Below are 1040829 nucleotides of genomic sequence, written 5' to 3'. Positions count from 1 at the left end.
GTGAAAAAGTTATGGCTAACTGGATGTTTTATTGATTTCTGTAAAAAGAGTCTGTCTCAACAAAACAAATACAGCTATGCTTCTCACTATGCTGATTTAAAAAATACAGATACATTGAGCAAATCAGTTAAATAAGTGTAATGTATTTGAAATGTACTTTATGATCATTATCACTATTTTTTCTTTATATTATTTATGGTGTATGTGACACACCCTCTTTCTAAATTCACATTATTTGATTGGGGGGACCCACCTTTTTTGTAGCACTTTTTGCTTTGTTAGGTCTTTGTTTTGTTAAAGGGGAAAAAAATGAATAAAATCCTGGCACTTAAAAAGCTATCTTCTTTGGTTTGACCTTCATTTTTTGCAGTTGTCCTCTTGCTGAAATTGGCATAGCACAAACAGCAGCTTCTAGGCCAAAGAGTGCACAGCTCTCATTGCAGATGGAAGCAAAGACTGCGCAATCCACCCCTACATTCTTAATGAATACTAGAGGCTTCTGTCAACAAAAACCAGTGGCCTTTCCAGCTGGTGGCTTCCCTTATTCTTCCATAGTAGCCTTTTCAACTGACTCTTTGGGGGCTTTGTACTGCAGGCTACAGATAACTCAGAACCCTGAATATAAAAGACTGCCGGGATACAAAACAACACTGGATGCAAGAAGTCTCTAAGGAGCGAGCGTCATTATACACATTCTCCTTCATATCAAATTCTGGAAGGCATTCCTGAAATGAGGTACCCATTGATATCCAAGGTGTGCACAAAACATTTGGAGCCTCTTTCACAGCAACGTTGGTCCATTTATTTCCACCAGACTGCCCTTCCAAGGGTCAAAACCCACTTCCTCTCTCTTCAACATCTCTGTTATGGAAGATGGACTTGGAAAATTGTTTTCTTACCTCAAAGTGGGTTGTTGCTGTCATCCAGAGGTCAGGATTCACATGGAACCCGGCCTAGCATTCTCCCTGTTTGTTAAGGGAGGGGAACCTGTGGTCCAACAGATGCTACTTGCTTTCTGGGCCCTTCCAACCTGGTAGGCAGAATCGGACACTGTCCCATTCTACCCCAACACTAATTCTGAGCACCTAGGACAGGCCACGCCATGTGTTTCAGTGTAGACTACGTCTCAGGCATCATATGGGTTTTGAAGCGAAAAGTGGAGATGCCATTTCTAAGATGGTGGTTGCCCTTTGTGGTTTTATTTTATTGTGGTTTTATTTTATATCTGCACCCCAGTCAATTAGGGGAACCTTTATTGTTGTTCAAAAGTTTTAAAACCTGGTAAATTTAATCAATTAAACCATCTATCCACCTTGATTGAATAATCTAACCTGTTGTCCGGTTAAACACTGCAGCCCTTCACTTTAGCAACAAGCTCCTTGGATAGTCTTTATAAAGTCATACATTTTAGCTTGCCCCAACCCCCTTCATCTTCAGTATGAGGCCATGGTGAAATAGACAGCACTTCACTTAAGATACTGCCGATCTTGCACAGTGAGATGATCCAAGCAACTTCATGGACTTCTATCCTACCAGATACCACTTTGTACTTTTTCACTGTCACCACTCAGAGTTATATGTAACTCCATGTATACAGTCTTGGCTTTACCAAATTTCCTAGTAAAGCATGGTAAAGAACAAATAATCTCATTTCAGCTTTTTGGTAGGTGGTTCTAAGCAAGACACTCAATACAGAAAGTATCCATAGAGACAGAAAAAGTGGAAATAACCATCAAGGTCACTACAGATAGATGGATATGGATAGATTTGGTGGGGGAGAAGACAACCACCCTCCTCCATAAAAGAGTGTCTTCTGATCTTCTCATGTGCCACATCTTGACCATGCAGGATGTGATGCCACCACAGACTCAGAAACAACCCTCCCATCATAATTAAAGTTGACAGAGGAGCTGGCTTCATTATGAAGAATACAGGAGGCCATGGCAGCATTTCCTTGCCACATTAAGACCTGTATCCTCAGCGCTGACTGGGGAATATATGAAGGAACTGTGTAACCCAAAGGAGTTTCCTGCAGATGTACAGGAGCAAATTTGCACTGACACATCCCAGGATCCATGAGCAAGGAGTTGCTGGTATGGGTCTTCCGTCTCCTGAAGAAACAGCAACCAGTAATGCTCCAAAATGGTTGGGTATCTGTTGATCTTCTATTTTTATGATTCTTAATGCTCAGAAATGAAACTTTTCCTCTTTTTGCAATTTCCCAAAAATGCAGCCCTCTTGGGTCTTGAAGAATACCAGCTGAAATCAGTATCGTTTTGACATGGAATGCATGCTAACAAATCACTCTGCAGTCTTCAGCACTTATTCAGCTTTCATTTTCTTTATTATGCAAACCTGGGTTGGTACTAATAAATCTTACATTGCTTTCTGCCACAAGAGTACAGTTTCATACTCTAAAATGGGTTGACTTTTTTTTCATCAGAAGTCAATACAGCTGCAATTCAACAACATCAAAAAGACTTTTCCAACTAAAGTTAACTTTATTTAAATTGGGGACCACCAAGCATATCCCACTCATTTCTGTTTATCACATCTTCCACTTAGATATTCAATGTTTGCTATGCATTATAAATCAGATGAAGCATTTTGGTAATAAGGTACAAAAACAAAATTGTCTTCTGCACACAAATGCTGCAATTTTATCACAGGAAGCAGATGAACCAAGCAAAGACTCTTGAAGAAATGTAATGTTGGTAAGCAGATACTATCAGAAGCTGCTTATCTTCGTAGCAAACGTTAGCCTTACGTGAATCCCACTTGAATTCATTTAATTAAGAAGCTGTAAAGAACAAAAAAAATGATTAAATTCAAGGGGGGAGGGGAGTGCACATGTAGCTTGGCTTCTTGCTCTTGGAAATGAGATTTATCACCCTTTTTTGGGGTGTGTATGCTTGTGTATTATACATAATGACCCACAAATCCAAAAAAGAGCCCTGATGAGACCACAGTCATATCTGGTCTAGCATTCTCTTTACAGAGTGGTCAGCCAGATTCCTATGGAAGCTCGCAAACAAGATACAATTGCAACAGTACCCTCTCATGTTCCTGTTCCTTAGCACCTCAATTCCCAGATCCCAACACTGGAGGTAATGCATAATAGTTGACTGGTAGCTTATCCTCCATGAATATGTCTAATCCTCCTTTAATGCAGCTATCACTGAGGGAGCAAATTCCATAGGGTTGCATCTTATGGTAGCTTTTGCTAGCAAAAACATTTCTTATATAGGGTGAGGCACCAGATTTTCACCACTCCCCTGTATCCATTGTAGCCTTATGTGCCCTATCCCACCCTTCCAGGAGGTCCTCCAATCCTTCAGAGCTCTTGGGAGGCACAGGGTGGCTGCATGGGGTTGGGAATTAGTGATAATCAGGTGCGCTTCCACTGGCAGAAAGTCACAACTGGATACAACCCATTGTTTAACCATGCTTTGTGTTAAGTGCTTCCTTTTGTCTATTCTGAATCTCCCACCATTCGTATCCATCCATTCACAGATTGATTCCTTTATTGAGGGTAAAATATTGTTAGGTCTTGACAGTGTTGCACCCAGATCCACTCTGAGAGCATCTATAAATGTTATCTACATTTGTGCATATTTCCTTCCACATAGACTTGACTGTAGATCTTAAAACTCTCTCTCCCTCCCTCTCCCCCTTCAAAAAGTAAAGTGCAGCAGTTCCATTTAAGCTCCTTCTCTGTCCTTGAAAATCCCCTGCTGAGACATGCATATGGGGAAAAAGAGGTCCCTGGAGAGCAGTGTAATATTAATGCCAGGAAAGGCCAGACAAGTTTCATAATTTCACCCTGAAGAGATCAGAAAGTGGCTCTGGAAAGCTGGCTATTCATCCCGAGTGAGATACATTTACAAGACCATGCCATGCAATTTGCATATCTGTAAACTTGTAAAAAGAAATGGGAGCCCCAAGGCATGTGGGAGGGATGAATAAAAGATAAAAATTTCCAAGCAATTTCTTTCCCTTTGTACGATCATGTGATTGTGCATAGGGAAAATTAGCTGCAGGCTCTGTTTAACTGAAGTTAACAGGTGGGCATTGTGCAGCACTTTAAACAGACTTCAGTAAAACAGAACCTCCAGCTAATCTATCAAATGCTTTAACTAAATGGAATGCTGATGTGATCGGGCAGTTAAATTTAATGGCTGTGTTTTCCATTAACCAAAAAAGGAGTGATTTAATGAGCACAAGTACTAATGGGCATGGACTGCTACCTCCAAGGTGTGTGTGTGTGTGTGTGTGTGTGTGTGTGTGTGTGTGTGTAAATAAATGGCAGTAATGGATACCTGCAGGAAGAGCAAATGACACATGCATAACAATTGTAGCATTGGGAATTCAAAAATGGAAGTCAGGAAAACTAATCCACCGGCTCCATTCCACAACCAAAGAAGATTTCCCACCTTCGCCTCAAATCCAGAGTAAAATAGAGGGAGAGATGTTAAGAAGCATCAGTAAAGCAGTGGTGCTGCAGTCAGATTTCCAAGTTAACTGCTTATAAATATGCTTGCCAAAATGTCAGGATTGGCTGCAGCTTCCAGGGTGGCAAATCTAGATTGGCTGGCATGCAATGTATGCAAAGGGTCTAGCTCTTAATCCTAGTGTGATCCAATGCGTACACATGGGTTTTGCATCTCAAGAGCGTGTGCCATTTGCTTTGGGTTTGTTGTGTGACGTGATATTTTCCGAGTAATCATTTAATAGTTCATGCTTGAGCTATGGTGTCATTATATAAACATTGCAAATCTGAAGTGAGTTTCTGGGTATGAATTTTTCACATTTCTAATGCAGCACAAGATATTTGCTCCTCTTTTCTATTCATCTGTGGTTGACCTGGCACTTTCCTCCACCTTTGGGCCCAGTACTCAGCTGCATGCAGGGAGATGAAAGTTGGTTTTTATGGCTTTAACAATGAGTCTCCCACACCTTTCCATTGAGAAGAATCTGACCACAACCATCGACTTTGGTCCAGCAATGATTACATATTTCTACTGATTATTTATGGGCAGTCTATTTATTCCTCTGCCTTCCTAAGCAGTCTAACCTCCTTGCGCATGCACCTGGATAAACTGGTATCAAGTTCACACATCACAATCTCTGATCAGTCCAGTAGCAATAATCATGTCATTCTCCTCCCCTCCCCCAAATAGAATTCTGTGTCTATAAACAGCAAAGGTCGGTCAACGTATACCGCAATCTGTTTGTGGTATTCTCAAATATTCTAACAAGAGTGATGCAGTCAAAGGATACATGCAACAAACAAATCTTAAATATTTGATTAGTCAGTTTCAAAGTACTGTGCCCCATTTTTGGCACCCTAGAAACACATAACTGAGAATGCAATTTCAGAAAAGCTGGGTTTTTTCCCCCTTCAGGGAAATTACCAGTAAGTCCAACATCCATTTTAACTTGCACTAACTGATTATATGGACTGAAGATCTGATTACATATGGCAGTGGAAAATCCACATTCTTACTCAGAAAGTGGAGAGGAGGGGTCCAATTTAAAGAGCAAAGGTGTTTATTAAACTCTTTGTTTTCTGTTGCTGACTTCTTCATGTGATTTGATGCCTTCCTCTGCCACCACAATGGTGAAGAACTTCCTTCTTTTTTATAAGGAAACGAATATTTTGAGTATTCTATTACTGTCATGACCCGAGGACAATGCAGTGTGTGGTGGACAATTCTGATGAAGATAAGCTTCTGGCTTCTTCCTTGTAGGAAGAACTGCTAGTAGTTTATTCAGGGTCCTCTTAGCTGAAGTACTGCAGTACTGCTATCTCCCCAACCATAAATGCAAAACAGGCTTTGGCCTCCCAGGCAGTTCCTCCAGGGAGGCGACACCAACCACAGCTTACAGCTGACTCTAGTTCCCTCAAGGGACCATATTCTTGGTCTGAGCAACAAGAGTGACTGATTTTGCTAACTTCAGCCAAGAAACCCTCCCACCCCAGGGTCACCGTTTTATTCCTTCAGCTATTCAAAGTTTTAAAGCCACAGGTGTTTTTTTTTGGGGGGGGGGTCAGTTTACATATGGATTACTGCTTTCAATCCTCAACTGGGAAGGGTTCAATCTATCTTTTTAAAGGAAGGTTTTGTACATATGATTCTGTGTGGGGAATGCAACTTTATATCACGAAGTGGGCATGTGAATGTAAAGCTTGAATAAATGCCCTGAAATAATGTCTGCACTTGCATTTTCCCTCTGCCCTTCTAGTTATAGCACTTAGTGGCCTAAGCCAGGGAATGCTGGTCATGAAAAAGGAGATACTTATGCTGGGCTTCTCCACTGAGGTTTTGGGTATTATAACATAAAGGAGAGTTAACTTTCTGTTATCCAGAGGCTAACAGGCCTATATTTATACCATCTGAGAACTGCAGTCATGCTGTCCACTATTCTTAAATAATATTCCAAATTATAGAATTGCCAGAGCTCCACAGTTGCAGACATTAGCTATTTACAAAACTAGGAGAGCACAATGTCTTGCTTTCTTTTTTTTCTTTTTACTTACTACTTAAGTAAGTAAGATTCAGGGATGTCTTTGTTACTGTTGAATTTGAGAAACAGACTATGTGAACCACATCCTTTTATACTGTAATTGGTACAAGGAGTCCAGAGAGAACCTGATTCTTTATTAAGTATTCTACCCAGAAGACCACTGAAATTCTAGGATCTTACTGTTTAAGTGATTCTGCTTATGTTACTGAACAGGTAGCTACCCCCCCCCCGCCTTAATCTCAATACAAATTAGCAAGCAGATGGTAAAATACATTTCCTGTTGACACTTCTGGAGCTAACTTAGTAGGAGACTGCTTTTAGCCAGCAGGGCTCCCTTAGAACTGTCCAAGGTACTGTATTTGTCTGCTCTCAGATTTGATAGGACACCATCTAATTCTCCTGTAGCCTCAAGCTCTCAGGCAGGTACAAAATCTTGTGTAAGCAACCATATTTAGTATGACTGAAGCTCTTCAAATATAGAGATTCCTGAGAATATTTGAGGGTTGGATTTGCATCTCAGAATTCTCACTGCATCCTTATTTTTAGTAAAGGAAAATGTTGCTCACAGAGCCTACTGCTGGTTGCAGAGTCCCATTTGAAAATATTGTTCCGAATATGCAGATGTCAGGGGAGAGCTGGGGCACATGCTCTCAGGGGATGGTTGGTCCTTCTCCCTTCTTAATGTGTGACAAAAATTGGGGACAATGAACCTGTGGTCCTACAAATGTTGGACTGTCAACTCCCATCAGCTCCAGCCAGTATGACCAATGGTCAGGGAAGATGGGAATTCAAATCCAAACAACTCCCAGAAGGCCATAGGTTGATCTATCCTTGATATAAATGCATGGAAGCAGTGTCTGATAGGTAGAGGAAGTAAATTGTATTTTCACAATTGCCCAATCAGGATTGCCTCAGTTCTGTATTTTGCCCAACTCTGATAGAGCTTTAGATGTGAGGCAGTGTTAACAACTGAGGACATTTGTGGGAACACAAAATATGTCTGGGAAAAGAGGCAGCATAACAGAGGGACAACACCCAAGAAACAGAGACCAAAACAAATGAATAAAGTCTGAGTGAAATGATGAACAAGAAGCTCAGTGCCTTTCAAGACTTGCTCTTGCTCAGAGTGGCCTTAAATTTTGAAAATTACTGTTCAAAACTATGACTATATAATTCGGATTACAGAAGCCCCAATGAGCATTTAAACTTCTCTCTCTTTTTTTTGATAGGGTGAAAACTTTTTATTGAAGAGAACACATGGGGCATATCTATATAATGTATTATAATACATTTTACTTACATGTTATCTTTATTTTGGTATTCGTTTTGCACCACTGAGTTTGAGAAGTTATCGGCTGGGTGAGGACTGCAGGGCCTGCTCCCTTCCAGGGCCTTTTCCAACTGGCCCAGGGGGCGTGGCCCAGGCCCTTTCTCCCGGCTATAAGGGGACTCCTGCTGCAGGGAAGCCTCGAACCATCGGCTGGGTGAGGACTGCAGGGCCTGCTCCCTTCCAGGGCCTTCTCCAACTGGCCCAGGGGGCGTGGCCCAGGCCCTTTCTCCCGGCTATAAGGGGACTCCTGCTGCAGGGAAGCCTCGAACCATCGGCTGGGTGAGGACTGCAGGGCCTGCTCCCTTCCAGGGCCTTCTCCAACTGGCCCAGGGGGCGTGGCCCAGGCCCTTTCTCCCGGCTATAAGGGGACTCCTGCTGCAGGGAAGCCTCGAACCATCGGCTGGGTGAGGACTGCAGGGCCTGCTCCCTTCCAGGGCCTTCTCCACCTGGCCCAGGGGGCGTGGCCCAGGCCCTTTCTCCCGGCTATAAGGGGACTCCTGCTGCAGGGAAGCCTCGAACCATCGGCTGGGTGAGGACTGCAGGGCCTGCTCCCTTCCAGGGCCTTTTCCAACTGGCCCAGGGGGCGTGGCCCAGGCCCTTTCTCCCGGCTATAAGGGGACTCCTGCTGCAGGGAAGCCTCGAACCATCGGCTGGGTGAGGACTGCAGGGCCTGCTCCCTTCCAGGGCCTTCTCCAACTGGCCCAGGGGGCGTGGCCCAGGCTCTTTCTCCCGGCTATAAGGGGACTCCTGCTGCAGGGAAGCCTCGAACCATCGGCTGGGTGAGGACTGCAGGGCCTGCTCCCTTCCAGGGCCTTCTCCAACTGGCCCAGGGGGCGTGGCCCAGGCCCTTATTGGGAACAAACTTTTGGGGAAGCTGGGAAGTGTTCTGCAATTGCTTCCCTGTTCCAATGTGTTTTAAAATGTCCTCAAGCAGTCGGTGGCAATTTAAATTTGTATTTCTTTTTTCCCTTTTTTCTCTTGTTGGGGGTGGGTGGGTGTAATGGATATTTGGTTGGGGATTAATTTTAGTATAATTGTTATGTTTTTGTTTTCTTTTGTTTTATTGGTTCTGTATAGTTTGTGTTTTGTTTTTAAGGGGCGGGATCGGGGCTGCCTGGGAGTGAGGCCCCAGCCAACACGATGGCTGGGACAAGCTCCACAGGGGGGGAAGCACTGGGACATCCGATCTCAGTGATCATGGGCAGGAGGCGGAGTTACGCTAAGACCAGACCATGTCATTACCGAGGAGGCAGGTTTAGTCGTTGTTTGAAGACTATCCCTGCCTCCGGGTCTGGCCTTGACCTGATGGATACTGGAATCAACAGGGGAAACCCACATAACCTGAAGGTGTTGCTGTGTAATGCCAGGTCAATGATGAATAAAACCACTGCCATCCACGACCTGATTGTGGATGGAGGATTTGACCTGGCTTGTGTGACAGAGACCTGGTTGAATGAGGCAGATGGGCCTGTCCTTGCTGCCGCCTGCCCACCAGGTTTCTCTTACGCACAGCAACCCAGGTCATGTGGGCGGGGAGGGGGGGTTGCAGTGATTTTTAGGAAGTCATTAGTTTGCACCAGGCGTCCTACTGGGAAGACCCAGTTTTCTGAGTGCATGTTCTGGAAGTTGGGCAATAGGGGCAGTACAGGATTCCTTTTGGTGTACCGACCTCCCCGCTGCACCAAGGATTCCCTGTCCGAGCTGCTTCAGGTCGTGGCGGATGTTCTCCTGGAGACACCTAGTTTGGTTGTCCTAGGGGATTTTAACATCCACGCCGACACGACCTTACAAGGGGCCACTCGGGACTTCGTGGAAAGCATGGCCTCCATGGGGCTGTCCCTGAATAAGTTGGGCCCAACTCATAGTCATGGACATGCCTTAGACCTGGTATTCACCTCTAGTGACGTGGGTGATCTGACACTAAGTAAAAGTGAAACCAAAGAAGTGCCATGGTCAGATCACTTCCTGGTGCAACTGGACTTCTCCGCGACCCTTCCCCTCTGCAGGGAGGTGGGACCAATTCGGATGGTCCGCCCCCGCCACTTAATGGATCCAAATGGTTTCCAGAGCGTGGTAGGGGATGCTTTATCCCATGTTGATGGCCTTTCAGCTGATTCCCTGGTGGCCCGCTGGAATGCGGAGTTAACCAGGGCTATCGACTGTCTGGCTCCGAAGCGCCCTCTCCGATTGCATGGAGCCCGGACAGCCCCGTGGTTTTCTTCAGAGCTGAGGGCGATGAAACAATCGCTGAGACGGCTAGAGCGTCGGTGGCAGAAAACTCACTCCGAATCTGACCGGACACAGGTTAGAGCTCAACGTCGAGCCTACCAAGTGGCGATAGCGACGGCGAAGAAGACTTTCTTCACCGCCTCTATTGCATCTGCAGAAAATAGTAGCAGGAGACTCTTTCAGGTGGTCCGCAATTTAACGGAACCACCTTTACCACCGGGGCCTTGTAAAGACCCCAAGATCTCCTGCAACGATTTTGCAAAGTTTTTTGCAGATAAAATCACTCATATTCGGAAGGAGCTAGACACCACCGTGGGAGCAGGGCCGGGGCGGGAGAGTGCTAGAGCCCTGTCTGGTCAAGTTGCATGGAATCAATTTCAATCCGTTACCCCCGAGGATGTGGACAGGCTGCTTGGACGCGTGAAACCAACCACCTGTCTCCTTGATCCTTGCCCATCCTGGCTAATAAAAGCAAGCCGGGAAGGGCTGGGCGATGGGCTCTGCGGGGTGGTGAATGCTTCCCTCTGTGAGGGAACATTCCCAGATCCGCTGAAAGAGGCGGTCATTAAACCGCTTCTTAAAAAACCATCTTTAGACCCGGCCAGTATGGCCAACTATCGCCCAGTCTCAAATCTTCCATTCTTGGGCAAGGTGATTGAGCGTGTGGTTGCTGAACAACTCCAGGCACGCCTGGAGGATGCGGACCATTTGGATCCCTTCCAATCAGGGTTCAGGCCTCATCATGGGACTGAAACTGCCTTGGTCGCACTGGTTGATGATCTCCGGCGAGCTAGGGACAAAGGTGAGAGTTGTTTCCTAGTTCTGCTGGATCTCTCAGCGGCCTTTGATACAATCGACCATAACATCCTTCTGGACCGTCTAGAGGGGTTGGGAGCTGGGGGCACTGTTATACAGTGGTTTCGCTCCTTCCTCCTGGGCCGTGTTCAGAAAGTGGTGGTGGGGGATGAGTGTTCAGACCCTTGGGCCCTCACTTGTGGGGTGCCTCAGGGTTCCGTCCTCTCCCCCATGCTTTTTAACATCTATATGAAGCCGCTGGGAGAGATCATCAGGGGGTTTGGACTGGGTGTCCATCAATATGCAGATGATACCCAGCTCTACCTTTCTTTCAAATCAGAACCAGTGAAGGCGGTGAATGTCCTGTGTGAGTGCCTGGAGGCGGTTGGAGGATGGATGGCGGCTAATGGATTGAAGTTGAATCCTGACAAGACAGAAGTACTGTTTTTGGGGGACAGGAGGCGGGCTGGTGTGGAGGACTCCCTGGTCCTGAATAGGGTAACTGTGCCCCTGAAGGACCAGGTGCGTAGCCTGGGAGTCATTTTGGACTCACAGCTGTCCATGGAGGCGCAGGTCAATTCTGTATCCAGGGCAGCTGTCTACCAACTCCACCTGGTACGCAGGCTGAGACCCTACCTGCCCGCGGACTGTCTGGCCAGAGTGGTGCATGCTCTAGTTATCTCCCGCTTGGACTACTGCAATGCGCTCTACGTGGGGCTACCTTTGAAGGTGACTCGGAAACTACAGCTAATCCAGAATGCGGCAGCTAGACTGGTGACTGGGGGCGGCCGCCGAGACCACATAACACCGGTCTTGAAAGACCTACATTGGCTCCCAGTACGTTTCCGAGCACAATTCAAAGTGCTGGTGTTGACCTTTAAAGCCCTAAACGGCTTCGGCCCAGTATACCTGAAGGAGCATCTCCACCCCCATCGTTCTGCCCGGACACTGAGGTCCAGCGCCGAGGGCCTTCTGGCGGTTCCCTCAGTACGAGAAGCGAAGCTACAGGGAACCAGGCAGAGGGCCTTTTCGGTGGTGGCGCCCGCCCTGTGGAATGCCCTCCCATTGGATGTCAAGGTGATGGACAACTACCTGACATTCAGAAGACATCTTAAGGCGGCCCTATTCAGGGAAGCTTTTAATGTATGATATTTTAGTGTTTTTTGGTTTCTGTGGAAGCCGCCCAGAGTGGCTGGGGAAACCCAGCCAGATGGGCGGGGTACAAATAATAAATTATTATTATTATTATTATTATCTTACATAACACTTAAAAAGAAAAAAAGTAAGAAAGCCAGCCTCATTTGCAGACTCAACTTTCTCACACCGCCATTTCTAGCCCGTTTTTCTTTAGATGATCAAAAGCAAGAGAAACCATCATAGACATAGTAAAGGATCCTCCTACAATTTTTATGTATACGGCCATGTATAAAAAGCAGGGGCTGGGGATGATAGGCAACCTCCCCCACAATCTTTCACTCTTGATTTATTTTTATTTGATTTCATGTTCAAAGCATATCACTTCATGGAGATATGCGGCCTAAGACAAGTGGCTTTTTGTTCCCTTTATTGATGCAGGACCAACCATCACCTGCTTCAGGAAAGATTAATATGGCCGTATGGTGTTATGCAACACAAAATGTGTTTAAATATCTGTGGTCTTAGGGTGGACTTTGTTTTGGGGTCTACATCTTTCAGAATGCAGCCTTCAATTTCTCTTTACAATCAATTATTTTAAACACATGCAAATAGGAAGATTCAGTTTTCCTTAGTATGTTTCCATCGGAATGAGAGCTAGGCATCATCTGGTGCATGTCTTTTATGGAGTTCTTGTCACCTCATTTCCACAGTTAGACACTGCGATTTAGGACTGATCCCATCCTGGCTAATAATATAGAAGGTCAACTCTTGTTGGAGCTGAGTAACTAACAGCACACTGTGACACTCTGAGCCCACATTTAGAACCATTTCACCACTCATCTGTAGCTGATGCATGTTAATGCTATTCTTACTAGTTGGCAGGATGAGGCAGATGAGCAAACCACCAGTGGCTGAGCTTTCTCTTGACCGCAGGCAACATGGTCATCATATGGGGCTTCATCTGTCAAGCATGCTTCGCTGTGCATTTTTTAAGCCTTAAAATGTTAACTGCTGTGGGTCTCACACAGCTTGAAGTCCATTTCCCCATTCATGTGCATCAAGTCTAAAAACCCCCAAAGCATGTAGAGAAACATCCTTGTAACCCACTTTATCTTAGTACCAAGGCCAACCTGGCAGCCTCAAGCCACGTGAGATGACAAAGTGCCACCTCTTCATGCCAGTGGTGCCCTAAGTTCCCCAAAGGGGCAATCCTTAGGTGGGGATGAACCTTAACAGGGTGTCTACCATTAGTAGAACAGTGTGGCAGCAGATCTATTTTTTTAATTGAATTTATATACCGCCCTACGCCCAGAGTTCTCAGGGCAGTTCACAGAACAAGTTCCAACCACTTCACACTGGAAGGGATTCCTTGGTGATTGCCCTCACCTGTAAACTTCTCATTCCTTGGGTTATCAGGCCACCTTCTCTCTTCCTTTGAAAGATGAAGGAATACAATTTGGGTACAGAAGAAGTATGTGGGAAATAATAATTTTAAAAATCCTGTCTAGTAGTCTAGTTTTGTAGTCAGGGTTGGAATAGGAGGAATTAGTTGACATATCTGTGTCCCTACAGATGCTGTTGGACTCCAACTCCAATAATTCCTAAGCAATGGACATGCTGGCTGGGACTGATAATAAATAATAATAATTTTTTTTATTTATTTATACCCCGCCCTTCCCGGTTCAGGGCTCAGGGCGGCTAACAACAAATTTAAAACACTTAATTGATGCTACAGAAAGAAAAAAGCATAAAATATGGTATAAAATGTAAATAACAATAAAATCTAAAATCAAAAAACAATTTAGGGGGAAAATCCATCCAATAAACATTAGATGATCACCAGGGCTAGCTGGCTAAATTAGTCCCACTTGGGCCAGCGAGGAGACCAAGGGAGAACCAGCTGTGGGATCCGAGAGCAGGCAATCTTCACAAAAAGAGGAGAGGGAGGGAAGGAAGGGGAACTGAGGGGAACTGGAGTGCAACAATAGCTGGAGGGCCACAGGTTCCCCACCCTAAATGATATGGAAGCCTAGTGATGTGGTTGGTGAACAAAGGTTAGCCTACTGCAAGCCAACAGCTAGTGGAGTAAGAAAATATGGAATAAAGGAATAATAACAGTAAATAATAGATGCAACTTAAGTTATGCTTGAGCAGCTAATGACATCAAAAGGAGATGGTTAAAACCCCCAAGATACTTTTTAACACAGGGTGTTTCAGTTCTGTCTGTTGTGTTTGGTGCACAAGACATTTATTTTTCATTAAAAGTAATGCAAGTTACATGCATGCCCGGAGGAGATTTAACCTAAAGGAAGCAGGCAGAGGGGCAAGACTGTAGCACAGCCACTCATGATTACTGCAGGAGACAAAATTGATTTCATGAAGAGCCTAATGAATCCAGCAATGCTTTGCTCAGGGACTATAATACCCCCAGAGAGTTGGGTAAAAACTCCCCAAGCAGAAGGGTGAGATATTAGATGACTTTGACACAGCACTGAAGCAGGTAACTAGGCCAGAAAAGTTATAAAATATTGACTCAGGAGCTAGTAAATTTAGCTGTAAAGGCTGTTGTGTTGCTAGCCACCAGAGATTCTCCAGACAGCACACCTGAAGACTAACTGTTGAAGTTGCTATTCAAATTACTTGTAAAACAGTGAGTAGGATAATATCTCTCTCTCTTTTAAAAAAAGTATATGAATTAAGTTCAAAATGAGCCTCAAAATATTAGTGGGGATTTCTCTCCCCCTTCCTCTAAATGGATCCAACTGATTAGGAAAGAAGGGAAGGTAAGAAAACAGGTAAAGAACAATTCTGAGACTGCCTCTTTGTTATAAGTTCGGTGCCTGGCACAGTAAGAAGTCTAAAAAATGCAACAAATTTTCAGGGGCACAGGTCAAAAGTCAGTTGTGAACTGAGCAAAGGAATGATCAAAGATGTGAGTTCAGGATATCTCCTGTGAGCCAGAAAGTTGTGCAAACCAGAAGTTTTTAAACCTTGTTCCTCCATTAGAAGGTCAGCAATGGCAGAAAGACTTGCTTTGAAAGGAGGGCCATAGCTCAGTGTTCATGAATCCAATTCAAAGTGCTGTTTTTGACCTTTAAAACCCCATATGGTTCAGGAGCCCTGTACTGAAAACTTTTTCAGCTTGGTGGGTTGGATCCTGAACACACAGCCCACCTCTAGGGGGATGCTTGCCAATCACCTTATATCCCCATGATGTCAGGTGGCCCACTTTTTCTTTGTAGTGTGGTGCGTGTATCAGCTGCGCTGTGAAGTAAGATTCCAGCCAATCGAATTAGAGCTTAGAGTCAGCACCAGTCAGAAGGAGCGTCTCCACCTCCATCATTCTGCCCGGACACTGAGGTCCAGCGCCGAGGGCCTTCTGGCGGTTCCCTCTCTGCGAGAAGCCAAGTTACAGGGAACCAGGCAGAGGGCCTTCTTGGTAGTGGCGCCCGCCCTGTGGAATGCCCTCCCAACAGATGGCAAAGAGAAAAATAACTACCAAACTTTTAGAAGACATTTGAAGGCAGCCCTGTTTAGGGAAGCTTTTAATGTTTAATAGGTTATTGTATTTTAGTGTTTTGTTGGAAGCCGCCCAGAGTGGCTGGCGAAACCCAGCCAGATGGGCGGGGTATAAATAAATTATTATTATTATTATTATTATTATTATTATTATTATTATTATTATTATCAGCTCTGGTTTCCAAAGGATGGATCTCACTGCCAATCAGCACAAACTCCAACCCTGCTTTCAACAGGGATTGACACCACTCGGGAGATCTGACTGGGATCTTCTGAGTGGAACCAGTAGCAATGCTAGCATTTGGCACTAAATATAAAAGGTACTGAATACAAACCCTGCTTGCCAAGGAATGGCTGAGAGTACATTGCAAAGCTCCTGATAGTACCTTTGCAGCCACATCTTTACCTGCCTCACTCCTTACATGGCCCAAATTAAGACCCCTACAGGAGCTTCTCCACTGCTCACCGCTTTCTCATATGAATCTGCTTGGATCCTGAGAGTATGATCTGACACCCTGCTCTTTGTACCACTTCTTACAGAGAACTGAATGCTTCTCCTAAGTAGGCTCACCTGGTGCCAACTTTGTCACTCTTCCAGCATTTTTGTTTTCCCAGGCATTTGGGTAGCACTAATGACTTCTCTTCTCACGAGAAGAGAAGACTCCCTGGAAAAGACCCTGATGTTGGGAAAGATGGAGGGCACAAGGAGAAGGGGACGACAGAGGACGAGATGGTTGGACGGTGTTCTCGAAGCTACCAGCATGAGTTTGACCAAACTGCGGGAGGCAGTGGAAGACAGGAGTGCCTGGCGTGCTCTGGTCCATGGGGTCACGAAGAGTCGGGCACGACTAAATGACTAAACAACAACGACAACAACAACAACAATGACTGTCTGTTTGCCTCTCTTTGGTGGTCATCTTGGCTGGGGAGGCTATGATGGGAATAAACCCATTCGTGCGATTATTATATTCTGAATATGTTTTTAACGTGGTTTCAGCTTCTGGTTTGGCTGTAAAAAGTGTCTGAATGCACGGTTCAACCACTCTCACACTCATACATGCCATAGTCAAGTGGTCCAATGTATCAGAACCATTTCTCAGAGTCCTCTCCAAAGAACATATCAAGATGTTGCAGAAATTATGTTTCCACCCTGCCGAGTTTTTCCAATACTTTTAGTACAGAACTCTGACACACATGAAAAGCTCTTCTGAAAACGCAGATAAGTAATATTTCATGCTGCTTATTGATTGTTGTTGTTGTTTTTTAATAAAAAGAGATACAAGCTGAAAATATTCATTCAAGCAAGAGCTAGTAAGAGACAGGAAGGAGATATAAATATTTTGCATTGTCTTTTATGTAGTTCCCTCATCTTTCTAGATCCAAGACTTGAAATGCATTTGTACCATATTACCAGGGAACAGCAGCTCATGGATTCCATAGTTTTAAGGAAACAGAGGTGGTTAATGTTTGATTAAGAGAGTGATGACAGGAGCTGTGTTTGATGCCCTGTTTTTTCCCATACTTGTTTTTCCACTCATGGTGTGTGGTCCTCTTCTTTCTCCTGGAACTTTTTGTAGCATCCCTTTTCAAATACTATTCAAATACTCAGTGGCGTAGCGTGGGGGGTGCAGGGGGGGCGGCTGCACCGGGCGCAACATCTGGGGGGGGGCGCTGGCACTCACAGCTCTCTGCCCCTACTAAAATCCACGGGTTAGGGGGCGCAAATTACTTGCCTTGCCCCGGGTGCTGACAACCCACGCTACGCCACTGCAAATACTTAAGCAGATTGAAAACAGAAGTGTTTTTCTGCCACCACCTCTGACTGCCTAGTAGTACGAGGGCTTGAAACCTTCTCTGGCCCCCAGCTGTGAGTTAGGCTTTGTTAGGGATGGACAGATCAGTCTATTTCCAATCTTTCACATGTGCTCACAGATAAATGCATTCAGTCTTGTTTCAACACTCAATCTGTGATTATCATCTTTAATCTGCATGAGAAATCACATTTTTCCCCAAACAAGAATCTATTATGCAATGAACACTAGGAAAATATGCTCTCCTCAGAACAACCTTTTCCTTGACGGAAGATCTTTGGATCCCATGGACATGTGTTGTTGCTTTGATCGACTGAGAGTCAAATCACCATGTGATGGAATAAATCTATCATATCTTCTAAAATACTTTAAAAACAATCATGGGATTTGAAATCAGTGGCTTGGAAGAGAAAGTTGTGGCTAACTCTTTTGCCCAGTACCCCTTCTCACTACACCATTTCTCCCCAAGCTGCTATTTGCCCCAAAGGAGAAAAGTAGAACTACAGAGACCCTACAGGGCTAATAGAAGCTTCAAGGTGCAATTTAGATCAGGAAAATTGTGAAGATTAAACACTAGCTTACCCCCAAACTACTGCTCTGATCAAATTCAGAGCCCCCTGTACTTGCTTTAAGATAGTAAATCATCTTAAACCTACACAACAGTTCGCTTTGTCCTGAAAAGGCCCTAAATCAGTATGAATGGGATGAGAATGTTGGCCCTAACACAGAAGCACTGGTCTGCAACTTGAATTCATCAGAATGCCACATGCATACTCAAGTCCTCTGAACTTACAGTATGGCAATTGTCTACAGTTTTCATACTGCATTTATATTTTGCCACCAACATCAGTTGTAGCAGGCACAGAATCTTAATGGAATTTGGTGGTATTTGCAAACTTTTAAACAGCCAACCTGTTATTTTTTCAGCTGTGCTATGCTCCATACCTCAGGTGGCATTAAACTAAGGAGCAACAGGATTTCTTTATGTTGTACTATAATTTTCTCTCTTTTTTGTACTATAATTTTCTGATTTCCTAAGGAATACCTGACAGCTCCATTTTCTTTGATACTGGTAATGTTTGCTGCTGTGGAAAACTTGGGTGAGAGCACATTTCTGCAGGAACTTGCAGGAGAACATTTCTGTAATAGTGCAATGCTGCTTTCTATTATTCAGAAGCTATAGCTAATTTCCTCTATGAATGGAGACAGCATTCTAAGCAAACAGCTGGTTTCCAGATACGGGAAAGGATGTTGCAAAGTTACACTTTTCAGCTAAGTATGGTGCATTATTTTTACCCAGTGTGTACAGTTCGGAATTCATCAACTGATCACTGTTCACATACTTTAAGGACCATAGGGCCAGAACACACCTGGAAAACCTATGGCTTCGTGAGCAGAGCCCATGATACCTGAGGCATCAGTAATTTGCAAACTCCAAAACATAGTCCATACCTCCCAGACTAATATTTAGATTGAACTGTAGCAATACCATCAGATTTTACACTTCTCTGAATACTGCAATGCAGTTCTCAGCTTATCAAAATGCTTTAAAAAATGTGTAGTTTGCAGAAAAAATATATTTAAAATAAATCCTATGTCCTTGCAACATTGTAAGCCAGGGCTTGGTACCTGAATACAACGTTTACCTGGAAATCCCCTTTTCAGTTGCATCTTCAAGCAGGAAGACTTCTTCATGTGGTATGACTAACAAGATGAAACTGCTTTCTTCAGTTTAGCCTCATACAAGCTGGCATCAGCTACTACACAAGCTCCCTCTTTGCAGATTAAGCAATTCCTTGTTTCATACACCAGAGTGCATGTCACATTGCAAGAAAGCACTTTACTCCCACTTTTTTTTTACTGTTTACAGGGACTTGTAATACTGTCCTGCAAAACCAAAATGCAGTGAGTGTGTGTTTTGAAGTTGCTGGAAACCACAGGAGGGGAAAGTGCCCTTGTGTTTGAATCCTGCTTGCTGGTTTCCTACAGGCAGTTGTTCAGCCCCTATGAGAACAGGATTTTGGACTAGACGGGCCATTGGCCTCATCCAGCAAGCTCTTCTTATGTTCTTATGCAGTGATAATCCAAATAAACCCTAGAGATGACAGTACAATTTACCTGTTCATGGATTCATTAATGTCAAAGTAGAAAGCTGGGAGCAGGCTGATGGCTGAATAAAGGTGATCTGCGTGGATAGGGTTTTTGTGTGACTTACCTGTATGGGTAACCATGGTACTTGGAGCGGAATATCGACAACAGGAAACTGAAGAAGAAAACGACGAGACCCAATCCTACCAGGCATATAACTGGGGGGAAATAAAAAAAGCTGATATATTCAATATTAGGTACACTTATATATTGAAATATACAAGGTTAGTTAGGATGTCTCTAGGCATCATCCTTATATCATCTGAGGTAACATTGTAACCCTTTTACAAAAAACAGAATTCCAAGAGATTATCTTTTCTGGTTATCACAAATAACAAGAAAATTGTTGTTTAAAAAGAAAAAAGGAACTAAAGGTGGCAACCTACAAAACGTCTCAGGGTACCCAGAGCTTGCTAGAGAAAGCAATAAACTTGAATTATGTATTTCAGGGAACGTCATTTTAGGTGTGTACGTCAGACCCTTTGGCAGGCGAAAAAATAGTACATCTTAATTATCTATTGCCACAGGTTGGCAAAATCACCGCATCCACATGCCATGTAATTTTTCTTGAAAGGAGCTGGCTGACTCAGCCAATTCAGATGCACTTGAGGGCCAAACTAGAAGAATGTCATTCACTGAATTAGCAGCTGCATGAATGGGATGTTAGAAGTCAACTGCAGGCATTGAGGGCTGATTCAGACTGGAGGGTCATAAGAGGCTTTATCCGGGGAGTGGGGGCTTCTGGACCTAATTCTGGCCCCACCCACATGTCCTACACATGACATCATACATCTACAAGCAGGACATGGGCCCAATGAAATACAACAGAACTTTTTCTTCATAACACGTTCTCTTCCACCTAGATCAGTTTACTTTGTACGGTATTGAAAATGTAGGATACAAGCTCAGTGCTCTAAGCATCACTTTTTGCATACAGAACCTTCACTAGGGTTTTGTATCACCCATTGGTTAGATATATATTTTACATATATACTGATGAGTACTGAAGACTGTAAGACTCTTGCTTAAATGTGTGTGCATGCATAGGGACTTGTTTTTGTTTCTTTTAAGGATAGGGAGGAGTGGAGATTATTCACAAACTGGGAAGGATGAGCTGGTAGCGAGAGCAACATTTTCTTACCTTTGTTTAGGAACTACTACAAGTAGCGACAGCAGCACTGCTGCTCCTGGTGGCCACCTTCTGACAACCACAATTTCTTCTCCAGAATGCCCCCTTGGAACAATGTGGTGTCATGAGATAGCCTTAATTCAGAACACCATTCCAATGGGCATAATTGGGATGGGTGTGAGGCAGCCCCTATTGCCATTTCCCCCCACAATGCATCTTGGAATTTTGCTCAGCCACCCAGAGTGCCTGAGGCAAGGCAATCCAGTCAGATGGGTGAGGAACAAATAATAATAATAACAATAATTCCCAATTTGCCTCTTCCCATTTATTGAAAGCTGAACATTCCCAACAGAAGAATGTTCACTGCAGCCCTAAACAGGAACTCAGAAGAAAGCAATCTGGAAAACATGCTTTTTTATTATTATTACCCAATCTTTCCTATTTAGTAACATCATCACTTTTACACACACAAACAGGGCTAGTATCCAAAGAACTGCACAGATAGTTCAAGGGGTGCAACAAAGTTTTAGACTTCTATTTTTCATGCTATATAGCAAGCTGATGTCGAAAAGACATATCTCAAGCAGCTATTTTGGATACCTGCCTATGTCATTAAATAATATTAGGAAAGAAAAAAGCCTATTCACAAAAGCACACCAATATGTTCACAAATGAATAAACACATTTGCAAGTGCTCATGAAAGATGAATGAGAATCTGTGAGCTTCCACGTGGAATGCAGTAATCAAGCTTGAATCAGAATCTCTGAACAGCAACAATAAATCGGCCAACCACATTAAACATCTTACTTCTCCTTTTCCCAACATCTCCTTTGGAGGTAGCAGCTTCATTCAAAAGAACCATTCCCATGGTGATAGCAGCATCTATATCGTTGTTGTCAAGGAAACAATGGAAATGCGGAAGTCTTACAAAGCTAATCAATGCATCTTTAAACTTGGGTTATCAATTTTATGATTTAAAGAGGGTTAAGTACATTCAGTGTATGGGTTGTAAAAGTTCACAGAGCTGTTCAGAGAGGAAAATGCATTAACTAGTCATTATTTCTATGTATCTTCCACATTTTCAGAGTTATTTTCCCCTTACCTACTTTTAGATTTCTGTAACTGGTTGGACTAGACTAGCAAAAGCATTAAATGAATCCGAGTACACTAATGGTGCTTTGTTAAATTAGGTGAGTATCGTAAAGCCTGCAAACCTATGAGATGTCTGGAAACCCATGTAACAATTCTGGTAGTACAAAATGAATGTCGCCAGGAGACAGATACAGGGTGCATAAAAATAATTACATTAATTCTCTGATTAACTGATGCATACTAAAGCCATTTAGATAGCACACAGTATGCTGCTTCCCAACCAATGTTTGCAAGATGGATAGTATCTGTCTAATGTGCCACAAGAACAGAGTAAAATCACTGCAGCGGCAAGTGTTTTCACTCACTAGCCATTTTTAGACTCTTAATTGCTAGCTTTTACAAATGCAAACAAGCACATAATGATAAAATAATTTTAACTAATTTGCCAGAATCCTAAGCCATTCACATAATTGTTTGAAAACGTATCCGTGAACAGCAACTGTTACTACTGTAATTAACATCTGTTCTAAGCAGTCGACATACAATTGATGTATCATGGGAGCTGTATCCATTTCTAGCTCCCCCCCCAAAAAAAAGGTCTACCATTTTAGAATTTAGCCTCTTTTCTTTTTCTGTTTAATAGCCTTGTTAGTATCTGTAGTAACTAAACGAAAATTATCCACTGGGCACCACGCTCACTGTAAACACCTTATATTAACTAAAGTGCACTTTTTGACTTTAGGAGTTTTGTACTGCAACTTTTTACGAGTCTGTAGCTGTTAAGAACACAACATCCATGAATAATGACACTGGAGAAAGCATGTCTAAATTAGTTTAGTGAACTTAAGACTGCCGAGAGCTTGGGGGGGGGGGAGTGGCATGGAAAGGTGAAGCGAGTTATGCTGTCACTTCTGAATATCTCTTGCCACTTTTCTGTGTGGGAGTTGTAGACCAGCCCAAGATGTTTCATTGCCTGGGGAGCTGAAGGAGTGAAAGGTGGAATGATAGGCAGCCGAAATATATGCAGGTTGCCCAAAGAAGCCCCATAAATTTCAACGGGAGAGAGTTGTGCATGTGCTTAACTCTCTTTGATTAAAACAAGCAGGGTTTTAAAGTGTTCAAAGCCTGTTTGGATCATGAACAAAGTTCAAAATAAATCATCTCTACCATGCTAACCCCAAAATATCGCCCAGCTTGGGGCTTCTGCCATGGGCAAACATGAAACAGAAGAGTTCTTGTAGCACTGAGGATTACCAAAACTTTTTTAAAAAATACCTAAATTCTGCTGTTCATAACAAAGCAAATGCTGTCAATGCTAATTCCTCTGTGTGTATCTTTGGCTCTAATCACAGTGCTGTCCACATTCTGCCCCCGTCTCCCCACCAAACATGAAGTGATTTTGGCAGATCATCTTTACTTATCTTCCCAGTTTGTATCAGGAAATTGACAGGGTTACTTGTTCTCTATATTTATTTTATTTAGTCTCCTTGACAGGTCGACAGGGAATAGTAAAAAAGATAACTGTGTGAAACTCAAAATTCATAAGGTACTCATTTATATATACAGTATATATAAATACAAGCAGGCAACATCCTCTTAAGTGTTTGGAAAGGCACACAGGAACCTCCAGGTTTCATGAATGTAGATTGGTCTGTCTCCCCACACTTAAAGTGCAATCCTACATTTGTCTACTCAGAAATTAATTGGATTCAGATCAATGGGATTTATTGCCAGGTTAAATGTGTTCTCTCTCTCTCTCTCTCTCTCTCTTATTAGAGCTATGAACTGGCTCCAGCAAAATCCTAGCTTCTGAGTCAAATCAGGGTGGTTTGTAGAGTCACAATCAGCCAGAGTGAGTTGAGGCAGGCCTAGATTGCATCAGGTACACCCAGGGGAACCTGCAGTTGTTGAAAGGGGAGTATAGTCAGGCAGCAAGAAGAGGGAGGAAGAAAGAGACACACGCAAGGAAGTATGCATGCTTCTTCCTCTTCTTCCCTCCTGACTGCATGTTTAATCAGGGTTTTAAATCCCAATTATAGACTGTGCAAGGCCCCTGATTTGGTTTGGAGGGGGGTCACATCTGGAGTGGGTTGGCTCCGAATTGCCCCTGTATTGGATTGGGCAGGGGTATGCACAGACTGCAGTCTTAGCTGATTGTATCCATTCAAAATGAATAAATGCACATGATTTTGCTATGAGAAAAAAAATGCAACGGTTCTAATGAAAAACAATAATCATTCTAGATGATAGACATGTGCTGTGGCAGCATGCATCATCGTCAGGCAACGTACTTCCTTCTTTCCCACATGGGAAGCAATGCCATCTGCGATGTTTGTAAGAAGTTGCGCTACTTTAGTTTTAATTTTTTTTTTAAAAAAACCCACAACCTGCCACTTTAATAATTGGGATCATTTTTGTCAGTTCAAAACATTTTGAAATCAATCAACCAACTAACCATTGCAGGCTTTTATTTGTTTTTAAAAGAGGGATGGAGAGCTACCCCCAACACCCACCCGATAATCTGCTGCGGCACTAAATCAATCACAAAAAACAGGACTTTTAGGAAGGAATTTTGGAAATACTTGGAACTTCCTGACTACTGACATTAGACAGGTGCAGTGCTTGGAAAGTTGATTTTGAAAAGGAACTAGTTCTAGTTCATCCTGTTCAAAAAGGAATTTACTAGTCCCAGTTTATGCTTTTACAAACCAAACTATTTCAGTTAAAGTTCATCCAAATGAAGCTTGGATTGAAACTTCATCCTCAGCAATTTCCCCCCAGCATTCAGAATGTTACAAGTGGCTGCGCAGGGACTAAAAATAAATAAGATGCCATACACGAGTAATACAGGCCGGCAGGAAGTCAGCAGGTGAAGCTTTCCCCACAACTGTATTTCCATACTTGAAAAGGCTAACCCTGCTTAATATATGCCAGCCACTCAGCTATTAAAGACACAAGGCACCAATCCCTTTGTTCCTGTACTTCTCACTGCAAGCTGTTCCTGTTGGAAGGGAACAAATTTCTTCAGCAGGGAATGTCTCACATTCCTCCCTTCTGTTTGTTTAGCAACAGTGACTAAGAACCTTTGCATCTGCCAAATTTGGCTTAAAGTGTTACCCAACATTTTGCTTGCTTGCTTTGTAGACGCTTAGTTGACATTTTAAAAAATGAAAGCAAAGAGTTTGGGGAAGTGGTGGGGACATCTGAAAACCTGTAAGAAGCTGCACTGATGCACTGAAGATTTCTAATGCACCCGTTAAACTTTAGAAACTTTGGTCCTCTTGCAGGAAACAGAAGACAAATTTTAGACCATTAATAAAACACTCGCAGAACCAATGTTTTGTTTGAAGCTGTAAGTACCTGGGGAGGAAGTTGCAGAAGGATTTTCCTCCTCTAATATCTGCTTCCAGAAATGGGCAGGGCAATGGGAGGGCCAGTTCTTAAAAGATAGCTGCTTTCTTTCCGAAACCTCAGTTTGGGTTGGAAGGTAGGCTATGATCCAGAGGTACTTACGGTACTTAAATCAGATAGATGGTGAGATTTACTTAGGCCTATTGATTTCAACGGGCCTACCCTGAGCATGATTGACTCACATTGGCTATCAGTCACTGTTGTATTTGAAATCAAAAACTTAAGGAAATGACCTTCAGCAATGCAAGGGGCATTGGTACTTCTGGCCATGTAGTTAAAAAGGCAGGAAAATAAAACTGGCAGAGTTGCTCATTCATTGTATGTAAACGGGCAGACACTTGGCCTCCTTGTCCTTCAGGCAACTCAGCTGGAAAATTGAAAAAGTAAAATCTCACTGAAAAACCAGATGCTACATCTGAACCGAGATATCCCGAGCAAATAAATTACAAACGTATAAATAAATAAAAGGCCATTGGCTCACTAAGAGTTGGCCACTTCAAGTACCCAATTTAATTTGTAGAAGATGAGCTTTAGGCTAAATCTAAAGCTCCACGATGGGTTCGAATCTAACCCAGGTCATTATTTATTGAATCCATTTATTCATAGGGTAATAATTACCAACATTTATCAAACCCTGGTACCATGGAAGAGGTCAGCGGCTGGAAGCGTGGCCAACGAGGCGGAGAACGCTGCCAGCTTCCCTACACTCAGAGACTCCTGATAGTTGCATAATCCCCCCCTTTCAGCAGTGGCTGGCACTGGCTCAAGAGATAGCAGCATCCTTTGGGAGGAGTGTGGCGTGGCGGCACTGCAGCATGTCAAGAGTTAGGCGCCAGTAGCAACTTCCAGGCTAAGCCTCTTCAAGCTCCTGCCATTTTCTGATGTTTAAAAGCAAGCTAAGAGCAGCGGCTGAAGGAACCTGTCAATTAGGTCTCCACAGGGCAGCTGTCAGTTTGCTCAGTCTATTCTCTCACCATGATTGGCACCATCCAGTACCTGCCAAGAAAGGCACAAAAGGCACTCTGACCAGCTGGGAGTAGAGAGCATATTTACAGCCCGAGCTATAAAACAACTGGTTTCATATGCTGCCGGAGTCTCCTTAACGTGATATGCTTTAAGCATAGTGGAGATGGGAGATACACCATCCCCTAGCAACATGCAACCCAAATGTTCCCTTCTGCAGAAGACAAGAAGTGGTTCACATCCCAACTGATGCTCTGCTAGAATTCGAGTGTTGGGGGTAGCATTGTCCTTGAATGCTAGAAATTGCAACAGAGATATTCTGCCTAGTAATTCAACAGAATTGGGACACCATTGTGAAACAGCCACCTAGAGGCTTGTGAAATAGCCACCTAGAGGCCTTATATAATTGAGGCCTCTTCTGCACCCTCTTATACAAAAAAAAAATATTATTCCCAGTGCACTCAGACAAACAGTTGCGGGTCATTAATCAAGAGGTGTATTGTGTCATAAGCCAGACGCATCAGGTCTGAATACCTACTGGAGCACTTTCTGCAACTTTTGACTACCACACTTTTTAATTTCCTGAATGCTGCATCTTAAAATATTGCAGGACTAGTCATTCGAATTTGTTCCCGTGCAATGTTTGCTTAGCTTTAGAGCTCTTCTTTCAAATTCTGAATCTCTGATAGTCTAGTACAATTAGGCTTGACTCATGTGTTCAATCTATCTCAACCCGCGGCTCCTGTCTAGGCACTCAGCTCACAGATCTGCAAATTGTTAGGAGGTTTGCTGCAGAGCACTGAAAAGTCAAAGGCTGGGCACGGCAGTAGCTTACATATGAACTACACACTGCACAGAACTGTCATATGGTTTTAGTTTAAGAGCAGTCAGCACAATGTGTATGCATGTGTGTGTGTGTGTGTGTGTGTGTGTAGGGCACCAGATTTAGAAAAAAAAATTAACATATATTTAACATGTATTTTTCGCTCTATAAGACGCACCAGACCACAAGACGCACCTAGTTTTTAGAGGAGGAAAAAAAAATATATTCTGAATCTCAGAAGCCAGAACAGCAAGAGGGATTGCTGCGCAGTGAAAGCAGCAATCCCTCTTGCTGTTCTGGCTTCTGGGATAGCTGCGCAGCCTGCATTCACTCCATAAGATGCACACACATTTCCCCTTACTTTTTAGAAGGGAAAAAGTGAGCCTTATAGAGCAAAAAATACAGTATATTGTTGACTTCTTCAACAGCTTTGACACTGATCACATTTGAACTACACGTTCCCAGGGACATTGTAGAGATCCATCTACCATTGTATACGACATAACTTACTTTTTAGGTGCTTGAACTACCATAGCCCCTAGATCACTTAGGACAGGGCTGAGAAAACTGTGGCTCTCCAGACATAGTTGGACCAGATGCATCATCAACTTGTAGAACAATCAGATATTCAGTCATTTTCTACACCATTTAAAAAAGTGTAATTATTGAAAACAAGGGCCTTTGTCACCTGTCTTTAGAACTAATCAGGAGACATAATTCCAATTGAAATATTAAGCAGTAAACGTAAGGATGTTGTTGTTTTTCTAAAGGAACCACCCTCAAGATAAGCTCTTATGAAGCTTGACTGTTTCTGATGATCTCTGAAGCTGAGAACTTATATTCTATCTAAAGCCATCAGACCCGTGAAGGTAAAGATTTTAAAATCCATTTCAGCCGGGTCCAGCTACAACAAGCAGAGGATGGAACTACAGCTGACTGGATGATAGACCACTGATTTTCAGATCTTTCCCTTTCGGTGAGATAACACCTGGGCTACTTAGAAAGGTGCCAATCAAACGGGTTGGAGAAAATAGGTTTTGAAAAGCTTGAAAATGAGAACCCAAAATAAAAGTTGAGACACGGATTACAATTACACGTAAAAAAAAAAAATCCCCAAGTATGTGAAGTAGAGGAGAGAAAACATTGATTTGTTCTCTGAAGAAAGAAATATTTTGTAGTCAACACTTCAGAGAAGTGGAAACGGAAGTATATGGTCACCCAAGGAGAAAGCATATCCCCCCAGTACCTTTTCCTTTATTTATTTATTTTCCGTATTCTGCTGCTTATTTGGTTTGGCTATTCTTATGGGGTTGCTTTTTTCCTCCAGCTATAAGCTTTATTCTTCCAATCCTGCCACACCCAAAAATGACTGCCCACTTTCCCTGACTCTTATATACAGAAGGTCACCTCAAAACATTTGAACAGCTATACTACTCTCTTTTCCTTCAAGTCCCTTTCAGAACTAAGCTTTGTGAAGCCTTAGGCTCATTTTCAGTTGGAGAAGGCCTGTGGCTCAGTGATACAGCTCATGCTTTGGGTGAAAAAATTCCCAGGTTTAATCTTTGGGAATCACCAGGTAGAGCTGGGAGAGACTCTGATTAGAGGACTTGGAGATCTTCTGCCAGTCTCAGTGTTTTCCAAACTTGGGTCTCCAGCTGGTTTTGGACTACAATTCCCATCGTCCCTGACCATTGGTCCTGCTAGCTAGGGATGATGGGAGTTGTAGTCCAAAAACAGCTGGAGACCCAAGTTTGAGAAACACTGGTTTAGATAATACTGACTTGCTATAAGGCAGCTTATGTTGCCTTATGTTAGCCAAACATGCCAATATGTTTGCTGGCTGATATTCCATTCATCCCCCTTCATGGATCACTGCTTTGCCATGGCGAAGGGGCTTGAAGAACTCAGAGAAGCTATGAACTACGCCGAGCAGGGCACCCAAGATGAACAGGTCATAGTGGAGAGTTTTGACCAAACGTGATCCACCTGGAGTAGGAACCGGCAAGCCACTCCAGTATCCCTGCCAAGAAAACTCCATGGACAAAGACAACAGGCATATAAAAGTTATGACGCTGGAAGATGAGCCCCTCAGGTCGGAAGGTGTCCAACATGCTACTGGGGAAGAGCGGAGGACAAGTACAAGTAGATCCAGAGCTGATGAAGTGGCTGGGCCAAAGCCGAAAGGACGCTCAGTTGTGGATATGCATGGAAGCGAAAGGAAAGTCCAATGCTGTAAAGAAAAATATTGCATAGGAACCTGGAATGTAAGAACCATGAACCTGGGTAAGTTTTGGATGTGGTCAAAAATGAGATGGCAAGAATAAATATTGACATCCTGGGCATCAGTGAGCTAAAATGGACGGGAATGGGTGAATTCAGTTCGGATGACTATCATATCTACTACTGTGGGCAAGAAACCCTTGAGCCAGACATCCTGGAGAGTGAAGTCAAATGGGCCTTAGAAAGCACTGCAAATAACAAGGCCAGTGGAAGTGATGGTATTCCAGCTGAACTGTTTAAAATTTTAAAAGGTGATGCTGTTAAGGTGCTACACTCAATATGCCAGCAAGTTTGGAAAACTCAGCAGTGGCCAGAGGATTGGAGAAGATCAGTCTACATCCCAATCCCAAAGAAAGGCAGTGCCAAAGAATGCTCCAACTACCGCACAATTTCACTCATTTCACATGCTAGCAAGGTTATGCTTAAAATTCTACAAGGAAGGCTCAAGCAGTATGTGGACCGAGAACTCCCAGAAGTGCAAGCTGGATTTAGAAGAGGCAGAGGAACCAGAGACCAAATTGCAAACATGCGCTGGATTATGGAGAAAGCTAGAGAGTTCCAGAAAGACATCTACTTCTGCTTCATTGACTATGCAAAAGCCTTTGACTGTGTTGACCACAGCAAACTATGGCAAGTTCTTAAAGAAATGGGAGTGCCTGATCACCTCATCTGTCTCCTGAGAAATCTCTATGTGGGACAAGAAGCTACAGTTAGAACTGGATATGGAACAACTGATTGGTTCCAAATTGGGAAAGGAGTACGGCAAGGCTGTATATTGTCTCCCTGCTTATTTAACTTATATGCAGAATTCATCATGCGAAAGGCTGGGCTGGATGAATCCCAAGCCGGAATTAAGATTGCCGGAAGAAATATCAACAACCTCAGATATGCAGATGACACAACCTTGATGGCAGAAAGTGAAGAGGAATTAAAGAACCTTTTAATGAGGGTGAAAGAGGAGAGCGCAAAATATGGTCTGAAGCTCAACATCAAAAAAACGAAGATCATGGCCACTGGGCCCATCACCTCCTGGCAAATAGATGGGGAAGAAATGGAGGCAGTGAGAGATTTTACTTTCTTGGGCTCCATGATCAGTGCAGATGGTGACAGCAGTCATGAAATTAAAAGACGCCTGCTCCTTGGGAGAAAGGCGATGGCAAACCTAGACAACATCTTAAAAAGCAGAGACATCACCTTGCCAACAAAGGTCTGTATAGTAAAAGCCATGGTTTTCCCAGTAGTGATGTATGGAAGTGAGAGCTGGACCATAAAGATGGCTGATCGCCAAAGAATTGATGCTTTTGAATTATGGTGCTGGAGGAGACTCTTGAGTGTCCCATGGACTGCAAGAAGATCAAACCTCTCCATTCTGAAGGAAATCAGCCCTGAGTGCTCACTGGAAGGACAGATCGTGAAGCTGAGGCTCCAATACTTTGGCCACCTCATGAGAAGAGAAGACTCCCTGGAAAAGACCCTGATGTTGGGAAAGATGGAGGGCACAAGGAGAAGGGGACGACAGAGAATGAGATGGTTGGATGGTGTTCTTGAAGCTACTAGCATGAGTTTGATCAAACTGCGGGAGGCAGTGGAGGACAGAAGTGCCTGGCGTACTCTGGTCCATGGGGTCACGAAGAGTCGGACACGACTAAACGACTAAACAACAACAACAACAACAATTCCATTCATCAGTCTTACCTTCTTCCTTTTATCCATTACCTCTCCCACTGGAAGCTTCTCAAGGGCAGGGAACTATTTTTTAAAAAAGTTTATATTAGCTAAGTGCTATCAACGCTACTAATTTTTATACCCAGACTCTCTTGAAGTTCAGCCTATGCAGCAAGACACTTCTGTGTTAAAACTGACCTTAAAATACCTCATTAGTAAACTAAATAGTTTTCGTAGCTTAGTTACCAACATTTTATCTGCATTAACTGTATTTTAGAAAAGAATTATTGGGGAGTGGGGAGGAGGAACCCTGCAGGTTATTGTAAATCCCCACAGTAATGACCTTCAGGTTTATCACTTGCTATACAAGCAAATACATTGCTTAAATGGAAAAGTCTTTTGATAAAGAAAATATTTATTACTTGAGCCGCATTAAGTGGAATGTTATTGCAACCGCAAGTATGAAAACAGCACAGATTACAGTTGCTAATCTTCAGCGTTCTGGTGCGAGAAAACCTAAGCAAGCATTGTGAAAAGCTTAGGGTAAAAAAATGTGTGGAGAATAGATGCAGGTTTTTGGCAGTAGGAAGAAATGTTATCTAACTTCTAGGGTGTGTGTGTGTGGGGGGGGAGAGACACACGAAGCATGTGTTGTGGGGAATGAGAGAAGAGGATTAAAAAACAACAACATTCCCTTCCTTCATTTGCTAAGACATTCAAATAATGAGAAGGCTGAAATATCAAGGACAAGTAGGGGAGGAAATTATGTTCCGAATGTGAACTCCAAATGTATGTTTGTTTTAAAACAGACTTTCTCCATTTATTGTACTTAGGACCAAGTATTTAAGTTTGAATCAAGAACAGGAGAATGACAGTTGCAGGTTTTGCTAGATGGTACTGTTACCAGGCGGAAGGGACGTGGGTGGTGCTGTGGTCTAAACCACTGAGCTTAGGGCTTGCCGATCAGAAGGTTGGCGGTTCGAATCCCTGCGACGGGGTGAGCGCCTGTTGCTCAGTCCCTGCTCCTGCCAACCTAGCAATTCGAAAGCACGTCAAAGTGCAAGTAGATAAATTGGTACCGCTCCGGCGGGAAGGTAAACGGCGTTTCCGTGTGCTGCTCTGGTTTTGCCAGAAGCGGCTTGGTCATGCTGGCCACATGACCCGGAAGCTGTATGCCGGCTCCCTCAGCCAATAAAGCGAGTTGAGCACCGCAACCCCAGAGTCGGCCACGACTGGACCTAATGGTCAGGGGTCCCTTTACCTTTTACTGTTACATTTTGCAACTGGCACACGTTTAATTGTGACCCTGTGGAGATCTCTGGCAACTGACATCTCCATTTGGCTGGCCCCTCCAACTTCCTTAACCAGGTAAGCAGAAGAGCTTATTCATTGCACTTATAGCCCACATTTTCCTCCCAGGAGTACATGGTTCATCCCTCCCCTCAGTTAATCCCTACAACATTCCTGTGAGGTAGGTTAAGAGACTGTGATTGGCCCAAGGTTTCACAACTAAGTGGGGATTTGAATCCTGATCTCCCAGATCCCAGGCCGACATTCTAACCACTACACTGCCCAGCATCCTAGAGTATTTCTGCTATGGGGCAGCTATAAAAATTTAGTAAGTAGATAAAAAGAGGGAAAGAAAATGTCACTTAGAGAAGGATCAGAAATGTTATCCTTGAAGCTTGAATTTGTTTTATTCTGGATTGTTTTATTTGATGTTTTAATGTGTTTGTAAACTGCTTTGAGATGTTTTCTTTAAAATATAAAGCGGTATAGAAATTATGATGATGATGATGATAATAATGAAGAAAAAAGGTGCCTAGACATTTGCAACCTAGGTTTAAGGTGCGATTTGGGAATTAAATTGTGTATCTGAGTTTCTAACACTGGTTACAGGTTATTTGTGGGGGGGGGAGAGCACATATTGAAACACTCCTCTCAAAAAACTAAAAATGTGTTTTGTTGTGCATCTTGGTTGTTTTTGGTGAACTCTTTTCTCGGTGTACTAGTTTTCTATTTATAAAAAACATTCTCTCTTCCAAGTGGGAATATTTCAACATGAGATTTCTCTACCTATAGTCCGAAGAACTTTTCTTCTATGGAATAAGTGAGTCGTTTCAACTAGTAGTTGTCAATGGATTAGTATAGTCAATTTGGTTCTTCAGTTTTTCTGTCTTTAAAAGTATGTGGAGTTCAGAAAGATTTCCATTTTGTCTCAAAAAGCTCTGGAATAGGGATGTGAGTAATATCAAGATATGGATGGGCAATCTAAACAAGAGCTCGAAAGCAGAAGCAAAACAAGTCTCTTTATCCCATTCCTGACATGAAGAATGTATGTTTACCGTTGAAATGTGAAGTAATTATCCTAAGAAGCTTCTGTTTGAGAATCTGTGTTCTATGGTCTAATTATTCTCAGAGTTGAAGAATAATTAATGTAATGCATGATGTGTGTCTATGATTGTTTTCAGATCAATGCCTGAAGTGAAGAGTTATTTTTGAAATGCACTGTTTAGAAATACAATTGAATGCATTCTGATAGGGGAAAAAATGTGCTTTCGTCCTTACTTTCGTGAATATCAACATGCCTCCCCCTCTTTCTTTCCTACAATGTCTTTCAGCCAACCACCAATGCATCTTTATCCAGGTACTTAATGATGAAAAGATGATGACATATGTTGATTGCACAAACTAAGGTCTTTGATGAGCTTCTAAGAATATTGGTACTGGAACAAATATGTAACAGTCGTTTCTATACAGTCATTCTGTTTTATTTCATATAGTTCTGTCTATCTCAAAAACATCTCAGCTCCTGGGATGATTTATTGATGGCTTTCTAAAAAAAAACCCAAGCACCACCCCTCCAAAAGGAAGCTACTCAGGGCAGCCAAAATATTGATATAAGTCTGCCTAAAACCACAAACTATTATTTGTGAAAATTACATACAGCACCTTCAGGCAATGATCATCCAACTGAGAGGGTGACAAATATGTTTACAGTACATAAAGCTTCATTCTCAATTGCACCTGATAACAAGCTACTGTTGCTCTTAGAAAGGAAAACAGGGCTTTGCCAGTTTAAGATAAATGAGAACAGATGCTGAGGAAAAATGGCACTACACTGCGGTTATAATGACAGATTAGAAGCGATCCAAATCTAAAAACAATTCTCAAACTGCGTTCAGCATTAATGTTTCTTCCCCTGAAAAAATCTGTCCTCGGATGCACTGTATGTAAAAGAAACCATGGGGTGGAAACCCATCTATTCCTTTCCAGGGAACAGAATCCACATTTTGGCAAGTTTGCTTTTCAAAATGTTGCTGTGCAATAGGAAGCTGACTTATTGAGCCTTGTTATCCCTTAAGCAAGCTTTAGACAGGCCTAAATGAATACACTTTGACAGAATTACCCTGGATTTACTTTGACGTAAATGAAACAGGCATGATGCTCAATATTGTACAGAAACCTGCTAGATGGAAAAGGCAGGAGAAGCGGGAGGGCAATCCCCGTAAGCTTACGGCACCATGCCTGGATAGCACCGTACAAGTAAGCTTGCACTACCTGAGAAGCGCTGTGCACAAACATGTTGAAGAGAAAACTAAAGCTGAAATGCTTCTGCTCACATTTGTTGGCTCAACAGTACACACCTGCCTGTGGCTGCCACCCCAAAATCCCTCCCAGTGCTAGCCATTTATGGACAGGGAGTTTTGCTTAAACATTTTCTATCCCCTTTTGGAACAAATGAGGGCCCTCAAAGTAGTTTACTGTATTTTTCATGTCATAAGACGCACCTGGCCATAAGATGCACCTAGTTTTTAGAGGGGGAATGCAAGAAAAAAAAATATTTAAAGGGAGTGCTGAGCAGAGCCTGTATGCATCCCAGGCTCTGCTCAGCGCTCCCTTTAATGAGCCGCACACACGCAAGGCGTGGCTCTTTAAAGAGCGCTCGGAGCATGTGTGTGGCTCTTGGGGGCTTTTCCCGCCTGCATTCGCTCCATAAGACGCACACACATTTCCCCTTACTTTTTAGGAGGGAAAAGGTGCGTCTTATGGAGCGAAAAATGCGGTACATTAAAAACAAAACAAAACAGAAAAAAGAAAGCAAAGTGAAACAAAACACAATTGAGTAACAAAAGTTAAAATTAAAAATTTATAATAACCACAAGCTGATTAGAAAGGCTGAAAAAGAACAAAGTAGACCCCAACCACCTTATGTTATAGGCAGGGCCAGTCTGGTACAAGAGGGATGACTCCTCCCACTGGAGACAAGGCAAAAGGCATTTTAAAATTCAACAATACGTTTTTCATAAAACACTGAGAAATTCAACAGCATTATCGGGGAAACTGATATTTTGTTACTTTCTTCTTTACTGCAAACATTTTTGAATAGACAAACAGAAACAACAGCGCAGCTAATAATTATTGCTGGTACATAAAGGATAATGGAAACAAACTCTTCCAAGCGTAACTGTTAAAAATCCATATGTAAGACTTCACACTGCTTGCATAACCTCTTTGCATCACAAATTTCAGTTGACAGTACTGAGCCATGAAATAAAACCTTCAAAAACTCTTGTGGGACGTGCTAGTTTAAATCCTCTATTCAAACTAGAAAGCCGTGAGAAGGATGTGTCAGGCCAGTAAAGAAAGGTTCCTTGGCAACTTGGCTTTGAATGTTACTGTAAGCCTGATGACATTTATTGAAAGTCAGGGTTCACTGAAGCCCTTGGGACTCTCCTCTATAGAAAATTTGTTTAAGGGTCCTTTGATGACCACCCTCTATCCACCCAAAGAGACAGAAGCATTTGAATTAGAAACACTGGTAAAAGTTGGAAGCTAATTGAAAATAATAATAATAATAATAATAATAATAATAATAATAATAATAATAATAAATTATTTGTACCCCACCCATCTGGCTGGGTTTCCCCAGCCACTCTGGGCGGCTTCCACAAATACCAAAAATACACTAATATGTCATACATTAAAAACTTCCCTGCAAGGAAGCCACTTCCTGATCAGAAACTATTCCCTCGCCCTAATATTTCCCACTTACGGTAATGTATGAAGTCGGAACTGCTAGTTGTGAAGTATTACCACCTGTCTGCCCAATCTATGGGGTGCAAACAACAGCGCACAAGGGAGTTTCATAAAACAACAGTTGTCTTTAACACATCCATAGTTCCACAGAACCATGGACTCCAAATACATTTTGGTGAGTCAGAGAATATTCCATGCACAGTCCCCAATACAGCAGGGAATACTGCAAATAGTTCTCAGAGAGAATCCTGTATGAGGACCAGAATCTGCTGGACCCACCGCCCCCCCCCCGGCCAAAAAAAAATCTTCCATACTGTCCTCAAATTGTGTAGCATTTCTGATGTATACTACTAATGGTGAAAATGGGGAGGTTTTGACAGCAAAACATTAGGAACTCTCAGATTTTCCTAGTGGTACTAGGAACGTTGCGGTAGATATATGTTAATATGGGAGCTTGGGCAGAACACACAATCAGTTATAATTACTCTGTAATACAAGTAATATAATTCCTTCTAAAATCTCCTGCAACTGTAATATGATGACCCAGGACCTCCATATACACTGCCCAGGCTTTTGCCCTGAGGAGGTCACGTTGGTGCTGCTAACACAGCTGTTTGACTTCACCCCCAAAGACACACTCCACTGTGTCTCGAGACAGGTGGATGTCAACACCACAGTGACTTCTCTTCACCAAAAAGCATTGCCCCACGTTTGTTGCTACTGGGGAGCATAACCATACAGCCAACTTTATTACCTGACTGATGAACCTATTAAAAGAGAAGGATTCGTTCAAATGGGTCTAGGCCCTTAGAGCCTGGAGTTGGTGTTGCGCTTAGGCGCATCCATCCCATTTTATATAGACTTTCTTTTCTAATCAGGTATATACAAGGAATGACAATTTTAGGCCCATCCAATTGACACATGATCGCTGATGTGCGGGTCCTTTCGGACCTGGAAGAAGGCAGACTGGGGGTGAAATGGGGGTGAGACAGGGGAGGGGCAGAGCACGCTTATGCATGCTCTACTGACATGCGTGGGGGACAGGAACAGAATCCCTGCACAAAATGATCACTGCTTGTAGATTATATATACCCTATCCTTGTGATCCAGCCAGATGGGCAGGGTAGAAATAATAAATTATTATTAATTATTATTATCCACCCATTCATTTGTGTGGAGAAGGTATGAGTACTTAAGAGATGTACAATGGCACGTGTGTGTTGGGTGGGGGAAATATGCTTCCAATGAGACTTGCTTCCACATTTCAACTAGGAATACAGTCTTTTGTTGTGATAAAGGAAGATCTATTTGCTTTCCAGATGTTACTAGACACCAAATTGTTGGGGATGATGAGAGTTGCAATCCAACAATATCTGGAGGGCAACTGGTTCCCTACCCTTGCAATAACAGCAAGTTTAGCAAAAGATTAAAATGATTATCTTGTCACTTGATGATCACTGCTGACATCCTGAGCTGATCCATAGTTTAACACAACATAGTTGGTTTCTGTTACAAGGGGAAAACAATACGCAACACAGCACCAGGTAACCAGTTAGCAGTATACAACAAAAACACCTACCTTTCTCTACGCATAACCCCCCCCCCCAAACTATTGGGCATCATCTTAATCACATAGCAAATAGGCAGGGAACGCAATACCTGTTCAAAACCTCAGTGATATTCACTGTCAGTGCAATTTCATGTAATAGCAGACTCTGCTTAGCTTGCCTTGTTCCATCCATCAACATTTGAAGGATACTCAGGAGCAGTATAATATGAGACTCTGCCACGAATTGTGCTTGGCTGCTTCCATGAATGTAACTCTGAGAAATGGAGGGAAAGGGAGAGTAAGTATTAGATTAGCACATACAAAGCATTTTTAAAAGGATACAATTAGTAAAGATACGTGTCAACAGAATTAAAAGCAAATAAAAACCAGCCTGGCAAAAGAAGGGTACAAAGTACAAAGTAATACAGAGAGATGACAGTGGTGCATAAACACGGCTGCAGAGCTGCACCTTTCTAAATTCTTGCTTAAAGCCAAAGAACCAGCATGGGAGATAACTAAAAGGGGTAGGCTACTGCCATCACACCCTGTTGGTGGCCTTCCCAAAGGCATTTGACTGGCTATTGTTCACAACTGAGTCTTGGACTAGATGTGCCTTTGGCCTCATCCTAGAAGGCAATTCTTAAAGCAGTGTTTGTCTGCCAATTTCCTGAGCTTTAATCAGAATTGTAGCATTGGCACAGATCAAAACCCACATATTGAACAGCAGGTACTGGGAATTATTCAGCAAGCTGAATTTTTAGCCTGGCCCTTGTGTGCTACCCTCCCTGGGAGATTCCATACTTGGTTCCATTTAAAAAAGCCACAAAACCATTAGAAATACACAAAAGTCTCAGAATGATGTTTCAGAAGGTTGCCAGATAAGAGACTCTGTAAGGGTCGAGGAGGAACTAGGCAGAGGAACAAGCCCAACTAGAAAATGGCAGGATGAAGAAGTGAATTCACATATGTTGAAATACTTGTCATTCAGTGAGGCGGGAGGGGGCACTTTATTTCATTAATCCAAAAGGACAAAGGGATCCACTCATGTCAAGGGCAAGTCTATGTACAGTGGTACCTCCATTTATGAACTTAATTCGTTCTGGAAGTCCGTTCTTAACCTGAGGCGTGCTTTCGCTAATGGGGCCTCCCGTTGCTGCCATGCCACTGGTGCGCGACTTCCGTTCACATCCCGGGGCAAAGTTCACTACCCAGAACACCTACTTCCGGATTAGCGGTGCTTGTAACCTGAAGTGTTTGTAAGGAGGACGGTACGTAACCCAGTACATTATCCACTGTACTGAGGGATCAGTGGCCTTCTTATACTAAAACGTCAAATCTCTTCCAACACTTTTTCATTTCCCAGTGATGGTGACCTGCTGGTTTCCTGGACCACTAACTGACCATTTACCAGAAAGTTAATTTTCCACTTTTCATAGATAATGTCCATCCAAAGCATGCAGATTATATTAATTGTGAGGTATACGTTTATTACATATGAAATAAAATCTACTGCTGCTTTGACAGCTGCCTATGCAGATCTTCTAGACCTTTTGTCTTTAAGGCAGAAGGGGGGGGGGATGAGAGAAGAGCCTGTGGGTGACATGATGCTACGCTGCATGAAAAAGAAGTGTTGCGTTTGTTCTGCTGTCACTCTTAGATTTAAGTGACTGTGGTATGGATGAGGGTGCATGTAGCTCAGACCTTCCTAAACTGGCACCAGCTCCCCAGGATTTCAGTCAGGGATATCTCCCAGTCCTGAAATACTGGGAATTGAACCTGGAACTGTGTAATGCAAAACAGATGCTCTAGTAGTGAGTTACAATAGGCTCACAGCATGTGACAGCGAACAGCTGGCAGAAAACTAAAGTAAAGTAGGAGCACTGATAAGAGGATGTGGGGCTGGGAAACCAGCTGGCGAATAATTATTTGTAAGGATAATTTAGGAACCCAGGAGTCACTTCTAGTACAAAATTATATTGTACAGAACCAAAACTTGTAATTTATACCTCAGTTTTGGCATGCTCCTCTAAGCACCACCACCTCCACACTAAACTTCCTGTGTATGCAGTCCCTCTATAAGCGGAATCCCCACCCCGCGATAAATAAAAGCCTATTACAATGCTATCAAATTTTAGGATACCTGAAGGAAAGTCAACCTAAGGGATGAAAATTAATGAAGCCTAAATTAAATCAAGCGCCCTACAGAAAGATAATTAGGGCATCTACATAGCCATTAACATATAGCACCAAAGTACACAGCACCTAAGGTATCTGTCATGAGTTGAAAACTATATATCTCAAAATGCAAATAAACAACTCCCTAAGCTGAAAAGACACACAAATTACTGTTTTATTAATGTGAACATAGATAATGATCCCCTCAAAAGTATATATGGAACTGGATTTGAAGAATGAAGCGGCAATACTTTTGATGATTCTTTATAGAGATGGGCCAGCTTCCAAAATCTCTATTAGTATGAATTGGGGCTGGAAAAATGAGTAACATAGGATTTCCTTTCCTGAGCACTTTGACTTTGAACACCTAGAAAAGGATGTTCAGAGGTTGGAAGATTCAAGTTTGGTTTGGACTTGCGTTTCTCTCTCTCTCTCTCTCCCCCCTCCTTTTCTTTGCAAACCTCTTGAATTAGAATCTGAGCCAAGTTTGAATAAACTCTTATGCTATCCCTAGTACTGCATTTGCTATACATTTGGGGCAGTTTCAAGCAATGATGAGCTGGGAGTAGTTAGTGCAACTGTTCCTGGGCTTGCAGCCAGGGTGAAGTGCATCCAGAAGCAGTGGTGATTTCAAAATGTCTTGCAAGAGTACATATGCTCTAAAATTAATCCTTAGAAGCCCTTCTTGTAGATAATGGTCGCATGTTGAAGATAGCACAATCACATTGTCTCTCGGGAGCAACAGGCACAGATCACACAGCCAAAAATTGTGCAACCATGTGTGAGCAACATTTGCCAACATAGTCAGAGCAGCTTGCATATTATTTTAGAGGCTGGGTCCAGAAGGCTTCTCTGACTGAAGGACCCACATACTGCATCCTACACGGAACTGAATTACGTTCACAATGAAAACTGCATGTGATGTTTTCAAGGCCAATTCGGGGGGGGGGGGTCAAGTCAGTGTAGGGCAGATCCTTGTGCCTGAACTAACTTTCACTGGAAGGGAGTCTGAGGAATGTTCTAAGATAAGCCTTATTTGACAAATTAAAAACTAACAAATCGCTGGGGTCTGGGTGCATCTACCTGAGAGTTATTAAAGAACTCAAATATGAAACTGCCAATCTTCTAGCAAAATATGTAATGGGTCCCTACGGTCAGCTTCTCTACCAGACTGGAAAGTGGCCAATGTATGAATATTTTTTTTTGAAAAAAGAGATCTGGAAGAATCTAGGAAATCACAGGCTGGTTAGCTTAATGTTTGTTCTAGGAAAACTGTTGGAAAGCAGTGCAAAATATAGAATTACCAATCGTAGAAAAGAGCAACTCCTGTCTCACTATCCTTTCAGAGTTCTTTGATGTGTCAACAAGCCTACAGGTAGATGTGTCATTGTGTATGTAAGACTTTCAAAATAATAATAATAATAATAATAATAATAATAATAATAATAATAATAATGACAAAGCACCTCATCCGTGTCCCGAGTAAAGCTTAGCAACTCATGGGAATAAAGTAAATCCTCTTATGGATTAGTAACTGGTTAAGAAACAGGAAACTGAGTGTAAAACAGGGACATTTCTCTCGATGTAAAAAGTGGCGGGACACCCCGCCCGCCGCCCCGGGCCAAGGACTTGTGTTTTTTCAGTTGCTCATTAATGATGTAGAATTATGGGTGAGCACTGACATAGCCTTGTTCGCTGATAATACCAAATTGTTTAAGGCAGATAAAACAAGAAGGAATTGTGAGGAGCTCCAAAAGGATTTATCCCAAATGGGTGAATGGGCAGTAAAATGGAAGCAAATGTAAAATAATACATACTGTGGCAAAATGTCACATAAATTTCAAAATAAAAAAATTCCTTCCAGTAGCACCTTAAAGACCAACTAAGTTAGTTCTTGGTATGAGCTTTCGTGTGCATGCACACTTCTTCAGATACACTGAAACAGAAGTTGCCAGATCCTTCTATATAGTGAGAAGGTGGGGAGGGGTATTACTCAGAAGGGTGGTGGGAATGGGAGATTGGCAGATAGCTGAGATGAGCCTGTTGACGACTCTTAACGACTGCAATAGGTCTTACAGGAAAAGGCAAGGGGTGAGAAGGTGAAAAATGGCTTAGTCATGTATAATGAGATAAGAATCCAATGTCTAACTAACTTAGTTGGTCTTTAAGGTGCTACTGGAAGGAATTTTTTTATTTTGACTATGGCAGACCAACACGGCTACCTATCTATAAATTTCAAAGACATTATAATTTCACACATTTGCTGATGGGGTCTGAACTGGCAGTAACTGACCAGGAACAAGAGCTTAGGGTCATAGTGGATAGCGTTATGAAGATGTTGAACTAGTGCGTGTCAGCTGTGAAAAAGGTGAATGGCATGAAAGGGACTGAAAACAAAACCATCAATACCACTAAAGCTATTCTAGAAATCTATGATAGGGTGATACTTGGAATACTGTGTTTAGTTCTGGCCCTTGTATCTAAAAAAAGAATACGGCAGAGCTGGGAAAAGTTCAAAAAGGACCACAAAAATGATCAAGGGCTTTGAGAAGCTCCCCTATGAGGAAAGGGGGCAACACTCAGGGCTTTGTTGCTTAGGGAAAAAAAGGAGAGGGGAGAACATGATAGAGGTGTATAAGATTTTGCATGGTATAGGGAAAGTGAATTCATTTCTGCCTCTCCTAATTCTAGAAGTCAGGGTCATCCAATTAAGCTGGTAGGGAAACACAGGTGGGGAAAGTGCCGTTGCACTCAAGTTACTGCACAGGAGCTTTCCATATGCATCTAGTTGGCCGATGTGAGGAAAGGATGCTGGACAAGATGGCCTGATGCTCCAGAGCTCTTATGTTCCAAGGCGGTCGGCTGAATTAGCATACTCACTTGCCATCACATCAGTTCAACTTCAGGTACAGCTACAAGAGTGTCTTCACTCAAGGTCTTTTAACAGATCCACTTTCCAAATCCATTTTTGTGATCAAAGTAACTGCAACAGCAAGTCACAATGGCCAAAGGACCCGGCAGACTTCAGCAAAGAATTAACTCGATACTAAAGGTCACTTGCTTCAAAAGATCTTTTCTTACAACACTGCAAGGATTTTGTCTCCTAAATCTTGATACGACAGTGGTGTCATTTAGAGTGAATTGCCAACTTTCTTTCTAGTAACAGTCACTTGTCTTCAGAAGGCTTTACTCTTATCCACTGTAAAGAATTTTAGGTTTTTCATGCAGTCACAAGTGTTAGCTGACTAATTCATTTCCCTTGCCAGAAAAATGCTAATAAGATCCATTTCAGTATATAAAAATCAACTGTATGTTCCTATCAGTAATAGGATACTATCCATATGAGAGATAAATATATAATAATAAAGCTAAAAAGATAGAAATGTAATGATGATCCCCGAAGTTTTTTTTATTAAACTAATGGCACCTGTTTTTTCTATCCAACATATATATTCTGGTATTTTTTTAATGAGTCCTTAGGAGTTTGGCTTTGCAGGGATTACAACATATGTTTCTAACATATTTGTAAAGAAACATGTAGGCCATGGTGCACCTGTAACAGCAAAACTGAATGCCTTCATCTGCCCCAATTGCAATAAAACATGTCTCTCCTGTATTGATCTCTACAGCCACAGCAGTCACTGTAACTCTCCAACGGCTTGACTTTACCCTTGGTAGCACACTCTTCCAATGTCTCTTGAGACAGATGGCTGCCAGCAGATAAGTCAGTAAGCAAACCTGTCAACCGTCCCTTATTTGGCGGAAAACTCCCTTATCCCGCTGCTGTCCCGGATTGATGATATTCCGTAAATTTCCTGGGTTTCAAAGGAAGTAGCTCCTCTCCCTACCTCCCTGCCAGCCAGGGAGGAGGGATGCTCCAACTGTGTTGCTTGGCTGCGTTGCTCACCCAATAAGGAGTCTAAGAACGACTGGGGGTGGAGCTTGTATGCCTGTGCCTATCAAATCGGCCGCGTTGCCTGGAGACTTGCCTTTGCTCAGTGCTTCCCAGTGGAGAGGTGACGGTGGTTTTCCTTGCTGCATCCCCTTTGCCGGGTTGCTGCGCTGTGGGAACCACCGCTTGAGGCTTCGTTTTGCTGCTGGCTGGGCTTTCTGCCTTTGGCTTGGGAGCTGGTTGACTAAAATCCCTTATTTTGGCTGCTGATCCCTTATTTTCAAGGCTGCTGGCCCCTTATTCTCAAATCTGTAAATTGACAGCTATGGTCAGTAAGACCTCTTCCTACACAGATGATAAGCAGAGAGCAGGCAGCAATGCCAGTGGTGTGGATAGAGGAAGGGGCATTGTGGTTAGAGAGCAAGAAGCAGAGGCAGAGAGACACTGCCAGGCCTTCAGCAGTTGCCCAGTTGTGCCGTCAACTTGCCAGCTATGAAGTACCAGCCTTGTTTCTATCTGTATCTGTTTCTTGGTCACTTTAAAGTGGGGTGGAATAAGAACTTCACACTTTGCTGCAAAGTGTTCTTCAAAATTTACTATCCTAATCAATATTGATTTCCCATGTCCTGTAGTAGCAGAGTGGCTAGTATGGACTGGTCTCCTACACAAAATAATGCTTGGCAGATCAGCGCTTCATGCCAGAAGAACCCAGTCTTATGAATGGATTTGCAATTTAACTCTAAGACATTATTTTGGTCCCACTGAAGGCCAGTAAGAGTGGAATGTCCAACCCAAAGTATCAAAATGAATAATATCAAACGCATGTCTATTTCTTGAGAAACAAATTATTTATCTGCTCTCCTAGACTTATTTAGCATTACTGAACCAGAGATGCTATATACTTTGCACACTCTCTCTAGAGTAATCAACGATAGCCATAATGGATTATATTTTTTTTTTTGAAATTTCTCTAAATGCTGCATATGTTTGTGATCTCCAGAGTGATATCTGTCACGGTTCAGTAAGACACTTACATTAAATGTAGATTGCACTCATTCCTTTCTCCCTGTTAAACTGTGTAAATAAAATAGAAAACGGTAATTGGAAACAAGACCTGTGTGAGTTACATTTTAGTCCTCAAGGCAATTCAATTAGCTCCTGCAATAGCCCCCATTAAAATTTAAACATGATTGCAAATTTTAGATGCCACAACGGTCTGCAGTGCTGTTACCTGAATAAAGCAGCATGGGTTTTGTGCCTCAATGAGTTGGTACAGGTGATGGGGAAAAAATAATCTAGAGATGTTTGCGTGGGGGCATTAATTAAACTCCATTTAAATTAATAAGCTGGCATCAGAGGAGAGCATTTCTGTCAAGTTCCCCAAAAAGTTTACTTTGCTTTTTAAAGAGACAGGAACGCACTGTTGTCCCAGCTGTCCAAACGGTCATTTCTGACACAGTGAAATGAAAAGGCTGCTAAGAGCGCAGACATTGGAACAGCTAGATGTAAATTTGATTATACTGCTGCAGCCTTAGGCTCACTATCTAGTTCTTGACAATTAAAAAAGCCTTGCAGCTGGCTAGACCTACTCTGGCAGAATTTCAGCTTGCTTAGGCTTGTGTGGGGGGCATTCCAGCTCAGTGTGACTGCTCCCACATGCCATGAGTGGGCTGAAGGAGAGGAAGGACTGGCAAATACCTTAACCAATGCTAAGCATCGGTCCCCTTCAGTGGAACAAGAGGATCAGCTGTATCTTCAAAGCAGTAAAACTGAAGACGTGGCAATTATGCTGCACTTCTAAGCTTTAAAAGTTACAAGCGTCATCATACAAGTTAATACTTGTGCTTCATACAAGTTGATACTACCTCCATTCTGTTGAAGGCAGGATGCCTCTGAATGCTAGCTGCTGGGAGTCACAAATGGGGAGACTTCTGTTATGGCTGGGTCCTTCTTGCCGGGTTTACCATTGGTAAAAGGTAAAGGTAAAGGACCTCTGGATGGTTAAGTCCAGTCAAAGGCAACTATGGGGTTGCAGCACTCATCTCGCTTTCAGGCCAAGGGAGCAGGCGTTTGTCCACAGCTTTCCAGGTCATGTGGCCAGCAGGACTAAACCACTTCTGGTGCAACGGAACACCGTGACAGAAACCAAAGCACACGGAAATGTCGTTTACCTGCCCACCACAGCGATACCTATTTATCTACTTGCACTGGCGTGCTTTCAAACTGCTAGGTTGGCAGGAGCTGGGACAGAGCAACGGGAGCTCACTCAGTCACGGGGATTCGAACCACTGACCTTCTGATCGACAAGCCCAAGAGGCTCAGTGGTTTAGACCCAGCTTACCACAAGCCCCTGTTGGTCCCCTGTGAAAACAGTTTGCTGGATTAGATGGGCCATTGGCCTGATCCAGCGGTCTCTTCTTATGTTCTCATGATCGTCAGATTACACATTGTGGTGGGGAAGAGGAGGACAAGACATGTTGGTTTCCATAAAGTCCCCATGTGAACTCATGCTCTGGTGTCAGAGGTTTGAGTGGGACTTCCCACCTCTCCTGTAGCCCCTGGGCTACCCATCACAGACAGCCTAGTGCAGGCTTCCTCAAACTCGGCCCCCCAGATGTTTTTGGCCTACAACTCCCATGATCCCTAGCTAGCAGGACCAGTGGTCAGGGATGATAGGAATTGTAGTCTCAAAACATCTGGAGGGCCGAGTTTGAAGAAGCCTGGCCTAGTGGCTTCTCAGTGACACTGCGTCAGATGCATGCAGCATAGTGTGTATATTGAGGGTGGGGAAGGCAGCTTGAACCCAGGATCCAAATGCAGCCTCCAAGCTTTGTATATGACTCGCGGGACTCTCCCCACGCAATACAACCCACCAGTTCTGCTCCATGCCTTCCCAGAGTGTTTTTGCCTAGCTGAAGTGTGTCCCTGAACTCTGATGATGTATACTGCTTGCTCGGATGGAGCCCAGAGCAAAGTGTGTATAGAAAAGTAAAGAAAGAGAGAGAGAGAGAGAGAGAGAGAGAGAGATACTTCTTGCTCTGCAAACATTTACATCAGGCCTCACTGCTGGCATGTGGCAACTGAAATGGTGTCTGCAAGGGAATCTGGCTGTAAGGTTGGGAGATTTCCCTGTCCTCCTTCAATTAAGATGTATAGGTACATCTCTGCTTAGGCAACTTTTGCCTAGAATTAGATTGCTGATAGCAAGGGAACTAGAAGGGTCTTCCCTGCAATAGCTTGAAGGCTTTGGAACAAGCTACTAGAGAAAGCATATCAGTGTGGCTAACTGGTGAGGTTAAGGAAGCGTTGCAAGACCATTTGTGTTTGAGAGCAGTTTTGCCAACTTGCTAATTTCCCCCTGGCTCCTTTAACAGCATTTGGATTTTGTGGCTGCTGAGTCATATTTGATGTTTAATGACTTTATGCCGTTGTTATGCCGTAACAAGTTATGTGGGAAGCTGCTTATTGTTGGAAACCACTTCCAGCCAGAGGAGAAGCTAGATTTAAACACACACACACACACACACACACACACACGGTGCTCACAGAACTTTGGGGTAGTACAAATATTGTTTATAAATAAAAAAATAAAATGTTTTCAAAATAAAGGGAAAATTCTGGATAACGTTTTTACAATGGCTCATAACAGCTATATCTAAGCATGCGGGCTATATACATCCATATACATCTCTGCCCAGTTTTTGCCTCTGATGAACCAATGCCTATTGAAAGTTTATTCCAGCAATTTCTAGGATATTTTTTCAGGATCACAGGGATGCATCTAACTAAGTCATTACACAAGCGGAATGATTTCTGCTCATGCAACAGAGCTTTCCTTCCTTCTCTTTTCCTGTGCACCTCCTTACATCCCAAACTTGCTCCAGAGATTCCCTCCCCCACCCCCCCAAAAAAATCTGGAGCATTTTGGGGGTGGTGTGGGGAACACACAATTGGGAGAGGGGTTCCATTGCATGAGTGGTAGTTGTTTTGATCATGCAATGACTTAGTCGGATGAAACCACCAATCATCCTAAATCTATGAGATTAAAAAAAAAATGCTACCACCTTGTTTGCAAAATTAGAACAGATAAAATATTTAACCCATTAAATCAAAAACAGACAAGGAGCAAATTGTCATTTATATGCCCCGTCCCCCACCTCTGTAACTGCAGTATGCACTAGAGGAACTAGAGGAAGTTATTTTTACAAATCTTTCCACTGGCCTGTAAAAACCCATGCCATAATGAAATTCATTGTTAACATGCTACAAAATTGTCTTCCACCCCTAAAAATCAACAGTGGCTAATTCCTCGCAAAACCTAGTGCCAAACACAGGAGGGAACAACAGTTGCTGTTAGCCTCGTGCAATTATGTGAGGAGGGCATTGGCAGACCTAGCTCATTTATTCCCTCCCACCAGTTGAGGCCTCTTTCCTGCAGGAGTCTTTTTCAATGTTTTCACTGTCATCTACCAGCACAAAGTCAATCACACCCAAAGCTGCAATACTAATGGATGCACTTTGAATACCGATTTTACGACCCTAAGGCGTACCATCTCATTTGCCAGACTAGAGATGAAACCATCACAATAGACTCACAGGCTATCTCAGTGGCCGCTAGAGAGCACAGTGTTTACATCGTTCCTTTGAAGGAAATGCCTGTTTTCACTTTCTGCAGACCTAACAATGCCATTTTGTTACGTTAGTGGGAGATTTGTTTTGTCTTCATAAAGACCTCTAATCGCCAAATGACAAAAGCTACATCTGATACAATTTTGGCACAATTTCTTATTAAAATCATCTTTGATGTTCAACAAATATCCAGTTCAAAGAAGCTGTTTCTTATTGATCCTTTCCCCAGTTTGGGCAGCTAATGATTGTTTGTTCGGATACTTTAATTTTAGCATGAGGTAATAATGTAGTTATATAAAATTTCCAACATCCCTCGAAAAATAAGAAGAAAGGCAGACATTGGCTGAGGTTTAACATTTGAGAACACAGCAACCACCCGCTTCCCTGGCACACTCTATGTAACACATATTCAAGTTATATCTCCCTATATACATTAAAATGTAAGGTTGTCATCGCATAGCCATTGGAGGATTTGTAGTGCCACATCACAATTCCAGGTTTGCATGAATTCTGAGCTCAGCCTCAGAATTTGTAGTGATTTAGTAGTTGCAATGTGTGAAGGAGGAAGATGTAGGAGCTTATTATGGTCTGTGTGCAAAAGAATCAGGAGGTGAAGGTAAAAACAGGTATGCAAAGTGGGGCTGCAGAACAGACAAGCGAAGTGTTCAGAAATGAAGTTGGAAAGGTGAAATACCAGCTTAGTAGTAGCATAGGATGGGGATGGGGAGGATGTGGGGAATTAATGTGTGGGGAATAGCAGGGAGTTGTTGAGCAGAGTAAGCAGGGTCACAGCTTCCATCTTCACATTTTTAACCAAATGTTGGGATTTAAATACATGTGTTTTTGTGTAATGGGCAGGATTGCAAAACAAACTGTTATCTAAAAGAAGATATCTAATTAGTAGATCTACAGCCTATTCTAAACATTCTAACTGCAGCTTCAATGTGCATCAGTCGACACTGGACAGCAAGAAAACCATCTAGCATTGCACAATGACCTGAAAAATAATAAGGGACATAATATTGCGTACAAAGGTGACCTATAGCTCAAGAGGTCATTATAAATGTCAAAACAATAAATTTATAGAAAAATTGTCCCTGCTCATTAATTTTTGAAACAAAACGAAAAAACCCAGGATAATACCCAACAATGTCTCCAAACCCCCCCATGTTGTAACTGAAAGGTACATTTGACTAAGGCTGCAAAGAGTAGTCAATATCCCTTCAGTGTCCTTCTGGTCAACCATTTCTATAAGCCCTTTCTATAAAAAGGGCTGGCATCTCTATTGCCCCTAAATACAGTGGTACCTCGGGTTACATACGCTTCAGGTTACAGACTCAGCTAACCCAAAAATAGTATCTCAGGTTAAGAACTTTGCTTCAGGATGAGAACAGAAATCGTGCTCTGGCGGCGCAGCAGGAGGCCCCATTAGCTAAAGTGGTGCTTCAGGTTAAGAACAGTTTCAGGTTAAGTACGGATCTCCAGAACGAATTAAGTACTTAACCCAAGGTACCACTGTATTAAAGTCCCATCATTTTCCAAAGTTCAAATCATTAATGGGGAAGTTTTAATGTCCTAAGTTATTTTGTTTTTCCTCTCAGAATTACTGAAACTTGCATAACATTTATTTAGCATTCAGAAACTCCTAAGGGATCCGAATTATTTCTGTAGCACTATGGTTTATTTGAATTTAATTACTGAAGTTCTATGTATATTGAGTTGCACCTATCCCCTATTTTCTTTTGTGATGTTTTTGATCCAGAATTTTCCCTTGTGACGTTTCATATATCACATTCTGCTTCACACTGCTCGGCTTCAAACTAAACCACTGGAAAAGCTGCCAGCCAGCCCCCTGGCTAAATGGGATTATTCTTGTTACTCTCTTGGCAAGGCTCGCTTGGCATGAAAACAGATGTTGATATGAGTTTCTCAGAGCTTCTAAATTCAGAGCAGACCACAGAGGTGTGAAAGAAAACACCTAGATTTCTGGAATGCTTCCTCATCCAATTGTAAGATACCCAGTCCTTATTCACAAAGAGTGTTATGGTAACCCTTGATGTATTTGGAATAGCTAAAAATAACAATGATCTGTGAAATTATGCAAACTAATTGGTTAGAAGTTATTCCTGGCATGGGATGATGGGATTTGTAGTCCAGAAAGACTGGGAATCAATTTTTCTCATGGATGATTGGACCTGTAGTCCAACGCTGTCTGGAAGGCCACAAGTTTCCCATCCCTGCTTTAAAAACGTGAATGGTTTGGGACCATTCAGTGGAAGATCACTTGGACCCATACAAACCAGCCCAGACCTTGTGATCAGCAACTGAACCCCTGCTCTCTGATCTGCCATCAAGGTCCATAAGACTGTATAGAAGAAGACAGGGACTTTTCAGTGGTTGCCCCACAATACTAGCATTCATTTCTTAAAAAGGCATGTATTGTTGTGTCTGTGTCTCGCTTCAAGCAGAATTTTTCTGCTTTGTTCTGCATTTTGATGTGTTGTACGTTCTGGTCTTTTGGATTTTTAAAAATTTGGCAAGGTGAGTTTAAGGTGGTGGTGGCTGGGTTCCCCCCCACTCCTGAGAAGCAGGGTATACCCTTATTAATTAATTAAATAGCACACAAATGCAATGCACTGAGTCTTGTGAGGTTGTTCACTGTGGTTTTAAAGGCACATTTTTAAAGCCCCTGTGTTTGGGGGGCAGTTTGTTGGGAGATGTGCTATGAGGTGCTTTTGGAAAGGGGTCATGTGATGCGCTGACCCTTCAGAGCTCACAACACAGCCCTCAAAATTAAGGCTCTACCCTTAGTTACAGGCCAGCATGCTCATATTTATTAGCTTTTGATGTCTTTTCACTGGTAACCTTTCCTTTTTTGCACTCAATTTAAGACTGTTAGTTCCCTTCAAATGTATCCATTCGCCAGCTCCTGCTTATCTTTCATCTCTGAGTACTTTATATTCTCCTTCTTGCTTTTTGCATTCTTCCAAGTTCTTTGTTGTTTGCTAGAGCTGACTTCTCTCCAGCTATTTTGTATCCTGAGCCTTTTCTCTGATTGCTTCTTATTTATAGAACTCTTTACCAGCTGACATTAGTTTAATTGAATCTCTCTCCCCCTCACTTTTTAAAACAATTCCTCAAGTCTCATATTTCACCTACTCCGTATACAATTATTTTTTTAGCATTCTCCTCCCGTTTTCAGTATATTATTTATATGTTATGTCCATGTGTGGCGGCAGTTTCCATCAATAAGATTGTGGAGGGCCTTTGTGTGTGCATTTGTGCAACACCTAGTTAAAAAAATTAATCCCACAAATTGTACTAGCGCTATCAAGAATCAATTTAAAATTGTATTTAAAAGCTATTAATAAAAAGAGAAAACTTCCGCTCCTTTCACACATCTCTCCAGCCCACACGGCTTTGGATTTCCTCCTAGAAGTCTATTTATCTAGACAGTTCCTGTTGACAGCACTTATATATAAATAAAGCTAATTACATTCTCAACTCTTGCTTATTCAGAGCCAGTGGGATAAAGTAGAATATAAATATACATAGCATAAATGGAGACAGCAGGATTAATCCTGCTTTACCAGTTATATTCCTCTTTACTTTATGGTTTTCTCTCTCTGTTCTGTACCTGTTTTAAGCTCACTAAGGCACCTCTTTTGGATTTCCCCTCCAATAAACTATGATTCAGCTGAAGGCACTTATGCCATTCTGCCCAAAGCAATGGGCAGATTGAGCCCTTGAGCAATGTTGGCTACTCTGTGAAAGGGCCTCACAAATTAAAGATACAGCTTTGGGCAGGGGAGGTGACTAGATGGCCCAGGGAGTTTATTTAATGTTCTGTAACATTATAACATGGCTTCCCCAATAATAATGCAGAAGATGAAGTCCTGTCTGTGTGTCTGCTGATCAGATCAATTAATCTGGCAGGCATGTGAGACAGGGCCTTTTTGTGGCGGCCCCACAGCCATGGAAGCCTGCAGTGAATTAAGCTTGGCTCCTTCAACTAAGGCTTTCAGGCTGGCATTGTTTAGGCCTATGGTGCTGAAATCCTGTCTCTTAAAAGTTCACAGAAATCTGCTATGTCACAGTAGCATCTATGGATCTTCTTGAGAGGGCTTTCCCTTGAAGGGCAGCCTACAAATATTTTCCGTAAATAAATAGTGAACATAGTGTATCCTGGAGAAATTGTCATCTTCTGCTTTGAAGGAGTTCTGGTGTCTTCTAGCAACTAATGAAACCCTTCCATTTCAGCTGCAGACAGTAACACTTCATCTCTGCCTCAAAGCTCGGCAGTTTCCTCAGCCATTTCCATTAAAATATCCTCCCCACTCTCAGTCCGAAAACAGGCTTGTGTCACAGATTATTTCCATCCAAACTATTTGAGGCCAATTATGGGTATCTGAAAATAGACAATGAACACGCTCTAAGTGTGAGCGGAGTGCTACTGCTGTGACTATAAATATATATACATATTTATTAGAGTTAATGGAACTACTAGTGTGAATAAGGTTTATGAGGGTAAAAGCTTTATAGGATGAGACATTTTATTGTGCCAATTATTTTAGGCACATAACTACATAAACACTTAACATATTAAAATTTAAATCATAAAGGATGTGACCGATTTTCTAGCAGTACAAGTGAGTTTTACTATTCTGTTCAAATTTATGCTCAACTCATTATACGGCCATTTTGTTGCAATAAGCCCCTATTTTGATGATTTAAAACTCCATAACATCTAAATATTGATACGTAGGGTTTATTATCATGTAGCAAAGCTATGCAGAATAGCTAAATTAATATTTCCCAAGAGACAGCATACACAAGTCCTAGCTATATTCAACCATGTGAAGGGATGGGGTTTATACTGTCATCCTGTTCATGTGTGCGTATGATGCATACAAACCTTTCAGCTTCCAAGGGGTAAATGCCTTCTCAAATTCTCCTCACTTTCCCTTTAAGAGTCTCCTACGTCACACCCGCTCTCCCCCAGCACTGCCAATGAATCTCCCACCATATTCCAGCCATCTTGCAATGATAATAATTTGCAGATTAGAGGCCAGCTAGAATGCTACCAGGGATGCAGGTGGCGCTGTGGTCTAAACCATAGAGCCTAGGGCTTGCTGATCAGAAGGTCGGCGGTTCAAATCCCTGTGACGGGGTGAGCTCTCGTTGCTCGGTCCCTGCTCCTGCCAACCTAGCAGTTCGAAAGCACGTCAAAGTGCAAGTAGATAAATAGGAACCACTCTAGCAGGAAGGTAAACGGCGTTTCTGTGCGCTGCTCTGCTTTACCAGAATTGGCTTAGTCATGCTGGCCACGTGACCCGGAAGCTGTACGCCGGCTCCGTCAGCCAGTAAAGCGAGATGAGAGCCGCAACCCCAGAGTCGTCTGTGACTGGACCTAATGGTCAGGGGTCCCTTTACCTTTTTTTAGAATGCTATCAATCCCTGCAGGCATGATTCATCAACACACCTCTTAAAAATGGGAGCATCATCATCACCTTTATCCACTCTGGAAATCATATGGAACAACTGGAATAATTCCCCTGTCATCCCTTAGACAACCAGGAGATTAATCTACAGTTCATATAAAACCCCTAGGTCCTGATAACACTGCAGTATAATATCATCTCCGTAATACCTTAATTCCCCACGATTCTCAGCTTTCAAGATGTAGCAGAAATTCATAGCAGCTATCGGGGCTTGCAACTATGCTATGGGTGTTGCTGGCTGACCTCCCCTGGCTTTTCCATTGCCTCTAGTTAAGGTGAAGGTTGATACAGGGGGGAAAAGCACCACTTGCTTTAGATTTGCATGGTTTCCCATGCTGAGAAATATCATATCTGTTTGTTCACTCTGAAAATATATAGTTCCCGAACTCAAAATGTAGCAAGGCTGCCAAGGAAAAAGCAACTATTAGAAATTTCAGGGAGTGAAATGCAAAGCTAACCTCTTAAATATTGCAGACGTCAGACCATTCCAATATGCTTCTATTATTATGGTTATTGTTGTCATTGTTTGCTTTTGTTGTTATTATTTGTGCATCACCCTTTATCCATAGATCTCAACATAAAATTACAATATAAAAGACACAGAAGACAATTAAAAATAAGAACAAAAACAAACCAATAATCCTCCCTCTCATAACACAGTCCCCTTACTTTTCTCTTTCTGGAAACAGGTCTTGGCCTTGGTCATTTCATTTATTTAAGCATTTAACAGAAGCCTCTCACATTGTATTCCCTTTAAGGCTTTTAATTTGAAGTTGAAGTTGGGGCTACATTTTTATCACAAAGCACATGGCCATCTGAAGTACGAAAAAGATTTTCATTCTGCTCCTTTCTGCATTAATCATGCTTAGGCCAAGGTTAGCAACAGTACAGGAGTTGGTGTAATAAAGCTGGGGGAAAGTGTGTATCCATCAAGATTCTGCCTTAAAGTGAATTAAAATTACTGAATGCTCTTAGATTTAGCCACACAGAGAATACTTTGAGGCCTTTAAAAAAATATATCTACTAGCTGAACCAAGGACACAAGCACAAACCATCATTTCATTCAATGTGCTCTTTGCATATACCCTTACAGGTTACTGGGAAACGATAAGGTCTGAATAATTTATCAATAAAAGCATCAAAATTGACTGTATGAATGCAGAAAGCTACATTGATCGCATCAACCTCTTCATACTATATAGTAGGGACAAATGGATACTGGCTTGGTACTGTTTTAACTGCCACAGCCTCAACTAGAAGATCCTGAAAACTGTGATATTGTAGCCATGAAGGAAGGAGCTAGCAATCACCCCGATTCTCAACGCAAAGGGAATGATGATAGCAAGGGTGGGAAACCTTCAGCCCGGGAGCCAAATGCAACCCCTCCAGGTCTCTCTATTTGGGCCCTTGGAACTTTCCCAGGCCACACCCCTTCTCCTTAGGCCACACCCTCACTTCCCCTGCTTTGCACCCTCCTTCAGCGTCTCTTTCCCTGGCTTGTTTGTGCCACTGAGCTCTGATAATGCCTCTTGCTTACAGTGGTACCGCGGGTTACATACGCTTCAGGTTACCTACGTTTCAGGTTACAGACTCCGCTAACCCAGAAATAGTACCTCGGGTTAAGAACATTGCTTCAGGATGAGAACAGAAATCGTGCTCAGGCGGCGTGGTGGCAGCAGGAGGCCCCATTAGTTAAAGTGGTGCTTCAGGTTAAGAACAGTTTCAGGTTAAGTACAGACCTCTGGAACGAATTAAGTACTTAACCTGAGGTACCACTGTATCTGGATGGAGGGTAAAAGATGGGTGTGTGAATGTGTGTAGAAACTAGCCTACTGTAAAAAGGTAAAAATTACAGTTTCCTGCTTGGCAGGGGGTTGGACTCGATGGCCCTTGTGGTCTCTTCCAACTCTATGATTCTATGATTCTATGATTCTACAGTTGTTGTTCCACCCACTTTTGCCTCTGGAACCACTTACCACTACCATATGACTTGCCAAGAAGAGAAAGTGGACCTCAGGCTGAAAACACCCTGAGACTATAGCCCAATTATATCCTAACAGTTTCTTTTTGGGCCTGGTTTATGGGTGCACATTAATTTCTTGATTCCTCTATATTTAATGACACTTTTTTCTGCCCAAAGCAGGAGTGGGGCAGAAGAAGGGAGGAGATGAAGTTTGCACTTTGGCCTGCTTCCTCTTTTTCAACACTGTCACCAGGTTTGGCGGTCCTGCCAGCAGCCATCCAAGCCTTTGCAATACCCCAAAGAACAATACAATAAGTTCACCAACCACAGCCAATCACAAACAAACAATCACACCCTAGGCCAACCCCAACCTCTCTTACCACCAAAGGAACACAAACGAATAGTAAAGAGAACCTGCACAAGCGATGCTGACACAAAACCCCACACATACATTAAGTAAAATAGAAACATTGCCACCTGACCCCACCCCTACTCACCATGGCCCCCTCCACCTCTTTCCCCCTTTTCTTCCTAATGTAACACTACAGTGGTACCTTTGGTTATGTACTTATTTCCTTCCGGAGGTCTGTTCTTAACCTGAAACTGAGACACCACTTTAGTTAATGGGGCTTCCCACTGCTGCCGCGCCGCCGCAACACGATTTCTGTTCTCATCCTGAAGCAAAGTTCTTAACCCAAGGTACTATTTCTGGGTTAGCGGAGTCTGTAACCTGAAGCGTCTGTAACCTGAAGCATATGTAACCTGAGGTACCACTGTACTGTAATGTCTCAACAAATGAAACTGATCTGTAGAAAATGTAACTTGAAAAAAAAGACATTGCACATACTTTAGTAAACCAAGAAATCTTTAATAAAAATATGTTAAAAAATAAACTGCTCCTAAAGAGACATAAAACACACACACACAAATGCAAATGAGGTACCAAAACCAGGGTATTTGGGGTCAGCTCTACATAATATAATGTGGGAAGGTATTAAAATTCTATCAGTGATGGGCCATTCACACATTTAATAATTTTGTGTATTTTGTACTCACTCGGTAACTGTTCTTTGAGTGACATGCAGTCAATCAACTGACCAACCCATCATACAAAAACATTTCAGGAATAAAACAGAGATAAAACGATCAGATTTTAAACTCATGCAACTTATCACTTGATGCTGAAATTTATGAGAGATCAACATACATAAGTGGACTAGCTCTTTGAGTGAGGCAAATGTTTATGCAGCATGCATGTTCAAATAAGGCTTAAAATACCCAAACAATGAAAGTTAACTCCCCAAACCTTACAATTCTATTTGAGTTGCACCTCATCTAAAAGCAATGTCCTGACTTTATATCACAAGTCCAATATTATCACTCAACTAATATTTGAACCACATTAAGTCCATTTCAGTTTATGCAATGAGAAATTGGTTACACTAAAAAAACACTGATAATGCTGTTATCTTTTCTATTCCAGCAAATATAACCTCAAAAGGAAGCCTCCTCTATTCACAGTTCAAAATCTTCATGAGTACATGCATTATGATTCTGACATTTCTATGAATGATAAGAGACCGAAAGTCACTGAGAAAGTTTGAAGGTTATTCTTTTAATTGTCTTGTGTAAAACTAGTACTTTTAATACTGTGTGATGTACCCTGTCAGACATGAATGTTCTGGGGGAGAAATTCACTTCATTTTGATGGAATTAAAATGCAACCTCTATTCACTTAAATCTGCTCTCATCTCTTTTGCCAGACCTTACCCAGTGATAACAAAAGCATGAAGAATAACCAAACCTGCATTTTCAAAATGAACAGAGGAAACATTACAACTGAGAAATATATCTTTTTCAAAAGTTGACTTAAATGGTATTTTTATAAAGAGAATATCTAAGGACGAAGCAGCCCAATTTGATTCCATGTTTCATTATGCATCTAAAAAGATTCATGCTCTTTAAAGAAATGCTGTATAGTTTTTGATCAAAGTAGCCTCAAAGTAGCCTCAATTTATACTTCATCTGGGCATCATCAATACTAGCCACAGATTCGATGAAATTCTGGGGTTACCGCCAGTCTCTGACAGTTTTAACCGTAACAGAAGTCTCAGACTTTTAGAAATGTGACAGAAATAGCCAACATTATTTTCATCCAAAGCATTGAGATAATTAGGATGATTCGTCCATTTCAGGCCTGGACCCCACAAAGCAACATATTCCAAGGTTCAATTCACTCATGGGAAATGGCCAATCATTTTTTTCTTCATGTAATTTCTCTCCTGTGTGGATTTGCATAGAGAAAACTCTTTGCAAATGGGCTTGGATATGAAAACTACCTACAACAGTTTCCATGACCACGGCAGCTGCAGAATGTGTTGCTACAACGGCGGAAATGGCCTCCGGCTCTCAGTGTACAATCCAGTTCACACAAAAAATGAAATATGTATTCAAGAGTGTGCAAGTGTGTGCGAGAGAAAACAAGTATGTGAATGCTGGAAAGACAAATCTCACACTCAGACATTGTCTGTTAAAACGCTGGTGCAGAACACTAAGGTTTTAATGCACTCAAGAGAGCATTTCCTTTCCCCCCAATGTATACACCAAGTGCAAAAAACAAGAATCTTGGTGACCATGGAACAATTATGTTGAAGGAATGTAATAACTGATTATCTCCTTTAAAGCCCTTTTTGAGGTTTTTTTCTATTACACTTGCACTAAAGTAGATAGCTAGACAAATGCCATGGGGCACACTATAGGATTAAGCAAAAGAAATCCATGCAGTAATGCTGACTATGACCTTACAAAGTCAACATTTTCTTTTCCTTCTTAATGACTTAAACCATACTTAATTTTTATAACAATTCTGAAAAGACACATATTAACGTTAATATATTGTGAACTGACTTTCAGAATGCAGCAGATTTCAAAACCTGCCTAAACCAGAGCCACCCAGAATGGATGCTGAGAAAATGGGAAACTGCTTGATCACCATTTAGTCTGAAAATCTGTACATTTATAGTAGTAAGATTCTATTCTTTCAGATCACGCAGAATCCCAAGTTAGATTACAAAGTTAAAAAAACAAAGCAATAGTAAAAAACCATTAGACTATCAAAACAGTAGCATTAAAAGCCCCCCAAACCATACCATATATCTATACAACCATGGCACAACAGTATGCCCATTGTTCATGAAAAGGAGGTAGCCATCAGATGGAAAATGGCCTCTCTCAAAAGAACATTCCAAAATTGCATCATCAGAGACTGAGAGGCACACTGGTTCTGATGAACACAATGTTGGCAACCCCTTGTTTATGACATGATTTGACACCAAGAGGATATATCATGCTTGCTTGTGGGAACAATACAGTCATACCTCTTGTTACGTTTGCTTCAGGTTAAATCTTTTCAGGTTGCGTCCCGCAGCAACCCGGAAGTACCGGAAAGGGTTACTTCCGGGTTTCGCCACTCGCACATGCGCAGACGTTCAAAATGACGTCACGCGCATGCGCAGAAGCGGCGAATCATGACCAACGCACGCACAGGGTGCATTCTGCTCATATTGCGAACGGGGCTCCAGAACGGATCCCGTTCACAACCAGAGGTACCACTGTATCTTCTACCAGTTAACTGAACACAAGCCACCACTTCATTGACTTCAAAGTAGCTCAACATCAGAGATATTTCATTCTGAAAACCACATTTTATTACTTTGGAGAACGTTGAAACCCACCAGATATGCCTCAGCAAGAAATTAACGTTCTCTCATTTAGAAGAGACGACATCAGCTGCAGAATTTATAGGGTACATAAACTTTCACATTAACAAAATTAAATTGGAATGTTAATATTTCATTAAAGGAAATAAAGAGCAAATGCCACCTTTTATGCAGTAGCGAAAGAGCAGAAAGAATACAAAAGAAAATTTCTCTAGTGACCTATATCTTTTGTATTGCAAAAATACAATGTTATAGAAATAGGAAATTCTATAGAGACTTGATTCTAGAGTGCCCCCTGACACAATGGCCAACTCAATCCACTGGACTATACTTTGCTTCCAACATAAATCAGTTTCCTCCCCCGCAACTTTAGGTCAGTGCACATATATCTACTTTATGCATTCCTGAAGGACTGGACTAGCCCAGTTAAGATTCCAATTCTTTCCCTGTAAACAGGATATAACAATATAACCATGATTTTTCCATTCTCATGCTCACAGCTAGCATGCTTTGAACCTTCTCAGTCAAGGAATCCATACAACAAGAACTTAGTGATAGTTGGGAGGGGGTGGTGGTAGTGCAGCTTAGGGAGCAGATATATATCAGTGGTAGAGATGAAAACAAGGTCAAGCTTGATAAATTGGCTGTTTCGCTTACAAACTAGCAATTTTTATGGAATGCAAGTGTTGCAACTGCTAGCTTTTTCTGGCAAAATAAAGCCCAAAATGTTCCATATATTGTAGCATTGTTTTAACAAGCTGAAAGTCAAGGTGCAAGCTAATTTAGCAAGGCTCACTTGTAATGCAAGAATTTATAATGGAACAAGTGCATAACAGACTATCTTGGCAAGAGAAGTCTCATTAACTATAATGGTGCAACTAATTTAACCATTTTCACCTTATACTAGCTTCCCAGTTTATCAGATGAATGAGAACAGCATTACTGTATTTTACAGAATCCAATACCAGAAGCGACATTTCTAGTAGGAGCATAAACAAGCACCAAATAAATAATAGATGGATAAACATGCTTCTTTTTCTTTGATACAAGAATTTACAAAGACATGGTCTCTACTTTTCTTTTCCTAGAGCAATTCTCAAGCAACAATATCTTTGAAATACAGGCCACTCCAGAATATAAGGGAAAGCTAACTCTGTGTCAGATCTTCCCTGCCACCACCCCTGATATTCTGCACACACAGCACAAAAGACTTCAAGAACTTTGACTTTAAACTGAGACACAAAATTATATTTCATAAATGTTAAATAATTTCAGCTAGGGAAATAGAAAGGGCAGAAATAAAAGATCTACTGTGCATTTTGAAGTTTTCCAAATGAATGGACCGTTTTATGTACTTTTATTTATTTATTTATTTTGTAAATGGAAAAGTCACCGTAATTTATTTTGTCCCCTTAGAAGAGGCATACTCAGACTTTGTTCCAGCGAGATGTTATTTCATTAAACTTTATGACCTTCAACCACACATCATTATGGCTTTCTTATTGCCCTTGACAGAGAATGGAAGAAGTTTTCCCTCCAACATTCAAAGCATTCTACTAACAGAGCTGGATTGTCAACCATTTGTCATAGTTGATAATGTCCAGAATGTCCTCATTAGTTAACTGGATATTTAATGCAAGTGAAAAATTGTTTCCTTGCACTTTATCTAGCCTATTTTTTTTTATCTGGAGCTACACACTTTCTCTGAATGGGCTGTATCCAACTAAGTTAGAGTAGACCTACTGAAATTAATGAACTTAAGGCACAAATGTCCATTAATTTCAATAGGTTTACTCTGAGTAGGCCTAACATTGGATACATAATTTTATGCAACCGTGCCTTTACTTCTGGGGGTGCTGTGAATCCTACAGAAATATAATAAGCTTAGGCAGTAATTAAAACTGAAGCACGTTGTCGCACATATACCAGCTTTCCCCACATTCAGAGCATTGCAAATATTTGAATTTTGGCACTTATTGTTCTTCCATTGTTAACAAATTGAATTTGAAATGTTATTACCCCTGTAAAGGCTCAACATTGCCGTATTTGGATGACTCTCTGTGGTTTCATAAACAATGATTTACAAAGTCACGGGCAAGCACTGAGGTTCCTCCTTCGCTCTTCCATTCTTGCTTTGTGCACCGACGTTCATGAAAATATTCTGGCTCGCATCAATCAGTAGAATGTTCCAGTGAATCACCAGGCACACAGGGCTTAAGTTCTTTTTTTCTGTACGTACTTGATAATTTCTGGACATTTTAAAATGGAATGTTTCCTAATTCCAGACTTTGTGGCTATTTTCTGGAGTCCCCTGGCAAATTTAACCTAGTTGCCACAGGCAAAAGCACCCCAAAGGAAGAATTGTGACTGCTCCTTACCACCACGGCCTTCATCTTCATTGCCCTCCAGAACACACACACACACACAAAGAACAGAACAGAGGGGATAGTTTCTAAGCCCAAACGCCAAAATGATGGCATACTTACTGTTTTATGCTCTAGCTGAATTACTAAGCATTTGAAACTCAGTGATGCTGAAGTGCAATTTCTGTGCTACAAATGTTGGCTCTTGTAAGGAGAATACAGGAGGGCAATAGCGTGTGCTAGACTTTATGGTGCTTGAAAATAAAATCTGTTATTTAAAATTATTCTGAGAAGTTTATCTTTTTTTCAGTTAGAGCAACCTGAGAAAATCACATTGTTTACAGTATCAAAAAAGCCCCACCTTAACCCCAGCGGAAGGTTAAGAAATCCTTTAAAATGTCAAAAAATAAAATAAAGAAATGGCTTTAGAATTGCTACGAGTTTCACTTCACCCCTACCTAGCTTGAAGGGCCATTCGCCGCTTCTGCTGCAATAGATGAGCACGGCTGCCTCTCTGGGAGATGCAATGAGAGGGATAGCTCTTATACACTGGGCTGCTTCTGGACAGTGATGACAATTAACATATGAACATGAACTGTGCCAGCCACCCTCCAATGTCTCCCAGAAGGAACAGCTCCTAAGCAAAAAACTATCACTATTAGAGGACTGACAACACATCATAAGATGTCGAGAAAAAGGCAGAAAGTAATGAAAATAGGTCTCCTTATATTCCTCCTCTGGGACAGAGAATCCAAACCGAATCTATAAAAACTTACACTTTATTAAACACACACACACAAACCCTAATTTAATTGTTAGCATCAGTTGTCTGTTCTCTGCCATTTCTCACCTTTCTGTCACTCCATATAAAAGGCATCATAAATTAAATACTGAAATGGAGTAATGAAAAATTCTGAGCTGTTCTAAACACAGTGTTTTAGTGACACAGTTATTTATTACTTCCTTAGTCAAAGTTCTGCATAACAAAGCTGCCAGACCAAATGTGTCATTTTATGCCATCCATCAGCAACTATCCTCCCGTCACCAAGTACATCAGTCATCAAATTCAGTCCATCGCTTTTTTTTCTTACTCTAATTAAGATATGAGGTATCAAAGAAAATTAAGAATGGATTTCCTCTTGCAAGACTAAGCAAATTATTCTTCATTAAACAGTAATGAGAATGCATGAAAATGGTGGGAAGTTCAGCTCGCAGGAAGGGAGAGGGACAGATCCCATTTTTGTAAACTACCAACTCAATGACTTGTGGAATTTCCCCCTCCCCAACAAATATAATACTTTTATTCTGCTTTCTTCAAAGAACAATTCAAGAATGCAGCCCATCTCAGACCTTCTATGTTTGGTGGGAAACAAGGTGAAATGGAGGTCTTTATGTCAAAGCCCTGACATTTGTTTTCTTGTGACAGTTTCTCTTACTATCTTTCATATCAGTCTTACTTCTTTTCTTCCACTTCTGTATCCCAGCAGGAAGTTCAAAGAGGATTACACTCTAAAAACCATGTATATACACCCAACACAAAAAACAAACTCCCAAGAGCCATCTGAGATTCAAATCACCCTTTGAAGTCAAAAGCATGATTATCAGTATGCAGTCGGAACACACCTCCTGGGACTTGATTCATTACAAATGATGAAGAATTTACAACAGCTGAACCAAGGGATCATCCACTAAGTTATGCAAATCTATTTACAATGTTTCCCAGTATCTTTTAAACCCTCCATCCTAGCGACACTTCACTTCACTTTAACCAGACCCTACTCCTTCTTTATTGTCTCCTGCTCAGTTTGATTCAGGAGATACTTTTAGAGAGGTTCCAAAATGCAGGACAAGGCAAAGGAAGGGGTCTGCAAACCAATTAATTTTGTATGTCTTCTTTTAAATTACTATGTTTGATGAAACAAAACTAGCTCTCACCACTGAGGGAGACAGTTATAACAAAAATGTATATTCAGCTTTCTGTGTTTTCCAGTTATCACACACTGTTTGATGAAACAGGTGGCTGAACATTTCTAAAAGAAGTAAGAGTAGCACAGACTATGTGAAGCATATACAACACGCTACTTCCATCTTCCATAACCACATATGCTAATGTTTACAACATGCTTAAGGTCTTGATATTGGAATGCAAAGTCTCAAAGGACTTGAGACCAGGCTACCTCCGAGAAAGCCTTACCTTATCTATACTTTCCAGGTCACCAAGCCTTGGGAGAGTCACTCTTAGAAGGGCTGTACACTCCTGATGTTAGTCTCATGTCCACTAAAACCAAGGCTTTTAGTGTGGCAGCACCTGCCATCTGGAATGCACTTCCAAAACACACCAGCCAGGCAGCTACAGCATTGTTAAACAGGCAGCTGCTTAAAACCCATCTATTCACCAAGGCTTTCCCTGAGAGGTGATGCAGCTATGTTTACTATTAGATTCTGATGGATTGTTTAATGTTGCTATGTTTAATATAAGTTGTTTATTTTAAAGTTATTGTGACTCTTATATTGGATCAGATTGTTACTATTAATGTTTGATGTTTTATTATGTTTTTATGTCTTGGAAGCCGCCCAGAGTGGCTTGGGCAACCCAGCCAGATGGGCGGGGTATAAATGAATTTATTATTATTATTATTATTATTATTATTATTATTATTATTATTATTATTATTTTGATGAAGGAAGCTGATCAACTGAATTGTAATATATTTTGTACTTTTAAATGAATGCATTTTTGTTATTTTATACAGTTTGCTGCCGTTTTTTTCCTTTTTAATAGACCTTTTTGCAAATAAATAAATTGCAAACAAATAACCCATGCAAGTAACATTTGCTACACCTAGGCTGCATTTCTAAACATATTTACCAGGTCAAAAGCCTCTCCAGACACTCTGTGCATAAATAAGTATAGGACTGAACTGCTGGAAAAACTTCATGACATGAGCTGATTAGAATGAAGCTGGTAGTCCAATTTTCTTTCCAAAATCTTGACACTGTAGAAGGTGCTCGCCCTTAGATAAAGCCTCCTGTCATCTCTTTGTATAACATGTGTGCACACACATACTAAAAAAGTTTAAAACCTCACTAAAGATTTATAGGGAGAGTGGAAAGCCATAATTAGTATGCAGTCTGTCCATCTGCTGGTATGGCTAGAAGACAATTGGTAGAAGCAATTTTACATGAACTTTGGTTACAGATGAAGCATTTGCTTATGTTCACTGCACATTCCTAAAAAATAGTTTCATTAAGTTCATGTGCTATCAAAAGCATGTGCTAGATACAAGTCTTTTGAAAAAACTGCCCCGAAGGTAAATAATCGTCACTTATTTTCATACCCTATTCCCCTGCAACTTGAATTTATAGACCCCTGTGATGACATCATTCTTTTTATACATTGGTAGAATAAGAGAACTTACCACTTGCCCATTCTGAGGATTTTTATGAGCATAAGGGGGCCCACGAATGTGATTCCACATCTGGCCAGAAGTCATAGCGAAAACGACACACTGCAAAAAGAAAAAGAAAAAGATGCTATTAATAAAACAAACAAAAGAAAGAAAGGGGGGAGCTCTTAAGTTTGTATGCCCAGGAAATATATCCCAATAATCAAGCGGCGTGTATTTTCAAAACAGATTACAGTGGTACCTCTGGTTACGTACTTAATTCGTTCCGGAGGTCCATTCTTAACCTGAAACTGTTCTTAACCTGAAGCACCACTTTAGCTAATGGGGCCTCCTGCTGCCACTGCGCCGCCGGAGCACGATTTCTGTTCTCATCTTGAAGCAAAGTTCTTAACCCGAGGTACTATTTCTGGGTTAGCAGAGTCTGTAACCTGAAGCATATGTACCCTGAAGCGTATGTAACCTGAGGTAACACTGTACTAAAGTTAGGATATTACTTAAGGTAGGTAAAGGCAGGAAGCAAAGAGAAAATATAAAGTGGTATAGGAATAAAATGAATAATAATAATAAAATGGGCCTTCAAAGATTAGTTCCTCAGGGGGAAAAAATGAGGTAATGCTTTAAGTTTATAGAATTGCTTGCTTGTGGGATGAAGAATTCAGCCTGTCTCTAATGAATTCACTTGTAGGGAGAGGGGGAGGAAACCAAACTCCAGTATTTGAGGAGGGGTGTTGTCAGCTAGAGTAGTTGTGTCATCCTTAGATGATCCAATTGGAAAGCCAGATCTGAAAGTAACCAACACTTTCAGGCCAATTTGATAGGTGGGCGTGGCCACCCACTTGTCATTCACCTCCCATCATATAGTGTCAAGTGATTAAGGTTTGGCTGCAAAACCAGGCAGGGGGACAGAAAAGGATGCCAAGTTCAAAAAAATGCAGCATTTGGACTGCAAAGGAACAAGCAATGGCACACTGGTTCCCATTCTTCCTTTGCAGCCACAGCTAAATTAGGCGCTTTGGGCAGTGTTGGAAATTTAAACTTGCAGGTGGCTTCCCAGATTCAGGGGTTGCTGACAGTGAGTCTGCAGCTGTAGGGTTAGAGGGGAACTATACAATGACCAACGCTTTGCAGGGCGACTGCCTCAAACCTACAGCTAGTCCCGAATTTTTCTGTTTCTCTCCATATCACAGCTTTACTACTGCAATCTTGATGGTAGCAGTTTAACTTGAAAATTAATGAGCATACAAGGATGAAAGATGGGAAGGGGAGTCCCTGCTTGACAAACGTCCATACTCTCAGATTTCGGGGGAAAAACCCCAGCTCTCACTGGGGAACTTCCTTTTATCTTCCTTATAATTATCTATGTGGGCGCAAGCGCACCAACTGCTCAAGCGATAGGTACGAAAACGGAGTGGACTTGGCTTCTCAACTATCTTAATGCCCAGTTAATGGTTGTGTTGTTCTCCCTGAGGTTTAGCAAGCCTAAAATACAAAAAAATATGCTAATCCCAGGTCCAGCAGGGAGCCACATGCAGCTTAGAGCCTTTTGAGGCTGCCGGCAGCTTCCGAGCTGCGCTGACTATTGATTGACATGAATCAAGTTAGGAATGGTTTTGACAACCGCACACCTACTGTTTGCCTGCCTAAACTAGTACATAGACTGGAATTGGCCTTCTTCTCTCCACCTGAATCATCTATTAATAAGGAACAAGCTGGCACATGATTAAGGCGGGAGCTAATGGACAACATTAATGGGTTATTTGCATTACGTACAACCTGGAGGGAAAGCAAGCTCACACCTTTGGACGAGTCCTTGAGATCCATGCATGGACGATTGGGGAGCAGGGTATGTGGAAAGTAAGAGAAATCCGGGCATACAGAGGGAGCTGCTCTTTATCTCATTTTCCCCAGGGTTCTCTTTGCCTACCCACTACTGCTCAATTTATTGTTATCTCTTTCATATTACCTCTAAAGTATTCAACTCCACCTCCCCATTCATGTCATTATTTAAGCTGTCTCAGATGACAGTATGGGATCTACAGGCTCACAACTCCATATTATAAAGACATAATAAAAGGATATGGTAAAAGGATAGCATCTTGTACTTCGCTCCACAAATTAATAATCCGCCTCCTTCCTGTTTTGGAATATATAATCACTCTCCATTTTAGCAGAGTTTTAGTTGCTACAGCAAGATAGAATTGAACACTGGATTTTCTTTGTTGTTCCTTTTTTTATTAAACTCTTGAATTTCCTGAACCCCCTAGTACTGAGGCTCAATGAAGTACTGCTGTCCAATTGGTTATTTTCTACTAACATCTCTGTATATGCTTAAAATCATTACATGACTTTTCGTTCCAAGCATACTAACTCTACCCCATGATTCCTCCAAGGAATCAAAAACTATGTGTAACATTACCCAATTTATTCTAACAGGATATAGGTACAATACATAAGATGACAGGAACACCTCTTCCTGCACATTTCTGTACCGGGCAAGGGACAAAAGGGTCAGGTTAACACATTTGTAGACATCTTCAAAGCTTTGCAGCAGAGAGCAATCTTACTCAATCCAGCACCATGTTCTACATCTAAAAAGAGACGCTGCCTTCTCCATTCAAAAAATCCAGGGGGGAAAGGTCCTCCCAGAAACCTCTGTGAGGAAATTCCCAGAAAGTAGGAAAACAGTAAAAGAAGGCGAGAGGGAGCAAGTGATAACCAGATAAATTGTACTTGGGAGTACACCTACTGAAATAATCTCCATTAATCTCAGTTTGGTCTATGCTGAGTATGACTAATGCTGATATCACCAAGAAAGAGTACACTGGCAGTACAAGAAGATCCTCATCACATTAGGAGTCTTGTAGCTCAATGGCAGAGCTCATACAAAGTGTCATAGTCAATCCCCAGAAAGTCCTGGTAGTGCTGGGTTCAGAAGTAATGAGCTAGATTGACCCAATGGCGCTAGATGTACTCTTGTTCCTAAAAGGCCATGAAACCAGTATTGTGTTTCCAAGGGTAATGTTTTCCTAACTCCACTCTCTACCAAACCACATGGCAAACTGGTTTTGAGATTTATTTATTTTTCAGGTGATTCCAAAGCAGTTTGGAAAATGCTCAGCTGGCCTTCTGTGCCAAGGACAAAAAGTAACAAATCCCGCTGGGCTACTGCCATATCCCTGCATGGAGATTCGTAGTTATTTACATCCTGCAAGTCAGACAAGTTTGCAGCCAAATATATAGGTCAAACTATATATTATGGTGGCATGACCCATAATGTGAATCATGTAGATTAATGCCACATTCATATCAGAATGTGAGTCATGTAGATTAATGCCACAGATGAGTAGACAGAGAACCTTTCCCTCACCTTCTGTTCCCTCACACCCCAGAAAATCTGTTTTTATCAGCATTTTTTTTCCTCCTTCTGGGCACCAGAAAACAAACTGGGAGGAAGCAGTTTTTCTCAGGAGCAAGTGGAGAAATTTCAGCATTCCTTCCTGCAGAAAGTACAATTTTATTTCCCCTCTCCACTTTAAAAGAATTCAGCAACAATTTCAGGTGACACAGGTACTGCCCACTGTCTGGTCTAACTCCCACGTCAGATTCATAATTATTTTATTTTAGCTTTATGGACTAGGGATAAAGGGATAAAACAAAGGAAGCATCTCACAAGTATTTTCTGCAGGACACAAGGCATGCTAGCAGTCTATAACCTGTAAAACGGTGTAGGTGGCGTTTGATGGAGAAGGCAGAGAAACGAATGAAGCAGGTGGCATTTAAGAATGTAAGGGGAAAAAGAAATCAGAAATGTTTCTAAAGCGAAAATATCTACCTTAATATTCTTATGGCTAAATGCAGCTGTTCCTTCCAAAGAGAGATATGATTTTGCATGAATAAAAGATCTTTAAAAGCTACCAACAAATCATCACCACAACCTCTTATCTTTGGAGATACCACTATGGAAGAGTTCAAGATTGGAAATCTGCTTCAATAGACAATTTGTCAAACAATTTAACTGCATTTTTTCTCATATATATATATGGGGTAGGGAAGATGAGGAGAAAGATAACTAAGCAGCTCCTTTCCATCTTCCCAGCTCTGCGGGGAATTCAAAAGGAGTACCTGTGGGTAGGAAAGCTACAAACTTAGCAGGACTTAAGGAGCTATTGTGCAGTGTGATTTTAGCTACATCTTATAGAGGAAAGAGTCCTGTGGCATCTTAAGTATTAACAAATAAGTTCTGGCTTTTGCAAGCAAGAGCCAACCTCATGAGCTGTAGAAGGTGGACAAAAAAATGTTGAATTTATTTCTAAGATTTTATAATACGGTGCCTTTCAAACCAATGTTTGTCAAGGCAGCTTACAATATATTTTAATGATGCATGCTTACATATACGCATGTATACACAAGCCCCCAAACTGAACAAACGTGGGGCAAGTTACCGTATTTTTCGCCCTATAGGACGCTCCGGCCCATAGGACGCACCTATTTTTTTTGGGGGGGGGGGAAATCAAGGGAAAAAATTTGATTTACCCCCAGGTTTGCGCAGCCATCCCCAAGCTAGAAGAGGGAGACGGAGCACTTCGTCTCCCTCTTCTGCCTTCAGGGACAGCCTCCCAAGCCTCTGTGGGGCAGCGCACTGTGCTGCCCAGCAGAGGCTTTGCGCAACCATCCCAAGCTAGAAGAGGGAGATGGAGTGCTCCTTCTCCCTCTTCTGCCTTCAGGGACAGCTTGGCCCACTATCCCCCGAGCTTGTGGGGCTGGCGGGGGGAGAAGCAGGCTTGCTTCTTCCCCCCGCCTGTCTCCAGATCAGGTCAGGGAATAGCGGGATGGCGGCGCTTCGCCATCCCCCTATCTCCCGAGCTTGTGGGGCTGGCGGGGGGGGGGGGAGAAGCAGGCTTGCTTCTCCCACCCCCAGCCTCCAGATCAGGTCAGGGAATAGCGGGATGGCGGCGCTTCGCCATCCCCCTATCTCCCGAGCTTGTGGGGCTGGCGGGGGGGAGAAGCAGGCTTGCTTCTCCGCCCCCCAGCCTCCAGATCAGGTCGGGGAATAGCGGGATGGCGGCGCTCCGCCATCCCCCTATCCCCCGAGCTTGTGGGGCTGGGGGGGGGAGAAGCAGGCTTGCTTCTCGCACCCCCAGCCTCCAGATCAGGTCGGGGAATAGCGGGGTGGCGGCGCTGCGCCTCCTCACTGTCCCCAGCTTTTGGGTGCAGGCTGCTGCCCGCAAGCCTTGCGAGCCCGCGGGACATCCCGCCGGGCTTGCAAGACTTGGGATAGCTTCCTGAAGCCTGGAGAGCGAGAGGGGTTCGTGCGCACGGACCCCTCTTGCTCTCCAGGCTTCAGCGAAAGCCTGCATTCGCCCCATAGGACGCACCCAGATTTCCCCTTCATTTTTGGAGGGGAAAAAGTGCGTCCTATAGGGCGAAAAATACGGTATATGGTAAAATGGGAGTAAAAAGCAAATGTATATATGGCGTCCATGTGTTAACGACTATCAAGGACCAAAGCCTACCATTACTATTACCAGTGGGGACAGCTTAGCATACTGGTTCATGACAAAATAAATAAATAATTTATAAACTGTCCAGTAGCGCCTTAGGTAAAGGGACCCCTGACTATTAGGTCCAGTCGTGGCCGACTCTGGGGTTGCAGCGCTCATCTCACTTTATTGGCCGAGGCAGCCGGTGAACAGCTTCCGAAGCTGCTTCTGGCGAACCAGAGCAGTGCACGGAAATGCCATTTACCTTCCCGCCAACTAAATTTGTTTTGGGTATAAGTTTTCGTGTGCATGCACACTTCTTCAGACACTGCATGCACACAAAACAAACTTATTTGGTCTCTAAGGTGCTACTGGACAATTTTTTAATTTATTTTGACTGTGCCAGACCAACACGGCTACCTACCTGAATCTGGTTCATGACAGTTCAGCAACTGAAACATGCACTGTTAGCAGCATTGTTACTTACATGTGAAGGAAGTAACGATAAAAGGAAGAGCTCAATGTGGAGGTGGGAGTATAAGTAATACTCTCGGACTTGGGAGTTCTCCCAGATCCATTATTCTGTCAGGTTCATAAACTTCAATGGCAGGTGGTGGTGGTGGTGACAGCTTTGTTTTAAAATAGAATTGCCTTGTTCTCACGGGTGCAGAGATTTTTTTAAACAACAACAAAGCAACAGCACAAGTAAAAGACTGAAAACAACTATGCAACACAGATTCATTATAACGGATGCTGAACAATAAATGAAGGTATTTCAACAGTGGATTCAAGTACTGAGATTTCAGATGAGGGAGCTGTACTCCCACCCACTAAAGCTAAGCTCTTACCTGACAAAGATGTCATAGAAAAGAAGTTTGGTACAAGAACCTAACATTAGCTGCAGCCATGTGGCTCATATTTTCCCATGCCAATTTTTAAGGAGCGCAGCTCTATCTTACGTTTCAGTCACGAAAACTAATGTTATATATCTGATAAAACAGTGATTATCAGTATCTTTAATTGCATAAGCATACCCACCCTACCACCCCCCAGTTCTGAGCAACTGTTAACTTGTGAGTTGTAACCTTCATGCCTTTGAACTTTGGGGGGGGGGGTGTCAATTTAACCAACTTCTGCCAACACTGGAACCAATTACAATTAGCCAGGGTATCGGCAACCTCTTAATTGCATGCTAGCACTGTTTACTGCCCTTGAGGTTTGGCCCAGCTGTTCCTGTTATGATTTCACAATCAATGCTGTCTCTCGCTAACCTATTTATTAATGCAGTGCTCTCTCATTAACAGTGCGAATGGGACTTGAAATCTTGTTATATAAACAATCAAATTAATTGAGCTTCGAAAAGGTTTTTTTTTAAAAAAATGAAAAGTTGGCTTACCAGTGCTGCCATTGCCCAACCAGTCTTGTTGTAGATGAACTCCAAGTTGTTTCGCCGCAAGTAGAGTAAGCCACCGACTAGCGACACCAGGAGAGCCAATGCAATGGTACCTGAATAGTTTGGGGGCCTGAACACTCTGATCTGTAAAACAATAAAAAGCATGTCGTGTGTTTTCTGCTTTCTGATGTACAGTGGTACTTCGGGTTACATATGCTTCAGGTTACAGACTCCGCTAACCCAGAAATATTGCTTCAGGTTAAGAACTTTGCTTCAGGATGAGAACAGAAATTGTGCTCCGGCGGCACGGCAGCAGCAGGAGGCCCCATTAGCTAAAGTGGTGCTTCAGGTTAAGAACAGTTTCAGGTTAAGTACGGACCTCTGGAACGAATTAAGTACTTAACCTGAGGTACCACTCTATAAGTAGACATTCACCTAGGCATGCAGAATTTACATACTAAACAGAGCCAGCCATTCACAATTAAACTTGTATGCATCTAGTCAAGTAAAATGCCACAAGTGCAGATTAAAACTGCTTTCCCCCCATTTTTCGGTGTGTGGGTGATACCATGCTTGCTGGAGGCAGGGCTTTTTTCAGGAGGAACTCAGTTCCAGCACCTCTCAGGTGGGCACCATTGCCATTATAAGAGAACAAGGGGGGTGTTCATGGTGAGTTCCAGCACCACTTTTTCTAGAAAAATAGCACTGGGCTGGATCAAAAAATAGCACTGGAACTGTATTCCAAATCACCCAGAGGACACCAGATTGGCTACCCCTCCTCTAAGCCTTCAGTGGCAACTACAAAACCACATTCAGATGGCAGCAAGTTTATGCTAGTCACAGCAACAGCACACAGAAGTGGAAGAGCCTGGCAAAGAGGCCTGATGCTCTAAACTCAGGAGATAACTTGAAAGAATTTCCACTGCAAGGTTCTCCTGCACTAGACCTGATGAAATGAAAGGGAACTTTTAGCGATGTTTGCACAAGATAATGTGCTGGTGAGCTGTGCCCCATTTGAGCAGTGAACCTAAAAACATCCCCCCGTTTCTTGAAAAGTCCCCTTTGCATCAACCCTAAGAAGCGGTCAAGATTTTGATTCTTCATTAATTCTAAAGAGACTTCTAGTTTTTCCTTTAGATAAATACTTTTCCTACAATGTTCCTGCCCACTATGCCTGCATGCAGTTAAATAAAGTTGTTCAGTATATTTACCAATTGTACATCTACAGCATTATTTTTTTAAAAAATCAACAACTACTCAGTGTTAGACTTGGGAGTTATTACTAGCAATAAGAAATATTTCAAGTACGTGCTCACATTAATCAATTAATTGGTACAATATCATTCCTCATGTTCTGCTAGGAGACAGCCAGATTAATATTTTAGCTACCAAAGCAAGATTGAAATACATCGTTAATTTTTCCCCCTCTGGAGTTACCAAAGAGTGATAGAGTAGCACAGCTGGCACTTTTATTATTTTAATACATTTTGTAGAGGACTCTTATGGGGGGGGGGATATCATTTGAAGGTAGTGGGGAAGAGGGAACCCCAATTCCTAAGGTCTGTTTGTCACAGAACATGAAGATAAGTGTGGATGAGTCTCTTAACTTTGTCAAGTGACTTACATGAACATCAGTTCTGTCAGCTATCCACTTAGCTAACTGCTCTGCTGCGAATCCAATTCTCTGCAGGTCAAATGTGTCAGCTCTCCTGGGCTTCCCTTTCGGAGGGAAATGCATGAACGTTGGAGCAGAGTTCATATTGAGCTATGAGAGACAACAAAGATGCCACCAAATATTAAAAAAGCATATCTGTCCTTTGTCAGCCTTTTGGGAAACTGTTAAAAGTATGGAAGTATATTGTATATAATGCTTAACAATGTGCCATTAAATCAAGCCACTAGGCTTCTATCAAGTCCCCATCTACTGTATGGGAACAATAAGGTCAGTACTGTACAGGTCAGCTGCACACATGTAATTTATGTATTTAAAGCCATTTACAGATCACCTTCTATTGTAAAAACAAGGCAATTTGCAAAACGGAAATTATACAATACAATATTCAACAGATGTACAAAAGTTCAGTACAGCGAGTACTAAGGATCAGGGTAGTAGGAATCCCCATGTGAACAGTTAAGCTTTTAAACAGTCAGTTGAGTACCTCTCATTGCTTCTCAAGGAGGGTGGGGTTGGAACTCAAAAGATGAAATATAAAAGCTAAGTATTATCATCAGGCTAGATCTTATAAGCTAACCTGTAGACGTTTACAAAAGGAAATGCTTCCTGATCCCTCATTTTCTCTGCAGCCACTGTATCTCTTAAAAATATATTGTGTTCAGGGGTACTCCCAGAACAATGTGGGATGAAACATGGGGAAGGGCACTAAGAGAAGCGGGGAATTGCATCAAATCAGGTTTGGATCTTAAGCTAAGGAAATTCTCATAAGAAAAGTTCCTGTTGCTTCATCTTTCTCCCAGCAGCCCTTGTGCCTCATCCCACATTCTTCAAGAGAGCTTCCAAACTTATTTAGTCATCATAGGTAACTACAGAGGGAAGGATGGAACAGGAAACTTTCCTTCCAATGACTTCCTTAAAGCTATGTCAGGATCCAAGCCATTATTTTCCACTAACAAAAGGCAATATTGTATTTATTTATACTCTCTCTCTCTCTCTCTCAGAACTCAGGGATGTGGACATAGGTTACCCTGAAATCTGAGTGAAGAAACCTGTGAAAGCAACGAGGATGGAACAAGATTGCCTCTAATGACATACACAAGCCCAGCCATTTTCATTACCAGGGCTGTATGCTCACTACACAACTAAATTATGTTACATAAATACATTATTTAAATGTTGCAAATTCAAATTATGTACAATAATCAAGCTGGATGTTAAATAATTGGATTTATTCCAAGTACAACATATTCTCTTCCTCTGCGGAATATTTGTTGACAACCCAATATGTCATGAAACTGCAAAATATGAGACACTAGGTGTCAGGGAACTGCCATCGGAGGAACAGGTGGTGGAAGGGCTCACGGAGGCTGGGAGAGACTCAGCAGCTGAAGCAGGAACCAGCAGGGGGAGAGGTGGGTCTCTGGTGGAAGGGCTCACGGAGGCTGGGAGAGAATCGGCAGCTGAAGCAGGAACCAGCAGGGGGAGAGGTGGATCTCTGAGGGAAAGCGAGCAAGAGGGAGGGCTCAGGGACACGTCCAGCGAGAACAGTGGGGAGGTTTCTGGACCTCCCATAGGGAGACCCACTCCTCGCCGGAAACTGTCACGCCGCGAGTCCAGAAGACGTGTTTCCGTTAAGGAGCTTTTATGCTGGAAGCGATTCCGAAAGCAACCACTGTCAGAATCTGCAAGTGACTAGAGGAGCCATGTCTGAGGGGCTCTGTCACAGACAGAGGTTTGTGAACTTGCACAGACTCTGAGGGACTACGATTTTACGCACAAGCAGCTCATCATCCCATCACACTAGGAAATGTGGTTGGTTGTGGGTTGCTGTTTTTGTTTTTGGTCAAATGTAATATTTCAGAAGACAGCACATAGCTTTGCTGAACTAGACTGCAATTCGCTTTGTGAACTAGCAAAAGTGAGGTCTTTTAAAAGAAGTAATCAATTTGAATGATATGCATTTTATTTGAACTCAATTACTCAGGTCCATGGGGTGCGTGAGAGAGGATGGAAGAGGAGAAAGAGAGCAATCAGCAATAAGGTAAAAAGGTATAAGCAATAGGGAAGGACAAAAGCTACATATTGTGTTAGGGTGGCCATCGAAAACAGTCTCTCTGTGCCACACTCTTCTTCCCCTTTCCCCCATAACATATATATTCAATTACATCTGATGTGATGCCATCACAGTATGCATTTTCCGTCCAACAGCAGCCGATGCTGAATAATGGGAGAACATAGGTAATGGCATCAAATCCCTGACAACTGATATACATTATGGAGAGAAGGGGGAGAAAATGACCTGGCAAGTTGGTTACAGACGGCCATAACCTACATTTTAGTATAAAACTATTAGTGTCAAAGTTTCAGGATAACTGGAAGCAGTAGCAATCTTGTTTTATAAAAATAAACTGATCTCTTAAAAAAACCTTTTAACTTCTTTACTTGTATAGCCTGGAGAGAAGTGGTAGGCTTCTGTGTGTGTATATGTGTGTGCATGTGCTTGTGTGTATATGTATATATAGCACAGTAAAGTAAGAAGGCAGTTTATTTCATTTGCTTTTCAGAACACTAGCTACTTTTGTCTGTTGCACTAAAAAAAATCCCCACCCAACCTCTGTATATTTATTTGACAGTAGCCCCATAAAACCCACTGAGGGTTACTTTTGGGCACAGTTATCTAGGTTGGGAATTCAAATCTGAGGTAGGCATAGCAAAAATTGGTCTTTCTTCCAGATTAGTTAATTGAAAACACTTCTGGCTTTGCCCACTGACCCCAAAAGATTAGCCCTGAGTGGAACAGGGGTGGGAAGGTTTGTTCATCCCTGATCTAAGCCCTAGTTTCACGATCATCTGAAGTGGACTACAAAAAATGAACAATGTGTACATTTTTGTGGGCAGCAGAAGCAAACTGCTGCGGATCTCTCAGAACAGCAACATTCTTCATTTTTAGTGGCAGCTAAAGGAGTATGGTGGAATTTTCTCATCAATAACCTCAATAACAACAGCAGTCTCTCCATCATCTGTGCTTCGGCTTACCCCCTCTAAAAAAAAAGTAAAACATGTCTGAAACATACAATTAAAGCAACCAAGAGTATGAAGATATTAGAAAGATGGACACAGAGCAGCTTAGCATTCGGGAATGCACCTTCTCACCTGCTGAAAAACATCAGCGCCTTCATCATAATCTACTATAGTGAAGAAAAGTTTGTTCGAAAATGCCGAAGAGTAGCGCCATGAGTTAGCCAGCACTTGATATTCCTCATTAGCTTGCCTGTAAGAGTAAAGACAGAGAAAAACACATTCAACTACCTAATAAGTGCACCATTAATAACTGCAGTAACATCGTCCTACTTACAGCATTAGATGAACCTCACATAAAACTGTAATGTGCATTCTTTTCCACAAAATTACACTATCTTTTCTTTTTAAAAACTTGCAGCTAAATCTGAGAAAAGGGAGAAAACTTTACAGCATTTACAACACTCGGAACACTTTCAAGGGCTTTGCATAGGTCACTCTCAGTAATCATCATCACCCCCACATTGCAGATGAGACCCAAGGCTGAAAGACAGTGACCTTGAGCAAATCACCTGCTTTCTGTTGTTGCACCAGTGTGAAATGTGGGGGACAGTAAACTGTTGAGTCGATGGAAGAGGTGAGATTTTAACTGCTCCTAACCACTATAGCAGGGCTCACACAAACCCCTCCATAGCTTGAAAAATGTGTGGAAGGAGCTTCTACAACCTTCAAAACTTCCAAAATCCAAAATAAAGAGCCAGTGGTGGTGTAGTGGTTAGTGTTGGATAGGACCTAAAGCCCTGTTTGGTCACCAAACTCACTGGGTGACCTTACAAGTTACCACAAGAAAACTGGACTGCTCAAGGAACAGAAACTATGCTGAACACCTAGGTAAACTGGATTGCAAAATTGCTTTTTACTATTCCCAAATTGTCCCCATGAGGCCATGGCTGATGTGGTGTCAGCTACCTATCACTAGCCTAGGACTGTCCCATTTTTGTTTCTGTTTTAATCTGTCTATTGCAAGTCTGCTTACATTACCTGGTAGGTGGCCTTGTGGGCAGGCATCAGGCCCTGCAGTGATCTGGCCAGGGCCGGAAATCAGCACCTCCTTGGCAATGTTCAACTGCATTGCCAGCCCTGGGCCCCACCTAGGAGTGGCCCTCACTGCCCAATTGGCGCTGGCAGGGGCAGGGAGCATGGCTGCGGGAAATTTAAACTGTGGCACAGACGGAGACCGTCCTCTCTTTCCCTTCGCCAGATCATCCACTCAGGGATGAGTTGGTTTAGGTATACATGCCTGAACAACTGACACAGGACTTTCATTTTTGCTTTTGATGCCTTCTGCTTTGTTTTTACAAACAGAATGGCTCTGTCTTGGTATTGCATTTCATACCCAACCAAGAAGACCACGCCAATTGAATTTTCTTTTTTATCTTAATCTTGTATGTAAGGTTACCAGATTTTTTTCAATGAATTCATGGACACTTTTCAACTTCAATGGATTTTGTATGGGGGCTGATTTGTAAATCCAGGGACTGTGTGGTAAACTTACTTGTACGCCCTAAGGACAAGCCATTTGAAATGTGGAAGCATTTGCAGTTATCTACGTGGTACCCAGTGAAGTAGTTTCACTAGCACAAGGATTTCTGCATGCAGTGGAACTTTTCCCTCTCCTCTCTCCTCGCTTTCTCTGGATCTGCTCTGGAAAGTTGGGGAAAACTCCAGAACAATTTTGGGGAAAGGATGAGAGGGAAGGGAAGTTCTATTGTGTAGCCAAAAGTCACGGCACCAGCACATCTATTTTGAAGGATACTGCCCTCGGGCTTTGGGAAGTAGCTTATTCACAGGCTCCCAGGTCCTAGGCAAGTTTATTTGGAATTATATCTCCCAGTGTTTGGTGAGACTTACCTACCAGGCAAGAATGCAAAAGGACTACAGCCAAGCACCAACTCTATATACCAGTCTTTGACAACTTGGGTGCCTTCCACACGGGTTGGAGCTGATACAAGTTTTATCGCAAAAACGCATGGAAGGCATCAGGCTAGCAAAAGCTGGTGCATTCACTGACCTGGAAGGAAGCCATACTGAACACTGCGGGATTTACTTCCAAATAATCTTGCACAGGATCAAGCTGAATGTCACTGTATCCGTTTGGGCAAAATATTAAACAGAATATTTGGCCTTCTGGGGAAGAAAAGGGATAAGTGCTTCTTTGAAGTTACTTCAAGTTGGGAATACTAAATATTTCTCTCTCCCCTTTGGTTTGTTCTTCCTTCCCTAATCCTATAAATCCAGAACAGCTGTTTTTATAGCAGTACTTTTAAGGGTATAATCAGTGCTTTTCTTCCAGGGGGAAAAAATGGTGCTGGCACTCACCATGAAGTTGTTACAGTAAGGGCTACATTTATAACCAGTGCTTTTGTTCTAGAAAAAAAGTGCCAGTACTGCATAACCCTTGGGTACCCCCCAGAAAAAAGCACTGGTATAATATCATAGGGTTAAAAGAGTATTCAAATAAAGCAAAGACCCATCCATTGGACAAAAAGACTTACTGGATTTATTTTATAGTTGGGGGTAAATTCTCTGACTCCAAGTTGATGTCATTTGATCTTAACTATTGAAGGAACTTCCTCCATGTCAGTTGACAGATTCAGATCACAGAAAGACTCCAAGAAGCCAATACGTCCATCACAATATCTAAGAAGCCACAACTTTTCATATTCTCCTGCTCAATTTTCAAGCAGTGAGATGGAACCTCTCCAAATCTGGGTGAACCATAGTTCAAAAGACCCAGCGTCAAAAGACCCAGATGAGGCAGTACAGTGGTACCTCGGGTTACATATGCTTCAGGATACATATGCTTCAGGTTACACACTCTGCTAACCCAGAAATATTACCTCAAGTTAAGAACTTTGCTTCAGGATGAGAACAGAAATCGTGCAGCGCAGCGGCAGCAGGAGGCCTCATTAGCTAAAGTGGTGCTTCAGGTTAAGAACAGTTTCAGGTTAAGAACGGACCTCCAGAACGAATTAAGTTCTTAACCCGAGGTACCACTGTATTTGCAATGCATGTGGGGCTATAGCCGTTTGCAAAATTTCTGTAAAACATGGTCATTCTGTAATCCACGGCCAAACCGACACTATCAGAATTATTCAAGACCTCTCCAATCTCAATTTTCTTAGAACACTTGGCAGAAGTGAAATTTGTAGGAAAGCAAAATGAAGACCCTCTAGTCCAAGCGCTGACAATCCATCCATCTCTTATGCCTTTGATCACTGGAACCAGGTTTTTAAAAAAGGTTAAGTCTGTATGTTCACTGGAGAAGCAAACAGAGCCAGAGTTCCCTGGTTGAAACTTGACTCAAGACACTGCAAAACATGGATGCTAAGTGTCATTTCCTCAAATGAACTTGCTGTCGACTTAGTCAGTGGACCCATTTGACTCCCTTTTCATACGCTCTGCAGTCTTTCTTCTTATTTATGAGGTCTGCCGCCTAGCACTGCAAACTCTGAGACCAAGATCTGTCCTTTAATGTGATCCAAGTTGAAGCTTTGGGCAAAATGCCAAAGAGTTAAACTTGCCTCCCAAAACTCCAACAAATTCGCACTATGAGTAGCCTTGTTCTTCGACCAGATGCCCATCAGACTGGCATCTTGTAGTCATTACCATTCTCACCAGATCTAAGCAATAAACTGAATTCTGGAGTCTACCCTCTTAGAGATAATCATAGCCCCACAGTCAAAAGTATCTAAAAAGGTAGTAATACCCATTGTAATGGTCTGATATGTTTTGCCCAAAACATCAGATGACTTGTCGAAACTACAAGTCCCTGTACCATGGGCTATGTGCATCAACAGTGCTGACCTCATAAGCAGCAATTTGCTGGCAATATTTTAAACACACGATCTAGGCTGACTGATACCAACCCATTCTGTGTATCCAACAGAGCTTGTAGATGCTGTGCTGGCTGAAGATGACTTTTTCTTCTTTTCAATTTATTATGAAACCACATGCTGAGGGACATTCCTTGATTGATTTGGCACCTCTGACTCACTTGTCAATTGTAGTGTGACCTCAAGAGAAGATTGTCCAGAAATGGGTACACATGGTGGAGAGTACACATTGGAGAGTGCTCTTTGGCCCCATGGAGGTTCTTCGGAGTTCAATTTGATCACCCCTGTTGTTTAACATCTACAAGAAACCACTGAGAGGGGCTATCTGGAGTACGTTGTCAGCAATATGCTGATGAAACACAGCTGGACTTCCCCTTTACATCTGCAGGTGTAAAGGCAGTGGATGGGCTGGACTGTTGTCTTGCCTTGGTAATGGACTGGATGAGAGCCAGTAAACTGGAGCTCAAACCGGATAAGACAAGAAGCACTGGGAATGGGCAGTTCCCTAGACCAGATAGATGGGAGGTTGCCTACTACTGATGGGGTTACACTCCCACTGAAGGAGTGAGGAAACAGCTTGATGGTACTTCTGGATCCATTGCTGTCACTTGAGCTTAGGTGGCTCAGAGTGTCTTACATCCTCCAAAGCTGTACTCCTATCTAGACAGGGATAGCCTAACTTCTGTTGTCTATGCTCTGTTAAGTTGTCGGTAAGATTGCTGCAATGTGTTATACATGGAGCTGCCTCTGAAGATGGCTTGGAAACTTTAGCTGGAGCAGAATTCAGAAGACAGGTTGCTCACCAGAGTAAGAGGGTTTGAGCATATACAATGGTACCTTGGGTTAAGTACTTAATTCGTTCCGGAGGTTCTTAACCTGAAAGCACCACTTTAGCTAATGAGGCCTCCCGCTGCCGCTGCGCCACCTCTACACGATTTCTATTCTCATCCTGAAGCAAAGTTCTTAACCTGAGGTATTATTTCTGGGTTAGCGGAGTCTGTAACCTGAAGCGTCTATAACCTGAAGCGTATGTAACCCGAGGTACCACTGTAATGCCAATCCTGGCCCAACTGCACTGACTGCCAATTATTTTCCGGGCCCAATTCAAAGTGCTGGTTTGGACCTATAAAGCCCTAAGTGATTCAGGACCACAATACCTCCAGGACCACCACTCCCCATATGAACTGACCCAGACCCTGCAATCATCACGTGAGGCCCTTCTTTGTGTACCTCCTCCACAAGAGGTCTGGAGGGTGGCAACACAAGAACAGCCCTTTTCTGCAATGGCTCCCATTTGTGCAATGCTCTCCCCAGGGAGTCTCACCTGGCACCATCATTATACACCTTTAGGCGATAGGCAAAAAGGTTCCCTTTTAAACAGGCCTTTGGCTAATTAAACAATTGATGGCCTTTTAAAGTGGAAGGTGGATTGTTTTTGTTTGTTACTATGTTATGTGCTTTTATGTTGTAAACTGCCTTATGATCCTCAGATGAATGGCAGTATAGGAAATTTAATCATCACCATCATCATAGGTACAAGACTGAGGACAAATGGCAAGAGGGATATCACACGTCTGTAACAGGCAAAGGCAGGAAATGGACTACGGGAGGGGGGAGGCATGATAAATAGACAAAGAAAAAGCTGTTTTTCCTGTCTTTGGGTGTGAGGGAGTGATATAACACACCATGTTCTGTGTCTGCCACCTCTGAAAACAGCTGTTTTTATAGCATTACTTTTAAGGGTATAAGAGTTGTTGTTGTTTAAAAAGAACACTTCTGTTAGATATGACTTGTATTGGTTGGTAATTTTTGTGGATTGATTTTCAAGACCAAGGTAAATTATTTTCAGTATCAGCAACCAATTATACCTGCCAAAAAAAGAAGAAAAAAAGAAAATTTCCCCTGATCCTAATCTGCCCAATAAGTTCTCACAAATTAAATTTGGTCTCCAACCCTATCTTTCTAATAATCTCCCCAGGTTCATGATTATCTCTGAAAAAAGCAAAAAACAAATACTTTGGCTGTTGCATCACTCGATGACTGAGCCACCATCACAAATCTAATCACCTAACACCATCTGAAGCACAATACTAGCCTAGCTTACAATGTGCCAACTGATTAGGAAAGTGTGTATGGCAGGTGAATTAATTACTAAAAATATTGATGGGTTTATGTGCTGAGTATTTTCCTGCTACAGTTTATTTGGTTTAGAAAGACCCACTATCTGTCTGCTTTAGGGCAACTGTGTATTTGGGCCCAGAACTGGCCTTCAAGTACAATAAATGTAACCATCACTAACAGTCAGGGTTGCCTCCAGACAGTCAGTATTTTTCGGGATGGGTTCAAGCACTTGCTAGAAATTTAGGTCAGTGCAACTAAAGTGGATTAAAAAGCTTAATTGCCTAGCACAAAAAAACTCCACTTCTTGTTTTTCATTGACTTTCTGAGGAAAGTAATAGGGAAATGTATTTAAATGTGTGGGTTGACTTACTGCTTAATGGGAAGATGTATAAACAAAAGACAATAAAATCAGGATGGATGCTCATCATCATATAATTTCTCAACAGACAAACCAGAACAAATGTTCAAGAAAGAGCGAACATAGGCTAAGCTCCTTGGGTAAGCTTTGCAGAAGCAAATCATGATAGATGATGAATCATCAGGTCACCTGGAAGAGCTCTAGATAAAAGTGTAAGAGACACCATAACTAAATAGAATTCTGAATGCCATTTTGGTAGAAAAGTGCATTTTCCCATCAGAACACAGTACTAATCATCCGGTGAAAAGAAAACCAATATTTCTAAACTGCGATCACAAGAAAACACAGCCTCCGACACGGGGCACTCATTTGGACTAGAAGCAAACTGAAATGTTTGCTTTTGCTGTCAACTGGAGAGCCGAGAATTATTCCCTTCTTTCAAAATCCCATTTAGGGGGCAAGGTTTGAAAGCCAGGCAGCTCACTGCTACACTGAATCTGTCATTTCCTAATGAACTGGTGCTGCATCTTCATTCACAGCCTGTAGAGGGCAGTCAAGCAACATCAAATGAATCCTGCCAAGGTTTAAGTAATAACTGTAGGGCATGTCTGTGTTAAACCAACTATAATAGAAACTCTGAAGTTTTAATAGATGAATAAAATGATCACATCACATCACATCACTCCAACTTGATCATTTTCTTTAACTTGTTTAGCTATACTTACACTTGGGTAATATATCCTAGCCAGTCTTTCAGGTTGCTTTATTAATTAACTCTGCCTAATTTAAAGTTACTGCTAATTAATTTATATTTACTATCTTTTGCAAAAGGCTTCAAACTTTTCTGGAATTTCAAGCTCATTATCTTACCATTTCTGCAAGGGATAGTGGGTCAGATACAGTTCACTCAAAGAAAGAGGGAAATAAATTGCCAAAGACAGCTTTTATGCAGTAAAAATAACAACGAACAAGTAAGTCAGCCAGAAAAGCAACAATGTTGGGGGGGGGGGGGGAGAGACAAGATTGGTATGCTAAACTGAAATCTAGCATGTAACTCAGAAATAATATCTAGATACCAGAAGAGGAAAATAGCTATATTCATTTCTCTTAAAAGAATGACACCCCTGCTCTCCATATTAGATTTACATTTCTCCTTCACTGTACAGTGATACCTTGGCTCAGGCTCCTGAACGATCAAAAACCGGAAGTGATTGTTCCAGTTTTCAAACGTTCTTTCAGAAGCTGAATGTCTGATGGGGCTTCCTGCAGCCAATCAGAAGCCACGCTTTGGAAGTCGACCGTTTCGAAGTCGGACGGACTTCCGGAGCGGATTCCGAGGTACAACTGTATACCCAATTTTATATGAAATTCATAGAGGTTTTTGTATGATGTCCTCTTTAGGGGCTGAGGGACATGGAGATAAACAGTAGGAAAATATTTCACATTTTGGGGAAATTGAAATGTAACGGCCTGCAAGCGGGGCCTGCAAGAAGAATGCTGAAGAATTGGCTGCTCCTGTTCAGGGTTCTAGCCAGCCACGTCCCCTTCCTGAATACACCATTCCACTGCCCCCTCTCCTAGCAGCAGTCAGTCAGCATTTTGTGCCCCCTGAGCATGCTCAGCTATGACACTCACCTGGGCAATTTATCATCTCTCAGCCTTAACTTGATTGGGAGAATAAAATGGACTAAGCCTACACACACTGCCCTGAACTCCTTGGAGGAAGAAGGCACAGAATATATTTCTACCCTAAGCTGTTCACAAAGAATAGACAAAAATATTTGCCTTTTGTTTATGGGATTCACAATTTGCTAATAAAGAAGGGACAGTAATTCAGACCTCTAAGTAACCTCTTCTCCTAATTGCATGTAGGTAGAACTGATCCTCAGGTGACCAGGCAATGGTAGCATTCCTCCTGCCAATCCCTTTTTTAGATCACAAACAGTCATATTAGAAAAATGTGTGCAAATGGGCTAGTAAATCTTTTGCAAGGGCCAATAAATCCAGTTCTGTTATTTGCAAAGCTGGAATAACTATACTGGGTCTAAACATTTTTAAAGCTGCAATATTGTGTTATAAAGCAGCACACTCCCCAGAGGGGGTGTTATATCCCTTGGGTGGGCTCGCAAAAGACCCTGAAGGACATTAGTGGCGACAAGCACATCAGACTGCTAGGGACAGCCTATTGGCTGCCCTACAAAAAAAGGGGGGCGGGGAAGAGGTGAATTCAATGCTTGTATTATACGATTATCATCAGTTATAAGTCCTCCTGAGGAAAGATTTGATCAGAAAGCAGAGTATAAACCTTTTCAAAAATAAGTAAGCTACAGCTACAGGTTTAGTCCAGCATTTGTTTCCTGAACTCGAAAGAAAACTGAAAAGGATTTTGAAGAGAAACAACAGTTTTATTATTTTAAGTCAAAATGCCAACTGGGTTTTTCACCAGCTCCTCACTGCCACCTTGAGAGAGAGAACACAGTAGGTTATGAAACCCTCTAGACTCAGCAAGACCTACATCTGTCCTTCATACCACTGATTTCTTATTTGCTTAATTCCCAATTTTCTTTCCATAGATGCATTAATACATATATGTATGTATGTATATACGGAAAGAAAATTGGGGATTAAGCAAACAGAAATATACATATATTTTGTTTTGATTTGATTCGTTGTATTTCTGTGCTGCTTTCCATTCAAATGAATCCCCAATCAGCTTGCAAACAATAAATAACAACGTAATAGAACATCACAGGTTCAACATTAGTTATATTACATAATTAACCAATCAGTGAAACAATTACAATCCGTAAAACGCTATTAAGAAGAAGAAGAAGAAGAGTTTGGATTTGATATCCCGCCTTTCACTCCCCTTCAGGAGTCTCAAAGCGGCTAACATTCTCCTTTCCCTTCCTCCCCCACAACAAACACTCTGTGAGGTGAGTGGGGCTGAGAGACTTCAAAGAAGTGTGACTGGCCCAAGGTCACCCAGCAGCTGCATGTGGAGGAGCGGAGACATGAACCCGGTTACCCAGATTACGTGACTACCGCTCTTAACCACTACACCACACTGGCTCAGTTAACCAACCAGCAGCTAAGAAGAAGAGGAAGCTAAACATATATAATGTAAGCAAGCAGTACTGCAAGAAAGGCCCACAGCTGCACCACCTCAATCAACAGCTGGCACCCCTAGTTGTTGTTGGTCTTGGGGGGTGTGTGTGTGTTTTGCAAAACCCAAGTTTAGATAGCAAAGGCAAACATTTCAGTGGGAAGGAATTAAAAGTACATGTGCATGAGAGTATGAGTGTGAAGAGCAAAATAGTTGGCAAAGGCCAAGTCATCCCTCATTTGGAATGGTGATTAAGAACATACAGTCGGCTGACAGCAGGCCCAGCAGGCATCGAGCGAGACAAGCTGTTTTTCATCTTGCGCTGGGCACCGGCTTTCGAGGAGGCTCTTGCGTAAAATGGAGCCCGTCCAGTTCTCAGCACTGACTCCAGCTCCTCACACTTGCACGGCATGGTAAAGTGCTAATTTCATGAAGGTGAAAATGAAAACGTCATATAATTGGAGAAGAGCTTGTGTGTGTGTGTGTGTGTGTGTGTGTGTAGAACTGGGATCAAAATAAGAAGGGGGAAGTATAGACAAAAGTGGCCTCTCTTGATACAGAAGATACACAGAGATTAAGCTAGGGTCAACTGCCATGTCCCCTACTTCCTTTTCAAGTGTAAAATCTGAACAAGTGACACACGACCTCCTCCCACCATTACCCTGGATCTGAAGAGCAGACATTTCAGTGCTGGCGAGAGGCAGGATGCTCTGGTTCAGAAAATAAAGAGGAAATGCCAGCTTGCCATATGCTTTTTAATAGGTGATGCCACTACCTTCTCCTCCTGTTCTTACTTCTCCTTCATTTCACAATATTCCCAACCAGCCCAAATGTGAAAGGGAAGACCCTATCTGAACAATAAAAGGGAGGAGATGGGAACATTCTTATTTTATTTGTAAGATTCGTTACCCACTCTTCGCCACAAGGTTGCAGGGCGGATCCTGACCATTTCATATGCAGTCAGAAAAACGTTTAATATAGTTACAATGATAAAATCAAGCAAGTAATAATGTTCCAATCATAAGAACAGATTGATAAATAAATACATTCTGTCAGTGGATATGATGAAAACTCCTTTACTTGCTCTGTTAAGGATGTTGAACAGGCTTAAGTTGGCAGATGATGGACCTGACCAAAAAAAAAGGCACCCTCTCCAACTTTTTATAAGATCTGAATATCTGGGACCAACACAACTGTATGTGCGTGCAGTGATGGGATTCTGCACACATAAAACAGTGCCTAACCTCAATTTAGGCAGAGCTGGAAGACGTGCTGACCAAAGCAGGTTATCAGTAATGTAGTAAGAAGGAGAGCAGGAAGGGCTGAATCAAGTCCCCTGTTCTTTCACCCATATTCCCCCCCAGACAGGGGATCAGCATCCGTTGCATGAGCACCAACACAGAAGCAAACATCAATAGGCATTTGGCCCCAGGTCAGAACTCCCCAATCTAGTGCCCTACAGATGTCTTTGAACTACATCTCCCATCACCCATCACCATCAGCTATGTTGATTGGGGTTGATGGAAGTTGCAGTCCCATAAGATCTTGAGAGCACCAGATTGGGGAAGGTTACATAGGCACTTTTAAAATTTGGAATAATTTATCCCAGCAAAAGTGGGAGGGTGGCATCATCAGGCTGAAATCCCAAGCACTCCTACACCTCAGAGTAAGTCCAACAGAACACAGTGAGACTTACTTCAAAGTACACAGGCATGTTGTTGTTTAGTCGTTTAGTCGTGTCCGACTCTTCGCGACCCCATGGACCAGAGCACGCCAGGCACTCCTGTCTTCCACTGCCTCCTGCAATTTGGTCAGACTCATGTTTGTAGCTTCGAGAACACTATCCAACCATCTCGTCCTCTGTCGTCCCCTTCTCCTTGTGCCCTCAATCTTTCCCAACATCAGGGTCTTTTCCAGGGAACACAGGCATAGGATTGCATTTTAAGTGTATTTCCCCCCTTCCTGGCAGTATCGAAACACTGGATCAAAACACTACAAGCAGCACCAGAAAAATCCATGGAGGCTCGCTTCTCAAACTCACTTTCAGTCTAGTAGCTTCCCATCATGCTTCCATAGTCTTCATGACACACATAATTATAGGATTCTTCCCACAATCACACTGACTGTTCCTTGCAAATTCTGCTTCCTGCAAACCCCAAACAAAAGGTCCACAGTGGGAAGATTTAGGCATAAGATTTACAATCAAAGGGAATGTGATCCTGCTTCTGGTGCTGAAGCACATGGCTACAGGATTTGACTGGCGGCGCTCCAATAGAAGAAATGGCAGAAAGACGGAGAACTGGAATTTAACAAGGCAATGTTTTTTTAACGGTAGGAGTGGCACACTAATTTGTATCCTCTTTCCACTCTTGCCATTTATTTTCACAATGTTCGGCCAATATTTTATTTCTTTTAGGTGAAGGATGCAGTGCACCCAACTAAGTATTCTAAGAAGTAATATTACCACAATTCTCCTGGAAGCTTCTAAATTGTTTAAGTTTTTTAAGTTGTATTTTAATCAACTTGTTTTTATTATTGGTTGTTAGCCGCCCTGAGCCCAGTCTTGGCTGGGGAGGGCGGGGTATAAATAAAATTTATTATTATTATTATTATTAAATTTGCTTCCAGTGCTATCAAGAGAGTGAAACATCAACCTTTATAACTGGTCATAGAATCAAAGAATTGTATAGTTAGAAGGGATCCTGAGGATCATCGAGTCCAATCCCCTGCAATGCAGGGATATGCAGCTGTTCCATACAGGGATCAAACCTGCAACCTTGGTGTTATCAGTTATTAGCTCTAACTAACCATTTAAGCTCTTACTTGATACACTGAGCCTTATATAGGTGCTGCAATGCTCCTGGTGAGCAACAGGCAAGCCCAGGCTTCTTTGCAGGACTGTGGCAGGAACAGTTCCATGCATCAAATGGGAATGCAATCCAACCTGTTCCCAAATATGTGAATGAATGGGAAAACCACTGCATGCATGAACGGTGCTTTGCATACTTTGGAATACAGTGGTACCTCGGGTTACATACGCTTCGGGTTACATACGCTTCAGGTTACAGACTCCGCTAACCCGGAAATATTACCTCAGTTTAAGAAGTTTGTTTCAGGATGAGAACAGAAATTGTGCTCTGGCGGCGCGGTGGCAGCAGGAGGTCCCATTAGCTAAAGTGGTGCTTCAGGTTAAGAACAGTTTCAGGTTAAGAATGGACTTCCGGAACGAATTAAGTACTTAACCCGAGGTACCACTGTAAATGTCAAGTTTGCACACAACATGTTAATTCCTTTTCACACTTCCTCTTACAATAGCTTTGCATGATCAATAGCCTCAAGTGATACATCTAGTCATGGATTATACCTAGGGGAACTAGAATGAGCTCACTACTGGCAACTGTGTTTTTATTTTCTTTTATGCTAATAAGAAAATTGAAAAGGTTCTTGCATTAACATGCAGAAAGAAGGAAGGCTGTTTCAGGGTAATGAGAAGAATATGAGAACCTCCAGACTTTGTGCTGAGCCTAAAAAAGTTTTTTTTAATGCATTTATTTTATTGCAATTACATCACACCTTTTCCTCCAAGAAGCTCAATGTGGCGCACCTGGTTCTCCCCCTCATTTCATCCCTACAACAACTGAGAAGCAGTCACTGGCTGAGAGTCATGGCTGAGCGTAGATTTGAATACTTGGTCTAATAAGACACCCTAATAACATCAACATCATCCTGATTCTGAAAGAAGCCGTATCACTTGCTGTCATTGGAACCATTTGAAAATTAAATATTCTCCCCCTCTTGTCCATCTCAGATGAAGGGTAGGCAAATCCTCAGATTTTGCAATGAGCCTGTGCTGCTGCTTCCCACTCCATCAGTTCAGACTTAAGGGAGGAGAGCTAGGGCTTGTCTCTGTGGCTGAGTTGGGCTTCAGGGCATTTGGAAAGCCTGCCAAGATCAGTGTGCTGTCATAAGGAAGACTTAACAATCTTCTTACAGTGATGCATAGGAGGAATTTGGCAAAATATCAGCTCCAAGAGGTCTAAGGAAGCAGCTGAATTGCCACACAAAAAGGGTCAGAGAATGAAGAACTTGTTCAGATCCTATAAAGTGCAGAAGATGCAACATATAAAAGAGTGACCAAAAACTAGACTCACTTTATTTGACATGTTTTTGAGAGGTACCTCGTTTTTTGATGATCATACTTCCACACAGTTGTACAGGAAGTAACTAAATTCACTGAGCAAATCTGATAATTTCACTTAGTTTCCTTACATTACAGAAAAAGTAATTTCCATGGAGCTAATCATTAGCTTCGAGATGATCAACTGAGATTTAATGATAAGGGACAGACCTAACACATGCTCTGACTTCCTCCATTAATGCAGACTTCTAAAACATGGTAGGCAGAATCATGACCCAATGACCAACTTCCTGACTTCCTGACAAGTGATGAGAAAAGCAATACTCAAATGGTATCCTGTAGCATTTTGTAGTCAGCCATGAATGGATGTATACTAACAAATCTCTGCCAAAAACAAATGCACTAAAATAGTGCTCCGTAACTGGAGTATGTTCAACAAATTAGCTGGGCCAACTTAATTTGCATAATTTATTCTCCTTGTGCTAATCCCAAGAAGGGACATGGATCAATGAGAAACATTGAAGCCTTGGTCCTCCAGCCATTCAGCTGTCACTCCAGCTGTATTCATGCATTCAAAAGAATGTGTGGGAGGGGCATAAACTCTGTAGGAGGAGTGGAGGCGCAAGAATCAGGCCCAATCGCAGTCTTCTGACCTCCATCCATGTTGGAGAAACTTCCTATCAGATCTGGACAGTTTGAAGGAGACTTCTAACCTTGAGCTGTCAGGGTAGCTGATCACAATCTAAGCACGCTTAACTGAATGTGCTTACAACCCCCTTCAGACATTCCAGTTTCAAAATGAGAAGAGACATGGAGCACGCCTGATGTGTGCAGGAACATTGAGGGTGGGGGAAGCATGCACACCTGTTCCCCTCACACACATTTTTTTTTTCTTTTTTGGAACACATGGCAAAGATTTTGACTTCTGAAGATTCCCACATGCACCACCCACACGCAAGATTTGTCTTCCCAGCCATACTGCCTCAAAACTCTCAGAAGGAAAAAAATGAAAATGAGAATCTCAACACACTGTACACTCATACCACCCAATGGTATGACCACATACCTCAATTTCCTAAAAAGAGCTGCACATCACATCCTTTCCACTAAAACAATAGCACACTGCTACATATTTCAGCCCCAAATATATCATGTGTCTTGCTGGCAAAGGTATTCTGGGCAACCTTGGAAGGAAAACTTTTAAAAATATTTCCATATGTTGAAGGGAATTATGAACTTTTCACAACTTAATGCATCCTCAGTATCTGAAATACCTTAAAGCTCAAGGATGAACTACATAGAAAAACAACAACAACCGCCCACTGAAATTTCCTATGCATTGATCAAATATGACTGTTTCAGAGCAGTTCCATGCAGAAAGTTAATATTGCATGCTTATTAAAAAATATATATGTTTTGCTAAAAAAGTAGAGATTCCAAGGGGGAAAATTCATATGAGAAATATATTAATATGTGGTGTACAATTACTTTGAAAACAACTTCGTGTCTAAGAGAGCTATACAAAAGAGTAGCTTCAGTCAGTGATGCATTCAGTAGTATCTAACTAAGCATTTCCGCTAGTGCAGGTACTATGGGGCATGCAGTGAACTCCCATACAACCCCTAAATTTTCTAGGAGGGTTGGAGGGAAACCCAGAACTCAGGGGATACAGAACAGGGAGAGGAAGTTCTGTTGCACTGTCTAAAGTGCTTGTACTAGCAGAACTGTTTAGTTGAATACCGCCCATTAGGTTGCTCATAGCAAAAACTCCAAAATGCACTGAACACAGCACTCTGTATTCATCTTCTCTATTCTACGTACAGCTCCTGCCTTTTAATTACTTGGTGATTGGAGTAACTTCCGTTTTATGTTATTATTTTCAGGTGCAGCGACATCAGCTTCATTTAATTCATATTGTACCCTACAGCAAAGCTAAATCTCAATTTCACATTTGTTTTAAACGTTTTGAACTAGAAGCAATGAGTTAATTGTTTCTTATTTTAGATGTCCAGCTGCATTATGCAGAAATGACTAGGCCTGCGGTCCTAATATTTACTTGGAAATGAATTTCACTGAAATTAATGGGACGTGTTCAGGGTCTTTGCCATGCCAGACAGCAGGATGAACCTTAAGCCCTTTTCTCCCCCACTGCAGTAAATGGTATCCTCTTATTAAATGGCAATATTTGTACAGCATTAAATCCTAGTAACAAAAGATTTATGCACAGACCAACACAAGGGAATGTGTTACTGGCTATTTTGCATAATAATCAGAACCGCAACCATTTAAAGCTGTTCCGATTGTTCCTGAACTTCAGCCCACCGAGAATAATACAGTTTCTCAGCAACAATAAGCCACATTCCAACTGCAAAGCCAATTCCATCATGCCAACCTGTCATTCTAAAAAAGAGCTGCAGTGGCCTGTTGAGAATTCACATGCTGAAAAAAAGGAGCTGATTGTGAAACCAAACAGTAACAAGGAGTCCTGGAAAGGAAATGTGTAACTTCATGGAAGAGCCACAGATGATTGACAGTTTGACAAATGTTGTAACAACTGTGATTCCTTAGTGGATGACTTAAGAGCTGTTTCCGATGTTGCATGCATACTTGTATATTGGGCATACCTGTGGAATCCCCAAAAACATATGTGTTCTTCAAAAAAAAGTTGAACTTTTGTATGTGCCATGGGGATCTGGGTTCCGTATTGATGTGTAGACAAAATATATGCAGTTAAAAGCAACAACAATGTGTTATAGGGAAAACAGCAAATATACAAGGAATACAGGTATGCTCTCACTCAGCTATTTGCAACGTGAAAAGCAGTGCTTTATGTGCCCACGTATTTAGATTGCTTAATTGACAGGTTATTACATGGGGCTGTATCTCCCCTACAAAACAACAAGATCCAGTCTACACTACTGCAGGTTAAAATTTGCAGCTTTTAAGGAGCATCTCGTTAAATAGACTTGAGCAACGTTTTCCACAGCAATCACCGAGTGCAAACAATAGAAGGAAGGCTGAAGAATGTTACGAAAAGCCCTGAAATTGTATTAAGTTGTGGCAAAGATCTCTGAAGAAACCAGCCAGTCAACTTGTGAAATAATGAATCCCTTTTTTAAGTGTTTAAGTGTGTGTGTGTGTGTGTGTGTGTGTGTGTGTGTGTACACAAACATATGTAACCCAAAGAACCTGAAATTAAAGCGCACCCAACTGTTGCAATTTGTAAATGGAGCATAAAATGTCCTCTGAACATAGAAACTAATGAATTAACATTCAACTTGTATCTCACAATAAACACAAACATGTGAGTTGACTACATAACAGATAAAGAACTGATAAATGTGAAAACATTGACTGAAGGCAGATGATCAAAAGAGAAGACCAAAAAGTTCTGCTTCCAAGGGTATAAACGTACCTGCAAACAGAACATTGCCTCTGCGGCTGGAGAGCTGTAAACATTACAATCACCGAATAGTTGCGAGGCGGGGCCTTCACAAATCTTCTGAATTTGTCTCCATTCATGCGGATGACCGAGCGCCTTGAACTCCATTCCATAAGTTGTTCCACCTTCTCAGCTAAAAGGTTCTGAAATCAAAAACAAGCAGAACGGTTGCTGCTGCATTTTAAAACACAGCACGTCCCAGGAGGTAGCCCCAGTTCAGATAGTCTCCGTTTAATGGACTATCAAGTTAATAGAAACTTTCTCGTCTTATAGATCTTACTGGCAAGCTGCTGGAATATCGTTGTGGGAATGCCAGGGTTGGAAAAGGATACTGTAGTAACATAGGCCTACAAAGCTTTTCTGAGCAAGTAATCTTTTCAGGCACACAGAGGCTCCCATTCACAAAAATGTGTATTAAAAGGCTACCAAATGTGCATAAAAAAATAAAATCTTAAGGGTTGCTTTATGTGCTACATAAATGGTACATATACACTGTTAGAAACTCAGATATATAAGCTAGGCACCAAATGGTTCCTTAAACCAGGGTTACAGTCACCAAAATGGAATGTCTAGTTGCCATTTTCGGGTTAGATGGCTCAAAAGTCATATTTTCAATACAACCTTTCGGTTCCTAAAATTTGTTCTGATCGTGCAGATAAAATACCGCAGATAGAATTTTACAGGATGTGTTGTTAGTGTGTGAAAACAGGCAAGACCCAAGGTTGCCCAGGCATGGACCTCCAGGTGTTGGAAATAACAGGTGCCATCCTAGCACCCGGGCATCAACCACATGCAAAATGTGCCTGGCGAATTCTGAATGCTGTGCTTACAGCGCCAATTTTGTAACATGCAAATACAGGAAAAATCAGGAACATGAAGCCCCACTACGCAACCAGGGTCAGACTCTGCCCTCTTTCAGTCAAGTATCACATCACTTTCCCGACAAACATTTAATGGTTACTGGCACAACTTGAATAAATAAATCTCGTTAAATAAACAAGGACGAAACTAGATATAAGGCAGCTGGGGCTCTGGCAGTAGGGCCAAGGCATCTTATTCCCTGCAAGCAGCAGGAATCACTGGCCTAATTTTAACAGCTCTGCAGTGCCACTACTGCAGATGGGTGGACAGCAATGTGGCAGATTACATCCCAGGAGGAATCAGGTGACTGAAAGAACCAATAAGGTCCCACGGGGACTGTAAAGCCGGCAATGCTGGCCTAGCTCCACAATATGCATAACTTGTCCCTTGGGAGCAGACTGAGCTTCTTCGCCATCTGCCCAACTACTACCCACTACTTTGCGTGCTCAGCCTCTGGAACCCTTCACAGGCTTCCAGGCCAGCAATGCGGACAAGAGACAAGCTTCGGAACTGGAACTGTGGACCAAGACCACAAATCATGATTGGCAACTGTCAAATTAAAAAAGGGAAATGTCACAACAGATATGCAATAATGACCTTGTGATCGTAACGTAGCAATTAACAAAAGAAAATTCCACAAATTTCAGGACTAAGGAAGTTATCCCTTCAGCTGTCCAATAATAATTGAAACTGCTGAGTAGAAGCATTATGTTAGATCCTTACCATTCCTTATCAAAACTAGACTCTGAAATGATAGGCTATTGCTTGCCACCAGACTCTAAGAAGTGCTCCCCCTCTCTATGGCTTCAGATAGCCCCGAACCCAAGTCTCGCAGCACTGGTATAGGCTTCTTGTGGGTGAATGGGGAGTGGGCAGAAAAAGGGTCAAATGTATTTTTTCCTTACCAAACTGCTGCAGGACTTTCCCTCCTGCACTGGAGGGCTACTGACCCTAAACTTGATGGGCTGAGAGAATGCAGTTCTGGAGAAGAAAAGGCATCCCCCAACTCAAATTCGCTGCTTCCAGGATACTTACTACAAGTTTTTAGGGGCTTAAGCAGGTTAATTCCCTTCCCATTTTCCTGTGGGTGTGTTTTCAACTCACATATTAACACTGTGCCTCACGGTTCCCAGCCATAGATTTGATTGTAACACATACACAGTTTACATGACTTCTGATTTCACTAAACTCTTTCTCTTTATATGCTTAACTGCCATAAACAATCTGAAAGCTCACAGGTCCCTTCCATTCAGTTCTGTTTTTTTTTTAAAAAAAATAATTAAATGTTAGAGTTATTTTCTTTTAATTCACAAATATATGCCCTTCTGCATACCTACAATGTCCCCCGAATACAGTGGTACCTCAGGTTACATATGCTTCAGGTTACATACACTTCAGGTTACAGACTCCACTAACCCAGAAACAGTACCTCAGGTTAAGAACTTTGCTTCAGGATGAGAACAGAAATTGTGCAGCGGCAGCAGGAGGCCCCATTAGCTAAAGTGGTGCTTCAGGTTAAGAACAGTTTCAGGTTAAGAACAGACCTCCGGAACGAATTAAGTACTTAATCCGAGGTACCACTGTATGTAGAATCCACTACCCTAATTTTGAAGGAACAAGTTTCACTTCCAAACTGATCCGCACTCAGCCATCTGAGTACACTCTTATAGGGAATTATTCTAATTTCAGTAACAGCCACGTAATAGCACCACCATTTTTTTCTTAAAACTTAGATTCACAATTAAGTTTTAGTAAGAGGCTGAGAGGAAGAGATTTTCTGACAGCAGAAGATGAGTTTGATAGTAACACACAAGGCACATTACCCAATCTTTCTCCCATCCAGAGCGAGGAACAATTGACCTCTGCCATTCACAGGTGACAAATTGAGGGTAGATATTTCAGGAGCGGGTGGCTTGCAATTGCATCAGGGAGTCCTTGTGGTTTTTTCCTTGCACTTTTCCTTCTCCCCCTCCACCCTATTTTAAAGCACCTATTACAGACACTACCTCCATTCTTCCTTCCTAGACTGACCATGGGAAGGAAGGACAGCTGGCGGTGAGGAGAGCTCTGTTGTTGCTACCAAAGCCACCAGCAGTTTCCAAAGGGTCTGGTTTTTTAAAAAACTTAAAAGCCCCTTCTCCTAATCATTTCATCACTCTCCTTTTGTTTCACTTCAGTAATTCAACTGAAATGCCCCCCTCCCAGACCACAATCAAGCCTCCAAAATGAAATGAGATCGGTATTGCCCTCTATTAAGCAGACAAAGCTCCTATCTGCCAGTGGATTATACTTGTGAACCAGGGAAAAGAACACTGTCGGATTACATAGTGACTGCACACACTATGCCTCTCTCTGCTGTAAGGTTGGGAGACAATACACAGATGAGAATAAAACGGCCCGTTTCTGGAAGCTTTTTGCTTTTGAATACAAAGTACTCCAGGCTAGAGAGAGAGCACTCTCAGCAAATAGGCCTATTCTATGAGGAAGAGGGAAGCGCCCAGGACAAAGTCAGTTAGGCCAGCCATGTCAGTTAGGCAACTGTGTTAGTTTGGCCGCAGGGCTGGGAGCCTAGTGCAGACGACTCACCATTGCCCACTTTTTTTGCCTAACCAATTCCAAGCTCCAAATCCAAGAAACTCAACAAGACCAACAAGGATGCAGGTAGAATACCAGCAGGGGGTGGGAGCTCTGTATTGTGCACAATATCCCACGAATGACTCTCTGCCCCCTGGACAGAGGTTGTGGCTGCGTGCTCAGTACAATAAGCTCCTGACCCTCAAGGAATAACTCTGTCCCCTCAAGGCAGCTGAGAAAGTTAGAGGGATTGGTGAATGAAGCTTTGATAAATTGGACAGTGGTAACTTATTCCCAGGGTGTCAGTTCCTCTGCTTGGGGAAGGAGAGGAAAACTTGGGTCTTCAGGAAAACTTGGGTCTTCAGTTGTTTTTGGACTACAACTCCCATCATCCCTAGCTAGCAGGACCAGTGGTTAGGGATGATGGGAATTGTAGTCCAAAAACAACTGGAGACTCAAGGGAAACCCTGCTGTAGAAGGAACCCATTTCTTGGGAGGCAAACAACTATTCCCTCACATCAAGGATACTTCTCCAAGGAGTGGGGATCTCCTAGTAGTGGGTGACTTGTTCATTAGAGATATAGTTAGGTTTGTGGTGGGTATGCTGAATTGCCTGCATTGTACAAAGGCTGCAAATGTCAGGTTGCACCCACATGGTTTGCTGGACAGTGGTCCAACACAGTCACACTGGACTTCAAAAGAGAAAATGTCTAAAAAATGATGGATCTGGTGAAAAGGAAAATTGAAAGGCAAAGCAAAGAGGGTCAAATCTCCCAAGAACAGTTGGGGGTTATTCAAAATCACAATAATAGAAGCTCAACTAGAATCTATACTTCAGATCAGAAAAAGTACGAGCGGTGCCAATATGATGTCAATGTGGTTAATGAGCAGTCAAGAAACTATTAGAGGTTACACGGCTTCCTTCAAAAAATGGAAGTCTTGTCCAAATGAGCAGAGCAAAACGGAACACAAATTCTGGCAAAAGAAATGCAAGCTGGCAATAAGGATGCTAAAAAAAATAATTTGAGGAGCACATTGCTAAACAAACAAACAAACAAACAAAACCACCCACAAAGACCAACAAAAGATTATGTAAGTACATGAGTAGCAGGAGACCAGCTAGGGAGGCAGTAGAACCTTGGGATGACAAGAGAGTCAAATTTGTGCCAAAGGAGGAAAAGGAGATTGATGAGAAGCTGCATCAATTCTTTGCATCTATCTTTATAGAAGATACAAGTCAAATCCCTGTGCCCGTACTAACTTTTCCAGGAAGGGAGTCAGCGGCTAACAGTAGCGACGAGTTGATGTTCTAAGCCAGGGGTAGGCAACCTAAGGCCTGTGGGCCGGATGCGGCCCAATCGCCTTCTCAAGCCGGCCCATGGACAGTCTGGGAATCAGTGTGTTTTTACATGAGTAGAATGTGTCCTTTTATTTAAAATGCATCTCTGGGTTATTTGTGGGGCATAGGAATTCGTTCATTTTCCCCCCAAAATATAGTCTGGCCACATGGTCTGCGAGATGGTGGACCAGCCCACGGCTGAAAAAGGTTGCTGATCAAAACCTAACAAAAATGTTAACTAGTCACTATGATCGACTTAGGAAGGACTGGAAAGGGATCCAGGGAGAAACTATGAAATTACACTGGCTAGTTTAATGCCTTTTCTGAGAAACCTGGTGGAAAGTATTTGTTAAAGATAGAATTACAAAGCATATAATAGAATAGGCAGGGTATGTGTTTGCTTTTATACATTTTAAGCTGTTCTAAATGTACTTGAATTTTTTTAGATGGCTTTTCATAGTTTCTGCATATTTTAAGTATGTTTTGAATTGATTTTAAATTATACTGTTATAACGTTTTGAGGGCTGCTTGGGGAGGAAAGTCAGGAAACAAATTTAATAAAGAAATAATGCAGATGGCATCTCCTGTGTCATTTTTCAAACAAAGGCTGATCCAGAGATGCAGCCTTCAAACCATACCCTTGGTTTGACTTGGAGACTCGGGATTTAAGTCAAAGAAGAAAAACACCCCCCCAAACCATTGTTTAAAGTACTTTATGGGTCTGGGGCACCAATTTCCTTGCCTCAGTAAATGTGGTCCTATGTTAATACCCTGAAAAACCTGAGGTTTAGACTGAAGAGGATTAACAGAGCCAGGAGTACTCCTGGTGACTTAATAGTCCCTTGTCAATGAGGCTGGGTACATCCTTTGTTCGGGACACAACAGGCAAATAGGTACATAACCCAAGATGACTAGGAGATAGTTGGAAAAGATGACTCACCCTTGCTCCCCACTGTAGCCAGGGAGAACAAACAAACTAGCTGAGTAGTAACCAATAGTAGCATTTTTCAGGAGAAAAACAGAAAATGAAGCAGAGAGCTAGGCTCTGAAAAAGTATCAGTGCGGGGTGGAGTGCTTTTCTCTGGAGATCTGAAACAGGGCCGTTGCTTTAGCTGTCTGCTGGAGTGTAACACTATGTCTCCACATACTCTCAACCAGTGCTATTTTTCTAGGATAATAGGTGCTGGAACTCCCCATGAACGCCTCCTTTGTTCTCTTATAATGGCAATGGCACCCACCTAGGAGGTGCCAGAACTGTGTTCCCATGAGTTTCTGTTCAAAAAAAAGAGCCCTGCTCTCAACTTTTACATTTATAGATCAACTCAAATATTACACAAAAGGCCGTAAGATGCAAGTAAAATCTTCCAAAGGAATCCAAACCAAGACTAAGCGCTATTACCCTGGTGTTATCAAGATGCTTTGCTTTACTGCCATTTCAAGTGTACCCAAGTGCCTTGACCACCAGTGAAGCCTAGTGTAGCAGGAGAACACAAGCTTGCTCCATCTTCCATGTGATTTTTGATATTTGAAGATGGCTATAATATCCACTGGTGGAGGAACGGGAGTGTGGAGGGAGTGGACCACCCCCGGCACCACTATTCTGGTAGGGAGCCATCGCAGCGCCCCCCCGACACGTGTCACGCACCCCCGTATGCGCCAGGTGTCATGCCCCACAGACGGTGTGCCACGCTCCCAGAACGCATGCCATGCCCCAGGGGGGCACCAGCCACGCCCCTGCCTGCTCTCCACCTCCAGTAGTGGAGCATGCAGCTTCACCACTGATCATATCTCCTCTCAGTCTCCTCTTTACCAGACTAAACGTATCCAGTTCTCACAACTGTTCTAAGGCTTGATTTCCAGACCCTTGATCATCTTGGTCACCTCCTCTGCACATGTTCCAGCTTGTTAATATCCTTCTTAAATTGTGGTGCCTGGAACTGGACAAAGTGCTTGAGGTGGGGTCTGATCAAGGCAGAATAGAGCTGTAGTATTACTTCTCTTGATGAGGGCACTGTACTTCTGCTGATGCAGCCTAGAATAGAATTAGCTTTTTTCTCCTGCTGCACTCTACTGCTGAAGCTCCTATGAAGCCAAGCCAAGTGTCCCTCATTTCATATTTGTGCTGCTGGTTCTTCCTGCCTGCCACCTGGCCCTACTGAAATTCATTTTGTTAGTATGGACCCAGTTCTCCAATCAGTTAAAGTCACCATGAATCCTGATTCTATCTTCTCCAGCATTAGTCACCTCTCCCAGTCCAGTGTCATCCGCAAATCTGATAAACAACCCCTCAATGTATTTATCCAAGTTGTTCATCAAAAATAGTTACACGAGGATGTGAGAATGGTTCTAAAAAAAATATGCAGGCAAAATACACACTGGTTTTTTGTTTAACTTAAGGATAGACCTGGAAATCTAGCAGCAGGATCCACAGCAGCTAAATGAATATGCAAAAACCACATGCTTTCCTATGGTAAATGCAATCTGTAACAATGGCAGCCGGGAACAACTGATTCTCATTGTGTCACACTGAAGATGATATTAACAGATAGCACCTCACTGGCTTTGCGATTTAACACCTGTAACAATTTAAAAAGTACTTTTTCTTTTGACCATGCCTGTGATGTTTCGGCCTTATTGTAGATCTGCAGCAACCCCCCTTCCAAAAAATAAAAAAATCAATTACCAACACAAGGTGAAAAGGTACATTAAGAATTGTCATCAAAATATTAATTTGTCTAAAGCATCTGAACATATGGTTTAGAAGATCAATAAAACTATGGAATCCAAGCATTTAAGTATACCATAAAATATGTCGTCAAAGTAGGCTCGTCAGCCAGATGGCTACCTACCAGGAATTTATTTTAAAAATGCTATCTGAAGAGTGACTACATCAGTATTTGCATACAGAACATTCTAGATTAATGGCTGGCTACCAATTGCTGCAAAAATAGTAACAGGTTTTGGGCTCCATGCCTTTGCAGGAATACCTATCTACAAGTTACATCCCAGCAATATTAAGACAATATTAACAGCTTGCGACATTGTGCCAGTTAGTGCAACCCATCTTAGAATTTCTTTTCTGGCTCTGCAAAGTTAATTAGTATCAGCTGGTCATTTCAAATGCTTATGTTGGAAGCAGGCAAGAGCTGAAGTTGATATGACAGAACCATGGTGCATACACTTTGCTTTTGTCATGATATGACCCCAATTTAACTGGCTCTATATGTTGTTCAACATGTGAAGTTGTCTTTGGCTCAACTGCCATTGTTTCAACTAGTCCAGTAGTGCCCATTCTGAAGGATGGAAGTTCTCCAAGAGCTTTCCCAGGCTTGCTACCTGCGACCCTTTTTAACTAGATCTGCTGAGCACTGAACATGAGATCTTCTACATTCCCTTGCTCAAATCACAGACTCTTTTAACACCAAATGCTCCAATTAAAGCTTCTTGATTTTTGAAATATTATTGTTCCTCAGGCAAGGCATTTTAAGTGTTTTGTACTCAAAAAGCACTCTTTGCACTCTTATTAATGAATAACATTAATAACATGCAAGTGTTCTTGTTTAGGGTAACAGCTAGTTATTCATTTTTCTCCTCCTACTTCCCTTTACATTTTACTTTTCCAATTGCTACCGTTCATTCTGTGGCAACTGAGTATGCACAGTATTCATTGTGCTATTGTTTTGGGCTGGAGTGGTATATTCAGTTTTCAAATTATTATTATTTTTAAAAAAGATTTTTAGTTTTAGTTTTTAGTTTTGTCTCTCATTTTAGCTACAATCCCAGCTGCAACTGACTTTATTAAAAGGAAATGATTTCAGTTGTAAAACCATTGACAGAACTACCCTACAGACCGTCCACCACAAGAAATGAAGAGCAGCATGTTTTAAGGACTTTACATCAGTGGTTTTTATCAACTGCTCTAAAAAAAAAGACTCAAATTGCTTCAGTAAGTAACTAACCACAATCTACTCCAGCAAGGTCAAAATGTTCTCCTTGTTTTATTGGCCACCAACCTTCGCAACCTGCTCCATGAACAAGTCGAACTCATTAATCCAAGATTTTTGCTGCATGACCCATTAACAATTTTACTATGGAAGTGTGTTAGCCAATACCGAGAAAGAAAGTAAATTGAGAGTACATGCTGTTCAGTCCAGGATAACATTAATGCAGCAAGGGCAAGGTGTTGTACTCAGTGCCCAAAGAAGAGAAAGGGCAAGATGATGCAACAACTTAGCTGCAGAAACAGTGAGCCAGTGTACAAAGAAGAACCAACAGATTGCTGGCTTTGGTAACAATCTGGGAGGGAAGCTCTCTTTGAATATGTCACATAGAGGAGGGAGAAAGGTTGTTTTCTGCTGCTCCAGAGAAGCGGACACGGAGCAATGGATCCAAACTACAAGAAAGAAGATTCCACCTAAACATTAGGAAGAACTTCCTGACAGTAAGAGCTGTTTGACAGTGGAATTTGCTGCCCAGGAGTGTGGTGGAGTCTCCTCCTTTGGAGGTCTTTAAGCAGAGGCTTGACAACCATATGTCAGGAGTGCTCTGATGGTGTTTCCTGCTTGGCAGGGGGTTGGACTCGATGGCCCTTGTGGTCTCTTCCAACTCTATGATTCTATGATTCTATGAATACTGGATACCAGAGACCACAACCACAGAAATCGGTCATCACTTTCATGCACTTCATGTGAGCTTTCCAGAGACATTTAGTCCAACACTCTGAAGGAAAGAGAATGCTGGACTGGGTGGACGTTTGCTCTGATCCGGCATTACTCTTCTTATGTTCTTATAAAAAGAGAATCAAACACCACTAAGAAGCAACCTATTTTTAAGGAAACTAGGTATATGGGTCACCAATTCAAACAGAAGTGCTCTTTTATGTGAGATTCTTGAACTGTTGCAAAGAGATCTGAGGCAAGCAGGGGTCCCCCTGCCTCAGTTCTTCAGGCACACACACACATAGACCTCCATTATCTGCTACCCCATACACTTCTCTGAAGCATAAGTATAGGGAATTTTTTGTCCTTAGGGGTGGAATGGCGTAGCAGCCAAGAAGAGGATTTCCACCCTTTGGCTTCGTGCTCAAATGTCTGAAGAGTCTTCTCAAGGCTTTTGATGTCAATAATCAAGGGTACAAATGTAGGGGCACATAGCTGTCTGTCCTTCTCTAAAAGAAACTTTAAATTCATCTCTTACATATGTCATTTTATAGGGAATAAAGTGCCATTACTTTCTGATTAGGTAGTTTCAAACCTGCAGGTGTACTTTTTTATTTTAAAGAAACCTGAATTTAGCCATTAATTATATTTATCTATCTATTCATTAGCAGAAATAAAATTTCCCAAGCAATTTCCCTTCATCACTTGTTGTAATGAAAAAAAAGAGGCTACAGTCTTCACGCTACACTTCTTGGAAAAGCTGAAAAATAACCACTTCACACCTAAAGGACATACACAAGTGAAAGATGAACTAAATAGTTACATTCACTATTTTCAAGTGATCCAAGTTCAGATGCCATGTCTTCTGAATGTATTTTTTTTGGTGGTGGTGGGGGGGAACGAACTAAGCAAGTAGTTGTGTAACAAGAAAATTTCTATTTGGTCACTGACACCGAAAAGAAAGTCTTGGAAGCCCATGTACCAGTTCATAAAACAAAGGAAGACAAAGTAATTTGAAAGATAAGATAGAAATCATACGACTCTGAAAGGTAAATATTTGCAAAACTGAAAAAAGATACTGGAAACTTTACTGAATTGTCTAGAATTAAAGTCTCCTGTGATGTTACACAAAAGGATCCAGGTGCAAACCTGTTCTAAGTACAGAAGCAGAGTCTCTGGTTTGTAAATCACTTATGAGACGTGCATACAAAATTATAGCATAAGAAATGGACACAGTTAACCGAATCAGAGCATAAAGATATTACGATTTCCCATAACTACTGCTAATGTAAAATGCATTAGAGCACTTAACTGCCGGAGTTCCAAACCATTGGCTCAGTGTGACATTAACACAGTTTGACAAGAGATATTGTCTTCAGCATGAATCAATTCTCTTTCATTATATGCATACATGTAAACAGATTGCTATAAGGCTTACCAATATCTTGTATGTAAGCCATTGCACATGCCATACTAAAACTGACCCTGAAACATGGTACCAACATACTACCTAGAAGTGGACGAGGAGGATACCAGAGAGGCCATAACTGCCAAGTAATGTACCAAGCAATGTAGTTCCTTCTTCTCTTCCAGTCAGTTAATGCAGCTGCCATAGAGAGCCAGACCACTGGACCATCCTATCCCAGTTATTGTATGCTTTGTTAGTTCTTCTTCATGGTCTCATTCATTTATTAAGTACACTTACAGTCTGCTCATCCTTCATACCTCTGAGAGCATACAAATTACATGAGCTTTCTCAAACAGTCTACCATCCTGAGACCCACAGTTGTTTATGTGCCCCCAGATCATACTTGGGGTACTCAGAGATAGCACACTCATTTTTAGAGTCCCTGAGTTGGAACATGGGAGTCTCTTCTTTCCATACCAGATCTCTGCAAACCAAGAAGCAAGGGGGAAAGACTAGGGGAAAACTCAATGACCTGCAAGGGGTGAGGGGAATCTGATGCACCAGAATACGATGCTTAGGTTACAAATATATGGGTGTTGGTTATTAGCCTCTAAGTTGAAATCCCAAGTGCTAGCCTGATGCTTTTCCAACATGCAACTGTAATTCACAGTCTGAATGTCAGCTTTTAAAACCTGATTTATTATTATTAAACTCATTTTTTCTTAGTTTGTGCATATCTGTCTTTATGGCATCAACCTGATGTCTCTTAACTGTTGCTTCAGTGTATTATTAAAAATGTGCAATTTTACATACTCCATTTCCCATCTAGGCTCTATAAATAATTCTGGATCTCCATACTCCTCTCCTCCTTTTACTAATTACCTCTAATAAGTATCATTTGCGACTATCACTTCAGCAATGCCATACAGACAACACAGAAAACTGACAGTAAATTTAAAAAGTAATCTTCTGATTCTACCTGAACTGGAATTCCAGAATGCTTTCCATTGTACTGGAAACTAGGGGAAAGAACGGCAACCAGAAAATCAGTATGAACCAAACACACCAAAATGGTTGTTGGTAATGGCCATCACAAAGCTTACAGATGCAACATGTAAGGGGCAGCCCACTAGTGCCAAGTAATATGATAAATGGAATGGCAGGAAGAAAAAAATATTGCTAGTCTTTGAATTAGGAAAATTACTGGTCTTTACTGGTCGTGTAAACATTCCAAAGCAAACCAAGCATTTGATGCATAGATTATAGTATTTCGATGGTTCAATGGTTTCATTTAATTTTATTGCACTGGTGGTTTGTTTCAAATTGTACCATGGTGCCTCGGTTTTTTAACATAATCTGTTCCAGAAGACCGTTCGAGTTCTGAAACGTTCGAAAACCGAAAACTCAACAGCCAATAGCTAGGCCTCAGGATCTTACACTCAGCGGAAGCCGCGTGGCATGTTTGACTTCCAAGGCATGTTTGAAAACCGAAGCATTTACTTCTGGGTTTAAGGTGTTCGTAAACCCTAATGTTTCTCAACGGAGACGTTTGAAAACCCGAGGTACCACTGTATTTGTAATTTTAATTGTTTTCATATACTGTCCTGAAAGCCATTCTAAATAAAGGACAATTTCTAAATTTCAAAAATATTTTCTATAAGATGTAGAAAATTATTATATAAGATGTAGCAATGGCCACCAACCTGGATGGTTGCAAAAGGAATTTAGACAAAGTCATGGAGGATGATGCTATCAGTGGCTATGAGGCATGAAGGCTTGTGGTACTATGTGCCAGAGACAGTGTGCCTTTGAATACCAGTTTCTGGGAATCACGAGGCGTGAGAACTGGTGAGCTCATGACCTTCTTCGCTTCCCAGAGGTGTCTGGCTAGCCTCTGTTAGAACTACAAGGGCCTTTGGTCTGATCCAGCACAGCTTTTATTATTTTCTTAAAATAAGAAAATTCTCCTCCTAGAAGTACAGTGGAACCTCTACTCATGACCACAATCCATTCTGGAGGCCCGTCCTTATGGCGAAACAGGTCGCTGATAGAAGTGGTGTTGTGTGCAGGTGCATTCAGTGGCAGCCTGTTTCTGCACAGGTGCATTTGGCGGCAGCCCGCTTCTACACATGTGCAAATGGCTGCAGACGCCTCTGCGCATGCGCAAATCACGGCAAACCCGGTGTTTACTTCGGGGTTTGCCATGGTCATAACTTGGAATGGGCCTAATTAGAGCGGGACGTAAGTAGAGGTTCTACTGTACAGTGGTACCTCCGGTTATGAATGGGATCCATTCTGAAGGCTTGGCCGTATCCCGAAATCTTTGTAACCGGAGGCGCCCTTCTGCGCATGCGCGCGTGGTGAAACACAGAAGTATACACTTCCAGGTGTGCCGCCTTCGCAACCCAAAAGTTACATTACCCGAAGGTAACGTAACCCACGGGTCCACTGTATAAAGATAGTGGACAAAAAAGTTAGGGGAGCTCTTTTGGCTAACAAAATATCAAGGGAGTGAACAGCTTAACAGCTTGACCAGTTCCACTGCCTAGCCATGAGACCCTTTTAAAAAAAAATCAAAATCAAAAATCATTTTGTCCATGAGATATGTTCCATGCTCCTAAGTAAAAACAAGACAGATAAATAGTACTTTCCCAGTGAGGTTCAGTAATGTTTCCAACAACTTGCTCACCTTTCTGCTGGCCTTGTCCTCTATACAGGATTTCACACAGCAGGTTTGTCATTGTTTCCTTATGAAGGTGATGAGAGGGGTCCCAGATCTTCTCACACAGAGTGAGTTGTGGGTGATGGATATTCCCTGCAGTTATACAGGACTCGTTCAATGATGGGTCTCCAATTCTAAGAAAGGAAGGCTGGGCCGGCTGTTTTGGCAATGAGAAGCCAATGTGCCAACAATACTGAGGAACGATGTACACACCAAGCAAGACCTTCCTAATTGCAGCAAATAAAGTTAATGCCCTTGAGCTTCTAAAAATTAGATCACCATTACATGTAGGCCCCAGAAGTTGCTAGTATTCTGAAAAATTCTGACGTTTGCTCAATCCCAATTAAATGCACCACCAGGTACACTCATGCACAATGGACTAAGTAGGTATCCTGGACTAGCCCCAAGGATAAATCATGTGGCAGTTTAAGTGAACACCTGAGAGAGCCTTTTTGGGGGTGCTATGCACAGTGGGGGAAATGCTAAGGCTAGGACAGGAAGATAACAGAATGACGATAGCTCAGGCTATGGAGCATGAGACTCTTAATCTCTGGGTCATTTTTTCGAGCCCCGCGTTGGGCAAAAAATTCCTGCATTGCAGGGAATTGGACTAGATGACCTGCGTGGTCCCCTCAAACTTTACAATTCTATGATTCTATGCTTCTAATCCTGCCAGGCTGTTTTCCCTTTGACTAGTTTTGCAGTGACCTCTACTTCCAAACTCAAGGTAAAAGGTTAGGCAGCTCAAGACAGTGGTTAGTGGGATCCAAAAGCTTTAAATGAAGCCCTGAGTCTATTAAACTAACAGAGATGAGAAAGCATTAGAGAACATCCTAACTTTTCTCTGCATTTGGAAGAATTGCTGACAAGTGTTTTGGTTTTTGCATATATATTTTCCATAATACCACAGAGACTGTGTTGCAACAATTACAAAGAATGATTCAGCTCTCATTCCAACCATATTTTTTTTTTAAGCCAAGCTTTAGGGCAAGAATGATGCATTTTAAAAATCGCATCTGCCCTCTACATTTTTATTAGTATAATTTCTTTGTAAATTAAGTAGTAAGTTTTACTTTTCAACAGCTTGTTACCACTGAAAAGGAAGATGCTCTGATATGGTTATGTTTATTGTATAATACATTAGACTTTAAAGAAACAACTGCCAATGTTAGCATTCAGACACTGGATCTACCATTGCCACTAATCAGCAGGACAGATTTTGCATTATTTTTATGTTGTGGAAAGGGGAAAGGGAAAGGACTACAATCTGTGTGGAAATAAAAATAGATTCCCTAGAAAACTGTTTTACGTGGAGCATATGGACTGCAGATGCACCTATAGCTAACCCCATCTTTTAACCACTCAATCTGGCTTTCATAAAAGTTGAGGGTCTCCATTTTAAACGAATACGGTTTTTGCTTGTGGACGCTGATAACCACTTATTCATTCAAAAAACCCCTATTTTTAGAAAGAATTACATTCAAAATAAACACAATTCTATGTATTGAATTATCTGTCTTGCGCAAGGCAAACACCCACAATAGAATTTTACACTGACGTGGCATTTTTCCCCTGCATGGCTTTTTGATAACAAAATGCAATACATTTTAAATGCAGGGCCCCAACCAAGGAGGAGTTGAACAATTTGCTCTCCAGACATTTTTTTTTTATGAGTGTTCAACTTTTAAGAGACAGATTGGATTTTAAAACAGGCTCCGCAGTTTGAACCACCATACAAGTCTGTCTCCCCTATCCTACATAGGCTTCTCTGCACATTGGACAATTTGAGAACAAACTAAACTGGCTGTTAATGCAATGGTACGATTCACTATACAGAAATAAACATAAAATACACTTAAGAACATTAAAAAGGAGGAAGAGTGGAACATTACAGCAAGAACAACACGTTATGAAAAGGGATAGTTGCCACGTACTTGGCAAATTGACTCTGATGTATCTGGGCAAAGAGAAAAGGAAAGAGAAAACAGATACATTGAGCCGGGAGACGGGGAGATGGAATATACCTGTTACATGAATATTTTACAAGTCAGTGCACAAATCTAATTCATTTAAACCGGGGTTTGGTTAAATTACTTTGTTCAGCCTTCCTGCGCTTTTTTAAAAGCTAGGATCTCTGTGGCCTTCCAATGCATTTTTAATTCACCACGCCCAAGAGGCGTATTCAGGCTCTCTTGATGGAGAAATATTAAGGGAGAAATAATATGTTTTAAGGAGATCCTGAGTATTCACTCTTCCTTTAAAAAGTGTTAGTGCCTTTTATGTACAGTGGTACCTCAGGTTAAGTACTTAATTTGTTCTGGAGGTCCGTTCTTAACCTGAAACTGTTCTTAACCTGAAGCACCACTTTATCTAATGGGGCCTCCCGCTGCCAGCGCCCCCGCGCGATTTCTGTTCTCATCCTGAAGCAAAGTTCTTAACCCGAGGTACTATTTCTGGGTTAGCGGAGACTGTAACCAGAAGCGTCTGTAACCCGAGGTACCACTGTACATTGAGCAACATCATGGGTGGAGTTTTTCCAGCTACTCCACCCTTGGCTCTTGGAAGCCTTACAAGTGGCTGCAGGAGTGAGTCAATGAGCAACATCATGGGAGTCTGTTTCTGGGACTAAGGGGAAATTGTGAAGCTCCCTTGTTATTTTTGCTATTGGATGCTGCATGTTGTTTAAGTAATCTTATTTTACTTATCATCTTTAAATGTGGGGGTTTTTTGTATGCTATGTTTGCTATAATATTGCTATGTTTGCTATGTTTGCTATAATATTGCTATGTTATTACAAAATTGTTACTATGTCATTGTTGCTGTATTATGCAACAATACAGCAATACAGCAACATTGTTGCTGTATTATGTTTTTGCTGTGTTTGTTTGAAACGTCTTCCTGTTTTCTTTGCTGAAAGCTGCTTTGAGCAGTGTTATTTTTTGTGGGAATGTGGTATATGAATAAAATGAATGAATGAAATTTAATTGGAGAGATGGGCACTTCTAAACAGGCTAAAGCAAGAATATATTAAGAATCACCTCCACCAATACGAGTCTGCCCAGACCTTTAAAAACTGTACTCAAACCTTGCTCTGTATTTTCCTACAACAGCAGATGGGCACTAGCACAACAGATGGGCATGAGGAACAGGGCTTTCTCTGTGATAGGGTCAAGGCAACAGAAGGCCCTGCTAAAGAAGCCCACTAGGCTCATCCCTGCTCAGTTTTCAAGGAGCCATGAAGACACAGCTTCCCCCTCCCAATGGGGGATTTCCTGGAACTGCTTTTTAAAATTGTTTCTCCATGATGGCTGTATTCCCCCCGCCTTTTACTCCAGTCTCAGTGATTATGGGTTTCATTTGGCTTCTTAAAAAACAACAACATTGCTGCATTGTTGCAATGTTCTTTAGTTCTCTTTTTCATTGTTAGTGGCCTTAGGTAGTTAAACTATAAAATTTGCTACCAAAGAATGTGGAGATGGTCCCCAACTTATATGGTTCTAAAAGGGCATCAGCCAAATACGTGGAATATAAGGCTATCACTGGCTACAACTTGGGAAACGATGGCAGGAAAGGAATAGTACTGTCATGTCTTGGCTTGTGCATTTCCCATAGGCATCTGGTTGGACCCTATGCTGGAGTAGATGGGCATGGTCTGATAAATAAGGGCTTTTCTTATGTACTTTGTGTAGAAAGGGTAAATACTTTCCAATTACAGTGGTACCTCGTGTTACATACCCTTCAGGTTACAGACTCTGCCAACCCAGAAACAGTACCTCAGGTTAAGAACTTTGCTTCAGGATGAGAAAAGAAACTGTGCTCTGGCGGCGTGGCGGCAGCGGGAAGCCCCATTGGCTAAAGTGGTGCTTCAGGTTAAGAACAGTTTCAGGTTAAGAACGGACCCCCAGAACGAATTAAGTACTTAACCCGAGGTACCACTGTATAAGTAAATCCTACCTATAGCCCAAATTGGTACAGTTCAAGAAAATCATTTGCCTTGAACACATGAAGTGTGTCGGTTGCCAAGCTACAAATTTATCCTGACCACCACAAAAATAAACCCAGGCATGCCAAAGCCCTCATATGAGCTCCATATATTTGAACATGTTGATATTTCTACTTTAAATAGGCACTTCGGCATTGTCAAACTGCTTCCACCCATGCTAAACAGTTCCTTCAACCACACAACTAGATAAATAGAAGATACATGGGGATTTACTGGGTCACAGGAGATCTGCAAGAGGTTCATGAGCCACCATTTTAAACCTGCCTATACTGGTGGGCAGGAGGAGGAAAAAAGATATAGACCCTGCATGCCTAACTCTGCCCAACCTCTACCTAATACCTGAGAGGTCTAAATACACATTTTCAAAAGCAGGTTTGAAAAATAGGATCCAACCCCCTAGGGTGCTTTTTCTACTTGTCTACCTGTCCTTGTTCCTGTCATATATATTTATAGCTAGATGTGCAAATATATACTATATCCTCATGTTACATTTCCTCATTAGAAAGCAGGATCATCAAGCCATCAAGGCGACCACTCCAGGTTTTAAAAGCTATCATAGGCCTCAGGCATAATGTTGATGTAGCAGAAGGAATCAGGCAAGGTAACACAGGAATCGGAGAAGCTACACATGTGCATTTAGCTGCTCATCCCAGGAGAACAAGCAAATGTTATATGGGACAATAAAATAAATAAGTGTATTTTACCATCAGACTCAGGGAACAAGGAACAAAGTTACTACAAAGGTATTTTAATAAATGAAGTCTATTGGACTGACTATTTGTTAAAATGGTGGGTTGGTCTACATTCCTATTACACCTTAGAACTCACATTTCAGTTGTAAACCATCCTTTCGTCAGCACACTGCAATTTCAGAATTTACATATAAGTTACAAAATACAACAACACACTACAGAATGAGGTTTAGCACCACATAGTTTAAGAAAAACCATGTTTCTCAAGATAATATTGCATAGAAAAAGGGCCCTTTAATTTTGGGGGGAAGCGGGGAGGAACGTGTTCATGTAGCAACAGTACAGAACTTTAATTGCTTTAAAAAACAAATTGCTGTTTCAGCTAACAAACTTATAATTTACTCTCCAATAGCAAAGTAAGCATGAGTTCTGCATGAAAGCACACTGCATTAACTGTTCATTTTAAGCAAACAATTTCCCCTCCTCTGTGTAGGTTTGATTTGACAGAAAGGCAAAACCTAAATATAAGCCGAGAACCTGCCATCTTAAAAAGCACAAGCTCATAGGTTTTTCATTTTCCAATGCAGTCTCCAGAATCCTAAGGGATCCATTCAATAGCAAGCAGCTTTCATGCAGTGCATCTAAAAGTTCAAAAGTGCTTCGTACACCTACTCTGAAAAATCCTATCCACAGTGATGTATGGTAGGTTGGAATCATTATCTTTGTGTTGGTAACAAGAGAGATTTGTAATAGAGGTCTCTTCACAATGGCCCAGATTGCACATAACCTTTAAACCAACAGTTTAGCTCTACACTAATGAGGTTGAATGAACCTGAGCAAAGCATCAGACGTGGTGCTTCCCTTTCTTCTTCTCCATAGGTGGGAGGAAGACTTTGGCAAAGCTTAGTTTCACATTTAAGAAATCTCAGCTTAGCATTATGTTGAAACAAGGGAATCTATTTCTTTCTTTTCTTTTTGAAACTGACTAGATCTTATTTTAAACCAGAATCCCTAATTCAAATGTGACACTAAGCATAGAATCATTAAAAGAAATTGAACCTATGGCCCAGTCTTCGTCTTGGCCATGCAGGAGGAAAGCCCAATACTTTGCTCTGGTTCTTTCACGTTCATCCACACAATGTTAAAGCACTGGAAATGCCCTTCGGACGGCAGAGTCTTTGCTCAAAACTTTTTCCGTTTTCATTCTCCCCACCCCATAGCTCTAATTAGATTTTTCCCCAAGCACACTCATTCAGATTATATACAATCATATTTTGGGCTGTTTACTAATTAAATTTGTAGCTATTCAATCATGTGCCTTTTACTGGATTGAATTTTTTTTTATAAAAAAAACACCACTGAGTATCGCTATAACCTCAACGGTAGTGCCTTTGAGATTAAGTGAAATATAAATGCAATGCAATGAACAAAAGCTACCACTCATTAGAAGTAAATGCCATGTTTAATATTCACTTCTTTTGATCCCTGCTACAGCAACATGCTAAAACAAAAGTAACCTCAAATACAGTCTCGCCAATTCTGCCCTCACTAATAAAATTGTCCCCCCGATTAATCATCTAAATCTTTAGATGATTAATCTACCAATTAAAGATCCAGTCCTAATTGCATCCTAAATTTCTTTACAAACAGTCTAGGCTATCTTCGTCACATTACTTCTTCTTTCTTCCAATTAGTGTTTAGAAGTTGCTGGGCAGCATCCAAATTATTAGTCCAGGTCATAAAGCTTTAAGTAATATTTAGAAGAAGCTCTTGGGGAATATTAAAGATCTACAAGCATTATGAACAGGCAGTTTGACTATTCTTTGTTATGCCACCATCAAAATCCCTTTCATTAACAGAAACACACACAGAGCAACCAATATAGAAACTATATTGACAGAAACCAAGACTCAGTGCCAATGCCGGAAGATACCCTGACATTACCCCATTTTGGACATTAAACAAAGATGGACATCACCATCATGTTCTGGGAATATATTAATGGATATTTGGAAACACAGTGCATTTTTACAGCCAGTCATAAGGAATCAATGCTTTTCAATGATCATTCTGTGTCACTCTTTTTAGTATGTTTTTGGCAACAATTTTAGACTAGATGGATCATTCTTCCAATGAAGCAGGGCAATTTTAATGTTCCTATCCAAGTGCACTGTAAGTTTGGTTTTTTTTCTAAAAGAAGTTTGTTCTCATTAGTTACAATGGTATCCACAAAGTATCTAAAAGGAAACTTTGTTTAGTGAAACATGCACCACATATTCTGAGCTCTTCTGTCAAATTTTACTCACAGACCTACTGAAATTAATGAATATGACTAATTCAATGGGTCTGAGGAAAACTTGGTTGAATACTACCCCATTTTTCCAACACCACTGGATGCTTTACAGGGAAATTTCAAACGTTAGTTCAGGAGTTCTGTAAGGGCAGTTGCCAAGAGCAAAATATCATTGCATGTTTGCCCTTTGGAATTATGGTCCAGTTTTACAATTTAGAGTTGCTTGGAACCAGATTAGTCCATGAAAAAAAAGAACAGCAACCCAGCAAAGCAACCCATCTAAAGGAAAGGGATGGAAGGTGATGTTCACCACTTCCCCCTATAGCAAGGATGAGGAACCTGTGGCCCTCCACGATCCCTGGCCATTGGCTGAGGCTGATAGGAGTCAGAGTCTAATGACATATGGAGTGGCATAGGCTTCTCTGTCCTACAGCCCCCTCCCATTCAACTATCCAAAGCAGATTTTCAAGGGTGCATAGGGAATCAGGCTAAATTGCCTCACCCCCTTCTGTGAGCTTTCCACAAGTGCAACTCCACTCATGAGTTCTCTGGATCCACAATGCACATTTGCCCCATCACCCCTTCTCATATTTAATTTCAGTTTTCCATTGCTGTCCCATACAAATCTTTGTACATTTGCCTTACATACAAGGTTTGGGTCCCACCCATCACCCTCTTAAAAACTGTCTTTACCTTTACCCATACAATTAATGCAGGGAGCTAGGTAGATCTCTGGGAGATTGGGAAAGGTATCTCCAGCTCATCTTCCTCCCATAAACAATTAGCCAGAATGCCGTAGTGAAAGAGTGGAAATGTCAAAATAAATAAAATCAGCTTACCTTATTTTTAAAAATAAATATATCAGAAGAAATCAACCATGAGGAAATTATCACCTTTTAAAGAAGGAATCAACTTTGGAACATAATACAATGAAGCATTCATCAGGCTGCACCAGCAACTCAGTCTATTTATAGAGACTGAATACATGAGCTGATAGAAACATCCCATTACCATCTGTTTCCAGAATAGCCGAGCCCTTTTATTGCTACATGCTAATAAGCCCAATAAAGCCACTTCTAGTTCAAAAAAATGGTTATTTCAAGAAATGGGTTCAAATCCATGTAGCTTTCCAATTCCATATTTAATTGCAACCTTACTCTGCTAATGAAAACATCTGCAATGGTCACATCTGTCAGCTATGTCAATGCATAAAGGTATTTGTCACTGCAGTCGTGCAGCAATTGGTATATGTAGGATAGATGCTGTCAGCAGGTTAGGGCCAGATATAGATCAGGAGAAGAGGTTTCTTACATAAACCCAGCTCTTTCTTCCCACTCTACCATCTTGCCATTGCTGAGAGTTTCCTGAGGATTCATCAGCATTCTGATGGCTTCAGAAATAGTCGTGCTAGTGCACATGTGCTCTCCCCATCCCCCCATATTTAGGAAATCTGATGGACTCATTAGAGAAAGGACACATTACTCCAGGAACTCTACTGCTATTTTGCAAATGGCACCCTGCCACCATGTTGCTCATCCTTCCCTTCTGCTGGTCGCTGGTAAATTCACCATCTCCACAGTGGGTTGTATTCAATAGTGTCTTTGCCTCTGTAGAAAGCGCTTTTTCTTGAGCAAAGTGGAGCCCCCATTTTTTAATTTATTTTTTGCTGTTTCCTCTCTACCCATTTCAGCCTTCCTTTAAACTTACTTTAGAGGGTTAGGGCACCTTCCAGAACAGAATGAGAAACAGTCTGGGAGCAAACTGTCTGAAAGACTTCCTGAATTTATATGTACCTGCCCAAACTTCAAGATCAGCACTGGAAGCCCTGCCGTCTGATCCACACAGTGAGTACTATTAGGTTAGTGAGTCCAGGGGACTTGGCCTTCTCCGTGACAGCTCCACAATCAGTGGAACAACCTCCTTAGGGAGGCACATCTGCCATCACTTTTGTGGCCTTTAAAAAGGTAAAGGGACCCCTGACCATTAGGTCCAGTCATGACCAACTCTGGGGTTGCAGCACTCATCTTGCTTTATTGGCCGAGGGAGCTGGCGTACAGCTTCCGGGTCATGTGGCCAGCATGACTAAGCCGCTTCTGGCAAACCACAATCCCTAAAACTTTTTTATTATTATTCCCATCTGCTTTTTGGTGATTCGATGGCACCAAGTTTTATCATGGTATTATCTACTGCTATTGTTTCAATACTACTTAATGTTGATGCGGGTTTAATTTAGCTTGTGATTAGAGATGGGAGAGAAATTTGATTTACTTCTTATTTAAAGGTGAGTTTAGCTAACTTGGGCTTCCTGAAGCAATATGAAACCTGAAACATAACCATTCTTCCAAAATTCACTCAGAATTTTTCAACGCAATTCTCCAGCCAAGGAATGTATATAGAAATGCATATACTAACATTGAGTGTTCCTAAAATGCATATATTAGTGAAAATAACATATAATGATGCATTAGGGAGAAATGTTTTGCAAAAAATGTGTATATTAGGCAACATTGGGGTGGGGGGGGGCGGGCGGAGTGTATAGTGGAAAAATCCAAACTAGAATGCTGATGACTTTTCATGAGGACTTTAAAAAATAATAATCACAAGCTGATATGGAAAAGTGAAGAACTAAACTTTGGACCGGAAAACTGAGAAGAACCAAAACTGACAGATTCACCCAACCCTATATGTGATATTATATTGCTGGTTCACATACTGCTTTGTAAGCTGCCTTCAGAGGCTTACGAGGGGCGTTCATTAAAGATTTCCCCTGACATACTTCCCGTGGACTGAGACAAACAAAACTGGGTACAGTTATTAGTCCTTCTTTACATAGCTACCAGCAAGAGTCAAACACTTCTCCCATTGCTTTATGCAGCTGTGGAGACCTCGTCTGTAGAAGTCAGCAGGTTGTGTCAGAAGTCACGACTTGACCTCAGAAATCAGCATTTCATGTGGAAAAAGCTTGCCCTTCAAAAATAACTGAATGGTTGGAAAGAGGTGGAAGTCCAATGGTGCGAGGTCAGGAGAATAAGGGGGGTGAGGAAGGATTTCATAGCCACAGGACCATGCTTCCATCTGAGCAACATGTGAGTTGTGAATCAGGGCATTATCCTGCAGGAGGTGAACACCTTTGGTCAGCATATAACGCATCTTGATTTTGATGGCCTTCCACAATTTCTGCAGCAGTGAAGCGTAGTATGTCCCGGTTATTGTGGTACCCTTTGCCAGGAATTCCACCATCACTACTCCGCGCTGGTCCCAAAAGACTGTAAGCATGACCTTGCCTGCTGACAGTTGGACACATAGCTACTTTGGAGGTGGTGAGGCAGAGTACTTCCATTGTTTGGACTGGAATTTAGTCTCTGGGTCATAATGATGGACCCATTTTTCATCCTGAGTAATTAGTCTGGCGAAGACGTTATCATGGATTTGGTGACACATGATCAAAAGAGCCTGTGAGCATGCCACTCTTTCCTGCTTCTGGAAAGGTGTCAGCAGCCGGGGAACCCACCGCGCGGACACCTTTCCCATGTGCAAATGGTCACTTGCTGGATGGTGTCTTCATCAATGGAGGACTGTGGTGACCCAGGAATGGGAGCCATTCCACCAAAGTCCAACCACACTTGAACTGACAATGCCAGCGCTTGACTACGTCATATGATGGGCCATCCTTCCCATAAGTCCCTTTCATCTCATCGAACATCTCCCGTGGTGTGCGCCCTTTCATGTACAATAACCTGATGACCGATCTGCATTCAACTGGTTCCATTATCAGACATTACTCCACGTTGGCACCCATAACAGAGAAACTGTTAGGAGTTCAGAGCTACAAATTACTAAGTTACCTATGGAGAGATGTATCATTATACATGTGCAATTTCATCTTCCTACGATAAGTGAAAGTGGGTCTGGGGAAATATTTAATGAACGCCCCTTGTAACACTCTTAAATGAGGTTAAAAAAACGCCTAACTAACTAACTAACTAACTAACTAAGAAGGGCAAGGAAACCTAACTAACTTAATAACTAACTAAGAAGGGAATGGAAGGCCACCATAGGTAGAGATAAGAATAAATGAAAAGCAGGTATTCTGTGCAGAAGTGCTTTTGTTTAAACAACTGGCTCAGCCCAATATATCCTGTTGTATGAATGATTCAATGAGTCTGGAGCCTGAGCTGTGATTTTCATACACCTTTATAAGCAGCAGGCAAAACAGTGTTTTGGCTACCCATTGTTAATATTTGTTCTCATGGGCCTCTAGCATAGGTGGGAGAGGAAGAGAGGAAGGTACACTGCAATTACATTAAACAGCATGTGGTCACATTTTTCTCTCAGACACTTAATTTAAGTCTCCTCTCCTCCCCTAAAATAATCCTAGCCAACTCTTGGAAATGAAAATTGGATGGCTCGTTGAAATGAATTTTGAATAATACACTACAATAGAGGGAGGAAGCCTCGGGGTGCCAAACCTAGCATATTATAACGTTCCACAAGATGAACGTACTAACAAAAACTGTTAAAGCTTAAACAATTTATTCAGAATACTCTCTGCCACTCAAAGCTGAACAATGCTACACAGTTGTGGAGGGTCGATCTGTGAATACTTTAGGCCACAAATGAAAGCATCCATGAGACATGAACATATAAAGAGTTAGGCAATATTAAGGTTCTGATTGGCCAATGACTCCAATGGCTTGGCAATCACAAAGGGGGGGGGTCATTGCCCAATGTCAATCCCAGATATTTGATGCAAGCATGGGGGAAAGTCTCAGAAAAATGTTCACATAACTTTTGCCAGAAGAACCACTTCTAGGATTTTGCGGTGGCAGGGAAGTAGAGAGCCAAAGGAACTCCTATCTTTCCAAATAGCTGGAAAAAATGAGCAGTGAAGCAAGTCAAACCAACTGGATGTTCATAAGTAAGGATGGACTATTAAAATATTGGGAATTCCAGTCATTTGGCCGTATAGTTAGAGAAACTGATAAGCTGCCCAGCCCCAGGTTTTTATATCAAGCAATGATGTAGCAAGTGCCGCTGCAAACTTTAAGAGAGATTGGAAAGGCTGTAGCTCAGGGGTACAGGCATTGCTATCTGTGGGAGTCCAGAACTACAAAAAGACTTACAAGGAGAAAAAGAAAACGGCAGAAGGAGAAACGGAATATCTGAGTTGCACGCAAAAGGCATTTTGTTTTGCAGGGAACAGGAAAGAGATGCTTATATAGGACAATGAAGAAGAGGGCAATGACCAAGCCCCAATGGGAAAGGGCAGAGCAAGGTAAAGAGCCAATAAAACTACTGGGACCCAAGGAAGCCTGTGACTTCCCAAAGATATTTAATTGTCCAATGAACTGCTCAAACAGGAAGTCCTCAGTTCAAGTCTGTCTGCAGCTGAAAACTTGAATCCAACTAGCATTCAGAGAAAGAGAGAAAAACCAGCTCCTACCCCACTCCATTTTGTGTGCCTGCTATGGAAGGCACAAGGGCTATGTCAGCTTTTGAAATAATATTCTGGGGCTTGAAGCTAGCGAATCGTGGATAAATCCAAACATCAAAATTTCATTTATCCTTGCCGTGGAACTGCCATGGCCCCTAAGCCAAGCTGAAAATTGATATTTCCTTGGGTAACTACATACTTGTAGGATAGATAGATTTTCTTTTGTATTCTGCTATAACCCTGTATAACAAAATCCACAGTATCTGGTTGCTGTGTTAGCAAAGGTCAGAAATGTCTCATTTAGAAATGGCTGCCAATGCAAATACAATCTTATTTTGATTCATAGGTCTGAGGACCAAACTCTAGCACTATGGGGTGAGATCTAGCTAAAATTAAGCCCTAGGCATTAATAACATTTGGGATTATGCTAAAATCCTCTTTCTTCACAAAAATTGTAATGAATCTGGGAGAAAGCTGACAAGAGCATCTGCTTCAGGCTGCGCATCTTTTATGCAGCAATGGTGGGGAACCTGTGGCCCTGCAGAAGTTGGTGGACTACAACTCCCATAATCCCCAACCACTGACCATGCAGGCTGGGGCCAATGTGTGTTGAAGTCCAGCAACATCTGGATGGCTGCTGGTTCCCCACCACTGCTGTCCTTCTAATACATCTCTTAGGGATTATGGTTTAGATCCATTGTTCCCAGCATGGGGTACACGCCCCACAGAGGGGCAATTTGATTTTTAGGGGGGGCAATTTGAGAATGAGTTAGACCAAATTAATGGCCTTTTAGGGTTCCTCCACATGAATAGGAGTTCACTTTTTGAATAATAAGAATTATATGTCACAGTGGGGGGGGGGGTGTCAGGATTTTAGAGATGCTTAGGTGGGGCATGTCCAAAAAATGGTTGGGAACCACTGGCTTAGATATTTTAGATAAAACTTGGCAAAGAACATAGAAAAAAATGACAGCAGTTTAAAAATGCTAAATAGTGATTTTTTAAAAAATTCTGTGTGCATGCACACACATACATCATTTATGGATGGATGCAATGCACAGGTTCATGCTGAAGCCAAAAGCCTCAAACTATGAGAAGAAGGGTACTAAAAGCAGTACATGGTTACAAGGGGCATCTCAGCAGCAGGTCAGAACAGTGTAAATGATGAAATGTCATTATTCCTTTAAATAAATCAATACATGGTATAATATGTCATGTGTTGTTGCTCATCTGAGGTTGCATTCACCTAATTTTAAGACCTGCTAAGGAACAGATAGTTGTTGTTATTATGTCCTGAGGTCGGTATCTCAGGGTATAAATGTATAAATATTATCTGTATATTTTAATGGTGTATCTATGCATATTCTGCACAACATGCATAGAATACTTCTATTTCCTTTTTGGTTGAAATGACCAGGATGGTCACAACAACAAATAAACTTGATACTTGTCCTGTTATGTGAAACCACTGAAATCAAAGAGGATGTGCTTTCTTTTCCCCATGACTGTACTTGGGAGTCTCAAGACTATACCCTAATAACTTTCTGTCTACTCCAGTCCAGTTTGAAATATTAGCCGAACTTCCTGTCACTTTGGCTTTCTTCTTCTACCTTTTTTTTTTTTTAAGAACTCAGGAGGTTCAGCTGGAAAGTGCAAGCCCGCAAGTATAGGGCAATTAAGGGCTTTGTATTTTACTGATGCGACTCATTTTGACTGTGGCTCCTCCATTAGAGAGTCACCTCAGTCAGCATGGCAGAATTACCCATTTATTACCTCTTTTGCTGCCTGTAAAAAGAGTTGACACATAGCAGAACACTAAGGTAGTAAGACTTTATCCACTTCAAATGCCACCTTGAGGGCCATTTTAAGTGTGGCAGGCTCAAAAGGTAAAAAGCACAGCCTTCTTGCATCATCATATCCCCCCCCCCCCATATAACATTTTGGTTCAAGTTTTATCTCAACTGTATAGATGGCTCAGTGGTATTGTTTCATTATCCACACCAATCAAAGGCAGGGAAGGGATTCCCTACCTGTGATACATGGGACATTACATGAGGAGTCATTTGATTAATCGTAGTTAAAGATCTAGTACAGTGGTACCTCAGGTTAAGTACTTAATTCGTTCTGGAGGTCCGTACTTAACCTGAAACTGTTCTTAACCTTAAGCACCACTTTAGCTAATGGGGCCTCCTGCTGCTGCTGCGCCGCCGGAGCACAATTTCTGTTCTCATCCTGAAGCAAAGTTCTTAACCTGAAGCACTATTTCTGGGTTAGCGGAGTCTGTAACCTGAAGTGTATGTAACCCGAGGTACCACTGTATAGGTATTAAGCGGGCTTCAAAAATAAAGATGGTGTATTGGAGGAGGGAAGGGGAAAATAAATGTTCTGAAGGGAGCTGTTTAAGAACAATGTATAAGCTTTTGGTAATGTATGAGCTATAGATTATTTTTTTGGCTGTGATAGATGATGATGATAGATAGATAGATAGATGATAGATAGATATCTCCCCAACAGGTATACCAGAGTTTTAATAATAAGATGGAAGCCAAATCACAGCTCCCAAACTTACTTTAAAAAGAGAGTGAATTTCAACACTGATTACATGTTGGGGCAGTTCCTGGGCAGATAATTTGCAGTAGCATCTCTTAAACTGGAAAGAGCAGAGGCAGACTCAGTTCTCACATGCTAGTTTGGAGAGAGTGCCCTTTGCTCCTGGATAGTTCCTTGCTCAAAGAATCATATGCAACTGTGAACCATTTTCATTCCTTGTACAAGCATCCAAGGCACCTTCCCGGTCAACGTCTTAACTAAAAATATACCTTGTTAATTTGCTGAACCAACTGAAATCCATGAATAATTCACTTTCTCCCAGGACCACAATTCCTTCCTTTCCCTGGCACCTTGTGCTTCAGCCACTTGTCTGACATTAAAAGCATTTTTTTCAGCCTCTTAGCCACTACACTGCCATAGTTCTAAGTTGCTTTAAACTATTTTCAGTGTTGTGTTTCGGACCTTAGGGTGAAGGGTGATTAATAATTAGTAAATAAAATAATAACCACAGTAGTGCTTTTTATCTTAATGCCCTCATACTCACACAAAAAGCTCTCCCTTTCCTAACACTCTGCTGTGGATCCACTATTTTTTTCAAAGTGTTTTTTTTTTAAATAGGATTAAAGTGCAATACCCACACATTTTCTCCTGATTTTATTACCAAGACTGATACATCCAACCAATTTTATAATAGGTTTTACGAGCAACACACACACACACCATTTTGTTATGACAGAATTGTCCAATTCACTTTACTCATCACAATCCAAAACCAGAGCAAACAGTCTCTATTTTCCACGTGGCTGCCCAGGCAGTGCTGCATAAGTACTTGCAGAACAGTTTGATAGGAAAGATCAATTAAGCTGCTGATCTGTCTTATAGAAGCTATGCTGCCAAACTAGAGACATCTGGGATGGGGACAAAGTTTCAGGCAATCTAATTACAGGAGTACTTTGGGGCTGCTATAAGCACCATATTTTATTTATTGTAGATGAAAACAACAACAACAACAAGCTGCATCACCAACCACTGAAAAACACTTGCCATTCCCACCCTGGTCTCTTCTGGGCTAAAATGTGACAAGATATCATATTAAACAATTGTGTTCTACCAAGTCCCCACGCAAACACCCCTGTCACACAATCACACCCTGTTTGATTGGCTTAGGAACAATATACTTCAATCCCGTTGACTGGATTACCAGAGAATAGCCAAATCACTGAAACACTTCACAGGAAGTTGTATGCATGTTTAGAAATCCATGTATAATAATTCCTTCCCATAGGTATACAAGTTTGATGGATCTGGCTGACAACAAAGCACACGATGGATGGTTGCTATCTTGCCACAAGTTTTCACAAAAGATCTGTGTGGGCTTTCATGTAGGAAACCCAAATTCAAATTTTCACTCCACCTAGGGAGTTCAAATGTGCAAACACGATTTCTCAGCCTTACTTACTTCATGGGGTTATCTTGTTTCAAAGATAACTGCTCCTTGAGCTGCTTGGAGAAAGGGAAATATACACAAAAGGACTGTTCATTTGAAGCCCTCCATGCACGTATCCAACGCAAAGAGGAGGCAGAATATTGTGCTCCATCACTCCACCCAACATTCATGTATTCAGTGTGGCATTTAGAACAGGAGCCTGTGCAGATTTACATACCTATTATCACTATTTCATTCCCTGACAATTGCAAAAACCACAATTTATGAAGCACTTTGAACATTCAAAGTACTTTCCATATATTGCCCTAGGGTCCCTACAACAGCCCTGTAAGGAAGGTCAGACTGATGGTAGAGTGAGCAACTGCTGCTTGCCTGAAGCTACCTAATGAATCTGTGCATGAGAATTTACCTGGGGATAGCTTGGCTGACAGGTCACACATCTACTATACTAAACCTGCTAGAACCTGTTCTCCTTCATTAAAACGTTCATATTCCATCAACCATCTGCCGTGTCACCTCACTAAGCTCTTCCCTGTTCTTAAATCTATTTCCCCAGTGATCCATCAGCAAAATTGCCACCTCACTTTCTTCTCAGAGCTATCAGGAATACTTGTCAATGGTAGAAGAGGTGTTGCAGATGCTGCTGTTTGCCTCAAGAGGCATGAACAGAAGTGGAAGTGATGCATCAGCAGAGGCAGAAAAGCAAAAAAAGGCAGAAAGGCTTCATTATGCCTGGACTTTAAAAAACAAGACAATGCAGTGTTTGGCCTCAAAACAGACTGATAAATGATAGACATGTTCAAAAAGAGGTGATCATGGAAGTCCAGTAGGTGCCCAAAATGTTCTATGTAGGGTTGTCCAAAACGTTTGCCCATCCAAGGATGGCATAATTCAACTAAAAATGAACGTTTTCTAAGGGGCAAAGCCTCCCGCCTTCCAAGGAAGAAGCTACGTTCAAAAGGCCAGCTATATTTCAACAGTCAGCCATTATGAAGAATGGGTGGAGGACAGGGAATCACTGCAGCTTATGCATTGTTTTAAGGGGAGAAATCTAAACACTGAAGAATTCAGGACTGACTTTAATCAATTGTGGTTCCTTTTCCAGAATTAAAACTAACAGATGTACAGTAACTCCATAGCCTTGCACATCCTATTTTACAGTTTCCAGCTCCATTAGAACCTTAGCTTCATGACTGATTATCTTCAAGATTTATTTTTATATGTATATAAGGAAAAGAAGTACACACCAACACAGAGTTAAGCACGCTTACAGCCTGTAGATTTTCATCCATATTAAATATGCTCTGCATTGGATTGCAGCCAAACAACATTTTCAGAGGCAGCTATAAAAAAGTTACATTTAGATCTAGCATAAGAACAAAGGAGATGAAACTGATGTTGGAACAATGATAAGGTAATATATAATGACTTTATTCAAGTCTGAGGTATGGGAAACGTTCAATGTTTAAAAATTAATTGCTTCATAAAAGTCATTAGTAAAATGGTGGTGGTCAATGCAATATGAGGCAAGTTTGGCAGTTCCAAACTTGTAATTAATGTTATTCTGGTGGTTACACTTAGGAAAAGTCTGGTGATATGTATGTTTTATTGATTTTTAACCCAGAAAGGGTAAAATAAAAACCACAAAAATACTTAGTAACTCTAACCAAAGATCAAGTTATGAATTCACCTGATTGCATGTGCGGCTCTAATCAAAGTGAAAATTCTTACTGCACATCAGATTGCAAGTGTTTTTAAACTTGCTTACTAAATATAAGTTAAATATGTTACATCGGATCACACTGTAGATGCTAAATAAGCCCCAGAAAATTTTCCACCTCAATACTTCCTATAAACCCCCTTATCAATTACTTGAATCGACATTATCATTTCAGAAGTTTTACTCTAGTATCAGGCACAGTAATTGTGTCAGAGCTCAAAGCTCAGAGCATGTGGTAATGCTGGAGAGGACATTTTTCTTGGGAACAATCATATGAGCAATCCAAACCAGTCAGGGATCACATGGAGAATACTGGAATGAGAGATAGCAAGAACTGGATACATGATGAAGTCAAAAAGCCAATTAAGATCAATGTTTGCTGACGCTGCCCTCTCAACAGGTGAATACAGTGGTACCTCGGAAGTCGAACAGAATCCGTTCTGGAAGTCCGTTCAAATTCCAAAATGTTCAGAAACCAAGGTGCGGCTTCTGATTGGCTACAGGAAACTTCTGCAGTCAATTGGAAGCCGCGTCGGACGTTCGGGTACCAAAGAATGTTCACAAATTGGAACACTCACTTCTGAGTTTGTGGAATTCGGGAGCCAAAATGTTCAACTTGCAAGGCGTTCAGGATCCAAGGTACAACTATACTTTCATCTCCTCTCAGGGCAACTTCCTATAAAATTCCTGTAACAAATTCCTGTAACATGGACAATACCATTCCCACAGATAAATGTTTCCATCAAAATGTATCTACCTTTCAGTTGAGCCCTAAATATCTTCAGAAGAAATAAAACAACACACATATAAAAGGAAGGGCAAATTTTAAAAGTTTTTTAAGGCAGGAAGCAAGAAGGTAAATTAAAGAAATCCACAATATATCGGCAAATTTAGTCGTCTGAAGAAGTGCAAGCGGCAGCTTAAATATATAGCAGAAAAATGATAACTCCCGCTCATCATCACTCTTACATGTACAGTTCAACAAAAGTTTTGTTTTTTTAAAGTTCCATTATATGAACACACTTTCTGTTCACCCATTTCTATAGTAGGGTCAATAGTATGTTTGAAATATTATATGGCTTACTTCAGTGCTATCATTCTCTGCTCCTTCCCAATCCACCCCCTAGTTTAAAATATTTACTTTGCAGGATTTTTTCAAAAGCTTTTGTACACCAGGAAACAGACTCTCCTAACCTTAGTTCATAAATATATTCTGAAGTATTTCAAAATGGTATGTGTAAGAAGTCAGATAGCCTGTACAAAGAGCAATATGGTGTGAAGTAGAGAGACAAATTTCCTCCAGAGAACATTTGTCTCTGTGTTGCTTTTGTTTATTATGGTTTGTATTTTTGTGTTTTTATATTGCAAACCACCCTGTGATCCTCGGATGAAGGGTGGTATAGAATTTTTTAACAACAACAACAACAACAGAAATAGTTCCACATCTAAAATTAGGGATTCCTCTACCAGAAGAGAACAGACATCACTTATTTTGTTTTCCAGGGCTACTTTCACCAAGAATCTCTGCAAGCATCTTCTGAACTTTGTCCAAAAATGCAAAAGAGGACACCTTAACCTTTCTGCTCTTACTTTACATTCATTTGCTCTCCATTAGTACCACCCTGGCCAAGAGTCAAATCTAGCACAATTAAGACAAAATTGATCTAAAGGCTGATCCTGATATTTTTCTGCGCATGCTGCATTTTCAGCCTGATTCTCTTTTCTAAAGGGAAGGAAGATCTGGAGGTAGCATCACAGGCCTTTTGCATTTTTCAAAGGAGTGTTTTGTCTCCAGAGTTTATACTTTCCACATGCAGACGGCCTAAAGCATGGCTAGGAAAGCAGATGAGGCAATTCGTTGCACTGAATCAACTGCATTGCAGAAAATAAAGGTCTAGAGCAGCCTTCATCCACCTGGTGCCCTCCAATGTTTTGGACTACATCATCTCCTCTCATCCCCAGCCCCTGGCTATGTTAGCTGGGCCTGATGGGATATACAGTCCAAATACAGGAGCAGAGTTGAGAGAGAAAAGGCCTTAGAGGAGAAATTTGTGCTTCTATTTGGCAATGTTCAAGGTCGCATTTCTTGATACCGAGAGCACATTTTTTTCTGGATTAAAATGGGAGGCATTCTCTCCTCGGTGCTCAAAAAACACATCTTACTTTCTCAGTCAGTTTCAAGAATAAACGCCAGACATCCTTTTGCACAATACCCACCCTGTTTACCCAGTGCTTTCTAGGCAATGAAGAGTCTTCAGAGATTCTCTTCAGCGGTCAATTGAAAAGGTTGCCATCAGGAAACCTCAGCGCTTCCTTACTTCCTCTCCCTAATGTAACTAGGCCACCCTTCTTCAACAGCCCTAGAGTAATGGTTGCATAAAATATAACTGCTTAATTTTTCAAAACATGCTTTGGCTCTAATATGCCCCAACATGTCGTTTGAGCATCACTGATTTAAAGCACACTTTGTGCAATAGATCAAATGATTTACAGGAGCACAATTTGTGCTTTTGAAGAAAATGTGTGAGATCCATGCCTGAAGGCATCCAGACTCCACAAATGTAGCCTCATGCAGAATGCATTAAAACTTCATTTCTCGAACATACCCTTTCTTGCAATGTACACGTTGTCTCTTTGGCTATAACCACTGTACCCACCACGGAGTTGTCCTAGCTATTTCAACCGAACTACAATATGAATTAACAGGTTACCTTTCCAACCAGTCAGATATCACCACTACTTATTAAAAGAGCTGAATTAAAATGGAAATACAAGTTTCCAACATCCATGTCATCAATGCATCTGTTCCACAAGGAACACTCATGAGAAAGTTTGTGAAACTGGTGATCACAAACTTTTCCATGCCAATGCTATAAAGGTAGCCTCCTCAGTTATCATTTTCATCTTTCAAGCAATGCATTTTAATTCAAAGAAGAGAAAGTGAAAGTGTAGCGCACCATTCTTCGTGAGAAAAAGAATCAAAACACATAGGGTTCATAAAAGACAAGTGTGGTAACGTTCTTTGTGAAAACATGCAAACTGTGTTATTGCAATTTGCAAACAAATTCTGTTCTCAATACTAAGACAGGTGAGATCAACACATTAAAAATAGAATCTGGCATATCAGACTGCCAAGGCCAGATGCAATTCGCCCCATGATCTCTAAGGAACTGAATAAAGAATTGGCTCAGCCACCAGAAAAACCAGGAAGGGTTCCAAAGCTTTTGAAGGCCAATTAAGTATCCATAGCTAATGAGTGAAGGGGGAGAGGATGATAGATTTTCAAGTACACGTCTAGGTCCAGTAAAATAGAAAGTTCTGATACAGTCTCTCTTTCCCCACCCACCCCATCCATGTAAGGAGTGAAGAAGTTCACATTAAACTTAAAGCGCTGGGGTGAGCTTTAGGAACAACAAAAATGACTTGATGACTAGCCACCTGGATTGCTGAAGAAAGCACAAAGCAAGCATCTCCTCCTTCAACGAGGAGCACTCTGTATACAACCTCACATTTGCCTTCCCTTACACCCTCTGTCCCCAACTTTGTTCCTTCAAACTCAATCAGCTCAACTTATCTACATTTTGGTGGTACAGCAGCAAGATTTGGCTGCTATCTCATTTTCCTTAGTCCATCAAACAATACACTAAAATAATACTGAGACTATTTTTACCCCCTCCAGCACATTCATAGCACACATCCTCCTTTTCCTGCAGGACTAAAGATCTACTTAAGACGGTTCATGTCCCCCCCCCCATATATATATATATATATATATATATATATATATATATATATATGTCAGGGGATGGTTAGCTGCTTGTGCTTAAAATTGTGCCCCTTCAGAGTTTGTGCGACCCCACAAACCTCTGTGTGTGACAGAGCTCCTCAGACATGTCTGCTCTAGTCACTAGTAGAGTCTGACAGTGGCTGTCTGCGGAAGCGCTTCCAGCAAAGAAGTTCCTTAACGGAAACGCGTCTCCTGGACTCACGACGTGGCAGCTTCCGGCGCAGCATGGGTCTCCCTGCAGTTGCTTCTGACACCTCCCCGCTATTTTCGCTCGAAGTGTCTCTCACCCCTTTCTCTCCCCTGCTGCTTCCTGCCTGGGCTGCTGCGTCTCTCTCAGCATTACTGAGATCCTCCTCCAGAGACCCCGCGCTCCCCCTGCTGGTCCCTGCTTTGGCTGTTGACTCTCTCCCAGTCTCTGGGAGCCTTACCACTTCCCTTTCCTCCGATGTCAGTTCCCTGACATCCACCTCCCCTCCAGGGCCCCCCTCTCCCCCGCCCCTACTTTCTCCTCTGGGCGGTGAGGAGCTGAAACCCCTAAAAGAATCCTCTTCATCTTCAGACGTCTCGAACAATTCCCTCCATCGGTCTTCGTTCCGACTCGCTGAATCCTCCTCCACCTCGGAATCAGCGAACCCCTCCAACTCTTCTTCGTCGTCGGTGGTGGCGAAGTATTCCCTCCGGAACCTCGCCACTGGCTGGGGTTTTCTAGGGAATCTCTGATGAAAAGTTTCAATCAAAACCTCGTCATCTACCTCCTCTGCCCTGACCCAGGTGTTTTCCGACTCCGGCTCCCCTTCCCACATTACCAAATACTCTACTTGCTCTCCCCTCCACCTGGAATCGAGAATCTCCGCTACATGGTAGCTGTGTTCTTTTTCCTCCATAGCTGGTCCCCTATTGACCCTCCCCTCTCTGTCCCCTATATACGGTGACAGCAATGATCTGTGGAACACTGGGTGCAACTTCATGTGGTTCGGTAACCGGAGTCTGAAAGCCACTGGGTTGACCTGTTGCGTGACTTCAAATGGGCCCAGTCTTTTGGGTCTTAACTTCTTACAACCTCCTTTAAATGGTAACCCTTGGGTGGACAGCCACACCTGGTCCCCCACCCTAATGCTTTCCCCTTCCCTTCTGGTTTTGTCTGCCTGCCTCTTATATTCCTCCTTCGCCCTGTTTAAATTAAGTTGGAGCTGGCGATGGATCGCTTCCATTTCTTCAACGAACTGTTCTGCGGCAGGAACTCTCCAGTTCTCCCCCTCCCCCCCTGGGAAGGCTCGGGGATGACACCCGTGATTGGCCAAAAAAGGGCTCATCCCCGTGGACACGTTCTCTGCATTGTTATAGGCAAATTCTGCCAACGCCAGCTTCTCCACCCAATCATTCTCTCTGTCATTCACATAACACCTCAAATATTGCTGGAGGACACCATTAGCTCTTTCCGCCTGCCCATTGGTTTCTGGATGACGGGCAGTGGAAAAATTCACCTCTACATGCAATAAGCTCATGAGCTTCCTCCAGAACCTGGAAGTAAATTGTTTCCCTCGGTCCGAAACCACCCTCAAGGGGGCACCATGCAACCTAAACACATTTTCCACAAACAATTTAGCGGTTTCTTCTGCTGTGACCGCATGTGAGCAGGCTATAAAGTGGGCCATCTTGGTTAACAGGTCTACTACAACCATAATGGCTGTCTTCCCTTTGGACCTGGGCAGATCAGTCATGAAATCTATTGCCACTGCCTCCCATGGTCTTTCCGGCGTGGGTAGTGGTTCTAATAAACCTGCCGGTGCCCGCCTCTCCCCCTTGGCTCGTTGACATCGGTCACACCCTCTCACATATTCACGCACATCTTCCCTGACCTTGGGCCACCAGAATTCCCTGGTAACCAGCCACATGGTTTTGTGTTGCCCAAAATGCCCTGCTGTGGGGCTATCGTGCAGTTGCTTGAGTACCTTTTCCCTCAATTCCCCTTCAGGTATGTATAACGCTCCCTTGTAGTACAACGCCCCGTTTCTCTCCTCAAAACCCCCGGGTTTGTCTCCCTCCCTCCTGAGACCCCTGAGTTTGTCCTGGGCGTATTCATCCTGCACCGTTCCCTCTACCAGTTCCCTTTGCCCCACCAAAGCCGCCCCACACACCCAGCGGTCCTCGGGAATAACATGGGTCTCTTCGGGTGCACCCTCTCCCTCCAAATATTCAGGTTTGCGTGAGAGAGCGTCCGCCCTAACGTTCTCCGGGCCTGGTACGTAACAAATCTCAAAGTTAAATTTGGAGAACTCCTGGGCCCATCTCAACTGCCTTTGGTTGAGCACTCGCGCAGTTCTCCAATACTCTAGATTCTTATGGTCCGTGCACACTTGCACCTTCTGTTGTGCACCAATTAGTAGATGCCTCCATCTCCGGAAGGCCTCATAAATCGCAAGAAGTTCCCGGTCGTGCACCGTGTAGTTTCTCTCAGATTTGTTCAGCTTTCGCGAAAAGAAGGCACACGGTCGCCACTTTGACCCCTCCTTCCCCGGCTGCAGAAGAAGCACCGCCCCTATGGCTCTGTCCGAAGCGTCTGTTTCGACCCTCAGCTTTTTTTGTAAATCCACATGTAGAAGTTGTTCGTCAGAGGCGAAGGCCCTTTTCAGTTCCTCAAACGCTCGCTCCGCCTCCCCCGTCCAAACAAACTTCTTTTTGCTGCTGAGACAGTCCGTGATGGGCGCCGTCAGGTGGGCGAAGTTTCGGATGAACTTACGATAAAAGTTTCCAAACCCTAGGAACCTCTGCACATCCTTCTTGGTCTTGGGTGTTTTCCATTCCAGCACCGCTTGAACCTTGCCGGGGTCCATGGCCAACCCCTTGTCTGACAAGCGGTACCCCAGGAATTCCACCTCCTTGGTATGAAACTGACACTTTTCCAGTTTCACCCACAGTCTGTTGGCTTGCAGCCTGCTCAACACTTCTCTGACGTCTCTCACATGTTGCTCCTCATTCTCCGAATACACCAACACGTCATCTAAGAAGGCCACGCAATTCTTGTAGAGCAAAGGCCCCAGTACATGGTTCATAAAGGCTTGAAAACACGCGGAGCCTGTTTGTAATCCAAAAGGCATAACGAGGTATTCAAATGCCCCCAAAGGGGTGAACATGGTGGTCTTCCATTCATCCCCTTTCCTTATACGTATCAGGTTGTACGCCCCCCTTAGGTCCAGCTTTGTAAAAATCTTTCCTTTTCGCACCCTGGTCAAAATATCATCAATCCTGGGCATAGGAAAAGCCGCCGGCTCTGTCACTGCATTTAGGGCCCGAAAGTCACATACCAGCCTCGGCTTGTCCGTGTTTTTTTTATCCACAAAAAACACTGGGCTACCCCCCGCTGCCTTGGACTCTCTGATGAAGCCTCTCTTCAGGTTCTTGTCAATGAACGCTCGCAACTCCTGCATCTCCCTGTCTGACATGGCATACAACTTGCCTACAGGAAGCTGTGCTCCAGGGAGTAAATTGATCTGGCAATCAAAGGGCCTATGCGGGGGTAGTTGGTCCGCTTCCTTCTCGCTGAACACGTCGCTGAGATCAGCATACTGTGGTGGCACCTTCCCCTTCTCCATCACTTCCGTCCCTGCTAGGGTGGCTTGGGCCCCTGCTGACCCCTTTTCCGCCCTGCAGTGTTCTAAGCAGTGTGCGGAACCGAAGGAAACCACTCTTTGATGCCAGCCCACCAGCGGATCATGTAGGGCTAGCCAGCTCATTCCCAAAATAATGGGAGCGCCTCCCAAGGTGGCCACATTAAACGCTATCAGTTCTGTGTGCCTTGCCACCCTCATTATCATTGGGACGGTCTGCAAGCTGACGCCTCCTCCCAACAGTTCCCTGCCATCAATCGTGGTCACCTGCAGGGGGTTGCTTAAAGGGATAGTCTGTATCTGGTGTTCAGCAGCAAACTCCTTGCTCATGAAATTGCAGGAGCTGCCTGAGTCCAACAGCGCCTTTATTTTTAGGGGGTGTCCATTTTGCAGCTCTAGCGACACTTCAATCACTAGAGCAGGTCGAGGAGCTTCTGGCACTGGCACTTGGGGAAGGGGCACTTTCACTGCTCTTTGGCCTGGCTGCAGTGCCCTGCTGGCAACCAGGCGTTGGCTTTTACCTGCTCCGTTTCTCCCTGCTCTTCCCCCTCAACAGCTCCCACCATCCCTTGCCATTCCTTCCTCTGGGGGCAGACTCTGGCAAAGTGGCCTGGCTGTTGGCAGAGATAGCATTTCCGGGCTCCCTTTCCCTCCTTCTTCGCCCCCTCACTGGGCTTTGAAACTGCGCGCGCGCGGGCTGTTCCGATTTCCATCGGCTCTGCCGGCGGGAAAGCTGGCTCAGGAATGTCTGGAATGCGTAACTCCTTCCAACGTTCCCCTCTCCCTTCCCGCCTCTCCAAGGCTCTTGCCTCCTGGCGCGCTCCAATGGTCAGCGCAGATTTGGTCAGCTGATCCATAGACCCCGCCCTGGGGCTCCTGGCCAGCTCGTCTTTCACAGCTGAAGAAAGACCTTCTTCAAATAGCATCTGAATGGGTGCCGCCGATAAATCCCACCCCAATCTGTGAATCAGCATGGTAAATTCAGTCCAGTACTCACGGACAGATCTGCTTCCCTGCTTGCAAGCCATTAGCTGTCTGCGTACCACCCCTTCCTCAATATCGCTGGAAAACATGATATCCATTGCACGAAAGAATTTCATAGTGTCCTTTAGGATATCGTTGTGCGTTGCCATCAGGGGTCGAACCCAGTCCCGCGCCCCCTTCTCAAGATGCCCAATTACGAACGCAACTCGCGATTCCTCATCAGGGAACTCATCAAACTGCACATTCAGAGCATATTGCATCTCAGTCCTAAAGGCATGGTAATCCTTGGGGTCCCCCCCAAACTTCTGCACCAATCCTGGTACCTTTCTGGGGAACTGAGTGGTTCTCCCCTTTTTGTCAGCATCCTGAGCCCTTCTCTCCTCGAGCCTCGCCGTCTGCAGCGCAAGTTGGACCTCCAGAGCTTGATACCTTTCTTCCAAGCTTGGACCAGCTCCAACCCCTGCGTCTCCGGTTCCGACTGGGTTGCTCATGATGCTTTCTCCTGCACAGGCAGCGTACAGAGACTGTCAGACTGCTGTCAGGGGATGGTTAGCTGCTTGTGCTTAAAATTGTGCCCCTTCAGAGTTTGTGCGACCCCACAAACCTCTGTGTGTGACAGAGCTCCTCAGACATGTCTGCTCTAGTCACTAGTAGAGTCTGACAGTGGCTGTCTGCGGAAGCGCTTCCAGCAAAGAAGTTCCTTAACGGAAACGCGTCTCCTGGACTCACGACGTGGCAGCTTCCGGCGCAGCATGGGTCTCCCTGCAGTTGCTTCTGACACCTCCCCGCTATTTTCGCTCGAAGTGTCTCTCACCCCTTTCTCTCCCCTGCTGCTTCCTGCCTGGGCTGCTGCGTCTCTCTCAGCATTACTGAGATCCTCCTCCAGAGACCCCGCGCTCCCCCTGCTGGTCCCTGCTTTGGCTGTTGACTCTCTCCCAGTCTCTGGGAGCCTTACCACTTCCCTTTCCTCCGATGTCAGTTCCCTGACAATATATATTTCTCTTACATCGTTTCTGTGCCTACACTGATTTTCTTTTAAAACATGAAGAACATGACTTACAATAGAACAATGTGACTAGATTCAATGCAATGTATGCCACTCAAAATTTATTATTCTTGCTAATTCTGCTTCCCTCTTTTCCTCTGCTTCTTCTATTCTCTATCTTTTCTGTCACGCTTTTGTTCATGCTCCCTTTCTTTCCCATGCAATCCTCATCCCAGCATATCTATCTCTTTCTGTTAGTTTCTTCATTTCCCAAAAAGTTCTTCCCCATGTCAACATCTTCTTATTTAGCCTCCCCACAAGTTTTACACAGCCTTTTAAAAATGCAATCTTGCCCTCCCATTTCTCTCACTCAATTCTAGTCCTTTACCCTTTGCTTTTCAACTTTTTGGGACTTAGAAGCAGGTCTTAATCGGAGTTGGGGTTTCCTAGATAGCTATGGATATTACCTCCACATGGTGTAGTGATGGCCCTCCACTTGGACAGCTTTAAAAGAATGGAAAAATTCATGGGGGATAAGCCTATCAATCATTACTAGCTACAATGCAGGAAGTATGCCTCTGAAGAGTTGTTGCTGGGAATCACACATGGGGAGAGTACTGTTACAGTCAAGTCCTGCTTACGGGTTTCCCATAGGAAGATGCCCTTTTGCCTGACCCAGCCAAGCTCTTCTTTATGTTCCTAAGAGAACAGCTCCAGAACCTCTTTCTATGGAAAGGCCTTGGAGCAGAAGAAAGAATAAGTGAAGGTATAGGCAGACCGCAATTACTCAGCAGAGGGGAAAAGGCAACCACAAGCCACATGAAGCAGGAGGAAGGGCTCTGCTTTCCAAGTAATCGTCTTGAACCATGGCTCTCTGAATTAAGTGCTGACTAAAAGGCAGCCTGATAAGAGCTAGGGATATCGGTTCCATCCCTCAGTCCAGTATATCTGAAGGAGCGTCTCCACCCCCATTGTTCTACCCGGACACTGAGGTCCAGCGCCGAGGGCCTTCTGGTGGTTCCCTCACTGTGAAAAGTCAAGTTATAGGGAACCAGACAGAGGGCCTTCTCAGTAGTGGCACCTTCCCTGTGGAACACCATCCCACCAGATGTCAAAGAGAACAACAACTACCAGACTTTTAGAAGACATCTGAAGGCAGCCTTGTTTAGGGAAGCTTTTAATGTTTGATGTATTACGGTATTTTAATATTTTGTTGGAAGCTGCCCAGAGTGGCTGGGGAAGCCCAGCCATATGGGCGGGGTATAAATAATACATCATCATCACCATCATCATTATTATTAGGAGAAGCAGAAGCCATAATAAAACCAAACAAGGGAAGGATCCCTTTTTCCACTGATGCACTCAGGTCTCCATTTCTACTTTTCCTCCAATCTAATTCTAACAGCACAAAGCTGCAGATATGCCTACACAGGAATAAGTCCCACCAAGCTGAATGGGGCTATTCCCAGGTTAAGCAGGTAAAGGCTTACAGACCACACTTTGGTAAAAGCAAATGGCACCCCACTAGGTTTATAGCAAAGATTCAAATTAAAATAATTCAACACTTTACTATTTGGGCCATTTTTACTCAGAAATATCACCAATTTCAGGAGACTCACTTTCTACTGGTTAACTCTTAACTACTGAAGTCATGAAACACAGCACTTGGCTCATAAGAAAAACCCTGGATTAATCAGAAAGATACACACATCCTGTAATACATAAAGCAATGGGAAAATAATTTTAAAACTTCCTAAAGATCCTGATCCTAAATATGTCAGTTTCCTTTATTTGCAGCAGTAGCCTGATGGGGAACAGACAGCTGCTGAAGGAATGGTGAGGGCTTGCAGGCTGTTGCAAATTTGTTTACAAGTTCATTTAGTATAAAAGCTAGCCACACATATTTTTTATTATTAGTACAAGCTGCAGATAAGCATCAGGGTTGCATATTGTCACATTTTTATTGTATAAGTGCTAAGATCAGCAGCTACAGTGTTTCTCATTATCTCAAACAAATTACAATAGTTTGTTTGGGTGTAAATCATGTGCCCAGCATATTGTGATCACAAAGGATAGGGTAGAAGACGTTTACTGACTACGAGGCTCACAAAGTAGAACACTTATGAATTCTACTTCAAAATCTCTTGATTTATAAACTTCATCTCACAATATTTATATAGTATGAATAATTTCAGAGTGTTGTTGTATACTAGCTATTCAACAGCTAACTAGCTAGCTGGTTAGAAGTTGTCCAGTCACAAAAGGCATTACTCACTGAATACATGCTACAAAGCCAGAAAGTTAAAAGTTTCCAGAATAATTAATCCAGGTTCATAGATATAAAGTATTTTCCCACCCCTTCTATGCATGTTAAATGGTAAAGCAAGGAGTTTAATCCCAATCAGTAGCCAATGGTGGCTAAGAGACTTGAAGTATAAGTGTGGAAGGATGCAGACCTATCTATTATGCAGTTGTCTGAAGACCTTATTGCCATGGCTACATTCAAAAACATAGGCATCAATCTTGTGGGGGTACCTATTTGAAAATCTGAAAGCGTTATACTTACTTATATGTTTAATTTAATACCCATGTACTGATGGTCATGGTATTCATAGTTGATGCTGATTTGATTTACTGTTATTATCTATATTATTACTATTATTTGTATATTATATTTTATCTTTATTTTTTCTTCTCTTTAATTCACTTTTCCCTTTTTTCTTGGTAAACATGCCAATAAAATAATAATAACATAATCAAGTAAGATAGAGGGACAGTTAATTCAAGCCAAGCGCAGCAGTGTTATTTTATCTCTGCAACAAAGGAGGTTCCCCCGTTTTTCAGGGGATATACCGGATGTCTGGCATTAAATGGAGAAGGGAATGGAGAAGGGAAAAAATAGCATGTATTGATGGCAAAAAGACTAGGGAAGGGTCCATATTATAGAAATATCCAACAGCAGCATTGGATGTACTACTAAATTATGAAAACTTGAAGAGGCAGAATTATTGCTGATATTAATTTAACCACAACAGCTATTTAAATATATAACATTCTGCACTATGCAGCAGTTAGGAGAGGGTATATATATGGGACAAATGTAAGGACAATGACCAGCTAATAGGAAATTGTACAAGTGATTAAGGTGGACTTAAATATCACAGGTGGTATCAAAACATAGTGTGGCGAAGAACAAGGGAGAAAGGAAGGAAAACAACAACAAAGCAGTAATTAATTCCTAAAACGATGCTCCTGGCATGTGAAAATCACACAGTGAATTCCTTTCCGCTTATTTCCAAATAGGTGCTTGTGTTTATGTCAGAAGAGACTTTCATCACATGTTCAGAGACACTTTCTTTTTCTCCACCGTAACACCACGTGTTCCATCGATAAAACAAGCTGTGGGATGTGAGATGTAGAACTGATTTTGCTTACATGATCTAACAACATTTTTGAGGGGTGGGGGTTTTTTTGTAAATAATTCAAAAACGTATTAAACAAAAGAAAATAGGTTCTGAATTTAAACACTAGTTATGTCTCTTATCTTATACAGCTTTTGCATTGGTGGTTCAGTGGTAGAATTCTCAGCTGCCACACAGCTTTTGATCAGCAGTCCTGAGCAAGGCAAACACTCAACCTTCTCCACATTCCTATTATTATTATTATCAGTGCTTTTGGGGGGGGGGCGGGGACGCAGGGGAAGGCATACCCCTAAACATTTTGTGAATCTTTTTACTTTTCTCCATTTGCTGTGTTTATTTCCCCCCCCCCCCCGATTTGAACTAAAAATGGTGATTTTCTTGAGTCAAAATGAGAGGACCCCTAAACACGTTTTATTTTTTTAGAAATAAGCACTGATTATTATATACCGCCCTTCATCCAAAGATGACAGGCGGCTTACAACACACACACACACACAAACCCCACATAGCATAATAACGAACATTCCTAGGCAGAAACCTTAAGAATCCCTCTCTCCCCCATGTCCAACCTATGTTTGTCCCTCAGAGGGATGGATGACTGGGGGGCGGGGGGGGGAGGGAGGCAGCGAGGAGGAGGGTGGGGGGAAAATGATTGCTATAAACGAAAATCAATAATGAAATCTTAAATGTGGGCATTCATATTGTATAAATAAAATTGTAAATAGAAAACAACAAACAAATAGAAAAGGATATTAAATATATATATATATACACCAACACAAAGGAGCTGCAGGGGGGAAGGTGGAGAATATATTAAACTCATAAACAAAGGGAGCTGGCGGGGTTTGTGTGTTGAACCCTAGCTATCTCCCCCCCCCACACACACACACACAGGGAGGCAGAAGGGTCTCGCGGGTGGGGCGCGTGGAAACGGGAGAGAAGCGAGCGGCTCTACCTCCTTCTTCTTCTGACCTCCCCCGAACTGGACACACAGGAGGAAGAGGAGGAGGAGGGGGGGAAGGAGGCTGCTCCCCACAGGCAGGTGCGGCGCGAGGCGCCGTGACGGGGCCATGGCTTCCAAAGGGCGCCGGCGCGTCAGTCTCCGCCACGAGCACCTGGGAAACGCCGTTATCCACGCCGTTCTCCTCCGCGCTGATTGGGCACCGAGGAGCACCAATCCAAAAGCGAGCCTGCTCCTGGGCAAAGCCTTCTGGGAAATGTAGTCCGATCCGATCCGTTCCGTGGCGGTGGTTCTCAAAGGGTGCGGAGCGCCGCGCAGGTGCGGCAGGAGAGGATGGCAGGTGTGGCGGGACCCGCTCAAAGAAGCGTTTAAACATTTCACTATACTGTACTGTACTATACTATACTATACTATACTATACTATACTATACATGCGTATGTATATATGTGTGCATGTGTGCGTTTCTCTCTGTGTGTATATATATACGTCTATATGTGTGTGTTTCTATTATACACACACACATATATATATATATACATTTATTCCTCATGTTACATTTGCTTCATGTTACGTTTTTTCAGGTTGCGTCCCACGCCAACCCGGAAGTACCGGAAAGGGTTATTTCCGGGTTTCGCTGCTCACGCATGCGCAGACACGCAAAACGATGTCACGTACATGCGCAGAAGTGGCAAGTCGCAACCCGCGTGTGCGCAGACGCGGCACTGTGGGTTGCGTTCTTCTCATGTTGCGAACGAGCCTCTGGAACGGATCTTGTTCACAACCAGAGGTACCATTCTGTATACACACACACACATACACACATAAATATTCGCAGAATGTGGAATACGCATCTTTTCAAAATCAAGCACTGCTAGGAGTTGTTGCTTTTTGTTTCCCAGTGTATTTCTTATTGATAAAAAAATTTAGTGCGGCATGAGCATATTACTATTATTATTAAATATGTTTTCGTTATTAGTTTTATTATTTATACCCGGCCCACCTTGCTGGGTTTCCCCAGCCACTCTGGGCGGTTTCCAGCACATATAAAAACTTAATAAAACGTCAGACATTAAAAAACTTCCTGATACAGGGATGCCTTCAGATGTCTTCTAAAAGTTGTGTACAGTGGTGCCCCGCAAGACGAAATTAATTCGTTCCGCAATTTTTGTCGTCTAGCACGAAATCCCATAGGAATGCATTGAAAATCAATTAATGCGTTCCTATGGTCAAAAAAAGTCCAAACAAAGCCAAATTTGGTACAACAACAGTTTATTAACTGCTCTTTAAAGTCACACATACTGTAAAGAGCAGTTCAAAAATTTAAGGGAAAACAAATTAACTTTATAAACAAAACATGTCTTTGTTTTTAGTCAAAGAAAAAAAGTCGCGAGACGTTTTCGTCTTGCGAAGCAAGCCCATAGGGGAAATTCGTCTTGCGAGGCAAATCGCGAACGGAAAAAACTTTCGTCTAGCGAGTTTTTTGTATTGCGAGGCATTCGTCTTGCGGGGCACCACTGTAGTTCTTTACTACCTTGACATCTAATGGGAAAATGTGGTTCAGAGGGAAGAAGTTTGAGAACCACTGTTCTGAGTCCCCCCCCCCGCCCGCTTCCTCTTTCGTAGGGTTTCCTTATTATTTTATGTATATTACAGTGGTGCCCCGCAAGACGAAATTAATTCGTTCCGCAATTTTTGCCGTCTAGCGAATTTTTCGTCTTGCGAAACACGAAATCCCATAGGAATGCATTGAAAATCAATTAATGCGTTCCTATGGTCAAAAAAAGTCCAAACAAAGCCAAATTTGGTACAACAACAGTTTATTAATTGCTCTTTAAAGTCACACATACTGTAAAGAGCAGTTCAAAAATTTAAGGGAAAATAAATTAATTTTATAAACAAAACATGTCTTTGTTTTTAGTCAAAGAAAAAAAGTCGCGAGACGTTTTCATCTTGCGAAGCAAGCCCATAGGGGAAATTCGTCTTGCGAGGCAAATCGCGAACGGAAAAAACTTTCGTCTAGCGAGTTTTTTGTATTGCGAGGCATTCGTCTTGCGGGGCACCACTGTATTCCTGAACATAAAGCAATCACCACTGTGAAACCTGGTTCTTTGCTTGCTTTAACGTAAGTCCCACTTTATTCAATGGGACTTAACATCTGCAAGCAAGAGTGCAACCTGGATAGCAGCCTTAATTAAGAAGTTTGTTGTTTTGACCTAAGCCCCCTTTCCCTACATAGGAAAGCAAACGTACACAGTGATATGAAGCTGAGAAAATATCCGTAGCTTGCCTTTAATGCGGGGTAGAGAGAAGTGTGTGTGTGTGTTTTAGCATTCTGTGCAACTTAAAACACACTATTTGATACGTGTCCACTCAGAAGTAAGTCGAGTTGAGTTCAGAGGTCCTTAAAGGTAAAGGCAAAGGGACCCTTGACCATTTGGTCCAGTCATGGACGACTCTGGGGTTGCGGGCTCATCTCACTTTATTGGCCGAGGGAGCCGGCGTACACCTTCCGGGTCATGTGGCCAGCACGACTAAGCCGCTTCTGGCGAACCAGAGCAGCACACGGAAACACCGTTTACCTTCCTGCCAGAGCGGTACCTATTTATCTACTTGCACTTTGACATGCTTTTGAACTGCTAGGTTGGCAGGAGCAGGGACTGAGCAACAGGAGCTCACCCTGTTGCAGGGATTCAAACCACCGACCTTCTGATCAGCAAGCCCTAGGCTCTGTGGTTTAACCCACAGCACCACCCGCGTCCTTACTCTGAAGTATATGGATATTAGGCTGCTACGTATATAGTATATGACTACCTTTATCTAGCCCCCATACATTACATTTAGTATCCTAGAATCATATAAATGTGGGGTGGGAAGGGACCATGAGGAATATCTAATTCAACCCCCTACAATGCAGGAATCTGTCCCCAGTGTATATCTCAAACCCATGACCTTGAGATTAAGAGTCTCATACTCTACCGATATAAGAATAATGACAATGTCACCAATAGTATCAGAGGTGATTGCGGATTTCTGTGCCTTTAATAGCTGGCCAGCAGACAGAAATATAGCAAATTTAGAAACACACACACACCCGCTTCCAGAAATAAAGCTTTGTAGGCTAATTTTCTGCCTATGAAATAGTTTCTGAGTGCACAAAAAATCTTGCCATAAGAAGGTTCACGGCCAATTCTCATAACCAAATTAAAGAAGGATCCTGGAATTTATTGCTGGTTTGTTTGTTTAAATTAAATAAGGTTAAAGCTTGTCATGATTAAGATAAATGAGCAATGGATGTGCTATTAAAATATTCTCTTTACTCGAAACAGAAACAAGCGATAATAAATGTGATGGTTGGGATATCCTATGCAGCACAATCTAGTGCATGTCTATTCAGAGGTAAGTGCTATTGAATTCAATGGGACATTCTCTTAGATAAATGTGTACAGTGGAATCTCAGGTTACGTACCACCCTCCTTATGAACGCTTCAGGTAACGAGTGCTGCTAACCCGGATGTAGATGCCCCTGGTAGCGAACTTTGCCCTGGGATGCGAGCGGAAGTCGCACACCAGCGGCACAGCACCAGCAGGAGGCCCCATTAGCGAAAGCGTGCCTCAGGTTAAGAACAGTTTCGGGTTAAGAATGGACCTCTGGAACGAATTAAGTTCGTAACCAGAGGTATCACTGTATAGGATTTCAGGCTTTGACTCTTACCCAACAAAAATTTCACAAGCTTCAGTATGTAATTATTTAGGAAATGCAACATTTTTGTTTTGTTTTGTTATTGTCAGGGCTATGTTCTTGCTAGGGCAGTCTGATATATAAAGAGAGAACTGGCATATTACACCAGGGACCCTTCTTCTTCTGTCTGCCTTCTCCTCACAATAACCAGCCAAATGTCTCTAGAAAGGAGGGCAGGAAGACAACATACTTTCTTCCACCTGCTCCCAGAAGCTGCTATTCTGTGTATCCCCCACCCTCACCCCACCCCAAATACTAAAATAATATTATTATTATTGTTGTTGTTATGTTACACCCAGCCACCCTGGGCAGCTTCCAGCAAAATATAAAAACATTATAAAACATCAACCATTATTCCATGTTCTGTGGAATACTGTCTCCATGCTTGAACGTTCTACTAACCTACCATGGCTAATAGTTACAGGTAGACCTAACCTGCACTAATTTATCTAAACCCCTTTTAAAGCCATGATTACATCTTGTGGCAATAAATTCCGTAATGGCTGGTTGCCTTTTGTCACAGAATTGTTCTATGATTTTGCCTCTCCTGAATCTACTGCTTATCAGTTTAAATTAATTACCCGGAATTACTAATATTGTCTACTTTTCTGCATCATACAATATATAGTTTTTCAAATGCCTACCGTGAGCCCCAGTCATTTTCCCCCTTCCCTCAGACCATGCCCCCTTTGCCCCTGACCACATCCATTTTGCCTCAGAAGCTTGGAAAGGTGCAAATCTGACTCATGGGCTGTAAATGGTTCTCTCTGTGCCCTAATCTAAAAAGCTCCAAACTCTTGACTCTTTGTTCTGAGGGAAACTGCCCCCTCCCCAATTCTTTGATTAATTTGGTTGACCTTTTCTGCATCTTTCGCACCGCTGTAGAACTTTTTCTGAGATAGGGCCCTGTTTCGACATAAGACCTCCAGTTGTAATAAATTGTTGTGAGATTAGCTGTCTGGTTACTCTGAATGGGTCTACTATTATGGTTTTACTTGGGGTTGTGACAGCAGTACTTAAAAAATGAGTGTCAGGTCCCTGCAAAATAAACATATAATAATAATAATAGCCTGCCTTCCTACAATACCTGAAATTGAAACAACAAAGCTACAGATAAAATAAACTGTAAAATAATAAAATTGCAAACATATAAAAATATGTAATGTTTAACTAGAAGCACACTGGAATAAAGCATCTGGGTTGGACCAAGCATGTTGCCCTGAGTCGGGTGTTCCATAATCTGGATATTGTAACTGAAAAGCCCCTCTCTTTTGACTCCACTTGCCACTCCTCATGCAAAATTGGGTTCTCAAATCATTTCTCATGAGTGGAGACAGTGTCCAACATGCCCTGGTGCCATACCTTGACTGTCAAGGTCAAAACCAACAGCAAGTTGTTACTAGTGAACCGGGTAAAGGATTGAAGTAATGTATTCAGATCTTTGGGCTTCAGCCAACCCCCCGGCACCCACATTCCAAAACAAGTGAATTGTCTGAATTGTCTTCATAGGCAGCTCAGCATAGAATGAATTATAGTAACCCAACATAGAGGTGACTAGGGCATGAATGACTGAGGTCGAGTCAAAATAACTTTAATGATCCTTTAATGGTTTTTATGTTCTCTTCAGTAGGAAATCTAGCTGCAGGGTGATGGGACTGATACCATTGCTCAGTGCAAGGAAACAGGAGTTTTACGGTTTGATTAAAGAAGCGGAGAGTTTAACAGGGATGGGTAAAGTCTGCTAGAAGATGTACTCTCTCTAGATCCAATTCAGACTTACTGAAGGAGTTCTCGTTTGATTCAGCTATGCTGTACTTACGTATTTGTAATTAAAGTTGAGGTTACAGTATGACTGGTAATCTAGACATACACAAGGACTTTTAAAAAACAAAATTCTCATTGTCAAACTGTTAAGCCACGAAAAACAACCGGAAGGAACTAAAGTAATACTTCCCCCACTTTTATATGCCTTTAGTGCAAGTGGAATATGGGGTTATTTTATTTTAGCATTTTGTTTGTTAATATCAACTGAGCTTTTATGGCAATGCAAATTGCTCACAGGCAAAGCTTTCCTTCATTTATCCACTCACATTCACAACATTTCAGGCCCTGTGGGTAGTATCCCCAGCTTCATGTAAATTGGCCAAGCTGTGCATCAGTGCTTTAACTATATGTAGCCATGATGTTTAAAACTAGACAATCGACTGAACCAATCTGACAGCTGTGCTAGAAAATTCTTCTCAAAAGGAACAATTCGCTTGCACTATAATCAGCCAAAGTAGTGCAATGTTGCAGGGGTGCAAGCGATGACCGAAAACTGAGTGGAAACTTAAAAATATAAACGGTGTAGAATATTTTATTTGTATGTTTTTTCCCTGATTTGCCATAGCATGGCTCATCTAGCCCAGCGCTAATAGCTATTCAGATGTCAGAATTAGGGGGAAATGCAGATAGCATTCATTTATAATCCACAACCCATAGAGTTCAGGGAATTGCAAGATTTCTCCTTAATTCTAGCCACTCTCAAGATAAGTCATTTGTCTTCTAGGTTGCCTCAGAGCGTCAGAGGACAGCCGGAACTCCTGGAAGTGGCCAGGTAGGATGGTTTCATGGTCTTGCCTATGCATGGCAATCTGTAAATATTTTGCAAACAGATGTGTCACTCTAAGACAAATCTATGAGTAGCATTGCATATTCTGAATGCTAGTTTCTGTAAGTGGTTTCTCCAGTTACGTTTCCGAGCATAACTCAAAGTGTTGATGTTGACCTTTAAAGCCCTAAACAGCCTCGGCCCAGTATACATGAAGGCCCATTATACTTGAAGGAGCATTTACATCCCCATCGTTCAGCCCGGACACTGAGGTCCAGTTCTGAGGGCCTTCTAGTGGTTCCCTTACTGCGAGAAGTAAGGTTGCAGGGAACCAGGCAGAGGGCCTTCTCAATAGTGGTGCCCGCCCTGTGGAACGCCCTCCCAGCAGATGTCAAGGAAATAAACAACTACCTGACTTTTAGAAAACATCTGAAGGCAGCCCTGTTCAGGACAGTTTTTAATATTAGATGTTTTATCGTGTTTTTAATACTCTATTGGGAGCTGCCTAAAGTAGCTGGGGAAACCCAGCCAGAAGCCTATCAGAATCCATATCTTGCTTTATAGTCAAAAGAAAGAAAAGTCAGGAGCTCCAATTATGGATCCCTCACACCCTGACCCTCCCATCTCATACAAGGCAATCCTCGTGTCCTCAGCCGTTTGTGTAATACTGTATAGAGACGATTGCTGTGAACTGCTTTTATAAGTCGCTGTAAAATTACATCCTACAAATAAACTCCTAATTCATATCACTGCTGTAGTAACTTCAGGGCGTTTTGTAGCTGCTTCAGCCTCTAAAATTTCCTGCTAAACCTGGAGCCTGGATTAGAAAGCCACTTGGAAATCCCATATATACTGTGCAAGCAGCTCTCCTAAGGAAGGGTACAATGCAAATGAGTAACAAAAATATTACCGTATTGGCCTGAACATAAGCTGTACCCGAATATAAGCCGCACCTTTAAAATTGGAGGGGGGAAAGAAAAAAACCCCAAATATAAGCCACTGCTCCTGGCTGCATCCTGGGCTGGGGCTGCATTGCCGATGGCCTTTCCTCTCTCCCTTCCCAGCCTTGGGGGAGAGGACGGGGGACTATGCGCAGGGCGGGCTCCGCTTTGCCACACTCCTAGTGCTGTTTGCCCCACACTCCTGGCTGCATACCATAAGGTCGGGAATATAAGCCACACTTTAACTTTTCACGGTCAGAATTTGGGGAAAAGGTGTGTCTTATATTTGGGCCAATACGGTATTTTAAATGGTTGGAAAATATTGGCTTTTGTTTCTTTCTTTTTTTTTAAAAAAGGCTTTAACATGACTAATTATTTCAGAACAAGTCTGGTGATGGTTATATCTCATGATGAATGTGTGTGTCTGTGTGCACATTCCCTAACTCCAGGATTTGATTATCCTGTGAACCGCCCTAAGACTTGCGGGCATAGGGTGGTATACAAATTTAATAATACAGTGGTACCTTGGGTTACATACGCTTCGGGTTACATACGCTTCAGGTTACAGACGCCACTAACCCAGAAATAGTACCTCGGGTTAAGAACTTTGCTTCAGGATGAGAACAGAAATCGCGCAGCGGCAGGGCGGCAGCAGCGGGAGGCCCCATTAGCTAAAGTGGTGCTTCAGGTTAAGAACAGTTTCGGGTTAAGAAGGGACCTTCGTAACGAATTAAGTACGTAACCAGAGGTACCACTGTAAATAGATAAGTAGACACAGTATTCCCCCTGGGGGACAGCAGCAAGAGAGGGCTATTGCTAGCATGTGCTGCTTGCAAACTTTCTATAGGCCACTGTGGGCAAGAGAATGCTAGACATGATAGATCTGATTCAGGCAGGCTCTTCCCACATTCTTGAGACAACCAGCGCCAGAGGCATGCAGGCAGTGAACTAGGGGGACTAGGCTAGTCGCCTAAATGCTTCTGGTAAATTAGAGTATTAAAGCCTAGCACCTTCTCAAAGCCTGGGAAGCTTCTACCCAGCTTAGGGAGGGAGGCACGATGCTCTGACAGGGCCAAGAGCCCTTCTGCCATCTTCCCAAAGCCTGCCCAGATTTGGAAAGTTGGCAGTAGACATCCAGCATCTTGTCAGAGACCTGGTACCTCCTTCCCAAAGCCCAGAAAGCTTCTGCCCGGCTTAGGGAGGCAGGTGCAACGCTCACACGTATGACATCAGCACGTCATGATTTTCCCTGCACCACCACCGCCAGCAATCGCACTCACAAGCTGGCACCTCTGGCCCTAAGGTTTCCTCCACAAAAAATGTCACCGCACACCACTGAGTCCAGCACAGAATAAGTTCTGGAAGCCTCCTCATTGCTTAGGTACCACTGGAGTTCCTAACAACCAAGCCAAAGAACCACATCTGGAAGTGGGCAAGAAAGCAAAGTAAAGTTGCAGGTGACATAATTTTTCATTCTGCATGATCGATGATGTCGTGTGTGCTGGAATGACAAAGAAGTGAAATGGAGAGCAAGTTGGAAGAAAAATTACATCTGGGTTCCTACCTAAGCACCAATTTTTGTGATGGGAATATTAATCATGACACATCATATCCAAATGAACAGTGCTTAACAAAGTACCTGAGAGCAAAATCAAGATTCCACCCCACCCTTATTTTCCACCAATCCTGAAGGCTCATCTTCTTTGACAGCAAACTGTCCTCAAAGCACTGAGCCAAGAAGAATATGTTTGGCAGCTATCAGAAACAAACAGCTTATATTGGATTCCTAGTCAATAGAACAGAAGGTGAACCTTTTTTCCAGGTAGAAATCTCTCAGGTTTATGGCTTCTCAATGCTTTGGGATGGTGCGAAGGTAATACTGATAATCTCCCAGCTATGGTGAGGCACCTGAGGGTTTCCGTTGACCTATTTGCTTCTATTCAGGAACAGTGGCAACACCCAGTATCCTCGGTCAACTGAGGCGTATCTGAGCCTCGCAGGGACCTCCCAAGCATATGTGAGGACTGAGGATTAGGCCTACTCGCCCACCCATAATCACAGCTTGATTTTTAAAAAAAAAAAAAAGAAATCATTTTAAATTTCCAGGAGGGGAAAGAATCATAGATACCACTTTGAGCTCCATGGAGGAAAGGTAGGATAGAAATATAATGATAGATAGAAAGATAGAAAGAGATAGATGATGATAGATGATAGATAGAAAGATGATAAATGATAGGAAGGTAGGTAGATATAGATAGATAGATAGATAGATATAGATAGATAGATAGATAGATAGATAGATAGATAGACAGATAACAACTCAGTAGAATTAAAAATTGGAATAAATGAGTGGAGCCTCAAATGCACTCCTTGCCTGGGGCACTGCTTGGTCTGTGGCCATCCTTGGTCTCTGTTGCACTAGAATAGGCAGTTTAGAGACTGCAGCCATCAAATTAACTTGTACATAAATGGCCTCCATGTAATTTAAGTTTTATTGGCAGGCTCCCAGAACTAATCAAATGAAAATATACACTTATGTGCGTAAGGAAGAGATTCTGCTCTGGATTAGGGAAAGCAAATCAACTGCCATAGTAGTACAAATAGCAAAACTAACAGAAGATTAACTTTTCAGAAGTGCTTGCCAGCTTATCATTATGAACAGAAAAAGCTGAAAAGAGCTGGAATAATACCTAGAATAATGGCTCGGGGTGGGGGAGGGATCCTCAGGATAAAAGGGCTGACTTTTTGCCCCAGTACCAAAAATAACTAGGAAAGAACCCAAAAAGCAATTAATATAGATGGCATTCTCACAAAGCTATTATTAACAGGAGAATCTTTATGGGTCCTGTTGCACTAAAAAAAATTGTTCTGCCTGAACTTTAGAAGAGTTCAAAAAAATCTGATACGTTTACCTTGACGATCATTTCAAAGGGGGCTAGCTGACGCTGCATATCTCTGTTAATTAATTTAACAATTGCAAATAATTGATACAGCTTTCGGGGCCTGCACATGCATGCCTGACAAAAATGTAGAATTTTCAAGTACCCATAGTGGCAGATGGAAAGAGAATGGAGGAGGCATAGTGCATAATTTCTAGACATACATACCTCTAGTAGAATCAGTGAGTTTCTGGAGCTGAACTCCCGGGTTCTGGGAAGAAACATGGGCGTTATGAGCTCTGCTTCAAACTAAACCCTCTAGAAATCTCATTGCTGAATTCATCCATTGTGTTTTCAGTCTGGAAGATCATTGTGGCAGGTCTGACTGGGGACAACGTGCCATGTGGTTCCATGCCTGCCTCCTTCCATTCAGTAAACATGTCAGATATAAAACTCATGGTTGCAACAAGCTGGTCATTTTATTTACTGTGTTGCATTTTCAGGCCAGCTCACCTAGAGCCCCTAGAGCTTTGATTTTTCCTGACCTCCTCTACCACTGAACAAATTGGGTCCTAATTCCTTGCAACTCTGTGGTGACTAGTGAAACCAGCTAGAAAGAGGAGCAATGCCCAGAAAAGGCTATTGGGCAATGCTTTTAATGAGAGAAAGACATTCCTAAAGAAGAAGTCCTTCCCCACCGCTGCAGTGGCAAAGAGAGGGTTGTCTGTGGTCTCTCTCTCTCTCTCTGTGTGTGTGTGTGTGTGCAAAGGAAGGTAAGCAGGTCTCAGTTGGGGATGGTGGAATAATTGTTATCCTTATTACTACAAACTATTAATTCACTGGAATTCAATGTTGGCACTTGTGAAATTATTCCAGGGCAATTAATTCATTATTGTGTGTGTGGAAGTAATAATCATTACGGATCATTATAACAGAGCAATTATTAGTGCATTTGAAGTCATTGTTGGTGCTTGTAAGAAGCATTCTAGGGCAATGAAATAATCTTTTTAAAAATGTTTTAAAAGAATTAATCATATGCATTGGTAAGAATTTCGGTTTGGCTTCAGCCCTCCCAGCTTTGGCACGTGACAACCCACCCTGCAAAGTGGGAGGGTTTGCAACAGAAAATGGGGTGCTTGGACCAGAAAAGTTTCACTACCCCTTGCCATACAGGGTGAAGTTTCCAGTGTACGTTCTCTAGTGCTTGGCCCGTGACTAATTGCCTGTGGCCTATGCATCCCTACTCCATGCATTCAAAAATATTGCTGTGCAGAGTGTTTCTAAGAACTTCTATCATTTGTACTCACCACTCCAAGCCTTGCTCAGACTTTGAAACTGAGTACTGTGTGGTCCAGTTTAGATGCCACACTTCTGGATCTCCAAACCATAGTTCAGGAACATGATGCTTCCTCATTCTCCCTTCCAATTCAGCCAAACTCTGGTAAATACTGACTTCAGACCATGTTTTCAAACCATGGTTTTGAAGTCCATTGGCTAACCATGGTTTGAAGCTTAGCAATGGCCATAGTTGCCAGATTTGAATGTCACTGTAAACTACTGTCAGGGGTTCAGAAGCAGAGAAGCAGAGAAGGGTGGAAACAGAGAGCGAGGGGGAGGAAGCCGAAGGGAGAATGAGTGATGATGACGACCCGAGATCTCCAAGCCTAAGCAGTGAGTCAGAGGACTCCCAAAAGGGAGCCCCAGTGAGCAGAGCAAGGGGGGGATCCGGGGGGACACCCCAGGAGGAAGGGAACAGAGGAGATTCAGAGAGCAGCAGCTGGAAGTCGGGACCCACGCTCAAGACTGAGAGCAGCAGGGAGGAAGGCAGCCAGGCATCGGGTTCCGGAGGCCGTCAGCAGGAGGGAGGGCACGAGTCAGGGGTGGTCACGCCCTCCTCAGAGAGCGAGGCAACGGTCAAGAGGAAAGTAGAGAGTTGGGCGCGCGCGCCAAGTTCAAATGCAGCGGAAGCTGGAGCAGTAAGCAGCCCGGAGAGTGAGCCAGGTCCCAAAGCCCGCCGAAAGGAAGCGGAAGGATCAGGGGGGTCAGCGTCAGAGGAGAGTAGAAGGGAGGAGTCCCAGGGGGGCAGAAGGACCCAGAGACGTAGGGAGAGGCGAAAGAGGTGGAGCAAGGCTAGGGCATTAAGCTGGTGTGCAAGAGGCGGGGACTCAGATGGGTCTTCGCCGACCTAGGGCAGAAGGTGTAGAGCTGCACGCTGCAGTTCGGAAATGAAACCTGTAACTCAATAAAGACTCTTTTAAAGTGGACGCTGTGTGGCGTGGTCCTATGTGAGCTGGGACCTGGTAGCAGCTCTGACAGTAAGACCCATCTCTTCAAAGCTTCAGAAACCTGAAACCTCGCAGCGGGAGCAGAAGCCGCTAGGGGAGGAAGAGGGGTGTCTGTAAGCAAGCTCACAAAGGTTAGCAAGATGACGGAAGAACAGAGGATCTCCGCGCTGCAAGAAGCAGTGACCCAGTTGTCCTCAGAGGTATTGGCTTCCAAGAAACGGGAGGAGGAGACTACAGCCGCCTACAGAGACCTACACGCCAGGTTTGAAATGCTTGTTAAGCAAGGGCAACCGGGACCCAGACCGGAGGGCGTGGGATTGGCACGGAGAGCAGGAGGGCTTGTGGCTCATTTCGATGGGACTTTGCAACAGTACCCTAATTTTAGAGCAGACGTAATGTGCGCACTGCAACTGCTGGCAAAAGACTTTAGAGATGAGGAAGAGAAGGTGGGGTTCATATTGTCCCATTTGCATGGGGATGCCAAAGCCTGGCTGCGCAATTTGTGGAGGGATAAAGATCCGGCGCTTCAGAATGCAGATGCCTTTATCAAAGCGATGGATGCGTGTTTTTTGTCTACTATCGATGTGGATCTTGCCAGACGGGAGATTCATGGACTAAAACAAGGGAGGGCGAGCGTCCGGCAGTATCACGCCCGATTTTTTGCGCTGGTCAGTGCTTTAGAATGGGATCGGGATTCGCCCCCTGTCAGAGACCTCTTCTGGGAGGGTCTAAGTTCTGCGGTTAAGGATGAAATTGCAAGGGGGGAGAGGCCCCGAAGCACGCAGGAGGTGGTCCAAAGGGCGCTGACTGTGGGGGTGAGGCTGGAAGAACGTCCATGGTGCAGAGATGAAGGACGTGGAGGGCGCGAAGCAGCGAGAAGTTTCTCTTTCGTTCCGAGGGAAGCAGCGCGTGCGCAATCCACACCTCCGCCAGGAGGGGGAGGGGAACCGATGGAGGTTGGAGGTGCAAGGGCTCAGTCAGCAGCCAGAGCCCTAGCACCGGCAGCAGTGAAAGCGAAGCCTCCTAGAGGGAACAGGAAGTGTTACATCTGCGAGGATCCAGGCCATTTGGCGAAGGAGTGTCCCCGGAGGCTCCACAAGCACACTGCAGCCTCAGCAATGGTGACTGCAGCAACGCAGCAAGGAGAACCACAGCAGGGAAACGACGATGTCTGGCTGGAGACGGAGGCACTGGGGCCCAGCCAGACGCATCTGTGAAGCAGTCCCCAGCGATATTGCAACCCACGGATCCCCTCCCACCCAAACCAGTAGTGCAGCTCACAGCATCTCTCCAGCTACCCGACGGCGTCCCTATCGAAGTGCCGCTTTCTGTGGATTCTGGAAGCAACGCAGACTTTATAGCGCAGAGCTTTGTGGAGCAGCACGCTATACAGCTATTGCCTGCCACTCTGCCCCTGCAAGTCGTCACAGTGGATGGCAGAGAGTTGCTAGGGGGGCAGGTGGTGAAGCAGACGCCACCGATGGTGATGCGCCTTGGCAACCACAGGGAAGTCATCAGTTTTAATGTCACCCAACTGTCGGACACGCCCATTGTGTTGGGCATGAGTTGGCTGGACAGGCACAGTCCGACACTGGCTTGGTACCAGAGACAACTGATCTTCGGCTCCTCTTATTGCGCAGAACACTGCATCCTGCCCCGACGGGAGGGAGAGGAGGAGGAATCACAACTGCAGTTGGGAACGTTGCAAGCGGTCCCCCACAAATACGCGAGCTTTTTGGAGGTCTTCTGCGAGAAGGAGGCGGACAAGCTACCCCCTCACCGGCCATATGACTGCAAGATTGACCTCCTACCGGGGGCGACGCTGCCGAAGGGGCGGCTATACTCCATGTCTGAAGATGAAATGCAGGAACTCAAACAGTTCATCGAGCATAATCTGGAGCGTGGCTTCATCAGAGAGTCCAAGGCAGTGGGGGGCAGTCCCGTTTTCTTCGTGAAAAAGAAAGACACGCCCCAAAAAAGACTCGTTGTGGACTACCGCCTTTTGAACCAGATGACCAAACCGTCTGATTACCCCATGCCCAGGATTGACGACCTCCTCGCGACGGTGCGCAAGGGACGCGTGTTCACCAAGTTGGACCTGCGAGGGGCGTACAATCTCATCCGCATGCGGGAGGGCGATGAGTGGAAGACGGCCATGTTCACACCGCTGGGCACCTACGAATACAGAGTTATGCCCTTTGGATTACAAAATGGCTCTCACTGTTTTCAAGCTTTTATGCATCACGTGTTGGAGGGACTCCTCTACAAGACATGCGTCTGCTTCCTGGATGACATCCTGATTTTCTCTGACTCGCAGCAAGCTCACGACCGAGACGTGAGGGAGGTGCTCAGCAGGTTGCAACAACATAGACTGTACGCCAAGCTGGAGAAGTGCCGGTTCGACACGACGGAGGTGGATTTCCTGGGATACAAGTTGTCGGACAAGGGGATAGCCATGGACAGCACCAAGGTTCGTGCGGTTTTGGATTGGAAGAGCCCGCGCAACCGGAAGGAGGTCCAGCGGTTTGTCGGCTTCGCCAACTTCTATCGCAAGTTTATCAAGGGGTTCGCGATGCAGACGGCAGCAATTACGGACACGCTCAGCTCCAAAAAAAAGAAATTCATCTGGACGGAGCAGGCGGAACAGTCCTTTCAAGCGCTCAAGCATCTCTTCGCATCGGAGAAGCAACTGCTGCATATCGACCCCAGTAAACCGTTGAGGGTAGAGACAGACGCGTCAGACAGAGCCGTGGGAGCTGTCCTGCTGCAGCGAGACCCGCAGGGGGTGTGGCGGCCGGGAGCGTTCTACTCCAGAAAGCTCAGCAAGTCGGAGCAGAACTACACCATCTGGGACAGGGAGTTGCTGGCCATTCATGCAGCTTTCAAGGCGTGGAGGCACTTCCTAATCGGCGCCAAGCACACGGTGCAGGTCTGCACGGACCACAAGAATCTGGAGCACTGGCGCACGGCTCAGTTCCTGAACCAGAGGCAGATACGTTGGGCGGAGTTCTTTGCTGACTTCAATTTCCGAATAGAGTACGTCCCAGGCGACACCAACATCATGGCGGATGCACTGTCCCGAAAACCGCAATACCTAGAAGAGGTGACGCCAGCGGCGGCCATGCACATCTTCGCACCGACGGCGTGGGCGTGTGCCTCAGCTACAGTAGACCTGGATGCGGTGCGACGTGCATTGCGGGACGACTCATTCGCGCAAGACAAGATGGCGGAACTGCTCAGAGGCACGGCTACCACGGACGAGTTCCAGGTGCGGGACGGCTTGCTCCTACGCAAAGGGGCTGTCTATGTACCAGGAGACGACCTTCGCGCCAAGGTACTGCAACAGTTGCACGACGCACCCACGGCCGGTCACTTTGGCACAGAGAAAACGATGGAATTAGTCGCGAGAGACTTCTGGTGGCCCAGGCTGAGAGGAGAGGTCGCGGACTACGTCGCGAGGTGCGACACCTGCCAGAGGGCCAAGCCGGTACACAGACCACCGGCGGGACTGTTAGAACCGCTGCAAACACCGTTTGAACCGTGGGAGAGGGTGGCCCTGGACTTTGTGACGGATTTACCCAGCTCGAGAGGCAAGACAGCTGTGCTAGTGGTGGTGGACTTGTTCACCAAGATGGCACATTTCATTCCGTGTGCGAAGGTGGCCACGGCGGAACAAACCGCCAAACTGTTCATAGATCACGTGTTCAAAGTGCATGGCCTGCCACGGTCTATCCTGTCCGACCGCGGACGCCAGTTCATCTCGTCCTTCTGGCAGAAGCTGATGGGTTTTCTAAATGTCAAGGTCAATCTGGCATCAGCAAGACACCCGCAGACCAACGGGCAAGCAGAGAGGGTCAATGCCATCATGCAGCAGTACCTGAGATGCTATGCCAATCAACAGCCTGCGACGTGGGTGGATTACCTGCCGCTAGCCGAGTTCGCTTACAACAACACGAAGCACGTGTCCACAGGAGTGACGCCGTTCTTTGCCAACAATGGGAGGAATCCCAGAACCTTCCCGGGACTGGAGAGAGTGGGGGAAGGAGAACCACAGACGACGGACGCGTTCGCGTCAGAGCTGCAGGCGGTCCACGATCAACTCAGACGGCAGCTGGAGCTAGCTAAGCACGCCTACAAGGTGCAAGCTGACAAGCACAGGCGGGTTGGCGAAGTGATCCAAGTGGGAGACTGGGTCTGGTTGGCAGCCCACGCAGTGCCGACCAGGTCACTTGCCAAGAAGAAGTTGGGGCACAAGCAGATCGGTCCGTACCAAGTCGAAGCGCAGATCAACCCGGTAGCCTTCCGACTGGCGCTGCCGGAGGGTTCCAGAATGCATCCGGTGTTCCACAGGTCGGTGCTCACTCCCTACAAGGCACCTCACAGGTTCCAGGAGCCAGGGACGGCGCCAAGTCCGCTCCGGGAACGGACGGAGACGCGGGAGGTGAAGCACCAGGACCACATCAACGAGGTCACGGAGATTTTGGACTCCAGATGGGGGGAAGAGGGAGTCGAATACCTCTTAGCCAGAGAGGGCACCCGGGCCAGCGCCAATACCTGGGTACCAGACTACGCTTTGGAGGAACCCCTGCTCAAGGACGAGTTTCATGCCCTCTTCCCACACAAACCCATGCCAGCGAGCTTCTTCGACGACTGGTTGTTCACACCCACACTTTCTTCCAGCACGTTCCATGGATTCGACTCAGAAGGGGAACCCGCACGGAGCACCCGTTCCCCAGAAGGTTCACCGGCAGGTTCGGCATCAGGCAACTCGTATTGGTGGGACGATCGACCAGAGGAGCAATGGCGCAGGAAGTGGCTGGAGATGCCAGGTCGAGCGACCGACGCAGAGACTGACATGGACGTGTTCGGGGAGGACCTCGGGTTCGAGCACGGCGGTACAGAGATGGAAGAGCAACAAGTCAACGTCGACGACCGCGAGGGGGAAGACTCGGAGGTCTTCAGTTGGCGGCCACCCACGGGGAGCGACCTGTATCCAGCATTCCCTCCCATGATGATGGAGCACCCAGCACCCACACCTGACAGCGGGGAGGGGGGAAGGGGGGGCTTCGAGGGGGGGATGGATGTCAGGGGTTCAGAAGCAGAGAAGCAGAGAAGGGTGGAAACAGAGAGCGAGGGGGAGGAAGCCGAAGGGAGAATGAGTGATGATGACGACCCGAGATCTCCAAGCCTAAGCAGTGAGTCAGAGGACTCCCAAAAGGGAGCCCCAGTGAGCAGAGCAAGGGGGGGATCCGGGGGGACACCCCAGGAGGAAGGGAACAGAGGAGATTCAGAGAGCAGCAGCTGGAAGTCGGGACCCACGCTCAAGACTGAGAGCAGCAGGGAGGAAGGCAGCCAGGCATCGGGTTCCGGAGGCCGTCAGCAGGAGGGAGGGCACGAGTCAGGGGTGGTCACGCCCTCCTCAGAGAGCGAGGCAACGGTCAAGAGGAAAGTAGAGAGTTGGGCGCGCGCGCCAAGTTCAAATGCAGCGGAAGCTGGAGCAGTAAGCAGCCCGGAGAGTGAGCCAGGTCCCAAAGCCCGCCGAAAGGAAGCGGAAGGATCAGGGGGGTCAGCGTCAGAGGAGAGTAGAAGGGAGGAGTCCCAGGGGGGCAGAAGGACCCAGAGACGTAGGGAGAGGCGAAAGAGGTGGAGCAAGGCTAGGGCATTAAGCTGGTGTGCAAGAGGCGGGGACTCAGATGGGTCTTCGCCGACCTAGGGCAGAAGGTGTAGAGCTGCACGCTGCAGTTCGGAAATGAAACCTGTAACTCAATAAAGACTCTTTTAAAGTGGACGCTGTGTGGCGTGGTCCTATGTGAGCTGGGACCTGGTAGCAGCTCTGACAACTACGATCGGAGCAATCTGGAAATGGAGGAGAAAATCCTTTTTTGAGAGACGAATGAGGTGGTTAGAGAACAAGAAGGATTAAGGCTGCGGGTTATAATCAACAGTCCTATTCAGAATAGATCCATTGAAATTAATGTAGATGACTAACTTATGTTCCTTTATTACAGTGATTATACTCTTGAGCAGAACTTAGCTGGATACAACACAGAGCATGTGAGCCCATGGTGCAGCTTCAATAGTTTGGCAAAACAGCTCAGATGAGCCAGTGTATGTGGCATTTCAGTGATATTGATACTTGAGAAATGGGCTATGGGACATGTTTCCTACCCTAGACTGGAGAGAGTTTAGCAGTGTGGACCTACATGGGACCCAGGCATTACTTAAGCTGTTTCCTGCTCAGGCTAGCAATCCCTTTTCTTTTCTTTTCTTTTCTTTTCTTTTCTTTTCTTTTCTTTTCTTCCCTTCTTCCTTCTGCCTCATTATTCTTGAATTATGTCCGCATTTGAAATTGTTTGGAAGGCTAGATTAATTGCCTTCCCTTCATTCATTTATGCTGACATAACATCAGTGGCACTGTCTGCGCATTTCTCCACTTCTGAATAGAGCACTGCCAGCGCATTCAAGCATGAAGGCAACTTCATCATTGCTCCCGAATCAGCCGGAAGGTTTTGTTTGTAAGAGTTGGGTTAACATACAGAGAGGGCATGAAGATGTTCTCCTTCCTTTACATATCATTAGGGGTACTGGAAGCTGCCTTGTACCAAATCAGACCATTGGTTCATCGGGCTCAGTATTGTCTACATTGGAAAAGCAGCGGCTCTCTGGCATTTCAGACAGTGGTTTACGCTGACTGGTAATATTTGTCTAGAGTTTCAGAAAGGAAACTTTCCCAGCCCTGTACCTGATGATGTAAGGGATTGAACCCAGGAGCTTTTACATGCACACCATGTGCTCTGCTACTGAGCTACAGACCTTCCCCAAGTTGTCCTGGTGATCACATGTGGAGCGATAAGACTATTTATAAGCTTATGGAAATAGTCCTGTCTGACCAGAGCAAACAGCACTGCCCTGGCGATACGCTGGAAAAACAAACAAGCACTTTAGGGCATTTTCAATGTGACTTCATTCCATAGGCATCCCTGATAATAAAAAAGAAAAATGCTCTCGTTTCAACCTTACAGCTACCTGATGCAAGATTTGAGGTGACAGCCATAAAACCTAGAAATGTCCTCATCAGACTAAGACAGGTGGCAATGCAGCTGCTTCAAAAGCCCATCCAAACATATGTATCTTTTCTTTCGGCAGTATTAGTATGCTGCGCCTAACTGTTACTAGGCAAAGTGATGTTAACAGCACCACAGATCACTTATTAATGTGGCACATCTGTCCTCTTTGTGTATAGAGACAAACAGCATTTCCATCAAGCAAGAAACTTGTGTACCATAAATCCTGATGAACCAAATGGCACAGGGATTTTTCCTCCTTCCTTTTGCAGGGAGGGCAGGAAAGGGAGGGTTGGTTTTAAATCCAGACAAAATGACAGTCGGTTATCTCCTCTCATTATTTCACTGCCTAACAACAGATATGAGATCATTTTCCAGTGGTGCTCTTGGTGTAGGTTGGAGCCATTCAGAGTGAACTACAATGTGTGAATTCAAGGTTTCTTTTTCCTTCCAATTCTGAAATCACGTTTTGATGGGAAGGTTAACTATGGGCTGGATTATCCAGTTAAAAACTATTATATACAACCCAAGTTGTATGGATTTCCCATATTCTTATGTCAGGAATGTTCCATATCCATATCCACTTATAGATTCTCAACTGACAAACGTCGAAACATTTGGTCCAAGGCAAATGTTGGATCTCAATATTCTGAAATCTGCTCCATTCCGCATTGATTGTGGCCAGTTCTGCTGATGATTTGCACTGTTTTGTCCAATCTACTGGTGTTCAAACCACAACATAATGTAGGTTGTACCAGTGTATCTCAATCCCATCACAACAGGACCCTGGAGAGACTTCCTTCAAGGAAGAGGTGTTGCACCCTCAGAGAAAACCAGCACATCTGGGGACCAGGAAGAACTTACTGTAGTCCTGAGATAGCCCCAAATACCTAGTCTCATTGACATGTTGCCTGATCCCTCTAACAGCTACTTCAACCACATCCTTCCTCAACCCTTGATTCTCCTCCTTTGTCCCATATTTCAAGATCAAATGGGACAGCAAACCCAATGGGAGAATTGGAGCCTGAGTGTTCATTTGATGTCCAAGGGTCTATCACTAGAGTTTTCTTGGGGAGGAAGGATCTACTCAGGAGGAGGGAGGCTTCAGAGAGAATTCACTTGTGAACTAAGACCTAGATTATCATATTGCTATTATAGAAACAACAGGTCCTTTGCTCAGCTTCCACACTAGGTGGTGGTCATGGGCACAGTGGCACTACTGCCATTTTGGGGGCATAAGAGAATGTCAGGTGCTCGGTTCAAGGACTGGCAGGCTAGGCAAGCAGTATAGTTATGCAACCCACCCTAAAAAACAAAACACCTGACAGATCTGGGGCTCCATAGTAGACAGCAGCATGGAATTGGCCCTCACTAGAAGAATTGTGGCCTTTGTGTCTTCATTTGATATGCCCGCAGTTGCCTCTAAGACTGGTCATAGACTAAATGGCACCCAAGTGAGGAACTTTCTTGGTATTCTCTCCATTTCTTCAACTTTTGAATGCCATATTATTTATTCCATTTGTAGTCCATTTAATGGGTTTGATTTATCAGTCTCAATATGAAAAATTTGCACACGTGGGTCTGGTCACAGTCTCCCTCTCTCTCCTCCACCCACACCACTACAATTTATTGAATGGTGTTGTTGTTTTAAACATGTGAGAAAATTTACAAGAAGAAATAATATTAACACAGTGCTGGCTATGCTTTACATGTAAGGTTGTAAGGTTTGTGTTAATCACATTGATTGTTACTTTGACAATAGATAGACCATGACAAGGGATCCCCTCCTCTTCCCCGCAAGGCCATCATCCCCAAGCCTGGCACTCTGGTCAGCTGAACAGCAGTGCCTGAAAACGGACTTTGGTCCAGACACATCTTTACCTGCCCCCAAATCAACAATATCTCCCAAATACTGGCATCAAAGAGAAAGAATGGAGACCTAAAAACTTGGAGCAAAACTCTTATGAAATGGTGAAAACATCTTATCCAGGACAAGATAGCTCAGTTGGTTAGAGCATGGTGCTTATAATGCCAATGTTGCAGGTTCAATCCCCATAAGGCACAGCAGCATATTCCTGCATTGCAGGGGGTTGGACTAGATGGGTTGGACTAAGGGTTCCTTATAACTCTATGATTCTATGTCTGACTTAGGCTACAATCCTATCCACACATTGATTTCAATGGAGCTTACACTGTCAGATTTAATTGAAGTTGTTCAAAGGTACCGATGAAAAATAATTCTTTAAAGGTTACCACACAGAGATAAGGAGCTAAATCTCCATACAACACAACTTGATAGGGGGGAAATCCACAATAATCTAGTTCCTTTCTTTTTATTCTCCTCTTTTGAGAAAGGTTATTCCAAACATCAAGCACCACTGAGCTTTGTAGGCTCATCCTGCTGACTTATCCCTGTTAGAACAACCTCATTAGACGAAAGCTTATTTTGGAATTGTTTGTAATCAACTAGGGAAGGAGAATAAAAGCAGCCATATTATCTGAAATTTCAAGGTGTATGTTTCCCTATTAATGATAATTACATTTATAAAATGGAAATTGTTTCCCTCTCCTGGTCTTGCTATATACAAATGTGAATGCGCCAGTTGCAATGCAAGGGCACACACAAACAGAAGCAAATAAACTAAAACAATTGGTTGTAAACATAATTTGTTGCATTCATCCAAGGGTGGAGAACCTGTGGCTCTCTCGGCGTTGCTGGTCTGCATTTTTCACCCTCCCTGACTATTGACCATGCTGGCTGGGGTTGATGAGAGTTGGCATGCAACAACATTTGGGAAGACCATAAGTCTGCCATCACTGCCTTAACCAATACTGGGAATACTGGAGTATTGAGTAAAACATTAGGGTTAGTTGACACACAACCTTGGTGATTTTTGCAACTGTATATGATGCAATTTCGAAGATCTCAGACCCTGAGTCACAGCACATTGTTGGCATGTTGCCTAGCACGCCAATTACTGGGGATAAATTGCAACAAAACACAGAGTCAATGCAGGTGATGAAGAAAAGTCTGTATTTACTACAAAATCTCAAGAGTGGTAAGAGTTGTGCATGCAACCACTTTGCAGACACCACCAGAAGTGTCAAGTTGCCCCTAAGATTCAGGGGGCCTGGCTTGCATCACCCGCACGGAGGAGCCGGCCACTGAACCTGCAATGCACGCTAGGCCCCTCAACATTGAGGGAGCCCAGCTCCCTTCCAACAAATATTGAGGGGGCTGTCATGTCTTCAGCTGCTTAATTGAATACACTTACATGACCAACGTTAAATGTTCAAATGGACTCGTGTCAGATGTAGGATAAGGCTGTTACCAGTTACCCTAAGTAGCGGAGGGTATACACCAAATATACACAGAGTGACCAACATCCAGTTCAAGCAAGTTTGATGCTGGGTGACACAGAACAAGGCACGTTAGCAATTTCAGGACCATGGATAGCTCCACATGAGCATCTCACTCCAAGAAAAGTTGAGGCCAAACTGATCCCTTTTAAGCCTCTGTCTCTAAACTACAGTACCTCTCCCAGGCTCTTCCCTCTTGTGACCCTTAAAGGACCAACCCTCTGACCTAAAGATGAGCACTTCTCCTCCTTTCCATTTTGGGCAGCGACGGAGGTTGGGATGTCATTCAGCTGGACTTTCCAAAATGAGACAGCTCCTTCTGCTTTGCAGCTATAGGCAACTTTCTCTGTGTCATTAGAAGAAACTTCCCTAGTGGCTAATTGTTCTACATACATTTCACCAACAACTTGGCAACTTGAGTCTAACAAAGAAGTAATAAGGCTCTGTATAATTAAATAAATGTTCACAGAGTTGCTTTCATTTATGGTTACTATGGAAGGAACACATAATTGGCTCATGGGGAACAAAAAGAGCATATTTCTTGCAAAGATCGCTGAAAAGGAATTGTCTCCGTTTCTTGTCTAAGCCATATCCCTGTACCTTTTTTCATTAGAGTGAACTCCAATTTGCATTAGCCTTTCCTATGAAAACCCCTTTTGTTTTCTAGAAAGAGCCTTTGTTATAAAGGCAAGAAGAACATAAAGACAACTTAATTCCAGAATCCTGTGATGTATGTTGATACAATTTCTACTGCACGAACAAAGGGGATGATTTTTTTTTTAATTACAATCTCCCTAATAGGACACCTCCAATTATATGGTGAAGAACCCAACTGAGTAGTAGAGGAGCTACTTTGTGTGCAGAAGTTCTCGGGTTGAATTTCTGGTTACTCCAGGTAAGGCTAGTAAAAATGTCCTTCTGAAATGCTGGAGAGCTGCTACCAGTGTAGACAAAACTGAGATAGATCAGGCCCAAGGGCCATGTTAATTTCTGGGTAACCTGTCAGTGGTGGACTGGGGCAGGTGAAAGAAAAAGTGGGCAGAGTAACAGATGTAAATGTACAGTAACTACTTTGCACAGTAGGCTAGGTGTGTACTCAGCCCCCCCCCCCCATGAAGGCAAGCAACAGGCATTATCAGAGTTCAAGGAACTATTCCAGCCAGGCAAAAGACTTGGGGTGTCAATCATGGCCATTGAGCAGGGTAGCCTGGCAAGCTGAGGGCCTGATGGAGAAACCTAGCAGCCATATTTGGTCCTAGATTCTTCATCCTTGGTCTAGATATGATGTGATTCAGTATAAGGCAACTTGTTATGTTCTTAATTAGCTGCAATGGCTTCAAGGTATATGGTTGTTGTTGTTGTTATTTGTCAGGCTTGAGGGATCCTCTCCCTCCCCCCAATGGCACCAAGAGGCAGGGAGGAAACAAGAAAGTTATTACATATGATTTATTCAGTTATCACAGTAAAATACAAAGAATGCCGGTCATTCCTCCATAATGGAGTTGCTCGCACTGAATTCCTCCTTCCATCTCTAGCAACAACACCTGCTTCTATAGCTGGGGTCAGCAAACCTTTTCAGCAGGGGGCCGGTCCACTGTCCCTCAGACCTTGTGAGGGGCCGGACTATATTTTGGGGAAAAAAATATGAACAAATTGCTATGCTCCACAAATAACCTAGAGATGCATTTTAAATAAAAGAACACATTCTACTCATGTAAAAACACGCTGATTCACGGGCCATCCGTGGGCCGGATTTAGAAGGCGATTGGACCGGATCCAGCCCCCGGGCCTTAGTTTGCCTACCCATGTTCTATAGCATCTGTCTGTGGACAATTGTCTCTGCTTTTTGTTCTAGCAACCTTAACAAATGCCACGTTTTGAGAGAAGAAGGGTCAGGTATTCTGCGCAATGACTTGTTAGCTAGCTGCTCTATCTCCCCTCCTCCTAACATAGCATAACTCAGCTGTCTGCCTGTCTCTGAGCTGCTATCTTCCTCAAAGCCCTGCTGTAATTTGAGATTGCCTTCCTCTTCACTGTAAGCTACAGGAGAAGGGTGGGGAGACCTTCACCATTCCTCCTCTTCTTCAGTACAATCCCTGACATTATTATTATTATGCTGCCCATCTGACTGGGTTACCCCAGCCACTCTAGTCAGCTTCCAGCATATATAAAAACATAATAAAACATTACAACTTAAAAACTTCCCAATATAGGGCTGCCTTCAGGTATCTTCTAAAGGTTGTAGAGTTACGTATCTCCTTGACATATGATAAGAGGATGTTCCATGGGGCGGGTGCCACTATCGAGAAGGCCCTCTGCTGGTTCCCTGTGCTCTCACTTATCACAGTGAGGGAACCACCAGAAGGCCCTTGGAGCTGGACCTCAGTGTCTGAACGAGGGGGGTGGAGACGCTACTTCAGGTTTACAGGTCAAAGCTCACCACAGCCTTCAATTCAGATGCCATCATTAGGTGCACAGTGATAAAACAACAACCTCTAAGTAGTTATTTATCTGAAAGATGGTTCTTCAGCTCTGACAAAGTTGATGCTAAGCACATACGGCATTGGTTCTCTTTCAGGTATCGGATTGCTAGGCATTCATTCTGCATTTATTCTCAGTAGGATTTATTACTTGACGCTGTAGTCTTTAAATTATCCCGTTGAACACTTGCATAAATAAAGACAGCACTGCAAATGTATCATTTCTTTTGGTGAAATCTACTGCATAAATTATCCCGAATGGCTATGTCATATATAAACTTAAAATGAATAATTTAATTGCAGATGTGTCGTGATGAGGATTGATATACCTTCCTACCTACAAAGAGGCTAAATTAAAAGCTGTGGTACCGTAACATTCAGTTGCATATGTTAGTGGTGGCTTGCCAGGTTATATCTATCCCTATCAAAACCTAAAGCAGGGATGGGGAACCAGTGAGCCACCCAGATGGTGAACTCCAACTTCCATCAGTCCCATCCAGAATGGCCAAAGGCCAAGGATGATGGACACTGTAGTCCAGCAACATCTAGAGGGCTGCAGGTCTCCAACCCCTGATCTAGAGGAGTAATGTATTCATCTCAAAGCAGATGTATATTTAGCAGAACATCTAGTACTTTCAACAGCCTCTGAATGATTTGCAGTAGATCAGCAATTGGATCCCAGTTGCTTAGCACTAGCAATAAAACCCTCTTTTTTCCTTCTAAATCATGCTTCTAGATTTAGAATCCTAGATATGTAGTAGCTCAGGTGTCGGTTTGCACTTGTATTGTGTGTTGGGTCATTCAGGCTGATGGGAGTGCAGTAGGCAATTTGCTCCTCCCCTTGAATTATTTTTGCATCTGGTTCCACTCACTATTTTGTACCCCTCTTCAGTCAGTAGCCCTTAGGGTTTTAGTAAAACAACAAAGTAGGCCACACAAACCTGATGTCTGCCCATAACTTTATAAGGTAGGGCATGGTATCTAGCTTCATCTTTTTAAAAAATCCAACAAAGGAAAACAATGACTAGAGCAATAGCAATAACAATAAAATGTAAATGTTCAAGTAGTCTCATATATTTTGAATACAACCTGGCACATGGTACAATATCTAACATTTTGAGAGATAGGCTTGTCTGACAGCATTCTTGTCCATGTCTTTTTGATGGGCAGATGGAAGCATAGTTTGTTTACTGTATTAAAATTAAAACAGCTGCTTTATTGTTTTCTTAATAGCATGTAACTCTGGGATCAATAAAATTGAGGAAGGGGAGGCTAAGCATCAAATCAACCAGCAACATGATTTAGCCCTGAATAAAGTGGTTATTTTTTTCCCCTTTCTGTTTTAAGGAGAGGAAGGTAATATTCATTAATATTCTAGGTCTTACCTAGCCAGTCTTGTGGCATTCATATTAGGCTGCTTAGATCTTGACACGTCTACTGTCATTTCTTGGTTAATCTCAACTTCTTTTTGTAGCCTAGGGTTAAACTTCCATATTCGTGCAAAATAGATTATGAAGGTGATGGAGCTGTAAATTGTTTCCTTAGACTTTGCAGTTTCTGACCTGAAAAACATAAAATAAAATTGAATGTATCCTAATACAAGCATGGTATGTAACAACTCTGCATTGTATAGATGATGCACAGAGAAGCAAAAGAAGATGAGTTTACACAAGATGAAAGCAAAGCTGGCAAATGAAATAAGGGGAAAGGACTTTGAAATAATTTTTAAAAGACAGACAATGTATGACAAAGAAATGTAATGGTGGAATAGTGGGGATGGAAGCAAAGAAGGAATTACCAATAACAGATAAAACAAGAAGAAGAAGAAGAAGAAGAAGAAGAAGAAGAAGAAGAAGTCTTTTGTTATGTTTAGAAAGGACTAGCCTGGCACTTTTATTCCTCACCATTCCATACTTGTCTTGGAAGGCAGAAAAAGGTGGTCGATTTCTTTCCCATTCCTGGACAATTTTTAGTAGAGCTTAGATTTTCCTTTAATGAACTTATTTATTAAAAGGATTTATTAATCCTTTCAAGTCATTTTTGATATTCAGGGCAGCATGAAATTTCATTCATTTGTGGCTACAAATAATGGCTGATATGAGACCAGAAAGCTGAATAGTATGAACTAGTCATACAAAGCAATTTTTTAATCATAAATGTTTGCAGGTGTTGTAACTCAGTTTTATATTTTTGCATGGAGTATCCAAACTGATATATTGTTTGTCTCTATTATATATCATGTGTACATTCAGAGATCACTGAAGAAGACCCTTGGTTGAAATGCATTTGGTTAATTGTATTGTTTTATTTGACCCCCCCCATGAATATTTATTGGTTACATCACAACTGAGTTGTTGAGTTGGCATCTGTCTATCTTGGGGAGACAATGGAGGACTGCACCTTTGGGGGAGAGGGCAAGCTGTTGGATGGTTTCAGCACCTGCTATGGCTGTAGGGACTGATGCAGGAGAGACACGTTTTGTTGCAGCTAGGGCAGATGAAGGCATCCAATTGTGCTGCTGCAGATACACCATGGTGTTTCTCCTCTGGTCACTGCTATGGATATATGACTTGACTGCCTGTCTCCAGGCACTGTGGTCGTCTGTAAGGGATTCCAACATGGCAGGGTTGAAGTTGCCAGACTTCATGGCATGTTTGCAGAGATCAATGTAAAGTAGAGTTGGTCCGCGAGTTGGCCTGGTGCACCATGTCACATTTAATTTATTTGTATTTATGATATAAAGTTGCTGTATTTAACTGGTTTATACTATTTTGTGGCTTTTTGATGTTCAGATCTCAATTTGCGTGCTGGTTTTCTACCTGTTGAATTGGGGCCACAATTTCCTCTTTGTTGGGTTTGATGTGAAACCAGCACCAAAACATCTCTTCTTTTCCTCAGTGAAGCAAAATACACAAGGAGGTGTCAGTAGGATTTTCCCTGATTTTTCCCTGTGTGGGAGCAATGTGGTAGAGTTGGAGTGGGGAAACTCATTTTGTCGGGGAGACATTAGGAGATGTGAGGCAGTCACACATCTTTTCATAGCGTGTAGTTCTGCTTGCTGGTATAAGTGCAAGTAATAATCTATGTGCAACGTTACTCCTGCAACCAGCTTTCAAAAGGCACTTTAAAGTGTTTCTGAAAGTTCAGTGGGGGAAGCTGCAGTCCAGGGATTGTTGCCTAATCATTTAAAAGGGTTTCTGGCTTTCAAAATCTTGCAATCACTTCAGCCTCTGGGTGTTCAGAGCAAAAGTAGAATAATAAGATCCTCATTCTCCCAAATCTATACGTAATCACAAATCACACAGGGTGTTCCGAGAACTATGGAGTATGGCTGGAGACTGTAATGGGCTGGATGAGGGCCAACAAAATGAAACTTAATCCAGAGAAGCGGACATGGAGCAATGGATCCAAACTACAAGAAAGAAGATTCCACCTAAACATTAGGAAGAACTTCCTGACAGTAAGAGCTGTTCGACAGTGGAATTTACTGCCAAGGAGTGTGGTGGAGTCTCCTTCTTTGAAGGTCTTTAAGCAGAGGCTTGACAACCATATGTCAGGAGTGCTCTGATGGTGTTTCCTGCTTGGCAGGGGGTTGGACTTGATGGCCCTTGTGGTCTATTCCAACTCTATGATTCTATGATTCTATGATTCAGACAAGATGAATGTAACCTCCATATTAGATTACCATAATGTGCTCAACTTGGGGCTGCCATTAAAAGCAGGGGCCCAAGGTGGCATACATGGTTCTTCCTCCTCTCATGTTATCCTCACAACAACCCTGGGATGTAGTTTCGGCTGAAAGGCCACCCAATGAGCTTCATGGCTGAGTACAGATTGGAATCCTTATTTCCCTGGTTCTAGTGAAAATAATATAACACTACATTATATTGTGGCTTGCCAAGAAAGGTTAAAGCTATGGTTTTCCCAGGAGCGATGTATGGAAGTGAGAGCTGGACCATAAAGAAGGTTGATCGCCGAAGAATTGATGCTTTTGAATTATGGTGCTGGAGGAGACTCTTGAGAGTCCCATGGACTGCAAGAAGATCAAACCTCTCCATTCTTAAGGAAATCAGCCCTGAGTGCTCACTGGAAGGACAGATCGTGAAGCCGTGGCTCCAATACTTTGGTCACCTCATGAGGAGATAAGACTCCCTGGAAAAGACCCTGATGTTGGGAAGGATTGAGGGCACAAGGAGAAGTGGACGACAGAGGATGAGATGGTTTGACAGTGTTCTTGAAGCCACCAGCATGAGTTTGACCAAACTGCAGGAGGCAGTGGAAGACAGGAGTGCCTGGTGTACTCTGGTCCATGGGGTCATAAAGAGTCGGACACGACTAAATGACTAAACAACAACAACAACACATTATATTGTGGGGAAATAACAGAATTGTAGAATCGTAAAATGTGTACCGGTATATTAGGCAAGATTGCATGCAAGAAAATATATATAATATGTTAGTCAATTACTGAGTGAGGCTTGTACCCCCACAGCTTGTGAAAGGGACAGAAGTCATGAAGATGTAGAAATCAGTTCCTCGGTCATCTCAAGTGGTAGTCAAGCAAACTCTCTGGCCCTGCTTTCTTGATCTGGAACGTGACCTCCAGTTAATCTTCAATCAAGTCCTCTGCCTCTGGCCTATTTAATCCTTGTCTGTCTGTTGTGGGACCTTATTACTGTTGGAAAACTAGCCCCCTCAGGAGAGGCTGGCAACTCTCCCAGGCTCCCGGGGCTTGTTTAGCGGCGATCTGCCCTGGCTGGCATCCCTGCAAGTCCAGGGAGATCGTGATAGGCGACATCTCCCAGCATGGAAGATGCACACCCCCTTCTCCCCTTGCATACCAGCAGGAGAAAAGAAGATAGTCAGAAAGTCTACATCTCTACGGTTTATTTCTGACTTTACACCTGTACAAAAACATGACGGTACAGTTCAGTCTCCTCCAAGCAAGTGCCTCAAACTTCCTTCACATGCACAACAGGAAGGTCTCATATTACACACAGAACAAAGCTCTGTAAATCCTGTGAACTGCCTGGAATTTCCTTTCCCAGGACTAGCCACATCATGTGATGTCAACATCGAGCTACTTGTTTGCAGCTGCGTAGTAGTCATATCCCAACAATTACCAACACTCTTTTAAAAAATAAAATAAAATAAAATATATGATTATTTTATTTTGACAAAGTAATAATCATACATAAACAAATATAACAATGTGCACCCCACCACCGAGACCATTCCATTTTAACTATCCAACCTCCCAAAATTTCAACACGTCTTGTGATGGTTTGGTCCCTTTCCATTTTAACAGTACAAATTCTACAAACACCATCCAGATCTCCTCAAAATCATTTCTCCTGCATATTCTCCATCTTACCTTAATGGCGCATGTTAATTTATCATTAATAGCTATATCCCACACCTCTTTATACCGTTCTTCCATTTTATATTCTGCTTGCCCCTTCCACTTCCTAGCTAGAATGACTCGTGCAGCCATCAGTAAATTTGTGAGCAAGTCCTTCATAGCCTGCGTTCCTTCCACCCCATCGTAAATTGATAATAATGCTACTTCTGGAATTTTGGTCAGCTTTAACTCAGTGACTTCTGTTATCTCCTTAAACATCCTTTGCCAGAGAATTTGTACATATTTACACCCCCATCATATGTGAACATACCGTATTTTTCGCTCTATAACACGCACCCGACCATAACACGCACATAGTTTTTAGAGGAGGAAAATCCGTAGGCATGCCACCCATAGGCATTCCCTCCATAACACGCACAGACATTTCCCCTTACTTTCTAGGAGGAAAAAAGTGAGTGTCGTGGTGCAAAAAATACGGTAATTCTTGGTTTCCTGGCATCCTCTCCAACATAACAAAGAATATTCCTTGTTTATTTGATTTGACTGGTGTTAAATGCCATCTCCAAATTAATTTATAATAATTTTCTTTTATTCTTATAGACAACATAGACAACAACACTCTTTTTGAGCATCTCAGTGACTCAGGCCTTGTGGATGCTTGTTCAATTGCACCAGAGTTTGCCCAAGGCCCAAGACTACCTGTTTGTTTAGCTCTTCCTCAGACACCTGCTGTAGGCTCCTTCACCATGCAAGGTGTAGAGGAAGCTTACCTGGACTAGGGTCTCTTATACAGGACTACAGAAATTCTGAAATTTCCTCCTGTAGGAGGTTCATACCATCCTTTTATTGTGGCTCTTCTGGTGACAGGTCAAGGTCATGCTGCTTATTTCTGGGGTCATTTGGAGCCCACCCCCCAAGACAGAATTTTCTTTCATTTAGTTGCTGGGCTGTCCCTTTCTTCCCTAAGCTGTTATTAGCTCAGCTACTTTTTGATCTTCTTTTTAGTTTGATGTTTTTAATTTTTTTAAATGTCTTGTTAGCTGCCTTGAAGGACCTTGGGCACAAAAGACGGGTGAAAAGTATTTTTAAAATAGATATATCTCGCCCTAGATTTAACAAAAATAAAGAAATCCTTGCTAATGAGCAGTGGCAAATCCTCATATTATAAGAAAATTAAATAAAGTGACACATTAAATTAGTTGTGTTTAATTAACGCAGCATAAAATGTTGCCCCTTTAATCACTAGCAACAGCATCATGTTGACTGTACCTGTAAACGATGGCTCTCAATTCAGTCTAAATATATCATTTTTTTAAAAATCGCTTTTTTAAAAAATGCAATCACATTCCATGGTCTCATCCCCTAGATGAAGATACTGACAAATGCAGTAAAGCCACTTCATTTAGAGAGAGGATTAATAACTTCAAAGTTGGAAGCAGAATGGAAGTGAAAGGTGAAACTCAATACAGTTGAAGGCTAATGGAAATGTTTCAATACTTTTAAGTACTAAGTTACTTAATACTTCATGTCTGGGTTTGTTTGGTTTTATTTTATATTTAAAAAATGTATCTTAAACCCTAATTTATGCAGTCCCAGAATGGTAGTCCCTTTAGTCTGGTAGCTGCAACAAACGGAAAGCTATGAGGTATCTTAGACTAATAGATTTCTTGCAGGTTTAAGCTTTTTAGGGTCAGAAGCCACTTTGCTAGATGTGAAAGCAGGCATAATAGTGATCAGGAAAAGCACCAGTGTTTACAGAATAAGAAGCTACTGCTCTGATCCTAGCTGCTTTGGGATATTTTCCTCATGCATAGACTGAACACACGGATGTGAGGGGAAAATCAAAAGTAGAGTTGTGCACAAAAAGTCTCCCAAAATTCTCCATCCTAATTGTGGGCAGAAAAAATGCATTAAGGGCAGGGCTGGAATTAGATGAAGAGAGGCCCTAGGCTACTCTACTTGTGAGGTCCCTCCCAATCCCCCACCCTCACAACTAGAAGAAAATGAAAGTGTGTTATAAACAAAATTGAGTGAAGCCAAGGATGATGACGGGTATTTAAAATTCTGCAATTCACAATTTCACCTCTAAAGGGCATAAGATATTAGTGTTAAATACCATGGTGATTTTTAAAAAATCTGCAATTCACAATTTCTCCTTTAAAGAACATAAGATATTGTTGTTAAATACCATGGTGATTTAAAAAAAAAATAAAATTAACACTGAAAAACTTTTGCAATAACTGAACTTTGTAAACCCTGGGCAGGCCGGGTCTTCCTGTTATATACTTGCTGGGATTGACAAGGCATCTGACCCTCACGTGAATCTCATAGCTCTCCTGACGAGTCCTTTGGCCTGCAGCCATGGTGTGGAAATAAAGGATGAGATTGCCCTCCACATACCAGGCACTCTACTATTCAAATTAGGCCCCAGTGTTTTTGTCACACTCCCCTTCTCAATTAAGTAATCAACTTTAATCTAGAATTTAAATTCTCTTTTTTTAAAAAAATAAATTATATTTTATTAATTTTCCATACATTCATACCACATTACAATTTCTATTAAATTTTCCGTTTTTTACTTCCTTCGGCTTCTCTGCCAATCATCCAAATTCTAACTTCTTCAATTACACATTTCCAAATTTTGCTATTGCCTTTATACCTACCCCCCACTTCTATTTTGCCTTTTTACAATATTTCTTATGCTGTTACAGAGCTTCTCTAAATGCCACTAGCGTTATTTCATTCCCTTATACATTCCCAGTATTCAGCTAATTTTCCCCAGTCCTCGATGAACTTTTGATCTCATAGATATCTGATCTTCCCAGTCAGTTTATCAAGTTCTGCATAGTCTATCAGCTTCATTCTACACTCCTCCAACGTTGGTATTTGTTCTTGTTTCCATTTCTGGGCCAGTAATATTCTTGCCACTGTTACTGCATATTGGAAAAGTTTATGGTCCTTTCTATTTATTTCATTACTGACAATTCCTAAAAGAAAAGCCTCTGGTTTCTTAACAAATGTATATTTCAACATTTTTTCAGCTCATTATATATCAACTCCCAGAAGCTTTTCACTTTCTTACATTCCCACCACATATGATAAAATGTACCATCTTTTTCTTTACATTTCCAACACCTCTTACATGTTTTGTACATTTTTGCAAGTTTTACTGGTGTAATATACCATCTATATATCATTTTCATAACATTTTCCTTTAATGCAGTACATGCAGTAAATTTAATACTTTCATTCCATAGTTTTATCCAGTCGTTAAATTGTATATTATGACCAATATCTCTGGCCCATTTTATCATAACTGATTTAACTTCTTCATCCTTTGTAAGAAGAATTTAAATTCTCAAAACTTTCTTACTTGTTAATTTGAGCAAGTAAACTACTGCTCTCACTTCATTACAAACAGTGTTTCTACCTGCAACACACTTGAGCAAACCTGCTCCTTTTCCTTTCACATATATTTTGTTACCATTTGCAACTGTAGCTGCCTCTGATTAGTTATCATTTAACTCTTGGGGGAAATAATTAGCATCACACGTCATGTGCATGGAAGTTGCCAAGCCAAGTAACCAGCTAGAAGGATTACTGTTAATAGCACCAGTTTTCCTAGAACTTGATATTGCTGGATAGTTTTGATGAACTGTAAAAGCATTTTTAGTTTGCTTTCTGTTGCCACCCTGGAAATTTTCTTTATTAGTCCAGCTTTGTTTTGTACGATTCCTTGCAAATGAAGGAAAACAACTTTTTTGCTTGCATATGTTGATAATATAATTTTGGTTACTGAGGACAAACAAGATTGTACAAAAACAATCATAAAACCCACTGACAAATACCCCTTCCTCTTGGTTCATGTGGGAACCAATGACACTGCAAGCAATAGCCTCCAGAAGATCAAAAGAGACTACGAGGCTCTCGGCAGGAAATTGAAGCAACTAAATGCACAAATTGTCATCTCATCTGTCCTCCCAGTTGAACGACGTGGCCCAGGGAGAGAGGGAAAAATAGTGGAAGTGAATAGCTGGCTTCGCAGATGGTGTAAACAGGAACGGTTTGGATTCTTAGATCACGGACTGCAGTTTCTTGAAGATGGACTTCTGGCAAGCGATGGGCTGCACCTCACAACGGTTGGGAGAAATGTTTTTGCCAAAAATCTCAGAAACCTCATCAGGAGGGCTTTAAACTGATTAATGTGGGGGAGGGAGACAGTGCTCCTGAAGGTAGGAGCCTATCAACTGATGAAGATGATCATCCAAATGTCATAGACCAAATGGAGCAAACAGCACGCAGACCTAGTGGTGGGAGGAAAAAATCCTTAAATAAGAGACACGGGGGAATGTTTAATGGACTTCAATGTCTGTACACTAATGCGCAAAGCATGGGAAATAAACAAGATGAGCTTGAGCTCTTGGTACAGCAAACTAAATATGACATAATAGGCATCACTGAAACCTGGTGGGATAAGTCCCACGATTGGAATGTAATAATGGGGGGATACAATCTATTTCGGAGAAACAGACCAGACAAGAAAGGAGGAGGAGTGGCATTATATGTCAGGGATGTGTATACCTGTGAAGAGATCCAAGATTCAGAACCTCAAAGCCAAAGTGAGAGCATTTGGGTCAAAATTAAGGGAGAGAAGAATAACAGGGACCTCATTGTGGGAGTTTACTATAGATCCCCAAGCCAAACGGAGGACATAGATGATGCCTTCCTGGAACAGATGGCCAAGCATGCAAAAGGAAGGGAGATAGTAGTAATGGGGGACTTCAATTACCCGGATATTTGTTGGATGTCAAACTCAGCCAAGAGCATAAGGTCAAACAGATTCCTCACTGGCCTTGCAGACAACTTCATTGTCCAGAAAGTGGGAGAAGCAACAAGAGGAACAGCCATTTTAGATCTGGTCCTAACCAATGTTGATGATCTGGTTAGTGGGGTAGAAGTGGAAGGATCATTAGGCGCGAGTGATCATGCTCTTCTGAAGTTTACTATACAGCGGAAAGGAGCAGCCAAGCATACTAGGACTCAATTTCTTGACTTTAAGAAAGCCGACTTCATAAAACTTAGGGAAGTGCTGGGTGGGATCCCATGGACAGTAATACTAAAAGGAAAGGGAGTTCATGATGGCTGGGAGTTTGTTAAGAGGGAGATACTAAAAGCACAACGTCAGGCAATACCAATGAGACGGAAACATGGAAGGTGCCTAAAGAAGAAGAAGAAGAAGAGTTTGGATTTGATATCCCGCCTTTCACTCCCCTTCAGGAGTCTCAAAGCGGCTAACATTCTCCTTTCCCTTCCTCCCCCACAACAAACACTCTGTGAGGTGAGTGGGGCTGAGAGACTTCACAGAAGTGTGACTGGCCCAAGGTCACCCAGCAGCTGCATGTGGAGGAGCGGAGACATGAACCCGGTTTCCCAGATTACGTGACTACCGCTCTTAACCACTACACCACACTGGCTCTCAAGAAGAAGCCAGGGTGGCTATCTAAAGAACTTTTAACTGAGTTAAGATTAAAAAAGGATGTGTACAAAAAATGGAAAAGGGGGGAAACCACCAAAGCGGAATTCAAACAAATAGCCAGCACGTGTAGACACAAAGTCAGAAAAGCTAAAGCACAGAATGAACTCAGGCTTGCTAGAGAGGTTAAAAGCAACAAAAAAGGCTTTTATGGGTATGTTCGTAGCAAAAGGAAGAACAAAGAAACAGTGGGGTCACTCAGAGGAGAAGATGGTGAAATGCAAACAGGGGACACAGAAAGGGCTGAACTCCTCAATGCCTTCTTTGCCTCAGTCTTCTCCAATAAGGAAAACAATGCCCGACCTAAAGAATTTGGAGCAAATGATTCAGCAAAGGAAACACAGCCCAGAATAACTAAGGAGATAGTACAAGAATACTTGGCCAGTTTAGATGTATTCAAGTCTCCAGGGCCAGATGAACTGCATCCAAGAGTATTAAAAGAACTGGCAGATGTGATCTCAGAACCACTGGCAGTCATCTTTGAGAATTCCTGGAGAACAGGCGAAGTCCCGGCAGACTGGAGGAGGGCAAATGTTGCCCCTATTTTCAAAAAGGGGGAAAGAGAGGACCCAAATAATTACCGCCCAGTCAGTCTGACATCAATACCAGGGAAGATTCTGGAGCAGATCATTAAGCAAACAGTCTGTGCGCACCTAGAAAGGAATGCTGTGATCACCAATAGTCAGCATGGATTTCTGAAAAATAAGTCATGTCAGACTAACCTGATCTCGTTTTTTGACAGAATTACAAGCCTGGTAGATGAAGGGAACGCAGTGGATGTAGCCTACCTTGATTTCAGCAAGGCATTTGACAAGGTGCCCCATGATATTCTTGTAAAGAAACTGATAAAATGCGGTCTTGACTATGCTACCACTCAGTGGATTTGTAACTGGCTGACTGACCGAACCCAAAGGGTGCTCATCAATGGTTCCTCTTCATCCTGGAGAAGAGTGACTAGTGGGGTGCCACAGGGTTCTGTCTTGGGCCCGGTCTTATTCAACATCTTTATCAACGACTTGGATGATGGACTCAAGGGCATCCTGATCAAATTTGCAGATGACACCAAACTGGGAGGGGTGGCTAACACCCCAGAGGACAGGATCACACTTCAAAACGACCTTGACAGATTAGAGAACTGGGCCAAAACAAACAAGATGAATTTTAACAGGGAGAAATGTAAAGTATTGCACTTGGGCAAAAAAAATGAGAGGCACAAATACAAGATGGGGGACACCTGGCTTGAGAGCAGTACATGTGAAAAGGATCTAGGAGTCTTGGTTGACCACAAACTTGACATGAGCCAACAGTGTGACGCGGCAGCTAAAAAAGCCAATGCAATTCTGGGCTGCATCAATAAGAGTATAGCATCTAGATCAAGAGAAGTAATAGTGCCACTGTATTCTGCTCTGGTCAGACCACACCTGGAGTACTGTGTCCAGTTCTGGGCACCACAATTCAAGAAGGACACTGACAAACTGGAACGTGTCCAGAGGAGGGCAACCAAAATGGTCAAAGGCCTGGAAACGATGCCTTATGAGGAACGGCTAAGGGAGCTGGGCATGTTTAGCCTGGAGAAGAGGAGGTTAAGGGGTGATATGATAGCCATGTTCAAATATATAAAAGGATGTCACATAGAGGAGGGAGAAAGGTTGTTTTCTGCTGCTCCAGAGAAGCGGACACGGAGCAATGGATCCAAACTACAAGAAAGCAGATTCCACCTAAACATTAGGAAGAACTTCCTGACAGTAAGAGCTGTTCGACAGTGGAATTTGCTGCCAAGGCGTGTGGTGGAGTCTCCTACTTTGGAGGTCTTTAAGCAGAGGCTTGACAACCATATGTCAGGAGTGCTCTGATGGACTCGATGGCCCTTGTGGTCTCTTCCAACTCTATGATTCTATGATTCTATGATTCTATGATTCTAAGATTGGGTACAGGCCTGGCCAGGATATAGGCGTCTTGACTGTGACAAAGGTGACCTGTGTGCTTACTTCCTTGATTAACAGCTGTTAGGAACTTCAAGGTCCCTTTTCTCCCTTCTTATGGTCTTTGTACTGGACCTGGAAACTCCAATATACAGCATTCCATGTCAAGAAGGAGGGCAAGTGGGTACCCTATCAAATGACAGGGCAGGAGCTACACGGAGCAGGGCCTTTTGACTGGTGGTGCCCATTGTATACCTTGCTCTTCCCAGACCTGCTATATTTTGGTCTGTATTTTGGAACTTTATAATTTAGGAAGACTAACACTGATGTATGAGCGGATTTTATTTGCTGCTATTCTGGGCTTCTGGTGCACCAGGGTTTACACCAATGTAATAGAGTTCACCAGGATGCCAGGAGGGATACAATTTATGAGCTTTCTCCATTATCTGCACAGCAGGGGGTGTTCAGTCAACAGTGCAAAGGCTGAGCTGAAGCATTCCCTGTTGGTTACCTGCTTTCAGCAATAGGGGTCACTGTTTGGTAGTCCCCGATTGGTTAGCTGTCAGATTCTAGAGCTCCCTATTGATGGCTCTTAAGTAATTCACAAAATACAGAGTCCATTCATAAAACACAGTGTTCATTCATAAAGCAGTAACATAAATCTCCATTGCTACATACCGGGTGTATATTTCAGTGGTTGAACGTACAGGTTTATGACCATGCTGTAATGTTGTGCTTATGCGACTGTGAATAAAAGGTGGCTGGGCTCATTGTCTCAGGGTTTGGGGAGGGGGGGGAGATGACAAAACTGATTTCCAATAAGTGCCCTCCCTTTATTTCCATAACAAGTCCTTGAGTCTGTACTCTGAATAGTGACAACAGGGACCTAGAACATGCAGGGCTTGTCAGTCCAACCCCCTGCACAGTCTCATCAGGGCTGATCTTAAGGCAATTGGAGCAACTGGGCCAAATTGGGCCCTGCGTGCAGCTCCTAAGGGGGCCCCTGCACCAGGGCAATCTATATGGATTTTATTTGTACCTGTAAGATTTTGCAGACTTTGGCTGTGAACTGAGGCCCTACAAAAAAAAAAAAATTCAAGATGCGCCCCACTGCTTCAAATTGGGCCCCACTGGCTAGCCCTGAGTCTCACAGTTGCTGGGCATGAGTTGCCCTGCCCTTGCATGAAGTCTTGGGTTTGCAATTTTGGAAGAGGGGAGTCTGCCTGCTGGGGAGCGGGTGGGCTGGCAAGGCCCCCAGATTTAGAGGCCCTAGGCTTCAGCCTACTTAACCTATACATAAATCTGGCCCTGATTAGGGGAGAGAACCATTTCAGTAAATTTATCTAGGGAAAGAGAAATTCTCCACCAATTAATTCCAGGGGGATTGAGTTCACCATTAACGGTTGTAAACCAGCAGTGTGTCTTTGTCTCCACCACCCACAAAAAAGCTGGTGAACATCCTGTGACAAAATGGCACTCTCTAACTCAGAAATTATCTCAGAAGAATTTTCTTTGAGAAATTTCAATCCATCTCTAGCATATGCTAGGTGTCTCTCACCTCTGTGTGTCCACCCAAAGGTCTGAAAGGAGCTTCATGTGTATCCACCTCTATGTATCCCATAATAATAACTGACAGCAGTTATCTCCAGATGCTAGTTATCTCCTGCCAAAGAGTTGTTTATAGCAATCAAGAACGCTCATCGGTGTATCATGGCGTTTCTTCTTTCCACAGCCCTCCCAGCAGTCATTTTTCCTTTGGTCACTGCTGTGAATGCATAACCACCTGTCTCCAGGCACTGCATTCATCTGTGAGGTTGATTGGGACTACCTGGCTTAAGGTGGGCAATAGCTGTCCACTGAGACACAATGATCTCTCCCACCGACAAAGGCAACCTGTAGTGCTCATACCTTATGTCAATCAGGCTGAGTTTAATAACTCCTAACTGCAGCCTCCCACATTGTCTTTGCTGCATTAGCAGCATGGAAGCAAACTCTCTGGAGTACAAGCCTGGGCAGTGTGTAGAGAGGGCCTGGACTGCCCAGCAGTGGTGTAGCATGGGTTGCCAGGGCTGCAGGGAGGGTGTGGATTGGAGGGAGGGAAATGGACAAAGTATGCATACACATTCAGTTGCCTAATGGCATCCGCATCACCCTGGAGATTACAGTTGCAGAGATAAGAAGAATCATTCCATTGTCTGGAGAGGTCACTTTCTGGTTCACATGGGCAAGCCATTTTCAATGGAGCTAAGTGATGGAAGTATGCAGCAGTATTGAGGCAACACAGGGTGTTTAGATTTTGTGCCCCTAACAATTTTGCACTCAGGTCAACTGCCTCTGTTCCTCCCTGCCTCTCACGCTACACCATGGCTGCCCAGACGTTATGACCCCACTCTGGGCCTTGTTGATGTGGTCCTAAGGAAAGTAGAGCAATACATTTGGCACCAGCTTGGCTTCAGGAATTGCTGGAAAGAAACATACAAGATACTATCCAACCACCTTAGGGATTCTACATGGTATTTGCGTAAGGTTTACTTCTTAGCCCTTCTTCTCCTGAAGATGTCCTGCAAGGAAGCGAGTAATGGTTATCGTCTAATTTTTAGCAGAGGGAATCTTTCATCTAGAGCCCTCAGAAGGTTTGATCTGAAGTCTCTTGCCATACAAGGTCTTCAGCAAGGCTTAAGGTGTTACTTTAATTGGATGTGTGGGGAAAGGGTTGATAATAACTCTTGTATTTATATTCTTAGGTAAGCTGGTTCTTTGTTCATACTAATGCATTTTGCAGATTTTCCTTTGATGAATTAGAGCACTTACTTTCATTTTCCAGAATTGGATGTAGAAGTAATATCTAGATATTATATTATTTTGGAGCAGGACAGGAGCCTTATGATAAGGAGTCCAATGCGAGACACGGTAGTTCTCAAGAACATTATCAAGAGTATGGCAAGGAGCCATATTGTTAGTTTGTAGCACTCATCTTAGATGGCATGTAACTGCGTATAGGGAATACTGCAGACCTTGGAACTACAATAAACCCCATAGGCTTGCACTTTTTATGAACTTGAGATCCATCACTATGTCCTTTACTATCAGCTCAAGATGCCATTTCTCCTCAAGCACTACAGGAACACAGCTTTGCCACACTGCAGAAATGTCTCGGCCTTGGCAAATGTGTCTCTATTTATATTGTTCTCCCTCCAATGCTCAATATACAATTTTTTTAATTCAATCATTCCATTAAGTTCAGCTACATTCCATTCTTATAGGTGAGTCCTTTGAAGGATGTTATGGGTGAATGTGTACACACAGAAACTTCACAAAATTTTATTTTGCCAAGAAGAAGCAGATTTTATTGGTCCATGTCTACGCAACCCAGGAACACTTAAAAAAAAATAGACTGTCTAGCAAACCTACAGGTATATTTTACAAGAAAAAGATAGTAGAACCATAGAATCTTATAGTTGGAAGGGACCCCAAGGGTCATCTAGTCCAACCCCCTGCGATGCAGGAATCACAGCTAAAGCATCCATGACAGATGACTATTCAAAGTCTGCTTAAAAACCTCCAAGGAAGAAGAGTCCACTGCCTCTCGTGGGAGTCTGTTCCACTGCCGAATAAGCTCTTACTTTTTAACCCAACCTTCTCCAAAGACCTCAAGGTGGGCTACATAACCACACAAACTCTCTATTTTATAACAATCCTTCGAGGTGCATTAAGGTTAGATCAGGCATAGGCAAACTCTGGCCCTCCAGATGTTTGCGACCACAATTCCCATCACCCCTGACCACTGGTCCTGTTAGCTAGGGAAACATCTGGAGAGCCGGAGTTTGCCTATGGGTTTGCCTGGGTTAGAGGTAGCAAGTGACCCAACGTCATCCACTGAGAGCTTCATTGCTGAATTGGGATTTGAATTGTGGACAGTAGTCCTACTCAGATTAGATCCATTGAAGTTAATGGTCACAACTACCACATTCATTTCAGTGGGTCTTCTGTGAATACGACTTAGCTGAATACAGTTCTGAGTCTCCCTGGCTTTCACCCTTGGCCTCTGGGAGCCAGATGTCCATTGGATGCATATCTGGTGCATTATAACGCATCATGAAGATGAGTGTGTTATAATAAGTACAGCACAAGCCAAAATCTAGAATTAAATTAACCTGAGATGGATAATGTATTAGATTTGCTTAACATGCAGCTGAACAAACAGGGATCTCACTGTGGCCTTTTAAAAAAGGAATTTGTTAGTATGACTCTGATAAGAACACAGTGTGGTATTTAGTGTTCCAAATATATTTTGATTGTGTGACTTTTTGTTAAATTTATGAGAGGCATTTATCACACAGAGAGCACTCAGCAATGTACAATCCAGAGATACTCAACCATCTCTCTTTAGCTTGAGTAAAGTTGCCTAGATAGAACACTTCTAGAATCACCTCTGGCCTTTTCCTTCCCCTTTTCTTCCTTCTTGCCTTGTTACACAAAAATAGGGGTATATAGAAAAGATCTTCCACAGCATGAGAGATCAAAAAACAAACAGTGCTGTAAAATCATTCAACAATTCTTGGCAAGAATCCCTAAAGGTAGGCGTAAAATACTAGCAGAGTACTATGAGGCAGAGGTCATCGTAAGGGAGTCACAGCCAATTTCAAACCCTGTCTGTTTCCAAAAAAAAAAAAAAAACCAACGTTGATACACACTCAAACGTATTGTTATGTTACAGATCTGGAGGTTCAGTATTGTGGAATATCTGGGAAGAAAATGGTGAAAGTTGTGAGGTTGAGATGCTCTGAACAAAAGGTTGGCACTACCTGAAGATCCAACAGAGTTCCAAAGAACATAAAACATCTGTCAGAGATGAACAGCGGGAACAATATCTGAGCAGAGCCACGAGGGGGGAGGCAAATTCCTTTTTCAGGTGCTTTTTTTAGTTCTGTGAAAAACAAGGACCAAAAGCCGTATGAATCAAAGCTTCATAAGCAAACCCCAAAGAGATGGCATGCCTCAATATTAGCTAGGAAGTTAGGAATGAGAATTTTGTATTTCCCTACCTTATTTCAAAAGTATAGCTATTATTATTATTATTCAGTTATTATTAAATGCATGTCCATGGTGCTTCATGAAGAACAAAAGGGAAGTTTCTGAGAAGCATATGTCAACCTCTCAGAGGTTTTTAGTGATTTAGCGGTACATAAATCAAATAAAATCTAAAGTTCAATACGGGGGACTGTGGGGCGAGAGGAGTTCAGTTATACATGCCTTGGCTTAGTCACAGTAGGATATGTTAATTTATCCACCTTTTTCCTCTTCACCCAATGCAGTGATAAATATTTTGGAGAAACATTCTCTACAGCCTCATTTTATTCTCACAGCAAAGTCTCAGGAGGTCAGGGTTGACAGACTCTAGCAATGGTACCCAAGCACTTACTCTGTGTGTTGCCATGGAAACATCCCAGAGGAAGGAGTAACCTGTAGTCTGTGATGCTCTGGCACCAGCGCTGGAGATGGTGGGACTGTGACGGGGCATTGCAGCTATAAGCTCAGCAGGGACCAAGTGGCATAAGTGACCAGTAGGACTTCATTTGGTCCTGTCACAGAAACTTGTCACTCAGGCATAGAGCATGCTCTCCATCTGCCAATGATTACCTGCTTATGGGCTCATCTCAAGACCACCAAGCCTGGCCAGAAAGTTCTTCCAAGCCATAGGTTTTAAATAAATAGGAAGTCTAATGTGACAAGCATGTGCATCATTTTTGGAGGGAACATTGCATGTAGCTATTTTGGCAAAGTGACCCACTTTCCATCCTCTTGTAGTGAGTAATCAATGCTAACTGTGATCCTAAGGCTGGGGGGGGGGAGTTATCTGCCACACATAGAGAGTTGGACCTGGGAATACAGCACAATCTAAACCATGTTTACTCAGAAGTAAGCCTCATAGAATTCAATGGGGCTTACTCCCAGGTAAGCGGGGCTAGGAGTGCATCCTTAGGCTTCATTCAGACCATGCTTTATTCCATGTGCACATTTCCTTACCTGATATTTTCCACATTTTACATATCTTTCACATGACATAAAAGCCACTTGTGGAAAAACAAGCAAAATCTACGGAAAGTTTTGGTGCTCATTTTTGTAATTTGCTTCCAGGTTTATTTATTTTTTGGCAAGCATGTTAACCCCCCAAAAATGTGTTCATCATTGCACCGTAATGATGAAATATTGGACAGTATTTTGGCATACAATTCTTTCCTGCCTTTGGAAACTGATCAGAAAGCCACGTTTCCATAACACAACAGGTAACACAGTAGAAAGGGAATGTTTTATTCAAGTGCTAGCATTATAATTAGGAAAACTAATGCACAAATCCCTACATCTCAAAGCACCCTTAGTCATGTTTAGAAGAGAACAGTTGAAATCAACATGACTTAAGTTAGTCTGAAAGCACGTGACCATCACCTTCATGAAGCTAAGCAGATCTGGAACTGGTCAGTTGCCTGGATCGTTGGCTGCCTGAGAAATACATGAATGGCACCTTCAGTTCTGTGATGGAAGAGAGGCAGAATGTAAACATAAGAAAATAAATGAAAGGGGTTCCGTGAGCTAAAATCACACCTTTGGGTTAATCATGACCTCTCAGTGGACCATAGTGTAGCACATGACAGCTTTTAATCACTGTAACCGAATGACACTTGTAGCATTGATTATGCCCACCCTATGTGGCATAGGGTCCATTTGAGAAATGCAAATTTGTTAGTACACAATTGTTTTTAAAGGAGTCAATGTGTGCTCTCTGTCTGTGTGTACGTACAATATATATGTGTATGTATGTATGTACATATATATGTATGTTTGTATGTATGTATGTGTGTACATGTGTATAAACTGTACATGCATATCTCTGTGTAAATGTAGGTCACTAACTCTGAAGTATCTCTTGCTGTAGCAGTTTATAACCTCCCACTGCTTTGGTCTGGCATATGTCTTCAGTAATAGGTAGTCTTTGACTGTGGCAAGCTTTTGTGTCCTTTCAGTGTGCTCCTCCTTTGAAGTCAAAGAGTTCATTTTGTTTGAAGCATTTGACTCTGGGCACTGTGCAACTCAATTTCACAGTTTAGTTATTACACGTTCCTGCCAATCATATTAAGATTGCATATTACAGAGTTACGGTTTCAAAAGGTTAGGCACATGCTCTTTAATACTTTGTGCAATTCTGCTGTCACACTTTCTCCTTTGATTACCCCGCCCTACATCTAAGCTAAAGGAACAGCTTGCCTCCTTGTCTTGAGAAGGCTTCCTTCGTATAAGCAGGAAAAAGAAACCGCAAGGAGAGCCTGGTGGTTGAAACACTCAACATTAACTACTGTAGATGTGATTATGCACAAATCCATCAGTGCAGTATTATATGTCAGATGAGTGAAAGAAACCAACATCATTTGTATAAACTACAAATTATCAGGGCTGCCTTCTTGGAAGTCTTGGAAGGATTCTAGAAAGTTTAAAGAGAACATTGTAGCATGTAATTGTAAGTTAAGAGCACTGAGAGGTCTGCCCAGGAAAAGTCTCCAAGTTCAGATAGAGAGGTCTGGATGGGCACACGTGTGATCAAAAGGGAATAGCAACCAATCATGGGTTCCTAGGCCTATCTGTTTGGTACTTAAATTTGCAGAGAGGTTTGTCACACTCAGGGATTCATCCCTGGGGTGAAACAAATTTGGAAAAGGGCTGCTTCATTACACAGTTGAATATGCTAGCATGGGAGCCACAGGCAAGGATCTGTTATAGCAGCCCATAGCAATATTATGGAGGGACTGAGGGAATATTATTACCAGGAGAATTCTGTTCCAGGTTTCCTGGTCTTTGCAGCTGTCAATTTCCTCTTCTTTTAGTTCAGAGACACAAGCACGATGTTTGGGAACCATGGATAATCAGTGTGGGGTGGGGGTGAGGGTGGGGGAGAGATATGCCCACCATCTCTGCTCCACAGCGGGTGGCGCTGTGGTCTGAACCACTGAGCCTCTTGGGCTTGCCGATCGGAAGGTCAGCGGTTTGAATCTTTGTGATGGTGGTGAGCTCCTGTTGCTTTGTCCCAGCTTCTGCCAACCTAGCAGTTCAAAAAGCACACCAGTGCAAGTAGATAAACAGGTACCACTGCAGCAGGAAGGTAAACAGCATTTCCATGCGCTCTGGCTTCCGTCTCAGTGTTCCATTGTGCCAGAAGCGGTTTAGTCATGCTGGCCACATGACCTGGAAAGCTGTCTATGGACAAAAAAACCAGCTCCCTCAGCCTGAGTGCCACACCCCGTAGTCACGTTTGACTGGACTTAAGCGCCCAGGGGTCCTTTACCTTTTTTTTTTACCTTACTCCCAGTTTACCTGCATTAATTGAAAAGACTTAAAATAATCACAGTGTGTACAGATTATATGTGTACAAACTCTGTTGGGATCTTTGGATTGACACACAGAGGCCAGGAGTGTAGAAAATGGACATCATCCTGTTTCTCCATCACTGATTTTATGTGATTCCTGAATGTCTTAGTAGGGCTTCAGTCAAGTGCAGATTCATTTCATCTTTACTAATGAGGAAGACACATTAAGTGGCTTTCTATCGACTTGGTAAATGGGTAGAGCTCATCCCTGATGCAAAGTTTTGTATCAGCTTTCTGTTCTTGAAATGCAAAGTACATTCATAGAAACAATGCAATATATAATTATCCAGTCATTTAGCTGAGAATTTCTATTATTACACTTTGGTGCCCAAATACAATGGACTCTTCATTTCTGGCATGGGGATTGCATAAAGCCAATGACGTTAAGTTCAAAACACATCCATACATCCCTTTTGGATTCTAAAGTACTCAGCATGCTTCTGACAAGGTAATCCTTAAAAAGATGTTCTTGTCTTTTCTGTTACTGAGTTAGGAACAGCATGACTTACCTCAAGGTATACTTTGATGAGAGTAGCCTGCACCATGCAGTGTCACTCCCCATGGACTTTGCAAGGTGTCCTAATATGATAGTACTAAGAGTGTTTTGAAGTTTGGTCGTTAACACTTTAGTGGTTTCATTCTCATAAGGCCTCTTGGCTCAAAACAGAATGTTTTGGTCAAAGTCACAAACTCCTCTTTCGGCTGCAGCCCTACAAGAAGAGCTTGTCATGGACTGCAACCCTGTACATGCTTGTTTGGGAGAAATTTCCACTAAAGTCAAAGGTGCTTCCTTCCAAATGGACATCTATAGGATTGCTTTGTTGGTGACCTTAACTTTGTTGCATTGTGGCTCTCCTTGCCTGCACTAATCACCTCTGATCCCATTACAGTATAATGATGGAGTGAGATAGTTTCAGCTTGAACACTCAGACAGCCATTGTGCTTTGGATATCGTATCTCAGTTACTTACCTCTCTTTTCACATGTTTCAAAATATGGAATACTAGAATATGAGAGAATCACTCACTCCCTGTTTAATGAGTTTTGCCGCTCATCTTGTCCAACAGTGTCAAGGAAGTGAAAAAGTTTGCATGATTCAAACAAAAAGTCCTAATGGCGTATTTAACTGGACCCCAAAATCTGCCATATGAAATGGTTTGACTCAGCCCCACATAATGTTCAAATCATGCCTAAAGAGAAAATGATTATATATGATAGAGCAGGGGAAATGTGATCCCTCTCCCCTCGCCATCAAATGTACATTTACATTTCTCAAAGCTGTTTTCTTGCAACCTTCACTTGGCTAAAATTCTTTGGTTCTGCCTCTAAAATATTTATCATTGTAGAATCCCCTTCAGCCAGCACACTCAGCTCCAGATTGTTCGGGGCAATTGTGTGCCAAATCCCAGAGGGAATAGATGCCTGAACGAAGGACACAATGCAATAAATAACCTTCTTCTATGAGGACAAGGTATTTATGTAGAAGGTGGTGGAAGAGTGAAAGCACCCATATTTGCAAAGTTAATTTGTTCTATCAAAACAACAGAGGGTTTCGTCTTTGTGTTCTAATAATTCAGGTACCTTTTTCAAGACCCCAAAGAAAATCACACCTGAAAAACAAAATTGTGGTTACTGCCTTCAAATGGAAGTCCTATGAAGTCATTCACCTGAATGCATGCAGGCTAAACGTGTTTAGGGAGAAGGTTGGAAGGGAGAATCTCAGGCCAAATTCACACCATACATTTAAAGTGCTATGGTGCCACTTCAAATTATCATGGCTCACCACCCAAATAATTATGGGAGCTGCAATTTATTAAGGTTCCTGAGAGTTATTAGGAGGCCTCTAGTTCCCTCCCAGAGCTACAGTTCTCTGAGTTCCCCATGAAGAGGGATTGGTGGTTAATGACAGGAGAAATGAGGGGGCAAGTGGGGGTTAAGATTCTTGTTTTGTGGGGTGCTTGCTTCCCTCCTGCACTGCCTCCGGGGGCATGCAAGGGGAAGAGGGAAGGGAAGTTTCATTGCATGTGCAGGTCGTTCCATTTGCACAGTGACTTAGCTAGATACAGCCCCTGATTATCTTCCTGAAAAGGACTTCACAATCTCATTGTAGACTTCACAGTCTCATATACAGCCATACCACCAGCAGTTCTCGGCAAAGCAGAATAAAATAAAACCTTAAAATAGCAAGACTAGGGTATGATTTAGTCAGCAGTATTTATAAAATTGTTCCAGGCATCTTAGATATGTATTTTAATACCTAGCGTGCCTCCTGATAAGCGAGCAATCAGATTGTTATTGGGACGACTTAATGAAAGTCCAGAAGCTGGTGATGATCTCGTGACCTCCACCGACGTGGGTTAGGAAATGTTTATGAAAGGCTTAATCGGCAGACCAATCCATTTCTAGGCATTATTAACCCAGGAATGTTTTTTTTTTTTAAGAGGTGGGGGGGTTGGTTGGTTGGTTTGGTTCCCCCCACCCCCGCAATATGGTCTGGAGGGTAGACATCCGGAAGCCCTTTGCAGGAGGGCAGCAGAGAGAGGCACTCATTTTAAATAATAATATAAAAATGTGAAATAGAGCATGATGGCTCAGAATCCCTGATGTGCATATACAGCAATATTATTATGGGTGATGAGCAAACAGTGGGAGGCTTACTGAAAAGTAACAGAGGCACAAATGAATGAAAAGAAATGTCAGCAACAGCAGTAGCTCTGGTTTCAGCTGAGTGAGTGGAAGATAATACCGCAGTGGCTTGCTCAGCTTGCTTTCTGCTGCTTTAATGACAACTGATCCTTTCAATTCTCTGTCCATATGGGAATTTTAGCTCGAGTATAACACCCAAGTCTTTGCCGGACTGTTCACCAATGTAAGCAGAACATTTATTTCTTTTTAATTCCCATACCAATTTATTGGGAATAGGATCCGGGGACAAAATAAAACTCGCTCGCTTGACACTAATGGGCTTTCTGGCTTCTGGTTCCTGGAAGCTCTGCAATGACAGATGACAATATGGCTGTGGTGTTTTAGTGCTCGTTCGTAACAAGGAAAAAAGGGCCTTGGAAGAAGAAAGGGACACAGAGAGAAAGCCCAGCCATCAGCTTTGTTCGCAATCCAGTTCAGACAAAAATAGTAATACTTGGACTGTTCCCGTTGAAGAATCTGCTTCCTTTGGCAACCTGAGAAGTACAACCAGCATCTTCCATCCCAATTGTACTACCAAGCACTTAGGTGTACAGGCTGCTGATAAGCACCTGGGGCAGACAGGATGGCAGCTGGAAGCAGAGACAGGTAGCTTGTTGGACTCTCTCAGAGACAAATTGCCCATCTTGCGGAAGAGCAGCAGCTCTCAGAGCTTTTATAACAGGCATTTTCATGGGATTGGCTCTCTATAGGGCCAGGAGTATTATGGGTTGTGTCAATAGTCTCATGGCTTTCCAGCCAGCAGTGAACAATCCCTAATCCAAGCCCTGCAGCACCTGAGTTGGAAACCAATTTCTATCAAAGTAATTCCTGGTAATTTCAGTTCAGCTTTGCTTGGAAGTCACAGCAAAGCAAATCCAAGAGTGAAAAGCCCATTGGTTGGATTCAGAGCAGTGACATTTCGAATGCTACATCCAAGAGCTGACAGTACTCCATACTGTTGAATACAGTCACAAAAAAGCAATGACTTCATCTATTTATGACAATATATTCCAGTAGTAGTGTAGATGGGTACCGGGTTATATTTTCCAGAGCTAGAGAAACGAGGGCAGTCTTAATCCCAAATGTAAGCAAACACCTGATGCAAAGAAATAAAGCCTTCTGGAGGTTTATATTCATTCTATCTGTGAGTCCAGCTTTAGGGGTCACAATGAATTTTGAAAGGTACACAGTATGGAATACATAAAGACCCTTAGGCTTCATTTACTAACCCCATGCCTGCCTGTCCATACAGATCCTACAGTTCCCTTGCAGACCTCACCCAACGCTATGGGCCACAATCCGCCAAGACAGGAGACTCGGTGGGAGTATCAAAATCTGCTCCCATTGCAAATAACATAAAATAAAAGAATGTGTGAAGATTTTTTCAATTGACTGGGCATCTGGATCCTGAAGTCTTTGGTGCAGTTCTACAGGAGATTTTATGTTCACTGTATTGTTCTTTTCATCTGTTGGTTTTCCAAATGGTTTTACTTTCACTGCTGGAGGTAGTAAGCCCCTGAATGTGAGTTGCTGGGACTAGCAGATGGGGCAGAGCTGTTTGTGCTCAGCTCTTGCTTGCAGACTTCCCTTGGGCATCTATCTGGTTGGCCACTGTGTGAAAAGGGTGCTGGACTATATGGACCCTTGGCTTGCTCCAGCCGGGCTGTTCGTATGCTCTTACATTTTGCTAGCATTTCCCACCCACCCATATTTCTGCAATCTCATCCTGAGATCACCATCGTACTGAGCTTCTATAAGCAAAAGCAATAATAATTTACCAGGGCAACTTCTTTCCTGAGTTACTGTTTCCCTACATGACTTTCACAGGCGTATCTGGCAATGCAGTTAGGCATCTGCTGACATTTTTTGTTTGCAGGTACATCAAAGAGAAAATAACCTGTTCTGTTCTGTCCAATTGTCTAATTCAGGCATAGCTCTGCTGCTGGCTCCCTAATGCAGAAAAAGTGGAAAAACCTGGGCATGGCGATGAATGCAGAAAGGGAACAAATATTGAATGGAAAAGGTGCTATTTTACATTTGCATTTCTTTCTCAGAAGCGATTCGGGAAACTCTTCAAATAGCCTCCTTCTGGTTCTGATGGGCTAACAAGTAGACTGTTAGAAAACAAATTGCTTACGCTTTCGGCAGCCTGGAATGAGAGTGTCAGAATGATGGCTGTGTCAAAACTGCTTTCCACGTTGGGGTTGACTTTGCCAGTCCAGAAGCCCTCGTAAACAGATGTGGATATGTACATCCTATAAATGAATAGCAGACTCGTTCTCTTTGTGTGTGTTTCCGTGTAGTCAAAATGGCACCATCCATTGTACAAGAAGGAGGCACCAGCAGACTTAAGGGGAACCCCAAGCTAGCTACCTATTTGTATCTGGAACCACAAGTGAGAAAGAAAACAGCAAAACAGCTCAATGAGACTGAGCATGTTTAGTGGGCATGGAACACTGACTTCTGTCGGAGCATAAAAATAGAAAATTGGGGCACTGGAGGGAAAATTGAATGGGGTGTCCTAGAAATGATCGGGACACAATTCACTTGCCCCTGCTTTGAAAATGTCAGTCCAAAGGCTCATCTATGACATTTGCCTCCTGAGGCACAGGACATGATATTGGGTGGAGTTCAATATTGTGCTAAGCAGGTTGCTCCATCAGTAGGTAAAACATAAAGGTAAAGGACCCGTGGACTGTTAAGTCCAGTCAAAGACAACTATGGGGTTGCGACTCTCATCTCTCAGGCCGAGGGAGCCGGCGTTTGTCCGCAGACAGTTTTCTGGGACATGTGGCCAGCAGGACCAAACCACTTCTGGTGCAACGGAACACTGTGACAGAAGCCAGAGCGCACGGAAACACCGTTTACCTTCCCGTCACAGCGGTACCTATTTATCTACTCGCACTGGCGTGCTTTCAAACTGCTTGGTTGGCAGGAGCTGGGACAGAGCAATGGGAGCTCACCCTGTCATGGGGATTCGAACTGCCGACCTTCTGATCGGCAAGCCCAAGAGGCTCTGTGGTTTAGACCACAGCGCCACCTGTGTCCCTGCCATCAGTACGAGCATTGCTCAACTCTCTGCATCCCGTTCCAGGTGTTCTCCTGATCAACCACCACAGGACAATTTTAGTGCAGGGAGGAGCAAGGGAAAGCCCCATTAGACTTGAGACTTCAGTTAGTGGGACTACTTAGTTCATTGGTAGGCAAACTAAGGCCCGGGAGCTGGATCTGGCCCAATTGCCTTCTAAATCTGGCCCGCGGGCAGTCTGGGAATCAGCGTGTTTTTACATGAGTAGAATGTGTCCTTTTTTAAAAAATGCATCTCTGTGTTATTTGTGGGGCATAGGAATTGGTTCAATTTTTTCTTCAAAATATAGTCCGGCCCCCCACAAGGCCTGAGGGACAGTGGACCGGCCCCCTGCTGAAAAATTTTGCTGAGTCCGGGCAGGTGTCTGCCCCACTCCCCACTGCAATGTGTAGAAGTCTACCAACTAGCAACTGACTATTGCTTCAACACTCATGATGAGACAGCATTTTACACTGCATCTGAGGGCAGCAGGCTAGCATACAGGCAGCCTTGTGGCACATACAGCTCAGTTTTCCAACACCTCCCCACCCTGCCCCAGCACCTGCTACCTCAGGCAGTTGCCTCACTCTACCATGCTGTTCTGAGACCCACCCACTGAACCATCACATGTCATTATGTCATGTCTCCAGGTAAGACACACTGAATCTGATTGGCTGATACAGGACACTGGGCAGGGCTTACAAAAGACACCATGAATAGCCCTTGATCCAAAGACTACATGCTCATTCTTGCGACTAAGTGCACTGAAAAGGCAGCAAGACTAAGAATATGACTCTGGGAGACAAATTTGTTTATATAAAAGGAACAACTGAAGGCCCATGCTGTTTCGCAAATACAGTATAGCACTTTCAATATGCAGCAATGATTTGTTTTACAGTGCTTGGATAGTGTGTCTGGATAGGGGCATCAATGCACTATTAGGCAAATGCAGGGATATATTTATTAATTTAAGTAAATTGCTAGCCCTCCTCTCCATCTGAAGATGCTTGAGGCATCTTTTACTCAACACATACACATTTCTAACAAAATTTTGGATCTGATTGCAGAAATCACATATCCAGTTTTTCCTGATTGCAATTCTGTACATTCTATGCCAGGAAGGTATAAATATCTATGGAAATAAATCAACAGGTCCTCTCCCAATTCATAGTATTTATCGGCAAAGCAGTCAAGGAACTAGCAGCAGCAGCTATGAAGTTATTATATTTTTAACCCACTAACATTAATTAGGGCTGCCATATACATCCGGATTTTCCCAGACATTACCAGGATTTCAAAGGTGGAATCAACGTGGGGGGGGGGGGTTTCCAAAATGTGGTGCTTTGTCCTGGATGTTAGGCAAGTCAATTGAAAAATCATGGTTGTTTGACATTTTTGTTGGGGGAAAAAATAAATCAAAATTTTTGAGGTCTTCCCAGCAACTTTCAAGGTGTGCTGGTTTTTACTTTTTGAAATATGGCAACCCTAAACATCATTACTGATTTCAAGGTAATGTACAATGCCACCAAAACAATCCGATTAAAAATTGTAGCTAAACACAAACAAAAAACGAACAAGTCAAACGCCGTGATTAAAACACATCTTTAAAAACGCAGTGTGGACTTTATATTGCCATGCAAAAACAAAAAGAAAACTGGCAAGTGAATACTGAATATCCTACAAATTCCAAGATGAACAAGTAAGGTTTTATTTGGCACCAGCACCAAAGTGTAGAGCTAGTCAGTGCCAAATGTACTTTGTGGCAGAAAGGCACCACACAAATGGAGGGTCACCAGTAAGGAGACCTTTTCCCCATGTCACTGCATAATGCACATCTCTCAGCAGCAGGACTCTGAGAAGAGCCTCCTCTTCTTGCCTTAAGATCAAGAAAGGCATAAGATTTCTGTGTGGCAAGCACTGAAACATGTAGCAAGGTGGTATGAAGGAGCCTCTCCACCTCCATCGTTCTGCCCGGACACTGAGGTCCAGCTCCAAGGGCCTTCTGGTGGTTCCCTCGCTACAAGAAGCCAAGTTACAGGGAGCAGGCAGAGGGCCTTCTCGGTAGTGGCACCCGCAGGTCAAGTCTGTGTCCAGGGCAGCTCCAGCTGGTATGCAGGCTGAGACCCTACCTGCCCATGGACTGTCTCACCAGAGTGGTGCATGCTCTGGTTATCTCCTGCTTGGACTACTGCAATGCACTCTATGTAGGGCTACCTTTGAAGGTGACCTGGAAACTACAACTAATCCAGAATGCAGCAGCTAGACTGGTGACTGGGGGCAGCTGCCGAGAACATATAACACTGGTTCTGAAAGACCTACATTGGCTCCCAGTATGTTTCCAGGCACAATTCAAAGTGTTGGTGCTGACCTTTAAAGCCCTAAACAGCCTCGGTCCAGTATACCTGAAGGAGTGTCTCTACCCCCATCGTTCTGCCCAGACGCTGAGGTCCAGCGCCAAGGGCCTTCTGGTGGTTCCCTCGCTACAAGGAGCCAAGTTACAGGGAACCAGGCAGAGGGCCTTCTCGGTAGTGGCACCCGCCCTGTGGAACACCTTCCCACCAGATGTTAAAGAGAAAAATAACTACCAAACTCTTAGAAGACATCTGAAGGCAGCCCTGTTTAGGGAAGCTTTTAATGTTTAATAGGTTATTGTATTTTAGTGTTCTGTTGGAAGCCGCCCAGAGTGGCTGGGGAAACCCAGCCAGATGGGCGGGGTATAAATAATACATTAATTATTATTATTATTATTATTATTATTATTATTATTATTATTATTATTAGACAGGTGTGAGAGATGTGGTACAAAGCCAGGACTGCTCCATATGTCATGATTACAGCTATGTAGCAATGCTAAAGGAAGCACAATCAGATGGTTGTTGCAAGCCGTTCAATAATGTCTAGTGATGCAAAGGCCCTGGACCTTGGAAGCTTCTCTCAAAGTGCAAACAGCAGTTTCATAAAGGTGATTTGTGTCGGGATGGTGGCTGGGCAAGAAAAAACAAACTATCAAATGAAATGACCCCTTTGTTTTCATGGAGCTGTGGGCATGTATAAAGATAGAAACAAACAAACAAAAAACCCTCTTGTTAAACCTGAACCTCATCTGCTCCTATCCCCCCCCCCCAAGTCCAGCGAGTGACCAGAAACTCCATGTAATAAGTGAAAAGCAATAGGGAAGTTTTGCAAGAGCTTCTGGTACCTAATTCAACAAGCCTCCTACAATTAAATTCCTGCGTGTCATCGCAGAAGCTAAATGGGCAGCTGCTATTTTTGGGTGGCAGAAGTATGTTTAACATAGCATTTAGTTTGGCCCTAAGGGGGAAGTAAGTTATATGTGATTCCAGCAGGCAAGACTTACACTCCAAGCACTCAGATCCTAGCATCTTAATGAAATAGAATTCCAGATGGCAACTATGCAATAACACATCTTCAAAATGGATTAATTGGTGTTGCTCCACTGAGTTTCTATATTTCTTGAAGAGCTGACCTTCTGTGTCAGTTTTTCTCTGTAATGAGCCTTGTCTAAATTAATGTTATCTAAGAGCCACCACGCTGATGAAGGGAGCTTGCCAAACCCTACATGCTTTTCTTTGTGTTATGTACTCAAAATACATCTCAGTTCCACAAGATTTATCTGAATAGTCTGAGAACAGCTCAGCACATCTGTATCAGAAATTCAGATAATCATGAACCCCATTTCTACAAGTCTCCAGCTGCAATATTAACTACATGGAGCTCAAAGAATTGATTCAGATAACTGCATGGGGGGCGGGGAGAATGAATCACATTTTTATGGAATATAAAAGTAGGAAATATTAGTATAATCTAAAACAATCCATGCAAACACAGTAAGCTGGCTTCCTTAGAGGGAACAAGCACACATGGTTGCCAAGATAGAAGGAACCATCAAAATGTGTCCTGACATGCGATTCATCATTAAAAAGTCTCCTATTGCACATCTATTTTTGTACTCTCTTTATGACAAGGTTCCAGCAGAATGGTTGGGATTATGATCAGACTAAGTCCCTCCCCCAAGGGGTTTTCGTTGAAAGAAAAAGAAAAAGTAATGGAAGCCAGCAAAATATGGGATACCCTGTAGTACTACAAAGGCAAACCCAGTATTAAGAATTCACAAATTGATGCTTTTGTAAATTGCTGATCAACCAACAGCATACAAATCAATATGGCTAACCTGATCCAAAACACCCACCCACCCCACTCACACACGAAAAGAAAGACCATCACAGCCAATCACAAACAAACAACCACACCCTAGGCCAACCCCAACCTCTCTCACCACCAAAGGAACTCAAGTGAACAGCGCAAGCAACGCTGACACCAAACCCTACATACATTAAGCATAATAGAAACATCGCCACCCACCCCCACCCATCTTCCCCCCTCCACCCCCCTTTTTCTCTCTCCCCCTAATGTCTCAACAAATGAAACGGATTTGTAAAAATGTTACATGGAAGAAAAACGAGAGACATTACACATACTTCTGTAAAACAAGAAAATATTTAATAAAATAAAATAAATTGCTGTTGTTTTAGAAATTGTTGCAGAGTTGGAAGAGGTCTAGAAAGGCCGTTCCACTTCTGAGTGGGGCGGTGTTGCGAGCAGACCACGTGCCCTCTGCACCCAGCGGGGGCTGGGCTAAGCCCCCTCATCATCAGGGAGTCCCCGGCCGTGCCCCGGTCCCCGGCCAGCCAATCCGGTTAGCCGGGGGGCGTGGCTTCCCCCTTTAAAGCAGCCGCACGGCTGGGTGATCTCCCTTGTTGTTCAGTGCCTAAGCCAATACCGCTCACATTCTGTAACCAATAAAGTTGTGGCCTAAATTTTGCCCATTAACCTAATATATGGTGTCCGCGTGTTATTATTCAACATAAGGGGGAGGCCTCGGGGTCTTCCCCCCCCATTTTTTATTACTTTTCCAAATTTATGACAAATATAGCACACACAAAATAGAAAGCACATTAAAAAAACAACAACATATAAAACATCTTACTATTAAAAATCCATTTTGATTTCCATTGTTAAGTGACTTCCTCGAATCCTCCCTAAGTGAGTTTCATTAAATCTCATTGTAGCAATTTTCCAATATCCACTTTCTAATAAAATTAACTTATTCAAATTACTATCTTCCTTCCTTTTCATGGTTTCTCAATCCATAATATTATACAATTCAACATATTTTAATCCTAGGCCAGTTTGGTAATTGCAAGTATTTCAACTTATGTTATAGCCTCTCGGCCTTTTGGCTAAGATCAAGTGTAGTGGCCTCAGGGTCTTGACATGCAAATGGGAATCAAAATGATCAAGGGGGTGGAGCAATTCACCTATGAGGAAAGGTCAGTGGCATAGCGTCTGTTGCTGGCACCCAAGGATATGCATGCATGCCAGGTAGGGGGGTCTCTAGCCCAGCCCTCACTGCCAGAGCGACTCCACCCTCACTAGAGCAAAGCAGGGCCACACTGAGCCACTAACCCATACAGGAGGAGCCTGGCCGGCCTATGTGGCCCTTGGCAGGTAGAGAACAGCATTAACACACCCATCACTCAGCCCAGACACTGAGATCCAGCGCCGAGGGCCTTCTGGTGGTTCCCTCATTGCGAGAAGTGAGGTTACAAGAAACCAGACAGAGGGCCTTCTCAGTAGTGGCGCCCGCCCTGTGGAACGCCCTCCCTTCAGATGTGAAGGAAATAAGCAGCTATCTTATCTTTAAGAGACATCTGAAGGCAGCCCTGTTTAGGGAAGTTTTTAATATTTAATGCTGTATTGTTTTTAACACTTGATTGGAAGCCGCCCAGACAACAGCAATAAATTGTTGTTGTTGTTGTCAAGCCAGGCTGGAGTTGAGGGCCTGGTTTGCGCTCCTCCAAAATTGTGTGCCCAAGGCCACAGCCCTCCTGACACCACCAGCCCCATGCTATATCCCTAGGCAAAGTTGCAGTATTTGGGACTTTTTCATTTAGAGTAATGGTGAGTGAGACGTGACATGGCATGGAGAAAGTAGACAGAGAAAAGTTCTTTTCCTTCTCCCAGAACGTCTTGTGGACCTCTGTTGAAGCTTGAGAATGTACTTTGTCATGCAGTGCATATGTCAACTATGGAACTCGTTGCCATAGAGAGGAGTCTCAAAGCGGCTAACATTCTCCTTTCCCTTCCTCCCCCACGACAAACACTCTGTGAGGTGAGTGGGGCTGAGAGACTTCAGAGAAGTGTGACTAGACCAAGGTCACCCAGCAGCTGCAGGTGGAGGAGCGGAGACACGAACCCGGTTCCCCAGATTACGAGACTACAACTCTTAACCACTACACCACACTGGCTCTCATTGCATAGGAGGCAATGCATAGGAGGCAATGATGGCTGAAAGAAGGTTCTTTTTATCATATGTGGTGGTCTTGTAGTAAGGTTAAGGCATACTGGGAAATGATATACAATGAAATGAAAAGGATGTTAAAAATAACGTTTGTAAAGATAAACAACCCATCAGCTGTTCTCTTGGGAATTATAGGGATAGAACTACCTAAACTGTACAGTGGTACCTCGCAAGACGAATGCCTCACAAGACGAAAAACACACAAGACGAAAGAGTTTTCCGTTTCTTGAGTCGTTCCGCAAGACGAATTTCCCTATGGGCTTGCTTCGCAAGACAAAACGTCTTGCGAGTTCTTGCGAGTTTGTTTCCTTTTTCTTAAAGCCGCTAAGCCGCTAAGCCGTTAATAGCCACTAAGCCGTTAATAGCCGCTAAGCCGCTAAGCCGCTAATAGCCGTGCTAATTTCGTCTTGCGAGGCACGACTGTATAGAAATTTATTCATGTATGCGATGCCATAAGCAAGAATGTGCCCAAAAGTGGAAAGAAGAAGAGGTCCCAGCAAAGGAAGAATGGATAAAAAAACTTATGGAATATGCAGAAATGGCGAAACTTACTGGACGAATAAGAAATCAAAATATCAAAATTTTATAAAAGGATGGAAATAGTTTATTGACTGTTTGCAGACAGATTGTACACAGACAGAAACACTGGCAGGATTATTGGAATAACCTGCAGCTACATAAGAGTATATATTTAAAGAACATAAATAAATGAGTAAGTTAAGTGAATTAGGATATGCAGAAGATATTAAAAATAAATTTAAGGAACCTCAGAAAGAGGGGGAAGGAAGTCAAGTTTTAAAATGTCAAAATGACTGTAAAATCAATGAAATGTATATATCTGAAAAGTGTGTATGTATGTATGTAAGTATATATATGGGCAATGATGGCCACCAAATTCAATGGCTTTAAAAGAAGGTTGAGAAATTCACAGAAGACAAGGCTATCAATGGCTGTCAGACACAATGGCTGTGTTCAACCTTGCATTCATAATTCTTGGAGAAAATAATATTTATTGATATTGTGGGGTAGTAACATGTCTTTTATATATAAAAAAGATTTGCTTTGTTAATAAAAAAGGATGTCTTCCTTGGGGTATTATGGTATTTTCTCTTGAAGCTAAAAAGTTACTAAAAGTTCCAAATAGCAGCATATTTCAGCATTATCATCATTTATATAAAAAATAATTTTTTATTTATGTATATATTTACTGCATATATACAGCCATCCATAAATAAATATTCCTTGGGTGGCATACAAACAATATATATAATCCACAAAAAATAATAATACAAAACAATTTATGTCACCTTTCCATAGATGCTCAGTGAAGTTTATATCAAACTGACAAAAGCATTAGAATACAAAAAATAAATAAATCAAAAATTACAAACCATTAGCCTACAATATCTCCATAGTTAAAACAAAAAATCATAATAAGGAAACACATAAATATTAAAATATTACATAAGGACAATCCATCAAAACATACAGTTCATAATTACTGGAGCATAACAACTACGTTTAAAACCAGGACAGCAGACATATTCGGAATTTATGGTCTGGCATTATCTTTCACAAATGGAAATGAATTGTACCCACCAAAATCACTGAACAATAAGCAGAAAAGCAATGCAGTATACAGGTAGCTCTGACACGTTTCCTGTTATGCGGTTTGTCTGGGCTTAGCCCTGAACTTGCACCTCCCTGCAGTCACCCTTATTGAACTGAAAGTTCTTTGGTGCTAATTTGCACGTGATCAGAGGCAAACAGCTGTTTATTATTACTTCACCTGCTCCGTGGTTCAAGGTGGAACGGAACGTCTGGCTCTTTGGGTGTTGCTGAACTACAACTCCCATCAACCCCAGCAAGCATGGCCAATGGCCAGGGATGATGGGAGTTTTAGGTCAGCAACATATGGAGGGCCAGAGGTTTTCCATACCTCATCCACATGCTCATACCTCAACCACATCCACCACATCCACACAGCCTTGTTTGTATTGTTAGTTTTTAATTGGATTTACTGTATAGGACTTGCATACAGTCATGCCTTGGTTTAAAGTTGCTTCAGGTTGAGCGTTTTCGGGTTGCGCGCCACTCGCGCATGTACAGATGGTCAAAATGATGTCACAAGCATGCGCAGAAGCTGTGAATCGCGACCCCCACACACGCAGATGCACAGACGCGGGTTGCGTTCGCATCAGGATGCGAACGGGGCTCCGGGATGGATCCCATTCGCATCCAGAGGTACCACTGTATTGCTGTGTGTGTGTGTGTGAGAGAGAGAGAGAGAGACAGACAGACAGACAGACAGACAGACAGACAGACAGACAGTATGTGTCTCAGGGCATATGTGTGTGTGATTCCCAAACTTAAGTAGCCAGCTGTTTTTGAACTACAATTCTCATCATCCCTGACCATTGGTCTTGCTAGCTAGGGATGATGGGAGCTGTAGTCCAAAAACAACTGGAAACACACACACACAAAATTCAGGGGCTGCAGCCCCTGCATGCTCTCTGCAGCAACCCCACCTACCCCCTTGCTCTTCACCCACACCTGAACACACCCCTCCCTATTTTCCCACAGCTCACCCTTCCCTCTCACGGCTTGCCTGAAGCCCCACCCCTTTTAACCCAAGCCCCACCCCCATTTTAAAGGAGAGGAAGACACTCTGCTGTGCAAAGGGCCTCCCGCCTCCATTAAACATTGTTGCGGATGCATTTAACTTGGAGGGAAAGTACTCCTCAGCACCTATCTCCATTAAACTGTTTGCCTGGGGCAGCCTGCCATTCCTCCTGCTACAGTTGGTGTGGCCAACAGTTGGCCGCTATGTGAACTGCAGAGCGTGACAACACACTGCATTTTTATGTATACAGGAAGATAAAACCTAATAAAAGTATTAAACAATGCCCAATATCAATACAGTAATAAATCTTGTAATAATTTTTAAAAACTCACACTAAAGCCTGGATCAGATAACAACAATGCTACTAAATACCATCAATTGCCAGGGAGAATAGAAACATTTTTGCTTGTACCCCAAATGCTAATAAAGTTGGTGCCAATTATGCCTCCTGAAGGAGACATTCCCAAAACTGTGAAGAGGACTGTTATAAAAGAAGCCCATTCTATGGTTGCCATCCCTCCATGCTTCCCTTTTTTGGAGGTGGGAGACGGAGAAGAGTCTCAGATGAGAAATTCAGTGTCCATGCAAGTTCATATGGGAAGAGATGGCCCTTTATATACTGGGTTTCTGAGCTTCAATAGGGCTTAAAGATCAAAACTAGCCACTAGAACTGAACCTAGAAACTGACAGCTAGTGCAGTTGGGCCAGAATTGGCCTCAGATGTTCCCATCTTCTTGTTTTTGTCAACATCCTCTCCATCTAAGCTGTCCACCTTGTCCAAATGTAACATGCCATGAGTATTGCCAAAAAGATTCCCATACAGTATTTGTGGCTCTAACAACGACAACGAGCTTTCTAAGATTTCTTGCAGCTTTCGTGAAATCAACGTTCCCTTCACTGGAACCACTACAGGTCCTTTTGCTGGGTGTAAAATTGAGCTGCCACAATGGAAGCTTGAGAATGTTTGCTCAGCATATAACCACAAAACCCAGTGTGCATGCATGGGAAGAGCAATATAGTGCTGATGCAGCAGAAAGTCCACAGAGCCTGTGAATGAGCACACTCCAGATTAAAGCATGCATACACAAAATACTGCAATTCAAATCAGCCACGGACAGCGTAATGCACTACTGATTTTATCCCAAATTCACAACATGGTAGATGCTTGACTTTTGAGCAGCACGCTGCTTTGTGAATTTAAATCAGATATATCTGCAGAGCATGTAATGGGATGTTATAATTGTTGCTCTTTTAGGGATCGAGAAGACCAAATCACAGCAGGGGCTGGAATTTCTACATAAACATATAAATAGAGTAGGAATTTTGGGGCTGAAAATACAATTCCACACCTTTATGCAGAATAGGGATGGACAAACTTGACAGTTTTGGTTTCTCATCTTTTCTTATTTTTCCAACCTTAAGTCCAGTTTGCCTTCTTTCTTTCTTTCATCATCGTCATCATCATCATTACAACAATTTTTTACCATCCTTCACCCTAAGGTCCCAGATTGCAATAATTAAAATACAGTATTAATATTAAAACACAATATTGCATAATATCAAAAGCAGTTTAAAACAACTGTGTACTTCATTTTTTTCACAGAAAGTCTGCTGCACGATATATTCACCTTTTCACACTTATGTCTCCTAATATTTTAATGCATTTTTTGCTAAGTATGTACATATCACTAAGCCATCTCCCTTAGCATAATACATCTTTGTATGTTCACTAATGCCCACATTTTGCACTTTTTCGGTCTGCATTTCTACTTTGGTTGGAGAACTGCATTGCAAAATTTGGAGAAGTGCAAATTTCACATTAGTTTGAGAAATGCCATTAAGCGGGCTCACACTAAAATGTGAACTGAACAAATTCCTCCCCATCCCTAAATGGCAGAATAAGTCCAGGAGGACTCTTCACGGTGGTCTCTTTTGCACCAGGCGATATTAAAAAACTAACCAAAAACAGTTTCCCAGCTATCTTAGGAACATGGGAATCAATTATTATGGAGACTGCCAGTGTGGCCTGATGCCTCTAGAGGGCATCATAGGCTGAGCACTAAGCACATGTAAACAATGCAAGCCCTTCTTTACCAACAGCGGACAGTCAAAGCTCTCTGAATTGCCCTGGGCTGCCTCTTATTCCACAGACTGCTAGCAGCCATTGCTTGCCAACTCCAGATTTCTGAACTCCCCAAGATTGATGATTTTGCCTACATGGAGGACCCAGGATACACTGGGAAAACTCTCTCAGGCCACAACAGAAATGACTTGTCTGAAAGCGCACACATATATTTTAAAAATGGCTCGAGCTCCTTGAGTCTCTGGTGGTCCCGAGGGGAGCACAAGTCCTCTGAATCCCTCCTCTGCGTACCGAAACAGCAAGCTTCCATCAAACTTGTAAAAACCCTGTCACTTTGTTTGGGGTTGAGTTGGTTCTGGCACTTAACAAATCCCTTTGTCTTTCCTTTCTCCCTGCAGTTTCATTAACAGCGACCGCCGCTGTTTTCACATACATAAATGTATGGCTTGCTCCAACAGTCCGGAGCTAAGCTGATGGAACACAAAGAGATAATAATGCCTCGGTTGTGGGCAATCGCTGGGGCTGCCATAAATGGGGTGCATGCCAAAGGTGTAGAAGTGTTCATGTTGCCAGCAATCAAAATGAAAGGTCCCTTCATGATAGTCACAGCAATGTACCTCTAAGATTACGCAACCAAGCTTCTAGTACAATCATCTTGTAATGATACGATCATAATAATATTTAAGGATGCATTGCAATGATCAATGCAGATCTCCATGCTTGGCCTTTCAGCTAGATTCTGGGCACCTGCATGGGCAAATGATTTGGAGTGCTCCAATATCTTCCTTCGGAGTGACTTAAGCTGCGTTTTCCTTGGTGTGCCTTTATCTGCATCCAAACTTGTATGCTAGTCTCTGGAAATTGAAGCACCTTGTGTATTCAATGTTCCTAAATGCTTAGCTTTGGAGCACATGGAATAACTCCTTCCTGGTGGTCTGCCTGCACCCCTTCTCCAGAGTGACCACGGGGTCAATCCTCAGGTGCTGACTCACCTGCTTTCACCATGATTTGCTCCAATCAGCGCAAAGGGTGAGAAAACATCTTCTGAGTGGCTAAAAAAACTCCCCTTTCATTCTGATTGGCCAGCTCTAGGACCCTGCTGCTGAAACAGTAATTGGTCTTCAAACCTCCACGACTCTGGACCACTGTACCTTGAAGATCAGGTGGCTATGAGTTTCATATTTATAAAGGGACCAAGCCTTCCAAAAGTGGTTTTACAAAGTTAGACATTTGGATGCTTCATTTGCATCAGGTTATATAAGTGTCTCCTATCAAGACGGGCATTGCTCATTACCTGCCTACTCATGTTCTCCCTTAAAGAAGGAAATTGACATTTTCTCAACGTTTCTCAACGTTCTACAAGTTTGCAGAGGACTATGTATAATCTGCAGGGATTTAATGATAACTCTCTGTCTACATCAGGAAAAGCTGAACTCTGGCACCTGATTAAGGCCTCTGGCCTTGAGCGCCTGTCTTTGACTAGTTGGACCCAGAGGAATGGTAAGAGGAACCAGCTGGAGAATCAGCGAGGGAAGGAGGCTCAGAGCCCGGGGAGTGGTGGTGGGACAATTGTGAGTGGTCACAGGGAGAAGGGGGAGAAGACAGGGAGGAGGAGGCTTCAGAAGTTGAAGAGGTAACAGGGCTTAGTGAGCTGGGAGAGTCTGTGGCAGAAAGAAGTCCAGAATCGGAGGCAGAAGCTGAAGCAGGGAAGGAAGGAAGCCAAGAGACAGAAATGAATCACGCTGCTGAAGAATCACAGTTGTCTTCCCCTCCTGCTGCAAAAAACTCCCCTTCCCCCTTGTCTGCCAGAACTAGAAGAGGTGTGAAAAGGGTGGAGGAGAGATTGGCAACATGCAGATGCAGTCTCTAATTGCTTGTGGGGAGGACAACCCTGGAGAAGAGGCAGCTGTGAGGAGGCAGGGACCTTCAGTCTCCGCAACTCCTTCATGGATCCAAGACCTACCAGAGATGAGTTGCTGTGCTCATTAGGCCTGAAACTCCTGTGTCAATCATGTTTTTGCTAATAAAGAGATAACTCCAACTTGCATGGTGTGATTTACTGCTGACTCTTTCCTGACAGAACCCCTAGCATATGGCTTCCCAGAAGGAAATGCAGCACTTAGCTAAAAATGACTCCCATGTTAGTTTGTAACACCATGTTTAGTCTGATAATGCTGGTCATAGGGTGTATCTGTGCAGAACAATGTGCCCCCACGCTGTAGCAATTGAAATCCTGCTGTTTTCTAAAATCTAAACAGATTCTTCATCCATGTTCTCAAATTTGGCTTGAGGAGTGGGACCATGACTTTTAAGAAGAAGAAAATAAAAAAACAAAGGCTCTCAAGATTTCATTTATTTATTGCATTTATATCCCACCTTTTCTCCAGTGAACTCAAGGTGGCACACCTGGTTCTCCCCCTCCTCATTTAATACCCACAACAACCCTGTGAAATAGGTTAGGCTGGGAGGCAGTGAATGGCCCAACTGAGGTTCATGGTTGTGTGAAGATTTGAATCCTGGTCTCCCATGTCCTCGTCCAGTGCTCTAACCACTGCACCACACTAGCTGGAAACAGGTTGGATGCCATATTCTGCACAATAGGTTTTGTGCCACCTAAGTCCCAAATACGCAGAATACCTATAACTGGATGTATCTGCATTTGGCACAGGTTATCTGGCAGACACAACAGAGATGGCAGATCATGATCCCGTCCACTGCGAGAAGATGACTGAAGGTGCTGCTCTGTGAAAAATGTGTAAATTACACCCTTGTGATGTTTGGATAATATTGCCCAATTTCATGTACAAATACAAAATTCTGTAACTACTATGTATCATAAGAAAAGTATGTTCACAGTGATTGCTCTTTAAGTGGTAAACTAGAGGATTTACTATGTGATTATGATGTCATTTTCCTATAGTCCAAGCACTGTTGCATTGAAATATCCCGTGAACTGCCCTGAGATCTTGTGATGAAGGACAGTAAAATAATAAAATAAAATAAAATGCTCATTATACAGCAGCAATAAATGTTGATAGATAAAATTGGGGAAAATAATATATGGAGATAAATTAGAATCTGTAGTGGAAAGGAAATTAATAAAATTAAACATGGAAGGTGGGGAGGGGAGTGAACATTTAATGTGTGTTTTACATTTAGACTATTGTTAGTGTTTTAAGTGTAAAAATGAAAATGAGAAAGAAAATTTAATAATAATAATAATAATAATAATAATAATAATCATTATGTTCATTATATATGTATGTAGGTGTGGGTGGGTGGCTTTTCCAGCACATGAACACAAAACACACAATCAATAAAACTACAGTAATATATAGCAGGCAGGCGGCATATAAAAGAAGCATAACACCATTTTCATCAGGATAAGCCATTGATAACAGCATCCTTATTTCTGGCCAGGCACATTTCAGCAAGAGCAAAACCACCATAAGGACACTTCCAGGCAAGATGTTCAATTTCAAAAAATAACACCAGAGCAGAGTCAGGCCAGGTCAGAGTCATGGAAGAAACACAAATCAAAGAAATGAAAAGTTAGACTCCAGAGTTTCTGCGTTTTATTCGGCCAAGATCTGGAAGAAATGGAACAAATGAAAAAAAGGAAAGAAGGTAATGATATTGGCTTTTGACACCTGCTGGAGTTCTGATTTGCTTGGTCACTCATCAGGAGGACGGACAGCTGGAGCAATCTGGAACTTCAGCTAATTCCCTGGGATAGCTCCATGGCGTCAGGGGGAGCTGAAGGCAAGGCAGCTAGCCTTCAAAGAGGTGGATGAAACATTTGGACAAGTGGCCGAGATAGCATAAGCACCGTAGAACATTTGACCCCAGGCTGAGTAAGGCCAATATTCCTTTCATTGCTGCACCTTAACAGGACAGGTCTGGGGGCAAGGTGCACGTTTGGGAGCACTGTATTGGCTGCATCACTGCAGAGCCCTGACCTCGCTAAACCCCAGTGCCATGCAGGTAAGCTGCAGTGACCTCAGGAAGGTGGCTCCCCCACTGTGGCCCTATAATAATAATAATAATAAATTTTATTTATATCCCGCCCTCCCCAGCCGAAGCTGGGCTCAGGGCGGCTAACAACAATCAAATAATCAGTCAAATGATCACAAAATCTAAAAATATTTCATTATAAAAATTAATTAAATCAAATATGGCAACCAATTAAGCAAAATTCTGTGCAGGTTGCCAGAGGAGGGAGTCAGGCTGCGCCCTGACCAAAGGCCTGGCGGAACAACTCTGTCTTGCAGGCCCTGCGGAAAGATGTCAGGTCCCGCAGGGCCCTAGTCTCTTGTGACAGAGCATTCCACCAGGTTGGAGCCGCAGCCGAGAAGGCCCTGGCTCTAGTTGAGGCCAGCCTAACCTCTCTGAGGCCTGGGACCTTGAGGATGTTATTGTTTGCAGACCGTAGGTTTCTCTGTGGGGCATACCAGGAGAGGCGGTCCCGTAGGTACGAGGGTCCTAGGCCGTATAGGGTTTTAAAGGTTAAAACCAGCACCTTAAACCTGATCCTGTACTCCACCGGGAGCCAGTGCAGCTCGTATAATACCGGATGAATGTGCTCTCGCAGCGAAGACCCCATAAGGAGTCTCGCCGCGGCATTCTGCACCCGCTGGAGTTTCTGGGTCAGTCTCAAGGGCAGCCCCACGTAGAGCGAGTTACAATAATCCAGTCTGGAGGTGACCGTCGCATGGATCACAGTGGCTAGGTCAGGACGAGAGAGATAAGGGGCCAACTGCTTAGCTTGGCGGAGATGAAAAAATGCCGCCTTTGTTATAGCTGTAATCTGCGCCTCCATAGAGAGGGAGGTATCGAAGATTACACCCAAACTCTTAACGGATGGTGCTGGCACTAATTGCACCCCCGCAAGAGATGGGAGTTGCTCCCTCGATCCCATATCGTCCCGCCCCAGCCAGAGGACCTCTGTCTTCGAAGGATTTAACTTCAACCGGCTCCCACGTAACCATTCAGCCACAGCTTCCAGACATCTAGTCAGTGTGTCTGGGGCCGAGTCAGGATGGCCATCCATCAACAGATAGAGTTGGGTGTCATCAGCATACTGATGGCAACCCAGCCCAAAACTCCGGACAAGCTGGGCGAGGGGGCGCATAAAGATGTTAAAAAGCATCGGGGAGAGAATTGCACCCTGAGGCACTCCACACACCAAGGAGTGGCGTGATGACAATTCCCCCCCAAGCGCCACCCTCTGTCCCCGACCAGAGAGAAACGAGCGCAGCCATTGAAGGACTGTGCCCTGGATCCCCACGTCGGCAAGGCGGTGGTCCAGGAGTTCGTGATCGACCATGTCAAAGGCTGCTGACAGATCTAGAAGAATCAGCAGCCCCGACCCGCCTCGATCCAGCTGCCTGCGGAGAGCATCTGTTAGGGCGACCAGAGCCGTCTCGGTCCCATGACCAGCGCGGAAGCCGGACTGGAATGGATCCAGAGCAGATGTTTCATCCAGAAACCTACCAAGCTGTTCAGCAACCGCTCTCTCAATCACCTTACCCAGGAATGGGAGATTCGAGACCGGGCGGTAATTGGATAGATCTGAGGGATCTAATGATGTTTTCTTTAAGAGCGGACGCACCACCGCCTCCTTCAGTTCCCCTGGGAATATCCCGGTGCCAAGGGACAAATTGATGATATCCCCCAGGGGGCCCCGCACCTCGTCTGGACACGCTCTAATCAGCCATGACGGGCACGGGTCAAGAGGACAGGTGGTGGGCTTTCCAGCTTGGAGGAATCTGTCCACATCGGCTGGAGATATCCGGTCAAAGTGGTCCAATACTGGACCCGAGGACAGTCGAGGGGCCTCCAGTTCCTTTATTGTATCCAAATTGGCAGGGAGGTCATGGCGGAGCAACAGGACCTTCTCCGCAAAAAAGCTCGCAAAAGCCTCACAGCTGTGTGTCAGATTGTTATTTAAATTTGGCTGTCCTTCAAGGGACGTTAAAGACCGAATTATACTAAATAATTGTGCCGGGCGAGAGCTAGCGGATGCAATGGAGGCCGAGAAGTAAGACTTCTTAGCGGCCTTCACTGCCATCTCATAGGTTTTCACAAAAACCCTATAAGATGTTCTTGAGGCTCCGTCACGGGCACCCCGCCATACTCGCTCTAGCCGTCTGAGGTCCCGCTTCATTTTCCGAAGCTCCTCGGTAAACCAGGGAGCCCGGTTTCTGCGGGGTCGCAGAGGGCGCTTAGGTGCGATCTCATCAATGGCTTCCAGGAGCTGGCTATTCCAGCCCTCGACAAGCTCAGTCAATGAGTCGCCAGGGGGAGTAAGGTCCCGCAAGGCTTGACAGAATCTATCCGGGTCCATCAGCCTCTGCGGGCGAGCCCAAATCGGCTCGCCACCTAAGCAGGGTGGGGGTGGAAAGTCAATCCGTGCTTTCAGAGCGTAGTGGGCCACGGCTGGTGAGGAGCACAAAAGCATCAAGCTGTTCCTGCTGCTCATCTCCATCTAAAGTTTCCCCTTTTCTCCCATGGCAATGAATTCAATCCCCACCACAGCCACAAAGAAACTCTCTAATGCAGCCCCTTCACATTTTGTTAAAGCATTTCCCAAGCCCATATTTGTCTTAGAAACTAAAAGCCTTCATGCTTGTGTTAAGGTTTAGTTTTAATCTCTATCCCAGGGAAAGCAAGATCAGTTGAAATAGGAGCGCATGAAAGAATCTAGCTATGAGGAATGCATTTTGGGAACGGGGTTAAACGACTGATGGGAAAAGAGCATGTTTCTAACCATTAGGAACCATATGAACAGTAGTCGGACTGAGTGAGGGTGGTGGGATTCATGATTGCATAGGATCATGATCAAGGGAAGTACCAGTCCCACTCTGTTCTGCCTTGGTCAGAGCACACCTGGAGTACTGTGTCCAGTTCTGGACACCACAATTTAAGAAAGACATTGACAAGGTGTGCAGAGGAGGGCAACCAAGATGATTAAAGGAACTAAGCCTTATTTACAGTCGTACCTTGGATCCCGAATGCCTTGCAAGTCAAACGTTTTGGCTACCAAACACTGCAAACCCGGAAGTGAGTGTTCCAGTTGGCGAACGTTCTTTGGAACCCAAACATCCAACACAACTTCCATGGCTTCCACGGCTTCCGATTGGCTGCAGAAGCTTCCTGCAGCCATTCGGAAGGCGCACCTTGGTTTCTGAACGTTTTGGAAGTCGAACGGACTTCCGGAACGGATTCCATTCGACTTCCGAGGTACCATTGTACAGGAACCAGAGCAGCAGGCCCCCCTCACCAAAGCCAAAGGGCCCCTGTGCCCACAAACATGGCAGGCTCTGAGTCATAAGGAGCAGTGGGAAAGGCACTTTAAGAGGCTGAGAAATGCAAGGGCCCACTGTTCATTTCATTTCCTTAGCTGGCCAGGTGGGGCTCGCTAGCTTTGGGAGGAGAGGTCTGAAGTAGGCTTAGCTGAAGTAGGCTGAAGGAAACAGGTGAGGGTCACCTGCCTCGTCAAGCCCAGATGCTGCAATCAGCAGTCAGAAGGGAAGCTAAGCTGAGGAGCTGTGTCTGTTCAACTGCCCGTGTTGATGGGCCTTGGCCATTATGGGACTGTGCTTCAGATTTGACTCTGGGCTGCATTCTGACTGCTGGACCTCAGGCTTGGCATTTGGATTGTGTTTCCTGACTGTTGGACTTTGCTTGTGTGGCTTGACCCCTCAGACAGTGGACTTTGCATACTGGCTTGCTGCCAGGAAGGCCAGGGCTTCAGGACACTAGGAAATATTCAGAAGGCTTTCCTAAGTGAGGATGGTGTGAACTAGTTGTGTGGCGTAGGAAACTTCTGTTTTAAAAGTGAGAAACAGAGAGAGAGGGGAAAGTGAGTTGCTAGGATCTGTAAATGCAAAAACATTTTGTGCTGCTGCCTACCACTGCCCAGAGATCTGGAGTGGGGCCCCTGGCTTTGACTATCTGTTGGAACTGTACCACCACATAAGAACATAAGAATAGCCTGCAGGATTAGTCCATTGGCCCATTTGTCCAGCATCCTGTTCCCAGATGCCTGTGGGAAACCAGGGAGCAGAACAAGGGCACTCTGCCCTCCTGTGGTTTCCATCAACCGCCTATGTTCAACCTGTATATTTGCAAATAAAATTGGATAAATAAAACAATGGCACAAGTCACCTTCTCCTAAAATGAGAGGAAACTTGCTTTCAGTGCAGCACGGCTGGAACTTTTCAACCCACATGGAAAAATGAGGTGAGTGTAACCATGTTTTCCATTACAATATGTTAGTTTTTGAATAACAGGATTCACAGGTCTTTGGGTGAGTCAAACAAACGATTTACTGGTTCATCCCCGACAGGGATGAACCTCCACATCTGTGTGAATCCAAGGTGGAGTGGTCCTCAGTTTAAATAATGTTTCTGACTTGACAACCGCACAGTGATAATTACAACACTAGACCTTTCTTGAGATAAGTAGCAGGCTGCACATTGGCGGTGGACCTTGACTGTAGTAAACTGTGTACGAGAAGCCTTTAATTTCCTTGGGAAAAAATAGTAATTTATTTCATGGTGTTTTCTCTTTTGCTGAACAAGTACCTGCATTTCCTCAATGGTAAAATAAACCAGCTGGGGTTTTAATGTCAGGAATAACTCAGCACTTCAAAATACTGTGCATGCAAAGGGAGCCTTGCAGTTTAACCACGGAGGTCAAATAACCGTGTCTCTTGTAAATGATATTGCAGGAGGATAATGGGTCCTTTAGTCCTGAGGAAGAAAATATAATGTTAGTATTTTGAACGGAAAATGTTTTTATGTTAAGAAACTCAAGCCAGCTTTGTTGATTAATCCATTTAACAAAATACATATACCGCTGGGTTGTAAAGAAAAACTGTTAAGCAGTTTACAGAAATGACAAATTACTCATAGAGTGAGGGATGGAGTGGGATTTTTCCCTGCTCACCACATCACACCCTTTGACTCCAGAGAGCACTTTTCTGGTGCCACCCAGTGCATATTTGGGTTGTATCCATTGTTGCACTAAATTAGTCAGTTAATTGGTTGCACTAAGTCAGTTAGTGGCATATTTGTTCCTCTGGTGAAACATTTTGTGGCAGTGAAACACTGTTGTGCGAGAGAATCCTCCCTCAAGTAACTGTGATTGGAGATTATTGGGAAATAATTCTCTCTGAGTATAAGATAGACGTGTCAGTCACAAAAAAACTCTCCCTTCCCAACATGACATTTTGGGGAGAAATGTTTTAGTTTTTGCAGTCATGTTATCTGTAGTAGGTTCTTTTTTTAAAAAGTCTGAATCTCTGAAGTACCTTAAATCACTTTGGATGCCTGTGGTTTGGTTCAGACCCCTTTGGAGGGATCATGATTCCATTTGGACAATGCACAAATCTTTCCAAAGCAGACCGCTTTGGGTCAGGATTTATCAGACTCTAACGCACAACCCTACACACAAGTGATTTTGTATAAATTCCTTGCCTGAGGAGAAGATTGCCTTCGAGCTCTGTCTCATGTGGAGTTGAGCCCCAGCAGGGTAGAATTACATTAGATAAAACTTTGAATGATATGCCCTTCTCCACACACAAAAATTGTCCAAGACACTTCACAATATACAAAGTAAGATAAAAACTGCAGGGTGGGGGGGGGACTATATTCATAGCAACTTGACAAGATATGAAGTAAGGTAATAAGTGCATAAAAACAAATTTAAATGAATATTTTGATTTTAAAAAAATCAATAACATAACAATTTCCAAATAATACCAACACTTCAGTAAAATCTAAACATTAATTCATAGAACAACTTTATAAAAAGTTCAGTTTATTTTTAAAAAAATCCCAACATGCAAAAGCATCACCAAGACTCCGAGTAAGGGGACTTTTCAAAACTCAACAAGCTGGTTTAATTTTTTCAACCTGCCTCATCCCCAGCTGTGGTGGACCTTGGGGTCTCAGACTTCAGTGACATCCTGTGTGATGTCAGAATCCAGCTTCCTCCTGCCTCTCACCTTCCATTGGATGTCATAGTGGCGGTGCCTGCTGAGGCACCCCAGAAACTCTGCACCCAGTGAGCCTGCACCATTCATGATCCCCTATAACCACCTCTGTCCCCAAATTGCTTTCCCTCTGACTACAATTACTTCAGCAGCCATCTTAACAATTGGAACAGCTTCTTATTCGCACACCTAGGAGGCAGATAGTCTCTCATTTAAATAAAGTGGTATCTCAGGTTACAAAGCTTTGGGTTACAATCACTTCAGGTTACTGACTCCACTAACCTAGTAGCAGTACCTCAGGTTAAGAACTTTACTTCAGGATGAGAACAGAAATCTCGTGGCAGTGGCGCAGCAGCAGCGGGAGGCCCCATTAGCTGAAGTGGTACCTCAGGTTAAGAACTCTTTTAGGTTAAGAACGGATCTCCAGAACAAAATAAGTTCTTAACCAGAGGTACCACAGTATTGGCAGCATTCAGATGTCAGGGCAAACCACAGTTGTTTGCCGTGTGTGAACTGCTTGCACCCACTTTGGTCCTCTTCACTAGTGCTAGGGAGAAATAAATCTGGCTGCTACTTCTTCTTTGGCGATCACTCATAGCCGAGTAAGATTGCCTTCCATAAACACGGTTTTAACAGTGAGTCCGTAAGTGACTGTGGAGGCCATTTCTGGATCCACACGTCCTTCCAGAGTAGGGACATAGTTTTTCTGGGAAGGAGTTGATCGTGGTGAGGGTTTGCCAAGTGTGTCTTCCTCTTAGCACGTTTCTCCCTTTTGTCCTGAGTTCGAGCATCTTCAAAACCCATGACACCTTTGATAAAGCTTGTTCTCCAACTGGAGGCTCGCAGGGCAGTGTTTCCCAGTTGTCAGTGTTTATACTACATTTTAAAAGATTTGCCTTGAGAGAGTCTTTGAACCTCTTTTGTCGACCACCAGCATTACGCTTTCCATTGTTAAGTTCGGAATACAGTAGTTGCCTTGGAAGACAATAATCAGGCATTCAAACAACATGACCAGTCCAACAAAGTTGATGTTGAAGAATCTTTGCTTTGACACAGGTGGTCTTTGCTTCTTCCAAAAATCTGGCTTATCATCATGTCTAAACCATGTGTTGTGGGTTGTTTCTCCCAAACCATGATGAGTAGGCCAAGAACAAGGACTGTGGTTTGTTTCTCTTGCTGCTAGTGGGGAGTAGCAGAGCAGGCATACTGAGTTTGTGCATGGTAAACTATAATCTTATTATGATGTCTGAACATGTCCATTAACTCTCAGCTCACCAGCAGTACAGTTTGTATTTTTCTTACCAAAGATGTTTACCTGCAACTTACTGGGACAATCTTCCCGCAACGGAAATTGCCTCCTACACAAAGGGGCATTTACTTGTCTTGGCAGGAGGATGGGATCCATTTTTCAGCTTTCAATTAGGGTGTGTGGCGTTTGCGCTAAAGAGGTGAAATGCATAAATCATGCTCCAATCGCACAAAAATAACTTGCAGCCCGAACCCAGAGTTATCTGTGCGATCCCCCAGGATGGACGATTTTTGTAGGCATGGCTTTGAGTTCATTACACAACAGAAAAGATGAGCTTTTGCTGTTTGGAAGAAATACATCTTCCTTACCCTGGTTTCAACAGAACACGCAGGCAAATGATTCCCATTTGACAAAGAAATAGAAAGAGCAATAACCTGGAAGTCAAGAAGGGAATAAAAATAATGATAGGAGGGAAATTGCATTTCAGTAATCTTGTTGCATGTTTATAAATTCAGTGGAAGCACATGGCAGGTAGGCAGTTTAGCTTTACTGTGAATTCAATAAGCTCCTTTTCTTAAGACCTGAGGATTTGAAAGGAAAGAGCATATGCAGTAATAATAGTAATAAAGATGCCTCAATCAACATTTTCATTGACTACAATCGCTGCTCATCTTGGTGGGACCTCTTAATGTTCAAGCTTCTCCCACAGTGGGAACATGTCCATTGCATCATCCATCGTGCTTCCCTTTCCAGCCCTCCTTATCAGCCATGTTACCTAAATGGGATTCTTTGCTCAGTGGCAGAAAAGCTCTGTGCACCAATAAGGTCAGTAAAGATTCAGTACTGCGCAAAGCGGTCCCCGTGTGATTATAGTGCAGTGGTCTTCAGCTTGTTCAAGCCAGGAGCCAACCTACAACTTCTGCCTGATTCACAGACCCACTTTTTGTTTTTTATTTAAATTAAAAAATCATAAATAAATAGCCTGTTTATTTGGCTCAGAGAACAAGCAAGTAGCAACAGGAAGACTTATTTATGATTGGGAGGTAGATGCTACCCTTTGCCTCCTCAGCTCTCTTCTTCTGTGCCTGGAGAAAAGCGTCTTGTTGGAGGAGCCAGGAAGTTCAGCCATCTAGCATCCTTCCTGAAGAACCTTGCCACAGTTGAAGCTGGTTTCTGGGGTGCAGGGTGTGGGATAAATTGATTTGGAGGCTGCCATTGGTGGGACAGCTTCTGAGGTCATCCCTTTGGGTTGCAGAAAGGTCACACCAGTGACACTTCAGGGTGTGACAAGGGAGAGGGCTTGTCCCATGAGGGATTGGTTGTAGGTGGGCTTGCTTCTAGGGGGGAGACTGGAGCAGCTAGAAGGGAGAGGAATGAAAGTGAACCTGAATTTCAGGTGAGAGGTGGAATGCTGCGGAGATGTTTCTGTGCCTCTTAATGGGTCTGGGGAACCCACTGGGAAAACTCCCTTGCAAAGCTGTGTTAGTTGATACTAGTTCTCAGTTTTTTCTTGACAGTTTGCAATATTTTCCGTACATGCTTACTTTAAAAGATGTTTTTTGCTACTTGTAATTTTTTTGTAATTGAAAAGAACAACAATATCTTATTAAGGGAACATATTATTATTATTATTATTATTATTATTATTATTATTATTAGTAGTAGTAGTAGTATGCAGGGGCTGGGGAAAACATTTACTGCCCAGAAAAAAATCTACTTCCTCTGAATAAGGTGTATTCTGGCTCTCAGTGTTTGGGTATTGGCAGCACACATCATCTTACATCACAGACACAGATATTACTTGAGGTCTACCTTCTACTGCACTGTGCATCGGAAATCTTATTGGGGGCATAAAATGTACCCTGAAAACCATTAGGGTGGTTTCCCTCTTCAAGACTGGATGGAGGTTAAATGATGGCACAGCCCATGTGGGGGCCTTAACTCTCCAGCTGTAGGCCAATAGCCATGTAAGTCCAGAGGCATGAAGCATTATCATTATCATGCCGCTCAATGGTATCATTATTATCTTTACTAATTTCATTTATGAATTGCTTCCTATGAAACATCTTGAAGCCAACAGCTCAGTATTGCAATACCTCTTTCCATATGAACCTATCCAGACCTTGAGATCATCTTTAGAATACCTTCATGGGAAAGGGGACTTTTCTGCAGTGGCTCCACATTTGTGGAATGCTCTTGCCAGTGAGGATTGGCTGGTGCTTTCATTATACACCTTTAGGAGCCAGGCGAAAGTGTCCCTCTTTAAACAGGCCTTTGGCTGATTAATATCCAATACCCTTTTTAAATGTGTTGTTGTTGTTGTTTATGGGGGAGGCGCTATTGGATTGCTTTCGTTTTTATTTTGATATGTATTTTGTGTTGTTATATTGCGATTTTATCCTGTGAACTGCCCTGAGACCTGCAGATATAGGGTGGCGTATAAATTCAATTAATTAATAACTTCACAGTACAATAACAGCATATGTAAAACATTTGCACATGTAAAAATGGTTAAAACAATTTTGACATTCAGAGTGGTGCAATAACTCTGGGGGAAAGAAGTAATTGCCAGTTTCTGTAGAAACTGACTGTACCAGCAACTAGGTCAGCTCTTTTGGTGTTGGGGAGGGGTGTACCCTAGAGAAATGTGTCCAGTCAAGTAATCCACTATCTATCACTGTTCCCCCAATCAAAATGATTTATTTGCAGTCTATAATGTTATGCCATTGAAGGTATCCCAGCCCACTTCGCACTCTCTTGCTCTCGTTCCCCCTCTCTCTATTCTGCATTTTCTCAAGGTAGCATTCTCTTGAGCGAAATGCTAATGTAGCCTTTTGTTCAATCCCTCAACTGATCCATATGTGCCGGGATGGGAGATGTGAGGATATATTTTTGAAACCATAACATTTCATACATAATAACTGACAGAGGTGCCCCTGTACTAGGGATGTAAATGTCACCTGAAATAGGTAAAGCTGCCTGTAGGTAATCCCAACTGGGTAGGTTACTACACGAATTCATATTCTGCCTGCTAACTTGCTTGGGGAGGAACCGAAGGTGGTAGACACCGGCAGCCTAAATACATTTTGGATTAATTAACGCTTGCCTCACACTGGGTTGCTTGTATATTTAAATGGCTTTAATAGAGTTTAGATGGAAGGGAAATATTAGCTTTCCTTAATGGGTGGAATGCAGCCTTCTCATTGTCAACATAAATTAGGTAGTGCATTTCAGGGTTTCAGAACACTTTGCAAATATTATCTAGCATTCATGTACGGTAGACCAATGTTATTATCTGAGGGGACGAAGGAACTAGCACTGAGATATTGGGTACATTCAGACATGGGGAATGCTGTGTTAAGTTTTCTTGCTTGCAATGCAAGCACTTTTGTCCCCCTTTTTAATGTTCCTTTCCCACTGCAGTACCTATTTTGTTATGGAACGGTGGCTTTGAATGACATACCAGCAGGTTGTGCTCAATTTCATTCACAACAGTGGGTGTGGTGCGACACAACAACAAATATCAATGGAAAATGTTGAAACTGCCCCACCCTTCTGCTCCCCCATGATTCATTCCCCCATGAAAACAGCAGGAAAGTATTCTATGGTGGTATACCACCACAAATTTCATCACTTTACTCCTGTAGTTTTCTGGGTTAAAGATTTCTCCCCCCCCCCCGGAACCAAATAACAGATGAGATCTCAACTTGCACTCTGTTCTAAAAGTGGCTTTTTGTGTGTGTCATGTGACAGCTCAAATATAATGCAGAAATAAACAGGGAAATGTTGGGGAAAGGGAATAAACTGTCACATGAATGCAGCCTTTGCTTTAAACAAGGGCTTGACTACATGCTATGTCCATTACGTGATTAGCGATTAGATATCAGTGAAAATCACCCCCTGCATGGCAATTAGCATTTGGGAAAACCCACCAGTGGAATGAACCTGAGAACAATCACAATGCACCAATGAAACAAAACTTCACATTTCTAGATTCAGGTAGGTAGCCGTGTTGGTCTGCCATGGTCGAAATAAATAAATAAAAATCTTGAAAAAGATTATTCCAAAAAAATTGTCCAGTAGCACCTTAGAGACCAACTGAGTTTGTTCTGGGTATAAGCTTTCATGTGCACATTGTTTATGGACCATGTGGTTGCAATCCTATGTATTCTTACAGTGATAAAGTGGTGCTTATTTCTGAATGAATATAGAGTCGTAACTTGGAAGTTGAACGGAATCCATTCCGGAACTCCGTTTGACTTCCAAAATGTTCGAAAACCAAATCACAGCTTCTGCAAGAAGCTCCTGCAGCCAGTCAGAAGCTGCAGAAGCCCCGTTGGACATTCAGCTTCCAAAAGAACGTTCACAAACCAGAACGATCATTTCCAGGTTTGCAGTGTTCGGGAACCAAAATGTCCGAGTTCCAGGGCATTCGGGATCCAAGGTACGACTGTAGAAAGATTCGTGGACAACTACTGAACTCATGGCTCTTGGTGCAATTTGAACCAAGATCTGCCCAGCTCATGCTCTTAGCAGTCAGATAGACATGACAATCAGATGTCAGTTTTTAACAGCAGTCATGTCAAAGTGGAAGTGTGGAATACGATCAGGGCTGCAGCAGTGTGTGTGTGCTTGTATGTTTCTGCATGGGGGTGAGGTTTAAGTCCTTCTCCACATGCCATGTTCTCACTGAAAATCTCTTCCCCCAGGTGCAGTTTGCCCTTGTTAGGTGTTTGGCCTACCAGGATAAACCAATGGCGGCTCAAATAAGAGTTTGGATTTGATATCCCGCTTTATCACTACCCTAGGGAGTCTCAAAGCGGCTAACATTCTCCTTTCCCTTCCTCCCCCACAACAAACACTCTGTGAGGTGAGTGGGGCTGAGAGACTTCCAAGAAGTGTGACTGGCCCAAGGTCACCCAGCAGCTGCATGTGGAGGAGCGGAGACACGAACCCGGTTCCCCAGATTACGAGTCTGTTGCTCTTAACCACTACACCGTACTGGCTCTAGTGCATATTGCAGTCTCCGGAGGGTCGCAATTTAGGCATTTTCCAAGGCCCTAAGCCCAGGATAGGGACACTACCATAACCATTTCAACTTTGCATAGAGTATTCAAGATCAGGGGAAACCTAAAGAGAACCCTCAGTTTGCATATCCTGCCTTGTCCAGGTTAGAGGACCCCACTGAGTCCAGAACTGTTGGTATGCTGAGAAGAGTTCTCACTCCCTCAGTTCTACCATCCTGATTAGATTCAGACTTCCCTGCCATCAGTCTTCAAAAAGCATGGATCTCCTGTTACATTTAGTTTGTTCCTTTGTCACCTCACTGCACCAGCTCTGCAGTTTCCGTAGCACTCACACGGCTTGCTCCAATCTCTGAACTAAACAAGAAGCAGGTAATTAAGACCATCATGTTCTCCAATATGAAAGGCTTGCTCTTTAATCATTCCCATTTATGTTGTGATGGTTACAGCAGTTACATCTCTTCTCATCGCGTTCATGTACCCATCCCAAGTGGGTTGTCAAGGAGTTGCTTTAGGGAAAGTAAGTGAGAGGATTGACAGCCCGATCCCATGCATATCAACTTTAAAGTAAGTCCCACTGAGGTTGAAGCTCATCTCAAATAAATGTGCGCAGCAGTCTAAAGGAACAGACAGGCAATTACAGGTGGCGGTGGAACTTCAGGGCAGTGAACTACTGCAGTTCGTTGGCTATAAGGGAAGTGAGAACGAACAGGAATGAACTGGAGGTGATATTGAAGGAATGGGTTTCTGTGCAGTCCGTCTGAAACGGGACCCAAAATCCTCATTTTTCCTTCTCCAAGGGAGCATTTCTAAAATGCATTAACTTGAGCACTTGAGTCAGTGTATAAACAGAAACCCAGCTGTATAAACAAGTGCTCAAAGCCCTCTCCTTTATCAGTCTGTGATGGCAATGGATGGCCTTGCCAGTTCCGAGTGGAGAAGGGATGGCACATCTGGATCTTATCTTACACACTGACGCACAGACCTTGTCAAGTCTGACAAGAGACCCGGGAACGGCGCCAGGAGTGCTCTTAGAGTTGGTGACCTTCCTGCCCCAAGATAAGAGTGTAGGAACAGGAACAGCCTTTTATGGTCAAGAGTACCAGAACAGGAATATCTGTTTATGGTCATGGATGTCAACTTACGTGTATAAGCTGACGTGGTTGGATTCCTGGGGAAGGGGGGAGAGGGTGCCTGGAGGATATATATACTGCATGAAATTTCTCATTTCTTTGGACTTGCTGTGAACTGACCACGCAAGTGCCTCCTGCTATCCGGAGAGCAGAATAAACTCTTTCTCTGAATCAACCTTAGTGTCATTTGACTTCCTTCCTCCCGCCCGGGAGCAACGCAGACCCCACCAATCAGTAAAGTCTAATAAGGCTACAATATCAGTGAAAGGCTAACAATGTGAGCATACATCAGTCAATAAAAATGGACAGACAGCGTGGCTTGCCATTGTCTTGAGGCAGCATGCCTCTGAACAGTGCCAGACTAAGAGATTTCGTGCCTCACCTTGCCTCATAGGTGGGCCGGCCCTGCTTCTGAATACCAGAGGGCTGGGAATTGCAAGTAGAGAGAGTGTTGTTGCACTCAGGTCATGCTTATAGACTTCCCATTTGGTTGTCTGCTGTGAGTCCAGAATGGATTAGATGAGCCTTTGGCATGGTCTTCTTCCACAGACAAATAATGGAGAAGATGTAGAATTGGGGAACTGAGCCAGTGACTTCCTAGAAGGAGATGTCTAACCCTATAAATCCTCTCTTCATGCTTTGGCTAGGGTATAAATAGTAATGTGCCGCAGAATAGCTATTATCTTCACTTTCAGACTGGCTAGGACGGCAGTGGTCTTGCTTGAGGACTCAGAACTGTCTGTGTTGTTCCAGCTCTCCTGTGAAGCTGGCAATCTGAGGACCAGGCCATTGCCCTCCACCCAGCCTCCAGCTGGCATGATGCAATGGCCCTTGCCAACATCAGTTTTGGGTTTGGGGCCAGGTACTGGCAGCATATGTGTTGCAACCTCATGCCAATGGAGGAACTCTTGCACCTGATCCTGGCTCCCAGGCTAGAGAATTGGTTTATAGGATGAAGATGTAAGAATGAAATGCTCTCATGTGAGATCAGAAACATAAGAAGAGCCATTAAAATGAAGAAGGTACCTCAGGATGCTTCCCTTCCCATCCCCTTTTCTATTCTACAGATAAATGTGATACAGTTTGTACTAATCCCACTTCAAGTTATTAAGATAAGAACTGGGGGGGGGGGGAGGTTGATAGGCATTTTGAGAATAAATCTCTATCTGGAAGGGGAATCTGACACAATTTGAATACATGGACATAGGCAGTTGTCAGGGAACTGACATCAGAGGAAAGGGAGGTGGTAGGGCTCCCAAAGACTGGGAGAGAGTCAGCAGCTAAAGCAGGGACAAGGAGGGGGAGCGAGGGGTCTCTGGAGGAGGATCTCAGTAATGCTGAGAGAGACGCAGCAGCCCAGGCAGGAAACAGCAGGGGAGAGAAAGGGGTGAGAGACACTTCCAGCGAAAATAGCGGGGAGGTGTCAGAAGCAACTGCAGGGAGACCCATGCTTCGCCGGAAGCTGCCACGTCGTGAGTCCAGGAGACGCGTTTCCGTTAAGGAACTTCTTTGCTGGAAGCGCTTCCGCAGGCAGCCACTGTCAGACTCTACTAGTGACTAGAGCAGACATGTCTGAGGAGCTCTGTCACACACAGAGGTTTGTGGGGCCGCACAAACTCTGAAGGGGCACTATTTTAAGCACAAGCAGCTAATCATCCCCTGACAGCAGTCTGACAGTCTCTGTACGCTGCCTGTGCAGGAGAAAGCATCATGAGCAACCCAGCCGGAACCGGAGAGGCAGGGGTTGGAGCTGGTCCAAGCTTGGAAGAAAGGTATCAAGCTCTGGAGGTCCAACTTGCGCTGCAGACGGCGAGGCTCGAGGAGAGAAGGGCTCAGGATGCTGACAAAAAGGGGAGAACCACTCAGTTCCCCAGAAAGGTACCAGGATTGGTGCAGAAGTTTGGGGGGGACCCCAAGGATTACCATGCCTTTAGGACTGAGATGCAATATGCCCTGAATGTGCAGTTTGATGAGTTCCCTGATGAGGAATCGCGAGTTGCTTTCGTAATTGGGCATCTTGAGAAGGGGGCGCGGGACTGGGTTCGACCCCTGATGGCAACGCACAACGATATCCTAAAGGACACTATGAAATTCTTTCGTGCAATGGATATCATGTTTTCCAGCGATATTGAGGAAGGGGTGGTGCGCAGACAGCTAATGGCTTGCAAGCAGGGAAGCAGATCTGTCCGTGAGTACTGGACTGAATTTACCATGCTGATTCACAGATTGGGGTGGGATTTATCGGCAGCACCCATTCAGATGCTATTTGAAGAAGGTCTTTCTTCAGCTGTGAAAGACGAGCTGGCCAGGAGCCCCAGGGCGGTGTCTATGGATCAGCTGACCAAATCTGCGCTGACCATTGGAGCGCGCCAGGAGGCAAGAGCCTTGGAGAGGCGGGAAGGGAGAGGGGAACGTTGGAAGGAGTTACGCATTCCAGACATTCCTGAGCCAGCTTTCCCGCCGGCAGAGCCGATGGAAATCGGAACAGCCCGCGCGCGCGCAGTTTCAAAGCCCAGTGAGGGGGCGAAGAAGGAGGGAAAGGGAGCCCGGAAATGCTATCTCTGCCAACAGCCAGGCCACTTTGCCAGAGTCTGCCCCCAGAGGAAGGAATGGCAAGGGATGGTGGGAGCAGTTGAGGGGGAAGAGCAGGGAGAAACGGAGCAGGTAAAAGCCAACGCCTGGTTGCCAACGTCAGGGCACTGCAGCCAGGCCAAAGAGCAGTGAAAGTGCCCGTGCCAGAAGCTCCTCGACCTGCTCTAGTGATTGAAGTGTCGCTAGAGCTGCAAAATGGACACCCCCTAAAAATAAAGGCGCTGTTGGACTCAGGCAGCTCCTGCAATTTTATGAGCAAGGAGTTTGCTGCTGAACATCAGATACAGACTATCCCTTTAAGCAACCCCCTGCAGGTGACCACGATCGATGGCAGGGAACTGTTGGGAGGAGGAGTTAGCTTGCAGACCGTCCCAATGATAATGAGGGTGGCAAGGCACACAGAACTGATAGCGTTTAATGTGGCCACCTTGGGAGGCGCTCCCATTATTTTGGGAATGAGCTGGCTAGCCTTACATGATCCGCTGGTGGGCTGGCATCAAAGAGTGGTTTCCTTCGGTTCAGCACATTGCTTAGAACACTGCAGGGGGGAAAAGGGGTCAGCAGGGGCCCAAGCCACCCTAGCAGGGACTGAAGTAATGGAGAAGGGGAAGGTGCCACCACAGTATGCTGATCTCAGCGACGTGTTCAGCGAGAAGGAAGCTGACCAACTACCCCCGCATAGGCCCTTTGATTGCCAGATCAATTTACTCCCTGGAGCACAGCTTCCTGTAGGCAAGTTGTATGCCATGTCAGACAGGGAAATGCAGGAGTTGCGAGCGTTCATTGACAAGAACCTGAAGAGAGGCTTCATCAGAGAGTCCAAGGCAGCGGGGGGTAGCCCAGTGTTTTTTGTGGATAAAAAAAACACGGACAAGCCGAGGCTGGTATGTGACTTTCGGCGCCTAAATGCAGTGACAGAGCCGGCGGCTTTTCCTATGCCCAGGATTGATGATATTTTGACCAGGGTGCGAAAAGGAAAGATTTTTACAAAGCTGGACCTAAGGGGGGCGTACAACCTGATACGTATAAGGAAAGGGGATGAATGGAAGACCACCATGTTCACCCCTTTGGGGGCATTTGAATATCTCGTTATGCCTTTTGGATTACAAACAGGCTCCGCGTGTTTTCAAGCCTTCATGAACCACGTACTGGGGCCTTTGCTCTACAAGAATTGCGTGGCCTTCTTAGATGACGTGTTGGTGTATTCGGAGAATGAGGAACAACATGTGAGAGACGTCAGAGAAGTGTTGAGCAGGCTGCAAGCCAACAGACTGTGGGTGAAACTGGAGAAGTGTCAGTTTCATACCAAGGAGGTGGAATTCCTGGGGTACCGCTTGTCAGACAAGGGGTTGGCCATGGACCCCGGCAAGGTTCAAGCGGTGCTGGAATGGAAAACACCCAAGACCAAGAAGGATGTGCAGAGGTTCCTAGGGTTTGGAAACTTTTATCGTAAGTTCATCCGAAACTTTGCCCACCTGACGGTGCCCATCACGGACTGTCTCAGCAGTAAAAAGAAGTTTGTTTGGACGGGGGAGGCGGAGCGAGCGTTTGAGGAACTGAAAAGGGCCTTCGCCTCTGATGAACAACTTCTACATGTGGATTTACAAAAAAAGCTGAGGGTCGAAACAGACGCTTCTGACAGAGCCATAGGGGCGGTGCTTCTTCTGCAGCCGGGGAAGGAGGGGTCAGAGTGGCGACCGTGTGCCTTCTTTTCGCGAAAGCTGAACAAATCTGAGAGGAACTACACGGTGTACGACCGGGAACTTCTTGCGATTCATGAGGCCTTCCGGAGATGGAGGCACCTGCTAATTGGTGCACAACAGAAGGTGCAAGTGTGCACGGACCATAAGAATCTAGAGTATTGGAGAACTGCGCGAGTGCTCAACCAACGGCAGTTGAGATGGGCCCAGGAGTTCTCCAAATTTAACTTTGAGATTTGTTACGTACCAGGCCCGGAGAACGTTAGGGCGGACGCTCTCTCACGCAAACCTGAATATTTGGAGGGAGAGGGTGCACCCGAAGAGACCCATGTCATTCCCGAGGACCGCTGGGTGTGTGGGGCGGCATTGGTGGGGCAAAGGGAACTGGTAGAGGGAACGGTGCAGGATGAATACGCCCAGGACAAACTCAGGGGTCTCAGGAGGGAGGGAGACAAACCCGGGGGTTTTGAGGAGAGAGATGGGGCGTTGTACTACAAAGGAGCGTTATACATACCTGAAGGGGAATTGAGGGAAAAGGTACTCAAGCAACTGCACGATAGCCCCACAGCAGGGCATTTTGGGCAACACAAAACCATGTGGCTGGTTACCAGGGAATTCTGGTGGCCCAAGGTCAGGGAAGATGTGCGGGAATATGTGAGAGGGTGTGACCGATGCCAACGAGCCAAGGGGGAGAGGCGGGCACCGGCAGGTTTATTAGAACCACTACCCACGCCGGAAAGGCCATGGGAGGCAGTGGCAATAGATTTCATGACTGATCTGCCCAGGTCCAAAGGGAAAACAGCCATCATGGTTGTGGTAGACCTGTTAACCAAGATGGCCCACTTTATAGCCTGCTCACATGCGGTCACAGCGGAAGAAACCGCTAAATTGTTTGTGGAAAATGTGTTTAGGCTGCATGGCGCCCCCTTGAGGGTGGTTTCTGACCGAGGGAAACAATTTACTTCCAGGTTCTGGAGGAAGCTCATGAGCTTATTGCATGTAGAGGTGAATTTCTCTACTGCCCGTCATCCAGAAACCAACGGGCAGGCGGAAAGAGCTAATGGTGTCCTCCAGCAATATTTGAGGTGTTATGTGAATGACAGAGAGAATGATTGGGTGGAGAAGCTGGCGTTGGCAGAATTTGCCTACAACAATGCAGAGAACGTGTCCACGGGGATGAGCCCTTTTTTGGCTAATCACGGGTGTCATCCCCGAGCCTTCCCAGGGGGGGAAGGGGAGAACTGGAGCGTTCCAGCCGCAGAACAGTTCGTTGAAGAAATGGAAGCGATCCATCGCCAGCTCCAACTTAATTTAAACAGGGCGAAGGAGGAATATAAGAGGCAGGCAGACAAAACCAGAAGGGAAGGGGAAAGCATTAGGGTGGGGGACCAGGTGTGGCTGTCCACCCAAGGGTTACCATTTAAAGGAGGTTGTAAGAAGTTAAGACCCAAAAGACTGGGCCCATTTGAAGTCACGCAACAGGTCAACCCAGTGGCTTTCAGACTCCGGTTACCGAACCACATGAAGTTGCACCCAGTGTTCCACAGGTCGTTGCTGTCACCGTATATAGGGGACAGAGAGGGGAGGGTCAATAGGGGACCAGCTATGGAGGAAAAAGAACACAGCTACCATGTAGCGGAGATTCTCGATTCCAGGTGGAAGGGAGAGCAAGTAGAGTATTTGGTAATGTGGGAAGGGGAGCCGGAGTCGGAAAACACCTGGGTCAGGGCAGAGGATGTAGATGACGAGGTTTTGATTGAAACTTTTCATCAGAGATTCCCTCGTAAACCCCAGCCAGTGGCGAGGTTCCGGAGGGAATACTTCGCCACCACCGACGAAGAAGAAGAGTTGGAGGGGTTCTCTGATTCCGAGGTGGAGGAGGATTCAGCGAGTCGGAACGAAGACCGATGGAGGGAAATGTTCGAGACGTCTGAAGATGAAGAGGATTCTTTTCGGGGTTTCAGCTCCTCACCGCCCAGAGGAGAGAGTAGGGGCGGGGGAGAAGGGGGCCCTGGAGGGGAGGTGGATGTCAGGGAACTGACATCAGAGGAAAGGGAGGTGGTAGGGCTCCCAAAGACTGGGAGAGAGTCAGCAGCTAAAGCAGGGACAAGGAGGGGGAGCGAGGGGTCTCTGGAGGAGGATCTCAGTAATGCTGAGAGAGACGCAGCAGCCCAGGCAGGAAACAGCAGGGGAGAGAAAGGGGTGAGAGACACTTCCAGCGAAAATAGCGGGGAGGTGTCAGAAGCAACTGCAGGGAGACCCATGCTTCGCCGGAAGCTGCCACGTCGTGAGTCCAGGAGACGCATTTCCGTTAAGGAACTTCTTTGCTGGAAGCGCTTCCGCAGGCAGCCACTGTCAGACTCTACTAGTGACTAGAGCAGACATGTCTGAGGAGCTCTGTCACACACAGAGGTTTGTGGGGCCGTACAAACTCTGAAGGGGCACTATTTTAAGCACAAGCAGCTAATCATCCCCTGACAGCAGTGTTTTAAAAATATGACACTTGGCCTTCCTCGGGATGTTCTAAACTTCTAAAATAAAATGCAGTAAACTTCATGAGGCAATGGTAAGCTGTATTCTTTGCTCATTTTTATTGGCTGCTATATGCTTGCATTGAGATAGCAAACTTGTATGTTTAAGGGAGAAACAGGACTAGAGGTGCTTCGAAACAAGAAGAGTTTCGCTGTACAGTTCAGTTGTGAAATTAGACTATAAATGTACTGTTCTGTATTATAATAGTTCACAGCTAAAAGCAATTTGAAATTCTCACATAACAAAGTCCTTTTCTTCATTTGAAGTTTAATGTACGCATTAGAGTTCTCAGTTGCTCCCCAAAAAACCTGGTGAGGTCTTTGTCCCCCATGGATAGAGAACCTGAAACTCCAGTACAGATGGAAGGATCTGCCAATTTTAGGTCTCTTAGTTTCTCATTTTTACAATCTTAAATGCAGTTTTCCATAGTTCTGCAGAAATTTATGTGTTGTTGTTTTTTAAGCCTCGTGAAAATTATTCAGCATTTTCGTCCAATTTTGCCTAATAAACACATTTTTGCAAGCAGTTTCTCCTATTTTAGTGTACTGGTGGAAACTGCCTGGTGCTGCGTGGCAATTTTTAGAAACCAAATATATTTTTTAATGGAAGGGATAGTTTGAGAGTTTTGATCTGTCACGCCAACAAATGGGTGAAGTCTCACCAAAGCCACATTTTGGTCTGTCATCTTAAGTCTGGTGTGGAGAAAGTGGATAAGAAGGGAGCATTCCCCCTTTCATATAATACTAGAACTCAGCAACTTTCCCCAATCTAGTGTCCTCCAGACATTGTTGAACTTGAACCCCCATCAGCTCCAGTCAGCATGGCCATTGGTCAAGGATGATGGAAGTTCAACAATATCTGAAGGACACCAAATTGGGGGAAGCTGCTTTAGGACAAGACATGGGAATCTGTGACCACCCAGATGTTGTTGGACCACCATCCCTGATCATTGGCAATGCTGGCCAGCACTGATGAAGGTTGTTGTCCAAAACATCTGCAGAGCTCCCAATTGGGAAAGCTTACTGCACTAAAGTCTAGATGCCTAGAAAGATTGGTTAGAAAGGTTGGGCCTTCTGGTGGCTCCCTCACTGAGAGATGTGAAGCTACAGGGAACCAGGCAAAGGACCTTCTCAGTAGTGGCACCCACCCTGTGGAATGCCTTCCCATCAGATGTCAAACAGATAACAACTATTTGACTTCTAGAAGACATCTGAAGGCAGTCCTATTCAAGGAAACTTTTAATTGTTGATGTTTCACTGTGTTTTTAATATTTTGTTGAGAGATGCACAGATGGGCAGCATATAATAAATAAAATTAAAATAAAATTAAAATAAAATAAAATAATAAATTTATTTATTTATTTATTTATTTTATTATTCCTCGCTCACAGAAAACAAATGTTTCTGCCTTTCATTCTAGGGCCTTCATGGCTCATAGCATTCTCTCTACTTCCCAGTTTTTTAGCATCAAGAATAACTGGAAAATGCCAGAGTGATATTCTTTTATTATAAAAGCTACAGAAAACGCTCCTGGCAATAGTTGCACGATAGGGCGTTGTCAAATGAAACAGATCCAACTTTCATGGTGTCACTACTTTGGGGAGAAATATGCTAAATTTTAGAAGTGAAATACCCTTTGACTGAAATGATTTTTCATACCATGCCTGAAGCTCTTTGCTTTCCAGAAGCTGTGACTGGTGCATCCGTTTTAAGGTAACAGCATATGGCACACAAATAGCCTCCCTCCAATGTCTTGTCATGCTGGATTGTACTACAGTAGGCAGAAATAATCCTCTTTTCAGGAGAGTTCAGTTCTATAACTACAGAAGTTAAATTATTTAGTCGAGGCCATGCCAAATGTCAAAACCTTTTGAAGCTGAAAAGTAAAACGATTGCTTCTAATTAAATTACTGTTTATGAATTATTCCCTAAAGTCTCACCACTTTGAATACATACATTGGAGCGCTTAGCCTGTCTTGTATGTAGCAAATTGAGTGCAACAGCATCGGGAGGTGAGTACCAGCTATTGCCCACCAACAGTTTTCAAGCCATGTATGGTGATCTTCCATAGAACCCCTCTCTGAAAACAAGACATGAGGTTAATTGGTTCCACTGTATATGGGTTGGGCTCCCTCTACCTCAACCAATCAATGCCTGGAATGAACACCACTTAGAAAACTTGAGTTCCAAAATACATATGGTGTGTGTGAATAAGTTTACAAGTGCAAAGCTTACAAAAGTAGCGAACAATGGTCCTGCCACAGTGATAGAGATTGCTTGCTTTTTCTAATTGCCATCAATTTCCGAAATCTGATACACGTCAATGGACGAATGAAATAGACCAAATTGCCATACGCTCAGTCATACGACCTGTACAAGAGTCACATTTTTGGGTGTCATGATCTCATGTGTTTTGAGAGCAGGGAGCCCCAAAAAGGGATGTGCCAGTTTAAACAGGACAGTTGAGGGATATGGAATGTTTCACAGACATCCTCTAGTCTTAGTAATGTCACTCGTAAAAGAGCAATAGCAAACCAAAGGCAAACACGTTCTCCTTATGTATCTCCACTCACGCACAAGAGGGAGATGTTAACAGGATTGGCAGAAACCTGAGGTACAAAAAAATTAAAATGGTTTAGAACAAACCTAAAGGGGGATGATGGATGTTGGTGGCGCTGTGGGTTAAACCACAGAGCTTAGGGCTTGCTGATCAGAAGGTCGGCGGTTCGAATCCCCGTGACGGGGTGAGCTCCCGTTGTTCGGTCCCTGCTCCTGCCAACCTAGAATTTCGAAAGCACGTCAAAGTGCAAGTAGATAAATAGGTAGCGCTCTGGTAGGAAGGTAAACGGCATTTCCGTGCGCTGCTCTGGTTCGCCAGAAGCGGCTTAGTCATGCTGGCCACATGACCCGGAAGCTGTATGCCAGCTCCCTTGGCCAGTAAAGTGAGATGAGCGCCACAACCCCAGAGTCGGCCACGACTGGACCTAACGGTCAGGGGTCTCTTTACCTTTACTAAAGGGGAATGAAGCCAAATAAATTCATTGGGGATTGGTCAGACTCAGTGACCACAGAATGCTGGCTAAATGTTGAGGCAGGGGGGAGCAGGGAGAATGGAATGGCGTATCTTTAAGAAAATGTGGCTGCCTGGAATCCTGAACAGGTGTACTCCCTACTGCAAGACTTTGCTGCTGGTCCCACCTGTGGCTGCATATTGTTCCATTGCGCAACCATAAAAATCTGTAGCTGACCTATGGGCTTTGGATGTTAACCTGGATTTACACAGCTCTAAATGAGCACTGAATGTAGCCTTCCATAAGGAGCAAGTGACCCTTGTTAAAGAGAGCGCTGTGCCAATCACCTAGCTGGGCTAGTCAGACTCTGGGAAACTTCTCCACAAGGCTGCTCTTTCAGCAGTTTCGCTCCCGCCATTCCTGGCTTGGTGTTATTCATCCACAGCCAGCAGAGACTGATTAAAGCGGACAAGCAAACCAGGCATGGAAATGGCTCTGGCTACAGGGCCAGGACCACTCCATGACAATATTCAGTATCTAATTTGTCTTTCCTTTCTTACGTAATCCGTTTTTCGAATGGATTGGTTTCCCAAACGGTGGATCTAGAACAAACTCCAAGTGCTTGCGGTTCAATTGACATGTGGAAATGTTGCCATGTGGTGTGTTATGAGTCTGGTGTGCCACTGAACCTCGGTCATCACCTCACCTAGGCATTTAGTGTTGTTGTCATTGTCATTTCATTTATACTCCACCATTCTTCCAAAGACCCCAAGGTGGCATGAATGGTTCTCCATCTTGCTGTTTTATCTCACAACAACCCTATGAAGTAGATTAGGCTGAGAGACAGTGATTAACCCAAAGTCATTCAGTGTGTTCTGTGGCTGAATGAGGATTTGAGTCCTGCTCTCCCACCCACGTCCTCGTCTAGCATTCTAACCACTGCACCACACTGCTTCTCCGTGAATCTGTGCTCATGCTATGGAAAGTGTATTGCAGGCCTAGACTGAACAATTAATCAGCATTTGGACTGGTGCATTGGTGAGTTTCTCTTACACAACATGCAGCGCAGCAAAATTGGGGGAGGAAAAAAAGCAAAGTTTCTTTCGGACGATCTACATTACCTATAAATAAGTAATTATGTTAAACTGCTTAAAGACATGGCTCCTCTTTTCCCAACAATATGGTAAGATCGGTGATTCAGGCTGATCCCAAATTAGGCCCAACCAATCAGGGTTCACTCTAAGCTCCCCCCCCCCAGTTGCACAAGCAGCCAGCACAATGCCTGCCCCTGAACATTTTGTAACCAAAACAACCTGAAAGAAGGAGGACAAAATCAGAATTAACAGAGAAAGAGAAAAAGGAAGGAGGAGGGGGAGGGGGAGAAAGAAGGGAAAATTGGAAATTTGGGCAAAAAAAAAAAAAAAGACAGAGAAGGAGCAAGAAAAATAGAGATGTCTTGAAAAGAATGGGGGAGTAAGGAGAATGCTCCCAATTATTTGGGGGAAGATATTATCTCCTTTCCTTAAGCTATAATTTGGTACTGAGACTCCTTTTCCACACAGAGCATAACTACAAAGCTGAATTCACAGCCTTTACTACGGCAGAATAAATTTTAACATGCTCAGCGTATTGTGAGAGAACGCACCATGGCACCACTGTGCAATATTCTCTTTACTTTGTACTGGTAGGTAATGATTGTATAGCTACATATACTGTTTAAGTAGAGTTCAATATGAGTCAATAAATGCCTTTGGCCAGTCCAGTAATTAGTCCCATAATATGCCCTTAATATCAATATTTAAAAGGAACCAGTATTCACCTTCATTTTCTCATCTCTCTTTAAAGAAACCACCTAACTCCTTATTAAATCCCATTTGCCCAGCTGCACAAAAACTTATTTCACTTGGCATATTTTCTGTGCACAAAATGTATCCAGCTGCACATGAGAATAAATCCTACAGCCAATCATGATTAAGTCATGGTAGACTTTGATTCCTAGTTTTGCTTTCACTTCTCTTTGTTGGGCCAACACTGTAAACAACACAGATGACTGTTTTCCCTAAAGGAGAACATGGCGTTCTTGGCCTTATTGGTCTCTCAAACTATAATTGTCAGCTAATAGGGGAGCAGCGCTCCTCTTCTTCTTTGATCGCTCTCTCTCTGAATGCAGACATGCAAATGAGGGTATGTAGGACTAGCAACCTGCAAGACACCTGCACACACAATACTCTCCTTTAAGATGTAATCTGAAATTATTAAAATAGTATTATGTATTCTTGGCACTGTTCCATTTATGATAGGGTTCCCATGTTTTAAAAAGTGAAAATCCAGACTCAAAATTTGTTGAGCTTCCAACATAGGTTGTCATATGTCCAGTTTTTCCTGGACATTTAAGTGATTTCCTCCAGGACACTTTCTGACAGCCAAATCACAGCAATGTCTGGACATATGACAACCCTAATTTATGAACTAAGCTAAAATACTATGTGTAGCTTAGTTCCCATTATTTTGGACTCACAGCTGTCCATGGAGGCGCAGGTCAAGTCTGTGTCCAGGGCAGCTCCAGCTGGTATGCAGGCTGAGACCCTACCTAAACATGGACTGTCTCACCAGAGTGGTGCATGCTCTAGTTATCTCCTGCTTGGACTACTGCAATGCACTCTATGTAGGGTTACCTTTGAAGGTGACCTGGAAACTACAACTAATCCAGAATGCGGCAGCTAGACTGGTGACTGGGAGTGGCTACTGAGACCATATAACACTGGTTCTGAAAGACCTACATTGGCTCCCAGTATGTTTCCAGGCACAATTCAAAGTGTTGGTGCTGACCTTTAAAGCCCTAAACAGCCTCGGTCCAGTATACTTGAAGGAGTGTCTCCACCCCCATCGTTCTGCCCAGACGCTGAGGTCCAGCGCCGAGGGCCTTCTGGTGATTCCCTCACTGCAAGAAGTGAAGCTACAGGGAACCAGGCAGAGGGCCTTCTCGGTAGTGGCACCCGCCCTGTGGAATGTCCTCCCATCAGATGTCAAAGAAATAAACAACTATCTGACTTTTAGAAGACATCTGAAAGCAGCCCTGTTTAGGGAAGATTTTAATATCTGATTAATTATTGTATTTTAATATTTTTTGGCAGCTGCCCAGAGTGGGCAGGGTATTATTATTATTATTATTATTATTATTATTATTATTATTATTATTATTATTATTTATATGATTCCCATAAAGCCCTGTCTATTTCTGAAATCCTCCACCGTCACTAATAACAATGTGAATCATGCAGGTGGGTTCTGAATACTATGATACCTATTTAATCCACACCCTCCCCTTTTTATTTGTCATGAAGACATTTTTGGAGTTTTGCCTTACTCTGACAATCAACAAGTGTTAGTTTTTTAAATAGGAAATAAATCTCCTTTCCCGTTCCATTCAGCAGAATTTGCAGGCCTGTATGTTGGTTAAAAACAACCACGCACGTTAGCACTTCTTATATCCTTGCCGTATCATCTTGCTATCCGGTTGGGGTTTGTTTGTTTTCTCCCCTTCTTCCAAAAGGCCTTAGAGCTACCTTGGAAACTCATTTGCATGTAGTTAACTGAGCCTGACACCTGGTGCCACAGTCCTCTGGGGCTGCCACATCTGTGCACACCTCTTCACATTCCACGAGCCAGAATTCACCAAAGACCCTTCAGCCTGGTGTAATAAGAGAGCTACAAAAAATTTAATAGGCAATAGGAAGGAATGTGCATACAATCCAACTCATATGAAAATTGTACACTGTGCACTTCAGTACATGCAACATTTTGATTTCGTTAACAATCATCAATTGTTTCATTTGATCAATCAGATTTCAAATGATCAATCATCATTTTTATAGCATGAAAAGGTCAGAAAAAAGGCAAACAAAATGACCAAGGCACTGCAGCACTTCTTCCATGAGAAAAGGTTCCAATGTTGTAGGGTGATGGTGGGGGTGTTTATAGCCTAGAAAAATGACTAGTAAGGGTGAGACATGATAGTAATGTTAAAATTATGCTTGAGGGACAGGAGAAAGTGGATACAGAAAGTCTTTCACCCTCTCTTTGCTGGTTATTCCTGTTTAAGTGTAGAACCTGACATGTGTCCCTATTGAAATTCATTTTGTTCATTTGGGACCAGTTGTCCAGTCTGTTAAGGTCAAATTGAATCCTGATTCTGTATTCTACAGCATTAGCTACCCCTCCCAGTTTGGTATCATCTGCAAATTGGATGAACTGTTGGGAAAAAGCACCAAGGCAAAAGCCAGCTCCAGATGGCTGGAATGCAAAACAGGATGTTGTGTTTTGCAGATGTACTGCTGGGGAAAAGGTGGAGCCTATTCTCTGTACTGAGCACTGGATGTTAGCTCAGAGTGTCATGTGACCTGTGCTGGAAGTACAGGGGAGGAGTTGAGTCTCTTCTGATGGAGTCTGAAGGGAGCAGTTGCATTTCTATGTACTGCTGAGTGACAGGAATAAAACATGTAAAAGGACTCCTGTCTGTCTCATTTCCCCTCCCTGGGGGAATGCAGGGAGGGAGACAAGAAGAGGAAAGTAGAGGGTGTGTTCTTTCTCACGACTAATGAGAAGAATCGCCGGGTTTGTTTACCTAGCCTGCCAGCAGTTGCAGACGGAAGGTAAACACAGTATCTCGCTCAATTGCCTCGGGGGAGGCCAGGTACCTCTGCCTGTGAGCCAAGATACTAACATGAACATCCTCTTAGTTCTTTAATCCAAGTAATTTATAGACATTGAAGAACACCGGCCCAGGAAAGAACCCTGTTGAACCTCATTTGCCACTTTCTTCCAGGATGAGGAGGAACCATTAGTGAGCACTTCACTGTGTTCGGTCAACCAACCAGTTGCTAACCCATCTAACAGTAAACTCATCCCGTCCACATTTTACTAGCTTCTTCACAATAATATCAGGGGATATTTTGCCCAAAACCTTACTGAAGTCAAGATACACTATGTCCACAGCATCCCCCTGATCCACCAAGCTTGTTACTCTATCAAAGAAAGAAATGGGGTTCATTTGGCATGGCTTGTTTTTGAGAAACCCATGCTGAAATCTGATTCTGCAGCTGAATCTCCTTTGTGGGAGTGGGGCAGTAATCTGCCTTATGATACCAGAAAGACGGACACTGAAGTTGGCTCCTATTTTTTAAAAAGAGAGCGGATGACTAAAATCCCCAAAATCCCATAAGAGAATTCTAGGCCAACAGAAATGTTACAAACATAGGACATAGTCTTATACTGAATCAGACTGCTTCAAAACTGAGTGGGGAAGCTTCTGGGATGGCTTTTTATTGAATATTCATGCAGATGTGCCCACAGGAAATGTATGTGGAAGTTATACAATGCCATCTATTTATCAAAACATATCATCTTGATACGTTTGCATGGATGTTATATGATACTTATCAGGGGTTTTTTTCCAAGTAGAAAAGTGAAAGATAACAACCATATTTTGTGCAAATAAACAGCATCTCTGGAAATTCCCTCATGGTTGCTCTCCATGATTTTGGAGTTGCTTGGAGAATTTGAGTTACATATTTCAACAGGGAGTGTGCATGTCTTCCATAATCTCTTGCTTCACTTCTTCATATAGGGGTTAGAGGCTATGTTTTCTGAGGTCTACAGTGTTTCCGTAATTATATTTCTGTAAAAGGAATCTGTAACTGCTATTAGTACCCCCTTACAACTTTCTTCTCTATTATTATAGGTAATGGAAGTTTACCCAGGCTATATGGAAAATAAAGATACCCTCTCTCATGCTCACCCATAAATGAATCCTTAACAAATCACAAAACAGCTCCTAGAATTCTTTGGGTGAAGCCATGGCTGTTTATAGTGGCATTATAGTGCTTTAAATGTAGGGTGTGAATGTGGCTGAAATGTGGTGGTTGACAGGCAGAGGGGGTGAGGCAGCATTGCTCACCAGGCTTTCCAATCTAGAGGTTGCTGCTAGTAACTGAGAGGGGCATAGCAATGTTGTTGTGATGCAAGCAAAATGGTGGAGCACATCTGATGGTCCTGCCACAGTGCCCGAACCACAGTGACCTCCCTGCTGCCACCTCGCTCTTCCCCCTATTAGTTGCTGGCAGAAACCTTTACATTGGGAAGACGGGTAAGTGGCCATTATGCATTTCATTGTGCATTCAAAGTGGAGAAAATATGTATATACAAACCAGCCTATGTTATTCTGCCCACATTTTATATAGGGCAGTCATGAGTTTGGCATAAAATACCTGCTTAAAGAAAAAATGACAACTTCTTCTCTTCCTGTAACATTTTCACAATTAGGTGTCTTTGCTTGTTCTTAACGAGGAATTCTTCCATTTTATACTATAGATTGTCATAGGGAGAATGGAAAGGGCTTTTGAGGTTTCCACCTCCAGTAGCAGCTAATATCTTAAGCTGAAATCCTCAAACCTGGTGATGGAGTTGCCAGAGATTACTGGTGCACTCAAAATATATAGAGATGGAAAGGCGCTGTCATCTCTCCCATCTGTTACAACAGGTGGCCCTATTAACAGAGAAGACTTGCAAAAGGCTGACAATTTATTTGATGTTCATACAGGTGACTACAGTCAACAGGTGACAACACTAAACATTCCAAGTGTGAACTGTATTTAAATAACACAAAATTGTCACTATAGGCCACTAGTTGAGGCCCATTATTGTGTTGTTTCATCCCACCATCTGGGAGCTAACTTTACCCAATATTTTTACTCAGCAAATGGACCCACCGACCTTGGGCTAAAAGTGTCAGCATGCAGAGGGCCGGGAGGCCAGCTGGCTAGCCCCAGCTAGGCCGTCTCCTTCCAGCCGTCCTGCTGCAAATACCATTACTTCTGCTCCGATGCAAATCAGTGGCCCGGGCTTCAAAACCAGGGCACACTATCAGCATATCGAACTGCACACACAGAATAGGCGCGAGGCTTGTGGAAGGATACTACAACTACAGATTTATTAAGCATAAATCAGGACAAAGAAGCATGTCGTCTCTCTCTCTCATGTCGTCTCAGAGAGAACAGCTAAAAAGGAAATGCTATACACAACGGAAGTTCCCAGTATACTGTGCTGGAATGTAAACAGACATGTGACACGTAACAATCCCATGTCTGTTCCTTAAGGTGGAATAGAAATGTCAACAATAAGTTCATTGAATCATCTAGTCCAAACCACTGCAAATGCAGAAAGCCCCACCCTCATGATCTGATATGAACAAGAGCAATAAATGGCTTCCCATATCCTGGGGCGTCTCTCTCTCTCTCTCCCCACACCAAGGAAAAACAACTCATGCAGATCCTGTTGGGATACTGCCAGGGAGACAAAGTCCATCATGGCCCCAAGCCGTCTGCCGGATGATCCATCGATCTCCCGTAGGCACGCAGTATCAGCAATTAGCGACATGAGTTTCTAGAAAATATCTTGCCACATTCTAGAGCTCATGCACACTCTATCAGCAGATAATGCACAGCAAAAGTTGCACTCAGGAGAGCATTATTTACAAGTTTTATTCAGCGTTGATCAGAACAAAGAAAGACATGACTGCCTGCGTCAGTGTCTCCAGACACGGAGAGAAAACGAAAGCAATAGAAACATAAACATCCTGTGAACAGGAAATACGCAGACTCTGTGACTCACAGCCTGCTCCCTTTTAAGGTGGGAACGGAAATATCCTAACAGATCCCACCCTAGGAGCAGCTCAGGGCAGCCTCAGCCCAGACACGCCAAGCTAAGGCAACCTACTTTGGAGTTCAGGAAGCTCCATCACAGACCGGCACAGGGTTCCTGAGGAAGATGCTCTGGACACCAAGCTGTGTGGCCGGGCTCCCAAGTGCTTGCACCTGCCTGACTGCCTCCTTGCGGCTCTGCACAGTCAGACAGGGTTGTAGAGTCCAGAGGAAGGAGGGTTACAGGGTGGGAGGCTGGCCAAGACTCTGCCTCTGCTGGAGAGCCCTGCACTTCCCTATACCTCTTGACATGTCCTTATGAGGGGGTTGCTTTGGATTTTGTCCAAATACAAATCCCAGTCTTTTTTCTGGTAAATGGGGTTGACTGTACTCCCTCACCTGGGTTCTGTGAGAGAACGGAACCAGTTTTGTTGATCTCCAGCTATCAACAAGTATTTCACCTCTTTATTCCAGGGTGTGAATGTGACAGGCTTACTAGTTACACTTTAACTTCGTAATGGGGATTTATTTTAATTTCAAGTAAAATAGGAACAGGGAAAAACATGGGAAGTGGGGAAGAACAGTGATCTGAAGCAAAAACTGTGAGCTCCTATGTTGTTGTTGGTAATTAGGCTTGAAGGAACGTATCAGCGGTTTCTTCAGAATGATGAGATGAATCGTATGTACTCATACACTTCCCACATTTAAGTGAATGTATGCAGGATAACAACAACAACAACAACAACAACAACAACAACAACAACAACAACAACAACAACAACAGGATTTGTTGGCTGCTCAGTGCAGTGCCTATATTAGCAAATGCTCACCCCCTAGCCATCCTGATGATGGCAAATACATCTAAAGGCCAACTGTGACCAACACTCATCTTGATAACAGGGTTTCATCATAACATCTTGGTAATTTCCACTTTTTGCACAGTTTGTGTAAAGCATCATGGAGGAATGGCATGATCTTAGCAGGAAATGAAGGCATTGCTGCACAGAACAGCCTGTCTCAGGCAAGCTTGATATCCTTTGAAGCTTTTTTCCCATTAAGATACAAATTTCCCATTTTTCAAGTTATATAGACACTGGTAATAATAGATCTTTTTCGAGATCAGCAAAAGCATCAGAGGAATCTCCGCTTTCAGATAGCACAGTAAATGCCCTGTAACTGTTCCGTTGCAAGCATATAACATTTCCACAATTTATATCAGAGTTAGTACTCTTCTGCGTGTACCACAGAGGCACAGTAAACAAGGAAGGAAAAATGCTTAGGGTTTATCAGGTATTTGAGTCAAGATCCTGGAAGTCATGTTTGTGCTTTCAGCCAAAACTTTGTGCCTCAGTTTGGTAACCTGTTCTGAATATGCATTTTGATTTACCAAAGAGTGGTACCCAGTCTGAAAAAACACATTCATCAATTTTGTTGGGAAAACTTATCCATCTCTCTCTATATACTTCTTTCTGCATGTAAACCACCCGCATCCATTAAAGTCAATACATTTTTGTCATCGAGAAATGGAACAAATGAATACAGTATCTGAATGATGTGGATCTGTAGATTAGAATGAATGGTTAGAGTTGTCAAGTCAGGTAGAGAATGTTACTGTAAGATAACATTAAGGGGTGGGCAGTAGCTCAGGAACAGAGTATTTGCTTTGCATGCAAACTCAGGCTTCTCCAGAGGGCTGGTGATGTGCCCTACCTGAAACCCTGGAGAGGAGTTGTCCATCAGTGCAGAAAATACTAAACTAGAGGCACCAATTGTCTGATTCAGTCAAAGACAGCTTTCTATATTCCTATGATCAATCACCCGCAATTCAGTAAATATCTAAATTTAATTAATCAATAAAAATGAATAATGATGATTTCAAAATCTTAGTATAGGAGCCTTTTTTCAAGGATGTGTAAGATAATTAGATATAGAAAACCTACCATAGTTGAGTAGAAAGGTCTTCCTCAATAATTTTCTTTTTGCTTCTTTTTTTAAAAAGTAAGTTTTGTACATACATGTATTATGTAACTATGCTTATGTTCCATCCATATATGCAATCAGTGAGAACAATAATTCAATTAATTCATATATCTTAAATCAGAAGGCACTGATATTATACTGTGAATTAAACTCTATATGGAAAAACTTGACGGCAACTATATGTCACTCAACATCATTTCCTTTATTCAGATTAATTGTAGATTGGTACACATTAAAGTATCAAACAGTGACACCATATACAATAAAGCACACTAAAAGATAATGCAAACATAATTAAAGTGCCACCATAATAGTTATGAAATCTATTTTAAATTAGCCTGAATTACATAACCGCTAACCTCTAATCCATAAAAATAAATAACATATGTGAATTATAATCTTCTGTTCTAAAAAGATTTAGAATATTGCAGTCAAGACTGGTGCAGAATCCACTGCCATATTGAATCACATTACAGATGAATGACTCAGGACCCTAGTACCTTGAGTATCTTGATGTGCTAGGTTTTGCTATAGGATCAATGGGCCTGCATTAAAGATGATGAAAAGTTCCCCAGGATATTGGTCCTTCAAATGTCACCATTACCATTCATTTTCAGTTTGACACATGTCTATAAACGGCAACAGAATTTTGCTGAAAGTGAAACGCTAGGCAGACACGGGAAAACCCATTCAGCCAGAATACCCATGGAAATTCTCAGAGTGGAAATTTCAATAAAATTTGGCGTGGGGGTTTGTACATCCAGTTCCAAATACATTGTTTAAGCAAATATTGCAGGAGATACTAGAAGAGAAAGAGAGTTTTAAGATCTTCTTGCAAGAAATGAAATTATTCAGTATAGATTTATTGCTTGGAAGCAAACAAAACACAGAACAAGGAAAGGTCACAACAATAGCTTTCTACTTTCTCAGACTCAAGACCCACTTTTAGCCTTAATCTAAGAGAAGGAATCCACTTATATATATATATTTTCTTACCCATATCCACATGTTCTCTTCTTTTTCTTGCTTCCTTTACCATTTATATATGGTTGGGAAATGCTCTCACCATGTTCAAATGTGCTTCTCATTCAGTTTCTTAGATTCCTGAACTCTTATTGTTATATATGTACAAGATTCCAGAAGGATTCAGTACAAAAAAAATCAAGCATAAAAAACCCTGCATCTAACACCCAAATTTGTGTTGTATAACGTTCACGAATCCTCATTTGGTGTTGCAGAAACCAGTCTACTATCTCCATTTTATCCCCATCCTGAGATTCATGCGAAATTGTCACTTCACATTACCTGTTCCGCTCTATATTTAGAGGACTGTATCATTGGTTGGTTTTGGTGATAGGTCGGGAATTCCGGGCTTAGACCACCAGGGCTGCTTCCAGTCTAGGGGATTGGAAAGATAGGGTGGCTTTTTCTACCTGGGCTCAATCAGAAGGTTGAACTGCCATTCTCAACCTAGCATCCCCTTGCGGAGTTTGCAGCCAAATCACAAATGCATGTTTTGCTAGACAAGCACAGAGAATTCCTTTGCCTCCTCTGGGTGGGAACTCTAACAAAGGTGGCAATCCTTTATATTTCCTTCTGCCTGTGAGGACACTCTGTCTTTCCACCATGCCTCCAAGCTGACCAGACATGCATGGCTAAAGCTCCTTATTTCTACCATGTTAGCTAAGACTACCAACTTTTATTTTACTGTAACTTAGAAGTATTTTTCTTCACACTATTATTCAGTATTTGCTGCCTGCACTGAAATGTAAGTAAACCATTTTTTCCTTTATCTTACTAAAACGTGTGGTTCATTCTCTACAATGGGAATGAAGAGGTGGAAGGTCAACAGACCACAAATGAAATGTATAAAAAGGTGCAATTGCTTAATTATTAGTCTTTCACAAGTTGCAAAACTTATAAGTGTTTTTACTCTGCTAAAAAGGCTCCACAGCTTTTGTATTTCTCCCTCACACGTGAGATAGGAGGTTTAGATCTAAATGTACAGATTTAATCCTCAATCCATCTCCCACACCCCCAAGGCCACAATAATATATAAGCTATTTGTTTGTAACCTTTGCCATGTTCTTCCTTTGAAGAACTCAGAGCACTTATATATTGTTCCATCAGTCTCCATCTGCTTAGCTTTGGCAGTGGAATGGTATCTTGTGCCTCCTGGTTTCTAAGCATTAGCAACTCCTTTTACGCTGAAGTTGCTCAAAAGCTCTCTCCTGAGGGCTTCCTGCTGAGAGATGCAGCCCTGCTTATGGGAGAAAAGGGAAGGAAGCCCTGTATGCTTTAGTGAAGAAAACTGGAGGCAGAGTCCAGCAGCAGCAGCAGCAGCAGCGACAACAACAACAAAGATCTTTCTCAAAGTAAAAAGGTAGAAGTAAGACAGGCATGATTTTAAAAAGCACGGTGTTCTGTGAGCGAATTCCAAGTAGAAAAACAAGGCAGCAGTCACCCGCCTACACATCCAGTGAGCACACGGGGTGGCAGGAGGAGATTACGGCTCTCTACGAGATTTGAGATTAAGGAAAAGACTATGCCAGAAGACTCTTGGAGCTATTTACACTGTGAGATGTTAAAAAATGAGCCAGTGATTCATTACGCTGATGCATGGTTTCAACTTTTTATTTTATTTTATTTTTACACCGGGGTGGAGAACTTGTGGCCCTCCAGGGGACAATGGACTCCAGCTCCAATTGGCCCTAGCTGGCATGTACACCCATTGTGCAAGGTGATAGGAGGAGGAGCCTGTCAACATCTAGAGGGCCACAGGTTCCCCATTCCTGCTTTACAGTACAGTGGTAAAGGTAAAGGTAAAGGGACCCCTGACCATTAGATTCAGTCGTGACCAGCTCTGGGGTTGCAGCGCTCATCTCGCTTTATTGGCTGAGGGAGCCGGCGTACAGCTTCTGGGTCATGTGGCCAGCATGACTAAGCCGGTTCTGGCGAACAAGAGCAGTGCACAGAAACGCCGTTTACCTTCCTGCCAGAGTGGTACCTATTTATCTACTTGCACTTTGACGTGCTTTCGAACTGCTAGGTTGGTAGGAGCAGGGACTGAGCAACGGGAGCTCACCCAGTCGCGGGGATTTGAACCGCTGACCTTCTAATCAGCAAGTCCTAGGCTCTGTGGTTTAACCCACAGCGCCACCCACGTCCCCTCAGTACAGTGGTACCTCGGGTTAAGAACTTAATTCGTTCTGGAGGTCCCTTCTTATCCTGAAACCGTTCTTAACCTGAGGTACCACTTTAGCTAATGGGGCCTCCTGCTGCCGCCGCGTCTGGAGCGCGATTTCTGTTCTCATCCTGAAGCAAAGTTCTTAACCTGAGGTATTATTTATGGTTTAGCAGAGTCTGTAACCTGAAGTGTCTGTAACCTGAAGCGTCTGTAACCCAAGGTACCACCGTACTAATAGGTCCCACTTGAAGTTGGAATGTCTCTTCTCTGCCTCTTTCCAAGCGGATCCATGTTTGGGTATGAGCCATTCTAGAGTACATTAACTATATACACTATATCACCTATATCAACTTTATTTTATTAAATTTCAGCATCTTAAACATATGCAGTCAAGACACAATTTCATCTTTTCTCTTATTTCTGTCGACTCCCCACCCTTTCCCCATTGAATTGTTGTCTCTCCCCTTCTGCTGCACCCTATCTTCCATCTATCAAATAATAACCACAATATTATAATCTAATTACTCCTGTTGTTCATAGCTCAAATCCTGCTTGCGATATCATCACACTATAATATTTCTTTAAATAGTTCAAGAAAGGCATCCATTCTTCCATTGATTTCTGTGAAATCAATGAAAGCTAAAGGGGTTTGTAAACGTATGAAACTGCCTTGTGTGAGGCAGATGTGAGGCCTAGCTAGCCCTGAATGGTCCACCCTGATGGCTATTCTCTCAGTCAATGGTTTCTGCAGAGGTATTTTCTAGCCATGCCTCCTGAAATAACTACCTTGGATTCTACGGATCAAACCTGAGCTCATCCATGGAGCTATGGGCCATTTTGGGGGGTTAAATTAATTTATCTGGATTGTGCCCTTACACACACACACACACACACACACACACACACACACAATGTGATCTTGTCATAATGCAATTTTCCCTAAGCACACAAATATATAGCTCAATGGTAGAGCATCTGCTTTGCATTCAGAAGGTCATAAGTTCAATTCCTGGTATCTCCGGGTAGGGTTGATTGAGGACTTCATCTGGAATCCTGGAGAGCCTCTGCCAGTCGTTTGAGACGAAACTCAGCTAGATGGAAGAACACTGAGACTCAGTATAAATCTGAACATTTTAAAATGGAAATTGGAATAGCTTATTACCATTCATCATTGACAGGAAACTTGTTCAAGGTTTGAAGGATTCTGTAGCTTCCTTCATGGGCTCTCTCTCTCTCTCTTTTTAAGCGATGGCACTCAGCATGATACTGAGGGAAAGGCCATCAACCAAATGTCAGAAAAGTAAACACAATTTTGATATATATATTTTTATAGTATCCTATAAAATTATGTAACTTTAAGCAGGTTAATAATGCATCTCATGCTGTAGGGCATATTACTTTATTGGATATGTGGCAATCCTGGGCTTTTTCCCTTTTGTTTCCCGAGGACAAATTACATAAATTAAATTAAAACAGAGCACATAGATTTAAAGCCAATTAAAGTATTATGAATCAGATGCCAAGTTCTCCAAGGCTGGGAATTAAATTTGAGTATTCATTAGATGAAACCAACACTCCAACTTGGTTTGTCATCCCCCGCCTTTTTAGATTCTCTAACTTGTTTCACCCACCCACAGCTCCCCCCCCTTCCTCCAACAGTACAAATTCAATTTTTTAATCAGCAGCGCATCCATGTACTTAAGCATCAGAATCATTCCTAAATGTGAGGCTGGTCACAAAGAAAGCAGCATGGTGGAAGATTGGACACAGAGATACCCAATAGGGCATTGACACAGAGTTAGGAAAGTCACCTTTTTGATCTCACTCCATTAAAAAAAACCAGTGCTGTGTCAAAATGTGCCCTTCAATTTTTCAAAAGTTTTCTTCACTTGCAAAAGTGAATTCTCCTCCTCTCCTCCTCTCCTCCTCCTCCTCCTCCTCCTCCTCCTCTTCTTCTTCTTCTTCTTCTTCTTCTTCTTCTTCTTCTTCGCCTTTTAGAATTTCTTGGCATTTCCAATGGGTGCAGGATTAAGCTTACTTTAGTGTCGTGAAGTGGTTGTGGGTGGTGTGTATCATAGAATTCTGGAGTTGGAAGGGACCGCATGGGCCATCTAGTGCAACCCCTGAAATGCAGGAATCTCAGTGAAAGCATCCCTAGCAGTTGGCTACCCAAGCTCTGCTTAAAAACCTTCAAGGAAAAAGAGTCCACAACCTCCCGAGGGAGTCCGTCCCACTGTTGAACAGCTCTTACTGTCAGAATGTTCTTCTTGAGGTTTAGTCGGAATCTCCTTTCTTGTAACTTGAAGCCATTGGTTTGAGTCTTACCCTTCAGAGCCGGAGAAAAGAAGCTTGTTCCCTCTTGCATGTGACAGCCCTTGAGATATTTGAAGATGGCTGTTATATCTCCTCTCAGTCTCCTCTTTTCCAGGCTAAACATGCCCAGCTCCTTCAACTGTTCCTCATAAGGCTTGGTTTCCAGTCCCTTTTCATCTCGGTTGCCCTTCTCTACATGCGTTCCAGCTTGTGAACATCCTTCTTGTTTCTCTCCTTCAAACATTTCTCCAGTGCTCTGCCCCAACTGCCCACACTTCCTGGTCTCAGAAACCCCTACAACAGGCATAGGCAAACTCGGCCCTCCAGATGTTTTGGAACTAAAACTCCCGTCATCTCTAGCTAACAGGACCAGTGGTCAGGGATGATGGGAGTTGTAGTCCCAAAACATTTGGAGGGCCGAGTTTGCCCATGCCTGCCCTACAACATCTTTCCTTAAGTTTGAAGTGTGGAAAGCCAAGTGGTGGTGACTTTCAAGCACCCAAAATCAGTGCACTCACTGATTTTGTTTTTAAGGGAAGTCTTTCTTTTACCTAACGAAACAACAACAACAAAAGTTTTTGCACTGTGATAGGCAGCTTCCCTGCCTTCTGCACTGATAGGAAAGCTCAGCTGAATTTGTCATGAGGTTTTAAGGAAATTTGGGGCCCCAGGAAGACTGCAGTGTGCAGAACACTGGAAAGATGGTTTGTATCAAAAAGTAGCAGCTCAAAAGAAAGCTGATCCACTCTCCTCAAAACCCTGTCCCCATCCCAAGAATGCCACTGGATTTTATTTTCTTCTTTGGTAACATTTATTTTCTTCTTTGGGGTGGGAGAAGTCAGAGAAATTTTCAGCTTATCACTCACTAATAATAATAAAAAAAATGCCCACAGCAATCTGAATCTGATTTGATCCCAAATATGTGTACACATGTGCAAATATGCAAACACGGTATCTGGACAGTACAGTAAATGGTCCAAGTAGCCTGTGAGTTGGCTAAAGTCAATTTGATATTGACAATTGCTGGTAGGTGATGGACTTGTGTATGGCTGAAAAAGAGGAAATGCGTCATCGGAAAAGAACCCTGATCAGCATGAAACATACCTGTACTATTTTATAACTTTAGCTACAAATTTAGAAATAATTACTATAATTTAAATAGAAATACAATACCTCTCACTGTAGCAAGGGAAAACTGTAATCAGATTAGCTGTTTGCCTGCTGCTCTACCAGTGCTAAGCAGGAAGAACGTGGAAAGAGCCGTTAATGGGCAACCCCATGGCCTCTGCTCTCCCTTGTGATGGTTCTCTGTCTTCAAATCACACTCAGACCAGACAGCCCTTCAAAGAGAGGACTGTTCTCCAATGGACTCTATGAAAAGGCCACCTTGGGTGCTGGTAACATGTAAGCTTACACAGTAAAGGTAAAGGGATCCCTGACCAATAGGTCCAGTCGCGGATGACTCTGGGGTTGCGGCGCTCATCTCGCTTTATTGGCCTAGGGAGCTGGCGTACAGCTTCCGGGTCATGTAGCCAGCGTGACTAAGCTGCTTCTGGTGAACCGGAGCAGCGCATGGAAACGCTGTTTACCTTCCCGCTAGAGCAGTACCTATTTATCTACTTGCACTTTGATGTGCTTTCAAACTGCTAGGTGGGCAGGAGCAGGGACCGAACAATGGGAACTCACCCCGTCACGGGGATTCGAACCGCGACCTTCTGATCGGCAAGCCCTAGGCTCTGTGGTTTAACCCACAGCGCCACCCGCGTCCCTATACACCCTTACCTGGCAGTAATTCCAATATTACTCAAAGGGGCTTACACCTGAGTAGGATTGCACTGCATCTCAGTAATCCTTTGAACAGAGCTATAAAGTAGGCCAGTCTGGAGTTGGGTGTGCCTGAGCTTGAGAAACAGTGGCTTGCTCAAGGCAGTCTACTGAGTTCAATGGCTGAGGTGCAGTTTGACACTGAGAAGGTCTGGACCTATCGCAGTCTCTTAGCCACTCTTGTTTCACTGGGTCTCAAGGCATTACACTCTTCAGTGAAATATAATCAAGCGCCACCCGCGTCCCAAAGCTTACACAGTAAGGAAATGCTATTTGTAACTCCATGTGGGGGGGGGACACAGTTCAGACTGGCCTCAAAGACGTCACTGCTCCTATTTCTCTTAAAAGTAGATTAGGGGTGGGGAAACTCAGACCTGGGAGCCAAATACGGCCCTCCAAGCCTTTCTGTCTGGTCCGTGGGACTTTCCACAGAGCACGCCTCCTTCCCAGGCCATGCTCCTCACTGGGTCTGCTCCATGCTCTCATCCTGTGTTCTTATGCCTGGTTTGAAAGTGTCCTTGAACTGCAGTAATGCCTCTTGCTTGTCTGGATGGACAGGGGCTAGTGTAGGAAGCTCAGGCTTTTATGAGCTGGAGTCTGTGGACTGGAGTCACATCTGTTGCCCCACACACCACTGGTATGTAGCTCCCGGAAAGATGCCCATGAGGGAATGCAGGCTTTCAGCTGAAAAAGGATTCCTCCTCTCTGAGGCAGATGGGGACCATGATGGAAGGGCTGAGAATTAAAATGATTGTTTATAGCACCCCAAACTGGGATCAATGGAATAGAGCATGATTCCTTTCCCAAGAAGTAGAAGCATCCATCCTCTATGACTGCATCAGATATGTATATTCATGATTTTGTCTAAATTTTGTTTCAGTTTTTCTTCTTTGCTCACTTTTTCATGGGTTCATTTTGAATGACTGTTAGAAAAAATATATATACTAGGGATTTGTCATCAAAAAGTCATTCTTTCAGGGCCATTGAGGAATGGCACCTGTTTAGAATGGCTGTCTATTATAGTTCTCCAGACATGTAAGAAGCAAACAGTGTAATCTTGTGTACGTCTACTCAGAAGTAAGCTCTGTTGAGTTTGGGCATCAAATGTAGCCTAAATCAGGCTGTTGCTTGTTAAAAGCAAACTAGGCATTCAACAGAAACACTGCAACATGCTTTAAACGCTGTTATATTGATTTCAGAACAAAAATGAATAGGTCATTTTCTTTCAAACCTCAAATTCCTCTGGATTTTGGGGCCATGCAAATGTCATGCTATATTTAAGGTGCAACCCTATGTGCACTTCCTTGGGAGAATATTTCATTAAACTTAACTGAAGACAGCTATAGAATTGTGCTATAAACACATAGTTGTCATCATAAGTAGTACCTATTCATTTACTATGACGACCTACTCATTCCCGCAGTCATGGCATTGGCCATTGACCCAGCCCAACACATATTTTTGGCTGCTGGGTGGGAAGGAGAGAGACACAATGTTGTGATGTCATAGTATGGATAATTTGTCCTAGACCAGGAGTAGCCAACCAGGTGTCCTCTAGATGTTGTTGACCAGTCAGAGATGATGGGAGTTGTAGTCTAGCAATATCTGGAGGACACTATGTTCACTATCCCTATCCTAGTCATTTATGGAAGAGCAGAGAGAACTAAATGGGCAATCACTGATTTTAGCTTCAAATTAAAAGCAAAACATAGTTCCAGACTCGTATTCTCTGCAACTGCCCATGTATGTGTTAGGTTTTTTTGTTAAAACCCATATGATGAAGAGAGAGAAAATGAGGACTCCTGTCTCTACCTGAACACAAAGGAAAGGAGAACACTTTTGTTTATAAGCCACTGGAAAGACAGATGTGGTAAGTCATCCTTTCCCTTTTGCCGGAGCGCTACAAGTGAAATGGAGAGAAACATTGCTAAGATATATTTCGAAAGTGATACTTATTTTAAAATGAGTTACAGTTCACTCACTGGAAAACTCAACAGTTAACATATTTCCCCTGTTTGGCGATATTATTATCAAACTGGCAACATGCCCTGGCAGAAACTATTTCCAAAAGTTCTTGAGCTGAAGAATGCATAATATGAAAAATGCCCTTTTTTGCAAATACTGACAAAATGCTAAGTATCGGAATGCATTAAGCATGAAGTTAGCTTTCTCTCCCTTATTGCAGTATAGGAGAAATTCACCCTGGGAACACTTCTGTAGAATTTTTAACAGGTTCAATCATTATAAAAGATGATCTCGTAGCTGGAAAAACATACGTCTCTATTGCTGCAGAACAGATGCCATTGAGGTTAATTTTGTTTGCTTGACATGGGGCATAAGTGTAGTAGAATGTAAACTACGCATGTATTATCTGAAAGCTCAACTCTATTGAATACTGAAAAAGCATTGTTTGGGAATGTCAATTATAATCATAACTATTTTCATTAGGTATGGGAAGTAGTTAGAATATTGTTTGTGCTACTACTTATAATTTCATTAAGCATATTTTGATTTAGCTATGTTGATTCATATCTCCGTCTAAAAAGTTGGAGATATCTCCAGCACCCCTTATGAAATTTCCTCTCTCTCTCTCTCTCTCTCTCTATATATATATATATATATATGAAAAAATTGTGGCCCACATAGTGGTATTTTGGGGTAAATCTCAGTCTTCCCCTTCTCTGGTCCCTAGAGAAGGAGAAGCTAGGTGTCAAAAGAGAAGTCAGCAGAAGACAACCCAAGGAGCAAGCAATCACCTGGTAGCCTTGAGTTATCTCCTACATAGACATCAGAGATGTAGCCCAGCAGTGATGGGCAGCCTGTGACCAGTCAGATATTTCTGGATTCCAAGTCCCATCAGCCCCAGCTGGCAAAGTCAATGATTGGGGGTAATAGGCGTTGTAGGCCAACAATATCTTAGTCGGCTGCAAATTTCAATTAAAAATAGAAGAATCAGGAATGCTGCGTCATTGAAAGAGCAGCTGGAGGGCACAACTGCAGTGTAATGACTTCAAATGGCACATAGTAAATTAACTTGCCCATTTAATCAAGAAGCACAAGCATTCTAGAGTGTGCAGGCCAATTGATAATATAAAAGTATAAAGCAGCATCAGTTACATCAACCTGACGAAAGAGATTCAAATCTGAGTGGTTAGATCTACAGCTGCAAGATACATAGTGTTATAAACTGCAGAAAATGGAACATAGAATAATAGAGCTAGAAGGGTCATCTAGTCCAACCCCCTGCAATGCCAGGTCTTTCAGATAAAGCAACCATGACAGATGGTCCTCTGCTTAAAAACCTCAATGGGAGCAGAGTCCACAACCTCCCAAGGGAATCCGTTCCACTGTCAAACAGCTCTTACCATCAGAAAGTTCTTCCTGATGTTTAGTCGGAATCTCATTTTTTGTAACTTGAAGCCATTGACTCCGGTCCTACCCTCTACAGCAGGAGAAAGGCAGCTTGCTGCATCCTCCATGTGACAGCCCATTCAATATTTGAAGATGACATCTCTCACTCTCCTCTTTTCCAGGTTAAACATGCTCAACTCCCTCAACCAGTGCTTTTTTTCCTTAAAAAAATGTTTAGGGGGGTACTCTCATTTTTGACTCAAGGAAACCACCATTTTATAGTTCAGATCGAGAAAAATAAATACAGTAAATGGACAAAAGTACAAAGATTCACAAAATGTTTAGGGGTATGTGTCCCCCCAGAAAAAGCACTGCCCTCAACCATTGCTCATAAGGCTTGGCTTCCAGACCCATGATCATCTAAGTTGTCCTCCTCTACACACATTCCAGCTTGTCAATTATCCTTAAATTGTGGTACCCAGAAGTGGACACAGTACTCCAGGTGTGGTCTGACCAAGGCAGAATAGAGGGGTACTATTGCTTCCTTTGATGTGGACACTACTGTTGATGCAGGCTAGAATAGCATTTTGTAGGGCAGTTTGTGGAGGTGTGAATAAAGCTGGCACATCCACAATTACACAAATGGTCACTAATGATATGATTTAAAGAAGCATCTACTTTGCAGCCACAAAACATTGCATGGTTCAATTCCAAAGAGAGATTGCAAATTATTATATTTTTGTATTTTTTTAATGATATAAAGATGCATTATTTGTTGATTTGTGAAATTTATATGCAGCCTTTCCACCCAATGGTGCTTAAGGTAGTTGACAGCAATAACAAAAATATGATCAAATACCAGAAAACAATAAATGAAGAACAAAGAGGGGGGTGGACAGAAAAAGGAGGCAGGTGAAACATAACGTTTCACTACCGTTGCTGCTTGCTAGTCACTACACAGCGTCTATCAAAGCTTTAAACCACAGATAGAGAATGGCAGCAAGGCTGAATGCCATGCAGTCAACAAGCTTTAGTGTGAAAATGAGATCTTGTGAGCTTTCTCATTTCTGTAATCTGCTAATACAAGTGGCACAGTGGACAGGGGAGCTGCAGATTAACCCACTCCTGCTAACTCAAATGCAACATCTTGGGAGCTATTTCCAGTCCAAACATAAGAGCTACTGCCAATTTACTCAATATTTCCCAGCAGTGGAATAAAACTGATCTAAAGGCACAAAGTGCACTTGGAACAATGACCCTGTATACAATGTACCTTGGAAATACAGGATGCATCAGGAGCGCTGGGCATAGGCTCAAACTCTGCTTTGATTTCCATGCTCTGGCATATGAGATGTCCTGCTGCCAGGTAATTAGGGACACACAGACTTGTTGACATCCCAGGGTATATCGAACCCTCCTTGCCAATGTATTGTTCCTTTACTAGCAATGCACATGAACACCGCACTGATGCAGTTAAGATTAATGACCTCCTGATTAAAACCAGAGAGCGAATTTGCAATCCAATGGTCTATATCGACGAAGCATGCGGAGAACATTTTGTACATGAGTTCAACAGTTCATGGAGCTTTGCCATTTCTGGAATAGAAACTGCCAGTTATTCACCTCATGAGCACTTGCACAGTGTTTCAGAATAGCTTAATCATATAAAGCACTGCTTCTGGAGTCTTTAAAATAAATGCCTTTTAAAATGTGGCTTGGAGACTGCATGCTGGCAACCAACCTTGACAGCACTTGAATACCAAATGCAATGCAATATGCTCTCAGCTCAACAACTGCGAGCAGGAAGCTACAGATAAAGGTTAGTGGGCATCTTGTCCCTTTCTCACATACAGAAATGAGCATCCATCCCACCATTGTTTTGGAAAGGAAAATCATCACCAGCAACCCAGAAAAATGCAGATTTTTCACTATTGGTGGTATTCAGGTTTGCCAAGTCAGACCCCAGATCTATCTCAGAACTGTACAATCAGATTGGTGGTGGTACCCCAGAGTTTTAGACAGAAGTCTTTCTGGGTCTACCTGGAAGTGCTGGACAGCGGTGGAGGAAGCCACTTGGGTGCCTGGGGTGGCATGTCCAGGGGCAGGGAGAGCCACCCATAGGGGCGGGGTGAGCCACCCATAGGGGCGGGGCCTCTGGAGTCTGCCTGCCTCCTCCCACTCAGCTGCCCCACAGCTGTGGGGGAGGCAGCGGGCAGTCTGTTTGGGCAGCGAGGAGCCTGCATGCACCCAAGCTGCTGCGTCTCTCCCAGGGGAGAAGCGTGGCTTGTGCACGCTGCAGGCCCTGTGGTGAGTGCCGCCCGGCATTTTTTCACCCCCCTCAGTGGTGATACCCGGGGCGGTCTGCACCCACTGCACCTCCCTTCCTCCGCCCCTGGTGCTGGAGAGTGGACATGGGACCTTTGGCATGTGTATGCTCTGTTAGAATCCTGATCTGTGATTGTACTCATGGGATTTTTGTCTATCACATGACGGTGTATGTTTTGACTCCACAGAGTAACGGAGACAGGATGTTTGTGTTACTGTGTTCCGTGAAGTGGGACTATTGTCCTTTGTTCTTTTTCTCTTTGCTGTCTGATGCTAAAGAGAGAGGGAGCCATGTTGAAGTGCTCTCTGTGTGTTTATATATAAATAAAGTAGATTAGCCAAAATGCTGAGTTGCTGAGGTCTGTCATGCAAGGTGTGCAAACTCTGCGGATCTCAAAGTGTGCCGGCGTCGGTTGGCTTCGGTGGCTTTGATGTTTGGGCTGAAGAAAGCTTTTGAAGCTCCTGAACGATCGACCAGGAGGGAGAGAATATGCCAGTCGGGCACGTGTCTCTGCCAGGGTCCTACTCGTGTGTAGGCTGAACTCCTGACATGCTCTACCATGGCGGTGTGGCCCACTCCAAAAACTGTGGCTGGAGGTGCCTCTGTCTCCTTTGGAATGCTGAGGTAAAACTGCCAAAATGCTCAGGCTTTACTGAAAGCTTCAACTGCAAAAAATGGAAAGAGAGCTGAAGGGGTCAGTAGTTTAATTCCAACTCCTCCCTTAATGTCATCATCCCCAGCCACTTAGAAGCAAGCACAAAACGCCCTCATATTCCCAAGAATTTCACAGTTCTATTCACGAAGTTATTAAATGGACTTATTAATGGTGGAGATTAATTAGCAGGAAACCTATTCTATTATGTCTTCCACTATAACTCAACGTGAGGCCGCTAAAAGACCGCCTGTAGCTCTGTCACATTTCACTGATGACGGTCCACAGATTTAAAGGATAATTTATTAGCCCAAGAATAAATAACTTGTAAACACAGTGGAGATACTGCAGTAATCAACTGCTTCGCGGCGACTGGCTTCAAGTTTTGCGCCACGTTCAAGAATAGAATTGATTCATTTATGGCAGAGTATATGAGATGCTGTAAGGCTTCTTATCAAGACTTAGTATTTGCTACAAATTAATATGCACTATTAATAATAATAATAAAAAATAATAAATTTTATTTATATCCCGCCCTCCCCAGCCGAAGCTGGGCTCAGGGCGGCTAACAACAATCAAAATAATCCAACATTCTAAAACATTCATTATAAAATTAATTAAATCAAATTAAAATCAAATTAATGGCAACCATCAAGCAAAATTTTGTGCAGATTGCCAGAGGAGGGGGTCAGGCTGCGCCCTGACAAAAGGCCTGGTGGAACAGCTCTGTCTTGCAGGCCCTGCGGAAGGATGTCAGGTCCTGCAGGGCTCTAGTCTCTTGTGAAAGAGCGTTCCACCAGATTGGAGCCGCGGCCGAGAAAGCCCTGGCTCTAGTTGAGGCCAACCTAACCTCTCTGTGGGCAGGGGTTTCTGTCATCATTTGAAAATGCTCAAAGCCAAGGTTTTGTAAGTAAAAGGATAGTCAGCATTGTAGTTTGGAGACAGTGTAGCACGGAGATTTGAGTGATATTGCAACATGCTTTGTGCTCTCCCCCTTAGTGGCTGGAGGCTTGTGGCACCAAAGCCACAAACAACAATTTAGTGAGAGGACGGTCAGACCGAAGGAGATTCCCCTTCCCTTTTGTTTTCTCAAGAACAGTGCCCTCGTTGCAGACTAATAATTTATCTAAAAGACACTTAAATTGATTAATGCCTCTTTAATAATTGACAGCCATACTCATTTTCTATCTTCTGGACTTCCAAAGCACTTAATAGATAATCTTAGCTTCAAGACAGGAAACAGTTCAGCCTCAAAGAATATTATCATACACTTCCCAAATGGTGTCAGGGCTGGTGGCCTGGAGGAAGGGAAGTGACACAGACAGATGAGCTAGGCAGGTGGCAAGCTGGCAAATGGACAGGCTGAGACAAGCTGAGAGGCAGTGTGATGGCAGCTTGGTGTTTACACCACAGATAAATTGCACAGGCGGGGCTTTATAGGGCCAGCTGCATCCCCATTGGTTCAGGGCATCACTGAGGCTCTGCCTCATGAATTCTTTCCTTCTATATATCTGATGTCAATTTTATTTGGGTTCATCACATAGAATGCATATTTCTGCATGCTTTTCAATGCATTTCCCCATAAAACCCACAGCTTTGAATGATATATATATATATATTTGCTTTCGTAGATTTTCACGGGTACAGGAATGTAGGTTTTGGTGTCTTCGGGTGTCTTCCCGTGTAAGAGTCGGGGTGTCTGTGCGACGTTTCGACGAGGTCTCACTCGTCATCTTCAGGCTGGTGCTTTCGGCTTCTTGTTACTGGAACAGTAACAAGAAGCCGAAACTTCGAAGGCTTCTTGTTACTGGCTCTGTTCCAGTAACAAGAAGCCGAAAGCACCAGCCTGAAGATGACGAGTGAGACCTCGTCGAAACGTCGCACAGACACCCCGACTCTTACACGGGAAGACACCCGAAGACACCAAAACCTATATATATATATATATATATATATATATATATATATATATATGTGTGTGTGTGTGTGTGTGTGTATCAGAGCCTGATAAACTAGGTCAGGTTGGTTTAAAATGCATACTAAATCATTTTCTCCTACCAATAGTGAATGACTTGTCAAGGACCCCTCCACTTCTTAAATGTAATTCACAAATTATATCTGCAATCCTACACACACTGAGCTGGAAGTAATTCCCAATAACGTCCATGGGATATCTTGCCCAGTAGATATACTCAGAGTTGTGCCCTCTGCTTGTCATACATGTGGGTAACTCAAGTAAAACATGAATAACAAGTGGAACATTTCCTTTCTACTTTTGTTTAAAGAAGGGACATTTTCAAGTTTTGTAAAAAACAACAACACAAAAAACTTATTTGTACAGAAATGAGGAACTTATTTGTTCCTCAAATTTACACCTCTGCCAGGGGAGCCGACCTGGACCTCAGGTTGTGGGTGCCCAAAGCGTGTGACATCATGACGTCACATTGCGATGTGATGCCATGGTGTCATGCACGGACCCCGACCTCAGTTCTAAGACCTCGGCAAGCATCTCCAAGGTCTTGCGAAGCCTCAGAGATGCTTTCTGAGGTCTCACGAGACTTTGGAACCTGACTTCCAGTGCCAGGGAAATCAGGTTCTGAAGTCAGGATATCAGGTTCTGAAGTCTCGCAAGGCCTCAGACAGCATCTCTGTGGCCTTGCAAGACCTCAAAAGTTGCACCAGGGGCAAATTTTGTGGGTGCTCAGGCACCCGGAGCCCCCTATAGTCTTTGATGTCCAATCCACACTCTCAAGGTGACTTACGAAAAAACATCATATCCTCACAAAGATTACACAGGAAAAGAAGGAAAACAATCTATAAAACTCAATAAAAACTCACAAGATCTTAAAACAATTAAAAACCTTTATAAAGTTTAGCAGGGTTGTAGTTTACAACCTACATTGAGCATTGTAACTGGTGAGAGAGTTATGACTGCCACCATAAGTTTTTGCAGCATGCCAGAAGTTATGAGCAACAGCTGGGGAAGACAGATACTGAACATCCTAAATCACTCCCATGTAGGAGATGGGGCACTTCCCAACTTACTTGCTGCTGTTCACATGCTTTATCTGCTTCTCTGGGTCAGTTTTTTCTTGATAACCGCCATGGGGCATTTCTTTCTTCTTCGTCTTTTTTACCCCAACACAACATCTTTGCCAGGATGAGAAGGCACCCCATCTGTAAGATTCAGTTGGTTCTCTTGGGATTTCCCACCCCCTTTGCCCCCTTTTTGTGTACAAAAAGAAAACTATAACTGGTAGTGGCTGAAATTTGGGGGTCTTGTTTACTATTATACAAATGCCAATAAATAAGGAAAACTACACTGTAGATCTGCCTCTGTGCAAATTCTGCAAGAAAACTGCACCCCAGTAATCAATGGGGGGCAACTGCTCTACTTTGCTCCCTCTTACTGTAGATGCCTTGGTTTTTTTAAAGGAATTTTCATGGGAGGGGGACAACATAAAATGACACTTTAAAAATTACATGAAATGACATTTTTATTCTCAATCAATGAAACACGCATTTATTTAAATACAGAAATGTCATGAAATGTGTCAGAAAATCTTCAGGACCTCCTGATTCCTTTTATCACTGCCCAACCACTGAGGTCTTCATGATAGCCATTGTTCGTGGTCCCCCATGGCTTGGACACTTGGCTCACGCACAGCAGCAGCTGTGCTTTCAGTATTGTGGCCTCAAGCTTGTGGCATTCCCTTCCAGCTAAGATCAGACAGGCCCCCTTCTGGACTTCCAGAGGAGTCTCCAACTTTTTCATCCTCATTATTGGCCACCTATTGAGAAGAATCAGTTAATCTTCCTAACAAAGGAAAGGTATTTGGCAAGTTTGCCAAGTCTGTTAAGGTAGTTTCCAGTTCTGCTAACCTTCTCCTCTACAACTTGTTTGGCCACTGTAGCAGCAGTCCTCTAGTCCAGACCCCAGTCTTATAACTAGAAAATTCCTGAGTTGGAAAAGACCTAAAAGGCCACCGAAGACACCCTTCCCCCAAGCTTGCAAAGTTAAATTAAAAACAAAAACTGGGGCCTGACCAGTAGTACTTTCTATTTTTATCATGTTTATAACCCTATACACTCTTACCTGGCAGTAATTCCAATATTACTTAAGGGGGCTTACAGCTGAGTAGGATTGCACTGCATCTCAGTAATCCCTCCAACAGAGCCATAAAGTAGGCCAGTCTGGAGTTGGGTGGGCCTGAGCTTGAGAAACAGTGGCTTGCTCAAGGCAGTCTACTGAGTTCAATGGCTGAGGTGTGGTTTGCCACTGAGAAGGCCTGGACCTATCGCAGTCTCTTAGCCACTCTTGTTTCACTGGGTCTCAAGGCATTACACTCTTCAGTGAAATATAATCAAAGCAAAGCCATTTTCATTAGGCTGTTCTCATGAAAGGCCAGAGGCTGGGCTATTCCAAATTAGCTCTTTACTTATTGTCGTCAGGAGACAAGTCGTGCCATGTTTTTCTGGCATTAAGGAAGTGTAGCTGAAGTCCCCGTTAGTGTTCCATGCAGTGGTGACTTGGCTGCTTTATCTTGAGATGGAGTGTTAATATTTTTAAAACCCTGGAAAAAAAGAGAGAGGCTGTTTCCAGCTTCTCTCTCTTGCTCACAAGCTAGTGAGGAACTGTATCAGCATGATAAGCTTCATATTTATTTTTGTGTATTTTGACACATACCACTTATCACCATAATCTCTAAGTACGGTGCAGTAAGATTAAACAGATATATAAAAAAAACCACAGTTAAAACAAATCAGAAAACTTAAAATGCCTGCTTAAACTAAAAGGTCTGACCAAGCACCAGATGATCAACAGGGAGGGGGTTCTGTAGGCATCTTAGGCTGCCTCCCTGGAGATCTGATGTGGGAGCCATGGGTGTTGATAATTTGTTGGAGCACTGAAGCTACATCTTCATCTATCCTCAATTTGTCTTCTTCTTCTTTGGCGATCTCTCATAGCCGAGTAAGATTGTCTTCCATGAACACGGTCTTAACAGTGAGTCCATAAGTGACTGTGGAGGCCAATTCTGGATCCACACATCCTTCCGCTGTGGGGACATAGGTTTCTGGGCAGGAGTTGATCATGGTGAGGGTTTGCCAAGCGTGCCTTCCTCTTAGCACGTTTCTCCCTTTTGTCCTGAGTTTGAGTGCCTTCAAAGCCCATGGCACCTTTGGTAAAGGCTGTTCTCCAACTGGAACGCTCGCAGTCCAGTGTTTCCTAGTTGTTGGTGTTTATGCTACATTTTTTTTTAGATTTGCCTTGAGAGAGTCTTTGAACCTCTTTTGTTGACCACCAGTATTACGTTTTCCATTGTTAAGTTCGGAATAGAGTAGTTGCTTTGGAAGACGATCATCAGGCATCCGCACAACATCCGCTCAACCTGTATATTTACAAATAAACCTATATATTACAAATCCCCAAGAACCTAACCTGGGCAAGCACTGCATCTCTGGAAATTCTCACAACTCAGGGACAGGTGACAGTGTATATTAATTCACTTGTATGGAGCATGTTGAAATGTGTGCATATTTTAGGTAGGTGGGACATGAATAAGATTGACATCTAGGGCTGACACTGTCCATCCTTAATCCATCTTTCATGCTTCTTGCATCACACCTACTTACAGAATCCAAGCATTTTCTTCAGCAAGAGTAGTTTGCAAAATCAATGATGAATGGATGGTCTTTTAATGCCCTAAGAATCGGGTCAATCCTCTTCCTTCCCAGCATTGTTACTTTTCCAATCATTTCACATTCTCCATCACATTATCAGGTCTCATCCAATCGTGGTCATTTCTTGGAGTCCCCTTGCTGTTGTTTTTAACATCTGTTAATGTCTGCTAGAAACATGAATCTCTATGACAGGTTATTGTGCTTCTATATATAAAGCACATGAAGTTGTTGTAGAAGGGTTTACTTTTATGTGCTGCAAGAGAAGGTAAAATGGTGTGGACTTAACATTAGAAGAATCTGCCCCACAGAGATGAAAGGAATAATTTTAGGAGAAATTTAGTTCTCAATGATACACCAAGAAGTAAAAGAGAGGGGGGAGGATTGTGATGCAAATGAGACTGGATACAAATAGATGAGCAATGATTATGCCATCTACAGTGCAGGAACAGAAATATAAGCTCTGAATCACCACTGTTCTGTCAATGCCTCAAAGGTTTAAAAATGGTATGTGCAAAATATGAAGTAATGCTGACTAATGAAGAGTATATTTACAGTAATCACGAGCAGCTCCAAGAGGGCTGCGTTAAAATAGGGGTAAGTTTAACAAAAGGGACCGGGTGGCGCTGTGGGTTAAACCACAGAGCCTAGGGCTTGCCGATCAGAAGGTCAGCGGTTCCAATCCCCGCGACAGGGTGAGCTCCCGTTGTTCGGTCCCTGCTCCTGCCAACCTAGCAGTTCGAAAGCACGTCAAAGTGCAAGTAGATAAATAGGTACCGCTCTGGTGGGAAGGTAAACGGTGTTTCCGGGCGCTGATTTGGTTCGCCAGAAGCAGCTTTGTCATGCTGGCCACATGACCCGGAAGCTGTACTCCGGCTCCCTCGGCTAATAAAGCGAGATGAGCGCTGCAACCCCAGAGTCGGTCACGACTGGACCTAATGGCCAGGGGCCCCTTTACCTTTACCTTAAGTTTAACAAACGCCTGTAGTTATTTCTATTTTGTCTCTCTTTGGTCAGGAGATCAAATGCAGGCGAAATGAGATTGTGTTAAGGAGAGGAGAAGAAAATAAATCTGAGTGATTCTAGCAGGCCAAATATGTAGGGTCACAAGCATATCTTCTAACAATTCATCAACTAGGAACCCAGACATGACCCCCAAATTCTGTAGAAACTCCTTTGTCCACATGGAAGCTCTGTCAGCACTTTAAATCCCGCTCCACAAATGTGAATTTGTGATATAGATCTCAGTTGTGCCCATTCATGCAGCAAACTTCCACTTGCGTAATGGAACTGCCCCTTCCAACAATTTGCTGCCCTTGCTTTATTCAACCTAATGGTAGAGCTGGCCATATGAGGCAGGCTGAGATAAGTGTAGGGGTAGTTGAGAGACAATTCTCTGCCGCACCTTGCTTTTCAATCTTTCCCCAGTCATATTCTTCGCCTTGTACAAAAGACTGTAACAAGTGGCGCATATGACAGGAAGCCCAGCTTTGATTTTGTTTGGAATATTCTTTATTTTGCTTGGCTAAGCTTGCCTCCTCTACTGACGTTTATCCATTATCATCACTGCATGTATAAGAGGATTTTTATTCAATGGATGTAGCCAAAGTCTCCTGTCTTTACATCAAAACTTGACAAAGCAAGTTCCTTTTGCACTCAGCTGAATTGTCATTCCATCACCCTAGTGGTTGATGGGCAGCAGGAATAAAAACAAATGCTCAGTTGAACGATATGTCCTATCTGAGGCGAAACTGTCCTTGTCTTCGTAGTTATGTGATTCCCAAATCCTAATGCAAAACAGATAAACATATCCTGTTCATCATGGGGTCAAGCAGTGTACTAATGTTGGGATAGTGGACCTCCAAACCTTTTCTGTACCATCTGTGCTTTGCAGCTCTTTGGTATACAGTACACCTGGGCTTTCGTATTAGTGGCAAGCAAAAGCAGCGCAGATTGCCTGCTCTTGGTCTAACCTTACATTTGAGGTGTCAATCCTTGCTTGTATGTTTGTTAAAATATAAGTGGAAGATTCTTTTTTTAAAGAAATATATTTTATTGAATTTCCACAAAGTACACATGAAGTTCCAATACATCATGAATTTTTCTATCGACTTCCCATTACATTTTCTGTGATGTTCTTCTTTTCAACCCCTATGCTGCACCCTATATTCCCTCTTTTATATCATATCCCTAATACAGTAATCTCTAATTCTCTCTGTTGCTCAAAATTCAAATCCTCCTTGTGACTTCATTGCATTATAATATTTCTTTAAGTAATCCCAAAAGGGCTTCCATTCTTCAATAAAACAATCATCACTAAGTTCTCTTATTTTTAGCTGTTAACTTTGCTGGTTCAGCATAGCCCATCACTTTACTTAGCCATTCTTCTTTAGCGGGAACTTCTTCATCTTTCCATTTCTGAGCAAAAAGAATCCTAGCTGTTGTAGTTACATACCTAAACCCCTTAATCATCTCTTTTTGGAATTTCTGTCCCTATAATCCCTAGCAGAAAAGTTTCATGATTTTTATTTTTTTGTACATTTTAGGGTATTTTGGAAGATTCGTTTCAATCAGATAGTCCGGAGGTAGGGAATCTTTTACAGCCAGAAGGCTGTATTCCTTTCTTCTGAGGTCCACAGGCCAGTGGTAGGACCAGAAGTGGGCGGAGAAACAAATGCAAATTTCACCTTTGCACAGTAGGCTAGTTTCTACACACAGACACGCCCCCTCCTTCCCTCTCTATCCTACATCCAGGCAAACAGGCATTCAAGGACAGACTCCTGCCATGCAAAAATGCTTGAAGCAGGTCTAGTTAGGGACATAGCCTGGAGAGAGACCCATGGGCCAGCTAGAGAGTTCTGGAGGTTTGCATTTTGCCCCTGAGGTTCCCAGCCCCTGAAAAGCCCATATGTTTTCTCTGCTCTCTAAATCTAAACAGGTTGTTTCAATCTTATATAAGTCTGTCCTTGTTGTGGCTCATATGCCTACCTGAACTGGAACTAGCATAGCTTGGAGGAGCTGTGAGCCTCTCTCCATCCTCCGGATAATTTAGTGTGAACTGAGTCCGACTTGTGAATGCACAGGGGACTCGTTCCCATAATTGTTTATTGTACAAGGATATCACAGAGGAGGAGGCATCATGCAGCTGGTGCAATCAGATATTAACCCAAGAAACCCCTTCTGCTTTACTGTCTGACTCTAGCACGGCATTGCTAGAGTGTCACGAAGAGATCGACCGTTGGGAACAGAGAGATACAGAGCCCAGGGGAAAAAAGAATGTCATGATGAACTTTGGAAAAAAACGACAACATATTGTTGATGCGGCATCCCCTAAGGAACACTACATCTCTATTGGTAGAGGTCAAGCTCATCAGCTCTCCCACAGAATGCTGGCCACTGGTGACTTGTGATCAAAAAACCCCAAAAGACAGCACATTCTAGCTCTGATATAAAATAATGAGTACAAACTTTTATTGCTACATTTGTCTTATTTAGTTCAACTGTTATGTGGTCAGGTCAGCCTGACACCTCATGTATCTGTAACCATTCTTGTTCTGTTCCTACTTCTCTTCTATCCATTTATTGTATATTTAGCTCTCTTTGCCCCCACTTTGCTCTGTATTTTATGCTCTCCTCCTAGCTTTGGTCTGCATCTTTAGCAAGGATTTGGGATTCATCTAAATTTGATTTTGTCTCAATCAACTCTGTTTCTAGCTAAAACAATTGCAGCTTGCAGTATCTCTTTAGCAATGAATTTCTTTTATTAAGCCTCTTCTACAGATTCAGACTGGGATTCTGTGGGTTAAACCACAGAGCCTAGGACTTGCTGATCAGAAGGTCAGCGGTTTGAATCCCCGCGACGGGGTGAGCTCCCATTGCTTGGTCCCAGCTCCTGCCAACCTAGCAGTTTGAAAGCACGTCTGGCGGGAAGGTAAATGGCATTTCCGTGTGCTGCTCTGGTTCGCCAGAAGCAGCTTTGTCATGCTGGCCACATGACCCGGAAGCTGTACTCGGCTCCCTCGGCCAATAAAGCAAGATGAGCGCCGCAACCCCAGAGTCAGTCACGACTGGACCTAATGGTCAGGGGTCCCTTTACACATTCAGATTTTTTGCTACAGTTCTACTTTTTAAAAAACCTGTCCCAACCCAGTTCATCTTCTGCCCCGTCATCCCTCAATTGATCTTGCACCTCCCCAAAACAAAAATAATGCCCCAGACATCAATATTGGTCGGATTTACAAAATGGCATCCTATATAGATTTGGTCCAAATCAGCAAGACAACTTCTAGCAAATGTCACAGCTAAGGGTGTTGGACTATTCTGGTTCTATCCTCATTGGGGAGATAGCCTACCCCCCTTTGACCCCACAGACCTATGTGTGGATTGGAATGTAGATATGAGGATTAGTTTGCACAATCTAGGAACCAATATACACATAAGCTCTGCAACCTTCTTCTTTTTTTTTGCGGTTTTTGCCATCACCATGGTCCTGATGCCAGTGTCTGATATTCACCATAGTTCCAGTGGGAACTCTTGCTCCCATTGTGAATAACAAGTGTGCATCCACCCAAAGTTAGATCAATAATATGGTGGGGGCAAAGATCATCGTATTCCCACACTATTATTATAATCCAGATCTTCAAAAAATAAATAACCAGTGTAGGGTTGAGTTCACGTCTAGTTTGGCCCTTGGTGTCTGATAAATTAATGGGGTAAGCTCTTGAGCAGTAATACTGAGCATGTATAAGGATGCTGCTCTGAATTTTTGCCTGGCATCTTCTTGTACCTATGTAATTGGTATGTCTTCTACATGGACTCTTCCTCTTCCCTCCCCATGCTTCCTCTAACACGGTATTTACTGTGGGAAAAATCTGCAGTTTCCCTGGAAACAAAATTACATGCCATTCAAGACACAAAAGTTAAAATAGATTCTTGTTCTGCCTGGAACCTGATGCAAGAAGTTCACAATCAGAAAAAAAAATAAAACTAAATAAAAATATTGCAATGGAAGCAAAATACCTATGATATAAACCTTCAAAAGATATCTCAAAACAAAGATGACTATTCCTGACTGTTAAGCAACATTTGGTAAAGTTTTAATATGTAAACAACAGCTTCTGCTTGAAAGATCTGCCCAGTCTGTGAGCTACCAAGCTGAATTGTTGCCACGAGCCGTGTAATTGACTTCTCTATATTTTTGTAATCCTTAGGGTTACCTTATTTCAAAAAGTAAAATTCCTGATGCTCACAAAATTGTTGAGGTTTCTGGGGATACATCCCCCCCAAAAAAAAGTGATTTTAAGCTTTCGGAGCTTTTTCCTCTGCTTTTTTGGTTGCGTTGCCATACATACAGGTTTTCCCTGACATTTTGCTGTTTCGACAAAATTTTTCCCCTGACACCGTTTTTACATCCCAAAACCAGGACATGTCAGGAATTTTCCTGATGTGTGGCAAGTCTAGTAATCCCAGACAAACAGCAAAAAAAGAGAGGAGGGTTGCCAATTTCCAGGAGGGCCACCATATATGGTTGCTTAGTAGAATCCAGCAAAATTTTAAGTATTGATGGGCTACCTTTTCCTGTGCTCAAACTGACACGTGGTACAAATATAAAAGAGAATGTGCAACTTAACCTGCATGAAACAGCTATAAGGGCTGGGGAGGTTGATCTGTCTCTGACTTTATCTCCACCTATGGCAATTGATAAGTAGATGGTCAAGAGAGTGACTGTACTCTTTTCTTTTCTTTTTTCTTTTTTTTGGTGGGGGGAGGGACATGGTAGATAGAATCGAGGTTCTGCAAGAGAGTCAGTGTGCCCATGTCCCAGTTTAGTGATTCTACTGTAGTTATAGGGCTGCTGGTTTCTTATTTTTCCAGTTATTAATAATAACATTTTACTGATTTTGTTAACAAAAAGAAATAAAACAAAGAATCAAAAAACACAAATCATAAAATGTCACATTTTGGAAGGATAAAAGTAAAAAAGCACAGCTACAAAGGAATAATGGAGTATTGACTCATCCAAAGATTCCTTTTACAAATAACAAATATATGTAAAGATGAAAGTATTATCCACCTGTGAGTTCCATCATTATTGAGAATAAAGGTTCTATAAAGTCTTAGATGAGCCAGACATTTTCATGCACTGGTGATGCTGTGCAACTGTGTGCCACAATATTTGTATAAGAAATAGAATCATGCCATATAGCCCCCACTCCACCCCCACAAAAAAAGGCCATTTAAGCTCTGCCCTTTAGATACTTTTAGTTTATGAGTTATCTTTCCAAGGTGGGCAATTTGCCAAATCCAGCAATCCAAATTATTAAGATTGAAGGTCTTCCAGGATTTGGCAGTGGAGCCCTGGGCTGCTGTTAAGAGTTGAGAAGTAGAATCTGAGAATCATAGAACTGTAGAGTTGGAAAGGACCAGGAAGCATCATCTAGTCCAACCCCCTGCAATGCAGGAATTTCAGGTAAAGCATCCATGACAGATGGCCATCCAACCTCTGCCTAAAAACTTCCCAGGAAAGAAAGTCCACCTTCTGTGGGAGTCTGTTCCATTGTCAAACAGGATCTCCTTTCTTGTAACTTGAAGCAATTGGTTCAGGTCCTAGTCTCCAGAGCAGGAGAAAACAAGCTTGATCCATCCAAGTGACAGCCCTTGAGATATTTGAAGATGGCTATCAAATCTCCCCTCAGTCTCCTTGATGATCTCGGTCACCTCCTCTGCACATGTTCCAGCTTGTCAATTATCCTTCAGTTGTGGTGCCCAGAGCAGGTCACACTACACCAGGTGTGATTGGACCAAGGCAGAATAGATTCAGCCCAGCCTGTGCGTCTGACTCAGCCATCAGGTCACAAATACAGCACACAACCTTCCCTCCCCATCTGCAACTGTCCAAAAATTGGAGGTGTCCCTGCACTATAACTAAGCTGAAAAAAGCTTCATACTGGAGTCAATAGGAGCCTCCCCCCCAAGTCTGATTGTGGGGTGGGGTGTCACAGTACACAAAAAGGGGAATATTTCAGTGAAATAGGTGTGCCTCCTTGGGTCGGCCTTATGTTGGGATTGGTGGAGCTTCTCCTACTAAGATTTATATCCAAGGGCAGAATTACTAAGGAGAAGCTCTCTTTTAATATTTAATATTTGGCCAAGCACTGCAGAACTTCTATACAGTGGTACCTCTGGTTAAGAACTTAATTCGTTCCGGAGGTCTGTTCTTAACCTGAAACTGTTCTTAACCTGAGGTACCACTTTAGCTAATGGGTCTTCCCGCTGCCGCCATGCCGCCGCTGTGCAATTTCTGTTCTCATCCTGAAGCAAAGTTCTTAACCCGAGGTACTATTTCTGGGTTAGCAGAGTCTGTAACCCGAAGCGTCTGTAACCTGAAGCATCTGTAACCCGAGGTACCACAGTACTTGTTGCTGTTGCAGTTAAACTGATGCAGTTTAACGTTATTGTTCCCAATGTTTTGAAAAGGCCTGGATTCAGCAGTCAGACGGCAGAAAACAAATTAACAGCAATAGCTTTGGGTTTGAAAGATCAGCCCTATGGGTGTCTGCTTCTTAATTCCCCCCACCCCTTGAAAATGCCACTGGGGTTCAAGTTGACTTCCTTGGACTCTGATCTAGAAATGTATAACAACATCAATCAACCAAACTCCCAGGAAGGACCTTTAGGGTACAGGCTTTGTGAGGAGTGACACAGCAGGAAAACAGCAGGCCCAGCTTATTCAGAATGTTGCAACACAGCTGTTCTTTGTTATTTTTAAGAATGCCACAAATATCTGTGGTTTCCCAGTGTCAGTGTAAAAACGGTACCTGCATATTCACTATTGCAGGTAAGCAGTGGTGCAGAGGTTAATTTTGAACCCAGATGCTCCCTCGCAGCCACCACTGCTGCAGCCGCAGTTGCTCAGGCCAAGCGCCGGCTCATCGTCCTCTCCAAGTTTGGCAGCTGCACTGGTGGGGGAAATAGGGACATTCTGGGATCAAATCAGAAGCCAGGGTGGCTTTCATAATTAGGGGACTGCCCCTGGAAAATAGGGACACTTGCGGGGTATGCCATAGCCATGTCGCTTAGGACAGTCCAGAAATGCAAGCAGCTGTATCAATCAATTATATAATATTTTGCATAGCAAAAACCCCAATATATCAGGCTCAGATGACAGTCCCAGAATACTGAGCTGGCAAAAGGTGCTGTCACAGTGGTTAGCATATTGGAATGTGCATGGAATGAAGTTCCGCACACGGTTGTTTATTTATTTTATTTTATGCACTTGGTTAGTTGGGTTCTCGTGCTGAGGGCAAGCCAAAGTGACTTAAAACCAACCAGAGAGACCAAAAAACCACACAAAACCAAGAGGAAAATGACATGCTGCCTACTTCTAAAAGGACACAGAGGACAAAGGTCTGGTTAGTGAGGAAAGGTTTTGCCTGGCACCTAAAGAGATATAACAATGGCGCTAGGAGAACCTCCCTGGGGAGAGCGTTCCACAAATGAGGAGCTACTGCAGAAAAGGCTCGATCTTGTGTTGCCACCCTCCAGACCTCTCGTATAGGGAACACACAAAGAAGGGCCTCGGATAATGATGACATGATCAGTGCATACGGGAGAGGTGGTCCTTGAAGTATTGTGGTCCTGGGCAATTTAAGGCTTTAGAGGTCAAAACTTTGAATTGGGCCCAGAAACTAATTGGCAGAAAAGTGTAGTCAGGCCAAGAATATTGTCATTGCTACCTGGGAGCGAGCTCCACTGAATTTGGTTGTCCTAATTCTTCTGACAGCATAGTTTTGTAAATCATATTGAGTTTTCACAAATCTTTAGTCAGCTGAAATACAACCTTCATCCTTGAATCAGAAATGCAGACCACCTTGCAAAGAAACTGCTTGCGTGAAGTAGGAACCTTATGCAAGGAAAGACACGTTCCGCCTCCTCTTCATTCTTTCCCTCATTCTCTGACTTCTTTTATGTGAAACTTGAAAGTCTCACAATCATTTCATTCACTTGCTGTTACTGGTGCATTAAGTTGATTTCTGCTTCCATGCCACCCACTCATCTGGGGCTGCCTCCTACAGTCACCGCAACACCAGAGATTATAGCTTTCTGATGGTGGTAGGCAGAAATATTTATCCTGTACATTTTCTATCAGCACAGTAGGCCGTAGAACTGAGGCTGTCTAATTAATCGTAAAGGTTTGGTGCTTCCAAAATCAAACATCATATCAACAGCAAGGTTTCACAAAGTGGATCCAGTCAGCATCTAACACAGGCACAGGCAAACTCGGCCCTCAAGATGTTTTGGGACTACAACTCCCATCATCCCTGCCCACTGGTCCTGCTAGATAGGGATGATGGGAGTTGTAGTCCCAAAACATCTTGAGGGCCGAGTTTGCCTATATCTGATCTAACAAATCCTGTAAACATCTAAAAGTATATTTCAGATCACATAGAGTTGGGTCAATATTGGTACATGTCCACCAATCCCTAGGAATGTCATTTCCATCCATCCATCCAATCTAACTAAATGGATGGGTTACTGTTATGCAACTCTCATTCATTTTGGTGGGATTTGAGAAAAGAATGGAGTGGCTTCCAGGAGATCATGCTTCACCATTGTGTCTAGACAGATGGTCCATTGAATTAAATTGCATGCTGAGGTCCGGGGCCCCACAGCCCCCTTAGATAATAAACGCACCATCACAAATATTTAGGTTAATGGGATAAAAAAGGCCACAACTTTACTGGTTACAGATGTGAGCGGTTTGGCTTAGGCATTGGGTGAAACCAGACTATATCCTGACTCCTGCCCGTCTGCAGGGCGTCTCCTAAGGGTAAGCCACCAGTAGGGGGAGCCCTATGATATACATCAAATCAGGGCACCGCCAGGGTCCCCTATGGAGTCCTGGCATGGCCCTAGCCCATGCCCAGGCTTCGAACAGAATCCACAGCCCTGGAGCCCGTTAACAGGACATCCTTAACGAGGAGGGGCAGGCAGAGGCTACAACCTCCCCTCCCATAAACAAGGCTTACCCAATGCCTAACCTCACAAAGTTGCAACGATTGCTACAAGGTAGGCAAAAACCAAATGGCTGGTCCCAATTTGCCAAGTGGGAAAATTCCTACCTGGCCCCATCAATATGGCGGCTGACATATGTCCATAGCAAGGTTATGTCAAACCAGAGCTTAAAAAAGAGGGCGAGTGGACTGGGAGATCCAGTGAGGAAGCAAAAAGGAGGCGCACCCTCCATCGGCCATGCCACAGTTTAATCGGCCATTGGCCACACCCCAGCTCTCTTGATTGGTCAGCTGGGGGTATGATGCAGCTGGGAATCCCAGTGGAGTGGGCAGCTTCCACCTGCCCTCTCGCAGGGTCACTGTGAGACCCAGATAGGTAAAGGTAAAGGGACCCCTGACCATTAGGTCCAGTCGCAGATGACTCTGGGGTTGCGACACTCATCTCGCTTTATTAGCCGAGGGAGCCAGGGTACAGCTTCCGGGTCATGTGGCCAGCATGACCAAGCTGCTTCTGGCGAACCAGAGCAGAACACGGAAACGCCGTTTACCTTCCGGCCGGAGCGGTACCTATTTATCTACTTGCAGTTTGATGTGCTTTCAAATTGCTAGGCCCAGATACCCTGCCACAATGCTGCCCACCAGGAGAAGGTGAGCGGTCTTGTATGCAATAAAGGTCATACTAGATGTTACAAATGAAAGGCCAAGTACTGAAGCCCAAGCTTCTGTTGTGATGCCAATGTGGGAGACGGAAAAGCTTTTGCGTAGGAGAAAAGTACATAATCCTTCCCCTGCCCTATGGTTCTCTGCTGCAAAAGCCCCAGAATATTAGGAATCAACACATTTGCTGATATACTCTTTAGTTCGGCCCTAAGAGAGCCTCTTTTGCTTTGGCTTTGGGCCAAAGGAAATAAATGCATCTGAATCTTTGCTCAGAAATAAAGGTTCAGAGTGAGGGTCATATTTTGCAAAACCTGGAAGAAATGTGAATTCTACACAGTTGTATAGATTTTGCAATAAAAATGTTAAATGTATGCTTATTTAGAAACACAATCAACTTATCAGGAATCAGGACCCAGTACGCTATACTAGAATTATTGATTTTTCTAACAAAAAAAAAAGTTTATACATTGTTGCAAAGCAACAAAAAGCCATAAAGGAAGCAGAGTATGCCAGGTGTAATATCATAAAAATAAAAAGTTTGCTTAGCAGAGATGCTTGGAATTAAATTAGTAAAATAGCTTTTAAAGTACGGTAGATACTACGTACTTTGTCAAAATGATTTTTTGAAGTTTGACCTAGTTTTTTTGGAATCCATATCAAACCATTGAAAGAACCAGCAGCAAGAGTTTCGTTAGAAGCAGATTTGTTCCCAGAATCTCACCACCCCCACCACCCGCCAGTCCTAGGAATCAGATCTGGCCTAAGTGTGGAACTAAGAAAAGAATGCTTCTGAGCATGTGCAAAATTTCTTTCTGTCTCACTTCTGAGACCATCTTGGCTGTGATGCATGCATGTGTCACAGCAGCAGTCAGCATCTAAGAGGAGAAACTGCTGTATCTGGAATTGGGTTTTGCTGCAATGTAAGACACTCTGGATGCATTTGCAAATTGCACCCTCTCTCACACTTGCCATGATGCTTCCATTTTAAAATGCTCTACAGTCTGTGAAACTGCACTGTGAAATGGTGCAATGCTGCACTTAACTGAAGTGCATCAGAGCCATGCAAATCTTCCCAAGTGTCCATAAGGAGATGTACCTGGAGCAGCTATTTAAACTCCACATTCGGAGCCCTATTCCACTGTCAACAAACAACACTGAAAGCCACCAGCAGTGCGTGCAATTTTGCCTCTAGCGTCCAGGCCAGATAGAAAACCTGTAATTGCTCTTGAACATGCCACCCCTGTTGAAATGGCAGAGGACCTAAACTGAAGAACAAAGATGTTTATGGACTGGTTTTCTTTCATGTTTGGGTGTACATCGTGGGAAGGAGGAGGTGGTGGTCTCACTGCTGCCACCAAGTAAATGTCTTTCATTGAAACAGCACTTCATCCTCTGTCCTTTTATTTATTTATTTATTTATATGATCATAAGAAATACTGATACACTGTGGTATCACAAAAAGAGAGACATCAAAGCGGTTTACAGCACTAGTGCATAACACAGAGAAGTTAAAAACAGAATCAAGGAAGCCATGTGGAAAGGTATACTTTTATTTGCCTGAATTGGCCTGACAGAATAGAAGAGGTTTCAGCAGGCATTTAAAAGTTGACACAAAAGGTGTCTGCTGAATCTCTATTGGCAGAATATTCCACAGCAGTGGGCCAATCACATGAAAGGCTCAGCTTCTTCTTGGAGAACGACCAATGGGGCCCCTGCATATCTCAGTGATGGACTTGTGTCCAAGTCTTGTGCCAGCTAGAACCATAACGAAACATGAATCTGTTATAAGTTTTAAATATAAGACAGTCACTGAACATAATGAAATGCTGGTCACACGTAGTACAAAAGGCACAGTTTTACATATGCAAAGGAGCTTCTATACACCTAGAGATGCCATGGAAATGTCATCCAAGGCAAAATTCAAAGTGAAATTCCAGGTTTCCACAGGCAAAACACCTGAGGAGTTTTAAGGGCAGCCGAAAGGAGTTTTGATGAGGCTGGTGAAATTTCTCAAGGAGGGATCTGCATAACCACAGACTGCCACCAGAATCTGCCTAAAGCAAAATTAAAATGATTTCAGAGGTTCCTCATTGGTCAAAACCATCTAAAATATCCAAGGTATTTAGTATAAAGTTACAGAGGGATGCTAGCTGCCATAGTTTCCCGTAACAGTTGATTTATACATCAACTTCTTTGCGGGAATCCATGCCTGTTTAAGTGGTATCATAGTGCTTTGAATTTAGGGTGTGAATATTGCCTGCATAAAGAGATTGCACATGAGCATATTCAAAAGCAGAGATAGAGAACTGTTGCCCTCAAAATGTTGTTGGAGAACATCATCCATAAATTCTCAACTGTCCTGATTTAAGGGGGATATCCTGGAATTACAGACGCCATCTCAGCTTCCGGTGGGATCCCAGAATGTCCTGTTGTGGCTCCTGTGAGAGTATAGCCCCCAAAGACGCTCGCTTTTTGTGGCTGTGCTCTCACGTGAGTCACATGACTCATGCAGTGCTGTGGCCCTGAAAGACATGTTTTGGGGGCCACGCTCTCGTGCGAATGACATGACTCATACAGGACCACAGACATGCGTTGCAGTTGCCTTCTGTGGCATGTTGGAGGGTATGCATAATTCCTATTGTCCATGCTGGCTGGGCTGAAAAGCTACAAGTACCCTCATCCCAATTCTCCGAATTCCCCTAATGAAGACAGACCCTGTAATGCACATGTGAGCAGCCAACACTGTTTTTAAACAGTGAAAGCTGTCACTTAACACTCTTATAAAGCAATGACAACCATCTACACTTGATTAATCCATTAGACTTCAGAAGTACGGTACTTTAGTTTGACATATAACTACCCTTTTGCTGAAGGGGCTGGAATTGTGTTTGCCCTGAAGATGCCCAGATAGATGAAAATGTGCCATCAATACCTTTATGGAGAAATAAAAATAACAGCAGCCTAATTATGAAAGAAAATGAAATGGAATCTTGTTTCCTTCTGCAGGTGATTGTTTCCACCTAAGCAATTGTGAACATTCAGGCTCCAAATTAATTCCCATCTGGAGGTAACCTTATTTGCAATATGTTTCTTTTTTTAAAAAAGCAATCTGGAATCACTCAGCATTCTCAAGTATTATTTTACAGCAGTGCTAAACCATAACCTTCTTAAAAGAGAAGCACAAGAGGAAGTTTTTTTAATATATATAAAAAAGGGAAATATAGTTTTGCAATATGCATATGTAATGCGAGTTGTTTAATGGCCAATATGGGTCAATTAGAATGCCTAGCATTAAAAAGTAATGTGGATATAGTACACATATAAGGATCCTGGGTAAAACAATGAAAGTCAATAGGATTCTGGCATCCCTGCATATAAAACCTACAGGGAATTCAGAGCAGTTTATGGTGAAGGTGATGTTGTTCTATAGCATGAAATTGCATAAAACAAAAAACTAGGCAGCAAATTACACCACAGAATCAGTAAAGGAGGTCAGCAAAAGTGTGTGGCATTGGGTATTTTATTATTTCATTGAACAACAAAAAACAGACAATACAGTGGTGCCTCGCAAGACGAAATTAATTCGTTCCGCGAGTTTTGTCGTCTTGCGATTTTTTTCGTCTTGCGAAACACGGTGTCGGGAAAGTTTTGGAAAAGCTTCAAAAATCACCAAAGTCTTTAAAAACCTCAAAAAAGGCTACCACACCGCGTTCTATGAGTTGCTCCTCGAAGTCAAGTCGCAACTGTATTAACGGTGTTAAGAAAAGGAAACAAACTTGCAAGACGTTTCCGTCTTGCGAAGCAAGCCCATAGGGAAAATCGTCTTGCAAAGCAGCTCAAAAAACAAAAAACCCTTTGGTCTAGCGAGTTTTTTGTCTTGCGAGGCATTCGTCTTGCGAGGTACCACTGTACACACAAACGAGATAATCAGTAGCAACAAGATAATACAAGGAGCTTTGGATAGTAAAGAAAAAAATAGCAGGAGTGAATAAAATAGATACAATTATAAAAGGGGTAAAAATAAAAAGCACAACATACATTGCACAATGAAAGAGATAGGAAAAAAGTATTGCCTGTTCATAGACACTGCAAAATAAAGCCATATTTCAAAGGAATTTGCCACCTGTGATGTCATATTCAGTGGTACCTCAAGTTAAGTACTTAATTCATTCCAGAGGTCTGTACTTAACCTGAAACTGTTCTTAACCTGAAGCACCACTTTAGCTAATGGGGGCGTCCTGCTGCTGCCGCGCCGCCGGAGTACAATTTCTGTTTTCATCCTGAAGCAAAGTTCTTAACCTGAAGCACTATTTCTGGGTTAGCGGAGTCTGTAACCTGAAGCGTATGTAACCTGAAGCGTATGTAACCCGAGGTACCACTGTATTTAATAAATAACCCCCAAATAGAAGTGAAATCAGAAGGATTAGCATCATCCCTAGCCATTTAAATATTACATGGCAATTTCTCTGAAATAGCAATAAACCTAACTTTCTTGAACCAGTTATCTAGGGTATAGTATGAAATGTCTTTCCAACCCTGAGTGATTACTAATTGAGGGCTGCCAGAAGATATACAATCAACTGTTTACATTTAAGATATGCATTAACTTTATAAAGAACAGACAAAACACATTTTTACATTTAAGAGTAATGATTTCAGATGGTTCATCTAAGCCAGGCATGGCCAAACTCGGCCTTCCAGCTGTTTTGGGACTATAACTCCCATCATCTAGCTAACAGGACCTGTGGTCAGGGATGATGGGAACTGTAGTCCCCAAACAGCTGGAGGGCCAAGTTTGGCCATGCCTGATCTAAGCCAAGCCAAAACAGCAGGGGGAATAAATCTCTTAGGGTCACCAGAAACATGAAGGAAGCTTCAGTGGTGGCTCCTGGTGGAGATGGAGACAATGGTGTCCTCCTAGTGGCAGCAGTGCTGTGTTCATCAGGACAGATATGGAGTGCAATGGCAACAGTGAGGTTGGGGGAACTCCTCTTTGCCCCATCCTCGTCCCATCCTGAGAAGCGCAGTACTTCCAGGAAGATGTGACTTCCTCTCTCTGCCTCATGAGGCACTTCTGGGAAACTTCTCCCAACTTCAGATGTGATCCTGGCTGTCATCAAAATCCACTAAATCTTTCTTAATCACTTTGATACATATGCCTACCACTCAGACTCCTGTAGTTTTGGTGGGTTCAGGTATGCCAATATTTTGCACTTTGGGTTTGTGTCAAACATGCATGTTCACAGCTCGAAAGTGGCAACATCAGGCCATCTAACAATGCAGTCAGGACTTTCATAGCACCCACCCACCGTAACCTCCAACACAATACTTTTTCAGCTCAAACACATCAGCCCTGAGATGTGAGTCATCAAGTGACAAGAAATCCCATGATTTGTGCGGACCACTCCACTCTCTCCCTAAGTGATAAATAAATTTGCTATACAGTGGCTATGTCTTCGGCTCCAGTCAGTCTGGAAGTACTTCCAGGTGACCCCCGTTTCATCCCTCACAATGTCAGCAGCTCCTAAGGAAAGACACACTTCACTTCCCCATCCCAAGTATTGTCCTGAGATTCCCTTGTTATTACAAAGCAATACCATAAGGAGATTTGCCAGCCAAAGTTAATTTCTTTCCACCCATCTTTGTAGTCTCAAGTAGCTTCCTTAGAAAATTGGGTTATGCATGAGACCATTTCCAATTGCTCAATCGGAGATGCTTATTTAAAAGGAGTCTGCATTGCTAAGGTGGCTTATTGCCAAATACTACAGTTCCAGTAGACCAGCTGAGCTGCCTCCTGAGTGGCTCAGCTGGTCGTATTTGTACTTCTGTACATAGCGTGGCTGTTGACTAGAGCTTTAAACCATTAACAGTACACATTTTAAATCTTACTTCAAACCTCTTCCCTGGGTAGCAGTGTGTATCCAATCTCTCTTTTTTTTAATTGTACAACATGTCCTCAGAACTCCTCAGCAAATATTTTCCCTGTCAAGTACTTTGGGAGGATATAACCTGAATCACGGCGTCAAGACGGTATTTGTATTTAATTAGCAAAATATCAGATAAAGAGGCAAAGTTTCTTGTTAAACGCACGCAGTTGCTTTCAGGTTCTTTGGAATTCTGTGGAAACGTTGTTCAGTGTGATCCCCATTGTTATCCCGTTAATGCTCTGGCGCCTTTGAAAATTAGCGTGCCAGAGATCTCTCCCCATACCTCCAAATCAAATTACCAAATGTAAGTTGGCACTTATATTGCTGAGGGATTTGTATGAAGAACAAGGTGCGGCACTTTCTGAAAGACCAAGTCCTTACCTACAGACCATAGGAGGTGTTAAGATCCGTTGGGGGTGATCTTTGCTGCTCTGATTTTCTCCCGCTTGGATTACTGCAATGCGCTCTATGCGGGGCTACCTTTGAAGGTGACCTGGAAACTACAGCTAATCCAGAATGTGGTAGCCATATTATACCGGTCCTTAAAGACCTACATTGGCTCCCAGTACATTTCTGAGCACAATTCAAAGTGTTGGTGCTGACCTTTAAAGCCCTAAAAGGCCCAATATACCTGAAGGAGTGTCTCCACCCCCATCATTCTGCCCAGACACTGAGGTCCAGCTCTGAGGGCCTTCTGGCGGTTCCCTCACTGTGAGAAGTAAGATTGCAGGGAACCAGGCAGAGGGCCTTCTCGGTAGTGGCACCCGCCCAGTGGAACGCCCTCCCATCTATCTGACTTTTAGAAGAAATCTGAAGGCAGCCCTGTTTAGGTTTTTAATGTTAGAAGTATTGTTCTGTTTTTGGTGTTCTGTTAGAAGCCACCCAGAGGAATAATAATAATAATAATAATAATAATAATAATAATAATAATAATAATAATGGAGACTTGAAGAGAGCATTCTCTGTGGCAGCCCATAGCTGTGGAACCCCCTCCCCAGAGAAGTGCACCTGGTACTTTTATTGTACAGCTTTTGTCATTTAGTGAAGGAAACCTCTTCACTCCTCAGCCCGTCTTTTGACACCTGACTTATTATTATCAATAATATTGCTATTATTATTTCCATTTATAGGTAACCTGCTATATGAATATCTCAAACTGGTTTATATAAGCATAATTTTTAAAAAAACCATGTCAAAAGATGTACATAAAAGCAAATACATATAAATATAAATATAATATAAATATAATAAAGGTAAAGGTCCAGTCATTAGGTCCAGTCATGACCGACTCTGGGGTTGCGGCGCTCATCTCGCTTTATTGGCCAAGGGAGCCGGCGTACAGCTTCCGGGTCATGTGGCCAGCATGACTAAGCCACCTCTGGCAAACTAGAGCAGTGCACAGAAACGCCGTTTACCTTCCCGCTGGAGTGGTACCTATTTATCTACTTGCACTTTGACGTGCTTTCGAACTGCTAGGTGGGCAGGAGCTGGAACTGAACAATGGGAGCTCACCCCGTCGCGAGCTAATCCCGCAACATAAATATACATAAACACAATATCAGTGCAAGACATGCGCAAAGCTTTCTGCAAGAGGGCTGCCCTGATTTCCTCCCCCTGAACCCCCAGCCCCCCCCCTGAAATTGGTTCTGGCGGGCCTAGAGAATCTCCAGAACAGTGGGGTGGTTTTTTTGGAAATCTTTCCCTCTGGTAAACTGCAGTGTATTGACAGGATGTTCATCACAATGCAATGTTGAATTCCACTCATTGCATGTAAAGTCAAAGAGCATTATGAGGCAGTGTCATGTAAAATTTCAATCAACACAGCACACATTATTCATAATACTACTCACTCAGTATCACTCGCTATCTATTCCACACAACCACTAAAGCAGTGTTTCCCAACCGGTGTTCCGCGGCACACTAGTGTGCCGCGAGACGTTGCCTGGTGTGCCGTGGGAGGGAGGCGGGCGAGTCGGGCGGCGAGAGGCGGGGCGGCGGCGGCGGCGGCGGCGGCGAGGAGAGGCCGCCCAGCGTGGGGCTCTCGCCGCCTGCCTGCCTGGCTGCCTGCGTGGCGCTGATGTCACGGGGCTGTAACGTGCCCCACATAGGCACACGCGGGGCGGCGAGCGAGCTCCCTCCCACATCCCATCGCCGCTCGCTTCGGCTGGCCTACTGGGCTGATGCAGGCGGAAGGCCTGCGCATGCACGAGGTTTTCACGCCTTCGGGATTGCCTTCACGCCTTCCTCCTCCCGGGTCCTTGAGAGCGCGGGAAGCTGCAGCGCGAGACCGGCGTTGAGCCTGGTAGGTATTGCGCTTGCCAAGGCAGTCATTTGGGAAATGAAAACTTGCAAAGCAAGCAACCAGTTCAATCTGAAGTACGTGTATGCTTAATATCCTGTATCTGAAACCTGTTCTGCCCCCTCCCCCACACTTGGTGCCATTTTCATCTACACATGCAGCAGAGTAAGTTGACCCAGAATAGTACCAATTCAGATGGCAGATGGGAGAATGACAGTGCTGAATGCTTTCCCATGTAGAACAGTCCCTGCAAATAAAAACCTAGCATATTTGGAAGAGGGATGCTAGCCTAACCATTACCTTCTATGCTGTTACTATTTTTTTTTATTTTTTTTTACATAAGTAAAAAGTCACCTTTCCCCATCTGGCATGGTGGTGTGCCTCGAGATTTTTTTCATGAAACAAGTGTGCCTTTGCCCAAAAAAGGTTGGGAAACACTGCACTAAAGCCTTTCCCTACCTCATACATTCTATTTGTCAGTCAACTACTCACTACATTTCATCAAAGACAGAGATGGTGAATTTGTGGCCCTCCAAATATTGCTGGAATATAACCCCATCATGGGCTGGGGCTGATGGAAATCCAACAAAATCAAGAAGGCCACAGGTCCCCTATCCATTGCCTGAGGCCCAATATTAGGGCAGGTGCCTAAAAGCATTTAAGCAATATTGAGGGAAACCAAAAGCATTTTGATAAGGCCAATGGGATTTCTCAAGATTGCACTGGGACCCTCTGTTCTAGCTGTGGGATTCAGTTTGGAAAGTAACTAAAGGCATGGGTTATGTTTGAATTTCTTTAAAATATTTCTTATCTGCCCTTCGTGGAAAAGATTCCAAACTTGTGTACGAAGGTGTGAATAAAACTATTCACACAATATAGAAATGCAATAAGAACAGCAAATGAACTTAATATACAGTAGGGGGAGAGAACCTATGACCCTCCAGCCATTGTTGAACTCCAACTCCCATCAGCACCAGCCAACATGGCGAATGGTAACGGATGATGGACACTGTAGTCCAACAACATTTGAAGAACCACAGGTTCCTCAACCCTGATACACAGGAATAATAGAGGCAGTTTAAAAAGCCATAAAACAAAAGGGCAAAATTCCAGATGAGGATTTATTCACCTGGAGCAGAAACTATTTTAATCTCAGTGCCAGATTTGCTACTTTAGGAAGGGTATTCCAGAGTTGGGGCACCACCACAGAAAAGTCCCTTTCCTTGGTATATCTCTGCAAAAGAGAGTACTTGGAGCAGGGCCACTACATAAGATCTTAAAACATGGGCAGGCTGGTGTGAGAGGGACTCTGGCTCTACCAATCAAAATTCTGGAAGCTGAGTTCTGCACTACTGAAACTTCTGGGCAGCCCCGCACATAGCACCCTACAGGAAGCCAACCAGTGAGTTATCCAAATTATCCAAGCCTAATCCTACCCAGCAATGGCCACTGCTGGCAAACTGGCTGAAGCTAGCAAGACCAAGGGCTTAAATGACAACGCTTTGATCAATGATTACCCACAGACTGATCAACTGCATTTTCAGGAAAAGTGCAACCCCATCCGGAACAAAGTTGATAATCACAGTTCCAGACCCACGATAACAACCAACCACAGAGTTTCTGCGTTGTTGGGGTTCAGCTTCAATTTATGGGGGGCCCTCATTCGAACCACTATGGGGTGCAGGCATCAATTCAGCACCTGCACAGATTATACGTACAGAAGAAGAAGAAGAAGAAGAAGAAGAAGAAGAAGAGGAGGAGGAGGAGTTTGGATTTGATATCCCGCCTTATCACTACCCTAAGGAGTCTCAAAGCAGCTAACATTCTCCTTTCCCTTCCTCCCCCACAACAAACACTCTGTGAGGTGAGTGGGGCTGAGAGACTTCAAAGAAGTGTGACTAACCCAAGGTCACCCAGCAGATGCATGTGGAGGAGCGGGGAATCGAACCCGGTTCACCAGATTACGAGTCCACCGCTCTTAACCACTACACCACAGAGTGCCCCTCATTAAGGATTCTGAATGGATGGAATTGCTTCAGAATATATACAAAGGATCACTCCCTTTTCAAATATCTCTCCACAACAGTGAACACAGTTTCTGGCTTGTTTGTTTTTGGTTTTTTAATTGCTGTGTATATCCTACAGCTGGTGGATACACACCCCTTCCTGCTACAAGAATTTTAGTACACAGATATTTCTTCTGATGGCACTTTAAAGATGTTTCCTTTTACAATTAAGCTACATTTATTTGACACCTGGGTGGAGGTGGTGCAGTAGTTCAGACAAGATGCATGAAGATGGTCACCAGGTACTCTTGCATCTTATCTTTGAGAAGGCATTTCTCGAATATTTCAGCCTACGGTACTGCTCATACTATTTCATTTAGCTCAATCTGCTATAATTTTCTCAGAAGCATGATTTGGGGAAAGCAACCGTGCTCGTATTTACATAAACACCCCACTCCAGTTTTCCCGCTGGGCTTCTAAATGAAGCCTCAAAGCCAATCAAAGTGCCAACGTTTCACCACAGCCAGACATGTTCTTCAGGAAGAACCTGAACTCCTGTACAGCTGCAGGTCCTCAGGGCCTAAATGAAACATTGGTGACAAACACTGACAGGTCAGTTAAGAGAAAGCATGAAAGCCATATCCTGCTTTGGCGCAGTACAGGTTGTTCATTGTTGAAGTGCTGTGCATAACTAGAATGGAGGAATATGTTGGTGAAGACAGTACCTCATAGTGGGGAGCACTGTGATACCACAGGTTGACAGCAACAGGCAGTGGCGTAGCGTGGGGGGTGCAGGGGGGCCGGCCGCACCGGGTGCAGCATCTGGGGGTTAGGGTTAGGGGGCGCAAATCCACGGGTTAGGGGGCACAAATTACTTGCCTTGCCCCGGGTGCTGACAACCCACGCTACGCCACTGGCAACAGGGACAAAATGTGAATTGGGGGCAGTCTGAATATGAACTCCTTATTTGAAATGGCTCTTTCCAATGTGAGGAGAATCCAGAACCTTTTAGATTAGGTTTAGAGGGTCAAGGGTTATCCTGCTGTTTTCGAGCCACTCTTGCTCCTTGCAAATTACCACTGATGCTCCTCCTAATTCTTATTTGTCTGGCATGCCACCATCACCGATCCATCCAGCAGACCCACTTGGGCAACTCTGCTCCAAATTTTGGCAATAGAACACTTGCATGAAGATTTATTTTGAAACAAAGTTCAAAGTACAGTGGTACCTCAGGTTACATACGCTTCAGGTTACAGACTCCTGTAACCCAGAAATAGTGCTTCAGGTTAAGAACTTTGCTTCAGGATGAGAACAGAAATCGTGCTCCGGCGGCGCGGCAGCAGCAGGAGGCCCCATTAGCTAAAGTGGTGCTTCAGGTTAAGAACAGTTTCAGGTTAAGAACCGACCTCCGGAACGAATTAAGTACTTAACCTGAGGTACCACTGTACAGGCAATGAAGAAGGAAGAATAAGAATACAGTGAGATAACTAACTGAGAGGAAATTAAACTCACTTATAGGGATGGGAGAACAATTTGATTCAATCCCCATTTAAAGTAAACCTCCCAAATTCACACTTTCCAGAACAATATGCAAAGTGAAATAAAGGCAACCTTTGAAATGAGAACTTCTCTGAATTTTGCAATGCGGGTCTTCCACCGACTAAAGTGTGCAAAAATGCATAGCCTTGGGTAAAGTCTGCATAAAAATGCTTATATTGGTGAAAATATAATACAAAATGCATTATATTAGGAGAAGTCTCACACACTTTTAAATAGTATAAAATTGCACACACTTCTGAATATAAAATTCACTCATCCAGTCCACTAGATTCAGGAGGAAACAAGCAGCGAACATGGGAAGCATGAAGTCAGATAAGGTGTTCTTAGACCACAATGCCCAGCATCCGTGATCTTGGGCTATGATGTCTGTGGCTGATGGAAGCTGTAGTTCATCAACATCTGGAAGGCTACACATTCCATATCTCTGATTTACAGGAAGAAGATCTCATTGACTTTTCATATTCCTATTAGGGGATGAGGTTAGTACCACAGCAATTGTAATTCTAGCAACATCCTTGCTTGTCCTAAATTTCAGCTAATTTGGTTTCATTATTATGTAGGAATGTGCCATTACTGCCTTCTGTCTCCTGAAAATAAAGAAATAATAGACAGATGTCTACTGCAAATAATTATTCATCTCTTTTTTAAAAAAAATAAATGCTTGCATGTTACCAGTGAGAGAGCCATCTAAAAAGGAAGCAGATTTTCAAGAAATTTAATAGGATGAGGATTGCATCATAGGTCAAAGTGTTGTACAGAAGTACTGTATCCAAAACATTTGTAACCCCCCCCCCAAAAAAAAAACCCCAGAAGCTTTTCTTTTGAGAATTATGGGATCAGAATTACCTAAACAATATAGGAATTTTTTTATGTATGCAACTACTGCAGCAAGACTGACATTCACCCCAAAATGGAAAGAAGCCCTGACGAAAGAAGAATGGCTGCAGAAATTAATGGACTATGCAGAAATGGTGAAACTTACCAGAAGAATAAGAAATCAAGACAACAATCTTTTTATTAAGGAATGGAAATCGTTTATGGAATATTTACAAACAAATGATGGCATTAGCAGGATTATTGTAAAAACTTGCAGTTTCTAAAGCATATATGAAATAGATGAGGAAAAGAATAGAGTTAAATGGGATATGCAGAAGAAGAAAGAAAGAGGATAAATTGATGGAACCACTGGAAGAGGGGGAGGTACCGTAAGTCAAGGTTTGATATGTGAGAATTGTTTAATTTTTTGTTCTTGAAATGTTATTTATTATAAATGAAAATTATAAACCCAGTTTGGTATCATCTGCAGAAAATTTGTGTGGATACACACACGAAGATCCAAAGCAGTCTGATAAAATTAAACCAATAAAAACACTTTCATAATATGACTTCAAACTTATATGTTTCTTTACATTAAATGAATATTATACAAACAATACCACATCCTTTTGGATTTTTGCACATGAAATCAAACTTACACATCAATCCTCTATGCATGCTTAATTAGAAGTAAGTAACACTAAGTTCTTCCTGTTGCTTAGTCGGAATCTCCTTTCTTGTAACTTGAAGCCATTGGTTTGGGTCTTAGCTTCTGGAGCAGGACAGAACAAGCTTGCTCCATCTTCCATGTGACAACCCTTTAGATATTTGAAGATGGCTATCACATCTCTCGGCCGGACGCAGGTGGCACTGTGGTCTAAACCACAGAGCCTAGGGCTTGCAAATCAGAATGTCGATAGTTCGAATCCCTGCGACAGGGTGAGCTCTTGTTGCTTGGTCCCAGCTCCTGCCAACCTAGCAGTTTGAAAGCACATCAAAGTGCAAGTAGATAAATAGGTACCGCTCCGGCAGGAAGGTAAACAGTGTTTCCATGCGCTGCTCTGATTCACCAGAAGTGGCTTAGTCATGCTGGCCACATGACCCAGAAGCTGTACGCCGCAACCCCAGAGGCGTCCGCGACTGGACTTAACAGTCAGGGGTCCCTTTACCTTTATCACATCTCTCACCCTCCTATTTTCCAAGTTAAACATACGCAACTCTCTCAACTTTGCCTTACAAAGCTTTGTTTCCAAACCCATGATCATCTTGGTTGCTCTTTTCTGCACTCATTCTGGCTTGTCAATACCCTTCTTTTTGGCTCTGTTCTCCAATCCGTTAAGGCTATCCTGATTCTGTCTTTGGCATTAGCTACCCTTCCCAGTTTGGTATCATCTGCAGATTTGATGACCATCCCACCAATTCCTTCTTCCAAGTAATTTACACAGACCTTGAACAACAATGAGCCCAAAACAGAATCATATGGCACCACACTTCCCGCTTTTTTTCAGGATGACAAGGAACCATTAGTGAACACTCTTTTGGTTCAGTCGGTCTACCAGCTACAAATCTCTCTAACTGTTACCTCATCCAGACCACATTTTGCCAGCTTCTTGATAAGAATATCATGGGGGGGGGGTTGTCAAAAGATTTACTGAAATCCAGATATACTATGTCCACAGAATTCTCCACCAAGCTTGTAATTCTTTCAAAAAGAAAAAAATGAGAATATACCCCGTTCTCAAATTCTCTTATTATGTTGAATCTGTAATGCAGATTGTCAGGGAACTGACATCGGAGGAAAGGGAAGTGGTAGGGCTCCCAGAGACCGGGAGAGAGTCAACAGCCAAAGCAGGGACCAGCAGGGGGAGCGCGGGGTCTCTGGAGGAGGATCTCAGTAATGCTGAGAGAGACGCAGCAGCCCAGGCAGGAAGCAGAAGGGGAGAGAAAGGGGTGAGAGACACTTCGAGCGAAAATAGCGGGGAGGTGTCAGAAGCAACTGCAGGGAGACCTATGCTTCGCCGGAAGCTGTCACGTCGTGAGTCCAGGAGACGCGTTTCCGTTAAGGAACTTCTTTGCTGGAAGCGCTTCCGCAGACAGCCACTGTCGGACTCTACAAGTGACTAGAGCAGACATGTCTGAGGAGCTCTGTCACACACAGAGGTTTGTGGGGTCGCACAAACTCTGAAGGGGCACTATTTTAAGCACAAGCAGCTAATCATCCCCAGAAAGCAGTCCGACAGTCTCTGTACGCTGCCTGTGCAGGAGAAGGCATCATGAGCGACCCAGCAGGAGCCGGAGCCGCAGGGGGTGGAGCTGATCCAAGCTTGGAAGACAGATACCGAGCATTGGAGGTCCAACTTGCGCTGCAGACGGCGAGGCTCGAGGAGAGGAGGGCTCAAGATGCAGACAAGAAGGGGAGAACCACTCAGTTCCCCAGAAAGGTACCAGGATTAGTGCAGAAGTTTGGGGGGGACCCCAAGGATTACCATGCCTTTAGGACTGAAATGCAATATGCCCTGAATGTGCAGTTTGATGAGTTCCCTGATGAGGAATCCCGAGTTGCTTTCGTAATTGGGCATCTTGAGAAGGGGGCGCGAGATTGGGTTCGACCCCTGATGGCAACGCACAACGATATCCTGAAGGACACTATGAAATTCTTTCGTGCAATGGATATCATGTTCTCCAGCGATATTGAGGAGGGGGTAGTGCGCAGACAGCTAATGGCTTGCAAGCAGGGAAGCAGATCTGTCCGTGAGTACTGGACTGAATTTACCATGCTGATTCACAGATTGGGGTGGGATTTATCGGCAGCACCCATTCAGATGCTATTTGAAGAAGGTCTTTCTTCAGCTGTGAAAGACGAGCTGGCCAGGAGCCCCAGGGCGGTGTCTATGGATCAGCTGACCAAATCTGCGCTGACCATTGGAGCGCGCCAGGAGGCAAGAGCCTTGGAGAGGCGGGAAGGGAGAGGGGAACGTTGGAAGGAGTTACGCATTCCAGACATTCCTGAGCCAGCTTTCCCGCCGGCAGAGCCGATGGAAATCGGAACAGCCCGCGCGCGCGCAGTTTCAAAGCCCAGTGAGGGGGCGAAGAAGGAGGGAAAGGGACCCCGGAAATGCTATCTCTGCCAACAGCCAGGCCACTTTGCCAGAGTCTGCCCCCAGAGGAAGGAATGGCAAGGGATGGTGGGAACTGTTGAGGGGGAAGAGCAGGGAGAAACGGAGCAGGTAAAAGCCAACGCCTGGTTGCCAGCAGGGCACTGCAGCCAGGCCAAAGAGCAGTGAAAGTGCCCCTTCCCCAAGTGCCAGTGCCAGAAGCTCCTCGACCTGCTCTAGTGATTGAAGTGTCGCTAGAGTTGCAAAATGGACACCCCCTAAAAATAAAGGCGCTGTTGGACTCAGGCAGCTCCTGCAATTTCATGAGCAAGGAGTTTGCTGCTGAACACCAGATACAGACTATCCCCTTAAGCAACCCCCTGCAGGTGACCACGATCGATGGCAGAGAACTGTTGGGAGGAGGCGTCAGCTTGCAGACCATCCCAATGATAATGAGGGTGGCAAGGCACACAGAACTGATAGCGTTTAATGTGGCCACCTTGGGAGGCGCTCCCATTATTTTGGGAATGAGCTGGCTAGCCCTACATGATCCGCTGGTGGGCTGGCATCAAAGAGTGGTTTCCTTCGGTTCCGCACATTGCTTAGAACACTGCAGGGGGGAAAAGGGGTCAGCAGGGGCCCAAGCCACCCTAGCAGGGACGGAAGTGATGGAGAAGGGGAAGGTGCCATCACAGTATGCTGATCTCAGCGACGTGTTCAGCGAGAAGGAAGCTGACCAACTACCCCCGCATAGGCCCTTTGATTGCCAGATCAATTTACTCCCTGGAGCACAGCTTCCTGTAGGCAGGTTGTATGCCATGTCAGACAGGGAGATGCAGGAGTTGCGAGCGTTCATTGACAAGAACCTGAAGAGAGGCTTCATCAGAGAGTCCAAGGCAGCGGGGGGTAGCCCAGTGTTTTTTGTGGATAAAAAGAACACGGACAAGCCGAGACTGGTATGTGACTTTCGGGCCCTAAATGCAGTGACAGAGCCGGTGGCTTTTCCTATGCCCAGGATTGATGATATTTTGACCAGGGTGCGAAAAGGAAAGATTTTTACAAAGCTGGACCTAAGGGGGGCGTACAACCTGATACGTATAAGGAAAGGGGATGAATGGAAGACCACCATGTTCACCCCTTTGGGGGCATTTGAATATCTCGTTATGCCTTTTGGATTACAAGCAGGCTCCGCGTGTTTTCAAGCCTTTATGAACCATGTACTGGGGCCTTTGCTCTACAAGAATTGCGTGGCCTTCTTAGATGACGTGTTGGTGTATTCGGAGAATGAGGAGCAACATGTGAGAGACGTCAGAGAAGTGTTGAGCAGGCTGCAAGCCAACAGACTGTGGGTGAAACTGGAGAAGTGTCAGTTTCATACCAAGGAGGTGGAATTCCTGGGGTACCGCTTGTCAGACAAGGGGTTGGCCATGGACCCCGGCAAGGTTCAAGCGGTGCTGGAATGGAAAACCCCCAAGACTAAGAAGGATGTGCAGAGGTTCCTAGGGTTTGGAAACTTTTATCGTAAGTTCATCCGAAACTTCGCTCACCTGACGGCGCCCATCACGGACTGTCTCAGCAGCAAAAAGAAGTTTGTTTGGACGGGGGAGGCGGAGCGAGCGTTTGAGGAACTGAAAAAGGCCTTCGCCTCTGACGAACAACTTCTACATGTGGATTTACAAAAAAAGCTGAGGGTCGAAACAGACGCTTCTGACAGAGCCATAGGGGCGGTGCTTCTTCTGCAGCCGGGGAAGGAGGGGTCCGAGTGGCGACCGTGTGCCTTCTTTTCGCGAAAGCTGAACAAATCTGAGAGAAACTACACGGTGTACGACCGGGAACTTCTTGCGATTTATGAGGCCTTCCGGAGATGGAGGCACCTACTAATTGGTGCACAACAGAAGGTGCAAGTGCGCACGGACCATAAGAATCTAGAGTATTGGAGAACTGCGCGAGTGCTCAACCAACGGCAGTTGAGATGGGCCCAGGAGTTCTCCAAATTTAACTTTGAGATTTGTTACGTACCAGGCCAGGAGAACGTTAGGGCGGACGCTCTCTCACGCAAACCTGAATATTTGGAGGGAGAGGGTGCACCCGAAGAGACCCATGTCATTCCCGAGGATCGCTGGGTGTGTGGGGCGGCATTGGTGGGGCTAAGGGAACTGATAGAGGGAACGGTGCAGGATGAATATGCCCAGGACAAACTCAGGGGTCTCAGGAGGGAGGGAGACAAACCCGGGGGTTTTGAGGAGAGAAACGGGGCGTTGTACTACAAGGGAGCGTTATACGTACCTGAAGGAGAATTGAGGGAAAAGGTACTCAAGCAACTGCACGATAGCCCCACAGCAGGGCATTTTGGGCAACACAAAACCATGTGGCTGGTTACCAGGGAATTCTGGTGGCCCAAGGTCAGGGAAGATGTGCGGGAGTATGTGAGAGGGTGTGACCGATGTCAACGAGCCAAGGGGGAGAGGCGGGCACCGGCAGGTTTATTAGAACCACTACCCACGCCGGAAAGACCATGGGAGGCAGTGGCAATAGATTTTATGACTGATCTGCCCAGGTCCAAAGGGAAGACAGCCATTATGGTTGTGGTAGACCTGTTAACCAAGATGGCCCACTTTATAGCCTGCTCACATGCGGTCACAGCAGAAGAAACCGCTAAATTGTTTGTGGAAAATGTGTTTAGATTGCATGGTGCCCCCTTGAGGGTGGTTTCGGACCGAGGGAAACAATTTACTTCCAGGTTCTGGAGGAAGCTCATGAGCTTATTGCATGTAGAGGTGAATTTTTCCACTGCCCGCCATCCAGAAACCAACGGGCAGGCGGAAAGAGCTAATGGTGTCCTCCAGCAATATTTGAGGTGTTATGTGAATGACAGAGAGAATGATTGGGTGGAGAAGCTGGCGTTGGCAGAATTTGCCTATAACAATGCGGAGAACGTGTCCACGGGAATGAGCCCTTTTTTGGCCAATCACGGGTGTCATCCCCGAGCCTTCCCGGGGGGGAGGGGGAGAACTGGAGCGTTCCAGCCGCAGAACAGTTCGTTGAAGAAATGGAAGCGATCCATCGCCAGCTCCAACTTAATTTAAACAGGGCGAAGGAGGAATATAAGAGGCAGGCAGACAAAACCAGAAGGGAAGGAGAAAGCATTAGGGTGGGGGACCAGGTGTGGTTGTCCACCCAAGGGTTACCATTTAAAGGAGGTTGTAAGAAGTTAAGACCCAAAAGGCTGGGCCCATTTGAAGTCACGCAACAGGTCAACCCAGTGGCTTTCAGACTCCGGTTACCTAACCACATGAAGTTGCACCCAGTGTTCCACAGATCATTGCTGTCACCGTATATAGGGGACAGAGAGGGGAGGGTCAATAGGGGACCAGCTATGGAGGAAAAAGAACACAGCTACCATGTAGCGGAGATTCTCGATTCCAGGTGGAGGGGAGAGCAAGTAGAGTATTTGGTAATGTGGGAAGGGGAGCCGGAGTCGGAAAACACCTGGGTCAGGGCAGAGGATGTAGATGACGAGGTTTTGATTGAAACTTTTCATCAGAGATTCCCTCGGAAACCCCAGCCAGTGGCGAGGTTCCGGAGGGAATACTTCGCCACCACCGACGAAGAAGAAGAGTTGGAGGGGTTCGCTGATTCCGAGGTGGAGGAGGATTCAGCGAGTCGGAACGAAGACCGATGGAGGGAAATGTTCGAGACGTCGGAAGATGAAGAGGATTCTTTTAGGGGTTTCAGCTCCTCACCGCCCAGAGGAGAGAGTAGGGGCGGGGGAGAGGGGGGCCCTGGAGGGGAGGTGGATGTCAGGGAACTGACATCGGAGGAAAGGGAAGTGGTAGGGCTCCCAGAGACCGGGAGAGAGTCAACAGCCAAAGCAGGGACCAGCAGGGGGAGCGCGGGGTCTCTGGAGGAGGATCTCAGTAATGCTGAGAGAGACGCAGCAGCCCAGGCAGGAAGCAGAAGGGGAGAGAAAGGGGTGAGAGACACTTCGAGCGAAAATAGCGGGGAGGTGTCAGAAGCAACTGCAGGGAGACCTATGCTTCGCCGGAAGCTGTCACGTCGTGAGTCCAGGAGACGCGTTTCCGTTAAGGAACTTCTTTGCTGGAAGCGCTTCCGCAGACAGCCACTGTCGGACTCTACAAGTGACTAGAGCAGACATGTCTGAGGAGCTCTGTCACACACAGAGGTTTGTGGGGTCGCACAAACTCTGAAGGGGCACTATTTTAAGCACAAGCAGCTAATCATCCCCTGAAACAGATGAAATGCAATCTTTTCATTTTAAAAACGCAAAAGTTTGAAAGAGAATAACTGCACTCTCATTGCAAGGCTCGTTTTTGCTACAGTTTCTTGCTTTTAATTAAAAGGGGGAAATGTCATGTGCTTTTTGATTATTTAAACATTTAATGCACATAGTGCAACAGAGAAATTAGCCTAATCTTAATTTTGTTACTTTAAGGATACATTTCCTTTGATGGTATCTCCTTTGAATGCTCGTACGTGAGACATGAGCTTGTGTAATAGGTAGATGCAGACACATCATGTTTAATTTTAAGACTATAACTGAAGTCTTTGACAGAATAAAAGCTTTCCCCTTAGAGATCAAAGTATTGAGCGTGATTCTGCACATGTCAAGGCTGCAGTCCCACCAGGAAATCTTCTGGGCTGTCATCTTGATTGGAGCATGGAAGTTATCTGAGTAGGCAGCCATAAACTCTACCTCCAAGATTTAGAAGATTATACTGGTGCCTATGTTTACCTCTAGAAAACAAAACATCAAATGGAAGTGGAAACCCATGTGTGAACTGTGGAATAGTGGTCTAAACCACTGAACCTCTTGGTTTTGCCGATCAGAAGGTCAGCGGTTCAAATCCCCACAATGGGGTGAGCTCCCGTTGCTGTGTCCCAGCTCCTGCTAATCTAGCAGTTCAAAAGCACACTGGTGCGAGTAGATAAATAGGTACCACTGAGTTGGGAAGGCAAACAGTGTTTCTGTGTGCTTTGCCACCTGTCACGGTGTTCTGTTGTGCCAGAAGCAGTTTAGCCATGCTGGCCACATGACCCAGAAAGCTGTCTGTGGACAAAGGCCAGCTCCCTCGGCCTGAAGCAAGATGAACGTCACAACCCCATAGTTGCCTTTAACTGGACTTAACCGTCCAAGGCTCTGTTTACCCTTACGTCATGCCAAGTAGTCTGAGCAGGGCAGATCTCTACACATATCTGTGAATATAACAGTTTGATCCTAACTAGGGATTGTAGCTCAGTGATAAGAGTATCTCCCTCACATGCAAGAGGTCCTGAATTCAATACCCCAGACACACAGGTCGGGTTAGGAGAGACCCTTGCCCTGGAGAGCCACTGCCATTCCAGTACTGCACCAGATGGACTAATGATGTGGCTCAGTATACAACAGTTTCCTATGTTCATAAGTGGTGCAATGCCATCTCCTTGCAATCCTGCTGTAACATCACTACAACACCGTAAGAACTGGCAAGTAACTGTAAGAATATCTAATACTTTTGAAAAGCACAGTTGTTGGTTATAAAATATATTGATTAGTACCTAAAATAACGATGGCCTTGATTTCATGTGGTTTACCAGTCTACTGGAGGTGGGAAACACACCATGATTCCTGCCTTAGTACCTCGGGCTAAGTACTTAATTCGTTCCGGAGGTCCTTTCTTAACTTGAAATTGTTCTTAACCTGAAGCACCACTTTAGCTAATGGGGCCTCCTGCTGCTGCTGCACCGCCGGAGCGCGATTTCTGTTCTCATCCTGAAGCAAAGTTCTTAACTTGAGGTACTATTTCTGGGTTAGCGCAGTCTGTAACCTGAAGCGTATGGAACCTGAAGCATATGGAACCCGAGGTACCACTGTATATCAACCAGGCATCACAGGCTGGATCTACACTGACCTGAAAAACACTATTTAAAGACGCAATAAAAATATAGTTTTCAAGGCAATTTTCCATTAGTGATGGATTGTTGCTCTACAGTGCCCTCTGGTGCCACATTTTTATAATGCATTTTTAACGTTATGATTGACCAATGTTGCTGAGTCCACAGTTTGTTTTGCATGAAATAAGCATGCTAGGGAAGCCAAGAACCAAGTTTGGATATGTATAATGGCTTGTTTGCAGCAAAACAAACCATGATCCATGTTTTAAATGTAATGCTAAGTCAGGGACTGGGTTTTGTTTCTCCCATGAGAAGGAAGGAACAAAGCAGGTGAGACTGGCACATTCATGGTGAGCTATTAACTGTAGTTTACCATGATGTACAAATTGGGCTAATGTTAATCTGTTTCACATGCCTGACCCAGTGAAGAATAATAAATTAATGATATTCAGACGAACTGTGAATCATTCGTTAGATACTAGAATCAGCCTGAAGGGTACCAATTAGTTTCTAAAAGATTCTCTCCTACATTGTAACCCATTATTCTTTGTTTCTGAATGGCGATGTCTTGGAAGTGAAATATTGCAATTTCAGAAGTCTTAACTTGACCGTAGGCATTTAGTTGACTAATTTATTGATTAAACATGCAGATGAATGGGGGGGGGATAGTTCTGAAGCAAAAGGCAAACTTTATTTGCTTTCAAATGATGCACGCCTATATTATAGCGAGCATCATTTTAGAAAAGACTTTCCCTCTCCTGTGCAGTTTGTGTCTCCCGCAACATTTGGGAAACAGCTTTATCAGTTACCAACTGGTTTGCAGTTGATAATCCAACCAATTAACTGGAAAATGTTGCAGTCCTAAAATAAACACTACTCTTTTCTTTTCTTTTCTTTCATTTACCAAAAAAATAAATAAATGCAGTGGCTATTTTTCAGTTGGTAGCCAAATGGTCTTTGTACCCAATAAAGGTTTGTTTTTTTATTTATTTAAATAGTGTCATCTATATGCATAGTGCTTTACAGAGGAACAGAAGACAGTTCTCTGTTCCGAGGGGCTTGCAGTTTAACATTGGCACTGAAGAAGACAGCAGTAGATGTAGGGTAAATGAGGAAAGAATACATTGTTATTCCAGCTACACATACTGATGATTAGTTACATTAGGAAATCTGTGGCCCTTCAGAGGCTGTTGGACCTCAGTGCCCATCACCCATGACCACTGACAATGCTGGGGCTGATGGGAATTGGAGTCCAAAAATATCTGGTGGGCCACCGCTTCCTTCTAGTAGAGCAAGGGAACTAGTTTACCACTGTGCATGATTGAAATCAGGGTCCATAACAACAACAACAATAACAATTTATTATTTATATCTCGCCCATCTGGCTGGGCTTCCCCAGCCACTCTGGGTGGCTTCCAACAGAATATTAAAAACATGATAAAACATGAAACATTAAAAGCTTCCCTAAACAGGGCTGCCTTCAGATGTCTTCTAAAAGTCTGGTAGTTGTTGTTCTCTTTGACATCTGGTGGGAGGGCGTTCCACAGGGTGGGTGCCACTACCGAGAAGGCCCTCTGCCTGGTTCCCTGTAACATTGCTTCTTGCAGTGAGGGAACCACCAGAAGGCCCTCAGTGCTGGACCTCAGTGTCTGGGTAGAACGATGGAGGTGGAGACGCTCCTTCAGGTATACTGGACCGAGGCCATTTAGGGCTTTAAATTTCAGTCAGACCAACACTTTGAATTGTGCTCGGAAATGTACTGGGAGCCAATGTAGTCTTTCAAGACCAGTGTTATGTGGTCTCGGCAGTCGCATAGCTTATTCTGGGCCATAGCTTAATAAGTAGTTAGGCAGCTACTGACATGAAGGCACAGATGCTTAGCAATAAGAAAAGGAGTACATTTGTTTCTACTCAAGTGCTGTTGTCTTAATCTGTTGCAATGCAGGTTAGAATTAGGTCAGTGAAGCTGTACAAGGGATATGCACTGAATCTGTCATGTAGCTTCATCAAAAACTACAGCTGGGTTGGTAAGTGCAACTTTTGAAGTGCTTGAGGTGAAGCTTTTGTTGACTATAAATAAAAAAAGAGATATTTGGAAAGGAAGACCTGAACAAAATGTAACTCTCACCCAAGTTTTAAAGTCTAGGACTAGTAGATTAGACTAACCCAGGCAATGCAATCAAGGCATGTGGAAGACAGGGTTTCCATTTTATTTATAAATCAGTACCTCTTCATAATGTTAATACACAACCAGCATTTAAACCCTAGAAAGGGAGCAGTGATAATTCTCTTGGAGAAACTATTGGAGAACATGGCAAACATCCATTGTGGGTATATATATAGTATATATTTGCTCCCTTTAGCCTTAACAATTCCAAATAGTCTTAGAGAAGAGAAAACTGAACATACCTGGTACCTTAATAATAATGTTCCATTTCAAAAGCTTGGACTGAGCTGGTATTACAGGGGTGCAGAATGAAGCACATGGGCTGTCAAATTTCTAGGAAGGTTCACCACTCCCAATACACTCAACCCACTTCTCACTCTTTAGAGAAGTTTCATCAGTGCATACCCAAGTTTCATTCCCTTTGAAAGGAAATCACTGGGTATGCGTTGGCCTTTGGTCATAGTTGTATTTATGTATAAATGTACAGGTTGACCATAGGTGGAAGCACTCCCACAGACGCCCAAAGTCAATTGCCTTTATGTTGTAACTCTTCCCACTGCATTGTGACCCACAAAACATATCCACCCTGCTTTAATTGCAACTCGATGTTGACTAGAGAGAAGGCCACAATTCAAGAGGAAGATGGTTGAACACAATGGCACACGTCTGGCTCTCCTCAATAAGCCAGATACTGATTCTGGGCCTCTCCCAGCTCAGATTCAATTTTTGAATGAAAAAGAGGGAGTATTCTCCACCCCACATCCTGGCTGACCCAGGCCCACTGCTTTCCCCATCATGGCTGAGGGCTGATTCACATGACCATTTCTAAGGCAGATACTCACCGCCTCTCATTTTCTGCATGCTGGTGTGGTCTTGTGAATGCATGTTCATATGGGCAACTGGATTTTCTTACTAGCTACATAGTCTGAGGCTTTAAATGAACGTGAATGCAAGCAATGTATAAAGGACAGTCCACTTGGGGGTACAAGAGCAACAATTATTTTGTAGAAGACTATGCATCCTTCTATTTTGCATTACATCTGAAGATTGGCACTTAATGTTTTATCGCTCCGAAATGGAGAAGCTTTTTAAAGCCCTCATAGGTGCACTGAAAGAGATTTCAGCTTAAAATGGCCATTATTTCAAATACCGACTACTAGTAACCTTAATAATCTTAGGGCTTGACTAAGCAGTTCAGGAATTAGTGCAGAATTGAACAAAAAGCTGATGCACACAGATTCACCTCCTTAATTAGTCAAGCTCTTTACATTTTTTCTAAAGAAAACCTGAAAGTTTCATGTTGCTGGGGGATCTGTTTAATCTCCCCACCCTACCCCACAAATCCTGACTTTAAAGCATATTAAAACAGTGAATATTCAAACTGAAATTCACACACACACCAAGTTTTAAAATGGAGAACTGTGAGACATGGGCATAAAATAGGATTCTCCTGAAAGCTGCAGAAGCTGTCACTAAACCCTAGCTGTAGGATTCACAAAGCAGATTATGCCTATGGTCATGGAAGCAATTTACCCAAAGATCCGTCTCTGCAGTATTTGCTGGGATGAGGACTGATAAAAGATGTCAGATCTTGGTGGGCTGGTTTAAGTCTGTAAATCAGGCCAGGCCCTCACCAGCACCAGCGCTTGTCTTCTCCAGACATCCTCTCCCATGTTGGGAACTGCCCAGAGGAAGCTAAGTGTGAATTAGGTTAGGAACACAGCAAATGCCCAACTCTTCTTGTGATTATGGTGTCACATTTGGCAGCTTCCATAATATGAAAATGGCTGTCTGCTGCATCCATTCATGAAAGTTCTTTCTTCCAAGGTCTATTAAGTGTGACTAGGGAGACCTGTAACAAAAAGTGTGGTGTTGAGACAGACGGCCAGCCAGGTCTTTCTTCAATAGCAAAACTTTGGGGGTGTAAGGCTTTGGGGAATCAGCTTCCTCCCCCCGTGGCAGTAGATAAGAGATCAAACGAATGGAATGCCTTAGCAGTTTAATAATCACAGCGAGAGAACAAAGAACACATCTCTTAGAAATGGCGATGCTCTCAGGTAAGGGACACTCCCCCCTCCATCCCTATTAATCTATGTCACTCCTATGTCTTGTAATCTGATTTCGTACCCTCTGTGCTTTTTGTTCTGACACTTTCTGAGCTCTCCAAGACTTTGGCGAAGAGGGGTGAATGTTGTCCAGACACTGTGAATCTGTTAACTCTCTCTCTTCCAGTGTTTCTTCACCTAGCTGTTCCCCATCCAGTATTTCCCAGCTTCTGCCTTCTGAACTATGCCCCTCTGCAAACCACTGTTCCAAATCTATGCTGTCCTCCTGCTCCTGGGAAGATTCAGGATCAGGATCAGGCTCCCACCATTCTTCCTCAGTGCAGCCCTCCTCAGTATGGTCCCTGATGGGGGGGCTTTGGGGGTCCTCTTTTTTCAATTGAAATTGCAAGTATAGGACCCTAGCACAGTAGGATTTAACCCTTTGATCTTGCTGTGGTCCTGCTATTTCCATTGCCAAGAAGAGCCTAGCTGGTTCAATTGCGCTCTCTCTCTCTCTCTCTCTCTAAGGAAAATTGCTAGCAAGGTGGGGAAGACTGAGATTGGGACCTCAGCAGAGGGAAAGGGCTAAAAATCCTCTCCCTCTCTTCACATGGCTCCACCCCGGCTCATTTCTGCCTTACTGCTTATCAGGCAGGAATTTCTTCTTCTCCCTCAGCCACTTTTTAAGGTTAATTTGATCTCCTTGAAAGCAAAGCTCAGACCCACACTATTCCTTCCTTAGTTGTGCATTATATCCGGGAATATATAAATGAATATAAAGAACACTTAAGAGCTTCCAGGGTGAACTGGAATCTGTAGCACCACCTTGCCTTCTTTACCTGTGATTGGGTGGTCTGATCACATGAATTTCAACTCTGTATGAGTTGTTCTTAATAATAATAATCCTGTTCTGGAGCATTCTTGCCCATCCTGAGCTCTTTAGATGGTTTGGACCAAATGTGCATTTCACATTTTTCAAGAGCTGCCAAATCACATCTAAAGGTCTGTCTTCTCCACGTCAGTGTGTGTGGCAGCCATTTAACAATCCGCAGGAGCTGAGGGAATGAATAAAGCAGAAACAAATGCTTACTCTTTTCAACATATTATCCTTATTTTACAGACTTCAAAGAGGATTTTATTGTGGGAAGCAAATCACCTTGCATTAGCTTAATGTAAATTATTTCATTAATCTCCGAATACGTTTAAGCAGGACAAATGCTGGGTGCACTGTTTCAGAGCCTCATTTCCTACTGTTTTGAAAAGAAAGCTCAGTGAGGGATGGGCTAGTCCTTATATAATGAGATCAGTAAATTATCTGTCAAAACAAATGCTTTTAAACCTATTTAAAGTAATTACAAAACTTGCTGCCCTAAAAGTGTGCATGTGAGTGTTTTTGTTTCGTTCTTTTTTTTATATAGAAAAAAATCAACTCTCCTCACTTCAAGAAATTTGGGGTTGTTCACATTTTAACGGGAACCTACTGAATTCATTCTTTCCAAAACAATGAACAAATAAAAATGCCACCATCCATAAAAAGTCCCACTTCTCTGAATTCTGCAATGCAGTTCTCTAATCATGCATGTATTCTGGAAAGGCGTGCATAAAAATGGATGTATCCATGAAAATAAATACAAAAATTGCCTTACACTAGGAAAATTGCTTGCATTTTTTTTTTAAAAAAATCATTTTTATTAATTTTTCCACCTTAACAATCCAATCAAATCACATTAAATATTCCAAATTATACATATACATATCAAATAATCTGAATATTCTGCCAAATTATAAATTTTAATAGGACTTCCTATGTTTCAAGTTCAGAGGGGTCTGATCATCTCATACTTCTACTGCTTTTCATAGTCACTTCCGATGGTTCCTCTAATTCTTTCTGTTGATAACCTTCTGCAAAAATATTTTTTTAAGGCACACAATAATGTATTCACTGGAAGCAAGTGCACTAAAATGCTGAGCAATTATGATGTTGACTAGCTTTAAAGGGGAAAATTAGAAACTCAGAGAAACTGAAATTGGCATATTCATCCAGCCTACCAGAAGTACATATGGAAACCTGTGTCCACTATCATCCCTCCCCCTGCCTAATGTGGTCCCCGGTAAAACAAGTGGTTGATCAGCCCTATCAAGCATCTGCTTTGCTCTGCAACAGATGGCCTAGCATGGTGTAGTAGTGTAAGACATCAGTCCTAAGCACATTTAGTAGGGACTCAGTGGGATGTCGCATGAGTGGAACTAGGGAAGCTGATGGCTCCAATCTGACCTTAGCCATGAGCTCACTAGGTGGCCTTAGGCAAATCACTTACCTTCCTTGAACCCAACCTCCAAGCTTCCATTAGACTGGGGAGCCAACATGATGGACTTCAACTCCCATCTGCCCAGCCAACAGTGCTGGTGGCCCCGGGTTACAGCTGTTGCTGTCCAACAACATCTGGAGGTGACCACGTTGGCGATCCTTACACCAGACCAAAACCTGAACCCTATCTGCCACATGGAGGCTAGTACAGAAGCAAAGACTTTAACTGTGGCTTCCTAGAAAAAAGAGGTACATGATAATTATTATTATTCTGACACCTGCAACTTCTGTTCCAGTTCAGAAAGCCCCTGCACAGTGTGTTGCATCTGCAGCCGTTTCTGTTTTCTAGCATGCATATTTTATTTCAGTCATTTCTTGGCTTCGGAATAAATGCAAACAATAATGAGTTGTTACCGCATTCAGCAGATACACGAGTAGCTTCAAGAAAAGGATGTGTTTGATTTAGATTGTTTTGTTTTGTTTTACTTCCACTTATTTTACAAAGGAAAAAGAATATGGGCATTCAGTTAATTCTGCTTTTTTCAGCCCCCTGGAGAGGTTGCTGTGTGATAAATTATTCAGATGAGCTATAAATTATTTGGGAAATATCTGTGTTAGGAACTGGACCATAGTTGTGGCAAATTAGGAGAATCCTCCTCCCAACACACTCTCAAAATTACCATTTCACTAAACAGTTGCACTTATATTTACATGTAAATAGGCATTTTTTAATTTTTAAACACTGGTATCTAATTTTCAGAGGAAACTCCAGATGTCTAACAAAGCCAAACATCATCATCATCACCACCATCATGTTGTTGTTGTTGTTGTTGTTGTTGTTGTTGTTGTTGTTGTTGTTGTTGTTGTCATTGCTTATGTTACCATCGTATTATTAATTTATATGCAGCTTAATGCTAAAATAAGTTTCCAAGTAGTTTACAAATATAAAAGCCCAATTGCACAAGCATGAAAATGTAGATATCCATAATAATAAATATATAGTTGCAGAACCCTCTGCAGCACCCACAAGGCTTTGCACCCAGTGTAACATAACCAGTCATGCTCCCCTAAATCCATCTTTGCAGGGAGTAAGCCTTCTCGGTGAACAGTTAACTCACCAGGTTGAGAGGACCCAAAGGTTAATAATAATAATAATAATAATAATAATAATAATAATAATAATTTATTATTTATACCCCACCCATCTGGCTGAGTTTCCCCAGCCACTCTGGGCAGCTCCCAATCGAGTATTAAAAACAATACAGCATTAAATATTAAAAACTTCCCTAAACAGGGCTGCCTTGAGATGTCTTTTAAAGATATGATAGCTGCTTATTTCCTTCACATCTGAAGGGAGGGCGTTCCACAGAGCGGGCGCCACTACTGAAAAGGCCCTCTGCCTGGTTCCCTGTAACTTCACTTCTCGCAGGGAGGGAACTGCCAGAAGACCCTCGGCTCTGGATCTCAGTGTCCAAGCTGAACGATGGGGGTGGAGACACTCCTTCAGGTATACAGGACCGAGGCCATTTAGATTTCATCGAATCATAGAATTGTAGTTCCTGGCTCCAACAACTGGGGTGGGAGCTAAACAAAACAAAACATTGAGGAGGCCCACAGTGCCTTGGCCTTTTGGAGCTGAGGCTTATGATCAACATCCTTAACAAACCATACTTGCCATGTCTCTTGAAAGTAGTATGATACTATGTTAAATGCTGTGAATGTGGCCAGAAAGGGGAGGGGAGAGGGGGATATCAGGAGGCAGGTCAGAAGCTGGAGAAATCTGGAGCTTTTCCTTCAAACCTCCTCAGTATTGCCTTTTGGTTGCTTTTTAAAACAACAAAAACAAAACAGAAATAAGGAGCTCTCAAAGAAACCTCTTAGCAAAATGTATGAAAACAATCCGTCATGGCCCAGTTTCAGGTATTCCTAGACTGATTGCCCTACAGATGAAGAAAAGTGCCTGTAGCTCAGAGCTGACAGCTGGAGCCAAGGGCCTGCCAGTTCCCATGCTTCCTCCATCAGCACGTAACCTCTACTAGGGGAGAGTGACAATGACAATTTCTAGCTCGATCCACTTACTGAACAAGCTTTCTAGAAGAATGCCCCATAAAAAAGCAATGCAAATCTGATATTCCCAAGGATCACTTTAAGTGGGTCTGATACCCACACAACACACCTAAGTTTAAACTGCAATTGGCTGATGTTTGAGGAATTTGGTCTTTGTAAATTCAAGTATAAACTGATCCAATTTATTTGCAGTGGGAGGTTGATAATATCTGGAGGGCTGGCAATATCTGGGGGGCTATAGGTACCCCATACCTGCCCTGGGAGGATCGAAAAGGATTAGTTCCAATCTTTGTGATACTCAGAGTAAACCAATGGAACCTAAGCAGGTTATAATTAATATAGGTCCTACCTGTCTCAACCTGTAGAATCTAAATCTAACCCAAATGACACAGTTATATATAGTGAGCTCAGTAACACACTTCCTTAAGTAGCAAGTGGCTCTTACATTGCCTCATCTGCATTATATTTTTTAAGCAGTATTGTAACACTTTAAATGGTCATGGCTTCCCCCAAAGAATCATGGGAAGTGCAGTTTGTTGAGAGTGCTGAGGATTCTTAGGAGAACAATTCCCCTCACAAAGCTACAGTTCTCAGAGTGATTTAACAATCAATACCTCTTCTCAGGGAACTCTGGGAATTGTACCTCCATGAGGGAAATTCTTTGGGGAAAGCTATGATTGTTTATAGTGGTGTAAAGCTAGTAGTAGTAGTAGTAGTAGTAGTAGTAGTAGTAGCAGCAGCAGCAAGAGTTTATTTACACCCAACATAATATTAAAAACATGATAAAACATCAAACATTAAAAACTTCCCTAAACAGGGCTGCCTTCAGATGTCTTCTAAAAGTCAGATAGTTGTTTATTTCCTTGACATCTGTGGGGAGGGCGTTCCACAGGGTGGGTGCCACTACCAAGAAGGCCCTGTGCCTGGTTCCCTGTAACCTCACTTCTCACAGTGAGGGAACCGCCAGAAGGCCCTTGGAGCTGGACCTCAGTGTGTAGTGCAAATGAGGTCTAAATAAAGAAACTGTAGGTGGGCAAATCCTTTCAGAACTGTAGACTGACTGGGGTACACCCAGGCACTGATAATGAGTGTGATCATAGTGGTACAGAAAGTACAAAATAGTGTTCCTATTTTCATTTATGTTGATAAGGGTATCTTTGTCAAGCACTAATTTTGATCCTAAGAGTGAAGTTTGTCTCCAATATTAATTGAGTAAAACGTGGCCACCTGTTTTTGGTATTTTGATATTTGTAATCAAGGGGGGGGGAGGCAAGGAAGGGGAAATTAAATGACCTAAACAATCTATTCATGATGCTTGCAGCTACACCCTTTAATATAAGCAGTAATCCAGCCATTTCAAACCTGACACACAAATATTGAGAGGTGGAACAGAGAGTTAAAACAACCTGTCCTGTAAATGTCAGAACAGAAGCACTCTATGTAATATTAGGTCTTATATCATAAATTTAAATCTCGTTTGTACAACGGAAGAAACCATTCTTATTAGAAGCTACTGGGCACCACACAGACCTCGTAAGAAAGAGCATGAGAAATGACTCCTTACCATTGGCTTTGTAGATGTATTTAAAGCCCTAAACAGCCTCGGTCCAGTATACCTGAAGGAGCGTCTCCACCTCCATCGTTCTGCCCGGACACTGAGGTCCAGCGCCGAGGGCCTTCTGGCGGTTCCTTGCGAGAAGCCAAGTTACGGGGAACCAGGCAGAGGGCCTTCTCGGTAGTGGCACCCGCCCTGTGGAACGCCCTCCCACCAGATGTCAAAGAGAACAACAACTACTAGACTTTTAGAAGACATCTGAAGGCAGCCCTGTTTAGGGAAGCTTTTAATGTTTAATAGGTTATTGTATTTTAGTGTTTTGTTGGAAGCCGCCCAGAGTGGCTGGGGAAACCCAGCCAGATGGGCGGGGTATAAATAATAAATTATTATTATTATTATTATTATTATTATTATTATTATGCTGGTGATGTGTGTATGTACTGAAGTTATCCGAAGTTTGGAAACATTGCCTAAGTGTGTGAGTGAAAAAGGAGTGCATGGGCTCAGGAAGAGTTCAAGTCCATTGACAGCTGTGAAAAATCCTGTTACTTCAAGTAACCTAACATTTCAAATCAGTGCTCAGAGCTCATTTTGTAAAGAATCACAGGATGCAGCATATCTGAAAATATGAAGTTATGGACTGGTATTTCATTAATGCATCGGCAAAGTCTCTGCCCGAATCAACATGCATTTGGCATGCTTTTTAAGAAATTTTTTTAGGATTCAAAGATTAAGAGGAAGCTACTCAGTCGAGTCCCTAGCGGGCATCTGCTCACTTCACACAGCCACCATCATCTTAAAGCATAATTTGCTTTCATTGTCAGTCACGACTTAAGAGAGCTGCTACTTTTCAAATCTAATCCTGAAAAACCCTTGCTGAAATGCCATTAACGTGGCAAACATGTATGTTCCTCATGTCTTCAGATAAGGCAAGGAGGCCTTCTGAAATGCAAATGATCTATTTAGAGTCTTATCTTTCATGCTGAGTGTCAAAGAAAGTTGTCGAGGCTGCCAGACTCCAAACCCTGACTCCTCAAACTAGGCTGCTAAACATAAAATATCAGGGCAACAAAGAGCTTTAAAGAGCATGGATGGTTTAGAGAAGCTGGGGGGTCAACGCAGAATTTCACAATGCTAGAGGTCTCCAGGCAGGATTCGAGTGGTTTGTAAGAACTCATTCCTCAATTGCTGTCATAATAGCAGCTGTAGATTAGCCGATCTCAGGGTTTATTTGGGATTGGAGGAAGTATGGCAGAGACATAGGAAGATTCTGTAGAATTTTCAGAGCACACTGCTCCATTGATCTCCAGGGTTTCTTATGGGACACCCCCAGTTGTACCTGGAAATGCCAGGGATTGAATCTCAGAAGTTTCGCATTCAAAGCAGATCCTCTTCCACTAAGCTACACCCCTTCCTCAAATATATATACAGTGGTACCTCTGGTTACATACTTAATTCGTTCTGGAGGTCCGTTCTTAACCTGAAACTGTTCTTAACCTGAAGCACCACTTTAGCTTATGGGGCCTCCCACTGCTGCCACGCCGCTGCCACGTGATTTCTGTTCTCATCCTGAAGCAAAGTTCTTAACCCGAGGTACTATTTCTGGGTTAGCAGAGTCTGTAACCTGAAGCGTATGTAACCCGAGGTACCACTGTATTTACATAGTTGATTTTGTTCTGTAATCGGAGGTCTGCTTCTTACACCTACATGTTTGTAACTTCTTTAGACTTTAGACTGTCCAGCTACCCAAATCCTCAGTGGACCAGATGTTCCACTTGCAAGATAAGTTAGGCTGGTAACATCCTTCTGAAACAGGCAACATTGTGTCCTCCAGATATTGTGGGCTGCAGCTCCCACCATTCCAAGCTGACATGGTCAATGGTCCCAGACTCTAGAAGTCACTCCTTGGAGAGGCAAGACTGGCTCCCTCCTTGTTGTCCTTCTGCTGGCAGGTGAAGACCTCCTTGTTCCAATAGGCTTTGGGGAAACTGACTGCTTATAATGAAAAGGCTGGAGCTGTGCTGTTTTCATTGCAATTATTTGTATGTTTTAAACAAATTGTATATATATAGTGTCAATTCTATTACTGTTTAATTGCTTTTTAATTATTGTTTTTTTCTGTTTTTACCAATTCTGGTTTTATGTGGAAGCTGCCTTGTGTCCTGTCAGGGGGAAAGGTGGGGTATAAATAAATACAACAACAACAACAACAACTTCTGCTTCACAACACCGGGACAGCACCACATTTGGTACCTCTGCCATAGCCCATCCTATTTCTCACAAATTAAGTGACACCTGCACTGGCTTAATGAATACAGCAGACAGACACAACAGCATTGCTTACTTAGCTCCCCTAGCACCCTGCTGGTGATATGCAATCTATTAATAATTTTAGTAGGTGTCTGCATACTCAGTACAGTTATGAAACTTTGCAATTGTCATTCTGTGGAATTCAACTGCGCATAATACAAATGAGATTCTAGGGTTACATCTGTGCTCTGACGGCGCAACTGTGAGAAGGCAACACTGACGAAAAGGAATAAACGAAATCTTTAAGGACATTCTAGGACCTTGAAAAGCAAGCTGGTGTGTGACATATGCTTCATGGTCCTCCTTCGTTTGTCCCAGTCAGACTCTGCAACATTGATAGGTGAGCTCCCCTTGGCTCAGTTTAGAACTGGGCTCAGCAGACTGAGCTCTTTTCCAACAAACAATCAGGAAATGTTTTTCTCCCAATGCCAATTCAGAATTTGGACTCCATAGACCTACCAATGATGCCATCAGGAAGATCTGAATGATGAGTGGGGTGCATGTGCTAAACCCTTTCCTTGCTGGCCACCCCATCAACTTTTCCCTCTGTGACGGAATAGGTGCAGGTGCAACCAGGTTTGTTGCTGTTGTTGGGGAATTCAATTCATTTTGTATTTAAATGAGAGCCTCCCTAATACACACTTCCCACAACACACAAATCGAAACTCAGCCATCCTTCGAAACCCGCGCTTCTCTGAATTTTTCAGTACAGTTCTCCAGCCAGGTGATGTGTACAAAAATGCATATACTGGGGTAAAGTGTACTTATAAATGCATGTGTCAGTGCAAATAAGATCAAAATGCATTATATTAGGGGAAATTGCCTTGCAAAAATGTGTATATAAAACAAAATTGCATAGGAAAGTGCACATTTTAGGATAAATGAATCAATGATCTTTTTGGGAGCACTTTAGACAAAACCACAAACTGGTGCAGAAATGTGGAGACCCAAACTTAAGATTTTTAAAACAAGAAACAAAAAATGACACATTCACCTATCCCTAGATGCAAGTTTCTTTTTTCCTCTGGGGAAAAATAGCTGCCTGGAGGAAGGTGATTTTGCTTGGGAAAACAGCTGGCAGGGAAAGCATGTGTGTACATATAAGCACACAATCCAGTTGAATTCAATGTTTTCAAGGCTCCTTTACATGAAAAAGGTTGTTGAGAGAAAGTGACATGCACTTGCATGTAATATTTGATTTGGCCAGTAACCACTGCCAATGAGAAGAAGGTTCAAATAATCATGAGACATGAATAAACGTTGTTCCCCCAAAATGAATATATTGGAGTGTCGTTACATGTACATTTTGAAACAAAATGAAAGAATTCTGTTCCAATGAGCAGAGAAACTAAGGTTATGGACAGAAGGCTGTTACAGATTAGGATGCTCCTTAGTAGCTGGGAATGAGTGTCCATACCGCCTCTGGGTTTGTCCTGCTTTATAAAGCCTGTGTGGTTCCCCTTAAAATTAATGCCCACATCTATCAAGAATGTATGTAGGTCACCTTCAGTCTAGTAGTTTTCAAACTCTGTGCTTTCAGAGAACCCATTCTTCACTGATGTGTCTGCCAAGAAAACCAGGAACATCTGCCATGGTACTCCTGCAAAGGATTCAAGGGATGGGGGAACATTCTCAGATGCATACTTTTAGTTCATTCAAGGTGGTGGCCATGCTAGAAAGAACTCCTCCTATAGCCCATGTAAAAAAGAAAGCATGTACTCTATTACAGCCAACATTTTCTTGTGGCTTCCTATTACAGTGGCAGAAGAGTACCGGCCTAGCAATCAGTCTTCAAGAGATGAAGGTCCACCATTGCTGATGTTCTCAGTGAAAACCCCCTGATAAGCTCTATAAACAACAGCAGCGAATCACTCCAGCATTCCCTGGAACGCAGTTTAAAAAACATTGCTTCATCTTAAATTCTCCTGAAACCCTAAACACGGTAACTTGGAGGTAAGTCCTGCTGAAATAAATTTACTTTTGACAAACAGGTTAGATTGGGTTGTTCATATTAAATACCACATGCATGGGTCATGAAGATACACAAATAAGTGATTTTTTTTTTAAAAAAAGAAGGGTCCTTTCTCTAAAAGTCAGCTCATTTGCTTTCTCCGTATTCTCTCCTTTTTTAATGTTCTCTTAATTACTGGCATTCATTAGTTATTCCCTCATCCCATACTTAAATGAAAAAACAACAAAAAATAACCAAAGTAGTGGAATAAAAACAACACTTTTGCAATAAATCTTCTCCTTTTTTGTAACTCTGTGAGCTGCAGACACTCAGCACTCTTGCTGAATCGAGCACTTTGCTTATTTGTTTCTGGAGCTGGACCCCCCAAGAAATCTTACCAGCACCTTGAGAACAGAGAAATCATTTCCAGTTCTGAAGTTAGTCTTCTCCTCCACCACAGAATATTTGACTCACTACTGTATGCCCATAACTCAAAACCTTGTGTTTTACCCCTCCCTATGATAGCTCCTGGAATAATTACTGCAGGTCTCTCTCTGTGTGTGTATACAGACTTAATTAGAATGGGTCATTTGTATGCCTTATTTGTAGACTGATGCCGGAAGCTGAGGCATCTTCTGCTGTAGTTAGTTGCAGTTGACGTGATTGCCTGTGAATATGCTAAACAGGCAACACCAGCACCTTGTCATTAACATCTGGAAGAACCCACCCAATAAGGGAGCTGTATGTGCTCATTCTGCTGAGCAATGTACATTTCTGCTCTTTCGGTCTCTTCCTAAATCCCATTCTGATGTTATGCTGTCAGTGCGATGCCTTGTGTTGAGATGAGGGTTGCCTGATCACCGTGCGGATATTTCAAAGCACTCGTGCAGTATTAGATTATGTGCCGGTTGCTTTTCCTGCCTGCTCATCCATCTTCACCCATTTCTCTTTGCCAGTCCCTTTTCCTATACCTGCTTTAGCTAGCAAGCTCTCAAGCCGCCATTTTGGCTCCCATCGGTGTAATAGTGCCTGCCCCTTTTTAATTGGTTTCTATTAAAGATTTCCCTGTGTTACATAATAGACAAATAAGCATTGGGGAAGTACAATTGGGTGGAAGAGAGAAGGAAGCAGAAAAATGGGGGTGTTCTTTCATTCTGTTTCCTAGTGTAGGGATTTGTGTCACTGTTACATGGATAGGTCATGTGTGTGTGTATTACTGACATTGTGAGAGTTTAGGGGGTCCAGAGCTTGGTTGGTTGCATTTAGTTGGTTGCAATGTGACTTGTTTGCATGTGTTGGGGGGTAGGTTGTTGGGTTTGGTTAGCCATATTGATTCGTATGCTCTTGGGGGCGGGGATAGGTCTTTGTACTGTTGTGCTGTGTATGTGATAAAGGGGAGCTATACTGAGGCGAAGGCATCCTTCCTTGCTTGTCCCCATGCCAACTTAAGTTCCAGTAGGGTGGTTTCCCATCCATTTTGGTCCCAGTGGTCTATGTTCACTCCTGATAAGTCCTTCCAGTGTCTAGTTGTGATGTTTCTAGCTGCTGAGAGTAAGTGATTTATGAGTTCCTTGTCATGTGTGTGTGTGCTTTGTTATCCTGGAAGATACCGTATTTTTTGCTCTATAAGACTCACTTTTCCCCTCCTAAAAAGTAAGGGGAAATGTGTGTGTGTCTTATGGAGTGAATGCAGGCTGCGCAGCTATCCCAGAAGCCAGAACACCAAGAGGGATCACTGCTTTCACTGTGCAGCGATCCCTCTTGTTGTTCTGGCTTCTGAGATTCAGAATATTTTTTTTCCTTGTTTTCCTCCTCCAAAAACTAGGTGCGTCTTATGGTCTGGTGCGTCTTATAGAGTGAAAAATACGGTATTTGATAAGGCTAATTCTGGAGTTGCTTCTATTACCTGTTTGGTTATTTTGGAGATTTCCAGCAGCACTGATATGCCGAAGGATGAGATTTCCCCCCATGCCTGAGAATCCTCTAAGCCTCCCCCCCCCCAACTCAGACACACCTGCTCACTCCATACCTCATTTGTCTTGAAGAAGTCAATGGTGGTTACATTCTGCTCCACTGAAAACTGCATACAGTCGTACCTTGGAAGTCGAACACCTTGCGAGTCGAATGTTTTGGCTCCCGAACGCCGCAAACCTGGACGTGATTGTTCCAGTTTGCAAACACCCTTTGGAATGTTGATCGCGGCCTCTACGGCTTCCTATTGGCTGCAGGAGCTTTCTGCAGCCAATCGGGAGCCTCGCCTTGGTTTTCGAATGTTTTGGAAGTCGAACAGACTTCCAAAACAGATTCTGTTCGACTTCCGAGGTGCAACTGTATTTCTGAAGGAAGAAGCTGGAAGGCTGGTGCTTTTCCCCACTTCTTTTTACAAGAGGTAGAGGAATTACTCTGGAGCCAGCTTCTACTCAGATCCCTTGGAAAATGCTCATGCATTTTCTCTCTTTCTGTCTCTGGGAATTTGGGGTGGGGGAGAGAAGTGACCAGAGAAGGTGGAGCCCATGGCACTCGCGCAAAACCCCAAACATACCAAGGGGCTTAAAGACATGGGGGCGGCGGGCTGCTCTAGCTTTACCCCACACAAATGGGTGGTGTAGGGCTGCAAAGAAATGAGAGTGGGGGAAGTGTGGCAGCTGAACCTCTCCTGCTCCCTTCGCACGTGTACAGGTGTAGGCAGGATCCCCGGGTTGCAGTCTGGCAACTGAAGCCAAGACATGTGCTCCAGAGGAAATTAAGCGAGCCTAGCTGTACATTTCCCATGAGCTCCCCGAACAATCTGTGGCATTCATACTGAGTCCACGTCCTGGTAATTCCGCCACCCCCCCTCCCCGAACAATCTAGTTCACTCTGGCGCTATGTGTTTGAATGGAAATTAGCAAAAGCTGAAAGTGTCTGCGTGAACATTTGCCTGCCTCGAGGTATTTAAAGAAATCCTCAGTGTGGGCAAGAATCGAAGAGGCACGCAGAAGCTGTATTGCAGCTCTCTTTTTATAAAAGTTACAGCAGACTGTCTCACAGAGATTAAGCAAAATGGCTCCGTTCCAGGCTCCGTTTCTTAGAACAAAAGTATCTCCCTCCAGCACTAAGACTTGATTATGCCCTCAGATATCTGTAGCACCGAACAGAGAAATAATTTATGCATGTGAAGGGCTAGCAGCAGCTTCCATGACGAACTGTTGTTCCTCTGAGATCCTTCTTCTGCTAAAAGGCAAAGCATTTGCCAGATCCTCGCAGTGATTTTTTGCTTCTCAAAGGTTTCTCCAAACTGAGGAAGAAGCCTGACCGAAAGTTAAGTCCTTAAAATAATAAGAATGTGCAAATGCAAACTGCTTATTTCTGAGAACGCACTCTGTGTGAGCTCTGTACTTAGAAGCTTTTTGCCAGCTAGTCTGCCACTGTGGCACTAGATTTAGCTTTGGTTTAATGCCACGTTCTGCAACCAGATACCCTGGACTAAAAGGTCCTGGAAGCTTTGGACTAAAATGTCCATCATCCTTGACTAGGGTTGATGCTGGGGGTGATAGGAGTTGTTGCTCAGAACACTCAAAAGGCATCAATTAATCCAGAATGCGGCAGCTAGATTGGGGACTGGGAGCAGCCGCCAAGACCATATAACACCGGTCCTGAAAGACCTACATTAGCTCCCAGTACATTTCCGAGCACAATTCAAAGTGTTGGTGTTGACCTTTAAAGCCCTAAACAGTCTTGGCCCAATATACCCAAATGAGTTTTTCCACCCCATCGTCCAACCTAGACATTGAAGTCCAGCTCCAAGGGCCTTCTGGTCGTTCCCTCCCTGCAAGAAGGGAAGTTACAGGGAACCAGGCAGAGGGCCTTCTCGGTGGTGGCGCCTGCCCTGTGGAACACCCTCCCATCAGATGTCAAGGAAATAAACAACTATCTGACTTTTAGAAGACACCTGAGGGCCACCCTGTTTAGGGAAGTTTTTAATGTTTGATGTTTTACCGTATTTTTAATGCTCTGTTGAAAGCCGCCCAGAGTGGGTGTGGAAATCCAGCCAGATGAGCGTGGTATATATATAAAAAATATTATTATATTTATTATTATTATTAAATTTTAATATTATTAAATATTATTAATATTACTATTATAATCAGGCTGATCTATTCAGGCTCTTCTTATCCAATTCTTACATCAGTTGGGGTTTTTTTTGGTTAATTAAAAGTTTATTGGCATAAACACATACAGAATAAATAAAAAAGATGGGTATGGCAAATAAAAATAAATGTAAAAGTAGAAAAATAAGACACAGATACAGAGAAGGGGGTAAAACACCAGGAAACTACTTAATATGCAATGCCACATCCAGTTGTCAAATATGAGAAGAAAAGGGTGGGTCAATTCAGTTCTTGATAAAACCTCTCCTTTAATACGAAGGAAACAAGGGTGCGTGGAAATTCTTGCCATTGAAATTGCTCATCATTTCCAAAGTCTGCAGTGCAAAGCCTCATGATGAGTTTTCAAGGTCTGCTTGACAGCCTATATTGTGGGGACCATACACAATTCACTTGGAAGGCAGTTCATAGCCAGAGGGCCTCCACCAAGAAGCAGCAGTCACTTGTGCCTGCTAACCTAATTGATCTTATCAGCAGGCTCACAGGCAGAGTCTCTGAAGCTGATCTTAATGCAGGTTGTCCCCCATTCGTCCACATTCACTGGCAACAGAGTTTCAGATTGCGGTCTTTATCAGCCCTGCCAAGAGATACCAGGGATGGAACATGATGTATATATTCTACTACTGATCTATAGCTTCTCCTATCAAATAGAAACATATCCCTTCCCCCACCCCAAAATGCATGATCAGGATTGAATCCTGGACTTCTTACGCCCTAAACAAATACCATGCAGATAGACTGAAAAGAGAATGGAACTCAAGCAAGGAGACTCCCTACTTGGGAATCAATGGAGCAACCAACCATTTTGGGCAGGAAAGCTCCAAGCTTCCATTGCATTGGGGAATTCTGCCCTTTTTCCAGCTCTGCCAAATAAATGCGCTTAATTAACTTTAAAGGAACTTTATTCTCAAGCCAGGGCCAGGTGTATTGCGTGCTCCAAGAGATCAACATTCAGTGGTAAGCAGTGTTAGAAACAGGTATGAAAGTGAGGAGCTAGTTGGCAAAGGTTTATGGGTGCAACAACGGAATGTCTAGGTGCACTTTTTTATAACAAGAATACAAAGCTGAAAATGAATGAGCTGCAGCTAAAATATTATGTTCATTTTTCACATGGGCTAGTCCTTCCCCTGCCCATCCCCGTAATATTCTTAAGAGGGTCTATTCTCCAGTCTTCAGAGAGCAGCTGGAAGTGGGGAGGCAGAAAAAGGTCCTCCTTTCCTTCTACTCTGCCGTTTTAATCTGAAATCTTAGGCGCAGTACTGAGCCCAGAGCTCAGAAACTGCTCCTGCTAATGAAATTCCTGGTTGCAAAATGCGCCTGGAACAATGGGAGTTTCGAACACTGGTGGCAAGGTAATTCTCCCAAGTCAATTCTAAGCTAAGGAAATTCGGAAATAAAAGTTGGATTTTGTGGCTTGTAGGAACGTTGAACATTTGTAAACTACACAGAACAACTCTGGCCATTCCTGATGCTGCCTGGGGCTGATAAGAGATGCAGAAGAGCAACATTTGCAGGTCCATGCGTGCTTCATTCTTGTTCTAGGGGTTGAGGGAAAAGTCTTGGGGACAGGATGCTGATAGACAGCACTTGTATTAATGTGGCAAAAACTGCCTAAGGATTCTATGAAAATAACTTATGCTTAGATGTAAATATGTTTAGGTTATATAAGCTTAGATGCAGAATGAATGCTTGGGTGAAGAGTCGTAGACAACAGGACAGTGGAACAGGATCTGTAGCGCAGATGAATTTATAACAAACACTGGGAAAGTGTATTTTTCTTTAAAAAAGATATATGGAAGACTCTTAGGAAGTTGTTTGATCTGCATGGAGAGGGGAAGAAACTCTGCACATCAGTGGGAACTTTAGCCGACTTAGATTAGAAGGGGACATTTTTATAAATCACGAGGCACTCCGAATTATATCTCTGCATTACCACAAACATTTGAACTGATCAGGAGTGTGTGTGTGTGTGTGTGTGTGTAGGTTGATGCTGACAGCTACGACAGAAACGACATAAAAACGCCTTTCAAAAATATCCCTAATATTTGTTGGGGCAGCACGCCTTGGGGAGTGCAATAAGGCAGGAAATCAATCAAGGGTGGGGTGAATGTGATATGTAGGGAAACTCCGAAGATTGCAGCCGGAGCTTCACTCAGCCATAGCACCCCGCCGGCCCACCAATCTCCAACCAGAGGCGTCTGCCCTTCCGTGCGTGCCCGCGACTGCTCGCTCCGAAGCAGCAGCGGTGCCAAGACGAAGCGTGCGCTAGGACCCGGGGCCCGCAGCCTGGAAAGGAAATGTTGCTTTTTGACAGAGGAGAGAAATCCCCTCAGTGCTGGCTGTGAGAAGAGAGAAGTGAAGTCAGTCACCTGGCGGTGAAGGACAGTAAAACAGGAGAGAGGGGGGCGAGAGAGAGAGAGAGAGAGAGAAATCTCCCCCCCTCCCCTACTCTTCTCTTCCTCTCCCTGCGAGAGATCCTTCTCTCTCTTTCCCACCCCCCTTCCCCAATCAACCCGGTTTTAACTCTGTTTAGCCTAACCTTCAGGAGAGAGAGAGGGGGAGGGAGGGAGAGCGTCTCTATATCTCCCCCGCAGACTTTCTCTTCTCCTTCTCCCCTTCCTCCCTCCCTCCCTCCCTCCTCCAGCTCCCTTCCCGCCAGAGCCTCCGCACAACAATTGGGGTGTCTATATGCAGGACTAAGCGGTGAAAGCTCGAGAAGGGACGGCGGCGGATGCCCGACGCTCGCTCGCTCTCCCGGGCGCCCGCGGGGAGCTGGCCGGGGTAAGCATGCCGGGCAGCCCCGCGCTGCGCCGCTGCTCTTGCCGGGCGCTCGCTGCCTTCTCCGGCTGGGCGAAGGAGGCGCAGCACCAGGAGACGCTCGCTCGCCGTTTTGCTGCATTGGTGCCGTCCGGGGGAAAGGCAGGCGCCGCTGTTCGCCTCGGCTGCCAGCGAGGCGCCGCTGCCGGCTGCTGAGGCGGCGGCCGGGGAGGAAAGCTTTGGCGGAGAGGATTCTCCTCGGCGTCCCACCCCGACGGGAAACCCATCTTCTTCTCCCCGCCCCCCTCGATTCCTTCGCCTCGGCACAGGACAAGATCCGGGGGCTCCCAAGATCACCTGTCGCTTCCTCCCCCCACCCCGATCGCTAAGGGAGGTGTGTGTGGTTTCTCCCTCCTCCCCACCCCACCCCAAAAGGAAAGATTGAGAGGAAGGGCCGGGACATCTGATTCCCCTTTCCACATTTATTTGTTGCTTTTGGGAAGCCTGGGAGGCGGCGCGCTTGGCGGAGGATGCCATTGACTCGAGCCGCCCGGATTGCCAGGGCAAGGCTGACTTCGCGTTGGAAACGGAGCGCCGAGAACCGATGACTGGCTGGCTCGCTCTCCCTCCGAAGAGAGAGGAAGAAATTGGCACAACTTCTCTGGTGTTTTCCTCTTCCTCCGCCACCTCTTTTTCTTCTTCTTCTTCTCCTCCTCCTCCCTCCACCTCGCCTCTTTCCCCACCTCCGTGGCGTTCACTTTCGATCTATGGAAAGAGCACCCGATCTGGACATTGAAGAGCTCAAGGTACGTGTGATCGTCTCTCCCCCCCTCCCGCCGTGTTGAGAGAGATGGGAGAGCGTGTGTGAGCGATTGTGAAAAGGGGGAGAAAGAGGAAATGCCTCTCTTGGTGGTGGTGTCTTTTGCTCAGGCTCTGCCCGAAGGAGTTGGAGGCGCTTTCTGTTGCCAGTGCGCGGAGATGCCGGGTGTGGGGGTATGGGAAGAGAAGGGTGGGCATGGAGGAGCGCAGCCCCGTCCGCCGGCCCCTACAGGAGGAGAAGAAGAAGGAAAGAAGAAGAAGGGGGGGGAGAGGAGGAGGCTCTGGTAGTGGGGAGAGGGGGAGGGGGAAGGAGGAGGAGGACGACGACGGGCGCTGGAGATTAGATGGCAAAAGCCCGGCTGCGCTTCTCCTCTTCCCTCCCCCTCTCCCTCCCTCTGCTGCGCCTTCCTAATCATGATCCTAATGATAAAGCGCTGCTTCCTCCCGTCAGTTGCATCAGCACTTCGGACAGCGGCGCGCCGGGTCTGTTAATCATCGGCCGCCGGAGGAAGAGCTGAAAGGTGGCTTCCCCTTTCACGCCGCCGCTGTTCCTTCCTCAGCAAAACTTCCCTCTCAAAGCTCCCTCCCTCCCGATTTCTAGCCTGTTGTGAGAATGATCGGGCGATCTTCCCCCTTGTCTTGCACTGCTCTTGATCTATGGGGTTCCCTTCCCTCTGCGGATCCCCTCACTCTAGTCTAAAGTCTTTTCCTTCCGCTTCACACACACACTCCAGAAGCCCAAGGCTCAACATTTCAGGACTACAAGCCACGCAAGGCAACTATCCGGGATTTTCCAAGGATGCGGACGCAGCCACGTACTTTACTCGGGGGAGGGGAACTGAGAAAACTTTGCATTGGAATCGCGGAGCGGAGGGTTTTTAAACAAGGAAACTTCCCCATCCGATTTTGCCTTCTTTTAGGCTCCCTCCTTCTTAAGGAGCATGCTTGGTTGCTGGGAGCATGCGCCATGAAGCTTCCCACCCCGTCTTGCTGGTTTAGAACCTGTTCCCTGCAAAAGGGGAGGGGGCTTCCTAGGAAGCAAAGCTGGCGGTGAAAGGGAGAAGGCAGAGTAAGGAGGCAATGGCGAGAGAAGGGGGAATGGGGCGCATGGGGAGAGGTGTAGTACTGAAGGGAAAATGAAAAATTGGGGGGGGGACTAAGGTGAAATAATGCAAATATAAGGGTAGCAGAGGATCAAAAGAGGATGAGAAGGTCGTTAGAAAAAGGAAAAAAATTATGTATTTTTTAATTTAAAAAACCACTGCACTGTGAATCAGATAATTTGTGTGAAAGAGAAATAGTTGTCTCACAGCCCTTTCCTTATAAAACCTTTCAGAAAGAATTATCATGTCCTTACATGTGGCAGGCATGCTATTTATTCATTCGGAGGAGTTGCTTCCTTTCCTCAAATATTGAAATGCGTGGTGTGGGAACTTTGAAACTGGGGTGCTGGTGGTGGACATTTCGTGCCCCAAAACTGTGATTTATTGCTTCCTGTTGTTAAGGATGCATTCCCCCACATAAACTTTTACAGCTTGATGCTTCTATGCGCAGTCGCCTCAGAAGGAACCCCCACCCCAGAGTTCCCTGGGAGTTACCTCCAAGAAAGCATGCATGAAAAAATGGCAACCCCCCCCTTCAAGTTGCTCAATTTCAAGAGCTTAAAGAATATGGCATTTTATTGCCAGCTCTGTTGAGATGATCATTTGTTGTGATTGTTATTATATGAACACAATGCAAGAGCCAAGGCCAGACTGTTTTGAGCTCGGTTTCCAGCCTGGTGCAATGCCATCCCTCAATGAACTGAGATCCCCACGCAATTTGCCGCCTTTCCCTCTTCCCAGGGAGCTGTGGTACATAACGTAGGCTTGTGAACAAAGTTTTCTTTGAGGACGGCATAAGGGCACTTCCCTGCAGGGAAATGGCTCCCCGCTTTCAAAGTTCTGTGGAAATCCTAAACTGGGCTACGTCTCACACGTCTCTCCATCACTTGGGGACTGGCAGATACTTCTCCGCTGCATGTGGTCTTTCTGCAGACCCCGGTTTGAGGGAGAGGGAGATGTGTTCCCATTAATCTTCCCTCGAGCAGCTCTGCAATTAAGGCCACTCTTGCAGGGGCTGGGAGACAGTGGGTGACCTTGAGGAGAGCAGCCAGGATGAAAGGGGACTCCCAATGCCCCCTTTCTCCATTCTTTGCCTTGGGTACCTTAGAGAAAGCAGCAGGGCTTCTCAAGGGGAACTTTATCCTCGCACAGAAGACAGAGGAGAGATAGAAACCCACATGTCGCTGGCTTAGAGTGGAGCACATCTGCATGTTCAGGACATGTCGCCGTGGTGCTGATCTGTGAGATCTGATATGCTCATGCAGGTGCAGCTGATTCATGTGGTGCACATGCACTGGGTTTCAGACCTGGCTGGACTCCTGCCTGTCTAAATGCTGGGCATGTATGACTATAGGCCCTATGCTATCTACCTACCTATCTAGGTAGGTAGCACTTTTCCGTCAGGTGGTCCTCGGGGCTGCTCCAAGAGCACTATTTCCCATGCATGCTTCCTCTCATTTGCCACAATATCTCCTGTGCCTTCAACTGACTGCTTTTAGGAGCCTGTTAAAACTCAGCCTTTTTGGATAGACAGCTAATACTTTTTGATAATTGGTCTGCTGCATTCTATTAATCACCAGTAGGGGGTGGTGTGTATGCAAGATACCATTTTATTGAACAAGGCTAAAAAGAAGCAGGTGATGAGTTTGGGGTGTGCGTGTGGGTGTTTGTACACACAGTATATTCTGTATTATCAGCTATTTTTTAAGCATTTGCTCCAGGGTGGATTAAACGTGTAATAAATATAAGGGACAGCCAACTCTTTCCTTCTCTTAACTACGAAGCTTTGTTGGCACCCCTGCTAGTGATGCAATGCCAACTTAAAGTTGCTGGTATTATTAGAATCAGACCCCTCTTCCTTCTGCACATGAGGTTGAACGCATTGCATTTTTGGGGTGTAGAGGGCTTGCGAGCATGATGCATTTGGGCTTCAGTGGCGAGAATCAGGAAAGCACAGCAAAAAAGAAGAAGCTCAGAGGCTGCTTTAAGTTGCAAAGAAGCAAATGAACTGTAGTCACTGATCTCTCCCCTACACTGATCACATTTGCAGGACAAATCGAGGTGTGTCTACTCAGAAGTAAGTCCTACTAAGTTGGATGGGACTTACTTCCAGGTATGCAGGCATAAGATTGAAGTCTAAGGTTCTAAGCTCCTTTTAGGGCAGGGGCTGCTTCTGTTAATTTGTAGAGCATGGTGTGTGTGTGTGTGACTAAAACTAATGCTAATGGTTAAATAATATTAACAACAGCAGCAGAAGTAGGTGGTCATGTCAAGGTCTCAAAGATGAACACTTGATTTACTGATTAGCTCAGGTGAGGACAGACCCGATTGGTTTTGCGTAGTCTACATTTTTCACCCTAGAACCCGCCTGTGCTCTGCTTCTGTGTTTTTACAATTGCAGAACTGCTTTGGCTGGGTCAAACCAAAGCCGACTTATCTCAGCAATCTTTGCAAGCACCCCAGAAACTAGAAATTTGCTGTGGCTCCACCAGTGGACCACGCCATTTCCTGATGTACCTTCAACACTAAACTCACTTACCTGGGAGTAAGCCCTGCTGAATTCAGTGAGACTTAATTCTGAGCCAACATGGTTAGGATTGTGGCCTTAATGTTCATAATACCTATATTTTGTTGACCACATATATATATGGTATCCAGAAGTTTTGCTGGCTCTAAACCTGGAGATTCTGTTAGCTCTCATTTTTGCCACCAGGGCATAACTTTGGGGCAGATGCCAGAAAGACCTCCAAATGCAACAGGGCTGGCTTACCACATTTTGAAGCAAGCAGGGCAATAAACAATATGATTACAAGGATCTGAAATTACGTAACTGCACCACTGTTAGCCACCATGTCTAATAGACATATTCTCCTTGATTTTGCCTAATCTCCTTAGAAAGCCTTCACCTCATCCAGTGGCCCATCTCACAAATGAATTCTATCCTATGTGAAAGACCTTCTGTTGTCTGTCCTGATTCTCCTGGCAACCCGCATCTCTGGATGATTCCTAGACCAAGTTCTCATTTTACAGAAGAGGAAGATGGGGGAGGAAGCCCATTTGACCCACTTTTTCCAGAACATGCATAATCTTGTAAACTGGTATCACGACCCTCTTTGTTGTTGGGTTTTCTGAACCAAAAAGTCTCCAAACCTCCACACTTACTCTTGAGGAAAATGGCCCCAACCTCTAATTTTCTGTTTTTTTGCCCTTTCCAGTGCCATAGAGTGCTCTGTGATACCTTTCTTGAGATGAGCTGGTAAGATCTGTTCAGACTATTCTAAATGCAGGTGCCACAGTTTTATATGAAGGCATTTTGAAACAGGTTCTCTTGGTTTCCACTTCTTAATCTCTTGCAAGGATTTTGCTTCCTGACTCTCCAGTTGCCATACACTGAGTTGACATTTTTATTAAGTTACCAGCCATGCCTCCGATATCTCTTTCCTGATTAGACCTAGTTGGCTCTGATCCCATCATTGTATTTGTGAAGTTAAGATTATTGGGCAAGCAGGGGAGGAACGCACATAATTTTGCAGTCATACTACTGAACTTAATTTGCCATATTAGTACTATTCCTATCCTCCACCGTTCCCCTCAGTTTGGAGAGATCCCTCCTTGGATAATGTGTTGCTCTTTGCAAAGTTGGCCATTTCCTTCTGACTTCAGCTCATTTATGGAAACCTTTTATGGAGCTTATGTCTTCTCACAAAGGCCTGCCTGAAACCTGATTAAAACAGTGCCTCCTCCAAACATCTATCTGAAATGCAGCAGACTCAGCCTAGCAGTGTAACACTATCTTTAAAAAAGGGTTTCTAAAATCTTATTTGTGTGGGGGACCTACTATTTTATTATGAGAAATTGCTTCTGGCTTTAGAAAGAACACTTGGATCAAAACAGCAACGAACTCGCTAGCAGCACAAATACTTCTCCATCTGAAATCTATCTCTCTTGTTTACGAAAGCACAGTACGGCCAGGCTTTGGAAAGATCAGCTAGTGATTCCTGATGTGGTTTGGTTGCCTTGCCAAATGAAATCGAGGCAGGGCGAAAAAAAATGCTGCTTAAAATTTCACTTTAAAGAAGCAACAAGATGTTGCAAATTTTATACGTCTTACTCCCACAAATACAGAAAGCAGGGAAACGAAACAGAGAAAGAAGGATGCGCCAGCATTCTTAGGGGGAATACCACAGTTTACAAAAGTGTATATATCTATAATTGATACCAAAAATAAACACAAGGAAATGGCAGACAAAAGCAGAACCATGCAGTAAGGACTGAATATATGCAAAATATTGAGTCAGCTGGAAAGGAGGAACTGAAAACGGGTCTGAATGGATAGAATGCCCTCTTTGAAAAGAATAGCTGGCTAAAATCCTGAACAGGAGTCCTCTTGTTAGGGGAGAGGATGCTCTGCAACCACAGTAGAAAAAAAGCAAAGAACTATTTGCCTCTTGGGGAGATCTTTCAGGTAGCACTTTCATTCTTCATTCCCCACAATCAATGACCTCGTGCTAGGATCTGAGTGCATTGTGCTCCATACCTGAAGCCTTTAATGCAAAGTAATACCTGCCTTACTAAAGTCTTGATCATCCATGAAGAGGCCAGATTGATCTGGGACTTGTGTCGTACGCTAGCCCCCAAGAATAGAGAAGTTGGTTATCCCTGGTTATCTATGGCCTGGAGCAAAATCTCACTCCTCTTGCAACCGTTCGTTGATCCCAGGTTATTGGAGACACTGTAACAGGACCTGCCATCTAATTTTCTGGGTAGTTTGGCAATAAGCTTTTCATTTGCTAAGAGCATTATGGATTTTTATTTGTAAGCATAAAGCTTATGTTAAGCCCCTTTTCTGAGTCCATTTAAAAGTTAGAGTTTCATTAAGCACTTAGCTACAGAGGAACCGTAATAAAGCTCACTGCTGAGTGTCTCTTTGAATGTGTGTTGTGATATTTTCAAAGGTGCTGGGCACATTTGAAAGGTCACTTGATACAAAACTGAAAACTAGCAAGGGGAGGTGCTTCACCTTGCTAGTCTCTGCACGAATTTGCGATGAAACAGATCAGAACAAAAATGAGAGAGACGGAAAGCAAGTTTTCATCCAGAGATCTGGGGACTGATGTGCTTTTGCTTTGATCTCCCAGCTTCCGTCTCCAATGCATATATGAACTTTCATACTTTTAATTCACAAATCCGTGGTGTTTTGTTTCAAAGGAGCACCGTCATAAAAATTAACTAGGGCTGTATTGCGCTTACCTGGAAGAAAGCCCCAGTGAACACAGTGGGACTTCCTCCTGAGTAAGTATGCGTAACACTGGGATGCATGTTGAATGTGTCTCCTCCAAATCCTTTGCAGTGCAGCCCTTTGCATTAGCAAAACCACTTTGCAATTTTTAAATGTGTGTCCCTATATACACAGGCATTTCCTCTGTGAACAGCTAAGCACGTGCATGTTTTGCATACATGCCCAGGAGCACATCCTTAAAATCTTGGCTAATTAAACTAAAATATTACCTACTACTTTCTGGTTCATAATCACTAGCATAAGTTAAAATTCACATATCCCCCCTAAGCATGCTCTCAAAAAGCGTCAAAGTGTGTGTAAGAGTGCAGACTCATGTGAATTTTATGAGGCTTCCTTTTTTTTTTTTACTTTTCTAATATTTTATTAAGGATTTTCTTGTTTTACAGAGGTAAGTGCTTACTTTTGAGTAGACAGGATTAGGGTTGCAGTGTAACTCCCCTGCTGAAATCAGCACAATTTAAATGGACTTAACTTTTGACTGGATCGTACCTCGTGATTGTGAAGTGCAACAGAGTAGCCATACCAAGTCGGGGAGACCCAAAATGGTTCCCTGCAGATGTTGCTGGGATCCAGCTCCCTTCAGTTCAGTCAGCATAGCCACGGATGATGGGAGTTGTAGTTCAATGCCACCTGGAGAACACTCCATTGGCTAACCTTGCTCAAATGGAGAACAACTCCAAGTGATCTTGCATATGTGCATATGTGCCCATGGAAATATACTTACATAAATGTTCACTGTATAGTTTGAAATATTTAGCTGACAATTGGATGAGCTGCTTTTCGAAGGCTTGTACGCCTATGTGCTTTGGCTCACTGCAAAGGCATGAACTGACTTTGAACCACTCCTTAAATAATGACACAAAGGCAGCAAGTTTGGGATCTGAAGGCAATGGAAGAGAAGCTTTCACATGTGAGGCATGTGCACTGAATTGCCTTGTCCCACACTGATCCTGCTTCTATTGCTATAAATCTCTCGTTTGCATTTTCCACTCTTTATGGCGCGACTCTTGCAGCATCTTTTATTTCCATTCCTCTCCCATTTGCAATCATTGAAATATGTCTATCGGTCTCAGATGGCAGGTGATTGTGCTTTATAGGGTGTGTAAAACATCATCTTGACATTTTTTTCTGGATGAATAGACTATGCAAACCTATAAAAAAAATCTTTCAGGTGGTATTATTAACTTGAGGTAATTAACAACACCAGTGAAAAGCAGCATTTCCACCTGAAAGTGACAATTCTAAGAAGGAACAGCAAGTTCTAACAGATCCATCCTATGCACATTTACTTAAAGGCCAATCCCTTTGAGTTCAAGGAAATGGAATGTAGGATTACAAATATGCTAGTTTTAGTTTTTGGTGGTAGGTTTGGTCTTGCAAGCATGTTAATGGTTGACTGCTGGTGAAGGTATTGGTGAAAGCACTCCTACGAAGTGATGTGATCTCAATGTATGGGCAGCCACACGTGGAGGCAAGGGATTGTTCCAGTACCCCATCCTCTAGCCATGATGAGCTTTAAAGGTCCCCGTGAATTGGGCCTGGAAACAGATCAAGAGGCAGTGCAGCTGATGAAGTGCTAGCATGACATCTTCATTGCTCCCGCTCCCAGTTAGCTGTCCACCAGCTGCATGGTTAACCAACAGCAGTTTCCGAAGGCTCTTCAGAGGCAGCCCCATATATATGGGTTATAGCAGTTTAGCACAGAGGCTAACAGAGCATGGCATATTGGAATTAATATGGAGATAGCTGTCTGCCTTTTGAAAATATAGACATGCTCCAGGATGCTGGGGATTGCCATATAGCAACATCTGGAGGGGCAAAGGTCCCTCACTCCTGCCACAGGGGCTCCTTTAGCACCCAGAACTAATTGTCTCTTCCATTGGACCTATCTCTGACCACCCTCCTGTCTGCTAGGGCTTACTTTCATGTGGATGTACACTCCCTGCTGATCAGTTTTTGTCCTTCTTATCTCACTCTTACAGTTGTCCCTTGGTTGTCGAATGGCCTGTGATTCTAACGTTTTGGCTCCCAAACCCAGAAGGGAGTATTCCGGTTTGCGAACATTCTTTGGAAGCTGAACGTTCGCACGTTCGACGGGGCTTCCGCGGTTTCTGGTTGGCTGCAGGAAGCTCCTACAGCCAATCAGAGGCCGTGCCTTGGTTTTCAAACGTTTTTGGAAGTTGGACGGACTTCCAGAACGAATTCCGTTTGAGAACCAATGTACAACTGTATATACTAAAATGTATCTAGGTCATGTAGCAGCCTGTTCAGGGCACTGTGAAGACAAACTGGTAAATCAAGCCTGTCACTTTAAGCAGGTAGTTTGCGTCAGGGCAACACGGAGCAAGAAGAAGTAAGGCAGTTCACTTGAAAAACCAGAAGAGGCTGCTGTAAGGTGATCCAGGGGTGTGGAAGAGGAAGAGAAGGAGGAGGGGGTCTTTATTCCTGGTGTTGCATTGATGTATCAATAGGTGCTGGGGGGTTGTAACATACTTGAGAACCGCTTGGTCCGGTTTCCATTTCCAGATGAAACATGGCTACATTATTCAGACCAGTCGATTACAAAACTAGCCGCAGATGGAGAGCTTTAAACAATGCTGTCCTCCAGCACATGGTAGATTGATGATGTTTCAGAATTACAGCATATGGCATAAGGAATGTGAAATGAGGGAGCCCTCAAGAGGTTGATTCAGCAGTTCTGTGGTCCTAAACCAAGCCACCTTGGAAGCCAGTTTCACAGTTTCCCCAAGTTAAGTCAGGCTTTGTGCAGCGTGGGAGGATTTTTGATGGGCAAAGCTAAGTAGGTGGCTTTATTTCTGTTACACGTTAGTCATTCCATAATGCAAAATACTACTCTGTAGCAACTGACATATTTTTAGTGCAATGCATGCTATATATTCATCGCTGAGGCTGGAGACAGGAGAGCAGTCTCTGGCTAGAGTTATCTGACGTGCCTGATAAACAAATGGCTCTTCTTTCTTTTGTCCTCCCTTCCCTCATTTGCCACCCCAAATCCCATCATTTTCACAAAGCCTGTCATCATCAACATTAGATAAAAGACAATTAACCTTTGCAATTCACCTTCAGAATATCCAGTCTTCAAGCTGTACCTAATTAAAGGTCAAGCAGGAACGAAGTAACACTTGGCAAATTTCTCTTCTTGTTTAGGACAGGATGAGGCGGTGCCATCATTCTGAAAAGGGCCAGTTCACGTTCATCACACACCTTTTAGTCAAAAGATCAGTGGGGAGAGTGATTACCTTTCCCTTGGAAATATCATGAGCTCAAGCAAAGCATACCTAAGGAAGGCCTATTTTCCAGGTGACAATTTTATAAACATGGACACACAGTCATGCAAGAGCAGGTGCCTCTTTCAGACTGATACATGAATATGCAGGTTCATTTCTGGCAACAGGTGCTGGATCAAAACCAGAAAATGCTTTCAGCCAGGGACCAATCTGTTTCTAGTCCATGTCACTTCTACACGTGTCCATTCATAGATCTGATTGCTACAGTTTCCAGATTAATCTGCATTTTTGATCTGCCTGATAATGTCTGTTATATTTTGGAATGCTTTCCGTCACTAAATATACATTTTGTAGCATATTTTATCTTCAGGTATTAATGTGATAGGGAGTAAGGCAGCCAAATAATATTTTCAGGTATTTTTATCTCAGAAGAATTCTAGGCCTCCCTCAGAGTACTCTGGCAGCTCTCCTAAGAGTGGAAGTAGGATTACCTTCTGTGTCTGCCAGGGCCCACTTAAGATTCCTGCGCTTTTTCACCAACCTCACAGATGCCCCGAACACCTTATTGGCTAAACAAGCCTTTGTATCATTACAAAATAATACTACTTGGTGTAAAAACCTACTAGATATCCTATCCAGATACAATCTACCTGAGTTTAATACTCTCAAATTGTGGAGCCCTGATAAAGTTCGGGAATGGATCTTTGAAAAAGACACCTTTTTGGACTCCACAAAGATAAAAAACTCGGGGTTTTCTTACTGGCTTCCCCGAGTAAAAGCAGTCAAAATCTGTGCCAACTACTTGGAGGAGATCACTGATCCCACCCTTCAGAGAGCTTTCACTATGGCACGGTTTCAAACATTGCCAACTGCATATCTGACCAGTAGATTCACAAAAACCCCAGTAGAACATTGTTTATGTCCTTGCCTTATGAAAACTAAAGAGGATCTTACACATTACCTCCTCTATTGCCCCATCTACTCGGGCTTTAGAGACGCATTGCTGCAAATTATACCCAACTCTATAACCAATCCTGAAGATAGAGTAAAATTCTTGTTAGTTGATGCAAACCCACGTATTACCCATGTGGTAGCGGTTTTTGTGATGAAGGCCATGAAAGCCAGAGAAAGATTTATGGATGACAATGTAAAGACCCCTTCATCGTCTGTTTAACTCGTTGCTTGTTTTCCCTCACTTTCTATTTTGTGGGATGAAGGTATTTGTTGGCATAGTATCTAATGAATTTTAATATTTTTAACTATTGTTGTGTTGATGTTTGTGTACAGGCATGGTCCTCAAATAAACGGATTTGTTGTTGTATTTTCAGGTATTAATGTGATAGGGAGTAAGACAGCCACATAATATTTTCCTACAGGGAAACAGATGTAGGCATGGGGAATGCGTCATTTAAGTGAGCTCTGAGTGGGTAACAAGGCTGGACCATCTTAGGTAAGTGTAGAACAGGGTTGCCCCCCAAATAAAAACAGGTGAAGTGAATTGCAGTGGGTGACCTCAGTAAATAAATCTTCTCTTCCTTCTTTCATTATTAAGAGTTTGCAGTTACTCTGCCTGAACACTTCAGTCTTGTATTAATATAGAGGTTTGCTAAGCTCACTACGTTTCAAGCTGAAAAGATATCAACACTTGGTTAAAACGAAAATCCTTCTAACTTGTACTTATTCGTGGCTTTTTATATACACTATATCTGTCCTCTCAAGAACTTATCACATTGTGCAAAAAGTATTGATCGTTACATTGATTTCCCCAACCAGTACTAAACACACACACCAAACGCAAAGCCTACTCCAGATTATCCTAAAGGTTGAATTAGAAGGATTGTGCCAAGCAGCCACAATGCCCTTGACACTGAAAACCTTTAATGAGATCCCAGGGGTGCCAGGAACAACAGGATTTACCTTAATTCCATGACAATTCTAGGTAGAATCATTAGGGGTGTCATGGGACTCAAAAAGTCCCATGCTTCCCTTTTGGTGGGGAACATAGTTTTTTTTCCATTCTCTGCTTCCTAGAGGACAGCAAGTTGGTTTTCTCTGTCTCCAATCCTCCAGAAGTTAGATGGGGCTATTTTAGCCATTCTCCACTTTGGGCTTGTCTTGTCCCTCTTGAAGTGTTTGGACAGCAAACATCATGCATTCTGTTCCATCTGTAGATCTGCACTGTAATGTGTGAATAGATACGTTGTCAGTGGCTCCAGTGATCAGCAGGGGTGCTCTGATATCACAGGAGGTGGAACATGCAAAATGTTTTCTGAATGCTGTTGGATGAATGGCTTTGAGCTAGACCCTTTAAATCAGGGTTGGAGGATCTGTGAACCTTCAAATGTTGCTGTACTACAACTCTCATCATCTCTGATCATTGGCCATACTGGCTGGGCCTGGTGGGATTTGGAGTCCAGCAACATCTGTAAACTGACATGTTCTCTATAGCAAGCTAAACCATGGTGGACCATGCTACAGTAGAGGTGCTACATCAGGCTTCCTCAACCTCAGCCATCCAGATGTTTTGGGCCTACAACTCCCATGTTCCCCAGCTAGCAGGACCAGTGGTCAGGGATGATGGGGACTGTAGTCTCAAAACATCTGGAGGGCCGAGGTTGAGGAAGCCTGTGCTACATAGTATGTCAACTGAGTAGGACAGATGTGCCCATGTACAGCATATAGTCTGGTCTGTACATCCCTGCCTGCCTCTCCAGGGCAGGGCACTGATAACTTTTTCCTGAATCATAAACCTACAGCCAAACATGGCAGGCTGTGTATCCATTGTAATGCACATTAGAGTGGTACACTCATATACTTTGAATTGGACCCAGGGCACACCTGCTAAAAAGGAAGGCCGCCACTGCTGTCAACCTTGAATCCCACCTTAGGGATAATTTAATGGCAACTCCATTTACTATAAAATATTCTGCATGAGGTCCCATCATCTGATATTCCATATGCATCTTCGAAGCTCCGTCATATATTTTAGTATGCCCATGATTTTTTATTTTTTATTTTTTTGCATGCAGTAGAGTTTTGATGTTGATTGCATTTCAGAAATATTTGTGCAAAAGTTCTCCGGTGTACAAAATTATTATGAGACATTTTTAGTATGAATCAATCAAGACGGTAAATGCGAAATTGATTTTAAGCACGCAGAGCTTGATATGAGGGATTTAGTATTCACAGCACCGTTTCAAAGTGATGCTATATAGTTTACTTCACAGAGATCAACGCGCACATTACTCCCTTCCATTTGTAGGTAAAACAGCCCAGATTTATAGTGTTTGTTGCATTCCAGAAAGATAGCAGGCCCATATGCAGATGATCCTTGCTTTGCCACACAAATACATTTCCCTTCCATGAGCCTCACATCCCACCACACAAATTAACTCTAATTGGATATGGCATCACTTTCACTCATCTTAAAGACTGTAAAGCATGGATTTTATGAATTGCCAGCATACATTCAGCAATAAAAACTAAAGATGCCGAAAATCAATAGGAGTTTCTCTGTTGATCATTGGCAATGACAAAAGGCAAAAGTCAATTTAATATTTCAGGCAATAAGCTGCCTCACCTATAATGGTCTGAAAGCAAAAGAGGACTTATACTGAAGGTGTCTTCACAAGAACCCATACACTTCCATGCTATGAGCCTTTTGTGGAATCTCTACTTACTGCACAAGCCTTACCATGTCTACTAAGAATTGAATCCTGTTCAATGGGGCTTAGTCCCAAGTAAGTGAGGTGAGGGTTGCCCACCTTAGTCGAGAATATTCTACATGCGATATAATCATCTGATATAGAAACGTTATCATTATGTGGGAGCGTTTATGGTTTCAGGAGGTTCCGTGCTAGCATATAGAGCAGCCTTTCTCAACCTGTGGGTCCCCAGATGTTGTTGAACTACAACTCCCATCACCCCTAGCTAGCAAAGCCAGAGCTCAGGGATGATGGGAGTTGTAGTCCAACAACATCTGGGGACTCACAGGTTGAGAACCGCTGATATAGACAGTGGAGATAAACCCTTGTCCATTTCTGTAGATGGCTTCAGCAGCAAACTTGCATGACCTTTGATGTCCATTTTACACACAGCTGTCCTGCATGGTCCATAGTGTCCCTTTGCAAACTGCTTCTCAGCTGTCCAGCTTCTTTCAGGAAGGAGAGTCAGGTGGCAAGTTCCTAGCTCCTAGGGCTGCCATCCTGGGCATTACCAGGATTCAGCGGTGGAACTGACGTCGGGGGGTGGGGGTGGTTCTGAAAGGCAGCACTTTCTCCTGGATCAAGTCAATTGAAAATTTGTGGTGCTTCAACAACTCAACAACTTTGGGGTTTGTCTGAAAAAAGCTCAACCACTTTCGGGTGTCCTGCTTTTTAATTTTTGAAATATGGCAACCCTGCTAGCTCCTCCTGACAGTCAGGGTAGGTCTAGGTCTTTTCACAGGGTTTTCCTGCTCTGTGCCTGTCTCTGCTTCCTTCCCAGTGCCCTTCCCAACTGCCACATTGCTCTGCACCAGGGTTTCCCAAACTTGGGTCTCCAACTTTGGACTACAATTCCCATCATCCCACTAGCAGGGATGATGGGAGTTGTAGTCCAAAAACAGTTGGAGACCCAAGTTTGGGAAACCTTACTCTTGGCCATCCAACCTGATGTGTTGCTATCTGTGGTTGTCTGTGTTCAACTCATCTAATGCCTAAGTATTTCCAGATATGCCAGACTTTGCTGAGGACTTGGCCAAAATCTGGTGCACAGCCCTACTAAAGGCAATGGTGGCTGGCTCCATTGGGGACTGGTGTGGTGCAAAGTAGGAGGCCAGCAGTAGGTGGAGCTTCATTCTCCTCCCTTCTAAATTCTAGAACAGGCATAGGCAAACTCGGCTCTCCAGATACATGTTTTGGGACTACAATTCCCATCATCCCTGACCACTGGTCCTGTTAGCTAGGGATCATGGGAGTTGTAGTCCCAAATCATCTGGAGGGCTGAGTTTGCCTATGCCTGTTCTAGAAAGGTGAAGAAGGAAGAAGTTGAAAGCCAATCTCACCCCGTGGACCAGCTGTAAATAAGGAAGTAGGGACTGGATGATGTTGGTGGGGCAGTAGTCCATTCACCCTGATGGACCAGCCTCCACCAACTAAAGACATACCTTGGCTGACTTGGTAATCCTTCCACTATCATCGAATTCTACAGGCTCTATTGGTAATCTATGAGATTTCACAATGGCTTCACCCACACCCTCCTAATTCTGCCCTCGCTCCATCCCTGAATCACCACCTTCCTCAGACGCTGGTGTCTCTGAGCATGAGGCAAATGCTTAAGCAATGTCATGTGTGGAATGTCCCTTTGCGTCCTCCCTCTCCGAGTTGTGAAAATTGCTCAGGCAACAACTGTACAAGCCTCTTAATGTTCTCTTCCTTCCTTTCCTCCTCAGCAAACGCATGATCTATTTGCCCAGCTCGGGCCTGCCTAGTTAAGCTCCCTATTTCATTCCGTATTAATTTAGATGAGGCGGATAATATTTGCTGTTCATGTAAATATGTCATCTACTCAGTCTACCGAGACCACTTGCACTATTGCTTAATAAAATTATGGGGATATGAGTGGTGTTGCCGCGTCCCATGATAAAATTTCCATCATAGTGCTGACAGTCATAAAACAAAAGCTTCTCTCTGCCAAAGTGCCTCCTGTCCTATTGAACTTGGGACTTTTTCTAGGCCTTGATCAATGAACAGTATCTACCAGGCAGTAAAACTGCAGCATAATGATAAACAGAGCAAGAAGACAGAGTTTGGGCGGATTGAAGCTGAGCACCTGGCATGTCAGGGATTATAGATTATATTGGCCAAAATTTATTTTACGCGGGTGCATGGTGCACTCAAGTTGAGCTCCTTTGTGATACACAACCCAGCAAGCTCCATTTTCAGAGGAGAGAAGTAAATTGTAAGGATTTGAGGACTGACTGGGTGGGGCAGGGAGGAAGGCACAGACAGAACAGAAATAAACAATTCTAAGCTACACAGACACATAGGAGCCATTTGTCAAGCTTCTTAAACAAGATGGGCCTAAGTGAAATAATGCTGTAATACCAAACCCTCCAAGTGTCCTCATTTTCCAGGGACAATCCCGGATTTACAGAAGCCATCCCAGTTTCTGATTTGATCCTGGAATGTCCGGCTTTCCCTTAGGATGTCCCTATTTTCATCAGAGAAATGTTGGAGGGTATGGAGTTATGTGACCTCTGAGTCAAGGAGATAAGTAACTATACAACCCTTAGATTACATGTGAAGGCAGACCTGCACGGGGAAGATTTTGATGTTTAATGTTTTATATATGTTGGAAGCCACCCAGAGTGGCTGAAGCAACCAAGTCAGATGGGTGGGGTGCAAATAATAAAATTATTACTATTACTATTACTATTATTATTATTATTATTAGTATTATTATTATTGAGTAGGGCATCCCTATCCTCATCAGAGAAATGTTGGAGGGCATGTAATAATAATTCACAGGAAAAGGAAAACATTGTTTGACTTGGTGTTAATATAGTGCATTAAGTACAGAATGGAAGTTTTTGAGTATCTTGTCACAGCAGTCGGAAACTCCAGGGCCGCAAATCATCAGTATCGCATAGTACCTTTGAGCATGGACAGCAATGGTGGCAGGCGCCCTTTGGAGGTAGGGTAGAAGACAGAGATGCCATTGAAAGGCAGAGTTTTGACCCTGTCCTCTCCCCTGCTGAGTTTTACAAGGGCAATGCTTAGATGCTGACAGAATGTGCTACCCACTGGGCTACATATAAGTAAGACGGCAGGCAGCTGGAGGCTGGCTGAGGGCAGACTGCTGTTGGTGAGGCAGTGCCCCACACACCCTAGTGGCCCAGACTCCACTGATGGGTGGGGAACCTATGACCCTCCAGATGTTCTTCAGCTCCCACTAATTTCTAAGCATTAGCCATGTTGGCTGGGTTACCTCAGCGTCAGGTGTCAGAAGATCCAACCCCCAAGGTAGGTTGCCAGGAATGGATAAGACAAGGAAAGTTCTTATCAACTGCTTTTTGTTCAATGTTCACACAGAGAGGCTTAGAAATGCAGCCTCTTGGGAAAATGGTGTCGCTCCGAGTAAATCTCCAACCCCTTTCTCTCCCACTTCCTCATTTGTCAACAACAACACTCCCCCTTTATGGTTTCAGCTTAGGGCCATCTGTCTCTGAGCCCTTTGCTCTCCTACTTTTAAGGCTTGCTGGGTTCTGGGAGATGGTGATTCTGGAATGCTTTCTAGTGATAACGTGTCAGCCAGCTGCTCCAGCTCTGCCTCCTTCTTCTCTCCCATTATTTCCCAACTTTCCCCCTCATCTTCCTCTGAGCTGTGGCCTCCCTCAAACCCCTCTTGTAATTTGGAACTGTGTTCTTCTTCTCTGGAAGGGTCAGGCTGAAGAGGCGGTCTCCATCATTCCCCCTCTGCCCAGTCCCTGACATTCAGCAAAGATCATGCCAATCTGACTGGTTTCTAGGCAACACCTCCCTTTTTGCTGTAAAACAGCATTAACCCTTGGGTCGCTTGTTGAATGGTCTCTGCTGTCACACTTCCTATAAAAGAACAGGAGCTTCCTTATAGCCACCTAATACGATCATAGCAAAGGTATGAATTGAATAAGGGCTTTCCTGATTCAGAGCTCAGTTGCGTTAAGTCACCAGGCTACAGTTGTTCTCAGTCAGGAATTGCCACCGCTTCCAGATTAATTGTTTTAATATGTAATTTCCTCCCCCCCCCCCCGCTCCCACCACCCAAATGAAAATATAAAAATTGATTAGCTTTTGAGGTTTGATCTGACTGGTGATAAAATTGATCCATGATGGTTTTTAAATCAGGCAGTCAAAGCACTGAGAAGCTGGGAGGTTTATATGCTCTATTTGGTTCAAACATCCGTTTATAGAGCTACCTGCAGCATCAGTCAAAAGCTGTGGCTCAAGGCAGGAAGCACATCCCACAATCCTAATTATAGGCAACCTGTACAGCTCTGAACAGCTGGGCGGCTCCTCACCTGCCTGTTCATAATATAACATGACAGTTGTGGACTCCACATGTCTCCATTCCTAATGGCCAGATCACCAACACATGTACATCATGCTGTTGATTTTTGTACACTTGTTCACTCTACCTGTGATGACTGGCAGCTGAATGTGTCCTCAGACGCCTGTAAAAAGTGCTGGACAGATTATGAAAATTATTCCTATGTTATTAGATCTCTGGCTGTCTCCTCACACATATAAAGATGCTAGCACTTGATGCTGCAGGGACCATGTGAGTCAGTTCCAATTCTAAACTTTCATTGTGGCATTTGAACACCGATGGTTCATGCACACATGAAAGCATCATTCAAGGCTGAAGTCACCAAATGATGAATATACGTGTGCAGACCAGTCCACTGGTGAATAGTCAAAAGCCTAATCCAGAGATTTGTTATGGGTGGGCACTGTGTCCATTGCATATACACTTAGGGATGCAGGTGGTGCTGTAGTCTAAACTACTGAGCCTCTTGGGCTTGCCAATCAGAAGGTCACTGGTTTGAATCCCGGTGATGGTGTGAGCTCCTGTTGCTCTATCCCAGTTTCTTCCAACCTAGCAATTCGAAAGCATGCCAGTGCAAGCAGATAAATAGGTACCACTATGGCGGGAAGGTAAACGGCATTTATGTGTACTCTGGTTTCCGTCATGGTGTTCCATTGCACCAGAATCAGTTTAGTCATGCTGGCCACATGACCCGGAAAGCTGTCTGTGGACAAACGCCGGCTCCCTCGGCCTGAAAGTGAGATGCGAGCCACAGCCACATAGTTACCTTTGACTAGACTTAACCATCTGGGAGTCCTTTACGTTCACCTTTTCCTGCATATACACTTGGAGGTAAATATCATCTCTAGCAGTAGCACTAAGTGCCCTACACATGTCTTTGAATGTGAGGATCCCCTGCTTCTATGGAAATGAGTGGGACAGCATACATACCCAAGAGCTCCATGTACACATCTTGGCACATGTGGCATCTGAACTGAGCTGCAAAGCTAAATTGAAGCACAACTTGGAAATAAGACCTGTCCTCCTCTGTCCACCTGCTGAGCTGCATAAATACTCTAGAGGCTTCTGATGGAAGCCTCTGTCTTGGAACACATTGTTCCAAGGCAGAGGCTGCAAAATATCACAGATGCAGAAAGATCCAGCAGTTTCAGAGGGTTGTTTTGTCAAGCAGTCTTGAGGGGAGAAGTTAAAGTTCTGCTGGTGAAAGCAGAGCAGGTTTCACACAGTATCACCCTTGCCTAAATTTGTCCTGTCTTCAAATTTGACAAGTGAGCCTGGCCCTTCTCCATATGTTGCCACCGGAAGTCACATTTATTTGTTTTTCCTTAGAGTTAGCCAGGATGCATCCACTGATGGGGAAAGGAACAGAAAAAAGACCCCAGCCTTAAACCGTAAAAAAAAGCAAGAAAACTGAGTTCAGCTATTTAAACAATCAATTTTATTCTGCACACAGCAATTACTTCTGCTGTCAGAAGGGATAAAGTTTACTACCACAGGAAACTGTAAAAAGTCAAATGTGTTCTTGTAAAATCCAGTGTGAGCTGCTAAGTCAATGGCAGCATACCTTTGGAAGGCTGCTTTCAGATGTTACATTTATCAAGAGACCATGTGGACATAAACCAAGCTGTGGTATTCTCCTGATGTCATTTCTGAAACAAAAACAGTGGAAGTTATTCTCTTTGGTGGCTCCCACCAAAGCATCCTGCACAGAAGACCATTAATGGGGTGGTGGTAGTGGTGGTGGTCAGTATCATTGTAAACCAAGTGGCCTGGGCTGAGTTACAATGAAGCATTAGAATGCAGTAGGGCCAAAACTGACAGATAATTTCTTATGGGCCACCAGAAATGACTCCCATTTTGGAGCTGGAGGTCTGACTACTGGCTTTGTCCCATGGATTCTGGTACCTGAAGCCTTGCTGCTCATCTTACATTGCTTTATACTGAATTGTAGTTTTTATATTATCTTATTGTGCTTGAGTAGTTTAATTCATAGAAAAGTGACCCCCAAGTCTGAATGAATGAACGAATGAATGAACACATACATCCATGTAAACAGGACTTTTTTCCCAGCCGGAACTCACCAGAACTCAGTTCCAGCACCTTTCAGGTGGACGCCATTGCCATTATAAGAGAACAAGGGAGGAGTTCATGGTGAGTTCTTGAGCGGTCATCAATGGTACCCCAGGTTGAGAGAGGCTGGTATAAGGTGCTGTTTTCCTTTCTTTGTGTAGGTGTGGGATATTATCATACAGTCTGTATGGAAACATTTGTTTTGTTCTTGCAGGGATATGGTTTCCCCAATTCCATTTAAAGGGCTTTTTATGTTCTTGAAGATTGTGACATCACATTTGTGCATGGAGAAAGAGAGAGAGAGAGATGAGAGAGAGAGCGCTTGCCCCTTTTTTAAGCAAAAAAGAGAGAAAATATACATCTTCTTAAAAAAGAAAGCAGAGATAAAAAAATGGCAATGCATCCCTTATGTGCAATCTGTATCAGAAGAAGTTTAAAGCACAGTTTGCTTTTATTGATGCCTTCATCTGAAAAACAAACAGAAGAAACCCTAAAGTTGTAAATTCCAGAGACTGGGGATAAGAACGAGATGCTGATACGATGTACCACAGATAAATCAGGTGGCACTAACAGAATTTCAATAGCTAAGGTTAATAATATCGCCATCAGTAGTTTTCGAAAAAGCTTTGACTGCCTTAGAAGGAACTTAATTTTAAATCTCAAGAGAAGTCAATCAGTATACATCTAAAATATGCGTCAGGATGTGAATTGCATACATTAGAGTCATGTTTCTCTACCTACCTAAAGTGATCTCATTTCCTATGTAGTTACTTTGCCAACGGAGAGTTCCAGCAACTTGAGTGAGAGAAAATAAAGGTCAAGGAACAGTTCAGAAGAGAGTACTTCTCTTATCTCCTCATAGCTGCCAACTGTCTTCCTTTCCTGGTCAGCTCGGAGGCTGATCAACAGGAAGCAGAAGATGCATCCAGCAGGTTCTTATTGATCTGATATCAGTTCTGGAACTTAGATTAGTTCCATGAGCTTTACCAAAGGCATCCTTCACTTCCTGCGGATCAGCTCTGTACCAGGAACAGTGTCAGCCCAATACATTTTGATGGTGCCCAAAGGACAACTCCATGCTACAGCTTTAAATCAGGGTAGGGATTCTGTAGCCTTCAGCTGGTGTTAAACTGCAACTCCCATCATTGGGCTCGTTGGGGTTTGTGGGAGTTGGAGTCCAACAATTTCAGGAGCTGGTTCCTCTGGTTCCTCACTTCTCTGTTTAAGTCTTATTACCCCATTCAGATACCAACCCCCACTTTCACCTATCCCACCTCTGTGCTCTGTAAAGGAAGGAGGCCACCACACTTTATTACATAGCAGGGCCAGCTCTGATCAAGAAGAGACAATTCTAACTTGTGGCGGAAGGAGCATGGTGCAAATCACGCTGATATTGCTCAGAGTTTGAGTCTGCACCCAAGTCATGTTTCCTTTTGGTAGCACTGGTGCTAATGCACATATACTTCCCCGAAGTGAGATAATTTTCATGAGAGATCCCCACAGTTGAAGCTATACAATTAGAGCACATTGGATTTGCACACTGGCAGCCGAATGGTCTGTGCTCCTCCTCCCAGATCTTAGTTGAAATCCAATGGATCACTAGGCAATAAGCGCAGCATGTGTCACAATCATGGGAATCACTTGCAAGAGTCATCCATGTCTGGAAAACGTTGCTGAATCAGAGCTTTAGTAACATGACGTCTCCCAACCCCCAATCCAGAAAAACTACCCTGAAGCTGTTTATAAATATGAAATGGTGACTGAACATAGAAATGCAATGGCACTGAGGTCAGCAGCCATTGGTCTAAAACTCATAGTCTTCTGCCACATCATGTGCCCATCAGAAAAACAATATGTTCCAGTGACTTATTTCAGGAACAGTTATTGTTGGAGTATTTCCACCAACTCCAGCAAGGATGAGCAATGCTCAGGGAAGATGGAAGCCACAGTCCTTCAACATCTGTAGGACACCATGTGTCGGCTATATTTGGATTATTTATTGTATCACTTTTGATCTTGTCAAGGGAGCAGAGGATGGCATGTGGTTATTATTAGCTATTCTTATCTACCTTTTTCATGTGTGAATTCCTTCCCATGAGGCATCCCAAAGCAAATTTACAATTTAATAAAACATAAATAAAACACTTAAATATATAAAAACAGAAACCAGTAGTACATATGAGAACATTATTTTTTAAAAGAGCTACATACAGGCACCCACAGAAACAATGTAAAACAACAGCATATACATCAAATCAATTCAAATCCAGTACAAATACCAGATGTTTCCTTATGACAGTTCTATGAGGTATCTAGGCGAGATACAATGACTTGCCCAAGTCCAGTTAATGAGAAGGCTGAAGGAAGATTTGAACTCAACTCAGGCCTTCCTCGCTTCAGTAACACACTGGTGAATCGAGTCAAAGCTTCATGAAGCTGTGGCAAGTTTTTGCAAAGGTCACATTGGAGAAATCAAGGCGGTGTTTGTCTACTTCGGAAACAAAATCTGGGGCTTTGGAGTTCTTGTCTTTCGCTGAGATACAAAATGGGAGGGGACGCCGAAGATTTTAACTTATCCTGCAATTAAAACAATTATGCATTCTTTTCATTATTCACTGCAATGTTGATTATTTGGGTAAACGTCCTCACATCAGGAGGATTCTGGGGGATGGCATAATTGAACCAGAGCAATAAACAAAAAAAAAAGTTAATCCATCATGTCAGGTGTGCTGCTTAAAAAGACTAACCTGAACTTGAAGCCGGGAAGAGTCTTCTTGCTTCCTGATTAAAATGTGATTATAAATTACAGTGTGAATGCTGTAATTTCAACAAGGGTTTTTACTCTCAGAACCTGACCTTGAGCTAAAAAGAAAAACAACCATTTGTTGTTGTTGGTTGGCCTGTTTTGATGCTTTCATTCAGAATATCCATGGGAGAAAAGGATCGAGACATGTGGACAGAAAAAATCTGTGGCATGGAGTTGCCTCTCTACATAACAGCGGTTTTCAGATTTTCTACCTTCACCTTGTCTGTAAAAGGCTCCCTGTGCATCCTGTCACATAGAACCTCTGATTGTAGGTTTGGTTGAAAGTGCGGGCACTCTTTATGTAAGGCTCAAAGGTTCAGTCCAGCACTCCATCCACCACATTAAGAGTGGGGACCTCAGGTGACTGGAGACTGACTGTGTACCAGGCCTGACATATTCAGCCATGGAAACGCTGCTTTCTTGATAAATGGATTGATCTGCCAGCTAATTTTCATGCACTCTTTGTGCTTCCTTTGGCTGTGGACGTGTAATTCACCAGGTGGTTTAAAGTGTGATCAGCTGCTGTAAATTGAATTCTTTTTCCAGGAATAGGTCAGTTTCTTTCCTCTCTCCGGTTGCAGATATTATACACCAAGCTTCATGAGTAGGGATGGAGGAAGAATTTGGCTCACTTTTCTGACTGAGCTGATCTGAAAAGCCTAAATTTTCTTGAGGGATAAATGAGAGTGGAGACTTACCTTTCTCCAACAGCAGTGACTTTTCTCAGTGTTGCCATTTCCTAAATGCCACCATTTTATTTTCCCAGAATGCTCCTAATGTATTATTCTGTAGCATCCCTTGGGGGGAAAATGGAGGTTGATATCACTTATTCCTCCCCAAAATGCTACAGAAGATGCAATGTCAGGTTTGGGTACCACTGCACTGCGTTCCTCAAGAGCAGCTTTTTATTTCCTTCCTGGAATTAATGTGTGGCACCCAGTAGTACTGAGTGCAGAAAGAAAATGATTGGGGTTAAACATGCTCCTTACCCCTAGTGACCCAACTATTAATTATATCAATTATATCAAGCCTGCGCCTCTCTGCATAGCCCCATCCTGGGTTCTGTCTTTTGGTCATGCTGAGCGTGACAAGTTGTTGGGAGTGCTACAGAATGTTGGGAACTGGCAGACAGATACTTGGAATTACTATTTAAAAGTGACCACTGTGGCACTACCCTTCTGATGTTTATACAAATGCATATACTTCTAGTTCACTGGCTGCATTTTAGACTTTAATTGCCCTGGCCCAGAGACTGAAAAGCTTTTAGTTGATTGCACACATTAGATTAGACTCTTGGACCTGACAATTGACTTGGGCGGTTATTACTATTTCCAGCACTGCAGTATAATTTGTGAGTTTCCTCCATCTGGGGCATCACACACAAAAAAACCTGTGTTGCAGATTTTCATTCTTCATATCTGTGGCAGTTGCACTTGTAGGGCTTCTGTGTGAAACAGAATACAAAAGGGTGTGCTGCAACTAGGACATTGCTTGCATTCTCAAAAGCTGCTACATTAGAACCCATGAAGACCCCCTCTGGGTCAGGTTCTAGTCTAGCATCCTGTTCCAGCAGTGGCCAACCAATTGCCTATCAGAAGTCCACAAGCAGGACTCAATGGTGGCTGGTGCTCCTTGGGACAGAAGGCCAGCAGTAAGTGGATCCACAGCCAATGATAGGCAGAGCCAACTAATTCTAGTTTTGTCCCCATCCTCCTTCCTGGTGAGTTCTACGCCAGGGCCCAATTCAGAGTGCTGGTTTTGACCTGTAAAGCCTTAAAAGGGCTCAGGAGCACAATGCTTCAAGGACTGCCTCTCTCCATGTGAACCTACCCAGACCCTTCAATCATCTTCTGAGGCCCTTCTTCATGTGTCTCCTCCACGAGAGGTCCAGAGGCTGCCAACAGGAGAACAGGTCTTTTCTCCAGTGGTTCCCATTTATGGAATGCTCTCTCCAGGGATGTTTGGCTGGTGCCTTCATTATATACCTTCAGGTGCCAAGCGAAAATGTTCCTCTTTAACCAGGCCTTTGGCTGATTGATCTCTAGCGGTAACTGTTACCTTACGAGAGATGGCGCCCCCGGGTTTCTCCGTCCTCCACCAGTCACGGACTGTGGGCCGGGGGGGAGGGGTGGCAGTATTTATCCGGGAAGATTGTTCTTTCAGGGCTCTACCATCGCCATCAATCCCCGGCATTGAATGTGTTGGCCTAGTGTGGGGCTCCGAGGAGAGCTTGGCTGTCTGGCTGGTGTACCGGCCACCTAGCGCACCAGCAGCCACCCTGTCAGGCCTGCTGGAGGCGGTGGCCGGCTGGGCCTTGGAGTTCCCTAACCTATTGGTATTGGGAGACTTCAACTTCCATGCTGATGCCACTCCCTCCTCACAGGCTCTGGACCTGGTGTCTTCCATGGCGACACAAGGGCTCTCCCAGTTTGTTTCGGGCCCCACACATCAAGCAGGCCACACGCTGGATTTGATCTTTGGCGCCGGTATAGATGTGATCTTCAATGAAGGTGCCATGGTCTGATCACTACGCTCTGAAAGCCAGGATTGACTTTCCACCCCCACCCTGCTTAGGTGGCGAGCCGATTTGGGCTCGCCCGCAGAGGCTGATGGACCCGGATAGATTCCGTCAAGCCTTGCGGGACCTTATTCCCCCTGGCGACTCATTGACTGAGCTTGTTGAGGGCTGGAATACCCAGCTCCTGGCAGCCATCAATGAGATCGCACCTAAGCGCCCTCTGCGACCCCGCAGAAACCGGGCTCCCTGGTTTACCGAGGAGCTTCGGAAAATGAAGCGGGACCTCAGACGGCTAGAGCAAGTATGGCGGGGTGCCCGTGACGGAGCCTCAAGAACATCTTATAGGGTTTTTATGAAAACCTATGAGATGGCAGTGAAGGCCGCTAAGAAGTCTTACTTCTCGGCCTCCATTGCATCCGCTAGCTCTCGCCCGGCGCAATTATTTAGTATAATTCGGTCTTTAACGTCCCTTGAAGGACAGCCAAATTTAAATAACAATCTGACACACAGCTGTGAGGCATTTGCGAGCTTTTTTGCGGAGAAGGTCCTGTTGCTCCGCCATGACCTCCCTGCCAATTTGGATACAATAAAGGAACTGGAGGCCCCTCGACTGTCCTCGGGTCCAGTATTGGACCACTTTGACCGGATATCTCCAGCCGATGTGGACAGATTCCTCCAAGCTGGAAAGCCCACCACCTGTCCTCTCGACCCGTGCCCGTCCTGGCTGATTAGAGCGTGTCCAGACGAGGTGCGGGGCCTCCTGGGGGATATCATCAATTTGTCCCTTGGCACCGGGATATTCCCAGGGGAACTGAAGGAGGCGGTGGTGCGTCCGCTCTTAAAGAAAACATCATTAGATCCTTCAGATCTTTCCAATTACCGCCCGGTCTCGAATCTTCCATTCCTGGGTAAGGTGATTGAGAGAGTGGTTGCTGAACAGCTTGGTAGGTTTCTGGATGAAACATCTGCTCTGGATCCATTCCAGTCCGGCTTCCGCGCTGGTCATGGGACCGAGACGGCTCTGGTCGCCCTAACAGATGATCTCCGCAGGCAGCTGGATCGAGGCGGGTCGGGGCTGCTGATTCTTCTAGATCTGTCAGCAGCCTTTGACATGGTCGATCACGAACTTCTGGACCACCGCCTTGCCGACGTGGGGATCCAGGGCACAGTCCTTCAATGGCTGCGCTCGTTTCTCTCTGGTCGGGGAGAGAGGGTGGCGCTTGGGGGGGAATTGTCATCACGCCACTCCTTGGTGTGTGGAGTGCCTCAAGGTGCAATTCTCTCCCCGATGCTTTTTAACATCTTTATGCGCCCCCTCGCCCAGCTTGTCCGGAGTTTTGGGCCGGGTTGCCATCAGTATGCTGATGACACCCAACTCTATCTGTTGATGGATGGCCATCCTGACTCGGCCCCAGACACACTGACCAGATGTCTGGAAGCTGTGGCTGGATGGTTACGTGGGAGCCGGTTGAAGTTAAATCCTTCGAAGACAGAGGTCCTCTGGCTGGGGCGGGACGATATGGGATCGAGGGGGCAACTCCCATCTCTTGCGGGGGTGCAATTAGTGCCAGCACCGGCCGTTAAGAGTTTGGGTGTAATCTTCGATACCTCCCTCTCTATGGAGGCGCAGATTACAGCTATAACAAAGGCGGCATTTTTTCATCTCCGCCAAGCTAAGCAGTTGGCCCCTTATCTCTCTCGTCCTGACCTAGCCACTGTGATCCATGCGACGGTCACCTCCAGACTGGATTATTGTAACTCGCTCTACGTGGGGCTGCCCTTGAGACTGACCCAGAAACTCCAGCGGGTGCAGAATGCCGCGGCGAGACTCCTTATGGGGTCTTCGCTGCGAGAGCACATTCATCCGGTATTATACCAGCTGCACTGGCTCCCGGTGGAGTACAGGATCAGGTTTAAGGTGCTGGTTTTAACCTTTAAAGCCCTATACGGCCTAGGACCCTCGTACCTACGGGACCGCCTCTCCTGGTATGCCCCACAGAGAAACCTACGGTCTGCAAATAATAACATCCTCAAGGTCCCAGGCCTCAGAGAGGTTAGGCTGGCCTCAACTAGAGCCAGGGCCTTCTCGGCTGCGGCTCCAAACTGGTGGAATGCTCTGTCACAAGAGACTAGGGCCCTGCGGGACCTGACATCTTTCCGCAGGGCCTGCAAGACAGAGTTGTTCCGCCAGGCCTTTGGTCAGGGCGCAGCCTGACTCCCTCCTCTGGCAACCTGCACAGAATTTTGCTTAATTGGTTGCCATCAATTTGATTTAATTAATTTTTATAATGAAATATTTTTAGATTGTGTGATTATTTGACTGATTATTTGATTGTTGTTAGCCGCCCTGAGCCCGGCTTCGGCTGGGGAGGGCGGGATATAAATAAAATTTATTATTATTATTATTATTAGTGACCTTGTGGGAGTGTGGATTATTGGGTTGTCTTTGTTTTTATTTTGTGTTTTCTACATTGTGATTTTATGTTGTGAACTGCCCTGAGATCTATGGCTATAGAGTGGTATACAAATAATAATAATAATAATAATAATAATAATAATAATAATAATAATACAGTCCTCCAGCCTCTAATGGACCAGCCTCCCTTGACAGGACTTGAATGCAACAGTGCTCTCCCCATTGGTTATTTCCAGCATCTAGAATTGTGAGTTACCCAGGAGAGTTCCAGCATTGCTCTTGTGGGTTAGCCATTGATAGCCTCTTTCCCTGTAAGTCAGGTTTGTGGCCATGACTACATTTTGCAGGAGATGACGAAGGCTTCCTACTAGAAAAGCTACTAAACTGTAGAGGAGTTGGTTGACAATAGGGATCTGGTTCACAGTGTAGCTGTTTAGGTGTCATTGGGTATACAGTGAGGGGGGAAAGTATTTGATCCCCTGCTAAATTTGCCCGTTTGCCCTCAGACGAAGAAATGACCAGTCCATAATTTTAATGGTAGGTTTATTGTAGCTGTGAGAGACAGAATAACAACAGGAAAACCCCCAGAAACCCAGAAGACAAAAGTCAGAGATTGATGTGCATTATAATGAGGGAAATAAGTATTTGATCCCTTTGCAAAAGATGACTTAGTACTTGGTGGCAAAACCCTTGTTGGCAGTTACAGAGGTCAGACGTTTCTTGTAAGTGGCCACCAGGTTTGCACACATCTCAGTAGGTATTTTGTCCCACTCCTCTTTACTTTTCTGGGTTTCCCTGTTGTTATTCTGTCTCTCACAGCTACAGTAAACTTACCATTAAAATTATGGACTGGTCAGAGGTCAAACGGGCAAATTTAGCAGGTGCTCAAATACTTTCCCCCCTCACTGTATTTCTGAAGCACGGTTTGTGTGTTGGGGGGGGGAGGTCAAAGGGAAGACAAAACATTGGCTTTGCAATACATGCACAGATTTGAGAAATTGTACAGCTCCTCACTCAGGTCACCAGCCAGGTCACCTGCCCACGGCTTTGCTTTATGGGAAGCTGATGTTTCCCTCGCATCACACCAGCTTGGGTGATGAAGTTGTTCCGGGGTCTATTGGCCCTGAACAGCAGGCAGGAAATTTTCTACCTGCCTGTGCAGATTATGCCTGCCTGCACTTGTTATACAAGATCGACACAAACTGCTCCTTGCTATATTTTAAGAGATATATTTTACCAATTCATGCTTTGTCAAGTCTTCATTCTGGGTGTAGGGGAGTCTCTGGTTATATACTAACCAAAGGTTAGACAGCCTTGGGATACAGCATAATATAGGACAAATAAAACCGAAGAATGAAACTGGAATGGATAAGATGCTGACATTTGGACATCTCCTGGAAAGAAATCCTGGAGTACATTTGGTAAGTCAGCACTCAGAGGCAAATAAATATTGCAGCCTGCTCACAGATATAGATAGAGAATAGCTCAAGGTCAAAAAGCACTGTCGGTGGTTTTAACTGCATTTGTAAATTGTGGGAGAAAACATGAATCTTGTATGCCGCATAATGGATTTTAATTCTTGCACTCAGTCTTTGCATTATAACTTCTTCCTTGATTGCTCATCATTCATCAGATATATTCTAAATGTGTGGATGCTCTGGACTAATCTCTTTATTAATCCAGACGCTGATAGTTTAGCCATAGCCTTTGGCAATGGCTTGGAAGCTTTGTTTGGTGCAGAATGAGGAAGCCAGAGTTTTATCTGGAAAAAATCCACTGGTTCCCTGTTGACTTCTGGGCCCAATTCAAAGTGCTGGTGCTTTTAAGCTCTAAATGAGTTAAGAGCCAATTATCTGAGATAATGGCTTCACCCATACCAATCTGTCCTCATGTTAAGATGCACATCAGCTGGTCATCTTTTGTCTCTTTCAGAGATGAGGTATGTTTTAATGAAAGGGGAATATTTTTGGCAAAATATTGCAAAATCTCTCTCTCCCCCCCCCCCCAGCTTCATTATTTTTAGGCACCCAATAAAGACTTTTTCAGCATTCAAGCAGGTATTTAAGACATCTGGGTGGACATTGTGTTTCTAATGGGCAAGTTTTATGCTTATGTTGTACTTCGTAATGAGGAGATTTCACCCCTCCCATATCCAAGAATCTGGTGATGTTCTCTGCTGATTCTGCAGAGAGGAGGGTGCGGTTTCTACTCTCTACTTACTCCACTCCAGCCTCACATCAAAGAGAGAGAGAGAGAGAGAGACTGAGTGTTAGAGAGAGATCGTGTGTCTAGATAAGGTTGCTGCTAAGAGCAGCTGCAGACACTCAGAGCAGTTCAGCATTTTTGCTTAGACCTCATTTAGCTCTGTACATAGTTGTGTATTATAGTTGTAGATAGAATAAAAGAAAATATTCTACAGAGCTGCTCTCCGAGTCGTTTATGCTCCGCTATACTCTGCTGTACGCTGCTGCGCGACGACTGTTTTCTTGTTGGAGTGAATCCGGTGCTCACAACTCTAAGCTGTGAGTCCACAACACTTTGACCTGTTCCTGTGCAGAAGGTGGTCTCTGGAAGTGCTACCCAGCTCGCCTAACCCAGTCGGGGCTGAAGTGTATGAGTCCAGTTAGTGGTACTGGCTCAAGGGCGATGCTGACACGTAAATGGCTTCAAAATCTCTAGATATATAGAGTATCAAGTACACAATGCATTTTAGAATCGAAAAGAGGCATTGCAGAATCTACTTTTTCAGCCCCACTTGTACTAAAGTCACATAAAGCCACGGGTAAGATTGTGAGGCCCAGGTGTCTAGGGACTGGCTCCTGGGCTGGATATAGCTCAGTTGGTAGAGCATGGACTCAGCTAGATTAGTAAAGAAAAAGCATTTTATATGCGTTGTATATGCAATATAACACTGTGATACCAGATGGCACTGGAGAGTCCCATCTCTCCCTACCGGATATCCCTGTATGAGTTTACAACGTGTTTAACCGAATCGCTTCTTTGATGTGTCTAGTTCCAGCCCAAGAGACTCTTAATCTCAGGATTGTGGGTTTGAACCCCATGTTGGGCCAAAGATTCCTGCATTGCAGGGGGTTGTACTAGATGACCCCCACCGTCCCTTCCAACTCTTCAATTCTATGATTCTATCACATCATAAAATGCCATGTTCTGTGCCCATTACAGTGCTGTCACCACAAGAAAAAAAATAGCATCTTTGATGCATGTTTTAATGGCAAAATAATCATTTCAGTAGTTCTAGAATTGGCAGTTCTACCCAAGAGATGTGTGTGTGTGTGTGTGTGTGTGTGTGTGTGTGTGTGTTGAAGAGTGATTTCTTTTAAAAGCATATAATTGAGATGTAGAACCATGAGTTCAAACAGCATTTCCCCCCCTTACATAAACCAGCCTCGAATCTTTCCTCTTTAGACCTTTCAAGCCGCTGCGGCATCTGTGACTTGAATTAGCAGAACAGCTGTTGACCTTTTCAACACACAGTGCACAGAAGGACCCATCACAATTCCTAGTAGGTCACACAGAGCCTGTTTCTTAGAGAGCAGCGGCTGCATTCAAACTGCAGCTTGCTGGTTATGCCATTTGTGATGTTATATTTGGTATAAAGACCTGCATCCAGCATCGCTCCCTATTTCAGACCTCTTGCCTCTTGTTGTTATCATCAGGAGTTAGGATACAACTCTACTCCTGGTTATTTATTTTTATTTTTCTTATATTTATATGTTGACTTTCTTCCATCATGGAGCCCAAAATGGCTCCCAGACCATTATCCCATCCAGGAACTGACCAGATCCAGACCTGGTTAGCTTCAGCAAGGTGGTGGCTTCAAGTGTTTTCAGATCATACATTGGGACCATCAGTCTGATGCATGACATAGATCTGCATAGAAAACTGGGCTTCCTTCATAGTGATGTGCCTGCTCCTGGTGTACTGTGAATGTCTTCCCTCAGGAGGCCCATCCAAACCTGGGTTTCCCAGTTTTTCGGAAAGTGCTATAAACGGCATTTCATGACTTTATTTAATTGGAGGTCTGGTGCTAAATTTGAGATAGCTGCCTTTGCGATTTTCCTTTTTTGTCAACAATGTGATGGTATTTTTGTATTCTGGCAATTGTGAAATGCCACGATTTTGTAGGAGAAAGAAATATCATTACAATTATTAATGCACTGCCGCCATTCATGCAGCGTGAAACAGTGTTTCCACTTACGCTAAGCATGTCTTCTTCACTGAGCTGCACACCAAAAATGTTGCTGAAAATGGAAACTCTGGGGATAAATGTAGCCTAATATATACCATGTTGGACCTGGAAGACTGGAGGTTAAATCACCACTTGGCTATGAACTAACTAGTTGGTTTTGGTTAGGTCAGTAGCTTTCAGCCCCATGTCTCTAAATAGAAAGACAGTGAAGTTATTTCACATACGTATTTTTCGCTCTATAACACGCACCCGACCATAACACGCACGTAGTTTTTAGAGGAGGAAAATCTGTAGGCATGCCACCTGTAGGCATTCCCTCCATAACATGCACAGACATTTCTCCTTACTTTCTAGGAGGAAAAAAGTGAGTGTTATGGTGCAAAAAATACGGTATCTCTTTTGAAGAGGAGTGTGATGGGGATGAAAAATAAGGAAGCTAAGGCTGAATTCTAATTTTGATACTGGGTTATTTCTAAACATGGTACAAAAAATAGAACATTAGTGCTGGACATGTGGATATCAATAGCTGGAGTGCCTTCTCCAACTCCAACTGTTGAGATTCCATCTAGTGAGACGGAACATAGGGTTGTAGCAAAGGCTGAAAACCCATGTTGGGTAGAAATCTATAGGACTGGGCTGATTTTTATTTCTTTTACATCTTTCCTGATTTTGTTTCTCCCCCAATTCTCCCAGCCCCCTTCCAAATCTTAGGTGAAGTACCACTCCTCCAAACTTCTCTGCCCGTCAATAAAGCGGTGCAACTCCCGTTGCAGTTTTGATTTTTGTTTTTATATCATTGCGACGTTGTTGAAAGCAAGCAATGGCTATGTCCCCTACTCCTTCCACTTCTCATAACTTGGCCCATTGCTTCCTGTCATCCACTAGACTGAATGAATGATACATCTTCATTCATTATTGACGGAGCCAAAATGGATCAGAAGATACCGTATTTTTCCGTGTATAACACGCCCCCGTATATAAGATGCCCCCTATTTTGGAGGACTCAAATTTAAGAAAATGGGGGGAGATGGCCCGAAGCTGGTGAGCCTTTTTTTGGGGTGGGGGTGGGGTGAAATGCAGAAAATCACTAACCCGACTAACAAACACTGACACCACATCCAACATGTGGAGGGGAGTTTTATTGGGGAGCTTTGGCCATACCATGCTCTCATGCCCCCTAGAAGATACAGTAGTACCTCAGGTTAAGAACTTAATTCGTTCTGGAGGTCCGTTCTTAACCTGAAACTGGTACCACTTTAGCTAATGGGGACTCCCGCTGCCACAACGCCGCCGGAGCACGACTTCTGTTCTCATCCTGAAGCAAAGTTCTTAACCCAAGGTACTATTTCTGGGTTAGTGGAGTCTGTAACCTGAAGCATCTGTAACACGAGGTACCACTGTACTGCTTTGTTGATTAGGCAAGGACAGGGACCGCCAGCATTTATTCATGACCCAGTAAATCCAGAGAATTCATACTGCTACATTTTCACTGGAAGGGTGTGTGCTGTGTCATGTCCTAGGGCTCTGAAGTTTGAACACATTGAGTCCTAGCCAGCTTACTAGGCTGGGTCTTCTGCTCAGCTGTGAGGTTTCCAGTTCAAGCCCCAGAGCCCCCAACCCCTTTGTTAAACATCTACAGTACGTCAAGTGCTCCTAACCTTTCGCCTGTGGCGGTTAACGTCTTTCTCTTGGAGTTATTTTCTGTAACGGTTGCAACAGAAGGGAGGGCCTGTCTCTTGTCACTTGTGAGTCATAGCACATATATTTAAAACTTTGCCTGGCTTGGAAACAACTTGTTAAAATTCTAGTACATCCCCGCTAACTCCAAGGACTCCTTCCTATACACGGCACGTAGCAGAGGTTCACATCAAAAGAGACAAATTTGATTTGAAGCCGGGCTCCAATTGTGTTGGCAATGCTTGGATGTATGATTATTCTAAAAGGATAATAATGTGGCTGAACTGTTGGTGGCGAAACCGAGGAAGTTGGGTCATATATTGGAAAGGTACAAAAGGAAATGGAATTCGGGGGATGAGGCTGGTTAATTACAAGGGAGATAAAAGAAAATTAATTAAAAGAAGCAACCCATGAGCTGTTTGAAAACATTGCTATCTATAGGGGCAATTGGCACTAATTGGTTATTTTATTTTCAAACAACAACAACACCTAAGACTTAGCTGATTTATTTAAAGGATGCCATCCTGCAGTTCATTACAATATTTCATTGAACTTGCAGGCCTTCAATACTTGAAATATAATGGACTTTATTCTTAAGGCATTGTAGTGGAAAAGTAATCAGGGCTCCCCCTTAAATGTCTGAAGAATATCTACAACATGTGGTTTATCAGTGTGACTTTGAAATTGCAGACAAATGAACATTGTGCAATCAACTGCATTAGAGCCTCGGGGAGTAATCCACTAAATGTTGCCCCCCCCCCATGCAAGGACCATTAAAATGAATGGGCATGGCGTGAGGTGGTTGTTGACAGATACACTGCATGTGGTCTTATTTTTTCTCTTTGAGAAAGGAACGGAAGCTGTGAAGGAAGCGCTCTTTCAAACTACACAGAATAAAATGATGGGTGCTGGGGAAAAGATTAAAAATGTTCCCCATAGTTCCCTGGTTTCAATTGACTAGAATATTCCCTCAAAGATTCCAGGCTCATTATAAGAGTTGGAATTTGGTAAGATAGTTGCTTGGGGCGATGGGCAGGATCTTGCAAGAGTGTTGCACAAGAGAGCAGCACCCACTGAGATCTTGTGTGAAAAAACAGGGTGTCCTGGGGTTTTTCCAGGGCACTTGGGAGATATGGGTTTCCTAGAAGCGTGTTCATTTCATGCAGCACCAACAACAAACTTTCTGCAGTCTCTCTCTCTCTCTCTCTCTCTCTCTCTCTCTCTCTCTCTGAGAGAGATGCACCTCAAACAAGTCCTCAAACACTCCAAGGCACCCCAGTTCATCTTGTTATATAAAACCTCTGTGCACCCCTACTTCAGACTATACTCTGTGAAGATATACAGAGCAATGAGGTCTCCTTATCTCTGGTTTTCCCCTCTCCCCAAGCTGCTGAAATTGAACACTGGGAAAGGGCTTGATCCCCTAATAGGAGTTTTGCAAGAAAAGAGACTGTGGGATGGAACCTACTGAGTCTATAATAATTAGAGTTCCTATTTACTCATTAATATACTGGAGAGAATTAGGCAGTTTGAACACAATAGGCTTCCACAAAAGATATAGACTATGTAATTGGAATTTGCTGCTTAAATGTGGGATAAGGAGCGGGGGGAATCGGCACTGCAGGAGGAGAGATAAAATGCAGCTTCTCTAGGTTTTGAAAGAGCAAAAATGAGCGCTGCCTCATATTCTCCCCAGTATCAAATGAATGTTTTTGTTTGCTCCACATATCAGCATTGGTGGGGGAATGAAATCACATGATGCACTTTCTAAACAAATAGCATTACATGTGTGCATCTTAATGCCTTTTATAAAATTATAATTGTTAGACAAATCCTTTCGTCACAGGAGAGGTCACACGAGGTGAATTCTATTATTTGAAAAAGAAAGTGACACAAGATATTGGTGTTATGCATTAAGCACAAATGCCCTGGAATCAGACAGGGTGAATACTGAGGGAATATTGATAGTTTTCCACATTGAAGAATTCTTCATAACATGGAAAGGGCCCAGATCTACATACATTGCAAGTGCTGATTTTAAGGATCTGAGAAGCCCCAAACAATCAACATAGAGTGGTGATATTTTATCACTCTAATGAAAGGGGGTTTTTTTTGGCCCATGTATTTAAAATAATGCAGTAGTAGACCTAAATCAATCTTGTAGCACCATCAACTCCAATTCCAGTTCCATCAGGAAAATGTATAGGGCACCAAATTTTCTGCCTCAGTTCCCCATATAGCATTTGCTCATGGGATGGTTGAGAAAAGGGATGCTAAAAGTCATTGTGTATTCAATGTGGCATTGTATTGTATTTGTTTGTTGCTAGGATTCTTTGCTGTATTTTTGCTATAATGCAACAATGTCAAGGAGATCTGTGAATGGAGCAATCCCCTCCACTTCCTACAAGTGAGCTCCTTCATTGGTGCAGGCAGCAAAGGTGCTGTCAGATAAAATATAAAGCAGGTTCCTATATATGGGAAACCTGTGACCTTTTGCTTGAGAGAAAGCTTTTGCTAATGCCGCATTGCCTTTGCCATACAGAGGTAACAAACCAATTCAGCAAGTCAGTGGCTAGGAGACTCACTCTCTTCCTTGCCCTTTCCCCCTATTGCCATGTCTGCAATTCTGGTTGAGTAACGCTTTGGTAGATCAGCATGCCCATCCTATAAGGGCCATCTCAGTAGCTTTAACTCATATAAGTAATGGAAGCATTTGTCCTGAAAGGACACATTCCAGATCCAGTGAAACGATGGTTGGAATAGCTTTCAAATGTGGAGAGCAGTTTGAAAGGAAATGGCCTGATCAGCTTGCGAAAGTTATTGTAAATTGAGCCGCGTGAAGTGATATTGTCCTGCAGCTAGTTTCACATGGCAGCAGAAGAGGCTGATCTCTGAATGGTCCTTTGAGCCAATATTTGCTTATGCTTGTTGCTTCAGTCCAGGAATGGAGCACTTCTGAGCATTTCCTCTTTGAAGATACACATAGGGATGTGATGTCTCCACTGAAACAAAGATGGGTCACCTTGAGATTTTGGGGGCTCCCTCCTATACCCACCCCGCCCCATCAAATTGTTGGTTTGGAGCAAATCAGTGAAGCTACAATATCACAGGTGGCATCCTCACAAAGAGGCTTACAGGCTCTGTTCCAGGAATGGGGGAACCATGGCCTCACAAATGGTGTTGGACTCCTCTTGGACCACAGGACATGCAGGTGTTGACATTTTCCATTCCAGCTTAAGGAACAGGCATGAGATTGTTGCGTGTCACATGTCTGTTTGCATTCCAGTACAGCTTGCTGGGAACTTCCATTTGTGTATAGCTTTTGCTTTTGCTGTTCTCTCCGAGACGACATGAGAGAGAGACAACATGTTTCTTTGTTCTGATTTATGTTTAATAAATCTGTAGCTGTAGCATGACTTATGCCCCACACCTGCTTCTGTGTGCATACCACACTCTGCTAATTGTGTGCCCTGCCTTTTGAAGTTTGGGTCACTGATTTACGTTGGAGCACAGGCCGATGGAAGGAGACGTCTAAGCTGGGCTTGCCAGCTGGCCTCCTGGCCCCTCTGCATGTCGACAACAGGCTGGGGCTGATGGGAGTTGGAGTCCAAGAACTTCTGGAGCACCATAGACTTTCCACTCCTGCTCTAATCCCTAAACAATATGCACAATGTTATTGACAGATTTATCTACTGTCCAGAGAGTATTCTTAGGGGAGAGGTCTTCTGTGCATGAAAGATGAAATCACAGTCCTTCGTTCAAAACCTTTCTATAGATGGGATTACAAAGCAATTAACAGTATTTCTATGTATAGCTGTCAACTTTTCTCTTTTCTTGCGAGGAATCCTATTTGGAATACGGGAATTTCCCTTTAAAAAAGGGAAACGTTGACAGCTATGTTTCCATGTAATACGTTCTGCTTGATTATATTTTCAAATAGGCCATTTGGCTGGGAGTTCTGTCTTTCTCCATTGTGATTTCCCACTTTGGGGTTTACAACATGTTTCCCTGAAACTCTTATTTGGTGCATCTAGATCCAGCCACTGATTCATGGGATGAACAGCTCACAATCTGGACTCACAGGGTGTGTTCGGTGGTAAAGCATTGGATCTGCATGGAGAGGGTCCCAGCTATCAATCCCTGGCAACTTCAGGGTGGGCTAAAAGAGACCCCCATCCAAACTCCTGGATAGCCACTGCCAGTCAGTGCAGACAATACTGAGGTAGATGGACCAATGGTCTGACTCAGTATAGGGCAGTTTCCTATGTTCCTTGCAGGCGAAGCAAGCAAAAAGTATTGCTCTCTTGAGCAGACAAAGCCAGAAGGCCAGGTTCCTGGCGCTTCTACCACACTTAGCCAGTCTAGAGACTGCACAGGACCTAACAAGCACAGGGGCCATTGCTGTACACTCCTGCATCCTCTAGCACTCCAAAGCAATGCTGACACCTGAATGCATCATTTCTCTTGGGTAGGTCTCTGCCTGCGATCATAGGTTTCACTTTACATGCTGATGCCCAAGGCAATGTTCCAGATATAGCTAAATCTGGAAACGGAAAGCATTGTATAGTGGCCCAGGAGAAGGGATGCACTTGGTTCTGTTCAAAAGAAAATCAGCTGTCAAATGCCTGCTAAGCTGTAGTTGCAGTCTCTGATCTAAAAGTATTAAATTCATAAGCGCAGCGCTGGAGAGAGTTGGGAAATAGGGCGAGAATGGAATTCTAATTGCACAATCAATAAAGAGGACCATGTAAGACTGACATGCCAAATTTGAATGGCACCATCCTAAGGAACAAACTTCTATTCTTTTGGACAACAGGTAGAGGAGAAGGCTTCTGATTAAAAACAGTGTGCTGAAAAATAATAGGTCATCTCCATTAATCACCTGGCCAGCTGAAACTCCTGAATCTGAAAGGAGCTCTTAATCATATTACAAAATATGCAGAGCAAAGTTAAAATCCTGGACTGCAGCAGGGCTCGAAGATGTTGCGCAGAACAAAGAATCTGCAACAAGCTTCTTAGTCCTGAAAGTGGAACAGCTTTCCGACTAAAGCTGATGAGCTTCAAAACTGCTCTTGTTTCTTCTGAGCTGCCTATCCAGCTGCAACATTTTTCTTGATTTTTTTTTTCAGGGGGCGAGTGCTGCTCTCTGCTTAATCCAGCAGTCTTTGGCACTAAGGTGGCTGTGTTCTAAGCACATACAGTCTGGAATTTTTTGGGAGATTGATATCATAGCATCTTGGTTTAAAATATACAGATCTACTTGACTGAGAAATGTGTGAAGCACGCCTGCCAAACAACATAGTACTTGAAGTTATAGAAATATTCTGCTGCAGTGTTAGCTCTTTGGGATATTCCCACATGCCAGTCATCACACGATGCCTCAGTAATCAAGTGCCCACATTGCATGTCTGGTCTGGACTATGAAGGGAAGTCAGCAAGCCCCCCTGCTGGAAGTAATGCTTCTGTTCTTAATGGTGGAGTATATGTAGAAATTCTACTTGTGAAACGAATCTCATGTGCTGCCTGCAGTTCAGATCCACCCATCCACATGTGTTTGTGGACAGTGGTGTAGCATGGGTTGCCAGCACCCAGGGCCACTTGGAGGGAGGGAAACAGATGGAGCATGCATGCCCATTCACTCAGAAGATTGCAGACATAAGAAAAGAAGAGTCATTCTGTTGTCTGGAGAGGTCACTTCCTGGTTCTCATGGAGAAGCTGTTTTCAATGGAGCCCAGAGAGGGAAGCATGCAGCTGTATTGAGGCAGCATCGGGTGGTGACATCTTGTTCTTCCTAAGAATTTTGCACCTGGGGCAACCACCCCATGCTATGCCTCTGTTTGTGGAGGATGCTGACAGTGCATGTTTCAATTGTCTCCTACTTGATCTGAGCGACTGGGAGAATTCAGAATCTGCTCATTCTTCTTCCCAAAGTTAAAATGAGGAGTAAATGTTATCAAAAGGCCTTTTAGACTGAGATCAGATTTGTTGTCTACACCACAGTGAAGTGGTAGACTGGATTTCTTTCTCAATAAGCTGGTGGAGGACCTAAAGTACTACAACTCCCATCATCCTTGACCACTGGCCACACTCTCTGGGGCAGTCCAGCAACATCTAGAGGGCCGCAGGCCCTAAAAGAAACACTACCCACCAGCTGATTGGAGAAGCCTGCCTTCCTAACCTCTCACAGATCAGACTACTGGCAACTATTAAGTGATGACCATTAACTTGATATCATCAAAACATCTAAGGTCACATAAAGCTGATTGCAAATTAGCCCTGCTAAAAGCAAAATAGATAATCATTCCTAGGTGCAAAAATGACCAAAAAACACAATTTTTCAATTGACTTGCCTAAGATCCAAAGTACCACCTTTAGGAAATTCCCCTCCGATGTCAACTCTGCCTTTGAAATCCCAGTAATATCTGGGAAAATCTGGATGTATGGCAGCCCTGATTTAGCACCCTTTTTATTCAATACCCCATAATAAGGCACCCAGCAAATTTCTCACTTCCACTCACACCAAGCCCTTTCATAATGCTGAAAACAGCAACCTTCTCCACCCATTCGCTTGCTGATACAGATCACTGGAGACACTGACATTTCTTTAGGGAAAGCACACTAATAATCTATCAGGTAAGACTCTGGCTATGTAACTATGGTTGCAATCCTACGCACATTTCTCTGGGAATAAGCTCTATTTTTTTTTAATAACAAAAAGGAGGAGCATGCTTCTGAATGAATATACATAGGATTGCCCTGCATTCATGTTGTTTAATTTAGGGAGTTTTGGAGAAAATGCTTATTCTTAAGTATAACATGGCTGAAAAACCTTAGGATGGTTTAATGGTGACTGAGTCTCTCCCACATTTATTTATTAAAGCATATACCTCCCACCTTTTTGTTCAGTGCCTTTACCGAGGTAGATTTATAACATTTAAAATCCACAATGATGCTATAAATCACAGTGATGATGCTTCAACCCTCCTTCTCTACTGTGACAGGAGGAGGAGGAACCAGCGCCAAAGGGTTGATGTTGAACTTTAAAACCCTAAACGGCCTCGGCCCATTATGCCTGATGGAGCATCTCCACCCCCATAGTTCAACCCAGACACTGAGGTCCAGCTCTAAGGTCCTTCTGGCAGTTCCCTCACTGTGAGAAGTGAGGCTACAGGGAACCAGACAGAGGGCCTTCTCGGTGGTGGCACCCGCCCTGTGGAATGCCCTCCCATCAGATGTCAAGAGAATAAACAATTATCTGACTTTTAGAAGACATCTGAAGGCAGCCCTGTTTAGGGAAGTTTTTAAAGTTTGATGTTTTATCATGTTTTTAATATTCTGTTGGGAGCTGCCCAGAGTGGCTGGGGAAACCCAGCCAGATGGGCTGGGTATAATAATAAATTATTATTATTATTATTATTATTATTATTATTAACCACGTCATGGTCGGCTCCGCCCTTCACCTCCATGCTTTTTGAACCTTGGGAAGGGGTCTTGGCCCCAAAGTCAAAAATATAGGGGGCTCAGCCCCCTGGAGCAGGGGCCTCTGCTATAAGATTGTTAGTCCATGGAGAAGATCAAACTGAATCTGCTCTATTAAGGCGAGTAAGGCACTGCCACACCAACCTGAATCTGCCTTGAAACAGCCCCCCACCCTGCCACCACTTATGTTCTTTGTTACCACCACTGCAGGGTGGTCACTGGCTGTCAGCTTCTTCCTCCTTAGTCCCTGTAGGGAGAAGGATGGGGACATGGTAGAATCAGCTGACTCTGTCAATAATACTGGCACCACCTACTGTTGGTCTTCCTGACCAATCCTCTACAGTCCCAATAGGTAACAGGCCCCACTGGTAGGATCTCTGTCACTCTCTCAGCATGCACAGTATGCACACATCATGACAATAATAAAGGGAGGGTCTTTCACTCATGCATCTGACAAAATAGATTCCAGTCTACAAAAGCCCATGCTGTAATAACTGAGGTTGTTGAAATCCTATGACTTTGACTGGCCTGGGATTCAGCTACAATGAACACCATAGCACTTCCAAAAGAAAATATCTAGGTTTGGGCTTCTCACTAAGATGTTGGTAGTGGTAGCCTATTTCAAAGCACAGCATACACCTTTGATTGGTTTTATTCATATAAATTAGAGGGTTTTTCTTGCTTGTTGAAAGGACTGCTATAAGCGCATCCCTGAAAAATATAGCATTTGTTGATAAATGTATTTAGTAATAAGTGAGGGTGCCAAACGAGAAAGGATGCTGCTGGCATGGAGGAACTATTGAACTTGTGGTTAACTTATTTGTTTAATAAAGCAGGAAGCAACTGGGTTGTATAACATGACAATTTAGCGGCAATAAAGAAAACCACATGAACAAAGTGGGTCTTAAAAAAGAAGAAGACTGTGATGAGACTTTCTAAAGAGGGTTGAAGTTCTTGGGTGCAGCAAATTGCATTACGCCTTTTCCTGACTTTTTTCTTCTTCAGAAAATCAAATCCTAGCAATTACTGCATTGACCATTATTCCTGTCTGTCAGCATGATCAGAAAAGGAATGTATCTTTATATTGGCTAGAAATATCCAGAAATCTTTCTTTTTAAAAAAACCAGCAGTTGGCAAATGTACTTTTGGAAAACCTTGGGGGGGGGTAGTAAAAGAGCTTGCCCTAAGATTGCAGCCCTTTGCACATTTACCTGCCATGGTGTGCCAAGGGACTTACTTCTGTGTAAGCACAGTTAAGCTGCTGCCCATGTGAAAAATGGAGCTCAGCAGAAACACAGCGAGAGAGTGCATTCCACAAGGCCGAGCTGAAAAATTAATTGAAATTGGCTTAGATGTCAGTGCTCCTGTGCGATCTCAAACCTGGCAGAAGGAGCGCAAAACAAACAGTAACGATAAAGAGCAGGTTATTGAGTTGCGGTAAGACGGGCCAAAGGAGAAGCATTGCTGGGTGCCACAGCAATCAATTTGATGTCTGGTCTTATTCAACGTCTTCATTAATGATCAGCAAATGAGCCGTTAACGACATTCAGATGATGCTACCTTGCAAAGTGTGGCAACGGCGCACTTGACCCACCAAACAATGCTTCAATTCTAGAGAAATGAGTAACACAGTAGCCAGATGCAACTTTGGCGAAGAGGGTGAGGAGTTCCTTTGCACAATGCAGATCAGTTGTGTTGGTATCTTATCTGCTATGCCTTTAAATCTGAGCAATGAGAGGCAGTGGTGTAGCATGGGTTGCCTGTATCCGGGGCCACGTGGAGAGGTGGGGTATGGAAGAGAAACAGACAGAGTATACATGTGAATTCAACTGCCTAAGGTGTCTGCATCACCCAGGAGATCACAGCCAGAGATAAGAAGAGAAGAGCTGTTCTGTTGTCTGGAGAGGTCAGTTCCTGTTTTCCACAGAACCCAGTAATGGAAGCACACAGCTGTATTGAGGCGGCACCGGGCGTTGAAATTTTGAGCCCCGAACAAATTTTGTGCCTGGGGCAAATGCCCCTGTGCCCCCCCCACAATGCACCATTGATGAGACGTAAGAGTAAGGGCTGATCTCTGCATTTAAATATAACTACTTGGACAGCGGGTGGTGCTGTGGGTTAAACCACAGAGCCTAGGGTTTGCCGATCAGAAGGTTGGCGGTTTGAATCCCCGCGATGGGGTGAGCTCCCGTTGCTCGGTCCCTGCTCCTGCCCACCTAGCAGTTCAAAAGCACAAAGTGCAAGTAGATAAATAGGTACCACTGCAGCGGGAAGGTAAACGGCGTTTCTGTGCGCTGCTCTGGTTCGCCAGAAGTGGCTGAGTCATGCTGGCCACATGACCCAGAAGCTGTATGCCAGCTCCCTCTGCCAATGAAGCAAGATGAGCGTCGCAGCCCCAGAGTCGTCTGTGATTGGACCTAATGGTCAGGGGTCCCTTTACCTTTACTTTATGTGGACAGCACCATGTGAGCCAGTGTAGGTAACTTCTGCATTTGGGCTCAAATCCACACTCAAGACATACAAGCCGTAGGATGACAATCTTTAAGATGCCACAGACCTAGTACTGAGACTCAGACATCACACATTCTGTGCTATTGGGATGTCTTGTCAGAGAAAGGAGCTTTTGACGTGTTCCTGCTGCACTTGAGTGCCAACATTAAGCTCAGTAAGAGGGGTTCAACAGGGGTCAGGTGACAGAAGAGGCCAATAGGCTTCCTTCTTGTCCCATAAAGCTGCTGATGCTGTTTTTACTGCTCTATCTGAGCTCTTTGATTGGTCCGCTCCCAGGGTCCCTTCTACACAGGACACCAGCCCTGCCACCATTTGCATTTCTTCCTGCCTAATCCACCACACAGGGTTCTGTGAGTGACCTATGTGCCACCTTGGAGGAAGAAACACAGCTTAGAAATGTGTTGTGTTTTTTTCAAAGCAGCAAAACTCATTTGAGTAGAAAAATGCTTCACAAAGCCTGCCATGGAAGAAAGCAATGTAAACAAGATTAAAGACCAAAACAAGATAAACACTAGAGGTACAAAATATATCTATTAGAGTAGTCTTGTTTTTCTTCATTATGTCTGAATGCTCTTAACCAGTGTCACACTCCAATGGGAATTCTAACTGGCTTAGATTTATTTGAGCAATGGAGGGCTGGTGACTTTTATATGAAGAATGCTTCAGTTATTGTTTTCTACCTGTCATTTTATCTAGATTGAAGAAAAGATCTCAAGCAAACCGAATGCATTGTATCATTCTATTCTTGCTGGCATGCTTTGGTAAAGTGGGCAAGTGTTAAATCCATTATCATCCTTTCAGTCAGCCACTCTGCTCGGAATAGATTTAATACAACACCAATCGCACTAATGCTCAGTATACTGTACATTTGCCACTGTCTACCATTCTGTTTCCAATTACTGCTTGGTCCTCTCTGTGTGTGTGTGTGTTTGTGTGTGTGTCAGAGAGAGAGAGAGAGAGAGAGAGAGAGAGAGAGAGAGAGAGAGAGATTATAAACAGCACTATATAGTATATATAGCACCAGGGTACAACACTTACAAAAGCAATAATATACATGCTTACTTTCAAGTAAGCTACAATCCTATACTAGGGAGTGAGTCCCACTGAACTAAATGAGGCTTACTTCTGAGTAGACAAGAATAGGACTGTACCCTACCATTCCATCATGTGTGTGTGCAGGGTCGGATTTAGATTTGATGATGCCCTAAGCTACTGAAGGTAATGAGGCTCTTTATATGTCCAGCTGTCCTTTGTCAACAACAAATTGTCACTGTTTTGTGTGTGTTGAATATATGCTATATGGTACAGTGGTACCTCGGGTCAAGAACTTAATTTGTTCTGGAGGTCCGCTCTTAACCTGAAACTGCTCTTAACCTGAGGTACCACTTTAGCTAATGGGGCCTCCCGCTGCTGCCGCCGTGCGATTTCTGTTCTCATCCTGAAGCAAAGTTCTTAACCTGAGGTACTACTTCTGGGTTAGTGGAATCTGTAACCTGAAGCGTCTATAACCCAAGGTACCACTGTAATTTATGGACCTAATCGGTATCTAAAGCCATTTACACATATGGAATGTAGGCACCCTATATATAGAAATGAGCAAACCAGTGATATTTTAGGAAGCAGGATAACAGGCAGAGCCCATTACTTACATCACAGGAGCCTACACTGTTGCTGTATGTATGTTTTATTTTATTTGTTTTTTATCTTGTATTTTGGAAATGTACAACCAGTTTCCCCCCTGTAATTTTTTTGGGGGCCCCCAAGAGAGTGGGGCTCTAAGCTATAGCTTGTTTAGCTTATACGTAAATCTGGCACTGTGTGTGTGTGTGTGTTGTGTGCAATATGTGTGACAGCAGCTAACTTAACAGAGCCTGTCCTCCACCTATTGCAGCCATCTATGATGGTGTCTGCTGCAGCATATGCATGCATAATTTTATCTAAAATGAGAGTCCCCCCCTCCCCGCAGCACAGTTACTTAAATGCAGATTTATGCAGATGTAATTGATTAATCAAAGCCATATGATTAATCCCACATGTGCCTCAGAACACCCTGGCGCAGATTGGAGGTGCCAGGTCAGGACCACAGAAAGGATGAGAAATCCCACTGCCATATGTCAGTTGTAGGTCTAAGATCCTGGCCAGACTTTTCATTCTATATTCAAAGCAATAGGTACCTGCCTTGATCTGAAGTCTCAGGTTGTGGTCCTGCATACCTGGGATGGGTAACCTGAGGCTTAATCTAAGGTGGCTCTAATTTTAGGTAACCTACAGAGGAGAGAGAGAGATGAACAATACTGCAAACCCCACCCACTTTGGGTACTAGCTCCTCCCACTCCCAGCTCTGCCTCTGGCTGCCATCTGCCCCACTGACTTTTCCCATGGGTCAACAATAGGGTTGCCATATTCCAAAAAGTGAAAATCTGGACACAAAAGTTGTTGAGCATTTTTTTTTTGGCAAAGTTGTTGAGCTTTATAATTTTGCAAAGAAAAAAAAAGTTTTTGAGATATTTTTAAGGAAAATCGCCAAAATATAGACTTCTGACATGGGTTGCCATATGTCTGGATTTTTTCCCAGATATTTAAGCAATTTCCAACCAAGACACTGTTTCCTAATTCCGGCTATGTCTGGGAAATTCTGGTTGTATGGAAACCCTAGTCAACAACCTTCTGTAGGGACTCAGTGGGGCTTAATTCTCAGTAGATCTTAGTAGGCTTGCCCAGTTAACCCGCTAGTGTATCTGAAAACCAGTCCTCTTTTAAAAGTCCATAAGTGAGGCTCATTTCCCAGTTCTGTGGAAAACTCTGTCAGAAGTAATTCAACAGGTTCCTTTTAAATGACTGCTGAAAATGCTTCCATTCTGGCAGGCCTGTGCTGGCAGTTAAGAATCCATCCCTCCACACTGGCTAACTGATATGTGCTTTTTAATTTTGTATGGTTCTTATTGTAGGGTTTTATGTATTATTGCTTTAATCCGCTTTGATATCTTTTTTTAACGACATAGTGGTAGATAATTATTTGCACAAACAAACAAGTCTTTAGGCCTATGCACACTTTCCCGAAAATAAGCCCCATGGGCCATGGGGGAATTTACTCCCAGGTCCGATCCCATTTGCAATCGATCAAAACATTTCCCCTAATGCAATTTCTGGCCCCTGTTCAGCTCTTTCTGTGGGAAATAGAGCTGTTATCCCCCAGGTGTCCACTCTCCTTTTAAAAAAATAAAAATAAAAAACCCAACCAATGAAATGGTCTTGATGCGCATTACCGAGTAGATAGGGATGCACACCCAGATGTGCTTTTGTGACTGCGCAAGAGAAAGGCTTCTTTCATGCTTGGACCTCCTGAGGGGATTTGTCTTCAGAAATTCACCTGCTTCAGTTCCCTTTTCCCTTTGTAGGTTGGCTGCATTTACTGTTTATAAGCCAAAGCAGCTGAAAGTGTGCTTCCCTAATTTAGGAAGATAAAAAGAGGCTGCACCCTTAAGCATAAGAACCATACTCAAAAGTCAGCTTCGAGATCGATGTGTTACGCAGCATCAGCGAAACTGGAGATTAAGGAAAGCAGCTGTAACGCCTAACTAAGTGACCAGTGCATTAATTGCCCATCGGCTTTAGTCTGTCTAGTCTGCCATTGTAAACAATGGATTCTGCAAGCCTTCTCCGTTTCCCCTCTGGATAGAAGGCAATTTAACTCCTGACATCTGCAGCCCTCCCCCCAAAAAAAACTACAAACAAGAAATCCCTGTATGTGGATACTTTCGCCCTGCCTATGCTGCAGTAGCGTCAAATACCCAGAGGAGGGCGCTTGTGGCACTCCAGTCAGCCTGTTCCAAGTGAAGCACTTAATACCATATACTCATTTCTAAGGGGGGACGGGGCACATTTTCAAGCACCTTATCTGAGTCAAAGCACTATTAAACAATAATGGGCAATGCTTGGTTATCAGTACCAAGATTAGCTTGCAGGTTTTTGCAATTAATTGGCATATTTATCACACAAGCTGCTTTCTAAACACAGAAAGCAACATCTTTCTGGAGCTACAGCTGTTGGCTGCGGTTGTCTGTGGCTCGGACCACGGAGGCTGTAGGGACCTTCTGTGTACTCATCATCCCACAAGCAAAGGAAATATCCACTGCAAAACTAGATGGAATGTGAAACGAGTAGAAAGCGGATCATTTAGAGAAATGGTTTCCTGATTCTGTGTTTACATTTTAAAAGCTAGGTAGGTGATCTGTGAAATGTCTATGAGAGACATTCGGTTGGGGGGTATAATTCTCATATTGCACACAGAACTGGCACTATATAAGAACATTTACCTGAAATGATATTGGGGTGTGTGTGTGTGGAGGGGAATCAGAAAGATTCCATGGTTTGAGGTGTTTATTACAATTGATGGCTTAGGAAGGGAGGGGTAAATTGCAAAAAAAAAACCCCAAAACCCAAGGATGGCAATTTGGAAGATACTGGAGATGCAAAAACAAGAGAACGTATGCCACAACCAAAAGAGGGGGTTTCGTGCATCCATGAAGAGGGGGAATACACCAGGCATGATCATCTCTGGGTACGTCCACACCAAGCGTGCTGGCTCGCTCCTGCAATAGAGGGGGCTGGCGCCATGTGACGTGTGGATACTGTGCATGCTGACATCATCCATGCGGGACGCGCAATGTTCTGGTGTCATGAGTGTGCGCCACGCGACGTGCTTGCACTGTGCGCACATGCTGCATGGCGTGCTGACATCATGTACGCATGCTACACAACGTGTGCACAGTCGCCACAGAATATTGAGGGGGGCTGGCCCCCCTCCTTGAACATTTTTGGCTGCCCTCAGCACCCACTGCCAAAGGGTCCCCTGTTCCACACCAGGTATTTTAATTCAAAGTGTTGGACCTTTAAAGCCCTAAACAGCCTCGGTCCTGTATACCTGAAGGAGCTTCTCCACCCTCATCATTCAGCCCAGACACTGAGGTCTGGTGCAGAGGGCCTTTTGGTGGTTCCCTCATTGCGAGAAGTGAGGTTTCAGGGAACCAGGCAGAGAGCCTTCTTGGTAGTGGCACCCACCCTGTGGAATGCCCTCCCAGCAGATGTCAAGGAAATAAGCAGCTATCTTATTTTTAAAAGACATCTGAAGGCAGCCCTGTTTAGGGAAGTTTTTAATATTTAATGCTGTATTGTTTTTAACACTCGATTGGGAGCCGCCCAGAGTGGCTGGGGAAACTCAGCCAAATGGGCGGGGTATGTATAAACAAACAAACAAACAAATAAATAAATAAATATAATTATCATTGCCCACAGCTGTCCCATTTTAAGTGGGACATACTGGATTGCAGAAGCAAATCCCCACTTCTGTTTGGATCCTGGGATGTCCCATTTTCTTTCATCTAGCACTCTGGCGTGAGTCCAGAGCACTGGACCAAACAAATTCTCTCTGGGCTTTCTATCCCAGCACTCTGGCATGACCCTGCTGACAATCACCAGAGCACCAGGCGAAGTGCCCCTTCTGACACCCTGATTATGGGGATGGAAATGTTGGCGGGTATGGAATATGGAACCCTCACTCTCTGTCCCATAGAAAGGGACTGAAAATTGGCATGGTGAGAGACATGGCAGGGGGGTCACCTGCTGTAGCATGGACGGTGATGTAGTTTAAAGTTGGACAATGAGTGGGAAGTATTAAAAGCTCTCAGTCTGGAAGTGACCTCTCTCTCTCCAAATAGGTGGTGGGGCAGCTCAGGGTTGCTCATCTGCCAACTTAGCATTGCTCATGGTTCATGAGGGCATGAGGCCTGGGGAGCTCAGTGTGGTGTGGGCATGGTGGCAGGATTGCCAGATTGGCTCCGTTGCTGCAGCAACACCTCACCTAGCCCCCTGCCTCTCACACCTTCACTCTCTCTCTTAGGAACCGGCAACGACACACAGCGCTTGGTAAAGGGACCCCTGACCATTAGGTCCATTTGTGACCAACTCTGGGGTTGCTGTGCTCATCTCGCTTTATTGGCCGAGGGAGCCGGCGTACAGCTTCTGGGTCATGTGGCCAGCATAACGTAGCTGCTTCTGGCAAGCCAGAGAAGCACACGGAAATGCCGTTTACCTTCCTGCCAGAGCGGTCCCTATTTATCTACTTGCACTTTGACGTGCTTTCGAACTGCTAGGTTGGCAGGAACTGGGACCAAGCAACAGGAGCTTACCCCGTCACGGGGATTCGAACCGTTGACCTTCTGATCAGCAAGTCCTAGACTCTGTGGTTTAACCCACAGTGCCACCTGCGCTTGGAGAGGCAGGTAAAAAGCGTACCCTGCCAACAGCTACTGCTCCCAGATGCAAATGCAATGCAGCGTTGATGAGCGAACTCTCCACTCTTCAAACGTCACAATGTTCACCACACTGACAATCTCTGCAGCAAAATCAATTTCCAGGAACACCATGACTTGTTTCTGTTTACATTAATTAATTATCACATTTGGGTTTTATTTTGTTTTGTTTTCTTACTGGAAAGGCCTGTGAACATTTTGTGGGGGGGGATGGTTTGCTTGTTTCTTCAGCTGTGCTACATTAATCTCACTACATCGCATAAGTGGCAGAATGTCACACACAGTGGCTTAGATAACAGAGGGTCTGCCCAATGGGAATCTGTTGTATTTAAGATGCCCCTTTGCTAATCCATAATGTATGGTGCCTCTGCGCCACCAGTAACAGATCACATGCATGTAACGGAAATGTGAAATTTTATAATCGATTTCTTTAAAATATTCATATATATATATATATATATATATATATATATATATATATATATATATATATCATTTTAATATACTAAGAACAGATAAGAAACTAGAGCTTGCAATCGCACAGTCCGGTCTTCTCTCACTTTCCTATTCATTTATACGGATTTCCACTGATGCTCCGACGAGTTTCTATTAAACAGAACTAGATGAGCTACAAGGTGATATCAAACTTGCCTTGCCTAATTCACGAAAAAGTGCAAAATGGCGTTGTCCTCAAAAAGATTGCAGAAATAATCCCCAGCCTTTGTTCCACCACCACCACCACTTTCTGCTTCCAAGACTGATGGGTCTGTCATTCTGAGTTGATGTGGGGAAGGAAAATGAGACGTTTTAACGAACCACTTTTCTCTTTATATTCCTCTGAGGTGATAGGTCTCTTTGAATGCTACAACCCATAATGCTTGGGGGGGGTCACAAGTCACTCTGAAGGAATGGAAAATAACATGTAACTCTAGCACTTTCATACTCCGTGTACTCTCCTGTAATAAAGTGTCGGGTGGTAACTCACCCTTCTCACTCTTGAATGCAGCAATGGGCAGTTTTGTCATTTGGTTTCTCTCTGCTTCCTATTTATGGCTTGCTTCTGCACATACCTGCATCAGATCACGTCTCTCTCCCACCCCCTTTCTAGAAAAGTCCACATGAAAATTCTTCAGCATTGTGGTGTAAATTTCTCCTGTTAAACACACTTTTCTATGCAATTTTGCCCAATATATACCCATTTTTGCAAGCAATGTCCCCATATGTGCTTTTTGTTGGGGTGTGTGTGTGACGTTAACATATGAGAGTGCTGGAGGTGAAACAGTTAAACAGGTTACCCAATCAGAACCCAGGGGGTGGAGTCAGAGGGACTATAAAACCAGCTCTGGGAGGGGTGAAGGGAGGAGTTCTTTGGGTGATTGGTTGGAGTGGGAGTGAATTGGGATAGATTCTGTGGTGAGGTTGAGTTAGTGTAGTGAAATAAGCTGAGTCAGGAACAGTTAGGGGCTAGGAAGACAAGCAAATATCTGAGAGGTGGTTTAGTGAGTGAGAGCAGGTAGCGGAAGTTATAGGTCTGGATAGGCAACCCATGAATGTAATTGACCGATATTGTTTATGAAACCACACGCTTGTTAAACTGCAATAAAGAAACAGAAGTTTATGTTCCAATTTAACCCTGACTGGACTCAGTATTGTCCCAGGTAGGGCCTGGGTAGTGGCAGCAAGAAATAAGGTGGCAGCACAGGGATCAATAGACGGTGAAACGTCCAGGGACCCTGTGTGATCGCCACAGGGGGTTATGTGACTTTCATGAATATATGCATGTTTATGCGCACTTTTCCATAATATATGCATTTTTGTGCATGCCACTCGGCTGGAGAAGTGCATTGCAACATTTGGAGAGGTGTGACTATTAAAGGATGGCTCTGCAACTGCAAGGCACCATGTGACCCATCCCTGGTTTAAAGGTTCATAGACTTGCATGGGGCGTGACCAAGACTTAATGTACATCTGCTTTTGGACAGTGCCACTGTGCTGTGTCTGTAGCAAAGGACATTATTTCCTGGGATAAGATACTATTATGCTAACCAAGGGAAGCTGAGTTTGATCACCTTGTAAAGGGGTGGGGAATGTTGTAAGAAGAACTGGTAATGAACTTCCTAGGCTGTTGGAGTGGCTGTAACCCTAAGGATAAAGGTAAAGGGACCCCTGGCCATTAGGTTCAGTCATGGCTGACTCTGGGGTTGAGGCGCTCATCTCACTTTACTGGCTGAGGGAGCCGGCGTACAGCTTCCGGGTCACGTGGCCAGCATGACTAAGATGCTTCTGGCAAACCAGAGCAGCGCACGGAAACACCGTTTACCTTCCCGCCAGAGCAGTACCTATTTATCTACTTGCACTTTGACGTGCGTTTGAACTGCTAGGTTGGCAGGAGCAGGGCCCAAGCAACGAGAGCTCACCCCATCGCGGAGATTTGAACCGCCAACCTTCTGATCGGGAAGTCCTAGGCTCAGCGCCACCCGCATCCCAACCTTAAGGATAGATACTTTGAAATCAATGGGCATTGCCTCTCTCTTCCTCATCCCTCTCATTCCTCATCCCTTTGTGATCCGCATGCATAAAAGAGGATGGGCCACAGTCAACAAAATTTACATCTGAGAATCAAGCTTTTGGCCTTTGTTTCCCCTGATAGAGAAAACCTCTGAACTGCTTATATCATCAGTAACCACAGAACCGAGCCTTTGAGAAGTATCAGCTCCACATCACAGACGGAATTTGATTCCCATTTAGCCTGGTGGTTGTCTGGAAGGTGTTCTATAACTCAACAATGCAAAAAGGCTTCTCTGTGATCTTTTAACATCAAAGTCCCCCCCCTCCCCACTCATAGAAGGATATTAGTTAATCTCCCGTCATTAAAAATAGCAAAACAAAAAGCGCCAGCAGCTCTCTCTTTTTTCCGCTGAAAGTACAAAACTACCAAAGCATCATTTATTCTTCACAAGATGTTCTCCTAGACACACACTAATGGCAGCTACATGACTGTCTTTGTGGCACAAGCATGTGTCTGGCCCTCGGTGATGTGGATAATGAACAGAGCTGGTGCAGATTAGCGAATTCCATCACTCTTGCTGTTTTTCAGTTGGTTGGAAGTATATCTTTGCCTAGCAAATTGCTTTTCAGCCCGGGAAGCCATGTGGATCATAAAGGGAGAAAACCCAAATTAATTGCCATGACAACATATTTACTGATTTGCTAGATAAGGCTCATTTGCCTTTCGTTAGCAAAGGCTGATGAGCAGAGAAGAAAATGGTAGGAAAAGACTTGCAAAAAAAGAAAGAAAAAAGGATGGTTAATTTCATACATTCACTGACAGTGACACCATCATTAGAAGATGGATTCTTCCTCCTTCCCTCCAAGGTGTAGCTGTCATGTTGAGTGAGCTGGGAGCTCCACATAAATAGCTGACCTTGTAGAGCAGGGATGGGGAACCTGTGGACAACCAGATGTTGCTGAACTGCAGCTGCCACCAGCCCTGTTAATTGGCCATGTTGGCTGGGGCTTATGAGAGCTGGAATCCAACAAACATATCATTCACATAAAAGCACAGGAAGCTGCCCTATATTGAGTCAAATCATTGATTGGTCCAGCTTGGTACTGTTAACTCTTCTTCTTCAATAGAAGGGGGGGGGGAGAGAGAACAGCAGCAAGAATACTTATCGCAAAACATTGGAAGACACAAGATTTGCCCACACTGGAAGAGTGGCAGACGCAATTGATGGACTATATGGAACTGGCTGAAATGACTGGCAGAATCCGAGATTTGGGAGAAGAAACAATGGAAGAGGACTGGAAAAAATTTAAGGACTACTTACAAAAACAATATAAGCTGTATGAATGTTAAGAAATTGCACGATTCAGAAAAATGTGGCTCCAGTAACTTGAATTTGAGATACAGAAAACTAAGTCATAAGTAAGAAGAGGTTGAAATTTAAAGAAATATTATGTTTAATTTAAGGTACAAATAAGTTGACAAAAACTACTTTAAATTTAGAAATATAACATTTGAAAAGTACAAAATAAGGTATGAAACAAGGTAATAATTTGCTGGTATTTTTTTTATTACAAAGAACGCAGGGTTAGGGAGATGTGAGGAAGTCCAGTTAGTTATATAAAAAATGTTTTGAACAGTTGGGGTTTTTTTTATTTCATTTTTTTCTACATTGTTTGTTGGTGTATTTGTATTTGTTTTTTATATTTGTCATTTTCTTGGTGAAGGGATTTTGTGTGTTCACTTTTTATCTTGTGTTTGAAAACTTAATAAAATATTTCTTAAAAAAAAAGAAGGGGGGAGAGAGAGAGAGAGGGAGAGGGAGAGAGAGAAAGGAAGGGAGCGAAGGAGGGAGCGATGGAAGGAAGGGGACTGCCAGCTGACATTAACAATAAGAATATTCCATCAATCCTAATTTAAACATACAGATTAACATATGTAAGGTTAAAGCTTACCAGGAAATGATATATATTGAAATGAAAAGGTTGTTTAGAATAACCTTTGTAAAACCAAAACCAAAACCAGAAGCTTTTCTTTTGGGAATTATAGGGGCAGAACTACCTAAAATGTATAGAAACTTATGCATGTATGCTACTACAGTGGCAAGAATGTTACTTGCCCCAAAATGGAAAGAAGCAGAAGTCCCAGCAAAGGAAGAATGGATACAAAAACTTATGGAATATGCAGAAATAGTGAAACTTACTGGAAGAATAAGAAAACAAGATAAGTTTTTTAAAAAACACACACAAAAGAATGGAAATGGTTTATTGAATATTTACAGATAAAGTATAAACAGATAAAAACATTGGCAGGATTAAGGTAACAACCTGCAATTTTATAAGAGTATAAATTTAAAGAAGATAAATAAATGAGTAAATTAAGTTAATTTGGATATGCAGAAGAAATTTAAGAAAATAAATTTAAGGAACAGCAGAAAGTGGGGGAAGGGAGTCAAGTTTCGAAATGTCAAAATGATTGTAAAATTAGTGAAATGTATAAAATTAGTAAAATGTATAAAATTAGTGAAATGTATAAACTTGAAAAGTATAAATAAATAAATATGAAGTTAAATAACAAACAAACAAACAAACAGATTAACACATGCTATGCAGTCCATAAGTATCTAAAGAAGATTGATGATTATAAACCAGGCATTCAAACATGAAAAGGCCAGTAAAATCTTCAGGTCACTGAGTAATGGATGGTGGTTGTTTGGCCTTCCCGATATTCTCTACACTGACTGATAGTGACTCCACAGGATTTTTGACAGGCTTCCTTCCTAGCCCTACCTGGAAATGTGAGGGATGGAGTGCAGGTACTCTGCCTCTGGGCTATGTCTCCTCTGATTTGCACACAGCCCCTCAAAATAGTATGGGTGGTGGATTGTACAGCCAGGATTCCACATCATCTGTCATTTCTACTGAACAATTTGAAAGTATGTGATTTTATTTGTGTGCAGAGGGGAAGGGGTAAGCTTGCTCATCCACCACGCAAGGATAGCGTTGGTTCCAGTGACTGACTGAACAGAAGATGCCATCTGTTTTGAGAAGCCAGCTGGCATTCACAAAGGTACAATGGGGAGCCCTGTTGGATAAGGCAAAAAGTCCATCTACTTCAGCATCCTGATTTCCACAGTGGTCCATTAGATGCTTTCAGGAGGACCATCAGGATAGCATGAAAGCCCCATGAAATGAGCATGTGGTCCTCTCCTACCGTAACTATCCATTAGCCATACATACTGCCTCTTAACATGGATATTTCATTTAGTTATCATAGCTAATAACCACTGATATACGGTATATCCTTTTCCTCCATGTGTTTTCCTTAATCCCCTTTAAGAGCCATTTAAACTAGTAGACATCAAGTTTTATAACATATCTGATTTGCTAGGAAGCAAACACTCTTCAGTACTACCAGCCGGTCCTCAGCAATGACATCTCAGGCTGAAATCTCGGATGCATAAGCCCAGATAGTTCAATCTTTGAAATATTCAAAAGTGGATATCTGAAAGCACCCCACAGCTTGCAAAGTGCAACTCACTTAGGAATAATTGATTAACTTCTGTAGGCTTCCAACAAAGGATGGCACTTTGAGATTACAGCCATGGTATCGGCTACCAGCTTGCCATAAAATGAGTACAGATACATTGCGTTTGAATATGAAAAACTGGAACATTTTCGTTACTTTCCCCCCACTGAAATTATTTTCTCTGAGCAAGAAAAATGCAGATTAAATTCAGGAGCATCCTCCCGTCTAAATCAATGGAAGGAAAGTTTGCATGTGCATATGTGATGAAACTGTATTGTGCAAAGAACCCTTGCTCTCCTTTTCTTATCACCAGACTCTCCCCTTGTGAGATCCATGGGTATATAATAGGGTTGCCATACACCCAGAATTTCCTGGACAAATCCAGAATACTGCAGTCAGAAGCAGTGTCCCGGCAGAAATTGCTAAGAATGTCTGGGAAAATCCGGACATATGGCAACCCATGTCAGCAGTTTTCCTTTAAAATAGCTCAGAAATTTGCCAAAAAAAAAACCCCTCAACAACTTTTCTGTCTGGATTTTCCCTGTTTGAAATATGACAACCCTAGATATAACCCAATTATGTGCACCCTGTCATCTGAGTTCTTGTCTTTATATATTCTTGAGTTCTTGTCCTCTCCATCATGGTGATGTGAACAGGAAGGTTGTCATTGGGCGCATGTGTGCAAAGTTTTATTTATTTTCTCCTTGCCACTGAATTCAGAGAGAATTCCTTGCACAAGTTCCATGGTCAGTTGATGGGGGCATGGGCAGAGTCTGAGTGGGTGTAGGATTTGTAGTAAGAATGCTACTCCCTTGTGCCACCTGCCTCTCATGTGTATCTGTACCCCAATTTGGCCACACCCAGCAACATTTTCTACTGGGATAGCCAAGAAGATGCACATTGCTCTGGTGCAAGTTCCCTTCTGCCAGTATTTCTTCAGTACAGGATTGTGCTCTACATAAGCAAAGCAGTTGCTTCCTGTGAAAATAAAATTACCCTAATGGTCAATCTTGGTCAATCTGGTGCTCATTCCCTTATGGTCACTTTTAACCGTTTGTCCTTGTTTCTATTTTTTTAAGTACATATGATATAATCACCTTTTAATTACAGTGGTACCTCGGTTTACAAATCCATTCTGGAAGTCCGTTCTTAAACCGAAGCTGTTCTTAAACTGAGGCGCACTTTCCCTAATGAGGCCTCCCACCGCTGGTGCCCTTCCACCATTTGGATTCCGTTCTTAGACCGAGGTAAAGTTCACAAACCGGGACACTACTTCCAGTTTTATGGAGTTTGTAAACCAAATCGTTCGTAAACAGGGCTGTTCTTAAACCGAGGTTTTAAGTCTTACCTGTTTTAAGTCTTATGTGTTCAGTTTATCCGTATGTTTTATCTTATGCTGGTCTGTGACCGAAATCAAGTCTGATACTGATACTGTTTTGAACAACAACTCCTATCAGCCAGCATAGTCAGAGATCAGGGATAATGGGAGCTATAGCTCAACAATTTCTGCAGGGCATCATATGGGAAAAGCAGATTTTGATTATTCATACAACTGAATATTGCTATGGGGATTTTCTGCTAGGTTCATTTCATCACACTGTTTAATAACCTAGGCACAGCGTACCTTGGATGCCATCCACTTTCATTCATGCTGGAAACTAGCAGAGACCTGATCCTTCAAATGGAGGGCTCATGTTTTTGCATGCTGAAGACTCCAGACTCAATCGCTGGCATCTCCAGTTAAAGGATAGCTAGGGCTGGGGATGACGACTGCTGTTTGACTCAACTGAATAATTAGATTGTTTTAGGAGGGATGTTTGCAATGGATTCTAATGCCTCCAAAACAGTGAGATGGAGTGAAAACAAAATACAGAGGGACACCCTTCCTGCTGCTTTGCTGTCTCCTGCCAAATGCCTAGCTAGTGGGAGTTATAAAGCTAAACTATTATTAAAATTTGGTGTGCAGTTCTGGAAGAGTGACTAAATATTGATTTTGGCCAGTGCAATTGCAAATAAATCTGCAAATTTAAAAATATCCAGCCACTGGGACTCAATGTGTCAAGAAAGTTTTCCCTCTTATGGTCCTGTGTCCACCAACAAACCGCTCATCACATATTGTCAGAAAGGTGAAGGCTAACGTGGTCTGGAAGGGATAGCCTGCTTTATTTCACCAAGTGCGTGGTTAGCTCTAGCCAGGTTGCCTGAGGACTCTTACTGAACACATCCCCAAAAGGAAAGTAAGGTGACAATTCTCTTTGCTGCTCTCTCATTGGACTCAATAGTACTGCACCAAAAATGCGATGAGCGGAAATGGACACAGCAAAGTAATCAAAGAGAGAGCAGCTAACTTGTATGAAGAGAGAAGGGACTGGCACATTGAGAAAGAGCATTATTATTATTATTATTTTATTTATGAAATTTGTATACCACCCTTCATCCGAAGATCCCAAGGATGCATAAAGAAGCAAAATAGAAACACAAAATACATAGCAAAAACAGTAACTTGACACCATTGGTTCAAGTCCTACCCTCAAGGACAGGAGAAAACAAGCATGCTCCCTCTTCCATTTGACAGCCCTTAGGATATTATTTCTCCTCTCAGTCTCCTCTTTTCCAGACTAAACATACCCAGCTCCTTCAAGCACTCCTCATAAGGCTGAGTTTCCAGACCCTTGATCATCTTGTTTGCCTTCCTCTGCGCACGTTCCAGCTTGTCAACATCCTTCTTAAATTGTGGCGCCCAGAATTGGACACAGTATTCCAGGTGTGGTCTGACCATGTTGGTGCTGCTAACACAGCAAAACCAACACAGGAGGCAGCAGTTACAAGCTACCGGTCTCTGCAGCCACAGTAGGTGCTGTGATTTTCCAGCAGTTTGACTTCACCCCCAGAAGCACACTCCATTGTCTCATGAGACAGACAGCTTTGAACAACAACAATTACTGGACTCATGAGTCCTGGGGAGCTCACAGCAGCTGGTGCTGGCTAGGAAACCCTGTAACCTTTTAAATTTTGGGATGGAATAAAATGGAATTTTCAGGCAAGGTCACCTCCTATGAGGGCATGAATCTAGAAAGATAGCTGCAGCAATTTTCCTATAAGGGCAGCTGCTTCTTGTTTTTTTAGGGTGAGTAAAAAGGAATCTCTTAATCTCCCCTCATGTCTTGTGGGCGATTGGTCTGAAAATTGCAGACCTGGGAAGAAGCTTGCTAAATTGCAGACAAATAGATCAGGAGCTTTTGTGCTAGATGCCATTAAATGTTAAAAGAATGAAAAGGGATTTGCTTTCTGGGTAAAACCAGTCCCTCAGATTACAAGCATGACCTGTTAGTCACACAATGGATCTCTCGCTTTCTGTCCTTTATCCACTCGGGGTTTTGATTTCCGTCTCCCCCACCCTGGCAGTAAGATGGTGTGTTAATCTTAGAGTCATTACTTTTGCTTTTTAGCGTTTGCTTGTCCGCAGCATTTTTTTAAATGTCTGAGCACTGAGAAGCCATGAAGCATTTTGGGGGTTCCTGTTTCAACTCATGCCACTTTGTACAAATCCAATGCATACCCCTAGCATATTCTGGAATCCTCAGCTGCTACCAGATTCACAGGAAATAAAGAATTAACAAACAAGCAGAGTCATTGTGATGTACTGTAACTCATTAAAAAACACAAAATGACATATTTTTATGTGTATAATACACCCCCATGTATAAGACGACTCCTATTTTTTTTGAACCAAAAATTAAGAAATCAATATTTTAGCAGAGTATGCCCCACCAAGCGTGTTGAGTTTTTTTGAGGGAGATTGCCAAAGATCTTTTTGTGGGAGATTGGCGGTTCCGGCAGCTTCTTTGCAGCAGCCACGGGAAGATAGCATTTTAAAAAATACAAAAAAACCCCATGCAGTGAACATCCGCATTTAAGTCAACCCCCAATTATACATGGAAAAATACTGCATTTTTCTAACAGGATATGCAGGAAATTATCACACTAGGCTGACAGATTGCTTACTGATAGAATCCAGTAATGTACTGTATTGCATAATCAGAATATTTTGTTATTCCTCCCTACATTTCAAAATCAAAAAACTTTTAAAAGCCCAGCAAATCCATTTGGAATCTATCAAGTGACCACTGGGCTACTAAGTCTTTGAAAATGCAAAGCTTCAAATTAGACACAAGCAAGACTGAGAACTCTTCACAAGGTTGTATGTAGCCTTCGTTTCTGCATATAAATGTCCTCTGTGATGTACAAATTTCCTTTCATGGGCATTTTCTTTAATGTAATAATCACAGATATAACAGTGGGAGCTTCTGTAATCGGAGCTCCCACTATTTTCCTTGCCTTGGTAATCTTTTGTCGGGAATGCTAAGTAGGAAGAAAAAGAATAGATTTACTATGTGAGTACATTAAAGTTAGTAGAGAAAAAGCAGAATGTTGGAACAGGGACAAAGGAATAAGCAACAAAGGAAGGTGGGATAGAGATGTAAGGTCTCTGGCAAGGGCACAATGTGATGCACTAGCAGCCTTGTACTTGACATTGCTCGGGAATCCTAAGAAACCAAAAAATCAGTGCAGTTCTGAAATTTCAGACTACTATCTTGATGTCAGGAGTTCGGCCTACACTCAAGTAGGACCCTGGCAGAGACGCATACCCGACTGGCATGTTCCCTCCCTCCTGGTCGATCGTTCAGGAGCTTCATAAGCTTTCTTCAGCCCGAACATCACAGCGACCGATGCCAACCGACACCGGCACACTTAGGGATCTGCAGAGTTTGTGCAGTTGCATAACAGATCTCAGCAACTCAGCATTTTGGCTAATCTACTTTATTTACATATAAACACACATGGAGCACTGCAACATGGCTCCCTGTCTAGCATCAGACAGCAAAGAGAAAAGAACAAAGGACAATAGTCCCACTTCATGGAACACAGTAACACAAACATCCTGTCTCTGTCACTTCCCACTCTGTGGAGTCAAAACACACACTGTCATGTGATAGACAACAATCCCATGACTGCAATCATGGATCAGGAATTCTAACACTTGATTGAAAATGGCATCCAGCTGTATTCAAATCTTATCCTTGTTTTTACGAACCATTGTGCAAAATTGGATTGTATCTCAAGAAGTGTCCAAATGCCTAGTGAACAGCTTTCAAAATTCTGGGGAAAGGCCTGTACTGCCAACTTTGCAGCTAGATCCGACCCCCTCACCCCCGAATTCACCACATATAAAGGACTCTGATGGGAATAATATAGCAAGTGGCAACATTTTCACAGAAATAATGCTATTCATATTGGGCACCAATTTGTCTTTTGGAGAAATAACTCCAAACAGGAAGTTTGTGATTTATTCTACAAATCCCATCCATTCATTTGCAACTTACAAGCTGAGTCGGCTTGCCTTCCTTAGAAACTGGCATTTTGGGGTCAGAATCTGAAAAACCCATACCAGAATGTGCATACTCTCAAAGTTAGTTATGTTAATTTATCATTCCCATGTAGTCCAACGGTACTTGTGAATTTAGTTGATGATGGGGATACATAGAAAGTTTGTATTCTGTATTTTCCAGAAACTGTTTATTGTCTGGAACAGAGAGTAGGTTGTGGAATCTGTGGGAATCTTGTGGCTTACTACATCATTCCTGTCTGGAACAATGTGACTGGCAAATTTGGTTGGTTAAGCAGGCTACAAAACTGGTATTCCAATCATTTCCAAAAATACATCTTATTGTCAGGAATGCCACTTCTGTGGGTTATTTTTATTTATCTGTCTATTTATTTCATAAGATTTATACAACACTTGTAAACAAAACAACAACCTCAAAGCGGTTCACAAAGAGAATAAAACAAAATAAATATCAGCAAAAATAGCAAGAACTATTATTTTAAAAATCCAAAAGATAAAATCAGCAGTAAACTAAAAGCAGATTCAAACATGCATAAACATTCTGTGCAGGGCTGTTTTTTGAGAAAAGGAGGTGCCGAAACTCACCATGAACACCTCCCTTATTCTCTTATAATGACTGGAACACCAACTTTTCAGCCTGCTTAACCAAGCAAATTTGCCAGCCACATTGCGCCAGCCAGAAATGATGAAGTAATCCAGTGGGGCCAGAACTGAGTTCCAGTGAGTTGCAGCTGAAAAAAGCTCTGATTCTATGTGTTATTACTGCAGAAATCCCCTCTAGTTCTGTTTCAGTTGGGCTGAAACATATTCAATATGGTTTATTTACCAGAATAGGTTCTAGAACGTGAATTCTGTATAAGTTTATTTGACTTGCTACATAACTTCTTTCTGGTCTCATGTAACTTGTGAATTTGGTTGGTATGGATAGCTAGAAATGTGCCATTCTGGCAACTTTTCTGAAATACCATTTCTTGTCTGAAACAGATACTGGAACATTAATTTTGTTGGAGCTTCGTAGCTCTTGCTTCACTCCCAGCTGGTTCTTTGTGAGTGGGGAATTAGTTTTTTTTTGGCTTCCTCATAAATTGGCATTTTGGCCTGTTTTCCTGGAACATGGTTTGTTGCTCAAAATGGATAGCAAAATGCAGTTTCCATGGAAGATTTGTGGTTTATTTCCATCTATTCCTGTGTGATGAATGAACTGGGTCACTCTTTCAGGCTCTGAAGTTGGCATTCTGGAACACCCCTTGTCGTCTAGAATGGATTCTGTGAAGTTTTGGTGGCATGTTGCATCACTCCCATGTGACTTGGGATGCTGGGTGCCGTTGTTACCTGGAAACATCTTTTTTCTTCATCTAAAAAGCAGGTGTTATAACTGCACGAATTCTCTATCAGACACTCCACACTAAAAATAAGACAAACGAACACAAAGTGTGCTTCTTTTCTTGCTCACACCCTGTATCAGTGGCGGTTTCTCATTGGAGTCAGTAGCTCTTATCTATTATACAGTGATGATTTATTTACGACTCTGCCTTCGCTCAGCAACTGACAGGCACAAAAGAAGGAAGCGATGAAGTATTCCCTGCTCAAAGATGAAGGTGCAGAAAGGGAGATTCCACCAAAAACAAAGTGCTTCAATATAGTTTGGGCGGTTTCTTCTAAGTATGCAAACTGAGCACGTTGTTCCCCCTCCATCACCCACGCACATTTGAATCTGTTTACCAAGCCTAATGCTTGTGAGCTGTGAATTAAGAAGGGTTTCCCCTCCCCATTCACCAAGAGACAAAAATGGCTTCCTTTGACTTTATGCAAGTCTGTTGGTGAATGAGGAGGTGAATGAGAAAATGCATTTCTGGCCAAGGTTTCAGAGCATAATTTATTTCAGTGTAATTTTCCAACAGGGTGCTTCCCAGTCAAAGAGCAGTGAAATGAGAAAAATGCAGGCTGTTTCTTCTAATGCAGAAATCTTTATGCAGAGGAGAAGAGGCTGGAGCAGTCACAGCAGGACTGCTCAAGTCAGGGCTCAGAGCTTCCTTCCCCCCCAATCTTCTTCTTCTTTTTCTTCTTTTATTATTAAAGCACATTTATTCAAAAGTTACAATACAGCTGTGTCCAATGCCATCATAAGGTAAAAAGTTAAAGGACCCCTGGATGGTTAAGTCCAGTCAAAGGCAACTATAGTGTGTGACACTCATCTCACTTTTCAGGCCGAGGGAGCTGGTGTTTGTCCACAGACAGCTTTCCAAGTCATGTGGCCAGCATGACAAACTGCTTCTGGCACAATGGAGCACTGTGACAGAAGCAAGAGTGCACAGAAACACTGTTTACTTTCCCACTGTAGTGGTAACTATTTATCTACTTGCACTGCCGTCCTTTCGAACTGCTAGGTTGGCAGGAGCTGGGACAGAGCAACAGGAGCTCACCCCATTGTGCGGATTCGAACCTCCAATCTTCAGATCTGCAAGCCCAAGAGGCTCAGTAGTTTAGACTACTGTGCCACCCACATCATAGTATCACAAAATGATCACTCCAATCCTAAATCCCTCACCATTGTCATGTTGGCTCACCTTAAAAAGGAACCCAACTACAGATCTGATTTTCAGTTAATATATCCCTTCTACAGACACCTCTGTGGTGATGATGGCATTAAAATATCCTGCCCTTCTTCAATAAAAGAGAAAAAAGGAGACCAAATCATGTCATATGTATCTTTTTGGGCGATGCCTTTGATTAGTTGCTGATGGTATGTGAGACATTCTGATAGAGCAATGCTCCAGATGTTATTAACCCATGCCTCTATTGGTGTATTAGATGTTTCCTTCCATTGTTGGGCAATAACTAGCCTAGCTGCTGAGAACAGGAAGGAAATTAATTCTTTAGATTTAAGGGTAGAATTTGGGGTCAAATCTAGTGATAGTAAGGCAAGTGCCAAATTAGGAGAGAGAGATTGTTTAGTGATTTTGGAGGTCAGGTAAAAGACTTTCCTCCAAAAGGCATGGACCACAGCACACTCCCACCAAACTTGAAAATAGGAACCTCATTCTCCACAGCCTTTCCAACCTAATGGTGAGCTTGAAGAATTTGTTTTTGCAAGGCATGTGGGGGTCCAATGCCACTGAAAGATAATCTTAAGGGAAATTTCCTGGAGGCGAGCTGAAATTGTTTTCAGAGATGGATTTCACCATATGGATTCCCATGCTTTTTCACTTATCAGACTCCCAAAGTCAGTTTCCCATCTCATTCAAATATCTTCTGTGTTGCCCCCAAAGCTGTCTAATCTTCAAAGCTAGAGGTATAGCAACAGGTAAGAAAAACTTTCTTGAAGGATAGTCTCTCACGTATAGAAATAAAGCCCCAAAGGTTTATTCTTTTAAATGATCGTATGTTCTTTAGACATTGCCTACATCAGACATTAACACTTGTGTAGCTTCACCCAGTTTAGTAGGATATCAGTCTATCTCAGCTTTAAGTAGTTACTGCAGTTCAAACTTTCTAGTAGCTTACTCCACACCCATTCATCTCCTATGAAATCCTAGATCATTGCAGAAAATGTTAAGGCATTCTCTGGAGCACACATCCAGGTTTTTTAATATTAACATGGCATTCTTCTTTCCTGTGGTTTCCAGCAAGTAGGAATCATAGCAGCCTCATTTGCCTTCACCCTGTCGAGCCCAATCAGGCTTATGCATCTCCGAATTGCTCATGTCACGATACAACCGCATGCCCGAAATGAACTCGATGAAAGGTTGAGCAGTGTTGTTATATCCATTAGCTTCCATTATTCATGACACTTTGCAGGATATTGCGGAAGGAAAATAGAGTTAAGAGCGCTTTGTGTGTGTGTATAAAGTATACAGGTACTGATGGATAGGTATGATCAAAACATTTGTGCCAAACTAAACCATTTCCCCTCTCCACAGATCCAAATTCTGGCCCTATCATTGTCAGAGTGAGGTAGCTGCCTTAGGCAGCAGGTGCTTGAGGGAAGGGGCTGACAGTAGGTTGTGTGTGCTGTGCTACCTGACCTGCAGTCCCTCAGGTACAGGTACAGCCCTCAGGTACAGTGGAGGACATTGTCCTCTCACCAGGGTCAAAGCAAAATTCATCTGCCAGTCCAATCATCTTCTGAGAGAAGGGTCACAGCTCAGTGGTAATACAGTATCTGTTTTGCACTCAGGCGGTGCCAGGTTCAACTTCCAGCTGGAAATGTACTTTACCTGAAACCCGACGCAAGCCACTGTGAGTCAGTGTAGACAAGGCTGAGCTGAATAAGTAGAGGGTGTCTTTGCATGTATATGGAATGGAGGCGGCCATCTTGTCATTTGTCTCAGGCAGCTAAAAGCCTTGGTCCAGCCCTGCTCCTTGTTTGAGTAGAGCCTTGATCCTCAGTGACGTTCACTTGGTTCTGTGCACCACCATGGCTAGGAAATTAATATCTCAGAATCAGCTTAGATATACCCAGAGTGGACTTTACATTCCTGCCCAACTGGTAAGTTGTCATTATAAACTTTATCGGCATGGATTTGTCCATAGCATAAACATTCATGGATGCTACCAGAGCTTGGAGTGGAGCCTGTTCTATTTGGGAAAAGGGGGCAAAGCCCTAACAGTCTCAGTCTGTTCTTAGCCAGTCTCCACTTGCCTGCAGAAATCAGCAGGGAGGAAGATGGGGACAAAAAATCTGCCTACTTAGGTGAAAGAGGAGAAGGAGGTGGGCAGGAAGAGGAGTCACTTTGATTACTCTGTTTCTCAGGTGATGAGAAAATCTCTTTTCTACCTTCTGATCCAATATGAATACCTAATTCTGCGGAGAGGAGAACATTTTGGGAACTGCCTGTCAACTGGCACAGGTCCAAATTCAGGCTTTAGAATGTAATAGGCAACTTTATGAATAGCACTGATTGTTCAGGCTGCGTATTTAGGGAGATAGTGGTCAATTTGCACTTTAGCTATTTATTTACATCCTCCACCAAAATACGACGTGTAAAAAAGCGCCAACACATTGTGAAATTACATCAAAGGAAATTAAAGAACTAAGCCTTAAAAGAAGGCATATAATTAAAAGAAATCCACAAACAGAGCTACCGGCTAAGGAAGGAAAAGAAAAATGAGAGAAGTGGGAAAATATTGGCACACACACAAATGGAAATGGTTGGGTGCAGTAATGTGGTCCAGCGATGTAGCATCACTCTTGAGGCATTGCAGAAGTGGGAATGGATAGTGGCTGTGGGGGTTAGGGTTAGTGGGGACAGGGGGATACTTAGAAAGATAGTGGTGGGGGAAATGTGTTTGTTTGTTTGTTTGTTTGTTTGTTTCGAGCATTTGTAATAATAAATAAATAATAATAATAATAAATTTTTATTTATACCCTGCCCTTCCCGGTTCAAAAGCCAGGCTCAGGGTGGCTAACAACAAATTTAAAACACTTAAGCAGCATAAAATACATATAAAAACATGAATAACAATAAAATTCAAAATTCAAAAATAATCCCTGGGGCTAGCTGGCTGAATTGGTCCTACTTGGGCCAGTGAGGAGGCCAGGGGAGAATTAGCTGTGGGGTCTCAGAGCGGGTGATCTTCATAAAAGGGGAGGGGGAGGGAAGAGAAGGGAAATAAAAGATCAGGCTGAATTCAAATTAAAGCCCAGGTGGAATAGCGAAATTGTACCCTGCTCTTCAGCCTAAAAGGCTCCCAGAGTGACCTACATACAATCAAAACAAGACACTCCCTACCCACAATCTAGGAAAGGCCTCTGTGAGCACATCTGGCAACCACTGGAGCAGGTGATGCTCTCATTTGTAGACAATAGCAGCCAGTGTGCTGGTGCAGGCAGGGTCAGGTTGCTCACATGCCTCCCCAGCACTGAGCATCCCTGTCAGGTATGAGGTGCTGGAAGTTCAGCGCAGTGTGTGCGCGATGGCGGGAACATTGGATTGGCTCTGCTGCCGTGGATGCACTGCAATGAGCTTCTTGTGCTTTACCCCTCCACTTCTCCCTCTCAGTAACTGTGATCAGAATTCAGCATTGGGAAGGCAGGTGAGCAACCCATCCCTGACCTGTGCTGCCCCCCCAAAACCACTGTGGTATTTAGCAGTGTCTAAGATAAGGCTGTGCCTCTTTAATTTCAAGAGTGCTTACTTCCAAATCAACCCTTGATGCATTTATGCGGAAATAAGTACCAGTGGAATGTATTTCTAAGCTAAGCATCCTTTGAAAGCATATTTCAAGGTGGCTTTTGAATTTACCGACAAAAGTTTCCATTTCATTTCGGTTGCGAGCTCCTTGATTGCCATTCTGTGTGAAGACACTCAGAGTTATGCCTAGACCCCAAACCGTTTTTTTGCTAATACTTTTGAGGCTGATGGCTGCTTTGAGGAGGAAAACAAAAGCTTGATTGAATTGCCCATCAAAGGGAGCCCTTGGCTTGCTGGATTTTTCTTCAGGAGAGAATAGCAATTTTGGCTAAGTGCAGAAGAGAGAGTATTCTCCATTTGCAAAGTGTCTCCTGGCACATGTGACTTTCCTACTGCTTTCAATTGCCGGTACCATGGGGTCAGTGTCATGCAATACAATTGTTTGGGTAAGAATTGTGGGCCGTAGCCAAGTAAGTATTTTATATGGAGGGGGAAATTGAATATGCAGACTAGAACATCGTGAATATTGTCAGCAGTGGCACTTAGGCTTCCAAGGTTTTCACCAGATTTTGCAACTTTGGTCCATATGTTTGAAGACTCTGAGTCCCCTCCTAGCTCACTGGGGCTGAATGAATGATAGAATGGATACAATTACAATTATTGCATAAATATATGTTAGAATCGAGGGCATTCGGAGTTACGTAAGCAGATACTGGCTACATCCCCAAATAATCTTGTGGCATTTTGGTTGCTGCACTTCTTTGTGAAGGGAATATATGGTACTTATCGGACCATAAATATTTTGTTTGCATCTGTATGTCTTGAGAGACAATGGAGTGTTCCTCTGGGGGTGAACTCAAACCACTGAGTTAAGAGCACCAAAGTTACCTCCCTAGGGCACAAGCCTTGGCAGTGTGCATGGAGGTCCTGGACATCCCAGACAACAAGACCCACCCCTATCTCAGTCTCACTCATGTGGTCCAAAGGAAAGCAGAGTAGTATGTTTGGCACCAGCTTGGCTGCAGGAGTTGCTGGAAGGAGGCGCACAAGGCACCATCCAACCATCTTAGGTACTGCACTCTGGAGCTGTAGAAGAAGAGGAAGTGGAAGAGGAAGAAGAAGAAGAGGAGGAGGAGGAGTTTGGATTTGATATCCTGCTTTATCACTACCCAAAGGAGTCTCAAAGTGGCTAACATTCTCCTTTCCCTTCCTCCCCCACAACAAAAACTCTGTGAGGTGAGTGGGGCTGAGAGACTTCAGAGAAGTGTGACTAGCCCAAGGTCACAAAGCAGCTGCATGTGGAGGAGTGGAGATGAGAACCCGGTTCACCAGATTACGAGTCTACTGCTCTTAACCACTACACCACACTGGCTCTCTAGAGTTATAAGGTTAACTCTTTAGCCTTTCTTTAATGATCTATACCATCTCTATTCAAAGCAGCTTCTGTTCATATTATAAGGTTGCCATATTTCAAGAAGTAAAAATCCAAAAACACAAAGTTGAAAGTTGTTGAGCTTTTTGAGGGGAATTGCCCAAATGAAGTTGTTTTGGGGGAAAGTTTCAAAGACCTGGACATTTTGACAATTTCCCCAAATTCCCCCCATCACTGGAATCCCGGACATATCCAGGAAAATACAGACATATGGCAACCCTACAATATAAGATACACAAATTGCAATTATTCAGCAATTATTCTGACTTTGTGCAGGAAGACCTGAACTGGGAATTTGCTTAACCTGATCATACTGGAACATGGCCTCTAGGATGGATTTTCTTTTCTTTTCTTTTACCTTACTAGGACTTTTAGCCTATATTTATTTATTTATTTTTAAAGACTTCTAATCCCAACAGCTATAGAGAAAAGCCTGGGGGTAAGTGGACAGCTTCTTCTCATTGTAAGGATAGAGCTGCTTCATCTATCACCATCTCTAGTTCCTCCTCCTCCCCTCCCCTCAGTCTCTTTCTTTATTGCACGTCCAGCTCACCTTGTCCAGCTTGACAAAAAAAAGGTACACAAGACAAAGCATGTAGATTAAGCATTGTTATGCATTATTGCCTTTTGCATGCTTCATTCCAGCCTCGGCATTTGAAGATGCCAAATTGAGAGTTCATCATGCAAAGTACAAGATTACATCCCTGCTTGCCCTCGTGCATAGTCAGTTTAACAAGCATTTTTGTCCAAGTGGACAGCCCAAAATACATCAGTGATTATAATACCGATTACATGATGGCGATGGTGCTTGCGCTGGGCTGCATTGTCGATGGTCACAACAGTGAATTGTTAGCACTTGGATTCAGAAGGGACTTCCCCACTATCCACTATCCATGGGACTGAAACTGCCTTGGTCGCACTGGTTGATGATCTCCGGTGGGCTAGGGACAAAGGTGAGAGCTGTTTCCTAGTTCTGCTGGATCTCTCAGCGGCGATTGATACCATCGACCATAACATCCTTCTGGACCGTCTTGAGGGGCTGGGAGCTGGGGGCACTGTCATACAGTGGTTCCGCTCCTTCCTCCTGGGCCGTGTTCAGAAAGTGGTGGTGGGGGGTGAGTGTTCAGACCCCTGGGCTCTCACTTGTGGGGTGCCTCAGGGTTCTGTCCTCTCCCCCATGCTTTTCAACATTTACATGCAGCCGCTGGGAGAGATCATCAGGAGGTTTGGGCTGGGTGTTCATCAGTATACAGATGATACCCAGCTCTACCTCTCTTTTAAATCAGAACCAGTGAAGGCGGTGAAGGTCCTGTGTGAGTGTCTGGAGGCAGTTGGAGGATGGATGGCGGCTAACAGATTGAGGTTGAATCCTGACAAGACAGAAGTACTGTTTTGGGGGGACAGGAGGCGGGCAGGTGTGGAGGATTCCCTGGTCCTGAATGGGGTAACTGTGCCCCTGAAGGACCAGGTACACAGCCTGGGAGTCATTTTGGACTCACAGCTGTCCATGGAGGCACAGGTCAAATCTGTGTCCAGGGCAGCTGTTTACCAGCTCCATCTGGTATGTAGGCTGAGACCCTATCTGCCTGTGGACTGTCTTGCCAGAGTGGTGCATGCTCTGGTTATCTCCCGCTTGGACTACTGCAATGCGCTCTACGTGGGGCTACCTTTGAAGGTGACTCGGAAACTACAACTAATCCAGAATGCGGCAGCTAGACTGGTGACTGGGGGCGGCCGCTGAGACCATATAACACCGGTCTTGAAAGACCTACATTGGCTCCCAGTATGTTTCCGAGCACAATTCAAAGTGTTGGTGCTGACCTTTAAAGCCCTAAACGGCCTCGGTCCAGTATACCTGAAGGTGCGTCTCCACCCCCATCGTTCTGCCCGGACGCTGAGGTCCAGCGCCGAGGGCCTTCTGGCGGTTCCCTCATTGCGAGAAGCAAAGCTACAGGGAACCAGGCAGAGGGCCTTCTCGGTAGTGGCGCCCGCCCTGTGGAACGCCCTTCCAGCAGATGTCAAAGCGATAAACAACTACCTGACATTCAGAAGACATCTTAAGGCAGCCCTGTTCAGGGAAGTTTTTAACGTCTGATATTTTAGTGTATTTTTGGTTTCTATGGAAGCTGCCCAGAGTGGCTGGGGAGGCCCAGCCAGATGGGCGGGGTATAAATAATAAATTATTATTATTATTATTTGAATTCAAGTCAATTTAAATCTCTTTGGGTGCATGTTAAGGGCACAAGTGTCCTGTTTCAGTTTTTGTGTGCTATTGTAATGAAGACTGAAAAGGAAAACATGAAACACGGTCTTTTCTTGCAACAGAAGCTAAATAATGAGCATGGTAAATACCTATCTATGCTTCAATAATTCAAAAGGCATATATATTGAGGTTCGTGCAATATGCAGATATATTTAAACATAATTGGTTTAAACTAAGTTGGTTTAGCCAATTAAAAAAATATTGATCAGTTAAACATGTTAGTGACCCTATTAATATTAAGTTGTAGAAGAGAAGTTTATATATATATATTTCTAATGGACCACAGTAGAACAAGAAATTTTCTTTTCCATGGAAGCCTTTAGCTCTATTATGAGTGGTGTTCATTTGGCTTCTTGATTTTTGAGGTCTTTGCAGGGGAAGGAACTGGCCTAAACCAAGGAAAATGGATTATTAACCATAAGTATATTGGTCTGCTCATAGGGAACTAGGCTTTCCCCCAGGTAAGATGATTCACTGATTGCCTGTAATTTGAATTTGGATTAGATTTATGGAGCTTCATATTTCTTTATACCAAGCAATTACCAATTTCATGGTTAAGTTTGTATATTTCATGGCACTTTGCCCCCAAAGTAAACGTGTCATGCTTAGGAATTGCATCTTAAAAGTGGGGAAATAGGCTGACATTAGGTAATTTCATGGAAATTTTAAACACTGTGAAGGGAACCCCAACTCCATTTGAAATCTATTTTGTTCCGTTGCCAACAAGAGTCCAGGCTACAGCTCTGAACCTCTGGGTTCTTTTGCACCCTTTATTAAAGCAATACTGCAAAATTCTTGGCATGGAGTCTAATGCTAAAAGCATGCGTTTGTCATACATGACAGCCAGCAATTTCTGATTCGTTCCTAAACGACATTTTGCACACTTAGACTTAAAGCTTTATTCTGTCATTTAGCATTTATTCCCATTCTACACACATTATTGCAGAATAGCTCCGAGCATCCCATTCAAGGTAGTTTCAAGGGTTTATGCCTTCTGCGGAGAGCAGTTACAATGCATGTTATTACTGGCAATCTTTTTTTAATTACACTATTAGATCTTTTGGTGGGAGCCTCAAACACTTTTAAGATGAGACATGATTGTGGGTTATTTTAGAGGTATATTCAAGAGAGTAAAAGCTTTCTTCAGTCATGAAAGACAACAAAATTCCTCTTGTTTTCCTTGGAATGACATTTGCTGAACATTAACAGCTGACCCCAACCTTTGTCCCCACTCCAATTATACCACCCTTAACTGCCCCCCAAATTCGTATTTTCCAGCGCACACACAGCTCCACCCTTATTGTCCAATATTGCATTTATTTTTAAATTTATATCCCATGTTTCTTTCATTATGGGACTCAATACAGCACTTTTCATGGGTATCTTGTTTCACCTCAGATCCTACGAAAAACCTCCCTTCCAATGCTTCATATGTTTTCTCAGTTACAATAATGAGGCACTCAAGAAGTTGCCCTATTTGTTGTTGTATTACAGAAATGGATGGAATTTGTAGGTCTAGTTGCTTGTTTAGAAAGAGAAGTGCCTGCCAGATTTCAGATAAACAGATGCAAGGGTTTCTAGGTGGAGCCTTTAACAGTTGTAGATTTTAAAAGGAGAGTACCCCTAGCTGTTTGTTTCTTAGCAGAGCAGGGCGGTCTCTGCAATTATGGCAGTCCATTCTGAGTAGATGAAGTCTCCCACATTTGAGACAGGTAAATGCAGAGCTGTTTTTGTTTTGCAAAGGGAGCCATAAATGTTTGATATTAATAATAATAATAATAATAATAATAATAATAATAATAATAATAATATTGGCTGAGGCCAATTCCAATAAACATTTCATCCTTTGCAGACATGCCCAATGGTAAGTTCCCTGCAATGTTTCAGAAGCATAGGTTCAGGTGTTAGGAAGCTATGATGAAGGAAAAAGAGTTTGAGGTGTGTTTCATTTTCGGCTAATAGTTAGCACCACCACCATCCGGAGAACTGCATATTCCAAATTTCTGTTGTACGTCCTGAGAATAGGGAATGAAAACAACTGGTTCTCAATTGCTAAGCCATTTAAAAGTAGGAATAATAGGAGAAAGTTATAAAGATGAGTTTTGAGAAGCTTCCTGAAGGGAGGGGAGAGCAGAACATAGCTCACATGAAAGAGAATCCCACATATTAGGAGCAGCAAGTAACAAAGGATAAATACAAGGGAAAGCAGCTGAAATATCTGTCCCTTTCACATCACAAACTGGATATGAAACCGAGGGGGCTTTCAAAATATACCATATTTTTCGCTCTATAAGAGGCACCAGACCACAAGACGCACCTAGTTTTTGGAAAACAAGAAAAAAAATATTCTGAATCTCAGAAGCCAGAACAGCAAGAGGGATCGTTGCGCAGTGAAAGCAGCAATCCCTCTTGCTGTTCTGGCTTCTGGGACAGCTGCACAGCCTGGATTTGCTCCATAAGATGCATGCACATTTCCCCTTACTTTTTAGGAGGGAAAAAGTGAGTCTTATAGAGCAAAAAATACAGTATTTTTGACATGGTCCCTGTGGTGGGGCAGAGTCTGCTGTTGGAAAGGGGGAGGGAGAATTTGTTAAAATCCCACTGAATATTGCCCAGCCCCCGTGACACATGCAGAGTAGTTCTTTGGATCCCGGACACAGAAGCCAAACAGTTTGTATGACCTACAGGAGACCACCCACACCCCAGGTACATTCCATATCTAATGCCTATGGGAGCACTGGAGGTAATATAGAGATCACTGTACAGGCTGGGCTTTCCATTTATACTCTGCAATTTCTATGCTCAAATAAAGTTGTAGCCTAGTTAAGCCCAGCATGTAGCAACCTGACTTCCTTCCAGCGATTTGTAGGTAGTCTTATCAAATAAGTCTTAATGCTCCTCTGGGATTGAAGAGAACGGCAGGCAGAGATTTGCTTGCACTGCCCAACGTATAGTTAGTTTTGGCCTTTGCTCATAATTCGGATCATTTGCCACCTTGGTACAAAATCAGGAGCGGGGGGGGGAGAGGGCCTTTTCTTCCTTTTTAAGTAAAAATAGGCAAAATCACTTCCTGCACAATTTGCAGAAAATAACCTTTCATGCCCTTTTCATTGCCTGCAAACCGGGAGTTTCCCAGAGTGACAGCAACCAAGAGTGAAAGAGAATAGGAAATGAAAGGCTTATGGATATCTATACAGGCAGCCTTGTTTTGATCTGCGCCTAACTCTCTTTATATTCCAGCATTGTTAAATTTCCCTTTTGTATAAGTCAGCCATTTGTTTGCATGGCTGTGCAGAATGCTGCTCTGCTGCCTGATCCTGCAGCTTGTAGCAAGGAGCGCGTGTAGCAGCCAGGATGGAGGAAAGACAGGACTGGTACCCACCCACCCACTCCCATTCTATGCTATTGTGCAGATCTAAGAAGTTCCTTAAGAACTGCATAGGAATTTGTTGCCTGCCTGAGTCTTGGCTCTGTGGGCAAGTTTTTCACTTCTGCTGCACCTGATTTTTGGGGGTGGGCGGGCATGCACATAATATGTGTGTGCCATTAATTGGGTTATTTGGTCACTTTGGAAGCAGGAAGGTGTGAGGAAATTGATCGGATAGGGGTGAGATTTGGGGCGGATCTACAGTAACATTAAGGAAGGGTTAAGGAATGGCTTTCATAATGTAGATGGACACATGACATTCTACTTTTAACATTCATAATGCATTATTAAATTGTGACAACTGAGGACCCTGCAGGACAACCAGCAACCAGCAGTAGGAAGATAGCCATTTTGATGGGGGGAGGGGACAGAGCTAACAAATTATTTTACAAGTATGCCATATTATGTTTTAGAACAGGCATGGGCAAACTCGATCCTCCAGATGTCTTGGGACAACAATTCCCATCATCCCTGAACACTGGTCCTGTTAGCTAAGGATCATGGGAGTTGTAGTCCCAAAACATCTGGAGGGCTGAGTTTGCCTATGCCTGTTTTAGAACAATATATCTAATATCATTCTAATGATATTAAACAGGTCAGTGTAGATTCAGCCTAGGTGAGCATACTTAGGCAACTTTCAGAGTGATGGGCACTTGCCAGGACTTGCCACTCAGAGCTGTGGGACTCATAGGTGGATAAAAAGTGTATTTGAGGCTAACCTGTCTCACCTGTGAAGTGAAGGACATGAGACAGGAGTTGATCATGCAGGTGAGCTGTGCATAAGCAAGCTGCCAGCTAGCTCTGCAGAGGCTCTTTTTATTAGCACAATATGCAAAACCAGTCAGATACATTTTGGACTGTGCCCTTTACACATCTTCTGATCACGCGATCTTGGGGTAGTACAAAGTTATTTTGGCACCTGTTTCCACCGCGTCACTTTGCCCCTGAACAATGTTTAAATGAAGGAGACAAAGGTCACAGACAAGGCACAGCAGACCAGTGTGAAAGCCAAAGGTTAGATAGAGGGCATGGCGTTCAGACAGCTGTGGCTTATCTGTGGGCGGAAGTGTGCTTCACACCCAGCGGTCATTCCTTCATACCTGACTGGAGCTGTGACCAGTGGTGGACCTTGGGGTCTCACATTTCAGCGGCACCAAAATTCAGCACCCACCCTGCCTCTCGCCTTCCATTCTACACCAACAGATGTGACAACCCCTGCGGAGCCCCCGAGGATCTGTACCCAGTGCCACTGAACCAGTCGTACTCCCCTAAATCTGCCTCTGCTGTGAGGCCCTAGGAAAGGATGCATCAGGAATACCTATCTACTCACCTTCATGGGTGTGGCTTGCAAGGATAAGAAATTGTAACTCATGCCACTAGAAACAGCACACTGGGTAGGGCCGCTAAGTTGGCTTCCCACTGCTGCTTAGCGGGACAGGTGAGGCGGCAGGGAGATTGGCACTGTGCAAATGCATTGGCGGAGACAATCCTGTTCTCCTGCGACTGACCTGCTCACTGCCCCTGCTGGTAAAGAACAGTGGTCCACCTGCCAAGAAGCTAGCATAGCGACTCTCACCTGGTGATCCACTCCTGCACACCACACTCCCTGGGTAGGGGCTGACTCACCTGATGGCAGGTACTTCTGAGTTATTAGTTTCCTGCACTGCTATTGTCCCTCTGAAGATCCTGATGTGGTTTAAATAAAATGGCCATCTTGGCTCAACTCATTTCCCCCTGTGCCACAGATATCACTTTATGCCCAGTTCGGGTTGCAAATCTTCCCACTGGAAAAACAGTTACAGAATTAGGAGGATAGCATTGGCTTTCAAATGGAGTTGGTGTTACCAAGTCCAGAATTGTTCTGCCTCCAGAGCAGATATAAATGTAAGCAATCAATGAATGAATGAATGAATGAATGAACGAACTGGCACTCCAGGCTATATCCTAGGTTGATTTTCCACAGCTGGATCAGCTCTGCCTCTTCCAGTTTGGAGAAAATCAGAAACAAAACAATGGGTGCCTTCTGTCATCCGTTGTGCTAATGGGATTCAGTAAAAAGCAACAGCAATTAGATGCAAATGCAACCACACCTTTTAAGTTTTCTTCTTAGAAGTTTTCTCTTTGCGTTTGAAATTGCTAGCAGTGGATTATGGCTCCCATTGCAAAGTAAGTAACTCTTCTGCAATGCAGAATATTACTCAGTAACGTTTGTTTGCCATAAACATCAAACCGTTCCGTGCCGCCATAACTCATAGCAGGGGTGGGAGGAACCTGTTTATTTCTTTTTAGAGAATGTGTGTTTATGGGAAAGATAACTGGAAGCTAGAGAGCGATGGCTGTGTTTGGACTGATTTCAGAGTATACAATGCATAAACTTAAAGACTGCTGGTGCCCATTGGTAAGTAAAAAATGATAGTCCTATTACAGTGTAATCTTTTTTTCAAACGTTTCCAAGATAGAGATGGTTTGAAAGGACAAACACTCGACAACTTCAAGCAAGATGTGAAAAGGCATGGAACAAAACCACCCATGAAATCTTACACTCTTTTAAGGATGGCGTGTGTGCTGGGTATTTTTTATTTTATTTTAAGTAAGGATAAAGAGAAACAGTTGCCAGAAAAGCTGATCTAAATATTCTTTTAGGGACAGGAAAGAAAACGCACAATTCTTTCAATATTCTTTCCATACTCAAATGCTGGTGTGTGTGTGTGTGTGTGTGTGTGTGTGTGTGTGAGAGAGAGAGAGAGAGAGAGAGAGAGACAGAGACAGAGAGAGAGAGTGAGTAATAACACTTAAGTTTCAGTAAAAGTTTTTGGGAAAGTGTTTTCAGTAAGGCTGATGGGGGGGGGGATAGATTTACAGAGTACTGTCCAGTGTTGGTCATATTCAGACTTGAGCATCTGAAATCCAAGATTTCAATCCACTAATTTCAATGGGCTATGACTACAGTTCCATATTGCTTCATGACATAGTCAGATTGCAAGAGAATGAATTTCCTCGGGGCCCAGTTTTGGCTAACCTCATTCCAAGTAGCAAGATTTCCTGGTCCTACACACAGATATGTATGCAGTGGCACTGCTATTTCAGATTAGTCTCCTTAAGAAATCCTGTCGTCAGGATTTTGGCACAGTGCAAAAGCATTTCATGAATGGGCACAGAAAGTGATTCACTCAAAAATTTATTGTTAGCAGATAATTTCAGCTCATGAAGCTCATTTTAGGCCACGGGCCTGCGCTGGAAAAAAAGTGTGTGTGCATTTGAAGGAAACATCAGCTGTGAATAAATAGGGGAGTCTGGTTAATTTGCACTTTGAACGCATCTGTTTCTGCGGCCACTTATGGCTTGCTCTTGTGCCATGTTGATTTTGGGAGCTTCCCCCTTGCTGGACTTAATTTTAGGTAGACCAGTAAAACTCGTTTATTGATACAGGAGCCAGAGTTCGTCTGCCATTATTTTATCTCTCTGCTGCAGTTGATACCTCACACTGTTTGATTTTGTATTTCTGTTGTGTGTGCTCTATGTATCTCCCTTGCCTCGAGTATCTTGGGCAGAAAGGTAGCATGCCTCTGAATGGCAGTTACCTGGAATCGCAAGTGGCGAGGGTGATGCTGTGCTCATGTCCTGTTCGTGGGCTTCTCATGGGCATCAGGCTGAACACTGAGATAACCAGATGCTGGGCTAGAGATGGGCCAGTTGGTCTGCTCCTCTTATGTGATAAGTGACTTTTATAAATAAATATTTGGGGACTTTCAGCTTAGCTGATTCGTTGTGGACCAGACAGAATAAAGTGGACCAGACCGTTTCATCTCAGTACACTCTACTTAGGAATGTACAGAAATTTCATTAGGCTTACTGAAACAAATTTGCCGTCAGATGTTTGGCCATCATGCTTCCAGCAATTGCAGATGATGTGAATTTTGCTACTTTTTGTCTTGCTAGGGCTTTGGGTCTTTATTTCCAGCTTCATTCAGGCAGAAATCTGGAGAGCTGCACCTCTTTCCATCACTTCTCATTGTTGTGGGAAAATGTGTAATCTATGAGCTTCTTTTGGTTTATGGCGAGCTGGGAGTAGCAATGAAGGAGAAATTCAGTTTGGCATGCATTTAAAAACGAACCTACTGAATATGCAAAACTCTCAAAACAGTCCATGGACCAAGATTTCCACATTGGAGTTTTGTGACTCGGTTCTCCAGCCAAAGTTGTATACACAAAGTTGTGCCTCTCTGTGCCTTAAAAAAATGAATGGGAGGATCCAGGAACACTAACCTGAAATAATGTGCTTGATAACAAATGGGAAAGCACTGTTCAAGTCTATGTTACATACCTGAGGTTTTCTTTTTTTTTTGCAGGTAAGTACTCTGACCTTGCAATGCAGCTTTTCAACGATGTGGGAATACACATGAAAATAACTGGGACACATTTGCATGGCAGTATTTTATTTATTTCATAAAATTTATGCACCACTTGCTTGTAAAAAAAGAAAAAGAAAACAGTAAAGACAGCAGTTTTCAGAAAATTAAAATCAGCAACAAACTGGAAACAGATTAAAACACACACTAGTATTCTAGATATCTGGATAGGCTGGTCCAATAGTCAAGGAAGGCCATTTATTTAAGCATCTCTTCTTTTGTAATGGAAAGTTCGCCCTCTAAACATCTGGAATGTGAATCCTTTGCACTTTTCTGACATATAGACTCTCCCTGGATATGTCATATGCTCAGCGGTGTTGATTCCTTGACAGAGTAGATTTACAAAGTGCTCAGGTGCTCTGTGCTGTAGGTCAGATTTGTTGTGTGTCTTCAAAGCTGCAATCCCCATCTATTACACGCGGAAAGCAGCTGAATTTCATCATCTCCAACAGCTGTACCACAGCTAGGGTCAGAGCAGCGTGATTTGCTTCGTCTAAACGATCTGTGGATATCTTCCCTTCTCTCCCAAGCCAAAGCAGGTGAGAAGGTCGTACAGAGTGGTCCTGGATATTTGGGCAAATCAGTAATGGTGACATCCCCTCCCCCTACAATCTAGGCATATTTTAAGCTGTTCAGTAGGTTAATATAAGGTTCATTTCCATGTTAGTGTGAACCTCATTTATTGCTCATTTGCTACCTCCGAGTCCCTGGGATGTTTTTCCTCCTCATTAGCTCCACATAACACAATTAAGCTTTGACCAACTTGGGAAAGGAATAAATGAGTTGGCGAATGTTCAGTATGTGCCACATACCCTCCAATATTCTGCAGGAGAACTGAGGGTCCCTCTCCAGTGTTCTTGCGATGCCCCTATTCTCACATTAAGGACCAGGGCTCTCTGCATTATTCATTAAAAGCCTGTCCTAAAATGGCTTCTGAAACAGGGTGTGTTAGTAAATTGACAACAGCAAAGCCTTTTTTTTTTTTTGAGGAAAAGGGAAGGGGAAATAAAAACTTTGTGTGTGTTTTGCTTCCCTTACAAATAGAAGCAAGGCGTAGTTTAAATGGGGAACTTTGGATTGGATCCAGACTAGGAATGTTGGAGAATTTTTACCCCCAAATTTTCATTTCATTTTTAAAAAAAATGCAGAATATGCAAAATTACAGAAATTACAGCTGGGTACATATTCACTCATTGTCAAGACCAGGTTTACTTCCTGCGAATGTAAGGGCTTTTCCATACCTTTTGCTCTGCTCTTTCCAGGCAGAGTTCCACACTTTAATGCTCTGTGTTCCCCACCCCACCCCTGACCTCTCCCCACGAAAACCTGCTTTTTAAAGCTGAATCGGAGCAAATGTCAAGAAAGGGTGTTTGGGCCCAGAGCTCTAAAGAGTGGAGAAAAAGAAAGTGCGGATGAACCTTAACTAGCATTTGTTGGCACTGGATTCCAGAGCTGTAGATAGTAGGTGCCGTATTTTTCACTCCATAAGACGCACCTGGCCATAAGACGCACCTAGGTTTTAGAGGAGGAAAGGGGGAAAGCCCCATTTTTGGGGTATCAGTTCACAGTTGTGCAGCTTCTTTTGCAAAGAGGAAAAACCCCCTTTTTTGAGCATCAGCTCAAAGTTGTTGAGCTTACTTTGTAAAGGGAAAAATCCTGTTTTTATGGGGTTCAACTCACAGTTCTGCAGCTTCTTTAGGAAAGGAAAGGGAGCCATTTCTACAGTTTCCAGACAGATAATCTAATCAGCCATGTTGCTGGGGAAACAAACGCCCTCCGTCTGAAGAACATTCAACAATGGAGGCCTGGGCAAGGGGGCGGGGCCAGAAAGGGAGCCAGCGATTGACCACACATTCGCTCCATAAGATGCACAGACATTTCCCCTTACTGTTTAGGAGGAAAAAAGTGTGTCTTACGGAGCGAAAAATACGGTAATTAATGCCATTGTTGATCATGTTTGCATTGCATTGGCATTCGATGGATTGTGGCTCCAAATGCACTATACGTTTAAAGCAGTATCATGCCACGTTAAAGAGTCTCGGCTTCCCCCCAAAGAATCCTGGGAAGTGTAGTTTGCCAAAGGTGTTGAGAGTTCCTGGAGTTTCCTAGGAAGAGAGACTGATTGTTAAACTACTCTGAGAACTGTGAGGAGAATAGGGACTTTTGTAACAACTCACAGCACCCTTAATAAACTACACTTTATTTGGGGGAAGCCATGGCTTTTTAACAACTCTGTGTTCACAGTTGTTAAAATAGGCAGTTACAGCATATTCATTTATTTTCCATACGGTTAAGCAAGTTGTTAAGATTAAGCTCCTTTGCACGTTTCCTCTTTGCACTGTAAGTTCTCAGTATAATGGGGTATAAAAATAATGGGGGCAATCCAGCTAGTACTATGTCTTTGGTTTCAGTTGGAGAGTTAAGCATGCACTTAAATCTCTCTTCCTCGTTGCAATAAACAGATGTGATATAAAAGTGTTCAATTTTTAATTTTATCTTTTGCCCTTTCTGGAAGGTGAAGGACGTTAAAATAGAGGTTTTTAATTGAAAATGTTGCAGGCTTTATTGAAATTTTAGTACTGGTTTTCCCTAATGATACTTTTTTGACTAGCTGTGTAAGTAATTGTATGATGGGGAAATTCTAGGTTAGTTTTATACAATGGTGTTTTTGTTGTTGTTTCGGAGGGGGTAACTTAGCCATGCATGAAAAGATGTAGATGTTTCTGAAGGGAATCCTAAAGAACTGTGTGGCAATATATTCTCCAGTGAATGATAATGTCAAGAGAAAATGGCCGGGGTTCTGTGGGTTCAGGCAAGGAGCTTCTCTAGGCTTAGAATGAAACAGAGATGTGAAGCAACAGACTCTCAAGACCTGTTTATAGACATATACAGAGAATTGTAGAATTGTAGAACAGCAAAGGACCATAAAGATAATGTAATCCAACCTCCTGGAATGCAGGAATCTTTTTGCCCAATGTGGCTCTCAAACCCACGGCCCTGAATTAAGAGTCTCATGCTCTACCAGTTGAGCCATTCTGTGCACATGTGCTTACACATTTGCTAAAAACCAGAGCCTCTGTCTCTTGCTTGGTCAATAGAACAGAATCATCTTCTGTGGTACTCAAGCTCCATCCTACTCCACTGCCTTGAAGGCCAAAGGAACCAACTCCTAGTGGCTGTGGGGGCTTTGGCCCCCACAATAAAATATTTGATGGCCATTTCAATTCAAATGGTGTGTGTGTGAACTGCATCATGTGATCAATTATGGGGGGCGGGGCTTACCCGGGCCCCACCATATTTTATTCAAGTTGGCACTCCTGTTGAAGGCTCGTATTCTACCTCCAGCTCTGGTTATATCTGTAGAAACTCTGGAGTGTAGACTTGACTCATGGTAGCATATCCTAAGGGCCTGGCCTTCTGTGGTCCATAGCCTCCATGGAAAGTGGTGCTAAGATTCTGTGAGGAACTACTCCTTAACAACATCAGATCTGAAAAAAATTCAGCTCTGTATCACATCCCAGATTCAGCAATGCTCTAAATCCGTGTCCTGAGCAAGGGTGAATGCCCTGTGTTGTTTTTTAAAAAAGATTGTAGCAGCAGAAGCTGCAAAAAGGACTTGCTCTTTCCTCCCCTTAGCTTCTGAGCCATGCCTTCTTGCTCTTCTGGATGTGTCTAAAATGTCTGGTGGAGGGGGACAATTTCCATTCCAGTATATACATCCCCCGGTTACCTAACTGGTGCACGAATGACTGGTTAGAAAGCTTCAGATCTTGCTCCTCTCTCTTTTTTACCGAGGCAAACTAATTGGACAGCAGACGCAATTCGAATGTGCCCTCATAAGTATGCGAGCTGCGGTGTTTGCAGACAAGCACTGGATGGAATGGATTTGAACATCAAAACAACAGAATGCAATATGTGATTGAAAACAGACGCTGACAGCAAAGGGTTGCCAGCATGGGGTTCTTGATAAAGTCCATTTGGTCTCTCTGCAGACAACTCAGAGTCTTCTCTTTTCCCCACCCCTTTTAATCTTTAACTCTCGACGCAGGGGCCCTCCCCAAACCAAGCTTCCACTATCCCTGAAATAAGAGGGATTTCTGGCAGCACTTTTAATGATAAAAAGAAGAAAAGCTTTTGTTTTCATTCTGCCCTCGAACATATCAAAGGGTTCCATTTTATGCACTGGGCTGCAATCTTCTGCTCTTGGTTGTTGATAAAAATTACATAACTTCATTTTTTGTAATGATTGAAGAGTGCACAATCTAGCATCGAAGCTGCACCATTCAGTTTGGGTGCAGGCAATAGGAGAGCAATGCAGCCCACCTACATCATCCCACCAGTCATTCATAAAACCCACAGAACTCATAGAGTTGGAAGGGACCCTGAGCATCATCTAGTCCAACCCCCTTCAGTTGCATCACAGGGGGTTGGATTAGATTATCTTTGTGGTCCTTTCCTGCTCTACAGTTCTATGATTCTCTGTATATGCATATAAACGGGTCTTGAGGGCCTGTTGCTTCACATCTCTGTTTCAGGAATATGCAGCTGTCCCTTACCTGCAACCTTGGGGTTATCAGCACCACACTCTAAGCAACTGAGCTATGCTGCCTATAACCATAGCTGTCAACCTTCCCTTTTTTTGTGGGAAGTTCCATTATTCCAGCACCGTTTCCTGCTGCTATCCCGGATTATTAGATATCCCGTAGACTGTCCCCGGGACAGGTGAGGCGGCTGATCCCTTATTTTCAAATCTGAAAGTTGACAGCTATGCCTATAACCCAAGAGATGCCATTGTGGACAGAAGCAAAATATGTCAGAGATGAGAGCAATTTGCTTGTTGTGCAAATGAGGGTGCGTTATATAGCACACAGAGCTTGCATGCCAAACCAGCGCGGAATCTGCAGATACATATTTCATGTAATTTTAACTGGCCCAAATAGGCTCATTTCCACAGCTTAGGTTTTGCCGACAAATGCTAATAGAGCCATTTCCATGGTAGTAAAAAGTGCAGTCAACTTAAAATGGCCTATGCAACATTATCTTTACCATTTGAATGTGCAATATCGCTTTTGCTTTCTGGCCAGGACAAAATCTCTTTTGTGATTCCCTTCCAACTAAGTTGAAAAGCGGAAGAACAAGCTGTCAATAATTAATCTAGCAATACAGTAATGTGGAAAGAGGAAGCAGATGAGGACGTTGTGAGATTCATTACTGGCTGAGAATCGCATGTCACAAACCCATCCAAACTCTCCATAGTAACTGCTGTGTCGGAATCATTCGCTCTGGGGTGGGGAGGGGGAAGGAGATGCCCTAGATATTTTTTTTTTGAGGCATGCTTTCACAATTAAATAAGAGAGAATGTCTTTTCCAAGAAAACCACTGCATCAGAGACTTGCGGAAAAATCTAAGTTCTCATTCTTATTAATTTAGCTCCAATTCATCACTTTAACCCAAATATGCTATTTGCATTATTGCCAACAATAATCATACCTATGGTGTGGTTATGCCCCAAGCTGAAAGGAGGATGGTGTCTTGCTGCGTTCCTAAGTGTGTGCTCCAGATAATTCACACTCTAATTAGGTAATACAATGACACTATCAGATGTAGGGAAAGCACTATTTTAAATTAAGGCTCTTCAAGAAATGTGTGTCTTGAGGACCCTTTAATTGGGGAAAGATGGAGTGGAAGTACAGAAAAGGACAGAGTACAGGCTAGAGTCTAGACCTATGCACAATTTATGTACTAAATTCATTCCGGAGGCCCGTTCTTAACCTGAAACTGTTCTTAACATGAAGCACCACTTTAGCTAATGGGGCCTCCTGCTGCCGCCACGCCGCCGGAGCCCGATTTCTGTTCTCATCCTGAAGCAAAGTTCTTAACCCGAGGTACTATTTCTGGGTTAGCGGAGTCTGTAACCTGAAGTGTACGTAACCTGAAGCGTATGTAACCTGAGGTACCACTGTACAAGGATGCGGGACCTAGTTCAGAATCAAAGAAGGGCCCGGATCCAGCAAGCTCAGCAGAAGTTTGTCTAGATTTCTTCTGGCATCTTGCATACCTAATGCAAAGATTCAGCCACCACCTAAGATGCTGATTTATATTAGATTCACCTTTAAGTTAAGAGACAGCTCAAAATGGTCAAGTTTATTGTACTGTTTTGGTTAGGTTTATTGCACATTTTAGCTGCTCTGGCATTTTAGAATCTTATTCTAAAATGTTGCTTCCATATACAGATTTTCTCAGTCTAGTAGTAGTCTGGGGCCATTGCCATTGATGGCAAATGCCTGCTAGTTTCTGTCCAGTATAGGCACATTTCCCTAGTAAGTATGACGTGTAGTATTTGAAGCAAAAACACCCCCCCCTCATTCTGTTATTCCAGAAAATTTCTTGGCATCATTGAAAACAGTGCTGGTTCTCTTTCAATGCTACAAGTGTGCTCAGTAAAGAGGTGCAGATTAAGAGCAGTCACAAGTAATGCAAGGTGATAATCATATTTAACTGTTTTATTGATATCATTAAAGGTTTGGACTCATCAATGCATCGTCCAGATATAATGGCTTTTGGAGCTGCAGCCTAGAAATAGATCTTGTGGTAATCTATCTATCCAGCCAGGCCCCTGAAGCATTGCTAGATTGAGAAAATCAATATATGGAAGCAACATTTTAGCTGCTCTGGCTTTTTAGAATATGATCCTTTGCCAAGAAACCGAACCCTCATTTGAAGGTAATTGTAAATGTCATTCTTGAGTAGCTCGGAAATCATTGTTTTAGACAGGATCCATCAATTCTGAAAAATAGCATGTAGCACAATGTTCCATTACACACACCCATCCTGATCTGATTCCAGCTTGCGCTGGTACTGCAGGATGTATGTGTACGGTGGCTTGGCAATGCCGATTTTAATCCCGTACTGAAATCTGTTCATACCGGTTAAGAATCTGGCCCAAGGGCATTGTCAAATATGGCTACAATCACAGTAGCAGGTTACAGCATTTATCAAGAATCATTACAAAGAAAATGATAAGTGACAATGATCAAATAGTCAGATGCCTTATTGATCAGCGGGGCAAATCCTATTTGGGAGGGAGAAATCATCTTACTAGCTCTGATACCCATCTACCAATATCTTGCCTCCTATAGTAGGGTTGACATACGTCCGAGAAAACCTGGACATGTCCTCTTTTGGGGACAACATGCCCATCCTGGCAGATTTTTCACATTTTGAAAGAAATGTCTGGGTTTTTTTGGGCTCGGGCTCAGGCTATCAGTGGCTCGGGCTGTCCTCTTTTTTGCTCTTCAAGATATGGCAACCCTAGACTCTGTGATACATCTGACGCATTGTAAAGACTTCTGACCTCTGCATTTTGGGGATAAGCAATGGACCCATCTACAGCCTAAAGCATTGGGGGGGGGTGGATTGCACAAACCTCTCTGTGCTTATCTCTAATCTGATTGTAGTTTGGTGAGCATTTCCTTGAAGTTCTTGCAACAGTTTGAGGAATTTTGCTAGTGCTGGAAAGGAAGACTAGCCACAAGAACTCCCCCACAGTGTTGAACCTGCTTAAATCTTCCTGAAAAGGTAATAAATAAATAAATAACTTTAGGACACATCATGGGAATCATCGTGGATGCTAAAGGTGCCATGGGGTATTCAACAGTGGCTAACCCTTTGAACTAATATCCATACTGCTTCACAGACGTAATCAGGCTATTTATTTATCCTCAGGGTCCTTTCCAACTCTACGATTCTATGATTCTAACTTCCTTTATTCCCACTCAAGCCCATTGTAGCGTATATGAGAAATCTGTCCAGCTAGGATCAATCAAACTAGGAATGTATGAATCTGTTCATTTTGGCTTTTCTTGAGTCATAGGTTCAAATCTCCACATTTCCAAATCAGTTTGCGATTATTTTTTTAAGTCTTCATGAGAATTCACCAGCATGTTAGTGTGAAATTTCTCACGTTAGTGTGAAATTTCCCTGCATTTTCACATAAAACACACATTTGCATATGCTATTCTCACAAATAAATGAGTTTTCGTGCACATTTACCCCAGCATGCGTGTTTTTGTACACATACTTGTCTGGAGATCTGCACTGCAAAATTCAGAGAAGTGCAGATTTTAAAGGCTGCTTAACTTATTGTTTCAGAAAGTGTAAAATATGTAGGTTTGCCTTTAAATGTTACTGAATTGAATTTATCCTTCATCTCCAGATCAAGCTACATTAGGGGATTCAGGTCTGCTTCCAATAATGGACACAGTGCTTACCCATGCAACCCATTGCCCTTCTAGGGCTCAAATAGAGGGGGAACACTGCTCCCTTGAAAAATATAAAATTATTAACTATGATTTGATGATTTTATAACATATTATGCCAATCATATGTTGTCAAAAGATGACTGTTGAAGTTTGAGTGTTTATCTCATGGTTGATGTTGGTTTTGTGTGTGTGTGTGTACACACACACACACACACACACACACACACACACACACTGATAATAAGGTTCTTGGACCTCTAATCAATTTGCTACCAAAACAGCCCTACTGACTCAAAACTGCCCTTGTAGCATATTCAGTTTGAGGAAATGACTGTCAAAGATCATTACCATTTCAAAAAGTCGTTTCCTAGAGTAAGTGGTTTAATTGTTGCAAGCTTAAACCGAAACATCCAAAAATGCTGCAGGCTCAAATGTAAATAATCAAAGAGGTCGAAAATTACAGAGGTTTTAGATGAAGACAGCTAAGATGATTTAAGGTCTGAGAGAGCAAATCCTATAAGAAAGATGGAAAGTACAGAGCCCGACATATTAAGAAGACAGAAGTTGAACTGTAAACCTAGAGAAGAAGTAATTCTTCCATTTTGCCACTGGGGACAGGACAAAAATCAATAGGCTTAACCTACTGCAAAGAAAATAATAGGAGCAATGATTGTGATTATAGAAGTAACCGGACAGTAGAAAAAGTTGCCAAGTATATTCTGGAGTTCCTATTGACTGAACAGGTTGAATACACATTTCTCAGGGACATTATTCATTTTTTGCTGGCTAACAACAGTGAGACCCATTTTTTTATTATTTTGAGGGAAGTGCTACAAATCTTCATATCTATGATTCCGGGATCTATGTAAGAATATGGATACATGGACCCTAAGGAAGTAAAAATTGTTTTGATGGCTACAGCAGTGCTCAACAGCCCAAAAATTTTGACATGAATAAACATATTAGCAGGTTACATAGCTCCCTTTCTTTCTTAGTGATGTTGTATGCTGAATAGAGAAGGAGGCTTTCACTAAGTCTGGGTGAAATGCCTTTGTACCTTATTACCTCAAAACTCCAAGCTATACCATCAGAAAAGGCATCAGAAGCCAATGATCTCTGAAGCCTGAACTTGGAGCAGGACTTTCAGTGTGGCTGCCCCTGTTTTGTGGAATAGCATTCCTGTCGATGTGCCTACTATCTGCATTTTCTGGAAACCACTGAATGTATTTTTTTTATCCATCAGGCTTTCTTATCTTTCCCAGCTGAATGAATGGATCTTTGTCATATGTGTCTATTGTTTTAAATGTATCTGCTTTTTGTGGGTTTTTAAATAATAATAATAATAATAATAATAATAATAATAATAATATTCATTTGATTTTACAAGTGTAGTGTTTTAACAATGCCAAGAAAATATCCACATTTAGAGAATTCGCAGAATCTCCAGAACTTCCCACCACCTCCTTCTCCATGGGTCTTATTGCCAACATTTTCCACCCCATATTATTTCATAGTCCATATTTTGTATCTGTCCATATTATCCATAGTGATTGTTACATTACAAATTTTATTTAAATCCTGCTAATATTTTCATCTGCTTATAGTGGTCGCCTAGATAAATTATAAATTTCCCCCATTCTTTCTTAAAGTTTTTTTCTTCTTGGTTTCTGAGGTTTCCAGTCAGTTTTGGTATTTTGGCATATTCCATCAGCTTGGTTTGCCATTCCTTTCTGGTCACGGCCTTGTCTTCTTTCCATCTCTTGGCTAGTAGCATCCGTGCAGCTGTTGTCAGATACATAAAAAGCCTTTTCTGTTCCTTTGCAATATACCTACAATTCCTAATGAAAAAACTTCTAGGTTGTTTTTTCTAAATAAAAGTTATTTTAAACATTTTTTTCCCCAATTCATTATATATCATTTCCCAGAATGCTTTTATTACTTTACATGACCATAGTTTTTAACTGTTTTTCCCCTGTGTATCTCCTTGACATAATGGTACAGAGGCAACTAATAAGTTTATCACCATCATCATATCCTCAAAAACAATAGCAATGACTACTGAAGGAGTGTCTCCACCCCCATCGTTCTGCTCAGGCACTGAAGTCCAGCTTTGAGGGCCTTCTGGCGGTTCCCTTACTGCAAGAAGTGAGGTTACATGGAACCAGGCAGAGGGCCTTCTTGGTAGTGGCACCCACCCTGTGGAACGCCCTCCCATCAGATGTCAAGAGAATAAACAATTATCTGACTTTTAGAAGACATCTGAAAGCAGCCCAGCAGCCCTGTTTAGGAAAGTTTTTAATGTTTGAAGTTTTATTCTGTTTTTTAATGTTCTGCTGAAAGCCACTCAGAGCGGCTGGGGTAGAAATAAATAAACAAATAAATAATATGGCAACAATAAAAAACCATTTGGTATAACTCTTCTGGGGCTGTTGGACAAGTCACAGTGGAGACGGGCAATTTCATGAAGTAATGTTCTTCCAAAAGAAAACATTCCCTGCTCATGGAAAGTTGGCATGCCAGGAAAATGTTCTGAATGGTGTTGTACTCCTCTGAAAGGAGTAGGTCTGTAGCTTGGCCTTGTACTCCTTGCTCCAACATTGTCTCAGAAAGCTCAGGAGCACCTATTTCCAACTGTGGATGGTTCACCAGCTATGGCACCTGCTCATACATTACAGCAACCTGTTTCAGATATGCAACCAAAACATGTGCAACAGAAAGGGCAACAAAAATAATGATAAAATTTCTTTTGTGGTAAAAGGACTCCTTTGCCGGACTCTAATCGGTCATGGAGTTCTACCTGCAGCACAAAAGTTTGAAGAGAATTAAGAGTTTGTTGCTTGACCAATGTGTTTGTGTGGAATTGAAGCAGTTTGACCCCAAAAAACACACAACCTAAGTAGATGACCTGGAGTTCTGCATACTGTACGTACTTAAGCTGTGTACTTGCATGAATAGGAGAGAGAGAGAGAAAGAGATTCCAAGCACTCATATTTGGAAAGGCCCCAAGAGGCATAACAATTGGCGAGAGCATCCCTGCAGATATGTAGGGAACCAGCTCCTAACTCCTCTCTGTATTGATCATGTTTTGGGTCTGAAAAGTCAATCCTGCTGTTATAATATCTCAGCACAAAACCCATTGTTAATAGATCAGCATGCGTTTTGGGTATGTTTAGTGTGCTCACTGAACATTTGGCCAGCAAAGCTAGAATCTCTTCCCATCCTTTGGGCGGTCAATAAAGCACCAGCTGACGATTGTATTCCTCCTGAAGTTTATATCGATATTATTGATTGGTGGTCAGTCATCCTCGCGAGACTGTTTACTTCTATTAATGAGTCAGGGTTGGTTGCTCCAGCTCCTGCTCTGGAATAATAATTCCTATATTAGAGAGCGGCCACAATTATCAACCAATCTATATTTCAGATATGGGAAGTAAATTCTGTGCCAACTATCCCCTAGACAAATTGGATACACGAGCTATTAACCAGTGGAGTCTTTGGTGAAGAACAAGCAGGAATTAGAGCGGGCCTCTCAACAGTGGATAATTATTTTTTCCTAAAACATTCAGTTCACCAATATTTCATGCCCCTTTCAGCCAACTGGGGCTATTTGTGGCTTTTGTCAGCGTAAAAGCAGCCTCAGATTGAATTTGTGTGAAGTCCTTGTGGGAGAAACTAAGAAGGCTGAACAAAGATCGTAAATGGTTGCTATTACTGGGAACACAATGAGAAAAGTTTGAATTAGTCCCCAGTGTCATTTATCTGAAGCTATCTCAATCCCAAATGTACTTTGGCAAGGTTGCCTGCTAGTACATGTTGTTTTTAAGTTTTCTCACTCAAAGCTTTCTCCAGCAGGCAAGTCCTCATCCTTAAGTATATCTCAAGCCACAACCCATTAATTTTACCCTATGTAGCTGTACCCTCCAACCTTTTCAGACCCAATGCCCAGTTTTAATTCTAATCTGCATCACTGGACCTACTTTTTTTTAAAAAAAAAAGAAAAGTTTTTGTTCTTTTACTTTTCTCTCTAGAGCAAGGATGGGAAAACTGTGACCCTCCAGTTGTTGAATTCGAACTCCCAGCCAACAAGGACAATGGCCGGGGCTGATGGGAGCTGGAGTCTATTAGCACCTGCATGACTGCTATTTCCCCTTCCATGTTCTAGGATTGCAGCTGAAATGAATAACACTCTTCTGCCTTCAGTGTTTAGATAATATTATGGGATGCAGCTAAACCACTGAGCCTCTTGGGCTTGCCGATCATAAGATATGAGCTCCCATTGCTTTGTCTCAGCTCCTGCCAATCTAGCAGTTCAAAAGTATACCAGCACAAGTAGATAAATAGGTATCACTGCAGCGGGAAGGTAAATGGCATTTCCATGCACTCTGGCCCTTGTCACAGTGTTCTGTGCACCAGAAGCAGTTTTACCATGCTGACCACATGACCCAAAAAAGGCTGACTGCTCCCTTGGCCGGAAAGTGGAAATGAGTGCCACACCCCATAGTCGAATTAAACTGGACTTAACCATCCAGGAGTCCTTTATCTTTAACTTTACCTTAGATAATATTGTAGTTTTGCCTTGAATGGCACTATGTGCAACATAGTATGAAAAAGCTGAACACTGTGAAATCCCTTCTTTCATATACCTATTCACAGTAAGAATGCCTTTTCTACATTTTCTCTTTCATTTCTGTTTCAGTCCTACCTTTTCCTGTTTTGCTTCTCTTTAAAAATGAAACAAAATGGGGGTGGTGCTACTGCTTACTGATGCTCAGATTGCTGTGTGGCCCTCCATCCCACAAGTTAAAAGATGAATACCGTAGACCAAGGATGGGGAACATGAGGTCCTCCAGATTCCCACTGGATGGTTCCCCAACCAGTGATGCAATTAATATCCACAATTTTCTGTTCTTAAAAAAGGCGTATTTGCTATTGTGGGTAAGTGATCTGTAGAGACCACTGGTTTGCAAATATACTTTTAGACCTGTGGAAAAAGCAGCAGTTGGATTGTACAACTATGATATAGCTCTGGCTTCATTTAAACTATGCTCTGCACTGTTGAATGGAAAATGTGATGAGATTTAAACCAATAATGCATGCAATGTGCCTGCAAGGATTTAGTTTCAGGCACACTTTCCTGGAAGTAAGTGCCACTGAGCATTTAGAAGGTTACATCTGTGTAAAACTGAATAGGTGTGCGCTGTTGGATCCATACAATTATCTGTGCTTTTGAATGGGGAACATGACACACAAATGTGGGCATTTGGTTGAATTCAAAACCATGTTCTTCCAGTTGTTCTGTCTGTGCAAGCGTTGCAGCTTGCCAGATGGAATGATTTCTAATCTCTTTCCCCATGCGCACTGTTTAGCATGGGGTGTCTCTTGACACCCCCTCAGAGGCTATTGCAGGGGGCTTGGAGGGAGGAGAGATGCAAAAAAGCCCTGTTGTGAATGTGGAAATCCTTGGAAATCTGCTGGCAGGGCTGGTTAGATGAATCAACCATTATGTGCAATACTGATTCAGATCTGCTCTGCGAAAACATATGCCCCTCACAGAGATACAATTTCCAGAATGGTTTAACATTCTTTCCCTCTTCTCAGGGAACTCTTAAGAACTGTAGGGGAATCAGATGGGTGGCATCTGTCTGTCTCAGGAGATAATGTGCCTTCAGCGGTGAATTCATAGATGGAGAGTTACAACGCCTGCTGTGGCTGTGTGGGAAAAACTGTACAGTGGTACCTCGGGTTAAGTACTTACGGTAATTCGTTCCGGAGGTCCGTTCTTAACCTGAAACTGTTCTTAACCTGAGGTACCACTTTAGCTAATGGGGCCTTCCACTGCTACCGCGCGATTTCTGTTCTCATCCTGAAGCAAAATTCTTAACCTGAGGTTCTATTTCTGGGTTAGTAGAGTCTGTAACCTGAAGCCTCTGTAACCTGAAGCGTCTGTTACCTGAGGTACCACTGTACATGTTTTATTGCAGCTATCTAGGGCAAATGAAGGCATCCAGTTGTGAATATGCATGGGGAATACATGAGGGGAATATGGCTCTCCTAACAACCCTTAACAAACTACAGTTCCCATGATACTTTGAGGGAAGCTCCAACTGTTAAAGTTGAATAAGAGGGCTTTAAATGTGTGGTAGAGGATATCTGAGAAAATTCTGCAAAGAATTTCTGCGGCGGTGGGATAAAACTAAATCTCAGCAATTTTTCTCAGAGAAATATCATCTGAGACATTTGGGCACAACTCCACTTATTACAGGCGTTGTATTAGGCACACCGAGGAAGTAAGGCTCCTTTCCCCTACATTTCCCCCTCACCCAAATGGGCATGTTGATATTGACCCATCTCGGCAGCAAGGGGCAGTGGTGGGAAATAATCAAGTTCATAATTTTCATCTCTGCTGCAGGTCCTCCTTCTGGGTAAGCTATTTTGGGGTCGTCCCCCCCTGCAGTTATGCAAAGAACTAACTTTGATGGTAAAACATATTGAAATAATGCCTGGTTTTATTACAGCTTCTGTTCAAAGAAGCAGCAAATTACACAGCACTCATATAGCACCCATTAAAATTCATGTTATGACTCATCAATCACAGAAAGTCTTAATAGATAAAAATAACAAAAATTGAAACTGAGAAGAATGAAAGAAAATTAGTTCTAGCCACTGAGGCTTTCCTTCTAATATATCCTTTTTTATGTTGCCTGTAGAAAAAAAAAATGTTTATCTCTTTTTTGCCTCCCCTCCCTCTAAAACCCAGTGTGGGTTTTCAAGGACAATTTCTTTCTTAACATTATCTGTGCTAAGGCAAACATTTCCTCTGTTGCTAAGCAACAACTATTTGTTTCTTTAATGAGAGACCACTTTAGCAGTGTTCCTTGCCATTGCTGCTGTTGTTAAAAAGCCTCTGTTAATATATAATTTATTTGAATTTAGAGTAGACCCAGGCTTCTGTGAAGCATTGCAAACCTATCGTTTTAACCTCCAAACATTTGGAACAATGAAATCTATTTCAGAAACGAGCAATGAATTGGGGACTTTTGAAAGCGGTTGTCATGATGAACTTTTCAGATTGCTGCATTTGGAGCCATGAGGAGGAAGCTGAACAGGGAGTCTGCTTTATTGCGAAGAATTTGTGATCAACTGCTTAGTGTTACTTTGTTTGTTTGTTTGTTTTTTATTTAAAAAAACCTATGTTAGACATTGTATTCATGCTGGCTAACAAAGCAGAAAGCAGCATGCTTTGGATCTGTTGGGGGTGTGTGCTTTGCTCCCCAATCAGGATTATAGCAGACTTGCCAAAAAAAGTTTGGTGAGAGGAATGGAAATGAAACCTTGTATAGTTGACCTGAAAAGTGAAATAGCTCAGGTGGGGCTTGATGGCTTGAGAAGCAGGCATGTGATGCCTCAGCTGGAGTAGGTGCAGGTGAGGGTCAGATGCCTCGTAAAGCCTTCTAAAAACTCATAAAGCCCAGGGTATGGAACAGGAAGACCATCCCGGCCAGGCCTTCGCTGGAAAATGTTGATCACTTCATTGGACCGGTCATGTTGTGCAGATGCCTGATTAATGTCTTCCAAAGCAACTACTCTATTCCCAACTTAAAATAGAAAGTGTAATGCTGGTGGTCAACAAAAGAGGTTTAATGCATTTTTTTAACAATGTAGTATAAGCACTTACAACTGAGAAATAATAGCCTGCGAGCGCTCCAATTGGAAAACAGCCTTTACCAATGGTGTCATGGGCTTTGAAGATACTCGAACTCAGGAGGCAAGGGAGAAATGTGCTATGATGAAGGCACGCTTGGCAAAGCCACACCATGATCAACTCCCACCCAGAAACCAATGTCCCCACTGTGGAAGGACGTGTGGATACAGAATTGGCCTCCACAGTCATTTACGGACTCATGGTTAAAACCGTGTTTATGGAAGACAATCTTCCTTGGCTACGAGTGATCGCCAAAGAAGAAGAAGGAATATACATGGTGGACAACATAATATAGTATAATATATACAGGGTTGATGCTACACAAAAGAAGTAGCATACTAATTTTCACTTGCTTGCACTTTCTTTCTCTCTCTCTCTCTCTCTCTCTCTCTCTCTCTCTCCATATACAAACACACACTTATTTCCATATTTAAGTTATCTTCAAATAGGCTATGTAGTATGAAATAGCTTGGGCAATGTGATGCAAAATGTATGTCTCCTGTCAATATAATGCTACAACCATAAATGCTGGGTCTTCTAACGTTGTGCTGTTACATCTGTTAGCTTATCACATCAATTTCACTTATCCAGTGAGTCAATAGACATACCACTGATTCTTAGACTGTGGTTCAAGCACCACCAATTATCTCCACTGTGCTTTCAAGTGGTCCATCAGACCATGACCAAAACAATGGGATGAATGTTGAAGGTTTCTTTCTTCAGAACAAACTGATGAGACTCTTTCAACACTCCAGTACAGCTGAATTGAATGCATTGTATTTGCATGGTGAGATGCCAATGAGATTATTTGTTGACAAGACATAACTGTTTGGAGCTGATTATCACATTACAGCTACTATGGTTCAGTGACACAGAGTATGTATATGTCTGGCAATATCAGTTGCTACCTCCCATTCCTTTCCCCCTTCACATTCATTTTTTGCTTAGACTATTACAATAAAAACAAACAAAACCACTTGAAAGCCATTCTAGGGGCACTCCCACACTGCTGAGCCAATTTTGCAGTGGGAAGAGAAAGGGGGGAAATCCCTTTGTGCAAGCAAAGGTCTTTTCTTGGGGCTTCTGCTGACAGGGATACTTAGATAACTCCCACCTCTTGAATTTAACTTCGAAACTTCCTTTCAAAGAATCACAGATTAAAATATGGTGGCCCAATAATGGTCTCAAGCAAACAAAATTTAAGAATAATTGAATATTCCAATGTGAGATATATATATATATATATATATATCCAGATGGAAGTAATTTAGCAGTGCTGATGCTTAATGCTTAATTACCAATTGAATAGAAGGTTGATCTCTTCCTGTGTCATTCAGCTTCCAGGCATGCAAAATAGTAGACAGCACCAGTTTGTTCATTGATCTGCTTTGTAATTGTCTCAGCATGTTTAATGCTATGAGGCTTGACCCTCTTTAACTTTGTCTGGAATGCGCCCTGTGTTTTCAGGCCACTTTTTGCAACAGGTGGGAGCAGACATTTTTTTAAAAAGAAAGCTCTCGTTTCCACCCACTTGTTTGGAGCTACACTAGCGAATCATGCCTGATATTGAACATCAAGGATATCCATTCCATATCAGTACATCTCCTATTATCTTCCTTAAATATGTTGTCATTAAATACAGTCAAGAAAGGAAGTAAATGTGGTGAGTCAAGATACTTGGGTGTCATAATTGTCACATCCATTTGGTCATGCCTGTGTAACCTTTGTAACCATCTTGATAGTAAAAACTGCATTGGGAAGGAAGTCTTCAGTCTTAAGGATCTCCTGTTATCATTTGTTCTGCACCATATTTGGGGGGAAGTAACTCGCTTTCCTTTGCCTTTCCTTTGAACTCAGGCTAGTGCACATGAAATGCTGGTTTGGCGCCAGTGCTGTATAAAGTGAGAGAACTACGATGGAATTCTTTATTTGTTCTAGCTATAGGCCATTACAAACAAACAAGGAACGAAAAAGCAGACACACAGGGAGACATCAGAAATAGAAGTTAAAAATAGGTAGCAAATGTACAATACAAACTCCAGTCCAGCAGAATAAATGGGAAATGCCAGTGTGTTGTTGCATTCCTTCCAACGCTTCCCATTAAGCTTCTCTGGTGCCCAATCTCCTCTCCAATGCTTTCTGAATAGAGTTTAAAGAGCAATGCAGAGTTCCATGTGGGCAGCTTCTGAAAAGGAAACTGTGGGCGGGGAGGTAGGGAAATCAAGGGCACATCTGAGTAACTGCTTTGTGATGCACTCAGAACCTAATTTCCCCCCCTATAGTCCTTGTTTAGGTTTCTCTCCTGGTTGACTCAAATCATCCCAAATTCACTCCCGAGTACAATGTTGTATTAAAAGCATGACATAGCCAGACTTATGATGAAGCACTTCCCCAGCTGTTCCATTTTATGGCCAGCTAGGTTTTCGGCACCTGTTGAGGCTCATTATTTTTATTTTCTAGTCAACTCATCATGCGCTGAAAATTGATCAGGCCACAAACAGAGCAATCAGCAGTAACACAATCTGAATTTGCCACATGCTCAAGGTCAATTTGGGGTTAGGTAAATTGGCTCTACATCTGCCCTATATATCGTACCACATTGCAAATGAAGCTGTAGATTCTTCTCCAAATGCACTGGGCAGGCAGAATTGAGGGAAGAGGGTTAAGGCCAAATTCTCACTGAGGGGTTTTTAAGTCTTAGTTCTCGCAGGGAGGTTTGGGCCATAACATTTCACATTGCAAGTGTAAACTCATATGACTGAACAGGTTTTGCACATAATAGTTCACTGCACAAAAACTACCAGCAGGTGAGGGAGAAGACTGGACATGGATTCATATTCTTGGTGCTACGTTTTGTATTTTCAGGGGTTTTTTATTCAGCCATGCAAGCACTCACACCTGCAATCTGGGCTGGAGCAGCCCAGACACAGGTTTATCACCCCCAGTGAAAGCCAAACTATTAAGTGAAAACTCTCTCTCTCTCTCTCTCTCTCTCTCTCTCTCTCTCTCTGTGTGTGTGTGTGTGTGTGTTAGTTCCAGGATTCTCTAGACACATTTTAATAAATGCAAAGCAGCTGTAAGTGGCTTCCAGATTGAATATAGGACTCGTAGGGGTGTGTGTGTCAGGGGAACACATGACTGCTTAACCCTTCCCTTGCTGCTTCCACAGAGCTACCCCAACTCCTGCTTGTAGGAAAGGACTAATGGAAGCAAACGGCTTGCAGGAAAATGTTTAAAAGCCTCTCTTCCTTGCTGGCCCTTTGTTTGTATTTAAAGTGAACTGATTGGAAAAGATATATGGAAATATTACAAATAATATTATTAGGTAGTTTGCACGTAATAACTGTACCCAAATCCCTTTGAAACTGGAATCTAGACTTGTTCCATACAACCATGCTCATGATTTTGCAAAGGCACCTGATAAATGTAGGAGCTGACACTTAAAAAAATAATAATACTGTAAGCATTGTATCTGTGGGGGTTTGATCTTGATGGCTCATTCATAAATACAAGCCATCATGTGAACATGTATCTTGTCAGTCAACCCTAAGTTGCAACTAACATTTGTGAACTGTGCCCTGCTATGTTTATACAAAAATAATAGCACTCGTCAAGCTAAGGAGAGATAGATAATTCCCACAGAATTTATTATAGGCAAGCACAACAGGACCTCAGCCTTACCAGCAGGACCCCCAGGCAACACAGTTGTAAATAAGAAAGTGATCTGTATTTTCATTTTTGCATGCCTGATCTAAACGGACACTAATTTATATGTGCATAACATTATTGTGGGTGATTCCCCCCCTTCACTCTTGAATAAGTTTTCATTCTGATGAAGAGATTTTGAAATCTACAGCAGACAGTAATTAACTTTATTGTGTAACCTTCTTCCATAAGTAGCATTTCTTATTGCCTACTACAACATTTATTTGATTGAAAAGCTAACAGCTGTGACCTAATTGCTCTTAGACTCATTGGCTTTCCAGGAACATGTATATTCTCTTTGTAACAAAAGTTGCATCTTATGGAGAAAAACAGGCACATGGGAAAAGCACAAAGCCGCATCCAGCTCACCACAGTGGTCCTCTGCTGTTAACTTATGGGGAAGAACTGTAGTCCAGTGGTAGAGCATATGGTTTGCATGCTGAAGGTCCCAGGTTCAGTTCCCAGCAGCTCTAGGTACAGCTGGAAAAGCTCCAGTCCAGCACCCTGGAGAGCTCCTTCCAGTCAGCACAGACAATACTGAGCTAGACTGGTCAATGGTCCCATTGGATCATGGGCTAGGGCAGTCATGCACAAACTGTGTGCTGGAGCACAGTAGTGGGATATGAAAGAGGCACTCGTGTGCCACAAGCAATTAACAAATTCAATACTGAAAGGATACTGTGAACTTTCAGGGTGTGCTTCTCTCTTTCCCCCCACAATCAGACTCCTATGAGGGCCAATGACTTTGCTGTGATTAAATTATCCAGTCACATGTGAGGGACAGACTCATCAGCAGATCCTTCAGGCAAGGTCAACTGTTACATCTCTGAAACTTAAGCATGGCTTGAATTGGAGGCCTATTAGTAGCGTGACACATATCCCTGATTAACTAATGTTAATTTTATTGTGCTGCATATTTCACTTTCAGTCAAATATGTGAGACACACAAACACTCACATATGGTCTAAACGGCCTCTGCCCAGTATACCTGAAGGAGCGTCTCCACCCACATTGTTCAGCCTGGACAGTGAGGTCCAGCTCCAAGAGCCTTCTGGCAGTTCCCGCACTGTGAGAAGTGAAGTTACAGGGAACCAGGCAGAGGGCCTTCTCGGTAGTGGCACCCGCCCTGTGGAACGCCCTCCCATCAGATGTCAAAGAAATAAACAACTATGACTTTAGAGGATTTCTGAAGGCAGCCCTGTATAAGGAAGTTTTTAATGTTTGATGTTTTAGTGTTTTTCATATTTTGCTGGAAGCCAGCCAGAGTGGCTGGGGCAACCCATTCAGACGGGCAGCGTAGTAGTAGTAGTAGTAGTAGTAGTAGTAGTAGTAATGCTCTGAACTAGAATAATTCTTTGGTCAAATAAAATTATTTTGTTTCTCTCCATTCCTACCATTTTGACTGGTTTTGGCATATCAATCCTTGTATTTAACAGGCTCTTTCCTAGAAAAATATTGATACCTAACAATTCAGCGAATCAAAAAAGATAATATAACACTGCTGCTTGACACTGTCCCTTATTAATAACATCTAATTGACTTTCATTTGAAGCTTTTCAGCTGGATTACATGATCTTTGTGCAAATGTCTGCTCCATAAAAATACGACCTGCATGCTAATCTTTCTCTTCCCATTAGAAGTAATAAACATGTTTGCTGAAATGGGCTGCCGGTTTTTTATAATACCCCTGGAAGCATTTCTCGTCTATTTTTTAAAGCCTGTTAATAGTAGGTTTGTTGAAATGGTAACTGGTAGGCTTTCATTTTCATTTGGAGATTGGGGGTGACGCCCTGGCATAAGTGATAACAGATGTAAAGGATTTGGCAAATATTAGGAGAGTGAACACTCTGACCACTTTCTAAATCTGTGTTTCTTGATACAGAGTGCAACTGAATGCCTTTATTAAACCCATGAAAACATGGGCAAACACACACTTGCTTTTCTTGGAATGCAGTTTGAAAACAAATACAGAATGCCATCCTTCCCTATTTAATTTGAGATGAATTCAGGGAGACACTGGGGCAGTTCATCCTTGACTTGACACAGAGTGAACTTGGGCTTGAAGAGTGTTTGTGCCAAGACCGCATGATTGATGTCATACATCATGGAATGCAAACATAAGAAACTTTTTACCCAGTATCTGAGTTATTTCCAGGATAACTTGAAAAGAAAGTGAGAATAATTATCACAATGAGAAGCATTAGTAGGAATGAGTGAAGAAACACTGAATATCCACTAAATCAGAGAAAGGTCCTTATATAGGTAAACGATTCTATTATGTCCTCTCCTCTTCTGTTTCTTCTTCTGCATGGAACAGTAACAGTCATGCAGAGCAATCCTGTGCAGAGAATTCATAGAATCATAGGGATACAGGGACCCTGAGAGTCATCGTCCAACACCCTGCAATTCAAGAATATACAGTTGTCCCATATGGGGAACAAACCTGCAACCTTGGCATTATCAACACCACGCTCTAATCAACTGGGCTATTTGACCACCATGTTTCCTAGGAAGTAGGTCCCACTAAGTGACTGCAGGTCACTTCCAGGTAAACAGTCTCAGGGTTGCTCTGTAAGTGGATAATAAGAGAAGGAACAAAAGCAACAGCACATAATATGGAAATAAGCAGATAAATGGCATTGACAGGGAAAACATAGAAAGCAAGGTGAAAGAGATTAAGAATGACAAACTAGTTTGTGATAAATGGATTCCTACTTGAAAAGCTCCATCCATAGATGCTTTAATTAAAGAGTCACTAATTCTCCACCAATGCCAGGTGCAGGCATCTAATTGCATCTGTCAGAATAAAAGTAAATGAGATTCTTCTGAGAGTCCTTTTCCAGCAGAAAAAAGAGCAATTCCATCTGCCTCAATTGCATCTGCATATTCTCAGAAGCTCCTGACGTATCATAAACCTCATGATGTAGATGGTGTTGCTCCCAAAATGCATTCTCCCCGTCTCCCACAAAAAAAATATGAATCTGGTGTTTAGCGGAAAGGCACTAAATGGATTTGTGTAAAAATTACCTTAGACTCTCAATGATGCAATGGATTGTCATAACAGAATGTTAAATTCCATCAAGAGTGAATCAATTTCAAAAAGGGAGGGAAATTGCAACAGTAATTCTCTTTATAGAAGCCCAAAATTTTTAGCCCTCTTCAGGCATAAAGAAGGAAAGCAAATACAGAGGGGCTGCTGACCTGTGCACATAGCCCCATTCCCATCATTGGCCTCTCATCTCAGTCGTGTGCCTTTTCTACTCTGGAAGCTCCTCCCACAATTGAGAATTCTAGATGATCTAGAACATCTGAATGTAAAGAAATCACTAACAGCAGCAACAAAACATGGCAGTGGGGAGTCATCCTCCAGTCACTCCATTCCATTGCCCTTCTCGTTTTCACACACATTCAGGGCTGGAGTCAGATGCAGGTCAGCACGAAAGAAGCAGTGTAGTTAACACTTTATTCAAGGTCTTGCCCCTATGGACTGATGGTCCCTGCCTCGCACCCTTTCTAAGGCTCCTCATCTCCCATATGTTTCTTAAGCAGTCTCAAACTGTGTCTGTGCACCTCTGGCCTCTTTTCCGCCCTCCTCATTATTCTGTGCACTCTTGGAGCTCTGGAGGGGAGGGAGCTTGTTGCATCAAGAGAGGGAGTCCCTGGATTCTTCTGCAGTCTCTTGAACCCCCTCCTCTGCTTCAGCCTTGGAGCTTCAACTGCTCCCTGTCACAAGCTCTTCCTGCTCACTAAACCCTGTTGCCCCTCCAGCATCCAGCCCTCCTAACTAATCTCCTCCCTCTGACCTCTCCTCAGTGTCCTACCACCAATCCCCTGGCTCTGAGCCTTCTTTCTCTGAGATTTCCCTTGGGGGTTCCCCATCAGCTGCCTCCCACCACTCCCCTTCATCCAGCCAGTCCCCCACCCCCCCACACGTGAAGTTGCACTCTCTGCCCATTGACCATGCTAGGTCCCCACTGAATCCTTTGTAGACTTCCTTCCTCACTTAGGTGCCGCTCCACAAAACATGCTTGTCCTTCTGCAAGTGTTGGTGTTACCCAAACATACCAGGAGCTCCTTTTTGTGCTTGGGTAGTGTTTTCATGGCTAGCGTTTTCATGCACAATGCCGCGGCGAGGCTCCTTACGGGGTCCTTGCCATGGGATCACATTCATCCAGTGCTTTACCAACTGCACTGGCTCCCGGTAGAGTACAGGGTCAGGTTTAAGGTGCTGGTTTTGACCTTTAAAGACCTATGCGACCTAGGACCCTTGTACCTATGGGACCGCCTCTCCTGGTATGCCCCATGGAGGATCTTAAGGTTCACAAATGACAACATTTTGGAGGTCCCAAGTCACAAGGTGGTTAGATTGGTCTCAACTAGGGCCAGGGCCTTTTCAGTACTGGCCCCGACTTGATGGAACGCTCTGTCACAAGAGACTAGGGCCCTGCGGGACTTGACATCTTTCCGCAGGGCCTGCAAGACACAGCTGTTCCGCCTGACCTCTGGTTTGGACCCTTATGTCTTCCCTCCCCTGTTTTGAGTTACGGACTACTTTTAAAATGAGGCTGCTTTTTAAATTGCATTTTAACCTGTATTTTAAATTGGGTTTTTTGTTTGATTGTTCCCCCCACCTTATTATGTTTCCATTGTAATTTTACTGGTGTTAGCCGCCCTGAGCCCAGCTTTGGCCATAGAGGGCAGGGTATAAATAAAATTTATTATTATTATTATTATTATTATTATTATTATTATTATTATTATTACATAAGCAGCAGCACTCACAGCCTGAGCACTAGAAATAGGAGAAATGGCAACAACTATACCAATCTGAACTTCTTCCGACGCCCAGGGTTATATCTAACTAAGAAGAGAGAGAGAGAGACCTGGTCTGAATAGAGACATTGGATTCTTATCTCATTATACATGATAAAGCGATTTTTAGCCATCTCACCCCTTGCTTTTTCCTGTAAGACCCATTGCAGTCATCAACAGGTTTACCACACCTATCAGCCAATCACCCATTCCCACCTCCCTTCTGAGTGATACCCCTCCCCACCCTCTCATTATATATAAGAGTCTGGTGACTTCTGTTTCAGTGTATCTGAAGAAATGTGCATGCACACGAAAACTCATACAAAGAACAAGCTCAGTTGGTCTCTAAGGTGCTACTAGAATAATTTTTTTTAAAAAAAATTATTTAAGCTATTAAGTTAGTCATCATAGCCAATACTTTCAATGGGTCTACTCTGAGTGAGACTAACATTGGCTACAATGCTCAGATTGTGCTATCTAATAGGGAAAGTATTTTTTATTGTTGTTTATACAACAGAAAAGGATCCACATATGCGGTCGGGAGTTTTGTCGTCGAGCAAACATAAAGTGAATGAAGCCACTTTTTAAAACCATGGCTTGTACGAACATCCATCAAAACCACTCTGGCGAAAACAGCCCAGAAAGCCTTGACACAGCAGCCCATGCCTGCTTGCTCCTTTCTGCTGTGGTGTAAGTATACCTGTGGCATGCTGATTGCAATGATTTGCATTTAAATGGCACAGAGACTCTGGAACTGAGACTGCCCTCCCTGCGGGCTGTCTCTTGCATAGTTAAGCAAAAGTCCACTAGAGCCAAGGATTCCTTCCCATCGCCAGCACTTGAAACAATTAATAACGATAATGATTAAACTCTTCCACTGAAAACTAAATTGTTTCTTAATTAACACGAATGGGCTATTAAAGCATTGATTTAACAGATAAAGTAACTTAAAGCATCGAGATTGCCATGCTTATGAAATACTAATTAATATTAGATGAGTTAATTGATGCTGCAGCCGTGTTGTCAAAATGTCAACTCAAAGTCAGGCGAGTTTTAAGACTGTGGTTTTGTATTTTCATTGCATAACATCACGCCACCATAATCTTTGCCCTAATCCAAAGTTCTCCATGTGTACCAGGAGCTCCAGGCAAGTAGGGGACTTTCTCATTCACTTCACCTTGGTGCCAATGTCTGAAGAATAAAAATATACAGTGGTACCTCAGGTTACATATGCTTCAGGTTACAGACTCCGCTAACCCAGAAACAGTACCTCGGGTTAAGAACTTTGCTTCGGCGTTGCAGCAGCAGCAGGAGGTCCCATTAGCTAAAGTGGCGCTTCAGGTTAAGAACAGTTTCAGGTTAAGAATGGACCTCCAGAACGAATTAAGTACTTAACCCAAGGTACCACTGTATAGATACATATGCAGAGAGAGAGGGAAAGAGAGAGAGAGGGGGGGGAGGGAGAGAGGGAGAGAGGGAGAGAGAGAGACCAAGAGCATTATGGAGATGTGGTTTGCAATGGCTGGTGACAGATGCCAATAAATATCTCAATCTATGTGGTTGTAGATCATCATAACCATCATTTGCAAAGGTCATCGTAACTACACATGGGCTTGTCTCCAGTGCTCTGCATACATAGTTCTGCTGGTAACTGCACAACTTATGTTTCCTCTCCTCCCCCAAATTTGCTCCAGAAGGTCCCCAAACCACCCAGAACTGATTTTAAGGTGGCACCAGGAGGGGGACCTTAGGGGACAAGAGGGAAGCAGGAACCTCCATTGATCACACAGACGTCCATTGCAACAGCTGAATTTTGCCACTGCATATGGCCCACAGCTTTCTTTACGAAGCTAAACGGGAATCTGTGGCCCATTAACAAGCTGGCATTTCTCTTCACAGAGTGGAGGAACAGGCATATACTCATTCCCTATTACCATACCTTAACCCTAACGTGCAAATGAAGTGCTCCACTTGGACGTTAGTATGTACACACTCCCAGTTTGTGCAATATTCTTTTACTGCTTTTGAGAAGGGGAGGAAGAATAATGTGAATTGGGCCTTGGCACATATGGGCTTGATTGTGCCACATTCTGAGCATGGTGGGATTGGAGAGTCTGATCTTTCAGGTGAAGTGGATCTCCAATCTAGTAGGTTCACGAACCTGTGGGACAATGAGAAATCAGGGGAATGTTGCTTTGAATTTTATTGAAGGGTGAATGCTTTCTCAACTGTGAAAGACCCCCCCAATCCATCACAGTTAGAAAAAGGATCACTCTTGTGTACATACTGCACTCCTTGTTGCAAGGTTTAGTACTTGTGGGTCTTGTCATCAGGGCCGTCTTTAAACTGGGGCGCAAGGGGTGCAGGGCACCCTGGTGCCAAATTCTGGGGGCCGGCTGCCGCTGAAGCCACCTAACCATATTGTATGTGGCAGCAGAGTCAGTGGCACCTTTGACATGACTGATCTCATGCCGCCCGCCTGCCTTCTCCCATTCATGGCAGGCATGGCAGGCATTGCGAGGGGTGGCTGCTGGCTTGATTTTGGGGGAGCCTCTGATTTGGCCACTGAGAGGAAGAGGGGGAGGCGCCACCACCTTTATTTCCCGCCGGAATCTTGGAAGGAAAGGCGGCGGTGGCGAGGGCGCCAGAGCAAGAGGTGCCGAGGGGCGGCCGCCTGCCTGGACGTGCGCTGAGGCAGGCCCATAATCAACCACATTGTATAAAAAAATTAATCAGGCAATAAATTCCTTTGTTTTGCTCACCCAAGGAATTCTGTAAAGGAGCAAAGCAGGAATTTAAATTTTAAGAGCTGTGCTTTTTATATTTGAGACAGGAGAAGACAGGACTCCTGTGATGTAACTTTGCCACAGAAAGTTTTCTTAACAGAACATATTTATGCTGAGGTTGATGATCTATATGTATTAGTGAGCATTTGGGACAACTAGCTGTTTATACAGTGCAATGCCCAGTGGTCAAAACTGTTATGTTAACTTGCTTTCACTGGACTTTTGCTCCGTCTGCATAACGTGCATACCTAATATATTCTATGTCTGCCTGCTTGCACATATGTTCTGTTCATGCATTTCTTTTGTAGAGCTGGGAAATGTATTCAATTGCTTTATTCTTTGGGGCATTTCTTTATATTTGCTTTAAAGAAATGCAGTAGGGGGAAAGAACCTTGTTGTGTTTCAAGCTGCTAATGTGTGCATAGCCAAATAGTTCTCCCAAATGATAAAAACCAAATCCTGGACACTAATCCAGGCAGCATCACTGTAAAAAATGAAAAAGAAAAGAAGGAATCCACATTTTCTTGTTTGTTTACATATGGGTGACCTTGCCACTATGTACAAGTAAACCCCTTGATCTCTGGAGGGAAGGAATTGGAAGCTATGGAGAAGACTAATTCACAAGATCACTGAATATGATAGGAATTGGTTTCTTCCCATGTGATAAACTGCAGCTCTTATCAGATGATTTTGTTGCTTGAAGCCATTATCACAGATCAGTTATCATGCAATGCTCTATCTTATCATATCCGCCCATCATCTAACAAGGCAGAGGCAGGCTTGAATGTGATAAGAAAGAACAATCTGCTTTAGTAGTAGATTTCTGATAATGACTTCACAGTTAAAAGTGGGAGGGGGGGGAAAGAGATAGCCATAGCTTGTTTTTGCAGCAAAATCCAACATGGAGCACAGATGTATAATTAAACTAGAAGTATTTGTCTACAATTATCATGTAATAAAAAGTTATAATTCCAGAAATAATCCTCTAGGGGTGTATGGGGGGGTGTAAAATATAACTACCTATATAGCACAGCAAAAGACTAAAGCAGTGGAGCTCATTCAGATAGCTCAACTGATAGAGCATGAGACCCTGAATCACAGGGTTGTGGGTTCGAGCCCCATGTTGTGTGACTACATTCCTGGGCTACATGAAACTTGTGGCCCCTTCAAACTCTGCGATTCTATGATTCTGTGATTCTTTACCCTAGGCAGCTAGGAAAACATGGTTATTCTTGTTAAGGAAAGAAAAAAAGTATAACTGGGGAAAACTAATGCAGGCAGAAAAGCTTTACTGCAGATGTTATTTTCTAATCAAGATCAGCGCTTCCTTGTAGCAGTCACAACAAAATACAATCTATATTTGCTTCAGAAGGATTTGTAGAATTAAGATCAGGTGATAGCATTAGAACACATTTCAAAGCAATCATACTGTACTCTGCTCAAAATATGCACCTTCCAGGTCTTCCTTGGCTAGACAAACTGTGTGCTATGAGAGAACTGTTCTGCAAGAAATAAATTCATTCATTCATTAAAAGCGCCTATGAACTCAAAGTCCCCACCCACAGGGAAGGTTTCTTGCTACATCTGTACATGGGGTTCTGCTAAGGTTACCAGATTTTTTTCAATGAATCTGGGGACACTTTTCAACTTCAATTGATTTTGTTAGGAGACTGATTTGTAAATCTGGGGACTGTCCCTGGGAAACGGGGACGTCTGGTAACCTTAGATTCTGCGCTTTCCTGCTACCAACCAACCTCTGCTGAGGATAGTTGCATGTGATAAGTCTGCTGCAAGGTTAAATTGAGTGAGATAGGATGATTCAATCCGTCTTCATGCAGAATGCAGCTAAATGAAACACCTTCAGTGGAGAAAACCCAATGAATCTCTGTCGTTGCTCTGGGCTTACCTCCTTCAGAGGGTTGGTATTCTTACATGCACATGAAGTCAGCCTGTTTGGCTATAAACATGAAGCTCACCTCCAATTTGCATTGAGCAAAGTGTTCCTCAGAAAAAACTGTTGGGTGGAAAAAACTGCTCCAGTACAGTGGTATCTCAGGTTACATATGCTTCAGGTTACAGACTCCGCTAACCCAGAAATAGTGCTTCAGGTTAAGAACTTTGCTTCAGGATGAGAACAGAAATCGTGCTCCGGCGGCGTGGCAGCAGCAGGAGGCCCCATTAGCTATAGTACCTCAGGTTAAGAACAGTTTCAGGTTAAGTACAGACCTCCGGAACGAATTAAGTACTTAACCTGAGGTACCACTGTATATCTGACTATAGTGAAGTGGGGAGAGAGGAAGCCAGGTACCCATATTTAGCTTTAACTATCATATCCTTGAAAGTTCACTTGGTGCAATTCTAATAAAGGAGCCTTCCATGTTGCTGCTTTGACATTTAGGTGCTAAACCAGAAGAGGAGGAAGTCCTGCTTGCAAAAGGAAGTATATAAGAGTCCGTGCTTTTGTTCGCTACTGACATTGACCTCATTATTCCCCCACTTTAAGAAAGAGAGATCATCAGAGAGCACAATTCTGAACCCCAGATGTGTTTGCTAACTCTCCTCCCACAAGATCTTCAAAACATGAATGGTGGAACAACTTTAAAGGGATCACAGTCATGCCAACCTGGATAAAGGCTGGAAGACAAAGACCTACCAGCTACCTCTCTCTCTTGTCATGATTCTACAGCTGAATCAGAAAATAAATGAAAATAAATAAACAGAATTATTATTACTCACATTGCTATGGCTGTAAATTGCATGTAACCTGATTGCTGTAATTTAGCAAGGGATCTCGGTGTGCAAAAGAAGATTTCTGAATGCCGATCTAATGTGAATGTACACTTGGAAGCGCATAAGAATCAAGGCTCTACTCTGGGTACATTGAGTTAGAAGAGTGGCATTTCAAATCGATGTGGATGGAACTATGTATCGCCTTCTAAAGAAACCAGTTGTTGTGCAAGACCTCTTCTGCATAGTCTGGATTTAGGGACCACTTTAAAGTAAGGTATATGCACTAGGTTTTCCTGGTGAGATTTTGAGAAACATTTACTGCTTCTGAGAATAGGGAATTTAAACACCTCAAATATCTGCTCTCTAACAAACAAAAGCCATTCCCCGCTATTTGTGGGTGTGAATACTGATTATGGGATTAAAGTGTCCAAATATTTAGAAGTGTTAAACCTTTCTAAATATAGTTGTGCTTTCACATTAGATAGGTACAGTGCGTTACCCTCTGTACTGATGCAAGAAAGATTTTACGCCTTCCTCTGGTTGTAGACTTTATGTTATTGTGGGACCACAGAGAGGCCGACTCTGTTACACGTGTCTTAACTATACTGTCCATTTAACGTAGAGATTATGTTGACATTTATGGTAGATTTAAGGAAATCTTTTGATGACCCAAATGGATGTAAATCCTGGCTATCACAAAGAGGTTTTTGTACACACACATGAAAGTGAATGCAATGAGGTCAGAGAAATCTTGACTTGGAACACCAAGGCCATTAAACTCCCTTGGGTGACCTTGGGTCAGTCATTGCCCAATCTAAAAAGTAGAAGAGCTGATTCTGAAGTTTTCATTTGTTTGTAAATATCAAGATGACAGGCTTCTCTGAATAAATTCATGAATATGCCATATCAAGAGCAAATATTCCACTACTGGATTGTGGTTTGTTTGACTTGCAGATGTCAATGTAATATTCTGGGGAAGCCATTCTTCTGTGACATGTTTACCAAACTAGATGATGCTGAACCTCTGCACACATTTTCATACATGATTATTTTTTTAATGTTTCTGAGAAAACCTACCGTGAATGCAATTACTTGTAGTGTTTTTTGAATTTTAGGAAAATTTGACATTTGTTAAGCATGGAAGTTAACATTTACCGGAATACAGAACCTCATTGCCATTCTTATTCAGTGGGTTGGATCCAGAGTATGGAAGCAACCCAAGCCCAAGATCCCCCCAGCTGAGCAAGTTAGGATCCAGCAGATCTCTGGCTCAGCTGGCTGATTCGCAGCTCAGCTAGGGCTATGCTGTCATAACACCTTCATCCTGGCTCAGCCAGGTCATAAATCTGACCTGAGACTGGCAGATTTTATACCGGCATAAACTCTGAAAAACTGGCATTCTGGGGAGGTGGCAGGGAAGAGTTGAGAGCAGGACCAGGGGGAGGACTTATGCTGGATCCTAACTCTGTTCAGCTCAGTCACATGACCTGGCAACTTATGCTGGAGAAAAGGGTGGTCTAAATTGAACTGGTTTGGATCTGGTGTAGTCTACACCAGCTTAATTTAAGTCATTCTAAATTACACTGCCTTTCCATATTTAGGATTGCTCATTTAGCCATACCTAGAGTAAACCCGGACGCGGTTGGTGCTGTGGTCTCAACCACTGAGCCTCTTGGGCTTGCTGATCAGAAGGTCGGTGGTTCGAATCCCCATGACGGGTGAGCTCCTGTTGCTTGGTCCCAGCTCCTGCCAACCTAGCAGTTCGAAAGCATGCCCCAAAGTGCAAGAAGATAAATAGGTACTGCTGTGGTGGGAAGGTAAACAACGTTTCCGTGCGCTGCTCTGGTCTCGGTGTTCCGTTGCGCCAGAAGCGGCTTAGTCAGGCTGGCCACATGACCCGAAAAACTGTCTGCAGACAAACGCCGGCTCCCTTGGCCTGTAAAGCAAGATTTCACCTTCCAGCGAGTGGAAGGTGAAAGCTGTTGTTGCATATAATTGTCCAATGATTGAGCAATGCAATAAGAATATGAGGGGATATTTGGAATTTGAATGCCCCCGCCCCACTCCTGTGGCATCCACATTATACTTCCAGCTGTCCCATTTCTTAATCTTCCACCTTGGTCTCTGCTATGCTGATACGATGGGAAAATATTTATTTTGCTGCACAGTGAGTGCTAATCAAAGTAGTCATTCAACCTTTTCTCTCTTTAATCAAGGGCTACTTTTCCCATCAGTCTAACACTGATGCGATTGATAATGGGGAAGGTAAAATCAGTTAACATGTAGAGAGCCCTATAGGAAATGCGCTGAAATCGGATTACTCCGGCAAATTACTCCCTAGGCATTTGTACAATTGTGGATTTATTAAAGCACTGATATGGGCAGCATTTCAAAGCCCTGCTGCAGCATCTCTGTTGCATTCATGATTGCCATGAGATGAAACAGACGCAGCAATTGTGTTGCACAAACTGCCTATCAGCTCCCTATCAGCTTGTGTGTAAAAGGCGGCTTAGAAGCTCATACCGCATACTAATGTTATGAACATGGACTCCGTGTCATAATTCATGAATCATAATAACTAGGGGGCTCTAAGGCACAGGGAGATCCTGATCATTTATATACTGTATGGTGGGATTTTATTTCCTATGATTTAGTTTCAGATTTACTGGTATCTCTCCCGTTACCATTTATTTGGTTGCTATGATTTTAGGTTGGGTGTAATGACTTATTAACTTTAGGTTTTGTATTCCCTGCCTTAAGTCTGACATATTACTGACTTTTCGGTATTGTTTACTTGTCTCTGTGGTTCCATAATTATTTGAAATCTGAAATAGTAACAACAATAACTAATTATCATTCTTACCCCTTTCATCTGCATCCTGTGTCTGTTTTTTAAGGTGCCTTTCTGGCATTAGTTCAGAGCGATACATAGCTGTATGCATATGTTCAATAAGATTAAAAAAAGCTATTTTGCTTTTGGCTACTTAACATTTGGCCACTTTTCCAACTTGCAATAAAGACAGGAGGTTTGAATGGTTTTACAAAGCACCAAGAATGCACGGTCGCAGCAAAATACTGACAACAAAATTTCACCTGCCCAATAAAAAGCGAATGAATGTGGGGAAATCATAATTGCAAGACAGGCTTTGCTGGGAGGTTTGCCCCTGACCAAAACAGGGGCTGCAACCATGAAGGCCCTGCCCTGTGTCTGAGTCAATCATGCTGTGTTTAAATGGCAAGCGCAGCCAGGCTTCCTCAACAGATTCCATAGAAAAGATAGCTTTATATGGGAATACTCTAGTATAGTCTTTGCCAGCCAAGCCCCTCAGGCGTTTGGATTACAAGTCCAGTCAACACCAGCAAACACAGCCATGCTTGCTGAGGCTGCTGAGAGTTGTAGTCAAAAACATCTGGAAGGTAAAGGCTGCTATAGCACAAAAAGTAGTTTATCAGTTTTTCTACTTATTTAAGTCCCTGGTGCTACATGGTTGAGGCTTCAGTTCTGCACACTTTTAACTGGGAGCAAGTGTCATTGAATTCAGGGTGACTTACTTCTGAGTTGGCACACATCGGACTGGGCTACTTATTTGGTTGCAATTCAGCCTAATGCTTGGCCCGAGCTTGTTTTCCTTCAGTAAAAAGGTAAAGGTACCCCTGCCCGTACAGGCCAGTCTTGACAGACTCTAGGGTTGTGCGCCCATCTCACTTAAGAGGCCGGGGGCCAGCGCTGTCCGGAGACACTTCCGGGTCACGTGGCCAGCATGACAAAGCTGCATCTGGTGAGCCAGCGCAGCACATGGAAATGCCGTTTACCTTCCCGCCAGTAAGCGGTCCCTATTTATCTACTTGCACCCGGGGGTGCTTTCGAACTGCTAGGTTGGCAGGCGCTGGGACCGAGCAACAGGAGCGCACCCCGCCGCGGGGATTCGAACCGCCGACCTTTCGATCGGCAAGCCCTAGGCGCTGAGGCTTTTACCCACAGCACCACCTGCGTCCCTTCCTTCAGTACTTGTAGCCAAAAAACCCCCACATAGAAAGCCCAAAGAATGCCTTGGTGCCCTGCAAAAGGAATCCAGAGAGGGATGCATAATTACATTATCATATTTATGGAGATCAAAGAAAAGCTGTTCCAATAGCACAATCGCTAGAGTCATTGTAACGAGAGAGCCAAAAGAGGAATGTAATGGAATCTTTTAAGAGGAGACATAGGCATTATTATCATTTATTGTAATGAAGTGCATGTCACTGTGGGTTGTCTTGGTTTTTTATTTAAAAAACCCCTTCATTATTATTGTCAGTTTCCTGGGAATAAATAAATGATTGTTCACAATTCACTAGATACAAGGTTTTATGGCGTTTAGCTCTCTGTAAACAATGAATGAAGAAACAGGGAAACTGCTTTTAAAATAAAGACCTCTGTGGCCCATTCACGAGCTTTAGCAATAGGTGTTAATTCAGATGTGTTCAAAGAACTTTTCCTCTTGGCAGAATATTGGAAATTGGTTTTGCATTCCACTTGCTGCCAACATGAATGGCAAAATTGCTCAGGGGAAAATATTGCACATTTCCCTCGACACATACTGCACATGCATGCTTGTAATATATGAAAACAACAGCAAGGATGCTTCAGGAATGTCTGTTTGGAAACCTTCTCCTTCAGTGCATTTGAACCAGGGCATTTGCAGTGCCCTACCCATGTGTCGCTTTTAGAGATTGGTGCCATTCATCAGAAAAACGGCAACAGACTGCCTAATTATAAACTTCCTTTGCTAATGATTAATAAGCAGCAAGGTAGTTTGTTAGAACGTTAAAAAGTTGCCCTATGTCTCCTGAAGATGAAGAAAGACAAATGTCAGTGCTGTACCTAGGACTGAAGGTATGTGCAAACAGAAGGCAAAAACTGTTACACAAACATATGATGGCCCCAATTTGGAGTGGGTAGTGCACCCCCAATGCTTTTTGGATTGCATCATCTCATGCCTAGGAATGGATGTATTTGTCAGTTTCAGTTCCTCGCAGTTTTTCATTTTTCCAGTCTTCCATTCATTATGCCTCATGTTTGCAGTAGTTGGCATTTTTTAAAAAAACAAAAACCTTGATAAATATTCATTCATCATGTGCATTTCTTCTCATGCACATGATGTATACAATTTTGCTTAAGCTAGCGATGGCAAACCTAGACAGCATCTTAAAAAGCAGAGACATCACCTTGCCAACAAAGTTCCATCTAGTTAAAGCCATGGTTTTCCCAGTAGTGATGTATGGAAGTGAGAGCTGGACCATAAAGAAGGCTGATCGCCGAAGAATTGATGCTTTTGAATTATGGTGCTGGAGGAGACTCTTGAGAGTCCCATGGACTGCAAGAAGATCAAACCTATCCATTCTGAAGGAAATCAGCCTTGAGTGCTCACTGGAAGGACAGATCCTGAAGCTGAGGCTCCAATACTTTCGCCACCTCATGAGAAGAGAAGACTCCCTAGAAAAGACCCTGATGTTGAGAAAGATTGAGGGCACAAGGAGAAGGGGACGACAGAGGATGAGATGGTTGGGCAGTGTTCTTGAAGCTACTAACAAACTGCGGGAGGCAGTGGAAGACAGGAGTGCCTGGCGTGCTCTGGTCCATGGGGTCACGAAGAATCGGACACGATTAAATGACTAAACAAACAAACAACAACAACAACACTCACAATCGCACCCACTGGACTTGCCCCTGACACTTTGGAACAAGAGTTTCCTATAAGGAACCTACATTTGGAGTGAGAAGGGGCTAATGTTGGTTGGGAGCGGGGATTGCTGTTTCAGGTTATTTTGAAAAAATCAACACAATATTTTTATTTTTATACTTTTTTAAATGAGTGCTGAGAGGGGAGAACTCTGGGAGGGGAATAGGAGACTCCTGGGAACTCTCAGTTTGCAAACTACAGCTCCCAGGATTCTTTGAGGGAAGCCACACCTGCTGAAATGGGCATCAGTGGAGCACTTTGGGCTTCCAATTTTCAGTGGCATTGTGTGCCACACTAACCCTCACCTCTTGTGCTCCATTGTTGCTGTTTCCCCCATAGTGCTGGCACAAAGTGCAGCCAAACTGGTCGTGCTACCCTAAAACTGTCTCTGGTGGCATCATGGTGCTTTAAACATTATGGGGTGTTTGTGACCTAAGACGCATTTCGACTTTTATTGTAACTGAAATCTGTACTTCTTTTTTGAAAGTCTAGAAAATATTTATAAGACCCTCACCTCGTGAAAAGCATCTGCCTCATAGCAGTTGTGTAGAAATAGGTCACTGTAATTTGAAGAAGAGAGTCCCTGAGGCGCTGTCAAGGGAAAAAATCAAGCTGGGCTGGGCAATACCTCTCCTTGTTTAATTAGCATTATGAGGAGCAAGCCCTTTATGGGGTTTTGCAAAGCTATCAAAGAAGGAAATTGCCTAATTGTAGCATGAAGCATTCTTTATAAAAAAAGAGAGCTAAATATACAGGTAATGGCCCTAGTCTGATTTATATTTCAACAAATATCTGTGGTTATGAAGGTTAATGGCCTGTTAACACTTGTGGATGAAGCTCTTCTTTTAAGCTATGGAGAACCTCAGCAGGCAGAAAAAGGATGAAGGGCAGCGGTGTTCACAGAGGAAATCTTACTCAAGGTGCAGAAGTTCAGAGGTACTTAGAAACAATATGGCTGCTTGGAGTGATTTCAGATGGGACCAAAAAGAGGGAGAGGGAGGGAGGAGGACAGGCAATGAACAGGAGGTGTGAGGAATGTTTGCATGTGATGTCTCATAAGAACATAAGAAAATAAGGTGAGCCTGCTAGACCAGGCCAATGGCCTATCTCTGTGGCCAACCACATGCCTGTGGGAAGCCTGTAAGCTGAACATGAGAATGCGTACATTGTGAGTAGTAGCCATTGGTTGAAGAGAACAAGAAGAAGAGGAGTTTGGATTTGCTATCCTGCCTTTCACTCCCCTTCAGGAGTCTCAAAGCGGCTAACATTCTCCTTTCCCTTCCTCCCCCACAACAAACACTCTGTGAGGTGAGTGGGGCTGAGAGACTTCAAAGAAGTGTGACTGGCCCAAGGTCACCCAGCAGCTGCAGGTGGAGGAGCGGAGACGCGAACCCGGTTCCCCAGATTACGAGACTACCGCTCTTAACCACTATCTACCGCTCTTAACCACTATACCACACTGGCTCTCGTATGGAGAGAGTCCTGTCCTCCATGAATTTGTCTAATCCGCTTTTTAAGCCATCCAAGATCTCCCCAGTGATGAATGCATTTCTGGGAAGATGGAGAAGCACAAAATCAGGAAGGTGATTTGCCCTTCACCTGCCCTTGTTTCTCCTCAAAATCTCAGGTGGCATTTTGAGTGCAGTGGTACCTCTGGTTAAGAACTTAATTCGTTCTGGAGGTCTGTTCTTAACCTGAAACTGTTCTTAACCTGAAGCACCACTTTAGCTAATGGGGCCTCCTGCTGCCGCCGCACGATTTCTGTTCCCATCCTGAAGCAAAGTTCTTAACCCGAGGTAATATTTCTGGGTTAGCGGAGTCTGTAACCTGAAGCGTATGTAACCTGAAGCGTATATAATCCAAGGTACCACTGTATAGTACATGTTGTGCTTGAAGCACTGTGTGGTTCTGGTGAGAGGAATCAAAGCTTGCAGTAATAATTCAGAGGCCTTGTATCTTGAGACTATGATGCCAAGTCCTACATGCCATAGAAGTCCTTGCACTTTGCAGTTACCTAGAACAGAAGTTGACAAGTTCCCTCCATGTACATGACTCCCAATCATTGAATGTATGGAGGTCAAACTGACAGATTGGGTGGGACCAGGGACATTGGGAAGACCTGGCATATGACATCATATTTCCCCCTCTTCATATTATCCCACCTTTCAGAGGGCTAATGTCCTCATAGAGCCAGAACAAGGATGGGGATTCAGCTGGACTTCAAAGCCCATTAGATCCAGCCAGCAAGGCAAAAGTTCAGGGAGGGAAGATGGGAGCTGTGGTCCAACCACATCATGACACCAGAATAATAAAAGCAAGGAGAAATCTCACTTGAACAGAATATTTCAGCTTTCCTTTCATCTCTCATTTTCAAATCATTTCTTCCTTTTCCCAGTGTTGCTTTTTCTCGATTGTGTATGTGTTGCTATGGGGCTGTTTTCACATCAGCCATGGCAGAAGAATGAAGCATTATTGAAATAACGTTGCCAACCATGCAACGGAAAGGCTTTGAGGGAGATTCATGATTGGTTGGGCTAACCAACCAATCAATTAAAGCTGACATTCCCTCGACAGAACGGTGGTGATAGAGGACAATTGAAACCAATTAGTCACTTAGGCAGCCACCTTGCAAGCTCTCTTCCTCATCATTTCATGTGACACCTGTTCTTGATGTTTTCTATTAGGAAAAGAAACAACAGGATCTTTTAGCTGTTGACTATGGAGAGTTACACACCCACAAAAGATGCATAGGCCAACATGTTTTCCAATGCTATTATATCTTATGCAGCCGATTGAGATGATACACAAGAGCAGGCGTAGGCAAACTCAGTGCTCCAGATGTTTTGGGACTACAACTCCCATCATCCCTGACCACTGGTCCTGTTAGCTGGGGGTGATGGGAGTTGTAGTCCCAAAACATCTGGAGGGCCACAATTTATGAATTCAATATAAACACATGAAGTTGCTTTATACTGAGGCAGAGAATTGGTTCACATAGCTCAGTATGTTGACTCACCTGGAGATGCTGGAGATTGAATCTGAGACCATCCATTAATGCTCTACCACTGAGCTAAAGCCCCTTCACTGAACAAGACATGTGCAACACTGGGACGTCAGCGTTTCCTGTTTCTAAATCTAGAACTGTCTGGTGACTATTTACAACCTAGCCTCTGAATTGTGGGTGGTCATCCACTATACCTTTCCCAATAGCCAGAACTGTGCAGCTACTGAGAGATGCCTTCCTGAATTCTCTAGAATAGCTCTGCCAGCCCAGCCCCACACAGACTATGAAATAGCATATGTCCATATCCACCGTGTTCTGTTCCCAGAGCATATGCAAAAGCTGTTGCTGCCCACACTCCTTCAGGCCAGCAGGAAATTATGTTGGCACTAGGAATGGGGTTTTTTTTGGGGGGGGTGTCCTAGGGACTTCGAGTCCCTGTGGTTCTACACTCCTGGTCTTTTGTGAGGAACTCTAGGCTTCTATTTAGCCTAGGCTGTACACCACTGGTGGCAAGTCACACATACTTATTATCATAGGAGCCACCCCCCAATAAAATACTTTAAGGGGCCAGTCTCGCCCCCTCCCAAATTGATGGGCCTTGCCATTCAAATGGTGTGTGTGCTCCGGGTCTTGCAATTGCTTCTGCAAGGCAGTGCTAACTTGGACCCCCCAATATTTTATTCAAGTTCTCACCCCTGCCTATTCTTAAATACAGTGGTACCTCTGGTTGCGAATGGGATCCGTTCCAGAGCCCCGTTCGCAACATGAGCAGAACGCAACCCACGTCTGCGCATGCACGGGGCGCGATTCACCACTTCTGCACATGCGCGTGATGTCATTTTGAGCGTCTGTGCATGCGCGAGTGGTGAAACCCGGAAGTATGCTGAAAGAATGTAACCTGAACTGAATGTAACAAGAGGTATGACTGTCCATCGATATCCCAGCTTTTCTCCAAAGGAGCTCAAGGTAGCATAGCCAGCTCTCCTCCTCTTTATCCCCACAGCTTATTCTGTGAGGTAGGTTAAGCTGAGAGATAGTGGATGGCCCAAGGTTACCCAAGTGAGCTTCATTTGAGCTTTGGTCTCCCAGGTCCTGGTCTAGCAGTCTAACCACTACAAGGATAACAGTGATTGGTATTATTATTATTATTATTATTATTATTATTATTATTATTATTGATTTACATCTCACCTTTCCTCCAAGAAGCCTTACAGCCTTGTGACAAGCTTCGTGGCTAAGCAGAGATTTGAACTTGGGTGTTTCATGCTCATAGCTGGCACCCTAGCAACTCTTCTGCACCTGCTTCAGTGTGACACAGCACCATCCATACTTCCTCAGAAGTTAAGTCCAATTGAGTTCAATAAGTAAGGTGTTCATAGGATTGTAGCCACGCAATCCAATTCTGTGTGTACTTAGTTGGAACCATGTTCTGTGGGACTTTTTCTGAGGTTCATGTGCCTAGGACTGCAAGTCTCTCTCTCAGCAATAGCAGTGTTTTCTCCTCTGGTTATTGATCCTTTTGTCAGTGCATCACAATCAATTTTTCGCATTTGTAGCTGCTGTTTTCCTCTCCCTTTTCCAAGAAAGATCTTTGATAAATGGTATTATTTTGTGATTTGTTTCAATTACCCTCAGCCCGATTCATCTTTCCGTTGTGTGTTTGGCAACTGTTACCCATTCTGCAAGTTCCCTCTTTTATATTCCATCTGATTTCTGAGCAATAGTCAACACTTTGCTCTGTATTTGTTTTTGCTTTTACATGTTATCAGCTTTAGAGTTCTTCTAATGAGGAACAACAGCATTTAAACAGGGTTCTGCTAGCTGTTTGGGTACATATTTATGAGCCATTGCATAACAAGTGCAGGCAATTCACACTTGTCAATTGTTTGGAGTTCTGCTGATTACTGTTTCTGTAATCATCAGGGTGCTTTATTTCTTTTAATATCCTCCTGCAGAAAGACTAATTATTCATTCACTGATGTCCCTCTCCTTTCAAATTCTGTTTTAAAAATATTCAGAATTGAGACATCCAGGCATTCTGGTAATGAATGATGTAGCAAGCCCTATAAATAAATCATAAATTATCCTCCCAGCTGTATAGAAACATGGGCTATCAAATTATTCCAAAATCTATTTTTTAATTTATTTATTTTTAGATGGCCTAAGTTCAGAGAACCATATGGCATCTTTAACACCATAAATCCATTCAGGTTTGAAGAGCCCTGTTTGTATCATTAGAGCTCCTTTTCATCTTTCCCCCTTCCGCTCTCAGAATTGACTCCTGTCTGCCTGACTGCTAAATCTTAGCTAAATTAATTGTGATGCGTTGTTATGATTAAACTGGCTGGTCTGACTATGAATGCAGATTGGGTTGCCAACTCTTGAACCAAAACATTTTGGGTGTCTCAATAGGCCTCGTTCACTCTGGAGACAGAGCCAAGAGCAGACCCAATGGTGGAGCTGGAAAATGCCAAAATTTCTTAGTGGGTTCATAGTGGACCTCAGTGAGTCAGGGGCACCTTCACCCCCCCCTATATTTCAAATTAGTTTCAGCTGAGGTGCTTTCTCTTTAGTCTGTGGGATGGTCTTGGACCATTGGAGGTCATTATTTTAATAACATATATTAGTAATAGCTTGATCCATTTTGAAGATTGGTTGGTTGGATTTGTTTAGATGTTGGCAAAAACCAGTATAGCCCCAATTATGCCAATCAAATAATCTCACTTTCAATGACTAACTGCATGAATGGGACTTTCTCGAATTACCGCTCCCATAATCATGGCTCTCTGTGTTTAAGCCTCATTAGATGCATGCCATAATTTCAGTTAAAATTTACTGCACCGCAATAATATTAAAATTGCGCAAAATGTTTTGTTTTACAACACACATAAAATTGCATTACGTAGGTGATAAAATGGACGGCCGTCTTCTTCGCTGTAATATTCCCAAGCGTGCATTTGTTTAAACTCTTGAATGAACATTCATAGCACCTTGTGCCTTTTTATAACGGAACATTGCTCAAAACGTAAGAACAGGAAATGATCCCGCTGGATCAGGCCGATGGCCCGTCTAGTCCAGCGTCCCATTCTCACAGTGGCCGACGAAATGCCCATAAGAAACATGCAATCAGGACCAGAATGCAACAGCACTTTGCCCTGCAATTCCCAGCAACTGGCACTCAGAGGCGTAACACCTCTGACAGTGGAGGTAGAAGATAGCTATTACAGTGGTACCTCGGGTTAAGTACTTAATTCGTTCCGGAGGTCCGTTCTTAACCTGAAACTGTTCTTAACCTGAAGCACCACTTTAGCTAATGGGGCCTCCTGCTGCCACTGCGCCGCCGGAGCACGATTTCTGTTCTCATCCTGAAGCAAAGTTCTTAACCCAAGGTAATATTTCTGGGTTAGCGGAGTCTGTAACCTGAAGCATATGTAACCCGAGGTACCACTGTACATTCAGAAGCCATTGCTAGCCTTACCCTCCATGAATTTGTCCAGTCCTCTTTTAAAGCCATAGATGTTGGTGGCCATTCCTGCCGCCTATGCAAGCGGGTTCCATTGTTCAACTAACCGTATTTTTTCGTCTATAAAATGCCCCCATGTATAAGACACCCCCTATTTTGGCGGACTCAGATTTAAGAAAATGGGGGGGGGGAGATGTATCCATGTAGAAGATGCCCCCTAATTTTTGACATTATTTTTTAGGGGGGAAACCTAGTCTTATACACGGAAAAATACGGTATATGTTGTGTGAAGAAGTCCTTTCTTTAGTCTGCCCTGAACATTCCAGCATTCAACTTCATGGGATGACCACGAATTCCAGTGTTATGAGAGAAGGAGAAAAACGTTTCACTTATTACGTTCTCTATGCCATGCATAATTTTATAGAAGCAAATGCCTAGTCAATCTCCTTTTTTCTTCCTTCAGCAGGACAGAGAGTTCTTTTCCAGCCTTAAGATACCTCTTACTCATCTTTCCTCTGAATTTCAATAAAAAAATAATTTTTTTGAGGGAACAGGACAGGGGACAGAAGATTCTTAGAGGAAATAACAAATAATTTTCCCGAGTTGGGAATGAGATATAAGGATATCTGGTAATTTCACTCCCTGACAAAGAAGCAAGATTCCATTTTATCAAGTTTAGTTAAAGCTGAATTGATGCGTGATTGTCAAAACACAACACCAAGCCTGCTTTTCAGACTGTCATCCCTGTACAGTAGTTGCCTTCATTGTAAAAGGTAAAGGACCCCTGGACTGTTAAGTCCAGTCAAAGGGTTGAGGTGCTCATCTCGCTTTCAGGCCAAGGGAGCCGGCATTTGTCCACAGACAGCTTTCTGGGTCATGTGGCCAGTATGACTTCTGGCGCAATGGAACACCGTGATGGAAACCAGAGCGCACAGAAACGCTGTTTCCCTTCCATACCTATTTATCTACTTGCACCGGCATGCATTCGAACTGCTAGGTTGGCAGAAGCTGGGACAGAGCAATGGGAGCTCACCCCATTATTGATATTCAAACCACCAACCTTCTGATCAGCAAGCCCAAGAGGCTCAGTGGTTTAGACCACAGCACCATTCGCCTCCTTACCTTCATTGTACCTGATGGTCAGCTGCTTCATCTCATGTCATTACCTTGTGCAAAATCCCTTCACGAGGAATGATATCTCCACATACTCTTGATTCTGAATGTAAGGACTCCTTCCTCATGCAATGCTGCCTTTGAATATGATATACAGGCCCCAACTCAGAAGTCCATTACCATGCCACACACAGTTACTTCTTTTTTATATATATATACAATTCAGGGGCCCATTTCTTAAACGCATAACACATGCATCTCCCTTCAGGTTCTATCCTTTGGTGTTGACTCCTAGGAGCTGAGGCAGTTCCCCCCCCCATGCATTTTTTGAGGGGGTGGGCCTCCTCAATCATCTGAAGAAGCTGACACCTCTGGTTCTAGCACTGAATTTAGGAACTCTGAATTGGAGAGTGTGATCTCCTAGATTTGGGGCTGTAGATGCCTTTGGTAGGCCTGGCTTTGCTATTCTGGAAGCTTCACTGGTTGCAATAGCAAAAGGGAGAGGATCAGCCCGGCATCCTTTAACAGCAAGCTGTAGTTGCCGCGAGTCCATTTGCCAAAGTGACAGGAGCCGAATCGCAGCACTGAATTAAAAATGGAGAATTAAAGATCTTTTAAGTCCTAAGGAGTCTGTCCTCAGCAGTTGCTTAATGTAGCTTAAATAGCATAATGGAAAACTATTCATCTTTTCTGGTAATAAAAGCAAAATGTGTGTGTGTGTGTTTGGCTTGGTAATGTTTATTGCAGGGTTTGTATGTTTCACATTCGCTTAAATATTAATGTCAGCATCTGTTGCATTCTATGCTACGACAGTTATCCTAGGCAAGCAAGGAAGGTTAAACGCTTTTTCTTCCTGTCATCCCCAAGCATGTCTCATTTCTATGCTTGCTTCCCTAAAGAATTGACAGTGGACAAAATGGCTTTAAACTGGAGCAGAGAAGAGGAGGAGGGGAAAATCTGAAGAAAGGACAGAAGCCATAGAAATTGATGAGCGTTACTTGGGCCAAAGGGCGTCTTCAACAGAAACAAGACAGGATTGTTGAGAGCCTATTTTTTAATTGTTTATTTTCTTAGCTGTACAACAGGTAGCACAGGCCTGTAGGGAGATTCAAGGAACCCATGCATATTTTCTCATACAAAGCACTTTATACAAAGCCCAACTGGGGTTACGTCCATGTAAGAGTGCACAATTGTGTATCTATATCTCCTGTGGTTTTTTATTTTATTTTAAAAAAATCCAACCTAAGACAAGCAGGTGTATTACATTTATTATTATATTACATTTATCTATGTCCCATCTTTTCCCCAGGGACTCAAAGTGCCTTACAAATATAATAGACAGCTAAAAACACAGGGGTGTCAGAAATAATTTAAAAACAATTGAATTATTATTATTATTATTTGCCACTCTTTATCAAAAAATCTCAGGGTGGTGTGCAACATTAAAAGCATTTAGTTTTGCATACTACTAGTAGTACTAGTACTACTACTAATTTTATTATTTGTACCCTGCCCATCTACCTGGGTTGCCTCAGCCATGTAGATCATTACAATAAAAACATCAGAGCACCAGCTCTTTCCTTAAGAACACTAAGCTCCAAAAATCTGTTTAAATAAGAAAGTCTTCACCTGCTGGCAGAAGGGAAGGAGCCAGGAGGGCCCCCTCTGACGTCCTGAGCCTTTAAGGGTGGTGGGACTGAGAGAAGGGCTTCCCCTGAAGTTCTCAGAGCCCGGCCAGGCTTGTCTGAGGGAATAATGCCAATTATGGTTCTTTCAAATGCATTTTTTTTTTAATTTTAAATTCAGTTCTTCACATTTCTCCATTAAAAAAAAAATTGCTTATGAAAATTCATCAGCATCTCCACGCAAATTTCTCTTGAGAAACACATTTTTCTACACAGCTGTGACAAATATTCATGTTTTTGCAAATCAGTTTCCTCTCATATATAAAGCATTTGCGTTATGTGATTAACACGGATACATTTGTTTAATGCACATTTTACCCTGGGGTGTGCAATTTTATAAATATTATTTGGCTGGAGAAGTGCGAATCTCAAAGGCTGGCTATGTCTCATGTTCTTTCTGAAAGCGTGAGTTGAGTAAGTTTGCCTTTAAAGCTGAACTGTGTTTCTTTCCTATCCTTATGAGGGAGTAAGCCCAACTGAACTCTGTGTGATTTACACAGCGTAAACATGAGTATGGATTGGGTGGGATGTACTCTTAAGTGCCTGCATAGGCCTGGCAGAACGGGAAAGTTTTCAGTGGTCACTGAAGTTGCCCGCTGAATCTCTATTGGCAATGTGTTGCCCAGGACTGGGCCGATGACAATAAAGGCTCGATTTCTCAATCATTTATAACTGTGGAGAGATTTTTGTTGCTGTTGCAAAAAGGAGAATGGATAGGTATGTGGAGGGGACATTCAACAAATAAAACATTTAGCTTTGGGTAGTGCAGCACAGAAGGGAAGAAAGGAGTAAAGCCCTCAGTCCCCCTTCTTAGGATTTTTTTCCTGGCTTCCCAGTTGAGTTAGCCAGCTAAAAGGAACCCGGCTTTATTTGTTGTGGCAGGATAACTCCGCATGTGGAGAAATTGAGGAATAGTTTGTTTAAATGTTAGGGTTATTGTTTCACAGGATGTGTACCATTTTAAAAGCCAGGGTGCATATCCTGACCTAGTTTTTACAGCTGGGGAGCAGGTGCTGATGGGACGCAGGTGGCACTGTGGGTTAAACCACAGATCCTAGGACTTGCCGATCAGAAGGTCGGTGGTTCGAATCCCTGTGACGGGGTGAGTGCCCGTTGCTCGGTCCCTGCTCCTGCCAACCTAGCAGTTTGAAAGCACATCAAAGTGCAAGTAGATAAATACGTACCACTCCGGCGGGAAGGTAAACGGTGTTTCCGTGCGCTGCTCTGGTTTGCCAGAAGCAGCTCAGTCATGCTGGCCACATGACCCAGAAGCTGTACGCCGGCTCCCTCAGCCAATAAAGCGAGATGAGCGCCGCAACCCCAGAGTCGGCCATGACTGGACCTAATGGTCAGGAGCCCCTTTACCTTTTAGCAGGTGTTGATAAGTCACTGTAATTAGCTGTGTCCCCAATTGTGAATGATATATCATGTGCAGTATGTACCATACTCTGCTGCCCTGGTGGATGGGTGGGTGATGATTATAGACACTATGTAAGATGTATGTTTGAGAAGTTGTTATTAAACCTTGCAAATATATCTTTGCATCTCTTTCCATCTGTGTGGTCCACTCTGCATGCACTCTGCGACATGTTTCAATGCCCAATAGAAATATCCTTCGTAATTGGCTACAAATGGCTTTTGGTAATTCAGCTGGTTTTTCTTTTACCCCTGGACCTTGACCTCTTATTTTGTGCCCTTCTGGCCCTTAGTTCTTTGACTTCTCAATTCTATTTGCCTGTGGCTTTTACCCTTTGATTTCCACCTTTCTACAGTTTCTCAGTATAGGCAGGCAGGCAGACAGACCGACAGACACTCTTCTCCTCAGCTTGGTTACACCCCAGCCCCCTTTGGAATTTCTCTGCTTTACTTCCTTTCAAAACTTTGCAGAGTTATTGTGGTTGTTAATGGTTTTTCTTTGGAGGCAGTCTGCAAGTGGCCAGAGGCATGGTCTGCTGTGGAAGTATAATATGTAAACTCCTCAAATACTGCTTTTGCTTTAGCACTGTATTATGGATCTGATCTCTGTGTGTATGCTGAGAATTTCACCTCCAGCAAACAAATGTGGAAATCAGTAATAAAACATACTGTTCTTTTTGCTAGTTCTAGAACCTCTGTAGGAGGCTTAGCTTTTCCCCCCTTTCTTTCTTTCTAGTATATGCAATCAAATACAGTCCATATGTCCTCTGGGAAATGTGTGATCTCTGGCATTTGTAGTTGTTGATGTTGCTGTTGCTAGAAGCAGACGTGGAGGTCCCAGTTTTGATCAGGGAATTAATGGGGTGGGGGTGGGGAAATTGGGGCTTACACGCCCCCCATGCCTCCTATTGATATCTTTCTCCTGCAGCTACTCTTAGCTAAAGAAGTGAAAACGTAACAGACATACCGGTGCTTTTCATCTCTCCCACTGCTGGTGTGCATGCATACAAGACAGAAAAGCAAGTTTAAATGTGTTTGTGCCAGGTTTTCAAACTAACGTGAACAAACATGCAGGAAGATGGATTTGTATGCTCATGTCAACCTTTGTGTAGATTTTGTGCCACTTGCAAACCATTTGGTCTGATGTGCGTTCTGAGCCATCTATTCAGGACCTTTTCCAGAGAGTTGTACATTTTTGGGATTTGATTTTTTTATATATACATATATACAAGGACGCGGGTGGCGCTGTGGCGTAAACCACAGAGCCTAGGGCTTGCTGATCAGAAGGTCGGCAGTTCGAGTCCCCATGACGTGGTGAGCTCCCGTTGTTCGGTCCCTGCTCCTGCCCACCTAGCAGTTCGAAAGCACATCAAAGTGCAAGTAGATAAATAGGTACCGCTTCAGCGGGAAGGTAAACGGTGTTTCCGTGCGCTGCTCTGGTTTGCCAGAAATGGCTTAGTCATGCTGGCCACATAACCTGGAAGCTGTCTGCGGACAAACACCGGCTCCCTCGGCCTATAGAGCGAGATGAGCGCTGCAACCCCAGAGTCGTCCATGACTGGACCTAACGGTCAGGGGTACCTTTACCTTTACATACATATATAAAAATAACTTCATTCCTCTATCAAAATGTATGTGAAAGGAGAGAGAGAAAAAGCCTCATCATTTTCACTGTTATCCTTCTCTGATTTTCTGCACTGTTCCCCACTCTGTGCTGTATTAATGAATTAACTATGAGGCTGACAATTTTTTTTTTTAAAAAAATCAGTTTCTTTGTGGAAACTTCACAAACTTCCGCTCTTTTTCTTTGCCCCTATAACTGCTGCTGTTCAGAAAAGGGAATACAGAGTTTGTGTATAAATGTGCACACAGAATGTATTTATATTATAAAAGCCATCGGTGAAACTGTTCTCCTTGACATCCTTGTAAGTTTCTCTGGAGATAATAGTTAGGAAAGGGCAGTGAAGGAAAAGGTGTGGGCAAGGAGAATATCTTTAGAAGAAGGATGGCTAACCAATGATCTTCCAGATGTCATCGTACTCCAACTCCCCTTGGTCCCACCTAGAATGGCCAATCGCTAGGGATGATGGGAGTTGCTGGCCAGCAATATCTAGAAGGCAACAGGTGTCACACATTCTCTTGAACTAGGACTTCACCAGAGTACAGCTGCATCGGGGAATTATAGAAGAACCTCTGAGGAAGAGAGGCGCTTCAGTATTGCATCTTGCACTAGCTGGAACAATTGCACTGATTTTTAAAGAGGAAGTTTCACTGTTTGTGAACAGAGTTAATGCTCATTGTTTAAAGTGGGGGAAGATTAATTACAGCGCTATAAACGCACATGTGATTTTCTAAGTCTATCTTAATGGGATTACAACCGACAGATTCCTTGCTTGCTCCTCCAGCTTTAAAGGAGACTCTGCACCTTTATTAATGGTAAACACACGGAAATTCCACGTCTACCTTTTCCCCTCATGGAGATGTGGCTTTGCTTGCCCTCGGAAAACTTAAATCGCATCTTTTGCAAGACTTGAAAGACAGAATTGGAAATCTCTAGCATTGACTATGAATCCTCCCTGTGCAAGACCTAAGGTTGTGTAGTCAACCTGGCAACCCTTGTGATGAAGTCTAGCTTGCCCAAACTGATGAAGTGTGTGTATATATATATATATTCTGGACTATGCTACTATGAGGTATCTAAACTATATACCACTAGGTTTCTAGAAATTAAACATTAAAAGATCTTGGCTAACTTATTTTAGGAAATGAATAATAAACAAACAACCTTCTCCTTGAAGGTAGTATTGGCAAAACCTATTTGGTGTTTCGCAACTTTCTGACCAGTTGCAGGACCTCAGCCAGACCTAGCAGTGTACACGCAGAATCCACAGAAGCAATTGGCGACTTGGATGCAGACAGGATAGATGAAGCAGGAACCAGGAACTTGTAGTTAGGTGTTTATTATATACAGTGGACTATTTACAGGAACAGAACACAGATCTTTTGCTAGCTCTCTCTGATACGACTCACAACTCCTGCACTGACACAGAACTCTGAACCTCTGAACTCTGAACTGACACATTCCAGTTAGTAGGCCATTAATTATCACTCCCTTGAGAAAGCTTGACCAATCAGGGAGCGGTCTCCATGTCTCTGTTATCACCAGGCAGACTTACTCCTTCAGATGACCTTCTGGCTGTCTGCCAAACCTTAATTGACTCTGTGTGAGTAGATGCAGGTACACAGTTTCCCAACAGGTAGTGCATGTGTGAGGAACTTATTTTCATTGAGAAGTATTCAGTCTGGTGATCTACCCATCTACTACCCAAAGTGGTATATCCCAGGAAGCGTTTTATGACGCCACATCATGTTTCCTGTGAAAAAGGCCTCAGAAATGAAGTTCCTCTGCACCTCCAAAGAGTTCTGAACCTAGGTTGGGAATGAGGTCCAGACTGGAGTTCAGCAACACATCTGTTTGTCCCATCATTTGTAGGCACGGGACCAGCTTCCTCTGAAAAAACCCACTGTTTACTGCTGAATCAGAACAAAACATCAATTCATGGAAAACCCGATTGACATTTCATCAGTAAATGGGACCACGGAAGTGTGCAGGAGCCCTCAGTGTCGATATGCTTTTGGGTCTAACAAGGCATAGACGTGATTTGGTTTAATAGGATTACTGTTCTACTCACATAATTACACTGTGGTGAGAAGCCATCGGATAATTGGGGCAAAGTTAATTTTCTGTTTCAAAAATGTAGGTAATGATTGCACATTTTGACTGACTCTTTTCTGTGCGGTGCAGTTACACTGTTTTGTAGACTTTTTATTCTCCACAGTATAAATTAATTATGCGCAGATTGATCTGCAGCTGTCATTAGAACAATCTTGTGTGTAACATGCTTTGCCTGATTACCATAAAAATTTACGCTGATGCTAATCAAACTTGCCCCAATAGGAATTTATAGGTCTAAATTGAGTTTTGCTTATGGATTGTCTACTATAGAGAAATTAAAGCTTGTTGCTGTTTCCAGTTCAATATATTGGTCTATTTTAAAGCTCTCGGTTTTAGATCTGCTTGTGAAATCATTATTCTGTGCTGGGTGACATTGTCAATCTAGTGTTAGTGTTAAATCACAGCCCATTTTTATGCTTCAGAGATTTATTTATTTTTAAAACCTGTTTGTGAAGTTAAAAGTTGTGGCTAATGTACATCCTGCAAATACCATGAGCAAGTTGAACGATTGTAATTTATGCGGCCACAAGGAAGCGTAGCTTACCTAAAGAAGTAGCCTCTTTTTAATTCCTTCAGTGTTCCCTAGTGGAGTTTGCTTATCTGTAGCTCAGCCAGTCCCCAAAAGAGTAGAGCGGACCAAAATTCTATTTGGATTAAAGCTGTAAAAACAGAGATTATGGGGATTGAAACACGGTTTTTTATTTTATTTTTAAGGCTTGGTTCTGCGTTCCACTGACAACTTGGCTTGTGAAAAATGTCTGAGGATACAAGTCCGCTGTTGAATATAAAAGAACAGTTTAGTAATCTTTAAGTAAACAACCCAAAGCTTACTGTAACTCTGTGGAATTAGGTTGAATGAGCTCAGGGTCCTACAGTTCGACGTCTGAAGTGAAACATGTATCATGCATGTTGTACATCTTTTTGTGGTACCTTTTTATTTTGTCTTTTTCTTTGCCTTGCTTTTGTGTCTTTCAAAGCAGCCTTAGACAGAGAAATTTAGCTGGTGAAGCTTTTCCATTTGCCTGGATATCTGAATGGGTAAATCTTTACCCAGTGTCTGTGTCAGGCTATTTTGAGCCCTAAGCAAGGCTAACTTCTTGCACCTTCCCCACCGAAAAAATTGCTAACTTCAATTTTCAAAAACAGATGTCTTATAAAAAATGAAAAGCACAAAACTTGAAACTGCTAAAGAAGTAATACAACAATCTTGGATTATCTTTAGCAAACACAAAAGGAAATGTTTTAGCACACAATTCATTTCAAATAATCCTGTGAATTGCAGTGTTGAAGTTCAGGTCTCCTGAAAGTTTCACTTTCAGGCACATCAAAATCTCACTTTGCATGCTTTTTCCTTTGAAAATGTTGCCACCAGTTCCTTCAGGTCAAGTACTCATGCTTGGGTCTGTTCAATTGGTATACAGGTGACTTCCTATTTACATGGGATTTATGTTCCTGAGATAGTGTGTAAAGCCAAAATTGCGAATAGTCAAAACACAATGGGTGCAATGGCGGGTGGGCTGGCCAAAGTCTTTTTTCCTGGATGCCTACCCCTTTCCACCCCTTTATTTTTTATTTTTTTATTTTTTGCCAAGAGCGTGAAGCTGAATGCATGCAAGTTAAATGTGCATTAAGTTGTGGTTTACTTGTAGCTGCCAAATCAACTATTCTCTCTCTCTTTTAACATGGTTGAGCTTTTATGAGTTTGAACTTTGAGAAACTGTGTTCACTACTTGCTATTGGCAATGGAAGTGTGAGATGGATCCTTAAGAGAAGCAAAAAATATTAGGCACATTATCCAACAGTTTCAGTTGTATGAAGAGAAATACTCCTTTTGGCGGCATAAACTTTGGAAGTCTTTGAGCTTTTGCTATAAGTTCATAGCATAGATGTCAGCGGCAATTTTGTTGTTTCCGTTGTGCATCAATAATTTCCCCAAATTGTTACAGGCCTTAAGTACAGCTTCAGTAGAAGACTGTATATATCATACAGGAAGCCAAATAGGGAATTATATTTTTATAGTTGTTGGAATCTCTCTTCAGCTGATTGCACGTGTAAGACAGCTTAGTAGAAGCCTACTTTGAATTTCTGCTTTGGATTTTGTAGTGCCTCTTCTTGGGCCTTGTACAAAAACTACCATTTCTTTCTCCTTTTTCTAACTTACTCTGTCTCAAAGTTTAGTAGCATTTCTAGCTCCTTTGCAATCTCTGTAGCCTCTATCAAAACTTGTTGAAAACCCTCATCACCCCTATAGCTCACAAGGCAATTCTTGGTCACTTGCAATTGGCTTGTAGCTGAATTTAAATCAGGTTCCTTGCTTTGTAAAAGCTTGTTTATAAGATTGACTTCAAAAAGGATGTTGTACCATGTAACAAGGAATACCACAAACTTGAACTTATAAATTGCATCAGCAAGAGCCTTAGCTTCAATTCGGGAAGTATTTCCAGATAAACCTTTTAGGCTTGTTTCATCAAAGGTTTCTATTAAAGCATCATACATACTGTCAGTGGTTTCAAAGCATCAATCTGGTTCTCCCATCTTGTTTTGCTCAATGGCTTAGCGGTTATGTCTAAGACTGATGCATGGCTAGTTAGAATTTGTCGATGCCAAGTCAATGCATAGAAATAGTGATAGGTCTGTTGAACCAAGTTGTCTACCAAGTTTAAAGCGTGTTTATTGCACGGCACAAAAAAGGCGATGAGTTTATGTCCAGGACTCTCTCTTGTATGCCATTTTCTTTGCCTTTCAACTCCCACTATCATAACCTTGATCACACAGATTCTCAGTGGGTAATCCCATTTGCTCAAGGCGCCCAATAATAATTTCTGCCATAAAGGCATCAATAACAGTGACCAAAGGAGGAATGAACGCTGGGAGGAGCACAGAGAGAAGAAATGCCATGGTGCATCTGTAGCAGCACAACCAGACGCCTTCATCTGCTCCAGCTGCAACAAAACCATGTCTTGTCCGCATCTGTCTCTACAACCACAGCAGGAGCTGTAACTTTTCAGTGATTTGACTTCACCCCTAAAGGTGCACTCTTCCACTGTCTCCCAAGATAGATGGATGCCAAGAAATCTCCTTTAGTGGAACAGATCCCAAGAAAAGTTCTGTTATGATAACTTTGAGCTTATGCATACGTACATAATTTTATTTGTATTTCTATACAAATCATTGTCATTTGTTCAATAACATCTGGTGTGCAGTCCAAAGTGTAATGCTCTGTACAGAATGAAGCTCTTGTGTTCCCCATTCACTATAATGGGGAATCTAAAGTTAATTATAATTTAGGCCAGATGAAATTTTCAGGCACAGGAGAACCTTCAGAGAGAATTAAATGTGCCAAATGACAGACAAATACGTCAACAGAGGGACGTTTTTGTGAGGGAAATAAAAGGGATTTCATTTTCTCTGCAACCCCTTATGAAAGTGGGGCTCAGGGGTTTGTTTCGTGCCCTTTCTTAACTTAAAATAAATGAGTTGGCTAAACAGTTTTTGTTCTTTCTTTTTATTAAAAAACCCAGCAACTTCTTACCAACTTCCTAGGTGCTCAGTTGTGTGCTCAGATACCTTTTAAAATGTGTTTTGAAATCTACAGAGTTCTATACTGTTTTTTTAAAAGCAGAACAATGTATTTTTTTGAATAAGTTTTTTAAAAAAATTTCTCTAGAGAGGTCAGAAGGGCCTTTTAAGGATTTTGTATATTTGAGTGCACCAAATATTTGCTGTTGAACCTTTTCAGTGTTCAGAAATGTTTCCTGAAATTCCATGCCTCAAAGCCCAACTTACCTCTTTTTGGGCCAGAATTCAGAGCCAGTTCACGATCTGAGTGGCAGCTAGTTCAGTGACTTTCTTTTTCATTTGGCTGTCCAAAAACCATATATAGTACCTTCCCCCACCCCCAAGACAGGGAAAATTCTAGTCATCCTGTGTATTCCTTATAAGAACTTCCCTCCACTGTTAAGGCTACTTTAAATGCAAGAGTTCTTACTATATAATCTTCATACAGAGAATGACAAATAGGCATTTGTAGTTTGTTTTATGTCAAGTATTATAATCCAAAATACGATGCTTAAATGGAGACCAAAAGTTCACAGAGAGCCATTTCCCCCCACCAGATTTAATTTTAAGGAATCTATTTAAAATATGGCTTTTTGCACTACAAAATTGCATCCTGCTCTCTCCCCCCTCCCCCACCCCATTTTAAAGGATGGTACTCTGAAGAGAAAGGCATGGGGCTAGAATTGCGAATGCAAAACTGTATCCTATAAGGAAACAGATATTCAATGCTTTCATGTAATCTTTTGTCGAAAAGCACTTTAAGTGCATGCATTATCTTCTCATGTAATAGATTTTCTCAGGGGCTTTCAAGTGCAGCCAACATTCTCACTGGAGAGGTGAGCGGGGAAAAGTTGCACTGCCTGTAGATTACCATTGCAGGATAATTTGTACTGTGTCGGTTCTTTGTTGGCTTGAATTACACTCCACCTGAAAATAATCTTTTGGACCAAATTTAGCATCACGACCACCACCACTACCTGCACCACTATTACTACAACAAAGGAATAAATATCAATGGAGTTCTTTCCCTGTTTTTAGCTGCTGTTAACTGGCAGTGACATTTTTCGTACAGCCTTCTCTGAGATTGTGCTGGGAGAGTTTAGATACGTTTCTGAAGCCCGTTAGGATTTCTGCCTTGATACAGAGTGGAATTTGATTATTTGGGACAGGTATGAAACTATAGCAGGCGTTAAATGAAATAATTATAAGAACATTTCCTTGGTTGGTTTCCATTTCAACTCCTTCTTGCTTTTGGTCTGATCATCCTTTCCCTTAAACTGTGCATTGGGGAAAGCAGCTGAAGGCACAGGACCGCACACATTACTAGGGCTTTTCTGTAGATTCCAGATAAGGCCAGGCCAGGGCTATGGGTGTCTGTATCTAAAAATAGTCCTAGAAGGTGCATTTTCCAGCCTGGGGTGCCCTGAGGTCACTTGCTGGAGGTGAATGTTGATGTGACAATACACAAGGCATGGCCAATTGCAAGTGCCAGTATTGTACCTTGTGGAATACTACAATCATAGAATTGTAGGATTGAAAAGGGAACATGAGGGTCATCTAGACCCTGCAATGCAGAATCTTTTGCCCAATGTGGGGCTTGAACTCATGACTCTGAAATTAAGATTCTCATGCTCTACCAACTAAGTACGCCATTCTTTTCCTAAAGAGGACTCTGAAATTTAAGCACATGTAGTTCATAGCACAGAAGATCACACCTATCCATTCTTAAGCTCTAAGTGCTCACTGGAAAGACAGATCGTGAAGCTGAGGCTCCAATACTTTGGCCACCTCATGAGAAGAGAAGACTCCCTGGAAAAGACCCTGATGTTGGAAAAGATGGAGGGCACAAGGAGAAGGGGACAACAGAGGATGAGAGGTTGGGCAGTGTTCTTGAAGCTACCAGCATGAGTTTGACCAAACTGCGGGAGGCAGTGGAAGACAGGAGGGCCTGGCGTGCTCTGGTCCATGGGGTCACGAAGAGTCGGACACGACTAAACAACTAAACAACAACAAGTTCATAGCACATGTGCATGCCCTGTGGCTCTCTCTCTCAATGTGAGTAGAAGACATCGTGTAAGGTGGGATTCTAGTCATGTGGGGCAATCTACTTGCATTTGAATGATTGCAAGTTAAAAACAAAACAAAAACAACCCTACAGATCTTCCCAGGGAAGATTGGGGACTGAGTGAATTCACATGAGTTGACACAATGTGCATGGGGCCATTTTGAACCAGTGCCAGATTAAACCCTGTGAATGCACCCCTAGATATCTTGGGGTCTCTCTTGTGTGCCCACTAGTGGAATAACTCTGAATTAAGAAAGCTTGATTGCAATTTTCTTTCATGATCAAAACAATATTATTTTGATCTGTTCTCTCGGGGCCCCTAAAAGGTGTAGGGCCCTAGGCCAGTGCCTACTCTGCCTGTTGGTTAATCTTGCACTGTTTTGAACTGTGCAGTTCATCAAGATTTTGCCCAGCCTTTTGTAGTACAGTCATGCCTTGGTTGTCAAACGCCTTGTGACTCGAACGTTTCGGCTCCCGAACACCGCAAACATGGAAGTGAGTGTTCCAGTGTGCGAACGTTCTTTGGAACCCAAACGTCCAACGCTGCTTCAGTGGCTTCTGATTGACTGCAGGAAGCTCCTGCAGCCAATTGGAAGCCGTGCCTTGGTTGTCAAACGTTTTTGGAAGTCGAACGGACTTCTGGAACAGATTTCCGTTTGAGAACCAAGGTACAAATGTACTATCAAATGATACAGATGTAATAGCGCTGCTGCTAAGGTATATGGCAGTACTTAACTCTAGAAGCCCAAGGGACGGGTTTGGAAGGGGACTAGAAGGATGCTTTCTGTCATCTTCTGATTAAGCTGGGCTGTGAACTGTGTAGCATTCTGGGAGACACTTGTATTTTAACAGTTAGTGATGCTTTGAGCAAGATTGGTACCAAAAATGCAGCGCTGATCGCATATCTGCCCAGGTAAATGTGGGGATTTATGGAAGATCTTGGGACTACGTTAAGCCGCTGGAAATCATTAATCAAAGCATTTTGTTCTTTGGCTGGTAAAAGGGCTCTCTTTTCCTTTCATTTCCCCATCCTGGCATTGCATTGTTTTTCCTTTCCTGCTCAAAATGAGAAGAGAGCTGTTGTTTTGCTTTCTAGGTGGTAAACAAATGCTCCAGTCTCAAATCAATCAGCGCCACTTTACGTGGCCAGTTGGGATTTCCCAGCATGTGGCTTTAATGGAAATGGCACCAGTGCCTGAGATGTGAAGTACGGCAGCACAAAATGCGTTGCTGCATGGTGCTGGGATCTGTTCCTTCCTGCAACTTGTGGCAGTTAAGTGGTTTGATGGTGAGTAATAGGGAACATTTGATAGCCCAAATGGCATAATGTATAAGGAAAGGGTACCATTTCAGGGATGCAGGTTCTATCCAAGACAATGCATATTGAGAGTACAGTTCTGGGGAGTGTCTTTCTGCATTCTCTTAATACATGATAAATATTTCTCTCTGTGTTAATATTATTCACAGAGTAGTCTTGGCTCGGTTGATATAATTTCCATTCAGAAAGCCTAACATTATCAACAAAGGAATGCAGCAATCTACAGGAGGGCAGCAGACTGATTTGAAACCAAATGCCTGGAGCCATAGTCCCTGTCCTATAACACATGCTTTCATATTGATGGAGGAATGAAGCGCCACCAAGCAGTGCAAAGTGCAGTTTCAGTCCATTCATTTAAAGGAGGCTTGGATAAAGCAACTGTTGGAACTCGTAGCATGTTGCCTGGGAGAAGCGAATAAGAAAGCTGGCTGAAAACATAGTGACTGCAGTCATTTTGTTGAATCCTTATATGCTTCCAAGTTCAGCTTGATTTCTGTTCCCAGGTGATAGGGGTGCATCGGGATTCCTGTGAATTCTACCGTAAACTAACCTGATCAGAACTTCTCATACATATATGATGGTTGGAATGTACTTATCCTTCAGATTTCACTACCATCTGAAATTTGAAATTCAGTTCTTGGCTCAAAGAAATAAAATATAATTGATATTTATGGGTAATATACATGCTTTAGGATAAAATATGTACAGTGGTACCTCGGGTTACATACGCTTCAGGTTACGGACTCTGCTAACCCAGAAATAGTGCTTCAGGTTAAGAACTTTGCTTCAGGATGAGAACAGAAATTGTGCCCTGGTGGCACGACAGCAGCAGGAGGCCCCATTAGCTAAAGTGGTGCTTCAGGTTAAGAATAGTTTCAGGTTAAGAATGGACCTCTGGAACGAATTAAGTACTTAACCTGAGGTACCACTGTATTCAAATATATGATTAAGTACAACTGTTCATGTGGATTAACCAAAATATGAAAATATGCAGATTAATGCAGAAATGGTAGTAGGATGGAGTATACTAATGAATGACATAAACTCTTAATTTCAGGATCATGGGTTTGAACCCCAGCTTGGGCAAAGATTCCTTCATTGCAAGGGGTTGGACTAGGTGACCCTCAGTGTCCCTTCCAATTCAGACCACAGAGGACGGGAAAGGAATGGATAACATCTTCAAAAAGCATGGTCAATATCACTAAATAAGGACTGGGTTGCAACAACTTTTAACCACCTGTTACTTCATGCTTCGGAAGGTTCAGAAACATGGGTAGTGTGTCTCTGTGTCTATTGTTACACACAGCACTTTTTTTTCAGTCGGAACTCGCTGGAACTCAGTTCTGGCACCTCTTAGGTGGGCGCCATTGCCATTATAAGAGAACAAGGGAAGCATTTGTGGTGAGTTCCGGTACCTCTTTCTGTAGAAAAATAGCTCTGGTTACACCCACCCCAATTTTCACAGCCATCATGTCATGTATGATCTAGCTGAGATTCCTAATGACTCCCGGGATCACTTCTAATTCTACAATTCTATGATTCCAGAGGCTCAGGCGCTCACCCAAGGTTTGTGTTTCCTTTGGAAATGAAACACACCCGTGTTTCTTTATCTCTCTGCATTCCTTTGCACTGCATTGTGTTTATTTCCTTTGGAAATGAGGCACACCGTAGACTGTGGTGTCCTTCGGATGTATGGTTTATTTGTACATACATACAACCTGAACCTACCTACAGTGGAGGGGCTCAAAGCCTTCCATTGCAAGCGGGGTCTTGCTTCCTCCATAAGCTCAGCCTTGGATTCAAAAATAAATATGCCATGGTTCTCTGACCCACTGCAGCTGGGAGTATTTTGCATACTGGCCCTTTCTTCCCCCTAGCTCACATCACAGCAAAATTCTAAAACTTCAAAGGCACTTGTCTTTCTAACTAATTCTGAGCTGAGAGAGGGAGCCCTCCCATTTAGCCACTCCCTTTGTTCCAGTGTTCTTTAGTGGTCATCACCAGGCTGGCTCCTGGCTTGTATTTGTAACATGCTAAATTCAGTGTGTTCCACCCAGGAATTTGAAGAAGAAGAAGAGTTTGGATTTGATATCCTGCTTTATCACTACCCGAAGGAGTCTCAAGGCGGCTAGCATTCTCCTTTCCCTTCCTCCCCCACAACAAACACTCTGTGAGGTGAGTGAGGCTGAGAGACTTCCAAGAAGTGTGACTAGCCCAAGGTCACACAGCAGCTGCATGTGGAGGAGCTGAGACGTAAACCTGGTTCACCAGATTACGAGTCCACCGCTCTTAACCACTACACCACACTGGCTCTCCTGAAGGGGTGTTCAGGCACCTCACAAACCTATGATTGCACTAAAGAACAACCTGACAGAAGGAAAATGGAGAGGATGGAGCTGGGTGGTGGAAAATGGAGAGGATGGAGCTGGGTGGTGGTAAATAATCATCATCATCATCATCATCACCATCATCCATTGGGGTATGGAATTTGGACTTGGAGTGCAGAGTGTTGCCCATATAGCCCAAGGAACTAGCTCAGGAATCAGGAACCGTTTTTCAACATGAGAGCCACATTCATTTTTGGGCAAACTTCCAGGGGCCACATGATGGTGGTTGGTAGGACCAGAGAGAAAAGTGGACAAAGCAATGGATGTGAATTCCACCTTTGCTCAGGTGGATGGTTTCTAGGCATTTTCACACATCCCTCTCTGGCGTCCATTAAGGCAAAGCATCATTGGGGTTCAAAGACACATTCCAGCCAGGACAGAGCATTCAAGGTGGGTGTGAAAGTGGGGCCAGTGAAGGGTGATCTGAGGAGAGGCCTGAGCACATATCTGGAGGGCATGATGGAGGTATCTGGAGGGATGTATTTCTCCTCTGGGCTTGAGAAGTGCAGATCTCCTGAATTGGAGATATCTCTAATGTGTATTTTTGGGACGCGGGTGGTGCTGTGGTCTAAACCACAGAGCCTAGGGCTTGCTGATCAGAAGGTCAGTGGTTCGAAGCCCCGTGATGGGGTGAGCTCCCTTTACTCAGTCCCAGCTCCTGCCCACCTAGCAGTTTGAAAGCATGTTAAGTGCAAGTAGATAAATAGGTACCGCTCTGGTGGGAAGGTAAACAGTGTTTCCGTGTGCTGCTCTGGTTTGCCAGAAGCGACTTAGTCATGCTGGCCACATGACCCAGAAGCTGTCTGTGGACAAACGCCGGCTCCCTTAGCCTATAGAGCGAGATGAGTGCTGCAACCCCAGAGTTGTCCGCGACTGGACCTAACGGTCAGGGGTACCTTTACCTTTTACCATGTGTATTTATTTAAATTATTGGTATACCAGCATGTAACAAAATATAACAATAAAAGCTGCCACAATAAAATGACACTGAAGCTTATTTCAGGATTGGGCAAAGTGTGATGTCATATATATATATATATATATATATATATATATATATATATATGCAGGTTTTGGTGTCTTCGGGTGTCTTCCCGTGTAAGAGTCGGGGTGTCTGTGCGACGTTTCGACGAGGTCTCACTCGTCATCTTCAGGCTGGTGCTTTCGGCTTCTTGTTACTGGAACAGAGCCAGTAACAAGAAGCCGAAAGCACCAGCCTGAAGATGACGAGTGAGACCTCGTCGAAACGTCGCACAGACACCCCGACTCTTACACGGGAAGACACCCGAAGACACCAAAACCTGCATTCCTGTACCCGTGAAAATCTACGAAAGCATATATATATATATATATATATATTCTAACTGGCACCATCCTTTTCTACTTTTCAGCTTGCAAGCAGGAAAAATGAAAGCAGCTGCACGTGTTTTGAATTTTTGCTTCGGTGCCCACTGCTTTGGAACCGGCAGTCATAAAAAATATTCATAAAGTTTGTTCAATTCATCTGTTTGGATGTCTCGCATGTCAAGGCTGCTTCTTTATTGTGATATTGATGCTTGGCCGAGCCTCACAGCTTCTCGGTATTGTGCTGAATTTCAAATGAGCCTCACTTGTTACAACGTTGACAGGGAAACCTTGACCACGTCGCTTGCGGTCTTAAAAGAATAATAAAGAGTAGACACTTATTTTATGGGCCCGCACAGCAGGCATGTGTGGATATAGTATCAATAAGCATCTCTTTATATGATAAGGTTGCTTGATATTAACTCCATCAGCGAGTGCAGATATTATCCTGTGAAAGTCAGTCTTCCTGGAAGGGCAGGAAAGGACATATTTATTCTGTGCTCTTTTTATTATCTCATTGGGATTCCTTTCTTTCTGATGTTGTTTTCAATGGCAATTTGTGTCTTAAAGGCCTTTCTGGATGGCAGGGGGAACCCACATGTATTTCTTTAGCATTTTACTAGCATCAGTAACACAATTATACTCTGTCCTAAGGATGGAGAGATGAATCCGTCAGTTTTGGTTTCTCTTACCTTCTCATTTTCCAGCCATAAATTAAGTTCACCATTTCCCCTAATGTAGGCCTATTGTGCACTCACATCCTGCTAATGTACACTTGTGGAAAAGGGACAAATCTCAAAGGATGGCTGCATTTCAGTTTGTGTCTTCCAAACTTGATTTTTCCTCCATCCCTACTCTGTCTCACTAACAGTGCATTGTGGGTAGATTTCCTGTTCACCAATTTTTGGGTTGGGGATATAGAAGATGTCTGTATGGCACAGAAGTAATATAATACCTTTAAGGAACAAATTTTGTTCCTGTGCTGATAAGTGAGATAAGATAAGCGAGGATCCCAAACACCTTCTATTTAGCTTAAATCAAGGCTAAGGAGTCAGTGACCCTCCAGATATTGCAGGAACCCCATCATGACCAGTGATCAGGGATGATGAGAGTTGCAACAATGGGAGAACCACAGATTTCCCACTCCAACTATACTACAGCATCAGCTGCTCCCAGCTGGACACCTCCCCACCTTGAATTACTATTCTTATTTTTTAAAGAGAGAGAGTCCTGAAAATCCTTTCCCTAAAGGCCAGTGAGTGATCTTTATAGCTGAATAATTTGAACCGGCTGATCCCGTGTTCAGACTTGGTCATCTGTCCACTTCACCTGACCAACTTTCACATCCACTGTGATTGCATTAGTTGCTGTGCAAGAAAGCAGAGCCAGGAGGAGGTTTCAATCAAATGCTTTTGAGTTTGCCGGCACTTAGTGGGTGAGAGCAAGTGGGCATTCAGAGGTGGATAACATAGCACAGAATCAAGGTATCATAGAGTTGGAAGGTGCCCTGAGGATAATCTAGTCCAGCCATTTCCCAACCTTGGGGCTCCAGCTGTTTTTCAGACTACAAATCCCATCATCCCTGACCACTGGGCTTGTTAGCTAGGGATGATGGGAGTTGTAGTACAGAAACAGCAGAAGACCCAATGTTGAGAAACACTATCCACTGCAGTGCAGGAATGTGCAGCTGTCCCATATGGGGATTGAACCTGCAAACTTGGCGTTATCATCACCATGAATCAAGGCACATGTCGGGGGTTGGGTTGAAGAGAGCAAAGTGATTTGAAAAAACCACACACAACAGTTTTCAATTCAGAATAAGCTTTGTATCCATCTCAACTGTTTGTTCCTTTTCTTTTTAGCGCAACGGTGATCATTCAAAAGTGATTGCCTAAGAAAAAAAGAAAAGAAAGCCATGATCCTTTCTGTGGTCTTTGTTTTTGCATGTACTTTGAGCTGCTGACTTGCATAATGAAAACGAGCTTTTGTTGCTTTTCACGTTTTCTTATCCCTGCTGAGACATCGCATTTATAAATAAAAAGTGTGGGGGGGGGAGGGAGGGAGGGAGACGCTGTTCCTTTCCATGTACTAATGGACTCATTTACCAAGTTGCTCTAAGTAAGATGCTGATAGCATCAGAGCTGCGTGGTTGTCTTAAATGATGCCCTTGGAGACAATGGGATTGTACAGTTGAAGCTGAGGGCCCAATTTGGCCTGTCATCCCTTTGTTACTGGGCTTGATGGCCTTTGTTCTCAAATCCCAGGTCGAATTTCCAGAGTTGGCAATTGGCTCCTAATGGAAGGGTAGGATTCACAGAGACGCAATGAACATGGGGGGGGGGCGGTCCATGAAGTCCTCTCAAGTTTTCCTTTGCAATCGACAATGTTTGCTTGCTCTGTAGAGAAATCAAACATAATGGCTTGTGGTTTTTTAAAAAATGCATGCAAAGAAGGCAGAAAAAGAACCTTAAATTGAGTTTACTTAAGGTTTGTTACTTAGACATTTTGTTTAATGGTTCAACAAGCGGGGAGCAATTGAAGGAAAGTGGTGGTACAGGTTCCTTGAATTCTGCTTGAAAAATCAGGCTGTGGATCCAGGCAAGCTTGAGGATTTAAAACCCTATCAGTTTCAATGGGAGGAACAGGATCTCATACTAGACCCCTCCTATTACGTATATCAGTGGGAGTTTAAAGTGATTAACTGTGACTAGATTCCTTCTCTGCATATCACACAGGGTTGGCAACTGCAGACCTTGGGGACAAATGTGGCCTTCTCTAACTGGGTTTCTGGACTCTCTGCTTTGTACCTCGTTAACTGCTTTTTTTCTGGTCGGAACTGGTGCTTGAGGGGTGATAATGTCTCTTGCTTGTCAGGTGGAGAAAGGTGTGGTGTGTGTGTGTCGAAACCACAAATTTTTGTGTGGCTGTAAGAACAAAGCTAAGCATCACATCTGTTGCTTCATCTACTTTTTCCTCTGGCTCTGTCCACCCCAGAAGGTTGCACAGGGATAAATTTTCCACTGAGCTGAAAAGGGTTCCCTTTTCTTCCATGACCTTGACCCAGTAGCCTTATATTGGTACCCTCAGATGGGTTACTCTGTTGGCTGTCTTCTTACAAGCAAGTGGTTGTATGAAGATGAGCCCCTTCAGTGCTTCAGAGGAGAGAACCAATGTCCTTCAAGGGACCGTCTGAAAAAGCAAATAAATCCAAACTTTTTAAAGTGAAAGGGCACTGATGCTGTAGCCCTCCTCCTCCTCCTCCTCCTCCTCCTCCTCCTCCTCCTCCTCCTCCTCCTCCTTCTTCTTCTGGCAAGGGAGGCTTGGTTTTATGCAAAAGTAGTGGAAATGAAGAGTCTAGAGCACCCAACGCCTAAACAATTTAGAAGAAATACTGCTTATTTCAGGGATGTGAGAGGCACTACCCAATGGGCACCTGCGAATCTCGCTCTGTCCCTGCAGCATTTGCAAATAGGATTGCTGTGCTGCCAGGGGTGAACTTTCATTTCCCCAGCATCTCAAAATTAGCACTTTGAGTGCCTGGAAAATGAGATTTCCCCACTGCTAATGTGCTAGCTAGGGGAGTGTGTGTAGTGAACGGGGACTGGCTAAGAGCTGCTACTGGCATACTGCTTAAAAAGATATTCGGTTTTGTAAAATATTAATAAATGGTGTGTGATTTTGTGTGTGTGTGAAACTTCTTAGAAACGTTAGGAGCCTATTGATAAAACTGGTGAAATTTCCTGAGGGGAATTCTAGACATCTCTAGGTTTTCCTCGCATTTTTTTTGCCCAAATTTCAGGTCTTTCTGATGGCAAATAGCCCACCATCTGTAAAATCTTGTCATGCAAAAGAGATTGAATTCTGAAACTAATATGATCCAAAACTGTCCCCTGTGTAGGAGGCTGAGATGCTTGGAAGTTTTATTAAGCCTCTCATCTGTCATCACTCATGAGGTTTTTTTGGGGTGTGTGTGCAAAAGAGCCCGAGAAACATCTGGATCCCACAGGGAAGACACCTGCATGCATTTTCTTACAGTACAATCCTATATCTGTGTGCTCAAAAGTTAATTGTGTTGTGTTCAATAGAGTATTCTTACAGATTAGTATATTTGGATAGGTATGAGCAGTAGGAGCAGAGGAGCTTGGCTGGCCAGTGAATAAGTTGGCAGGAGGCCGGCTGGCAATTCCTCAGCAAGTGCTATCAAAATACCTTGAAATGGGGCATTCTGAGGGTTGGGAAGGGGCAGGGCAGAGCTGGCCTAGAATCCCAAGACATTCCCACAGCTATCACCAGCCAGTATTGGCCCTGACCCATGCTTCAATGCTTCACCAGCCTGAACCTGGCATAAGTCTTGCCATTTTCGTCTTCCACCATGACCACCAATAAGTGGGAGAGAGACCCAACAGCAGTGAGTTTCAATTGAAGCCTCCATGTGTCTTTACCTCAGAAGTGCAGGATTGTAGGCAACAATGAATCTGGTTCAGCGAGAGCAAGATGGCAGCCTAGTGTGGGCACAGCCTGAATATTTTGACTGTTTCCCAGACACTTTGGATAGGTGGGTTTGTACTTCATTATGTTGGCTGGTTACTCCGTGCTTTGCAGGCCCAGAACTCCTGCCTCAGTATCCCTTTCAGGCTTCAGAGGCTTCAGAGTGGTCAGGCAGAAGATAAGGGTCCCATTTCTGGCCATAAGTTAGCTGTTTGTGTGTTTTAGATCTCTGTGTATTGAACCAAAAAGTTTGCTCCTGAAGTTTGGAGTCAGTTACAGCTTGGCAGCAAGATGATACGGTACATTTCCCGTACAGCTCAATTCTCCGATTCTTACCTAGGGACACATTTCAGAAATCCTTCTTAGTCTCTAAGACTGTGTTGTTGATTCCCCCCCCCCTTTTAACCAACCCTCCAACTTCCTGGCATAAATCAATCTGATGGGAATGTTATCGCAAAGAAGCAGATCATAAGGTAACATGGGCTGATGTTTCTGTGGCACTAAAACCTTCCTATCAAGCACAAACCCCTTAATCTTGGTTGCAAGATTTTCTAAAAAGATATTAACACTTGAGGTTGCCCGTCTTGCAATGCTGATGTATTGGAAATTGCCCCAGGTGGGAATTTGCCAATTTCACAGAGAAATGTTTCTCTTTTCATGGTGGAATGAGTTTTTGTGATTCCCTCCCCCAACTAAAAAATAAATAAATGAAAAATGCTTTCCTATGTTTGCACACCAGTTAAAATGAGCTATATGTGCGTGTGTGTTTTTCCCTGGCAGCTGAAATATCTTACAGAGCTTTAATAAAAAGAACAAATGCGAGTGTTGGGAATGAGGGAGAGATCAAATTCTGTCATTTGTTCTTAAAGAAATGACACTTAATATTCTTGACATATATTAGCTTGTCTGCAATTTTGACTTGTATTAATAGGGCCTGCTCCTGGGATGCTGTCTCAGCATTTCCTGCTTGGAGTGACATATGAAGCCGCACTATCTCTGACTACATGAATGCAGTCAGGCAAACTTCTCCATTCCTCCATTGGTGGTATGAATAATCGTAGCTGACATGTCATTCAAAAATGGTTTAAGGAAATGTAAGTTTCTATTGGGTAATAAGCTACAACGAACAACAAAGAGAACAGAAATGATAATCAGAACTGACTCCTGGGTCATGATAAATGTCAGAGATGTCAAAGGAAATACTAGAGAGGTTTCTTTCTTGCTGCCTGTTGCAACCTGCAGCTTGTCAGATCCATCCATACATATGTGAAATGCAAGGACTAGAATTACATAGAATGAGATGAGAGTGTTGGTGTTTATCTACTCACAGCAATGCAACAGATCTCCAGCTGCTTTTGTTCAGATTGCAAACTTTCAAGTGCTCTGCTGTGCCTGGTTAGGGAAAGAGCTATTTGAGTTCCATTTGCGTGTTCAGACCCAGAGACCTCCCCCCTAAATAAATTCACACATGACTCAAATTTTAGTTTTGGTTTTTGGCAGAATTTAGGTCACAACTTTATTGACTGCAGAAGGTGAGTGGTTGCATAGGCTCTGGTCCGACTAGCTCCCTGCACTCTTGCAAACAGCGCTGACCCAGGGCACCAGCATAAGTCAGCCAAGGGTGAACACCTGGGAAGTTGAAAAGCCAGGTACAGACTCTGTTCACCACCCAGATGCCACCCCCCCTGGACTCAGGTATGGGCACAACCCCCTCTCAGGGGTTGACCAAACCAGTTGAGTCCCTGCATTCCTTTAACACCATTCCTTCACATAGGAATGGGGAAACCGTCCAGGGTTGTAAAGACTGTAGAGAGAATAATTGGGTGCACTCTTCCCACCATGGATCAAATCTATGCTTCCAGGTGCCATAAGAAAGCTGCAGAGATAGCGCAGGATAGTGCGCACCCCGGAAATGATCTCTTTCAGCTTCTGCCTTCTGGAAGAAGGTACAGGTTTATAAAGACTAGGACTAGCCGCCTGAGAAGCAGTTTCTACCCAAATGTGATTTTGGTTTTAATCACAGTGTAAGGAGTCTCTATGGGAGTATATTGTATTTAAAAATGGGGTATCAGAGTTTTTAGGGGGCTAACCAGGTTAGGATAGCTGGGATACCAGGCTTGTTAGGTTTTGAATGTTTTATGTAGATTTTATGTAGATTTTCCTATTTCATTCTTCTGTAAGGGACAATGGCAATAAAGATTATCGTATCGTATCGCAGAGGGCCTTCTCGGTAGTGGCGCCCTCCCTGTGGAACGCCCTCCCACCAGATGTCAAAGAGAACAACAACTACCAGACTTTTAGAAGACATCTGAAGGCAGCCCTGTTTAGGGAAGCTTTTAAAGTTTGATGTATTACAGTATTTTAATATTTTTTTGGAAGCCGCCCAGAGTGGCTAGGGAGGCCCAGCCAGATGGGCGGGGTATTATTATTATTATAAATCATCATCATCGTATCGTGTGTGGAAATGAATGTCTCATTCCTCTTTGTAAGCAGCCTTGAGCATGGTTTTAACCATGGAAAGGTGGCATGGATGGTATTGCTAGACTATAGCTCCTATTATCCCTGATCATTGGCTTTTGCTGAGTGGGACTGATGCAATTTAATGATATCTGGAAAGCCACAGGTTCCCCACCCCTGTCTTATAGATTCAATTAGATAAGAACTTCAGAAAGAAAAGTTAACTACCTGTCTCCTCCCAGGGGAAAAGAGAGAGCTATTGCACCCCAATTTTCTGGAGAACTTCCACAATCTCATTCACTTTCTCTTTGAGTCTGCAGCTTCATCACCAAGGTGCATGTATACAGCCAGGGAAAGCTTTATGGCTATTGAAGGCACATTCTTGATTTAAGGAGCCCGGATAGTTCTCTTTTTCTAAATGAGCTAATTCTTAAAAGCTTCTTTCAATACAATAAAAGGTCTTTCGGTGTTTCTGAAACATCAGCACATTCCAGAGACTGATCTGGGACGGTCTCAGTGTAGTCATATAATTGCTCCATCAAATCACTTGACAAAGGTAATCCTATAGACGTTAGACGACTGGTCCTTTAGGCTTGTTCCATTTATGCTGAACTTGGTAGTTTTAAGTGCCTACTCATCCATTCCACTTTTCTCAGTGTTGCAATAAAAAAAAAGCAAGGACTTCCGCCTACAACTGAACACAGCAGACAATTGAATGGGACTATAGGTTGGATTAAGTCAAAACTTTCAGTAATCCAGAGAGGAAAGAAGACTTGGAGGGCTGCAGGAGTGCCCCCAAATACAACATATCCATGCCAAAGTCTTCCATCTCTGCTGTATTATTTGCTAGCTTATATGTGTTTGGCTCCATCATGTAGTAGTTATTCCCCGCCCCAGTGTTGCATTGCTGAAGTGCAATGGATCAACTGCTTGAGTGGAATCATATGGTAAGCACTTACAGGTGATCAATGAATGCATGAAGAATAGTAAGTTCATTCTTGGTAGCCATATGGTTGATCTCAATGTAACTCCTTTTTTTCATTTTTTTGCTTAAAGAATGCAGGTATTATTTAAAAATATCCAGAATATGTATGAGTAGCATATATTTTTGGTTTGGTCATCAGCTGTGGTGGGGATTAAGTAACTGAAAATATATTCTCTGGGTAAATAGTAAAGTGTACTAGTTTTTCTAGTAAACAAAGATTGGGAACCATAATGCTTTGTGGAAATAGTGACAATGATTGGATCTGTAACATAGTGCCTAACAAAGGAAGATCTGGCCTGAAAACTTTTCCCCACATCTTTAGACAGAGTATTCTGTTCTCTTGTTTTTATATTTTCTGGAAGATGGGCACAGAATCTGAAACTTATGTACAGTGGTGCCTCGCAAGACGAAATTAATTCGTTCCGCGAGTTTTTTCGTGTAGCGAATTTTTCGTCTTGCGAAGCACGGTGTCGGAAAAGTTTTGGAAAAGCTTCAAAAATCACCAAAAACCTCAAAAAAGGCTACCACACCGTGTTCTATGAATTGCTCCTTGAAGTCAAGTCACAACTGTATTAACGGTGTTAAGAAAAAGGAAACAAACTTGTGAAAAACGCAAGACGTTTTCGTCTTGCGAAGCAAGCCCATAGGGAAATTCGTCTTGCGAAGCAGTTCAAAAACCGCAAAACCCTTTCGTCTAGGGAGTTTTTCGTCTTGTGAGGCATTCGTCTTGCGGGGCACCACTGTAAAAACCTATCAACCGTGCCTCATTTTTAAATATTTTCCCCCCATCTGTCTTGGATGCTTTTGTTGAGATTCCTTCATTGCAGGGCATTGGACTAGATGACCCTTGAGGTCCATTCGAACTCAATAGTTCTATGATTCTAGGTCTACAATCTCCACATCTGCTTGGGTAATAGTGTCTAGCTGGGTTACATCGCACTGCAGGTTTGTCCACAAACCAAGATTCACAGTTTATTTTCAGTGCTGTTATCTTGACATAATACAGATCACCCTAAATTTCTTGCTAATTATCTGGATCATTTGAGGTCACTGCATTTTACTGTAGAATTCTACATGCCACAAATATGTGCTCAGGGTGGTGAAAATTCATCAGCATCTCCTCCCAGGACATCTTTGCCATTGGGAATAAGGAAATGGACTGGAAAATCTGCCTAGAACTCTTTTAAGAAATAGAATCATAGACTCATGTGATTGAGTAGGTTGCCCACATACTTGTACTAAAGACTTGAGAGCCAAGGTTAAGGAATACGGTTATAAGTAATGCAGTATAACTTGAGGATCACTTTTAAAAGAGGATTCTCGTGGAGACTAAGGCTATTGGTGGCTACTTGACAAGACGCCTATACTCTGTCTCTATGGCCAGAAACAGTAATGCATCTAAATACCAGTTGCTCGAAATCTCAGGGGGGGGGGAAGTGCTATTGTGTTTGGGTTCTGCTTATGAATTTTCCCACAGGCATCTGTGGGAACAAGATGGTGGACTAGAGGGGTCATTGACCAGATCCAGCTGGTTCTCCTTGACTTCTTATGAGGATCTGTAACAAAAACCAAGTTAATCCAGGCAGATAGAAACTGCACAGAGAGAAGGGGAAAGCCTATATCTCCAGTAACCTTGGGCAAAACCAACCTACTTTGGCCCTTGCACTGTTAAGCAAGTGATGGGAGCAAATGATTTCTGGTTTCTCATATAGGGAAGCAGTGGACCAACCTTGTGGACTAGCATTCAGCAGGGACATACACCAGGCTCCAAGAGCACCAGAAGAAGCAACTTCCCAAGCCCATCAGCAATGGAAGGCGCTTACCAATGTTATCCAGACCAATGTACATTCTTGCCCAACACTAAATGGAAATTAGGATTGAATCAGTCACATCATAAACCCAAACTCACCAAAAGTCAATTGAAAAAGGGGCCGGATGGAATAAGTGAAAAAAATGGTGCTCAGTTGCCAGTTGAGCCCTAGGAGGATAACTGACTTTGCTGTTCATAGCAGACAAAGAAGAAGCGCCTTGGGGCAACATCAGCCATTATAGGCTGGTGCCAGCCTTTTTCTGATTGGTCTGCTAGGGCTGAAAACTCCTGTTCTCTTGTCTCCCTCCAGGAAAAAGCCTCTCTAGACTTCCTGCGACTTCCTGCTTGCACAGAGTAGGCCAAATTCATCCCCAGAAGAGAGAGATGGGGCAACGGCATAATGCAATTATAGTTTATTCTATTCCCAAGGCCAAGAATATGCAGTTTACTTCATGATTCAAAGGTTAAACTGTCTTTCCCATCCTCGTTCACTCAGATTGTCCCCACTGTGCTGGGCTGTCATCTTTCGTCATCTTCCACGAAACTCTCCTGAAACCGAGTCACTGTAGTTAAGACTAAACACCGGGGAGCAAAGATAGCGGTTGTTGCGGGAAAAAACACAATATTTTATTTATGATGGAAGAAATGCATTCTCCCTCTGTTGCATTTTAGCTTCAGTGACTGGTGAAGAAGAATGAGGAGGAGGGGGGGCGAACCCGGAGCAAGATACTCAAACCCTCACTTCTGATACACTTTAAAAGCTTGTTTATAATTCATCAGGGAATTTTAAGGCACGAGTGCCCTGGTAAGATCAATAAGCACTCCCGGAGGGAATGTAAAATGGACAGAAGCCTTAATGTGAGAGACCCAGATTGCTTCTGACACCATGCAACCATGTTGACTATGACCTGATGCAAAGATTCTTGGTGGGGGAAAAACCTGGAAAAATCACAGCCCATTTATTTATGAAACTCTCAGGAAAGAAGGGTCAAAATGCTCTTCTATCCCCATATGGTTATGGTGGCAGTAGTAGCAGTTGTACATAGAGAGAAACTCAGACTTTTTCTTTGAGGCTATATTATTGACAGTCAATTATCTTTTCAAAACCGGGAATTAAATTTCCAAAGTTGAATGCATCGACTTAAAAAGCATTCACTTCAAAAGACAACTGAAAGAAGTGATGAGAGGAAAATTGATTTCGTTAAAAGGTGGCCAACGTTTTATTAAACAAACTCCCGCAGTGTTTCCCTTTGAAATCACAATGCATCTGGATGTGGTGCTCTTACAGAAACGCAACTCGGATGTGAGCGATGGCGCACATTTCGTACACATCCTATGTTTATGCATGGATTTTCTTAGTTGCTGTGCAGAGCTTCAAAGCAACTGGCCCATTCTGCTAAATCCCCCTTGTTAACTTCACCTTAGCTGGATCGTAAACATTGACTTTCTCCCTCTTTCTCTCATATATACCTCCAATAAAAGTGGGAAAAGAGAATGAGAGAGGGGAAAATCTATAACCACAGAGCTGTCAATTCTTACACCGCAAGAATAAATCACTGGAACACGTGCAGCTGTAACTTTTTACCATTGAGATTGGCATCCTTGTGGCAATGTTTGTTTGTGCACATTGCTGTATATTGAAACAGAATTTTCTATGTTGGTAGGGGATTCTCACATTGCAAATTTCCCCACCCTATAAGTGCAGCCTTTGATGTGATTTGGGGACAAAGAAACTCACGGTGTGATGGATACAACTGGGACTGTGCTTTTGTTTCATTATATGCCCTCAGGACAAGGGGAATGCATAGTGCAGGTAGCTGCAATGGAAGTAACATCTAGGCTAGCTCTTACATTATAACCATGACATCAAAGACTAGTGGAAAAGTCTTCTACATAGCTTTAGCACCACTAGGGATGTAATAAGGCATAGTTTTCTGTTTCACCCATTCCATCCCATTCATCACATGCCGCACTGCTTCCGTTCCACTGCAGTTTGTGTTCCACCCAGAATTACATTATTTGTCTGACTGGCTGTTGAGATGAATTCAGGAAATTTATGTAATTGATTGTGTAAATTACATTATCATTAAGGTACAGTGGTACATTTGGTTACGAACTTAATTCATTCTGGTGGTCCATTCTTAACCTGTAACCGTTCTTAACCTGAGGTACCAATTTAGCTAATGGGGCCTCCCACTGCCGCCACGGCACGATTTCTGTTCTTATCCTAGGGCAAAGTTCTTCACCCGAGGTACTACTTCCGGGTTAGCGGAGTCTGTAACCCGAAGTGTTTGTAACCCAAGGTGTTTGTAACCCGAGGTACCACTGTATTCCACTCCATTCATTTCAATGCAAAGGAAATGCAATGCGTATTGTGGGCAAGGAGCAATAAATAATGTTTCATTTGTGGAATCAAGGCAACAACAACACATACTGATAGCATTCACTGGATTGATTTCCATTCTGGGATGAATAAGTGAACATAGGCAGTTTATGCTCCCAATTTCATTGCAATTCTCCTCCCTAAGCAACCTGCAGTCATTCTAATGTGTGAGAGATGCTTACCACATGGGTCAGCTGTGTGGTTAAGTAGAAAGTCGCCAAACCAGTGACCTCCATACATGGCTTTGGCATGTAGCAGTGTCCAGACATTCCAAGCTATCGGTGCACTCCATGTGTTGAATGAGATTCATGTTACGGCTGCCATGCAGATACATGTATCTCAAGAATCCCCCATGATGTCCATGACAAGAGAACTGGCTTTATGTAGGAGACTCCCTTAAGGGTGAACCCCCCCCCCCGGCCTCTTGAAATCTAAACTGTTCTGATACAGTGGTACCTCGGGTTACAGACGCTTCAGGTTACAGACTCCGCTAACCCAGAAATAGTACCTCGGGTTAAGAGCTTTGCTTCAGGATGAGAACAGAAATCATGCTCCGGCGGCGTGGTGGCAGCAGGAGGCCTCACTAGCTAAAGTGGTGCTTCAGGTTAAGAACAGTTTCAGGTTAAGAATGGACCTCCAGAACGAATTAAGTTCTTAACCCGAGATACCACTGTATTGCCTTTGCTTTTGTTCAAGTCAGCTTCACTCTTACTGACATTTCCTAAGCAGTGCTATTGGCAATTAAAGCTGTCGAAGAGCTGAGCTTTCTAAATCAACGGAAAATACTTTGCCAACAGATCTCGGGTTTGTATAAGCTAATTAGCTTTGTGCAATACAGCTGAGGTCCTAGGCATGAAGAGAGAAAATGCCTGATTTTTGACAAAGGGTGCCAGTTACATTTATTTTGTTTATTTCATAAAATTTATATGCTTCTTGATTTAAAAAATGAAACAAAAAACCACACACCCTCAATGTCTGTTGCCACGCCCCTCATTTAATCAACTTGTTAATTTTTATAGTCAAAATAAGCATTCCAGAGTGACGCCAAACCTTGCATTCACGATCATTTTCTAGGTGCTTGTCATTATAACAGACCAGTGTGCCCTGTGCTTTACTGGTCATTGGAATCAGGAATAAAAAACAATTTAACTTTCGAGACCCATGCTCTTATCACTTACCCTTCCTGCTTTCAGAAATGTATTTTGAATGTTATGGCAAAACCATTTGACATATTTTTCAGTGCTTAATAAATGGCTCCGCCACACAACAGATGCCACTGTGCGTCACCAGGTAATCTTTCAAAGCTATTGTCTCATGGAGTTTAATGGGGCAGGGTTAAAGCATTGCTCCCCCTTTAAGCCATTATGATATAAAAGTGCTGAACACTCAGCTAGATCACATGCATTGTGTGTGCATGTTAACCTGTACTCACACCACAGCTGCTATCTTTGAATTCATATTTAAGATTTGTGTTTAACTTTAATTATGACAACCCAAACTGGATAGCATTTTTTAAAAAAACAAAACTGTTCAGTTATCTGTTTGCTTTCCACCAGACACATGGGAAATTAGGGTGTGTTTCCGATTACAATTCAAAGTGTTGGTGCTGACCTTTAAAGCCCTAAACGGCCTCAGCCCAGTATACCTGAAGGAGCGTCTCCACCCCCATCTTTCTGCCTGGACACTGAGGTCCAGTGCTGAGGGCCTTCTGGCAGTTACCTCACTGTGAGAGGTTACAGGAACCAGGCAGAGGACCTTCTTAGTAGGGGCACCTGCCTTGTGGAATGCCCTCCCATCAGATATCAAGGAAATAAATAACTATCTGACTTTTAGAAGACATCTGAAGGCAGACCTGTTTAGGAAAGCTTTTAATGTTTGATAGATTATTGCATTTTAATATTCTGTTGGAAGCCACCCAGCGTGGCCTAGGGAAACCCAGCCAGATGGGTGGGGTATAAATAATAAATTGTTATTGTTATTGTTATTGTTATTGTTATTGTTATTGTTATTGTTATTAGTGATCTTGCCTTGTGTGCTTGGAAATTCCAACTGTTCCTCATGTAGTTAGGAACTGTTTTGTCTCCCCTCTTTTCAAAAATGGTGGGTTTGATTTGTCTTTGCAAGGGAATGTAGCAGTGATGGGGAGCCTCGGGCTTTGAGGGCAAATGTGGCCCTCAAGACCTCTCTGCCAGGCCTTTCGGACCTTCACCAGGCTCCCCAGCCTCATCCTCATTCATCCTGCTTTGCACCCTTTTTGCACCCACCTGGCTGTCCTTGAACCCTGCCCATGCTTCTTGCTTGCCTACATGAAGCATAGAGAGGGGTGCAATATGTATGAACTAGTCTAAAGTATATAGGTAAAATTTACATACAGTGCTCCACCCATTCTTGCCACTGGCCTCACGTGGTATGTGGACTCAGCGGCAGAGCATATTCCCGTGCTGCCCAGGACGGGCACGTTCCCGAGGGGGGCGAAGCACACTCCCCAGGGGGGTGGAGTGTGCTCCTGAGGGGGGCGGGGGGCAGAGAGTACCCTCCCAGGTGCAGGATAGCCACTCGGGGTGCAAGGAATGCCCCGTGCGCCCTGCAGCCAGGGGCAGAATGAACTGCCCATGAGGGGCGCAGTGAGCCACTGATGGCAGACATTTGGTGTGCCAAATGTCACCCCCCTCTGTGAAGACACTTGGGGCAGTCCGCCCCCAACACACCCCCTTCCTCCGCCCCTGTGTGGACTCTGGACAATTTCACAGAATGGAATGTGGTCCTTGAGATAAAGAAAAGCTTCCTCATGCCTGGTCTATAGGAAAAAATGGGCATAAATTATTTCCCCGCTTTGTCATCTGTATAGTATTATGCAATGGTGATTCACCCGCCTGTACAAATCATGAACATATTGCTGCCATATCATCCCAAACTGCCTTCTGCAGCCTCACCTTCTCTCTCACTTTGTCCTTCTGTCATGTGTGAAGTGTATTTCCACACCCCACCCCAACAAATACTGAAACACTGTTATGATTTCATGAGGTACTAATGATCTGACATCCAAGGCAAAAGCAAAATCTGTGCTTTTGGGCCTATTAAGGAATGACAGAAAACAGCAAACATTGTTCCTTAAGGAACAAAATATATTTGAACATTTCGTTGGTACTTGTTACAAAAACAGTGCAGGCAAAATCTACAGTTCAATTTGCTGAAGTACTAAAAATTGGAGGTAATATTTAGGTTAGCCACATATTGGCTGCACTGCAATAAACCAAACCATTGAAGGTTTGGATCAGAGTCATTTCTGCTGTAACGTAATGAAGGCTTCATTGATCTCAGTGGCAGTTGCTTGAGTTTTTATAGAATTTTCTTGTGTTCAGATTCAATACAGCAGCGTTTCTCAAACTTCTGAAATTTGTGAGACTCTTTTCTTTCTAGATTAACTTGGAGGCACTCGTATGTTTATTTTGACACTGCAGTCCTATGCATCTCCTCTCAAAAGGAAGCCCCACTATGTTTTATGGCACTTACGTGTGACAAACAAGAAAAGTTGAACCCCAAAGCACTGAATAAAATGTTTTGGTAAGATTCACGCCAATGAATATTTCCTCAAACGAGGTGGTGCCAGTACAGACCTTGTCTGTCTACATAAGGCTTCAGATAGCCCCAGCTCTTGGCTGAGGGCTTATCCTCACATACCTTTTGCCCTTGTCTTTGCAGGCACAAGTCTAGGCCTTAAAGCTATATGTCTGAACACTCTTTTTTTGTCTCCCCTGCGAAAACCCGCTCTTTAAAGCTGAAGCGCACCAAACAGCAATTCAGGTTCTCTACGGATTGCCCCTTTTTCCAATTCAGCTTTTGTAGGGAAAGCTCCAGATCAAAAAAAGAAAGGAAAAGAAAGAGCGCTCAGACATGGAAGTTTCAAATGTGAACTGTGCCTGAAAACTGCGGAGAAAGTCTGGATAAGCCTTGAGACAACAGCTTTCAAAGTTCAGCCAGCAGGGCCCAATGGGAGTTGTCCAGGGTCCTGAATCTGTTTAGAGAAACTTAACTTGACTTTTTGCCTGGATTTGCCTTGATGTGCTTGACCTATTTACTGCTTGCACTTCCCCTGTGAGTCTCAAGCCCAAGCGGAACAGGAGAGCCTCAGCAAATGTTGACTTGAAAGTTCTCATACAAACTTACCAGGCTAAGTAATGGTTCTTGGCTATGTGTGTGAAAAGTTTAAGTACAGAGTTCCCTCCCTCCTGCTGCTGTCATCTGTTCATGGTCCTGGTAACAGCAGGAATTGTGTTCCCCAGTGCTTCGGGACATCATTTTATATTACCCACCCAGCCCAGAAGTCACCTGAGTGAAGGCAATCCTTCCTGCTGTCACTCTGATTTGGCTTCATGATGATTGTTTGATAGACTTTTGTGACAGAATCCTTTAACTACCAAGTCTCCTACAGCAGCTTATGCTTTTTAAAGAGGGGGGAAAATGTTTTACAGTAGAAAGCTTTTAAAGAGCCAGAAAAATGAGGAAACTCCACCTCTGTCATGTTAAGCCCCTCCTGAAATGGTATATATTGCTTCATGCCACCTCATGCTCTTTGTTCTTTAAGCTCTCCTCCCATCCTCAAATTCAGGCAAAACTTAAAATGGAGCTTAAGAAGTCTAAGTCTATATGGGGTAACCTTGCAACATTTGGTGTAGCAGATCCAGTAACCCGAGCACCAAATTTCTAATGCCAAGCTCCCTATCAGATACATGTTTTCACTGACTGAAAGTCAACTGCAAGTTTATACATTCCAGTAAGAGATCATAGATCTGTATGTGCGACAAGTAACGGTGATGGTAGCAATAGACGTTGTCGAAGTTGGTGTCAGATGTATAAAAATTGTTCACCTACTCACCTGTCAGTGTCAGATGTGTTAAGTAAAAAAGAGAAAGTACCTGTCCATCAGGAAGTCCATTTTTCTTTCCTAAGGCTCTCAAAAGTGTCACAAATATCTTCCTCTGGAGAGGTAGTCTAGTAAAACTGCTTGTGGGTTAAAAAGTCTTTAAAAAGCTGGACTTTAGTACCAAGTGATTCACAAAGTTGTGTGGATTCAGAGACCAGTAGCTTACTGCACAATTCTAAACATGCTTACCCTGAAGTAAGTCCCATTGAATTCAGGTAAATGGGGCGAGGATTGCAGCCTTAACTATCAGCTCGCTTTGCTATTTGAATGAAAAACACCACCCATGGCTCGCTTCCAAAGATCACATCTTTTCAGTTTGCCATGACAAAACTGATGTGAATCAGGAGTCTATAAGGACACAGAGTCTCTTTACTGTTTACTGTTTTGCTTTCTCCCTCTGATTAAGGCTGAGAACACGAGACTTGCAAGTATTTGAGAGGGTTATCTCAGGATAACCCAAAGAGATCTTGTGTGTCCAGAGCAGAAGGAAGGTGCCTAGCTAAAGTGCCAATTCAGACACCTATTAAGTGGATTTGAGGTGGTGGCTATGGAATTTGAGGCATGTAGGACACTTTTTAACGAGCAAGAGAACAGGATTTTGAACAGCAGCAAGAGAATCCTGTGGGATCTTGTGGAAGAGGATTGACCTCTAACCGAAGACCACAACACTGACTTGCTTAACAGCTTAAAGGATTATCAGAGAGTGAGAATGCCAGAAGCTTCAAGATTTATTATGACTTTACAGAGAGGCTTATCTAGAGGAATCGATCAGATTAAACTGAGTATGTGTTGAAGAACACTTTCTTCAGGGGCTATACGATGTTAACGCTTTGCCCTTTGCAAGGGGCTCCCAGAGGACACTCTTCCTTAAAAAAGAAAGAAAGACGATTAAAGCTTCTAAATGCTTAATGCAGAGGTTTTCAACCTTTCTGGGTCCACGGCTCCCTTGACCAGCTACAGTACCTTCTTTCTGTGGCACCCCTGTGGGGCTCAGGAACCCAGTTACATCACCCCTAGCTGCCTCTCACCCCTTTTTGAACACTCTCCCTTTTGGAGTGTTCCTTCAGCCTCCTCTCCTCTCCCTTCTCCTTGGGAGTCCTCTGGGAAGCCGCTGCTGCTGGCCCTGGTCTCTGAGCTGTGCCCCCCCCCACTCCAAAGAGAAATGCCTACTCACACTGCCCCACAGGGCAGAGGATGCCTCCAGCCTTAGTGGCCTGATGGAGTCTGGCCCAAGGTGAACGTGAGGCCAGCCCAGCACCTTACCTTGGGAGGCAGCAGTGGAAGCAGCAGGGCAACAAACAGCTGCAAACAGCTGCAGCAGCAAACAGCTGTACAACACATCCAACCAGTGCTACATCAACTGCACTGGCTCCTGGTGACATGCCAGTCAGTGTAGACAATACTGAGCGAGTTGGACCAGGGGTCTGACTCTCAGGAGAAGGAAGCTTCCTATATTCCTATTGCCAAGTGAACGTCCAGCCAAGATAAACACAAATTTCCTGTGGCCCCTGAAAGAACAACATGTGCATGATAACATTAGTTTTTGTGGGGAATTATCAGCAGCACCCAAGGCTAGAATCAGGAACGCATGGCTCAGTCCACAACTGCCTTGTGAGAAGGAGCAGGGACCGAGCAATGGGAGCTCACCCTGTCATGGGGATTTGAACCGCCGACCTTCTGATTGGCAAGTCCTAGGCTCTGTGGTTTAACCCACGTCCCATTGTTTGTTTGTAACTTTATGCTATAACCAGGGCTTTCTTTCAGCTTCACTCAGCTCTCAGGTAGGTGCCATTGCCATTATAAAAGAACAAGGGAGGTGTTCGTGGTGAGATTTGGCACTCTTTTTCTAGAAAAATGACACTGGCCTTAACATTTATTTTATTTATTTCTGTCCCAGTCTTCCAACTGCCTGTGTGCTACTCAGGGCAGGTTACACCCATGTAACAACGAGGCTGTATTCAATGGAGTGCTAAGTAATGCATTCCACCAATGCAAGGATTTCCACTTCAAGGGTAACGTGGGAAACGCTGAATGCTGGTCCACATACAGCTACACATAGAAGTAAGGTTTGGGATGCCTGTGGAGGTCAGCTGAAAGGAGGGAACGGTTGGCATTAGGTGTCTAATACAGTCCTGTGACTGAAAACTGCCACTAGATTCACCCCAAGGAGTGACTAGAGATGGCAACCATTGGTCAACCATCATTTCCACCCACTTCCCATTTTCACCTAGCGACTTGCTGAATTCTATTGCATCTAGATCTCTTTCCTCTGGTCACCAGAGTGTTGGATGGAGGTGGTAAGAAATCTGTTTGCACTAAACTCTGCGTGTTACTTCTGTGATGTATAACGGATGACAGGCACCAGGGGCAGAATTTAAGCTTCAGGGCCAATAATCCCACATTGCTAAAAAACAATAATGGTCCAGTCAAAAACTATAAGGCATAGGAAAGTTTTATTCAAGCCAGTGACTTTGACATGTAAGATCATTCAGCATAGCAATTTTAATCAAAATCTGAGATGTACTGGTAATAGTCATTTTTTTAAAGTGATCTGTTGGGGGAAAACCCCATTGAAGAAGATAACAATGGTTACCCAGACCTTGTCACTGGTTGTGAAGTGGCCCCCATAACAGTTCAATTTTCAAGGTCCCCCAAAATGTAGGTCCACCACACCTGTGGCTTTTTAGTTATATTAGAATATGTGAAGTAACTAGGGCTATGCCAAAAGTTTGCCTATTTATATGGGGGTGTGTGTGAAAATAGATTTGTTGAGGAAGGTGGGGACTTGACAAATAAATCCTTGATATTTATATTCCCTTCGTTCTCCCAGTCTTACTGCCATTGTTTTTTCTTCTCCTCCGCTGCTTCACTGCCATTTTTAAGAGTTTATTTTTGTCTTCTTAGAGTTATCTCTGCCACTCAAGGATGAAACATGACAAATGTGGTGCCCCCCCCCGTGCTATGCAACTGATAGCTATGGCTACACAGAGGGCACACAAAACCAATTGAGAGTGGGGACAATTTTTCTTCCTTCAGTAACTTGGAAATCTCAGCCAGTTGGATAACCAGTTGTCCTCATTCTGTATCAGTGAATATTTTGTCCTTCCTTTTGATGCAATTACTGAAAGGTTACTGAAAGGCAGGTGTTTTTCAGTTCTTCCAAAAATGTTTGCAATGCCCCCTCCCCGTGCAGGTACACACACAAAATGTTTGGTTCAGTCCTAGGAGATACAAACTACAATGGCCACGCTGAAATGTTAACTTTTTAATGAATACACTTAATCTGCTGGTACAAATTCAGTTTTTGGAGTCTGATGATTAAATCTGAATTTATGTCTGCTAAAACTCCACACTTTCAACAGAACTTAGTCAACTGTGTGACAAATTTCCTTCACAGAAATGGCAATTAAAAATGATCTGCAAGGGTGTGCTAGCAGAAAAGGCTAGAGATCAATTAGGATACACACACTGTTCAGCATAGTTGCTACTGGACAATTGGCTAGCAGGTCTGAGTAAATCATTATGCCCAATTAAACAATAAAACCTGACAGTAGGGTGGACTCTAATAAGTGAGGCTTCGGTTTTGGGGCATAGAGAATGTGCCCTTAGAGATTATTTTATTGGGAAATTTTGCTTTATTGCTGAATTGCTACTTTGATTGGAGGTTCTGATTTTTCAAGTTATTCCACACATTGATCTCCTTTCTAAAGCCTTAACCAATAAGATCAGTTTGACTTCCATTATCTTTATTGCACAGTGATTTCTATTGCAATTTGACAGTACTTATGTCAAAGCTACAACTCGAAATAGCACAGGCTCCATAAGGCCAGCTCCTTTGCTTTCTTTGCAGCACAGTCTCTTTTTGGTCCCAGCTGTGCAAGGAGCCTCTGATAGCTAAGTCGGTAGAGTATGAGACTCTTAATCTCAGCACTGTGGGCAAAAGATTCCTTTGTTGCAGGGGGTTGGGCTAGATGACCCTTGTGGTACCTTCCAACTCTACAATTATATTATTCTATAAAAGCTGCATTTAAATCTGTTCAGTGTGTTTCAGTGAATGATCATGTTGCTCCTCTAAATCAATAGTAGTTTAATCTATAATAAAATCAGCAACATTTGGCAACAAGACAAAATTCATTTTGGGTTAATTGTGGAGAACAACCTAATTCCGGGGAATTAGCTACTGAAATAAATACTCACAAAAAATGAAAGTGCAGCCCAAATGGGCTAATGACATTAAGATTTTCCGCCTGTAGGAGAGTGGCTGGGCCACAGGCTTGCAGGTGCTGCGATGGTTGTCTGTGAGCCTATCTTTTTGCTTCTTGCAACTTCATTTGTGTGATGTTGGATGCATGCACTCAAAGAACCATGCCCTTTTTCCTGCCCTGCAAAAAAAATGTTAGTAAAGTAAAGCTTGAGCCAGCCCTCTGTAGTAGCTGCACAGACTTATCTATTGCACAATTTCTTATTGAATTAAACAGAAGGCTATGCTACCATACTCAAAGAGGTAACCTCAGATATTCAAGGGCTAATGGAAGCTCTTACAATACAGAGGAATGTACATGAGGAGTTACGACTTCTTTCATCAGGTCCCTTTTGAATTTCTGCATGACTTTTGTAGCACTTGGCAGAATCTGTCTGAAACCTTTCAACACCAAAAGGGGAAATATATATCAGAGAAGAATTCCTGAGGCTGAGTTCCCTGTAGACTCCTGCAATAACCCCAGCCATGTATTCCTCCCCAACATTTTTGATAACTTCTTAAAGTTGGCTTCCATTTGTTTAGGCTGATTTTTTTTTAATGCTCTGTGGCTAGTAGCTAGTACCTTGAGAGTGAAAGGCCATAAGTTCACTTTCCAATCAGGGTTTATTTTAAGCTATCGTAGAGCTCATCCTGGCATGCCAAGTTCTGTCTTGGTGCAAGAAAAACATGCCCCGATCATTCTCGTTTCTTTGTTCATTTCCAACCACAGCAATTTCTGAGCTTTCAGCGGAGTTGTGTCATTGCCTAGTTTGATCAAGCCTGAAATCTGAGAAATCTCTTGATCCTATAGGGCTACCTGTGTGACACAGATGAAATCTGTCCCTTCCCAAGTATTTCCTTTTATTTATTTTAGTTACAATGTGAGGCATCGGCCACACTTTAGTGCCTTTCCATTTTTCTGCTGTAGTCCTAAATCCATTATTCTTAGACACATACCTGGGGACATCAGTGTGCCATTAATCCACACCTTGAAAATTCAGCAAGGCTGAGGGGGGGGAATCCTGTCTTTTGGGTATCCCAAGACCTCCATATGCACTGCCCAAGCTTGTACCCTAGGGAGATAACTTCAGTGCTGCTAATGACCTCACCCCTTGAAGCACACACCATTGTTTCTCAAGAAAGACAGATGCCAACAACAACATCACTCAAAATGCCCATCTCTCAATACCAAAAGAACAAGGGAGTTCAGAAATCAGCACTGATGGTACCTCTTTCTGCCATTATATGGACAGGGATTCCATCCTTTGGAGAAGTGCAAGGATGCACTGAAGTTTTCACTATGAGATTCCTTCATTTGGCTGACAGCATGGGGGAATCCTATGGAACATAGGAAGTTGCTTTATACTGAGTCAGACCACTGGTCCATCTAGGTGTCGACTCCAGAGGTGGGGAATCATTAGCCCTCTGGATGCTGTTGAGTTCCAACTTCAATCAGCCCCAACCAGCGTGACCAATAATCAAGGATGATGGGAGTTGTATTTCAATCAACATCTGGAGGTCCACAGGTTCACCACCACTAGTCTGCAATTTCCAGCTCTTTGATATTTCAGGCAGAGTTGCCTCCCAGCTTTACAAGAAGATGGTGGATATTGAACCTGGGATCTTCTGCATGCAAACCCTAGAAGTATTACCATTGGCAAGAATCTGCTATGCTGTCTCTGAGCTCTGAAGAACTGGAGATGGTAGGGTCGACTATCCTGCAGCTGATAGGAGAAAACTTGTTCATTATACAGTACTGGCAACTGACTGAGATACATAAGTAAGTTGCTTCTCTCATCTGAATTCAGAAACATCTTTGTTCTAGTCATCAAGCTTTAGGAACAGTGCTTCCTAAATAGATTGAACCTGAATTATGCTACTGTGCCTTCCAACGTGCAGGAATTTCTCATTCTTTTTGTGCCTTTGTTCTTAACGGCATTTAATTTGTCCTCTCCTGGTTTTTAATTTTTTTGAGATTTAAAGTTCTTGAGATTTCAAAATTTTGGAGGTTTACCTAACGTTTCAAAATTGGTACATTATATATTTTATTGCCGTAAGCTGCTTTGAGACCTAAAAAGTGGAATATTTCCCCCCGCAATATAAAAAAATAAATAAACAGAAGTATCATCAGACTTTACAATAGCAGACTTGGATGGTGAGTGCAGACAGGGTTGCAGCCAAAATCAACAAGAACAGGAACAGCCCAGTGATGATGACAGGCCATGCTCAGTGGCCATAAAATGCTGAGTGTTTGGAGAGGGGTCTGGATTACTTTGTGGGGTAGGCAATGGGCAGAATGGAGCTGCATGCTGGCTGAAACACCGAACAGGAGCAGTCTAGATGACAATGTTTCATTTCAGGTTGCAACCGAATATCAATCACTAAATTTACTATTATTATTTGTTTGGTTTTTTAAAAAGCAGCTACAGCAGCAATGCATGGGAAAGTCCTCTCAAAATGAATGGTGTGACAGAAGTGTGTGCATGCTCCCACGTTTATTCATGTTCAAAGCACTTTGTGATGTATGTATGCTGATATATGAAGGTAATGAATTCTTTGGTGACTGGAATATGCCATACCTTGTGTTCCACCTCGTCCACCAATGAACCAGCACCTAAGTATCTGGACCCAGGAGAACGCTCAAGTCACCTGCTCCTCAGATCAGAAGGTGATTGTGGCTTTGGTTTGATATTAAACAGCCACAGCACTGCCTGGTCAGAAAGAGCAAGTGTACTAGCCTTTTGCCACGTTGAGACCTTGGTTCTCATGGAGCATAGCTTACAACCTAATGGTTTTGGTGGTCACCTCCCCGTGTGAGAATCAAAAAAGCAAAACCAAATGTAAGGAATGATTAATGGTCATGAGGATCCTGGAGTCAATTGCTCGAGTTGTTGGCAGGTAAGCATTGGCTTGACTTGCAGTTTTCAAACCACATCGCAAATGAAAGTTCCCCAAGGTAACACATTGCTTTGTTTTGTTAAGTCAGTGTGCTTATCTGCCGCGAATAAAACTAGATTGACTTTAATGTCTCCCTAGTTGTTTGCATCACCTAATAGTTGAGCAGAAAGTTTTACAATAAGTAATGTAGCTTTGTTGGATATTGGGGGAGGCGTCTTGTCTTTTTTTATTATCAGTAGCAGAACTCTGGGTGAATTACACCGTGCATTCACAGAACAGCAAATAATTCTGCATCCTGCTTATTTTGCTTTTCCTCATGCTGTCTTAGCTTATCAATAGTGCCGGAATACAATATCTAATGCACAATGCATTAGAGTGAGGTGTGATGCCATCTCACTCCTTTTTTTGTGAACAATTGAGGCTGTCTTCATTTGAAGCAAAAGTCCAAATGAAATCATCAGACTTCCCTGCCACACATGCCGTATTGAGCATTGCTGACACAAATCCCAATGCAAGCTTATACAGAGCCACCTGCCTGTGATGGGTAGAAGTTGCTTACATCACAGATGACCAAGCAGGAAAGCCAGCAGGGTCAGGGCTGATGGGAACTATAATCTAGCAGCACCTGGAGGGTCACAGCTTTCTCATCCATGCTGCATAGGTTGGTGGAGTCATTAAATTCAAAGAAGATGCCCACTTGCTCTGCTCCCAGTGCAAAAGACTAGAAATAATAGTACCTGTTTTTCCCCCCACTGAGAAAGGCTTGGCTGAAACTCATTCAGTTTGTTTCAATCCCTAATGCCTAGAGCAGGGGTCAGCAAACTTTTTCAGCAGGCGGCCAGTCCACTGTCCCCCAGACCTTGTGGGGGGCCGGACTATATCTTGAAAAAAAATATGATGAATGAATAACCCAGAGATGCAATTTAAATAAAAGCATACATTCTACTCATGTAAAAACACCAGGCAGGCCCCACAAATAACCCAGAGATGCATTTTAAATAAAAGCACACATTCTACTCATGTAAAAACACAGTGATTCCCGGACCATCCATGGGCTGGATTTAGAAGGTGATTGGGCCGGATGCAGCCCCCAGGCCTTAGTTTGCCTACCCATGGCCTAGAGGCATTATTATGCAGGTGTTGCTTTTTTACCTCTGTGATATCGGATACCATATATGAATCAATTTTAGCATTGGATTGTGTTTGTTTGTTGTCCAATAAGTTTATGAATGACCTTGGGACACACACTGCCTTGATTAGTAGAGATTTATATCACTGATGAGGAATAATAAGCCTGACCAGTCTAATTGTTGAGGGCACTCTGCTGAACACTAAGGCTGCAATCTTACACACATTTCCCCAGGATTAAGCTACATTGAACTCAATAGGGCTTACTTCTGATATGCATAGGATTAGGCTATGACTGAATAAATATTCAGCCAGCACTCTTTCTTGGTATAGTACCAAATAAAACAGAGTACTTAACCCCTAGCCCTAATCAAGGTTTTGCTATAGCTGACCTTTCAAATCAGCAACAAAGTGGAGCAAATCAGCCAATATTATTTTTCAGGCTTTGAATTTCAAAAATAATATAGTGGCTGCACTTGATTGGCACATTCAAAGCACTGTTGCAGAGTGCTTGTTTTCATTCCTAAGAACCATGTGCCGAGTTCCATGAGTCCAAGGAAGCTTTGGATTTAATTTGTGTCCCCCTCAAAAAAACATGTGCAAAATTGCCTTTGCAAGTCAAGGGCGTTTCAAAAAGCTCAAGACTCTGTCGTTCAAAAAGAAGGGTCAGAAATGCCATTTGCTTATATTCAGATCCTTTAAACATCTGCAAAGTAGATCTTTGGATCCCTGCTTATAAGAGTGACTGAGACTTGCCATATTTACATCTATCATTTATACTATCTCTGCAAATGTTGTAGCTGTGCATTGCTTTGTTACAGGAATTTCATGGAGGGAGTCTTAATGCAGCCTGTTTTATAAGAATTGTATTGATTTGAGGTTGGATGTCTGGTAAATGCCAGCTTGTGGAAACCTGGAAATAAATGTTTATCAATGTTTAGTGACTTTTGCAAATTCTTTTATAAATAATGTTCCTCTGTATGGTTTCCTTAATCTCTTCCTGTGGTTGTTAGCCAAAATCTCATTCCGCCCCTGTGCAGAGCTAGCATCTACAGTAAGATCAATTAACATTGTGACTAAAATGGCTTCATGCCTTTTGATTCTCTCTGTGTCATAGCTGTGTTAATAACAGCAATCTGTGGACATAGTTTAGGGCACTTTCCCTAACTTGGTGTCCTGTCCTGCAGATATTTTGAACTCCCATTAACCCCAAACAATGGCCAATGGTCAGAGAAAATGAGATTGTAGTCTAAAAGATCTGGAGGGCACCATTTTAGAGAAGCTGCTCTTGAGGTTTGAATGAAATCACCAGTGCTTTGATGTACAAAAGTTTAGATCATGTGACGTCCCTCCAAGTAGTCACTAAATGATTTCTGGAGCAGCAATAAAACCGCTAACACATTTGCAAAGCTAAGCAGGGTCCGGTATGGTTCCAAACTGGGTGGGAGACCGTGTGTTGACATTCCTGCATTGCAGGTGGTTGGACTAGATGGTCTCTTCCAACTCTCCAGTTCTATGTTTCTTTGACATCATTTCCTACCCTCAAATCTTCAGTAAGCATACTATGCAATTTTCCAATACTTTGGTGTTCAGCTCAGGGATGCTATTTAAGATTCCAGTGCCTGTAGGGAAACAGCCAGCTTATATTAAGAACCTTTGCTGTGGTTATTTTTGTACCTCTGAATAACACTCCCTTTCTGTATGTGGTGCATCACAGTTGTAAATAACTTTATTAGGACCACACAAAATGATGAAAAGAGTGCAGGCGTTGCGTTCTCCAGATCAATTCAACAGGCAAGATGTTACTCAAAGCAGAAATTGAGAGGAATTGGAGAAACATCCTCAGGTGTTTTATTTAAAAAGAAAATTAAGCTGGACACTTTGATGTTTGCATTTAGACTCAGTCTGAAGATGGAGATCGCATAGTGTATTTGCAGGTATCAGATTACACCTGATATTCTGACAAGAAGCAGCAATAGCTGATCCCCATTTTTTTGGAGAAAAACAAAGCCTGGCTGTTGCCCAGATCCGTCTTGTGCCTTAAGCAAAACACACAAGTTTCTGGTTATGCAGAAATCATATTTGTGTCACCCACCCCATAGGTATAGGTATTCCTGAAGAATATTTTTGTGTGTTCCAAAGAATCCCTAACTCCTTCATAAGAGGGTACCTATAGAAATCCATTAATCACTATGCTTTTGCCTGAAATCCTGAAATCTTGATGGTATGGTGTTTTTCAACGAACACATTTTATAATACAAAGCCCTGCACCCAAACTGTGGCTGGCCCAGTAGCTTTCAGGGTGAATTCCATCATGCTATTCCCCATAGAGTTCCCCGCATGAAGCCCCATTATCCAGGCTCATTTCAGTGAGGGTAAATTTCCAGCCTTAATGAACTTTTCTTCATTTTCGATTGTTCTGCTGCCAAACACGATGCCTCACGCTGAGAAACAGCAAGGAAATGTGTCCCTTTTAAATTAAAAATGGGAATGTGGAAGAGAGAACAGATTGCGGAAACAGAGCCAGAATAAATGACAAGTACCAAAACAGAGAACACACCTTCCATTCATAAGTGAGCGATCAAGGGGGGATAATATTTGTTGTTTCTCCCTGAACACTCTCAGGGCTGATTCACACACACATGTGCACTGCTTGAGGATCCTCAGACAACTCGCGACAGGGGAGGCGAGCTTGTCGCAGCAGGAAGGCGGGGAGAGAGAGACACCTGTGACTCTTCACCAGCAGGACTCATCTCTGCCTCTTGGTTTCCCTCCTCCCCTGATTCTGATTCTGAGTCTCTGGCACAGACTCTCCCTGCTCACTAACTCTGTTACCCCTTCAGCTTCTGACATCTCTCCCCAGCGCCCAGTTTTCTCCCTCTTCTTCCTCAGACCACTCATCATTATCACACTCCCTGGCCTCTGCTGCCAGTGTGGTGTAGTGGTTAAAAGTGGTAGTCTCGTAATCTGGTGAACTGGGTTTGATTCCTCGCTCCTCCACATGCAGCTGCTGGGTGATCTTGGGCTAGTCAAACTTCTCTGAAGTCTCTCAGCCCTACTCACCTCACAGAGTGTTTGTTGTGGGGGAGGAAGGGAAAGGAGAATGTTAGCCGCTTTGAGACTCCTTCGGGTAGTGATAAAGCAGGATATCAAATCCAAACTCTTCTCTTCTTCTTCTTTTGGAGTTCCCCAGCTGATTCCTCCCCCCATTCCTCTGTGTCCAACCAGTCCATGTATGCAGTGGGCTTCATGTCCAAGTAGGGATTTGAACCCTGGTCTCCCAGGCCCTAGTTCAACAATCTAAGCACCACACCACACTGGTGTAATGATAACATTATTATTATTATTAGGGTACCACTACTGGTGCCACTACCAAGAAGGCCCTCTGCCTGGTTGCCTGTAACCCCACTTCTCACAGTGAGGGAAGGCCCTGGACCTCAGTGTCTGGGCTGAATGATGGGGGTGGAGGCGCTTCTTCCGGTATACTGGGCTGAGGCCTTTTAAGGGCTTTAAAGGACAGCACCAACACTCTGAATTGTTCTCGGAAACGTACTATCTGATTTCTCATCTACACATGCAGGTCATCATTTAATGGTTCCCAATCCCATGTTTGCATTTGACATGGAAATCAGGAGCCAGAAGGGGGGATGTGGATTTGCAGGAAGAGTTCTTAATCCTTTCTCCTCGCTACTGTGTTTCCTTGTTTGTTTTCCCCAGTTGACCAGGAAATTCAGAATCTGATGGGGAAGTGATTTGGGGAAAGAGCTTGCAGAGTAAAAGAAGCAGCCAGAGAAGGATTGAGGGAAAAGTTACTCAGGGGAAGAGATCAACAGCTTCCTCCTTGCTAATTATTCTTGTTTTTGTACATCATTGTCAAACATTGGACTGGGAGGGTTCCATTTTTGCACCTAGTGCCTAGTTCCTGCCTCAGGCTCCATCTGCCCTACACATTTACAGCAGTGACACACCGTCCACTTGTCATGGTAGTTAGGTTAATGAGGCGAGCCTGCCATTTTCATAACACAGGTATTTAATATCTGACACTGTCAACACAGTTTCCGCGGCTATTCCAGTGAATCTTGACAATCTTCAGCTTGTGACATTTGTAGCGGCATCCCAAATACCAGGAGCTTTTGTGCGGAAATGAGAAAAAGGCATGTATATCTTGAAAGGTTTGTAGGTGATTGTATAGCAAAACACTTTTGGCAGGAGTTCTTTCCTTAACAGCTCTTGCATCTACCGATTTGTAAGGTGCCATGTTACCCTCAGACTTCAATAAGCAAGCCTGATAATTGTAGCTTATATTTAAGTGACTGTGATTGACTCCAAACTCTAATGATAAAAGAGGCGGCTAAGTTTGATCATTAAATCCCTGTAAGAGAAGCTTTAAATCACAAGAGATGTGTGAATATGCAGAAACAGTTTATTATCCCCTTTCCCCCTCTAGTCACTCATTTATATTGTAATGTAGCTGGGTTTTATTTCCTCTTTCTATTTCTTTAAGGCATCATACGCACAGAATATTTAGGATGGAGGAAGGGACTCAGTCATTCCACCTTATGCACCCAAGTGACCTGATCTGACACCCCTAAACTTGCAGATCAGTAATGTATTTTTGATGCTCAAAATTGTGCACATAAAAAATGCACATTGCACTGGTGAAATCACCGAAAAGCACTGAGAGTTGCATATTTTATGTACAATGTGCATATTTTACATCTCTGAAGTGTGCACAAAATGTATACAGTGGGATGGAATGACATGCAATGGAACGGGATGCAATGGCATGCAATGGGATACAGTGGGAAGGAACAGTGACTGAAACAAGGTGGAATTATCTGCTCATTGCTTCCCTTGGGATAAGCAAAACGCCTAGAGTATAAGGAAATCATTCCCTTGTCATATAGCATGTACCTTTAAGGTCTACTGGAGCTAACCTTGGGCACCTCAGCTAACAACAAGTCTGGGAAGAGAAGGGTTCAAGTAGGCAAGGGAAGTGAGTGAGCTATGGCTGCACTAGAGGAGCAACCTTCTGCCCCACAAATGTAAAAGCAACACATTGTTGTGGCTTCTTTGCTTTATATGGTCGTTTTGCAGCTTAGAGCAAAAGCTTAACAACAGGTAGTTTCAAAATATGTCATTCCAGACTACCGGCTGCATATTTCAGGCCGAAGCCACAAGACATCTGGGAGATGATGTCTCATGCAGCCCAGATGGTGCATTTGGGCTTCTTTCCAAAATGGTCTCAGAATGCCAGTGTGGCAGTTTCCTCAGGAGGCTGTCGAGCGGCAGTGCTGCTCTGCTGAGCAAAATCTGCCTCTTCTGTCCAGCAAGTGGCCCACAACAATTCCCAGTCAGGATTCCTCTCCTCTCCAATTTAGCTCCTTATCAGTGCATTTTCTCCTTATATTTCTTATTGGCAGAGTCCTAAACAACTTCACAAACAAAGGTTGCTGAAGGTATATTGAATATCAAAGGTATACAATAAAATACTGAAAAAGTAAACAGTACACGGTAGAACAAAAGGTGCCTGTCTTTAAACCTCATAAACCTGCTCTAATGTTCACAGTACCAATGTATCATCTTCATAAACCCGCACCAGCAAGGTTCTACAAATGAAGCATCTGTGACTTTTGACTTTCCACTGTAGGCTACACACAGGGAAAGGGTTGAAGCTGAGTAGTAGAGCATCTCTGGTTCAATTCCTAGCATTTCTGGGTATAGCTGGAAGAAACATCTGACTGGAGAGCTGTTGCTAGCCCATGTAGACAATAGAAGTCTGCAGACCAAATGGTCTGTTTCAGTATAAGCTTCCTGTTTCCTATTCCAGCATCCAGTTTTCCACAATGTTCAGCCCCCCCCTCACCCAAGAAGGATGTAAACACAATAGTCCTCCCTCACCATTTGCCCACTGCCACCTAGTATTCATAGGTACACTGCTGATGAACACAGGCATTACACTTGGGCTCCATGATCACTGCAGATGGTGACAGCAGTCACGAAATTAAAAGACGCCTGCTTCTTGGGAGAAAAGCAATGGCAAACCTAGACAGTATCTTAAAAAGCAGAGACATCACCTTGCCAACAAAAGTCCGCATAGTTAAAGCTATGGTTTTCCCAGTAGTGATGTATGGAAATGAGAGATGGACCGTAAAGAAGGCTGGTCGCCGAAGCATTGATGCTTTTGAATTATGGTGCTGGAGGAGACTCTTGAGAGTCCCATGAGCTACAAGAAGATCAAACCTCTCCATTCTGAAGGAAATCAGCCCTGAGTGCTCACTGGAAGGACAGATCCTGAAGCTGAGGCTCGAATACTTTGGTCACCTCATGAGAAGAGAAGACTCCCCGGAAAAGACCCTGATGTTGGGAAAGATGGAGGGCACAAGGAGAAGGGGACGACAGAGGACAAGATGGTTGGACAGTGTTCTCGAAGCTACCAGCATGAGTTTGACCAAAATGTAAGAGGCAGTGGAAGACAGGAGTGCCTCGCATGCTCTGGTCCATGGGGTCATGAAGAGTCGGACACGACTAAACGACTAAACGACTAAACGACTAAACAACAACACTTAGCTAACATTAATCCCCTTTCAAAGACTGAAATGTTCCAGTATATGTAGCTTTCCTGTCTTCTCCTAATCCTTCCCCTCCAGCAGTTTTCCACGCAGAAAAGCAGCAGGGGTGGTGGTGTGGTGGTGAAATGGCTAGAGGGAAACAGGTTAAGCAGTGTCCCTGCTGCTCTTTGCACACATTCATAGCATCCTTTTGTTAAGAAAAAAAAAAGAAATGAAAGGAAAGTTTGGTTACACACAACCACATGTAGACCTAAGCCAGGGGCCACCACCACGTCTTAAGACAGCAAATTCAATTTGTTATTTATGCTTTTATGGGAATAAGTTCTGAACACGTATTAGGCTCCTCTGACACATTTCTTGCCATTGTTTACAACATTTGATGTAACAGAATGGCGAAGAACTTCTTTCTTGGTTGGCAAAAACAAGGAACTTCTTAGCTTTCTGGTGAAGAATCTAATCCAGCGTAAAACAACTAGAAATGTTTGTGTTCCTCCAAAGATTCATTCAGACCTTCAGGTCATTTCCACATCCCTTTCATTGCTAGAGGAAGCATGGCTTCAGTTATACACACAGGGTTCGCTGAAGAGCAGCCATCACAAACTGTTTGAGTCTGCTTGGAATCAACTTGATCCCCTACCCCTCTTTCCTTTTTCCTTCTATGATGGAACTCCTATTTGGGGACTTCCCTGGCTTTTTTCTGGCCCATGTAGGACCAGTCTGGATAGTTGGCCTTGGTGAAGATTTGACGTTTTCATCCCCAAAATGTTTTTGATTTGAGTTTCTACTGAAATGAGGCTGCATTTTAATGTTGTATTTTAATCTTGTTTTTAAGTTGTATTTTAATCAATTGTTTTTATACTTGGTGTTAGCTGCCCTGAGCCCGGGTTAAGTACTTAATTCATTCTGGAGGTCCATTCTTAACCTGAAACTGTTCTTAACCTGAAGCACCACTTTAGCTAATGGGGCCTCCCACTGCTGCTGTGCCGCCGCAGCACAATTTCTGTTCTCATCCTGAAGCAAAGTTCTTAACCCGAGGTACTATTTCTGGGTTAGCGGAGTCTGTAACCTGAAGTGTCTGTAACGTAACCTGAAGCATATGTAACCCGAGGTACCACTGTACCTCTGCTCCTTTGTAACCAGGCTTCAAAGAAGTCTTCTATTGTACCCAAAAGAACCCTAATTGTAGTGGTGGGGACATTTGTGTCACAGCCAGGAAGCACATGAGCATGCTAACTCTTCTGCTGCCCCACTGCCTTTGACAAGTTGGATAAGACCTGATGCAGGGAGACTGCACTACTACATGTGACTGAGAACCCTGGAAAAAATGAAGGATTTAAAGGGAGCCTAAAAGAGTAGAAAAGGCTCCCAGTGCAGAAGTGATTCCTTCAGCTCACAAAGCCAGTGTGCCCATCCTAACCTTCCTACCCCAAGAGTTTGATTAAATGGAGAAGCAGAATGGTCGGATACGGCTATGTTGATTCTGTCTTCTGAGAATAATCAACAGGATGCCCTGCATTTCCTTCAATGCAGCATTTTGTAATGTTAATTTATCATCCCGCTTGTAGCATGGGAAATGTCAGTGAATACAGATGAATCTTATTTACAGTGAAGAACTGAACCATGAAAACATTTTCACCAATAGCAGACAAGTTGCTACAACATTCAAAGAGTGTGCTGGAAAGTTCCTCTGGGACTGCAGTGATTTCCCTCCTCCATTACCCTAAACCTGTCACAATCCATGCACCAGCTCAACTTTTTGGACACAACAGCTATATAAACACTACCACTGCCTTATACCAGAAACCAGCTCAAATTTAAACACGGCTACACAATTGCATTTATTTTGAGTTTGCCACACCATCCAGTGCCTATAGTCAAACCTTATGCCTGCATTTATTCTGGCCCCTTGAACAGGGACAAATACCCACAGGATTTATAGCAATGGAAAATATTATTTCAATGTGAATTTTGCCCAATTAGTACATTTTTACACACACACACACAAAATCCATGACAGAATGATTTTTTGTATTTTCCCCTCACCAATATATGTATTTGAGTCCTGGCTGATCCATTTTGTACACATTGCTTGGGTGGAGAGTTTTTGCATTGCTGGTGCCACCCAGTCAGATGGGCATGTAAATAATAATAATAATAATAATAATAATAATAATAATAATATGGCAAGGTGCAAATTTTGAAGGATAATTGTGTTTTGGCTCATGTATTGTGGTGCTGTGGGTTAAACCATAGAGCCTAGGACTTGCCAATCAGAAGGTTGGTGGTTCGAATCCCCACGATGGGGTGAGCTCCCGTTGCTCTGTCCCAGCTTCTGCCAACCTAGCAGTTCGAAAGCACGTCAAAGTGCAAGTAGATAAATAGGTACCGCTCTGGCGGGAAGGTAAATGGCGTTTCCGTGCGCTACTCTGGTTCACGAGAAGCGGCTTAGTCATGCTGGCCACATGACCCGGAGGTTGCATGCCAGCTCCCTAGGCCTATAGAGCAAGATGAGCGCCGCAACCCCAGAGCCGGCCACGACTGGACCTAATGGTCAGGGGTCCCTTTACCTTTACCTTATTGTTTCAGAAAGTGCATATTTGGTATGTTCATCTTTAAATGTGAACTTAGTCAGATATCTTTCCTGTCCCTAGCAGGGGATTGGACTAGATGACATCCTTCAAAGTCCCATCAGACTCTAAAGTTGCGGTTTATTCTGTATCCATCCCAGTATATTTCCTTTTGCCGTTCAGATTTTAATAGAGGGCAAGATCTCCCCCTGCAACAATATGTAGATTATAGCAGGGCAGTAACTTATGGCAAGTATAGCACCTTGAAACAGTCAGTCATGCTAAGTAATCAAACGCCTAATAGAGTCACTTTCAGTGAACGCTTATAGAATGAGTCAGTCTGTGATCAATTCTCTTGCAGTAGAAATCTTATGGGACAAGAAACCTTTCAAGTTTGCAAACCATGTGAATGTATTTAGAACGTGGAGGAAATTCTGCAGACTTGCTATAGAACTGGAATGGCATATCAAAAGTCAGGTGGTAGTAAATAGTCTTCTTTCCTCTTCCTCTTTGTCTGTATGGTGATGCAAACAGTTTGACTAAGCAAGTTTTCATCTCTGTATTGGAGCCATGTTAAAATGGTGAGGATCGCTTACACTGTTTTTGGACACAGTACAGAAACCTCTCTCCAATTCTTTGCACAAGTAAAGTGGGAAAATCTGCGTGCAAAAGCCTGTTTGTACTTGATTGGGTCTTCCCTGTGCATGGGGGAGTTGCGATGTCTGGTAATTTCTGCTAGCTCTGTGTGGTGCTTAGTCTAAATTCCTAATACTGAGGTAGGTATATTTGGACTGAAATGTTGCCCTTCCAAAGTGTGCCTCCTTTCCAACTGCTCCAAAGTGTATTTAGTCCCACCACTCGGAGCTATCTGGAGTTATTCAGAGTTGACGTTTTCAACCCTGTTGCCTAAGCTAGACAGCCCGTCTCCAAAATGCTATAAATATGTAAAACAAAACCATACAAGGGTAATGCCAGGGTGGAGAGAGGGAGAGAGTAAGGGAGCCAAAGTTTGTTCATTGAGAGGACTATCTTCCAATAAAGGGCTAGAACCACACTCAAAACTCTCCAGTCAAAGTGCTTGGAAGAGGGGATGTTGATTCTATCAGACTTTTCCCCAATGCCTTTTCCTCACTCTTTGTCTAGTTCTCAGAACATCACAAAGAGTTGGGTGGCTTTTTTAAAAAGAATATTTTTAAGACAAGTATTTCCAAATCTGCTGGTGGAAAATGCCACCTTGTAAAAGCCATACTTCCTTGAAGAGGATTGGATGCATAAGATCCAGACTGCCTCAAGCTCTCACCTCAAAGACTCTTCTCACCACTTCTCACCTCATGGCCAAGTGTCTGTTAAGAGGGTTGAGGAAGAAGAGACTAATGGTGGAGGATTACTTTGCCCACTTTGGCCAGATCTGCCCTTTGCTGGGCTGTAAGCTTGGGGGTGAACTAGAAGAATTTGTTGTTTGCGTCTTGAGCCCCCAACCCAAAATTTCGTAGCACTATGCTCAAACTTGATGCTGCAACATGTCTTGTATAATAGTGGCTCTGTATAGATAAAAAGTGATGATCAATTAATAAGCAGCTATGCTGGTTTTAAATGCTACCTGCAGTATGTTATAGTGTTGTTTTAATTTGTTTTATCATTTTCTTATTGTGAGCTGCCCTAAAGGTGGCTTATAAATTTGAAATGCTAAATAACAAAACAAGAAGTGGGCATAAAGCTATAAAATGGCTGTTGCAACCTTTTTTGCAGATCATGTTGTGCAGCATCCAATGTCCACTTCCTCTCCTCATGCACTCCTGCACTTTCCTCAGATCTGTTCTTGAGGATTAGGGAACCCTAACAACAACAACAACAACAACAACAACAACAACAACAATTTTTATTTATACCTCACCCTCCCCAGCCAAGGCCGGGCTCAGGCAAACAAGCAATAATAAAAACAAGTTGAATGAATACAACTTAAAAGCAAGATTAAAATACAACAGTTAAAATATTGAAACATTAATATATTAAAATGCAGGCTCACCACAGGAGGAGAAAGGAAAAAGAAAAAAGAAAGAGGGGGAGGGAATCAAATTGGCTCCAAGCCGAAGGCCAGGCAGAACAACTCTGTCTTACAGGCCCTGCGGAAAGAAATCAGATCCTGCAGGGCCCTGGTCTCATGAGGCAGAGCGTTCCACCAAGCCGGAGCCAGTGTTGAAAAGGCCCTGGCTCTGGTTGAAGCTAATCTAACTTCCTTAGGGCCCGGGACCACTAGGACAGAAAAAGGGACGGAAAAAGGGAGAGGAGAGGGAGAGAGCCTGGGTCCCTGTGCGATGAAACTCTGAAGTTTCATTGCGCTAATAGAACAACTGTGTCGGTAACAAGACAAGATAGAAGGCAATGGAAAATGTAGCATGTAATATCCATAACTTGAATTTGGCTCTGAAGCTTGATTTCTGGTACACCTACCCTCACATTGATTTTTCTTGAGAATGTAGGAGAGCATTTCTGCCCTTCCCCATCTTCCTTGAATTGGTTAAATAACCCAATCAGCATTACAAAACAAAGCAGAATGGCTTCATTTTAAAAATTAAATGATTATTTCAAAACTTTTTTTTGCAAATTGTGGGCAAAGCTCATTAGTATGCCATTATATTTATAGAGATGTTACTTGCTGCATTAGTATAATGTCAGAAATAATTATACATGCAAACACATATACACTTTGATACAACCTCCCTTGCCTTGCAGTCAGCATCTGGTATCAGTAACGGTATCGGTAATTAATGTGAACAGGTGAATTTAGAGATATGAAAAGTATTTCCATAACTATATCCTACATGTTCTAGCTAAACATAAACTTTTATTTCTGGGTCATGAGCATATTAGTTTCCTAGCACAATAATATGCTTTTCTGATTTATTTATGCTTGTAAGGCACTCATGGGTCCTAAGTAGTACTTATCTGCAGAATGAGTAACGTTCAGGCTCTGTGGTTCTTTTTTCCTTGGCATTTAGCTCCTAACAAGATTCCTCAGGACTTGCTTTTCGAAGCCTGGCTCTGATTTGGAGAAGTGTACTGTCTTTAATATACCTGCGACCTACTCATATCACAGTGAGATTGGGCAGACCCGGTTACTGCAGCCTAGCTAAGCAGCCTATCCTCCTAATGCCTCACTAAGATGTGGAAAAAACATTGTGTAAGTTTTATTGATATAATGCTAGCGTCTTCCGTTTCCTAACATACCTTTCACACTGAGGTACTTGTTGCCTACTGTGTCTTTTTGACTAATATGCTGGCATGTCTCACTCAATTTCATTCACACCAGTGAAAGAGAAACTGCATAGCCATATGATCTGCTGATTATGTGTGAGTTATAGATTACCTGAGAATTAGAGGACCCCGTATTTGCCATCTGTGGGACCTTTCTCAAAGGGAGGTGTGGAGGGGGGCATTTGTGGAGTGGCTCCCCATTTGCTAAATGCTTTCCCCAAGGAGGCACACCTGGCACCATCACTATCGATATTTTCCACCACCCAGGTTTTGGCCCTTAATTTGGAAGGTACTTAGCTATCTGGCCTCATCTTGTGCTTTTTTCCCTGGGGGTGAGCAGCGCACAGAAATGCCATTTACATTCCCGCTGGAGCGGTACCTGTTTATCTACTTGCACTTTTTGGCGTGCTTTCGAACTGCTAGGTTGGCAGGAGCAGGGACAGAGCAACGGGAGCTCACCCCATCGCGGGGATTCGAACCACCAACCTTCTGATTGGCAAGCCCAAGAGGCTCAGTGGTTTAGACCACAGCGCCACCCTGGCCTCATCTTTTGCTTTTTTCCTTTGGGGTTGAGTTGAGTTACATCTGTTCTTTTATACCTATTCTTGAGGAGCCTTTTAGGTTGTTTTTTACTCTTATTTTTATACTTGTTTTTAAATTTTCTTTTGTCAGTCGCTTTGAGTCACTTTTGTAAAAAAGGGAAATGATAATAATAATCCCAATTGCTTTTCAAAATAGACCCTGAAAGTTTGCAAGATCTGTAAATCTTCCCATTTTTCTAGTACAGATTGTGCAATGGGGTAAAAAGAAAGTTAAGTTTCATGGCATTAACATGTTGACTGAACAACCTACTGACTTGTAAGTACGAACGAGTAAATACTTCTATCTTTTCCCTGCCTCCCCTCTGATGTCTCTGGTTATTTGCTTCATTTTTTAGAATCAACCAGTGTTTTCAGTGTAAATATGATTCATTTATGATTCATCTGGTGGCTCATTTGGAATGTTTTATGCATTTTATACTATTATGTTTAGAAGATTGCACTCGTCGTTTTGTGGGGTTGATCCAGGGCATTTTATCGCTGCCTGGCTAGGATTATATACTATTATCACGTTAACATGACACAACCTTTAAGAAGATGTCCCAGGGCAGTATTTAATCTTCTGTTGACTGGGAGTTGCATTTCATTATGCAGTGGCTCACAATAGCACTAATATATCATTTTTTTATTTTTTGCAGAATCTCTCTCTATCTTTATCTCCTTACCTGATCTGGGAACTCTGTTCTCTGTATTCAAATACCACTGATGATTTGAAACCTGGTGATGTGTACAATACGTTATTGTTCTAGCTTCACATCGTCTACAGCACAAATGAATGTCAGTTTTATAAACACTTTAATGCCACAAATTCTCTGAAAAAGTTTTCTTAGGAACAGTAAACTTGTTTGGAATTTCTGGAAGTTTATCTCAGGGCAGTACAGCTCCCATGGGACAATGGCACAGAAACGAAATATCTTAAGTGAATTTGATTGAAACATTGTTTGGATCAAGAGTAAGGGTTGTATCTAATGTAGCATCAAGTTGAAGTCACCTAGTGATATACTTAGTCTTTTGGCAAATATTTTGTGATAGGAGAATGTTGTTGCACAAGAAAATGCACAAGCAGGTTGCTGCGAACTTTGTTGCATGATAGAGTGTGCAATCTGTTGCATTTATAAAAAAATATATAGTAGGTTATAAATAGCAATATATGTATCTGGATAATAATACTATATGAGCATATGTGGAATTGTAGTTGTCAGCATATATAGATATAATATACATTTATTTCATTTTCCCCATTGCATTTCTTTTTTTTCATTTTTCACTTCTGTTTTATTAGGTTCAATTGAAATATTCTCAGTAAAAGATGAATATAAAAAAGCTTTGAGGGAATTAGGGTGGCAAATAACTTACATACATACACAGATGCATTAATTTAGCTGTTAAGAGAGCAGAACCCCATAAAGCTTAAAAACTGTGGAGGAGGGGTCACATTCCTTGACCTTAATTATCCCAAATAGCAGTGGAAGCTGATCTGCTAGGGCACTGCCCCACCAACCTTGGTCTTCCCTTAGTTTGCCCCGACCTGCAAACTTTCTTACAACCAGTTGGCGGGTGACTCTGCCTGTCATCGACTCTGACACCACTCGCTGTTGGTCTCCTTGCCTTCAAATCTACCAGTTCCAACAGCCACCACCTGGGAATATGGAAGGAGTAAGTGGTGGTGGACACTGGAGACATCTTGGAATGGGTAGAGAGATCATGCCCCTCAATGGGTCATATTTAGTTTGTGAGCCACCACTTGCAAAGCCCTGCTGTGGTGGTTTTCCTTACTCCATATCAGTGGTGTCCAAACTTTTTTCAAAGAGGGCCAGATTTGATGAAGTGAAGGGCCTTGAGGGCCAACCAAAGGGCCAACCAAAGTTGTTGAGCTTTTGTTAGAACTGAAACTGCTACAGGGGCCGCATTAAACCAACCGACGGGCCGGATTAGGCTCCCGAAATGAACTTTGGACGTGCCTGCCATGTACCTCACCAGAACCCTGTATTAGTACAATGATAAGGCATCCTTGCATGAACTAGGCATTTACCGTATTTTTTGCACCATAACACTCACTTTTTTCCTCCTAAAAAGTAAGGGGAAATGTCTGTGCATGTTATGGAGGTAATGCCTACGGGTGGCATGCCTACGGATTTTCCTCCTCTAAAAACTACGTGCGTGTTATGGTCGGGTGCGTGTTATAGAGTGAAAAATACGGTAGATCTAATTCATGAAGGACTCCAGAGTACTTTATTTTAGTGAGGTGGCATACACATGCCATAAATAGAGAGAATAATCCCTTGGTGAAATAGCTGATTGTGAAAAAGCTAAGAGGAACAATATTGGACTGCTGAGATTGAAATTATACTTCTTCTTTAAAAAACAAACCAATGTTGTTCTCACAATAAATAAAATACAATGCCTTGAGATTTATGTCATTTCTTAAGGAGAAGAATAGCAAAGGATGATTTCATGTAGCAATAAAAAGGGATAAGTGCCCCCATTTTCAAGCTTGCACATATAGTGCTGTCTTGGAATAGGAAATGTGCCAGCAGGCTTTAGAATCCAGAACAATTTATCAACAGCAGAACACTGGTGATGTATTACACTCAGGAAAGCAGAACGTTTAGATGGCTTTTGCTTTGCAGATGTAATTTAGATAAATTAAACTGAGTCAGAGTTCCTTTGTTTTGGCCTTCAGAAGAAAGAATTTGGTCTGAAACCAGGCATTGAATCGCGCCAGACTATATGGGAAGTCTCTAATTGCAGCTCACAGTGATGGGAGGAAAATGTGGTGGTGGTGTTTTAAAAAACCTTCTGAGCCTTTTAATGTATCTAACGCTTTAAATTCCTTTAAAAACATTGATATTTTAAAAAACTCTGAATTTTGCAGTGCAGTTCTCCAATCAAAAATGCCCACAAGTATCTTTCTGTCTGTGGAAATAAACACATTATGTTAAGGGAAGTAACCTGCAAAATGTTGTAGGTTAGGCAGAATGCATACACATTTTTTCATGCAGACTTATAATTTTTTGTAAATCGCGAACTGACATGGAAATAGTGAGGACTGAACTTAGTGTACAAGTGTGATGTGTCATTGTGCATCAGGGATCAAGCCTGGGGGTCAAATGCCATCCTTTGGGTCCTTCTATCTGGTCCTCAGAACTCTTCCCAGAACTCCCCAGCCCCCAGACCAGACTCCTCAGTGGTCTTGTTTCTGCTTGGATGGAATGTTCTCTTTAAGTTTCATAATGTCTCTTGCTTATCTGGGTGGAGGATTTTTGTGCACAGAAATCGGTCCACCGGGGTGGACTTTGTAATCTATGGTACTATAGTGTTCTGAGTGAGGCCAAAATTTGGCAACCCCAAGTGGATCTTCTCAATTTAGTGCAATTCGGTGCCATGTGTGACAGAGCCACTAGCACTGCCCTAAATCTGACACTGAGTCTACTGTACGAAGGTAAAGTTTGCATTTACCCACTTTTGCCTTCAGCCTTGCCCCTGGAAAGTTGCCCAGAAGGGAATGTGCCCCTCTGGCTGAAGAAAGATTCCAACCCTGTTGTATATAAAAACTGGAAAAATTAGAATGAGCCACTCTACGTGGGGCTGCCCTTGAGACTGACTGAGAAACTCCAGCGGGTGCAGAATGCTGCGGCGAGACTCCTTACGGGGTCCTTGCCATGGGATCATATTCACCCAGTGCTATACCAGCTGCACTGGCTCCCAGTGGAGTACAGGATCAGGTTTAAGGTGCTGGTTTTAACCTTTGAGGCCCTATACGGCCTAGAACCCTTGTACCTACAGGACCACCTCTCCTGGTATGTCCCACAGAGGACCTTACGGTCTTCAAATAAAAACACCTTGGAGATCCCAGGCCACAGGGAGGTTAGGCTGACCTCAACTAGAGCCAGGGCTTTTTCGGCTGTGGCTCCGATCTGGTGGAACGTTCTGTCACAAGAGACTAGGGCCCTGCAGGACTTGACATCTTTCCGCAGGGCCTGCAAGACAGAGCTGTTCCACCAGGCCTTTGGCCAAGGCACAGTCTGACCCCCCTCTCTCCTTCTGTAATCCTCATAGAACTCTAGCCCAATGGTTGCCATTAATTTGATTCTGAATTGATTTTTGAATGTATTTTAATTGACTGTGATTTTATGTAAATTGTGCTATTTTTACTGTCGTTAGCTGCTCTGAGCCCAGCTTTGGCCGGGGAGGGCGGAATAAAAATAAAAATTTATTATTATTATTATTATTATTATTATTATTATTATTAAGTTGACATGTCTGCCCATCTCTGCTCTCAGGCATATAGGATTGCACATGGTGATGCACAGGAGCGGATGGCAGCAGGTGAGGTAGAACAGCAAAGAGGGAGACAAACTGCCTTCCAACATGTGCCAGCATGAGAATCCCTTCTGCTCTTGCACGGCACTGCACGGCCCCCATGGCATTGCCTCTTTAACTAGGATGATCTAGGAATTCTCTGAGCCCAAATCCCACAGTAAATTTAACCTTATCACACCTCCTAGACTAGTGAGAAGGGAGGAACTGAATGTAGTTCTCTTTCAGAATCTGTGCTGCAATGAGTTTGAAAAGTGGCTTAAGGGTTGCCTTTGGAAAAGAAATATTTTGAACAGCCGGTTCAGTAAGCGCGAATGCACATTGAATGATAGGACATGATAACACCGCATTCCTCCCAGTGACAAAGGAGGGAGTTTTCCCCACAGCTACTTCTAGAAAAAGAAAATCACATGGATCTGCCACATAGTACCTCATTATGCCCAAATCATAAATAAAAAATGTACTGAACCCCTCCACACTCTAGTTCCTATGAGTCCTATGAGTAGAGAGTGTTCTGTCAAATCTGAGTCCCACAAGATCTAAAGTGGGTCAGGAAGTTTTTGTATAATCTGAAATGCAAGTTTTAGGCCTAAGATGCTGTGTGGGAGTCCCATATGATCTCCTTCTTCTAAAAGTAGCTATGCTTTCCTTCCCCAGCTTTGGATTAGTTGGGATGAGGGTGGCACTGTGGGTTAAACCACAGAGCCTAGGACTTGCTGATCAGAAGGTCGGTGGTTCAAATCATAATGGGGTGAGCTCCCATTGCTCAGTCCCTGCTCCTGCCAACCTAGCAGTTCGAAAGCACGTCAAAGTGCAAGTAGATAAATAGGTACCGCTCTGGCGGGAAGGTAAACGGCGTTTCCGTGCGCTGCTCTGGTTCTCCAGAAGCGGCTTAGTCATGCTGGCCACATGACCCGAAAGCTGTACGCCGGCTCCCTCGGCCAATAAAGCGAGATGAGTGCCGCAACCCCAGAGTCGGCCACAACTGGACATAATGGTCAGGGGTCCCTTTACCTTTACCTTTACCTTTACCTTTACCTTTACCTTTACGGATTAGTTAATTTAAGTGATTGCCAATAACCTCTACAGAACTTTGAGAAGACCATGTCCATACCTGACTGCAAGCAAACTGCATCCATACGTGCATGGAATTCCTACTCAAGACAGCAGCCCTAGTGCATGGCTCTTCCTCTTGCTCACAAAGCAATGCCACCATGGGGATGAAGATCTTTGCAGCAAAATCCTCAGTTACGCATCACAAGCTTTTGCAAGACTGTGCATTGTCACATAGTCAGTTTCCATGTCTCTGCCAGCAAGTAAGCACCATTGATATGGATTGCAAATAGAAAACGTCATAGTTCTTGTGAATCAGGAGCAGTTATTCCCCTTTCAAATTATCCCTTTCTTAGTCAGTTATTTCTTATTCTTATTCTATATATCCCTTTCTTATTCAGTGTTTAGATATAGACTTGCAGCTACCCAGAAGTAAATGCGGCATCCTGCTTATCTCTTGCAGCAACCATCAAGGGGAAACACAATTTGTTCCCGAGCCTTTCATTTAGCATTCATGTATAAGGACCCAATCATACTGAAGCGATTACCCCCTCCACAAGTAATAACTATTGTGTCAAATGGGACTTTTCAGTTCAAATAGCTAAATATCAGAGGGAAATTTCAAACCAAGGCATGACAATGAAGAAGACAACTTCTGGAAATGTGTAACTTCAGAAAAAGATAATTCCTCATTCTGCACATGAGAAATATAAATATGTATGTGCAGCTGAGGGAAAGTTAAGTAAACACAATCAGACAATATGAGATTTTTTTGATCTCTTGACCTGAACATCTTGTTTTAAATGTTATTTTGTTGTGCTACTTTAAGGGGATTTGTTTCATATTTTAATTGTAGGTGCTTATTTTAATGTTTTTATGTCATTGTTTTATTGTGGATTTTAATTATGTGCATATATATATATATATATATATATATATGCTTTCGTAGATTTTCACGGGTACAGGAATGCAGGTTTTGGTGTCTTCGGGTGTCTTCCCGTGTAAGAGTCGGGGTGTCTGTGCGACGTTTCGACGAGGTCTCACTCGTCATCTTCAGGCTGGTGCTTTCGGCTTCTTGTTACTGGAACAGAGCTATATATATATATATATATATGCGCAACACACACACACACACACACACTGTATATATTGCTTTCACACTTGTAAACTGCTTAGAAACCACTTTGGCAATTTAGTGGCATATAAAATAATACATTCATAATTTAATAATAATGATGATGATTTTTCATAGAGCACTCAGTGGGGAACCTTTTTCAAACTGAGGGCCACACTCTGTTCCTGCCAATCTTCTGAGGGTCACATGAAGTGGTGGGTGGTGCTAAGGACATGTTCCAGCAGGGGCAGCCCATCCCGTTTCACCACCTGAGGCAAAATGTGAAGGTGCCCTTCTTCCTCTCTTCTGGAGCCAGTGTGATATAGTGGTTAAGAGCAGTAGACTTGTAATCTGGGGAACCGGGTTCGCGTCTCCGCTCCTCCACATGCAGCTGCTGGGTGACCTTGGGCTAGTCACACTTCTTTGAAGTCTCTCAGTCCCACTCACCTCACAGAGTGTTTGTTGTGGGGGAGGAAGGGAAAGGAGAATGTTAGCTGCTTTGAGACTCCTTCAGGTAGTGATAAAGCGGGATATCAAATCCAAACTCCTCCTCCTCCTCCTCCTCCTCCTCCTCCTCCTCCTCTTCTTCTTCTTCTTCTCCTCCTTCTCCTCCTCCCATGGTTGTGCAGCTGTGGCTGCAGCTTCCGTGTTCCAGGAATACCTTGGGATAAGTCTATGAGATCTTTCCAGAACCTGGAAGCCACAGCCGCTTCCCTGGCGGCAGTGGTGATAGCAGAGTGAGGAGAAGCAGTGGCGATAAGATCTTGTGAGAGTTCTGTGAGACCTCATGAGATCTAATGATATCTCACTGGAAGCAGCTGTTTCTTCTTCTTGCTTCTCTGGCGGCAGCAGGAGGGGCACCTGTGGGGGATTACACCACCCTTGACAGCTGTCTTAGTCTGCCTCATGGATAGGCTGTTTGTGTATTCCAGCCAGACAAAAACATGTTTGGCATGCAAAGTAGGGCCAGAGAGGGGTGTGGCTGAGAAGAAGGGGTGTGGCTTGGGGAGAATTCCAGGGGCCAGGTAGAGAGAGCTGAAGGGCTGCATTTGGCCCCTGGGCCTGAGATTCTTGATGTGATTCAGACAGATCACACTGACATGCAGTGTCCACAGCAGTATCCTAAGAAGTCTCTCTCAGCAGCCATTCTCCTCACACACAGAACAAGAAGCAGAAAGCAGTTAAAAAGGAGTTGCTTGAATAACAGTCACAACAGAATGGAATGCCTTTCTCATGTGACTCACAGTCCTCCAATCACATGAGAGTTACTACCAAAGGAAAAACCCGGTGCAGAAAATACACAGTAATTTAATATAATTTCCATTTCAGAAAATTAAATCATTATCCTCAACAATTCCCCACCCCTGGCTTAAAGGGAAGGACAAGATGGCAGCCATGTGCAGAACTCAACTGGACCAGCAGTTGAATCTTACTTTAAAACTGGTGAGGGAACAGTGTCCTCCATTGGACCTTAAGATGGCAGATATCTTAAAGGGTCAGTACCAATGCTTGTGTATGAGTGCAGTCAGACACAATACCACTAGAAATTAATAGGACCATGGAGAGTCTGGCGTCAGGGCTAGACCATGAGCAGTGGTCTGCAGAGAGCCAGAACTGGGAATCAGGAAACAAGTTAACAAGCAAGACCAGAAGCATAAGATATTCTAGAGCTCAAGTAGACCTTCATTGAGCAAGGCTCTGCTGGCAAAAGAAGCTCATTATACCACTACCTGCCTAGAAAGTTGCTTGGTAAGCAGAGTCAGTCCAGAAGGCTCTTCACAGGGGAGGTTGCCACCTGCAATTCAGTGATTCACCACATGGGGCAGCCAGACACAAATTCCAGCAGCTCCTGACTGTTGACCTGGTTCTTGGCTTCTGGGCAAGGACAGGTGATAGCCATGGTATAAGCTGAGGGCAGATCTGCCTGAAGATGAAAATTGGCCACACATCTCACAGCACTGATGGTTACAGATGTAGCCTAGAGCAGTTATAGCTGTAGTAATCACTACTCCCTCTCAGAGATGTCATTCATTATTGGGAATGACAAACAGATTAGGGGAGAGAGAGGTCCCGAAAACTCTCATTCATTATTATTATTTTTAAATATAAAAAGAGTCAATAGACATTTCAGTGCACTGCATTAAAAAAAGAAGTTATCTGCTTATTCTCATCATATACAACAATCTGATATTTGCGGACCATAGCTCCAGTGCATTTTCCTACTGCTTCTGTTGTCACAGTTTGACAGGTTGTGATGATAAATGTTCAAAACAATAGATGGTTTTCCATTTCTGCTTTGACAGCAGCATTATTCTTGGTGGTTAGGCTTGCAAAATGAATGTGATTGGCTAAAGCAGGTGAAGGACCTTAAAGGTTGTGATGGGCAGGCAGTGTATATTGCAGAGACCCCTGGTTGGGAACCTCTGGCATGGCCTGCAGGCCTCCCTGCCTGGCCATCAGAACAGTCCTTAGACCACACCGCTCTCAGGCTCTTCTTCATACCCTCTCTCAGTGTTTCCACCTGGCTAAAATGTGTCCCTTAACTCGGATAATACCTCTTGCTTGTCAATATGGAGGACAGAGAGCTGCATGTGTAGAAACTATGGAGGCTATAGAGGGGGTGTTTGTAATGTGAACTAGTTCAAAGGTACATTGCTCCATACACTTTTGCTTATTGCTCCAACAACCTCAGAATCTTGCTCAGAAGGGAATGTGGCCCTTGAGAGCCAGCGTGGTGTAATGGTTAAGAGTGGTGGACTTGTAATCTGGTGAACCGGGTTCGCTTCCCCACTCCTCCACATGCAGCTGCTGGGTGACCTTGGGCTAGTCACACTTCTCTGAAGTCTCTCAGCCCCACTCACCTCACAGAGTGTTTGTTGTGGGGGAGGAAGGGAATGGAGATTGTTAGCTGCTTTGAGACTCCTTAAGGGGAGTGAAAGGAGGGATATCAAGTCCAAACTCCTCCTCCTCCTCCTCCTCCTCCTCCTCCTCCTCCTCCTCCTCCTCTTCTTCTTCTTCTTCTTCTTCTTCTTCTTCTTCTTCTTCTTGAGTTCAGAAAGGTTTCCCACTCCTGCGCTGAGGCGTGCTGTGCATCTAGTTGTGTTCTGTAAAACCAGGCGTATTGTAAACACAGGTACCCTCTACCTTGCCAGTGAGGAAACCACCCAGTGTTTAAAACAGTGGACTGGTTTTGCTCTCAGTACAATGGTGTTCTCATAATCAGTACCTTGCTTTTCCTACTGAAGGGAACAACACAAAGTTGCTGCTGTCGGAGAAATTATGGAGGTACATTTCATTGGGGAACCATAGGATGGGGGCTAACCCTGCTCCCTGCCTCTGGTGACCCCGGTCAATCAAACTTGCTTCCAGTTGCACAGCCCAATTCTCTCTACTGCATAGTTTGTTCCCAGCGATCCTGTTTCATGTTCATGCTAGAGTGTGATCAAATGTTGGGGAGCTATAATTACATAATAAATGAGAAAACTAATAAGGATATCTCTTTTTGGAATGGCTTTAATCAACCATATTGTTGACACATTTCGTGACTGGAGAGGCGCTTTTCTCACTCTTTATTGGCCACATGCTGTTTAAACACTCATTTCAACGACATATCTTATAATAACTGGAGCTATAGTACCTAACGCTCCCGCTTAGTTTAAAATTCCACTTTAGATGAAAAGCTCAAAAGGTCAACAAAATCTTGGCTTCCCAAGAACGTCTCTGAATGAAACACTGTATATCTTACAGATTTCAAATGTATGATCAATTGGTACACCCATTATAGCCTGGAGAGGCTATGAAAATAAAACATCTTCACATTTCTGATCTCTGGGGTAATCAGTTCCAACAGATTAAGTCTGTTTGTTTTAAAGTTCGTGAGTGTGTGCACCTTAACATCCCGAGTCCTGATTGAAAAATGTATCTGGCTGGGTTATTTGTCTTTGGTTTCCATGCTGTCTGCAGTACCATTTTCTCATGGATAGCTGTTTGTTCTTTTGTGATGTGTATTGATTTGCATAGGGCTTCAGCATCAGGCTCCTAAAATAATTCTAGCAGCAGGGTTGAAATAATGGCAAGGAAGATAGATAGCATATGAGCAAGAGATTTGATTAAAAATTAGATGGATGATCATGTTTCTGAAAAGTATTACACTTTAGGGGGGTTGTTTTAATTGGGCTTGTATACTTCGTTATGGCATGCTCTCCATTACATTACATTACAACCCAGATTTCCTTCAAAACAGCTGCTGCCATACAAATGGACTAGTCACTTTAATATAGTATCAGGGTCTTGGAGACAGGTCATACATTACGGTAACAGTCTGAGCACTGTTTCTGTTGCTGCAATTGTAGCCTGCAGGCAGAGTCCTGTGATTTTTAATTATGGTTCTTTAGTCTACCATGAGTCCTGTCTGAGCATTCAAAAGTGCATTCAGTGAGCATGCCACTGGAGGAGGAATCATGCTCCACACCATAACCTGCCTGGATTCATCAAAGCCAATGCATGAGACTGTGCTCTGGTAATCAATGAATGTTCATAGGGTAAGGGCAATGTCTGTGCATGGGATGTATTTTGGAATGTCAGAACTGGGCTATAGGAAGAGACACTTTGTGTGATGGCCTGGGATTCGGACTCAGAGGCTGAACCTGAGGGATCCCAGCCTGCACAAGATTCCCCGCCTCCAGAACCAGCTGAGCCGGGGCTGGGGCCTGAGCCTGAAGGGTCCTCACCTGTGCTGGATCCTCAGGTGCAGGCTCCAGCTGAGTCTGCTCTGGCCCCTGAGGTGATGGAGGACCCATTGCCTGCAGGTGCTCCACTCTCAGCCCCGTCAGGGGAAGGTGAGGTTGCCTCTGGGTCCGGTAACCCTCCAGCCTCTCCTGAGCTGCAGAGGCTCAGGGCAGAGAGATGGAGGGTACTAAGTTCCTACAGGAGGGGTGCTCGCCTCCAGGCCAGGAGAGGCGAGTCACTCTGGACTGGGGCTGCCCTATGCCTCGGGGCAGATAAAAGCCAGCCAGCCCCAGTCCCAGGTTGCAGGAGCAACTATGTAGGATGCCAGTTCCTGCCTGAACCCTGTCTTGCATTCCTGCCTGCGTTCCTGACCTCACCTGACTTCCTGCCCTGCACCCAGCTCCAGCTTTTACAGACTTCCTCCCTTTGGCACCTACAACCTTGGACTGGACTCAAACCTCACCTCCCAGTTACCCACGAGACCAGCACACTTTGATTGTTTGCCCAGGTGATACCAGGCCTCACACAAACTATTCAGATTCTGTGGCTGGGTGGGAGATATGGATAAATAAGCATCTCAGTGTTCCCATGGAGAAAAGAGGCAAGTCTTTGTAAGCATTCCTGACAAAGCACAGAGCCTCAAGATTTTTGCAAGTTGTGATGCGAACACTTGTGAAAAGTTCACTGGCAAACCTGCCTTTTCCTTTGCTCTGAAACTCCGAAATGTGCTATGGATAGGGCCGGGTAAGAGGTTGGCAAATACTGCCACACTGAAAGTACAACTCCTGACAAATGCAGAGTGGACATGGCATGGCACATGCAAGTTCCGCAGATCAAAGTGATCGAGTCAGCATACATGGGGTTAGTAAACTGGTCCCAAGCCATTAAGGGCTTGGTAGCACCTTGAACTCATCTCACTGGTGAACCGGAAGCCAGTGCAGATCTTTGAGCCCAGCTGGAATATGCTAACAGACTTTCACTTCTGTAAGCAATCATGCTGAAGCATTCTACACTAATGACAGTTTCTGGACCCAGGGAAGCCCCAAGTAGAGTGCATTGCAGTAGTCCATTCTTGAAGCTACCGATGTCTGAACCACTGAGATCAAATTGCCCCAGTCCAGGAACGGTTGTAGGGTTTGTGTGCTGAGTTTCCTGCTGCATTAAGCAACAGGACCTAAAAATATTCATCTTTCCAAGGACTGAATCACTGCATGCTTCAATAGTGGGATTTTCTTTTCATTACAGCAACAAGTATTATCAGTGAATTTATAAGATGGTACAACCAGGGGCATCTTGCCCATAGAGGCAAGTGGCGTGGGGCACCAGGGTGCCAAGTTCTGGAAGGTGTCAGGGAAGAGACAGAGGCTGGAGGCTGGGCGCAGCCGCCAAGACCACATAACACCGGTCTTGAAAGACCTACATTGGCTCCCAGTACATTTCCGAGCACAATTCAAAGTGTTGGTGCTGACCTTTAAAGCCCTAAACAGCCTCGGTCCAGTATACATGAAGGAGCGTCTCAACCTCCATCGTTCTGCCCAGACACTGAGGTCTAGCGCCTTCTGGCGGTTCCGTCACTGCGAGAAGCCAAGTTACAGGGAACCAGGCAGAGGGCCTTCTTGGTAGTGGCACCCACCCTGTGGAACGCCCTCCCACCAGATGTCAAAGAGAACAACAACTACCAGACTTTTAGAAGACATCTGAAGGCAGTTCTCTTTAGGGAAGCTTTTAATGTTTAACAGACTACTGTATTTTAATACTTTCTTGGAAGCCGCCCAGAGTGGCTGGGGAAACCCAGCCAGATGGGCAAGATATGAATAATAAATTATTATTATTATTATTATTATTATTATTATTATTATTAATCAGCTCGCTGCCCTCGCCCGCCTCCGCCATGCCACGCTGAAGCAGCGCCACACCAGGAGCCTCCGCCTGCCGTGGCCACCATGGCACAGGCTCCAGGGAAGAGGCTGAGACTGGGCGTGGCACCTCCCAGCATCAGCTTGCGCCCTTGCCCGCCTCGCTGAAGCAGCACCACGCCTGGAGCCTCTGCCTCTTCCCCACCGGAGGAGCTGCCCTCCAGCCTCTGCCTGCCTCCTCCAGCCCCACAAAGCTGCTGGCCGCACCATAAAAAGGTCAGCATCTCTGGGAAACGGGGGGCACCGGAAGGATCTTTGCTCCACAGCGGCAGATATACTTAAGATGGCCCTGGGTACAACCCTTGGGAATCTTGGCATCCTAGCATGTCATGGGAGAGACTGCGACTCACTCCCCATGCTTTGCAAGCTAAGTTCCTTTGGTAAGGAGATGTTCTAACACCGCAGTCTAGGAGTGGTACAATGTAGAGGTGCCATCCTTGGTGACTGCATTAACAATGAAGTCTTTATTGATGCTGTATCATGAGAGTGCTTCAGCAGAAATCCTCCATTTCTATTCAGTATTTGAAGTGTGGTAAATCTCTCTTTTTATTGTGCCGTAAAAGATGACATGATATTTAGTTACTCTAAATGCATATTGTGACCCGAGATGCAATTCACATAACCTACTTACCTTGAAGTACTGGAGTCAATAGAACTGCTCTGGGACAACTCGGGGGGTAAGTGAGCTGTAAATTTCAGCCTAAATACCTGTTCTTGCTTTCCCCCACCTCCTCTTTCTCTCTCTATCCTTGACATTTAACTTTCTAGCTGTACTGAAGTAATGGATTCCATTTTACAGGGTATATTTTTTATGGGTAAAAGAACTGGGCTAAAATTCCCTTAACTAAAAATATGAATGTAGATTGCAACTCAGCCAGAATACATTAAACACTTTCTCATGCAACAGATGAGATAAAATTAATAAACTATATGTTCATGTATGTTTTATGAAATAGGCCTGTAGTCAGAACAAAAACAATTACCGGTAATGTCTTGTAAATCTGTCACAAAGTTTATTAGTTTCTTTATGAGTTTTATTCATTGTTTTTAATGCTGGAGGTGAATTATAGACCACCGTTTTCTTCTTTCCTCAGACTCCCTGTAAATTCTCATTCCACTGGTACGTACCATAGTAGTTCTCAGACAGCCAAGAGCAGATAAAAGAGTTTTGGGAGGCATTCCAAACTCATTTGGTGTTCTACGTAGGCGCGATCTTTGGCTTTTAATCAGCGCCCTGTGATCAGCATTGTCAAACTCATATATGAAGAGTTTAAAAATTCGGAGAGCTACAATGGGGTATCAAGTGGTGATCAGCAATCATCAGCCTCTCATTTATGTCCTGCTTGCGTGCCAAAAACGGGTTCAAAGCAATTTACAAGTATTAAATCCGTTATAGAACACATACATACATAAATAAAACAGTTCCATTAAAACATCTGTAATGTAAATTTACTTACAGAATCCTTAAAAGAGTTAAAAGAGCAATTAAACCAAATAGATCAGGAAGTTCATTTTCAGGGGAATACTTGCCTAACAGCCATGTCTTCAAATATGTCCAAAGCATTTTCAAGGTGTATTTAAATTCTGAAATGTAGCCGTAAAGGTCATCAAGTAATAGAAGTCCTTAAAAAAAACAACAACAACAACCCACACAGCCAGCCAGTAAATATGAATAGCTGTGTAGAAGAAACTGACATAAGGAGATATCAAATGCTGTCCAAAATTGGCAGTATGGATTTGCCTTTCTAAAATGGCTTATTTAGTGAATATTAACAATGTGGCATTGAAAAAGTCTACCAGGGCAGGCTCTGTGATGAAGCAGAGCAAAATAGTTGGCAGGCTCAGGCAGCAGATTTGGAACACCGTTAAAGGGGATTAACTTGTCAGTCCCAACCATGAGGCAGCCATCAATTCATTCGGCAGATTTTGGATACCATTAAAGTGATTCAGATTGCCGTGGTTAGGAAAGCATTTGGATTTTCTACCTCAGTAATACTAATTTACAGGACCAGCACTAGTGTGTGTGTGTGTGTGTGTGTGTGTGTGGTACCTGTATATACAGTGGTACCTCGGGTTAAGTACTTAATTCGTTCCGGAGGTCCGTTCTTAACCTGAAACTGTTCTTAACCTGAAGCACCACTTTAGCTAATGGGGCCTCCTGCTGCTGCCGCACCACTGGAGCACAATTTCTGTTCTCATCCTGAAGCAAAGTTCTTAACCTGAAGCACTATTTCTGGGTTAGCGGAGTCTGTAACCTGAAGCGTATGTAACCTGAGGTACCACTGTACACTTTAAGTTTGACTCTCAAAAGTGTCTAGATCAGCCTTTCTCAACCTGTGGGTCCCCAGATGTTGTTGAACTACAACTCCCATCATCCCTAGCTAGCAAGGCCAGAGCTCAGGGATGATGGGAGTTGTAGTCCAACAACATCTGGGGACCCACAGGTTGAAAACCACTGGTCTAGATGAACATTTAAAGCAGGAGTGCTTTAAACTACAACTCCCTCCATCCCTGGCCATTTGCCATGCTTGCTTCGGCTGGTGGAAATTGTAGTTCAGCCACACCTGGAGGACCAAAGGTTCCTCACCTCTGCTTTAAAGAATTCTACCACTTCTCTCCATTGTGCAGTTCGTGATGCTGCTTTTTACATAAGATGAATGACATCACCGTATCGTTTGTGTTAGTAAAGGCAGGACATCACCATATCGTTTGTGTTAGTAAAGGCAGGAATTTACATTGCCCTCAGCCATGATGCATCTTGCTCAAGAGGAGTAGCCTTAATATCCATTGCATGTTGTTGTTGTTTAGTCGTGTCCGACTCTTCGTGACCCCCTGGACCAGAGCACGCCAGGCACTCCTGTCTTCCACTGTGTCCCGCAGCTTGGTCAAACTCATGTTGGTAGCTTCGAGAACACTGTCCAACCATCTCATCCTCTGTTGTCCCCTTCTACTTGTGCCCTCCATCTTTCCCAACATCAGGGTCTTTACCAGGGAGTCTTCTCTTCTCATGAGGTGGACATGTTTAGCTGGGCATGTTTAGCCTGGAGAAGAGGAGGTTAAGGGGTGATATGATAGCCATGTTCAAATATATAAAAGGATGTCACATAGAGGAGGGAGAAAGGTTGTTTTCTGCTGCTCCAGAGAAGCGGACACAGAGCAATGGATCCAAACTACAAGAAAGAAGATTCCACCTAAACGTTAGGAAGAACTTCCTGACAGTAAGAGCTGTTTGACAGTGGAATTTGCTGCCAAGGAGTGTGGTGGAGTCTCCTTCTTTGGAGGTCTTTAAGCAGAGGCTTGACAATCATATGTCAGGAGTGCTCTGATGGTGTTTCCTGCTTGGCAGGGGGTTGGACTCGATGGCCCTTGTGGTCTCTTCCAACTCTATGATTCTATGATTCTATGATTCTATGATTCTATGATTCTATGATTCTGTGATTCTATGATTCTACATCCATCGCATAGGGGTCTTCAGTTATGGGAGCAGCATGGCCACCATTCTCTGATACTGCTCCTTGTGGCTCCAGGAATGTGGGAATCGACATCCAGCACAGTTGGTCTTAATCAGGCATAGGCAAACTCGGCCCTCCAGATGTTTTGGGACTACAACTCCCATCATCCCTGACCAGTGGGTCCTGTTAGCTAGGGATGATGGGAGTTGTAGTCCCAAAACATCTGGAGGGCCAAGTTTGCCTATGCCTGGTCTGTATTTCAAGAGAGGAAACTTCTCAAGAAATTAGGGGATCAGTTTAAAAAGGCAAGAGGTTCAGATCTATTAGAGGGAATTAAAAAAAAAAAGTGTGCTGGAGAAATGCCAGTGGGACTAATGAGCAGCATTGAGGAAACCATTAAAAGCCTGCCTTTCTAAAAGTTTCCCAAATAAATGCAACGAAAAGGAACGCACACCCTCCGAAATGAAAGTAAGCTGACAATAAGTCGAGCAAGAATAAAAAGGTGTAGGGAAATTGCCCTCTTTTTATTTTTTTGGATGACATCAAATGATTAAAGATGGGAATTATCATTCTCCACAACCAAGTGGCTAGAGAAGGGTGTCTCACAACAGGGCTGGGCTGAACAGCATCCCCACACACTTCCATGGGCTTGTTTGTGCCCCTGGAGAAGAATGTACCGTATTGGCCTGAATATAAGCCTCACCTTTCCCCCAAATTCCGACCATGGAAAATTAAAGTGCGGATTATATTCACGACCTTATTGTATGCAGCCAGGAGTGTGGGGCAAACAGTGCCAGGAGCTCAGCAAAGCGGCGCCCGCCCCATCCTCTCCCCCAAGGCCAGGAAGGGAGGGAGGGAGGGAGGGAGGGAGGGGAAAGGCCACTGGCAACACAGCACAGTCCCCCCCCCCCGCCAAGTATGCAGCCAGGAGTAGCAAGGAATGGAGCGGTTCATATACTGGTAACTTTTTCTCCCCTTCCTCCAATTTTAAAGGTGCAGCATATATTGGGGTAGAGCTTATATTCAAGCTAATATGGCATGTGTTTAGGTTTTCAGGCACTTTCACAAGAGAAGTTACATTTTCTTTATTTTCGGAGTTGGGGACTTGGTATTTGGAAATGAGATGGTGGAGGGCTTTCTCGGTCCCTTGCTCTTCTTTTTGAAACAGCGAAATAAATCTTTGCCTCTGCTTCAAGTGGTGGTAAAGCTGCAACCAGCAGCACGTTGGTGTCTTGTCCCATTTGGTGGCCTGTTGCCAATGGAGCATCATATGAGACAGAACGTCAACCAGCTGCCAATGAAACTTGAAGAAGCAAAGACTTTATGATGTGTGTGTATTTTAATGAAGAGAAGACTCTGCAAGTCTCCATCCTCCAGACATAAAATTCAGCCTTCTCATGAAAACACTGCCATTGTTCAGCTGCTGTTTGCCCCACCTCCTTATCCTCCTAAATTTCAAAAAAGAAAAAGGAGAGAGTTTGTCTCAGCACTAACTTCAGTATGTGTGAACGGACAACAAAAGTGTAAAATCATTTACATTGGAGCCCTAACTTCACATATGCACCAATGTGGGTGGTGAGGTCATGATAACAAAACTGTTATCTCAGTGGATGATTGTTGTGATAAAGGCAAATTCCAAAACAGGGAATTATTAGTAAAGAGACTGAAAATTAAAATTCAGTTTTGTAAATAATGCCTTAGCATAATCTATAATACAGCCTCATTTGGAGCTCAAGTTCCGTTCTGATTTCTCCATCTCAAAGATAGCACAGAGTTAAGGAGAGCACGTGGGACGTGGGTGGTGCTGTGGGTTAAACCACAGAGCCTAAGGCTTGCTAGTCAGAAGGTTGGCGGTTCGAATCCCCGCAACGGGGTGAGCTCCCGTTGCTCAGTCCCTGCTCCTGCCAACCTAGCAGTTCAAAAGCACGAAGTGCAAGTAGATAAATAGGAAGGTAAACAGTGTTTCCGTGTGCTGCTCTAGTTTGCCAGAAGCGGCTTAGTCATGCTGGCCACATGACCTGGAAGCTGTATGCCGGCTCCCTTGGCCAATAAAGCAAGATAAGCGCCACAACCACAGAGTCGTCTGCGACTGGACCTAACAGTCAGGGGTCCCTTTACCTTTGCTAAGGAGAGCACAGAAAAGGGCAACCAAAATATCCAGAGGGTAGGAGCACTTTTCCTAAGAGGGAAGACTAACAGATACAGTGGTGCCTCGCAAGATGAAATTAATCCATTCCGCGAGTCTCTTCGTCTTGCGGTTTTTTTGTCTTGCGAAGCATGGCTATTAGTGGCTTAGCGGCTATTAGCGGCTTAGCGGCTTTAAGAAAAAGGAAACAAACTTGCAAGAACTCGCAAGACGTTTCGTTTTGCGAAGCAAGCCCATAGGGAAATTCGTCTTGCGGAACGACTCAAAAAACGGAAAACTCTTTCGTCTTGCGCGTTTTCCGTCTTGCGAGGCATTCCTCTTGCGAGGTACCACTGTACATGGATTTTTGATAGCAGGGGGACAGCAGCAGCAACAACAACAACATAATTTTATTATTTGTACCGCACACATCTGACTGGGTTGCTCCAGCCACTCTGGGTAGCATCCAACATATATAAAAACATAATAAAACATTTCACATCTGGGACATGGGACATGGTAGAAGTTTATAAAGTTAGATATGGTATAGGAAAAAATGGTTATAAATTATTTCCCCTCTTTACCCTATTGGTAGTAAACACTTTTTCTTCTGCATTCAGTTGCTTCTCTCCCAGGAATAAGAGTCTCTTCCTGCAAGCTGGCTTAAGTAAAGGAACGAGTTTGTGAAAAGGGTACCACAGATGGTTTAGTACAAGAGGTGATCATGCCTTTCTCTGTACTTTGTTGTTTCAGTTTGCATATATTAAGTGTACAGATTTCAGTGGTGGCATTTGCCTCCCAGTTGTTGTTGATACACATAAAATGAATTCTTTGCTTATGTTTGGTGATGATATTAATCTTCCACTCTAGCAATTTTCAGTATGTCATGCTCCACATCTCAATCCGTCTCTTAAAACCAGGTTGCAGGTGGCTTTTTGGAACGATACAAATATTACCAGCTGTTCTGGATTCTTCAGCTCTCATAAGTAATATGGCATATGCCTTGTATCCTCGTAGCTTGTTTTGATGATGAAATGTTGGGAGGTTGAATGGATAATTAATGTTATGGAATGCTTCACCTTAAAAAAACAACAATGTTATTGCCTCTTCAGCAGTGCTTTAGTGGAGCAATAATGCAGAAAGATACAGCTCTAGGGCATTCTTCAGAATAATAATGAAATCTGCTGGACCACCCAGTAATTGACAGACCCTACTTGTTCAGGTAATGGTGTTAATGAAGCTCTGAAGATTGTTTGTCAACATAGAGAAAGTCAAAGAATGAGGAATATTGTCAAGTAACAGAATGGACCCATCTTCCATTTTCTTTGGTGGGGGTCACACGAACAATTTAAATGCCAACACTTATTTGCAAGATGGTTAGCATTTCTAATTTAAAAGCTAAGGGGTGTGTTTTACAAGTCAAGCCTATGCAGTCAGATGTAGGTACCACTAAGTTAAATGGAGGACTTTAATTGTTGAAAACTTCATAGGATTGCTGTCACGCTGATTCTAATAAGCTGAGTATTATGCTATGCATTGGTGTTCCTGTGTGTGAAAGAGAGTGGTGGAAGGAGAATGGATGAGCACAATTGCCTTTAGTCTCTCCTTGGGGACATAGCTATGGCGTCTGTCACAATGCACTTGTGCGCTTCAGATTTTAGTAATGCACCATTACTATTCAGACTTGCCTTAGCATGCAAATTATGCTGGTTGCCTCATTCACATAGCCCTGCACAATTCCAGCCCCTGTTTTGTTTCAGTATTCCATCCTTTACCACAGTCCCTTGTGCCACCATAAACATCTCTACGTGGGGCTACCTTTGAAGGTGACCCGAAACTACAATTAATCCAGAATGCGGCAGCTAGACTGGTGACTGGGAGTGGCCGCCATGACCACATAAGGCTGGTCATGAAAGGCCTACATTGGCTCCCAGTATGTTTCCAAGCACAATTTAAAGTGTTGGTGCTGATCTTTAAAGCCCTAAACGGCCTCTGCCCAGTACACCTGAAGGAGCGTCTCCATCCCCGTCATTCAGCCCGGACACTTAGGTCCAGCTCCGAGGGCCTTCTGGCAGTTTCCTCACTGTTAGAAGTGAGGTTTCAGGGAACCAGGCAGAGGGCCTTCTCGGTAGTGGTGCCCACCGTGTGGAACGTACCCCCCCCATCAGATGTCATGGAAACGAACAACTACCTGACTTTTAGAAAACATCTGAAGGCAGCCCTGTTAGGGAGGTTTTAATGTTTGATGTTTTGTCATGTTTTTAATATTCTGTTGGAAGCTGCCCAGAGTGGCTGGGAAGGCCTGGCCAGATGGGTGGGGTGTAAGTAATAAACTATCATCATCATCATCATCATCATCATCATCATCATCTATACTGGTGTAGGAGATGAGATCTTGGATCTTTGTGGATGCTGCTCTGAAAGCTCTTATACAAGTCACACATAACATTCTCCAAAGCACCAATAAGACCATATTTTGTAGATCTCACTGTTTGTCTGATCTTCTTCCCCCCTGCTACCAAATCCTGCTTAACAAACCAGTCATTTGTCTTGAGCAGGAATTAAATGGTCAGTCTTGTTGCCACTGCAGTAGGAGCTAGCAAGCAAATACTAGAGACTTGTCAGCTAATTCCTGTGGCATTTCTGTCTACCTTGCTACCACGCTGGGCTCCTTCATTAAATATATGATGACTTTTTAACTAGGATTAAAGATATCCCATGACCTTTAAATGCGTTTATTCCTTTGCGCAATTAAAGTGCAGAGCTGAAATATTCCACAATGTTAAAATGTGAAGCACCTGTGCTTTGCTGTGGGCTATGCTGCATCAGGGATGCATGTGCCCTGCATGATGCGCCCATTTCTGTATCCTTGGCATCCCGGTAATGTGCTGTTATGGCCCATTATGTGTCATTACAGTCCTCAAGATCCTCATGTAGGCATAAGTGTTGTACAATGTAACTGAGATGAAATTGGCTTGAGTGGAAAGATGTTATGTTTGTGTTGTTGCTTTTACTAGCCCTAGAAAGGTTGGCCATGAAAGAAAACAGATGCCCTTAGGAACATAGGAAACTGCTTTGCACAAAGTCATACCATTGGTCCATCTAGTTTGGCATTGGCTACAATGATTGGAAGCAGTTCTCCAGGGTTTAGACAGGATCCTCTCCCACCCATACTTTGAGATACCAGGCACTGAAATCTGGATATTCTGCTTGCAGTTTACTACTAAGCCAGTGTTTTCCAAACCTGGGTCTCCAGCTGTTTTTGGACTACAATTCCCATCAGCCCTGACCACTGGCCGTGCTAGCTATGGATGATGGGAGCTGAGGAAACTGTGGGCCTTCATATGCAGTTGAGCTACAGTTATCATACCCCCAGTGAGACCAGTTGTCAAAGATGATGGGTGCCATAGTCCAACAAAATATGGCAGGGTTGAGGGGAACAGATTCCTCCACTGGTGCTCTATAACATCCCATATCTAGCATGGTTTGGGAGCATGTGTGTGTTTGTGTGACAGGAATGAAGGTCACGACCCACACAAAATACGTAGGATATTTGGAGAAGCTTCCGCACCATGGCTTTCTTACTGCTGAAGAGGGATGGTGCTGAGAAAAAGAGAAATCTCCATCCTTGTCTGGGGGTAGCGCGGAGAGCAGCTATGAATGAAGGAGCCTCATGTGGAAGATGCCTTCACAATGTGAGGGATAACTTAGTAAAGCCAAAGAGAAAATCCCCCTGACTGTGCAACAGGGGCAGCCACTTAATCATTTATATTTCTCCCCGGGAGTGAAGAACAAGTGAACTGTCCATCTTTGCACCTTTTAAATCATATGGATGTAGCAGATTGCAAAAGGTTTCCCAGATGCATCAGAGTAAACATTGTTTGGTGCTGTCAGTTTGCTTTGTGCTCTTTCTTTATGGGTTACAGAGTGATTGGATTGCAGCTGAGAAGGATGGACTGCAGAAGGCATGGTTTGTGCTAGCCGATCTCACCTCCCTTCTTTTGTTTTCTTGTGTAAAGAATCTGGCTACAAAGCTTCCTGGGTAGGCAATGCGTGCTTGGTGTGTCCTTACTAGAGGGCCCCTGAGAAAGGGGAATAAGAGGCTGGGTCAGAATTATGGGATAGGTAAGGGAAAACCTCTTTTGAAAATGGAGACTGGCAATTAGCTTATGACTTGTTTATATGTTACAAACACAGGTGCAAGTGTTTGCGTGAGTGTACATTTGTTGATTTGTACGGCTCAACTTATCTGTACACAGATACACAGACTGTACATTCAGTGAATGTTACATGTGAATAACGGTACGAGTGTACAAGCCAATCATTTGTATACATGGGTATATCAGGGTGGGTGGTGCTGTGGTCTAAACCACTGGGCCTCTTGGGCTTGTCGAACAGACGGTCGGTGGTTCGAATCTCCATAATGGGGTGAACTCTCGTTGCTCTGTCCCGGCTCTGGCCAACTTGGCAGTTTGAAAGCATGCCACTGCAAGTAGATAAATAGTTACCGCTGTGGTGGGAAGGTAAACAGCATTTCCATGTGCTCTGGTTTCCGTTACAGTGTTCTGTTGCACCAGAAGCGGTTTAGTCGTGTTGGCCACATGATCCGGAAAGCTGTGGACAAACACCGATTCCCTTGGACTGAAAGAGAGATGAGCGCCGCAACCCCATGGTCGCCTTTGACCCCTTCCAGGGGTCTTTTACCTTTTTACCTTACACAGAATCATAGAATTGTAGAGTCAGAAGGGGCCATAATGGTTATCTAGTCCAACCCCCCGCAATGCCAGAATCTTTTGCCCAATGTGGGGCTCGAACTCAAGACCCATGCTTTACCAACAGAGCTATCCCAACAGATTGAACACTCATTGAACGTAATGTGTGAACGCCCCTTTCAAAATGCAGTTGGGTCTGACTAGGGGATATTCTGGTCTTTCCTGAAGCTATGTGGAGAATTCTGAACCTGCACTTATGTAAGAGGGCAGGGCTTGGAATCAGTCCTGGTCTCTGCTCTTGGACCTAGGAACCTCAGCTCATCATAGGGAAAGCTCTCTCATCTGTGGGGCCATCCCCACAATCTTTTCTTCTCAGGCAGCAAAATATCTTGGGTCAACCCTCCCTGTTGCAAACTGGCTAACAGTTGCTAGAGTCTTCCTCCTTCTCTGGTGTTCTTGCTGCAATATTTCCTCCCTCGCCAGCTTCCTCTGTCCTATAAGTCCTCCTCCTCCTCTCCCTTCTCCTCCTCAGCATTCTTTGCTTCTTCCAACGTGAAAAAGGCCCCTCTTGCTTGCCTCACGCCTCTGTATCCCTGCCTCCCCACTCCTGCAGTTCATCTGGGCTCACTTTCAGAGCTAGCACAGGCAGGGAGCCAAACAGCATCAGTGTCTCCTTGCAGTATCACTGCTCTAACATAACAGTCTTGTTTCTGGAGTCATCCATGTCTGCATGTACATGACAACATTAAAAACGACAGGGCTTTGCCCCAAGGATCTTCCATTCCAGTATCTGATATTTTATTTATTTATTGGATTTATATCCTGGTTTTCATTGAAGGAGCTTAAGATGGCATGCATGGTTCTTCCCCCACCTCTCCCATTTTCTCCTCACAACCACCCAAAAAGTAGTGACTGGCCCAATGTCACCTAGCTAGTTGCAGCCAACACTAGTCCTGCTCGGAGTAAACCCATTGACATGACTCAGTTCATTAGTATAACAAGATATTTGAACCCAAGGCCCCATCTACACCACACATTTAAAGAAATATTATACCACTGTAATTTGTTAAGAGTGTTGAACATTGTTAGGAGACACCTATTCTCCTCACAGAGCTACCATTCCCAGAATTCCCTAGGAAGAGGGATTGGTTGTTAAACCGCTCTGGGAATTGTAGCTCCGCAAGTGGACTAGGGGGCCTCCGAACAACTTTCAGTACCTTTAAGAAACTACAATTCCCATAATTCTTTGATGGGAGCCATGACTGTTTAAAGTGGTATGATACCGCTTTAACTGTAAAGTGCAGAAGGGGCTGGATTCTCTCCAGATTTAGTCCAATGACTACACTATACGGCTCTCAGGTTCTTGACAGAGAACAGAGGAAATGAAGAGGTGAAAGAGGTGATAGTAAAGGTGAAAATGAGCAGATGTAGTTATATTTTCAGTGCCAGGGAAAATGTGGGCTTTGAAGTGGGATTTGAAGGAAGAGAGCATGAGCCTTTCATGCTAAGAGTTTACAATCTCGTGCTGATCAGCTTGCAGCCTGGAGTCCTTAGACTTCCAACCAGGGACATGCCAGGCAAAGAAGATCAGGAGATGGCTCCTACGGTATGAGGCTGACTTTTATTTATCGGGATTAAGGTTTGCCTAATCCAAATGATTTCAGAGTAGGTAGTATCTATGCAATATGTCAGATGGGCAAACCGTAAATCCCTAGTAGGCTCAATGCCAAGCAGAAGTTGTCTGAAAGGTGACTGTGGATTGTGTGCTAGACCTTCTCTGCCCCTCCATAGGCTGCTCTCCCTCTGGGTCTGCTGCTAGTTACAAGAGGGGACAGTCAGGTAGGGGGCAGTCAGGCTGGGCAAGCAACACACACGTTAGGAAAAATGGGATAGAAAGAGATATGGAGGGCCACATGTACACACCTCCATCCTAAGAAAATAGTAAGTAAAGGTAAAGGGTCCCCTGACCATTAGGTCCAGTCATGGCCGACTCTGGGGTTGCGGTGCTCATCTCACTTTACTGGCCGAGGGAGCCGGCGTACAGCTTCCGGGTCATGTGGCCAGCATGACTAAGCCGCTTCTGGCAAACCAGAGCAGCACACGGAAACACCGTTTACCTTCCTGCCAGAGCGGTACCTATTTATCTACTTGCACTTTGATGTGCTTTTGAACTGCTAGGTTGGCAGGAGCAGGGACCGAGCAACGGGAGCTCACCCCGTCATGGGGATTCGAACCGCTGACCTTCTGATCGGCAAGTCCTGGGCTCTGTGGTTTAACCCACAGCGCCACCCGCGTCCCTTAAGAAAATAGTTCTGTGTTGTAATCAGAGGGGAATGCAAAGTAAGAATTCTGATGAATATCAAATAACCCTAAAGTAATACCCTATAGGCATTTTCCCACCAACAGTAGCATGATGGGGAAATGAAGGAAGCCAAGGAACACTCAGTTTAATGGGCCGGGAGCAAATCATTCCTGCACATCTACATTGTTGTTGTTTTCTAGGCAACGGTGTACACATTGACTTTAATATACAGCTTAACTTTCCAGGAAGCCCTAGTGGCATTTGAGTTCTAATGTAATGGCCTTTTTGGCACCGACCGCCAGTTTAATATCTTAAATCAAAGGGGAACATATTTAACAATGCCAGCCAGCTGCCTGAGCTGCAGAGCAGTCCCAACACTGGGTGTGAACTCAGCTGCTGCAGGGACTTGACATACACACCCCTTGGCTTGAAATTGGAAGTGCTGTGGCACTTACCACTTGACTAGATCATTTAAGTATTTCATGTCCTGTGGTAGGTGGGAAATCTTGAAAAATGCAGGATATTACTGAACTACTGGAGAGGATTCCTAGTCTCTAAGTATGTGGGGTCAGGGACAGAGCAAGAATAGCAATAACTCAAGCTTTTTGAAGTGAGAGAAAAAATTAGCACGACAGCATCAAAGAGCATGAAGCATCAAATATCATCGTGCTGCTTGCCAAGGTTAATTTTTTAAAAAATATAATAGACTTCTTAGTCTGAATGCTGAGCATGCAGCCTCAGCATCAGTATCTAATTTTCTACTTTGGTTAGACAAGTTCTATCCTAAGCAGTTTCTGCATTCATCTCCCTGCTTTTCCACCCAAAAGGAAGCCTAAAATCACTGACAATAAGTATGACATGGTCAATGCAAGAAATGAAAGCTTGGTCACTGCTCAGTTATTATATTGTATATGTGCACATTGGGGGGGAATCAAAATTACAATCCATACGAAATGATAACTGATATTTAAACTTGAATAAAGCAGTTCAATACCATTCCAGACCCATAATGGCAAATCAGTAGATCAATATAGCACACTTCTTCTATAGGTAAAATAAATAAATCAGGCATTTCCTTAAAGAAATGTCTTCCGAGAAATTTCAGCTCAACTCCAGGCAAAATATCTCATGCCTAGATATCAAGAGCAAATCCACACTTTATTATTTTTTTTTACATTCTATTGCCAGCCTGCTTTTTATCTTTCACAAACCTGACACATTAACCTGGGGTGCGTATGGGAGATTCCAATTTACAGGTAAATACAACAACAACAACATTCATGAGGAATGGATGCCATGTTCTCCACTCAAATATGTTGCATATGGAATTGTAGTTTTCTCCCCTACAAATCTGGAAATAATTTGCTTGCTTAGGGCAATTGATCTGAAGTCCCATATCTGGGGTATGTCCAATATCCCTTAATGGAGCTTACTTATGAGTAGACAGATATAGAGGTCTAGTGTTATTCACAACAGCAAAAAGACAGGGGTTTTTAAAATGTAGGTGGGGAAAATTGCAGACACTCATTCCATCCCTGTAAATTTGATTTATCATCACTTGAGGCAGCTAGCTATGAATCCAAATTTCTGTAGCAATAGCTGTGTACACCTGAGTAGGAGACTGGACACACAGAGTGGGTGTGAATGAAAGCTGCCTACAGTGTTCTTTGTCTTTATTTCGCCCCCTTTATTTCTTTATGCAATGGATTTAATTAGGTATTCTCTACCAGCCTCCCTATGTTCCGCACAGCACAGTAGCCTTCATAATATCAGTGAACTCACAGTGTGTGGCTGTAATTGACATGTTAATGAAGCTGTGCCTGGGGAGGGTGTTACACTAGTTCCTACCACCTTACAAGAGGAAAGCTAATGAAGAAATGTGTCCTGAAGTTCTTTTGGCAATGACAAGGAGAAAGAAGAAAAGGTAGGATTGGGTTTTATCGTTTAGGTGTCTGCAGGTAGGTGCTGCAGGGTGGAAAAAATAGGCAGTAGTATAGTCCTCATGTGTTGCTCCTAATATTTCTGTATGCATTTTTGCCTAATATACACATTTTGCAGTAATTTCCCCCATGTTTTGGTTAGAGAGCTGAATTCCATCATCTGGAGAGGTGTGAATTTTGAAAGATGGTTGAATTTCAATTCTTGTGTGGATTCACTAGGTGCAAATTGGGTAGTTTTGCATGGCAGTGATAACACATTTGAATTTCTGCTCCATCCCTGCCCTGTACTACCTGACAAGCTGCCACCAAATCTGGTATAAACTTGGAAACAGCCTGGAGGACAATGCAAGGCAGAACAGTTAGTCAAATAAAAAGGGAAGACCCTTTGATGATTTTAACAATGGAAAGGCAACATACAAATAAAAATATGTATGTCTGTATGTTTGTATGTTTTCCCACCTAGGACTGGAAATACCGGTCCCACAAGCTTCAGCACGAAACAGACACCCTTGTGTTCTCTATTTAAATCAAGGAATGGTGACTAAAACCACCTATTTTGTGGTTAAATATCAAATAAATCCATGAGCCTTAATCCTTGTAGAAAACCCACCTCACTTATAATCCCTTTGCTCTTCCTCTTAACATACTTGGGCACAATCCACAAAGAAAAAGTGGTATCTCGGGTTAAGAACTTAATTCATTCTGGAGGTCTTTTCTTAACTTGAAACTGTTCTTAACCTGAGGTGCCACTTTAGCTAATGGCGCCTCCCGCCGCCCCCACGCGATTTCTGTTCTCATCCTGAAGCAAAGTTTTTAACCCGCGGTACTATTTCTGGGTTAGCAGACTCTGTAACCTGAAGCGTTTGTAACCTGAGGTACCGCTGTACAGCAGTTGGATTTCTGTAAGTGTAGCCTGATGGAGTAAAATCGATTACAGTGGTACCTCGGGTTAAGTACTTAATTCTTTCCGGAAGTCCGTACTTAACCTGAAACTGTTCTTAACCTGAAGCACCACTTTAGCTAATCCTGCTAATCCTGCTGCTGAGCACAATTTCTGTTCTCATCCTGAAGCAAAGTTCTTAACCTGAAGCATTATTTCTGGGTTAGCAGAGTCTGTAACCTGAAGCGTATGTAACCTGAAGCATATGTAACCCGAGGTACCACTGTAGTAGCACCAGCAGAAGACAAGGGTGGTGGGGAGTTGCCATCCACTTCACCTCCTGATATCGAATCACTGCTGTCTGCCACGTTGACCTCCCTGCCACTTAACTGCTCTTCCCTCTCCTTCCCATGCTTGGGAGGGAAGTGCCACTGCCCCATCAGGCCATCCGCTATTGAGTAGCACACTTAAGCATCTGTTATATATATGGATTCTGCTGGTTTCAACATGGCATTGTCAAATGCTTTGGAGAAGCTTCATTTCCTACCAGCTTGATTAGTCTCTCATGCTTTCCAGCCAAACAAAATCACATAATTGCGCATTCTAATTTGGTGGTTACTTGAATTCACACTGATTATGTGATTAGATGTAATGACAATAATTACTCCCTGAAAGTGGACAACGGTCATTTGAAGAGAGGAAAAAAATTACAATAATTTTAACAAGATAATACCTCACGCACAAGGACAGGCAAACTTTGTTTTCTCTGTTGTGAATTTATTCCGATATCACGGACAACAGCTTGAAAGGTTCACGCTCCGTTTCCAAGAGATTCCATATGCAAAGAAGGCAAGTGGAACTTAAAACAGTTGAGCAACATCTGCAAGAAGATTAGCCAGATGTCTCAGTGTCCCCTGCAGAAGAATTCAAAGAATTTTCCCTCCAGAAGGAAACAGAGCGAGAGACGTCATTTTATCCCATAAGGACCGAACATTTTACTTAAAATTTATTGGGAAAGATTTCTGTTATTGTGAATGGTGCCTGCAGGTGAAACAGGAAATTCCTAAAATCATTGTTGAAGAAATTCGTCACTTGCAATCCTATACATATCTACTCAGAGCAACCATTGTGTTCAATGGGCTTACTAAGAGGAAAGTGTTTGTAGGAGCACAGCCATATTAATGTAATCCTATGCATGACTAATCCTGCCCACCTAGCAGTTCAAAAGCACGTCAAAGTGCAAGTAGATAAATAGGTACCATTCTGGCGGGAAGGTAAACGGCATTTCTGTGTGCTGCTCCAGAAGCGGCTTGGTCATGCTGGCCACATGACCCGGAAGCTGTACACTGGCTCCCTCGGCCGATAAAGCGAGATGAGCGCCGCAACCCCAGAGTCGGCCACGACTAGCCCTAATGGTCAGGGGTCCCTTTACCTTTACTTTATGCATGACTAAACAGATATAAACTCTAGGGGGTTCAACAGGACTTACACCTGGATAAGAGCCTATAGGATTGCCATCTTACAGAAATCTTTGGCTTCTAGGTATATGGATGGTTGAGCATGGTACTAAAAATACTTGGGTGCTTTCTTTGTTCTTTTCCTGCCATACACCCTGTTGGAAGTTCTAGTTCATTTCCTTAATTTATTTAGAAGTCTAAAAGCAGCATGCATTCATTCTGTTTTGATTTGATCCAGACATTCAGGAAATCTAACACCTGTAGATTTGGGTTTATGTCCCATGTACCATTCTAGAGAAGTGAACCATCCATGTTGGGAAAATGTGGTATGCCTATGAATACCAAAAGCTGGGGGGTCAGAGGCTTTATGCCTGCATGCTCTCTAACATTTCATGGGTGAAAACACGAACACTACTGCAACCATGTATTTTTTTCTGAATTCATACCCAAGTTCCTCCTATTGTTGCTAAGGTGAATGGTCTTCTCCACCCAATCTCCACTGTATTTCCTTTATAAGAATTGTCTGGGAATGAGGGGGGGGGGGATTTTGTTCACATTTTAATGAGTAACTACTCCATTGGCACAACTCAAACCAATATGTGAACTGAAAGTTCACACTGTGAATTTTGCAATACATTTCTAAAACCAAATAATACAGACAATGCGTGGGTGTGGGTGTATGCATAAGAATCTATATAACATACAAAAACGCATTCTGTTTAGAAAATTTGCTTGCAAAAATTGTGTACATTAGTCAAAAATGTGTATATTAGGAGAAATTTGCACTAAAATGCTGGTGAATTTTCATGAGAATTTTTTCCCAAAAAGAATTACAAACTGCTGTAGAAATGGAGAGAACTTAATTTAAGGAAGGGGGAAAACGAGAAATCAAACCTGACAGATTCATTTCTCCTTGAGCTGTTTGCACTCAGAACACATTCAGGGGGAAAATTATCCTGATCAAAAATTATTGGTGTCAGAGGAAGTGTGTTTTTTATGTATGTACACTAGGGAAACCTACATGTTGTCCTTGGGATTGTCAGACCGACCAGGGTAAAATGGATCTTGCCACCTTCAAGTTGTGCATTTTGGGTTCATTTGTGTGCAGTGGCAAGCATAAGTCAATTTCTAGTCCGCCTTTCATCATGATTCCAGGGCAGTAAACAACAAAACAGTACTACAATAAAACCAATTGAACACAACTGAGAAAAGCAGTTTGAAATGTAAGATTAGCAAAAGATATAAACCCTGTTGCCTTCAGTGGAACTGACTCCTAGCTAAGTGCTTTTAGGATTGCAACCTAAAACTTGGTAGGGCTGCTAAGAGGGCTGATTAAAGTCCTTCTTTGCTAAAGGGCATTATAACTTTCACTTTATAATTTGGGACCCAAAGGTTAGATACACTGATAGGCCCAAAGTCACTCGTTCGAGTGGGAAGTGGCTTTCAAATACTTCACATTAATTTATGAATTGCAATTTTGCAGAATGAAGAAAATTTCCATTAATGGAATGGACGGGCTCTTCTGCTGTCTTCGAGTAGTCTCCAAATGTGAAGTTAATCATTGTGACATATTCCTTTTGGCCATTTTATTTTCATTTCTCCCCCAAACCTCTGCTTGATTTACAGTTTGCCGCCACTTATAATGCACACCAGTGCTTCTCTTAACAGTCTAGTGGCCTCATTCAAGAGGAGTTGACAGACTTCCAAGGCCTGTCATGATCTGGTAAGTCTCCTCTGATTCATAAGGGATTAATTGCCCCTTAGTGCTGGTGAGCTGTAATGCTGTCACCAAGGCTGTAGATCTGTCACTTTGATGCATAAGATAATCAAGTCTCATAATAGACTCTCCATGCATGCGAATAACTTGGAAAAAAATCTAAGCAGGAAATGACAAAAACATGTGGTAAACATGTATACTGGCAAATGTCACTGATCACACTTTTCACTTCTTTCTTTTTTGGGGGTGAAAAAGGTACAAATTGATATATTAGTAATCTAAACTATAGTGGTACCTCGGGTTACATACACTTCAGGTTACAGACTCCCCTGTATTACCTCGGGTTAAGAACTTTGCTTCAGGATGAGAACAGAAATTGTGCAGCGGTGGCACAGTGGCAGCGGGAGGCCCCATTAGCTAAAGTGGTGCTTCAGGTTAAGAACAGTTTCAGGTTAAGAACAGACCTCCAGAACGAATTAAGTTCTTAACTCAAGGTACCACTGTATTTAGATCAGGGTTGGGGAACCACAGGCTTTGGGAACAAAAAACAGCCTCTTCATCTGTCCTGAGGGACTCTCCTTAGGTCATTTCTCCTCCTTAGGCCACACCCCTCTCCCTAGCCCACAGCCTCACCTACTACAAGCTCTCATTGACTGCTTTAGCCTGGCTGGAATGTGTCCTTGAACTGTGACAATTCTTCTTGCTTGCTTGAGGATAGGGAAATATAAGGTAAAAAGGTAAAGGACCCATGGACGGTTAAGTCCAGTCAAAGGCAACTATGGGGTTGCAGTGCTCATCTTGCTTTCAGGCTGAGGGAGCCGGCGTTTGTCCGCAGACAACCTTCCGGGTCATGTGGCCAGCATCACTAAACCGCTTCTGGTGCAATGGGACACTGTGACGGAAGCTAGAGTGAACTGAAACACTGTTTACCTCCCTGCCACAGCGGTACCTATTTATCTACTCGCACTGGCGTGCTTTCGAACTGCTAGGTGGGAAGGAGCTGGGACAGAGCAACAGGAGCTCACTCCGGCCCAGGGATTCACACCAGCGACCTTCCGATCGGCAAGCCCAAGAGGCTCAGTGGTTTTGAGCACAGCATCACCACCCGCGTCCCTACAGGGAAAGGTGTGTGTGTGTATGAGTATGGAAATCCCTGAATTTTGCAAAGCTAGGATGAGGCCTCCTGTAAAATGGTAAGAGTTGCATTCATTGCTCTTCCTATGTATGTCTCTGGCCATGATGATGATGATGATATATTGCTTGTCCCCTGCACATCTGACTGGGTTGCCCCAGCCACTCTGGGTTGCTTCTAAGAAAATATAAAAGAATACACGATACATGAACAGCTTCCTGATACAGGGATGCCTTCAAATGTCTTCAGAAAGTCGTATAATTTTTTTATTGAAACAGAACTGTTACCCTGATGGATGATGATGGTGGTGGTGGTGGTGATGGTGATTTACTGCCTCTGCTCACAGAGTACTCCCAACCCACCAACCCCTTCCCCTTCCAGGGATAAGCACTTGAGGAGATCACAGAACAGGTCTGAGATGGGGAATCTGGCCTGGGAAGCGTCCTGAGGACCCAATAGAGAACCCACATTCAGTCTCAGGGCGTGAGGTCCCCCACCCCTCTATAAAAGGATACGATTAATGGAAGTGAATAAAGAATCAAATTTAGCTGGTAATTGAAGAGGGTGTGTTTGAATTAACTATTTGAAAAAGAGTGTTTAAATGTTTCATTTGACAAGTTTAAGCTGTTAAATGTTTTAACAATAGCATCAGCTTTAGAAGCAGGGATATTTTATTTAAAATAAAAGTTCTGGCTGCTCCAAGATCCTTAACCACGTGGTCTTTGTAAGATGAGATAGCTGTGGCAAAATCAGACCCATAATAAATCCTCTCTAGTGTCACAGAAACATCAAAGATACAATGCTGGTTAAAATGCTGTGATACATCATGCCAGGATTGTGGAGTCATTACTTGGCATTGCAGGTAGATATGCCATTACAAGTGTTTAGAATTAATGCCAGCACTCCAGAATAATTCCTTATTCCGTATGTAAAACTGTAAATATGCTGCTGGGATGTGACACTTTAGCTCAAATGTTTATATCTTTATCTTCATTTGCTTTTGAGTGCCACTCAGGTGAAGGAGATGCATAAGATGAGGTTGGGGGGTTGGGACTCTTTGTTGTGGCAACTGCCTCATTGTGTGCACACCTAGGAGTAGCTGAGAGACGTAGGGCTGAGGGACATGCTTTTCCCTAACTTGTAAGTGCACTTTTGACAATAAAGAGTTAATTCCTCACTCTGGACATGCTGTGCCTGATAGCACAATGACACTTGTGGTCATCAAGGAATGCCAAATCAGGGATTGGCTAATCCAGTTCAGTGCTGCTTGTTGTCTTATTTCGCCAGTGTAGGTTGCACAGAAGTCTTCAAAAGGCAAGAAATGGATGCAGTTTTCTGCATGTTGTGAAGGAACGTTATATTATGATTTACTTCAACTGTTATGTAAGCTATGCCCTTTGTTATATACTATGGTCCTCCTATTCTGCATTTTGCCAACCGTCTTCTCCCAAAATGGACCATACACTGTGACCTTATTTTCTGTTATTTCAAGATTTCTTCACAGTTGCTATGGGATTTTATGTAGCGTTTTAGATGCCTTTTTCCATGTGCAGATTTAATTGCATTTTGTTAATGGCTTCTTTCTTCTAAACCTGTGGTACCTTTTTCCTCTTTGTGCTTGAATGCTGCCTACGAACATTGTGTCCTATTAACAATAAGGCGGACTGAGCAGCCTAATTCTTTGCTATTTCAGTTTTGCTGGCACTCAAAATGAAAGTCTGTTCCTTCCCATTTTCTGCAGATGTTTTGAAAGAATACACGAACACTCTGCATTTGCATTCTGCACATTTGTTATACATTTTCATAGAATCATAAAAGGTAAAGGTAAAGGTACCCCTGCCCGTACGGGCCAGTCTTGACAGACTCTGGGGTTGTGCGCCCATCTCACTTAAGAGGCCGGGGGCCAGCGCTGTCCGGAGACACTTCCGGGTCACGTGGCCAGCGTGACATCGCTGCTCTGGCGAGCCTGCACCAGCGCAGCACACGGAAACGCCGTTTACCTTCCCGCTAGTAAGCGGTCCCTATTTATCTACTTGCACCCGAGGGTGCTTTCGAACTGCTAGGTTGGCAGGCGCTGGGACCGAACAACGGGAGCGCACCCCGCTGCAGGGATTCGAACCGCCGACCTTTCGATCGGCAAGCCCTAGGCGCTGAGGCTTTTACCCACAGCGCCACCCGCGTCCCATGTTTTGAAAGAATACACGAACACTCTGCATTTGCATTCTGCACATTTGTTATACATTTTCATAGAATCATACATTTACAGAATTGCAGAGTTGGAAGGTACTCCAAGGGTCTTACCCCCTGGAATACAGGAATAACAGCTAAAGCATCCATGACAGACGGCCATTCAACCTCTGCTTCAAAACCTCCAAGGAAGGAGAGTCCACTTTCTCCTGAGGGAGTCCATTCTTACTGACAGAAAATCCTTTCTGATGTTTAGTTGGAATCTCCATTCTTGTACTTTTTGGTACTTGCTTATTACACAAAATTTGCATTTTTGATACATTCCCCCATCAAATATGTGCTTTGGACTCATTTCTTACATAACAAAGCTTTTTGTGTGGTGGAAGTGCACCACAGAATCCACAGAATCTGACTGGGATTTCATTGCAATTTGCAAATACATTCTTCAGTGCTGATTTGGGTTGGTCCACTATGCCTGACATGTTCTGGTCCATGGGGTCACGAAGAGTCGGACATGACTAAACAACAACAGCTATGAAAATCATGCTGAACAAACTCCTCTTCCAACTCTAGTTGATGGTACTGCTTGGATATAGTGGACATCTATGACCCTTAGCAGTCATTGATCTACTGTGGCCACATTTCAATAATTGCATTTCAACTATATTGGTTCTTATTTCTTCACCCTGAGCATTGCCATAAGAACAACCCTTTGAGTATATAAAGATATAGCTAAACCTTCCATGTTCCTTTTTATCCTCCATCTGAGCACAAGTGGATCAAGGAGGAAAGGGGAGTTAGATATATTTGGACTCATTCCAAGCTATAACCCTTGTGAAAATGGACTGGTTTATGTCATTGATTCCTGAGCATTGCTCAGGGGGATTAGAGATGATTGGAGGGTTGGAGCTTCTGGTCTAATACTGACTGGAAGAAACTGAATGAATGGATATACTTGCAGAGTTCACTCTGCACCTCCCTTGCCTTTAAAGGTAAAGGTACCCCTGACCATTAGGTCCAGTCGCGGCCGACTCTGGGGTTGTGGTGCTCATTTCGCTCTATAGGCCGAGGGAGCCGGTGTTTGTCCGCAGACAGCTTCCGGGTCATGTGGCCAGCATGACTAAGCCGCTTCTGGCGAAACCAGAGCAGTGCATGGAAACGCCGTTTACCTTTCCACCAGAGCAGTACCTATTTATCTATTGCTCAGCTGGGACTTAGCAACGGGAGCTCACCCCGTCACGGGGATTCGAACCACGACCTTCTGATCAGCAAGCCCTAGGCTCTGTGGTTTAGACCACAGTGCCACCCTATCCCTTGCCTTTAGGTAAAGGTAAAGGGACCTCTGACCATTAGGTCCAGTTGTGGCCAACTCTGGGGTTGCGGCGCTCATCTCGCTTTATTGGCCGAGGGAGCCAGCGTAGAGCTTCCAGGTCATGTGGCCAGCATGACTAAGCTGCTTCTGGCAAACCAGAGCAGTGCGCTGAAACGCTATTTACCTTCCCCCCAGAGTGGTACCTATTTATCTACTTGCACTTTGACATGCTTTTGAACTGCTAGGTTGGCAGGAGCAGGGACCGAGCAACGGGAGCTCACCCCGTTGTGGGGATTTGAACCGCCGACCTTCTGATTGGCAAGTCCTAGGCTTGCGTCCCTCCCTTGCCTTTAGAATGCCACTAATACACAGTACATGCAAGAAGACCACCTTTCTACCTAATCAGCTATGAACTGAGGGACCTCCTTCCACACAAACCACTTGTTCTGCTACTGAGTGATGGCTTGTTCCTTATGGCCAGAATGCACAGGAGCAAACCATTCTGTTGTCAACAAAAGAGATGCTGGAGCTGCATTTGGGAGACCTCAGCACCTGATTTGTGAAGGAAAGTTTATCACCATCTGATCTCAAGTACACTGCCGGAAGCAGGAAGGGGGGAAAGCTTTAGCTATGGTTTCATCTTAACTTTGTGCTCCTGATTTAAAGGGAAATAAAAGCTATAACAACAATAATAAATCTGAAACATTTCCATTAGGTGTAAGGCACAAGCAAGAATGGTCTACAAAAGCCCTGATTCTTTCCTTTCTCCCTGCCTAAATTCCCATTGAGAAACAACTCGCATCCTATAACAATAGCAGCTTTCATATTTAGAAAAGGAATGCAATTTTAATTTAGCCTATAATGATACTTTAATAGGCACGCCTGTTATTAGCCGTGTCAGCCTGATTGCTTTCCTGACTGCAGTTTTCAATTAAGCATAATGTGTCCTATTCATGTGCAGAGGAGAAGAGAGGAAAGGGGTGTGGACTATTTTTGTTGGCAAATCATAGACTTGAATAGGCACTTAGAGAAAATACATCTTGTAAATCTCTTCTGGGTTTCAATGAGACTGATTTTTCTAGAGTTAGTGAAATGCATCTAACTTGATTAGAGGTGTTCTCCCTGATATATCCTCCACAACAGTGGTCTTAATTCCACTTCATGTCTTCTAACTTTCATCATGGGACCACCAGGGAGGGCATGAGGGATGAAGGCCATCAGACTTCTAATATTTGCTTCATACATTTTGTGATCCCCACACAAAAAGCAAAAAAGAAAAAGAAAAAAAGTTTTCGAATTAGGAGTGTGCAAAAGATTCAGAAGAATTGGCAAGGGACCACTTCATACAGATATGTTACGATATAGAAGCAATGCAGCTGCAAACTGCTAGCTTGAAAAGTAAACATGATGGGAATGTTGTGACTGTCCGTGGGAAACAGAGGGACAGTCAGCTCACAGGGCAATGCACCGGAATTAGCTCAGAGTGTAATATGAGCTCTTCCTCTTGCTCTTGTACAGAAAGTACAGGAGGTGTTTCTCACTCGACTGCTGGAGCTTGAAGAGAGCAGTCATGTTTTCTGTAATGCTGCAAAGACAGGAATAAAAGCATGTAAATACGTTTCTGTCTATCTCCTTTTCCCTGCCGGGAGTGCAGGAGGGAGGGGGTGTGTTCTTCCCACGCTGAGAAGAATCGCCTATCGAGACCTAGCCTGGATCTTGCTGGGGAATGCAGCCAGGGAGGTCAACAGGCGACCAAGCCGGGTGCCTGGGAGTGTTGCCAGTTACTCCCGATCTAGGCTTGATTTCCGACAAGATTTGTCTGAGCCAAAGTAAGATCTCTCCAATGTGACCCAAATCGAAGAGGCGACCTCTGAAGCACTAGAGATTCAGATGTTTGAAAAACATTGCAGTGCATCTGCAAATAAAAAAAAAATATAAAAATCTCTTATGCTTTGTGCCATATAAGAAAAATGCCAGGGTGGAGAGGGACAACTCGTTTGTGATGGACAGGTCTAGCCTCTAATCAGAAAATAATATTTTGCCAGGCCTCTCCAATCACAGTGCTTTAAGTAATGTATCACCTTTTTCTTTTCAAATTAGTTCTGCTTGTGGTGTTTGCATGGAAAATACTGTTTGTCTTGTCTCTGTGCCGAATGCTCCTCATGGTCCCACGCCCTTCATGTTCATAGCCTGGAGAGTGGTGATTCATAGGACCTTCTCAGTGGTAGTGTCTGGTTTTGGACCTCTCACCTGTTAGAGATCTGTGGGTCTCCCTACACTGCTTTCCATTAGACGATCACTTAGCTTATATGTTTGTCTGGGCTTTCGACCACATAGCTAAAGGAGAGTCCAATTGTCTACTGCTTTGAGTCTTATTGTTTAGTGTTAGGGTTTTTATTGTTGGTTTCCCCCCCAGCTGATTTTATTTGTGTGGTTGTTATTGTTCCTTCAGGAGGAACAGCAGGATATAACAATAAATCATCATCACCACACAGGGGATTTTTGCCCAGTTTATACATGACTGCAGCAAAGCAGTAAGGAGGCAGGCAAAAGTATTCTCATTCCATGCGGATAAGATAATATGTCACCATCTCCACTCTTATCTATTTCACCGGGAATTCTAAGTTAAAAGAGGAAGAAGCAAGGACTAAAAGACTCCAATTTAATCACAGGAGTGCATGCTTTTCTATACAGAAATGGTAAAAGAAAAATATTTTTGTCTAGCTCAAAATGTATCCTATACCAAATTAAATTTCTAAAGCCATAAGTGTGCAGTGGCATTATATTAGTGAAATTAAACCATTTGCAATTTTGTGGAAAGTAATAGGCATTTAACTTTTCAAAATGAACAGCTGATGAGCATTACACCTCTGCAGATGTAGCAGATGGATCCTCTATTAGTTCGACTGCAGATGTCATATTATATCTGCATACCTCCTAGTAGGCTGCTATGTTTAAATTTAGATCCTTGCTTCATAGCCTCGGAAATATTCATATGGAGACAGCCCAGGATACCGAGGCAGTATTGACATCTTTAGGATAGTATTGATGAGTCAGTATGTTTCTGTTAGTCACACTTGCTTGAAGACTCCTATATATATATATGCATGGAAACACCTAGGGTTATTGTTGACAACTGCAACACCCAATGTAGATATAATCCAAGGAACCCCTTCAAGAAACTATTCTTCTATGGGGAGGGGGAAGACTGTTTTCAATAACCATAACTGTTGTTGTTGTTTAGTCGTTTAGTCGTGTCTGACTCTTCGTGACCCCATGGACCAGAGCACGCCAGGCACTCCTGTCTTCTACTGCCTCCCGCAGTTTAGTCAAACTCATGCTGGTAGCTTCGAGAACACTATCCAACCATCTTGTCCTCTGTCGTCCCCTTCTCCTTGTGCCCTCCATCTTTCCCAACATCAGGGTCTTTTCCAGGGAGTCCTCTCTTCTCATGAGGTGGCCAAAGTATTGGAGTCTCAGCTTCAGGATCTGTCCTTCCAGTGAGCACTCAGGGCTGATTTCCTTCAGAATGGATAGGTTTGATCTTCTTGCAGTCCATGGGACTCTCAAGGGTCTTCTCCAGCACCATAATTCAGAAGCATCAATTCTTCGGCAATCAGCCTTCTTTACGTTTCCACAATCCAGACAATTTTTATAATACATGTAACCTTAGCAGGCAGGAACAGCGCCAGACCATTGTTGATCATGACTTCATGCCGATAATGAAAACATAATGCTTCCACCATTTTAACAGAAGTTGATTAAAGCAAATTTTCGCTTGAAAAGCCTATGTCTATATTTCTAAGGCCCGGATGAACCCAGTGCTCCACTTTCTTTTCCATTGTGTTACAGTGCATGTTAGATCCTTCAGCAGCCATTATGAACTTCTGCAGGAGGTGTTAATCTCACTCATACAACACTCAGCAGTCCCTGTGGAGTCATTCCAAGTGCATGAATGTTTATTGAACTGCCCAAAAGTACTTTGAAGCACTCTATATCGTTACTCCTTTAAGGGCCAGCAAGCTGGTGGAGGAGGTACTGCTTTGATTCATTCTTACAGTGGTCAACTGCTGTGTGAAGAGAAGAAGAAAAGGATGGTGAGGAGAATGCGCCGGGCAGTTGCCCAGGTATTTCTGATGGTTATTCTGCCCCTGTTCCTTTTATTTCCCAGGAGGCAAATTCCATCTCTGACAGATCACAAGTCAGAGAAATAGCCTCAGGTTAATGAGGTGATGTGGTTCATCCAGCAAAGCCGTCTTGCAGCTTGGCTTGCTTTTATGTGACTCCTTTCCATCTTGTTGGCCATTATTTTCAAGTTAATATTTTACAGTACCTGATAGAGATGGACAAGCACTTTTGTTTTTTTATTCTCTTATTGAATGCTCCACCACTGCACAATTTTCTGTTAGATACTCTGAGCATTGGGAGTGCATGGACCACTTCATGTGCTTTTTGTGAAATCGCCATGATAAGAACCCAACCATTATCCGAATTTATAGAATTGGTGAAAATAACCGCAGCGATAAGATATCAAACAAATCAGAAATTAAGGTCACAATGGATATGGTTTGAAGAGTATATGAGCAAACACTGGTCTAAAGATAATACCTTGATATGTTTAGATTAAGTCTGTAAAGCTGATCTAGAAAAAAAACTAATAGTTTAACAAGAAAAGTAAGGTTGAGATAGATAAAATGCAATGTAAAAAAGAAATTTAATGAATAAAAGATGACGAGCACTGGTGGAGGGAAGTCACAAGGCTGTAGTACCTATTTTATTGTATTTTTTCTTTTTTTTCCTTTACCTTTTTTGTTTGTCTTTCTGTTTGCAAGTGAATGTGTAATACTGCTTTGTATGTTTGAAGAAAGAAAGAAAGAAAGAAAGAAAGAAAGAACCCAACCATTGGCAAGATGCAGCTGATTGTGTGAATGGGTGCTACTGCAAAGTCTTGTGTGTGTGTGTGTGTGTGTGTAGGGGGTGGTGTAGCGTAACGTTCAATGTGGTGCTTGATTTGCAATGGCACATTATTGAACTACAGCATGCTAAGAGATGAACACATAGGTGTTCGGTCTTGGTCCAGTATATCTGAAGGAGCGTCTCCCTCCTTCAGATCTGCCTCATGCAGGGGGCGTTACGCCCCCTGCCTCCCACTCACCTGGCTGGCGCACCTCGCCCACAGGTAAGCGCCCAACAGGCAGCTTGGAAGGGGGCATGGTTGGCAGTTTAACTTACTGCTGCGCCAGCCATGCGGCCTCATTTTCCGCCTTCCCATCGCGAGTCACCCACCCTCCACTCCCTTAGAGCTCAGGGTTTAGTTTTTCTCTTGGCCTTGCTATGGGTTGGTCGCCTTAGGTTGTCCAGGGGGCCTGGTAGGAATTTTTTCCATCTGGCACTAGGCCTTGTGGTTTTTTCGCCTACCTCATAGCAATCGTCACAACTTTCTTGGTATTGGTGGGTAGGTTAGGCATTGGAATGTGTTTGTGGTGTGTGGAAGGGCTAGGTGTGACCATCGCCTACCCCTTCAATTTTGGATATTCCGTTAAAGGAATCCTGCGGTCGTGGATCCTGTCAGATGCCTGTGTGGCTGGGGGCCATGGCACGACCCTCGGTGACATCAGGGGAGAGCTTATAGTTGGATTAGCATCCACAGGCTCCACCTACTGGTGAATAAAACCCCCTTTTTAGGCTCACCCCTCTCCGAGTGGGTGGAGTCAATCTATCGTGGTCCAATGCCTAAGCCAATACCTTCTCACTTGCTGTAATCAATAATATTGTGGCCTTTTCTTGCCCATTAACCTTATATTCCGTGTCCGTGTGTCTTCATTCCACAAAGCGGGGATCGGGTCCTTGAACCACAAGTTTTCTTTGCAGTACAATTTTTCTTTTCTTAAAATGTATCATAGTGAATGTTTTGTTTCAAAATCCTGTTGTGGTTTACTCCCTGTTAACCATGAGCTCCCTTTTCTCAGATGGTAATAATAGTAGTAGTAGTAGTAGTAGTGGTAGTAGTAGTAGTAGTAGTAATACTTAGAATCATAGAGTTGGAATAGACCACAAGGGCCATCGAGTCGAACCCCCTGCCAAGCAGGAAACTTAAACCCTCCCCACCTGGCCGGGCCTCCCCAGTCACTCTGGGCTGTTCCCAATAGAATATTAAAAACACAATAAAGCATCAAACATTAAAAACTTCCCTGAACAGGGCTGCCTTCAGATGTCTTCTAAAAGTCAGATAGCTGCTTATTTCCTTGACATCTGATGGGAGGGCATTCCACAGGGCAGGCACCACTACCAAGAAGGTCCTCTGTCTGGTTCCCTGTAGCCTCACTTCTCACAGTGAGGGAACTGCCAGAAGGCCCTTGGAGCTGGACCTCAGTGTCTGGGCTGAACGATGTGGGTGGAGATGCTCCTTCAGGTATACTGGGCCGAGGCCGTTTAAGACTTTGAACTGTGCTCAGAAACGTACTGGGCGCCAATGAAGGGACCCAAAGTGGCTGGAGAGGGTGGGTGGTCGTCACATATGTGATCCATCCTATCCCATTTCCACATTGATTAACTTACTTTCTATCCATCAGCAAGGAAATGGCATGTAAATTACAGAATGTATCCCCCCCTAAAATATTTAGTTCTCAATGTTTTTTGATATGACATTTAAGACAAAACCTGCCGCAGAATCCAAAGAAGTATGAAATCCAGCAGATAGCTGACTTCCAAGCCAAACATTAGTCTAGATCAAGTCAGCTAGCATTGGAATTCAGATACATTGAATGCAAAAGACACCTGTACACTCCGCTATGCATAATAATAATAATTATTATTATTATTATTTATTTATACCCCGCCCATCTGGCTGGGTTTCCCCAGCCACTCTGGGCAGCTTCCAACAAAACACTAAAATACAATAAGCTATTAAACATTAAAAGCTTCCCTAAACAGGGCTGCCTTCAGATGTCTTATATAAGTCTGGTAGTTATTTTTCTCTTTGACATCTGGTGGGAGGGCGTTCCACAGGGCGGGTGCCACTACCGAGAAGGCCCTCTGCCTGGTTCCCTGTAACTTGGCTTCTCACAGTGAGGGAACAGCTAGAAGGCCCTCGGCGCTGGACCTCAGTGTCTGGGCAGAACGATGGAGGTGGAGATGCTCCTTCAGGTATACTGGACCGAGGCCGTTTAGGGTTTTAAAGGTCAGCACCAATACTTTGAATTGTGCTCGGAAACGTACTTGGTACAAGTACAGTAAAACTTTCCAGGACAACTGTGCATATATCCTGTGCACATTATTAACTCCAATGTGGCTCATGTGATCACATGATTAATGATGTTACAGGAGAAGGCAATTATTGAGAGGGGAATGTATTGTTGATGTAAGCCCAAAGCCTCTGACCAGCTTTCAAAGAGCTGCCATGATCACAAAAGCAAACAAACAAAGGCTCCTTTTTGTTTCCCTTGCAAATGAAGTGGAGGTCAATACCAGCAATTACGTCGGCTTGAACTCCTGTACCAGCCTCATCCTACCCTTCACAATTGACATTTTTGAAGTCCAGCTTCTCCTGAACTGTCAGCCATTTCAATTATAGCAGGTTGTAAGACCTTACATTTATGACGCCCAGATTACCCAACAAAATGCTTGCAAATGGCTTGAGCAGGCTTTGTAAAGCATTAGCATTCTCACCTTTGACATTCCAAAACATGGGCTCTTTGCATTGATGTTACCACTACGACATTATGTTTACGCTTTTCTCCGCTTCATTGGCAACCAGCAATTCATCATTGGACCAAACCAGGCTTGAATAAGCCACACTCTTGGACCTGAAAGCAATGTCCCTTGTTCCTATGTCTGGACTGATTTGTTGATGGTGTACAAGGACTTTGCATTCTCTTTGCAGCTTGTGCCCAACACAGCTTGCTAGTCATGTATAGTGTTCAATAAACGACTTGGTTTTGCTGCCTATCAGGTATACAAAAAAAAAAAAAAAGGGGGCTTACAGGCTCACTTGTGCATAACTACAGTGGTACCTTGGTTCTCAAACTTAATCCATTCCGGAGGTCTGTTCCAAAACCAAAGCATTCCAAAACCAAGGCGTGCAAAACAGATTAATCCATTCCAGACTTTTAAAAACAACCTCTAAAACAACAAATTAACAGCAAATTTACTATCTAATGAGACCATTGAGCCATAAAATGAAAGCAATAATCAGTGTACTGTCCTATAAAATAAATAAAACAGTATTGTAGATGATAATTTTTTTTTAAAAAAAAATATTCTTACCTGCACTGATGATAGTCATTGTTTGGATGGGTGGCTTTTATCCACTTCCGCAGTCACTCAATCAATCAGTAGCTGAACTGGGATCCACACAGTCACAAAAACAAATTAACTGAAAAAGCTCCCCCCAAAAAACACAAAATAAATAGCAAAAACAAAAGCACCAAATATAAGCTCCAAATATCACCTCAGAACACTGCAATTGGAAATGGAAGGCTTGAATTACAATGGGGGGGGGGACAAATTAGCAGGGCAACAGGGAACACAAGGGGACTCAAAACGGAGCATGTTTGGCTTCCGGAAAAAAGTTTGAAAACTGGAACACCTACTTCCGGTTTTGCAGCGTTCGGGTTCCAAGTTGTTCATGAATTAAGCTGTTTGAAAACTGAGGTACCACTTTACATATATGTGTGGCACTGGAAAATAATTCAATAATTCAATACTAACCTGAAATGACAGGAGAAAGCTGGAAAGTGGCTCATGAGGAGACCCTCCCCAGAGCCTGAAGTCCAGAAGACTCCAAGGGCTCCAAAATGGTGTGCGGGAGCTCTCACTATTGGATAGGAAACTGTATTTATTGCCATAGGCTTCCCACTTACGTGCATTTCACTTAGGCCTTTATTGCTAAGAACTTGGCAGGCCCAAACGCATGGCTGGGGGACTGTTGAGTGGGGTATGCATCAACTCCATGTGGGGGCTGACTAATGGGAGAATTGTGGTGATTCAGGCAGTCCCCCCCCCCTGCATGCGCACTCCAGAATCAAAGGGCAATGTCATTAAATCCATCTGACACAAATCAGGGTTTCCACAAAGCCACGTGTTGACCCGTTGTTTCTTACCTTTCTGTGACTTATAGCTCTGAGTTTTCCTTTAGCTCTGTGTTTCTCCCTGGGCTTTGCAAGAAGTGAAGCTGTCTGAAATGTTGGCTATTGAGCATTGAGGAGCTCTGGGTTTGGTGGTGGTGGTTAAAGTGCAGCATCCGATGCTTTTGTTTAAAAAAACAGTGGAGGATTTGATTTTAAGAAGTTAAACACTTCTATTAAGTTTTATTGAAATCCTATGTTACTCTGCTTTGACAATGACAACCATCTTCCCCTTCAGGAAACAACCCAAAGCTCTTCAAAACTGAAGGCAACTTTGTGGACAGTCTCACACTCTAAGGCTTCTCAGAGGCCCCTTAAGACCCATCAGTGAAAACCAACAAGACTGAAATGGAAAGCTTGATGTGAAGCTGCAGAGTTGGTTTTTTTTAATGTGCAAACAACAATACACATCGCTCAGCCACCACATAAGCTGCTTATCCATGCTCATTAACTGCAGTGGTTCTACTCTGAGTAAAACTGAGTACTAATCTGGTTTCTTGTCATCACCTCAAGCAGTCAGGTTCAAGGAAATTGGTAAGAATATTGCATTTGGACAATAAAACGTTGGCCTAGCTTTATGCGCACGCCATTGTGCTGTGGAACTGTTATTGTTTTAGTCTTCCTTGTTAGCTTTACACTCGCCCTAATACAAATGAACATCTAATGCACTGAGGGGAGTGGAATAATTACACAAGAGAATCGGGCTGCTGCAAAGGTGAAAGCAATAAATCCTGGTATTATACTTTTAATTTGTGCAAGGTATTAAACCTAAAACTGCTCTTTCACTTGGTGAGTTAGAAGCTGTGCTGCGGCAGCACATCCAAAGCTTCTTTTTTGGTCTGAAACATGAATGTGAACTAATGCTCACTGATGGTGCCCTCAGTGCACTTTGAGATGTCAGATTCATTTCCAGACCCGTCCCTTCTGCTATGTGAATGGCCTTTTGATGTGATGTTGTTGGGAAGTGGGAGCTTCAAGGAAATGCATCAAAGAAATGCAAGAGGCCAGGACAGCAGAAAGCAAATATGTATTTTCACACATAAACAAGCATGTGCACACATACATGCAGACACGGACAGAGATATATGCATGTGCAGTGTTAGAAACTGGGATAACAAAAGCTAGGAGGCTCATTGCTCCTGGGACTTTGATTGTAGGTGCAAAAACAGAATGTATAGTCACCACTTTTTTATATTTATATAGGGATTTCTTTTTTAAAAGACACTACAGGTTTTCTGTTTTGAAAACCAGATTTTGGCACAAATTTAATCCAGGCATATTTAATAACATGAAAAAAATAATAGTTTAGCAGGGATTTTTAATACAACCCTGTGAGTGTCATAGATGCCTGGCAAGAGCAATGGGGGTGGGAATTCCATAATGAAAGCTCTGTCATTTCCAACAGTAAACAGTCTATCCACCAATTTCCCTACAGGAATATTTGTGGAAGAGAGACTGCTAGGGGAGATGCAAAAGATTCATTGCAAACAGTGATGAGGTGGGGTGGGGAAAATGATATAACAGGAAGCACAAAGCACTGGTGCTTCCTGGTGCTTTTGCAGGTCTTCTCTGAAGGCAGTCTGATATCCCCAGCCACTTTATAAAGGGACAAAGAAGGAAGTATTAGCACACAGGCATTGCTGTCTATGACTTCTTTAAAGTGTCCAATACAGCAAACAAAACTGGTGTCAGAGGAGACTAACTGGAATTAATAGGCCTGACTAAGTCAAGTCCACTGATTTCAATAGATTTACTGTGAGTAGATAGTAGGGACATGGGTGGTGCTGTGGGTTAAACCACAGAGCCTAGGACTTGCCGATCAGAAGGTCGGCGGTTCAAATCCCCGCGACGGGGTGAGCTCCCGTTGCTCGGTCCCTGCTCCTGCCAACCTAGCAATTCAAAAGCACATCAAAGTTCAAGTAGATAAATAGGTACCACTCCGGCGGGAAGGTAAATGGCATTTCCGTGCACTGCTCTGTTTCACCAGAAGTGGCTTAGTCATGCTGGCCACATGACCTGGAAGCTGTACGCCGGCTCCCTCGGCCAATAAAGCGAGATGAGCGCCACAACCCCAGAGTTGGCCCCGACTGGACCTAATGGTCAGGGGTCCCTTTACCTTTACTTTAAGAGACTTGAGAAAACATTTTGAAGGCACAGCTAGGGGTTCAAGCCAAGTCATTTAAGAAAGGTGGGTGATTTAAATTTTATCTTTTTATTGAAAATGAACAAATCCAGTAAAACCTGTTTTTAAAATCAAGTGTGATGACTTAGCATTCTAAGATCATCAGCTAATAATATTTTATACAAATTGGTATAAATTAGGGAGAAAGGGATGCAAGTACCAATAGACATCACCATCACGCTGAACATTTGGAAATGCCCTAGCTTACAAAGAACACAGTTATTCTGAAACTCATGATCAGTAATAATATTTCCCTCCACTGAAACGCATAAGCTCTCTTTCTCCTAACAACATCCTATATAATATATGAAGCTCTTAGCACAGAAATAAACATAAAAGGGAGCTTCTATTATTAGCTTGTGTAGTAATTTGGTTATATTTTGAAATACTAAGTGCATTATTAAAAAAAATATTATCTTTACTTCTAGTCATTTCAACAACAACAAAAAACACACTCAAAGCAAAGAGCCACTGATTTCTAATAACAATTAGACATCTCTGAATTATTCCAAAAGCAGAAAAACAAAGCCTAAGGAAATATACACAAACTTTGGGCAGGATTTTTTTTTAAATGGTAAACGTACGTACAATTTGTGTGCTATTAATCTGAAATACAGGGACACAAAGTTAATAGCAATTTTTATAAAGAAACTAACTTGTAGTAATTTTCCTCTGCCCCTGATCACACTCACACACTTATTGACATTGTTCACTCTGTAAAGAAATAACTGACATAGTTTGGTCTTGCATTTAAATAATGGCAATGAAAGTTACCATTCTTTCCAGGCATTCATTAGACCTCATACCGCTTTGAAAATAATTAAATGAAGGTATTGTCTGACAGATCCTATTAACCAACGTGGTCAGTGCACATGCTTCATCCAATAAATTGCTCCTAAAGTTCCCACAACACAGACAATATTGGTATGCTCAGCAAATTGAAATCTACAGAGCAGGCTTGCGTTTCTTTGCATGGCACAGTTATTACAGGTAACAGGAATGAGTCTTCTCCCTGCGCAGAAAGCACAAAATGGTTATGTAGATTTGCGCTGCTGTCTGACTAAAGATCAAGAGTGGAGAGAAACTTCTCAGAAGCTTCTGGGAGTTGTAAAAAAGGGCTGCCTGCGAATCACCTGGGCGGCGGAGCCGGGGAGAGGACAGGCAAAGGAAGGAGAGAAAGAGAGAGGGAGAGAGAAAGAGCGCGCGCGTGCGCGCTACGGAGTCTGAGCTGAGCCCGGAGCAGGGGGAATCCTCACGAAACACAAAGCGGCAGCGAGAGAGGCGAGGCTTTGCTTCCCTGTGCGGCCATGCAGAGGCCAGTTCGCTGCTCCGAAAAGGAGAAGGAGAAGATGGGGAGGGAGGGAGCTTCGCCTGACAGAGGGAGGGAGAAGAGGAGGAGGAAAAGGCGGAGGCGGCAGCAGGACCACTCCTGCTGCTGCCTTGTGGGCCGAGAGGGGGACAGGAGGGATCTTTGGAGCCGATTTCAAAATGCGGGCAGATGCTTCCTTTACACCTCCCTCCCAATCCGATTCTCCTGCGCCTTCCTTCACACACGCATGCACACCGACTTCAAGCCGTTCTCCCTGCGCCTGTCTTCACACCCCACCCCAAACACCTGATTCGCCCAGCAGCATGGCAGAAGAAGAAAAAGACGCGTCTTTTACTACTGGGCGAATCAGGTGTTTTGCGGAGTAGAGCATTAGCAAAAGACGCACTTCTTTTGCTGCCGCTGTGCCCTGCAGACCGGCGGACTGCAGCCCGGCAGGCGAGGAGATACCTCGGCGCAACGGGGGCTTCCAGACATCTTCATTCAGTCGCAAAAGGCGGGTTTACCAGTGGCAAAATGCGACTGGAACCATGGGAGTACCCAACGCTGTGCATGAGCACGTTTACCCACATCTAAAGGGCACATAAGGGCTTTTTCATGTGCTCTTCTTCTGTTGATTCTGTGGAGTTTGTGGAGCGCAAGTTGAGCCAGAAAAACCCCCAGGCCTCACCAGATCCGAACTCACTCATCCCAGCAGCCCTTGGATTTAGGTTCCACTTTCTTGCATTAAATAACTTTTTTTTTAAAAGGCTGCTCTTCCATGATATACAAAATTAGTTTCCCAAAGTGGTCACCTCACTGTACATTTACCCTGTGTTAGTTGATAATATTTTAAAATTAGTTCTGTACCTTCTAAATATGTTAAATATTAAGTGGTTAACAAATGATAAATATACTACTTCCTCTTTCCTGGCTAAGTCTGTTTTCTGTGTGTGAATGGAAGTTTCATCTGAATCCAAATAGTTGACAACAGCACTTTAGTGATCTCTGGATGGAATTCTACAGGGTTTTTCATTCCTTATCATTCTTACTTAGGAACCGTGTGTGTGTGTGTGTGTGTGTGTGTTCCTGAAAGTCCTCTTTCTGCTACATCTCTATTTTCATTTTTATTTTTAGATAAGAGAGAAAAAGGTATGATCATTTCAGTTTGTCACATATGTGTGGGGCCTTTCCCCCTCTCAAATACTCTTTTAAGAGATTGTGGTTATTGAGGATAAAGTATACTGGTTTGATTGTCTTCTGAGGCATTTAGATGCTTCCCCCGCCATTCTGTGTATATATCTTTTGTCAAATGGCACGTTATTTTTTGATCGGGTTGAACTTTCATTATTATAGCTTCTGCTTCCATTATGTCAAAGCATATTTGTGGGGGTATATTTGGTCAGCTTCACTGAAATCTAACTTTAAGCTCCCCAGCAGTGGTGGAGATTAGAATGCAAATTGCTTTCAGAAAATGAAATACAGTGGTGCCCCGCAAGACGAATGCCTCACAAGACGGAAAACCCGCAAGACGAAAGGGTTTTCCGTTTGCGAGTTGCTTCGCAAGACGAATTTCCCTATGGGCTTGCTTCGCAAGAAGAAAGCCCATAGGGAAATCTCCGGGGACCTCTTTTAAATGATGGCGGTGGGGAGCAAAGCCTCCCATCCCCTCCGGCCTTCAGAAGAGGTCCAGGAAGGCCGGCGGGGGCCGAAAGGCTTTGCTCCCCACCGCCAGCATTTTAAAAGCAGTCCGGGATAGCAGGGAAGCGCTTCCCGCTATCCCGGACTGCTTTTGAAGGCTGGCGGGGGGGGGAGCAAAGACTTTTGCCCCCCGCCGGCCTTCAGAAGAGGTCCAGGACCTCTTCTGAAGGCCGGTGGGGAGCAAAAGTCTTTGTCCCCCCTGCCTGCCTTCCCAGAGGCTTTTAAATGGCCCCAGACAGCGGAGAAGTCCTCTGCTGTCCCGGGGTTTTTTAAAATGCTGGGGGTGGGAAGAAAAGCCCTTGTCCCTCCCCCAGCCTTCAGAAGAGGTCGGGGGACAGACTGTCCCCGGACCTGGTCTGAAGGCGGTTTCCATAGGAACGCATTGATTGATTTTCAATGCATTCCTATGGGAAACCGTGCTTCGCAAGACGAAAAACTCGCAAGAAGAAAAAACTTGCGGAACGAATTAATTTCGTCTTGCGAGGCACCACTGTAGTTACTTAGAACAATACATACCTCTACTGAGAGATTTGTTTAAAAAATGTGAAGTATGGATGTCTTGTTCCTTCTTTGGATACTGGGGAATGATTCAGCAACCGGGCTGGGTGGCCTTGGCCAAGCAATGATCCGCAGTTCGGGTACAGGGTTTTTGTCTGGATGTTGCTTCAGCCTAACATGATCTTAAGCGTTACCTTCTGCAGTCAGTACCACTGACTGCCTTAATTCCGCCCCCCTTTAATGCTACCCAAAGCCACATATGGAACATTAGTTGCCACCAGTACATACTTAAAAAGCCCTCAAACAATTTCTGTGCTAGATAAGGTTTGATATGATGTACAGTGGTACCTCGGGTTAAGAATTTAATTCATTCTGGAGGTCCGTTCTTAACCTGAAACTGTTCTTAACCACTTTAGCTAATGGGGCCTCCCACTGCCACTGCATGATTCCTGTTCTCATCCTGAGGTAAAGTTCTTAACCCAAGGTACTATTTCTGGGTTAGCGGAGTCTGTAACCTGAAGCATCTGTAACCTGAAGTGTCTGTAACCCGAGGTACCACTGTACAATGTTCAAGCAGTTGCAAATTAGGCACTTTAAAAAAATAAAAAATAAAAATAATATTTATTAAGTTTTAAGACATTCCAAATTATAAAATAATCGAACAGTCCAAATATTAAGCCAAATCATAAATCTTTGTTTGACTTCCCATGCTCTGAGGTCGGAGGATTGCAATCATCTCACATTTGCGCCACTTCCTTAATTAGTCCAGGTGGTTCCCATAAATCAATCCGATATTAATCCTTTATTCGTTTTCACAGCCTCTGAGTTCGTCCAGCAAGCGAGTTATATCAAAACAGTATGTTTCTGTGTGGGTGTTAATTTTTGTCCGTGTCTTTCGCTTTCACTTCTTCATGCCTGTAATTGTCCAATACGACACACCCCTAAATGGAGAAAATCTGGCTTTCTGCCCATTGTTCCAGGCATATGTCCAAACTTCTTTCTTTCATCTCATACCAGAACAGATAAGCCTGTACTTTGGCTAGAAGCCTCAGTTCCCATCTTCTGCTCTTAACAGTCCAAATTAATTGCAAATTCACAAATCTTTTCCACACAGTTAATAATTAGATCAAAATTATATCAATTAGGCACTGTTTTGGTACTGCAAAGGGGTCTCTGTTTGAAGACTGCAAAAGGATCTCTGGAACTTAGCCAAAGTAGATGCACTAAATGTTATCAGTAAGGATTGAAGGGCCCATCACTTTGAGCTCTCTCCATATCTAGTTTTTCTAATTTTAAATTTATTTCTGCACATTTCTGTAGTAATTTAAAAGAAATCCTCATGAAAATTATTCAGCACGTGAATTTCTCCCAATAAACACATGTTTGTATGCAGCTTTAACTAATGTACACATTTTTTTTTGCAAGCTGGTTCTCCATAAATATAGCATTTTTGTATGTTCTTTTCACTAATATATTCTTCTTTTTTGCACGCTCCCCCCAATATATGCATTTTTGTAAACATTGTTTGGTAAGAGAAGTGCATTGCAAAATTCAGACAAGTGCAAATGTTTAAAGGTAGCTGTTCATATATTGTTTGTGGGGATTGAAATTATAAAATCAGAACTCAGTTAATATGCCTGCTGGATATTTCCCCCCCAAAAGTCCTTCAGTGGGTGCCAGAGGTTCAACAGGAAGCGTGACATTCTGATCCCAGCTAGTAGGGAGTTCCATAAAATTGGAACCACAATACTGGACAGCTCCTGGTGGGTATAAGTCATACTTGTGAGTCACAAGAGACAACTAACAGTGGCTCCCAACCCCCAAGTTATCAGTGATTGAGTGGGGATATAGCAAATCGGGTAGTCTTTGAGGTATCCCGGTCTCAGATTATTAAGGGCTTTGTAATTGAATGCAAGAACCTTGAACCTTGCCCAGTAACATATGGGCAACCAGTGCACAAAAATCAAATGCACACTTTTGAGCACTGGTATTATGTGCTGGATATGTTTTCCTTATACAGTCACACCTCTTGTTACGTTCGGTTCAGGTTACGTCTTCAGGTTACATCCCGCGGCGACCCGGAAGTACCAGAAAGGGTTACTTCTGGGTTTCGCTGCTCACGCATGCGCAGACACGCAAAATGACGTCACACGCATGTGCAGAAGTGGCGAATCGCGATCCTCATGTGCGCAGACGCGCAGATGCGGGTTGCGTTCCTTTCAGGTTGCGAGCGGGGCTCCAGAACAGATCCTGTTTGCAACCAGAGGTACCACTGTAAAAAGAAACTCACCATCTTTGGCTAAAACAGAGATGGTGAACCTCCCCACCTTTGGCCAAGAGTCAAAAGCCAAAAATCAAAGACCAAAGCCAACAGTTGATGGAGTCACTCTTTTTCTGTCCACCACCTTTCCCCTCTTCTACTGCCCCCTTCTTTTTCTCCCCTTCCAATCAGGCTTTGGGGGAAGAGACAGATTGCTCTTGCCAGATCTTTGAACACATCCCTGGCTTACAGAGGACTTTTGTAATTAGGCCTTGTGCTACAGGTTGCCTGCCCCAATCTAGAATCTGCACTAGGGTGTGGTTATTGTAAAGTGTTAAGAAAAAGTAGAAAATGCAATTCACAAATAAAATACTTCAGCCTGCTTATTCATCATAACTTATGGGGAGTGGGAAATAACAACATAAAGGGCATGCAAATTATTTCTAATGAATATCAGCTTGTCGTTAAATTATTTTCCCTTTGAAGTGCTGGTATTAGCTGAAAAGTCAAGTTGCTGAGTTTCAAAACCACGTAGGATGCTGTAAATAATGCAAGAGAGAGAGAGAACTCCATGGCTCTGTCTGTCTTTTTCTTCTTCTTTTCTTTAAACTATCTAATGGCAAGCTCAGCTTTGTTTTTAATATATCTGACGTTTAGGAAATAAAGTATCTGGAATGGTGTATCTGTGTATTATTAGAGAAGAGTGCACAAAGTATATTGGATCCATCATAGCAATGTTTCATCTAATGACAGAACTGTGTCAGCTAAAGGAGTGTTATCTGAAAGTGCACTCTGATATTCAAGTGAAGGGGCTTGGCAATCTTTTGAATTAGTCATTTTTATTGTTTCCTAAATAAATGTGTTTGCTTTATTAAACAATATCACAGCTTGTTATCATGATTAGTTGGTTCCCCTTACCTAGATAAAAGTCATTCCTTGGTTAATCAGTTGGCTAGTATGGTAGAAATGGCTCCTTATATTGCTCATCGGCATGTATTTCTTGATCAAGAGCTAGGATATCATAGTGGCTGAGGGCCAGCTTGAGGTCCAGTGCCGGAGCTTGAGTTCCCAGCTCCCATAACCATACATCATAACCATTGCTGAATGGGCTACCGTTACTGAGAACCAGTCATGCTTGTGTTGTATCTTAGTTTAGTCTTTATTGCACAAGGTATGAGTTTAGGTCGACAGTACAATGAAGCTTCAAAGCTCTGTATTGATTTCCTAAGATTGCAGGGTATTGTGTTTTTAATGTGTGAAAATACAGGATTGAGGCCCTCCCTCGTTTTTAAACCGTAATTTATTTTCACTTATTGCTGTGAAAGCTTTATTCTCTTACTTTAATATTATCTAAAGAGGCACTTGTTCCCTCTGGATATACCCTGTAATAAGCTGTTTCTTCGAATGCTTGAAGAGTTGAGAAGCCCTAAAAGCTTTGCTTAAAATGAATTAGAATAACCATGTTATCATGTTTGGTTGCTTTTGTATTTTTCCTCTCAAAAAACACTTTGGTTTGTATGTACAAGCTTCACTCCTCCCTCCTTAAGGGAGGAAAAAGATTGACATTAGCAAGCAGGAATTATCAAAAGTAACATAGCTAAAGCCAGCAAATTCCCCCTTTTCGATTCCTGGGAAATGACCATCACACTTTTGGAGAGGCACGTGATAAGGGAAGACCCTGAGTGAGGGGCAAGCTGTCATCCAGGGAATATAGGTCGTAATTACTGATCTTTTTATTTAGGAGCCCTGAGTAAGTTTCTGAGGAACCCCACAGTTCTCCAGAACACCAGGTGGAACACAGTTGCTTTAGCCATTTTTTTAATTACTGCTTAAAATAGATTTACTTCTGCTATGTTTGGGCTTTAGAGCTCAAGTGTTAAACTTAGTTCCAGAATGCCTAGCTGCTTTCGATGAACAGCCTAATCCTAAAGAGGTATGTGATGCGGCAACAAAAATGGAGGAAGTGTTGCAGCACCTGGGACTTAGCTTAAAGAAAAGGCAGATGAGAGGTGATATTAGATGAGTTAAAACTATGTACGACATGGAGAAAGTGGGCAGATAAAAAAAATTCTCCCTCATAACGCTAGAATCGATGGACATTCAACGAAACTGAATGTTGGAAGATTCAAGACAAATTAAATAAACTACTTCTTCACACAGTTAAACTATGGAACCTCCCACAGGAGGTAGGAGATGACTACCATCTTGGATAGCTTTGAAAGAGATTTGGGAAATAAATGAAGGATAAGGCTCTTAATGCCTACTAGCCATGATAGCTGTACTCTGCCTCCACAGTCAGAGATAGTATTGCATATGAATAACAGGTGCTGGAAACCACAGGAGCAGAGCGTGCTTGAGAGTTCTGCTTGAGAATTTCCCATTGTCAGGTGTGCGTGCAGGAGCCAGGCTCTGTGACCAGTGGGACTTTGCAGAACTGGGGCCTTCCTAAGTTTCATCTGAAGAGGCAAGTGAGGCCGATTGGTAACTCACAGCACCTGGTGGCAAGAGCTGGGAAGGGATATAAGGTCAGCATTTCCCTTCGGCTCTTTGCCACAGCAACGTGCTTCCTGATCCTTGAACCTTGGCTTCTTGACTCTCTGCTTCTTGATCCTCAGACCCCTGACTTCGTGACTTCTTGCTGTCTGACCCTCGGACTCTTGGCTTCCTGACTCCTGGCTTCTGGACCCCCGTTCCTGCTCCCACCCCGCCATCTTGCCCCCAGTCCTGACGTCTCCTGCCGGGACTTTGACTGCCTGTGAACCGAACCATGACACTCTTAGGTATCTGGTTGGCCAATGTGATAATAGGATGCTGGACCACTGGCCTGATCAGGCATGTTTTTATGTAGTTTCCAGGGCTTTTTTATGGAGAGCTCACAGGAACTCAGTTCCAGCACCTCTCAGGTGAGCACCGTTGCCATTCTAAGAGAATGAGGCAGGAGTTCATGGTGAGTTCCAGCACCTCGTTTTCTCGAAAAATAGCAATGGACTGGTATCCAACCTGTAGTATGCCAAAATCTGTCCTCACATTTCACAGAAGGCGGCTTCTTTGGCGATCACTTGTAGCCGAGTAAGATTGTCTTCCATAAACACTGTTTTAAAAGTGACTCCGTAAGTGACTGTGGAGGTCAATTCTGAATCCACATGTCCTTCCACAGTGGGGACATAGGTTGATCATGGTGAGGGTTTGCCAAGCGTGCCTTCCCCTTAGCACGTTTCTCCCTTTCGCCCTGAGTTTGTGTGTCTTCAAAACCCACTACACCTTTGGTAAAGTTTGTTCTCCAATTGGAGCACTCGCAGGCCAGTATTTCCCAGTTGTCGGTGTTTATCCTACTTTTCTTTAGATTTGCCTTGAGAGAGTCTTTAAGCCTGTTTTGTTGACCACCAGCATTATGCTTACCATTTTTAAGTACCTTGTCTGCCCCAAGACATCAGCAGACATCTAAAAACAAGTCCGCCCAGATCTTGTATCCATTTTACAACGTAAAATTTACACCAGAGGGAACTTATTTCTTTTATTTAGTTTTGAACTACTGCTTCTAATGTTAATGCTGAAATCCTTCATTCCTTTTTTTTTTAAATGGAAATTAGCAAACCGAGTGCAATCACGTAAAACTGATGAGGGTTTTGATGGAATGTTTATAATCAAGAGCTGTGAAAAAGCTGTTGAAACTTTATATTTCATAGATTAAAAAAATAATAATCATGAAAATGTTTCTCCTGTAGCAAATGCAAGGGAGAAAATGATGGCGAGTTTAAAGCATACTGCTAGATAATGAGTGTAGTGCAATTCTGAACTGTAGAATTGGAAGGGATCTAAGAGGTCACTTGGTCCAAACTCAGCCCACCTCCCCAAGGCAGGATTTGCAGTGCCTGATGCAATTACTGATAGATGACAAATAATGATGCCTACAGCATGAAAAGAAGAAAGTATCACTTTAGAATTCTAAGGAAGGCATATGGGGGAGCAACAGTTTTAAAGCAGATATAGAATCAAATTATTTAAAAGAGTATTTTTTAAAAATTCTTTTATTGAGAATTGTGATCAGTTATATGTGTTGGAAGCTGCCCAGAGTGACTGGGGTAACCCAGCCAGATGAGTGGGATCTTCTTCTTCTTCTTCTTCTTCTTCTTCTTCTTCTTCTTCTTCTTCAGATCCGTCAATAAACAACTAAAACTCCAGACTGGAGAGAAGGCCTGACACAACTAATTCTCTCCCATTGTGTGTCTAATGTAAAAGGTAAAGGGACCCCTGACCGTTAGGTCCAGTCATGGACAACTCTGGGGTTGTGGTGCTCAGCTTGCTTTATTGGCCGAGGGAGCCGGTGTACAGCTTCCGGGTCATGTGGCCAGCATGACTAAGCCGCTTCTGGCAAACCAGAGCAGCACACGGAAATGCCATTAACCTTCCCGCTGGAGTGCTACCTATTTATCTACTTGCACCTTGATGTGCTTTCAAACTGCTAGGTTGGCAGGAGGAGGGACTGAGCAACGGGAGCTCACCCCATCGCGGGGATTCAAACCACCGACCTTCTGATTGGCAAGCCCTAGGCTCTGTGGTTTAGACCACAATGCCACCCGTATCCCTATGTGTGTCTAATGTAGAGGAAGACAATTATCATTGTCAAAGGACAAGGTGGTGCCCCCAATCACCTATTCCTTCTTCTAGCATTGGCTGGTTAAACAGACACCTGGCTTCAACATTGGCAATAGAATAGCATCCTCCATCAAGGCAGCTTAAAGGGGACAAGGCAGGCTACACAGAACATGCAGCTCTGACTGTGTGAAGAATACCCAAGAGGGCCACCGCAGCCTTCTCCCAGACTCCCGGCATCTCCTGCCTGAGGTGGCTGCCTCCCTCTGCCTAATTATAGAGGTGACCCTGCTCTTAGCTGATCAATGCTAAAAGTTAAGCTGTGGATATTTTCAGCCCGAACCCTAGATGTGGCGGTGCTGGGCTTAGAGATGCACCATTAGGGTCACTTTCACTGAAGTGTAAAATATACCTAAGAAGTTAAATCAAACATGAACACACCCACCCATCCTTGATTGTGAATTTATTTATTTCCCCAGTAATCATGTTCTTTAAAGGCCCTAAGCAAGATGTGTAAGTGAATGAACTAGAAATCATTCAAAGTTCTACCTCCAAAACAAACTTAATTCACGTTCAGTTATGGGAACTACTTCCAGTTGTAGTTCGGAGATTTTGGGACTAATTCAGTGAACCTCATTAAGCTGAGCTCGTTCATTCCAAACACTAGTTGGGCAGATGACCAATGAAGCCCTCCCATTTCTCTAGTTCTCTAAGAACTTTTCACTTACAAAGCCACCACTGGTTCTGGGCATCTGCTGCTGTAGCTGGTGACTTTCCAGCTGGAATCACGTAAAGGGGTAACAGAGGTGCTGGATGACCCAAGAGGAGTTCGCCCAACCAAGAAAATGCATTCAGACACCACATACTGGATTAGGAATCTGAAGCATAAATTGGATGTAGATCCAAATGCCTGTCCTGAGTATGAACCACTTCTGTCTGCACTGCCTTGGTCTCAAACAGAAGGGAATCCATGTCCCTTTTGAAAGGAAGGCAGTGTTGCTGTTGTTGGTGGTGTCCTCTACTCTGGATCAATATGGGGATTAAACACACATGAAGGTGATGGATGGTTGGCAAAGGACCCAGTATGAGAGGCAGGGAAAGGAATGGTCCCCAGGGTGGGGTGCTGGGAAAAGAAAGGGAAGCTCCCAGGTGAGACCTGGGAGGGTCCACCCCTTTCTGTATGAGACAAGGGTTAAGATCTACCTTTGAGACACTGCTTTACATTTCATTTCCTTTCCTTTTCCTTTATTCCTTTTTGTTTTCATTGGCATTAGTTTGTTTTTTATTGTACCAAAAAGGTTTAATAATACAGTGGTACCTGGGTTTACAACCATAATCCGTTCCAGAGGTCCATTTGTAAACCAAAGCCATGCTTTCGCCAATGGGCCCTCCAAAAATTTTTTTTGTTCCCAATCAAAAAAAGAAAAGAAAAGGGTTATAATCCCAAAAAAGGTTGCAAAAGGGACACGCACTTCTGGGTTTGACGGGTTGGTAATCCAAAACTTCTGCAAACCAAGACATATGCAAACCATGGTACCACTGTACTAATACGTTAACAGAAAGAAAAGAAAGCAATGAATTGTAGATCTGACGTGCTCATGCAGTTTCTGATCCAGGATGTGCCATGCATCTTGAACGCTGCTTCAATACACAGATCTCCTTAGTTGTACTGGGCCAATGAATTATTATGGGAGGGGCAGCAGAGAGTGAGATGTGCGTGAAAGAAAAACATGTTTCTCTTTCTGAAAGTTTTATCTTTGGTGTGCACACTTTTCGGTTTGCAATTAAACAGGTCTGTTTAATTCTTACATAGCAATCATTCGGAACCAGTTGGAATGCAAGGTGTCTTGCATGAATGTAATCAACATGTGTGATTTTGTTGATGCAAATAGCAGCCCCAAGGGGAGCCTAAAGCAGCACTGGTGCCGCGAGCTCTGGAGAGGGGAAGCTTAACCTGGTACTTCCTGCTGTTGTTGTTTAGTTGTTTAGTCGTGTCCGACTCTTTGTGACTCCATGGACCAGAGCCCGCCAGGCACTCCTATCTTCCACTGCCTCCCGCAGTTTGGTCAAACTCATGCTGGTAGCTTCGAGAACACTGTCCAACCATCTCGTCCTCTGTCGTCCCCTTCTCCTTGTGCCCTCAATCTTTCCCAACATCAGTGTCTTTTCCAGGGAGTCTTCTCTTCTCATGAGGTGGCCAAAGTATTGGAGCCTCAGCTTCACAATCTGTCCTTCCAGTGAGCACTCAGGGCTGACTTCCTTAAGAATGGACAGGTTTGATCTTCTTGCAGTCCATGGGACTCTCAAGAGTCTCCTCCAGCACCATAATTCAAAAGCATCAATTCTTCGGCGATCAGCCTTCTTTATGGTCCTGCTCTCACTTCCATACATCACTACTGGGGAAACCATAGCTTTAATTATATGGACCTTTGTTGGCCAGGACCTGCTGTGGTCCCTGCCAAAATAGCCCTCCCACCTAAGCTGCTGTTTGCTCTGGAAGGGAAGCCTCAATTGCTCAAGCCCCCCTGTGGTTGCTTTTTTTGAAAACAAATGTGCACATTAATTGCATTCACGTAATTAATGCTGTGCTTAGCTTGGCCCTTGGTGTGTTTAGACCTAGTGAGCTGGCCAAAATATTCTGAGCTATAAATACATATGATCTGAAATGCGGGAGGGGCAGTGGTGGAGGGAGCTTCCCCCCCATGCCCTTTCTAAATGGCACCCCTAATGAAAAGTTAAAAAATATCTATAATCCATTCCGAGAAGCTAAGAGTGATCTCGAAAGCCTGGCAATGGAAAAGAACTTTTGACACCAAGCAAATTACTGAAATGCGAGAGAATGATAGAGGTGAATTGGAAACGAATTATATTCAAACAGATTGTAATTCACCTCTACCCACATGACATTGCTTTCAGTGGCGTGTGTGCTTAGATACTTGAATGCAAATCAGCACACAAGAGGTCATAGTGGAAGGTCAACTCTCAACCACTGAGAACTTGAATAGGTGGCCTTTGTGAATTATAAATACAGGAGAGGGAAAAGAGGATGTGAGCATAGACGGTGTAGTAAGGAAGCAGACTGAATGGTACTCTTCAATGCATTTTTGTAGTGAATGACCATAAAAGCAATGAAAAGAAAAACTCCCCCTCCCCCCAAAAAGACGAGTGTTCCAGGAGATTATTGTGTCTTCTAAAGAATTGATGAATAGCAAGGAATGATCAAAAAGGGTAAGGTAAATCAATGACGTTAAGCAGAGTTACTGCCAAGTTCCACCTGAAGTGCAATTTATTATTATTTCAGTGTGCATGGTACTTTATACAGTACAGGAGGTTAGGTCACTGTCCCAAGGAGCTTACAGTCTAAGGGCCAAATGACATACCATGTTAATGGCATGAATGGCCCTTGCACTTGTGTTTTTCTTTGCTTAACTTTACTTCCTAAAGCTGGCCTCTTCCCTTTTGTGCTTTAGGATGTTGTGCTGTATTTTTGTATCTTGCTAGGTGGTTTGTCATGTATGCTTTAACTGGGATTCCTGCATTGCAGGAGGCTGAACTACCATAGATAACCCTTGAACTCTTCAGTTCTACAATTCTGTGATTCCGTGGTTCGAGTGTTGGACTCAGACCTGTCAGAACATGGTTCAAATCCCCACTTGGCCACTCAACGCCTCTCAGCCCAGCCCACCTCACAAGCAGTCCTCTTTTTTTCTTAAAAAATGTTTAGGGGTACTCTCATTTTGACTCAAGAAAAGCAACATTTTATAGTTCAAATCGGGGGAAATCAATACAGTAAATGGACAAAAGTACAAGGATTCACAAAATGTTTAGGGGTATGCGTATCCCTGCATCCCCTCAGAAAAGAAGCACTGCTCACAAGGTTGTTGTGGAGAGTAGATGCATGAGGGAAAGAGCCATGTAGACCACCTTGACCTCCTTGGAGGAAAAGGTGGGGTATAAATAAATAGTTTAACTATCTGCTGTGTGTGAAGATGGTCCTTTGTCTGTCTTCTGTCTCCCACCACTCAGTTTCATTGGATGACCCCTGGTTCTAGTATTATGGGAGATAAATTTCTCTGGGTCCAACTTTCTCCACACCCTGCCTGGTTTTATATACCTCTATATACTTACTCACCCTTTTGGTCATCTAAAAAACCCTAAGTGTCACCACCTCTCTTCTTAGCAGAATTGCTCCACCCTGTTCATTGTTTTTGCTTGTGTGGAGAGAGTCTCTTCCTTTAAATTCCTAGGAGTTTATCTCAGTGGAGACCTTACTTGGAAAATAAATACAACCCAGGTGGTTAAGAAAGCCCAACAGAGACTCCATCTCCTCAGAGTATTGCGGAAGAACGATGTCAATCAATATTTGATGATCTCCTTCTACCTGTCAACAATAGAAAGTGTCCTTTCATACTGCATCATGGTGTGGTATGCTGGTTTGACATCAACTGATAGGAAGTGCCTACAGAGGGTGGTGAATACAGCACAAGATATTATGGGCTGTCCCGTGAATCCGCTGGATGAAATAGCAGAAGAATGTTGCCTCAGGAGAGTGAGGAAAATTTTCAGGGATGATTCACACCTTGGCCGGCACTTTCTTGATCTCCTGCCCTCAGGCAGAAGATATAAAAGCATGATTAGTCGCACCAACAGGGTAAAGAACAGCTTCTATCCGTGGACTGTTAGGCTGCTGAATGAAAAGATAACAACAGGGGAACTGACTTTTGGGTTTGGTGGGTGTGCGTCAGTAAATGAGGGGAATTAAGACTAAGAGAGCTGAGTGGGGGGTGCTCATGTAATCTCATTGTATACCAGTTGTACAAGTGACAATAAAGTATTTCAATTTCAATTTCAATTGGAAGGAAAAAGTTTTGTGGTAGGGAAGCAGAGCTGAGTTCCATCAGTATGTCTTCTAAATATTTTTTGTATTGGATTTTAATTATTCTGAGCACTGTAGGTTTGTTTGTTTTTTGCAAGTCTCCCCTAAACAGCTAGATAAATTACCTTCAGCTGTTTGAAGATGTATCGCTGCAGAGACGTGACAAAATAAAATGTGCTAAATAATATGTTAAAAGCGCCAAGTTGCTATGCTGGTGAGGCAATCCCTCATTAACAGCTTTGTAATATTAATAATGATGGCACAAGAGGAGAATTTATAAAAAGAAGCTTACCTTTTTTCAGAGCAGCTCGGCGTATCCTGGGAAGCACAGCCTGCTGAGTTTGACTTTGGTAGAAGAAAAATATATCTGAACCATTGTATGAAAAGGGAGCTATAAAGCGAGCCTATAATTAGTGTGTAATAGAGATAAACCAGCAGGAAGTATGTAAGAAAAATGTGTGGTTTATAGAAATTAATTCTGAAAGTGTTGACAACTTTGTTAGAGAGTGGAAGGTGAAAGTAGCATGGAAGAGAAATATTTTATGTGTACTTCCCTGTTTGCAAAATTGGTCATGCAAGAAATGGAAATGAAGCCCACACAGGGTTGCATCCAGTGCTCAGAGGAGACTAACTGGAATTAATAGGCCAGACTAAGTCAAGTCCACTGATTTCAATAGATTTACTGTGAGTAGATAGTAGGGACATGGGTGGCGCTGTGGGTTAAACCACAGAGCCTAGGACTTGCTGATCAGAAGGTTGGCGGTTCGAATCCCCACAAGGGGATGAGCTCCCGTTGCTCGGTCCCTGCTCCTGCCAACCTAGCAGTTTGAAAGCATGTCAAAGTGCAAGTAGATAAATAGGTACCGCTCCGGTGGGAAGGTAAACGGCGTTTCTGTGCGCTTGCTCTGGTTCGCCAGAAGCGGCTTAGTCATACTGGCCACATGACCCGAAAGCTGTACGCCGGCTCCCTCGGCCAATAAAGCGAGATGAGCGCCGCAACCCCAGAGCCGGTCACGACTGGACCTAATGGTCAGGGGTCCCTTTACCTTTTTACTGTGAATATGATTTAGAGCATCTCCAAACTGGAATAGGGGATATTTGGCCCTCCAGATGTTGGACTGCAATTCCCATCAGCCTTGACTATTGGCCATGCTGCATGTAGATGGTGCATGCAGTTCAGCAACATTTGGCGGGTCAAAGGTTCTCCTCCCCTGCATTAATGTAAGGAAAAACACAGAAATGACCACAGAACCCACTGCCACACACACACACACACACACACACACACACACTTATAATAGCAATATTTAGGCTAGAAGAACCGGAAACTGTCTTCAGGGTTAGTAATACTCAAAGCCAGGGGTGCCAACTTAAATAAAATATTGTGGGGGGCAGGTAACCCCATCCCCGCATAAGCGATCACAAGTCATGGTGCACACACCCCATTAGAATGGCAATCCCCATCAATTTTGGGGAGGCAGCCCCCTCAAATATTTTATTGGGGGACCAGAGGGATCTCAGCCCCTAGGAGTTAATGGATGTGACTAACAATATACAGTTATTGAGCTGAATAATTTCAATGGGTCTACTTGATTAGGATACATCCTTTCACTTTTACTGTATCAGAAATGGATTACTGCCTAACATACATTGCCTATCATTCTAGTATTTATTTATTTTTAAAGATTACTATTTTTGCTCAGATTGATTTGTTTTATAACTCCCTAGCTTCACCCAAAGAAACCACATAACTTTCTCAAAGATTATACATCTCATAGTTTAATATTCTTTCAGTTGAGGTATTTTCCTTCTTTTCCAATCCTTAAAAAGAACAAACAGTCTGTATTATATATTTAAAAGAGCTTTTCTTCCTTTACTGCTTGGTCCCCTATCTTTTAAATATTAATATTTTATGGGGTTAAGAGGAACAGCACATTGCAAAATATCATTGATATTTATATAAAAAATATTGCCAAGATCTCTTGGCATTAGAACACATCCACTAAACTGCAGGTTAAATCGGTGCTGAAATCGGTGTGTTTGCCTAATTTTGACTCTCTGTGAAATATATTTTCATTGCGGTGAAATGATGGCTCTTTCATGACTTTAGAAGCTGATTATACAAAACTTGTACCATGTTGGATTTCTGAGCAGTGGGAGTAGATTCTCAAGGTTGATTTCTAATGAAAAATTGCCAAGTGGGATGCTTCTATCCAAGGCAGGTGGAATTACCAGGTAGAAAACATCTTGCGCAAGGACAGCCATTGTCATTTTATTTAATCCTGAGATGTAATTCTACAGTCCTTGCATTTTGAATTCACTCTCAAGTATACTTCTATTGAAATCCTGCCCACATATTGGCAGGCGACAATATAGTCTCTTCTCTTTCGTTCTGTAGTTCTGTTTAGAGGAAGTGTTTGGCCATCTCTTCCAAAAGTAAAGAAGAATGGACTAAAAATCCTATACATGCCAGTAAACCATTATTTGCATCTGCATTTCACAGATAATTTTCTCAGCTCTAATTGCTGCATCTTATATTACAAGACACATGTTAATGGGCTGAGACAGCTTTTGCAAAAGAACGTGGGGATCTGCCTCATACAAAATGATACCATTTGTCCATCTAACATAGAATTGTAGAGTTGCAAGGCAAGAACTGCAGTATGGCACCAACCCACTGAGTTCTCTTTTTGTTTTCAACCGTTGAATTAATATGGCCATGTGTGTGTTTTGACTGGCGTTATTCATGGATTATAATTATGTTATGTATGTTTTGTGATTTGTACATGGAAAACCAAATATATTAATTAATTAGTTCCATTTGCCTCTCATTGTTCCTGGTGTAGCCTTCAGGCAGCATTTCCATGCATTTGGTTATTATTTCTTTATCTTAAACATCTTGGGAACGGCTTCAAGTGGCTGGCTAAACCAGGTGAGGGCAGTCAGTAGATCCTAAACCCTTGGTGACTTCTTTTGCATGTGAAACAGGCTCCGGGGATTGAGCAGATAAAATCAATACAGGGTCCCAAGGTCAAGAAGGCAGTTTCTGTACATGCTGTAGGGGTAAGTGAGGGACAGATGGAGCTAATCAACCTGGGAAAGTAGCCCACCCAGGAGAAGAAAAACTCTAATCCTAAACCTCCACTGCTTGTGGGATATCTTCAGTATCTTCTGAAAAAGCTCAGCAGTAAACCCAACACAAATCTGGAGTAAAGTCCCTAAAATGGTTGGATGGTGCTTTGTACGCCTCCTTCTGGCAACTTCTGCAGCCAAGCTGGTGCCAAACGTATTGCTCTGTTTTCCTTTGGGCCACATCAGCAAGGCCAAGTGTAGGGTCTTGTTGTCTGGGCAGCCCACAACCTCCATACACACTGACCAAGCTTCTGCCCTGGGTAGGTTTCTAAAGGTAAAAGTACAGGGACTCCTGACCATTAGGTCCAGTCGTGGATGACTGGGGTTGCGGCGCTCATCTTGCTTTACTGGCCGAGGGAGCCGGTGTACATGTGGCCAGCATGACTAAGCTGCTTCTGGCAAACCAGAGCAGCACACAGAAATGCCGTTTAGCTTCCCGCTGGAGCGGTACCTATTTATCAACTTGCACTTTGGAAGTGCTTTGGAACTGCTAGGATGGCAGGAGCAGGGACCGAGCAACAGGAGCTCACCCTGTCACACGGATTCAAACCACGACCTTCTGATTGGCAAGGCCTAGGCTCTGTGGTTTAACCCACAGTGCCACCCACATCTGCTAATGCAGGGGTTTGACTTCACCCCCAGAGGCACACCCCATCGTCTCTTAAGGCAGACGGATGCAGCAACTTATAATCTACTTAACGTTATAAAACATTTCTAAGTGTTGTAATGATACGTGCACTTCCTCCTAATGTAGTTGTGAGGTTCATTTTTAATTCTTCTAAGATCAAACTATATTCTAAAGGTATTCTTTTATTTCAAAAAAGGAACTCCCTTTTTATAAATTACTCTTTTGTTGCCGTTATTCATAGAGCTAAGCTGTTAATGAGGGAATGTCTTGCTAGCATAGTAGCTTTTCGTGAACCAACTTTTGACCCATGGTATATTTTCAGTTGCAATTGTGTGACGTTCTGGGTTTTAAGCAGCTAAGTTGTTGAGTCGGGTGGGAGGAAAACAATAGACATCTAAGGAGAGTTCACAAAAAACCTTTCCCAAGGCATCACATTGTTTTCATGAGTAATAGGTCTGCTGCTTCAAAACACAGGAGCCTTCCAGATGGGTGCTTGCTTTGGGAAGAGTGTTTCTCATGTATGCATATTTTTTCAGCACCTACATAATATTATTAACATCAAAATGCCAGCTCATATCCCATCTCCTATTTAATCTGGATTTCTCCTCTCTGAGAAGAAAGAAAGATAAATTCAAAAATTCTCTTGCTGGGTATATTAAGCCAGGCATGTTCATAGTCCAGCATAATGCTGGTGGTCAACAAAAGAGGTTTAAAGGCTCTCTCAAGACAAATCTGAAAAAAATGTAGTATAAACACCGACAACTAGGAAACCCTGGCCTGCGAATGCTTCAATTAGAAAACAGCCTTTACCAAAGGTGTCATGGGCTTTGAAGATGCTCAGACTCAGGACAAAAGGGGGGAACGTGCTAAGAGGAAGGCACGTTTGGCAAACCCTCACCATGATTAACTTCCGCCCGGAAACCTATGTCCCCACTGTGGAAGGACGTGTGGATCTACAATTGGCCTCCACAGTCACCTACAGACACCACTGTTAAGACCGTGTTCATGGAAGACCCATCCCTAATATCTATCTTAGTTTATTATTTATTATATTTCTATAACATAATAAGAAGCCTGGGGTGCTCTGGTCCATGGGGTCACGAAGAGTCGGACACGACTAAACGACTAAACAACATTTCTATACTGCCCTTCATCCAAGGATCACAGGGTAGTTTACAATATCAAAACACAATACATCTCCATACAGGGTACCTCTATTAAGAGCAACACCCCCATCAACAAGATCACAACATATAATGTGCAAACTTTCAAGTTTTACAAGACCCCATCCCCTTACCCCCAGCTGGAATGCACCCTAGCTTCCCCAAAGTGGTGGATTCAATGCTAATGCAGCCTTAAAATAAAATAGATTTTCTGTAAAGCTTTTGTGGCAAAGAAGATAAATACTCAGGGTAATAAGTGGCTTAATGATCTTAGGCTCTTCAGCTTCATCCTATGCAGCATCTCAGAAGGCTAATGTAATTTTAGAGGAAAGAATACTAAGATGTATCATTTATCTTTCTCACCCATTCCTCAGTTATCACCTGCAATGTAGGACATTAACATTTGAATGGAAACTTTTGTCAATCATGAAGCAAGATAAAGCGTGATCCGTTTTCAAACAGTGGAAGGGAAAGGAAGGAAACACTAGTATCCTAGCTCACAATTACATTATAGGTTTTCATACATATTGAAATAGGCAGAGACGGCACACTGAAAACTGGATTTATTACAGCTTCTTCCCAAATATTGATTTTCTGTGTGTGCATTACCTGGGAGGAAGATTTGCATTGTGGTTTGGTTTTTTGTTTTTTGCTATTCCTTCATGAAGAACTTTGAGTGAAACAACGGGATGTATATGAAAGTAGTGCTATATTATAAATAATAACTGGGTTCAATGATGTGTGCAGTGAGGTCTTCTTCTTTCTCTACCTCTTTATCTCATAGGGTCGTATCAAATCTTTCAGAAGCAAGACAGCTAATGTGGTTCCCTTCCTGTCTTCCTTTGCTTGTCCCTGTGCTAATTTAAGTTTGTTGGTTCATTGTTCTAGGAGGGCGGCTTCCCATTCATTTTGGTACCAGTGGTCTATGTTCACTCCTGATAGGTCCTTCGCGTGTCTAGTTATGGTATTTCTAGCTGCTGATGCAACTCTTAATTTCCTTTAAGATCGAACACTGTGGGTGGAATTCCCCTAAGGTGCCCTGCCCACAGAAGCCCTGTTCAAGGACTTCCACTTGTGCTATGGGGCTTTCCCCACTGTCCTCCCCTCATGCCCTCTGAAATAGGCAAGGGGAATAGTTCCATCTGGCAAGCTGCAGACGGGGCATTCTTATAACACCATATTAAATTCCACTAAGTAGCATTCAGATTAGGCACATTGGACTCAATGAACCTAAGTTAGTCAATGGGTCTACTCTGTGTAGGGCTAGCATTGAATACTATCCACAGCACCTGTAAACTACCCTGAAATTAACTGATATAGGGGCTTGTGTGTGTGTGTGTGTGTGTACAACTCTCTCTCTCTCTCTCTCTCTCTCTCTCTCACACACACACACACACACAATCCACACAAAGCCTGACCAGTTTCTATTGATAAAGATTTTTAAAATATGCTGAAAATATCTGCTAACAGTTTTGTGTACGTTAAAATATTTCTTCTGTATCCATCGTTTCTCATTATCAATGTAAGTACCCATTTTCAGATAGCTGACTTGGGAACGCAACTTATTCTTTTCTACAGTAACAGCCTTTGAAATTGCATCCCTCACATTCTACGTGTTACTGTTTCTTCCAAGGAGACAAAAATGCACTTAATTCTTGGTGTTTTGAAAACTCACACCTTAAAGTGTCAACAGCCTGATGTATCTTTTAGCGAAGCGAGAAGCTTCTAATAATATAGTGTTTATCTAGTAGGCTGTTCCTCAGTAACTCTAATCAATACTGGTGTTCTCAATATTTTACCTCTTATCGTGGTGCTGGAAAATTAATGTGAAGTAATCATGGAATTGCTCTGAATTCATTGAAATGGATTATACCAGTTTGGATGTATGGTTCCTTATAAACAGACAGCCAATTAAAGGTTTTACTTGGTGATGGAATGCATGCTTTGTAGAATGCCCTCCCCTTCAGCCTCCAGCAACTCCTGTAAGATGTCTGTCAATGTAGACAACACCTGAGTTGATGGGCCAAAGCTGATGGACCAAAGGCAGCTTCCTGTGTCCATATGCATACCATTCTGAGATTATTTTATTCTTGGCTGAGGATTATGCTGCTGGGGATTGAGTTGACTATATAATTAGAGAAGGGCAGTCTAAAGCCTTTGGGCTGCATGTGGCTGTCTTGCCAAATGCAAGGTGGTTCTTTGGAAATGAGATTCAGAGGCAATACAAACACAAGTGAGTGAGAAGATTAAAGATTTTATTCTAAACAGCAAGCGTTATGTACATTACCAAGCAGGCACTTCGATCTTCCCCTTGGAAGCCCTCAAGAAGTGGCAAAGTGACTCCCCAGGTAGCCTCAGGTTGCACAGCCCTGTGGCCATCAGTTTGTGCACAAGCTTCTCAGAACTTGTCCCAAAATATCTGATTTATAGATAGTTAACCTTTTAGCCTGCGTGACTTGCCTGACTGGCTATGTGCTACTAGCTACATGCAGATTCATTAGCCACCTCTCCCAATGCCTCACTTTCTTCAAACAATGTCTGGCATCAAAACAAGGTACCCAGCAATATCATGTCCTTCCCTTTCAACAGATTAGGGCATTAAAGGCTGTTCTTCAGCCATCAAAGAGCTTAGAGAGGGGGAAGCAAACAGGAGCAGGAATGATAACCATGTTAGAGCACTATCTCCTCCAAATACAGTTATCTTCCCGATAGATTGCCCAGACAATGGCCCTCAGCTTCCAGTCTTGTTTTTAATTTCAGGCAAGTGGTGGGAACCCAGAAGGGAGAGAAGGAGGTTGAGGACAGGAATTGGGGGTCGGAGATAAAAATGAATGCAGTGATGGAAGAAGAAGAGGTGAAATCTCCTGCAAGTAGTTAGTTCACATGTCTGGCAAGAGCAATCTGTCCTTCCATGAAGGGCAGGGAGGAAGAGGGAGGTGAGGTGGGGAGAGAAGCAGGTGTTGGATGAGAGAAGGGGTAGCAAAAAAGGAAGAGGCATCCCACCCACTTTTAGATCCAGCCCCACCCACCCACCATTGTCTTCAGCCCACCCAATATTGGCATGTGGCTCTGGACAGATTCCCCCCCCAGCTCTTATATATGTAGGGGAGTGGTGCAATTCAAGAGACTTCCCTTATGTTGGAAGAAACGTTGAATCTGCTTCTGGCATGGTCACTTCTCATGCAAGCAGAGAGAGTGCCCCAGATTCATGGGCAATGCCACAGCTCATGTCAAAGTTCTAGGACACAGACTTTGAATACTGTTCTGCTTGTGCCTCACTTGCATCTAGGGCAGGAAACAAAAACATCCTTGATGTGCTCCTAATGCTACCTCTATTTTTCATGGGGGGAACTACCTGAGCTAGCTGACCATGTAAAAATCAGAATGTGTAGCCAACGTGCTTCTGCAAGTTATGAATATGGACTCCTAAAAATCTCTCATTCCTTTTTCTTTAACCATGTCCTTCTCAATGCACTCAACTATTGAATGGCCTTTTGGACATTCTTCTTGAACAATGGCCATACCCAAAGAAAAATCCTTTTGTTTGGACAGGCTTTACTTAAATTGTGCCACATATACTGCTTGCACACGGTATACCTCATCACTGCATCTCCAGCTCCTTTAATAAAGGACTTTTTAAGGGAAATCCTACTGACAATTATTTTTTCCCTGTTACAGTGTAGATTGAGGTGACTTCCTGTAGCATCTGTGCTCCTTAAAAAAAACCCCAAACCCCTCAATTGACTCCTAAAAGACATTATCTTTCTTTAAAAAAAGTTCTTTCAACTTGTGAGTTATTTTGCTGAGTTTTGAGGTCAGAGTTCCCACTTATTTCCTCCTTAAGAGATCCAAACCCCAAGGTGAGGCTGGCAGACACTGAAAAAACATATGTCAGGGTCAGCAAGGATAAATTGAGAGATACAGAGACACAGAGAGGGAGGAAGTCTCTTATTGGGTATGAACTGCCTAATCAAAAAAATGTTGTCTCTGGTTCACACATTGGATGAGGTGACAGCCTTGTATGTCTATTGCAGTCTCCTTTGTTGTCATAGTGGGTAGGTCTGGTTTCCAAAGTTTGGAACCGAGAAGCTGAACAGTTGCATAAATATTTGACCACATAGTTCAGGCCTGGGTCACATGAAGAGAGCTATGAGTGTTTTTGTTTTAGTATCGCTTGCTAAATGAAGACAAACTCTTGTCTCTAAGCACCTACTGTACTGTTCTGTAGAGTTCTGCGTGAATATGAAATAGGAGCTAGGAGAGAATGTAGAAAAGATGCATAAATAAGCCTAAGTGACATGTCCCCACTAACTTTCCACTGGGGCAGTGTTCCCCAGCCATGTTTTATGTGTATTTCTCAAGCAAACAAGTTTGATAACAAAATCAGCATTGCTGCTGGATTTCCTCTGGAGCTCAGGGATGTAAATCATGGAACCTGCTGTAAAAGCCCATGAAAAATGGATAGTTCTTCGTGCTTTCACCACCCATTGGAACAGAATGTGGCAGAAAAAGTTCTGCTTTCTTGTAGATTTTATTTGCAGTAGAATTTTATTTGCCTGGGAACAGTAATGACTCTTGAGTGCTGACATTCCAGTGTACTAAAAGCAAAGGCACATGAATCTGTTTTTTTTTTAATTGAACCCAGCACACACGGAGATTTCATTAGTTCTAATTATAGTAAGTTTATTTAGATTCCCATGAAAATAGCTTAATAGGTTAGAAACTATTGTGCATAGTTGATTACTTTTTTCCTTTCCTTTCCTTAGTCAAAATGAGCAACTTGAGAGCTGCACAATGGCACATCAACAAAATACATTTGTCATTTCGACATGCTGCTGCTTAAATGTAGATAGCTGTGGACTCTGAACTCCTGGTCTAGCTGCTAATTAGTTCTTAGCACTTGTAAAGTCAGAGCACATCCTACAATCTCAGAAGTGGCGTTTTTTCCTCCCAGGAAGAAAATTGCACCACTCCTCGTTCAAGGCAAGCTAAATGTAATGAAGCAAAGCTGAAGGAGATGTTCGCTGCTGACAATTATCCAGCTTGAGTTGTTACTGAAATCAGTTTTACGTTCAAGGGACATAAGTGTAGGTTCAAAAATTTAAGGTGGGCTTAATCTATTTTTGCATGTTTCAGCAGCAGGAAAACATATAGGTGAGTGCACTTCCTTCAACTAGTGATGATTTAGAACAGCACTTGTTGATGCCTGCTCCTCTTTCCATGGTTTCCCCATGAGTTCCAATGGAAAAGAGCAGTTGTAATGAATTGTCACATCTGCCCCAAGTAAATTTCTGGAGGAGCAGGACACTAAACAAAAAGTACACTTCTCCGATATGGGTATAAATAAGCTAAGTAGTTTCCCCCCACAGCAGATTATTTCTTAAAATTTAAATATTTTATATTGATTTGTTAAATAAACGATTTCATTTAGTTTTTTCTAATATAACAACACACACTAAAAACACAAACCCTTTCCCATCATGAGAACAAGGTACAGATATCAGCCAAATACATGTCATATATATATATTATAGAGGCATGCCCTATTTCCACAAAATCATTTTGTTTGTTGTCCGTTCAGTACTTTTAATGGTCAGCTTTTCCATGATAGCCAGAGTACAAATCTTTTGTCCCAAGCAGACAACTGCAAATTATCCAAATCCTTCCATTTTGGAGCAATCAAAAGACTGTGATCAATTCTTTGTGGAGAAGGTCCTTCTGTTCATTTTTTTTCAATGGTTAATAAAGCCACTTGCTAACCAATGAACTGACTGTTTTTTGAGCAAACTTATTTCCTGAAGGATTGCAGTTCAAAATGTATTAACCAAAGTACAAGTCGACCACATATGGTACATCATCCCCAAACATCCACAGTCCCTCCATCACAGTGGCAGCCCGTGAGCATTGACCCAGTTACATTTTTGTGAATTCAAATGCCACCTATGTACTATTTAAAATGTGCTTTCCCTAAGTTGGGCAGATGCAGAGTGAAGTGGCTTTTTTTTTGGCTACGTATTGCACCAATCTGTTTGACCATAAAAAAAAGAAAACCCCCAAAGTGGTTTGCAATTTGCTTAATTGAATGGTTCAGTTTCTGTATAAGACCAGTGAATCAAATGTCATTAGAACAGTTGAATGATCAGTATTTACATTTTTGCAAGTCAACTTCAAATAGGAGAATTTTATTAATGGTTATCTGAAAAAAATAACCCAGCGCTTGCCTTTCTCACTGGAAAGATCATGAAGACACTAACTGATTTAAGTTTCTTTGAAGCCCCCCAAGCCAGTGGTCTAAGCAGCATATGGTTGGACACAGCTGGATGGCGCCTGACATAGTTTCTAAATGAGAGGAAGGACCAAGGACAAGGAGAATTGACTGGTGAACAGATGCTATCGCTGCTGTTCACACTGACTAGCAGAATTGAGTTCCTGCCTAGACTGACCCTAAATCATCTAATGAATGAAGTCAAAGAAAGGTCAGGACATACTATTCCAATTACTTCCCCCACTCTCTGTGGTGATTTGTGTAAGTGAGGTAGTAAACATTTGAACAGAATCACCACAGTTGTAGTTTATAGTTCTTCTATATAATGATGAGACTTCATTTTCAGCAAAGCTTCCTCTTGTCTTGCTTTTTGCCTATTTACTATATACCTGCCTTTAAATATTCTTTAACATGGTCTCGTTCAGGTGGGACCTTCAAAGATTGATCAAAATTATCCCCCTACTTTCATGGGTTCATTTACGCCTGCAGGAGAGGGGTTCAGTTTTTTGCTATTATTTTTTGAGTGGAGAAATAATTTTCCATGATTTCTTCAAGGTGGAGGGAAGTTTGCCTGTGGTTATGTTGATGAACTATATAGGATGGCCAAGGATTCCTTCCACACAACACTTCTTAATTTACCGTATTTTTCGCTCTATAAGACGCACCAGACCACAAGACGCACCTAGTTTTTGGAGGAGGAAAACAAGAAAAAAAATATTCTGAATCTCAGAAGCCAGAACAGCAAGAGGGATCGCTGCGCAGAGAAAGCAGCAATCCCTTTTGCTGTTCTGGCTTCTGGGATAGCTGCGCAGCCTGCATTCGCTCCATAAGATGCACACACATTTCCCCTTACTTTTTAGGAGGGGAAAAGTGAGTCTTATAGAGCAAAAAATACGGTATTTATTTTTTAAGAAGCCTTGCAGCTACTTATAGCACCATAACCTGAGGCTGTGTTTCCTGAGAGCTGGCCCAGAATGTCTAAGGGAATAATAAAATATCAAAACATCACAGGGCTCTCAGAGGCATTCTTTGGTAGAAGGATTGTGGGTCAGGGTGGCAACACCCGCCTTACAGGAAAAAAAATGTCCTGGAATCCATCCCTGGTTTCTCTCAGGTAGGAAATGAGAAAAAAAAACAACCAAAACAAATAAAAACCTGCCTGGAACCCTTAAGAGCCTCGGCCAGTCATTGTAGGCAATCCTGAGGTAAATGGACCAGTGTTCCAACTCAATAGGTGACAACTTCCTATGCTTTTTAAAAAAATTATTAAGATTTTATTGTGTTGCAAAAGTACATCTCTGCTTTCAGTTCATAGAGTCCTTTCTACAGATCAGTTATATTCAATGCAAGACACTGACAGTATAAGGTTGGGGGAGAAGACCGAGGGAGAGAGAAAGGGTATAGTAAACTTTTGCTCTTTCACATAGTGTACGTGCAAGGTTTTTGCGTCAGCGTCACATGGGTAGGTTGTCTTTCTATTTACTTATTAGTTTTCTTTGGCGATGAGAGAGATTGGGGGGCCCAGGGCATGGTTGGTTGCCTTCAGCTGACTGGAGTGAGTTTCATTTGCATTTGTGAGGGAGAGGGGCTGTCAGGTCAAGTTAGCCATATCAATTCATATGCTGACGGTGGGTTCTTGTCATTGTCTTCTTAGGCTGAATATGTAATAAAGGGGAGTCATACAGGGGTGAATATGTCCTCTTTTGTTTGTCCCCATGCTAGTTTCAATTTGTTAGAGGTAGGTAGCTGTGTTGGTCTGCCGTAGTCGAAACAAAATAAAAAAAAATTCCTTCCAGTAGCACCTTAGAGACCAACTAAGTTTAGTTGGTCTCTAAGGTGTTACTGGAAGGAATTTTTTTTTACTTTGTTTCAATTTGTTAGTTAGCTTCTCCAGTAGGGTTGTTTCCCATATGCTTTGGTACCAGTGGTCCATGTTCACTCCTGACAGATCCCTCCGGTGTCTAGTTATGATGTTTCTGGCTGCTGAGAGCAGATGGTTTATGAGTTCTTTGTAGTGTGATTCTGCCACAGCTTCCTATGTTAAGCAACTAACAGGACACTGTTTCAGCAAAGAGGCAGCTCCACCCTCAACCCAGCTGGGAAAGCAGAGGTGCTTTGAAAGTCAGCCAACTCTGCAAAGATGCTACAAGGATTTTTCTGGCACAAGAAGCTCTTTTCACTTAAAAATGTGAATAATAATAATAATAATAATAATAATAATTTACACCCTGCCCATCTGGCTGGGTTTCCCCAGCCACTCTGGGGGCTCCCAACAGAATATTAAAAACACGCTAAAACATCAAACATTAAAAACTTCCCTAAACAGGGCTGCCTTCAGATGTCTTCTAAAAGGCAGATAGTTGTTTATTTCCTTGACATCTAATGGGAGGACGTTCCACAGGGCGGGCACCACTACCGAGAAGGCCCTCTGCCTGGTTCCCTGTAACCTCACTTTTCACAGTGAAGGAACCCCCAGAAGGCCCTCGGTGCTGAACCTCAGTGTCCAGACTGAATGATGGGGGTGGAGACACTCCTTTAGGTATACTGGGCTGAGGCCATTTAGGGCATTAAAGGTCAGCACCAACACTTTGAATTGTGCTCGGAAACATACTTTGGCCTTTTGCCAGTGTCTCCATAGGCAGGCCCCATACCAGCTGAAATCCCCATTGAAGGATAATAACACCTTCCCATGGGCATTTCAGAAAACATGTTGGCAAGGAGGCACCAGAAAGCAGCATGATGGGTTTATTTTTAAAGGAAGATCACCCCCTTGGTCACCTTGCAACCTTCTTATTAAGGTAACATCTCCTTTCCAAAAAAAAAAGGGGGGGGATTCTCCCATCCTCATGCCAATTTGAGAGGGAACATATTTTTTTCCTGCTGTCACCCTGGGAATGGTTGAAAAACAGCTTGCTTGAAAATATCAGTCTACCACCATGTAAGCTATAATGAATCAGACATAGTTGGGCACAGGCACTCCTAGCCACTTAAACCCCCAATGACAGTGCTGGATCCAGGAGCACCACAAACTACAGACCTGCTTCTTCCAATGGAGCAGACTTCAGAGCAGGCTGTCTTCTCACCTCCTAGACTTGAGAAGTCAGAACACATAACAGTCTTGTCTTTGCAGGATTCACCTTCAACTTATTTATGCTGTGCATAACCATTTCCAGCGTATTATTTCCATGTATGACTCACATAAAAAAGTGTGTTCCCAACGACTCCTGTGTAAATTTAAGCATTTATGGGATAAGAGGACAGAATGAGCATATTATTATGGATTAACAACAGTTTTAGCAACAGAAAAAAGAGGACATGAAGAAATTAGCAAGGGGAGAAGCAGGGTCCTCCCAATATCTGTACTGGTATTGTTGCTGTCCAGTTACCTCATAAATGAACTCAAATTAGGGGTGAACAGGGAAGGCCAGCCTTGCAGATGCCATCAAATTGTTTATGGTGGTGTAAAATCTGCAGAGCAGTGAAAAGCTTCAAATTGACCCCTCTGACCTGACTGGTAGGGTATCCAAACAGAAATGCAGCATAAATAACTGCAAAGCGATGCAGACCCTAACTTCACACATATATTGATGGAGTCTGAACAAATGGAAAAATCCCAGTTTATATACCAGTAAAGTGAATAAAACATGCTATGAGAGTGAACTCTAAGAAAGAAGATGCACTGCCAAGGCTGGAGTCAGATGCAGGTCAGAACAAAGAGACAGCCAGTTGTCAGTGAAGGTAACTATTCAATGAAATGGCATACAACTCAGCAACACTTCCCAGCAGGTCTTGCCCCTATAGAGCAGTTGCCAGGAAAGAAGGCCTCCACCTTCCACCCTTTTAAAGGCTCCTCCTCTCCTCAATGTTTCCCAAGCAGTGTCAAACTGCACCTGCACACCTCTGGTCTCTGCGTTGCCCTCCTCATTATCCTGTGCGTTCTTGGAGATGGGGGAGCTTGTTGCAGCCTGTTAGGGAGACTCCCGGGATGTTCCAACAATCTCTTGACCCCTAACCCTCCTCTGCTTCAGCCTTGGCATCTGAACTGCTCCCTGTCACAGGTTCCTCCTGTTCACTAAACCCTGTTGCCCCGTCAGTATCCAGCCCCTCCTCTCAATCTTTTCTCTCTGACCTCTCCTTAATGTCCCTCCACCAATCCCCGGGCTCTGAGCCTGCCTTCTCTGAGATCTCCCACCACTCCTTGTCATCTAACCAGTCCCTGACACACAGCCACTGCCCCATACATTGCAATTACAAAATGTAATTTCATTGCCACTATAACGGTGATGACTATAAATACATTGAGTGTAGTACAGTAATTACAGCAGCCAGCCTTCTTTTTTAGATCTAGGAACTCTTCTGCTGTCTCTAGTCCCCATCAGCCAGTCAAGATTATCTTTCTTTAAGTATGAACACCTCTTCTGCTGCCTTAATAATATGCAATTCCCTGATGTGTTCCATCATTGAGCACTTAATTATCTGTTAATTAAATCACACAGTTTAGAGATTTGTTAGATTAAACAGGAATCCCAATTTCAAAGAAGAAGAAGAAAAGGTGCTTGCATAACCTACAAACTGGGTCAAAGAAGATCCAATATTAAACCAATCCCAATGTGAGAATGGAAGGTGCTAGGCGTATGAAGATACACAATAGTATGCTACACTAACCCTGATAACAACGAGTGGCCCAATGGCACATCAAGAAAGCAACAAAATAATATTTGTGAGCATGCCTCTCCTTCTCAGAGCACTGCAAGTGAGGAAGGAACTAATTAGCAGTACAGAATCATGCAGAATTCATCTGATCGAAAGGCACCACAGGAGACAGGAGTTCCATTTTCACTGGAATTTTGATAGTAAGTACAGTTTTATTTTTTCTTCTTTCAGTGCATCAGGACTGAGTGTTGCGTGGCAAGTTCCCTCCCCCAATGAAATGAAGACACAGGACACGTTAGTTAAGGTTAATGGGCGTAAATGGCCACAACTTTATTGATTACAGAATTGAAGGTATTGGCCTTAGGCATTGGCTCCTATCACTACCCGGCATGGGAACCAGGAAGGGTTGAACACAAACCGTGGGTGTCCTGCTGAAGTACGCCAGCTAGGACCCCCACGGGTGTCACCGCTCGTGGGCGTGCCGGTGGCCCTCACCTTACTAGGTCTCGGACAAGGCAAACGCCCCCGGAGTCCTCTACCGGACTACCCTTTTCTCGGGGGAAGGTGATGGCGTGTCCTTCCCCCCATCCATTTGCATAACAATAGACCCCTGCCAATGCCTAACCGCCAAAACCGCGAAAGTTGTGACGATTTGCTACGAGGTAGGCGAAAAAACCAAAAGGCTGAAAAGTCGCCAACTTGGAAAAATTCCTACCAGGCCCCTTGCGGCGACCAACCGAAGTCCATAGCAAGGTCAAGACTGCCTAACCTAAGGGTGGGTGGGCTGGGAAAACTTCTCTGCTGCCGAGGAGTGAAGAGGGAGATCCCGGGGCGTGCCTGGCCTTAAATAGCCCAGGCCACGCCTCCCCGGCCTGCCGATTGGCGGACAGGGGGAAGGCGGAGAGGCACGCCCCCGGGGATTCCCTGGCTCTCGTGGGGCTAAACCCCAGCCCCGCGCTTGTGGGAGGGGCCAGCCCGCAACACCCTCTCCTCCCGAGGCACGGAAATGGCTTTATTAAAACTGCATTCTGGAGTTCCATTATGGTGCACCTGCTTTCCTCAGAAGAACCCAACTTGCCCTTAACTGTCAGCCTTAAGAGATATAGGGGGGAAGAGCTATGCATTTTGTTGACAAGGATAGGCCTAGTGGTGCGGGCTGGGTCACATGCCCCAGCCTGAGGTGGGTTGTCCATTGCGAGCCATGGGACATGTAGCAGTCAAGGCCAAAGAGTAAGTTGGAACTAAATAAGACATCAGGATGTAGGGGCAAAGAGCAAGTAAGAAGTCAGGACTGAAGGGCAAGCAGAGTGGTAGGAACACACCATAACTCAGGAAAGCCTTGTTTCTCAGTCAAGACTCAACTGAAACAGGAAGCTCTCTTAGACTCCATATTGTCCACTATGATCCAGTGACCATCCTCAATAGGCGGAGTCAGTCCATGGCCAGAAGATATTTCACTGAGAATCTTTTCAGTGACATGGGGCAGCTACTAACAAATCCCACCAGGTCTTGACAGCAGGGCTTTCAAGTCCCATGAGGACTGCATACTCCAGTATCTTCTGGAGCACCCAGAAATTTATCCATAGAAGGGTTGGTGCAGAAAGGGTCATTTGAAGAGAGAAAATCTGAAAACCACTGGCGAATTTCTGTAAAACGATTCCATTTATTGCGAGCTTTTAAAGAAAGTAGGCTGTTCATAATTGATCTTTGTGGGCCTGTAGGGTACACTTCAAGGCATTGTAATAAACTTTCCTTCTCTCTTTTTGGTGGACCCTATCTCCCAGTTAATTTAACATCCCAATTTGTTTCCACCTGGAGTCCAATATGAAGTAAAGTTAGCAGTTAATGGCGCATCAGCACCCACAAAGCTGTGTCTGGATGACTTTTGAATAACTGTAGACTGTAGAAAATAGATACTGGCTTGGGGTACAGGAATAGCTATATCCACAGGCAAATGGCCAAATCTGCTTTAACAAGCAATCCAGATTGTTACAGAACAACCCTATGCATGTATACTCTGAATCATAGGAGCCAACTTCTAGGGGCCAACCCCTCTCCAAAGTTGATGGGCATTGCCATTCAAATGGTGTGCATGTGCCGTGTCTTGTGATCAATTATGTGGAGCAGGGCTTACCTTCCCCCACCAACATTTTATTCAGATTGGTACCCCTGCTCACAAGTAAGTCCTGCTGAATTTAGTGTGGCTTGTTTCCAAGTGAATGTGCATGGACTGCACTCTTAGTGTTAAAACTGTTTCTTTAATTTTGTATTTTTAGATAGCCATGCCATGTGAATTTATTTCTATCTCTTTCCTGCTCCCACTCTGATCATTCTTTGTATCAGTTTTGCCTCTTCATGTCACCGGTTTCTGGAACTTGAGCTAACCTGATTGACACCTCTCAGATGAATGTGGTGGTGATTGGAACATAGTGACTCATTTGTTTTCAGACTTGCTGGCTGTCCTGATGCAATTCTTGACTCAAATATATCAAGATACATCGATGGGGTGGGGGTGGGGAGTTATGTTGAGAGAAAAATGCATTCAGAAATGTGTATTTAAATACATAAAGGTGAAGGGACCCCCCCCCCCGACCGTTAGGTCCAGTCACGGATGACTCTGGGGTTGTGGCGCTCATCTCGCTTTACTTGCCGAGGGAGCTGGCGTACAGCTTCCGGGTCATGTGGCCAGCATGACTAAGCCGCTTCTGGAGAACCAGAGCAGTGCACGGAAACGCCGTTTACCTTCCCGCTGGAGTGGTACCTATTTATCTACTTGCACTTTGATGTGCTTTCAAACTGCTAGGTTGGCAGGAGCTGGGACCGAGCAATGGGAGCTCACCCCATTGTGGGGATTCGAACCGCCGACCTTCTGAATGTAATTTTTTGTGCAGATTTTTTTTATTATAAAAATGCAGATTAATGTAGAAATGGAACAGAATAGACTCACTATAGCTCAACCAGAAGCGTAGGAGACTCTTAGTCTCAGGCTTATGGGTTTGAGCCCCACAGATTCCTGCATTGCAAGGGGTTGGACTAGATGACCCTCATGGTCCCTTCCAACTATATGATTCTAAGATATCTGAAACTGACAGATTGTTTCCATATGACCTGTACATGACCATTCATTTTGATTTGCTTTCACAATGTTTGCAGTGAGGCTGGATGACGTCCACCATTTATTGACCATTCATTCCAATTTGTTCATGGGGAGGTTAGACTATTGTCTCAAGCAAGAGTTATCCCACATCTTTCAGTGCATTTTCTCGTAACTTTCTTTACTGAAAAACATTCAATTTAGGTTGAATACGAGTGTCAAATTGGTGTTAATTGTACAACCTGAATCTGATGGCATGTGATTGAACCCCACCCAATAATAGCGGCACCCCCTTAAGAGCGCCGATATATTATCAATAAATGCTCTTGATTTTTTCTTCTTCTTTTTTTAAAAATATTTTTATTAGATTTTTAACAATAAGAACAACAAACATCATATTTCCAAAATACTCTGGTTTCTAAAGTGCCTTTGCTTCTACCAATGGAAGCGACTTTTCAAGCTTCCGAGTTTCTAATGGATTCCCCCCCCCCGCCTTTTTACTGTCCTCCTCATGAGCAATTAAAGTAATTATACCATACCTGCCTTCCTACTCATTTCATCAGCTCTCATTCTGGCATGCCTCCCAAGCCCTATCATTAAATCTTTAAAAACCTCTGCAAGGTTCTATTTCCACAAAATGTAGCTATTCTGATCTGAAGTGCATATAAGTTACAGAACTGAAAGCTTCTAAAACTTCTGAATACATGATCAAAATGTTTAATTCGAGGCTATTCACCGACAAAATGCTAAATCACAATTATACCTTTTCATAGACCCATGACTGTTCATTATCCCCACTCCCCGCCATACCAATCATTAATAGATCAAATTAAAAGTTACCTCTAAAATGCAGGGTGACTTGCTTATTGTGGTAACATTTATTATTGACTTGTAGTTTATTTTTTAATTGTAGGTTTTGTCTTGCAACTTTTTGTTAACTACTCTTGTCACTGAAAACCACAATCCATCTGATTTTAACTTGTAATTGCGGCTGTATTTAACAGAGCAGATTTGGGCAGAAAAACAAAGCAATGTCTTCAACGAAGTCATCCTGTTTGCTCAAGGACTTGTGCAACAGAACTTTCCTTCCCTCTCCTGTGCCCATATGTCCCCCATCTCGACCCCGCCAAATTTGTTCTAGAGTGTTGGGGGGAAATCAAGATCAAATTGGGGGCCACACAGAGGGAGGAGAGAAAGAGAAAGTCCTATTGCACTAGCAGAAATCTTTTTTGTGAATGGAATGATTTTGTTGGCAACAACCAGAAATCCTCATGACACAATTGATAAATAAGAGTTTGTTTTGACTGAGTACATGCAATTTGCCTTTTTGCGAAATTTGCTACTCTTATTATTTGTGAGGAATAATATAAAATATACCTGGAGGAGAAATTCAACTCAGCATGCATTTAAAGCCAAATCTACCAAGTTTTCACTATCTGAAACAATATGCGAATGAAAACACAGCTGTGCTTTGAAATTCATATTTATTTGAATTTGCAATGCAGTTCTCCAACCCAACTCCCCTACCCCCCACCCCTGGAAATGCATATTACAGGGGAAAGTATGCCTTAAACATAAGCTATCAACACAAAAATGTATTGTTTCAGATTGCTTGCAAAAATGTACACACTAGACAAACTTTTATATAAAAATTGTTTAGTTGGGAAAAAATCTCACTAAAATGCTGATGAATTTTTTTAAATTGTAAATGGCTGCAAAATGTGGAGAGCTGAATTTAAGATTCAAATAATCAGAAACTGAGGCAACTGAAATGGACAGATCCATCACTCCCTACCTGGAAATGGATAATGACACACAGTTAGGCATTTGTATAACTGCAGAAGAATGCCCTATTACTGACACATGCTGCACCATTTATCTGCAATGCCCTAAAACAGTATAAGGAATCAGATTCCCAGATCAAACTTGAGTTTGATTTCCTAAAGCTAGGATTGTTTTAACTCACACGTATGCTACACATTTGGACTATAATTCTATACATGCTTATGATGAGTTAAGTCCCACTGACATCACTAAAGCTTACTTTTGAGTAGACATGCATACAATTGCACTCCATATCTGGCTGGGCAGTGATTCAGTTGTCACGACTTCTCTCAAAGAATGATGAGAATTCTTTGGGTCCTCCCTGGTCTGTTTACAGCACTTCAGTATCTGGGGTATCTTGGCTAAGAGCCATACCATACCACAGTCTTGAAATTGATTTATTTTAATAGTAAAGGGAATATATGGATTTGACATAGCACAAACTTCCTCCCGTGATTTCTGACTGATGTTGAGTTTTTCACGCTCCTCTGAAACTTCTTGGGTCATACTCCAAGTTTCAGTCTTTTCAAGTATGGTTGGGAAGAAATGCCTTCAATATCTGAGGTTGTTGTTATATTAAATTTATGTATTGCCCTTCATCCAAAGATCTCAAGGCTGCAGAGTAGTTTACACATTTAATCATAATTTTAGGAACTGTAAAGACATAGTTTAAATAATATTAATGAATTGAATTGAGAGCTGGTTTATAAGTTGCAGATAAATGGACAAATACAAAGAATAATAAACATCCATTTCTGAATTCCCCTTTTCTATCAGTGTGTGATATGGACAGATCCATTGGTGGGATTCTGGACATACCCATCTATGTTTGTATGTGCAGATACTCAATTTTTCCATCCACTTCTATCCACTCATGAAAGCATCACTAGTGTGTACATATGCCCCATATTTGTGTACATATGGGGGACATGTACAGTCCAGCCATTTCTGAAGGATAATGAGTCTGGCAAGTACTGGAGCTGGACCAGTATTGCTTTCCTATCTGCCATTATGAATGCGTTTTCCCTTGATCGTTCACTATCAATAAAATAAAAAAAGATTTAAAATCCATCATTATACTTTTGAAGTCCAGCTTTTTCAGCCCTGTCAAATTAAATAACAAAATAAGCCACTCGATGTCTATTGCAGGCTGACTAGGATTAATTATATATTATGGACCTGGTTGGTGTCATTCATTTTGGGATTTCGAAACCAGTGATGCAGTACAACTGTCTACCAGAGACATGTAGTCAATAGATGTAAGATAGATAGTGCTCATAAAAGCCTATTGATTATGGAATACATTGTTGTTTTCACATGGGCAGATAACTAAATTCTCTGTTTTATACCTGGCACGCTTGTATGTATAATTCCCATTTTCAGAACAAGGGTGCTATTCTATTCTGTATAAGGGTTTGGGGAAGGCTCAGCAGTATAATGTTTTTATGATAAAAGCCACTTGATGTGTCTTGCATAGATGTCTATAAAGGGATTGATGGCTGGTGGAAGCATAAAACAGAATTTACTCCTCAGATTTTGACATCCAACTGTAGTCAAGTAATCTCAGAGTGTTTTGAAATTAATTTGATATGCTTTGAAGGCATATATATATATATATATATATATATATAGGCTATTCATATTAATCTCAGTTGAGGGATGCCTGCTATTTTACTTTGAAAAGATTTTAGTGCACGGTTAAGAGAAGCACCTGGTTTGAAGACCCCATCAAAATATAATGTTAAACTGTATTATACTGACTTTGACTTCTGAGGAGAAGAAGTCTACACAACTTGTAAATCAGCAAGCAAGCAAACATGGTCCACCAGGCATACGCTGTGACTTCCTGTGGGCTCCATAAACCTGTAGTTTTTGCTTCCTGTTGGCTAAAGAAAATGCTTTTGGGTGAGATCTCTGAAGTATGTGAGGCTGAGGAATTCAAAGTTGTAGGAGCAGCCAATGCAATGTCCTCCAGATGTTGTTGAACTATAGCTAGCACCTATTTATCCCTGACCAGTGATCATGCTGGTCTCCAGACAACATCTAGAAAGCACCACATTATCTATCCATGGAATAGAGTATGGGGACTGGACATGACACATCCTAATTAAAGTATGCAATCCCAGAAGCTAGAGACATTTATCTGGTTACTTAATCAGGTGGTTTAAAATACAGTGAACTATAACGTGTTGTCTAGTGAACACAGAGAACTAGAAAGTATTGTCCATAGCTGTAACCTTTAGAAGACATCTGAAGGCAACCCTGTTTAGGGAAGCCTTTAACATTTGATGAATCATTGCATTTTAATATTCTGCTGGAAGCCTCCCAGAATGGGATAAATTATAAATACTACTTCTTCTTCTTCTTCTTCTTCTTCTTCTTCTTCTTCTTCTTCTTCTTCTTCTTATTATTATTATTATTATTATTATTATTATAGCTGTCATTAAAACAAACAAACAAACTCTCTCACCTCATTAAAAAAACCCCAAAACATCTTAGAGTAATCTTTCTTTATGTGAAAGAGCTGTGTTGGGTGAATGTTGTGATATGGCTCCAGGAACTGTGCAGCTTTCCGCACTCCAAAAAAGATATATGAATGGGTTTGCAATGCTCTTTATACACAAATGGAATGTCCAAGATTAGCTCTGCAACTTTCAAACAATGAGCTTGCATGTATACCTTCTGTTTTTCTCCTTTAATGAAGCAATTGTCTGTTTGCTTTACCTTTGCAGCAGGTTTGATCTGTTATAGCTTTGCATGCAATGCATCCCAGCAAAAGAGAATGAAAGGAGCCATCTTCCCTTTCTGAAGATCTCACACTGCCAAACAAATTTCAAGTGGGAAAACCAGTGGTGCTTTTCTTCCTGCCCTTTGCAACCCTGTTCCCTATTTCCCATTGGAAACCCAGGTTAATTCTACAGATGAGAATTCTATTTTAACTATGCTTCTGTTGTATTAAGTGGGTTGAATCTGCAAGAAACTGACAGTGATTACATAGTCTAATGTAACAAATGAGAGCAGGTGCTGTTGTAAATAGTCCCTGATTAACAATTTCATTTAAATGTTATAACAGATTTCTGTAGGGCAAATTACTCCCACTGGCAAAGAGGTGTAGCTACTTTTTTGTAATATAATTTAGTAAACCTATAATTTAATTATGCCAGCAATAACAAAGAACCTCGGTGTGCCAAAAACTTCCAAATGTATTGGCCCCCACCATGGAAAGGAGTGCAACAAAAATGAATGATTTGTTATTCACAATGTTTCTGAAGGATCTCAAAAGGGAATAGTGTCTTTTGATGCTCTGTTCTGTATATATTGAACTGCACCAGAGATGAAAGACTGAAAATGGGATAGTGACTGTAATTCACTATTTTAGTTGATACAGATGATATTTTTCTTATTCTAGTGGTAGATAATTTCTGTCAGACTATTTGGACTGCAATGTTTAGGTGGGGAACCTGTGATCTTCCAGATATTGCTAGACTACAAATCCCGACATCCCTAAATGCACATGCTAGCTAAGGCAAATAGGAGTTGGAACCCAAGAACATCTCAACAGGTTTCTCACTCCTGGCTTTGGACTTGCAACTGAATTTCATCCCTCTAATAACCTTACCTGTTCTTGAAAATCAGAAGGGCGTTTTTTCTACATAAACATGTCTAGGGTGAAAATAGAAGTGTGATTCTAAATACACATACTTGAAAATAGCTACACTGACATCAGTTGTTGTTGTTTAGTCGTTTAGCTGTGTCCGACTCTTCGTGAACCCATGGACCAGAGCACGCCAGGCACTTCTGTCCTCCACTGCCTCCCGCAGTTTGGTCAAATTCATGCTGGTAGCTTTGAGAACACTATCCAACCATCTCGTCCTCTGTCGTCCCCTTCTCCTTGTGCCCTCCATCTTTCCCAAATTCAGGGTCTTTTCCAGGGAGTCTTCTCTTCTCATGAGGTGGCCAAAGTATTGGAGTCTCAGCTTCAGGATCTGTCCTTCCAGTGCAGAGTTTTGACCAAACGTGATCCACCTGGAGGAGGAACCGGCAAGCCACTCCAATATCCCTGCCAAGAAAACTCCAAGGGCAAAGACACTGACATCAATAGAACTTCCTAAATTCACTTATTTGAAAGCAGTGATGGGTGAGCTCCCCGCAGCTTGCAATTAGTTCTGGTTTCCTTTTCCTTTTTAATAATATTTTACTGGTTTAATAAAATGAAAACATGAATCCAAAGAAGGCTAGAAAAATGCATTACATACATTATAAATAACTGAACCTTGTTATCAGTAAAGGCCCTTCTTCAGAGCACTCACCATACAAAAATTGCACAGAAATCACATCCTTCCCAAGCCATCTGTGTTGACTTAAGAAAGGCTGTAGTGAATAATTGTTGTTTATATAAGAAATAAGCATAAACCATTTATCAATATTCTGTTCAGTTGTGTTTGTTCACCAGATGCAAGCACTTGTTCAGACAATTTGTCCCAAAAGGCTGTTAATTTCTGAGATTTCTCAGTGAATTATTGGAAAGCCCACACAAGGGTGAGATTGCTCTCAGTTCTACCCAGTGATTCCCCACTTTCCTAAAATTCACTCTGTCAAGGGTGATGTAAGCAGGAATAGGGATGGTCGGACTAATGGATTTCCACTTCATTTTAGTTCCGTATTCATAAATTCATTCATTCATTTGTTCGTTCGTTCTTTACTTACCATTTCCACATTAACCTGCATTTTTTAAAAAACAAAAACAATAAGACAACCTGTTGCATTTAAAAATGCATTTTTCTATATCTACGTATAGTGCTGGATTTATGTATAAGCTAAGCAAGCTATAGCTTAGGGCCCCACTCTCTTGGGGGCCCCAAAAAATATACTTCATCTTAATTATATTTCACTATTAATATAATTCTTCTTAATTGTATTTCAGTTCAACAATTACTTTGATAAAATACAAATTTTGTTATGTGCAAATGGCTTTAGATACCTATTAGGTCCATAAATTACCATATAGCACATATTCAACACAAACAACAGCGACAATTTGTTGTTGACAAAGGACAGCCGGACATATAAATGGCCCCATTACCTTCAGTAGCTTAGGGCCTCACCAAACCTAAATCCTCCCCTGTCTATGTATATTTTCTTTCAATGTATACATTTCTTTATGTATTCCTTAATTCTAAAACATGCATTTAAATACACATTTAGGTTCGTTTTTTGACACCCCCCCCAAAAAAAACACCACAAATTTTGGAGAAGCATGAAATCCAAAGTATAACTGCATTCCAATCCACACACCAGCTTGGGAAGTATGAGCGAGGTCTATTCCTAGTAGAATTAAGAAAGAACACATTCTTAAACATCCCTTGACAAAGCAGGCTTTTGTGGATTGCTTCAGCAGATCATCCAGTCTTTGAGCATGTTCTTTTTGAGCATGTTCAGAAATTCAATTGTTTCCAGGGAGCCTAGGAAATGGATGTTCCCAGTGCCCCTCTGCTTAATGAATCGAACTGAGGGGCAAAATGGAGAGAACATGAAAACTTCATTTTGCATGCTGGGGATATATGCAATAGACTCTTCTAAATAAAAACAGAATTATCCAGGGACAACCGGGCATCTACAGTTAGACTTATGCAGCTCCAGAAGCCTTCCACAACAGGCTTCTCTGTAGCTGGACCCTCTTTTCCTTCTAATATTTTCCAGACTGGGAAAGTTTGATTTGAAATCCCCTAGTTCCCAATTTTGGTTCCAACCTAAGTTGGAGAATCCAGGATGTAACTCTGAAGTATTTTGGTGTATCGGGCTTCAAAGCAGCCTGGATCTTCTGGGCTGTCAAAGGTGGAACAAAGGTATCTGCTTCCTTTAAGGGTCGTTGTAAAGGCATTACTGTGGTTACGCAGAAGCAGACTAAATACAGATTTTTAAAAGGAAAGCAATGGCTCACCAATGTATTGATGCTCATGATTCTTCCTAAAATGATTGAAATTTGAAGTGAATTCCAGTGGCAACTTGTTTCAAAAATAACAAGTTGCAGAAATAACAAGAGATGCTGAGGGAAGTTTTGTGTAGTAGCTAACAAAAAATACATATGATATATTCTCAAGGAGTGGATAATGGTCTAGAGAGCAAAGAGAAGCTGAATCTTAGTGAAGTTGTGGAGATTCTAATGCTGGGTTTTATATCAAAAGCTGGAACACAGAGGAAAGAGGCAACAATTGTAGCTGAAAGAGATCTAGCAGGGCAGACTCTTTGTTTATAGCAGAGGAGGAATTTATTGATGGCTTCAGAGGGGGCAAAGAGTTGGAAACAAGAGGAAGACTTTGCAGATTCATCAAAGTAACACACTGGAATGGCAGGCAGCTCTGGAGTGAGCCTGCCTTTGATCTTGGGAAGACAAGAGCAGCCATCTCAGAAGTCTGCATGAAGAGGTTTTTGCGGGCTCTTCTCAATTTGAAGATAAGAGCCCTGTGCTGCATAGGAAGCTGGAGAGAGGACTACAAAGCCCACACAGATTTGCCTTCTTCCTTTCTGTTCTGCTACAATGCGCCACATCCCCTAGGTCTCATGTGCTGTTGTAAAAGGCTACTCGCCACCAACACCCAGGCAAGATGAGCTCATGCCCAGGTATCCTAAATCTAGGCATAAGGAAATCCAGATTTATGGTAGCTTAAATGGAAAGGGATGAACAGACCTAAATCCTTTCTGCCTACCAAGGTGGCATTCAGAAAAACTTTATTACGTTTTCCTGGTGTTTCTTTACCTGGTAATTTCTGTGTTTTATGTGATCTTTCACATGGTATAAAAACACTTCTGGAAATCTAGTGGAAGTTTAGCATTCATTTCCATGTTGAGACAAGAATTGGAGCCCAAAATATCTAGAGGTAGCATGGTTGGGGAAACCTAGCTTAGAAGCCTGGCTTAGAAGCTGGAACCTATCTATTTCTTTAAAAACTCAATAAAGTATTTATAATGACAGTACATCAAATATCCATCAGTAATATATCACCATAAATAATTATTCCTCACATTCAAAATGCCATCAGCATCTGCAGCGTAGAGGTTTTTTTTAATAGAGCTTGCAAAGCTTTTTTATCAGCTTGTCCAATCATTTGGGATAAGAGTCAATATTCATTTTCTGAAGGGGGGGGAAGCAGCAGCAAGAATTTTTATGGTACTTCTAAAGTGCTTAAACGAGTCTTGAGCCTTTACCTTGATCTTAATTCATCTTGAATATAGCTGACTAAATAGGGTTGTCAGAGAGTACACTTCCAGGCAGTGGGTCACCTATGGCACTCAGTTCTTTAATTTCTAAATAGTGTAGAGCAGTTCCTCTAGCAACACGAACCCAGAAGTATCAGCCTGTCAAGGAGACAGGCACTGATTTGTTTGGATCAGACAGTGAGGACCTTTATTTGTACCTCCAGCAGTGCTGCTTGGTTTTGTAGCACTTAGTAGCCCTCTCCAGGCATTGTACTTCACCACAAGAATAGCACTGTGTGAGAGAAAGCAGGGATGAGCATGCAGAGGTCTTCTGTTCCTGTCCCCATCATCCTCCATGAGTTGGAGAGTGAACGTCTGAAGCAAAGAGCTCTTTTATACTTATGGAGGCTCCCCATATAATTTGGAATCTTGATCTTCTTGCATGGTTCTATATTGCGCTGTGCAGGGGTAGCCAACATGGACTACATGTTGTTGGACTACATGCTCCCATTGCCAGCAACCATTGGCCATGCTGGCTGGGGCTGATGGAAACTGAAGTCCAACAATAACTGGAGAGCACCATGTTAGTAACCTTTGGTGTAGTGTAAGGTTACCAGATTTTTTCCAGAGAATCTGGGGACACTTTAATTAATTAATTAATTAATTAATTACTACACGTACGGGACCTTGATGCTGCAGCGATGGCAGTGGCAGAGAGGCGGCCGCCACCTTGACCTCAACCGCCACATTTCCCCTTCCTCCGAGGCTTCCATCTTCTTTCTCCATGAACCTGGTCAGTCCTTGAGTTGTTGGTTCTTTGGTGGTGGTGGTGGTGGGGAAGCAGTGCGCGGTAGGTCAGGCATGGAAGGCAGAGAAGGAGGGCTGAGAGCGGCGGTGAGGCTTGGGCAGCGCAATGCCTCCCTTCCTATTGGAGCAGCCCCAATCCCATTCCTACTTGTGTGCAAGCAGGAGGGGGCAGGGATCCCTCAGCGGGGATGAGAGGCTTGCTGTTGCCTAAGAGAGATCCCTGCCCCCCTCCTGCTTGCACGCAAGCTCTGATAGGCAGCGTGAAGCCTCCCTTCACAGCTTAGTTGCTGGGGTCAGGGAAGGTGGAGGCAGCCCGGAAGCTGCATCTTTGAGCCTCTGCACCACCATCATATGGGGACTTCCAAGCAGCTCCTGAAGCCAGCCAGAGCCAACTGCTCCGGGCTGCTGAGACTGCTGATGCTGTGTTTTCTGGGGACATTAGATGAAATTTGGGGACATTCCAGGGGTGAAATTTGTCCGGGGACATATTCGCAAATCCAGGGACTGTCCCCGGGAAACGGGGACATCTGGTAACCCTAGTGTGGTGTGTCTCCACGAGTAAAGAAGCCTCTTTCTGTTTCAGTTCACCCTCTGTGGTGAAAATGGGGAAGGCGCATGCGTGGTCCTGTTCTCTACTACAAAATGCTACTCATGTGCAGGGCTAATGTAAAAGCTTCTAGATGGCACTGAGATATGGGGGCATGATACACCACCTTATTCAAAAGCAATCTGATACAGAGATTTCATACTGATGCTGGTACTTCTATGGTACTGGGCACTCCAGCATTTTGAAAGTGCTTAACAGAGTCTTGAGCCTTTACCTTGATCTTAATTCCTCTTGAACAAAGCTGACTAAATAAGGACAAATCTTTCAGAGAGTACACTTTCAGGCAGTAGTTTCACCTATGGCACTCAGTTTTTACATCTTTAAATAGTGTACATCAGTTCCTCCAGCAACATGAACCCAGAAGTATCAACCTGTCAAGGTTAGAAACACTGATTTGTTTGGATCAGACAGTGAGGACCTTTATTTATACCCCCAGCAGTGCTTCTTAGTTTTGTAGCACTTAGTATCCTGCTTAGGGCATTGTACTTCACAAGAGTAGAACAGGGTGAGGGAAAGCAGGGATGAGCATGCTAGATTCCTAACGTCTTCCATTTGTGCAGTTGAAACTGAATGTAGGTCCAGGCCCAGTCTCAGGGATGATTAGGTTATTAACTACTAGCTGAAAATTAAATGTCAGAAGACAGCCTTTTAAAAAGCATATATGATGGAGCATTAGCACAGTCCAGGGTCATCTTGGTATTCTACTTTGGAGGATAGAATCGGTTCAGAATCTGAATTTAAGCTTAAGGTCCAATATTAAGAAAACTAGAAACGGCAGCTGAAGATTCTGTAAAACCATGTTGTGCCAGACTGTAACATTTGCATGGTTGTGAATCTGATTTAACAATATTAGACAACTTTCCTCTAAGGAGAATATTCATACTGCTGGAGCTTTACACTGCTATTTTAGAGAAAGTTCCTCAATCTTAACCTTAAGTGCATTTGTGAGACTGGGAACTTGAGTCACTATTTATTTTTCTCCTCAGAGGAAATTTATGCCACACTCTTGATTCTATTTTTTTATGAAGAAAACCCAACGATGAGCTCTTCAGAAGCTAATGTTTTAATTAAGTCCTGAATGGAGCTAAATTATTTGCAGAGTGGAAGCTTTACTATGCATTTGATGTTCATATGGATTCCCATCCCCTGAAGCATCATACTACAGGTCAGCAAGGTAATGGATACCAAGCAACCCAAGCCTAGTCTAATGGTCAGGGATGATGCGAGTTATAATTAAACAGATCCCAGAGGGCAGCAGGTTGGGAGAGGCTGGTGTAGATGGAGTGCGCTAGATTACTCTGTGGTTGTAGAAAGCTTGTGTGTGTGTGTGTGTGTGTGTGTGTGTGTGTGTGTGTAAAGAGTCTGGCATAAGGCACATGGAGTCACACGATCAACATGGTTAAAGATGTGGAAAGGGAGCTTAGCCTAAATGGTGGTTGTGAAAACATACTTTGCCTGTTATCAGACGGAGAAGGAGACAGGAAGTGCAGGTGGCTCAGACTTGCCCTTATTGGTTCTTCTTTGTAACTTCTGCCATGGAATGGACATGGTTCATTTCCAACAGTACAAATTGCCTGAGTTTCACAGGCTGCTTCCACTTCTTGAACTTCCATTCAGCATCTTGGACATTGTGAAGAAGCACAGAAAACAGAAAACACAAGCCGCTGGTGCTTGCTGTTCTCCAGCATTCAGTCATGTCCATAGCCACTCTGTTTCCTGTGGATCCAAGCCATCGTGAGGAAAACGTTGCCATTGGCATTGCATAATGGTGTCATCTAATGTCCTTTCTGAATGAGAATCGCATTACATATGTATTTCCAACCTTTATACACACTGGTGAAAAAATGATGCCAAATCTGGATTTTATAGCCAGGACCAATACAAGATAAGGGAAAGTGCAAGGAGAACAATGGAAGAACCTGGCAAGCATGCTATTTCCCCCCAGTGTAGACATTAGTGGCCTCGCTGTATGGCACCCATTCCCTGGTTGGTAGTCCAAAATACAGGCTGAACAATGAGATATCCTGGCATAGACATTCTCCGAACTGCATTAAATGAGGGATTTGGAGGACATTTGGCCTGCATAAATCATAGATTCATTTGCTAGAATCCTCCTTTAATTGGGAGGATGCTTGATTTCTGTAACACATTTAGCACCACCTTGCCTCTATTTAATTACCTTGATAAAATGAGATACTGTGTAGATTTAGACATGCTTCTTGAGAACACTCCAACAACATGTTTAATTCTTCTCTCTCTCTCTCTCTCTCTCTCTCTCTCTCTCTCTCTCCCCCTCTCCCCCCCATCTATGTACGTGGCAATTTATAACAAAGAATTATGACCCATCTGCACCCCATTGGGTTTACTAACCACGGAACCTCTTGGGCCTGCTGATCAGAAGGTCGGCGGTTCGAATCCCCACGATGGGGTGAGCTCCCATTGCTCTGTCCCAGCTCCTGCCAACCTAGTAGTTTGAAAGCATGTTAGTGGAAGTAGATAAATAGGTACCACTGTGGTGGGAAGGTAAATGGTGTTTCCGTGCACTCTGGTTTCCGTCACGGTGTTGTGTTGCACCAGAATGGTTTAGTCATGCTCGCCACATGACCCAGAAAGCTGTCTGTGGACAAACACCGGCTCCCTCAGCCTGGAGCGAGATGAGCGCCACAACCCCATAGTCGCCTTTGACTGGACTTAACTGTCCAGGGGTCCTTTGCCTTTACCTTTACCTTTTACATTCTAAAACAGATCCAGGGAAACAACTGAGAAAGCAGGAGAAATGGATGCATAGTTAGGCAAGGGAAGAAGATTCTATTATTTCACTTACAAATACTTTAATTTACGATAAGAATTAACCAATGTGGTGTGTGATCTAAAGGCTTCTTGGAAAACATGAGTTCCATACATAGTTCCATATAGTATGCTCATAAAACATATCAATACACACACACACACACACACACACACACACACACACAGAGTGATACCTCGGGTTAAGTACTTAATTCGTTCCGGAAGTCCGTTCTTAACCTGAAGCTGTTCTTAACCTGAAGCACCACTTTAGCTAATGGGGCCTCCCACTGCCGCCACACCACGAGAGCACGATTTCTGTTCTCATCCTAAAGCAAGGTTCTTAACCCGAGGTACTAATTCTGGATTAGTGGAGTCTGTACGCTGTAATATATATATATATATATATATGCTTTCGTAGATTTTCACGGGTACAGGAATGCAGGTTTTGGTGTCTTCGGGTGTCTTCCCGTGTAAGAGTCGGGGTGTCTGTGCGACGTTTCGACGAGGTCTCACTCGTCATCTTCAGGCTGGTGCTTTCGGTTCCAGTAACAAGAAGCCGAAAGCACCAGCCTGAAGATGACGAGTGAGACCTCGTCGAAACGTCGCACAGACACCCCGACTCTTACACGGGAAGACACCCGAAGACACCAAAACCTGCATATATATATATGTCGTGGCTAACTCTGGGGTTGTGGCACTCATCTCGCATTATTGGCCGAGGGAGCCGGCGTACAGCTTCCAGGTCATGTGGCCAGCATGACTAAGCCGCTTCTGGCGAACCAGAGCAGCACACGGAAATGACGTTTACCTTCCTGCCAGAGCGGTACCTATTTCTCTACTTGCACTTTGACGTGCTTTCAAACTGCTAGGTTAGCAAGAGCTGGGACCGAGCAATGGGAGCTCACCCCGTCGCGGGGATTTGAACCACCGACCTTCTGATCAGCAAGTCCTAGGCTCTGTGGTTTAACGCATATATATATGTTATTTTTCTATTAACTGTGTCTGAATCTTCCACTTCAATTTCCTTGATATCATCTTTTGCCTCCTTACTATATATTTGTAAGAAAATAAGTCATCATGCTGCAGTTTGCATGGCCTCCAGTAGGCAGCCAAGTGAATTGCAGGGGTGACAGCAACAGGTAAAGTGAGTGAAGGAAGCAGGCCGGCCAGTGGTGTTCGTAAGCAGGCCAGTGCAGTGAGTGAGTACATGGGCAGGTGGGTGGGCCTTCCCATGTCTCCCATGTCATCATCATTGCTGCCACCAGCCACCTGCTGGCTTGAGTGTGTGCATGCACACCAGGGCCAGGAAAGCCCAGGGTCTGAGTGACTGAATAGGCAGCCTGACTGAGCAAGTGAGTGGGTGAGTGAGTGAATGGATAAATGATCCAGCACAGCAGGCAGCCAGGTGGGTGTCCCAGGCAAGCATTCACATGCCCCCCATTGCCACCACTACTACTGGCACTTGTGACTGGCACCCATGGCACTTTCTCAAAATTACACTGGCCTAAAATTGTGACCTATGCACTAGTCGAAAACAGAAACTCTTGACTTCACTGGGTATGTTACTACCATACAATAATGATGAGAATAAGCGGGATTTATTTTCCATGTTATGACAGAAACTAGAGAGGAGATAGTTGATTATATCCTACTGTGTAAGGACAAAGCAGTGGAATGCTATTAAATATGAAAACTATCGAGAATGTGTTGGCCACCCTTAGAAATTTTACACACACACACGCACACTCACACACCGCTTTCCCGACATGTTCAAGGAGCAGAAGTTAATGTAATTGGGGGTGAAATTGTTAAGTTGTGGCTGAACATATCAGACGACACAGCGATTCTTCAAACAGCTCTTGTTTATTCACAGGCCAGAACAGAACTGAACTGAAGGGTTCAGCCAGCCTGCTTATATAGAGCTCCACTAGAACACAACAGTAACCATTTTCTGTAACTAGCCAATCACTGAACGTCACTTTCAAACCCTACAGCTGGCCCAGGGTGAGAACTTCAGTACATAACAGAAATAATTTTTAAAACCAAAAATACCAGCTTTTGGAAAAGAGTAATATGGTAACTGCCATAGAAACCCACTTCCTCTGGCTAGAACTGAATTTTACCTCAATAATCAGAGGAGGGGATGGTTGAGTTCGGTATTGTGCTGTGGTAGATTATGCTGAAAGAGTTGATTTACAGTTAAGTTTCTGTTGGCTGGAATTATGTGATGAAATGTTTTGTTGCTGAATGCAAATAAGTAATTCCATCCCTGTATACTAGTCCTGTTTATTTGTTTGTTTGTTTAAAAAAGCTCAAATTGTGATGGCTCATTCACAAAATTGCCAGTTGGAGGTTCTGTATTCATCGTGGTATGCTGAGATTGTGTTCTCTCCATGCAGATGTTGAATCACTGTTGTCATTATAATTTATTTTTATTTATACTGAGCCTGCTGCTATAGTAGGTGCTGTACAAAAACACATAGTCTTGCCAGCAGGACTATAAAAAGAATGTGATCTATGTTCTAAGACTTATGTGCACAAGTCTGCATATGCCTAAATCCACACATATATTTCCACTCAAAAATGGACTGCGTAGAAGGAACACGCGCACATGTGTACAGATGTATGCTCATATGTCTCAATTCATGTACTACATAGAGGGGGTGACCTACAATTCCAGTGTCTTCTCACAAGAACATAATTTCCAGCAAGGGAGTGTTTGCACTACCTCAATGATCCCTTAACTCCCATGCAGAGCTTTCATGTGTTTCTGTAAAGTAATCCATACTAATGAAGAGGATGTGCAGAGATGTGAGAATATGTCTTAAATTTACATATGACAGATTAGCAATTCATGCCAAAGATTTGTAGCAGCATCGTGTGTGTTATTTTAGCCTAATTAAATTGGCTGGCCTATGCTGTCAAGAGTGCGCCACTGACCTCTCAGAACCAGAGTTCAGAGAGGAAGAATGATCTCCTCCTCCCAGCTCTATTATTCCCAGACTTCAGATGTTGTTAGAGAGGATTACAACAGTGCATTTGTTAACTGCCCATTAAACTATAACAATTATTTTATTTGAAGGGAGAATGATAAACTTGGTAGTGATTACTTGGGGAAATAAAGCCTTCAAGGCACAAACCACTCTCAGATATTTGTGCAGGCTGTGTGTGTGTGTGTGTGTGTGTGTCTGTTTAAATCCAGATTGCATTGTGTTTATATGGCTTTCCATTTGAAAAATATAGGCCTGTTCTTAATCTTCTGTTTTTGTCCTAAATGTGACTTGTAATCACATGTGCAAGTGGTGCATTTAGCCCAGAATTATCCACCAGGAGAGTCTAGCTATTACTTGTATTCATGGTATGCTTCCCTCCTTGAAGAAATATCTAGTCATAGATAGATAAATGGTATTCAACAGTGAAACTTTGAAATTCATAGATCAATACCACAAGGAGGTCCTCAGTCACTCAAGGACCATAAAGACCCTATAGGTTAGCGCCTTTCCCTCAATGTGCTTAGCCAAACTTCAAACTGCAAATCACTTGAAAAGACTCCTGGACAGACTGAGACCTAAAGACACACATGCATGTTCCTCTGTTGATGTCTGCAAATAGTGACTCGGATGTGTTGATCAGCAAACGAACACCATGGATATTTCCTCACTGTTCACACCTATGAGTGTACTCCTATGAATGTGAGTCTCCCTGAGTTCAATGGAGCTTACTCTCAGGTAATGGGGCACAGGGCTCCAACCTGAGGCTCAAGAAACACACTGATTAGGAAGCAAGCAATATACCTTCTTATGCAGATTCCAAGCCCAAGCCCTGAAAAATCTCTTGTTAAAAGGAGCAAATGGCTCTTAATCATGGTAGAAAGTAGGGAAATAGTACGTTCCTTCTGCTCATTGTCTAGCTGGTATATGCTGTTTTTATTATGTTTTTATATATGCTGTAAGTCACCCAGAGTGGCTGGGGAAACCCAGCCAGATGGGAGGGGTATAAACCTAATACAGTGGTACCTCGGGTTACATACGCTTCAGGTTACATACACTTCAGGTCACAGACTCCGCTAGCCCAGAAATAGTGCTTCAGGTTAAGAACTTTGCTTCAGGATGAGAACAGAAATCGTGCTCCGGCGGCGTGGCAGCAGCAGGAGGCCCCATTAGCTAAAGTGATGCTTAAGGTTAAGAACAGTTTCAGGTTAAGAATGGACCTCCGGAACGAATTAAGACTTAACCTGAGGTACCACTGTAATAATAATAATAATAATAATAATAATAATAATAATAATAATAATAATAATTTTAAAAAAATATCATAGTGGTCATAGTACAGCAGGCGTGGGAAGTCTTTTTCAATCTGAGGACCAGATCAAAAACTGGGACCACCTACCCTGAGCCATTTTTGGCACATGCTTGGGGCTTTCTACCTGACAGTTGTCTGACTTCATTATGATTCCAGGTAGCAACATCAAAATGGCTCACTGTCCATGCCGGTCAGCTGATCAGCACTGGCATTGAACCCCAATTGCACACTTTAAACTCCCGACTGTTCCTTGGCAGCCACATCTGTCCTACCCTCCACCTGCTGCCACATATTTTAGGCCCAGGAGCCAAAGGCCATTCACAGCTATAGTATGGTCGTCGTTTAGTCGTGCCTGACTCTCTGTGACCCCATGAACCAGAGCATGCCTTGGAAATTCCTTCTCAAAGCTTCTCCTTTTTCATGTCCATAGAGTTTTCATGGCATAAATACTGGAGTGGGTTGCCAGTTCCTTCTCCAGGTGGATCACATTTAGTCTAAACTCTCAGCTATCTGTCTTGGGTGGCCCTTCTTCTTGGGGTTATTCGAGCCCCTTCGCCATGACAAGGCAGTGATCCATGAAGGGCTAGTACGGTAAACCCAGGCAAGTTCTCTCCATTGAGAAATCTTCAACACACCTCTGTGCCAAATACAAGAAATGATACGAAAGCATAACTGATTGCGAATGGGCTTTTCCTTTTTACTGAGATGGTGATTTCCTTATATAAGGGAAAATAGCATTTGTGTAAAAGGAATGACGCATTAGCCCCAAACAGCAGAGTATTCTGTTAGTGACAGAAAGGCATTAAAGGATGGGACAAGGCAGAAAGCGACAGAAGAAATCATATATCAGAGTGGATGAAAATCAAATAACAGGACCATTAAGATGTTAGAAGTAGAGCTGTGCACAAGGTGGTCCCTCGAATTTCGCCACCCTACATAGGAGCAGAGAAATTGTTTGTGCAGGAGGAAGGGGCATGATTTAAAAGCTTTGTTCCAAACAGTAATAATTTCATTGGGGTAGAAAATAAAAACTTGCTTAGAGGAGAAAGAAAGGAAAGAAGAAATACCATATAAGTGTAATACCATGATCCTACAATTTACAGTCCCATCATAGCTGTCAATGTTTCCCTTTTTTAAAGGGAAATTCCCTTATTCCGAATAGGATTCCTTGCAAGAAAAGGGAAAAGTTGACAGCTATGAATCCCATATAACCCAATAGGGCCATAACAGACCTGATTTTTTTTTCAAATCCTTGATTATTATTTTTAAGACAAATTTGATTCCCCCCTTGAAACATTGATCCCTTAGTGAAGGTTCAGATTTTCCCCTCCCATACCTTGGTTGGGACTAACGTGTGTGAACTCTTGCTCTTTTGTTCCCCATTGTTACCAAAATTATTTTATGCAATAACTTAACATACATAACAAGCAGAATCTTAGAAGGCACCTCCCGCAAAGACAGAGGGTACAATCTTATGCAGATTACCTGGGACTGGAGTAACCTCATTGAACTCAGTGGAATTTGCTTCTGAGTGGATGGGGGAAGTCTCCCCTGATCAAACTTCTACTGAAATCACAAAATGGGTGGGTGGGAGAGAGCTGGTGACTAAGGAGCAAAAAAGGAGACTCGGGAGTTATGGAAACAATGTGACATAAGCCAGAATCCATTTTTACTGGACGATGGGGAGAAGAGGACAGACCCAGACTTAAGTAATCTCCCAGAATGCAGATTGATGTTGGAGGGAAGCTACTAGTGGCGGGGGAAGGAATTAATTATAAACTCACCAGCAGAAGAGAGTTTTGCACCTACAGAAAAGCCAACCTGAGTGAGCTGGAATATCTATGATTGCTCTTTGCTTCCCAACCTTTTTGTTTTTAAGCAAGCCCTGTCAATGGATGGAAGGAGGCACTCACCACTGGTGGGCAGGCAGGCAGTAATGGACTTGGCAGATGAGGTTTCTTCTGGCTAACCCAAAATGAGATGAAGGGCCAGATGGCAGGAGGTTGAGCATGTCACAGTATGGGAAAAAGGAGATACCTGCTAGAGCTGGCTGGCTTGCACAGAATTATGTCTGGGAACATTCCACTAGAAAATGGCAACTGAAAACTTATTTCAACATTGACTGAAAATAGTGGACTTTTCTATCCTGCACTATTACCGGCTCCACGTTGCAGAGGATGACTGTGATGGCAGAAGAATAAATTGTTCACCTCTCCCAAATGACAGGGGTCTGTGGCACATTAGAGGCTGTGCAGTATTTCCCCCCATATGGCCCTTGCAATTTTTAAGACCCGGGCTCTCCTTTGATGTAAAGGAAGTTCGTATCGGAAGAACCCATGAGCGACTTGAGCCTAAAGTTCTCAGCTTTTGGTGAAACATAAACGGTAAACAAATTTTTGCAGGACTGAGGCCTCCCCACTTATGACTGGATCAACAACATTTTGAAAATACCGTCTTTTTTTTAAAAAATGAAGGGAGCCATTTTTGTGCCCTTGTATTCATCAACATAATTGTCCCTTCTTATCATCATGCTCATCAGTACTGATTAGGCAACTTCTAAAGCAGTTCTCCTATAAATCACTCTGTAGCTAAAATAAAATTAACTGTAGGTTAAAGTCACATTTAACTTGAGACTAGTTGAAAATGATGATTAGATCTTATTCATTTCTGCTGGTCTCTCCCCCCCCCCCGCACTGTCCAGCATAACTTGTATGTATGTATATATGTGTATATGTGTCTTTATTACACTTTTGTCTTAGGATAACTATGTCCGATGGGGATAAAACTCTACATTCATATTACCAGAATGCAAAATTACATTGGTTTTACTGTATTCAAAGAAGTTAAGGAAGAATTGATGTGATTTTGTAATCTTGCACAGTAATTTTAATTGTTGAAAAAGAAGCTGCATGAAACTGATTTGAACAAATATAAATCTTCATTAATTTCACATGTCAATGCACCAATTATATTTAGGTATGCAATTAAACCTCTAATTATGTTTACAATGCCACCACATATTAAAATAGATATCTCTAGGCCCAGTCATTTGCTAGCATTCCCTGTTCTTTATGCAGGTGTACACCCCCACCCCACAGGTCGTTTACAAATTTGCTTGTGTATTTGTTACGCTACATACCCCAAAGTGAATCCTGATATTGTTTGCCTATGCTGTGCATTTCCTTTAAATGCTGACCTGCAGACCATAAATGAACTTGATTGCGTGATCACAAAAATGTTATTCACCAGAGATATTTGCAGATCTGCTATCTGCGGTTCCTTTCCCCTTCAAAATATCTGCTGCCATATTGCATCCACTAACCATTTTCTATCAATGATCAGAATTTCTAGACAAATTAGTATTTCTCATTTCCGTTTTGAGACATTTGCCTCCTTTTTTCCTAGCACATTGTGGGAGATGTCTTATCTTCTTATAGTGCATGAGAAATTTGGTGATGCAAGAGGGATGGGGTGTGACTTCCTTGAACTAGGCGCATGAGCACATTCAGCTCTGAAGATGGAACTGAGTTTGGTGGGCTGGTATTTGTTGTGGCAAAACGGAATCCAAATAACAAAGGCATGAGAATGTTGAAGCAATGAAAACAGGTGCTGGACAATTTTATTTTATTTTGTGATATCCCCTTTTGCTTCTGAAGGTTGCCGGGGAAAGGATAAATTTGATGACTTCTCCTCCCTGCACTACCACCCATACCATGAAGCATCTCCAAGCTTTTGGAGTAGAACTTGGGGGTGCAATATGGCTGAGGACATCAGAACCCTATCATTGCCCTCCCTCTAAATAGGAAATAATAATAATAATAATAATAATAATAATAATAATAATAATAATAATAATTTATTATTTATACCCCGCCCATCTGGCTGAGTTTCCCCAGCCACTCTGGCGGCTCCCAGTCAAGTGTTAAAAACAGTACAGTGTTAAATATTAAAAACTAGGGCTTGCCGATCGCAAGGTCGGCGGTTCGAATCCCCGCGGCGGGGTGCGCTCCCGTTGTTCGGTCCCAGCGCCTGCCAACCTAGCAGTTCGAAAGCACCCTCGGGTGCAAGTAGATAAATAGGGACCGCTTACTAGCGGGAAGGTAAACGGCGTTTCCGTGTGCAGCTCTGGCTCGCCAGAGCAGCGATGTCACGCTGGCCACGTGACCCGGAAGTGTCTCCGGACAGCGCTGGCCCCCGGCCTCTTGAGTGAGATGGGCGCACAACCCCAGAGTCTGTCAAGACTGGCCCGTACGGGCAGGGGTACCTTTACCTTTACATCTGGCTGAGTTTCCCCAGCCACTCTGGCGGCTCCCAGTCAAGTGTTAAAAACAGTACAGTGTTAAATATTAAAAACTTCTCTGAAAAGGGCTGCCTTCAGATGTCTTTTAAAGATAGGATAGCTGCTTATTTCCTTCACATCTGAAGGGAGGGTGTTCCACAGGGTGGGCGCCACTACCAAGAAGGCCCTCTGCCGGTTCCCTGTAACCTCACTTCTCGCAATGAGGGAACTGCCAGAAGGTCCTCGGCGCTGGATCTCAGTGTCCGGGCTGAACGATGGGGGTGGAGGCGCTCCTTCAGGTATACAGGACCGAGGCCATTTAGGGCTTTAAAGGTCAGCACCAACACTTTGAATTGTGCTCGGAAACGTGCTAGGAGCTAATGCAGATCTCTCAGAACCGGTGTTATGTGGTCCCGGCGGCCACTCCCAGGCACCAGTCTAGCTGCCACATTCTGGATTAATTGCAGTTTCCGGATCACCTTCAAAGGTAGCCCCACGTAGAGCGCATTGCAGTAGTCCAAGCAGGAGATTACTAGAGCATGCATGCGGTCCATGGGCAGGTAGGGTCTTAGCCTGCGTACCAGGTGGAGCTGGTAGATAGCTGGAAAGAGGAAGTGCATTCCTGCCTCATTGTCTCATGTTCATCTTTTTTTCGGGGGCTGCATGGCAGTGGTGCATGTGGCCAAAGGGGAAAGTGCATGGAGCAATTCATGTGGCTCTTAACTTTATACTGTCGTCTACATTCCAACCTGCACAGCTGTGAGAGGTTTCTACACACACAAACACCCTCCATTCAGGCAAGCAAGATACGTTATCACAGCTCAAGGATACATTGCAGCCTGACAAAAAGCCCTTGAGGAGGGTGCAGAGAGAAGCCTGACCTAGTGAAAGTCTCAAGGGCCATACAGAGACGCACGGCAAACCTCATTGTTATTGCCATCCTTGTGTCACATGTGGCAAGTATTGAACTGAATGGGTGAGAGCATGAGGACTTGGAGGTGACTGAAGATCATCCCATTATCTGAAGGCTCTTTGTGCCACACAGCCAATCAATGTGTTCCTTTCTGTTTCTTACTTTAATGAACTGATTCGAACTAGTCTTCAATTCATTAATTTCCTTCCTGGTGGATTTGTTAAATGGGGTGGTGTCATACCCTGTCCCCAGCAACTACAATGGCTCTGTCACAACTGGTAAGTTGTCGCTACTAATAGTGTGCATGAACACACAGCCTTTCAGAAAATATGCAGCTTTTCACATCAAAAGAACTATTTTCAGCACTATTGCAAACTAGAGTAGGAGGATTCAACATAATGTGAAAGTCTCATGCCTCGCTTGATGACTTACAGTTGAGTGTGTGCACTGACACAGTAAATAAGCAGTTTTTTCTGTTTAAGATGTCATCAAGTGGTAGGAAAGTGTCAGACCGAGAATGACTCATTCACACATGGAGGTCACCATTTCATGCCACAGATACCAAGGGATAAAAATGCATGTGCGAACTAACCCTCTGCATTAAGATACATCTTAGAATAAGTTTGGGTAAGCGGGGGTGTCTTAGCCAAGCAGTGCAATAGTCCAGGGCAGGCATCCCCAAACTTGGCCCTCCTGATGTTTTGGGACTACAATTCCCATAATCCCTGCCCACTGGTCCTGTTAACTAGAGATGATGGGAGTTGTAGTCCCAAAACATCGGGAGGGCCGAGTTTGAGGGTGCCTGGTCCAGGATCTGATACAGGCTTTCAGGACCTTGGATAGCTCACTCTGGCAGCTGGCTACAAATCAAGCTCTCTGCAAAGAGAACAACAAGCAATGTGCTTAGCTGTGTTGCTTCACCAATAGTCCTGAGCCAACTTCAGGCTTAACAGATGGCTTTCAGCTTCTACAACTTTAGAGAAAAATCTGCTTGGATCTAAAGAGATCATGCTCTATAATGACCCAACCGATCGGGTTGGGTTGGAAAGCATTCTACTGCCTAGTATCATGGGCTTCACCTGCTGAGCAGCAGCCTGAAGCAGCAGGAGGCAAAGTGACTTCACCTGCTGCTCATCAGCCTTCTTGCTCCTGATGAGGACCAGCTGGCTTCAGCTTTCTTAAGTAGGGATTCCAGCCTCAGTCAGTTGCTGGAAACAACATTTGTTGTTCCTGGCCAAACCTTGCTGCTTCTTGCTTCTCATGCCCTTGGAGATATTCCTGACCTTAGGACTGGACTGAACCTTGTATACAGATTCTGCCTCCAGGCAAGTACCTCCCTGAGATTTGGCTGGCTTCTTCCTCCATTGAGCTCTGCTGTGGTTGGCAGCACAGAGCTACAACACCTATGGACATGACATGTTTGGAGAAGGAACTCTCCTGAGCTTCAGGTGGCTTGGGGGAAAGGGTTAGAGGCAGGGCATGGTTACCTGTTCAGGTAGAGAAAATGGAGGCATAGCTGTATCCCAGAGCTCCACTTTCATAGGACTTTCTAACAGCAGAGTTGTTTTGGACTGATAAGTCTTCTCCATTGGTAGGTTTGTCAGGTTTAGAAGCACAGCATTCTCTTTTATTTGGTTCCAGGTAGAGTCTGGAGTGTCACATGCAAGTAATTAATACATGCAATTAATTTAATATTTATTTCCTAAAGGTTGAATCCAACATTAGTCCTATTCATAGACCAATTGAAATTGGTGGACACAACTAACTTGGCTCCATTACTTTCAGCGGGTCTGGTCTTTGTATAGCTTAGTTGGATACATCCCTTCATTTTTATACTGCATTTCTCCCAAACAAGTTAAGCTTTGGTTTGTTGTAATGGCTTTTCATCTAAGAGACGTGAGGCAAAGATGATCAGGGAGGAAAGAGGAAAGGAAGCAATTTCACATTCCAAATATCATGTGAATGGCATTCTGCATGATTACCAGGGAGTCCATATATGAAGAGCTGCTTAGGTTCTAACAGTATAGGCATCCACTGGAAGGGAGGAGCTAAAAGTCACTTGATACCAACTTATCCAAAGGAGAAAACCTCACTGTGTCAGTGTGTATGTATATGCATATAGTCGTACCTCGGTCTAAGAACAGTCCTGTTAACGAACGATTTGGGCAACGCACTCTGCAAAACCGGCTAGTGAACTTTGCCCCGGAAAACGAATGAAAGCTGACCAGTGGAAGGGCACCCGTAGAGGGAAGCCTCATTGGGGAAAGCGTGCCTCAGTTTAAGAACGTTTTCAGTGTAAGACTGGACTTCTGGAACGAATTAAGTTTGTAAATGAAGGTACCGCTGTATACAATATGTGTGTGTGTGTGTATATGGTGTTTTATCGGACTGTATCAGATTTAAATTATTATATTTCAAAATTAGAAGAAGCTGATGTATGCCACAAGTAGTAGTACAACTTTATTTTGTCAAAAATAATTATATTTATATTCTTTTAAAAAATCTGTTATGATCTGTCTTGTCTTTCTAAATTTACTCAGTCCGCCAAGCAATTTATTTAGGAATATGTTAATTATAATTGTACCACACACACAAAACAGGCTCATTTTTAGTCTCCCCAAATATAGGCGAGCCACTGTAAAACACTGGCTGCAAACTAACGGAGAAGCTTTTCTATCAAAAAATCCTTGGCGGGGAAAACTATTTTTCTGCCTTAATTAGGTCACCTACGATGGTGGAAATATCTCTTCTGCGGAAGTAACATGATTGACACTATGCAAATAATTGTTTTGTTTTTGTTTTGTGGTAGTTGGATTTCTGAGGTAAGCAAAAAAAGACATGAAATAATCATGTGATGCTATGTGGTGGTGAAAACAGAAATAAAACTAGTAATTTGTGAACTTATTACTTGGGCCACATTTACACCATACATTTAAAGCACTTGACACCACTGGGAGAACAGGGGTCTCCTAACAACTCTCAGCACCTTTAACAAACTACAGATCCCAGAATTATTTAGAGGATACTATGACTACTTAAAGTGGTATCATACTGCTTTAAATGTACGGTGAGAACATGCCCTTCTGTGTCTGCCTCACTGTGCCTCTGTATTTAAGAATTTTTGCATCAGTGGCTAACTTTTGCCAATCTGAAGACAGAATTGATAGTGTTTGAGAAGAATTTTAAAAACCCATACATTTACTCTGTATTTTTAGGAGTGCAAAAATATAAGGTATTGAAAGGACCATCTCAAATTGGTTGGGTGGTAGGGATTAAAATAAAAATAGAACAGAATGGGGTAGAATCAGTTGGCCTTGTTTCATAATTAATTAATTGAATTACGGCATCCAGTGTGTAATAAATTCGAAATCAACGGAGTCAAACAGTATTCTTAATATAGCAGCCATCTTGATAAAAAAAATCAACTCTATTTTTCATTGCATTTCTCCCTGAAAGTGACACAGTAGTTGTCTTGCATCAGAAGATTTAAAAAGGGTTTGCAATAGTAATTAATATGAAATATGCATGACAGATGTACACACTGAGGCGTTTTAACAAGTATGTGTTGAATAATGGTTCTTGTATTATTCAAAGGGCTTGCAAAGTACATATCCATTGTGTTGGTGTGTGCAGAACTTCAATTTTTAAATGAGATTTGCATATTCTAGTTTGATTACCATAAATTGGTGAAGGGATAATTGGTAATTTTCCTAACTTCTCTTTTGATTCAAGTACACATGTTGTGGCTTGTGATACTGATCCTTTTTGTATTTTGCTGTGGTGTCCCCCCATCTTCCAAATAACCCACTAACTAACTACATGTAAAAGATCAAAAGATAAAAGCCATTTCTAAAGCCCTATTGAGGAGAAGGAGGAGCCTGAAGGCAGTAACAGGACCCATTATCAGAACTTCCACACTTAGAGAACGGCTAAGTGACATCTGATTTCTTCCTCGCTTCAAAACCTGGCTTGAATTGGTATTAACCAAGAACTGGAGTTGTAGAAACACAAGTTCAATTCAGCAACACCCATGCTCAGGAGTAACCACATTTTTCTATTTAACTCCAATCTCATTGGGGTGGTTTTGTTGTTTAGCTGCCACTGAATACCAGAACACTGGTATTATGCAGGCTGGACCTGGTTTGAGCTCATTCAGTTTGCATAGTGAAAAAAAAGGAAGAGTGAACCTTTACCATAGCTGCCTTTTCCCTCAGTGCGGTTCGTGAGGGCAAAAAACCGTTCTCATTTATCAAAGCCTGTGGCTGAAGTATATAACTTTTTACCCTGCTATGGCTACTTTTAATATTTTATTATGCCTTACGTGTGTATTTTTTAATCTATTTTATTGTGTGCTGCCCTTGAGCTTTGCAGAGAGGCACCAAAGCGAAATAAACAGATGCCATTAATGATTGTAATATTAGTTTTATAATGAAAATGCAGATTACCATTTAAAGGATATATTTGACTTAATTCATGAGCTACTTCCACGGGGGTAGCCGTGCTAGTCTGAGAAAACATTAGCTGCAGCAAAAGCAGTGAAGCATATTGTGTCACCGCATAGATGAACAAGTTTATTATGGCTTGTGTCTGCTGCATTCAATGCAGGGCCGGATTTAGGTGTGATGAGGCCCTAAGCTACTGAAGGTAATGGGGCCCTTTATATGTCCAGCTGTCCTTTGTCAACAGCAAATTGTCCCTGTTGTTTGTGCTAGATATATGATACAGTGGTGCCTCGCAAGACGAAATTAATTCATTCCACGAGTTTTTTCGTCTAGCGAATTTTTTGTCTTGCGAAGCACGAAACCCCATAGGAATGCATTGAAATTCAATTAATGCATTCCTATGGTCAAAAAAAGTCCAAACAGAGCCAGATTTGGTACAACAAGAGTTTATTAAGTGCTCTTTAAAGTCACACATACTGTAAAGAGCATTTCAAAAACTGAAGGAACAATAAATTAAGTTTCTAAACATGACAGAAAAACATTTAAAAATCAACAAAGTGTACAGTACATTTTCTAAGACTCTGGGGGACAACTCGAAGAAGGTTCCTCTTCCACGCTTTGCTTCTTGCTGAAGAACCCTCTCCCCAACTGTTCCCCCAGCCGCCCACCACACAGAAATTCAAATCCATAATTTTTTTAAAAAAACAGCAGAGTGGTCCAATGGTCACAGAAAATCATAAAAATGCAGAAAGAAACCACACAAGCTTCCAGATTCTTGCAAACCCCTCCTCAACTGTTCCCCCAGCCACCCACCACACAGAAATTCAAATCCAGATTTTTTTTTTTTTTAAAAAAAGCAGAGTAGCCCAATGGTCACAGAAAATCATAAAAATGCAGAAAAAAACACACAAGCTTCCAGATTCTTGCAAACCCCTCCCCAACACCAAGTCCTTGAATTCCTAACACCCCAACCCAAAATCCAACCCCCCCCAAAAGTTTTAAAAGTTTAAAAGAAGTTTTGGAAAAGCTTCAAAAATCACCAAAGTCTTCAAAAACCTCAAAAAAGGCTACCACACCGTGTTCTATGAGTTGCTCCTTGAAGTCAAGTCGCAACTGTATTAACAGTGTTAAGAAAAAGGAAACAAACTTGCAAGACGTTTTCGTTTTTCGTCTTGCGAAGCAAGCCCTTAGGGAAATTCGTCTTGCGAAGCAGCTCAAAAAACGGAAAACCCTTTCGTCTAGCGAGTTTTCCGTCTTGCGAGGCATTCGTCTTACGGGGCACCACTGTATATGGTAATTTATGGACCTAATAGGTATCTAAAGCCATTTCCACATGCAGAATGTAGGCACCCTATATATAGAAATGAGCCAACCAGTGATATTTTAGGGAGCAGGCTAGCAGGTGGGGCCCATTACTTGCATCATAGGAGCCTAGACAACACAAAACACAGTTGCTTATGTAGGTTTTATTTTATTCCCCCCCTTAGATTTTGGAAGTGTACATCCAGTTTTTTCCTTTACATTTTTTTGGGGCCCCCAAGAGAGTGGGGCTCTAAGCTATAGCTTGTTTAGTTTATACGTAAATCTGGCACTGATCTGATGCCACTCCCAGAAACAGCTCTACCATTCGGCAGTGTGAGGCAGCCAATGTGAAGGCAACATTCTAAGGATTGTTGGGCAGGTGTGGAGGCACTTCTGTTGCTAAGGATGCTTAATCACTGTTGCTAAGGAGTCGGAAGGAAGGAATGTGAGGCATTTCCTGTCGCTTTTCCCCGCTAAAGAGATTTGCTCTCTTCCAAGAGGAGCAGCTTGCATAAAGAAGGACAAGAACAAAGCAAAAGATGCATTTTGCTTTTAACAGGTGTGCGACTTGCACAAATACAACAGGGTAAGCTTTTTCTAGTATGGGAATGCCATTATGGGTTGGGGTGGAGGAGAAATTCAATTCAGTACACACGTAAAGCCAAATCAATCAAATGTGCACTTTCTGAAACAATGTGAACCAAAACACAGCTAGCCTTCAAAATTTGCACATATCATAATTTTGTAGGGTACTTCTCCAAGCAAACAAGATTTACAGAAGTACATATATAAGGGGGAAGTGTGCACAAAATGAAGATACAGTGGTACCTCATGTTACAAACACTTCGGGTTACAAACACTTCGGGCTACAGACTCTGCTAACCCAGAAGTAGTACCTCGGGTTAAGAATTTTACCTCAGGATGAGAACAGAAATTGTGTGCTGGTGGCACGGTGGCAGCAGGAGGCCCCATTAGTGAAAGCGCGCCTCAGGTTAAGAACAGTTTCAGGTTAAGAACGGACCTTCAGAACGAATTAAGTTCATAACCAGAGGTACCACTGTATTAGTGAAGATAACTTACAAACGTGCATTATGTTAGGGGGAAACTGCTTGCAAAAATGTGTATTTTAGTCAAAGCTGAATATAATACTGGGGAGAAATTTACACTAAAATGGTATGAATGTTCATGATATTTTTTAAAAAAATGCAAATTGCTGCAGAAATAACTTAATTTAAGATTGGAAAAATGAGAATGGAAATTGGCAGATCCATCAATGCCTAATCGTGTGGAAAGCTTCACCTGTTGGCATTCTGTCTGTCAGACATCTTTCTTGTGTGCAGCCTCTGATTTTATTGTGCTTTAGCACAGCAGCTTGTAAATGGATTTTAATCTTTTGCCAAGGATGAACTTTTTATGAACTAAAATGTTCATTTGGGTTGACTTGAGCTGAACTAGTTTGCCTTATAAGAGGAGGAAGTTGAACTGAAAATCATCCCACTTTTGACAGAATGAATTGGGACTTGTTCACTTTTAAAACTGGACCTTCCGCACAGTGTGCTGGACTGAGCTGTTTATACCATTCCAGCTGCCCTACACTAACCAACTGCCCTCACATGCGCTGCCTCATTCACAGCGTTTAAGTAAAGTTCAGCTGCTTGTCTGCTTGGCTTTTTAACATGGAATGGAGAGTGGCACCATCTTATCCTTTGCCTCAGGCAACAAAACGAATAATGTTTGAAATGACCTTTAGCAAGGAGAATAAAAGGGCTAAAGAGTCATATAGGAATTAGCTTCCTTTTGCTACCAGGCATGTTTGAGGTCTCTGCAAATATCATACATATAGAAGACAGGGGCTTCTGAAAAGGAAACAAGCCTCTTGGGGCCCAGCTAGATATTCACATGTAGCTTCCTTCTTGCCTTTTCTTTCTGAATTCCAAGCACACAGGTGGGCAATCCATATAAAGATGGAGATGGCTGGCTTATCTCTTCCTCAGCATGACTGGGCCCCACTCCCATAGATAGAAGCCTTAAGGAAAAAAATGGCTTGAGCTTCAAATATCTGAAGGAACATTTCTCCCTATATGTGCTTGCCCATGTATGAAGGTCAGTAGTGGAAGCATTTCTGATTGTCGTATCTTCAGGAAAAGTATGTGGGGCAGTGGCATAAGAAAGGGTCCAATAAGTGGTGACACCCTCATCTCTAGAGCCATCTCCCCTCTGAAGAATGTCTGACACCGATGTTGCTTATGTTTGGGCCGAGGCTTTTGGGGTGGATTGGGTCGTGTTATGGGTTTTATTTCCTGCTGTTTTCCTGCCTTTTTGATAAGTTTTAAATAAAATATTTTTGGGAAAGATTTTATTCTGGGACCATTTGCTGAAGGATGGGCTTATAAATTCCATAGATAACCATTAGCACCAAAGCTAAAGGGGAGGGGTTGTTCATCTGGATTCTCCAACATCCCAACCCCTAAGTATTGACCATGGCAGACCCTTGATTCTGTGGACCCAGCCCACCAATAGATTGTCACTTGTGCCAAAACAGCCCTTCCCAACCTGGTTCCCTCCAAATGTTTTAGACTACAACTTGCACCATCCAAAGCAATCATGGCTGGGAAATGCTAGCATAACAGAAAGACATTTTAACACTAAGCTAGAAGAAATCCAGGTTTTTCTGGCAGCCTAATTTAGCAACTACAATGCAATCTTTCTCTCCCCCGCCCACCTCCACCTGCTCCTACCGCAAAACAATCCTATGGATCATTAGGTGTAGCTAAGCCTATTGATTTTGGCAGGTGCAAACATTTCTAACTCAGTCTTTTCACCTCACAATTCATGATACAAGGGAGTGGATATGTGGAAGTCTCCTTCTTGATCCTCTCTCTATCCCAGCCCCACAAAGACTAGCATCTTAATGGAAACATCTCCATACTTTCTCTGTTCTGGCTGCTTCTTCCTGTGAGTCATCGCTATTGGTGCAAGCCAATGGAATTCCTTGGTAAGCATTTATTGCGGAGCTTGGCATTTTCACAGGTCGTGTCATTTAGCACCAGAAAGGTACCGTATGTCCTTACATAACCGCACTTGTATTAAAGTTAATAAGGATAATGCATGAAAGCTGTGAGGGACGGAAACCTTCTTGCTGTAATGAGGTTCTGATTTATTTTACATTTGCAAGACGGATCAGAGCCAAGCATGCCATCTGTTGCCAAAGAAGAGACGTTATTGCTGTTGCCACACTAGCTAGATCGTGAAAGCTAGTTGCATATGGGAGGGTGTTGGCCCTGGTCTGACTATTTACTGTGACTGGAAATGGCACTGACTGCCCTTTCTAGCTCGCTGAAGACTTTTGTTATCCTTCCTCTACAGCCAATAGTGATATGGCTTTAAAAACTGGCATGCTGAAAGCCTCTTTCTTTAAAGCAGCGCTGGGCAACAAAAGCATTGTTCTTTGATGCACTCTTGGATATTTTCGGTAGCAGATAACAGAATGGTGGTTCCAAGAAGGACTCATTGAAATTTGGTGGAAAATTGCCTTGGTAGGCTTTTCCTCCCATCAGCACAGGAAGTATCCCTTACTGTGGAAGTATCCCTTACTGTGTCTGTCTGGTAGTGGTGAGCTCCATTTGTTTCACCAAGAAAACAGGATTTAGTACATAGACTAAAGGACAGGTGAATCTGTCTTTACTTTGTTGAGATTAAAAGCCTTTTGTCAAGGTTGGCAAACGTAAATCCCAGCATCTGTTGGTTTGTGAAAGAAAAGACAGAGCAATCAAGGTTGTGCTCGCATTGACTCAGCTTTCCCAAATCAATTAGGGAAAGAGACTTGGAAGACATATGTTGTAGAACAGACCAAACATACTTTAGTGATATCTGAGATGCTGTTGGCAGGGCTTACTTATCCAGCGGGCAGACGGTGCTCAGCTTCCATCTTCCATACATTGGCAGATCAGTGAGAATGGGGAGATGATAAATTCACTGTTGCTGTAGCTGTATGTGAAGACAGAACTAGTTGTATGGTTGACCAACAAAATAGATATCACTTAAGAATTTTGGAGTGACACTAGAAGTTGATTCAAAACACGATGACTTCGTCTGCTGTCCTAAACCCCCGCGTACTCTGAGTTAAGTTTTGATGTCATGAACTGGCAGGACATCAGTTTTTTGATTAAGTTGTGAGTGCCACTGGTAACGTAGTTTAAACAATGACACTGCACACACATGCATGCAGAAAAGGTAGACATGAACAGTCTTGGGGAAACACAACATCTTTATGGAAAATACACTAAGGGGGGCTGTGGCAATCACACAGGCTCCCCGGACATTTAACGGTCTATTGATCCCTGTGCCACCACTGCGCTTGCTTCCCTGCTACCACCAACCCATTACACTCGGGTACACACTGAGTCCAGACAGTTGTTAAAATTATACCAAATAAACAAGTTTATGGTTTCTCAGGTAATATTCTTGTCAGTTTCTTAACTGTAGTTTCTTTACTGGCCTATACCTTCCTAATACCTTCTGACTGTTTATATCAACTGTTTGACTGACTCCTTTTAACAGATTCTCTCACTCTCACACATCAGACTAGCCCAACCCACAGACTTATCCTCTCCGTCTCTTCACTAACTCCAGACTGACTTCTTAACAACTCTAACTCTAACTCCTCCCCTTGGGCTCCTATTGATTAGTCATTTTACAATTAGTTAACCCTTTCCTTATGAACCCAGTATGATGTCACACACCTAGGAGGGCAAATGCCACAGAGGCGCACCTGTAGAAACATCTCAGAGAGATCTGAGCATTCCCAGTGGCTACAAAATGCTGTCTGACACTTGAGTGGTAGAAAGGAAGGGAAAGGCTAGAACCCTGAACCACAGCACCCTATGCTCTAACATGTTACTGCAGGCCTAACTTTGTTCAGTACTATCACTATTTACCTTTTGACACATGCAAAAACAGAATGGTAGAGCCAAAATTATTGGGGTTTTGATCATTTTGAAAAGTCATTTCTGTGTTGGGATCAGTTGTCTTTCACTCACATATGTGGTAAGTGTGTCAGGAGTTGTGGCGGTCAGTCAATCTGAGAGCCTTTAAAATCATATTGAGGTTTCCTTTTCTTGTGCCGCCCTCTGAGCTGCTAGTTAGAGGAGGGGAACAATAAGCAGTTCAAGCTGGGTCACTGATAAAATCAGGATTCTGAGCTCCAGTGGTAATCAGGTGATACTGATGAACCAATCCCTTGTTGCTTATTAAAGTAGTGGCCATAGGACATATGCATTCATATTGCTGACGATAGTAAAACCTGTTGTGTTTTCTAGTTTACAATTACATTTTCTGAGTGATGGAGATTTGTGACCCAAGTGAAATAAAACATGGGATTTATAGTGTGCAGTATTTCTAGCCCTTTTTCTGGATGTGAATCACTTCCTATAAAACAACATCAGGATAATTAACAGGGAATATGGATAACTCCATAATGGTTGTTGGAGCTCTTTTATGTGTGCGATATAGACTTTTCAAGAGTTAATCAGTGTGTGCTTAAAATGCTTATGGGGCAATCCTGTGCCATTTTGAAGTGCAGTCAATCAATGAGTATTACAATGTCTTGCCATTCTCGTCAGTGATTTCTAAGAAGCACTGTGCAACTCCAGTCAGTACGCGGAATTATGGTTGCACATCTGAGCATACAGACCAAATTTAGCTAAATATCTCAATAAAATGCACAGTTCTGTCAGCTGCTTCTCGTGAGATATTTTCTACTCAGGGGAACAGATTGTGACTTATAAGAACCATAATTAAATGTAACAAAATTGAAAGTGCATTATTTTTCATGGTTCATATCAAGAGTGCCTAATCCTTGGTCCTCCTGATATTGCTAACCTACAACTCCTCTCACCATTGGCCATTGAGCATGTGGCTTAGAGTGATGGGATTTGTAGTACAGTAACAGAGGGTCACAGGTTAGTCATTCCTAGTTTACAGTATAGGGGTACAAACTATATTGGAATGATATCTGAGGTCTTTAATAATCCAGAATATTAAGGTTCAGGCAACACTGGGTCTTTTTGCATGGATGCATGTATTTACAGAACCTAACTTCAACTCAAACTCTTATCTTTCATAATGAACGCAGACTGTATGCATTTGAAAGTCTGGCCTCTGGGCCTTAATGTGAACTGTATTTTCTCAATGTCAGTCATGAAGTCCAGAAAGATCGTTGTCTGGGAATATTGAAGAGGAAATGACAAAATCCTGTGGCAGTGTGGCACTTTTATAGACTTTTTTATTATCTGTTTGTGTGTGTGTGTGTTGATCTATGCATTTTCCATTCAATATTGTATGTTTCTTTTATAGCCAACTCTTTCTTTTCAAGATCTTATGACTATTAAATGACTTAATCCATGCTCTAAAAGCAGTTTGAAGTGGGGAGTGGAGTGGAGGGCTATTGGATCACATAGATATACATTACATCTTGTATCTTTCTGTTGCATTACTGCTGTAGTGGCATTTTTAAAAGGAGGCACACCCTTTGGAACTTATTTTATATACAGTGGTACCTCAGGTTACAAACACCTTGGGTTACAAACACTTTGGGTTACAGCCTCCGCTAACCCGGAAGTACAGTGGTACCTCGGGTTACGAACTTAATTTATTCCAGAGGTCCGTTCTTAACCTGAAACTGTTCTTAACCTGAGGTACCACTTTAGCTAATGGGGCCTCCCGCTGCCACCGTGCAATTTCTGTTCTTATCCTGAAGTAAAGTTCTTAACCCAAGGTACTACTTTGGGGTTAGCGGAGTCTGTAACCTGAAGTGTTTGTAACCCGAGGTTCCACTGTAGTACCTTGTGTTAAGAACTTTACCTCAGGATCAGAACAGAAATTGTGTGGTGGCAGCACAGCGGCAGCGGGAGGCCCTATTAGTTAAAGTGGTACCTCAGGTTAAGAACAGACCTCCAGAACGAATTAAGTTCATAACCAGAGGTATCACTGTATTGGACAATGCCAAAATGACACAGTGAATGTGTGCCTTCCCTTGAGAGAGAAGCATGCACTCCATCTCAAATATTGTGGAAGAAGCTCAAAATGGGAAACAGACAACCCACCACTTAGTGCTTGCTACTTGGTGTGTGATACCAGCTAGGTGTCTGATGTCAAGAACCTCACATTACAAGTGTTCTAATTTTTTATCCCTAATTGTTGTTTGTATCTTTCCAACTTTAACTAAAATTAATGCAGTGAAAGTAGCTCTGTATTGGTGGTCAAATTATTTAGTCTCCTGGGTTTAGCATCTTGCCACAGATTTATGATAGTAGATAATTGTGTTATGGCTGTGTTGACCAAAGTATGAACTAAATGATAAATGATTTCTTCGTAATCTTCGTTGACATGTACTGCACAATTATTATTCAAGTTTGTGACATTAGCATGAACTCATTCCACTCTTTGAGAAACAGATGGAACAAGCAGTCGCCGTAGGTATTGCCATGAGCATCACAAACTTTTACCGTATTTTTATTACAGTGGGCGAGCAGTCGATTATTATAACTACAGGGATACTGCTGTAGACAGAAGTATTCCAACATAAATTGTGCGTCAGAACTGATAAATTGTGCACCATGTATACATAAAATTCTAATGCATGTGCTTATTTAGAGAGGTATTCTGACATGATGGATAGAGGAAAATTCTTCTGATTTACATAGAAATGTGTAACAGCTAAAAGTTGAAAATGAGTTTGAGGGGCTCACCCGAATATAATGCGAATTAAAATGAGTTATTAAAATATGCTAGTGCTACTTCTAGGAACAAACATATAATTTGACAAAAGTTAGCATGCTTGCAGGTCTATCTTGATATCAGTTTACATTTGGAGTTACCTCTTCAACAATTAAGCTGTTATTTGCTGTACAGAAAATAAATGTTGCTTGAAGAATGCTTTCAGAGCAGGAGGGAGTAAGTATTGTAGTACACTTGCTATCTTCTTGCAGTATATGACACATTTAGGTTACAATACAAAGTGTACTTAGGATTGAATGACGCTATTGAAATCAGTGACCAGAATCAGGGTGGTTGGGAATTTTGAAGTGTCCCCTAAGCCTCATACCTCTTTGAAGAGCTGTATTCTTCTTTCTGTCTTTATCCTGATGTGACCCCATCTCAATCCACCTATGGTAGTCAGGTGATTCTTCCATTTGTCCGGGCGTATCTCCTTCAAGAATTGTGACAGTCTGACATTGTTTTGTGTTTTTATATATATATATATATATATATATATATATATATATATATATATATATATAATTTTCATTAGTTTTTCACAATTTTTATAAACACAAACATTACACAATACAAACAAACAAGCACACAAACAAACATGTATAATTTCAAATCCCTTTTTCTTAAACCTTACTTCACCAACTTCCCCATACCTCCCCTTTCTGCATCCCAATTTCCAAATTTATTTCAGCAAATCCTACCCCTTGGTTTTATCAGATTTTCCCTGATTCTTTTCTTTTACTTAATCTTTTACAGCTGTAATCCCCTTTTTCTAAAACCTCAACATTTTAGCATTCATTAATTTTACAATGTTTCTTGAGATAAATTCTAAATTTCTTCCAGTCTTCATCTGCTGTCTCTTTCCCCTGGTCACGGATTCTGCCGGTCATTTCAGCCAGTCCCATGTAGTCTATCACCTTCATCTGCCATTCTTCCAGAGTGGGTAGATCTTGTGTCTTCCAATACTTTGCGATGAGTACTCTTGCTGCTGTTGTAGCATACATTAAAAAAAGTTCTATCTTTCTTTGGCACCAATTGGCCGACAATGCCCAAGAGAAAGGCCTCTGGTTTCTTAGGGAAAGTACATTTAAGTGTCTTTTTCATTTCATTATATATCATTTCCCAGAAAGCCTTAATCTTCGGGCACGTCCACCAAAGGTGATAAAAAGTACCTTCAGTTTCTTTACATTTCCAACACTTATTATCAGGCAAATGGTAAAATTTTGCTAGCTTGACTGGGGTCATGTACCACCTATAGATCATTTTCATAATATTTTCCTTTAAGGCATTACATGCCGTAAATTTTATACCGGTGGTCCACAACTGTTCCCAGTCAGCAAACATGATGTTATGACCAATGTCCTGTGCCCACTTAATCATAGCTGATTTAACTGTTTCATCTTGTGTATTCCATTTCAGCAACAAGTTATACATTCTTGACAAATTCTTAGCTTTGGGTTCTAACAGTTCTGTTTCTAGTTTTGATTTCTCCACCTGGAAGCCAATTTTCCTGTCCCTGACATTGTTCTGTTTTAGGTATATGCAGTATATGTTAGTAGGTATATATTTTAGGTATATCCTATATGCATTGGAAAATGAGTGCTTTGATTAAATGGGCATGATCCAAGTCTGGAAGGCTGCTGTTACATCAGGGTAGGTCTAGCCTACAGAGGACTTGTGGCCAAACTATATGTGACCTAGAATGTCAAGACATATAAAAAATAGACTTTTCTCAGAGGAGTCTGTGTCAGTCCATAATCACTTGCCACCAAGTTTTGCCTAATCACTTAGTTGTCAACAAGTTTCGCCCAAAAGAAACTGGAAATTGAGAATTCTATTGACTTTTTACAGCTGTATTTTCAAAGATCAATAAACATTTTTAAAAAAAAAATAGTGATAATTCTGAGCAATTTGATGAAAAGCTAGCAAAAGTTCTTGGGTTACCAATGTTACCAATCAACTGTTATATGGATATATATAAATTAAAACTCTTATCAGCTGAAACTTTCTTTGGACAACAGTATAATAGCTTTGTTGAGTTAAACTAAAATCACAATGTAGAGAGCTAGCATTTGAATTTCACAGAAAATTTCCTCAGGATGAAGGTTATAGTTGAGAAAATGGAGAAAGATGCTGGTGATGAAAGGACAGTGTGTGACACTGTCAAGGTGATGGTTTGGGAAGCTCTGCGCAGATTAATATAATTAGTGCCCAGAACAAATTATTGTAGTTTGCCCCAAGTAAATAGAGATTTTTGCATTCAGAATAGAGCATGGGTAGGCAAACTAAGGTCACGGGCTGGATGAGGCCCAATTGTCTTCTGGATCTGGCTCGTGGACGGTCTGGGAATCGCCACGTGGATTGCCAGCAAGCACGTTCTTTCCCTCTCCCTCACACGGCGGTGCCTCCCTCCCTCCTCCTGGCTTCTCCCCGCCCTGCCTAGAGGAGGAAGGGGGCTGGGCTTTGTTGGTGCCAGCAGCAGCAGCGCTCAAGTGGCTGCCATTTTAAGCAGCCCCTCTCCAGAGCCCTTTCAAGCACTGCTCATCGTCCCGCCGCCAGCCCTTGCTGTTCACAAGACACAGGTAAGCAGACATGGTGCTCTTGCATCATTCCCCCTCCTCAAAATATAGTCCAGCCCCCCACAAGGTCTGAGGGACAGTGGACCAGCCCCCTGCTGAAAAAGTTTGCTGATCCCTGGAATAGAGCTTCATAAAACTCATGCTAGAACAGAATTTGACAGTTCACACCAATCCTGTGACAAATGACTCTCAGTCTCATGCATGCCCTTCGTAACTTCCTTTAGTGTTTAGTATAAGCCACAGTTTGCCATTCCATCCAAATAGCCAATGTATGTCAGTGTAACAGCAAACTATGGTTTGTACTAGACAGGAAGACAGTGGATTTCTGCATGGGAGAAGAAGTAGCATGTGCATCTGAGGCTTGCGGCAGTAATACAAAGCCATAGTTTGGCATTATATGTGAACCAGCTCTAGATCCATCTTATCTTAGTGTGGCTACTTTGAGAAGCACTCCCAAAGGCACAGTGATTCATTACATCTGTGGGTACTTGTTAATTAGTCTCATTAATTTATAAACTCTAAATTTTCTTTTTAATTATGTACACTGAGAAAAGTGGATAACTCGAGAAGGTAAAGGAAATGAGCAGTGAATGAAGACTTGCTAGCTTTTAATTATGCAAATAAAGACCACTGTGGATTAATTATTTAGAAATCGGTATGCTTAGAATTGAAAATCTATTTCTGTCATTTGTGTACATGCCTTCCTTACTCAGAACAAAGGAAATGACATTTTCCTATATATTTTTCTTTGCTATATATTATCAGACTTTGGAGAATTCCAGATACACTTCTGGGATTTCCTCCTTCTTGGGATTTCACTTCAGTGGCTTTAAATTGGTGAATTTATAACCAAACTCATTTTGTCATTGTGCTCTCACTTCCCCAGCATCCTAGTGCTTCTGTTTCTTAGTTGTGTTGTGCTGAAACTTGTGTTCCAGTTCCTCAAAAACATCTTCCCCTGAAAAAAGGGGCTTCAATTTTCTGCCTTATTCTCTAGATTTAACAAATGCGTACATTGATGGTGCAGAATTCTGACTGTAAAGCACAGCTTACTCTTCGGGGATTGGGGGAAATGGGTGAGATGTTGGAGATGGTTCATGCAATGGGATCTTGCCAGGGAAAGGTAGCTGGCCCCAAGCTGATTTTCCATCTCTCCTGTTGTGTTCCAAAACCCTTATAAAGCATCTTATTTACTTCACTAGGCTATGCAATGGCCCAAAGCACATCAAATTTAATTTGAAACTTCATTCTCCTTACATTATCACTTCTCCAGTTCTTCTTCCATTCCAATGTGGCTATATGTATACAAATAGAAAACTTTGTTGTTGTTGTTTTTAAAAAGAACAGTAGCTAACAGCTTTTCTACTGAAGTTGAAAATGAGGATAGGAAAATGTAGAGTTCTGAATTCTTCATACAGTGTGTGTGTGTGTGTGTGTGTCTGTGTTGATCAACTCTATTCCATCCCCCAAACACTGACATGTTACAGCTCCTAGTACGGTACATGTATTTTTAAATGGTTAAAGGACACACATGCAGGTTATATATTTAACTCTCAGATCTGCTTTCCTAATGCTACTTTCATATCTTTCCCCCAGGAAGAAATATTGTTCTGTTTAAAACATGTTGGGACACTTTGTCACAACTTAGCATAAGCACTTTGGTATCCATCGGTTTTAATTCCTGCATTTTCCTCTTCCAGTCTAATACTTTTCCACCTATTTCAGAATTGTGAGGGGGGAAATTGAGAGTGTGCCTTTCATTCATCGCCATTCAGATTTATTTTTAAGCTGCCTTTTATTTCTGTATTATTCAGTCCTTTAAGAAGCCTAGCAGGAATCCAGCGCTTTATATGAAAGAAACCGCATGAAGTAACAGCATGCATAAGTTTGTGATGGCACGGCAGTTGGCTTGTGACCATCACTCGCTTACTCCCCAGGCTGGTGATCAAGGAAGGATATTCCTCTGTTATCTCTCTTGGGGCCAAAGCTCAGCACTGTTAGCAATGGACAAAAATAAACTCTTCAGTATTGTTTGCTGTCTTGATAAATCTTTCCTACTTTAGAATAATGTTTACATCTGTTCCAATGTCCTTTCTCTCCCATCTGCTCTTCGCATATAATTTATCTTTATAGAGCTTTCCCCTTTTAATTGTTCCACTCTTCCAATCTGCTGTATTTACTTCTACATTTAACTACATTTACAACTCCTTCTGTTGACGTTATAATTCCTGAATCAAGTTTTCCTTCTCAAATATCAAAAGTATTCGATTTGGGCCCCATTCATGCTTAGCTGCTCCCTGGCCATTTGAAGGCATGGTCTCCGCAGGTTGAACTTAAGATCAATTCAAAATGGCCGGTGGCAAGGTTGCCACTCTGATCATGGACAATGGCTATGGAATGTGCAAAGTGAGATTTGTGGACGATGACAATTCCCAGGCAGTCTTCTCCACCATTATGAGATGGCTCAGGCACCAGAAGATCATGGTGGAGTTGAGCCAGAAGGACAATTACATGGGGGACAAGGCACAGAACAAGAGGGGTTTCTTCACCCTAAAGTACCCCATTGAACACGGCATCATCACCAAGTGAGAAGACAGGGAGAAGATCACGCCACCTTCTACGAGTTGTGGGTTACCACCAAGGAATACCCAGTCTTGCTGACCGAAGCCCTCCTGAACCTGAAGGCCAACTGGGAGAAGATGATGCAGATCATGTTTGAGACCTTCAACATGCTGGCCATGTAAGTGGTCATTCAGGCTGTGCTGTTGCTGTACACCTCTGGCTGCACCACCAGTTATGTAGGTGTCCCACATGGTGCTCATCTATAAAAGGTACTCGCTGCCACATGCCATCCTGTGCCTTGACCTGGCCATTTGCATCCTGACTGGCCACATCATGAATATCCTGACCAAGTGGGGCTATTGCTTCACTACCACAACTGAGATGGCAGGACATCAAAAGGCCCTGGACTTCAAGCAGATTACGGCCACGGCCTCCTTGTCGTCCTCTCTGGGGAAAAGCTATGAGCTGCCTTGCAGGCAGGTGATCACCATTGGCAGTAAGTGCTTCTGGTGCCCCAAGGCCCTCTTCCAGCACTCCACCCTGGACATGGAGTCATGTGGCATCGACTTGGTGTGAGTCAGGGACTCTACAATGTTTCTCCACATTCTAGAAGTTTTGCATCTGCAAGCAGGAACACAATGAGTTTGGCCCATTCATCATCCAGCACAAATGTTTCTAACAATCCAACCTTTTCTGTTGGAGTCAGTTTCTCTTGGTGCACTGTTTTTATCTGTTAAATTCTGTCCTCTTGCAAAATCTTTAGTATTGCCCTGGTTTTTTAATTATCTCTCGCTTTGTGCAACCCTTGTCTACTACTACATGGTCAAGGCTTGCTAGCATCTGCGCTCTCAATCATTAATCAGATTTGTCTTCTTTCTGACTCCTAACTGCTTCCATATTCCAAGTTTAGTGTCGGAATAGTCAAGTTCAGTACTTTATTGCTATCAGTTTTCACTGTCAAACAAGAAAAACTAATAAAAGTAGTGCAAATGAATTAAGTAATAATAATAATTCATAGCCCTTCAAAGACTTCATATTTGCAGGAAAATGTCACCCACTGCGATTCCTGGAGCAAAATTGGGTTTATACTATATTCTAACCAATTTCTGCTTAGGCTCACAAGTATGAATGATTCCGCATGCATCTCTTACATGGAGCTCAGAAAAAGAAATTAGGGATGTTTTCATTCCATACTGAACTTCCCTTGAAAACCTTGTAGATATCTGGGAGGACTCAGAAGTCATCTAGTTCTTTCTGCCTCAAATTGATATCAAGCCCTTAACTGGCAAACTCTCCCAAGCATCATTTACGACCCATTCCTCTGTCATAGGAAGTTGCCTTATACCATGCCATGTCAAACCAGTGAGCCATCTTGTTTAGTGTTGTCTACACGGACTGGCAGTTTCTACCTGGCGACACCAGGGATTTTCCTCTTTAGTGGTCCTGGGATGGCAACATCTGTAGAGAGCTCCCTTCTCAAAGTAAGGACAACCATGTTGAATGCTGGTTTAAAAAACAACAGTAGGCTCTCTTTTTGTCAGCAAGTTTTTAAATATCATAAATAGCAGGAGCTAAAACCATTAGAAACCCCTTTGGTTCTGAGTGGGTGATATTTGCATGAAATCAAAGGCATCCATTCAGAGTCTCATTGTGCCTTGGGAAAGAGGGAGTTCTCGTGCTGGCCAGGTTCATTGACATGTGCTAAAGTACATTACACCTCTTCAATATTTCATTCCCTTCTTGTCATGCCAAACTACATAAATTGTGGTTTTGTTTTTCCTTTTGCCTACAAGGTCTTGACGCCAACCCTGAATTATGCATGTCCAGGTTGCTGCCCATCTTGCCGCAAGTCCTGGAGGACGTTGCTTGCTTCTTTGCAGGCCTTTTCCACCTGATATTGTTTAGGGGATTTTGTTGATGGAAAGGAGCCTGTTGCTGTTTATAAATGGTTCTGTTAATGTTTTAAATTGCAAAATGCTTTTAACATGTGTGTTCTAAAATTTAATATTTGAGGGTTTTGTTGGGTTTAAATTGTTTTGTTGTGTTTCAATTAAGGGATGCAGGATGTGTCTGGGAAGATAGGAGCTGGCAAGAGCAGAGGCACTACAGTCAGTTCTAGGAAAGGGGACATATGGTATGCGAATGAAGTAGCCCTGACTGACCTATGGCTTGAGCTGTTGACATAGTCACCCCTGAATCTCCTCCTCTCATCCATCCCTACTGGTGACTTATATAGCCATGGGAAAACATGTGTGTTGCTGTTTATGGAATGCAAAATAAAACAGTCCATGCATACTTCAACTTTACTTTCTTTTTAGGATAACTTCCTGGTTCCTTGGGGGTGTGAAACAGAGCGGGGCTAAATACAAATGACAAATGTCTCCGGGGCGGGGCTATATTTGCAATTCTGAAAAGCAAATTCAAGAGAAGATTTACAAATAAGTTGGCTAGATCTGCCACTCTCTCCCTTTCCAGCAAGGTTTGTTTGCAACAACCTGCTTATTCTTGGAAATAGCTATTACTCAGAGTTATTTTAAGAGATTAGCTGGCACAGTGCAGTTGCTTCTGTTGCCATGGCCTGTTTCTGTGACCATCGAAAGACTGAAAATAACAATGACATGTCAAGGAGTGAGCTATGGACTCAGTAAACTGCATCTGACAAAGTGGGCTCGACTCCAGAAAAGCTGATGCCCCAGTGATACAAAATCCTGGGCCATTCTCCTAATTTGTTTTAAAACAAGCAGAGCACCAGGAGGAAGAGGTTCCCCCTCCAGTCCCACACCAAAGTCCAGCTCCCTAGAATCATCTGGAGTCACTGATTGGCTCCCAAGCAAATGTCTCAACTGCAGTATGACCTGCAATGGAGTTTAGTCCTGAGCCCCCAAATTATGCAACTCATCTTCCCAGTCAACAATTCCTTCTTAGACATTGTCCAAGGGATTAAGATTGAGGAACAGTGGTCTGTTACATAGGGCTCTGTTGTGCTTGAGGTCATAGGAAACACCCTCAAGAAAACAAGAAACATAAGAACAAGATACTCAAGAAATAATTCTTTTAAATCAGTGCAGAAAAATCAGAGTTACGGTACAAAGGGTCCTTTGCCTTTAAGTAGTGATTTTTCTTTAAAAAAAAATGTTTAGGGGGACTCTCATTTTGACTCAAGAAAATCACCATTTGATAGTTCAAATTGGGGAAAATAAATACAGTAAATGGACAAAAGTACAAAGATTCATAAAATGTTTAGGGGTATGCGTACTCCTGCATCCCCTCCCCCAGAGAAAAGCACTGCCTTTGAGACTCCCCAACTGTTACTTCTGACAGAGCTCAGAATCACATGGAAAAGATACCTAATGAATAATTATTACCCAGCCAATGAAGAACATCATTGTAATGATATGTGGCACACAGTCAATGAAGGCTGCAAATGTTTGTAAGTAGTGGGAAATGTTTTCAGTCCTGGCCTTGGTTCATTTTGCATTCATGAATTCCTGATCTATTTACAGTTAAGCTTGAACTGTAAGCCTTTTATGAAAGAAGGGGGAGGGGGAGTGAAGCAAAAGCTTTAGTTTTGAAAGCTCATTAAGCAGCCCCAGGACTCAAAACAACAGCAAGGCCATTAGGAGAGGATTTAAAATTACCTTTACCCAGTAAACTGTTCAAAGATGTCCACCACACAAGCTTTTGCTTTTGTAGCACCTTAAAAACAACAGGCTTTTTGCTCCTCCTTATTTTGAAATTACTTGTATCTGGGGGTGGGGTGGGAATGCTTTATTTTCGTCTAGTTCTGTGTATAGACCTGCATCCTACTGCAAAGGAGCAATTGTTCATTTCTTATGTGGTGAGAGGCAATTTGCAAAGTTGCAGTGTTTGAACAATTCTCGGTTGTTCCCTGTTGATTACTTGAAATCTGTTTAAGATGTGTGAGTGTGGAATCCTATGCCCTAAAATGAGACACATCAGAGGTAGTTCACACCAGGACTCACCCCACCCAACAAAAACCCATTAGATGCATGTATTTGTACTCACATGTAACTCAGATTAATTGGACAGTAATCCACAAAATATATATTATAATCTATGTTACTCTTTAAAATGCCACCAGGTTCTTTGCTGTTTCATTCAGAGGTGTCAACCGTAGGGTGGCAATGACTAAGTGATCCATTCAGGCTTGAGTTGTGTGGAAGGATGGGTCTGAGCTGGTAGAATGAATAGGGTTTTTTATTTAAATTGCTCAGCCGTAGTGCTTGGAAGAAAGGCTGACAACAGGCTGTAAAGCTGAGAAGCTCCAGACTGAGAAAGGAGCATGCAGAGGTATTTTAACAATTCATCCATGTCACAAGAGCACCCAAGGCCCATTCTGTTGTGAGTTGTAGATGAATGCTATTGTGCACATGGTGTTCCTTTTTAAAAGTATTTTTTGAGAGGCTGAAAAATGACACTGACGGAAACAGCCACCTACAGAGTCTCAGGGAAGGGGATTTTAGTTGTACGCATATAGCAAATTGCTAGGATGAGATCCCAGGAACTGCCTTGAAAGAGCCATGTATTTTTGCTTGCCTCTTGTGCATGCTAATTGTGGAACAGGTATGACAGCTGCAGATGTACAATGGATTTGCCATTCTGCAAGATTGATGCATGGTTCACAGACCTGTCTATCCAGTGAATTGATGGAAGCAGGGGGATACGATCCTCTCTTTTAACTACCTCTATTCAGAAACCATTGTAAAAGCTTCTGGTGTCGGGAGGAGTTCTTCAGCAACTTGTTCTATCATTGAAAGTCATTACAAGCGGTAGTATTTTGAAGGAATATTAATGATCCAGTCACTAGCTTACCATTTCTGCACCGGGGGCTGCTAACCTGGTCAACCCAAATTTGCCAGATCTCCCATTTCTTGTAGTACTCAGCAAAGCTAGGGGGCCTTTAATGAAATCAACAAGAGCCATTTTAGGCACAGAGAGAGACAGAGAGAGAGCTTCTGAGGGGAAAATAGCTGACAGGACTGGGAATACCCTTGTATTCAAGAATTGATTTCCTGGACTGCAGCCATTTCCAGTCTGTCAGTATATTCCCTGACATAGATGATACAAAAAAAGGGTGGGATGCAGATGCCATTAATAAGTAAAATTAACTATTGGGGTAATAACACTATGATGTGCACTTCCATTGAAGAGGGTGGGAAGAAGGTCATCCTCTTTTATCTGACAGAGATCAAAGCTTAGTTCTTTATCTGGACTGAACCACTTCAGGCTGTATATAGGGGCTCAGGTGGCTCCAGACCTGCGCACCCCAAAATCTGCATGTTGGGAAGAATGGTTCCAGTTTAATTTTGTTTCCTATTTTTTCTGTGGAGGATATGTTTGTATGAAAGAAAATTCCTAATAATGAAGCTGTGTTTGGGCTGACCTACTGCGCTATAAAGTGGTTCAGCCCAGACACAGGTTTGTTATTAGGCAATAGTCCTGTTTTCCCTTTGGTAACTTGTTAGTCCTCCTTTTTCTATTGGATATTTTAAATGCCCATTGAAACAGGGTTTGAAAAGACATGCATTTTATAGGCGCACGAATGAGAAACCCAGGGTTGCTTGTGGCTGCCTGTCAAGTGTATATTCATTGACAAAACCAGGTTTGCTTCTACGTAATGAGCTGTGAGTGCTGGCTCTGCCATTAGGCAGAGTGAGACTGCTGCTTCAGACAGAATATGCTGAGGTGGGCTGGAGTGCAGGCAGAGGACAGAGCTGTGTGAGTGAGTCTGCTTACTTACACATGTACTCGGCTACTGTCCTGTTATCATGGTTGATGTAAAATTCAGTTGCTGGTCTGGTTGGAAAAGGGATGGGGAAAGTTCCCATTCTTCCCTTTATTTTAGGCAGCAAAATGTCTTGCAACAGTCCTGTCCTCTATATTTCACTTGTAACGAAGGTCTAATTAGCACACAGTGATCTCCGAGAGATGTGAGTCAAGAAATGTAATTCTGTGTTCAGTTTCATAACATTTTTGGTGCAACATACTTGAATTGGAATCCTGAAACTCCTCTCTTCATAAAAAGAAGGCACCCAAGTCATTATTCCAGAGTACATTTTAGCATTGGAGGATGAATAAATATTTGCCTTCCCCTCCACCCTTCTGCCTGTACTTTCTCAGTAGCTGCTTAGAAATACTGTGAAATAATGCAGTGTGTCTGTCTGAGCAAGTTGAGAGTACTTTTCGTTGAGCTTCTATGCTGGCAAACCATCAACACCTTTCCTCAGGGCTGAGATGGTAAGACTAGCTCATCCTCTCTACTTACATCAAAAATCACACACCCCAAAACACACACACACACACGAATTTTGAATCACTGGACGTCTGCTTCTGAGTTGAAGTGCATGGCTCCTCAGTCCCTTTTCATCTCCCTCATAATCTCCTTGTGAGGTGCCTCCCCTTCCCCCTGGGCTTTGCTCCTTTGGAGATTTCCAGATCACAAAGTAATAGGTGAGTTCCTTTTGGATGCTTTCGGCAGCCAGCAGTCTCTCCTTGGATGAATAGCAGAGGAGGTGGATGAAACATGCTGCATACGGCTCATTAATAGGTGGGCTACAAATATTCTGCACCAGCTTAAGCTTTGGGGTAATATTTTATCTGGTTTAATGTTTATTATGTGATTCCAGCTCATGACAGGCGGTTCACCTCAGAATATTTTTTCCATGGCTCAAACAGAGGAAAAGGCTGTTTGGAGAAGTGCATAAACCTCTGTAGCTGTCTCACTGTGCTGCGTGCTCTTAATGAACAATTTTGCTAATAATTCCAGTTAGAGGATCCACGTATACCGGAGGAGGCTGCTCCATTAGAGCAAATGGCATCCTGCCTCACCAATTTCAGTCTGCACTCAGCTAAGCCCACCCGCTTGCTCACAACCAGTCCAGGAGTGGCACTGCCTGTTGGCGGCTTCCCCTTTAGTCTTGGTGGTGCCCTCATAGAGCTCAAACAGGGGACAGGATGGAGGCAAAACTGGAATTAGGTGGGTCCCAGTAGTGATGTATGGAAGTAAGAGCTGGACCATAAAGAAGGCTGATCGTCAAAGAATTGATGCTTTTGAATTATGGTGCTGGAGGAGACTCTTGAGAGTCCCATGGACTGCAAGAAGATCAAACATCTCCATTCTGAAGGAAATCAGCCCTGAGTGCTCACTGGAAGGACAGATCCTGAAGCTGAGGCTCCAATACTTTGGCCACCTCATGAAAAGAGAAGACTCCCTGGGAAAGACCCTGATGTTGGGAAAGATGGAGGGCACAAGGAGAAGGGGACGACAGAGGACGAGATGGTTGGATAGTGTTCTCGAAGCTACCAGCATGAGTTTGACCAAACTGCGGGAGGCAGTGGAAGACAGGAGTGCCTGGCGTGCTCTGGTCCATGGGGTCACAAAGAGTCGGACACGACTAAATGACAACAACCTATCATTGGTTCTGGGTCTGCCCACCATTGTCTTTAGCTCCATCTAGTGTTGGTCTCCTTGCCTTCTGCCCTATGAGTCACAATGGACACCAGCTGCCCCTGACACACGCATATTCCTCTCTCCCCATAAGGGGCATGCTCACTGGGATACTGTTTCCTTGACCCATGAGCTGTGTGTTGCACAAATGAACAAGCTTCTGAGTGAAATGCCAAAAATTACACCTGTCGAAGTAACAGCAAAGTCCCCCCGCCCCGTTTTTTTTAAAAAAAGATTTTGTGCAAGAAAAAATATCCAATAAATTGCTTACACATAGATTGCTACATTCTTAGTTATAAGAATATAAGAATCTGCCCCTGTTTGTTGGTTACCTTCTGCTTTTGTCTTAAAGACTGTAGCCATTTCAATTAGAGAGATTTCCTTGAATTGTTGAATGTAGGCGGCTGCTGCTGCTGCTGCTGCTGCTGCTGCTGCTGCTGCTGCTTCTTCTTCTTCTTCTTCTTCTTCTTCTTAAGACATAACACTGTTAGGAGTAGACATTTCTAATTTGGATCAAATCAGTAGCTGAAGTAGCGCTTTCTGAGCTTGAGTTTCTCTTCCTTACCTCCTGATATTCCATTATGTAACAGACAAAGTTAAAGCTGACATTTAACTGACAGCTTCTATGAAGCACAGACAATGTTCCTTGGACCAATTTCCTATTAAATTGCTGGCTTCCTAAATTCTCTGGGGTTTTTTCTTCTTCTTCACCTAATGCCTACCTTTAAGTACGGTGATGGTTTTATAATGACGGGTTCTATCAGATTTTCATTTCTACATTAGCATCTGGAATTAAAAGCCATTGGTAATCATTCATGTTGAGATATATCTTGGCACAGGCTATTCTGCTCAACTACTATTTTGTAAAAATATGATTTTAATCAAATTTGACTGTATGTGTGCGTGTGTGTGCGCGCTTTTACTCTAGCAACACAGATGATGCTATTCAAGTTAAAGGCTACTATAGCTAATCAGACTGAAAATGGAAATTCTTTCATGCTGTTAGATCTTCGAGGGTACAACATTAATGTAGCATTAACTTACAATCTTGTGTAAGTTGTTTTAAATGTTATGGAGAGAGGGGGTGAACTTCCCAGGCTACTGTTCTGGGGTGGCAATCTTCTGTTGCTACTGCTGATACTGAGTTTCCCCCTAGAGCATCTCTGTTTGAAAATGAGTCACTTAACTGGGTGAAATCAGAGGGAGTGAAATTTAAAATGGCAAATTAATGATCTACAACTTTAGTTTGGTCTACAATTTGAAACATTTAAATATAAAATTAGAGATCTCCAAGAATCCTGACAAAGGCAGGTATTGCTTCAGCCAAGCGAATGTGATCGGTATTCATTCGCAAGGTTAATTGCTGCTAAGTTTCCAAATGACAGGTAATTAATGAAATTTTATTTACATTGCTTTGATGATTAATTTATATTGAAATGAATGGATGTAAGTTATAGAGCATATATTAAATAGAGGACAGGGAGATTAATAATGTAGTATCTGGCAGAAACTGAACTTCAGTGGAATGGAAACAGTGCTGATTGTGATAAGTAAAGGTCAGAACAGAAATTGTTTTTCTTACACACCTAATATAAATCAAAGTAAACATAGTAATGTATACATTGACCTTAGCCCAGCAAATCACTGGAGGACCCACATGCACAGCTGAAATCCACAGTTGTAGCCATTCCTGTTGCTAAAGAGATTGGCAATGTTTCAAGCTAAAAGTAAAGGTAAAGGGACCCCTGACCATTAGGTCCAGTTGTGGCCGACTCTGAGGTTGTGGCGCTCATCTTGCTTTATTGGCCAAGGGAAGCCAGCGTAGAGCTTCGGGTCATGTGGCCAGCATGACCAAGCCGCTTCTGGTGAACCAGAGCAGCACACGGAAACACCGTTTACCTTCCTGCCAGAGTGGTACCTATTTCTCTACTTGCACTTTGACGTGCTTTCGAACTGCTAGGTTGGCAGGATTCAAGCTAAAAAGCAGCTTATCATTAGTTTTCTAACAGTTAAAAGTGATAACTGGGTACTAAAACTTTCTTGGTGGCTGCCTTCATCTTCATCTGTGCTCCCCCCCCCCTTTTTAAAGGATTTGTATTATTCTGAATTAGAATGGATTAGAACCTCGTTGCATTTGCCTCGAGTAATGGGTGAACTCTCCAGCTATTCAAATAATTAGATTAGCTTTTCCCAAACTTTATTAGAAAAAACCTTTCACCAAGAGGCCTCTGAGAATGCGCAGACTGTTGGTGAACCTGAGGGTGCTCCTTGCTAGATCTCTCCCATCAAAAACTAGCCTTGAGCAGAGCATGAGGAGCCAGCAGAGAGGAGAGCTGTAGGGTAATTGTGGAGGTCGAATAGGCCCCATTCTTAAGGTCTGAATCCCAAACCTGCTAGGATGCAGGGCAATTGTAGTTTCCAGTACTCCCAATTCAATGAATTGTTCCAGGAGGAATTGGAACCCTCCACTTCTACTCATCCCAGTGATGCTAAAAAATCTTGAGCATGCTCAGGGATGTTCAGAAGGATGACACCTACAAGGCCCTGTGATTCCACTAGCTTTCCTTCTCCGTGGATAGTTCTTCCGTTTTCCTCAGAAGGTTAACTTTGCTGGGGGCAGGGGGACAAACAAGCAAGATTGACTGATGGTGAGCCAGTTAGGACCCATTTTTTGTGTGCAGCTGCGAGCTCAGCTCATGAAGGCAAACCTTTGGGTTGGCCACTATGACCCCCTCTCCCCTTCCAAAGTTCAGCAATCTTACTGCTCATCCTAACTAAGCCATATATTTTTTTGACACAATCTTTCACGAAACGTTGTTTGAAAAGCATTAGCCATGTCTATCCCCTTGAATGAACTTTGGGGGGGGGGGGACTGTAAAATACGATAAACTAAAGTCCACAATCCAGTCTGCAAGCCTTCTAGGTGCCCAGACATCCCTTTTAGACTAGACGTTTTCTTTTATTTTTTAAAGAGAAACTGGGGGAAGTTTCTGGTCAAAGGCAAAGTGTCTGTAGCTTCATAAGACACTAATGGGAGATGGTGACAGAGAAACTAACAGGAAACACCGCAACCAACAGTCAGCTCAGTCTGTCTATTGCAGTAATCGGTGTGTAGCTGAGCAACTGCCATAGCAAAGCACATGTTTTGAATACAGAACGACTCAGGTTCAGTTACAGGGCTGGGGAAGACTGCTGCTTCAGACCCTGGAGAGCCCCTGTCAGTTAGAGTACACAATATTAGGCTAGGAGTGGATCGATGTCCTGCCTCAATATAAGACCGTATGTCTTGTCAGACAAAGAACAGAAGGGAAATGTGTCATGCTGACACTCTTGTATTAACTTATCCATTGCAAAAATTAGCAGCCTCACACCGCGTCATGGGGACTCTGCAACATTAGTAGTCATAGCTGGTTTTATCTATCCACCACATTCTCCCACAGATACCTTTGGGATCAAAGTGCTGTGCAGAAAATAAATGGTCGAAATACAATAGTACAACAAACCATAATCATAAATATAATGCTATTGCAATACAGTGCTAACAGGTTCGACAAGGGCTCATTTAAATTATATCAGGAATTTAAGAGAGCATAAAGTTTAACAATAGGTCACTTAACCTTAAGTCATTGTCGCCCCCCCAAAAAAAAATATGATGGTATAAGTGTCCCCACAGACAATGAAGGCTCCTAAAGCCTGGCGAGTAGAGCAAGGCATGTGGAAACATCAATTCCCAGATAGTAAACAAAGAATGCCTCTTTCTTCCTAAATTATAATAACCTCAAGTTCCCTTAGCTGAAGCCCTCAACTTCACTGAGTATCCTGTGAAGAAATATAAGAGCAAGATCCATACTCCACATGTTTCTACTCCACTCGTACACACACCTTTCTCTTTGCAAGTTTTTTGTTTCCCTCAGCCGCTCTGTAAGTAAAAGGGAAGCTGGGGGTTTGGGGGGTTGGATGAAGGATAGTGTCAGGGTTACTGAAAAACCTGATGCAGGGCTTATCTGCACAGATTTCCCTCCCCCTAACTCCATCTTGCTCATTAATCTCAATTAAATTCTTCCCTGACTCCAGCCTGGTTCTGCTAAATGTATGAGCAATTCACACATATTATACAAATTATTTATACCAGAGATGGGGGAGCTTGTGGGCTTCAAAATGTTCTTGGACTCCCAACTCTCCTCACTCTTAGCCAATATGGACGTTGGTCAGGGATGATGGGCTTTGCAGTTCAAGAACAACTCAAAGCCAATGGTTCTCCATCCCTGATTCTTATATTGTATACTGCCTTAAGATATGAAAGTTCACATAATATGTAGATATACCTTTATATTTATATATTTATGTGTGTGCTGGAATGTAAACAGACATGTGACATGCAACAATCCACATATCTGCAGCAAAGAGTGGAATGGAATTCCCAACAGATCATACACATATTAGTCATGTGTAAAGAAATAAGCAAATACACCAATGCATAGAATGCCATAATATATGTATATATTAATATACTTATAAAATTATACAGCAGAAATATAGTATGGTACATTATATGCATACAAGGCATACACATAGTATAGGGGAAATTCGCATCTAATTAGTTGGGCTTTTGTAAAGCAAACAAAAAAAGACCAGTGCCTTAATGCAACAGGCGGCTCAATGCAAACAGGTTCTGTCTGTCCAGAACTGCCAAAATTCCATTTAAGGCAGATTCCTCCTCTGTCCCTAGTAAAGGAACCATGTGTTGGAACTTGCAGCTAAATCCTATAACGCAAGGGGTTCACCTGAATATGCGAACAGGCGCTTGATAACTTCCACTGCAATGTTCAAAAGTTTCAGTGTCCCTTACTGCTGCTTCTACCTCCTCAGAAGAACTCTTTTTATTTCCTGTAACTCCAGCCTCCAATTTTCTATTCTTTGAAGCTTTTTATACTTGGCTCTGTGAATAGACTTGAGATAAAAGACAAAACACCCAGCCTTTTCGACTGCTTAGCTAGTGCCAGTTATGAGTGGTGCCGACTGCCTGAAGAGAACTGTCATTCAAGCAAGCTCGGGACATGCCCAATTTAGATGAGAAATCCTGCCAGACGATTTTAACCTGTCCTTGGGGGAGGGGGGGGACCATTAATGTACTGTTTGAAAGGTTGTTGCTTGCTAGCAGGGGCTATAGCCCAACAGACCAGGGAGATCATGATTTCCTGTGTCTGATGACAGCGGTAAATCTTTGTCCCCTGAACATATATTTTGAGAACACTCTGACCATTCTGCTTCCAAGTAGTAAAACCAGTTGTAAGGGTGCTTGGGGATTTCATATGGTTCACATTTTTTGGCGAACTGGTCTGATTTACACTTCCTGGAGTAAGGGAGAAATCTTAACTCCCCACCCCCCATACGTGTGCAGTCTAGCAGACTTTGCAGAGTGATTGGGTCACCCACTACCACCACCTCCACAGTTCTTCTGCACATGGGTGCCAGCGTGGAAGGCAGGCAGATTGTGCCAGCCGGGAGGTGGTACATTGCTTGGACTCAGATCATACCCTATGGCATCACATGATGACAGCGAGGCCCACTTAGAAGCCTGTGGATCCCAGGCTGCGTCCCTGTTTCTGAGCTGGCTGTAGGATCCTACAGGTTCAGGATACCACCACCCATTGAAAACACACACCCCAAAGAGCCTGCTAGCACCAGGCTGGCAGTCCCATTGCTGTACTAGCTTAGATGCTGAAAAGGTGCAAACATTACTAGTATTGCTCAGCAGAAGGTTGGGATTCTTAGAATTATATCATTGGAAGAAACATCAAAGAAGACCTCAAACTCCACGCTGAGGCAAGAGATCAACTCCTAAAGCATCTATGACTGGTATTTGGAAAGAGACAGATCCTCTAAGCATTTCCACCCCTCGATAAACAGGGAGTGTGATGCTTACTGTGGCATGATTTTTTTCTATTGAAGAGCAGCCTTGGGATTGCAATGTGCTCTGTAGCGCCGGCTAGATTTTGAAGGAAGGGTTATTGCTTCGTGGTTGAGAGCATACATTTTGTTTGTAAGATTTTCCTTCAGTCCTTGGAATCCAATTAAAAGGATATCTGGTAAGAGTGCTGGAAAATAATAAAATAAAATAATTACAGTGGTACCTCAGGTTACATACACTTCAGGATACAGACTCTGCTAACCCAGAAATAGTGAATCATAGAATCATAGAATCATAGAATCATAGAGTTGGAAGAGACCACAAGGGCCATCGAGTCCAACCCCCTGCCAAGCAGGAAACACCATCAGAGCACTCCTGACATATGGTTGTCAAGCCTCTGCTTAAAGACCTCCAAAGTAGGAGACTCCACCACACTCCTTGGCAGCAAATTCCACTGTCGAACAGCTCTTACTGTCAGGAAGTTCTTCCTAATGTTTAGGTGGAATCTTCTTTCTTGTAGTTTGGATCCATTGCTCCGTGTCCGCTTCTCCGGAGCAGCAGAAAACAACCTTTCTCCCTCCTCTATGTGACATCCTTTTATATATTTGAACATGGCTATCATATCACCCCTTAACCTCCTCTTCTCCAGGCTAAACATGCCCAGCTCCCTTAGCCGTTCCTCATAAGGCATCGTTTCCAGGCCTTTGACCATTTTGGTTGCCCTCCTCTGGACACGTTCCAGTTTGTCAGTGTCCTTCTTGAACTGTGGTGCCCAGAACTGGACACAGTACTCCAGGTGTGGTCTGACCAGAGCAGAATACAGTGGCACTATTACTTCCCTTGATCTAGATGCTATACTCCTATTGATGCAGCCCAGAATTGCATTGGCTTTTTTAGCTGCCGCGTCACACTGTTGGCTCATGTCAAGTTTGTGGTCAACCAAGACTCCTAGATCCTTTTCACATGTACTGCTCTCAAGCCAGGTGTCACCCATCTTGTATTTGTGCCTCTCATTTTTTTTGCCCAAGTGCAATACTTTACATTTCTCCCTGTTAAAATTCATCTTGTTTATTTTTGCCCAGTTCTCTAATCTGTCAAGGTCGTTTTGAAGTGTGATCCTGTCCTCTGGGGTGTTAGCCACCCCTCCCAGTTTGGTGTCATCTGCAAATTTGATCAGGATGCCCTTGAGTCCATCATCCAAGTCGTTGATAAAGATGTTGAATAAGACCGGGCCCAAGACAGAACCCTGTGGCACCCCACTAGTCACTCTTCTCCAGGATGAAGAGGAACCATTGATGAGCACCCTTTGGGTTCGGTCAGTCAGCCAGTTACAAATCCACTGAGTGGTAGCATAGTCAAGACCGCATTTTACCAGCTTCTTTACAAGAATATCATGGGGCACCTTGTCAAATGCCTTGCTGAAATCAAGGTAGGCTACATCCACTGCGTTCCCTTCATCTACCAGGCTTGTAATTCTGTCAAAAAACGAGATCAGGTTAGTCTGACATGACTTATTTTTCAGAAATCCATGCTGACTATTGGTGATCACAGCATTCCTTTCTAGGTGCTCACAGACTGTTTGCTTAATGATCTGCTCCAGAATCTTCCCTGCTATTGATGTCAGACTGACTGGGCGGTAATTATTTGGGTCCTCTCTTTTCCCCTTTTTGAAAATAGGGACAACATTTGCCCTCCTCCAGTCTGCCGGGACTTCGCCTGTTCTCCAGGAATTCTCAAAGATGACTGCCAGTGGTTCTGAGATCACATCTGCCAGTTCTTTTAATACTCTTGGATGCAGTTCATCTGGCCCTGGAGTGCTTCAGGTTAAGAACTTTACTTCAGGATGAGAACAGAAATCGTGCTCCAGTGGTGCAGTGGCAGCAGGAGGCCCCATTAGCTAAAGTGGTGCTTCAGGTTAAGAACAGTTTCAGGTTAAGTATGGACCTCCGGAATGAATTAAGTACTTAACCTGAAGTACCACTGTATACGCCACACATCTGACTGGATTTCCCCAGCCAGTCTGCCTCTGTCTGAGACCATTTTCATTTACTAATCATACCATAACCCAAGTTCTCTGGGTGATAAACAACTAGAACAACTTAAAACACAAATCCAGTAAACCAATAAAAGAATCCTCAAAATCAAAATAGCCACATCGAGGAGATTTAAGTCTTTTAATGGCAGCAGAGAGCCACAAAGTTATGTTACCTTCATGCTCTTTGCAACTTTGAAAACTTATTTTTGGAAATAGAGAAAATACTTAAGAAATATTATTTTTTTTAAAAGGACTATGGAGTTAAAATACTTGACAGCACTCGCCATAAGCCAAATATACCTGACTTTGATTTTGCTTCCACTGTGTAACAAGCCAACTAGAAATCTTCTTTTGATGCTGCAGGATCAATATTATTTGACAGCTTTGTCACTTGTAACAAACCTCGGAAATACAGTTTCATTGGAAGCAATTGCCACTGCATCTTGTTGGTTCATGGACCCCAAGCTGAGAATCAGAGCAGGGATAGAGATTGTTGTAGCAGTTGCAATGACAGTAGCCGAAGGCAGCACCACAAGACCTTTTTAAAGCAGCAGTCCCATATGCACGAGTTCAGTGGTGCTTCCTTCTGAGCAAATGTGTAGGCAGTTGCACTGTGGGTTCCATTTCATCCAGTCAAAATGGTTTGAATTTATACCTGCAGAAGAGAATTGTATTACTGAAAATAAATAAGCATAAATACACTCTAAATGTCCTGCAATAGAGGCTGCTTGATTAGGACAAATGGGGCACTGCTCCACCAAACTCCGCCTGCCCTTAGCCAGCCTCTGTGTGCTGACCTTCTTACTTACATCCCATCTCTTTTTTTGTAATAATTTTTATTTGATTTTTGAAATACAGATTTATAACAAAACCCAATGCATTAGAGATTTCTCTGAATTCCGTGACTTCCCCCCATTCCCTCTGTGGGTCCTAATGTCAACATTTTCAACTGCATATTATACCGTAATCTATGTTTTATATCTATCTATATTATGCATTGTATTTCTTACATTACAAGTGAGATTAAAAACCTGCCATTGTTTCCATCTGCTTACAGTGGTCTCCTTGATAAATTATAATTTCCCCCCATTATTCTTGAAGTTTTTGTCCTCTTGGTTCCTGAGCTTTTCGGTCAGCTTTGCCATTTCGGCATAGTCCAACAGCTTAGTTTGCCATTCCTCTCTGGCAGGGACTCCTTCTTTGTTCCATCTCTGGGCTAGTAGCATCCGTGCAGCTGTTGTCACATACATAAAAAGTCTTTTTTGCTCCTTTGAAATGTCTGTACCTATGATTCCTAACAGAAAAGCTTCTGGATTTTTAACACAGTCACTCAATGAAATTTTGTTGGCAGTGCAATTTAGTGCCCAAATTAGTGTCCAACTGTAGTGAAACAGAGACAAAAACCTGTTGCTTGATCTCAGGAGCCACAAGCAGAGTAAAAGAACTGTGAGATCTGTGCAAGTGGGAAGTGAACAGGAAGCAAACAGAGTCCCAGTCCCGCGGCCGCTTAAATGCTGCAAACCACACACCCCCAGCCAGAAAGATTGGCTGGCTGTGGGCATGACGTGGGCCAGGGACTCCCTGTGACACGGGGGGCCTAGTCACACCCCCTGCTAAGCGTGGGAATGTGAAGCCTGCTTGCAACCCCTCCCCTCTGGGAAGAGGAGCAGCCTGCCTTGATCTCAGGAGCCATTGTGCTGGTTACAATATATTAAACTTCATAGTGAAACAACTTTCCAAAAATATATAATAGATAATAGACCTATATTTTGCATATAATTTTGGATATAATTAGTCAAACTTCTTTATTAAAACAGCAACAACAACAACAACAAGCAGTTTGGACATGAGAGGCGCCAGGCAAAAACGTTCCTTTTCAACCACACTGTTGCCTGACTTAAAATACATCTTATACCCTTTTTAAAAAAGCTGGCTCTTTTGGGGTTGGTTTTTTTTATTGGGTTGTTAGTTTTGTTTTAATTTTATGTATTTGATATTTTATGTGAACCACCCTGAGACCTTTGGGTATAGGGCAGTATAGAAATTAAATGAATAAGAAGAAGGCATTCAATATAAGTTTGAGCAACTCAACCCCCCCCCCAATGTAATAAATCTATTTAAAATGGATACCTCCTTCACTGTACATGTCTGGTGGTACATTTGCCATATACTTGAATGCAAGCATGTCCTTTTCAAGTACAGTGGTACCTCAGGTTAAGTACTTAATTCGTTCCAGAGGTCCGTTCTTAACCTGACACTGTTCTTAACCTGAAGCACCACTTTAGCTAATGGGGCCTTCTGCTGCTGCAGCACTGCTGGAGCCCGATTTCTGTTCTCATCCTGAAGCAAAGTTTTTAACCTGAAGCACTATTTCTGGGTTAGCGGAGTATGTAACCTGAAGCGTATGTAACCTGAGGTACCACTGTATTCATGTCTCCAAGCAATTAGCATCCCATGGAGCAGGAAGCAGGAATGAGCATGCTTGCTCCTTGTTCATCCCCACTGTTGTCCACAAACTGGAGGGTGGTCATCTGCAGTGTGGACTTTTCCCACTCAGAAAGGTTCCCTGTACATTTTAGAAAACTGATTTCCCCAGATGCTAAACCATAAGGGGAGCCTACGTGAGTAGAACAGGCTCCCAGTGGCGTAGCGTGGGGGGTGCAGGGGGGGCCGGCCGCACCGGGCGCAACATCTGGGGGGGGGGCGCTCGCACTCGCAGTGCTAAAATCAGTGCTAAAATCCACAGGTTAGGGGGCGCAAATTACTTGCCTTGCCCCGGGTGCTGACAACTCACGCTACGCCACTGCAGGCTCCTCATTGCAGCTGAACATCCCCCAACTAGTTGAAGATGTCAGGGATGGCATTGGATAGGGCAGGTTGAGTGTGCTCATTCTCACTTCCTCCTCCATTTGATGGATAAATAAACCCATGAAAAGGGCTGCAACACATCACAATTTCCTCCAGGCAAGGCCTATCTTTTAATTTTACCTATAATGATTTGAACACATTGCAGCTGGTATGTAAATAATCATACTCTCCAAGCCTACTGATGCTAATCACAGTCTGCTTAGAAAGGCACAAAGGTTAAATTCACGGTGATCGTTCACTGGGTTTTGAATAACTGTGGCGCGCCTCTAGTAATTCATGCTACCCATGATCTTCAATAAACAAAAGTTATTAAATCAGTTTCACCGACACACGAGAAAATCCATTAGCCCGAAAATCCATAGAAAGCATGCAAGGCATGCCAATGTGATCCCCAGAAAATGCTTTTAAATATGCAGATATGAACTAGGCTGTGGCAGACCTCACACATTATTTAAGATTACAAGCAGAGGCGTCGATATTTAATGTTTGAATGTGCAGAAAATTGGGCATCTTGGAATAAATATGCTGGGTGAATATTTTAATCAACATATCCTTGTAACCACAACTGGCAATCGGAAGCATGATGAGGGATTGTTCCTAACTCAGTTAAAGTTCGTTAATGGGGAAATCATTTCAGCCAAATGTGTTGATTCATTTCTCTCAACAGGCAATCTGTTGAGGTTTAGGTGCCACTGTCGTTCACCCAAGAAACTAATGTAGTACATTAAATTGAAGTATGTTGTTGTTGTTGTTGGCTTTGCTGCAAATTTACCAATCAAACTCTTCTTCCTATTTAGAGGATAAAATTTTCACAATAAAACAAAATATGTGGTATATTTGCTTCATACTCCAGATTATTATGAACATTTGTTAGGGAAAGTAAGCATCATAGAGATGTTGTTAACCACATACTCATTTGCTTTTGTTATGGTAGCAGTGGCTGCATGAAGAGCTGATGAACAACATAACTAGTCAAAAGACCTAATGAAATTGTAATGCTTCTCATCACACATCGCATACTACGGAACAATCTGTTTGGATGATGATGGAAAAAGGGCTTTACAGGGACATTATTTGTAACCATCCCTGTCAAACACAAATATATTGCCAAGCACATGTTGTACAGTAGTAGCTGCTGTTGTTGTTTTAGAAAAAACTTGAAGAAACTTTTAAAACCCATTAAAAGGAACATGTTGTTAACAACAACAGCAACAGCAACAGCAACAGCAACAACAACAACAACAACAACAACAACAACAACAACAACAACAACAACAACAACAAATTTATACCCTGCCCATCTGGCTGGGTTTCCCCAGCCACTCTGGGTGGCTTCCAACCAAATGTTAAAAACAATACAGCATCAAACATTAAAAACTTCCCTAAACTTCAGTTGTCTTTTAAAAGTAAAAGAGTTGCTTATTGCCTTGACATCTGATGGGAGGGCGTTCCACAGGGCGAGTGCCACTACGGAGAAGGCCCTCTGTCTGGTTTCCTGTAACCTCACTTCTCGCAATGAGGGAACCGCCAGAAGGCCCTCGGTGCTGAACCTCATAATAATCTGAAGTTTCATATTGGAACTTCTGATTAATTAAATATTGGGCCTGGGGAAAGAAGTTTGGGGAAAATGCTATCTTGCAGAATGGGAAAGGAAGGCTGGATATTAACTACAGCAAGAATTACTCTGGAGCGTGTATGTTAAATACTTTGAATTATTGGTATACATGTAATTGATAGAAAGGTGGAAGTACCTCTTATGTTGTGTTATTTTATTTTCTCTATTAGAAGTCCTTTATTTTGGATTGAGGAGGGCACACATAGGGGATAGTTGGAGGAAGATGATCCCTGCAGGAAAGGCTGGGTTGTTGTTGTTTAGTCGTGTCCGACTCTTCGTGATCCCATGGACCAGACCATGCCAGGCACTCCTGTATTCCACTGCCTCCTGCAGTTTGGTCAAACTCATGCTGGTAGCTTCGAGAACACTGTCCAACCATCTCGTCCTCCGCCATCCCCTTCTCCTTGTGCCCTCAATCTTTCCCAACATCAGGGTCTTTTCCTGGGAGTCTTCTCTTCTCATGAGGTGGCCAAAGTATTGGAGCCTCAGCTTCAGGATCTGTCCTTCCAGTGAGCACCCAGGGCTGAGTTCCTTAAGAATGGATAGGTTTGATCTTCTTGCAGTCCATGGGACTCTCAAGAGTCTCCTCCAGCACCATAATTCAAAAGCATCAATTCTTCGGTGATCAGCCTTCTTTATGGTCCAGCTCTCACTGGGCAGGGTAGAAAGGTTCTTTTAGGGTAGGAGACTGGGAGAAGAAGTAGGCTCCCAGATGGGAGATGTGAAGGTCTACCTTTATGGATAAATGATAAGATATAAATGCGATCAAGGGCCCTTATAGTTACTTTCCCCCCTCTTTTCTCTCATTCTCTCTTTTTGTCTCTTTCTCTCTTTTCTTTTGTTTCCTTTTTCATTTCTTGGTTTCTTATCATTTTTGTTACTTAGATTAGTTAGATTTTTATTGTGCTTTATGTTGAAAACTTTCAATAACAATACTTATTTTAAAAAGCTAAAGAAATATATTTTAAATTAGTGATTTGGCCAGCCCTCAATGTAAAATCCATGAGATACAGTGTCTAATCTTTTAGTGAGCCTCAGCTCAGCAGGCTCTAACACCCCCTAAACATCTCTTGCTTGATAAGGCTTCATCCTGAGCTTACCAATATGCCTGATTATTGTTCTGAGGTGAGCACAGGTATCCTCCTCCCTTCTCCCAGATCCGGACCTTTTAGAAATGCCAGGATTACATTTTGAAATCACCACACTGTCTCCAGCCTACTGGTGCTGTTGAATAATGGGTTTCAGGCAGACAAGAAAGTCCAGAAAGCAGATGATGGGGCTGTAATGGAAAGGCAATAAATTATGCTTTCCGTAATACTTGAAAAAGAAATAAAATGACCCTACTGAGCAGGTGCTGGTCACATACAGCCTATGAGCTGAATGTAAACCGCCAAAATTTGTACCATGGTTTGCAGTCTTCCAAGTCATAAATGTAGATGGGATGCAAAGTGAGGTGAGGCTGAAATGGACTAGGTGCAACCCCCAGGCTTTAGATTGTACCCACTGCATTAGAAAAGGAAACCAGTGATGTCCCTTAAAAAGAAAGGATGCATTAGGTTTTTAGTGTCATATCACTCTAGAACATTAAAAAATACACATATAAAATATTTTTAGAAATCTAAAGGGTCTCTTCCTAGCACTGTTTTGAAATTCAGTAGTGAAGGACTGAACAAAAGAGTTACCCAGGCACTTAAGGATTTTATACATTACTGGGAATTTTCAAGGCTTACGGAATGGGGAGGTTCACCAAGATTGTTGTGCAGTTTGGTATCTGGGAAAGAGGTTCCTGTCTCGAAAGTATGCCCCAAAAATGTTAAATGCAGAATCACTAGTGTTGCTGATAAGTCAAGCAGCATGTTTTAAAATATCTCTATATGTATAATGTTAGAAAACAATACTAGAGAGGAAAATGGGAAATTGAAGCTGCATGTCTCATAAAATGGAGGGGTAGGGATGCAGATTTTGAATAATTTCTTTTTGGAGACCTGATGGGGTAACAGAAACATGCCTAAGTGCTTTCTCTGTGGGTTTATAATAGTATCTGAATTGCTTGATAGAATTACAGCCTCAAGATTCTCAGTGGTGCCTTGGTCCATATTTGTTTTCTGTTGCTATTACGTAGTTTAGCTCCCTGCAATTTTTTTAAATAAAGTACCAAATTCTGAATCTGCAAGGCAGGCCAATGAACAAATATGGGTGTATTCCTTTGTTGGTTATTTATTTTAACTTTTGCATCCGCTTTTCCGAAACCAAAAGTTATACAATAAGCACAACTAATATAAAACAGTGTTTTTTGTTGTTTTAAAAATGTCTTTATGAGTTACTGCAATGCACTCTATGTGGGACTTCCCTTGAGGCTGAATTAGTGCAGAATGCTTCAGCACAACTGCTGACAGGAGTGAAATTCGATGAGCATCCTATACCTGCGCTTAAAGATCTGTACTAGCTGCCAAGTTTGTTTTGGACTAAGTTCAAGGTTTTATTATGGGTACATAATGCCCTTAACAGCATGGAATCAGTTTACTTTAGGGATCCCTTTCCATATATTCAAGCATTTGGGTATGCAGAACTTAAAACGTTTACAGGTGCTATATCATGTTGGTTGGAGACAATCTTTTAGCGTGGCCGCACTTATGGTTTTGAAACCCCCATCTTAGCCATTAGGCAGGTACCTTCTCTGTATTGATTAAACACTTGCTGAAAACTTAGAATCATAGAATTTTAGAGCTGGAAGGGACCCTGATAATTATCTAGTCTAACCCCCTGCAAAGCAGGAATGTGCAGCTGTCACAAACAGGGCTCAAACCTGCAACCTTTGTGTTATCAGCACCACACTCTAACCAACTGAGCTACTGCCTCCCCGCCCTGCCCCCAACCAAAGCTACTTAGACACACACACACACACACACACACACACACACACACACACACACACACAGTGGTACCTTGGGTTAAGTACTTAATTCGTTCCGGAGATCCGTTCTTAACCTGAAAGTGTTCTTAACCTGAAGCACCACTTTAGCTAATGGGGCCTCCTGCTGCCACCGCGCCGCTGGAGCACGATTTCTGTTCTCATCCTGAAGCAAAGTTCTTAACCTGAAGCACTATTTCTACAAAGTTCTTAACCTGAAGCACTATGTATGATATTTTAGTGTTTTTTGGTTTCTGTGGAAGCCGCCCAGAGTGGCTGGGGAAACCCAGCCAGATGGGCGGGGTATAAATAATAAATTATTATTATTATTATTATTATTATTATTATTATTATTATTATTATTATTATTTCTGGGTTAGCGGAGTCTGTATCCTGAAGTGTATGTAACCTGAAGCGTATGTAACCTGAGGTACCACTGTATACTATTGGTGATTTCTGCATTTTATTGATAATGTTTAGTATACATGCTTTTTACCACTGTTGCTAATTTTACCTGTGTTTCATTGATAATGTTGTTATATGCACCACTTACAGAAGCACCACTTTTCTGCCTACATAAATAAATGCACCTCTCTCCCCCCCCCCTTCTTAACCTTTTGTGCTGGAAGGCATCCATATCCTCCTCCCAAATCTCTGAAAATATGGAAACTGTTCATCATAGGATTATTCTTCCTGAGCGCATGCCGCGAATGTGATTGCATGACATGCATTATAATTAAATATGTTAAATACAGAGCACCAGAAAATGTTCTCACTAAGCGGTAATGCTAATAGCAGTATCTAACTTACAGTCGTTCCCCCCATTTAACTCCCTTTCCCTTTCAGTGGGAAAATGGCATTGGAAAACAATATTTAAGATAGAGGCATTTATTGTCCTTTTATAGACAATTGTTCCAATAACTGTTTAGTAGTTCTGGGATCATAGGGTGAAAATTGTATACCTCAGCGGCTGTCCTGCTTGTGGCTGTAATGAAGTCTCAGTAGTAATCTAATTTTATTGACTTAGCAAGAAAGTGGAATTCTCATTGACAGTGTACAGGCAAGCAAATTGCAGTGTCAGAAGACACATGCAGACATAAGCCCCATAGACTCCGATGTCAAGGGAAAGTGTTTTTTCCCTCCCCCCCTCCTAGAGAGGAGAGGGTATGAAGCAATTAGGTTCCTCTGAATTTAGTAATTTTTTAAACAAATAATTTGACTTTATTCTATAGATTTCCCCCCCTCTAGACAGACGTTTTGGCCCAAGCTTTCGATGGTCGCTTCCATGGTCATGTGGCATTCAGTCACATCCTGGCAAATTACGGTTGCACAATTAAAGCTGGTTTGGAGCTCTTGCCAACTCACTCCCTGAAAAGATTGGACGTTTTGTGACAAGAAAAGCGATGGGGAAATCTATTGTAAAGTGTGGGAGATGTCAGAATGAATAAGGCAATAAGTCAGAATAAAAGCTCAATAGACAGCCAACCAAATCAGTTTGTCTAACCTTACTGCAAACAAATGGCAATGCTCAATAAAACAGATAATAAATAGACTTTCTAGTCTTTTTCACGTAGACTTTCCAATCATTCCTAATGTTCAGAGAACACTACCCACGTTTCCACAATGACCTGTCTACTGAAGAACCAAATATGCATTGGTGAGGCTTCTGCAATGTATTCTAGGTAAACAAATCCATTCACATAAGGGCAGGACCTTAATGTGTCACTACTAATCCATGTGAACATTGAGTGTGCCTAGGACACATCCAGGACTTCAAGGGAAGATTTGTTTTAAGGAAGCTAGGTCATTATTGAAGAAGCCCTCAAAATCTTTCTTGGATTCCCTGGAACATGGTTTGAAAAGAAGGAAGGATTTGAGTATTGATGCCTACAGAGAAACTCCCATGGTGAACTCTTAAGTGTAAAGCTATGCCTTAGCAGAGCAATGAGGCAATAAATGATGAGGGAAGACTACCTTCATCTTGAACAGAAAGCTTCTGGGCAGCCATTGTCTTTGAGTCATGAGCAGTCTCACTGAGAAGGGCAACATATGCCAATCCAATCTAGCAGTAAATACCTGTGTGGCCTTGGTGTGAAAAGCAAATAACTCTGTCTGAGTGGTGTGAAAGTAGGTAGGCTGGATGAGCATGACCACTGTATGCATAAAGGGTGGAAGGAATGACTGTGGCTCCTGAGTTGAGTGAAATCTCCTGTCTTTAGGTTTTGAACATGGGTTTGCAGAAGAATGGGTGGTGAGAAACCTCCTATGCTTATTAAGAAACATTTCCCTAATGGCTCCACCATTGTTTGGTGCGCCACATTTCTCTGAAAGAACAAAATTCTTAATTTGTACATGCAAGTCAATTAAGGTGGATTACATGGACTGGTGGGTTACATAATTCTCAGTGGTGGAAGGATTTCTGGTTCCAGGCGTAACTTCATGTAGCCTTTAGATATGGAGTGGCATGGTGTACACACACAGAGAGAACTTAGACAATCCTTCAACAGTGCAAATCCCAGCCACTTTGGGCTCTTTCTCTGGCCACTCTTCCCTGCAGTTCCTGATAAACTTTTCCTGTAGCCCTTCACAGCATTTCATATACATCCCATTCTGGTGGCTCTGTGTGAAGGCAACATTGTCAGGAAATGACTGCATGAACAAATATATTTGATTCATGTGACAAAAAGATGGAGCATCCTGCCTATGTCTTGTTGAGGGAAGGGCTGTTAAGTGTTGGTGTTATACTTCCTCCAGGTAGATAAAAGCTAAAACACCGAAGGCTGTGGTTACTATGGAGAGGGCTCCATCTACTGATCTTGGTTTGCTTCATAGTGCTACTGAGGTGAGGGAGGGATAATGGCTTCCTTCTTTCCTCACATTGCCATTGGGAGGGAAAGGGTTTGGAAGTTGATGGGCCTTGGAGGCTCATGTAAGTGTGAGAGGGAATGGTTGGGGGATTCAAGAGGGAACATTCCATGATGAATCAGAACTCCTCAAGATAACGTTATTTTGAGGTCATGATGGGAATAATTTGGTTTTTAGTTGGGTTTGGGATAGACCAAAGCTAGACTTGGGATAGACTTTTGGGGCAAAAGCTTTGGTATGTCCAACAACAAATCCAACCAGGTAATTTAGTGCTCATTACATGCACAATTCATACATACATACATACATACATACATAATTATATTTGTATTCTGCCTTTCCATAGTTCAAACCATGCTCAAGGTGGCTTATGACACGAAAAAGATGCATAATTGCAATGTAAGAAAAGTAGTAATAAAAAATAAACATCAAAAATACACAGCCAAATGGAACAATTTCCACATAAATCACAAGATCTAAAATGAAGATACAAAAAAATATCAATAACACCAACAGCCTGTCCCAACAAGACCCCCTAAACAATAGCCCAGCTCCTAAATATCCAATAGATACCCTGCGAAGGAAAAGTGATATAGGTTATGAACACAGAATTATATTTACTCTTCTTAAAAAGTTGTGGAGCTTAGCTGTAGGAAATAAGGCCTAGCTGTAGGAGATAAGTTGGAATAAATCAGTTTGAGCAGCGTTATCTGTTTCTTAAAAATAAAAAAATAAAAATGACAAGACTAGGTATATTTAAGCCGCTTGCCTTTGAAAAGAGCTTCCATGGTAAATCTATTTGTCTGACTCGTGGAGTCTTTCTTTTACAAATCAATCCATAGCGGGAAGAATAACTGGCCATTATATATAGTTAAATTGTAAAAGTCCAATTTTTATCTATCACGCCTGAAATACGGTGCCATTTTTTAATGTATAATGTATGTATTTATGAGTTTGCAGCCGGAGAAATGATGACTCCGGTGCTGTTATGCGCCATCAGCTACACTGTGTGATACATATTACCCTACATATGGTAGGATGCCAGCCAGCCAAACAGCACGAAGGAAATGTGAAATAATGCTTCATCTGTAAGTTTAATTAACGCCCCATGCTGCACAAACCAGAAGCAGGGTGAGTGACTTGCTGGCATGTTGAAGAGAGAAGAGAGGTGGCCACAGCATGGACTGCATAGCTAGAGGGCATGTTACTGTCAGGGGGAGTAAAGGAAGCCAGCTGGTTCTGGTAAATTACCTGTCTAAGGTTTTGAAAGAGTTCTCCCTAGCTTCTGTGGCTGGTTAGCAGCAGATTGTGGACCCCCCCCCTTCCCTTTCTCTTTTCTTATTCACTCTAAATGCTGATGCACGCACTTTTAGCTTAGAGTGTCTATTTTAAAAGGCTTCTCCCCAAGCTATTGTGACGAGTTTCACAGCTCACATGGCTCAGAGTCTCCACACAAGCACAAAATAATAATCTGATCTATATACGGATGGGGGTTGAGTCACGTGTCCTTAACCTGAAACTGTTCTTAACCTGAAGCACCACTTTAGCTAATGGGGCCTCCTGCTGCTGCTGTGTCGCCGGAGCACGATTTCTGTTCTCATCCTGAAGCAAAATTCTTAACCTGAAGCACTATTTCTGGGTTAGCAGAGTCTTTAACTTGAAACGTATGTAACCTGAAGCGTATGTAACCCGAGGTACCACTGTATATTCTCTTGAGAAAGGGCTTTGAGTGTCAGCCTCATCGCAGCTTGCATTTTCCTAATTGTTTCTTGGCAATCTCTCAAAGGCAGCAGAAGCTGCTCCATTGGGATGAATGGGGCACTGACTGCACCACCACCCTCAACCTTTCCTGAAGCCAGACCCCACCTGCAGGTGTATAACTCGCAGCCAGTCAGGTGGTGGCTCCCCTGGACATTGGCTCCGCCTACTTTTGGTCCCTCTACTTATGCCTTACCAGCTTCTGTGGGCTGCAAGCGTCATTGCTAAAAGAAAATTCCATTCCCACCATGGCTCCTTTCTCTGCCCTAATTGCCTTTTAGCCGATACAGTAATTGAATCCATCTTGCTTGTTGCAGAAAGGATAACATTTCCTGTTTGGGTGGACATGTTTGAAAATTTGGCAAATGTTTGATACATAAACAGCATGTGTTAGCACTTTGGAGAGAGAGAGCATATGCTTATTGGTTTGTTCCTTAAATTTGAGACATTGTTTCTTACATTGAAAGGTCAAAAACATTAATTGTATCGTGTCTTGTTAATGAGGAAAATGGCTCTAAAACAACAGAAGTCTTTCATTTCATTTTTGCTGGTCATTAATATTGAACCATTTTTGTACGAGGAAAAATGCAGGTGTGCATACTGAACAGATCATAAATTTTTGTTAGAATAAAAGGATGTGGAAATGAAGGGATACCGTAAAAGTTAATCCAGAAATCATTAAAGCAATTTTTGCTAAATACCAGAAGATTAGCAATCTAGTGAATACATGTGCCCTGACATTCTCAGTTATTAACTTTCTAAATTACCATATATTGAGACTAGCTTGAAATGAAGACTAGAATTGTTTTAATTGAGAACAGTGAACTATTTTCCCCTGGAGATTTAATCTGCGTCATTTGCTTCCCCCCTCCTGAGTCTGGAGGAGAGTGAAAGGACCAGTAGCTGAGTCCATCATTTCTTTGCTTCTGGTTCCAGTTGCTTCAACTATTAACCTTTATTCAGAGCCAGCTCTGAGCAATGTAAATGTTAGAGAGCCCAGCAAAGGCCTTGCATCCCAGGCTAATTGAGGAATGAAAGGCTCTGGCCCCATTCTGGAAGAAATGCAGCTTGGACATCTGAGATGGGGCCAGGATGCATCCCCACAACCATTTTATTCACAGGATGCCCCTTTATGCAAGAAATGGCATTGCGATCAGTTGCAGGAACTGGAGGTGGTAGTTGGCGAAGATGGAAGCTAAAGTCCAGTGAGTTGCGTCCCTCCCAGCTGTTAATATGTCTGAAAGAAAAAAATAGCAATATCAGACCCTCCAAGTGTCCCTATTTTCCAGGGACAGTCCTGGATTTACAGAAGCCGTCCTGGTTTCTTCTGTCTTGATCCTGTAATGTCCTGCTATTCCTTAGGACATCCCTGTTGTTAAGTTGTGGGTGAACATATCAGACGACACAGCAATTCTTCAGACAGCTCTTGTTTATTCACAGCCCAGAACAGAACTGAACTGAAGGGTTCAGCCAGCCTGCTTATATAGAGCACCACAACAATGCAACAGTAACAACTTTCTATAACTATCCAGTCACTGAACGTCACTTTCGATTCCTTATTTGCATATGTGACCTGAGTGAAAACTATCTACAGTACAGTATCCCCCTGCTGGCCCAGGGTGAGAACTTCAGTACATAACACCTGTTTTCATCCGAGGAATATTGGAGGTTATGGAGTTATGAGTCCCCTGACCCAAGGAGATAAGTAACTATACAGCCTTTAGAAGACACCTGTAGGCAGCCCAGTATAGGAAAGGGGTTTTTTTTAAAAAAGGTTTAATGTTTTATTATGTTTTTATATGTTGGAAGCTGCCCAGAGTGGCTGGGGCAACCGAGTCAAATGGGTGGGGCACATGAAATTTATTACGGTCAGAGACCAGCTTGAGAAACACAAATGGAACTACAATCCCAATAGCAAAACAAACATTTAAAACAATATACAGCAATGGATTTTAAGTTTAAAAGTGCGATAGGCATATAAACACATAAAAACTTTAAAATAGACTACCTTAGAGAGATGACCCAATGTCGCCCATGGATCCTATGGGTGGGGTATTATTATTATTATTATTATTATTATTATATAGGACATCCCTATTTTCATAAGAGAAATGTTGGCGGGTATGCAATATATGTTAATGACAGGAGTCTAGGGGAAAAGGGGATGAGCTGCTTGTTTGGGGGAGCGCTTGCCTCATATCTGGTACCACCCATGTTTTGGTTTCTCTTTCATCTTTCCTGCTTGCTTCTGCTTTAACAAGCCATGACTGACGTTGTTAAGGAAAAGATCCTGTTTAAGCTTATAGCCGTGTCTTCTGTGAGGTGAGGCAAAGAACCAGCTCTGCAACAGACAGAGGAGTGAATGGTCTGACTCAGTGTGAGGCAGTGCCCTATGTTTCTGCGGCTGGGGGAACACTGTGTTGCATTCAGGTCCTGCTGCTGAGCTTATCAGCAGCACATCAGGTTGGCTACAGTGAGCACAGGATGTTAGTTAAAAGGGGATTTGGTCTGATCTGGCAGGGCTCTTATTATGCTCTTGGGAAAAGGGAGTGTTGGTGGTATTGTAATCCTTCACATGGGAGCAATGCAGGAGGGAGAAGAGGAGTGCATAGAGGTGGACTTGATTATCTACACAGACTAGGGTTTTTCGCGGTGTTTAAACACCAGCCAAATGTATAGCAAGTACTTGAGTATTTAATTCATCCGTATTCATACATACTTCTTCCCTTGTTTTTCACTTCTTCATGCAAAATGATGTTTTGGAAACCATTTATTTTGCACTCGAAGGCAACGCAGAAGTTTTCATTAACATTATATATGGTAAAACGAAGTCTGAGCTGAAGTAGGCACTGAGATTCCTATTGAGTTTAATGGATCCAAGATTTCATTTATTCATCTTATTTTGTCTTTTTAATTTAGCTTCCCTCCTTTCAGCTTTGTAATATGGCTCTGATATATACATACGACACACACATACATTTGTATTGTATAATTACAACCAATGATGGGAGGGAGAAAGATACTCCTAGTGGGAACGGGGAAGCGGTACAACACTGTAAAATGCTTGCCAAGTGGGTGGAAATTAATGTAAATCAAATATGATGCCCTTGCAGCAAAATCCTATGCATATCTAATCAGAAGCAAATCCCATTCTGTTCTATTGACTTACTCCTGAGTAACTGTGTCTAGGATTGCAGCCATAATGCACTATTGCAGGCATCCCCAAACTTGGCCCTCCAGCTGTTTTGGGACTACAATTCCCATCATCCCTGACCACTGGTCCTGTTAGCTAGGGATCATGGGACTTGTAGTCCCAAAACAGCTGGAGGGCTGAGTTTGGGGATGCCTGCACTATTGCATTGTTTACCATGGTGATAAAAAATTGTAGGATGGTGTTGATGATGATTATACTCCACCCATATGGCTGGGTTGCCCCAGCCACTCTCGGCAGCTTCCAACATAATATATAAAAACACAACAACAACAACAACAACAACAACAACAACAACAACAGAACATCATATATGAAAAGTGTCCTAATACAGGGCTACCTTCAGATGTCTACAGAAAGTTATATCATTATTTATCTCTTTGACATTTGAAGGGAGGGCATTCCACAGGGTGGGCACAACTACCAAGAAGGCCCTTGCTATACAAAAGCAAACTTGTTCTCCTGGCATGTGGACTCTAAGAGAAGTGTTTGTTGAAGAAACTCTTAAAATACATTGGATAGGTCCATTAATATAGTTTTTGGCCTGACAGCTGCATTCACCCTTGACCAACCCTCTAGGTTGTGGGTGTGGTCAAAGTGAGTAGCTGTGGATGCCACAGATAGGACACATAGCCCTCTTCTCAGCTGATCCGTGCAGATTATCACCATCATTTGATGAAATGATAAATCTGAAGACTGGGGAAGGCATATTTTGCAGACAGTTCCATGTGGAAAGTGTTTCCGGAAGGCAGAACACTTGTAAAGTGCTTCGGGGGGGTGTATGTGAAATATTAATCCAGATATGTCTGTAGTTTTGATCCTCTTTTGTGTGGTTTCTTCTTTAATTCTCATTATGCGTGTTAACTCTCTGAAACTTTATGCCTGTATTATATGGCTAAAGCGGGGGAGGGGGGTAAACATTGATGGTTAAAGGGGGAAAAACCGGGTGTGTTATTTTCCTACTGTATTTGATTTGATTGTGAAAACTTGAAAATTAATTAATCACACCATCCAACAAGAGAGAAAACTCCTTTGGGAGTTCATTAGTTGAAACCTGGGACAATTGTTCTAGACAAAGTCCTATTTAAATGGTATATTTGATTGAATATTCAGATACATACTTAATGATATTTTTATTTTTTTATTTTTATTTTAATAGATGACACGAGAACAGTATATACTGGCAACACAGCAAAACAATCTGCCCAGAACAGAAAACACTCAGCTTTATCCAGTAGGAATTTATGGTTGGCGAAAGAGGTGCCTATACTTCTTTGTCCTCTTGCTATTGGTTACCATGATTGTTAACTTAGCAATGACGATATGGATACTGAAAGTAATGAATTTCACAGTGGTAAGTAACACTAAGATTTGTTTTTTGTTTGTGTGTATATACATGGCGGCCCTTTGGTGTTAGGTTTCAGGGACCTCTGTTTATCAGTTGGATGGCAAATTACTTTTTCTTAGCAGGCGCACCATTTCAGTTTTCAGTGGGGAGGACAAAGCGATACGGGGGGAGGCTGGGAGGTGGAAACCCACAGCATAGTTCAACGATTAGCTCTTCAAGATGGAGTCCAACAAAACTAGTCTTGTTTTAAGAGCATTCAGTTGTGCCTACATTCTTACAACATTATTCTAATCCAGGAGTGGAGAATTTAAAGGCTCCAACTCCCATCTTGCCCCAGTATGCCTGTCCAATGGCTAGGGATGATGGGAATTGTAGTCTAACAACATCCGGAGGCTGAGAGGTTCCTCATCCCTATGCTCAGACCCTTCCATGTCCTCTTCACATCACTTAGGTCTCCAGTCTGGTGAGGTGTTGGTGTTTTTTTACCTTCCATGCCTACAATGATTTGTGGCAGCTTTTCATTCTCCTCTGATTCTCTGTTACAGTGGAATGATTCCACCATCATTTTGCATAGGCAAGTAGTCCCTGGGTGTGCAGAACCATAAAGCTGGCCAGAAACATGACTGTTCCTGAGGAATAATCATGAGGTCCTGAAACAGAGGGTGGGCGATTAATTCTTGGCCCCCTCCCCACTGTTCTAATTCAGTTCCCCTGCTATTCAGAAATTATGTCTACTATGGAATGAATAGCACATTGATACCAAATCATAAAGCACTGCAGATTTATTGTGTAATTTTAAAAAGGAGATGTACTGTCTCCCCCTTGGTTTTTATTTGATAGAGTATTATTTTGCCTTAGAGAGGTGTGTTCTTTTTATATGTTTTTATCATACAAATCTATGGAATATACACTTTGACAATCCCTTGGTTTTATTATTCATACGTATATCAGGGTATATTATGGGCACAATAATTTTTATTTTGAAACGTAGTGTCTTCCTCATCTCTATAGATCTACATTGTCTTGTTTATGTATTAAAATTAGGGGTGTAATGACTGTGCTAAGATGATTCAGTGATCTTGCTCAGTTAAGAATTATTCCTATGTATTGGGGGTGGGGGGAAACCAAGAGTACAGAAACGACCAAATTCAGAGCCTGCTAAAAATACAGCAAAAGCAATCGTGTCCTTTGTCATGATACATTTAAATGTTTCTTGCCTGCATTTTAAACATTTTCTTGATCTGGCCATTTTTGTATTTTGATACACAGTGTTAGTTGTATCAAATGGAATGTATTGCAATGATAGGTATCAAAGCAATGAGGACTCTGTAAACTGACCACAGTGACATACTGTCTCCCTTTCAAAAGTGGAGCTGAAGAATCCTTTACATTTCCGCAACAGTAGAAAGTTACATCTTTATTCAGTGAAGCTAGTGGGCAATAGGCTGGAGACAAATATAATGTTTGACTTCATGCCTGTATAATTTACATTTTTCTTTTGTGGGGAAGGTCTTTAGCTTAGGTTTTAAAATGCTTAGGAGACCGCAGAAGAGAGGCCTGTAAATATCTCTTTACAGCTGGATATTGAGAGGAGTTCTCAAATATGACAGTTAAAAAGAAAATGGCAGCTGCCAGGATATCAGAGCTGTGAGAACATTCCAGTGAGTTCCCCTTCACCCAAAATCCTATGTCCTCACCCTCAGTCTCTGAAGGTTTCTTTACAAACCTCTATAGGCACAAACCCTATAAAGCAGACACTTATATCAAAAACCCAAACAAGTGCAGGTGACTTCAAATATTTCATTAGTATCATCATAAGAACAGTAAAATTGATGGTTCTCATTGAATCTATTGTGTCTCCTGACAATGGCCAATCAGATTCCTCCAGAAAAATGACAAGAAGAGAAGGATGCCAATTCTTTCTTTTGTCCCTTGCAACATACATTCTTGGCAAGTGAAAATGGTGGCTGCCTGTCAATCAAAACTACAAGGACATTCTAGTGATAATAAGTTTCTGGGCGGCTCCCAACAAAATATAACAAAACCACAATAAAACATCAACCATTAAAAACTTCCATGAACAGGGCCACCTTCAGGTGTCTTCAGATCACCCCACAACCACCTCTGATGTAGGAAAGGATCTTGTAAGCTGCAAATCTTAAAAGAGTATGTTTCTCATTTGAATTGCATACTATGGAGGATAATTTGGGTGGGGTGATGGTACTCAGCTTTGCATTCTAACAATTTGAATATGGAAATCACAGTAGACAGGGCTATTTAGGAATGGCACTTCAGAACACAGCTCCAGGTGTAGAAGTCTTGCTGGAAAGTTTTCTTCCTATAGCATATTTTAGAATCATATTTAATATTTATCGTACAAGGTGATGAGTTGACTTCCTTCCCTGCCTGCAGACTAGAGGACTGAGGTCTTTGCTTCACTCGTTTAAGTTGTATGCATGTGGCTACAGTAATTATACAAATGGAGGCTTAACGATTTCCAAAGATAACATTTGAAGTCTAATGCACTTTATACCTAAATCCAGTCTTTCATGACTGTACTGGCTATGGAATTTCAAGAAATCACTTAGCTAATGTGGATTTTAACTGCCCCTTCAGTTCTAAATCCAATTAGATTGTACACAGTTGACAAGTGAAAATTAATCTTTAATCCTCCTTTGTTACTCTGTGAGAATGAACCAGCATCTTTCCTTCCCTATTCAGAAAGGAGCTGTAGAAAGCACTGAAGGAAAATAAATTAAGAATGATATTAAAAAGCAAGAAAAGAAAAGTGTAAATTGTTCAGGGAACCTTATTGATCTGCCACAATTAGATCTCACTTTCATTATTGCTCTTTGCTATCCCTCAAGTGTGGATTCATACTTGTTAACATTTTATGTTTGAACAAGCTGAACGTGTTGTTTTCAGATGATTCTGTTCTCAGGAAGATTGACAGGATGGTTTGGGGTTTTTTTATTATTATACAGGAGCTATCAGATTGTCCTTTCCAGAATTTATACTTTGCGTGAGATGATTAACTTTTGTTCTTCACATGGAGGAACACATAATAGTGTTACACGGCAGTGAGAGATTCCAGGGGTACCAGATGCCTACCTAGGTTCTGTGTTTCCTATTAGAAAATGAGGCATGGTGGAGGCTGTGGTGTCTTTATTTACACATATATACAACTTGAGCCTATGATGAACAGGTACATTTCATACTCCAAGAGCCTTCTTCCATAGCCCCAGCATCCTTGGATTTAAGCAGACCACAACCATTGCTCTCAAACATTGCTCTCTGACCCTTTCTCTCCAGCCTGTAGCTTACTAACTCTGTTGCTTAACTCGTAACTCTCTCTGCGCCCTAGGTTTTCAACCAGTGTGTCATGGTACCTGGGGTGACTTGAATGATGTTCAGGGGTGCTGCAAGCAGCTCTGCCCCCTCCCTCCTTCCTTCCTTCTCAGAAGTTTTTTTAAAGAATTCTGAAGGGCTACCTTTTCTTTAAAAAGTATTAACCAAATGATATATCTGAACTTGTCCAAATAGAGGAGAGGAGATAAGGCTGTGATGATGCAAGGGACTGAGATTTATAAATGCATATAGGTCTAATCTTTACACACACACACACACACACACACACACACACACACACACTGCTTTTTTCTGCTGGGGCGGGCACACAAGAGTATACATACCCCTAAACATTTTGTGAATCTTTGTACTTTTGTCTATTTACTGTATTTATTTTTCCCGACTTGAACTATAAAATGGTGATTTTCTTGAGTCAAAATGAGAGTACCCCTAAACATTTTTTATAGAAAAAAGCATATATATATATATATATATATATATATATAATCATCACTTTTAAATAATGAACTCTTTGAAGTCCAGTTTTACCACCTACCTGTTAGCATTTTCCTAAACACTGAGCTTCCATAAAAGTTCAAAAGAAAATACTTGACTTTTGGTTCAGTTCCCTACCTGTGACCCTCAAGTATAACTGCTTTGAAGCTAAAATAATAATAATTAATTCCTTGTTCCACTTGCCGTGTTAACAAGAGATACTTGGCTTAGCCAAATTCTTTCCTCCTAAGTCCATTAGAGGTTTTTCTTTAGTCTTCTGGAGATAGCAAGTGGAATACAGATGAACAGATACCTGGCAGATACTGATTAGGAAACACTGAGCTTAAGAGGAAGCCACAGGTCGAAAAGGAAAAAAGGCAAAAAAAGCAAAGGTAGCTCTAGTTTAATACGCGGGTGAATGTAATACATATTTTCATCCTTTTAATATTTCTACAATAGACAACAACCCAACCGTGAAATAAAGATTACTGGGTAGGCTGTTGAGGCAGCAAGAATTTAATTTTAACCAAATGAAACTATCCATTAAGCACTAATTTAGAGACTTGTGGGATCACAGTGTCAATATGTTTTTCTTGAATATCCATGGATGATGGTGGTGATCTTTTTGATGAAAGTGACTATCTACCTTTGCCAGAAAACATTTGTGTAAAAAAGGACCACCAACTCTCTCCCCATTCCCAATGTGGCTAGGTTCTTCCATACCTGCAATTGTCGGTGAGGTGGACCAATCCCCTATTATCCCCAAATCAATCTGTGGGTAATTCTAAATATATCGGTGTGTATCCAGCTAAGCCATACTCAAGAGTAGGCCCATTGAAACCATGAACTGAAAATATAGACATGACTTACTTAAATCATTTTATTTCAGTGAGTATGCTTTAAATTTGCCTTTGGCATAGACCTTGCTACCCATTCTGTTTCAGAGCTTATAGTCTTATTGCCAGACTTCTTTTTTTTTCAAAATGGGGATTAGGTACAAATAAAATTGTGGCTTCTCTTAATGGTGCAGCACAGGAGGGGTATAATTTATAAAGGGTAGGTGGACATGGTAGGATTGAGGACACACTAATCTGTTCTGGACCTTCAGTTTTTGATATATGACATTCACTTAATGGTTTCCCTCTTCAGTGTATACGTTAATGGTAGTATGCTGTTGTATTATATTTTAATAGAATTACATGAATTTTCCTTTCAAAATGCTAATGGAATTACATCATTGCATTGTGTCTGCTGTGCCTCAATTGTTATTATTTGCAGCCCATGTCCATCAAATCCTCACAGATGAATCAAGTACAATGTGTTTCTGTAGCTCTCCCAGAGCCTGCAAGACTCAGAAATGCCACCATCTAGATGAAAAGAGAAAGCGTCAGATCTTATTCCATTTGGTGTTATCCTTCACTGCAAAGGAAATGTAAACTTATTGTCATTGGACAAGCGCTAGAAAAAGGAGAATACTTTCCACCACATTTCAGGCTGAAAAGCTCTAAATAACAATGTTAGAAAAGAAAATGCAAACTTGACCCTGTGATTTGGAAGTTTGCCAGCATGCCAACCCTGAACTTTACTTTCCCTTTGCATCAAAGTCTCTTTATTCGACTTTTTGAATAAACAATGACCGCTCCCCACATTAAATGGGGGGCGCCCTTTGTGTGGTTGCGCGCAGCCGCCTGGACCCTATGTGGCACCATTAGCATAGGGTTGGCTTCGCCTTCCCCAGGTGGGATACCTAGAGGTCTCTTCCTACCTCAGCCAGTTGCCCAATCCCACCTGGGGAGGCGTTGCCAAGGTGATCAGGCCAGGTAGGGGGAGGGACCACTCTGCCCACACAATAGGGGGAGGATCATACCTGGAAATTGTCAGTTGGCTCCCAATATGCTTGGCATATGTTGCCAGTTGTATTGTAGCTAGTACTGGTCTCAATACTGCAGCCAGTGTTGATCAAGAGTATTAAAAATTACTGGGCACAAAGCAATCTCTTTTAAAATATGTTCATTGGCATTTAGCACTTTGCATTGCTTCAGAGACACTGTGTGTGTGTGTGTGTGTGTGTGTGTGTGTGTGTGTGTGTGTATTCAAAGCACTTTTCTAACTGGTTATTAGCTTCGATCTTAGTCAGGCATGGCCAAACTTGGCCCTCCAGATGTTTTGGAACTACAATTCCCATCATCCCTGACCACTGGTTCCGTTAGCTAGGGATGATGGGAGTTGTAGCCCCAAAACATCTGGAGGGCCAAGTTTGGTCATGCCTGCTCTAAGTAAACAGAGGCTTGGCAGCTGTTTGGGTTTTCCTGATTGGGATATGTAGACTTTCATAGTGAACATGCATTTTAGGCTCATGATCATCTCTTTAGCTAGAGTGGTACCAATTAATATGCATACTAGATACTTTCCCTCAGGTTTACTTGCCATCCAGCCACGAGTCCAGTGACTGGGCAGCCTCTCTGAAAATGTAAATCTGCTTACTCTTTACTCCTCCCTCTGCTACTATAGTTGTCCATGGCTCTTCCTGCTCCAGCACTTCAGCAAATATGTTAAAAAAAAAACCAGTCAAGTATTTTGGCTGAAGAATCACAGCCACTGGAAGGTACAATCAGTCCACACTTAGATTTTTATTACAGGACAGTAATGAATAATGTTTCAAAACATGGGATACAGCCATGCAATGAACTTTACATAGAACATTTGTTCAGGTGTGGATGCCAGGAAGGAACAAAGATACTAAAAGCAGAGGTTCCTGTATTCTGTGTGTTTTTCTCTGTTTTCTGAAGTTGACATTGTTTCAGATAGGAGTTTGTAGATTCTGTAGAAGCCTCGCTGAGATGGATTTTAAAAATTCAATCTTCACACATACCAAGCGTGTCCTAAGAGTCAAACGTTGACTTTGACTAAACAGCTGGGTGGGCAAGGGCTTCCCTTGTGCAGATGTCTGCACTGGATTTGCAGGCACCAAGAGGCAGTGGTGTTCACTGCATACTGTGTAGGAGACAAGGCTAGGCAAGTTTGACTTTGGCATGAGCACTGTTACTATTATTATAATTCGTGCAGGCTGTTGCTCTTGCATCCCTGAGGGCAGCAGCCTGGCAAAGCTGTGGGGGACTGGGTGATGAAGGCGTTGCATATGTCCCAAATGTGTAGACACCATGGAGAGCGAGAGACAGGCGGACAGAGGGAGAGAGGGAGAGGCTCAACTCACTGCACATTGCCTTGGAAACACAACTCATCTGTGCTTCTGATTTCAGCTCCTCTCTGCAAAGGCACCCTTAGGCTCACGCTGACAAAATCGGACTGTGTTTATTTTGTTATCAAATGCCTTGGTGTTCGTATTGTCTTAGCAGGTGTTTCCACTTGATTAAGAATATTTATTTTTGTAAAGTGGCAGGTATTGCAACTATTACATTGTTATCTTTGCTGCATTGCCTGGCTTTCATTTGCTTTAATTTAATATTCAGCTCAGGAAGGGATGGTTATTCAGCATGGTAAATTACTGAGGAAACAAGTGACATGCTAGTATTTGTTAGGAAGTTTAGCTGCAGGGACCCAGTTCATGCTGCATGTGGTGCCATGGATGTCCTGCGGTTGAAGCAATATTTAACCAGGATATAAGCCTATAACGTGCAAAAGGAAAACACATTAACAAATTGGAACTCACAGTGAACACACACAGAACAACTGAAATTGGGTGGAAGTCATTTGTGTGACTCCCTTTCCTGTTTTATATGTTTAGCACAATTGTATAAGTGTGTACCGGCTACTAATGTTGCTGAAGTTTATAATTACCTGGGTCAGTATATATCACAATGGTATTATACAAATCTGTGGCTTAGCTGCATCTGGAATTCTGTGTACATTTTTGGCTACCTCACCTCAAAAAAGATATTGTAGAATTGGAAAAAGTTCAGAAAAGGGCAACCACGATTAGCAAGGGGGTGGACTCCCCTATGAGGAAAAGTTGCAGCATTTGGGAATTTAAGGTGAGTTTAAAGGGGAACACGATAGAAGTTTATGAAATTATGCATTGTTTATTTTATTTATTTTGCTTCCTTGCTGGGCAAGTGAAGACAAACTACATTTCTCAAGGATCAGTATGATAGTGAGCATTTCCATGACACCATCAATGTGCACGTATCAGCATTCCAAGTGAGGGAAACTGGTGGTGAGCTTTTCAGAATTCTCACTGAGGGCTTGTCAGTATGAACTAGTCCTGAATCCAGCTAAGGAAAGCTCACCATTCAGTAATATACTGAATAACATTCTTATACAGTGATACCTCAGGTTAAGTACTTAATTCGTTCCGGAGGTCTGTACTTAACCTGAAACTGTTCTTAACCTGAAACACCACTTTAGCTAATGGGGCCTCCCGCTGCTGCTGCACCACTGGAGCACGATTTCTGTTCTTATCCTGAAGCAAAGTGCTTAATCTGAAGCACTATTTCTGGGTTAACAGAGTCTGTAACCTGAAGCGTATGTAACCCACTGTACTTCTTTGGGTGTGAAGCGACCTTAGGTCACAGATGGGCAATCTGTAGCCCAGGAGCCACATGTGGTCTTTGACTGAAGTCAGAAAGGAATTACTCTCACTTGCTTTCCAGAGCAGTAGCTGTGGTTTGTTGAACTGGGAGGTGGAAGCTCTGAATACTTATTTGAGAGTAATCAAACACAGCAGTGCTTACTTCCCACTAGAGCTACATGGGGTAGGAAATTCTAATCTGAGGTAGCCATGGTGAAGATTGAAAAAGAATGGTCTTTATTCTGAATTAGTTAATCCAGAACAGTTTTGTCTCTGTTTCTACCCACCACCAGCTTTTGGCCCCTGACAGGTTTACCTCAAAGGAATGTGGTTCTTGACAGAAAAACAGTTGCCCACTCCTGGTCTAGTCATTTTGGCTTTCTGAGTATACACATGGGGTGGAAAGGTGTTTTAAAGACCTTAAGGGAAGGAAAATGTGGGGACATTATGTACATTTGGTTAGCTTTGTGTTTAAAAGAAAGATACATTCTCTGATGTCTGTGATTGCCACAAGGCCTTGTATTATTATAATGTTACTAGGGGCTCCTGCTCACTCCACTCAGCAACCCCCACCCCCCATCCATCAAGCCCTCCCTTACCCTCTACCTGCCCATCCCATACTTCCTTTTACACCTGACCAAACCCACTCCAGCGACATTCACCTGAGCCACCTCCCCCCCCCCCCCACTGCTTGCCTGTCTACCGTTCTGTCGTTGCCGCTGCTGCAGCTATTGGCAGCCACCTGAACTGCAGCAGCATGGCAACAGATGTACAATTATATTATATAGTAAGATAAGCCTGTTTAGCAGGGGATGCTAGGTAACAGGTTCTGGAAGAGAAGAGAGAGACTGCTTTAAGATTTAGTAGGTTGGGCTTTGCCTTGGATCAGGCTGGTCAGGATATCACCAAAATGCATAGAAGAAGACATATGCCCTAATGACAGAATTCTCTGAATAGCTCCTCCCTCTTGCTTTGAAGGGGGAACTTTTATCAGGAACTTTGCAGGGTGAGGTAGTAGTCCCTTTTTTTCTTAAATGGAGAGTGACTATAAAGTTATATCATGCACTTACGCTACACTACAATACAATACACACTAACCAGTGAATAAGTTCCAGCGAAAACAATGAGATTTACTTCCAAGTAGGCAAGAACAGAATTGTTTTATTTGTGGGGGGACTTTCTAAATAAGGGTTCTGCAGGGTTTTTTTTTTGGGGGGGGGAGATGTCTATACATTCATTGTTGCAGAAAGAATCTGCCAGATAAAATTCTGCCTCTTTTCCTCACATCTTCATGTATTTATTAATCCTTTGAGTAGCAAGAACAATTAACCTCTAACTTCAGCTCTTTTTGTCTTGTTTTTCCTCTAGTCATTGTGCTGACACATGTTATTACATCCAGACCTCTGTTGTTTGCTAGAAAGAGGAGCTCTTGAAACACTATCCTTTCCCCAAGGGCATCTGTCACCTTGTCATTCTGAGGTCTGTTCCACTAACTCATGTGCATTTGAAATTTTAGCTTTTGATTCCGTGCCATTTAGCGAAGCTCCATTTTGCATTCCGGTTCATACGGTTATTGGGGGATGGAGAAGATAGGCAGCACGCAGGTTTTATATATGCACAAGTTCTCCGTGAATTAAATAATTGTGAGGTGACAGGGTGCCTGGTTTGGTGTTTCTTTGCAATCAGTTTCAATTAATGTTACTAACTGGTGTTTTCTGTCTTAAGTGGCAAACCTTAAATGGTAAGCTTAGGCAGTCTGATCTCAGACAGATCAAGTAGGAAAGGATGGGTGTGATGTCTAGCCACCTGTTCCACCTGTTTGCATCAGTGATTATCCCCACACCAGAGTCCTGATCTAATACAAGGGGACGGGACATAGATCCTTTATCTGCATCACTGAACACATTATGGGAGGTGAGCATTTTGGCTTTCTGCGGGCTAAACAACATATTAGGTTATTTGCTATACAGTGTTACCTCGGGTTACAAACTTAATTCGTTCTGGAGGTCCGTTCTTAACCCGAAACAGTTCTTAACTAGAGGTATGCTTTCGCTAATGGGGCCTCCCGCTGCTGCCACGCTGCTACCACGCGATTTCCGTTCTCATCCTGGGGCAAAGTTCTCAACTTGAGGTACTACTTCCAGGTTAGTAGAGTTTGTAACCCGAAGTGTTTGTAACCCAAAGCGTTTGTAACCCAAGGTACCACTGTATATTAAAAAGCATGCTTAAACTAGCCGCTCTTATTTTGATGGGAGAGAGACTACAGGGGGCCCTGATCCAGAATGTTCTCCTGAGCCAGGCCCCATCTGCAGTGAATATTTAAAACAGCACCATAACACTTTAAACAGTTGTGGTTTAACTGGGAACTGTAGTTTGTTAAGGATGTTGAGAGTTGTTAGGATACCTCTGTTCCTTTCCCGGAGCTACAATCCTCAGAGTTGTTTAACAGCCAGCTCCTCTTTCCAGGGAACTGTAGCTGTGTGAAGGAAACAGTGTTTTTCTAACAACTCTCAGAGCAAACTTAACAAACTACATGTCCCAAGTTTCTCTGGAGGACGCCATAGCTGTTTACAATGGTATGATAGTGCTTTAAGATAAAGGTAAAGGTAAAGGGACCCCTGACCATTAGGTCCAGTCTTGACCGACTCTGGGGTTGCGGCGCTCATCTCGCTTTATTGGCCAAGGGAGCTGGCCAGCATGACTAAGCCACTTCTGGCGAACCAGAGCCGCACACGGAAACGCCGTTTACCTTCCCGCTGGAGCGGTACCTATTTATCTATTTGCACTTTGACGTGCTTTCGAACTGCTAGGTTGGCAGGAGCTGGGACCGGTAGCAACGGGAGCTCACCCCGTTGTGGGGATTCGAACCGCCAACCTTCTGATCGGGAAGTCCTAGGCTCTGTGGTTTGGACCACAGCGCCACCCACGTCCCTTATGATAGTGCTTTGGGTAGAGTGGAAATAGGGCCCTACTAAGGCCCACATGCTGGTTTCCTGCCCAAATCCCCCTGACTCTTGTAGCACATTTTGGGACAGATAAACAGCAGCTCGGGGCAGTGCTGGATCTACAAATTTTGCTATGGAGGCAAAAGTCTGCTTTTCCCCACTTCTGAATAAACTTTGCTGTGTGACTGTTCAGTACAACCCCACAGACTAAACAAAAATCAGGTGGAGAAGTGGAAGCATCAATTAATTTTAATAGTAGAGGGATTCCATGGGCTTGGGTGAGTTAGCTCCCAGAACCCCTTCATCTGCCTCCTTCACAGTATCAGCATCACTGGCAGCAGGTTTTAATCTTTTGTGATCAGCGGGGGGTTAAACCCACCTCAGGTCAAACTGGCATAAGTAGAAGAGCAAGTCATTTAACCATACACTGGTGCCTAGTGTTGTCACCAGGGCATAAGAGCAGAGCAGCTCAGGCACCCAAAGCACAGCAGGGCTCACATTTTTACGTAAATGAACATCTGTAGCTCTGTGATTTTCAACTTCTTCTATTTCTTTCATGGAAACTGGCAAGGAGTTAGTGTGAGTCTGGAATTCAGCAATTCAAGGGGCGAGAGTCTTCCTTATCTGTGGTGCCTAATGGTTGAAAAACTATGTGCTCCATTGGGAGCAAATCCACTCTGGCATTGCCCTGTAGTCTCAAAAAGAGTATTACTTTGGTGACTAGTTTGGTCCATAGAGAAATATGCTGTAATTAAATTGTCTTTCGAGGTGTTTTGGACTCCCTCTTAAACTTGCGCGAACTAGCATTTATTGATTTCTTTAATTTTAAAAAAGAATTAACTATTGCCTCTGACACAACATTTGCTTTCAAGGAAATAAAACTGCACCAGATAAAGATTTTGTTGGTAGAATGTGAAAGCATTTTTAAGGGAAATAATGAGAGATTTCAGATTCATGGTGTGTATGAGTGATAATTACTTCAGGTGCCTACAGTTCAGTTTAGAAGCGAGTCCGTTAAATAAATCAGCTGTACAAAAGGAACATGCCCTGAAAATGATTTTATTGGAATGGGTTTGTAAAAGGGAAAGCGTTTAAGGACATTTCCTCACTCATTGCTTCGTTTCATAAAATGAAAGTGAGCATGAATTACAGAATGTTTCATGAAAAGCTAATCTCAGCAGATATAGCCCACCACATTATTAGTATGTCTAGGAACGGGATTGCAAAGAGGAGTAAATGGGATGGCAAAAGGCAATTTAAGCAATCAAGGCCTATAAATATTTCACAATAGTGTGCCCTACTTATCTGAACATTTTGGCTGGGGTAGTATTTCAAAAGGTTGATAATAAGCCTATAAAATACAGCTGGTTATTAACAAAAATGAAAAGACTTCCTCAAATATTAATTGCTACATCATGGAGTGCATTCCATTAGTAACGCAGAGTGAACCTTTTTGTAAATTCGGTATTGATGGCTTGATAATTGCATTGGGAAACAGATTTTATTTATCAACCTGTTGTGAATTCCTCTGAAAACAATTAGAATAGTGTTCTCATGTGCTATGATCCTATCTTAAGTAAGGGAGTGTCTGGCTTTGTGGGAACTTTTGTTCTGTGCCTTTGTGGTTAGAGGGGCATCAGTAAAATAAAGCAGCTGTACGAAGAGATATATGCACAGTGAACAAATTAGTATAGAAAAGGACTTATAAAGGAACTGAACATTTTATTGCTTTTCATAGGAAACCTGCTGTCTCTCTTTACCTTACGAGGGCAATGGTGATCTTGGCAGGATGAGAGTAAGACAACAAGACAAGGAAGACAAGCGCTAGCTTGTTTCAGAAGCAAAGAATCAGACAAAAACGGGTTAGATGTCACTTAAGGGAAGCCCATCCACCCCTCCCTAGATACAAATTTGTGAACTTATTTCCCATGGAACAATTTCATGTCATTCTGCCACGGTGTCGTGTTGTGCCAGAAGCGGTTTAGTCATGCTGCCCACATGACCCGGAAATCGGTCTGTGGACAAACGCCGGCTCCCTCAGCCTGAAAGCAAGATGAGCGCCACAACCCCAGTCGCCTTTGACTGGATTTAACCGTCCAGTGGTCCTTTACCTTATAACTTGGCAGGGAAAAGCTAATCTTCAGATGCTAGATATGACCACAGGAAAAATAACCCATGGTGCTGGAACAACTCACCATGGGACCTCCTTTGTTAATGGCAATGGTGCCCACCTGAGAGGTGCCGGAACTGAGTTCCAGTGAGTTTTGGCGGGGAAAAAGCCCTGAAAATAACTGTTTAATTGGCTAGCTATTGTGGGTCATGATGTCTGCTGAACCGTGCCTTCCTCTTTCATTTTGCAGTCCCTGTCATTGTTTTTACCCAAATACTGTAGCTTGATGATGTTCGCATCTGTATTCTTGAGAAGAAAAGAGTTTTAATTCCTGAAAAATATTTAAACTCAGTGCCAAGTTTAAGTAGCTAGAGTGTAAATCATACAATATGCTTATTATTATTAAAAATAATTTTATTATTTTTACCCTGCCCATCTGGCTGGGTTTTTCCAGCCATTCTGGATGGCTCCCACATAATAATAATAATAATAATAATAATAATAATAATAATAAGATAAAACATCAAACATTAAAAGCTTCCCTAAACAGGGCTGCCTTCAGGATGCCTTCTAAAAGTCAGATAGTTGTTTATTTCCTTGACATCTGATGGGAGGGTGTTCCACAGGGTGGGTACCACTACTGAGAAGGCCCTTGGCCTGCAACATTTTGTTGTGGACCCTCCTTATGATCCCTTTATTTTTATTTCAAGAAAAAGAAGTACATCAGTTGCCTCCTGAAACTTGTCAGAGCTAATCAGAATGCAATCTCAAGCTGAGGGTAGGACTAGATTCCAGTTGATGGAACTCTTCAAAATATCAGAATAATCTAGCATGTGTACTATTGCCAAGCTAGCAAACAAATGCACCAAAGGACTTGGTGATAAGTTCTAAAAATCAGAACTGATGGATTAAGGAACACCAAAGCCATGGGAGCTATTGCCTAATAGCTTACCTGCTTTGAAGTTTTGTTTTGTTCAATAGGGTTAAAAAATACACTTCTTTTTGTCTATTCCTTTGTAAGTCTGGGGGACTGTATTTAAAGCTGATGTTTCTACTAACCAATTTCTTGCTGAAAAACAGCTTCAAGTGGGTCTAAGTTGGAAAGGCTGAACAAGACTCTGGAAGACAAATGGGTTGTTGGTCTGGTGTTTGTTTACCATAGAGTTAAAGGAGGACAATTATGTTGCACCAGGCTGTACTGGTTAGAAGGAAGACGGTGGTACCAGAGAGGCACAAAATTGGGAGTTTGGGGCAGCAGAGGGGATAAATACAAACTGCTGGCTTGTCTTCTATTGACTTTTTGACTCGGCTGACAAAAGTGACAGTAATCAAGTGCAAAAACAATAAAATGTTCAAAACGGTTACCATTACCGGCAAAATGGAAACAATTCCCTGTCACAGAAAGTGATGGAAAATATTTTCTGGAAGGGCCTTGTTGCTGAAGAAATCAATCACTGTCCATAGTACAGGTATTGGGCTGATGTGTTGCTTGCACAAAGTGTGCTGGAGTTGACAAGAGCTTTCCATAAGACTTACAATCATCCTGGAATGTACCACTTGTTTGACAATTTCCCCCACAGCAGTCTTAACAGCTATGAAAACAAAAAGGATGTTCTAATGTCTCTTTCCATTAGTGTAGCTAACTTACCCCTTTATACTTTAAGGACACTCTTTGTGGGTCAAGGTGAGAACATGAAGATGATGATTTATTTTTTAAGTGTGTGCTTTTTAATAAGTTTAAAGTAGTCCACAGAACTTAAAATTATTAAAAAAAAACAATTATTAGTTTTTATATAACGACGGTGGAAAGAAACTTAAAAAGAAACTTTATATATACTATAGGGTATTAAATGTTTTTGTTATTAACTTTGCTTTAAAAATCTTTGACCTCTACAAATATTTCTATATAGTGTGATTAATGCGTGTTTAATGGGGAATGTGCATAAACACAAAGAACTGCAAATTGCCTAAAAGTTAGGAGCATGTGATCCTAAGTGAGTGAGGTGGAGGTGTCAAGTAAGTGTTTATGTATCAGCCAAGAGAACCATGATCCAAATCCCCTATAGATTTTATACTCGCAACATCAACTGTATCTTAGTCATTAACCTGAGCACGCCAGTGAAGTCAGCAAAACCAATAAGAAGGTACTAAATTTGAATTCAGGGAACTACCACTTTAAGACTCTCCACTCCTTAGGAAGGGGGCGGAGCCTGAGAAATATCTACCATCATGGAATCAAGGACTGATTTCTCTTGTTAGCACTGAAAGCAAACTATGACCACAGCTCTAGAATTCTTAGCATATCTGTTCCACCCAACTCAGGGCTAGATAGCATCTGTTGCTAAAACGGGAAAATTGGCATATGGCAATAAATTAGTAAAAGAAGAAAAACATACTAATAGCTAGATCTAAAACTGGTTCATTAAAAGAAAAAGAAAAAACCCAACCATATTTGATTCAGATGCAGTCATTTAAGATGTTCTGCTCTTCCTCTAATTGTTTTTAAAATGATGTTCAACCCTATAAACCATGAAAAAATCTTGGCTGAAGTTTGAATTTTAAGGCATTGACTCAAGGACTCTATAATTTGAAGTCTGCCCATTAGACTAAATATGGCTTAGAATTTGATCCAAGACTAATGGAGGATGTATTACTTTCCCCATTACCTTACCCCATTATCGGGAAAAAAAAAATTTAAGCACACACACATACACACACAAAAACACATCTTAAGAGTGGCCAATTTCTCTCCATCATAGACAAATAATCCCATCCCTATTCAGACCTGATTTTAGCTGGGGGTGGGTGGGTTGTAAATATGATAAATCTCTTAGTATGTTCAGACAATAACATAATTATTTCGCAACATTTTGTGGCACTCATACATACTTCATTGCCATTGTAAGGAACTGAGTATCCATTACACTAAGAACAAGAATGTAATATTTGGTCAGATTCTCAACAGGAACTCCTCAAATATAGGTCACGGACTGTAATACATAAACAAGTAGATAAGGGCCCAAGACATCTGTTCTCAAGCTGATGTAGTAGAAGTACCTGGAATGGTCCTCATCTCAAAATGCAGAATATAGAACTATATGCCTGTAAAACTCTAGGAATGAGAAGCACAGCAGCTCAGATGCTTTGGCGTTGACATCTGTGCACGTTAGGCTTCAGAAACTTACATGGATGCATGGATGTTCTGGAGGAAGGGATCGTAGTGAATAGCAAGAGAAAGAGATAATAGAATTGTAGAGTTACGTTAAAATATTTTGCATGCAGTTTTTGCATATAATTAACTGGTCTTTTGTAAAAATTGCATGTGTGCTTCAGTCATAAGCAGGTGCTTGATGCAAGAGGTGGCCCAATGCAGGAGAAGCTCCATCAGCTCAGAACTACCCCATTAAATCAGTGTATAAATCAGTTTTAAACTTATCCACCCCTAATCCTTGCAGCAGACGAATCTTGTCTGATTCCTGTACAGCTTGTCCCCGCCCCCTTCCCTTTCAAATTTCATCATGCACTCCTATGATCTTGGGTCAAGAATGTAATTAACAGAAATCACTCTGCATCACCCTGTTTTGAGCTGAATCTCCTTTCAAGGAATTGACAGGTTACACGTGCAAAATTGTATTGTATTATAACAGACCGTCGGGACACGGGTGGTGCTGTGGGTTAAACCACAGAGCCTAGGACTTGCTGATCAGAAGGTCAGCGGTTCGAATCCCCATGATGGGGTGAGCTCCCGTTGCTCAGTCCCTGCTCCTGCCAACCTAGCAGTTCGAAAGCACGTCAAAGTGCAAGTAGATAAATAGGTACCGCTCTGGCGGGAAGGTAAATGGCGTTTCTGTGCGCTGCTCTGGTTTGCCAGAAGCGGCTTAGTCATGCTGGCCACATGACCCAGAAGCTGTACGCCGGCTCCCTTGGCCAATAAAGCGAGATGAGCACTGCAACCCCAGAGTCGGTCACGACTGGACCTAATGGTCAGGGGTCCCTTTACCTTTACTACAACAGACCGTCAACTGAATTAATCTCTGAGCTGCTTATTTTTTGTTTCTTGTTATCTTAGGCTTCCTATTGATCAGTGAAATTTGGAGAAGTGTGAAATCTGATGGATAGATGAGTTCTGATCCAAGGGGTGAGGATCAGGCCAATTTTTATAGGAATTTTGTATAGACTGAATTCCTCAAGAACCCCTCCATTCCGTTTAACAATACTGCCTTAGTCACACTTCATGGATGGGAAACTGAAGGATATAATGACTATTTTCCTCCTATAATTGAAGTGTAATTTTAAATATTTAAAGGTGCTATGTATGACTTGAATACTCAAAAGCCATTCATTAGCTCATCCTTTATTACCCTGTCCAATTAATGAGTGCCTATAAATTTTATATTAATATAGAACTCCTTTTGGACTCAAACAGTTATGATTGTTCATGATGTGACGGTGACAGAAAATAAATACAATTGCCGGATGCATAAACAGTGCAGGAAATATTTATTACTTGCAATAAAACTGTCTCCAGTCAGCATAATGATACATTGAAAAGCAGTGCTGAGAGAAAAGAATCGTAAGGAATGAGTAGGTTAAACTGAGTTCATTGCAGTCTGTAACAAAGAAAGGTCTGAAATTAATAAACTAGTATTCATACTGGGGCCTGTTGGGGAAATGTCTAGATCTCAGATAACATAGCAAATGGGTTGCTCCACACAACAGCCCAGGCTAAAGGATCAATCCTAAATATGGGTAGCCAGGATTATTTATGTCAGCTTAAGTTACACCAGATCACTGCAAACGTACCATGTTTAGCTTAATGACACGTGGATTAGCCTTTTGCCACCCACCTGAAATCGAGTAAGCAGCCATTATCAAGCTCTCTGTTGTTGCCCATACAGCCTGATTGTCTGCATGCTTAATAGGTAAAGGTAAAGGGACCCCTGACCATTAGGTCCAGTCGTGACCGACTCTAGGGTTGCAGCGCTCATCTCACTTTATTGGCTGAGGGAGCCGGCGTACAGCTTCCGAGTCATGTGGCCAGCATGACTGAGCCACTTCTGGCGAACCAGAGCAGTGCACGGAAACGCCGTTTACCTTGCCGCTGGAGCGGTACCTATTTATCTACTTGCACTTTGACGTGCTTTTGAACTGCTAGGTTGGCAGGAGCAGGGACGAAGCAACGGGAGCTCACCCCGTTACGGGGATTCGAACTGCCGACCTTCTGATCAGCAAGCCCGAGGCTCTGTGGTTTAACCCACAGCGCCACCCACGTCCCCATCTGCATGCTTACGCACAAGTAAATCATAGGATCAACTTAGCATGGTAAAGACTTTTAAGAAGTCGTTGTTGTTTGTGGGTGTTATTCTGAGGAAGAAGAAGAAGAAGAAGAAGAAGAAGAAGAAGAAGAAGAAGAAGGCATAATGACACTTCTAAAACTCAGCATCAACTTTGTCACCTTTCATAGCTTTAAAATACACCACAGACTTAAAACATTTGCAAAAGGACAAAACAGAGGTTAGTGATCTGAAGGATTCAGGAGGGCCTGAGAAAGGTGCAGTCATTTATCATGGAAGGGAAGGGAAGTTAGAATGGCTTATAATTGAGAAAATGACAAATGTTAGACATAGTTTAAAGTAATTAAGCCCTTTTCAAATACAGGCAAATAGTTACCCAGTGGAGCTAAAAGGAAGTAAATTTTGCACAAATGTCAAGAGAACCTGTCTCTTACAGCAGCTAATCAGCACATAAAAGTCCTTGCTGGAGAATGCTGTGTACACCAAATGTGGTCTGAATTCTTTTTGAATAGCACCTAATTGTATTGTCTTTTATCTCAATTGTGGCTTTGTAAGCAAAGCAATAACAGTAGCCTGATATATACTCAGAGAAAGTTTTGACTGTGGGAGAACAGTACTGCTAAATTTAAGCAAATTTAATCAGTGAAAATGAGGGTTTAAGTTTCTTCCACTGAAATTGTTTGGAATCAAACACACTTAATTTCATCTGAATTGTGCCCCATTTTCTTATGGATCATCTAGACCAGTGGTTCCCAACTGGTGGTCTGCGGATTCTAGGGGGTCCATGTAACCCATCCAGGGAGTCAGTGGCACAATTCACATATCAAAAACTACCATAGAGCTATCTAAATTTTGAAAGGTAGGGGGTTCATGGCTTAGCTAATTGGGAACCATTGGTATAGATGGTTGCCTAGTTTTCCTCTAAATATTTCCATGTATGGATGTTTCATTCCCTTCCCCCAAACTGGATGAGATCTCAGAGAAGGATGACCTTGTTGCCAGCACTTGCTCCTGCAGCAGACGTAGTCAACATGGTGCCCAGAGGCAGAGCTAGCTGCTCCAGCACCTGGAGTGGTACACATGCTGTGCACCCAGGGGTGGGGCTAGTCACCCATGGGGTGGGGCTAGCATTCCAGGGGTGCTCCACCCACAGCGAGCAGCAAGCATCCCAGGGGGGTGCGGCAATGTCACCCTCCTCAGGGATGACACCCAGGGTGGACCGCACCCCCTTTCTTCTCCAGTGATGGTGCCCTCCAGATGTGGTTGACCTCCAGAGCCCATTATCCCCCGCCAGCATAGCCAGCAATAAGAGATTGTGGGTGTTGTTATTCAGCAGCAGCAGGAGGGCCCCTTCATATATAGGATTCAAGGAGAGTCAACTATCAGGTGCCTTCTCCCAAGACTGTTACCTGGGTGGGAAGGTGCCCTGCTTTTGCAAGCTGTAGACTCAGTGAAAGCAATGAACCCTGAGTGGTTCAGATCTCCTGGATCAGACCTGATTTGTGGGATGCATATATATAACAATACAGTCTCCACAGAGAAAAGAACATAACATTAAGTTTATGGCATCATTTTACATGGTCTTAAACATTGTCATTCCATACAGGTTCTCCACATAACAGGTTTGTGAGGCTGGTGGGAGACGCTGGCTTTCTTTTTCCCTTATGTATGAAAAGAAGGGAGACCAGGTTTCATCAAAGGTCTTTTGCTTTATAACCCCCAGTTAATCATTCTGAACTAGCTATATCCCAAATATTATTGAACCTGGGATTGCCAGTGAGACCACTAGACATGTGGCGGTAAAAAAAAGAATTAAATTTTTATGCTGGGTTGTAGGATTGGAATCTGGATTTAGTGAAAGCAGAGTTAAAGCTGGGTTTGGCGAGAGAGGTTGTTTAACAATTTCGGAGAAAATATTGAAGACCAAAATACGGAAACAATTTTGCATTCCCACCAAGCATGAAAACACTTCCTCGGACCCTTAAGCACAGTAAATGAACAGAATCCAAGACCCAAGGGTATGGTGCCCATCTGGCAACACAGGTCCTCAAGTCCCTGAGTCCTATTTTGGAGGAGAAACACCAGATCCAATACATGCTCAGGCTCAGGCCTCTGCTGATACTGCAGGGAGAGGTGGGGCTTCAGAAAGGGGCGGAGCCTCAGGAGCAGTTACAGTTGGTTTTGCACAGTTGATGATGCTAAGCCTCACCTTTCACAGCTCATTGACCCCATAGCTGAGGAATAGCCATGTTCCTTCCAGATGTTGTTGGGCTCCAGCGTGGCTGGTGACCAAAGATTATGGGACTTATACTGGAGCAACACTGGCTATCCCTGATTTACTTCAACAACTTCCCTGCTGTCTATAAATCTTTGGTCTCTGACCTACTGAACACCTCCAGTAAAACATGCCTTTGAGCCACAGTGCGAAAGTGGGGTTCTGAGCACATGAAGTGAAAGAGAAGCTTTCTCACATATTTTTCCCATTTCATGTGGAGAGTGTCAGTAGTGAAGGGGCCCCAAACTCCCACATAGATTTCTGTAATGGAACACATTTGTCAAATTTGACAACTGCACTCTGTTACAACCCTCTTTCTTAAAATATAAGAAGTTTGAGGCAAGTATGATTCATCACCATTTTCCTGTCTTCTGGTGAAGAAGACTTAACTCTCAACTAATCCTTTCTTTATGTAATTGTCTGCTGTGGAAGCTTCTGCTCATTTGTAATGAAATGACTGCATGTTGCAGAGACTCTGGGCGTACTCTTAGGTCAAGCAAAGAACTGCTTGGGCACTACTGTATGGTCTACCTGAAATCCAGGGTGATCTCATTTCGAACAGCGCAGGAACACAAACTGGAGACTGTGGTCCTACAGCTCCGACAAATGCAGATGAGAAGGATTGGGGCAAGAGTGAAGAACTCTGTTGGGGTCATTTTATAGTTCTGCCTAGTGTTCTTTGTAAGGCATGCTTTGATCGTCTCCCTGATACAGTGTTCCCACTTCTGAATTACAGCAGGGCCCCTTTCTTGCTGCTGTTAGAAGGATTCTGAAGCTTCCTTGTTTGATGAAATGAAGACAGATGCTCCATTGCTCCAGCCAGGAAAGGCCAGCTGAAATATTGGAAGTTGGAACACCTTTGCTTAAGAGGAAAAGCGTTCAGGGCTTTTCAGTTTGTGGAGGCTGGAGATATACGGAAAGGGTAGAGCATGGTAGAATAATTATAAATGGTGTGGAGAGAGTGGGCAGATTTCTCTTCCTGTTCCCATAAAGAGTAGCATTTAGGATGTCAGCAGGTGAAATTGACTATAACTGTTCATACGAGAGATGAAACGATCCATTTTATACATAACAGAGTTCGCTACCGGAAAACATGATGGTCATCCTAACAGTTCTGCTGGATCAGAACAAAGGCCCATCTAGTCTAGCATTCTGTCTAAAGTAGACAAATCCACAAAGGCTAGGTATGCCTATTAAGCCATGCTAGCTTGTACAGTATTAAGCCATGCTAGCTTAATACAACCTCTGTGTTCAAGAGCAGTTTACCTCTGAGTACAAAGTGCTTGGGACAAACCGGAGATTGGCAGTCACCTTCAGGTCCTGTTTTTGAACTTCTGGAGCAGGCATAGGAAACCATTAGTCCTCCAAATGTCATTCCATCTTCCTTGTTGGCCGTGCTCACCCTCATCTAGAGGCACATAGAATCATAGAGTTGGAAGGGATCCTGAGGATCATCTAGTTCACAGGCCTGTAAGACAGAGTTGTTCCGCCTGGCCTTTGGCTTGGAATCAACTTGATCCCCTCCCCCTCTTTTCTTTTCCCTTTCTCCTTCTGTGATGGAACTCCCATTTGGGGACTTCCCTGGCTTTTTCTGGCCCACGTAGGACCCACGTCTGGATAGTTGGCCTTGGTGAAGACTTGACGCTTTCATCCCCAAAAAAGTTTTTGATTTGAGTTCCTACTGAAATGAGGCTGCATTTTAATGTTGTATTTTAATCTTGTTTGTAAGTTGTATTTCAATCAATTGTTTTTATACCTGGTGTTAGCCGCACTGAGCCTGGTCTTGGCTGGGGAGGGTGGGGTATAAATAATAATAATAATAATAATAATAATAATAATAATAATAATAATAATTAGTCCAGCCCCCTGCAATGCAGCAGGAATATGCAGCTGTCTCTTAAAGTGATTGAACCTGGAACCTTGGTGTTGTCAGCACCATGCTCTAACCAACATGACTAACTACAGTTGGAAATGAAATGGCAGAGATGATGAACCGTGGGCCAGACTCTGTTATTAAAGGAAGGGCAGGATATTCTAGGTAATTAATAAATATTCCTATAAACAGATTAACATGTTTTCCCATAATTTTATTATGTTTAAATTTAAAACAGGTGAATGCTTTTTTTTTTTCAAACTCTAGTATTTTCTGGTAGTATTCCCACCCATTCTAGGAATGACAAAATCACACACATTTATTCTTTGTAGAGTAAATAAACTCTTGATGTGGCACTGTCACTAATTGGTAGACACGGGTGGCTCTGTGGGTTAAACCACTGTGCCACTTGGGCTTGCCAATCGAAAGGTCGGCGGTTCGAATCCCCGTGACAGGGTGAGCTCCCGTTGTTCGGTCCCAGCTCCTGCTAACCTTGCAGTTTGAAAGCATGTCAAAGTGCAAGTAGATAAATAGGTACCACTCCAGTGGGAAGGTAAATGGTGCTTCCATGTGCTGCTCTGGTTTCACCAGAAGCAGCTTAGTCATGCTGGCCACATGACCCAGAAAAACTGTCTGTGGAAGAAGACAAATGGTGGCTCCCTCGGCCTTTAAAGCGAGATGAGCGTCGCAACCCCAGAGTCGTTCACAACTGGACTTAATTGTCAGGGGTCCATTTACCTTTACTAGATAATCCAAAGATTGAGGTGGAGTAAGCTATTCCTACCTTTTTCATAATTGTTTGGGGTTTGGCACTTCAAATACAGTGTGTCCTACTTAATAGGCTCTGTCAGCCAATTTTATTCATTTTATTATTCATGCATAGTGAACAATTGAAAAAAATAAATATTTCTGGTCTAGCCTTGAGGAAACTATTCATCAAAATCCAAAAGCTGGCAGGGTTTTGCTGTACCTATGTACTGCAGCCTTCTAGTCCACCTGGAACTGCCATATTTAAAACCAGGTATTTAGAAAAGGAGAGGCTCACACACTCCACTTTGTCTGCAGAATGTACAGACTTTTTTATACAGACGTTTGAAGTAATACAGAGAAACAGCTTATCATTTTAGCCGTTGCAATGCCACTGTGTTTCTAATTACACTAATGAAGATGTACAGCTATATTCTTAATGGCTGAACATTGTAAGTTTACTGGTAGGATTTTCAATCAAAGCATGTGGTGAACAGAAAATCCCAACATAAAAAAGAAATTATTCAGAACAGGTATGAGAGCAACACATTTCAGATTCTATCCCATCAGGCCATAGTGGTTTTATTTATAGTGCTTTGAAAACCATCACTAAAAGCTGAAACTTAATTTTGCAGATGTCATTGATAGCATGTATTTGCAATCTACACAATAAAATATGAATTCTCAAACATGGAAACCTATACTGAAAAGTGATAGGAACTTGGTCTTTCTTTGGAACCAATTATTTATTTCTTTAAATGTGCATGGCTGCCTATCGGTAACATTCTTTACATAGTTATCTTCAGTATTTTAAATACAACATTGCTTTCTCTGCTTGTCAGGAATGTTGCTGCTTGTTTGACAAAATAATCACACAAGACCAGCCCTCCTATTTTTCCTGTTATAGAACTGATCGGGTTCATCCTTCTCCAATTAAGGCAACGGATAATTGGGCATTTTGTACTTTGTTACAAATTTCTCTTAAGAACAGGAGATCGGGAATCAAGCAGGGCATTCAGAAATGAACAGACACAATGAGGATGTCCCAACAGTTGCCCAATCTTGCACACCAAGCCTGTGAAGCACTCAATCATGATACTCACTGCCTTTATGGGAAAGTGAGCATTGCAAATGTGCACTCCTCTAGCAGGGGTGGGTCTGTTAGGTTTCTGTGTGTTGCCACTGTGCAGTACTTGGAGTCACAAGACTCTGTTTTGCATTCCAGACATTCCAGACTGTTGGAAGTCTCACGGAAGACGAATGTGATGTTACTGGTTTCCTGTTCCTTTGTTTCAGTCACTCTCTGCCTTTCACAGAGAAAGGATATAAATTCTTACTGTCTTCATAGTTAGAAAAATAAAGCATAGCGATGTAGCTCATATTTCTCAGCTCTTTCTGCTGTTTAGGATACTCTGCTGAATGGGGAACGTGCCTGGAGCCTTATCAAAGGCTCATGCCGTTAACCATCGTCGGAGGAGATTCTGAAGGCTCAACCGGAGGAGTAGCTCGGTCGTAGCGGATATTCCGACAGGGTCTGCTCCCATTTGTGCAGATGCTGCCTGTTTCTAGGCAACATACAGCACCCTCTTGTTCAGGGGGCCTGATCAGTTGCTGCCGCCTCCTGACTTTCCTCCCCATTCAGCTGCCCACAGCCCTTCACAGCCTCCACTGAGTGTTTCTCCTTTACCGATGGGTTGAGGGGAGGAGCCATCATCCTTGTTCCCCATTCCAAAGTGTCTGAAGTCAGGGCAGGATGGGGAAAATCCTCCTCCTCTGACCCCGGTTCCCACTAATCAGGCCCAGTGCCGGATTTACGTATAAGCTAAACAAGATATAGCTTAGGGCCCCACTCTCTTGGGCGGCCCCAAAAAAATTAAAGGAGAAAAAAAAACACCTGGATGTACATTTCCAAAATACAGTGGTACCTCGAGTTACACCCGCCTCAGGTTACAAACGCTTCAGGTTACAACTCTGCTAATCTGGAAGAGTTACCTTGAGTTGAGAACTTTGCCCCAGGATGAGAACGGAAATCGTGTACAGCGGCAGCAAGAGGACCCATTAGCGAAAGCACGCCTCTAGTTAAGAACAGTTTCAGGTTAAGAATGGACCTCTGGAATGAATTAAGTTTGTAACTAGAGGTACCACTGTATAAGATAAAAAACAAATAGAATAAAACCTACATACAGCAACAGTATTTTGTGTTGTCCTATGATGCAAGTAATGGGCCCCAACTGCTAGCCTGCTCCCTAAAATATCACTGGTTTGCTCATTTCTATATATAGGGTGCCTACATTCTGCATGTGCAAATGGCTTTAGATATCTCTTTGGTCTATAAATTACCGTATAGCATATATTCAACACAAAAAAGTGATAATTTGTTGTTGACAAAGGACAGCTGGACATATAAAGGGCCCCATTACCTTCAGAAGCTTAGGGCCTCATCAAACCTAAATCCAGCCCTGATCAGGCCCTTGCATCTGTTCCTCCTCCACCTCCATTGGGGCCTGCCAAGACAATCCCATCCCGACAATGCTCTTTTCCTTGATTGTTTTTCCTTGATTTCAGTTCCTTCCTCACCTGAAAAGATCATTCCCATTCACAGAGGGGACACGTTAGATCTAAACTGTTGAATTTTGTTGCTTTTTAGATGAAAGCATCTTGATAAAATAATGTTCTTTAAAAAAGAAGAAGAAGCCACCTCAACACTGCATTAATTTATTGGTTTGCTAAATAGAAGTAAGCAAACAAAGATGTTTTGCTGGAAATTACCTGAAGTTTATAAAAGCTTCACATTTTTTATTATGTGGGATTTATTTACATTTACATTGTAGTTTTTACAAGTTTTCACCTAAAGCAGCAATTTACTGCAGCTTGCTTTTCTCATTGTGGAAAATGAATGGTAAATAATTCATATTCAGATAAAGAAATAAATTGAAGCAAATAAAAATGTAAAGAAGTAGTTGTAAAAATTATTTTAAATACAGTTAGGTCACTGAACTCACAGTACATGGTCTATTTTTTATTTTAATTTTTTAAAAAACACCCATTTTCTGAGATAATTTAAAAAACCAAGAACTGCTTCCCAAACAATAGAACTGAAAGCGTATTTTTTCTCTTTTTTTCTTTTTTGTTCTAAACAGAAGCTTGTAGCTTCTGTTAAGAAGATTAACTCTGAGGGAGAGTGTGACAAAGTGGATTTTATAAAAGCAGGCCAACAAAGTATTTGCATTTGAAGCATAATTATCACATTCTTCAGTATCAACACTGTGTTAAATGTGCTTTAAAAAAAAAAGAAGAGCCAGCAGTGAATCACTGAATTCTCAGTTGTCAATGCCTTATATTTAAAGCTCCTTGGAATTTAAACCAAAGCTGTGTGTATCTATGTATTTTTTTTGCTTGTTTTCTACATGCTGTTCATTCTTTCATTTTCTGTTCATTTTTCCTATTGAGAAGCATCAAGCTGTTATTTATTGCACACTATTTTCATAACTCTATTGGGAAGTCTTTTAAACCTAGGGTCAGAGAGAAATGCCCCAAAGCAGTTGCTAGTATTCAGGGGTTTTTTACTCAAAACATAAAATAAACTTGTCCTTCCTAAGTCTAAATTACTGGAGAAATTGATCGCTATTGCTGGTATGCTGGTATGGTGTCTTGCGCAAACAGGTATGAATGCATTATGGGAGTCTGCAGTGGAAAGGGGAGAGGCCAGGAAAGTCTTCCTCCATGACCACAATAACATATGAAGCTTACACATAGTGAATCAGACCACTGGTCCATCTAGCAGGACATGACTCTCAGGGGTTTCACAAAGCAGCCTCTCCTAACCTGGAGATGCCAGGGATTGAACCTTTGACCTTCTGTAAGCAAAGCAGATGTTTTACCACTGAGCTATGGAACTTCCCCAAAGTTCTACCACCTCTTCTCAGGCTCCAATCCATTACACTGCAATGGGCGTTATTTTCCAGTAGCTTTAACAAAAACAAACCAGAGTTCTTCTGTGTCCTATGGTTCGGCAGCCTCACTTCTTGCAAAACCCATGAAACTTGATACACACAGACATATGTAGAAACTATGGAATAGAAGCAAAGTTACATGAAGCTTTGGGAGTGGCCCTGGTTTGACTTGGGGTGTTGCTGATGTGTATGAGGAGGAAGGAATACAGTGGCACCTTGGTTGTCAAATGGCTTGGATCCCAAACAAATCAATGCCAAAAACCCCGAGGTAAGCGTTCCGGTTTGTGAACTTTTTTAGGGAAACCGAACATCTAACACGGCTTCTACGGCTTCCGACTGAGTGCAAGAAGGTCCTGCAGCTAATCGGAAGCCACGCCTTGGTTTTCGAATGGTTCCGGGAGTCAAACGGACTCCTGAAACGGATTAAGTTCGGCAACCAAGCTATCACTGTACCCAGAATCATCCTAATTCACCTTATTCTTCAGGTCCTACACAGAGCTAAAGCACTCTGAAATAGTATTTTCCTATGTTTGATTCTCTGTCAGTCTTGTTAAGTGAACATCATTTTTGACTCTTCTTTCTTTTTAGTTAATGAATATGTATGGCATTAATATTGAAGTTTGCTTTTCTCTTTTTCTGGATGCTAGATCAGCTATGCTACATATAGCCTGCTACATATTATTTAAGTAAAAATAAAGTTGCCACTATGACTATTTTTTGAATTATGGTGCTGGATGAGACTCTTGAGAGTCCCATGGACTGCAAGAAGATCAAACCTATCCATTCTGAAGGATATCAGCCCTGAGTGCTCACTGGAAGGACAGATCCTGAAGCTGAGGCTCCAATACTTTGACCACCTCATGAGAAGAGAAGACTCCCTGGAAAAGACCCTGATGTTGGGAAAAATGGAGGGCACAAGGAGAAGGGGACGGCAGAGGGCGAGATGGTTGGACAGTATTCTCGAAGGTAGCAGCATGAGTTTGACCAAATTGCGGGAGGCAGTGGAAGACAGGAGTGCCTGGCGTGCTCTGGTCCAGGGGGTCATGAAGAGTAGGACACGACTAAACAACAACAACTATTTTCTAGTACAACTATTGTACAATCATTTCATTCTGCAATATAAAATTTCCAAGGTGCCGTATTCAATGAAGAGAAGGTATGAAGCTCAGTGGTAAACTGCATACTGTGTCTGTAAAAGGTTCTGGGTTCAATTCTTGACATCTCCATCTCTAAAACCCCAGAGAGCCATAGTCAGTATTAACACCACTGAGCTAGATGAACCTGTTAGCATAAGGCAGTTCCTTAATGAATAAAAACAACATAAAAATCACACATTATATAAAATAGTAAAATCTGACAAAACAATATAGTTTTTAAGAAGTTAACTGCATGGCAGCAGAGCCTTTCCTACAGCATTTTATTAGCCTGGCTGCCAAAATATGCAGAAAAATAAGAACGCTGCTTCTTCTACTTTCAACTTCCAATTTGAAAATTTTGGCAGCTATTCTGGCTTCTGTTATGCTTTCTACAAATCCATTTATGGGTTCTGCTTGGGAGAATTAGCTTTCAGTATACATTCACAATGTTCTTTGATTCTGAAGCTCTCTCTTTTTTCTTGTTGGTGCTGCGTCTGTATTCTTGCAAGGATTTTTACTCTGTGCCAAATCATGTTTTGTCTTGCAATATATTAACTATTTTGTGTGTGAACAGCCAGACACTATTCAGCCTTAAAGCTACAGCCTTATAGTATGTGACTGCAGCTGAAAAATTGTATGGGGGGAGGGAAGAAAGCATTTGATGACCTTCCTTAAAAGTAAAGAACTGATATCAATAAATGAATGGGAATGCTGAAATATAAACTGGTAGTCAGACTTTCGGGGGGGGGGGCTTATCTCAGAAAATTGGTAACCGAAAAAGAAAATTCACAGCTTCTACACATTTCTACTTTTTGAAAGAAATAAGATTGCATTTAGTCATCTGTGAATGTTCTGCGGTTTCATTAAGAAGCCCTGAAAGATTCAGCCATCACTCACTCTGAGTTATCTAGATATTTGACATCTCTTGCTGAAAGAGAAAGCATCTCTAGCCATGGGTAGTAAGACTTGAAGGAATATCAACAAGCCATTTGCCACATGCTTCGCTGGTAACTTACCAACTCTGTATTCATTGACAGTCACCTTATTCGACTTTCAGATTTGCTAAACTGGGCTGAATAATCAGCTACCATAGTACAAGATTCTGCATTATGGGATGCTGCAAATAATGGTGCTGTGGGACTGGTGCAGATGATTATGACTGGGGGTGGAATGGGCTAGAAGAGTAGGAAGGCCAAGTCAACTTTCAGTGGTATCTTAAGATTGTTGCAGCACTTGAAGTGCGTTGCCAAGATCTGCCCTCCAGTTCCCCAAATTGCTTGAGAAATTCTCTTTCCCCTACAAAAAGAGAAGCGTCTCTTTTCTGTCTCATTCTCAGGGCACTTTAGAACTTATTATAATTTCAGTAGGTGTGGGAGCTTTGAGTTTACTGTATTATTGTGAAGTGGCCAGGTGTGTTTACATTTTTATTTTCCATTACTGTATTTTTCGCTCTATAAGACTCACTTTTTCCCTCCAAAAAAGTAAGGGGAAATGTGTGTGCTTCTTATGGAGCGAATGCAGGCTGCGCAGCTATCCCAGAAGCCAGAACAGCAAGAGGGATCGCTGCTTTCGCTGTGCAGTGATCCCTCTTGCTGTTCTGGCTTCTGGGATTCAGAATATATATATATATTTTCCCCTCCTCAAAAAACTAGGTGCGCCTTATGGTCTGGTGCGTCTTATAGAGTGAAAAATGTGTAATTTTTTTTCTCCAGCACACTGCAAAATCCTTGGTTGCCCACAGATCCTGATCTGGAAAAAGGTGCATGGGAGATGTTACATTCTGTCTTTCCCTGGGCTTTGACTGATCCATGGGTACCTGCATAAGCTGCAGAATGCAGACTATGGGTGAGACGATTTGTAGAAGGAAAGAAAGGACTCTCTCAAAATACCCTGGCCACATCAAAAGTAAAGTAAGAGCATCAAAGCCTCTGCTTCTGAACCATGAGAATTTCACCAAAATTCTTGCTCTCAATTGATACATTCCAAACCTATTTATTTTTCTCATTAATTGATGGAGGATGTTTGAAAAAATGCAGAAGATATTTCCAACACAACACTTCCTTCATTGCTTCCAGCCAAGCCCAGGAGGAAGTGTTTGGGGAATTTCAGAACAACCCAAAACATATGTACATAAACATATCACCTTGAATTCAGTGTGATTTACTCCCAATTAAATGTTCACAGCGTTGCATTAAGTTTAAAAAGAGCCCTACCTGCCAGGAAGCCATGCCTTACATCCAGAATAAAAGAAAGTTCAGCTTCTGTTTTGCAGAAGCATATTTGCTTCTCATTTTCTGAATTGTAACTGCTTGAACAAATCTTACCTTTTAGTGAATTAAGCCAGTCACAGTAAAATGTTTTCCTTCTTTAAAGTTGGAAATCATCAAATCATTTGTTGTAAAGAAAAAAGAAAAAAGAAAGGTCATAAAAGGGGAAATGAAATATTCAGGACTTTAACTGTATTGCCATTAGCCTTTCTTTGAACTGAAAAATGAAAAGTTCTGTCTCACTCCAGGTTCACTTCATGTACAAGGTTTGTCATTTAAGCTGTGCTTTCAATTTAAAATACAGTCTAGGCATATTTATGGAATAAAAAGGGGGGTATGAATTTTGCAGTGACATGAAATGTGGCATGTCAATATGGGACACAATGTTGGATTGATTCCTGAAAGTGAAATATATTTTAGATAGCTGTGGTCATTGACAACAACATCTTTCCATAAGTACAAAGAATTAATATCAATGGGACAACAGGTTCAATGGTGATGGAACTGAAAACAATTCATGGAGTAAGGTTAAAATAAATAAATAACCGAAGGCTCAAATGTTACAGTCTCATGAATCTTCATGTGAGTTCTGAGAGGAGAGCTGAAATGGTCTCAAGTGAATTAAATGGAGTGGATGCAGTTTCTGGCTGAAAGCTCGCCACATCAATCACTGGTTTCATTCTCCAACTGATGTCGCAAAACATGACTGTCCTGGGGGCAGGGCATGACTGAGGTAGTCTGGAATGAGGATTTCTCTCTGTTTCATTATGGGGATATGTTGGGACCATCAGATTACTCAAGTTCTTGTATGGATTTTATAGGCAGAATAGGGTATGCTTTACAATTTATCTCCCCCATTACTCATGTGTGTGAACAGAATGTTTAAACTTAAAACAATTAGATAGCAGAGTTTAAAACACCATCCCTTGCATCATCCCTTGGAAACTTTGGGACTAGGCTGTGTAGGCTTGTTGCAATTTATCCAGACTATGGTAATTGACTGGATTTCTCCCCGCCCCCTTCCCTCTGAATTAAAAGAATAATGCGACAGACTGTAGATTAAGCATAAAAATAGTGTTTACTTACATAAAGTATTGCACTTGATTCCGGCAATAGCAGTAGCAAAAAGTAGGCTGGCAACGTTTATTTCTAGATTATAAAATACATATTTGAGTTCAAATTGAAGTCTCTGCTTAAGCAGAGATCAAAACAGAAGACCATCTACCTGAGAAGCATGGTGGAAAAGAGACTTGAGTTCTGAGGCAGGGGGGAGTATAAAGGGTTAAATCTTTTTGTCTTTTTCCTGCCAGGCAACTCAAGAGAAGTGACATCACACAGTGCCCTCTCTAGTAATCAGGAACTCTGTGATGCTTAACCCCTTCATATTCTTGTTTAGCAAAACATGCAAAGTTATTTTGACTTCAAATTCACACACTAGTTAGGAGGGTCACTCTGGAACATAGACTAACAGATTCAGTTTGAAAAGGTTTTTTCTTTCTTTCTCAAACTGTGATTTAAATATTTCAAAGGGACTTTGTAGACATCTAAATAATTAGCACATGAAATGATAATGGCTGCTTTAAAATGAGTTGAAACAGTCTCTAAAAATTGTCTTGGTGGTGGCACCTCCTCAGCAGACTCTCCCTTAATCTAACTGATTTCAGCATTCAGAATATATTTTCTGGCAAATCAAACACCCTCTCCTTTATTTAAATCGATCCATTATTCTTCATTTGTACATCTTGTACCATTCTTTAGGGGGAACACTGTGGCTTGTTACCCTAAGTCAAAATTCTAGTGAATTAAATTCTAGTTTATAGGTACTTCAGAGCGCTGAGTGGTTGCAAGTCCCAGAACAATAAGTTACTTTTTAACAAAAAAGACTTGTGAATTTGAATCCCTTTAAATTAGTTCCATAATGCTCAAAACACCGGATAATTGTACATTTGTATAGGAAATTGCGTAGTTTTGTTTCAGCACATTGCCTTGAACAAGAATCTGGATCTTTGTTAATTTCAGTCTCATGACAAAAAAGATGTTGCAGTGATTCTAGCAAGAGAAAGCAAATCAGTGTATTGTATCTGCATCCAATTGCAGTTGCTAATAAATCCGTAGCTACTTTTTCTTGTAACCCTAATTTATTATTTTAGGCACCAGGGCCACATTTTGCTAAACCATTTTTTTTTTCATACTTACAATCTTTCTTTGCCTCCAATATTTTGCATATAAGGCACAGACAACATTTTCATCCTTGCTTGGACTACTGTGTGCAAGTATGTCTAGGTATTCATTATTTTATTTTATTTTTCTCCTGACATCAAGACTAGGGAAGTAAGAACTTTGCGGAAATGAAATGGTTTATGCAGAGGAAAAGAAAAAAGAAGGGAGTCACTGTCAAATTCCTTCCATTTTCTGTGTCACAGCAGTAGCTGGTTCAAATATACCATGCACTTTTCGCCCCTTGTTAGTAATTTGGAAAAACATAAGTATCCTATAAGGTAGATCTGAAGGGAAAAAACCCTGAAACATTTACTGAGCGGATTTGTTACAGAAACAGTAGATGAACTCCTGAAGTATAAGTGTTTATAAAGCAATTTCAAGCCATTCTTTAGCAATTACGTCAAGGCTCTCATACTATGCATTCATTGGATAAAATCTGGAGTTTTATCTTGCACTGCCTCCCAAGAGAGATGGATGTCAACAACAACAATAATCTTTATAGCTCATTATATAAGTCGGAAGGCCTAAGTAGATGAAATGTTGGAGGATAACATTTGGATCTCCTTTTATATGCCTCAGATTCCCTCAGTTTCCATTCAGGCCATTGTGCAAAGTAGAAGTGTCTAATCCTTTTTCTCTGTGGTCTGGCATCAATCCAAATATCCCTCCCCGGTTGCTATGGAGGAAGATTTTTGCACTCTCTGCTTATGTGCTGCTTTTGCTGTCAGGCCCCGCCCTTCTGTGCCATTAACACCAAATAAATGAATCTCCTACTGTTGCATCCCACTGTTGCTTCAAGTGTGACCTTCAACATTCACATTCAGAGTACTTCTGCTGAAACATTCGTTGCTCAGAAACAAAACAGAGCAAAACCAGTCTTGTGCTGCCAGGCTTCTGCAGGCAATTAAGAAAACAGCTTTCCGTATTTGTTAGCTGATGGTTTCTGGTTTTAAATTTTTATGTGTTTTTATTATACGTTGATATTATTTTGAACTGCTTTTATACTTTCCATGACATAAAATGTTTTTAAATAAATAAATAAATAAATAAATAGAAAGAACCAAGGCAGGTAACTCTTTTCTCAGGGCAAAGTTTTAGTGGGCATTTTGACCATTTATTGCACAGTCCTAAATAATGTAAGGATTGTGGGATTTTTTAAACAAATACACCTGCTCAGATGCACTTCAGAAATGGTAACTTGCCCAGTGTTACACTGGGTTGAATCAGCTGAGCTCCTCCTTGTTCCAGACTATCTCAAGCAGAAACTTTTGCCAACCCTTGCTTTTTGGGGGGTCAGAGTAAGAACCTCAATTCCAGCTAAGATTCCTTGCTGGCACAGCAAGACATACTCAGGTAGAACTGGCTAGAACAATGCCTTTGCCTCATCAAACCTCCCTCTAGTGCAAACATCCCCAAACTTGGCCCTCCAGATATTTTTGAGACTACAGTTCCCATCATCCCTGACCACTGGTCTTGTTATCTAGGGATGATGGGAGTTGTAGTCCCAAAACATCTGGAGGGCCAAGTTTGGGGATGCCTGCTCTAGTGCAACAGATTGGGAGCCTGGAGTCCTCTCTTAAGCAGTAGTGTACAGACCAAGCCCATCTGTTATTCTCTAGTACCCATTACACCTTGTCAACAGATAGATGTATTGTAGTTATGGGATTTTTGGCTTTGTTTATAACTGTTGTGGGGTAGAGGGTTAAATTCTATCAATGGTGGGACTGAACTGATTAAGTATGATGTAGATAATTGTTTAGGGACGCGGGTGGTGCTTTGGGTTAAACCACAGAGCCTAGGACTTGCTGATCAGAAGGTCGCGGTTCGAATCCCCGCGATGGGGTGAGCTCCTATTGTTCGGTCCCAGCTCCTGCCAACCTAGCAGTTCGAAAGCACGTCAAAGTGTAAGTAGATAAATAGGTATCGCTCCAGCGGGAAGGTAAACAATGTTTCCGTGCGTTGCTCTGGTTTGCCAGAAGCGGCTTAGTCATGCTGGCCACATGACCTGGAAGCTGTACGCCGGCTCCCTCAGCCAATAAAGCGAGATGAGCGCCGCAACCCCAGAATCGGTCACGATTGGACCTAATGGTCAGGGATCCCTTTACCTTTACCTAGATAATTGTTTACTCAAAGAATATAAAAAGTATAAAGATGTCAGAGATTCGTGGATGTGATGAAAAGCTCATTCTTAAATATATCAGAACCTCTTCTATCATTAAACATATGTCGGTTTTAAATTTATTAATCTTATTATATTAGCATCTACAAACAAATCTCATTTGTGGGCCTGGAAACTAGCATTTTAGTGCGTAAGGCGCTCCACTTGTGTTATATATATATATATATATATATATTTGCTTTCGTAGATTTTCACGGGTACAGGAATGCAGGTTTTGGTGTCTTCGGGTGTCTTCCCGTGTAAGAGTCGGGGTGTCTGTGCGACGTTTCGACGAGGTCTCACTCGTCATCTTCAGGCTGGTGCTTTCGGCTTCTTGTTACTGGAATAGAGCAGAGTCTGGTGTTTGAGTTCCTATAAATACTGTTGAGGGGTGTGGTGTATAGCCTCCAACGTTCTGGGCAGAGAGGAAGTTCCTAGATTAGTGTGCCTTTTCTTCTTTTGTTCCTTAATTACTTGAGGGATATCTTGGGTGATTTCATGAGTGATATTCTGAATACCACTGGGTGGGTCATTAAGTGTAGATTAGTTGCTAAAGCTTTTGTGTCTTGACCTCTTGAGCTTGTGAAGAGTTTTTCTGAGAAGATGGCTGTGCTGCATTTAGTTGTGCTCTGGCTTGGCTTCGTGTATAGGGGCGAGCTGTGGTTTTGTGCCTTGTGCCAGCCAGATCTGTGTAGGGATTGCAGGGGGGTGCAGCATCCGGAGGTGCCACTATAGTTTGGCTACTGGATGGAGTCTGTAATATGTCTGTGGAGAGGGTCTGGGTTTGGGTCTGGTGTGGTTGATTGGTGACGGCGTTCTGTGTGCCTCTGGTTCTGGTGTCGGTTTTTGTGGGGAGGGCTAATTTCCAGATGTCTGGCAGGCGGGACGTGTCGTCACGCTTGTTCATGTTGTGAGGGTGTTTCTCTATCTCGATGGCTTCCATGATTATTCTCTTGTGGTGATGTTCCATGTTAAAGAGCAATTTGGAATCTGCAAAATTAATTTCGTGTCCTGTTTCTTTCATGTGTTGGAAAAGAGAGGAAGTTTTTTCTTCTTTTTTGACGGCATTCTTGTGTTCTGCGATACATGCATTTATTCGTCTGTTTGTTTGTCCAATGTACGTGGCTGGGCAGACTTTGCAGGGTATTTCATAGACCCCTTGGTTTTCCAGCTGGATTTTGTCTTTTGGGTTTCTGAGGATATTGGCTATTTTTTGGTTGGTGCAGAAGGCTGTTTTGATATTGTGTTTATGGAGGATTTTGCTGATTTTGTCTGTAGTGCCCTTGATATAAGGAAGGAGGGCCATGCCATTGTTTTCTTCTGTGTCTTGGTTTTTGGGGGGTGTTTCTTTTTGGATTAGCTTCGTAACCCTGTTTTTCTGGTATCCATTGGCGATTAACACATTTGAGAGATTCTGTAACTCAGTTGTCAAGTGGTCTTTGTCAGCCAGGCGTTTGGTTCTGGAGATGAGAGTCTTGGCTACGGAGTTTATTTGTGCAGGGTGGTGGTGTGATTGTGCATGTAAGTAGCGGTTGGTGTGTGTTTTTTTCCGGTAGATAGTGTGTCCTAGGGAGCCATCAGGTTTTTTGTAGATTAGGACGTCAAGAAAGGGGAGTTGGTTGTTGTCTTCTATTTCCATAGTGAATTGTATTTTGGGGTGTAGGCTGTTGAGATGTGTGAGGAAGCTATCTAGTTTTTCTTTCCCGTGTGGCCAAATTACAAAGGTGTCGTCAACATATCTGAGCCAAAGTTTGGGTTTGTGTTCTGACTTGTCTAAAGCATTGGTTTCAAAGTGTTCCATGTACAAATTTGCGATGACCGGTGAGAGGGGTGATCCCATAGGTGCTCCTTCTATCTGTTTGTATCTTTGTCCATTGTGGATGAAGTACGTGTTGGTTAGGCAGTGGTTGGTCAGGTCCAGGATGTATTTGGGGGGGTTGTATTTGTTTTGAATGGCTGTCAAGGCTTCATTAATGGGCACTTGAGTGAAGAGAGATACAACATCGAAGCTCACAAGTAGGTCATCGGGATGTAGGTATTGCTTCTTTATTGTTTCTATGAACTGGAAGGAGTTAGTAACGTGTGAAGCGATGGATTCTGCATAGGGCTGAAGTTGCTTAGCGAGAAATTTAGCGAGATTTTGTAGAGGTGAGCCTATGGAGCTGACTATTGGTCTGAGTGGTGTTCCTTCTTTGTGTATCTTGGGGAGACCGTAGAGTTTGGGGCATCTGGATGATTTTTCTCTGGGGATGATTCTTAGCTGGATTTCTTCACTGATAGGAGAGGCTTTTATTTTGGATTTGGTGGTTTTTTCCAGATAGGTGGTGGGATCTGTTTTTATAGGTTGGTAGGTAGGGTCTTGGAGTAGATTTGATAGTTTTGCTTGGTAGTCCGATGTGTTCATCACAACAGTGGCGTTGCCTTTGTCTGCTGGGAGAATGATTATGTTGTTGTCTTTCCTCAGGTTGGTGAGTGCTTTCTGTTCTTCTTTGTGTAAATTGCTTCTGGGTGGTTTGCTGGAGCAGAGGATGTTGGTGACTTCAAGTCTGATTTTATTGGCTTCATCTGGGTCGATTTTGGTCAGGCTAGCTTCGACTCCGCATATGATGTTTTCCGTGGGGATGCGTCTCGGGGCGACTGCAAAGTTGAAACCTTTGGAGAGTACTTTGGTTTCAGTTGGGGTGAGGATCCTGTCTGATATGTTATGTACTGTTTGTTTCATGGGTTGTTGTGGAGGGTGGCTGGGCTTCTGGCGTTTCTCTAGTTTGTAGAGTTTGTTGGTGTGTCTGTCTGTCTTATGTGAGGTCTCAGTTTCAGCTCTCCAGACGGCTAGTTGTTTGCATTTGTCCCAGAGTGCAGGGTGGATTTTGTTACATAGTTTGAGGTGAAGAGTGAGCAGATCTTTGTTGGTTTGGTTTAGTAGGTATCTTTTCTTATGTATTTCGTTTCTGATTAGGGATAGTTCAGTTCGTTTCAGGATCCTTTCGGTAGCTGGGGTTTTAGAGTGGAATTTAAGTTGGAAGCATGTGGGAGTTAAGTTGTTGTCTCGGCAGTTGCGTAGGAACAGGAGATCACATAAGATGGTGGCTCTTCGGATTTCTAGTTTCTCGTAGGTTCTTGTCAGCTGGAAGGTTTCCTCCCCGTAGAGGTGAGATATTTGCTTTCGTAGATTTTCCAAATACATCCTGGACCTGACCAACCACTGCCTAACCAACACGTACTTCATCCACAATGGACAAAGATACAAACAGATAGAAGGAGCACCTATGGGATCACCCCTCTCACCGGTCATCGCAAATTTGTACATGGAACACTTTGAAACCAATGCTTTAGACAAGTCAGAACACAAACCCAAACTTTGGCTCAGATATGTTGACGACACCTTTGTAATTTGGCCACACGGGAAAGAAAAACTAGATAGCTTCCTCACACATCTCAACAGCCTACACCCCAAAATACAATTCACTATGGAAATAGAAGACAACAACCAACTCCCCTTTCTTGACGTCCTAATCTACAAAAAACCTGATGGCTCCCTAGGACACACTATCTACCGGAAAAAAACACACACCAACCGCTACTTACATGCACAATCACACCACCACCCTGCACAAATAAACTCCGTAGCCAAGACTCTCATCTCCAGAACCAAACGCCTGGCTGACAAAGACCACTTGACAACTGAGTTACAGAATCTCTCAAATGTGTTAATCGCCAATGGATACCAGAAAAACAGGGTTACGAAGCTAATCCAAAAAGAAACACCCCCCAAAAACCAAGACACAGAAGAAAACAATGGCATGGCCCTCCTTCCTTATATCAAGGGCACTACAGACAAAATCAGCAAAATCCTCCATAAACACAATATCAAAACAGCCTTCTGCACCAACCAAAAAATAGCCAATATCCTCAGAAACCCAAAAGACAAAATCCAGCTGGAAAACCAAGGGGTCTATGAAATACCCTGCAAAGTCTGCCCAGCCACGTACATTGGACAAACAAACAGACGAATAAATGCATGTATCGCAGAACACAAGAATGCCGTCAAAAAAGAAGAAAAAACTTCCTCTCTTTTCCAACACATGAAAGAAACAGGACACGAAATTAATTTTGCAGATTCCAAATTGCTCTTTAACATGGAACATCACCACAAGAGAATAATCATGGAAGCCATCGAGATAGAGAAACACCCTCACAACATGAACAAGCGTGACGACACGTCCCGCCTGCCAGACATCTGGAAATTAGCCCTCCCCACAAAAACCGACACCAGAACCAGAGGCACACAGAACGCCGTCACCAATCAACCACACCAGACCCAAACCCAGACCCTCTCCACAGACATATTACAGACTCCATCCAGTAGCCAAACTATAGTGGCACCTCCGGATGCTGCACCCCCCTGCAATCCCTACACAGATCTGGCTGGCACAAGGCACAAAACCACAGCTCGCCCCTATACACGAAGCCAAGCCAGAGCACAACTAAATGCAGCACAGCCATCTTCTCAGAAAAACTCTTCACAAGCTCAAGAGGTCAAGACACAAAAGCTTTAGCAACTAATCTACACTTAATGACCCACCCAGTGGTATTCAGAATATCACTCATGAAATCACCCAAGATATCCCTCAAGTAATTAAGGAACAAAAGAAGAAAAGGCACACTAATCTAGGAACTTCCTCTCTGCCCAGAACGTTGGAGGCTATACACCACACCCCTCAACAGTATTTATAGGAACTCAAACACCAGACTCTGCTCTATTCCAGTAACAAGAAGCCGAAAGCACCAGCCTGAAGATGACGAGTGAGACCTCGTCGAAACGTCGCACAGACACCCCGACTCTTACACGGGAAGACACCCGAAGACACCAAAACCTGCATATATATATATATATATATATATATCCATTTTAGATTCTACAGCTCTCAATCAGCATAATTTAGGATAAAGATCCTGTTAGAAATGTAAATGAAGCAGTAAAATAATCTCTGTAAGAAGATTCTTTCAATCTGTTGAATATCTCAGTGGTAAAACATATGTAACTTAGGAAAACCAAGGCACAGGGACATACATCAGTTTCCTTTTTGCCGCAGTAGATATATTGGGGTTTGGGGATTTGAATTCTAAATTTGCGAGCTCATTCAGGGTTCTCTTTCTAGTTATTATTGGTAACAGAAAAGCCAACGTGCCTTTTCCTTCAGAAATCCAGATCTCTGCCAAAACACTGCCACCACCTACAATCCCCAAGCGCAGTGCCATTTTTCTAGAAAAAGAGGTGGCAGAACCACTATGAACGCCTCCCTCTTTCTAGTAGAATGGCAATGGCACCCACCTGAGAGGTGCCGGAACTGAGTTCCTGTGAGTTCCCCTGGGAAAAAAGCCCTGCTCAGGTGGGCCATCTTTACACACAGTGGCCTGATCCTACAGAGAATGTCTGAGAGGAAAAGAAATAATATCAAAGGATATTACTATTTATGCAAAATGTAAGAATCTCTTTCCCCCATACACACCCATGTCACCACAAAAAATAGGGTATTTTGCACATAATGTTGTGTCTTGAAATGTTGCGCCTGTTAATTAAGCACTAGTCAAGAGGGATCTGCTTCTATCTTCCATTCCATGTCTGAGGTTTTAAGCCTGGTAGGGCATAGTTATCTTCTAGTGAATCAATCAGTGCAGCAGTGACGATTATGAAACTTTGTTGGGGAAAAACAAGATATCCTTGCTGCAGAAAAGAAATGGTACAAAGAAGAGTCTCCTTCTTTGGAGGTCTTTAAGCAGAGGCTTGACAATCATATGTCAGGAGTGCTCTGATGGTGTTTCCTGCTTGGCAGGGGGTTGGACTCGATGGCCCTTGTGGTCTCTTCCAACTCTATGATTCTATGATTTTATGATTCTAAGATGTTCACAACAGGTACTTTGAGATAGAGGACCTCAACATGTGTATATTATGTGTCATTATTCTGACTGTTTTCACCTTGAGTTACATACTTTACATACTGTAGGCTTCAGAATAGGCTTTTGCCACGGAGGGCATGTTCTCCGCCTGCATTTTGCCTGTGCTGCTTGTTCTTGCACCTTGCAAGATCAGGAAGATCTTTGTGCCCAGCAAAAGCAGAATCTTTTTACATTGTTTGCTCTGATGCCTTACCATAGTAAACAGTCTGGTACAAATCACAAAGGCGCCTAGAAAGATGTTTGCCTCATCTTGACTTCTGTTCTTACTGACTTTTGGAAACAGTTGCCCTAGATTTCAAATAAGCCACATAGCTAAGCCGGGATGTTAAGAAATATTTCTAAGGTCTAAGTCAGGCATAGGCAAACTCAGCCCTCCAGATGTTTTGGGACTACAACTCCCATCATCCCTGACCACTGGTCCTCTTGGCTAGGGATGATGGGAGTTGTAGTCCCAAAACATCTGGAGAGCCGTGGAGGGAGCTGCAGCCCAAGATAGGAAAAATGTAGTCAGGAAACACCTAGCTACTTTAAATGAATTCAAATCTCCAGGGCCTGATGATGAGCTGCATCCAAGGGTACTAAAGGAACTTGCAGATGTAATTTCAGACCCTTGGAGAACAGATGAGGTCCCTACAGACTGGAGGTGGACAAATGTTGTCCCCATCTTCAAAAAGGGAAAAAGGAAGACCCAGGTAACTACCAACCAGTGAGCTTGACATCAAAATCAGGGAAGGTCCTAAAACAGATAATTCAACAGTCTGTCTGTGAGCATTTAGAAAAGGATGTTGTGATTACTAAGACCAGCATGGGTTTCTCAGAAATAAATCATGCCAGAACAATTTGATTTCTTCTTTTGATGGAATTACAAACTTGGTGAATGAGGGAAATGTGGACATAGTATATCTTGATTTCCATAAGGCTTTTGACAAAGTACCCCATCATATTCTTGTGAGGAAGCTGGTAAAATATGGATTGAACGAGGTAACTGTTATGTGGATTTGTAGCTGGTTGAGTGGATGAACCCAAAGAGTATTCATTAATGGTTCCTCATTATCCTGGAAAGAAGTGACAAGTGGGGTGCTGCAGGGTTCTGTCCTGGGCCTGTTTTGTTCAGCGTCTTTATAAATGACTTGGATGAAGGAATTGAGGGGATGCTTATCATATTTCCAATAGGGACAAGTTTAAGGTTATGCACTTAGGCAGGAAGAGCCAGATGCACAAATGGGGGACATCTGGCTTACTAGCAGTACATGTGAAAAGGATCCAGGGGTCTTGGTGGTCCACAAGCTTAAGATGGGTCAACAGTGTGATGCAGCAGCAAAAAAAAAAAAAAAAAAAAAAGCTAACACTATTCTAGGCTGCATCAACAGAAGTATAGTGTTCAGATCAAGGGAAGCAATAGTACCACTCTATTCTGCCTTTGTCAGACTACACCTGGAATACCGTTTCCAGTTCTGGACACCACAGTTTAAGAAGCATGTTGACAAGCTGGAACGTGGGCAGAGGAGGGCAACCAAGATGATCAAGGGTCTGGAAACTAAGCCTTTCGAGGAACACTTGAAGCAGCTGGGTATATTTAGCCTGGAAAAGAGGAGACTGAGAGGAGATATGACAGCCATCTTCAAATATCTTCAGGGCTGTCCACATGGAAGAGGGAGGATGCTTGTTTTCTCCTGCTCTGGAGGATAAGACTCAAACCAATGGCTTCAAGTTACAAGAAAGGAGATTCTCAATAAGAATTCGGAAAATCTTTCTGGCAGTAGCAGCTGTTCGACAGTGGAACAGACTCCCACGAGAGGTTGTGGACTCTCTTTCTTTGGAGGTTTTTAAGCAGAAGTTGGATGGCCATCTGCTATGGATGCTTTAGCTCAGATTCATCCAGGGGTTGGACTAGATGCATTTAAGGAAGCTTAGATGTTACAGTTCCATGTTTCTGAGATCCCCACAGCCTCAAGGCCAAAACAGGAATTGTGAGGAACCTGGAAATTAAATATTGGTCATTTTCCCAGAGTTCCCCAGTAAGTGGCATTAATTGTTAAACCACTCTGGGAATAGGGGTCTCCTAGCAACTCTCAGAACCTTTCACAAATCACACTTCCTAGGAAGCCATGACTGTTTTGAAATGGTATGATACTGCTTTAAAAGTATAGAGCAGATGAGGACTTAAAATTGCAATTAATGCTTTCTACCACAACAAGAATATTCTAGAAAAACTGAGTCATATTTCTAAACGGGGGGGGGGGGGCATTTTGTTAAGGAACTTAACATTTCAGAAATCATTGAGATTTCAGAAAATGCATAACTAATCTACTAGCATATTCCAGTATGGAGCCAGAATAAAGAATTTGCTTTCCAAGCTCAATTCAAACATATCTTTTTCAATTAACTTGCACAGCCAGCTAATATTATTGGCTTGCACAAATTGTAAAATGATGGACTTCCGGGTTGGCACCATCGTCGAATGGCGGACTCCCTCCGAGCTCCGGAGGGAGTCTGCTCGGCAGGGGCTGGGTCCTACCGCGCCGGCGACGCGGGGACCCTTAAAAACCACGGGCACAGAGCCCGTGGACATGGTGACTCAGCTGGCACCGTTAGCGCCCTCCCGACTCGTGAAGGAGCCTTTTTAAAGGCTACGGATCAGGTGCCGGGGAGTGGTGTGGTGCTGTGAGTCCTCCGCTTCCCCTGCCGAGTGCAGCCGCATGCCATTCGATGGAGAGCGCTGGCTTCTTCCATTGGAAATTCAGACATTTAACAACAACCCGTGAGTAATTGGGTAATCGGGTATAAAAGGAGAAAAAAAGAATTTTTTTTCGGATTCGGCACGAGCGGGGGGGATCTAAAAAGGAAGTCAGCCCCCCCCCCCCCCGATTGTAAACATGCTAAAACAAGGACTGGAAAACCAAGATCGATCTAGAAGTTTATTGCTGATAAAAATTATTAATTCCACGATGGGAAACTACAAGAATTGTGCTGGAGGAGAAAAGTGGAGGGTGAGAGGGAAAAGGCAACCCCCCCCCTGGGAACCGGGGCGATTTGTAGAACCTGGCGAAGAGAGACAGAGAATTTGACAGCTGTCAAAGTAGCTGTCAAATCTTGAGAATATAAAGAGGACTTTGATACAAGTATTTTGCTGGTTAATTTTGTTACAATTTGATACAATATGGATATAAACTATCGGGGGGGGGAGAAACAACAACTTGACTTTTGGATTAGAGGATACAAAGTTACTGCAATCCCCCTAGAGGGGTTTCGGGACATTACAAGTGGTCGTATGCGGAAAATTACCCAGGGATGTGCACAGGTTTTATCTTCTGCGAAAGCTGCAAAACTGAAATAATATTGTGTCTACAGAGGTGTTTACATTAAAAGGAGACAATAGAATTTTCTATTGAAGAAAGGAAGGGACTGGACGTAAGTTTTTGTTCCTGAATAACAAACCTCTGTAGAGATACCAGGTTTTGGAATAAGAACGTTTTAGCAGCTGAACAAGACAAGAAACCCGAGAAAATGAGGAATAAAAAGAACAAAGAACCAACTACGACACGGAAAGAACAATGGGAGGAGCAACAAAGACCAAAGAAACTAAAGGCCTCTATTAGACTAGAATTTTGAAGTTAAGCATTATTAAAACAAACAAATTAAAAGAAAACCGGCAAGGTGGAATGGGAAAAATTTGGCTATGGACTTGAGATCTCCAGGCTGATAACATATGGACTGATGGACATGGGGAATTCAAACCGGGGAAGGGAGGGGGAATCTTGGAATCCAAAGGCTATGTAACCAACTTTTTGAATCTTTTTATATCTATTATCTTCTATTTCTTTATATAATTTTTGTAGTTTGATCTAACATGTTTTTTTCTTTAAAAAAAGGGGGAATTCGTGGAAGGAAATTGGGGCAGATCTTGGGGGGAAAATCTTTTTTCTTTTTCTGTTAAAGATGAGGAGTGATTGCAAGATTGTATACTTAAATTGGTTAATGGGTTAAATATATTAGGTTTTAAATTGGGAATGAGAGCTTGTGGAACCAACTTAAGGAAAGGGGAATACAGTCGGGAGGGGAAGGAGGGAGTCCTAGAAAGAAGGTTCTGAAAGTAAGGTTTTAAATTTTGCTTTCTTTTTCTTTCTTTTCTCTATCTTTTCTATTTTTTTCTATTTTGTTATAATTGGAAATTCTAATAAATATGATTATAAAAAAAACAAATTGTAAAATGATGACATGGATTTCATATAAATTGAAAGTGAGACTTTGCCCACTAAAACTAAATGTAAATATAAACAAATACAATACCCACAATGCACTGAGTGACTGTTTCAAGCACCCAAAATATCACTTGAAATATAATACAAACTTTCGCTCTGTATATTTACATAATGCACTCTATGAACACATTTCTTATACGTGGGGCAATCTCTTTTATAAGCCTATGTATAATTTTACATTATGAACAGGTGCAAATGGAAGCCTAAAGCAAATTGCCATTTCTTAGGTTTGTAGATTCATTTTCCATCTAAAAGGCTAGGTCTTCAATGTATTATTTTTTGGTGGGTGGAAAGTCCTGTATCACATTTCAATTAACGCATAAGACAAATTATTTTGTTTCTAATCAAGTGCTTTGTTGCAGTGCAAGCTTGCATTATTCTGCATTCTATGAGAAAACCGGAAAGGAGTTCGCATTAATATTGGATTTCACAGTAATTTTTTTCCCTGAGGCTCTAATTGATTCCAGTGGGTTGAGCTGAGTTAAGAAATTCTTCCGTCAGCATTTATTTTCCCATTTATTTTTCCGTTCTACGTGGCCCTTACACAAAGCACTAGAGAGTCACTTAAATTCCTACAAACTAATGTTCCTTGCTCTTATAAATTGACACTGCAATGCTATTAAGTGTTCCACTGTCCTCTGAAAACCAGAGTAAAATTAAATAAAAATTAGGGGGGGGGAGAAGCCCTTGGAGAGCTGTAGTCAATGATGGTTGCTAATTTAAAATGCTTACCTAAACCACAGAAGCATGAATGTACCGTAGCTGCTAAGTGGTAAAGACAGCATTATTTAAAATGCTGTTCTTCATAATAAATGACCCACTTTCAGATTGATGGCAGCTTTCAATATACATGGGACAGTATGGTTTCCCAAATGTCTTCCTGTTTAGCAGGTGAGACCTTCCAGCCCATTGCCTGAAGTAAATTCCACCATAATTAGAGCAGCATACTTGCTGGCACCAAACTTTATGACATGTCATTGGTGGTTTTGATCATCCCATGTCACTTCTGTTTTCATCTCAATCACCTGCATTTTAACTAGACGGGAAAGGTGGATTTGGCAACTAGACAGAGCAAAGTACTTCATTAGAACAAGACTGACTTGGGCAAAACCGTTGAGTTTCTGGAGATATGGGCATGTGGTTCTGTGTGGTGCTTTTCAATTTGAGAAAGTGGATGGGCTGTCATGAATCTATGCAGTTATTGACTCACAGTGCAATCCTAACCATGCCTTCTCAGAAGTCCTATTGAATTCACTGGGGCTTAGTAAAGGTAAAGGGACCCCTGACCATTAGGTCCAGTCATTGCTGTCTCTGAGGTTGTGGCGCTCATCTCGCTTTATGGGCTGAGGGAGCTGGTGTACAGCTTCTGGGTCATGTGGCCAGCATGACTAAGCGCTTCTGGCGAACCAGAGCAGCGCATGGAAACGCCATTTAGCTTCCCGCCAGAGCGGTACCTATTTATTTACTTGCACTTTGATGTGCTTTCAAACTGCTAGGTTGGCAGGAGCAGGGACTGAACAATGGGAGCTCACCCCATCAGGGGGAATTGAACCACGACCTTCTGATCGGCAAGTCCTAGGCTCTGTGGTTTAACCCATAGCACCACCTGCGTCCCGCTCACTGGGGCTTACTCTCAAGTAAGGCTAGGATTGCCAGTGTAAGGGTTTGCTTCAGTTTCCATACCTTTTTGTTAGTGTTTGGTTTATGGGAGCAACCACAGAATAATTAGAGTCCCTATTAGTTTGCATTCTCCACTTCTTGTAACCAGGAGGAAGGTCCAGGGCTAGCCTTTTACAAGATAAGGAGCAAGCACTAGAGACATATTTTTGCAGTGTATGTTTACATAACTATGTTGAACACCAAGGACAATTTGTTCTGCTTCTTGGTGACTTATTTTCAGTCAGCTGCAAAAATTCAAATTTCCTTCAGTGGCAACATTCAAGCATGCACACGAAAGCTCATACCAATACATAGCTGTCAACTTTTCCCTTTTCTTGCGAGGAATCCTATTCAGAATAAGGGAATTTCCCTTTAAAAAAGGGAACAGTTGACAGCTACGTACCAATAACAAACTTAGTTGGTCTCTAAGGTGCTACTGGAACAAATTTTTTAATTTTTTGTTTCAACATTCAAGCAGTTTCTCTCCAGACACAATTTAAGCAGATGTGATTTATCCAGTAGACAGAAGGCAGTAACAATGGTACACCAGTGAAGGTATCTGGTCCACCTCACCTCTTTTAAGGAAGCATTGCCTCACCATCAGTGCATAACTTGGTTGTCATAACTGGAACCCTGCTACAAGACAGACACTGCCATTATAGCCATTTCTCCTCCCCACCTCAGCAGCTCCTTGTTTATGTTCTGTAATTAACCAACAAGAAAGAATTTGCTTGCTCTTTGCAAATCAGCAAATACATTTCCTCATCCAGCAAACTACATAGATGTTATAGACCAGAGCTGGTGTACCTTTGACCTGGCAGATGTTGTTGAACTTAAGCCAGGATGGCCAGCGGAAAACAATGATGAGAGTCATAATCTAACAACATATGGAGTGTCATAGATTCCTCATCCCTTTAGAGACATTGGTTTTTTAGTGCGACCACCAGTAACTTTTGATGTAGCCACCGATGTTCAAAAGTGGAAGTGAGGAGGACCATAAGGAAGAATGGAGTTGGGCCAAAGTACAAGAGCCAGAAAGATCAGAATAACTTTTTATGGGGACACACTTGCTCCCACCTTGAGTTTTCTCTGGGACCCTGTGCTGTCAGTGGAATGACAGATCATTATTTATTTCTTTATCACCTTCCACATATGTCTCAAGGTGCTGTACAGAATACAATAAAAACAACTAAAACAATGTCGGTTTGAAACAATACAGAGAATAGCAGCAGATTAAACAAAAACAAAAACCCAACACCACTTAGTCACCCATGGTAGAGACCTATTCATCTAGCTGGGAAGGTTTGTCAGAGCAAAAAGTCTTCAATTGTTTCTGGAAAGCACAGATAGCGGGCACCTGTTGTATTTTGGTAGGAGTGCTGTTTCACAGAATAGGCACAGCCACATTCAAATCCTGGCTCCATGTTACTGTGGAGAGGACTTCTGAGATTTTTGGAACTTGAAGGAGATGCTTTTTCGTAGATCACAGTGACCTACTGAGTGTTTAAGAGATAATGCAGACTTCCCAAGCAATCGGGTTCTGAGATGTAGAATCATAGAATCATAGAGTTGGAATAGACCACAAGGGCCGTCGAGTCCAACCCCTTGCCAAGCAGAAAACACCATCAGAGCACTCCTGACATATGGTTGTCAAGCCTCTGCTTAAAGACCTCCAAAGTAGGAGACTCCACCACACTCCTTGGCAGCAAATTCCACTGTTGAACAGCTTTTACTGTCAGGAAGTTCTTCCTAATGTTTAGGTGGAAACTTCTTTCTTGTAGTTTGGATCCATTGCTCCGTGTCCGCTTCTCTGGAGCAGCAGAGAACAACCTTTCTCCCTCCTCTATATGACATCCTTTTATATATTTGAACATGGCTATCATATCACCCCTTAACCTCCTCTTCTCCAGGCTAAACATGCCCAGCTCCCTTAGCCGTTCCTCATAAGGCATCGTTTCCAGACCTTTGACCATTTTTGTTGCCCTCCTCTGGACACGTTCCAGTTTGTCAGTGTCCTTCTTGAACTGTGGTGCCCAGAACTGGACACAGTACTCCAGGTGAGGTCTGACCAGAGCAGAATACAGTGGCACTATTACTTCCCTTGATCTAGATGCTATACTCCTATTGATGCAGCCCAGAATTGCATTGGCTTTTTTAGCTACCGCGTCACACTGTTGGCTCATATCAAGTTTGTGGTCAACCAAGACTCCTAGATCCTTTTCACATGTACTGCTCTCAAGCCAGGTGTCACCCATCTTGTATTTGTGCCTCTCATTTTTTTTGCCCAAGTGCAATACTTTACATTTCTCCCTGTTAAAGTTCATCTTGTTTGTTTTGGCCCAGTTCTCTAATCTGTCAAGCATTAGGGCCTTATATGTGAACAAGCATATAGGGCCTTATATGTGAACTTGGCTTGGTAGCAGATTGGCATCTAGTGCAAATCTCACAAACAGTGTGTTATATGTTGGTGGTAGTTTCTCCCAAGCAACCTCCTGATATTTCCCCAATATGTGTGTGTGGTGTATGTGGCTTTCTCTTCTCCTTTTTTTGGAAGCAGAGATTCACAGTCTATCCCACAGTCACAGGTTTTCTCCCATAAGTCTGTCTTATTTCTACATAAATCTGTGCTTTAAAAACAAACAAACAAAAAACACCATAATAATCCTTTCTCTCAAAACATGCCATTCTAAATGTATTTTGATACATTTCTTGAGCTGAGAGCAGTATTGGAAGGCTAGGAAAGAATACTGTGGAATAACTATAATTTTCAATTTTTGTATTAATCTAAAAGGCATAGATCAGGTCATTTCATATTTAAATTGCAAAGATTGAATTCTTCAAGCATCCTTATTTGGAGATGGCAATACCTGAAAAGTGATATATAAATGCTTGAATAAATAAATAAAATGTATTCAAGTATTTCTGAATCCCTGTGTAGTAGAGATGCAATAGATATGTATATTCTGTTCCAGTTAAGGTGTGTCTAAGAAGAACCAAGTATTATCCATAGTAAAAAAACAACCCGAAAATGTAAAGGACCTCTGGGCGGTTAAGTCCAGTCAAAGGCGACTATGGGGCTGTGACGCTCATCTCGCTTTCAGGACAAGGAAGCCAGCGTTCGTCCACAGCTAGCTTTCTGGCTCATGTTGCCAGCATGACTAAACCACTTCTGGTGCAATGGAACACCGTGACAAAAACCAGAGTGCACGGAAATGCCACTTACCTTCCCGCTGCAGCAGTACCTATTTATCTACCTGCACTGGCATGCTTTTGAACTGCTAGGTTGGCAGGAGCTGGGACAGAGCAACAGGAGCTCACTCCGTCGCAGGGATTTGAACCGCCGACCTTCCAATCAGCAAGACAAAGAGGCTCAGTGGTTTAGACCACAGCGCCACCCGTGTCCCTCTATTTTCTATAGTACTTCAACAACAAAATACTGGTCCAAACAAGGGAGTAAATTAGTATTTTAGACTGTTCACTGAAAAGAACAGAGGAAGGTGATGAAATGAAATTACCAAGTGGTAAAAGCACTTGGTATTGTAGTTCAGAGTGCAATTAACCTCAGACCTTCCAATAAAGATCTTGATATAGGATAATAGTGCATATATATATATATATATATATATATATATATATATATGAAAACCAATTTGCATTAAAAGCCAGCAAGAACTTGAATTTGGCCTTCATGCTTGGAGCAAAATGAAGTTGTTTTCTTTCTCGTTGTAATCCGCTTTGCTGTCTCTCTGTTGCCTGTGTTGTCAGCATTTATAAAGCAAATAGACTAAATACCCTAAGACTAACTTTCCCTAGAGTAATGTTGCTGGGATTAAGCTTTACAATTTCTAGCCTTTGGGAAATCAAAGTCTTGAATTTTTCAGTGCAAGTGATTCATGGATTGCTTCGTCTGCTCAAATCTTTCCCAAGTAAGAATTTCTTACAGACATGAGATCAGTTTTAAAGGATTTAAACTACATAACGGGGGCAAACGAGAACTGTTTCCCCCCTTTTCCATCTTTTTTTTTTTTGTTTAACAAACCCCCTCATCAAACCCCTGCAGTTGGTGATTGCCAATTACCTGCAACTGCAGGAACACTAGTAAAGCATCCCTTTAATTAGGGAGGTATTAAAAATGCCCTTGGGAACTAACCAAGCATAAATGTAGCTGAGAAGTTTTGTTTTTCCTGACAGGCTTCAGGATTAGTAGCCAAATCAGTGAAAGCTCCTAGCAGAAAATACCCCGAATCAACCTCCCTAGAACATGCTGCTGTTTAAATTAGGCAGTCATTTCACCTTCAGAAATAATTCTCCATCATTACAGGGGAGATGTGTGTGTGCGCGCGTGCGTGCAGGCAGACAGAGGGAGTTGTTCCTGCAGTTCTTCATAGTGCTGGAATATCCCTGGAGACAGCATGTAAGTCCCTTCACTGTGCGAAAGCTACTGAGATCTTGGGGCCCGTAGCTTTTTCTAGAAGAGACGACAATATATTGTTGCTTATGTAGGTAGCCAAAAGTGCAGCCTCCATGCACAAGAGGAGGGCAGTACCATCAGGTCTGGGGAAAACATCACAGTTTGCAGAAGAAGAAGAAGAAACTAAGGGGAAAACTACAGGGTGGAGATCCCAAAAACAGCCCAATGAGGATGGAGTACGCTCAATGGTCATAGAATACTGGCTAGCTAAAGGCCCGACAGGAACTTAACAGTAAATGAAATGAAGCAGTTATAATCCGAAGCAGCAGTACTATGCACTTCTACACCTTCTTGCAGATCTGTTTATGTCTACGCACAATGCTCATTTTAAAATGCTGGAGTTGCCCCTCCCCACAACATATAATAAACTTAATATGTTTATAAACATACGTATAATTAATCAGAATTCACTAGTGCCCCAGAGGGTGATGGCAACCTTCTTAGCTGGCTTTTAAAAGGTTTAAACAAACTGGTTAGAGGGTGCTTGTATAATGGTTACCCACTTTTGTGGGCTCTTGAGACTCACAGCAGAAGTGCCTTGTGTTACAAGTTCAAGTTGTAAGTCTGAGACAAGCAGTGAATGTGCAGTACCATGGACAGCTCCACACATGCTAATGCAGCAAGTGGAGATGTTGTCTCTGTTGGAAGCTAGAGCCAACTAACTAGGCCTGGAGGAGCTGGCTGGCTAATCGCTCTTATTTTGTAGCCTTTGATTTCTGAGAGATTAGGGAAGCAGGCACTGTAGGGGATGTGCCCTTTGAACCAGAGGGTGTAGATAGGATGGTGTCTCCAATAAGGTATAGCTTGGTCTCCCCACCCCAGCCAAGAAACTACCCCAACCCTTGACCTCAGCTACACGTTGAAGGTTCTTGGATGGTGAGTCATTCCCTCCCTGTTTTCATGGTACAAGTTGTGTGTTCTCCACAGTCAAAAGCAGGAGGCATTTGGGTTGGTTTTGGAGGCAGGGTATCATATTTTCTTTTAGAATTTTAGGGTTGTCAGCTAACTTACTGTCTCACTAGCCACTGGTAATACACTCCTGAGTTTTCTGATTCTTCATGGAAGTGATGCTATGTAATGTGGCGCTCTGTTTCAGGGGAAGTGGCTGAGACAGGGAAGTGACATGATGTGGGAAGCCTTGGGAGAGTCTTGCCAGCATCAACCAATTATTTTCAAACAGAGCCTAGGATTTGCCGATCAGAAGGTCGGTGGTTCGAATCCCTGCGACGGGGTGAGCTCCCGTTGCTTGGTCCCTGCTCCTGCCAACCTAGTAGTTCAAAAGCACGTCAAAGTGCAAGTAGATAAATAGGTACTGCTCCGGCGGGAAGGTAAATGGCGTTTCCGTGTGCTGCTCTGGTTCACCAGAAGCAGCTTAGTCATGCTGGCCACATGACCTGGAAGCTGTACCCCGGCTCCCTTGGCCAATAAAGCGAGATGAGCACCGCAACCCCAGAGTCGGTCACGACTGGACCTAATGGTCAGGGGTCCCTTTACCTTTTACTAGTGTAAAAATAAATGCATACTTTGGCCATTAAATCCTGCCGTCCAGTCAGCGCTTCCCCTGCGCAGTTCTGCTTGGGGCTGTCCTGGGCAGGAAAACAGAGTCATAGAATCATAGAATAGAATCATAGAATCATAGAGTTGGAAGAGACCACAAGGGCCATCGAGTCCAACCCCCTGCCAAGCAGGAAACACCATCAGAGCACTCCTGACATATGGTTGTCAAGCCTCTGCTTAAAGACCTCCAAAGAAGGAGACTCCACCACACTCCTGGGCAGCAAATTCCACTGTCGAACAGCTCTTACTGTCAGGAAGTTCTTCCTAATGTTTAGGTGGAATCTTCTTTCTTGTAGTTTGGAGTCGCAGCAGTCCTGCCGTCCGTGTGAGATAGAGGGATAAATCAAGTCCAGAGACCGTTCGTTGCTATCTCTAAAAGTGTTTATTTACACAGCAATAAATCCATCAGAACTTTCTGGCATCTCTCCGTGCTAAAAGCACACACAGTCTCTCTGCTGCTTCTTTCAGTCTAAAGTGAAACCAACCCTCACAGACAACACAGACAAAGCCTGTGACTTAAGGCCCTGTGTCAGGCCCCTCCCCAGATACAGGACATCAAGGAGTTTTAACCCTGTAAACTCCAAACTCCACACCTACGTACATAAATAAACCAAATCTCAGCTATCTCATCTTTCAAGCTGCTCTGAAAGCATATAAATTTCACCAATCGGTTCAGAATTTTCTGGGGCACACCTCTGAGCGCCATATGGATATCCAGAAAGAGATGGGCCAAGCATGATTCAATGGAACCTGCATGTTCAGAGGCAGTCTACCTCTGAATACCAGTAACTTTTAAAGAGTGAATGGAGAGTTATGCTCAGTTAGAACAAGGGTCTGTGTACTCCTCCATCTGGTTTCCTACAGTGCCCAGCCAAAGACCCCTGGGAACCCCACAGGCGCGACATTAAGATATGACCCTTCTCAAGTTGCACATAGTTTTCCAAAAGGTAACACCAATTCATAATTCATAATAAAAATTCACAATAAAAACCAAGTAATCCCCAAAATGAAAATAACTGTGAAAACAAGATAAAACAAAAACAGCAGCAATTTAAAACAGCACCAAGGTCAAAATTATATCCCATTAAAAGCCTAGGGGCACAGCAATATTTGCTGCCCATTACGTAACCAATTCCCATGGTGGTATTGCCACAGAAGTAAGACCTGTTTGTTTCAATAGGAACTACTGCCATCTAAGTACTGTATACTTCAGATTGACTTAAAAGAAATAGATATATTTTGCATATTTGGCTTGCAGTTATATAAATATTGAGCAAATATTATGGATATATATTTACTTACTGCTGATATAATCTTGGTTTCTTAACTGCTACTTTAGAATCTTATCTTTTGCATTTTTATTAAAAATTAACATTTTCCTTAAAGGGAACTTTAGAAGGTAAATTAAGGCACTAATGCTCATTTCTGTGGGCAAGTTAGGATGACAACAGCAAACTTTTGGAAGTAATTGGATTCTAGCTATAATATTTTCTATTTGGTGTTTTGTGGTTGCTTTTTAAAATTAAAAAAAAAACATGCACAGGGCATTAGAGGAATATTAATATCTTTTTAATTGGCCAACTTGCCATTCCACTTTTAACCTTAATGAAATTCACAGTCATTAATGAGGATGTTTCATCTCTGTGTAATATAAAACTGAAAATACCAGGTCAACTTCTTAACACCCCAACGTGCTGCTTGTTTGCAGGAAGTTGCCTCAGTGATATGTCAAGGTTTAGATTAGTACTCACTGCGGTACAATTACTAGCTGCACAACCTAAATGGGAAACTGAGTAGCTACTGATGCCTACACCATACGGCATGATTTCTGTAATGTCCATTCCTTCTCTAGTGAAGCAAACCTCTATGGAGCAAGAAGCGAGTTGTTGATGTCTTCTTGAATCCCAGTCATAGGGCATCAAACACCATCTATGCTGCTGATCGTACAGAATGCCTGTGTGTATATAGATGTACACATGTAGGTGTCTTTTTTCAGACCTCCTTTTAAAAAAATATTTTTTATTGGAAATTTCAACACAATGGTTTTATCAAAAATACATCATCCGCACTATTATTTTTCCCCTCCATTTTTCTCCTCCCCCCTAAACAAAAAACCCAACCTCCCACCCCACCCCTGGACTTCCCTCAGCTCCTTTCTCTGGTTTCTCAACACATATTTCTATCTGCCTGTTATAAAATTGTAAAGATCCTCAAGTTGTCTATCTATATATTACAATAAAAGGTTTGTGAATGTTTATTCAAAACCTGCATAGAGTCCAGTTAGTTTTGTTGCTTCTTCAAATATTTCATAAAAGGTTCCCATTCGCCTTTGAAATCACAGTTATCTTTATCACGTAGTTTGTGTGTCAGTTTTGTCAATTCCACATAGTCCTTCAGTTTTTCTTGCCACAGTTCTTTCATCAGGATTTCCTCATTCTTCCATCCTTGTGCTATTAACACTCTTGCCGCCGTTGTCACATACATAAAAATATTTTTTAAAATTTCTTTGGCAGGTCTTTTCCCACTATCCCTAAGCTTTAGGCTTTTTCATAAATGTTAAATGGAACATTTTCTTTAGCGCATTATATATCATTTCCCAGAATATTTTGATTTTACTGCAATTCCACCACATATGGTAAAAAGTCAGACCTCCTTTGAACACCTATGCTGGTGGGAACAGCTGTGGAGCAAGCCGATTGGACACCTGGGGCAGTGTGCATGCCCTGTGCCCAGGGGTGGGGCCAGCTACCCGTGGGGCGCGGCAAGCCAGGGCAGGATGCTCCACGGGGCCTCTGAGGAGTCTACCTGCCTCCTCCCACTCAGCCGCCCTACAGCTGAGAGAGAGGAGGTGGGCAGACAGTTAGTGGCAGAGCGCTACCTGCAGGTGCCCAAGCCACCACCACATGACTACCAGGAGAGACATGTGGCTCAGGCATGCTGCAGGCCCCATGGTGAGTGCCGCCCAATATTTGTCACCCCCCAGTGGTGACACCCGGGGCAGCTCGCCCCCCACTGCATGCCCTTTCCTCCACCCCTAGGTGGGGAGGAGAATGGGACCAGCATAGTACAGTAACATAGGAACCAACTCCTAGGGGCCAAGGGATCTTCGGAGCCCCAATAAAATATTTGAGGGGGCCTCCCTCTGGCTGTTAATGGTGTGAAGGCTGCCATGAAACAGATTTGCCCAGGATGCTTCCTACCAGGCTTCCAGCAGAATGAACACAGTCAGCGGCAAAACACGCACAGAATCACCCTGAGTCTGACTGACCAGCAACACAGGAGTGTTCTAGGCAGATTACTTTATTGCCCGTAATTCAGCAAATCAGTTGCTATAGGCAGAGATAGTCCTTAATGGCTGTGGATCCCCACAGTAGCACATCGGCTTGCGTCCTCTCCCCAGATGAAGGAGTTCAGAAAGTTGCTCACATAACGCAGTGTGCATGTCAATGCTTTCACTATCTTATCTTGCAGCTGTATATATATAAAAAAATCCAGCTTCACAGAGACAGTTTTCTGAAAACAAATGACCAATACCCCCAACAGTTGATGGGCACTGCCATTCAAATGATGTACATGTACCAGGTCATGTGATCAATTATACACGGTGAAGTTTACCTGCCCCATATTTTATTCAAGTAGGCACTCCTGTACAGAGGTGGGGTCCTTATGAACTCATACTTCATATTTGAGGACCTTTATTCCAATTATGGCTGTCCTGCACCCAGGTGTGCCAACTCTAGGGGGGCAAAGGCACCTCGGCCCCCTCAATATTTGTTTTAAGGGGGCTGGGCTCCCCCCAAAATGAGGCAGCCCTGTGTGTGTTGTGCATGTGTGACATCACACCCGCAATGTACATTGTGTGTAATGTCACATCCATGCCATTCAAATCTGGCTCCCTCAGTCTTGGGGGCAATCTGCCACCTCTGCCTGCACCTGCCCTCTCATATTCAGCTTTAGGTTTATCCCCCAAAAGCTGACCCACTTCTTTTGGCTGTTGTTGTGTTTCCCTTTTGAAATGCTTTCTTTAGGAGGCCTTTGAACTGTATTGAACTGAATGTCTTGCTCTCATGTGAGAGAAATGAATCTGATATGTGCTTCCGGATTGGTTGTGTAAACCCACACAACCCTGTTTATGAAAACCATTGTCTGCTGAGGAGATGAATCAGCGGTGCCAAAATGGAGTACCAAACAGTCCCCCAACAAGTATGGATTTTTCAGAAATATAAATTCTGAAGAAGAGAAAACACACTCTAATGGCCAGATGGTTGAATTCAATCTTAAACAAACAAATAAACAGTGAAACCCATGGCATCTCTGTAGTAGGAGCACCATACCATTTCAGAGTGAGCCTATGTACGGGTGGCGCTGTGGGTAAAAGCCTCAGCGCCTAGGGCTTGCTGATCGAAAGGTCGGCGGTTCGAATCCCCGCGGCGGGGTGCGCTCCCGCTGCTCGGTCCCAGCGCCTGCCAACCTAGCAGTTCGAAAGCACCCCCGGGTGCAAGTAGATAAATAGGTACCGCTTACCAGCGGGAAGGTAAATGGCGTTCCGTGTGCTGCACTGGCTCGCCAGATGCAGCTTTGTCACGCTGGCCACGTGACCCGGAAGTGTCTCCGGACAGCGCTGGCCCCCGGCCTCTTGAGTGAGATGGGCGCACAAACCCCAGAGTCTGTCAAGACTGGCCCGTTCGGGCAGGGGTACCTTTACCTTTTATGTACGTTTCTACTAAGTTCTGTTAACTTCCCTCCAATTCAGTGTGTATTGGACTGCCGCCTCAAGTTTTGCGTCCAGTGCCTGCTTATTATGCTTAACGTTACTCTTCATCAGACTAGCCTGATTAAAGATGATGTCTTAAACAGTAATATTAGCATCATTCAATATTTCCTAGAACTCATTTGTTTCAGCCTGCAGAATAAACTGAAAAAACCTGCCAATCTTCATCTTCCATGGCATCAGAGTTTAAATATGTCGCAATAAAACAGATTTATTACTCCTTTTAAACTTCAGAAATACAAATGACTGTTTCGTTATTAAAGTTATTGAAGAGAAATATACTTTTCATTTTCCAAAACAACGATAAAAGTGCAATTATGAGGGTACACGCTAATACATCTTACTGATTGAAAGCATATTAAATATTTACCTGAACCAGCTGCAAATTTCTCTTCCTTTATTAAGCTAGATCTCTGTTGACAGCAGTAGTTTTTAACATTTCTATTCTAAGCTCCCCCTGCCATTCCATATTCCTACTGATGAAACTTAAGTCTAGAATCCTCTTGTACCCTTTTGGCCACACAAATGGATTATTTGGCCACAACTCTCTAGGCAAGGAGCCAGTCCATGGCTAGCTGGTTCGAGGGTGCGAAGGACAATCAGCTATTTGATGTATGAAGGATCATTTACCACATGCATCCCATATCTACCCAGGAGGTCATTGTGATCTGTGGGAGACTTTGTCCTTCAAGTTCCAAAGATCTTCAGAGTGACTCTGAGAAGGGTTTCCCCCTGTGAAACAGCATTCCTGTTGAGATATGATGGGCACCACCCTTCTGTCCTATTTGGGGAAAAATGAAAGTCATTTTTTTTGTTCTGACATAATAATAATAATAATAATAATAATAATAATAATAATAATAATAATTTATATCCCACCCATCTAGGATATTATGATTATTTATTGAATTTATATGCCACCCTATACCCAGAGGTCTCAGGGTAATAAATTATAGTTTATTACCTGCCCTTCACTCTAAGGTCCTAGGGCTGGTCAAAGCAATTTAAAATACAACCTTAAGAACATTTCCCACCCCCCCAAAAAAAAACTTGCACTTGCAAAAAGTACAATCACAGAAATAACATCTAATAAAAATAACAAGAGCATTTAATAAAAAAAACCACCCAAAAGTTCACCCATTTGCTTAGACAGTGCTACCTCGGGTTAAGTACTTAATTCGTTCTGGAGGTCCGTACTTAACCTGAAACTGTTCTTAACCTGAAGCACCACTTTAGCTAATGGGGCCTCCTGCTACTGCCATGCCGCCGGAGCACGATTTCTGTTCTCATCCTGAAGCAAAGTTCTTAACCTGAAGCACTATTTCTGGTTTAGTGGAGTCTGTAACTTGAAGCCTATGTAACCTGAGGTACCACTGTATTTAGAGTTCCAGTCTTTCTGTGTTAGTAATCTTCAAGGCCATTTTCTAAAGAGTGATTGCTTTCCCCATTTCATGGTATGCATCTAGTACAGTGGCGTAGCGTGGGGGGTGCCAGGGGTGCCGGCCGCACCGGGCGCAACATTTGGGGGCGCGCGTTTGGCCGGCCCCCCTGGAGGAAGCGGGAACCTCTCCAAGTCGCTGCGGGAGGAGGTCTCTCCGCCCCACTGCCAGCCTTCAGAAGGCTGCTCCGAAGCCTGGCGGCGGGAGGAGGTCTCTCTGCCCGACCGCCAGCCTTCGGAAGGCTCCTCCGAAGCCTGGCGGTGGGGCGGAGAGACCTACTCCCCGCGCCAGCCTTCGGATGGCTGTCCTGAAGACTTGTGGTGGGAGCAGTGGCGTAGCATGGGGGTGCAGGGGGGGCCTGCCGCACGGGCGCAACATCTGGGGGGGGGGCCGCGGAAGAGACTCAAGTGCTAAAATCCACGGGTTAGGGGGCGCAAATTACTTGCCTTGCCCCGGGTGCTGAGAACCCACGCTACGCCACTGATCTAGTAAGGCACCCTCTGGTACGGTTTTAAAGTCCAACTGTTGTCTGAAAGTGGGAAGCCTGATCTAGAGCAGTTAGAAACATTCCTGGCCTGCAGGCTCATAATCGAAGGAAGACACATAGCCATGTGTACTTGAAGATTTGAGTTGTGGATATATTTAGGTATAGCTTCATATTTTCAGTTCAGTTTTATAATCATAAGTTAGCAGGGGAGGGATTTCCTATATTTTGATACTCGCACTGGGTTAAGTGCCAGCTTGCCCTGCTGAACGAAGAGGTCTCGGTCATGGGTGCCTAATTGTTATTGTTATTTTAAAATTTTACTGTTTTCTGTGGTTTTTCTTCACTTTTTAAGATGTTTTAAATCCCATTTTGCAATCACCTTGTGACATATATGGGAGGTGATTCCTAAATAAATTGATGATAATGGGGATATCCTGGCTGGTTTGTATCACACGCGTCCCTAAGAGTTTGCTATACTACAGAACGTTGGCTGTCAAATATTCCTCATTCCTCTTAAATGCACCCCTGCAAGGTCATCCATCCACAAAAAGGTTGGGTGTGTGTTCTGATATATAATAATAATAATAATAATAATAATAATAATAATAATAATAATAATAATTTATACCCCGCCCATCTGGCTGGGCTTCCCCAGCCACTCTGAGCGGCTTCCAAAAGAATATTAAAATACTATAATACATCAAATATTAAAAGCTTCCCGAAACAGGGCTGCCTTCAGATGTCTTCTAAAAGCCTGGTAGTTGTTGTTCTCTTTGACATCTGGTGGGAGGGTGTTCCACAGGGAAGGCGCCACTACTGAGAAGGCCCTATACAAAAATATACAAAAAGCACATTCCTCTCAGAAATTATGCCTCATACAAAACTAATGTCCAAGGCGGTAGGCCTTGCTCTTTCCCCAATACTCTTGATGGTCTTTACTGGGTGTAAATGAATTTATTTTCATAATGGCCCTGCTCAAGTAACATTTCCTTGTCTGTCACACGCCCTAGGCTTTATTTGGACGAGCATGTACATTGTGTGCCCTGTGTGTTTGACTGAATGTTGTCTGACTTGCTGAACTAGGAGCCTGGGAAGGTCGCCATCCCACGAATATACTACTATTATCAGGGGGGGCATCTTAAAATGAAGCCAAGCACTATGCAACAAGTGCCCGTAATAGTTAAAAATTACTAGGTCAGCCAGGAAGTGCACCTGTAGCCAAATAAAAATCAGAACCATTTGCTGTGTTCTGTGAAAACTTCCTTGAGGGATTGATTAGGAAAGCGCTTGCAACAACCCTGCAGCACAGCCAGCAGAGGTGATGATTTTCTAATAAGTAGAGTGGCTCAGGGGCAGCGTTTATGACACCAATTACTGTGGTGTTCAGTGACTCATTGGTGCACTGTAGCTTGTTAAGTGTGTCAGCTCATGTGTTACTTAGCTTCCAGGAGGCTGGAGAGAACCACATCCTTGCATTGGCTAAGTCATGCTAGATTGGTAACATATTCACTCAAGTCAATATTTTTCAAACTTTGTATATTCTGCGGACACTCTCTTTCTTAACACAGGCCCAAAACTACAAGTGATGGTGAGTAATGTGACTCTCTTTTAGTGCCTGACCTGTCCACATATAAAATTTGAATGGTGGGGCAGGGCTTGTTTTAACAGAAAATGGAACGTGTGAAATGAAGGTTGCACGTCGAGGTCCCCAAGCCACCCCAAATAACTCACACCTCACACAGAAATTTTTGTTTAAGGTTTTTTTTGGCATAATTTTTGGCCACAACTTTATTTAAATGTGAGTGGTTGCTTAGGCATTGGTTGCGACTATCTGCTCCCGGTGGGGACAGACTGACATTTCGCAAGCTTGCGAAAGCCAGAAAAGGGGAATACATTTTGGGGATAGCGACGGAGCAGGGAACCTGCCCTCAGCCCTCCCCAAAAGCAACCAGGGGTTCTTGCGTGGCCCTAGCCCCTTGACAGGGTTTGGACAAAAGCAATGGTGAGCCCCGGTATTCCTTTAACAGAATACCCTTGCAGCAGCAGCATTAGAGGGGCAGGCCCAGCCAATCCATGCCCCTCAACCAACCAAACCAAAAACCAATGCCTAACTGCAAACTTACACGTTGTGACGATTTGCTACGCAGTAGGCAAAAACCAAATGGCCCCAGCCAATCAGCCAGATGGACAAAATTCCTACCGGGATCCTGCCCCAAAAGCAGACGACCCCATGACAGGCATAGCAAGGTCAATGCGAATAACCCTAAATATAGGGAGGGGGGACGGGCAATCCGATGCATGGAGCGAAAAAAGGAAGCTTTTCACTTCATGCAGGGAGTTTTAAGGTTTCAAGCTGTCAATCACAAAATGGCAATGTTAACTTCTTCCCAACAACAAGGGAAGCCCAATCACAACAGTGGCCAATGATCAATTAGCCCGCCCCACAATTTTGGAGTGTCTTGTCGGCCCCCACCGCAACCCATGCTCTCCGTGAAGGAGAACACGCTTTCTGTATCTCTTTCCCCATCCCAACATATTACCTCCCCTCAGTCTAAGGTTCTAAGCACTTGCTTCTCTTTCTTGCTCACTTTTGATACTGGGGCTGGGAAGTGTTAGAAAACCAGGAAGAACCGATAGTAAGGTGGTAAGGCATGAAATGAGGGAAGGTTCAGAATCCATCTCAGGTGTTTATTTTACTGTTGTAATAAGAGCTCCTCCATCCCTCCACCTCTTTATGTGTGACTGGAAAGATGCATGAATTGCAGCCCTTTGCCTTATTTACTGAGAAAGGGTTGTGGCTTCTGGGGTATGGCAGGCAATACTGTGACATATTTTGGATACTTGAGGAAATTGATTCCTGTGAATTCCAGTGCATACTGACCTAACCCACACCTCCCAGGGCAATGTACAGATTGGAGTGTAATTAAACTTCAGATTTCACATTTCTCCAAAATTAGTCTTGCAGTTCTTGGCAAGTTTAGGATGGAGTATGTTTGTTAATGAGTACGTTGAAATAAAACATGTACATACGTAATGTGTAATAAGTATTTAAGTAAAAAGAATTGTGCATTTTTTTAAAAAAAATGCAGATAATACACAAACATGACAGAACATAGTTATGAACGTGCAAATTGACACATGCAAGATATATACTGATTGATCTTTCCCTAGTTGTAAGGCACAACATGCTTACAGGATCAAATATAATTGATTATAGTATGCACATTTTTCTTAGATGTCACACTGAATTTTAGGTTTTAAAAGTCCTCATGGAAATTGTTATTTAAATACTGTACCTACTTTATGACAAATTGTGTATTTTTAATGATTCCAACCATTTTTTCTTTCTACTTTTCCATGAGAGTTGTTACCTTTTCCTTTGTGTACTGAATTATTGAATACATAATAGGCAAATTAAGAGATAGGCATTACTGCTGCTGCATCTTGAATTCTACTCAGCGGCAAGAGGGCAAATTGATGATGTTGTATATTTTCTTCTTGGAGCTGACAGAACACTGGAGTTTTGTGCCGCAGCACCCATTCCATGAATGAGTACCTGTAGATGCTTAAAGGTATTGGAAACAAATTGGAATCTGTAAGTCTCACCTGTTAGATGAGACCCAGTTCTTAGTGCGGTTGATTTATACAACAGCAAGGATGCAGTATATGATGTTAGGAGATGAAAATATAACCATAAATTTGAACTCAATTTTGCAAGCTACTCAGGGTTTATTGCAGTAGAGATTCAGGAGCATGATTTGATATGCATGTATAGGCAGGACATTTATTTGCTTGTTTGCTAGTTTGCATTACTCTGCAACCTTGAACTATAGTAAACAGGCCATCTGGAAATCCTAACATATATATGGAGCCGTACGTTGCTGCCATACACTAGAGGGGCCCTGTGCTCCCAGTTGCATGCTCAGGGTTTTCCATGGACCTTTCCTAGTGTGCTGTATCTGACCAAATTAGGTTGCCAACCCTTGAAAGACGAAATGGTTTTAGTAACTTCAATTAATTTAATAACACTCCAGCTAGGTCAAAATCACAAAGCATGAACTTAAAATGCACAACTTACAGGTATTCTGTAACCATGGACAATCGGAATCCATGATTTGCAGATGCAATAGGATTTGGATGAGTGGAGCAACTGAGCCTCAACTAGTTAGGTCAGTGTGGCTCTTCTTCACTATATTCTCCAACTGGCATGCCTTTCTGTCTTCCTTCACTGCTACCTGCAGTCAAAAGGGATGTAGTGACTCTGTGACAACCAAGGCAAGGATGAGCAGGAGAGTACAACTGAGCATGGCGTGGTACAACTGGCCACTTGAATCTCATGGCGTCTCAGGAATTCTCTTACCTTGTTCCTTGATTGATTGATTGATTGATTGATTGTATTCTATGCTGCTGTATCCATTCAGAAGAATCCCAAAGCAGGTTACAAACAACAAGTAGCGTTAACACAAAAAACACAAGCACAGCACAAATCATATGATTGATTATGGGTGTATGGGGTGCAGTGCTGGATTTACGTATAAGCTAAACAAGCTTTAGCTTAAGGCCCCACTCTCTTGCCCCCCCCCCAATAAAAAGAAAAAAACTGGATGTATATTTCCAAAATATAAGATAAAAAACAAATAAAATAAGATAAAACCTACATACAGCAACAGTGTGTTGTGTTGTGTTGTGTTGTGTAGGCTCCTATGATGTAAGTAATGGGCCCCACACATAGCTGTCAACGTTTCCCTTTTTTTAAGGGAAATTCCTTTATTCCAAATAGGATTCCTCGCAAGAAAAGGGAAAAGTTGAAAGCTATGGCCCCACATATAGCATATATTCAACACAAAAAACAGCGACAATCTGTTGTTGGCAAAAGACAGCTGGACCTATGAAGGGCCCCTTTACCTTCAGTAGCTTAGGGCCTCATCAAACCTAAATCCGACCCTGATGGGGTGTTAGGAAAAGGGTGGTACCTCTCATGAAAGACATCTCATGCTCCTTCTGAGGTTGTTTATCCACCTTTGGTCCCCACCCTTCACTCAGCGTTCACCTGTGAGTCTCAGAAGCTGTTAGCATATGACAGTGGCCACACCCTGGGAAATGGCTTCAACTGGCTGAGGGGAGCCGATGGGGCTCAAACCCTTGGTGAGTTAGGGACTTCCACTGCATGTGAAGACAGGCTCTTGTGGATTGAGTGGATTAGACCCATAGGGAGTCCAACCATCAAGAAGGTGGTTACTGCAAGTGCTGTAGAGGGAAGTAATGGGGCTCGTCAACCTGGGAAAGTTAACTGTATTAACTTGGTAGTTCAAGTATCAATTTAACAAATACTTGATATAAAACTAGAAAAAGGGGAGCCCTAAATCCTGCGTCCCATATGAAACTCCCTCCCCTCTAGTTCTGGCCTCTAATGAGTTCTCAGCACGGATTAATGACATTTGGAGAGGGGTGGTTGTAGTGGGTGGCACTGTGGTGTAAACCACTGAGCCTTGGGCTTGCTGATCGGAAGGTCAGCGGTTCAAACCCCCGCGATGGGATGAGCTCCCGTTGTTCGGTCCCAGCTCCTGCCAACCTAGCAGTTCAAAAGCACACCAAAGTGCAAGTAGATAAATAGGTACAACCCTGGTGGGAAGGTAAACGGCGTTTCCATGCGCTGCTCTGGTTTTGCCAGAAGCAGCTTAGTCATGCTGGCCACATGACCCAGAAAAACTGTCTGCAGACAAACATTGGCTCCCTCGGCTAGTAAAGCGAGACGAGCGCCGCAACCCCAGAGTCATTCGCAACTGGACTTAACTGTCAGGGGTCCTTTACCTTTACCTTTTAGTTGTAGCTAGCTGCTGCCACCGTGTCACTTGTTATTTAATAAATTATCACTTTTAGAGTTCCTGTGTATGTTTTGCTTGAGAGCCAGCATGGTGTAGTGGTTAAGAGCAGTGGACTCGTAATCTGGTGAACCGGGTTCGCTTCCCCGCTCCTCCACATGCAGCTGCTGGGTGACCTTGGGCTAGTCACACTTCTCTGAAGTCTCTCAGCCTCACTCACCTCACAGAGTGTTTGTTGTAGGGGAGGAAGGGAAAGGAGAATGTTAGTTGCTTTGAGATTCCTTAAGGGGAGTGAAAGGCGGGATATCAAGTCCAAACTCCTCCTCTTCTTCTTCTTGTTGTTGTTATATAGTGGTGGCCTGCTGGGTTGGGTCCCCCTTTTGTTGCAACTTGCTCTCAGATCAATACAATGAAAAACATATTTGATGATATTTTAAAATATTATGCATTTGATTAAGACATCCATTGGAAGCAATATAAATGCATAGAATAAAAGTATGCATATTTACCTGCTGAGAGGATCATTTTTCCCCACTGCCTCTAGCACCATAAGTCTAGTGCAAGTCAGATTTGATAACTTCCCATGGAGCTTTTTACTTTCTTATCACCGTGAACGTTGGACACAGAGGTAGTTGGATGCTATCCAATGGCATGGATGGAACTGTGCATTCATTTGCTGCGACAGTCGACAAAGATTGTTAACATGTGCAAAGTTCAGGATGTGTTGATGCCTCACATGTGACTGTTCTAGACTTCAGGCATTACAAGCCAGTCCAACCAGTGGCTGCTACAGTCGAGGCAGATGTGAGAATCAGTCATGAATCACCCAATCAAAACATTACAATGTAACAAGGGGAAATCATAGGAACAACAGTCTCAAGTTTCATCTTTCCCCATTTATAGTATAAAGTCTAAATTAAAGCTCAGCAAATGGAGAAGAGCCCTCTCCATTTTGCAGACACATCTGTAGAGCTGGCACTGTAAGTGCTACTTAACTGTCCAAGATGGAGGCTTACTGAAAGTAGTAGCCAAAATGCCTCTTTTTTTCTTGTGTTTTGAAGTTTACTTTCTCCCGCCTCTGCTTACAAGATGCAACATTGGTTTCCCCCAACCACTTAGGGAACAATGCTACATTGTGATGTACCATCATGCCAGAACCTCGTTGGAAAAAAGCGATGTCATTTACACTAGGCTTCTCTCCCACTCCCAAGAGTCCATGTTATTCTCTCCTGAAGGTGGCTTGTGGTTTTGACTTTGCTTTTTACCCATCCCTACATCAAAGTGCAAGTAGATAAATAGGTACCGCTCTGGCGGGAAGGTAAACGGCGTTTCCGTGTGCTGCTCTGCTTCGCCAGAAGCGGCTTAGTCATGCTGGCCACATGACCCAGAAGCTGTACGCTGGCTCCCACAGCCAGTAAAGCGAGATGAGCCCCAGAGTCGGTCACAACTGGACCTAATGGTCAGGGGTCCCTTTACCTTTACCTTTACCCAAAACAAATTTGGAGAAAGGGACTAACAACAACAACAAGATTTGGATCATCACTAGTCCAAATTGACTCGCAGACCTTACCCACAGTGAGTGAGTTCCAGAAATCTAGGGGCCCCTGGAAATCTTGAGGCCAACTCTGGACGCTAAAGCAGAAGTGAGGAAAAGAGAAGGGGAATTTCGTTGCACCTTTACCCTCCACGCATCTTTGCTCCATTTGAAGCTGCTCTCTAAGTAGATTACTTCAACAAAACCAAACAAGGTAGTGTCCATACCCCTTTCTGATAAGCTTTATTTGATTTGAAGGCTGTAAGCTGCAGAAACGAGCTGGCTTTGAAGACTCGTGACACTTTACATTTTGAAATGTATAAATCAAAAGCAGCTTTGTATCCATTTTTTAACATCAAATGCTGAGCTGGCTTTGCCCCATAAATAATTAATACCACAAAGCATTTAAGAACCCAGATGATGAATGCCAATGGCAGTAATAATGCATTGCTTTTTGGGAGCCAAGCATACTTTTAGTCAAAGAGAGGAGAAGAAGCATCATTTGATTGACTGATGAAGAATCGAACCACAAGCTACCATCACACAGATGCCTTGGCTTCAGGGCTTTTTCCTCCCAGCTGGAACTTAGTTCCAGCACCTCTCAGGTGGGTGCCATTGCCATAATAAGAGAACAATTCATGGTGAGTTCCGGCACCTATTTTTCTAGAAAAATAACGCTGCTTGGCTCTTTCTTGAACTGAGCATTTGGCTGAGGTCAGAGCAGATCACTGCAGTGGGAGCCAAGCCCCTTCCCATCCCCAGCCAGGTAGATTGCAGCATTCATGGTATCAGGAGAGCAGCTCCACCTCCATCACACTGCCCATTACTGTTGCGAACCACAGGGCACCTGCTTGCCCCATGGCTTTTCCCCATTCTTTTTGTCACCACATGGCTGTGCTCTTTTATAGACCCCCTTCCTTTCCAGGCACTAACTTGTAAGCTCAGAGAGCTATTTCCTCAACAGCATCAAGCTGTGATGCTGCAGCTAGCCAGCCCCTTAAGAAACACTTCTCTCAGGTGAGCAAAAGGGAAAGTTCTGCTCTGCCAAAGCACTGCATCCTCCCGCAGCCATCTACAAATGGAGATTTTCTTCCAACATTGAAGAGCCAACTGTTTTAATTCAGGGGAGAGGGCAGAGGTAAATGACAGTGGAAATAAAGAGCTGAGTGAGAAGTTTGATTTAAAATATAGGTGTATTTCCATATGTTTTCAAACATCCGGTTTTGATAGGAGCAAACAGAAATCCCGTCTTACATGTTTCAGGAGGACATTTTTAGAGGACCGTATGTGAGACCATTATTGGGACGCGGGTGGCACTGTGGCCTAAACCACAGAGCCTAGGGCTTGCCGATCAGAAGGTCAGAGGTTCGAATCCCTGCGACAGGGTAAGCTCCCGTTGCTCGGTCCCAGCTCCTGCCAACCTAGCAGTTCAAAAGCACATCAAGTAAAAGTAGATAAATAGGTACCGCTCTGGCGGGAAGGTAAACGGCGTTTCCATGCGCTGCTCTGGTTTGCCAGAAGTGGCTTAGTCATGCTGGCCACATGACCCAGAAGCTGTCTGCAGACAAACGCTGGCTCCCTCGGCCTATAGCGCAAGTTGAGCACCCAACCCCAGAGTCATCTGCGACTGGACCTAACGGTCAACGTACCTTTACCTTTACCTTTATGCGAGACCATTAGCTCTCTTTTCCCTCTTGGAACTGCCTTTTTTCGCTCCAGCAATACAGGGAACCAATAGCCTTGGTGTTGGACTTGTAACAAGGAGACCTATGTTTGAACAGAGATTTCACAATGGTGTTCGATAGTGAGCAACCTCAACTTACCGTATTTTTTGCTCTATAACACGCACCCGACCATAACACGCATGTAGTTTTTAGAGGAGGAAAATCCATAGGCATGCCACCTGTAGGCATTTCCTCCATAGCACGCACAGACATTTCCCCTTACTTTCTAGGAGGAAAAAAGTGAGTGTTATGGTGCAAAAAATACGGTACTTACATTATTCTAATAAGAATAAATCAGGAGAAATAAGTTTCAGATGTGGTACCCTGAGCTACTGAGACAGAAAGCGAGGAATAAGTTTGCCCTGAAATCCTCTGTCACTCAGTATGAATACAGCATCATTGATACAAGTTTAGCAATAACTGAACCTGTTGATTAAGGGTTACAACACCTCCCAAAGCACTTCTTATCTGAGTGTAGTTCTTGAGTGATACATCATTAGTGCATCTTCCCAAAGTGTATTGCAGGGTTGAATTTTTGAGAAAGAAGATGCTTGAGAACTCTTATTTTCCAAGTATGTATTTTATTTAACTGTCTGGATTTTTATTGCAAAACTATTGAATGCTAACATTAAAGTGTCATCTCCATTGTCTGCCATCTACAAAAGCTCTTTCCTCAGTTGATTTGTCAGTCTTTATAGCAGAGGACTTTTATTTCTTTATCTGTTTTGAAAGATTTTTTATCCTGTTTTTTTCTGCCCCCAAGGCAAAGGCAAAGTTGATTCTCATTTCAAACACACATTCACACACACAGTTTAACCCAATGAAAACAGAACATAAAAATCACAACACAAATGTATAGAACCAGTCAAACCCACATAGGAAAACAAGCCTGGTTAAATAAATATAAAGGCTTGAAAGTAAATACAGTGGTACCTCAGGTTAAGTACTTAATTCGTTCCGGAGGTCCGTACTTAACCTGAAACTGTTCTTAACCTGAAGCACCACTTTAGCTAATGGGGCCTCCTGCTGCTGCCGCACCGCTGGAGCCCAATTTCTGTTCTTATCCTGAAGCAAAGTTCTTAACCTGAAGCACTATTTCTGGGTTAGTGGAGTGTGTAACCTGAAGCGTATGTAACCAGAGGTACCACTGTAATGTGGTTGCCTCCCAAATCAAACTACCAACTAGTAAGTTTGTCCAAGAGCTATGACCTCTATATCCAAAACAGGCTATTATTCCCTTATTTTTGTTCGCAATATAACCATGCAAAACATTTTCTGCTTCTGCAGGGAGGAGGGGTTAATGTGTGAGCCTCCTAATTTCACCTTAGCTCATGAGCATTTGGCTCATAAAGAGATGGACTATTCCACTCTCATCTGCAGGTGTAGGGATTATTCTGTTAGGAAGGCTGAAAGTACTAGGTAGCGCAGGAGGGACAGTTAATCCCTTTACGAATTCTGAGCATCTTTATTCTGATGGAATATGATAATAATGCTGAAATTACTATGGTGCATAATAGATCTATTGCCTGCTATATGCTGCATGTTTAAATTAATCTCATCTGCACTAACTTGGAACGTAAATGAGTACTCCAATTAAAATTAATATCAAACTTAAAATACGAAGGGTATGGTCCACCCAGATAACCCAGACCTTACTTTTTAAATAAAAGACATACTTTAAAAAGAAAAAGAAACACAACACTGATACATATCCCTTCCTCCTGAAACAAGGTGGAGATTGGTACACCTCACAAGGTACTTGCAAAAGTAGGGAGTCAGCAACCTGGATTTCTCCTAAACTTGATTTTCAATTAAAAGATGCACTAAGTGACCCTAATGGAAGATTTATCTTCCTCAAAGGACTGTTAGATAACTCCTGGCTGACATTATGCTCTGTTTATGTACGTAATACCCAACAAGAACAATTTCTAGATGAAGCTTTTACATTACTGCACTCATTTAAACAAGGCGAAGTGGTGATAAGTGGTAACTTTAATCTTGTACTTAATGATTATTTTGATAGAAGCAGAACATCTCACCTGTTGCAAAACCCACGCAAACCACCCACTTTTAAAGCATCCTTATACAACATATTACATTAACACAATTACTTTTATGCTTGGTGCTTAGCCAATACAGAACTAATAAACCATACACATATGTCAGCAAGGTACAAAAATTATGCCAGTTTGCATTATTATTCACAACTCAGAAGTTGGTCGTCTTAATATATTGGGCCATGCCCCTGTTATCGCCTAAACCTTTCTATTGGATATTTTTTAAAACATGATTTTAAATGTTCTGAATTATTTGGGGGGGGGGACATTTTATCAATATGATGTTGATCTATTCCTTCCTGACCCTAGAATCTCATTATCTGCAGTTATGCATCAACTTGTTATATCTGGCAAGATATCTGGGTTCACCATTAACTTCAGCAAATGTGGGTTGATTCACCTCTCTAAAATTACAACTGCATTAGCACAAAACAACTGGCCTAAAACACTGTAATACCTCCTTTAAATAACAGAGTGAATATATCTTAGAATCTATCTAAACTAGAAAAATTGAACCTTAATCCCCTGATAAAAGATTTAACAACTAAACTAAAAAATTGGTCAAAACTAACATACTCATAGTTAGTCAGAGTCTCTAAAACAAAAATGATGCTATTATCATACCTTCTTTACTTATTCAGAGTCTTACCAATAAGCATACCCATCTCTCAAGTTAATAATTACCAAAAGCTACTAAATTTTTTTCATGCCAACAAGAGACCTTGGCTATCTCATAAAACCCAAGAAACAATGAGGTAGAGTGATACCAAACCTAAAATGGTATAAAGACTCTGCTCACTTCCAGAATATCATTTTGATTTTACTTCTAAACTAAACACAAGCCCCTTGCAGCACCAGAAATAAATTTTATATTGGGATATACCATGTGGCTGGTTAGAGATACACCAGATTTTACATTTTCTAAATAAGCCAGATATAAGGATTCAAGTACTACACAGTTTAAATAGTTTTAGGCAACTACTCAACTCAACTAACCCACTGGGGAAAGGAATAATCTCCCAACTATCTAAAATTCTCACACAAAGCGTGTTCGCCAGCACGGAGAGCACGTGTTGCGGTTGGGGAGTCCAAGACACCTGGCTGTTTCTGGGCAGATGGTTTGGCCAACTCGTAAGCAGGGGCGGGCTGTTACTGGGGAAAATTACATGTTGTCATTTAGTGATTGACAGCCCTATTTGATAAATACAAGGCATGCAGCAATGGACGTCCTCTTTCGCTGCATGCTTCGGATCACCCGCCCTCCCTTCCCTAATGTTAGGCTGTTTGCTTGACCTTGCTATTGCCTGTCATGGGGTCGTCTGCTTTGGGGCAGGGGCCTGGTAGGAATTTTGCCATTTGGCTGATTAGTGTGTGCCACTTGGTTTTCGCCTACCGCGTAGCAAATCGTCACAACTTGTAAGGTTTGCGGTTAGGCATTGGTCTGGAATTGGTTGCTGGGGGGGGGGTATGGATTCGGCTGTGCCTGCCCCTCCAAAATGCTGCTGCTGCTGCTGAAGGGTTTTACCATTAAAGGAACCCAGGGGCTCCCCCATGCTTTTGTCCGAAACCCCCTGGCAAGGGGCTAGGGCCATGCAAGCCCCTGGGAGCATGCTGGGGAGAGGTGAGGCATGGTTCCCAGTCCTGTCTCTCTCCCCAGGTAACTTACCCTTCCTGACTTCGTGGGGGATGCAAATGTCAGAGCTGTCCCCATGCGGGGGCAGTTAGTGCTACCAATGCCTTAGCAACCACTCACATTGCTGTATTTGAATAAAGTTGTGGCCAAAATTATGCCAAAAAATTAAGTGTCAATTGTGTTTTCCTTTGGGGTGTATTGGGGACCTCGACACGCAATTAGCTATCCTTCCTCTCACTTTATTAAGACTTAAAATGGGGAAAAGATTTTGGAGAAGAACAACTCTGGGAAATAATTTGGAATAATCTACCATTTGCATCCATCTTAATTAGAACATGAGAATATGCTTTAAACATAGCACATCACTGGCACATGTGCCCAACCAGAGTATGCAGAATTAATCCTAACACATCCAAACTTTGCTGGCAGGAATGCAATTTTCCTGGCTCTCAAGTACACGTGGTGATTTCCCCCCAAACTCAAAAAAGTTATGAAACAATTGATCAGACCCCAAATTAGCCCCCCTATCTTATTTTAATTCTTGGTGTAAGAACATAGCCAATAAAGACCTCATCCTCCATTTATTAACTGCAGCTAGATCAGTGATTGCAAAAAATTTGGAAAACTTTAAATGCAAATCTTTTTGAAGCCTGGATTTCAGAAGTATGGAACATTTTGGTTCTGGACAAATTAACCATTTCACAAAATGAATATTGATCTGGAAAGGGAAAGACTCAAATCTTCTACATGACATGTTATCCTTTTATTTATTTAGTTAAGACAATCAAACATGGTTTTCACCCTTCATTGACTCATGGATAGACACTTTAATTTGATTGCCTTTCTCGGAATGTCTAAAACTAAAACCATCAGCTGGTGTTTTTCTGTATAACTACTAAACTCTGTTTTCCTTGTATGAGCAGGTTTTGTTACTTGAAATTTAAAATCAATTTCAGAAAGTGCTTGCAACAAGTTTGCCCAAACAGGCAAAAATGGGAGGTGAGTTTTGGAGCATGAACTCATACGCAAAGGAGACATAATTTAGCCTCGTCCGTAATGTTTTCCACAACCCCTGCAGGTTGGCAGGTCCCAGGTCATGCTTCCATAACATGCTCCTTACAGTATTTTTTGGGCTAAGCTCTTAAACTCTCAATTACCACTTTTTAACTAGATATCTTCTTTTTTTCTGAAAAGTATTTTACGTTTGCTAATAAAGTTTTGTATTACAATTGTGAATTATGTCACATGGTAACACACACAAGCACTACAAATTGTATGTAGCTTGTTTCTTTGTTGGCAGTTGGATTAACCCACCCTATGACATGATCATAATGCCCTTTAATAATCTCACTACATGCCCACTGTCTGTTGTGTTTTTCTCCAACAGCTGCTATCTTAATTTTTGGAGTATACGCACTGCTAACGCACCATCCGCCAGTTCTTCACTCTCCAGGACTTTGCTTAAGCCATTTGCTAAAAAGCACATAATCAAACAGACCTTTAATGCAGTAATCCATCAGGCAAAGGCTGCAGATGAAGAAATGGCTGGAAAGAGAAAAGTCTTGCATGTCATATAATCATCACCATAGGGTGACTCTCAGAATGTCTAATGGCATAAAGCTGGAAGTACAAATAACACTATTTAAGTCTGCAACCCTTAAACCACTCACTCCATACTAGATGACTGCAAGATTTCAGCCCATATACTTTCACCTTTGTTTCAGTTTAAAAAAAGAGAGCCTTCAATAAAATATACATACCGAACCTAACAACTTGTATTTTGCCTGAAACAGCTAATTCAGCACAGATGACTCTTCCTCACACTTTAAATAGTCGTTTGTAGAAGAGAAAACAGCAGTTTGAGGTGAGCCAGGAGTTGAGGGATGAAGCCACAAGTCAGGGTCAAACAGCTACCCAACTGCTTAGGCAAGCTATGATATTTTCTATCATGTTGTCTTAAAAAAGCTGGGCAGATTTTCATTAGATATGTAAGCTAGATGCACATAGAACTGGGAGGAGATATGCTGTTACTAAATCATTGTTGTGTGGAGGAAGGATGGAATTCAAGGAAACCCAACGACAAACTTTCATTAATGCTCTCCCCTCACACATTGTGAAGTCCATGTAATTGGGTTTGATTGCAATAGTAAAAAGGAGAAGAGAGAGAAATAAGGGGGTAACAGAAAAAGAAAATGGGGCGTTCATGATCATCAGGGCTGCAAAGCATCAAACTCAGCCCTCTACAAACACCAACAATCAGGGCTTGCAAAGCGCCACATAGGGTACTATGTATAGGGGTTTGCTAGCACCTGAAAACCTGTTTTTGGCACAGCTGTGTCTTTATCTGCTCCACAGGGCTCTTTTTCAGCCAAAATTCAGTTCCGTCACCTCTCAGGTAGGCGAGAACAAGGGAGGCATTTGTGGTGAGTTTTGGCACCTCTTTTTCCAGAAAAATAGCACTAACTAACATCGTATGTGAAGTCAGGTGTAAGGGAGGTGAGGAGAACATGGCCAAAATGACCTTGTGGGCCAAATGAGGTTTTAGTGTGCCTCATTAGGTGCACAGGCCAGAAGTTCCCCATGACTGGCCTAGACACACACACACACACACACACACACACGTGTGTGTGTGTTTTACAATGGGTTGGAAAAAGGTTGTTTTGAGATTTTGTCAGAACACATAACAAAAGTCATACCAAAAGACAACTTTGAAGGATACTTCCAAAATGAGGGAGACAACGCTGCAATTGGCAACATGTTATTCATAAGGTTGATGTTGCAAATCAATAGGGCAAAGAGCTCCAAAAGGTTATCTTTAAGCGAGGTGAAAAACAACAAAATGGGAGATGTGAGAAACTCTCTTCTTAAGATAAGCTGATGAGGTCAAAGGGCTACCCAGAAGTAAAACCATAGTGAAAAGTTCACTGACAATGTCAGCTTTCAGTGTTTTGTGGCAGTGAAATACAAACTCTGTATTACAAACTGTTAAGGAAGTGACCGGGGGGATGAGCATGGTTATGTTTCTGATTTCTGATTTCTTTGCTAGTGAAACAGGGAAATTCGTTCTTCATTCTAAAATGTTCCTAATCATATGTTCTTCTCTGTCAGATTCTGAGAAAATAAACTTTACTTTTAAAGCAATGGAAATTGCCTTTCCCCATAACTGAAATTTGCAAGTCAGTATCTCATCATTCTTGGGTATTCTACATGCCAGAACCTCAGCCTTCTTAGCACTGGTGCCGGTTAGCCCAAGCCTAACCAAGTTGACTCATATGTAACAACATTGATTTTCATTATTCTTGCTTCCATTAAGTATGTTGAGGGCTACACCCGCAAACAGCTAAAAGTCTCCTAGAATAATTTATAGGAGGAATTTAAAACAGCAAACAGCATGTATCTCTGGTATACAAATGCCTTAAGGCTGTTTTTTCAACAGTTGTCCCCCAAGCCCTTCACTTTTCATGTCCTATAATAATAAATAAGGTTCGTTCAAAGCACTCTGTGTGTGTACCCAGCAATAAAAATATAGATTATATTCAAGCCATAAAAGCTAGGAATAAAGGCTTTGAGTTCTTCCATTCCAATAAAGTTTTTGCTTCTGTTTCACTGCTGATAGAATGTCGTAAATTTTGTCATATTCATGACACAATTATAGCAAAACATCTGTTTGTGGTTATGAACCGACAAAGTATACATACTTTTTGCTGATCAATAAAATGCGCAATAAATGTCGGGAAAGTTGACATCATAAATTAAACCCAATGATAAGATATTTGGATTCAAGGACAGTTAGGACAAACTGTGATGCTTACAGCAGTGAAAAGGACAGAGACTAAAAATTGATTTGGGAGAACTTATCTATAAACCCTCCTAAAATCCTTCTTCATTGACACTCTTCTAACTTTTCCTTATCTGTTCGAAGCATGGTGGGAATTGGTAAGGTAGAAAGACATGTCTAGCTTTGATTTATACAAGGTTATATTTGGAAAGATTTTCATTTCATTTTGTAGGGAGCTCTGCTGTTATAAGAATTTTTCATACAATTAACACAATGAACAACCAAACATACATAATGTAACACCTCATTTAGCCTGGCCAAGGGAAGACTTGTGAAGATGAATGATGTTACTTATATATTTTTTTTACATCAGAATAAGAAGTTACATGAAACCAAGCCTCACTATTCAGAACAGCCCAGCTTGCTTTTCAATTAATATCAAACAAGTTTGTCCTCTCCTGTTGCTTGTATACTGGTGGAAAGAGAGAGGATCAATGTTGCCTCCATCTCTCTCCCCATCCCAAGGGGCATAAAGTGATAAATGCATCCAGTATGGTTGCATCAGTCCCTCTTGAGTTCTGAAAACTATGAAGCCTCTAGGCAAAAGATTCCTGCATTACAGAAATAGCTAAGAGGACCAGTGATCAGGGATGATGGGAATTGTAGTCCCAAACATCTGGAGGGCCGGAGTTTGCCTATGCCTGGACTAGATGATTCTTTGTGGTCCATTCAAATTCTATAATTCTATGAGCCTATGTATGTTCCCTGTGTTGGCTCCATTGGGTGATATTCAATTCTATACTCAGAGCAGACCCCTTGAAATCCATGGACTCATTCTGGATATGATTTCACCCATCAAGAATCCTCAATTTATTCTCTGCTTATTCTTCTTCTTTCAGTAAGTGAGCCCACTGTATAGATCTCAAGTTTTGTTTCTTTCGGGATGAAATGCAAATGTTATAGTGTAGTAGATCCAACGCCATTTCCTTGATTTAATAAATCACCTACACTTTTGTGAAAAAGCATTAGCGTCATCAACTTTCAAGACAAACATTAGTAACAAATGCTTAATCTTAATAATGTCACAATGGAAAGTGATTATTTTAACTGATTACTTCTGAGTTGGGAGAGAATGTTATATCAAATTTGACAAATGCAAATTTTTACTTCTCGAGAAGAGTTTAATCAGTTTAATGTGTCATTAAATTAACTGGCATTCCTCAATACCCCAATGCAGCCACTGAAAGTCAGTCTGCTCATTCACCCAAAGCCCTGATATATTCAAAGTTAAGCTAAGATTGTTTTGGTAAAGGGAGTTGTATGAAGGTTTTATCATATTCTGTAATGTAAGGTAAACTTGCATTGTCGTTGATCCTTCAAAGTCCCATTGATTTGAATGGGACTTGAATGGTAAGCACTTACTTAAATTCCATTGGACTCTGTAGGAATTAGGGCAGAATTAACATTGCATGTGTATGTATGTACAAAAATAAAATATACAGAGGCTGATAAGTACATTCATCTGAACACAATTAGAAGTCCCCTTTGGGTCTACCTGCTTAGTGGCAGAAGGTTGGGGTGGTCACATGGTTTCATAATACTGAAGGTGGGGCCAGCACATGAGCCCATACACTTCTACACATGTTGCTTGAACACCCAAATAGGGCTATTGTTAGGCCCTTAAGTGTATTTAACTGTGGCCGGATAATACCCATAATAAATAATACTGTACTCTTCTAGCAATTATCGATGCTAGAGAAAGTGGAGGGACTTACTTGCTCGTATTTAGTAGATTGAGATAAAAGGTGTGTTTTATTATACTTGTTTCTCCCTCTTTGGGAGACCCAGAATGCCTTATTTTTAACTTGCAAACAATTTGTCATCCAGTAATTCACTAGATGGTGATGTATGTTTTTGTGTAGCTTAGACCTAAACACCTTTGCTTGGAAGTAGATTCTGTTTTAATTCCATGGAATCAATTTCCAAGGAAGAGTGCCTTGACATCTAACTTTAGGAATATTTTGTGTACTGTGCATCTCCAGACTGACACTTCAAAAGGGAGGAGGAAATCTGGGTCTAGTTTTGAAGATGCAAGATTCAGGCACATCACTGTCCTTAGCCCCAGTGCAATGGTAGTCTGGGATATCAAAGAAGAGAGTTGAATTGTCTGAAATGCAAGGCTAAGGCCATAAATTAAGACCTACCATTGTAATATATTTCTGCACATTTATGGAATATTGCCCCATCATCATCCCCTCCCCATCACTGCACTACATAAACCTAGGTGCATCCATGCATTTTAAAAGGGCCATCTGCCCTTCAAAGATTCAGAACGACAATCTGAGGTATAATTTCAATGGAGAAGAGAGGACAAACTCAAAACATTGTTCAGAGGTCTCCTTTTAACATACCCTCAACATGGCAGAAGATTATTGCTATCTATGAGCCTGTACATAAGTCTCATGTACATCAATGCATGTACCCGCTTAGCGTATTGTTTCTAGGATGATGTGATCTAAGGGCAGAAGGTATGATTAGAACCTTTTTAATATCTTGTCTTTTACGATGTTTCTAAATACACACTTTTCCTGACAAGTACAGTGTGGTATTTGACTTCTGCAAGTGTTCTTCCCTGCCTATCTCCACTAACCCTGATATGTGTAGGTTCAGCATGTATAGGTTCAACATCACACGAGTACATTTTGAAAACTGGCAATCTGGAACTATTAAAATCTACTAGGCCAAAGCTGGTTTCTAGTCTTCAAGGTCCCGTTAGTTAAAACTCCAGGGGTCTCATAATGTTAATCCCCCCTCCCGCTTTTTGGCTTTACTTTATGAATTCTCAAGTTATAATGAGAACTTTAAGCCTTGGCTTTGGCACCTTACCAATTATGGGCGGTGAGTGAAAGATAATTTCATTTCCAAAGGTATTGTGATTACACAAAAACACAAAAGCAATAATTCATGTTACCAAGTATCAAATAATTTTGCAGTATTGATTTTTTTTGGGGGGAGGGGGAAGCTAGCATTCTGGTATCAAGGTCTGTCAGATACCAAATAAGCAATTGTGCAATTCTTTGCCAGTCTGCCTGATCCTGAGGCAGTTCCTGAGATGCCCAGGATTTCACAAGAAATGGGGGCGGAGAAGAGAAAAAGAACAGTGTTGACAAGGAATAGGCACTTCCAGTATTCTTCAACTCCAGAAGTGTATTTTCACACTGCAGACACCATCCTGCAGTAACAGTTTCCCACTTATGGAGCATGTGTACACAAACACAGTATCATTTATTTTACATTATTTGTAGGCCACAGAATATTCCAGTGTGGAAGGTGGCTATTTAATACAACTGGAAAGCACTGAAAAACATTGCAAGAGAAACAGTGTGTGTGTATGTGTATATATATATATATATTACACACACACACACACACACGTGCGCGCTTTGGGAACAGCATCGAGTGTATGGGGAAATAGCTGCCTATCTGTCGTGTACAAGATTTGTGCCTATTAACCATGTGTAAGCTATTTGATCTTCATCCATTCGTATCAGGCCCACAGTTTAACATTGGAATCCTTACTCTTCGCATTTGCCTGTTGAAACTTTTGGTTTCCTAAGAAACAAATAGATGCTGTTTCCCAAGTTGTTGTTATTTGCATTTTCTTGGAGCGTGTCAGGCCAGTAGTTTTGTTTTACCGTAATAATAGTGCATTTATTCCCTGATTCCTGTTATCTTCCAAGTGGCAGCTCAGCTCTACGTTTTATAACATTTCATCCCCGCTAACACCTCTGTGTTGTTTTCATGTTAAAATTGTTTTCAGAAATACTATTTTTCTAGTTTTCTTTAACAACCATGACAAAATGGTGGAGTGTGCAGAGCATATGATTTGGGGTTCAGTAGCCTTAAGTAGGGCCATCCTGAGGCTCAAACCAGACATTACAAAGAATCAGGTGTGGGGAACGGGGACATTTTCATCCTGAGGGCCATATTCCCTGATTGGTCAACTTCCAAGGGCTTCATGATGTCATTGGTGGACTGTGCCATAAGCAAGAGTACATGGAGCCAATGATGCATCTCTTCCTACTCCATCCTCCATCTTGGCAAAAAAATAACAGAGGTATTATCATAGTCTGAAGACATGTTCCAACCCAGAAAACACAGAGGGATATAGTGGGTGGCCTGCGTAGAGCTCCCATCAAGGCTCATCTGCCCCTAGATTGTCCATCAGCTCTGTCTAATGGTGTGTATAAAATACTGCTTCATTCAGTTAGGGTTACTAGATAAAGAAAAGTGGCATTTTAAAGGATAAAGAAAATTGAGATTTTTAAGGCATTCCACATACCTTTGTTGCTTGAAGGGATTTTCAATGTGCTGACTAAAAAAGAATTAAACTTGTCCTCCTCCTGTCTGCCCCACGCCAAAATAATATTCTGCTTCTTTAAAAATATCCCATGTTCATTTCACATTTGCAGTTTTATATATTACATCCATCTGATGGGTCCTTAAAATGCTTATCATTTCCCTTTTTTCCCAGACCCAATAGCTTAAATGTTCCCTGGTGTTAGCATGAGTAGCATGATTGAATTCCATGAACCTCATTATTTTTCAATTTGTTGCATTCTCATGCCATAATTGATCTATTTCTCACGAGAGAGGAAATAGCTTTCTTAAAGATCTTGGTGTATCCCTATAGATTAAATAAATCTAAATCCTGCTGGATTTAATACATTTACTAAATCCCTAACAGGGTATCTTTCCTTTCTAACCATTTATAATTGTGAAAGTCTTGGACCTGATGCTATTCTGACTTGAACAGCCATCAAACGGAGAACAATTCAATTAGCATAGTCCTTTTAACACCTTTTTAGAATAAAGCCTTCTGTGGGCAAACCTACAGTCTTTCCCAGTGTCTGTTCTCCCTTCTTCAGCCTTTCCTTTATTAAACTGTCTTGTTCCCCCAGTAGCACACAGGCTGAAAAGATGGAGATTCAATCAGGCTGTCCTTGGGAATGGTGAAAGCAAAAGAGATGCTCTTCCACCCTGCCCAAAAGCAAGAGACCTCCATATTTGTCTATGTCAGGAGTTCAGCCTACACTCGAGTAGGACCCTGGCAGAGACACATGCCTGACTGGCATGTTCCCTCCCTCCTGGTCGATCGTTCGGGAGCTTCAAAAACTTTCTTCAGTCCGAACATCACAGCGACCGATGCCAACAGACACCGGCACACTTAGGGATCCGCAGAGTTTGCACATCATGCACGTGACAGACCTCAGCAACTCAGCATTTTGGCTAATCTACTTTATTTACATATAAACACACACGGAGCACTGCAACATGGCTCCCTCTCTCTCTAGCATCAGACAGCAAAGAGGGAAAATAACAAAGGACAATAGTCCCACTTCACAGAACACAGTAACACAAACATCCTGTCTTCATCACTTCCCACTCTGTGGAGTCAAAACATACACCGTCGTGTGATAGACAAAAATCCCTTGACTGCAATCATAGATCAGGAATTCTAACAGTCTGGTGGCAGTAGGTTAAGGAACTAATTACTTGGGATCAAAGACCCAGGAAGTGTTTTTAACATGGGTAGGTGCTTAAGGTGATTATTACACAATATTACACTAAAAATGAAATTGAAAAGGGATCCCAACTGTACCGAAAGGACACAGTTCATGAATAACATCTGCACTGTATATTTAAAGCACATCTAACACCCATTCAAATGGGTCCCCAAGATTCTGTCATTGGTTAGGACTCGGTTTCACCTGCTGAGCAGCAGTCTGAAGGAGCAGAAGGCAAAGTGACTCCACCTGCTGCTGATCAGCCTTCTTGTTCCTGATGTGAACCAGCTGGCTCCAGCTTTCTTAAGCAGGTATTCCAGCCTCAGTCAGTTGCTGGAAACAACTCCGGTCATTCCTAACCAGGCCTTGCTGATTCTTGCTTCTTATGACCTTAGACCCTCAGCTTTCTTGACCCCTGGATCATCTGACTATGTGAACTGAGATGCTCCTGACCTTAGGACTGGACTGTACCTTGTATATGGAGTCTGCCTCCAGGCAGGTACCCCCCCCCCCGAGACTTGGCTGGTTGGCTGGCTTCTCCCTCCACTGAGCTCTGCCCTGGCAGCCAGATTCTGAGGGAAGTCATGGGTTGCCACATGGAAGGGAGAGCAAGCTTGTTTTCTCCTGCTGAGGAGGGTAGGACTTGAACCAATGGATTCAAGTTACAAGAAAGGAGATTCCAACGTAAACATCAGGAAGAACTTTCTGACACCAAGAGCTGTTCGACAGTGGTATGGTCTCCTCAGGAGGTGGTGGACTCTCCTTCCTTGGAGCTTTTTAAGTAGAGGTTGGTACAGTCTTCTGTCATGGATACATTAGCTGAGATTCCTGCACTGCAGGGAGTTGCGCTTGATGATCCCTGAGGTCCCTTCCAACTCTACAATTCTGTGAGTCAATTAATGGGTGCTAAACAGGCTTTAAATGTATGGTGTGGATGACTGTCTTTTTCTCTCCTAACATTGTGGCCCTGTTTAGCTTGTCTTGGCTCCCTCCACATCTAAGCTCTCAGGGCATGGAATGCAAGGTGCTGTAATCAGTTTGTGGGTTCTATAGTTGCAGTTCTTTTGTCATTAGCCTTGGCTTCATCAGCAGCCTGATCACCTCAGGCTTAAGATTAATAATAATAATAATAATAATAATAATAATAATAATAATAATAATATAATTTATTATTTATACCCCGCCCATCTGGCTGGGCTTCCTCAGCCACTCTGGGCGGCTTCCAAAAGAATATTAAAATACTATAATACATCAAACATTAAAAGCTTCCTGAAACAGGGCTGCCTTCAGATGTCTTCTAAAAGCCTGGTAGTTGTTGTTCTCTTTGACATTTACCTGTAGCCATAGAGAGTTGACAACCCAGTTAGCGTCTCCACCCCCATTGTTCTACCCGGACACTGAGGTCCAGCACCGAGGGCCTTCTGGCAGTTCCCTCACTGCGAGAAGCCAAGTTACAGGGAACCAGACAGAGGGCCTTCTTGGTAGTGGCACCCACCCTGTGGAAACCCTCCCACCAGATATCCAAGAGAACAACAACTGCCAGACTTTTAGAAGACATTGGAAGGCAGCATTTTTTAGGGAAGCTTTTAATGTTTGATGCATTACTGTATTTTAATATTTTGTTGGAAGCCGCCCAGAGTGGCTGGGGAAGCCCAGCCAGATGGGCGGGGTATAAATAATAAATTCTAATAATAATACTAATAGGCAAGGTAGCTATTCCCTGCTCCCTACCCATGTTGGAAGATCAGCATGACCTCTGGTAGAAAATCATATATGTACGGACCATTCTTATTTCAATGTGACTAGCTACTGCTCTACTTGTATTAGATGTACCTAAAGTTTTGCTATTCACAAACACAGGAAAATGTTATTTTCAAAAGGGAAAGAGTTACATTTTTCGTCTCATGTTTAAATCGAGCTCCAATTCATTCATCCTATTAAATTTTAAATATTTTGCATTTGAAGCTCTGCACTAATATTTTATTCTAGAAAACATTTCATTATTTCAGTTGGTGTGATGTGCTTTGGAGAAATTGTCCTCATAATGTAACTCTTCAGACTCAGTAGGCAGGCGTTAGAGGAGAAGGGAGGATGAATCATTGTTGAGAAGCTGTATATTTTAAAGCTGAAATCAATGTACTTACCAGTGATTCTCAACAAAAAGCAGTTTTGATGTTGACAATTTCCCACATATTCTTTGTGTGGTCAGTATATCTATATGTTGCACTTGTCTGAATATTGGCATCCAACAGTTTTTAATATCAGGCATGCAATGGTGTTCAGTACTTAACAGTATAGATGGCTGACATGCAGTAGTAAATTGCAATGTTGTTTCAATCTTCCTACCTTCTGGGAACATTTACCATACAAAATCTACCAAGGAACCTCTACATGTTTGACAAAGGATCCCAGGGCATTGCATAGGAATCTGGAGAACATGTTGTAGGGCAGCAATGTGAAACCTGTGACCCTCTAGATGTTGGTCTCCCAGTTCCCATGAGTGGATCTCCATCGCTCAAATTACATGGGGGTTTGTTGCATCTCACTATCATCCATTGTGAACTGAGAGTGCATGCCCAATATCTTCCTGGAAATCAGTTTCAAAACTTCTGTTGTGTCACATTTAACAATATTTTGTGCCAGTTACAGAATAATATTTAACAGTAAGAGAACATTTGATGAACAGTTGGACATGTAATGATTGACATCTGCCAACATTTCATACAGAACAAAGTCGGGGTGTCTAAAAGCAACACCCCTTATGTGTTGTAACCCTCTGCCTGGCAAAAGCAAGACATTCACCATTAAAAAAAATGCATATTTCCTCTGCCTTGTAATCTTGCCTTGTATAGGCAAGTTGAGGGAGCCACACTGTATAAAATACCATTGTCCTTCCATAGGCTCTTATTTATCTAGCATATTTATCTAGCATGCTCCAAGGAGCTCAAGACAACATGCATGGAATCACGCTGTTTTATCCCCAAAAGAACACTCTGCAACTTCACAGTTTATACACTGAATTTTCCCGCAGTGAAAACACAAATAGTGAAAAAGATTTCCATGTTCTTGTTTTTTAAAAAAAACAACCCCTCAGAATATGTACCAGGGTATGTCCATGAACATGGGTCTGTCTGCATTTTCTATGCTTGGTGTGCTCCAAAGTAATTGTGGCAAATCCATTTTCTGAGTGAAGTGGCCAGGAACCTCTTTATTGGGAATCTAAGAGAATCCTTTGACATTTGTATAGAGCTGTTGGACAGTGGAATAGACTCCCAGACTCCCAGAAGAGATGGTGGACTCTTCTTCCTTGGATATTTTTAAGCAGAGGTTGGATGGCCACCTGCAAAGTATGAATTAGTCGAGATTCCTGTACAGTGGTACCTCTGGTTACGAACTTAATTCATTCCGGACATCCATTCTTAACCTGAAACCGTTCTTAACCTGAGGTACCACTTTAGCTAATGAGGCCTTCTGCCGCCACCACGCCACCGGCGCACGATTTCCGTTCTCATCCTGAGGTAAAGTTCTTAACCCAAGGTACTACTACTGGGTTAGCAGAGTCTGTGACCCGAAGTGTTTGTAACCTGAAGTACCACTGTACTCCAGGGTGTTTTGACTATGACCCTCGGGGTCTCTTCCAACTCTATAATTGTATGATTTTATGTAACGTTAAATTTGAAATGTCATACGAACTATGGAGTAGTATGCTATTCCTGTTGATCACAAGCTTCTCACATACTTGCAAGTTCGAATCTTCAGGCTACAGATGGTTTTCCTCCTGGTACCTCTACATTTCCAGATAAACATGGGCCCAATCTGTATTACTCTTATAAAGGAGGACAACCTAGAGTTTTATGAACTAGGTAGCTCAAACTATAGAAAGGTACATGTCAAAGAAATATGTCTTGAAGTTTTTAAAGTATGTTGCCAGTAGGCAATGTGCCTATCAAAAACCGTGACAGATGTGCATTCATGTCATGAATCATCTCATAATCAGACAGGCATACTCACTTCCCCCTGCACTTACATTGCTTTTAGCATTAACCTTCTAAACCTGAGGTTTGATGGGAGTAAGTAATGCATTGTATATAGTGATTAGCTGCCCAACTCAACGGCATATACATACATTTGTATATTATTGCTTCTAGGATGGAATGGGGAATCTGAGAGTCACCAAAAAAGGAATTCGACTTGAAGGTATATCTGAATTTCTACTTCCATTGTATGTGAAAGAAATCCATTCTCGAAAGGTAGGTTGCTTTGCTTAAATAAATAACAAGTTTAAGGCTTTTCTCTCTTTTTGTTTTTGCTTTTGTTATTTTCACTGAAAGTATTGGATTTCTAAGATACCTTTAAATTGACATTTAGGCGAGGAGTCCAAATGCGTTTCCTTCTGAGTCTTCAGTGTAGAGGCACATAGGGAACTTAAAGGCTAATCTACCTCAATGATAAATTTTCACTTGACTATACCTTGCAACATTTCTAAGATGAATATTGGTTGTGCTTGCTTATTCTGTGTGAAAGCGTAGTTCCTCAGAGTGACACGGACAGTTATGACATAGGTAGCTGATGTGTGAAATGGCCCAATGCATTTTGGAAACCTAAACTTCAAATTGTGTTTTTCTGCTGCCATCACTGTAAAAAGAACTTGGGGATTTTACAAATTTCATACAGATTCTACTCTTGAATGCAACCAGAGGTTCAGAGACATATCACCAGTCAATACAAGCGGCTAGGAAGCTACAATGTGAGAGAAGCTATTTCCTTCATGTCCTGCTTCTGGCTGGCCCGTCCCATCAGGACTCCTCTAAGTTAAATGACTATGTATTTACTCAAAAAAAGAAAATAAAAAAGAAAGAAAGCTAATACTATAGCAGTGAACTACCGGTAGATATATATTGGGAATGTATCATTCAATATTCAACTTTTAAGAATTATCTAGTAGACATCATGAGCAGATTGGTACATTTGGAGCATATGCTTGGCCGTTTCCCAAAGAATTTATTTCCAATTAAGTATTCATGCTTGCATCCTTAGGCCATAATTTAGCGTAGATGTAAACATGCTTAAGCCTATTGAAACCAACAGGCCTAAGCACGCACTGGTGTGTGTCCACTAGGGAACAGCTTTATAATAAAACAGAGGCTGGGAATGTTCTAATATGAGAAGTATCTCATCCAAAAGTACATTAGCTAAAGCAGCCCATCACATTATTGTTTAGTATGTAATTGTTTTACTGCTTAAAGTAGGCCATTACAGAAAAACAAGAGACATTATAAATTCTGCAGAGCAAGCCAGCTATTACAATTCTGTCATGTGGCAACGAAGTTCTTAAAGATATATTTTTAGAAGATCTTGTGTTTTGCTTTCTTCGGTTCAGGAGTTCTTTCTAGCCTGCCAATGCTAACCAGTAATCAAGGAGTGAAGCAAAAATGTTTTGAGTCAATGAAGTGTAGGGAAATTTAATATACATTGCTGCTTGTCAGGAATGAAGAGCTATTTAAAAACTTGTCAGTCCCAAGAAAGGCTACAATAAGCACTGATATAAATGCCCGCTGAAGTTGTGTACATTTTATAAGCTGCTGTCCTAGGCACCAGCCAGGGAAGGCACACGTCTGAAAGATACTTTTTAATTGACAAAAGTACACAGAAATTCCCACAGTCCCCCTCCCACACCTCTAGGCCCTAAGCAGCTGTTCCCAGGTGTTTGTCCTGCAGAGCGCTTGCAGCAACAATGGGACCACACAAACCCAGCTTGTCTTCTCCTACATGGAAACTATCACTGCTCTTCTTTCTTCAAGCCCCTCCTGGTTCCAGTAGACACTGGGGCAGGGGGGTGGTGAGGATTCAACTGGCCTGTCCCTCGCCTGAACAGCCTCTTCCTCTGACACATCCTGCACACCCACCTCTGCCAGCTCTGGCCATTCCTCTTCCGCTGAACCTCACAGCCTTTGCCAAATTCCACAAATCACTGCTCTGCTCTCCAAAGTCAATTCCCAGGCTTCCCACCTCTGTCACACACTCATCAGAGCCCTGCCAGACCCTGACACCTGCCCTCATCTAACGGTATGCTGGGAAGTCTGCTGTTTCCTCATTCAGAGCCATGTTTCTTAACGTGTGACTTGCACAGGGACAGTTTATTAGAATTGTGTCTCCAATGTAATAAGCAGTCCACTGGTGGCCCCATCCGCTCTGAATCAATCCTGATTCAGATTGCACTGCCATGCCCCATTGGGTGGGGTGGAATATTGAGAACTTATATAGGTCAGATTTTTTGTAAGCCACTTGGGGAATTGGTTTCAAAGATGGGATAGAAATCCCATGGGGAATAGATAAAATGGAAATTTCATGGCTTAGAGATTGGGATGAAGGAGGGCCTCCATCCTCTTGTCTCATTCCTTTCCACTCTATCTCTTCACAACACAAATCTTCACCACTACTACTACTACTACTACTACTACTCCCTTCTGATAGCGTTTCTCTGGCTCTCTTTCCTTCCCTCTCCGTTCCCTGCTCACGTTTGGATGGATAGCTCAGTCTGTTTCAGGTCTGTGCCAATTTCACATAATCATGGATTCGTATTAATAAATCCATCCCATCTGGTTTACATATTAATCAACAATTTTTGAAAATTATACAAAACTCTTATTAAATGCATGTGTTTATAATAAATACCAAATTTAGATACATATTCTAGCACAAAATTTAGATTTTTTTTGTTTTGTTTCAGTTCATGCATATCTAAGTGTGTGTGTGTGTGTGTGTGCGTGTGTGTGCAGAAGGGGAAAAAAAGCATTGCAAAATTTGGAGAAGTGCAAAATCCTAAGACTAATTATTTTCAGATTTGTGCCATTTTGTCTAGGAAGTACAGATCAAGCAAATCAGCATCAGAATGTACAGAAATTGAATTCCTTAAGTGCCTCTACTCTCATGTTGTCTTACTTTCCTCTGCACACGCTGGCACTGACTGTCCAAATATTTAAGAAGCTTTTCCCATCCCCCCTCTCAATCTTTCTAGCTCTCTGTCCTTCCCCCTCCTCACAAGTGTAGAGCTTCACTATTCTCTATAGCAATTCACATTAGCCAAGGAGAAAGTAAGAGGGACAGAGTGGCAAATTTATTCTTCTTTGTGGTCTCTGTGGATTCTTACCTATGAGTTCTGTGCTAGCATAAAGCACCCTGGGAACATTCTAGAGATCTAGCTGGCAACTGGTGCCCACAGGCTCACTAAGGAATGTAAATATCTCGACGTTTAGTTGGGCATTGACCTGAACTCACCTGTGACGTGATAATTTGGGAGAAGAGCGTGAACCGAATTTGACATTTCCTGAAATTTACTCAGCAGACTTTTGTAATCGGAGGGCATTGTTGTGGCAAAGAGCAGCAGGTATCACAATAACCATCTTTGTAGCCTCATTTTGAGGGCAGACAGAAATAGTTGCCCAGCATCATTCTTTAACTCCTAAGGTGTCCATTTCTACATCCCCTATTGCTCCTTTCCCTGGACCTGTGTTAATTTCTAAACCTACCTCAAAGAAGGCAATGTATGAGTGGCCAAGGAGTGACATCAACAACCTTCTGCTGCTGCGGTTGTTTCTGTTGCTCATTGTGCTTTGGCATCTATGCAAACAATTCCACCTACAGTGATTCCCATACCCAGAAATACAGCTTCCTGTCTCGGTGGAGGTTTCTCCAGAAGTGACAATGCCTGAACCTGTACTGGAAAGGCTGCAGTTCCTCCCCAAGTCCACAGTGTGGCATCAGACATCTTTGTGGTTGTGTGTCATTCACAAAAAGGAAGGTATGAGGATGTTGCCACTTTCTCATCATAGCAGGTTCTCCCTGCTTCATTTTGGACTGCACCATCAACAAAGCACCTTATGCCAACTAAGTTTGTCACTCCTCTAAGATGCTAAGACCGGGGTCACGGAAATCATAAATATGATTTGAGTAAAGGTAAAGGGACCCCTGACCATTAGGTCCAGTCGTGGCAGACTCTGGGGTTGTGGCGCTCATCTCGCTTTATTGGCCGAGGGACCCAGCGTACAGCTTCCAGGTCATGTGGCCAGCATGACTAAGCCGCTTCTGGTGAACCAGAGCAGCGCACGGAAACGCTGTTTACCTTCCCACCGGAGCGGTACCTATTTATCTACTTGCACTTTGACGCGCTTTCAAACTGCTAGGTTGGCAGGAGCAGGGACTGAGCAACGAGCGCTCACCCTGTCACGGGGATTTGAACCGCCGACCTTCTGATCAGCACGTCCTAGGCTCAGTGGTTTAACCCACAGCACCACCCGCGTCCCTGATGATTTGAGTAGCAGACACTAATTAAAAGGTTTGTGCTATTCCCCAAGCTGATAATTCCACTCTCACGTTTGTGCTGGCTCAGGGATGGAGACTAGGAAAAGCTTACTCTTAAGCATTAGCGTCCTGATTTTCTCACAGTAACATACCGTTAATAAATCTGTTACCAACCTAATAGGCCATTAGCAACTCCCCCCTCTCCTATGATGTTCATTCTGACTGCACCAATGTCAACCTTCACGAACTTTTTCTACTAGTCCAAATCCATCCCTTTTCATTTGCTTTTCAACTTTATTTTTCCTGAGGGCATCGGTGCCCTCCCAAGCAAGCGGGTTGGTGAACCAAATGTGGGAATGCACAGAGACAAAAGAATTATGTCTGCTATGTGTAATGTGTGCTCTTCAAGTGGTCATCTGTATACTCTCCCAGCCTTCCCCTGTTTCTAGTGTCCCTCTACATTTTGTTTTGGGATGTGGCTATAAAGGAACTCGGCAGAAGAGGGCTTGCCCCACCTTTTGCAGAATAAGCAACTGGTCAGATACCTCACCTTGAGGGGAGGAGGCACAAATACCAGCTTCCTGGACTGAGATCTAGAATGTTCCAGTTGGTCTGCACAGGAACAGAACCATACATGGAACAACTTCGGTATTCTCCTCGGCATTTGAATAATACAATTATTGGGGCTATTTTAGCTGGAATCTTTGGTGATTAACCTTGTGTCATGTGTGGAAATGGTATCATTATACATTAGTTATTATTAGCCAATGATCTCCTTTAGTGTTTTATTATTGATTCTTAATGTATTTATGTGACACTGCATCTATTTGAAAGTTTTGGTTTTATTTTATTTCAAGGCACTGATAGAAAGCAATGGGAAACAAATGACTGAATGGCAATCTCCTTCCATTCAAAATTCTAAAGTGTCTGATGGAACATCTGTGTATGATCACAACTGCACCATACAGTCAAAGCCCTCTTCTCACTTGAACATTCATGGTGTCCCCAAAGAATCCTGGGAACTGTAATTTGTTAAGAGTGATAAGATTTGTTATGAGACAACTTCCCTCACAGTATGACTGACAATTCTCCGAGCGGCTTAACCGTGAATCCCTCTTTCCAGGGAACTCTGGAAATTTGTGAGGGCAATAGGAGTCTCCCAACAACTCTCAGCACCCGTAACGAATCCCAGAATGCTTTGGAGGAAGCTATATCTAAACGTTCTGTAAGAATGCTTTAAATGTATAGTGCATATGGGACCTATCAATCAATCAAATCTTTATTATGGTCATAGACCAGCATAAGTAGGGCGGGGTACAATAATTTAAAATCTGTAAAACGTTTGGGAAAGCTACAATTATTAAAACAGAAGGTATATATATAAAAGTCTATAAGAATATAAAAGAACATTAAATGGATGTGGAAGAGCATAAAAGGCTATGACTATCAATTTTCAAAGCACTCTGATATGGGTGTTCATTAAAACTAGTTTGTGGCGCAGGTCATCAGCCGATGAATTTTGACCACTGCTATGTAGAACCATGTTTTATATAATCGACTTTCGATTTTGTTCTGTGTGTCTTGTAATGTTCTTGTGTTGCTATGGCCAATGGCTGATGCAAATAAAGTTTCATTCATTCAACCTGGCAACATTGTATGTTGTAGCAGGGTTGATAGATATGGGACCTAATATATGTGTAGGAGACAGACAGGGGAAAGATGCTTAAAATAAATTTGTTAAACTTTTTAATCATAGTCATTAAGAATCCAATTGCATCTTAGGGGCTGGAATTGTTATATGCTCTCATACACACCAGTACATGCTGATGTGCTGGCATGATTGGATTAGGACCTTAGTAAATAGATAATGATGCAAAATGTTTTCTTACACTTCTAAAAATATATTTTATTTACAATATTTTGCACAATAGTTATGTACAATATATATTTACAGTATTTATGTATGAAAGAAACATAAACGATAGCATCAATTAACAGCAGTCAGGTTGATGTTTCCTATTAGTTCTGAACATGAAAAAAAGAAACTATTAGGACATAGATGATTAAAATGGGTGGGGGACTATCTAATCATAATTTTTAAGTAAATCGTCAGTAATGAGGTTGCTTCAGTGTAGAGAAAATGCAAATATCTAACCTCTGATGTAGTACTTTGCACAATCAAAAGTTTATGGTTGCATAAATGACCTCTATATAATTTATTTCATATTATAGTTACATAAATGAACCTCTGTGTAATTAGATTTCTTTTTTTATAAAAAGAAAAAATACATTTTAATGTGAAATGCAACCCCATGAGTGTAAATCAAAGTGGAAATTAAATTACGCCTAAGAAAAGTGTGCCACTATCATAAGGCATGAAACCTTTTAAATAATTTGACCATTACTTTATGTATTATTTGAGGGCACAGAGATGAAGTACTGAAAGGAGTTGTGTCCTGTAGGTCAAAAGGTGTGCAGATGGGCGAAGAGGCTGAATTTTAGAACCACTCAACTATCAGGAAATTTCCCCAGGCTAGCATGTGTGTACTCTAATTTACAATTTGGAAGCTGAAAATGCACGTTCCATGTAATCTCCTACTAAGCAGCATAGCTACAGTATTTTAGCCAGAGCCTCTGGGTGTTTAATCATGGTCTGATGCTGAAGCAAGCTCCTACATGCACTGAGGGCTCAATTCTTCCAGGAGAGATTGGAATGAGTGTCTCTCCAGCTTCTACTGCATTTGGTCAACAGTAAAAAAAAAAGTAATTCTGGGTTTACTATGACTGGCATAAATACTAGGAGTAAGATCTTCTTTGCTTGCCTGCTCAACTCAGACTTCTGCCAGAGCTGAGGCTTCAGGTTCTATTTATTTAACAGGATTTGTGATTCAAGGACCCACCACCCACTTGAGGATAAGAAAGACTCATGGACATGGTATATTAGGTTAATGGGCTAAAAAAGGCCACAACTTTATTGATTACAGCATGTGAGAGGTATTGGCTTAGGCATTGGATAAAACAACAGAGCGTGACTCCACCGCCTCGGGGAGGGGTGAGTCTATCAAGGGTTAGCCACCAGTGGGAGGAGCCTGTTGATGCAAATACAACTGAAAGCTCCCCCTGATGTCACCGGGGGTCGTACCATGGCCCTAGCCACCAGCAAGGGCATCAGACAGGATCCACCACCACTGGATTCCTTTACCGGAATACCCATAAAATGGAAGGGTAGGCGATGGCCACACCCTGCCCTCCAACACACAACCATATTCCAATGCCTGACTGCCAATACTCAAAAGTTGTGACGAGGTAGGCGAAAAACCAAGTGGCCGATGCCAATTTGCCAGTTGGATAAAAATTCCTACCAGGCCCCTTGGCCAACCAAGGCAACCAACCACAGGTCCATAGGAATGTCAAGAACCAAGCAATGAACCAAGGGAGGGTGGGCGATCCGACAAGAAGCAGCAGCACAATGGCTGAGAAACGCTGCCGAGTCACATTTGAGCGGCTAAACCCCACCCCCAAGCCTCCAGCCAATTGGCTGGCCACCTGGAGTGTGTTGCATGGCAGCCAGAGCAGTTGGGCAGGGGGTGTAACACCCCCTGCCAAAGCAGGAAATGGCTCCTGCTCACAACTCCTCCCCTCCCTGAGGAGAGGAGTTATTAAATTTCTCTATTGCCTTCCACCCAAGGATCACAGAGTGGTTTACAGTTAGGAGTTCAAGATGGCATACTTGGTTCTCCCCCTCCTTATTTAATCACCACAAACAACCCTGAGAGTTAATTTAGGCTGAGAGGTTGTGATTGGCCCAAGGTCACCGGGCAAGTTTTATGTCTGGGGACGGGGATTTGAACCCTGGTTTCTTGGGAGCAGGCCTGTCTAGGACTTTTCAGATCAATTGACAACTCTTTTAAAGGTTGCATGGGGAAAGGATATTAAACAGAAAAAGCACACAGTTACTCCCTAATGTCCTGCTCCCCCCCCCCAAGGCTCTGCTGTGCCTTCAACAGCTGCCCATTAGAGATCCATCTGCTGTGCACCTCAGAGTTATTTCTCCCTCTCCTTCACGCCTCTCAAACTATTTATACTCTTTGCCTGTGTTTTTTTCTGCTGTCTCCATTCACATCTTAACTTGTAGCCTCTTGGTCTACCTGAACTGTAAACTCTTAAAGTCTGTGGCCTGGTGGGTGAGAATCTAGCCTAGCCACAGAATGCTTCTATATTGGCAAAGATTGTCCGGAAGTGTTGCCTAGCAACAGCAGAATAAGCAAGTTCATTGACAAACCTTGGTTAGAAAAATGCATTTTATAATAAAATAAAATAAAATAAATACTACAAACATGTAAAACACCTACCAGATAGTCTCCTTGATCTAGATCAGCAATGTGTTCTCCAGAAGACACAATACAAAGAGTGAAATCTTTCTGGAAAAACCGCCCCAGCAAAATTAATGTAAGACAAATGTACAATGCCTGTTGCAGATTTAACTACTTTAAAATGAAACATTTTTAAAACCCCTTCTACCCCATATTCATCATGGACCACGCTCAAATCTTTTCTCTGCCAGCTTTGAAATCAAAGCACCATTACATTGACTGAATTTGATTTACTTGACTCACTTTTAACAATAGGGTCACAACTATCGCATAAGAGAAAAAAGTAAGACTGTTGTCACACAACAGTTTGCCTTGCTGTTGACAGTTCTCAGGGGTTTTCAGATAATGAAGATGTTAGAAATTGAATCTAGGACTTTTCGCGTGCAAAGCATGTGATCCAACACCAAGCTACATTCCTTTTTTTTCCTCTTCCCACCCCCATGAGCCCTGGAAGAAAAAACAAGTTCTGCCCTGAATTCAGCCAAACCCAGACTTAAATAAAGGTGATTGTGGTGCAGCAGGAAAGAGAAGTGATTTATGTTTATCTCCAGCGCTTCATTATTAATAGGTGCCAATATAGGTAAAAATAACATACAGTGGTACCTTGGTTTACGAACTTAATCTGTTCCGGAAGTCTGTTCTTAAACTAAAGCGTTCTCAAACCAAGGCATGTTTTACCATAGCAGCAGGGGACTCAATTTACAAATGGAACACCTTCAACAGGAAGCGAAACTTGTTCTTATTCCAAGGCAAAATTCACAAACCAAAACACCTACTTCTGGGTTTGTAGCATTCTTAATCCAAGTTGTTCATAAACTAAGTTGTCCTTAAATCAAGGTACCACTGTATGTATATTTGTCACTGGTCATCTAAAATCTGTTAAGGGAATATATATATATATATATATATATATATATATATATATATATATGCTGTTTTGCAACTGTGGTCATACATTTTCTATGTCATCTTTTGCACTCCTTTGAAGTCACAGAAAGCTAAGAAAGAAAGAAAGAAAGAAAGAAAGAAAGAAAGAAAGAAAGAAAGAATATGCTCACATATAACTGTATTTTTGCCTTCTTAGATTTTGTATTCCCAGAAAAGTGTTTTTCAGGTTCATTTTCATGAGTATAAAGCTAGAGTCAAACCATATGTGAATTAGTATGCAAGCTATTTGTGGGGCATGATGGCTTGGAAGTAGCTTAGCAACTTCTGTGAACTAAGTTCTGCACTGCTGGCTTTCAACCCTACTGAAGGCAATGGAAGTTACCTTTTAAATGGACACTGGCATATTTTAAAATAGGATATAGCTCCACTCACTTGGGTGGGAGCTATCACTCAATGAAAGAAAAAGACGTGGCACCTTGTTTCTTTATAAATAACTGCCCTTCTGCACAGTAATGGATACTACTTAGCTCCCCTTTGATAGAAAGGTGTTGCTCAAGAGATAATGATTCATGAGTTGCTCAATAGCCTTTTCATAGGTTTTCATGGGATGCACAGGCCTTGGTAAACTGCAGGAATAAATTTATCTGAAGGCCATGGATCACATAATTTTCTCTCTATAATCTGAAAACAAATACTGTATATGGATTATAAAGTACAAAAGTGTCAGTCGGTAATAATGTAGTTCCTCACCCTCTTGGGCTTAGTCTACAATGGCTTCATAACCTTTTTTTTTTTTAAATTAAAAAAAGACATTTGGGGCCTACTGTCATTCTTGCTGCTATTATTTTTTCCCTATTTCCTCTCCCCTCCAGCTTCTTTAACTAATCCCATACACCTGGGACTTTGTGAAATACAGTACCTTCCAGTATACCCAAAGCTTTCCTAGCGCAACACATGATTTAGTAGAAAGAAAATTTATTGTGAGCCTTTTCTACAGGAGCTTCCTATTATTAGAAGCCTGTGAACTTGGAGGTGCTTCAGTCTGTGTTAAGCTTGTGTTTGTCTCCTTGCATGCCGTGAATTAGAGTAATGTTATTCTGAAAGTCCCATTTATATTACCAAAGGGCTCACAGTGCTGTATATTGCGTGTCCCTCTCTGCTAAGGCAGTGGAATAAAAACACTAGCCCAAGAAGCCAAAACAAAACTCCATTTAATTAATGTGGCACAAAGCGCATTCTCCTTCATGTTGCGGTGGGGGCTAGCAAGACACCCCATTGTTGCTGGGCGATAAAGAGTTTGGCCACCATTAGCAGAGGGCTGGCTGTTGCTGGGGAGACTTATATGTTGCCATTTTTTGATTGACAGCCCTAGTCTTTAAATGCCCTGCACGCAGCGTTGAGCTTCCTCTTTTCGCTGCGTGCATCGGATCACCCGCCCTCCCTCCCTCCCTATTTTAGGCTGTTTGCTTGACCTTGCTATGCCTGTCAGGGGGTCATCTGCTTTTGGGGCAGGTACCCGGTAGGAATTTTGTCCATTTGGCTGATTGGCTGGTGCCATTTGATTTTTGCCTACTGCGTAGCAAATCGTCACAACTTGTAAGGTTTGCGGTTAGGCATTGGTTTGGGAATTGGTTGATGGAGGGGTATGGATTTGGCTGTGCCTGCCCCTCCAAAAGTGCTGCTGCTGCAAGGCTTTTCTGTTAAAGGAACCCAGGGGCTCGCCATGCTTTTGTCCGAACCCTGTCAAGGGGCTCGGGGCATGCAAGAGCCCCTGGGAGCATTTGGGGAGAGGTGAGGCATGGTTCCCAGTCCCGTCTCTCTCCCCGGGTATCTTACCCTTTTCTGACTTTGCAGGCGTGTGAATGTCAGGCTGTCCCCATGCGGGGTCAGATAGTCGCAACCAATGCCTAAACAACCACTCACATTGCTTGTAATTTAATAAAGTTGTGGCCAAAATTATGCCAAAAAACCTTAAACAAAAATAATGTGTCACTTGTGTTTTATTGGGGGGTGTCTTGGGGACCTTGACACGCAAATGATGATTGTGACTTTCATTTTCCAACATTGTTTCTAAAAATGCGCCTGAGAAATCCTGTTTTGAAACCACCTAGTTAAAACACACACAGGAGATCATGAAGCAAACTGGGGAAAGGTGTTTCACAAAGTAGTTTCTTGGCACCCCTCTGGCACTGCATAAGCTGTTTTGTGTTTTGGCACAGAGGGTGGGGGCTTAGGCAGTAATCCTCTATGTGTAAATGCCAGCATTCAGCATTTTCTACAACTGGGATATTCATTGTGGCATATATACTATTTGACACAATATGGCTTAGACACTTTTGCTATAAGCACCTGAATTCTCCCTATTTGAAACCCTGCAAAGCTCAGTGGCCTGTTTAAAGTCAGTCTGCTCAAGTAAAACTAGCCAACCTAAAGCAAAAAAAGAAAGATGCTGTGAAATTCTGGCACAGCACCCTGTTGTGTCTCCTATATGAATTAGCATATGCACAACTCTTGCTAATTTTAGTAGTGACTGAGTTTGACTAGCAAAAGTAATGTATCAGAAAATTATTCTTTGGCACATCCAAATACAAAAATCCCAAAGCAGTGCTAAAAATAAGGCTGCGTGGTCTTTATTGCTTATCTTTCTTTTCTTTTCTTGCATTCATCTGTTTACTTTCTTCCTTTGATTATACAATAGTACAATGATTGATGAAACCGATTCCCCACCCCCACCCGAATATTTATTGCTTGCGTAGGGAAAATATATCACTTAAATTACATATAACTGAAAAATGGAATCTTTCCAATCTGGCTTGTCAACAGCAATTTGTATTGTAATAGTATAATGAGAGGAGTTGCTTTGTTCACTGATTGTAAAGAAGATGTTTGGAAAGTGTCCAGAATATGCTTCTAATGCTCAGGAAATCCATCTTAATTAGCTTTATCTCATCATTCAGGGTGGTTCCACTATACTGACAAAGTATTTGCTTTGGGTACACTGTATTTGCAAGGGCAGGCAGATATTATACATGCCACCCCAATCTCTGAGCAGTTTGAGAGTCAAGGGGTTCCATGCGCTTTCAAGCAGAAATCCGGCGTCTCTCTCTCTCTCTGCTTGCTGCTTTGCTTCTAGCTCACATCCACTGCAAACTCAACTCTAGACTCTGGCTTTGTCCTTCTAATGATCTGAGAGTTGAAGGAAGGGCCCCACCCATTTGCCATCTCACACAGAGACTCCCTTTGCTTTGCTTCCCTTAATGGCCCATCACCCAGGTGATCACCTCATCAGGAAGCTAGCCTGGCTTATATTTTAACACCTGTTGGATCCAGGCATTAGAGGGGTCTGGCATCCAATTTAAGACACACCAAACTCATAACTACACACACACACACACACACACACACACACCAATCCTAGTGTTTTTTGTTGATACCTAGGGTTACATCTGTAGGGTTGTTTGATTGAATGTGTTGTTTGATTTTATGTTCATGTGCCCATTTTTAATGCATATTTGGTTGTTGCCAAGGGGACAGTGCTTCTTTTAAGATTCAGAACACAATGAACACACAAATGGGATGAAGGCTAAAGATTTTATTAAATAGCACGAGAAAGTTTCAAAGCATTGGCATTATCTTACTCCCTTATGGTCTATAGTTGACGAGAGTCCTGCCAACAGCAGCTGTGATCCCTGAAGATGGAGCTGGAGCTGTGGTCTGCGCACGCCACTTTCTGCAGTCCAGCCTGTGCAGAGGTTCTCATGAACAGATGTGTTATTGGTTCTTATTCCCATCAAAGTGACTCTTGCAGCTACATAAGCCACAGCTGGTGTTCGCTTGACATATCAGTTTCCCATCAGAATGAAAGACTAGCTAGTACTTGGCAGGTAGTCAGCACAGATAACTTCCAAGGAGCCCTCCTTACTCCAAATGCCATTCTCAGTGACATCTCAACAAAAGTAGATGTGAGAACTAACTAGGGAATAAACAGAATTAGCCTCTTAAATACCAAGGCCCAAGGTATTTCTATCATTGAGAGGAGCAATTGCTGAGCCCCACACCTCTCTCAATGAGAGCCAGTGTGGTGTAGTGGTTAAGAGCGATAGACTCGTAATCTGGGGAACCGGGTTCGCGTCTCTGCTCCTCCACATGCAGCTGCTGGGTGATCTTGGGCTAGTCAAACTTCTCTGAAGTCTCTCAGCCCCACTCACCTCACAGAGTGTTTGTTGTGGGGGGAGAAAGGGAAAGAAGAATGTTAGCTGCTTTGAGACTCCTTGAGGTAGTGATAAAGCAGGATATCAAATCCAAACTCTTCTTCTCCTCCTCCTCCTCCTTAATATAACAAAAGTCTTCCGTAAGACGGCAATACAATATTCTGGGAGACAGATTCTGCTCTTGAGCAGGTCTAGCAAGTGGCAGCAAGAGAAAGACTTTTTCATTGGCAGTGCCAACTGTGGAATTTGTTGCTTGGGGGTATTTATCTGGCATCCTTGTCCTCAAAGGCAATTTTAAATTCTCTTAAGTCTTTTAAATGAAGTGGATGCTTTAGATCTGAGGAAATGGGGGGGTTCTGCTGCCGCAAGAGACTTCCTAGCACACAAAGGAACTTCCTCTTCCCCTCCTGTTTCCCCCCCAGCAGCACCCTTCTCAGCCTCAAAATCAGCTCTGGAGGACTGGGTTGTTGCTTCTTCTGGGTTGGGGGGTGGGGCAGAAGGAGAGGAAATGGAAGCTCTGTTATCAATTCGCATTGTGAATTTCTGCACTGGTGAAGGGTGATGTACAAATGCTGCCAATAAATAAATGTAATATTGTTGGGTGTGCTTCAAATGGTCGGAGTCCTCAGCTTGAGAGGCAAACTAGCAATGCACTTCCTGCTAAATTCTCACTCTTATCAGCAGCACTCACATGCTCAGGCAGTACCTGAGATCATTGGTCTTGAACAATTTAGCAGACTCTCTGTGTTCTCATCCTGTACTTATATCTTTTATGCACAGAAAGTGAGGCATAATAATATCATGTGCACTTCAAGCAATCTTGTGAGATAGTTGGATAATTCATTTGTAGTGTAAAATCAATGATAGAGTGGCTTTGGATAGGTCTTTTGTGGATAACAAGAGTGGAGGAAATGAGGCCTCTTATTTTTCTAGTACATCTCAAACAGACCAACACCACCTTCCATCCATGTTAGAGTCTATAACAAAAGAACTTTTATTTAGCTTTCCTGCACTACTTCTTCTTTTTAATAGGGTGGAGTGAACTTATTGATTCCTCTGGTGGCCTCAGAAAATGCACTCCCTTCACCTATAAAGTTCAAAGACCATTATCTCCATTTGAGTGTTCAGAGGGCTTCCTGTGCTGGAAAAATCTAGACCTAAAACAAATATTCACCACAAAAGTTAGAAAGATCAATACATGAGCCAATGATGCATAGCCAATTCATTCATTACATGTCCTGGTAAATATTTAAAATTCAAATATTTTGAATATCAGTTTACCGTAGAATGTTTGCCTTATTACTTTTAAAGCCTTATTTCGCCCTGGGAATCGTTTTGCCGCGTCCCCAGGACCAAAGAAAGAGTAAAATAACACCAGGAAAGTTTCTTCTTTGGAGAAAAGGGTTTAATCTGTGCACAGAGACAGCCAGCAGAATATAGTTTCTGAAATCTGACTGCAAAGTAATACACATCAGCAAACTTTCTTATACCTGAAAGCATTCACCCATCTCTCAGACCTCCCCCAAAACTTCCCCAATCAGCTGGCAAGTTTTCACTTATTCCCTTTTAGGGCATATCTATATTGCTTGCTAAGCAGTCCCTCGTCTTACCCCTGTACGTGTGCCTTTTCTGCTTGCTTAGCAGTCCCTCCCCTCTCCTTCGTACACGTGTCTTTTTTGCTAGCTAAGCAGCCCCTTGTACGTGTGTCTTTTTTTATCTTGCATTACTGAAGCAGGAAGCGCAAGGCAGGAAATGGCCCCATAGCCTGTCTGCTAGCTGGCTTGACCACAATGCAGAAGTAAGTTTGGTGCAGAAACGTGTAGTTAATATGAAGATTAACCCTTCACTTTGATATTTGAGTTGCCTTGGCAAGATTAGATCTTCCCAACATCTTAAGGCCTGAAAAGAACACTCTATCCTGATGAAGGAAGAAAACAAAAAAGGAGATTGACTAGGCATGCATTTCTATAAAATAATGCATTGAGAGAGAGAGAAGTTTTTCTTCTCTCATAACACTAGAACTCATGGAGATCCAATGAAGCTGAATGTTGAAAGAGGACAAATAAACAAAATTATTGCTTCACACAGTGAAGCGTAAATTACAGAACTTGTTCCCACAAAAAGTAGCAATAGCTACTAAGTAAGTTTCCTCCCTCTGAATTGTATGGTTTTATTTTGTTTTAGGAGGTATCACTGAGGACTTCCACACACACACATCTTTTCTAAATTACTGTTCCTCAACATAATTCCTAATAAGCGAATCAAATCATATCACCTAATGATGCCTCGGTGTGCTTTTCTGGTTCTGTGATTAAATTGGACCTTTGTCCATAAAATCCATATCAGTCAACCAATTTTTTTTTCCTGGTTGGCCTTCAGGATTTTATTAATGCTGTAAAAAACAAAGTCATCTATCCCGTACTATTCTATCTCTCAACTTGATAGGGCACCACTGTAATGAGTTGGTTCATTGTCAATGAACACTATATAATGTTGTCTTAATCACAGGCTCTGCCAGTGGGGACCACTCATTCATACTTTTACTGGAGCCTGTATCATATCTGCCATGAAATTAAGTTGGCTGAGCTCCACAGATCTTGATGATTCATGGCGTTGCCCTTGATTTTCCGTACTTCACTGCAGCTTTTCTGAGGTCATCCATTTGCAAAACTATACCTTTTGAGCACATCATTTTTTGTGTGTGTCACGGTGTCACTCATTTTATGAGTTCAGAGTCATTGGTCCTTTGCACAGATGTCTGAGTATTTTACTGGAAATGGTGGGATATTATTACCCAAGAAGTTCATTCGAACTGAAAAACCTCCAGGGTAATTATCAGGGATCTACTATCATTTTCTATAGTGGATGGAGGAACAGAATAAATAAGGTAGAAGCAAGGGGTTGTGAAAACCCCTTTTCCAAGGTGTGAAGTGACATAAAACCATTTCTTAACGTTTATTTAAGCCATTATGCTAATGGTTCTATGGTAAAAGTTAATAGACAGTGCATTCTATTGCAATCACTTTAATTGATTGAAGTGTGTGATTGCTTGTGTTGTGTGTGTGGTGCCCACTACATTTTCTCCTGTTTGCAGATGTGTCCATGGTCCAAAAATATTAGCAACCCCAACCTAACAGGACAGGTTCAGAACACAGTCAAGATTTGACATGCCATGTTGGAAATATGTAGGGCATATTTTCTTTTGACATGAGGCTGCAACTAATCCAGACTTACCAGATGTACTTCAGACTTAACTACAGTGGTACCTCGGGTTACATACGTTTCAGGTTACATACGCTTCAGGCTACAGACTCTGCTAACCCAGAAATAGTAACTCAGGTTAAGAACTTGGCTTCAGGATGAGAACAAAAATAGTGCTCCGGTGGCGCAGCGGCAGCAGGAGGCCCCATTAGCTAAAGTGGTGCTTCAGGTTAAGAACAGTTTCAGGTTAAGAACGGACCTCCGGAACAAATTAAGTACTTAACCTGAAGTACCACTGTAATGCCAAAATCCTGAAGAAAACAGCATTATTGTATCCCATGTATTTTATAAAAGAATATTTCACCAGCACTTTAAATATATACATAAGGAAGGAAAGGGAAGAAAGGGTGACATAGGAATTAAAGATTGCTAAACTTGGAATTGCTAAATACTTTTAAAAAACAGCAGCCATTTTAGGGATCATTTGCACAATATGTTTGTTTTCTATTATTATTATTATCCACCTTTTTCCCTGACAGAGGCTCAAGGTGGCTTACAGATAAAATAAGAACAGCTAAAAAATATATAGAAAACATGTTCTTATAATGTTCAATACAATCACAGAAATCCCTGCTATTGACTCCACATTACTTTTGCCCATTCAAAAAATGATATAACACTAGACCAAAGCATTACATAGTTTCAGGAACATTTAACATCTTGGTGTTTGAATTAAGGGATGTGTTCATGTCCAGTGTTCCATTTCATTGCTGTCCCATGGCTTGGATCAACTGCACATTCCATTCTCCCTACATTCTGCTTTAACTTTTCATATTTCCTTTCAGAACTGATGCACCCTTCATTTATAGCAGTTTTCAGTTCACATCTTTCTTCCCTGCTGGTCACGAATTGACACTAGTGCATGTAAGCATCTGAAGACAGTTCAGTTCAGAAATAAAAAATGGAAGAATGGTGGCTTGCTAGTGCGTTGGTGCTGCTCCACATTTGGAATCCCCAAATACCTGCAATAAATTTATATTGGGAGAATTTCATAAGCATCCCTACTTTTAAATTGCAAAGGCAGGGGGAAGAGTGCCATCTCTGCTTTTGATGTATAGCTGGAACAAATAATTTTTCTAGATGTGGAACAAACATTAAATCAATACCACTGAGATTGGTTGTATCTATTTTCTTGACGCTGCTCCTGGTGCCAAATGAGTTAAATCTCTCCTTAAGCATCAAGGATATACCATTTAGTTGTACAGAATTCTGCAGAGTCCAATTAAGTACCAAACGTTAAAGGGGGGGGGGAGAAAGGAGTTCCTAGTACTTGTGTCATCACCTTAAAAAAACAAAACAAAAAGAGGCATGGACATTCTGGACTGTTAATTAGCTAACCTGATGAACTGAGACGGGGAAAATGATACTCACTTAATCAACATTTTTCTATTGAGCTGGCATCCCTGGAAGGTATGGCTTAACTGAGCAGTTAAGCATTTTCCAAAAGAAATAAATCTGCTTTGAAAACTATACTTTTAAAAAATAATGAAAAGTAAAGAGTGATTTGAGACAATGTCCTATTTGTTTCCAGCCAATTTCTCCGTCTCCCTGATTTTATAGACATACACCAATGTCAGCAACAGAGTATGTTTAGTCCTCATTGGGCTGCTTTTGAGTGGGTTTCACACTTCCTTCCTTCCTTCCTTCCTTCCTTCCTTCCTTCCTTCCTTCCTTCCTTCCTTCCCTCCCTCCCTCCCTCCCTCTTTTCATTTTATTTATTTTGTTCTTTCATTCTTTCTTTCTTGGGGTTCTCTCAGAGCCCACCCTCCCATTAGGCTGGGTGAGGCAGCCACCTCAGGCAACATCCCCCCAAGGCTCATCACCCCAGTTCCACCACCCAGCTTTCCTCCTGGTCTCCCCAGTCCTTAGGAGCAGAGAAGGACTGGTGGCAAAGCTCTGCTGAATACTTCCCCTCCTGCCTATTCAGCGAGAAGGGAAACATCCCAAAATGCCTCTGGCCACCCCTGGGTTCCTTCAAGCCTTCTCATTTTTCCTGCAATGCTATTTTAGCTACATAAGGCTTGCCACATAGATAATTGAGTTGGGTGTTATGGTCTCGCCTTTAATTTACATTTGGTGCTATTGCCCTGCTTCCTAAATTATGGACAATAATATGCCATTAAAAAAAACTGTTAAGGCTGTGTACACACTATACATTTGAATTATCTGTTCTTACAAGGCCTGTCCAGCACAGTGGCATACAGTTCACACTGTGAACTTCATGACCCAGGATTTAGCCCATATCTCCTGGGTCCTAGTCCAATTAATATACCTCCACCTTATTCCACATTTGGGGAAAGAAGACAGCAGTTAATAAGCTGAGGGAAGGGAATAATATTTTCCAGTAGGCCTGGAAATTTATGTGGTCGCAATCCTGTACATATTAGGGTGCAAACCCTAATGTATTGTGTCTTTGGCAGGAACCCACAACTGAAATTGTGGCAAGGTGTTAAGTGTCCACAGTATTTTATAGGGAGAGAAGGGTAAGGAGAAAACACCCCGTGACCTCATTGGCCATGCCCACATGAATCCTTAGCAGCCAGATCTAATGGACACCAGCCGGCACTGCCCAGTAGTATTAACTAGTAGTTGAGGGTTGGGTTGAAGCTGAGAGATGACGACAACCTTGCAGTGTTGCCCATTGCAGGTTGACTTGAGAGAGTGGTATACAATGGCTTTGCAGTGAAGAATAGAATTGTAGAGTTGGAAAGGGACCATGAGGATTATGTTGTCCAACCCCCTGCAATGCAGGAACGTTTCACCCAACTTGGGGCTCGAACCCAAAGCCCTGAGATTAAGAGTCTCGTACTCTGGAGACTAAGTAGCATTATCTCTCTGTAGCAGGAAGGGAGGGGTTTGCAAAGAAAGGGTAGCTTGCCGGAACCCTGGAATGCAGTCTGCTGCTCATATTGTAAGTCTGAAGTCAGTCTGAAACTGGTCTGGATTGCCAGTCAATAATTCTCTATTCATTGTCCCACCCCCAAGATCTCCTTCCAGGCAAATCAAGCGTATCAATTGCCTGCAAAAGCTTCATGTTCCCTTGACGTACATGCAGATTGGTTGCACTTTCAAATGTTAAAAAACAAAAGCAGAAGATAATAGATGCACATGAGGGAAGAACAGGGTCTTCCTGTTCTTTAATGGGCAGGATTCCCCCCCAAAACAACAACAACAACCCATCTTAGCCACAGGCTTAGGTAACTCATACACACCAGGGATGCTTGTTTTATGTATATGTGTAGCTTAAGGCAATTTGAGTCTTTAAAGTCTGCATTCATGTGAGTGAGTGAATTCATGCTAGATGTTTGAGCAATTTTAAGTAGCCTCTTAGCAGCCCTTTGAATAATCGAGGAAAAGAAAGACAGCTTGCCAACTACAGTGGTACCTCGGGTTACAAACGCTTCAGGTTACAGACTCCGCTAACCCAGAAATAGTACCTTGGGTTAAGAACTTTGCTTCAGGATGAGAACAGAAATCGTGCGGCGGCAGCGGGAAGCCCCATTAGCTAAAGTGGTACCTCAGGTTAAGAACAGTTTCGGGTTAAGAACAGACCTCCAGAATGAATTAAGTTCTTAACCCGAGGTACCACTGTATTCAGAGCTGCTGTTGCTCTCCGCAATATTTGCTCATTTCAGCTACAGTGGCGTGAGTTGGGTGTTCCTGAAAAACAAGCTCTGGGATTGTAAGACATTTTGTACATATAATTAACTACTTAATACTTAAGTCTTAGCATTTTGCTTGCTGGCAGGCAGCATTAAAGAAATAAAAATACACAGAGGAGGAAAAACCTTGTTTTCTTTATTGGATGCCATGCCAATCAAACTCCCCTCAGAACAACTCTGGCACTGCAGCTCATATCTGAATGGCAGAGACAACCCTTATCTGCTTGTTGTAGATACAGAATTAAGGAGAAAATGGCAATAATCAAAAGAATATTGGGAAAAGATGTTGAATTGACCTGGTACTGGATAAATGCAGATGTCTGGAGGGACCCTTGATAACCTGCATCATCTTGCCTGATAGTAAGAAGAATTTTACCACACATCACTCATTAATGTGTTGCAAAATACATGGCAGACCATTTGGTATAATGGCTTCCCTTATCCACCCATGTAATCCAGTTACTCCTTGGTGAGCAAATTCCATCAGGGGTAACTTGGTTGTCTTTATGGACTGCTTGTTAAAAATACTCAAGTGAATCCGTGGTTTAATCCCTAGAAAAGATCAACTAGAGCACAATTTGTTGTTTAGTCATTTAGTCGTGTCCAACTCTTCATGACTCCATGGACCAGAGCACGCCAGGCACTCCTGTCTTCCACTGCCTCCTGCAGCTTGGTCAAACTCATGTTGGCAGCTTCAAGAGCACTGTCCAACCATCTCATCCTTTGTCGTCCCCTTCTCCTTGTGCCCTCAATCTTTCCCAATCACTGCCTTGTTGTGGTGAAGGGGCTTGAATAACTAAGAGAAGCTATGAGCTATGCCATGCAGGGCCACCCAAGACGGACAGGTCATAGTGGAGAGTTTTGACCAAACATGATCCACCTGGAGGTGGAACCGGCAAGCCACTCCAGTATCCCTGGCAAGAAAATTCCATGGACAAAGACAACAGAGTACAATTAGCAGATCATAAAATGGGGGGCAGGAGAGAGAGGAGTGAATAAATTGTTTGGATATGTGCATGTAATGTACAAAATGAATGCATCTCAAAGGAATTTGTGGGCAAGTCGTCTAGGGCAAATTTGGAGGCCACATATGTTTAAAGACTTATGGTCTGCTACATGGTGGAAGTAAAACATGTTGGCTGATGCCCTTTCCCCTCTTTGTGGGCTCTGTTATGCAACTCCTATGGATAGGCCACTTTTAATATTTAGGTTTAGGTGGGGTGTTATTGTGCTGATATATTTTCTGTCATCTGCTTTATTTGATATTATGGAACTATGCTAATATGAATTAATGCTTCTCTCAAAGTGCCTATTGAAATGCACAGCTGATACTGTTTCTCATTTGAAGCTAAAGGTATAGGTGTTACGAATGTTCGTTTCTGGGGCTTCCTGTTAATTAGCGTGAAAATATACATGCCTCCAGACTCTGAGAATCTAGCGGAAATTAGTTGATGAGTTCATGTGGAGCAAAAGTAGACCTAGAATGAAAGCCTCTACAATCAAGAGACTCATAAATAAGAATGGGGATTGGGGGGGGCACACACAGGGATAAAATGTAGGTCTTTATTATGCACATCAGATAAGGCCTAGTTCTTCTCTCTCTTTTTTAAATATGCTTAAAGAAAGGAAGAATGTAGTGAAATTTGTTACATCATATCACAATACAGTGGTACCTTGGGTTACAAACGCTTCAGATTACAGACTCCGCTAACCCAGATATAGTACCTCAGGTTAAGAACTTTGCTTCAGGATGAGAACAGAAATCGTGCGGTGGCGCGGCAGCAGCGGGAGGCCCCATTATCTAAAGTGGTGCTTCAGGTTAAGAACGGTTTCATGTTAAGAAAGGACCTCCAGAACAAATTACCGGTAAGTTATTAACCCGAGGTACCACTGTATGTTCTTCTTGAATTTCTAACAACTTCCCGTCACCCCATCATACAACTACCACTTAATCTATCTAGCGTACTATGTATTTTCATTTTCTTTTATTAATTTTCATCAATATTATAGTCTCCTATGATTTTCATACCCCAGAAATCATTCAAAGCCTGCCACTGATGTCATTTTATTACAGTAATCCTTAAGGTATTTTTTGTATGTTTTCCTAATAAATGTTTGACCTCTCAGTTTTTCTGTAATTTTTGCCAGTCTGGCGTATTCCAGTAATTTACTTTGCCACTCCAGCTTTGTCGGGGTTCTCTCTCCTTTCCAATTTGTGGCGCTTACCGTAATATTCTTGTGGCTACCGTAGCATACAAGAATATTTCTCTCACACTTTTAGGTATGACTGGGCCCAGGCCTAGTTCTTCTCATGGCGGTGGTAGACCAGTCTTTGGGCTTCACCATTTCAGACAGTAGACAGGAGCTCGTGTAAATAAGAATTCCTCCATATAAAAATAAAAATGAATCTGTATGTAGAAAGCTAGATGCCAGTAGGCTCCATCCAACTATGGAAAAGTCAGAGGGGGAAAGTCCAAAGGACACATAGAGACGCCTGGAGGCTTTCCCACCTTTGTCGTACAGAAACATTCAGCCATGTGAACTAGGTGTAAGACTCAAGACTTGGGTTCAGTTAGTCAATGGATAAATTCTGGAAACTCCTGGAAGAAAATGGAAGTAATGGACAGTTAGTAACAGCAAGCATATACTTCAGATAGGACAGATCTATGTCCCACTCCTAAGCTTACCAGATGAGTGCCGAAGTAGGATATCTGTACTTATCCAGTGTCCTAGCATTATGCAAGGGCTGCAAAGTGGTAGCGATTTTGTAACAAATGTATCTTGTGGATAAGCTTGCAAACAAAATGAAATGGGTTCCTAGTTTAAGATGTATGTTTTAAATGGAAGTCTGATTCTCACTGTGAAAAGGGGGATTTAATTAGCCCTATGTGACCTCTTTTGTTAGAATATTATGGGGCAGCATATTGAATACCCTGCTCACTATTACTCCCTCAGACTAAATTGAATCCTAATCTAATTAACTTTTTTATTTTTTTTATTTGGTCAAAGGGCACTTATAATAAGAAACAGCTTTTACTTTTCACAGAAAGCCGCTGCACTACTCCTCATATAAATAAATGGACAATGAAAGATATAAGATTAGAAAGTTGCCCTGCTGGTCCACATTGCACCCTGTTACTAATCACCTGGAGGTAAAAGATTTGATTAGTTCGTTAAGATCATGTCCATGACAAAATTTCACTGATAAAATTATTATCATACTTATGGACTGGGCCTGGGATGGGAGTCGATTAGCTCAGGGAATATGCCTACAGACCCCCCCCCCCAAATGTCCCTATTTTCCAGTGATGTTCCTGGATTTACAGAAGCAATCCTGGTTTCTGATTTGATCCTGGAATATCCCACTTTTCCTGAGGGCATCCCTATTTTCAGTGGAGAAATGTTAGAGGGTATGGCATTATCCAACCTCCAAACCATCTAAAAGCAGCCTTGTATCGGAAAGTTTATTAATGTTTCATGTTTTATTATGTTTTTATATATGTTGGAAGCCACTCAGAGTGGCTGGGCAACCCAGCCAAATGGGCAGGGTATACATAGCAAAATGATGGTGAGAATAATGATGATGATGGAATAGGGTGTCCCTGTTTTCATTGGCGAAATGTTGGAGGGTATGTGGGATCAAGACCATCCAGACTGTGCCACAAACCAAAAATGGGAACAAATAAAGAGCACTCAGAGTGGTTTGAGCTGTAAAACAAACCCATATATACAGTATGGTGCATGTGTGTGTTTAGATGGAAGAATGAGTGATGAACTAAAATTTATATGGCACTGAAAAGGGGCATCTAAAATGGGGAGTGTGATAGGTAGCGGGGAGACAGAGCTTTCCAAAATTGTTCACGACAATACTTACCATTGGCAGATGGGTGACATTGGAGGTTTCTTCTTCTGTCTAACACCCCCCCCCACCCCCCAGTTCTTTCCTTGGATGACCCTGGAATCAAAGCAATGCCAAATTGTAGCATCACTTGAAGGAAGATTCCTGGGAGGAAAGTGGTAGCTCCCAGTTGGACTTGATGTAACATTGATCCAGAGGCATTATGGGAAAGAAGAGTGAGAGCTTCTGTTAGGAGCTCCACCACTGCCTTTCCTTGGCTACTTCTATACAGTGGAACCTTGACTGTCGCACACTTTGAAAGTTGAACGTTTCGGCTTTGGAACACCAACAACCTGGAAGTGAATGCTTCCGTTTTGGAACGCGCCTCAGAAGTCAGACAGCTTCCGAGGCATGTTTCTCCATTTTCTCCATTGCAATTGCTTACCAGTAGTTGTGCTTCAGTTGTCGAACGTTTCAGAAGTCGAACGGTCTTCCAGAACGGATTATGTTTGACAACCAAGTTTACACTGTATTTTGACTCACTGTCTTAGGATCAGAGAAGCTAAGCAAGGGGCAGTCAGAGGCTTTCTTATCACTGCCAGAAGCTTCATTGCATCACAAAATCCCATAGTCAATATTGCCATATATGGTGATATATATATATATATATATATATATATATATATATATATATATATTTGCTTTCGTAGATTTTCACGGGTACAGGAATGCAGGTTTTGGTGTCTTCGGGTGTCTTCCCGTGTAAGAGTCGGGGTGTCTGTGCGACGTTTCGACGAGGTCTCACTCGTCATCTTCAGGCTGGTGCTTTCGGCTTCTTGTTACTGGAACAGAGCAGAGTCTGGTGTTTGAGTTCCTATAAATACTGTTGAGGGGTGTGGTGTATAGCCTCCAACGTTCTGGGCAGAGAGGAAGTTCCTAGATTAGTGTGCCTTTTCTTCTTTTGTTCCTTAATTACTTGAGGGATATCTTGGGTGATTTCATGAGTGATATTCTGAATATATATATATATAGGCATAATCTTGCAGTAATATAATGCACTTTAAAATGGCTTCCAATTTAATTCAAGTAGGAACAGCAGTTCATTATTCAGACCTGCAACACTGACTTAAATGTTGTTGTGTCAAATATCCAAAGTATTTACTGTATGTGTTTCTGCAGCAAAGTGTTAAGACTGAATTCTAAATAATTGCCTGTGTGTGTGTCCATGGCCATCCATTACTGTATGCTGAAGTTTGTGTGGGTGGCACACTCAAACATTTCAATTTATTTACCTTTGGAAAAAGTTTGACTACCTGTCTATAAAGCATTTTCACTTTTTAAAAAGATTTATTAGGTCTGTCTCATGTACCCACTCAGCTAACACTGAATAGGCACCTAGCTGTTATCTTGGCCTTCTGTAAATATTTATTTTCCATGTGTCCCTGTCAATTTATATATGCATTGCAAGGGGTGTTTCAGAAGTGTGCATTCCAGTGGTTTGCAGTAAGATGTCATCCGTCTTTGCCCAATGGTAGTATTTCCTTTTCTCTCTCTTGATCTAAGGTAGGGGAAATGTATAAATCCATCAGTAGCTTTCAACTAATCTTGCAGAAAGCAGCACAACGGAATACACATGCAAATAGGATAATGCTGTTTCATTTTATGACTGTAGAGAGCTGTAAAAAAAATCAGTTATGTAGTGTACTATGCAGTGATTGTTATCTGTGTCTGTACAGTGCGATATTAGAGGTTTTCCCTCAACATAGTGAAGGAATTAAGTTAAAGGGTCTATAAATAGGCTTTGACCTATGAAGAACACAAAGGCCATTATCTGCACAACATGAATTTTCTCAGAATACCTAAAGATTTCAAAGCATAGTATACAGTTGTGGGAATACACTGAAGGGAAAGCAGAAAAGAATATTGAGGCTTCGGGGCAAGACTTCTTTCTAGAACATGGTGGGGTTTGGTGGCTATATTGAGGTCTTTTCCAGTTAGTTATATGGCCATTACATGATGAAAAGACCTCTTGTGGCCTATTTTAACTGGAACTGACTGTGAAACACACATTACGCTGAATAAGCCAGCTACAGAACTATACGCCAAGGATTCCTTGAATTCTGACTGTGCTTTGTAGTCAATGAGAGCAAGAATTCATGGGAAATAGTTTGTTCTTATTTACCAGTTAAATCCGGAGCCTGAATTTGTTTGAGTTTTAACAGTGGCCGGAAAACCAGAATGACAAATTAAGGACGTTGCCAATTACATAGGCCTTGCGCCGCCCCCTCCTCTCTTGCACCCATTAACTTTCACAAAGACAAAACATCTGCTATCTCATCATCACGCCGTGAGTTCCCCTGCTTTCTCGTATAGGAGCCACTGAGGAAACTTGCAACATACTAAGAGTCACTGGAAGAGAAAGGAGGAGGAGACATGGCGCTGCTGTGCTGCATGCCAAGCTGAGAGGCATTGCAGGGGGCACCGCAAAAATGCCATAATATGGAAGACGAGAGGTGAGGGCGCCAAATTTTGGCATCACAAAGGGCGTGGCTGAAATTTGAAGCCCAAAGTTAGCCACTGCCCATTGCCCATGTTGTGTACTGAGTTGAATAGGATCCAAAATGGAGCAGCCTGATTGGTCCTAGAACAACAGGATCCAGAAGCAGCAGTCTGATTGGTCCGCAGGAGGCACCCAATCCAGCTCCAGGTGGAAGTGAATCCGCAACCTGATTGGCCTACAGGAGAATCCCAGACTTAGCCAATCACGTGGGGCCCATTGTATAAATAATGTATATAAAGCAGACACTTTGGGGGAACTGCCATTTCTCCTCACCACTATGAGCTGAATAAAGAGCATGAAACCCACACTCGACTCCGAGTATATTTCAGCCCAGCTCCTGTCTTCTGAGGCAGCCACCTCACTCTGCCTGTTGGTAGGTTTAGCCACGCCATCTACATTGGAGCTATAGCTGGTGATGGTTGGTACCCATTGAGATTGATGGGTCAGAAAGCATAGAAGCCAACAGTAGGCAGGGGCCAGAGCCAATGACTGGCAGATCCAACATATTCTAGTTTTGTCACTATCCTCCTCCTTGTTGAGTTCTGCAAAGGGCACACTGGCACTAGGGAGGAGGCAGCCATACTGACCCCATTACTGGTTGGGACAGTGGGGGATGCCTGAGGGCAGACTGGGGTTGGTGTGGCAGCCCCTGTTTGCCATAAGGGACCACCCTCCACTGGCTGCAACACATATATCCTTAATGCATCATTTATGTCTATCCTCGAATCCGACACAGCCAGCATGCTTGCAAATAAAGAGAGTTTCATGAACAAACAGGAACTTAACCAAACTGTGCATGCAAGTACTTTATAAGCCATTTGTCTGTATCATTCTGCTGTGTGGCGCAGAGTCCTTTATCATACTTCTGCACCTGGTTAGAATTCCGAGGAAGAAGGGAAATGATAACATTTCTCCTTCACCCCTTGGCAGCATGATGTAGTGGTGAGAGCTACCTCAAGGCTGCAAAATCCCATCCAGTAGTCGAGACAGCAGTACACCGGTCAGATCACTGGCGATCTTGCCTATCAGCTTCTCCAAGCCCTTTAGGAAAACAGAAATATTCTGAATGCATTTATTTATGCTATGAACACACATTTTTTTCCTGCTCTTAAATAGTGGTTTTATACAAGGGTTATTGATTTTTAACTGTAATAAATATGTTGGAGAAACTCTCCACCTGAAAGGCAATTAAGATGATGCTATCTGAATGTTCAATGCAAACAGCTTTATTGATTCTTAGAATTTTATTTTTTTTAATCCACTTCACGTTCTTGTCCGTAGTGCCAAGGGGCAGATGCCTGCTTCCTCTTACATTGTCAGAAGGCCAAATTGCATGTGACAGTATTTTGTGTTTTTCTGCATGGTGGTACCTCGGTTTTCAGATGTCTCTGTTGGCAAGCATTTCAGTTTTCAAACGCCGTAAACCCGCAAGTAAATGGTTTGGTTTTCGAACATGCCTTGGAATTTGAACATGCCACGTGGCTTCCACTGAGTGCCACATCCTGAGGCCTAGCTGCCGGCTGTTGAGTTTTTGGTTTTTGAACGTTTCAGAACTCGGTCTTCCAGAACGGATTACGTTTGAAAACCAAGGTACCACTGTATTGCAGTTTCTTCCCGGCACAAATAGCAGGTGGGGGTTTATACAGGACCACCGAAGGGTGAGAATCCCAACAATTATTAACCCCAACCCCACAGCATCCCACAGCAGCAGAAATTGCTTGCGTTTAAAAATAATAATAATAAAACTTGCATGTTCAATGCAAAAACCCATTTAAAGTCACCTCCAAATTGGCCATAAAGTTGATACCAAAATATATAAAACACCTCAGACTGTCAATATTTTGATTTGTCACCAAAAAATAATGAGACAGCTACTTCAGAGAGCATTTTCAAGTCAACCCTGGCTGATGTTTTGATACCTTTAAAGATCATGGGGAAGAGGTTTTGTTGTTGTTTTCTTGACAGATAATGTGCTTGTCCTTTCAGGGCCTTTTTGTTTGTGTTTGAAGAGACTTTGAGAAGCACCCTAGAGTTTTGATCATTACTCATTTGCCTAGACACTTCATAGCAGTGTCGGTTTTCTTTGATGACCAGGAAGCAAGGGATAGCAACTAGGAATGTTGTATGCGAGTTAAGGCTGCAGAAAATGTTCAGCTAAAGCATATCGACTAACATCTCTCAGAAATCCCACCAGTTTGGTTAATGTACCTCCTAGGAGTAACCTTGCTTGCCTCCTAACAATAAATAGTAATGTGATTTTTAAATTTTACAAGTTTGTTCATTTATAATGCAATTATTTCAAGATTGTAAGGTTCCGTAGAAAAAAAAAAGGACAGCTTGTTCTGTCTTTTATTTTCATTGCTTGGTCAGCTTCATACATTAAGGTGACAATGTTATTGTCACTGAGAGTCTTACATGTTCAGGGGAATAATCTGACCATGCATGCTGCAACATATGTAACCGACTTCCCATTGGTGATAACTCGGCACTTGAACACTGTGGCTGAACTGAAAGGTTACTGAAAACTATGAGCAATCCAGTCTTGGGAAACAGATTGCATAGGCTGCAGCAATCATGCGAGTGGGGAGCAATTTTTTACTGGCAACTATTATGCCATCACTTGGTGGCTGAACATCTGGTTTACGTGGAGAGGTCCCAAATTCAACTCCTGGCATCACCAGTCAGGCTGGGAGTCGCTTCTAGTCTAATCCAGACCCAGGACCCATTTTAGACTCTCGGCCAGGAACATGGGACCTATCTACACATTTTCGCTTTTCTTTTGGCATACTATTTTTTTCATTAGTTCAGGTATTGGCCGTGAAACTTTTGAACCCTGTTAATAGTTGTATCCTCTCTTTGGCTTCCATCCCACCCCTTTCAGTTAAGCCTGTGGATGATGCTGAGCAAGAGGGCAATTTGTTTTAATCTGTTTCAGATTTTAACTTTTGTACGTTTGAAAATATGGTCGTGAATTTTCCTCGGTTTTATCTTTCTGTAAACTGTTTTGAAGTTTTTAACGATCGAGCCGCAGAGAAATTTTATGAAATAAATACATAATCACAACAATTTATGCTTGTGTTTTGTTACCCAAAAAAGCTTTTGGACCACTTTCTATAACTTTTCACTGCCGTCTTTCTTTCTGCTGCCTTTTTCCTCCATCACCGGTCTTGCCTTTGTTCCTTCACCTTCTACCTTTGCTTTCTCCCCACACTTTCTCAGTTCCTTCTCAGTTACCACATGCCCTCAGCTCCTATTCTTTCACAAGTCTGCCTGTTTCCTCGTTCTCTCTGCTCTTGTCATCTTCTGCATTCTCTTTACCTTCTCAAACTTCTATACTTTCTTCCTTCTACTCCATTTCACCTTCTTGATATTTCCTTCCTCTCTCATTTCCTTTTCCTTTTGCTCACTTTCTTCCACCTTGTGTCACCTTTTCTGCCATCTTTAAATTCACCTTTCAGTTGCCCTTGTTCCTTGCTAATGTCAACTTGCCTGAAATAAAAAGGAACAGGATTTCTGCGCAAGGTTCATCACCCCCAGAACCTAATATAGATGGCAGCGGTTCTTCGTTGCCCCTATTGGATGATGGCTTCTCCCACATTAAAACAATGTCCAGTTATAGTTCCAAAACAAAATGTGTTGTTTCTTTTACTTTGCAAAGTCTTGCCATTTCCTATTTCTTTCTTTTTTTAACAAGCAATTAAATAAAACTAATTTTAATTCCAAATCAACCCATATTAAAGTTGAATACTTATTTGAGAGTAAGTCCCATTAAAATTAATGGACCTTTCTTCTGAGTAGAGATGCATAGGATTGGCATACTAATTTAATTAACTTTAACTAAGCATCTCCTTCCCTGGGGACCCGGGTCTCCTCTTCCTTTTCTGCATTCCACCCTTTTTTGTCACCTTTTTTCTCCCTCTGTCACAACTACTCATCTATCTGCTCATGCCTTGGATCAACTTGCCTGAAATCAAATGTACAGAAAATAAATTTGAAAAAGTTTCAGTACCCTCAGAACCTTATCTAGACAGTAGTTGTTTGCTGCTGTCCCAAACTATTCCCATTTAAACAAATTGACTTTACTTCTGAGTAAATTGCAAGAATGAGCAACCCTAACCATGTCTACTCAGAAGGAAGTCCTGCTGAATTCAATGGGGCTTACTCCCAGGAATGTAGGATTAGGATTGCAATTTTACTTCTGAATTAACCAACTGAAAAGTTGCAATAATCCTATCATACTTGCTCTCAGGTAAACTCATATGAATCCAGATCAGGCTGTAAAGCTGCCACAATCCTACCAGGACACATTTTAGCTGCTCTGTGAGCCTCATGGAAGGAATTTAGCGGTGGGGCCATTTTTGTGAACTGGCTAGGGGAGGGATGTGAGGCAAAGAGGTCTGTTGTAAAATGGTGGGTTATGAGAATGCACTAAAAAGAAGCACTGAAAGTATCTCCTGTGGAAGTCACTTTGATAAGAGTAATAGTTTCATCAGTGATTCTAAGCCGTCGGGCAACTGCTTGAGGTTCTGTACATTTACCAGAATGGGGTGGAAACTTTGAGGTTACTGTTTGGGCTGGCCAATATTGCAAGGATCGTGCATATAGGAAAACCAAAGCCAAACCAAGCCATAGTTGACGCCAGTGTGACATTTGCCTGGCTGAGCCAAATGCTGTCCACCAGCCACATATTATGGCTTGCTGACAACACTTTCCCCCTCGTCTTTGCAATCCCAGGCAGGCAGGAGTTTTATCAAGCCCCCATGCGCCATCATACATGGCTGGAAGACTCTCTTTAGCTTGGTGAGTCCACTGTAACATGGCAGCACATTTTCCTCTGGACAGTAAGGACAGGAAAGCATCAGACTTGAGCTTTTCACCTTTATGTCCTTGAAGCAAAAATACTGTGCTTCCAATTTTAGATTCTCGCTTATGGATCTAAGGTGATAAACTAGCTATTTGCTTTTTAAAACCTTGTTACCCAATCACTTAAAGATGGTTTGATGGTATACCATTATTTTATGTGAGGGGTTCTTAGTTTAGTTAATTGTTCAGACCTTAGGTCTGGGTAAGGCATATGTGTACTCCTCCCTAGGACCAGAGGCCATTGTCCAGTCAGGATCCTGCCTTCAGTCCAAGAGGGAGGGCACTACCCACTACCCAATCACTTGTTGGACTGTCTGCATCTGGAGAGCACAGAAAGGAAACTCAACAGTGAGTATTCATTTTCCTTTTCAGAGCCAGATTGCACCAACCATTTAGCTTGCAGTGGACTACAGAACCATATTGCTACCATTAACATGGATATATATATATATATACATATATAGTTCTCAGGATCCTAAGCACCATGTATGGCCTTTTCAGTCACCCCATGTGCTGTATCCCATGCCCCAAATTGTCCCTAACCATCAAGGGACCACTTACCTCAGCATTGCATTGGGTGTAAAGGGCTACAACAATGAGGGAAAATCAGCAACCCATCCATACTTTGCCTCTGTACATAGGTCTCATTTGATCCTGGCCAGTATATATTTATATGAAGTAACTGGGCAAGAATCCCCTCATGGTAGATTCAAAGTGGTTGTGGGAAGAGATAAACAACTACCTGACATTTAGAAGACATCGGAAGGCAGTCCTGTTCAGGGAAGTTTTTAATGTGTTTTTAATCTTTGTTGGAAGCTGCCCAGAGTGGCTGGGGAAACCCAGCCAGATGGGCAGGGTACAAATAATAAATTACTATTACTATTACTATTAGGAGAGTAGGTTTAGAGCAGGGTTTCCCAAACTTGGTCTCCAGCTGTTTTGGACTACAACTCCCATCATCCCCAGCTAAGCAAGATCAGTGGTCAGGGATGATGGGAATTGTAGTCCAAAAGCAGCTGGAGACCCAAGTTTGGGAAACTGAGGATAAATGTAAATAAATAGATAACAAGGGTCAAGGAAGAAGAAGAAGAAGAAGAAGAAGAAGAAGAAGAAGAGGAGTTTGGATTTGATATCCCGCCTTTCACTCCCCTTCAGGAGTCTCAAAGCGGCTAACAATCTCCTTTCCCTTCCTCCCCCACAACAAACACTCTGTGAGGTGAGTGGGGCTGAGAGACTTCAAAGAAGTGTGACTGGCCCAAGGTCACCCAGCAGCTGCATGTGGAGGAGCGGAGACGCGAACCCGGTTCCCCAGATTACGTGACTACCGCTCTTAACCACTACACCACACTGGCCTTCTTTTCACAAGTTGCCTTCTGAATTGAAACACTTCTTACATTACACTTCTGTGGGCCAGTTCTAACAGGACTCCTCCCCCCCCCACACACACACATTTGCTTTTAAGATGCAAGCATGGAAGAAAGCAAGTGTAGTAACATCAGAACAGTAAGGTACAGGTTTAACACATACACTTTTGTAGAGAAGCCTCAGATGGTCTACAACAGGGATAGCTGACACCAGCTATGCCATCTGGGGCTGGTGAGAGTATTAGTCCAGCAGCATCTTGAACTGGTCTTCAGTTTCGAGAGCAGTGATTCATAAAGGGTGGCCTTTAACATCAACACAATAAGCACCACTAAGATGCGAAATGGTACCTAAGGTGAACTGCTAACCTATAAGTTGCAGAGGTTGGACGAGATGACCCTCTGGGTACCTTCCAACTCTACAGTTCTATGACTCCATGAAATTAGAATTGAAGCCAGCCCTATCATTTGCGCAGAATGAGGCTGCCAACTTCAGACAGCAGATTTTGAGGTACAATGGAAAGTTAGCAAACGGTCAGTTATTTAGTTTTCACATTTAAAAGACACCCACAATGGCAGGAACCATTTGGATTTTCTGCCTCAGGCACCCAAATGTCTAGGGCGATTTCTGGCTTAGCGCCATCTCAGTTCAATTCCTGCATGTTGTCTGTTTCATTTATGAATGCCTGATGAGCATATATGACTTATGAATGCTGCAGAGGAATTATAGGCACTGTCAAGTATTAAAAATAGTTCCTTGCGGCTGGTCTGTTGTTAAAAACCAATGAAATGCTTTTTAAAACCTTTTTTAAATGAAAGCTAATGCTTATTATACTTTGCGTGATTTAAGTAGAAATCAGAATTGGCTGACAGCATCAAAAACGGGTGTTTGAAAAATGTCAAGCCAATTGACTTAAGAAAGCTTGCCCACCTACAACATAAATAATATTTGTACCCCATTTAGCATAACTTCATACTGGATTTCTTCTTCAAAGAGGTTATTTTCTCATGTTATAAATGTCATACAGTTGAAAGATGCTTTTCATTTTGCCTTTCAACCAACCGACATTTATCGAAATTCTACTGGATATTTTTTATCTGCTAAACTCTCCCTCCCCAAACCCTTTGCCACAGTAAATATATTGGATATTTGAAGGAAATGACCTATTTATAATTAGTTGGAATGATGTAATCATGTAAGCCAGCTGTGTTTAATCATCTGTGAATTCCTAATTATAAATCCCAGGAGGCCATATGTGGCCAAACACAATTACCAAATTATTAAAATACGTTGAAGGTGCAAAGTTAGATTTCACCACTCTTCCTTTGAACTATGGTCATGCTTTGACAGCGATTTTACGAAGATGGTAACATTTTAAGGAAGGGCATATTAAAAATATCAGAACAGTTTAAGACATTGGTGCTAACTCATCTGGCTTCTTTTAAAAATTATTATTTTCTTATTTTAAGAAGAAGCCAGATTGTTGAGGGGCTTCTGGGAGTACCAGAAATTGCTTGAGTGGGGATTGAATATGACTTAACTGCTATGGGTTAACCCAGACATAGGCAAACTCCGGCCCTCCAGATGCTTGGGACTACAATTCCCACCATCCCTGACCATCCCTGACTGGTCCTGTTAGCTAGGGATGATGGGAATTGTAGTCACAAACATCTGGAGGGCCGGAGTTTGCCTATGCCTGGGTTAACCACTTATGTCTCAAACTGTTTCATTATTAAAAAAAATTTTAAAAATCAGTCTTAAAATCTTACTGTGGCGATCACACAGGGTCCCCGGACGTTTGACGGTCTATTGATCCCTGTGCCACCACTGTGATTGTTTCCCCGCTGCCACCAACCCGTTACTCTTGGGTACACACAGAGTCCAGACAGTTGTTAACATTAAATCAAATAAGCAAGTTTATTTTATAAGCATTAACAAGTTTATGGTTTCAGATAATTTTTCTTGTCAGTTTCTTAATCTTAGTTTCTTTACCGGCCTATACCTTCCTAATAACTTCTGATTATCCCAACTGTCTATCTGACTCCTAACAGTTTCTCTCACCCAACCCACAGACTTATCCTCCCTCTTCCTTCTCCAACTCCCAACTGACTTCCAAACATTTCCAACTCTAACTCCTCCCCTTGGGTTCCCACTGGCCAATCACTACACACTCATTTAACCCTTTAACCTAGGAGGGCAAACGCCACAGTTACCATCTTCATAAACTTACTGAAAATTACGGGGGGGCGGAGCAGGCTTGTGGGTATCATCATGATCATTACTGAATTAACCAGCAGGTGGTGATGTGAGCTCTACCAACAGAGCAGAAAGGGGGGGCAGTGTCACCTCTTTTTACCTTTGCAAATGGGCCCCTTCTCCCTCTTGACAAGTACAATTCTGAGGTCAGTGTCACTGTTAGAAGGTTTCAGAGAGGTTCAGGAAACGGGAAGAAGCATGCCTTCCTCCGTCCTCACCAGAAGAACCCCCCCCCTTTTTTAAGCTGAAAAGCACGAAAATGGGCCTTTTATGCAGTGGCTCCCCCTTCGTGTAATGTTCTCCCTAGGGAGACTTGCCTGGCACCTTCATTACGTATCTTTAGGCACCAAACAGCAACATTTCTCTATAACCAGGATTTTGGCTGATTGAAATACTATGACCTTTTAAATGTGTTTGTGGGGGATGTCATTGGTTTGTTTTGCTTTGTTTCATCATGCATTTTGTGATCCTATTTTCTATTTTTATGTTGTGAACTGCCCTGTGATCTTTGGATGAAGGACAGTATACAAAATGAATGAATGAATGAATGAATGAATGAATGAATGAATGGGAAAGCCAGTCCTGGTTTAAGAAATATGATAAATGAACAAAAACTACTGAAGAATGCCATACATTGGAAGTAGACGTGTGTTCGGGGCATAGAGTAGGCTTCCAAAATGTACTTTATGGATGCCAAAATGTGCTATTCCTTTTCAAAATTGTATTCTCCTTTGGACAGCAGGCTTCTAATCCCATATCACAATCTGTTGTAAAAAGTGTATTTACTTTCAAAAGCTCTTTGCTATGCAGCTGATGAAACTTACCTGAGAAAACCAAGACCCCTGAACACATGAAGCTAGTTGTGGATAATAATATACAGACCAGTAATTTTTGTATGACACTTCATGTGTCATACGTTTTCCCATTTTGTCCTGCTTTCCACATTAAACTGCAGGTTGTTGGGGTTTTTTAAAAAGCATTTACATATGAAAATTAGACATGCTTTCACTAGAAATAGGCATTTCTAGATGGCTTTCCTATCAAAATAGGCATTTTGATGCATTTTTTATTTTAAAAACCTGTATTGCAAAATTCTGAAAAGTATAATATCCCAATAATGGATTTGTCCCCATCCACACATCACTCCAGGAGAAGCAGATCAGATCAATTGATTTTGGAATTCGCAGAGATCAATTTCTTCAAATCCCCCTAGTTGTTCAATTATTTGGATCCCAAACACACCACATGATTCTGAGCCATATTTCCTTATGTATGCATCCATTGAACATTGAAATACTATTTTCTTACGCTAATAACTACGGCAGGAGATTGCCTGAAGAATGTATTGTAATAGCAAATTTGAAATTGATACTAAGAGTAGTTAAATAAGATTTCTTTTCATACATCTTTTTCCTAATGAAAGGTAGAAATGGGATATAGAAAAAAGGCATAGCTGGTTTAATTTTCCTTAATAATGCCAGTATTGATGGTTAAATTTATAGGTTTTGTAGCCAAAGTTTTGTGTTGTCAAAAACAGGGGTAAAAAAAAACAAAAACAAAGAGCACAACCCTTGGCAGCTGGCACTTGGATAAAAGCAAGCTTTACTTTATGCAGGAATGCTTGCAAATGATTTATTGGCCAAGGTAATTTTCTACTAGATTATAGCAATTAGAATAAATATGAACTGTCAGTGTGCCAGCTGATTTTGTGTTGACCTTTCAAAAGCCAAGTGCACATAGGCATATAGGACAATTGGCACAAAGGCAGCTCAAAGGCGTCTGTGATATGATACTTGTCATCTTACCTCCTTCCGAGACAATGACTTGGACTAATTATTAACTGTTTTGGCAAGTCGCAGCTTTCTGGAATCATATTGTTTTAGAAGTCTGCTCACTTTTTTCGGTGAGCGGTGTTGCAGCCAGGCACCCGGACCCTTGCAGTGATCCGGAAGTTGATGATGCACCCCCCTTGTGCCATCCAGGCCACGTCACTGGCGCTGGGCAGGGCCCCACTGGCCAATCAGTGCTGGTAGGGGGTGTGACTGTGGGAAATTTAACTCTGGCATGGCTGGGGTTAGAACTGTCATCAGAATTCAACCGCTACGTATGCTACACATCAAGGTAGCAATGTTATGACGACAGAAGAATTTCTTATCACAGTAGAATGGAGAATATAATGAGGTGAACAAGTGATACTGAGGTTGCCAAGGGGGGATTCAGCCAGTGCATTACAGCTCGGGGTGGAGGATAAACTTGATTCAATATGCATTTAAAAGTGAAGCTACCTCATTTGCAGCTTTCCAAAATCATATAGGAACTGAAACAGAGTCACCCTTCAAACTTCTCACTTCACATTTTGCAGAGCAGTTCTTCATCTAAGTATTGCATGCAAACAATTAAGAATGCATTATTTTGAGGTAAATCATGTTCTAAAAAGCTGGAAAATTTCACACAAAAATGCTGATGAATTTTCATGAGGATTTTTTTTTCTTAACCAAAATTGCAAACTGATGTGGAAATGTGGAGAATTGAATTTAGGAGTGGGGGGAAAGGAGAAAGTGTGAGAAAGTGAAACTGGTGATTCACCCATCCCTAATTGCAACCAATTTCTGTGCAACAAGGAAATACAGTTGTACCTTGGAAATTGAACGGAATCTGTTCCGGAAGTCTGTTCGACTTACAAAACGTTCAAAAACCAAATCACAGCTTCTGATTGGCTGCAGGAAGCCCCGCTGGACATTCAGGTTCCAAAAGAACGTCCATAAACTGCAACAACCACTTCCAGGTTTGCAGCATTCAGGAGCCAAAACGTCTGAGTTCCAGGGTGTTTGACAACCAAGGTACAACTGTAACTGTAAGGAGATCAGCTACACCAGCTAGGAAACCTTTTTATAATAATATGCGGGCTGGCCCACTCATGAGGCAAGGTGAGACAACTCGGGCAGCAGTATTCACAAGGGCAGCAGATCTGGCCCCCAAGGCATGTATCACCTGCTGACACCACTGCCTTTAAAAATTAAAAAATTAAAAAATGGAATGGCTTTCAAATAGTGCAGTGATGTTTCTGCTCTCTGTAATTTAATAGATCAGTTTTTATATTACTTTCATTCTATTATAGTTTTGCATAATTGCCTTATGCAAATTAAAGCAACACCGACAGAATATAGAAGGCTAAAAACATATAAAAGAGCATAGTTAAAAAGTAATTAAAATATTATCTTTCATATGTTTTTAGCCTTCTGTATGTTATCAGTGTTGCTTCAATTTGCATAAGCCACAACAGCAATAGGGTGGAGGTTAAAATTGCCGTTAAAATAATGGCAGTCTTTTTAAAATTCTCTTTCCAGACCTTTTTATTTTATGTGATGGATATTATTGAGGAAACACTGAAGGGCCAAAAGGAACATATGGGGCTGTAGGTGGGTTGAGACAAAGTGGTACATCACCACCCAGTGCTAAGCACTGCCAGACTTCAAATTCACCCTCCGAGGCAGCTGGATTATTGGCGATTATCTCAACTGTTTTCAAATCATGCACTCAAAAGAGTAAACCTCTTTTGGAGACCTGCTGGCTGCCAGAATTTTCTGTGCAGCTTTGGCAGCAGCTGCATACAACAGATAGACAAAGAAAAGCCACAGGCAAATGTCACTGAAATGAAATCCATTGTTAGATAAAACCAACACTTTAAAATATACTTTTTAATAATAATTAGAGGTTTGAAAGTCTAGTCTCTGTTTGAATTGCTCAGCAGCAAATGAGGGGCTTGACCTTCAAAGCATCACTGGGTGTGATGTACCACAGCAGCTAAAAGAGCATCAAGTGAGGAGCGATGGAGGATTCCTCTCCCCACTCTCTGGCTGAATACAAAAGGGATCGCCTCAAGTAGAGCAAAAAGTATAGACACCATTGGGGTGGTAGGCCAAACTTGTCCCCTGTCTACTGGGCTGGTGAGCTAATTGCCTCATGCATTAGCTAACTGAGGTTCTGTGTGTTTACTACCAAGTTCTTTGTGTTCTTGCTTAGTTGGCATTGCTAGTTATTTTTTGATTTGAGGAAGTATTGTGGCTTGTGATTGGTGAGAAACTGAGAGATGGGTGCCCCTCAGCAACACCATTGGTGTAGAAGGTGTAGATTGGTTCCTCACAGGTTCCTGGAAAATGCAGACTGCATTCCAGCAAAGGAATAGCAACTGGACCATGTTAGGGGTGATTAGTGAAGATGGGGAAAAAGGCAGCAGAGCAGGTTGTGGGGGAAAAGAGGCAGTTCCGTGCAACGGGATCTTAGAGAAGGAGATCAACTCAGGCCTTGTTGCCTTAGAGGCCACCACAACAGAAATAGAAGTCTTAAATTTTAAAATAAATTCAGCATGATCCAGTCAAAGCTAAGCAGATTTTGGGATGCAAACATGCTTAATATTGGCTGAATTCTCCTTGTGGTGTTTATCGTTCTTTATCTTTGAGCTTTAAGATCTGATTGCCTTTGTATGTCCATTTAAGAGTGTTCCTTCATCATATCAAAGGGAGTTTAGAAAACAATTGGTGTGATTAGTATACTTATTTGATTATGGAGAAGAAGAGGAGTTTGGATTTGATATCCCGCTTTCTTACTACCCGAAGGAGTCTCAAAGCGGCTAACATTCTCCTTTCCCTTCCTCCCCCACAACAAACACTCTGTGAGGTGAGTGGGGCTGAGAGACTTCAGAGAAGAGTAACTAGCCTAAGTCCACTAGCAGCTGCATGTGCAGGAGCGGAGATACAAACCCGGATCACCAGATTACAAGACTACCGCTCTTAAGCACTACACCACACTGGTGATGACTGTTTCAGTTGGAAGTGGGGGGTTTTCCAATGAAAGCTCCTGTCTGCCCCTTAAAAAGAGGAAGGAGGGAAGACGGAATTCCCTCTATGAACAGCAGATCTGACCATCTTTTGTGCTGTTGGGCTTACTGCAACATTTCTAACAATTCACACTCATCTGCAGCCAGTAGCCAACTCCACACCATCCTGATTCCCACCCCAGTCGGATGGAGGGCCGACTGGCTGTGCAGTAAATGGCTGGACAAAATACAGTGGGTGCTTTGCATATCAGCAGCATCTCCACACAGGGTCAGCCTCACGAGGAACAGGGTTTAATTCCTACTAAGGGTGAAATTCCCTCACTGTTCTGTTGACAGCCCTCTAAGCAGGAAAAAGCGGGGGACCTTTGGATATCAGTACAGAGAGTTACTTTCTGCCCAAAGGCTTGCTAGTGAATTATTTCTTTCCTTTCCCTCATTATCCCATATCACAAACAACGACTGCAACATCCTCAAGTTTAAAAAAGAAGGTTTGCATTTTGAGGGGAAGAAGGAACTCACAGAAAACCACAAATCCAACGTTCAGTCCCCTTTGGACATTCTTGTGACATTCTCTGGGTGTTACTGGATGTCTTTTCTGTGTTGTAAGAGAACAGTCTGCAACTGGATGGGAATCTGTCTCAAAATGTGGGGGGGTTGGGGGGGAGTCTTTTATGCATTCTTTTTTTATTTATTTTTACATTTGCTCATTGGGTGAAATAAAACCACTGTTAATAAACTGAGTTTGGTTTGTTTTTTAAGGGTGGGGGGGAAGTGTGAGTATTGAGACCTCCATTTGGCAGCATTAATAGGGGCAGTAACAGAAGCATAATTGTGGTTGTTGCTACTGGCAACTACCTTTATGTCCTGTATGAAGAGTCTGTACAAAGATATTGAGGGCCATTTTCTTTCAGTAAATGCGGACCACATGCCAAGAACATCATAGTTAGTGCTCTTAACATAGGCACTGCATCAAAGATATTGAAATTACTATTCACGTATAATAATGTAGACTTTTTTTAAATAAAAAAAAGCAGTTCTGAAGCTGCAAGTTATCATGAGAAAAGATCCATTCAGATGTCTGTCTGTTTGCAGATTAGGGAAAAAATGGGAGGCAATGTGTATTAAGACAACAGTATTACAGACTTGATTCCTCTCCCTTCTGTCATACACACAGAACTTCAATGCCTTTGTTTTCTATAGCCTTAGAATAGGATATTATACTAAGTATGTCAGCATAAGTGGCCTTAAATTAAGGCTTAAAGTGGGGGGGGGAGTCCATGGAGGATGGTTCTAGCAATGGCTTTTAGTGATAACTAAGGGACGCGGGTGGCGCTGTGGGTTAAACCACAGAGCCTAGGGCTTGCCAATCAGAAGGTCGGCAGTTCGAATCGCCGTGACGGGGTGAGGTCCCATTGCTCAGTCCCTGCTCCTGCCAACTTAGCAGTTCGAAAGCACGTCAAAGTGCAAGTAGATAAATAGGTACCACTCTGTCAGGAAGGTAAACGGTGTTTCCGTGTGCTGCTCTGGTTCACCAGAAGCAGCTTAATCATGCTGGCCACATGACCCGGAAGCTGTACACCGGCTCCCTCGGCCAATAAAGTGAGATGAGCACCGCAACCCCAGAGTCGGCCACGACTGCACCTAATGGTCAGGGGTCCCTTTACCTTTACCTTAAGGAAGAAGCTGTCATCATGTACAAGCAATTTGTCTTTGAGTTCAAGGTGTTCAGAATAAGCATAGGAATAATGTTTGTATTCATCTTGCTCTGCTTCTGAGCTTCTTTATGCCACTTGGCTACTCACTACATAGTAAGGTAAAATGGTTGCATCATGGCAATTCTTATTTCTGTTGTTGTTTAGTCGTTTAGTCCGACTCTTCATGACCCCATGGACCAGAGCACGCCAGGCACTCCTGTCTTCTACTGCCTCCCGCAGTTTGGTCAGACTCATGTTTGTAGCTTCGAGAACACTGTCCAACCATCTCGTCCTCTATCATCCCCTTCTCCTTGTGCCCTCCATCTTTCCCAACATCAGGGTCTTTTCCAGGGAGTCTTCTCTTCTCATGAGGTGGCCAAAGTATTGGAGCCTCAGCTTCAGGATCTGTCCTTCCAGTGAGCACTCAGGGCTGATTTCCTTAAGAATGGATACGTTTGATCTTCTTGCAGTTATTTCTGTAGGCTGTCAGAAAACATGAAATATATTTACTATTTAGGGCAAAGGGCTGCCAACCCACTCCAAATTTGGACACTAGGCTGAAAAACTGATCTGATGGTGCTTCAGAACAAAATGTGGCTGTCTATCCAGATGGAAGGCAGATGTAGTCAGGGACAATTTGTAACTATAGGGATGCGTCTTGTAGTTCACTTAAGAAGTCTTTACAAAGTTCCTAAGTTATATTCCAGCAGTGATTGAATAAGTGAGAAGGCCTGTCCTATCCTAAATGCACTTATTTGGATGTGGGTCCCGGCTTAATATGATCAAATGTTCATCACCAAATTAATCTGTGGGGAAACCAGTGTTGTTGTTGTTGTTGTTTTTCAGCCAGCACTCACCAGAACTCAGTTCTGACACCTTTCAGGTGGGCACTATTGCCATTATAAGAGAACAAGGAAGCCATTCATGGTGAGTTCTGGCACCTCTTTTTTGAGAAAAATAGCACTGGGGGAAACCATTTGTTTCAGCAGAAGCCAGGTGGTATAACTGAGCTAACATTTAGCTAAAAGTTCTAAATGCAATTTGTGGGCCCAGGCACAGTGAACCTGTGAATGCCAGGGGCAACCCAGGGACAGAGTACCGTATTTTTCGCTCCATAAGACGCACTTTTTTCCTCCTAAAAAGTAAGGGGAAATGTCTGTGCGTCTTATGAAGTGAATGCTGCATGGAGGAGGAACGGACGGGAGCCATGGCTCCTCTGTGGCTTGCTTTAAAGCAGCAAAGCAGGACAGGAGCTGCTTACACGGGTGTAAAGCAAGCACAGCAGGAGCCATGTAATCCCTCCACCCCCATGCTTGGCTGGGATGGCAGGCGCACGCACGCACCACCCCCTTGGACGAAGCTCGCATGGGCGACGTTCCATGTCCCCACAGGCAATGTGCCGCCACGCAGGACCCTCCCTCCGCCACTGGTCTTGCCGGGACAGTAGTGCCTTTCTTTGCAGAAGTGCGAAATTTGAAGGGTGGCTGTGGTTTGGTCCTTGTGTTGTGTACAGAGGTGTGAATTAGGTAGGTTTGACTTTAAATGGAAATTGAACCAGATTTCTCCCTAATTCCTCCCTCATATGAAAGCCCCCAGAGCTCTCAGCAATGAACAAAAAGGAAGAAAGTCCCACTTCTTTTGGCTTTATTAAAATAATTGTGTAGGGCCAAACCATACAGTCCTTAGATCTAAGGGACTCAATGTGGGAAGCTTACCGTATATACTTCAATTGCCTGTCCCCTTACTAGGGGGTAAGGTCTCTCTTCATTTGTTAATGACAGTGATGATGGTTCTTAATGCCACTGTTGACTGCTGTTCACTTTACATGGTTGAAATATTATTCTGATATACCGGCAGTTTATTAAATAGTTTAGTACAACATTTGATTCAGAATATTTATTTTCTTGTCTTCCTCCTTTAAAAACTAGGTGTGTCTTATGGTCAGGTGCGTCTTATAGAGTGAAAAATATGATAATGAAGAAACAATAAAGGCAGTTCTTGGGATTAAATTGGCCACAACTTTATTGAGCGCAGTTGTAATATGGTCTTGGCTTAGGTGCATATTCTATATTAACCAGTCCAATCTGTTGGCTGATTATTCCATCAGGGCTGATCCTGGATTAAGGACCACCCCATGACACACAACAAATGGAGGAGTCCCTCCAGGTTGTCATTTTGTAGAGGATCTGAGGCCTGTCAACCCAAATTTGAATATACAGACAGAGGCTGTTAGGATATTCCATTCCACTTTAAGTACAGGCATGACTGTTGTATGTCACATGCCTATTTACACTCCAGCACAGCTTTCTGGGAACTTCCGTTTGTGTATAGCTATTGCTTATGCTGCTTGCTTGGACACGGAGGAGAGAAGACATGTTTTCATCTTATCCTGATGTATACTGAATAAACTGCTTGTAAATATGCTCATCACAGCCTCTCCCTGCCACTTCTGTTGTGCAGCGTTATTTACTCCGCTGAGTGTGTGTGCTCAGCTTCTGAAGGCTTTGGAAGCTAGAGTCGCAGTTTCACGCTGATCCAAGGACTGGAAATCGCCCGGCACACTGGCCCTTGATTCCTTGGCTGCATCAACTGCCCTTGATTCCCTGGCTGCATCCCAACAGAGGCATCCCTACCAGACCCCTTTACTAGGGGGTCTATTTCAAAAAGTGAAAATCCGGACTTAATGCAATTCAGTGCCTTATCTGTCAACCCATTGCTATGAGGCAGGCAAAAACCCCAGACAGGTCCAATTAGTCTGCAAACAAATTGTTCCCTGGCCCCAACTATGGTGACCAAATAATTCCACAGCAAGGCCAAAACATGCCCTGCCCACTCACCCTCGGGTGTAGCATCTCACATCATAAAGGGAGGGAGGGTGGGAAATCTACTGCTGACCTCCACTGCTGGGTGCCAGCACAGTCAGAATTTATGAGCAATTGGTGGACCTGACTGAAGCCAGGTTAGAGTCAGGTCTAGAACCAGGGTGCCACCACTCCCTGCCTGCCAGTGCAAATTTAAAATTGGCAGGGAGAGTCCTAACCACCCCAGCAGCCAATGGAGGAGCTGATTTCATCTGTTGGCTGCGCAGGAAGCCAATGGATGCTCCCAAACCTTTGGAGGCTGGGCTGGGCTGCAATTGTCATTTCCAGTAAACAGTCCTTTCCTATGAAAATGGAAAATTGGAAGAAACAAGGGGGTGGGGATGGAAAGTAAACCCCCTACCACATTTCTGAAAATGTTTTCTTTTGCTTTTTTTTTGGGGGGGGGAGGGAGCCCAAATGCCCTACCATCCAGCCTGTAAATGGGATTGCAAAAGTGGGGAAGGGGCATATTCGGTTCAGCCCAACTTTGAGTTCAGCCCTACTTTGAAAGTAGAGGTCTCATACTAAATATTTGACATGGATGTAGAGGAGGGGACAGAGGAGTGAGAGATCAGCTCATGAAGGATACAGGAAATCATTTGCAAAGTGGTGTCCTCGGCGAACATCTTACGTTTGTGTAAAGCACAAATAGGAAAACCTATTTTCCAACCAATATTTATTTTGAGAAAGTGACATTTTGACTTTGCTCTGATGTTTGTTGCTGGCGGTGGTTAGACCCGCACATAGCATGTGAGACTTGGATCATTCTTGAGGTCTTGGATATATACTCAGCAGAATCCTTCAAGGTTTTCTTGAATTGGGAAAAGTGCAGGACATTGCCAGTTGTATCTTGTAGAATAAATCATTTCCATATTAAATTATGTCTCCGCAAGTTTGAGCGGCTCATAGATTTAATTTAAGAATAATAATTTTCCAGAGCCTAAAATCTGTAGATTGTGCGTTTTATTTCCATAGCCTCACAGCTTTTACCTGTTAAATTATTTGGATCCTGAAGTACTTTCAAGAGGAAATAAAAGCCCAGATAATTTCGCCTGCTGCAATCCACTCCTTAAATCTTTTTAAAGCTGTTAAGTGGGTGATTCACCTGAGAGGAGAACATACCATGCTAAAGTGATTGGCTGCCCTAGGCATGCAGAAAGGAAATACAAATGAAATCTTCATGTGGTTGTCATGACTTGTTCCACTTAAAGGGGTTTCACAAGCTTTGTGCTGCTGCTTCCATACTTCATAAATGTAGGCAATTTGAAATGAAAGCCTATACACTGCACTGTCTGCAGCATTTTAATCATAAATCGTTATAGCTGTAGAGAGTGTGGACAGCGGTTTTTCAAGGATGCAGCTTTTGTTATCTCCCAACACCCTGAAATATATGTGAAGACTGTAGAACTTGTGGTTGTGCTATCAGCCCAAATATTAACCAGTTGTTCTAGTATAGCATTAATCCAGATTAATCTGCTTTATTTCTATGCTGTCTGGCAAAACATAAAAAACTACCCTCCCAACAGAGATTCAATCCTTATTGCCCCCCCCCCTGCACCTGCTGTTTGCATTCTAAGCAAACATTTACATAAAGGGTGTTGTCACATCTAGTTTGCCCCCCTATCCCTTTGAATTTGAGCAAAATAACTAGTTGAAATCTGTCCAGATAAATCCAGCGATGCTCCAGACATTTGGGACCCCCTCTCTGGGTCTATACATTGTTCTGGATATGTCAGATCCGGGATTCTACTAGTGAAAACAATACACCTTTCTCTCTGTTTCAACTGTTAGTTTGTCAGAACCGCAGTTGAGTCTTGTCTCCGCTGTGTTTCAGTAATATCTCTGTACATGGCTAGAGGATGGTGGGTATGGTTGCTGCTACCAATTGAGCAGTGGTCAGGCATTACACACATCCAATCAGTTCTGATCTGGTAATATAAAACTTCTTGACAGTGTCCAGTTTGAGCAAGTAATTACTTGGGAAGGGATATGGCTCAGTGGTACAGCACATACTTCGCTTGTGAAGGTCCTGGGTTCACTGGGAGAGACCCCCTCCCCATCTGAAATTATGGAGGACTTCTTTCAGACGGTATAGACCAGGAGTGGGGAACCTATGGCCTTCCAGATGTTGCTGAACTAGAACCCCCATCAGCACCAGCTAGCATAGCAAGCGGTCAGGGATTATGGGAATTGTGGCCCAGAGACATCTTGTTCCCCACCCTTGGTATGGACAATACTGAACTACATGGACCAGTATAAGGCAACTTACATTCCTAGGTACAGCTTTCAGATAGCATATTACTGCCGACTGGCTTAATTTGCTAGCTGCTCAGCTGCTCAGCTCAATAACTGCCTGGTTGGTATCTAAAGGTAAAGGTAAAGGGACCCCTGACCATTAGGTCCAGTCGTAGCCGACTCTGGAGTTGCGGCTCTCATCTCATTTTATTGGCCGAGGGAGCCGGCGTACAGCTTCCGGGTCATGTGGCCAGCATGACTAAGCCGCTTCTGGTGAACCAGAGCAGCAGCACACGGAAACGCTGTTTACCTTCCCACCGGAGTGGTACCTATTTATCTACTTGCACTTTGACGTGCTTTCGAACTGCTAGGTTGGCAGGAGCAGCGACCAAGAAACGGGAGCTCACCCCATCATGGGGATTCAAACCGCCGACCTTCTGATCGGCAAGTGCTAGGCTCTGTGGTTTAACCAACAGCACCACCTGCATCCCAGTTGGTATCTACTTGCCTGCAAACTAACCGGTCTCTGTTGGGCCATGCCAATTCCTTGCTGATCCAAACAGATTAGCAGGAGGCGCCAACACAAATGGCAAAGTTGAAATAACAACTGTAGTGCCAAACTCTCAACCTAGTTGTTATGCCTGCAGCTGAACTACCTTCCTCTTCCTCCCACTTTAGCAGAAGTCACTGTTATCTGGAAGTTCCTTTCACACTTCTTATCGTTGCACAAACCCTCAGAAGGAGATTAAAGTCTATTCTTTTCTGCTCCATTTGTACATTCTAATAGTTTGCAAAAAAACAACACCACCTATCTTAATTAACTTCTGTTTGCTAATTACATTGGCTAACCTGCAATGAAAGCAAACTCTGGTTTCATCTACTAATTTGGCTCTTTTGGAGTTGAATTGCTAAGTACATAGTTTAGGAAACCTGATGGAAGAGGTGAGCATATATATATATATATATTGGGGGGGGGGACAAAGAAACCGATCATAGCAAAGGTGAGCAACTTAAGTGATACAGGCCAACAGTGGTAGAGAGGGAGATCAGGACCCCCGAATGAGTGGTGGTTTGAGTTGTGTTGATTACTTGCATGTGTAGATGCTGTTTTCACATGTCCTGTTCAGTGTGTGAAAAGCACATTTTCATCCAAGCTATAACATGCTCTCTTTCTTGCCTGAATCTTGCTCAGCAACGTAATTGTAGGAAAGCCTTTCCTAGCTCCAAGATTCCAGATAATGTTTATAAATCAGTCCTTTCATTAAATGCCAGTGTAAAAATGCTTTGCCTATATAAAAATAACCAGCACTTGCTATTTTAAAAATGGTCTGGAGATTACAGTGCTCTCAGTTGACAATTTATTGGATAGTAAATTAAGCAGGAGAAAGTTAGACCTTGATATTGAATCTTGATGTGAAATAGGGTTTCAGTAGATTATTTTCTTTAGCTATCTGGATGACATGATAAGGGAACAGAACAAGCCCACAACAAATCCAGAGCCATCTGATATTTCTTCAAGTTTATCTCCACTATCTAGCATTTAACCTGCTTTGTTGATCTTCCAAACACAACTGATTTGATTAATAGATATGATTTTTCTAACCTTATAAAAACTTATTGAGAAGACAGGAAAAAGAAAGCTGTGAAACTGAAAATCCATTAATACTGGATGATAAATTAAGCAAGCATTTCAAAAGAATAAGAAAAATACATTTTGTACTAGATAAATTGTCTAGGACTGCAAACCTATACACATTAGCCTGGACGTAAGTACCGTTGAGTAAACGTTTATAGGGTTATGATATAAATAAGTATACATAATACCCAGAGACTGAAAACCTAAAAGGATTTCACTTCACTTGTTGGACGTGTTCACAGTATACTCTTGAAATTCATTGTTGTCAGGAACTTAAATATATTGATTTCAACGAGTTTACACTGGGTATGACATAGTTGGACATCACCCTTAATATCCAAGTAATCTAAAAACTGAGCACTTATCATAGTGCTCAAAATCTAACTCATAATGACTTCATTGAAATAAAACTGTCATAGAAGTAGCGTGACTAATTTTGAATTCCTCTCATCAAGTGAATGCAAAGAGCCTAGAGGATATAAGGAAGTCAGTGATAGGAGCCTGCAGGACCATCCCAAAATAAATATTAGGCTGCATAATATACCATACTAATTAATTTCTATTTTCACAAAGATGAAACGTAGACTTCTTAAAGAACAGATGTCACAGTCCAGCACAAGGTAAAGAACGCTTAAGCCCATTGGGACCAAAGGTCTTAAGTACAACTAATTCTCTGCCGCCTTGTGGAAAGGCACCTCACATTCTTAGCCGGGGGGAGGGAAAAGACACCCTTTTCTTTTTCATTAGATTAATGAGCATATAATGTATTCAAATAAGCTCTGTTTATTTTAATGTGCTTCTAAATTCCAGTTAGAAACAATGGATTCATTCAGGCAACGTCAAGTTGAAGTCAAAGATAATCCGTACCCCTGCAGTTTAATGAAAAATGCATTAATACCCATCAAATGACGGAGAGATATAAAATGGAAATGACTCTCATGTGTTGTTCTTAGTGGGTAGTGGGTGGGAGAGTCCCCTCCCCAAGCTAAGTGCTATAAACAACAAAGCGGTTCTTCGAAGATGTATTTTGACCTCAGCCATTAAGTCATTTATTACTGCATACTCTTTTGCCAGACCAGCAGTCGCTGGGGCTAACAAACTTCAAAAAGTCCATAAGGGGCGTGGGGAAAATAATAATCACTACTTAGGAAAAATATCCCTAGCAGCTGCTTTGGTTGCCATCAAGTCCCTGGGCAATGTTCATATTCTCAGCCCAAATGATTGCTTTGGGCACGGACGCTCCCAAACAGTCATGGCTGTGCAGCTGGAAAGATGGACAAGCCAAAAAGCCCCTTCCATCTGCCAAGCTGCAGGAGGGCAAGCTGTTTGACAAACTATTAAATAAATCAACTGCAGAGGGGAGGAAGGGGAGAACATAGAATGCAGTTGACATCCTAGGAAGGAGCTCACCATGACTTCACACGTTCCTATTTGCAAGTTAATGAACTGATGGAAACAGCCTAGAAGCCTTTCCTCTGGGAAAAAGGCTCCATGTTGGAGAGTCAAGAGTAACGTCTAGCCATTATCCAACATTCTGTTGAACTTAACTTGCTTTGTTTACTCAGAAGGGAGATAGGAGGCTTACTTCCAGTAAGCATGCTTGAGGAAAGGTGAAATGGTTAATTTCAGCTTTTCATTTTTACAAAATTAAATTCAGTTCTCCACATATCCAAGTCAGTCTTTTTTTTTAAAAAAGAAGTCCTCATGAAAATTCATCAGCATTTCAGCTCAATTTCTCCTAAAATGCACATTTTTGTATGCATTTTTTCTCTAAAATACACATTTTTGCAAAGCAGTGTCCCTAATTTAATGTATTCTTGAATAATCATGAATTTGTATGCAGACTTTGTCCTAGAATGTACACTTTTGAAACACTTTACCTGGCTGGAGAATTTCATTGCGAAATTCGGAGAAGTGCAAAATTCAAAGAACAACTGTTTTGGGCCACACATTAGTTTGAAAAGTGCAGATTAGGGAGGTTCACCTTTAGCTGTGAACTGAATCAAATTTCTACCCCATCCCTAAGTATACCAATCCAAGCCTATACATGCCTACACAGATACAAACCCCATTAGTTTCAACAGGACTTAACAGGTAGGACTTAACATATAGGATTGTAACCTAAATTATTTCTTCATACACACACACATATACACACACACTGTTTTACAATTTTGAATAATCATTTAAACATTAAAATATCAATGACTTCTCTTCCTCTCTTTCCATTGTTAATTTTGCATACCATAAATCCCTGCATATTTTACATAAACTAAACCATTCAATATCCCATTATTACATCCATCAAAACTTATTTACACTGTTGAATTTATCTTAATGCTGCCAGGGTTTTCAAGTGTATACAATTTCCCCCCATATATTCAATAAACGTTTTCCAATCTTTTCTAAATGTATGTTCTTGTTCTCTTATTCTATATGTTAAGTCTGCAAGCTGTGCATATTCCATCAGCTTAAGTTGCCACTCTTCTTTCATTGGGACCTCACTCATGTTCCATTTTGGGGCTAACAAAACACAGGCTACAGTAGTAGCATACATAAATAACATTTTGGGAATTTCCGTCTGAAATAATAATAATAATTATAATAATAATAAATTACCCCACCCAACTTGCTGGGTCTTCCCAGCCACTCTGGGCAGCTTTAAACAGGATATTAAAAACATGATAAAACATCAAACTTTAAAAACTTCCCTAAACAGGGCTGCCTTCAGCTGTCTTCTAAAAGTCAGACAGTTGTTTATTTCCTTGACATCTGATGGGAGGGTGTTCCACAGGGCAGGCACCACTACTTAGAAGGCCCTCTGCCTGGTTCCCTGTAACCTCACTTCTCTCAGTGAGCAAACTGCCAAAAGGCCCTCTGGACCTCAGAACTCTGGTGTTTTCTTCAGTCATTTTTCAATTATTTTTTTCAGTCATTATGGATTATATCCTTTTACATGTCCATAATTATTTCTTCATTAGTCCTCAGTAGCATGACAGAAGGAAAATCAGGAGCAATGCTTTGCTCTTTTTTCAGTTTAGAAAAATGGAGAGTCTCTATAGAAAAGGCCAGATGGCATTAAATTGTTTTAAATCACCAACCAAATATGTCCTTCACTTGGACTAAGCTATTTTCCAAAAGCAGTTAAAAGTCATGGGGTTGGAAGGACTGCTTCAGAATCCAGCCCTCTGCAACAAGGTGTTTCAGACATAACACATGCAACAATTCATGTGTCTAAATTGCAGAGTGTGAGACATGCTTTAAATGCCTTCAGTTGTTGAGCTATAGAAGATTCCTTTTTAAACAAATTATATGGAAGAAAATTTTGGTGTGTTGTTTTTACCACCATGGAGGAAGAGATTTTAATTGTTTCAGCAGGTATAGATATGGAGTAGGTGAGAGAAGACCCCAGAAAACAATATCAATTGCCAAATAAAGAATGAGAAGTATTAGGGAAACTATGGCACCAAGCAAAAGTAGCAAATGGAAAAGGAAAAATCACCTTTTTATGTTATCATGGGGACTGTTTATTAGCTTTGCAGAAATCAACACACACATAGCAAAGTAGTTAAATAAGTTTGAAGCTTTTCATCTCTCCTGATATTACAAAAATAAGCCAAATGAAGTAGTTAGATTTGAATTTTAGTGACTATTTTTATGTTAAGTTTTTCCTATTCTTTCCTTTAGAAGTTGTAAAAGATTGGTTTGACTTGATGATCTGAATTTCTTTTCTCCTGTAAAAGAATTGCCATTGTACCTGATTTTGGAAGAGAAATAAAGCAATTTAGCTTTTTTTAAAAAGTATTACCGAATTAAAAAGAAGCTATGAGGTAGCCTGATTAGCAGGAGAATATCTGAACTTAACTGATAACATTTAAAATTTATCCAGGCATTTGTATATAGCTAACAGATGTTAGTGAGGACAGGTGGTCTTCTGTGCTCTTTATAATACACCAGATTTCTATCCATTCTGAGGATTAATGCTAAAATAACAAACCACTGATGTGACTGCAGTAAATAACAAAGCTGATAGATTCCACTGCAGGCTTAAAAACACCTACTAATTTCCTTACCTGTACTTCGTTAAAAACTGTTTCCATGTACTCATTTCTGAAAGTTTTTATGAAGTTGATATTTTATTTCCTCTAAAAGATTATTATAAGTATGTGTGTGTCCATGACCTAGAAAATATTTTTATTTGATAAGCTGTCATAGCAACTGCACACTGTTCATTCAGTGGGAAAGCAGTTGGGGAGAGATTACTAATGCTGGCATCTGTCTGTCTTGAGAGACAATGGCCATCACGTGTGCTATCCAGGGGGTAAAGTCAAACTGCTGGAGAGTTACAGCGTCTGCTGTGGCAGTACAGACCAATACAGGAGAGACATGTTTTATTGCAGCTGGGGCAGGTGAAGGTGCCTGGTTTTGCTGTTACAGGTACACCATGGTGTTTCTTCTCTCTGTGCTCCTCCCAGCGGTTTAGATTACTAAATGCTCCTTAGCAAGAATGTTTATTCATTTGAGTCCTAGGCTGAAGGTTCCCCAAGGAAATCTTTCAGCCACATTTGGGAAGTGGGAAATTACTTCATTATGTTTGCATTTGGATGCCTTGTGGAGGGTAGCAAAATGGCACTATTGCTCTGTCTAGCAATGTGCAGTCACACAAAGTGGGTTCTTGGGGACCAGTGCCATCCTCCCTTCTGAAACATACACCACCACTTATCAGTTGATGACCATTGAAAGGGGGTCTGCTTGCGCCCCCACCACTGCTAAGCCCCTTCCCTGTATCTTTTAAACTTAACTCATTTCTTGCCTGGTGCCAAAATATTCCCGCCTCATTTTTGCTAGCTGTCAGCAGGGCGCTTAAAATGTTTGTGCGTATTGGGAGGTGAGAGATTTAACAAGCCTAACTGATTTACCAAGAGCTCCATATCAATCAGCTCCATGCTGATTCAAGGATAGTCATAGAATCATAGACTCATAGAATCATAGAATCATAGAGTTGGAAGAGACCACAAGGACCATCGAGTCCAACCCCCTGCCAAGCAGGAAACACCATCAGAGCACTCCTGACATATGGTTGTCAAGCCTCTGCTTAAAGACCTCCAAAGAAGGAGACTCCACCACACTCCTTGGCAGCAAATTCCACTGTCGAACAGCTCTTACTGTCAGGAAGTTCTTCCTAATGTTTAGGTGGAATCTTCTTTCTTGTAGTTTGGATCCATTGCTCCATGTCCGCTTCTCTGGAGCAGCAGAAAACAACCTTTCTCCCTCCTCTATGTGACATCCTTTTATATATTTGAACATGGCTATCATATCACCCCTTAACCTCCTCTTCATATCACCCCTTAACCTCCTCTTTATATCACCCCTTAACCTCCTCTTCTCCAGGCTAGTCATAAGCCTGAACAGAACTTCTCCATATCGCTACATTCTCATCAGCATGCAGTCCTTTCCCCCAAGTTCTGTGGTAGCTGTTTGACTCTAGAAACAGACAGGCCTATTTAACAAGCATCACAGTTGCTTCTCTGGTTGAAGCGGAGAGAAAGTGCATGGCTACGTATGACTTGAGCAATCTCAAAGCTGTGACAAAAAGCGAGGTCCTACACATGGTTCTGCTATTTTTTTAATCACAGAATTGTAGAGTTGAAAGGGACCGTACAGGTCATCTATTTCAACCCCCTGCAATGCAGGAATCTCAGCTAAAGCATCAATGACAGATGGCCATCCGACCTCTGCTTAAAAACCTCCGATGTGCAGCTGTGTATATCATGGGATTTTTGTCTGCATGGACTTTATGTGTGGTCCAATTCACATATACACACCAGGCTGAATGAATCCTTCCTGCACTGGTGTTATCTAGTGTTGTTACAATTGCAACGTAAAATATCTCAGAGGTGTTATGGGTTCAGTCATGTATACAGTGGTACCTCGGGTTACATACGCTTCAGGTTACATACACTTCAGGTTACACACTCTGCTAACCCAGAAATAGTGCTTCGGGTTAAGAACTTTGCTTCAGGATAAGAACAGAAATCGTGCTCCGGCGGCACAGCAGCAGCGGGAGGCCCCATTAGCTAAACTGGTGCTTCAGGTTAAGAACAGTTTCAGGTTAAGTACGGACCTCCGGAACGAATTAAGTACTTAACCTGAGGTACTACTGTATCTTACATATCCACCAAGAGAGAGCCAGGGCATGGATGCATTCAAGCTTAAATGACAAACAATAACAAAAGCCAGTATACTGTAATTTTGCTGTGATTACTTATTACCTCATAATAGTGATGTCAGTGCTATCAGCTCAGCTCTGTCACCTCTCCTCCTTTTCTTGAAGTAGAGATGTGTGTGTCTTTACTACACATTCCTAACACTTGTTTCATTGCATTGAGTGATTCCACTATGTGGAATCAGTGACTCAGTAATATTTTTAATCTATTCTAAAACTACCTTATCATTTAAATAGACGGATTAAAGCTTTTTAAAGCAGCTGTTCATGATAGACTCAACAATTGCCTTGTATTTTGACATTTCCAGAAATTCGGAGTACAGACAACTTTGTTGTCCACCTGTCATCTTTCTCTAACTTATACAGTGTCCGTCAATTCAGTCAGAGAAACTTGCCTCCTGCACTCTAAACAGTCTTTCTACTGAACGTGATAGGCCTGTTCTCATTTTTCCACCATCTTTGAGTGGTTGCCCTTTGGCTGCTGTCAAAAGATGAACAGTCGTCTCCAAAGCATCAGAAGCAGCTATGTATTTTAGATCTCCAAATACAACCAGAGGCTGGATTGCATGCTGTATCATAACCAGTCGCTTCCCTAATGTTTCTCAAAACTAATTTCTATTATGGTGTAGTGCTAGGACAGTTCCAAAAATCATTAAAGCAAATTAGCTACAATTTTGTCCACCTCCAACTTATCCCATATCCCAATCGAAGACAGAATCAGTAATGGGTTTTCCTGAGATTTGTACAGCGTGTTAACCATGTAGCCATCATCAGACCCAAGCATTGCTTGCACAGCAATACATGCTTGCTGAGGAATAGCCACACATGTTCTGAATCTAGAGGAGCCAACTTTCATCCAGTGCCCGTAGCTATCTCTTAAACAGCAAGTTGATCTGCAGCAATTAAACAGGTAATAATGTATAGCTCCATGTCATTAAAAAATTGCCTGCTCTTTTCAATATACCAAACCTATCTTAAAGGCACAGGGGCAAACCAGGCTAATTTATTTCTGGCTGGCTGGCAGCTCTTTCTGTTAGGTAGGGGAAGAGAAAATGGTTTAACCTGTCCTCCCTAAATGTGATCTTTCCCCCAAAAATAAGGTATATGGTTTCTAAATTGAACACCTTTGCAATGAGAACATAAATAAAAGATAAAAGAAAAAGTGTATATTTATTTACCGTATTTTTCGCTCTATAACACGCACCCGACCATAACACGCACATAGTTTTTAGAGGAGGAAAATCCGTAGGCATGCCACCCGGAGGCATTTCCTCCATAACACGCACAGACATTTCCCCTTACTTTCTAGGAGGAAAAAAGTGAGTGTTATGGTGCAAAAAATACGGTATTACAATTTATTTATTATGTTTAAAATGATATGCAGCATTTCTAAAAAACAAAATGAAATGAAATGTAACTACTTTGATCACAAAAGCAAAATGAGATCTACTAACAATATAAGTTAGAGCTAACCCAAAACTGCTTGTATTAGAATTTTTGAATGATTTTGAGAGGAGGTGGGGCAGAGAAGGTGATAATTACTTTTTTTTGTATTTTCTAGGGGCAGAGTAAACATTTTGTGGGAAATATTTACAGGCACTCACATGGCCTCCATTCAGCTTGCTGCCACTTGTCTTTTTTCTTGCCCAAATGCCTCTGAGCAGTGTTTTTCAGCCACTGCAAAAGCAGCTGTAAAGTGGAAGCAGATTCCAACTAAAACCTAGTAGCAGCATAAGAAAGAATGCAGGAAGCCCAAGCTTCTCTGGAAGCCTGGCAAAAAGGCCACCATGTTCGCCATTCACCTGGTCACCCCAGTAAAGCAAGCTGTGTCATAATTTCTTATGCTTCCAGCTGGGTCAACTGGAGGTAGCCTCCCCAAACGATCTTTATTCAGCCCACGTTCTGCTGTTTTGAATAGTATACCATCCCATGCAACCAGAATGCCAGGTTTTCAGACATCAGCAGCCAATGCCACACCCCCTTTCATACTAAGGACCCCTTAATGACCATTCTCTTAGCAGTAGCATTGCCTTTAGTGTCAGAAATATACCAGAAAATAGTGGCTTTGGTTGCTGATACAAACCCAAATTGCAGTTTTTCAAGTGGGCATATAAACGCAATGGCACCGAATGCTTGGCACCGAACAATGAGTCACTTTGTAGGCCTGTGTCTCTGATGCTGAATGCAGTTACGTAAAGGGAGCCATTTGAGAATTTTAAAAACCTTGGAATAGCTCAGAAATCAAATTCTGCGTCTTCAATTTCATGTGATTCTAGCTCACGGGCAGCCAACCTGGCGACCTTCAGAAGTTGTTGGACTACAGTTCCCATAATCCCTAAGCATTAGCCATCTTGGCGACAGCTAATGAGTGTTGCAGTCAGGGCCAGCCCACCTATGAGGCCAGTTGAGGCAACCACCTCAGGCGGCAGGATCCACAAGGACATCCGATCCCAATGCAGATCTTTATTCCCGCCTTGTTCCCGGTGTAGATCTTCACTCACCCATTCTTCCCTGGAGGGGAGGGGAGGCACCATTTTGTGGCCTGCCTAAGGTGCTAAAATGTCTTGGGCCAGACCTGGTTTGTAGTCCAACAGAATTTGAATGGTACTCCATGGTTACAGCTGATATCAGCAAGACTGTGCTGTTTTGACTAGACCTCACCAGCATACTTGTGTGTCAGTCGTTATAGCTTGACTCTGCTATATTTTTTCCCTCTCATTTCCTTATCTTATACATGTTTCCCAGGATAGCCCTCTGGTCTTACAGTCTGACAGGAATGTAACAGTGAATGCAAGAAACCACATGGGACAGTTAACGGGACAGCTGACTGTAGGTAAGTCTTATTCTCTAATGAAGCTTTTGTGTATCATGTTAACATTGCAGACACCATTTCTTTTAAATATAGTGTATAGCAGGAAGGATGCAGGAAAGGATTATCCAAGTTCAGTGCACTCTAAATGTCCTTAGCTGCAATTTTAGCAGAATTTAGCTCTGCAATGGTAATTCGATAAAAAAGATAATCTATCCCAACAAATAATTGATTGGATAAAATGAGGACTGGCCCTATTAGAAAATCTTATTGCACTTCAACCTTTTCACAGGCAGATTAATCTAGAATTCTTCTAGCCTTTTAGTAAAGTGAGTTATAATTTTCATCCAACAGCAATGGTACAAAATGTGTGGGAATTATTTGCTAATATCAGAGGGTTTTCTTTTATGATTATGAAGACAAAACTCACTGCCTCTTCAAGAAACAGGGAAAACATTCTGAACACAGTCTCAGTAAGATACTGGGGAGGATAGGAAACCTTTGGACTGTATTTCCGCATATAGTGGGAATGTTGTTCAGAAATATAAGCATTTACTTTTAGACATCATGTCTTGTATTGCAGAGGGTGCATTGGAATGTATGTAAATATATGTGGGTGTGTAATAGCAGGATTTCCAAATCAGAAAGCTTGTTTCCCTCTCCAATTTTATTAATTATAGCCAAAATAATTAGCACAGTGCTGGAGATGAGAGCCACAGTGTCACTGTAACAGTCGTTCTGCCACTTTGGGGATATATTAGTGGCTGAGAAAATAGCTTGGCTCTTTGAATGACAAATGATCAAGTGATCAGATATCAGGTGATGTTTGTGCCGATGTCAGTCTGCCTCATTATCCTCTGTTGGTTTGGAGTGCTCTTTGTTCTTTTTCATTTATAGTTACGTTTTATAATGCTTAGTTAGTATGGAACTTTAACAGGTCTTCCCCCTCCCCAAAAAAGAGATACAGATTTTTTTTAGTAAGAAGAATCTTTCAATTCTGCAGAAAAACACATAGAAAACCTTTACTGCATATTTAAATAATGACGTCTCTTGTGAGCATATGCCATGCAGTATGTTAGGTTTTTATTAATGTTCAGGGAGAATTTCTATGGTTCAGAATGATTTCTATCATAAATCATCCTCTGATGTCAGGTACTGTTCTTCTTTACAATTCTGTCATTCCCAGTTGTCCCAATTCAGTTGCTATCATTGCAGTGGCTTTATTGTAATGTCATCTCGAATATTTTTAGTGGTCACTTTATATATTAAAAGGATTTCAATATTTAGTTGATTAATCTGTTAGATTAATCAACTAAAATCTCTTAAGAGGCAATACATTTCTGTGTGTTTCAAATAATGTCAACTATTTTAAAACAAGTACTTGTAAAAAACTTCAAGTGGTAAATATAAACTTAGAAGCAAAGTGCAACATTTGTGTTCATCACCTTAAAAGCAAAGACAGTGCCCTTTCCCCCCTGTTCTTCAGAATTATTATTTTGTTTGTATGGAAACACCTGCAGATTTAATTGGTTGAAACTTATATCAAGTAGCATTTCTAAAGCAGCAAATTTAATTGATACCAAAAGATCCGTCACTAGACTGATGGTTTTGGACTGGTGAGTTTTGAAAATTTCAACAAATAATCATGTTCTATAAGCGATCTCCTAAATCCAAAAACCTTAGCCAGTTAATGAGCAGAGAAGACACTGCCCACTTTTGAAAGGCTACGCAAGTAAACATCTTAGTTTCTCTGATCGTCTCTGTTAGCTTTTGACTCCTGCTGCCAGACATAAGAGGTCTAGGAGAGGGTGTTTATAAACCTCTTTTCCTTCAGATCTTCCCATGGCCACTCAAGAAAATGACTTAAGACCCTACCTTGAAAAAATGCCAGTATACTATAGGACTGTAGCAAGACCTTAATCCTACTCTCTTGATTATCCTTTTCTTTTCTTTTTTTATTGAGGGGGTGTGTCTCTCACTGTTCATTATCTTGTTTTCTGCAAAAGCCTTTTTGAGTACATATAATATACATTTAAGATTAAGGGGGAAAGGCCTTCTCGGATAGGAGGTCTGGAGCCTGCTACCTCTCTCTTTTTTAGAAATGAATTGCTGAGCTTTCCCCCCTTCATCTGATGAAGGGATTGTTGTTTCGTTCATATAGTTATTCTACCTGAGGCATGGCAGTGTAATATGCAAAGACACAGCATCTGTGATGATTGCCCTAAACGGTTGTGTCAAAGGCAGCCAGGCATGGTGGCAGATACAAATGGATGCAAATTAAGCCAGCACCTTTCTTAGCCATTTTGCACTCGCTGCTTCTGGTAAATACATTATTTAAACATTTAGCTCTAGCGGTATTTAAAGTTAGGTTTCTTCTGACACTCCGTTGAATTCAATATAGGGAAGCAATCTGAAACTCAGATTGAGGGAATGGCAATTTGTAGAGTTTTACCCTGTAAGTGTGACTAAATAGGTGTGAGAGCACCGTCCAGTCAGCTTGACAATACAGTGTTTGCACTTAATCCTCTAAATAGTTCAGATGCTTTAAAGCAACACATGTTCTCTTGTTAGTCATTACTGCAAACACCTGTGAACTATTTAATTAGCCATCGCAGTTGGTGCAGATTGTCGGAGGAGTCTACTGATTAAAATGTATCATAGTTACGTTCAATTTCACTTCTCTTGCTTTCTAATCCTGGTGAAATCTCTGCAGGGTCAGTTTACTTTTCAATAGTATCAAGCCCTCAAAGTTACCTCAGTCATCAGTGCAATCTGGCTGTGGGGAGGCATGTAAACACCCTCTAAAACTCAGTGCAATCGGATTGCAGTTGCAAAGGCTCCTGGGATTTCTTGCTGGTTTTGCACCATTTTTGCAGTTTTTCTACTCTTTTGTGGGGGCTGGACAGTTGTTGTTGTTTTGCGCTTGTCACACTATTTTTCAGTTTAAATAAATTTATTTAATTTTCCCCCGGCGCCACACATATACACAGTTGTATATGTTCTACCCGGACGCTGAGGTCCAGCACCAAGGGCCTTCTGGCGGTTCCCTCATTGCGAGAAGCAAAGCCACAGGGAACCAGGCAGAGGGCCTTCTCAGCAGTGGCGCCCACCCTGTGGAACACCCTCCCATCAGATGTCAAAGAGATAAACAACTATCTGACATTCAGAACACTGCCTTAAGATGTTCAGGGAAGTTTTTAATGTGTGACATCTTAGTGTATTTTTGGTCTTTGTGGAAGAGTGGCTGGGGAAACCCAGCCAGATGGGCAGGGTACAAATAATAAATTGTTATTGTTGTTGTTGTCCACGGGTTGAACGCAGCTAAGTGAGGAGATGCCTGCACATAGTAACACCTGCAATTTCCACAGCACGTTGGGAATGTTCAGAGCACTTTGTATAGCTCATGTACTAAGTCACAAGAGGATCTGCACCAAAACAGTGCAGTGAGACATACTCTTGGTCAGTATGGGAGCCAACCAGTCATGTATTCTGTATGGATGCCCCATTCCATTCTCTCCCCACCCTATTTTCTGTTGTCCTGCCCCACCTCCTGCCAATCAACTTACTGTGCCCACTGAACATTTTCAGTCATCATTGGGATGGGTTTTTTGGGAGGAGGTGTGTTCTTAATATATTTTTGTTCCCCCATGCCTCCCACATGGATGATGCTGTTTGCGATACATAAGGATCCACAATCAGAGAATGACTCCACTAATAGCATAGCAGATCCTTTCTATATCTGGTGCTTTATATAATCTGTGGCTCTGTAGCTATCGTCAATGAATATAGATGAACTATTCTTTTCTTCTGTATAACATTTCACCGCTAAATAAAGATAACAAAAATTGGAAGGAAAGAAACCATAAGGACATTTTTGCAAAAATCGCTAGCTGATTTCAAAAGTCCTTTCTGGTCCAGCCTTCTTTCTCCAGTAGTAGCATCTAGGAAGCTCACAAGCAGAGCTATTATTATTATTATTATTATTATTATTATTATTATTCAACTGTTCGCTTCTAGGAACTGATTTTCTGAAGTATATTTTCTCTGAATATGGGAGATTCCGTTTTGCTATCAATGCAAAAAGCCATTGATACACTGCAACCCTAGAGTCACCTCCCTGGGAGTAACTCCCATTGAACTCAGTAGAATTTCTAAGTGGACATGTGTGAGATTGTGCTATCATCCTTGTCAGGGGTTCAGGAGCAGAGACGCAGAGAAGGGAGGAGACAGAGAGCGAGGGGGAGGAATACGAAGGAAGGATGAGTGGGGATGACGACCCGAGATCACCGAGCCTGTCCAGTGAGTCCGAGGATTCCCAGAAGGGAGCGCCAGCGGTCAGAGCAAGGGGGGGAAAGCAGGGGGACACCCCAGGAAGAAGGGTCCAGAGAGGGATCAGAGAGCAGCAGTTGGAGATCGGGACCCACGTGCCCAGCCGGGAGCAGCGGGGAGAAAGGGGACCAGACATCGGGTTCCGGAGGCTTTCAGCAGGAGGGAGGGCATGAGTCAGGAGTAGTCACGCCCACCTCGGGGAGCGACGAAACGATCAAGAGGAAGGTAGAGAGTTGGGCGCGCGCGCCAAGTTCAAATGCAGCGGAAGCTGGCGCAGTAAGCAGCCCGGAGAGTGAGCCAGGTCCCAAAGCCCGCCGCAAGGAGGCGGAAGGGTCAGGGGGGTCCGCGTCAGAAGAGAGTAGGAAAGAAGAGACCCCGGGGAGCAGAAGGACCCAGAGACGGAAGGAAAGGCGCAGGAGGTGGAGCAAGGCTAGGGTATTAAGCTGGTGTGCTAGAGGCGGAGACTCAGACGGGTCTTCGCCGGTCTGACATAGAAGACGTAGGGCTGCACATTGCAGTTTGGAAATGGAACCTGTAACCCAATAAAGACTCTTTTAACGTGAACGCTGGCTAACGTGGTCCTATGTGAGCTGGGACTGGGTAGCAGCCCTGACAGTAAGACCCATCTCCTCATAGCTTCGGACACCTGATACCTCGCAGCGGAGGCAGAAGCAGCGAGAGGAGGAAATTGGTGTTTGGGAGCAAGCTCACAAAGGTTGGCAGAGATGACGGAAGCAGAAAAAATTTCAGTGCTGCAACAGGCAGTGACCCAATTGAACGCAGAGGTACTGGCATCCAAGAAAAGGGAGCAGGATGCTGCGGCCGCCTACAGAGATCTCCACGCCAGGTTTGACGCGTTGGTTAAGCAAGGGCAACCGGGACCCAGACCGGAGGGGGTTGGGTTGGCACGGAGAGCAGGAGGGCTTGTGGCTCACTTCGATGGGAATTTGCAACAGTACCCCAATTTTCGAGCAGACGTAATGTGCGCACTGCAACTGCTGGCAAAAGACTTTAGAGATGAGGAAGAGAAAGTGGGGTTTATACTATCCCATTTGCATGGGGATGCTAAAGCGTGGCTGCGCAATTTGTGGAGGGATAAAGATCCGGCGCTTCAGAGTGCAGATGCCTTTATCAAAGCGATGGATGCGTGCTTTTTATCTACCATTGACGTGGATCTTGCCCGACGGGAGATACATGGACTGAGACAAGGGAGGGCGAGCGTACGGCAGTATCACGCCCGCTTTTTTGCGCTGGTCAGTGCCTTGGAATGGGACCGGGATTCACCTCCAGTCAGAGACCTGTTCTGGGAGGGTCTGAGCAGTGCTGTTAAAGACGAAATTGCGAGGGGGGAGAGGCCCCAGAGCACGCAGGAGGTGGTCCAAAGGGCGCTGACTGTGGGGGTGAGGCTGGAAGAACGTCCATGGTGCAGAGACGAAGGACGTGGAGGGCGCGAAGCAGCGAGAAGTTTCTCTTTCGTTCCCAGGGAAGCTGCGCGTGCGCAATCCACACCTCCGCCAGGAGGGGGAGTGGAACCTATGGAGGTGGGAGGCGCCAGGGCTCAGTCAGCTACCAGAGCCCCTGCACCGGGGGCAGTCAAGACTAAGCCTCCTAGAGGGACCCGGAAGTGTTACATATGCGACAGCCCTCAACACATGGCGAGAGAGTGTCCCCAGAGGAACTCCAAGCACACTGCAGCCTCCGCAACGGTGATAGCAGCCACGCAGCACAGCGAACCCCAGCAGGGAAACGACGATGTCTGGCTGGAGGCAGAGGCACTGGGGCCCAGCCAGACGAATCAGTGAAGCAGTCCCCAGCGATCTTGCAACCCACAGACCCCCTCCCACCCAAACCAGTAGTGCAGCTCACCGCATCTCTCCAGCTACCCGATGGCATCACTATAGACGTGCCACTTTCTGTGGATTCTGGAAGTAACACAGACTTTATAGCGCAGGATTTTGTGGAGCAGCACGCTATACAGCTACTGCCTGCCACTCTGCCCCTGCAAGTCGTCACAGTGGATGGCAGAGAGTTGCTGGGGGGGCAGGTGGTGAAGCAGACGCCGCCAATGGTGATGCGACTTGGTAACCACAGGGAAGTCATCAGTTTTAATGTCACCCGACTGTCGGACACACCCATTGTGTTGGGCATGAGTTGGCTGGACAGGCACAGTCCGACACTGGCTTGGTACCAGCGACAGCTGATCTTCGGCTCTTCTTATTGTGCCGAGCACTGCATCCTGCCCAGACAGGAGGGAGAGGAGGAGGAATCACAGCTGCAGTTGGGAACGTTGCAAGCAGTCCCCCACAAATACGCAGACTTTCTGGAGGTCTTCTGCGAGAAGGAGGCAGACAAGCTACCCCCTCACAGGCAGTATGACTGCAAGATTGACCTCCTACCAGGGGCGACGCTGCCGAAAGGGAAGCTGTATTCCATGTCTGAGGACGAACTACAGGAACTCAAACAGTTCATAGATCACAATTTGGAGCGCGGTTTCATCCGGGAGTCCAAGGCAGTAGGGGGCAGTCCTGTTTTCTTCGTGAAGAAGAAAGACACGCCCCAAAAGAGACTTGTAGTTGATTTTCGCCTCTTGAACAAGATGACCAAGCCCTCTGATTTCCCCATGCCCAGGATTGACGACCTCCTAGCGACGGTGCGCAAGGGACGCGTGTTCACCAAGTTGGACCTGCGAGGGGCGTACAATCTCATCCGCATGAGGGAAGGCGATGAGTGGAAGACAGCCATGTTCACGCCTCTGGGCACCTACGAATACAGAGTGATGCCGTTTGGATTGCAAAATGGTTCTCACTGTTTTCAAGCTTTCATGCATCATGTGTTGGCGGGACTCCTCTACAAGAAGTGCGTCTGCTTCCTGGATGACATCCTGATATTCTCCAAATCGCAGCAAGCACATGACCAAGACGTTCGGGAGGTGCTGAAGAGGCTGCAGCAGCATAGACTGTACGCCAAACTGGAGAAGTGCCAGTTCGACACGACGGAGGTGGATTTCTTGGGCTACAAGTTGTCGGACAAGGGGCAAGCCATGGACAGCGCCAAGGTTCGCGCAGTGTTGGATTGGAAGAGCCTGCGCAACCGGAAGGAGGTCCAGCGGTTTGTGGGCTTCGCCAACTTCTATCGCAAGTTTATCAAGGGGTTCGCGATGCAGACGGCGGCTATTACGGACACGCTAAGCTCCAAGAAAAAGAAATTCATCTGGACGGAGCAGGCGGAGCAGTCCTTTCAGGCACTCAAGCGTCTCTTCGCGTCGGAAGAGCAACTGCTGCATATCGACCCCAGCAGACCGATGCGGGTAGAGACAGACGCGTCCGATAGAGCCGTGGGAGCTGTCCTGCTGCAGAGAGACCCGCAGGGGGTCTGGAGGCCGGGAGCGTTCTACTCCAGAAAGCTCAGCAAGTCGGAGCAGAACTACACCATCTGGGACAGGGAGTTGCTGGCCATTCATGCAGCGTTCAAAGCGTGGCGGCATTTCCTGATCGGCGCCAAGCACACAGTGCAAGTCTGCACGGACCACAAGAATCTGGAGCACTGGCGCACGGCGCAGTTCCTGAACCAGAGGCAGATACGTTGGGCAGAGTTCTTTGCTGACTTCGATTTCCGAATAGAGTACGTCCCAGGCGGCACCAACATCATGGCGGATGCACTGTCCCGAAAACCGCAATACCTCGAAGAGGCGACGCCAGCGGCAGCCATGCACATCTTCGCGCCAACAGCGTGGGCGTGCGCTTCAGCCACAGTAGACCTGGATGCGGTGCGGCGGGCGTTGCAGGACGACTCATTCGCGCAGGCGAAGATGGCCGAGGTGCACAAGGGCACTGCGAAGAGCGACGAGTTCCAGATACGAGACGGCTTGCTCTTACGTAAAGGGGCCATCTACGTGCCGGGAGATGAACTTCGCGCCAAGGTACTGCAACAGTTGCACGACGCACCCACGGCCGGACACTTTGGCACAGAAAAAACGGTGGAATTAGTCGCAAGGGACTTTTGGTGGCCCAGACTGAGAGGGGAAGTCGCGGACTACGTCGCGAGGTGCGACACCTGCCAGAGGGCCAAGCCGGTGCACAAACCACCGGCGGGACTGCTGGAACCGCTGCAAACGCCGTTTGAACCGTGGGAGAGGGTGGCCCTGGACTTTGTCACGGATCTACCCAGCTCGAGAGGCAAGACAGCTGTACTAGTGGTGGTGGACTTGTTCACCAAGATGGCACATTTCATACCGTGTGCGAAGGTGGCCACGGCGGAACAAACAGCCAAACTGTTCATAGTTCACGTGTTCAAAGTGCACGGGCTGCCGTGGTCTATACTGTCCGACCGCGGACGCCAGTTCATCTCGAATTTCTGGCAGAAGCTGATGGGCTTCCTGAACGTCAAGATCAACCTGACATCAGCGAGACACCCGCAGACCAACGGGCAAGCGGAGAGGGTCAATGCCATCATGCAGCAGTACCTGAGATGCTATGCCAATCAACAGCCTGCGACGTGGGTGGATTACCTGCCGCTCGCCGAGTTTGCCTACAACAACACGAAGCACGTGTCCACAGGGGTGACGCCGTTCTTCGCCAAAAATGGGAGGAATCCCAGAACCTTCCCGGGACTGGAGAGAGTGGGGGAAGGGGAACCGCAGGCGGCGGACGCTTTCGCGTCGGAGTTGCAGGAGGTCCACGATCAACTCCGACGGCAGCTGGAGCTAGCGAAGCACGCATACAAGGTGCAAGCTGACAAGCACAGGCAGGTTGGCGAAGAGATCCGAGTGGGAGACTGGGTCTGGTTGGCAGCCCACGCAGTGCCGACCAGATCGTTAGCCAAGAAGAAGTTGGGGCACAAGCAATTCGGTCCATACCAAGTCGAAGCACAGATCAACCCAGTAGCTTTCCGGCTGGTGCTGCCGGAGGGTTCCAGGATGCATCCGGTGTTCCACAGGTCGGTGCTCACTCCCTACAAGGCACCTCACAGATTCCAGGAACCAGGAACGGCACCGAGTCCGTCTCAGGAGCGGACCGAGGCGGGGAGATTGCCACAGCAGGACCCCATCAACGAAGTCACGGAGATTTTGGACTCCAGATGGGGGGAAGAGGGAGTAGAATACCTACTAGCCAGAGAGGGCACCCGGGCCAGTGCTAATAGCTGGGTGCCAGACTACGCTTTGGAGGAACCCCTGCTCAAGGACGAGTTTCATGCCCTTTTCCCACACAGACCCATGCCAGCAGGCTTCTTCGACGACTGGTTGTTCACGCCCACACTTTCCTCCAGCACGTTCCATGGATTCGACTCGGACGGGGAGCCCGCACCGGGCACCCGTTCCCCAGAGGGGTCACCGGAGGGTTCGGCGTCAGACACCTCGTATTGGTGGGACGATCGACCAGAGGAGCAGTGGCGCCGGAGGTGGCTGGAGATACCAGGTCGAGCGACCGACGCAGAGACTGACATGGACGTGTTCGGGGAGGATCTTGGGTTCGAGCACGGCGGCACTGAAATGGAGGCGGAGCAGATCAACGTTGACGAACGCGAGGAGGAAGACTCGGAGGTCTTCAGTTGGCGGCCAGCGACGGGGAGCGAACTGTATCCGGCATTCACTCCCGTGATGATGGAGCACCCAGCACCCACACCTGAGAGCGGGGAGGGGGGAAGGGGGGGCTTCGAGGGGGGGATGGATGTCAGGGGTTCAGGAGCAGAGACGCAGAGAAGGGAGGAGACAGAGAGCGAGGGGGAGGAATACGAAGGAAGGATGAGTGGGGATGACGACCCGAGATCACCGAGCCTGTCCAGTGAGTCCGAGGATTCCCAGAAGGGAGCGCCAGCGGTCAGAGCAAGGGGGGAAAGCAGGGGGACACCCCAGGAAGAAGGGTCCAGAGAGGGATCAGAGAGCAGCAGTTGGAGATCGGGACCCACGTGCCCAGCCGGGAGCAGCAGGGAGAAAGGGGACCAGACATCTGGTTCCGGAGGCTTTCAGCAGGAGGGAGGGCATGAGTCAGGAGTAGTCACGCCCACCTCGGGGAGCGACGAAACGATCAAGAGGAAGGTAGAGAGTTGGGCGCGCGCGCCAAGTTCAAATGCAGCGGAAGCTGGCGCAGTAAGCAGCCCGGAGAGTGAGCCAGGTCCCAAAGCCCGCCGCAAGGAGGCGGAAGGGTCAGGGGGGTCCGCGTCAGAAGAGAGTAGGAAAGAAGAGACCCCGGGGAGCAGAAGGACCCAGAGACGGAAGGAAAGGCGCAGGAGGTGGAGCAAGGCTAGGGTATTAAGCTGGTGTGCTAGAGGCGGAGACTCAGACGGGTCTTCGCCGGTCTGACATAGAAGACGTAGGGCTGCACATTGCAGTTTGGAAATGGAACCTGTAACCCAATAAAGACTCTTTTAACGTGAACGCTGGCTAACGTGGTCCTATGTGAGCTGGGACTGGGTAGCAGCCCTGACAATCCTCCTTGAGTTTGCCTCATTCTCTTGGAAAGCCATCTAAGGTTGTGGCCCTTACTACATCTATCAGGGGTTAATTCTGTTTCTTATAAGTGCATTGTATGAAATAAATGCAATCGTATGAATGATGGACAGTAGATTTCAGCCAATCATAAGGAAAGCAACTTGATGGTAAGAGCAGTTTGACAGGGTGTGTAGAGAGAGGCTGCGTAAATGTTGATACAAGACTGGGGTCAGATGGGCATTGGTGCTGGTTGACTGTCATCATAAGGTAAGACATAAAAACATAATAAGAGCCCTGCTGGATCAGACCAATGGTCTAGTAATTAGTCCAGTGGCCAACCAGATGCTTATGGGGACCCCACAAGTTAGCCATGAGCTTACCCAGCAATTGGTATCAGAGAGATCTGATAGCCATCATTATGGGTAGCCACACCAGACCAAGTTGTGGTTCACAGTTCTGTGTTCTGCAGCTTAAGATAAGGTACCCAAGAGGTTGGTGATTGGAAGTAAGCTTTTAGAATTTAAAACCGATGTTTTGTCAAATGTGGATGTGGTAGATGGATGTAGTATCAACAGAAGCAACAGAACCTGGAGAAGATTGGGGCTGAAAGACCAAGGGGGGAAAGTGTAGATACATGGAGGCTAAGTTGTAAGTGGGCGCATTGTGTGAGACTCCTGAAGGCTACTGCTTACACGGCACAGAACAGAAATTAAAGCTAGTGCCTTCATTTAAAACTTTCATGCTTTTTGGTGCATGTGTGACTTAACTCTTCTCTTAAGTTAAAGATTTTTAAATCTTAGAATTATATTTTAATTCTTAAAAGTAGACCACCATGAGCAATGGAAAAACATGGAATCAAAATAGTCTCAATAGATAAAAACATGGGCGGGGGCAGAACAAGAACTTAAAATGTATGGGACTAAATATTTGATTACTATTCTCATACCCTGTTCTTCATTCATTCATTTCAGGGTAGGGTGATGTTTTGAGGAGCAGGCTGCCTGTTATGTAAATGGCGCAATGTGAATCGATGGCTTTGGGTATTTTTCTTCTTCTTAATAACAGCAAAGCTCTGCCTGCTATTACTGTCTAGTACGAGTTGTCCTGATGTTATCACCGTGAAAATTGCAGGTGTAGCTTCTCTCTGCGCTTGTTCCTTGGGCTGGGCTATGTTGAATCCGTAGTGTGTGTGTGTGTGTGTGGAGGGAGGAACACCCAGGTGCATAATGTGGAAAAGGATATGTGATGTTTGCGTGGATGTTAGCAATAAACGCATTGAGAAGTATGTTAAGAAGCCTTCATTTTGTGTAATGAAAGCCTGGCTTTAGTTTATAGGTCTGTTATAAAAGTCACAATAATGTAGAGATTAGTTCCAGTGACTGAGCGGAATGGGCACAGAGGACTGGCTTAGCATAACAATGCCAGCAAGGCATTGATCATTTGGTGGCGGCGGCGTTGTGCTCAGAATGAAGGGGGGGGATCCTAATGCTGTGCATGCTTTTCCTTTTACATTATTCAGTTGGCCCACCAAAATTAAAGGACCTATCTCACAGTAGACTATGACATTCAGTAAGAGGTGCTTAAAGTGATGTTCAGAACATCCTATTTCTGGATACTCCAGAAGACATACATCTACAGGTGAGATCTATCAGAAAGAAGGGAGTGGTAAAAGAAACCTAAAGCTTTCCTATATATTGTGATCACTCTGGCATGTATTCTGCACCAATTACATTGAAATTTCACAACGTTGTCCAAGCCGCATTAGCGTTGTTTTACAGCACTGCTGCTCCTTGCTTCACTAACTCATATATATTGTTTAACATAGCTGATACTTTTATAGGGGAACCCGCACTTCGTGCATTAGGAGAGAGGAGTTGCAGATCAATTAGGATTTAGGAAAACCACCTCGAAAGCATGGGGAGGGGGGTCAATCCTGGTTGAGTTTGAGAACAATATTGGACGGTTAAAAAATCGGCATCAGCCCTACTATTGGAGTGCTCTTAAGCACAGATAGCAAGCCACTGCCAGAAAAAGGTTTAATGAGGATAAGTACTTATTTTTCTAACTTCTGAGACCTCCTCCAAATGAGAAAACAAATATTATTCAGCTAGCACTGAATCTGTTTGGGGTGATTTAATACACCTCTTCCAAAGACCTTCCATTTAAATGGCTTGTTTCATATATATTAACTGCTAATGCTTAGCTACTAGGACAGATGCTATGTGACTGTCATGACATTCAGAAAGCTGCTGCCGGGCGTTAAGTACAGTTAAATTATTTCCAGCATCTGGCTCTATAACAAGTCTCCGACAGGATATTAAATTTTTATTTTTGCTCTCTCTCCGCCCCTTCTGACATTCAGACATCTCATTAATTTTGGCAAAACTATATATCCTGCGTGCAAAGTGGAGAAAGCTGTTAAAGAGGGCAAGTACATCTAGTACCACGTTATAACTTAACATTATATCTGGAGAACATGTTGTCATTCCCACATGCCTCTGACTTAACCTTTAAACTGTCATTGGCAAACAGCTCTGTGGGATGTTATGATGGTAGCAAGTGGATATGTATCACTGTAAAAGGATTGCATTTATTCAATCTGTCTGTGCATCTTTCTAGTTAGGTGATGGGAGGAATTTGTGACCATCCGGAAGTAGCTGTACTAAAACTGTCATCATCTTTGAGCAATGTCCGTGCTCGCTGGAGGTCATGGGAGTTGTGTTGGAGTCCAACACCATTGGGAGCACACCATATTGGCTACCCTTCACTATCTAGCTTTCCTTCCACAAAAGGACAGTGCTTCCATATTTGTTTCTCTGTGTGGTGAACACATAGAAACAAATATGCTCCACACCATTTATTTATTTTTTAAAAATAGAATCCACTTCCTCAAAAGAAATTATCCAAGGCCACAAGTTTCTTATTCTGGAGACATTGATCTCACACCATGTTTTGTTTTCCCTACTTTAGTCTAAAATCTTCTACTTCTTTTTCTTTTTACTGCAGTCACCTTGTATCTAAATGCAAACTCAGCTGTATAGCTCAGTTCATCCACCAGTAACTATGGATGAGCTTGGTGCAAAACTCAGCCTCCACTTTGCAGTGAAAAAACAATGTGAATTGTGTTTTATTTTAAGCAGCTACTATTATAAAGCAGCTGGTGATGTTGATATACCATATTTTTCGCCCCATAGGACACACCGGCCCATAGGATGCATCAAGTTTTTTTGGGGGGAAATAAAGGGGGGGAAATATTTTTCCCCCAGGCGCTTGTGGGGCAGGCAGAGGGGAGAAGCGCTCTTCTCCCCGCCGCCTGCCTTGCGATCAGGTCCGGGGACAGCAAGGAGACGCAGCGCGTCTCCCTGCTGTCCCCAGAGTGGTGGGGCAGGCAGCGGGGAGAAGCGCTCTTCTCCCCCCCGCCCGCCTTGCGATCAGGTCCGGGGACAGCAGGGAGACGCAGCGCGTCTCCCTGCTGTCCCCGGAGTGGTGGGGCAGGCAGCGGGGAGAAGCGCTCTTCTCCCCGCCGTCAGCCTCCAAACCACTGCGAGAGACAGCGGGATGGCGGCGTTCCACCTCCCTCTGTCCCCCGACCTTGTGGGGCTGGCGCTGGGGCTCTCCTGAAGCCTGGAGAGCGAGAGGGGTCGGTGCGCACCAACCCCTCTCGCTCTCCAGGCTTCAGTGAAAGCCTGCATTCGCCCCATAAGACACACCCACATTTCCCCTTCATTTTTGGAGGGGGAAAAGTGCGTCTTATAGGACGAAAAATACGGTATGTTGATTTCTGTTTCTATAACTCAGAATAGTTGTGCTGCATCACTATGTTTCTTTAAGAAAGTAGCTCTGAGAGATTCAGTTCTTCCCTCTGTCTTTATATAAAGCATGGGTAGGCAAACTAAGGCCCAGGGGCCGGATCAGGCCCAATCACCTTCTTAGTCCAGCCCACGGAAGGTCTGGGAATCAGCGTGTTTTTGCATGAGTAGAATGTGTCCTTTTATTTAAAATGCATCTCTGGGTTATTTGTGGGGCATAGGAATTCGTTCTTCTCCTTTTTTCAAAATGTGGTCTGCCCCCCCCCCAAGGTCTGAGGGACAGTGGACCGACCCCCTGCTGAAAAAGTTTGCTGACCCCTGATATAAAAGCACAACCTCACTCTCAGTGCTGTCTTTGTTTCAAGATCATGTGAAATGGCAATTATACTGCCAGTCTGCCACCTGCTGATCTTCCTGTTGATACCTTATATATAAATCAAGATAGTTTGTGTACAGTTGATCCTCTACATGCAATAATGTGGATTCCATTTTACCTACCTTTAAAACAAAACTTTACCACAGAAATAGAATTGGGCAGTGGTGGGTAGAGGGAGGGAATGATTTATCGACAGATTGTCTTTAAGATTTATGTCCTACAATTCACCCAGAAGTTACAGGGCAGGTTACAGCAACACACAACAGGGAAAAATATAATGGGGTAGCTCAGTTGGTAGAGCATGACCCCACATTGTTCAAAAGATCCCTGCATTGCAGGGGGTTGGCCTAGATGACCTTTGTGTTCCTTTCCAGCTCTGAAATTCTATGATTCTAAGTTTAATGCATGGGGGGCTAGATAAGAGCGGTCAGATACTATATATGCAACAGCCCGGTGTCTGTTTGTCTCAGAGTAAGTACCACTGAGGGACGCGGGTGGCGCTGTGGGTAAAACCTCAGCGCCTAGGACTTGCCGATCACATGGTCGGCAGTTCGAATCCCCGCGGCGGGGTGCGCTCCCATCGTTCGGTCCCAGCGCCTGCCAACCTAGCAGTTCGAAAGCACCCCCGGGTGCAAGTAGATAAATAGGGACCGCTTACCAGCGGGAAGGCAAACGGCGGGTTCCGTGTGCTGCGCTGGCTCACCAGATGCAGCTTGTCATGCTGGCCACGTGACCCGGAAGTGTCTGCGGACAGCGCTGGCTCCCGGCCTATAGAGTGAGATGAGCGCACAACCCTAGAGTCTGTCAAGACTGGCCCGTACGGGCAGGGGTACCTTTACCTTTACCTTTAAGTACCACTGAACTCAACAGGGCTTACTTCTGAGTGGACATGTATCAATTTGTTTTATTTAAACAATGGATATGCTGCTCAACTAAAACCATCTATAAACAGTGTAGAACAAATACAACACCAAAGAGATAAGAATTGGTTAATACTCTAAAATCAGCATTCAGTGAAAAGCCTGCTGGAAGAAAATAGTCTTCACCAGGCACCAAATGTTCAATGGGGAAGGGATCTATCAGGCCTCAGCTGGAAGGAAGTTGGACCCGCAATAAATTTAAAAAGGCAAAGGACCCCATGACGGTTATGTCCAGTCAAAGGTGACTATGGGTTTGCGGCGCTCATCTCGCTTTCAGGCCAAGGGAGTCAGCGTTTGTCCACTGACAGCTTTCTGGGTCATGTGGCCAGCATGACTAAACCGCCTCTGCTGCAATGGGACACGGTGGCGGAAACCAGAATGCACGGAAACGCCGTTTACCGCAGCCATACCTATTTATCTACTTGCACTGGCGTGCTTTCAAACTTCTAGGTTGGCAGAAGCTGGGACACAGCAACGGGAGCTCACCCCGTCACAGGGATTCAAACCGCCGACCTTCTGATCAGCAAACCCAAGAGGCTCAGTGGTTTAGACCACAGCGCCACCCACGTCCCAGACCCGCAATACTGAACACACAGCTCCTGTGTGTCATGCATCCAAGCCACGAGGAAGCACCAACAGTGACTCCTCCCAAAAAATTGGCACTGGCCATTTGGTTTTTGCCAATCTCATAGCACTTTGTGTGGCTAGGCATTGAATAAGCCTTAGTCTTGGCTGGAGCAGAGGTTGTAGCCTCCCCAGTTAAGGGTGTCCCATTAAAGAGATCCATGAGGAGTGGCTTCTGTCCAATGCCCAGGCGGGGGCTAGGACCATAGCACTCCTCCAACAGGGACCCATCAGGGTGGTACCCCTATTTGATGTAGGTCATAGTCCGTCCCCCCATATGTGGTTTACCCTTAGATGCACTCCCAGGAGTCGGGCTGGAGTGGAACAATTGGCTTCACCCAATGTCTATGCCAAACCACTCACATCTGAAACCAATAAAGTTGTGGCCTGTTTGAACCCCAAAACTGTATGCTGCTATCTTACCTGTTTCTTCATCACCTAGGGAACTGCAGGGTCATGGGGCTTTGAAACACAACCAGCTGTGAAATGAATGATACTGACTGCTCGCTGCATTTTACTAGCTTCTTCTAGCTGGTTCTTTGGTTGCTGAATTTTAAGTTTATCAGGTTTTTTTAAAAAAAACAAACAAAAACCATGTGTGTACACACACACACACACACACACACACACACACACATCTATTGAAAGCTTCCTGAAGCTTGATGTTGATTGCAAGACTGGAGCAGTCAAGTGATGGAATCAGAACAGAAAAGGTTAAGGAATGCTTAATGCAAGCATATTTCAAAACCTCGAGCCTTGTAGTGAAATTCACCTTACAGCGTTAGAGCAGCAAGCAGGGAAGGGATTGGCACCACTATTAGCAATTATTTTTGAGAACTCAGGGATGACAGGTAAGGTCTCTGAGGGCTGCAGCAGGTCAAACTCCATGCCTATTTTTAATAAGAAAGAAAGGGGCAAAAAACAAGGATCCGGGGATTACATTCAAGTAAGTTTAATTTAACACCTGGCAAATTTTGAGAGTAACTAATAGAGCAGTCAATCAGTAAGCAATGCACCTAGAGGAAAACAAGATGAACAACAGTAAGACAATGTGACTGGGCTCTGTTGAAGAATGACTGCTGTAATGAATCCTGAAAAGATTTCCTGTGTTTCCAATCAAGTATTTGGGTATGGGTGAGACTCTGGCTTTGTATAATACTGTGAAGATTTTAAATTAAAGATTATTTTGTGCTCGTACCTTTAAGGAAGTAGCTGCATCCAAGGGCACATTAATCTGGCCCACAGAGGCAAATCATTACACAGAGATCGGCAGCATTTGCTCTGTTCTTTCTAAGTTTTGCAGCCAATCTAATTTTCATTCCAAATTGCTCAAGATCAAGATAGTCCATGGGAGATAATCAGAGAGTGGGTGGAAAGAGTGAGGAAAAGGGGAGGGATAGGCAGAGAGGAGGGGAAAGTGAAGGGGTGCATATGATTGATGGTGATGGGAGCTGACTAATCATATTAAATAAAGAGGTTATCATATTCACAAAATTCTAAAGTAATAATAAGAAGTGCAATCTGGATTTCGAAGGGGCAGAGGAACCAGAGACCAAATTGCAAACATGCGCTGGATTATGGAGAAAACTAGAGAGTTCCAGAAAGACATCTACTGTACTTCTGCTTCATTGACTATGCAAAAGCCTTTGACTGTGTCGACCACAGCAAACTATGGCAAGTTCTTAAAGAAATGGGAGTGCCTGATCACCTCATCTGTCTCCTGAGAAATCTCTATGTGGGACAAGAAGCTACAGTTAGAACTGGATATGGAACAACTGATTGGTTCAAAATTGGGAAAGGAGTACAGCAAGGCTGTATATTGTCTCCCTGCTTATTTAACTTTCATCATGCGAAAGGCTGGGCTGGATGAATCCCAAACCGGAATTAAGATCGCTGGAAGAAATATCAACAACCTCAGATATGCAGATGACACAACCTTGATGGCAAAAAGTGAAGAGGAATTTAAGAACCTTTTAATGAGGGTGAAAGAGGAGAGCGCAAAATATGGTCTGAAGCTCAACATAAAAAAAAAACAACGAAGATCATGGCCACTGGGCCCATCACCTCCTGGCAAATAGAAGGGGAAGAAATGGAGGCAGTGAGAGATTTTACTTTCTTGGGCTCCATGATCACTGCAGATGGCGACAGCAGTCACGAAATTAAAAGATGCCTGCTCCTTGGGAGAAAGGCGATGGCAAACCTAGACAGCATCTTAAAAAGCAGAGACATCACCTTGCCAACAAAGGTCCATATAGTTAAGGCCATGGTTTTCCCAGTAGTGATGTATGGAAGTGAGAGCTGGACCATAAAGAAGGCTGATCGCCGAAGAATTGATGCTTTTGAATTATAGTGCTGGAGGAGATTCTTGAGAGTCCCATGGACTGCAAGAAGATCAAACGCTTAAGGAAATTAGCCCTGAGTTCTCACTGGAAGGACAGATCATGAAGTTGAGGCTCCAATACTTTGGCCACCTCATGAGAAGAGAAGACTCCCTGGAAAAGACCCTGATGTTGGGAAAGATGGAGGGCACAAGGAGAAGGGAATGACAGAGGACAAGATGGTTGGACAGTGTTCTCGAAGCTACAAACATAAGTCTGAGCAAACTGCAGGAGGCAGTGGAAGACAGGAGTGCCTGGTGTGCTCTGGTCCATGGGGTCACGAAGAGTCGGACACGATTAAACGACTAAACAACAACAATAATTTGATATCGTGAAAATCCACAGAAACGCACTTTCCAGCAAACTTGGAGGCAGTTTGCTGCCCAGCTGGGTTGTAGTAAATGTCTCCAACATTCCTAGAAACCATGAAGGGGTGTCCTTCTTATGTTAGGAAGCTGGCAGGGTGGTTTGGGAGTAGGGGATCTCTGGACCAAACCAGCAACACTTCGAATTGTGCCCAAATGGCAACCATTGCCAGGATAGCTGTAACATGGTTCCATGAGTGTGTACCAGTTGGCATCCTTCTTATTGCATTATCGACCATCCGCAAGCTCCCAAAGGTGCCTCAAAAGAAGCCACATGTAGAGGGTATTGCATTGCTTCTATTTCAGCATACCGTATTTTTCCGTTTTCCATCTATAAGATGGGGGCCTGAAATTTCAGAAAAGGGGGGGAGATGGCAAAAAGTTGTTGAGTTTTTTTAGGTTGGGGATTGCCCAGAGTTCTTGAGCTTTTTTGGGGGGATTACCAAGGGGAGGGGAGGATTACTGAGGGTTGTTAAGCTAAAATTGCTCACCCACACACATCGCAAAATCCATCTCCCGTCTGTCCCCTTGCTGGCAGAAGGTGCCAATTACCCACACAATTGCCACAGCATCGGCCAATCAACACCACCCATTGACGCAGCAACCAAATAAAACACACACTAGAGACGCTAACAGCCGCGGCAGAAACCAATCAAACGTCCACCCTATGCACTAACCATGTATAAGACAACCCCCACTTTTTAGCATGATTTTTAAGGGGGGGGACCTAGTCTTATACACGGAAAAGTACGGTAACTAAGGCATATGTTAATTTATTCAGATCTGACGTTCTGGGCCTAGCTAATAACCGCCCCCCTCTCTCCTACAATTATAGAAGCTTATACCTATGTGTCTATATCTATGTATTTATCTATCATCTATCTATCTCTCTAGCTATCTATCACCATCCACCTCTCCAAATTTATATAAACCTAAATGTATGGACCTTTGTTGCTGATCTTATAATTCTTCTTTCCTCATCACTTTCTTTCCTTTCTAAAGGCATGCAAATAAACTTTTTATCTCCCCAAAAATGGTGAATAAAACATCAGTTACGAACCTAGCATAACTAGATTATTTTACTGAGTGTGTTCTTAATCTATTAATCTGAAGCAATTTCACTGAAGCAAGCTTTGCTTCTGTGGTGCTGTTGCTGAGCCGGCAGCGGAATGAGACTAACATCTATTGAAGCCTATGAGAAAAATCTAATTGCACTGAATGAGAATCAGATCAAGATCAAGAACGTATACAGGAAATGCAGCACATATGCTGTGTATTTGGAATTTAATAAGGTGTCTGCAGTGTACATTTAAAGTAATATCATGCCACTTTAAATAGTTATGGCTACCACATTTTCCAATGTGGTATAGCAATCAATCCATCTTCCCAGGTAATTCTGGGAATCGTATTTCTCTGAGGGGAATAAGGGCCTCCCTACATCTCTCAGCACCCTTAACAAACTACAGTTCCCAGGATTTGGGGGGAGAGGCACATGACATTGATACTGCTTTATATGTGCTTTATATATAAAGAGAGAGAGCAGATGGGGCCAAAGTACAGTTGAGTCATTCAGAAATCTTGTTTGAATTGCCCATTCCGTAGTCATGCCCCTGTTATTATAAGTGCCACGTTCCAAATTCATTTTAGTATGTATCTACATAATAAAATCAGGGACGCGGGTGGCGCTGTGGGTTAAAGCCTCAGCGCCTAGGGCTTGCCGATCGAAAGGTCGGCGGTTCGAATCCCCGCGGCGAGGTGCGCTCCCGCTGCTCGGTCCCAGCGCCTGCCAACCTAGCAGTTTGAAAGCACCTCCGGGTGCAAGTAGATAAAAAGGGACCGCTTACCAGCGGGAAGGTAAACGGCGTTCCGTGTGCTGCGCTGGCTCGCCAGATGCAGCTTTGTCACGCTGGCCACGTGACCCGGAAGTGTCTCCGGACAGCGCTGGCCCCCGGCCTATAGATGTGAGATGGGCGCACAAACCCCAGAGTCTGTCAAGACTGGCCTGTTCGGGCAGGGGTACCTTTACCTTTACCTTTACATAATAAATGCTAGAAAGGAGAACCAGACATTCAAGGACAGATTGGGTTGCATCAATCATAAGGTCATTTTAATGGTTTGCAGATGGTGATATGAATCCAAGATACATTTTTCCTCTGTTTCCTGTTTATTCATTCTTAAAAGTGACGGTTCAGTACAGATAATAGTCTCCCCACCCCCATCCTGAGCTGAAACTGATAGGGCAGAGGCATTATATACCTATTTATCCCACTAGTTTTCAGTTTTCATATTTTGGGGTACCTTGCGAACTCTGTTCTTATGAGCATTTGCCACCACTTAGTGCTACTGATTAAACTTGAGTCAGTGGAGTGTTGCAGCAACAAAAAAGGCTAAGGCAATTATGTGTATTGTCAACAGATGTATAGTATCCAGATTGCGAGAAGTAATGGTACCGCTCTTTCTGCGTTCGACAGACGTCACCTACAGTAATCTGACCTGTTCTGAGCACCACAGACCATGTCGGAGGGCAAAAGATGTTCATGGGCCTATAGATTGTTCTGTGAGGAAGGTTGAAGGAGTTTGGTATGTGTAGCCTGGGGGGAAGACTATGGAAAGTGTTATGAGCAGCACACGGAAACGCTGTTTACCTTCCCACCAGAGCAATACCTATTTATCTACTTGCACTTTGACATGCTTTCAAACTGCTAGGTTGGCAGGAGCAGGGACTGAGCAACGGGAGCTCACCCCGTTGTAGCACCCTGCTTGTGGTTAACGCTTAGCTGGAATGAAATATTCAACGCAGCAATAGAGAAATTAAAATAATAATTTATTTGTCAGACAAATAAATGAGAGGCACAGTGGTATATGGTTACCAAGCTCTGGCCTGGCCTCCTGCCATTATGGCCAGCACTTATATTCCCTCAATCCAGCCCCCTTTGCTCCTCCTGTGGCTACCTCTGTCCAATCAGCCTGGTTGAATTTCCTATTGGCTGATTGCTAGAACCAATCCTAGAAGATACACCCATATCCTCCTGTCCTTATATGGAACACAAAGAGCTATATATTGTTACATCTATAAATGACAAATAAGTAGTAATATATCTTACATGTGTCTCAACAAGGAATCTTAATTACCAGCTCACCTCTTGCCCTCCTTGCCCTATTGCCTTCTAAAACAAATGGTTAATCTTAAATTTTTATCTTAAACATATGTCAAGGATCTTGAGTTTCACATCAACATTGAAAGATCTCCTTCATTTGAAGGTTTCTAAACAAATGTCTGACAACTAATAAATCAGGACTGCTCAGGACGGCGTCTCTTGTCTAGCAAGGGGGGCAAGACTGGTGGCTGACTTAATTTCAAAATACAACTCTTAGAACTATATGAAATCTAGCATTTCTTAAATCCTTTGCATAATTACATTTAAGACAATATATTTAATACATAACATAGGTAGCCTTTTAAAAGGAATAAGGCCTTTGTAAAGTAAAAAGGAACTCAGTAAAAAAACAGCTTCAAAAGAAGCCTCTCCAGTTTACAACCCCTCCTTCAGCCAGCTGCTTTTCCCATTAGAAAAAAAGACTTGCCAGCTAGATGCTTCCCCATTTGGTCTTGGCCTTTTAACCTTAGAAAGAAGATCTGGGTCATTTACTGGGAGGCACATTGATATTATTTTACTATTTACCAACTATTAATTATGTTTATCTCTGCCTTTTTTATCTTCTGTAACATGTAGGGTCAGTGTCCTGTAATTTCAGCTTTTACGACTTTGAGAATTGTTTTCTGCTATAAATCAAGGGGCCCCTTGTCTAGGAAAAACATTACCAAGGTTGTAAACTGCTGGCTTGAAACTTTTGAAAATCTAAGCTCTCTCTTTAATATACAAGTCCTGATCAAACATTAATAAAATGCAGGCTTATGCCTGATGCCTCATTCCCCCCTTTCAAGCTCAAGGACCTTCATCCCAAGTGTCCTTGATAGCTTGACCTTCATCATGTTCCTGAGGTAAAGCTCTGTATAGGGCCATGATATGAGGTAGAGTTTCATTTGAAACCATCTTGCTAATTGTACTTCTAAAACATGAAATGATACATGGCATCATACATAAAACCATTACCACTACTGTCAAGAAAAACAAGCAAGACAATAGTATCCCTTTGAGTCCTGTGACATTAGGTAACCAATTGGTGAGCCATCCCATATCCCATCCTTCCCATGTTTGTACTGGGACATGTGCTATATTCTCCATCTTTGTGGCCAACACACGGATTGCTTCACCATTATCAGAAATGTTAAAGCAACAGGCATTCCCTGTCAAGTTCAAGACTCCACATAGGCCTCCCTGCTTGGCAAGTACATAATCCATTCCCATTTTCAGCTGCAAAATGGCGGCTCTACTTTCATCCAACTGTTGTGCAATAAGTCTCAAACTCTGGGCCGTTGCATTGGTTACAAGTTCCACTACTGCTTGCAATCGAATTATTCTGTTTAGATTATAAATAGGATCCCGTGCCCCTTGTATGAGCTCACCAGGATTCCAGGAGGCAGGATCATAATAGGCTATAATGCGCTCTGGTGGCCAATCATCAGTACCGCTCCAACTTTGGGTACTTCCTCCTGCTATACGAGAAATATCAGCGTTTCTTCGTGTTCGCTTGGCCAAATTAGTGGGCATAATCCACATTGGTGGTAATACCCATCCCAGGAAACAAGTCCCACTCCATTTGGAGGGGAGTTTCTTGTATGCCCATTCTCCACATATCCACCACAACCATCGGGTCTGAGGTTTTTGGTATGTGGAGTACAGAAGGCGAAATAGCAAAAGAGGTAGAGAGTTCACAGTGCAGTATGTTAGATTGCCTTTTTCTGTCACAGTTATGTTCCATACCACTTTCCATGCATGAATAAAAGGAGGTGCACAGGGCAAGGCATTCCGAGTTCGATAGGTAGTACCGTGTGCCCAGGTATTCTTAATATTATCCCAAGTATAGCGACAATGAGAAGAGCCTATCATAGTAGAATCAGCTGCATCTGATGATTTATGTACACAGAATTCCCCTTGTACAGGTATAACTCGTATTGGTTTAGTTGAGTTCCATCCGGGGAAATTCTGTATTTCTGTTTGTTGTGGTATTTCGCTTACCATACCAATGGCATCTAATGGTATCGGTAATAAGGGCATACCTCCCTCTGAATCATCTGGCCCAAGAGAGCAAACAAGGCAATTGGTCCTATTTGCAACATTGGCTACCATCTCAGCTAAACCTACCCACATATTGTGGTCATGGCGGAATCCATATTTAGTCAATTTGGTCAGATTCAAGGACCCTTCCCCTTTCCAAGGGATCAGGATTAATAATAAAATCATGTTGATGTCTAGCATATGCATTCCTTCCACAAAAGATTACCTTATTGTGATAGCAGATAAATATTAGTCCCAATATAATTCCCCCAGTGACAGAAATGGGGAACCACCAAGACCAAAACATATATCCCGAGGATCCCCAATGAGTAATATCTCTGATAATTGTTCCACAAGGGGGGGGCAGTCAATTAATTATATAAGAGAATCTTTCCTTTCACAATCGCTGGTTCAGATGCTCCTCAAGCTTCAGGCGTGCGCAGGTCAGCCAGCTTCCAGGTTGTGGCTGCAGCAGGCCGGTCGTCTAATGTTGCCCGTGACCTAGCCCGTTCCCGGTAGGGCTAGATACAGGGGTTTTTGGAGAGAGTCAGTTTTAAAGGATTAGAGGGGTCACCTTTGCACGTCCAACTGCCTTCGGACTTCTTCAAACGGGAGTGATGAATCCAGGGGGTCACCTCAGCTACCTTCACCGCTGTTGGAGTAGAGAGCAAGACGGTGTAAGGTCCACGCCACTTAGGTGCAAGTGGATCACGTTTCCACTCTTTCACCCATACGCTATCGCCAGCCTGGAACTGATGAATCGGCTCGGCAATGCTGCACGGCGTGCGCTCGAGGGCCCACCTGTTAAGAGAAACAAAAACACGGGAGAGAGATTGCACTTGTCCCTGTGTCACATGGTCTCCTATTTGCTTAAGGTCAGCTGAAATATCCTGAACAAAAGAGGGCGGTCTCCCATACAGGAGCTCAAAAGGTGACAACTTAAGTCTTTTTGTGGGTGCACACCGAACACGAAACAGTGTTATGGGTAACACATCTACCCATCCCAATCCCGTTTCCTGGGTTAATTTTGCCAATTGGGTTTTCAAAGTCCGATTCATTCTTTCAGTTTTCCCTGAACTCTGAGGCCTATAGGCTGCATGCAGTCTCCATTTCACTTGTAGGACTCGACATACTTCTTGTACTACTTGATCAATGAACGCTGGCCCATTGTCACTTCCAATGCATCTAGGTAACCCAAACCTCGGGATTAATTCAGTGAGGAGTCTCTTAGTTACCTCTCGTGCCTTTTCAGTTCGGGTGGGAAAAGCTTCAACCCATCCGGTAAAAGTATCCACAAACACAAGGAGATACTTGAATCCCTTAGAAGGGACCAGCTCTGTGAAGTCCACAATTAGGCTTTCCATGGGGACATATCCCACATGTTGGATTCCAGGAGGTTGTACCGGTCCCTGCCTGGGATTGTTTTTAGCACAAAGAACACATTTCTGTGAAATGCAAGTTGCTAATTGTGATAGATTAATAATATACAACTTCCGACTGAGACTCTCTCTGGTTGCAGTACCGCCAAGGTGAGTAGATTCATGATAATTTCTTACAATTGTGCCTGCTAGATGATGAGGTACATAAATCCTATTGTCTGGCAGGATCATCCAACCGTCCTTCACAACCGCTCCTTCCTGTTCAGCCCACTTCCTCTCTTCTGGGGTATAGTGAGGTTTAACTTCTTCTGGAACTACCTCTGGTATGAGGGCTGCTATAAATCCTCCCACAGGCTTTTGGGCTGCCTCTCGAGCTGCTTTGTCAGCAGCATGATTTCCTCTGGTTATTGGATCCCTTCCTCGTCCATGACCTTTGCAGTGCATTACAGCAATCTGTTCTGGAGCCCATACTGCTTCTAACAGGATTTCTACTTCAGGTCCATATTTCAAGGCCTTCCCGTGGGCTCCTATTAGACCTCTTTCTTTCCATAGAGCACCATGTGCATGCAGGGTTAAGAAGGCATATTTAGAATCAGTATAGATGTTTGCCTTACATCCGGCTGCCAATTGCAGAGCTCTAGTTAAACCTATAAGTTCAGCTTTTTGTGCTGAGGTGCCAGCAGGCAAAGCTTCAGCTTCCACAACTTCCTCATTGGTGACCACAGCATATCCTGCTCGTCTGGCACCTTCATGCAGGTAACTGCTACCATCAGTATAATATACAACATCTGGATTTTTCAATGGTTCATCTTTCAGATCAGGTCTACTGGAATAAACTTCATCCATTATTTGGAGACAATCATGTGATTCTTCATCATCTACCTCTGGTAGGGGCAGCAAAGTCGCTGGATTGAGCATATTCACTACTCGTAGATGAATCCTGGGATTTTCACACAATAGGCCTTGGTACCTAGCCATCCTTGGGTTCGTTAGCCAATAACTACCCTTATATTCCATGAGTGTCAGAACAGCATGAGGTACATTCACGTACATCGTCTGGCCGAAGGTAAATTTATCAGCTTCTTTGACAAGGCTTGCAGTGGCCGCTACTGCCCTTAGGCATGGAGGCCATCCTTTTGCTACTGAGTCCAATTGTTTTGACAAATAAGCTACTGGACGGTTCCAACTTCCTAATCTCTGGGTCAGGACTGCCGCTGCAATCCCATTCTGTTCATGTACATACAGCTGAAAGGGTTTTTCTGAATTAGGCAGTCCAAGGGCTGGGGCCTCCATAAGTCGTTGTTTGATAACTAAAAAGGCTTGTTGCTGCTCAGGTCCCCATACGAATGGGTCCTTTTCTGCACCTCGAGTGCTTTCATGTAAGGGCTTGGCCAAACTGCTGAAATCAGGTATCCATAGTCTACAAAACCCTGCTGTTCCCAGGAATCCTCTAAGTTGTTTCCTTGTGGTAGGTTCCTTGATAAGGCAAATAGCTTCTTTCCTCTCTGGTCTCAATGCTCGTTGTTGGTGTGAGATGTCAAAGCCCAAATATTTGACCTTTTCTAAACATAACTGTGCCTTTTTCTGGGAAACTCGATAGCCAGCTTGCCAGAGCAAGTGGAGCAGTTCCTCTGTACCTTCTTTACAGGTATCAAAATCCTTTGCTGCTAGTATAAGGTCATCTACATATTGCAGAACCACCTTTTCTCCAGGTATTGAGGGGTAACTTGTTAGATCCTTCGCCAAGGCAGTGCCAAATAAAGTTGGGGAATTTTTGAATCCCTGGGGCAATCTTGTCCAGGTTAGCTGGCCTTTTGTTCCTGTCAAAGGGTCTTCCCACTGGAAGGCAAATATAGGTTGGCTCTGTGGTGCCAGCCGGCAACAGAAGAATGCATCTTTCAAGTCCAATACAGTAAAAAATGTTGCTTCTGGTGGGATCAAACTCAGCAAGGTATATGGGTTTGGTACATTTGGGTGCAAGGTCTCGATAGCCTGGTTTACGAGCCTCAAGTCCTGCACTGGCCTGTATTCATCTGTCCCAGGTTTTCGAACAGGCAAAAGGGGTGTGTTCCATTCTGATTGGCAGGGTTTAAGCAAACCATATTTTAATAGGCGGTCCAAATGTTTCTGGATGCCCTCTGCTGCTCGCCGGGGTAAAGGATATTGCTTTACAGATACAGGGGTAGCCATAGGTTTTAAGGTTACTACAATTGGAGCTATATTCTTGGCCATTCCTGGTGGGCTATTTTCGGCCCATACTCCTGGTGGCACCTGTAGGGTTCGGAGGAGCTTGTTTAACTCTGTTTCCAATGTGGGTTGGACTTGCAGGGCTGACATTAGGCGCCATGATTGTTCCTTAGGTACTGAGAGGGAAATTATTCCTGCTGCCTTTGATGGCAGTTTCATTTCTGGACCTCGAGGAGTGAAGGTGATTTGGGCCTGCAATTTGGACAGCATATCTCTACCTAAGAGAGGTATTGGACACTCAGGTATATACAAAAACTGATGGGTTAAACGATGTCCCCCAATCTGGCATTCCAAAGGTTGGAGGAAAGACCTCTTAGCTGACTGACCAGTGGCACTTTTAATGACTACACTTTTGGATGCCTTTTTCTGCAATAGTTCTGGAAGTACTGAGTATTCAGCCCCAGTATCAATCATAAAGTCTATTAAATGGCTCCCTAATTGAATCGTGACCGTGGGCTCCTGGAAGCCTAACTTTATGGAGTCCGGTCTTTCCTAGTCTTGGGTAAAATCCTCCTCTGCCAGTCCAATGAAATTGTCTCTACTCTGTCCTTGTCCAGGTCTCTGATATCTTCCATTTCGGATCATTCCCCGTCCCCGTCCCTGGTTTCTTGGGCCAGAACCTGGGCCTGGGCCTGGGCGTACTTCTTCCAACCTCAGGGGTTCAGGACACTCCCGCTTCCAATGACCCTCCTTCTTGCAATTCGCACATTGATTCCTTCCCAGTGGTGGATTCCTTCCCCGCCCTCTTCCTCCATTTAAGGGGCGGTAGTCTTGCTTCACTGCTGTGGCCAGCATTACCATCTTTTCCTTCTGCCACTTCTTCTTCTCTTGTTTCTCAGCCTCATCCCTATTCCGATAAACTCGGCGTGCAATGGCCATAATTTGGCTCATCAGCATCCCTTCCCATCCTTCTGATTTCTGAATTTTCTTACGAATGTCAGAAGCGCACTGGGCCACAAATGTAGCAGTAATCATTCTACTGTTTTCAGGGGCTTCAGGGTCAAAAGGAGTCCATATACGATAGGCTTCCTGCAGCCTCTCTAAAAAGTCTCCTGGAGTCTCATTTGATTTCTGTTCTACTTCTGAGACTTTAGACATATTAGTGGGCTTCTGGCATGCCCTGCGGATACCTTGCACAAGCGTCTGGCGGTAGGTGGTAAGCCTGGCCAGATGAATTGCATTGTTTGGATCCCAATTAGGATCTTCCAAGGGAAAGTTGTCTTGGAGATGACGGTCAATATTAAAAACATTTCCCACTCTGGCCTGCTCACGCAAATATATCTGTGCCTTTTCAATTATGTCTCTCCTTTCCTCAGTGGTGAACAGAGTATTCAGGAGCTGGCGGCAATCTGTCCAAGTAGGACTATGAGTATTTATTATTGAAGTCACCAAGTCCATCATAGCCTGAGGTTTTTCTGCAAAAGATGGGGTGTGTGTTTTCCAATTCATCAGATCCGTAGTTGTGAATGGAATGTACTGAAGGGTCGAAGTTCGAGGTGGCCGTCGTCCGGGTTGCCCGTTAACCAGCACAGGCTCCTCAAGTGCATCAAATACTCTTCTGAGAGGGGCTAGTACGTGATCTTTCTCTTCGCTTTGCTCTAGGGGCCTCAAATCATAGGGGATGGTATTTGTCCCAAGGCGTTCTTTTAGCAGCCTTATACGCCTGGCTGTATTGCTTGCTGACCGATTAAGGTCTCCCTGTAACTTCTGTAATAATTCTCTAGGACTTGGATGTACAGGAGTTTGGGGTAGGCAATCAGTTATTCCACTAAAAGAGACTGTAGATGGAGTTCTACTGGGACTCACAGGTGGAATAACCACTTCTGCTTGGGCTTTATTATAGGCCTCCAATGCCTCCTGAAGATATTTATCATAATCTATCAAGGAATCAAGTTCTGTGACTCCAGCCCCATTATTCATTCCACTTTCTTGCCTTGGGGTTACAACTGGTGGAGTGTTTGGATTAGGCTCCCTTCGATGTGGAGCATAGGGTGGAGGTGGAAGCAGCTCTTCCTCTGGTCCCTCAAAAATGGGTTTGAGTTTATTTGGCAAGATTCCTTTCCTAGCTTCGGCTTTTACAGCCAATAATTTGCATCGTTGGACTTTGCATTCCCTTATCCATGGAGGATTTTTATTTAATGTGCTCAGCCAAGAATCTATATATGAAAATTGTTCTGGGCACCCTCCAGTTTCTTTGGCGATGTTAGACCAAAGTTTGCTTACTAAATTTATATCAAAGGTTCCTTGAGATGGCCATTCAGTATTTTGCTTCGGCCACTCTAATTCACATAACGTTCTCAGGCGCTCTGGCGTCATTTTGACTCCATACGCCCCTGAGAAGGCTTTCTTAAAATTATTTAACATGCATTCAAGAGGTGTATTTCCCCCCTTTGAACCCCCAACTCCCATTGTATGGCCCTGTGAAGTATCCACTCAGTCACTCACACACACGCTTCGTGGGTTTCCTTGCCTGGTGAAGTCGCCTTACCAGGAACCGAAGTACTGCCCACTCCACACTCAGGTCAGCTACAGATTGCTCTGTACTTTCTCACACATACAATGCGCTAGATACTTCACCACACACTACCTCCCATTCTTCCCTTTTCCCCCACCAGACCACCATCTGATATACCCAACCACCTAGCGTACTCAGTTCCCACTTACTGAGACGCAGAAGTTTGATCAAGACTTCTCTTCCTCCCAATTAATTGGAGGGCCAAAAATCCCTTTGTGCACTTACCCTTGGTTGGTTCCGTTTCCCCCCGGTCCGTCGCCGCCAGTGAGCAGGGTATCAGACAGATGAGACTTCTGCGTTCCCCCTGGAAAAATTTACCAGTGCGCGCTGGGTAAGCAGTTTAGAGATCCTCTCTCTTGTACCCTGCCCAGTAGGGCGAAGGGGCTGCGTTCCAGCAGACCACTTATCCGAGTCGCAGGCACCATAAAATGTAGCACCCTGCTTGTGGTTAACGCTTAGCTGGAATGAAATATTCAACGCAGCAATAGAGAAATTAAAATAATAATTTATTTGTCAGACAAATAAATGAGAGGCACAGTGGTATATGGTTACCAAGCTCTGGCCTGGCCTCCTGCCATTATGGCCAGCACTTATATTCCCTCAATCCAGCCCCCTTTGCTCCTCCTGTGGCTACCTCTGTCCAATCAGCCTGGTTGAATTTCCTATTGGCTGATTGCTAGAACCAATCCTAGAAGATACACCCATATCCTCCTGTCCTTATATGGAACACAAAGAGCTATATATTGTTACATCTATAAATGACAAATAAGTAGTAATATATCTTACATGTGTCTCAACAAGGAATCTTAATTACCAGCTCACCTCTTGCCCTCCTTGCCCTATTGCCTTCTAAAACAAATGGTTAATCTTAAATTTTTATCTTAAACATATGTCAAGGATCTTGAGTTTCACATCAACATTGAAAGATCTCCTTCATTTGAAGGTTTCTAAACAAATGTCTGACAACTAATAAATCAGGACTGCTCAGGACGGCGTCTCTTGTCTAGCAAGGGGGGCAAGACTGGTGGCTGACTTAATTTCAAAATACAACTCTTAGAACTATATGAAATCTAGCATTTCTTAAATCCTTTGCATAATTACATTTAAGACAATATATTTAATACATAACATAGGTAGCCTTTTAAAAGGAATAAGGCCTTTGTAAAGTAAAAAGGAACTCAGTAAAAAAACAGCTTCAAAAGAAGCCTCTCCAGTTTACAACCCCTCCTTCAGCCAGCTGCTTTTCCCATTAGAAAAAAAGACTTGCCAGCTAGATGCTTCCCCATTTGGTCTTGGCCTTTTAACCTTAGAAAGAAGATCTGGGTCATTTACTGGGAGGCACATTGATATTATTTTACTATTTACCAACTATTAATTATGTTTATCTCTGCCTTTTTTATCTTCTGTAACATGTAGGGTCAGTGTCCTGTAATTTCAGCTTTTACGACTTTGAGAATTGTTTTCTGCTATAAATCAAGGGGCCCCTTGTCTAGGAAAAACATTACCAAGGTTGTAAACTGCTGGCTTGAAACTTTTGAAAATCTAAGCTCTCTCTTTAATATACAAGTCCTGATCAAACATTAATAAAATGCAGGCTTATGCCTGATGCCTCATTGTCACAGGGATTCAAACCGCCAACCATCTGATCGGCAAGTCCTAGGCTCTGTGGTTTAACCCACAGCGCCACCTGCATCCTGAAAAGGCTGAATTTGTTGTTCTGAATAACTGAATAGTGTGACATAAATCTTAGAACTTCAGCTGAGAATAAAGTGTAGCTATTCTAAGAAACAGTCATTGTTTCCCCTTGTGATCAAAAGCTAATTCCAAATACATCTGAATCCTTTAGTGCCTATACGTTTATATTCAATCATAGGGGCTTAACATAATTTTGATTCAATATTCTAGGGTGCCCCCAATCAACATCTTAAACTGAAGGCCCTTAGCAGTAGTTTACGTAGATGTTTCTAACATGCCAGTTAAATTACTTAAAATTCCACACATTTATATTCAGTTAACGTAGTGTGTCTCATGCTTTCATATTTCAAAAAATGGCAAAGCCCACTGGTAGCCAATCATACTTGAAGCTTCATCAATATTAACCCCAAATCCTGCATCTTTGAAGATATATTTGACATTATAATTTTAAAGATTGAGCTTAGGTTCTGCCAAGGATTACCTCATTATTAAAACACATGCTATCTCTGTGATTCCTCCCGTCCCTGAGAATCAATACATTTCAAAAGACTTTTTTTTCCTAATATCATTGGAATTATTCCTTTTTTCATACACAATTAAGCAAACAAACAAAAAGCAATCCAAAAGATTATTTAATTAGTGTGTAATTTGCTTTGGCATATGCAAATCTCATTTGTTTTGGCATTATCAAATCTCAGTAATTTACTTACAGTTACCTCCTTTGGTGAGGAAAGCTCATCCGCTTGAACAGCTTTCTATGCTGGAGCTGCAAATAAATATAGAATTGTAGTAAGTATCCCAGTGGTGGATGGGTAATGCTTGCATCTACCCAGTAATATAAATCCAAAGAGGCAGCACATTCTTTACATTTACTGAAAACCAGCAAATCCAGATTCCGACGCTCCTCTTGGCTGCAAGTCCCCCTTCTGTCCCCCAAGAATCAGGTTCTCTCAAGTTGGAATTGTTGAAGGCAAAGTTAGTTTCTCACAGAGAATACAGATGGTGGCCCAGTTAGGTAATTCTCGATTCTCGACTTAATAATGGTTCTTTAGATGGTGGCATGTATTTCTTCACTTCAAAATGTGCAATGCGAACCCCTTCCCATTTGGCTATCTGGTTCATTCTGCTGGTTCATCCCTGACTTCCAGCCCCAAAGTCTTGCCCTCATAACACCACTGGATGCAGAAGCAGAATTACTTTCTTGCCCATACCAATGAACAAGCCCGACCAGGGAATATCACATGACCCACTCTTAAAAGGATGGTGTTCATGCCATTCCTTCCATTGCAGAATGGAATGATGGTACACAGGATAAATTCTTTCCTGGCATTGCTTGCTTCAGACTCCAGTCTGGAGATACATTCAAAGAGGCCGAAGAAGAAGAAGAAGGAGGAGGAGGAGGAGGAGGAGGAGGAGGAGGAGGAGGAGGAGAAGAAGAAGAAGAAGAAGAAGAAGAAGAAGAAGAAGAAGAAGAAGAAGGGGAGTTTGGATTTGATATCCTGCTTTATCACTACCCAAAGGAGTCTCAAAGCAGCTAACATTCTCCTTTCCCTTCCTCCCCCACAACAAACACTCTGTGAGGTGAGTGGGGCTGAGAGACTTCAAGAAGTGTGACTGGCCCAAGGTCACCCAGCAGCTGCATGTGGAGGAGTGGGGACGCGAACCCGGTTCACCAGATTACGAGACTACCGCTCTTAACCACTACACCACACTGGCTCCGTACTGCGGGCTCGTAGTAAACTCCCATATTTTTTTTAACCATGTGAGTTGATGGCACTTAAAGAACTATTTTCTGATGTCCTGAGTAGAGAATGTTTCCACTCAACCTAGTACATGTTGCTTCTAAATCTGTAGGGCAGCTCTTCGTCTTTCTAAGCCGCTCACTGTCTCTTTAGATGGCTTCAATTATTAGCGCTCCTTTCTTTTTATAGTCAAATATGTCAGTCTGGATAGGCAAGATCTCTTGTGATTCATCCCATGAATCACCAGTTTTCCATGCCTTAATGTCAAGGTCAATTTAAGTGTGACAGCGGTAGCTGGGTGGAGGTCAGCAAAAACCCCAAACTTACACATGTGGGTGCCCTATGCGATGGGTCTCATAGTTAAAATAGTGCCAGAATTAAATGGTTCCGATGACGTGCTAGTCCTATGAGGGTTGCAGCACTTCTTGTATCAAGGTTATTAATATTGTGCATATGGAAGCAATTTGGATGAATAAAAAACTGATTCTTCTTTGAAATAAAAATTCTGCAGTTCAAAATGATGATTCAGAAGCTTTACTTACAGAATTTAAACTCCAATCAACTTAAAACAAATAAGGTTTCATTCAGTTAGATACATAATTTCTAATACTGATCCCAATATAGGTATTATGCATACCCTAAGCTAAAAATCAAAGCTGTCTCTCCTCCATGCCAGCCTCCATTAGCTTGAAGGTGTTTTCCTGGAGAGAGATTAGTATGTTCATTCTGTTCAGCAGCTTGAGAACAAAGAACCCCAACATCCAAAAAAGGATGGCTACAGATTAGCATATGCAGAGACTTGTAATAGTATATCTTTTTGTGGCTGAGCCACCAAGATACAGTCCTACTTAATCATTAATTTGTTAGTCTCTCTCTTCAGCTCCATTAGAAATTTCCATGCCATGCTTTACAGCATACATACAGAACAATGCAGGGTTATTTTCCATCTCAGTGTACATTAAACAACACTTAACAGTTGGTGCCCCATCTTTCAGTCTCTCACACCAACCAGACCAATTCTCTTGAAAGATGGCAGCATCAAAGAAGAGGCATTTTGCAGATGTTTGTATGACAGCAAGCAGAGCTTCTAACAAACTTATACACAACCATAATGTAATCTACAGTGTCAATAACAAGATGTATAGTTTCTTATCTACCTAAATATTTACAGTGCTTTCTGAATAAATGGATGTTTTCCCATATGACATTTGTAATCAGTGGTATTCCACCCCCTCAAAGTCAGCTGTTTTCAAATATTTCCAGACAAACTTCCTTAAAAAGACAACATGTGGCTTGCTGGCTTCATCCATTACAGGTTAACCGGTTTTGCTGGCTCATATAGCTGCATGAATTTATTTCAACACTCTCAATACATTCATTGCATATGTGCTGGTGAGCCACAGGCAGTTGCAGCTGATGACGTACACAGTGTACACTCTTAGAACTGGTCTATATGTTAACTTTACCATAAAAGACTTTCCTTGGTCCACCACTTTGCTGGTACCCACCAGTGATATGGATTGGAAGACAGGTATCTCACAGTTATCACCCAACCCATGGGGATTTTCCTGTACATCAGACCACTGGTCCAACTAAATTAGTTTCATCTACACTGACTGGCAGTGTAGGGATATTTTCCAGCCTGACCTGAAGATGTGTGGAATGAACCTGGGATCTTTTGCATTCAAAGCATGTGCTCTCTCACTGATTTATGGCTGTTCACTGATTCCTTCAGATAAGCTTTTCAACTCTCTTTAGGTAAAGGCCCCTTTTCAGCCTCACTTCCACTAAAAATAATAATAACCATGAGACTAAGTCAGTATTGTGTTTCTATTATTGCTACTGTCTGAGCCTGATTTGCTCCTATAATCTTTTTACCACTCTTGAAAGGATGTCCACAGTGCCTTAAACACATCTAGTAGTAGAGCCCAGGTTTTGAATATATAAGGTCTTAGTTTAGCACCTCTAACTGAAAGAAAGCAGACTGCAAGCCTGGGAAATATTGCTGCTTGAGACATTGGAGAGGGATTTCCATCCATGTTTCATATCTGTTATGTCACTATGGTTGATATTATAGTGGGATATTAATAATATTTGTTGTTTGAACGTGCCATGCTCTGATTGCACTGATCCGCAAATTTCACCTTTTGTGTGTGCAACATTGCTTTAAAAAGCTATATCCATGTTTGAGAACTGGTTTGGAAAGATCTATGCATCCTGTACAGCCAAGTGGTTGGCTGTGAGATAAGTAACAAGTCGTTCAAACTGGCAATCCAGATAAGAAGACCTTTGTAAAACTAGGCGGAACCATGTTGACTCTCCTAATCCCTGTGAGGTTATTTCCTGCAATACCTTATATGGCCATCATCAGTGATGGCGCTGCAGTGCCACAGAAAGCAGGCCAACAGCTTCTCTGTTCTGGCAGTGTGACTCAGTGAGGGGATGAGCCAGGATCCTACTACCAGAACCCCTGGTTCAACCCCCCTGGCACTTTACAGGCCCCATTTTATGTTCATACAGGATTTCAAATTGTATGAGGTAAGTGGGAGTGCACCATGTAGCTTCACATCACCTTTACTATGCAAGCTATTGCCAGCTGTTTTCCGTCATCCCTGACCCCTGGTCTTGCTACCTAGGGAGGTTGGAAGTTGTAGTCCAAAAACAGCTGGAAACTCAAGTTCGGGAGACTCTGTTCTAGAAGCAGGCTCTCAAACTTCTGTGGTGGGGACTTCCAGTACTTAAGTGGATTGGGCATAGGAATTGTGAAGGGCAGAGCTCTCTCTCCTTCCCCTACTTCTTTAGAATCCCATGAGTAAACAGAATTCTCAGATATAACTGCATAGTATATGTTTGCTGTTGGTGTTAAGAGATGATAACTATGGCAATTGTGAAGTGAGAGATCTGGCATCAAATGAATATCCACAATACCATATACAGTGGTGCCTCGCAAGACGAAATTAATTCGTTCCGTAAGTTTTTTTTGTCCAGCGAATTTTTCGTCTTGCGAAGCACGGTGTTGGAAAAGTTTTGGAAAAGCTTCAAAAATCACCAAAGTCTTCAAAAACCTCAAAAAAGGCTACCACACCACGTTATAGAGTTGCTCCTCGAAGTCAAGTCGCAACTGTATTAACGGTGTTAAGAAAAAGGAAACAAACTTGCAAGACGTTTTCGTCTTGCGAAGCAAGCCCATAGGGAAATTCGTCTTGCAAAGCAGCTCAAAAACCGCAAAACCCTTTCGTCTAGCGAGTTTTTCATCTTGCGAGGCATTCGTCTTGCAGTGCACCACTGTATATATTTTCTATTGAAGTTCAAGCAAGTGGCACTAAGAGATTCACAGTATTCGTGTAAGTGAGAATGTGTTGCTTTTCATCTTCTCATTAGCTCCTTGGAGATATCAATAAGAGATAATACTAGCACTGAACAACAACAACAACAACAACAACAACAACAGAGTGGAATCCATAGAACATAAACTGATTCAATATGCAGATAATAGCCTATCATCAGTCATGGATTTCCACTTCAGAATCGAGAAGGTTGTGGACTTAACATAGAGAGCAGCATATTATATTGGACTATAAAATAAATTATTCTAAATGCCCTTATCCATTACTTTGCTTTCAGCCATGGTTTGCAGTCAGCAAATCTAAATGGGGAAAGAGCTAAGGAATCAATTCAAAAGAAAGCTCAGTAGCATTGTAAAACACTTGCGAAACAATTACTGTGAGGATTAGTGGTTATGTTGAGAGGTGGAGAACTGTCAGTCTTTGGCTTGATAGAGAAAATGAATGTTCTGCTGGAACTAGCTTCTAAGCATAAGATATAATGAAAAGGTTTAGGCTTAATATTACAAAACTAGAGTTTAGGGAAATGTCCTAAGCTTGCTCCAGTTTGTGGACATGAAAGGAAACTTATACTGGTGATCAGCCTACGAGACTTTTATTTGAAGAATTAGCAGTGTTGCTTAATTGCCCCCAATTCAAGGGATCCTGATGGGCAAGATGTCTTGAACCAACCTGCTGGTCTTTACATTCCAAAGGGGACAGCACAGAATAGCTCAGTTGGTTAGAGCAGTGTTTCCCAACCTTTTTTGGGCAAAGGCACACTTGTTTCATGAAAAAAAATCTCGAGGCACACCACCATTACAGCCCTGTGACGTCAGCGCGCAGCGTCACGCCGGGAGGGACATGAATTGCTAGCAAATTACATAATCACCTCCTTGAGGGCTGGCTCATCTTCTCCGAAGGCAGAACCCCATTAATTAACAGCACAGACTCACACCATAGCCAAGACGAGGGGGGGGGAAACCTCAGTCATGCACAGTCATGCACATGTGGGGGCTAAATGAGGACGAAGACCGGTCAGAGAGCAGGGTTCAAATCACCCCACCTGGCCAGGACAATCCCTGGGTGCTCCCTTGGGCCACTCGCCTGACCCACCTCGCAGGGCTGTTGTTGCGAGGATAACACGGGGAGAACCACGCGCGCCCCCGGGAGCTCCTTGGAGGAGAAAGCGGGCGATGAATGCAATGCACGAAATATATGCGAGGCGACCAGGTTTTGCAGGTGAGGGGCCCCCGCCAGCCTCCGCTTCCAACACCCGGCGCAACGACGCCAAAGTTTCCCCCCAGGCTCGGCTCGGGGAGCAGCGCTGCTCCCCCCGGCTCCCCTTCGCCCTCCCGGCTCTCTCTGCCGCCCACTGGGGACCCCCCTCACCTGCCAAGTCCGGAGCGCCGGTGGAAGTTGCATGCATGCATGCAGGGCGCCGCGTTGCCATTGCATTGCAGTGCACTCCATGCAACGCCTGCATGCATGCATTGCCTTGCACGCCCGCCAAGGGGTCTCCCCGCGGTCCGATGCGTCCCCTCCGGCACGGATGCAGCATTGCAAAAATAAAAAAACCCCGACGCAGCCCTACCTGGGGGGCAGCCTCCGCCTCCGCCGCTCCGCCTCCGCGGGGATCCCCGGGCTCCATCCTGCCGCCCGATCTCCGCGGGGGCGCAGGCAGGCTGCGCGGGGTCTGCGCGGAAGAGCCCCTGCCCGCCCGGCCGCCGCCGCCGCGCTCATTCCATGGCCGGGAGAAGAGCGCTTCAAACAAAATGCCCGGCCCGCCAGGCCACGCTGGGAAACGTAGTTTGTGCACCCCGCGCGGGCGCGGAGCCCAAGGGTGAGGGGACTACGGATCCCGGCAGCCCCCGCGCCGGGGACGAAGGGGGAGAGGCCAGGTGCAGGGATGGAGGGACGGGTGGGCGAGCGAGTGAGTGAGTGGCAGCCGCCAAGCCTTGGCCGAGAGCCAGGAAGGGCCTCCCCGGAGGAGGAGGAGGAGGAGGAGGGAGGCACAGAGCGGGAGGGAGGGAGGGAACCCCAGGGGTCATCTAGTGACGGCGCCCCAATCGAAAATTTGACTTAAAAAAAAATCTTTCAAATTTTTTAATTTTTCCCGCGGCACACCAGGCAACATCTCGCGGCACACTAGTGTGCCGCGGAACAGTGGTTGGGAAACACTGGGTTAGAGCATGGTGCTGATGATGCCAGTGTTGCAGGTTCGGTCCCCATATGGGACAGCTGCATATTCAGGTTATGCAGATTATGTACTAGAGTATTCTCGTTATGATTCTGTGATTCTCTGCTGTTCCTTAGAAAAAGTGATGGGTGTGCTCCCCCCGGCTCATCTCACAATTAGCTCGGTTTTTCCAGGTTTTCTCAGAGAACTCAGAGGGGGGGTATCTGCCCCCGCCATACTTAAGTTCATAATAATCATATAACCACCAATCTTCCCTTCTAGTCCTGCCTTCCCAACAATTAAGTTTATGAAGATACGGTAGCAGCAATAAGGGTGGTGCAGAGAGTTTACAGCATGGGTAGGCAAACTAAGGCCTGGGGGCCGGATCCGGCCCAATTGCCTTTTAAATCCGGCCCTCAGACAGTCCGGGAATCAGCGTGTTTTTACATGAGTAGAATGTGCCCTTTTATCTCTGGTGTTTTTACATGTGTAGAATGTGTGCTTTTATTTAAAATGCATCTCTGGGTTAATTATGGAACATAGGAATTCGTTCATTTTTTTCCTTCAAAATATAGTCCGGGCCCCCACAAGGTCTGAGGGACAATGGACCGGCCCCCTGCTGAAAAAGTTTGCAGACCCCTGGCTTACAGCATTGCTCATTTTAAAGACCTGGGTGGTGCTTGCTTGGCCAGGAATTTCTACAGCTTCCAGGGAGCTGGGGAAATGGAGTTTCCAGTGACTCTGTGCTCAAAATGGGCTCTTGTTCCCAGGATCCGTGACAGTGGTAGATTTTTCTCCTTAAGCATTCGCTTGTCAAAATTCCTTCTCCTCCCCACTCATTCCCCTGGTTATAATCTGAGGGAAAGGGGGAAGAAAGAGTGTTGGCAGAAGGAAAGACTGGTGCTGGGACAAGTGGGGATGGGCCTTTTATGCTCCAGGTATTTTGTAGGAGTTCTTGGCATGGCTCAAAATGAGATTGAGGGTGACACACTCTGCATCCACTCCAGAGCTCAGTATTGGTATACATTGGTACCTTGGGTTACAGACGCTTCAGGTTACAGACTCCGCTAACCCAGAAATAGTACCTCAGGTTAAGAACTTTGCTTCAGGATGAGAACAGAAATCGTGCTCCGGTGGCGTGGCAGCAGCAGGAGGCCCCATTAGCCAAAGTGGTGCTTCAGGTTAAGAACAGACTGCCGGAACGAATTAAGTACTTAACCCGAGGTACCACTGTATAAAGCTGTGAAAAGAAATTGCACCTTTTATGCTGTGAGCCTGTCTCTCTTATTTTTCCTTATGCACCTCCTAAGTTTAACTCTTGCTGTTTCTTTTAATTCTGGTTTATTTCTTGCATTTTAGTACCTAACTGCTCATTTCTTCTGTTTCTTCTGCTAGTTTGCTAAATGTTCGAAGGAATTCAGACTTAAACCAGACATTGCATGTTGCTTGAGACTGTTCACAATATTCTTTTTCTCCTCTGTCATGTCAACAGGTTTCTTTATTTACTGGCCTTCCCTTTTCCACCCTCCAGACCTTCTAATATTGATCACTGCCTCTCCTTTGTTGCAGGCACACATACACCCCATTTTCTCATTATGTTTAAGAACATTTTAAAGCATCAAGCTGTTCAGAAAATATTTTCAGTTAGCATTTTGTCTCAGCAAAAAATGATTCAGCCTTCAAACCCCTGTGCTTGCTCCCATTTCTTGCTTTTTTAGTCTTTATTAAATTAGCTGCTTGAAACAGTCGATGGATGCACCAAACAAGATTAGTATCTGTAATTTACCCAGATCTTTCCCTAGAACTTTCAGTTATCCACATCAGAGGTTATTAGGACCCTGAGAATGTTAAAGGACTTTGAAATTTGTAATATGAATTGTTCAAAAGGGTGCAAACACCAAAGCATATTTGTGGGTGGGTTCCAGTAGCATGCAGAGTACTGTATATCATATGTTTTCATTGACTTGACTATGTTCTCATTGATCCAGAATGAAATATGTTATTGTCTGATACCCCGCCCATCTGACTGGGTTTGCACAGCCACTCTGGGAGGCTCCCAACAGAATATAATAATAAAAAAGCAATAAAGCATCAAACATTAAAAACTTTCCTAAACAGAAGTGCCTTCAGATGTCTTCTAAAAGTCAGATAGTTGTTTATCTCTTTGACATCTGATGGGAGGGCATTCCACAGAGCGGTCGCCACTACTGAGAAGGCCCTCTGCCTGGTTCCCTGTAGCTTAGCTTCTTGCAGTGAGGGAACCGCCAGAAGGCCCTCGGAGCTGGACCTCAGTGTCCGGGCAGAACAATGGGGGCGGAGACGCTCCTTCAGGTATACAGGACCGAGGCCGTTTAGGACTTTAAAGGTCAGCACCAACACTTTGAATTGTGCTTGGAAACATACTGACACATACAGACCACAAACGTACATGCAAATTTTGTGAAGGTGTTTATCTGCCCATGTGGGAGGCTCAGCTGCCTTGAAGGCTGCCACTGCAGCTGTGTTGTGAGCAGGGGTGGACGAAGGGGGATGACAAAATGCTGGGCGGCACTCACCGCGGGACCTGCAGTTTGCCCGAACCATGCGTCTCTCCTGGGAGAGACGCAGTGGCTCGGGGGCGCGCAGGCTCTGCGCTGCCCAAACAATCCGCCTGCTGCCACCCCACTCCCAGCTGTAGGGCGGCTGAGTGGGAGGAGGAAGGCAGACTCTGGATGCCCCGTGGTATGCCCCGCCCCTATGGGCAGCTCGCCCTGCCCTTGCCCCGCCCCTATGAGCGGCTCACCCCGCCCCAGGTGCCCGAGTGGCTTCCTCCGCCTCTGGTTGTGAGTCAAGCTCTACCACTGGGGATGTTTCCACTGATGGTAGCCAGCACAGGGCTTTGAAACAGGGTGTTGCAAGGGCAAAGCAGAGTCACGTCAGTGTGCCCAATCCTAAACTGCACTAGCCTGTGGCTGACACAGCCTCCGCCTTCCATCACATCTGGTGTGAGTTGGCAGAATTTCAGGTGGCAGAGTGGCTGACCTATTACTCTACTCCCAGCTGGATGAGTGAACTCTTAAGTCTATTACGCTGGCGCCCCCATCATGCTTAATCGGGTCCTCCCTTAAAGAGGGCATGTGTTGTGGTGAGACCTGGCAACCAAACCCTGTGTTGTGGGTGGGTACGTTTGGATAGCCACAACACCCAGATGGTAGATCCCTTGATGCAGGGTTTAATCAGATCAATGGGATGCAAGCTAAACGGATCAAGGGACCTATATATACCTATACACATGACCCAGAGCTTCCTCTTTCGGTGCATGCACACCCGCCCACCTCTCCCTATATTTAGAGCTTGCACGCTTGACCTTGCTATGCTGTCGTCAGTCGTCTGTCTTGGGACAGGGGCACAGCAGGAATTTTCCCCACTTGGCTGATTGGCTGATGCCATTTGGGTTTTGCCTGCCGCGTAGCAAATCATCACAACTTGTAAGTTTGTGGATAGGCTCTGGTTCAGGTGATAGGGATGGGGGAACGCTCTTGCCATCCCTATGTGAAGGGTATTCTGTTGAAGGAATCCAGGGACTCAATGGTTTGGTCAACCCTGTGAGGGGGTTGCGCCCATGCCTTGAGTTCAGGGGGACATCTGGGTGGTGGACATAGCCTGTTTCCGGCTTTCCGCCTATCCGGGTGTTCACCCTAGGCTGACCTATGCTGGTGCCATGGGTCAGCGCTACCTGCAACAGTGCAGGGAGCTAGTCAAACTAGAACCCATGCAACCACTCACTTGCTGTAATCAATAAAATTGTGGCCTAAATTCTGCCAAAAACCAAACCAAAATTTTGAGTCTTGTCTGAATTTATTTAAGGGGAAGGTTTAAAGGTCTGAACATGCAAAATAGTCACAAAGTGAAGTGTCTGCTTTCAGTGGGTCTACTCTAAGCATGATTAATCTGACTACAACCTACTGTGAATAAACAAACTAGCTATTTTGCTTTGGTCATCTAAAAGTCATAATAATAATAATAATAATAATAATAATAATAATAATAATAATAATAATTTATTTATACCCCACCCATCTGGCTGAGTCTCCCCAGCCACTCTGGGCGGCTCCCAACAGAATATTAAAAACACGATAAAGACATCCAGGTCCTAAGTAAATATCATGCCCATTCATCTATCTGAGAATTCTGGATATAACCTAGGTCTTTTTCAAATTGTTCATATTTGGGGTTAATTCTCAAAAGCACCATTAAAAGAAAGCTTTTTATTTTGTACCACAGGAAATTCATAAGCTTTCTGTAAAACATTCACACCATAATAAAGATTTGTCTGTTAACACAAAACTTAACAAGAACTGTATTATTTAAATTGTACAGTATTTGTATGTTACTAACAATTAAAGTCTACAGCAATCACACTACTAAACTGTATAAAACCAAAAGGTGGCAATGTTCTGGGAGGCCTGTAAAAGGGTTATCTTGATCATCAAGATAACCCCAGGATTAATTGGTAGTTTCTGAAAGAATGAGCTCATATATGTTTATTCACTTGCTTTGATATATGCTAATTGGCTTGCTCTGATGCTACACTTATCTGTGGGCTTGGTGTGCTTGGTTACTGACCTAGAGAGGAAAGACTTGGAGACTTGCCACATATGCCTTCGTTGGCAGGTGGACCGATGGGAGGTTCTGGCCAATTGGACGTAAGCTGATATTTGCATAAGTAATGCATGAAAGCTATCCTGGGTGCAGATAAGTTATGATGAACGCTTGCTCTGGTTATCTCCTGCTTGAACTGCTGCAATGCACTCTACTTGGGGCTACCTTTGAAGGTGACCCAGAAACTACAACTAATCCAGAATGTGGCAGCTAGACTGGTGCCTGGGAGTGGCCGCCGAGACCATATAACACCGGTTCTGAAAGACCTACATGGGCTCCCAGTCCGTTTCCGAGCACAATTCAAAGTGTTGGTGCTGACCTTTAAAGCCCTAAACGGCCTCTGCCCAGTATACCTGAAGGAGCATCTCCACCCTCATCGTTCAGCCAGGACACTGAGGTCCAGTGCTTAGGGCAGTTTTTAATGACTAATGTTTTAATGTATTTTAACTCTTTTGTTGGAAGCCGCCCAGAGTGCCTGGGGAAACCCAGCCAGATGGGCAGGGTATAAATAATAAATTATTATGATCCTGACCCCTTCAGCAGCAAGACTCAAGGGGTGTAAGCCATCTTCACACAGGGATGTCCACACTAAAGAAATTCCACACAATGAATTGTGGCAAATGTGGATTCTCAAGCAAATTTGATGGGGCGGGGGCTGCAGCCATTCCTTGCTCTCTTATTAAAATGACTGTGATACATAAGCATATATCAAAACATGCATTCTTTTTCATTGACATGAGAGTCAGGCTGAGTAGTCTCAATTAGTCTTTAGCTTCATGTGGCGCTCTAAACTGAACTCAAGAGCTACTGCAAATGCAATTCATATGCATACAAGTAGGCCTTCTCAATCCTTAAAAATCCTTCTAATGTAAAGGCCATGTCTGAAACTTGTCCCATGTAAAATATTTTTTTAAGGGAATCCCACCTATGTGTGTTGATGTCACACACAACAAAAATTGTTTGTGATTACGGCAACTAAGTCAACAAGTATAAAGAGCACTTAAACAATAGTCAACTACCTAGTTTTGCCTAGTTCCAAAGTAATCAGGAGAACTGTGTCTGAGGGGAAAATAATTTTTTTGCAGATTTCCCCTTTAACGGGCTTTAGAGATACTTCAGTTAGGCATTTAATTTGTATACATGCTTTCAAAAATATCCACAGGGTGCGATTAAAAGAATTGTGCCATTCATTGAGAAATTAATTGGGGATCAAAATACCCACCCATTTTGACAGTTCTGGAACCCCCCTGCCAAGAAAACTAGGTGGCCATCCCCAGCTACCTTTTGGAAATGGTGAAAGTTGCAGTGGTGGGAGTGAAATGCTTGAGCTCATCGTGTAAGTGGTGGCCTCTGCCTCAAAGCTTTGTTTTCTCTCCTTAGGTGCTGACGCTGTAGAAGCCCAGTGTAAGAGATTTGAAGTGAGCTCCAGTGAAGATGGAAGGGTCCTCTTCTCTGCTGATGAAGAAGAGATCGTCATTGGAGCAGACAGACTGAAAGTCACAGGTAGGGAAGAACAGTGGTACCCTTTTTTATTATTTAAAAGTGCTAATGGTATTGATGGTGATACGCCCATAAGGTTTGCATAAGTATACCACAGTTTATTTTAAATGAGGAGGAAGACTTGCTCTCCATCATTTATGCACATTTTTCTAATGCATGTTCATGCACTCGACCGACAGATATACCACACGTTGTTCTGCATTAAGGGTGCGGAAATAGAACCTGCAACCAAATATGGCAGTGTGGAATGCTCCTGTTCATCATTCCAGAAATCCTAGTCTATTCCGCTCCCTATCCCAGCTTTTTGTTCTCTCCTCACCTGCTGCTCAACAGTCAGCATTCCGTGTGCACTGAGCATGCACAAACTTTATTGGACTGGTTTTTTTTGGGGGGGTCCTCTCTAAGGGTTTTCGCTAAATATTTTTTGCCCTTGTACAAATTTTGTGGTTCCCCAAAACTACTATTACTACTACTACTACTAATAATAATAATAATAATAATAATAATTGTACCCCTCCCATCTAGCTGGGTTGCCCCTGCCACTCTGGGCAGCTTCCAGCAAAATATAAAACCACAATAAAACATCAAACATTAAAAAATTCCCTATATAGGGATACCTCCCTCTCATGTGTGGATAATTTTGGCTACCCAAGGACCAGCGCTCAAGAAATATCCTTATCTTAGACAAAGGAAAGGAAAGCCTAAGGTAGATAGGAAGGGGGTTGTGACCAGTCAAAGGGCCGAAGGATGAGTAAACTGGAAGTGGGTAGACTTGGTGGATTCTGCATAAAGGAAAAAGGGAGGAGCGAAGAAAGGAGTCAGGGATGTTTGAGGAGGAAGAAGCTTGGTGAAACCAAGAAACCGAGGAGTGATAGGCTCTGCCTCATGCTAGGGAGTGGCATGGTGGGCACCAAAGTATGAAAATGGTGGCCTGCTGGGGCCAAAAACAGAGCCAGGGACAGAGTGGACACAGGCTGCTGCAACCTCATCCTGACTGGGAAGCCAGGAGAAAGAGAGAGCAGCAAGATGAGTGGCAACAGATACAGTCCTGAGTAGCAACATACAGTGGTACCTCGGGTTACATACGCTTCAGGTTACAGACTCCGCTAACCCAGAAATAGTACCTCGGGTTAAGAACTTTGCTTCAGGATGAGGACAGAAATCGTGCTCTGGCGGCGCAGCAGCAGCAGGAGGCCCCATTAGCTAAAGTGGTGCTTCAGGTTAAGAACAATTTCAGGTTAATTATGGACCTCCAGAATGAATTAAGTACTTAACCCGAGGTACCACTGTACTTCCATGGAAGGTCCAACTCAGGGCCTTGAAAGTGAGGCTGGCAAAGAGTGGGAGGGGCATTCGCCTGGTCTAACCTCACCTTGAGTTTGTTTTTATGTCTGCTTTTTTTAAAAAAAAACAACACATGGAAGTTGTTGAGTCGCATCTACCTTTCTGGCTCTGTTATTTGGGAAACCAAAGTGGAAGATCTGGATCTCTGTGGTGCTGAGTTCCCCCCTCCCCTTTTGTTGATGTCCAGACACAGCAATAACGTAGACGGATATTCTCCTGCTGTAGAATTCGACTCTCTACCCGCAGTTCTGTTTCACATGCCATCATTAATACAGCATTAATTTATTGCGCTTCTGCCATTTTGAGAGGTTTACTTAGGTAACGCCACCCCCACCCCCAATAGTCATAAAAGCTGCCATTACCCAGCGTGTTAATAGTCGCCTGTACTCAAAATGTCAGCTCTAATTTCTCTGTGACTTAAGGGTACGTACTTAAAAGTACTCTGTAAAGAGTGCTTCAAGACAGTTCACCTTGAACTGGGGAAGTCGAAACCTATTTCTTACTAGAGGACTACTCCATGGATCGGAATACTGAGGAATGGCTTTCCCTCAGTGTGTCAGTTACTCTCCAGTGAAAGACTGCATTTCACTAAAATTTCCAGAGACTATTTTGACTGCATTGGCATGTACTCTGTCAAACTGATAGTGGTGGTTACATTTAATATTGCCTTGGTTTGTACTTTATTCCCATGTTCTACTGCAATGTGCCAGAAGTAAGAGGTTGCTGATTCAATCCAACATTACAAGCTGACTCTTGTTTCTGCAAATTGTATAATTATATCGGTGCAGATAGCAATCTTTACCACACTTTAAAATGTTCCGCATTATTATTTGACTTGGAAAGGATGAATCATACAACTAAAATCATGAGATTGATTGTCCAATATCTATTTGACACATTATGCAGAATGAGGCGCTGTCCCACCACTTTATACCAAAGGTGGGTATCATTTTTTGAATGCTTCCCTATGTAAAAAATAAACACAAAATAAACCCCTAGTGTGGCAAACTATAAAATGGGGGAAAGAGCTATGCTATTTCTCCTTTGTTGTTCTAGTTTTCTACATGTCAGGAACTCTCTCTTTTTTTAAAACTTTGAAAACAATTAAAAAATGTGATACCCCATCTGCAATTTGAAATGATGCATCCCAAATTCTACAATTTGAGTTAAGAGTAATGCATAGAACAACTCTTTAATGTGAAGTGATCTCCACATCCCCAAGTGTTAGGAAGTTTCAGGGACAATCATTACCAAATCAGTTTCCTTATGATGAGAGATTACCAGAATTTTTTTGTGGAGTCTCTATTTGCAAACATACAAGTTGAGCAAGGATGAGCTTCCTGGCATCCAGTCCAAAAGTTCTAGTTTTGAAAGTATCACAAATGTTCAAAAGCAAGAGCAGGTCCCCAAGCCTGCAGACTGCCAGCCAGCAACAAAAATCTTTCATATGGTTGATTTCAGCTGCATCCTTTTTTTGTCTCCCTATCCTCCCTCTGTGCACATTCTCCTATTTGTATGTTTACAGAGGCTTTCACTTGAACACAAATCTGTACACACAGTTCCCAGGCTAGTACAAAAACGTTTTTTAATATTTATTTTCCAGTTTATAACAATACACCAACAAACAATTCCCATATGCTCCACCCTAGTAAACATTCTGTGTGTATGCAATGTAAATAATAAACACTAAGTTTGTAAGGAGTTTAGGAGTTTTGAGCAAAAACACCTCTTTTTGGAGAGCCAACTAGATATATACGCCCTCCCCAATAACCATGCACAGGAGTTTGTGCATCCCGTTGCCAGTAATTTCCGCCCCCCCCCCCTAAATAAAATAGAATCAGATAACAGGAAAATCTGGTATACTTGTCTGCACTAGTGGAACTACTATATACATATTGGGAATCAAACTTGGCAGATCATCACAGCATCCATACTTTTTACTATTCCTGATTTATCAAAGATAATGACCAGTGTGGCTGGTTTTTGAGAATAAAATATTTCCCCTATGTCAGTTGTTCAAGGGAACAGTGAACAGTTTTGTATTTCTAAAAATACTTTCTCTCCCCCCCCCCACAAAAGGCCATTGATGCTGATATTTTATAACTTTCTCTTTTAGCATAGGTCTTTAAAATCTAGCATTTGTCTTAGCAGACTAATTGGCAGTTGTCTTGTGACCAGTGAACTACTGCTAATTTTGTCTGTTTGCTAGACTTCAAAAGCCAAAGGAGAATAAATATCTGGTTCTTTTATCTAAAACGAATCTTGAGAGCCAGTCATTTTCAAGATGTTTGCCTTAGCAAGGAAGGAAACGAAACTTGAAAAATACAAGAATAAAGCTAAATATAAAAACTGAAAGAATCCTGCTGGCAGATAAAAATCTCAGAACGCTAAATGTTCTGAAGCTTGGTCTTAAGCAAATAATTGACACAAGCTTTCAAAACAGATGTTTAAAGTTTCCTCAAATGAATATAAAACAGCTAAGTTGCAACTGTTATGAAAAATAATAGTCTGTGTGGAGAAAGGTAAAGTTACATATGTGAATGTTGTTCTGCTAAAATAAACTTTTCAGCCCGTAAATAGTTAATTGTATGGAGTGACTGGCAATTTATTTCTAGCTGGGGGCTGGGAGACATTATGTAGGATTTCTTTAATTTGCCAAGGAACAGCTAGGCTGATACAGTTTCTACGGATTTTGGAGAGGTTATCATATGGCTTCTGGGATTTTCCATTGTGTCAGTTGGCATTAGAAACCAGTTACACTGAAGCCTGTATTTTTATCCATACTTATAACAAATTATCTCATATCAGTCAGCGTTGATACGTCAGGCCAAGCTTTTCAGCTTCCGATATAAAACGACCCCTTCCCTCCATGCACTATTCTGGGGATTCTCCTGACCCCTCCCCACCCATTTTTGGGGGGAGGCACATGGGGAAAGACCCCTTCTACAAAGGGAAATTCTTGTGCAGGCCTCCACTGACAGGACTCATTAGTTGAATTCAGTCCTCTTTGCTTAAAGGTAAAGGTACCCCTGACCATTAGGTCCAGTCGTGACTGACTCTGGGGTTGCGGAGCTCATCTCGCTTTATTGGCCAAGGGAGCTGGCGTACAGCTTCCGGGTCATGTGGCCAGAATTCTGGCGAACCAGAGCAGCTTACGGAAACACCATTTACCTTCCCGCTGGAGCGGTACCTATTTATCTACTTGCACTTTGATGTGCTTTCAAACTGCTAAGTGGGTAGGAGTTAGGACCGAGCAACGGGAGCTCACCCCGTTGCAAGGATTCAAACCGCCAACCTTCTGATCGGCAAGTCCTAGGCTCTTTGCTTACTATCACGCAAAATCTCTTTTTGGATTGGGTTGTTGTTTTAAAACCTTTATCCACAAAGACTAGGAGAAATAATTCAAATTTGCTTCACTATTTTTAAAACTGTGCAAATGAATATTTAAACATATGAAATGTACTTGTATTGAGTCAGCTTTCTTGGCCTCAAGCAGAGTGAGAGATTTTCCTGCTTTGTTGAATGCTAGAAATCAAACCCAGAATCCTCCATGTGGACAGTATGGGATGGGAGAGAGACCATATCTGCAAACTTCTACCCAAGTGTTTTATCCAATGAAATGCAGTCGTGTCGTAGTACTTGTCCCATGCTTCATAATACCAAAACATTCAACACAGATATTTCTGTGATAATAACGACACCATCTAGTAGTCAGGGCATCACAATTATGGAACCCATATGTTCAGCATTGCACATAAAATATAATTACTTTAGAGGGAATTCAACACCACACTGTTGCAAACATTATGTTAATGCAAGCATTTCTGCTTATCCAACAGAATCACCTCCCCCTGCACACTGTTCTGGGGTTTCCCCTTGAGCTAATTTGGGGGACGCAGGGTGCAAATAGGGGGGGGGATCACAATTGTACTAACCGGTTACCACTAGCAGGACCAGTTGGTTTATTTCAGCCGTACATTTTCATTGCATCTAAAGTAGAAATTGAACATGGAGGTTTCACTTTTCATTACAAGTAAAAAAAGGGGGGGCAACATTTCTGTTGTTGTCTTACCACATCTTGACTCACATTTCACAGGGTCCTGCCCACAAGCCATCAGTTAGCCATGTCTGGTCTAAACTAAGTACCTAACGTCTTCTTTTACTGTGTCAAGCACTTCAAGGTAAGGTACTTATTGAATGTGTATCTGAAGGTGGGAAAAGCCTTTGAAAATCTCTTTGTGACACTTGGCACTCCAGTGCCCTGCCATATTTCATCAGTTATATCATGTCACAGGACGTAATATAAGCCGACTGATGCAAACCGTGGGGACTTGCACATGTTTGCTGAAATATTTAAAAGCAACACAATTTGGGGGTCAGAACTCAAAGGCAACTACAAGGAGAAAGTTATCTCTGTGTTCCAAGCTTGGGGAATATAATGCCTTTTGGCAGTGTTCTAGTTGTACCTTGCAACCATCATTCATTCCTTCGTCACCTCGAGGCTAGATGACATGCGGCTGCCCTTGATGACTACTAGAAAGCTGCCGATGTTGCAGAATACAGCAGTACACTGCCTGAGAAGGGGAGATCACACCAGTACTCCAAGCCTACTTTTGGTCCCCTACAGCATCACAGTTGCTCTGGTTACTTGTACCCCCTTAAGGTGCTTGGCCCTGGGTTCCTTAAAAGACTGTGATGGGTCAAAGGTCCAAAAGAAATTCTGAAGTTGATCCAGAGATAGGGGTGCAAGTCATCCTGTTGACAATTGGACATGAACCTGCCTAATTCACAGTTCCCGTACTGTTATGCAGGTATCTTTCAGAATTTGCACTTCTACGAATTTTGCAATTAAGCTCTCCATCACGCAAGCCGCAAAATGGAAAAAAGGGGGGGGGAGTCCACAGTGGGAAAGTGTGCACAAAAGTACTTGTATCAATGAACATAATATAAAAATAACAGACAAAAATGTATATCAAGGGGAATTGCTTGCAAGCATTCCTGTTTTAGGCATCATTGCATACGAAAAGGTGAGGGGAAATGTGTACAGAAATGAGCACAATTTTTTTATGTGAACTTTTAAAAATATAAAATCACAAACTGATATGCAAATGGGGCGATTTGGACCTAAGATGGGGAATAAGTGAGAGAAATTGAAATTGATGTGTCCATCCCTGTTTCTCTCTCTCTCTCTCTCTCTCTCTCTCTCTCTCACACACACACACACACACACACACACTCACATACACACACATTTGACATTCTTTTATCAAGTTGCATTCAACTGAACTTCATGCACATGTCTCTGTCATATAAGGCTTGATCACAGCTGTGAGGCCTTTGATAATTTTTGTTTTGTAGACGGGAAGCAGCACTACTCCATCACAAAAAAGGAATAGTGATGAACTGTTCAAACTATGTATACAGAGAATATATAAAGAGTTATGGTAGAGGTGTTGGAATGAGTGCTAGCAGCAGTCTTTGTTCTGGCTTCAGTCAGTCACTTTATTGTGTTTTACACATATATACACATATAAAATATTTGTTGTGGTTTAGTCGTTTAGTCGTGTCCGACTCTTCGTGACCCCATGGACCAGAGCACGCCAGGCACTCCTGTCTTCCACTGCCTCCCGCAGTTTGGTCAAACTCATGTTGGTAGCTTCGAGAACACTGTCCAACCACCTCGTCCTCTGTCATTCCCTTCTCCTTGTGCCCTCCATCTTTCCCAACATCAGGGTCTTTTCCAGGGAGTCTTCTCTTCTCATGAGGTGGCCAAAGTATTGGAGCCTCAGCTTCACAACCTGTCCTTCCAGTGAGCACTCAGGGCTGATTTCCTTAAGACTGGATAGGTTTGATCTTCTTGCAGTCCATGGGACTCTCAAGAGTCTCCTCCAGCACCATAATTCAAAAGCATCAATTCTTTGGCAATCAGCCTTCTTTATGGTTCAGCTCTCACTTCCATACATCACTACTGGGAAAACCATAGCTTTAACTATACAGACCTTTGTCGGCAAGGTGATGTCTCTGCTTTTTAAGATGCTGTCTAGGTTTGTCATCGCTTTTATCCCAAGAAGCAGGCGTCTTTTAATTTTGTGACTGCTATATACACATATTAAACAGAAAACAACAACAACAATAACAGTAGTAATTTGCATTTCTACTCCTTAACCTTTAAAGCATACATTATTTCCCATATGCCCTTTAATTTTTGTAGCACAGATCTGTGGAAAATTAGCTATTCTGAAAGATATGTATTTCTCTGCATCAGACAGCAAGAAGCAGGTCTTTACCAAGGTACGGCCTTTCCTTCTGTGCTCTTAACAGTGGGTGAATATACCGTATTTTTCGCTCTATAACACGCACCCGACCATAACACGCACGTAGTTTTTAGAGGAGGAAAATCCGCAGGCATGCCACCCGTAGGCATTCCCTCCATAACACGCACATACATTTCCCCTTACTTTTTAGGAGGAAAAAAGTGAGTGTTATGGTGCAAAATTGTTTCTAAGTTCATTATAGAAAGGGAGCACATGAGTTGCATCTCCTATTGATACTGCGTTGCAGCCGCAGACTCTATCTTTTTTAGGAATTCCTTTACGGCGGCCCATCCAATCTGCTTGTGGGAGAACATTTAATCTTGCCCCTTTAAAGGCCACCCTCATTTTGAGATTTGGCTAGTCTACCAGATATCTTGGAAACGAGAAATACAATGGAATAAAGGAGGCATACAATTTATTAGACTGACAGGTCTCCATCAGGCTTCCACTAACGGAACCTGGCCCTAGATCCCATGGTCCGCTTTAAAAAGTATTTTCTTTTGATGTTCAACTTTTAGATTTGATTATTGCTAGACGAAAAGAGATGAGTCTAAAAAGGCAAATATTATTGATTGTCACTGGGAACAACCTTTATCGGCTAGAGTCACCAGACAATCAGAAAACAAATAACAGCTTGTTTTTTTATCTTGGGCCAGTTGCTGGTTGTGTAACAGCCAGTGGCAACTTCCGTCCTGATGGAAATAGCATCTTCTGAGCAATAATATGTATTTTCATTGATATTGTGGTACACTGCAAAGGATTAAAGAGCATAGCCTTCTACCCTCACCACATTTTTTATCCTATCTGGGCATCCCAGGTGTCTGCTATTTAAACTTTGAAAAACAAAACAAAATGGAATGCCAAGCTATATGTTTAACATAGAATGCAGTTTGTCCCTGAGGCATGATGTGAATAAATGGGTTCATGCATTCAGGACTAGCAAAACATAAATACAGAACAGGCTTGCCTATAAATGTTTCATTGGAAATGTTCATTATCTAACAAAGAAAACATGCACATGAAAAAATTGTGTGCGTGTTGTAGCTAAGTAGGCATTTGAACTGTGGCTCTTTCGTAGCCAAGAAAAGTAACTGTGTGATCTTGACAAACCGCCATACAGGGGACCCAATTCAGTCACGAATGTTGTAGAAATGCTAAAGTTTAAAGCTTGAGTGTCTTAACTATACAAGCTTCACGACGACTGTTAAAGATTGCAAGAGTTTTCCTTCTGACCTTAATGGTATTAGCATTGTTCTTTCCCAGATATAATTTAGAAAATTGTTCTGTCTCTAAAGCTTCTCTATGCTTGTCTTTGAATTAGGTTATTATGATTTTTTTCCCCTGTGCTCAAAGGCAAAAGGGTTTTTAGATTCAAGAACTTGTGTCCTTTAAACATTTTTAAAGCTCTGCATCTTCAATTTTTATTTTAAAACTTAACTCATAAAAGAAAGGAGGGGTGCTTCAAAGAATGGTCTCCAGGGAAGGGAAGAGTAAACTTAAACTTTTTTGTTTATCCAGAGTTTCCCTGAGCAACTGAGCAATTCTCAACCTAATCTTTTTAAAAAGCCACACAAGAGCATTGCATATGGGGAACCATATGCTCAATAGGCAGAGGATATCTATTTTTATGATGTGTGGTATACGTTTGTGGTATGCACACACTGGAAACCTAAAGGTTGGATTACTCAAGGGCATATGTGAGAATGCCCTTGAGAATGCACTTAGCTTCAGCTGGTACAGAATGATGTGACTAAGCTCCTGTCAAGGGTAGCCTACCAGGAGCACATAATAGCAGTTTTAAAAGGATTGCACTGGCTACCAATATGCTCCCAATGTTTCCGTGCGTTTCCATGCACTCTGGCACTAATCACAGTGTCCCATTGTGCCAGAAGCATTTTCATCATGCTGACCACATGATAATAATAATAATAATAATAAATTCTTATTTATATCCTGCCCTCCCCAGCCAAAGCCGGGGCAGCTAACAACAATAAAACAAGACAACATTTTAAAATCATTTCATTAAAAAATTACTTCAAATCAAATTGATGGCAACCATTGGGTAGAGTTCTGTGAAGATTGCCAAAGGGAGGGAGTCAGGCTGTGCCCTGGCCAAAGCCTTGGCGGAACAGCTCTGTCTTGCAGGCCCTGCGGAAAGATGTCAAGTCCCGCAGGGCCCTAGTCTCTTGTGACAGAGCATTCCACCAGATCGGAGCCACAGCCAAAAAAGCCCTGACTCTGGTTGAGGCCAGCCTAACCTCTCTGTGGCCTGGGACCTCCAAGATGTTTTTGTTTGCAGATCGTAAGTTCCTCTGTGGGGCATACCAGGAGAGGCGGTCCCGTAGGTACGAAGGTCCTAGGCCATATAGGGCATTAAAGGTTAAAACCAGTACCTTTAACCTGATCCTGTACTCCACCAGGAGCCAGGGCAGCTGAATGTGATCTCACAGCGAGGACCCCGTGAGGAGTCTTGCTGCAGCATTCTGCACCTGCTGGAGTTTCTGGGTCAGTCTCAAGGGCAGCCCCACGTAGAGCGAATCCAATCTGGAGGTGACCGTCACGTGGCTCACAGTGGCTAGGTCAGGGCGAGAGAGGTAAGGAGCCAACTGCTTAGCTTGGCGGAGATGGAAAAATGCCGCCTTTGTTATAGCTGCAATCTGCGCCTCCATGGAAAGGGAGGTGTCGAAGATTACACCCAAACTCTTAACGGACGGTGCTGGCACTAATTGCGCCCCCGCAAGAGATGGGAGTTCTAAGGTAAAGCACTGAAGGAGCTCAGCAAAGTATACATACTCTTTGCCCAAGAATGCCGACAGTCTCAGAACTGAGTATTATCCTTCCTTGAAAAGAAGATAGAGAGTTGAGTCATTTGCAGTTGGCACTGCTACCATCTGGCTTGCGCTCCTCAATGCTTTATGCCTGTGTGTCGACAGCACATGTTAGCAGCAGCTATTAGAACCAAAACACCATTTCCCCAGGGACATTTGGTTTCAGCAAATAACATAGAATTAGATGGCGGAACTTTCAGATTCTAGCAATCATGTAAACTAAACTAATATTCTCATCTGATTTCCAAATTTGAAAGGGGCTATTTATTTCTGCTCTCTTGACTCTGGCCACCATCCAAGAGGACCCCTGAACTAAACTGGGGCCACATGCCAAGCAGAATTGCATAATGATCTCAAGCAAATAGCACCCGGGATAACAATATTCACAAGCAGAGTTCAGATGTGATACACTGATTCTTGTCGGACTCCAGAACTATCAGTAGCCTCATAAGCAAGTGCAAGTAATAAACTTTCATTTCTCTGTGTCTTTTGAGTTAGCTTGTCACTGCCTATGTAATTCAAACCCATGTGTATCAAGGCACCATTGACCTTGAAAGCTATATTTACAGTAGGTTTTTTTACTTTTAGAAGCATAAAGTCCCCGCAAGATTTGGGAGAGGTCTGTAACTCCACATAGCCATTAGTGATGAAAATCCTCAATATGTTGCTGTAAAATTAACAGGGCTATACAAAGCCAGTTAATGAATATCTCAGGATGAGTTTCAAAGTTCTTCATGGAGGAAAGGGTGTCACATGTGTGCCAAAGGAAAAAGAGAGGAAAACCACCAGAAATAGATGGCAAAGGACTCTTTGGTAAGAACTGAGGTCCAAGCTGCATGTGCTTGATACAGTGGGACCTCTGGTTACATACGCTTCAGGTTACATACGCTTCAGGTTACACACTCCACTAACCCAGAAATAGTGCTTCAGGTTAATAACTTTGTTTCAGGATAAGAACAGAAATCGGGCTCTGGTGGCGCAGTGGCAGCAGGAGGCCCCATTAGCTAAAGTGGTCTTCAGGTTAAGAACAGTTTCAGGTTAAGAACAGACCTCCGGGACAAATTAAGTACTTAACCCGAGGTACCACTGTATAAGATAGGAAACCAGACTTAATTAAGTACCTTACTAGTAGCAGTGTGAGAAATAGATGTCAAAAGGTTAGATGAGAAATATACAGTGGTACCTCAGGTTACATACGCTTCAGGTTACATACACTTCAGGTTACAGACTCCGCTAACCCAGAAATAGTGCTTCAGGTACACGCTGCTAGAATTGCACATATCTTGAATGAATTTGCAGAAATAAAAGACATTCCACTTGAGTTTCATGTGAAACAGACAAGAAAGAACAATGTGTTAAGAGTTGATGAATGTATTGAAACAAATTTAATATTCTTCTGACTTGGGTCTAGCCATGCTTCTTTTGATGTGGAGAAAAATATTATGAATTCAATAGAATCTAGCACAGCCACACAGTGGAAAGAAATAATGAGACACTCCATTATTGTATTATAATAGCCACACGATTTTAACATGTATAGGAGAACATAAACATACTAGATTTGCTTTTAAGACTGGATAAATGTGCAGGTAATTGGAAGCAATATACAGAGCACCACAATAACAGTTAAAATGGGATGATAAAGTAGAAATATTGTTTGGGACCATAAAAAGGAAATATGACAGAATAACAAGGAAATGAGGGATATGTGTGAATTACAAATTAGGTTAGAAGAATATAAATAAACCATTTAGAAAAAAGCTCAGTCATGTAGAGAAAGTAAATGATGATACGATGCATGTTTGTATGAGAGTATATGGTATATATTTGCCTTCAGTAGCTGACTGGCCATTTGACTGTCAATGGGCAAAGTCTTTCTCACAATTTTCCTGCTCTATTGGCAGGTCATAATTCAAGCTTGATATGTTACAATCAGTGGAAGAAAGGTGGGAAGAAAATGCAATAATATACACCTGGCTGACTCACTGAATTAAGCAGCATTTGCAATCATGGCATTGCTGAATATGGTTGGGTATGGTCAAAATTCTGAGGACAGTTGGGTAGATAATCAGTACATGTGTAGCAAACAGTTGGAGTTCTAAAATCTGAAGTAAATCTAGCAGTCAAGATGCAAGCTGTATATGAGGACAAGTAGCCACCAAATTTTCCTGTGTCAGAATTTCTGGGCAGACAATAAGGTTTTGCCTGGATAGATATCTTGAGTTATTTCAAGGAACATTTGCAGTTTTGTAAATGCTTGCAAACGTTAGGGTTTAGAAGCACAATCAATGTTGGTATCTTCAATCCTGCTTGCATTCTAAGGTCCCGTTGGCCCAGAGAAGCCAGTGCCATATTCACAATTTGTGTATTTCATTGACCCAGCTTCTAAATGACATGATTTATCATCCCTTAGTTATTCAACATTTGATACCTTTCGACTGAATGTGCAGACTGATAATGTGTTTTGGTATGAAAGTTCTATCTATGGTGTACCATCTGTGATTGCTCATTCACACATACAAGCTTTCGCACTTTGTGTCTGCACTCCTGAACTTCGCATGTTCATGGGACCTTTGTAAACAGATCCTTCCTTCCTTCCTTCCTTCCTTCCTCTCTCTCTGTAACTTGTACCCATGTTTGTTCCATATATAACAAAATGCATAAACAAATGAAGATTTGGAGCCCTGAATGCAAAAGGCACAATTTCACCACTCTATGTGCCTGGAATTCCTGAATTTTGACCATGTGAACAGGGCTAAAATTCCAGTTTCACAGAGGTACTGGAATTGGTCTATTCAGTCTTATTTCTGATTCTTTTTCACAACACACATAAGAACTATAACATCAGAAGTAGTCCTCAGATACTTCTGACACTATGACTAAGAAACAGAAGTAGCAAACCCTAGTTTGCCTTACTTTGTCTCAGGACTTTTTGTGACCTAAGGTTATTGATATGTAAATCCATGCCAATTATCACTTGAAGACTCACAGATCCATCAAGAAGACATTTCCAGGTCTATACCAGCAACTTCCCTTCTTCTCCACTCACAAGCAGATATAGGTCTAGTAAAGAATTTTAAAGTTACATAATTACACCTCACCCTTGTATCATGCAACCTGAATATTATTTAGCAACTGCTATTTACTCAGAATGCTTTCACCCACAGACAGCCTAGCCCAAAGGGAGTGAAGTGTAGAAATCATACACCCAAATGTGGCTCAGTATATTGGTTATTTATTTATTTATTTTGCAGCACTGTGAAGTTGAATTTCTCCCTTGATAGAGGACAATGATGGGTTCCTGTTTTTCAGGCTGACACCAGTAAATTCAGCACCTAGGTATTCGAGCATAATAATGGTCTTCTTTTGCTTTGTTTTTAAGCACATGATATATATGTTTTTATTTTTCATGTCTGGATTGTAAATGAGGGCTGTAAAGGTGTGGGCATGACTTGTCAGGAGCCTTGGCTCTCAGCGCAGAATATATGGCCACTTAAGGATTAGTTTCTGGGAAAAGAGCTAACTCTTGGATTGAATTAAGTAAAAAAGAGAGAAAAAGAAAAGCTAGGAGCACATTTCAAAGAGAATATGTTTCTTGATATAATGTGATACTAACTCAAAGGTTACATCCAGTGTTTGGGGGATGGATTGAGGAAGTTGGAAATGCCAGGATATTGCATAATAATGTAGTGTCATTCAAAGAGGCATTGATTGGGTTGTAAGAAGGCATTGTTGTGCATTCCATATGTTGCATGTATTCATCACACGCAGCACTGCTTCCATTCAACTGCAGGTCATCTTCTGCCAAAACTTACGTTCTTCTTCTCACTGTCCGCTGTGCTAAAATCAAGCAACTTGACACAATTTATGTAATTAATTATATAAAACACATTGGCATTATGCCATTCCAACTTATTCACTTCAACGTGAAGGAAATGCAATGCAGATGCGGCAGTCTGGAGAGAAACTTAATCAGCAGCATATGTTTGTGGACTAAAATCAACAACAGCATATTGTTGTGTTCACTGGATTGATTTCCATTCCAGACAGGGGACAAATAAGTGAACACCAGCAATTTCTGCTCCCATTTCCATTGTCATCAGAATTCTCTGACATCCCTATTATCAACCAATCAATTAAATGTATATACCGCCCTTCGTCCAAAGATCCCAGGGCAGTTTACAGGATAAAAATATAAAATACAAAACATGACAAAGACAAAGAAAGAGATAAGCCAATAATCCCACCTCCCAAGCCTCCCTAGAATGGAAGAGAGGGAAAACAAACAGTAACCCTCTTGCACCAGGATCATGCCTTCTAAATTTCACTCCTAATTTCAAGCTACTTTGAGTTGGATGTTTTCAGTTGACAACTTCTGGCTCAGCTTTAGCAACTGCTCACATCTCACCCAGCAGTCTATTTTATCAGTGGCTCCTCTCTCTCTCTCTCTCTCTCTCTCTCTCTCACACACACACACACACACACACACACACACACACCAATGTTCAGCCGCAACTCTTCCATCATTTGGGACTCAAAAGGTTTGCTTCAATTAGGAATTCTCAGGATTGACATATGCTGCTTTCAGTAAATTTAAACCAAAGAGGCATCCTCTATTCGTCTTTAAGGGGCATCTACTAATTTGGAAATACTATATGCTGCTATATTAAGGGACTGATGAATGGAAAATATCAAATTGCTCAATTACTCTGGAAAGCAGCAAAGGCTCTCTCTCTCTCTATATATATATATTCTAAATAAAAGGTTGAGAATAATGACATTGTAAAAGAGCACTGTAAAGATAATTGGGTAGTGAGCAATTTTGAAATAGGCACACATTTGAGATAAGCTTGGCAGGCTTTTAGAAACAAGATTCATAAATCATAGAATTGTATAGTTGGAAGAGGCTCTGTGGGTCATCTAGTCCAACCCCCGCAATGCAAGAATCTCAACTGGATCATACGTAACAGATAGCCATCCAGCCTCTGCTTAAAAACCTCTAAGGAAGGAAAGTCCACAACCGCCTGGGAGAGTCTATTCCACTGTCAACAGTTCTTACTGTCAGAAAGTTCTTCCTGATGTTTAGTCAGAATCTCCTTTCTTGTAACTTGAAGCCATTGGTTCAGGTCCTGGCCTCCAGATCAGGAGAAAACAAGCCTGATCCATAATCCATGTAACAGCCCTTTAGATATTTAAAGATGGCTATCATATTTCCTCTCAGTCTCCTCTTTACCGGGCTAAACATACCCAGCTCATAAGGCTTGGTTTGCAAACCTTTGATCATTTTGGTTGCTCTTCTCTGCACGTGTTCCAGCTTTTCAGTATCCTTAAATTGTGGTGCCTGGAACTAGACACAGTACTCCAGGTGTGGTCTCACCAAGGCGGAATAGAGCGGTACTATTACTCCCCTTGATCTGGACACTATACTTCTGTTAATGCAGCCTAAAGTAGCATTAGTCTTTTTTGCAGCAGCATCACAATTATTATTTATTGTTGACTCATATTAAGTTTGTGATCTACTAAGACCCCTAGATCCTTTTCACACATTGTACTGGCAAGCCAGGTGTCCCCCATCTTCTATTTGTGCAGCTGGTTCTTCCTGCCTAAGTGTAGTACATTTGTTCCTATTGAAATTCATTTTTTTTTCAGTTTTGGTCCAGTTGTCCAATCTGTTAAGGTCATATTGTATCCCAATTTTGTCTTCAGAGGCACTGGCTACCCCTCCCAGTTTGGTGTCATTTGCAAATAGGATGAGCATCTCCTCAATACCTGCAACCAAGTCCTTTGTAAAGATGTTGAACAACAACGGGTCCTGCTCAGAAACCATGGCACCCCACTTGTCACTTTTTCCCAGGATGTTGAAGAACTGTTAGTGAGCACTCTTTGGGTTCAGTCAGTCAACCAGCTACAAATCCACCTAACAGTTACTTGGTTCAACCCACATTTTGCCAGCTTCCTCGCAAGAATACCATGGGGGACTTTGTCAAAAGCCTTATCTGTTCTATGATATTTTCTGGTATCAATGTGAAGCTGACTGGTCAGTAGTTACCTGGCTCTTCTTCTTTCCCCCCTTTTTGAAGATGGGGACAACATTTGCAGCATCTGCAAGCTCCTTTAATACCCTTGAGTGCAGCTCCTCAGGTCCTGGAGATGTGAATTCATTTAAAGTAGCCAAGTTACCACCTCTTTTCTTATCTTGGGACCCAGCTCCCTCCTTGCATCATTTATTCTTGTTGTCACCAAGTTGGACACTGCTTTCCTTTTGGGTGAAGACAGAAGCAAAGTAGATATCAAGTAGTTCACCTTCCCTTTGTAACCCAGTAGCATTTCCCAGTCTTCTCTGAGGCCCATTCTCACAAACCATGGCTTAACACGTTCTCAGCTAACCATGGCTTAACACAACATATGAACGTGTGTTGGTGTGATGTGGCCTTTTTCATACAATCTCATCGCTCTATGGTGGGGAGCACACCAAATGGGAAGGAAGCCTTTTAGAGCCTGTTCAAATCACACAGAACTCTGCCTCCTTTATCTACTGATAGTAAGCTTGGCTTACCAGATATTGCAACAGGTCTGTAGCTTGATCCACCTGCCAAACAGTACAATTGTGGATCCAATAATAGTGTATTATAAGTAATAAGGATGTTTGGGAAAAGAGCTTTGGTTTTAGTTGGTGGGAATTTTAAATGTGGAATCATAATTTGATTCAAGATGATTTGGTGACGGTTGTTTCAGTTTCACTTGATGCCAAAGGTCTGCACTAATTTATCAGAAGTTAGCAGTGATATCCAAACTACAGAAAAAGCATGAAAATTGTTGCTTTTTAACAATCATTTGGTGATGGTTAGCAGTCACTGATGCCGATTTCAAGGGAGCCAGAATTTATTCCATTGTTTTTATTTTAACCTAGCTTGGTTTCTCTTTGGGTGTTATATAATATTTTAAGCCTACTGTAGCTCATTAGAAGTATTAAACAGAGGGCATCAAAAGGCACAGGGGATAATCAGGACATGGTGACAACAGAGAAGGGAGATTAAATAAAACAGCAAAGGATATGACTAATTGAGTGCCTGTATGAACAGACTAGGATCAAGGGAAAATACAGCTGTGAGTTTGGCTGGCTCCATCTCTGTAAATCTGGGATCTGACAGAGGCATGTTAATGCTTCTTAATGACCAGGGATGGTCCCTTCAATGGGTAATTCTCTCCTGCAGTGCTAGAGAGGTCTCAGACCCGTGCTTTGCAGGATGCGTATGTGAAATAGTAGCTAGCAGCTTTGAATGGGCAATGATAGAACAGAGAGATCTGAGTGTTTCTAGGTGGAATTAGCTGGAGCGGGGAATACAGTTTTGTAGGTCCACATAAATAGTTATCTGTCTGCCTTCTGCAGGAGTGCCTGTTTGCCTCCACCTTTGCTCTGCTGGTGCATTTGTTAAATAAAGCAAATAGTCCAAATACACCATTAAGTCTCCAGTGCTCTCTCAACCAAAGGAAACAAATGCTGCAATCCTTCTCCTGGAACTTGGCCACAGATTCCGGAGTGAGAGCTGTGCTGGTCTGTTGCAGCAACAAAGTGTATTGTGGCACCTTAAAGTGTAACATTTCTTTTATGGCATATGCCCAACAACTGATGCTTACACACCATGCATCTGTTTAGTGGGCTCTAGTCCACGAAAGCTTATGCCATAATATAATTTATTTGTCTTTAAGGTGCCCCAAAAACCTTTGAGGCATATTGGCACAGAGTAATTATTCTGCTAAAGAAACAAACACATGCTGTGCATGTCTACGGCCATACTATCATGAACACTGTGCATGTGGTGTCCTATTTCAGCTATTTGAAATTTTCCCAACTTTCCTTCCTCCTGGTTTGTCCAATTGTAGCATGAATGACTTCCCATCTAAGGGAACTTCCCTCTTTTCCTAATAGCTGCTGTCATGCTGATTGGCTTCTCTAACAGGCAGCGGCTCTCCAATATCTGGATTACACAGCCTTCACATAGTTAAGAACATGTAGATTTTATTTTTTGTAATGTGTGTCAAATGTTTTACATCAAGTGTGGTGAACCTTTGACCCTCCAGGTGTTGCTGAACTAATACTCCCATCATCCCTGCCATTGGCCATGCTTGCTAGGGCTGATGGGAGTTGTAGTTTAGCAACGTCTGGAGGGTCAGATGTTCCCCACTCCTGCCCTGCGTGGATGAACTTCAGAGCTTGTCATGAAATCTGCTCCACTTCCCAGTGGGGAGGAGTTGCGGTGGACTGCGTGGTCCCCCCATTCCCCTCCAGGGCCAGGGGACTTAGTCCCCCATTGCCCAGGGGATCCCAGCCACGTCAGAGCCCAGCCAGCCAATCCGCAGGTCGGGGGGCATGGCCGGGACCATGTAAACGGAGGCGCGAGCCGGAGGGCTTCCTCTTTGGCTCGCTTCCTCAATCACCCTCCCTCCCTCCCTATTTTGCAGGTTTAGGCACTGGCCTTGATATGGACCTTGGCTGGTTACCGTTGAGGGGTCTTGTAGGAATTTTTCCACTTGGCAAATTGGCACTGGCCATGTGGTTTTCGCCTACCTCATAGCAATCGTCACAACTTTGTTAGGGTTGCGGTTAGGCACTGTTTGACCTTGTGATGGGGGAGGGGAGGTGTGGCCATCACCTGCCCCTCCAAGCTTAAGGGTATTCCGTTAAAGTAATCCGGGGGTGTTGATCTTGTCCAAAGCCCGGGTCAGGGGCTAGGGCCATGACATGACCCCGACAGGAACACCAGGGGGGAGCTCGAGTTGGTATTCATTGACAGGGCTCCCCCTTCCAGTGGTTTGCCCTTACCGGACTTCCTGCGCATCGGGCAGGAGTCAGATATAGTCGGGTCCATTCAATGCTTAAGCCAATACCGCTCACATTCTGTAATCAATAAAGTTGTGGCCAAATTTGCCCAATAACATTAACCTAATATCTGTGTCATTGTGTGTGTTATTTCTCAACAAGGGGGTGGCTTTGGGGTCTTGACACACAAATACTTGATGCTGTTTCAGTTTTGTTAGTGTTACACCATTTCTCAACATCTCACACTTTGTTTAACACTAGGGGTCTGGCTGCATTAAATGAGCAGGTCTTAATTTTGTGTAAGTGTGTTTGGAATTGAATCTGAGTCCTCCCTGTATTTGAAAGCTTAGTGAGATGGGAGAGTCTGTGGCAGGTCAAGAATCAGACGCTGAAGCCGGCAACTGGGAAGGAAGCCAAGAGGCAGAGATGAGTCAGGCTCATGAACAGTCACAGGTGTCTCCCCCTCTTGCTGAGGCAAGGTCCTCTCCACCCCCTGTCTCCCAGAACCAGGAGACAGGGTCATGCAGGCACAGTCTGATTGCTTGGGGAAAGCCCTGGAGAGGAGGAGACCTAGATAGCTGTGGGGAGACGGGGAGCTTTAGTCATGGCAACTGATCTCATGGAGCCTGACACTCAGCCAAGTCTGTAGAGATCATCTTTTTGCTAAGAAAGAGTAAACTCCAACTTTGGACTGTGTAATTCAGGCATAGGCAAACTCCGGCCCTCCAGATGTTTGGGACTACAACTCCCATCATCCCTAGCTAACAGGACCAGTGGTCAGGGATGATGGGAATTGAAGTCCCAAACATCTGGAGGGGCGGAGTTTGCCTATGCCTGGTGTAATTTACTGACCGGCATGCTCTGTGACACTGGGTCCCATAGCAAGTTGGATACCCCTTACCTCCATACATGGAAAATCTACTACTGTTTTATCTCCTACCTTTAGTCTTGAATACGCAGAGCAGTGGCGTGGCATGGGGGGTGCAGGGGGGCCGGCCGCACCGGGCGCAACATCTGGGGGGCACGCGGAAGAGACTCGAGTGCTAAAATCCACGGGTTAGGGGGCGCAAATTACTTGCCTTGCCTCGGGTGCTGACAACCCACGCTACGCCACTGACGCAGAGCAAATCTCTAACCCAGGAACCCTGTTGAAAACTACAAAGTGAGAATTTTATCACTGATCAATGGTGTTTCTTAAAGTATTAGCTGCTTTCAACTTTCACTGTTTACTGCAATGTCCTGCAGCGAAAAACAGTTGCTGCAGTGCTACAATGTGTGTCTGAGGCTATTGTAGTGAATGGCTCATTGACTGTCATATGTATCCCCACATGCCCCCTCCGCCTATTGGTATGGTTGTGTCAGATTCCCAGGCCTTGTTGTCCGTTGCTTTGCAGTACACCTCTTTCCCCATACTGCTAAATTAAGAACCGTACTTTGCCTCTCTGCTGATCTAAAGAAGGGCATTCAAGTGCCCAAGTCCCTCTCCCTCTCTTATTGCCTGCAGAATTTCCCACTTGGACCGTGGTGAAGGGCATTTCTCAATAAATCATTTCTCTTTTGCTTTGTGGTAATGACAGGTGGTTTTTGCCTTCTACATCTGTTATTCAGCTCCGTGGTACAGAGAAAAGGTAGGATGCTTTGGAGACTATATGGCCAGCAAGTCATTATATAGGTAATAATCAGGAACACTAACGGCAAGATCAAAATAGAACCTTCTGAATAACCTTTTTAAAAAGTGCATATTATGGCTTTAATCTATTCCATCTTTACGAATGACGCACTGTGCTTTTTAGCAATCTATAGTACTATTATTTTCTGTTCATGCATGGAAGGAAGCCATAAAGCACTCCACATAGTGGCTGTTATCAAGTAGCAAGCCATTCATGCAAAGCAGTATACTGCGCAGCATCTACTGAAGATCATCTGGAAAATCTCCCAGGAGATCCTGATCTATCTTCTGCTCACTCCTCTACAGGGCTTCAAAATACCTTTGTAAGCCACCCAGGTAAAGGTAAAGGGGCCCCTGATCATTAGGTCCAGTCGTGGCCGACTCTGGGGTTGTGGTGCTCATCTCGCTTTATTGGTCGAGGGAGCTGGCATACAGCTTCCGGGTCATGTGGCCAGCATGACTAAGCCGCTTCTGGTGAACCAGAGCAGCAGCTCATGGAAACGCCGTTTACCTTCCCGCTGGAGTGGTACCTATTTATCTACTTGCACTTTGATGTGCTTTCGAACTGCTAGGTGGGCAGGAGATGGGACCGAGCAACGGGAGCTCACCCTGTCGTGGGGATTTGAACCACCGACCTTCTGATCGGCAAGTCCTAGGCTCTGTGGTTTAACCCACAGCGCCACCCACGTCCCAAGCCACCAGGAGTGGCTGGGGAAACCCAGCCAGATGGGCAGGGTATAAAAAATTAAATTATTATTATTTCCCCACCACCTCATTTTTGTTTGTGACTGGGATACCTTAGACCAATGTCAGTGACCAATGTCAATGTCAACCATCATAGAAGGGGTGGGCAATGTGAGGCTAGAAAACCTGATGTGTCCATAGGCAGGCAGAAAGGAGACAAGAAATTAAAGTAAGGGGGGAGAAGGAGGCTGTGGGGAGAGGCAAGTGATTCAAATGAATGAGTGAATGGATTAATTGGGCAGGGGATTTAGAAGAAAGCAGGCGGCAATGGAAGTGAAGCTGGGGCAGATAGGAAGGAGGAGAGGTGGAGCAAGGAGGGAGTTAACTTGTGGGATTCATTGCCACAAGATGTGATAGTCACTAGCCTATATAGATTTCATGGAGAAGAATGCTGTAAATGGTTACTATTATTACTTGTGATAGCTGTGTCCTGTTACTGGGAATTTGTTGGGGAGCAACAGCAAAGAGGTTATTGTCCTCATACCCTACTTGAAGGCTTCCAAAAGCTGTCCAGTTGGCTGCTGTGGATAGCAAAAGATGGACTAGATGAATTTTGGTCTCATCCAGTATGATTCTTCTTAGATTTTTATGACCTGGGATTGTTGCTAAGGAGACTTATGCTGGGATTGGTGTAATTGTTTGTGTACATACATTCACATAATCTAAATGGCAGTGTCAAGCCTCTAGTTTCAATCTGTTATAATTTAAGTACAGTGGAACCAGAAGACTGTTTGAAAATCGAGGAGCAATGGGTGGTCGGCAAAATCCATTGAGAAAAAAGAAAAACACGCAGTGGAAGCTGCTCGACTTTCGAGGCGTGCTCGAAAACGGAAGCAATTACTTTTAAAGTTTTCGGTGTTCGGCTTCTGAGACGCTCGAAAACTGAGGTTCCACTGTATATTATTAATTCAAATGCTATACTGGTCCAAGAACTGGTGTTGGCTGCACATATTCCAATGTTGCCAAGTAACACTTCAAGCCAAATGCCCACCGAGTTCATAGATTCCATTTTATGATACAGCTGTTAAATGTTGCACATTGTTTCTCATTCTGACACAATGACTTGCAAATCTTTTACCAGTAGCATTTAACTGATATCCTGGACCCACCTGTAAATCCTACATCACCACAACGATGGGCACCTGTTGACAAAGACAGGCACAACTAAGGTTCCTTACATCTGCGATTTGAGAAAGGGTCCAAGTATCTACAGGAATAACATCCCTCTCATTTGCTTACCCAGCTGTAGAAGCACCGAGGCTTTTGAAACCATGGCAACTTTGGTCAACGACACCAACAATGTACCAAAGCAACCCCTGCTGTTTGGTCCCTTTGTTGAAATGAACCGTACATGCAACATTGAGTTTGCTTTCATTTTATTGTGACCCTAGATGTATGATTGAATTAAAGGGTGGTGGCGGTTTTGCATCTAGAGTACTCCCAATAAAACGGCACAATTTAGCTTTTATTTGGTGTTGTGCTGAATGTGCTGCCATTTTCTTTTTGAGAGCAAGACAATGCATGGAGAAAACCCTTGTTTTGCTGTTTATATAACAAGTAGCCACTCATTGTGCTCATTCTGTGGATGCAAGGGTAACATGATCTATTGCCAAACTTTCAGCTCTGTAATTTGTAATATATGATTCCAGTGGTATTAATGAAACCATCTTCATTGTCATTTTCCAAAGGCCGAATATCAGTAACTGGTAAATCGAGCAGAAATAAGTAGTTTACACCAGCCAGTCTCTGAGAGTACTAAATTTTCAGTTTCCATAGTTTCAGGGGAGTACAATTTGCGAATGCATGACTAGCTGTGGCTTGTACTGAATTAGGATGGATATGATGTATGCTGAGCTCTGTGTCAGAGAAATATTTCTGAGAATCTTGCCATTTATAAAATGGCCATGTATCTTGTGGGTTTCTTGCCTTATTTAAATGATACCTCCTAGAAGATTTTCCACGCTCGGTCTGCTGTAATCTCTAATTTCTTTATGGATGATCCCTCCATGTCCATGATTATGCTGTTTAAGAGAGTACATCACTGGTCCTCTAGTTAACACATTGCTGCCCAATATTGAAAGCTGAGAGTTTGAACTAATAAATAGCTGCTGTCACTCCCCTTCTACGACTTGTGATCTTGTTTTGTAAAAAAAAATCCAAAAAGCTTTGTTTTCAAATGTTGACCAGTTTTTAGCTAATTATTATTTATTTAAGGCATGTGTATATCGCTTAATAGTTAGTATTTCTAAGCCATGTACCAGAATAAATAAATAAACTGTATAGAGAATAAAACAATAAAAATAATCATGAAACCAGACACAAATCTGAATGCTACCTTAAGATGAAGGGATGGGAGCTGGAATCCAGTAGCCTCTGGAGGGAACCACTTTGGCCATATAGAATAAAATAATTTATAAAAAATATATATCATCTTGAATAATTCATTATATCCTGAAGCATTGCATAAGATACTGGAGATCTAGACTAGAGGTGGCTGTCTAAGATCTGGGATATTATACTCATATGCATCTGGAGAAGGGAAACATAAATTGGTCATTAGGGGAAATTTGGCATTTTTGTATGGAAGCTCTGCTGGACAGAAGAAGCACTCCTCTTTACACAAGTGCTGGTCCATTTCCTTTTCTGGACAAGGCAGATGCATAAGCACACTCCTTTAAGCATGGAACTTCTGCCACTGTAGATATGAATGAGGCAGCAGCAGCACCCCAACCTGAAGATCAGGACCTTTGCTCCCAGTGCCACCAATCAAATCTTTTTCATATATCACATTTTCTTTAAAACATGAAACCCTTCTAGAACAGTGCTCCTCAGCTATGGGCCCCGAGATATTGTTGCACTACCCATCATACCCAGCCAGCTTAACCAATGGTCAGCGATGACGATAAGAGTCCAGCAGGGCTTTAATTTTTCAGCCGCAGCTCACCAAAACTCACTTCTGGCACCTCCCAGGTGGAAGACTAAGGAAGGTGTTCCTGGTGAATTCTGGCACCTCTTTTTCTAGGGGGAAAAATAGCACTGGAAGCATTCTTCTAGAGCCAGTCTAATTTGAAGAAACCTCACCAACAGTAACGTGCTGAAACATTAAACAAATCAGTTCAACGAAATGCTTTTGTTTGAGGAATGTAATACATTGAAACTGTGATCTTCACATAGAATATAACCATCCTGTATCCTATTTATGTATTTATTTTAGGCACAGAAGGGGCTGTATTTGAGCACTCTGTGGAGACTCCCCATATCAGAGCAGATCCATCCCAAGACCTCAAGTAGGTGTTTCGAAAGCATTGATTTCAGTTTTATTTGGCAAGTTATCCATAGACCAGCTATGCTCTAAAACGCTTTTAAAGTAAGTTATATTGTTCATTAATCTGACTATAGCATTTGTGTACTCCTCACCCATAAACAAAACTTTCAAGTATTTCGCCTACAAATGAAGAATCAAAATTAATCTTAGACCTTTTCACAAAAGCATCTTCCATTTGACATGTATCTGTGCCTTGTCTGAAGCTGTGATGGGTCAGGATTCATTCATTGTTAAATGGGGTTTGTAGAGCACTCCTGTCCCTCTGAAAACTGAGTTTTTGTTCTTATTATGAGCCTTCAGGGTGTGCAAGCCACAAATGTCCGGGAAGGGTTGGCATGCTGTGGTTTGCCCTTGAAAACTATGTTCGCCTTTTGCTCATTTTCTCTCTCTCTTGAGCCATATTTGTCCTTCACTTTCCTATGAATCTATCCTTCCAAGGTTATTCAAAGGCTGCAATCCAAACAAAAAATCCACTCACTCCTGATGTCAGTGAAACAATACTACATTTACCGGCCAGTCACTCTTGTGGTTTTTGTCTCTTTCCCAAATATCAGAGTTTTTTTTATATAAAAAAGATCGAATCCTAAAACTTCCAGGGAGTCTGTAAGTCAAACTAAGATTTATTTATTTTTTAATGAAAATGACTTCCCTGTTGAAGCCTTAGATATGTTTAGATGTGGCTGTGCTGCTGAGCCCTGATCAATATTTTTCTGAAAAGGCAAAGAGATTAAATGTAAGCCTAAAACAAACAGTTGTGTCTCAGTATAAGGTTCTTTCTTCTTCTGTTTTTTGGGATCATTTCCATCTCAGAACGTGTCACAGAGGTTGTGGTAAGGTTGATGTCCCCTTCTCTTTCCAAAGCAGATTTGGGTGTTTCACGCACATTAGACTCAAGAGATGGACTCAAGTACTTCAACAAGGGAGTGCAGTCGTCAATCTGGAACCATTGTAAAATGAGCATTTTAACTTGGGCAGAAATCAGATGAGATCCCTTGTTGAACACATTGCCCTAAAGCAGGCTTCCTCAACCTCTGCCCTCCAGATGTTTTTGGCCTACAACTCCCATGATCCCAAGCTAGCAGGACCAGTGGTCAGGGATGATGGGAAATGTAGTCTCAAAACATCCTGGAGGGCCGAGGTTGAGGACACCTACCCTAAAGGATAACTCTAGCTGTGATGGGGCAACATCTCCTTACTCTGATGGAGCACCACTTCCTGTTTCCTATCCAGAAGTCAAGAGGTGTGTGTGAGGAAACCCTAGAAAAGATATGAGGAGAGAAGCACCTGAAACAACCAGTAGCAGACTGGTTGTGGTAACAGGAGGAAGGCAGATATTTTGCCACTCCTCTATACCATCAACCATGAAATCTTATTAGACCAACTTTGCTGGTTGGAGAAAAGGGCACAGTGTTATGGTGGTCCTACTCTACCTGAGGCTAAGTTTCAGAGGGTTGCACTGAGGGACTTTTGCTTGACTCCATGGCAGTTCAGCTGTGGGATTCCACAAGGGTCAGTCTTAGCCCTCTAGTCAACGTCTGTGTGAAGCCACTATGTGACGTCATCTGGAAGTATGGAATCAGCCATCACCAGCAAACTGATGGCGCCCAGATCTACTCCACTTTCTCAGAGGAGGACAGGCAGCAGAGGCGGCCTTGGGGGAGCTTGACCAGTTTGGTTGCACTCCCTGCAGGAGACACCTCAACTATGAAGTAGAATGGAAGGTCAGAGGCAGAGGGTGCAGAACTTTGGCATTGCGCAAGGTGCCGCTGAAATTTGAGACACCAAGGTCCATCACTGTAGGCAGAACCTGTGCCAGTGTCTGGTCATCATAAACTAAAACCTTTTTTGAATATGTTTTTTAAATAAAATAATATTTTTATTCTTTTATTATTATAAGTTGCATCCAAAATTCATGAATGGCAAAATGGGGTAGGCTGTTTTACCAAATAGGGGAGGTCTGAAATTCTCCAACAGTTCAGGAGGAGCTTGAAAGAAAGAAATCTTTTTGGATCAATTTCAGTTGAGCCCTATTAATTTTGCATCCCTTTTTGCACCTCACTTTGGAGCCTCTCCATCATGAGGTTATATTGAAATGTTTTTTTTTAAACAAACAAATCTGTTTGTCTTATTTTACTTGCATAATGTTATATCTAGTACATTTAATAATATAAAATTTAAAATTTTTGAGAGGTTTACAGTACAGTCCTGTATGTGTTCCATAGAGTTCACTGGTGTTTACTCCTAGATAAGTAGGTTCGGATTGCAACTTCCATGTGTAAAACTTTGTTTAAACAGGTTTTTTTTTATTATCCACATAAATAACTTTATTCTTATTCTTAAGCATTTTTCAGATTTAGGAAATTAATTCAGCTGCCTTGATAAATGTTAGCAGTATCAATTACCAAATCTAATCTGAAAAATAAAAATCATATTCTAAACATTTATGAACAAGGTTCTCATACTCTGAACATTCCCCCATAGTTTGGGATGTTTACATTTTGTTCCTTCTAAATCATTTTTAAATTCCCTTGCTAGTCAACCATTCAGCTCAGACAAGATAAAATCTACCCAAGTTAATCTTTTGCTAGCAAGATTTTGCTGCCTGTAGCCATTTTTGAGAGTTTATAAACCCTGTTACATGATCCCTGGCCCAAGAAAGCTTAGCTGAACCTGAGGCTCATTAGAAGGAACAAGCAGGACAAAAGGATCATATTTTACAAACAGTAAAATGAATTACATCTGTATAACTGAATTACACCTGTATAATTTATTTGTCAGACTCCAGTTGCCACGTTTTGTCCGAAAGAGCCCAGCTAAACTAAGGAGAGTATAAACCCCAAAATATTTATTTTAAATATGACAGCAACACAGTTTGTCCAGGTAGTCATTAAGAAACAAACAGCTTCTATACACAATCAAAGACCACTGTGGTTATCTGCAGAAATCTATGCCCTCAATCAACTTCTTAATAAGGGGGACAAATTGCTTTGTTGTTGTCCTGCACCTCTGCGGAGAACTCGAAAATCAAATTTAATAGCTTCCTTCCCCCTTTTATCATCAAGGCTACAGTAAGATTGACTATAAGCTAATCCTGAAAGCCAACACTGGGCATAATGAGATGGAAAATTGATCAAGCGACAAGGAGCCGACAAGGATAGTGGGATCCCCTTTTAATTCTGATCTGTATTGAAGACCCACAATCCTGCACAAGACCACTGTGGTTATCTGCAGAAATCTATGCCCTCAATCAACTTCTTAATAAGGGGGGCAAATTGCTTTGTTGTTGTCCTGCACCTCTGGGGAGAACTCGAAAATCAAATTTAATAGCTTCCTTCCCCCTTTTATCATCAAGGCTACAGTAAGATTGACTATAAGCTAATCCTGAAAGCCAACACTGGGCATAATGAGATGGAAAATTGATCAAGCGACAAGGAGCCGACAAGGATAGTGGGATCCCCTTTTAATTCTGATCTGTATTGAAGACCCACAAATCCTGCACAATAGTTTTGTGTTTTCTACAAAGCTGCAACCGCATGGCATCAGCAGGAGCAGTTCTCGAAAAAGACAGAGGGAGTAAGAGAAAAGCACTAACATAGCAGGACATCCTTTCATTAAAAGCTTGAGCCACAAAGAGGCCAAACGCAATCCCCCCCCCGCTGCCCTTAAACACAGATACAGAACTTTAAAAGATTTGATTTGAAGCTATGAAGGCACATGTTAATGTGATCTACTTTCAGTGCAGGAGGAAGCCTCACAAAGCAGCCATCAACATAAATTATATAGGGTAGATCTTGGTGCATTTGTGCTTTTGTATGTTAATGTGAATATGGGAGCTTGTAAATGGCAACATACGCAGCAACAGCAGCACCGAGAACAGTGCACCAAACAGGAAGTGTCTGTCGGGGCTGATGGTTTAGAGGCAGGTAAGTGGCCAGGTGGTGCCCAGGTGGCCTAAGAACCATAGAGGAGGGGCAGGGAACCTTTTTCAGCCTGAGCACCATAGGCTTAGCAGTAGGTGAGGCCAGAGGCAAAAGTAAGTGGACCAACTAATTTTGATTTCACCGCATTGTGACCATGACATGCTGTAACCAGACAAAAACACTCAAGTGGGATGCAACTCGGGGCCAATGGAGCATGGGGCTGTAAAGGAGGGTTGATCCTGGAAGAGGCCTGAGGCCTGGAAGGCTGTATTCACATCCCTGAGGTTCCATAGAGGCAGGCCATAATTAGAAACTTTGCAGAGCTTTGGTGGCCCTTGGAGTCACTTTACTCCTTTGGAAATGATAGCTGAAATCCCTGTCCTCAGGAAGCAACTCAACCAAACTCTCATGGTTGCTAGAGAATAAGGCATCTGGGTCCTACAGCTAATATCCCCATTAGAGAGGCATGTTGTTTGTTGTTTAGTCGTGTCCGTCTCTTCGTGACCCCATGGACCAGAGCACACCAGGCACTCCTGTCTTCCACTGCCTCCCGCAGTTTGGTCAAACTCATGCTGGTAGCTTCGAGAACACTATCCAACCATCTCGTCCTCTGTCGTCCCCTTCTCCTTGTGCCCTCCACCTTTCCCAACATCAGGGTCTTTCCCAGGGAGTCTTCTCATGAGGTGGCCAAAGTATTGGAGCCTCAACTTCAGGATCTGTCCTTCCAGTGAGCACTCAGGGCTGATTTCCTTAAGAATAGATAGGTTTGTTCTTCTTGCAGTCCATGGGACGCTCAAGAGTCTCTTCCAGCACCATAATTCAAAAGCATCAATTCTTCGGCGATCAGCCTTCTTTATGGTCCAGCTCTCACTTCCATACATCACTACTGGGAAAACCATAGCTTTAACTATACGGACCTTTGTTGGCAAGGTGATGTCTCTGAGGCATAGACATGTGCAAACCTTTAAGTCATTATCCATAGGAAATGGGACCTGGTGGTCACAAACACTCCTTGACTATCTTGAAATATGACAGGCACAGGAAAACCCTGGATCCACACATGAGAATTGCAAGGAAAAATTATCTGCCCTTGTATAACTTTTGAATGCAATTTCCTTCATTAAAAAGGAATGCAGTTTACTTTGTTATTTCATATGTTTTAAAAGTTTGCTTCATTTATTAATCAAGAGATCTATGGAAAACTGAACAGTGTGAGATTAGGCGAGAGCAGGAGATGTCTGCCCACATCCCCCTCCTCTCAAAATGCCAAATTATCTGGACAACTTGTTCCTGACTCTGGGCCAGAGGTACTGTATCATTTGTTTCCAACCCTGCAGACCTCACCAGTCCAGTCCAGGGCTGAGACAAGTCCTTCCAGATCACAGCCAGTGGCGAAGCTCCATGCTCTGCTACCAGGGGCAGAGAGCAGGTGGGTGCATAGCTGGCATCCCCCAGGGGCATGACGTGCATCCTGGGGGTGTGGCAGGCTGCCCGCAGGGGTATGGCGCGCATCCTGGGGGCACGGCGCACCACCTGTGGGGGCATGACGCCCAGTGCGTGGAGGGGCCACTGCAATGGCACCCTACCCACCCTACCGTTCCTCTGCCAGTGATCATAGCTTTAGGTGTGTCATCCAAACAAACCTTGGAAGGGATCATTTCTCCCCCTATAGCTCTGAGGGTCCAAAGTAGTAAGCCGCTGTTACCCTAACCTCTGTTTGCTGTTAAATCCATCCCCATACTACACTGTCATTTACAACCATCTATTTAAACTGACACCAGTCAGGCCAATCTAGGATTAGCACAGTATCGTGTAGGCAAAAAAAACCCCACACTTTCCCCAGGCCAATAAGGTTTACAGATTATTTTTATTAGTATTAAAAATAAATAAAATAAACTCCTGGTTCTCCTATGTATTCGACCTCCATTCAGTGAAGCCTTCTCTCACACCCATGGCAAGCAGATGTTACTGGTGCCTGCATCCCTATCTCACCCCTGTCACCCACTCATGTACCCCATGTGCAGAGTAACAGGGGGATCATGCACTGATGCAGAAGAGAGGGAAAACATGTAATAACTGGAGGATGTAGCAAAGTGCACAAGCCCAGTGCTATGCTCAAAATTCTGAAATAAAAAATCAGCACAGTGGATAATTCCCAGTACATCCATTCCACTTTTGAAACAACAAGAGGTCACTCAGAACACCAACATACATAGATAATGGAGAATGATGTGGCAGTATCCCTGTTCTGGGTGGCATTGTTCCCAGGAGAGCATCTTATTCAACCACCTCCAATATAGGTTCTCTGTGCGTGAAGGATTTGTTGCAGGTCACCGTGGTCTTCTTCCTCTCCTCCCCTGGTTCCTCCTCAAACAATGGATTCCGCTTCTATTCATATATAACACATCTGTTCTATGTGTCACAAGTTTTCAAACTGCCCTTCATTTAATTCTGCTACCTTTCTCCTCTGATCTCTCCCCACCCCAGTGTTATCACTACAAAACCTCTCCTTAACTTACAATACATAACAACGACATTTTCAAAGGCTCTTGAGATGTCATTTTATCTTTAGATTTCACTCCCGCCTTGGCAACAAACTACATTGTAACGCCAGACACTATTGCTTAATGCGCACACACTTCACCTATCTTTCTAGACTTGTTAACATCAAAGTAGTCAATTATTTTCTATGATTCCTGGTAGAATAAGGAAAACTAGCTATGCCAAAAATAATGGAATGTTCCGTTCAATTAGAGTCTAGCTAGGAGATGTCTAGGACTTAATGAGAGCTTTAGGATTGATAATAAGGTAACTGACATGCTCTGCATGAAATAATATGAAGTTAAGTCATAAATTCAATACTGCCGTATTTCTGAATTGGAGCTGGGGCTGTAATGATCTTTCCTGGTTTAAGAGCCAAACAGTTGAAAAGATGCATGGGAGAGGCAGTGCAATTTGGAGGGGAGAGGTAGCAGTTGGGGAATGTTTGCTTTACCCTGATTCCTCCCATTGATTCTCCCCTGCATGCCTTGACCATAGCTGCTTTTCCTCTAGCTGCATTTGAGAAATCCATATCCAAGAAACCCAGTTTCATGGAGGGGAGGGGACCAGGTGTTGCAGGAGAAATGCAATAAATGAGGGAAAGTGAAACACCTTTCCCCATTCATTAGATACCCAAAGCTTGAAAATGAATGACTTACTCATGCCCTGGTCTTTCCCTTTGAGTGTTCATTTTTTATGCTACCTTTTTCCCTTTTGCAATAATGAACCCAAACCAGGGCCAATCTACATCCTATGTAGCTGCCGCTGAGACTCCTTTTCCCATGTTTTGGGACATTTATGCTTTACCCAGAGATATGAAAGTATTCACCGCCACCTCCATCTCTTTATAGTGCCAGAGGTAGAGCAACCTCCCCCTCTTTGCTAAGGAATCTTACTGACCCCACTGACCCCTTTGCTGGCTTGTCAGTTGTGGAGAGTTGCTGGTCCCACCACCTGAAACCTCAGAACTCTTTGAACTGGGCAGATTCCCTAACTCACCTGCATGCAAGCTAGCAGAATCTTTGAATCCCACCATACTGAAACATAGAATCTGGGTATAGTTGCCTTGTAGGTTCAGGCAAAGCAAGATTGTCCAGCAAGGTAAAACTCCACTTCCTAAATTTCCAAACCCTTATCACATCATGCTAGTGATATAGCTCCTTTTAATTCAGTTCTAAGGCTATAAGAGCAAAAAAAACCTGAAAGTACCTCCATTCTCTTTCTGGATAATTCTTAACTTGCTTTTGAATGCTGAGTAACCATCTTAGATCAATTGTCTTCTGCCTCTTGAGACTCCTGGCTTGAGTTGAAGTCACTCAGTTCCAAGTACCATTTTAGTTTTCCTCATCAGCTGGGCTTTTTTTTCAGCTGGAACTCGTGGGACTGAGTTCCGGCTCTCAGGTGGGCACCATTGCCATTATAAGAGAACAAGGGAGACGTTCATGGTGAGTCCTGCACCTCTTTTTCTAGAAATTTAGCAGTAGTTGTTGGTGACATTTTACTTGATCATAGGGTGGTTTGACTTGTGCTCCTGTGCATGCATGCACACACACACACACACACGCTTCTCTCAAGTAGGCCTAGGAAGGCAAGTGGAATATGATTAGCAAGCCTCAGAGAGGTTTCTTTGAAGGTGCAGCTGCAACTCTTTTCTCCTGATCCACAACCAATGAAAGTTCCTAGTGGTAAACATTTATACTGGTTCATTGTGTTGACACAATAGGCGATAAGAAACCTTAGTCTCTTACAGCAAGTTTAGGATTGTGGTATATATTCCAGGCATGTCCCCATCAAATTTAAGTGCTTTCCAGTCCCTGTGGTTTCAGGGGCGAGGTTAAGCACCTTTTAACGTCTCTTTGTCTGCAACCAAAGGATCTGAAATGTCCTTAACTTTGGGTAGATGGTGCCCATTATTTTTAACCATGCTTTTAACTTAGTGGTGGTGTCTGAAATGAAATCTTTTTACAGAGAAGCTATTTTGCCTCCACGGCAAGTAGTATTTTTTTTAAAAAATAATAATAATCAAACCACACTTATTTTAAATTTCCTGTACAGTAGAGCAGCATGTAGAAATTTTAGCCCATTTTATTATATAGTTGCATACCTTCCTGTTGCCTAAGGGAGGGCTGGGAATAAAACACTGCATTGGTAGCAGTGAAGTAAGTATCGTTATGACAAGGAATTTATTCTCTGAAAGGAAAGCAGGTTCTCAGACTGTTCAAAAGAGAAGTTTCCTGGAATTTAAACCATGCCCTTTTCTTTAGAGACAAGGATATCTAAAAGAGAATACTGTAGTAGCTCCATGGAAAATGCTGCACTTTTAGAAAGCATATAACAAATATTTCTGAAGTTCCACTGATTTTAATGAGAGGGGTTACATGTGAAACCAATAGATTTGAAAGTACTTCACTTTTGGCTTGAGATTATTAGTTTTTCCATATCAAGACCTGGAAACCAGTTTTGGGGACTCGTAATGGTTGTTTCAAAACAAAATATGAGCAGTGAAATTCTTGTTTGTCTCAAAATTTTAGAATGCTCTCACCAGAGTGGCCTAACTGATTAATACTTTGCTGTTCTTTTGGTTTCAGGAAAAAACATTTCTGTTTTCCTAGGCCTTTTAGACACAATTTAACTCACACTATTTGTTTTTATCTGGCTTTTAAGGTCTCACTGCCGTTGTAGTTCCTGCATTCTCTTATTGTCCACCATTTGTTTTATTTATTTGTTATGTTCACTGGTAGTCTGAGAACTGGGAGATGGTACTTTCTTCTTCTATAAACCACCCTGGGGATTCTTACTGAAGGGCAGCATAGAAATATCTAAAACAAAATTAATAAAATAAAACCTGGGCCGGGGGAGAGTCCCACCGGTAGATAATGAGGCAGCAAAATTTGTTCTGGGGGCAAGAGACTGAATTTGGATTGTTATTTTTCTGACTGTGCTGATTATGCATAAAAATGAAGTTAAGAAGGTCATATTGCTGAATTTGAAGAGGAAAAAAATGGCTATAGGTTTTATCGAAGTGCAAAGGCCTTGCAGAAACATGTAGCCCAGTTACTTGAAATTTGCTTACGGATAGATGTAGATATGAACATTTTCATGTGAGATGAACATATGAGAAGCTTCTTATGTGTCAACTTCATAAGGTGAGAGAGCTTTTCATATGCACCTCACAACATAGATTCAACCAAGCCTGCTTGCAGCCTTTGCACAGTTGTGCACTGTGAAAACAGCATGCTGAACTAGATAGGCCTTTGACTTGATCCAGCAGGGCTGGAGGTTTTTTGTTCTAATGCTCATGTTCTTAAGCTAAGGGGAAAGTTCACAAAGAGCAGACAAAACATCAAAGTAGTTACAAATTCTGAGCTTGACGTCTGCAGGTGAGTCCTGCTGTCAGTTAACAAAACCACATGCATCACATGATCCCTTGCAGAAGGTGTGCAAGTCTAGCTTTGTAAACTAACTGGATGGAAGACCGTTTCAGAGCCTCTCTGAACTCCTCAGAAAAAATAAAGAGTAATAAACTGTAAATTCTGAGCTTCCAGTCATGGTGGAAGAATTGTAATGATCATGCAAATAATGCACGATGTGAATCCATACAAAGTCTTGATTGACAGGCCACCACCGGCTGTAGGAAGCTAAAGCCATATTGTCAGACTTCAGGCTGTACATATTGTTTGTTGATGGTTTTCATTTGCCTTCTTTTACAGAATCACATATTTAAGACCCTCCTAGCATGATAGCCACCAGTCATGGTGACAGTGAAACAATCATATGATAGGCTGCAGGCATAAATCATTAGCACTTCTGGGGTAGGGTGGTAGAATTAACTTTGAAAAGATGCAGTACAAATATTTGAATGTAGATTTGTCATCTGCTATCACTCCTCGCCTCCTTGGCACAAGCAGAAAGCAACCCACCACCTGGTGGTCATAAAACCAGGCTCTTACATGAGACAGTAACCCCTTTTCAACGTAATAATTTGTTATCTATAACACAAACATTCACTAAGAGGTGTATGCATGTACGTGTATTTATGTGCATATAGAAATATGTGGTTCCAGAAGTAAATGCCGTGTGTTCCAAAAACAGCTCTGAACTGAGATCTAAAGGAATATGAATATTGTAAGAACTGACATTTTTCATCTTGAAAATGAATTTTTCCAAAAAGCAGGGGAGTCAGTGGAAGTTTTATTTTTACATTGTCTTAGGGAAAAGATTTTACCTATGCTGTTGGGTGATATGTGCAAAGCATAATCATTTAAGACTTTTCCCCCTTTCCCTCTCTCTCTCCTTTTTTTCAAAAACACACTTTCAGGCTCGAATCGCCAACTAGATCTTTGATAATGGAAGCTCCCAAGGGAATACAAGTGAGTGCGGCTGCAGGGGACTTAAAAGCTACCTGTAGAAAAGAACTACACCTGCAGTCCACAGAAGGGGAGGTAAGTCTGATAGGAGCACCATGACACAAAACACAGATGTAGGAAACACAACTCAAATGGTGCTCTGTTAGCCAGATCATCCCTACCACATACTTGTGTCAGCATGAAAAGATTACATCGGGAATCGTAGCATTTAACAGTGCAGCTCAAGGTTGTCAATACAATTTATGGCAAATGTGGCTCAAACACAGAGAAAAGCTTCAGATATTACAAGCGAGCTTTCCTAGTAGACTCTGGAAGAGACCGTGCAGGTGGCTGACATCCCTTCCTTTTACCATCAGAAGATACCCAAAGTTAAACAGTCATGGTTTAATTACTGGATTTCCTTTTCAGAATTGAATTACTTCCATTTTCATTTGTTTTTTAATTGCAAACCACCTTGTGAGCCATTATGGCGGAGAGGTGGTCTAGAAATGCATTAAATTATTAAGTCAGGAAAGAGATGTGATTTAAAAGGGCATATACACAGCTCAATGACACATTACATGAGATTTGTACCTCCATTCCCAATGTACCGTATTTTTCGCCCTATAAGACACACTTTCCCCCCTCCAAAAATGAAGGGGAAATGTGTGTGCGTCCTAAGGGGCGAATGCAGGCTTTCACTGAAGCCTGGAGAGCGAGGGGGGTCAGTGCGCACTGACCCCTCTCGCTCTCCAGGCTTCAGGAAGCTATCCGCTAGCTGTGGGAGAACCAGCTCTCCCAGGGCTAGCGGAGAGCTTGCCAGCACCCAGAAGCTTGGGGCGCGCTGAGCTCCGCAAGCCCCAAGCTTCGGGATTAGCGCAGCGGTCCGCTAGCCCTGGGAGAGCCGCGCAGCTCTCCCATGGCTAGCGAACTGCTTGCCGGCACCCAGAAGCTTGGGGCGCGCTGAGCTCCGCACGCCCCAAGCTTCGGGATTAGCGCAGTGGTCCGCTAGCCCTGGGAGAGCCGCGCGGCTCTCCCATGGCTAGCGGAGACCTTGCTGGCACCCAGAAGCTTGGGGCGCGCTGAGCTCCGCACGCCCCAAGCTTCGGGATTAGCGCAGCGCACCTGGGGGAAAATAATTTTTCCCCCCTTTAGTTCCCCCCAAAAAAACTAGGTGCGTCCTATGGGCCGGTGTGTCCTATGGGGCAAAAAATATGGTATGCAGTATGCATCGATAGTGATCATATCCACATCATACATTTAAAACACTCTGCTACCACGTTGACAGTCGTGGCTTTTCCCAATGGGCTGAGGCAACCCAGTCAGATGAACAGGGTCCAAGTAGCTCTATGATGTCCTAAGACCTTTCAGCGTCCTTAACAACCCCAGAATTCTTTAGGTGAAGCTGTGGCTGTTAAAATGGTATAGGAGTGATTTAAGAGTGGATGTGAGCAGCACTGGAGTCATCAACCTCACCTCAGAAATTCCACGTTGGTCAAGGCATTCCTACTGAGGAGTCCTTCCCAATCATAACCCAGCCCTACCAATCCATGTTGCTCCTTCTGTCACTTCTGTCTTGTGTGGCATGTCTCAGAGCTATTCCCGGCATGATGGCCATGTTTGTGACTTTTCAAGGGCAGGCAATTTTGTTGTCTTCAAAAGAGGCACTGTTGGGAAAGCAAGAGGCAGACGTTGGCAGAATACAGGCAGCAAATGCCTGATGGTCCACATTCAGCTTTGCAGGTCACAAGTCATGCACAGCTGTCTTAATAAATGACTGAAAATTGCACAAACATCATGCTTCCTTTCCTATGTGGCACTGATGACTAGGGGATATTTAAATGAACAGCAAATTCTAAATATTTCAGTGTGCTGTGAATTATACAGTTCTTTTTCACTTTCACGGCTCTTTTCAAACTTCATTATTTTGATACACTAACGTACAAATATAATTGCTACATTAGTGATGAAAAATGCTTAGCTTACCTGCTCCTTCCACTTAGCGGTACTGACAAACAGGCCACAGTTAAATCAAGATCACCAAAAGGAAGAAGTGTTAAAAGGTGCTTTGAAAACTTTGATGACTTGCATGCTATTATATCCCAGCTTTCAGTTTTATATCCATATTTAACTATCGGTCCAAACCACACATGGCATGAAAATAACGATGGTTTGAATTGCTCCAAGAAGTACTTTATAGGTAGCCATTACACTGTCATGGAGTCCCATTGCTTTCCATAGGCTTGAGCTTGAGTCACACTAATGTGTCCCTCGGCAGCTGCTATAATGCAGGAAATACTTAAAGCCTCAGCCTTGTATCAGTATTTAAGCTCAAGAGCTTTTAAAATACTGCTGTCATGCTTTTTACACCATTGTTGCCACTCTGAAGATCGTAAAAGGCATCATTAAAAAAGCTAGCAGCAGTTGTAACAGTAAAACCCATTCTGTTGGTTCTGAGGGCTGTCAGTCTACAGCCCTCCATTGGACTCTCTGCCAGTGAGCAGCCAGCCATTTCAGGATGCTTGCCTGGCCAATGGGAGCTCCATATGCCAATTGGACGTGAGCTTTTTGCTCATATCCGTGGTAACCCTAGAGGTAAGTTATAAAAAGAAGTGAATTCCTGCCATACTCCATAGCAAACTGCATCCAATTTATCCTTACTGGAAATGGGTGAGTCCCCCAATGCTGTCCTCAAATTAATACTAATAATACTTATTATTATTATACCCTGCCCATCTGGCTGGGTTTCCTGAGCCACTCTGGGCAGCTTCCAATAATTACCTTGGAATTGATACAGCTTTCTCCAAAAAGACATTGGTTTGATTTTCAAAGCTTCACTGTCCCCAAATGACACCTCCCAAACTCTCCCCTTTCCCTTCCCTGTCAGGTGGCAGTCATAGGCGTAGCAATACTGGCACAAGAGGAAAGAAGCTGCTCCCTTTCCTTTGTCTCCCTCCACAACACGAGTCAGCTGTTGTGCAACTGCAGTCAGACCTGAGGCTACAGATGCTTCAGCTTACGTTTTTTCAGGTTGCGGACTGCCAAAACCCGGTAGTACTGGAACGGGTTACTTCCAGGTTTCGGCAGTCGCGCATGCACAGAAGCGCTAAATTGTGCTTTGTGCAGACGCATCGAATCGCAACCCGCACAGATCACATTCACAAACCAAGTGTCCACTGTATTGTGCTGGGTTTCCTTTGTTGCACAACCTTTAAACAACTCCTGTGCTAGCGGACAGAGAATGTTCAACCAGGCCCCATGTATTTATCATTCCCTCTATGCCTGATATCCGTAGGTGAGTGTGGTTGCTTTTGCAGCCAAAATGGCACCATCCACACATGATAGGGAGGCATCTATCATATACACCAGGCATGTCCAGCTCCCAAGAGACTGCAATCTACACCCACTATAAAAAACTGGCAGTACCTACCCATTAGATTGACCAAAGTTGTTGAGCTTTTTTTTGGGGGGGGGCAATCAATACACCATGAAAAGAGCTTTACATTCTTTTTTTCTTCTCTTTTCCTCCTAGATATTTTTAAACGCGGACTCAATCCGATTAGGAAATCTACCAGTGGGTACTTTTTCCTCTTCCTCCTCCCCGCCAAGCTCATCAGCAGCTCGACAGACTATCTATGAGCTCTGCGTTTGTCCCAATGGTAAACTTTACCTTTCCCCGGCAGGAGCAGGCTCCACGTGTCAGTCCAGTAGCAACATCTGCTTGTGGAGCTGAAAAGACTCCCGACCCCTCCTCACACCAGAATAGCCTTTTTGTTACTGTCCCTCTGCTTCACAGTTCTGCCCGGTTTCCTTCGTCCCATCATGAAGCTCCGAAACAGCCCACAGAGCATCCTCTTCCAGTGTAAGCAGGAAGACAATGTGGCCTTTTTGTCTGGCTCGTGGACGTAAACGACTGGAAGAAAGAAGGGGGAACAAAAACGGTTGTCTTCATCAGGAAACCTGGATCTTAGTATCACCTTTTGTCCAAAAGGGAGAATAACACAGGTGCCTTTGCTATATATGAAGTGAAGCACATTGTTTTAGATTTTTGCAGGAACTGTAAATGAGAATCTGCACATATATATAAATATATATATAATACATAAATATATATAGATAGATATAGATATAATGCTATACAAATTTTCCCAGAATCAAAAGGCGAGATGAATTGGTATAATAAATAATTCTACTGTCTGAAAGCACAATTTTCATATGCCCATCACTTTTGGATGTAAACTTTTATCCCTGATTTTTAAAACTTTTGGAGCATTGTGTGATGCTTGCTTTGCTAAACAATTAAAATTCAATTCACATTTTAAGCAGCAAGAGACAGAATCCCCGATCGCCAATCCGTTGTTACTGTTTATCTCCTACATCTGGGGTTTTGTAGGAAAAATTCTTTGGACGCACTTAGCAATATAACCTATTCATGTTGAAAACAAGACCCAATTTTAGTTTTGTTCAGTGATTACATAGTGATTATATACAAAGCAATTTCTTTAAACAGTAGCATTCTGGGGTCAACGAATGGTCTGGGTCGGGGGAGAATATACCACTGAAGAAATTCCCATGATGATGTGATGGATAAATGGATGACCAAATAAATATTTTTCTAAAGTTATAGAAGTTTATAATGGAAAAAAGAGCCATGCCTTGAATTGGAGCCCCACAGGTGTACATTGAGTTCTCACATGTGTGGGTTTCCTCATCCATTACAATGGAGACAGGAAATGCATGCGCACACATGAAAATGCCTATAGACCTGCTTCGTCCATTGAAATGAAGTAGAGGAAAGCACTATACAACCCCAAAACAGTGGCAGGTTTGGAGCATAATAGTTGCAGCTAAACAAAGCCATCTGAATTTAGTGCACTGGAATTACTATCACGGTGAAAAAGTGCGGTGACGTTTTCTCTTGTTAGCAGCTATTATCAGATCTTCCCGTGCAATTTCAAAATATAATGACTAGGATTCTGAAATAAATTAAGAAAGTTCATGGGGGGAAATGTTTGGCCCTTGGTCACCCTGGCAGCCATATGCACCCCTAAAAGGGATCTCCAAATGATAGGGAAACCCTCCTGAACCATGTGGGAATGGGGCACTGGGGTACTGCTTGTTGGACCAATTTGGGGCAATTTGTTATCTGCCCCCACCCCAGCAGCTCCAGTTCCATATTTTGAGTGAAGGTGCATATGGCTTCAAGGATGGAGGAGGGGACAGGCAACCTTTTTTCTGTGAACTTGCTTAGCTTGTTTTCAGGATAATTATTATCATTATTAAGGGACGCGGGTGACGCTGTGGGTTAAACCACAGAGCCTAGGACTTGCCGATCAGAAGGTTGGCGGTTCAAATCTCTGCGACGGGGTGAGCTCCCGTTGCTCGGTCCCTGCTTCTGCCAACCTAACAGTTCGAAAGCACGTCAAAGTCCAAGTAGATAAATAGGTACCGCTCTGGCGAGAAGGTAAATGGCGATTCCGTGCGCTGTTCTGGTTCGCCAGAAGCGGCTTAGTCATGCTGGCCACATGAGCCGGAAGCTGTACGCCGGCTCCCTCGGCCAATAAAGCGAGATGAGCGCCGCAACCCCAGAATCGGCCACGACTGGACCTAATGGTCAGGGGTCCCTTTATTATCATCATTATTAAATTTGTATACTGCCCTTCACCCGAAGATCACAGGGCGGTTCACCAAATAAAAACACAAAATGGACACTCACCCCTTCCACCGGGCGGGCGATTGTTGCAGATCCTCACACTTGGTCACCATCCCAGGGCAGTAAAACAGAACGCACATGGTCAGGCAGCCATTGAGGGAATTCCCCTTGGCCACGTAGGTAGCTGGCTCAAGTTCCCGTCAGCTGCTGCAGTTCAAAATTGGCCAATGAGTGGCCTCCTCAGGGGTGGGGCATGCCTTGCTGGCTGAAAAGGCATGGACTGCCTGGGCAGTCGGCGAGGCATAAAAGCCAGAAGCGCCTTTCTACAACATAAAAATAAAAAAATGAGAACACAAAATACATAATAAAAACAAACCAATCTCTCTCCTTCCCAGAGACATGTTTAAAATGACATAGAACCTCTATACTTAAGCTTTTGGCTGATTAAGAAAACATTTTCACCTGGCATCTAAAGATATATGTAAGAAAGGTGTTGGGCAAACCTCCCTGAGTAGAGCATTTTACAAACGGGGAGCCACCACAGAAATGTATCTTGCAGCTTGCAGAATTCAGGCAAGACTCACTAAATCAGTCTCTTTCCTCCTGAAGCAGCCCATGCTTCAAACAGTTGACTGATTGCCAGGGCAGGTTTGCTTGTTACTTTAGTGTGCTTGCTGCCACCTCTCAGGTTTCTCCTTCACTCCTCCAGCAACGTGCGCAACTTCCCAAACTTCACGGTTGTGCACATTACTGGAATCACAATGGGAGAAAGCACTAAGAAGTAATTTTCTGTTATTGATATTGTTTTATCATCCAAATTAATTATTGTAAATCATGTTGAGCATTTAAAAATAAAATAAAAGGCAATAAATAAATTCCAGTGGCAGCTAAGCTACTTGGAGGAACATGTAAATCAGGTCTCTGACTGGATAGCAGCACAATTCTGCCACAGTAGGAATCTATGGTTTCCTGTTACATGAACAAGCTATGACAAGCCTGAAAATCCCATGCTCCCCCACTCCTAAAGGAGATCAGAAGCAACTACCTCTAGTTTTAAATCAATCAGCATTTTCTGTGACTTCTGAACTGGGAGAACCATGGTTTGTTTAAACTATCGTTTCAGAACAAGCCAGGGTCTGAAACCAGCATCTGATCCTGGCTTGTTCTTCTTAACCATACCTTCAACAAATCACAGTTCAAATGCCATGGGAAACTGTGGTTTGTTTTAAACTGAAAGCAAAATTTTCCAATCTTCTCACAGGCAAATGCCATGGGAAACTGTGGTTTGTTTTAAACTGAAAGCAAAATTTTCCAATCTTCTCACAGACAAATGCCATGGGAAACTGTGGTTTGTTTTAAACTGAAAGCAAAATTTTCCAATCTTCTCACAGGCAAGTCAGAGGAGAAGGAAGTGCACCAACTTGAGGCTCATTATGCTTTGTTCCCACAGCAGAAACCATGGTTGGTTTGAATATTTTGTCAAAATATCAACTGGGACCCATATAAATTCAAATATACTTTAAAGTAATTTTTGTTATATTAGCTAAGGGGTAGCCAACATGATGCTCTCTAGATGTTGGACTATATTTCCCATCATCCCTCTCCATTACACTTGTTAGATGGTGCAGGTTTTCCAGAGCCTAACAACAGCTAGAGGGAAACAGGCTGGCTAATAAACTTCCAGACGAACCAAATAAATAAATAAATAAATAAATATCCTATGAAGTCATAGGAGACAATGAACAGTAAGATGATGTAGTCATTTAGTTAGCAGAACAAGAGGGCAAAGTGTGAAACTGGAAGCAGTCAGTTCATGGCTGAATTTCAGTATGAACTTTCAGAGACTGTTTGGTTCCCTGGAAGTAAAGACTCTCCCCTATATTATGTGTAGCCATAGATTTATAACCATATAAAATGAAAGAGAGGACAGAGGATTTGAAGGCTTTATAACTGAGCTCTAAAATGATCTCCAACTAGATGAATTTCCCTTTTGACATTTATGTGTTTATTTGTTAGTTGAAATGCCACACTGTTAATTTTAAGCTGGAAAATGGGCACCTCAAGATAATGCATGGATGTGAAAAGACTCTTGTCCCAGGCAATCAGAGCAAGTGTGGTCGTAACCAGAACTGAGCCTCCTTTCTCTGTTCTGCTCTCAGAGCAACCGCACCTCCCTACATGAACCAGATGTTTAGGGAAACATCTGGCTTGGCAACTGGACCAAGAGACCAGTTCTAGGGCTTACCCAAAGGTTTACAGCCAGCCCACCACCACTCCCTAGTTAACTCGTGCCCCCTTTGAAAGTCTCTCCCTGTTGAATCAGGCAATGCAGATGGACATCAGGCAAAACCAGATGAGTCCAAATAACAAGGGAGAATTGAAAGGATCCTGTTGAAATTGGGAAAAAGCTTGCCCAAAAACAAACAAGCCCTTCAGAATAAGATTTGCCCATCACAGCAGTGTTACCAGTTCACCAAATTCAAAGAATAACAGGCAGCTAAGGATTTCACTAAATCTGGTAGGGAAGCAGCCTCCCAACTGCCTGGGCATTATTCATAGCCTCCTTGTCATTGGATACACCCATCTCAATGTCTGTGTTCCCACAGTCAGTAAAACATCTAAGGAGGTAAAGTTAGCTGCATAATTAGACACAATATGTTCCCAACTCTCCAATAGGTTACAACAGTCAGGTATAGTAATATTTTAACAAGGAATGGGGAACCTGTATCCCTCCAGATGTTGAACCCAAATTCTCATCAGCTCAAGCCAGCAGGGCCAATAGTCAGAAATGATGGCAGCTGAAGTCCATCAATATCTGCAAGGCCAAAGATTCCTCACCCCTGTTTTACGTGCTCACTACATGGATTCCTCCATCTAGCATAGCATCACCATAATGGAATAACATACAACAGCATCCTATTGGTAAAGGATAATAATATATTCCACCCTTACCTTCGTAGGGTGTGAGTGAAATACAATAGAAATTACAGGAAGAAGTGGGAGTAGCAGGGCTGTTAGAAATTCTCTTGATCTTTTTGACCGGCTAGCTGGTCACTTGAGACATGTAGTATTTTAACTTTTGATGCAGCTTGGCTGAAGAAACACTTTTTTTAATTCTGCCTTCATTGCATTTTGATGTGGCTTGGCTGTATGGCTGAATTTATGTTCTGCAAATGAAGAATGGATAAAACTAGTTATCAAGTTCAAACACCGCAGGAGCTGGAAGCAAACTTCAGGTTTCAAGTTGAATCAGGATTGGGGAAGGTTGGCAGCTAGGTTCAAGTCTGCTCTTTAAAATATTAAATATCAGACTGCCTTAAAAAGAAATCAGTGGAATTTGCAAACATTTTGTATTGGTTCCCCCTTTTTACAGGCCACAATAACCAGATGTATCATTCCTGCATCTGTGGTCTCAAATACAGGAGAGATTGTCATACTCCGTCCTTTCCAAATGGCATCCCCATGCATTTTGTTTAGAAATGGCAAGAGGTTGCAATGAATTCTTCTTTTACTGCTTCCAAGTTCTGCTTGTGTTAGTGCTGAATAATCGCGGGCACATAACATGACATAACATGAGATAGATGCCCATTTAGGATCTCAGAGCTTGGATCACAAGAGTAGGTGGTAGTATGTATGTTTTAATGTTTTTGAAATAGGGAGATATTCCTGAATCACAGCTGACAACGTCACTTGGGTGCCCACACATTAGCCTTGACCTGGAACTGCATGCCCCCTTAAAATCTGGCACCACTTTATTCATGGGTCTCTCTTCCAATTGCCTGGTTATCCATCCTATTCATGGAAGCCCCGTGGCCCAGTAGTGTAGAGCCACAAGTTGGGAACTTTACACTGAATCTAAGGAAAATATTGGATAAATATTTTCTGTCAGGCCTAGTTGCATTCTGACCAGGGCAAAGAACCTGAACATGTGAAAATTTCAGAGTGGCTGATGGGGAGGATAAGGTACAAGCTCCTCATTTAATAGGTAATTCATGTGCCAGAGGATTGCAAAAGCCCATCACAAATTACAGCAAGTCCACCATTCATCAGTTTATAAAGCTGTTACATGCAATAATCTGTAGGAAGCTCCTTTAGGCCAATGATCCATTTCTCCCAGAGCTGTCTATAACCAAGCTGCAGGAGCGGTTGGCATACTGAGGTGGTGTTGCAGAGCTGCTTACCTGGATGAGGCAGGGCAAGATGGAGCTGTGTCGATATACTGGTGGAGCCAATCCTGGTCTCCTGCCACAGTGTCCCCACAAAGCCCTGGCCTCACCTTTGCCCCACACCTGCACCACCCAGGTGAGCAGCATTGATGCCCATGTCGGGAGGGTGACTCCATGGCACTGCCACACCTCACCAGCTGCTTCCGCCTAACTGGCAAGGAATTTTTAAGGGCTCAAGCACAGTCCTTCCGCAACCCTGCTACACGAGAGCTGTAGCTGGCAGGAATTAAACATGGGACTTTCCATATTCCATGCATGTCCTGTACCCCTGAGCTAGGTCCATGTTCTTAAAGAGCATCCCTGAAGTATGGCAGCCTGCCATTCAGTAGCCACTTACCAGTAGCCCAAGGAGAATAATAATAATAATAATAATTTATTATTTATACCCCGCCCATCTGGCTGGGCCTCCCCAGCCACTCTGGGCGGCTTCCATAAAAACCAAAAATACAGTAAAATATCACACGTTAAAAACTTCCCTGAACAGGGCTGCCTTAAGATGTCTCCTGAATGTCAGGTAGTTGTTTATCGCTTTGACATCTGCTGGAAGGGCGTTCCACAGGGCGGGCGCCACTACCGAGAAGGCCCTCTGCCTGGTTCCCTGTAGCTTTGCTTCTCGCAATGAGGGAACCGCCAGAAGGCCCTCGGCGCTGGACCTCAGCGTCCGGGCAGACTGATGGGGGTGGAGACGCTCCTTCAGGTATACTGGACCGAGGCCGTTTAGGGCTTTAAAGGTCAGCACCAACACTTTGAATTGTGCTCGGAAACGTACTGGGAGCCAATGCAGGTCTTTCAAGACCGGTGTTATATGGTCTCGGCGGCCGCTCCCAGTCACCAGTCTAGCTGCCGCATTCTGGATTAGTTGTAGTTTCCGAGTCACCTTCAAAGGTAGCCCCACGTAGAGTGCATTGCAGTAGTCCAAGCGGGAGATAACCAGAGCATGCACCACTCTGGCGAGACAGTCCGCAGGCAGATAGGGTCTCAGCCTACGTACCAGATGGAGCTGGTAAACAGCTGCCCTGGACACAGATTTGACCTGTGCCTCCATGGACAGCTGTGAGTCCAAAATGACTCCCAGGCTGCGCACCTGGTCCTTCAGGGGCACAGTTACCCCATTCAGGACCAGGGAATCCTCCACACCTGCCTGCCTCCTGTCCCCCAAAAACAGTACTTCTGTCTTGTCAGGATTCAACCTCAATCTGTTAGCCGCCATCCATCCTCCAACCGCCTCCAGACACTCACACAGGACCTTCACCGCCTTCACTGGTTCTGATTTAAAAGAGAGGTCGAGCTGGGTGTCATCTGCATACTGATGAACACCCAGCCCAAGGCAAGATCAGGCCTCCAGCAGAGTTGAATGGGGAGCCACGTGAATTGCTTAACCAGGTACAACCCCGCTTCTCCAATATGATTCTTCTTGGATCATGCCAAATACCAATAACATAATAATGTTCTTCCTTTTACCTGGAAAGTTTTTTCAAGAGGAGGAAATGTAAGTTTAAAAGACTGGTGCTATGACCCCCTCCCTCAAATCAGGCCACTTTTTCAAATATTGCCCTCTCAGTTTGTATCCCAAGGAAAATGGTACTTCACTTTTCCAGATTTTCTGGTCTCCTCAGAATTATCCCTACTGCATCATATACAATGGAGTCTAGTATATAACTAGACAATTCTCCACTCTTTGTATGACTATATATTACGTAGCAAATACCGCAAAAATGGGGGGATCCCTGCTACAAGGTTAGTGGATACTGTCTCTTGTTTATTTATTTGTTTTTAAATAAAAGTATACAATGACCTCTTTGAACACTGTTACTTGTATGTTGGGTTGGTTCTGTTCTTTTATTAAACGGCAGTTCATGTATTGGTTTAATATTAAAGACCAAAGACTGATACTTCTGTTATATCTAACACGACACTGCACCTTCAGCTCCTCTCTGTTGGAATGAAGAGAATGATGCATTGTACTTGCTACACAAGACAGTAAGATGCTTTAGATCTGTGAAGTATTCTGTGCTTTCAATATTTGCCTTTTTCATTCATTTCGAAGGGAAAGTGAGTTTGGGTTGTTGAGTTATTCTCTTCTTCATGCATAAGATCTATATTTCACTCATCAGAAAAGGGAATGTATACTGAAAATGTGCCAAAAAATGGGGGGGGCATGTTTTGTTGGGTTTTTCTTCTTCTTCCTCAGTTGAATTTTCAGAGTAAGGTCTGGATTCTAAGTTTCTGTTCCATGCATGGAATGAGCTTCTGCTCCTGGAAGGAAAGTTGCTTTCATGGATGAACCCTCCATGAGTGAAATGCTAATACAGTGGTGCCTCGCAAGACGAAAAGAATCCGTTCTGTGATTCTCTTCGTCTAGCGGTTTTTTCGTCTTGCGAAGCAAGCCCATTGACGGATTAGCGGATTAGCGCTATTAGCGGCTTATCTGTTTCGTTGAGTTTGTTGACTGAACTAAAAAGTTTTGTGAGCCCAATTTATTTTATTTAACTCATATTTTTGTCATTTTGTCACCTCCCCCCCCCCAGTGATGACACCCGGGGCTGCCCATACATACCCACCGCACCCCCCTTCCTCCACCACTGTGGATAGCACTGTTAGGCCCTAAGCCTATATTTATTTATTTCTCCACTGATCTGACTGGATTATACAAGTAGAGGATGAAAGAAAATGACCAACAAACAGCTGTAATGACAAGTGATTGGTTTCTTTGGGAGTTACTTTATCATTCATTTTAAATGTCAATCAAAAAAATCAAACATATAGACAACCCTGGTTTGTAAGTGCCAGTTCATTCACTCTGACATAATTGCAAAATACTCTCTCCAGTTCAAATGTCCAATGGTTATGTTGTGTTTTTCAGGGTGTACTAACTTTTTCTTTCCCTTTTTCTCCTTTTGCTACTTTCATGTCAATGTTGTTCTTCTGTAAATAAATATATAAAAAGACGGAACTATTTTCTTACACACTCTATGCAATACGTTTGTAAAATTGCAATATTACCAAATTACAAAAGCTGTGCTTTTGTACTCTCTCTTGCTTTATGTGAAACAAGACTTTTTTCTATTTAAATGAATTGATTGTCTTATAAACTGTAGATAACCCATTAATTCACAAGCAGTATATGAATATCTTGGATTTTGTTGTTGCAGTAGTAGTTTATTTTAAACTAAATTACAGCAAGGTTTTGGAAACGGGGGCCTGTTCTTCTCAGAAAAGAGGAACTCATTTGATACTATTTTTTGTATTTTCTCCATTCACTTCATATTTGGGATTAGATCTTCCAGATGGTGCCGAAAAGAAAAAGATAAGCATCTAAATTCTACCCATGACAAACAATTAACTGTCTGCCAGGGCTGGTGCTCTGAGCAGGCAAGAAGGCAGAGACAGTCTGAGAGTGCTTTGGTGACACAATTTGCTTAGATTAAGGACAGCCTGGCCACAGCATGAGGCTTTAAAAGACAAGATGGAACTCTGCTAGGTTCTTGTGTCGCCTAGCAGCCCTTTAACCAATAGGGGCAGAACTGGCCAAATACAATGAGGTTAGCAGGTCCACAACTACATCTTACGAAATGCTGCTGTAATGGTACAGAAGCCTTCTTCCACCTTCCTTGGGGCTAAGTCCTTGACATGGGAAAAGGCAGTATATAAATGATGATGGCACTCAAAGTGGGGGCAGTAGGAGGAGTGCACAAGGTCAACCCCTCGTTGCCATTCCAACCACCTTTTTAGGATATGGAGGGCAAACACATGAAGCTGGGAGCTTCTGTTCCTTGTGGAGCCCCCCCCCCCATGTTTTAGAATCGTGGAAAACCACAGGGAAGCTCCACAAGTATATGAATATATATATATATATATATATATATATATATATATATATATATATATATATTTGCTTTCGTAGATTTTCACGGGTACAGGAATGCAGGTTTTGGTGTCTTCGGGTGTCTTCCCGTGTAAGAGTCGGGGTGTCTGTGCGACGTTTCGACGAGGTCTCACTCGTCATCTTCAGGCTGGTGCTTTCGGCTTCTTGTTACTGGAACAGAGCCTCTGTTCCAGTAACAAGAAGCCGAAAGCACCAGCCTGAAGATGACGAGTGAGACCTCGTCGAAACGTCGCACAGACACCCCGACTCTTACACGGGAAGACACCCGAAGACACCAAAACCTGCATATATATATATATATATATATATATATATATATATAGGCTCCCCACTTTATAAGTTTGCTGTCTAATTCGTGGAGGGAAATTGGTGCCCCCAATACAGAAAACATGAACAGGGTTGGGGCAAAGTTTCCTGGGTTTCTTGGCCTGTACCTCTGGTTCAAAACCCTAGCATCTTAACCCTGTCAAATTACTTAGACTGGGATCTAACCAACCACACCAATAATCAGCTGCCCTCCAGGAAATTTTCTGCTTCTGTTTCCTAAACAGCAGACTTCCTCACTCACACATCACACATGACTAACCATGAAGCAACTTTTGCAGTCAGTTTGTGACACTGCATGGCGGTGGTCTTTGGATCCTGGTCTAAGTAATTAATCACACTTTCTTCTAGAATCAGCTGCACATTTTACAGCTTACCTGTTGTATGCATGCATATCAAGCCAGCTAATGGAAGTTGATCCTAGTAATTTTTTTAATCGGCATCTAAACCAACAACTACGTTCAATATGGAGCAAGTATTATGAAACAAATGACTGGTGCACTGGTGCAAAGCCTGTGGGGGAAACTTAGAAATCTAAATGTATTTCACATAGATCTTTCAGCTGGGTAAGAACCAACAGAATAGCTTCTTTTCCAGTGCCTACAATTGTTAGTGATACAGCAAACCACCTGCACACAATAGCAGCCTCTTACAGGCACAGTATCACATGGTAAGAAAATGTATTGGGGTCTCTCCTAAAACCTATTCATTACATTATCTCCAGTTTCCAAAACCTTGCATGGATTTAACATGTTAGATTTTTGAGGGAGGGGGAAAGATTAGTTTTTCAGTCTAGTACATTATATACTTTTTAGAAGGTTAAAAATTATATATCTAAACAACAGAAATTTACTAGTGGCCATATATTTCTGATAACTGAAAGGGAAAAATACATTGGAATCACGATGCCTCATTTTGCAGGACAGTATAATTTCATTCTTCCTATTAAAGCCTCTATACAAGCCAATATAAACTAAATTTGATACTGTACAGTCCGTCTAACAAGTTTTACTTGGGTTAGACTCTTGTGATAAAGTATTTACATTCCAACGCAAAATTTCTAAATGGTGTATTATTCCCTTTTAGGAAAACAAAAGAATTGTTTATTACTAGAATTGATGAAAAAGTATATCAATGTATTATCATGTTGTGAAGTATGAAGAGCTATGTTATATCAGTTTTTAAATATATGTAAATAAAAATCTTTAATATATGCGGTTGTTAAATGTGAACCTTCCTGTGAACTTTGGTGCTCGTGTCTGATAATCCTTTGAGAGCAGCATCTAAGTATGACATCAGGTGGTGAAGAAATTGTGCCAAAGACTTTTCAAGTCACATGAAAGGAAGACATGGTTTTCCTTTCCAAGCTGCTGCACTTTCTAACATTTTGAATAATCTGTTTGTAGCAAGGGTGGAGGACAGGCCTAGGGGCTGAATGTAGACTTGGCCCTCTGGATTTCATGGATCACCCTCAGGCCACAATGCTCTCCCTAAGCCACACCTCTCAATGGCCCTGTTTCTTTCCTGGTTGGAATGTGTCCTTGAACTCTCATAAGACCCTTTGCTTGCCTGGATCTCTTTGGTGGGTGTTGAAACCTCTTACTTTAGCGTAAATGGATGTAGCCTACGGAACAAAGGTAAGACTCACGGTTTTTCCACTCACTTCTTTATCCTCTGGCCCCACCACCACTGGGATGCTGCCCCTGGAATGATGCCCATGAGATGTTTCACCGGTAGTGAAACATCTCTCTGCAGGTTCAGAAGCGTTTGGAGGAAAGAAGGCAGTGGCCACAGCAGTGACTCAGTGCGATGCTTCTTAAAGTCATAGGCCCTTAAAAGAAAAAGGGAAGCTGAGTTATGCCAGGTGTGTTAACGCTGCCTCCCAGCACCAACACCTTGCCCTGTCTCCCACCCTATGCCATTCTGGTGAGCCCAGTTGTCAAGCTTACTGGGCAATGGAGGCAGCTGGGGCAGCAGTCATGCACCCAGAATATCACGGAGCTGGGGGAAGGCCACAGTGGGCTGTCCCTGCCTCTATCCTCTGCCATCACCTGCTAAGCCTGCCCAGGAGGCTCTGAGCTGGGCACTTTGAGGGAGCAGAGGGTACTTTGCCCAGGGTACTCCAAACCCAATGCATTAACCACCTCTTTTGTGCCTCTGGTTTGAAGAGGACAGGGGCTGGATAAGCAGAAACAGCCAATTTAAGGGTCTGCTTATGAGATTATTTTATTTCTTTAAAATTATATTCTGCCTTTGTCACGCAATAACCCAAGGGAGCTAAACAACAAGTCATTAAAACAACACACAAAAATCAATAGATCAATGCAAAGCACAGAAAATAAAAAAACAAGTCAGGGGAGGGTCTCCAAAGCAAAACAGCAACAGCCAGAGATGCCTATAAAAATCCATAGAAGTTTACTAGCACACAAAAACACAGAAAGCAGAGGGAAACTTATTGTTGGGCAATTTATGTGGTGGGATATCATCAGGTTCTTATCGTTGATGAAGAACTCATTTGGCACCCAAGGCTGTGCAGAAACTCTGCATGCAGTGGCCAACACTGGTAATGCAGAGGATTCGAGCTGCCACTGAAGTTTGTCTAGAGCAGAGATGGGGAATCAAGGGCCAGGCATACCCTTTCTATGTGGCCCTCAGGGCTCTCCTTAGGCCACACCCCTCACCAGCCCTGCACAAGCACTTCTGTCAACATGTCCTTAAGTTGTAATAATGCCTCTTGGGTGCCTGGAAGGGGGGTGGAAGAAATTTAAAGACTATTTACAGAAATACTGTAAAATTAATGAAAGTTAGAATGATGTTGGAATGAAGCTAAGGGGTTTTTAGTAGCAATGTTATAAGGAGTATGTAAAAATGGACTGCTAACAGATGAGAATATACAGTTATTACATATTAAGACAAAGGACTAAGATAAAAGCAAAGAGGGAAAGGATTTGCTGAATTAACTTACTGAACTGGAATACAAAAAGGGGAGGTGTAAGGAGGTCAGGGAAACAAGTGAAAGAAAGACAAGATATGGAAAGATTGATTTGTTTTTAATTGTTTTTACTTTTTTGTATTTTGTATTCCCTTTTTCCTTTTTTCCCATTTTTATTATTATTGTAACTTTTTTTTGAAACTTTAATAAATATCTTATTTTTTTAAAAAAATGGAAGGGGGTGTTGGTGTTGTATGGTTGGAAAGTAGACTACTGTTCAAAGGTCTCAGCCACTGCTTCTGGCTCCACCCACCACCAACATGTGGACCCGGGAAGACTTCCCACAAGGGAATGTGGCACTTGGGCTGGAAAAGCTCCCCCCCACCACCACCACCCGAGTGAAATGTTCAGGTGAATCTGTGGGTTTCTTCCTGGGCCAAAAATTCAAGGATTCTCGAGGAAAGCAAAAATGAATAACAGAATATCCCTTGTGGCAGCAGGGGTAGGCGACAGCCTGCATTTGAAAAGCAAAAACAATGGCCCATACTCAAGCGATGTTGTTGTTTAGTCATTTAGACGTGTCCAACTCTTCGTGACCCCATGGACCAGAGCACGCCAGGCACTCCTGTCTTCCACTGCCTCCCGCAGTTTGGTCAAACTCATGCTGGTAGCTTCGAGAACACTGTCCAACCATCTCGTCCTCTGTCGTCCCCTTCTCCTTGTGCCCTCCATCTTTCCCAACATCAGGGTCTTTTCCAGGGAGTCCTCTCTTCTCATGAGGTGGCCAAAGTATTGGAGCCTCAGCTTCACGATCTGTCCTTCCAGTGAGCACTCAGGGCTGATTTCCTTAAGAATGGAGAGGTTTGATCTTCTTGCAGTCCATGGGACTCTCAAGAGTCTCCTCCAGCACCAGAATTCAAAAGCATCAATTCTTCGGCGATCAGCCTTCTTTATGGTCCAGCTCTCACTCAAGCGATAACTCTAAGCAAATGAAAAAACGGAACTATCGAATAGTGGCAGATAACCAGAGGAACAGAGTGGGGCATACTTGAAATGAAGTGTTCTTGGTAAGCTTATTGACAGTTGGACATCTGGCACAAAATATCTGGAACGTGTTCGGATGCAATGTTTGGTGGGAGCTGGAAGTTGGGTGCTCTTGCCGGCAGGTTCTGCTTGTGGGTTTCCCCACGATCATCTGGTTGTCGACTGTGAGAACAAAGTGCTAGGCAAGATGAGCCTTGCCAGATGCAGCAGGGATCTTCTTAAGTTCTTAAAAGTAGGTAGGAAGGAAGGAATTAGTACCAGTTTAGGAAACAACTTATTTTCTGTTGCTTTCTTTTTATCCCAAAAGGTTAAGCCCCTTATTAAGTTGTTATTCCACCAACATTTCGCTGACTTGATCCCTGCTTGCCCTCCCTTTGACCTCCCAAGCTCTTTCCAATTGAAGGTCTCCAAAATACGCTGTGACAGATGTTAAATGCCACATCAGATGTACAAATATGCTGTTATCGTCCCCGTCTGTCAGTTGTATTTTGACATCGCAGCCAGGCTTTCAGCAGTTCCTACCGTCAGCTAGCTGCTGATTTAGTTGTAACAGCACGTTGCATCTTTATATTTTAAAAAGATGAGATTTCTTTTTATTGCTTTGTACTGAGCGTTCGGTTAGATACCGATCTGTACAAACCTCAGCATCTGTCAGTGCCTCACCTGACAAGTAAAGGAGTCAACAAGCACAATGTTGGCATTAGAACTGGAGACATTAGGAATCTGATTGACCCTGGATCAAGGACAGATTGGTGTATAATCAAAAGGAGAGGCCTTAAGTTGTGTGTTTGACCAAGACTGGGACCTTCCAGACCTCCTCATTGCCCACAGTGAGAACTCCCACCTGCAAGAGATAAAAGAAAGATTCCTAAAGAACCATAATCAAACTTTCCCTCTAGTTACACAAGCAAGCAGGTGATCCACAAACATTTTAGATATGTAGGTGTGTGAGAAATTCCACTTTAAATAAGTCACACAGTCCACTGAATCTCATACAAAGATTTTGTTTCATCTTTCATCGCACCCTGCAGTCATGTAATATTCTGGCTTTCAAGGCTGAAGTTCCTTTATATGAATTCCAATTATTTACATGACCTTCAGACAGGGATTGGGAAGAATATGCCAGGTCCAAAATAATGATAAGGTGGAAGGTTTTAGCTATGCCAGCCTATTTGTGGTTAGCAGATCCTTGCTTTGTGGAGAAAAGACTAATGAGGAGGCCTAATCATAGAAGGGCCTTACTAAGCTGAGCTGTAGATATAAATTAAGAAGGGAGGGGGAAAACTGAACTCATAATTAGTGCAGGATAGGCTGATTGTACTTTCTTTTTGGGGAGCACCATGAACTCTATGAATGCTCAGAGGTGTCTTCTTTATAATGGTCCACTCCCTGATAACCTGGTGGTTGCCAGGAATTTGACTGGGACATGTGTGTGAAGAAAAGGCTGTTACCTTTACATTCAGCTAGATAAGGGGTCGGATGTTTAAGGTTTTAAGTTTGTTTTATCGTAAACAATGTCATAAAACTAGTGAATCCCAGACTTAACAGCGATACCAGGCTCAACCTGTGGATACTCAATCAACAATCCTACTGATTTCAGGGCCAACACATTTTCTGAATCCAAAGCCCCCTTATTGCAAAAATCTTTCTAATCACTTTCTCTCTTTCCCACCAATGAGCAATTGCTAGTTGCTCTACAGGTAACTTGTGAAGATGAATAAATATATACTGTATACAGCGCACACATGATTTGTTATTCAAAAAGTTGCTTCTGTGAATTCCCATACATTACAAATTAATATCTTCTCCCTAGGCAAGAAGCTCAAGAAGGTCCATGGGAAATGTTGAGAGTTCCCCCTGGGAAGCTCCTGGGAAACAGTGATTGAAGGTTGCCTGAGAATATGGAGCCCTCTGTGTAGGAAAATCTCTCCTGTGGACTCTCAACAGGGAGTAACCAGCAGGAACAGCAGCCTATAGCAATGATGTGGACTGAGAAGAACTCCAGTCCTTTATACTCTCGCCAAAGCCCTAGCAGCATCTATGGCTTATTCCTAATTTAAAAACACACTTCTGGCTGTACACAGAGAATCATTCTTAACCATCCTAGATTCTTCCGAACATGCCTGAAGGCATTTCAGTGTGTAAGGCCCCAGGGTAATTAAACATTCTTCAGAAACTCTTGAAGGGCTCTCACTGATGCAATCGTGACTTTCTTCGACGCAAACTTGTATCTAATCCGACAGAAAAAGTTCTATATAGGGATTAACCCTGGGCATGCTCTTCAGCGCAAGGGCTCGGCTGAATATGTCAGTCCAAATCCAGACTTAGATGTGTGTGGCTGCTATATTGCACATTACTAACAGCAGTGCCGACATCTACATTTGGTGAGATTTGGGGGTTTGCATCCTGAACAACAGTGCACATGGGAGCACTGGCCAAATGCACATTGCAACAGAGTTTCATATACATTTGAACACTGGGTCAAAGAAAAGCATGCGCAGAAAATTATATAATTGCAGTGTCTTCACTGATGTATTCAGGCGATGACAAAAATGTGGGTAAAAATACATTTTCCTCACCAATCCATTCCATCTCAACCTTTGATTTTTAGGGAAGCCCTCATGGAAACTTTGGCTGTGTACACATATGTTTAAAGCACACATCCAACCCAAAAAGAATACTGTGAACTATAGTTTACCCCTTATAGAGCATCAGTTCCTAGCATCCTTAACAAACTGGAGTTCCCATCATTCTTTGGGAGGGATGCTTTGAATGTGTTTTAAATATATGGTGTGTACCCATCGCTAGGGGATGCAGGTGGCGCTGTGGGTTAAACCACAGAGCCTAGGACTTGCTGATCAGAAAGTCGGCAGTTCAAATCCCCGCCACAGGGTGAGCTCCCATTGCTTGGTCCCTGCTCCTGCCAACCTAGTAGTTCGAAAGCGCGTCAAAGTGCAAGTAGATAAATAGGAAGGTAAACGGCGTTTCCGTGCGCTGTTCTGGTTCGCCAGAAGCGGCTTAGTCATGCTAGCCACATGACCCAGAAGCTGTACGCCGGCTCCCTCGGCCAATAAAGTGAGATGAGCGCTGAAACCCCAGAATCGGTCACGACTGGACCTAATGGTCAGGTGTCCCTTTACCTTTACTTTACCCATCGCTAGATTAGACCGCTTTGTTTTAGAAAGTGTACTTCATAGTTCTTACATGGAATATTTATAACTCTGCCCGAACTGTCATCCTCATCAGTTCTAACATACCAACATTTGGAAAAAAAATGAACTTAGGCTTTACACAGAGCTCCCTCTTCTCTCTACACAGCCAGAACATGTGTCAGCTCACCAGGCAGCCTCACTCTTAAATATTTGTTGATATTGAGGTTGTTTTAGGAAAATTATACTCTGCCTTGGGCACCTATCTACATTTGCATGGTTCTCTGAAGAGAATTTTACAGTGAATAAAAGTTAATGTGGGTGGGGGAAAGAAATAGTTTTTTCTATGCCCCTTAGTATACTTAAGAGGTCAAAGCCCTAGTTTTAACCAAAAATAGCCAGGCTTCAGAGACACTTGCTAAAGGAGCTCTCTTCATCATTACACTGCATACTCTCTTTGCCAGCAAGACAGATTTCAGAGTAAACTGGCCTGGAGTAAAGATAAGGAACACCTTAGAAATGAGGGGGAAATAGGGGCTCCATGACAGGAATTCCCTCTGTGTTAACAGCAAAGATAAGATAGAGCAAAATTCATTTGGGTTGTATTCAACGTGGACCTATCTTATTCCAAACCAAAACAGGAACCAAAATAGAGCTTACCTTTGAAATCTACACTTCCCTGAATTTTGTGGTTTATTTTTCCACTCCCCCCTACACCCCAAAAAGGTATATTTTAGAAAATGTATATTAGGTAAAATTTTACACAGACATGCATATATTGGTTGCAAAATGCATTATCTTGGGGTGGGATGCTTGTGAAAATATGCATTAAGCAAAACTGCATACAAACAAGAGAAGAGAAATGTACGCCAGTTTTGATGTGGATTTCTTTTTAATTGCACACCAATACTGCAATGGTGGGAACTAAACTTAAGTCTGGAAAAATGAAGACTGAAGAGGTACTAGCACTGACAAAATTGTCCACCCCCAGTTAACTGATGAGGGAGTTCAAGTAGAATAAAAAAGGGACATCATCTTTCCTGTTTTACTGCAGATGCCTTCTCTGTCAGACTCCTTTACAGGCCTCCTTCTCCTTTGTTCTGATTCCACCCCGCATGACATCTCTGGTTTGTGGAGAAGCACTGCTGTGAGGCACCCCATAGGGAGCTGCTTAAAAAACTAATGGAACCTGGAAGGGAACCTTTGTACCAGACAGCCCCCTTTTGCACCGCAAGTTATGGCTGGCAACAAGCTGCAGGAAAACAAACCTTGCTGAAGACGGCACAGTGGTATGTTGGCTGGCTCCCTTTGGATTAACACAGAACTTACTGGGCACAGAAGACTTTTATCTCTTGCTCACACACCTCTTTGCTGACTGTTTTGTCAAACTGTTGACAAAAATAGGTTCGAATAAGACCAGGAGCTCCAATTAAGTCCTATAATACATCCAAAACAAGGAAGTTGGAGGCAAACAAACTGCCTCTTTTGTTCTTTAAAGTCTTCTTTCTGTACTATTCCTCCAGGGTAAACTGATTGCCCTTCAAACTGGTGAATATTTTTTTTTTCATGTCCAGACCAAGAATATAATAAGTTCATATATCACTAGTGCATCCAATACGGTTTGAAATTATTTTCCATTCATGACCACAAACCTTCTGACTATCTAACTACCCAGATTGTGTTAACCATAAGCAAATTTTTCAAAAAGCTAAAGCAAAAATAGAATAACTAGCTAACTTTGGGGAGTATTTTTCTCTGAGATCAATGCAGCAAGCATTAGACTTCCATACCTATCTATTTTTTTCTGCCTATTTACTGTGTTATTTCCAAATGTTGCACTGAACAAGGAAGGACCAAGCTGAAACAATGATTTACAACCAAGCATCAACCGTCTCATGGTTTCAGGTACTTTGGTCTATTGAGTAAGCAGAGGGAGGCATGGCAAGGCCTTCTGTTGCAGAGACGCGCAGCACACCCTCCACCACTGTGGGGAGGTACAGCGGGACCCTCTGTCGCTGCAGGGAGGCATGAGAAAGCCCTCTGCTGTTGTGAAGCATGGCATACCCTCTACCACCACAGGGAGACATGGCAAGAGCCTCTACTGCTGCAGGGAAGAATGGTGCACTCTCTGTGACTGTGGGGAGGCCCAGCAAGAGAGACTCTCTGCTGCAACAGATTAATAATAATAATAATAATAATAATAATAATAATAATAATAATAATTTATTTATTTATACCCCGCCCATCTGGCTGGGTTTCCCCAGCCACTCTGGGCAGCTTTCAACAGAATATTAAAATACAATAATCTATTAAACATTAAAAGCTTCCCTAAACAGGGCTGCCTTCAGATGTCTTCTAAAAGTCTGGTAGTTGTTGTTCTCTTTGACATCTGGTGGGAGGGCATTCCACAGGGCAGGTGCCAGTACTGAGAATGCCCTCTGCCTGGTTTCCTGTAACTTGGCTTCTCATAGTGAGGGAACCACCAGAAGGCCCTCAGTGCTGGACCTCAGTGTCCGGGTAGAACGATGGAGGTGGAGACGCTCCTTCAGGTATACTGGACCAAGGCCATTTAGGGCTTTAAAGGTCAGCACCAACACTTTAAATTGTGCCCAGAAACATACTGGGAGCCAGTGTAGGTCTTTCAAGACCGGTGTTATGTGGTTTCGGCGGCTGCTCCCAGTCACCAGTCTAGCTGCCGCATTCTGGATTAGTTGTAGTTTCCGGGTCACCTTCAAAGGTAGCCCCACATAGAGCGCATTGCAGTAGTCCAAGTGAGAGATAACTAGAGCATGCACCAGTCTGGCAAGACAGTCTGCGGGCATCATGAGATTGTGATATTCAGCTGGTGATATATCATGATGTTGAAAACCATATACCACCCAGCCCTACAGGCGACTAGCAGCAGCCCTGTACAAATGCTGGTTTGACAAATGCTGGGTTCACTGCCCATGGAGGTGCTAAAAACTATGGCAGGTTGTCTTCCTGGCTGGTTTGGGGGTTGCCCTGTGTTCTGGTGCAGACCAAATAAATGAGCCCCTGCCTCCCTTGTTTTCTTAGATTCAAGCAGATGGCTAGGGCAGCCAAATGCAAGTGTGTGCAATGGTAGAAGCCTGGCTGGAAAATTTGAAGCCTGATGCCACTACAAGAAAGACAGATTGAAGAAAAGAACACATGAATTGGCCCTGCCCCATTGCTTGACCAATCGTGGCTAGGAGAAGCTAGATAGAGTCATAGATCTATTTAAAAAAACAACGCGTAGACTCGCTTCCCTGGCCAGCTTCCATTTTGACTTGAAATGTTCATTATGGGCTTCTCAAAAGTAGGTAAAGGCAAGAAGCAGTGGGAAGGGGAGCCCCAGCCCGCAATGGTGCCCAACCGAGAGGTGCCGGAACTGTGCTTTGGCTGTGACATTTTGCAGGAATTTCAAAACAGTCTTAGTTACCCATAATGTTTTAACTGTTTTTGGACTGCTAAAACACACACACACACACACACACACACACACTTTAGTATTGATGTGTTTGCCACCCTGGGTTCCTTCAGGAGGAAAGGTGAGATGTAAATGGAAATAAATAATAATAGTGATGCCTTTTCCCCCCAGTCACTGTCTTGCTGTGCTATAAAAAGCTTCATGCTTAATCTTCTGCATGATAGACTGCTGTTAAAGGCAAAACAGCAGGTTGACAGCTCCTAGGTTGGCTGTTACCACTTGGCAGAAGATTGCTGCCTACGTCTCCTGAGCCAGTTTCACCATGAACTGCAATCCAGAAGTGTGTGTCTTTTTTGGAAGCATCCGTTGGCCATTTCTGCTTCTTAATTGATCCCTAGTCTGTTGGTTCTAATGAATAGTTGATGGTAACTTAAAACCCTCCTGTGTGGAGGCAAAATCCTGTCAGCTGCCACAGATCCTTTGAAAGTTAAGATGCAAAGAAGTTAAGGGAAATGTTTCTAAAGGAAAGGGCAAAAGAGAATGCCAGGCTGCAGTTTGTACTGAACATTCGTGCACAATGATTTTGATTATTTTATTTAAAAAAAAATACTAATTAGTGGGCAAGAAGCACTCTGTGTTCTGAAAAGGGGAAGAGATATAATTTGAAATGAAGGGAAATTCCAGACTTCAAAAAGGGGATATAAATGTCACTAAGCTTTTTCTCAGAGTTATGATTCGGCTACTAATACGGACAGTTAATTGCCCAACAATATCCATTATGACCTTCTGTGTGGAACTCTGATAGTTTGGGTTTATAAACAGCCCATGGCCAGTGGAAAAGATAGTTGGGAAAGTAACAAGACAAATGGTTGTTAGCAGAAGGTGTTTCTGAGGGAAACTGGGAAAATTTGAGATGGTGACATTCATAATAATTATTATTTATACACCACTATTGTGTGATTATACTCAAGAGTGACTTATAGCTCATGGATAAAAACTGTGCAATACAATAAAATGAGAGAATGTTACATATATAATACATCCAACACTAAGAAAAAGTGACAAAGCTAAAAGAAATGCTGAACAAAGCAAAATCTACAGGCTCTTGCTCAGGTAAAACATAAGGAGATTCAAGAGAAACTTCAGAAGGGTACAAATAAATTATCATCATCATCACATGTGAAACTGGCATGGACTAGAAATAGACAGATCTGGACATCCATAGCTTAAATTAGGTGAACCTAAGAGTCATTGGAACAAACAGAGCAAGGCTGGATCTACACTGACCTTTTAAACATTATTAGAATGATATTAGATATATCGTTTTAAAATGTCACAAGGCATGCTGGTAAAATAAAAACATTCCTTACCTGTTTCCTCCATAATAACACAGTTTCCCTGTTGCCTGTTTCATCTGCAGCATCCTCTAATGTCATATTTTAATAATGCAATATTAACTTTAGAAGCAAAATGTAATATGTTCATTACATCATGAAAATCACTCCTTGATCCTTCCTTAACTTTGTAGACCTTGAGTGTAGATACGCCCCAAGTTAAGTCCTTTCCCCACCCGCCATAGTGAGAGTTAGTAATTAAGTAGGGATGTGTATTTCCAGTCCATGGATTCCATTCTAATCCATTTTCAGTTTAATCTACAATTTTAAAGTGCTCACAACATATGTATTTAATAGATGCATATTTTCTCTGAAAATAAATATCCTGCATTACATACTTTAATCCATGGTTTGATACCTTCAAGCAGCTGCAAACTATGTCAAACAACATTCAGTGAAGTGTGAAATGTACTGGATAGCTATGTTCTGTCCTTTAGTCCTTGGGTGTGGATCAGGGTGTTTTGTATGGAAATTTGCAAACATCACAGCCCTCCAGCACCCCTAGTCATGAGTAATTTTATTTGTATTGGAGCCCCAAGGGGGGGGGGCTAAAATAATTCTGGCATGTTGGATTTGTTCCCTTTCAAATCACAATGCTGCTTTTGCAAAACGCATTTTGCATTATTAAAAATTGGGGGGCAGTTGGGTAGGTAGCAAGGGGGTCCCACCCTCACTTTCGGTGCAAATATTGCAGAAAGCAAATGTAACATTTAATTAGTAATATGCCAAACATTAGGGGGGAAAGAGGTACTTGTCTGTCTTCTGGCAGAGACTGAGATCATAAGGTGACCTAAATTCACAAACTAAGAACTGCAAACTCTAAAAATACTCCACCACTGAAAATATATATATAAAGAAAACTTGGAGAAAAGATTTCTGTACCAAGAAGAAGGGGCGAGTTCTGTAAATAGAAGTTGGTTTTGTGAGGAAATGGGGCTGTCCAAATCATAGGATTTGTATAGCTGCTTATTCCAGAGGAAAAAGCTACCAGAGAAAGACTTTGTCAGGGAATGAAGGTGATAAGAGATGACAGGGAGATGAAAATTCTGTGAGAGACAAACCGAAAAAAGAACATATATTAAAACGTGTGCTGAAGGGAAAAATAGCAAAGCCAGTTGTGACAGAAGTGTCTCTGTAGGCTGAAATACTTTATGTTGCATTAGATGACCAGCGCTGCATTGACAAAGGAGTCACAGCCTCTGTCTATAATATTTGAGAATTCTTTGAGAACGAGTTCCTGTGGGCTGGAGGGGGGGAAATGTTGTCCCCATCTTCAGTAAGGGGGGGGGGAGGGGACCCAAGTAACTACTGTCTGGTGAGCTTGCATCAATACCAGGAAAAGTCCGAGAACAGATAATTAAACAGTGGATATGTGTACACTGCTTTTGAATTCTGGTGCTGGAGGAGACTCTTGAGAGTCCCATGGACTGCAATAAGATCAAACCTATCCATTCTGAAGGAAATCAGCCCTGAGTGCTCACTGGAAGGACAGATCCCGAAGCTCAGGCTCCAATACTTTGGCCACCTCATGAGAAGAGAAGACTCCCTGGAAAAGACCCTGATGTTGGGAAAGATGGAGGGCCCAAGGAGAAGGGGACGACAGAGGACGAGATGGTTGGACAGTGTTCTCGAAGCTACCAGCATGAGTTTGACCAAACTGCAGGAGGCAGTGGAAGACAGGAGTGCCTGGCGTGCCCTGGTCCATGGGGTCACGAAGAGTCGGACACAACTAAACAACAACAACAAATGTGTACACTTAGAAAAGGATGCTATGATCACTAAAACCCAGAATAGGTTTCTCAAAAACAAGTCATGCCAGAGGAATCTCATTTCTTTCTTTTTTTATAGAGTTACAAGTCTGGCGGATCAGGGGAATGCAGTGGATGCAGTGTAACTTGGTTTCAGTATGGCTTTTGAGAAAGTCCCCTATGATATTATTGTGGAGAAGCTGGTAAGATGTGGGCTGGAGGAGGTAACTGTTAGATGCATTTGTAGCTGGTTGACTGACTGAACCTAAAGAGTGCTCAGAAAGGGTTCCTTGTCATCCTGGAAATAGTGGGGTGCCACAGGGTTCTGCCCTATGCACGTTGTGCTTCAGCATCTTTATAAACAACTTGGATGAAGGTATTGAGGGGATGTTCATCCAATATGCAGATGACTCCAAAATGCCACTATAGTGGTACCTCTGGTTAAGAACTTAATTCGTTCTGGAGGTCCATTCTTAACCTGAAACTGTTCTTAACCTGAAGCATCACTTTAGCTAATGGGGCCTCCCACCACCGCCACACGATTTCTGTTCTCATCCTGAAGCAAAGTTCTTAACCTGAGGTACTATTTCTGGGTTAGCGGAGTCTGTAACCTGAAGCGTATGTAACCTGAAGTGTATGTAACCCAAGGTACCACTGTACTAAAAAAGCTACAGGTCCTCAAATATAGTGGCGGTGGAGGGGGGTGGGACAAAGAGCTTGGAAAAAAGCTGGCTTTACACTTGTTGGTGATGTCACTGAGTACAAGCTTGCCAAAGAAAAAATCCTTTAGAAGCCTGAAATGAGAGGTGATCTGTCACAACTCCAGTGATATGAAAATGGTATAGTATTTTTATTCTATAGTAGAACATTTCTGTGTTACTTAAGGTGTGCTCTCTCTTAACAAAACACTTACTCAAGGATGTGTGTGTGTATTTTTAACACACTATCTTATCAGCTACTTCCTTCCACTTCAAAGTCAAACACCAGAGAATTTTGCAATCTCTCCTTTCCTGCACCAAACCAACACCACCTGAGATTAATACAGTTTGTAGAAACTGGGGTGTTAGAATCAGAGTGAACCCTAATGCACTTCCAAAGGGATGAAAAGATTCCACCATTTCTACTGAAGTTTCTGAAGTAATCAAAGTAGGATATTGGCTGATGTTTGCGTGCAGAGAGGCAGGGTTCAAGCTCAGTGGGGGAGAGGGTAGCATTGCATGCAAAAGGTCACAGTTTCTTGGGGGTCCCTTCCAACTCTACAATTCTGTGATTCAATCCTTGGCATCTCTCAATGGGGTTGGAACCCTGTAGAGTCCCTGCTGATCAATGCAGACAATGCTAAGATGGATGGATCAATGGTCTCATCCACTATGAGGCAGCTTCCTATGCTCCTAAGCTGCATCGGTGCTTTCTCTTCTTATTCCACACACAAACATTGCTCAAGAAAAACAAATTTACCTCACAGAGCTGCTGGGAAATGAACCACCAGCATGAACCGGAAGTGACATGGTTCTTGTTGTTTGTGGAATATGCTACTAGCATTGCCACATATCAGCAGGACCAGCCCTCCCATTAGGCATAATAATAATAATAATAATAATAATAATAATAATAATTTATTATTTATACCTCACCCATCTGGCTGGGTTTCTCCAGCCACTCTGCAGCTGCTTCAGGAAGCAGATTTGAGGTATCCTCCCCACAACTAATTCCCCCCTCCCACAAACACACATAATTATGGAATCCATATTTTTGCTTATTTCCCTTTGAATTCACATAGTAACCCAGTGCCTAGAGTTAAAAGGGACTGGGTTATAGTTCAAGATGATTTCTCGTCTTATTATATAACTATAGTATGTTTCTAGCTTAATTGTTCTCTTTAATTTGTAGCCCTCAGTATTTTGATCAGGCAGGGAAAATGGTGGCTATCCAGAGGCTGTTGGGCTAAAACTCCCATCATTCCTGACCACTGGTCATGCAGATGGAGCCGATAATCTATACAATTCCACAGGTCCTCCATCTCAGATTCAGATGCTGAGTGTGCTGCTGATGTTGCGAATCCTTTAGAGCAGCTTCATGGCAAATCTGAGTGTTCCTTATGCACTCAGAGAAGAACTAGTCTTAATAAATTTGGTTTCTCTCTCCCTCACTCTCTCTCTCTCCCTCCCTCCCTCCTTCATACATACTCCCTTTGTAATTGCTAAATACTTCTTTATCGAAATCCGGTGGCGGGATTTATTTTCATGAATTTGGGTCCTAAGCCTGAAGGAGCTATCTAAATTACTTTAGCCCAGGCTAATGCTTTTAAAATGAACTTGAAACTCGGCTCCACTGTGGCTTCTTTTGTTGCTGACTTGAGTGGCATAATGAATTCTAGGATGTAATGATGATTTGATTTGAGTTGGTGGGTTGATACTCAGATATCCTATAATTAGGTAAGAAAAAGACTGAAATGGGATTGTCTCACTTGTGCGGCGTCAATCAAGCAGGCAATCTGCCGGATATATGCATACACAATCCGTTATTAAAGGATCGTAATGACTTCCTCCCTCCTCCACCCATTTCACTTTTCTGAATAAGTCAAGTGCTCCGTCTTCCGCGATACAGAGTGTGTGTGACCTCACCAGTTCCTCTTTTCCTGCATTGCTTTTTGGAGACCTTAATTTCCCTCGATAAGAATCAGTTTTGTCAAGTGACAGCAGAAGTAATTAAAACATTTTCAGTCCATTGCTACCGTCTCCCTAAATATCTAGCAAGTTGAAGGACGGCGGTGACAACACTTCGTTTTTATATGAATAATGGGAAATTAGGATCACTTTATTTGCCCCAGGGGACAAAGCATGATATCGATAGCCAGATGACCGAGTTGTGCGGAATGATCTAAATTTACAGCCCACTATTGGCTGCTGCTGTCCTGCTGAAAACAGATGAAAGAATAAATAGTGTAAAGTTAGTGTGGGGTGAACTGGCCATATTGAGCCACTGCACGGCAAATCAAATCAAACCCCAGTAAGTCAAATGAAATGTTGGTATTTAAAACACACACAGAGAGATTAACATTTGATCACAAAAATATACTATTTGCCTGGATTCACTCAAACAGGAACTAGCTATTTAGCTATAAGTCGAACCAGAAGGTTTTTATTTGGGGGTGGGCAACCTTTGTCCTAATTTTTAAAAGCTATCTACAAGTACAGTGGATGCTCGGGTTGTGAACATGATCCGTGTGGGAGGCACGTTCGCAACCCGCAGCATTCGCAACCCACAGTGCCGCTTCTGCGCAAGCATGGGTTGCAATTCAGCGCTTTTGCACAAAGCATGATTTAGCACTTCTGCGCATGCGCAAATGCCAAAACCCGGAAGTAACCCGTTCCAGTACTTCCAGGTTTCGGGGCATCCGTAACCCCAAAAAACACAACCTGAAGCGTCTGTAACCCAGGGTATGACTGTAATCCATTCAGGCAAGAGTGATCTACCCATCCATCATTGGGCAGGGAAAAAAGCAGGACAGAGGTGGGAAGGGGATAACCAGGTGTCAGAAAGAGAGAAAAGGGAGAGGAGAGAGATAGCGTGACCTGTACACAGCTAGCTGTGGCCCCACCCACTTCTGGCTTTGGTCCCACCCACAGTCAACACCAGTGGTGTGTGGTCAGTGGATCAGGGGGACTAGGCTAGTCCCCTAAATGTTCCCATGGTGCATTCCCATGGGGAAGCTTCTGCCCGGCTCAGGGAGGGGGCACAATGCTCATGAGTGTATCGTCAGGCTATTGCAATGTCATTTCCCCCGCGCCCCTCGCCCTTGCAAGCTGGCGCCTCTGGCCCTAACTGTTCCCCAGTGAAAAAATTCACCGCATGCCGGTGGTCAACATACAGGAGCCTCAGAAACAGACTTCCTATCGTGCCATAAGCGAAGGGCCATACACACGTGAACATCATCCGTTCTTGCTGTTGGCACCATGTAATGAATGAGCCATCACACTCATTTCCCCAGCTTTTTGTTCTTCAAGGATAGGTCAAAGACATGAGCGGTTCGTATGAAGGTATGGCACACACAGGGCTGGATTTAGGTTTGATGAGGCCCTAAGCTACTGAAGGTAAAGGGGCCCTTCATAGGTCCAGCTGTCCTTTGTCAACAACAAATTGTCACTGTTTTTTGTGTTGAATATATGCTATATGGCAATTTATGGACCTAGGTAAAGGTAAAGGTACCCCTGCCCGTATGGGCCAATCTTGCCAGACTCTAGGGTTGTGCGCTCATCTCACTCTATAGGCCGGGAGCCAGCGCTGTCCGCAGACACTTCCAGGTCACGTGGCCAGCGTGACAAGCTGCATCTGGCGAGCCAGCACAGCACATGGAATGCCGTTTACCTTCCCGCTGGTAAGCGGTCCCTATTTATCTACTTGCACCCGGGGGTGCTTTTGAACTGCTAGGTTGGCAGGCACTGGGACCGAACGACGGGAGCGCACCCCGCCGCGGGGATTCGAACCGCCGACCATGCGATCAGCAAGTCCTAGGCGCTGAGGTTTTACCCACAGCGCCACCCGCGTTATTTATGGACCTAATAGGTATCTAAAGCCATTTGCACGTGTTGCCATGCAACCAGTCCATGCAGAATGTAGGCATCCTATATATAGAAATGAGCAAACCAGTGATATTTTAGGGAGCAGACTAGCAGGCGGGACCCATTACTTACATCATAGGAGCCTACACAACTCAAAACACTGTTGCTGTAAGTAGGTTTATTTTATTTGTTTTTTATCTTATAGTTGGAAATGTACATCCAGTTTATTTCCTTTAATTTGGGGGGGGGGCAAGATACATAGCTGTCAACTTTTCCCTTTTCTTGCGAGGAATCTTATTCGGAATAAGGGAATTTCCCTTTTAAAAAAGGGAAACAGTGACAGCTATGCCAAGAGAGTGAGGCCCTAAGTTGTAGCTTGTTTAGCTTATATGGAAATCCGGCACTGGGCACACAGGCTCTTACAGTGATGTCTAGAATTATGCTGTGGGTTTTGTGGAAATTTATATGCCATATGGTGGTGGAAAGAGTCCTTGAAAAAGAGTAGATTGCTGGAGTTGAGAGCATCTTTAAAATTGTACTTTCTGCATTAACTGATTCACTCTCACTTTGATTTTTAAATAGCTTCTCCTGGCCTGACGGGTTCTGAATACGAGCCCTAGACTGAAGAAGTTACAGGAAAAGATGCTGACGAATTCCATATTATAACAGAATGAGAATCCCTGCCCTTTTTTCTTCTCTGTTACAAAAGCTGCTAAACATTATGCTTTGAGATCAATAAGGCGGAATGGAAATTTGTTACAGTTACTGCCTACAAAACCAATTTTTCATCATAAAGTACCGGTACATTATAGTTAACCTGAAAATACTGTGATTTGTTTTTGTTTTTTTGTTCCTCTCAGCAGAGCACATATGCCTTTCAGTCTGTAAAATGCAATGGCAATCAAATTGATCATAGCTGCAAAGTTGTGACCCAGTCAGAAGCATTGCAGCTATTGAAAAAACACAACTTGTGCATCCTGAAAACTAGAAAACATTTTTTTTAAAAATCATATTTTCCTTTCAAGGAATATATTTTCTTGCTTCCAATATTACCTTTTTATTCTACTTTCCATTATACTTTTCTTAACTGGCCAGCCCCTCTCTTCCATAAGCTTGGGGAATGAGTGGAAATGCATTTCTTGTTCATTCACCACATATATAACTAGCTAACTCTCTGGGACGCGGGTGGCGCTGTGGGACGCGGGTGGCGATGTGGGTAAAAGCCTCAGCGCCTAGGGCTTGCCGATCGAAAGGTCGGCGGTTCGAATCCCCGCGGCGGGGTGCGCTCCCGCTGCTCGGTCCCAGCGCCTGCCAACCTAGCAGTTTGAAAGCACCCCCGGGTGCAAGTAGATAAATAGGTACCGCTTACCAGCGGGAAGGTAAACGGCGTTCCGTGTGCTGCGCTGGCTCGCCAGATGCAGCTTTGTCACGCTGGCCACGTGACCCGGAAGTGTCTTCGGACAGCGCTGGCCCCCGGCCTCTTGAGTGAGATGGGCGCACAAACCCCAGAGTCTGTCAAGACTGGCCCGTTCGGGCAGGGGTACCTTTACCTTTACCTTTAACTCTCTGTATAGAACCTCTATACAGAAATCACCTATTTCAGATACTTGCATTTCTGCTGGTTCTTGTTCTGCATTTTAGTTCAGACTGCTTAGTTTTAGAAAGGAGATTTGTGATCAATATATTATTATGTAATTCAGGTGGGCCATGGGTTCCTTTTCTAGTGTCCACTGGAAACTATGCTTCCTGCATGCAGTGTGATATTACATTACAGTGGACGTTCGGGTTGCAAACATGATCCATGCAGGAGGCACGTTCGCAACCCGCAGCGTTCGCAACCCACAGCACCGCGTCTGCACACGTGCGGATCGCGATTCGGCCAGTGTGGTGTAGTGGTTGAGAGCGGTAGACTCATAATCTGGTGAAGCGAGTTTGTGTCTCTGCTTCTCTACATGCAGCTGCTGGGTGACCTTGGCTTAGTCACACTTCTTTGAAGTCTCTCAGCCCCACTCACCTCACAGAGTGTTTGTTGTGGGGAAGCCGCTTTGAGACTCCTTTGGGTAGTGATAAAGCGGGATATCAAATCCAAACTACTACTACTACTACTACTACTACTCTTCTTCTTCTTCTTCTTCTTCTTCTTCTTCTTCTTCTTCTTCTTCTTCGCAAAGCGTGATTTAGTGTTTCTGCACATACACAAGTGCCAAAACCTGGAAGTAACCCAATCTGGTACTTCCAGGTTCGGCGCGGTGCGCAACCCGAAAACACACAACCTGAAGCGTCTGTAACACAAGGTATGACTGTATATTAGGGATGGGGAACCTGTGGTCTCCAAATGTTGTTAGACTACAACTCTCACCATCCTTGACCATTGGGCATGCTGTCCGGAGTTAACAAGAGGTGCAGTTCAATAACTTCTGGGGAAGCCTACAGGTTTCCCAACTCTGCACTGTATAATACCATAATATTCTGAGATCCAAAGCAATCTTCTTGTAACATGAACTTGTAGGCATTTTTGAAAGATTGATGGAGCCTTTCTTCTCTGCAAAAATAATGTTAAATTCTGTTGTCCACTAAAAGTCTGTTTAATATCACCTACACCTAGAATTTAACCAGGTGGCATGTGAAAAGCCCTGTAACTTGCTCATTTCAAACAAAGAGCATTCCAAAGCTGTAATACTATAACAAATTATGCAAAATCCAATACTATAGCTTTGAGGTAAACAGCACAGGTCAATACACCCAAAGTGTAACAACAACAAAAAAGCCTCAGAATGCCATGTTCTTCTCCATGCCTTGAGGTAATGTACCTCAGAAATTATATCACGTTTATGAGGCCTCTCTGCTTACTTTTCAATTAAGAGATCTCTACTTGTCAAATGATCCAAGGCATGGGCATATTGTATTCAGATCATTCTCATATTTGTTGTCGTTATAGTTAATTTATTTTTGCATCATTTAAGCAAAGCCCCTGAAGCAGTGAATGATAAAATAGCAAAGTATAATGATATATATATATATTGATACACACACACACACACACACACACACACCCTCATGAGGGGGGAAAAAGATAAAACAAAGTAGGACAATACCTTTATTAGTCCAAGCAAAATATCACAAAATACTATGCAAGCTGTTGAAATGCAAAAGCTTGTACACTGTTTTGTGATATTTTATGCCTAATAAAAGACATAAAAATATGGATTTCCTCATATAATATAAAATAAGAACACCAGCAGAGCAGAGCAAGATGCCAAAGGGAGCCAGATACAAATTTCTAACTAGCAAACAAGTACAAATGACTCCTCGCCTGAATAAAATGTTCATTACAAGTCTTTGGAAAAGAAAAGGGAAGAGTCTAGGTGGGGGTTTCTTATGGAGAACATCAGGGTGGGGTGATAGGGGAAGAGAGAAGAAACACTAGTGTGGGAAGAAAGCTGAGCTGATAATCAGAGGGGGTGGTTATACTTTGAAAACAGAACCCTTCTTGTTTTACCTTTCCTTAAAATCAATTTTAATGGTACCTGGTTCAGAAGCTCCTAGATTTATTCGTCTCCAATTTGGCAAGTTTCCTGTCCACAGGCATTTTTCACTTGTCTGCAATTTTCAGAACAATTTGCCTTAAGAGAGAGAGAGAGAGAGAGAGAGAGAGAGAATTATATTTTCACCCACACAAAAACTATAAGGTTGCACTTGCAGGAAAACCACTGCAGATAACTTGGAATTTAACAGGATCCATGCCCTGAGAAGGGATGCACTTGTCTACAGTTTCATCCACTTCTGCTCCAAAATAACGATAATAGTAATAAATAGACATTTCCTTTAAAAAATAAAACAAAAGAGCTCAGAACAAATACCTCTGGACCTATTTGCCTGTAACCTGGCAAACTTTATCTGCCCTGAAAAGACTACCGTGCCCACAAATTTAATCCACTTCTGTCAAAAGAAAAAAAAAGTCCTAGTCAAGTTTGTTTGTTTGTTTTTAGTTAGTTATGAGGAGGGGATACAGCAGACCAGATGGATCCCAAGTCAAATTGGCCTACTAAGTTCTTTTGATGAAGGTGGGCTGTTTTCCAGAGTCCTGAATCATGGTCTGAACAAAATATTATGGACAGTGTACACCCCTAATACTTAATGTTTGCTTTGGTATGATCTAGCCAAAAATGTAACACTTCTGAGCCCGGCTGATTTCAATAGGAGACATATGCAGCGCAGTAAGTTATATTATGCTATGAGGGCTTACTTCCAGGAAAGTATGCATAGGATTACAGCCTTAATCATTCAGAACCCTTAAATCAGTCAGATTTAAAGGTGTTTCATTTTGCTATATCAGATGCATTTTTTTAAAGATGCCTTGAGATGCCTGAGGTAAAACTATAAATGAGTAAAATACAGTAAAGCCGAGATAAAGGAAAATCTTTCTCATCTCTCTCTATATGCATTTCAAATTCAAAAAGTGTATATTGGGTGCATATGTACTATGCATAATACCATGTTGAAGCTTGTATCACTTATGAAGTATTGCTATGAGAAACATTTATTTTTTTACATATATAGTGTGAAGGGGGACACACAGCAGTGTATTAAAACATATTTCTTTTCTTGAGATATTTCAGTTTGTTCGATGTACAGTAGTCCAACGCTGGGGTTGCTAAGCAAACAACATGAAAATTTTAATTTCTTTCCAGTTATTTAATAATCCAAAACTATTCCAGAGAAGACTACAATATTTCCAGTGCAAATTTGTTCAGAGACATAAAATATCTATGCTCCATTGCCTGCTGTTGATTCCATACAGCAAATTGACAGAAAAAGCTAGCAGTGGTTTCCTTTGAGCTTTATAAGGAAGCCATGCAGAAAACCAAAAAAGAAGGTTTGATACCTGTTGAAGATGTGGTTGCCTGTCTTATACAGATTTTTTAAATGTGCATTGTTTGTTAATTTTTAAAGAAACACCATATCCCACTTTTCACCACACTTTTCTCTTAAAATGATTTCAGCCTCATTGATATGAACTGTGTGTCTGGTGAAGCTTTCGGGGAAGATTTTCAGATGGCATCTTGATTGCAATCTTAGATTTTTTTCTCACCTGAAATGATCTCAACCACCTTGTTGGTCTGTGGGTAAAAAGGTAAAGGGACCCCTGACCATTAGGTCCAGTCGTGATCGACTCTGGGGTTGCAGTGCTCATCTCACTCTATAGGCTGAGGGACCCAGCGTACAGCTTCCAGGTCATGTGGCCAGCATGACTAAGCCACTTTTGGCAAACCAGAGCAGCGCACGGATACACCGTTTACCTTCCCGCCGGAGCGGTACCTATTTATCTACTTGCACTTTGATGTGCTTTCGAACTGCTAGGTTGGCAGGAGCAGGGACTGAGCAACAGGAGCTCACCCTGTCGCGGGAATTCAAACTGCCGACCTTCTGATTGGCAAGTCCTAGGCTCTGTGGCTTAACCCACAGCGCCACCCACGTCTGTGGGTAGTAGGTTCATTATCAGACAGTGTTTATAAGCCAAAGTACCTTTACGTATATCAAGCACCTTCCTTCACAAATAGTCAAAGGGAGAAAAGGCCAGGCGGTAATGAAAGGAAAGCTGCCCGATCAACATTTTGATACATTATGGTACATGAAAGGTTCTGGTGTCAGCTACCATGTGAAGTGATTTATATGCGGTTGGCTTTTACCACTGCCATCTTTACCGTTAAGCAGGGTAAGGACACACTTCTTATTTAAAAGATACGAGGATCATACCTTTGTCCCAAATTCGACCTAGTTTTTTTTCTTTTTTTTTTAGTGGTAAACCTGAAGGGAAAGGTGTACACATAGAACCTAGTACATCAGGAAGAAGGGTAGAACAGAGCCTTTGACTCTTACATTGTTGGTTGATGAACACCTTGCAACTCGAACGTTTTGGCTCCCAAACCCGAACGTCTGGAGCAGCTTCCGATTGGCTGCAGGAGCTTCCTGCATCCAACTGGAAACCATGCCTTGGTTTTCGAACATTTTGGAAGTCGAATGGATTTCCAGAACGGGTTGCATTCAACTTCCAAGGTACCACTGCGTATATATATATATATATATATATATATATATATATATATGCAGGTTTTGGTGTCTTCGGGTGTCTTCCCGTGTAAGAGTCGGGGTGTCTGTGCGACGTTTCGACGAGGTCTCACTCGTCATCTTCAGGCTGGTGCTTTCGGCTTCTTGTTACTGGAACAGAGCAGAGTCTGGTGTTTGAGTTCCTATAAATACTGTTGAGGGGTGTGGTGTATAGCCTCCAACGTTCTGGGCAGAGAGGAAGTTCCTAGATTAGTGTGCCTTTTCTTCTTTTGTTCTTTAATTACTTGAGGGATATCTTGAGTGATTTCATGAGTGATATTTTGAATACCACTGGGTGGGTCATTAAGTGTAGATTAGTTGCTGAAGCTTTTGTGTCTTGACCTCTTGAGCTTGTGAAGAGTTTTTCTGAGAAGATGGCTGTGCTGCATTTAGTTGTGCTCTGGCTTGGCTTCGTGTATAGGGGCGAGCTGTGATTTTGTGCCTTGTGCCAGCCAGATCTGTGTAGGGATTGCAGGGGGGTGCAGCATCCGGAGGTGCCACTATAGTTTGGCTACTGGATGGAGTCTGTAATATGTCTGTGGAGAGGGTCTGGGTTTGGGTCTGGTGTGGTTGATTGGTGACGGCGTTCTGTGTGCCTCTGGTTCTGGTGTCGGTTTTTGTGGGGAGGGCTAATTTCCAGATGTCTGGCAGGCGGGACGTGTCGTCACGCTTGTTCATGTTGTGAGGGTGTTTCTCTATCTCGATGGCTTCCATGATTATTCTCTTGTGGTGATGTTCCATGTTAAAGAGCAATTTGGAATCTGCAAAATTAATTTCGTGTCCTGTTTCTTTCATGTGTTGGAAAAGAGAGGAAGTTTTTTCTTCTTTTTTGACGGCATTCTTGTGTTCTGCGATACGTGCATTTATTCGTCTGTTTGTTTGTCCAATGTACGTGGCTGGGCAGACTTTGCAGATTCCAAATTGCTCTTTAACATGGAACATCACCACAAGAGAATAATCATGGAAGCCATCGAGATAGAGAAACACCCTCACAACATGAACAAGCGTGACGACACGTCCCGCCTGCCAGACATCTGGAAATTAGCCCTCCCCACAAAAACCGACACCAGAACCAGAGGCACACAGAATGCCGTCACCAATCAACCACACCAGACCCAAACCCAGACCCTCTCCACAGACATATTACAGACTCCATCCAGTAGCCAAACTATAGTGGCACCTCCGGATGCTGCACCCCCCTGCAATCCCTACACAGATCTGGCTGGCACAAGGCACAAAATCACAGCTCACCCCTATACACGAAGCCAAGCCAGAGCACAACTAAATGCAGCACAGCCATCTTCTCAGAAAAACTCTTCACAAGCTCAAGAGGTCAAGACACGAAAGCTTCAGCAACTAATCTACACTTAATGACCCACCCAGTGGTATTCAGAATATCACTCATGAAATCACTCAAGATATCCCTCAAGTAATTAAAGAACAAAAGAAGAAAAGGCACACTAATCTAGGAACTTCCTCTCTGCCCAGAACGTTGGAGGCTATACACCACACCCCTCAACAGTATTTATAGGAACTCAAACACCAGATTCTGCTCTGTTCCAGTAACAAGAAGCCGAAAGCACCAGCCTGAAGATGACGAGTGAGACCTCGTCGAAACGTCGCCTAGACACCCCGACTCTTACACGGGAAGACACCCGAAGACACCAAAACCTGCATTCCTGTACCCGTGAAAATCTACGAAAGCATATATATATATATATATATTAATGGAGATGGGTGCATTCTGTGCGAGTCCATATTTGCATGCCCCAGATATTATTATATATATATATTCAAAAATAAGGTATACAAAAATAATTTTAAAAATACAGTGATTTAATAAAAACAGCAGATCAGCATCATAAAAGCAGGAGGATAAAAACAGGAATTTATAAAGGTAGAGCAAGGCAAAGATATGTCACCTCCATGAAAGATTTGCCACCTCACTGAGAATGAGGCCTTGGATATGGAAATACATATCAGAGCCCCCATCAAAAGGGATTGCTGTGTCCAGCCTGGATATGACTGTACAGTGGTACCTCGGGTTACATACGCTTCAGGTTACATACGCTTCAGGTTACACACTCCACTAACCCAGAAATAGTGCTTCAGGTTAAGAACTTTGCTTCAGGATAAGTACAGAAATTGTGCTTCGGCAGCACGGCGGCAGCAGGAGGCCCCATTAGCTAAAGTGGTGCTTCAGGTTAAGAACGGACCTCCAGAACGAATTAAGTACTTAACCTGAGGTACAACTGTACATATCCAGCTACCCTGCTGTTTGGCTTTTAGACTTTTCTTAAGCTCCACCAAGAAAAAGGTGCAGGGGAGTTTGGGGTCAGGTTTACAGAGGCTGAAACCAGAAGGTTTTTAGTTGACAGTTGAGTCCTGTAAGAACTAGGCTCATCCTTTTAATAACGCAGCTGAGATAAATAATCAGGTTGTGTGCTGAATGCTTCTCCACTTCTTAGGGTGGGCGAAACAGAGTGCAATATTCTGAAGAGAAAATGGAAGGGGGAAAAACCTGCCACAAAAATATATCTGCTACAACAGAGGCTTCTAACATCAAAATCTTGGCACTACGTGCTAACAAGCAGAAAAATGAAGACAGGGCCCAAAGGTCACCTTCAAACTGCTTTCTACTCTTCAAGGAATAGTCCTGTGGGAGCCTCCTGGACCTCAAAAGACAACTAATTCTTGACAGTTCAAGCCAGTGTCAGGTTAAAGAGATATAAAAATATGAAAACTGGTGGAAAAAAATTATCTAGAGCTCTGCAGGCATAAGAAAAGCAACACATTTGTAGAAACTACAGAGAAGTTGGAAGTAGGCTTTCAGGTTCGAGATCCTGTGGTGTATTGCCTCAAGTAGGCTATATTGTTAACTACAAACATGTGACAATATCACAGTGAGACAATAGGACTGTCAGGGTTGGAACTCCAAACAAGGGGTTGATCCTTCCCACGGAGAAGAATCCAAGCCAATTCACACTGTTAGGTTTGTTGTACAGGGATTGCAGTTGTCACATGAAAGTTTCATGCTCATGGAAGAGCAATTGCAAGCCAGGAATTGAAGAAAAGAGCTTTTCCTACTCAAACTGGCAACACCCTGTCAACAGTAACAAGCCCTCCTGAACTGCCCTACTAGTAGATCTTACAAACATATATCATTGCTTGCCTTGCCATCAGCCCAATTTATTACATTTATATCTTGATGGGCTCTTCCTCAGCTTTTAAGAGTCTCAGATGGAAGCAACTGGATAGCAGTTTGGCCAAGACACATAGCATGTTGAATATAAAGTTGTGCTCTATAAACAACAGTTAATCCTGTCTCCATATTTTGTTTTAGTCAAAGGGCCAAACTAGAAACGATGTTCAATGCATCTACACAGTTAATTTTTGTGTGTTTTTAAACACGGGTGTGGGGCAGATTAGGGATGATAATTATCAAAATGATAGCAGGTGGGCAGGTGGGGGTTTAACCCAGTCCTTCTCTGCTGTAGTTTAGACCAAATTTAACTTTCAAAGATGCTACTCAAAAAGTAGCAAAATCAGTTTAGAATACATATTTTAGGAGAGAATTATGTTCAGAAATGTTTTTTCTAAAGAAGAAATGCATTTACAGTGCATTTGCTTAGACCAGTGATGGCCAAACTTGGACCTTCAGCTGTTTTGGGACTACAACTCCCATCATCCCTAGCTAAAAGGACCGGTGGTCAGGGATGATGGGAATTGTAGTCCCAAAAACAGCTGGAAGGCCAAGTATGGCCATCACTGGCTTAGACATTAGTCCCACCGAGCTCAGCTGGACCTACTCCCATGTCAATGCATATAGGATCTCCACCTTAATGTACATATTTAAAATATTTAATTGGAAATGTTTATGCATCAAACCACAGATTAAAAACAGAAATGGGACCAGACTGGACTAATTCCTCCATCCATGCTAAATTGAGTGTTCTGTCCACCTCTCAATTCTATGCATGTGCTGCAGCGATTCAGTTCTGATCCCCTAAAGACTCCATGCTGCACATAGGCTCAAAATATTCATGTGTAGAACTGAATGTGACACATTTCAGCACAGATCTAGAGGACAAGTTCTTTGGTTCTGGGGGAACTGAAGTAGAAAGACATTTCATGGGGGAATCAAAGCCACACTAGGTTCTCTTTTTTTATTACCTTTTTCAGAATTTCTTATAAAACCCCTAGGCTGCTCTTAAGATTGTTGTGTGGCAGTATTAAGCTATGGCCTTGACTTGCGTATTCTATATGGATGTTTATATGGCTTGCTTCCAGCAGAATCTGAAGGAGCGATTATGAACATACGCCTTCTAGGCTTCCAGGCAGAACATATAAATCTCGGTTAGATAAATGTAAATACACTTCCATGCATTTTAGAAAGAGTTACTTTAAATATTTTTTTTGCCACACTAAGTGATAAAAATCTTTCAGATTTTAAATGGGACATTATAAGTCTTTTATCCTCTGAGAATAGAATTTAATCAGATTTTAGTAAGATAGTGGTGACAGACAAGGTTATTTATTTAGTGGCAGCAAATCCTTTCATCTTTGGAGTGCACCATGCTCCTCAATATTAAAGAATATAACAGACTTGGACTTTTTATTTATGATTTTAAAATATTGACAACCCCATTCTTCATTACCATAAACAACTATTTGACTTTTAAAAGACATCTACAGGCAACATAAATGCCTAATGTTTTACTTTTTTTATGTGCTGTAAGTCGCCCAGAGTGGCTGGGGAAAGGCAGTCAGCCAGATGGGCGGGGTATAAATTATTATTATTATTATTATTATTATTATTATTATTAATAATAATAATAATAATAACTATTATCATTACTTCTTTGAAGCATAAACAAAATAAACCCTAAAAGTAAACAGCAGTTAAAACCACAAAACTCATCAGAACAAATTAGCACTAACACAACTCATCCAAAGGCTGGCTGAAGAGGTGGGTCTTTAACCAGTACTGAAAGCATTTAATCATTGATACCTGTTATCATTGACAGGGGATGTAATTCCATTATTGGGGCATTTGAACTTAGAATGCCCTCTTTCCCATAGTAACACACCGAATTTCAGAAGAGAACATCTCCAGCAGATCCTAAAGTATGGGCAGGTCTGTATGGGATGTGCTGTATCTACTGTAGGTCCCAAGATGTTTTGGGATTTGAATATAAATATGTAAATCTGGCATAGTAGCAAGTAGGCAACCTGTCCTGTTCTTTCAACACAGGTCTAATATGATTCCAGCAGCTGTCCACCAAACACAAATACCACAACAGCCTCCAAGGCAGCCTAAAATAGAATACATTGTGGTAGTCCAATCTTATGGTGCTGGAGGAGACTCTTGAGAGTCCCATGGACAGCAAGAAGATCAAACCTATCCATTCTTAAGGAAATCAGCCCTGAGTGCTCACTGGAAGGACAGATCGTGAAGCTGAGGCTCCAATACTTTGGCCACCTCATGAGAAGACTCGACTCCCTGGAAAAGACCCTGATGTTGGGAAAGATGGAGGGCACAAGGAGAAGGGGACGACAGAGGACGAGATGGTTGGACAGTGTTCTCGAAGCTACCAGCATGAGTTTGACCAAAGTACGGGAGGCAGTGGAAGACAGGAGTGCCTGGCGTGCTCTGGTCCATGAGGTCATGAAGAGTCGGACACGACTAAACAACTAAACAACTAAACAACTAAACAACAACAACAAATCTTGACTACACAGACACTTCCTGTCTAAGAACGGCCATAGTTGGCATACCAACCAAAAAGGGCAATAGGTGAGAAATTGAAGGATAAAGTGTGGGATTGGTTACACTATGGTCAGATTAGGGAGGTTTTTAATAAGGACAAAAAAATAGGCTTCCAGGTGGAAAAATCGAAACTAGAAACAGAACTGTTAGAACCAAAAACTAAGGTACTTTCAAGAATGTATAGACTTGCTGTTAAAATGGAACACTCAGGATGAAACGGTTAAATCAGCTATGATAAAATGGGCGCAAGACATTGGCTACAACATTATGTTTGCTGACTGGGAACAGTTATGGACCACCGGTGTGAAATTCACGGTATGTAATGCCTTGAAAGAAAATATTATGAAAATGATTTACAGGTGGTACATGACACCAGTCAAGCTTGCAAAAATATATCATTTGCCAGACAATAAGTGTTGGAAAGAAACTGAAGGAACATTCTTTCACCTTTGGTGGACGTGCCCAAAGGTTAAGGCTTTCTGGGAAATGATCTATAATGAACTAAAAAAGGTATTTAAATATACCTTCCTCAAGAAACCAGAGGCCTTCCTTTTGGGCATTGTCGGCCAGAGGGTGCTAAAGAAGGACAGAATTTTCCTTATGTATGCGACAACAGCTGCAAGAATACTCATCGCAAAGTACTGGAAGACAGAAGATTTGCCCACTCTGGAATAATGGCAGATGCAACTGATAGACTACATGGAATTGGCAGAAATGACTGGCAGAATCCGAGACCTGGGAGAAGAGACAGTGGAAGAGGACTGGAAGAAATTTAAGGACTATTTGCAAAAGTATTGTAAATTGTATGAATGCTAGAATGATGTAGGATATAAAGACAACATGGCATTAGTAACCTAGCGGAAAGGAGTATGAAAATAACTGAATTATAAGAACAAAGATGAAATTTGAATAATTATGTCAAGCTTAAATATTTAAATATTTGATAACAAAGGGTAAAATTGGAAACATAATAGTTGAAATGTACAATTTAAAACAAATTTTGAGAGAAGGTGAAGTATTGCTGAACATGATTTTGTAAATGGGAACACAGTAAAGGGAGATGTGAGGGAGTCAGAAAAGAGGGTTATGGAAACTTGGTCTATGAAATTTAACTATGTTGTATGTCTTTTATATGATTTTCTTGTTCTGTATGTATTTTCTCATTTTGGTGAGGGTGTTTTTTATTGTTTTTGGGTTGTGTATGTGTATGGTGTTATATTGTTTAAAACCTTTAATAAATATTTTATTAAAAAAGGGGGGCAATAGGTGCTCCTCCAACAACAGATGGAGGTCCTGGATCCAGGAGCTTGCAAACTATGCATTCATTTCGGTAGAGGGAGTGCAACCCCATCCGGACTGAGCAACCTACCCAGTTCTGAGATCTGGGAAATACCCAACCACACAACCTCTCATTTAACTGAGCTTATCCTTGGTTTATTGGCTCTCGCCAAGCCCACAACTGTGTCCAGGCACCAATCAAGAACCTGCATAGCCTTTTCTGACTCAGATGTCCAGGGGGGAAATGTGGGGGGGGGAGCCTCTCTGGCCTTCTGGACTGTCAGTAGGCCACATTCTTGCCCAGGTCACATCTTCCTAGAGTGTGTTTGCCTGGCTGGAATGGGTGCTTGAACTGTGACTGCCTCTTGCTTGCCTGGGAGAAGAATGGGAGGGGTGTGGGTAGGAACCTGACTTCTGCATAGCTCAGATGTCACTTCCATTGCTCTGCCTACTTTTGCATCTAGGCCCACCCCACCCCGGTATGTGGCCCCCAGAAGGAAATGTGGCCCTCAGATTCAAAAAGATTCCCTGCCTCTGCTTTAAATGGTAGTATAATATAATAACCTCATGTGAATCCTACATCTTAAAAAAGACTGTACAGATGCTACGTGTGCTGTAGCAAAGCTAAGGTAAATAATATGTTTAGGAAAGAGTCCTGAAGTTTCTCTCATGAGACTCTTCACCTGTTATCACCTGTTGCCTTAAACTGCATTATTCCTGATTTACAATATTCTGACGAAGGGGAGAATTGGGCCTTCTATTTCCCTCAGAAGTATCTGGGGGGTTGCAGCTCCGTGATTACTCTTGAAGACGAAACAAAATATAATCAATAGAAACCATCTTAGCTGGGTGTTTTTCATAGCTAACAAACTCCTGCCACTGTTCAAATAAGCTTTTTAATTAACACACTTTATTGAGGTCACCGAAAGCATCTAACTCTCTTGCTCTTCGGTGACATTGGGCCCTCGTTTCAAATCTTTCATTGGCCTTGGGATCGCATGTTTGTGAATTCTCTTTCTAGCGCTATGCTGTGCCGTTCCTGATGCCTATCTATATTTTCTCATTTAGTGAGGTAGCAGATATCCCTGCTAAACTGTGTTTTTGTAAGGTGAAATGAACAAACAGATCTTAAATAGGTTTAAGATGAATTCATTGCTGTTTGGTTTCCGATTTGCTCAGACTGTTTGAGCTATATAGATCTTGAATCTCTGACACACATACTAAATTAATTCTCTGTTCGGAACAAAATTAGTTGGGCAGGGGCTTAATGTCCCTAATTATCTGCTGTTCTCTCTAAATATCATGCCCTTTGCAGAGGGTTAGCAAAGTGTCCTCCAAGAGGTAAAAATGACAAGAGCATGGAAATCTGTTTCACCTGTGCATAATCTTAACTGTGCCTTTATAGAGTTCCTTCGAGGATGAATCTATGTAGTATTTTTAATCTCCCCCAAGTCTTGCACCCTGACCCAAGCGTGTCAATTTTTAAAGGGCTCCTGTGGTTTTTAGAACTGCATGTTAGGCAAAAGCTAAGCAGGTTCTGTTCTGTAAAAATTTAGCTATTTACTTACAGCAAAAGTAGCCAATGTGGTGGCCTCCAGAGATTGCTGGACTACACATCCCACAATCTCTGACCATTGGTTATGCTGGCTGGGACTGATGGGAGCTGGAGTCCAAGAACATATGGAGGGCATCACATTGGCTACTTTTGTTGTAAGTAAATAGCTAAATCTATAGCAACAAAGAGATAGCTGCTAGGAGTCTGCTGGCACAACTCAATTCTCCTGCTGGTGGAAGCACGGCTGGAAGAATCAAAGTCATGTCCCTCCATTAGCCAACAAGTAAAGTTGCTGCCTGGCAATATGAGTAGGTGAAATCACCCAACTTGCTCGAAGAGAGAGAGAAAGGTCACTCTTTACTCATACAGTGGTACCTCGGGTTAAGTACTTAATTTTTTCCGGAGGTCCGTTCTTAACCTGAAACTGTTCTTAACCTGAAGCACCACTTTAGCTAATGGAGCCTCCTGCTGCCGCTGCACCGCCGGAGCACGATTTCTTTTTACTATTATTATTCAATTTAATAATTTTTATTAAGTACAAATTAGAAAACATACATATTTACAACAAAAGAAAATACAAAAGAAAAAGGAAATACATATAACCAAGGAAAAAAAATTAGAGAATACTTTGTCTCTTTTCATATTTACAGTTATTTATACCTCTATGAAATGCTATTGACAATAAAGGAGTGAAATGAAAGATAATATATCATGAAAAAAGAAGAAAAGAACAAAGAAAAAATAGAGAAGTGAAAGAAAAAGATCATAGGTGGAAAATTTTAAAAGTAGATAAGTATTCACTATACATAGCCGTTTCCCATCTATATTTATATTCAATTGTATAATTTCATCTTGTCCTTATCTACCTTAAATAAAGTGTTTTTTTTTAAAGACTTCCACAGAGGATCTGATGAACGGATTATTAAAAATGTGTGAGGCAAACGGCGGAGCACGATTTCTGTTCTCATCCTGAAGCAAAGTTCTGGGTTAGCGGAGTCTGTAACCTGAAGCGTATGTAACCTGAAGCATATGTAACCCGAGGTACTAGTGTACTGTTTAAACCAGTGGTGTAGAAAGGGGGTGCGGTGGGTGCGGTCTGCCCCGGGTGTCATCACAGAGGGGGGTGACAAAATGGCACAAATATGAGTTTTAAAATAATAATAAAAATTGGGTTCATGAAACTTTTTAGTTCAGTCAACAAATGCAATGAAACATGGCCAGCACTTACCACGGGGCCTGCAGCGTGCCCAAGCTAGGCGTCTCTCCTGGGAGTGACATGGTGGCTTGGTCACCTGCAGGCTCCACGCTGCCTGAAACGGTAGCATGGAGCTTGCGTCTGCCCACCATCTCTCCCTCAGCCACCCTACTGCTGAGGGTGAGGCAGCGGAGAGGCTTTGTGCAGTGCACCCTGCCCTGGCTCGCCCCACCCCCATGGGCGGCTCGCTCTGCCCCTACGTAATAGTAATAGTAATATATTATTTGTACCCCGCTCATCTGGCTGGGATTCCCCAGCCACTCTGGGCGGTTTCCAACAAAGATTAAAAATACATTAAAATGGCACACATTAAAAACTTCCCTGAACAGGGCTGCCTTCAGATGTCTTCTAAATGTCAGGTAGTTGTTTATCTCTTTGACATCCGATGGGAGGGCGTTCCACAGGGTGGGAGCCACTACCGAGAAGGCCCTCTGCCTGGTTCCCTGTAGCTTAGCTTCTCGCAGTGAGGGAACCGCCAGAAGGCCCTTGGCCCCAGAATGATGGGGGTGGAGACGCTCCTTCAGGTATACTGGGCCGAGGCCGTTTAGGGCTTTAAAGGTCAACACCAGCACTTTGAATTGTGCTCGGAAACATACTGGGAGCCAATGCAGGGCTAGCTGTGAGCAGCTAGCTGTGCCGTTGGTCCAAACACAGGAGAAGGGTCCAGGGAGCCTTGCCATTAGCTTCAAAAAGGAGGCAAGAGAGAGTGATATCTTCCTCAGCTCCATCAGTCAGCAGCAGAGGAAGCCGCTCGGGCACTGCGAGGCCTCTGGAGTCTGCCTGCCTCTTCCCACTCAGCTGGGGGGAGGCAGCAGCGGACTGTTTGGGTAGCATGGAGCCTGTGAATGCCCAAGCCACCGTGTCTCACCCAGGAGAGACATGTGGCTCAGGCACACTACAGGCCCCTTGGTGAGTGCCACACGGCATTTTGTCACCCCCTCAGTGGTGACACCCAGGGCAGCCCGCACCCACCACACACACCTTCCTCCGCCCCTGCAACCAGGTCTTTACTGTGTAGATCTGAACTGCCTCGAGACCACAGAGAAGTCAACATGGTGTCCTCCAGATAATACTGGACTCCAGCTTCCATCAGCCCCAGCCAGGATGACCAGCGATCAGAGATGGTGGAAGCTGTAGGAGAAACATGTTTTGGGCACCTTGTCATGAAGGAGTGAGAAAAGCTGCTGGATTTACTCCTTCTACACAACTATGAAATGTACAGGAAGTCTGCCCTTTCCTGCATCTTGTCGCCCAGCCAAGTCAACTGGAGTAGGTATGATAGTTTAAGAGTTCAGAAGGAGAATGAAATGATCTCCTCGTACTGTGGTTGGATTTAGTAACAATGTGGGAAGCTGTGAAGCAGTTAATGGAACCATGTAAATACTCCCAATTAGTCTTTTTCTCACTAATGCCCTGATGAAATGATAAGGTCACTCAGAACTGTCTCAAAGCTATTATTTCACATTGCATTCTCAGAAACCATTAGACATCATAACCCTTGAGGTCAGATTGTTAGAGATTTCCTTTGAATCCCCAAAAGGCTAAAAACTTTAATTATTGTTAATGGAAGTTTTACTTTATTCAGAGACCCATCAATCTGCTAGAGATGATGTTACTGTAGTTCAATAAAAGAACCTCTTGCCATTCAGACACTGACTTCAGGTATGCCACTTTTCTGAGCTGAAAAGCTTTTGTTTTAGTTCACGTTGCATAGATGTTCTTTTCCAACCCTGTAAAGTGCAGTTGAATGCAATTTAGCGCTTAGTAGAAATAATGTCAGTTAACCAGAGCTGAGTTCTGAAGGTTTCCAAGCAGTCAGGTAATTCTAGAGTCTGAACTTGATGGTCTTATGGGAGCCTCACTCTTCTGATGATGATGTTTATTGTGTACACTTGTTTCAAAATGTGTGAGGCCAACCCTTCACTCTTCTCCTGCCCCCCCCATGCCACTCATTCTGGTAAGATTGTAGTTTACTAAGACCCCTAGATCCTTTTCACATGTACTACTGGAAAACCAGGTGTTCCCCATCTTCTATTTTTGCCGCTGGTTATTCCTGCGTAAGTGTAAAACCTTACATTTATCTCTCTTGAAATTTATTTATTTTTTTAGTTATGGCCCAGTTTTCCAATCTGTTAAGGCAATGTTTCCCAACTTGTTTCTGACTGTGGCCCCCTTCTGACCTTGTTTCCTTCCTGTGCTTCCCCCCACCAATGTAGCTGCAGGGGGGCAGCTGCAACCCAAATAAGAAAAAAATCAATACAAATCAATACAAATCTGAGGTTCTGCCCCCCCTAAAAAAGCCTGACCCCTAAAAAAATCCTGGCTAGGCCAATGCACATACACCCTTGTCCTACTGGCTATTTAAATGTTTTGTTTGCAAATAGAATATGTTTTATTTATAATTTTTATACAAAATACAATTACATGAAATGATCGGAACATGATGAAATATTGTTGAAGTAGAAAAACATAGAATCATGGACCTGGAAGGGATGCCTAGGTTCCTCTTTCTAGTGCAACCCCCTGCAGTGTAGGAGACTCAGCTAAAACATCCATGGCAAAGGATCACCCAACCTCTGCTTAGAAACCTCCAAGGAAGGAGAGTCCAGAACTTTCCAAGAGATATCCAACTTCCACGTATTATAAAAAGTAAACAACATTTATTTGACCCCAGTTATTTGACACAGAGAGGGAAACCTACAGGTGCAGTCCAAAAGGTGCCCAGGGAGTTCTGTATGCATGGGAGAATTTTAAAAGGCAAGTAGTCCTCACTGACCTGGTGCAAAAAAATCTTGTCATCCAGAGGAGCCCTGGCTGCCTAGATAAAACACTATAGCCCCAAATACACTGAACTCAATGTGGCTTTCTTCTGAGTAGACACTTGGTTATTTACTAGATGCAAGTCAGTAGCACCAAATATTCCCACTCGGCTAGGCGCTGAGGTGGAATTCACTCCGCACCTTGCAGAGCCAGGCCAACACTGCCAACGGACCCTGTGCCCCTTGGCAGCATCTGAAGGGCCTGATCCACTAGGCGCTGGGGTGGATTGCACCCTGCACCTTGCCACCTGGCCCAGCACTGGTGGCAGCAGCAAGGAGCTCCATCTCGCCCAGCCCTACTGGTTGCCATCACTCCATTGCTCTTACCTGAACTGGGGGTTCTGGATTACAGGCTCTACTGGTCAAAATGGTGCCCTCGGTGATTGCCCTCTCCCGCCGGAAACAAACCAGGACTGCTAGAAGAAAACACATGTGGCAAAAAGCAACATTAGGCCCCTACCCATTTGCGATTGGCCAAGCGCATGGGTCGGCAAACTAAGGCCCAGGGGATCCGGCCCAATCGCCTTCTCAATCCAGCCCGTGGACGCTCCAGGAATCAGCGTGTTTTTACATGAGTAGAATGTGTCCTTTGATTTAAAATGCATCTCTGGGTTATTTGTGGGGCATAGGAATTTGTTCATTTTTTTTTTCAAAATATAGTCCAGCCCCCCACAAGGTCTGAGGGACAGTAGACCTGCCCCCTGCTGAAAAAGTTTGCTGACCCCTGGCCAAGTGAATAGACAGCCAATCGGGATTTTTATTTTATAAATGATTTTTTTCTTCACTTCTCACTTCCCTCTGTGGCCCCCTAGCCTCATGCTGTGGCCCCCCATTTACACAGTTTTCACCTGTAGCCCCCCAGGAATATCCTGGTGCCTCTGGGGACCCATATGGCCCTCAGTTGTGAAACACTGTGTTAAGGTCATCTTCTGCGGCATTAGCTAACCTTCCCAATTTGGTGTAGCATTTATTTACCCCCAGGCCTCAGGAACCTCACCTGTTCTCAAGGATTATAGACAGAGGCTCTGAGATTACACCTGCAAGCTCCTTTAATACCCTTGGGTACAATTCATCAGGCCCTGGAGATGTGAACTCATTTAACGTATTGCCTGGACCTGGTCAGATGTTGTTGAACAAAAACTCCCATCATCTACTGCAGCTAGCTGGGGCTGATGAAAGTTTTAGTTCAGCAACATCTGGAGGGCCAAATATTCCCCACACCTGCTATAAACCTTGTGTGGTGCTTGTGAGTGGTTGTTATTGAGAGAGATGTCAGAGGAGGCATGCATTGTAACCAAGTACATCTATGTATCTATTCTTTCCAAATAGTTTACCACTGTCATTTCACAGCTTCTAAATACAAATAATGTAGGTTTCAGCTTTGATATGGCTGTGCTAGCTTGATTTGGTCATAGCTAGATGTGCATTTAGTAGGTTGTCAATAGAGGGTACACAATGGAAGGATTAAATGTCAGGCTCATGAGCGATAAAAGAAAGGTTTCTATATATCGCCGGTCAGGAACTAGAATAAGGTGTCAGACAGACTTGAAAGCCTCTCACAAGGTAAAGAATTTAGCAATCCATGTTCAATGTAACAAGGAAAGAAAAAGGTTTCATGCTGCTTACAATTATGTTCCACAGAGAGTCAGTACCGGACAACACAGGTACAAAACACAGAAAAGGGCTGATGCTTGTCAGCAGCTGAAGCGCTACCCTAGATGAAAGGTTGTAAGGAAAGCAAAAGTTGGGAGGGGTGCGCAATAAAGCGCAAAGCTGTACTGCAATAAACGCAAAGCAAAACCCTATTATATAAACCCAGGGCTGCTTAAATTGTAGAAGCGCCATAGAAACTCCGCACTGCACAAACTTAAATGGGGAATGGACAATGCATTTTTAAACTGTTTTGCAGAATCCTGCCTGTTACTGTTCCCTGAAGAAAATGCAGGCAATGCTTACACATCCCAGGCAAGGGTGCAAAATGATGATTTGAGACAAGTGGTTGTTTCTTGTTTTGGTTTTTTAAAAGGATGAATAATACTTACTTTGTAAAACAAAACAAAACAAAAACTGGCATAACAAAGCAAGCATTGCTTTTGTAGTTTCCCCTAACTCAAAAGAAACCCAGTCTGCAAATTCCTCTTTAAAGTAATCCACCACAGGTCTACTGAGCTTCACCATTTCCTGAAAATATAGAGAATATAACTCCGTGACGTAGGTCCTCCAACCGGCTGCATTTGTTCTTGCTGTTGTAGCACCTGCGACTCCTTAAATTAGCCACAGCTGGCCTAGTTAAGGCCTTAATAGCTGCCAAATGTCAGAAAGTTGCTGACACACTAAGCTCTTTTCTAGTTCTCCCTTCAGATAAAGCCAGCAAAAGAGAAAAAATGCTATTCTTTATCCCCTATCAAAGACAATAGGTTGTACCACAGAGACCAGTAAATGAAAGGTGGAGGGAATATCCTTACGCAGATAGATGCTCATCTTTTAGCTGGTGTGCTGTTTCTCAGCAGAAGGCTCATTAACCCCTTTGTGGCAAATGTGGAAGTGAGAAATGGCTTCTCATTTGTGCTGTATTATTGTGTCAGCATCAATGTACTAAGCGCTGCGCAATTTCTGGCCAGTCTACTCATGAAAAGTGTGGCAGGAAAAAGAGGGTCATACAGGCATTTCCTATACTTGTGCTTGGGACCTGGTTACTTGTAAGATCATCTGTCCCCATACAGACCTGTAAGATCACCTGGATAATCTGGGGGGGGGGGAATTACTCACGGGCAGTCACCCGAAAATTGGCGTTTCGTGCTATGGTCCTTGGACTGTGAATGCTCTTTCTTTCGCCATATATGAAGCATCATCTGTTAGTTGATGGGTAGGCAAATTAAGGCCTGGGGGCCAGATCTGGCCCAATCACCTTCTCAATCCGGCCCTCAGACAGTCCAGGAATCAGCGTGTTTTTACATGAGTAGAATGTGTCCTTTTATTTAAAATGCATCTCTGGGTTATTTGTGGGGCCTGCCTGGTGTTTTTACATGAGTAGAATGTGTGCTTTTATTTAAAATGCATCTCTGGGTTATTCGTGGGGCATAGGAATTTGTTCATATATTTTTTTCAAAATATAGTCCGGCCCCCCACATGGTCTGAGAGACAATGGACCGGCTCTTGGCTGAAAAGGGTTGCTGACCCCTGTGTCAGTTGCTTCAGACAGCTTATGAATAACTAAGCACACAGAAGAACAAGCCCATCTGAAGCAAGGGCAGCATGGCTTCTGCAAGGCAAAGTCCTGCCTCACATACCTATTAGAACCCTTTGGGAGTGTCAACAAGCATATAGATAGCACTGATCTGGTTCCTAAAATGGCAAATGCAATTCAATGTAAGCAAATGTAAAGTGATGCCTGCTGGGGCAAAAAAAAAAAATCTGAATTTCACGTACACGGGGGTCTGAGCTGGAGGTAACAGAGCAGGAGTGAGACCTTGGAGTCATAAGAGATACCTCAATTAAAATGTGGACCCAGTGTGGAAGAGCAAGGCTCAGGTCTCTTTGCTCCTATTTTCCCATTCTGTGCAGACAAGACAAGAGTTTAAAGGATTAATTAGCAGTAACTAATCCTGAATATATGCTCTAAAGTGTGAAGTGTTTCTGTGACTTGTCTTATTGATTGCGAGAAGGAGAGTAAGAATGAATCTGGGATTGGTATTTATTAACCTGGAATAAGACTGATTATGTGCAAGGTACTTAACAGCACATTGATGTGAGATGCCCATTAATCTGATTAAGGGGAAAGTACGTAGATAGTTTTCACAGCAAATATCTACAGCTTCAGCACCATGTACTGACATGGGGCCTGTTCACACTTCCCCACTTCCTGAACTCTTGGAAATTCTAGTGAGACTGTGTTGAGAAATAAGACAAAGAGCACATATTGATATAGGAATGTATTAGATAATATGTAAAGAAATATAAAATAATAAGAGTACATTCATTTGTAAAAAAAGGAATATACAATGAGAAAGACAGGAAGTCTAGTGTGTTGGTATGTATATGATTTTTTTTGGAGAAAATTGTTGTTTTTCTTTGTTCTTTCTTTTTTATTTTCTTTTTAGGTATATAAAATTTGTATATAATTTTTGTATACATGTTGGAAATTATAGTAGGTCCTGTAATGTAATATGACAATGTTTACCAATGTAATGTAAGAATGTTAATAAATAAATAAATAAAATGCAAAAAAAAGAGAAAAGGACATTCTAGTGAATGGGTGGAGAATACTCTCCTGAGCCATTCCCTTCCTCAGCCCTGGTTTGCACCCTCCTTGAGTATTTTTGTCTGGTTGGAACATGTCCTTGAACTCTGCTTCTTGTGTGGTTAGATGGAGGATAAAAAATGGGTATGAAGAATCATACAAAAGTTTAAAGAAATGCATTTCTGCTTTTGGTTCCCCTGTGGCATTTGGGCCTCAGAAGGTTGCCTAGAATGGAAAGTTAATTATTTGTAATTATTTGTTGGGTCTCTGGACCATAATAAAGATTGATTGAAGTTAATTATTATTCTGAAAGTAGTCCTTGGGGGTAGAAAGTTCCCCCACTTTTTCTGTTATATACTGAAGTTCTCACCCTGGGCCAGCAGGGGGATACTGTAGATAGTTATGCAAATAAGGGATCGAAAGTGACGTTCAGTGATTGGATAGTTTTAGAAAATTGTTACAGTTACGTTGTACTGGAGCTCTATATAAGCAGACTGACTGAACCCTTCAGTTCAGTTCAGTTCTGTCCTGGCCTGTGAATAAACAAGAGCTGTTTGAAGAATCGCTGTGTCGTCTGATATGTTCACCCACAACTGAACATTTTCCAGAGTCAGTTTCTCTATGAGCTGACGCTACTGTTGATTCTTGCAGTGTCTTCACAATACCTGCTTATTTACAGAGATATAAATTAGGCAAAGGGTTGATACGGAACGGGGGGGGGGGGGCAATGTCTTCTTCACTACAATATATTTGCTCAATTTCTCTAGGACTCCATCACCCCTCCCCTGTCCTCCATAATCTCTCAAGTAATACTGTCAAAATCCTGTCACAATGTATCCACTCTGTTTCTGCTTTTGCTCTCTAGTACAGAGTGGCTTAGAAATCACTGAAATCTTCAAAAATTGATATAAAATCAGCCGTGGTTCTGATCTGCTCGTTCTCGGTGCCATTCAACTCAGTTCCCCTTGGACTCCATGATGCTGTCCCTACTTCCATAATCCCCAAAGCGGCAGGTCACGTACGCAGGAACTTCTTAATCCTGTCAGATAGTTTTGCAAATCCTTCCTTCGGGCAATACTAGGTGACAGACGATGTATATTCCTGGCCCATTGTCTTGCCACCACCAGTACTCAATAAATGTGTATCTATGTATATTTCCCGCTCCGCATATCCCCCCTCCCTCATCCGAAAATGCTAATTAATGTAATCCCACCTTTTCATAATGTATTCATGACGTGTAAAGTATATTCATGATGTAACTTGTGAAACCCAACCTTCCCATAATGTATTCGTGACGTTTCATGCACTGTATTCTGGGACATGGAGGGAAATCTCAAAAGTTCATGCCACCCCTTTCTCGCTGTTCAATCTCGCCTTGAACCTGTTGCGCAATAAACTTGGATCTTCTGCAGTTTGCTCCTGCGTCCGGCTGAGCTCATTTTCTTCCACAGGGACCCACGGACTTAGTCCGATGAGCTGGGTGGCAGAGTAACCCCGCACCCAGATTTTTTCCGTAACAGTTGGCTTCCCAACGTGGGGCTTGTGGTTCTCCCGAGCTGCTGACTGGGGGCCCCGAAATCTTCAGCCGGCTCCGGGCCATTTTGCCTGGGAAGATCCTTTTGGACCCCCAGCCATCTTCCGGGCGGTAATCGAAAGCCCTAGGATTTCAGCCGGGGAGCAAAAGAGGGATCCAGCCGGCTTATTCATCGATCCCGGGATCATCATAGAAGACGCGTGAGTATAAGGAAAAAGGAAAATCCAGTGCACTGGTGGGAAGGGGGTGGAAGTCTCCTGGCAACTGAATTCTCTGCCCTCCTCTCTATCGCTCCTTCTTGCCTTTCTCTTGGTCCGGTTAGTGAGAGAGACCGTGGACCGCTGCTCAACCCGAAAGGGGGGTTCTGAGCTCTATCCCTTTTCCTTAAAATCTCCAGCCAGCCGCACCAATTGGGAGCCCGAAAGTAAGACGGAGAGACCCGACTTGAAAGATAGCCGACTCTCTGCAACGGGCATCCCAGTTGAAAGCAAGGGGTTGGAGCTCTCTTTCCGATCTTCCCGAGCGTCCTTTCTAGGGGGCAGGAAGTGGTCTTGCTTTCTATCCCAATCCCAGCCGCACTGGTCGGTGCCACGTAACCGTGCGTGAGCCCGCTTCCAAAAGCAAGGGGGATTTTCAGTTCGAAATTCTATCCAGGGACCACCTGATCTGGCACTGCATGGCGCGGGCGTCCAGTAGGGCCCCTTTTCCTGAGATGTGACGATAGGTAGGAGGTTGCCAGGAGGGAATAGCCCATGAGGAATTGGGCGGGATCGGCAGAGTGGAAAAGGGACCCCAGGTGAATGGTTAAGGAAAAAGGAAGTAAGGAATACCGGATAGCTAGAGCTCTTAAAAACCTCCCTAGGAAGTTGCCAGGCAACTAGAAGCCCCTTCTCCTCTTTACTATACGTCCCTGTACTAAGCATACCAAACCCCTAGACATACCAATCCTAATCAACCCCTCTTTTTCCCCTTCTCTATCCCAGACACCCCCCCAAAAAAAGAAAAAGCAAAAAAAGCAACAACAGCAACGCATGCATCTATAAAGGGGTACCCAGTCAACCAAGCGTTGTGAGCCCTACCAGTCTGATTACCTGGTGGTGTGTTTGAAGAGGCAAGGAGGCTCATAAAACCATGTGGGACCTTCCTACTAATTTCACTTAATGAAGCCAAAGGTAGTGGCCCATCTCCTTGCAATAACCAACTAAAGGATGAGAATATATATGTTTACATGTTGTCTGTTATGTGTGTTGTCTGTTAATACATATATGAGAATATGTATGTTTACATGTTGTCTGTTATGTGTGTTGTCTGTTCCTTCTGTCTCTGGCAGACTGCCTTTCTTAAGTGTGCATAGTTTAAACTGCAAGCTTGCTTCAAAATTTAAATCTAAGGAAGTCATGCTGGATCTTAGCAGTCCTAAATAAGAGAAAATGAGAATGAAGTGTGCAAATGTTTACCCCACCTCTTGCTTTGCCCCAACTTTTGAGATTGTGAGTCTACAGTCTTATTTTGGAAGGTGCTGATAACCTAATGTTTCTGCTGCAAAAGCCTAGTTGAGCCAACTGCTCTCTCAAGCTAAAATGCAGTGTATGTACTTCATTAAGCATATGCCTATGAAAGTATGGTGTTCATTCAAAGAAAATTATGTGAGTCCAGTTTTACGTCCTGGCCTCTTTTCTTAGAAAATGCCCCCCCCCTGTTTCATTCTGTCTCTTTCAGGGTTATTTTTTTTCCCTTCTCCTTCTTATTCTGTGCCAGGTAAATTTACTCCCGAGTTAGCTTCCTTTAAAGGAAACTGCAAAGGGGGGGGGGCATAGATTAGGCTTACTATTCCTCTGCAAGTTCAGGAAAAATTGTCATTTTTGTATTCCTTTTAAATCAAATCTATGGCTGTTTTAACTATGCTTTATAAGAAATCCTCTCCCTATCTTAGGAAAAATGTTCACGTCAGTCTTTAAAGATAATTTATCTAGGAACTTTCACTCTTTAGTCTAAGGAAGTAAACACTCACTCAAACTAGCTTCAAGATCTGCTAAAAGGGTTGGGTACTTTTATTTTCCTCTTCCTTAGTACATGATAGGCGCATGGCTTGTGATCTCTTCTCCAGTTGTGTCTGTGTACATAAGTATGTGTGTGTTTCTGGTAGTACAAATCTTGCTATGAACCCTGTATTTTAGGGTTGGACTAGATGACCCCAGGTCCCTTTCAACTTTCCCAATTTGTGGCTGATGAGTTGAAATTCAGCCCAGATTTGCTCTTTGTTTTTTAAAAGGTGTGGGGTGAAGCCATGATGTTTGAAGCAGAACTGGTGATATCAGGCATTTAAGTGATTACAGTGTTTATCATTTTGTCTATTTAAAAATCAAACTTAAAAGTCTACTCAAAGTTTAAGCACATACAAATGGATAATCAAGTAGAATTAGCCTTGACCAATCCATTTGTCTGCAAATGGTAAGGCCGAAATGACTGAGAATGTTTAAAAAAAAAAAAAAAAATTCCTATGAATTCTAACTCTCTGGCCATTTTTACTCATAAATAAGAGAGCGGTTGATTGTTCCGCGAATGGCCAGAGGGATATTAGCCCTTTCCTGTACATAAAGGAAGCAGTCTCGTTTGCTTGGGCCGAAATCGCTAGCTTTGGTAAATACTTAAATTGCTGAGTTTCTCTTTTTTGTTTAAAATCAAACCCTGTTTTCAAAATCTACTCCATACCCTTCCCTTCCCTTATTCAAATGTTAATTTAGCCAAAGGATGCAACATTTTCAATAGTACAAAAGGTTTGCTGAGACATGAACTCTGCACATGCACAGAGGCTAGATCAGCTAAAGAAGAGAGAGAGAGAGGACGGGGGGGGGGGACTGTAAGGAGGGAGAGGAGGTTTCTTCCAAATGTAAAAGAAAAGTCAGAACCATTGAGGGAAATCACCCTTAATCTGTCTTTGCCCCAGGGGCTACTTAAGACAAAAGGCTACAAAAAAAAAAAAAAAAAAACTAGCCCATCAAAAGTCAAGAGCTTTCCAGGTTCCAAATCTTAACATGCAAAATTCTTTTCACAGGTAAATATCAAAGCATTCCCCCCTGATTGGGAATTTTAGGAACAGCATTTCCTGACAGGCTTCTCACATGAAATAATTTTCCCTTTTAACAGGATATGTGAACCCTGATAACAAAGTGTTTGTCCCTTTTCCTCCCACAGCAACTTTCTTTCTGTTCTGTGAAACAAGTCTGAATCCCTGCTATATTAGTGACTTTCATCTCTTTGTGGCTTTGACACTCTTTTAAGTTACAAATAATCTGTTTCATTTATTTAATCCGTTTCTCCATGATGTCTATGAAGTTAATCGAAGCACAACCAAACATTGTTTGTGGAATGGTACTTGTTTACCTTCGGCCTGAGCATTTCTTATTAATTCTGTCATTTTGGCTAGTGCAAGGTACCCACACAACTTTAAATTGCCATTCATTTTTCTTGGTATTAACTCATTTCCCAGTATTCCGCTATTAACATTACAGCTGATGTTGTCACGTCATTTGGGATGTTAGAATGCCAAAACAGATTACTTCAGGTTACTTCAAGTTTCGTATTAATTGTGTGTCTTAGCATTTATTTATTTTTGGTTCCTCATAGGTCATTTTGTGTGTGTGTGTTCTACTTTGGGGACATGTTCATCACATGTTGAAAGTCAGTTTCATGAAGTTCTTTTATCAGATAGCACATGGTGAATTTAAAGTTTTCCCCCCATGGTTTTCCCTTTTCCCCCCCCCAGTCTAGTAGTAATCTGTGTGGTTTTGATAATATATTTAATAATAATTCTTTTCTAAATCTGATGTCTTTGTGTCAAGTTTGTTTTCATCTGACTGGTAATCTAATTTTTTACTTTCTTTTGTATTTTTTTAACCTTTGTATTTTTTCAGTTCTCTTTCTATACATGTGGAGTAATTTTTATTTTATATAGTAAATTTTATTTCTATCCTGCCCTCCCCAGCCGAAGCTGGGCTCAGGGCGGCTAACAACAATCAAAATAGTCCAATAATGATAATGAATAAAATGTTTAATCCACTAAGATTGTTATTATTTGCAGCTTCCCATGGAAACTGGAGGACATCCCTTTTACCTTTTGCCCTTTCCTTGTCTAACTGTGTTTTTAAGTCACCCCAAAACCCTGCCCCCTTACAGGATATCACTTCTACAGATGTGCAATGATGAAAAGCAGCAACAACCCCTCAACTCAGTACTTCGCCATCGCAAGACCAGCAACAACAGACAACAGAGACTGCTTGGGGAGTGGGCCTGACAAAGGGGGGTGGAGTTGACTTACAAGGACATCTTTTCACTTGAACCTCAAGCCTCTGTGCTCCAGGATTCAAAAGATACATGCGTAAAAGATCACAATTGTGTCAAGATATGCAACTGATACTTAATTAGTTTGTTGGTATTACGTGTTATTACGTAGGAATGTTGAAATGTGTCTGACAGTGTGTTATTTGTGGGGGGGCTATTTTGTGTGTAATTGTTTTTATGTTTAATGTCTTATTCCTTACACCCCAGTGAAGGATTCTCATACATTTTATGCTTTTAATAGGTCAGGCTATTATGTAGTCCAATGTTTAGAATTAGATAAATTTATAACCACATTTCGTTGTTCCACCTGGCACTCTGCCAACTTCCCAACTTCCCTACCCATTTTTAAAATGTGCTAAAACTCGCTTTACCAAAGAGAAGCTGATAAGATACATGAAGGTGCATATGCTTTCGTTTAGCAGGAATGATTCCTTATAGACTTAAATTGACTTATTTGGACAACTGCCCTTGTTAAGAATGGTTTTCTTTTAACAGATTGGTTTGAAGAGTTGAGAACCATGGGGCAAGATAAATTCAAATTGGACTCAGTTTGAATTGGGCACGTGTATCCAGGCTGCAATTAGCCTTTTGGTCCTTTAAGTGCAAGTGAGCAACCCCCATGCGTGCAAAACCACAGCCTATAATAAAATCCCATAGCTAAAGGCCAAGGCGAAGACATCTCCCTCAGAGATGCCCAAACCTGTGCCAGCTATGGTGAATGCCAGGCGACATGGTTAAATGAAAGCCCTGAGGAGATTCAACAGACAGGATGTGTTGCTGTAGCACTATGTCAGTGTGAGACCACAGAAGAGCTAGCTTGACACCTGAGAAATACACAAAAATGGCGAAGGACAAAACACCAACTGCATTTTTCAGTCAATTAGACCTTCCTGCTAGGTGTAAAGCATAAAACACTACTGAGAATGCCACAAGTAATTTAGCAACAAAATACAAGAGGTGTTCTTTATATAATACCCTATATGCAGCTACCTGCACTGATATACTTGCAAATGACCGTAAGAGGCATGGCTTGCAAGTCCCTTGCAAGTCCCTTTCAGGTTTGCATAAAGCCACACATCCCATTCACCGAGATTTAGGGTGCGGAGAAAAGATTTGCAAGTTCTTACAGAACTTTAATGCAAATCTATCTCCGAATGGGGGACTGATACGGAACGGGGGGGGGGGCAATGTCTTCTTCACTACAATATATTTGCTCAATTTCTCTAGGACTCCATCACCCCTCCCCTGTCCTCCATAATCTCTCAAGTAATACTGTCAAAATCCTGTCACAATGTATCCACTCTGTTTCTGCTTTTGCTCTCTAGTACAGAGTGGCTTAGAAATCACTGAAATCTTCAAAAATTGATATAAAATCAGCCGTGGTTCTGATCTGCTCGTTCTCGGTGCCATTCAACTCAGTTCCCCTTGGACTCCATGATGCTGTCCCTACTTCCATAATCCCCAAAGCGGCAGGTCACGTACGCAGGAACTTCTTAATCCTGTCAGATAGTTTTGCAAATCCTTCCTTCGGGCAATACTAGGTGACAGACGATGTATATTCCTGGCCCATTGTCTTGCCACCACCAGTACTCAATAAATGTGTATCTATGTATATTTCCCGCTCCGCATATCCCCCCTCCCTCATCCGAAAATGCTAATTAATGTAATCCCACCTTTTCATAATGTATTCATGACGTGTAAAGTATATTCATGATGTAACTTGTGAAACCCAACCTTCCCATAATGTATTCGTGACGTTTCATGCACTGTATTCTGGGACATGGAGGGAAATCTCAAAAGTTCATGCCACCCCTTTCTCGCTGTTCAATCTCGCCTTGAACCTGTTGCGCAATAAACTTGGATCTTCTGCAGTTTGCTCCTGCGTCCGGCTGAGCTCATTTTCTTCCACAGGGACCCACGGACTTAGTCCGATGAGCTGGGTGGCAGAGTAACCCCGCACCCAGATTTTTTCCGTAACAGGGTGAACCACCCTGAGATCATTTGATGAAGGGTGGTAAACAAATCTAATAAATAATAAAATGATGATAATGAAGGACAACAGGAATGTCCACCCAAACAAAGCAGCGTGCATTACCAAGCACACAAATAAAGTGCTGCTTCTTCCAGTTAGTAATAATAATAATAATAATAATTTATTAAACCACACCCATCTGGCTGTGTTTCCCCAGCCACTCTGGAGGGCTCCCAACAGAATATTAAACAGGGGAAAAAAACTTCAAACAATAAAAACTTCCCTAAACAGGGTTGCCTTCAGATGTCTTCTAAAGGTCAGGGTAGCTAGAAATCTCAGATTTCTGTCTCCTTTGCTTGCTACATGCCCTACTTCCAAGTGACTAGGGAGAAGCCAGAGTTAGTAGCCATCACCCTTCAATGCTCGTTAATGGAACACGCAGCTACTATGCCCCCACGATCAGCAAATAGTTAAAAATAAGTCTAGAGGAAAATTCACCTACTTATTTGATAGTCATGATAGTATTGATTGATCTACATATTCATTCATTCACTTTAACACTAATGCCCTTCATTATTATTTTTTTAGAGTCAACTTTTTCGATGAGTTTCTTTTTTAAAGTAAATTTTCAAGTTCTCTCTGAATATATATTAGTTAAATTAAAATAAGTTTCAGAAGACTGGAAAGATCAAATATACGACAACATTTGTGCCAAATGATTTGAATTCATCAGGAAGCAGAATTGGAAGTCACCAATTCAATCTGCAGTGTTTGAAGTCTTATCACAAAGTGGCAATCTTATCTAATGCTCTGTTTTGAAAAGATAATTTTTACAGTCTGAACTGCAGCAATGTATCCCCAAAAGTAAGACGCTCTTTGTTCAACCCCAATCAAAATCAGCATGACAGTTCAAAACAATTTGAATGAAACTAATTCAGTTAGAAATTCTAAGTAGGACAAAAGCTTTTGCATCCTCAAAAATTAATAAACTTTTAGTGAGTTTGATGGACCATTCATTTATTCCATGTACAAATCACAATACTTATTTAAAGTATGCCTTGCATCATCACTTAGTGACCTTACTGTAGGAGTGGGGAACCTGTGGACCTCCTGATGTTGCTTTCATAATCCTTGACCACTGGCCACGATCCCTGGAGCTGATGGGATCTGGAATCTGACAACAACTGGAGGACCCTTGTTTTGGTAAGGAACTTATGCAGGATATTTATATTTTAGATTCTTTTTAATTGAGTTATCCCCCAATGAACTGTTCCATGCCTATCTACTTAATTGTTTCCTAGATTCCTTTCTGGTTTTTTTTTCTACCTTACTAGAGTGTTTTGCAACCCCAGATTCCGGTACCTCCAAGCAGGAAGCAAAAAAATTGGAGGTTTCTGAGACTACTGGGGAGCAACTATGAATTAAACAAGTTGTGGAGGCCTGATCTAGTGGAAGCTGTACTGTGGGTTGTCTGTCTCAGTGGTGTGGAACTTGTGACACTATAGATGCCATTGGACTCCAAGTCCCATCAGCTCCAGCCAGCACAGACAATAGACAAGGATGATGGGAGTTCTAAAATAGCAACTTCAGAACCGCCACAAGTTTCTAACCCCCTCTCTAACTGAATTTGATCCAAATGAATATTAACATATTATTCGTAACTTTAAAAAAAGCATTGTCAGCTAGAGGGAGGGAATGTTCATTCCCATTAATGTGAGATATATATTCTCACAAATATGCATCATTATGTTGATCTTAATTTTAAGAATTGTTTCCTGTCTGACGTCTGGGGGGGTTACAGAGGAGGGTCTCTTCTTTCCTTACCCTATCAGAGAAGTGTGCTCTATAATGCAGATAGTCTAAGAAAGTAATCAGAAGACTGACATTCATTGTGAATTTCAGGCATCTTTATACTTGCCTAGACTGCAAGTACCTTAATGCTAAAAGGGGCTCAATTTCCAAAACATTGCAAATAGCCAGAAGGCATTTGAGGACTTGGTGCACAGAATATTTTACTCATTTATTTTAGATTAGCAGATGAAAACTTTATCTACAGTATAGTAATGACCATATTGCTGAGAAACCTGCATAACGTCTGATGGCTATAATGAGAATAATAATGGTGGTCGTTTTATTAAGAAGATTTTTAGAGTGATGTAACTTTAAAAAAAAACCGTTGGGTTGATTTGCTTCTTTAGAAGCATAAAAATGTATTTTTGTGAGGATGGGAAATTTTCATAGTAATGTAATTCAGTTTAAATGGTGAGGCACTGCTACATTTTATAGAACCCAGACACATTTTATGGCTCTTACAGAGTATACTAATGTCTGGCTGACCATCCAATAGGTAATAAAATCCTCCTTTAATGTAATGTATCCCATATAAAAAGAGAGATAAAAAAGAAATACCAAAAATGTTTTTCTACTGAGGTTGCCACCTTTTGTTTTGGAGGGCTTTTTTTTGGGGGGGGGGGTTTACAAATGACTACAAGGAATAAAAATATAAAAAAATAGAGCCTGGACATTAAAACACTCGCTTGGTCAACATGTAACTGTCAAATCAGTGGAATATAGTTATTACCCCAGACCAGAAATGTGCACTCTGCAAACCTACAGAAATTGGAAAAGACTATGAGGGCAAATAGGCAGTTCTGGTCTGTTGACCAGGCAAAGGTATCTATATGGCCAGTCTCAAGGTTTCACAATGTATTTACCAATTGGAAAGAAAATACTGTTTACTGGAAATGTTTTTTTTTTAAAAAGAGAGGACATTATGTCAAAGGAAGATGGGACTTGAAGGGGAAAGTGTGCTATGAAAGAGGTGGAAGGATGTTCGAGGCATTGTAGAGCCAAGGTGGAGGACCTGTGGCCCTCCAGGTGTTGCTAGAATACAACTCCTGTGACGCACTATTTAATTGGGATCTGCCATTATGGGATAGACCGAGTTGCAGAGATAAATAGTCATGGGGAGGCAAGCTCTTAATTTGTTATTATATCTGTACTTCAAGTCCAATTTGGCAAACCTCCTCTGGAAAGACTAATGTTTGATGCAACCTGTCTGAGAAAATTAATGAGCAAACGCCTAGATTTTATTTCATTGGAACTGAGAGAAGATGGTGTCTGCCACTAGAGAAGGACTTTTGGATTGATTTGGCATAAACACCAGCGTATGAGGACATACTGCAAATAATAGACTTACCAGATGCAAAAAAAAAAGGGGGGGAGAGTCATACAAATTTCACACAGAAGCACATTATTGCTCACTTCAACTCGCCTGTGGAAACAACTCAGAGGCCATGAAAGAAGGAAGGATAACAACAGGAAGGTTTAAAGAAGGAACTATTGGAAACTCAAGGCAGTAGAAACCTAGGATGATTGGACCCCACTGAACTTGAAGCATGGGAAGCCCCAACAAAAATTTATAATTTGGCAAAATATTTGGACTATATGATATGTATTTGTATAAATTGGAATACTTAATGTGATCCGATTGGATTGTTAAAATGGAAAACTTAATAAAAATTATTATTAAAAAAAAATAGAATACAACTCCCATCCTTCTTGCCAATTGTCTATCTTAGCTGGGACTTCTGGGAGTTGAAGCCCAACCACATCTTAGAGGGGCACAGGTTCCCCATCCCTGTTGCAAAGACTGTCTTGGAAGAATGAGACAAAGGATGGTGACCCTCAATGTGCCGAAAGAAAAATAGTTGAATATTGTTGTGAAACTACCAGCAGAGTTAGAAAATGACAGTGCAACAAAAGAAAAATCCCTTTACTTTTCAAAAGCAAACTAAACCAATCCAAATAACTTTATTGTACTAGCCATTGGCCATGACAAATCTGAATCAAAAATAAATACAAGCAAAAGGGGTGTTGCGCCACAAACAATTGTCTCTATTTAGATCTCTGCTGCTATATTGTTCAGAGTCTTATTTCTGAACTTTTTGGCTACCAAAGCAAAAAGGGCAACTTTATGAATCACTGAAGCGTTGACATCGCTAGGAATCCAGGATCTACTCTGCCGGGGAGAGACATCTTTCCTGTATGGATGGTAAAGTGAGAAATCGCCTCCTAGGTCCAATGTATAGTGGGCAATATAGTAAATAATGAAAGATGTCTTCCACATGCGGTTGCCCACATATACAAAGTCTGTCTTTGTATGGTACCCTCTAGGGCAACGGAGGGCATAGCTTGAAAACGCAGTTCAGTTTGATTTCTGCTGCTATTTGTTGGTAAATCTCCACCAGGGTGGACTAGTTGTTTTCAGGGGATTTGTGTAGATGCATTAGATATTCAGAGGCCAGGGTCTTTTGGATGTTGTCACTTAGTCTCAATGACAATTTTAGTTTTTTTGCACCCATGAGCCCAGGGACGCGGACTTATAAAAAATATTGGGGGGGCCCGGGAAAGCTCGTGAAATGCAAATAAGCTCATGAATATGCAAATAAGCTCATGAATATGCAAATAAAGTGGCGCCGCCCCCTCGTGAGCGAATAGGGGAGAGCGTGCTGCTGCCTATTTATCAGCTCCGGAACAGCTGATATGCGGGAAACCTGGGGCTAGAGGCAGGAGCCCCCGCCCCCGGGGATTCCCTAATCTCGCGGGGGACGGCCGGGGCTCTCCAGCTAGGGCGCGCGGCTGGCTGGCTGGCGAGGGAGCAGGTGGGGAGGAGGCGGGGGACGGCGGCGGCGCCCGAGATTATTGGGGGGGCTGAGCCCCCCAAAAAATTTTTTTGAGGGGGCTCAAGCCCCCTCAAGCCCCATGGAGTCGGCGCCTATGCATGAGCCCTCTGGAAACAACTGTTAGCTCTGGGGGGGGGGAGATTCTAAAAGGGGGTAGATTGTAACCAAAAATGGGAAATGGTCACTTTCTCCTATCTTCAGCACCTCAAAAAAATTCACCAGTGGAAAAGAGATGGTGACACTATGATGTAGTCGGTCACAAACTAAACACTTAAAAATGTTTGATGTACACCTCCCTGCAGATCCTCCACAGATCCATTTTTTATTTATTTCTTCAGACACAGCTTTTGGAAAATACTTTGAGTAACTTGAAAACGCTAGCCTGAAATATGCGTGCATTCTATGCATGTGAATGTTGCTCACAATCAGCTATCAATTGTTTAGACGAAACTGGATGGTTAATCTGAAGTTTTGTGTGATTCTTTCACACTGTGAATGTTCATCTTCTATTGCCATTCACCACTTTGTGAAATGGACTCTTAACGGGCCTAATGATAGCAGACTTTATAAAAGTTACATAGATAAGATAATTATACCCCAAATCCCAATATAAGGGTCCATTTCAACTGTGGCGTGCTCACCTGGCTTATCTATTATTGGGCCTTTTTTTTTACACCACGGTCTAATTAGTCTTCGGTTCTTTAAAACAGTAGACTGGGCAATAATCCCATTGCCTTTGAGGTTAAAGAGTTGAACGATAGGTAGTCATTTAATGGATTATAGATTAGTCCTTGCGAGTTTATATCTCTAAATGTCTTCTATTGGCTGAAAGTGAAGGTTCTTGCAGGTTCACTAACAGAATAATTTATGGTTAATTCATTTTACAATGTTTTGTGGGAAGTGATTCATAAATAACTAAATAAGACCTTGAATAACCCTTGCCAGCCTGGTGCCTTCTAGATGTTTCAGCCTAAAACTATGCCTTCCATCAGCCCCAGTCAGCATGGTTGCCCAAAAGATCTTCACCAAAGGCTGATTCCATCTGGCAGCTTCTGTTACCCATCTGCTTTTTGTTTGGACGTAAGGCAATGGTGGCTAACCTATGACACTCCAGATATTGATGAAGTACAACTCCCATTTATGTTCTATCATTTGCTGTGTTGGTTGGGGCTTATGGGAGATAGAGTTCAGCAACTTCTGGAGAGCTCTATACCCAAACAAAATCCAAGTCTAAGTATGTATGACTGCAAATCTATCCCATTCCCATTAGTCTCTCAGTTTTGAAATTAATACTGTAAGTCCCTTTTGCAGGGACATGTCTTTCTCACATGCTATTCTTTCAAGCACCATATACCTCAAAAACCACACGCTTTCATTTTGGTGGGCAACTATTTGTCCTGGCTTCAACGACAACCATTGTCTCTTACTATTAGCGTTGCCTGTCTCTTAAACTATGAGCAACAATTTTAAGTAAGGCCTCTAATACATTTACCGTAATTAGAGGAAGCCTTTATGAAATGCTAGCTGCTGGAAGATCACAGTACTTTCATCATTTTTCAGCACTGCATCAATTAGGAAAGTTCCCAAACACCAATGGGATAATACTTGCTCATTTACCTCACACACAAATCTTCCTCAGATTCTCAAACCTTTATTGGCATTTGTACAAGATTTCAATAGAGTTTAATAAATAATAATAAAAGCACTAAGCCTCCCCCCCCCACGGAAGCATGCACCTAATGCTTAAATTAGATCAAACCTATCCATTCTTAAGGAAATCAGCCCTGAGTGCTCACTGGAAGGACAGATCCTGAAGCTGAGGCTCCAATACTTTGGCCACCTCAAGAGAAGAGAAGACTCCCTGGAAAAGACCCTGATGTTGGGAAAGATGGAGGGCACAAGGAGAAGGAGACGACAGAGGACGAGATGGTTGGACAGTGTTCTCGAAGCTACCAACATGAGTCTGACCAAACTGCAGGAGGCAGTGGAAGACAGGAGTGCCTGGCATGCTCTGGTCCATGAGGTCACGAAGAGTCGGACACGACTAAACGACTAAACAACAACAACAACAACAACAACAAAGCATTCACGAATCTTCATTGCAGGTTGCAGAAACCTGTCTGCTCTCTCCATCTTATCCCCATCCAGAGTAAGCATGAGGAATGCTACCTTACCTTCATCTGAATGCCGCTCCCTATTAACAACCAACTGATTAATAAACTTAGATAGAATTGTCTGATACTGGGGCATGGCAAAAAAACATGCAAGCATCTCTGTACGAATGGTGTTTTCTGGAATCTTGCCTGTAGCAGACCCTCCAAGTGTCCCTATTTTCCAGGGACAATGGTCCCGGATTTACAGATGCTGTCTTGGTTTCTGATTTGATTCCAGAATGTCCCACTTTTCCTTAAGATGTCCCTATTTCCATTCGGATAAATATTGGAGGGTATGGTAGGACGTCCCTATTTTCATCAGGAAAATGTTGGAGGGTATGGAGTTATGTGACCAACCCCCCCCCCAAGGCTATACAAGATTTAGAAGACATCTGAAGGCAACCCTGTGTAGGGAAGCTTTTTAAATGTTTTATTGTGTTTTTATATAAGTTGGAAGCTGTCCAGAGTGTCTGGGGCAACCCAGTCAGATGTGTGGGGAATAATAATAATAATAATAATAATAATGGAATAGGATGTCCCTATTTTCATCAGAGAAATGTTGGAGGGGATGGGGTAGCACACTAGCATGTAGGCCGAGTGTTGATTCAGGGCGATCAAATGGGAGAGACACCACTGACTGCCCACCTTGTACCATGCCCAGACTTGCACATACACTCAGTGGCGTAGCATGGGGGTGCAGGGGGGGCTGGCTGCACCGGGCGCAGCATCTGGGGGGGGGCTCACACTCGCAGCTCTCTGCCCCTACCTGGCTCACTCACTCTCTCTCACTGCAGTGCTGGCTGTGCGAATCCGATCCGAGCCGCTGGGTCGCCGCCCACTGTGGAGGGGGGGTGCCAGGTGTGCGGTGCGGAGAGAGAGCGAGGGACTATCTGGGGGAGGGACAGTGCAGCGGCCACCCAGCGCAGCGCTGAGCGCGGGAGAGAACCACACCAGCCCAGCCCAGGCAGCAGCAAGAAGAAGCTGGCAGCGGTGGCAGGTTAGGGGTTAGGGGGCGCAAATTACTTGCCTTGCCCCGGGTTAGGGGGCGCAAATTACTTGCCTTGCCCCGGGTTAGGGGGCGCAAATTACTTGCCTTGCCCCGGGTGCTGACAACCCACGCTACGCCGCTGCATACACTATTCCTGATTTAGCTACTAAGTTCTTGGAATTCGTTGTCTAACTATCTGCATTCGGTACATGTTGATATGCTGGAGAGGGCCTGTATACCAACAGCATAATGGAATCAGAAAATCCTGACTTCAGCCCTGTCAGTAACTGAATCACATCTACAATTTATGGAAGATCATTATGTTAACAGTGTTATCTTACTAATAGATTTAAATGTGTGTGCATGTTTATAGGGCTTTTATGGCAGGCAGTTATAGTCCCTTTTTGCTGTTGTTTGATTTCAAGGCACCTATATTTAAGTGCAATTGTCTGGGGTCCGATAGCAAAACAGCAATCCCAGTTATCAGTGAATTAGATGACTTTAGTACAGATGTGTTGCCCTGATGTCAGTCTTTAATCTCCCTGTTTTTCCTTCTAGGCACTTTCTTTCTCAAATCATTAACTTTCACAGTATGCTTGAAGCTTTTGGCATCTGCTTGTTTCTCAAAGTAAAACAGATTTTATCCACCATAATCTACAGCTCTCAAGTACCCTGAAATTGGAAGCTATTTTTGTTATCCTGGAAATAATAACAAACATTAGATTATTTGCACCAGGAAATTCAGTTCAGGGAAACTGCTGTTTAGAAACAGCTCTTTGATCATCATTATTTCTCATAAACTGTGTGACAGAATATCACCCTTTCAGTATAAATAAACTGACAATAAGAGCCAGAAAATCAGGGGTGGTTTTTCTTATTTAAAAAATGGTGTTAAACCATGAATTTTGAGGAAATGTATGGAGAAATACATTTTTATATAAGCCCTTGACCCAATGAACACTATTTCCATTGAAACTGGCATTCCTGCTACTCACAATTTATGCAACACTTTCAGGACAGGATCCACCCAAACGTAAGTACTTCTAACTGATTTTAATGAAGACATTTAGGCACATAGAGTAGTACCTTTGTAGTCGAATGGCTTTGGTCCTGAACAAATTGGCTCCTGAATGCTGCAAACCCAGAAGTGAGTGTTCCAGTTTGCAAAGGTTTTTGGGAGGCTGAACATCCGACGCGGCTTCTGCGGCTTCTGAATGAGTGCAGGAAGAACCTACAGTCAATTGGAAGCCACACCTTGGTTTTTGAACCATTTTGGGAGTCGAACAGACTCCCAGAATGGATTAAATTTGAGAACCAAGGTACCACTATTTCACATAAATCAACTGAGCTTAGAAGTGCATCCCTTTGCCAGGATGGTCCCCTTAATTTTCAGTTCTGCAATCACGACTGTTTTGCCCTCATTACAACCTTGCAAGGTAAATTGCTATTGTTCCCAATTTGCAGTTGAACCACTGTTGCAAAGAAGCTGTGCTTTGTCCAAGGGCACAGAATCAAGATTCCACAGCAGAACTGATCCTTTAACCTAAATCTCCCAGCTCCAAGGACTTTCCCCCACTGCCATCCATTCAGATTGGTGCATTCAGATTGCACTTTATGCCATCTTCACCATGTTTGCTTCGCTGTTCCTTTTTGCATTTGGAATTATCTTACGCACAATGTAAAAGCCATTTCTGGGAATCTAGTGGAAGCCCAGCACTCATTTCTGTGTTGTTTCCAGGGGGTGGAAATCCACCGGCAACCCTGTTAACTCAGAAAATCATGTCCCACTTTACATGTTGAAGTAAGAGACTCAGAGATCTAACTAGAGACCATTAATTGTGGCGCAACACCCCCTTTGCTTGTATTACCCTGGGAGTAATTCTCATTGAACTCAATGGGGCTATGTGGTAAACCTTCATAGGATTGCACTGAGCCTCATATGCATTGTTGAATCAATTCCTAGTACACATTTCTGTGGAAAGGTGCAGTAACTTTTTTATAAAATAGTTTTATTAAAGCTTTTCAACATAGAAACAAGCGAAGAAATAAGGGAAAAAATGCAGAAAAAAGCAAACAAGCAAAGAGATAAGAATAACAACAGAATAAAAAGAGAGATAGAAATAAAAGTGACTTCCAACTATCCACATGTCAGTTGTGCTTGCAAGAGTTCCTCATGATAGGCCAATTTTCAATCAAGAGTAGTATCCAGTTATTCCTCCCCCTGCTAGCTGATGTTTTCCCAATGATCAATCCAGGCATCACAGGTTCATTTCTTTTCCTTTCCATCCAAGAAGTCCAAAAGGGTTTCTCCAGTTATTATCCATAAAAACCAGCCACAATATTCCTCAGTCCAACCTCATAACTTTACTTCCAGATTTAAGACAATTTTATCCAGTCCTTATTCTTTGTTCCTAACCAATTTCTTCACTGTGTTTATAATAAGACAATATCCATAATCGATTACAAATTATTTAGGCATTAAATTGCACCAAGAAAGGCATATCCATCTCTGCTAATGCCATTTCCTGTGGTCTTCCGCCCTCGTCAATTAGTATTGCGGGAGGCTTGATCACTTTTTTCTTCTGAAACCATTACAAACTGTACACAGAGTCCTTTGACCACCTCTCCTTGAAAGACGTGATTGAAGTAATGCCCAAAGTGATTGTGTGGTTTACCAGATAATTCCCTAAGCACAGGCCCTTAACCCATGGCTACCCCCAACAGAGGCCTTCCCAGGTGTCCAGAGGGTCCCATCCCTCCAGCTGAAATGAGTCTTGAAATGTCACTCTTCAGGGAATCCTGTCCCTCCCATGCAGGCAGCCAAGAAGCAGATAAACAAGGAGGAGATCTTACCAAGCAGTTTATTCAATATTCACAGAGAGAGACGAAGGTCTCTCTTAGATAAAGGTATTGCTCCAAGTAAAGTCCCACCCCCTCCATCTCTCCTATTCCACATCATCCCTGCGCTGGCTGATCTGTGCTTTCTGCCTCTGAGCTTTCTGTTCTACTACTCTCAATGCACGCTTGTTCCTGGGGGAGCGGGTCAGGAATGCTTTCTACAGACACTGAGTCTGTCAGCTGTCTCTCCGCTGGTGCTTCTTCTTCCTGCTGCTCTCCCAATCTTTCCCAGCTTCTCCCCTCTGCAGCCTCTGAACTATGACCTTCTGCAAACCACTGTTCTAAATCTATATTGTCCTCCTCTTCTTGGGAAGGTGCAGGAAGAGAGGGCGGTGGCCCCCACCCATCCTCCTCAGTCCAGTCCCTGACATGAAAGAAGTATTCTAGCAGGAAGAATAGGTTGTGGTATGGTGAGAGGGGGGCGCGCAGTCTACAACACTTTCTGCCCTCCGTGAACAGCCTCTGGACTTGTTTTCAATTATGCATTGCCTATTTTGAACACACTTTGCATATCACATCAGAGAGATAAAATATTGATGAGGTGAGTCTTAATATCCTTTTTTCTTATTTCTATTTCCCATACGAAGAAACAGAAACAATGTCAGTGGCATATCTGTTGGGCTTGGCATGGACTTCTCTCCTACAGAGAATTTGGCAAAATTCACCTGCGATGCCTTTTGTTTAGCGTGGGTTCATATCAAATCTTTCAGTGCAATTGTTTGGATAGTCTGTTCTTGCCCGGGTAATACAAATTGTTTGTGAAGCTTGCCCATACTCATACATTTTCCTATCAGACCTGCAATTGCTTCTGATCTCTTGGGAACTCTGCCAGCCAGGCATTTTGTCTTTATTTTATTAACCACTCGTTCATTCAGCCTATGGGCTTACTCAGCCACAGATGAAATACAGACAAAGGCATACAATTATGCCGTTTGTTTCCCTATCAAGAAGGAGGCACTTCTGTGATTAATAAATAGCTCATTCTTCTCAATGGTCCGCAAACGTAGTATGTTATCAAGATGAAGCATTATGATTTCACCAAGCTCCAGGTTTCAATAGGCTCCAGATTTTTTTGGCTCCTGGACATGAGACCAGCTATGGGTCCCTTTCTCTCCTCCCCCCTCCCTCGCCAAAACACACACACGTAGTTGCTGCTGAACTAGTCTGGTAGGGCTCCCTAGTCTGCGCCCATGTGGGTACAACAGGGAGCTGGGTATGAGAAAGTGTCCCACAGAAAGGTGTCCCATGAACATCCACACCCAGGGCCACACAATGATCAGACGAGCAAGACTTAGGAGTGTCAGGTTGTATAAGAAGCAGACAGAACCTCTTTGGAAGGCAGAAGGAACACACACACACACACACACACACACACATCCATGTAGGGACTGGGACAAGTCTGTGCCTCTTTGGAGACCCACAATCAACAATTCCTTGTTGATTAGCAGCTACCAAGAACATCACTCCATGTACCCCTTTGAGTTAGCCTATACAGTGGTACCTTGGGTTACAGACGCTCAGGTAACAGACGCTTCAGGTTACAGACTCCGCTAATCCAGAAATAGTACCTCAGGTTAAGAACTTTGCTTCAGGATGAGAACAGAAATCGTGAGGTGGCAGCGGGAGGCCCCATTAGCTAAAGTGGTACCTCAGGTTAAGAACAGTTTCAGGTTAAGAACGGACCTCCAGAACGAATTAAGTTCTTAACCCGAGGTACCACTGTACATGATTATATTAAGAGGATAATTTTCTGAAAGTATCAGGGGTTTCAGTGGGGCTAAAGTAAAAAGAACATCTCTCACCGCTTTGATATGTCGACCTTGGGTTCCATATAGAATTTATTTTGTTAGCAATCAGAAGCATTATTACCCCAGTCTTTAGCCAAAATGTCTCCCAGAGCAGCTTACAGTAGTAAAACATTCCCTGCCATCAAACTTGCAGTCTAAAAGTTATGACACACAAGGAAATGAGAAAGAGGAAAGAGAAGAAGAAGCAAAAGCTCAAGAATCATTTCTTAAAGTTCTATTTCTTACCATGGCCAGTAGGGATGGAAACACCTTCATTTTGTTTGTTTTCTGGTTTTTATCTACTTTTAAGGGAATATTATTGGATTCCCCACTCCCATAAGCTGCCGAGAGACTTTTATTATATTAAGTGATCACACACACACACACACACACACACACAATTGTTCAGGCACTGATTTCACTGATTGTTCACTGAAATGGCTGCCACTAGGTGACACTTGAGGGAGAGTCAAAAGCAGCTGGTCCCTCAGGCAGGGGCTATTGAATAGCCCTGCTTTGCATCTCTCCCACTGTTCTGCAGCCTATAGAGTGAAGGGCAAAGGAGATTTACTTGTCCCAACTACTGACAATATAGAAAACATATTGTCATTAGTGAGCATAAATCTTATTTGTGTGGGGAAATCTATGAATGCCTTCCCTCCTCCCCATCCCACCTAGTTTGTTTTTCCTCTTACATAGCCTGCCTTTTTGTATTTGACAAATGAGGACTGTGTGACCCTGAAAGCTGCTGTATTCAAATTGCATTCTTGAAAATGAAAAATTAACTCCACAGCTAATGCATCTGTTTTTCAAGGATCAATATGTCTACAAGACACTTTAGCATTCGATTTTAAACTCAAGAGCTTCCATAAATATTCTCCACTGATCCCCATAATAGGATTTTGCTCTCCATTAAAAACACCTGCAGGATCTTTGCAATTTCTTCTTATGCATTTCCATGTTGAAATATTTTGCAGTCTCTTGCAGAGGTGAAACACTGTCTCTGCTTAAATAGCCCATTATTCTGATCTGCCAATACGTCAATTCATCATTGGAATAAACATACACACTGTAGGAGACATCTCAATACTTGATGATCGTAAGTCTGGCTTGGAGGAGGAAAAATCACCGGTGGCCTGGCTTCTCTAGTGAAGTATGAAGCCTTTCATGTATTCTGTTTCCTCTCATGCTGAGCCCAATGAGTTTATTAGGTAGTAAAAGCTTACTAGAGCTGAGACTTTCTACTATCTACACCTAAGATGGTACCTGCCTGTTCCACACAGCAGAAATCTCCCAGACTGACAGTTGACTCTTACAGCTGGAATACCCTCCAACATTCCTCAAATGAAAATTGGGACATTTCTCACTCCCCACAACTGACCCTCCCCGACTCCCCATTTTTGTGTCCCTCCAAGCATTTCCTATCAGAAGGCGGCGAGGGCCGCCACCACTAAACCAACAGGCCAAAGCACATCCTGAGAAAACCCTTAATCCTGAAGCCTCTCTTCCTACTCACCTGCTCTCCAGTAGCCACTATGAGCTGCCCAAGGGATGAGGCCGGTGGCGGCAGCCATGGAGAGGCAACGGGGTGCTCCATCACTGCCACCAGCGCTCAGGAGAAACACCAGCTCATCCTCCTCAATGGTAGCAGCACTGTGGGGGAAAATAAGGACATTCTGGGATCAAATCAGAAGCCAGGATGGCTTTCGTGATTCTGGGACTGCCCCTGGAAAACAGGGGAAACTTGGAGGGTATGAGCTGGCTAGCCTAATGGCTGCATGACTCACTGCATGGCTCAGGGTATCGGTCATGCCTGGCTGTGGCTGATGGGAATTGTAGTCCAACAAGATTGCAGCACATTGGCTACCCCATCTAACAGGGAAGAAGAGTAGCTGCCCAGCTTCATCTTGTGGAATTTTCCTGCTGATATATGAGAGGAACCATGGCAAAACAGTGTCCCCAGCATACCCTACATTTAAAGCACATGATTCTTCCAAAGAATCCTTGGAAGTGCAGTTTACCCTTACAGAGCTACAGTTCCTAGCATTCTTAACAGACTACAGTGGTGCCTCGCAAGACGAAATTAATCCGTTCCGCGAGTCTCTTCGTCTAGCGGTTTTTTCGTCTTGCGAAGCAACCCTATTAGCGGCTTAGCAGATTAGCGCTATTAGCGGTTTAGCGGCTATTAAAGGCTTAGCGGATTAGTGGCTAAAAGGCTATTAGTGGCTTAGCGGCTTAGAAAAAGGGGGGAAGCGGGGGAAAATCGGAACACTTGCAAGACGTTTTCGTCTTGCAGAGCAAGCCCATAGGGAAAATCGTCTTGCGAAGCAGCTCAAAAACGGAAAACCCTTTCGTCTAGCGAGTTTTCCGTCTTGCGAGGCATTCATCTTGCGGGGCACCACTGTGCAGCTCCCAGGATTCTTTGAGGGGAAGTCAGGTGCTTTAAATTGTATGGCGAGCACACAGCCTCTCTCAAGGAAGGTTTTTATCCACCCAGGTGTGGGCCATTCACTTTAGCCACCATATCTCCAGTGACTCATACCATAGATGTGAGATGGGGATATGGGGAATTAGTAATACATGCTTACCTTTGGAGACATATTCACTGAGGAGTTCCACTGCTCTCCAGAAACAATTAGGTCCCTGCCCAGTCGATTCCTTTTTGTTTTTTTCATAGGTGAACAGCTCCCGGAGAAAGCAATAGGGGCACCCTCCATCTCTGTTTCCGTGGCATCATTAAGAACTGAAATGAGAACATAAATAAATCCAAAATGTGAAGTAAGCTTTAATGATGTCTGGATCTTTGGCCAGCTTTGGATTGGCAAAATCACTTTTTATAGACTTTCCCCTGCTATTTCCCCGAGTGTTAAAATTATTTATTGTAACTTGGGGAGGCGGGTAGTTGTAATGGCTACAGCAATCTGTCAGAGCTTTCTTCACTATCAAACATGGACCTTCAGGGGATTGATGTTTGCTAATAGGTTTAATGAGTTTTATAAGAAGTTTTTGCTTTAAAAAGGGGGTGCATTCATTGCTTTGAATATCAGGATAATAACCATACAAAGAGAAGCACATCCATGTGGAAATGTAGCTTTTTAACATAAGGATTTAAACCTTCTGATCGCTGCAAGTTCCATGTTTTCTATTCTTGGTATCTCTGTCTAACCTCTGAGATGCATTCATTTGTTTATTACTCCAAGTACTTAGGATGCCGCTTTTCAGGATGAAGCCTTCTCAAGACATCTTATAAAAGATAATTTAAATGATTACAAATTGTAAAATGTGAATATGTAGAATCCTTCAAAATACTCATCGTTCCCCTTTTTTGAGTTTATTACTCAGTCCAGGGCAAGCATTACTGATACTGATTTCTCTAGGTGTCTCTCATTTCGCAGCTTCAGGTTACAGACTCTGCTAACCCAGAAATAGTACCTCAGCTTAAGAACTTTGCTTCAGGATAAGAACAGAAATTGTGTTCCAGTGGCGCAGCGGCAGCGGGAGGCCCCATTAGCTAAAGTGGTACCTCAGGTTAAGAACAGTTTCAGGTTAAGAACAGATCTCCAGAACGAATTAAGTTCTTAACCAGAGGTACCACTGTACACAGTATTAAAAACAAACTGACTTTTTTACCAACTATCAAAGATTGGCAGATAAAGATGATGGAACATGCCGAACTGACCGGGAGACTCCGAGACCGGAGAGAAGAGACGGTGGAAGAAGATTGGAAGAAGTTTAAGGAATATTTGAAAAAAATATGTTAATATTTAAACCTTAGAATAGCTTTGGAAGTGGATATAGGCTGTAGGGTTAGAAGTAGAAGACAGGGTATTTGAAAACAGTATTATTTCTAAGTGATAAAATGTGAAGGTATTTTAAGTGTGGGGGGAAAAAGATGGTTAGAAATTATGATATATGTAAACTGCTAAAGATGAAGTGAAATGAAAACCAGATAGGTGGGACTTGGGGAAGCCCACTTAACAATGTTTAGAAAAATAAGAATATGACAAGAATTTTCTGTTTGTGTTTTAAAATGAATAATTATTTTTTTGAGGATGGGGAAGAAATGGAGGCAGTGAGAGATTTTACTTTCTTGGGCTCCATGATCAGTGCAGATGGTGACAGCAGTCACGAAATTAAAAGACGCCTGCTCCTTGGGAGAAAGGCGATGGCAAACCTAGACAACATCTTAAAAAGCAGAGACATCACCTTGCCAACAAAGGTCCGTATAGTAAAAGCCATGGTTTTCCCAGTAGTGATGTATGGAAGTGAGAGCTGGACCGTAAAGAAGGATGATCGCCGAAGAATTGATGCTTTTGACTTATGGTGCTGGTGGAGACTCTTAAGAGTCCCATGGACTGCAAGAAGATCAAACCTCTCCATTCTGAAGGAAATCAGCCCTGAGTGCTCACTGGAAGGACAGATCGTGAAGCTGAGGCTCCAATACTTTGGCCACTTCATGAGAAGAGAGGACTCCCTGGAAAAGACCCTGATGTTGGGAAAGATGGAGGGCACAAGGAGAAGGGGACGACAGAGAATGAGATGGTTGGATGGTGTTCTTGAAGCTACTAGCATGAGTTTGATCAAACTGCGGGAGGCAGTGGAGGACAGAAGTGCCTGGCGTGCTCTGGTCCATGGGGTCACGAAGAGTCAGACACGACTAAACGACTAAACAACAACAACATTTTTTTGAGGAAAACCTGACTTTTGTGATTTTAGTCTCTAGTGTTAATCTTTTCAGTGATCTGCATAGCAGCAAAGTTTTTACTACCATTTCACCTTATGCAATAATTAAAATGGCTGACATGTTAGTCTGTGTGTGTGAGAGTGTGTGTGTGTGTGAGAGAGAGAGAGAGTTAGGTATGCATTTATTCAAGGTGATAGTTAAATATCTTATACAATAACAGGGTTTCAATACTTTGGTGCCTCCTCGTTGGTATTCAACATCCGTTTTTTGGTTAACCAACAGTGTAGTGATAGGGGAGGGGTTAACAACTTTCCCCCTCCTCCATAGCAATGCTATTCTGTAATGTTATTTATACGCAAGTTAATGAAATTTCCCCAAGAAACTTTTAGCCATTCAGATTTATGACTGAAATTATTGCAAGATTAATATACTGCAGCAACAATGACACAGACAAACAGGTAAGAAATTAAATGACTTATTAGGAAAGCATTTTATAAACTGGTTGCCATAAAATATATGCTTAAGGATTTACTGGGATTGTCATGCTAGTACCTTAACACTTATCACTAAATTGTTGTCTGGATTGGACTGAAATGTGGTTTGAGATGGGAGGGGTAAATATATCTGAAAATACACTATTCCAATATTTTGCATTTAAGTGCAGATGGATGCAGAAGTGGGCCAGAATGACCCTATGAATTAACTTATCCATCCCTACCTGTAAAAGGTAAAGGACCATTGGACAGTTAAGATCAGTCAAATTCAATTATGGAGTGCGGTATTCATCTCTGCCTTCAGACCGAGGAGCCAGCATTTGTCCACAGACTGCTTTTCTGGGTCATGAACTGGATCCCTACCTGTAGGTGGAAACTAACAGAGCAAGGAGTAGGCTGTGTTCTGATTGTGGTTTGTTTCTGCTTTTACTTACAGATTTTTTTGTTTTGTTTTTTACATGTAACGGTAAAGGGTAAAGGGACCCCTGACCATCAGGTCCAGTCGTGGCTGACTCTGGGGTTGCAGCGCTCATCTCACTTTATTGGCCAAGGGAGCCGGCGTACAGCTTCCGGGTCATGTGACCAGCATGACTAAGGCACTTCTGGTGAACCAGAGCAGCACACGAAAACGCCGTTTACCTTCCCGCTGGAGTGGTACCTATTTATCTACTTGCACTTTGAGGTGCTTTCAAACTGCTAGGTGGGCAGGAGCTGGGACCGAGCAACAGGAGCTCACCCCATCGCAGGGATTCGAACCACCGACCTTCTGATCGGCAAGTCCTAGGCTTAACCCACAGCGCCACCTGTGTCCCTATTTTTTACATGTAGGAGCATTCAAAAATGTGAACCTATGTCTGTACCTCAAATCAGAAGTGTCACAATGCTCTCCACCACCTCAAGATTCTATAATGTCACTCTAGGTGCCTCCAAAGTGTCTTTTCCGGTATGTGCAATGTCTCTCTCTCTCGCCCCCCCCCCCCATGTAACATTTTTACAAACCAGTTTCATTTGTTGAGACATTAGGAAGAAAAGAGGGAAAGAGGTGGGGGGAAGGATGGGTGGGGTCAGGTGACGATGTTTCTATTTTACTTAATATATGTAAGGTTTGGTGTCAGCATTGCTTGTGCAGGTTCTTTGCTGTCAGCAGCCAGAAACAACATAACCAGACACTGGAGAGACCTGTCAGGAGTAAGGATAAACCAATGGTAACAAATAGTATGGCAAACAGCCTTACTAGAAAAACTAACCAATAAACTGAAACTGACACGGGGACAAATAGAAGACGACACCTTCACCCTGGTATGGCTCCCCTTTATCACACACACACAGCCCAACAAGACAATGACAAAAATCCATCAACAGCATACAAATCAATATGGCTAACCTGATCCAAAACACCCACCCACCCACCCCACTCACACATGAAAAAAAAAGACCACCACAGCCAACCACAAATGAACAACCACACCCTAGGCCCACCCCAACCTCTCTCACAATGAAGCCACTTTAAAAAGAAATAGACTTTCTGTGGTTTTGGGGAAATGCATTGCGTAGTGTAGGATGGATGGATGGATGATTGAATTAATGAATGAATTACTGGGAAGACATATAAATGCCATGCAAACCATTCAGGATATATGCAGAATGAATGCTCTTTGCTAATAAACAGATAAAAATTAAAATGTCTGGCCTTTATTGAGCATTTATTTTATTTATTATATTTACATACCATCTTTATCTTCCAAGAAGCTCAAGGTGGCTTACATTGTTCTCCTCCTCCCGGTTTCATCCTCACCAACAACCCTGTGAGGGAGATTGGGCTAAAAGATGGTGACCAGCTCAGCGTCACCCAGTGAACTTCATAGCTGAGTGAGGATTCAAATCCTGCTCTCCCAGGCCCTAGTCCAACACTCAAATCATTATGCCACACTGGCATTATCTAACTCCCAATGAAAGGATGGGGCAGAAATTCCATTCAGTTTTCATTTAAAGGCAAAGATCTCAAATTTACACTTTTCAAAATGACATGCGAACCACAACACAACCATCCCTTGAAATTTGCACATATCCGAATTTTGCAAAGCTGTTCTTCAAACAAATGTTTACAAAAATGCATACACTGGGGGAAACTGCTTGCAAAAATGTGTACGTTGGTCAAATCTGCATCCAAAAATGTGTTTATTGGGATAAACGTGCACTAAAATACTAATTAAATTTTTTTAAAGGTAATCATAATTACTGCAGAAACATTAAGGATTGAATTTAAGATTGGAGATTTTTGAAACAGAGAGAACCAAAAGTGGCAAATCCTTCCATATAAGCTTTGTATAAGCCAGGCATCCCAAACTCGGCCCTCCAGATTTTTGGGGACTACAATTCCCATAATCTCTGACCACTGGTCCCTTTAGCTAGGGATGATGGGAGTTGTAGTCCCAAAACAGCAGGAGGGCTGCGTTTGGGGATGCCTGGTATAAGTAAACCAGAATGAATGCTCGGTAACTAGGTCATTTGAGGGGCCCTTCCATGCATGTGTAGGTCATGCCAGAGAATACAAACATTTCAGCACAAATTAACTTCATCCCCCCTACCTCTTGGAATGAACTTTCTTTGGAAAGAAATTGTTTCCCTCCTACAAGACCAGTAGGGGAGAAACCTCCACATAATTTTGTAAGGGACAAATTTGTCCCTTTCTCTGCTGAGAGGGGCCAAAGAAATTGTAAACAACAATGGAAAAGTTTAAGGGTCCAAGGAAGGAAACTTATTGGACTGTTAATGAGTAGCACGATTAGACAAATCAATATTTCATTGCCAGTTTCTGACTTCATTACCCAGCCTTATTTCCGTCAGGAGTTGTCGCACACTTTGATGCCTTTTGCACTTATGGTCTTATTTGTATTTGCCAATTCGGGAAGAAATTGAAATGGCTGGTCTATATGTGTGTAATTGCCAACTGCTGAAATGAGTTTGCTCTCAGATGAAATCAATTGTAGCAAAATGTATATGTACTCAAAAGAGGGGAAACGAATGAAAGGGGATACAGCTATGCCTTATTAACATATATAAGCTTCACGTTGGTGCAAAAATATTCATTCCATGTAGAACACATAGTGAAATAAAACTATTTTCTCTCAATTATATTGAGCATGCTTCTACAGGAATACCTCTATGATGAATGCTTCCAAGAAAAAATAACCCCTATTAGGCTGAAATTATATTTTGGTCATTCTTGCCTGCTCAGTGTTAAGGATGAAAAGAACGGAGGAAGTCCTAATATGGCCAGCATCTTTTTTCATGCAACAGCCAAATAGTTTCTTATTGGAAACCCACAAATGCTCTTCCTGTTCTTCTTCCCCAGCAACTGATATTCAGAGGCATACTGCACCCAACAGGAGGTCTTCACAGCCTTGTGTTCCATGAATTTGTCTGTAGACAAGGCCCACAAGGCAACAGGTGTACCTGAGTGGGGAAGGTATATACCACCATGTGAACAAAATCTGTCATTATTATTTTTGCATGAACATTGTCAACATCTGTACAACTGCTTTTCAAAAACCTCTTAGGAACACTATACCACAGTTTCTCTAGATATTATCTACCATGTTCTCTTGCAGCTGTTTCATTGAGAATTGCATCTATGGCAAGGGACTCTTCTACTAGCCTTTAAGTTGGGGGTGGCCCTCCCAGTATTGCTGGGCTACAAATTCCTGACCATTGACCATGTTGTCAGGGGATAATGAGAGCTATAGTTTAACAGCACCTGGAGGGTCAAAGGATCCCCATCTTTGCCTTAAGCCAACACAAGTTGTATACTTGTTTGGCAAGTAGCCATAATGATTCATAGATGCAGTGCTATTTTTTCTATATTAAAAAAAGAGGTGATGGAACTCACCATGAACTCCTCCCTTGTTCTCCTAAAATGGCAATGGTCCCCACCTGAGAGGTGCTGGAACTGAGTTCCAGCTGCGGGAAAAGCCCTGCATAGATGTAAAGGGATTTTTGCACTGTTTGAAGATGACAAATAAGAATTTTATAGAGTCAACTTTATAGAATCCTAATAAATGCCTAGCTTGATTAAGCACAGGTCTAGTCAACTGAGCATTTAAAGTGCCATGATCAAGTATGTTTGATAGCAATGCTTAAAAAATGTGAACCACTGGCTTGCAAGTAGTCCCCATTAATATCAGTATATGTATAAACATTATTATGCAAGGGCTTTAGAACTTCATCCACTGAATCTTAACTATAAATTAGCCAATAGGGAGAGATGAATAACAGGCTATATATTTCTTACACTCATGTTTCAAAGTTGATAGCCTGAAGGAATTAAATCCATGCATAAACACAGACAACTAAACCTATTTATAACCTGTGTCCTTATTTCAATAAGATCAGCTAGAGATTCTAAAACTATAGAGAGTGTATACACAGAATTATAGGAACATAGTTCTACCTTATATTGTGTCACACCATTGTTGCATCTAAATAAGTACAGGCCACAATGACATACAGTAGCTGTCCAGAATTTCACACTGGGATGCCAGCGCTATCTGGAGAGACTGAACTTAGAATCTTCTCCATGCAGATCAGATGATCTTCCAGTGAGCTCCAGCTAATTATCACTGGACAACAGTAGCAAACTATATTTTGTTCTTTAGAGAAGACATCTCTTAGTATCAAGATCACCTACCCTGTCTGTAAATGATCCAGCAATCAATCCATAGCATCACTATTTAAGACTTCTCAAGTAAATGATATCTGGGAAGGTTCCCTTTTTTGAGAACTGTTTCACTCAGAGAATACTATTGGAGGAGATGGCCACTGGTCTGACTCTGTATAATGCAGGCACCCCCAACCTTCGGCCCTCCAGATGGTTTTGGACTACAATTCCCATCATTCCTGACCACTGGTCCTGTAGCTAGGGATCATGGGAGTTGTAGGCCAAAACATCTGGAAGGTCGCAGGTTGGGGGTGCCCGGTATAATGCAAGGATAGGGAGCTCATTTCTCTGCAGATGTTGTTTGACCCAGACTCCTATCATCCACAGCCAAACTGGCTCAGAGATTATGGGAGTTGTAGTCCAAGGCCATGGGGAGGAGCACAGGTTCCCCACAACTGGTATATGATGAAACCGTGAGCTCCTATATTCATATGATATGCCAGAAAGTCTCCTTCTTTTTTGTTCTTTGCAGATGCCAAATTATATCAAATTCTAGAAACCTCAAGCAGTGAATTCTATGACTACCAACCTCAGCATGATCATATCAAGGTAATTGAGGCCCCCCCCAAAATGTGACCATTAACGAAATCACATATAATGCTGTATTAATGTACCCATACCAGCTAATGCAGCTATTGTTTGGCTTCCGGCATTTTTATTAACAATGAGTAGGACTAAAAGAGGAATCTGAATCATTTAATAGATATAGTTCCCCAGAGTACTATGAGTGAGCAAGAACAAGACTCCATCTTTGTGAATTAAGAAGGGTAATCTGGAAGGAGGCTTGTCTCAACTTCTCAGAACTCAAATTATTTTCTGGGTGAAGGTGTGTTTCTTTTAGCCATTGCTTATTTTTATCAACCAGCAGGAGTAGAAAAGAAAAAGTATCTTGGATAGATTCATTTAATATGCACTTCCACCCAAAGGAATCTGGAGATTGGGTAAAAGGCTAAGAATTGTATGTGCAAGATCTCTACCTCCCCCCAGTGCTTCAGTTCTCGGGATTCATTGGGGAGAGAAATTGATTTTTAAACCCACATACCTATGAGAAGAGATGTGGGGAATTGATTCAGGTTGTATTTAAAAGTGAGTCAACCTCATTGACACTTCCCCAAATCAAGTGGACTGAAATGCCATCATCCTTTGAATTTTGCAGTGCTGTTCTCCAACCAAGTCAAGTGTACAAGGCTCCATACACTCAAAGTGTGTATGAGAATGTATATATGCATGGGAAAAGCTTACAAAGATGCATTTTATTAAGGAAAACTGCATACCAAAATGTGTATAATTAGGAGAAAATTGCACTAATATACTGGCAACCCAACCAAATGAGCAGCATATACAGAGGTACCTCAGGTTAAGTACTTAATTCGTTCTGGAGGTCTGTACTTAACCTGAAACTGTTCTTAACCTGAAGCACCACTTTAGTTAATGGGGCCTCCTGCTGCTGCCGCGCTGCCACAGCACGATTTCTGTTCTCATCCTGAAGCAAAGTTCTTAACCCGAGGTACTATTTCTGGGTTAGCGGAGTCTGTAACCTGAAGCGTCTGTAACCTGAGGTACCACTGTAAATATAATCATCAGCATTAGGAACTTTTTTAAAAAATCACAAACTAAAGTGGAATTGTAGGAGCAAAAGTTGAGGGTGGGGAAAAGAGAAACAGAAAGAAACCTAAATTGACAGATCTGCTCATCTCTATCTGGGAGTAAGACTCACTGGAGTCAATATAACCTACTTCTGAGCAGACGTGTACAGAATTCCCTTGTTAAGCCTGCTCCATAGATATGCCCAAAGAAATAGATGTATACTTGGCACTAGTCATTAAGCTGACTATTCTCCTAAGAATTTTACATATCGTCTTGGATCTTATACACAGTTCCCCCTTGCAGTGCTTCATTACACATAGTTGCAGAGGTACAAAACGTTCGTGCAAATTAGATGCAGAGTTTTCCATCTGTGCAAGTATGAAATGTATTGCAAATGTCATGAGAAAACTTGTTCTCATTATTTTTTAACCCCGTTCTTGGAAAGAGTGGTTGAAATGGATGAGTCAACTTCTATGTGTAATCTTCCTTTCAAGGCGGAAAATAAAATAAAATAATATTTTTTTAATTTATATCCCACCCTCTCCAGCCAGAGCTGGGCTCAGGGTGGCTAACACCAGTAAAATTACAATAAAAACATAATTGGGGGGGGGAGGAGAGAAAAGAAAAGAAAAACCAATTTAAAATACGGGTTAAAATACAATTTAAAATGCAGCCTCATTTTAATAATAGCCCATGGATCAAAACCATAAGGGGAGGGAAATATAAGGGTCAGACTGAGTCCAAACCAAAGGCCAGGTGGAACAGCTCTGTCTTGCAGGCCTTGCGGAAAGATGTCAAGTCCCGCAGGGCCCTAGTCTCTTGTGACAGAGCATTCCACCAAGTCGGGGCCAGTACTGAAAAGGCCCTGGCCCTAGTTGAGACCAATCTAACCACCTTGCGACTTGGGATTTCCAAAGTATTGTCATTTGTGGACCTTAAGGTCCTCCGCGGGGCATACCAGGAGAGGCGCTCCAATAGGTACATGGGTCCTAGGGTCCTAAAATGTGTTTCACTCAGTCAAACCACTGGTCCTTTCATGTCCAATTCATTCAAAAGATCTACCATCCTAGATTTAAACACAAATTTTTATCTTTTATGTTACTTTTATGTCTCGCACAGGAGCGAGATGACAGTAGATGAAATGAATGGAGATGTATTCCAGTTCTTTCAGTGAATTATACCATCTATGGATGAAATTTGTAGACAGATGGTGTTGTTCTTCATTGTATCAAATCTAATCATATTTTTATTTTACCTTCAAATGGAAGACTGACTTCTCATTTCCAAACATGAAAGTGGCCAATTTTGGGTTGAGTTGCTGGCCATAGCTCAGAGGCAGAGCATCTGTCTTGCAACCAGAAGGTCCCTGGTTCAATCCCTAACATCTCCAGGTAAGGATGGAAGAGATTCCTGCCTGAAATCCCCCCCCAAGCCTCTGCTGATCAGTGTAGACAATACTGGGCTAGATGGACTAATGGTCTGACCCAGTAAAAGGCATATTCCACTCACCTCTTTAACCAGGGACCTAAACCAGGGATGGGGGAAAGAATCTCTGCACCATGATTTGTTGAATTTGCTCCATATATGACTCAATGGGATAACAATACCAATCCAACCAGAGATTGAATTTCCCATGCTCAGAAATGCATTTAATCTCTATTCATCCTGATTGTGATTGGATGAGGATGGGTAGGTAAGTAGCAATTCCTTGTTTAGCAAGCAGTATTTTTTAAAATGTATTTTTAATCTCTTTTTGGAAGCCGCCCATAGTGGCTGAGGAAACCCAGCCAGATGGGTGGGGTGTAAGTAATAAATTATTGTGTGGACAGGCAGAGTCCCCCAAACCCTGGGTGGCCCCCATGTGGAATAATGACTAAAGACAACGTGCTAATTGGCCACAACTTTATTATGTTTCAGTTGTGGGTAGACCTTGGTTCAAGCATTGGGTGTTTATCCCTCCCAGTCCCCCACTGGGGATCTGGGGAACATCAGGGTTATCCAGAGTGTGGAGGGGGTGTGTGCTAGCTCTGGAGAACATATGTTCAAGCAGAGAGAGACTGCCCCCATTACATCGCTGTTGCAGGGGAGAGCAATGACAACCTCTATTGTCATAGAGGTTTATGTGATCACAGAAGCACTTTCCCCCCTGGTACTACAATAGCTGGAATCACTGCAGCTCCCTTTGTGTACAGAGTTTTCACTACGCTTGTGGCTGTGGAAGGTTGGTGTCATTGTGAGAAGTCGCCATAATTTAAAGGCTGATGAAATTTAATGCTGCTTTTGTTTATGACAACGGCCTTTTGTTTATGACAATGACAACCTCATATTGTCATAGAGAGCCAGTGTGGTGTAGTGGTTAAGAGTGGTAGTCACGTAATCTGGGGAACCGGGTTCGCGTCTCCGCTCCTCCACATGCAGCTGCTGGGTGACCTTGGGCCAGTCACACTTCTCTGAAGTCTCTCAGCCCCACTCACCTCACAGAGTGTTTGTTGTGGGGGTGGAAGGGAAAGGAGATTGTTAGCCGCTTTGAGACTCCTGAAGGGGAGTGAAAGGCGGGATATCAAATCCAAACTCCTCTTCTTCTATGCATACAGCCAAAGCCTCCCCTCAAAACAACCCCTTTAACGGGGAACCCTGGTATCGCCACCGCTACACTTCCACCACCATTTAGGGAAGATAGACTAAAGGATTCCACCCAAGGCCTGATACCGCCAAAGTTGTGGCATTTTGCTACAGGAAAGGCAAACCTGCCAATGCAGGAGAATTCCTTTCCGGGCCTTCTACAGCGACCTTGATGTAGCAGCGCCCGTGCACCTGTGGAGAAAGGGTTAACCTGCAAAAGAAGTCTTAACTGAAGGTGGGTAGGGTGGGAGAAGCTCTGGAGCCAACTAACGATTCCCAGGTAAGATCCTCCCCCTATTGTGTGGGCAGGTGGTCCCTCCCCCTACCTGTTCTGATCACTTTGGCAAAGCCTCCCCAGGTGGGATTGGGCAACTGGCTGAGGTAGGAAGAGACCTCTAGGTATCCCACCTGGGGAAGGCGAAGCCAAGCCTGTGTTAATGGTGCCGCATAGAGTCCCGGGGGCGACCATGCAAAGGGTGCCCCCCCCATTAATGTGCGGAGCGGTCATTATTATCAATAATAATAATAATACAAAGTTGAGGATCTCACACAACTGCCACAAAGCACCTGCATTTTAAGAAAGGAGCGCCTAGCACCATCTAATTATGTGATAAACAAAAGCAGCATTAAATTTCATCAGCCTTTAAATTATGGCGACTTCGCACAATGACACCAAACCTTCCACAGCCACCAGCGCAGTGAAAACTCTGTACACAAAGGGAGCTGCAGTGATTCCAGCTATTGTAGTACCAGGGGGAAAGTGCTTCTGTGATCGCATAAAATTCTGCCATCTATATCTTTGCATCGTGTAACTCGCAGACCAAAGGCTGCATTCCCTTCAGCCAACCTTCCTCATGCTGGTGGTGGGCAGAGCCACGGGGAAAACAGGGCAGAGCAAACTAGGTTAGTTACTTCACATTCACACACCATTCTCTATCTTCCAGCCAGGCAAACAAGAACCATTCAAATATATCGGTATCTCGGTAGTGGCGCCCGCCCTGTGGAACACCCTTCCAGCAGATGTCAAGGCGATAAACAACTACCTGACATTCAGGAGACATCTTAAGGCAGCCCTGTTCAGGGAAGTTTTTAATGTGTGATATTTTATTGTATTTTTGGTTTTTATGGAAGCCGCCCAGAGTGGCTGGGGAGGCCCAGCCAGATGGGCGGGGTATAAATAATAAATTTATTATTATTATTATTATTATTATTATTATTATTATTATTATTATTATATCTTCCAGCCAGGTAAACATACTCAAGGAGGGTGCAACGCAGGACTGGGGTGGGGTGTGGCTCAGGAGAGTATATGGCCTGAGGAATCATAGAACTGTAGAGTTGGAAGGGACCCTGAGGATTATCTAGTCCAACCCCCTGAAATGCAGGAATATGCAGCTATCCCACAAGGGAATCGAACCTGCAACCTTTGCATTATCAGCACCACACTCTAACCAACTGAGCTACCATGCTTGGGCCTGACAAAGAGGCCTGGAGAGCAGCATTCGGTCCCTGAGCCTGAAGTTCCCCTGTCCTCATCCAATAATATATAAATATACAGTCCTAAATTCCTAATAAATTTCATACAGTTTTGGTTTTTTTAAGAAATTTATCCATTGACATTCTTTCTATTGACCCACATTTTTACTTGGTAAATACTATGACTTCTCTTTCAGCCTTTTATCCCACATGACTCTTGGGATAAACTCAGTTGGTAGACCATGAGACTCTTAATCTCAGGATTGTGGGTTTGAGCACTACATTGGGCAAAATATCCCTGCATTGCAAGGGGCTGTACTAGATGACCCTCGTAATCCCTTTCAAGTCTACAGTTCTGTGATTCTGGACACTCCTACCATTATGCCAAAGAAAGAAATAATCCTTCCCAATGTATTTTGTTACAGCTGGTGAATAAGCAGATATGCCATCTCAGGAGGCCCTGAACAACTTTGTACCCTAAGGAATGTTCTCTCCTCCTCTTCTGATGCAACTCCACTTGAGGGGAGCTTGTCATCAGCCTCTCTCAGGAGAGGAGATATCCCACAAGTTTAAGAATCCAGCTTTGACTAGGATACTTGGATTTGCGGGAGCTTGTTCCTCTTTACCTTATAATACAAAAGAACTCTGTTAAATATGAAGATGATTTTCACCCCTCCAAGTATTCACACTGTAGTAAAGCATACATTAAATATCTAGCGTGTAATGCTGGTGCTCAACAAAAGAGGTTCAAAGATTGTCTCAAGGCAAATCTTTTTTTAAAAAAATGTAGTATAAACACTAACAATTGGGAAACACTGGCCTGTGAGCGCTCCAATTGGAAAACAGCCTTTACCAAAGGTGTTATGGGCTTTGAAGACACATGAACTCAGAACGCAAGGGAGAAACGTGCTAAGAGGAAGGCACGCTTGCAAATCCACACCGTGATCAACTCCCGCCCAGAAACCCATGTCCCTACTGTGGAAGGATGTGTGGATCCAGAATTGGCCTCCACAGTCACTTACAGACTCATTGTTAAAACCGTGTTTATGGAAGACAATCTATGGAAGAAGAAGAAGAAGAAGAAGAAGAAGAAGAAGAAGAAGAAGAAGAAGAAGAAGAAGAAGAAGAAAGGAGCTAACTGTGCTTCAGCATTTTTTGCCTTCCATGCATTTCTCAGGAGCAGAACTACAGAGATCGGATAAAGGGTCTGTGTGTTTGATCCAAGAAGGAAGATCTTGGATCTCCTTAGAGAGCACCACCACTGTGTTCTCTAGTCCAGTCACAACAAAGCTGTTTGTGCATTTGCCATATAGTTATTTTCTGTTGTTTCTTGTCTCAAATGGCTCTTCTTCTTCTTCCTCCTCCTCCTCCTCTTCTTCAGTGTAAAGACAGACCCTGATACCATCACCTACTAACTATAACATTCTTACTCCTCAGTTTTAAAGCCTTGTAGCTTGCAAGAATTTCCACAGAATATCTGACATTCTCAAAGACTTTCCCCCCAAAAAACAGCCCCAAAGGCAAATTTATAATGCCCAAGCTATTATGTTTGTGAAAGATGGGTTCTCTTTCATCTCTGCACCTCAAATATGCTGGAAATTTCAAAGATTTGACTGCAGCCTTTCATAATTGTCCAGATATGTTGAGCCTACTTTGTAACCCAATCCGCTCACATTTTTTTCAGAATATACCTGTTACCTCTTACGTTCAAATCAAGACAATGTTTATATATTGCCTTCATTTTTCAGCTGAGATGACAAGTACTTTTGCTTTATACATCACATTTTCTGTGACTATAGGCTTTAAATTAAAGTATTAAAACATTTGAAACTGTTTTAGGAGTGCAGCATTGTATAATTTAAATTAGCAGCGGGAATATGTAAAGAAAAGAATCCGGACCAATTTTGACTTTTGGTTGTTTCTTCTTCCTTTCTTTATAATATTTTACTTGCTGACAGGATCCAAGGTCAGGCCAAATGAGAGACAGTCTTAGAGCAGATAAGAGCTGACAGGAAATGTAGGCAAAGTAAATAATATGCAACTGGTGATAATGGAAATGTCACTGAACTGGAAATTACTGTATGTGTGAAGGATGTTCTTCCCCTCCCTCCCCTCCAGTCCCCAATTCCAAATACTTCTAAAAAGTAAAACACTATAGCCTGGTGAAATGATAAATTGGGGAGGGGGAAACTATAGCAAGAATGAAATCATATTGTGGCTGGGAAAATATTGCAGCCATTAACTGCTCCAATGATTACATCAACAGGCCTATCCATTTTTGATATTAGAAAAGAGAACTGTTAATGTCATTTTCAGTAAGAAGACAGTTTTGTTTCTAAGGCAGTTAAAGCTTCAATCTGTTCATCTCAATGAATTTTAACAAATGCAAAAATGCTACCATTTTCTCATGTTTTCGCCTTCTCAGGCTGCAGTCCTCTGCACACAGAGGAGAAGGGATGCTTGACCCCATGATAGTCCAAGTCCACCCTATTTCTAAAGGGGGAAAGGACTTCATCCATGCCCTTCCATTTTCACACATATTTTAACATACCTTGTGTAGAAAGATAGATTAAAAATAATAAGACATGAGGGGGCTTGTGAAGTGATCCAGTGGGTTGCAGTTCTGCCTCTGTTACTGATATTTTTAAATCATTTTTACAAAGTCCCAGAAGCGGAGGAGACAAGCCCGACCAAAGAAGAATGGCAGATCAAGGTGATGGACTATGCCGAAATGGCAAAACTAACTGGGAAGCTCAAGAACCAAGACGACAAGAAATTCTAAGAAGAATGGGAAATGTTTATAATGTAGATACAAGATCATTGTAAAGAGGTCAAAACATTAGCAGGATTTTAAGCACACTTATAATGTAATAGAACTACAGATAATTTAGGAAGGTGAATAATTTGGAGAAGTATTAATATGCAGATGAAAACAGAATTAAGAGGACCCATGGATGGGATGGGGGGGAGCATCAGGAGATTTAGAGTAATCTCGATACATGAATGTGCATGACATTTTGATGTAACTTTATTCTTTTTCCTTTCCCCCCTTTCTCTTATTTTTGAAAACCAAATTTAAAAATATTAAAAAGAAAAAAACAAAGTCTCAGAAGGGACATTGGCAGCCTGAGTAAATTAAAATTAAAATGTATAGCTGCAAAGAGGAAGTTGGGGAGCGGTGAAGTGGACTTTGCCCAATGTATATTCTCAATGAAACCGTCAAGTGGGTCTTGTGCAGCAATTGTGTCCAACAAAACTTTTAACGTATCAGGGAAGCACTATTGGTCTGAACTCACACTGAATTAATGATGTGCAACAACAGGGATAATAGGTGTATAAATGCTGCAAAATTAAGACACATTGCACTCTGTTTGGATAGCTCAAAATATTTGTATTAAATTTAATACACATCCAGATCCATGTATAAGGAGCAGAGCATTCTAAATGGCTGTTTGGGTCCATTTGTTCCCTTAAGTGTTGATTTTATGAATGTAGTCAGTTGGTGAGCACACAGATTTTGTGGGCATAACTCAGGCACTGAGGTCTGAAAGCTTAGACTCCATGTATTTTAAGTGAAATCTGTTCTCAAAATGGCCAGGGCTGTTTAGTTTAATGAAGCGTACAAGATGGAGATCAAGCTTTAGGCCTATCACCTTTTCACTTTACACAGTGGTGTGTTACACTTGCTCAGCGGGTAAATAGCATTCCTTGAAAACATTGTTGCCATTTCCCTTTGGCAGTCAAAATCTCTCCGATATTTCAGTTTCTTCCATTCTCAAATGCCCAGATGGATCCATTCCCCCAAGGTTCTAGCTCTGCTCTGCTGTCTATCTAATAATACCTATGCTTTTCTGTTTGAATTTCTGCTATGAGCTGACTTTAGTGTGTCTTGGGAAAATCCCAGCAAGGGGTTTTTCTGCTCACATAATCCCACCTGGGAAAAGAGAGCCCAATTAACACAGCATTCTTGCACATTAACAGAGAGACTGAATTCCCACAGTTGCTAATCAGATCTATTCTGGTGTGATAAGAGACCAGGTAGTTGCCTGTGTCAGGAGACAACTACCTAAGGAATAATGAACTCTGACTAAAAATATTAGTTCTTGCCTTTACAAGCTACCTCTTTATATATGAACTTCCAAATTCACAGATTGGAAGAAACCTGTGGTTCATTTCCATCAGTATCGGAGACATATAGAAGAAACAGACAAGTTCATGTGCTTTGCTTCCATTATTCAAAGCCACTTGTGTGGAGCTATTGCACCTTTCAACAGGACATGCATCCTCTGATTATTAGCTACTGAGACTTGATCTGTGAGTTTTATTGGGTTGATTCCATCAACAATGTCTCCGAAAATTTTTACACATCACTTGGGAAGACAGGTGAACTAATACCAGTGTACTGAAAGAAGCAAAGATCACCAGTGTTGAAGCAATGATTCTTCAACATCAGCTTCTTTGGACTGATCATGTTGTACAGATGCCTGATGATCATCTTCCAGAGCAACTACTCTATTCCGAACTTAAAAATGGAAAGTGTAATGCTGGTGGTCAACAAAAAAGGTTTAAAGACTGTCTCAATGCAAATTTTTAAAAATGTAGTATAAACACCAGCAATTGGGATACACTTGCCTGCGAGCCTTTACCAAAGGTGTCATGGGCTTTGAAGACACTCAAACTCAGGACACAAGGCAGAAATGTGCTAGGAGGAAGACACGCTTGGCAAATCCACACTGTGATCAACTCCCACCCAGAAACCAATGTCCTCACTGTAGAAGGACGTGTGGATCCAGAATTGGCCTCCACAGTCACTTACAAACTCATTGTTAAAACTGTGTTTATGGAAGACAATCTTACTTGGCTACGAGTGACCGTCAAAGAAGAAGAAGATATGGAGTTTGGACAAATCCTGGGATGAAGCAGAATGCCTTGGGAGGATTGCAGGCTTGTGTGAGATCTCTCTGGAGCAGCACAAATCAAAACAGGAACTCCTGAAAAAATTGGAGGCACCCCAGTGATATAAACAGCAAACTAGTGCCACAGGCAAGCATCTGCTGAAAGTGAAAGGAATGCCAAAACACCATGGTTGGGATAATGGAGGAAGGGTGAGCAAACGCTACAGTGGGGAGAGAGGGCACAGAGAAGGAGCTGCTTTGTGACCGACAAGCCTAGCTTCAGAGGGAATGGTTTTACCACTGCTTTGAATGAAGAAGCAGCTTTCTCTAAGCTTAAGGGAAATGCTGGGGTAGTGTCAGGTGCGCGTGCAAGAGCCAGGCCCTGTGACCAATAGGACTTTGCAGGCCTGGGGCCTTCCTAAGTTTGTTCTGAAGAGGCCGATTGGTGGCAACAGCTGGGAAGGGTTATAAGGTCAGCATTTCCCTTCGGCTCTTTGCCACAGCAACACGCTTCCTGCCTTGCTGCGTTTGGCTTCTTGCTTCCTGATCCTTGAACCTCAGCTTCTTGACTCCCTGCTTCTTCATCCTCGGACCCCTGACTTTGTGACTCCTTGCTTCCTGACTTTCGGACCCTTGGCTTCTTTTCTCCCGGCTCTCTGACCCTCGGACTCTTGGCTCCTGACTCCTGGCTTTTGGACCCCGTTCCCCGTTCCCACCCCGCCATCTTGCCCCCGGTCCCTGCCGGGACTTTGATCACCTGTGAACCAGACCGTGACAGGTGGGGGAGAAAGAGCTTCATCACATGAGACTGACAGGTCTAGCTTATAACCAAAGGGTAATATTTTAATCCGTAGCAGGTGGGGTTAGGGTCACCTGACCGCCTGACAGCTGACTCACTGCTGCTTACCAAGAGGGGGAGTGGTGGGGAGATCACTTTAGTGCAAATGCAGGAACACAAGATTGGCTCCACTGGTGTATTTGTGCTATGCCAGCCTCCCCACTGCCTCATGCCTCCCCATTTCCTTCCGAGTAAGCAGCAGCAACTCAGTTGTTAGGAGGTCAGGTGAGTGTCACTGCCCCACTACTGGTTTCAACTTGGAATGCAAATCCCTTTTAGTTCTTCCCTCTCCAAAGTCCACTTTAAAGCCCCTGGACCTCTTGGTGTGCCATTTGGTGGGTTTCTTATCCAGGGCCACCTCTCGCACATCTTTAATTCTCAGATCCACAAGACAGTTCTGAGACTGCAGGGTGAATAGGTGCTATAGATATCAGGCTACACATCTAAAATTCTGGGAAAGGGAGGGGGGAAGGCAACGATGGTTTTCCATGATGGTTTTCCATGATGGTTTTCCATTTCTGAGAAGTTAGTCTCTTCTACACCATAAATGAAAACCACAGGTTCCTGGGTGGACAGCAGGCAGAAGTAAAGAGAAACATGGCAGCCTTTAATTTGGCAAAGTCATAGACCAATTGTGGATAGTGTACTAGAAGCAGGGAACAGGCATTGCTTCTTTATATCAGAATCCTTGGCATGTAACCTTTTATCTTCAGCCCCTGGGAGGGACATATTCAGCCTCCAATCTCTAAAAGATGACCTCACAGCTACTATATCAGCCTAATGACTGTCCTTTGTTCTCATTTTTTCCTTATCTCCTTCACCTACTGCTTTCCTGGTGAGGAGCTTTGGGGAAATTGTGCTTTATTATTTTATTTTTATTTTTTCGATGTAGAAAGAATCAATCTGATGTAGGAAGTCTAACTCATTCTTATAAAGAGTTACAGCCATCAAGTTGTGTTATTCTCCAAAGCAAAGGCAATCAAAGGAGAAATATTTAAGTGGCATGTGAACAACCCTTTCGTCGCGAAGCTGCTTGATTTTTAATGGCAGTCTAGATTTCCAGTGCATGCGTTCAAAAGGAAGCTTTTGGCTTTTAAATTTTGTTTGGCTTCTTTTTGTTATTATCAAAATCTTTTTTATAAAAACCCAAGAAGGGTATTTGAGGAATCATGATCTCACAGCATCTAGATCTGGGCATCAATGATTAAACCAGCACCCAGATGGCAGCTGCCTTCAATGCCTCAGTTAGTACTGCATGGCTAAACCAGAAACACTGCAAATGGAGCCATGAGGAAGAACACTAACTAGAAAATAATAATAATAATAATAATAATAATAATAATAATAATAATAATAATAATAATAATTTATTATTATTATTACCGTACCCATCTGGCTGGGTTTCCCTAGCCATTCTGTTCGGCTTACAAATAAAAAAAATGTAAAACATTGGACATTAAAAATTTCCCAATACAGTGGTACCTCAGGTTAAGTACTTAATTCATTCTGGAGGTCTGTTCTTAACCTGAAGCACCACTTTAGCTAATGGGGCCTCCTGCTACTGCTACGCCGCCGGAGCCCGAATTCTATTCTTATCCTGAAGCAAAGTTCTTAACCTGAAGCACTATTTCTGGGTTAGCGGAGTGTGTAACCTGAAGCGTATGTAACCTGAAGTGTATGTAACCCAAGGTACCACTGTACAGGGTTGCCTTCAGATGTCTTCTACAAGTCAGACAGTTGTTTATTTCCTTGACATCTGGTGGGAGGGCATTCCGCAGGGTGGACGCCACTACCGAGAAGGCCCTCTGCCTGGTTCCCTGCAACCTCACTTCTCTCAGTGAGGGAACCGCCGAGAAGGCCCTCATCGCTGGACCTCAGTGTCCGGGCTGAACAATGGGGATGGAGACACTCCTTCAGGTATACTGGGCCAAGGCCGTTTAGGGCTTTAAAGGTCAGCACCAACACTCTGAATTGTGCTCTGAAACATACTGGGAGCCAACGTAGAACAGAACGGAAGCGCTGCTAGTTTGGGACGCTGTGATTTTCACAGCTAGGAAGAAACTTCAGTTTCCTGACTGACAGATATCACAGCCAGAAGGAAAGTGTGGAAGAAACTTTTCTTTGCTTCGTTGTTTGGTGTAACTCATATGGGGCTAGTGCTCTGTAAGCATGACAGATCTCCCAGGAAAAAAACAGATTTCTCAGAAATGCTAATATGTAGCATTACTAAGTAAGGAGTCCTTATTTTAAATAAGCTCCACAATCCTGATCTTCCCTACCTCGTACTCCACACCCAGCAGCTACTGGCATGCAGCGCCCAACATATTGCCTCTGGGGAGAGACATCCCTTGACAAAAGAAAGTTCCCTACTCCTCTAGTACTGGGATGGATAATGCAGTAAGAATGTTTCCACAGAGATCTTGATGCTGTAAGACACATCAAAGGATCTTATATGATAAATCAGTTGGATGTCGATGATAAGGCACATATCTACAATTACAGCTATTTTGACTATTATGAAAAGGTGGCTTTCCCCTTTGTTTTTCTGGTTTACGTTTTTTGTAAGCTTGTCAGTTTAAAAAGCACCGTGTGGCTAAAATAATTACAGGTAATCTGTTTGGCCAGATTAAGCAGTAAGCACAATAAAATCTTTCCAAAGCATATCTATAAGCATTAGATAAGATTGTTATCATTTGATACCTTATGTGTCTGGGATTTTTTGTCTTTTGTTATCTTGCCTTGAATTGTAAGAAGAAATGTTAATGTGTCCTAAAAATATTTGTCAAATAAATAATATTCATAATCTTTTGGGAAGAGACAGCAGTCACATTAGCATGCTTGACTACAAAGTGAACAATGTGTAGTCATATGAAAGTCTACTCAGAAGGAAGCGTGACTGAGTTCTATAAGTCAAATGGTCAGGTTTGTAGGATTTGAGCCTAAGATTACAAACTATGTCTGCTGTGAAAAAATGTTCACCCTTTCCTTTTCTATAAAAAATGTTTTGTTTTTGTTGTACTGTTAACATTGGATCGTTTCTAAACCTGGTAATTCTTAGAGCAGACCTAATGAAATTGTGAACGTTGTACTTTTGAATGGGGGAGATACTGCCATAGCTCCAGCTGAGCCAAAGGTGAAGGAGTTGAACCAACGTAGGATCTTGGGAACTACAGAATCTAGCCTGGAGTTCTGTTGGATCCCATCCTGCTTATAGAATTGTTCCCTAAATGAACAACGCAGTGTACAGAAAAGTCATATGGTGCGATGGAATTTTCCAATACATTCTATGCAGCCTGACTTCCTAAATGATGCTTCACTCAAGACCTGAAAACTCACAGTAATGTCACGGCAATCATATTGTATTGCAGCCAAGGATTACATCTGATACTCCAACTGCTTAAAAAGAAGAATGGATGCTTTTACAGATTTATCATATAAAAGAATAGGGGGAGGGGAAAATCAGTGCATTGTGTCCTTTTAAATGGATGTTTGGCCTTATAGTAGTGGTAAACTGACTTTCCAATTCATCCAGTTCAAAGGGTTTGAACTGCATTCTTATTAAATAATGCTCAGGTGTTAGGTTTTATATTTCATTTAAAATAAAACACAGCATCACAAACTCAAGGCTTTGTTCCTACCACTGTTCCAATTAAAGATGGACATAAGGACCATAATTGCATGTTTATAGCTAACCTGTTAATTACTATTGCCATAATTTTTAAACTATCAAAAATAGTTAACTTGTGAGTGTTGTTAGCGTACTGTAAGATTTAAAAGAAGCAACAGCAGCAGTTCATGGCATGCTTCTGCATTAAGAGCTAGAACTGTGTTTTTAAAGAAGCTGCAATGTTACCCCAAAATCTCCACCTTGAAATCTTGCTGATTTCATTGGGAGAGTTAACCCCATGGTTGACATTCCTCTTGAAACAAATTGATCTTAAATTGCTTTCTTGGATGACGCCTAAACACGTATTTACATCTGCACCTAGATCTTATTGTCCACTCTTGAGCCCAGCAAGTATCAGATTGCAAGATCATATTCTTCCTAAATGCTAGTTAAATCACTATCCACACTAATTTCTCAATGAAATTAGAAGGGGGATAGAGGTATCAATGGATTTAAGATCAGGATATTATTCCTAACATTTGTTTTGTATTCTCTGGGGATCGAGTCTGTAACATATAATTTCTTTGTGTAGTCTCTTGATAATGTGCTTTATTTTATGAGGTGATGGCTGTGAACGGTTGTACAGTTTTTTTCTCTTTTCTTTTCTAATTTTATTTCCTATTTTTTACTGATTATTTTAAGTTCATAATATAGCTTTGAAAACTCTTAAAAATCAGGATATTGTGATACCAAACTAGCAGTCTCCTTGTTGTCCAGCGATATAAGGAAGAATTAAAATCGTAGTGAATTATTAGTCTTCTTAACTTCAATCATTTAGCACACCAAAGGGATTCACTTGGATGCATAAATCTATTTTTTAAAAAATAACAGCAGACAAGGCGACCAACCAAATAGCTCAACAGCATTAAAAAAATAATGGGGAAATTGTAAGAAGCCAAGCCAACACACTACAACAATGAATTGCTAGAAATTCACAGGTCCAGGACATCTTGTGTTCCCTCTAGTGGTCATTTGTAGCAAATCCATTACTGAGCAGGTCTCCATATGATGTCTATACAGGGCTGCTTCATCTACTGTTGTCCCAGGTTCAATCCCCAATATCTTCAAGGTAGGCCAGAGACCCTTCTCTGAAATCCTGCTTCCTGTTAGTGCAGACAGTGCTGAACTAGATGGCTCAATGGTCTGACTCAATTTAAGGCTGCTTGCAATTTTGTGTTTTTGCTCCAATGGAGGTAGATTGGCTGGACCTGCTGAGTTCATATATTTGAGGTGAAAGAAATGTTCACAGCACACCTCACATGGGAGAGGGTGTACGCTTTTTCCAAAATGGAGGTGGTCTTCATGAACCACCTGCAACGTAGCTGTATAAAAGTCTTTAAATACATGGAATTTCTCTGACATGGTTTCAAAACTAACAGCTAATAGAACCTGCCATGCAATCCTCAAAATTTACTTTATCAAATAAGCTTATGATTTATTCATTTTTTAAAAAAACTTGCCCTCTGGGTGTCCCATATATTTATAAATTGTAGTCACTTTCCGGTACAGTGAGTGAAGGAGAAGGCTGCCTTTCCACTAACATTTATCATGGAGTTTAGTGAAATTCTGGTAAGTCCTGATTCCTGTGCTAAGATTGCCTGTCAGAAGCTGCCTGCTTAATGTTTTTTACAATCCATTGTGAGATTCCAAGGCCAGCTTTGGAGGATTAAAATCATGCTTCTGGTTTTTATTCCCCCCTCCCCATCCTTTCTTAAGGCTTTTATCTATGAACATTTGTTTTCCAGTTTATACATTCAAAGGAAGTAAAGATGCCTATCTCGCTTTCAGACCAGGAAAAAGAAAATGATGGACAAAGTTTTATACTGCTAAGACTCCAGCAGAAAACACCCAGAGTAAATGTGTGACATGTTACAAGTAGTTAATAATGTTGAGCCAAATCAGTATCATTCTAATAGCCCATCCCTTTCCTTGTGCCCTTGAGACAGTTGAAAAGTCTTAAGCTTATATGACTTTATATTTCCAGACCCCATACAGTGACTCTGATTTGTGTAAGGAATTAGTGTTCCTTGACAGTATATTCTGATACTATCTTTCTTCGGTCTCATTTTGCATGGATTTTATATATCCTTTTCAGAATTATCAGATCTACAGTGTCCTCTTTAAGCAGCAGTAATGTTTAGCAATAGAGCTTGTCCTTTTAGGTTATTATATAGGTCATATATATTTCTCCGCCGCTGTCTCGTTCCTTGCTCTTATTTCTCCTTGGACCATTGTCGACTGCAAATGTTTTTGCACTCCAAAATTTATGTTCTTTGAGGCAGCTGGCTTTGCTTAGAACAGCTCTTTAGAGTTATGAATATCTCAGGTAATTCTGCAAAGTATATATTGCAAAGATAAAGATTACTTAGTGCCTCTAGGCTCAAATTAGGATTGACATTTCATTATAAAATGCTCCTTAGTGAGGAACTTTGAAATCCTTACAAACAGCCAGTAGCCACCGTTGGCACAAATGTGTCAGGACAAGGGGTGGAGAAGAGTTTTGATTCAGTATGCATTTAATAGGTGAATCTATGAAATTCAGACTTTCATCTGCAGCCGTAATCCTATATATCTTCCAGATACAATAGAATTTGCTACTAATAGGAGAAGGAAATTTCTGTGGAAATGCATCACAGAACTGAAGTTTGGAGCCTTTCATAGCATCCCTTCTTTGACAGTTGAAATAGAGTAACTTCCCTTTCCCCCAAAATCTCAACTAGGCCAGATTTGAACTCTACCCATTTGCCTCCCTTTCTCTCCCATTATCTTGCCTATGACATCTCACATATATATACAGTGGTACCTCGGGTTACATATGCTTCAGGTTACATACGCTTCAGGTTACAGACTCCGCTAACCCAGAAATAGTGCTTCAAGTTAAAAACTTTGCTTCAGGATGAGAACAGAAATCGTGCTCCAGCAGTGCGGCGGCAGCAGCAGGCCCCATTAGCTAAAGTGGTGCTTCAGGTTAAGAACAGTTTCAGGTTAAGAACGGACTTCCGGAATGAATTAAGTACTTAACCTGAGGTACCACTGTATACACAAAGAGAGAGAGATTCTCCCAGTGCATCACCTTTTAAAAAATGTTTATATAATGTTTCCCACATTCTCCACACAAACATTTTTTGTTAAGGTGCAATTCATGCGCTCTTGTGCAAAGAGGTTGGAGGTGCTGTTGGCAAGAGAGTGGGAGAGAGTAAGGGCTGGATGCCCCATCTGGAAGCTAGATGCCCCATCTCAGCACACACCCGTGCCAACATGAAACACATATGAAGGAAATGTTGGTTTCTCAAATGTACACCCCTGGACTTCACCACAAATTGAACAAAATGACAATTCTCAAGTTGGATCAAACATAGCTAGGGAGGAAACCCATCAGACAGCAGTATTTCACAATAAACTACAGCATACCTTTGGATCATGACTGACAACCTGTATACATAGACTGAAAAACCACCAGTGGGAAAATGCTGGAGTCAGAGTAAACAGCAATGTGTATACAGCCTAATTCTACTCAATCTGACTTTTAACCAGATTCCTTGGGGAACAGCAAGAAACGTGCTTTTAAAAAACAGCGTGGAGATTTTTAATTTTTTTTACTCTCCCTTTTCTTGCAGCTGGTGCATGTGCTACCAAACATTACTACACTGGAATAATCTCATAAGCAAAGTATATATAGGCATAAATAAGAGCTGCTAAGGAAAGATGGATGGCAGAAGGTTAGAGCTAAAGGTTCCTTCCTCCAATGTCAGGAGCGTGTCCACTAGAGGGAGTTTCCTCTTCTTCATGGAAGGGAACTCACCCAAACCCAGATTGTCTAGCAAAGTTATGTAAAGGGGAAATTTTTTAAGTAAAATGGAACGCACCGACTTCCACATCATGGTATTTAACAATACAGTGGTACCTTGGGTTAAGAACCTAATTCATTTTGGAGGTCCATTCTTAACCTGAAACTGTTCTTAACCTGAAGCACTACTTTAGCTAATGGGGCCTCCTGCTGCTGCCGCCACACCGCCACTGCGGGATTTCTGTTCTCATCCTGAAGCAAAGTTCTTACCCTGAGGTACTATTTCTGGGTTAGCAGAGTCTATAACCTGAAGCGTCTGTAACCCAAGGTACCACTGTACTCTTCTGAGCTGATAGGATACAATTGTTGTCATGGTTTCAAGATTTTTCTTGTACGATCAAGAATCTGAGAAAATACTTTTCACTGCATGAAACTGGCAAAACATACAACAGATTAAGACCGCAATCCTGGGAGCAAGCCAGGCAACTTAATGAGACTTACTTCTGAGTAAACATGTGCAGGATTGCACTGCCACTTTTGTACCTCAAGCCTTAAGTATTACCAAATTAGTTTTGTCATTAAGAACACGGTACACTTTTCATTTGGGGGCAATGAAAGCTCTTGGAAGTGAGTAGGATTACTGGTGGATATGTATTCCTGGGTGTGTGGGTGTGTCCAGTGCTTTTTTTCCTTTAAAAAATGTTTAGGGGTACTCTCATTTTGACTCAAGAAAATCACCATTTTATAGTTCAAATCAGGAAAAATACAGTAAATGGACAAAAGTACAAAGATTCACAAAACGTTTAGGGGTATGTGTGCCCCTGCGTCCTCCCAGAAAAAAGCAGTGTATATTACCAAATCAAATCTCTTGTTTAACCAGACATGCAGTTCTAAGCATGTTTTACTAATTGTAAAACTTACCAAATGCCAAAAAGAGAAAGCTGGCAAAACCGGAGGCTCCCTTTGTGCTTGAGGCCATAGGCAAAATGGCCTCCTACCCACATCCCACCCCAGATAGGCCCTGTTCAGTATTGTCTCTACTGCATTGGTAGCATCTCTTCAGAGTGTTCCCCACCCTAACTGCAAGTGTTAGGGACTAAACCCAGGACCTTCTGCATTCAGAGCATGTGCCCTATGGCCTTTCCCCAAGGTAAGTCTTGACACTGAAATGACCAAAATGTCCATGCCAGGTACAATGAGGTGCCACTACTGAGAAGACCATCATTCCTATATAGTAGGCTTCTCATTCTCTTGTATTTCCAATGCAGCATATCCTTAATATCTCCACTTAAAACTCCATGAGTAATAATCTAGTCCCATCTGCTTCTGGCTCCCAGAGAAATCTCCATCTCACTTCCACTACCTGTTCAGATGTCCTCTCCAAGAGAATGAGGACATCAAAGAGGATCAAAGAGGAGGAGGAGCATTCTCTGTTTGTTGTGCCCTTATTCCCTTCTGGGCAACCTTCCAGGGGCTCAGAGGTGAAAGTGGGTGGTTCAACCTGATGGGATCTCAGCTCGGCCAAGCTGATAAGGCTCATCTTCCTCCGAGCCTTCGGAATCGCCCTCCCAGCAGAGCATCAAAACAACACAGCGGAAGGATGAGATAGTATGAGCTACATGCTATCCTTTATTACTAAGCTATGCAAAGAAATATACTAAGAGAGCAAAGAAATATACATCCTCTCCCTGTGAGAACAGAGAGCAACTGAACAAAGGAACAAAGAAAACAGGAAACCACTAACGTCACATCCCGTCTCCCCTCCCGCGAGACTTCCAATAGTCTCTGGACTCTGTGGAATGTAAACAGAGTCCTGCGACTCACAGCAGCTGCTCGGTGAGAAACAGAAACTAACACAACCAAGGTAAATTTTGCCAATATCCTAGTTTCTACACTCACTCTATCCCTCCATCCAGGCAAGCAAGAGGGGATATCAGAGTTCAAGGACACTTTCTAGTCAGGCAAAAACACTCAAGGAGAATATGAAGCAGGGCCAATGAGGGGCATGGCCTGGGGGAAAGGGTGTGGCTGAGGAAGGAAAAGTCCCAAGCACTACGGAGAGATGCTTGGGGGGGGCGCATTTGGCCACCAGCCCTGAGGTTCACCCCCTTGCTCCAGTCAGTGGTGCAGTTGGGCCAGGAAGGAAAAGGCAAGCAAGTGCACAGCAGAAACCATGATAGAAAGGAAGTTCTACACATGAAGTTCTTCTGATGGTCTCTCTACAGCTCAGCGGTAGAGCATCTGCCAATGGTCCCAGGTTCAGACTCCAGCATCTCAGGTAGGACTGGCTGAGAAACGACTCCTGCCTGTCACTCTGCAGAGACAATGCCACTTTGCTCTAGATGGACCTGTTTAACATAACACGATTGCATACCTAATACAGTGGTACCTCGGGTTAAGTACTTAATTCGTTCCGGAGGTCTGTACTTAACCTGAAATTGTTCTTAACCTGAAGCACCACTTTAGCTAATGGGGCCTCCTGCTGCCACTGCGCCACCAGAGCCCGATTTCTGTTCTTATCCTGAAGCAAAGTTCTTAACCTGAAACACTATTTCTGGGTTAGCGGAGTCTGTAACCTGAAGTGTATGTAACCTGAAGCGTATGTAACCCGAGGTACCACTGTACTGAAATGCTGCTGTTCTGAAATCATTACTTTATCCAGGAAGAACTGAAAAGCAGCTTGTTTCATGGCCTGAGTAGCTTCGTTGCTTTCTCCTGTAATAGGATGTTTGCTACAGGTAAGAGTTCACATTGCTCACATAATTGTACTGGCCTTATTCCAGACCTCCCAGAATTTTTAGCACCTCACCAGATAGAAATTCCCAATTGTCTCCTGCCTTCCATGTTATCTTTACTTTTTAAAGAAAGGTGTTTTTGCGGTTCACTTCATTCCATAATCTTCTAATGCACATTCATGCATAACTGAATGGTTGGCATACAATTTGGATATTTCCCCCCCCCTTTGAGGCAGACTCCTGAAAAATGATGTAACTGTCTACACTTGTTAAAATTAAAGCCTACGCTATGTTGCTTTATTACCCAAGCCTGCAGCTGAGGAGCTGGGTTAGTGCTCCGGTGGCGAGGCAGCAGCAGGAGGCCCTATTAGCTAAAGTGGTGCTTCAGGTTAAGAACAGTTTCAGGTTAAGTACTTAACCTGTGGTACCACTGTATGTGAAATTCAGCCCCCTGCCAGCCCAATGCAAACTGGACTCAAGGACCCAGGTCACCCATAAGTCCGATATGTGGCAAATTACTATTACACTTATTTAGTCCAAAGGCAATGAACATAATAGTGATGTTCTACTAGCACAGTGTGGTATACAACTTTAAAATGTGAAAATTTCCATGTGCTATGGATGAGCTGCAGATTACACCCAGGATCATCGCCCATGCTGCCTGTGGATGTTACAACTGAAGGGCACCACATTGTCTACCCCTTTCTTAAGGATACTTTCTTAAGGATACTCTTTAGGATGTGATCAAACATGTCTGCAGATGGTGAGAAGAGGCTCCCAGATGGCTTCAGTACCACAAACATATTGTGCGGGTTATAAAGCATCAATGGGAATGTTCAGAAATAGCCATCCCCTTTAACCATCCTTATTATTTAACACAAGTATAGGGAGCTGGGGACCAATTGACTCTGGACTCACCATAGGTAGTACTTCTGTCCTGAGCTGCACTCCTTCTCTGCAGGCCATGCCCCCTGAACAGCCCTCCACACCCTCTCCAAGTGCCATTTCCTGGCTGGAAAGTGTCTTTTCTAAAGCAACTGGCAAGATGCCTCTTCACCAGCCCACACACTTCACAGGCCATGCTCTGAGACCTCCTTGAGTGCCTGGCTGGTAAGTGTCATTGAACTCTAATAATGCCTCTTGCTTGCCTGAAGAATGAAGAAACATGAAGAGATATATGTGTCTATGTGTGCAAAGAAACCTCTGGCTTTTGCATGGCTGGAATGTACCAATTGTATACAGGTAAGAGTCACATCCTTTGCTCCATGGGGGAGGGGGACAAGAGTAGAGCCCTGCTGGATCAGGCCATTGAGTGCTCTATCTTCCATGAGTTTGTCTAACCATCAACTTTTAAAGCTGTATGTATTGGAGGTTGCCACTGCCTCCTGTGGAAGCCATGGCCACTTTTGTCTTAGGCAACGTCCACCCTGGTATACCGACACCCAAGGTTCCCCATGATGATGTGTTGTCCTCAGACTGAAACAGACTCCCCTCAACATCACATTTGGAGGGAAAATTTCCAAACACATTGTAACTTTGTTGTTATTGGTCCGCCTCTCCTGGTATGTCCCACAGAGGACCTTACAGTCTTCAAACAAAAACCCCTGGGAGTTCCCAGGCCACAGAGAGGTTAAAGGTAAAGGTAAAGGGACCCCTGACCATTAGGTCCAGTCGTGACCAACTCTGGGGTTGTGGTGCTCATCTCGCTTTATTGGCCGAGGGAGCCGGCGTGCAGCTTCCGGGTCATGTGGGCAGCATGACTAAGCCGCTTCTGGCGAACCAGAGCAGCACACGGAAATGCCGTTTACCTTCCTGCCAGAGCAGTACCTATTTATCTACTTGCACTTTGACATGCTTTCAAACTGCTAGGTTGGCAGGAGCAGGGACCGAGCAACGGGAGCTCACCCCGCCACGGGGATTCGAACTGCCGACCTTCTGATAGGCAAGTCCTAGGCTCTGTGGTTTAACCCACAGTGCCACCCGCATCTAGGCTGGCCTCAACCAGAGCCAGGCTTTTTCGGCTGTGGCTCCGATCTGGTGGAACGCTCTGTCACAGGAGACTAGGGCCCTGCGGGACTTGACATCTTTCCGCAGGGCCTGCAAGACAGAGCTGTTCCACCAGGCCTTTGGCCAAGGCACAGCCTGACCCCCTCCTTTGGAAATTCTTCACAGAACTCTAGCCCAATGGTTGCCATCAATTTGATTTGAACTGATTTTATAATGAATTGATTTTAGAATGCTTTATTATTGCACTGTTGTTAGCCGCTCTGAGCCTGGCTTCGGCTGGAGAGGGCGGGATATAAATAAAATTTTATTATTATTATCTATTATCTGCCTGTCTTAAGAGACAATGGAGTGGGACTCCGTGGGTGAAGTCAAAGTGCTGTGTTAGCAGCATCAAAGTGACCTCCCTGGGGTGTATGGCTAGGGACACCGCTACAAATTTGTGTAGGGTTTACTCCTTAGTCCTTTTCTTCTCCTAAAGATAATCCCGCAAAGCAACAAAGGTTTAGCATCAGAGTTTTCCTTCTCTTAGATGGACTACCTTCCCAGACTGAGGAACCCCATCTGTCCCTCATTCCCTTTGTGCAGAAACCACCTTCTTGAACATTGGACACACTATTGGTGACTAGTAAGATACAAAACTGCAAGTCACAACATATTCTTTGGGAAAGAAAAGTATATTCATCTAAGCCAGGCACGTCCAACTGCCAAGAGTCGGTGATCTACTCCCAGTATTAAAAAAAATGGCAGTGATCTACCCACTGTATCCCCAGTCCCCAGCAGGAGACGCCAAACAACCACCCCTACTTGACGCGAAGGAGGGACAGAGAGAGGGAGGCGGGGGGAGGAGATATTCATTGCACAGCTTTTCTCACCCAGCGCTCAATAACGGTCCCACGACTGACCATGAACTCCCGAGGATCTACCTGTCAATCACGGTCGATGGCTTGGACATCTCTGATTTAAGCTATTGCATACCAATGAAACTAGTAGAGAAGGGACTGCTATCCATCAGCACCAGATCCCTTTGGATCAGTGTGTTAGTCTTGGTGGGTTGGAAGCTACTGCTTGATAGTGGCCTAATGATAAATAAATTAAATAATAATAATAATAATAATAATAATAATAATAATAATAATAATTTATTATTTGTACCCTACCCATCTGGCTGGGTTTCCCCAGCCACTCTGGGCAGCTTCCAACAAAGATTAAAAAAACATTAAAATGTCACACATTAAAAACTTCCCAGAAGAAGCCTTCAGATGTTTTCTAAATGGCAGGTAGTTGTTTATCTCTTTGACATCTGATAGGAGGGCGTTCCACAGGGTGGGCACCACTACCGAGAAGGCCCTCTGCCTGGTTCCCTGTAGCTTTGCTTCTCACAGTGAGGGAGCCACCAGAAGGCCCTCGGCGCTGGACCTGATGTGAGTTGCAACACTATATAAATATATGGACGGGGTGTATTAAGAATACATCTTTAGGTTAAAGGCAGATCCTGGGCCTAAAAAGGTTGAAGACTACTACTATGCATAGGGACCTTTTAGCCTCTGTGCTTTATCACTTACAATTCCCCTTGATAATTAGACTATGAGTGGAAGCTTGTACTGCAACGAACAGGCAAACAGTTGAGTCTATAGCTCTTTGAAGCCTCCCAGCCTAACCACCATTAGCTCCAGTCCAAAAGCAATGCCACAATCCACTCCGGCCTACCACTAAGAATGCAGTACACCACACTATGTCATTTCCATTTCACCTGGACAACAGTGATAGCAGCAGTCAATACATTTCCTTCTAATGAAATGAATACAAGGCCAACCATGTTAGAGGAGGAACGTTGGTCAATTGACGGATCAAATATTGTCAATATGCCAACCACAAAAGAACGGCTAAGGGAAAGTGTGGGCGACTGCCGAGATGAATAAATTAACAGACACTGTAAAGAAGAGACATTTGTCTAAACTGTTCTTTAAAAACAGATGGATGAATGGATTCTATTTATGACTGGACTCAGCATTGTAGAGACACAGACCTATCTGGCAAAGAAACATTTTTATATTGCTTAAGAAGAAAGCTCCTTTTGTTGAGAAATTAACTAGTCAACTGATTAATTAGCTGTCAAATATTGTCACCCATTTCATGAAGCTAAGAAAAGAATCCCTTTGTATAAGTAGCAGGCTACTTTTAAAAATTGTTATCATTGTTTCATCTTGTAGCGAGAGTGAGAAATCTCTGGTTTCTGCAGGAATGGGGTACACACATGGAAACATACACATTTCACTTAGGATCAATTCCTTCCCATGAACCACTTAAAGCTAGTTTAGATATTAAGCAACGTATAAACCAACCAACAACTAAAACTAACAGGGTTGGGCCAATATGTAATTTTTCATTTTTCCCATTATCTCATTCTTCCAGTTCTAAGTTCAGTTCCTCACATTTCCACATCCATTTGTAATAAAAATGATAATAATTTAATAAGTCCTCACAAAAAATATCAGCATTTTATTGCAAATTTCTCCTACTATATAGAGATTTTTGTATGCAAACTTGCCAAATATTTCTGCCAAGCAATTCCCCCTAATACAATGCATTATTGCATGTTACATTCACTAAATTATACATTTCTATGCACATTTTATGGTAGTACATTGAACAAAAATGCGAATTTTTAAAGAATTTGTTTCAGTTTGCCTATTTCAGAAAGTGTGAATTAGTTCACTTTTAAATGCGAACTGAGTTTCTCCCTCATCCATAAGAATAGCTTGTGTCATAGTTGCTTCATAGCTTTAATTTAATTCTATTAAATTTAATTTCATATCCATTTCAAACTTTGTCACTTTTTGAGTTATCCCTGACATTCTGAGGCAAAAAGTCAAGCACTGTCATTCAGCATCTTGAATGTCATTCACATGTAAATGACATTTATATTTTATGTATTTAATTACAATTTATGTACGGTCTACTGCCCATGATTACAAAACAGTAATAGATTCCAAAAAATAAATAAATTTAATTTAATTTCATCTGCTCATTTATTCTGGTCCTCCTTACAGAGATGAGTGAATTTGTTCTTTGCAATGGCCAAAAGCTTTAACCCTTTTAGAATAGATAAACTTGACCATTGTGTGCTAATATTTGACTGCTGTTTGACTGATCAAACTATCCACCTTAAACACATGTACTCTAAGTCAATGGCTGTGAAGGCTATACATGTCAGAACCCCACAACTTAATAAATAATAATAATAATAATAATAATAATAATAATCATAATAATAATGGCATAAGGCATTCCAATTTAATAAACCACATCTATCCCAAGAGCAGGCCATTCACAAATTTAGCATAGTTAAGAAACCTCCCTCTACAATCCAAATGAGCATTAAACCATTCATAAGGCTGTTATCATTTTTGAATGTTTAAATTAGCTCATTTTTTCCCCTGCAGCAAGACAGGTGGATGTTTTGTAAGGAATTTTACAAATGGAAGGAGAAACATGAAGCAAATAGATGTAAGCCACAGAAGTAGACATAGAGTACTATGGTATCATCTACTGAGAATAAAAACAGCCTCCATTGTCCTAAAAAAAACCAAAGCTTTATGTTCAGAACATCTCTCAAGGATTGAAAAAATATGTCCTCAATAATAAACCTAAGGGGACCTTGGAATATCTCTGTTGCGTTAAGAGGACTGACCTATTTTGTACTTTTTTTAAGAAGAGAAATAAAAGAAGTCATGGGAACCTCTTCAGAAGGGCATAAAACTAAGTTAGGACTGCCAAATTCCCAGCTTGTCCATGCAGCTGTGTTTTTAACAGCAGCTTGGTGTCCACATTTTTTCTCCATGCAGTGAAAAAAATCTGCTTGTTGATATCTGAAGAGCTGTAAGCATTGCAAAACCAGGCTGAGACAATGTTTTCTGGGCAGTTGGTAACTCTAGGATCAACACCCCAATGTTCTGCTACAGTAGGGTTGCCGTATTTCAAAAAGTGAAAATCCAGACACAGAAGTTGTTGAGCTTTCTTTTGGCCAAACCCACAGGTTTTTAAATTGAAATTTGCAAAATAAACCTGGATTTTTGACATGGGTTGCCAGATTTCCCCAGACATTTAACCAGTTCCCACCCGAACACTATTTCCAACAGCCCAATCCAGCAGTGTCCAGAAAAGTCCAGACATTTGGCAACCCTATGCTACAGTTTTGTGGTTTGCTTTTTTTTTTAGAAAAAAGAAAAGAAATTTGGCGCAGAAGATCCCTGGCTCGTTCCTTGTTCTGCAGTTCCATGATGTATCACTTTAATTTGGTTGCATTAAAGGCCTGAAATATTAAAAGAAAGGCTAATAGGGCCAATTGAAGGCAGCGTCTTGTGACATTTATGTCCTTGTTCCCAAGATGAAATGCACAATCAGCTCCATCCCAGAAGGTAACTTTGTTAAGAAGGAAGGACACATACTTTTTTGAGAAGGGGAGAGAGAGAAAACCTAACACATCTTGGCTTGCAAAAATGGCATTATTAGCAAAGCCAAGTGTTTCTGAGGAATCTCCTTGGGTTGTGAGGTCTGTGCACGTACAACTGTGCTTCAGCCAAACAGGAGCTGTTGGTGCAAATCACCCCCTTCAAAAAGAAGAAAGGACCGATACATCTTCAAATACTGCCCCAGTGGAAGCTTCACAGCTTCTGAAGACAACATCAAGGCAACAATGCCCACAAATAGCTTCTCTGCCCTTTAGCTGATAATACCAGAACAGTAAGTGGGTTAAGAAGATATATTATTTTTTCCATTTCTGGTCGAAACTGCGCAAGTCAAATCAAGACATGACTCTGCCTTTTCCCTTTAGGTGGATGCAAATATTATGTGTCTCTTAAAAATGTAGGTCATACAGATATCCAGCATTCACTGCTATGAAATGCTGGATGTTATCAAGAAGAATGGCTAATGTATCTCATAAACCTCAAAAAAATGGTGGCAAAGATGCTAAGAAACATGACATGATGATGCACAGTGGCTATAGAAATAATAAAAAGGATCATTTCAATAGAAAAGTGTTGGGTCAGAGAGAAATATAAAAATCTGCTAGAAAGAAAAACACTTTTATGGTTATCCCCCATCGAAGCAATTACAATTAAGAGAGTTAATATGGATAGATAATGGGCGACTTACAGGGAATTGCTGGACTTTGCAGAGGACAAACCTAGACTGAAACCTATGGAGAACTTAAGGAGCCAAGTTATGCATTGGCTACAAACCACCAGATACACGTTATGTTTAAGGTAGGGAAAAAATGGGGTTTTGGACTAAAGCTCACTATTTGAAACTGTTACAAAATGAGGATAAACATCTGTCTAAAATGTATAATTTCTTATTAGAATGGGAAACAAAAGATGAGCATCAATGTCACATTGGGCAATAGATATAGGACACAATATAGACCTAAACCTCTGGGAGAAACTTTGGAAAAGTGATTTGAAATTTACTGTGTGTTATTCTCTGAAAGGGAACTATTTGAAAATGATTCACATATTTTATTTAACTCCCAGTAGGCTGGCTAAGATGTATAAAGCAGAATCAGATTTGTGTTGGAAATGTAAAGAAATGGGAGGAACTTTTTCATATGGGGGGGGGACATGTAGAAAGGTGAAAGAATATTGGGAAATGATTTATAATGAGTTGAAAAAAATATGCAGAACGTATACCGTATTTTTCGCTCTATAACACGCACCCGACCATAACACGCACGTAGTTTTTAGAGGAGGAAAATCCGTAGGCATGCCACCCGTAGGCATTCCCTCCATAACACGCACAGACATTTTCCCTTACTTTTTAGGAGGAAAAAAGTGAGTGTTATGGTGCAAAAAATACGGTATTTAAAGAAGAGTGGAAAGTATTTATTGAATATATGGAAAATAATTGTACACAGCTGAAAACGCTGGCAGCATTAAGATAAATTCCGCAGAGTAAATAATATATGATTGATGTTTAAGTGGGAAATTGATTTGAATGGTTATGGTAAAATATGCAGTAAACTATGGTATGTAATATGAACCATGGAAGGGGAAGAAGGGAAGTCATTGGTTATTTTAAAGTTTGTAAAATGTATAATTTGATATGTAGAAAAATGAAAACTCAATAAAAATTATAAATATATGAAAAGAAAAGTGCCTGTCATTAGCATGGGTATATCTTGAAGGGATCAATGCCACCTTCAGGACTGGACGTTCTATCTGGTGGGCCCCATACAACATCAATGTTCTCCCAAAAAATTGGGAAGCTGCCCTTTTCAATTCTCCACCATGCCCTGGAGTACCTGATGGAAGGTGAAATACTGACTCCGGCTGCTGCCTAGTGGAGTTTAATGGAGTAGCACAGTCGTTCCTAGGTTCCAGTCAGGGTAGCAGGTGGTAGGCAGGCAAATCGCTGCATCATATGATGGCAAAGGGGCAACATCAGAATCCAACAGTGTCCTGGCTCTACCTTTGGAATGTCTCATTATTTCTGCTGGCTGCCACCATCTTCTTCATGGGCTTTGAGACTATGACACAGGCGATGGTAGTCGATGGCTTTGTTAATGTCCTTCTGGGAAATTTCAGGAAACATAAAATGGCGGCTTCCCAGTGCCAGCAATCTCATGCAGGGCTGGTATGCTGACAATGGGCCTTGCAGAGCCGCCTCAAAAGTGCAGGGGCCTCACACCTTTCTGTGATATCCTGGACAGTGGAGGCCTCTCTTGATTTCACTACACCATTGTTCCCAAATATTTTTTGGCACTTTCATTTTTACTCAAGAGAACAGGGAAAGCATTTGCTTCTGGCTAGGTGAAAATAAAGGGAAAACACAAAGGTTTTTAATGCTCAAAAATAAAACCTGCTCCTGTCTTTGCACAATGTAGTTAATTTGCATAGTCCCTGCCCACTTTCTGTTCTTGAGGTTTTCCTAATCACTCCAGAATGTGACAGAAATGTTGTGGGAGAGTGACAGAATATTGACAACTGAATGAGATAAACAGATGACAGCCAGATAAGCCTCAGGTGGGTTAGGGGGAAAGCATATGGACGAGGAACAGATTACCGGTAGCTGCCATAATGTTAGCATTATATCTATCTGGAGTCTCTGGGTATTATTATTTGTTTGTTTCATTTATCATCATTTATCATTTATCATTTATCATTTATTCATTTATCATTCAACCTCCCCTCTCCCCTTAACCATGGTTTTCTGGGCAGCAACAGTTAAGACACAGCCACACTCCTTAAATAACAGCACAAAAATCCTATTTAAAAACGAAAATCAAAGCAGGACTTCACACAATTTTAGCCACAAACAGAGCTTATAAAACAGAGAGTCACAAAACATCCTTGTGGACCTAAGAGCACATCCAAAAACCACAGCAAAATGCCAAGATTAAGATGTTCCAAGACAGGATTTTCAATTATTTTTAAAGGCCTGGAAAAATTAAAATTCCTTGCCCAGTGCAGAAAAGACATGAGGGAAACAACCCAAGGAACAAAAGGTGTGTTTTTTTCCTCCTTCCTCCCAATCTTCCTGCTGGACTTAAAAAAATACTTCCAATGGTTTTAGTCAGAAGGAAAATTTCTGCATCAGCTCCAGGGATGGGTTGCTTGTCTCCCTTGTTAGGGATCCATCCCTAACAAGAAATTCTTTCCAGCCCCTGAGAAGCAATAACAGAGGAGATTTCTATCATCGCAACAAGAAGGCCTCTGGGGGTGTACTTTCTTTTCCTCCCCCTCCCACAGATATGGCTGCTGCTGCAGACTGCCCTCCTTCCCAAGAGCGTAGGATTGCTCCCTTAAGCAGGTAGCAGGCATGTCTTTCTGGGAGGGGCATTCCCAACCACCAGGGAAGAGGGCCTTCTCCCTTGCAACTATCCTCCATATCTCAGATTGTTCTTACTCAAAGAAGCACCTCAGTTTATTATCTCAGGACATAGGGGAAGAGGTGAACCTTCAGATCCCAAGCCATGAAGGGCTTTACAGGTCAAAGCCAGTACTTTGAATACAATTCAAGTACTGATATTATGTGTTCGTATCGCCCTGTCCTAGTTAGAACTCTTGCTGATATATTAAATTTATACTCTGCAAATATATTTGTAATATTGGCTGATGAAATTTGCACCAGTTTTGCATTTCTCTGCTTTGATTCATAACTGGGGTCAGTAAGCCTCATTACTTAAAACACACACACACACACACACACACACACACACTTGCCAATTTGTTGATTGACCAACCACCGATATGAACCACGTCCTGTTCCTAATGATGAAATTGGGAATGCAACAGAACCCAATCCTTCATTTTACCCGATAGATGTGGCTGCTACTCTTAGCAAGAGAAGAATGGAAGAGATCTCACCTCTTTCCCTTTTGTGCTGGTAACAACATAGGTGCCAGGAGCCCTGGGTAAATGATATTTCCCAGGGATCCTGATGCCTTGGCTACTGCAGTGGTTCTCCAGGTCCCAAGAGAGACGAGCCAGTGAAAAGGCCTTTCTTTCTTTTATACCTGCTGCTTCTAGAGGAGCAATCAGATAAGCAGGTGGGTAGAAGTTCTTTTCCACCTTAAATTAAAATCTAAACTGGAGATGAGCTCAGGAATCATAATGCTTATCTCATATTTAAGGCAACTGGTACAAGTAACTTCATATTCCAGACAAGTAACTTCATATTCCAGCACCATCACTAGTTCCAAATTGGAAACTACATCTGCTAATCATATCAAAACTCTTTTTGCTTTTCTCTCTCACGCTTCTTCAGACAGCTCACCCAGATTCTCCTAAAAAAAACTGCTGCAGTTGAGATTTGGTACAATTTTAGTATGGCTTGTTCGCCACCCGCCGCCATTGCATTTGGAATACACACAAAATTTGGATGTCTCTATATTGTTCTTCACGAGCCATGATGTCGCATGCCCTTTTCATGGTGCTTTGAGCAGTGGTATACAACATCTTTGCTTGCCTTAAAGAATTCAAATGATGTTTAGCTTGAGCATTGTGAAATCCGGACAGAAAATAATGTTGCCTCCCATTTGCAAGAGAGCAATCTGAATTAGGTGCTAAGTTTAGCAACCTTGTATTCACCTGAATAGCTCCTATAGTAGTTACTTTAAACTTGTGAGATGCAAATTTTCTTTACCATGCAGACAGAGCATCTCAAACTACTTTGGAGTTATTCTGCCACCTGCAGGAAAAATGTAACTGAAGCTGAATTTAGAGTGGCCAATATGAACTCTGGTCCTTGAAAATATGTACAGCTGGGGAATAATATACTGGCAAAGTAATAAAAATATAGACCTTGCCAATATTTTATTAAGTGTTCCAGAGGAGAAGGAAAGGTTACCACTACCAGCACCCCAAAGTCTCCTGGTCACATGCAAGGATATTAGGCCATGTCAGCAAAAAATTTTGCATCTATTGAATAACCTTCCCTTGAGGTAATGAAAACAAAAACCCAGTTACATATAGTTACATTTTAAGACCAGCTTGAAGAAACTATATATAATGTCATCTATTATTCAGTACAATTTACTTCGTAGCAAGAGAATTGCTTGTTAATGTTACCTAGAAAACTTGATCCGAAAACAGCATTTGGGGGTAATGAAGACTGAATATACTCTAAGCTGTAAACAGCATCCGGTTTTGAGGACACCAGCCATCCAAAACGCAGGTAACAATCAACACAATGCCTGTAGGGTTTGGGTTGTTTTTTAAAAGTCACTTGACAGCATTCCCTGGTTTGCTTTGATGTCACCATTTCTCTCTCTCTGCTCGCTTAAGATATTTATATCCTGCGTTGCAATTAATAGAAAAATTCACACGATGAGGTGGCTTCAACATGAAAACCAAGTCCTGCATTCATAAAATACAAAACTACCTCTTGGACTACTGCAATGCGCTCCACGTGGGGTTCCCTATGAAGGTGACCTGGAAACTACAACTAATCCAGAATGTGGCAGCTAGACTGGTGACCGCGAGTGGCCGCCAGGACCATATAAGACTGGTCCTGAGAGATCTGCATTGGCTCCCAGTATGTTTCCGAGCACAATTCAAAGTGTTGGTGCTGACCTTTAAAGCCCTAAACAGCCTCGGTCCAGGATACCTGAAGGAGTGTCTTCACCCCCATCGTTCTGCCCAGACGCTGAGGTCCAGCGCCGAGGGCCTTCTGGTGGTTCCCTCATTGCGAGAAGTGAGGTTACAGGGAACCAGGCAGAGGGCCTTCTCGGTAGTGGCACCTGCCCTGTGGAATGCCCTCCCATCAGATATCAAAGCAATAAGCAGCTATCTTATTTTTAAAAGTCATCTGAAGGCAGCCCTGTTTAGGGAAGTTTTTAATATTTAATGCTGTATTGTTTTTAACGCTTGATTGGGAGCCACCCAGAGTGGCTGGGGAAACTCAGCCAGATGGGCAGGGTATAAATAATAAATTATATTTATTATTATTATATTATTATTGCTATTATTATTATTATTATTATTATTATTATTATTATTATGGAACGGTCCAAACAACAAAATATAGCAACACCAAAAACAGAAACCGCTGAGATGGGGAAGGAAGCTTTCTACTGCCCTTCTGGCAGAAGAGAGAGGGTGGCTGTCTATTCGTGTGTGTGTGTGTGTGTGTGTGTGTGTGTGTGTGTGAGAGAGAGAGAGAGAGAGAGAGAGAGAGAGAGAGAGATGCCATCTCTACCAAGGCCACACCTCTCCCCAGCACCGTTTTGAATGTGAATTCTTGCTTACTGAAATGGAGGCTAGGAAGCGGCGGGTGAATCTTAGGGATTCCCAAGGGTCATCTAGTCCAACCCCCAGCAATGCAGGTCAGAAACCAGCCCACTGTACAAAGGTAATATTCACATTCCTTGCTCCTCCCACTTTTGCATCTGGCAGGGTCATTCTTGTGTTCTTATGAGCATGAATGCAGTAAAGCAGTCAGGATGTTGGACGGGGACTTAGAAGACCTGGGTTCAAATCTCTGATCAGCCATGAAGGGAAGTGGGTAACCTTGGGCCAATCACAGCCTCTCAGCCTTGGTGATCTCAGGCAATTATAAATAAGTTGCTACACCTCTGTTTTGCCATTTACATTGGGTACTTTTGTACCAGAGAGTTAAAAATGCAAAGTATAACTTAGCCCTAAGGGCTTCCTTTCACTTTGACTAGCTGCAAGATCCTCTCCTGCTAATCGCAGACTTTGGCCTGCAACTAATTCATTATCTGTTTGTCAAAACGGATCATTTTGGGCAGAGCAAGTAGCGAGCAATTGACTTCTTGCTTTTCCGTGCTCTTGGATGAAAGAGAGTGGGGAAAGTATGGGGAGAGGTTTTTTATTTTAAAAAAATCACCAGGTAACACGTACAGCCATTTAATTGTAGCAATTAATTCGCCTATGTAACCCAGTGTACTTTTAAATGGCTTTTTTGATTGGAAGGAAATGCTGCTCTAGAGTTAAATGTTGCAGTCAGAAAGAACAAAATGCAACAGAATAATAAATGGCATCAAAGAGGGTTTTTCTTGCGGGGGGGGGGGAGTCCAATCTGCAAGTCTCAAAACAAAAGAAAGTAAAGGAATTAAAACCTTCACAAAGTCTTGCAAGGCCAGGTTGTAAAAGCATCCACTGGCATGCAGATGACGTAACAATTCAGTAAACCTGAATTTAGTTACTGGAACACCTTGAGGCGTGTGTGTGTGTGTGTGTGTGTGTACACAAACACACACACACACACACACACACACAAACAAACAAACAAACAAACACACAGTGGTACCTCGGGTTAAGAACTTAAGAACTTAATTTGTCCTGGAGGTCCGTTCTTAACCTGAAACTGTTCTTAACCTGAAGCACCACTTTAGCTAATGGGACCTCCTGCTGCCGCCGCCACGTGATTTCTGTTCTCATCCTGAAACAAAGTTCTTAACCTGAGGCACTATTTCTGGGTTAACGGACTCTGTAACCTGAAGCGTATGTAACCTGAGGTACTACTGTGTGTGTTTGTGTGTGGGGTGTTTGTGTGTGTGTGTGTGTGTGTGTGTGTGTAGTGGTACCTCAGGTTACAAACACTTCGGGTTACAGACTCCGTTAACCTGGAAGTAGTACCTCGGGTTAAGAACTTTACCTCAGGATGAGAGCAGAAATTGCGTGGTGGCAGTAGAAGGCCCCATTAGCTAAAGTGTTACCTCAGGTTAAGAACGGACCTCCGGAATGAATTAAGTTCTTAACCAGAGGTACTACTGTATATGGCTTAAGCATCTAGTATAGCTCAGTTGCTAGAGCATGAGACTCTTAGAGTCATAGGATTGAGCCCCACATGGGGCACAAGATTCCTTCATTGCAGTGGGTTGGACTAGATGACCCTTTGCCAGTATGGTGTGGTGGTTAAGAGCAATGGACTCGTAATCTGGGGAACCGGGTTCGCATCTCCGCTCCTCCACATGCAGCTGCTGGGTGACCTTGGGCCAGTCACACTTCTCTGAAGTCTCTCAGCCCCACTCACCTCACAGAGTGTTTGTTGTGGGGGAGGAAGGGAAAGGAGATTGTTAGCCGCTTTGAGACTCCTTAAAGGGAGTGAAAGGCGGGATATCAAATCCAAACTCTTCTCCTCCTCCTCCTCCTCCTCCTCCTCTATGATTCTAATGTGATTATTTCTCCTACACTTTTTGCCAAAAGTAAGTCCCATGGAGCTTGCTCCCAGATAAACACCACCCATTTTGCATGTCAACAGCAGCATAAATGTGGTTTATATATCTAAAAATTAGTATGTGTGCACTATACATTGCTTATTGAAAACCTGCTGTGGGTCTATTATCTGAAACTACAGAAACAGCTTGCCAGGAGGAAAGCATTATTTCCTAAAGGCAGCTGGACCTCGTTCAAGGTAAATATAACAACAGTTGCCTGCCAGGTTTTGTTTGCAGAAGGGCTCCTTCAACTCTCAAATTAGGGTTAATTTGTTTATTTAGACTATTTTCAACCTGCTTACCAGCCCAAAAGACCCGCCAAGGTGTTAAGAGTAAAATAATAAACATTAAAAACAAAACCACAAAAAACTACAATAAAGGAATGGCTGGATCTCAAATCAACTAATATATAACCCAAACGCCTGCTGGTGGGAATGCCGGATTTGCATTGCTTCCTGAAAGCATGGAAGAAAGCTTTGCTGCAGCCTAGGGGCCATGTCTGAAAAAGCCCTGCGGCTAGTGATTAGCCAACTGCCTCAGATAACACAGGAATACAGGGTAGGGACTCTGAATTGAACATACAAGGAGGTTGTTTGGGGAAGAGAAAGTAGCTCAGATATCCTAGACTCTGTCTATTTTGGGATGTAAAAGTCAGTACCATAGAAGGCTCTTTAAATTAGTCTCAGTAACTAATAGCCAACCAGAGAATATGGAATAATATTGGAGTTATACGCTAGCTACTGCCCAGATCAGTTACCAACCTGACCATTGAATTCTGAGCCAATTGTAGTTTCCAGATTCTCTTCAAAGGTAACACCATGAAAAGTGAGTTATAATGATCAAATCTGGAAGTTAGCACCTGTTAAAAGCTGTCTTTTAACAAATAAAGCTACAAGGGCTGTAGCGCAGTGGCAGTGAATCTCCTTTGCATGCAGTCAGGCCCAACTCAATCCTTGGTGTTTTCAAGTAGGCCTTGGAGAGACTTCCTGAAACTCTGAAGAACTGTAGTCAGTCAATATAGACCATACTGACCAAGATGGATGGGTGTTTCCTAGGTTTCTAGCTCAGTACTACCTACACTGGGGGTGTTTCAGTCATGAGTCCTACTTGGCGATTTCAGGAATTGAATTTTGGACATTCTGAAGGCAAAGCATTGCCACTGATCTATGGCCCTGACCCCCTGGCCTACCTGGCAGCAAGTCAGCATGTCCAGTCCAAAGTCCACATCCAGAGGTCAAGTCCTAAATGTCAGGAAGCGCAGTCCAGGGTCAAGCCAAGTAGCCAAGCCTGAAGTCCAGCAGTCAGAACACAATCCAGAGTCAAACCCAAAGCACAGTCCAGTAGCAACATCCAAGTCAAGGCCCATTGATATGGGCAGTTGAGCAGACACAGCACCTCAGCTCTGCTTCCCTTTTGACTGCTGATTGCAGCATCTGGGATTGACGAGGCAGGTGACCCTCACCTGTTCCAAGCCTACTCCAAGCCTACTCCCAGAGCTAGCGAGCCCCACCTGGCCAGCTAGGGAGCTCTGCTGTAGGCCCTTTGCCTGCTTCAGCCTCCTAGAGCACCACTCCTGCAATTCCCTCAGCTTCAGTTTTGCCAGCAGCTGTTACACACATAAAAATAGTAACAACAAGAATTCTGCCAATAATAGTGGTTTGCCTTTCTACTGCCCAACTTTTATGGGATAAATCATTCCCCACTCCCTCTTTAAATTTTATTACGCAAATTTGTAAAGCCTTGGCAAGAAATTTGGATGTTCTAAAGGATATATACCTATCTATATCAGACAACAAAAAACAGGTTGTTGCAAGAGACTGCTGCTCCCTATGCTTCAGAGGGACAGGGAACCCTCTCTCTGGTGATGGGTCCTGCTGCTCTGGTTCCAGTGCACTGACCCCCCCCCCATTCCCTCAACATCCTCCGTCACTCTGTGAGTACTTCCTCCCCCGTTCCCTGCTTGCCCCAGTACGTCCCAGTCCCAGCTACTCCCCTCACCAGCACCCTCTTCTTCAGGCAGCAGCAAAGCTAATTTACAATGTTCCTGCCAACCAGAAACACCTGGGTAGCATCTGATTCAGGATACAGTTCGTGAACAAAACAAAGAAATTTGAGCACAGACCTAATCAAACCTTTCAACATATACCTACAAGGTCCAAAATGATGGTTGTGCAGACTCCTCTGAAACCTGACAGCAGTTCCAACATGGCTGATGATGTACGGCGGCAGCTCAAGGTGAGAGAGAAGTTCGTAATGCAGCAGATTAAACTGTGAGCTCAAAGAAGGCTCCTGGAGCTTTGAATCTGCTTTTAAGGGCAGCTGAATGCTAGTAGACTTTAAGGTTTGGTGTACTCAGCCTTTACCTGGGTTTCAAATTGGATTGAGGAAAGAGATGTGCCATTAGTCCATTTTTAAAAATCAATATAGGAAGTAGAGCTATTTGGCAGACCTTTGGCATAAGCATTAAGCATCTTTATATGCCATGATCCGGTGACCCCACCATACAAGGTAACAGTTAAAAACAATTGCATGATTGTTTACAAAAACCAGCAACCCTGAACATAGACATCAGTATTTGCTAGCATTTATGGAATTATAATAGTTTGGATGTGTGATTTACAAGTCAGGCAGCCAATCATCCAAAATGATATGCTGTAGACTAATTATTAGTGACATGATGCATGCAATATATGTTTTAGCGCTTTCTTGGTAATGGCGTCCTCCCTTCAGATGTCAAGGAGATAAATAATTGCACAACTTTTAGAAGACATCTGAAAGCAGCCCTGTATCAGGGGGTTTTAAATGTTTGGTGTTTTTATTATGTTTTTAGATATTCTGTAAGCCGCCCAGAAGGGACGCGGGTGGCGCTGTGGGTAAAACCCCAGCGCCTAGGACTTGCTGATCGTATGGTCAGCGGTTCGAATCCCCATGGCGGTGTGAGCTCCCGTCGTTCGGTCCCAGCGCCTGCCCACCTAGCAGTTCGAAAGCACCCTTAAGTGCAAGTAGATAAATAGGTACCGCTTTATAGCGGGAAGGTAAACGGTGTTCCGTGTGCTGCTCTGGTGCCGGTTCGCCAGAGCAGCTTCGTCACGCTGGCCACGTGACCCGGAAGTGTCTGCGGACAGCGCTGGCTCCCGGCCTCTAGAGTGAGATGAGCGCACAACCCTAGAGTCTGTCAAGACTGGCCCGTACGGGCAGGGGTACCTTTACCTTAAGCCGCCCAGAGTGGCTGGGGAAACCCAACCAGATGGGCAGGGTATAAATAATAACATCATCATTATTAATATTTGATAAATGGATGAAGACAAGGATAGCAGGTGACTTGCATGCTGTGATAGCATATGGCTTTCTTTCTGCTGTATTACATACAGTCAAAAACAGACACACATGTACTATTTATGTCCCACTCCAGGCAGGCCCTATGTATGGGGCAACTTTGTCTGGTGGCATGGGGACTCTGTTGATGTGAGGGCAGGAGTTTTTCACTCTGCAGTGCTCTGGAAGGCTTCCACGGGACTGGTCTTGACAACAAATGGTTCAGGACAATATTGTTCTGCAAGCTTCCCAATCTGTCCTTGGTGATAGAGCAGGCATCTCCAAATTTGGCCCTCCAGATATTTCGGGACTACAATTCCCATCATCCCTGACCACTGGTCCTATTAGCTAGGGATGAAGGGAGTTGTAGTCCCAAAACAGCTGGAGGGCCGAGTTTGGGGGTGCCTGTGATAGAGCCTCACTTTGTACTTAACAGGGCTGGAAATGATTTCCCCCCTCCCAACCTCAACCTTGGTTGGAAGGGTTTCATCTTTCCCTCAGTGAAATGCTTCCTTTTCGGATGCTGGTAGTGTCCCTAGCTAGCTGGACTCTCCGCACAGTAGCCCAATAGGATTCAACGCACTTGGCTAGCACTATGCCATGGTCCAACACAGGGCAGCTTCCAAAGTGAAGAGCTGGGTGCTTCTAAACCCTGAGTGGAAGACTGTTCCATCAGCAAAGAATTGACCCTTGCCATGTTGCCCAATGAATGCTTACTTACTTGCTGTTTAATCAACGAAGCTTTGGTCTGATTTCACCCAACACTGGTGTGCCATCTGAGCTATTTCCACTGCACTTACGAACCACATATCTAGGGAATTTCTTCTACACTGTTCTTTTGTCCCATTAGATGAAACATGGACTATTTGTGACTTAACGTGCAAAGGGTTGGCTGCTGGGAGGGGGGAGCAATCACAGTAACAATGATAATACTGGAACACCATTTAATAAGGGAAAGGAAGGCAGTTCCTCCCACCAACCATTTTAGACCATGTGAGATATCAGGAATGCTTGTATCTCTCTTTAAAAAGTGATTTGTGCATTTTGCATGCCTGTTTAAGACACAAGCCAAGAACCTGCAAACATTCAGGCACAATAAACGGGGTGAAGAGAGAAAACATCATTGACAACATTGCCATGGTTCTTCTGAGCCAATATACACAAGAAAATGAATGGCCGCTGACAAGAGAGCAACATTCTTCTACCATTTTATGTGTTCCCCAACATCTTGACTCCAAAGGGTTCCCTTTGCTTATGATGGATAAGTTAGTACAGGTGTGTTCACAGGCAAGTATGGTAACCATTATATTTTGAGCTGGGTGGAATGTATCCTTGCTGAAAACGCACACAGTTTTTTGTTTGTTTGCTTTTACAAGATCCTTCCACACTATATAGGATACATCTGAATCTGAACAGACCTGAATTTTAGATACTCATGCTAGAAATATTCCACAGCCTGGTTGCATTTGACATGAGCTTAACCTGCAGGTATAGTCCTGTCACTGCATGTATGTATAATCCATCAGACTTCAAAAGGATTTATGCATGAATAACCAGATTACAATCCACATTTTTATTTTCATTTGTGACCTCTCCGTTTTTCTGAGAAGCAGTTGGATTGCTTAACCTAACTGTAAGATCATGAGGATAAATTCAGCGGAAGTAGGGTCTCTGCAGACAGATTGGGATGAAATTAATTTACAATGTATTTTCAAAATGCCTACATGGTTAAAACCAGCACTATTTTGGTTGGGTTGCTACCAAATGGAGATTAAAAGCTCAACAAAAGAAGTGTTTTTATTTCCTCTTGCAAGCTGAACATGAGGCAGCTAGATATGTATTGGAAAATGATGCTCCAGAGACAGAACTTTGGATAAATTATATTTTTCACAGACAAAATTATCAAAAGAACTCAGTATGTTGTGCACCAGTGAGACTGTTTTTTGGGGGGGAAATACATACACAGTGATTTGCACTGCAGATGCATATTGTGCTGCTTTATGCAACCATGCCCACGTGGACTTGGCACAGAGTTCAAGGTATAGTCAATATATACCTTGTGGTAGTACCTCTCTGTTCCCCTGACTGCAAGCTGCCTCAGGAGACACCTAGGATCTGTGGATCCTTGGCAGATGATGCAGGACATAAAGGCAGCAATCCGTCTCAGAATCTAGTATCCAAGAGCATATGGTCTTTGATTGTCCCTTAATAGCTGTTGATAGACTTCTCCTCTGTGAATTTGTCTGCCTGTGTAATGAAAGAAGCCTATTTTGGTCAGACATCCTCTGTCATTATCTCAGTGCACTTCCCACCCTCTTTGTGCTAGCATCGACTTTTGATTTTTGTCTGCCTCTGAACCTGCAAGGCAATGTCCAGCCTATTGTTGAGACTATTGATCTGCTTTTGATATGAAAGAGAAGAAGATAAAGAGCTCCTAATTACCCGGGAGCTGCTGCTGCTGCTGCTGCTGCTTCCTCTTCTCCTTTCCTTTGCTTCAGTTTCTAATTAACATGCACAACTGAGAGATTAACATGAGCTACAAACTACTGATGAGTGAATAAACAACGCTATCCTGCCTTTGGAACCAAACTCTACCATTTGCTGTGGTTGTTGTCAGTAAAACCCCCAAATGACAAACAGCAATCCGGCTACAATTCATGGTTTCATGTTATTATTTATATTACATTTAAATGCCCCCTTCCTTCAACAAAAGGAGTTTCTCTTCCACTGGAGGAAGGAAGGAAACTGTGGATCACCCAACTCTGTGTTATCAGAATTATGAGAATAGATTTAAATCCCTTCCTAACTGTATTACCCATAAAGAAGACTGATCACCGAAGAATTGATGCTTTTGAATTATGGTGCTGGAGGAGACTCTTGAGAGTCCCATGGCCTGCAAGAAGATCAAACCTATCCATTCTTAAGGAAATCAGCCCTGAGTGCTCACTGGAAGGACAGATTGTGAAGCTGAGGCTCCAATACTTTGGCCACCTCATGAGAAGAAAAGACTCCTTGGAAAAGATCCTAATGTTGGGAAAGATTGAGGGCACAAGGAGAAGGGGACGACAGAGGACAAGATGGTTGGACAGTGTTCTCAAAGCTACCTGCATGAGTTTGACCAAACTGCGGGAGGCAGTGGAAGACAGAAGTGCCTGGCGTGCTCTGGTCCATGGGGTCATGAAGAGTCGGACACGACTAAACAACTAAACAACAACAAATTGTATCACCTGATAAGATTTAAGTAGCATTAAATAAATATTTCTTTTTTCATTCCTAACACAGTAGAAGTAAATACCTATACTAATTTCAATTATTAATTGAATTATTAATTGAATTAATGATTAATAACTGAATTAATATTGTTAATAATATTATTAATCATAATACTATTCCCCGCCTTCCACATAAGCCCCAATGTGATGAACAAAATATAATGACAGTTACAGAACAGTTACAAAAACAACAGAAGATGAGTTAAAAAACAAAAAACGTCTTCAGTTGTTTCCAAAAAGTGCAGTTAATGGGTGCCTGTCATATCTCAGCAGGAATTCTGTTCCACAGAACAAGGGCAGCCACACTAAAAGCCCTTCTCCAAGTTACTTTGGTTTGGGCTTTTGATATCCTTGAAACTTGAAGAAGAAACTCTCCTGGATATTGCATTCATGACTTTGTGGGGAGAGACTCTCTTTCTCTCAAGTGACCTTAGTACCAATTTGTCTGAGTTAATTGGGCAGAAGCCCAAAAGATGGATTTACTGCCGCACCTTTAATTTCAGTTGATTTGCACTTGTACTTGCTGAGGTGAATGAATATCTCTTCAACTCAATGAGGATGTTCATTAGATTCTGGCACACAAGATATGTTATGTTCTTGTTGAAAAGACCTAAAAACGCTTAAATCACCAATATCCAGAGATTCATAAAACGGTCCTGACCATTCCTTTACAGCCTGCTGGGTGTCTCTACTCATTCCTGTCACCACTTGAAGCCTGGTCATTTTTTGAAAAGTGGCAGGGGATGGTGAAAAAATTCATTGTGGGGTGTGTTTCTTTTCACACCATAAGATCAACTGCCTGATTGCTTTTTAACATGCACATTTGGGGGGGGATGCAAATAGCAGTTGGGGGAGTGGCCAAGCAGTGGTTGGAACCACAGAGAGGGGAGACGGAGTTTAACCCTCCCCACAACTGCCATTGTCTCAACAAAACTCACCCCTCCCCAAAGATGCTGCTTGTATGTATCATGAGGGAATATGCCAACGCCAGTTTCTCTCCTGCCACAAAGACAAGTTCAACGGCTTGTTGGCAAGGGGAAAAGGACAAGTAATCCTCCCTTTTGACCCTTCTTGGTCCTGCAAAATTAATACAGAGTGTAGAGTTGTTGCCAAATTTAGCCAAATTTAACATTTCAAGGCAAATCTAGGGAAATATTCAAGGGAACCAAATTGAATTATGAAACTGCTTGGGCTAGGGGCTCTTCTTCTTCTTCTTTGGCGATCACTCATAGCCGAGTAGGACTGTCTTCCATAAACACGGTTTTAACAATGAATCCGTAAGTGACTGTGGAGTCCAATTCTGGATCCACACGTCCTTCCACAGTGGAGACATTGGTTTCCAGGTGGGAGTTGATCACGGTGTGGATTTGCCAAGCGTGCCTTCCTCTTAGCACATTTTCCCCTTGCGTCCTGAGTTTGAGTGTCTTCAAAGCCCATGACACCTTTGGTAAAGGCTGTTCTCCAACTGGAGCGCTCGCAGGCCAGTGTTTCCCAGTTGTCAGTGTTTATACTACATTTTTTAAGATTTACCTTGAAACAGTCTTTAAACCTCTTTTGTGGACCACTAGCATTACGCTTTCCATTTTTAAGTTTGGAATAGAATAGTTGCTTTGGAAGATGATCCTCAGGCATCCGCACAACATGACCAGTCCAATGAAGTTGATGTTGAAGAATCAACACTGGTGATCTTTGCTTCTTCTAGTACACTGATATTAGTTCACCTGTCTTCCCAAGTGATGTGTAAAAATTTTTGGAGACACCATTGATGGAATCTTGTGAGGAGTTGGAGATGGCATTTATAAGTGATCCATGTTTCACAATCATATAGCAAGCTTGGTAGTACAATAGTTTTGTAGACAAGCATTTTGGTTTCCCTGCAAACACTCTGCACTTCAATCGGGAGAAAGCCACACTCGCAGAGCTCAGGCAATGCTGGATTTCGTCATCAGTATTGGCCCTGTGGTCCAAAGGAAAGCAGAGCAAGACTTTTGGCACCAACTTGGCTGCAGAAGTTGCCGGATAGAGACATACCATCCAACCATCTTAGGGACTCCACTCTGGATCTCTGTGTAGGGTTTACACTTTAGCCTTTTCTTCTCTTGAAGGCAGCAGAGATTTAGCTTCATTTTTCCTGGATGGGCTACCTTCCTAGGATGATGAGCTCATTTTCCCCCTCACTACAGTACATGCAGAAACCACCTTCCTGACTTTTGGACCCACTATTGGTCTCGTCCGCTCAACTTGTATTTGCATGCAGGGGAAGTCCCTAATTCACTGAGGGTTTGAGACCCATTGGCTACCCTCACCTGGTTTAGCAGCAACTATAAATCCATAAGCAGGTAAAACTTCTGTTTCAAGGGGAAAATTACAAATTATAATAGAAAGGTGGCAGTCCTGCGTCAGACATGTTGAGAACTCTGTAAATTGGGAAAGTTTTACTTTCAAGTCTTCTTTTTAATTATCCCTTTCTGAGGAAAGTTTTAACAATTTCTGTGATGCTCAAATATTACCACAAGATGTCTCTATTTGTTCAGTTTTGGGCCATTTCCATTTTGTTCAGTACTTCTTTGGATCTAATATGCAAACCCGTGACACATGAACTGTGTTCTTTTTGTGATCTAAAACTGTGAAAAGCAGATATAACATCTTAGAGCCTTTCTGAATGATCCATTTTTGTCCAATGAAAAGGCCCTTTTGTTCTGTGGGGCCTCCACAGTTTTTCTTGAGTTCATGCTTTTGCCATGGGATTCTCACAGCCTATCACAGTTATGTTTGCTCTGTTGGAAGTGCTTGCGCAAATGCCACAGACATCTATTGGATATTCCCTACAATATAACTGGTAGAAAGCCTCACAAATCTTGATAATTCAATACCCAGCCACCGTCCTAACACAACCTTTGCTTGTATCATTATAATTATTAAAAGAAAATACTGGCTATACAATTTCTTGTGGTACAATCTCTGCTGTACAGAAGCTCCTAGTTCTTCATCTGTGGGGTTTCTCTGGAGCCCATGGCTGGATGTGACCACCAAGCAGGCCCTGTCCTCTGTGGTCCCCTGATGCTCTGCACATGGTACCCAAAATCCCTTTCAGCACATTATGTGTTTTAGAACTATTAGATATGACCCACGCTTGCTACACAAGGATGTAGCTAAATGCTAAGGGGTAAGAGAGACTGTACACCTTCAGACAGCAGGTAGAAAAATACCATATACAAATATCCATTGCTCTTGCTCTTGTGTAGGGGGAGTAATTTGGTTAACCTAATTCACTTTTGCCGAAATAATGCACAAAGCACAGCTGTCCTTGGGAATTTGCAGCTCTCAGACTTCTGCAGACTCTATCCCACCAATGTGTCCAAAATGCATATATTAGGGGGAAGAATGCATAAAAATGCATACATTTATTTTAAAAAAATCCATCATGTTATGCGAAATGACACACAAAAATGTGAATATCAGGCGAGATGCACTGAAATATTGATTGATTCTCATGCTGACTTTAAAAAAATCAGACAAAAATATGGAGAACTGAAGACTGGGGGGGGGGGGGTAGAGAGAAACCAAAACTGACACATTTCATCATCTAAAGGGCTGCTGGGGTCATTGAAGCTACTCAGTGCTAAACTTTTGGGATTAAAGAATAAATCCAATCTTGATTGTTTCACAGAATTGCGAGACATGGTATACAATCAGCATACACAGTAGCCGAGCTTCCACAAGTGTACCCCTCTTTCCCACAAACAAATGCAGATGCATAAAGTGAAGTCGTACCTGTGTTCAGTATAACATGTGAACAAGACCAGAGGATGGGTGTACAAAGGCAGAGACAGATTTTGGGGAGTACAACGAGAGAGCCAGTGTGGTGTAGTGGTTAAGAGCAGTAGACTCGTGATCTGGTGAACCGGGTTCGCGTCTCCGCTCCTCCACTTGCAGCTGCTAGGTGATCTTGGGCTAGTCACACTTCTCTGAAGTCCCTCAGCCTCACTCACCTCACAGAGTGTTTGTTGTGGGGGAGGAAGGGAAAGGAGAATGTTAGCCGCTTTGAGACGCCTTCGGGTAATGATAAAGCGGGATATCAAATCCAAATTATTATTATTCGGTCACACTGGGTGCGAAGCCTTGGGGGGCCACAAGTATTATGTAGAATGAAAGGTGAGAGTCGGGGGCACTGAATTTTGGTATGACACAAGGGGCTGCTGAAATTTGAGGCCCTCAGGTCTGCCACTGACAAAGGGGAGAATAAGGTCAAGGGACATTGCTCAAGCAACTTGCTTTAAGTGGGGTGACTTCAGGGTTCCCTATAGCCATCCCATAGGCAGAAGTAACAATTGTCTCATCCCAGGTTAATAATAATAGTAATATAATAATAATTTATTTATACGCTGCCCATCTGACTGGGTATCCCCAGCCACTCTGGGCATCTCCCAACAGAATATTAAAAACACGATAAAACATCAAACATTAAAAACTTCCCTAAACAAGACTGCCTTCAGTCCTTCTAAGAGTCAGATAGTTGTTTATTTTCTTGACATCTGATAGGAGAGCGTTCCACAGGGAGGGCGCCACTACCGAGAAGACCCTCTGCCTGGTTCCCTGCAACCTCACTTCTCGCCATGAGGGACCCGCCAGAAGGCCCTCAGAGCTGGACCTCAGTGTCCAGGCTGAACGATGGGGGTTGAGACACTCCTTCAGGGTGAGGTCTCAAAAATAGAATGGAAGGGGGCGGGACACAGATATTTTTGACCCCCAGTCAGTAACAGAAAAATAACTGGATCCTAGTGATCCCACTGGGTTTTCTGAGCATGCCCAAGTCCCCCTCCCATCTCCCTCACACTGTAGCTCCATCTCAGGGGAAGGGGCCTGCCATGCAAGGCCTGCTCTCTGAGCTTCCTCTCAAGTTGCATTGCATCGCTTATGCTGCGACTGCCCCTGTTTGGCCTAGCAACCAAATGGGGAGTGGGAGTTTTATTAACAACTCGGCTGCAGAACAATGACTTTAAATGTTCTGGGTAAGTTATTAAATATGTTAAACCAAGTGATTAAGTGAAAGTAATAACCTGTGCATACTTTCAGACTTCCAAATACTTCAGAAGGAATTTTGGCAGACGTGGCAAGACTAGAATTCAACACTACGTGTCCCAAACCGGATGATTATCCTATTAAACTGGAATCTCGTATTCATCATGGCCTTTCCCAAAGGGGTTTGATTTCACTGAAACTATATCAGTGTGAGTGATAAGTAGTACATCACTCCCCAAAACTTGGAATCCAAAATAATACTTGGAATCCAAGAGTCTCCCTGTAGTCACTATCATTAAGGGCTTGTCCTCCAAAGCAGAATATAGTGTGCACACGCATACAGCCCCACAAAAATGGTGCTTTTATTTAGGTTTCCAGAAACACTATTCCACCCACTGCTTTTTCTGTTGGGGGGCTTGCTTGTTTTCCATTTTGGTCCATTTTCACCATCTTGGTAGAGTCTTGTCTGGGTTCTGGGGGGAACACTTTGGGCTAATCCTAGGTACATTAGAATCTTATTTCTCCATTGATGCCTTTGGCAGCCTGGTTTCTCAGTATGAATTAAGAAATGGCCTATTCAGACAATGAGTTTTAATCTATGCTTTTTAAAAACAACAACAACCCTGTCTGATTGACGGTTCTACCCCTTCTCAATCTTTCAGAGTTTCCTTTCCACTGACTTTATTGGGTCTGTTTTGGGGGTACCCTCATTAGGGTTTCCCCCCAATGATTCTCAGGGTTACCCCAAGTCTGTTGATACTTCATTCTTCCTTGTTAACGTGCTTTTGGCTACATAAACATTGGCACTCAGAAGACTCATATCAGTATAAGAAGTTAGGTGTTCGTTTTCACATAACATGTACCTGTGGCTACTACAGTGGATCTGTTTTGTATCTGTTTTGAACCAGGCTGTCCTTCATGGTGGCTGCACACTATGCCTGAGATCAGAGACACTGTGCCTCTGACTACCAGTCTTTGGGGAACAACCGTGAGAGAGGACTCATGTCCTGTTTGTGGGCTTCCCATGGGAATCTAGTTGGTCACTGTGGGGGGAAAGAATGCTGGACTTGAGAAACCTCTGGTCTGATCCAGCAGAGCTCTTAGGTGCTTATCAGGGATTCACTCTAGTTAGGATTAGGATTTCTGTGTGATGTCGTGGACAGAGTAGGAGACTATGACTTTGGGAGACCAGCGTTCAAATCCTCATTCAGACATGAAACCCACTGGGTGACCTTAGGCCAGTCACAATATCTCAGCCTAATTTACCTCACAGGGTTCTTCATTTCATATTTTGTGAGCCACTTTGTGCAGGGCCATAGTGTGGGGGGGGGGCTGTCAAGGCGATGGCCCCAGTCCATTTGGGGGGGTGCAAAGAGGACGCAATAGGCATGCACGCTTCAAACCACAAACTGGACCAAGTGAACAGTCTTCATCTTTGTTTATGCATTATGCTTGAACAGGAAATATAAATCGATGTCAGGGGCACCTGGCTGCACATGCCAATCTCCTCCCAACATACATTTCCCCACACACTCAATCCTCAGTCTTTCCTGCTTTATCAGAGTTCCTGCTTCCGTTCAAGTGATCATGGGCCTATTCCAAAACTTGCCTCCTCAACACAGAAGGGTTGAAAATGGAGAGCATGGGACTGGGCCTCTACAGGAATATTTGGGGCTGCGCATGAAGCCCCAGGGCCCTTAACACAGATGGTTACAGGGGCATAGGAAAAGGGGTGCAGGGGGTGGCTCACCCCAGGTGTCACCCTGAAGGGGGGGTGACAGAATGGCGGGCAAGCATCTGTATCGGTGGCATACATTCGCCCTCCATATCAGCACCGCACTTGCGGTGTATGTATCAGCACTGTGCATGCGCCTCCGGGCGGTTTGCCTCGCCCCTCGACACCCCGCACCAGGTGATGGAGAGCCTTCCTTCACCCCTGGATAGTTATTTCCCATTTGTGCACACTTCCCAGGGCATTCATAAATGTGCCATCTGAATGTCAAGTGTTATTATTAGTACTTATCTCCTCTTCATCCAAAGGTCCGAGGGTGGGTTAAAGGTAAAGGTAAAGGGACCCCTGACCATTAGGTCCAGTCGTGACCGACTCTGGAGTTGCAGCGCTCATCTTGCTTTATTGGCTGAGGGAGCCGGCGTACAGCTTTCGGGTCATGTGGCCAGCATGACTAAGCCTCTTCTGGCGAACCAGAGCAGTACACGGAAACGCTGTTTACCTCCCCGCCAGCGGTACCTATTTATCTACTTGCACTTTGACGTGCTTTTGAACTGGTAGGTTGGCAGGAGCAGGGACCGGGCAACGGGAGCTCACCCTGTCATGAGGATTCGAACCGCCAACCTTCTGATCGGCAAGCCGTAGGCTCTGTGGTTTAACCCACAGCGCCACCTGCTACAACCATTTAAAATTCAATCTTAAAAACATTTTGAAATAAATTACAGTCGCAGGAATAGGGTGAGTTCTGAAAACATATATCTCAGGTGTCAGGAGACCTGTGCATAGATGTGCATCTTCAGCGTATGATAGAAACTATACACTCAAGGTGCCAAATATACCCTTGTGGGAAGGGAACGCTACAGTCCTTGACCTGCCACAGAGAAGGTCTTCTCCCGGCCACCACCACCCAAATTTCTGAGGGTGTTGAAACTACCAAGAGGGCCCTCTCTGCTAATCTTAATCTTTCTGTAGGAAAAGAAGCAGTATTTATCGTATGTTATTCCAAAGTAAATATGGTACTTAAAAAAAAACCACCCTGTAATGTTTTATATTGGAATTAAAGTTATACAATAGCTATGCTTGTAGCAGTAATATATTCGCAAACCTCCTCCTGCTGCAAAGTTCTTATTCTTTCTCAAGCTTTAAACAATAAGTGTTTTATAGATCCTAAGAAGGAATTTCATGCCTTTTGTCAGATCATTTTAAGATATCTTATATTCAAAATATAACCCTGAAAAAAACCCAAACTGTTGAAATGGGGTGTATATGCTTGCTCATACCATCTGGCAGAAAAGTTTCCTAGGGGGAATCGAAGAAATGTAAAGTCTTATGTGAAAATCAATTTGGCATACACAACCACAAATAAAGAGGCAAAATTAAAATAGCAGATGAATGGACAAATTCCAGATGTCTGCTTTCAGCATAACCATGCTTTAATATCTATAGCTACAAAAATCTAGCAAACCTTGAGAGCCAGCCAAACGTATACTACACATAATTGCATACCCCTTTATGAAATACAAATGATTCTATTGTTGTGTGTGTGTGTGTGTGTGTGTGTGTGTGTGCATGCATGTATCTGTATATCATTTCACATTCCTCCTCTTCTGGTGCAACTGACTGCTTGATACATATGGCCTAATTAATCAGCAGTTGTACCAATACAGTGTCAGTTGCAGCAGCCATAAAATTGCACTCAGTGGCACCAGATGGCATGGTCAGGCAGGCAGCTGTCAAGAACCCAGCACTACCACCTTCCCATTGCTCCTTCTTCCACCATAGCCACAAGACCCCTTTCACTTCCGGCATTGGCACCACTCCTGGCAACACCACATCTTCTTCCTCTTGTTCCCCAATATCTGCAGTTGGTTCCACCCACTCATGTGCTCTTATGTCTGAAATAAGACTTTTTATAGGAAGGGGGGTTGGAAGACAAGAGTTGGAGAATCCAGTGCCTATTATTGTGGGAACATTCCTGGGTGGGGTGAGGGACAGGGAATGTCCCAAGGACCCACACCGAAACCTGAAACTGGCCTGCATAAAATACACCGCAAGAATAGCATGTTTTGTTTAACAAAGAAACATCTTCAACTTTGAATTTGCCACACGGTCTAGTCATATGTAAGCATAGTCAAAGTGCTAATTATGGATGGAGAAATTTGATTCAGTTCTCATGTCTCGGTGAATCTACCCAAGTTATACATTCCAAACCAGAACACAGACACCCTTCGAAACTTGTGTTTCTCTGAATTTTGCAATGCAGCCAAAGAAGCCAACCGGAAATGTGGCAAGCATGTTTAAACAATAATACCCATCCCATCCATTTAAAATGTATAAGTAATATATAGCTAATATGAACAGACAACTCACAGTGTATCTAGTGGAGTTTACTCACACGAATAGTGAAGCTCACACAAATAGTGTGTGCCACTATTTGGCTCACAATCGGACCACTCACTTCCGGTTTTATGGCGTTCAGGAGCCAAAATGTCTGAGTCACAAGGCATTTGTCAGTCAAGGTACGACTATACTGCAATTGAATTGCATAATAGCAACAGGAGAAGTGTGGGGAACTGCACAACTGGAGCTAGGAGCTAGTGACTCCAGTAAAATATGAATCTACATGGTTTTTCTGCCTGGAGACAGAATCATGGGACCTCCTAACCATAGCAGTACTTTGGGATCTAAATTTATTTATTCCATTTATAATCTACCCTTCTCGCCTTTCAGATTGGCTGAGTGGTGTAGAGAGCTGATTGGCCACAGAACAGGAGATTTACAGAAATGTTTCCAGAAACCTCTCTTAAACTTAAATGGATTATGGAAGGTTGTGTGGGACTTTGAGATTATGGGCAAAACCTTAATAAAAAGGGGCTTGACATTTCAGAAGGTAGGACTATGCTCTGGCCTGGTTGCTCTAATAGATCAGCTTCCACTGAATACATGCATGTTTTTTCTATTTTCCCTTATGAACGAGACTCCTGTTAGCAAATGGGTGTCCAGATAATGAAGTCCTCCATGTGGGTGTTGGAACGATTTAGTACTTTTTGAAGGCTGAGAACGTACTCATAAAAACATCTGGTGAACATAGTCTCAACCCCCCCCCCAATGTTTTATTTTATTTGGATAATTACCCAATCAAAAGCAAACGTAAGAAGTGGGGAATTTTCTTCTGATAAAGAGGCTGGTGGTGACCAGAAATAACACCAAGTTATACGAAGTGAGTCAGAAACGTCTGTGAGTTGCTCCAGTGAATCACTTAACTGTTCACTCTTTGTGTGATCACAATGGAAATAAGTTGCTTGAGTTTTGTTTTTGTTTCCTTGGTGGGGGGGGGGCGCTGTCCTAAAAACTTTAAATTTGCACTTTGTTACTTTAGGCCACACTTTCCGGGAAAGAAGTTCTATTGAACTCAGTGGGGCTTACCTCTGAATAGATAAATGTAGAATTGTACTGCTGTTGCATAAAAATTAAAGCAAATCCTTATTAAAAAAAACTTTAAAAAGCTTAATGCTAGATTTGAAGTTAAATGTCAAAGGGTGACATTTAGTTTGCGGGCACATTGCTGTAAGCTGAAATGGGTAAAAAAGTACAGGAAAAGGAGGCATGTGATATAACAAAACATGAATGCTTGTGACTTTCAGTTTAGTTTCGTCACATTACCCAGATACATACAGTGTTATAAATGAATGGACAATCATTTCTTTTTCTTACAAAAATGTATTTTCCCTCCTCCTTATAATTCCTGTTTATCATAAAAGTTGTCCTCCTTTGAAAATCTGTAGTGTGTGTAGTATTTAGATTACAAACTCAAGGAAATATTATTATTGTTGTTGTTATTATTATTATTATTATTATCATCATCATCATCATCATCATCATCACAACATTTTGCTTATACTGTAAGCCAATGCATTATCTGGTGGCACTATATAAATAAATAAACAAAACTGTTACACCTACAGTGGTGCCTCGCAAGACAAAATTAATTCGTTCTGTGAGTTTTTTCGTCTTGCGAATTTTTCGTCTTGCGAAGCACGGTTTCCCATAGGAAAATAATAAAAATGCAGAAAAAACACACAAGCTTCCAGATTCTTGCAAACCCCTCCCCAACACCAAGTGCTTGAATTCCAAACACCCCAACCCAAAATCCAAAACCCCCAAAAAAGTTTTAAAAGTTTAACTTACCAAATGGCTGCAAAAGAAGTTTTGGAAAAGCTTCAAAAATCACCAAAGTCTTCAAAAAAACCTCAAAAAAGGCTACTATGTACACTGCGTTCTATGAGTTGCTCCTCGAAGTCAAGTCGTAACTGCACCTCTTCAAGCAATGCACCCTGGGTATTAACGGTTTTAAGAAAAAGGAAACAAACTTGCAAGACGTTTTCGTCTTGCAAAGCAAGCCCATAGGGAAATTCGTCTTGCGAAGCAACTCAAAAAACGAAAAACTCTTTCGTCTTGCAAGTTTTTCGTCTTCCGAGGCATTCGTCTTGCGAGGTATCACTGTATTTATATTCGAGTATAATGAAGCATAGCATGCTTTTAAAAATAACCATCCCCTGAACTGCTGGGAAAGTTAGATAATTTTAATTACACAATCATGCCCAAATAAATATGTTCTTCCTTTCTTTGTAATGATGCCTATTTTGTGCGGCGCTTCTAAACTCCAATCCTGTATACTCCCTTACCTATCTCCATTGAACTTACTTCTAAGACATGCATAGAATTTCTCAGTTAACTATAGTGACAGGGATTTTGAATTCCATCTTATGACGCAATACCCAGGCGCCTTATTGAATGAAGTCTCACTAATTTAAGTGCAGTGGGGTGTTTTTTTCCTTGCGACCCTGCGTTGTGAGTGCGTTTCAGAAAAGCTGCTGCTGTTTTGCTTACAGTTTTTCAGTTTGGTTACCCCTTAGCTAAAAAGGACAATATGTGAAGCAGAGAGAGTGTGTGTGCTTTGTGCACATGCAATTTTGCAAGAGCAGGTCCATCTCCATTAGCAGTTCACAGATCAGAGGTGGAATGAAATGTTTCTGCAGTTCTGTTGCCGAATATTGGCGGGTTTGTTCATCCCCCCAAGATGAATGTTCAGCCTGTGAGGAGTGGAAAGTGTTGTTGTTGTTTAGTCGTGTCTGACTCTTTGTGACCCCATGGACTAGAGCACGCCAGGCACTCCTGTCTTCCACTGCCTCACGCAGTTTGGTCAGACTCATGTTTGTAGCTTCAAGAACACTATCCAACCATCTCATTCTCTGTCGTCCCCTTCTCCTTGTGCCCTCCATCTTTCCCAACATCAGGGTCTTTTCCAGTGAGTCTTCTCTTCTCATGAGGTGGCCAAAGTATTGGAGCCTCAGCTTCACGATCTGTCCTTCCAGTGAGCACTCAGGGCTGATTTCCTTCAGAATGGATCAGTTTGATCTTCTAGCAGTCCATGGGACTCTCAAGAGTCTCCTCCAGCACCATAATTCAAAAGCATCAATTCTTTGGTGATCAGCCTTCTTTATGGTCCAGCTCTCACTTCCATACATCACTACTGGGAAAACCATAGCTTTAACTATACGGACCTTTGTTGGCAAGGTGATGTCTCTGCTTTTTAGGATGCTGTCTAGGTTTGTCATTGCTTTCCTCCCAAGAAGCAGGCGTCTTTTAATTTCGTGGCTGCTGTAACCATCTGCAGTGATCATGGAGCCCAAGAAAGTAAAATCTCTCACTGCCTCCATTTCTTCCCCTTCTATTTGCCAGGAGGTGATGGGGACAGTGGCCATGATCTTCATTTTTTTGATGTTGAGCTTCAGACCATATTTTGCGCTCTCCTCTTTCACCCTCATTAAAAGGTTGGAAAGTGTACCTGTGGAAAGTGTATCTTTGGCCTTTGCCTGCAGACATGTCCTCCTCTGGGCTTAGAAGTGAAGCACTGAGGTAGCCAATTCACTCTTCTGCCATTGGAGGTGTCATTTAAGGAGCATGGGGACACAATTCCACAGACACCTCCAAAGAGTTTCAGAACACAAGTGACAATTTCTTGTTTCTGACCAGCTGAGTTATTGTCCTGACAAATCATTAAATGGGCAGCAAGTCTGCATGCCAAGGTTACCTATCCTTTCATTCCAAAGAAAATGTGACCATCCTGTGTTGAAATAAGAAATTTCCCTTAATTTTGATACAGTCACATTTATTTAGGTGAACTAATAGACTCAGGAAACACCATGACAGGAATTGAGGCTGCCATCGGGGGTAGCAATGGAACTGATGATTCACTGTGCTAGAGAATAAACTAAAAAAATTAAAATTTTTAGTTTCTTCTCCCGTTAGATTCACAAAATGTTTAGGGGTACGCTTACCCCTGTGTCCCTCCAGGGGAAAAAAACACTGCTCACTGCTATGATTTCAAAATTCCCTGGAATCTCACAACCCATTGTGCATGTCTATCTGCATCCTGACCCATAGATATTCACACAAATGAACTGCAGCAGTGGCAGCAGCAAACTTCAGAACTTGGGTAAGAACACTGGTTTATAACCAGGCCCTAGTGGAGAGATGGTGCTAATTTCTACTTACAGGTTCCAAGCCCATGGCTAATCACTTCAGACTACTTAGCATTTTACAAAACTCGCTTCTGTTTACCAAAAGACACTTTCCATTTCTTGAACCTAATGCATTTGAAGGTGAAGTATATGCAGATCGCTAGTGAACACATTGTCCCTGCCATTAAATGGAAAAGAAAAACCTGCCCAGTTCAGTATCTCTGCAGCGGTAACCAGGAATAGAGCTCCATATAATTTATTTACATCAGGGGAAATGACCTCTAGCAGTTAATGCTATTACCTCTTAGAGTGATCCAGAAAGTGGGGGGGGGGAGATGGGGCAGCTAGACAGTAATTTAATACAAGCACTATCAAGATCTGGGGGATGAAGCTGTTTGCCACCATTTAGGAGAGCAATAAAAGAAGGTCTTAAATTAAAATAGCATGGCTGATCAGAAAAAAAAAGATTATTGGAACTAACCTGTTTTAATGGTTCTGAGCACAGAAGCAAAAGCCTAATGTGTAATAGCCTAATGTGATTAGGGATGGTTTTGTACTAAGCAAAGTGTTTTGTTCAGAATGATATTGAGGGATATATTGTAAATGCAAAGTTAATGCATGTTATAGAAAACCAACAATGGCCAAAAAGCAATCAGAAGAAAGCTATTTCAGTGGTGGGAAGCATAGGTCATGGACTCTACAGAAAAAATTCATAGCCTCTGTTTTGCTTCTTCTCTTCCCTTTTTATATCCTTATAAATTTATTTCCAGCAATTTTGATGGATTTCAAGAAAACAGAACAGAACCACTTCAAATAAACATATACAACAAAATCCAGTTATAGACACAGATTACTGAATACCTAGTACATAGTCAGACACATCAAATGATATTACCTGAAAAGAACCGTAACCAGCTCTAGCTGATTATTATGTGTCAGTAGAGCACCTCCAAATCGAGGTGTGGGTATTGGGAGAGCCTGAGAATTTTCATTAAACCTTTTTCTTAATACGTTGAGATAAAAGAAACTAATCTAAATAAAAATTAATCTAGATAAAGAGCATTATAGAGTCCTCTCTCAAAAGTAGCCTTTAACCCTTGTATCACACAGAAAATAGTGAACCCTCCCAGCTCTCACCCGGGAGCTTTCCATGCTTCTTCCAGTCAGCACCCCAAGACTTCCCTGCTCTGACTCAGGGTCCTTCCACCAACCATCTACTACCTTCATGTATGTGTAATCCTAGGACCCAAATAACAGCCCAGAGGATTGAGTCAAGTACTTTCCTACAATGGAATACATGAGGGCTCCACATACTTTATCTCTCTCACAGCTTTATTTCAGAAGGAAGGCCTATGAATGTATTGACTGTTAGAATTCCTGATCCATGATTGCAGTCATGGGATTTTTGTGTATCACATGATGGTGTATGTTTTGACTCCACAGAGTCTGATGCTAGAGAGAGAGGGAGCCATGTTGCAGTACTCAGTGTGTGCTTATATGTAAATAAGTAGATTAGCCAACATGCTGAGTTGCTGAGGTCTGTCACACAAAGTGTGCAAATTCTGCGGATCTCTAAGTGTGCTGGTGTCGGTTGGCATCAGTCGCTGTGATGTTCAGGCTGAAAAAAGCTTATGAAGCTCCTGAATGATCGACCAGGAGGGAGGGAATATGCCAGTCAGGCATGTGTCTCTGCCAGGGTCCTACTCGAGTGTAGGCTGAACTTCTGACACTGACATGTAAACAAGTAAACATCCTTTTCCTTTGCAAAATCAAAATATTCACCACCTCTGCCATTGCCAAGATGCAACTTTCCTTGTTGCTTCTTTAAAATCTACGACACAGATACAGATTGTTTTCAAAACTTGCTTTGACATGTTTCATTTCATGGCATAATCATCAATCATAATGGAGGGTGGAAACAAAGCTATATGCACCATGGCACAAGTCATTGGGAGCAGTTCAAGTCTTGTCCCTGCTGCGTCAGAGGGGACCCTAGCTCTCACTCTTTAACCCGTCTTGCCAGCTACTGGGGTAAGCAGCAGACATGGGCTAATGCCTAACAGCCTTTCTCAACCTGTGGCTCCCCAGATGTTGTCAAACTACAACTCCCATCACCCCTAGCTAGCAATGCCAGAGCTCATGGATGATGGGAGTAGTAGTCTGACAACATCTGGGGACCCATCGGTTGAGAACTGCCTAGGAGCATTGCTTCAGCAAAATAGTATGCCTCAGATAATTCATAAGGCAATATATGACCAGTGCAAATTGAGGCATCTTTGTCTACCCCATGTACTGCATCTTCCTCATTTGGATTTGGATCTGAAAGACCAATGAAAATTATGAGTGCATATGAGCAAGCAGTTTGTGATACTGCACAGCATCATTGCTGATCATGGAACATATCTGTTATACCAACCACTATTAGAGTTATGACCATTAGAAACTTGGCTAGTGGCTACGCAGAGCAGGTCCTTTTTGGTGGTGGGCCCTGCCTTCTGGAACCACCTCTCTAGCAAGGTTTACCAAGCCCTTTTAGGGTTGCAAAAATCTCCATGAAGTTTATTTACCTATTTCTTAGGAAAATTGACCAAAAAAACCCAACACTTCTGAAACATTTGCTGCTTCCTACAGGGGTGGGGAGGGACGCGGGTGGCGCTGTGGGTAAAACCTCAGTGCCTAGGACTTGCCGGTCGTATGGTCGGCGTTTCGAATCCCCGCAGCGGGGTGAGCTCCCGTCGTTCGGTCCCAGCTCCTGCCTACCTAGCAGTTCGAAAGCACCCTTAAGTGCAAGTAGATAAATAGGTACTGCTTTATAGCGGGAAGGTAAATGGCGTTTCCATGTGCTGCGCTGGTGCAGGCTCGCCAGAGCAGCTTCATCATGCTGGCCACGTGATCCGGAAATGTCTCCAGACAGCGCTGGCCCCCGGCCTCTTAAGCGAGATGGGCGCGCAACCCCAGAGTCGGTCACGACTGGCCCGTAAGGGCAGGGTTACCTTTACCTTTATCTTTACAGGGGTGGGGGAACGCGGATGGCGCTGTGGGTTAAGCCACAGAGCCTAGGAGTTGCCAATCAGAAGGTCGGCAGTTCAAATACCCTAACGGGGTGAGCTCCCATTGCTTGGTCCCTGCTCCTGCCAACCTAGCAGTTCAAAAGCTTGTTTAGCGTATACGTAAATCTGGCACTGGCTATAGAATGTTATCTTTCTCAAGTCAGTAATAGACATTGTAGTCTCCTTTGGCTGTTGTGGACTACAACATCTATCATCCTTGATCATCAAGCATGCTGGCTAGGGCTGATGGGACATTTAGTCCATAATATGTGGAGGGTGCCATCTTGACTACCCTTGTCTTAAGTATATATGTCCAGTATCACAAAATGAGTAGCATCATAGTTTTCCTTCATCACAAGCACATTGACGTCTTCTGCCTAGTCTGTGCTTCTGCACACAGACATGCACATGCAGTGTACATTAAATCCAAATGCTTGTACAATAGATGGAGTGTGGTTTCCTTTTCTGTAACAGCAGGGTGTGAGTGTGTGTGTGTGTGTGTGTGTGTGTGTGTGTGTGTGTTTTGAAAAATGAAAGATTCCCTGGTGAATTCATTACTACATTGGAGTCCCACCCCTTCCAATCACTATAGACACATAACTGGATTACCGCTGAAGAGTTTTCTGGGATGTAAGTAAAATTATTCCAATCAGTCCGAAGCCAGCATCAGTAGGACCAAGGTAAGAGAATGTCTTGCTACTTTGTATCTTAAATAAGATGTTGAAATCTAGGCAATGTTCACTGCAAGCCTGATTAGCTGACTGGTTTTAGTTCAGTTGTAATGGAAACATATTCAGCAGATGGAAATAAATAGATATTCAAGCTGGAAATAAATGAATAGATGGATAAGATAGTTGATAGATATTTTAGAGGGACTTATTTTCATGGATTCAAGGATGCATTTTTTTAATTTTATCGAAGAACTAATGGAGAAGTCAAATGAATTTATAATTAAATAGAAAAGAATATATATCCCAAGGAGCAAAATTGTTACTCGGGAAAATACTGTTTCTAGTTCATTGTAAATGTAGCCTTAGATAGAAACGTTGCACTGGAATTGCAATTGTGATTTTGAAAGGAAGGCTTTGTGATTTTGTTTATTTTCATTTAAACAATAATAACTTCAATTTATTTCCCAGTAAATCCATGATTTAAAAATGTATACATCAATGAAGATTAAATAAACTGCATTGAGGCGCTAAATTGGATAGCTCTTTCATAACTCTTTCTTGAGAATACAGTATTTCTTTTTTTAAAAATCAAAAAAAATCTTATCACGTTCTTAGCAATTAGTTAATGCACTGAGAGCCCAGCATCTTTCTAAGAAAGTAAATTAGTTGTGCTTAATAAGCTAATGGCTTGGCAGTCCTTGAAAAATGTAGAGCCATCTAATCAATGTGGTGACAAATGGAATGATCTGTGGTCTTGAGGGTGAAGAGTTAATTGAATGAACAGACAGATTTTATTTTTTTTACATCTGCTCATACATTCCTAATGGCTACCTTGGTTTTAGCCTCCATTGAAGCAATAGCACATTCATTGTTAATTTAAAGTCTCTACGTTTTTCATCCAGTTGCTTTTAGCCAGGGCAAAGGTCTCAGGTGTTTATACTTCGGAGATTTGCATTGTCAATATGATGTATAAGTGATTGAAAATCATTATGCATCTTGTTAACCCGCACTTGGAATTGTGACCATACTTATGAATGAGAAGCATTAAGTAAAATTCAAGCAGTATAATAAAGTTGTGGTGTTGTTGTTGTTTTAAGATTACACTTTCCATACTCAGGGTCAATAAAATCATTTTTGGAACTTTGGGATGAAATGCCATGAGTGACAGTCATCCATCTTCAAAAGAATGAAAAGAGAGTACTATTTCATACTCTTTCATGTCCACGTAAAAAAACACCCTGATGTGTAGATTTGTCATGTGGTAGGTTATAACAGCAAACAATAAATTGATGTCAAAATAAAGGGCAAAAATTGATTTATAGACTGCCTTTCAGTACAATAAACTGTAAAGGTAAAGGTAAAGGGACCCCTGACCATCAGGTCCAGTCGTGGCCGACTCTGGGGTTGCGGCGCTCATCTCGCTTTATTGGCCGAGGCAGCCGGCGTACAGCCAACATGACTAAGCCACTTCTGGTGAACCAGAGCAGCACACGGAAACGCCGTTGACCTTCCCGCTGGAGCAGTACCTATTTATCTACTTGCACTTTGTGCTTTCGAACTGCTAGGTTGGCAGGAGCAGGGACCAAGCAATGGGAGCTCACCCCGTCGCGGGGATTCGAACTGCTGACCTTCCAATCGGCAAGTCCTAGGCTCTGTGGTTTAACCCACAGCGCCACCCGCGTCCCACAATAAACTGTACTTTTTTATTAAAAAAAAAAAATCCACACATACTACAGCTCTCTAAAATTTCTAATAAAGCCGCTAAGCATTGGAAGACCCAAGATTTGCCCACACTGGAGGACTGGCACACGCAACTGATGAACTACATGGAATTAGCCGAGATGACTGCAAGGATTCGAGACTTGGGAGAAGAAGCAATGGAGGAGGACTGGAAAAAATTTAAAGACTATTTGCAAAAGTATTATAAGTTATATGAAACATAAGACGTCGTGTGATTGGGAATCTAGCCCCAGTAACAAAACTTAATTATTTATGAAATTTGACAAGATTTATGAAAGAATTAAGGTTTAAATGGGTAAAAACGATATTATGGTATATTGCTCAGAGTATATATTGATCAAGAGATTTAAATTTAAACTGTAATTGAAAATAGAAAGAAACATATGAAATAAGGATATAATTTGCTGATAAATTTATTGTTAAGAAATGCATTCTGTGAGGGATGGGGGAAGTCCAATGGAAATTTGAAATGAGTTATCGAAATGGTCGTGTTTTTCTTTTTCCTTTTTTTCTGGTCTTTTTTTTTCTTCTTACTTTTTGATCTCTTTGTTATTTCTGTAAAAAATGTAATAAAAATTATTATAAAAAAAAAAAATAAAATTTCTAATAAAGCCATTACTAAAAATCACTGCTCCAGGAGACTTGGGACCGACTTATATTTGCTGGATTTTGGAGATAAGGCAGTGGCAAGTCAGAAGGAGGGCTTCTGGGAAGTTACAAGCTGCAGTGGGGACTGAAAGTTCTCGGGCGTTGGGCAAGGTGACAATTGGGGCCAATGGCTGATTAAGGGGCTGTGACTGGTGATGTGTGGAGGGTGTCACAATGCACTGAGATGATGAATGGCCTTTTTAGAAGCTGACCACTGAGCTTCCTTTCTCCCAGTGTTTCTCAAACTTAGGTCCCCAGTTGTTGTTAGACTACAAATCCCATCACCCCTAGCTAGCAAGACCAGTGGCCAGGGGTGATGGGAGTTGTAATCCAGCAACAGCTGGGGACCCAAGTTTGGGAAACACTGGTAGGATTGCAGCCTGAGTTTGTTATTGGCTCCTATATTGCTGTCACTCTCTGCATATGATCTCTATAAGAACTAGTTGTGGAGACTGGGTGACTGAAAACACTTGTATTTATGTTATAGGCTTTACCGTTAGGCAGAACGAAGCATCCACTTCAACCTGCTGGGCACGGGGCACAAAAGAATGGTAGATCTGGGCCTTTCACCCTGTAAACCAGCTTGCTGCTCTCTGATGTGTTGGAGAATGCAGCAGCCAGCCCAGCCGGCTTCTGTAGGTGCAATTTGGGGGAGCAACTAGTCCTTTGCCTCAGGCAATAAATGGTCTTGAGTCAGCACTAGCCATACAGAACACTCAAGGCAAAGCCCCCTCTGAGTTTTCTCTCAGTTTTGAGTCGTGTGACTGTCATAGAATTTTACTCAATATTGAACCAGAGCCAATTCCAATGTATAGTTAGCAGAGCAAAAACTTAAACACATTGCAGGATTCCCAGGAAATAGACCTGAGGCAATTATACTTCATCCAGCAGCCTTTACTGGAGGCAAATGAGCATAATGGTCACAAATCCAATACATTCAGGATTGGCACTGTCCATAACAAATCCAGTTGCAGAAGACTTAACTTAAACTGACAATAACTTATAATAAGATTAAACCTTAACACTATCTATGTACAGAACACCACACCAGAAGGAAGAGAGACAGAAAGAGAATGTGGAATCCAGGCTCCTTCTGGCTTTACTTTTATAGTTGGCATGACCTTGACAGAAGAGATAATGGAACCAGTTTAAGCCAGCTGTACTCAGCTTCTCTGAAGGAATAACCCAAACATCATGAACCTTCTGCTTGTTTCTTTCACACAGAGAAGCTTCCAGAACCTTCTTGAATTAATTAGAATAGGAAAGATCTCTACACATCAGATCAATACTTCCTGTACTATACTAAGAAATGCAAACTGACAGTGACTTGGGTCTTTCTTTATGTGGCAAGAAGGCCTCTGCAAGTTAAAGCAACATTTCCAATATAGTCTACATTCTAGTTTTAGCTCAACGACTGCCTGATCCATTGGTCTAGCTAGCTCAGTTCTTGGGGGTTTCAGGCAATGGGTTCTCCCAGTCCTACCTGGAGATTGGGACTAGGGATTGAACCTTCTTCAAGCAAATTAGATGGTCTTCTACTGAGCTGTGGCCCTTCTCAATGGGAGAAATGTGGAAAGCATTAATGCTGCCAAGGGAATTATGTTCTTTCCCACCCGCATCCCTGAAAACCATAGCTGTCAAGTGTCCCTTATTTGAAGGGACAGTCCCTTATTCCAGCGCCATGTCCCGCTGCTGTCCCTTATTGATGGATGTCCCTTAAATGTCCCTTAAATGATGTCCCTTAAATTTCAAAGGAAGCAGCTCCTCTCCCTCCCTCCCTGCCAGCCAGGGAGAAGGGAGGCTCCAACTGTGTTGCTTGGCTGTGTTGCTCACCCAATAAGAAGTCTAAGAACGGGGGTGGAGCTTGCATGCCTTGTGTGTGGCTAGTTAATGCAAGCTGAGGGAGGTTTTGAATTCTGGACGCCATTTTGTTGCACGTGCTACTGCAAACTTTGCAGTGCAAAGCCAGGCCAGGGAGCCATCTTAAGTTGAGGCTGCATAGATCTTGTGGTGCATGTGATTCAGATTCTATTCAGTTGAACCTCTGGTTACAAAATTGGTTGAACAGTGTTCTCGAAGCTACCAGCATGAGTTTGACCAGACTGCAGGAGGACAGGAAGACTGGAGTGCCTGGAACAGGTGAGGCTGCAGGTCCCTTATTTTGGCTGCTGGTCCCTTATTTTCAAGGCTGCTGGTCCCTTATTTTCAAATCTGTAAGTTGACAGCTATGCTGAAAACACAAAGATATGTATGCAGAAAACATTGGTTCTCAAGGAACCATAAGCTTCACAGCTGCATATAATTCATTTGGGGATGAGGATTCCATCAGCAATTATGCAATTATATACTTTACCCCTGCACAATATATTAAAGTCTAATCGTGAGCAAAGTCAGACAGCGGGCATTTTAAAAGAGAGATTTGTTTTCCTCTCCAAAATGTGGCGTTTCCTGCACAAATGTGCTTCACACAACGGCCTTGCATAGTGCAGGCTGCATCTTTGGCCAGTGACATCCTTTTCATACCTTCAGTGAGGTAGAGAACTTGAAGAGTGAGCAGGACTTCCATTCAGTGGGAACAAGATACTCCCAGGTTCCCAGTGGGGCCTTGCATTTCCTCCTAGACCAGGAAATACTTGGACTTTGATGCATCAAGTATGCTACTCAATTGCCTGTGGAAAGAGTGGATCACATCTGGAATACACATGTATTAATTATACAGTCTGCCTCAGCATCCTGCATTTTTGGACTCCTGTTATTTAAAACAGCCTGACTTTCAAGTGGGAGGAATAAAGCAGTTCCGCTCGTATGAAATTTTGATCTGATGTGCCTTTCTCAACCCAATCAAATGATACCTTTTCCTGTCATATTACTTTAATCATTGCTTAGCCAGCCCTTTTAAACCAGATTGACTTTATGATGCTTCCACTGCCCATCTTCAAAATATTAAAAGTTGTATAGACGGTCAATTTCCTTCTGATGATATTACCTTATTAGGAGTGATTCGTGTCCAAAATATTTAAGCTCCTTAAAAGGCTAGCATTTCTTTCTTCATCCTTCCAGAAGAAGTGTTGTAAAACTTTCAGTTGTCTCACCGACTTGAGAGAGCTCTTGACAAAACAAAATGCTTGTTGGTGACTAAACTTCTGGGGTTTCCCACACTTGGCGATGATATGTTTGCTCTTTGAACTTCACTTCACTTTATGCCAACAGTTTTGTTTTGAATGGTCAAATCAGAGGAGTTATATGGTTCCCCTGAAAACATCAGGAGAGTTTTATTTTAAGGAGAACTGAATCGGCAAAAGGCGCTATGACACTATTTTTAAAAAGCCACGTCACACGTGATATACCTCACTGTCGCATTGTGGGCCTCTCCACACATATACAATGCTCAGGGAAAATACCTTTTTGAAAACTGCTGTGGAAGAAAACCACTTGACCAAATTGTCTTATACAGCACAGTTATGTGGTATATCTTACATCCTTACATAATAGCAACCTCAGTGCTCCTATAACACCAACAGAAATGGAGTCAAAGCAGAACCACTGAGAAACAAGAGGGAATGATCAGCTTACCTAGGGAACCCCAAGGTTTCCAGAAAGGCAAATGGTATTATTTTTTGAAGAACAGCCCAGTGAGGATTGAGCATGCTCAGTGATCTCCAAGAGCCATGGGATATTGTGTGTCAGTTGGAGAAGAAAAACAGAAAACCATAGAATAGAGTTTGGCGAGAAATTCAGTTCAGCTTGGATTTCAATGTGGACCTTACTAGCTTGCAATTTCCAAAAATTATTCAAAGTGAAGCACAGCTATCCTTTGAAATGTTCACTTCTCCAAATACTGTGATGTGATTCTACAGCCAGATAATCTATAAATAATATAGAAATGGTTTATCTTAGAGGAAATTGGTTGTAAAAATATCTATAAATTGCAAAATATAGAAGGCTGATCGCCGAAGAATTGATGCTTTTGAATTATGGTGCTGGAGGAGACTCTTGAGAGTCCCATGGACTGCAAGAAGATCAAACCTCTCCATTCTGAAGGAAATCAGCCCTGAGTGCTCACTGGAAGGACAGATCATGAAGCTGAGGCTCCAATACTTTGGCCACCTCATGAGAAGAGAGGACTCCCTGGAAAAGACCCTGATGTTGGGAAAGATGGAGGGCACAAGGAGAAGGGGACGACAGAGAATGAGATGGTTGGATGGTGTTCTTGAAGCTACTAGCATGAGTTTGATCAAACTGCGGGAGGCAGTGGAGGACAGAAGTGCCTGGCGTGCTCTGGTCCATGGGGTCACGAAGAGTCGGACACGACTAAACGACTAAACAACAACAACAACAAATTATATACAAAAGTGCATATAAGCCCAGAGTGGCTTGGGAGAACGTAACCCCTGAACAATCTGTTACACAGATGGGGAACCTGCAGCTCTCCTGATGTTGGTGGACTCCAACTCCCATCAGCCCCAACCAATATGGCCAATGGTCAGGGCTGATGGGACTTGTAGTTCAAAAAGACCCTAGAGGGCTACCGGTTGCCCATCCCAGATCTGTCATCTTGCATCTGCTTTTGATAGGCACTTTCAAGTCGCGTGTCATTTGTGACGAAATCATAGGGGCTTCCATTTCAGTCTTTCCTTTGCAAAGGTTTGAACCCCTTTGTTTATTACATTTGTATCTCACCTTTCTTTCAAGAGCCAGCATTGCTGGAAGAGACCCAGTGAGGGAATTGCTCGAGAATTTCTGCATCGTTCTACACAGCTCTGTACTCCTTTCTCCTCCCTGCTTCCCACACCAACGGTGCAGGAAGCTGCTGTCTGGGCACAAGCTTGGGTTGTTAGTAAATACAGCCTTAAATACTTGGAACCAACTCTTCCAACAACTGCATGTATAAACATTATGGAAATACCAGGAAAGTGTTGCAGGCAAGGAGCCAAAAATTCTGCTCCCTCCCTGCCAAATGTTTTCCCCCTCCCTCGATCTCAATCCAATTTAAATAAATGTTCTATGTCAGTTTTATTTTTGGGATCTTGCTGGCTTTTCATGGAAAAACTGTTAAAGAAAGAAACTCCCCCAGCACAATTAGAAACAAATCTACAGTCAAAGAACACATACCAAACATGGGCCCTAATTTGGAGAAAATGAACACTTTTTCAATCTTGCAGTCCTGCACAAGCTTACCTGGAGGTTCATCTGGTAGGCTGGGCTCCCTTCGCTGAAGACACATGTGTAGGATTTAATTATATGCCTGTGGAAATCAGGGGGAGTCAGACATTACTGACTTCCACTGGTCCAGGACCAGGCTATGTAAAGACTGACATGAGCAAGTGGACATCTGGATGAACTTTGAAGGACTGGTCAGTTTCTTCATAAACTGCTCCTTTATGAAAATCACTGTGTTATTTGAAATGTGGGTTAAATATATGAGAGAGAGAGAGAGAGAGATCCTCAAGCTTGAAGCTTCAGTTATTAAAAGCTCATTGAGTTGCATGGATCTAAAATAGAGCCCTTTTAAGCACAGAAGAGTCCTTCCATGAGTGAAAGGTGTTTTTTTAAAAAAAAAACTCGTGTGTGTGTGTGTGTGTGTGTGTGTGTGTGTGTTTCTTCACAGGTGCAGTCATTATTGCTGGATGAATAACACATGTAACTTTATTTGGAATGGTATCCCTACAATAAGCTTGGAAATGGGAGAATTTATTGTGTTTATTGTGAACAGCCATATAAATATGTATGCGCCATACCTTATGGAATGCGCTGCTCATGGATTTTGCATTTAAAGTATGTTAATTTTTGCATTTAAAGTATGTTATTTTTTGTATGCTTGATTTCAAAATTTAAAGGATGGATTATTTATTTATTTATTTATTTGAAGCATTGTTATCTCACCTGTCAGCCAGAAATGCTCCTGAAACAGAGCGTTGTTACATAACGTGAGTAAAAACAGAGAGTCCCTGCCTGCAGGAATAACCCCCACCTCCAGAAAAGAAAAGAAAAGAAAAGGCACAGAAAGGGAAATGATGACGAGGAAAGAGCAAACAGTTTCTTGGTCCCCATCCAGCCTATCACGGTTCCCAGGCACTTGTCCATCACCTTTATAGCCTCTCTTGATTGTGGTGGAATGCAGACTTAGAGCTGTGCGTCATCAGGATACCTCAAAGCAAAGGATAGGGCTGCTATACGTCTGGTGGTTTCCTAAAAATAAAAGCTCAGCCACTTTTGGGGTGTCCTGGTTTGTACTTGGCAACCCTAGCAAAGGAGATAGTATGGGCAATTGTGGGACCCCTGAACTCAAAAGCCATGGGACCAAGCAGCCATCTCCTAGTACAGTGGTACCTCGGAAGTCAAACGGAATCCGTTCCAGAAGTCTGTTCAAATTCTAAAATGTTCAGAAACCAAGGCATGACTTCTGATTGGCTGCAGGAAGCACGTTTGCAAACCAGAACCCTCACTTCCGGGTTTGCGGCATTTCGGAGCCAAAAGTTCAACTTGCAAGGCGTTTGGGATCCAAGGTGTGACTGTACTACTTTCTGGTCATAAGACTTCAGGAAGGAACAGAAGCACTCTACTACAGTCCCACAACTCCCACCTCCTTGAGTCGTTCAAAATGACACTAGGGTAAATTGTGTCAAAAGCCACTGAAAGGTAAAGGGTCACACACACCATCTCTCTCCTGATAACGGTCTTCAATGAGGGTGACCAAGGCTGTTTGGGTGGCAAAACCAGGCCCAAAACAATAATGGAATGGATCTAGATAGCTTGCCAGACACTCCTGCAACTGGCTGACCATCACCTTTCCAATCACATAGTAATTGGAAGGAGTATTAGATAGTGGACAGTACTATCTATTCAAGGAGGACCTCTGCACCAATGTCTCTTTCAAGACCGTGGGCATAACCCTCTCCCTTATGGATACATTCCTGGAATCATCCAGCCAGTCCACTCATATTGCATTTTATCCACCACTATGGGCAGCGATCAAGAGGGCATGTCGCAGCCTCACTGCCTCAAGTGGCCTGACCTTTAGCCTGCAACAACCAAAATTGATACTGCAAAGCGTAATATGATGGTGCACCACGCCGAGCCTCCAACACACCTGAGCCAATTGTGGCATCTCGTCCAGCAAGGAGTAATTTTACCCTCAAAGTGTTTTCCAACTCTTTCACAGTATGACATGTAGTTTTGCTGCTACTGGTGGTTCCAGATGTGTAGCTTCCCTGTGTGCACCAAAAGACGCATCTCACCAATTCAACATGATGCTTGGATGAGGATTGAGACTGGGGTGGGCATCCTTCCAGAAACACATTTGCAACCACATTGAATGCACACAACACACACACAAGCATGCTGTCTAGCTTCCAGGAGGACCAAGGCCGCTATATTCACCATAAATCACATTATATTCCTCTAATGGAAGGTGCGGGAGTCCCAGAATTCTATCTGTGCAATTGTGCGTTAAGAAAAGGGTAGGCCTGTATTGCTGATGAAATATACCCAGAGTCGAGAGTGGATTTCATGCTCTTTATTCAGCTCATAGTGGTGAGGAGGAATGGAAGTTTCCCCAAAGTATCTGCTTTATATACATTATTTACACAATGGGCTGTACGTGATTGGCTAATTCCGGAATTCTCCTGTGGGCCAATCAGGTTGTGGATTCACTTCCATCTGGAGCTGGATTGGGTGGCTCCTGCAGACCAATCATACAGCTGCATTGTTCTAGGACCAATCAGACTGCTGCATTCTGAATCCTATTGTTCTAGGACCAATCAGACTGCTGCATTTTGGATCCTATTCAACTCAGTACATAACAGTTGAAATGGAAAACCTATTGTTTCCATATAGGGCCATCTTGCTTATATTAGAAATACCAGATGTAAAAGCTGTGAAAATGCCCTTTATTATTTCTTTCTTTCTTTCTTTCTCTCTTTCTTTCTTTCTTTCTTTCTTTCTTTCTTTCTTTCTTTCTTTCTTTCTTTCTTTCTAAATCCACTGCAGCTGTGAAGCTCCACACAGTCATGGCAGTCAGAGAAGTAGGAATCTGAGAGGGAGAGGAGAGAGAGAGAAACCATCTTAGTAAGCAAAATCTGGAGGAGCCTATTTTGTTTGAAAATACCAAATGAGAACCAAGGATTGCCAAGGAAAATAGCAAGAATTTTCAAAAGAGAAAGAACACCAGCAAGCCATGAATAGAAGACTTATTCTTCAATATGGGCAGCGGAAGTTCTTTGAGATGAGAAGCCGCATAGGATCCTATTTTCAATATAAAATCAACAGGGCATTTCAGCAAAGAAATTTTATTTTGGAGAGCAGTGTTGCTTCCGTAAGGTAATATCAGCAAATTAGAAGTATACTCCCCCCCCCCGAATGCTTTTCTCTTCATAAGCCAGCACAAGCTTCTTTTTATCACTTCTGCTGCTACCTGGCCAGGGTCAGTGAAAGTTTCTCCTGCAGTCAGATCATGCAAAAAACACCCTTTCCCAAATCCCTTATAACCGTGCCTTATAACGCTGGCATATCTAATCTTTTATTTTCACTCATGCAAAGTCTTTGCTGCTGCCTTTGTAACTCACGGGCCATTTCTGACCACAAATGCACATTGTATATGCAGCTTTTGCTGGGCACTTTAGAAAAATGGATTTCTCGTTGTCATGGGTAGCTGAATATCTACAGAATATTTTTGCTCCTGCTTTGTCTTGCATGGATAAGCGGGGATGAAGCAGACCTCTACACAAACAGCCTCTATGTGCTGGTCCCGGGGGGAAAGGTTACCAAGAAGCGAGATCAAGGTCCTGGGTCGAGGGTCTGTATATTGTCCTCCAAGGGCGGAGCGGGGTCCGAAGCGAGGAGCCGGGCAAGGACAGGAACTCTGAAGGGGCAGGGCTGGGTGCTGGCCGAAACAGATCTTCAACGACGTTGCTCCCGCAACCTGGGACCGGGCTGACTGGCCTTTATCTTCTCTGAGGCCAGGGGCGGTCCCGGCCCCCAGGAGACCCGCCTCTCCTGGTCTTAAGGCGAGCACTCCTCCTGGGAGAAACCACTTCCCTCTGCCTCTCTGCCCTGAGCCTCTGCAGCTCAGGAGAGGCTGGAGGGTTACTGGACCCAGGGGGAGACTCGCCTTCCCCCGACAGGGCTGGGAGAGGAGCACCTGTAGGCACTGTGTCCTCAATCACCTCTGGAGCCAGAGTGGATTCACCTGATGCCTGCTCCCGAGGATCCGGCACAGGTGCAGGCGCTTCAGAATCAAGGCCCTGCCCCGGCTCAGCTGGCCCTGGAGGCAGGGACTCCTGTGCAGGCTGGGATTCCTCTGGTTCAGCCTCTGAATCGGACTCCCAGGCAATCACACTCTAAGTCCTCCACCCTATTTGTGAATAGAGACACTTGGGGTGGTGCTGTGGTCTAAACCACTGAGCCTCTAGGGCTTGCCGACTGGAAGGTCAACAGTTCAAATCTCCATGACGGAGTGAGCGCCTGTTGCTCTGTCCCAGCTTCTGCCAACCTAGCAGTTCGAAAGCATACCAGTGCAAGTAGATAAATAGGTACCACTGCGGCAGGAAGGTAAACGGCATTTCTATGCGCTCTGGCACTTGTCAAGGTGTCCCATTGTGCCAGAAGCAATTTAGTCCTGCTGGCCAGAATACCCAGAAAGCTGTCTGTGGACAAACGCCGGCTCCTTCCGCCTGAAAGTGAGATGAGCACTGCAACCCCATAGTTGCCTTTGACTAGACTTAACCTACCAGGGGTCCTTTAACTTTACCTTTATTTTTTCCAAATGTTTCCAGCAGGAAGAGAATCCCTCTGCCATTCCTTCATTTTCATGGGGAAAGAGTCGAGCAAATTGGATCAATGTGCATGCAGCCATGTCCTTCCATCGCACATTATCTTATGCATGTGTGCACATGAAATGGCCTGCCTTCATTCTCAACATTCTGGCAGGTACATGCCACTGCTGGGTGAGGCTAGTGGTGAAAAGTGATCAAAGCACCGGATGTGATTCTTATCTTTGTACTGTAGGCCACATTCCATCCACAGAAAAATCAGGGGTTTCTACAACTCCATCCTTCATCAAGGAAAGCAAGAGTCATTATCATAGCTCAAGGACATGTTCCAGCTATCCGAAAGCAACTGGGTAGGGCAGAGAGTGGTAACAGATGTAGCTTCGGGGTGGTTGTGGACCTGGGAGAGTCCCAAGCGCGAGAGCTGCATTTGGCCCCAAGGCCACAGGTTCCCGACACCTGAACTGTAGAATAGCAAAATACTCTTTGCTACATATGAAGATTGGTGTGATCGAAGTGAAAGGAGGATAATCACTATGATGGGTGGAAAGGACTGTCAGTTTGCATTTCTTTGTGCAGAAAGTATTCATCTGATGTGTAGAGATCTTTCCTATTCTAATTAATTCAAGAAGGTTCTGGAAGCTTCTCTTTGTGAAAGAAACAAGCAGAAGGTTCATGATGTTTGGGTTATTCCTTCAGAGAAGCTGAGTACAGCTGGCTTAAACTGGTTCCATTATCTCTTCTGTCAAGGTCATGCCAACTATAAAAGTAAAGCCAGAAGGAGCCTGGGTTTCATTTTCTCTTTCTTTCTATCTCTCTTCCTTCTGGTGTGGTGTTCTGTACATAGATAGTGTTAAGGTTTAATCTTATTATAAGTTATTGCCAGTTTAAGTTAAGTCTTCTGCAACTGGATTTGTTATAGACAGTGCCAATCCTGAATGTATTGGATTTGTGACCATTATGCTCATTTGCCTTCAGTAGCAGTAAAGCTCTGCTGGATGAAGTATAATTGCCTCTGGTCAATTTTCTGGGAATCCTGCAATGTGTTTAAGTTTTTAACTCTGCTGACTATATGTTAGAGTTCTACTCTGGACAATACTGGGTAGAATTTCCATGACAAGGACTACATGTCCAAAGCAAAACAAGCAGCAGCAAACAATGATGCTGAATCTTAAATGATGACTATTTTGAAAATATTACCTGGTAGCACTCCACTGCACATCAATGGAGAATGATACAAATGGGTGGTATTCAATGGTGGTTGTCCAAGGACTGAAGGAACGCCATCAGTTGAACAGAAAAGGAAATCATTTTCTGCAATCCCCCCTCTGTAGTGCACTGCACTCCCTCTAAATCTACTCCAGAGGATTGGGGGACCCTTCCATGCAGATTTAGGGGCTACATGGTGCTGCAGCAGGAAGTGAGGTCACCAAAAATTGCCTCCCTCCCCATTCCATTGACAGGCTCCTTTCAGCCAGTAGACAGACATCACTGAATGCCACTTTATAGATTACACACACACACACACACACACACACCAACACACACACAAAATATTAAAAGAGTTAACATGCATGCATAAAGTTTATCAGGAACTGCAACTGTCCCTTATGAGGCAAATCAGAGGCCCCAGGTGAAGTACATCAGGTCTTTTTAAACATCTGTGCGTAACAGCCACTTGTATTATAAATCTATTAAACCTAACTCACAAGAAAGACATAAATTAGTACCATTAAAACTAAACCACTCTTGTAGTGAGTACTCCCTTTCAGGAAGTTTAAGGTCATCTGTGGTACAATGTAAGCATAAATTAAAGTGCCTCTTCTATTTTTAGTGCATTACTAAAATAAGCTCTCCATTTTCAGCTTGATTCAAGATTATCATCCTATCATACCAAAGTTCTACATGTATACATAAAATGTCTGTTATGGATTTTAGGATAATTTTATTATGCAGCTCAGCTATTTAATGAACAGTTAATGAAATGCACTGAACTCCTGGGATTCTTCAGGCATGATGACCTTAATCCGGAGAAAGTTGGTTACATTATATTCCAGTTGAACTCAATGGGGCACATGCTTTGAATGAAAAACTCCCTAGGTTCCATCTGTGGCAACTCCATGTATAGTGAGAAAACCCTTCTGCCTGGAATCCTGGAAAGCTGCTGAAGGCGAGTGAAGATAATACTGAACTAGGTAGACCAACAATCTGAGTATAAGCCCTCTTCCTATGTTCCTGTGAGGAGACTGGTTTCCATTCCATTCATTTCAATGGAATTTAAATTCAGATTTCTTTGGTTTGGAGCCTAGATCTATGCACAGTAAAGAGGAAGAATCCTGAGCAAGTGATGGGAATTGTCTTTGTGCAAAGCAGAATAAGTTTAATAATCATACTATGCCTTCCTGTCATGGGTTCTCAGAATTCACAAATGAAATTATTTTCTTGCCTTTTCAGTTGTATACAAATGGTTTCCTATTTGATACAGTGAACAATATGATTGTGAATGATATCATTGTTCACTGTTGTCTAATTTATTGGAAGAACCTTTCAGTGCGTTGACATATTTTTCATATTGCCTAAAGAGGTTGCAAACAGCATTATACACAATGCAATTTGGAAGTTGTTCTCTAGCCCTCCATGTTATTATGTGGTGAGTTGTTCATGAGCTGCAACTCAACATATGGATCAGAACTTTTTTATCCTGTCATGCTAAACCATTATTTTTTGAAATTTCATGGCAACACAGTCAAAGCTGGGTGATCTCTGCAATAAATTACCTCACAACGTGGCAACAGCCATTACATGGGCCAGTTTGAAGCATACATCACATGTAGATTAACTTAACTCAAAATTCAGCATCATTTGGAGGTAGAGTATACATGAATGTTATAGTTGTCACCATAGTTCAGTTCTAAGCCCGGATAACATTAGAACAGCCTTCCCTCAACTGCTGAGATGTTTTGACTACAACTCTCAGCAGTCTCAGACGGCATAGCCAGTGGCCAGGGCAATAGAAGTTGAATTCCAGAAAAATCTGGAAGACACCATGTTGAAGGAAGCTCAGTTCGAATGAGACTTGTCATGTGGGAGGAGCTGGTGACACCACTATTTTTCATTCTAGTGTGTCCTATAATCAGTCCTCAAAAGTGGGATAATCTGGGGAACCATATTAGAAAATACATTCTCCAGCAAGATGACGCCCAGTAAAGAGGAACCACAAGTTTCTAAGTTTGGTGCCACTAACAGTAGCAAAATCTGTCAAGGCTGTGGATGCTTCACCAATTTCAACATTGTTTATTTCGTACGCCTCATGATTGTTAACAAATCTCAAAGCGGTATAGGAAGGAATAAAAGAATAACGTTATCATCACAGACAACTATTTTAAATATTCAGATTAATAAAATCAATGACAAACTGATCAGGATGGCACCCACACAAGGATTAATTAAGCCAGTTCTGACCAACTGTGAAGGAAACTCCCCACAAGTCAAGTCCAGGGATTTATTTTCAGCCGGAACTCGCCGGAACTCAGTTCCAGAGCCTCTCAGATGTGCGTCATTGCCATTATAATTGAATAAGAGAGGTGCTTATGGTGAGTCCCAGGACCTCTCCCCCCCCCCTAGAAAAGTAGCCCTGATCAGGTCCGAATTATAAGACTCTTGTAAACTCCTTGAAATGGTTTTGTCTGTTGAACTGTGGAGGAGCATTAGATATTATAATGGGCATACAGGCATAGCTTTATTCCAGTACCAATTTAATGAACGCTCTTGCTCATTTCCATGTGTGCCACAAGCCCTGTTGCCTATGGCAGAAGTCAGGGGTGAATTTAGGGCAGCACGACTGCTTCTCTCGCACTGGGTGCCAAGCGTTGCAGCTATGATTTGGTGCATGCGCAGAACAGAAGGCAAGAGGTGGGGGCACCAAATTTTGGCCTCGCACGGGGTGCTGTTGAAATTTGAAAGACCAACATATGATTTCTTTTTAAAGTCGAATTATTCCAGTTTTCCTTCAGAAGGTATATTCCCTTCCACATGAGACTGTGAGTCACTTATGACGCTAATGAATATTAATCCATCTGCACTGTATTATGCTTGGCAGGGCTCCCATCCCTCATGAGAAATGTGGTCATTTTAGAGTTCATCTCCTGCTACAAAAAAAAAAAGGATGCAAAAGAGGAAAGAAAAAAAGAGGGAACTTTGTGTTTCAAGCAGTTTATGAATAAGAGTTATGGACCCCAAAAAAGAAGAAGCATAAAACATAAAGGGGCTGTGTGACAAAAGTCACATTTTAGCCTTTAGCCTTAGAATAAGAATACTTTCAGCAGAGCATGCCTTTGTTTTTGTCACTGATAATTTTGGGAAGGCTCGAGCCATTTATTTCTTGACTTAAAAGAGAAGCCCATTTAGATGAAACTGGCTTCAGAACAGTTGCTGTGAATAAATAGCCCTATTCAAGCTTTCTAAACTCTTCATGGAGTGAGGGGGTGAGAGGAATGACTGTGCTAGCTCCACCTACCATCCCCTCCATCAGATAATTGTGGCAGGAAGAAGCCTGCTTTAGTCATGAAGGTTCTCTGTGCAATTTACGTAGAACCCTGTGAAATCATAAAATTATCCCTCCAATTTTTAGAAGCTTGGAAGGGCAGAGCTAGCCCACTCACCCCTTACTCTCCCTCGTTGCACGAGCGATTTAGAATCCCTGAACAGGGCCTGAGGCTATCTGAAAATTTGTTTCTGCATCATCTTCTTTTCCAGATACAAGTGGTTAGTGTGTGAAAGCTAGACTTGGCGACAGGACCTCTTGTTTGAGTTGCTTGTCAGCATCTTCACTTCAGTCTAGGCTGGGGCCTGTAGGGAGATTCTCTACTCAAGTTCCCACAGCAGAAAGCTTGAGGCCTGCTCAAAGTATGCACATCTGAAGACCTCACTTTATGCACCAGATGTGCCTTACAGTTCATAAGCGCTTGGCCTCTGAGAGCATTGCATCAGTGTTAGGACAAACTGGAGAACAGCAGAGCGGATGGTGCTTACATTTTAGAAGCAGCCAGCTATTTGTTAAGTCCTTCAGCTTGTGATAGCCATGTGAACAGGGTGCTGTCCAAAAAATGAAACGGGCTTGGAACAGAAAAAGGGATGATTCTGGGTCTCAGAGGAAACGCTGCGTGCTGCAGATGGTCATATCCCGCTGTCGTCCAGAAAGCAAGGAGAGAGGGAAGGTCAATCTCCCTTCATGCTTAACTCATTTCAGGCCACCACAGATCAGCCTCATTGTCTCCGTGGGATATTACATAAGAAATGTTTAAACAACTAGACCCACAGTGGTTCGTTGTTCCAAGGTCATTTGGCAGACCTGTCCGGTTTTATTGCATACACACAAATTGTTAGCGTGGCTTATAAATCAAATGGAGATCAAATATGTGCTAAACCTTTTTTAAAAAAACAAACACACTCAAACGCAATACTTAGGGGCCTGCCTGTGGATTTGGATTTGGGTGTGCCGGAGTTTGCATGTTATACTCAATACAGTAAAATGGCGGGGAGAGGTTATCTTCTGATCAGGGCTTGCAAAAGGCAAGTATATAAATGCCAGATTTACACAGTTGAATTCCCTTAACAAAATATTAAGAATTAGTATTAGAAGCAACCTAAGCCTGTGTGTGTGTGTGTGTGTGTGTGTGTGTGTGTGTTGTGTGTGTGTGTGCAATTAAAAACCGGGTTAGCTAGGGGCCAGGTAAGATGAAATCCCTTATTGATGTTCCTGCTTTTCACTTCATCATCTTTTTTACTACAGAGCAGTCCAAACTTGAGCATAGCAGTATCACTGAGGGAGAGAGTGTTTAACTTTATCTACTAAGCCATTTACCCATCTAAATCATACATCCCTCTGTCCCAAAACTGCTGTTTTACCATTTGAGGGAGAGGCGGAAGGGATAGCTACCTGTTTTTCCTTGTGAAGCAAATGTGAGTTCATGGGGGGGAGATCTGGATTGCGAAGGGAAACAATAAAATGCCGTGTCCCCCAATACGTAACAGGTCAGCTGTACTGACTGGACTTTGCATAAACCTTCCCTCCACCTGCCCAACAGATGCTCTGTAATTTCATTGCTTCCAGGTTAAAATAACCCATTCAATTGTCCGGTGTGCAACATGAAAAGCTCTGCTTTGGCTAAGTGTACGTTAGCTTCAGAAACGATGCAGCCCCTAACTATGAATTATGCTATCAGATTTCACCTTGAAGGTCTAGAGCAAAATATTGTCATAAAATATAAAAACAGAGCATGTGTGGATAATCATTCAAGATACTCAACCTTTTGGCTCAGGTCCTCAGCACTAATGCCAGACCCTAAAATCATCAATCCGAGTTGTGCTTGCTTCATTGGGACAACATGCAGATGATTTAAAAATCACACTTCTTTTGCAACCACAGAAATCCCATGATTTGCAGTGATCTTGCATTTACAAAACTGCAACACTGTCCCTTTTTTCCTGGATTTACAGATGCCTTCCCGGTTTCTGATTTGATCCTGGAATGTCCCTATTTTCATTAGAAAAATGTTGAGTGGTATGATAGAATGTCCCTATTTCCATCAGAGAAAATACAGTCACATTTTTGCATGTAATAAACATGTTTGCAAGTGGTTTTCTCTAACATAATGCCTCTTCTGTTACTTTTAATAATATATGCATTTTAATGTGCATTGTCCATACACACAATTTTGTACACAACTTCTGGTTTGAGAGCTGCATCAAGAAATTTTGAGAACTGTAGTTTCGAATGATAGCTGTTTTCCATTTGTGTTTTGCTTCAGTATGTGTGGATTAGGTATATGTGAATCAAAATGGGAACTGAACCATTTCCCCCTCCCATCCATATATAATGCCTATCAGCACCCGTCAGTGTGACCAATTGTCAGGGATGATTAGAGCTGTTATTATGTTGTATACTGTAATGAGAGTTATATTATGTTTTTTATATGTGTTGGAAGCCACCCAGATTGGCTGAGGCAACCCAGCCAGATGGGTATAGTATAAAATAATCATCATCATTGGCCAGCAACATTTGAATGGCATCACCTTGGCCACCGCTGACCTGTGGTATATGGATTCCTGTTGCAAATGGTAGGGTTGTTTCACAAGCATGTGTCTAGACCATGAAGAAATGTGTCCTTTCTATTCAACTTCTACCTGGGGGAAACCTGGGGAAAATGATTTGAAATGAAATGTTCTTAGCAGCTTTGCAAAGCAGCATACCCAAGAGTTAAAAAACAAACAAAAAAACAACCAATCAGTAACAGGCAAATTTGTTTCAAATTATCAGCACTGATTAACCAATGTCGATCAGCAAATGTATCACTGGGCTAATTGAGACTTTTATTTTGCTGAATGGAATACATTTTCCATCTGTCCCAGATACAGTAGTACCTCGGGTTACAAACTCCGCTGACCTGGAAGTAATACCTTGGGTTACAAACTTTGCCCCAGGATGAGAACGGAAATTGCGTGCTGGCAGCGCGATGGCAGCAGGAGGCCCCATTAGCAAAAGCATGCCTCAGGTTAAGAACAGTTTCAGGTTAAAAATGAACGTCCGGAACTAATGAAGTTTGTAACCCAAGGTACCACTGTAATATAAAAGTCAACTTGTTGTATTAAATCAAGTGTCCAAGAAACCTCTCTCTTGATCATATGCAAAAGATGTGCAACTTGCAAGCAACATTGTATTCAGACTTCTATTTCTAGTGAAATACACCAAAGATGGCCATGCTAAAAATCACATATGGTTTGCAGACGTTTGCAGATTGGGAACTCTTTGACCTCATTTTAGGGTTAGATAGTAGCTGATGAAAAGCAGCAGATTGGAAACAGCCAGAAATACTTTCTGCAGATCACATATTTGATCCATGTCATTTATTTGTTTGTTTGTTTAGTCTGCATATTTGGAACCCACCCTTCGCCATACAAAATCAACCCAACAATTTTAAACATAATATAAAACATCCAATAAAACCACAATATAAAACCCATGAATTAAAATGGCAATCAAGAACAGCAGTTCCACAGTATGTGGGGGCAGGGGATTGTATGCTTATTTCATTTCCATCTTCCACCCCCAAAAAGTTATTGAAAAGCATATAATAATGGGACCAGGTACACCTCAGAAAGATGTGCAGATCTTTAAGAACAAGAAAATTAGTGTTTGCCTTTAAAGCACTGAAGGTGACATTGGAAAATAGAATTAACTTGTGGGCTACAATCCATGCAGGAGGAGCCAAAATGCTGGGGCAGAACCATGCATTTTCCCCAGACACCAGCGTCACAGAAGCTTAGCTGGATGGGACTGGGGTGGGCCAGGGCAGCAGCCAGTGTGTCTATGATGATGATGATGATGATATATTTATACCCTAGCCACTCTGGGCGGCTTCCAGTAGAATACTAAAAATACGATAAAACATCAAACATTAAAAACTTCCGTAAACAGGGCTGCCTTCAGATGTTTTCTAAAAGTCAGGTAGTTGTTTATTTCCTTGACATCTGGTGGGAGGGTGTTCCACAGGGCAGGAGCCACTACAAAGAAGGCCTTCTGCCTGGTTCCCTGTAGCTTCACTTCAGTGTCCTGGCAGAATGATGAAGGTGGAGGTGCTCCTTCAGTTATACTGGGCCAAGGCTATTTAGAGCTTTAAAGGTCAGCACCAACACTTTGAATTGTGCTCAGAAATGTACTGGGAGCCAATGTAGGTCCTTCAGGACCGGTGTTATGTGGTCTCGGTGGCCACTCCCAGTCACCAGTCTAGCTGCCGCATTCTGGATTAGTTGTGGTTTCCAGGTCACCTTCAAAGGTAGCCCCACATAAAGCACATTGCAGTAGTCCAGGCAGGAGATAACTAGAGCATGTATCACTCTGGCGAGACAGTCTACGGGCAAGTAGGGTCTCAGCCTACGTAGACATCTGCCCTGGACACAGAATTGACCTGTGCCTCCATGGACAGCTGTGAGCCCAAAATGACTCCCAGGCTCTGGGAAGCTCTGACCTTGCCATCGCTCTCCACCCAGGTAGCAGTAATGGTGTTTAGAAGGCAGCTCCATGACTCTGCCCTACCGTACTAGCTGCTACTGATTCCATGTTGCCAACTTGACTTCTCATAGTGCTTCTCAGATACTGTGGGTGGTCAAGCTAGAAGACCTGTGTGTCAAGCCCTGAACCTTCTGTTTGCAAGCATGTGATATCCTACTAAGCTTCTTGCTGAAAGATGCTGCCATGGTATCCATCTGGATTCACTTGCCCTTCCCCCTGTCATGGATGCAGAGGAATGGTGAGAGGAACCAGCTGGGGACCCACCAAGGAAGGGCAGAAGGCTCAGAGCCGGGAGAGTGGTGGTGGGACAACAACGAGTGGTCAGAAGGAGAAGAGTGGGAAGAGGATGTGTCAGAAACTGAGAAGGGTAACAGGGCTTTGTGAGTTGGAGGAGTCTATGGCAGAGGGAAGTCAATAATCTGAAGTTGGCAAGTAGGAGGAGGCAGGTCAAGAGACAGACTGGTGTCACAGGGGTCCTCCCTTCCTGCTACGACAAGCTCCCCTCTCCCCCGGCTGCCAGAACCAGGAGAGGCATGAAAAGGACAGAGAAGGGATTGGCTGCAAGCAGGCACAGTCTCTGGAAGAAGCCCTGGAGAGGAGGAGACATAGAGAACTTTGGGAAGGTGGGGACCTTTTGTCTCAGCAACTGATTTCATGGCGTAAGACATACAGGGAATGAGCTCCTGTGCTCATTAAGCCTGACACTCAGCCAAGTCTGTGTTTTTGCTAATAAAGAGTTAACTCCGACTTTGAGCTGTGGGATTTACTGACTGACAGGCTCTGTGACACACGCCCCACATTGGTTCTGATCACTTGACCCCCACCAGCCTTTGAACAATTATTAGTGATATTTGAAATAATCTTATCTTGCCCGACTGATCATTTCTAAAGCATTCCAAGGGAAATCTCTGAAGACACATCTTCATTTCATTTGTAAAGGCAAAATAGTACTCCTTGACTTGGTATGTTTTTAGAAGAGAGGCTGAGCCAATTATCTACTGTTTTCAGGTTCACACTCTTAGCTCCAGGATTAATATAATAATGTGGCGTGCTATAAATATCATGTGGCTTTTTCTACTGGAGTTGCGTATCAAAAAGGGGAGATCACATAAGGTTACAAGTTTCTTTGAAACAGTATCTGCAGCCTCACTGCGCCTATTGTTTGAAAGTTTACAGACTTGTTTTTCCACTCAATATTAAGCTACTGGCCTTGTGTTTGACATCTTCTTCCATATACAAAAGAATACCAAAAACATTTTTGTTACACCATGTCATTGCAGTAAAATCTACAGTTTGAAGAGGAATGGGCTAGAATCAGAGAATTGTAGGAATTTCAGCTGAAGCATCCATGACGGATGGCCATCCAACCTCTGCTTAAAAATGTGCAAGGAAGGAGAGTTCACAACCTCCCAAGGGAGACCATTCCACTGTCAAACAGCTCTTACTGTCAGAAAGTTTTTCTCTGGGGTTTACTTGCAACTTGAAGCCATTGGTTTGAATCCTACCCTCCAGAGCAGGAGAGAACAAGCTTGTTCCCTCTTCCATGTGACAGCCCTTGAGATACAGTGGTGCCTCGCAAGACGAAAAGAATCCGTTCTGTGATTCTCTTCGTCTAGCGGTTTTTTCATCTTGCGAAGCAAGCCCATTGATGGATTAGCGGATTAGCGCTATTAGCGGCTTTTAGCGGCTTATCTGCTGATCGGATCAGCTGATAAGCTGCTTAGCGGCTTAGAAAAAGACCTTTGACCATCTTCCTAGTGCCAGACCTTTGACCATCTTCCTAGTGATCACTTGTAGGAAGGCCTGTAGTTCAGTAAGGCATTTCCTTTGCATTCAGATGTTCTCTGGTTTGATCTCTAGCATTTCCAGATAGGTCTGGCAATGACTCCTGTCTGATACACTGGAGAACAAACCAATACTGAACTTGATTTACCAGTTATCTGACTTCCTATATTCCCCTTTGCCTACTCAACTTTATATAACATATTTTTCCGTGTATAAGACACCCCCATGTATAAGACGGTCCCTATTTTTTGAGCCCCAAATTAAGAAATAATTAATTGCAACATTCCAGGTATAAGACGACCCCCAATTTTAAACTTTAAAAAATGGGAAAAAATATAGTCTTATACATGGAAAAATACATTATTTTTCACTTAACATTTAAGAAATGTAATGAGTGAATTTATTGTGGATTGTGTCTGCTGGAAATATGCCAAGGGTGCAGTGGAAGTCCAGCAGCTTTCAAATGCCAGCCATTCTAATCAATTTCTCACTCATCCAGAAGGAAGAGGCTCTCATGAATCCAACCTTCA

General features: G+C 42.9%; 2 protein-coding genes and 3 long non-coding RNA genes across 6 annotated transcripts; 2 read left to right on the top strand and 3 right to left on the bottom strand.

Annotated features, from left to right (window-relative positions):
* Window positions 1-2322: 2322 nt before the first annotated feature.
* On the bottom strand, window positions 2323-139357 carry TUSC3 (tumor suppressor candidate 3). The gene is made up of 10 exons (XM_082238275.1): window positions 139169-139357; window positions 93700-93869; window positions 76801-76918; window positions 73597-73737; window positions 71976-72116; window positions 65112-65201; window positions 37661-37724; window positions 21435-21509; window positions 19565-19655; window positions 2323-2800 (listed from the first exon to the last, which is right to left on the bottom strand). The coding sequence occupies exons 1-10, from the start codon at window positions 139283-139285 to the stop codon at window positions 2785-2787; spliced, it is 1023 nt and encodes a 340-aa protein (XP_082094401.1). The 5' UTR covers window positions 139286-139357; the 3' UTR covers window positions 2323-2784.
* A 12-nt stretch (window positions 139358-139369) lies between these two features.
* LOC309540930 lies at window positions 139370-182643 on the top strand. The gene is made up of 3 exons (XR_014223531.1): window positions 139370-139514; window positions 142502-142571; window positions 182048-182643. It is a non-coding gene; the product is annotated as an uncharacterized lncRNA (long non-coding RNA).
* Window positions 182139-185410, bottom strand: LOC309540955. The gene is made up of 3 exons (XR_014223571.1): window positions 185148-185410; window positions 183778-183861; window positions 182139-182257 (listed from the first exon to the last, which is right to left on the bottom strand). It is a non-coding gene; the product is annotated as an uncharacterized lncRNA (long non-coding RNA).
* A 126615-nt stretch (window positions 185411-312025) lies between these two features.
* SGCZ (sarcoglycan zeta) lies at window positions 312026-877509 on the top strand. Of its 2 annotated transcripts, XM_082238279.1 has the most exons (8): window positions 312026-313217; window positions 646174-646368; window positions 732579-732680; window positions 790240-790327; window positions 835813-835935; window positions 860867-860939; window positions 871757-871880; window positions 875317-877509. In XM_082238279.1, exons 1-8 carry the CDS (start codon window positions 313179-313181, stop codon window positions 875515-875517), a joined length of 945 nt encoding a protein of 314 aa, XP_082094405.1. In that variant the 5' UTR covers window positions 312026-313178; the 3' UTR covers window positions 875518-877509. The 2 variants fall into 2 exon arrangements, with proteins under 2 accessions (XP_082094405.1, XP_082094406.1); XM_082238280.1 differs by lacking the exon at window positions 732579-732680.
* LOC309540970 lies at window positions 762253-767314 on the bottom strand. The gene is made up of 3 exons (XR_014223590.1): window positions 765915-767314; window positions 763430-763488; window positions 762253-763013 (listed from the first exon to the last, which is right to left on the bottom strand). It is a non-coding gene; the product is annotated as an uncharacterized lncRNA (long non-coding RNA).
* Window positions 877510-1040829: the final 163320 nt, after the last annotated feature.

The sequence above is a fragment of the Podarcis vaucheri genome (genome assembly GCF_965113315.1).
Source record: "Podarcis vaucheri genome assembly, chromosome: 9".
Taxonomy (NCBI): Eukaryota; Metazoa; Chordata; class Lepidosauria; order Squamata; family Lacertidae; genus Podarcis; species Podarcis vaucheri.
Note: the sequence above shows the minus strand (reverse complement) of the source record. Positions and strands in the feature narration are given on the sequence as shown.

Coding starts and splice junctions, on each gene's coding strand:
- TUSC3 (XM_082238275.1), bottom strand. CDS start 139,285: ATGGCCCCGTCACGGCGCCTCGCGCCGCACCTGCCTGTGGGGAGCAGC. Junction 93,870..139,168: donor GAGGTCAGAAGAAGAAGGAG/GTAGAGCCGCTC, acceptor TTTTGATTTCAG/AACCTTTTAGCTGAGAAGGT. Junction 21,510..37,660: donor TCATATTATACTGCTCCTGA/GTATCCTTCAAA, acceptor ACAACGATATAG/ATGCTGCTATCACCATGGGA.
- SGCZ (XM_082238279.1), top strand. CDS start 313,179: ATGGAAAGAGCACCCGATCTGGACATTGAAGAGCTCAAG. Junction 313,218..646,173: donor TGGACATTGAAGAGCTCAAG/GTACGTGTGATC, acceptor TTATTTTAATAG/ATGACACGAGAACAGTATAT. Junction 835,936..860,866: donor AGACAGACTGAAAGTCACAG/GTAGGGAAGAAC, acceptor TATTTATTTTAG/GCACAGAAGGGGCTGTATTT.